Here is a 1,153,433-nt window from a genome sequence, read left to right on the forward strand (position 1 = left end):
GTCGATGTGCAGATAAACAAATAGATTTCCTGTGCTAAAGGTTGGGTACAGTTGGCGAGGTTTGTGTTGGCTTGGGTCAGGAACTTCATGCACTAGAGGTTGGGTGCGGTCGGTGAGGTTTGTGTTGGCTCGGGTCGTGTTGGTTCGGGTAAGGGATTTCCAGCTCTCAAAGGCAATGAAATTCAAAACAAGTTCGGTGTTTGGATGTGTTCAGTTTTTAGGATTTACAGATAAAGGATACTCAACCTGTATCTGTACAATTAGACATGACTTCACTGGGATACACCAGTTTACAAATACCTGCAATTTAGCAGCAAAAAATTACATTATATTGTCAAGGGATACGAATGCCCTTTCTGCTTAGAAACAGTGAAACACCAGACAGTTTTCCATTATGGAGAAACCATAATCCTGTTCAGACCTCCCAGATGTATCCGACTTCCCTATTATTGACAGCTGCTGTTCCTGCTGCACCCCTTGTTACCCCACCATAAGCCCCACACCATCATTTGAGGATATTTGGTGACTTTGCCAATTATTTTAAAGACTTGTATAACCCTAGACTTGTGAACAATTTATGAAGAGGTTAGGCAGGGACACCAAGCAGCACATCAGGCCTTGGTCTTTATTCTGGAACTATTGGCATATTTCCACCAGATGAATGGCAGATTTCCAATCTCATTATATTCTCTGGGTTAACATGATTAACAATATGAGAATTCTGCCAAGTTTCTCAACAATTACATTCAAATCCTATTCTTCAATAAACAAAAGCAATAATTATCTCACTTTAAAGGTGTTATGTAAAGGTTTCTTACCAGCGTGTCTCCATTGATCACAAGCCCATATTCCCCATCAACATGTTCTTCAGGTAGGATAACCTGTTTCTTTGGCTGCTTGATGTTGATTACTTCATCTTCTGTTTCATCCTGCTCTTTCATTGTTGCTGAGGCTTTTCTATGTGAACAAGAGGTTTAATTACATACCAAATACATGACTTAAGGAAAATTATATAAACTTGCACTTTGTACAGAAGGATAAGTAGTACTCTGTAGTAGCAAGTTTCATATTCTCACCACTTGGGTAAAGATGCTTCCCCTGAATTCCCTATTGGATTTAGGAACATGGCAGCAAGAGTAGGTCATTCCACTACTTAACATTCAATCCCTCCACCACCGGCTCACAGTGACACCAGTATGTATCATTTAAAGATGCATGGCAGCAGCTTGTCAAAGTTCCTTCAACAACACCTACAAAACCTCTAGATTTGATTTATTATTATTGTCACATGTATTAGTATACAGTGAAAAGTATTGTTTCTTGCATGCTATACAGACAGTGCATACCATTCAGAGAAGGAAAGAAAAGGGTGCAGAATGTAGTGTGACAGACATAGCTAGGGTGTAGAGAAAGATCAACATAATATACGGTAGGTCCATTCAAAAGTCTAATGGCGGCAAGCTGTTCTTGAGTTGGTTGGGACGTGACCTCAGACTTTTGTATCTTCTTCCTGACGGAAGAAGGTGGATGAGAGTATGTCCGGTGTGTGTGGGATCCTTGATTATGCTGGCTGCTTTTCCGAAGCAGCAAGAAGTGTAGACAGAGTCGATGGATGGGACGCTGGTTTACATGATGGGCAGGGCTTCATACACGACCCTTTGTAGTTTTTTGTGGCCTTGGACAGAGCAGGAGCCAAACTAAGCTGTGATACATCCAGAAAGGATTCTTTCTAGGGTGCATCTGTAAAAGTTGGTGAGAGTTGTAGCGGACATGGTGAATTTCCTTAGCCTCCTGAGAAAGTGCAGGCGTTAGTGGGCTTTCTTTACTATAGCATTGGCGTGGAGAGACCAGGACAAATTGTTGAAACTTGAAGCTCTCAAACAATTTCCACTCTCGACCATTTCTAGGAGGGCAAGACCGATATATGCACAACAACACCACCATTTGCAAGTTCCCTTTCAAATCAAACTGGAACACTACTGCCTGAAAGTTCGCTTTCAAGTGACACATCATTCTGACTTGGAACTATGGATAGAATTCTTAATAGGCAGTTCTGGCAGCGCCTTCTCCTCTGGCCAGAATAGCATAACTCCCATCTGATTCCGTGCATGGAGTCTCATTAATTAAGCATTTATCCACATCGCCTAGCGGGCCAGGAGCTGATTTGACTACCCACCGTCAGCTGGCTGATTCCAAAGTCTAGGCAGCATATTTAAACAGCAGTGCTACACACTCGTATCAGTCTCTCCAGCCCATTTGTGTTTACGGCACCATGCAGGATGTCAACAACCCAAGAAGTTTGCACCTTGTTTCAACCACCATGCCTGAAGGGCTTGATTTGAGTCCAGGTGCAGGGGCATGTCCTCTAACCCATGGATGGCTCCAACAAGCACAGCAGCCTCACCTCTTCTGTCTGGGAGGCTGTGGTTCAGGAGGTTAGCGTGGCTGGATATGCGCCAGAAGTACATGCAATGCAGGAAGTGGATGAGTGATCTCATCTGATCCGCCGGGGTAAGTCCTCTCTCAGCTTTCTCCACTATCAAGCTCTCAATATGGCATCATAACAGCTATTCTCATCACGTATCTCACATCAATTAAGGGGGACACATATCAACACTCATACTGTCATGGACAATTTCACATCACCACCATCCTATCTGTCATGCTGCTCACACTCCATCCTTTGCTCTGTCTGGGGACGGCTCACCACACACAGGGGACATGCATTTCACCGAATCTCTGTTCCATCTCTCTGAACACATGCCTTTCTTTCATCTTCATTCAGAGCAAATTGGCACAGAACAAACATGAGCAAGCCCAGACCAGGAATCATTGTCTTCACGAGGAGGCTGCAGCCAACCTTGCTGGGGTGGAAAGGGATCTCACTATGGCTGATACGGAGATTGGCCTTCCCCAACAACCTAGTACGGATCTCAGCTCCATCACTTCATCAAATCCTGAGAATCACAGTGAGTCAAATGTATTCTGAAATAGCTTAAGCTCATCTACTGAAACTGTCATTTATTTCTTGCAGGCACCAGCAGATTGGGGCTATCCATTCCTCTGAGAAGCATTCCATGTTCCCAGGGCACATCTGATTATGAGGGGCTCACAAAGAACTGTCATAGTGCTTACCCATGATTTCTACAAGCGCAGAGACTCAACCTTGGTACGGTATAGCTCTATATTAGACTTGAAGTGATTTTCTGGAGAACACTTCACATCAGTCAGTGGCAAGGGCAGCCCAGGTCTCCGGCACACAGAGAACTGCTGGAGAACAGCCATCTGCTCAGTCCCAGTCAGATGGTGAGTTTCTGGAAGCAGCTGCCAGCTCACGAGTGGAGATACAACATTAGACAGTGGAACAACCATGGTTGCTGATGTTCTGGACACTGAAAAATCCAGGCACCTGTGAGAGTCTGAGGATGTGAGAGTCATGGAAAGTCCCAGGGTAATGTACACACATGTACAGGATGTACTTGCAGGGACCACATTCTAGTTGCACACTGATGGAATGGTAGCCCTTGTGGTATATAAACATTAAGGGCAGCTGCCAAAGAGGCTGTATAGCCACGTGGGTGCCATCTATTGAACCGTGCACTCTTACATAGAAACATAGAAAACCTACAGCACAAAACAGGCCCTTCGGCCCCACAAGTTGTGCCGAACATATCCCTACCTTTTAGGCCTACCTATAACCCTCCATCCTATTAAGTCCCATGTACTCATCCAGGAGTCTCTTAAAAGACCCGATTGAGTTCGCCTCCACCACCACTGACGGCAGCCGATTCCACTCGCCCACCACCCTCTGTGTGAAAATCTTCCCCCTAACATTTCCCCTGTACCTACCCCCCAGCACCTTAAACCTGTGTCCTCTCGTAGCAGCCATTTCCACCGTGGGAAAAAGCCTTTGAGAGTCCACCCAATCTATGCCTCTCAACATCTTCTATGCCTCTATCAGGTCTCCTCTCATCCTATATCTCTCCAAGGAGAAAAGACCGAGCTCCCTCAGCCTATCCTCATAAGACATGCCACTCAATCCAGGCAACATCCTTGTAAATCTCCTCTGCACCCTTTCAATCTTTTCCTGTAATGAGGCGACCAGAACTGAGCACAGTACTCCAAGTGGGGTCTGACGAGGGTCTTATATAGCTGCATCATTATCCCCCGTCTCCTAAACTCAATCCCGCGATTGATAAAGGCCTGCACACCATACGCCTTCTTAACCACCTCCTCCACCTGCGGGGCCTATTTTAGAGTCCTATGGACCCGGACCCCAAGGTCCTTCTGATCCTCTACCGTACTAAGAGTCTTTCCCTTTATATTGTACTCCTTCATCCCATTTGACCTGCCAAAATGGACCACTACCCATTTATCTGGGTTGAAGTCCATCTGCCACTTCTCCACCCAGTCTTGCATCCTATCTATGTCCCTCTGGAACTTCTGACATCCCTCCAGACTATCCACAACCCCACCAACCTTCGTGTTGTCGGCAAACTTACCAACCCATCCCTCCACTTCCTCATCCAGGTCATTTATGAAAATGACAAACAGCAAGGGTCCCAGAACAGATCCCTGGGGCACACCACTGGTGACCAACCTCCATTTAGAAAAAGACCCATCTATACCCACTCTCTGCCTCCTTTGGGCAAGCCAGTTCTGGATCCACAGGGCAGCAGCCCCTTGGATCCCATGCCCTCTCACTTTTTCTAGAAGCCTTGCATGGGGGACCTTACCGAACGCCTTGCTAAAATCCATATAAACCACATCTACCGCTTTCCCTTCGTCAATGTGTTTAGTCACATTTTCGAAGAACTCCACCAGACTCGTAAGGCACGATCTGCCTTTGACAAAGCCGTGCTGCGTATTCTTGAGCATACTAAACCTCTCTAAATGCTCATAAATCTTGTCCCTCAGGATCTTCTCCATCAGCTTACCAACCACTGAGGTTAGACTCACTGGTCGGTAATTTCCTGGGCTATCCCTATTCCCCTTCTTGAAAATAGGAACCACATCCGCAATCCTCCAGCACCTCTCCTGTCTCTATCAACGACGCAAAGATCATCGCCAGAGGCTCTGCAATCTCTTCCCTCGCCTCCCACAGCAACCTGGGGTACATCCCATCCGGACCTGGCGACTTATCTATCTTGATGCCATTCAAACATTCCAGCACAACCTCCACATACTCAATCTTTTCAGTCCACCGCAAGCCCGCAGTACATCCACCCAGGTCCTTCTCCTCTGTGAAAACCAAGGCAAAATACTCATTAAGCACCTCTGCCATTTCTACTGGTTCCGTACAGATTTTCCCGCCTTCACCTTTTACAGGGCCTATTCCTTCACGTCTCATCCTTTTACTCTTCACATATTTATAGAACGCCTTAGGGTTTCCTTAATCCTATCTGCCAAGGCCTTCTCGTGACCCCTTCTGGCTCTCCTAATTTCCTTCTTTAGTCGCTATCTTGGGAAGCCTAAGATAGTTGCAAAGTTGGTGAATCTTTGAGCTTGGCTATCCTCATCCAGAACAATCCAGACAAAATTATGAGCCTTCCTGTAAAGAGCATCGATCATCTCCTTTATGCAGCAATATATTGCCAACTGAGAAATGCTGCATAGGTCCCCTGTTGATCCCTTGAAAGACCCAGATGCAAAGAAGTTGCGTTCTGCTGTCACCATCTAGGTCACTGCCATGGGAGGCCTTCAACCCGACAGGGGTCCGTTCTTCATGAAGAATATGGCAAATGGGATTTACAAGATCTCTGGACCCGACATTGCCTCTCACTCAACTGTGAGTAAAAGACTCTTCAACAATAAACCCATTGCTTCCACTCACTGGATGTCTCTTCCTCAGCCTCCTGTTCATGTTCAGTCTCCCCTTGGTACTGCCTCCGGTTGGAGTTGCGCATGATAACATCTCGCTCTCCTTCCTTTCCTCCATTGAATGAGGATTTGGAGAAACAAAGCCTGGAGCTCTGGATCAATATTAAAAAAAATCAAAGACAACAGTGGTTAAAGGATGTGGAAACTGGAAGCTGTAATTGAGGGACCTATGTGAGATGTGTGACTACATAGCTTTGAGTGTCTTGATTGCATTGATATGACCTTACCACTGAGACTCTAGCACACAGATAGTGATGACCAACATTTGTTTCCAGACCTGTGACATCTGGAGGAGTGATAAGTTGTGAATGGGATGATTAAACCAAAGTATCCCTGCACTGCATTCTTTGATTTGGCAAAACCTGACCTTTCAGTTGTTTATGATGATTGGAATTTGATTAGTCACTGATGAATTGCATTAATTGATAACCCATGACTTCCCTTCACCGATGGGATGGCAGAATTGATGCCCTCTTCACTACTGATCACTCTCCAAGGCTGCATTCCTACCTACCACTATTTTGATGCTGAAACTTTGAGGTGAGGCTGTTGTGTTCTGCCTATTCCTTTAACAGCGCAGAATAAGATTATTGGCTTGCTGTTGGTTCCTGAGCAAATAGGTTTTTGTCCTACGTAATTGACCTGAATCCTGTCCACTGTGCTGGCATCAACAAGTGAATCTGTGTCCCAAGAAGTAGCTTCATAGCCCAGCTTAATGATCCTCCCACACTTCCTCACACCCCTCCCAGAAAGAACCAATTTTAATTTTGGTTTTCATGACGCCATTGTTCTGGGACTTCAAGATGATGGGGCTTCACCTTTACTACAGCACGGAATTCGACCCTTCCTCCCTCACTGTCCAAATGCCTCTGATTTACCAGGAGCCTCACAATGTGCAGGTACAAATGCCACCAGTTATTTTCCAGCCTCCCCTGCTAATACTGGATCCTGTCATTGTTTTGATGGACATTCCCACCCTCTCCTCCCATCACCTGCTCATGGCCCACGTGGACCTCGATCCACCCCATCTGGGAAGTGTGTGCACTGTGACGCAAATAGGTGACACCCTTCCTCTCCCGCCACGTATTATGTCTTCCCTATCTATAGGCTGCAGGTGCCCCCCTGTGTCCATCACCATTGCCTCTGCAGCCCAATACAGAGCCTACCAAGCCCAGAGAGATTGGTTGGAAGACAGCCCTGCACATCAAGCTGTATATTTTTCCTATGGAGCACACAACCTTGCCCCTCCCTGCAGTTGGAATACACCATATTTCCAATGATTGCTGCTGCTGCATGCCCTCTGCACTTCTGCACCGTCTCCTATCTCTGACTTCTGACAGTGAGGTCCACATAGACCATGGGTTGCCTATTATTTGTGACTCCTTTCCATTTCACAGGAAGAATGATTGCACCCTGTGAGTCCTGTCTGCTAGTCCCTGAATTAAAATGGGAACCGTGACATAGTTCCCATTTGACAAAGTCCCTCATGGCAGGTTGGTTAAGAAGGTTAAGGCTCATGGGATACAAGGAGAAGTGGCTAGATGGGTGGAGAACTGGCTTGGCCATAGGAGAAAGAGGGTAGTGGTTGAAGGGTCTTTTTCCGGCTGGAGGTCTGTGACCAGTGGCGTTCCGCAGGGCTCTGTACTGGGACCTCTGCTACTTGTGATATATATAAATGATTTGGAAGAAGGTGTAACTGGTGTAATCAGCAAGTTTGCGGATGACACGAAGATGGCTGGAATTGCGGATAGCGAAGAGCATTGTCGGGCAATACAGCAGGATATAGACAGGCTGGAAAATTGGGCGGAGAGGTGGCAGATGGAGTTTAATCCGGATAAATGCGAAGTGATGCATTTTGGAAGAAATAATGTAGGGAGGAGTTATACAATAAATGGCAGAGTCATCAGGAGTATAGAAACACAGAGGGACGTGGGTGTGCAAGTCCACAAATCCTTGAAGGTGGCAACACAGGTGGAGAAGGTGGTGAAGAAGGCATATGGTATGCTTGCCTTTATAGGACGGGGTATAGAGTATAAAAGCTGGAGTCTGATGATGCAGCTGTATAGAACGCTGGTTAGGCCACATTTGGGGTACTGCGTCCAGTTCTGGTCGCCGCACTACCAGAAGGATGTGGAGGCATTGGAGAGAGTGCAGAGAAGGTTTACCAGGATGTTGCCTGATATGGAGGCTCTTAGCTATGAGGAGAGATTGGGTAGACTGGGGTTGTTCTCCTTGGAAAGACGGAGAATGAGGGGAGATCTGATAGAGGTATACAAGATTATGAAGGGTATAGATAGGGTGAACAGTGGGAAGCTTTTTCCCAGGTCGGAGGTGACGATCACGAGGGGTCACGGGCTCAAGCTGAGAGGGGCGAAGTATAACTCAGACATCAGAGGGACGTTTTTTACACAGAGGGTGGTGGGGGCCTGGAATGCGCTGCCAAGTAGGGTGGTGGAGGCAGGCACGCTGACATCGTTTAAGACTTACCTGGATAGTCACATGAGCAGCCTGGGAATGGAGGGATACAAACAATTGGTCTAGTTGGACAAAGGAGCGGCACAGGCTTGGAGGGCCGAAGGGCCTGTTTCCTGTGCTGTACTGTTCTTTGTTCTTCTTTGTTCCAAAGCGAACGGAGGACAACAGTGACATCCCCAATCACTACAGCTCAGACTTCTGAGATTTGGTGTGGACCATCTCTAATTCGTCACACTAACAAACCTCCACCCTATATTCTGGATCGGTGTATCCCTTTCCAGTAAACGATGTAGCGTCCCTTTGACCTCCTTGTTTGTCACCATTTCATGCAGCTTTGTCAGGGTCCAGCTTCCTAGCCCTTTGTCTTCCCTCCGCCTTCCATCATTCGTCATTCTGATCCGTCTCATTGTCCCTCTACCTGCCATTGTGCTCCCTCACCCTTCCCCACTGTCCTTGCATTTCTCTCGTTCCACATTGCCCCCTTTAGTTTGCCCTCTCCCCGGCCCTTGCACAGCCCGCCTTCTACATTGCCTCTCTTGTCTTTGTCAGCAACTATCTCCCAACCTTGGTCAAACATCGGTTCGTTAGAGTGGAGGCTGCATGAGTCCGGCAGCACATTGCTATCCAGACAGATGACAATGTGTGGTGCCTTGGTCAGAAGACCCCTGTACTCCAACCCCAGGTGCAGTACTGATCTAAGTCGGTGAAATGGGAGTGTCCATGAATCCAGCGTCACAATGCTGACCATCAGGACCAGCTCAGCATGCAGCTGGAGGGCACGAACTGGTCTACCCAGCAGAGTGGCGTTAAGGGAAGCATGAGGGGTAAACCCTACAGCAGCTAGACTGTGTATGTTGCACTCACCTCAAATTCTTAAGTGAACTGGGGTCGACTTTGTGCACATCACTCTTTTTCAAACAGGTTTGAGGTTGCTATGTCTCACTGGTGTGACGCAAGATTGGAGTCCTGATGAGATTTCGATGAGCAACTGTTTTAATGAGCATTCATGAGATGCAAATGAATGCAAATCACCTTCACATCATCAGGCAGCGGTAAAACAGACCTGCCATTAACCTACCACTGGGAGAATTTCTAACTGGTTTTACACTGGAGGGTTTCGAACTTTTCGGCTCCCGCTGGATTCTCCACTCCCACCAGCCACAAAACCTGGGATAATTAAAACCATAGAGCAGTTGCAGTGCAGAAATAGACAATTATGACCATCATGTCTATGCCAGCCAAGAAAGAAAAGAAAAAAAAGAAACTAGCATTCATTTTAATCCCACTTTCCAGCACCTGGTCCGTAGCCTTGCAGGCTGCAGCACTTCAGATGCAGATCCAGGTACCTTTTGTTGAGCATTTCAGCCTCAACCACCAACTGGGCAGTGAATTCCAGATGCCCATCACCTTCTGGGTGAAAATGCTTTTTCTCATGTCTCCTATAACTTTCCACCAATAACCTTAAATCCACTCAGCTCAAGGAAACAAGTCTTTGCTGTCTCCCCTATCTAGGCCCCTCAATAATTTTGCATACCTCAATTAGGTCACCTCTTAGCATCCTCTGTTCTAAGAAAAAGAGCGCCAGCCTATCCAATCTTTCCTCATACCTGCAACTGTCAAGCCCTGGCAACTTTCTTGTAAATCTCCTCTGCACTCTCTGCAGAGCAATTGTGTCCTTCCTGAAATTCTGCCCTATATCACTATTCCTTTATTGTCAGAGTCAAAACCCGGAATTACTTTCCTAACATCACTGTTGGCAATCAATATTGGACAACACGGGATAGTAGTGCAAAGTAATCCACTTTACATGATTATTCTAAACAACAGCAATTTAGCAACATATCATTTTCTCAAAATCTAATGCATACCCTCTTGCAACTATAGAGTTTTACTCTTTCTATCATCCCACCGTTGTTTTGACAGAAGTAGAGGCAGGTTAATCAGAACTTTGTTCTGGCAGTCAGGATGCAGTTGTCCATTGTCCTCAGGGTTTTGAAGGCATTAGGAGTTCTGAAAACGACTATCCCACCTGCATCTTCACAGAGCAGACTTGGCCATCCAGAAATAGGGTAGACTTGGCCATCAAGAGAGAAGGCAAACTTTGCCTTTGAGAGAGGGGCATCTTGTTGGGCACCAGCTGAGGAGAAGGCAACGGGTGAGAAGCAGGAGCATCTTGAGTTCCCATTTTGATGTCCCTTTCCTCCATTCATCCCCCATTCAGCACACTGCATTCCTTCTACTCAGTTTGCCACAGATCAGTGAGGCACTGTCAGGCCAAGGTTAAAATGTCTGCCATCCTGTTGAGCTGCAAGACTATTGCCATCCATAGTCTGCACAGACATGTTCCTTTAAGAACTCATTTGTTTCCTGCAATTGATGTTCCATGGAGTTGGGCAATCTATCCATGGAAAAAGATATTCTCAAAATGCTCTCAACATCAACTCACTCGTGCTTAAGCAGGATTCCTTCATTTTCTCTGTAATTGTAAACTGTGCGTGGGAGACCGGCAGCAGGCTGTAGATTTTCTGCTACTCGTTAATGATTATCCTTGTTCAACAATATCTCCCGGGCTGCAGCATCTATTTGATTTGATTTATTATTGTCACATGTATTAGTATAGAGTGAAAAGTATTGTTTCTTGCGCACTATACAGACAAACTGAGCAGAATTTGGAACAGATTGAGCCTTTGATTTTCAACAGCTGTTGTTAACACTATTGTCTGTTATTGCTTATTTGCCAAATTTTGGCAAATAATATTTTGGCTTACATGCCAAAAATTGATGACAGGAAGGCGATTGATGGCAGGTGAGGACCTAGAAACTATCATTATCACGAAAGAGGTAGTGTTGGGCAAACTAATGGGGCTAAATTTAGACAAGTCTCCTGGCCCTGATGGAATGCATCCCAGAGATGGCAGAGGAAATAGCAAATGCATTAGTGGTAATTTACCAAAATTCGCTGGACTCTGGGTGGTTCCCGCAGATTGGAAAACAGCAAATGTGACGCCACTGTTTAAAAGAGGAGGTAGACAAAAGGCGGGTAACTATAGGCCGGTTAGTTTAACTTCTGTAGTAGGGAAAATGCTTGAATCTATCATCAAGGAAGAAATAGCGAGGCATCTGGATATAAATTGTCCCATTGGTAAGACGCAACATGAGTTCATGAAGGGCAGGTCATGTTTGACTAATTTGGTGGAATTCTTTGAGAACATTACATGCGCAGCGAACAATGGGGAACCGATGGATGTGGTGTATCTGGATTTCCAGAAGGCATTTGACAAGGTGCCACACCAAAGACTGCTGCATAAGATAAAGTTGCACGGTATTATAGGTAATGTATTAGCATGGATAGAGGATTGGTTAACTAACAGAGACCAAAGAGTGGGGGGGTAAATGGGTGTTTTTCTGCTTGGCGATCAGTGACTAGTGACGTGCGTCAGGGATCAGTGTGGGGACCGCAATTGTTTACAATTTACATGGATGATTTGGAGTTGGGGACCAAGCGTAGTGTGTCAAAATTTGTAGATGACACTAAGATGAGTGGCAGAGCAAAGTTTGCAGAGGACGCTGAAAGTCTGCAAAGGGATATAGATAGTCTAAATGAGTGGGAGTGGGTCTGGCAGTTGGTAAATGTGAGGTCATCCATTTTGGTAATAATAACAGCAAAATGGACTATTATTTAAATGGTAAAAAATTGCAGCATGCTGCTGTGCAAAGGGACCTGGGTGTCCTTGTGCAAGAATCACAAGGAGTTGATTTGCAGGTGCAGCAGGTAATTAAGAAGGGAGATGGAATTTTGTCCTTCATTGCTAGAGGGATGGAGTTTAAAAACAGCGAGATTATGTTGCAGCTGTATGAGGTGCTGGTGAGGCCACACCAGTTTTGGTCTCCTTACTTGAGAAAGGATATACTGGCACTGGAGGGGGTGCACAGGAGATTCACTAGGTTGATTCCGGAGTTGAGAGGGTTGGCTTATGAGGAGAGACTGAGTAGACTGGGGCTACACTCATTGGAATTCAGAAGAATGAGGGGAGATCTTATAGAAATATAAGATAATGAAGGGAAGAGATAAGATAGAAGCAGGGAAGTTGTTCCACTAGCGGGTGAAACTAGGGGGCATGGCCTCAAAATAAGGGGGAGCAGATTTAGGACTGAGTTGAGGAGGAACTTCTTCACACAAAGGGTTGTGAATTTGTGGAATTCCCTGCTCAGTGAAGCAGTTGAGACTACCTCATTGAATGTTTTTAAGGCAAGGATAGATAAATTTTTGAACAGTAAAGGAATTAAGGGTTATGGTCTACGGGCAGGTAAATGGAGCTGAGTCCACGAAAAGAGCAGCCATGATCTTATTGAATGGCGGAGCAGGCTTGAGGGGCCAGATGGCCTACTCCTGCTCCTAGTTCTTAAGTTCTTATTTGTTTACTGTGATTCACTAAGTGAGATTCCCAACTCTCTAACTGGATTCATCGAAGTATGTATTTTTGTACCGGTGCAAGGTTGGCCTGGGGTGATGCACCCTCAGAAGGAATCAGGTCCTCTTAATAATTATCATCCAGAAAATTAATGGACTGCTGTTGTACATATGAAGATCATGGAAAAGAGAAGGGATGGATATGAATTAGTACTGGCAATATCATCATGTTTTTACTTTAGATTTAGATGATCATGTTTCACATGTTAATAAAATGAAGTCAACATGACTGTGTCTTTAATGAGATATGGATCAGATACTTTATTCTGTCACTAGGCAGCTGTGAAGTTCCAATCTCTCCATGTCCAATAGTCAATAATGCAGATATACCACTGCTCTGCATGACCTCTCCCATTGAAAGTGTCAGCTGCATTACGTGTTGTCCGCTTTGGGTTCTCTCCCTTGTGTTCTGTGTTTGCTTCTCCTGTAACGGGAAAGTCACAAACCTATGAATGTCTAGAAGGTATGCATTTACCTGATGGATGTAGTGCACGCAGTATATGTGATGATCAGGCACACTGTCTTGAAATTGTGTAAGGACTGGGCTGAGTGACAATGACAGATAGATAAATGGAGAGGTGAGGAAATGCGTATAAAGTGAATGACATGTGCTCTTTCAACATTAAGTGGATGTGAGGAATGATGAGATGGAGTACATTCAGTATTGTTGTGCCGGATCAATAAACTCTGTTGGGAGTTAATGAGCCTCTGAGCACAACTACTTCTTCTGACATGCCTCTAGCTGTAAGTCAGATTGCTCCTTCCATCTGCTTCTCTCCTCCTCCCAGTGTGGGATTTCTGAAAGGAAGCTCCTCCACAATCAACCTCAACACCGGTGCCCCACAAGGCTGTGTTCTCAGCCCCCGACTATACTCCTTATATACCTATGACTGTGCAGCCAAATTCCCCTCCAACTCGATTTTCAAGTTTGCTGATGACACTGCCATAGTGAGTCGGATCTCAAACAATGACAAGATAGAGTACAGGAATGAGATAGAGAATCTGGTGAACTGGTGAGACAACAATAATCTCTCCCTCAATGTCAACAAAATGAAGGAGATTGTCATCAACTTCAGGAAGCGTAGTGGAGAACATGCCCCTGTCTACATCAAGGGGGACGAAGTGGAAATGGTCGAGAGTTTCAAGTTTCTAAGTGTCTGGATCACCAACAACCCTCTGGTTCCCCGAATGCCGAAACTATTGTTAAGAAAGCCCACCAATGCCTTTACTTTCTCAGAAGACTAAGGAAATTTGGCACGTCAGCTACGACTCTCACCAACTTTTACAGATGCACCAGAGAAAGCATTCTTTCTGGTTGTATCACAGCTTGGTATGGCTCTTGCTCTGCCCAAGACCACAAGAAACTACAAAAGGTCATGAACGTAGCCCAATCCATCACGCAAACTTGCCTCCCATTCATTGACAGTTGTTGGACAGCCATATTAGAGAGTTGAATGGAGAGAAATTTGTTGAGTGTACTCAGGAGGAATTTCTCATTCAGTATGTGGTTGGCCCGACCAGAGAGGGGGCAAAACTTGACCTCCTCTTGGGAAATAAGGAAGGGCAGGTGACAGAAGTGTTAGTGAGAGATCACTTTGGGACCAGTGATCATAATTCTATTAGTTTTAAGATAGCTATGGAGAATGATAGGTCTGGCCCAAAAGTTAAAATTCTAAATTGGGGCAAGGCCAATTTTGATGGTATCAGGCAGGAACTTTCAAAAGTTAATTGGGAGAGTCTGTGGGAAGGCAAAGGGATATCTGGTAAGTGGGAGGCTTTCAAAAGTATGTTAACCAGGGTTCAGGGTAAGCACATTCCTCTCAGAATGAAGGGCAAGGCTGGTAGAAGTAGGGAAGCCTGGATGACTCGGGAGATTGAGGCCCTGGTCAAGAAGAAGAAAGAGGCACATGACATGCATAGGCAGCTGGGATCAAGTGAATCCCTTGAAGAGTATAGGGGGTGTAGGAGTAAAGTTAAGAGATAAATCAGGAGGGCAAAAAGGGGACACGAAATTGTTTTGGCAGATAAGGCAAAGTAGAATCCAAAGAGCTTCTACAAATACATAAAGGCCAAAAGAGTAACTAGGGAGAGAGTGGGGCTTCTTAAGGATCAACAAGGTCATCTATGTGCGGATCCACAAGAGATGGGTGAGATCCTAAATGAATATTTCTCATCAGTATTTACTGTTGAGAAAAGCATGGATGTTAGGGAACTTGGGGAAATAAATAGTGATGTCTTGAGGAGTGTACATATTACAGAGAAGGAGATGCTGGAAGTCTTAAAGCGCATCAAGATAGATAAATCCCCGGGACCTGATGAAGTGTATCCCAGGACATTGTGGGAGGCTAGGGAGGAAATTGCGGGTCCTCTGGCAGAGATATTTGAATCATCAATAGTCACAGGTGAGGTGCCTGAAGATTGGAGGATGGCAAATGTTTTGCCTTTGTTTAAAAAGGGCTGCAGGGAAAAGCCTGGGAACTACAGGCCAGTGAGCCTCACATCTTGTGGTGGGTAAGTTGTTGGAAAGTATTCTGAGGGACAGGATCTACAAGGACTGATTAGGGACAGTCAGCATGGATTTGAGAGTGGAAAAGCATGTCTCACAAATTTGATTGAGTTTTTTGAAGGGGTAACCAAGAAGGTAGATGAGGGCAGTGCTGTTGATGGTATCTACATGGACTTTAGCAAGGCTCTCCATCAAAATGGACGCTTTCTTTCACTTCTATGCTGTTATCACATCCACCACATAAGATCATCAGACATAGGAGCAGAATTAGGCCACTCGTCCCATCGAGTCTGCTCCATCATTCAATCGTGACCGATATTTTTCTCATCCCCATTCTCCTACCTTTTCCCCATAACCCCTGATCCGCTTACTAAGCGAGAACCTATCTATTTCTGTCTTAAAGACACTCAATGACCTGGCCTCCACAGCCCTCTGCGGCAAAGAGTTCCACAGATTCACCACTCTCTGGCTGAAGGAATTCCTCCTCATCTCTGTTTTAAAGGATCGTCCCTTTAGCCTGAGGTTGTGCCCTCTGGTTCTAGTTTTTCCTGCTGGTAGAAACATCCTCTCCACGTCCACTCTATCCAGGCCTCGTGGTATCCTGTAAGTTTCAATAAGATCCCCCCCTCATCCTTCTAAACTCCAATAAGTACAGACCCAGAGTCCTCCACCGTTTCTCATATGACAAGCTCTTCATTCCAGGGATCATTCTTATGAACCTCCACTGGACCCATTCCAAGACCAGCATATCCTTCCTTGGATATGAGGCCCAAAACTGCTCACAATACTCCAAATGGAGTCTGACCAGAGCTTTATAAAGCCTCAGAAGTACATCTCTGCTCTTGTATTCTAGCCCTCTCAGCATGAATGCCAACATTGCATTTGCCTTCCTAACTGCCGACTGAACTTGCACGTTAACCTTAAGAGAATCTTGAACAATGACTCCCAAGTCCCTTTGTTTCTGATTTCCTAAGCATTTTCTCATTTAGAAAATAGTCTATGCCATATTCCTCCTTCCAAAGTGCATAACCTCACATTTTCCACATTGTATTCCATCTGCCACTTCTTTGCCCACTCTCCTAATCTGTCCTAGTCCCTCTGCAGCCCCCTCACTTCCTCAATACTACCTGTCCCTCTACATATCTTTGTATCATCTGCAAACTTAGCAACAGTGCCTTCAGTTCCTTCCGCCAAATCATTAATGTATATTGTGAAAAGTTGTTGTCCCAGCACTGACCCCTGAGGCACACCACTAACCACCGGCTGCCATCCTGAGAAAGACCCCCTTATCCCCACTCTCTGCCTTCTGCCAGTCAGCCAATCCTCTATCCATGCCAGGATCTTACCCTTAACACCATGGGCACTTAACTTATTTAACAGTCTCCTGTGCGGCACCCTGTCAAAGGCCTTCTGGAAATCTAAATAAATCAGGTCCACTGGTTCTCCTTTATCTAACTTCCTTGTTACCTCCTCAAGGAACTCCAACAGGTTTGTCAGACATGAGCTCCTCTTGACAAAGCCGTGCTGATTCAGTCCTACTTTATCATGCACTTCCAAGTACTCTGCAATCTCATCTTTAATAATGGATTCACATGTCAATATGTCAGTTGCTAAAGCCCTAATTCATGCCATTGTCAACTCCAGACTTGACTATCCTCTGATCCTGGCTGATCTCGTACCTGCCTATATGTTATCTTGTACCAAGTCCTATTCATCCATCACCACTGCTTTTGATTACCCTGTGCCTCAATGCCTCCAATTTCATATTCTTACCCTTGTGTTTAACTAAAGCCTTCATGGCCATTGTTTTTATTATTCTGTTAACTTCCTTCAGCCCTACAACAACCTCTTAACCTCCCCGTTCCTATATCTCTGGCTGTGTACATTCCTCCCCTCACTTCATTCCACCTCTTGCAGCTATGCTCCAGACTCTGGAATTTTCTCCCTAAACCTCTCGACTTCCTTTAAGTCCTGCCTTAAAACCCATCATCAACCAAGACTTTTGTCACATCCTTCCTAGTGTACAATGCCCAGAATATAATATCTTCTGAAATTATATCTTGTCTTCAAATTTTAATTTAATTATAAGGAGGAACTGATATTTTTAACACATTAAAATCAATTTGCAAGTTTGTATGTTTGGCCTCGTTTCCTAGACAAATAATGTATTTCATCCTGTCCATTTTTTGCCAATTTCAACCTTCTATTGTGGGTAAAAAGTAGTCAAATTTAGTTTCTCTACCTTAGTTCTACACGTACTTCTTCAGAATTGTTGCCTTCAATGATGAATATTTTTCTCATATCTTCATGCAGCATATTACAAGCATAGCCAATATTTACAGCTGTCTCTGTAAGAAAAAATATTATTTCCATTTCATAGTTTATTTGCTTTTACACAACAATAGTCCAGATTATCAGTGCTTTTATATGCATAGTAAAAAATAGGGGCTGAAATGTTCCGACCATTCTTACCTTGGGTCCACTGGTAAAATGTCATCCAGTTCTCACCACCCACTAGTGTAGGATCATGTTCTGCTTTTGGACCCAGCAGCAGGACTTTTTAACCTTGTGACAAAACTTAGCCTCTTTTTAAATTCATAAGTTCACAAGGTATAGGAGCAGAATTAGGACATTCGGCCCATCAAGTCCGCTCCACCATTTGATCATGGCTGATATGCTCATCATCCCCATTTTCCTGCCTTCTCCCCGTAACCTTTCAACCCATTACCAATTAAAAATCTGTCTAACTTCTCCTTAAATTTACTCACTGTCCCAGCATCCACTGCACTTTGGGGTAGCGAATTCCACAGATTCATAACCCGTTGGGAGAAGTAGTTTCTCCTCAACTCTGCTTTAAATTTGCTACCCCTTATCCTAAGACTATGGCCTCTCCAGCGGAAGCATCCGTTCCACATCTACTTTATCCATACCTTTTATCATCTTGAATACCTCAATTTGATCTCCTCTCATTCTTCTAAATTCCAGGCCTAAACTGTTCAATCTCTCTTCATATGACAAACCCCTCATCTCTGGAATCAATCTAATGAACTTCCTCTGAACTGCTTCCAATGCCATTACTTCTTTTCTCAAATACGGGGACCAAAACTGTGCACAACACTTCAGGTAAATCAAGTTGGGCAGATAGAAAGAGTGTCAGTGGATAACTGTTTAGTGACTGTGATCATCATTCCGTATGGATTTAGAGTGGTTATGAAAAAAATAAAGATAGACCAACAGTAAAAGTTTCTAAATTGAGGAAAGGCCAATTTTACTAAACTGAGATGTGATTTGGCAAAAGTGGACTCGAAACTGCAACATGGAGATAGATTGGTGTGACAGTAGTGGAAGATGTTTTCAGCGAACTTTCAGACACAGTCTTATGGCAGAGGCAAAGAGTGATTCATGCCAGTAGGGGGAGTGGACAGAGTTTATTCACAGCAAAAAGCCAGCTGCCTACACTAGAGGGAGCTATCACACAATCGCAGATCTCTGTTCTGTGCAACAGAGTAAGAGTTTTAACGACAACAAGAGTTAAAACTCTTACTGTGTTTACCCCAGTCCAACGCCGGCATCTCCACATCATGACTGTGCAACAGAACACAGAGAGATCTGTTTGTACCATCCCTCCATGCGATTGCTGGCCTCCCTGCACCCCCCCCACCCCTTTGGATATCACCCCGATACTACCAGCCTGATCGATCCCACCCCCCCCCCCCCCCCCCCACCCACCACTCCCAGCCCGGTAGATTCCCCCCCGGCCAATCGCCAAGCTAGCCGATCCCGAATTGCAGAGCGCACATCTCCCCCTGTGCCCATCATGGCCCCGTCCCTTGACAGTGCCCGGTGCCAGGTGGCTAGTGCCAGGGTGTCTGGTGGGCACTGCCAGTCTGGCACTGTCAGGTTCCCAGTTGGTAGTGCCAGGCTGGAAGGGGCACTGCCTGACCTGCCACTGACCACCAAGGGGGCCTCAATGGCCTCTGGTCCTACTAGCGAGGCCACCACGTCAGGTCTCTGTTGATGGGAGCCATACATGAGGACCTTCACCGGTGAGGCTGCTAAGACATGTAAGGTGAATGATTCATATTTAAATTAACTTATAAACATTAAAATTAGCCTCACCCCCTTCCTGGGCGTGAAGCTGATCATGCCAGCAATCCAGTGCCAGTAAGATTGTGAGAGGCGAGAAACTTGGCACAAAAGTGTTTTTTCAACCTCTCTTATGATCTTACTGGCTCGTCACGCTGATCGGCCAGCATGATGAGCTGGTAAGATCGCCTCCTTGGTGTCTATTTTCACAAAAAGGAAGGATAAGACAAATGCTGAAGTTAAGGAAGAGGTGTAAATCCATAACCATCAGGAGCATAGACACATAGAGAGATCTGGGAGTACTGGTCCACAGATCCTTAAAAGTAGCAGCATAGGTGGAGAAGATGGTGAAGAAAGCATATGGCATGCTTGCCTTCATTGGCCAGGGCATTGAGTATAAAAGTTGGCCAATTATGTTACAGTTATATAAAATGTTGGTTAGGCCACATTTGGAATACTGTGTTCAATACTGGTCACCACACCACCAGAAGAATGTGGAGGCTTTGGAGGGAGTACAGAAAAGGTTTACTAGGAAGCTGTCTGGTATGGAGGGTATTAGCTATGAAGAGAGATTGAATAAACTCGGATTGTTCTCCTTGGAAAGATGGAGGCTGAGGGGCGACCTGATAGAAATTTATAAAATTATGAGAGGCATAGATAAGATGAACAGTTGGAAGCTTTCTCCCAGGGCAGAAATAACAATTACAAGGGGGCACAAGTTCAAGGTAAGGGGAGAAAGGTTCAGTAGATTTGTGCAGGGAAAGTTTTTTTTTTACACAGAGGGTGTTGGGGGCCTGGAATGCACTGACAAGTGAGGTGGTTGAGGCAGACACATTAGTGACATTTAAGACTTATTTGAATAGACACATGAACAAACGGGGAATAGAAGGATACAGATGGTAGGTCTAGATAGGACAACGTGATCGGCGCAGGCTTGGTGGGCCGAAGGGCTTGTTCCTATGCTGTACTGTTCTTTGTTTGTTCATAAGACGTAGGAACAGGTGTAGGCCCAGCAAATCTGCTCTCCCATTCAATGAGATCAAGATTGATCTGATGTGATAAACCTCAACTCCATTTTCCTTCCTTATCCCCATAACACTTGATTTACTTACTGATCATAAATCTGTTAATCACAGCCTTGAACATAATTAATTAATGACCCAGCCTTTATATCATAGAATCCTTACAGTGCAGAAGGAGACCATTCAGCCCATTGAGTCTGGGGCACAGACTCTCTGACAGAGGCCAAAACTCTACACCTCGCCCGCTGCGGAATCAGAGTGGGCAAGGGTCCAACAACAGAAATCTCTGTTGACCTCGGGCGGGAATTTCTGGTCTCGCCCGAGTGAGGCCATAAAATCCCACCCAGAGCATCTTACCAGGCCCACCCGCCTGCTCGAGCACTGTAACCCCACGCATTTACCCCACTAATCCCCCTAACCTACACACTAAAGGACAATTTATAATGGCCAATCCACTTAACCTCCCCCAGAAGGACATTGGCAGCACCTGTCAGTTGGAATTTAGTCACCTTTACAATCTAAAAGTATGCAAATGTAAAGCAAGCCGGTCAGCCTGGTTTTATAGAGATCAAGGTGCCATTTTTTAAAGGGTGCCCCAATCTCAGCGTTCAAAGACAAGCCCCTCCTCCGCAAAATGGATATGGAGAGCCCCTGTTGACAAGGGGAACACCCCTACCCACAGCACAGTAGGGCATCCCTTCCTCCACCATTAAAATGGACCAACTGCACCCCCCTCCCCACCTCACAGGAACAACTCCTCCCCCAACTCACGCAACCCCGCCCCCCCCCCGATCCTGCCAGAGGCCTCACCACCCCCTCCACCCGACAAGAGAGATGCTCGGATATGGGGTCCCCTCAGTTCACGCCCCCCTTAGGCCCCCAACCCGCCTCAGACCTCCCTCCTGGCCCCTCCTCCACGTCCCATCCCTTGGTAGTGCCAACTTTGCACTGTCCTATGCCACCTTGGCACTGACATCCTTATTTGGTGCCTTGGACTCCAAAGGGGACCAAGAAGATAAGTGCTGTGTCCATGTGTCCCTCTGCCGCTGTCAGGCTGCAGAACGAGGCCCCCAAGGGACATAGGGGTTGGGTGGTCTTGGGTTGGGAGGCAGGGACTCACCCCTGAGATGGGGGTCTTGTGGCTGGACTGCTCCTTCTTGTCCCTGGAAAACTGGACATCACTCTTGGCATGGCAGCTTTCTGTTCAAAATCTTTATTCTTGTCTGTGTATTGTGAAATCTTTGAAGTGGTGTGGTCAGTTTAATATCCATGAACCCTGGACACCTGGAGGCCTTCAAAATCACAGCATCACTCCATTCTACAGAATTGATTGCACTTGCTATCTCTCAGAAGCTCCAAGTGTGAGCAGACCTCTTCAAAACAGGAAATGTCAGTTTCACGAGGCCGGGTTGGGGGGGGGGGGTGTGTTCCCTTTTTCGCCTCAATGAGCAGCATGTGCGGTCTGGCCACTTTGAGCTGCTCTGACTGACAGCTCCAGAGCAGATCAAACAGTTAATTGTTGATACAATCCAGTAAGCCTCAGGAACCTCCTATTTCCTGTGGCAGTGACACTCTGGTGTGAATGCAGGATGTCACTACCACTATCACACAGCCAGGGTGTCACTGTCAGTATGTCACTGCCAGGCTATCGCTGCTAGGGTGTAGCTAGGGTGTCATTGCCAGCGTGTCACTGCCACAGTCAATGTCCAACTGTGTGACATTGCTTCCCTTTGTCCCATTTCTCTCAATCCAATCATGGACAAAGAATTAATTGCAACAGCTTTGATTCTTACTCCAGCACTGTTACCTCTAGTGTTCCCAAAAGATCTATCCGTGATCCCCTCCTATTTCTCATCGACATGTGCCTCTTGGTGATATTATCCAAGAACATGAGGTCAGGTTCCACATGTATGCTGATGACATATATCGTACCATCTCTTGAGCTCTCCACTGCCTTTTATTTTACAAATTTATTGTCTAATATGTAGTACTGGATGAGAATTTTTTTGATGTTTTATTCATCAATGGGATGTGAGCATCACTGCCAAGGCCAACATTTATTGCTCATCCCTAATTTCCCTTAACTTGCTAAGTCAATTCAGAATCAATCACAACGCTGTGGGTTTGGAGTCACATGTAGGCAAGATCAAGGAAGGATAGCAGGCTTCCTTTTCTAAAGAACAATAAAAATGAAACATGGATTTTCACAACGATCGAGTCGTTATGTGGCCACTAATAAAGATTTATTAGCTGAATTTAAATCCTTCACCTGCTGGAATGGGATTTAAATTCATATGTCCAGATCATTAGTGCAGGCCTCTCAATTGCTAGTCCAGAAACATAGGCGTTATGCTACTGTTGCCTCCAATCAAACATTTAGAATACAGAGCTTTTTGTGCAGAATTTTAACTTCCTCGATTCAGATGCAAGTGGGGGACAGGAATGGTTAAGTGGTCAGTGTTATATATGAAAGTGTTTTATGTGTCAAGATTTGCCTGGGATAAATAATCACATTTCAACTATCACCAATGCTGGGTAATTTTTTTCAGTATCATTTAAAGGGCCATATCAGGTTAAATTGACATTATTCTCTCTTTACATAAGTGTTCATTCATTTGGTGGACTGAGGACAGAGCTAACATTTCGAGCCTGGATGACTCTTTGTCAGAGCTCTCTTCACAGATGCTGTCAGACCTGCTGAGATTTTCCAGCATTTTCTGTTTTCATTTCAGGTTCCAGCATCCGCAGAAATTAGCTTTTATCTTAGTGTTCATTCATTTGTTTTGGATAAGTATCTTCAGAGCAAACTACAAAAGGACAAGTTGTCTGTCAGAACTTTTGTCCTACATTTATTGCTCATCCCTAATTTCCCTTAACTTGCTAAGTCAATTCAGAATCAGAATTCAGAATCATCGGGACCGGATGGGATGTACCCCAGGTTACTGTGGGAGGCGAGGGAACAGATTGCTGAGCCTCTGGCAATGATCTTTGTGTCATCAATGGAGACAGGAGAGGTTCCGGAGGATTGGAGGATTGCGGATGTGGTTTCGTTATTCAAGAAAGGGAGAAGAGATAGCCCGGGAAATTATAGACCAGTGAGTCTAACCTCAGTGGTTGGTAAGTTGATGGAGAAGATCGTGACAGGCAGGATTTATGAACATCTGGAGAGGAACAGTATGATCAGAAATATCCAGCACAGCTTTGTCCAAGGCAGATCATGCCTTACGAGCCTAATTGAATTTTTTGAAGATGTAACTAGACACATAAACGAGGGAAGAGCGGTAGATGTAGTTTATATGGATTTCAGTAAGGCATTTAATAAGGTGCCTCATGCAAGGCTCATTGAGAAAGTGAAGGGGCATGGGATACAAGGGGACATTGCTTTGTGGATTCAGAACTGGCTTGCCCACAGAAAGCAAAGAGTGGTTGCAGATGGGTCTTTTTCAGCATGGAGGTCGGTCACCAGTGGAGTGGCCCAGGGATCTGTTATAGAATCATAGAAACCCTACAGTGCAGAAGGAGGCCATTCGGCCCATCGAGTCTGCACCGACCACAATCCCACCCAGGCCCTACCCCCACATATTTACCTGCTAATCCCTCTAACCTACGCATCTCAGGACTCTAAGGGGAAATTTTTAACCTGGCCAATCAACCTAACCCGCACATCTTTGGACTGTTCTGGGACCCTTGCTCTTTGTGATTTTTATAAATGACCTGGATGAGAAAGTGGAAGGACGGGTTGGCAAGTTTGCTGATGACACAAAGGTTGGTGGGGTTGTGGATAGTGTAGGATGTCAGCAGTTGCAACGAGACATAGATAAGATGCAAGACTGAGCGGAGAAGTGGCAGATGGATTTCAACCCAGATAAGTGTGTGGTGGTTCATTTTGGCAAGTCAAATAGGATGAAAGAATATAATATTAAGGGTAAGACGCTTGGCAGTGTGGAAGATCAGAAGGATCTTGGGGTCTGGGTTCATAGGACGCTCAAAGCAGCGTCGCAGGTGGAGGCTGTGGTTAAGAAGGCGTATGGAATACTGGCCTTCATCAATAGAGGAATTGAGTTTAGAAATCGGGAGATAACGCTGCAGCTGTGTCGGACCCTGGTCAGACCCCACCTGGAGTACTGTGCCCAGTTCTGGTCGCCTCATTACAGAAAGGATGTGGAAGCCATAGAAAGGGTGCAAAGGAGATTTACAAGGATGTTGCCTGGATTACGTGACATGCCTTATGAGAATAGGTTGAGAGAGCTAGGTCTTTTCTCCTTGGAGAGGCGAAGGATGAGAGGTGACCAGATAGAGGTGTATAAGATGTTGAGGGGTATTGATAGAGTGGATTCTCAGAGGCTTTTACCCAGGGCTGAAATGGTTGCCACAAGAGGTCACAGGTTTCGGGTGCTGGAGAGTAGGTACAGAGGAGATGTTAGGGGTAAGTTTTTCACTCAGAGGGTGGTGGGTGCTTGGAATCGGCTGCCGGTAGTGGTAGTGGAGGCGGATTCGATAGGGTCTTTTAAGAGACTTTTGGATAAGTTCATGGAAGTTGGTAAGATAGAGGGTTATAGGTAAGCCAAGTAGGTCGGGACATGTTCGGCGCAACCTGTGGGCAGAAGGGCCTGTTTGTGCTGTAGCTTTTCTATGTTCTATTTACTACTTTTTATTTGGACCTATTTGTTAGAACAATCAATGTCAAGAACATTGGCCACATAATCAAAGATAAATCATTATGTGAGAATATTTAATAAAATCCTGATGATAAACTTTACTAGCAAAACTGCAAAAAGAAGAATACACAATATCGTAATCGAAAAAAATGTGAAAATCACCAGAAATCAAAATGCTTTTCAAATATACTCCTGGCCATTTATTTCTATCAGTAACAAATCAATCATTTGTTTACCTTGTTTGTCACCTGTAAGGACCCATATCTTGATCTTTGCTTTTGAGAGTGTTTGAATTGTCTGTGGGACACCATCTTGGAGTTTATCTTCGACTGCTGTAGCTCCTAACAACTACAAAAAGGAAAGCTATGATACAAAAATATATAATAACCTTTCCTAAATCCTTCTCATGTAACTCTAATCGTTTCTTTTATCTTTCATTTTTGTTACACAAAGATTTATTTTTGTTACACCAAGGTATTAATGGAATGCACCAAAGTGGGGAGAAGCTGTGATCGAACTGAATCGTGGATACTCAAGAAAGCAGTTTGTCTCAGAAATAATTTTCCTTGGAAACTTCTGAAACATAACAAAGGCACAAAAATTACTCATATGAAGATAAAACTAAAAGCAAATAGAAGAGAAAATAACTATGGGAATTGCAAGCAACATAAATTCAAAACACTACTGGAAGAAGGTGCACCTGTATTTGAACAAAAAAAGGTTAACATTTATCAGAATTCTCTGTATCAATAATATAAATTGATCACTTCTCTTTTCAGATGCTGGTGGAAATATTTAATCTTGACAATGCTATGATTCTTGACCAAACCCCCAAACCTTTGGTATGATCTGGATAGGGGCCAATCACGTTTGGTTAAAGTAAACAAGGTTTGAGATTCAAGATACTTGCCAAGAGAATAAAGCAACAAGAATCCAGTTTTGGAACAACAAAATTAAACTTTACCAACAAAATTTTAAAGTTTATTTATTAGTGTCACAAGTAGGCTTGTATTAACACTGCAATGAAATCACTGTGAAAATCCCCTAGTCGCTACTCTCTGGCGCCTGTTCGGGTACACTGAAGGAGAATTTAGCATGGTACATCTAGTACGAATGGCCTCCTTCTGCACTGTCGGGATTCTATTTATCTTGGAGAGTAGTGAGTCCTTGTCAAGGATCAGGAGAGATCCCAAAAGAAGTCCCAGATGGATGGTCAGGATTTTGTATTGTCATTCTTTACTCATTTGAACTGAGCCCATCCTCTGCCTGAAGAATCACTAAAACGCTGAATTGATGGGGGGTAGTATAAAATGAGGCCCTTCTTTTAGTTATACTATAATAAGTAGACTAGGTTAAGGTAATTCTAAAGTGCCTTAAATATATAGTAAGAATTCACAATGTGCCTGGAACAATATATGCAAAGGTATTATAAATTGCAAAGGTATTATAAACTGTATATCCACAAATTAACCAAGTATTATAAGCTTAAACTGTATTTTCAACCCTGTATTGTGGTCCTTGGCCAATTTTTTTCCGAATGCAGCATGATGGGAAACACAATGGTAGACAGACCAAATTCTTTTAATACAATGGAACACAAAAAGGCAGCTTCTCTTATCTGTTTTTGGATACACGAAAACAAGTTGAATCATAGGCCTGCTATTTAAGGGAGTAAATTCGTTCACGGGTAGTGAACGAAGAACAAAGAACAGTACAGCACAGGAAACAGGCCCTTCGGCCCTCCAAGCCTGTGCCGCTCCTTGGTCCAACTAGACCAATCGTTTGTATCCCTCCATTCCCAGGCTGCTCATGTGGCTATCCAGGTAAGTCTTAAACGATATCAGTGTGTCTGCCTCCACCACCCTACTTGGCAGCGCATTCCAGGCCCCCACCACCCTCTGTGTAAAAAACATCCCTCTAATATCTGAGTTATACTTCGCCCCTCTCACCTTGAGCCCGTGACCCCTCGTGATCGTCACTTCTGATCTGGGAAAAAGCTTCCCACCGTTCACCCTATCTATCCCCTTCATAATCTTGTACACCTCTATTTGATCTCCCCTCATTCTCCGTCTTTCCAGGGAGAACAACCCCAGTTAACCAATCTCTCCTCATAGCTAAGAGCCTCCATACCAGGCAACATCCTGGCAAACCTTCTCTGCACTCTCTCCAATGCCTCCACGTCCTTCTGGTAGTGCGGCGACCAGAACTGGACGCAGTACTCCAAATGTGGCCTAACCAGCGTTCTATACAGCTGCATCATCAGACTCCAGCTTTTATACTCTATACCCCGTCCTATAAAGGCAAGCATACCATATGCCTTCTTCACCACCTTCTCCACCTGTGTTGCCACCTTCAAGGATTTGTGGACTTGCACACCTAGGTCCCTCTGCGTTTCTATACTCTTGATGGCTCTGCCATTTATTGTATAACTCCTCCCTACATTATTTCTTCCAAAATGCATCACTTCGCATTTATCCGGATTAAATTCCATCTGCCACCTCTCCGCCCAATTTTCCAGCCTATCTATATCCTGCTGTATTGCCCGACAATGCTCATCGCTATCCGCAAGTCCAGCCATCTTCGTGTCATCCGCAAACTTACTGATAACACCAGTTACACCTTCTTCCAAATCATTTATATATATCACAAATAGCAGAGGTCCCAGTACAGAGCCCTGCGGAACACCACTGGTCACAGACCTCCAGCCGGAAAAAGAGCCTTCGACCGCTACCCTCTGTCTCCTATGGCCAAGCCAGTTCTCCATTCATCTAGCCACTTCTCTTTGTATCCCATGAGCCTTAACCTTCTTAACCAACCTGCCATGTGGGACTTTGTCAAATGCCTTACTGAAATCCATATAGACGACATCCAAGGTCCTTCCTTCGTCAACCGTTTTTGTCACTTCCTCAAAAAGGAGGAAATCCATAAAGAAGACATCCACGGCCATTCCTTCGTCAACCGTTTTTGTCACTTCCTCAAAAAGTGAGGCTGGAGCATCGCTCAAGCTGATAAAAGAGGCCCAGGTCCCAGTGAAAGAGTGACTCCTTTCACCAATTAAAAATCACAGATGTTAATAATGGCCTTGGTTACTGGTAATGACGTGGGTTAGGTTTCCTAGGTAAAGGGGGAAGGAACCTACATGGGCAAAAGCTAATAAGCTCCTATTCCTGTTGACAGGTGGAATGTTATTGGCTAAGGTAATAATATTGAATATTGTGATTGGGCCCTCGAGTCTGATTGACGAGACTAGGCGGGATATTGAAATGTTAAACATAATATAATAATTTTACCTGGAAATATTAGGTCAGAGAGCACAGTCAACCCTCAATGACTGTGTCTCTCTCCTGATGCATGCATTAGTAAATAAATTCCTTTTCATTCTTTAAATATATGCTGTCTTTCGCAGTCTATGTTTTGGTTGAGTGAGGTTCAACACATACAGGGCACCCCAAGGGGAACACCCTTCAGAAAATTCCTCTTACACGCATGCACAACCCACATCCAGACCACACATGCATGAAACACCCAAGGCCTGCTGGGACATGAACATGCCAGTCTCCACTCTCAACGAGATAAAACTGGATTTCTTAAAACAGATCTAAGTTTCTTGCACTAAGCTTTGACTAAAAAGAGCGGCAAAAGTAATCTGGCTGGTGAGGTCGTCAGACATTTCTCTGGCTTTTTGTCCATTGAAATTGCCGAATGCCATCACCATTGTTAGGATCCCTTTGGGAGAAATATAAACTAAAATAACCAAATTTCCCATACAAATAAAAAAAAGCCAAGAAGATTCCACTTTTTACAACTTCTGCTTTTACACAAATCAAAAGCAACACAAATTAAAGTGAATTAACATGCAAATGATATTTCAGATACAAAGGTAATTTTCACTTTAAAAGTCACTCCCACAGACATGTGGCTCTATGTAGCTGCATCGTTCATGATATGCTGTTCTTTACTCAACAGAAGTTCAGATACAATTATCATCAACAACATAAGAACATAAGAAATAGGAGCAGGAGTAGGCCATCTAGCCCCTCGAGCCTGCCCCGCCATTCAATAAGATCATGGCTGATCTGACGTGGATCAGTACCACTTACCCACCTGATCCCCATAACCCTTAATTCCCTTACCGATCAGGAATCCATCCATCCGCGCTTTAAACATATTCAGCGAGGTAGCCTCCACCAACTCAGTGGGCAGAGAATTCCAGAGATTCACCACCCTCTGGGAGAAGAAGTTCCTCCTCAACTCTGTCTTAAACCGACCCCCCTTTATTTTGAGGCTGTGTCCTCTAGTTTTAACTTCCTTACTAAGTGGAAAGAATCTCTCCGCCTCCACCCTATCCAGCCCCCGCATTATCTTATAAGTCTCCATAAGATCCCCCCTCATCCTTCTAAACTCCAACGAGTACAAACCCAATCTCCTCAGCCTCTCCTCATAATCCAAACCCCTCATCTCCGGTATCAACCTGGTGAACCTTCTCTGCACTCCCTCCAATGCCAATATATCCTTCCTCATATAAGGGGACCAATACTGCACACAGTATTCCAGCTGCGGCCTCACCAATGCCCTGTACAGGTGCATCAAGACATCCCTGCTTTTATATTCTATCCCCTTCGCAATATAGGCCAACATCCCATTTGCCTTCTTGATCACCTGTTGTACCTGCAGACTGGGCTTTTGCGTCTCATGCACAAGGACCCCCAGGTCCCTTTGCACGGTAGCATGTTTTAATTTGTTTCCATTGAGATAGTAATCCCATTTGTTATTATTTCCTCCAAAGTGTATAACCTCGCATTTCTCAACGTTATACTCCATTTGCCATATCCTCGCCCACTCACTCAGCCTGTCCAAATCTCTCTGCAGATCTTCTCCGTAACAACGTTATTAACAACGCACACCTCCATAGATCCTCTCTCCCTCAAGTCTCAACACTCCTGATGTTGTAACTTTCCAGAGTTTCTTTTCAACTGACTAACCAAAAGCACCACAGTTCCTGGCTTGGCCACTTCCAGGAAAACACTCTGTTAGCATCTCTGAGCTATTGACACAGTTTTCCAGGCTTTAAATCTTTTAAACCAGCTCCCATATTGCCTCCCAAGAGCACCAATCTCCTTTCCTGGACATTCTCAAGTATGATTGGCAATGTTTGCCTACACTCGATGGAACCATGATTTTAAAAAAAACATGCTGAAGCAAAGTTCTCAAAACAAAAATCCAAACTAACAGGTTTATTTTGCAAGGAACAAGTTGAAATCTGGGCTGCTCATGTTTATGAAGAAAAGGCCCATATCTTCACTCTGTGAGCTGATTTTAATTTTATTTCTATCACAATATTTGTGGTGATGTGCGACCAACATAGCAGCAAGTGTGGATTCACTGGAAACTTCAGTTGCACACAGGCCATAGAGTCATTTTTCACTGGAACGAAAAAGTGGAACTCAGCAGCTTCCTGAGTGACTGAGCAACCCTTTTCAGAACCACACCGCTCATCTTGCTAGTATGAGGAAGGGGCTAGAAAAGGTGCCCTACACATTGTCTGTTTCAGCAAGCTGACCAGAGGCCACAGGGATCCTATCAATGTGGTTGTAAACCAATCTCAAACAGAAAGTAAAGGTGACACCAGTCAACATTTGCACATGGAACATGCTGACTTTCACGGACAATGCTAAAGCTGACAGACCTGAGAAAAGAAAGACTCCTGTTGGTAGAGAGCTGGCTAGATACAATATCCAAATCGCTGCCCTCAGAAAGACACACTTACCTGAGGAGAATCAGCTTAAAGAAATCGGGGCTGGTTACACATTCTTTTGGAATGGCCATGGGAAAGAAAAATGACACAAAGCTGGCGAGGCTGTCGTGAATTATTTTGTCAATAAGTTGATTTGCTTTCCAAAGAGTGTTAATGGTTGTCTAATTGTGCTTAATCAGCAACACACAAGCTACTCTCATCAGTGTGTACATCCTTATCAAAACCAACCCTGATGAAGTCAAAGCTAAATTCTATGATAACATAAGAATTGCAGCAGATTACCAAGTATGGGAAGGGGTCATTGAAAAAAAAGGATGGTAACAGCTATGGTCTCCTTATAGAATCTCTACAGTGCAGAAGAAGGCCATTCAGTCCATTGAGTCTGCACTAATAACAAATCCCACCCAGGTTCTATCCCCGTAACCTTATCTATTTGCCTCGCTAATCCCCCTGACACTAAAAGGCAATTTAAGCAAGGCCAATCAACCTAACCCACACATCTTTGGAGTGTGTGGGGAAACCGGAACACCCGGACGCATGGGGAGAATGTGCAAACTCCACACAGACAGTGACCTGAGGCCAGAATTGAACCCGGATCCCTGGTGCTGTGAGGCAGCAATGCTAACCACTGGCCACCGTGCCATCCTCTTACTGAATATGTGTGCTGAGCATGATCTTTTAATTAGCAATTCAATTTTCCACCTCCTTAATCGTATCAAGACATAATGGATGCACCCCCATTCTATGTATTACCACCTAATCAACTATGTCATCACCAAGCAGAGGGAGAGGTAGGACGTGCTTGCAACGAAAGCAATGTGTGGTGCTGAGTGCTGAACTTACCACCATCTTACTGGTTCAAAGCTAAACATCAAAATCTATCTCTCTTAGCTCCTCTTACGGCATGAAAATCCAGAAGCTTTTCAATGTCTCATGACTCAAACAAGCAATCATGAAGGAAACTGGTTCAGAGAAATAGTCACCAGTCTGGCAACAGATCAACAGTGCTCACTGAAAAAGCCCAAATCCTAGAAAGATGGGTAGATAATTCTTAACCACATCCCCAATCAGCCTTCATCCATCAATGAAGAGAAAATCAACAGGCAGCCACAGGTCGCCATCAACTGCTCTCGTGTTGACCTCCCATGTCGTTCGTTAGAAGCAATGAACACAAATAACTCCTCCCAGCTGAGGTCTACATGGTTGGAAGTCAATTTGATTTGATTTGATTTATTTGATTTGATTTATTATTGTCACATGTATTAACATACAGTGAAAAGTATTGTTTCTTGCGCGCTATACAGACAAAACATACCATTCATAGAGAAGGAAACGAGTGAGTGCAGAATGTAGTGTTACAGTCATAGCTAGGGTCAATGCCTGGTCAAGAAGCTCATTGAACTCTTTCAGTCTATGTGGAAGCAAGGAATCATTGCGTAAGAATGTAAAGTTGCCTCCATTGCCCATGTGCATAAGCAGAAAGAAACTTGTCGATCCAACGATAATAATGGAGAAGTCTCACACTCTATTGCCGGCAAAATCTTCACTGGAATCCTTCTGAACCTTTACTGCAACATCTCAACCAGGATGTGCTGACATTGTCAGTGCATTTTCAGAAATGTTCAAGGAATCACTGATAACATGTTTGCAGTTAGAAAACGCCAGGGGAGATGCTAGGAACAGAACATGGACCTCTATATCACGTTAAATGACCTAAACGCCACCGACACAGTCAGCTGTGAGGGTCTTCGGAAGGTATTTGTAGCAATTCAGCCAAAACCAGTTTCCTATAACCAGAAGCCCTCCATTGTAAACCAAAAGGAAGAGCCATACCTTTTAAAAGATTATTTGTTAGTCAAAAATAAGGCTTACATTAACACTGCAATGAAGTTACCATGAAATTCTCCTAGTCGCCACACAGCGGCCCCTGTTCGGATCAATGCACGTCTAACCAGCACGTCTTTCAGAATGTGGGAGGAAACCGGAGCACCTGGAGGAAACCCATGCAGACACGGGGAGAATGTGCAAACTCCACACAGACAGTGACCCAAGCCGGGAATCGAACCTGGGTCCCTGGCACTGTGAGGCAGCAGTGTTAACCACCGTGCCACTGCGCCGCCCCGGCTTACAGTTAGCAGGTCTGTACCCTGGGACCTACAACAACTGTCCAAGTTGAAGCAACAGGTTTTTAAGCCTCCGCTGCTCATGGCTCATTGCGTGAGTATCTGCTCGCTGAATAAGGAAGTTTATATTCTAAGATGCCTAAAGGGAGATCTATCAACGATCCCCTGTGTCTTTCGTGACCATCATAACATCCCTCTCCTCTTAGGCCTATTTCTCCCCTAGTACCCCCACAGTGAGAAGGTCCTTTCCTCGACTTAGGAGTTGGTCTAAAGTCAGTCGATGGCAGGTCTGGGTCAGGCAGTGTAAACCGAATGGGGGAACTTGGTTTCCAGAGGGAGGGTCGCAGGGTCACCGATGCGGGTTGCTCCTCAGATTTAGTTTCAGTCTGGTGCCCACTTCTTTAGTTTCCATCTCCGTGTCCATACCATCACTATCCAGAGGGACTAACATAGAGTCAGCTTCAAGCTGAGGGCTAACACTGAAAGCAGCCAGCTTCATGGCTTGGAGTGAGGCCTTTTTGGACATGGACGTCTTAACTCTGTCATGGTCTAAGTTTTTCTTTAAGGTTTTTCCTTGGACTTTGATCTTGTAAGATACTGTTATGGAGAAAACAGAACTCCTGTTTTCTCCATAACAGTTCCAGGGACCTATTTGGGACCATCTCAGAAGTTTCTTACATGAATCAAATCATCCGTTTCAAATGATTTTTCTGTCCTTACAGAATCGAGATTTATTTTCTGGCTTCCTTGTTGGGATTCCACTCTCCCCACCAGGTTTGGGAAGAGTAGTCTGGCGGATTTTCACAGTAACTTCATTGCGGTGTTAATATAAGCCTACTTGTGACACTAATAAATAAACACGTAGTAGTCTTAACCAAGTATGAAGCTGCTGTTCCATTAGCAGTTCTGCTGAGGCAACTATTGTTGTTGTGTGCGGCTTGGTCCTATCGTCAAACAAAAATTGTGCTAATTTGGTCTCCAAGGATGCTGCCAGTTGCCTTTTCATGCCATTTTTGAAGGTTTGCACCACCCGTTCCATCAGTCTATTTGACAATGGGTGATAAGGTACTGTTCAGATGTGTCGCACACCATTAGAGAACATGAAGTTCTGGAAGCCACCACTAGTAACTGCTGTGCCTTTGTCAGAAAATAGAATGTCTGGTATTCTGTGTGTACAAAAGCTCAGTTTTAATTTCTCGATCGTAGCCTGAATTTGTGAAATTCATGCAGTGCACCTCCAACCATTTGGAATGTACATCTACCATGATTAAAAAGATGGAACCCATAATGGGCCCTGAAAGTCCACATGGCCTGCCAAGCCACTCCCAAGGGCATAGGGAGCGACTTTTTGATTTTCTTGGTACAAATCACACCGTTTCACCAAGTCCGTAACATCTGAGTTTAGGCCAGACCACCAGACATAGCTCCTGGCCAGCAATTTTATTTTTGATACTCCAGGGAGGCCATTGTAATGACTTCAATGAGGTCCTTAAGGTTGGCCTCTTGGAGTATGAACTCCCTGATTGAGGCCATAATTGCCTGTCCAATCAAGGACCCTCACTTGTACATAAATATGGGAGTGCCAATTCTACTGGCACTCCAGATTCTGACTTTGTACCTGAAAGTGGAATTGAGTTTGTAAATAAAGGGAATCTGGTGAAGGGACACCAGCCTCTGAGTTATTTTAGCCGTTATGTATTTCATTATTATTGGATGTGGTCCTGGGGGCAGAACAACTACTTGGGAACCTCAACACTGAGCTTGTCTTACTTCACTAGGTAGGTTTCCATTTCTTCAGTGGGTCTTCCTTAGAATCCACCATGTAGGATTGTATGCCTTATTTTAGACAATATTGGATCATTTTGTGTCCAGGCTTTAATCTGCCTTGTGGGCACTGGTAAAGTCTCCCAAAATTTAAGGGTTATCACAACCTCTTCTAATGCTGGTAAATGAGCCAAGCTTCTGGGCAATGGAAGTGACTCAGTGCGTTGGCATTGGTTATCCAGGTTCCAAGTGCGGAGTTCTAAAAGATATTCATAGGCTACCAATTCCAAGGCCCAGTGCTGTATCTAGGCGGAGGAGACATGGGGGATTGCCTTGTCCTCTTTGAAAAGGCACTATTAAGGGATTATGATTGTTAACTGTTATGAAACGTCTGCCATAGATGTATTGATAGAACTTTTTCACACCAAATACAACTGCCAAGCCTTCTTACTCAGTGAGAATACCTTTGCTCCGCATCTGAAAGGGACCTGGGTGCATATGCGGTGAGCTTTTCCATCCCGTCTTTCCATCAGTCTTACAGCATCGTCCCAACTCCATATGTGGAAGTGTTGCATGTCAGCACAATTTCTTTTTTGAGATCAAAATGGGCCAATAAGTTAGATGACAGTATCTACTATTTGACAATGGTGAAAGCCTCTGCCCGAGGAGTTTCCCAGGACCATCTCCGGTATTTTTGTATAAGCTGTGCAAGGGGACCGGCATGGAAGCCAAATTCAGGATAGATTTTCCACAATAATTTACTAACCCCAGGAAGGATTTTAACCCCTTGGTGTTCCTTCAGGTTGGTGTTTCCTTGCTGGCTGCTATCTTTTCCTCTACTGGATGTAATGCTTTTCCATCTACCCAGTAGCCTAAATAGGTTACCATGGTCACTTGGAAGATGCATTTCTTCCTCTACAAATGCATTCCCGCTCTTGAAAATCTCTGCAAGACCTCTTCTATGTTTGCCAGGTGTTCCTGTTCCAATGCCCAGTGACCAGGACTTCATCTAAGTACACTGCTACTTTAGGTAGCCCTTGAAGGATGTTGTCCATGACTCGTTAGAAAATGGCACATGCTGACAAGATCCCAAAGGGCAAGTGAGTATACTCATAAAGTCCCCTGTGCGTGTTGATCATCATATATTTCTGGGAGGATTCGTCAAATTCAGGCTGAAGCTAGATGTGGTTCATGTCCGAATTGGAGAATGTCAGGTTAACTATTAGCTTAGCGTACAGGACTTTGATTCGGGGCAAAGGGTACTTATCGAGTTTGGAAATCCGATTGGCTGTAAACTTGTAGGCCTCACAAAGAAGAAATAATTTATCCAGCTTAAGAACAGGGACTATGGGCGCAGCCCATTCTGCAAATTGCACGGGTGTTATTATATCTAAACTTTCAAGGCGCCCGAGTTTGGTTTTCACCTTCTTCAGCAGGGAGTATGGAACTGGTCTTGCTCTGAAATGCCTAAGTGTAGCATTGGGGGTTGATATAGATCTTGACCTTAGCCCCTTTTATTTTTCTTAGGCCTCCAGGATATCTACTAATAACTTTGTACAGTCCTCTCACGCCTAGCCTGAAGATCTCCAACCAGTTCAATCGGATCTGCTGGAGCCAATCTCTCCCCATAAAGCTTGGTCCTTGTCCTCATACAACAATGAGTAAGGCATGAGTTGATTGCTGCCTGTTAGTCAATGGGGCCGTTGTGATGCATTTTATTTGTAAAGTATAGCTGGCTAGTCTGGCCAAACTTAGGAGTTAGATGTCAGATTGGAGGCACTTGTGTGTCTGTTCTCCAATAATGGAGACCACAGCCTGTGTCCACCTCCATTTTCAAGGATGGCCATTCATCAGTAACTCTACCATTATACGGGCAACGTTTGTTGTAATGATGCAATTCAATTGTAATGTCCCTGTTTCTGGAAGAGGGGATACTTGCATGGTACCGTCAGATACTGGTTTTCGCTCTTTACCAGACAGAACACACGTTCCTAAAACTTTGCCTTGGCTGTGCCATTTGACAGTGCTTACAATAAGCCATTGTCTGGCATCCACACCTTTCCGAAGCATGTCCTCTAACACTTGGGGTCGTCACTGCCTTTCCTTGACTGGTAGTGATATTAGAAGTCCAATATTGTGAGGGGCCCTTTAAAACTTGATTCACATAAGCACTCTCCGATGAGGACTGATTACACAAACCGCCTCCCCTAGCTGGAAGACATTGCTGTCTGACGTCCCATGTAGTTCCTGAACCCGTTTTTCTGCAATGTCCAGTGATAAGGTTATTTCTATGGCTTTTTTAAAAATCCAAATTGGGCTCTGCCAACACTTTGTTTTGGGTAGTTAGGTCATTTACGCAACATACCAATCTATCTTGCAATATTTCATTTAGAGGCATTCCAAATTTGCAATGATCAACTAATTTTCATAACCTAGCCAAGAATTTGGGAGACAAACTCCCCAGAGGTTATTCTGGCCATGATCAAGCAATATCTCTACATTATAACAAAGAGCTTTGGATCATAGTGGTTTTTCACCAGACTGAAAAAGTTTCAAATCAGGGGCATTCGGACAACAATAATCTCTTCCTCAATGTCAACAAAACAAAAGAGATAGTCATTGACTTCAGGAAGCACTGTGGAGAACATGCCCTTATCTACATCAATGGGGATGAAGTAGAAGTGGTTGAGAGCTTCATGTTTTTAGGTGTCGAGATCACGAACAACCTGTCCTGGTCCCCCCATGCCAACACTATAGTTAAGAAAGCCCACCAATGCCTCTACTTTCTCAGAAGACAAAGGAAATTTGGCATGTCCGCTACGACTCTCACCAACTTTTACAGATGCACCATAGAAAGCATTCTTTCTGGTTGTATCACAGCTTGGTATGGCTCTTGCTCTGCCCAAGACAGCAAGAAACTACAAAAGGTTGTGAATGAAGCCCAGTCCATCACTCAAACCAGCTTCCCTTCCATTGATACTGTCTACACTTCCTGCTGCCTGGGAAAAGCAACCAGCATAATCAAGGACCCCACACACCCTAAACATATTCTCTTCCATCTTCTTCGGTCAGGAAAAAGATACAAAAGTCTCAGATCACGTACCAACCGACTCAAAAGCTTCTTCTTGCCTGCTGCCATTATTTTTTTTTATTCATTCGTGGGACATAGGTGTCGCTTGCTGGCCAACATTTATTGCCCATCCCTAGTTGCCTGGGGGCAGTTGAGAGTCAACCACATTGCTGTGGCTCTGGAGTCACAAGTAGGCCAGACCAGGTAAGGATGGCAGATTTCTTTCCCTAAAGGACATTAGTGAACCAGATGGGTTTTTCTGACAATCGACAATGGTTTCATAATCATCAGTAGATTCTTAATTTCAGATTTTTTTATCTGAATTCAAGTTCCACCAGCTGCCATGGCATAGACAGTTACCCAAGCCGGGAATTGAACCTGGGTCCCTGGCACTATGAGGCAGCAGTGCTAACCACTGTGACACTGTGCCACTCTGTCTAATATTACATTCTCCACACTTTACCTTCCTTCTCTATGTACGGTATGCTTTGTCTGTATAGTGCGCAAGAAACAATACCTTTTGCTGTATAGTAATATACGTGACAGTAATAAAACATATCAAATCAAATTAATTAACCGCATTTGACAATGCAACTAATAACTTTGTCCTGAATTATAGGGTAGAATTCTCCCATCTGAGGCTAAGACCCATTGCAGAGGTGGGAATATGGAATATTTCCCTCGTGGAGGTCAGCGGGAAGTCACGCCATATCATCCAGCCCCAACCTCATTAATTATGCACCCAGGAGTTTTACACCATATTCCATGGTGGGGCAGGCCTGATGGCACGTTATCCACCATCGTATCCAGGCACCATATTGATAAGGTGCCCAACATGACTGATCCATTATTGAATAAAGAAGATGGAGCTCCTGAAAATGAAAATGAATCTCTGGCAGCATCCTCAGAATGGAAGATTGACGCCCAGAAAAGAAGATGGATCTCCAGGAACATTCTGAGGTTGGAAGATAGGCCTTATCAATGACACTGAATATTCAAGATCCACCTGCAGATGCTTCCCCCACCCACTAATGTGACATTTCAGGGATTTGCTGGTAGTCTACATTCCGAACTGCAGAGGCAGCCCCAGGCATTGTTCGGATGAGTCCCTCCATCTGCACCTCACGTTGTTCCAGACATGTTTTGCACCATCATGTTTGCACCAGTATGCTGATGTTATAGAGAATTGGACATGGGGGAAATGTTCCAGTTAAGCCTTCATCTGCATCCCATGAGCAGGATGCAAGTAGTTTTCATGCCGGTCATCAATAGGTTTCCGACCTGCCATGGCGGTCACCAGCGAACGATCCTGCGGGAAATTCATACCATTGTAACTGGTGTGAATACCTCCCTCGCCATTGAACCCGTCAGCAGGGCATAGTCTTCTAGTATAAATAAGATCATCTTGGATGGGAATTTTGATTTTTCTTGCCTAATTAGCCTTTGAATTTTGATCTTATTTTGAACCTTCTTAGAAGACAAATGGCACCTTGGGAATAAGGAATTGCTGGATGTGATCCATAATGCATAAAATCAGTATGCAACAGGCAAGATGGACCAGCTGGCTTGACATTTTCCTATGGCAAAGCTGGAGCAATCCCATGATCTCAATTACAAACACAACGTAGTAAATAATATGGATGATTTTATCTCAACACAATGCTAAACCAATTCATGAATCTATTCTTTATTAACAGTGTTTTTGTTGTGCATGCACAGAAGAAAATTTCCCACCAGAAAGATAAATTGATAGACTGAACATTAAAATTGCTAATGTTTGTTCAATAACACACAAACAACTAATCAGATAACATTAGCTGAACTTTATCTGAGCTCTAAATAATGATTGTAATTGCTCTTTGTATTAAGCATAATTAAAATAAATATGAAACAAGTTATAACAGCATGGTTTCCATCTTATTATTTTTCCTTATTCCTCAAAGTAAATTTCATTAAAGTTATCAAAACTACCAACCCTAAAATGATGTAGTTTTCAATGATAAAGTTATAACTTTCCAGTTGTAAAATAATATTCCATAGATTTTTATGCAATAACTTTAAAGACAAATGCAGTTTTAATTCTCTGGTAAACACAGTGATACAGGTGATATTAATAAGTAACTTACCTTTAAGTCCATTTCAATTTCTTCATATAATTCAGACAGTTGTTCATCCCGATTTTCTAATGCAGTACTTGCTTCCTGGTACCGTTTTTGCCAGTTTTCAAAGTAAACTTCATTTAATTCTTTATATGCCAGGGCTAATGTGCGTAAACCATCACCTGCAAACTCCTGAAAGTAAAATTAGGCTATATCTCAGAATGACTGATTATTTCACACAGAAAAACGTTCAAAAATAATTCAAGATTACTTGTTTTAAATTATTTCATTTTGGGGCGATGGGCACTGCTGGGACTGAATCCAATGCCCAACAACAATTGCTGGGGGGTTATTAATAGAGTGAAGAGTTCCCAGCAGCCTGGTTTGTCAGAGGATGAAAGAGTAATAGCAGCAGGTGGCAAAGCCAGCACGCACATAGGAGAAGCCCATATTCTGGTTGTTGCCCAGCTGAAGGTTGAGAGAGTGGAAGGTTCCTGTTGCTGCATCTCTCTGGGTGGTCTTTAGATGTATTGATGGCACGTGGGTACAAATGATGACGCCCTGAACCTGGACAATCCAATGATGGTGGAGAACCTATATCCTCTATGCTGGTAAGGACACATTTGTTGTCAACTGTTTGTATTGTCCAGTCCTGGCGAATTATGCATCCATAAAATGAGATGCAGTGGTGTGCTATCATTTGCAAGATGCCAGAGGTCTGCAGCTGATCCATGGAAGGAGTCAGAAGTAAAGAAGTGTAAAGCTATAGTGATTTTGACGGCTACTGGAAAAGCATGGCCAATGGTGCAAAGTGTTGGGCATCATTTTCCCATCCCGCTGCACTTCTCGGGTAGCGCAGCGGGCCAGGAAATGAAAGCAGGGGGTCTGTAGTGGGAGTCACGACCGGTGTCCAGCCGATCATGACTTTCCCAGGCCCTTTTTTAACAACATAAATCAGTCTCGAGCCGGAAATCATCATGAGGCTGATTACAATATGGAAATTCTCATTTCCATATCTTCCATGTGGGTGGCATGGTGGCATAGTGGTTAGCACGACTGCCTCACAGCACCAGGGACCCGGGTTCAATTCTTTGATTGGGTCACTGTCTGTGCGGAGCCTACATGTTCTCCCTGTGTCTGCATGGATTTCCTCTGGGTCCTCCGGTTTCCTCCCACAAGTCTAAAAGACATGCTGGTTAGATACTTTGGCCATTCTAAATTCTACCTCAGTGTACCTGAACAAGCGTCGGAGTGTGGCGACGAGGGTATTTTCACAGTAACTTCATTGCAGTGTTAATAGAAGCCTACTTGGGGCAAAGGGGTGCCCCTTGGGCGGGCCACTTGATACTGCCAGCCTGGCACCCTGGCAGTGCCAACCTGGCACCATAGTACTGCCCACTGGGTGTGTGGCCTTAGGTGGTGGGGCCTACCTGGGGGTGGGGCTGATCAATGCTGGGGGGAGGGACCTACTTGACACTCTGCATTAGGGTTCGGTGGGGTTGGGAGGGAGGGCAATCGGGGTTGGCCATGAGGGGGTGTGGGAGGGACAGGCTAGCCATGGGAGGGTGGTGATCGAGGCTGCCCGGTATGGGGAGGGTAGGGATTCCGCTGGTGCTGGCCTCTCATGCGGGATTAGCTTTCCCACCCTCCCCTTTATCAGCATGAATCCTCCAGCGGACTCTGTGAAGCAGAATGCGGAAATCCATCCCACTAAGTACTCCCAAAAAACAACCGGGCGAGAAAATCTCCCATTTTCCTGCCTGTTGACCACTTAGATTTTTGGGGGGAAAATCGCCCTCATTATGTTTTATAACATAGAACAGTATCGCACAGTACAGGCCCATCAGCCCTCGATGTTGTGCCAAGCTTTGTCCGAAACCAAGATCAAGCTATCCCACTCCGTATCATTCTGGTGTGCTCCATGTGCCTATCCAATAACCGCTTGAAAGTTCCTAAAGTGTCCGACTCCACTATCACTGCAGGCAGTCCATTCCACACCCCAACCGCTCTCTGAGTAAAGAACCTACCTCGGACATCCCTCCTATATCTCCCACCATGAACCTTATAACTATGCCCCCTAGTACCAGCTACATCCACCCGAGGAAATAGTCTCTGAACGTCCACTCTATCTATCCCCCTCATCATCTTATAAACCTCTATTAAGTCACCTCTCATCCTCCTCCGCTCTAAAAAGAAAAGCCCTAGCTCCCTCAACCTTTCCTCAACCTTTTTGGCAACGAGGTCACAGACATATGTAATCAAATGCCTGGAGTGTTGCAATGCAGTGGCACTGGTTCTCAGTCATCTGCAGGTTGCTCTGACTTCACCAGTTTATCCTATGCTGAGGATATGGCTCCCATGTCTTTCCTGTCCTTCCTTGTTCTCCTCTTCCCCAGATACCAGAGGCTCTGATCTTCCTGTGGAGGATGTTGCTCCTTATTGCCATTGGGCCCAAAATATGAGAGTCATGCATCACTGTTAGCTGCTGCCTTTCTTATGACAGTGAGGCCATCCAATTGTCATTGGGAGCTTTACACCCTTTTCTTCTGCTCCCATGGTGCCAAGAGAATGACGACCCCCTAAATCGCTCGATCATTTAATTGCAACGTTCCATGCGCAACACCAAGAGCACCTATGTGTCTATGATGGGGCTCCCTCTGTTGCATAAATCCTTTTATGGAGCTGAGGCAGTTCTGTGGGTTCCCCACTTTGTAACCACCTTTCTTCACCTTGTCTGCCCCAGGCAGTGCATGCAATTCATCTCCACTGTGAAAATCACAATATTTTTTGTTAATAAGCTCACAATGAACTCAACAACCTTAATTGGCCTTGATTAAGGATCGGGTGTGATCACGCAGCACTTTCCCCAGCCAGTACTTTAAACTCTGGTTGCCTACATTCCAGCCTCTGAGAAGAAGCTCAGCTGTTTCTTAAGGATTTGAATTTCATAGCAGCATTATAATGGCTCTTTCTTGAATTTAAGCTTGTGTAGTGGCATGTCCAAAGGAGTTAGACTGTGTTGAAACTCTGGAGGACATGGACTATTATCATCTGTTTTGTCTATAAGAATCAATGCTGATATATTCTTTTAATTCATCTGACAGCTTTGTAAAAATATTTCCATTGAAATGAAATGATTCCATATTTTTAGCATGAATAATAGCATTTGTGTAATAAGTTACATCAAATAATTGTCCACACCATTTTGTCACACTTAACCAATTCCATCTCATTCACCCCTCCTGTGCGATCCCTTCTTCTCACAAAAAAACCGTCCCAAGCCACTCTATTCTTCCCCATGCTATTCCTCTCATGCCATCCCCATCTCATTCCTTTCATCCTTCCATGCCATCCACAACCTGCTTTTGCCATTCCCATCCCTTCCATCTCCCACAGATAAAATCCCTACAGAGTAACTTTGCTTTTGGATTCCCCGTACCTTCTGATCTCCATTAAATCCCAACCGTACCATCATTGCCACCTACCACCCACCGCCGCACATGTGTCAAGCTCACCATTCCTCCACGTGCCTCGCATGAGCCAGTCACCACTCATCAAATAAAACCACTAACAGGCATATCCCTTAAACTGGCCAATCAAACTAATCTATCCAGATAAAAACTGCATTGTTACTATTGATTTTAACAATATCTATATATTTACTTACATCAAGGTGTGAAGTAGTTATATCTCTTAAATGCTGAGATGAAGAATTAAGTCTCTCAAACACAATGGTGTCAGCACCCTTGCAGTACAAATACAGTTTCTTGTCAGGATGTCGTACTATGCAACAAAATAAACCAAAGATGTAAGCAAATGAATATTGCTTATTGGTCACAATCACTCTGAGGGTAAAAATCATTTATATTAATTTTAGGAACAGTAAGCTTACCTATTACAGACATTCTTTTCCTCACATTATCAAAGTCCAGAATGGAAAGCAATTCATAAGTTTTAGTTTCACCCATTTCAACTACAGTTATTGTCTCAGGAGTACGGGACCTGAATACAAAGCCAAAGTTCCTTGCTGCAGTGACAAGTGCACCTTCATCTGGAGACTGAGCCTGATACACTAGGAGACCTTTACAAAAAAAAAGAGTGCTGTAAAGCGAGATACCTCTGAGAAAATTAGAGTTATTTTCAATACCAATGAGTTAAAATTGATTATTCATGGCTCAAGTAATTGAGCAAAGACCATTGTCAATATAATTTACTTTTAACAAAGTTACAGCTGATTTTATACGTAATTAAACATGAGTGTTTCATTAAAATATTAATCTATGATTGCATCAACCCTGTGCACCTTCCTGCTGTTCTGTTATGCCAGATATCAAACAACAGCCAGGGGCTTGTCATCACAAGATAAGTTAAAACATCAGAATCCAATGCTGGTCGCAGGTCCGTGCAGGAGGGCAGGGCAGCTGGACCATGTCAGCAATCTACCTGGAAGTGGTTAATTAAGAGGCCACTGCCAGGCTCGCCATCCAATTAAGGTAAACTGCCTGCCTCCACAAGGTGCTGTCCAATCAGAAGGCTGTCTGCAGTTCCATAGTGTATCTAAAAACCAAGAACCCACCTTCTTGCCCCAGGAATCCCCCATTGTCCATGCAGTTGACAGCTTCAGCAGGCAGCGAGAAGCACTGGCGCCATCGATTGGCTTTTTCATCATGAATGTGGCATGTGGAGGTGGGGGAAGGCGGAAGGTGGTCCCTCCTGATGTCTTTTGCCACCATTTCTATGCCCCTCTCGACTGATAGCCCATTTCCCAATGGGCATGCAAAGTCGTGGCCAACAAATCTGATTTTCTTTTGCTCAAAAAGTTACATTTCTTTAAAATAAACTTGCATTTATATGATACTGTTAATCACAAGGCATATTAAGGTTATAATGATCAAGAGTGGGAGTGTTCACTACTGATTATACATTCACTGTCATGAGATGTGTTGACTGCCCTTCTCCCATCTCGCTGCGCTAATTTTGTAGCACAGCGGGCCGGGAGAATCGTGCATCGGCCGATTTGTGGGACCCCTGCAAGCGTTCGCACCGCGCTTGTGAATCCCAGGCCCAGATTTCCAGTGGTATCTGCGCGGCACCAGAAATCGGCTGGGAGACAGTGCTCGCATTTAAATAATATTTTACATACTATTTAACTGCTATTTGCGGGGCCAGGACTGAATTCTCTGGACCCACTGGCATCTCCCACCCCGTAAGAGTTTTAACAACACCAGGTTAAAGATCTCCACCCCACCAGAGTGTTTCACTCTCGTGAAGTTTACACCAGCTTTCCACTTTCAGGGGACTAACAGCCCGACCCCACTGGAGTGTGGGGCAATCGGGGCCCTCAGGGGGTTGGGGGGGGTGCCCCCTGGGTATGGGCACCCTGGCAGTGCCAGCCTGTGCTCCCTGGCACTGTCCAAGGGGCAATGTGCCCATGCTAAGGGGGCCTGGGCCTAAGGGGCGGGACCTGCTGGGGGTGGAGCCTACAGGGTGATCAGTGGAGATGGGGGTCCCGCTGCCACTCTGCATTGGGATCGGTGGGGGCTGGCGGGAGGCCAGCGATTGGGATGGGCTGGTCAGCTGGGCAGAGGGTCTGCCGGGGGTGGGGGTGTGGGAGGGATCGTCATTGCTGGGGCCAGGGAGGGGAATGGGGGGGAGGCGGGTGGCTCCCGAATTGTCGGAGGCCTCGATCGGGCCATGTGGAGGGGTTGGGGGGCAGCACTGTGGGGGTCCCAGGCTGGCCAGTGATTGAGCTGGCCAGGAAACCAGAGGCTAACAGTGAGCATGCGCAGAGGTCCACTAGTTTCAGTCTCTCCAGCGTGAATAGGCCCCGCCCCCTGAAATGTAATGAAATACACACTGGTGGCCTCTGCATTGCGCAGAATGTGGGAGATTCTAGTGCAAAATCCCACTGAAAAAACCAACGTGAATTACTCCAGTTTTCCAGTGAATTCGACACTTAGAATTTTTTTGGGAGAATCGCCCCCCCTTGTATACTGAAGCAGACCATGCACTAAGATCTGAAGAAGCCATTCTGGCTTGGGTGGGTAATTGCAAGTGACATTCACATCACACGAGTGCCAGGCAAAACTGATCTTCAGGAAGAGATAATCTAACCATCTTCACCTGACGGAATTGCCATTGCTGAGTTCCTCTACAATCAACAAGCTGGTATTGACTATTGACCAAAAACTTAGACCAGTGTTCTGTTATTATAATTTGCATTGAAAGCTTTCACATTATAAAATTTTATTGTAATAATACCATTGACTAAATACTATTTTCTTTTTGTCGCAACTTATACTTCATACTACAGAAAGAGATTCCTCATTTAATTTTTAGCACAGCAAAAATTTTCCCACTACAGTTATACGTTAAATTATTACTTAAGTGGACACTTCATCTTCCAGGAGCCAGGCTAAAATTCTCAGTTCCTATTGGCTTTCTTCCTTTTCACTTTCCCAGCTGAGTAACTTCCAACCCCAGATCTGGCTTTCACTGCAAGCGTTGCACTACAGACTCCTCTCCTCTAACACCAAGCTAAATGAATCTTGCAGCCTCCTTTAAATCCTCAGAAACCTGGTCCCTTCAATCTGAGCACAAGCTCCCTCTCATGTTCCGCATGGTAACAACAGTCAGCATTTTGTCTGCTTCAGGTGCAGAACTGGCTGCTGCAATGTCTGCTCTCTGCTCTCAGGTGACTGTTGTTTGTCTGTAATATTCATGGGTTTGTCGGCAAGGCTCTAACCTAATCTCAAGAAAGCCTTCCTTTGTCCTCTTCCCCATGGTACTGTGAAACACATTATTCACAGATCTCGATAAAAATGCTAATTAATCTCAACTCTTTTTCATTTTAGGAGTAAATGGATAATTGTTTACAACCTGATATCCATTATACTTTTCTGGGATGTTGGCAGACTCAGGGACAGGAATTTAATGCCTCGCCTGCTGCGGGAATCGAAGCGGGCGACGGGCGGAGCATGGGAAGATCCGTTGACCTCGGGCAGGATTTTACGGTTTCAGGATGCGCGAGGCCATAAAATCCCACCCGTGGTCTACTCATGGTATTCTCAGCCGCCGCTACCATTGTCTCTATGTATAAATATCTTGTGCCTTCTTCACAGTAAAAAAAATTCAAGCCTTCATTTGATCACTAATAATCAAACCACCCAGTTTTAATATTGGACAGACTACAGAACAGGTCACATCATCCAGGTTTACCAGACTGATGCCTGGGATGGCAGGACTGACGTATGAGGATAAATTGAGTCAGTTAAGATTGTATGTGCTGGAGTTCAGAAGAATGACGGACATTTCTAATGACCTATAAAATTCTAACAGGACTAGACAGGGTAGATGCAAGGAGGATGTTCCCATTGGTGGGGGTGTTCCACCAGGGTTCCCAGTCTGAGGATACAGGGTAAACCATTTAGGACAGAGATGAGGAGAAATTTCATCACTCAGAAAGTGGTCAGCCTGTGGAATCCGCTACCACAGAAATTAGTTGAGGCCAAAACGTTGCATGTTTTCAAGAAACAGTCAGATATAGCATTTAAGGCCAAGGGGATCAAAGGATATGGGCGGGGGGCGGGAGCATGGGAGTGGATCAGGCTATTCAGTTGGATGATCAACTGTGCCTAAACCATCTCCTGTGCCACTGCTCTCACCCGCCCCCCACCCTCCTGGAAACAGGATAGGTTGCCACTTGTCCTCACTTTTCACCCACCAGACCTGCATTCAAAGGATCATCCTCTGCCCATTCTGTCAACTTCAAGCATGATGTCACCACCAAATACCTCTTCCCCTCAATCCACTTGTCAGTATTCTGCAGGGACTGTTCCCTCTGGGACACTGTGGTCCACTCCTCCATCAAACCCAACACCTCACCCACTGCCCAACTTCCCATGCAATCGTAGAAGGTCCAAAACCTGTTCCTTTACCTCCTTCATGTTTACCCTCTCAGGTTTCAAAAACTCATTTCAGGTGAAGCAGCGCTTCATTTCATCTCCTTTAATCAGGTCTATTGCATTCGCTGCATCCAATGTTGTCTACTCTACCTCGGAGACACCAAACGCAGACTGGGTGACTGCTTTGCAGTGGCACAAGAAATAGTAGATCTATTGGTGATCATTTTCCAAACTTCTTTGGACTCTAGACTGGTTTTGTCATAAGTACTGCCTTTTAAATGTACATTTAATTATTCTAAGCTTAATAATAGGGGAAAGTCGTGCTTGACAAACATGTTGGATTTTTATGAAGATGTGACTAGGGTGGTTGATGGAGGAGAACCGGTGGATGCGGTGTTTTTGGATTTCCAAAAGGCGTTTGATAAGGTGCCCCATAAAAAGCTGCTGAAGAAGATTAGGGCACACGGAGTTGGGGGTAGTGTGTTAAAGTGGATTGGGGACTGGCTATCCGACAGGAAGCAAAGAGACGGAATAAATGGGTGTTTTTCCGGTTGGAGGAAGGTAACTAGTGGCGTGCCGCAGGGATCGGTACTCGGGCCGCAACTATTTACCATTTATATAGATGATCTGGAGGAGGGGACGGAGTGTAGGGTAACGAAGTTTGCAGACGACACAAAGATAAGTGGAAAAGTGAATCGTGTGGAGGACGGAGAAGATCTGCAGAGAGATTTGGACAGGCTGAGTGAGTGGGCGAGGATATGGCAAATGGAGTATAACGTTGAGAAATGCGAGGTTATACACTTTGGAGGAAATAATAACAAATGGGATTACTATCTCAATGGAAACAAATTAAAACATGCTACCGTGCAAAGGGACCTGGGGGTCCTTGTGCATGAGACGCAAAAGCCCAGTCTGCAGGTACAACAGGTGATCAAGAAGGCAAATGGGATGTTGGCCTATATTGCGAAGGGGATAGAATATAAAAGCAGGGATGTCTTGATGCACCTGTACAGGGCATTGGTGAGGCCGCAGCTGGAATACTGTGTGCAGTATTGGTCCCCTTATATGAGGAAGGATATATTGGCATTGGAGGGAGTGCAGAGAAGGTTCACCAGGTTGATACCGGAGATGAGGGGTTTGGATTATGAGGAGAGGCTGAGGAGATTGGGTTTGTACTCGTTGGAGTTTAGAAGGATGAGGGGGGATCTTATGGAGACTTATAAGATAATGCGGGGGCTGGATAGGGTGGAGGCGGAGAGATTCTTTCCACTTAGAAAGGAAGTTAAAACTAGAGGACACAGCCTCAAAATAAAGGGGGGTCGGTTTAAGACAGAGTTGAGGAGGAACTTCTTCTCCCAGAGGGTGGTGAATCTCTGGAATTCTCTGCCCACTGAGGTGGTGGAGGCTACCTCGCTGAATATGTTTAAAGCGCGGATGGATGGATTCCTGATCGGTAAGGGAATTAAGGGTTATGGGGATCAGGCGGGTAAGTGGTACTGATCCACGTCAGATCAGCCATGATCTTATTGAATGGCGGGGCAGGCTCGAGGGGCTAGATGGCCTACTCCTGCTCCTATTTCTTATGTTCTTAAATCTCTTAAATTCATTGCTTATCAACTCAATTGAATTGAGGAGTAAATTGTAAGGGCAAACACACCTGTCCTTCAGGACTGTTGGTACGACAGGACTTGTTTATGCTTGTTTATCACACTATAGAGATATAATGGGCACAACCTCTGATAGACAGGAGTAGGGGCTTGGAGCCTTCTGACGACTTTCAGTACTATTTTGTTACAGGAAATTAATTTATTGGTGACGTACATAGACAGAATTTTATGGTCCCGCCAAAGTCAGCGATCTTGTTAACAGCTTGCTGCATTTTATGGCTTCACCCTGCTATGAAGGGGTCCTACAATTATGCCCAATGAGTCTAAAATTTAAAGGGACAGTGCACAATTGAAGTGCAGAGGGATCATCCTTTCAAGTGGCATCACAGATCTGAGTCCAGTAAGAAGTCTCACAACACCAGGTTAAAGTCCAACAGGTTTATTTGATATCATGAGCTTTCGGAGCGCCGCTCCTTCATCAGGTGAGCTCCTTCATCAGGACTCACCTGATGAAGGAGCAACACTCCGAACGCTCGTGATACCAAATAAACCTGTTGGACTTTAAATTGGTGTTGTGAGACTTCTTACTGTGCCCATCCAGTCCAACGCCGGCATCTCCACATCAGATCTGAAGCCCTAAGGGGAGGGCATTTAGGAGGCTGGTTGCAAGGAAGGTGAAAGGTAATTTAGCATGGGAATCATCCTCCTTGTCTTTCTTTATTCTCAAGCGCTGGAAGGGATGTGCTCGTTGGACTGTGGCATCTCAACCTCAATGGAAACCAGCGATGCCACCAATTGATCTTGTATGATGATAGAGGAATTTTCTTCCTGGACTTTGGAACATCCTTTTCTGCTGAAGCAACAGAAAATCAGAAGCTGGAGACTTAAGCTGGAGAGCACTCTTAAAAGCCTGCAAGCTAATTTCCAACTCTAATACAGGACTGGCTGCCCTTTAAATATGGCATAAGCTCCTGAATGACCATCAGATGATGTGGGTTTCCTGTCCTCAAAACTGTCCCCACCACATGATCCAGCGACAAGCATGTGTTAACCGTATTTATGCCATGGAATTGCGTTCAGTTCACCACCACAGGTCTGTGTCAGATCCTGACAACTTCCAAAACCTGTTGGCTAATGGTAAGACTAAATGCAGCCCTATACAACTGCTTTTCTGTATTTAATCGTTTATAGCTTAAACATACCTCAGCATGGTTTTTTTCTCACTTGTGTATGAAAAGTGAAACTAGTGTAATTCCAGTATTGACAACAGAATGGCAAATATTTAATCTTACAAAAAAGTAAAAATTCAACTTCATTATTCATTCTCATTAGCGAACCTCCTCTTACTCAAGATTGACAACCTTTCTTACCTTTCTGCTTTTCCTCAGGCATCACTGTATGGCAAAGTGAAAGGAGACGAAAAAACTCATGGACTTTAGGGTCACCAATTTTAACAGCTTCCAAGAGACTGTGGTCATAGAACACAAATTTTGGGTCGGCCATAGAGTTAAGTGAAAAGTCCACTTTTTCTGTTCTCTGTAGAAGTGAAAAATAAAAATATTTTAACATTTCCAAAATACTTGTTTGTTTAATAATTGTGGATTAAGTGAAAAAAACTACGGGCAGAATTCTCCTACTTTGTGACTAAGTGCGGTGCAGGCAGCTCCAGCAGCGCCTGTTCCACCAACCAGAATAGAGGGATCCCGTGCCAAATTTTGTGCTTGGAAGCTTATAAATTATGCATAAGCAAGTTCCCTTCCGACTCTCCTGACTCACTGGCACCCTCGGCTGACAGATTTGAAGCGCCATATTTAAACAGCATACTCATATCACTCTCTCCAGCTCACCTGTCTTTGTCACACTGTGCAGGATGTCAGCAACACAGAGGGAAAAGGTAAGCAGCATCAAGAAATCTGTTCCTTAATTCAATAGCCCATTCCCGAGCCCATTGTCTGTGACGTATTCGTGTCCCCTTGGACCTCAACGCACTGCACCTGGAGCTTTTGTTAGGCCACGTCTCCTTCTCCCCAGACTCAAGTCACATCTATCCTCAGTCAAACTTTGGACCTTTTTTACAGTGGCAGCATGAGTCCTTGTGGCACCAGAGGCAAGGAGACCCCTGTACACACCAACCCCAAATGCAGTACTTATCCAACTCAATGAGACAGAAGGGTTCATGGGTCCAGCAGCAAGGTGCCATCCATGAAGACCAGCTTGGCATGGAGATATAGGAAGGAACCGTTCTGCCCTGGCAGAGTGGTGAATAGCGCATCAGGAACAGTGCAGCATTATGGCAGACAGCTGTTGCACTCACCCCTGCGTCTCTGCAAAGTATTTGATTTATTACATGTATTGGTATACAGTGAAAAGTATTGTTTCTTGCGCTCTATACAAAGTATGCCTTTCATAGATAAGGAAAGAAGAGAGTGCAGACGAGGGACCGCCTTCTGCATGCCACTCATTAGCAATTGGATTAGCGCCGATGTAACGTCCCACTGGCATGACACAAGATTGAAAGGCCTGACAGGATGCTAGCGGGCAGCTGTTTTAATGAGCATTCAAGAGACACAATTGAAAGCAAATGCTGTTTGCCAGCAGGAAAAGCGACTTGCCATTAACCCATCACTGGGAGAATTACAATGCAATATTATGCTGGTGGGTTTCCAACTTTTTGGCTTCTGCCAGATTCTCCACCACCAAACTTGCCACGATCTCGTTGGGAGAATTCCGCCCATCTAACATGTAAACCCTAAGGTTGCAAACAGGACAATGAGCTTTCTCATTTCCGCGAGGTAACCAATACTATATGGAGATAAAGTATACGAACAAAATAGTTGCAGTTTGGTTCCCCTTTAATGGAACAATACGCACTGATGATTTTAACTGCAATATGTACAAGGCCTTATATGCAATTAAATAAAATTGCAAGAACTTGATTTGTTTCATGAAAAATATTTATCCAAATAAATGAAACAATAGCAAATTTACCATAATAACAAACAAATGTATTAATATATCAACACAGTCCAATGAAAGATTATATATATATTACTTAAGTATTTTGATGTAATTTAAAACCAAGCTCACAGCGCAGAAAACTCCTTAGATTGGGTGGAATACTAGTTTTACACCCTGTCAACTGACTTCAATGGAAAATAAAATCAAGTAAGATATATTACCAGCATTCAATCAGATCTAATCAGTTTCCCGATGGGTAGGTCAAAGAGGTGTAAGGGCAAAGAGTGGTGAGTAGGAGGCATGGGTTGCCATGCATTGCCATGCAGGCTATACGGAGCCATAGGAATTAATAGCGGAGAGTGAGGGGCTAATATGTAACAAAATAACTGGGTCAAAGTCCCATAGTAGGAAGGTACTAAACAGCATATCTCAGCACTCGGCAAAACCTGCAGCTGCCTCCAACCTGTGTCTAGGGGACAGCAGGCCTGACTCAATCCCATACCTCCCTTTCCAGAGCAAAAATCGAGGCTGATGGGGCATTTTTTCCTGAGGGGGTCGTAATGAGCCAGGTAATTTTCCAACCTGTGTCATCCACCTGCGATGTGCAAACCTGGCCCATTATGCCTGCTTGAAAACAACAGAAGTTGGTGCAAGTCACCGGGCCAGGTTTCTAAGGTGTATGGTGCTGATATTAGAACAATAAGGGATGCTTTCGGCTAGCTATCTGTCATTTCAATGTTGTTGATCTTTTTCCCTTCTGGGGTTTGGGTTATTATATCTCACCTCATTGGAAACTGCTGGGTCCCAACTGAACAAAAGGAGCAGGAACGTACAGCATTCCCAACTCTGCCCCGTCCCTAAACATTTGGTCTGACCCATTATCATTTCTCTTGTATGGGAATCAGAGTTTCTAAGAGACTGGCCAGCACAAGTCAGTCTCTATTGATTTCTCTCTGGGTTCTGCCAATTTCACACAGTTCAAGTTGAATACCAGCAGAATTACCAAATAATCTTAGCAAAACTAATATTGTACCTATTGGAATAGATTATATTTTTAAATTTTCATTCAATCACACAACAATTACGGACAAGGCCACTTATACCATTTGGATACATCCATCATAAATAGTCCTAATATCACCCCATTATAGCACATAATTGTTTCTTAAATTATTACAGGGATTTTCCCTCCACCTCTTTATCTGGAACTCACCTGCAAGTGTTGATCACTCTTTACGCAAAGAAAGATTTTCTGCTATTAATCCTAACCTTTATAATTTACTGATTTGAACCTATATTTGTTTGCGTTAACTCATATCGTAAAATTTTAAGTAATGGGCTGTGTAGGTGAAGTTCTGGGTGGGAATCCAGAAGACTAGGTCTCTCTGAATGCTATGGGATTTTAACTCACAGCAGGGAGTGTACAAAATTTCCTTTGCTAGAATCCCTGCTTGGAATCAGCCTGATTGAAAAGCTACACTTCCAGTTGGGCTGGGTACGCGCTTAGACAGGTTACAGCAGTAGGTAGGAAACCTGCAATTTGATTTGATTTGACTTATTGTCACAGGTACTGAGATACAGTGAAAAGTATTGTTTCTTGTGCGCTATACAGGCAAAACACACAGTTCATGAAGTCATAGAGTCTTTGAGGTTTACAACATGGAAATATGCCCTTCGGCTCAACTTGTCCATGTTGCCCCATTTTTTAAAATCATTAAGCTAGTCCCAATTGCCCACGTTTGGCCCATATCACTCGATACCCATCTTATCCATGTAACTATCTAAATGCTTTTTAAAAGATAAAATTGTACCCGCCTCTACTACTACCTCTGGCAGCCTGCTCCAGATATTCACCACCTTCTTTGTGAAAAAATTACCCCTCCGGACACTTTTGTATCTCTTCCCTCTCACCTTAAACCTATGCCCTCTAGTTTTAGACTCCCCTACCTTTGGGAAAAGATATTGACTATCTTTAGCTGATCTATGCCCCTCATTATTTTATAGACTTCTATAAGATCAGCCTGTTACGCTCCAAAGAAAAAAGTCCCAGTCTATCCAGCCTCTCCTTATAACTCAAACCATCAAATACCGGTAGCTTCCTAGTAAATCTTTTCTGCACTCTTTCTAGTTTACTAATATCCTTTTTATAATAGGGTGACCAGAACGGTACACAGTATTCCAAGTGTGGCCTTACCAATGTCTTGCACAGCTTCAACAAGACGTCCCAACTCCTGTATTCAATGTTCTGACCAATGAAACCAAGTATGCAGAATGCCTTCTTCACCACTCTGTCCACCTGTGACTCCACTTTCATGGAGCTATGAACCTGTATCCCTCGATCTCTTTGTTCTATAACTCTCCCCAACATCCTACCATTAACTGAGTAAGTCCTACCCTGGTTCGATCTACCAAAATGCATCAGCTCGCACTTAACTAAATTAAACTCCATCTGCCATTCGTCAGCCCACTGACCCAATTGATCAAGATCCCGTTGCAATCCTAGATAACCTTCCTCACTGTCCACTATGCCACCAATCATTGAGAATAGAATCATAGAATCCCTACAGTGCAGAAAGAGGCCATTTGGTCCATAAAGCCTGTACCGACAACAATCCCACCCAGGCTTTATCCCCTTAACCTCACATATTTACCCTGCTAGCCCCCCCTAACACTAAGGGGGAATTTACCATGGCCAGTCAACCTAACCTGCACATCTTTGGACTGTGGGAGGTAACCGGAGCATCTGGAGGAAACCCACACAGACACAGGGATAACGTGCAAACTCCACAGTCACCCGAGGCCGGAATTGAACCCGGGTCCCTGGCACTGTAAGGCTGCAGTGCTAACCACTGTGTCACCGTGCCGACCCTAAGTACATAGGGAAAAAAGGATTATGATAGGATGCAGAATGTAGTATTACAGTTACAGATAGTGTGAAGAGAAAGAGTAGCTTAACATATGATAGGACCATCCAAAAGTCTGATGGCAGCAGGGAAGAAGCTGTTCTTGAGTCTGTTGATATGTGTTTTCACACTTGTGTTTTGTTTCCCCAACAGAAGAAGGTGGAAGAGAGTATGTACAGGGTGCCTAGGGTCTTTGATTATGCAGGCTGCTCTCCTGAGGCAGTGGGAGGTGTGGACGGAGTCAATGGATAGGAGGCTGATTTGCTGAGCTATGTTCACAACCCTTTGTAGTTTCTTACGGTCTTGATCAGAGCAGGAGCCATGCCAAGCTGTGATACAATCGGATAGGATGCTTTCTGTGGCGCATCTGTAAAAAGTGATGAGAGTCATCGTGGACAAGCTGAATTTCCTTAGCCTTCTGAGAGAGTTGAGATGTTCATGAACTTAGAATCACAGAATCCCTACAGTGCAGAAGGAGGCCATTCAGCCCATCGAGTCTGCACCGACCACAATCCCACCCAGGCCCTGTATAGTTGCAGCAAGACCTAGCTCCTGAGCCACCCTAATGCTTACTTAACTATAGTGTCAGCTTGGAGGATCCAGGACAGAATGTTTATGATCTGAACACCTAGAAACCTGAAACTCTTGACCATCTCCACTTCATCACCGTTGACGTAGACAGGGACTTGTCCTCCACTACATTTCCTGAAGTCGATGAAGTGTTGTTCCCTATCCTTACTGATTGCAGTCTATGGGTTAGGAAGTCAAGGATCCACTCTCAGAGGGAGAAGCAGAGCCCTAGGGCATGGAGTTTGGAGATAAGTTTTGTTGGAATTATGGTGTTGAAAGCTGAGCTGTAGTCAATAAACAGCAGTCTGACATAAGTGTCCTTGTTATCCAGGTGTTCCACGGTTGAGTGTAGGGCCAGGGAGATGGCATCCGCTGTGGGCCTGTTGAGATGACAGGCAAACTGTAGTGGGGTCAGGCAATCTGGAAGACTGGAGTTGATGAATGCCATGATAAAACCTTTCGAAGCACTATCTTCTACTGAGAATTTGGTGGTGGTGACGAACCCTGGGAACAAAGTTCAATTCCTGATTTTGTGAGGGACAGGGGGCACAGAGAAGATGCTAACATGATTCCAGGAAGTCTTGGTATGGGAGGATCCAAGGGAAGAAAGAAAGATTGCCATTTCGGGGGTGGGGGGAGGGGATCAGGCAAGCACACATGAACCTCCATTAACCACCGACAGGTGGTTAATTGCCTCCTTCTGCACTGTAGGGATTCTGTGATTCTAAGTTCATGAACATCTCAACTCTCTCAGAAGGCTAAGGAAATTCAGCTTGTCCACGATGACTCTCATCACTTTTTACAGATGCGCCACAGAAAGCATCCTATCCGATTGTATCACAGCTTGGCATGGCTCCTGCTCTGATCAAGACCGTAAGAAACTACAAAGGGTTGTGAACATAGCTCAGCAAATCAGCCTCCTATCCATTGACTCCGTCCACACCTCCCACTGCCTCAGGAGAGCAGCCTGCATAATCAAAGACCCTAGGCACCCTGTACATAGGTTAATTGGCCAGGTTAAAAAAATTGCCCCTTGGAGTCCTGGGATGCGTAGGTTAGAGGGATTAGTGGGTAAAATATGTGGAGGTAGGGCCTGGGTGGGATTGTGGTCGGTGCAGACTCGATGGGCCGAATGGTCTCCTTCTGCATTGTAGGGTTTCTATGATTTCTATAATAGCACAGTGGTTAGCACTGCTGCCCACAGCACCAGGGACCTGGGTTCGATTCCCGGCTTGGGTCACTGTCTGTGTGGAGTTTGCACATTCTCCCTGTGTCTGTGTGGGTTTCCTCCGGGTGCTCCGGTTTGCGGGTTAGGTGGATTGACCATGCTAAATTGCCCCTTAGTGTCAGGGGGACTAGCTAGGGTAAGTGCATGGGTTATGGGGATAGGGCCTGGGTGGGCTTGTGGTCGGTGCAGACACGATGGGCTGAATGGCCTCCTTCTGCACTGTAGGATTCTATAATTTAGAAGCAATTCTCTCGCCAAATTGTCCTCACCTTCCTTGGCCTGCCAAGATGTGGGTGGCCAGGGTTAAACCTAATAAGTAGGTTAAATATGAGATTGCCAACCTCATTAAAATAAATTGTTAATCCAACTCCTGGGAGTGGATTGTCTGTCCTTCCCCGTATCCTGCTTCTGTTAAGCCAAGAAGTGAAAGGTTGTGAGGCAGGTTGAGATCAGGTTTGAGATTTTGTAAAATTTTAACATCTCAATTGACTCCAACACACCCATTTCGGAGTTACATGTAGGCCAGACCAGGTAAGGATGACAGATTTCCCGAAAGAAAGGTTGGTGAACCAAATGGATTTTTACAATAATCAACAATTTTAGACAGTTAAATCCAGATTTTTTTATATTGCATTCAAATTTCATCATTTGCTATGTTGGGATTCGAAGCTGGGTCCCCAGAGCATTACCCTGGGTCTCTAGATTAGTAGTCTAGTGACAATAGCACTATGTTACCACCTCCCCTGTAGTACTTCAACCATTGTGAAAGAATTCAACTAATGAATACTCTACATTTCCCTTATAATATAATACTTTTTTTATTCATACGTGGGACATGTGTATCATTGGCTGGCCAGCATTTGTTGCCCATCCCTAGTTGCCTCTGACCTGAGTGGCTTGCTAGGCTATTTCAGAGGGCAGTTGAGAGTCAACCACATTGCTGTGGCAATGGAGTCACATGTAGGCCAGACCGGATAAGGACGGCAGATTTTCTTTCCCTAAAGGGCATTAGTGAACCAGATGGGTTTTTCTGACAATCGACAATGGTTTCATAGTCATCAGTAGATTCTTAATTCAGATATTTTTTATTGAATTTGAATTCTACCACCTGCCGCAGCAGGATTCGAACGCGGGTCCTCAGAACATTAGCTGAATTTCTGGATTAACAGTCTAGCAATAATACCACTAGGCCATCGTGGATGTGCCTTCAGTTGCCTAAGCCCCAAGCTCTGCAATTTTCTCCCTACATCTCTCTCCTCTCTTGCGTCCTTCTTAAAACCCTCCTTTTTGATCACGTGCTTGGTTATCCGACCTAATATCTCCTTATGTAGCTAGGTATCATACTTTGTTTTAAAGTGCTTCTGTGAAGCACCTTGGGGCATTTCATTGTATTAAATGTGCTAAATAAATATAAAATACATGCTGTTGTTATCTGCAGCCCTTCTCAAGTCCAGTTTGGTTGAACAACAAACGTAGCGTTAATCAAATCTCATGAATGATAAAAATATATATTTTTTAAGTGTATGCAGGTGCAGCAGGCAGTAAAGAAGGCAAATGGTATATTGGCCTTTAGAGCAAGAGGATTTGAATACAGGAGCTAGGATGTCTTGCTGCAACTATACAGGTGAGGCCACACTGGAATATTGTGTGGAGTTTTGGTCTCCTTATCCGAGGAAGGATGTTCTTGCCACAGGAGTGCAGCAAAGGTTTACCGCACTAATTCCTGGGATGGCAGGACTGACATTGAGGAGAGATTAAGTCGGTTAAATTTGCTGGAGTTCAGGAGAATGAGGGGGGATCTCATAGAAAATTTTAAAATTCTAATAGGACTAGATAGGGAGGATGTAGGATGAATGTTCCCAAAGGTGGGGAAGTCCAGACCAGGCATCACAGTCTAAGGATAAGGGGGTAAACCTTTTAGGACTGAGATGAGAAATTTCTTCACCCATAGAGTGGTGGGCCTGTGGAATTCGCTACCACAGAAAAGAGTTGTGACCAAATCACTGCATGCTTTCAAGAAGGGAATGGATATAACTCTTGAGATAAAAGAGTGGGATCAGGCTATTGAGCTGATCAGCCATGATCAGCCATGAATGGCAGAGCAGGCTCGAAGGACAGAATGGCCTACTCCTGTTCCTATTTTCCATGTTTCTAATTAAGTGTGTTCGCTTTTCTCCAGATCTCTTTTTGCCCATCTGAACAGCCTTTTAACTTTTTTCTTCATTTTCTTGTATTCGTCCTACTAAAACGCCTTTCCCTTCAAGATTTGTGCAGGCCGTTTCGCATCTCACTTAATTTGTTAACCTGAAGAATTCTGTTCACCACATTTTTTTTAGCATAACTTCACTGTGCATATTATTAGCCCAAATGATTTGAATATAATTTAACAGATGTTAAAAGTTTTCTGCTTCCAATTGTTCCAATTTTTCCCAAGTATACGGACAAAAGTCTTCAGCTCTTCTGACACACTCCTGACCTAACTCTTAACAGGAAATAAAATAAAAGCAAAATAATGCAGATGTTGGAAATCTGAAATAAAAACAGACATTTTCCGTTTTATTATCTTGACAGATGCTTAGTGGACAGGCCTGAAAATAAGCTGTGCCTAGAAATGTTGGAAATACCTAAATGAAATTGTGAAGGGCTTTTTGGAATCATGATGTAAACGTGAAAAGGAGTCAGCAAAAAAATCCTGCTTTTTAACTTTCTACCTATGATGTTGCTATTACAGAGACTTGGTTAAGGGAAGGACAGGATTGGCAGCTTAACGTTCCAGGATACAGATGGTTCAGGCGGGCAGAGGGGTTTGTAAAATGGGTGGGGGAGTTGCACTACTGGTTAAGGAGAAGAGCTGTTCTGCGGGAGGACACCTCGGAGGGTTCATACAGCGAGGCAATATGGGTAGAGCTCAGGAATAGGAAGGGTGTAGTCACAATGTTGGGGATTTACTATAGGCTGCCCAACAGCCAGCGGGAGATAGAGGAACAGATATGTAGGCAGATTTTGGCAAAGTGTAAAAGTAGCAGGGTTGTTGTGGTGGGAGATTTTAACTTTCCCTATATTGACTGGGACTCATTTAGTGCTAGGGGTGTGGATGGAGCAGAGTTCGTAAGGAGCATCGAGGAGGGCCTCTTGAAACAGTATGAAGATAGTCCAACTAGGGAAGGGGACGTACTGGAGCTGGTATTGGGGAATGAGCCCAGCCCGGTGGTCAACGTTTCAGTAGGGGAGCAGTTCGGGAACAGTGATCACAACTCAGTAAACTTTAAGGTACTGGGGAAAAAGATAAGTGTAGTCCTCAAGTGAAGGTGCTAAATTGGAGGAAGGCTAATTACAACAATATTAGGCAAGAACTGAAGAATGTAGACTGGAGGCAAATGTTTGAGGGCAAATCCACGTCTGGTATGTGGGAGGCTTTCAAGTGTAAGTTGACAGGGATTCAGGACTGGCACATTCCTGTAAGGGTGAAGGATAAGTAAGGCAAGTTTTGGGAACCTTGGATAACAAGAGATATTGTGAGCCTAGTTAAAGAGGAAAAAGCAGCATTTGTCAAAGCTAAGAGGCTGAGGACATACGAAGCAAGTGTGGAATACAAGGTAAGTAGAAAGAAACTTAAGCAAGGAGTAAGGAGAGCTAAAAGGGGTCACGAAAAATCCAGCAGGATTAAGGAAAATTCCAAGGCCTTTTATACATATGTAAAGGGCAAGAGGGTAACCAGGGAGAGGGTTGGCCCACTCAAGGACAGTGGAGGGAATCTATGCGTGGAGCCAGAGGAAATGGGCGAGGTATTAAATGAGTACTTTGCGCCAGTATTCACCAAAGAGAAGGACTTGGTGGATGATGAGTCTGGGAAAGGGTGTGTAGATAGTTTGAGTCATATTGAGATCAAAAAGGAGGAGGTAATGGGGGTCTTGAGAAACATTAAGGTAGACAAGTTCCCAAGGCCTGATGGGATTATACCCCAGAATACTGAAAGAAGCAAGGGAGGAAATTGCTGGGGCCTTGAGAGAAATCTTTGTATCCTCACTGGCTACAGGGGAGGTCCCAGAGGATTGGAGAATAGCCAATGTTGTTCCTTTGTTTAAGAAGGGTAGCAAGAATAATCCAGGTAATTACTGGCCGGTGAGCCTGACATGAGTGATAAGAAAATTATTGGAGAGGATTTTTCGAGACAGGATTTGCTCCCACTTGAAAATAACTGGACGTATTAGCAACGTAATTTTATGAAGGGGAGGTCGTGCCTCACTAACTTGAATGAGTTTTTGAGGGAGTAACGAAGATGATTGATGAGGGTAGGGCAGTGGATGTTGTCTACATGGACTTCAGTAAGGCCTTTGACAAGGTCCCTCATGGAGACTGGTGCAAAAGGTGAAGTCGCATGGGATCAGAGGTGAGCTGGCAAGTGGATACAGAACTGGATCGGTCTTAGAAGACAGAGGGTAGCAGTGGAAGGATGCGTTTCTGAATGGAGGGCAGTGACAAGTGGCGTTCCTCAGGGATCAGTGTTGGGACCTTTGCTGTTTGTAACATATATAAATGATTTGGAGGAAAATGTAACTGGTTTGATTTGTAAGTTTGCAGACAACACAAAGATTGGTGGATTTGCGGATAGCGATGAGGACCATCAGAGGATACAGAAGAATATAGATCAGTTGGAGGCTTGGGCGGAGAGATGGCAGGCGGAGTTTAATCCAGACAAATGTGAGGTAATGCACTTTGGAAGGTCTAATACAGAGAGGAAATATACAGTAAATGGCAGAGGCCTTAAGAGTATTGATATGCAGAGGGATCTGGGTGTACAGTACACAAGTGACTGAAAGTGTCAACGCAGGTGGAGAAGGTAGTCAAGAAGGCATACGCCATGCTTGCCTTCATCGGCCAAGGAACTGAGATTAAAAATTGGCAAGTCATGTTGCAGCTTTATAGTACCTTAGTTAGGCCGCACTTGGAATATAGTGTTCAATTCTGGTCGCCACACTACCAGAAAGATGTGGAGGCATTGGAGAGGGTACAGAAAAGATTTACCAGGATGTTGCCTGGTATGGAGGGCATTAGCTATGAGGAGAGGTTGGAGAAACTTGGCTTGAACTCACTAGAACGACGGAGATTGAGGGACGACTTGATAGAAATCTACAAGATTATGAAGGGCATGGACAGAGTGGATAGTCAGAAGCTTTTTCCTATGGTGGAAGAGTCAATTACTAGGGGGCATAGGTTTAAGGTATGAGAGGCAAGGTTTAAAGGTGATGTACGAGGCAAGTTTCTTTTCATAAAGGGTGGTGAGTGCCTGGAACATGCTGCCAGGGGAGGTAGTGGAAGCAGATATGATAGTGACTTTTAAGGGACGTCTTGACAAATACATGAATAGGATGGGAATTGAGGGATATGGTCCCTGGAAGGGTAGGGGATTTTAGTTCAGTCGGGCAGCATGGTCAGTGCAGGCTTGGAGGGCCGAAGGGCCTGTTCCTGTGCTGTAATTTTCTTTGTTCTTTGTTCTAAAAGGTGGAAACTATTGCTTCTAAATAAAAATACCAGACAATAAGGCATCTAGTTCAAATCAGGTACTGGGCAGGAAAAAGCCACCTGCTATAAAACCAAACCAATGCCCATCCCACCTTATATAGACTTAGAAGATTGAATCCCCAGGACAGCAAATAAACTTTCCAGATTTAACATCTTTGAGTGTGCAACAGAATTTACTATGGACAATGCTAGACAGTGGGCATCCCACCATACACTGGCAGAATACAATGGGCCTAAAATATTGCAACACTGGATCATCTCAGCCAGAACGTTCAGGGAAAGTTTCAAAAAGAGTTAGTTTGAAGCAATGGTAACAGGGACAACCATCTCACAAATAGAAAAGCTAAATACTGTAGCTGCTGGAAATCTGAAGCAAAAACGGAAAATGCTGGAAATACTCAGTAGGTCAGGCAACATTTGTGGAGACAAAACAGGATATCAAAATGTTCTGATGAAAGGTCACAAGAACTGAACTCCATTTTTATCTCTCCGCAAATGCTGCCTCATATGCAGAGTATTTCTAGCATTTTCTGTTCTTATTTCAACTATCTCACAAATTTCACCCTGGCGGATGAAAAAAATAGAACTTGAAACTCTACTCCGAGTCTTAATGGATAGGTTCAATAAGTAGGATTTAAAAAACATCTAGAAATGCTGAAAATAAAACTCCAGGCATGATTATAGTTTCATTTGTATATCTTCTGATCCTGTAACTAAGTATCAAACCAATACCTTGAAAATTTTGTTGTTGTCACTGCAATTGAATTAATAGCATTGTATGATGGTGCTTCGGTCATATCCTGTAAAACTCTAATTGCCCAGCATGTTCTTTGGAATGTTTGTAGAGGATTGATTATAGCATAAATTACATGGTTTCATACATACTTTTACTCTATGTTATGTGGTACATAATAAATCTAAGATAAAGAAGAAAAATTCTTACTGCTGTAATATCTGTCCTTTGCCCTGAAAAATCGTGCACGTGCCCTGTGAACACAAAAAAGCAAGAAATGTTTACAGGTCAGTAAAGAGAAAAATATTCTAAATGTAATATTGCTTTCAACACAAAATAATTTCAACATTTCCATTCAATCTGATTGATTAATTGAACGTACATATATATCTCACAATATATAAACTTTTCATTTTGAATCATATCACCAAACTCGACAGTCGTGATTAAAAGACAATGGAGATTAGTGTTGGTAATGATTTGCATCTGACAATGAGGAATCATCCAGATGCATCATATACATACTATACAACTTAATGCCACTTCCAATTCTGCTTACCAAAAAACTGGATTTAATAATAACTTATTGCTATTTTCTTCCTTAATTGTCTTTCTCACTTACAATTCTTCAGGTGATGCATCCATCAAAGAATTGCAGGTCAGGGTTTTCTGTTCCAGGCCTAAGTTCTGTGAATGAGACGGGAAGCGAGAGTATTTCCCTCCAAAGAGCCCACTGAGAAATTGTGCCAAATCATGCAATGCTAGACTCATCAATTATGCAGCCGGGAGTTTACTAATGTTCTAAAGGTGGGTAGGCAGGATGTTGCATGCCCTACTGTCATACCTGGGTGCCATATTTAAAAGGAACCTGGACAGCTACTCTTACCAAATCTGAACAGCGGTCCAGGAAATGGCCCGGAAACACTGAGCTGAATTGGCATCCAGATTTACTGACATTTCCTTGGAGATACTGCTAAATGCAGCAGAGGAGAGACATCCTGTACCCCAGGGATGGAAAGAAGAGGCTCAACAATTCACCAACCCTGCATCGGAGGTAGTTACCAGGGTGGTGAGTGTGAAAATCATACACCAGTAGACAGTTCTGCAATGCATGAAAAGGATGAATGACTTCATTTGCACTGGCAAAGTAGGAAAACCCTTTGCTGCTCCAATCTACCTCAAAGTTGGATCTGGATGATGCACCTCAGTGTTCAGGGTACCATCAGCGCTATCCATGCATAAAGGGCTTCTCAACATGAAGTGCTGAGTCATCATAGTCATACTGCAGATCACACAAAACTTGGAAATATTGTAAATTGTGAACAGGACAGGGTAGAACATCAAAGGAACATAGACAAGTTGGTGGAGTGGGCAGATAGGTGGCAGATGAAATTCAATGCGGAGAATGTGAGGTGATGCATTTTGGTAGGAAGAACATGAAGAGACAATGGGATGAATTTTCCAATCCCACCTGGAGATCATAATGGTCCATTAAATTGTCCATCCTACCCACGACAATACCCACAGTGGGTGTGATAGGAAAATGTACCCCAATATAAAATAAGGGGTGAAGTTCTTAAAAGGGATCAGGAGCAGAGGGACCTGGGTGTATATGTACCGAGATCATTGAAGGTGGCAGGACAGGTGGAGAGAGCAGTTAATAAAATATGGAATTCTGGGCTTTATTAATAGAGTCAGAGAGTACAAAAGCAAGGGGTTTTTGCTGAACTTATCATTATTACTGATACTAATCATGAGTTAGACCTCAGCTGGAATATTGTATACAGCTCTGGGCGCCATACTATGGTGAAGATGTGAACATATTGGAGAGAGTGCAGGAGAGGTTTACATAGAAACATAGAAAATAGAAGCAGGAGTAAGCCATTTGGTCCTTCAAACCTGCTCCACCATTCATTTTGATCATGGCTAATCATCAAATTTAATATCCTGATCCCACCTTCCCCCCCCTCCCCCCCGCCCATATCCTTTTAGCCCCAATAGCTATATCTAATGTCTTCATGAAATCAGATATTTTGGCCTCAACTACTTCCTGTGGCAGTGAATTCCACAGATTCACCACTCTCTGGGTGACGAAATTTCTCCTCTCCTCAGTCTGAAAAGATTTACCCCTTATTCTCAAACGATAACTTCTGGACTCCCCCATCATAAGAACATAAGAACATAAGAAATAGGAGCAGGAGTAGGCCATCTAGCCCCTCGAGCCTGCCCCGCCATTCAATAAGATCATGGCTGATCTGACGTGGATCAGTACCACTTACCCGCCTGATCCCCATAACCCTTAATTCCCTTACCGATCAGGAATCCATCCATCCGCGCTTTAAACATATTCAGCGAGGTAGCCTCCACCACCTCAGTGGGCAGAGAATTCCAGAGATTCACCACCCTCTGGGAGAAGAAGTTCCTCCTCAACTCTGTCTTAAACCGACCCCCCTTTATTTTGAGGCTGTGTCCTCTAGTTTTAACTTCCTTACTAAGTGGAAAGAATCTCTCCGCCTCCACCCTATCCAGCCCCCGCATTATCTTATAAGTCTCCATAAGATCCCCCCTCATCCTTCTAAACTCCAACGAGTACAAACCCAATCTCCTCAGCCTCTCCTCATAATCCAAACCCCTCATCTCCGGTATCAACCTGGGAACATAATCCAAACCCCTCAACCTCCGGTATCATCGGGAACATTCTTTCTGAATCCACTCTGTCTAATCCTGTGAGAATTTTATAAGCTTCTATGAGATCCCCTTGCACTCTTCTAACCTCCAATGAATACAATCCTAACCGACTTAGTCTCTTCTCACAAGACAAACCTGCCATCCCAGGAATCAGCCTGGTAAACCTTTGCTGCAATCCCTCTATAGCTAAGACATTCCTTCCTCAGATAAGGACACCAAAACTGCACACAGCTCCAGGTGCGGCCTTATCAACATCCTGTACAATTGCAGCTAAACATCCCTATTTCTATAATCAAATCCTCTCGCTATGAAGGCCAACATACCGTTTGCCTTCTTTACAGCCTGCTGTACCTGCACGCTTACTTTCAGTGACAAATGCATGAGGGCACCAAGGTCTCAGAGTACCCACCTCTCTCAATTTACACCCATTCAAATAATAATCTGCCTTCCTATTATTACTGCCAAAGTGGATAACCTCACATTCATCCACATTATACTGCATCTGCCATGCATATGCAGACTCACTCAGCCTGTCAAATCAAGCTGAAGCATCTCTGCGTCCTCCTCACAGCCCACACTCCCACCCAATTTTGTATTTTCTGCAAATTTAGAGATAATACATTTAGTTCCTTCTTCCAAATCATTAATATATAATGTGAACAAAAATGGTTCCAAGGTGAGGAACTTCAGCTATGAGGATAGATTGGAGGGGTTGGGTCTGTGCTCCTTGGAAAGAAGAAGGTTAAAAAGAGATATGATAGAGATGTCCAAAATCATGAGTGGGCTAGACAGAGTGGATAGGGAGAAACTGTTCCCGCTCGTAAAATGATCAAGAACATGAGGGCAAAGATTTAAGTGATATGCGAAAGAAGCACATGTGATGTGAGAAAACACAACGAGTGGATCGTGTCTGGAATGCATTGTCTGGAAGTGTGGTGAGGCATGTTTAATCAAGGCATTCAAGAAAGCTGTAGGTGATTACTTGAATCAGAACAATGTGCATGGGTACAGAGAAAAGGCAGGGAAATGGCACTAAGTCATGATGCTCATTTGGAGAGCCAGTAGAAACACGATTGGCCTAATGGCCTGCTTCTGTGTCGTAACAATCCTGTGATTCTGTGATCTAGTCTGTAGGTAGAGGCGACTGCAGGTCACTGACTCTGCCATACAGAGAGCTCATATTGTGAATTGGGAGAGGGGGATCTGGGATACAGGGCACCAGCAAGCGCAATAGATGCTAGGCCTCCTCATGCCTATTTGTGCGACATGCATAAGTTCACCGTACTGGAGGGCACTGCCATAGAACCCAAATGGTCTAGGTGCAGTGGAGCTTTCAAATGGTAGACATTAGCCTGAGGATTGCTGCTGTCAACTGGCTGCATGTTTGTCACCTGTATTCCAAATGCTCTGGAGGTATTTTTTCTCCTTGTGCAGAACAAATTGCCGCACAACAAGCACAAGAGAGAGGACAGGAAGGGGTATGGCTGTGCTCAGGTACCTGACGCATGTGAAGAGAATACTGCCAAGTTGACAGCAGCGAATCAGGAGTGGGCGTGTGGAGATGGTGAGGTTGGCGTTTGGCCTCCATCCACTGATAAACAAAGCTTAATGTCTGTACTTAGAAACCAACAGTTCATGCAGTGTCACATTGGAGGCAGCGCATGTAATCACTCACTCTTTCCTCTTGTTCCAGCAAGAAGAGGGTAAAGCCAGACTCCAAGACTGAGTACACCATATCTGACAACCCACAGATGAGTGAAAAAGATGAGGGTGAATAAGATATTTCAATTGTAGAACCATCACAGCTGTCACCTGGACCCTTCACCAGCCCAGAGGCACACACTTCCATGGGTTCCAAGATAGTTCAGGCAGGTTTTCACATTCTGGTGGTCACTGCACGGACACTTTCCTGGGGAGGAGGCCCTGCAAAGTACCAGTCAGATGACGAGCCTCTGAGATTGGTCCTACATAGGATGCTTGGCGTGCAGCAGGAGACGTGGGAGATCAAGCAGAAATGGTGGGCATCTTTGACAGAGTTGCACATGAGGTGAGGGCGTCTCTCCTCCTGCTCGGTGAAGTGGTGGCAATATGTGTGTGCCTGGAGATCTCCAAAAGGAAGATGGCGAATGCCATGGAGGTCCTTGTCCATCAGAATGACCAGTTTCTGCTGGAGATGCATGTTGACCTGCACTCTTATCATAGTATCCATGGGTGAGGTTTCACAGTGGGTCTGCAAGGGGATGACAGGGGAACTTGACCTCCATTCAAGTGCCCCTTCCCCTCAAGGGCCCTAGGGCACACAAAGGGAAGAGGAAATGCAGGCAAACATCCCCACGACTTCCATTCAGGCCACTCAGAAGGTGTGGTGTCCTTCGGAATACCCTCAGTCTGTGATCCCATCAGCCTCTGAGTGTAGAAGGTGCAACTGCACGAGAGCTGTAGACCCAAAGTAACCCAGGGCCCTTCAGACGAAGAGGCCACCTGCCAAATTCATCATGGGCAACAGGCACAGTGGCCAGTGGGCTCCCTGAACCCCTGATGCAGAAGTCTGGTGAGAACCTAGACGTGGAGGCAGGGTATTAAAAATGTAAGAATTCTATTTTCACATGTGGTTACACAGGTGCACTTTAATTGTTCAATGCAGTTTTGTCAATAGACTGCATTTTCACTTTAATCAGGGCTGATTTGATTTCATTGTGATTCTTACCCGTTAAGACTGTGTGAGCGTACCATCTTCAGGAGGAAACAGCAGGCTGGACCTATCTCCGCTGGAATCATGTATGTGCCGGGAAATAAAGGTATTTATCAGGGCCCTTGCAAGCCATGTGCAAGAAACCTCCTGCACACACTGAGGCTTTGCCTTTCACAAGCCCATCTATTCCAATGCGCGAGCATTAAGTGCGACATACTTTTGTTCCCCTTGGGTTGCCCAGTTGAAATGACCTACATTCTGCCCATCCCTGAAGAGCTAACTCCAATGCAGCATCTCAAGATCTTTATCACAAGGCTCTGGATAGTTGTGAGTGATGTGAAGATGCCGGTGTTGGACTGGGGTAAACACAGTAAGAAGTCTTCTTACTGTAGTTGTGAGTGGCCATAGTTTGTGTAACATTTGAAGGGCAGTCCAATACCTTGACTCCTCCTCTCATCACCCATACCATCCCTTCCATAACCATTGAACCCCCAGGTGTAACATTTGACTACCCCACAGTTACCCTTAAACCTGCCCCTATCACCCTCCATCCCATGTAGGTGAATGTCTATGTGCCCTACCTTGCTGAGGAGCCTACCGCTGTGACAGTGGATATGTCCCCCTCATTCTGCCGACAACCAGAATCCACTTTTACTTTATCCCCTGCAACAACCCTCAACGTCCCTTTGCCCACCACTGCTGAATCCTCACCCTCCCACCCTACCAGCCTCCCACTATCCCTTTTAACTCTGACCATCTCTTCCTCTTCCTCCATGTGGGCAGGACGGTGGCACAGTGGTTAGCACTGCTGCCTCACAGTGTCAGGGACCTGGGTTCAATTCCCAACTTGGGTCACTGTCTGTGTGAGTCTGCACATTCACCCTGTGTCTGCATGGTTTCCTCCAGGTGCTCCGGTTTCCTCCCAATTGCAATTGCTTTTCTAACTGCTCTCAATATGTCCTGTCACCCTGAAGATCTGATAGGAGATAAAGAGGATGAAATGGTTGGCACACATTCAGTGCAAATGTCCCATCTGCCGTTGAGTGCTGCACAATGACCTGTGCGCGAACAGATTCGAGACAGAGACATCTATTACAGAAGTATGTGCTAGGACAGTCTCACTGTACATTAACTCCCACATCCTATAGCTCAGACATAGATTTGGAACAGCATTGCAGCATGTCCCAAATGATCGTTCTTATTCACATTAGAATTTTATTAAAAGAGAACTCAAAACCATTCATTTTGTGTAAAAACGGAGTATATGACATACTGGAGCTGAACATAGCTCCCTGATTTACAGCCAATGTCCAAGACACCACCATCACCATTCCTAGGTATGTCCTATCCCACTGTAGAATAGATCCAGCAGAGGCAGTACAGCACAGTCAGAAAGGAGTCTAGATCCCATGAAGTCTCACAGTATCAGGTTAAATATGTGCAAGGAAGCCTCCTACTGGTTACGACCTGTGACACCCCCCCCCCCTCAGCTAATAAATCAGTACTCCTCAATGTTGAGCAATACTTAAAAGAGGCACTGAGGGTAGACAAGAGCACAGAATCTAGGTGGAGTTGTTCAACATCTATCACCAATAATGGTTTAGTTGCACCAGTACAGACTGTAGTCTGCTCGACTGTGTCTGTGGCAGGTGATGAGGGAAAAAGAAGGAAAAGTCTACTAGGCTTTTCTGTCACAGACGCATCTCTCCATGATAGAGTACGTATAATGGCCACTGTCCAGTCCTTGTGAAGATGAAGTCCTGTCTTCACACTGAGCATGCCCTGCATCGTGCTATGTGGCACTACCACTATGTCAAATGGGATAGATTCAGAACAAAACTAGCAATGTAACATCAGGCATTTAAAAGATTCTGTGAGCCTCAGCAGCAACAGAATTGCATTCAACTATAATCTATAACCTCATGGCCCACCCAGTTCTCTTAATCTACCATTACCATCAAACCAAGGGATTAACCCTAGTTCAATGAAGAGTGCAGGAGGGCATGCCAGGAGCAGCACAGGCATACCTAAAAATGAAGTGTCAACTTGGTGAAGTTGCAAAACAGCTGAATGCCAAACAGCTGAAGCAGCATGTGATAGACAGATATGCAATCCCACAACCGACAAATCAGATTAAAGCACTGCAGTTCTGCCAATTCCAGTTATGAATATTGGTGGACAATTAAACAATTAACAGGAGGAAGAGACTTCAGAAATATCCTCAATCCCAATAATGGACCAGCCCAGCACTTAAGTGCAAAAGAGAAGGCTGATGTATTTGCAATTATTTTCAGCCAGAAGTGCCACATGGATGAACCATCTCAACCTCCTCCTGAAATTGATTCTACGCAATATCAAGAAATTACGGAAAGTACTGGGTACTGCAAAGGCTATGGATCCCGACAGCATGCCAGCAATAGAACTGAAGATTTGAGCACCAGACTTCGCAACACCCATTGACAGGTTGTTCCAGTGCTACAACACTGGCATCTTAAGTGCAAAACTCATGAAATACTTGGACAAATAGTGCAACTGACTAATATTAACCATTTATTCAATTTCTCCAGGGGTTCTAAAGATCTTCCAGTGAAATTAGAGTCATAGATTCATAGAGTTTTACAGCACAGAAAAAGGCCTGTCAGCCTATCATGTCTGTGCTGGCCATCAAACACGTATTATAGAATGCACAGAATGCCTATAGTGCAGAAGGAGGCCAGTTGGCCCATCGAGTCTGCACTGACCACAATCCCACCCAGGCACTTATTCCCATAACTCCACGTATTTACCCTTCCAATCCCCCTGACACTCGGGTCAATTTAGCATGGCCTATCAACCTAACCCGCACATCTTTGGACTGTGGGAGGAAACCGGAGCACCCGGAGGAAACCCACGCAGACACGGGGAGAATGTGCAAACTCCACACAGACAGCGACCCAAGCCAGAAATCGAACCCAGATCCCTGGCGCTGTGAGGCAGGCAGTGCTAACCACTGTGCCACCGTGCTGTAACTTAATTTAAACTAACGTTCCAGCATTTGGTCCATAGCCTGATGTGTTATGACAATTCAAATGCTCAGCTAAAAGTGTTGTGAGGCTTCCCACGTCTACCAGCCTTCCAGGCAGTGAGTTCCAGGTTCCTACTGCCATCTGGGTGAAAACGATTTTCCTCAAATACCCGCTAACTCTCCAGTCCCTGTCCTTAAATCTATGATGTGGAGAGCCCCCTGATTAGTGACCCCTCCACTAAGGGGAAAAGTTTCTTCCTATCCATCCTCTATGTCCCCCATAATTTTGTACACCCCGGTGAGGTCCCCCCTTAGCTTTCTCTGCTCTGAGGAAAACAACCCAGACTGACCAGCTTCTCTTCATAGCTGAAACACTCCAACATGCTGATGAATCTCCTCTGCATCCTTTCTAGTGCAATGACATCCTTCCAATTGTGGTGACCAGAGTTCCACACAGTACTCTTTTATGGCCGAACAAGGGTTTTATACAGCACCATTATAGCCTCCCTGCTCTTATATTCTATGCCTCGACGAATAAAGACAAGTATCCCATTGACCTCTTAATCGTCTGTCCTGCTGCCTTCAGGCATCTTTGGACATGGACCCCAAGGTCCCTCTGGTCTTCTGTACTTCCATGCATATGAACAACATACCCACAAGTTCCCCTTCAAGTCACAGAACATTGTCTTGGAAATATATCACTGATCCTTCACTGTCGCTGGATCAAAATCCTGGAACTCTCTCCCTAACATCACTGTGGGTTTACCAACACAATATCAATTGCAGTGATTCAAGAAGATGCCTCAAGGCCAACTTCTCATGGACAATTAGGGAAGACAGTAAATGCTGCCCTAGCCACAGCATTCACATCCCATGTACAAATAAAAAAAGATTTCTGGAAAATGCTGCATAAATTATTTTCCATTATGCTTTCCAGAAGCATCTAGACAAAATGCATTTTGCAGTTCCTTACCATACATTTTGCCATTAATTGTGCATTTGTTGAATATCATGATGTTCTGCGTCAGAGTTCCTGTTTTATCAGAGAAAATGTACTGGATTTGTCCAAGCTCCTCAGTTAATGTAGTAGTACGTGCTGATGCAGGAGTGTTCTTTTTTGGGTAATACATTTTGGTATCCCAATCAATATAGAAGCTACTGCCCAAGCGTATTACTTCAATACTAGTGAAAAAGAGGGAAAAATCAGTCAATTATTTTCTTTAAAACAATATAACTCCAAAAATAATCCATTAGGAATAAGATTAAAATATTTTCTTAAATTTACTTTTTGATAATATGTATTGCATTACAATAAGCCATATTCTTAACATATACTGAAATTGCTCATGTTTTCATCAGTTCTGGAGGAAGCATTGCACTGTTGGAGGTGCCATCCTTCAAATGAGACATTAAATCAAGATGCTCAGGTGGGCGTAAAAGATGCCATTACACTGGGAGAGATTCTCCCAAAAAAATTCTAAGTGTCAAATTCGCGGGAAAACTGGAGTAATTCACGCTGTTTTTTTCTGTGGGAGTTCACACTAGAAACTCCCACACTCTGCACAGCAGAGGCCACCAGGAGAATCCCATTAGATTTCAGGGGGCGGGGCCTATTCATACCGGAGAGCTGAAATCAGCGGGCCTCTGTGCATGCGCAGTGGCCCCGAAGCCTCTGGTTTGCTGGCCAGCTCGATCGCTGGCCAGCATGGGCCTTCGCAGAGCTGCCCCCCAAACTCCCACGGCTTGATCGTGGCTCCCCTGACCATTCCCAGGCCCAGCCATCCCCGTCAGTCCAGAGCGCCCTGATCTCCAGACCTACCCCCCTGCAGTGACGATTCCACCGCTGCAGGCAAACACCCCTAAAGACCACCGTGGCTGACCGTCCCGCACCCCTCGCTCCCAGGCCACCCTGCTCGCTGGCCTCCCTGGAGCCCCGACTGGATCCCAATGCAGAGCGGCAGCAGGACCCTCCACCACCACCAATTGCCCCTACGCCCCACCCTCAACAGGCCCTGCCCCTAGGCCCACCCCAATAGGCCCCACCCCCTTGGCACTGCCCCATGCCGGGTGGGCAGTGCCAAGGTGCCCCCTGGGCATGGGAACTTTGCCCCTAGGACAGTGCCAGGGGGCACAGGTTGCCACTGCCAGGGGGCATCACCCACCCAACTTCCCGACCCCTGGGGGGCCCTGATTGCCCCCTTTCAAGCCAGCAGGGTCATTCCGCTGGGTTCCCCGAAAGTGGGGAGCTAGTGTAATCCCCGCTGGAGTGAAACATTCTGGCGGGGTGGGAGATGCTAGAGGGCCCAGAGAATTCGGTCCCAGGCCCACTAATAGCATTTAAATAGTATTTAAAATTCTGCCGCTGCCCAGACCGATCGCGCCCTCCCCCTTGATCCGATCGCATTGCAGATTGGCAGCAGGGCCCGTCCCATAAGCCCCACTCACTGGCACTATCCAACGGGCAGTGTCAAGGTGCCCAGTGAAAATTGCCAGGTGCCAGTCTGGCAGTGCCAATGTGCCAGGATTTCACTGCCAGGATGACACTGGCCAGAGACACCACCTCTTGCCCTCAGCCTCCCCTGGGGCCTCAATGGCCTCCAGTTCCACCAGCAAGGTGAACACAACTGTTCCCCGTTCATGGAGAGCAAGCATTTTCCTCGCTGGAGAGAACCTCTCCCGATGAGGCGTTAAAGGCAAGTGAGCCCAAACAATTCAATGCCAGGCTCACAAAACACATGTAAATAAGTACTTAAATAAATCTGAATAAATTATTTAGCCTCTCGCCCATTTCTGGCGAGAAGCTGACCTTGTCTGAAATCTGGCTCTTGTAAAATCGCGAGAGCAGAGAAATTGGGCATGACCTTGATTTCCCAGCTCTCGCGCGATTTTACCAGCTCAGTCCGCGCGTCGATGGGCGGGGTGAGCCGGTTAAATCCTGGCCTTTCAGTCTGATATGTCTCTTCTTTAGAACCTCGGACCATTGAACCCTTACATTATTTCGTATGCTACCTTACTTAGTGTCATCAGCAAACTTGAATGTACTGCTTTCTACTATTTCATCTAAGTCATTGTTTTAAAGTTTATTTATTTGTTAGCATCACACGTGGACTTACATTAACACTGCAATGAAGTTATTGTGAAAATCCCCAAATCTCCACACTCCGGCACCTGTTCAGGTACACTGAAGGAGAATTTAACATGGCCAATGCACCTAACCAACACGTCTTTCAGACTGTGAGAGGAAACCGGAGCACCCGAAGAAAACCGGAGCAGACATGGGGAGAACATTCAGACTCCACACAGACAGTGACCCAAGCCAGGAATCAAACCTGGTGCTGTGAGGCAGCAGTGCTAACCACTGTGCCACCATGTCACCCTCTGATAAATTGATTGATAAATGAAGTGAAACGCTGAGGCCCTAGTACAGATCCCTGGAGGGCATCACTAGTCACAATAGGCTGTATGTTGATTATTCTTCCTTTCTGTCTCTTGCCTTTGCATGTATATTAAAAGGAAAAGTTTGAGTAAATAAGTATGAGTCCCCATAGAGGTAGGAGAAAGGAAATAAAGAAGTGAAAGAATTTCAGGGTGCAACTGGTCAAGTGCCTCAAGATTCAGTGCTTGGGCCTCAGCTATTTATAATCTACATTTAGATTGAGGAGATTGAGTGGCTATACCTTGTAAGAGAGTAGACTGCAAAGAATGCAAAGAAACTGCATAATGATCTAGATTGTTTGGGAGAGAGGGTGGCAGAGGGTGCATAATTTGGGCAAGTATGAAATTATTAGAAAGAATGGAAAAGCAAAACAGTTCTTGTCAGAGCCTAGTAAATGTTGCTTTTCAGAAAGCAAGAAAGATTTACATTTATGTAGAACTTTTCATGACCACCGGATGTCTCAAAGCATCTTACAACCAATCAGTCTAGATCATTATGCAGCCTTACAACCAGTACATTAGCCTGGGAATGGAGGGATACAAACGATTGGTCTTGTTGGACCAAGGAGCGGCACAGGCTTGGAGAGCCGAAGGGCCTGTTTCCTGTGCTGTACTGTTCTTTGTTCTTTATTACTTTTTGAAATATTGTCATTTTTGAAATTTGGGAAATCTGTTAACTAATTTGCGCTCAGCAAACTCCCACAAACAATAATGTGATAACGACTGGATAATTGATTTATTTTTTGCCTCTGACAAAGAGTCATCCAGACTCAAAACATTGGCTCTATCCACTCTCTCTCCACAGATGCTGTCAGACCTGCAGAGATTTTCCAGCATTTTCTATTTCTGTTTCAGATTCCAGCATCCGCAGTATTTTGCTTTTAATTTACTTTTATGATTTTCATTGAGAGATAAATATTAACCAGTACACTGGGAGCAACTGCTCTGTTCTTCATAGAATCATAGAATCCGTACAGTGCAGAAGGAGGCCGTTGGGCCCATGGAACCTGCACCATTAATAATCCCACCCAAACCCTATCCCTATAACCCCCATATTTCATAGAAATCATAGAAATCGTACAGTGCAGAAGGTGGTCATTCGGCCCATCGAATGACTCTTTGACAGTGAATCTTACCCAGGCCCTCTCCCCTTCCTGTCCCCATAACCCCATAAATTAACTATGGGTAATCCCCCAACCTACACATCTAGGGACAATAAGGAGCAACTTAGCATGGTCAATCAACCTAAACCGGAGGAAACCGGAGCATCCGGGGAAACCCACATAGACATCATCAGAGGCCGGAATTGAACCCGGTCCCCGGTGCTGTGAAGCAACAATGCTCACCACTGCGCCATCGTGCCGCCCATATTCAAAATAGTAGGGGTGATTCTCCCATCCCGCTGCGCTAATAATTTAGCGCAGTGATCTGGGAGAATCGCGCATCGGCTGATTCGCAGGATTCCCGCGAGCATTCGCGCCACGCTTGCGTCTCCCAGGCCCAGATTCCCAGCGGCATCTGAAAATGCCTATTTTTAGTCAAACTTAGTTTAATGAATTTAATGAATTCCCATCAGGGGATTTATGCCACTGGGAGGGGTGGAATCTAAACCTGCCCGAGAGGCGGGCACTGGACTGTCAAGGGGACTATTGAGCATTCGCTGTATACAGGGAGATTGGTTGGCTTCCACCTCCCCAACATTGCCAGCCCCGACTGGCCCCCTCCTACCATGGCCGGCCTCAGCCTCCAAGCACCGGCTGTGCCACCAGCCCCCACCCCCATGCAGACTTCCCCCCATACATTCCCTCCTACCTCCCCCTACCTCTAGGTCTGGCTCCGCCTCTGCCTAGGCCCCCTCAGCCCTTGCCCTTTTGGCAGTCTTTTATAAAGTAATTAAAGTATTTCTGTAATAGTAACACATATAAAGAACAAAGAAAATTACAGCATAGGAACAGGCCCTTCGGCCTCCCCAGCCTGCACCGACCCATGCTGTTCAAGAAGGAGAGTAGGGACAACCCTGGTAATTATAGAATGGTGAGCCTTACTTCTGTTGTGGGCAAAGTATTGGAAAGGATTATAAAAGATAGGATTTATAATCACCTAGAAAGGAATAATTTGATTAGGGATAGTCAGCACGGTTTTGTGAAGGGTAGGTCGTGCCTCACAAACCTTATTGAGTTCTTTGAGAAGGTGACCAAAGAGATGGATGAGGGTAAAGCGGTTGATGTGGTGTATATGGATTTCAGCAAAGCATTTGATAAGGTTCCCCATGGTAAGCTTTTGCAGAAAATACGGACACATGGGATTGAGGGTGATTTAGTGGTTTGGATCAGGAATTGGCTAGCTGTAAGAAAACAGAGGGTGGTGGTTGATGGGAAATATTCATCCTGGAGTTCAGTTACTAGTGGTGTACCGCAAGGATCTGTTTTGGGGCCACTGCTGTTTGTCATTTTTATTAATGACCTGGATGAGGGCGTAGAAGGATGGGTTAGTAAATTTGCGGATGACACTAAAGTCGGTGGAGTTGTAGACAGTGCGGAGGGAAGTGGCAGGTTACAGAGGGACATAGATAAGCTGCAGAGCTGGGCTGAGAGGTGGCAAATGGAGTTTAATGCGGAAAACTGTGAGGTGATTCACTTTGGAAGGAGTAACAGGAATACAGAGTACTGGGCTAATGGTAAGATACTTGGTAGTGTGGATGAACAGAGGGATCTGGGTGTCTATGTGCATAGATCCCTGAAAATTGGCACCCAGGTTGATAGGGTTGTTAAGAAGGCGTACAGTGTGTTAGCTTTTATTGGTAGAGGGATTGAGTTTCGGAGCCAGGAGGTCATGTTGCAACTGTACAAAACTCTGGTGCGGCTGCATTTGGAGTATTACGTACAGTTCTGGTCGCCGTATTATAGGAAAGATGTGGAAGCGTTGGAAAGGGTGCAGAGGAGATTTACCAGGATGTTGCCTGGTATGGTGGGAAAATCGTATGAGGAAAGGCTGAGGGGCTTGAGGTTGTTTTCGTTAGAGAGAAGAAGGTTAAGAGGTGACTTAATAGAGGCATACAAGATGATCAGAGGATTAGATAGGGTGGATAGTGAGAGCCTTTTTCCTCGGACGGTGATGGCTAGCACGAGGGGGCATAGCTTTAAATTGAGGGATGATAGATATAGGACAGATGTCAGAGGTAGGTTCTTTACTCAGTGAGTAGTAAGGGCGTGGAATGCCCTGCCTGCAGCAGTAGTGGACTCGTCAACATTAAGAGCATTCAAATGGTTATTGGATAAACATATGGATGATATTGGAATAGTGTAGATTAGAGGGGCTTTAGATTGGTTCCACTGGTCGGCACAACATCGAGGGCCGAAGGGCCTGTACTGCGCTGTAATGTTCTATGTTCTATGTCTGACCGAACTAAAACCCCCTCCCCTTCCGGGGACCATATCCCTCCATTCCCAACCTATTCATGTATTTGTCAAGACGCCCCTTAAAAGTCACTATCATATCTGCTTCCACTACCTCCCCCGGCAGCGAGTTCCAGGCACTCACCACCTTCTGTGTAAAAAAAAACCTGCCTCATACATCTCTTTTAAATCTTGCCCCTCGCACCTTAAACCTATGTCCCCTACTAATTGACTCTTCCACCTTGGGAAAAAGCTTCTGACTATCCACTCTGTCCATGCCTCTCATAATCTTGTAGACTTCTATCAGGTTGCCCCCTCAACTTCCATCGTTCCAATGAGAACAAACCAAATTTCTCCAATCTCTCCTCATAGCTAATTCCCTCCATGCCAGGCAACATCCTGGTAAATCGTTTTTGTACCCTCTCCAAAGCCTCCACATCTTTCTGGGAGTGTGATGCCCAGAAATGAACACTATTCCAAGTGCGGCCTAACTAAGGTTCTATAAAGCTGCAACATGACTTGCCAATTTTTAAACTCAATGCCGATGAAGGCAAGCATGCCGTATGCATTCTTGATTACCTTCTCTATCTGCATTGCCAATTTCAGTGACCTGTGTACCTGTACACCCAAATCCCTCTGTCTATCAATACTCTTAAGGGTTCTGCCATTTACTGTATATTTCCTATCTGTATTAGACCTTCCAGAATGCATTACCTGAGATTTGTCCGGATTAAACTCCATCCGCCATCTCTCCACCCAAGTCTCCAACCGATCTATATCCTGCTGCAACTCTGATGGTCTTCATCACTATCCGCAAATCCACCAACCTTTGTGTCGTCCGCAAACTTACTAATCAAACCAGTTACATTTTCCTCTAAATCATTTATATATATTACAAGCAGCAAAGGTCCCAACACTGATCCCTGAGGAACGCCATTTGTCACAGCCCTCCATTCAGAAACGCACCCTTCCACTGCTACCCTCTGTCTTCTATGACTGAGCCAGTTCTATATCCACCTTGCCAGCTCACCTCTGATCCCATGCGACTTCACCTTTTGCACCAGATTATCATGAGAGACCTTGTTAAAGGCCTTACTGAAAGTCCATGTAGACAACATCCACTGCCCTACCCTCATCAATCATCTTCGTCACTTCCTCGAAAAACTCGATCAAGTTAGTGAGGCACGACCTCCCCTTCACAAAACCATGTTGCCGCTCACTAATACGTCCACTTATTTCCAAGTGGGAATAAATCCTGTCTCGAAGAATCCTCTCTAATAATTTCCCTGCCACTGATGTAAGGCTCACTGGCCTGTAATTACCTGGATTATTCTTGCTACCCTTCTTAAACAAAGGAACAACATTGGCTATTCTCCAATCCTCTGGGACCTCCTTTGTAGACAGTGAGGATACAAATATTTCTCACAAGGCCCCAGCAATTTCCTCCCTTGCCCCTCTCAGTATTCTGGGGTATATCCCATCAGGCCCTGGGGACTTGTCTTACCTTGATGTTTCTCAAGAACCCCAGTACCTCCTCTTTTTTGATCTCAACATGACTCAAACTATCCACACACCCTTTCCCAGACTCATCATCCACCAAGTCCTTCCCTTTGGTGAATATTGACACTAAATACTCATTTAATACATCACCCATTTCCTCTGGCTCCACGCATAGATTCCCTCCACTGTCCTTGAGTGGGCCAACCCTCTCCCTGGTTACCCTCTTACTCTTTATATATGTATAAAAAGCCTTGGGATTTTCCTTAATCCTGCTGGTCAATTACTTTTCGTGACCCTTTTAAGCCCTCCTTACTCCTTGCTTAAGTTTCTTTCTACTTACCTTGTATTCCACACTTGCTTTGTGTGTCCCCAGCCTCCTAGCTTTGACAAAGGCTTCCTTTTTCTCTTTGACTAGGCTCCCAAAATCTCTTGTTATCCAAGGTTCCCAAAACTTGCCATACTTATCCTTTATCCTTACAGGAATGTGCCAGTCCTGAATCCCTATCAACTTACACTTGAAAGCCTCCCACGTGCCAGATGTTGATTTGCTCTCAAACATCTGCTCCCAATCTACATTCTTCTTGCCTAATATTGCTGTAATTAGCCTTCCCCCAATTTAGCACCTTCACTTGAGGACTACACTTATCTTTATCCATCAGTACCTTAAAGCTTACTGAATTGTGGTCACTGTTCCGAACTGGTCCCCTATTGAAACATCGACCACCTGGCTGGGTTCATTCCCCAATACCAGGTCCAGTATGGCCCCTTCCCTAGTTGGACTATCTGCATACTATTTCAAGAAGCCCTCCTGGATGCCCCTTACAAACTCTGCCCCATCCACGCCCCTAGCACTAAATGAGTCCCAGTCAATATAGGGGAAGTTAAAATCTCCCACCACAACAACCCTGTTACTTTTACACCTTGCCAAAATCTGCCTACATATCTGTTCCTCCATCTCCTGCTATCTAAAACATTGGTCCCTGAGGGCAAAACTCTGCTTTAGGAGAGTGAGAGAGAGGTGCCAAAAGGAAGTGAGAGCAACTTACATAAAAATGTGAGAAAATAAAAGTAGATCCTTCTATGCTGTTTCAGTTCAGTGATTTAAAGTAATTTACAGAAGAAGTGAGAGCTGTACAGAAAAAAGACAATTATAAAAAGAGAAAACAGACAAAGTATGAAGCTAAATGGATGCATTGTCATCTTCTCAACATTCTACAGAGTGACAGTCACACAGAAAACAGAAAGAAAATGAGGTGGAAATAGTGAATTACAAAAATAAGGGGATAAAGAATGTATTAGATAAAGATGATGAAAGAGACAAAGAGAATGAAAAGAATTGGACAATGGGAGACAAGCAACCAGGAAGATATTTATAAAGATACAAAATAAATGACTGTTTCTAAGCAAATAATGCTGCTATCATCGGTGAATGATGCATCCACACAAAGAATGTTTTAAATAACATTGGAGTGAAGGTTAAAAAAACTTACCTCACATAAAGGGAAATTGGGACAACAGTATTCAGAATAATCACATATGACCAGAACATAAGAAATCCAGAGAAAGAAGAATTTGGTGGGTCATGGATCCAAGGCAAGTAGACTTGAAAGTAATACCCTTTATAAGATTCCCAGATACTATTTCCAACAGCAAGTACTGTACACATCATGACGAGGAAGCCAAAAATCTGCAATCACAGCACAAAATTTCAATGTTATTTTAAGGTTGGCAGTAAATAATACCCACCTGATTCATTATGTTGACTTAAGGGTGGATTTTCTAATCTCCCACAGTTACATAAGTGGGGAGTAAAGGCAGCCCTTGGACTTACTACACAATTGGTTCCTGAAAACTGTACTGTAAGCTGAAATTTAGTAAGTTGGAACTGGTTTTCTCATAGGAATAATGTTATACCTGGGGTATAGTTTCCAAACCAAGGCACAAAACCCTATTTCGAGTATAATTGCCTTACAGTCGTGTATTCCCCATACAGTAATGCATTTCCTTACACTTTCAAAGACACTTCTCTTCTATATCTGAGAAGCAATTTCCCCTGCCTGAGGTTGTGAAAAGGGGAAGATAACAGTTGGTAAAGACACTGACATCGTGTCATAAAGTCAAAACTGGGGTTGTAAACTTGAAACAGGGTGTTAATTTATAAACGTCACAAGTGCTGTTTGTCATAACTTGAAAGTCGCAAAGTCAAGGACTGCCTGTAATGGAAACCCTTGAGAAATAGCTGCTTATCTTAATCTTCCACCAAAGTTCGGGTGGAGGCCCAGAGAAACCCCATGAAAATTATAGCCATTGAACTTTCCCAAATAAGTTGTGACTACTTAAAGCATATACACAGAGCAAAAGAACATTCAGATGTATCGGAAACTTAATTTAAAACAGACGGTGTGCATTCTCCTGTCCCTTGGCCTATGTATTCTTTTCGGCCATGTTGGTTTAGGAGATTTGCTTTTCCTCTGTGCATCCTGACACTGGCAACCATTGCAATATCGTGTGGGGTGGGGCTCTACAGGAACTGCTGTCACTCTGGGCTTAACCTGACCTTGTCTAGGTGCGGTTCCATAGGCGGACTTGGGCTCCCTCGTATCCGAATCCTTCCAAAGGGCCGCTATGTAGTGACCTGCCCCATAGTGGTAGTCTCCTAACCCAGTCTCCATGGTGTTGGCCTCTATCTCCATCAGGGTATCTTGGAGCTCATGTGCTCCGCTTGCCGCTTTTCTAATGACAAGACCAGCTGTAATACCTGTTTACAGTCCAGCTGGGCCTCCGCCAACAAGCATTTCTGTATAGTCATATCGTTAATTCCGCACACCAATCAGTCTCGGAGCATCTGTTCCCCTGAATTCGCAAGCCTCTGCCAGACGTCTTAGCCTTGTCAGGAAACTGGTGATTGACTCCCCCACTTCTCTAAATGTGGAGTAAAAACGGTACCTCCGCAGGATCAAGGGTGGCTTAGGGTCATAATATTCTTGAACTAAGTTTGACAACCCTTGGAAGGACTTTGTGTCCGGTGCCTCCGGGAAAGTTAAACTGCGCATAATCGAAAAGGCTGCTGAAGGACTTTAACCTGGTGTTGTTAAACTTCTTACTGGATCCACACAAAGTCAGGAGGATAACCCTTTGCTTCTCATCTGAGGTTATGTCATTTGCCCTGAAGAAATACTTCATCCTTTTCACATACTCGGCCCAGTCCTCCACTGCGGGTTCAAAAGAGTCCAACTTCCCAAACAGCGGCATGTTTTCTCAACAATGGCTTTCCCTCAATATATGCAGTGATTCAGCAAATTCCTTCAGATCACTCCTTTTTTCTCGTCACCACTGTAATAACTCCACGGAGGTGAAAGTCCTGTCACCAAGTTAGTTTATTTACACCATACATCTGTACACAGCCAGCTCTCCAGTTGCTCCCTGCTGAATGCAGACTGGTAAGCTGCCACACTTGTTTTAAATAGGCAGCATGAGACATCCTGATTTAACCATGAATTAGGGTTCTTCATGTAGTTCATACTCCAGCAAGCCAACCTCATTAGCCTGGCTGAAGTCATCACACTCACCAATTTGATTCATTTATTTTGAAGAGGTGACAAAGATAATTGATGAGGGAAGGGCTGTTGATGTAGTTTATATGGACTTTAGTAAGATGTTTGACAAGGTCCCACATGGCAGACTGGTTCAAAAACTAAAATCACATGGGATTCAGGGTAGATGGACACAGAACTGGCTTGGTTTATAGAAGAGAGAGAGAGTAGCAGTGGAAGGGTGTTGATCAGAATGGAGATCTGTAGCTAGTGGTGTTCCACAGGGATCGGTGTTGGGACCTCTGTTGTTTGTAGTATATATAGATGATCTGGAGGAAAATGTGGGGGGTCTGATTCGTAGGTTTGCAGATGACATGAAGATTGGTGGAGTTGCTGATAGTGCCGGGGATTGTCAGAGGATACAACAGGATATAGATAGATTGAAGACTTGGGCACAGAAATGGCGGATCGAGTTTAATCTGGGCAAATGTGAGGTGTTGCATTTTGGAGAATCAAATCTAGATGTAAATTATATTGTCCATGGCAGAACCCTTTGGAATATTAACATATCTGGGCGTGCAGGTCCACACTTCCCTAAAAGTGGCCACACAGGTGGCCAAAGTGATGAAGAAAGCATATGGCATGCTTGCGTTCATCAGCTGGGGTAATGAGTACAAGAGTTGGGAAATCATGGTGCAGCAAAATTAGGCCTTGGTTAGGCCGCATTTGGAGTATTGCGTGCTGTTCGAATCACCACACTACCAGAAGGGCATGAAGCTTTGGAGAGAGTGCAAAGAAGGTTCATCAGGATGTTGCCTGGTCTTGAGGGTGTTGGCTATCAGGAGAGGGTGAATAAACTAGGATTGTTTCCACTGGAAAGACGGAGTCTGAGGGGAGATCTGATAGAGTTCTACAAAATTATGAGAGGCATAGACAGGGTGGATAGTCAGAGGCTTTTTCCAAGAGTGGAAGTATCAATTATAAGGGGGCACAGGTTCAAGGTGAGAGGGAGAAAGTTTAAGGGAGATGTGCGCGGACGTTTTTCACACAGAGGGCAGTGAGTGCCTGGAACATGCTGCCAGAGATGATGGAAGCAGGCACATTAGCAACATTTAAGAGGCATCTGGATGGGTACATGAATAGGGACGGAATAGAGTAAGGGACGAAATAGGGAAACGGATCGAGTAGGGGCAGAAGATTTTTTAAAAATTTAATTAGGGCATCATGATTCGCACAGGCTTAGAGGGCTGAAGGGCCTATTCCTGTGCTGTACATTTCTTGTGTTGTAGACTGGCATCATTATCTATGTCAGTGGTTCTCAAACGTTTTTCACTGGGCCGCACTTTCGGAATAAAAATTTGCTCGCGCCACACAGAATTTTTTATTGATAAGAAATACATTCAAAAACAAAAAAAAAACAACTCCTAGCAGTGCTTGATTCATGACATCGAACACAACTACTTTATAATATGATCATGGGACATCCAGAAAGTATAAAACAATGCAACTACATAAAAACATGATTCATTCCCAAAATATACTTATAGGCGAGTCTCTTACATATGTAACCTTAAGTATATAAACTCAATGAGAGGTGTGAGCTTGTTTTTGTCGGGTAATCTCATTTATATTAGGTCTAATTTGAGACAAACAAACTCTCATCTCCTCATCAACACAAAGAAGCCTTTCTCTTCTCTGGTCTTTGATATTTGTCAGAGCTGAACATCCCTGTTCACAACAATATGTCGTGGAGAACTGTAGAAGAATAGCTAATGCTCTTGAAGAGATGCGTGGATACTGTTTCTGGTTGTATATCCAAAAAGAGTCCAGTGGCATACTCCCGTGTTTCATTTTCAAGGTGCGATCACTCGAAATGCAGGCCATTTCCTCCTCCTCATCCAATGTCAGACCTGAACAGCTGGAATTCACAAAGGGGTCTCTAACACAGTCGAATTTTTCTGCAGACAACGATGGGAAGTAATGATCAATCTTTTCTGTTGCAAGATGTTCCTGTATGAGGCCGTACAATTCATTGCTCGTTTTAAAACTTTTAACCAGTGGGAACATTTCGAGGTTATGTTGCATCGCTCTTCCGAGCTAGAGCTGAAGCTTTTTTTTGAATGCAGTTAGTTTGTCTGTAGTTGTGAGGATATTGTCATTGCGGCCTTGCATACTGGCATTGAGCACATTCAACCGGGAAAAGATATCGGCCAAATATGCCAGCTTTGCACACCAGTCATTGTCATCCAGTTGGTGGTACAATGGGTTCCCTTCTTGTTCCAAAAATTCTCTTAATTCGTTCTTCAGTTCCAACACCCGATTTAAAACTTTTCCGCGGAACATCCAGCGAACCTCCGAGTGCAGAATTAGGTATTGATGTTTTGATTCCATGTCTTTGCAGAGTTGAGCAAATAATCGTGCCTAGAGTGGATTTGCTTTGATAAAGTTCACGATGCGCACAGTCTGATCTAGAACCAACTTCAAATCAGCTACAAGGGTCTTGGTGATTAATGCCTCTCTGCGTAAAAAACAGTGTGTTGATATTACATCTGGATTTTTCTGTTTGATGAGTGCCGCCTAGCCTCTCACATTCCCTATCATACATGGTGCTCCATCCGTACAAATTTCAATACAAGAATCCCATGAAATCTCAACGTTTTCCAAATACTCAGACAAGGTTTGGAAAATATCTTGTCCTCTGGTATGTTTTTCAAGTTCCTTGCAAAATAGAAACTGTGTGATTATTTTGTCGTTGTGAATGAATCTGATATAGGCAAGCAACTATGCTTTTCCACTAATGTCGGTCGATATTCATCAACTTGAATGGCAAATTTAGAATTCCTCATACTTTCGGAAACACGCTTCTCAATATTAGCTGACATATCAACTATTCTTCTGCGAATTGTATTATCAGACAAAGGAATTTCCTTAACTTCTCGCTCAGCATCATCGCCAAACAAAGTTTTCACAATCAAGCTGCAGGCAGGCTGAATCAATTTTTCAGCTATTGTATGTGGTTTTGGCTGTTGAGCAATCAATTCAGCCACTTGGTAAGATACAATCTGCATCTTATCTGAGACTGTCATTCGTTTTTCGAAATATGATCATTGGCATTTCTGCTGTTCCAAAAGCCTTTCAAAATATTGAACATCCTTGTTTGCCAGATTTCCATGTTTTGACAACAGATGTCTTTTCATCTTGCTTGGGACCATATTGGAATTGGAAAGCTTCTCACCACAGATCAAACACATAGGCCGAGGTACGTTTTCATCTCCAGTCCATGTGAAACTGAGACTCAGATTGCTATCTATATATTGTTGACAAGCTTTCTTTTTTGGAGGTTTGCTTGGGGCTGCTACTGGTGTAGAATTAAACAACTCTTCTTCAGCACTCTGTTCGAACGGCGATTCTGGATCACAATGTGGACTCGATCGTCCTCAGCATCACTTGATGCTTTTGCTCTCACTTTGGTAAAATATCTATCCATGTTTAAATGTTTCTTTGATTGTCCTTGAATCTTCCCGCCACACTTGCCGTCCTCACTCGCGGCACCAGTGTGGCGCGCCGCACCCTTTGGGAACCACTGATCTATGTAATTGTGAATGAAGCTTGCCATCAAAACTCACATATCATCACATCACTTTGAATATATTGGCACGACAAATTTGAATTTGAATTTCAGGTTAAACTGCTTGAGAAAAAATACAGCAAGTAAAACTAGCAACGCAAAATTTCCCTTTTTGCCAGTATAGTCAAATAAAACATTGAGGCCAGAACTTTCTGGCCATTCATGCCAGCGTGATCTTCCAGTCAAAAAACAAAGAACAAAGAAAATTAAAGCAAGGGAACAGGCCCTTCGGCCCTCCAAGTCTGCTCTGACCATGCTGCCCGTCTGAATTAAAGCCCCCTACCCTTCCGATGACCATATCCCTCCATTCCCATCCTATTCATGTATTTGTCCAGGTGCGTCTTAAAAGTCACTATCGTATGTGCTTCCACTACCTCCCCGGCAGCGAGTTCCAGGCATCCACCACCCTGTGTAAAAACCTGCCTTGTACATCTCTTTTAAACTTTGCCCCTTGCATCATAAACCTATGCCCCCTAGTAATTGACTCTCCCACCCTGGGAAAAAGCTTTTGACTATCCAGTCTGTCCATGCCTCTCATAATCCCATAGACTTCTATCAGATCAACCTCCGTCGTTCCAGTGAGAACAAACCAAGTTTCTCCAATCTCCCCTCATAGCTAATGTCCTCCATACCGAGCAACATCCTGGTAAATCCTTTCTGTACCCTCTCCAAAGCCTCCACATCCTTCTGGTAGTGTGGCGATCAGAATTGAACACTATATTCCAAGTGCGGCTGAACTAAGCTGCAACATGACTTGCCAATTTTTGAACTCAATGCCCCAGCCAATGAAGGCAAGCATGCTGTATGCCTTCTTGACTGCCTTCTCCACCTGTGTTGCCACTTTCAGTGACCTGTGTACCTGTTTGCACAGATTCCTCAGCCGATCAATACTCTTAAGGGTTCTGCCATTTACTATATATTTCCCATCTGTATTGGACTTTCCAAAATGCATTACCTCACATTTGTCCAGATTAAAGTCCATCTGCCATCTCTCTGCCCAAGTCTCCAGCCGATCCATATCCTGCTACATCCTCCGATGGTCCTCATCGCTATCCGCAAATACACCAACCATTTGTCGTCCACAAACTTACTAATCAAACCAGTTACATTTTCCTCCAAATCATTTATATATATATGACAAACAGCAAAGTTCCCAGCACTGATCTCTGAGGAACGCCACTAGTCACAGCCCTCCATTCAGAAATGCACCCTTCCATTGCTATCCTGTCTTCTATGACCGAGCCAGTTCTGTATCCATCTTGTCAGCTCACCTCTATCCCGTGCGACTTCACATTCTCTACTAGTCTGCCATGAGGAACCTTGTCAAAGGCCTTACTGAAGTCCATGTAGACAGCATCCACTGCCCTACCCTCATCAATCATCTTTGTCACTTCCTCAAAAACTCGGTCAAGTTAGTGAGACACAACCTCCCCTTCACAAAACCATGTGCACAGGCTTGGAGGGCCGAACGGCCTATTCCTGTGCTATACTTTCTTTGTTCTTTGTCAAGCTTTATAAGACCCTCGTCAGACCCCACTTGGAGTACTGTGCTCAGTTCTGGTCGCCTCATTACAGGAGGGATGTGGAAATGATTGAAAGGGTGCAGAGAAGATTTACAAGGATGTTGCCTGGATTGAGTGGCATGCCTTATGAGGATAGGTTGAGGGAGCTCGGTCTTTTCTCCTTGGAGAGACGTAGGATGAGAGGAGACCTAATAGAGATATATAAGATGTTGAGAGGCATAGATCGGGTGGACTCTCAGAGGCTTTTTCCCAGGGTGGAAATGGCTGCTACGAGAGGACACAGGTTTAAGGTGCTGGGGTGTAGGTACAAGGGAAATGTTAGGGGGAAGTTTTTCACACAGAGGGTGGTGGGCGAGTGCAATCAGCTGCTGTCAGTGGTGGTGGAGGCAAACTAAATAGGGTCTTTTAAGAGACTCCTGGATGAGTACATGAGACTTAATAGGATGGAGGGTTATAGGTAGGCCTAAAAGGTAGGGATATGTTCAGCACAACTTGTGGGACCGAAGGGCCTGTTTTGTGCTGTAGTTTTCTATGTTTCTAGATAAGCCTATATATAAGCCTAGGTAGGTAGGGACATGGCCGGCGCAACTTGTGGGCCGAAGGGCCTGTTTGTGCTGTATTTTTTCTATGTTCTATCTTCTATGTAACTCAACCCAGTCCTGCCAACAATGCAACCCGTTGCGGGTTTCACAATGTGAGAGGCGCATTCAATGGAAAACCCTATTGACAAACAGCGTGAACAGATGATCCCATCGCCAGCTAATGGAGGGCCACCTCCGCCACTGAGAACACATGGCAGGTTGTATGGAAAATCCTGCCCTATGTGTTTCAAGTATGCTTGGCAAAATTCCAACACCATTTTAATCCCCATTTTAAAGTCACGATGGCGATTTTGAGTATTCATCTAGTTGGTTTCATTCAACTGTTTGAAAATTCATAACACAATGCATCAATGTTTATACAACATTGGTTGACCCTGAAGGAAATAGATTCATTATTGCCACTTACCCATAAAACGAGAACATTCATCAATCGATCTATATTAGTCCGCTTCAAAGTTGACAATCCACTATTCTGCATTAGCTTTGTGTCTTGTCCTTGAAATAAAAATTGACTAAGTTATATGTAAGAAATACAATGAAACATTTTCAGAATGTTTCTATAATACCATTGTTTAAAAAAGTATACAGGATGATGAGCTTTATAAATATAGGCATAGAGTATGAAATAAAAAGATATGGTGGACCTTAAATCATTTGTTAGGTCTCAGCTGTGAGCTGTGTGTACAATTCAGGGCACCACACTTTCGCAGGGATGTGAAAGATTTGAAGAGAATGGAGTAAGGAGATTGATTATAATCTTACCAGCCACAGTAATGACAGTCTTCCGCTAAGTGGAGAGGCAGCACCTTCCAAACCCACAGTCACCATTATTTACATTCTAGAAGGGCAAGAGCAGCAACACCTGGAAACACCACTACCAGGAAGTTCCCCTCCTAATCACTCATCAACTTGACTTGGAAATATATTGCCTTCCTTCATTATCGCTGGGCCAAAATTCTGAAACTTTCCCGAAGAGCACTGTGAGTATACCTACACCACGCGGTTCAAGAAAGCAGCTCACCATCACCTTTTTAAGGGCAATTAAGGATGGACAATAAATGCTGGCCTATCGAGCAACATCCGCAATATGCAAATGAATAAAAAAAAGCAGGGATTATTTTTCATAGAGCAAAGAAGATTCAATTAAGTGCGAAATTATAAGGGATTTAGATAAGAGTAACTTGGAAGAACTTAAGTTGACTCATAGAGTCATAGGGTCATAGAGGTTTACAGCATGGAAACAGGCCCTTCGGCCCAATTTGTCCATGCCGCCCTATTTTTTTGAAACCCCTAAACTAATCCCAATTGCCCGCATTTGGCTCATATCCCTCTATACCCATCGTACCCATGTAACTATCTAAATGCTTTATAAAAAATAAAATTGTATCTGCCTCTACTACTACCTCTGGCAGCTTGTTCCAGACACTCACCACCCTCTGTGTGAAAAAATTGCCCCTCTGGACACTTTTGTATCTCTCCCCTCTCACCTTAAACCTATGCCCTCTAGTTTTAGACTCCCCTACCTTTGGGAAAAGATATTGACTATCTACCTTGTCTATGCCCCTCATTATTTTATAGACCTCTATAAGGTCACCCCTCAGCCTCCTGCACTCCAGAGAAAAAAGTCCCAGTCTATTCAGCCTCTCAGAACCACAGAAAATTACAGCTCAGAAACAGGCCCTTCGGCCCTTCTTGTCTGTGCCGAACCATTTTATGCCTAGTCCCACTGACCTGCACTTGGACCATATCCCTCCACACCCCTCTCATCCATGAACCCGTCCAAGTTTTTCTTAAATGTTAAAAGTGACCCCGCATTTACCACTTTATCCGGCAGCTCATTCCACACTCCCACCACTCTCTGCGTGAAGAAGCCCCCCCTAATATTCCCTTTAAACTTTTCTCCTTTCACCCTTAACCCATGCCCTCTGGTTTTTTTCTCCCCTAGCCTCAGCGGAAAAAGGCTGCTCGCATTCACTCTATCTATACCCATCAAAATCTTATACACCTCTATCAAATCTCCCCTCAATCTTCTACGCTCCAGGGAATAAAGTCCCAACCTATTCAATCTCTCTCTGTAACTCAGCTTCTCAAGTCCTGGCAACATCCTTGTGAACCTTCTCTGCACTCTTTCAACCTTATTTACATCCTTCCTGTAACTAGGTGACCAAAACTGTACACAATACTCCAAATTCGGCCTCACCAATGCCTTATACAACCTTACCATAACACTCCAACTTTTATACTCGATACTCCGATTTATAAAGGCCAATGTACCAAAGGCACTCTTTACGACCCTATCCACCTGTGACGTCACTTTTAGGGAACTCTGTACCTGTATTCCCAGATCCCTCTGTTCAACTGCACTCTTCAGAGTCCTACCATTCACCCTGTACGTTCTTCTTTGGTTTGTCCTTCCAAAGTGCAATATCTCACACTTGTCTGCATTAAATTCCATTTGCCATTTTTCAGCCCATTTTTCTAGTTGGTCCAAATCCCTCTGCAAGCTTTGAAAACCTTCCTCACTGTCCACTACACCTCCAATCTTTGTATCATCAGCAAACTTGCTGATCCAATTTACCACATTATCATCCAGATCATTGATATAGATGACAAACAACAATGGACCCAACACCGATCCCTGCGGCACACCACTAGTCACAGGCCTCCACTCAGAGAAGCAATCCTCCACAACCACTCTCTGGCTTCTTCCATTGAGCCAGTGTCTTATCCAATTTACTACCTCCCCATGTATACCCAGCGACTGAACCTTCCTAACTAACCTCCCATGAGGGACCTTGTCAAAGGCCTTGCTGAAATCCAGGTAGACAACATCCACCGCCTTCCCTTCATCCACTTTCCTGGTAACCTCCTCGAAAAACTCTAATAGATTGGTCAAACATGACCTACCACGCACAAAGCCATGTTGACTCTCCCTAATAAGTCCCTGTCTATCCAAATATTTGTAGATCCTATCCCTTATCACACCTTCCAATAACTTGCCCACCACCGACGTCAAACTTACTGGCCGATAATTTCCCGGATTTCTTTTGGAACCTTTTTTAAACAACGGAACAACATGAGCCACCCTCCAATCATCCGGCACCTCCCCCGTGAATACTGACATTTTAAATATGTCTGCCAGGGACCCTGCAAGTTCAACACTAGCTTCCCTCAAGGTCCGTGGGAATACCCTGTCCGGTCCTGGGGATTTATCCACTCTGATTTGCTCCTTATAACTCAATCCATCAAGTCCCGGTAGCATCCGAGTAAATCTTTTCTGCACTCTTTCTAGTTTAATAATATCCTTTCTATAATAGGGTGACCAGAATTGCACACAGTATTCCAAGTGTGGCTGTAGCAATGTCTTGTACAACTTCAGCAAGACGTCCCAACTCCTGTATTCAATGCTCTGACCGATGAAACCAAACATGCCGAATGCCTTCTTCACAACTCTGTCCACCTGTGACTCCACTTTCAAGGAGCTATGAACATGTACCCCTCGATCTCTTTGTTCTGTAACTCTCCCCAACGCCCTACCATTAACTGAGTAAGTCCTGACCTGGTTCAATCTACCAAAATGCATCACCTTACAGGTGTCTAAATTAAACTCCATCTGTCATTCGTCAGCCCACTGGCCCAATTGATCAAATTCCCGTTGCAATTGGAGATAACTTTCTTCACTGTCCACTATGCCACCAATCTTGGTGTCATCTGCAAACTTACTAACCATGCCCCCTATATTCTCATCTAAATCATTAATATAAATGACAAATAACAGTGGACCCAGCACTGATCCTTTAGGCACACCGCTGGTCACAGGCCTCCAGTTTGAAAAACAACTCTCTACAACCACCCTCTCGCTTCTGTCAAGAAGCCAATTTTGTATCCATATCGACCTCACCCTGGATCCCTTGAGATTTAACTTTATGCAACAACCTACCATGCGGTACCTTGTCAAAGGCTTTGCTAAAGTCCTTGCTAAAGGCAACTTCACTGCACTGCCCTCATCTACCTTCTTGGTTACCCCTTCAAAAAACTCAATTAAATTTGTGAGACATGATTTTCCACTCACAAAGCCATGCTGACTGTCCCTAATCAGTCCTTGCATCTCTAAAAGCTGTAGATCTTATCTCTCAAAATACTATCCAACAAATTACCCACCACAGATGTGAGGCTCACTGGCCTGTAGTTCCCAGGCTTTTCCCTGCAGCCCTTTTTAAACAAAGGCACAACATTTGCCACTCTCCAATCTTCAGGCACCTCACCCGTGACTATCGATGATTCAAATATCTCCGCTACGGGACCCGCAATTTCCTCCCTATCCTCCCACAACGTCCTGGGATATACTTCATCAGGTCCCAGGGATTTATCTATCTTGAAGAGTTTTAACACTTCAGCATCTCCTCCTCTGTAATATGTACACTCCTCAAGCCATCACTATTTATTTCCCCAAGTTCCAGAACATCCATGCTTTTCTCAACAGTAAATACTGATGAGAAATATTCATTTAGGATCTCACCCATCTCTTGTGGATCCGCACATAGATGTCCTTGTTGATCCTTAAGAGGCCCTACTCTTTCCCTTGTTACTCTTTTGCCCTTTATGTATTTGTAGAAGCTCTTTGGATTCTCCTTTGCCTTATCTGCCAAAACAATTTTGTGTCCCCTTTTTGCCCTCCTGATTTATCTCTTAACTCTACTCCTACACCCCCTATACTCTTCAAGAGATTCACTTGATCCCAGCTGCCTATGCATGTCATGTGCCTCTTTCTTCTTCTTGACCAGGGCCTCAATATCCTGAGTCATCCAGGGTTCCCGACTTCTGCCAGCCTTGCCCTTCACTCTAAGAGGAACGTGTTTACCCTGAACTCTGGTTAACACATTTTTGAAGGCATGCCACTTACCAGACATCCCTTTGCCTTCCCACAGACTCCCCCAATTAACTTTTGAAAGTTCCTGCCTGATACCATAAAAATTGGCCTTGCCCCAATTTCGACTTTTTTAGGAAAATGTCAAAATTTAGTCATTGTAATCCACACTACAACTGAAGCTGTCCTCTTGCTTATCACCTACCTGCAAAGATAACAAGTCCAAAACACCATTCTGTATTCCTCAAAGTGCAGCCACGTAGTATTATTTTTTCATTGTCTAAAGAATATTTATTTTCCTTGTAGGTAAGTGTTCCTCTAAATTTGTCCAATCTGTTATTGGGTGCTTCACATTTAACCTCACCTGGGATATGAAAAGAATGAACGTACCATTAAATATTTTCTGAATCATTTCATTGGTAGGCTTAATATATAATATTGGGCGACAGAGACTAAGAATTGGTAAGGAGGAAACACAATTTTAGGATCCTGGGGAGATTGAGATGTAACGCATACCAAAAAAGATGATGAATCACGTTCTTTTTGTCCTCAACCTTAGTGGTTGCACCTATTTCTTCGACTTAAATGCTGAACATACCTGGCTGAAGAACAATCAGATTTGAAAAAAAATTCACAAATTTTCAGATTGATGTCTGTAATTAACAAGCTTTATTAATGTGAATGAACAAATGTTGCATCCTGATCTTATTTTTCAGAGGAAAATAAATTTAAATAAATGAAATTTAAGGAACGAGAAATGAAAATAGCAATGAAATTGTTTCAACAGCAAGGCCTGGATTTTCCACACTCAGGGCAGCTTTGCGGAGTCAGGAAATCTCCTGATTCACCACACCCCTCTCAGGAAAAATTCCTGTGAAAGATAGGATCTTGATTCCAGGGAAGTGTGCGGGCTGCGGTTGGACCATCAACTGAGAATGCAGAAACTGAGGTGGTTACGGGGGCAATCAAGTACCAAGGCAGGCTCAGTAAAAAGCCCATTTCAGTTTTCAGGGACTTTGTCCCAGTTGTTTTGTTAAATCTTTGGCCTTCCAGCACATACCCCCAAATAGTAATAGAGATGTGGAGGAAGAAATTGCAAAGTAGATTATGGATAGGTGTGAAGGTCACAGGGTAGTTGTCATGGGTGACTTTAACTTTCCAAATATTGATTGGAACCTTTATAGGTCAAATAGTTTGGATGGGGCAGTTTTTGTACAGTGTGTGCAGGAGGGTTTCCTGACACAATATGTGGATAGGCCGACAAGAGGTGGGGCTACATTGGATTTGGTACTGGGTAATGAGCCGGGCCAAGTGTTAGGTTTGTTTGTGGGAGAGCACTTTGGAGATAGTGACCACAATTTGGTGTCTTTCAATATTGCAATGGAGAGGGATAGGGCCATACTGCAGGGCAAGGTTTATAATTGGGGGAGGGGTAATTATGATGCGATTAGGCAGGAATTAGGAAGCATAAGATGGGAACAGAAACTGTCAGGGAAAGGGACAATTGAAAAGTGGAGCTTGTCCAAGGAACAAATACTACGTGTCCTTGATAGGTATATCCCTGCCAGGCAGGAAGGAAATGGCCGAGTGAGGGAACCATGGTTCACAAAAGAGGTTGAATGTCTTGTCAAGAGGAAAAGGGAAGCGTATGTAAGGATGAGAAAACAAGGTTCAGTTGGGTCGCTTGAGGGTTACAAGGTAGCAAGGAATGGACTAAAAAAAGGGCTTAGGAGAGCTCGGAGGGGACATGAGAAGTCCTTGGCGAGTCAGATCAAGGAAAACCCCAAGGCTTTTTACTCTTATGTGAGAAATAAAAGAATGACCAGGGTGAGGTTAGGGCCGGTCAAGGACAGTAGTGGGAACTTGTACATGGAGTCAGAAGAGATAGGAGAGGTGATGAATGAATACTTTTCTTCAGTGTTCACCAAGGAGAGGGGCATGTTTTTGAGGATGAGAGTGTGATACAGGCTGACAGGCTGGAGGAGGTAGATGTTCTGAGGGAAGATGTATTAGCAATTTTGAAAAACCTGAGGGTCGATAAGTCCCCTGGGCCAGATGGGATATATCCTAGGATACTTTGGGTGGCAAGGGGTCAGATTGCAGAGCCTTTGGCTTTGATCTTTGGGTCCTCACTGTCCATGGGAATAGTGCCAGAGGACTGGAGAGTGGCAAATGTTGTTCCTCTGTTCAAGAAAAGAAATAGGAATTACCCTGGTAATTATAGGCCAGTTAGTCTTACTTCGGTGGTCGGTAAGTTAATGGAAAAGGTCCTGAGGGATAGGATTTATGACCATTTGGAAAGATGCAACTTAATCAAGGATAGCCAACACGGATTCGTGAAGGATAAGTCTTGTCTCACTAATTTGGTTGAATTCTTTGAGGAGGTAACTAAGTGTGCAGATGAAGATAGAGCAGTTGATGTCGTACACATGGATTTTAGTAAGGCGTTTGATAAGGTTCCCCATGGTCGGCTCATGAAGAAAGTGAGGAGGTGTGGGATAGAGGGAAATTTGGCCGATTGGATAAGTAACTGGCTATCTCATAGAAGACAGAGGGTGGTGGTGGATGGAAAATTTTCAGACTGGAGACCAGTTACCAGTGGTGTGCCACAGGGATCAGGGCTGGGTCCTCTGCTATTTGTGATTTTTATCAATGACTTGGAGGAGGGGGCTGAAGGGTGGGTCAGTAAATTTGCTGATGACACCACGATTGGTGGAGTAGTGGATGAGGAAGAGGGCTGTTGTAGGCTGCAAAGAGACATTGATAGGATGCAGGGCTGGGCCGAAAAATGGCAGATGGAGTTTAACCCTGATAAGTGCGAGGTGATTCATTTTGGTAGGACAAATTTGAATGCGGATTACAGGGTCAATGGCAGGGTTCTGAGGAATGTGGAGGAACAAAGAGATCTTGGGGTTGATATCCACAAATCTCTGAAGGTTGCCACTCAAGTGGAAGTGGATAGAGCCGTGAAGAAGGCCTATAGTGTGTTAGTGTTTATTAACAGGGGGTTTGAGTTTAAGAGCCGTGGGGTTATGCTGCAACTGTATAGGACCTTGGGGAGACCACATTTGGAATATTATGTGCAGTTCTGGTCACCTCACTATAAGAAGGATGTGGAAGCATTGGAAAGAGTGCAAGGGAGATTTACCAGGATGCTGCCTGGTTTGGAGGGTAGGTCTTATGAGGAAAGGTTGAGGGAGCTAGGGCTGTTCTCTCTGGAGCGGAGGAGGCTGAGGGGAGACTTAATAGAGGTTTATAAGATGATGAGGGGGATAGATAGAGTGGACGTTCAGAGACTATTTCCTCGGGTGGATGTAGCTATTACTAGGGGGCATAACTATAAGGTTCATGGTGGGAGGTATAGGAAGGATGTCCGAGGTAGGTTCTTTACACAGAGAGTGGTTGGGGTGTGGAATGGACTGCCTGCTGTGATAGTGCAGTCGGACACTTTAGGAACTTTCAAGTGGTTATTGGATAGGCACATGGAGCACACCAGAATGATAGGGAGTGGGATAGCTTGATCTTGGTTTCAGACAATGCTCGGCACAACATCGAGGGCTGAAGGGCCTGTACTGTTCTATGTTCTATACCCATCCCCATTGCCCATTGATGCACCTTATCCACTTCTATGGTTCTCTATAGCCCATATGCCAATAGTGCCAACTCAGGTCCCCCAACCCCCTGATGGCCTCTTCAATCCCCATGCCAATTTCTTATCAACCTTGGTCTTTTACCCATCTCATGGCCCCATGCCAACTTAGTGCCAGCTTTGAGGAGCAATTGACCTTCAAAGGACTACTCAATACTGTTAGCAACTTGACGGCTCCCCCCAACCCCCAGCAGACACCCCCAGCTCGCCCCGATTTCTGGCCTCCCTCTTGCCCTGACCGATTCTATGCAGAGTGGCAACGGGACGCCCCCAACCTCACTGATTGCCCTCTACGCCCCACCTCCACCAGTCCAACAAGAACAGGCCCAATTACTTCCCACTAATCATCATTGGCTTAGCCGTTACTGAGTCTCCAACCATTAACATCTAGCTGGTCATCACTAATCAGAAGTTTAACTGGACAAGTCAGGAGTTAATGAGTTGAACATAGAAAAGGTACTTTATGTCATGAACTTTCAAATTCTCTCCACATTAGGAGTGTGATAGATGTGTACACCTGCGACAATAATCAGCATCCTAAACAAAGCACCACACTTGTATCACACTAGAATCAATATCCATCCCTCCACCACCTGAGAACTGTGGTTCATCTACGCACTACCTACATTTAAAATTCACCAAGCTTATACCTTCTGGACCTAAAGCATTTACCTCAGAGACGGACTTGCTAGTATTCCTCAGAACTTCACAACAGTGAGCTGTGCTTCTACTTAAAGCTACTATTTTCCCCCTGATTTGTTTTGTCCAAGTTAACTTTTTATAATGATCAAACAATCCAGGGTTTTTTACTGAGCGACAGTAAGAGAAATGGATGCTGAATCAAAGATTAAGTAGTGACCAAAAGCTAGGTGTCTGATTGGTATGTTGGACACAGGTGTAGTATAAGGGGGTTCATCAGAGCAAGGGTTCATGTGGGACTGGAGAACAATATTGCTCATGGGACAGACTCACATGAGAGGTCTCTACACGTGTAGTAGAGACTGGAAAGATCCAGCATGGAGATAGAACCTATGTAAGACAGTACTTTGGATATGTACAAAGATCTGGGTTACCAATAAATGGTTTATATTTAAACCAATAAATGGTTTATATTTAATCTTACAAGCCTCCAGACCTCTCCACGAGACACCAAGCAATCTTACAACATGGCAGCAATAAATGATGGACCCCGATGTCCCAAAGAAGATAGAGAGGGAACCCAGATTCTTAAAGCATGAAAAACTAAAGAAAATGAACCCTGACCTGAGAGATGTGTGCATAAGTTGAAGACAAAGTTGGAGAGCACCAAAAAAGAAGTTGGAAGACACAATGGAGATTGCTGTAGTAAAATGCTCCATTGCAGACGTGGAGGCTGAAGGTCTCCACCAGGGTACATAGAGGTCCATTGCCAGACCTGATAGAACACAAAGTCAGGGACCTAGCTATATCAAAAAAATGGGAAAAAGGCCAAAAGGCAGTCAAATAATTCACTGTGCAGATGAAAAGTCAGACCAGCTCGAGCAGAGTCAAAGGTTCAAAAAAGAATAATCTACTGTACAAATAAAAGGAAGAACCTGAGAGAAAGCAGAGTCAAGACACCTAGTCAAATCGTAAGGATGAGCAAAATCGGCATCCATCCTGATCAGCGCATCCAAGAAAATTGCAACAAGTAGGTCCACAGACTGCAGTATAACACTTAACAGTTGAGCTAGACTGAGGGGAAGAAAAAAGTTTTCAAAAATAACAAGCAGAGTTTTTTTTAAAATCTCCTCCCATTTGATTCCTAAGCTTGGAAGGGCAGATAACTGGCCCAAACTTATTGGAGTTTCCTGAGGATGTAACTAGTAGAATAGATAAGGGAGAACCAGTGAATTTATGTGTTTGGATTTTCAGGAAGCTTTTGTTAAAAGTCCCCCATAAGAGGTTAGTGCGCAAAGTTAAAGCACATAGGATTGGGGGCAATATATGGGAATGGATTGAGAATTGGTTAGCAAATAGGAAACAGAGAATAGGAATAAATGGGTCTTTTTTGGAGTAGAAGGTGGTGACTAGTGGAGAACCACAGGGATCAGTGCTTGGGCACCAGCTATTCACAATATATATTAATTACATGGATGAGGGAATCAAATATAATACTTACAAGTTTGCTTGTGATATAAAACGAGGTGGAATTGTGAGTAGTGAGGGAGAAGTAAAAATGTTTCAGGGCAGTTAAGACAATTTGAGTGAGTGGCCAAAAACATGAAGTTATCCACTTTGGGAGGAAACAGGATGGTAGACGATTATTTAAATGGTGATAGATCATGAAATGGTGTACAAAACGATTTAGGTATCCTTGTACACCAGTCATTGAAAGTAAGCATGCAGGTACAGGAAGCATTGAAGAGGCAAATGTTATGTTGGGCTTCATTGCAAGACAATTTGAGTACAGGTGCAAGGATGTCTTACTGCAGCTGTATGCTGGGCCTTGATGAAACCACACCTGAAATATTGTATGCAGTTATGGTCTCCTTAACTAAGAAAAAATATACTTGCCTTAGAGGGAGTGCAGCAAAGATTCACCAGACTGTTGTATAATTATTGTATAAAGTGAGATTAGGTAGACGAGGACTACATTCACTAGAGTTTAAAAGAATGAGAGGGGATCTCATTGAAATGTATAAAATTCTGACAGGGCTAGACAGGCTGGATACAGGGATGATGTTCCCCTGAATGGAAGGTCTAGAATAAGGGGTCATGGTCTTAGGCTACAGGAGAAATTTCTTCACTCAGAGGGTGGTGATTCCATGTAAGTCTGTGGAGGCCTAGGCTGAAATTCTCCCAAAAAATTTCTAAGTGTTGAATTTGTGGGAAAACTGGAGTAATTCTCGCTGCTTTTTTCAGTAGGTGTTCAGAATAGAATCTCCCACACTCTGCAATGCAAATGCCACCAGCGTGAAAATCATTAAATTTCAGAGGGCGGGACCTATTCCTGCCGGGAGACTGAAACCAGCGGGCCTCTGCTCATGCGCAGTGGTCCCGAACTGTCAGCCTCCGGATTACTGGCCAGCCCGGGACTCCCGCAGTGCTGCCCCCACAAACCCCCACGGCCCGATCGTGGCCCCCCCGACCATTTCCAGGCCCAGCCCCGGCCCACCCCTCATCCCGATGCCCCCGATCCCCAGCACCCCCCCCACAGTTTCCCACCCGCACTCACCCCCCCTCCCAGACAGTACCTACCCCTCAGCAAGCAGACCCCTCCCTTGGAGGCAGACCCCCTCCGGCTGACCTACCCCCAACCCCCAGCAGACACCCCCAGCTCGCCCCGATTGCTGGCCTCCCTCTTGCCCTGACCGATTCTATGCAGAGTGGCAGCGGGATGCCCCCATCCCCACTGATTGCCCTCTACACCCCGCCTCCACCAGGCCCCATGCCCGGTGGGCAGTGTCAAGGTGCCCTTGAGCATAAGCACCTTGTCCCTTGGGCAATGCCAGGGGGCACAGGCTGGCACTGTCAGGTTACCACCCCTCCACTGCCCGATTCCCTGGAGGGCTCAATTGCCCGCTTTACTCCAGCGGGGTCATCCCGATAGTTCCCTGAAAGTGGGGACCTACTGTAAATCCCACTGGAGTGAAACGCTCTGGTGGGGTGTGTGAGTCTAGCGGACCCGGAGAATTCAATCCCGGGCCCGCTAATTATATTTAAATTATATTAAAAATAATTGAATAACTTGCCCGGCTAGCAGAGAATTAGCCTTTCTGCACTCCTCAACAGAAGAATGTGACCCTTTTAAGGTTTTAGTTATACCACTGATTTGATTGTAAGAATTTCTATCTCTAAAACTGTTGTGGTCAGTAAAACCAATTGTTTGAAATGATTAAAGCCTTTGTTGACTTTAGCTCGAGATTACTTTAAAATGTACAGAGGCAGTTAAAAAAAACTCTACACCCTTCGATTTAAAGACTGCATTCTGACTAATTTTCTCAGCAATTTGGACACCATGAAGTATCCTTGGTAACTTCTTCAATGTTCAGGTTAATAATTGTTACTGCAACATTCACATGAAGTCAACAATTGCGTTATGTTTCTTTGTTTGTTCCACTATTTTAACAAAATACTTTATAATGAAAATTAGCATACCATCAAATTCTGCCAGATCCTGGGTGTTCTCTCCCATGTCAGAAGTTACTGTTAACGCCTGCTTAACTTTTAGATTGGTTTCCCTATAACAATCATATTAATATTCATGAAAATCATAAAATAGCCTTCCAGAAATTATGACAGAATGGTCATACTTTGCAATTCAGCCCTCCGAGCAGAGATTTGCACAACAGGGATACACATTAGAGGTTCACATAAGGAAACAGTCCACAAGAGTTTGCATTTATTTACCTCAGGGTATTATAGTGAACAATACAGGAAGACAACAAAAGCCCCAGAGTCACAGGAAGTATATTGGGGAAACCCCCAAGAGTTTCAGAGCCAGTAAATCTGGCAATTTTAATAACTTACTGAAAGGTTTAACCATATTTTGGAGCACTTGATTAGTGTTTACATTAAGACAGTGGTTCCCAAACGTTTTTCACTGGGCCGCACTTTCGGAATAAAAATTTGCTCGCGCCACACAGAATTTTTTATTGATAAGAAATACATTCAAAAACAAAAAAAAACAACTCCTAGCAGTGCTTGATTCATAACATCGAACACAACTACTTTATAATATGATCATGGGACATCCAGAAAGTATAAAACAAAGCAGCTACATAAAAACATGATTCATTCCCAAAATATACTTATAGGCGAGTCTCTTACATATGTAACCTTAAGTAAGTGTATAAACTCAATGAGAGGTGTGAGCTTGTTTTTGTCAGGTAATCTCATTTATATTAGGTCTAATTTGAGACAAACAAACTCTCATCTCCTCATCAACACAAAGAAGCCTTTCTCTTCTCTGGTCTTTGATATTTGTCAGAGCTGAAAATCCCTGTTCACAACAATATGTCGTGGAGAACTGTAGAAGAATAGCTAATGCTCTTGAAGAGATGCGTGGATACTGTTTCTGGTTGTATATCCAAAAAGAGTCCAGTGGCATACTCCCGTGTTTCATTTTCAAGGTGCGATCACTCGAAATGCAGGCCATTTCCTCCTCCTCATCCAATGTCAGACCTGAACAGCTGGAATTCGCAAAGGGGTCTCTAACCCAGTCGAATTTTTCTGCAGACAACGATGGGAAGTAATGATCAATCTTTTCTACCAGTGTTGCAAGATGTTCCTGTATGAGGCCGTACAATTCATTGCTCGTTTTAAAACTTTTAACCAGTGGGAACATTTCGAGGTTATGTTGCATCGCTCTTCCGAGCTAGAGCTGAAGCTTTTTTTTGAATGCAGTTAGTTTGTCTGTAGTTGTGAGGATATTGTCATTGCGGCCTTGCATACTGGCATTGAGCACATTCAACCGGGAAAAGATATCGGCCAAATATGCCAGCTTTGCACACCAGTCATTGTCATCCAGTTGGTGGTACAATGGGTTCCCTTCTTGTTCCAAAAATTCTCTTAATTCGTTCTTCAGTTCCAACACCCGATTTAAAACTTTTCCGCGGAACATCCAGCGAACCTCCGAGTGCAGAATTAGGTATTGATGTTTTGATTCCATGTCTTTGCAGAGTTGAGCAAATAATCGTGCCTAGAGTGGATTTGCTTTGATAAAGTTCACGATGCGCACAGTCTGATCTAGAACCAACTTCAAATCAGCTACAAGGATCTTGGTGATTAATGCCTCTCTGCGTAAAAAACAGTGTGTTGATATTACATCTGGATTTTTCTGTTTGATGAGTGCCGCCTAGCCACTCACATTCCCTATCATACATGGTGCTCCATCCGTACAAATTCCAATACAAGAATCCCATGAAATCTCAACGTTTTCCAAATACTCAGACAAGGTTTGGAAAATATCTTGTCCTCTGGTATGTTTTTCAAGTTCCTTGCAAAATAGAAACTGTGTGATTATTTTGTCGTTGTGAATGAATCTGATATAGGCAAGCAACTATGCTTTTCCACTAATGTCGGTCGATATTCATCAACTTGAATGGCAAATTTAGAATTCCTCATACTTTCGGAAACACGCTTCTCAATATTAGCTGACATATCAACTATTCTTCTGCGAATTGTATTATCAGACAAAGGAATTTCCTTAACTTCTCGCTCAGCATCATCACCAAACAAAGTTTTCACAATCAAGCTGCAGGCAGGCTGAATCAATTTTTCAGCTATTGTATGTGGTTTTGGCTGTTGAGCAATCAATGCAGATACAATCTGCATCTTACTGAGACTGTCATTCGTTTTTCGAAATATGATCATTGGCATTTCTGCTGTTCCAAAAGCCTTTCAAAATATTGAACATCCTTGTTTGCCAGATTTCCACGTTTTGACAACAGATGTATTTTCATCTTGCTTGGGACCATATTGGAATTAGAAAGCTTCTCACCACAGATCAAACACATAGGCCGAGGTACGTTTTCATCTCCAGTCCATGTGAACCTGAGACTCAGATAGCTATCCATATATTGTCGACAAACTTTCTTTTTTGGAGGTTTGCTTGGGGCTGCTACTGGTGTAGAATTAAATGACTCTTCTTCAACACTCTGCTCGAACGACGATTCTGGATCACAATGTGGACTCGAATCGTCCTCAGCATCACTTGATGCTCTTGCTCTCACTTTGGAAAAATATCTATCCATGTTTAAATGTTTCTTTGATTGTCCTTGAATCTTCCCGTCACACTTGCCATCCTCACTCGCGGCACCAGTGTGGCGCGCCGCACCATTTGGGAACCACTGCATTAAGACGTTGTCTTTAACCTATGTGAATATTTCTAAATTGTATGTTCTTTGCAGGTGACAACATTCCAAAATTAACACTTGCAAGACCATCAATTAGTGTCTGTAAGATGTCAAATGAAAGCATGTACATATGCAAAATGTGCTTCATCAAAATTCGATCACATTTTGTTTGTGAATTAGAAAGCCTGCATATAATAATAATAAGTGCAGAGGAGGGAGGCTACTTATCCATCCAGTTCAGCCTTGCACAAAAACCAAGGCAGACTTTTACTAGTCCCTTGGAGATGGGCTGGAAGGCAGTGGTAAAATGGCAGTGAAAGGTATCATTAGGAAAGCCTTTGGGTACCCAATATGGTGTGCTTGAATGCACCACTTATCAGTGGTGCCACAGAGGCTGCAGAATTGCTTGCTCTCTGATTGGACAAGCAACTCAGAGAGGCAGGCCACCATCCTTAATAAGATAGTGGCCCTGGCAGAGATCTCTTGATTGGTCACCAATTGTAAAATTGCCACTGCTTTCCTGCAGTTCATCTGTGCAAGCTTGGGAACTGTTCATAAGGGGAGGCAGTGCCCTAGTGGTATTGTCTGTCACTTGACTAGTAATCGGGAGACTCAGGGTTTAGGGACCCGAGTTTGAATCCCACCACAGCAGAGTGTGAAATCTGAATCAAAATGTCTAATGATGACCATCAAACCATTGTTGTTGTTGCCAAAAACTCATCTGGTTCACTAATGCTCTTCAGGGAAAAAAATCTGCCATCTTTACCTGGTCGGGCCTACATGTGGCTGACTCTTACTGTCACCCTCAATTAGGGATGGGAAATAAATGCTGGCCCAGCCAGTAACACTCATGTCCCATCAAATACTTTAAAGGAAAATTCTAAGGCGGCTTGACAGGGTAGACACTGAGAGTGTTGCAAATGTTTCCCCTTGTGGGAGAGTCGAGGACCAGAGGGCATAATTTTAGAGTAAGGGGTTACCCATTTAAAACAGAGATGAGGAGGAATTTCTTCTCTCAGAGGGTAGAGAATCTGTGGAATTCTTTACTGCAGATGGCTGTGGAGGTTGGGTCATTAGATACGCTCAAGGCTGAGATAGATTTTTAATCTGCAAAGGAATTAAGGGTTATGGGGATAAGGCAGGAAAGTGGAGTTGAGGATTATAATTTCAGATAAGTCATGATCTCATTGAATAGTGGAACAGACTCGATGGGTTGAATGGCCTGCTTCTGCTCCTAGGTCTTATGATGACCTCTGCTGTCAGACAGCAACAAGGCACGTTGGTCGGCAGGTGAGGGCAAGGTGGTGAAAGGTTTGCAGTAGTCCATACAGGAAACCCTTCTACCACCTTTCTAAAGGACACGGAGGATATGTCCACAAGGCAACTCAGATTGTGGGGTACTAGCAACTGAGGGAAGGTTCGGGGCTTGGGACCTTGGCAGTTTCAACTGGGAATGTTGACATCTCATAACATTCTAGTTAATTTCCAAGTTGTTGCACATTAGATTTATTTAAACTGGTTTGAATATTAATGAGGCAGATAGGAGAGGAACAGGGAATGGGGCAGATAAATAAAGAGAGAAGAGGAAAGGAAGGAAGTGATGGCAGAAAAGAAAGAGAGGTACTGGAGAATTAGAAGAGCAATCAGTAGATGGGTCGGGGAGCAGAATGGTGAAGACAATGGAAAGGCCAAGGAAAGAGAGGAGTGGGGAAAAGACAGTGAGTGGAGAGAAAGGGAGATTGGAGGTGTTAAAAGAGGTGGGAAAAATAGCCAATTGCTTTGACATTCTGCACCTTTGGTCTGCCATTTACACGTTCTGATCTCTTAATGGATGTTACTAGTATCATTCTCAGCCTTTATCACCATTTACATTCTCTTTGTCTTTTTGTCTATGACATCTTGGTCAATTAGACAACAACGTCCCCCCACCCCCCTTCAGCTCTGATGAAAGGTCAGCCAGACTCGAAATATTGGCTCTATTCTCTCTCCACAGATGTTGTCAGACCCGTTGAGATGTTCCAGCATTTTCTGTTTTTGTTTCAGATTCTAGCATCCATAGTATTTTGCTTTTATGACTTCATTTAAGTTTTGCTTTTCGCTTTTTGACTTCTTGTTCACTTTAAACACTTCTTCTGCCCCACCATTGCCTGCTATATCAACTATCTAAGCTCTGAAAATCCCCCTGTTCCCACATAAACCTCTCCACCACTCTTGTCTCTTTTAAGATGCCGCTTAAAACCTCAGGGTAGGGTTTCTGGCACACAATGAAGATTATAAAGCAGAGTTCAAAGAGTGGAACAATCTGAGGAGTTTAGAAGAGCAGAAAGTGCTAGAAGATTGCAGCAAAGGTCAGATCGTGATTTAATGAGGAAAAGCCTACTCTCCACGGCTGCTTTGTTGGGGCTGGAGTAGATGTCATGGGCAGGTGAGGAGGCTACACTTATGCAAATGGTGTCACCACCTGTGGAACAATCATTTATAACAAGGATAGGTGGGACGGCACGGTGGCACAGTGTTTAGCACTGCTGCCTCACAGCACCAGGGATCCAGGTACGATTCCTGGCTTGCGTAACTCTCTGTGGAGTTTGCATGTTCTCCAGGTGTCTGCATGGGTTTCCTCCGGGTGTTCCAGTTTCCTCCCACATTCGAAAGACATGCTGGTTAAGTGCATTGGCCATACTAAATTCTCCCTCAGTGCACCTGAACAGGCGCCGGAGTGTGGCGACTAGAGGAATTTCACAGTAACTTCATTGCAGTGTTAATGTAAGCCTACTTGTGACACTAATAAATAAACTTTAAACTTGAGTTGTGGAGGAATTACTTCATCAAAGGGTTGTGAATCTTTGTGATTCTTCTACTCCAGAGGGTTGTGGATGCGAATCATTTAACAGATTTAAGGCTGGGCTAGATAGATTTTTCATCTCTCAGTGAATTAATGGATATGGAGAGCAGGCCGGAAAATGGGGTTGAAGCTCAAGATCAGCCATGATATTATTGAATGGCAGATCAGGCCTTGATGGGCCATGTGGTCTACTCCTTCTCCTATTTATTCTGTTCCCATGTTCTTTTCAGCTATATGCAGGGCGTCAAATGAAACATAGGGACTGGAAGTAACCACTTAGTCCCTCAAACTGTATCCTGCATTTTATGAGATCATGGTTGATCTGTACTTGAATTGCAATTGCCTGCCCTTATTCCATAGCTCTTGATACATTTACCTAGAAAAAATGTATTGATCTTGGTCTTGCACATTTCAGTTGATCGAGCACAAACAGCCATTTGAGGAGAAAGTTCCAGATTTTTACAAGCCTCAGTTTGAAAAACTGATTCCTAATAAATAATCTAGTTTTAATTTTATGATACCCTTTTGGTTCTGGATTCTTCATTCACAGGAAATATTTTCTCTATATTTACCGTAATAATTTTGCCAAAGCCAGTCTTCCATCACCATCACCCTTTATTCACAAAATGGCTTACAGCACACCAATCCAAGATGAGGACCTACAGAATATTGGCCAGGTTGAGGTAGCTCCTGCTGCTTATTTCCCCTGTTCACTCAATTGGGGAGTCCATATTCCCCTAAGCCCATGGGAAGACCTATTGATGATCCCCAATATCCTTCATGGCCCATATAACCTCTGCCCTCCCAGATCACTTGAATATTTAAACACTCTTCAGAGTGTTCACATCTGTGGTGGGTAAATTGTTGGAAGGTATTTTGAGAGACAGGATCTACAGGCATCTAGAGATGCAAGGACTGATTAGGGACAGTCAGCATGGCTTTGTGAGTGGAAAATCATTTCTCACAAATTTAATTGAGTTTTTTGAAGGGGTAACCAAGAAGGTAGATGAGAGTAGTGCAGTTGATGTTGTCTTTAGCAAGGATTTTAGCAAGGCCTTTGACAAGGTACTGCATGGTTGCACAAAGTTAAATCTCACGGGATCCAGGGTGAGGTATCTAAATGGATACAAAATTGGCTTCTTGACAGAAGTGAGAGGGTGGTTGTAGAGAGTTGTTTTTCAAACTGGAGGCCTGTAACCAGTGGTGTGCCTAAGGGATCAGTGCTGGGTCCACTGTTATTTGTCATTTATATTAATGATTTAGATGAGAATATAGGGGGCATGGTTAGTAAGTTTGCAGATGACACCAAGATTGGTGGCATAGTGGACAGTGAAGAAAGTTATCTCCAATTATAACGGGATTTTGATCAATTGGGCCAGTGGGCTGACGAATGACAGATGGAGTTTACTTTAGACAAATGCGAGGTGATGCATTTTGGTAGATTGAACCAGGGCAGGACTTATTCAGTTAATGGTAGGGCGTTGGGGAGAGTTACAGAACAAAGAGATCTAGAGGAACAGGTTCATAGCTCCTTGAAAGTGGAGTCACAGGTGGACAGAATGGCGAAGAAGGCATTCGGCATGCTTGGTTTCATCGGTCAGAACATTGAATACAGGAGTTGGGACGTCTTGTTGAAGTTGTACAAGACATTGGTAAGGCCACACTTGAAATAATGTGTGCAATTCTGGTCACCCTATTATAGAAAGGACATTATTAAACTAGAAAGAGTGCAGAAAAGATTTACTAGGATGCTACCGGGACTTGATGGATTGAGTTATAAGGAGGGGCTGAATAGACTGGGACTTTGTTCTCTGGAGCGTATAAGGGGTGACCTTATAGAGGTCTATAAAATAATGAGGGGCATAGACAAGGTAGATAGTCAATATCTTTTCCCAAAGGTAGGGGAGTTTAAAACTAGAGGGCATAGGTTTAAGGTGAGAGGGGAGAGATACAAAAGTATCCAGAAGGGCAATTTTTTCACACAGAGGGTGGTGAGTGTCTGGAACAAGCTGCCAGAGGTAGTAGTAGAGGCGGGTACAATTTTATCTTTTAAAAAGTATTTAGATAGTTACATGGGTATGATGGGTATGGAGGGACATGGGCCAAATGCAGGCAATTGGGATTAGCTTAGGGGTTTTTTAAAAAAAGGGCGGCATGGACAAGTTGGGCCAAAGGGCCTGTTTCCATGCTGTAAACGTCTATGACTCTATGGCTCTATGAGAGTAGAAAATGCTTATAACTTTGAAATTCACTTACCCATCAAGCTCGGCTGTCTCTATGTAAACCAAGCCATATGGTTCACTGCTAGATAACAGCAGTAGGTCTGCCTAAGTAGAAATACAAGGGAAGAAGCACCTATTATAATACATATAATTAATTTGACATAGGTGTTTTGTACATCATAATAATGTTTATAATAAAAATACAATATCAAATTTACTCCTTTCATAGAACAAATACAATCAATCTCATCCTGAACTTGAACCTTGATCTTAATTTTTTAGGTGGATTGGTTCCGAATCATTCCAAAACCAAACTTCATCAGCTCCTAACTGACAATCTCAACCAGTTTGGCTAGAATAAAAACAGAGAATGCTGGAAATGCTAAGGTCAAGCAGCACCTTGAAGAGAACAAAGCAAAAAGTTCAGGTTAATGGCCTTTTGTAGAACTGGAAATCACGAGAGATGTAAAAGGTTTCAAGCAAGTAAACAGTAAGGTTGTGGAGAGAATAAAATGTAAGGTCTGTAATAGGATGGAAGATAGGAGAGATTGTATGACAAAAAGATGAATTCATAAAGCAAAAGGAAATGGGAATGCATTTGCTTTGAATCAATATTATTCTTTGTCATTAAGTTCTCCTGTCTTCCATCCTATCACCGACCTTCCCTTTTGTTCTTTTCCCTCTCTCCATTTTCTCTGCCTTTTCACTTGATTAATACTTCAGTCATCCTTAACTTTCCCAGTTCTGACTAAAAATCATTGACCTGAAATACTGGGCATAATTTTCTCAACCAGGTGGAGGTGGGTTCCAAAGCATTCAGGGTGAGGAAGTCACAAAAATGAGTGTCAGATTGGGATGTCAATGTGATGCCTCCCTCTTCTGGCTTTCCACTAGTGAATTGAATTGCAAGTTTAATGGGGAAACCTTGTGGGTCTGGCAGGAAAGCAACTGATGTAAATTAAAAGGCTTTTCATTGCCTGTTTAAGTGTTAAAGTTTATTTATTTGTGTCATAAATAGGCTTACATTAACACCACAATGAAGTTACTGTAAAAACCAACAACATCCAGGTTCAGAGGTGTGTCGACACCACCAGTTGGAGAAGAGAATGGTAATTCATCAAAGAATGAAACAGTCTTGATATGAGCAGTATAAAGAATGAAACTGGCAAGACTGTGGTCAATCACAGTTAAAGGCTTGCACTGTTGGGGATAGTTCTTTCAGCTTAAAATCACTGTTTTTAGTGGGGACAGCAGCATTGTGCAACTTATATCGAAGTGCCTTAGTATTACTGAGGATAATCTCACCTTATTGCTCATCAGACCTCCCTGTAACATGGTGTTTACATATTCTGCAATTTGTTGGTCTGAGGTGGAGCTGCAGCTCAGTCCAGGACACCAGCCAGTGACAAGGGCAGAAACTTTGGATTGGTGTAAATTTTTGATTGATTACACTCCTGTGGAATGCCTTGGAATATTCCAATACCTTAAAGGCACTAAATAAATGCAAGCTGCTGTCCTGTAAGGTTCGTGGCAATCTTGCACTCTTTCTTCTCACTGAAGTCTCACCCTCACATTCTGTCTGACAAAATACAGCTGCTTTCAGACAATCCAGTTTGTGTTTGGTCTTCCAAAGCCCAACAATACTAGAACTCACACCTCTGAACTAGGGGTTTGGTTCACCCTCTCAGGAGAACACACAAGATTCAATAACACTAAAAAAGGAAGGAAAGGGAATTCTCCCGGAGGCCTTGCCAAAATTGAGCCAACCAACACCCAAAACAGGAATGAAGGAAGAACGTACATGGTTATAGGAGGAGGGGAGAAATTATATGAAGTAAATTGCTCGTTCAGACAGCAGGCGCAGATCCGACAGGCATGATGGCCTCTTACAGTGCTGTAACAAATGTATGGTTCTATGAAGTAATTTATTTGTTGTTTCTGCGTAAATTGGCTGCCATGTTTCCTATATCAGAGCTGTGACTACACTTCAAAAAGTATCTTATTGGCAGAATATATTTTGGGATGTCCTGAGGATGTGAAAGAGCTATTTAAATAATTGTTTCTTCTTTTCCAGAGATTGATCATCAGCCTTCCAGCTCCTTAGCTCATGCAATAAGAGAATCTCAGTGCATCGTCGGAAGTTCAGAGGCCAGGCTTTAAGATATTGCATCAGGGTGATTTCAGTTCGGCATTAAGAGAAGTCAATTTTGTCAAATCCAGAATGTAAAACGTAAAGAGTTTTTTTTTGCATAGATGTTGATATTTCTAGCCATATATGTTAGTACTAATGGAGGGTATTCAGAAGGTAGGTGAAAGGAGTGGGTCAAATAGAAGATGTGACTGTGTAGGGCCTGGTGAATTGAATCTCTCCTCACTAATTAGTTGTCCTTTATTGTTTATGATGTGGAGATGCCGGCGTTGGACTGGGGTAAACACAGTAAGAAGTTTAACAACACCAGGTTAAAGTCCAACAGGTTTATTTGGTAGCAAAAGCCACACAAGCTTTCGGAGCTCCAAGCCCCTTCTTCAGGTGAGTGGGAATTCTGTTCACAAACAGAGCATATAAAGACACAAACTCAATTTACATGAATAATGGTTGGAATGCGAATACTTACAACTAATCAAGTCTTTAAGAAACAAAACAATGTGAGTGGAGAGAGCATCAAGACAGGCTAAAAAGATGTGTATTGTCTCCAGACAAGACAGCCAGTGAAACTCTGTGGGGGTTACAAATAGTGTGACATGAACCCAATATCCCGGTTGAGGCCGTCCTCGTGTGTGCGGAACTTGGCTATCAGTTTCTGCTCAGCGACTCAGCGCCATCGTGTGTCGCGAAGGCCGCCTTGGAGAACGCTTACCCGAATATCAGAGGCCGAATGCCCGTGACCGCTGAAGTGCTCCCCAACAGGAAGAGAACAGTCTTGCCTGGTGATTGTCGAGCGGTGTTCATTCATCCGTTGTCGCAGCGTCTGCATAGTTTCCCCAATGTACCATGCCTCGGGACATCCTTTCTTGCAGCGTATCAGGTAGACAACGTTGGCCGAGTTGCAAGAGTATGTACCGTGTACCTGGTTGATGGTGTTCTCACGTGAGATGATGGCATCGATGATCCGGCACGTCTTGCAGAGGTTGCTGTGGCAGGGTTGTGTGGTGTCATGGTCACTGTTCTCCTGAAGGCTGGGTAGTTTGCTGCGGACAATGTCTTTATATGCTCTGTTTGTGAACAGAATTCCCACTCACCTGAAGAAGGGGCTTGCAGCTCCGAAAGCTTGTGTGGCTTTTGCTACCAAATAAACCTGTTGGACTTTAACCTGGTGTTGTTAAACTTCTTACTTTATTGTTTATAGCAGTGGTTCCCAAAGGGTGCAGCGCGCCACACTGGTGCGGCAAGAGAGGATGGCAAGTGTGGCGGGAAGATTCAAGGAAAATCAAAGAAACATTTAAACATGGATTAGATATTTTTCCAAAGTGATTGTTTTATACTTGCTGGATGTCCCATGATCATATTATAAAGTAGTTGTGTTCTATGTTATGAATCAAGCACTGCTAGGAGTTGTTTTTTTTGTTTTTGAATGTATTTCTTATCAATAAAAAATTCGATGTGGCGCAAGCAGATTTTTATTCCGAAAGTGCGGCCCAGTGAAAAAAGTTTGGGAACCACTGGTTTATAGTATCTTTCGGCACTGCTCATCTTTGGTCTTCCCCAAAATCTTCATATTCCTCATTCTCTTGCTCCTCCACTACTTCAGGTTAGAAATAGAAATACTACCGTGCAGAAGGAGACCATTGAGCCCATCAAGCATGTACCGACAACGATCTCACCAGGCCCTACTCTTATAACCCCACATATTTCCCCTGCTAATCCCCCTGGCACTAAGGGTCAATTTATCATGGCCAATGCATCTAACCCGCACACCTTTGGAGTGTGGGAGGAAACCGCAGCACCCGGAGGAAACCCACGCAGACACAGCAAAAATGTGCAGACGATAGTGGCCCAAGCTGGGAATCGAACCCAGGTCTCTGGCGCTGCGAGGCAACAGTGCTAATCACTGTGCCACCATGCCACCCTAAATGTTGTGATGACTGAAAGGTTTGGCCTCTCTTTATTGCATAATTCTGTAGCAACTGGTAGATATTACAAATCTGGGGCCCGTTCTCCATCCTGACACGCACATTTTTGGCGTGTCGGGTTAGGAGATGCACATGTCGGCCATTTCACGGGATTAGCGCATGCGTTCCCGACGCATGCACGTCTTCCACAGCCGGAGAGCAGACGCAGTCAAGATCACGCTGGAAACCGGCGGGAAGACAAGGTAAGTGATTTAAATCTATTTTTAATCTATTTTAAATGTCATTATCGGGCCCGGAACGGAATTCTCCGGGCCCGATAGCATCTCCCACCCCACCAGGAGTATTTCACTCTGGCAGGGTTTGGAGTAATTCCCTGCTTGTGGGGAACTAGCGGGAGAACCCGCTGGAGTGAAGGGGGGGCAAGCGGAACCTCAAGAGAGTCAGGTGGCGGGTGAGGGTATTGTCCCCTGGGCATGGACACCCTGGCAATGCCAGCCTGTGTGCCTTGGCACTGCCCAAGGGGCAAAGTGCCCCTGCCCAGAGGGCACCTTGGCACTGCCTACCAAGCATCAGGCAGTGCCAAGAGGGCGGGGCTTAATTGGCAGGGACAAGAGGGCGGGCCTATTCTGGGCAGGGCTTAGGGTGTGATCGGTGGGGGTGGGGGTACCGCTGCCACTCTGCAGATCGGTCAGGGCTGGAGAGAGGCCAGCGATTGGGGTGAGCTAGCGGGGGGGGGGGGATCTGCTGGGGGTAGCGGGGATCTGCCTCCCGTGGGGGGGATTGGCCCGGGAATGCTTGAATGTTGTGCGGGCCACAATCGGGCCGTGGGGGTGTCGCGAGGGACAGCAGTGGGGGTTCCGGGCTGGGCAGCAAACCGCAATCTGACAGTTCGGAGCCACTGCGCATGCACATGGGATGGGAGAATCGGGCCCCAGATTTGTAATATCTACTGCTTGCTACAGAATTATGCAATAAAGAGAGACTAAATCCTTCAGTCGAGTTTTTCGAGAAAGATGATTGATGAGGGTAGGGCAGTAGATGTTGTCTACATGGACTTCAGTAAGGCCTTTGACAAGGTCCCTCATGGCAGACTGGTGCAGAAGGTGAAGTCACATGGGATCAGAGGTGAGCTAGCAGGGTGGATACAAAACTGGCTCAGTCATAGAAGACAGAGGATAGCAGTGGAAGGGTGTGTTTCTGAATGGAGGGCTGTGACAAGTGGCGTTCCTCAGGGATCAGTGCTGGGACCTTTGCTGTTTGTAATATATATAAATGATTTGGAGGAAAATGTAACTGGATTGATTAATGAGTTTGCGGACGACACAGAGGTTGGTAGATTTGCGGATAGCGATGAGGACCATCAGAGGATACAGCAGGATATAGATCAGTTGGAGACTTGGGCAGAGTGATGGCAGATGGAGTTTAATCCGGACAAATGTGAGGTAATGCATTTTGGAAGATCTAATACAGATAGGAAATATACAGTAAACGGCAGAACCCTTAAGAGTATTGATAGGCAAAGGGATCTGGGTGTACAGGTACACAGGTCACTGAAAGTGGCAATGCAGGTGGAGAAGGTAGTCAAGAAGGCATACGGCATGCTTGTCTTCATCGGCCGAGGCACTGAGTTTAAAAATTGGTAAGTCATGTTGCAGCTTTATAGAACCTTAGTTCGGCCGCACTTGGAATATAGTGTTCAATTCTGGTCGCCACACTACCAGAAGGATGTGGGGGTTTTGGAGAGGGCACAGAAAAGATTTACCAGGATGTTGCCTGGTATGGAGGGCATTAGCTATGAGGAGAGGTTGGAGAAACTTGGTTTGTTCTCACTGGAGCGACGGAGGTTGAGGGGAGACCTGATAGAAGTCTACAAGATTATGAGAGGCATGGACAGAGTGGATAGTCAGAAGCTTTTTCCCAGGGTGGAAGAGTCAATTACTAGGGGGCATATGTTTAAGGTGCGAGGGGCAAGGTTTAAAGGAGATGTACGAGGCAGATTTTTTACACAGAGAGTAGTGGGTGCCTGGAACTCGTTGCCGGGGGAGGTAGTGGAAGCGGATATGGTAGTGACTTTTAAGGGGCGTCTTGACAAGTACATGAATAAGATGGGAATAGATGGATATGATCCCCGGAAGGGTAGGGGGTTTTAGTTAAGTAGGGCAGCTTGGTCGGTGCAGGCTTGGAGGGCTGAAGGGCCTGTTCCTGTGCTGTAATTTTCTTTGTTCTTTGTTGTCACAACATTTAGGGCAGTATGGTGGCACAGCACTCTGGCATGAATAGGCCCTGCCACCCCGAGCTTTTAATGAGATTCACGATTGTGACCTCTGCAGTGCAGAGTGTGGGAGATTCGAGTCTGAAGTTGCACTGAAAAAAACAGCGTGATTTACACCAGTTTTCCCGCAAGTTCGACACTTGGAACTTTTTTGGAAGAATCAGGCCCCTGGAGACCAGTTCAGTACTCCTGTGTATCAGTACAGGCACCAAAAGCTTTACTGTAGGGTGTTCACGGTTGGCTCTCTGAGAGGTCTGTTTTCATGGTTGGCTCTCTGAGACGTCTATCTTCTCTGTGACTCTCATTGACCCTTTACGGATATGGTCATCTGCTGAAAGCACTTCTCCAACTCCTTCTTTTAGTAGTTTGTCCTGCTCTGCTTGGTCTGTTTCCATTCTACCAGTCATGCTGGTAAGTGAGGTGGATAATGATATTATATCATACTGTTCACTGATGACTGCATAATGTTCAGCACCATTCGTAACTCCTCAGATATTGAAGCGGTCCATGTCCAACGGCAGCAAGGCTTGGACAAAATCCAAGCTTGGGCTGACCAGTGGCAAGTAATATTCACGCCACACAGGTGCCAGGCAATGTCCATCACCAACAAGAGAGGGTCTAACTATCGACCCTTGACATTCAATGGCATTATCATCACTGAATCCTCACTCATCACATGCTGGGGATTACCACTGATCAGAAGTGGAACTGGATTAGCCATATAAATATTGTGGCTACAAGAGCAGGTCAGAGGCTGGGATTTCTGTGGAGAATAACTAACCTCCTGATTCTTCAAAGTCTGTCCATCATTTACAAAGCACAGGTCAGAAATGTGATGGAATAATCTACACTTGTCTAGATGAGTGTAGCTCCAACAACACTCATGAAGCATGACACCATCCAGTGCCACACAAAAGACTTGTGAGCAACTACCCCAAAACTGAGCTAGGAAAATCCCTCTAGGAAGTTCCCAGATAAGAGTTTACCCAACAATTGCCCAAAAGTGCTAAATTTCTCTGGATAATGGGACACTGGGCTGGTAACCATTCGACAGAAGCAATTTAAATTGCTTTGGATGGTTCTGCCATTTTTACCCTTGTAGTTATTCTGAACGAGTTAGAAGGGAAAAAAATGACTTCTAACTCCAGAATAACTATCTAAACACTGAGACCCAGCCTCACAAGGGACACCCACACACACACGACCCCCCTTTAGGGACCCATCACAGCACCATATCCTCCGACACCTGACCTCCGCCCCCACCTTCCAGGAGCAACCCCCGCCCCCCTTTGCTCCGGCCCCCCTGCACCACTCGGGCCACCATCCCCTTACGCTCTGCGCCCCTATCCCTCCCCTTTGCTCTGCTTTTGCCATACTCCTTCAGCTCTGATCCCCTCTTCACTCTGGTCCACCCTGCCTGCTCTTCCCTCCCAATCTCCTTTGAAACTCACCTGCTCCCTTTAAAATGTCCTTCTAAACATCCCCTTTACTGCAGCTACTGCCGTAAAAAGGGGGAATGACTTAACTCTCTGCATCCCAGTTACTCCATGCCGATGCTACTGGGGATGCACTTCTTTGCTCCTGTCTCACCCAGCCTGAGTGAGGAAGGTTGGGTGAGACAAGCCTAAGTTCATTCAGAATGGCAATCGACAGAGATCGCCACTCTGAGGAAGTTATGGGCCCATCATAATTAAACTATATTCTAAAGCACTGAGACTGCTTTAGAGGCAAGATTTTGCCTCTCTAACCTCCACACCATTTTGGTGAGGTGGCAACCCAAGTGGACAGTATTTGATAAAGTTCCATGTGAAAGACAACTAGTTAAGCTCAAAGCTCCAGGAATTCAAAATAAAATATAGGAATGCATAACAAATGGGGCTAAAGGGCTAAAAAAATATACTGGTTAGAGATGTCAGCTTTATTCCCCTCCAAGTGGCAGGATAGTGGAATAATGAAGAATCACCATCCTATGTAAATTTACTGCTAACCCACTGCTATTTCCTTACAGAGTTCCCATGAGTTTGGGATGGCACTGAATTTCCTTCCTTTCCTGTAGGCAGGCAGGAAGGAGGGAGGCAGGCAGGAAAGAGGGAAGGAAGCAGGAAAGGAGGGAGGGAGAGAGGGAAGGATGGATGAAGGAAAGAAGTTTTAATTTCTACTTACAGTCACAAAATGGTTATTCTCCATCTTAATTATATCTCCCACTTGAACATGCATCCATTTTTCTCTTCGCAACCTACAAGAAAATAAAATGAGTAGTGCTCGATAACATCAAAGCAAAAATCATTCACGTGGATTTCCAATGACATTGCTTATGCTAGTTTAGGATATGACCATAATGTGTGATACACAGTCGGAAAAAGTGGCAAAAGTTCACATCCAATGATCTTAACTTAGTTTATCTCCTCTGATAAGGCTCATGGACAAAAAAAATCTCCCACTCTTCTTATAACTAACTGTCCCTTTATTTTTGCTATTTTTTGTGCTACTCTGTTTTCTATGGCTTTTCTCTCTTCATAACTTTATCACTGCAGTTTCTGGATCATTCTCTCTGACTTTTTCTCATTGAGCGGGTTTTACAGGGTGGCATGGCCCCAACTGCCTGGCTAAAAGGTCAGTGACAAGCCCATCCACCATAGTGATGGCTGCCCCTCAGCAACTTAATGTTGGAAGCAGTGTTAATTGCTTTAAGATGAGTCTTCTGACCCTATCTTGGGAAGAAGTCCCACTTTGGAGAGCTGCTAGCCAATCAGATGGTTGATAGGCTACAACAGTAATTGTTTGAAGGGAATAAAACTAAATGATGTTTGTAGAAGGACAGTCCACTCTATTAAAGTCTTGTTCTAACTCTAATGCTGTCCCTAATTATCCTTTTATCATTATATCCAACGTGTGGTTGCACTACCTTTGGCATCCTGAGCTAACTCAATTTTTAATATAGAATGGGTATATATGTATATATATATACATATATATGTATATATACTGGGAAGCAGAAAATAAAGTTGACTGAGTACAAGATATTCTCTGGTACAGGCTAAGAAACTGAGGCAAAATGCTACTACAGCTAGTGGAAAGTTTACTGTGGCAGTTTTCTTTATAAATATGAATATATTAACTTGTACTGAGAAATAAATGGCATCAGAGCATGACAAAAAATATGACAACAGGCAGTAAAATTCTTCAGACAAGACATATAGCAGAATATTATGTAATAATTATAAATAGGGATATAATTAATTTGTGGAAGTCAAACAAGTAGCAAAAGTGTGTGACTTACTTCCCATTGATGAGAATCATAACCTCTCGATTGTTCACTTGATTGTCACTCTTATAGCGATGCTGGAAAATTAACCAAATAATAAAAATCAGTGTTAAGTTCAGAGAGAATGCTGTCTAAATAGAGCAACACATAGTAGTTTGTATTTACATCATGCCAAAACAATGCTTTCTGACTCAGCATGCCTCAATGAAAATAATGCATTTTAATATCTCAATACTGATACATGGGCCACTCAAGTGAATTCAATCAACATAACACCAACAAACTGATTTAGAGAGGCAGGCATATGTTTTAACAGGTAAGATTCAAGAGAAAGTAAATAGGACGAATAGCTGTTATGAGTACACAAATGAGATCAGGTTCCATTGTGAACTATTTTGCATTTGCAATTTTAAAATTTCAATAACAGGCAGAACTTTGAGTTTCAGGAAGGAATAAAATAGAGGCATTGTACACCTGTTATCTTCACTGAAGTTAATGGAAAACAGAATGAGGCAGGAAGTATAATGAATAGCTGAACTGCTCCCTCTTTAATACTCTGCTGAAGCTGAAAGTTCTGTCCACTGGTTCTTAATCAGAAGTGTGAAGTACTTTCCAAGAGGCATGAGGTTGGACTTTCTTACTGTTAAGGACCCCGCTGATATTAACTGTGAGGGTATCCCAAAACCCAGAAGGTAACTTGGACAAAGTATTCTCGGGGTACATATTTTCAATTTAATATACTGTGAGAAAAGATATGCAAACAAGGGAGGAATAGTCCAGTCATTTTGTGGTCGATTAATAAAGAATATTTATTAACTTAAAAGAAAAACGCATGACAAGAAGGACTATAAAACACTACAACAGTACACGTATCTACACTGATGGCTATACGTCATGAAGTTATTCCTTCGTTCCCAACTACCTCCATGTCCTGAACGCTGAAACACCCCCTTTCCCAAACAACATCCAATATTATATAACTCTATGAGCTAAATCCAGCAGATAGTTACCATGCCCAGGTTATTTGTCCACATTTGGAGAAAACCATCTTCCATTTCAGCAAAGGTGTAATGTTTTCTGTTTGAGTTTTGGATTTTAACTAGCCACTCTTTTAGTGATAACCTGTTTTCAGGGGAGACTGTTTTCTGCAGCTGGGTGTGGCTGTGATCGTAGCTGCTGCTACTGTGTGCCCCTATTGTGCCAAGGATATATCATTCTTTTCCTTTGATGTTACTCACACTGTGGACCTGGCTTTTACCATAAAAATGCCAATTTTCTTATCTCTCCACTCTGAAGTTTATTCTTCTACCCCCATTGTTCTCCCCTAATCATGTGGATAAACACTTGCCTTTCACACTGGTATGCTAATTCACATATCAAAATCCTTTCAGACAGCTGCCCTTATCAATTCCTTTTTATTTTATCCAATTTCATTTGTAATCTTAATTTTCCCTAATTCCATTACCATTAGAATTTATATATGTCCCCTTAAACACAAAGGTTAGGAACACTAATGATGACCCAAATTTTCGCCTTGATGGAGAACACGGCATTTCCCATTTTCATAAGGGTGGGACAAATTTTATGAATGCATGTTTTAGAGGCAGCTGGCCATTTAAATCATCACTTGCCTCCACTCTAGTCTGATTTTGGTAGCCTAGGAGTGTGGATCCAGGTATGCAAAGTTGACCTGGTAAGAGCAGATTTGAACTTGGTGAATTTCTTTGAATTGCCAAGGGACCCTTTTGGAGAGGTAGGGTTGCTCTGTGGAATTTGCCTTAAAATTTTGTTCACAGCCCCAGAAGTGGTGCAAAACAAATTCAAAATTTAGGAAGGTGGAGCTTCTTGTCTCACATGGCAATTATTGTTGCCCCTAGTGACTCATGCGCCCAGGTGCCAGGACGAACTTTGTGCTGGTGAAGAGTGCATAACCATCTGTGTGAAGGAATATAGAAGATTGATATGGCATCCTCACACACAGAAGCCGTAAAAGCCAGTCACCATGAGCAGAAGGAAAGCAAAACATTAGGAGGGAGAAGTTGCAGCCCACAAAACAGGAAGGAGGAGGAGAGGCAGGACCTGTGGAAGGGTGTTCAAACACAGGACATCCTACCTCAACATGATAGAGAACAGTTTTGAAAGCGACTGAGGTTAAGCCGTGAGATGGTGACAGACACGTGTCGCATGGTCCAGCAACAACTCGAACCTGAGTCTATCAATCCCGATGCTCTGCCAGTGGCTGTGAAGGTAACTGTCACTCTCAACTTCAATGCTTCAGGATCTTTCCAGACATCATCAGGAGACCACTCTGGTCAATCCCAATCAACAGCACACAGCTGCATTAAGGCTGGAACTGTTTGCTCATGTAATGGATCACATTAATTTTCATTTCAATTTGTCATTTCAGATGCAGAGAGTCATGACCTTAGCCCAAAAAGCAGACTTCGCTCAGGTGCAGGGTATTATTAATTGCAGCCATGTTGCCATAAAAACTGTAACCCAATATCTGCACACCTTTGTGAACCGGAAGTCTTTCCACTCAATGTGCAGGTGATTTGTAACTATCACAAGGTCTTCCTTCATGTGTGCACTAATCTCCCTAATAGTTGCCATAACAGTTTGCAATTCCCTCAGCTGTTTCAGCCACCAATGCATATCCGTGTTCAGCTTTCAGAGAAATTTGATAATGATCCTCTTTAGGAGTCCACAAATGGGCACAACATGAGCCATACTGCAAGCCCAATCTGTGAGCCCGGGATTGTATCAAACAGCACGGCCATTCAGCTGTTCGCAACAAGCAATGTACTGACCATACCCAATCAGCCCATGCTTATAAAACTCAAAACAATGGGTGGGATTTTACAGCCCCACTCGGGGAGACCGGAAATTTCTGCCCGCGGTCAACGTAGATTTCTGTTGTCAGACTCTCATCTGCTCCGATTCCGTGGCGGGCGAGGTGGTAGAGTTCCGGCCATAGTGTCCAACATTCGATGTGATTGTGTGATGGGACAAAACTTGCTAAACAATCCTATTTGTGCTCAGAATTACACTGTAAACCAAATCAAGATTATCAGTCGAACTCACAATGTAGCTCACAAATGCTTGATAGAAGGATACCGTCCTCTGCAGGCAAAAGGAACACGTCCACACATTGTGCCTTTTTCAACTAAACAAAAGTTTAGGGAACAGCCACTCGAACAGCCACTCCTTGGTTTGCTCCCCAGGGCAATGCCTTGACTAATCAGAGTTGACCTGACAGGTTTGAATTTGAATAAAGCTGGGCAGTTAACTGTTCCATGCAGCACTTCCCATGGCAACAACTCCACCAATCAGAGTCCACTTTCCATCCATAGAAACATAGAAACTAGAAGCAGGAATATGCCTTCGAGCCTGATCCCCCTCTCCCCCCATATCCTTTAGCCCCAAGAGCTATATCTAATTTCTTCTTGAAATCAGATCACATTTTTGGCCTCAACCACAGTCTGTGATAGTGAATTCCACATGTTCACCACCCTCTGGGTGAAGAAATTTCTCCTCACCTCAGTTCTAAAAGGTTTACCCCTTATCCTCAAACCATAACCCCTAGTTCTGGGCTCCCCCATCATTGGGAACATTCTATCTGAATCTATCCTGTCTAACTCTGTTAGAATTTTATAAGTTTCTATGAGATCTCTCTCACTCTTCTAAACTCCAGTGAATATAATCCTAACCGACTTAGTCTCTCATATGAAAACCTGCCATCCCAGGAATCAGTCTGGTAAACCTTCGCTGTACTCCATCTATAGCAAGGACATCATTCCTCAGATAAGGACACCAAAACTGCGCACGAAACTCCAGGTGTGGCCTCACCACACTCTGTACAACGGCAGCAAAACGTTCCTAACCCTATACTCAAATCCTTTCGCTATGAAGGCCAACATACCATTTGCCTTCTTTACTGCCTGCTGTACCTGTGCGCTTTCAGCAACTGATACACAAGGACACCAAGGTCTCGCTGACTATCCACCTCTCTCAATTTACACACCTTCAATTAATAATCTGCCTTCTTATTATTGCTACCAAAGTAGATAACCTCACATTTATCCACATTATGCTGCATCTGCCATGCAAATGCCCACACACTCCGCCTGTCCAAATCACACTGAAGCATCTCTGCATTCTCCTAACAGCTCACACTCCCACCCAACTTAGTATCATGTGCAACTTTGGAGATAATTCAGTTCCCTCTTCCAAATCATTAATATATAATGGTGAACAGTTGGGGTCCTAGCACAGATCCCTGTGGAACCCCACTCGTCACTGACTGCAAATCAGAAAAAGACACATTTATGCCAACTCTTTGCTTCCTAACTGCTAACCAGCTTTCTATCCATCTCAAGACATTACCTGCAATCTCGTGTGTTTTAATTTTACATAGTAGTCTGTTATGTGAAACCTGGTCGAAATCCTTCTGAGAGTTTAAATTAACCACATCCACTAGTTCTCCTGTCAGCTCTACAAATTACATCCTCAAAAAATTTTAATAGATTCGTCAAGCATGATTTCCCTTTTGTAAATCTATGCTAACATTGTCTGATTATACTACTGCCTTCCAAATGCTGTTATGAAATCCTTGATAATAGACTCTAGCAACTTCCCCAGTACCAACATTAGGCTCACTGGTCTATAGTTCCCTGTTTTCTCTCTATCTCCCTTTTTGAATAGCGGGCTTACATTAGCTACCCTCCAATCTGTAGGAACTATTCCAGAGTCCAAAGAATTTTGGAAAATAACCACTAATGGATCTACTATTTCCAGGGCCACTTCCTTAAATACCACTCAGTGCTATAAAGTCATAGGGCAGAATTTCCCCATCCCACCCGCCACAGGAACTGTAGCAGGCGGGGGCAGACCATGCAAAGGTTCATTGACCTCCAGCTGGAATTTCCAGCCTTGGAGCGAGCGCGGCCAGAAAATCCCACCCAGAGAATCAGAGTCACACAGCACAGAAAAGACCCTTCAGCCCATCAAGTCTGCACTGACAATAACTACCATTAAAGTCGCACTAATCCCATTTTATAGCAATTGTCCCATATCCCTGAATGCCATGACATTCCACGCGCTCATCCTATTACTTTTCAATGGTTGTAAGGTTTCCAGCCTCCCCTACCTTCCCCGGCAGTGCATTCTAGATTCTCATCAGTCTCTGAGTGATTTTTCAATTCCCCTCTAAATCTCCTGCCCATCACCCTAAAACTATGTCCCCCATGATTGACCCCTCAACCAAGTGAAACAGCTGCTTCTTATTCAATCTGTCCATGCCCCTCATAATGTTATACACCTCAATCATAACCCCCTCAGCCTTCTCTGCTCTAAAAAGAACAATCCAAGCCTATCCAGTCTTCACTTATAGCTCAAATGCTCCATCCCAGGCAATATCCTGGTGAATCTCCTCCATACCCACTCTAGTGCAGTCACATCTCCCTATAGTGAGGTGTTTAGAACTGCACACAGTACTCCAGCTGTGGCCTAACCAATGTTCTGTACAGCTTCAACATAACCTCCTTGCTCTTATACTCTATGCCACGACTGATAAAAGCAAGTGTCCCATATGCCTTCTTAATTACCCCATTCACCCACTCTGTCGCCTTCAGAGTTCTGTGAATAAGTATCCCTAGATGCATCTATTCCTCAGAGCTTCCTAGTGTCCTGCCATTCATTTCATACTTCCTTGTCTTGTTACTTCTTCCAAAGTGCATCATCGCGCACTTGTCAGGGTTAAATACCATCTGCCACTGCTCTGCCCATCTGACCGACCCATCTATATCTTCCTGTAACCTACGACTGTCTTCTTCATTATTAACCACCCTACCAATCTTAGTCTCACATTCTCAGCTACATCATTTATGCATATAACAAACAATAAGGGACCCAGCACTGATCCTTGGGTATGCCACTGGACACCAGCCTCATGTCAGTCAAACAGCCTTCTATCACCACAATTTGTGTTCTATTACTAAGCCAGTTTTGGATACATCTCGCCAATTTTCCCTGAATTCCATGTGCTTCAACTTTCTCAATTAGTCTTCCAGGTGGGACCTTGTCAAAGGCTTTGTTAAAATCCATGTAAACTACATCAACTGCACTTCCCTCATCCACACGCTCGATCACTTTTTCAAAAAATTCAATCAAATTTGTCAGGCATGATCTCCCTCTGACAAAGTCATGCTGACTATCCCTAATCAACCTATGCCTTTCCAAGTGGGATTAATTTTCTCCTTCAGAATTTTCTCCAATAGTTTTCCTACTGCCGATGTGAGACTCACCAATCTGTAATTCCCTGGTTCATCTCCACCACCCTTCTTCTCATGCAGTATAAATTGCTCTCCCATTAATATTGGAAATTTCTTGCAAACTATGCTGATGACTACAAGATGAAAAACTTTGATAGTATGGTTTTTTTTGGTAATGCTTGGTGTTAATTATATGATTTATGAACCTAAATAAAAATATTTGATGAATTTTAGACATAAGCTTGCGATTATCAACCATTTGTCTCAAATTCTTCCCTTCTCTATTTTATGAGAAACTTTAAAATAAATGGTTTGATGCCTGAGCAATTCATTGGTAATGACATAATTGCGGAATTCATTTTCTTACAATATAGTGGGAATGAATTTCCACAAAGATGTGTCATCCATCCTAAGTATATAGAGGCACTATAGAAAATGCAACATAGATTTACAAGGATAATACTGGAACTGGAATTATATCTACCTGAAAAGACTGAAGAAGCTGGGGCTGTTGTTTGTAGAAAAGTGAAGGTGGAGGAATGACATAATTTAAAAATATGAGAGTGTTTGATACAGTAGACGCAGTGAAGGGCAGTGATTCTCCCATCCCGCTGCACTACAAAATTAGTAAGAAGTTTAACAACACCAGGTTAAAGTCCAGCAGGTTTATTTGGTAGCAAAAGCCACAAGCTTTCGGAGCCTTAAGCTCCTTCTTCAGGTGAGTGGGAATTCTGTTCACAAACAGGGCATATAAAGACACAAACTCAATTTACAGAATAATGGTTGGAATGCGAATACTTACAGCTAATCAAGTCTTAAAGATACAAACAATGTGAGTGGAGAGAGCATTAAGACAGGTTAAAGAGATGTGTATTGTCTCCAGACAGGTCAGCCAGTGAAACTCTGCAAGTCCAGGCAAGCTGTGGGGATTACAGATAGTGTGACATGAACCCAATATCCCGGTTGAGGCCGTCCTCATGTGTGCGGAACTTGGCTATCAGTTTCTGCTCAGCGACTCTGCGCCGTCGTGTGTCGTGAAGGCCGCCTTGGAGAACACTTACCCGAATATTATTATTACACTTGCCTCAACCGGGATATTGGGTTCATGTCACACTCTATGTAATTCCCACAGCTTGCCTGGACTTGCAGAGTTTCACTGGCTGTCCTGTCTGGAGACAATACACATCTCTTTAACCTGAATTAATGCTCTCTCCACTCACATTGTTTGTACCTTTAAGACTTGATTAGCTGTAAGTATTCGCATTCCAACATTATTCTGTAAATTGAGTTTGTGTCTTTATATGCCCTGTCTGTGAACAGAATTCCCACTCACCTGAAGAAGGAGCTTAAGGCTCCGAAAGCTTGTGGCTTTTGCTACCAAATAAACCTGTTGGACTTTAACCTGGTGTTGTTAAACTTCTTACTGTGCTTACCCCAGTCCAACCCCGGCATCTCCATATCCTAAAAAATAAGCACAGCGAGCCGGGAGAATTCCGCAAAAGTCGATTTGCGGGGTTTAATGAGAGCGTTCGCACCCCACTTGCGTCAGTGCTGGATTTCAGGCGGCATCTGCTCCATGGCGGAAATCGGCAAGGAGATGCAGATCATTTAAATGGTCATTTTAATATTATTTGAATATCATTAGCAGGCCCCAGACTGAAGTGCCCGGGCCCACGAGTGCCTCCGGGCCCACTAGTGTCTCCCATCCTGCCAGAGTGTTTCACTCCAGCGGGGATTACACTAGCTCCCCACTTTCGGGGAACTAGCGGCCCGACCCCACTGGAGTGAACGAGGGAGGCAATCGGGGCCTCCTGGGGACTGGTGGGAGGGTTGGGCAGTGGGGACGGGGGGGGGGGGGGGGGGCATCTGGGCATTGGCACCCTGGCAGTGCTAGCTTGGGCCCCCTGGCACTGCCCCTTGGGCAGTGCCCCCTGGGCTTTGGCACAGGATCGGGCATGGTGCAGGATCGAGGCTGGGCCCAGGAATGGTCATGGGGGCCAGCAATCGGGCGAGGATGGCCAGCAATCGGGAGGCCAGCAATGGGGGGCCACTGCGCATGAGCTGATCTGTCAGTGCATGCGCAGTGGTCCAATCCGCCTCTCCAGTGTGGATAGGTCCTGCCCCCTGAAATTTAATGATATTCATGCTGGTGGCCTCTGCAGTGCACAGAGTGTGGGAGATTCTTCTCTGAACTTCCACTGAAAAAAGTGTGAACTATTCCAGTTTTCACAAGAATTTGACATTTAGACTTTTTTTGGGAGAATTCCACCCAAGATGGTTCCTCTTGTGGGGCATTATCCATTAAAGATAATCACTAATAGATCTGATAAGGAATTCGTGAGGAATATATTTATCCAGAGGGTAGTTAAAATACCATATTTGCTAACAAATGGATACCATACAGTTGAGATAAATAGTTGATGAAAGCAAATTACTGCGGATGCTGCAATCTGAAACTAAAAGAGAAAACGCTGGAAAATCTCAGCAGGCCTTTGACAAAGGATCATCTGGACTCAAAACGTCAGCTCTTTTCTCTCCTTACAGCTACCAGACCTGCTGAGATTTTCCAACGTTTTCTCTTTTGGTTTGAGATAAATAGTTTATATATATGTATGTATGTAAGCTATTTATCTCAACTATGTGGTATCCATTTGTGCATATACTTGGAAGCTAAATTTTAAAAAACTATGTGTGGGAGAAAGGAATACAAGAATATGCTGACACTATTAGATAGAATAGGTTTGTGTAGATATGTTGGGCCAAATATCCCTCTTCTGATTTGTAAATTCAAAATAATTCTGTGTACATTCAGCTGAAAAGCCATGAAAATCTCTGAAAACCATGTTTACTTATTATTGAAGATCATCAAATAAATAGCCAGCTAAAATTACGCTCCATGCTGAATCTTGGGACTATTTTCATACAGCAAATAAAGACATGGAATTGTTAAATAAAACTTACAAAATCATCAATGGCATCCTTCACTGCTGTAATGATCAATACCAACATTAATGGTACAACAGTGGTGTACCAGGACAGGGACGAAATTTGTGGAATAAGCTGAAAGAAGAGATGCATTTATTACGTCCAAAGTAAATAACAAAAATATCTTGTAAATAAATATTATAAGATGCATTTCTATTATTGCAGTGAAAGCATCAAGATGTATTAGATTGTAATATTTCATAAATAAATATAAATGGTTTGAAATATACATTATAGCTTTATATTAAACATATATTTTAGGTTCATGATTGTTTTAAATATAACATTTGATTGTATTAAATTTAATTTGGAAACTGGTAATGCACACAATGATACCCTCATGACAATTTACTGCAACATTTCATTCACATTTTAGTGACTCAATCTGCTGCAACTCTTATTTGAATCTGCTCATCTTTCCATACTTCCTGTAAACAATGGGTAGAATTTTACACCCACTCTGGAGGCAGATTAGTAAATGGACATAATATTGAACGCCATGTCATAGGCCCTGTACCCAGCACCTATCCACCTTTCACCATCCCTTCAGCAATTTCACCCATGGCAAGGGAGGCATCAGGAGGCCTGACTGCCTGTGGGCCAGTTTAGCCTGTGGACTAATTAATGGCCACTTCAAGAGCTCCTCATGCCACAGCTGGTATTTTAGTCTTGGTGCACCAAGTTCAAAGCCCGGCAGCCTTCACTGCTTGAGTTGGTTGTGAGCATTCAGGGTTATCTCATTTACAGGCCTCCTGAGCTCATTGAAACCTCCAGCTGGAACCTCCAAGCATGTTTCCCCTCCCACTCAGCCCTGTACCAAGCCGGCAACCCCACCCCCCTCATCCCAGCCAGAAAGTCGGTCCCTGACAAGTCCCCTCCACCATTCCCCACTTAGCTCAGTGTGTAGCTGCAGCAATCACTGTTGCTGGGGACTGGTTATAGTCCCAGCAGTGACCACTGTTTCTGGTGGCATAGCTAAAATCAGAGAGTTGCCAGCCATTTGATTGGCTAGCAGCTCTTGGAGGTGGGATGCCCTCTCTCAATGAGGCCTAGCTCAAGTCAATTAATGGTCCAAGGTGCCCCATCCGCAGTGAAAAAGCTAGTTGAATGTTTCTATATTGAAGATTATCATTTCATGACACCAGTAAATGTCCATCTATGTGCATGCGTTTTTACCAAAATAAAATTTTAGAACCTAAATTTACTTCACAGGAAAACAACCCCATTATTATAAAAATAATAAAAACATATTTGTTGAAATTAATTATTTTTAAATAAAATTTAAAATTTATAAATTTTAAACTGCCATAAGACAACATTAGGAAGCCTTTTGAGCTCATTCACCAAGAAAGAATACAGAATCTCCTTGAGCTACTCCTGCTCCATCACAACAACCTTAACATAAAGAGGATTTCTGAAACAATTCCAATAAAATTACAGCAAAAGAGTAGGAGTTTGGAGGAAATTCCCAAATAGGCAGCCTCAACAAAGAATCCAAATAATTTGAAAAGATATTAGCCTGATTAATGGTACACACAGGCAGGCAGCAGGCCTTCTTCAGTAATTTACAAGCAAGTCAATTAAGGACCAGCAGGCTGGAGAGCTGACCAATTAAGGGCAGTGGGCAGTTCATAATGCAAACAGCTTACATTTAAGCAACATTTTTTAAAGACACATGTACACCATCAGGCAGAATGCAGACATAGACAAAAAGGAGGGGATATACAGCAACAGAGGCAATGATGGAATGATGGACAAAGAAGGGTCACTTCAAGATTCAGCAACCGCCCCAGAGGCATTCCTGAAGCCAGTAAGAATAAGGAGGTGTTCTGTTTCAGAGACATCAGGAGGAGGCCAGCAAGCCTGACCAAGAAGGCATAGCTGGAAGTGGGAGTCATTGTAAGCAGACAAGAGGTTCTTGCAAGAAGCTGGATTTTTAAAATTATTTTTTATTCTTTCATAGAATGTGGGCTTCGTTGGCTGGTGCAACATTTAATTGTCCATTGCTAATTGTTCTAGAAAACAGGTATACATGGAGAGGTAGTAAATTGGATTAGACATTGGCTCAATGGAAGGAGCCAGAGAGTGGTAATGGAGGATTGCTTCTCTGAGTGGAGGCCTGTGACTAGTGGTGTGCCACAGGGATCAGTGCTGGGTCCATTGTTGTTTGTCATCTATATCAATGATCTGGATGATAATGTGGTAAATTGGATCAGCAAATTTGCTGATGATACAAAGATTGGAAGTGTAGTGGACAGTGAGGAAGGTTTTCAAAGCTTGCAGAGGGATTTGGACCAGCTAGAAAAATAGGCTGAAAAATGGCAGATGGAGTTTAATGCAGACAAGTGTGAGGTTTGGAAGGACAAACCAAGGTAGAACATACAAGGTAAATGGTAGGACACTGAAGAGTGCAGTAGAACAGAGGGATCTGGGAATACAGATACATAATTCCCTAAAAGTGGCGTCACAGGTAGATAGGGTTGTAAAGAGTGCTTTTGGTACATTGGCCTTTATAAATCAAAGTATTGAGTATACGAGTTGGAATGTTATGGTGAGGTTGTATAAGACATTGGTGAGGCCGAATTTAGAGTATTGTGTAAAGTTTTGGTCACCTAATTACAGGAAGGATATTAATAAGGTTGAAAGAGTGCAGAGAAGGTTTACAAGGATGTTGCCGGGACTTGAGAAACTGAGTTACAGAGAAAGGTTGAATAGGTTAGGACTTTATTCCCTGGAGCATAGAAGAATGAGGGGAGATTCGAAAGAGGTGTATAAAATTATGATGGGTATAGATAGAGTGAATGCAAGCAGGCTTTTTCCACTGAGGCTAGGGGAGAAAAAAACTAGAGGACATGGGTTAAGGGTGAAGGGGGAAAAGTTTAAAGGGAATATTAGGGGGGGGCTTCTTCACACAGAGTGGTGGGAGTGTGGAATGAGCTGCCAGATGAAGTGGTGAATGTGGGCTCACTTTTAACATTTAAGAAAAACTTGGACAGGTACATGGATGAGAGGGGTGTGGAGGGATATGGTCCAGGTGCAGGTCAGTGGGATTAGGCAGAAAAATGGTTCGGAACAGCCAAGAAGGGCCAAAAGGCCTGTTTCTGTGCTGTAATGTTCTATGGTTCTATGGTTCTAAAAGATGATGATGAGCCACCCTCTGAAACTGCTACAGACCATCTGGTGCAGTACACCAACAGTACTGTTAAGAAGGGAGTTCCAAGATTTTGATCCAGCAATAGTGAAGGATTGGGATATATAGTTCCAGGTCAAGATAGTGTGCGCCTTGGAGGGTAATTTGTAGATGGTGGTGTGCCCATGCACCTGCTGCCCTTGTCCAAAGTAAAAAGTCTCACAACACCAGATTAAAGTCCAACAGGTTTATTTGGTAGCACAAGCCACTAGCTTTCAGAGCGCTGCCCCTTCATCAGGTGAGCTGTTCATCAGGTATGCTGTTCACCTGATGAAGGGGCAGCGCTCCGAAAGCTAGTGGCTTGTGCTACCAAATAAACCTGTTGGACTTTAACCTGGTGTTGTGAGACTTCTTACTGTGTTTACCCCAGTCCAACACCGGCATCTCCACATCTTGTCCAAAGTGACAGAGGTCGGGAGTACTCTCAAAGGAGCCTCAGTGCGCTTGTGCAGCGCATCTTGCATAGGGTACACACTGCTATCACTGTGCTTCAATGATGAAGGGAGTGAATATTGAAGGTAGTGGATGGGAATTGATCAAGAGGGATGCTTTGTCCTGTGTGCTATTCAGTTTCTTGAATGTTGAAGCTGCATACATCCAGGTAACTGGAGAGTTTTCCACCACATCCTAACTTATGACTAGTGGGAAGACTTTGGGGAGGGTTGTTGTGATGGACAATTTTAACTTCCCCAACATTGACTGGGATTCCTTGGATGGGGCAGAGTTTGTTCAGTGTGTCCAACAGTGCTTCTCGAGGCAATATGTAGATAGTCCAAAGGGGCTGTCTTAGACCTGGTTCTGGGAAACAAGCCTGGACAGGTGATTGATGTCTCAGTGGGGGACTATTTTGGGAACAGTCATCACAATTCTATAAGTTTCAAGATGCTTGTAGAAAAGGATACAAGTAATCCCAGAATGAAAGTACGAAACTGGGGGAAGGCTAACTACGAAAGTATTGGGCAGGAGCTAGGGGATGTAGACTAGGCGACAGCTGTTTGAGGGTAAATCCACATCCGATATGTGGGAATCTTTTAAAAGTCAGTTTTTGACAATTCAAGACAAGCATGTCCCTGTAAAAAAAATTGCGGAAAAGATGGCAAGATTTGGGAACCCTGGATGACAACAGAAATTGTGAGCTTAGTGAAAAAGAAGGAGGCATACATAAATTTCAGGAAATTGAAAACAGTTAAGCTCTTGAGGAATACAAAGATAGTTGATGTCATATACATGGATTTTAGTAAGGCATTTGATAAGGTTCCCCATGGTCGACTCATGAAGAAAGTAAGGACGTGTGGGATAGAGGGAAATTTGGCCGATTGGATAAGTAACTGGGTGTCTCATAGAATGGTTTGAGAGCAGATTTCCACTCCATCTGACGAAGGAGCAGCGCTCCGAAAGCTAATGGTATTTGCTACCAAATAAACCTGTTGGACTTTAACCTGGTGTTGTTAAAACTCTTACTATCTCATAGAAGACAGAGGGTGGTGGTGGATGGAAAATTTTCAGACTGGAGACCAGTTACCAGCCGGGTACCACAGGGATCAGTGCTGGGTCCTCTGCTATTTGTGATTTTTATCAATGACTTGGAGGCAGGGGGTGAAGGGTGGGTCAATAAATTTGCTGATGACACCAAGATTGGTGGAGTAGTGGATGAGGTGGAGGGCTGTTGTAGGCTGCAAAGAGACATAGATCGGATGCAGAGCTGGGCCGAAAAATGGCAGATGGAGTTTAACCCTATAAGTGCGAGGTGATTCATTTGGGTAGGACAAATTTGAATGCGGATTACAGGGTCAACGGCAGGGTTCTGAGGAATGTGGAGAAACAGAGAGATCTTGGGGTTCATATTCACAGATCTCTGAAGGTTGCCACTCAAGTGGATAGAGCCATGAAGAAGGCCTATAGTGTGTTAGCGTTTATTAACAAGGGGTTTGAGTTTAAGAACCGTGGGGTTATGCTGCAACTGTACAGGACCTTGGTGAGACCACATTTGGAATATTGTGTGCAGTTCTGGTCACTTCACTATAAAAAGGATGTGGAAGCATTGGAGAGAGTGCAGAGGAGATTTACCAGGATGCTGCCTGGTTTGGTGGGTAGGTCTTATGAGGAAAGGTTGAGGGAGCTAGGGCTTTTCTCCTTAGAGCGGAGGAGGATGAGAGGTGACTTAATAGAGGGTTATAAGATGATGAGGGGGATAGATAGAGTGGACGTTCAGAGACTATTTCCTCGGGTGGATGTAACTGTTATTAGGGGGCATAACTATAAGGTTCATGGTGGGAGATATAGGAGGGATGTCCGAGGTAGATTCTTTACTCAGAGAGTGGTTGGGGTGTGGAATGGGCTGCCTGCTGTGATAGTGGAGTCGGACACTTTAGGAACTTTCAAGCGGTTATTGGATAGGCACATGGAGCACACCAGAATGATAGGGAGTGGGATAGCTTGATCTTGGTTTCGGATAAAGCTCGGCACAACATCGAGGGCCGAAGGGCCTGTACTGTGCTGTACTGTTCTATGTGCTATAGCAGGAAAGAGCTTAAACAGGGACTTAGGAGGGCAAAAAGGGGCCATGAAATGTCCTTGGTAGGCAGGATTAAGGAGAATTCCAAGGCTTTTTATGTACATATAAGGAGGAAGAGGATAACCAAGGAAAGGGTAGGTCCACTCAAGGAAAGTGGAGGGAATTAATGTGTGGAGCTAGATGAAATGGGTGAAGTCCTTAACGAGTACTTTGCATCAATATTCACAAAGGCGAAGGATGTGGTGGATGGTGAGTGTAGAAAGGAGAATGCTGATATTCTAGGACATGTTGAGATAAAAAGGGAGGAGGAATCGGAGGTTTTGTAAAACATTAAGGTGGACAAGTGCCAAGGCCAGATAGGGTCTATCCCAGAATGCTGAGTGAAGCGAGGGAAGAAATAGCTGAAGCCTTGGCCAAACTCTCTGTATCCTTTTTAGCCATGGGCGAGGTATGAGGATTGGGGAGTAGCTAACATTGTTCCTCTATTTAAGAAGGGCAGAAGAGACAATCCAGGAAATTACAGGTCTGTGAGCCTTACATCAGTGGTGGGGAAATTATTGGAGAAGATTCTTAGGGTCAGGATGTACTCACATCTGGAAGAGAATAGGCTTATTAGTGATAGGCAGCATGGTTATCTGAAGGGGAGGTCATGTCTCACAAACTTGATTGAGTTCTTTGAGGAAGTGACAAGAAAAATTGACCAGGGCAGGGCAGTAGATGTTGTATACATGGACTTCAGTCAAGCCTTTGATAGGGCTCCTCATGATCGGTTGATACAGAAGGTGAAGTTATATGGATCCAAGGTGGGCTGGTAAGATGGATACAACAAAACTGGCTTGAGCATAGAATGCAAACAGTAGCAGTGGAAAGGTACTTTTCTAACTGGAGGTCTGTGACAAGCGGTGCTCCACAAGGATCAGTACTGGGTCTCTTGTTTATAATATATATAAATGATTTGGAGGAAAATGTATGTGGTCTGATTAGTAAATGTGCAGATGATGCAAAAATTGGGGAGTAGCAGATAGTGAGGAGAATTGTCAGATGATACAGCAGGATATAAGTTGGCTGGGGACCTGGGCCGAAAGACGGCAGATGGAATTTAACCCTGACAAATATGAGGTGATGTGATTTGGAAGGTCTACTGCAGAAGGAAAGTATACAGTAACATAGCATACAGAGGGATCTATGCATGCAGATCCACAGTTCCCTGAAGGTGGCAACTCAGGTGGACAAGGTGGCCAAGAAGGCGTATGGCATGCTGGCTTTCATCGGTCGGGGTGTTGAGTATAGGAATTGGAAAATCATGTTGCAGCTGGATAAGACTTTGGCTCGGCCACATTTGGAGTATTGTGTACAATTCTGGTCGCCACTCTACCGGAAGGATGTTGATGCATTGGAATGGGTGGAGAAGAGATTTACCAGGATGTTGCCTGGTTTGGAGGATATGGACAATGAAGAAAGGTTGAACAAACTTGTTTTCATTGCAGCGTCGGAGAGTGACAGAGGTTAACAAGATTATGACAGGCTTGGATAGAATGGATCGTCATAGTCTTTTTCCCTGGGTTGAAGGATCAATTACTCGGGGGCATAGGTTGAAAGTGAGGGGGGAAAGTTTGAAAGAGATGTAAGGGTAAGTTTTCCACACAGAGGGTGGTGAATACCTGGAACAACGCATTGCCAGAGGAGGTGGCGGAAGCAGATTCTATAACAACGTTCAAGAGGCATCTGGATAGATACATGAATAGGCAGGGAAAAGAGGGATATGGACCACATAGAGGCAAGAGAATATTAGGTTAGAGAAACATCTGTCTCGGCACAGACTTGGTGGGCCGAAGGACCTGTTCTTGTGCTGTACCATTCTTTGTTCTTTGAGACAGAAAGTGAGCTATTTGTCATAAAATCCTCTTGCCTGATCATGTATCCTCAGTATTTACAGGCTGGTCTAACGCAGTTTCTAGTTAATGGTAACTCCAAGATTTTGATAGTGGGAGTTTAGCAATGGTAATGCCATTGACTGTCAAAGGGAGATAGTTAGATTTTCTCTTGATGGAGATGGTCATTGCTTGTGTGTGGATGGCTGTTATTTTTAAAATATTTTTGAGGAATATTGTTTTTTTCTGTAAAGAAGGGGGTGTGTGTGTGCATGGGTCCTAAGGCAAAGTTAATAAAGGCAACTTGTCTGGAACAGTTGAGAAATAAAAGGGCTAAAGGTGCTACATTTGTAAAAGAAGGCCATGGTGAAGTGGATTTATAAATAATTGTTTAGGTTTAGAAATTTACATCAGGAGATAGATAGGGCTTAACTTTTCAGTTTTAGAATTTCAAAGGATAGTAAGAAATCTTTACAACTTACAACGGTTTCACAAGTAAATAATGGAGGGTTATCAAATTTTATTTGACCTGAACAGGGAGCCAATAGGAAGACATGAAGGAATTTTATATTTTTGGAAAAGCTAAGTTCAAAGGGATGCTGAATCATAGAATCCCTACATCACAGAAGGATGCCATTCAGTCAATCGAGTCCGCATTGACAGCAATCCCACCCAGCCCCATCTCCATTAGCCTACATATTTAACCTGCTAATCTCCCTGATCCTTAGGGGCAATTTAGCATGGCCAATTAACCTAACCCACACATCTCTGGAATGTGGGAGGAAACCGGAGCACCAGGAAGAAACCCATTCAGACATGGGGAGAACTTGCAAGCTCCACACTGTCACCCGAGGCCGGAATTGAACCCAGGTCCCTGGCGTTGTGAGACTGCAATACGAACCACTGTGCTACCATGCCACCCTGAAGACAACGTAATCAAAACAGAAAAGACAAATTTAAGGAGTGATGTTGAGTTGAGTTGTGTTAGCTGTGTGGGGAAGATATCCTGGGATCAGCTGTGTGCTGGTAAAACGTGTGAAATCTGAACAGCCATCTAGAAACCAGAAAGTCTTTGTTTCAGAAAGTAGTCTTATTTCTGACTTTTTTTGAATCTCCACATCAGAGTGGAAAAGTTTGAGAACTTGAGGCATATCTTTACTAAAGGGACAGATGTTTTGCCTTATTAATATTACTGGATTTTTAGGGTTAAAAATTTTGTAAGAGTGTTCCAAGCTGTTTACTCATTCTGACCAAATGGATATTTTGGGGGTGTTTTGTAAGACTGCTTTTAACTGGGTAACTTTGACTTGTGCGCTTAAGTTTTCTTTTCTTCTTGTTAATAAATCTTTTAATTTTTAAAATCCTGAAAATGTCACTGGAAGTCTATGCTCTGGGATTAGTAGGCTTCTCCTCATTTTCAGAATATAAAAAATAGATTATAGTCAGTAAGACAAGTTTCCCTCTGAGATTTGACTGACTGAACAAATGACATCCGCTGTGGTCATAACACCTGGCACTTGTGTGGTGTGAGTGTCACCTGTCACTTATCAGAGGCAGCGCAGGAAGTGATTTCATGACCTGTTGCAGTCTTGGAAAGATGAGTGGTTTTGAGTTGCAAACTGGAAATCCTGCATGAATTTGAAGCTATCCATCAACTGCAACGATAGGTGGTTGATCCATGCATAGGGCAACAGCAAGCAAACAGGTGGCTGGCCCATGCATAGTGCAACACCAGGTGCTAACATCCACATTAAGGTGTCCCATGCACTCAAACCCGATGGTCAGTGATGGGTGAATATTGCATTGAGATAACTGAAGAGCCACATCACCATACCATCCCAGCACTTGGTACTGCACATTTACCGTACTTGAAAGTGAACAGGATAGAGAGTGACAGGGGAAGTGTGCTCATAATGCTCCTGATCAAGGGGAGACACTAGGCCTTGGTTGAAGGAAATGTTGTTTCACTGAAATCATGTCTCTCCAGCAGATAAGAGGCAAGGACTACTGCTACAAAGGAAAGATCAGAAAACGCACAGCATCACAAGACCACTTTATTCCAGCACATCCTCCACCAGCACAGATATATTCCGGAAAGTAAGTTTTGTTGTATATATCAGTGGATGCTGAACGCAGTATTGTGGCTGACTTGGAGAGCCAGATGGACCCACAAGGCAGAAGGACCATCTCTGTGCTGACCAACGCGGATCGAGCTGAGGATCATACAGCTTATCTTGCTCATGGAAGGATGGTGGAGTGAGAGCAGCGATCGAGGTAGGTTGGGGGTGTGCTCGGCAGAGGGGGGCCTGCCTCCCAGGGGGGTCTGATCCGGAGGTGGGGGGAGGTCTGCCAGGGTGGTTAGCGGGGGGGTCTGCGAAGGATGGTCGAGGAGGATGGTGACTTCAAAAGGGCAGAGACGGGTTCGGAGGTTCAAGCAGGCAGCGTGCCCACCTGGCTGGGCCATCAAGCAGGCAGCGTGCCCACCTGGCTGGGCCATCAAGCAAGAAGCGTGCCCACATGGCTGGGGCATCAAGCAAGAAGCGTGCCCATATGGCTGGGCCATCAAGCGGGCAGCGCACCCACCTGCCTGGGCCATCAAGCAGGCAGCGTGCCCACCTGGCTGGGCCATCAAGCGCGCAGTGCACCCACCTGGCTGGGCCATCAAGCAGGCAGTGCGCCCACCTGGCTGGGCCATGAAGCGGGCAGCACGCCCACCTGGCTGGGCCATCAAGCAGGCAGCGTGCCCACCTGGCTGGGCCATCAAGCAGGCAGCGTGCCCACCTGGCTGGGCCATCAAGCAGGCAGGACACCCACCTGGCTGGGCCATCAAGCAGGCAGTGCGCCCACCTGGCTGGGCCATGAAGCGGGCAGCGTGCCCACCTGGCTGGGCCATCAAGCAGGCAGTGCGCCCACCTGGCTGGGCCATCAAGCAGGCAGCGTGCCCAACTGGCTGGGCCATCAAGCAGGCAGCGTGCCCACCTGGCTGGGCCATCAAGCAGGCAGCGTGCCCACCTGGCTGGGCCATCAAGCAGGCAGCGTGCCCAACTGGCTGGGCCATCAAGCAGGCAGCGCGCCCACCTGGCTGGGCCATCAAGCAGGCAGCGTGCCCACCTGGCTGGGCCATCAAGCGGGCAGTGCACCCACCTGGCTGGGCCATCAAGCAGGCAGCGCGCCCACCTGGCTAGGCCATCAAGCAGGCAGCGTGCCCACCTGGCTGGGCCATCAGGCAGGCAGTGTGCCCACCTGGCTGGGCCATCAAGCAGGCAGTGCGCCCACCTGGCTGGGCCATGAAGCGGGCAGCACGCCCACCTGGCTGGGCCATCAAGCAGGCAGCGTGCCAACCTGGCTGGGCCATCAAGCAGGCAGCGTGCCCACCTGGCTGGGCCATGAAGCAGGCAGCGTGCCAACCTGGCTGGGCCATCAAGCAGGCAGCGCGCCCACCTGGCTGGGCCATCAAGCAGGCAGCGTTCCCACCTGGCTGGGCCATCAAGCAGGCAGCGTGCCCACCTGGCTGGGCCATCAAGCAGGCAGCGTGCCCACCTGGCTGGGCCATCAAGCAGGCAGCGTGCCCACCTGGCTGGGCCATCAAGCAGGCAGCGTGCCCACCTGGCTGGGCCATCAAGCAGGCAGCGCACCCACCTGGCTGGGCCATGAAGAGGGCAGTGCGCCCACCTGGCTGGGCCATCAAGCAGGCAGCGCGCCCACCTGGCTGGGCCATCAAGCAGGCAGCGCGCCCACCTGGCTGGGCCATCAAGCAGGCAGCGCGCCCTCCTGGCTGGGCCATCAAGCAGGCAGCGTGCCCACCTGGATGGGCCATCAAGCAGGCAGCGTGCCCACCTGGCTGGGCCATCAAGCAGGCAGCGTGCCCACCTGGCTGGGCCATCAAGCAGGCAGCGTGCCCACCTGGCTGGGCCATCAAGCAGGCAGCGTGCCCACCTGGCTGGGCCATCAAGCAGGCAGCGTGCCCACCTGGCTGGGCCATCAAGCAGGCAGCGTGCCCACCTGGCTGGGCCATCAAGCAGGCAGCGTGCCCACCTGGCTGGGCCATTAAGCAGGCCGTGCGCCCACCTGGCTGGGCCATCAAGCAGGCAGTGCGCCCACCTGGCTGGGCCATCAAGCAGGCAGCGCGCCCACCTGGCTGGGCCATCAAGCAGGCAGCGCGCCCACCTGGCTGGGCCATCAAGCAGGCAGCGCGCCCTCCTGGCTGGGCCATCAAGCAGGCAGCGTGCCCACCTGGATGGGCCATCAAGCAGGCAGCGTGCCCACCTGGCTGGGCCATCAAGCAGGCAGCGTGCCCACCTGGCTGGGCCATCAAGCAGGCAGCGTGCCCACCTGGCTGGGCCATCAAGCAGGCAGCGTGCCCACCTGGCTGGGCCATCAAGCAGGCAGCGTGCCCACCTGGCTGGGCCATCAAGCAGGCAGCGTGCCCACCTGGCTGGGCCATTAAGCAGGCCGTGCGCCCACCTGGCTGGGCCATCAAGCAGGCAGTGCGCCCACCTGGCTGGGCCATCAAGCAGGCAGCGTGCCCACCTGGCTGGGCCATCAAGCAGGCAGCGCGCCCACCTGGCTGGGCCATCAAGCAGGCAGCACGCCCACCTGGCTGGGCCATCAAGCAGGCAGCGCGCCCACCTGGCTGGGCCATGAAGCGGGCAGCGCGCCCACCTGGCTGGGCCATCAAGCGGGCAGTGCACCCACCTGGCTGGGCCATCAAGCAGGCAGCGCGCCCACCTGGCTGGGCCATCAAGCAGGCAGCGTGCCCACCTGGCTGGGCCATCAAGCAGGCAGCGTGCCCACCTGGCTGGGCCATCAAGCAGGCAGCGTGCCCACCTGGCTGGGCCATCAAGCAGGCAGCGCGCCCACCTGGCTGGGCCATGAAGCGGGCAGCGTGCCCATCTGGCTGGGCCATCAAGCAGGCAGCGTGCCCACCTGGCTGGGCCATCAAGCTAGCAGCGCGCCCACCTGGCTGGGCCATCAAGCAGGCAGCGTGCCCACCTGGCTGGACCATCAAGCGGTCAGTGCGCCCACCTGGCTGGGCCATCAAGCGGGCAGAGCGCCCACCTGGCTGGGCCATCAAGCAGGCAGCGTGCCCACCTGGCTGGGCCATCAAGCAGGCAGCGCGCCCACCTGGCTGGGCCATCAAGCAGGCAGCGCGCCCACCTGGCTGGGCCATCAAGCAGGCAGCGTGCCCACCTGACTGGGCCATCAAGCAGGCATCGCGCCCACCTGGCTGGGCCATCAAGCAGGCAGCGTGCCCACCTGGCTGGGCCATCAAGCAGGCAGCGCGCCCACCTGGCTGGGCCATCAAGCGGGCGGTGCGCCCACCTGGCTGGGCCATGAAGCGGGCAGCGTGCCCACCTGGCTGGGCCATCAAGCAGGCAGCGCGCCCACCTGGCTGGGCCATCAAGCAGGCAGCGCGCCCACCTGGCTGGGCCATCAAGCAGGCAGCGCGCCCACCTGGCTGGGCCATCAAGCAGGCAGCGCGCCCACCTGGCTGGGCCATCAAGCAGGCAGCGCGCCCACCTGGCTGGGCCATCAAGCAGGCAGCGTGCCCACCTGGCTGGGCCATCAAGCAGCCAGCGCGCCCACCTGGCTGGGCCATCAAGCAGGCAGCGCGCCCACCTGGCTGGGCCATCAAGCAGGCAGCGCGCCCACCTGGCTGGGCCATCAAGCAGGCAGCGCGCCCACCTGGCTGGGCCATCAAGCAGGCAGCGCGCCCACCTGGCTGGGCCATCAAGCAGGCAGCGTGCCCACCTGGCTGGGCCATCAAGCAGGCAGCGCGCCCACCTGGCTGGGCCATCAAGCAGGCAGCGTGCCCACCTGGCTGGGCCATCAAGCAGGCAGCGTGCCCACCTGGCTGGGCCATCAAGCAGGCAGAGTGCCCACCTGGCTGGGCCATCAAGCAGGCAGCGTGCCCACCTGGCTGGGCCATCAAGCAGGCAGCGTGCCCACCTGGCTGGGCCATCAAGCAGGCAGCGTGCCCACCTGGCTGGGCCATTAAGCAGGCAGTGCGCCCACCTGGCTGGGCCATCAAGCAGGCAGCGTGCCCACCTGGCTGGGCCATCAAGCAGGCAGCGTGCCCACCTGGCTGGGCCATTAAGCAGGCAGTGCGCCCACCTGGCTGGGCCATCAAGCAGGCAGTGCGCCCACCTGGCTGGGCCATCAAGCAGGCAGCGTGCCCACCTGGCTGGGCCATCAAGCAGGCAGCGCGCCCACCTGGCTGGGCCATCAAGCAAGCAGCGCGCCCACCTGGCTGGGCCATCAAGCAGGCAGCGCGCCCACCTGGCTGGGCCATGAAGCGGGCAGCGCGCCCACCTGGCTGGGCCATCAAGCGGGCAGTGCACCCACCTGGCTGGGCCATCAAGCAGGCAGCGCGCCCACCTGGCTGGGCCATGAAGCGGGCAGCGTGCCCACCTGGCTGGGCCATCAAGCAGGCAGCGTGCCCACCTGGCTGGGCCATCAAGCAGGCAGCGCGCCCACCTGGCTGGGCCATCAAGCAGGCAGCGTGCCCACCTGGATTGGAGGGTGGCTCATGTTGTTCCGTTGTTTAAAAAAGGTTCCAAAAGAAATCCGGGAAATTATAGGCCAGTAAGTTTGACGTCGGTGGTGGGCAAGTTATTGGAAGGTGTGATAAGGGATAGGATCTACAAATATTTGGATAGACAGGGACTTATTAGGGAGAGTCAACATGGCTTTGTGCGTGGAACGTCATGTTTGACCAATCTATTAGAGTTTTTCGAGGAGGTTAACAGGAAAGTGGATGAAGGGAAGGCAGTAGATGTTGTCTACTTGGATTTCAGCAAGGCCTTTGACAAGGTCCCTCATGGGAGGTTAGTTAGGAAGGTTCAGTCGCTAGGTATATATGGGGAGGTAGTAAATTGGATTAGACACTGGCTCAATGGAAGAAGCCAGAGAGTGGTTGTGGAGGATTGCTTCTCTGAGTGGAGGCCTGTGACTAGTGGTGTGCTTCAGGGATCGGTGTTGGGTCCATTGTTGTTTGTCATCTATATCAATGATCTGGATGATAATGTGGTAAATTGGATCTGCAAGTTTGCTGATGATACAAAGATTGGAGGTGTAGTGGACAGTGAGGAAGGTTTTCAAAGCTTGCAGAGGGATTTGGACCAGCTCGAAAAATGGGCTGAAAAATGGCAAATGGAATTTAACATAGACAAGTGTGAGATATTGCACTTTGGAAGGACAAACCAAAGTAGAACGTACAGGGTAAATGGTAGGACTCTGAAGAGTGCAGTTGAACAGGGGGATCTGGGGATACAGGTACAGAATTCCCTAAAAGTGACGTCACAGGTGGATAGGGTCGTAAAGAGTGCCTTTGGTATATTGGCCTTTATAAATCGGAGTATCGAGTATAAAAGTTGGAGTGTTATGGTAAGGTTATATAAGGCATTTTCCACTGAGGCTCGGGAAGAAAAAAAACAGAGGGCATGGGTTAAGGGTGAAAGGAGAAAAGTTTAAAGGGAATATTAGGGGGGGCTTTTTCATGCAGAGAGTGGTGGGAGTGTGGAATGAGCTGCCGGATAAAGTGGTAAATGCGGGGTCACTTTTAACATTTAAGAAAAACTTGGACGGGTTCATGGATGAGAGGGGTGTGGAGGGATATGGTCCAAGTGCAGGTCAGTGGGACTAGGCAAAAAATGGTTCGGCACAGACAAGAAGGGCCAAAAGGCCTGTTTCTGAGCTGTAATTTTCTATGGTTCTATGTAGAAAAGGTGTCACAATCTGGTGAACACTGCACAGATGCACAAGAGGTAATGGAGGCAATGAGAGCTACGGCCACGTGCTCCAGGAGGAGTGAGGAGAGGCCCAATGATGCTGAGCTTTATGTAGACGGTGAGCCTCTGGTGTCTCAACAGTAAAATTGTAGATATTTCAGCAGTTGCATTAAAGGTATGAATGTCCGTTGGAATTTCCAAAGGCAATACAGCAGCGTACACAAATGATGGAGGAATTGATCCATGCTGTAAGTGGCAATATTTCTATCACATGTGAACAGAAGTTGCCCTCAATTGCGAATGCTTAGCATGTCAGAGAGACACATCAAGATCTGAATGGATGAAAAAGATGTGCACAGACTTCACAGCATGGCCTCTCCATAAGGTCTATGAAGCAATGTGTCAGCAAGATGCGCCAGCCATACATCTCCACATGGTGAGGAACTGAACTACTCTAGGTAACCAAAGAACTACATGCAGGGCCTGAAAGGGCAGATTAAAGACAATGGAGGCTCCTCACAAGGTGCATTGATTTGCTGAAGGCAGATCCTCAATCCCTTTGACAGTGACACCAATTCTGCATGTGGTCTTATTGACTGAGGCATTCCTGCACAAATACAGGTCACCTCAAATGTGCTCAGCCCCAGGAGGGTTCAGGCAGCAAGAAACCAAGCCATTTAATACAGCAGGCAAGAAAGGTAGCAGATTGCTCAGTATCAACTACAGGTGCAGGTGAAACACCTGTAAAAGTTACTGTAAGCCAGCACGTAAGTGCACTTGGGGTTTCACTTAGAGATAATGATGTCTAATGAAACAAATGGACAGGCAGATGGGATTTAATACAAAAAAGTGTGAGGAGATTCATTTTGGCATTTGTGAGCCTGATCATAGAATCATAGAAACCCTACAGTGCAGAAGGAGGCCATTCGGCCCATCGAGTCTGCACCGACCACAATCCCACCCAGCCCCTACCCCCACATATTTACCCGCTAATCCCTCTAACCTATGCATCCCAGGACTCTAAGGGGCAATTTATAACCTGGCCAATCAACCTAACCAGCTCATCTTTGGACTGTGGGAGGAAACCGGAGCACCCGGAGGAAACCCACGCAGACACGAGGAGAATGTGCAAACTCCACACAGACAGTGACCCGAGCCGGGAATCGAATGCTAACCACTGTGCTACCGTGCCGCCGATATCGGTTTAGATTGGATAGAGTGCTCAAGGTATGCACTACCAAACTGGTGTACTGAAAAGATATACGACTATTTCCTTGCCTACATTCTCTGGAGTTTAGAAGGAGAGTTCATAGAACCATAGAATCCCTTCCATGCAGAAGGAGGCCATTTGGCCCATCGAGTCTGTACCGACCACAATCCCACCTATTCCCGTAGCCCCACATACTTACCCTGCTAATCCTCTGACACTAGGGTCAATTTAACATGGCCAATCCAGCTAACCCACACATGGGAGGAAACCGGAGCACCCGGAGGAAACACACGCAGACATGGGGAGAATGTGCAAACTCCACACAGACAGTGACCCGAGACCGGAATTGAACCCGGGTCCCTGGCGCTGTGAGGCTGCAGTGTTAACCACCGTGCCACTGTGCCATGAGTTGAGTTCATTGAACCAAAATATTCTGAAGGGGCTTGACAGGGTAGACATCAAGAGTCTGTTTGCACCAGCTGGGGAATATTAAAAATGGGGGCAAAGTTTCAGGATAAGAGGATGATCATTTTAGACTGAGATGAAAAGAAATTTCCTCATTCAAAGATTTGTGATCCGTTGAGATTCTCTATCCCAGAGGGTTGTGGATGTTCCACTGTTGACTATACTTAAGGCTGGGATAGACAGATTTTGATCCTTCAGGGAATCCAGGGATATGGGGAGGAGATGTGAAAGTAGAGTTGAAGCCCAAGATCAGCCATGGTCATATTGAATATGGAACAAGCATCATGGCTCATATGGTTTACCGCTCTTATCTCTTGTGGTCTTTTGTTCGCACAGGACATGAGTTCTGAGGAAAGGCTAGAAATGCAATGTTCTTAACTGTTGAAAGGGAATTACTTAGAGAGTAATTGATTGCATGACAATACAATTTCTACTTATACAGGGTTTAATGTAGAAAATGTCCAAAGGTGATTCACAAAAGTGTCAGCAAGCAAAAATCAATGCCAAGCCAAAGGAGTCATCCGGGTGACTAAAAGCTGGGTCAAAGTGATGGGTTTTAAGGTAACATAAACACATATTAAGATAAACACTTACCTGCAACATAAGTAAAAATAAAAAATAAGCATTGGCAATTCGCTGGAACTGTTCAAACAAGTTGATTGGCAAGAACGTGAAAACATTATATTTGGAGGTTTTAATTTGATTGTTCTGAAATGAAAAACAAAATTTGGTAACTATCTAAAATTAAATAACACAGTCACAGAATAAATAATTGCACTATGCTCACATCAAATTCAACGTTCTGGTGATTACTGCAAAAGATGTGATTTGGAGAGGATGAATAATCTAATTCAAATAATTTTAAAATAAAATATGCTTAATTTAGTAACAATAGAAATGTGAAAAGAGCATTTTCTATCCCAAACATTCATATGCATAATAATAAATCAAGTAGAAAAGAGCATCCTCAAACCAACCCATGGAAACCACTTTTTTATTAAATTATTGACAGAAATCTTGTAAAATGTTTTGCCTGTCCCTCTTCTACTGATCAGTAGAAGTTTTTTTGTCTATTTCAATGTTTGTAAAAATAAAATTCGACTTTATGGCTTTTGTGTAAAAAAAAGTCAGCAAGTTCTGGCCTGTGAGCTGCGCCCTGATGCTTCCTGTGTTGACCAAATAAGGATAGTTGTTTAAGCAAAGCTAGACACGGTGCAGCCACGCCTATATATGGGTTAAGGCACTGTGACCGACATGCCATTTAAACTAAACATTATAGGGTTTTCTGTGATTAACTCCACTGGCCTGGTCAGACAGTCTGATGGTTTCAATGTGACTGAGTTCCAGAAAACTTTCCAGAAGGTTGGGACAGTTTGGGGATAAAAGAGATATTTCAGTCTTTTCGCTTCAGTGATAACTATGAATAATGATAAGTCAGGACCTTGGAGGAAGGTACTAAATTGGGGGAGGGCAAATTATGACAGAATTAGGCAGGAGGGAGGGAGAGTTAATTGGGAGCAGCTGATATCAGGCAAGTCCACATTTGATATGCTATTTGATAGTTATTTAAAGACCTTCTAATCAGAGTTCAGGACCGGCATAGAATCAGGTTTACAGCATGGAAACAGGCCCCTCGGCCCAACTTGTCCATGCCGCCCTTTTGTTTACCCCCTAAGCGAGTCCCAATTGCCCGCATTTGGCCCATATTCCTCTGTACCCATCTTATCCATGTAACTATCTAAATACTTTTTAAAAGATAAAATTGTACCTGCCTCTACTACTACCTCTGGCAGCTTGTTCCAGACACTCACCATCCTCTGCGTGAACAAATTGCCCCTCTGGACACTTTTGTATCTCTCCCCTCTCACCTTAAACCTATGTCCTCTAGTTTTAGAATCCCCTACCTTTGGGAAAAGATATTGGATCAGGAATTGGCTAGCGGATAGGAAACAGAGGGTGGTGGTTGATAGTAAATATTCATCATGGAGTGCGGTTACAAGTGGTGTACCTCAGGGATCTGTTTTGGGGCCACTGCTGTTTGTAATATTTATTAATGATCTGGATGAGGGTATAGTTGGGTGGATTAGCAAATTTGCTGATGACACCAAAGTCGGTGGTGTGGTAGACAGTGAGGAAGGGTGTCGTAGTTTGCAGGAAGACTTAGACAGGTTGCAAAGTTGGGCCGAGAGGTGGCGGATGGAGTTTAATGCGGAGAAGTGTGAGGTAATTCACTTTGGTAGGAATAACAGATGTGTTGAGTATAGGGCTAACGGGAGGACTTTGAATAGTGTGGAGGAGCAGAGGGATCTAGGTGTATGTGTGCATAGATCCCTGAAAGTTGGGAATCAAGTAGATAAGGTTGTTAAGAAGGCATATGGTGTCTTGGCGTTTATTGGTAGGGGGATTGAATTTAGGAGTCGTAGCGTTATGTTGCAACTGTACACAACTCTGGTGCGGCCGCACTTGGAGTACTGTGTGCAGTTCTGGTCCCCACATTACAGGAAGGATGTGGAGGCTTTGGAGAGGGTGCAGAGGAGGTTTACCAGGATGTTGCCTGGTATGGAGGGGAGATCCTATGAGGAGAGGCTGAGGGATTTGGGATTGTTTTCGCTGGAAAGGCGGCGGCTAAGAGGGGATCTTATTGAAACATATAAGATGATTAGAGGTTTAGATAGGGTGGATAGTGATAGCCTTTTTCCTCTGATGGAGAAATCCAGCACGAGGGGGCATGGCTTTAAATTGAGGGGGGGTAGTTATAGAACCGATGTCAGGGGTAGGTTCTTTACCCAGAGGGTGGTGAGGGATTGGAATGCCCTGCCAGCATCAGTAGTAAATGTGCCTAGTTTGGGGGCGTTTAAGAGATCCGTAGATAGGTTCATGGACGAAAAGAAATTGGTTTAGGTTGGAGGGTCACAGTTTTTTTTTTTAACTGGTCGGTGCAACATCGTGGGCCGAAGGGCCTGTTCTGCGCTGTAATGTTCTATGTTCTATGTTCTATCTAGTTGATCTGTGCCCCTCATTATTTTATAGACCTCTATAAGATCATCCCTCAGCCTTTTGTGTCCAGAGGAAAAGAGTCCCAGTCTGTCCAGCCTCTCCTTATACTTCAAACCATCAAGTTCCGGTAGCATCCTAGCAAATCTCTTCTGCTCTCTTTCTAGTTTAATAATATCCTTTCTATAAAAGGGTGACCAGAACTATACACAGTATTCCAAGTGTGGCCTTACCAATGTCTTGTACAATTTCAACAAGACGTCCCAACTCGTATATTCAATGTTCTGACCAATGAAACCAAGCATGCTGAATGCCTTCTTCACCACTCTGTCCACCTGTGACTCCACTTTCAAGAAGTTATGAACCTGTACTCCTAGATCTCTTTGTTCTGTAACTCTCCCCAACGCCCTACCATTAACTGAGTAAGTCCTGCCCTGGTTCAATCTACCAAAATGCATCACCTCACATTTGCCTAAATTAAACTCCATCTGCCATTCGTCAGCTCACTGGCCCAATTGATCAAGATCCCATTGCAATCTGAGATAACCTTCTTCACTGTCCACTGAGCCACCAATCTTGGTGTTATCTGCAAACTTACAAACCATGCCTCCTATATTCTCATCCAAATCATTAATATAAATGACAAATAACAGTGGATCCAGCACAGATCCCTGAGGCACACCACTGGTCACAGATCTCCAGTTTGAAAAACAACCCTCTACAACCACCCTCTGGCTTCTATCATCAAGCCAATTTTGTATCCATTTAGCTACTTCACCTTGGATCCCGTGAGATTTAATCTTATGCAACAACCTACCTTGCGGTACCTTGTCAAAGGCCTTGCTAAAGTCCTTGCTAAAGACAACATCAACTGCACTGCCCTCATCTACCTTCTCGGTTACCCCTTCAAAAAACTCAATCAAATTTGTGAGACATGATTTTCCACTCACAAAGCCATGCTGACTGTCCCTAATCATGATGTGGAGATGCCGGCGTTGGACTGGGGTAAACACAGTAAGACGTTTAACAACACCAGGTTAAAGTCCAACAGGTTTATTTGGTAGCAAAAGCCACACAAGCTTTCGGAGCTCCAAGCCCCTTCTTCAGGTGAGTGGGAATTCTGTTCACAAACAGAGCATATAAAGACACAAACTCAATTTACATGAATAATGGTTGGAATGCGAATACTTACAACTAATCAAGTCTTTAAGAAACAAAACAATATGAGTGGAGAGAACATCAAGACAGGCTAAAAAGATGTGTATTGTCTCCAGACAAGACAGCCAGTGAAACTCTGCAGGTCCAGGCAACTGTGGGGGTTACAAATAGTGTGACATGAACCCAATATCCCGGTTGAGGCCATCCTCGTGTGTGCGGAACTTGGCTATCAGTTTCTGCTCAGCGACTCTGCGCCGTCGTGTGTCGCGAAGGCCGCCTTGGAGAACGCTTACCCGAATATCAGAGGCCGAATGCCTGTGACCACTGAAGTGCTCCCCAACAGGAAGAGAACAGTCTTGCCTGGCGATTGTCGAGCAGTGTTCATTCATCCGTTGTCGCAGCGTCTGCATAGTTTCCCCAATGTACCATGCCTCGGGACATCCTTTCTTGCAGCGTATCAGGTAGACAACGTTGGCCGAGTTGCAAGAGTATGTACCGTGTACCTGGTGGATGGTGTTCTCACGTGAGATGATGGCATCTGTGTCGATGATCCGGCATGTCTTGCAGAGGTTGCTGTGGTGTCATGGTCACTGTTCTCCTGAAGGCTGGGTAGTTTGCTGCGGACAATGGTCTGTTTGAGGTTGTGCGGTTGTTTGAAGGCAAGAAGTGGGGGTGTGGCGAGATGTTCGTCTTCATCAATGACATGTTGAAGGCTCCGGAGGAGATACCGTAGCTTCTCCGCTCCGGGGAAGTACTGGACGACGAAGGGTACTCTGTCCACTGTGTCCCATGCTTGTCTTCTGGGGAGGTCGGTGCGGTCTTTCGCTGTGGCGCGTTGGAACTGTTGATCAATGAGTCGAGCGCTATATCCTGTTCTTATGAGGGCATCTTTCAGCGTCTGGAGGTGTCTGTTGTGATCCTCCTCATCCGAGCAATCCTGTGTATACAGAGGGCTTGTCCGTCGGGGATGACTTCTTTAACGTGTTTAGGATGGAAGCTGGAGAGGTGGAGCATCATGAGGTTATCCGTGAGCTTGCGGTACAGTGAGGTGCTGAGGTGACCGTCCTTAATGGAGATGCGTGTGTCCAAGAATGCAACCAATTCCGGAGAGTAGTCTATGGTGAGTCTGATGGAACTTGTTGGTGTCATCATACAGTTGTTTCAGTGATTGTTCACCATGAGTCCAAAGGAAGAAAATGTCATCGATGTATCTAGTGTATAGCATCGGTTGAAGGTCCCGTGCGGTGAAGAAGTCTTGTTCGAACCTGTGCATGAAGATGTTGGCATATTGAGGTGCGAATTTGGTCCCCATGGTTGTTCCGTGTGTCTGGATGAAGAACTGGTTGTTGAAGGTGAAGATATTGTGGTCCAGGATGAAGCGGATGAGATGTAAAATTGCATCTGGAAACTGGCAGTTGTTGGCGCTGAGCACTGAGGCCGTTGCAGCAATGCCATCGTCATGGGGGATGCTGGTGTAGAGTGCCGAGACATCCATTGTGACGAGGAGCGCTCCTGGTTCAACTGCTCCATGTGTGCCGAGTTTCTGTAGGAAGTCCGTCGTGTCGCGACAAAAGCTGGGGGTTCTTTGTACAATGGGTTTCAGGATGCCCTCGACATAGCCAGAGAGGTTCTCGCACAGGGTCCCATTGCCCAATACGATGGGACGGCCGGATGTGTTTGCCTTGTGTATCTTCGGGAGGCAGTAGAGATCTCCAACGCGGGGAGTACGTGGGATGAGAGCACGGAGGGTGTTCTGAAGGTCCGAATCAAAGGTCTTGATCAGAGTGTTGAGTTGACGGGTGTGTTCTTTGGTCGGATCTGCAGGTAACTGTCTGTAGTGTTCCTCGTTGTTTAGTTGTCGGTACACTTCTTTGCAGTAATCCGTTCTGTTCAGTATGACGATGGCCCCTCCTTTGTCTGCTGGTTTGATGACAATGTTGCGGTTGGTCTTGAGAGCGTGGATGGCGTTGCGTTGTGCTTGGGTGATGTTCGGGGCTGTCTTGTGAGTGCGTTCCCCCTCTCTTCCCAACATCCAATCGATCAAGGAGAAATTGGCTGACTCTGATCAAGGGACCACACCCCCACCAACCTCCACGGTGACAAGCAATCAGCAAAGATTCACCTGACATACACGACACATGGGCCGCGATTCTCCCACCGCGACCCGCAATTTTTCTGGCACGTTGGGGTGGGAGATGCGCATCGCCGGCCTTGTTCCAGGATTTGCGCATGCGCTGGGAATGCATGCGCATCTCCCAGAGCCGGAAAATAGTTGCCGGTCAGACCACACTGGAAACCGGCAGGAAAGCAGGTAAGTAATTTGAATCTGTTTTTATTATATTTTAAATGTGATTATCGGGAACTTACCGGTCCCGATTGAATCTCCCACCCTGCCAGGAGTACTTCATTCTGGCAGGGTTTAGAGTAGCTCCCCATATTCGGGGAACTAGTGGGAGATCCCGCCGGAATGAAGGGGGGGCAATCGGGGCCCCCCAGGGGATCAGGCAGTGGGGAAGTGGTGCCCCTTGGGTATGAGCACCCTGGCAGTGCCAGCCTGTGCCCCCTGGCACTGCACAAGGGGCAAAGTGCCCATGCCCAGGGGGTATCTTGGCACTGCCCATCGGGCATTGGGCAGTGCCAAGAACATACTAACATAAGAACTCGGAGCAGTAGGCCATTTGGCCCCTCAAGCCTGCTCTGCCATTCAATAAGATCATGGCTGATCATTTTGTGGACTCAGCTCCATTGACCCGTCCGCTCACCATAACCCTTAATTCCTTTACTGTTCAAAAATTTATCTTTCCTTGCCTTAAAAACATTCAATGAGGTAGCCTCAACTGCTTCACTGGGCAGGGAATTCCACAGATTCACAAGCCTTTGTGTGAAGAAGTTCCTCCTCAACTCAGTCCTAAATCTGCTTCCCCTTATTTTGAGGCTATGCCCCCTAGTTCTAGTTTCACCCGCCAGTGGGAACAACTTCCCTGCTTCTACCTTATCTATTCCCTTCATTATCTTATATATATCTATAAGATCTCCCCTCATTCTTCTGAATTCCAATTAGTATAGCCCCAGTCTACTCAGTGTCTCCTCATAAGCCAATCCTCTCAACTCCTACTGAATCTCCTCTGCACCCCCTCCAGTGTGGGGACTATTGTGGATGGGGCCTAGGTGGAATTGGTGGGGGTGGGGGGAGTACGGCTGCCACTCTGCAAACAGGATCAGTCTGGGTTGGAGGGAGGGCAGCGATTGGGCAGGCTGGTGGGCGGGGTGGGGGGTCTGCCGGGGTGAGAGGGTTGGGGGGATTGCAACTGCTGGGGGGGGGGGGGGGGGGGGCTGGACATCTGGGTGCTCCAGGGTGGGTGGGGGGGGGGGGGGGGGAGAGGGAGGTCAGGGCTGGCCCGGGAATTGCGTGGGGCCCTTGATTGGGCCGGGGGGGGGGGGGGGGGGGGGTTGTGTGTGGGTGGGGGGGCAGCACTGCGGGGGTCCAGGGCTGGCCAGCGATTGAGCTGACCAACAAGTGGGGTGTCTGACAGATCGGAGCCACTGCGCATGCGCAGAGTTCTAGAACTGTCAGGCTCCGGTGTGAATAGGCTCCACCCCCCTGTGTTTTTAATGAAATTCCCGATTGGAACCTCTTCGGTGCATAATGGGAAGATTCAGGTGAGAATCTGAACTGACAAAACAGTCGGGATCTCGAACAGTTTTCCCGCTAATTCAGCGCTTTTGGGAGAATCACGGCCATGGTTTCAGATCCACTTGCAGCTGGGTTAATCTCGGCAGCAACAGTCATTAATTTACCACTTAAAGGTCTAAATTGGCTGTGATGTGGGAAGATTGACCATCAGCCATCCCATCCAGAACTTAAATCTGGTGGAAGCGGAAAGGCAGAAATATTTCAGAAAACTGGAGAAAAGTGCTGTCTATTCAGTACTGGATGCTGGGTAAGCTGTCTAATAATTAGCAACAGAAGTTGCGAGAGCTAGGCGGTATCAGCATACCTGACGGCAGCAGTGGTTAACACTGCAGCCTCACAGTGCCAGAGACCCGGGTTTAATTCCAGCCTCAGGCAACTGTCTATGTGGAGTTTGCATGTTCTCCCTGTGTGTCTGCTTTGGTGCTCCAGTTTCCGCCCACACTCCAAAGATGTGTGCGTTAAGTGGATTGGCCATGGTAAATTGTCCCTTAGTGTCAGGGGGATTAGCAGAGTAAATATTTGGGGTTACAGAGATAGGGCCAGGGTGGGATTGGTGTTGGTGCAGGTTCGATGGGATGAATGGTCTCCTTCTGCACTGTAGAAATTCTGTGATTCTATGTGAAAACTAGCACTGTGCTTTTGGATGATGTGCCCAAGGGCAGCACATAAATGAAAAATAGAAGAACAAGGGTGGATCCCTAGGGAATACCAGAAGTAACTCTGCAGAAATCAGAAGAAAAGCCATTGCAATTTGTGATTAGATAGTTAAGAATGAAACTAGATGAGGGCAGTCCCAGCTGCTAGCCAACAGTAGAAAGGTTTTGGAGGAGGTTGGTGTGGTCAACTGTGTCAAAGATTGCAGCCGGATTGAGAAGGACAAGAGGGTTAGTTTATTTTTATCAATCATATAGATTCACAAATTACATAAGGTTAACATGCAGGTACAGCAAACAGGAAAACAAAGGCTTTCTTAAAAATGGACAAAGGCACGTTTCTGCAATTATATAGAGTCATGGTGAGATTACTCCTGCAATATGAACTGTACATAATTTTGGCCTTACCGTCCAAGGAAGGATATAACAGCCCTAGAATGAGAGCAACTAGATTCCTGGGATGAAATACCATGAGGAAAGATGGAGTTGACTACGCCCATATTCACTGGAGTTTAGAAGAATGAGAAGTGACCTTATAGAAATATATAAAATTATTAAGGGACTGACAGGGCAGATGCTGGGAGTATGTTTCCTCAGGCTGTAGTGTTTAGAACTATGGTCTCAGAATAAGGAGTCAGCTGTTTAAGACTGAGATGAGGATAAATTTCTTTGTTCAAAGAATTGTGTACTTTTGGAATTCGACACCCCAACATTCTGTGGATACTCAGTTGTTGAGTATATTCAAGTCAAAAGTCTATAGAATATTGGTTATTAAGGGAATTAAGAGATATGGGCATAGTATGGGAAACTGTGGAAGATCTATCATAATCGTACTATATGGCAGAACAGGATCAAGTGACCAAATGGCAAACTTAAGAACTTCAAAAAACCTCAAAGGGCCATGCAGGCTTGAAGATCAATCTCCAAGTATGTGGAGCAACTGACAGATAAGCCTAAATTTGTTGCTGCGGGGACTCTTTTTTGCAGTTACCAGTGCAACGTGGGACAACTTCACAATATTTGAGTGAAAAACATGATTCACAGACTATTCTGCACAAGACAATTAATTGAATTTTATCACTCATATATTATCTGATCATCTTCGCTTATGGAAATGTGAATTATATGATATGGATGTTCAAGATGTATGCTTCACTGAAAACCCCCAACTAAGCTTTGCTCAGGAACATCCATAATGCAGTTACACACTGTACTAACTTTGGCTCTAGCAGAATTATCCTTCACTCTAAGGGTAAGTTATCAACAATACAATGACAGGTCAGATATTTAATCTTACAAATTATATGACTGCATATTATTTTCCTGCCAGTACACACTAGGGATTATACCTTGGATCTTCAATGCCATTTTATTCAGTATATTTTCCCATTAAACCATCAAAAATGCTTTGTCAACATTTAAACATTATGTCTACTCACCACATAATTGAATTTTAGATTGAATTCTCTGTCATTTGCCTTTAAATATCTCTCTTGCTCTGTGGAACAAAAACAAATAATTGTTACACAAACATATGTACTTGAAGATAATTAATTTCCAAGATTATGGGAAAAAAGTTGGGATGTTGAACTAAATTGAAGTTCTTTGGACATGATGAACTGAATAACGTAATTGAGGTGGAAGTAGGAAGGTGACGGGATTTCCACCTGTTACCCTCCTATCCGATTAAATGCCCCTCACCACCAAACTTCCGATGGAGGATAGCATTAAATTCCACCCTATGTGCACCCAAGTATGTGTACCCAAGTACTGATCCTTGCAGTACCCGAGTAGTCAAAACCTGCCATACTGTGAATGAATCTTTTCTCCTTACACATTGTCTTCGGTCTGTTAACCAATTCTCAGTCCATACCAGAACATTACCGTGATGTGGAGATGCCGGCGTTGGACTGGGGTGGGCACAGAACATTACCCACAATTCCATGTGCTCTAATTTTGCTTACTAATCTCCTGTGGGGACCTTATCAAAAGCTTTCTGAAAATCCAAATACACCACATCCACTGGTTCCCCCTTTCCTTTTTTCAAATTAATTCATGGGAATTGGGTCTTGCTGGCTTGGTGAGCCCATCCTCAATTGCCGTTGAGAGGGTAAGTCTGCTAGTTACATCCTCAAAAAACTAACTGGTTTGTCAAATATGATTTCCCTGTTATAAACCCATGTTGACTCTGCCCAATCCTTCCATTATTTCCTAAGTGTCCAGTTGTCAGATTCTTTATAATAGTTTCTCCCATTTTTCCTACTCCTGATGTCAGGTCAATAGTTCCTTGTTTTCTCCTCCCTTCTTTCTTAAGTAGTAGGGTTACAGTTGCTAAATTACAATCTGCAGGAACTGTTTCAGAATCTATAGAATTTTGGAAGATGACCACCATCACATCCACTATCTCTACAGCCAGCTCTTTCAACACTCTAGGACAGAGGTCAGACCGAGGATTATAAACTTTCAGTCCCATTCATTTCTCTTTATTACTAATGCTTTCTTTCAGTTCCTCATTCTTGCTAGCCCTTTGGTTCCCTGGTATTCCTGGGAATTGGTTAAAGGCTCATTTACAGGGGTTGTGAAGATTTTAATGGGAACTCACGGATTGCATGTGATGTCTATGACAAATCAGGTGAAGGGAGGTAGACACAGAATAGATATGTCAGTGCCACCACAGGAAATAAGCTTGGGCTCATAAAAGGGTGAACAGTGCAAATTAGGATTCTCCTAACAAATGGTCACAGATATCTATGCCCTCATCACCAAAGACCTTGCAAATGGACTCAACACTGACTGCAACAACTTTAGAGCATGACCTCTGCTCCCATCTTGTCTCATGCTTTTTTGCTGGTTCAGTTTTCCTTGTTTCTTTCTTTATTTCTTCACCTTCTATTTGACGGTTCTAATCACACCTCATCTGGACAAAACTTTCATCTTTTTATTTTACTCACTTCCACAAAACCTTTTATCATTTAGTCTTTCCTGCACTCCTTCCAATAACAAATCATTCTTTTTATTCTTCCTTTCCCCCTCCCCATTTCATTTGCTCAAAACATTTAAATTTCTATATTTCCTCAGTTCTGATGAAGTGCCTGACTTGCTGACTATTTTCTGTTTTTATTGTCCTGAATAGTATTGAGTTTCTTGAATGTTGTTGTAGCTTCATTCAACCAGACAAATGTAGAATATTCTATCACACTCCTGACTTGTACCTTGTAGATGGTGGACAGGCTTTAGGGAGTTAGGAGGTGAGGTCTCAATATAGAATTCTGATGCCTCTGACCTGCTCTGGGAGGCACAGTATTTTGGTGGCTGGTCCAATTCAGTTTCTGGTCAATGGTAACCCCAGGATGTTGATAATGGGAGATTCAGTGATTGTAATGCCATTGAAGGGTTAAATTCTCCTGCTGGAGACAAGACATTGCTTGGTGCTTGTGTTCTGTGAATATCACTTGCCACTTTTCAAGCACAAGCGTTGTCCAGGTCTTGTGGCATAAGGGCATGGAATCAGTATCTGAAGAGTTGCAAAAGGTACTGAACATTGTGCAATCACCAATGAACATCTCCACTTCTGACCTTATGTTGGAGGGAATTCCATTGATGAAGCACCTGAAGATGAACCTAGTGCCATCTACAAGATGCACTGCAGGAACTCAGCAAGCATTCCTTAAACAGCACCTACCAAACACACAACCACTAATATCTAGAAGGACAAGAGCAGCAGATACTTGGGAACACCATCACCTTAAGAAAGCAATTAGAAGAGGAAAAATAGAGACATGAAAAAGGACTAGCGAATAGATTAGGGAGAATCCTAAGATATTCGATAAATACATTAAGGAGAAGAGGTTAACCAGGGAAAGAGCAGAGCCCATTAGAGACCAAGAGGGCGATCTGTGTATGAAGCCGCAGGACATTCTAAGGGTGTTAAATAAATACTTCTCATCAGTCTTCACTCAGGATAAGGAGAATGCGGGTACAGAATTCAGGAAAAGGGACTGTGAGGCACTTGCACTGTTTGACATAGGAAATGAGGAGGTATTGGAGGCTTTGACGGGCTTAAAAATAGACAAATCTCCAGGCCTGAAAAAATTGCATTCCAGGCTGCTGTGAGAGGCGAGGCAGGAATTACAGGGGCTTTGAGACAAATTTTTAATTCCTTTCTGGCCACGGGAAAATGCCAGAGGACTGGAGGACAGGAAATGTGGTTCGATTGTTCAAGAGGCTAGTAGGTAAAAACCAGGAAATTACAGACCAGTGACTCTCACTTCAGTGGTAGGGAAACTATTGGAGAAAATTCCTAAGGAGAGAATTAACCTCCACTTGGAAAGGCATGGATTAATTAGGGACATGATGAGGAGATGTCGGCGTTGGACTGGGGTAAACACAGTAACAGTTTTAACAACACCAGGTTAAAGTCCAACAGGTTTATTTGGTAGCAAATGCCATTAGCTTTCGGAGCGCTGCTCCTTCGTCAGATGGAGTGGAAATTTGCTCTCAAAAGTTTGAGAGCAAATTTCCACTCCATCTGACGAAGGAGCAGTGCTCCGAAAGCTAATGGTATTTGCTACCAAATAAACCTGTTAGACTTTAACCTGGTGTTGTTAAAACTATTACTTAATTAGGGACAGCCAGCATAGCTTAGTCAGACAGAGGTCATGCCTAACAAACTTGATCAAGTGTGTGGATGAGGGAAGTGCAGTTGATGTAGTTTATATGGATTTTAGCAAAACATTTGACAAGGTCCCACATGGGAGGCTGATAAGCATATTTAATTCTGGGAAACTTGGCAAGATGAATCAGAAACTAGCTTAGTAATAGGACACAAAAAGTGGTTGTGGAAGGCTGTTTGAGTGACTGGAGGCCAGTGTCTAATGTAATACCACAAGATTCAGTGCTGGAATCCTTATTGTTTGTTATATACATAAATGATATAAATGACAATGTGGGAGAATGATAAGTAAGTTTGTAGATGACAGCAAGAGTGGTAGGGTGGTTAATAGTGAAGAAAAAGGTCATAGGTTACAGGAAGATATAGATGGGTTGGTCAGATGGGCAGAGCAGTGGCGGATGGTATTTAACCCTGATAAGTGTGAGGTGGTGCACTTTGGAACAAGACAAGGAAATATTTAATGAACAGCAGGACACTAGGAAGCTTAGAGGAACAGATGGATCTTGGGGTACTTATTTACAGATCCCAGAATGCAGCAGAGCAGGTAACTAGGATAGCTAAGAAGACATATAGGACAATTATTTTAATCAGTCGTGGCATATTGTATAAGAGAAAGGAGGTAATGTTGGAGCTACACCGAACACTGGTTAGGCCACAGCTAGATTACTGTGTGCACCGCACTCTCGGAAGAATGTTTTAGTTAAGTCGGGCAGCATGGTCGGTGCAGGCTTGGAGGGCCGAAGGGCCTGTTCCTGTGCTGTAATTTTCTTTGTTCTTTGATGTGATTACACTAGACAAGGTACAGAGGAGATTCACCAGGATGTTGCCTGGGTGGAGCATTTTAACTATAAGGAGAGACTGGATAGGCTTGGATAGTTTTCTTTAGAGTAGGGAAGGCTGAGGGGGGACATGATTGAGGTGTTTAACATTATGAGGGGTATAGACAGGGTAAATAGGAAGCAGCAGTTCCTCTTGATTGAGGGGTCAATCACGAGGGGGCATAGCTTTAGCGTAAGGGGGAGAAGGTTCAGAGGGGATTGAGAAAAAAATCACTCAGTGGAAATCTGGAATGCACTGCCTGGGAAAGTAGTGGAGGCCAGAAACCTTACAACTTTTAAGAAGTATTTAGATGAACATTCAAGGATATTCAAGGATAACATTCAAGGACATGGGACAAAGAACAAAGAACAATCCAGCACAGGAACAGGCCCTTCGGCCCTCCAAGCCCGTGCTGCTCCCTGGTCCAACTAGACCATTCTTTTGTATCCCTCCATTCCCACTCCGTTCATATGGCTATCTAGATAAGTCTTAAACATTCCCAGTGTGTCTGCCTCCACCTTGCCTGGCAGCGCATTCCAGGCCCCCACCACCCTCTATGTGAAATATGTCCTTCTGATATCTGTGTTAAACCTCCCCCGCTTCACCTTGAACCTATGACCCCTCGTGAACGTCACCACCGACCTGGGGAAAAGCTTCCCACCATTCACCCTATCTATGCCTTTCATAATTTTCTACACCTCTATTAAGTCTCCCCTCATCCTCCGTCTTTCCAGGGAGAACAACCCCAGTTTACCCAATCTCTCCTCATAACTAAGCCCCTTCATACCAGGCAACATCCTGGTAAACCTCCTCTGTACTCTCTCCAAAGCCTCCACGTCCTTCTGGTAGTGTGGCGACCAGAACCGGACGCAGTATTCCAAATGCGGCCGAACCAACGTTCTATACATCTGCAACATCAGATCCCAACTTTTATACTCTATGCCCCGTCCTATAAAGGCAAGCATGCCATATGCCTTCTTCACCACCTTCTCCACCTGTGACGTCACCTTCAAGGATCTGTGGACTTGCACACCCAGGTCCCTCTGCGTATCTACACCCTTTATGGTTCTGCCATTTATCGTATAGCTCCTCCCTACATTATTTCTACCAAAATGCATCACTTCGCATTTATCAGGATTGAACTCCATCTGCCATTTCTTTGCCCAACTTTCCAGCCTATCTACATCCTTCTGTAGCTTCTGACAATGCTCCTCACTATCTGCAAGTCCTGCCAATTTTGTGTCGTCCGCAAACTTACTGATCACCCCAGTTACACCTTCTTCCAGATCATTTATATAAATCACAAACAGCAGAGGTCCCAATACAGAGCCCTGCGGAACATCACTAGTCACAGGCCTCCAGCCGGAAAAAGACCCTTCCACTACCACCCTCTGTCTTCTGTGACCAAGCCAGTTCTCCACCCATCTAGCCACCTCCCCCTTTATCCCATGAGATCCAACCTGGAAGTGTGCTGTAAAATGGGATTACCACTTTAGTGGTAGTTATTGTCAGTGCAGATTCGATGGACCGAAGAGCCTTTTCTCCGCTATATGACTCTATGACTAACAGATTAATAGACAGACAGAGAGACAAGCATGCTAGTGCATTGAGGTCTGAAATCAAGATAGATAGAAAAGCTATTGCAAGTATCTTACCTGTATGTTTGGACCGCATACAATCTATACCAAATAGTGGCATTTCAAATGTTTGCTTTTAGTTCCCGATACATCAATGAAATTCCTGTTTAAAAAAAAGTAATTAATACATCTGCAAATATATCTCATAAAATTAAATATGTCTTCTTATGCCTTCCACGACCACCCCCACCAACCCTTGCCCCACCCCAGCCAACCCTCATTCATTTTGTATTTTTCTATCTAGTTTGTGTACACCCTCATTCATTTTGTATTTTTCTATCTAGTTTGTGTACACTAGTTTGTGTAATCAAAGGTTAGATTTTCACTGGACTGTATTTAAATAATTTTCTGGAATAAGCATTAGGATAACGTACTTTTGTGGTACAACTGCTTCTTTCCTTCTTGGGAACAGCCTAGTTTTTATTTTGCTAAATTTGATAACTTAATGAAATGGGATCAAACCAGCATCTGACTTTTCCAAATTTAGCACACTGGCATGCTATGCCAGCACAAAAAAATGTGAATTTGTGAATGGCATATCAAACAATGAAAGTTCAACTGTGTGATGATACTGTGCCTTTAAGAAATATATTTTACTCATATTTCTCAGCAGACAGACCCTGGTACAGGCAGTCCCCGGGTTACGAATGAGTTCTGTTTTTAAGTCTGTCTGTAAGTCGAATTTGTATGTAAGTTGGAACAGTTACGTACGGTTCACATCTAGCGTCAATTAGTCAAATGTTTGTCTTAGTATATAGTATATATTTTACCGAAAACATCTTAAATATAATAATACAATAATAATAATAAATGGAAATGACACAAAACTTTGATTATTTTTATATTTATATATGTGTGTGTGTAGGCATAAAAAACATTAAAGTAATTTCTTAAAGTAAACATCAAGGGAGGCTTGAACAGAACTTTTCTTTTTCTCATTATAAATGGCCTTGTAGCAGCTGAGGCCATCGGTAACTATCCGGCAAACTTTGGTGAACCTCTCTGCATTAAGATCTTGCTCCTCTAACTTTGCCATCCCTGCTTCAATGAGACGAAAGGCTTCAGCTAATGCCTTCGTCAAAAACTTCTTGGATTCTGGGGTTTCTAGGTCCCGGCCTTCTTCCTCAAATGCTATCATCTGCTGCTCCAGCTCCATAAGGTCCTCATTGGTCAGTTCTTCGGCATGGGATTCAAGCAAGTCTAAGACATTGTCTTCATTGATGTCTAACTGCAGTTGATTATTACCAATATCAACCACAGCTTGCCTGGCTTCGGCGATGTCCTCAGCTGTAAACCCCTTAAAACCATGTGCGAATTGGGGGCACAATTTGTTCCACACTCCTTTCATGTTGGTTGTCTTCACTTCCTCCCAAGAATCTGCAATGTTTTTGATGCCATCGTAGATGTTGTAATTCCTTCAAAACTCCTTTAAGGTCATTGCATCATCTTGGGTAGCCCTGACTGCTTGTGAGAAGGTCAGGCGTAAATAGTAAGCCTTGAAGGAGGCTATGACCCCCTGATCCATTGGCTGTGGTGTTGGGTGGTAAAAAGACGACCTTTACATTGAGGTGAAGGTCATCTAAAGTGCTTGGATGTCCGGGGGCGTTGTCAAGCACAAGGAGAATTTTGAAAGGAATCTTCTTGGCCAAGCAATAACATTCAGCAGCAGGAACAAAATAGTTCAGGAACCAATCTTCGAAGAGAGCTTTTGTTACCCAAGCCTTTGTGTTTGACTTCCAAATAACGGGAAGAGATGCCTTGATGATTCGGCTAAGAGCCCTCGGATTTAGGGAGCGATACACAAGCATAGGCTTAAGCTTGCAATCCCCGGATGCATTACCACCAAGCAATAACGTTAGCCTATCCTTGGATGCCTTATGCCCTGGAGCAGTTTTTTCCTCTTTTGAAATGTATGTCCTTTCAGGCATTTTTTTCCAAAATAAGCCAGTCTCGTCTAATATTAAATATTTGCTCAGGCACATAACCTCCCTCCTCAATAATTTTTTCCAGCATTTCAGAAAACCCTCTCGCAGCACTTACATCGGCACTCGCTGCTTCATCTTGCGCTTTAACATTGTGTAAATTTACTCTCCTTCTGAAATGCTTGAACCAACCCCTACTCGCAACAAATTCTTCATCACAATCATCTTCACTTGCTGCACGTGCAGCTTTTAAATCACTGAAAAGGCTTCGAGCCTTTTCTTGCACTAAGCCAAGGCTAATAGGAATATTACGCTGATTTTGATCCTCTAACCAAATTTCAATAGCCTTTCCATTTCGATAATTAAACCACTGCGTTGCTTAGTGATAATTGTCACTTTCATCGGGACAGAGCCTTTTACATGCTCCATTACTCCCCCCTTGTCCTTTATAATTGTCCCGATTGTTGACCGACTGTAGCCTAACGCTTTTCCAATGTTTATTGGCGTTTCACCTCTCTCCAATCGCTTTATTATTTCCACTTTCGTTTCAATCGTGATCGTTTTCCTTTTCTTCGATGCATCACCATCACTTGCATCAGATTTATGCTTTGGAACCATGATTACGAGGGTAAACACACGAAAACTTTAAGTCAAAACACAACGCACACAACAGTGTTTACGCGATCCGACTTAAAATGGCGACGATGGCGTGGCGTTGTTCTCCCTCGGGCCGACGAACCGCTGAAAACGCGCAGTGTTTTGAGCGTCGCGCAATGTAGTCCGCCCGTTCGTTAGTACGAACCATTGTATGTAACTCGATTTTTTTAAATAATAGGCTTTACAGAGGTCGGTACGTAAGTACGGGCGTTCGTAAGTCGGGCGTTCGTAACCCGGGGACTGCCTGTATTATATTGTATTATACTGTTGCCATTTGTCTGACTGGTGTCCTCTAATTGTTACTGAAGCAAGATAATGGGTCTCTTATTTATTTTTAATCTGGCCTAATGCAGTGTCCTGGGGTTTTATGGTCCTTTTGGAATTGTTGGGTAGAGCATGATTGACAGTTCAGGTTTCTACAGCAAAGTCCAATACTTTAGTTTCGGTTTAGATGCTGTTTGGATGTGAGACAGAAAGCCGTGGCTCTGGCTTTCCCCTCTCTCAGGAGTTGAAAATTCTGCTTTTTTAGTTGCTAGCTAGAAGCTAGAGGAGGCCTGCATGTCTCTCTCCCTCTGTCTCTCTCCAGAGGCGTGCTGAAAGTTCCAGGACTGGGGAGCCACAGAGTTTCAATCCAACCTTCAAAGGACTATTTCACAGCAGGTGTTAAAAAGCTGCAAAATGCAGCATCATGTGAGCACACTTTTTTTTTGCCAAGTCTAGAAAGAGGCGAATGTTTGTGGGGTGTTGTTTGACTTGGAACATCATAGTTAACTGTTAAGGTTTATACTATATCGTGGTTGATTTTTATAAATCGTAAAAGTTATGCTATTTTTTCTTATTATATTCTAACTGTGTTCTTAAATAAACTTTGTTTGATAAATGCTTCCTAGTGGGTCACTTGAATCAAAACTGGAGTGAAACACCTTATGCTCACCTATGCTAAATTCAAAGGTAAAGACTTAGGGTCTATGCTATCTTTATAAAACACGGTGGAGTTTCTGGCCTGGTCACGACAACTGGATCAGCCATTTGAATGCTGTGGCTAGGATAGCAGGTCATAAACTGGGATTTCTGCGGTAAGTAATTCACCTCCTGACTTCCCAAAACCTGTCCACTGTATACAAAGTACAAATTAGGAGTGTGATGGAATACTCTCCACTTGCCTGGCTAAGGCACTTAAGAAGTTTGATACAATCCAGGGTCAAGTAGCCCACTTAATTGGTGCCCATCCACCACCTTAAACATTCATTCCATCCACATGATGCATATCATGGCAACTGGCATATCATAGTAACAGTGTGTGCCATCTAAAAGATGTAACAACATCAAATACGTTGAAGGACCTTCCAAACCAGTCATCTCTACCAACTGGAACAGCAAGGTCAGCGTGGGGAGACCAACCCCAGTACCCTCCCATCCAAACCATATACCATCCTGAAATGTATTTCTATTCCTTCACTATCACTAGGCCAAGATCCTGGAACATGGTCCCAAAAAGTATTACGGGTGTACCAATACTAAATAGACAGTAATGGGTCAAGTAGGTTGCTCATTACCACCATCTCAAGGTAATTGGCAATTGGTAATAAATTCTGGCCTTGTTAGTGACATCCAAAGATCACAGACAAGAATTCCTGAAATAAAAACAGAAAATGCTGGAAAAACCCAGACCAAAAGCAGGTCTGGCAGCATCTGTGGAGAGAGAAACAGAGTTGAATCCATATGTCTCTTCATTCAGAGGTTAGAGAGGGAGAAAATTTATGGATTTTATACTGTGTAAGAGGGACTAGCACAGATGGGGCCAGGGGCCAGGCCATTGTGCGGCCATGCTAGTTTTAATGGTATTGATGTAGACTAAAGAAGATGCCAATAATGGCTTAAAGAAAGTGTAACAGCAGAACAAAAGTCAGTGCTCTGTAAAAGTTGTTGAACTCAATGTCAAGTCCAGAAGCCTGTAAAGTACCTAATCAGAAGATGAGATGCTATTCCTCCAGATTGATTTGGGCTTCACTGGAACATTGCAGCTGGCCAAGGATGGACATGTGGGCATGACAACAAGATGTTGAGTTGAAATGGCAAGCAACAGGGAGGTCAGGGCATGTTTGTGAACTAAGTAAATGAAAGTGTTCCACAAAACACTAAACCAGTCTGCGTTTAGTCTCCCCAGTGTAGAGGAGACCGCATTGGGAGCAGACCAAGTTGAAGGAAGTGCAAGTGAAACATTGCTTCACCCAAAAGTACTCATCTGATGAAGGGGCAGTGCTCTGAAAGCCCGTGCTACCAAATAACCTGTTGGACTTTAACCTGGTGTTGTGAGACTTCTTACTGCACCTAAAAAAAGAGTTTGGAGCCATGGACAATGAGGATGAGGAGGTAGAGGGGTAGGTGTTGCAATTTCTACAATTTTATGGGAAGGTGCCATTGGAAGAGGATGAGGAGTTGGGGGTGATGGAAGAGTGGACCAGCATGTCATGGAGGGAGTGGTCCATGCACAATGCTGAAAGAGGGGTGGGGGAAGTTGTGTTTGGTGATGACATCAGGCTGGAGTTAGCAGAAGTGGTGGAGGATGATCCTTTGAATGCAGAGCCTGGTTAGGTGAAGAAAAGTCATACAAACTTGAAACATTTGGCATGATTCTCCAGCCTAATGCACTCATGTGCAAATCACGCAAGGGCTGGAGAATCGTGGGGGAGGGGCCAGTGCGCGGTTAGCACTGGCAAGAACTCCTATGGGATTCTCCCAACCCCCATGCCCCCCAACTTAATCTGGCTCATGCGCAGCAAGGACATGATGATTAATGACAACCCAGGGGCAGTAACCACTAGCTGGAAGAGTTATCTAATCCAGTCCAGTCTGGGGCAGCCACCTTCTGAGAGAGATCAAACTGTGAGATCACGGAAAACAGATAACTGATTGGTTCGTGAATATTTTGCTTGTTTATTTTCAGAACTCATGTAATTTATCATTAATTGTAAGTTTCTTTATTTGCTGTAATAAGATTTACTAGCACATGTAAGGGGAATATTTGGAATATCAGTTTTATTAATTATAAATTAATTAAGATTAAATTAATTAATACAATTGAGGAACAGTGGAGGACTTTCAATGCGATTTTTCACAGTGCTCAGCAAAAGTATATACCAGTGAAAAGGAAGGACTGTGTGAAAAGGAATAATGAGCCATAGGTATCTAAGGAAATAAAGGAGGGTATCAAATTGAAAGAAAATGCATACAAAGTGGCAAAGATTAGTGGGAAACCACAGGATTGGGAAATCTTTAAAGATCAACAGAAAGCCCCGAAAAAAGCTATCAAGAAAAGTGAGGTAGATTATGGCCGAATTCTCCCCACAAAATTCTAATTGTTGAATTTGCATGAAAAACTGGAATAATTCACGTTTTTTTCAGTGGGAGTTCAGACTACAATCTCCCACACTCTGTGCACTGCAGAGGCCACCGTGGTGCATGAATATCATTATAGATTAGTGGGCCGGACCTATTCCCAACCAGGAGGCTGAACCAAGTGGGCCTTTGCACCTGCGCAGTGGCCCCCGCACTGTCAGCCTCCCTCCTGATTGCTGGCCAGCTTGATCGCTGCCAGCCCCGCAACCCCCCACAATGCTGCCTCTCCAACCCCCCACCAAGACCCGATCGCAGGCCCCCCAATCATTCTCGGGCCAGCCCCAAACCCCCGTCCCAGACCACCCCGATCTTCACGTCCCCATCTCCACCCGATCCCCGCCCCAGCAGACAGACCCACCCGTCCCCTGACTAACCCTTCCCCCCCACCCAGATTGCTGGCCTCCCTCCTTAGTTGACCGATCCCAATGGCAGAGTGGCAGTGGGACTCCCCACCCCACCGACTGCCCCCTCGACCCCTCCCCCATCATGCCCACCCACTTGACGCCGCCCTATGACCGATGGGCAGTGCCAATGGGCACAGACTGACACTGCCAGGGTGCCGATGCCCAGGGGGCACCACCCCCTTCTGTCACACCATCCCTGGGTGGCCCCGATAGCCCCCCCTTCACTCCAGCGGGGTCAGGCCACTAGCTCCCCGAAAGTGGGGAGCAACTGTAAACCCCGCTGAGTGAAACACTCTGGCAGGATAGGAGAATTCAGTCCCGGGTCCACTAATAGCATTTAAATATTTAAAATATCATTTAAATGCTAGCGCCACCTCCCCACCAATTACTGGCACGGATCAGGCCATGCCAGAAATCTGGCACTGGGAGATGCTAGCAGGGCATGAACTCTCACGCGAATCCTGTGCATCGCCCCTTGTGTGATTCTCCCGGCCCAGTACGCTACAAAATTAGCGTAGCGGGATGGGAGAATTGCGGCCAGCAATATAATAACAGAATATAATAACAGATAGCAAAGTTGCTACAAATATATAAAATGAAAAAGAGTGGCTCAGATAAACATTGGTCCTTCAGAGTATGAGAAGGGGGAGTTAATAATGAGGTAACTGTGCACAGTTTTGGTCCCCTTACTTGAGAAAAGATATACTGGCACTGAAGGGGGTGCAGAGGAGATTCAATAGGTTGATTCCAGACTTGAGAGGGTTGGCTTAAGAGGAGAGACTGAGTAGACTGGGACTATACTCATTGGAATTTAGAAGAATGAGGGGGATCTTATAGAAACATATAAAATTATGAAGGGAGTAGATAAGATAGAAGCAGGGTTGTTTCCACTGGCGGGTGAAACTAGAACTAGGGGGCATAGACTCAAAATAAGGGGGAGCAGATTTAGGATTGAGTTGAGGAGGAACTTCTTCACCCAAAGGGTTGTGAATCTGTGGAATTCCCTGCCCAGTGAGGCTGAGGCTACCTCGTTAAATGTTTTTAAGGTAAAGTTAGATAGATTTTGAACAGTAAAGGAATTAAGGGTCATGGTGAGCGGGCGGGTAAGTGGAGCTTATTGAATGGCTGAGCAGGCTCAAAGGGCCAGATAGCCTACTCCTGCTCCTAGTTCTTATGTTCTTATAAAAATGGCAGGGAAAGTGATGTGACATCACTGCAGAATATGGAAAATATAAATCCCGGTCAAACACATCTGCAATAAGTGTTGTGGCTTTAGGTGCTTTGGCTCACTAAGCTGGGGGCTGAGCTGTAGACATCGTGATGGTTCAGAGAAGGAAAGTTATTTGGGCACTTCATACAAAAAGGCAGTCACACTCCTTGGCATTGGGTCTTCTGACTTAATCAGTGGTCAAGGACAAGAGGATGAGAGTGTGAGTGAGGCAAGCATGGAGGCCCAGAAGGTAGAACTGGAAGAGCCTAAGCCTTTGCAATTATCCAATAGCTTTGAGATTTTTGCAGTCTGCATGGAGGAAAGTGGTGGCTGCAGGTAGATGAGCAAACTGACTATGCCATTTAAGTGGGGGAGTTAATAGGAATGTAGCTTGGGACAGGATAGTCAGGGGTGGATAGACACAGTTCTCTTTAGCAGAGACAGGCATCCAGATTGCTGGGTTGCCTTCCTGGTTCCAGGGTTCTGGCCATCTGCTCTGGGCTGGAAAGGAATTTGCAGCAGGAGGATCCAGTGATTGGTGTCCAGGTTGATACTAATGACATGGGTAGAACTAGGAAAAAGTTCTGCTGAGGGGTTATAAGAAGCTAGGGGCTAGATTGAAAAGCATAATCTCAAAGTGAATAATCTCTGATTGCTTCCTGAACTTCAACTAAATTGACCTGAGGTAAATCAAATTAGAGTTGAGTGCATGTCTCGAAGAATGGTATAGTAGAAATGTGTTTCATGCGGCACTGGCGCAAATCCTGGTAAAAGCAGAAGCTGTACCATTGGAATGGTACCATGCTGGGACATGTGTTTTGGTGAATTCTATATGGGAAGTAGAGAAGGCTGTAAACAAAATAGTAGGGCAAGGGATTAAGTTTGAGAAGATGTGATAAATTAAGTAGAGAAGACAAAGCAAAAGAGCAAATAGAAATAAGGGAAATGATGATCAGAGCATTGCAGGAGAGGATGGTATGCATAAACTTAAGAGTGCACGAGCAGATAAGGCTAGAAATTACAAAAAAAAGTAAAGAGACAGAACTAAAGGCTCTGTATCTGAAGGCACATAGCATTTATAACAAAACAACTGAATTGACAGCACAAATAGAAATAAATATGTATTAAAGAGACATAGCTGCAGGATGACAAAGACTTGGACCTGAATATTCAAGTGTGCATTACATTTAGGAAGCAACAAACTAGGAAAAGATGGATTTTGATTTGATTTAGTTTGATTTATTATTGTCACATGTATTAGTATACAGTGAAAAGTATTGTTTCTTGCATGCTTTACAAAGCATACGGTTCATAGAGAAGGAAACGAGAGAGTGCAGAATGTAGTATTATAGTCATAGCTTTTTGATTTGATTTGATTTATTATTGTCACATGTATTCTGCTGCAGAGGGGAGGGTAAAAAGTGTGCCAGTGCAATAGATATAGGGGAGTCAATTGTAAGGGAATAGACAGACATTTCTGTGGCTGCAAATGAGACTCCATCACGGTATGTTGCCTCCTTGGTGCTAGGGTCAAGGATGTCTCGGAGTGGGCACAGGACATTCTGGAGAGGGAGAGGGAACAGCCAATGGTCGTGGTACACATCGGTACAAACGACATAAGTAAAAAAAGGATGAGGTCCTAAAAGCAGAATACAGGGAGCTAGAAAGAAAGTTAAGAAATTGGACCTCAAAGGTAGCGATCTCAGGATTACTACCACTGCCACATGCTATTTAAAGTAGAAATGACAGGATATATCGGATAAATACGTGGCTGAAGAGATGGTGTCAGGGGAGGGTTTCAGATTCCTGGGGCATTGGGGCCGGTTCTGGGGGAGGTGGGACCTATACAAATTGGACGGGTTACACCTGGGCAGGACTGGGACTGATGTCCTAGGGGGATTGTTTACTATAGCAGTTGGGGAGGGTTTAAACTAATATGATGTGGAGATACCGGCGTTGGACTGGGGTAAGCACAGTAAGAAGTCTCACAACACCAGGTTAAAGTCCAACAGGTTTATTTGGCAGCAGAAGCTTTCGGAGTCTCGCTCCTTCATCAGGTGAGTCAGGTGAGACTTCTTACTGTGCTTACCCCAGTCCAACACCGGCATCTCCACATCATGGCTTCCATCGACACTGCAAACTGCCGGCTCCAAGTGGAGAGGATCTCCAAGAAGATCACGCATATTGACACAGACATCACTCACCTGATGAAGGAGCAAGACTCCGAAAGTTGTGCTGCCAAATAAACCAGTTGGACTTTAATCTGGTGTTGTGAGACTTCTTATTAAACTAATATGCCAGGGGAGTGGGAACCTATGTAAGGAATCAGAGAAGGAGGGAGCAAGGACAAAAACAAAAGGTAGAAAAGGGAATAAGAAAAGTGATAGGCAGAGAAACCAAGGTCAAAGTTCAAACAGGGCTATAGAGAAAAATATTGGGAGCAAGACAAACAATGTTAAAAAAACAAGCTGAAAGGCTCTGTGCCTTAATGCACGGAGCATTTGGAATAAAGTGGATGGACTAATCGCGCAGATAGATGCAAACAGGTACGATATAATTGGGATTATGGAGACATGGCTGCTGGGTGACCAGGGGTCATATATACATATATGGAGGACATACTGAATGTCCCAGGGTATTCAATATTTAGGAAGGACAGGCATAAAGGAAAAGGTGGTGGAGTGGCACTGCTGGTTAAAAAGGAAATTAACACAATAGTGAGAAAGGATATTAGTCTGACAAAGTGGGGTCTGTATGGGTCGAGTTGATAAATACCAAGGGGCAAAATACTTTAGTGGGTGTCATATATAGACTCCCAAACTGCAGTGGTGACGTTGGGAATGACACTAAACACAAAATTAAAGATGCATGTGAAAGGGAATATCAATGATCAAGGGTGATTTAATCTGCACATAGATTAGGCAAATCAAATTAGCCACAATGCCGTAGAGGAGGAATTCCTGGAGTGTGTACGGGATAGTTTTCTTGACCAATATGTGAGGGAATCAACTAGCGAGCAGGCCATCTTAGACAGGGTACTGTGTAATGAGAAGGGTGTCATTGTCAATCTAGCTGTATGAGACTCCTTGGGGATGAGCGACCATATCATGATAGAATTTTTTATCAAGTTGGAGAATGAAGTAGTTGATTCGGAGACTAGGGTGCTGAATCTTAATAAAGGAAACTATGAGGATATGAGGCCTGAATTGGTCTTGAGATTGGGGAGAGTTACTTAAAGGGATGACAGTGGATAGACAATGGTAAACATTCAAGGAACGCTTGGGGGAACTACAGCAATTGTTTATTCCTGTCTGGCACAAAAGCAAAATGGGTAAGAGGGCCAATCCATGGTTCACAAAAGAAATTAGAGAGAGTATCCGATCTAAGGAAGAAGCATACAGATTGGCCAAGAAAAATAATAGGTCTGAGGATTGGGAGCAGTTTAGAATTCAGCAAAGAAGGACCAAGGGATTGATTAAGAAGGGGAAAATACACTACAAAAGTAAAGACTGACACTAAAAGTTTCTATTGATATGTGAAGAGAAAGAAGTTGGTGAAGACAAATGTAGGTCCCCTACAGACAGAAACAGAGGAATGTATAATAGGGGACAAAGAAATGGCCAAGCAACTGAATACATACTTCAGTTCTGTCTTCACAAAAGAAGACACAAATCAAATGCCAGAAATGTTGGAGAGTGCAAGGTTTAGTAAGAAGGAAGAACTGAGGGAGATCAATATTAGTAGGGAAATGATGCTGGGAAAAATAGTGGGATTGAAGGTGGATAAATCCCCAGGACCTGATAATCTTCATCCCAGAGTACTTAAGGAAGTGGCTCTAGAAATAGTGGATGCATTGGTGTTCTACTTCTAAGATTCTATAGACTCTGGAACAGTCTCTGCAGATTGGAGGGTAACTAATGTCACTCCAATATTCAAAAAGGGAGGTAGAGAGAAAAAAGGGGATTATAGACCTTAATATCGGTAGTGGGGAAAATTCTCGAATCCATTATCAAGGACTTTACAGTGGAGCATTTAGAAGGCAGTGGCAGGATCAGACAGAGTCAGCATGGATTTATGAAGGGGAAATCATGCTTGACAAATCTGTTGGAATTCCTTGAAGATGTAACTACTAGAGTTGACAAGAGGGAACCAGTCGATGTAGTATATTTGGACTTTCAGAAAGCGTTTGACAAAGTCCCGCAAAAGAGATTATTGTGTAAGATTAAAGCGCATGGGATGGGGTGAAGTGTATTGAAATGGATAGAGAACTGGTTGGCAGAGAAGAAACAGAGTAGGAATTAATGGGTCCTTTTCAAATTGGCAGGCAGTAACTAGTGGGGTGCCACAGGGATCGGTGCTGGGACCCCAGCTATTCACAATATATATTAATGATTTAAATGAGGGAACAAAATATAACATCTCAAAGTTTGCAGATGCTACCAAGTTGGGTGGGAGGGTGAACTGTGACGAGGATGCACAGATTCTTCAGAATGATCTGGACAGGTTGGGTGAGTGGGCAAATCAATGGCAGACGCTGTATAATTTGGATAAATGTGAGGTTATTCATTTTGGAAGCAAAAATAAGAAGGCAGATTACTACCTGAATGGCTGTAAATTGGGAGAAGAGAATGTGCAGCGGAACCTGGGTGTCCTTGTGCACTGGTCACTGAAGGTAAGCATGCTGGTGCAGAAGGCGGTAAAGAAGGCAAATGGTATGTTGGCCTTCGTTGCGAGAGGTTTCGAGTACAGGAGCAGGGATGTGTTGCAATTATACAGGGCCTTGGTGAGGCCACACCGAGAGTATTATGTGCAATTCTGGTCTCCTTTTCTGAGGAAGGATGTTCTTGCTCTCGAGAGAGTGCAGCGAAGGTTTACAAGGCTGATTCCGGGGATGGCGTGACTGATGAATGAGGAGAGATTGACTAGGTAATGATTGTTTTCACTGGAGTTCAGGGGAATGAGTGGGAAATCTCAGAGACTTATAAAATTCTAACAGGACTAGACAGGGTAGATGCAGGGAGGCAATTCCCAATGGTGGGGGAGTCCAGAACCAGGGGTCACAATCTGAGGATTCAGGGTAGACCATTTAGGAAGGAGGTGAGGAGACATTTCTTCACCCAAACATAGAAACATAAATGATAGGAGCAAGAGGAGGCCATTTGGCCATTCGTACTTGCTCTGCCATTTATTACGATCATGGCTGATCATTCAAATCCTACTTTTTCCCCATAACGTTTGATCCCGTTCGCCCCAAGTGCTAATTCCAGCTGCCTCTTGAATAAATTCAGTGTTTTGGCATCAGCTACTTGCTGTGGTAATGAATTCTCAGGCTCTCCAGAACTCAAACGGGGAATTAGAATGGCAAAAAGAGGTCACGAGATGTTCCTGGCAGGCAGGATTAAGGAGAATCCTAAGGCATTCTATTCATACGTTAGGAACAAAAGAGTTGTCGGGGAGAAAATCGGACCTCTCAGGGACAAAGGAGGGGAATTATGCTTAGAACCCAAGGGAATAGGGGAGATCCTAAATGAATACTTCGCATGAGGGACGTGTTAACCGGGAGTGTCTCGGAGGGAGGTGTTGACCCGTTAGAGAAAATCTGCATTACAAGAGAGGAAGTGTTAGGTTTTTTAGAGAACATTAAAACTGACAAAAGCCCCAGGGCCTGATGGCATCTATCCTAGACTGCTCAGAGAGACGAGAGATGAAATTGCTGGGCCTCTGACGGAAATCTTTGTTGCTTCTTTGGACACAGGTGAGGTCCCTGAGGATTGGAGGATAGCGAATGTGGTCCTGTTGTTTAAGAAGGGTAGCAGGGATAACCCGGGTATTTATAGGCCGGTGACCTTGACGTCCGTGGTAGGGAAGTTGTTGGAGAGGATTCTTAGAGACAGGATGTATGTGCATTTAGAACGGAACAATCTCATTAGCGACAGACAGCATGGTTTTGTAAGAGGGAGGTTGTGCCTTACAAATTTGGTGGAGTTTTTTGAGGAAGTGACAAAAACGGTTGACGAAGGAAAGGCCGTGGATGTCATCTATATGGATTTCAGTAAGGCATTTGACAAAGTCCCACATGGCAGGTTGGTTAAGAAGGTTAAGGCTCATGGGATACAAGGAGAAGTGGCTAGATGGGTGGAGAACTGGCTTGGCCATAGAGACAGAGGGTAGTGTCGAAGGGTCTGGAGGTCTGTGACCAGTCGTGTTCCGCAGGGCTCTGTACTGGGACCTCTGCTATTTGTGATATATATAAATGATTTGGAAGAAGGTGTAACTGGTACTATCAGCAAGTTTGCGGATGACACGAAGATGGCTGGACTTGCGGATAGCGATGAGCATTGTCGGGCAATACAGCAGGATATAGATAGGCTGGAAAATTGGGCGGAGAGGTGGCAGATGGAATTTAATCCGGATAAATGCGAAGTGATGCATTTTGGAAGAAATAATGTAGGGAGGAGTTATACAATAAATGGCAGAGCCATCAAGAGTATAGAAACACATAGGGACCTAGGTGTGCAAGTCCACAAATCCTTGGAGGTGGCAACACAGGTGGAGAAGGTGGTGAAGAAGGCATATGGTATGCTTGCCTTTATGGGATGGGGTATAGAGTATAAAAGCTGGAGTCTGATGATGCAGCTGTATAGAACGCTGGTTAGGCCACATTCGAAGTACTGCATCCAGTTCTGGTCGCCGCACTACCAGAAGGACGTGGAGGCGTTAGAGAGAGTGCAGAGAAGGTTTACCAGGATGTTGCCTGGTATGGAGGGTCTTAGCTATGAGGAGAGATTGGGTAAACTGGGGTTGTTCTCCCTGGAAAGGCGGAGATTGAGGGGAGATCTAATAGAGGTGTACAAGATTATGAAGGGGATAGATAGGGTGAACGGTGGGAAGCTTTTTCACAGATCAGAAGTGACGATCACGAGGGGTCACGGGCTCAAGGTGAGAGGGGCAAAGTATAACTCAGATATTAGAGGGATGTTTTTTACACAGAGGGTGGTGGGGGCCTGGAATGCGCTGCCAAGTAGGCTGGTGGAGGCAGACACGCTGACATTGTTTAAGACTTACCTGGATAGTCACATGAGCAGCCTGGGAATGGAGGATACAAACGATTGGTCTAGTTGGACCAAGAAGCAGCACAGGCTTGGAGGGCCGAAGGGCCTGTTTCCTGTGCTGTACTGTTCTTAGTGCTTTGTTCTTTGGGTGAAGAAATGTCTCCTCACCTTCATCCTAAATGGTCTACCCTGAATCCAACATGCCATTTGCCTTCTTTATCGCCTGCTGCACCTGCATGCTTACCTTCAGTGACTGGTGCACAAGGACACCCAGGTCCCACTGCACGCTCCCCTCTCCCAATTTACAGCCATTCAGGTAGTGATCTGCCTTCTTGTTTTTACTTCCAAAGTGAACAACCTCACACTTATCTAAATTATACTGCACCTGCCATTGATTAGCCCACTCACCCAATCTGTCCAGATCATTCTGAAGGATCTCTGCGTCCTTGTCACAGTTCACCCTCCCACCCAACTTGGTATCATCTGCAAACTTTGAGATGTTACATTGTGGTCCCTCCTCCAAATCATTAATATATATTGTGAATAACTGGGGTCCCAGCATCGATCCCTGTGGCACCCCACTAATTAACGCCTGCCAATTTGAAAAGCACCCATTAATTCCTACTCTTTGTTTCCTCTCTGCCAACCAGTTTTCTATCCATCTCAATACACTTCCCCCAATCCCATGCGCTTTAATCTTTCACGATAATCTCTTGTGCAGGACTTTGTCGAAAGTCCAAATATACATTGACTGGTTCCCCCTTGTCAACTCGACAAGTTACATCTTCAAGGAATTCCAACAGATTTGTCAAGCATGATTTTCCTTTCATAAATCCATGCTGACTCTGTCTGATCCTACCGCTGATTGTTAAATGCTCTGCTATAAAGTCCTTAGAGTCCAAAGAGTGGTGAGCTTGTGGAATTCATGACCACAGGAAGAGTTTGATGCCAAAACATTGAATGTAATGAAGAGGCGGCCGGATATAGCTCTTGGGGTGAATGGGATCAAAGGTTATGGGGAAAAGGCAGGATTAGGCCATTGAGTTGGATGATCAGCCATGAACGTAATGATTGGCAGAGCAGGTTCGGAGGGCCAAATGGCCTCCTCCTGCTCCTATCTCTATGTTTCCATGTCTTAGTATACTGTGAAAAATATTGTTTCTTGCACTATACAGGCAAAACATACCGTTCATAGAGAAGGAAACGAGCAAGTGCAGAATATAGAACATAGAACATAGAAAGCCACAGCACAAACAGGCCCTTCGGCCCACAAGTTGCGCCGATCACATCCCCACCTCTAGGCCTATCTATAGCCCTCAATCCCATTAAATCCCATGTACTCATCCAGAAGTCTCTTAAAAGACTGTAGTGTTACAGTCATAGCTAGGGTGTAGAAAAGATCAACTTAATGCAGAATAATGAGAGAGGCAAGGGAGGAAATTGCTGGGGCCTTGAGAGAAATCTCTATATCCTCACTGGCTACAGGGGAGGTCACAGTAAGACGTTTAACAACACCAGGTTAAAGTCCAACAGGTTTATTTGGTAGCAAAAGCCACAAGCTTTCGGAGCTTAAGCTCCTTCTTCAAGTGAGTGGGAATTCTGTTCACAAACAGGGCATATAAAGACACAAACTCAATTTACAGAATAATGGTTGGAATGCGAATACTTACAGCTAATCAAGTCTTAAAGGTACAATTTGAGTGGAGAGAGCATTAAGACAGGTTAAAGAGATGTGTATTGTCTCCAGACAGGACAGCCAGTGAGACTCTGCAAGTCCAGGCAAGCTGTGGGGATTACATAGAGTGTGACATGAACCCAATATCCCGGTTGAGGCCGTCCTCATGTGTGCGGAACTTGGCTATCAGTTTCTGCTCAGTGACTCTGCGCCGTCGTGTGTCGTGAAGGCCACCTTGGAGAACGCTTACCCGAATATCAGAGGCCGAATGCCCGTGACCGCTGAAGTGCTCCCCAACAGGAAGAGAACAGTCTTGCCTGGTGATTATCGAGCGGTGTTCATTCATGCGTTGTCGTAGTCACACTATCTGGCAGATGGAGGTTAATCCGGACAAATGTGAGGTAATGCATTTTGGAAGGTCTAATACAGATAGGAAATATACATTAAATGGCAGAACCCTGAAGAGTATTGATAGGCAAAGGGATCTGGGTGTATAGGTACACAGGTCACTGAAAGTGGCAATGCAGGTGGAGAAGGTAGTCAAGAAGGCATATGGCGTGCTTCCCTTCATTAGCCGGGGTATTGAGTTTAAAAATTGGCAAGTCATGTTGCAGCTTTATAGAACCTTAGTTCGGCCGCACTTGGAATATAGTGTTCAATTCTGGTCGCCACACTACCAGAGGATGTGGAGGCTTTGGAGAGGGTACAGAAAAGATTTACTAGGATGTTGCCTGGTATGGAGGGCATTAGCTATGAGGAGAGGTTGGAGAAACTTGGTTTGTTCTCACTGGAGCGATGGAGGTTGAGAGGCAACCTGATAGAAGTCTTCAAGATTATGAGAGGCATGGACAGAGTGGATAGTCAGAAGCTTTTTCCCAGGGTGGAAGAGTCAATTACCAGGGGGCATAGGTTTAAGGTGCGAGGGGCAAGATTTAAAGGAGATGTACGAGGCAGATTTTTAACCCAGAGAGTCGTGGGTGCCTGGAACCCGTTGCTGGGGGAGGTAGTGGAAGCGGATACGGTAGTGATTTTTAAGGGGCGTCTTGACAAGTACATGAACAGGATGGGAATAGAGGGATATGGTCCACGGAAGGGTAGGGGTTTTAGTTAAGTCGGGCAGCATGGTCGGTGCAGGCTTGGAGGGCCGAACGGCCTGTTCCTGTGCTGTAATTTTCTTTGTTCTTTGTTCAAGGTAGGTCCATTCAAAAGTCTGATGGCAGCAGGGAAGAAGCTGTTCTTGAGTCGATTGGTATGTGACCTCAGACTTTTGTATCTTTTTCCCGATGGAAGAAGGTGAAAGAGAGAATGTCCGGGGTGCGTGGAGTCCTTAATTATGCTAGCTGCTTTGCCGAGGCAGCGGAAAGTGTAGACAGAGTCAATGGATGGGAGGATGGTTTGCGTGATGAATTGGGCTAGATTCACAACCTTTTGTAGTTTCTTGTGGTCTTAGGCAGAGCAGGAGCCATACCAAGCTGTGATACAATCAGAAAGAATGCTTTCTATGGTGCATCTGTAAAAGTTGGTGACCGTCGTAGCTGACATGCCAAATTTCCTTAGTCTTCTGAGAAAGTAGAGGCGTTGGCGGGCTTTCTTAACCATAGTGTCCGCATGGAGGGACCAGGTCAGTTTGTTGGTGATCTGGACACCTAGAAACTTGAAGCTCTTGACTTCGTCTCTGTTGATGTAGACAGGGGCATGTCCTCCACTGCACTTCCTGAAGTTGATGACTGTCTCCTTTGTTTTGTTGACATTGAGGGAGAGATTATTGTCGTCACACCAGTACACCAGATTCTCTGGGGGTGATCCTCCCATCCCGCCGCGCTAATTTTTTAGCATAGCGAACCATGAGTATCGCGTGTCGGCCGATTCGCGCATGTGTTCCCGCCACTCGTGCATCTCCCAGCACTGGATATCTGGCGCCATCTGAGCACCAGGTAAATACTTTGCATCTGTTTTTAATCTTATTTTAATGTGATTAGCGAGTCCGGGACTGAATTTTCCGAGCCTGCTAGCATCACCCACCCTGTCAGGAGTATTTCACTTCAGCAGGGTTCAGACTAGCTCCCTACTTTCGGGGAACTAGCAGGACGACCCCACTGGAGTGAAGGGGGGGCTATCGGTGCCCCCTAAAGGGCTGGTCGGTGGTGCCCCCCGGGCATGGGCATCCTGGAACTGCCAGCCTGTGCCCCTTGGCACTGCCCAAGGCACAAAGTGCCCATGCCCAGGATGCCCAAAGTGCCCACTCCCACTTTGCCATTGCGATCAATGTGGGCTGGAGGGTGGTCAGCAATCGGGGTGGGCTGGGGGTGGAGGGGCCTGCCTCCCGGGAGGAGGGGAGGCGGTTCTGTTGCTGGAGATGGATCTCCTTGGAGAGCTTTGTCAAATTGAAGACATACAGCTATGAGCCCATTGACGATAATGGAACATCTCCTCCCTCTTGTAGGATGCTATTGTGGCTGGGTGCTGGAGACTCTTAAAGAGGCAGCACTTTCTGATGTCTGATGACAGATTCCCTTCTCCAGTTAGCACCTCATGTCAGCAATGACACATCTTCCTGAGACTTTGTCATCCTTCACAACATCAGGATAATGTGAGCCTGATGTGTAACTATCCACTTGCATGTTGAAATGCATGGTTAAAATGAGAGGAATAGCAGAAAGCATTTGACAAAGTCCAGCATAAGAGATTATCATGCAAGATTAAAGTGCATGGGATTGGGGAAAGTGTATTGAGATGGATAGAAAACTAGTTGGCAGACAGGGAACAAAGAGTAGGAATTAATGGGTCCTTTTCAAATTGGCAGGCAGCAACTAGTGGGGTGCCACAGGAATCGGTGCTGGGACCCCAGCTATTCACAATTTATATTAATGATTTGGATGAGGGAATAAAATATAACATTTCAAAGTTTGCAGATGATACCAAATTGGGTGGGAGGGTGAACTGGGATCAGAATGATCTGGACAGGTTGGGTGAGTGGGCAAATCAATGGCAGATGCTATATAATTTGGATAAATGTGAGGTTATTCACTTTGGAAGCTAAAACAAGAAGGCAGATTACTACCTGAATGGTTGTAAATTGGGAGAGGGGAGTGTGCAGTGGGATCTGGGTGTCTTTGTGCACGAGTCGGTGATGCAGCTGCAGCAGGCGGTAAAGAAGGCAAATGGCATGTTGGCCTTCATTGCGAGACGTTTCGAGTTACAGGAGCAGAGATGTGTTGCAATCGTTCAAGCCTTGGTGAGGCCACACCTAGAATATTGTGTGCAGTTTTGGTCTCCTTTTCTGAGGATGTTCTTGCTCTCGAGGGAGTGCAGCGAAGGTTTACCAGGTTGATTCCGGGGATGGCGGGACTGATGTATGAGGAGAGATTGACTAGATTAGAATTGTTTTTGCTGGAGTTCAGGCGAATGAGGGGGATATCATAGAGACTTATAAAATTCTAACAGGACTAGACAGGGTAGATGCAGGGATGATGTTCCCAATGGTGGGGGAGTCCAGAACCAGGGGTCACAGTTTTAGGATTTGGAGTGTACCATTTAGCATGGAGATGAGAAGACATTTCTTCACCCAAAGACTGGTGAGCCTGTGGAATTCATTACCACAGGAAATAGCTGATGCCAAAACATTAAATGTATTCAAGAGGCGGCTGGATATAGCACTTGGGGCGAATGGGACCAAAGGTTATGGGGAGAAAGCAGGATTAGGCAATTGAGTTGGACGATCAGCCATGAATGGCGGAGCAGGCTTGAAGGGCCAAATGGCCTCCTCCTGCTCCTATCTTCTATGTTTCTATGTTTCCCGTGCATGAATATTTAACGCGGTGTGAAACAGACACTGTGTGCAAAAACTCGCCATTGCAGCCAATGAGTAAAACACCGGTTTTCACCTCTGCTGCCACATAGTCACTGAAGGGAAAATCCTGCCCTTGGACAGCAGGACCTACATTAAAATATTTGGCAAAATGAGGAAAATATTTTTTTTTTAAAAAAACCTTTCAGAAGGACTCAAAATTTAGAAACTGAGGCTGGAAAAAAGTTGTAATTCTTTAGTTTTAAAGTAGCTTGTTTCCCTTGGTTTGTGGTCCCAATCTCAGATCTTGTTTCTTAAAGAGGTACCTGAAAATACGGTGAAGTTCAATCCACCAGCCTATCCTCAATTTCTCAGGATGCCACACATAAACGTATATTACTTTAAAAAGAAATATTTTAAAACCATAAGGAGCATGAGTCAGTTGCTTCCATATCTCCTAAAGCAAATCTCTGCATTTACATTTTGATTCCCATCACTAAGCAAGCAAAATTCTATTTTTTTGATTCATCTATCTCCAATAATTAATCCTAAACAACCACTTCCACCGATGACATAGAATCATAAAATCTGAGGAGCTTCAACATGGAAGCAGTTGTAACGTCCTTTGTGATTACACCATTCGACTGATTATCAAATTAGTGAATGTCCTTATACAATAATTAGGTGAGTTTACTTCAATTATGGTATGGGTAAAATAAAACAGTGTGGCACATATATACACATTGCAACATGAACGTTCAGTTCCTAAACCTGCTTTAATTATAAAGGATTAATTGTGGTCTCAATACCAATTAACCATCATGATGTATTTTCTGTATAATCATCTCAGGCTTTTATGGTGGTTACAAGAACATAAGAAATAGGAGCAGTAGATCATTTGGCACCTCAAGTCTGCTCCATCATTCAATACGATGATGGCTGATCCTCTACTTCAACTTAACTTTCCTGCCCACTCTCCATATCCCTTGATTCGCAGAGAGATCAAAAATTTATCGAAGCATCCACAACACTGTGGAGTAAACAGTTCCAAAGATTCACAGCCCTGAGTTAAGAAATTTCTCATCTCAGTCCAAAATGATCAATGCCTTCTGACAAACTGTATTATATTTTACCATTAATTAACAATTGCTCTGAATTGTGGTTACTTTATCAAAGGAAAATAGGTAAACATAATTCTCACCTTAACAGTTCCTGCTTTTAATTTCTGCTTTTCTTCAGTGCTTAGTCACACAAGAGAAATTGCACTTAGTAACTTCAAACCATAGCACCACAAGCTGTTTCTTCCGTTACCGTCAACAAATGTCAGCGACAGTACAGAACCACCCAGTAATTAAATCCATCAAACATCGGTTTAGTTCTTATGTTCTCAAAACTGAAACAGAAAATTCAAATGAGCCTTGAAAGTGACAGAAAAACTTTAGATATTAAGTTAAAAAAGTACTGGGCTGCTACAATGAGTTGACTTGAACCCTTGACTGATAGGTACACAGGGCAATTTTAGTGACGAGGTGGGTGGCTCAACCTGGTACAGTGCAGCACTGAGCAAACAAAGGTAATTGATCGTTGGACCTGTTTGTATATTACATCATGTGTACATAACACCTGAAAAGGCACTGACTCAAATAACTGCTATAGTAAATAGGGCACTTCAGTAGTCCTTCATGTGGGATAGAATACAATATCACCCTTAAAAATTATAGTACAACTCTCTCTAATGAATTACGAAGTTCCTTGGCAATTTTAAAAATATTATGCAAGCCAAGCCATTTTACAAACATCTGTAAAATGTCAAAAGTAAATCTGTAATTGATAAAAGTATGTCTGACATATGGAAAGCTATCATTGGGATATTCAGAAAAATACTTGTCACTGTTAAATAGTTCAGTAAGACCAGAATATGGACAAGCCTGGTAACATAAGGACTGCAAAAATTGTTCCATCTGTTCATAGGACCTGTTACTATTCCTTTTTGTTTACTGAGAATATTTTATCTCTAATGTCAATTACAAGACAGCAAATTGATCCTTCACTCAGTTTACATATAGCGCAACACCAGTAACCACAAAGTGCTAGTTGCATTGATCAGTAATGTGAATGCAGTGATAGCTTTGACAATAGGGTATCAAAGGTTATTAAAGAAAATAAAAGTTCATGGAGTAGGGGTAACATATTGGCATCGATTGAAGGTTGCCTAGCTAACAGGAAACAAGAGAGTTAGCATAAATGGATTATTTTCTGGTTGGCAGGATATGACAAGTGGTCTGCCACATGGATCAGAGCTGGGACCTCAGCTTTACAATTTATATAAATTATTTGGATGAAGGGACTGAACGTATGGTGGCTAAATTTGCTGATGACACAAGGATAGGTCGGAAAGTAAATTGTGAAGGAGGCTACAAAAGCACGTAGATAGGTTGAGTGAGTGGGTAAACAATCTGGGCTACAATGTGGGCAAATGTGAAATTATCCATTTTGGCAGAAAGAATAAAAAGTAAGCTTATTATCTAAATAGTGAGGCGGCACGGTAGCACAGTGGTTAGCACTGCTGCTTCACAGCTCCAGGGTCCCGGGTTCAATTCCCGGCTCGGGTCACTGTCTGTGTGGAGTTTGCACATTCTCCTCGTGTCTGCGTGGGTTTCCTCCGGGTGCTCCGGTTTCCTCCCACAGTCCAAAGATGTGTGGGTTAGGTTGATTGGCCAGGTTAAAAATTGCCCCTTAGAGTCCTGAGATGTGTAGGTTAGAGGGATTAGCGGGTAAATATGTGGGGATAGGGCCTGGGTGGGATTGTGGTCGGTGCAGACTCGATGGGCCGAATGGCCTACTTCTGCACTGTAGGGTTTCTATGATTTCTATGAGTGAGAGATTGTAGAGCTCTGAGGTACAAAGGGATCTGGGTGTCCTAGTGCATGAATTACAAAAGGCTAATTAATATACAGATACAGCAAGTAATTAGGAAAACTAAAAGAATGTTACCATTTATTGTGAGGGGAATTTATTAGAAAAGTAGGGAGGTTATGCTTCAGTCGTACAGGACATTGGTGAGACCCTATCTGGACTACTGTGTACAGTATTGGTCTCCTTATTTAAGATGTAAATGTGTTAGTTCCATTCAGAGGTTTACTAGACTAATTCCAGGAATGGGTGGGTTGTCTGATAAGGAAAGGTTGAAGAAGTTAGGTTTGTATCCACTAGAGTTTAAAGAGTAAGAGGTAACTTGATCAAATCCTGAGGGGCATTGACAGGGTGGATGTGGAGAGGATGTTCCTCTTGTCGGAGAATCTAAAACTTGGGGTGACTGTTTAAAAATAAGTGCTCGGGGTCAGTTAAGACAGAGATGAGGAGAAGTGTTTCTCTCAGAGGGTTGTGAGTCTCTGGAACTCTCTTCCTCAAAAGAGAGTGGAAACAGAGTCTTTGAATATTTTTTAAGGCAGGGCAAGATGGATTTTTGATTAACAATGGGGGTGAAAGAAGGAATGTGAGGTTGAAGTTGCAATCAGATAGGCCATGATTTTATTGAATGATGGAGCAGATTCAAGAGGCCGAGTGGCCTCCTCCTGCTCCTAATTTGTATTTTTGCATGTTCATATGACAAGGGTCCTTTCTATTGACACAGTCTTTTGTAAACTTGACTTTATTAATTTGTTTAGTTGTAACATATGTAAAACGTATTTAAGCACTAACAAGTAACCTTTACTCTGTAACTACTTGCATTTATCCAGCACCTTTAAAAACAAAAACAGCCTAAGGGTAATGTGCAAAATCCTTTCCCAACTTAATAGAAAAGCAAGGTGAGAATGACTGTCTTTAATATAAAGGCAGTATTTGACCAGGTGTGGCATCATAAAGCCCTAGGAAAGCTGAAGTCAATGGGGATAGGGGAAAACTCCACTGATTAGAATTGTACCTAGTACAAAGGAAGGTATTTTTGGCCAAAGCAAATTACTGCGGATGTTGGAATTTGAAACAAAAGCGACATCTGTGGAGGGAGAACAGAGCTAATGTTTCAAGTGTGGAAGGCTCTTCATCTGAGATATTTGTGGCTGATAGAGATCAATCATCTCAGTCCCAGAACATCGCTGCAGGTATTCTTCAGGATAATGTCCTAAGTCCAACCATCTTCTGCAACTTCAATAACAATAGGTCAGAAATGGGGATTCTCACTATTGCACAATGTTCAGCATCCCATGCATGACACCTTAGAAACTGAAGCAGTCCACGTCCATGCGCAGCAAGACCTGGGCAACATTGAGTCTTATGCTGATAAGTGAAAAGTAATTTTTGTGCCACACAAGTGACAAGCAATGGCCACCTCCAGCTCAAGATAATCCGGCCATCACCCTCTGGCATTCAATGGCATTACCATCTCTGAATCTCCCACTATCAAAACCCCAAGGGTTACCATTGACTAGAAACTGAACTGGGCCAGCCATATAAATAATACTGTGTTGGAGCAGAGAAGACTGAGGGACGACCTGAGCAAGGTGTACAAGATTATGAGAGACATGGACAGAGTGGATAGCAAGCAGTTGTTCCCCTTAGTTGAAGGGTCAGTCACAAGGGAACATAACTTCAAGGTGGGGGGGGGGGGGGGGGGGGGGTGCAGGAGGTTTATGAGGGATGTGAGGGAAAACCGTTTTACCCAGAGGATGGAAACAATCCAAAATGTGCTACCTGGAAGGGTGTTGGAGGCGAGATGCCTCACATCAAGTGGATGAGCACTTGGCATGTCATAACATTCAAGTCGATGGGCCAACTGCTGGTAAATGGAATTAGGTAGGTATGTCAGGTGTTTCTCACATGCCAGTACAGACTCTATGGGCCAAAGGGTCTCTTCTGCACTGTGTCATTCTGTGAATATAGCTGCAAGAACACATCTGATGTTGCGAATTCTGCAGTCAGTATCTCACCTCCTGACTCTTCAAAGCCTGTTGTCCATTTATAAGGCACAAGTCAGGAGTGTGATAGAATACTCTCCACTTATCTCGATGAGTACAGATCCAATAACACTAGAAGCCCAACCCCATCGAGGACAAAGCAGCCCGCTTGATTGGTACCCCATCCAACACAATAAACATTCACTCCGTCTATCACCAGTGCACCTACAAGGTGCTCTACAGCAACTTCCAAACGTGCAACCGAGAAGGACAAAGGCAGAAGATACATGGGAACACCACCACCTGCAAATTCTCTTCCAAGCCAAGCAGCATTCTGATTTGGATCTATATCACCAATCCTTCACTGTCGTTGGGTCAAAATTCTGGAACTCCCTCCCTAATAGCATTAAAGATGTACTAACATTACATGGTAAGCAGCGGCTCAAGAAGACCATCACCTGCTCATGGTCAATTAGGGATGCGCTAAAAATGCTGACTAGGCAGCAACATTCACCTCCTGTGAAAGAATAAAAAAAACTAGTTTACAGACTACAGTTGTAGGTACAACCATTTCTCATCTTCTATGATTCTATGATTCTACTTATCTCCACAGTTCCCAATGCTCTGTCCATAGCCCTTTGTGTTCCTGTTTACAGGTTATCATTTGACAACAGAAACTTGGGGTCATCTTCTACATGCATACTCACAACATCCAACTTTACCTTTTCGCCATCTTGCTTAACCTCGCTACTGCTTCAGTGTTGTCAGATTGTTTCTCCAACAGTCAGTCCTGGATGAGCCACAGCTTCCTTTGGTTAAACATTGGAAGGATCAAGGGCATTGTCTTGACCAAAATCTCCATGGCCTCACCACAGATTCTATCTGCCTCCCAGTCATTGTCCCCTGCTAGCCAGACTGTTCACAATCTCAGCATCATATCCGACCAGAAGCTGAACTTTCAACTCCATATATCCTCAATTAAAACATTTCTCCTATTCCTCTTCTGAGAACCCTTAGTACCCCATAAAACTAAATAATGGGTGCTAAACTGCCCAAACAAATATTTAGTCCAAAATACGCTTTGGTCCAGGCCAGTTCAGATTCCTGGTTCTTTACTGTGGTGTTTTTGCAAAAACGATTTCTCTTTATTATAATTATGATTTATATAAACAAGAACACATTTCTCTCCTTATTAGACATGCCTTGGAATAAAACACAATTTTCTTGGAACTACATAAAACAAAGACTTAAGCACATGCAAGAGCCTTACTAATGGAATTTAATAGAAAAAAGTGTTTTAATTTTTTCTTTAATGAGATGTTGTATCTTCATCTCTCCGGGGTTTATTTAAAGCATCTAAAATTTGTTTTCCTTAATACTGTTCTAGTGAACCTCTAATCCAGCTGGTAACAAACAAAACATTAAGCCATAGAATCTGTTGGTCTCCCCGTGGGATCATTAAACAATTCAGAGGTTATATTGTACCTGATGGAAAAAAACACGCAGAACTCCACTATGCAAAAAGGACAACATTTCAATGTTGTTTCATGTGAACAAGTATTTCTGATAATATATAACTTGGACATTTAATCATCTGAAGAGCAATACATCTCATTCTTGCTCATCGATTCCACTCATCCTCCTTTGGCCTTAACAGGTCCTCAATTTGATGCAGTTGTACATTTTAAATTCATCCTTGGTTACCAATTTGTATTACAAACTTAAGGAAATGTCACTGGAAAAAGTACTGAATAATAGCTGCACAATTATCACAGCTATATTCACACCATAATTTTTTTTAAATATAGTTTATATAACAGCAGTCTGTTCACTGTTGCTAAAATCTTCTTGTTATGAGAAAGAAATTCAACTCCACGTACAAGTAAGGATTCTGTCATTGCATATAGAAATGAAGGAAATGGTCTTGCATAATAATCATTTTTTTCACTGTTATCTTTAATTAGCTTTCATTAAACCTTTTTTGAATAATATTACTGGTTCCATCCAGTACATCAGCCTGATAATTACAAAAGATGACTGCAAGGAGTAATCAAATTAAGCAAATTACTTGGATGCTGGAATCTGAAACAAAAACAGAGGATGCTGGAAGAACTCAACAGTTCCGGCAGCATCAATTAGGAGAGAAAGCAGTTAACATTTCGAGCCCTTTGAGAAGAGTCAAAGGACAAGGAATAATCCGTTGTTTCAATATACATTTTCAGTTTTTAGAGATCTTTGGCTTCCCAATTCACAAAATCCTTCAGTGTTTTTTAAATAATTACATAAAATAATAAGAACTGTAAAAGTGGAAACTCAAGCCCACTTCAGGGCTTACAATAATCAGATAAAATGGAAAATGACTTTCAAAATACATGGTAAAGAAACAAACCTGCTCCTTCCATCAGGTATGCACAATTCAATTCCCCACAGGAAGAGCTCAGTAAATGTGTTCCTGATAATAGACCAGGCAAAAGGAATCAAGATCATGCACTTAACCTCACATTTCCACCCGAAGTGTTTGCTGACGCTTCAAGACTTCTTCCACCCAGGAATTATACATTTCAGAGTGTGGAAGTACATATTAGCCAATTATCAGTGTTTAGTATTGTTTCCAGGTTTTTTTTGTCAATGTGTGGCAGGAGAAAGACTAAACTCTAGATTCAATATTAATTCGGGCAACACCCTTTCTCACTTTGTTGATTTAGTTTATTTATGAAATTTAACTGGTATTATTTGTGCATCAAAATACGGTGCAGGTTTGCACTCACAACAGCACCTTTGGCCAAGAGCCATTTCAGCCTGGCCATACTTGTCAGAAGATTTTAGAAAATAGCTGAGACCTATTTATATAATCATGCCTGTTTAAACGCTGTTTATCTTACACCCTGTGAAAACAAAGAAAGACTTTTCCCTTCGCGTTGTGTTTTTGGTTTGGGATATCAGTCCAGGCTTCGCACAGACATGGCGATGGGCAATCTTTGACAGTCAGAAGATTTGCTGAAATGTTGCACCTCACCCATCTTTCCGCTGTCCTGGGTCGGTAACGTGCAAAAGAAAAACACATTTCCAACCACTCACTTCCACCCCCCCCTAAGGAATTTAATGAAACTCACTAAGTTTACTCCCGAGCCCACCCATCTAGAGCAGCGAGTCTATCTCTGTCTCTCTCACCGGCTGCTGGGTCCGTCATTGTCGACATGAATCTTCATTGCCCGCGCCCCCTCCTCAAACCGACTCCGGCCCGGGAGCCAACATTTGAAAATCCCGCCTCGCGCCGCCTGCCCCTCGCGCCCCCTCCCCGCGTTCCATATGGAACCCAGGGGGAACCCACGCGGTGCCAGGCTGGCGCGCGCCAGGCGGCCGCCTGCACCCAGCGGCACCGACAGCTCCCCCACACCTTAAACTGCAAATTCGCTTTTTTTGCAAACGGTTTGCACTCATTTTGAGTGCAGGTTTGCGACATTGGAAAACACGCCCGCATTAAACTTGTCAGGTGCGTGTGTATTCCCTTCGATCCTGGGCAGCAGGGCTTTGCAAATGGGCAACAGGCGTGAGTCGCACTTATACTGCAGTTGTTGTTGAAAAGTGTAATAACATTTTGCCTTCGAAAATCAGTCCCTGATCTAATCATGAGTTCAAAGCGATTGTTGCAACAGAACTGGGAATGGCACTTTATGCGAATATTTTCAATCCGTGCCTTATCAAATATGAGGAACTTAATCCTTGCCACCAGCGTGTATTGCTCGCAATGGTAGTGAATGACTCATGTGACATATATCTGAACCTGTCCTCATGGTTTATTCAGTAAGGAGTCTAACAACACCAGGTTAAAGTCCAACAGGTTTATTTGGTATTTCATGGTTTATTACCAGATATCCTAACAGCGCTGAAAACCAACCAGGTGAAATACTAACCGCAAAGAAGCTGAAGCTATTGCATGTTATATAGCCGAACTAATCAATACAACCAGTGTTTAGGAGGCGGGCTACATTCAATGGAGTAGTTTTCAGTCGGCAAGGAAGTGTGTTGAATAATTGGCTGCGAGATATTTGCAACATCTAAAGCCAATGGTTCCTTCATAACATAGTGTTAAGGAAATAAATAAGACAGCACATATTGTTATGGACATGAGGGGGTCAGTTCAAACAGCACTGATTTCCTCTTACCAAAAGAGAAAACGCTGGAAAATCTCAGCAGGTCTGGCAGCATCTGTAAGGAGAGAAAAGAGCTACATTTCGAGTCTAGATGACCCTTTGTCAAAGCTAAAAGGCATAGCAAGTGGGAGATATTTATACTGCAGGGTGAGGGGATGAAAGATGAATCATAGCCACAGAAACCAGGGGAAAAGACTGCTAATGGCAGTCCATAGAGAGAATAAAGGGTGTGAATGGCCAAACAGCAGAGAAGCTGTAAACTGTAATAGATGAAGATGTTGGGGGAGGGGGGAAAGATGAGACAGGTAAAATGTTGAAAAGGGGAAGTAGGGGGGAGAAAAGGTAAGGGGGGGGGATAAAGTAGGGAGAAAGAGTGGGGGGGTAGAAAAATGAAGAAAGACAATCAAGAAATAAAAGGTAGAGAACAGTAAAAAAATAAAATAAAATAAAATGAAAATAAAGGAGGCCAAGGTGGGGTAGAGCAAATCATCTGAAGTTGTTGAATTCGATGTTGAGACCGGAAGGCTGTAAAGTGCCTAGCCAGAAGATGAGATGCTGTTCCTCCAGTTTGCATTGAGCTTCACTGGAACATTGCAGCAAGCTAAGGACAGACATGTGGACATGGGAGCAGGATCGTGTGTTAAAATGGCAAGCAACCAGAAGGTCAGGGTCCTGATTGCGCACAGACCGAAGGTGCACAGCAAAGCAATCACCCAGTCTACGCTTGGTCTCTCCGACATAGAAGAGACCACATTGGGAGCAGCGAATGCAAGACACCAAACTGATTTCCTCTTGTTATCTGTCTGTAAACAGGTGTTTTGCAATAGTTTGTTTTAAAGAATAAGTGGTGGCATATTTTTTTCCAACCCTTCGATTTTTGTGTAATCCAATTTTACTAACAGTCCATAGTAAACTCCAGTTATGATTAACTCAAAAGGTTAGTTTATTGCACACATTCAAAATACACAAAAGGAGTGCCTGCAACTTCCCACTCCACATTCACACAGTGAAGGGAGGGTTGGAGAAAAGGACCATAGGAAAACTGAATATTAGTTCACATGAGTTCCAGAGTCAGAGTCCAATGAGGAATTCTTGTGCTTTTTGAGTTCGACTAGCTGGAGGTTTACCAGATTGATACCTGGAATGAGCAGGTTGTTTTATGAAGAAAGGTTAGTCTCACACGCCTTATTCCATCATTGCCATGTATTTTCCAAATGGTCAAGTCTTCGCTGGGGATGGCCTCCAGGTGTCTCTTCTTATCCCCCTCTTCGTACCCTTTTGGAAGGGTCTCTGACTTCCAGCCAGCGAGGTTACCGGCAGGGCCACAGCACCCAACTGGATTGTCGATTCCATATATGTAAGACACCAGGAGCAGCCTAGGTGTCCATCCTCAGGTGCACAAAGTAACCCTTTCCATATATGGTAACCGAGGTGCCGTTGAATCTGGCAGATACTGGCAAATACACAAAACAATGGTCCGTAACATCTGGCCCGAATCCCGATTTACGGGGATTGTGCGCCGCACATGCACGTCGCAACAATAAAAAAGTCCCGACACATGGACATGTGCGCTGAAAGTGGGCCAAGTTTAAACTCCAATTCTGCTTTTTAAAGCTGCTTGTAGTGAAACATTGTGCTGAAGTCGCTCCCTAACTTCCTTTACTTGCCCTGATGTTGGTGAGTATTAACAACACCTTTTTTATTTGCACTTTTTTTTCATTGCAGCGAGTAGGGGCAGCAGACATTCTTTGGGTGGGTTAAATTTCTTGTAAATGTGTTTAAAAGATGTTTAAAATATATGTAATACACAGAAAGTGAAGGAAAGATTTGTTAAAATATTTTTACAACTTTGTCATGACATTAATTGCAGTAAAAAGTATGCTCATATGTAACAAAGTGGATTTCCAGTGTCCATAAGTTTCAGCTCAAGTCCATTTGGATTTTGCTATGTATTTCAAGCAGTGTTGTTTATCCCAATTTTAAGAGTCTCTCTGATGCAATGTTGATCCTTAGAAACCTCTTAAGACATAGGGTGAAATGAGTTCTACATTTACAGTAGGGAGTATACAACTTGGCTATTTCAAATGCTTTTACAAAGTTAAGATGGCAGATGCAAGTCTCCTCTAAGCTGATATGAACTATCTCTCTGATAGTTATTGCAGAATCCAGTGCAATTTGAAAATCTGGAGCCAGGTTCCACCACCGCTGGTACATCACACTTTTAGCTTGGCTTCTTAAAATCACTGAATTCTTTTGAGGCTGTGATGTAGGTGCAGAGATAATGACAGAAGAATCCGGCTACCTTTAAAATGTACAGTTTTATGTCCAAACATTATTTTTGTTAACAAATATTTTCCATTAAACTTTACAAAATTCTACGAATGCTTTATTGAAACATTAAAACAAAATATTTAAATATGAAATTATACAAATACTTTATTGAAACATCAAAACAGAATGGATAAATTAGATAATTATAAATGAAGTGAAGAGGCCAAATTATACTCATGATAAATACATGTTAGTTTAGATTTTCCGCGGCCCAAAATATGAACATTCCTTTGCTCAACCTCATACAATAAGGTATCCAAATTATGGTATGAGAAGTTCTGACTTCTCTTCTTCCAAATTACATTTTCAGTTTCCATATTCTAAATTAAAACATGCGGACACTTATAAGCATGCCACACATGAAGTTATATGATATAATGCAGATTTAAATAGTAGTTTCATAGATGTAAAACATAACAAAACCTATGTTCATTTTACATATGAAATAATAATTATATTCAATCATAAAAATAAAATTAAAAATTACATTTTAAATGAGTCAACAATAGGATTAATTGCTTAAAAGAAATAGCAAAAAAAACTAAAAACAATTCAACATACCTTTATAATAGCAGAGAATCCTTTTGATCTCCGCCTTCACTTTGAAACTGCTGTTTCAAAGCTAGACCACAATGGGCATTCGCAGCCTGGCCCCGTCAGAAGGGGAAGTGGTTAGAGTCCTCCTGCATTGTGCTGGGGCCTGCGGAGATTGTAACACTGAAGGTCGAAGGCTGCTGCTCCTTTCGGGAATTGGATCGCAATTTTTGAACGCAGGTAAGTGGGCAAAAAAATCAACTCTTTTTGGCATCCTATGGCTTTCTTCCGCTGTTCGTGAGAAGTAATTTGGTCAGGGTCAAGCACCTCTGGTCCCAGCTTCCAGAACAAGTCCAGGCTTGCCCTTGCTCGCCTCCAACCTGTGTCTGTGTTTAAACTTGGCCTGTCCAAATTCCCATCAGGCTTCGCTGCTTCAACTGTCGGATGCTGTTTAATTGTGGTTGTCCAATTCTGTATCTGGCCTTGCTGTTCAGGGCACTGGCCACTTGGCCACAGTCTTAACAAAGTGGATGTGGAAAGGATGTTTCCGCTTGTGGGTAAATCCAGAACGAGGGGGTACTGTTTTAAAATTAGGGGTCACCCTTATGGTGCAGAGATGAGTGTTTTTTCTCACAGAGGGTTGTGCAACTTTGGAATTCTGCCTCAGAAAGCGGTGGAGGTGGGGGTCATTGAATATTTTTAAGGCGGGGGAGATAGATTCTTGTTAGGCAATTAAAATAGGGTTGTCAGGGGTCGATGGGAATGTGGAATTTGAAATACAAACAGATCAGCCATGATCTTACAAAATGGAGCAAGCTCAAGGGATCAAATGGCCTACTCCTGCTCCTATTTCATATATTTGTATGTTTAAAAATAAATAGCAGCAATAAGGATAAAGTTTTAAAATATACACAGTGTTGTGTTTTTTCAGTGTCGGAGGAACCCAACAAGATTATGAAACATAATGATTACCGGCATGGTAAAATGAGGGAAAAAGACCAAAGTAACAATTGAATTTTTGTTTCAGTTCCGAAAAGCCCTGCAAAAGCATTAGTATCTCTCGACGCCATAAGATAGAGATGAAGAGAATTTTTTTCAGAGGGTCATGAGTCTTTGGAAATCACATTCTCAAAGGGCAGTAGAAGCAGGGTCTTCATATATCTTAAAGGCAGAACCACATAGATTCTTGATTAACAAGGGGGTGAAAGGTATTGGGGTGGGCAGGTATGTGGAATGAAGGTTACAATCAGATCAGCTATGCCAGAGTAGGCTTGAGGTGCTGAATGGCCTACTCCTGCTACTAAGTTGTATGTTTGCATGGAAACAATCATTGTGAAAAAATACAATAGAATTTTACACACTAGCGCCTTTAGTTTCATACAACAGTATCAGTGCCTCTCGAAATTCCTGAAACAGACCGTGTTTTCAAAAAAATGTGATAATCCTACAGTAGTTATATGAGTACAATTTATCTCCAAGAATAAAAATAGAAATATATTTTTCATAACATTCATATTTATATTTCAAAACAAATATTTTCCACAGTACTAAGTCCAACACAGATTTAATTATTGCCTGTCATACCACTAGATGGTGCTGATTAAGGTTTTAAATCTTAAGTGACGACACTCGTGTAAACCATTAACTAAATAGTCATATTAATATTTAACCTACAAATTTCTCAGAATATTCCTGAAGATGTAATTTTCCCCAAGCTTTTTTCGCAGTAACTGAATGTCCAAAATAAAGACTTAAACAAAACAAAAAATAAATCTTTTTCACAATAACAATATTCATTTCACAAATTATATTTATTCATTGATCATTTAATGTCTTCAGGTTTTAATGCCCTGAGGTTTTCGGAATCTCCAGAATCCTGGCTCAGGTACTTTCTGTTTTGAGTGTAATCGTGAAATTGTGCTGGCTTGAAGCTTAAATTTAAGCTGAGAGTTATTTGCATAATCACAAGTATCAAATTTTTTTTTGTACCTTTTGGTACTTTATTCCTAATTAAAAAAGCCAATTAAGTACAATCAGAGTCCTGACACAAGGGACAAACCAGATCCAAGCTGACAAGGTAAGGCTACACATCCCATCTTGGGCTTGATCAAAACAAGATCCAAGCTGACAGGATGAGGCATTACACCCCTTCCCGGTGACCGAACGCTTCATCTTAGCCAAAAGACTTTGGAAAAAATTGCATCAGGTAAAGCCTCAGTTTATCCTCATTGGCTATTGCCGTGGTTCCCCGTGGACGGCAAGAAGAGTTCATCAATCAGAATAGAGAGTCTGAGTCTTGATCTTCCAGGCAGCAAGGCTTTATTTTCTAATACATTTCAATAAAGCCGGGATTTCCAGATGAATCCAAAAAACCAGTGCTCTGACAGTCATTTTTATACACATTTAGCTTCATATTTCATCATTCTTATCTTACAGTCAAGGCTTTTTTTGCAGACCCCAAGGCCACTTTTCGTTAGCCACCATGGTTTACTAGACCTCCGTTATCTGCCTTCTTTCTGATTGGTCACTAATGAATGTGCTATATCATCATTGTGGTTACATCTTGCCTTCTTATCTGAAGTTTATTGTCTAATCAGCCAAGGTTGTTGTTTGTTCAACCATTGTGGGGCATCCTGCTAAGTCTTTTTTTTCGTTTGTCTGACTTTCTTAAGTTTATTTAGGAAATTACTTTCAGCTTCTGTGTGTTTGCTTGACTTCTTTTAGCCTTTATGTTCATTTATGTGAGTATCCATGTGTACTGACCTGGTAAGGTATTGTGCACTTAAAAGGGTACAAGTGTATGCTTAATAAGATATGTGATGATATATGAGAGCTTCTTAAGTAGTGATTATCTCTTCTATGTTAATTATTATCTCCTACTTGTCCTAATAATTATTCCTTCCAATATATGTTGTCTTAATGATTATTCCTTACACTATCCTGATCGCATACTCTACCCAGGGAAAATCATGATCGCAGGCGTCAGCACAACCCAAGTGCAATGGGCCAGCCACGTCCTGTGCTTGATCATGGTTTCACCCCTGCCAGGTAAGTATGGTCAAATCTTTCATGAACTAGTGCAATTGGGAAACATAATAAAATATAATTCTTTACATTTCTGTCTATTTTTGGCCAGGGCTCTTATTCTGTTAGCCAACTGTATATTGTGTATTCCGAGCATGTGCATAGTTCCCAATTTAATCAACTGAACCACTGGTTATTTTCCTTCACTTTCCAGCAATTCCTGCACTGTTATTTTTCAAAGTTATTCATTCATGGACGAATTTCAAACCCAAATTCATGTGACATGTATATGATTTCTTTTAACTGAGAAGCTGTAATTTTGAGAGGGGTAAAGAAATAAACTACAAACTTTGAGACTTTTAAGCTTCAGCAAGCATATTAAGATGAGGCAAATCTAACAGCTTTCCTAATTCTAATTGGAATTCATTTTTTCAAAAAAAGTTGCACTTGAAAGCAATCTGAAAGCCAGCACATTGCTGACACCAACATTTCTGACACAAATGTTAATTGCCACTTATCAGTCTTAGCCTGAATGTTGTCCAGATCTTGCGGCATAGTCATGGACCATCAACAGCTGAGTAGTTACGTTTGCTACTGAACAATCATCAGCAAAGCTTAAAGTTTATTTATTAGTATCACAAGTAGGCTTACATTAACACTGTAACGAAGTTACTGTGAAGTTCCCCGAGTCACCACACTCCGGTGCCTGTTCAGGTCAATGCACTTAACCAGCGCGTCTTTCAGACTGTGGAAGGAAATCGGAGCACCCGGAGGAAACCCACGCAGACACAGGGAGAACCTGTCTCCACTCAGACAGTGACCCAAGCCAGGAATTGAAGCCGGGTCTCTGGCGCTGTGAGGCAGCAGTGCTAACCACTGTACCACTGTGAGCCATTCAAACATCCATACTTCTGATCTCATGACAGAGGACAGGTCATTGGTAAAGCAGCTGAAGGTGATTGTGCTTAGGACACTACACTAAAGAACGCCTGCAGTGATATCCTGGGACTGAGATGATTGGTGTCCTACGATCTCAGACATCCTTCTTTCTATCAAAGATATGACATCAACCAGTAGAGAGTTTTCCCCTGATTCTCATCGACTTCAGTTTTGCTCGGGTTTCTTGATGCCACACCCTGTCAAATGCTACCTTGATGTCAAGGGCACTCTCTCATCTCACCTTGAGTTCAACTCTTCTGTCCTTGTTTGGACCAAAGCAGTAATAAGGTTAGGAGCTAAGCACAAACTGGTGGAACACAAACTGAGCATCAGTGAGTAGGTTATTGCTACAGAAGTACTTCTTCATACATTGTTGACAACGCCTTCCATAACCAAATATTGGATGTACACATGTTTTCTGGCAACTATCCTACCTCCTACAATTTCAGTAGTGTGAGAATTGATCTGACCCAGGTAAATTAGGATCAGAGATTGGTAGGCAAAACTGTACAAAACAATGAGCTGCCTTCAAAGAGTAGATCGTTTGGATAGAGGCTAGGTACATTCCCACAAGGAAGCAAGGTAGAACAACAAAAGCCAATGTTTCCTGGATGACAAGAGAGTTAAAGACATTAAGATGGAGCAGAGAAAAGTTGCATATGGCAGATGTGAGGCTAACAATACACTTAAGAACCAGGCTAAATATAGAAAGTTCAGAGAGGGAGTGAAAAAGAAAATAAGGGAGCCAAAGAGAGAGTACAGGAAGAGACGGTAACCAACATTAAAGGGAACTCAAATGGCATATGTAGGCATATAAATAGTAAAAGTGGAACTGACTAGGATCCAAAAAAGGACCTACACATGGAGGCAATGGACTTGGCTGAGGTACTATATGAGTACTTTGCATCTGGTGAAAGAAAAGGTAGTTGAGACAGAGGAGATAATAGGTTGTACTCAAAGCTGCTAAGTCACCAGGACCAGATGAGATGCATCCAAAGATAATGAGGGAAGTAAAGGTAGAAATTGCAAAGTCATTAGCCATCAGTTTCCAATCTTCCTTTGATACAGGAATGGTGCCAGAGATCTGGAGAATTGCAAATGTTAACACCCTTGTTCAAAAAGAAGTGTAAGGATACATCCAGCAACTTCAGGCCCACCAGTTTAACCTTAGTGGTGGAAAAGGTTTTAGAAACATTAATCGGGCCAAAATTAAGTTATTTGGACAAGTTTGGATGAATTAAGGAAATCCAGCATAGATTTGGTAAAGGCAAATTTTGATTAACTAACTTGATTGAATATTTTATTGAGGCAACATAGAAGATCATCTGAGTAATAGAGTTGATGTGGTGTACATGGACTTCCAAAAGGCATTAGATAAAGTGCCATGTAATAGGCTTGTCAGCAAAGTTGAAGCTCATGAGCTGAAAAGGCAACATGGATACAAAGTTGGCTGAGTGACAGAAAACAGAGTAGTGATGAATGATTTTTTTTGGATTGTAGGAAGGTATAAGTGGGTCGGTACTAGGAATACTGCTTTTCTTCATATATATTGACCTAGACTTTGTGGACGGAATATTCCCGTCCCATCCGCCACGGGAATTGTAGCGGGCGGGACACGGACCATGCAAAGGTCCGTTGACCTCGGGTGGGATTTTCCCACCTTGACGCGAGGGTGGCCGGAAAACCCTGCCTGATATGTAAGAGTACAAATTCAAGGAAGTTGCGATGAACCTTTATGAAATATTGGTTCAGCCCAAACCAGAATATTTTGTCCAATTCTGGGCATCACACTTCAGGGAGAATGTGAAGGCATTAGAAAGAGTGCAGAAAAGATCTATAAGGATGGGTCCAGGGATGAGGGACTTCAGTTACACGGATTATTTGGAGAAGCTGTGGTTGCTCTCCTTAGAAAAGGGAAGGTTGAGAGATTTTATAGAGATACTCATGATCAAGAGGGGGTCAAGACAGAGTAGATAAGCAGAAACTGTTTGTTCCCATTGTTGGAAGGGTCAAGAACCAAAGGATATCTATTTAAGGTGGGAGGAAAAAAATACATGAAGATTTTTTTAAAAAATACAGTTATATATTTATCCACCGCCTGAGAGGCTTTCAGAAAGGAATTGGATAAGCATTGGAAGGCAAACAAATGTGGTATGTAGGAAGGTCGGGGGACAGGGATGAGCTGAATTGCTCTTGCAAGGAAGCTGGCATGCACAAAACGTGCTGAATGGCCTCCTCTGCGCTGTAACCATTTTACGATTCTAAACTCCCTGATGAACTTCAGCAACTGGTCTGATATGATTTGCTCCTTCTACATTAATAATGGCCCTCTTATCAAACCTTCTTATCAAGTCCTTCTAGATAATCCCTTAAAATATAGGGAGGTCGTGGCATAGTGGTTGTCTCTGGACTAGTAATCCAGAGATCCAGAGTAATGCTCTGAGGACCCAGGCTTGAGTCCCACCACTGCAGACAGTGAAATTTTAATTTAATAAAATCTGCCATTTAAAGTCTAATGATGACCATGAAACTATTGTTGATTGTTGTAAAAACCCATCTCGTTCATTTAATGTCCTTTAGGGAAGGAAACCTGCCATCCTTATCTGGTCTGGCCTACATGTGACTCCAATCCACAGCAGTGTGGTTGACTCTTAACAGACCCCCTAAAGGTCAATTAGGGATGGGCAATAAATGCTGGCTCAGCCAGCAATGCTGACATCCTATGAAAAGTTTCAAATACCTCCCCAAAAATTAAAGTGCATAGGTTTATAATTTGCAAGTTGATGCCTTGTTCTTCTTTTAAAGATGGGATCACTAATTGAACTTTAATATCCCGAACATGAAGCATGTTGTCCTTCTGATTTTTCCTTGTTGATGTTATATATAATTCTAGACTGGAATCTAATTCAGAAGAAATTTCTTCACGAGAGAAAATAATGTAGAACTCACAACCAAAGTGAGTGGTTGAATGGGATAGGACTGATGCATTTAAAGGAAAACGAGACAGGTAAATGAGGGAGAAGGGAATAGATGCGATTTAGATGAGATTTAGATGAGAAAGGATGGAAGGAAGCTTGAATAGAGCATAAACTCCAGCAGGGATTGATTGGGCCAACTGATCTGTTTCTGTGCATATATCTGATGTAATACTATTACGTAACTTTCCATTTCTTCTTAATGTTACCTCATTGGCAGGGTAAGGCAGGTAGTTGGTATTTCCCAACTTGTTACCTCACATACTGGAACCAGACTGCAACAGGTCAAGGCAACAGCTCACCACCACCTGCTCAAGGGCAGTTGGGGGTGGGTGATAAATGTTGGCTTAGCCCGTGATGCCCACATGAATGAGTAAAATAAAAAAGACAAGAACACATTGCAGCACCAGAATTCTACAGTAGTATTTGCAAGAGAAGCTCTGACTGAAGCTCTGACTATGAAGGCTCAATTGCAGATTGCCTGAGAGGTGCCACATGTTCCATCATGGAATTGTCCACATCAATGATCAGATCTTGGATGGTGTAGCAGGAGATACTGAAACCCCTGCTTATTAAGGGGCTTTTAAAACAAAGTAGACTAGTCGAAAATAGGGGTCATAATGTGCCTTATATATACCAAGGGTATCACAATGTGCCTCCTACATATATTATATGAAGGTATTGTCTTAACTACATAGTATAATCAACAATAATGGATTTTGAACAAGTATTGTAAGTTTGAATTCTAGTTTTAAAGGTGTTTGTAAGCTTTGGTCAAAAGCACCTGCCCAACAGCATAGTGGGAAAAAACAGAACCAGACAGGCCACATTCAAATGGAACAATGAAGTATACAACTTAATCAGAGAGAGGCTTTGGAAGACCTTGCAGCTGTGTAGTACTAGATAATGGGATGAATAGAAGGATTTAATTGCTAATTAAAATGAACAGGAGCATTTTGCTCCTCATTTGGCCTAATAAGGTATAGGCAGTTAGACAGGATGATTCCCTTAGTTCCCACAGTATGCAGGTGGTGGGAGCGAATCTTGAACCTGTCAGACATGCATAAGCAGGTTAAGCAATGGAGGAAAGATTTTTGGGTTCAATTAGCCAATGAATTCCTAATTATTCCAGGAGGTAGAATGCTGTTGGCCAAAGTAGAGTTTGTATGACAGATTGGACAAGGAATACGAATCTTTGAAAATAGTATATCAGATGTGTTCATGTGATGTAATTTTAGAGAGAAGTTGGAATCCATCTGGCATCTCTCTCCCAATGTGTCTTGGTCAAATAAAGAACGTCTTTTGCTGCATACGGTCTCTCACAAGTTTTGTTTTAGCTGAATTCAGCTCATACAGGACCACCAAAGGGAAGCCCTCAGAAAATTCCCCTAACAGATGGTGTTTACCACACCGATGAAAAGACATATGAAATGTTAACTCTTGCCAAACAAAATGCCAAGCAGCATTTTCTGTTTTTATTTCAAATTTCCAGCATCTGCAGTATTTTGTGTTGTTTTGTGTATAATTGCTTGTAAAATTCCCTAGGATGTTCTAGTATATAAAAAGCACTATATATGATATTGTAGCATCTGTTTTTTTTAAAAATGCGGATAAAGTAGTTTATTTATTAGTCACAAGTAGTCTTACATTCACACTGCAATGAAGTTACTGTGAAAATCCCCCAGTTGCCACACTCTGGGTACACTGAAGGAGAATTTAGCATGGCCAATGCACCTAACCAGCACATCTTTGAACTGTGGGAGGAAACCAGAGCATCCGGAGGAAACCCACGCAGACACGGGGAGAATGTGCAAACTCCACACAGACAGTGACCCAAGCCAGGAATCGAACCCGGGTCCCGGGCGCTGTGAGGCAGCAGAGCTAACCACTGTGCCACCGAGCTGCCCCTTGAATTCAGATTTGTGTTCAGTCAAATTTTGGTTGGGAAGAAGAGAATGAATAAAAGAAAATGATCTACAAACAGCAACAAAATGGATCTCTTTTACCTCAACCTAACTTCCAACCCCATAATACCGTCCATCACAAAGACAGCTGATTTCCAACTCTAACATCACTATCCAGCCTACCCTTGTCTCAATCCATCTGCCATTGAAATCTTCATCAATTCTTCATCACTGTCAGATTATTCCAATGTTTTTCTGGATTGCCTTCCCCATCCCCCAACCTCTGTAAAACTCTGTTCCCCAAACTTGGTCTGGTTAACCTATCAATTCTATCCTTGCTGAGTTACATGCAGGAAGGATGTTCCCAATGGTGGGGGTGTCCAGAACCAGGGGTCATAGTCTAAGGATACAGGGCACACCTTTTAGGACTGAGATAAGGAGAAATTTCTTCACCCAGAGAGTGAAGAAACCTGTGAAATTTGCTACCACAGAAAGTATTGAGGCCAAAATATTGTATGTTTTCAAAGAGGTGTTATAGCTTTTGGGGCAAAGTAGATCAAAGGATATGGAGGGTGGGCGGAGGCAGGATCAGTCTATTGAGTTGATCAGTCATGATCATAATGAATGGTAGAGCAGTCGTGAAGGACTGAATGGCCTACTCCTGTTCCTATTTTCTATGTTTACATTGGCTCCTCATTCATCAATATTCTAATTTTAAATTCTCATTATTTTGTTTAAATTCCTTTGTGGCTTTATACCTTCCAATATCTGTAATCTCCTCCAACTTCCCCAAATCTTCATTCCTTGTCTTCTGTACTTCTTCCATCCCATAGCAGCAGTGCCTTCAGTCATCTTACCCCCATGCAATGTTATTCCCTCCTTAAATCCTGTTTTCCCCCTTACGATAATCCTCTGACTAAGCTTTTGGTCACTTCTACTATGTCTGTATTTGTCTCAGTCTTCATTTTTGTTCAACTACACTTCTGAAAAACTGTTCCAGGTGCTTCATAGTTAAATAAGTTATAGAACAATTTTTTATTGTTGAATAATTATTCAATTTTTTGGAGTATTATATGCCAGACTAATTAGGTTATTTTTTGAACTGAGTCACGGTAACGCCCACTTGCATCAGAAAATAGGGCTGCAGCTTAACATTTAATCCAAAAGATCACATTTACAATAATGCCGCACTGTTATCCAGCCTGCATTATGTACTGAAATCCACGGAGGAGTTTGAGGCCATGGGGCAATTTTCCCAAAAACATTCTAAGTGCCGAATTCACGTGAAAACTGGAGTAACTCCCGCTGGTTTTTTCAGCAGGATTTTCAGAATGAATCTCCCACACTCTGAGCACTGCAGAGTGCTCTAGCAGGATTCCCTCTGAAAATCAGGGGCGGGACTTATTCCCATCAGAGAGGCGGCAGCATAGCGCTGAGCGGGCCACTGCACATGTGCTAATCTGTCAGCACCAAAATCGGCACATGCACAGTGGCCCTGCACTGCCAGCCTCCCGATCGCTGGCCAGCCTTGCAACCCCGCATCGCTGCCTCTCCGACACCCCCCCCCCCCCCCCCACCCCTCCAATTGCTGGCCTCCTGGACCTCTCCAGGCAAGCCCCAAGTCCCCTCCCACATGTGACCAGCCCTGATCTCCCCAACACCCCCCCCACCCGGATGGCCAGTCCTGGTCAACCCCTTCCCTCCCTCTGCCTTCGATCGTCTGGCAGAGTGGCAGCAGGACTGTTCCCCCTTCCCACTGATCGCACCCCAACAGGCCCTTCCCCCTCTGGCCCTGCCCCGTTGACACTGCCCAATGCCAAATGGTTTCCCCTTGGGCATTGCCAGTCTGCCCCCTGGGCACCCCCTGCTTACCCCATACCTCCTGGGAGGAGGGGGGGCCTCCATGGCCTCATTCCCCGTTAGTGGGGAGCAGGAGTAAACCCCACAGGAGTGAATCAGTCCTGGCGGGGGAGTGGGGGAGACTCTAGCAGGCCCAGAAACTTTAGTCCCAGGCCCGCTAATGAAATTGGAATTGAAGTATTTAAATCAATCCTGCGCCACGAAGCTGATGACTCCAAAAATCTTGGAGCCGGAGATGCGTGGAGGCCATGGCACCCAGTGGGGACCCGCTAAATGGCCTCCGCTGATGTCTCCTTTGTTAGAGCAATGCAGCAGACTGGGAGAATCATCCCCCCATAACTTTCTAACTTAGAGGTGTGTACTCCTTACTCAGTCAAGTCGACATAACTCTTTACAGACAAGAGAGAAAAAAACCCTTCAAATCATTATGTTGGGCCAGATGCAAACCCAGGCACCACTGAGGGTGGCACGGTGGCCTAGTGGTTAACACTGCTGCCTCACAGTGCCAGGGAGCAGGTTTGGATTCCGGTTTTGGGTGACTATCTATCTGTGTGGAGTTTGCACGTTCTCTCCATGTCTGCGTGGGTTTCCTCTGGGTGCTCAAGTTTCCTCCCACAGTCTAAAGATGTGTAGGTTAGATGGATTGGTTATGCTAAATGCACGAGGTTATGGGGATAGGGCTGAGGAAAGGGGCTGTAATTTCTGTAATTCCTTTGATGTGCTGGGAAGGTACATCATTTATCAGCAAATGGAGTTATACATGTTTCTTCATAAAGGAACGTCATTGCAACAATGCCACAGTCCCGTAAAGGTTTTATTAGGGCACATGAGAGAACAAACTATTGATACACTTTTCTCAATCCATTCAGGGAAGCTCCACCCTCATCTGAAGTAATTCTTCTTCAGCCCAAGAGCAGTCAGAGGCAAATTGCACCCTTAGCACCATCTTACTAATGGTCTAAAGAATTATTTCAGGAAAACCTACAAGTTCTTCTAGATTTAAAAGACAGAATGAAGTGACTCCTGGGTAACACTGCAAGGATCCCCTGTGGCAACTTGAAAAGATGCAATTTCAAAAAAGTTCAGGGTAGATGTCACTTTCATAATGACAGGCAAAACTATTCTTTGCAAAGATTGCACAGATGTGTGATGGCAGATTTCATAATCACATCTTTCATACACAGAACTCCTCCAAGTGTTGCCTGAAGGACTTGTACTGCCCATAAGATACTGTGGAGGGTGTTTTGCCATGCGGCCTTATTTTCTCAACATCCATCTCATCCTGCATAAAGATGGCATGGAACACTATGTCCAAACTTCTCCAAAGTTGTTCTGGGTATGTTGGGCAGAATGGAGGGAAAGGTCTGGTGTGGGTAAAAATCTAGAGGCAGTCTGTAGAACTGTGGAGGAAGTGGTCAAATGCATGTCTCAGACAAAATAGGAAAAATAGCATGAAAAAACAGAAATCTTAAAAGCTTCCGAACAAATTTCTGCTGTACAGGTGATCAGGGATGTTGCAGTATCTATTTTATATTGGTCTAACCTTTGCAGAGTGCAGGAGTGACATAAAACCACAACATTCCCAAGGATAGTGCTCTTATATGCGAGTGAGTCTAACAAGCCTTGGACAGAATTATCTAAAGATACCAATTGCATTGACCAACTCACATTTAGTATTGTGATGGCATTAAAGCCAAAGACATTGAGGAAGTTCAGGGGAAAAGGGTCTGTTTGTGACCGTCTGAATCAGGGATAATTGAAGGAAACACCTTAATCACCAAAATTAGCTGAAATCATGACTTGTTTGTATTTTCATCTCCACAAAGATCAAGCTAAACTTGATTGACCAGATGTATGTAATCTTACAGTTTATATATGACTGTCTCATGTCAGTTCAATTATTTGAGCATGTTACTTATTCAGCATTTATACTCATGTTTCATTTAGTTCAAAAACCGTAGAATGAATTTTACCAACAAATGGATCTCCTTCCTTGCAGTCAATTCATTCTGGCAGTTAACATCTGCTTAGCTATATGTTCTCTTGTCAACTTTTGTCTGAGAACATTTCTCTGAAGCACCTTGGGATGGATATATTTTAAAAACTAATTACTTTGATAATGTGTTTCACCAACTTGTTCAAGGCTGCAATTTTTTCAATGTTTTCTGATATTCAAAATAAGGTTCACCACCATTTTCCCAAAGGCAATTAGAAATGGGCAAAAATGCTGGCCATGCCAGTGATGCCCAAATCCTATGACCAGGTATTCTTTTGTTAAGATTTCATGTTTTACTATGACATCATGAAATTTACTCACTGAATAACCTTTTGGTCTCAAAGTACTGCTAGATAATCTAACAGTAACAACAGTTCTGTGCTTTGCCAGGGAACTTTATTGTATTAGTTGTGGTAACTTTTTTTGTAGAAATGGCACATTACATGACTATGTAAAAATGGCATAAATGGTTTCCAAAGTGGCAGTGCATAGGTTGCAGAGCCGAGACATTAGAAGTTAGAATTTCTGTAGGGGCCCTCTCAATTGCCCACTGTAACTTTGGCGAAATACCCTCACAAGCCCTTGAGAAACAGTGCAAAGACTAGAGAGAATCTTACTTAACAATGGCAGAGTGTTGTTTCAGCCGAGAAAACCGGCAAGTTTCTCTTCAGAGAAACAGATTGGTTTTCTCTCCAGATCTTACGACACTCTGCCAAAAAAAGGGCCGTGTTTCATGCCATCATGCAGGGGGGTGGGGCCTCAACACACAGGCAAAACCCAGTTGCACTGAGATTATGACACCATCTTTAAAGGGTGCCCTGATCAGAACATGAATATATCTCCCTCCCCTCCCCAGAGGTCTCAGGGGCTTTCCTCTCCACCCCCGATTGGAGTCGGCACTTCTCTGCACCCCCCCCCGCCCCCCCCGATTATCGGCCCCTTAGCTCCCCCACCCCTGATCATTGGCCCCTTACTCCCTGATCATTGGCCCCTCACAGCCATCCCCCCCCCCCTCCCCCCGCCAACTGGAGCTGGAGCTGGCACCCACTCCCTCCCCATACCCTCCCCTCCCCCCATCCCCAACCACCATCAGCAGCACCCTCAACTCCTCCCGGCTAGCACCAAATACAAATTAACCCCTCCCCATAAGGCTCCCACTGAGGCCTGCCCCTTGGCACAGGTTGGCACTACCAGATTGGAATGGGCATGGTGCCAACCTGGCAATGCCAATCTGTGCTATGTGACAGTGCTGGAGGCATTGCCAGGCCACTGCCTGACCATTTCCCTCTTCCCCAGGGGCTTTACTTACCTTTACACCCTCAGGGAGACCCCCACCCCCCACCGCAGTGTCATGTCTGGGTGAACCTATTGTAAACTGCCAACGTGACGCATAGAAGTCAGAGGGTCAATATCTGGCAAGGGGGCATGTAGGTGGTGGACATCACTGGCGAGAGGTGAGGAAGATCAGAGATTGAAATCTCATCGGCAAGATACGCAACTTCTGGATCTTGAGCCCCTGCCAGCATTCGCATGGATGGCGAGCATGGGCTCAAGATTGCCCCACTATTTAGTTTTTCCAGGGTTTGTGTGGATTCTTTGCCAAAATTACATGATTGGGTGAACTCTGAGGAATTCCAACACCTGGAGATAAATATTAATTTTCCCAACAATATTAAATACATGAATGTGAATTACAAAGGAAATTATTTTGTACACGCGTTGCTGAAAATGTCATTAGAAATGCAAGCACAGCATTTCATGCAATCCTGAATGAAGCTCCACAAATATCACCAGTGCACAAAGTTATTTGTAATCATTTTCAAAATATTCAGTATCTAAGGACCATATTTTCAGTTGGCTAGGAAATTACAGAAATCAAAATGGTAACAAATTCAAGATAACTTTCACATTTTATCATAAATCTATTCAGAAAGAAATAGTGGAATAAACATTTGGTCAACCTTTCTTCCATATCCCTATCCACTTATTGCGGGATTAATTTACTTGAAATTCCTAAAAACTATTGCATATTGTAACAAAGTGACACTTGCTTTAAAAAAATCAGAATTTCATACTTACACTACACTGATTAGTTTCACAAAGCGTCAACGCAACTATTGGAAGTTTCAAGCTTGACGGTGTGGCTAAAAGACCGTAAGCACAAACTATTCACGTACAGGAACCTTGCTGTACGTGGCAATGCATTTTCATGGAAACAGCTCGAGTGTTTTAGTATCGATATTCCTATAAATAAAATGCGTGATTTTAACTACAACAGTGTAAAGACGTCCTTTGGCAATCCTATGGGAGGGAGACGAAAAACTGAGGCACTAGGATGGAGTGTAGGATGTTTTTTGACCATTTCTCAGTAGTACATCTCACTCTGAAGGATGGTATCACAGTGCTCAATTAAAGTGAAAAAATATTCTGGGACTCACAGCCTCAAGTCCAGTTCATAAAATTATTTACATAAATGTAAGCGTCCTATTTTTTTTAAAGCAATAACCTTTTATTCTAAACATGATTTAATTTTCTGCTTACTGTAAATAAATAAAATTCACATAAAGATCTATACTTTGATTGGTATACAACACATGCTTATTAACAAAGACAAAATAGTGCACAGAGTTCCATTTACAAAAGAGAATTTGTTGAACACTTGCACATATTGGCACGAGGTATAAATTAGAAACCAAAAAAATGCAGTGACCAATGCCACTGAAATAAGAAACAACACTCAAATAATCCAAGATTCAACTGCCCTCTTCAGCGGACCGTGATTCAGATTTCAGTTTGACAAATTCTTTTGCTACTTCGTCATTGGTTCTTTGTGACAGTATACGGAGAACAGTTAGTCCTGTCTCGTCCATATGAATTCTGCGACCCAGTGGACACCAGCAAGCACAGCTGCCTTTATCTGCAATGTCTCGAAGCTGCATTAAAGAAATCCCAAGAATACGATCTTCTCTGGCAAAGCAGTAATCCTTCACACAGACTTGAAGTTCGTAAGAGTCTGGACCATCCTCATTACCCAATATACTGTAAAAGGAGGAAGGAAAAAATAACCTTATTTCACATTGAGAACAATTTTCTAATTTGACATCTCAAGGGCAATTAAGCAATAAATTTTGCCCGAGCCAGCAACACCCACATCCCATGAAAGAGTATATTTTAAAAATTATCACAACATTGTCATCAAATAGTTTTGATGCTCTACAACAATCAATGGAATTGAATTTAATATGCAACCTGAAATTTTTCAGTTTCCACAACTATACAAAACAATGGCAGGTACCCAGTTTGGCACTGTCAGTGTGTCTGGGGCAGTGCCGAGGGGGTAGGGCCTGAGTGGGGCTGGGGTCTGAGCAGGGGATGGGCTATGAACTGGGGGATGGTTCGTGAAGGGGGGCCGTGATGGTGTGGTCATGAAGGGGGGGTCATGAAGGGGTGGGGCATGAAGAGGAGTATGTCGGTAGTCATGAAGAGGGGCACGCACTGAACATGAAGGGGGACCCATTGGGCAGGCCCCAATGCCCAGATGCTGGTGATCTATGTCAGGGAGGGAATGGGGAAACATACTACCGATGAGGGGGTTTGGGGGGGGGTCCTCCAGTGCACTGTGATATCGAGGTACCCTTCCAGAATGGCACCTGATCGCTTTGCAGCCAGGCTCATTGGCATGTTTAAGCCCCACCCTTACCAGAACCAGCAAGCAACTTTCCCAAAAAATGGCTAAGTGTGGAATGGTTGTGGTCTGGTCCATACTGAACAGACTGTTGCTGATCGCTCCGGTTTTCTCACCGTAATCACATTTAGTGCCAAGTGAGCAAGAAAACAGGAGAATTTCAGATTCGTTTTTTGGGGAAGTTTGAAAATGCAATCTTATAGTACTTAGTGCGAAAAAAGTGCCAGGATGCAATTCCCGCCAGCAGGGGCAGGAGGCACTATCCTGTCCTGCCCCCGACCACCCAGGGACTTCAATGGCCTCCAATCCCCCCAGCAAGGCCTTAACATCTGGTCCCTGTTGGTGGGGACCATATGTGATTCTGACCAGGGAGAACCTTGACCGGCGAGGTGGTTAAGGTAAGTGAGGCCGGAAAATAGCATCTGGGACTCATGTCATTAATACTTAAATGAGTGGGCGTGAAGCTAATTTTGCCGGCAAAACAGGGCCGGTACAATCAGGGGAGGTGAAAAACAGGGCGCATTTCTGATTTTTCACCTCCCTGCTCGATCTTACCACCTTGCCTCGCCAAACGTTGAGCAGGATGAGGTTGTAAGATCGCGGACTGAGTCTATTATTGGAAAATTGCGGCCAATATTCTGGCATGGATATAGGGTTGGCTAACCAACAGGAAGCAGTGAGTAATGATAAGAGGATCTTTCTCAGCTTGGAGGTCAGGAACCAGTGCCACAGGGCTCAGTGTTGGGACCGCAGCATTTCACAATATACATGAATGATTTGGAGAAAGGGACAGAGCATTCTGTGGCCGCATTTGCAGATTATACAAAGGTGTGAGGAAAGACGGGCTGTAAGGAGGATATAAATAGTTTACAGAAAAATATTGACAGGCTATGTGAGTGGGCAGAAATTGGCAAATGGAATTCAATGTGGGGAAAAATGAAATTATTCATTTTGGCAGAAAGAATGAGAAGGCAGATTATTATTTAATTGGAGAGAGACTGCAAAAAGCTGTCGAACAAAGGGACTTGGGGGTTCTTGTTCATGAAACCCAGAAAGCTAGCATACAGGTGCAGAATAATAGGGAAGGCAAATGGAATGCTGGCTTTATTTCAAGGGGGCTGGAGTATAACAATAAAGAGGTATTGCTGCAACAATGCAAGGTACTAATGAGGCCACATTTAGGATACTGTGTACAGTTTTGGTCCCTTATTTCAGGAAAAGTATATCATTGGAGGCAGTACAGAAGAAGTTTACGAGGATGATCCGGGTATGCAGAGACTGCCATATAAGGAAAGATTAAACGGGTTAGGTCTATACTCCTTGGAGTTCAGAAGAATGAGAAGTGATATGATTAAAACATATAAGATTCATAGGCGTTTAAACAGGATAAATGTTGGGAGGATGTTTCTGCTCAGGGAGAGTGAGAGACTGGAAGGAATAGTCGCAAAATAAGGGGAGGCTCATTTAAGACGGATTTGAGGAAGAATTTCCTCTCTCAAAGAGTGGTGAATCTTTGGAATTCTTTACCCCGGGAAACTGGATGCCGAGTCCTTGAACTGTTCCAAGGCTGAGATTGATAGGATTTTAATAAGTAGGAGAATTAAGCATTATGGAGAGAAGTCAGGAAAAGTGGATTGATGAGTGTTAGTTTTTTCAGCCATGATCTTATTAAATGACGGAGCAGACTCAAACTGTTGAAGGCCTACTCGTGTTCCTATTTCTTTTGGTCTTGTTAGACTGTGGCAGATTTCAGGGTAGGCAGGAGGTTATAGTCAGATTAGCCATGATCTTACTGAATGGTGGACCAGGCTTGAAGGGCTGAGTGGCCTACTCCTGCTCCTAGCTCGTATGTTTGAATTCTCATCTTCCAATGTAGAAAGTGAGCTGAACTATTCTCTGTTACTCATGCGTTCCCAAGCTTGGCATGTAACTTGGCAGCGGCAGAGTTGAATTGTCACTGGACCAGTATCACAGAGACCAGGGTAATGAGAGCCCATAGAATCCCTACAATGGAGAAGGAGGCCATTCAGCCCATCGGGTCTGCACCAAGTCTCTGAAAGAGCATCCCATCGAAGCCTCCTCTCCACCCAACCCGCAACCACGTGCATTTACCATAGCTAATCCATTTAATTACACATCCCACCACAGCAGATGGTGAAATAGAATCTGGAATTAAAAGTCTAATGATGATGATGAAACCATTGTCGATTGTCTTAAAAATCTATCTGGTCACTAATGTCCTTTAGGGAAGGAAATCTGTCATCCTTACCTGGTCTGGCCTACATGTGGCTGCAGATCCACAGCAATGTGGTTGACTTTTAAAATGCCTCCTCAAGGGCAAATAGGGATGAGCAATAACCAAATGCTGGCCCAGTCAGCATGAAGTTCCATGAAATAATTTTTAAATATGTTGGGGGGGCGACTCTCACATAAATTATTTAAATACCAATTTAAATATATTTTAAGTACAACTAGTGAGCCCAGGACTGAAGTTTCCCGGCCCATTAGCCTCTCCCCCCCCCCCCCCCCCCCCAGAGTGTTTCACTCCAGTGGGGTTTACTGGTGCTCCCCACTTTCGGTGAGCTAGCGGCCCGACTCTGCTGGAGTGAAGGGGGGGGGGGGCAATTGGGGCCTCCCAGAGAGTCGGACAATGGGTGGAGGGAGGAATGGTGCCCCCTGGTCATTGGCAACTTGGCAGTGCCAGCCTGTGCCCCCTGACACTGCCCAAGGGGCGAAGTGCCAATGCCCAGGGGGCACCTTGGCACCATCAAGTATGGGGCAGTGCCAAGGGGGCAAGGCCTAATAGGGAATGAATGGTGGGGGTGAGGGGGTTCTGCTGCCACTCTGCAGAGAAGATCGATGGGGGGTCGGGACTATGGGGGCGGGGGTGAGGATGATGAGGCTGGCCCGAGCATGCTTGGGGGGGGCAAGCGATCGGGCCATGGGTGAGGGGGCGGGGGGGGGGGGGGGGGGGTCACGGGGCTGGCCAGCGATCGGGAGGCCAGCAGACAGGGCCACTGCGCATGTGCCAATCTCGGCGCTGACGGATTGGTGCATGTGCAGTGGCCCGCTCAGCACTGTACTGCCAGCCTCTCCATCGGGAATAGGACCCAACCCTTGAACTCTGGAGTGAATCACGCTAGTGCACTCTGCAGTGTACAGTGTGGGAGATTCATTTTGAAACTCCCGCTGAGAAAAACCAGCGTGATTTACTCCAGTTTTGACATGGATTTAACACTTAGGGTAGGATTTTACAGCCACTTTAAGCCTGTTCTGCAGCGGGAAAATGCCATAAAATTGGGCGTAAAGCGATTAGCGCGAATGGTGCCAGTTTTTGCGAACGTCGGGATTTTACGGAAGCCGGATTTCCGGCGCAGTCAGCCTCTCGCTGGGAATGGGCGAGAGGTTGGTTAATTTATTTAAATTGATTTGAATGTTCATTCAATGTGTTTAGCGAGCCTGGCGCTCAATCGTCTGGGCTTGCTTGCCTTTATGGCACCTGGGCAATGTCCACCAGGCAGTGCCAGGGGTGGGCAGGGCCAATGGGGGCAGTGCCAGGGGCTGGGGCCAGTGGGTGGGTGGGGCCTGCTGCCAGTCTGCACGCGATCAGTGGGAGAGGGCGAGGGGTCTACAATCGGTGGGGGAGTGCCGAGGCTGCGATCTTTGGGGGAAGGTCTGGGCGGCGGGATTGGTTGCGATCTGTCTGGGTGGTGGTGGGGGGGGGTTGTCATTATCAGTCTGGGTGGCGGGAGGTTGGCGGGGGCTGCATTCCGGGCCGGGGGCCCCACAGGATGGGGGGGGTGTGCAGCTGCTCTCAGCTGCCTGACAGCTTTCTCTCTTTGTCTGTCAGACCACTGCGACTGTTAATGCGCATGTGCAGCATCAGAGGTCTGCACAAGGGCACTACCGCCCTCTACAGGCTGCGTTAAGCCCCACCCACAGCCTCTCTGGCCAGAAACTGACCCGTCCAAAATTTTGTAGACAGATTGCATAAGATTGAGCCTGAAAACTCCCCCCCCAAAAAAATTGATCTCGAACTCTCCCAGTTTCACACCCATCTGACACTTAGAAAAAAATCTCGTAAAATTTTGTTCGGAGAATTCCGCCCGTTGTCTTTTGCCTTTAAAATGATTCAATCCTCTTCTGACTAAACATTTTCAAAAAATTGTTATTTCACATGGATTTTGTTTCTCCCTTTTTATGTCGGATTCTGTACAAGTTCTGATCATGCTAAAAAAATATTGCAACTAAAACCAACATTTACTCACAAGTGAAATGTCTCGTTGTATTTTGGAGCCCAGTTGTTGCTCTTTGATTTTGTGGTGAACTTTCTTTTCTTGTCACTAAGGTGTGGTCCAATCATAGTGACCTCAACAAATGGCCGAAACATACCACTTGTCTGCCATTTTAGATCATTGGCTGCTACCACTGTAAAACATAAATCATTTCAAACTGAATTAACTGTTTCAACAAACCTCAGACCAAATCCCAGAAAATACATTGAACCCTTTATAAAACCAAAGTATACATCTACTTAATGAAATTTGAATCTGTCCATCCAAAAGCACCAAAAAGAGAACACGTGAAATAAACCATTCTCAGCAGAAAAACTGACTACGATTACCAGCAATTGAAATATTCCAATGTTTACCTTAACTACATCATGCAAAACCACAACATTTTCAGACCTGAACTTTACGTTTGGGTGCGCCCAAGGTCTACACGAGCAGGGGAGGATGTGAAACCTGCTCCCGCCTGAGACTAAGTTGTTAATGCAATATTACATTAGATGGTCAATCAAGGCCAACTGAGCATGTTGGGTCTCTGTGTGGGTTTAGGTGGGAACACACTGGGTCCAATACAGATCTGGTGAGCAGTTTAAAAGGAGAAGGGGCAGCTTCCTGAATGCTGCCTGGTTTTTGGGGAAGGCCGAGGGCATAGTGTGGCTGAAGACTGCTCTCCAGGAATGTCATCAGCACCAGGAGGTCATGGAACATGGGAGGGCCAGTCGGGTGGGCTAAGTGGCCCCATTTCACAAATAAGTGCCTGTATGTGTTGGTGCAGGAGGTCAGTGCGAAGTTCAACGTCCTTCCCACCCAGGGACGGGAAGAGAAAGCTGCTCCACCTGAATAAGGCCTGGAGCGAAGTGGCTGCCGAGGTCAGTGGGCACGATATTCCAGCCCTACCAAGGCTGGAACATCAGCACAACTGGCTTAAGTGCATTGGAAGGGGGGTGTGCCACAGTGAGATGGCCCACAAAATGTCTCCATGTGAGGGGAGGGACATCTGTAATGATCCTCAAGGAAAATAGAACCCTAATGAGCTGTTCTATTGTCTCCTGTTAGGAGAAGACAAGTCACAATAATGTGGTGCCGCTGAACTAGTGGGTGAGTCCCCATTCTGTTGGTCCTGACTAGGAGTGAGAATGATGCCCTGGAGCTTGCTCCCACGATCCTGATCAGACAGGGGTCTGGGATGAAGGTAGGTGTGTAGGTACCAGATGGGTGTGCTGTGGGCATAATGGAGTTCATGGGCCCCTTTTATCAAAAAGTGAGCTGCCCCAGCCAGAGTGCCCATTGAAGCTCCAATGCAGATGTCACCATGCAGCATCTCTGCATTGTCTCAGCAGGTCACCTAGCATCTATGGTGACAATGATGATTGAATTCACTAATGTTGTGTCTTGTTTCACAAATGAGCCAGCCTCACCAGTCACAGGAGATCCCAAGAACCTCCCACAGGCACCCACCCAGGAGGACATTGCTCCTGCACCTGTGCCATGCTGTCTTTTGGTACCAGACACCAATGCAGAAACTCACACATGGGTGGGCATTAGGCTGCCACCATCATAGGTAGTGCACAGTGGTGAGGGCACATCACATTCGCGTGAGGTGGTGGCGGAGACAGAGAGGTCCCAGGGCGCCAACAGTAGGAGCACAGCTGGAGGCCAGGATAATGCTGAGTCGGAGGCGGATCATGAGCCTCTGGAGACATCCATCAGGCAACAGATGCTATATGTCCATCAGGTTGCATAGGGAGATCTATGAGGGTCTGCGTACCACGGTGTACGTCAAGTCCATGTAGAACACTAGTGATCCCGAGTACCCAGCACACAGCCTCCTCCATTGAGAGAGTGGTGATTCTAGGGGAGATGCTGCTTCAGGGATGCTGCTTTTAGGGGTTCCAGGGGTCACGCTTGGACCTGCAAGCCAGCACACAGGCTGTGACCTCTAGGGGTCACTGTCAATGTGAGAGATGGATGTGACACCTAACCTCTGTCACAGGTGCCAATCCATCGATGGTCAGCAGAGAAATACAAATGCACCTCATGCTGGTGGATGAGCTGCCGGTCTTCTTTGTGGGCTCCTCTCTGGGCACTTCTCCATCCCTCTGCTCATTGCTGCTGCATCTGACGATGCCAAAACATCTGAAACATCTTCTCAGTCGGAGTCAACTCAAGCACTGGTGGCCAAAGGATGCCCAACACAATCAGGGCCACCACAACTGAAAAGTCAGCAGGCTACCTGCAATGCCACTGCCAGTGAGGGCGGTGGGGTACCAGGGCGCAGGACTCGCAAGCGTAAGTTGAAGGCACCTTAAGCACAACAGGGGCGTGTTCATTACATTTTTGGATAAGTTTGGAATAATTGTATGCTGTTCTTACGTTAATATGAAGTTACATAAACATATTCAGCAATTCAATAGGCTGGGTTGGCTACATGCTTTGTACATTGACCAGATGTTGCACAGCTTGTAAGGTGAGGGCTTTCAGTGGTGCTGGATTACTGGGTTGGATTCTGAAGGAAAATTTTATTACGAGTGAGACATTACCATTGGATTTAGTCAGTCTGCATGGCTTGTAAGTCTAGCTGAAGGTTTGCTGTATCAATGCATCCTTTGCATCCCTGCCCCCCTTGAATGTTCCTATCATTTGCCTCAAAGTCCTCACCCTGGCCTGTGGTCCTGCTTCACTCTCCTCAGTGTCCACTGTGTTACCCCGCTGTCAGTGCTATATTGTGTAGGATGCAGCATGTGACAACTATGAGGGAGACACGCCCTAGTGGATATTGCAATGACCTATGGAACGGTCAAGGCATCAGAAGTGCATCTTGAGCAGCACGATGGTGCTCTCCACCACCACTCTTGTGGATGCACGATTCCTGTTGTATCTCTCCTCTGCCTCAGTTCTTGGGTGTCAGAGTAAGTTTACTTGGTGGTCTCTCCACACAACGGTGGGCTCTCCCAACGAGAGCAAAATGCCCTAGAGGCAGGAAGACGGCTTTATTTGACCATTTAGCAGTCTTCATTGAATTCTGGGTGGGTAGGCCATCTGCCACTTTTGTTGTCACTGACAAAAGGCACCTAATGCCAACCAGCACCATTTTTCCAGCCTTCCCACCCCCCAACCCAACCCCACACAGTTGGTAAAATAGAGCCCAACCTTTCAAGCAGAACTCAAGTACTGATTATTTGAAAAATATTGGGGCTGACTGAATTATTGGGAGAACCAATTAGTTTTGGTGCAGGATCTGCAGAAGGCGGAGAGAAACAACCCATTTACCTATGTTTATTTAAAAACATGTGGTCACTTTACCAAATACCTCCTGCTGATTTAGTTCTCATGATTAATGCGTACTTTGCATCACCGCCTTGCTTCACACTTGTGCTTCAGTCAATGTTTTACATTAGAGTATTATAAATGCTGCATTCATTATGTTCTAAATTGTCCTTTTAGGATTCATACTACTTAACATTTACCTGCTTCTTTAAGGGAATGCTTTTGGTGGAAAAGACAAGACAAGAATGGAAACATAAAAAAATGAAAATGACAAATGGATAATCACAATAGTCACAGGTCAGGTGCCTGAAGATTGGAGGGTGGCAAATGTTGTGCCTTAGTTTAAGAAGGGCTGCACGGAAAAGCCTGGGAACTACAGGCCGGTGAGCCTCACATCTGTCGTGGGTAAGTTGTTAGAAGATATTTTGAGAGATAGGATCTACAGGCATTTAGAGACACAAGGACTGATTAGGGACAGTCAGCATGGCTTTGTGAGTGGAAAATCATGTCTCAGAAATTTGATTTAATTTTTTGAAGAGGTAACCAAGAAGGTAGATGAGGGCAGTGCAGTTGATGTTGTCTACATGGACTTTAGCAAGGCCTTTGACAAGGTACCACATGGTAGGTTGTTGCATAAGGTTAAATCTCACAGGATCCAGAGTGAGGTAGCCAAATGGATACAAAACTGGCTTGATGACAGAAACCAGAGAGTGGTTGTAGAGGGTTGTTTTTCAAACTGGAGATCTGGGACCAGCGATGTGCCTCAGGGATCAGTGGTGGGTCCACTGTTATTTGTCATTTATATTAATGACTTGGATGAGAATTTAGTAGGCATGGTTAGTAAGTTTGCCAATTAAACCTAGATTGGTGGCATAGTCGACAGTGAAGAAGGTTATCTAGGATTGCAATGGGATCTTGATCAATTGGGCCAGTGGGCTGACGAATGGCAGATGGAGTTTAATTTAGATAGATGTGGGATGATGCATTTTGGTAGATCGAACCAGGCAGGATTTACTCAGTTAATGGTAAGGCATTGGGGAGAGTTATAGAACAAAGAGATCTAGGGTTACAGGTTCATAGGTCCTTGAAAGTGGAGTCACAGGTGGACAAAATGATGAAGAAGGCATTCTGCATGCTTGGTTTCATTAGTCAGAACATTGAATACAGGAGTTGGGACGTCTTGTTGAAGTTGTACAAGACATTGGTAAGGCCACACTAGGAATACTGTGTATAATTCTGGTCACCCTATTATAGAAAGGATATTATTAAACTAGAAAGGATGCAGAAAAGACTTACTAGGATGCTACTGGGACTTGATGGTTTGAGTTATAAGGAGAGGCTGGATAGACTGGGACTTTTTTCTCTGGAGCGTAGGAGGCTGAGGGGTGATCTTATAGAGGTCTATAAAATAATGAGGGGCATAGACAAGGTAGATAGTCAATATCTTTTCCCAAAGGTAGGGGAGTCTAAAACTAGAGGGCATAGGTTTAAGGTGAGAGGGAAGAGATACAAAAGGGTCCAGAGGGGCAATTTTTTCACACAGAGGGTGGTGTGTGTCTGGAACAAGCTGCCAGAGGTAGTAGTAGAGGCGGGTACAATTTTGTCTTTTAAAAAGTGTTTAGTTACATGGGTAAGATGGGTATAGAGGGATAAGGGCCAAATGTGGGCAATTGGGACTTGCTTAATGGTTAAAAAAAGGGGCGGCATGGACAAGTTGGGCCAAAGGGCCTGTTTCCATGCTGTAAACCTCTATGACTCTATGGATAAGGAAAAACTTAATTTCTGTAAAATGTTGAGCCTCGACCAGGATCTCATATAAAAACAGGAAGTGTTGAAAGAACTCAGCAGGTGTGGCAGCATTTGTGGAGAGGGAAACAGAGTTAATGTTTCAAGTTAAATATCACTTCTTCTGAACAAGTCATATTCGACTCAAAATATTAACTCTTTTTTGAAGGGTTTTTAAGTGACACTAATGGTATAAAATGGCAAGTTCACATCAGTTCAATGATGTCACGTGACTGCAGTCTGGGCACAATAACGTCTGGACCTCTGTGTACAACTTTGCATGCACAAGACTCCAGAAGCTGCTGTCAGTTTAAGAAGAGGAACGATGACGAACGTTGACAGTTTCTCTACCAGTATACATGATATATTTTTGCCCTTAAAAGAGCAGTTTAATTTATGAATAATGTCACTGGAGATCAGTTAGTTTCCTTTATCATAGAATCCCTACAGTGCAGAAGGAGGCCATTCAGTCCATCGAGTCTGCACCAACCACAATCCCACCAAGGCTCTAATTCCGTAACCCCACATAGTTCCCTGAATTGAAAAGTTAAAACCAAGAAAATAAATGGAATTAGACTTTTTAGAAAGAAAAAAATGAACAGTTACAGAATTAACTTTGACAGTAAAATATGAATTTAAATAGCAAAACTGCACAAAAGATCAATGAACGATACCAAAAGAAGTAATTTTGAAAGGCAATTAATAATTTACCATCTTTTAATGTGACTGGAGGGAATGTGAGGCAGCTTCTTTGAAGTTTGACAGCCAGCAAAATAGCAACCTCAAGCCATGTAGGTCAATGAGGTTCTCCAGATTGCTGCATTGGAGTTTGAATTTGTTAGGTACTTTGGAAGATCCAATGCCTTTCTATTGAATATCTGTTGATGATATAATTCTTACCTTTCACTGTTACTTTATGTTCTCCTGTTCCTGGATGGGTGAAAAGATCTATTTGTATGGAGACTTCACCCACTGGGTCATCCACACCAGAGCCTGATTAACAATTAAAACGGAAAGGTAAGCCATAGAAATTACAGGTTCATTCTTTAACTACAACATGTAAGTGCAGTCATATCATTGCCACGTTCATATCAGATTACCGTGTAAACATACTTGAAAAGGCTGTGCCATTAAAATAAAGGATTTTCATGCTTGAAAACATTCTGATGTGATGTCATCCATGCAAAACATTTCCACATATTCATGCATACATACCGGTCAAAACTAAGAATTAAAGATTACTCCAAGGATAGGAGGTAAGAAACCACTGGCAGAGGAAACTATTGCTTTAGTTGGGTTCATGTAACGTTCAACAATATATAGCTAGTATCTATTGATTTGTGTATTCACTTTTAGATCCAGTAGATTCCATCTACTGCTTCAAAGACTTTTGCATGGAGTTGTGTTTTAAGGCATGAAAAGGTAATTAAATATGAAGACTTGGGAATAAGTAAAGAGTCGAATACAAAGATACTCTGCTAACTGAAGATCTAATTCACAAATGCAGACTATCCTGCACATATAGGTGTTGACTCCAGGCAGCATAACATTTACATAGTTTTCATTACTGTAGTAATGTAGAAATAACTATTTTTCTCCCATTTAGGAAATACTATACTTCATTTTTGGTAGAAACAGATCCAAACCCATTTACTTTAGAGTTTCAGGTTACATTATTAAAGTTAATGCCATTTTTAAGATAGAACTCATAACATGCTCATCTTATGAGACAGCCATTATTCACTGTATCCTGGTTGCAGTCAGCTCTGTCTCGGCATAATCCTCCCGTCACTGCTGGAAATGACATGGAGTTGCTTTTGCCAATCAGTGGCTTTTCCATTATGACACCTGGAAACTAGTTTAGCCAAAAGTTTCAGTTCTTCACAAGTCAAATCATGTAGTGGGCTATTTGAATGCTAGAACAACCTTTATCAGAAACTAAAGGTCATAGTGCATAATTTAACTACATAGAATCCAAAACATTTCAATGAAGTAGCTAATCTAGCCAAATCAAACTTTTTCAAGCCACATAAATGCTAAATATTGAAGGTTACAATGAGGATGTCAATTGTAAATTTTGCAGTTGCCACAATTGCTTTCTGAATTAGTAGAATGACAAAACATAAGGAAAGAAAATTTGGACAGGGAAAATTTACATCAGATTAACAATTACAATAGATTTGCAAATTAAATTATTCAATTTTCTATTTATAGCATTATGTTCAGCAACATCAATTTATGTATTTTTATTTTCCCTCTCTCCATTCTTTGTTCTTTCCTCATTATGCCTTTCCCTAATGAGAGCGAATAAATAATTTCATCTAGGTTAATCTTTAGCCAGTTATTGGGACTGTACAGAAGTGTCTTGTGAAGGGAATTTCTGTGGCAGTTTGTTTTCTTTCAGTGACTCATTTCTCAAATTTGCTCTCCCTCCTTTCAGGAACATGTAGTTACAATTCAGGCACTCCTTCAGTGTCAGAACCTAGACTTATTCAGTGAACAACAGTCCTGCCCTCCAGAAGATAGTCTCTCCATTTATGTTAATAAATATAAACACAAGTGGTGGATTGTTTGTAATACTGGACCTGATGAGGCTGAAATCTAAGTTTGTGCAGCAAACGTCAAGTCAAACAAGACTTTGCTTGTGTAAAGTCAATTCATTCATAATAAACGCTTCAGAAACTGCTGACAAGGCTCAAGGGGAAATTAATGATTGTAATATAAATATCTTAAAAACATTTAGATGGGGAGTTTTTCAAATATTCATATTAGATTTTTTTAACCTCTTTCATGGCAGTGCGCTGTGCTAAGAATCATTGCACAGTGACTTTGTTTACATCGCCTTTCTCCACATATTAGTCTGCTGTTTGAAGGAGAGAACATCACATTCCGTCCTTGCCTTGAAGCCACACTTAGATATTTCTTTTGAGGTTGTTACTAGGATGAGGACATATGTCTAATTTTTTCCCTGTCATTTCAGGGTTGCGGAGACCAACTGCACATTCCTAACTCCCACCTTCAGGATACCTAGCTTAGACTGGCTAATTGGGCAGAGAAGCAATGAAACTTTCTTGGACTGTGGTACTCAATATCATATTTTGAAGTGCATTTAAAAAGAATTCAGTACAATTTAGGAACTAGAAGCAAAATAGGATAAATCTGTAGATTGTTGATGGTCTCCACTGCAAATCAAGGACGAGAAATGATCAATCTCCTGCTGTCATTATACAATAAGTGAGATACGGTTTCAAATTTCAATGCTCAGTAGCATGTTTACTGACATAATGTTGAGTAGAGAAACAATAAATGAGGCTAGTGAGACAATTTGTTTAATAAAGACTTGTATATAGCCCTTTCTCTGAAACACTACACTTCAGTTCTTTGTTCTAGTGCAGTCCGATTTTGTGTAGTTCGATTTAGCCAGTAAACCTGGGTTTTAAGTTGGAGTGATTGTAAGAAGCCAATGCGTTGCATGCAGTTAATTCATAAAAGCCATGCAAGTAGCATATTAAATGAGAATTATATCAATGACATTGTAAAGAGAATGCAAGTAGGCAATGTTCAATCAAAAATGCAGGCACTTAAGTCTGGTCTCTGACCAGGACATGATGCAATATTTAATAACACTCAGTTGGTCAACAGATGAGAAGATTTTAGGTTTAATGAGGTCAGTTACTATTTGAATAGATTTTCATATTTCCCTTTAATTCCCTTACATCTGTTTGCCTCTCTACCTCACTTTCTTCCTTTAAGATACTGCTTTAAACATAACCTCTTTGACTAAGCCTTTGGTCATCTCCTTATGTGGCTCTGTGTCAGAATTTGTTTTATTCTCTGAAATGCTTTGAGATATTTCATTATGCTAAATATGTTGTTGCTAAAAAGATCTTAATTAAAACATGTTAATATGAAATTGTTAACTGCACAAAAGCAAAACTACAGAAGATCTGATAGTTGCCTAATATAACAAAGCAATAAGGCAACTTCGAATCATTTTCTGGTAATTTCTGATATAGAGCCGCAATAATTATTCTGAATTGTAGAGAAATTAAGCAGATAAATGATTTAAATTTAAAGAACCAGTCCAGTTATCTGTTTACTGAATGAGCTTACAATTTACAACGTGTTAAGCATTGCTTGTGGAATATTCTTTAATCTGTTGTGAAACTTTTCATAGCCACCTGAACCACAAAAACATGCAGCTAGGTTTAATGTCTTAATGGAAGGATACATGGTGCTATAACTTCAACATCAATATTACTGAGGTTCATGGCCAAGTGAACCAATGAAAAGAACCAAAGTATCTTTAGGGAAAACACAGAAGGGGTACAGCAGTACAGCTGTGCTATCTCATCACCAGTTGTTTTTACAGAGACTCAACCTTTGGAACAATAAATCATGTGGCTTGCATGTCAATATACCATAAACCTGCTGGGTATGCTGTAACTGAAAAATATTATACTCAACTGGACTCAGTGGGTTTTCTATTTATAGCATACAGCATAAACAACTTAAAGTTATACTGTAAAGAAAAGGTTGGAGAAATTACTCAGGGTGGAAGTGATGTATAACATATTTCAGGATATCATAAAATACATAATGTTATGATAAACCAGAATAGAAAATTACAAAGATTGATTATTTAACTATTGCTTTTTCTTGAACCTAAAAATCACTTTTCTATAATTAAGCAAGCACTGCTGCCAAAAAGACCTTCAGGCACACAATACAGCCGAGATGAAAACAGGACATGACCTCTGTGATGAAAAGGTTGCGTGGTCCGATCCTCAAGTATTCTAAAATGTGTTTATTAGAAATTTAATGCTAATTTTAATGTTTGTGTTTATGTAAGTTTTATGAAAGCTCAAACATATTTTTGTCATTCTACTGTTAGTACTCTGCTACAGCTCCAAATGTTTAAAGTGTATTCTATTTGAATTGTTCTATGAAAAATGTACCTTGTGAACTTTGGGCGATACTATAAAATCCATATTGATTACAGAGCTGTAAAACAGTTTGGCAGCATTCTGCTTACATGGGCAGATGATCTGGAGCAAGAAGTAGTTTTTGACTTCAAAGTTCGACGCGTTTTGCCAATCTATAGTTTCTCCTGATAAACTAAACTTCATGTATCGAGTAATCTTTTTACAACAGCACTTTGGCTAGTTTATAACTTTACAATTTGAGTTTGTTTTCACAAAAGAGATTTGTTAATGTAAAATGTCCCAAAATGTCTCACTGTTTGTTAAAAACAGTAAAGCAAAGACAAATCAAATTTGTACTTTACTTGTTGCTTTGAATTTTTTTTTTAACTACTTACATTACTCAATGTTCAATTTTTTGTATTGAATACATTAATATGCATATTCAGTACAAGTAATTGTTTTATTAGATTTTTCTTCATAATCTATAGAACTTTTGCAAGTTATAATAGACATGCTCACTCCAATACGATTTCTACCGTACAATCATTAGAATCATGAGCAAGGACTGACTCTACAGCAAGGAAGCACAGGCCTCTGAAGCATTCCAGTAATAATGGGAACGGTTTGTTTTATTAAGTCTCTATTTGGCTAATGTTGTCACAGCTGGGCAACATTAGTTGCAGACATACCCTTGTCAGGAAGAGCGTCCTCATTAGCGGTAACCCTAATACCCTTTCCACCATGCACTGATTCATGTTATCAAAGCCAGCAAGCAGGATAAAAGGGAGAAAAAAATGGAGTGAGATTATAGGTTACACCATCAAGTCTTGTAGCAGTGGAAGATGAGAAAACCATGGAAATGAGGCAAAACCCATACTTGTTGTCCTCGCCTACATGCACATTACTGCCCAGAGGAAACAGCCTGAAGGTTTGTAGAAGAGAACACTCAATGTTAAGTGCAACGACCAATAGAACAACTTTAGTTTAAAAAAGTAAAGTGTCACAAGTAGGCTTATATTAACACTGCAATGAAGTTACTATGAAAATCCCCTCGTCGCCACACTCTGGCACCTGTTCGGGTACATTGAGGGAGAATTTAGCATGGCCAATGCACCTAAGCAGCATGTCTTTCGGAGTGTGGGTGGAAACCGGAGGAAACCCACGCAGACACGGGGAGAATGTGCAGACTCCGCACGGACAGTGACCCAAGCTGGGAATTGAACCCGGGTCCCTGGTGCTATGAGACAGCAGTCCTAACCACTGTGTCACCGTGCTGCTATCATCATCACTCCTCTTTTCTTCATTATTTGCCGCATTCTCAGTGACATTCAGTCTTTCCAAAAGAGAAAATGCTGGAAAATCTCAGCAGGTCTGGCAGCATCTGTAAGGAGAGAAAAGAGCTGCCGTTTTGAGTCTAGATGACCATGGAATCTAGACCATGACCAAAGCTGTGCTTTGACAAAGGGCCATCTGGATTCGAAATGTCAGCTCCTTTCTTTCCTTACAGATGCTGCCAGACCTGCTGAGATTTTCCAGCATTTTCCCTTTTGGTTTCAGATTCCAGCATCCACAGTAATTTGCTTTTATCCAGCATTTTTTACATTCAGTCTTTTGGTAACAATGATAACTTATTTAAAAGGATTTAAAGAAAAGACCACTCCCGACAGTAATGTTTACCACAAATGGAGAGCAATAGGTCATAACCAGAAATCTCACCTCAGGTATACTGCAGATCATTTGTAGCTTCAAAATTAAAATATACAAAACATTTCTGTCTTTATAAGAGACCCTTGAAAAATCTTGAGTTATCTATCCAAACCATTCAAAGCAAATAGTTTATCTCATATTTTAAATGTAAAGAGTATTGAAAGATTCTTTTGGCATAAATGAATGAATGAAAACAAATCACAATAAACAAACATCCCAGCACCACAAGCTGTTTAGAATTAACTTGGCGTTATACCTCTCAGCTTAGTCAAGCTTGTGGGCTTTTCTGTTTGTCGTCAGAGTAATTAAAATACTCCTGAAAAGAGCATCAGTTTTCAAAAGTAATTAAGCCCTCCAGAAATCATTGCAAAATTGACAGCCAAAAATATGTGATCTCTCCAATTTATTCCCATGGGAAGATGACAGAAAGGCCATAAATTAGCCCAGGAACTGGTCCCACCAGTGTTTCCTGGGAGTTAACATCTGATTTTTAAGGAGCAAAACACCAGTCAAAGGTGATGTACTGAAGGGAAATTTTTGGCTATGGAAAAGCAACAGACTGGGACACTGAGTGAGACCACACTAACTGAGCTGTCTAATGGTAGAAGTGGGACACAGGATTTTTGAATATTCCCACAACTTGTTTCTTCATATTCCCTCTTAGAAAGTGGGCCAAAGGGGGATTCATCTTGGGGAGATGGGTCCTTCCCCACTGCAACCCCCCCTAATGATTCATGGCCTCTAGTCACATCTTCAGACATCTCCCCTAGTGCTGTGGGAACCCATCCAGGAAAATGTAAATTACATAATCTCCCACTGACCCCCAAACTTTTCGGGGGGGGGGGGGGAGTCAATGTGTTAGGTCATGGATGACCATATCATGCCACATACAGCTGACTACTGGGCAATGGATTTGCATTCCCCATGATACAACATATATCTTCAAGTATACTTTTTATGTGCTCAAAATATAAGAAACATAGTGCATCTTATTTATAATTCAGGACTATTGTAAGATAGGATATACATTCTGCAGGTCAGTTCTTTATGGTACATTTCATTCTCACAGGATAGTCAAGTGATTTCTGATCATGGAGCCATCTATAGGTCACCATATGGATGAATAGAATTTGGCAAAAAAAAAATCCTTTGCAACTCACTAAATGAGATACTGATCCCTGCATAATCAGCACCCACGATTCCTGAGAATAGTTGATTAAGCAATAAAAAGGCTCAACAATACAAGAAAAATCTAAATCTAAAATCTAAATCTTTTAAATACTGAGAATAAATCAATAAGAGCAACATGCCTGTTTGGCTCTGTGTATCTCAGTAAATACATATTATTAAGTGCATATTGTTGACGCTATGCACATCTGGCTGTTTTGGACAGTTAAATGTTCGCTAATGGACCAATCATGAAGCAACATTCACCACCAGGTCTTCTGGGTACAATGGATCTTGGCGTTCCTTCGGAGTCTGATTTTTATGGGCAGATAATCTGTTTTCCCCAAACTAAGACAGCAGAGTTGAAGGGGATATGGCTGAGGAACAGTTCTTTGGCTATGGGAAAGTTGTGGACTGGGACACTTGAGAGACACCAGATTCACTATAGCAGAAGTGGGGAACAAGCCTGGGTCTTTGAAGTTCTGTTCTTAGAAAATGGGCCAAAGGGAACTTCTGTTTCTTTGTGGCTAGATGGAACGGATGTGTCAGCCCACCCCAACCTTCTCCAAGGTTTTCAATGCCTCCCTTCCTCACTGCCTCCCACCCCCCCATCTTCTGTAAGACTATAGACAATAAGTTGTTACATGTTCAAATATAAACAGCTACATGTACAACATAAAAATGACTCTTTCCATTATTTTTTAACTTATATGCCTAAATACTTAATTCTTCATAATTTACATATTCAAGCTACTTACTTCCAGTTGTGCTTTCTTTTGGAAAGACAGGCATAGAGGCTGCTAATTTTTCTTTAATTGCATGAGCCAGTTCTGCCCTAGAGCTCAGTTGACAGAAATTCTATTGGGTCATTGCTATCATCTTCCTCTTAATGTAGCACTCTTCCTTGTAGGCCGCCTGATAACCAACTCCTTCCCAACAGATTCAGGTCATGGTCACAAAACTAATTTTCAAAGCCACCTTTGATATTTGATTTAATTATGACAAAACGGAATTGCTGATCATAATCTTCTGAATGGGTTAGTACAATTTTCTTTTAGGAGCCCATATTTGACAGAAAAATAAAACAGAAATAAAATGCAACCAAAAGAGAAAATTCTGGAAAATCTCAGCAGGTCTGGCAGCATCTGTAAGGAGAGAAAAAAGCTAACGTTTCGAGTCCAGATGACCCTTTGTCAAAGCCAAATACTGTTCTCAATTTTCAGTAGTTCCGTAACACAATCGTCCAGTTTTCCAGGAAGTCAATATCATTTCTAGCTGAAGAAAACTAACTGCTAAGTATACAAAAATGTATATGTCTAAGAACCTTTGAACTGAGGAGGAACCTTGAATAAGAAAATATCTGGTTTGCTCACTGCTCTAATCAGGAGTGCAGATCAAACTAACTATTTCAGAGCTTGGTGCAGAAGAAGACTCCTTTAAAAAACTTACCCTGAGCAGTTTGAGATTGGACGAATGTTTTGATGAGGGTATCTGTGGTCTGAGTGTAGAGCGAGAGTGCATATCGCAAGGACTGAAGGTCTGGACTCTTCTCCAGGAAAGTTTTTTTCAGACCATTTCCACCAGCATGGAAGTATTGCTGTAATGTCAAAGTTTAAACATAAATACTCTGAACTCATGAATTACTAATATATGTACCATCCTGCTATAAGACAACTTTCTAATAACAGTAAAGCAGAAGTTATCACCAAAGTTTAGTCTGTAAAAATGTATCTTGCTTAAATAAACACAAAATAGAATGGTGCTAATGACATCTAAAAAATATTTATATCGGGGAATAGTTATGCATTTACATTGTTTGCTATTTGTCAACCATCTCGCTTGACAAAATGACAATGGGGGGATTCACTGACCCGTTCTCTGCTGGCGGAAATCCTGACAAATTCCACTGAATAGGGCATCAGGGCTAAAACAGGATTCCCAATAGACATGAAACATGTTGCCATTTATCAGGCCTGATCTGATCAGGCTCAAACTATTGATTATGCAGAACTGCCAATTCAAATGTAATTAGTAGGCTTGAAGCCCAATTCAAACTCTCCTGCTATTCACTCACCTCCCCATCAGGATCCATACCAGGCAGGCTTTGGTACTGGTCATGAGTATTGTGGACTTGGTGCAGTGGACCCTGAGGGGGGGTCAAGGAGGTAAATGCAGTGCCTATGTGCCCCTCTGCTGCTGCCAGGCTGTAGAGGGAGGGTTCTCCAATGCTGCTGGGGATTGGGTGGGCTTGGGCTGGAGACAAGTTGTTGACCTCGGCACTCTCCCCCAGGATGGGGTCTTGTGGCTTGACTGCCCCTTCTAGCCCTGGGAAACATGAACATCACTTTTGGCATGGTGATTTCAGACATCTCTCTGTCAAAGTCTTCATTCTGGTCATGGATTGTGAAAACTTTGAAGTGGGCTGGCCATTTTAATCTTCTTGCCCCATGGACACCTTGCAGGCTTCCAAATCACAGCAGCATTCCATTATGTGACAAAAATGGCTGATGAAGGAAGGGCCGTGGATGTCGTCTATATGGATTTCAGTAAGGCATTTGACAAAGTCCCACATGGCAGGTTGGTTAAGAAGGTTAAGGCTCATGGGATGCAAGGAGAAGTGGCTAGATGGGTGGAGAACTGGCTTGGCCATAGAGACAGAGGGTAGTGTCGAAGGGTCTGGAGGTCTGTGACCAGTCGTGTTCCGCAGGGCTCTGTACTGGGACCTCTGCTATTTGTGATATATATAAATGATTTGGAAGAAGGTGTAACTGGTGTAATCAGCAAGTTTGCGGATGACACGAAGATGGCTGGACTTGCGGATAGCGAAGAGCATTGTCGGGCAATGCAGCAGGATATAGATAGGCTGGAAAATTGGGCGGAGAGGTGGCAGATGGAGTTTAATCCGGATAAATGCGAAGTGATGCATTTTGGAAGAAATAATGTAGGGAGGAGTTATACAATAAATGGCAGAGTCATCAGGAGTATAGAAACACAGAGGGACCTAGGTGTGCAAGTCCACAAATCCTTGAAGGTGGCAACACAGGTGGAGAAGGTGGTGAAGAAGGCATATGGTATGCTTGCCTTTATAGGACGGGGTATAGAGTATAAAAGCTGGAGTCTGATAATGCAGCTGTATAGAACGCTGGTAAGGCCACATTTGGAGTACTGCGTCCAGTTCTGGTCGCCGCACTACCAGAAGGACGTGGAGGCATTGGAGAGAGTGCAGAGAAGGTTTACCAGGATGTTGCCTGGTATGGAGGGTCTTAGCTATGAGGAGAGATTGGGTAGACTGGGGTTGTTCTCCTTGGAAAGACGGAGAATGAGGGGGGATCTAATAGAGGTATACAAGATTATGAAGGGTATAGATAGGGTGAACAGTGGGAAGCTTTTTCCCAGGTCGGAGGTGACGATCACGAGGGGTCACGGGCTCAAGCTGAGAGGGGCGAAGTATAACTCAGACATCAGAGGGACGTTTTTTACACAGAGGGTGGTGGGGGCCTGGAATGTGCTGCCAAGTAGGGTGGTGGAGGCAGGCACGCTGACATCGTTTAAGACTTACCTGGATAGTCACATGAGCAGCCTGGGAATGGAGGGATACAAACGATTGGTCTAGTTGGACCAAGGAGCGGCACAGGCTTGGAGGGCCGAAGGGCCTGTTTCCTGTGCTGTACTGTTCTTTGTTCTTTGTTATGCAGAAGAGATTCCCCTCTCTCTCTCTCTCTCTGAAGCTGAAGGTGGGAGAAAGCCCCTTTCAAGTCCTCTGTCTGACAGAAGAATTGACTTTTACTGGGGTGCGGGGGGAGGGTGGGTGAATTCCCTTCTCCACAACAGCTCATTCAGCCCATTTTTTAACACTGCATTTATTCCTAGTCTCTGAGCCTTCCTAGAAAGCTCAAATCCTTGGAAATCCTTTGCTTTCCTTTGAAAACATTTGCTTTTATTCAATTTCATAATGCAGCCTAACAAGCCTTTGATTGACAGCTTAATGGTTTTTGCACAGCATGCAGTGTTTATCTTTCCCTTCATGGTTGAATGTATCTGAATTACGCCCCATTGTTCCTAACCGTAATGTTTATGCAAAAAAGGAACTAACAGCACTTGGCTGCTTTGGAGTTGCCTGCAGTTGCCAACCAAGACAATTGGCAATGCATTTCACATTTACCAGACAAAAATGATTCACTACCGAACACACCATCCCTGAGCCACGTGTCATGGCAGCCCAAAATGAATTATTCTGAATTCAAATTATTCAGATTTCAATATCTTAATTAAACAATTTTCATTTTACATAGCTTCAGTATCATTGAAACAAAACCATAGAACCCATTCCCGATGAGGGTCACACCTAAGCACTAACCTATCCATTTTTCTTTGAGATGTTGATTAAATTATGTGCATTTCAGACGTTTTTTGTATTAAAAGTTCAAAATAAATGACATTAGAAATTACAGTGGCATTAATAGCAGACAAGTGCTTTGTCTCAGTTATTTTACAGAACTATTAATGCATGTAAAAGAAAGAACTTCAGCTAAAACACTTGTCAAAAGGCTATCATTCAAATGCATTAAATAGCCGTTTACTATTATTGTCAACTGTACTTTCCAACCTATATTGTATTTTTCTTCCCTGTCAATGAAAGTTTATTTTATTGAACTAGAAATAAAAATGATTAGACACAGCAATCGTTAAAAAATTATTTTGCTCTTGGGTAGACCTAATCACTGTATCAGTTAGAGAAATGCCATCTATTGACAATAAAGTAAATAAATTGAAAATAGCATTTAAAATTGCACAAAGTAACTGGGCTCCACAACTCTTCCACAAGACAAAAACCTGTATCATACACCATAGTAGTAAAATGTAAATTAGTAAGTTCAAATATAGTGAATACATTCATCCAAGGGAGCAACCATCCAATCTCATAAAAGCAGCCTGAGCCAGATTTGAAAGAAATGAAGCTTTATGTAAATCAGCAGCTGGGCAAGTCTCAAAGATGCATTTAGCAGCTTACTTGATCTATATTTGGAACAAACACTTGACAAACGTATCATTAACTGTGACACTCATCAATTACATTTTAAAATTTGTTTGTAACCAATACTGAAATAAACTAACATCTGACTGATTATTTTGACAAGCTCCACTCCCAACTTGCAACCAACCAGATGATGGTATCTACCAGAGCTGATTGTATCTGATCCTTTAATCAATCGGTTTGCTTCTGACAAATACTAATTGTATCTTTAAATTGATCTGATCGTTTAATATTCTCAATCTTTGTGAAAATTATGATTTTTCTTGTGAAATGGTAACAAGCTGTGTTGAAATACAAACAGCTTTAAAAAACAGGTGGTTGACACTTGGGTACAGCCCAAAGAATATCAACAGATATACAAATAAATATTGCAGGAAAAGCATGACTAGGTATGTTCAAAACATGAGAAATCCCGAGTAAATGTTCGTCTGAAGGATTGGTTGCTTACAGAATATTGGGATTATTCAGAATTTTTCTGATCTCAGTTACATAGATTAATTTTAGAAATTAAGCTGAACTTCTCTTACCTTAATTGTGTCCAATGCCAAATCCATAATGGCACATTGTTTTGGTGTAAGGCTTTTGGCTTCTTCCCGAACCATGTGATCCTGGAAAATTGAATCTTGCACAGTCAGACATTTCATAAAGATGAGAATAATGCTTACGAATTGCAAGAAGGGGCGAGTTTTTCTGCCTATTCGGACAAAGGGCCCAAAACATCAAAATTAGCTTGTTTTTTTGTCTGCGGGTAAATAATTTACTAAGAGTCTTCCTCAAATTTTTCTGTTGGAAACTTCCCAACAGCTTGAGAGCTGACCACCCAAACACTTGCCATGCAGCAAGAGCACATTTGTCATCAATTGTGCTCAAAAAACAAAATTAAAATTTATTGCTTCAAGAAAGGAAAATAATCTACAACTGATGAAATCTATTATAGAGATGCGTTAGGGAATTTACATGGCTACTCATTTTTGTTTACGAACAGCCAATGTTATTAGAAATGTAATAATTATAAAAGTTTGAATGCAATTGGATCTCTGCTTATGGGCATTTTAGTTTGTTTCCTTCTCATGGTCCTGTGAAACAGAATGTTTATTCCAGTTCCATTCCAGAGAGCATGTGAGTGTGTATTAATTATGCTTTTCAAATTTACAATAATAATTACAGAACACCGAAAATGCACCCAAGTGCACATTTTTGCTTCACTGGAGGATTTTATCTGAATTCAAGTTTACTTATAACTATTGGTATGAAAACAGAAAACAAGAATTTTTACGTTTTGATTTCTCATCTTTCTGTTGTTACAATTGCTTCAAGGCAATATTGTATAACGCACACTGGAAAAACACTTCTTTGGAAACAGATTGCAAATAATGTTCTTGCAGTTCATAAGACGGGCAAAGATAATTTATTTATTTTAATTGCTCATAGAAAATAAATATTTTTAAAAATTAAAAACACACCAAGCTTTCTTTCTTTTGAATACAAAGCATGCATTTTTCTACACAGCACACAGGTTTACTGCTCGTGCAACAAAAAACACTGATACCTTCAGCTTGGATAGCTGCCCCAGTTCTTTAGCAGCAGTGAAAATCAACTGCGTACCCTGTGATTGCATGCATTGAAAGGAAGAAAAACAATTAAATGTTGAAAATTTTACAAAATCTTGTAAAGCTATTTAACAAAATAAATGGACTGCAAGTACTATAAAGATACACACACACATTTTATTGTCTGGATTTTGTAGTCAGCAACAGAGCAACATGCCATTAAAATCCTGCCACACCTCATTAACAAGGCATAGCTTTCTCAGAGTTTTTTTAAAAGAGTGATGTTACAGCATAAACAGGGAAGTACATGTCAGTTCACTGATTTCTAAAGATTGCCATCTACAGAGACTTCACAATACAATACACAAAACAGCTCCCAATCTGCAACTTCTGTGTTTAACTGTGCATCTGCAAATGCCAGAAGATGCTTCCCGTTTCACATACACAATGGTCTCAGCACTAACAGTTTCACTGTCATAACCACCACAAAATCCAGGCCTAACTATTACATAAAGTACAGATTTTTAAAATCAGAAAGTATCTAATTATACAAATGAAATTATGACAGGAGTGAAGTCATTATCTTTCAAATGAAGCAATCTCCAGTGCCTCTTAGAATATCTTACTTATGAATTAATCTGCCACATAACGCTTGAGGTAACAATTCATCCATCAGTGGCCCAGTATGTTCCCAGAGTTTAAAGAAACTGCTGTGAGTGAATCAAAGATTTGTATGATTCATATGCATTTATATAATTAAATGTCTTGTGTCTCATTATAGTTTCACACCTCTCAAAGGCATCAGATCCCCACAGAGCTTAAAAAAAAGGGTGGTTGAGAAAACCGCTACCTGTTCATTCCTGATAAACTTACAGATCCCATTAACTGAATGGAAATCATTTAATAGGTTAGTTTGAAAAGTACCAGTCAATAACCACACTCGCCATAAAATATTGCAAAGGAGAAGGGGGCTTGTGGTATTTTTGTGGGATGGATGTTGAAAGCCCAATTTAGACTGTCACATAAAATCAAAGTTACCATCAATGATTGCAGGTATTTATGGGGGGAAATCTCTGAAAAGGTCCCAAGAATGGTAATGATTATCTGTTGATGTTTAAACTCTCTTTGCACAGCAAGAGGTAAGCAACTCTCAGCAGAGTGTACATCCCTACCATGACCAACCATGAAGAAGTCAAAGACAAATTCTATGACGTCCTCCACTCATTGATTGCTACTGTGCCAAAGTCAGACATAGAAATCATTCTTGGTGACATCGACACAGAAGTTGCTGCAGATCACCAGGCACGGGAAAGGGTCATCAGAAAAACAGGGTTGGCACTTTGTCATAGTAATGGTTTCTTCTTGCTGAAGATGTGTGCTGAGCATGAGCTCTTAATTACTAACGGTTTTTCATCTCCTGAAAAGCATCAAGACATTTTGGATGAACCCCTGTTCTATGCATTGCCATCTAATCGACTACATAATCACCAGACAGAGGGACAGGTAGGATGTGTCTGTAACAAAAGACTGCAGGACTGACCAATGTCTTATCATTTCAGAGCCAAACATCAAGATCTATTTCTCGAGCCGTCCTCTCGCCATGAAGGTCCAGAAGCATTTCCATGTCTCAAAGATCAAACAAGCAATCAGAAGGAACCTCTCTCAGAGAAACTAGAAAGCTGCCTGTGCACAGTGAAAATGGACTCTCACTGCATCGAAGATGACTGGGCAACCTTCAGGAGTAGAGTGTACTCCATCGCTCCAAAGTCCCTCTCGTAAGCATCTAGATTGTTTTGATCAAAATAATGAGGTAATGCTGAAACTACTAGAGGAGAAACATCTCCTCTACAGGATTTGCCTCAATGACAATCATCACTATCCAAGCATGGTGCCTCCCAAAATATCTGCAGGACTGTCCAAATCACATTAGGAGAGATGCAAAACACTTTGCTGAAATCAAAAAGCAGATGAGCTTCAGACATGTGCACACAAAGGTTGGAACAGATTCTACAATGCTCTAAAATCTGTCTACAGGTCCCAGTCTACACGATCATCATAATATTGACCGGTCAATACCGCTCACAGAAAAAGCCCAGTTGGCATCAACTTCTCTCTTGATGACCCTACACTGTGAGAAATAACGAATGCTATTACTCTTATCTAGTAGCAAAGTTATAGGAGTAGGCAGTGGCATTGTCACTGGTCTAGTGATCCAGAGACTCAGGATACCGCTCTGGAGACCCAGGGTTGAATCCCATCTCGGCAGATAGTGAAATTTGAATTCAATTAAAATCCGGAATTACAAGTCTAATAATGACTATGAAACCATTGTTGATTGGTGTAAAAACCCATTTAGTTCACTAATGTCCTTTCGGGAAGGAAACTTGCCATCCTTATCTGTTTTGACCTACATGTGATTCCAGCACTACAGCAATGTTAGTGACTCCTACTTCCACTCAGTTCAAGGGCAATTAGGGATGGGCAACAAATGTTGGCCTATGTAGGGGGTTGGATCAGTAAGTTTGTCGATGTAACAAAGATTGATCGGGTGGTTAACAGTGAGGTTACAGGAAGATATAGATGAGATAGTCAAATGGGCGGATAAGTGGCAGATAGAATTTAACCCTGAAAAGTGAGAGATGATACACTTTGGAAGGAGTAATTTGACAAGGAAGTATACTATGAAAGGCCTGACACTAGAAAGTTCCAAAGAACAAAGGGACCTTGGTGTGTTTTTGCCATAGATCTCTGAAAGCGGAAAGGCAGGTTAATAGGGTGGTGAAAAAAGCATATGGTCCATTCGCCTTTATCAATTGGGGTATAGATTACAAAAGCAGAGAGGTCATGATGGAGTTGTATAGAACTTTGGTGAGGCCACAGCTGGAGTACTGTGTGCAGTTCTGGGCGCCACATTATAGGAACATGTACATGTCCTGATTGACAGTAAGTCTTCTGACCCACTCCCTGTTGATGGAATTAGACATGATTTTGTGCTTGCGCCAACCTTCTTCAGCATGCTTTTCTCCACCATGCTCTCCAATGTTTTCCTTGATGGTGATCTTGGAACTAAAATCAGATTTTGCATGGACAAAGAGTTGTTCAATCTGAGACTGCTCCAAGCAAAAACCGAGTTTTCCAAGGAAATATTTTGTAATTTTCTGTTTGCTGATGACTGTGCAGCAGCTGCCTATTCTGAACTGAACATGCAACATAGCAACAATTTGTTCTCCAATGCGTGCGACAACTCTGCCTTACAATCAGCACAAAGAAAACTGAAGTGATGTACCAGCCTGCTCCAGGAAAGCCCAAGGTTTCAGCCCATGGTGAGAACCTGTCAGCAATGGATAAGTTTACTCATCTCAGCAGCACATTCTCTAAAGCTGTCTGTATTGATAAGGCACATGCAAGAATTGCCAAAGCACTGAGGTCAAGCTGGCAAAGCCCAAGTTGGCATGCCAAGCATCCACATCATGTTGAGTCAGTTACAACTGAGTTGAGCTGGTTATGTAGCCGGAATGCCTGACATTTGCTAACAATGGACAGCATAAGTTTGGGGTGCAATCTCATGGTGATCAAAGGAAACATCACGAGACTTCACCTCAATAGGAATAGATTTGCTTCAGTAAACTTGCAACAATTTTATAATCAATCACCAGAGGGAGACATACACCAAGTATAGCAACTCATTTTAGTTTCAGTTATTACATTTGTTTCCCTTTTTTAACAAGTCACATGTAAATTCATAATTTTCTACATTTTAAACATCAACAATAGCAGCTGAGCAACACATAATCCAATTTTGATATTTTAGACACACTGGGCCCGAAATTTACCAGGTGCCAGGAACCGATCAGTGGCATGAGCCTGTGGCTGGGAAATCTAGAAATACTCGGAAGATGAGGGTCCTGCGGAATTTAATAGCAAGATCTCATTAACACTTCTGATGGGGTGTGTGGTGAACCATCGTTGGTTCACCACTGGGGTTGTTATTGTGTTACTGTTGGGCTAGGGTGTTGTTGTTATGGGGGTTGTTCTATGTTGTTGGGATAGGGTGTTTACCTGTCCTAAGTGTTATCATGGCACACTCCAGTGGGGTCCCGCCTCCGGTGGCAGGGTATAAGACCCCCTGCTCCGGCAGGACCCCTTCAGTCTGAACGGGTGAATTTGTGTTAGTAGTTTCATTGTTAATGTATTAAAGCCTTCAGTACTAAAGCCTTGTTTCCGGGTGCTCATTGAGGTGCATCAGGGTGTTAGAGATCTCCGGGATGGAGGAATATCAGGGAAGGGGTGAAGAGACTGGAAGGTGGGGGGAATGAGCAAGGCCTTGGGAGAGACTGTATGGTAAACGGAAGAAAGATTGCAGTGGATGGTTTGCTTGAGGAGCCAGGGATGCAATTCTGCTGTTCCCAGCATCTAAGCTGTGCTGGTAAAAATGCTGGATCCACCAGCTCCAGCTGGGTTTCCCTTCAGCCACTGAATTCAAATAGCTCACAGATTCTGAGGAACGGAGGAGTATCAATAAAATATTATAATGGTCAGCATACCTCTGCATAGTGGGTTACTTCAATGTCCCCAAACCTACTGTAACTAACCTGGTAGCAGATGTGTTTGCAGCGGGTTGCAGTTGGGTTTCATGTTTTAACAACTTATCCCACCTCTGCAATGCTCTCCCAACCATTTTGGGGGAGTGGAAAATAAAATTCCCCCATTATATTCACACAATCTGATTAAAGATACTATGAATATTAACTTTACTCTACCACAACATTGCTCTGAAAGATAAATCCATTCAGCTTCATTGGGATAGAAGGAAAATGACAGTTCATTTGTAAGAACACAAGAATGAAGAGCAAGGGTAGGCCATGTGGCCTATTGAGCTTACTCCGCTTTTCAATAAGATCATGACTGATCTCATTGAGGTGTAAACTCCACTATCCTGTCTGCTCTCTGCAACCCTTGGCTCCCTTATAAATCCAGAATCTGCCTACCTCGGGCTTGAATACATTCAATGCCCCATCCTCCAGCACTCGGTGGGGGAGGGAATTTCAAACAGTAACAAGCCTCCGAGAGAAGAAATTTTGACTGATCTCTGTCTTGAATGGGAGACCTCTTATTTTAAAACTGTTCGAGATTCATTCACAAATGGAAATATTCCCTCAATATCTACCCTATCAAGTCCCCTCCGAACCCTATACTTTCCTACTTTTATACTTGCAATAAAGGGGAGCATTCAATTTGAGATCCTAATTACCTGCTGAATCTGCATGTTAACTTTTTGGGATTCATGTACAAGGACACTCTGCATGCAACATTTCACAATCTCTCACCATTTAGGTAATACTCTGCTTTTCTATTCTTCCCGTTAAAAATAATGAGATTTTTTGCATTTCTTTCATGGGACACAGGCATTGCTGGCTAGGTGAGCATTTATTGCCCTTCAGGTGGTGGTGGTGGTGAGCTGTCTTCTTCTGCAGCTACACCCATAGTGCTGTTTAGGTAGATGTTCAGGGATTTTGAACCAGTGACTGTGAAGGAACAATGATATATTTCCAAGTTAGGTCTCCTCTTGAATCTTTTAAAGTTGATGTCCCCATGCCCTTTGTCAACCTGACCCCCACCCCTTCTTCAGATCACATGAAGCCTGACTTTTCAGGAAGCCTCCATGACACCATCTAAAAAACCCCCTCCCCCATAGGAACAGGAGTAGGCCTTTCAGCCCATCGCACTTGCTCCGCCATTTAATATGATCATGGCCGATTAAATACTTCAATGCCTTTTAAACCCACTATCCCCATGACCCTTTAGGTTATGGTTAATCAGAAATCTATTAATCTCTGCTTTAAACACATTCAATGACTGAGCTTCCAAAGTTTTAAAAGTTTAGTTTTAAAAGTTTAAGTTTTCACAGTAATTTCAATGAATATGTTTAATTTAAAGTTTTTTTACTTTAAACTTTAAACTAAACATATTCAATGACTGAGCTTCCACAACCCTCTGGGGTGGAGAATTCCAAAGATTCACAACCCTCCGTCTAAAGAAACTTCTCCTCATCTTGGTCCTAAGTGGCATCCCCTTTATTTTGAAATGATGTCCCCTGGTTCTCGACTCCCCAACCAAAGGAAAATCTGCATCTACCTTGTCGATACTTCGAAGTATTTCATAGGTTTCAATGAGATCACCTCTCATTCCTCAGAATTCGAGAGAATACAGGCCCAGTTGCCCAATCCTTCTTAATAAGAAAGTTCCACCATCCCTGGAACAAGTTTGGTGAACCTTCGTTTCACTCCCTTTGTAGAAATAATACCCTTTCTATGGTAAGGGGACCAAAACTTTAATACAATTCTCTAGGTGTGTCTAACCAAGCTCCTGCACAATGGAAGAAAGACCTCCCCATTCCTGTACTCAAATCCACTTGTGATAAAAGCTAACATTCCATTAGCCTTCCTAATAAACAGCTTGTTGCACCTGCAGTTAGTCTTCAGTGACTTGTGGACAAGGATACCCAGGTCTCTTTGTACATTTGCATTTTCTGATTTCTTACCATTCAGGAAATATTCTGCACATCTGCTCCTTCTACTAAAAAGCAGATTACCTCACATTTTTTCACATTATATTCCATCTGCCATGTTCTTGCCCACTCACTAAGTCTGTCCAAATCCTCCTGTCGCTTATAGGAAGCATGCTTTTTATGATGCATCTTTAAAGTTGGAGAGAGTTGTAGCGGACATGCCAAATTTCCTTAGCCTCCTGAGAAAGTAGAGGTGTTGATGGGCTTTCTTAACTATATCATTGGCATGAAGGGACAGGTTGTTGGTCATCTCGACACCTAGAAACTTGAAGCTCTTGACCATTTCCACTTTGTCCCCATTGATGTAGACAGGGGCATGTCCTCCATTATGCTTCCTGAATTTGATGACGATCTCCTTTCTTTTGTTGACATTGAGAGAGAGATTATTGTCGTCAAACCAGTATACCAGATTCTCTGTCTGTTGCAACATGAGAATTATAATATATTCTAGCATTTTCTTGACTACTGATGTAAGGTTAACAGGTCTGTAGTTACCTCTTTCCTCTCTCCCTCCCTGCTTAAATAGTGGGGCGACATTTGCCACCTTTCAACCTTCAGGAACCATTCCAGAACCTCTAGAATTTTGGAAGATGATCACCAGTGCATTCCACTATCTCGATAGCAACCTCTTTCAACATTCTGGGATGCATAATGTCAGGTCCGGGGATTTATCATCTTTCAGTCCCATAAATTTCTCCAATACAACCCTGTTACTTATAGTGATTTCCTTCAACTTCACATTCTCCCTAGTCCCTGGGATCTCTACATCTGGGAGATTTCCTGTGTCTTCATAGTGAAAATTGCATTGCATCACTGCCACTGACACAGTTTAAGGTCAGGACCTGGAAATGTTCCAAGCACCAGGTTCCTGGCCCTGGAATGAAAGTTCTCCCTTTGGAGTCAGTGGATGCACATTTCAACGCAGAAATCCAGAAGTGGCTGTCAGTGATTCTATGTTTCTCCATAAGGTGCACTATTGAAGTAACCACAATCAGCAAACAGTAAAGAAAAATTGACAAAGGCTTTCCCCTTTACTTTATTAGTCTTGTAAAAATGATGCACCCTTGAAAAAGGTACCCCTCTCCCCCCGACCCAAAATTCCCACATGGTGTTTCAATGTGAACTCACAGAGCACAATCTTACCGGCCATTCATGCCACACTCCCACTGCAGCGAAGTCAGAGAATTTGGCGCTCAGCCAAATCTCCGTTCACTGCAGCGGGATGGGAAAACCCCGCCGGTGTGAATGGTCATAACATTCCAGCCACAAAGTTTACTCCCATTACAGAAGTGATGATTATGTTTGAGTGCCATGTAGAATATGAAGAAAAAATAACATCAAGGAGTACTCTGGTATAAAAATTGTTGGACACTATTGACGTAATTAAATTCTCATGTTGCAACATACAGAATTGCTCAAAAATATACATATGTGCTGTCTAACAAAGGCAAATGCACATGACATGGGTTAGTTACAAAATTCTCTGACTTAGTAACGAAACCTTATTTAGCTTTTTTAAATTCATCCATGGAATGTGGTATCACTGACCAGGCCAGCATTTATTGTCCATCCTTAATTGCCCTTGAGAGGGTAGTGATGATGAGCTGCCTTCTTGAACTGCTGCAGTCTGTGTAGTGAAGGTACACCCACAGTACTGATAGGGAGGGAGGGAGTTCCAGGATTTTGACCTGGCAACAGTGAAGGAACCACCAATTATTTCCAAATTAGGATGGTGGGTGACTTGGAGGCGGTGGTGTTCCCATGCATCTTTTGCCTTTGTCCTTGTAGGTGGTAGCAGCCGTGGGTTTGGAAGGTGCTGGTAAAGGAGCCTTGCTAAGTTCCTGCAGTACGTCTTGTAGATAGTGCACACTGCTGCTACTGTTCATCAGTAATGGAGTGAATGTTTGTGGATGAGTTGCCAATCAAGCAAGCTGCTTTGTCCTGGATAGTGTCAAACATGTTGAATGTTGATCGAGCTACACTCATCCAGGCAAGTGGAGAGTATTCCATCATATTCCTGGTTTGTGCCTTATAGATAGTGGACAGCCTTTAGGGAGTCAAGATGTGAGTTACTTGTCGTAGGATTCCTAGTCTTTGACCTGCTCTGGTAGCCATAGTATTTATATGGCTGGTTGAGTTCAGTTTGTGGTCAATGGTAACTCCTAGGATGTTGATAGTGGGGGATTCAGTGATGGTAATGCCACTGAATGTCAATGGGCGATGGTTAGATTCTCTCTTGTTGGAGATGGTCATTTCCTGGCACTTGTGTGGCACGAATGTTATTTGCCACATGTCAGCCCAAGCCTGGATCTTGCTGCATTTGGACACGGGCAATTGCAGGAGTCATGAATGGTGCTGAACATTGAACAGTTATCAGCAAATGTTACTTCTGACCTTATGATGGAAGGAAGGTCATTGACGAAGCAGCTGAAGAATTATAACATTTATTTTTTGCCCTTCACTCCTACATTAATCACAATTGTTTCTTTATATTTAGAAGCAACATTACTGATATTCAACTGCCACCTCTTTTCTAATGTGTTTTTGAAAGTTAGCCTAGTTTTTACAATTTTATGGCAGAATTTTAACATTTATTGTTACATGAAGTTTTTCTTTGAAACTCCCTTTTAGTACTTTAAAATTGAGCAGTTCAGGCATTTGGAAGGAAATTGAGTGCAAAGCTCAGCACAGTCCAGTGCTGCTGTAACATTTTAAAAATTAATCTAAAATGAAAGAAAAGATGTCGTGGGGACTGAACACTATCTAAGTAGAAAAGCATATCTCTTCAAAAGTATGTCTTCTGAAGTAGAGCAGCTACAACTATAGAGAAAGATCATGCCTATGATTATTTTTATGTACATTTCATCACTTATAAGTTGAATATGAATATTCATAAGATCAATGTATGGAATGGTATCAAAGTACAAGTTTTCAAATTTAGTAAAAACATAAGATATTTGAATCCTACTACAAGCTTCTTCCTTTTGTCTCATATCTCTGAGTCCTGTACCACTGTACTATCTATGACCAAGTATGGACAGGCAACCTAAGTTTCTCAGGCTGCTAGGTCATCAAAATGGCCTCAGATTTCCCCTTGTCGTTATGTCTTGGGTGGGATCAATAATGCACTAGGATAATCCTGAGCCCAAATTGTACCACACTGTAATGCATCACGTTGGACTCCAAGCATGCAAAGCCACGATGCTTGGTCTTGGAGAAGTATTCCATACAACTTACAAAAAGGAATAACCTTCACTGAAAGTAACTTATACCTATGTGATAAGAAATAGCACTCTAATCATTTATTTGCAGATCAGCAGCTAATTAACAACAGTTGTTAAATTGCAGCCTGAAACTTATCTTACCGCAGTAAATTGATATGTCAAACATACTCAGAGGGGCAGCACTAACATAGAATAAACAACATGGGTTGCACTGGCTTGCATTGTTAATATTATATCACAGCATCATATCAAGCATGCATGATAAACGTGTCAAAAAAAGCACCAATAATGCAAAGGCATTTTCATTTTTAAGAAGTCCTATTTGGCACAAGATTTCAGCTTCGATTGTGAGAGAGGTAAAGGAATGGACACTAAATTGATCTTGCACTAAAGATTACTGCAGACAAACTATTTCACTCAATGTTGCTTCATTCTTCTTGAATAAATTGCATGGCTGCTTGGCAGCTATAGTAAACAGCTGGCCACAGTGTCATAAACGGAAATTAATCTTTCTGCACAAACAAGTCTAATAACATGATTAGAGACTGTTGGAGATTGAGGAGATGAAGGTGAAATTGTGAAAGCATTTCATTGTTGTCAGCTTTTGGTTTTGTGCATTTATAGTACACAGATTGGAAATTCTTTCATAGATTTAAATGTATGCAGGTGATTAAACAATAAAATGCACAGCATTAAGACTTTTCATAACAGTTAACAAAATCACTGGCTATACTATTGGAGACCATGATGTGGAGATGCCGGTGTTGGACCGGGGTAAACACAGAAAGATGTCTCACAACACCAGGTTAAAATCCAACAGGTTTATTTGGTAGCAAAAGCCACTAGCTTTCGGAGCGCTGCTCCTTCGTCAGGTAAGTGGGGGTTCTGTTCACAAACAGGGCATATAAAGACACAAACTCAATTTACAAAATAATGGTTGGAATGCGAGTCTTTACAGGTAATCAAAGGTACAGACAATGTGAGTGGAGAGAGGGTTCGGCACAGGTTAAAGAGATGGTGTATTGTCTCCAGCCAGGACAGTTAGTGAGATTTTGCAAGCCCAGGCAAGTCGTGGGGGTTACAGATAGTGTAACATGAACCCAAGATCCCGGTTGAGGCCGTCCTCATGTGTGCGGAACTTGGCTATCAGTCTCTGCTCAGCGACTCTGAGTTGTCGTGTGTCATGAAAGCCGCCTTGTTCTCACGCGAGAACACCATCCATCAGGTACACGGTACATACTCTTGCAACTTGGCCAACGTTGTCTATCTGATACGCTGTAGGAAAGGATGTCCCGCGGCATGGTACATTGGGGAGACCATGCAGACGCTACGACAACGGACGAATGAACAATCACCAGGCAAGAGTGTTCTCTTCCTGTGGGGTCACGAGCATTTGGCCTCTGATCTTCGGGTAAGCGTTCTCCAAGGCGGCCTTCATGACACACGACAACGCAGAGTCGCTGAGCAGAGACTGATAGCCAAGTTCCGCACACATGAGGACGGCCTCAACCGGGATCTTGGGTTCATGTCACACTATCTGTAACCCCCACGACTTGCCTGGGCTTGCAAAATCTCACTAACTGTCCTGGCTGGAGACAATACACTTCTCTTTAACCTGTGCTTAACCCTCTCTCCACTCACAATGTCTGTACCTTTAAGACTTGATTACCTGTAAAGACTCGCATTCCAACCATTATTTTGTAAATTTAGTTTGTGTCTTTATATGCCCTCATCATAGAAATCATAGAAACCCTACAGTGCAGAAGGAGGCCATTCGGCCCATCGAGTCTGCACCGACCACAATCCCACCCAGGCCCTACCCCCACATATTTACCCGCTAACCCCTCTAACCTACGCATCTCAGGACTCTAAGGGGCAATTTTTAACCTGGCCAATCAACCTAACCCGCACATCTTTGGACTGTGGGAGGAAACCGGAGCACCCGGAGGAAACCCACGCAAACACGAGGAGAATATGCAAACTCCACACAGACAGTGACCCGAGCCGGGAATCGAACCCGGGACCCTGGAGCTGTGAAGCAGCAGTGCTAACCACTGTGCTACCGTGCCGCCCTGTTTGTGATCAGAACTCCCACTTGCCTGACGAAGGAGCAGCGCTCCGAAAGCTAGTGGCTTTTGCTACCAAATAAACCTGTTGGACTTTACCCTGGTGTTGTGAGATTTCTTACTGTGTACTATTAGCGAACATAGATTCACAGTATACACATCTACTGTACAATTCTGTCTTAATTGTACATCAATAGATGGCCTGAACTGCCAGGGAATGGCAAGCAGAGTCAGATTGCACTCTGCTCCCTGTTACTTACTGGAAACCATGATGTGGAGATACCGGCGTTGGACTGGGGTAAGCACAGTAAGAAGTCTCACAACACCAGGTTAAAGTGCAACAGGTTTATTTGGTAGCACAAACCACAAGCTTTCGGAGCGCTGCTCCTTCATCAGGTGAGTGAGGAGTTGTGTTCACAAACAGGACATATATGGACACAAACTCAATTTACAAGATAATGGTTGGAATGCGAGTCTTTACAGGTAATCAAGTCTTAAAGGTACTGACAATGTGAGTGGAGAGAGGGTTAAGCACAGGTTAAAGAGATGTGAATTATCTCCAGCCAGGACAGTTAGTGAGATTTTGCAAGCCCAGGCAAGTCGTGGGGGTTACAGATAGTGTGACATGAACCCAAGATCCCGGTTGAGGCCGTCCTCATGTGTGCAGAACTTGGCTATCAGTTTCTGTTCAGCGATCCTGCATTGTCGTGTGTCGTGAAGGCCACCTTGGAGAACACTTACCTGAAGATCAGAGGCTGATTGCCTGTGACTGCTGAAGTGTTCTCCAACAGGAAGAGAACACTCCTGCCTGGTGATTGCCGAGCGGTGTCCATTCATCCATTGTCGTAGCGTCTGCATGGTCTCCCCAATGTACCATGCCTTGGGACATCCTTTCCTGCAGCGTATCAGGTATACAACGTTGGCCGAGTTGCAAGAGTATGTACCATGTACCTGGTGGATGGTGTTCTCACGTGAGATGATGGCATCCGTGTCGATGATCTCAGCCAACGTTGCCTACCTGATACGCTGCAGGAAAGGATGTCCCGAGGCATGGTACATTGGGTAGACCATGCAGATGCTACGACAACAGATGAATGAACACCGCTCACCAGGCAGGAGTGTTCTCTTCCTGTTGGGGAACACTTCAGCAGTCACGGGCATTCAGCCTCTGATCTTTGGGTAAGCGTTCTACAAGGCAGCCTTCACGACACACGACAATGCAGAATCGCTGAGCAGAAACTGTTAGCCAAGTTCCACACACGTGAGGACGGCCTCAACCGAGATCTTGGGTTCATGTCACACTATCTGTAACCCCCACAACTTGCCTGGGCTTGCAAAATCTCATTAATTGTCCTGGCTGGAGACAATACACATCTCTTTAACCTGTGCTTAACCCTCTCTCCACTCACATTGTCTGTACCTTTAAGACTTGATTACCTGTAAAGACTTGCATTCCAACCATTATCTTGTAAATTGAGTTTGTGTCTATATGTGCCCTGCTTGTGAACACAACTCCCACTCACCTGATGATGGGGCAGTGCTCCGAAAGCTTGTGGCTTGTGCTACCAAATAAACCTGTTGGACTTTAATCTGGTGTTGTGAGACTTCTTACTGTACTTGGAAAACCAGCCACTCCTTTCCGACTTGACCTTCTGAGGCAGGCCGGGTAAGAACTGTGTAGAACTGCGTGTTCCTGTGGTCTTCAGTCGAGGGCTGGAGAGACGGAGATAAGGAAGCATGCCCACTTTTTTATGGCACTAGCTGCCATAAAGCAGGTGTTTTAAAGGATCTAGCTACTTTCAGAAGCCGAGGGAAAGTAGGACTGGGGGGAGAGGGTGAGTGAGTGGTCAGGTGGTCAGTGGAGATGGGGGTCGGTTGGGTGTTTAGGGGGATGATCAATGAGGGGGTGGGGGGGTAGGTGAATGGGAGTCCTGTTGAGGTCGAGGTAGGGGGATAGTAAGAAAGTTACCCAGGAATTTAGAAGTGGCTATAATTCTTCTAACTTTTCCTTGCTAACTATTATTCCAAGACAGTTGGAACTATCTGAAGTTTGCAATTTAAATCATACTTTCTGGGCAATTGCCATGCAATACTTACTTGGGGACATCTGGGCCGGGGCAGTATTGGTTCCCCAATGATTCTTTGTGTACCTCGCACATACGATGCCTCATAACACAGAAGTTACAGGCCATAGTTTAGAACGTTTACAAATAAACACTTACTCTGAAATAATGTTTTTGTTTTTTTGAAGACTTTTGAATATTATTAGAAAACTGTCAGATGGGGAAAAAAGGTGAAGTAATTACAAAACGGAAGCCACCCTCATTGGATCCTGCAAACACTCGCTTGGTTCTGTTATTGAGATCAACAAACTCCTTTCCTCCAGATCAGGTTAAGCCAGGAGGTGTGCTACCTTGGCATTCTGCTCAACCTTCAGCTCAGCTTCCTCCTCCTCTATGACGTATTAGTACGACTGCTTCTTTCATTTTTGAAATATTCTCCATTCTGACCTTGCCTGCTCCTCAAGTGCCTAAACAGTAATCCATGGGCAAGATTTTCCTGGAAATTGGCAAAGGCCGAAAGGAAGCGGAAAAAGCAGCATTGAGGCCACCAACGGCAATGGCAGCTTTCTCTGTCATGTAATGCAGCACTCTGAAAAACAACTTGAAATCACGGGTTTCACAACAATCGCTGGCAGGGCGGGCTCTGATTCACATGCCCCGCCAGCAACTTAAGGCATTTGAGGATCAGAGCGCCACTTTTAAAGTCTGCCTCAGAGCTGAGCGAACAAACCAGTTCAGCCTGCAACTTCCCCTGGCACCCTTCCGGCACTTCCTGGGAAACCCCTAGTACTACCCAGGCACTTCCTCCTAGCCCTGCCTCGGTAGTGCCCGGGCAGTGCCTGGGGATGCACTGGCAGCAGTGCCAGGGTACTACCTGGGGAGTGCCAAGGGCAGTACCAGGGTACTACCTGGGCAGTGCCTGGACATGATCCAATCCCAACCCCTCCCCCCATCTCTGAGTGCTGCACTCACCTGAGCTCCCGTGAGGTCTGCTCACCAGGTGCATGCCTTGGGAGACCAGTCGTGATTTACACCGTTCTGACATCAAGACCATAGACCATAAGACATAGAATGGATCAATCCACCATGGATGGATTTTCTGATGGGGGAGTAGGTGGTGGTGGTGGGGGTTTGGGGGGGGTGGGATGGTTCCGATGTCTGGGCCTGATAATGATATGGTAGTTTATTATATGATGTTCCTGATGTTGAACATCTGGGAAGCATCACTGACGGGAGGGAACAATCGCGTCATGCATTTATGCCAAGGTAAAATGTGACTTTGCAGTTCGAGCGATATTTTCTTCTCCCGTCGCCGAACCCACTTGACGTGTACAGGAGCAGAAAGTCCTGCCTTTTGTCTTTGTACCAGAGGATTAATTTATCATTATTCTTATTTGTGGGATGTGGATGTGGCCAATATTTACTGCTGATTCCTAGTTTGCATTGTTTTCATACTTTATTTAGTTTCACTTTTATGAAAACAAAGTGAAGAACTTAGCAAAAGTACAGAAAATTCCATAATTACTGGCAAGGTCAATCTGGGGCCTTCAACATCTTATTTAAAAAGTTAAAGCAAATCAAGAAACTGGCATCAAAATCAAAGATACAACGCTCACAAATATTCTGAAGCAGTCTTGAATAACTGCTTTGTAATCCTGTGGTTAAGTAGAGGAATCGAGACAATAAAATCTAATGTCAGATTTTCATAAAAAGTCATTTGTGAAGAAGTCAAAGCTAACCATAAAGGATATTTCAGAAGTTGAAAAGTGAGAGAGGGTACATATATCTATTCAGTTATTCTCTGAAAGCTATAAAGTTAACCTAAAACTTATTAAACAATACCACTTTTCAGAACTCTCAACTCTTCCTCTAAAATAGAAGTAGCAATGAAAACTGAATTTGATGCATTTTCAAAACTTTTTTCAGTGATACACTGGAGAGTGCATTTCAAGAATGGGTCACTTCTTCAACAACAAAGTTGCACTGGTCATTGAAACAGTGTTCAATTTTCCTTGGAGCTGAAATTGGAGACCAGACCAATAACCCATGATACTTAACTCTTGCTGGGAAATCTAATTTTTACATCAATCACACAATCAAGACACAACAAGGCAAATTAAGCAGTGATTAAATATTTTTGAATCAAAACTCCAGACTCCACCACAGATAGCAACACATTTGGCTGCAGGAAGCTAATGAAAACAGCTTTTTATGAAAACAGCTTTTTATGAAAACAGCTTTATTTATTGAAGTCGGGCAATATTTTAAAAATTATTCTTTTCACAATTCCTTTCCCAAGTCAAGACATTTAAAAATCTCCGTAACTGTTACTGCTTTGCATCACTGAATGTGGTAAACCACTGTTAGCTGTTATCTGTTGTGGTTAACCACTGTTAGTTAGTATCTGTTATTATCTGTATATGTGGCACATCCCTGCCGGCTCCGCCCAAGACTCCTCCCCCTGGTCCGGGTATAAAGGCGATGGCTCCTCCCCCTAGCCTTTAGTACGGACCAGATCTCTGACAGGGATGGCTTCAAGTTCTTGTTAATAAAAGCCTATTTGTTCTTGCATACGAACTAGTCTTTGCTTGATTGATGGTGCATCAATTCTATTAACAAGATTTTAAAATGGAGCAGATGTTAAAACCCGACAGGTTGAATCTGGATCCTCAAACTGTAGGAGCGTCAAACACGTTTGATCATTGGCTGAAATGCTTCGAAGACTACATCGACGCCTCCGCTGTTGTCCGTTCGGATGCCGACAAACTACGAGTGCTCCATGGCCGGGTAAGCGACGTAGTATATTCTACGATTCGGGACGCAGAAGGTTACAAGGACGCCATCAAACTTTTAAAGGGCCGGTATAACAAACGGCCTAATGAAGTCTACGCGAGACATCTCCTAGCTACGCGCGCAGACAGCAACCAGGAGAATCGGTTGACCAATTCTTGCACACGTTGCGACTGCTTGGCCGGAACTGCAACTGCAAGACTGTGACTGCCATCCAATACACAGAGGACTTAATCAGGGATGCCTTTGTCACGGGCATCGGGACGACCTATATCCGACAACGGCTACTGGAACGGGGTGCGCTGGACTTAAAGAAAACTGTAGAACAGGCCGAATCCTTAGAGGTGACCTCCCAATATCTCGAGGCCTACTCACCTGACCACGTGGACACATCGTGGACACAGCAGCCGTCGCTACCCCTGTACTCGGGAGGGCCACAGACCTACGCTGCGCCACATCTCACCGGTGATCTGACCGCTGCAGCAGCCTCTGGAGGCCTGAAGTGCTACTTCTGCGGCCTGGGTAAGCACCCCCAACAACGCTGCCCAGTGAGGGAGTCGTTCTGCTCCGCGTGTGGGATGAAAGGACACTATGCCAAAGTCTGCCGTAAGTCCATCTCCAAATCCACGAGCACCGCGTGTGACCCGCGGGGGCCGCCATCTTGGACGACCCCGGCCGCGTGTGACCCGCGGGGGCCGTCATCTTGGACGACCCCAGCCGCGTGCGACCCACAGAGGCCGCCATCTTGGATGACTCCAGCTGTGTGCGACCCGCGGGGGCCGCCATCTTGGACGACTTCGGCCGCGAGCGACCAGCAGGGGCCGCCATCTCCTACCTCATCAGCCCCCATGACTATCTGCAAGATCCAACGGTGGCGTTGGTTACCCTGGACCAGTCCAAGCCTCACCGACTCGCCAAGTCCATGATGGACATCGAGGTAAACGGGCACAGGGAGCATTGTTTGTTTGACAGTGCGAGTACGGAGAGCTTCATTCACCCTGGTACGGTGAGTCGATACGCCCTTTCCGTGCGGCCCGTCAAGCAAACGATCTCCATGGCATCGCAGTCCCGCTCTGTAAATGTCCTCGGGTACTGCGTGGTGACCCTGAAGGTGCGGGGTACAGTATACAAGAACTTCAGGCTCCTCGTGCTGCCACATCTCTGCGCTGCTGTACTCCTGGGGCTAGATTTCATGACCCATCTGAAGAGTGTCACTATACTGTATAATGGGCCTTTTCCCCCGCTCTCCGTCTGCAATCAGCGGCATCTAAATTGCCCACCGCGCACCACCTGCAGTCTCTCGACCCTTAAAATCACCCCTCCCTCCTTGTTTGCGAATCTCACTCCTGACTGCAAGCCCATCGCCACCAAGAGCAGGCGGTATAGTGCTGGAGACAGGGCCTTTATCAGGTCCGAAGTCCAGCGGCTCCTCAAGGGAGGGATCATCGAGGCCAGTACCAGCCCCTGGAGAGCACAAGTGGTAGTCGTTAAGACTGGGGAGAAACACAGAATGGTCATTGACTACAGTCAGACCATTAATCGATACACGCAGCTGGACGCGTATCCTCTTCCCCGCATATCTGACATGGTCAATCAGATTGCACAATATCGGGTGTTCTCCACCATTGACTTGAAGTCGGCAGACCACCAGCTCCCTATCCGCCTGGAGGACCGCCAATATACGGCTTTCGAGGCGGATGGTCGCCTTTACCACTTCCTTAGGGTCCCTTTTGGCGTCACCAACAGGGTCTCGGTTTTCCAGTGTGAAATGGACCGAATGGTAGACCAGAACGGGCTGCGGGCCACCTTCCCATACCTGGATAACGTCACCATCTGCGGCCATGATCAGCAGGACCACGATGCCAAACTCCACAGATTCCTGCACACGGCTAGCCTCCTTAACCTGACCTACAATAAGGAGAAGTGCGTATTCCGTACACACCGCCTCGCCATTCTCGGGTACATAGTGGAGAATGGAGTCATCGGCCCCGATCCCGACCATATGCGTCCCCTCCTGGAACTTCCCCTCCCCACTAGCCTCAAAGCACTGAGAAGATGCCTGGGTTTCTTCTCATACTATGCACAGTGGGTCCCCAACTATGTGGATAAAGCCCGTCCGCTCATCAAATCCACCTCTTTTCCCCTGATGCCAGAGGCCCATCTGGCCTTCGACCGCATCAAAGCTGACATCGCGAAGGCCATGATGCACGCTATAGACGAATCCATCCCATTCCAAGTGGAGAGCGATGCGTCCGACTTCGCCCTAGCCGCCACCCTTAACCAGGTGGGCAGACCCGTGGCATTCTTTTCACGAACCCTCCAAGGCCCCGAAATTCGACACTCCTCTGTTGAAAAGGAGGCCCAAGCCATAGTGGAAGCTGTACGGCACTGGCGCCACTAATTAGCTGGTAAACGGTTACCCTACTCACGGACCAACGATCCGTTGCCTTCATGTTCAACAATACGCAGCGGGGCAAGATCAAGAACAATAAGATATTGCGGTGGAGAATCGAACTCTCCACCTACAATTACGATATCTTGTATTGGCCCGGGAAGCTCAATGAGCCACCTGACGCCCTGTCCCGTGGAACATGTGCCAGTGCGCAGGTGGACCGGTTACAGGCTCTCCACAACGACCTCTGCCACCCGGGGGTCACCAGGTTTTTTCACTTCATTAAAGCCCATAACCTGCCCTACTCCGTTGAGGATGTCAGGTCTGTAACTCGGGATTGCCAGGTCTGCGCGGAATGCAAGCCGCACTTCTACCGACCAGACAGGGCACACCTCATAAAAGCCACCCGCCCCTTTGAACGCCTAAGCGTTGACTTCAAAGGCCCCCTCCCCTCATCTGATCGCAACATATATTTCCTCAATGTCATTGACAAGTATTCACGTTTCCCCTTCGCTATTCCCTGCTCACATATGTCCTTGGCCACGGTCATCAGGGCCCTGCGCAGCCTCTTCACCCTGTTTGGTTTCCCTAGCTATATCCATAGCGACCGGGGATCCTTCTTCATGAGTGATGAACTGCGACGGTACCTGCTCTCCAAAGGAATAGCCTAGAGTAGGACTACTAGCTACAACCCCCGGGGAAACAGACAGGTTGAGAGAGAGAACGCAACAGTCTGGAAGGCCGTTTTACTAGCGCTATGGTCTCAAGGCCTTCCAGTCACCTGCTGGCAAGAGGTCCTACCGGAGGCACTACACTCCATTAGGTCCCTCCTGTGCACGGCAACCAATGCCACCCCCCACGAACGGATGTTCGTGTTCCCCAGGAAGTCTTCCTTGGGGACTTCACTACCGTCGTGGCTGATTCGGAAGCATGTCAGGACCTGTAAGTCTGACCCCCTGGTCGAAAGGGTTCAACTCCTTCACGCCAACCCCCAGTACGCCTATGTGGCGTACTCCGATGGGCGGGAGGACACAGTATCTATCCGAGCACCTGCAGGTGACTCAGGGACCACTATGGCCCCCAACCCCTCACCTCCAATCCCCAACTTTGTCCCTACCACATCAGAACCACTATCCACTCCTCTCACCCCTGTATACAGCTCGCCTGAGCCCCAAGAGTCGCCACCACGCACTCGACGATCGGAAGAGACTACTGATGACAACAACGTCCTGGCGCTTGAAACAACACCGCGGCCTGAACCTACATTGGAACCGGCACTATGGCGGTCGCAGCAGCAGAGCAAGCCTCCAGATAGACTGAACCTGTAAATATTGTTCATTCTGCCTCACCCCTGACGGACTCTTTTTTTAAAAACAGAGGGTGAATGTGGTAAACCACTATTAGCTGTTATCTGTTGTGGTTAACCACTGTTAGTTAGTATCTGTTATTATCTGTATATGTGGCACATCCCTGCCGGCTCCGCCCAAGACTCCTCCCCCTGGTCCGGGTATAAAGGCGATGGCTCCTCCCCCTAGCCTTTAGTACGGACCAGATCTCCGACAGGGATGGCTCCAAGTTCTTGTTAATAAAAGCCTATTTGTTCTTGCATACAAACTAGTCTTTGCTTGATTGATGGTGCATCACTGAATCTTTCTAAGAATGTTATCATGAAACAGTGGTAAGTGGTTTATTTATGGTGTTTAATTTTAGAATAAGTTATTTGGTTTTCAGATATTCACCTGTTCAACTTAATTTTTCCCATTAAAAAAATGCTTCAGCTCCTGTCCAACAATCTCTTTTTGTGGGCATGATGAACCAATAATCTCAGTTGAAATGCACGTATCACTAAAGACACATACAAAAGTACGTAAATTTCCTTAACCTTTTCTTTCTTTTAATGATATTGGGACAGGGATGGAAATATTAGGCATTCTGGTAGAAACAAAAAAGTTTCTATTCTCCTGGGTACAATTTACATATTTGATTTTCATTCTCAAATCTTCACTTTTCCATTTCATTGCTTCTCCTGGTCAAGATATCCATCAACACTAGAATGAAAGCTAATCTTAAGTAATCTGACCTTCATTGCATATTTAATTTCTTCCTATATTCCTAATCATGCTTCCACTTACTGAGATTTACTTGTAATAGCAATGTTTTAATTGGAAATTAACATTTATTCTAGTTGAACAACACCACACAAAGGGCCCGATTTTACCATTGCGTCGCGCCCGTTTCTGGGCGTGAAAACATGGTAAAGTCGGGTGTGAAGCCATTAACGTGATCCACGCCCGTGTCCACACAGATGACCACTTTACTGAGACCCGGGAATGGCTGCGATCCGATTCGTGCCCGAAACGGGCGCAACGGCAATTTAAATGCATTTGCATGAATTTAAATTGAATTAATGAACTGCCCGCCCAACTTTATCAGCATTTCCCCCTTTACCACCACGTTTGCCAATCCGGAATTGCGCCAAAATGGACATGCTGAGTAAAAGTCTGTTTCGGCGCTGAAGAGGTGAGTTCAGAGCTTCCAACGGCTCTCTGACTCAGATCGGTGGTAGTGGTGGGGGCGGTGGGTCAGATCATTCTCTGGTGAGGGGAAGGGGGTGAAATGAGGCCAGGTCATTCTCGGGGGGAGGTGGAGGAGTGAGGCCAGATCGTTCTCTGTGGGGGGAGGAAGGGGAGTGAGGCGGGGGGGATGAGTGAGGCCAGATCATTCTCTGGTTTGGAGGGGGTGTGGAGGGAAGCGGGTAAGATGTATCTCTGGTGGGGGGTGGGGGGGAACAAGACGGTGGGGTCTGCTGCCACTCTGTGGGCGATCGGTGGGGGGGAAGGGGGCAGGGGGTCACGATCGGTCTGGAAAAAGGGGACAGTTATGTTGTGGGGGTGGGGTGATGTCTGTGGGGCCACTTTCTGCAGCCCGGGAGCGATCTGACAGGGGCGCGCTTTTTCAATTTTTTTTCTAACTGCGCATGCACAGTTCAGAGCTCTGATCGTTTTGGGCGCGCTAAGCCCCGCCCACAGCGCGATTCAGATCGGCAACTTTTTTTTCAGGCTAAGTGCTAACGGGGGTGCCTGAAAGCAGATTTCCCAGTCGGATCTGAATAGAGCCCAGATTCAGCACTTAGAATGAAAATGGTAAAATCAGGCCCAATGTATCGAGCACATTCAAGTGCAAAATTAAAGCTGACAGTCTGTACCATTTTTTTACCTTTCTGGTTTACCAAGGGGAACATGTCTTTGCTGATAGTCCCTCAGATTTATTTAAGTATGCAAGTATTGTGACAGCTGCGACCTCCTGCAGCCCCCAAGCACTCACCCCATTCCCTGCTTCTACAATCGCCCCACACTCCTAAAAATCAAGTCCCGCTGCCTAAAAATCACTAACACTGCTCTTTTAAGTTTACTTGCAGCTCAAGAGATTCACCAACCTCCGAAGGAAGACCCCAACCTGGCAGTGACCCTAATCTAATTAATAGCCTAGACATAGCTACACTGTCGAGTTTCTGCTCCCTGGACCTAGAATATCTGACGCTAAAATGCTGCCCCTGCTACCTCCCGGAGGAGTTCACTTCTGTTATCCTGTCAGCAGTTTACATCCCACCGCACGCGGACGTGAAGACTGGGACGTGGTGAAATATACACCACCACAAATAGCCTTGAGACGAAACATCCCGAGGTCTTGTTCATCGTGGCCAGGAACTTCAATCAGGCCAAGCTCAAAAGCGCTCTACCCAGATACCACCAACACATCTCCTGTTCCACCAGAGGCCCAAACACCCAAGATCATTGCTACACAAATATCAAAAGTGCCTACTGCACTATCGTCCACCCACACTTTGGTAAATCAGACGACAAGGCTGTGCTCCTGCTCCCGGCTTACAAGCAAAAACTGAAATCTGTCAAAGAAAGTCGTGCAATGTTGGTCTGAGGAATCAGACAATCTCCTACGGGACTGCTTAGAGTCAGTAGACTGGTCAGTATTTAAAAACTTTGCGACCAGCCTGAATGAGTACGCCACTACAGTAACTGACTTCATTAGTAAGTGTGCTGAAGACTGTGTGCCAAAGAAGCAAATCTGTGTGTTTCCCAACCAGAAACTATGGATGAACAGGGATATCCACTGTCGAGGTCTGAAGCATTCAAGTCAGGCGACCCTGACCAATACCAGAAAGCCAGATATGATCTGCGGAGATCCATCAAAGATGCTAAAAGACAGTACTAGACCAAGCTAGAATCCCAGGCTAGCCACACGGATTCCAGTTGACTATGGCAAGGTCTGCAAGGCATAACGGGCTACAAGATGAAGGCAGGTAAAATCGCCAGCTCCAATGCACCCCTCCCCGATGAGCTCAACACATTCAATGCCCGTTTTGAGCAAGAGGTCAGCGAGATCACACCCTCCATCCCGGAAGCCTCGGATGAACCTGTATCCGAGGTCACCATTGCCGACGTCAGAGCAGCCTTCCCAAAAGTCAACCCATGGAAAGCAACTGGCCCAGATGGAGTATCCAGACGAGCACTCAGATCCTGCGCGGACTAACTGGTGGGGGTATTTGGAGACATCTTCAACCTCTCTTTACACCAATTCGTAGACATCTTCAACCTCTTTTTACACCAATCTTTACACCAACCTGCCTCAAGAAGACGACTATCATCCCAGTACCAAAGAAAAGCCAGGCAGCATGCTTTAATGACTAACGTCCGGTGGCTCTGACATCCATCATTATGAAGTGCTTCAAAAGGTTAGTCATGGCACAAATCAATTCCTGCCTCTCAGACTGCCTGAATCCACTACAGTTCATCTACCATCACAACAGGTCCACAGCAGACGCCATCTCCCTGGCCCTTCACTCAACTCTGGAACACCTAGATAACAAAGGCACCTATGTCAGACTGCAGCTCAGCCTTTAATACCATTATTTCTACGAGACTCATTTCCAAACTTCATGGCCTGGGGCTCAGCTCCTCCGTCTGCAACTGGATCCTAGACTTCCTAACCCACAGACCACAGTCAGTAAGAATAGGCCACAACACTTCCTCCACGATCATCCTCAACATCGGTGCTCCGCAAGGCTGTGTCCTCAGCCCCTTATACACCTCTGACTGTATGGCCAAATTTTCCTCCAACTCAATTTTCAAGTTTGCTGATGACACCACCATAGTGGGTCGGATTTCAAACAATGACAAGACACAGTACAGGAAAGAGACAGAACAAAGGATCTGATGAACTGGTGCGACGACAATAATCTCTCCCTCAATATCAACAAAACGAAGGAGATAGTCATCGACTTCAGGAAGCATAGTGGAGGGCATGCCCCTGTCTATATCAATGGGGACAAAGTAGAAATGGTCGAGAGTTTCAAGTTTTTAGGTGTCCAGATCACCAACAACGTGTCCTGGTCCCTGCATGCTGACACTATAGTTAAGAAAGCCCACCAATGCCTCTACTTTCTCAGAAGACTAAGGAAATTTGGCATGTCTGCTACAACTCTCACCAACCTTTACAGTTACACCATAGAAAGCATTCTTTCTGGTTGTATCACAGGAATGGCTCCTGCTCTGTCCAAGGCCGCAATAAACTACAACAGGCCGTGAACAAAGCCCAGTGCATCGCTCAAACCAGCTTCCCATCCATTGCCTCTGTCTATACTTCCCGCTGCTTCGAAAAGTAGGCAGCATAATCAAGGACCCCACGCACCACGGACATACTCTCTTCCACCTTCTTCTATCGGGAAAAAGATACAAAAGTCTGAGGACACGTACCGACCGACTCAAAAACAGCTTCTTCCCTGCTGCCATCAGACTTTTGAATGGACCTTCCTTGCATTAAATTGATCTTTCTCTACACCCTGGCTATGACTGTGACACTACATTCTGCACTCTCTCCTTTCCACACGTACGATATGTTTTCTCTGTATAGCATGCAAGAAATAATACTTTTTACTGTATACTAATGCATAATAAATTGAATCAAATCAAATCAAAAAACTGCATTGATAATTGAGAAGAATAGCTATAAGTATCATGCTAAACATCCAAGCAGCAATCTCTTTTTTGGATATAATTAAGCATAGAAAATACTAAAGTCAAAATAGACAGTCCACAACTTTACATACAGTCTGTAAACCAATGAAATCCCTCAGCTTTTACAAACAAGACACCTCCATTTTCTACAAATGGCGTACCATCTAGTGTCACTGCAGTGGCAGACAAGGGACTTTATGAATAAACAAATCACAAGGTAGAACATTTAAACTAGCACAAACATTACAACTCCATAAGAGCAATAAGTGATGAAACCAGCTGCATTTCAAAGTGATACTATGCACTGTTACAGGAACAGGAAGAGAATGCTAACAAACACACCTAGGGACGGACACAAAAGCAAGATCATACTTACAATCATCTGTAAAAACCGGCATGTAGAACAATTAAAGAAACAGTCATCAGTCAATGTAAGGCAATGTCATTGACAATAATCACGACAGCAAGCTGTATTTTTCCTACTGGCACGTGGCTTGGGAGGTGCAGAGATCCATAAAATCATGGGGAGCTTGGACCCTGACATCATCTGCCATCAGAGCATTTTACTGATGCAGAACCAGATGCAGACATTCTGCTTGCCTCCTTGTTTGTGCAGTCTTATTAAAAGCTCTTTTACATTGGAGTGAGACCCACTGTGTGGGTCAATTGCCATGTAAGTGGAGGCTGCCTCCCAGAGGAAGCCAGGGGGAGTAATCACGGCCCCAACAATCTTCTTGAAGGGGTTTGCACTCCAACATTTGGCCCTATGAATTTTTTTTTAAAGTTTCTTTGCCCACTTGCTGCAGATCCAAGGTCTCTCATGTTCGAAGGCAGCAAATACCTCTTCTGGAGGCTTCAGAGCTGCCAGCCCTATGATTGGGCCAGTGGCATCGAACACCCCCCCCCGTAGTCATGAATTAGATGGTGGCCCATAAGTGACCAATTAGAAGGCTGCCTGTGTTTGGCACAGGGTCCCCAGTCACCTTAGTAAATTCAGCTCAGCCTTTTTAATCAGGAAACAAGATACTTTTGTAGACTGTATAAAACAAAAACAGCCTATATATACCACCTGTAATGCAATAAAACTTTCCAAGGCACATCACACGAACATTATAAAACAATATAAACAAAATAAGCCACAAAAGGAGATATTAGATCAGATGACCAAAGGCTTGGTTAAAGAGGTAGGTTTTAAGGAATGTCTTAGGGGAGGGAAGCCAGGTAAAAAGATAAAGAGGGAGTAAATTCCAGAGTTTAGGACAAAGAAACTGAAGGCTCGGCCACCAATGAATGGTAGAGTGATTAAAATCAAGGATAATTAAAGGGCCAGGACTTGGTGAACGCAGATATCTTGGAGGATTATGGGGCTGGAGGATATTACAAAGAAAGGGAAGGGTCAGGCCGTGGAGGGATTTGAAAACTAGGATGAAAATTTTAAAATGAGAAATATGAAATGATTTGTTTTGGTAAGAAGAACATGCAGAAGCAATATAACATAAAGGATACAACTCTGAAGGGGGTGCAGGTCCAGAGGGACATTGATGTAAACGTGCATGTCATTGAAGATGGCAGGACGGGTTGAGAGAGCAGTTAATAAAACATACAGTATTCTCTGCTTTATTAATAGGGGCATAGCATATAAGACCAAGGATGTTATGTACAAGACACTAGTTTGGCCTCAGCCAGAGTACTGTGAGCAGTTCTGAAGCACCGCACTTTAGGAAAGATATGAAGACATTGGAAAGAGCGCAGAAAAGAATCATGAGAATTGTTACAGGCATGAGGAACACCAGTTATGAAGATAGATTGGAGAAGGTATGATCGTTTTCCTCAGAGGAGAGAAGGGTGGTTGGAGAAGGGGTAGTACTTTGCAAGGATGGTGGGGTTAAGGGTTGATTTTGTGAGGATGATGATAGATCTAAAGGATAGAGGGGCAAAATCTTAAGAGAGAGAACTGTTAACAAGTTAGGCTAACATGGGAACCAGGAGGGGAAGTTGAGTAGTCAGCAGATTAGTGGAAATAGGGTCAAGGGGGCAGAGGATAGGTCTCATGGGCAAGATGACCTAAGAGATGTCTTGAAAAACGATAGGAGAGAAACTAGAGAAAGATGAGAGTTTTGCCTGGTGGACAAGTGGAAGGGAGGACCATGACAGAGGCAGCTAATCAGATTGTCTCAATCTTAGTGACAAAATAGTCCAAGAGCTCCTCATCACCCTTGTTGTCGGAGTGAGAACAGTGAAGAGGGGTTTAAGAAGATGGTTTGCAGTAGAAAAAAGAAGCCTCAGTTCTCTTTGCATTGCAGAATGATCTTGGAATAGTGAGCAGTTTTGGGGATGCTTAATGTGGTCCAGCTCAATGCAAGCAAGGTGGTGGATGGCTAAACCAGCTGTCCATCATATCCTTTCAAGTCTGCGTCCCTAGGGCTTAAGGGGGCTGAGATGACTGCCACACCGGGGGAATGGTCAGAGCGAGACAGAGTAACAATTTTATTAGGGACTGGTGCAAATGGGATATTACATAGGCAGTCAGTACAATACAAAGCATGAAAAGAGTGTATATTCGAGAAATGTTCTGGCTTGTATTCCACCAAATATCTACTTCTGCAAGGGAGAATCTTTGGTTTGATTTTACAGGCTACCCAGATCTATAATTAAAAACTAAGCCATATGTAATGTCTTGAGCACTGCTCAAGCACTGTTCTCTATTTAGAAAAGAGAAGCAGTTGCTGTATAACACGGTGATGAATATTGTGTTGTCAACCTTTAGGAATTTCAGTGTAGTATTAATAAACAAATTCATTAAAAATAGATTGAGTTAACACATATAAACAGTACAACGTCTAGCACAGCATTATTTAAACTGCTCAACACATACGTTATCTATTTTCTGGTACAAGAAGCCCCAGATGCTGTTGCACAATTGCCCCAGGGACCAAAATACAGCATGAACCACACTGGCTACACTCCATAACATTCTGCACACAATGAATATAAGTCTGGAAATCATACTAATCAAATATTAGATTTGAGAATGTGGAACTCACTACCAGAGTGATTGAGGCAAACAGCATAGATACATCTAAGGGAGGCTATACAAGCATATGAGGAAGATGGGAATAAAAGGTTATACTGATAGCATTAGATGAGGGGTGATGGGAGGAAACTTGAATGAAGCACAAACACCAGTATGGATTGGTTGGGCTAATTGATCAGTTTCTCTGCTGTATATTGTATGTAATACTATTTAATCTTAAATGTGTAAGAGATTTCAAATTGAACCTATTATAATGCTTGCAAAAAAAATCACCAATACTTTAGCTACTCACCGACTGATCAGTTAGAGGAGGCAGCACAATAGTCCTTTCTATTGTGTTCACTACAATTTTCCATAGTTCCTTGAGGACTCGTTTCAGCACTGTCTTTTCACAGACTTTTGCAAACAATGTTAGACTGCAAAAAGGAGGAATTATATTTAATAAAGCAGAATAACCTAATTTCAGTTGGTTATCTCTTGCAGATTGAAATGTTGTTCAATACAGATAGCTTTGCAGAAAGATTGGGTGACCTTGGGTACAGTTGGATAACTATAACAATTCTAGCGGGAGGTGGCGTAGAGATAATGTCACTGGGCTAGCAATCTAGAGTCCCAGGTTAATGTTCTGGGGACAAATATTCAAATCCCAAATCCCAGAATGAATTCAATAATTTAAATTCAGTAATGGTGATCATGAAACGATTGCTGTGAAAACCCATCTGGTTCATTAATGCCGCTCTGGGAAGGAAACCTGGTAGGCACGGTAGCACAGTGGTTAGCACTGCTGCTTCACAGCTCCAGGGTCCAGGGTTCGATTCCCGGCTCGGGTCACTGTCTGTGTGGAGTTTGCACACTCTCCTCGTGTCTGCGTGGGTTTCCTCCGGGTGCTCCGGTTTCCTCCCACAGTCCAAAGATGTGCGGGTTAGGTTGATTGGCCAGGTTAAAAATTGCCCCTTAGTGTCCTGAGATGCGTAGGTTAGAGGGATTAGCAGGCAAAATATGTGGGGGTAGGGCCTGGGTGGGATTGTGGTTGGTGCAGACTCGATGGGCCGAATGGCCTCCTTCTGCACTGTAGGGTTTCTATGATTTCTATTCTATGATCCTTACCTCATTTGGTTAACTCCAGACCCACAGCAATGTGATTGACTCTTGACTGCCCTCTGAAATGGGTCTGACTAGCCACCTGGTTCAAAGGCTATTAGGGATGGGCAACAAATGTTGCTTTGCCAGCAATACCCACATCCCTTAAGCGATTTAAAAAAAAATTCTACTCTAGATCAGATTATGGCAAGTGTGTGTTTGTGGTACAGTATAATTCTTCCTGGTGTCTTTCCATCTCAAGGATGAAACAAATGCCAATAATACTGTAACTATTGAAAAACATCAAATGGATAACTACCCATCTGAAAATAAGACTGAGGTTTATAAGGATATACATAGATGCAAGTGAACAAATATACAAGATACTGTCGTTTTGGTCCTTTTTAGACTATGGGAACAATACCTTTGGAAAGCATAAATTGAACAGTAATGGGTATTACATTATTTTTGTTAAATTACCTTCAGAAATCAGGAGCATCTTAAATATGTTGGGGAGTCTCCACACAATACAAAACTGTTTGTTGGAACCAGCAAAATTAATCATAGAATCATAGAATACCTACAGTGCAGAAGGCGGCCAGTTAGCCCATCGAGCTTGCACCAACCACAATCCCACCCAGGCCTATCCCCGTAACTCCACATATTTACCCTGCTAATTCTCCCGACATTAATGGGCAATTGAGCATGGCCAATCATTCTAACCTGCACATCTTTGGACTGTGGGAGGAAACTGGAGCTCCTAGAGGAAACCCACGCAGACATGGGGAGAATGTGCAAACTCCACACAGACAATCACCCGAGGCCGGAATTGAACCCGGGTCCATGGCGCTGTGAGGCAGCAATGATAACCACTGTGACACCGTGCCACACTGGATGGAATGGACTTATTTTGTAGTTATGTTTTAAGACAGAAATGCATTGCATCTAGTGGTACAACCACAGGAAACATAAACTTAATAAGAATAACCGTGTTTAAATAACAGAGGGAAGAATTGCCAGAGTTGGTGGAGGGGATTTACTGTTACATCAGGTTCATTTTCTACTAGTAGTATAATGAGGGAATAGCATTTGTAGAAAATAATTGCTACAACTAACACTTCCTAAACCAAAAGCCAGGAATTTATAATGTGCACTTTCAATTATATATTTAGTTGTTACTCTGAATTGCTTCATACTTTCCATTACATCTCACTTACTATTCTTTCTCATAACTCACTTGCCATCCAAGAAGTCCATTAATGGTCCAAGCACATTATCTGCATCCTGAGCCACACTATTGCGAGCAGTAGCTGGCACATTCCCAGTCCCTTTGACCTGGCTTAGAATGTCTCCCATTTGTTTAACACACTCATCAAGACGAGGCTGGAAACTACAACGTAGCATAGGTTAAAATCAATACAATCTCACAACAATAAAGTCCACATGTAAAACAAGCAAATATTTTTAAAGGAAGGCATTTCAGATTACAAGTTGCTTTAATTAAAGCTATTGTTCACTGGACATTAGCTTCAAGACTATCACAACAACTACAAACTTCATATTTTTTTATTTATGTATAAATGTTGCAGAAAAGATGGGCATTGAAATTAATCTACAACTGTAAAATGAAATAGAATCCCTACAGTGCAGAAGGAGGCAGTTGACCCATCGAGAACACCTGCCCCACCCCCGATCCTGGACTCTGGGACTTGGATCTGGGAACTGTCTGTACCGGGACCAGTGAACTGCTTGACTGGCAGCTCTCTGATGCCCCAGCCAATTAATGCTCCTTGGAGTGTTAAATGGCTGTGGGGCTGCTATCAAATGTATGAGAGAAGGGCCAGGAAATCCTGCCATTCAATCCTGCCCAATGCATACATCAGGAAAACTGTCAATTCAGTTGGAAGGGCCCAATGCAGGAATCCTCTGTCTTCACCAACTACCATTGCTCACTTTTGGCATGTGGTCTCTTGTTGATCCTAGGCCTCTAGTGGGTGCATTACTGGGAGCTGCCACTAATTCCGGTGGCGCTGCCAGCATTGAGGAACTGCCAGGTTCTGAATAGCTAGCAACTCCCATCTCTTCAATCCCAGGCAAGTCCCAATGATGGTCAATTAAATACTTTTGGAGCACTTCATTCCATTGGGGGCACCCCATCTTTTCCTTATTGGAGGACAAGACTCCCATTGGGCCCATTAAATCCCACCCTCCATTTCTCCGTCAAATACAAGTTCTCATTCCCCGAGTCCTTTGACATCCTGTTCTGTTCCTCGTTGTTTAACCCACTTCTCACCTTCAGCTATCTCATCCATGAAATCACTGACCTGTTCTCCTGACCCTTTTGTATTCTATCTCCAGACTACCCAATAGCACTCTTTTCTCATGCTTGCTAACATCATTAAGATGTCTCTCTGCTACAAAAATGTTCCCATCTCCTTCACAACTTCCATTGTTCGTCCCTTCTTCAAGAATCCATACTAGCCACTCCATGATATCTTCAACCTTTCTTATCTACTCAAAATCCTGGATTGCTTCGCAATTGCACTCCCACCACTTCTCAATAGAGATCCTTGAATTTGTGCTTCCATCCTGCCCATGGTACAGAGAGCAGATTAGTCAACATTACAAATGGCATCCTATGTGATTGAAACTGTGGTTTTCAGTCTCTTCTCAGCCCCAGTTGATAAGTCTATCTTGATTTCACTCATAACTGTCACAACACAAACACCATATTGTTTTCAATGGCTTGTCTTGTACTGCATGTATGGTTATCTGCAATGTGCTCTGGGAATTCATTCTTGGCCTTCTTCCTCTTCATCCAGATTGTCCCATATTTACCCGCCACGGTAATCGGAGCAGGTGAGGGGCGGACCCTGGAAAGGCCTGTTGACCTCAGGTGGGATTTTACGGTTTTGGGACAAGCGAGGCCATAAAGTCCCACCCTGGAGTTTAATCTTGTCCAAAGGCTATTGTTACAGTCCCCAAATGCCTGGCCAATATTAATACCTGGATGATCAAAGATTTACTCTAGCTCAATGCCAGCCGATTGTATTTTCATTCATTTCCATTAGAATCCATCTGCTTCCCTTTATTTCATCAATATCCTTGCCTACTTCTTGAGCCTGAGCCCGGCTTTCTCCTCATATCCATTCTGCTTTCACCCACCTCCCCAACTTCTTCCCTCAACTCATTCTTCTGCTCCTTTTTTCCTCACCTTCCAACTGATGAAAAGCTACTTCAGTTCAAGGCTGGATGGCCCTGAAGTTCTCCTACCTGGTCTTTCTGCTTCAGAACCACAAGTTTCAGCTCATTCAAGACAACACAACATGACCCCTCTTGACAAAACCTCACACTGAGCTTCTTCCCACCTTCTCCAACCAATTTGGCCCTCCTTGCCCAGCTGAATTTTGCCCATCTTAATGATTTCTTTCTGCTTCTTCTGTTTGAAGAACCCCATCCCCATCCCTCCAAATCATCGGGAGCTCAGTTTTTATGATTTTGCAGCTAAATTTCTTCAGTTCATTTCCATAACTGATTATCATGAAGAACTTTATATTATGAAACAGATAAAGGCAAAAGGTTTTAATTACTTACCTAACACCAAACACATCACTGAGATCATCTAGAACATTGTTTAGTTTCACCTGTAGATCTTTTAAACTCTCACTTGCCTCAGAATCCAGCTGTGATGAAAGATACATCTTGTCTCAGTTTCAATAGTTACAATGAAATATTCCTAAATATATAAATGGGCAGCACGGTGGCACAGTGGTTAGCACTACTGCCTCATAGCTCCAGGGACCCAGGTTTGATTCTCGGCTTGGGTCACTGTCTATGTGGAGTTTGCACATTCTCTCCATGTCTGCGTGGGTTTCCTCCGGGTGCTCCGGTTTCCTTCCACACTCCAAAGATGTGCTGGTTGGGTGGATTGGCCATGCTAAATTGCCACTTAGTGTCAGTGGGACTAGCTAGGGTTGTGGGGATAGAGCCTGGGTGGGATTGTGGTTGGTGCAGACTCGACAGCCTCCTTCTGCACTGTAGGATTCTATGATCTATGACACCATAGTGTTTCCACCTAAATGGAAACGTGTGCGTACGTGTGTGTGGGTGCGTGTGAGATATAGAGAGAAGGGGGGTTAATGAGAGGGTGAGAGTGGGATTGAGGGCAGGAGAGCGATGTTCTCCTTCCAGCTTGTGGATGTCTCCAACTTGCCTCACTGACTCTGGACACGTTATTGCATTAATTCCTTCTGTTCATCAGCTATTATGGTGTCTAAATTTCTACCTCTTGTCCTTGCTATCCAATGCTTTTCAAAGACCATGAGCATTCACTTCATGGCTCTCACCCAAACTCAACACTACCCCTTCCAACCTATCAGGTTCTTCCCTGCCACGTGCAATTCTTTCTTCTTTTTCCACATCCTACTGTCTACCTTTCACGACCTCTTTCCTTTGATGTTTCCTTTTCTTTTGTCTCTAGCTTCTCATTCATCTTCCAGAATGTTCAAAACAGAGATTGATAGATTTCTAGATATCAATGGCATTAAGGGATACAAGGGTAGTTCAGGAAGATGGTGTTGAGGTAGAAGATCAGCCACAATCCAGTTAAATGTTGGAGCAGGCTCAAGGGGTTGAATAGTTTACTCCTGCTCCTATGTTCCTTTCTTCCCATTCTCTAATACTCTGCAAACTGATCTCTTCTCTGAAATTGACCTCCTGTCACTTCATTCTCTCCTCAACTAATTCCTAACCACGCTACTAACTAGCTTTACTGGCTCTAATGCTTGCCAACAATGTTAATTCTCTTCTCTATTCAGGTTTCATTCCTCAGCTTTTCAAATCTGTCATCATCATCCCTGTTCAAAAACCCACCTTTGACCTATACTTCCTCTCCTGCGATCATTGATTCTCTGCCTCTCCTTCTTGCCTGAGGTCCTTGAAAATGTCATTTCTCAGCATACTTGCAATTCTCACAGCTGGAATTGCTTCATTGCCATTTAATCTCGTCATTACACACAACATATGTTTGCCTATTACCATCATCCGAAGTGGGCTAGCAATAAGATGATATGAAATAGGAACTGGAGGAGGACATTCAGTCCCTTGAGTCAGGCTGATATAACTGTGGCCATAATTCCACTTTCCTGCCTGCCCTCACAAAAGTCTGTGTAACTCAGCCTTGATTATATTCAATAACACAACCGCCACTGCTCTCTGGGGAAGAGAATTCCAAAGATTAATGACATGCAGGGGAGAAATTCATAGAATCATAGAAACCCTACAGTGCAGAAGGGTCAATTACTAGGGGGCATAGGTTTAAGGTGCAAGGGGCAAGGTTTAAAGGAGATGTGCGAGGCAAGTTTTTTACACAGAGGGCGGTGGGTGTCTGGAACTCGCTGCCGGGGGAGGTAGTGGAAGCAGATACGATAGTGAGTTTTAAGGGGTGCTTGGACAAATACATGAATAGGATGGGAATAGAGGGATATGATCCCCAGCAGGATAGGGGATTTTAGTTCAGTCGGGCAGCATGGTCGGTGCAGGCTTGGAGGGCCGAAGGGCCTGTTCCTGTGCTGTAATTTTCTTTGTTCTTTGAGGCCATTTGGCCCATCGAGCCTGCAGGTGCAAACAATCCCACCCAGGCCCTATCCCCATAACCCCATGCATTTACCCTGTTAATCCCCCTGACACTAAGGGGCAATTTATCATGGCCAACCCAGCTAACACGCATATCTTTGGACTGTGGGAGGAAACCGGAGCACCCGGAGGAAACCCATGCAGACACTGGGAGAATGTGCGAACTCCACACAGACAGTGACCTGAGGCTGTAATTGAACCCAGGTCCCTGGTGCTGTGCGGCAGCAGTGCTGACCACTGTGTCACCATGTCGCCCCTACCTATTTACCTCAACCTTAAATGTGAAACCCCTTATTTTTAAACTGTGCCGCTTAGTTCTAGATTCCGTTGCTAGATATCATAAGCCATAGGGTTGTAAGAATAATAGCTACAAGCTGGCTCAACGCTATTTCCTTCGGTCAATATAAGTCATTGAATGTGGAGGGCATGCTGAGAGCAGTTAATAAAGCATATGGTCGCCTATGTTTTATTAATAGAGGCATTGAGTACAAGAGTAAGGAGGTCATATTGAACTTCTATAAGAATAGATTGGAAAGGTTGGGTCTGTTTTCCTTGGAGAATGGCTGAAAGGAGACTTGATAGAGGTATTCAAGATGCGGAGGAGTATGGACAGGGTAAACAGTGAGAAACTGTTCCCTCTCAAGTAAATATCAAGAACTAACAGGGCATAAATTCAAAATAATGGGCAAAGGGAGTAGATGTGATTTGAAGAAAATATTTTCACCCAGAAGGTAGTTCGAGTCTGGAATGAACTTCCTGAAAGGGTGATGGAGATAGGCTTGATTGAGGTAGTCAAAAGGGAATTGTGTTGCTATCTGAAAAGAAATAATGTGCAAGGTTATGGGGAATGGGATTAGGTAGAATGCTCTTTCAGCGAGCCAGTGCATACTCCATGGCCGAATGGCCTCCTGCACTGTAAAGATTCTGGAATTCTGTAAACTAGGGATGGATGCAATATAGACTTGCCTGGATTACAATCACAAAACAAAAAGAAGTGGAATACTGTTAATAATAAGTGTCAACTGTAACCTTACAGTAGAATCTTTCCTGCACGTGACTGAAAATACAGTAAATAATCTTCTCTAGCATGGTCATCTTCAGGTGTGTACAAGAAAAAGCACAGAAAACAGTGAAAAATTCACTACATGACCAGTTTGAACATGATAATACTGATTACACTGGGAACATAATTCACATGCTACTTTGATATTATATATAGCAGTAATCAGCCAGTCTGAAAGCAACAGAGAAAGCCTTGTTTATTAATTCCACGGAGAGCAAGAACAGATGCAAGGATATTCACTGCCAAGGCAAACTGGCTAAACAGAGAAAACAAAACCTCTAGACAATATGTAACAGGACGCTGTTTTATACTAGCATTTAATTAACAGGGACATACTAGCATTTAATTAACAATTCAACCTTAATTTGATCAGAGGCGTATGGGCTTGTAATAGCTTGGTCAAATCATGTATATAAAAAAGGTTAATATAAATGCAGATTAAATACTTAACTTAATCCTATTTTCACCTATCTGCACTTTTGTGTGCAATAAAATGTTACATAAATGGTGGCTCTGGGCCAGATAAGACAGTTTTCAAATATGGAATTAAACCACAATTAAATGATCAAATAGATAGTTTTGTTTTGTGATTCATTTAAGGTATGTGGACTTTACTAACTCGGCTAGCATTTATTGTGCATCCTTCATTTCCCTTGAGAAGGTAGTGGTGAGCTGCCTTTTGAACTACTGCAATCCATGCTGTGTAGGTACACCCTCGGTGCTGTTACAGAAGAGTTCCAGGATTTTGACCCAGTGATGCTGAAGGGAGTGATATATTTCCAAGTCAGGATTGTGAGTGACTTGGAGGGTAAATTCCAGGTGGTGGTGTTCCCATGTATCCACTGCCCTTATCCTTCTAGATGGTAGTGGTCATGAGTTTGGAAGGTGGTGTCTAAGGAGCCTTGATGAGTTCCGACAATGCATTTTGTAGATGGTACACGCTACTGTTACTGTACATCATTGGTGCAGGAAGTGAGTGTTTGTGGATGGGGTACCAATCAAGCGGGCTGCTTTGTCCTGGATGGTGTCGAGCTTTTTAAGTTTTGTTGGAGCTGCACCCATCCAGGCAAGTGAAGAGTATTTAATCACACTCCTGACTCCTGCCGTGTAGGTTATGGACAGACTTTGGGGAGTCAGGGGATGAGTTAGTTAGAACCATAGAAAATTACAGCTCAGAAACAGGCCTTTTGGCCCTTCTTGTCCGTGCCGAACCATTTTTTGCCTAGTCCCACTGACCTACACTTGGACCATATCCCTCCACACCCCTCTCATCCATGAACCCGTCCAAGTTTTTCTTAAATGTTAAAAGTGACCCCGCATTTACCACTTTATCCGGCAGCTCATTCCACACTCCCACAACTCTCTGCGTGAGGAAGCCCCCCCTAATATTCCCTTTAAACTTTTCTCCTTTCACCCTTAACCCATGCCCTCTGGTTTTTTTCTCCCCTAGCCTCAGCGGAAAAAGCCTGCTTGCATTCACTCTATCTATACCCATCAAAATCTTATACACCTCTATCAAATCTCCCCTCAATCTTCTACGCTCCAGGGAATAAAGTCCCAACCTATTCAATCTCTCTCTGTAACTCAGCTTCTCAAGTCCTGGCAACATCCTTGTGAACCTTCTCTGCACTCTTTCAATCTTATTTACATCCTTCCTGTAACTAGGTGACTAAAACTGTACACAATACTCCAAATTCGGCCTCACCAATGCCTTATATAACCTTACCATAACACTCCAACTTTTATACTCGATACTCCGATTTATAAAGGCCAATGTACCAAAGGCACTCTTTACGACCCTATCCACCTGTGACGCCACTTTTAGGGAATTCTGTACCTGTATTCCCAGATCCCTCTGTTCAACTGCACTCTTCAGAGTCCTACCATTTACCCTGTACGTTCTACTTTGGTTTGTCCTTCCAATGTGCAATATCTCACACTTGTCTGCGTTAAATTCCATTTGCCATTTTTTTAGCCCATTTTTCTAGGTGGTCCAAATCCCTCTGTGTCCACTACACCTCCAATCTTTGTATCATCAGCAAACTTGCTGATCCAATTTACCACATTATCATCCAGATCATTGATATAGATGACAAACAACAGTGGACGCAACACCGATCCCTGCGGCACACAACTAGTCACAGGCCTCCACTCAGAGAAGCAATCCTCCACAACCACTCTCTGGCTTCTTCCATTGAGCCAGTGTCTTATCCAATTTACTACCTCCCCATGTATACCTAGCGACTGAACCTTCCTAACTAACCTCCCATGAGGGACCTTGTCAAAGGCCTTGCTGAAATCCAGGTAGACAACATCCACCGCCTTCCCTTCATCCACTTTCCTGGTAACCTCCTCGAAAAACTCTAATAGATTGGTCAAACATGACCTACCACGCACAAAGCCATGTTGACTCTCCCTAATAAGTCCCTGTCTATCCAAATATTTGTAGATCCTATCCCTTATCACACCTTCCAATAACTTGCCCACCACCGACGTCAAACTTACTGGCCGATAATTTCCCGGATTTCTTTTGGAACCTTTTTTAAACAACGGAACAACATGAGCCACCCTCCAATCATCCGGCACCTCCCCCATGAATACTGACATTTTAAATATGTCTGCCAGGGCCCCTGCAAGTTCAACACTAGCTTCCCTCAAGGTCCGTGGGAATACCCTGTCTGGTCCTGGGGATTTATCCACTCTGATTTGCCTCAAGACAGCGAGCACCTCCTCCCCTTTAATCTGTAAAGGTTCCATGACCTTCCTACCTGTTTGCCCTATTTCCGTAGACTCCATGTCCGTTTCCTCAGTAAATACGGATGCAAAAAAACCATTTAGTATCTCCCCCATCTCTTTTGGTTCCATACACAGTCTACCACTCTGGTCTTCAAGAGGATCAATTTTATCCCTCACTATCCTTTTGCTCCTAACATACCTATAGAAGCTCTTTGGATTTTCCTTCACTCTGTCTGCCAAAGCAACCTCATGTCTTCTTTTAGCCCTCCTGATTTCCCTCTTAAGTAGCTTCTTGCACTTTTTATACTCCTCGAGCATAGTTGCCATCGGGTTCCCAGTTTCTGACCTGCCACAGTATTTACATGGCTAGTCCAGTTCAGTTTCTGGTCAATAGTAACCCCCAGGATAATGGGAAATCCAGCGATGGTAATACCATTGAATATCATAGGGCAATGGTTAGATTCTCTCTTGTTGGAAGTGGTCATTGCCTGGCACTTGTATGGTGTGAATGTTACTTGCCACTTGTCAGCCCAAGTTTGGATGGATATTGTCCAGGTCTTTCTGCATTTGGATATGGACTGCTTCAGTATTTGAGGAGTCATGAATGGTGCTGAACATTGTGCAATCATCAGCAAACATCTCCATTTCTGATCTTAAAATGGGAAGAAGGTCATTGATGAAGCAGCTGAAGATGGTTGGGCCTAGGACTCTACCTGGAAGAACTCCTGCAGTGATGTTCTAGAGCTGAGGATTGACCTCCAACATCTACAACTACCTTCCTTTGTGACAGGTATGACCCCAATCTGTTGAGGATTTTCCCCCTGATTTCCATTGACTCCAGTTTTGCGAGGGCTCCTTGATGCCAGACTCAGTCAAACACAGTCTTGATGTCAATAGCAGTGACTCTCATCCCACCTTCGGTGTATATGGGTTGAATTTTCCAAGGTGCATCGCAACTCCGACAGCAGCCTAATTTCTGGATCAGAAATTTTACTGGAGACAGCCAATTAACTAGCCAACTTTGAGAACCTCATCCAATAAGGGACGACAAGGTTCAATGCTTGGAGGTCCATTCAGTGTGTAAGCCATGGAGACGCCTTCAATTGGAGTGTAGCTGCTGACATTGCAACAAGCGTTATAGTAGCTCAATATAACAATCTCCATAAACCCACCAAGGCTCCTTCCGCAGCACTTTCCAAACCTGTGACCTCTACCACCTAGGCAAGGGCAGCAGATACATAAGAACACCACACCTGGAAGCTCCACTCTCAGTCACACACCATTCTGATTTGGTAGCATATCACCACTCCTTCACTGTCACTGGGTCAAAGCCCAGAACTCCCTGTGGGTGTTCCCCCAAAATATGGAGAGCAGGGCTTTAAGAAGAGTCAAAGCCACTTTCTCAAGGGCAATAAGGGATAGGAATAAATGGTGGCCTAGCCAGTGACACTCATATCCCATGAATGTTAACTGAATAAAACCGGCTGCAATAGAATGCCCTCATGCTTGGGGAGACTTAATGTGACTTCATGCTCGCTACCTACATGAAAGGTTTCACATGTTTAGTGACTCGAACATTCAGCTGTGAAGCTGCACTCTCTCACTTTCTGGGTTCATAGAATCCCTACAGTGCAGAAGGAGGCCATTCGGCCTATCGAGTCTGCACTGACAACAATCCTACCCAGGTAGGCCCTATCTTTGTAACCCCATGTAATCCCCCCGACAGTATGGGGCAATCCCACCCAGACCTGCTCCCTGTAACCCCAAATATTTACCCTGCTAATTCCCCCTAATCTGCACATCTTGGGACATTAAAGGAAAATTTAGCATGGCCAATCCACCTAACCTGCACATCTTTGGACTGTGGGAGGAAACTGGAGTACCCGAAGGAAACCCACGCAGACACGGGGAGGATGTGCAAACTCCACACAGACAGTGACTCGAGGCCGGAATTGAACCCGGGTCCCTGGCACTATGAGGCAGCAGTGCTAACCACTGTGCTGCCCCACCGTTCTTGATGCAGCATGGAGCTTGGCCGTGTGGAAAATTAATTTCACAATAGGGATTAATTACCCCATTAACAGCCCTAATTGGCTATCTGTGAGCAAATGTTATTGCTCGGATCCTGCCTGCGTGAAAAATGCACAGAAGTAGCAACAAGTCACAGAGCTGGTCAAGGCAAATTGATTACTCTTTTCCCTTTCACCCCACTCTCCTAAGCAGCCTTCCTGGGTAGGGAAAAGTCAGCTCAATGAGTTCAGCACCAAGACCATTGGCAGCAACAAGTTCAACTGTTATGGCATGAAGAAAATATGCCAAGTTTCAGAATGGCTGGGAGTCTACCCAATTTGGCATCAATCTCCCGGCAGCTATTACAAACAATTTGGGAGATTCCATTGTGTAATTCATAGTCCCCGGCCACAGTCCATTCATGAGCAAGATCACTGTGTTTACAGCAGCTGTGTAGGTGCCATGTCATGACACAGAATGTAAAATGATGTGACCGTGCACACATAATGTGCTGCTACTGCCACTGCCTGTTTTCCCACCTGCACTGCCTTGTCTAAGCTTCGACTAATCACAGCCCAAATCAAGGGGCAAAGCATGTTGTCCTTCAGTGAGTTTTTAAATACACCACTGATTATGACATTACAGCTGAATCCAAACAACAAACAAATCTGACAAGGCATTTTGCACTTGAGTAGAAGATTTTACATAAATTGTATTCTGTGATTCAGTGTGGTTTTTATCCAGGTTCCAATGTTCAGAATAACAGATGGGTGAGAGCGTGGTACAGATCACTCTAGTGACAGGTGAGTCACTAAGTTAATGCTGAAATCTGACAGGCCTGTAAATCACCAATGGCAAAGGTGCAAATTACTTATTCTGACTTTCATTCATACATGGTAACCCTTTGAAGTACCCCTTGACCCCATCATGATGTGTGAGTAGACTGTTTGAGGGGCTAAATGGCCTCCTTCGGTGCTATAATTTCAATCACTGTATCAAGTCTGAGCCCAGGAAGTGGTTTAGAAATGTTGCTGCTGACTTCAGGACAATGTGTCCTTGACAACCAGCTCCCTGCTCATTGTGTGATTAATGATGTTCAGTGCCAGACAGTTTTTAATGTGTGAAGCGCAATTACAGATCAACTCTGACTGAGGTTTTCAGCTCAGAGTTATCACCTTAGTGTGGAACAGGCTCCAAACCAGAGTCCATGGTAGTGGCAACACTAGGGCCTGCTGACACGGACTGGAAGTCCGATTGCGTCTTTTGGTTGCAGGGTAATTTTTTCTATAGTTTTCAGTGTTATCATCTGTGGGTTATAGAAGTACTACTAATTACAGGTAAGATATTGGGATGTTGCAGCTATTACTTCCCAGATACATAGTGAGTTATACTAATAATAAAGAAAAATACCGCAGATGCTGGAAATCTGAAATAAAAACAAAGAGTGCTGGAAATGCTCAGCAGATCAGGCAGCATCTGTGGAGAAAAACATAGTTAAAGTTTCAGCTCAAGATGACTCTGTTTCTCACCAAAATTACTGCGAGACTTGCTGAGCATTTCCAGCATTTTATAGTATTATTGTTGCTATGAGGAAATCTGAATGTTACCAGATTTACTGTTCCTTGTGGATGCAACTTCTGTCCATTGCTAATAGTTTTTGGTGGAATCCCTTTGACCTTTGATTTTGTTTCTGTGAATCTCCCCCACCTTTGATTATCTCTCTTCCCTGACCCAAGTTTTTGTTCTTTGCCTAACCTCTCAGTGCTTGGATTGAAAACATTTGCAACGATACTCAGCTACAGAGGATTCAATCTGTATAAGGTTAATATAATAGCATTTGCGGAAATCACATGATTCAATGTCACATGATGGAAGATTATATGGGCAGGCAACATGTGATTGGATATTAGGTAATCAGCCATCATGTGGCCATGTGGTCAGGTGTCAAATGGTCAACCCTCTAAGAATGCCTCCAACCAGAGTTAGCAACCCTAGTCCAAGGTACTTCACAGAAGAAACTAGGTGCCAAGCCAAAGATGGAGAGAGTCGGAGGGATGACTAAACGCTTGGTCAAACAGGTGGGCTTCAAGAAGGATTGTAAAAAGGGAGAGGTGGAGGGAACGTACAAAAGGAATTCTGAAGTATAGGGTCTACACAGCTTAAGCTTTGGTCAACAATGGCAGAGCAAAGAAAGGGAGGGCACACAAGGCTATAGTCAGAGCACCGGTGAACTCTATGGAAGCGTATTTGAAAGAGGGGGTTACAGGGATAGGAAGGGCAAGATGTTGAATAGATTTTAATGATGGGAGAAAATGTTGAATTGGACTCATTCAAGGATCTGCAGTCAATGTAACTCAGTAAAGGCAGGAACGATGGGTGAGCAAGACTTGGTACATGATAGGTTACAGAACAAAGTTTTGGATGAGTGAATAATAGGGTATGGGAAGCCAGCCAGAAGAGCACTGGAATATTTGAGACTGGAGGAGACGAAAGGCGTGGGCGCCAGCAGTAGGTTGAGCTGAGACAGGGCAAAAGCATTCAATATTTGTGATGCGATCCCTTTGACTTAAAGTAATGCTGATTCAATCGGCTGAAACTTTTTAAGTTTATATTTAACTGGCCAATTAGAACTGTAGGTTAAACTTTTACTATAAGGCTAAATATTTGTTATATTGATCTAATAAATCTCCAGCATCACGAAAGGTATTGAAAGTTGCAGACTAATAGCCAAATGCAACATTACAATTCTAGATCATTGATGATAGATTGGGAATTAACAGGGACTGAAGCTGAATAATCTGCTGCTAGTCTCAGCCTAAATATAACAAATAAAGCTCCCCTGCACAGAACTAAAGCTTCAAATATACAAAGTGCACTTGAAATTTACTTGAACAAAAAATACTTGCCGCTTCAGCCACACAAATTAACTACAAAACCGGAGCAATCATAGATATACTTCATAAAATATGAGCAAACACTGTTGCTTATTGTGCATTTAACCTAAATATGAAGCCAACATGTTAAAGAATGAGCAGCTTGGCTGTGATGAAATGGTGTCAGAGCTGAACTTTGATTGCAATACAGTTATAGCCACCTTCTTAAATAAAGTTCAAAAAGAACTGAGGCAGCTGCTGTATAGCTTTTTAAATTTCTGATGCAGAAGAAAGTTTGATCTCACAGAATTTTAACTGCTGAATAAAGACTGATGAGCAGCAGATCATGCATGTACTGAAGTACAGAGGTGTGGTAATATGCGCACGGAGAGCTTTGTTTCCCAGTTCCAACTGTGGGTGAACACTGTGCGTAAGTGTGAACACATTTCTTACTCTTCACTTTGAAATGCTCCTACTCTGTTTTTCATTTGGGGTGGGGGACCTTATTTCAGTAGACAATGTCAGACTTGACAACAGAATCATATTGCAAACTTTCTATCCGAAGATTAGTGCAATTTCAGAAGACTTACAATACTGAAAATGCAACTGGTAGAGATATCACAATGAGTCAACTGGATAAGAATATCTTGAAAGTAGTTTGAGAAATATGTCACAATAAACTACCTGCACATGATACTGAAATATATTCAGGAGACAATGGCATAATGGTAATGTCACTGAACTAATAATCCAGAGGTCCATTCTAATGCTGTGGGGACGTGGGTTCAAATCCCACCATGGTAGATGGTGGAATTTAATTCAATAAACCTGAAAGTTGGTCTCAGTAACAGTGAACATAAACTCTCATCAATTGTTGTAAAATCCCACCTGGTTCATTAATGTTCTTTCGGGAAGGAAATCTGCCATCCTTACCTGCTCTGGCCTACCTGTGATTTGAAATCCACAGAAATGAGTTTGACTCTTATCTAACCTCGGAAATAGCATACCAAGCGCAATTAGGGATGGGCAACAAATGCTGGCCTTGCCAGCGGTGTATGTCCACATCCATGGAAAGAATACGCGAGCAATTGGGACTAACTTAATGGTAAAAACTGGGTGGCATGGAAAAGTTGGGCCGAAGGGTCTGCTTCCATGCTGTAAACCTTTATGATTCTATAAAAAGAATATTCACTGGTCACTTTTCCAACTCTCATACCAAGCTTATTTGTCTCTATTTGATAGACTGCTGTACTCACTTGTGTATTTTGAAGCCAGTGTCACAGCAGAGAAGGATGCACTTTTATTTGTGAGTACTCTGAAATTATGCACAATTGGATGGCAAAAAAATTCACTGCTCCGAGCAATGCTTTAGTACATCATTAAAATGTGTGGAGGGAATCTACAAGTTTGGTCTCTTACCTCTTTACCACCCATAGCTTCAAACATCTTTTCCAGCTGAACTCTCAGTTGTTGTACATTATTCATCAGAATGCAAGGCTGGTGGAGGAAATGTAAAATTGCTCAATTAAAATGACTCAGGTTCTTTTTTTTTCAGTCAAATCTGCATTCAGTTTTATGTAACAGCATATAAGACAGCTATATTCAGTTTCAGTTACAAGAAAAAAACTGCAGAGATCTTGAAGGCTTGTCAGGCTGAAGCGGCTGCATAGATAGGGAAGGGTGAGGCCATGGAGCGTTTTCAAAAACAGGGATGAGGAATTTAAAATTAAGGTGTTGTCAGAGTGGCAGCCAGTCATGGTGTAGCTATAGGTATGTAAAGAGAAAAACATTGACAAAAACAAATGTTGGCCCCTTGCAGTCAGAAACCAGAGAATTCATAATGGGGAATAAAGAAATGACCGAGAAATTAAATTCATACTTTGCTTCAGTCTTCACTAAGGAAGACATGAATAGTCTACCAGAAGTTCTGAGAGAAACAAGTTTTAGTGAGGAGCTGAAGGAAATCAGCATTAGTAGAGAAATGGTTTTGGGGAAATTGATGGGATTGAAGGTGGATAAATCTCCAGGTCCTGATAATCTTCATCCAAAGTCCTCAAGGAAGTGACCCTGGAAATAGTAGATCAATTGGTGATAATTTTCCAAAATTCTATGGACTCTGGACTGGTTCCTACAGATTGGAGGGTAGCTAATGTAAGCCCGCTATTCAAAAAGGGAGATAGAGAGAGAACAAGGAACTATAGACCAGTGAGCCTAGGTCAGTACTGGGGAAGTTGATGGAATCCATTATCAAGGATTTCATAATTCAGCATTTGGTTTGCAGTGATATAATCAGACAAAGTCAGCATGGGTTTACAAAAGGGAAATCATGCTTGATGAATCTATTGGAATTCATTGAGGAGGTAACTGGTAGAGTTGACCGAGGAGAACCAGTGGATGTGGTTTATTTAGACTTTCAGAAGGCTTTCGACAAGGTCTCGCATAACAGTCTATTATGTAAAGTTAAAGCACATGGGATTGCAGGTAATGTCTTGAGATGGATAGAAAGCTGATTAGCAGATAGGAAGCAGAGTTGACATTAATGTGTCTTTTTCTGATTGGCATTCAGTGACTAGTGGGGCTCCGCAGGAATCTGTGCTAGGACCCCAACTGTTCACATTATATGTTAATGATTTGGAAGAGGGAACTGAATGTATTCTCTCCAAATTTGCAGATGATACAAAGTTGGGTGGGAGGGTGAGCTGTGAGGAGAATGCAGAGATGCTTCAGCGTGATTTGGACAGGCTGAGTGTGTGGCATATGCATGGCAGATGCAGTTTAATGTGGATAAATGTGAGGTTATCCACTTTGATAGCAATAATAGGAAGACAGATTATTACTTGAACGGGTGTAAATTGAGAGAGGTGGGTACTCAGCGAGACTTTGGTGTTCTTGTGCATCAGTTGCTGCAAGTAAGCGTGCAGGTACAGCAGGCAGTAAAGAAGGCAAATGGTATGTTGGCCTTCATAGCAAGAGGATTTGGGTGTAGGGATAGGGATGTTTTGCTGCAATTGGTCATGCCACACCTGAAGTATTATGTACAGTTTGGTATCCTTATCTGAAGAAGGATGTCCTTGTTATAGAGGGAATACAGTGAAGGTTTACCAGGTTCATCCCTGGGATGGCAGGTCTATCACATAAGGAGAGACTAAGTCGGTTAGGATTACATTCACTGGGATTTAGAAGAGTGAGGGGAATCTCAAAGAAACTTATAAAATTCTAACAGGGTTAGACTGGGCAGATTCAGAAAGAATGTTCCCAATGGTGGGGGATTCCAGAACTAGGGGTCATAGTTTGAGGATAAGGGGTGCATCTTTTAGAACTGAGGTGAGGAGAAATTTCTTCACCCAGAGGGTGGTGAACATGTGGAATTCACTATGGCAGAATGCAGTTGAGGCCAAAACATTGTCTGTTTTCAAGAAGAAATTAGATATAGCTCTAGGAGCTAAAGGGATCAAGGGATATGGGGGAAGGGGGAGATCAGGATATTGAATTTGATGATTAGCCATGATCAAAATTAATGGCAGAGTAAGCTCGAAGGGCCAAATGGCCTACACCTGCTTCTGTTGTTGTTGTTTATTTATTTGTCACAAGTAAGGCTTATATTAACACTGCAATGAAGTTACTGTAAAATTCCCCTAATTGCCACATTTCGGCACCTGTTCGGGTCAATGCACCTAACCCAGCACGTCTTTCAGACTGTGGCAGGAAACCGGAGCACCCGAAGGAAACCCACAGACATGGGGAGAACGTGCAAACTCCACACAGACAGTGACCTAGCCGGGAATTCAGGTCTCTGGCACTGAGAGACAGCACTGCTAACCACTGTGCAACGTGTCGCCCCACAGTTTGTGTTTCAATGGTTAGGAGGCCCAGGGCTGATGGCTAAATGAAATTTGGAGTCAGTTAATATACGGGCATCAGAATTTAGGATGAGCACAGGCTTATATAAATGGGAGGCTGGCCAGGAAAACATTGGAGTCAAATTTACAGATGAAAAGGTATGGGTGAAGATTTCAACAGCAGTAAGCTAAAGGTAGATCAGAGTTGAGCGATGTTATAAAATCTTAGTGATTATGTCAATGTGTGGTTGGATATTCAACAAGAACTCTCTCAACACCAACATTTTGAAAGATCTTGCTCAGCGCAAAGACAGTTACTGGGGTGGGAATCATTGCACAGAAAACAGAGTTTGCATCGGACCAAAGACAATGGCCTAATCTTCCCAGGAAGTGACTGGGAAATTAAGTGATGAACGGACAATTTTAAGAAGATATTAGCAGATTAGGAAGAATTATTGCTGGATCAAATTCGTGCAGAGAAATATGATGTGATACAGTTCGGGAAGGATAAAGACTTGAACAACACATTAAATGGTGAATCAATACAGAATTCTATAAAAATAAGAGGTCATTTATAAAATTATAAACATGCAATCTTGGGTTTTATAATTAGGAGCTGTAAAAATATAGTTAAATCTAAAATGATATGTAGCAAGAGTTAGAATTAAGAAAAATATACTAACTAATGTCTCCTTAGAACAGTAGGACTTGAAGTTCTTCAAAAGAATATCTGCATACTGTAGCAGCACTTTGCTTATGGTCTGCCAAAGAGAAAGAAAACACACTATGAACTCAATTCCTTCTCACTGTTCATGCATAAGACACAACATATAAATGACTACTAGCAATAAACAGAGATGGTACAATTCTAAATAAGAGTTTATTATTTTTCACCTTACAAGGATAAAATTGCAAGATAAAGTTTATCAGAAAGAATTATCTAGCACTTGTCATGCGTATTCAGAAAATGTCATTGCGTTTCACGATTTATAGACACTAAGCATTATCAAATAGCATAATTTTGAAGTATATCCAGCATGAACTTGCAGCACATTCAGAGACATTAGGAAAACTAATCAATTATTCTTTTAAAAAGAAAATAAAGGCAAACAAGTAAGTCCAGATTTTAGCTCCCTGGCTGGAGTTGTGCAGTCAGAGCCATGAGGTGAACATGAAGCCATCCAGTCTTCCAGAGCAAGAGGCCAAGGGCATTCTAACTCCCAGGCCTCATCTGTAACGGCCTGCCAATATTCTACCAGAAACTGTCGGAAATGATGATGGTTTTCAAACAGTGGAGGACCTGAAGGGATGGTTCCTGGATTGCCAGGTGAGCGGTTGGAAGAGGGGTTCAATCATACTGGGGGAGGGAAATCCTCATGCATTCCTCATGGGGTGAGGGAGGACAAGAGGAGTATGCTTGCCTCGTGCCTTGTGAAGAAACGTTTTTGAAAAAAATCAATCTAGCTTTCGGGATCTTCTCTGGCTTTCGGGATCTTCTCTGGCTCTGTTCATTTTTCCCAAAAGCCACAATTGTTTCTCCACATAGACACACAGTCACAAAGCATCAGTGGGATCTTTGGCTTACTAGTAAGCACCCCATGATGATATCTTTAAGCTACATCAGTTCAACAGTATCAGCATGTCTAAACTGAAATTCTGCTGAATGCAAAAAAGCTTCTTTCATCCTCCAGGACACAGAAAGTGATGGGTTCTGGGCACTAAAAAATTCTCAGACAACTTTCCATAGTCGCTCTCCTTCACCATAATAACTACCGATAAGAACACTTTTCTCACTGTGCACTTTTTAGCTTCCCTCAATTCACATTTTGAAACATGTACTAATAATAACAAAACACACGAGGAGCCACCCCAAAGGTAACATTTTTAGTCCATTTTTTCAGTTGGAATGTTGAAAAAAATATTTTTACCTTTGCAAATCTCCTCATGTAATGAGCAACAATCAAGGGATCAGGACACTCGAGTTTCTTGATAATCTCAAAGCTCTGATTTAATTGCGTGAACACATCCACCACTGAGCAGGAGAATAAAGCGTGCTCAGATGTTTGCTGGAACTAATGCACAACATATAAATTCAGTTTAGAAATCAAAGCATTTACAGCATAGCTACAGAAATAAAGTTAAGTTTTCTAACCCCAAATTACACGGTTTTTGCTTGGATGCTTTAAGATTTTAAACTCGACAACCTTGCCGTCAAATCCTAAGCTTGACAAAAAGAGCCTCCCGAGATTGTTTTTTTTTAGGTTGCGAACAGCTTAAAGACTTCCACCAGACCCTGCCATTCCCCTGTTCCCAAGTGGGTAAAACTCCATGGTTAATATGAACATGCAAATTAGGAGCTGGAGTAAGCCATTCGGCCCCTTGAGCATGCTCTGTCCTTTAATCAGATCATGCCTCAAATCCACATTCCGCCAACTCCTGATAACATTTGAATCCCTTGTTGGTCAAGAATCTATCGACCCTGGCCTTAAAAATATTAATTAACCCTGCCTCCACCACTCTCTGGAGAAGGGAGTTCCAAAGATTCACAACGTTCAGATGGAGGTGGAAGGTCAGATGAGCTCAAGGTGGTATCCTGCTGATGAGTCTAAGTTCTGTGTCCCATCCCTATAATGCGCCAAACAAACAGTTGGGATGGAAAGGTAGAAGACATTTTCAAATTCAAAAAACTGAGACAAATATCAGAAAAGTGTACTTGAGGGTTCTTTGATGAGATTCCTCATCAAATACTTAACTCTCCATTTCCAAATATGAGGAATTAAAAAATACATAACTTCTGGATACATACCCCATCCTTTTTATCTCTCTCAAGGGCTCCATGCAGGAATTCCAAGGAAACTTCCTCATTCTCATCCAGCCACTGCATTGCAAATTGTTCAAACCACCTAAATTATGTAAGATTTGATATCGTCATCAAGATGCAAATAAACTTCTAATAAAGTCATAAGTCAGAGTTAGAATTTTTTTGAAGGCATGTATTACTAATTCAGATTTAATATACAGATATAAGGGATAATTTTCCAGCCTCGCCCTGCCTGGTGCAGATCGCGCCCGGAAAATAGCGAGCAGGCCTAAAAATTGGTTTTGCGCCTGACGCCAAATTGTTTCCAATCATCCTGGTCCTTTTCTAATGGTGCAAATTGGATCGCACCCAGAAAGGGCACGAGGTCGATTAGCATATTTAAAGTAGTATTTAAATATGCAAAGTCCGTTCGATGCCAGATTCTCCCAGCTTCCTGGATCTTCTGAATTTGGACGCAATGCAAGCCTGGCAAAAAATCATGATTGATTCCCACCAACGGAGACCAGGTGTGATGGCCATGCTGGGGGAGCCCGGAGGCCGTTGAAGCCCTGAGGTGGTTGGGGACATGGCTGGGTGATACCCATCTGGCATCCTGGCAGTGCCCACCTGGCACACTGGCAGTGTCAGTTGGGCAATGCCAAGGGGTGGACCTAAGTGGGGGGGGGGGGGGGGTTGGAGCCTGAATGGGAGCTCTGATGTTGGAGCCTGAACGAGTGTGAAATTGGGAAAAATTCACACTTTAAAAAAAAAATCTTAAAAATCGAATTTCAACTCTCTTAGTCAAAAAATTCTTGCCAAACTTGGATTCCACCAATAGGGGGAAAGGGTGGGGCCTAGCTCACCCAAAAGCCAGCTGACAGCAGCAGAGGTTGCAATTGCGCATGTGCAGATTTCTGTGCTCTGAGAGCACAAAATCCTGTCACTGACTCTCCAAACTATAGCCGGCCTTCTGGCTGATCACCCACCCCGCCGCTACCGTGGGGCCTCACGTCCGATCCCACCCTCCCCCAATTGCTGTTGCAGAATGGCAGCAGTCCCTCCTCCCCATTGATCGCTGTTGCAGAGTGCACAGCTGTCTCACTCCCTGCACCAACGAATGGTTCCGCCCATGGTCTGGCCCTGTCTCTGGTGCCCAGTGGCAGACTGGCAGAGCCAGGGAGCCAAGTGGGCAGTGCCAGGTTGCCAGGCATTTTAAATAACATTTAAATATTATAATCAGTCTCGCGCCCTTTTCGGGTGTGAGGCTGTTCTTACCAGATATCCAGTGCCGGTAAGATCATGAGTGGTGAAAAATCGGGTGCGAACCTGATTTCTTGACTCTCTTGCAATCTTACTGGCTCGCTTCGCCATTGGCCAGTGGCGCAATGGTAAGATCACCTCCTTAGTTTTTTTTTGCAAAATTGTGGCCACATATTTCTGTTATATATTATAAAGCCTTAAATTAATGTCAGTGGAGGTTGTTTCAACCCATCTCTTAGGTGATCACCTGTTAACGAGTATGATTGGCCACCTAAGAAACTTCGTGTTACTGGTCATGGGTTCTGTGGGTCCTTGCATGGCTGATGAACCCGATCGTAGAGGCGCATCTTTGACAGCACGCTTGGCAAGTTTTTCTGGGATTGGGTTCGGTCCTTGGATTCTAGATCATTCTCAGGCTCCTTTTCCAGGCCCCCTTTAGCTATCAAGTGTCCTTGGAGAATTGTGTGCCTTCAATCAGGAAGTTCAGTCGTACTGAAGATTTCTGCTCCAGCAATATGATGAAAGGTATTATTGACAGTGCTATCAATCAGCACTTACACAGCAATAACCTGCTCAGTGAAGCTCAGTTTGGGTTCCACCAGGGCCACTTGGCTCCTGACTTCATTACAATCTTAGCCCAAACATGGATGAAAGATCTGAACTCCAGAGGTGAAGTGAGGTGAGAGTGACTGCCCTTGACATCAAGGCAGCATTTGACTGAGCCTGTCATCAAGGAGTCCTAGCAAAATTGGAGTCAATGGGAATCAGGGTAAACCCTCTGCTGTTTGGAGTCATAATTGGCACAAAGGAAGATGGTTTTGATGGTTGGAGGTCAATCTCAGTCCAAGGATATTGCTGCACAAGTTCCTCAAGATAGTGTCCTAGGTCCAACCACTTCTAGCTACTTCACCAATGACCTTCCCTCAAACGTAAGGTCAGAAGTGAGGAAGTGCACAGATGACTGCGTAATGTTCAGCACCATTCGTGACTCCTCAGATCCTGAAGCAGTCCATGTCCAGGTGCAGGAAGATCTAGACCATATCCAGACTTGGGCTGAAAAGTGACAAGTAACATTCATACCATACAAGTGCCAGGAAATGACCATCTCTAATAAAAGAGAATCTAATCATTCAACCTTGACATTCAATGGCATTACCATTGCTGAATCTTCCACTATTAACATCCTGGGGATTAGCCATTGACCAGATGCAAAACTGGACTAGCCATATTAATACTGTGGCTACCAGAGCAGGTGAGAGATGAGGAATCCTGTGGTAAGTAATTCACCTCCTGACTCCCCAAAGCCTGTCCACTATTTACAAGGCACAGGAATGTGATGGAATACTCTCCACTTGCCTGGATGAATCCAGCTCCAACATCAATCAAGAAGCTCAACATCATCCAGGACAAAGCAGCTCACTTGATTGGCACCCCATCCACAAACATTTACTTTTCCACCATCGATGCACAGTGGCAGCAGTGTGTACCATCTACAAGATGCACTATAGGAACTCACCATCACCTGGACTCTTAAATGCCCTCTGAAATGGTCTAGCAGGCCACTCAGTTCAAGGGCAGTTAGGGAGTGGCAAAAATGCTGCCCAACAAATGTATTAAGAAAAGTAACTCACCGTCCTGACTTGGAATACATCGCCGTCCCTTCACTGTCAGCAGGAAAATACTCGATCTTCCTCCTAACAGCACTGTAAATTTACCTTCACCACATGGACTTCAGCAGTTAAAGAAGGCAACTCACCACCATCTTCTCAAAGGCAATTTATGATGGGCAATAAATGCTGGCCTTACCAATGCCACCCACATCTCATGAAATGATTTTTAAAAAACTACAGAGGGGCTTAATGGCTCCAAATACTGTTATTTATTTTTTGCAAATCCGAAAACACAGGCAGAATGAAGCCAAACAAAAGAATTTTACCTTTTATGAAAATCAATGAACATGAAAACTAATAACTAATAACCTTAAATAGTCAAGACATCAAATGTGCAATCAACAAAAGTTACTTATTCTCTAAATCGGACTTTTTAACTCACATTTCCTTCTACACCCATTTGACTTGCACCAACAAAACTCAAGTCAGATACTTATCACAAATTAGAAGATTAATCACTTGGTCTGAGTATTACTTCAAAGATATAAGGGTTCAGATTTCTTGGGCCTTTTACTGCAGGTATGATTTTCCCTCCAAAGTTCCCCTAACTATCCTACAGTTTTATGCTGCCAGTTCAACATAGACATCGCTAATGTCTTCAGAACTCTCCTGGTTCCAATTACTTAGCTATTACGTCCTTTAGTTAACACAATTTTTAATCTCTTTTTGCCAGCACTCAGAATGTCAATTGAATTATGCTGGAAGAAAATGTTCCCTGCTCAGCAGTCAGTTCGTTTTAAACTCAAAGAACCTGCTTGACTGACACACGCGCTGACACACACACACGCCCCCCACACACACATGCACACCCCCCCCACACACACACACGCGCACACCCCCCCCACACACACGCGCACACCCCCCCCACACACACACACACCCCCCTCACACACGCACACCCCCCTCACACACACACGCACACCCCCCCCCCCACACACACACGCATACCTCCCCCACCCTCCCCCCCAATATATTAACTTCTATGTTTCTTTTTCTATTGTAAATCTGCCAGGCAACTTGGTCCCTTGATCAGACACTGGAAGCAATGTGCTGTACCAGAAATTATCTCCCCAACATAACATATATGCATTTCTCCAAAAGCACTTGGCCATCACAATACTCACGCTGGATATTCAGGTACAGTCCCTTTGATAGCAGGAAGATCTTGGACATATTCATTATATAGCCATTTTACTTTAAAGTGCAAATTCATGTAGTCTGCACTTTTACAGAGCCTGTGCTTCTCATGTTCTGAAGAATGAGACCATAACAATGGAATTAATAATACATGAGTGACAAATATATTGTCCCTTAACATTATACAGCAACAAGATCAAGGTACAGTTTGTTTTTTCATTATAGCGAAACACATGGGGGTGATTCTCCCATGCTGTTTAGCAGTGCGGTGGGACATGAGACTCAAGCAGCGGCTGTGTAGCGGCATTCCCGCATTGGTGCCACAGTCTCCACAAGTGTCCGACCACCGGATTTCCGGCGCCATCAGCTCGGCACCAGAAATCGGCACAGAAGTGTATACTGTATTCAAATAAGGATTTAAGTCTCATTAGTGAGCCCGGCACTGAAGTCTCCGGGCCTGCTAGAGTCTTCCCCCACTGCCAGGAGTGTTTCACTCCAGCGGGGTCTACAGTAGCCCCCCACTTGTGGGGAGCTGGCGGCCAAACCCCGCTGGAGTGAAGGGCATGGAGGCCCCCCAGGAGGTTGGGAGTAAAGGGGGGTTCCCCTGGGCATTGCCAGCTTGGCAGTGTCAGCCTGGTCCCCTGGCACTTCCCAAGGGGCAAAGTGGCAATGCCAAAGGGCACCTTGGTAGAGCCCACCGGGCATCGAACAGTGCAAGGGATGGGGCCTAATGGGGCAGGATCTAATGAGGAGGTGGAGGGTTCCTCTGCCACTCTGCACTCGGGCTTGTGACAGAGGGAGGCCAGTGATTGGGACTAGCCATCGGGCTGGGGGTGAGGGGGAACAGTCAAGGCTCCGGGGGGGGTGGGGGGGGGGGGTGGGGGGGTGGCGGCGGAGGATCAAGGCTGGGGTGGGGGGGTAGGGCTGGCCAGCGATCGGGAGGCCGGCAGTACAGGGATAGTGCGCATGTGCCGATCGCCCCGCTATGACAGTTCAGCGCATGCAGTGGACCGCACAGCGTGATGCTGTCAGCTTCTCTGGTGGGAATAGCCCTGCCCACTGAGATTCATGCGAGTGCACTCTGCAGTGCACAGAGTGGGAGATTCATTTTGAAAATCCTGCTGAAAAAAACAGCAGGATTTACTCCAGATTTTACGCAAATTCGACACTTGGGAGAAGTGGGAGAATCCCACCCAATGCTATCTGTGCATCACATTGTTCAATGACAAGACCACGACAGAATGATGACACATCAGTATTGGGTTCATTTAAAACACTTGAAGGCAAATACCATATCTCCATTCATTGCATTTTATAAAGATCAATTAGCATAATAACATCAGCAACTTGTCGCGAGGGACCACAGCAGCAATTATGAAATGTTATACAGAAGAATAATTTTCCAGTGAAGAGTACTGGAAATGTTTTCTTTGTTTATTTTCATTAATTCTGAAAAAAATAGCATTTACTCTATCATGTGGAACATTCATGCAAAAATGGCCCAAACTATGTGCGTAATTCATTAAACCCAGGAAATTGACTTTTGTAGTAAACATGTCAAACACATTACAACAGCAGAACTTAAGTAATGAATTATATTTATCCAATTATACAGCCATACTTTCAACAGATGCCTTTAAAAACAGTTCTTCTCATTGGAGTTAGCTTTTTCTTTTATGGGATGTGGCCCGTCCTTAATTGCCCTTGAACTGTGTGGCTTCCTCGGGCCATTTCAGAGGGCATTTAAGAATCAACCACTTTGCTGTAGATCTGGATTCATATATAGGCCAAGCCAGGTGAGGACAGCAAATTTCTTTCCCGAAAGGACATTAGTGAACCAGATGGTTTTTATAACAATTGACACTGGTTTCTTGGTCATTTTTAAATTCCAATCATTTGCCATGTTGGGATTTGAACCTGAGTCTCCAGACCATTACCTTGGGTCTCAGGATTACTAGTCCAGTGACAATGCCACTGCATTACTGTTGTCTCGCGTCCTAAGATCATTGCACTGCTGTCATCATTAAGGGGCATTGGTGAACCAAGTGCTATTTTACAACAACGATAGTTTTGTGGTCACCATTACTCAGACTACTTTCTAGTCCAGATTTATTAATTGAATTTGAATTCCACCAGCCAAATGGTGGGATATGAATCTGTATCCCTGGAGAAATAGTCTGGGTCTCCAGATTACAAGTCCAATGATTTTATTACTAATTCACCACTTTCCCTCACTGTTTATTCTTAGCCCCCTCCTCTTGATGATGCCATCCAAAGGCAGATTCCATATGCAGCTGCAGCTTTCTCTTGACTTCCCCCTCCACACTGCTTGTCTAAAAACCAATCCAGTCTCTCCAGTTAAATATTAAAAAGACTAAACAAGCCATCTTCAGCTCTCGCCCCAAACTTTGCATTCTCACCACCAATTCCATCCTCTTTTACAGTTGTTCTATATGACTCAGAATGGAGCTTCTGACCCCAGCACCTCTCCATTATAAAGCATGTCAAAGTTATGCTGTCCATCGCTTTTCACCTCAGCCTAGCACCAGATCTGATTATTCCAGGGAAGGCAGCACATAGTGGCATTGTTGATGGACTAGTAATCCACAGACTCAACCTCTGGGGACCTGGGTTCAAATCCCACCATGAAATTTGAATCCAATAAAAGCTAGGATTAAAAGTCTAATGATGACCTTTACATTATTGTCGATTGTCATAAAAACCCATCAGGAAATCTGACATCCTTACCTGGTTTCCAAATCCACACAACTGTGGTTGACTTTTAACTGCCCTCTAAAATGATCCAAGAAGTTACTCAGTTCAAGGGCAATTAGGGTTAGGCAATAAATGCTGGCTCAGGCAGCAATGGCCACATCCAATGAACTAAAAAGAAATTCCACCAATCTCCTAGCTGACCTCCCATCTTCATCCACCATCCAAAACTTTTAACTTGTATAAAACCAGTGCTCATTGACTGACATTGTCCTGTGGCCTCGGGATGCTGCTCTACGTTAAAGGCACCACAAAACTGTGAAGTTTTGTTGAACAAAAAAATATTCTGCACACAGTGTTGCAATCAAGATTCCCCAGTGCATTTATTTGGCTCAATGAGCTGATTTGTGCAGCTTTCTGTGAGTTACTTTTATGAAAATGTATCTTTGGCAAACTGTATGCTGAATCAGAACATGCAATTTATTTTCTTAATTTAGCACCTCTGATGTTGAACACCTAACGTGGGGTTACCAACATCACACTATACACCCACACAGTCCCGCAGTGTTCCTCCATGCAAACTTTTCTTCCCTCATTCATCATCTCTCCAAAGTGTGATTCATATTGTAATATGATGTTGCACAGTCATTAGCAGCTGTGTGGCACTAAGCCCAACTGTCAAGTGTAAACCTTTATTCTATCATGCTATTTTTTCCTTTCTTGAAAGTACTGGCAGATTGGTACCTTAATATCAACCATGTGTGAGCTTAGATATTATTTCTCAAAAGATGGGTAGGAGAAGGTCAGATGAGATGTTAAAGACTTAATTTAAAAATATTGGAAACCTGCCCCCAACATAAGCACGCAAGTGTGGTGACCAAGTGTCCTAACTTCTCCAAGGCTTCCTAGCTAAAGCCTCATACCATAGGCTAACCCTCCCCACTTGGCAAGGCTGCCAACATGGCTGTCTGTCAGGTGGAAAATGGAACAAAACATTGACAATGGTTGACGTTAAGTTTGGTACATCATACCTGTAGATGTTTGAATAAAAACAAACAGGAGTGCACTCAGCCACAGGCACATTTTCATAAATGACCTGGATGAGGAAGTGGAGGGATGGGTTGGTAAGTTTGCTGACGACACCAAGGTAGGTGGTGTTGTGGATAGTTTGGAGGGATGTCAGAAGTTGCAGCGAGACATAGATAGAATGCAAGACTGGGCGGAGAAGTGGCAGATGGACTTCAACCCGGATAAGTGTGTAGTGATCCATTTTGGCAGATCCAATGGGATGAAGCAGCAGTATAATATGAAGGGTACCATTCTTAGCAGTGTAGAGGATCAGAAGGACCTTGGGGTCCGGGTCCATAGGACTCTTAAATCGGCCTCGCAGGTGGAGGATGCGGTCAAGAAGGCGTACGGCGTACTAGCCTTCATTAATCGAGGGATTGAGTTTAGGAGTCGGGAGATAATGCTGCAGCTTTATAGGACCCTGGTTAGACCCCACTTGGAGTACTGCGCGCAGTTCTGGTCACCTCATTACAGGAAAGATGTTGAAGCCATTGAAAGGGTGCAGAGGAGATTTACAAGGATGTTGCCTGGATTGGGGAGCATGCCTTATGAGGATAGGTTGAGGGAGCTTGGTCTCTTCTCCCTGGAGAGACGAAGGATGAGAGGTGACCTGATAGAGGTTTACAAGATGTTGAGAGGTCTGGATAGGGTAGACTCTCAGAGGCTATTTCCAAGGGCTGAAATGGTTGCTACGAGAGGACACAGGTTTAAGGTGTTGGGGGGTAGGTACAGAGGAGATGTCAGGGGTAAGTTTTTCACTCAGAGGGTGGTGGGTGAGTGGAATCGGCTGACGTCGGTGGTGGTGGAGGCAAACTCGTTGGGGTCTTTTAAGAGACTTCTGGATGAGTACATGGGATTTAATGGGATTGAGGGCTATAGATAGGCCTAGAGGTAGGGATATGATCAGCGCAACTTGTGGGCCGAAGGGCCTGTTTGTGCTGTGGCTTTCTATGTTCTATGTTCTATGTTCTATCACCCAAGGAAGCTACAGACTTAAAGCACCCTCTCCACAGATAGTTCAATGTTTGCAATTTGTCTGTCTCACTGGTTTTAGTAAGTTTAAAGTTTATTTATTAATGTCACAAGTAGGCTTACTGTAACAACACTGTAATGAAGTTATTGTGAAAATCCCAATGTGAAAAGTTGCCACACTCTGGCACTGTTCAGGTACGGCCTGTTTAGCACGGCCAATGCACCTAACCAGCACATCGTTTGGACTATGGAAGAAAGCGGAGCGGTTGGAGGAAACTCATGCAAACACCGGGAGAACATGGAGAGTCTACACAGACAGTGGCCCATGCCAGGAATCGAACCTGGGTCCCTGGTGCTGTGAGGCAGCAGTGCTAACTATTGTACACACATAATTTATGAATGTTTCCTGTTTTGTTTTAAAAAACAGCGAGGAACTAGCATGATTCTCTACATCCTCTAACAGATGAAATGCATTCTTCAATGCCTTTCATTTTCAACTTTAGAAAATAGTTGCTGGAGAATTGTTATTCTGGAGAGGTCGGGCTGAATATAGATAAGCTAAAATTAACAGTAGCAACAGGACACCAGATAATTAGCAGCTACAAGAACATTTGGGTATCCTGATTTCAGTTTTTTATTAGCTACATTTAATTTGATTTTTGTGCTATATGAGTTTGATTTCCTTTGTGATAAAGTCCAATGTAGATCTGATGTTAAAGCAGCATTTGATGCTGCTGAATTATTCCTCTGTAGAGATGCACTAAACCATTGTCTTCTATAATTAACTCTACACAAAACTTTTATTTGAGGTGGGAATTATCATGATAGCAACAATGGATTAATTAAAACATTGATCAGTGGAGGTACATTCCTTTTGTCACAATGCCAATTTAACAGTCTCGGTAGGAAATTGAAGCTGCAATCCCAGTTCTGTCTGATAATTATTTCCAAGAGTCCCCTGCGTTTCACTTCTCTAATGATTTATCTGCAACAACCAAAATAATTGGTCCTTTTTCTCTTTGTTACTTTCTTACTGACAAGGAAATATCCATAACTTGGAATATGCTCCCACTCAGTCAAAGATGACATGGAAAAAATGACTACATTAAGTTGGAAAAAACAATGATTAAAAAAAAAGACAACTGTTTTTGTAATGCTTGTTGACAGATTAGATCCACTAAAAGTTACATCTCTGAGTCTGGAAGTTATAAATTTCGCCTGGCCCAGAAAGCTGAACTTAACCATGGTCTGTTTAGTATAAGTTGCGGTTGAGGTCAGGGAGCAGAGTGTTGCTTTGGAAGTCCAGGTTTCCTAGCATGCTGAAGAGTTTAGCTTTTACAAGACCCCCACCTGGAAATCAGCCTGATTGACAGGCCTGACTTTCAGCCAGACAGGAAGCACTCTGAAACAGGCCACAGGAGCTGTTAAGTCTGATCCATGACCCTGAGGAACAGAGCTGGGTTTCTGCCAGCACCATTAAAATATTTAAATTGTTGACCTACCTACTGAGAGTGGCTTTGGTTGCCTGATGTTTAAATCCAATGTGGGCATTAGGTTAAGGTAGGGTTAGAGATTTTTTTTTAAACTCATCCCTGAACATAAGAAGCAGGAGTAGGAGAAGGCCATTTGGCCCTTCAAACTGGATCTGGCATTCAACACGATATGGTTGATCTTCCTCAATTCCACCTTTCTGGGCTGAAGCCGATTTGTTTAAGTGTCAGGAAAAGTTGCACTATCCCAATAGGTCACTTAGCACCCTAAAATCTTTTGGCCTCTGTCTTGAGATTGAGCATCTACAGCTCTCTGGGGTAGAGAATGCCAAAGGTTCCTTTTGAGTGAAGAACTTTCTTCTAATTTCATTCCTAAGATGGCCAAATTCTCAATGTCTTGCAAACTAAATAAACAAAGCTGATTTTCCCTGCTTCAAGTAATTGCGGTATAAGTGAACTATTGTCATGAAGCAAGAAGTCACAAATGGAGCATAAGTCCTGGTTCCTCCATGCCAATGCTATATTAAGAAAGCCCACCAATGCGTCTACTTTCTCAGGAGGCAAAGGAAATTTGACATGTCTGCTACAACTCTCACCAACTTTTACAGATACACCATCGAAAGCATTCTTTCTGGTTGTATCACAGCTTGGTATGGTTCCTGCTCTGTCCAAGACCGCAAGAAACTACAAAAGGTCGTGAATGAAGTCCATCACGCAAACCAGCCTCCTACCCACTGACTCTGTCTACAATTCTCACTGCCTCTGAAAATAAGTCAGCATAATCAAGGACCCCACACACCCCAGACATTGGGAAAAAGATACAAAAGTCTAAGGTCACGTACCAACCGACTCAAGAACAGCTTCTTTCCTGCTGCCATCAGACGTCTGAATGGACTTACCTTATATTAAGCTGATCTTTCTCTACACCTTAGCTATGACTGTAACACTACATTCTGCACTCTCTCCTTTCCTTCTCTATGAATGGTATGCTTTGTCTGTATAGCGCGCAAGAAACAATACTTTTCACTGTGTACTAATACATATGACAATGATAAATTAAATCAAATAAGTATTTTAACCACTTTTGTTTTGATCAGAAATTAGTTTCAAATATCACTAACAAAATTCTGTTAAGCCCAATCAAGAAACGTCATTAAATCTAATTACTGATAAAAGACACTACTATTTCTGAAAATGCAGTCGTGAATTATATTTTACATTAAATTATATAAAGCTGGAATTGAGAAAAAAATGTCAAAGAAATATAAAGAAAATAATTTATTCAGGGATGATAAAAATTAAACACTAGCACTTTTTTTAAACATTGAAATCACTTAATAAATTTTCTATTTGAAAATACTCTCAGATTGAAAACAGCTCTGACTAATAGGTTCTGAATACACTTAAAAATTCTCATGGACTAAATCATTACAAATTATGAATCAGACTTTGATGAGTTAACAAAATAGGACATAGTAAAATAACACTAAAAGCTTAAAATCCTTCCAACTATTGCAGCTTTATTTAAATACAGTGAAGCAGAAAAATGCATAATAAGAACACAAACTGGTTGCCTAGCAGCTGAGTAATTAGGCCTCAACTAGGCGACCCAAATTCAAATCCCAGTCTTGAATAGTGTTTACACTATTTATCTCCTGCAGGGGTAAATTTGCCAGTCTTGCCTCAATTGCCTGACAGACAAAGAATGAGCACAGAAAGAGATTATTTCCTACAATGCTCTAGCAGGTCAAAATAAGTTGTACTTTCTGGTGATTATTGCAGGTTGGGTTTTTTTTAATCCTAAACTAAGGATAGAATGAAGTAAGTAGAGGAATGAGAAGATGGAAACAGAAGAATTTATGAGATTTTAATCTTTACTTTTATGGAGCTACTATTGTGGCCACAATTTGTCAGTTGCATATTTTAAAAAAAAGAGAAAGTCACATACAGAAAATGTGGACATGATAATATAATTGCTAAGTTTTAGCAATTAGAAATAGTGCAACAGCGACATGACACACATTCCAATCTGCAAATTTTCCAGTCTGGTGATCTCAGAGGCTAACCAATACAGACCAAATAATTCTGGCCATTGCTCCTTCATAAAATTGGAAAAATAATAAAAATGGTTCCTTACTGCATTGCTCTTCAAATCTAAATAATAAAAATATTTAGCTGAATACATACCTTCCATGGCATATTTCATGTCCTGTGCAAATAGGTTCCACATTACTTCTGCACTTATCTTTCCCACATTAAGCTCCTGAGGAAATCTGAAATTAAGGAAATATAATTTGAGACAAATCGACTGTAGGAACAAAATTGGTCAGTTGCAGAAAACAGATAAGCGGTCAAAACACCTTGAGTGAATAATTGGATAAGGGCTGAAAACTGTTCCCGAGATCACGATGCACCATTAACCTACGCCAATTTAGTCAGACACAAGCAGTACACAAATTTCATGCGTGTGAAAGGCCAGCACCACTTTAAGCTAGCCTGCACTACTTCAACCTAGCAAGCACCTATTAAAGGGGAGGTGTATTCTGGCTGCAGCAGCAGGCGCTGTAACTGGTTACAGAAGACATCTGGAGGAGGAAGATGAGTGAAAAGTACGCTACAGGATGGAGTGTGTTCCAAGGTCCTCTGGTAGAACACTGGATGCCTTGGCGAAGGTGGTGGGCAGAAGGAGAAATTTCCTTTACCCATAGGGACCAGCAAGCCTTCCAGACACCAAAGACGGTGGGAGCAGATATCCATTATAGTCAATGCAAGTATTCTGGCCCAGAGGACCTGGATACAATGCAGGGAGAAGTTTAATGATCACATGAATGGTCAAAGTCAGTGAGTCTTCAAATGCCATTTCTTTACAGATAAACCATTGCTCTCACACTGCTCAATTCACCAGGCCCACTTCACTCACTCAGCAACATTCTCTATCAAGAATAACATATACTTCCCATTCATAGCTTCACTTCAGCCTCACACACTTAGCACTGCTGCAAGCCTCATATCCACATCTCTCAGCTTGCACACACTTCAGCCAGGGCAGGTACATCACCCAAAGGCAGCACACAACACTCATTCACACACTTCCCTCACTTTTGCAGGACAAGGTGTGAATAACCATTGGTAGCAGCAGCTAACCAGCCAGGCAGAGACACGGCTGCATGTTCTCATCGCCTGGAGGTGATGCTGGCCATTATTGGTTTAGCTCTGACTGAGGTAATGCCCAGCAGTAAGGCTGAAACCATTGAAGATGACGATACGTTCTCACATCCCACTTCCCCCTCATCCTAGAATCTCTACTGATTAACAAGCTACAGATAGTCAAAATATGCACCTGTTGCTTTCTTCACTTTCCCCATCCTTAAGTCTTTTGCTCTTCAAATTCCCAGGAAGTGTCAAAAGTAGATGGGGAGCATGAAATCTGATCCCTGTCCAGTTTAAGTGGAGCTCATCCCAACAGAACCAATACTGGTATCAGTGCCTCATGAATTAAAATCCCTTCTTTTCATGCCATGCTCTGAGCCACCTGCTTAATTCTCCAAGCTGCTTGACTCTACTTCAATTGGTGTGACTCACGTAGCAATCCAGGGATTATTACCCTCAAGGTTTTGTATTTTAACTTGGACCCTAAATCCTCAAACTCTCTCAGCAGAACATAATGTTTTTATGGGATGTGTGCATCACTGGCTGGGCCAATCCAGAGGACCTGGATACATTTATTGCCCATCCCTAATTGCCCATGAGTGTCTTGCTGGACCATTCCAGAGGGTCATTTAAGAATTAACCACATCAACCATATTTCTTGTTCTACCTATGTTGTTGGTTCCTACATGGACCACAACAACTGGATCCTTCCCCTTTCTCTCCAAGTTTGTCTCCAGACATGAGAACAACAAACTCGACCTTCAAAACCCCCGGTCGTTGCTGCAGAGAAGGTACTGGGCCAGGATTCCTGCAATATGTTACAGGCTTATCAGGAAATCTACTTAAAAACTAGTGCATTTACACTATTCACAGGACATACAAAGTGCGTCATCAAGAAGACACATCTCCCCTTAGGACTTCCCGTCTGCTCTCTACTGTATCTCGCCTGATGTCAGTGCCAATGGATTAGCATTTCCATTCTGTTAACCCGTTATAGTACAAGGGAGCAAGTAGGCTGACCAAAATCTTTCAAGTCAGAAACAAGGCGCAGAATTTTACAAGGCTGATTCCAAGTGTCCAGCCAACGTGAAAATGGGAGAGTTCCAGATCTGTTTTTTGGGGGGGTTTTCACTCCCAATCCTATGAATTTAGTTACTAAAACAATGCAGGCAGTGGACTTGGCTTAATTCACCAGCCAGCCAGTAGAGGGAGCTGCTGCACATGTGCAGACCTCTGATTCTGTACATGTCCAATAGCAACTGCAGGGGTCGGACAGACAGAGCTGTCAGGCCCCTGGTCAGGCCCCTGCTACTACAGGCAGCCTCAACCAGCCTCCCCTACTCCACCGCAATTGCGGGGGCCTGCAGCCAATTGTGAGCCCCACAATGCATGGGCATCTAGCTCCCGCCACCCCACCTTGCCACCCAGACTGATCGTGCCCCCCCTCCCTTGATCCAATCGCAACTGAAGAGTGGCAGTGGCCCCCCCTCCACCAGGCACCCCACCCCCTGTGGTAAACCACTGTTAGCTTATTTTTATGCAAGCCTATTTGTTCTTGCATACAAACTAGTCTTTGCCCGATTGACGGTGCATCACCCCCCACGATCTGATTTTGTTGTAGAGTGTGCAGCGCCCCTGCCCCCCACCGATTAGGCCTCCCCTTCATGCCCTGTCCCCAAAGGCTCCACCCCCCATAGGTCCTGCCACCATAGGCCCCACCCCTGGCACTGCCTGGTGGGCAATGCCAAGGTGCCAGGCTGGCAGTGCCAAACTGGCACTGCCCAAGGGGCACTCCTCCTTGCTCTTGGCCTCCCCAGGGGGCCTCAATGGCCTCCAATTCCACCAGCAAGACAAACAGGACTGTTCCCCGTTCGTGGGGAGCAGGTGTTTTCCTCGCCAGTGAGAATCTCTCCCAGTGAAGCCATAAAGGCAAGTGAGCCCAGATGATTGAGCGCTGGGCTCACTAAACACATGTAAATCCTCATTTAAACATATCTGAATAAATTACTCAGACTCTCGCCCATTTCCGGTGAGAGGCTGACCTCGCAGGAAATACAGCTCTCGTAAAATCGTGAGAGCCGAGAAATCGGGCGTGGTTTTACATAAAATTCCGCCCAAGGTCTTCACCAGATATAGCACAACTCCCTGTTGACCTCACCGCCTATAAACAGCAGTGGCACACAGAGCACTTCCACAAAATCAGATAAAGCCAGTAGAAATTAATCAGCCACTAACCTGGAAGTAGTTTACCATCTCTTCAGAACAACAGCAGGAAGGACACCTCACAAAGCACTATTTAATGTCCAGTTCTGAGTGTTTTAGCTAGCATAAGCTAAAATAATGATGATGTCAACTCAATGTTACCTACTGACTGGTATCACAATCTGCCTACTGCACATACTTCCCAGAACCCGTGCTAATGCTCTCACCAAAATGGCATCTAGCATGGGCCATGCCTAAACTTCAAATGGAGGCCAAAAAGTAAGCAGATCCTGCCATTCAATCTGGCAGAACCCGAGGAAAATTGTTCTTTTGGGTTTCCCGTGGATGTCGTCTATATGGATTTCAGTAAGGCATTTGACAAAGTCCCTCATGGCAGGTTGGTTAAGAAGGTTAAGGCTCATGGGATACAAGGAGAGGTGGCAAGCTGGGTAGAGAACTGGCTTGGCCATAGGAGACAGAGGGTAGCAGTCGAAGGGTCTTTTTGCGGCTGGAGGTCTGTGACCAGTGGTGTTCCGCAGGGCTCTGTACTGGGACCTCTACGATTTGTGATATATATAAATGATTTGGAAGAAGGTGTAACTGGTGTCATCAGCAAGTTTGCGGATGACACGAAGATGGCTGGACTTGCGGATAGTGATGAACATTGTCGGACAATAAAGCGGAATATAGATAGGCTGGAAAATTGGGTGGAGAAATTGCAGATGGAATTTAATCCAGATAAATGCGAAGTGATGCATTTTGGAAGAAATAATGTAGGGGGGAGTTATACAATAAATGGCAGAGCCATCAAGAGTATAGCAACACAGAGGGACCTAGGTGTGCAAGTCCACAAATCCTTGAAGGTGGCAGCACAGGTGGAGGTGGTGGTGAAGGAGGCATATGGTATGCTTGCCTTTATAGGACGGGGTATAGAGTATAAAAGCTGGAGTCTGATGTTGCAGCTGCATAGAACGCTGGTTAGGCCACATTTGGAGTACTGCGTCCAGTTCTGGTCGCTGCACTACCAGAAGGAAGTGGAGGCTTTAGAGAGAGCAGAGAAGGTTTACCAGAATGTTGCCTGGTATGGAGGGTCTTAGCTATGAGGAGAGATTGGGTAAACTGGGGTTGTTCTCCCTGGAAAGATGGAGAATGAGGGGAGACCTAATCGAGGTGTACAAAATTATGAAGGGTATAGATAGGGTGAACAGTGGGAAGCTTTTTCCCAGGTCGGAGGTGACGATCACGAGGGGTCACGGGCTCAAGATGAGAGGGGCGAGGTATAACTCAGATATCAGAGGGACTTTTTTACCCAGAGAGCGGTGGGGGCATGGAATGCACTGCCAAGTAGGGTGGTGGAGGCAGACACGCTGGCATCGTTTAAGACTTACCTCATAGCTAAGACCCTCCATACCAGGCAACATCCTGAGCAGGTAAGTCACATGAGCAGCCTGGGAATGGAGGGATACAAACGAATGGTCTAGTTGGACCAATGAGTGGCGCAGGCTTGGAGGGCCGAAGGGCCTGTTTCCTGTGCTGTACTGTTCTTTGTTCTCAAAACTGTCCCATGATTGCTCCAATTTCTGACCACGTCCCTTTCAATATGAGGGTCAACATTTCTACAGATTAGTTCAGAACTGAACTTTCTTAAAGCTTAGGTTTCTATGTTCTATTATTCTGGACGAGATGAAACAGCTTGTTATTTATTATTTATTCTTTTTTCAAATTCTTTTAACAACAATTATATCATATCTCAACTTTCTCTTTTCCAGTGAGAATATGCCCAAGTTCCATCATCTTTCCTCAGAATACAATCCCTAATTTCTGTCAATTATTTTGTTTGCTCACTTCTGTACTATTACACTAGCTGCCACATCCTTATTGAACTATTCGGACCAGACCTGTATACTTATTCGGCATTCGAAGTGTGGTTGCGCCAACGATTTACAATATGACTGAATTACCTCAGTATGTCAACTCAGTATTGACCTTTCCAAACATCCTAACATCGAATTTGCGCTACCCTCTGCCACAGTGCATTGTTAAAATTCCTTCAATTTAGATCCCCAGATCACTTTCATTTTTCATGCAATGCCCAAAATGTACTTGATCCATCAGCATCTCAGCTCAGGAGATTAAATTGTTTCATTCCACATGAATTATTATAGTGAGTCCTGCTTACTGATTAAGGACTGGCGTGTATGAATTCTTATCCTCTTCAATAATGGAGACTATCAGAGTGATGAGTTTTGGCCAGAAATCCAAATTCTTTATACTGGGTCCCTGCTCCTCAGGAGGCAGCTCTTGCTTTTTGTTCTGTGAAAAAATAAACACGTACAACATTCAAAACACTGAAAACCTGACAAAATGTATAGCTGAAACTTGTCAACTAATTAGTTGCACTTTAACACTGTTTTCCATAGCTCAATACTAAGGTTGGCAGCATAATAAGGAAAGAAGTTTTTCTTTAAATGCTACCAATTTTTGCCCTTCTTTCCATACTCGCTGAGGATATAGCTTCTTGGCCATTCTGCATATACAGACCTAAACAACACTGATTCTATTCCACTGTGGGTATGCCTACACCACATGGATTACAGTGATTCACCACCACCTTAGGTAAGTAGGGATTAATGACAAATGCTGGCCTAGCCGGCGATGCTCACATGCCGTGAAAGAATGAGAAAAAACATTACAACCAATTCTGTCATCACGTGGGCACTTCAATTGAGGATGGTTACCAGGAACACGAGCACTGGGTGATTTTCCATTCCCAAATGCTGGTGAGCCAAAACTAATTTCACCATTCTCACTAAGATGAGTGATTTGCACAGAGCAGGTATTGGACCTCGAAACTAAGTTCAGTTACTGCGATTATTTTCTTAAAAATACGGTCAAGAGAATTAACTACCACCAAATCAAAATTACACTATATGGCTATCTATTTTTTTTGGGGAGAACAGTTTGGTTTGATTATAGACAATAAAAAAATTGCAGAGCTATATTCTATATCTAGCTGTTTAAAGCAAAGTTTATACTCTGACCATTTTCTTGCTGACCATTTTCCTCTGAAGCACCTTGGAATGTTTAACAGATTAAAAACGCTGTAATACAAGTTGTTGTTCTTGCTCTTGTGGCTGAATTGAAGTGATGGCTGGGATTTTATCAGCGGGGGGGTAAGTCCCAACATTGGGAGCAAATAAGGGTCCCAAGTTTGCGTGTGGGCGAGTGTCGGTACCTGTGGCAGATATAGTAGTGGCAGCAGCCTCATAATTGGTTGCTGGTGAGCCCATGATCTATTGAGGACAGGCATCTGGCTCTCAGCTTGCTGCTCTGCACCCTCCCCTTTCCTTCTCCCCATGTACTCGATGAACGGTATGCTTTGTATAGCATGCAAGAAACAGTACTTTTCACTGTATCCCAATGCATAGAGACATAGAAGCTAGAAGCAGGAGTAGACCATTCGGCCCTTCAAGCCCCCTCCGCTAATCATTTTGATCATGGCTGATCATCGAATTCAATATCCTGATTCCCGGTTCCTCCCATATCCCTTGATTCCTTTAGCCCCAAGAGTTATATCTAATTTCTTCTTAAAATCAGACAATGTTTTGGCCTCAACTACATTCTGTGGTAGTGAACTCCATACATTCGCCACCCTCTGGGTGAAGAAATTTCTCACCTCAGTTCGAAAAGGTTTATCCCTTATCCTCAAACTATGACCCCTAGTTCAGGACTCCCCCACCTTTGGGAACATTCTTTCTGAATCTACCTTGTGTCACTCTGTTAGAATTTTGTAAGTTTCTTTGAGATCCCCTCTCACCCTTCTAAACCCCAATGGATGTAACCCTAACCGACATAGTATCTCCTCATATGACAGACCTGCTATCCCAGGCTTTAGTCTAGTAAACCTTCACTGTACTCCCTCTATAGCAAGGACATCCTTCCTCAGATAAGGACACCAAAACTGCACACAATACTCCAGGTATGGCCTCACCAATGCCCTATACAATTGTAGTAAAACATCCCTATTCAGGGCGGCATGGTGGCACAGTGGTTAGCACTGCTGCCTCACAGCTCCAGGGAGCCAGGTTCGATTCCCGGCTTGGTTCACTGTGTGGAGATTGCACATTCCCCCTGTATCTGCGTGGATTTCCTCCAGGTGCTCCGGTTTCCTCCCACACTCAAAGATATCTGGTTGAAGATAGTTGCAAATACTCTTGACAAAGTGTCATCTGGACTCGAAATGTCAGCTCTTTTCTCTCCTTACAGATGCTGCCAGACCTGCTGAGATTTTCCAGCGTTTTCTCTTTTGGTTTCAGATTCCAGCATCCGCAGTAATTTGCTTTTATCAAATGCTGCAAATAATCCTGTTCTTGTAAGTGTGCATTCAATATCTATTGAACATTGATGCATGAAGGTGAGCTTTTCTCAGGAAGGAGATGGGCAGCCAGCTAGTAATCATTTTGCTTTCTGCCCTAATCTCCAAGGTGGAGAGGGAGGTAACATAGCTGACACATTCTTTATTGATTTTAGCTGGGTCACTAGTACTTTTGCCATCTGTTTTGCAAGCTGACCGGAATGACTTTACTCCACTTATTTATGCATGCTGTATACATTTAGTTTCTCAATTTGCCTCTGAGGTCACAATGCCTTGGTGCAGTGAAGTGAGAATTGTAGCCTTAACACTAAATGCCTCGCAAATCTTTAAACTTAAAAAAAAATTTTGGAACCTTTTATAGGCTTGCAAAGTGATTATTAAATTTGTCACTTACTGGGTCAGTCTGATATTCTCGACTGTATAGTTCATGGCAGTTATTGAAAATATATTCATACGTAGAATTGAGGCAAGCTTTCACACAGTCCTTCACCACTTGACTGGCTCGAGGTGGGCTCTGCAATTCTTGCACCTAAATAAGGAAAAGATTATAGACATTTCACTTCTTTTATTGTGTTCGAATACTGTATCCTAGAAATGAATATTTGTACCAGGTTCAAATATAATTAGAGGTAAAAAAGAAATAAATACATTGATATTTAACATTTTTAATTAAATTCAGTTCAACCAAAAAGACAGTAGCAATGTTATAGTGAAATATAAATCAAATGACTGCAGGGATTACTTCATGTGGAGCTGGGCACAGTTGTAGCTGTCACATTACTGGACTATAAAGTCATACTTGCCAAAATACTCATATTGTGACATTAAAAACTGGCTTGGTACACCCTACAGTGAGGACCAATAAAGACTTATTTCTCAAATCTAAGAGTCCTTAGGTGGTTTGATGTGTTGTCAACTGGAAATTAGACAGGATGCTATCATGCAGCTCTCCACAGCACACAACAAAACTGCCAAAAGGCAGATAGAAACAGTGTTAGTTACATATCCTCACATATCCAAGCCCTGAAATTGCTTTGAATATTTAGCACAATTGTGCAAAATCCAGATCAGGATGAGAAACTTAAGGCAAGATCCAGATTAGGTGAGTACTACCCTTTTTTGCAGTCACAGTCCAGCTCTCAAGAGGAGAAGGTGCCGAAGGACTAGAGAGAGAGAGAGAGAGAGACAAAGGTGTAATTTGCTGACAAGAGCCACACCACCATAATTGTGGCTTGGATGGGATAGATGACGGGAACTGCAGTCAGACCAGGACTCAGTGAAGGGCAAGGTTTTGCCACTTGAGAGTCAAGATTCGATGAAAGCCATAATGTCAATGCAATTGTCTACAGTAAGCAGACAGGCAACAAGGGCTTGTTTTGTGAATAAATGGAATTCAGGAGAGAAATGTGGTCAGGGCAGTTTTATTGAGCTAAAAGCAGAGTCTAAAAGGGCATAGGATGGGTGAGTGGAATAGGAAGGTAAGTGAGTTCAGTACCCAGCGGGTGTGCTGGGTTGTAGGAGAGGGGCAAAGGACAGTTAGGATTGCTGTGCACAATGCAACAGCCAAAACTGCTTTGAAGCAGTCTTTGAATAATACCAATAGGTGCATTGTACCCGCAGCGTACCCGAACAGGCACCGGAATGTGGTGACTAGGGGATTTTCACAGTAATCTCATTGCAGTGTTAATGTAAGGACTAGGCAAAAAATGGTTCGGCACAAACAAGAAGGGCCAAAAGGCCTGTTTCTGAGCTGTAATTTTCTATGGTTCTATGGTTCTATGGTAAGCCTACCTGTGACTAATAAATAAACTTTAACTTTCAACTTTAACTAAGGGCACAGAGGACAGCTATGAGTTTACCACAGGGGAATTGAAGCCTGAGGCATCAGCAGGTGGAGTAGTGTTGAGTAAAATTGGGGATTGGAAGGAAGGCAATGTACCTTACATGAGAGAAATAGAAATTAACTTGGCCGAGTGACAGGAGAGAAAAGCCTCAGTCAAGTCAAGAGGAAAAAAAGGAGCAAGAAATAATGGACTTGGAACCAGAGCACAGAACATAACACGTACACAAATTAATATGGAGGAAATTCAAGATGCAGAGGATAGCACAGATAAGGACAGATTTTTCTTCATCAGCAATGGTGGACAGGGAAAAATGGTACGAAGGAGTACAAAGTTAAAGTCTGAGGTCCAGTGGTGGAATGAAATTTGACTTGCAGGCAAGAATCAGCTTGGAGTATTTCTGGACCAATGTCCAAGGTTTGGAGCCAAATGCCGAAGTGAGTTTGGGAACTCTTCAAAGTGTAGAGTATGCTGAGTGGAGGATGCGTGCTGCTGGACATTGTTTAGGGAAATCATAGGGCCAAGGAGTAGTGGAGAGTTAACATTGAATGAGAAGAGTTTGAACCAGGGATTCAGCAGAAGAATATAGTGGTCTCAGATTTTAGCAATGCACACTGGCAGATCAGGTATAACAGCAAAGGAGTGAGCTACAGGGAAAGTGAAACACAACAAAGAACAAAGAACAAAGAACAATACAGCACAGGAACAGGCCCTTCGGCCCTCCAAGCCCGCGCCGCTCCCCGGTCCAGGATTGAATCCTGAATCCAGGATCCCCGCCCAATTTTCCAGCCTATCTACATACCAATATCCTATCCACCGAGCTGTCCCTCACAGCTACGATGCTTTGTTCATTACAACCTATTAACTTACCCCCACCCCCCCATTCCAGACCATGTGATCTCCAGGGAGAGGCGAAAACCCAGAGTGAAAAATCCCAGGGCCAATATGGGGAAAAAAAAAATCTGGGAAATTCCTCTCCGACCCCCTGAGGCGATCGAAACGAGTCCAGGAGATCACAATGGCCCTGATCGGAAAATGCTTCCCAACCCTAGTCATTTCCACTTCCACGAACACCATATGAATTCCCTGCCCCCGAGACAGGTTCCCAACTATCCGCAGTCTCGCTCTGTACTGGCACCAGCAAGATGATCATAGAATGAAGCCTTGAAACGAGAAACAAGGAACAATTAGCCCGCGCCGCTCCCTGGTCCAAACTAGACCACTCTTTTGTATCCCTCCATTCCCACTCCGTTCATATAGCTGTCTAGATAAGTCTTAAACGTTCCCAGTGTGTCCGCCTCCACCACCTTGCCCGGCAACACATTCCAGGCCCCCACGACCCTCTGTGTGAAATATGTCCTTCTGATATCTGTGTTAAACCTCCCCCCCTTCACCTTGAACCTATGACCCCTCGTGAACGTCACCACCGACCCGGGGAAAAGCTTCCCACCGTTCACCCTATCTATGCCTTTCATAATTTTATACACCTCTATTAAGTCTCCCCTCATCCTCCGTCTTTCCAAGGAGAACAACCCCAGTTTCCCCAATCTCTCCTCATAACCAAGCCCCTCCATACCAGGCAACATCCTGGTAAACCTCCTCTGTACTCTCTCCAAAGCCTCCACGTCCTTCTGGTAGTGTGGCGACCAGAACTGGACGCAGTATTCCAAATGCGGCCGAACCAACGTTCTATACATCTGCAACATCAGACCCCAACTTTTATACAAGAACAGTGAACTTGAGGGAGTTGTAGAGGGCGAAAGGTAATTTCGTGGGATAGTTCCAAAAAAGAGAGTGGGTGCAAGGAACATATACAAGCAAGAGCTTGCAATATTGGGAGCAGCAGCAGAAGCTAGAACAGTTGACTCAACTCAATCCAGGAAAGAGAATTTTTAACGATAAGCAGAACCAGCAGCCACAGAAACAAACAAAAAATCCTTTATAAAAACACTTCGTAATTTTTAACCAGCAAAAATACATCTCATTGAACAGGAACATAATCTTTTTTAATTTAATTATACTTCATTTGAATACCTAAATGTTAGCTGTGAAGCATGTGAGAGATTCAAAACAGTTTATAAAGTGTGACACTGCATATTTGTGGAGGGGACACAGAAAAGAGAAGGAATTGGGAGGAGGAGCATAACTCATAGGGGTTGTGGAAGGAAAGTGGAGAAAACAGGGAGTGCTTAAAAGAGCAGGGAAGATAGAAGAGGTACAGAGAGAGGGGTAGAAAGAGAAGGGAGAGAGAGTGTGAGGGGAATGGAAAGGGGGGGGGGGAAGAGGGAAGAGAAAAGGAAGGAGAGAGAGAGAATTGAAAGAGGGGAAAGAGGAGGATGCTACAAGAATTGAAGTGGAGACAGAGGAAAGAGGAGACAGAAGAGAAAGGGAAATTTTCTAAGAAATTCATCACACACAAGAAATAAAATTACAAAACCACAGCAGAATGAAGTCCAAAAAGGGGAGAAAATATAAAAAATGAAAGTTATTAAAGAAAAGCACAGAACCATCAAGCAGACTTATTTTCTTCCCTTAAGAATTTGAAACTATTATTCATTGTTTAAATATTATAAAATGTGCACAATATAATGACTGTAGAAAGAGAATACCTTCATTCTGAAGAAGGTTATACTGGTCAGGAGATCAACTGTGGATTTTAGATCTTGCAATCGCTCAGGGCTACTTGCTGGGAAATTGTTCTGTTAAATAAAACAGGCGTTCAAATTCTCTGAATATTTTTTAATATTTCAAATTGAGACGAATAAAACATGAACTTGAAATTACACTTTTTAAAATGCATGTTAAATCTTTAGGTCATTTTCCACATGCTATTCAATTTTCAATACATAAACCATGACTCATTCTGGATTCCTTAACCCTTGAGGAAGATTTCATTTTCTGCTGAATAACTTACCTTATATCTTGAGACAGAACAAAACAAGATACCCCAATTTATTTCAGTAACAATGAGTGCACGTTGACTGAGGTGGAATATGAGGGAGGCAGTGGTGTAATGGCATTGTCGCTGGACTAGTATCCCAGAAACCCGGGGTAATGCTCTGGGGACCTGAGTTTGAATCCCACCACAGCAGAAGGGAAATCTGCTGTCCTCACCTGGTCTGACCTCCATGTAACTCCAGATCCTAACCAATTTGGTTGACTCTTAAATGTCCTGAGAGTTGGGCATTAAATGCTGGCCCAGCCTGTGATGCCTGCTTCCCATGAACGCATAAAAGAAAATGATAAAAAATCACTTTCTTATTGAAAATAATTACTCATTATGATGTGAAATCGAGCTCTGGTTTAATTGACATACAATTAGAGCTCTGATCCAAAACAATCCAAAGGAAATAAATCACATCATTCTACATGGTATTTCATTTTCTTATACATACTCTCCATTAACCAAAGAGTTAGGAACTACCATATGAAAATTATTTTTGCCTTAATACCACCTGACTGAAAATAAGTCATCCATATTCATATATTTTCACCATGATGATCCAAGTCTCCCAGTCTCCAGATAGTTGTACCCTGGAAGATGCACTGGGAAGTCCCAATGCAAGGACTCCGTAGGAATTGACCAGGAAGTTTCAACTTTTGTTGGGCTACCCCCTGTGATTGCCAATCCTTGCAAGATTTGACAATATTATAAAACAAAAAGTTAAGCTAATTCTAAGAGAGCTGGATTTTTTTTTCTCCTGTCCACCCCAAATTGGCTGGGATATCAATGGAACAGCAGGATGAGGCCCATTGCTGCTTCCTGGATTTTCTTCTCCCAGTGCTGGGACTACCACTGGCTATCTCTTCTCCAATCACAAGGTGTAAATTTCCCTGAGAAGGTGCATCCAAGTAACTTGGCCCATTTTCCTCTTGCTCATTCTTTTTTTACAGGCATTTCCCTAGATTGCTTGATAGAAGAGAGGGGAAGGTCCAGTACTGGAGTTCTGGCCCCAAAGGCACCTGATGGACACCTCTGGCTCAGAGAAAGCTTCCTCTCCCTTTATTTCAGTCACAAAGACTCATGTTCTTAGGCCTTTTCCACCTGGAAATCTCTTCCGTCCCTTTAAATAACTGACTGCTTCTTCAAATGCTGCAGTGACACAACAATACGCTTCTTCTTAGTGACTGGGATCCTGTCCTACATGACAAATAACACCTGACCTAAGAAAATCGATCAGAGCTGTGACAAGGGTAAAACATAAGGCAGGAGGCAATCAGAGGCATCTTTCTAACAAACTAAACTCTCTGAATGGAAGACCAAGCCTAAATGCCCTGACTAATCAGATTTGAATTGACAGCCCAACATTAGAAAATACATGGTTGTATCCTGGAATGGTATGAACTTCAATATGTATAACTGCCTTCTTCAATAATGTAAATTCATGAACAACTTTCAGTACATTTTTGCCCAGTATCAAATTTTCTCCCAAGGTATTCAATAATATCTACGCAGACCATGGGGAGAACATGCAAACTCCAGACAGTCACCCAAGACTGGAATCAAACCCAGGTTCCTGGTGCTGTGACACAACTGTGCGAACCACTGTACCACCCAGTATCAGCTCAACTGAAATGCTCTGATTTATAATGCCATAGGTAATGATGGTACATAGTTTCAAGCTGTGCCTCATATTTTCTGTTCCTCTGTCACAGTGGATTACCAAGAAAAGATGCAGGATTTACTGAGGAAATCACTACGCAGTATTTTACAATTTTATATTCATTAGGTAGGTAACACCATTTGCACTCACCCTATACATGGAGAGGTCAATGCGAAGAGAATTGTGTAGTTGGTCAAGCAGTTTCACAAACCTTTCTTTCTGATTTGTCAAAACAGATAGAACTTATTAGAATTGTTCTTGTACAAACATGAAAAATTCTCGCTATTAAAAGCCATTATCTACAATAGACAGAACATGTTGGAAGTGTTCTCAAGTTATTGCCTGGCAGCATATTTGGAAACCTAATTACTTTTTAACTACTTTACTCATCCTCTTTCCATTTTTTTGAAAATGCTTTTTACTATTTTCCTTTTCATTTGCCAAATTAGTATGTAAACATTTTCCATTTTGCATTGTTTTTCATCACTTTTGAACAAAAGTATAAATATGGCTCATGTTCTCATCCTTCTCAGCACCTAGTTATTGTTAAAGGTTTTAATAATACGAATTAGTGCACCTAACAGTTGCTAAATGGCAGTTAATGAATCAGTAGCCTAATGTAAAATACACTGTTTAATGCAATTTGCAACATAAGCAGTCTACAGAAGAAAAAACAAATAATTTTCTAAATATAACCTTAATATCAAGTTACATAACATTCACAAGCTGCTGACTTATTCTTAAGGTTATAGTAATGAAAACTTACAAAGTATATATGTTATTTAGAACACAGATAGCAAAGTGAAGCACAAGTGACACATAATGTGACGTCCCACACAGTGGCCGCGATTTAGCGGCAGTGCTGTCCACAGGCGCAAATCCAGCGAAGGTCGCTAAATTTAATAAGACGCCAAAAACACGATTTGTGCTGGCAAGAATCCCGGGCATCATTTTTCTCGCCCTGCCGATGACGCGATCAGGTTCAACCTGATTAGCATATTTTACGATAAATTTAAATATGATTAACAAGTTTAACACTGCTGCTTCCATCCTCATCGTGTGTTCTCACCTGGTGTGACGTCACGCAGGCATGAATCACTTCTGGTTTTCAGAAACAAAAACCAGCCGTGATGACCACGCAGAGAGGTATAGTGGTGCAGGACATGGCCAGGCAGTGCCAATCTGGCAGGGCCAGAGTTCAAGTGCCAGGGTGGCAGTGCCAAGAGCGGACCCTCTGGGAAGCCCTATAGAATCATACAGTGCTGAAGGAGGCCATTTGGCCCATCAAGTCTGCACCGACCACAATCCCACCCAGGCCCAATTCCCATAGTCCCATGCATTTACCCTAGCTAGTCCCCCTGACACTAAGGGGCAATTTAGGATGGCCAATCAACCTAACCCACACATCTTTAGACTGTGGGAGGAAACAGGAGCACCCAGAGGAAACCCACACAGACATGGGGAGAACGTGCAAACTCCACACAGACAGTCACCCAAGTCGGGCATTGAACCCGGGTCCCTGGTGCTGTGAGGCAGCAATGCTAACCACTGTGCCACCCATAGTTGAGCTGGGGCGTTGGGGGTGGGTGTTGGGACGGGAGCATGTGAAGGGGGGTGGCAGCAATGCCTACGATGAGGAGGGGTGCAGTACCAGTGATGAGGAAGGGGACCGGAGCCCTGTGATGAGGAGCGAAACTGGTACAAGGAATAAGGAAGGGGGTCAGAGCCTATGATGAGGAGAGAGACTGGATCCTCTGATGAACGAGGGGTTGCGCTGCCAGTGATGAGGGAAGGAGGCCGCTCCGAAGCCTGTCAGGAGGGAGGGGGGTGATCAGGTCACCCCAATGTTTGCATGATGGGGGGGTGCCCCAATCTTCATATTGTGGAATAAATGCCCCAAGGCTTGGGTGGCGGGGGGGAGGATCTATTTCCTGGCCTTGCCGGCTTCTGTAGGTTCAGCCCTCCAGCTGACTGACTGATTCTCGTTTTAAAATGTGTCGTGTCATAGTCTTGTTCAGTACGGTGAGAAAAGCCTGCAAGCTTCACGAGAGTTTTCACACCTGAGTCAACACTGCATTTTTGGGATGATCCCGCCCAATAACCTCTCCATCTCAACCAGACTGTTTCAGAAAAACTGTATATGGAAATCAGGAGAGGAACAAATAGCAAAGGCAAGTCATCTTGTTCTGTTCTCCCAGACCTGTAACTGGCTAGCTCTCGGAGCACCCTGGAACAAGATGCCTGCTTGATCACCCCTGATTCTAAACGATGTATAAATATGGGATAGAAACACAGACTGGGAGGAAAACAGCTGATGAAAATGTAAATAAAAATAAGTGACATAAACATCTAAGGGAACTGTGTGAAAAAACATACCCCAAAGTTTGAAGCAGCGAAGCGATCAGAGGCAGATACATTGGTAGAGGCAGTGGTGTGTGCATAGTATGCATTGATATTAGCTAACAAGGTACTCATTACTGCTGGCACTCCAGGGCACATGTATTTAGAAGACAAACAAGCAAAATGCCTGCAATGGCAGAAGCATACAGTTAGGCATTTAGTATTTAGTACTCACTTACAGTGGAAACAGAAAAGATTTTGAGTTTACTGTGAAATTTTTCAAATATCTCCAGCAAAGTCTGTATTTGTAACCCATGATGATAAAAAAAATCTAATCTTTAGTTTTAAGATAAAAACAAAATTATCATAAAAAACAATGTCAGTTGGTATCTGAAAATAGGTTAACATTTCAGGTAAAGACGATCAGCACGTCGGTTCTGATGGAAGATGTCTGTGTGACACATTAATGTTTCTTATCTCAGAAAATGTTTTTATTTTAGATTGCCAACATTTGTACTTGTGCTGGTTAGGTGCATTGGCCATGCTAAAAGTCTCCCTCAGTGTATCCGAACAGGCGCCGGAGTGTGGCGACTAGGGGATTTTCACAGTAACTTCATTGCAGTGTTAATGTAAGCCTACTTGTGACGGTGATAAATAAACTTTAAAACATCTCATAGTTCACTCTGAAGTTCATAGCCTTCTTTCGGCTATTTCAATTTGAAATGTCTGCTCTGTAAATCCTTTGCGTTGTGTTAGTCGATTTACAAATATTGGATAGTAACTCCACTCACAAAAAAACTTAAAAATTGCAGAAAGAAAAAAATCACACAATAACATTCAAGTAATTATATTATTCATATCTGTTAGGTCAAAAGCTAAAAGTAATTCTAACCTAGTTTACTTGGCAAAAACCAGGTGGACGGGAGGATAAAATAGTCTAGAAGACTAACCAGTCAAAATCTCATTTTAACTGCTGTTTTGAGAAGGCAGGAAGGACACCCACTGGAAAACGGTGGAGTCCTTCTTTAAATATGCAGACTGTCATGAGGTTTCATCTGCTACCTAGTGAAGCCACTGTGGTCTGCCACTGGGGAGAAGAGACAGGGCCACAAGAGCACCATGCAGGTAAGGCTTTCCAATCTACTTTCCTTCTGGGACAAGAAAGGCTTCACACAAGGAAAGTTTAGGCCTCTTGTTTTCAGGCTCTCCATCATCCAGTACTGGGATCCTTCCAAATACCCCTCCCTGTGACTTTGGTCCCTGGTGCCAACCTCTTGCCACATGGCATTCTATTTGCTGGCTAGCTGCCATTTCCTCCCAATTTGCGGTGGGCAACTAACTAGGTGCTGTATGTAGGGCTTTGGATTTCAGACTGCCTGGGCCATTCTGCCAAGGCCAAGAGTGTTTGCCACCTGTGTGCATTGATATTAGTCCCGAGTAAAGGTCAGGGCTAATCTCTGTTCTCAGGCTATCATTGAGATGCATGCCATAACATAACTGTTGAACTACTCAATCTCATTTAAGTCGAATTCCATTGTAATCTTATTCTATTTATCGCGCTGTTTGGTCATAAACATAAACACTCAGGTTTTCTTTCTTCTGTAAGTTATCAATAGTCTTCCTAAAAATTGTGTTTTAAAACTTACGTCATTGCTTGGTAAATGGATTCTATTCCATAACGCATTGCAAACTCATCTACTATTTCTTGTGCAGTTTCATCAAAATAAACCTTCCATGCATCGTCACCTTTTGCATCTGGTATCTTTACAACCCCACTACTCTGAAGGTCTGTCAGAGAGTGGAAGAGGTTCTGCAAAAGAGGAATGATGAGAAGCAGCATTCGAAAGCACAGCAAGTAATCCAGAGCATTGATCATTTTCCACTCATACCCTACTGTTGACTGTAAGAAGAGTGTTTAAAAAAACAGTTGCAGCATCCATGACACTTAGTGAAGTTCCATGATGCCATTCCCAAGTTGTTACAGTTGCAATATTTTGCCATAAATAATTGAAGTGGATCACCATAATATTCCCTTTCATGGGAAGAGGATAAAAAGGAAATGGCTCAGAGGTATGTGAAATATTTGTCTCAATCTTAGCAATTATGCCCTTGGACATGCCCTTGTCACTACCAGTCAGCTGCATGAGATAAAATTACAATAAACGTTTTCCTAGTAGCTTATTGATTTGAAGCATTGCCTGCCTCCATAGCCATTGCTGCCCTTCTGCTGCAGAAGGACTCATCCATTCCTTCATCAAATCAAGATTCATCTTCTCTAGTACCTTTCTATCGAGTATCACATAAAAACTTATCCAAAGTGCCAGAGATGAACCCCCACAAGCATTTTTTTCCACATTCTCATCATCCCCATCCTCTCCAAACTCTACTGGCCATCCATTGCCTGTGATTTCAAAGACCCAGCTTACTTATCTCTCCATGGTCTTGTCCCACTTTTACCTCCTCCTGCTTTACATTCCCGTACAGATCCTACACTCCTCTAAAATTGTACTTCTGTCTCCTTACTCCTTTGCTCCACTACCAGTGGCTATGCTTTATATCATTATGCTCCTGAGCTGTGGAATTCTTCATCTTGTTCCCTCCACCTTGCCACCTTTCTCACACAACCAAAGCAAAATAGTATGGATATCTAAAATAAAAACAGAAAATGATGAAAAAAATATTGAGCAGGTCAAGCAACATCTGTGGAGAGGGAAACCGAGTTAACATTTCAGGTTGATGACTTGGAAACAGAACAACTCTCTCAATGCTTTCAAAGGTGTTTTCATAAGTCACAGCAATCACCAATGTTCAGCACCATTCATGTCTCCTCAGATACTGAAGCAGTCCATGTCCAAACACACCAAACCTGGACAATATATATCCAGTCTTAGGTTGACACGTGGTAAGAAACATTCATGCCACACAAGTGTCAGGTAATGACCATCTCTAACAGGAGAGAATCTAACCATTGCCCCTTGATATTCAACTGCATTAGCAACGCTAAATCCCCCCACTATCAACATCCTGGGGTAACCATTGACCAGAAACTGAAGAGGATTAGCCATATAAGTAAGGGTTGTTAATGAAGCAAACCAGCCTCTCATCCATTGACTCTGTCTACACTTCCCGCTGCCTCGGAAAAGCAGTCAGCAGAATCAAAGACCCCACACATCCCATATATACTCCCTTCCATCTTCTTCCTTCGGGAAAAGATACAAAAGTCTGAGGTGACGTACCAGCCAACTCAAGAACAGCTTCATCCCTGCTGCCATCAGACTTTTGAATGGACCTACCTTATGTTAAGTTGATCTTTCTCTACACCCTAACCATGACTGTAACACTACATTCTGCACCCTCTCCTTTCCTTCTCTATGTACGGTATGCTTTGTCTGCGTAGCGCGCAAGAAACAATGCTTTTCACTGTATACTAATACATATGACAATAATAAATCAAATCAGATATAAATACTGTGGCTACAAGAGCAGGCCAAAGGCTAGGAATCCTGCAACAAGCAGCTAAGTGCTTTGCAGTTACTCTTTTGTGTAAACATTGGGGATACTTGCGATGCATTCAAGCATAAAGAGAAAGGTAAATAAACACAGCTGACTACCTGCTGAGTAAAAACCATTAAGTTGTTAATCAAAGGAGAGTTAAAAGGACTAGACTGAACTGAAATTGAATGGAAACAAAGTTTCCGGAGGGTTTGAAGGTATTTCAAAGGCTCTTCGCTTTCGATGAGGGCTCGGAGATGTGAAATAAATGCTGTGTTAAAACTGTAGGGCTGAGTAAACAGCCGTGGAGAAGTGACTTCTTTCAGACAGGGGACTTGAGAGGGATATTCCCACATCCTGGAGAAAGGGGAATCCTTTCTACTGAATGGATTGCTGTGATGATCTGGAAGCCTTCCAGCTGTCCAGGGGACATGGAGATTAAATTTACCAGGGGAACTAGTCAATGGGTTGGGGGGCGGCGGGGACGGGGGGTGTTCCATTTCGAAACATAGAAATGAGAAGCAGGAGTAGGCCATTCGGTCCTTCGAGCCTGTTCTGCCAGACATTTTGATCATGGCTGATCATCAAATTCAATATCCTGATCCCCCCTTCCCCACATATCCCTGGATCCCTTTAGCCCCTAGAGCTATATCAAATTTCTTCTTGAAATCAGATGTTTTGGCCTCAACTACATTCTGTGGTAGTGAATTCCACACATTCACCACCCTCTGGATGAAGAAATTTCTCCTCACCTCAGTTCTAAAAGGTTTACCCCTTATCCTCAAACTATGACCCCGAGGTCTGGACTCCTCCACTATTGGGAACATTCTTTTTGAATCTACGCGGTCTGTTTTTGGGGGAGAGGGGGGTCTGTTTGTGAACATGGAGATCGGGGCACCCTCTCAAAAGTCAGGCTAGCCGGCGTGATTCCCATGATGCATGAATTTGTATCTATCAAATGGGTGAACCGCACCTGACAGGCACTGCCTGCACTGTCGGGAACACTCTGGTTTTCCCACCGGCATGGGCACTTCGAGCCAATTTGGGTTAATCACAGCCAATGCTTCAGGGAATCGCTGAAAGATTTGAAAACTATGCTTCAGCAGTTTCCTTGATAAATCAAAAATCCTATTGATGAGAGTCACTATTGCTGAGCAATAATGGAATTAGCTGTAAAATCCCCCTTTCCCACACAACTAAGATCAGTTAACTGAACAAACAGGGGTATTATATCTGCAAATTTGTGATCTATGGGGCTCAATTACTCCCAAAATAAAGCGACAGAGCCAGTGGGACAACTGCTGATTTTACTTCTAATCCACTCTGAATTAAACATTTTTGGAAAATCACAGGCGGTCCAAAGGAGAGAGATCAATAGCAGGGCGTGCTGCCACGATATATACACACACATACACACAGAGGGACACCATTTGCAAAGTGAATTAAATGATATATCTTTGTGACGAAATTTCAAATATGAAAGCCTTTTTAAAAAAAATCCAATTCCCAGGTTCCCATATTACTTCATTCTTATTGTCTTCAACCAGCTCCACAGACTCACAACTCTTAAGACAAAGGCTTTCCTCTAATGTTTGTACTGGAAGTCTGAGAAATTTAAGTTCATCGTTTCCGTGAGGCAAAACTCAGATAAAAAATGGATATCATAAAAAGAACAATTGCAATATGGCCAAAATGATTAGCCCTATGTTTGGAAAATCACCCTCTTCATTATAACTTTAATTCTCAATCTTCTTGCTTTAGGTGCACCACATGACAGAGGCATTTTATCAAATTTTCAAGAAAGTTCAATGTTCTCTCTGAATTCATGTTGTTTGATGAATTGTGTGCTCATTCAAGTAAAGGATGCCAGTGGCTAGGAATGGGACATGTTTCCAATTTGGGCACCTATAGTGGCAGGAGCTAACAGTCCCACATTAGTGATCCAATGTACAATAAAGATTTCCTTCCCTGTACCTTAACACAAAACATGTGAGGTCTTGTATAAAATCTCTAATTTCTCACACTAACTATCTTTACATATTCTGTGTGAGAATGGCAAATTCGGAGCATATATGAGCTGTGAATTGACAGCCAGGGTGGCGAGGGGGAGAGAGAGAACACACGAGGAAGACAGACAGAGACACACAAACACTGTCTAGTCCATCAATCCTGTTTGGATGTGAATGCTGATGTCAGATGTGGAAGGAGAATGTTCCAATGCACTGTATGTTCATGTTTCAATTTAGAAAATTAGACATGACCTTAAAAATAACTTGCTGACCTGCCTCTGATCTCTCAGGTTATGCCATAATGACACTATATGCAGCATTGTGTAGTTTTCTTTAATTTAGTACTTTAAAAAGAAACCTAAATCCTGTGATATAAATAACATTAAACACAAATGATGTATCAAACTTCGAGAAGTCTACAAAAAAATTACTGACGTTTAAATCTTATAAAGGATATTATATCCAGTTCTCAGTGATATACATTCATAAGGTCACGCATGATTAATCGCTTTACAAAATTAGCATCTGGTAACAGTTCATTTCTATTATCATTCAATATCCCATACATCTTATGTACTGAACTTACTTCATGTAGGCAAGTATACTGGATATGATAGGGAGCGACTTTCTCTTCACCTTTGATTTCAACACTGATTTGCAGTCGAATAGCACCGGAGACTGCAGATTTATCTGTTCTCTTCTCTAGAAAAGAAAACAAATTAACTTAGGATATTTGTCCTCATAGACATTCATATCAATGAATAGATCACCACAATGCAAAGTTCAGCTGAAAAAGACAATCACCTTCAAGACCTCCCAACCATGAAATAAAACTAAAATATCAAAGACAATTAAACTTTGGCCATAGCTCAGACTAAACTAAAAGGCTTGCAGGACAATTGAATCTTGATTGATCAGAGGCTCTGATTACTTAATAGCAAATAGACTTTGTGATCTTAAAAGCGAACAGTTCAATATTTCTAGCAGAATGATATCATTGTGGATGGCTTAGCACATCCTGTCTTGATAATTGATGGACTGAAAATTGGGCAGGCTGCATTTCTCTTACCAAACGGTCCCCTCATCCGTCAGGGAAATTCAAAGACAATATCATAGAAATTTTGAAAAAGACATGCAACCCTCAACTATATGGGCGGAATTTTCTCAAAAATTTTGAAGTGTAAAACGGGCAAGAAAACGGGAGGTTTTCTCACCAGTTTTTTCAGTGAGTTAAGTCATGGTAATTTATGGCACTCTATGCAATACAGAGGCCATGATGTGAATCACGCAAGTAGTGGGGGGGGGGGCTCCTGAGCTCGAGAAGTGCCACTGCAGAGGTGCCTCAATCTCTCAGTATACTTTGTACACAGTACTGTACACAGGGTACTGGGAGATCCGTGGCCCACCAGACCCCCTCCCCCGACCCCAATCATCGCCCTGGCAGATTGCCTGCCCCACCACCCTGATCATTGCCCCAAACATCACCCACCACACCCCCGATCGTGACTTCGGCCAATCACCCTCCCCCCCAATCATGGCCCCAGCCAAAATTGCACTCCTCCGCCCCCCCATCATCTCCCGGCTAGTCAACTGCACCCCCCCTACCCACCTCCCCTATGAGGCTCCACCCCCTCCCTTGCCATGGCCCTGCACCCCCCTCAGGTGCTGTCCCATTAGGCCCCATCGCATTACACCCTGCCCCCTTAGGCCCCACCCTGTGCCCAGTGGGTAGTGCCAGGAAGCCAGATTGGCAGTGCCCCACCCCATGGGCACTGCCTGACTCTGTCCCTGACCACTCCAGGGGCTTCAATTAATGTCTCACAAAGTATATTTGAAATTGTGAGCAAGTACCATAACAGGGTTTGCAACCAAACAAAGGAATTCATGGAACATTTCAACACATTTAGAAGTGTTTTAATTTATCTTAACTATTGGACTACGGTAAGAAAGAACATCCTTGCATTTATATAGCCCCTTTCATGACTCCAGAACATCCACAACATGCTTCATAATCAATTAATTAATTTTGAATGGTGGTTATTGGTGCAATGTACAGAAGCAACAATACTCCCACTGAACCACAGGCTGCACCACACACAGCTTCAACATGCAAAAGATAGCCAGCTAAAGTATCCTCGCAATCCTGAATTTTCCAGGCAGGACTCATTTAAACTCTAACAAATAATAAGGGAATTTTTTGTTTCTTTTCAGGCGAAACACACAAAAATCTCAACAACGTTCTAAAAGCTTCTCTGTTGGGATGCACCCCAGTTAAATTGGGCTGGAACTTATCCTGGCAAATTAAATAACTAGGGCAGTAGAGAGTACTTTAAACTAATAAGAGGGGTGACAGCATTCAAGAAATAGTAAATTAAAAAGCAGCAGACATGTCAAGACTCTGGAAGTGAGCAGTATTTTGGGTAAACATGATCAGCGTGTGTCAGGAAGGGAAAGAGAGTATCATATGGAATCAGGCTTAGGTGACATCAGGGAAACCTAGAGAAAAGTCAAAGCTAAAGGTTTCATATCTGAATTTGCAGGCCAATGTTCCGACATCAAATATAGATGTATTTGCATAATAAGCAACACTCAGCCAGGTACTTCCTTGTACAGAGTATAAACCCAGAGTGCCAGTAACCCTGACACTTCACATTGGGCCTGATTTTACCAAATCTTCGCGCCTGTTTTCAGGCGCGAAATCGCGGTAAAGTTGGGCGTCGGGTCTTTAATGCGATCTGCACCCGAGGAGCAGATCGCGCCTTTACCGACACCCGATTCGGGCGCGGATCCGGCCCACGCCTGAATCGGGCAGCCCGACGATTTAAATGCATTTGCACGCATTTAAATCGACTTAATGAACCGTGCGCCCAACTCTACCCCCAAATCCCACTTTACTGTCTTCTGGCCCGATCCGCGTCCGCGCTGTTACCGACCTGCAAAATAAAAGTCTGAAGTCGCCGCTGCAGCCTCCGAAGAGCGGGGTCAGAGACTGCAACGGCTCTCTGACCCAGGTCATCCTCTGGTCGGGGGGGACGACGAGGAGAGAGGGTGTGACATCTCATCCCCTGGGGGGGAGGGGTGGGAGGCGAAGGGTTGTGACGTCTCATCCGCTGGGGGGTGGAGTGGGGGGGGGGGGGGGGGGGGGGGGGGGCGGTGTGTGACATCTCATCCTCTGGTCGGGGGGGGGGTGATCGGCTGCCAGTCTGCGGCCGATCCCTCCTGCCGGAGTGGACGTGCGGCCATGCCATCCCACAAAACCTTCAGGATGAAGCGATTCCTCGCTAAGAAGATGAAGCAGAACCGGCTGATTCTACAGTGGATCCGCATGAAAACCGGCTACAAGATCAGTACAAGTCCAAGAGGAGACACTGGAGAAGGACCAAGTAGGGCCTGTAAAGAGATACACCATCACTGGTACACTACCAGCCACAGCCACCTCTCCCGCTCTCTTGCCCCTGAAAGGAAGAGTAATCTGTGGCTGGTAGTGTCCCAGTGATGGTGTATCCCTTTACACTGTGGAATCGACCACTGTGGAATCAGCCGGTTCTGCTTCATCTTCTTAGGGAGGAATCGCTTCATCCTAAAGGTTTTGTGGGATGGCATGGCTGCACGTCCACTCTGGCAGGAGAGATCGGCCGCAGACTGGCAGCCGATCCCCCCCCGCCCCCCCCCCCGCGACCAGAGGATGAGACGTCGCACCCCCTCCCCTCCCACCCCCCCAGGGGATGATACGTCAACCCCCCCCCCCGGACCAGAGGATGAACGTCAGAGAGCCGCTCTCTCCACTTTCTGCTTTTTGTTTCGCGCCCAGGCGCACTCTGTCAGATGTTTTTTGAACTGCACATGCGCAGTTCAGAGCTCCAATCGGTTTGCCAGCGCTAAGCACCGGCCACGGCACGGATCGGGCCGGAGCCGGCAAAACGCGTATGGGCCGCTGCAAAGAGGATTCCAGGCGCGGATCTATTTGACGCCCAGATTCGGCACTTAGGCTCAAAATGATAAAATTCCCCCCATTATGTACACATGCAGGGATCCCTGATTGGAGAAGCCAATACTGCCTTAATCTGGGATCTTGTATTCTAAGAGATCCACATCATAGGCCTCGTTAAAGTGATTACACAACACATTTGAAACAAATTAGTTGAATTAATAGAAATTAACAGGTTTGATGTAATAGCTATTGGGGAGAGACAGTTGCAAAGTGACCAAGGTTGAAATAGGCAAAATGTAAAAGGGATTGTTAATTGTATATTAATGGGGTTTAATTGTATGCAGGTGGTGGGCATTAACTGGGGATCAATTTGTACCCCCATAAATAGAAACAGACAAACTGTGCCTTTCCATCTCCACAGGCATTGCCAGACCCACTATGAACTGGCAGCACTTTTTGTCTTAAAAAGTTGTTTGAAGGTTCTCATGCTGAGAACAGTAACATTGGGTAAGACGGTTTTACGGCTACAACAGATAAAATTTGCTTTGAGAAGAGCACTGTTACCTTAAAAGAATGCAAAAGAATTCCAAAAATTCACCACCCTGTAAAATCCCTCCTTATCCTAGTCCTAAATAGTCTGCCCCTTATTCCGAGACCGTGTGCCCTGGTTCTAGACCCTCCATGATGTGGAGATGCCGGCGTTGGACTGGGGTAAACATAGTAAGAAGTTTAACAACACCAGGTTAAAGTCCAACAGGTTTATTTGGTAGCAAAAGCCACACAAGCTTTCGGAGCTCCAAGCCCCTTCTTCAGGTGAGTGACCCTCCAGCCCCTAGACCCTCCAGCCAGAGAACATCCTTCCTGAATGCACCTTGCAAGGCCCTATAACAATTTTGTGCATTTGAATGAGACCACAGGTAGGATTTTACGGCTGCGCTCGAGCAAGACTGGAAATTCCTGCCCGAGCTCAACGGACATTTCCATTGTCCACCCTTCGCCTGCTGTGATTCCATGGCGGGCAGGGTGGTAGAATTCTGGCGCACATCCTGTTCTTCTGTATGCCAGAGAATAAAGGCCCACTTGATTTAGTGTTTCCTCAGGACAATCCCTCCATCTCATAAATTAATCCGGTGAATGTTCGTTGCACTCCCTTTATAGCAAGTTTTTCTTTCCTTACATAAGGAGACCAGAACAGTGCATGCAACGAGGCTCTATGTAATTACAGTAAGACATCTTTATTCCTATACTCAAATCCTCTTGGATTAAAGGCCAACATACCATGTGTCTTCTTAATTGCTACTGTATCTACATATTAGCTTTCAGTGACTCATGAACAAGGGCACTCAGTCCCACTGAAGTTCAGCACTTTCCAGTCTCTCTCCATTTAAGCAATACACTGGGGGCAATTCTGAGCCCGTGTTCGTGATCTGTGCAAATGCCTGTGAGGGCTCAAGATCTGGAAGTCGATCTTCCCCACCCCTCAGGCGGTGTCATCAGGTACATGACCTGCTTTGAATTGATTTGAATGTATGTAAATATTATTAACTCGCCCCCTTGCCAGATATTGACCGCCACCATATATTGACACTGCGCTGACATGAATCGGTCGTGGGGGTCTCCCTGGGGGCGCAAAGATAAGTATAAACCCCGGGGGAGAGGCACTTGGCCAGACAGTGGCCTGGCAATGCCCTCTGGCACTGTCAGGTTGGCACTGACAGGCAGGGTGCCAACCTAGCAGTACCAATCTGTGCCAAAGCGTGGGCCACAGTGGGAGCCTCATGGGGAAGAGGGGATTCATTTAAATGTGATGGTATCCAGGACCAGACGGAGGAGCTGAGGATGCTGGCAATGGCCACTGGGGGGGATGGGGGTTGAGTGGAGGTGGGTGCTGATTCAGACTAGAGATGGGGGGAGCGAGGGGACAGTGATCGGGGGGGGGGAAGAGGCCAACTCCGATTGGGGGTGCGGAGGAGAACCCCTGAGACCTCCATGGTGAGCTGGGGTGAGGTTTATACAGCTTATGATGGGCACCCTTTAAAGATGGCGCCCCTATCTCTGAGCATCAAGGTTTTGATGGCATGTTAAGGCCCTGCCCTCCTGTATGACGGCCTGAAACATGCCCCCTTGACTTTTTAGGCAGTGTGCAATAAGATTTGGAGAGAAAACCGACCTGTTTCTCTGGAGAGAAACATGCCAGTTTTCTCACTGGAAACAACGCTCTGCCATTTTTTGGTAAGATTTAACCCTCTGTATTTCTGTCTTTCAGATCAATGTGGATAACCTTACATTTGTCCACATTGAAATTCATCTGCCAAATTTTTGCTTACTTACTTAGCCTTTCCAAATTGCATTCTCAAAGAATTCTTTCGAAGAATTGATAGGCCTCAATGTGTCAGGCAGCAGACACTGCCCATCACCACTTTATCTCACTGAAACTTACAGAATACTGAAAGGCCTGGATAGAGTGGACGTGGGGAAGATGTTTCCATTACTAGGAGAGACTTGGGTCCAAGGGCACAGCCTCCACATCAAAATAAAGGGACGACCCTTTAAAACATAGATGAGGAGGAATTTCTCCAGCCAGAGGGTGGTGAATCTGTGGAATTCCAGGCTACAGAAGGCTGTGGAGGCCACGTCATTGAGTATATTTGAGACAGAGATAGATAGGTTCTTGATCGGGAAGGGGATCAAAGGTCGCAGGGAAAAGGCGGGAGAATGGGTTTGAGTAACTTATCAGCCATGATTGAATGGTGGAGCAGACTCGATGGACCGAATGATCTAATTCTGCTCCTATATCTTATGGTCTTATGGATCATCATTCCTCCAGATTCTTCATGTTCTTCCTACTAAAATGTATCACTTCATACTTTTGCATTAAATTTTATCTGAAATGTTTCTGCCTGCTCCACCAGTCTTAAAATCCATCACCATTCTCCTCAAAGTTCACAATACTTCTAAGTTCTGTGTCATCTGGAGATACAGTAATACTGATCCCTAGTGAACCCCACTACATACCTTCCTCGCGTCTGAAAAACAACTGTTCACCCTGACACTCTGTTTCCTGTTAGTTAGCCAACTTCATATCCTTGCTTTCACTGTCCCTTTTATTTCATGTGTTTTAATTTTGTTGACAAGCCTGTTATGTGGTACTTTATCAAACATTTTTGGGACGTACATGAATACCGTACTAACTGCAACATCCTTTTCAGCCCTTAGGAACATAGCTTGTCCCATATAATTGTGATATCTTGTGAGTCACAATTATGCGGAAGGATATATTGGCCTTGGAGGGAGTGCAGGGAAGGTTCACCAGGTTGATACCAGAGATGAGGGGTGTTGATTATGAGGAGAGACTGGGCAGATTGGGTTTGTACTCGTTGGAATTTAGAAGGCTGAGGGGGGATCTTATAGAGACCTATAAGATAATGAAGGGGCTGGATAGGGTAGAGGTGGAGAGATTCTTTCCACTTAGAAAGGAAGCTAGAAATGGAGGGCACAGCCTCAAAATAAAGGGGGGTCAGTTTAGGACAGAGTTGAGGAGGAACTTCTTCTCTCAGAGGGTGGTGAATCTCTGGAATTCTCCACCCACTGAAGTGGTGGAGGCTATCTCATTCAATATGTTTAAATCACGGATAGATGGATTCCTGATCAGTAAGGGAATTAGGGGTTATGGGGATCAGGCGGGTAAGTGGAACTGATTCACTTCAGATCAGCCATGATCTTATTGAATGGCGGGGCAGGCTCGAGGGGCTAGATGGCCTACTCCTGCTCCTATTTCTTATGTTCTTATGTTCTTATAGGCCAGAGTTCTCCCCCAAAAAAACTAAGTGCCCAACAGGCGGGAAAACAGGAGAATTTCGTGCCCATTTTTTGGTTGTACTTAGTGGAACGAATCTCTGTGCTTCACAGAGTGCCTCAGAGAGATTCACGCCGGAAAGTGGGGGCGGGGCCTCATCCCGCTGGAGAGGCCGGCAGCATAGTGCCGATCTGTCAGTGCGGAGATAGGCACATGCGCACTGGCCTCCCCCATCGTTGGTTTCCCAATCGCCACCTTCCAACTATGTTCCTGAGCCCCCCTCCCTGATTGCCAGCCTACACTCCACCCACCTCACCCCCTGCCCAGGCCAGCCCCAATTGCCTTATGCCCAGCCCTGATCCCCCCCTTACACCCCATGGCCAGCCCTGGCCCACCCCCACCCCCACCATGGCCAACCCCAATCTCCCCCCTCCCCCAATCGCCTCCTTCTTCCTTCCCTCACCGATCCCATTGCAGAGTATGCAGTGGGTCCCCCCACCACCGAATGCCCCCTCTCCCCCCATTAGTCCCACTACAAGACCCCGCTGACTGTTGTGCTCATGTTATGCAGCGGGCTGAGAGAATCCCGGTCGTAGGTTCCCCACTCCAGCTAAAATCCTTATGATCTCCTGAGAGCAGCTAAAAAACAGATAAAAACTCACACCGATTTGGTGAATAAACATCTGGGAAATGCTGCCAAACTCATAGTGAAAGAGAAGGTAGTTGAGACACTGGGTGGGCTAAAAATTAATGGCATTAGAAAATATGTGAAGTGTAAAAGGATGAGACGTGAAGGAATAGGGCCGATAAAAGGTGAAGGCGGGAAAGTCTGTACGGAACCAGTAGAAATGGCAGAGGTGTTTAATGAGTATTTTGCCTCGGTTTTCACAGAGGAGAAGGACCTGGGTGGATGTATTGCGGGCTTGCGGTGGACTGAAAAGATTGAGTATGTGGACTTTAAGAAAGAGGTTGTGCTGGAATCTTTGAATGGCAGCAAGATAGATAAGTCGCCGGGTCCGGATGGGATGTACCCCAGGTTACTGTGGGAGGCGAGGGAAGAGATTGCAGAGCCTCTGGCGATGATCTTTGCGTCATCGATGGAGACGGGAGAGGTGCTGGAGAATTGGAGGATTGCGGATGTGGTTCCTATTTTCAAGAAGGGGAATAGGGATAGCCCAGGAAATTACCGACCGGTGAGTCTAACCTCAGTGGTTGGTAAGCTGATGGATAAGATTCTGAGGGATAAGATTTATGAGCATTTAGAGAGGTTTAGTATGCTCAAGAATACTCAGCATGGCTTTGTCAAAGGCAGATCATGCCTTACGAGCCTGGTGGAGTTCTTCGAAAATGTGACTAAACACATTGACAAAGGGAAAGGGGTAGATGTGGTTTATATGGATTTTAGCAAGGCGTTCGATAAGGTCCCCCATGCAAGGTTTCTCGAAAAAGTGAGAGGGCATGGGATCCAAGGGGCTGCTGCCCTGTGGATCCAGAACTGGCTTGCCTAAAGGAGACAGAGAGTGGGTATAGATGGGTCTTTTTCTAAATGGAGGTCGGTCACCAGTGGTGTGCCCCAGGGATCTGTTCTGGGACCCTTGCTGTTTGTCATTTTCATAAATGACCTGGATGAGGAAGTGGAGGGATGGGTTGGTAAGTTTGCCGACGACACGAAGGTTGGTGGGGTTGTGGATAGTCTGGAGGGATGTCAGAAGTTACAGAGGAACATAGATAGGATGCAAGACTGGGCGGAGAAGTGGCAGATGGACTTCAACCCAGATAAATGCGTAGTGGTCCATTTTGGCAGGTCAAATGGGATGAAGGAGTACAATATAAAGGGAAAGACTCTTAGTACTGTGGAGGATCAGAAGGACCTTGGGGTCCGGGTCCATAGGACTCTAAAATCGGCCCCGCAGGTGGAGGAGGTGGTTAAGAAGGCGTATGGTGTGCTGGCCTTTATCAATCGAAGGATTGAGTTTAGGAGTCCGGGGATAATGATGCAGCTATATAAGACCCTCGTCAGACCCCACTTGGAGTACTGTGCTCAGTTCTGGTCGCCTCATTACAGGAAGGATGTGGAAAAGATTGAAAGGGTGCAGAGGAGATTTACAAGGATGTTGCCTGGATTGAGAGGCATGCCTTATGAGGATAGGCTGAGGGAGCTCGGTCTTTTCTCCTTGGAGAGACGTAGGATGAGAGGAGACCTAATAGAGGTATATAAGACGTTGAGAGGCATAGATCGGGTGGACTCTCAGAGGCTTTTTCCCAGGGTGGAAATGGCTGCTACGAGAGGACACAGGTTTAAGGTGCTGGGGGGTAGGTACAGGGGAAATGTTACGGGGAAGTTTTTCACACAGAGGGTGGTGGGCGAGTGGAATCGGCTGCCGTCAGTGGTGGTGGAGGCAAACTCAATAGAGTCTTTTAAGAGACTCCTGGATGAGTACATGGGACTTAATAGGATGGAGGGTTATAAGTAGGTCTAGAAGATAGGGAGATGTCGGCACAACTTGTGGGGCTGGAGGGCCTGTTTTGTGCTGTAGTTTTTCTATGTTTCTATAAGAAATGGAGGGAGTAGGCCATTCGACCTGTTGAACCTACTCCGCCAATCAATAAAGTCTTGGTTGATCTGACTGTGGCCTTGACTTCATTTCTCTGCCCGCATCCCCAAATTCCCTTGTGGATCAAAAACCTTTCCAATTCAGCCTTGAATATATTCAATGTCCCAGCCTCCAATATTCTCAGGGCTAGAGCATTCCAAAGATTAGTGACTCTCAGAGAATAAATTCCTCCTCGTTTCATTCTTAAATGGGAAACCCTTTATTCTGAAATGTGCCCCCTATTTTGAGATTTCCCGACAAGAGGATTATCCTCTCAGCTTCTACCTTGTCAAACCCTCACAAATTCATGCATTACATAATGAGGAGATATTACAAAGTCTGGCTGTACATAAACGTTAATGGACCAGATTTTCCAATCAGTGGCAATGCTGTGTGCATCACTGCTGACTACAAAGATCATTGCTTGCTTATCTTTTTGTTGACTTCCAGCTGGGGTTTCTGATCTAGCTGAAACAATGAAGCCTTGGTGCATTGATCTGGGAGGGGAGGGGCAAAGAGGAGCAGTATAGGTAATCATTTTATATGGCATCAGCTGCCATATTGAGGTGAGCTTTTAAAGGTCTCAAATCTTTCAGTGGATGAGTGGGTGAATCGGTGACTGAGCGAATGGGTAGTGGGATGGATGCGGTTATTGGGTTGGCCATTGGGTAGTCAAATAAGGGGATGGGTAACTGGGTCGGGGGATGGGTAATTGGGTTGAGGATGAGTTGGTCGTGGAGTCTGGGTTGCACAGCGTTGGGGTGGGGGAATGAGGTGCATCTGGGGTGAGATTGATGGTGGCTTCCAGGTCAGGGAGGGAGAGGTTGCGTTGAGTCCAGGGAGTGGATTTCTGGGTTGGTGGGGTGGGTAGTATGGTCAAGGGGGTGATTGGGCTGTTGGATTTATCACCGACTTGCATGAGAAATTAAAAAGTTCAACAATTCTAGGGTAAGTATCCCTGGAAGTAGCACATATCTAGCTCAAATCTCTGACATTGAGATCAGTGTAAGAGACATTTACAGAAAGTCCCAGGCAGCACCAATCAGCCCATGAGCTGTTTAAATTTCCTGGGCAATACAGTGCTGGTTTGCACATCAGAATTTCCTCAGGATCCTGACTCACACCAGCATCTTAAGTTCAGTGCATTGTGCTCCCAATACTGATAATCCTAGCTAAACAAGGCTGGATCAAAAACATCAAAGGATACTGAGGGATGTCAGGGTGGAATTTGTGAGGGTGCTGACCATAATATTCCAATCCTCCTTCGAAAGAAGTATGGCACCAGAAGGCCGTATAATTGCAAATGTTACAGCCTGGGTCAATAAACTGTGTAAGGATAAACCCAGCAACCACAGGTCAGTCAATATAAACGTGTTGGTGGGAAAGTTTTTAGAAATCACTTTGATAATTGTGATTTAATTTAGGAAAGCCAGTACGGATTTGTGAAGACCAAATAAGTTGATTACAACCTTTGATTAGGTAACAGAGCGGGTTGATGAGAGTAATGCTGTTGATATAGTCTGTATGGAATTCACAAAATTCGGGCGGCAAGGTGGCACAGTGGTTAGCGCTGCTGCCTCACAGTGCCATGGACCTGGGTTCGATTCCCAGCTTGGGTCACTGTCTGTGCGGAGTCTGCACGTTCTCCCCGTGTCTCTATGTGGATTTCCACCAGGTGTTCCGGTTTCCTCCCACAGTCCAAAAGACGTGCTGGTTAGGTGCATTGGCCATGCTAAATTCTCCCTCAGTGCAACCCAGACAGGCGCCGGAGTGTGGCGACTAGGGGATTTTCACAGTAACTTTGTTGCAATGTTAATGTAAGCCTTCTTTTGACACTGATAAACAACTTTAAACTTAAAAAGTGCCACACAACAGGCAAATCAGCCAAGTTGAGTCCATGGAATAAAAGGGACTGTGGTGGCATGTGGCTGAGTGACAGGAAACAGACTGGAGGAAGGTATGTAGTGGGATTTCCCCAAGGATCGATATTATGACAATTGCTTTTCTTGATCTTTATTCCGAACCCAGGGTGTGGCACATAACGTGTTTCCATTAACTCTCAGAAGCTCACTGCCAATTCACACTCAACTGAGCATCTTGAACAAGGACAAAACAGTACGCTCTGTGTTACACTCAACTGCCCCATGAATGCATTCTCTTCACTCACATTATTGCTTCACAGCATGGCAATATAAAATTTTAGTGACATATGCACTAGAATAACCACATCTCTTTCTCCACCTTTCACGTTTTTTCCCTGAAGGGTGTATGAATGCTCAGCATTCACCGTGCATTACAATGCACTAATTCAAATCATGCATCCTTTGTCAGTCACGAGCCCACTCTCTCAACACATTTGATACTTTATTTCTCCAACCGGACCACGGGCCGCCTGTGACAACCTGATCCCTGACCTCTGCCAATTCTCGAAGCAAACAGGTGCCAGTGGCCTAATGACTTTCACACTTACAATTCCCATATGAGGAGCATTAATTTTCAACTGAACACATCTCAGTTCAGCCACATGAGCTTAACCTCCGGTTCACCCATTCGTACAGCATTCTAATTGGTATTTCTTGATGCCGCACCAGCTTGTCACCTTGTTCACACTGTTTCAAATATCTTTGTGTGGCATCAAGCCACAGAGAGGTGGTGTTCAAGTTTCCATGCCAACTTCAAACATTTAGCATGGTGACAGCATGACTGAAATTGTTGGGAGTTGACATGTGAAAATTATCCCATTTCACATTCTTCTTTTACTCACCAAGATTATACCAGACGTCCATTTCACCACTTAGTGTCCGAACCTCAATGATAGTTTGTCCCAAGAAATCATCAGATTCTCGTTTTAGCCTCTGTTTAACACGTGATTTAATGTCATCATCCTCATCCCACACTCTTACTTTGATTCGATCAGAGGAATTGTGGCATTCACTGTGAAAGTAAAATAACATTTGTAACTGATGTGCAGTAATACCAAAACATTATTTTAAAAGTATGTGTTCATGGAATGTGGGTGTGGCTGGAAGGCCAGCATTTGTTGCTCATCCCTCATAGCCCTTGAACTGAGTAGCTTGTTAAGTCATTTCAAAGAGCAGTTAAGAGTCAACCACATTGCAGTGGTCTGGAGTCACATGTAGGCCAGACCAGGAAGAGCAGCAGATTTCATTCCCTGAAGGGCATTAGTGAACCAGATGGGTTATTACAACAAATGATGATGATAGTTTCATGGTTAGCATTACTGAGACTAGTTTTCAATTCCAGATTTATTTTTCTTATGAATTGAATTTAAATTATACCGATTGCCATGGTGGGATTTGAATCCCTGTCACCAAAGCATTAGTCCAATGACTCTATTACTTGGCCACTGTCTCCGCAATGTGGTGCAACAATCATCTTTCTGGCTCCTCAGTGAGTTTATTCATACAATCATAGAATCCTATAGTGCAGAAGGAGGCCATTCGGCCCATCAAGTCTGCACCGACCACAATCCCACTCAGCCCCTATCCCCATAACCTCATGCATTTACCCCAGCTAGACCCCTCACACTAAGGGGCAATTTAGCATGGCCAATCCACCTATTGTGCACATCTTTGGAATGTGGGAGGAAACTGGAGCACCTGGAGGAAACCCACACAGGCATGGGGAGAATGTGCAAACTCCCCAGAGACAGTGCCCCAAGCCAGGAATCGAATCTGGGTCCCTGGCGCTATGAGGCAGCAGTGCTAACCACTGTGCCACCCCAAGCTGTCTGTTTCTCCTCCCAGTCTTTTTGTGTCCTCCCTACAGCTCTCATCAGCTAAATTTTACCCACAGGCTCCAGCGAGAATTGAACTCGTGACTCCTGGTTTACAAGACCAGTGCTCTAACTCCTGAGCTATAGAGCCAATTTTCTTTTCAGCGAAAAGAAAAGACACACACCCAGCAGCATCCAGGTTCAATAACATGTCAGAGGTCATGCCAACCAAAGGATGACTACATTGTTGGGCAAAACTTCCTTAATAAGGGAGGAGAAATTAAACCTAATCATTAACCATCTACCCCTACTGTAAATGCATGTGAATGCCAGGAAAGGACAGAACTGGGCCTTTTTTGCAATGTCTTCCATGAACATTTGGGAGAAGCAGAGCAGGTGCCTTCAAGAGAATAGGCGACAGTGAAGAACTGGTGAGGAAAAAGTGATAACAACTTACAATATCCTCTATGTTTAACTGAGAATTTTCATAACTTTTGGGATGTAAAAAAAAAGTTCTGGTTGTGAGGCAATAAAACAAATTTATGTGGAAATTAACTAGTTACATTAAATTGATTTGACTAAAGATTATTGGATATATCCTTGAAGAGAAAACAATTCTGGGCAATGGGGTAAGAGTTGGAGAATGAAACTAAATGGATAACTCTTTCAAAGAGTTAGCAGAGGCACAATGGAATTACCTTCTGTACTCCATTATTTATTATTCATTCATGGGGTGTGGGTGTCGCTTGTCTAGGCCAGCATTTATTGCCCATCCCTAATTACCCTCAAGAAGGTGGGGGTGAGCTGTCTTCTTGAACCCACACTAGTTCCAGGATTTTGACTCAGTAACAGTAAAGACCCAGCAAAATATTTCCAAGTCAGGATGGTATGTGGCTTGGAGGGGAACTTCCAGATAGTGTCTTTCTAGATGGTAGCAGTTGTGGGTTTAGAAGGTACTGTCTAAGAAGCCTTGGTGAGTTCCTACTGCCACCCTGTGTCGGTGATGTTAGGGGTAAATATTTGTGGATGGGGTGCCAATCAAGCATGGGCTGTTTAGTCCTGGGTGGTGTCAAGCTTCTTGAGTGTTTTTGGAGCTGCACTCATTTTATGATTCAAATTAGTGCCATATTATGGATACATTGAGAAACTCGGAGGTGCAACTAGGAGGCACAATCACGCACGTAACCCAGCATTTACAAGAATGTTGTGGTTTTAGCGTTACAACTGACTGTCCCAAACTACAGACAATTAAGAAAAATTAAATCATCCGTCACCAGATTTGTGTAAAGTTTAGTTTATTTATTAGTGTCACATCAACACTGCAATGAAGTTACTGTGAAAATCCCCTAGTTGCCACACTCCAACACCTGTTCAGGTACACTGAGTGAGAATTTAGCATGGCCAATGCATCTAACCAGCACTTCTTTCGAACTGTGGGAGGAAACCGGAGCACCTGGAGGAAACCCACGCAGACACAGAGAGAAGGTGCAGACTCCGCACGGACAGTGGCCCAAGTTGGGAATCGAATCCTGGTCCCTGGCGCTGTGAGGCAACACTGCTAACCACTGTGCCGCCCTATCTATGTCTTGAACACATTGGAAGAGGCAGCTACATTAACTGTGACAATGTGAAGTGAAAAACAAAAACAGAAAAAAATAAATTAACAAACTAAAATACCTATAAGAATCGTATATGATATAAGGCAACCAGTCTAGCCAGAAAAAGCCACAGCGATTTCTACCCCCAATCCACCATGACCTCTTCCGAGTGCAATCAACATTTCTGGAACAGTTCACACTTTGCTTTTTCTAACACTCTAAAGTCCAGAATGGAAGGCATGTCAGTTGGGATTTTTAATTAAATGGGATGATAACACAGTGGATCTGATCTTTGTTTGTTTGAGCAAACGCTCCACTACAATAGTGTTGGAATTACACTGCTCCCCCAGGCTCACTACCAGACTCATGTCATCCAAATGATCTCTAATTTTGATCCGAAATCAGATTGGAAGCTATTAGTAAATCTAAAGGTAAATGTGCAAGATTTACATGTAGCACCTTTCCTAAAAAGAAAGAACAAAATTAAAATCAAAGTACATGATCACATATCAATGTGCTGCCATACAATGTGGCAATTATTACAAAGCAAATATGGGCTGAGTGAATCATGCAAATTAAATGCATTGTACCAGACTATTTTTAAGTGCAAGATTATCAAAACATGAACAGTCTTTTTTGTGTCAGGCTGCAAGCATCAAAAGAAATGGGAGCTGACAGATAATATAGTTGTGCCAAAACAGAGAACAGAAAGTGAAAGCCTAATGCGGATGATACAATTTCCAGAGTCAGAATTCAAAAATAGAAAATGTATATGTTATCACTGTGATTCATTAATGTATTCATTGTCCAGCTTCCAAAGCCTCAAGGGTTTGGTATAGCATGTACAACATGCTATACCAAACATGCTGGTAATTTAAACTGCGAGTAAGGAGACTAAACTAGGTTCAGGTGAGAATGATGAGACAAGACAAAGATTGAGCAGTTGACTGAACTACAGGACATGAGTAGGTTCTGAGATAAATCGGGATCAGGAAAATAACTGGAACAAGAAGGATGAACAAGCTCTGAAGAACAAATAAAACTGAATATTTATTATAGAGCACATCCTTGTAAAGTCAAGAAATGTTCTATATGCTCTGAAGATGGTTTCAAAACATAGAAGTAATGTTAATTTTTACAATGACATGGAGCTGACAATATTGGATTGGCTGGTCATATACACCAGTCTGATTTCCCTTTCCAATAGGAGTGTGTAATGGTTGGTGATTCAAATGTAATGGATACAGATCAGTGATGATCTAATTCAATGACTGAATGCGTACTCCTGTTTTATGTGCCTTAAGGTGAAGAGTTAAAATTATCCCTGCTATAATCTTTACAGACCCACTTGTAGCAAAGTTCCTAAAGCTAACGCTCATATCAAATGTGAGCACTGACTGCCAAAACCTCCCATGAAAACAGACAGCAGCCTACGTAATTAGTGTGTTCAGAAGAAATAAATGTAAACAAACTAAATTATGTCAAATGTTATTACTTATTACTGACATTTTACAAAGCCCAAAGCACAATCAACTTTTAAAAAATTTTTTACAAACTCAAGTTATAATAAACAATAAAATAAACAACTTCAAATTTAATTTTTATAATTCTGAAGCAGAAAACTTACAAATAAAACTTCTCCTCCCACACAGGATTCAGATTTCCATAGATAGTCTTTGTTCTCTTCTTGGTTTTGCCAACCTGAACAGTGACATATGGATCACTGGAGCCAGTTTTATCCTTTGCTTGAAGTCCCTGAGCACACACCACTGCAAAGAGTTGGAAATCAAGCTTTAGCATAGTCTAAATTTTTTAAATTTAAGAAATAAAGGCTTAAGAAATAAAGACTAGAATGCCTTTCAAGCTTACAGGTTCTCAATGATTTCCCTTTCATAATGTTTATATCAACTGACTATTGTGAGATGGAAGATGCAACCAAGACAGAGTCCATGTATTTCGCAACAACCCACTCGGACAACAGTAAACACACTGGGGGTGGGGGTGATTTTCAACCTGAGTTCGCTGTCAGAGGGATTGGTGATGTGAGCTGAAAATCCAGAGGGAATCAGAATACATGATTCTCTCTGGAGAGTTTACATTCTGCGATTTATCCTGTCCTCGCCGGTGATGTCGCAAGTTTCACACCCACAAAGGACGAGTACCACATTTTAATATATTTTAGTAAATTTTAATATAATTATCAGGCCCGACCCACCACATTTTCCCATCCTGCTGTATTTTCAAACCTTGTAGACGAGACTATATGTCTGTGAGGCTTACATCATGGGGATCCCTCTGGGGGCACAAAGGTGAATAAACCCCCCAGGGGACAGGGACATGGCTGGGCCTGTGCCAGGAGGCAGTGTTAGGGGCAGACCATAGTGGGAGCCTCATGGGTATGGAAGGGGTGGTCTCATGTTTGTGTAGGAGGGAGAGGGGGGAGAGGGAAAGGAACGTGCACGGAAGGCGTGAAGAAATCTCTCCATAGATACCGCCAGATAGGCTGAGTTTTTCCAGCACTGAGATATCCCAACATCTGCAGTATTTTGCTTTTATAACATTAATTCTCAAGAACAGTTAGGGATTGGCAATAAATTCTGGCCTAGCTAGTGACGCCTAAATACTAAGCATGACTTTTTTTAAAAAATTCACAGTAAATAATACTATCAGACGTGACCCTTTCCTCAGTTAAATTTTGTCTTTTTCCATTCATGCTTCGCACACTGACACAAATATACACATTATGCACAAACTTGTGGACAGTTCCCCAATGCCTTCATGCAGATAACTAATATCCACAAGTCTCCACATAGAATCACTGCCATTGATGACAATATGTTGCCTCCAGGAATACAACCAAAACTTTATTCCCCAAGCTCTGTGAAAAAGTTTAACAGGTCTCTATTATCATAAAAGTCTATTGTACAGTAGCTTGTTAACATCCTTTTGAGAAGCCATGGGTGTAATCTCAATCAAGCTGTAGTCATCCACCAACCTAGTAACCCGTTCAAAAACGTCAACTAGATTGATATAATGTAATCTTTTCCAGTAGCCATGTTAAAGCACTTGAATAACCCCCTCTCTGTTCAGGTGATCATGTAGAGCATCGCAAGTCAATCCTGCTGGCAACTTGCTTGGAATAGCTGTCAAGCAAATTAACCTTCCTCGAGTCCATGGGAACAATCCCTGACTCTAGCGACTCATTCAATATGTAAGCAATGGGCTCAGTGATCAGAGTTCCCCTTTTCTTAAACAACCTCTGGTTCTTTAGTAACCTTTTATTGTTTCCAAAATTATATCTGCAACCACTTAGACATTTACAACATTATTGTCAACTATACACTATGTTAATGGCAACCGAACACAATCTAACAGAGAGAACATTAATGGAAATTATCATGTAAAATGTCTACAAATAAAAGACTAGGAGAACTCCCTTGCTCGTCTTTGACCTTTGTAGGTCATTTGGAGAGGCAGAAGGCACTTCCATTTTACATCTCACCTGAAAGTTCAAACTGTAGTAATGTACTGAACTGTCAGCCTTGATTTAATGCTCAGCTCTGTAGCTGGGGTTGAACAAAGAAAACCAGAATCCAATCAGAATGACAGGAGTGCAATTAAACTACATTCAGCATTTGAAATAGTTCCGAAAGGATGTGGCATATTTCCTCATCGACGTTTGTGCATTAAATAATTGTTTTGTGCACTGAGGAAGCACATAGCTGCTAATCAGATGGGAAGTAATGAAGACTATCTGATTTTTTCATTCATTAGTTAATGAATGGACAATGTCACTTGGACAAAAGTGGATTAATGAAGGAAAACTGCCATTAACTTGTTAAAGGCAAGTTTAATTGAGCTTTTTGATGAGGTAACAGAGTGGATTAATTGGGTATAGCAGGATACATGGACTTCTACAAAGCATTTGATAAAGTGCCATGTAACAGGCTTGTCAAGGAAGATAAAGTTTGTGGAATAAAAGGACTGTGGCAGAATAGATATAAAGTTGGTTGAGTGTCAGGAACAGAGAGAAATTATGAACAGATGTTTTTCAGACTGGAGAAAGGTATGCAGTGGGCTTCCTCAGGGGCCCACTGCTGTTTTTGATCTATATTCATGACCGAGGCTTGGGTGGGCAAGCAGAACTCCAAAATTTGAACATGACACAAACCTGGAGGTATTATGAATTCTAAGGAGGATAGTGAAGAAGAAGAAGAAGAAGAAGAAGAAGAAGACAGCGATGATGTTGTACAAACAGGCTGGTAGATTAACTTCAATGCAGGAGCAAAGTGACCTGGGGTATGTGTGTGCAAGTTGTTGAAGATGGCAGGACAGGTTGAAAAAGTGAACCAGAATACAGGATCCCGGATTTTATACAATGCAAGGAACCTTTATAAAACACTGGTTCTGCCTCAACTGGAGTATTGTGTTCAATTCTGATTACCAGACTTTCAAGAGGATGTGAAGGCATTGCAGGAGTTGCTGAAAAAATATAAGAGAATGATTCCAGAAATGAGAGACTTCAGATACATTTTTTTCCCTTATTTTTTCATGGGATGTCTCCCTAATTATCCTCGAACTGAGCAGAATAGCAGATATCTTTCCCTAAAAGATATCTGTGAACGAGTTTTGTTTTTATGACAACTGATGATGGCTTCATGGTCACCATCAACAAGACTAGCTTTTAATTCCAGATTTTATGAATTTATTTAAATTCCACCAGCTACCATGATGGGATTTGAACCTGCGCTGCCAGAAGATTAGCCTGGGCCACCAGATTACTAATGCAGTGACGTTACCACTATGGCACCATGTACAGATTGCAGAAGCTGAAAAATTACTAAATTTCCTTTCCTGTGATGATTGTACAGCAAGAAAAGTTTGTTATTTTGTATATGCAAGGCTAAAAAAAACACATTAGGCTAATTTCCTTTTACAAATGTAAACTATTGAATCAGAAAGTCAATTCTAAAAATTTTCACTTGTGCAGAAAATATTTGCCTTCCTACCATGATTCTCGTTAAAGAGAAGATTAAGAGAGATTTGCTAATGGTGTTCAAAATTAGGAGAGGTCTGGGTAGAGAATATAGGGAGAAATTGTTCTCATTGGTGAAAGAGTCGAGTGGTTAGATTCTGGAATGCACTGCCTGAGAGTGTGATGGAAGCTGATACAAAAGTGGCTTTCAGCCAGGAATTAGATAATTATTTGAATAGAAAATAATTCCAAGACTACAGGTGAATAAGACTAGCCGGGTTGCTCATGCAGTGAGCCGGTATGGAAGTGATGGGCCAAATGGCCTCCTGTGCTCTAACTATTATGTACGATTCTAAGATGTGCGAAGCTGATTACTGGGGAAACTTTCCACCCAGTGAGCAGTACATCATTGCCAGGCATCAAGGCACTGAAGATTTAAACAAAATCTTCAGAATCTTCCAGAATTTCTAGCTTTTACTTGAAACCACTGGAAAAATGCATCACGGGCAAAATATTTGTTGTTTACACATCCTAGTCCATCAAATACAAGTCATTGATAACTTTTACACTGTACCAGTTATAGTAATCTTCGCAGACCATTTAGATGTGCCATCAAGTACACTTTGTTTGATGGTCTTCATCTGCTGCGCATGTGCAACTTTTATCACTCCAAAGACATCTCGGATCAGCTCAAAGATTTCTGGCTTGTTCCGTTCTCGGATCTTCATCCTATCTTTCATTGCCATGATAATATTTTGTGTTCTGTCTTCAGCACCATGTTTGGAGCTTTTCTCAGCTGCGCCTGTTTACAGGAAAAATTGCTGTATACTGTTACAATTAATATGCAAAAGTGGTTGTGAAAAAATAATATTAAATTTCCTTTCTTGTGATGATTGTACGGTTAGAAAAGTTTGTAATTTTGTGTATATCAAGCGGGGATAATTACATTAGGCTATTTTTTTTTACAGGTTGTAAACTATAGAATCAGAAAGTAACTCTATTCTAAACTTTTCACCTGGTGTAGCAATGATTTATCTTCCTGACATGATTTTCCATGTTGCTTTTGTTTTTTGGAACATTTCTACAAATGCTTTCAGCTTGTTGCCCAGTACGCACAAGGACAGAATGGACTAAGAATGGCAACATGCATCTATCCAGTACCTTTAATGGAGAAGTCTTGGGTTTGGAAGGTCAGCTCAGTGTAAAATAATTTGCAGAAGTTATGAACTGTCTGATTCAGCCTGTGACAGTGGACAGGGAGGAGGATGATATCAGTGCCAGGGCATGAAATTTGTGGTTGGTGATGGTGGTTTTTATCTACCCAATGGTCAAATGGAATAAGCTGCAGCTTATACACAAGACTGGGGCCGCTAATTTTTTTGCATGGCAGGCTAGGAGATTCTTGCATCAGCTGATTCGTGGGGTTCATGCGACCATTCGTGCCCCTTTTGCGTCTCCCAGCGCTGGATTTCTGGTGGCATTTGCTCCATGCCAGAAATCGGTGGGGAGGTGCAGGACCATTTACATGGTCATTCTAATATAACTTAAATATGATTATCGGGCCCGGGACTGAAGTCTCCGAGCCCGCTAGCATCTCTCACCTCGCCAGAATGGTTCACTCCAGTGGGGTTTACAGTAGCTCCCCATTTGCGAGGAACTAGCAGCCCAACTCTGCTGGAGTGAAGGGGAGGATAATCAGGGCCCCCCAGAGGGTCGGGCAGCGGGAGTAGTGTGCCCCCGGATACTGGCACCCAGGCAGTGCCAACCTGTGCTCCCAGCACCCCAAGGGGCAAAGTGCCAATGCCTCGGGGGCACCTTGGCTCTGCCCATCAGGCATGGGGCAGGGCTAAGGGGGACTGGACTTGATCGGGGCAGTGCCTAGGGGGCGGTGCCTAGGGGACGGTGCCTGGGGGTGGGGGGTCCTGCTGCCACTTGGCTTTGGAATTGGTGGGGGGAGCAGGGAGGCCAGCGATCGGGGCAGGTCTGCAGGGGCGGGAGGGCCAATGATCAGGCATGGGGGACGGGGGGGAGGGGGGAGAATGAGGCGAACAGCCTGAGTTGCGCAGGTTGCGGGCAATCGTGCTGACCAGCAATCGGGAGGCCATCAGTGCGGGGCCACTGCGCATGCGCCAATCTCGGCACTGACAGATCGGCACATGCACAGCGTGCTGATCTCAGCCTCTCCTGTGGGGATAGCCCCCCCCCCTGAAATTTAATGGTGGCCTCTGCAGTGCAGAGTGTGGGAGATTCTTCTCTGAACACCCACTGAAAATTCCAGCGTGAATTACTCCAGTTTTCACGCAAATTCGACACTTAGAATTTTTTGGGGAGAATTCCGCCCCGGAATCTAACAACATAGATGCAGCAAAAGGGCTTGAAAGGGGTGGTGGAAAAGTAGAACCTGGCAACATCTGTATGTCTGTAGATGCTGCCCTCAGATCTTTGGATGATGTCAACAAAGGACAGCTGGTAGATGAGAAGGGGAGAAGGCCCAGAATAGATAGCTGGGGAACCCTGGAGGGAATGGTATGACAGCGAGAAGATAAACCATTGATTGCAGCAGGTGGTTTGGTTACAATTAGATCGGTAAATTGCAGCACTGAGCAAGGGCAATCCCACCAAGCTGGGCAATGGAAGAGGAACAGAGTGTGGTCAACTATGTCCAAGTCCATAGGGAGTTGAGGATGAGGGGAATATTGCAACATTGTCACAGTCACAAAGGATTAATTCAGCAGAGCTCCAATTCTGGAGATTGCTAGACTGCAAATTAAAGTGGGTTAACATTTGAAATTAAAGAAAATGCATGGAAACATAGTACAAAACAAGTAAACACACGGGAAACAGACTTACGTTGTAAACAGTCAGCATTTAGTAGGTCTTGGCACTTTTCATGACATTTTACCCCACACTCAGTGCACCGCATTCCCTGACGAGCAATGCCCCATAGTAATCCTTCACATTCATAGCAGTATGTAGGCGTGGTGGCAGTCCAGACCTCAAAATTGTGCGGTGTGGTACAAGAGATAGGGTAGATTAAGGCTTGGAGGGTCTTTTTATAAACGTGATTTTTCTGCAGAGACAAATGCAAACATTAATTAAAATCTGCATGATTCTCCTGGCAACTTTTTCTGTTCTAAATTCCTATACTCATATTAGCAATGCCAACTGCCTACCTACACTTGTCAGGTTGTAATTGCACTCTTGTGAAGAAAGTGCTGCAGAGGTGTCACTGATAAGAGGGTGTTTATCCTCTGAGGAAAACCCTCTCTGGCTGAATGCCAGTAATAATATAAAAGTACATTTCTGTTGTATAAATCTGCAAAAAAAAAATCTTTTATACTTGAATTATTTTTGCATCTTTTCCCTTCCCCATTCGAGTTATTTTACCCCGTGACATTACAATTCACAGTTACCAGTTTGAATCAGGAATTTGTCATCTGGTGCATGTCAGGGACAAGATCACTTCTCGTCATTCTACGGGGCAATTGGCTTTCTGATCTGTTCCATCAGCACTTTAACAGCGAACAAAACAGCAAATAATGTTAAAAAAAAAGAATACCTAAGATCCACTAAAGAATTTTACTTTGCTAAAGCACAAATGTGCACAGCAGCGTAGAAACATTATCTTTGTGTCGCATTTGGTGTAGAAGGGGAGACAGCAGTTATGGATGGGAAACGTAAAAATATGTGTTTCTCAACATAAAAACATAAACAGGAGCAGGAGTAGGCCATTCAGCCCATCGAGCCTACTTGTCATTCAATAAGATCAAGGTTGATCAGAATGTGACCTTAACTCCACTTTGCTGCCTGCAACCCAGCATAATCTGTGTGGTGAACCATCGTTGGTTACCACTGTGGGGTTATTCTAATGTTGTTGTTGGGCTAGGGTGTTCACACTGTGGGGTTGTTATAATGTTGTTGTTGGGCTAGGGTGTTTACACTGTGGGATTAATATACCTGTGGTGGTTGCTATTGTGGCACATCCCAGTCGGGCCCCGCCTCCTGGGAGAGGTATAAGACCCTCTGCTCGGGCGGGACCCCTCCAGTCTGGAATGGTGTACTCGTGTTTAAATAGTTCCATTGTTAGACAATAAAAGCCTTCAATTACAGAAGCCTTGTGTCTCGTGCTCGATTGTCGTGCATCAATCTGTGACTCCCTTGTCAACCAAAATCTGTCTAATCAGTCTTGAATATATTCAATCACCCAGCCTCAACTGCTTGCTGATGATTTTCTATATTTCCTGCTCCTAACTCTTAAATGTTGAATTCTAGCATTTTTCCAGTGAGATATTAGACTAACTGATGTATAGCTTTCTGTCTGTCTCTCTCCTTTCTTGAATGGAAATGTTAAATTTGTGGTTTTCCAATCTGCTGGGACCTTTCAGAATCTGGGGAATTTTGAAAGATTGCAGTCAATGCATCCACTATGTCTGCAGCCACCTCTTTTAAGACCCTATTATGTAGGCCAGCAGGTCCAGCTTTTAGTCCTATTCGTTTTTCCATTATTTTTTCACTTATGATGGCAATTGTTAAAGTTCCTTCCTCTCTTTTGCCTCTTGATTTCCTACCATTCTTGGAATTTTTTGTCTTTCTTTGTGAAGATGGAGACAAAATGCTTGTTCAAAGCCACTGCAATGCCCTCATTTTTCATTATTAGTTACCCAGTCTCACCCTTCAAGGAAACAATGCTAATCTTAGCCACTTATTCCTTTTTATGTTTTTTATATGCATGTACTGTCTATTTTTATATTTCTTTCTAGTTTTCTCTCATATTCCAATTTCTCCCTATTTGTTTTACCAGTCATCCTTTGCTGGTTTTTAAAACTTTCCCAGTCTTCTGGCCTACCATTAATCTTCACGGGCCTGATTGCAACCTGCACCTGTGCCTCCCGAAATCACGTCATTCATGGCACTTCCTCCTGTGGCAGATGCACCAAGGAAATTTCCCAATTCAAACTACTCACCTTGAGATAAAATCCAGCCCATTAACTGTCTCTCTCCACAGATGCTGCCAGGCCTGTTGGGCAGTTCCAGCATTTTCTGTTTTTAATCAATAAAAAAAAACTAACACAGGGGGTCTTTTTCATAAGCACTCTTCTTACCAGCTCTTCATCTTTTAGGGAGGTGCGAGTAGCCATTGCAGAGGTAATGCCAGCTTTCCTTGACTGCACAAGTGACTGTAATAGGAAACCAGGTGTATTAGTATACATTTAGGATCAATGCAGCTCTTTAACATAGTAAAAAAAAACATGAAGCAGAATAGGATCACTAAATTAATTGGGGAGTTGCATAATATAAATCAATAACCACATACATGTAAGCTGAAAATTGAGAATTTAAGGGAAAAGAATCCACACGTGTTTGATCTTTACCATTAAAAGAATGAACCTTATATATGATTATTGTAAAGGATACTCTTAAATACACAAGTGACTGAGAAAATGTTTACATTATTAGGTTAGTGAAGAACAACAGCTCTTCCAGTGGTAAATTCCCTGTAGGCATTCGTTGTAAATCAAAGTGACAGATTTTGCTGTCTCAATGCAGGATAAACATACATTTGGTTGGGGGAAATAAAAGTAGGCAGGACCTGATTTCAGGGTTTCTGCCCACAGTCCCATCATGTAATATGTTTAAGGATCATGAGATAAGGATGCAGGTCGCGAGCCCACTTACAAATCCCAATGCCTTGCTGCTCTATTTTGGACATGGTGATTTCAGACACCCGGAATTTTCATGGAGTCTGTCCGCCTCCTGAAGGAGATGATGTTCATGCCAGTTCAGAAGTGTCATGAGAAGAAGCCTGTTCTGGAGTTGGGAATCTTTCGACAGGCAGGTGTTGGTAACTTCACATGATAGGGTTTTGTTTATAAAAGATAAATGACTATTAAATTTACCAGCATTGTGAAAGTTGAAAAGTCTTCAGATGCAATGGATTGATTTACCTTGTGGATAAATGGCTCTTTGGCATTAGATTTCATGGTTTCAATTGCACCCAGTGTTTTGATCTTTTAATTGAACATCAGGTTTAATCTTTGAAGCAGAACAATCAACGGTTACATTATTAATTGACAGGTTCGCCATCTTTTCAGCTTTTAAAGCTGTGGATGAGATGGCCATCCATTCCACTGCTTCAAAGGTTTTAATGAATTCAGCTCTGGCAGCTTTGTTGACTCAGTTCTGCCAAGGAATCATATCCTGAATGCTTGGATGAGTTCCAAACCCCACTAATGGAATCTGCTCAGCAGGGGTTATTGATGTAGCTGTCCAAGTGACTGTGAACTTGTTTTAAGTTGACAGTTTTATGAGCTCCTAAGAAGATCCTGTGTTTTTGAATGGCTGTTTGTTTATTTTGGCAGTCTTTTGACCATTTAATAGAATTAAGGTTATTTTCCATGAAGTCATAGAATCATAGAAACCCTACAGTGCAGAAAGAGGCCATTTGGCCCATTGAGTCTGCATCGACCACAATCCCACCCAGGCCCTACCCCCATATCCCTACACATTTACCCACTAATCCCTCTAACCTACGCATCTCAGGACACTAAGGGGCAACTTTAGCATGGCCAATCAATCTAACCCGCACATCTTTGGACCATGGGAGGAAACCGGAGCACCTGGAGGAAACCCACGCAGACACGGGGAGAATGTGCAAACTCCACACAGACAGTGACCCAAGCCGGGAATCGAACCCAGGTCCCTGAAGCTGTGAAGCAGCAGTGCTAACCACTGTGCTACCGTGCCGCCCCAAGTTTGTTTATTTACTTTGACTGTTTCATGAGCATCCCAAAGACATCTCAATATCATAGGGAGTTCTATCCATATTGAATGTTAGATGAATGGGCATGGGAGGATATGGAGGGGATATCAAGGGCATGAGGGATGAAGGGAATAAGAGAATGGAGGAGGGCAGTGAGGACGAGGATGTCTAACACTCAACTTCAGATCTGGGCCAATGTCCCAGAAAATGGTGGTGGGTCTTCCAGCTTCGGCATACACCACCTCTGTTACCATCTCGAGCCTGCTTCAGAAGATGGCAGCCCTAACTCTAGCTCATTTCCACCATCCTGCCATGAAAATAGCCCCATTGGCACTGTTGGGTAGGAGGTGGAATCACAACATTGGCAAATTTCTCAATTATTGATTCTTGCTGCAAAGGGGAAAGTACAATCCAAAGAATCTACATTCTGGTGATCCCAGTTGGCATGCAGATGGGTGCTACAATGTTCAGGACATGAAATTTTACCATAAAACAGCAGAGTGTTGGTTCCGGCACGAAAAACAAAGTGTTTCCTGCTGATGGCGCCGGCAGGTTTTGGGCCAAATCTTAGGCCTGAATGGTGATAATTTTTATGCCGACGAGTTCCACGCTGCTCCAGCGGCATGTTCCCTCTGACTGGCCCGCCCGCAACGATTTAACCGCTGTAAGCACTGGGGAACTCTACATAAATGGCTATTTAGCTCTTGTTCCACAACGACTGCGGGTGAGGTCAGGCAAGAAAGCAGCACCGCCCTTTTCACAGGGGGGCCCTTACAAGGGTGCTGGATGGAGTGGAGCAGAAGCAGGACACACTCTACCCCTGCTCCAGGAGGCAGCCTTCTAGCAGGGTCATCATCTCCACCTGGGATGTAATAGTCACCCTGGTCAGTGCAAGTGCACTCCATAAGAGGACGGGACAGTCATATGGGAAACAGATGAATGATCTTCTTTGCTCAGCCAGGGTAAGTGAACCAGCCCCAGTCTCCCACTGAACCTCCTTGCCCACCCCTCTCAGCCACCTTGGCTTTGCCAATACCAGGCTCCCCACTTACTCCCAATGTTCCTCCAATAGCTGCTGTGCTCCTCACACCCAAGCCACACTCCTGCCACACCTCGTCACCACCTTAAATGTCAACATTCCCACCTACACTCTTCCTCTCTGTGTCATTGCAGGACAAACTCAACCACAACCACAACAGGCATCAGTGGATATAGCCAGCTAGAGTCATGCCTAAACTACCAGCAAGCCTTCAACCTGGCCGGGAGGAGGAAGACCAGGCCTGCGCTGCTGGAGAAGTGTGGACAGCAGAGAAACGTGAGAATCCTCAACACATATGCTGTCATTCCTCAAGTCAGTAATTAATGCTCCCCCTGTAATGCATTGATGCCATGTCCCTTCTCTTGCAGGCTGACCAGCGGAACAGGCCAGACCATCCTCATGCCCCCTGGACCCACCAAACTCCAACAATTCAGAGGGGGAGTTCACCAACCCCACCGTTGAAGAGGCTTCACAGCTGTTACCTGCACCCAGCACCAGTGCAGATACTCACACCTCGGTGGGTTCAATAAGTAGGTAGGCATCTGGGTCACACACTGGTGAGCAACATATAGCTGAAGATCCACAACAGGCAGAGGCAGGGACGTCCCAGAGAACAGGCACATGGAGGAATGATGGAGCCCAGAACTCTGCTGAGCCTCTTGTCAATGATGTGTCTCTGGACCCGGTCGTCCCACAGCTGCTGGACTTGCAAAGGCAGAGTCGCAAGTGTCAGCAAGGGATGACAGAAGCCCTCCTTGAAGTGTAAGGCCAATTGGAGGAGTCCCATCGCCTTCTATCCAAGAATATGGTGCCGTATCTGCAGTGCAACGAGGTCAACACTGCGAGATTGGTGTCCAGAGTGGAGGCGTGCACTCCATGGCAAGAGATGTCCACACCATGATGTAGGGCTTTGACTGCTTGGTGCAAGTGCTGGCCCAAGAGGACGGTGGGGCTTCTTCACCTTACTCCAGCTGCTCCTCCATCCCATGGAAGAGCACAGGGGTCCCTGGGAACCAAAGGGAAGAGAATCGGCAGGAGTACATCCTGGGGCCCTCCAGCCTGGGGACACTGGGTGTTTCCAGTCCATCTGACACCCTCCTCCCTGTGAGCGACACGCCTCCAGCCCCTGATACTGAGGAGGGAAGCAGTCAAACATCCATGCTGCCCGAAAGCAGGCCTGGATCCTCCAGCTCCTGCCCCGAAGGATGTGCGCCAAGGTCACCTCAGGCAAAAGGGTGTAGAAGTCAGCAGGCCGCCTCAACCTCAAATCCTGGGGATACACTTAGCAGCAGAGTCAGGAACATTAAGAAACCACTGGCACTTAGAGGGCATGGGGGAAATACAGGCACTAGTGTAGCTACGTCACCATTTTGTTTTGAATGGCAGTAAATTTCACTTCATTCACCCACAGAGCCTCCACTTGCCTGTTCATGCCACCAAGCTTGGGGGAACCACAATGCTCACCCAGTGCCTCATCGCTGTGGAATTGAGAATGGCAGTTCCATGTCCCTCCCATCCTCTTACCAGTCCCCACTAAGGAAAGGTACTCCCTCAGCTGTAAATGGACAGGAGTACATCCTGGGGCCCTGGACTTTAACCTGATGTTGTTAAAACTCTTACTGTGTTCACCCCAGTCCAACGCCGGCATCTCCACATAATGGACAGGAGCCCAGGGAGGAGGAAACGGGAAGCACTACCTGCTTACCAGCCTTTACAACCCCTTTAAAACATGGGGCGCCCGGACATGAAAGGAAGGTAAGGCTTGCAAAAGACCCCTCCCGACCCCTCTCCTCTGAATGGCGATGCTGGGGACACAGCTCTGGCCTTGAGTTGTTCTTATCTATATCTCCTGAGTCCTCTCCACAGTGCCCCTTGAGCAGTGCACACTGCAGAGGATTTGGCTGCCTGAGCGCTCACCTCTGAAATTCTCCTTGGAGGTGAAGGTGCCTGGTTCACGCTTATGTGGACCTGTTGTAAATGGCGCTGGTGTGGCACCCGCGCCGGGGGGGGGGGGGGGGGGGGGGGGGGAGGAGGAGGAGGAGGAGGAAAGAGGTCCCCAAGAGAGTGTTCACTAATGACATGCTATTGCATTAAAATTAACTTTCTGTGGTCCCGCGGCGTTTTTCACGCCACTCCACCGGTGAGGGGCCGGTATGATTAGAACTCAGAAACTCACCAGCGCAAATTGCGCTCTCTGGATTTTAAGCACGTCCTGCCATTCCTGCAGACAGAGTGTGCGGGATCAAAATCGCCTCCTGCACCTCTTCAAAATACGGGAATAGGATTTTTTACTTCACCTGAAAGAGCAAAAGGAGCCCTCGTTCAATGTCTCATCTGAAAGACGAGATCTGCAACAGGAGTGGGATTTGAACATGCAACCTACTGTCTAGGCTAACACATTAAATATAGTCACTTGGAACTGAAGATACGCAGGAAACTTTACCCTACAAGAGTCCATAATTTAAGGTGAACACTGTCAGGAAAAAAGGAGTTTCGCAAAAAGTATTACCAAAAATATTAGGAAATTGGTACCAAAGTGTTCTGCCACTTTAACCTCATTAGGAATAAGGTCTATATTAGCATGGCTGTGTTCCATTTCAAGGTATTATTGGCACTATTTGGCTATAATTTGTAGAAATTATAAACCTCCAAGGCCTTGAATTTCCTGCTTAAGTACATCCTTGAAGTTATTCTTGAAAATGCACCAATTCCCATAGCCATTTTCCCAATCTCAAGATATATGTTAATTCTCTGCCAATTTAATTAGAATATGCTCAAATGCAGAATGTAAATATTGTGGTAAACCGGTGGAGCGCAAGGAAAGGGTCAAACTCGCACCATATTTTCCTTTCCTGAGTATAAAAATGAAAGCTTTAATTCAATCATTCACACCCATGTTTAAGAATCTACAATTAGGGAAGCTTTTCAATTTTCAAGGTGCTTTATACATTTGCCAGAAAAATAGATCAAGAGAAATAGAAAGTACAGTGCAGGTCTTAATGATTTTTTAAAAAAATGTTTAAAAAAGCAATACAACTAAAAAATGACAATTTTCTGCTGCACCTGAAAGTCTGGTTGTAACATTAAGAGGACCTTTGAGCTTGCACAATTGTAGGAAACTTAAAATTGAGGCTCTGAAACTTAAGGATGTGACCAGCTTTAGGGACAGAGATGCGTTTGGGTGGAAGGATGAATGGCTGTAAAAGATCGAGAAGATTTCAATGCATTGTAATTATTAACTTATTCATGTTCAGAACTTTGTGATCTTTTAAGCTACATAATTAGATTGTGCCCATGTAACATGATTCTGCGTGCAAATATGGAGGTAATTCATGGGTTGCTCTGGTAAACCTAAAACTGCTAATGAGGGATTGGATATTTCTATACTAGTAACTAGCTAAATGTGACACATACTGACACAATGATTTACAATAAAATTCTATCCTGTGAATCCTTTACAGAAATCAGCTTTGTATATATAAGGTTCATGTGTCTTACATATTTTAAAATATTCAATATGCAGGAGTGGAAGCTTTCATGGAAATGCTGTAAGGTATGATGAAAAAAGGAAATGGAAGGTTGAGGGTTAACAAGCATTAAGCTCCTGTTTTGTTCATTGGGGAGATTATAGTACCACTTACCATGGCCTGCACAAAAGGAATGTTTGCATACAAAAAAATTACAATATGTTATTGCAGAGTTCAACTCTTCTGATGCTAATAACAATCATGTCATATTATTAACACTTCACTTCTAGAATGGACGCATTTCAGAAACTACAGCCCCAATTTCAACCTAACCCACTCTGAGAAAATAGGGTTGGTTTGGGTTGGATGCCTGAGTTACAATCTACCCAATTTTACAACTGATTGACTAATGTTCCTAAATTTGGTGAATTTAAAAAAAAAATGTCTTATAAATCAATCCTTTCTTTTAAAAGAAAATCACCTTCACCAAGAAACTGAAAAAGCCAAATAATTGACATATATTCCACTGAAATCACAAGATGGAAAAACTATTTCTTCCTGCGACCAGCAACATTTCAATCGCTTAACTGGCAGGAATTTTTTTTAAAGTACAGAATCAACAGAACACAGTATTAATTATTAAATCAAAACAATTTGTTAAACATCTTCAGACTATTATTAAGCCTGCTTTAAAAATGCAGCTAAGCAACATCCAGCTCAGTGTAGCATTACTGAAATAAGTACAAGGACATCTATTAAATAGGCAACAAAGAAAGGGCAGTAACCCCACAGGTACTGAAGCAGGTGCCAATTATAAATTCTTATACCAGAGCTGGTTTGAAACAGAATGGCCTCAAGTAGCTGAAAGAATAGCAAATTATTCTGTTTTGGAAAAGAGAATAAAGTCACTACCACTAAAGTGAAATCATGAACAGAAACCAGTATGGTACGTCAGATGCTCCAGCACACTATTCAACGAGAGATTATTTCCAGTTCTGCAATCTCCCATCACGTACAAGGTATCCCTGAAGTTGCCTGCCCACAAATGCATGGACAAAATCCTAGCTGATGTCAAGCAAATTATTCCTGTTATCTCAGTATCCCCGATCTCATTTTTGGTCAACTTTTGGGTGTAAACCAACAAAGAAAAACAAAGCACAGAGCATCAGCAGTGGCAGTAATAAAAACCTAACATCCTGCAACATACAAACCATTAACTGAAAGGATTGAAAAGGTGACTTACCAGATCACTAACAAGAGGGATTGGTTTTTTCTTTCGTAGGTCTGGCATACTGTCAATACCGTACAGCCCACCTCCAGTTCTAGAAAAGACACCAACACAGATCTTTGATCTTGGAAAGTCAGATATAAACATGCGATCATGTAGTTTAGTGTTTATGTAACTGGGTTAGTGCTCAGGAGACATGAACTAATAATCTAGTGAACAGGAGTTCAAATTGCATCATATAGTTTGAGGATTAGATTGAATGAGTTACATGTAACTTACAACAGGGCATTCAGCCCAACAGATATGCAGGTATTTATGCCACACACAGGCTTCCTTACCTTACTTCATTTTACTCAATGGACACATCCTTCTATTTACCTATCCCTCATGTACAAGCCCAGCATCCCTGTAAATACATCTATGCTATTCTCCTCAACCACTCCATGTGGTAGCAAGTTTCACATTCTCACCATACTGAACTTATTGGAATTATGTAAACCTGGAAATTAGAAGTTTGTATCAATAAGAGCATGACTATGACACTACTGTTTGTCTTGAAAACTCAAATTATTTACTATTGTCTTTTAGGAAAGACAATAAAAACTTCAGAAACTCCAAAGATATGGAGGTTAGGTTGATTGGCCATGCTAAATTGTCTCTTAGTGACAGAGAGATTAGTAGGGCAAATACGTGGGACTCCAGGGACAGGGTGGAACTCTATGATTCTATGAAAGGAAGCCTGTTGTCATTAACTGGTCTGGCTTATCTGGTCCCATAATAATGTGGTTCACTTTTAACTGTCCTATACAATGGCTTTGCAAAGCCACTTGGGTGCATCAGGTACAAGAAGGGATGGGCAATAAATGCCAGTCATACCCACATTCTGCAGGTAAATAAAAATAAGAGACTTGCATTTCTTAGAGTAAGTACAAAATATTCCACAAAATAAGTTAGATTCTGATACTGAATTTTAGGATTAAAATAAATCGCTTATTTATATTTTCAGAGAAATGCACCATTTTCATATATTGAAGATGTACGCATAACCCCAACTGCGAGATTATAATAAATTGGACCAGAGAGTTATCTATAATCTATGAGGCTGATAATGTGCAGTTAGCAATAATGTGTTATCATCATCTGGTAAGAGCAGCTCTTAAACTGTCTTTACAGGGGAACAAAGCAGACAAGAGGCAGAAACCACTTTTTCAGAGCCACTGCTTTGAAGATAATGTCAAAGGTGGTTCTGCTGAAAAAGGTCATTCTGAAGGTGAGGATTGCCCTCAATGCAATGCCAGAGCAAACATGTATAGAGGTAACGCAGCATTTTTACATAGGCGGGAAAATTTCTAAATGACAAGGGAAAACAGATCTTGGCTGGGTGGGGCTGGAGTATCTCCTTCATTTTTCCCAGGTATCTGAAATGCTTTTTGGTGAACGTGATGGTGTGCCCAGGTCACACCTTTCCGATGGGATGGGGTACGTTTTACATTTCCTCGGGTTTTGCCCTTCAGTTACAATGTGGGGCCATCAACTGAGGTTGTACTGCAACTGAGGTTGGCCCCAAAGCTGCCTACCCTCCCGCCTCTGTGTTCCTGTAGATCAGTCTGACACTGGTTAGCAAAAGATAAAAAAATCATGATAACTACAAAGGCATTCATGTGCAGAATTCTGTTCCTGTGCTCACAAACTTATAGGTTACCTGACAGAACTATATATTTATGGGGTAGCATTGGAAACAGCTGCACATATGACCATGTGAAATAATGCTTTATGCATACATCCCCATGGTAGAAGTGGAGTGCACATTTATGATGCTGGCTTCTTTAGGGAAACAAAAATTCACTCAGTTAGACACTTATTTCCAAGGAGTTTGCAGCCTCCTTATTCTTCCTACCAAAATGTGGTACCTCACATTGATATCTATTGAGGTTAATTTGCTATTTATATGGGCCAAGTTTATTAATGTCTTCCTGTATCTTTGTACAGTCCCCCTCTGCATTAACCACATCTGCGAATGTGCTTTCATCTACATATCTTGAAATTTATTCCTTTGATTCCCAAGTCTAAATCATTGATGTAATTGGTGGAGAACAGTGGTCCCAGCAATGATCCTCATGGAATATCACTTCCCACCATTCACCAGTTTCAGCAGAAAACTTTAACCCCCACTCGCTGTTTTATGCTTAGGGATTATGCTTAATCATTCTGCTTTTTTTCACTCGACATGTTCTGATTTTAGTCATTAGCCTACGATGTAAGGTAAAGATAAAGAGCGGAATTTTCCCGTCCCGCCCCACCTTGGGAATCATAGCAGGTGGGACAGGACCTCAGGCAGGATTTTCCGGTCTTGGGGCAAGTACGGCTGGAAAATTCCACCCAGAGTCTCCTTAGTCCCAGATGACCATAGGCAGCTCTACCCTTTAAGGGGGAGAACTGACTGGTGATGATTTAATGTAAGGATCACCACACCTCAGGCCAGGGGCAAGGTTGAGAAGGTGACCTCAGCTGGGATGGGAATTGAACCCATGCTGCTGGTGTTGCTCTGTATCATGGACCAGCCATCCAGCCAACTGAGCTAATCGACTCCCCTACTATGTCACACCTTAATAAAGGCTTTTTGGAAACCCAAATGTATTACATCTACTACATTATCCTCGTCCATCCCTGTTATTTGTTCAAGAATTTAAGTATGGCCTTCCCTTTTGAAATCTGTACTCACTACTCTATTATATTTTCAGTTACTATATGCTTTTCTATAGCAACTTCAATTAAGAATTCCATGACCTTTCCTTCACTGATGTTTGCATTAAGCATTAGCTACCTGTGGCTGTTTTGTAGAGGTGGAAATGGAACTGAAGGAAAAGTTGAGATGTCCAAGCCAATGTGTTCCCCTACGGATTCAGGGTTCTCAGTGGGGTCAAGAGCCATAGATACAGAAGATAGCTCTGATGTAAGAAATATCCATCCAGTACTTCTACCCTTTAAATAACGTGGGAGAATGGAATGCAGTACCATGAAGATTATGTGACTGCTTCCTGCCTAATGGCCGCTGACGTAGTCAAAGTTCCTGTGGTCTGATGCCACATGAACACAAATGTAGTACAATCCTTTTACCTTCACGAGGGCCTTGGGGTTGATTATGAAAAGCACCAGAGCAGTGATGTATGTCACGTGCTCATGTGCAGTTGAGGGGACTTGTAATCTTTGTCTGGCTGGAGCTCTCGGAAAAGTCTTGAAGATGTTGTCCCATGCTAACATTGTAATTGTTATTTCCTTGACAAATGTGTGAACTACAGAGTGTCAGATGTTTCCAAGATGGCTTGCAAGGAGCTGACCGCATGAATATTCCATGCTATAGTAACCTACATTTCTATAAAACAAATATATCTGTTCTAGATGTTATATGAAACTCATTATGAAATAGAAGCAAATAAGAAAGCTTGCCTCTGACATATACAAGAACAATTTGCAAGGTGTAGCTATTCATGTAATGTCACTAATTTGTAAAAGGTTATTTCTAAATTTTAGAAACTTTACTGCATATTTTGATATCAAGCAAAATGTACTTATTAATTATTACACCTGGTTAATGGTTACTTACTGGAAACAACAGCTTACCCTGCTTTAAACCAAGGTGGCTTTGATGGATCTCCATCACTTCCGAGTTGAGCCTATGTTTTTTTTAAAGAGGAATAAACATTTAAGAAATACATATTAAATGGTTATAAAAGCTATTAAGACAAATATATTTAGTCAAACAATCAGCTCACATTGCTATTGTATCATCCTGTTTCCAAATGCACAAAAACACAAATACCTGTGTTGAAACACAGCAATAATAAGTCATAAAAGATAAGAGAATGATGGGGGAAAACATTGTAAACTTTCTTTATTACACAGGAAATTAAATGATCTGTTCGCTGAAAATTTAATCAAACACAAAACTTAAATAATATTCCAAATCTACATGATTACAATGACCGAAGGTAAATTGAAAAGAACAAATTGTATGTTCAACATGAGTTTAGATAAGTATTGTTGAGCCTGACTGCATTAACAGGTTATGGTGGTTCCCAGCTGCTCAGCAGTATTAAAGGTTTGCTTTATTAATTGCTTCATCGTGATAAAAAAGTGCAGCTGGGCACATGTAAATTTAAGTTTGCATGCACCCTCAGCAAGCAGTCACACTGGTGTCCCCATTCTCTATGTTGCTGGGTAGAGACAAAGTTTTTTTTTTGACTACATCCCATTCTTCCCTAGAAATTGTAAGCTGCTTCTTTGAAATTTGGAGCTCAATCCATTACATGACGCATAGATTAGGAACTTCTGCACTGTCTCTTATTTTCATAAAATCATAGAATGATTACAATACAGAAAGTTGCCATTAAGCCCATTGTGTTGGTGCCACTCCTCTCAGCTAGTCTCACTCCTCTGCCTTTGCCTCATCGCTGTGCAAATTTGTTCTCTTAAGATAATTATAATACCCTTCTGAAAGCCGCAATGTAAGGTAGCAAATCCAAATCCTAACCTCCCACTGCATAAAAAAGTTATTCTTTATGTCGCCGTTAGTTATTTTGCCATTCAAATTAAATCAGTGTCCTCTGGATCTCAATTCATAGAATCATAGAATCCTTGCAGTGCAGAAGAAGGACATTCAGTCCATCACGTTTGCACCGACCACAACCCCACCCAGCACCTATCCCGGTAGCCCCAAGTATTTACTCTGCTAGTCCCCCTGACACTAAGGGGCAACAATTTACCATGGCCAATCAACCTAACCCATACATCTTTGGATGACTTCTGCTAATTGGAATAGTTTCTCCCTATCTCGTCTGTCCAGATGCTTATGATTATGAACACCTCTATAAAATTTTGTCTTCACTTTTTCCTCTCAAAGAAGAACAGCCTGAGCTTCTCCAATCTATCCATGTAACTGAAGTTCCTCATAACCATTCAACATGCCAACACTATAGTTAAGAAAGCCCACCAAAGCCTCTACTTTCTCACAAGACTAAGGAAATTTGGCATGTCCACTACGACTCTCACCAACTTTTACAGATGCACCATAGAAAGTATTCTTTCCGGTTGTATCACAGCTTGGCTCCTGCTCTGCCCAAGACCACAAGAAACTACAAAGGGTCGTGAATGAAGCCCAGTCCATCACACAAACCAGTCTCCCATCCATTGACTCTGTCTACGCTTCCTGCTGGCTCGGAAAAACAGCCAGCATAATCAAGGACCCCATGCACCCTGGACATACTCTCTTCTACCTTCTTCCGTCGGGAAAAAGATACAAAAGTCTGAGGTCACGTACCAACCGACTCCAGAACAGCATCTTCCCTGTTGCCATCAGACTTTTGAATGGACCTACCTCACACTAAGTTGATCTTTCTCTACACCTTAGCTCTGACTGTAACACTACATTTTGCACTCTTTCCTTTCCTTCTCTATGAACCGTACGGTTTGTCTGTATAGTGCACAAGAAACAATACTTTTCACTGTATACTAATACATGTGGCAAGAATAAATCAAATAAATCAAATCAAATCATTCTTGTAAATCTTTTTGGCATCCACTCTAATTCTTTCACATCCTTCCTGAAGTGTGGGGCACAGAGCTGGATACAATTCTCCACTTGAGGCCAAACCAGTATTCACGAGGACTTCTTTGTTTTTGTGACTGTGTCTCAATTTTAAAGCCCAAGATTCCACATGCTTTCTTAATTACTTTTTCAATCTGTCCTTCCACCTTCACATTTGTTTGCACATACACCCCTAGGTTCCTCTGCTCCTGCACTCCCTCTAGTATAGAATTTCAGACTCATCTGTTTTGTAAGGTTGAGATGTCATTTGTGGGTCCAGATTTTGTGCATGTAAATTGTTGTTCCTATCCACTGTACAGCAATCAATTCCTTCAGTAATAACTGGCGCAGAAAGAACAACTTTTTCCAGCTTATAGAAAAAAGTAATTCGCACTACATACTGTGCGTGACAAACACATTGAGCTTCATCAGTAAAATTTGCTAACGGCTTTTATGGAAAACAGTTTTAATTTAGGGTGTTTATCGATATCACTCACTTACCTAAGCGTTTGTAGAAATGAACAAAACCTGCATTTTCTGTGAGTTCAATCAACATTAAATTAGAACAAAGAACAAAGAAAATTACAGCACAGGAACAGGCCCTTCGGCCCTCCAAGCCTGCACCAACCATGCTGCCCGACTGAACTAAAACCCTCTACCTTTCCGGGGTCCATATCCCTCCATTCCCATTCTATTCATGTTTCCCTAAAGAAGCCATTCTATTCATGTATTTGTCCAGACACCCCTTAAAAGTCACTATCGTATCTGCTTCCGCTACCTCCCCCAGCAGCGAGTTCCAGGCAGCCACCACCCTCTGTTTAAAAAACTTGTCTCATACATCTTCTTTAAACCTTGCCCCTCACACCTTAAACCTATGCCCCCTAGTAATTGACTCTTCCACTCTGGGAAAAAGCTTCTGACTATCCACTCTGTCCATGCCCCTCATAATCTTGTAGACTTCTATGAGGTCGCCCCCAACCTCCGTCGTTCCAGTGAGAACAAACCAAGTTTCTCCAACCTCTCCTCATAGCTAATGCCCTCTATACCAGGCAACATCCTGGTAAATCTTTTCTGTACCCTCTCCAAAGCCTCCACATCCTTCTGGAAGTGTGGCGACCAAAATTGAACACTATATTCCAAGTGCGGCCTAACTAAGGTTCAATAAAGCTGCAACATGACTTGCCAATTTTAAATCTCAATTCCTTGGCCGATGAAGGCATGCATGCTGTATGTCTTCTTGCCTAATTATGCAGTTTAAAATAAAAACTACACTTTTTCACATTTTAATGAAACAATGGTAATGAGTAATGTGGTGACAAAAACATGCAGTTGTAATCAGAACAAGATGATTATGTATGTTATTTTAGATACATTATACATAATATTCCAATAGGCATTCTATTGATAGTATGTATAATATATGGATCCTTAGTTGCCAAAATTCAGTAATTACAGATATTTTAACCTGGAGCTCTGCAGTACACCCTTCTGCAAAATAAAAACAAGGAAAATATTGTTAGTTTGCATAGACATAATCGTCAAAAAGTCACAAAGTTGTTGTGCAAGGAACGTTTTATCCTGCCTCTGGATATGCTTCTTTTGTATTTACTTCCACACAGCAAAAACAAAATGGTTTGAGGTTTCTGTTATCAATGCTGGCCTGAATTCAGCAACACTGATGTTTTTAATCTGGGATAACTCTAATTTCTCCTACTGTCAGTTGTAACATCCAGTTTTTTGCTCAGACCTCCCTCTTAAAATAATATCCACCATCTAAGGGCGAGAGAATAAAAACTCTGTCAACCTACTCTGTGACAGATGGTTGGAATTTTAGAGCATTTATGTATTTTAAAAGTTTTTGTTACAAATGAAATATTGATATTTATGCAATTGCTCAGTTAAATTAATTCAAGCTTTAATTTTCTAATTTTGATCAGTGGGAAATAACACCATTACTATGTGTACGCACATTTACATTTACCAGGTTGCTACTAGCCTATCACGTGGTACAGACAATGTCATTTACCCTGACCACAGCAAGATAACATTTGTTATATCAAATTAAATTATCTGTCTTCATTTTCCAAAGTTTTATAAAGCTAAAACTCAAATATTAGTTGGAAAAGCGGGGAAACACATTTGTGCTGACATTCTGCGTGCACTTGATGATATACACTTAATGTCCAATCTTATTAGCTATTAGACCAAGGGACCACTTAATCCATGATACAACAATAATGGAATTGTTGGCTAATCATAGTAATCATTCCAGTCTATGACAAAAACAAAGTTTGGGAACCATAAGTCCACAGTCACAAGTTGCCTCCAAGCATGTTATATTTGCGACATGTCATTTCTCAAATTACTCACATACTGTATCCTAAAATGTTATTTCCTGAAAGAAATCTATCCAATTTGCTTTTGAATGAATCAATGACACTTGTTTCCAATGTCTATAGAGTCTGGTACAAACATTTGCACTCCGTCACTGCAGATTAGTTTGAATTTATTTCCCTTCAAGCAAAGGTCATGTCCTCTGGTTCTGTTATGGATAAGGTGAAAGAGTTCATGATATAACCTAGTCCTTCTAAAATCCAAAAAATAGCAAAATCACCTTTATCTTTTTTTTCCACTAAAAACGTACCGAATTTGTGTAATTATTCACCATAATCCAAGCCCTCTCTACATTTAATCAAACAACACATTTGGCCCATCAATCAATTTTCAATTACTGATTTTTTTAATTAATTGAATTTATTAATTAATTAACTGAATTGAAATTTCATCAGCTGCAGTGGTGGGAGTTGAACCCATGTCCCCAGAGCATTAGCCTGGGCCTCTGGATTATTAGTCTAATGATATTATCACTAAACGACCATTTCCCCCTATGATGGGGTACTCCACACTTGCCAGAGTGAATACAGCTCCAATGACACTCAAAAAGCTCAACACATTCTCAGACAAAGCAGTCTGCTTGATCAGGACTCAATCTACCAATTTAAACATTCATTCCCTCCACCAACAGTGCACATGGCAGTAGCGTGTAGAACATACAAGATCCACAGCAACAACTGCCAAGACTTTTATAACAGCACTTTTCAAATCTGCAATCTGCTGCTGTTCAAGGGCAGCAGGTGAGTGAAAATACCATCCTTGCAAGTTCCTCTTACTTGTTATTAGTGTTTCCTCTACCATTGTTTTGTCAATGTCCTGGAACTCCCAACCTAACAGCAGTATGGGAACACCTGCATTGCACAGACTACGGCAGTTCAAGAAGGCTGCTCACCACCATCTTCTCAATGGCAATTAGGGTTGGGCAGAAATGCTGGTCTTGTCAGTAATGCCCATATCCCACGGACAAATAAACAAAAATTGATCAAAGAAGAAAAATAAAGATTTTTAAACTATTAAGAATATTTTTATATTTTAATATTTTGACAACAACTTCACTCTTGTTTTGACAAAAACTTTAACAGAGAGAAAAGGAAAATATTGGCCCAGATCTTCCATTCCCTGGAGGGTCATACCCAGTAGATTGACTGCAAGAAATGTGATGCTCCAGTCTAAGGTAAGAAAATAGGAGTGGTGTGGCAATCTGACAGTGACTTGCCACTCCATGGAAGATTTGGCCCATTGTTTGTGCCGGTTTAATTGGAAATTCAGAGCTAGCTTTGCATTTTACACTGCACGTAAACAGTGCATACCATAATTTACATTCCCTCTGTATTACACTCCTTGTGTAATACTCTAATTCATTCCTCAATTAGCCCTATTGCATCAAATAAATATTCAAATAAAACCCAAATCTGGAAAAGCAAAACATATGTGGTGCTCAAGTAGATAATGGTGTAATAATGTCACATACACTCCATTATATTTTAATGAAAGTTTACTGACAATACTGCAATGTCATAGGAGACCTATTCACCTTTTTGGGTAAGGAAAAGCACTATCCATACTAGTTATTATCATTGTAAAGTTGCTGAACTGAAATAGATTTTATACAAAACATGGAATAAATATTTAGCAATCAATGATGCCTGGAGAAAAGATGCCATAACTATCTGACATTTTTATCTGAGTCTTCAAGACATTTTAACGATCATTTGCAAATGGTTAATTTCGGTCTCTTTAAGATTCATCCATTCAGCAATAAATTCTTTCATCCTTATGTCTGAATCATTACAGTACAGTCCACCAACAAAAACTACCATTTTAACTCAGTAATGTTAAACTGATAGGCTGAGTTATGCTCAATGAACAAGTTTGCAATTATCTTACTTGCATGTCGAAACCACTTAATATTTTCTGAAGTCCATATGCTGCATCTATATAAAATAACTCCAACTAGTCAGTACCCTGATTACACCAGTTACAGTTTTGGTGCCCACCAAGGAATTTCAAACATGTATGGTTACATGCATGTGCAGTTTCTCTCTTTGCAGTGCACTGCTGGAAGTGACTGCAATCTATAAATAATTTTGTACCTTCAGCTAGGTTTAAGAATGCCTAGGATGTTGAGTGGTCACCCTACACACTTTTTTGAATCCAATTTAAAGCTGCATTGGTGTTAGAAAAATACAAAACTGCTTCCTTTGCGGAGTTTTACAATGTCTGTTTCCAAATAAGATCGTGGCTCTGGGAAACATTTTGCAGTAATTCTAAAGTTGTACAGTCAATACATAATTATACTTGTTAATTATGCAGGTGTAAATTTGTGCATTTTTGGTCATTGGTCTCAATTATATTGAAATCTCTCATTTGTAATCCCTTAATATTCAGTTGTAAACTTCCAACTTTCAGCTAAACAAAACTAATCAGTTTAAGGATTATAATGAACGCTAATTCATTGCTAATATGTACATTTTTAATATGTACCTGGTTCTTGTGCTTTTTGTTGACCAGCATAACCCTGGTTGGCATTATGTTCCATTGCTATTAACGCTCTTTGTTGTCTCTCCTCAAGCACATTTCTGAAATTATGCAGGCATTTATTCAAGTCTTCTTTATCCCTGCACATTGCCTGTTGCATACTGGTTCTGTGTTCAAAGCTATGTGACAGTAAAACTACCTTCTGTCCGTTGCCATTTATTTCTGGTCCTCCACAAAATGACAGTAGCATTTGATCTTCAGAAGAAAGTTTAGTTTTGCAAGTTAAGACATTCTGTGGCGAACATTTGAGTACTTCATGTTGGCTATAAGTAAAGCGACCATCAACTGAGGGTAACTTGTGATCTGCACTGGCTTCAAGTATCAATTGGTTAGACTCTTTTGCAGAGGCCATAAGTAGATCTTTACTGCCATTTCCATTTTCCCTTTCCAGATGTTTCTTTCTGTAAGATATTATGCTATTATTACTTTCTGCTAGATTCCGGTCAGGTGTGTTGAAATCCAGCAAATCCTCATGATTCTGTGAATTTGCATTGTCTAATCCTAAAAAGGCTTCCTTCAGGATAGATTTAAAATCCAGGATCATTCTCCTTAACTTTTTCAAGTTAAATCTTATGTCTGTTGAATTAATGTTTCCTTGGTTGTGGTCTCCAACTGTCCCCATGTTATTAAAACTTTGCTCTGAAAAATAGCTCCATTCCTCATAATCAACATTCTGGTCATTTTCAAATATCTCATTATTAACGTTGCTCAACAATCCATCTCCTCCGCCATATGACAATGGTACGATATCGCTCAAGCTTTTTTCTCCCATATATACTGTGTTCAATAAATTTATATCTGAATTACTTTGTGAAGTTTCAGTATAACCATTCACCTCACTATTGGACAGTTCACGGTTGGTAGATACAAGATATTTATCCAAGAAAGGTTCCATTGTTTGATTTTCAGGACTCATTATAAAATGATGTTCTTCCTTCTGATGTATATAATAGTCCTCCTCTGTGCAATTACAAGAGAAGCTTTTCTCCAAGAGAGCCAAATCTTCTGGAGACATTTCACGATATTCTATTAAGTTAACAAAGCATCCAGAAGTTTCTGATCCATCTATCCTAGATATGTAGTTGGTATCTAAAATCTGACTTGTCACACAAGCATCGGAAGACACTTCAACATTTGCGGCATGTGTCAATTCATATTCTTCAATTGGTTTGCCAGGGTAACTTTTTTCTCTATTGGCCAAGTTTCTTATATTTTTAATTTCTTTAGTCTTTCTAATTTTGAAAGATAATTCAACTTCTGAGTCATTTTCTATTCCATTAAATGTGTCTTCACAAACGCAGAAGGTTTCACTCATGTGCTCTTTCAAATCCTTCTCTTCTGATGGTTTCATTAAAGTCTGTGAATTGGGACAGTTTTTTGTAGAAGGTGCAGAAGTGGCAATTTCAATCCCCATGCTTTGCAAATGATGACATTTTGCACAGATAAGATCCCAGTATTCAGGACTAGCACAAGCTACCACAATAGGTCTTGGCTCTCCTCTCACATTTCTCATCAAGTCCAATCGAAAAGCCTCCTTGATATGCAGAAACTGTTTAATGCCATCAAAATAATAATTTTTCATCAAAATATTATTAATTATATCTTCTGGGTTTTCATTTGCTTCCTCAGGAATATTGTAGAAGTACAATAGCAAGTCATCTTGGATGTTTGCGTTTCTGTCTATTTCACACAAGCAACTTGAGGTCGGCAATCCGTTCCTCAACCATTCTATTTTCTCAAATATTACATCTAATCAACTGGACACTTCATCTACAGATCCTTTTAATGAAGTCAAATGTCTCCGTAAATCCACAATTTCTTCTTGTATTCGATTAATTCCCTGTAATTCCTTAAATATAAGTTCAACAATACTGTCTGGCTGGTGTGAAATGTATTCATTCTGTAAGGAACAGCTATAAGTAGCACCAGGTTCATCTTTGTTGTTCTGAAACATAATATAAGCTAACACATTGTCATTACTTAAGCTTTCAGCCAGATCTTTATTGTGAAGACTTTGAAAACCATTCACCCATGACAGATCTGTCAACTCTATATTCTGAAGATCAGTCCCATTTTGTTTGACTGCATCTTGGTCTTTCAGACAATCATTTCCATTCATTTTCTGTTCATTCTTGCACCAATCTATTTCAGCCAAGTCACTTTTTCTGGGAAGTAAATTGGAATCAGCTCTTTCACAGGTGGAATTCATTGCCTTTGGATTGTCCGACTCGATGCTACACACAAACATATCTGTTTCAATTTCAACAGGAGGAGGTTGGCAGTTGTTGGACAAATGAAAAAATAACATTTTTTCTGCGCTTGCCCCTCAGACCAACTAAGAAATGTACGGTTTTGTTTTCTTCTTACTTTCGGGTCTTAGCCATACACTTATATTTAACAGCAACCACAGCATACTATACTCTTCCCTCTTTTCTGTATATTTCTTATCCAGTAAGCACTGTACCTTACGTTTATAAGTAGAGCATGGAGGCCATTATTATGTAATGTGTCTTGTTACCAATTACAGTTAACAATAAACGTGGAGAGATTTTCAATGAATTGTATATATTTAGGGCACAAAATCCAATCACCCTAGTTTTTGGACACAGGGATCATGTGCCCTCACCAATTTTAGATAGGATGAGTAAAACATAAAATTTGTCTAACCACCTCAGTTCCGTGATGGTGATATGAAAAGTTGTGGCCCATGGCGGCCTCAGTGTCCATTTCTCTGCACTCTCCAGGGGGCCAAGTAACACTCTGTCAGCCTTTGCTAATTAAACGCACAGTCCCCATTAAAGACAAGTTGCAGTGATGCACTGCAGGTTGCTGAATTTGACCACTGACACCGAAGCCAGGTCACAGCAAGAGAAGGAGAGAGTTCCTTTAGTGACACTGCTCTGAATACACTACAGAGAGGTTAAAACCAGGAAGGACACAATCATTCCAGCAAGGAGCAAGAAGGCCTCCAACTGACTCTGAAAAGGGAGTGGGTGCACCAATAGGCATGAGATCGGCTGCCATCTAGTCTGTGCCCTCCAGGCAGCCATCATGTACATAGACCTCAGAACAGTCCAGCAAATTATGCCATAGCAGATTATGAGAATTGCTGAGGTGCTGCCCGTACAAGTGGCAATGACGCCGTGGCCCACAAACCTGCTGTTGTCTCACAGGATAACAATATTTGTGTTGCCACCACTACCACTGCGCCAATGCCCTTTCTGTTGCTTCTCAGTCAGCCAGATGCAGTCAAAGCCAGGCCCTTAAGGCCCAGAGTTACTCAAATGTGTCTTCCAGGATCATCTGTCGTCTCCATCAGTGAAAGACAGCAGCCTATCTTCAGCAATTCTACAGCATTGGGGTGGCGCTGTGTAGGAGCTCTGGGCTTGGTAAGGGCACCTGCAAAACAGGTACCAAGGAGTTGCACAAAGGTGATTTTTCTGATTATTGCTGTTGGTCTTTATTAAGTGAGTGAGACCAAGAAGGTCTTGCCATGGGAGTCTGAAACTAGATGTATTTTACCGGAATGGTAAGTTCATGTGGGGATGGGGAGTTTCTTCAACTGCAGTGAAGGCTCACTCCCCAGTCACTCTCATTCTGTCCAGTTGCAATTGGTGCACATGATATCCTTCCTTCCTTTTCTGCTTTCTCCTGATAAGCCCTGATAATCGTGAGGTTGGAGAGGATCCAGTGCTTATACTGCAGAAATATCCCGATGTGCTCAAACTCCGAGTAGAACAATGGCTTGCTCCATGGTGGCTTGTGTGGCTCTATGGCTCTCCTTAAAGACCTTCTGGTCTCACAGGGTGGGATGGAAGAAGAGGGCACATGAGTCATATGTGGGCAGGGTATATCATCTCAAAGCAGCTCACCTGTTGTCTGTCTTGGAGACCCGAAGACAGTGAGTGGTGCAGACTGTGGAAGGATTAAAGCATCGTGTGTGCTTCCAAGTCAGTGGGCATTCACCAAGATTATTTCTTGGTGAGGTCACAAATCAATAGCACCAGGGACCCGGGTTCGATTCCCAGCTTGGATCACAGTCGGTGCGGAGTCTGCACATTCTCCCGTGTGTGTGTGCTTTTCCTCTGGGCGCTCTGGTTTCCTCCCACGGTCAGAAAGACATGCTGGTTAGGTACATTGGCCATGCTAAATTCTCCCTCAATGTACCTGAACAGGTGCCGGAGTGTGGCGACTAGGAGATATTCACAGTAACTTCATCGCAGTGTTAATATAAGCCCAACTGTGACACTCATAAATAAACTTTTAAAAAATACTTTAAACAAGAGCACAATGACTGAGTATAGTCATGGTGGTTTTGGTATCACTCTCCGTATGTGCAGTCGATGGCACCTGTGCCATCAAGATTTACTGTTATCCTGGTGACCTCACATGCCCACTGATTCTGGTCCAACTCCCTCAGGGAAGGGATGATGAAGTCCTCTCTCCTACAGTAGATTGACTCCTTCGAGGATCCAGGTCTTCATGAAGGAGGTGACACAACTCTGTCACCAGCTCCTTCGTAAAGCATGCCCCCTGAGGCACTGCTCATGAGTTAGTCCTAAGGAGGGCTGGTGCTCCAGGAAGATGCTCTCAGGATTTCACCTTTTAAAGAGACCCCTCCTTCTCTTCGCTCTTTACAAAGATATCCTCTCTGCAACCTCTACTGATCCTGCTCAAACTACAGAGCAAGGCACTGCAGTTACTGCCACAAACCTATGCAAGGCTCTTGCCATTTTATCTCAGTCCTTCTCTGGTCAGCAGAAACTTCAAACTCCCCCAGCGACATGCCCCAATGCTTCCATCAACTTTGCCTGAGCACCAGTAAATTAAAAGCACCCAGTTGCAACATGTTAAGTGGCTCTTTCAATAGCTTCAGGACAAGGCCCATACTGCTTGTTAATGCTTGATGTTTCCGGAGTCAAAGAGGAACGTGTTCCCTGCACATTCATGAGTTAATTTTAGCATTCATGCATTGCATCAATTCGTTGGCGCCAGTGACATCAACATCGTCAGGTGCTCGCAGGGGAGCACATGTGGGGGACACTCCAGTTAGCTGACACTTTGGAGGAAGTTTACCAGGGGCACCTCCCATTATTCTATGATGGAGGTATGTTGGCACAGTACTGCCTGAACTGTTGCTACAGAACTGAATTTTGTGCCCTGAACATCCCAACGTTTTGCTTTTATTGCATTTGTTGGAGAGCAGTTGAAAATACAATGTACACTTCCACATAACACAGCACAACGGAAACAGCAAAATCATACGTGCAACAATTCATGAAGACAATAATACAAACGACGAGTATATTGTGTCTTGGATTATAAACGTGTACCTCCCCAACCTGCAAACTTCTTGAAATGTAAACATGTTAACTATTCCTGAAAGGAAAACCTTCCATTTGGGGAACAGTGTGCTTAGAGGTTTAATTTGAAATAGAGTAATACTCTTGCTGCCCTCCAATAGTGTAAAACGGACAAGTTGACCTCATCAAATGTTAGCTTGATCCCATATTTCAAATAACAACTGGGACCACAACAGTAGCGTTTGCATCTGTCACTGCAATGAAGCTGAACCAGCTATGCTGGGGTTGTGATGGTACAGCAGGTATCCAAACACCTTTAAAAGTGAAGGGATGAGGGGGCAATATTTTTTTAAAGGATTACCATTCTTCTGATTTGGAATATTTTCAATAAAAGGTACATCTTTATACAGTTAGATTATATTAAAAAAATAGATTATCATCCAAACGAAGGCAACTTGATTCCCACAAATTAATTCAATTCCCTCACAATACAGCATTAAATGTTAACTCAGTTTCTTTCAAATAATCTTATTCACAAATCATTTAAATCAGAAAAATACTTTTTTAATAACAGTGTACTTATAAGTAAATAGGTATAATACACAGAAAAAAATATTCTTGTTCCTTTTAAACATAATAAATAGATTCTGGTAAATGAGGATAATGGGTGTTAAAGTGCATTGAGCATTTATTATGATTGATTGTTGAAAAAATTAAAAATAAATTTACCTTCCAAGTCCTTATTTTTAATCAGCACAGTCTAAGTCTCCATTAATGACCTAGGTTCCCAACTTTCAAAGCTGGAATGATTTCTAATCCAACCATGTACTGATGAAATGCCAGCGGTGCAATCTAATACTGAATCCAGCCGTGTGCTGACTCGCAGCCAGCTCTCAGCCTTTCTCACAGCTTATTAAAAACAAATATTCTAAATGTTAATTTTGTCGACCATCTGTTCTTACGTAACACAACTAAATTTCTCACTTGAGTTTCATTTCAGTTGGAAGATCCTCTCGGGAGATTAAGTTCACAAAACATATATCACTTGCACACTACTTCGGAAAAGTGAAAAATCGATAAAGTCACATTCACAGAACTGCTACAGTGCAGAAAGAGACTATTCAGCCCATTGTGTTTGCGACTCCAAATGTGCAATTCACTTTGTGCCATACGCTTACCATCTCCCTGAAACCCTTAACATTCTTACTTTTCGGGTATATCTTCGAATGCTTCAGTGGAACCTGCCTTCATCGCACTCTCAGGCAATGTATTTTAGGCCTTAACCAAGAGGTTTCTTTTCTCATATCGCTTTTGCTTCTTCTGCCAATTATTTCAAATCTGTGCCCTCTCATTCGTGATCCTTTCACAACTGGGAACAGTTTCTCCCTATCTACTCTGTCCAGATCCCTCATGATGTCTAATACCTCTCTCAAATCTCTTCTCAGTCTTCTTTTCCACAAGGAAAACAGTCCTAACTTCTCCAATTTATCTTCATAACTGATGTTCCTCATCACAAGAGTGATTCTCATGAATCTTTTCCACGTCCAGAACTAGACATAATACTTCATCTGTGGTCAAACTAGTGTCTTAAACAATAACCCCCTTGCTCTTGTATTCTCTGCTCCTATTAAGAAAGTCTATGATACTGTATGCTTTATTAATCATACTTTCAACTTGTCTTGGCACCTTCAATGACTGCATACATACCCAGGTCTCTCTGCTTCTGCACCCCCTTTATTTCCCATTGTCTCTCCATGTTCTTCCTACCAAAATAAATCCCTTCACATTTCGCTACATTCCACCCATACCATCAACTTGACTATGCCCTACTGAAGGTTCACACTATCCCCTTCAAAATATTTCCAAGTTCGTATCATATGTATATTTAGCACTTAAATGTCAGGAGAAGCAAAGATCCCAACACTGACCACTGAGGAACTTCACTAAAAACATTATTTCAGCATGAAAAGCATCCAGTAACCACTAATCATTTTCCATCACTCAGCCTTTGTGTCTCTTGTTTGTTTTTTCACCAACCCCTCAATCTTCTATATTCAGCTTAGTTCTCGGTTGTATTTTCTACCTGATTTTTTTCTTCTCCATTCTAACTGCCATCTGTGGAGCTCTGGATTTGTTTGCCCTACCTTTTCCTTTCGAGAAAATATACCTTGACTGTCCCCATTCAAGGGAGCCAATTGTTGAACTCCTGTTTTTACTGCCAATTTTGGACTCTGGGTTATTTGGCCCAGTTCTGCCTTTAGTCATTGAAGTTGACTTTCACTCAATTAATTATTCCTATTCTGGATTTTTCATGGTTCTTTTGCATTGTCATTCCTAAACCTCCGGATCTTCTCTGACTAAGACTTGCTGCATTCAGCCCACCTCATTCCCAAGAACCAAAGTCCAGCAAGGTCACCTTTCACGCTGAAATGGAAACTTAATGCTATCGAAAGTTTTCCTGGACATGTTCTAGGAACTCTGTCTTTTACACTACTACTGTCCCAATCTATATTTGGGTAATTGAAATCTCCCATTAAAACCACTCTATAATTTTAGTACCTCGCTAATTGCCTCCCAAATTTGTTCCTTTACGTCTTTCCCACTTGTTGGTAGCTATAGACTACCCAAACAAATATGTAAATTGAATATTTTTGAAATTTGGGACAAGTAACTAAATTAGTTGCAGAATTCAAGATATTTTAATTTACATGCAAAAATGTGTGAACTGACTAAAGTGCAAATATATTTGACAGTATAAATCAAAGTCATTTGTGATTTGAAGCATTGATATGGAGTTTTCAGAAGATAATGTGAGGTACAAAAACTGGAAATGGTAAATATTTGCACCTTGATTATTCCTTACAAATTAGATAAAGATGACACAGTAAAGGTGCTCTGAAAAATTCACTTCATCTGCTGAATTGTTAAGTCAAGTAGCATATGCTAATGATATTCATACTATGGCCAACCCATCCCTCACTGTGGACTTCAGTAGATATATTTTTCCTGTGCAGCTAGGTATAGTACACAGCTGCAGATTGAAATTTTATGATTTGTGGGGTTAGATATCAAAAATTCACCTTTAGAAAAATGTTAATGTGAGCTCAGGAGTATGACATTGAAATAGAGGATCAGCCATGAATAAGCTGAATGGCAGAGCAAGCTCAATTGGTCAAATGACTTACTCCTGCTCCTAATTTCCATGTTTCCATCTGATTCCCCAAAGTAATCTCCTCCTTAAATTTAAGAAATTTGATTGGTCTGTAACAAATCCAGGCTGTCAGTCCCAAGCCTATGCATTTTCCAAAACTGATTGAATCCCGGCAGTGCAATGCTCCGTAATTTTATTTAGTTACTTCTTTGATGGTAACGATTCAATAAGCTACAATTATTGGTAAGTTTCTGGTGTATCTGCTGAGAAACAATAATGGGGAAGGAGAGAGGAAAATAGAGACAAAAATAAAGAGAGCAAGGAAAGTAGGAGATGGAGGGAGATGAAGAAAGTAAAGGGAAGAAAGAATGGAAGAAAGAAAGGGTGAAGGACAGCATGTGCAAGAGAAGAAGACAGCACACAAGCAAGTAGGTGGAGGAAGTGGGAGGAGATGGAAGAGAGCAAGAAAAGGAAGAGAAAAAGCCAAGCGGGAATACTGGGTTAGGAGGGAAAACAAAGAGGGTGGGAGGAGGAAGAGAGAATATAAAGACAGTGACGGGAAGAAAAAAAAGAGGATGAGAAAATAACAACAAATTATGCAGTAATGGAATAATTTGAAGCAGACCAAACAAAATCACATTGTTGTGAATTTATATCAGCAACCAACATGGTTCTACAAGCCATTAAATTTAGGTAGCTTTGAAACTAGTAATATCAGAACCCCTTACCCGGTTATAGAACAAAGAACAAAGAAAATTACAGCACAGGAACAGGCTCTTCAGCCCTCCAAGCCTGCACCGACCATGCTGCCCGACTGAACTAAAACCCCCTACCCTATCCCTCTATTCCCATCCTATTCATGTATTTGTCCAGACGCCCCTTAAAAGTCACTATCGTATCTGCTTCCACTACTTCCCCCGGCAGCGAGTTCCAGGCACCCACCATCCTATGGGTAAAAAACTTGCCTCGTACATCTCCTTTAAACCTTGCCCCTCACACCTTAAACCTATGCCCCCTAGTAATTGACTCTTCCACCCTGGGAAAAAGCTTCTGACTATCCACTCTGTCCATGCCCCTCATAATCGTGCAGACTTCTATCAGGTCGCCCCTCAACCTCCGTCGCTCCAGTGAGAACAAACCAAGTTTCTCCAACCTCTCCTCATAGCTAATGCCCTCCACACCAGGCAACATCCTGGTAAATCTTTTCGGTACCCTCTGCAAAGCCTCCACATCCTTCTGGTAGTGTGGCGACCAGAATTGAACACTATATTCCAAGTGCGGCCTAACTAAGGTTCTATAAAGCTGTAACATGACTTGCCAATTTTTAAACTCGGGGCCCGATTTTACCATTGTGTCGCGCCCGTTTTCGGGTGTGAAAACATGGTAAAGTCAGGTGAGAGACCATTATCGCGATCCGTGCCTGCATACGCGCAGATGGCCACTTTACCGAGACCCGGGAATGGCCACCATCCAATTCACGCACGAAACGGGCGCAACGGCGATTTAAATGCATTTGCATGTATTTAAATTGAATTAATGAACTGCCTGCTCAACTTTATCAGCATTTCCCCCTTTACCACCACGTTCGCCAATCCGGAATCGCGCCGAAACGGACATGCTGAGTAAAAGTCTGAATCGGGCGCTCCAGCTGCTGAAGAGGCGAGTTCAGAGCTTCCAACGGCTCTCTGACTCAGATCGATGGTGAAGGGGGAAGGAGAGAGGTCAGATCATTCTCTGGTGAGGGGGGTATGTGGAGCGAGGCCCGATCGTTGTCTGGTTGGGGGGGGAGGAGGGCAGATCGTTGTCTGGTTGGGGGGGGAGGAGGGCAGATCGCTGTCTGGTTGGGGGGGGGGTGGGGAGGGAGGAGAAGGCGGGTCAGATGTGCCTTGGGTGGGGGGGGGTGCGGGGGGAGTGAGGTCAGATCATTCTCTGGGGAGGGGGGTGGGAGTGAGACCAGATCATTCTCTTGGGTGGGGGGGGGGGGTGTGGAGGGAGTGAAGCCAAATCAATCTCTTGGGGGAGGAGGGAGTGGGAGGGAGTGAGGCCAGATCATTCTCTGGGGGGGGGGGGGGGGGGGCGTGAGGCCAGATCATTCTCTTGGGGGGGGGGGGTAAATTGTATCTCTTGTGGGGGGGGGGGCGGGAGGCCAGATGGATCTCTGGTCGGGGGTGACAGGGGGGCAGGGGATGGGGGAGTGTGGGGGGGGGCAGGGGGATCCGCTGCCACTCTGCGGGCGATCGGTGGAGGGGAAGGGGCAGGGGGTCACGATCTGTCTGTGTAGCGGAGGGGGGTGGATAAGGGGGACAGCGATGTCTGTGGGGGCCATCGCTCCCGCTTTTCGCACCTGGGCCACTTTCTCCGCTTTCTGCGGCCTGGGAGTGATCTGACACAGGCGCGCTTTTGCAAAGTTTTCTCTAACTGCGCATGCGCAGTTCAAAGCTCCGATCGTTTCGGGCGCGCTAAGCCCCGCCCACAGTGCGATTCAGACTCGCGATTTTCTTTTCAGGCTAAGTGCGTATGGGGGCGCCTGAAAGCAGATTTCCAAGTCGGATCTGAATTGCGCCCAGATTCAGTACTTAGAATGAAAATGGTAAAATCAGGCACTCAATGCCCCAGCCGATAAAGGCAAGCATGCTATATGCCTTCTTGACTACCTTCTCTACCTGCGTTGCCACTTTCTGTGTACCTGTACATCCAGATCCCTCTCCCTATCAATACTTTTAAGGGTTCTGCCGTTTACTATATATTTCCTATCTTTATTAGACCTTCCAAAATGTATTACCTCACATTTGTCCGGATTAAACTCCATCTGCCATCTCTCTGCCCAAGCCTCCACCCGATCTATACCCTGCTGTATCCTGATGGTCCTCATCACTATCCTCAAATCCACCAACCTTTGTGTCATCCGCAAACTTACTAATCAATCCAGTTACATTTTCTTCCAAATCATTTATATATATATTATGAACAGCAAAGGTCCCAGCACTGATCCCTGAGGAACGCCACTTGTTACAGCCCTCCATTCAGAAACGCATCCTTCCACTGCTACCCTCTGTCTTCTATGACTGAGCCAGTTCTGTATCCACCTTGCCAGCTCACCTCTGGTCCCTGGCGACTTCACCTTCTACACCAGTCGGCCATGAGGGACCTTGTCAAAGGCCTTACTGAAGTTATATTATATGATGGTTATATTATACACTGTAGTTGTGTAGGAAATGGACAAGTAACCTAATGTTGCAAATTCAAATGCAACGAAAAAAAAGCAAAGAAATAATTTCATAATTAAAAGATTAATTATTCTTGAACTAATTTGTGGGCTAAATTTTTTTTTAAAATCAATCCTCCACATTGTCAACAAATCAACTGATTCATGACATCAGTTTTTAAAGGGAGCTTGCCAGTTTCATTTGGTCTGGTCTAAACATGAATCGAATCCACATGATTTGTTGATTCTTAAGGCCCTCTGAGGTGAGGATATAATTCTAAGAAGGTACCAACCAATATTTTTTCAGGGCAACTGAAGTCAGGCAATTAACAAATGATGGCCTTGTCAGAATGTTAATTGTATATTAATGATGTTTAATTGCAGGCAGGTGATGGACATTAACTGGGTATTCACCTGAGCTCCCATAAATAAAGACAAACTTAAACTGAAGTTGTTGGGTTAGGAGGTGCTTATTTGTAACCTGTAACTGGATTAATAAATGCCTATAAAAAGTCTGTAAAGATTGCCTCCAGTTACTTCCTTCACCAACAGACTTTCTGGATTATAACACTGCATCCCTTAGTTCTGAGATCAATTGCTTCAGTTATGTAATGAGCCATGATAAATATCCATTTTCTATTTTTAAATTTTCTCCTCCTTTCTAAGCACCCCATGCCACAACAACGTCATATTTACATAGCACTTTTAATGTCATAGAAGATGCCAAGGTATTTTACACTGGTGTTAGAAAACAAAATTTGACACTGAACCAGGTAGTGATATTAGGGCAGTGATGAAAAACTGGGTTCAAGAAGTAGATTTCAAGAAGCAATTGAAGTGAAAAGAGAGAAGTAGAGAGGTTTTGGAGGGGAATATTAGAGTTTAGGGCCTAGGTTCAAGGCCGTACGCCAATGGCAAAACGATAAGCATCAGGGGTTCATTTAGCTCAGTTGGTTGGACAGCTGGTTTGTGATGCAGAGTGATGCCAACGGTATGGGCTCAATTCCCGTACTGGCTGAGGTTATACATGAGGGCCCACCTTTTCAACCTTGTCCCTTACCTGAGGTGTGGTGATCCTCAGATTAAATCACCACCAGTCAGCTCTCCCCCTCACTGACTGGAGGTACGGTGACCTTGGTGGGTTGTGGGGCTGGAGAATGTGATAAAGGTGGGGAGAGGTGAAACATGGAGGAATTTGAAAACAAGGTAAGTGATGAAACATTGCAACCAACTTCTGGAAGTTGCCTGGAGGTGGCCTTGTTGATTTATCATTCATTTTCTGTCCTTAGGAAACATTTTGCCTTTCTTGTCAGTTTCTACTGACAATCTTGGTTAGTTCATGCCTTGGGGAAATCACATTACCTGTTTTCTCAATATGAATCCTTATTGTGGAACAATGCCATTCACAACATCAATTCTTTTTAAAATTACCAATCACAGAAGATAAAGAAAATAGTAAACATTTGATCAGGCATGAACTGTTTGAAAGAAAAAGATGAGCAGATGGTGGGCAAATTAATTTCTTTCCCAGGGTTCTTTTGCTTCATTAAACATTATTTGTGCAGGGCACTCCCAGGGATTTCTGGAAATAATACTTTTTGTCCCTTCACTTTCTCCCCTGCTTTCCTGAAAGTGCTGACTGTTGGAGTACAGTTCACAGGCAGCAGTCAACTTCTGTTAATTCTTTCAACTGGCTGTTATTCACACCCAGGTCAAGAATGAGTTTCAGTTGGCTTTCAACTGTCAAGGTGTCATAACCTAACCAAATCCCATTTGCCTTGGTTGTTCGTACACTTTCACTTTCCAGCAAAGGACGTCAATATGTAGTCACAGGAAGCCTGGCCAGTTTTTCTTTCCCTAACTTAGGAGCACGGAGATATTCCAAAATATTTGCAAGTTGATATCTTCAAGTGTAAGCTGAGATTTGCATCGGTATGCTTCTCGTACCTATACTTCAAACTTACTAGACGCTATGTTTATTGACTGAGACATTAGGCAGCCCTAGGAATGCAGTTTTATAATCCACTGGACTGAAGTAGAGGACAGCACACACTATTCCCAAAGCTGAAGTGATTTATGGTATATTATTGGAAAACATTTCTTCAGTTATTTGCAGGAATCTAAAGAAAAAGCACTAGGTTTTCAAAATTTGAGACATCATGGGATAGAAATTTACTTCGTGCGATACCGCAAAACAGGCAGTATGGCATCTGCTGCTGCCTTACATGCCCCGCTCAATATTCAGCTCCACAGAAATTGTTGAGATATTGCCCTTATTGCACTGCTACTCAAAGCAAATTCTATCCCTTTGACTCCTTAATTTGAACACTTTGTATATTAAAAACTCCCAAAATTGTGAAATGTTCTTCTAGACTGCATTCAGATGAATTCAAATATTCATCTATTTTCCTCAAAATGATTTTCCCCGACCAATAAGATGGTGACAGGAGATTGTTCTCTATGATAGGATAAATAAAGCAGTATTTATCATTTCTGTAATGGTGATGAAAGTATATTAAGCACCTGATGAAGACATGGGGAGATTGTGCGAACTCCACAGTCACCCAAGGCTGGAATTGAACCAGGGTCCCTGATGCTGTGAGGCAGCAGTGTTAACCACTGTGCTGCCCTTAAGTGATATGCAATGTTTTAGTTATAACTCATTTGATCTGATTTTATGTTTTTCAGATGCTGCATCATTTCTTTTTTATACCTACATTTGGAAACTAGTTTGCTATATAATCATTCATATATTTTTTGAAAATGAATATATAAAATTAAATAAAAGCTTCATACTAGATTAGACAAAAGCTTCGATTGCTATTCATACTAAATACTTAATGTATTCATATTGCATTGCTTTGTCTAATATTTTATCATAAGAATGAACTAACTTATAATAATTGGTTTAATGCCCGCACTCAAGCCCAAAACAAAGGATGGTCATACAATACTAACATTGCCAACAGTAATGTTTAGAATAAAGTTATCAATTCATTACCAGCTTTGTATTACCATGATTGTTTGATGTAACTATTTTCTTAGTGGTTTGAATAATACCACCCTGAAAAATGTAACGTTTTTAAGGAACGATGTCAGGTAAATATTTTCTAATTTGCTAAAGTCTTTCTGCACTGTAATCAACTTCAGTCTAAAAATATATCCAAATGAAGTCATCTGAATAGTAAGTCATTCACAATGATGCCTAATTAACATAAAAATGAAAAGCATGCTGTTTATTTACATAAAAACATTTGTGTACTAAACAAAGACATACCTGTCACTTTCTTCTTTCCCCACAAGTATAAAGAATTACCTACATCTTAAATTTGTTCAGTCTCATCTCCCATATAAACTCTTGAAAAATCTCTGAATTGCTGTGAAGCTAATCCATCTGTTGGAGTTGCACTTGGATACAATCTTGATATCGACAATATCACTGTGAACTCTGTGAATACTGTCTAATTCCATACATCACTCAGCAGGATGCATTTTGGGCTATTTTCTTCCTCCCCATCGTGAAGCTTATACAACAGCTGGTTATTTTCTACCTCATTATTCACGGTCAACTTGATAGTGCCTGATCTTGGGATGGATGGTGTCAATTCATCTCTTAAGATCTGCCTCCTGCCCAAAGCATTACACGTTATCTGAAAGCACTGACTGTGCTGGGAAACTGCTAGCAGAAATTCAAAGGGCCAATACAATTAAGCTGTCAGGACTGACTTGCTTCAGGAAGAGGAGTGAGTATTCAGAAAATTGTACAACAGAGCTTTGAATAATAAACCATCATTTCTGTCATCCATCAAAGTCAATTTGATTATGCTGCTTAAAATGTAATTATAATGTACACAGAAATAGTTAAACATTATACCCATTACTTTCTTGTCACAATTACAGGGTGGCAGATTTCAATAGGCTGGAATTTTGGAACTAGTCTACAAAAACAGAACTGTAAATAAAACAGCCATTATAGGCCCGAAGCAAAGTTAAAAGATTATATCTGCCCTTTGTTCTCATTTTGTGACATAATATTAAATGAGTTCTTTTCTGCTTGCTCACATACCAAAAACAAAATCAGAACCTACTAGGTAATAAAACTCCACTTAATTAATGCATTATCAAGAGTAAAGAAAGGAAAAAAAACACAAGCGGCACGTAATTCCCTGGCAGCACTCTGCTCTTTTGGTGCACATTCCCTTCCTTTTGGTCCATCTTTGGTGATCGTACATTCAGCTGTCTAAAACTAATCCTTGGAAAGTTTTCCCCTAAAATCCACCAGTCTCCTCACCTCACTGAACAAGCCTTCGGTCACAGTCTCCTGATTTTTGCCTGGAGCTATTTTATCAGATCATACCTCTCTGAAGTGATTTAGGGTAATTTTCTACATTACAGGTGATATATAAGTGCAAATTGTAATTTGCATTTGCCTATTTCCAGAGTTAATTGAAACTCCAAGTAGTTTCAGTGGTGCTGGATGACTGAACTACACATAGTATCATAGAATCCCTACAGTGCAGAAGGAGACCATTCAGCCCATCGAGTCTGCACCGACACAATCCCACCCAGGCCCTATCCCCGTAACCCCAAGCATTTGCCCTAGCTAGTCCCCCTGACACTAAAGGGCAATTTACCATGGCCAATCCACCTAACCTGCACATCTTTGGACTGTAGGAGGAAACCGGAGCACCCGGAGGAAACACACGGAGACACGGGGAGAATGTGCAAACTCCACACAGACAGTGAACCAAGCCAGGAATCGAACCCTGGTCCCTGGTGCTGTGAGGCAGCAGTGCTAATCACTGTGCTACCGTGCCGATAATGTAAGTTATCTGAAGAAGAAAATGCCACAAAAGTCAATGCATTTTACTGAATCTGGATCATTGCAATCTGGGGAAGATAGTAGATGAGGCACACTTGTCTTGTGCTGCCATACTGCTAGTCTGTCACTGGTATAACAAAGTAACCCTGAAAATTGAATAAATGGCTCTTACTATTTTCAGCCTTGGAATTGGGTGTGTTTGGAGGGGAAGAAGTAAAATATAATAAAGGCATTTTTGGTATGTGATATTTTATAAACTATGCAAAAAAAACTGATTTCTCTGAGTATATACTGCTTTAAGATGCTATTAATAGCATTATGTCACGAGAAGGAGAAACAAGGAGAATAAGATTGCAGTCTTGCCACTCAGTTCATTTGAGCACAAATACACCATAATATTTGAGAGCATATACCACTAGTATACAGATGTCATGATATTGAGAAGTGAAAGCACTCCTTTTATCAACTACACCAACAACAAATCTAGCTTTTCCTTGCTACTCAATTAATTACTGTAGTCACAGAGCACCATGATCTGTCATTCTGCATTGTTTTAATGACCATGATATTCTTCAGTGATCAATTCCATTCAATTTTGATCTGCATCAAGTATCCAAATCTTCTCAGACACCATAGATGGAAAATGTGAAACTTGTACTGAAATGCCGGTTTTTCCTTAAATGTCTTGTCATACTGCATTATCTTCCACTCTGGTCTTTTACCTCTGTGTCATTGTGGATCATTGCCAATATGTGAGCTTTTAACTATCCCTACCATCACCTTTGAATTTAAAACTCACAAAATGAAAGCTGTATTTCAGAATAACTCATGTGACTGTACCTGCTTTGAAAAAAAAACTGGAAGTTTTTCAACTATAATGTTAGCTTGAATGCGCTGATTTCACTTTTAGAATTTAGTCATCAGTACTTTTGGTCAAGACATTATTTAAATAGTGCTTTCAAGACAAGATGGTTTTTCAAATCCCCTGCATAGTCATCTTTATTTTCACCTGAACAATTATCTCTCTTGATATTAATGACTATTTAATTAGTTATATGTATGGTCAAGGATGATCAATAATTTCCATAATAAGTATATTTCCAACTAATGATAAATTAATACTGAACTTTATTTTTAAACCTCTGCTCCCCCACATGAAGAATTTGTGCAGAGTTTTTGATAATTATGTGACTAGCTGACCCAACGATTGAGAGGAACATGTTGCTAAGCAAGGGGATTATATTATCTGAATGTTATCTTTGGCGGAGGGCTTGAACCTTGGCTGTGATTAAATCAATCCCCTACATTTTGCTATATCTATACACATAAATTCATGCAAACATCATCATCATTATTTATCTAACTCATTTATACTGCAATACAATCAAAAATCAAAACAAATTAGGGATAGTCACTGATATGGAGCAATAAATAATTCAAATTTGTAATTTATACATTTGGAAACAGGATCAATCAGAATGTAACTCCTAAACCGCAGCATTACCTCTTGGATTTGTATTCGGACTTTGTTGATGGCTCGAATCCAGCGTGCTCTCGCAGGAGAAAACGGAGGCGTACAAACTTCATCACTGTAACTGAAAAAAAAGGTTCCAAGTGAATAATTACATGAAAGAATAATAACCAATTTGTATTAACCAATTTGGTCTTGTCCAAAGATGTACAATTTAAAACAATCATAAGTATTAGAGGAAAAGTACTAGGAAAACTAATGAGATTAAAGGCTGACAGGTCCCCTGGGCCCGACAGCCTGCATCCCAGGATGTTAAAAGAAGTGGCTGTCGAGATAGTGGATGCATTGGTTGTAATCTTCCAATATTCCCCAGATTCTGGAAAAGCCCCAGCAGATTGCAAAGCCACAAATGTGACACCACTGATCAAGAAAGGAGATAGATAGAAAGCAGGAAACTATAGGCCAGTTCGACTAAGATCAGTCATGTAAGCTGAGATTTGCATCTGGTATGCTTCTCGTGCCTATACTTCAAACATACTAGGCTCAGTGCTTATTGACTGAGGTATCAGGCAGCCCTAGGAATGCAGTTTTATAATCCACTGGACTGAAGTAGAGGACAGCATACACTATTCCCAAAGCTGAAGTGAATCTAGTATTAAAGAGGTAGTAGCAGTATTTTTAGAAAATCAGACTACAATGAGGCAGGGCCAACATGCTCTTGTGAAAGAAAAATAGTCTTTGAAAAATTAGAGTTCTTAAGAATGTAACCAGAGGGTTTACGTATTATTTATTATTGTCACAAGTAGGTTTACATTAACACTGCAATGAAGTTACTGTCAAAATCCTCTAGTCGCCACACTCCGGCACCTGTTCGGATACACTGAGGGAGAATTTAGCTTGATAAATTTAGTATATTTGGGGATTTCCAAATGGCATTTGATAAGGTGCCATATAAAAGGTGATTGCTGAAGGTGGGAGCACATGGTTTTGGGGAAATTAGATTGGCAAATTAACAGGAAATTGAGTACAGGGATAAATGGGTAATTTTCAGGTTGGCAAACTATAACTAATGGAATGCCACAGTGATCAGTGCTGGTAGGAAAGTGAAAGTCAACTGATTGCTCTTTTGCATTTTTCTTAGTGCCTACCTTATGGTGTCTTTGCAAGGTTTAATGTTCCCCCAATGGCTGCAGCATGGCTAGTGTAAGGTAACTGACTTTCAGTTGGGGAAGACAATGGATGGCCCTGCAGGATGCCCTTAAACAGCTCTGGGCCTGGAAGGCCTGGCTTCAGATTATACCACGGGTAACAGCAGTCTGGGCTGGCTGGCTGACAGGCAGCAATAGGGGTACTGACAGAATGGTTGTGGGGGGTGGGAGAATGAATACTGTCACCCTGAAAAAGGACAGCTGGTTCATGCTCCACAGAGTCACTGCCTCATCCTGGGGCAGTATCTCAGAAATCCTAGTCATCTGTCTGAGGATAGATTGCTGAACTCCTCTGAGAGTTTACATAGATAAGCTGCAGAGCTGGGCTGAGAGGTGGCAAATGGAGTTTAATGCGGAAAACTGTGAGGTGATTCACTTTGGAAGGAGTAACAGGAATACAGAGTACTGGGCTAATGGTAAGATACTTGGTAGTGTGAATGAGCAGAGAGATCTCGGTGTCCATGTGCATAGATCCCTGAAAGTTGGCACCCAGGTTGATAGGGTTGTTAAGAAGGCGTACAGTGTATTAGCTTTTATTGGTAGAGGGATTGAGTTTCGGAGCCATGAGGTCATGTTGCAGCTGTACAAAACTCTGGTGCGGCCGCACTTGGAGTATTGCGTACAGTTCTGGACGCCGCATTATAGGAAGGATGTGGAAGCATTGGAAAGGGTGCAGAGGAGATTTACCAGGATGTTGCCTGGTATGGTGGGAAGGTCTTATGAGGAAAGACTGAGGGACTTGAGGCTGTTTTCGTTAGAGAGAAGAAGGTTAAGAGGTGACTTAATAGAGGCATATAAGATGATCAGAGGATAGATAGGGTGACAGTGAGACGCCTTTTTCCTCGGATGGTGATGGCGAGCATGAGGGGACATAGCTTTAAATTGAGGAGTGATAGATATAGGACAGATGTCAGAGGTAGGTTCTTTACTCTGAGTAGTAAGGGCGTGGAATGCCCTGCCTGCAACAGTAGTGGACTCGCCAACATTAAGGTAATTGGATAAACATATGGATGATATTGGAATAGTGTAGGTTAGGTGGGCTTTAGATTGGTTTCACAGGTCCACGCAACATTGAGGGCCGAAGGGCCTGTACTGCGCTGTAATGTTCTATGTTCTATGAGATCCTCCAAACATATTTGAACATGGTATTTTCACTGCAGCACTCAAATGTTGGGTGGCTTCTGTCTGTGCTGCAATGTGAGCTGAGACATTAGCCATGGACCACTACAAGATGGTTAGGTTGGTAGGTTTACTACCACTTCCACATTCAAAAGAATGTGCTCCCCGATCTTACAAAGTCCTATTTCAAATTGATGACAGACTCCTTCATGCTCCTTGCTAGTTATAGCAAACGTTTTGGCAGGCTTGCCTATGCAAAGTTTCTGTGTGCATGCTGCCAACCTTCTTCTATAGATTCAATTGAAGATCTCAGCTGAATTTCCTGCAACAGAACCCATGTTTGGCCATTCCCTGTGGAGAGCTGGCACATGCATCACTCTTTCCCCCATACTCTGATTGTAGATCACTTGTGCCTGGTGATTCAACGAACGGGATTTTCTGGTCCCGCTTGCCCCAAAACCGTAAAATCCCGCCCAAGATCAACGGACTTTTGCATGGTCTGCCTCTTGCCCGCTACAATTCTCGTGGCGGGTAGAGAAAATTCTCCCCAACATGTACAAATCCCACTCTCTCCTCTAAAGTTTGCGACTAGTCAGTATTTGAGCTGGAGTGGTTGCAAGTGTGAGACTGAATGAAGATTCATATTCCTTCATCGTTAATGCCCTGCACCTCTTGCACTTCAAGCTCCTACATGAGTACTTCACTGGAGAGCAGTTCTTACATATCTGAAAGGGGAAAGGTACAAGTGGGTTGCAGTGAGAGAAGGGGAGGAATGTAAGAGGTGCATGCTGACACCATTCACAGCTTATAAATCAGAAGAGATTTGGGATAAAGAAAATGTGAGATAGTGAATGAGGCAAGAGATTCCTTCATTTTTCATGGTTCAGTCTTGCCCCTGGCCATGATCTCACCAATGATTCACAGCACCATCTCCTTCACGTGGCTGTACTTTTACTTGTTAGTTAGGAGTTGATGTCTGCAGTAATGTACCATTTGTCCAGGCAGAGAGAGGGATGTGGGTTCACCAGTGTAGTGAAATGTATGTTGGGTGATGTGTCTGTCATCTTGAATAGCTGGCACTTTGTGCAAACCTGTGTGTGAGGCTTACAGCATTGCTATGTATGTGAACGTGAGGCGAGACTATGGATATTAGGTGCACGTCATGCTTGATAGAGAACATTGATAGGTGATTGAAAGTGGGGAGCTGTGGTAAATGGGGCAGTGCGAGGCTAGTGGATCATTCATAAGGATATGGTATTTGAAGATACACTCACTGACCCTTTACCATTCATGTAAGATCATAAAATCTCTCCCGCACTACATCTAGATCCTCGGGATAGACATCTCTTATTGAAAGCAATGACTGTCTGCTCCCATTGCCTTCTCATTGACTGGAGTGCGTCCTTGCCCCTGTGGAAACAGGATCTCTCTCTTCTAGCCCACCTCTTGCACTACATTCTCCAATGCTTCAGCAAGAAGCTTGGAGAATGATATCTTCCCTGTTATGCCACTTTCATGATTCCTCCTGCTCAAAGACTCTTCCACAAACAGTTGCATCACCTGCTGCAGCCAAAATGCATCTTCCCTTTTAAGTAGTGCAGGCCAGCTTTAAGTGGTTCTAGCTTTGCACAAACTTTGGCCCTCTGACGAGGCATGCAGCTATTCAGCAGCACATTCAGTGCTGGGCTGCATGCTATCATTTAGATTAGATGGCAGTAGGAAGGTTGTGTGATGCCTGCATCACTACAAGTGGGAGCGGGTTAATCATGTATCACAAGCCCGATCTTTCTCAGGTGGCCTTTTCCAATATTTCCCCTGCAAAGGCTACTTTAGAATAGTTAATTCAATGTCAGATCACATACAGAAAGCAAAACAGAGGGAAAGAAATATGAGATTATAAGAGATAAAAGCGGCAGAAAGGAAATGTTAGAAAACAATCGTTTACATCTTTTAATTTTTAAAAATCTCTCAATAATTAAAATATGAAGAAATTAAATCCCTAACTTGTAAAAATTATTTTTTTTTATGTGAAAGAGGTTTCTTAGCAGTAATTAAATCTTATTACATTGTTAAGAATCAACTCACACTTGAATGGACAAACCCTCACATGTTTGGTGCATTTAGTGGGTCTCCATCATGTCAGCACTCCCATTTCATACCTTCTCATTATTTGAATGCTAAATCTATCAGTGAGATACTGGTATTGTGAAGGTTGTGGAGGGGCAGGGCAGCTTGGATTGTCACCTCCTGATTTTCCCTTTTAATTGTGCATGTGTGGCTATTGGAAGTTGGTGCCTGATTTACTCTATAATAATAATGAATGCTCTTAGCCTCACAGTTAATGTTACCACAAGAGTTGGAACAACATTTTCACATTGGCTTAACAATGGATAATGAAATTCAACACAGATAATTGCACGGTTTTATATATTGGAATTTAAATAAAAATAAACAACCGATTAATTCAATGAATAGTGCTGAGCTAGCTGAGGGAGAAGCCTTGAATTTTTAAATTGTTGCAGCAGAGAAATAAATAAAGCAACCAGAATTCGGACCCACGTTGGCCAGTCAAGAAAGAAGTCGGACAAAATCATGATGAAGTTGTATCATACTCCAGTCTGGGCACATCTTGAATACTGGAGTAGAAATTTATCATTGTCAGAAGCACAAAATGGGCAAAATTGCAACAGCCACTTGTTACATGCCTCAATCGATATTCAGTTCCATAACGGATCTGGATCTCTAAGCAGTGTAGAGCAGACTGCCCATGGCCTCCTGTTTATTTGGTGCGACTAACCAGGACAACTTGTTAACCCCACTGTATGCAATTCTAGTCACCAAAACAGAAGGGAAACAAATGTTCAATCCGTGAAAGTGATGTAAAAGGGAGCCACAAATCTGATCACTAATGCCCGAGAACTTCTGAGAAAATGATTGTAAAACCTGGTCTCTTCAATTTTGAAAAGGAGAAGAATGAGAAGTTACTTCACACAGGTACCAAAGACAAAAAGTGGAACAGAAATGGGTTACACTAAGCAGCATTTTAAGTTGAACCAAGAATGGAGGACAAAGGCACACTTATAAATTGATAAAAGTTAAGTTTTGGACTAATGCGAGGAATCACTTTTTCATAAAGGGATTCATGTTTGGAATTATTTTTCTGATTTGTTGAGAGGAAAGCATCTCTGGAATCATTCAAGAGGGGATTAGATGCTGTGACAGTCAGGAAAGTTGAAATTGAAAGACTGAACAATCCTTCTCATTAGTAATTTACTTTGTGATCTTTGTTTGTGATACTGGTGTAAATGATACCTTGTCTTCAATAAAAGCCAAATCAAAGGCTGTTATAAAATTTAAAGCAGGAAATAGCTTTGACAAACTGGAGATGGATAAATGAGTAATCAGTGGGTACTGTTAGAGGTTTGAACTTTTTTATTTGAAATAGATTAAAGTCTATATTAAAATGCATAGAAGGGAATGTTACTTGAATGTATTAATTGTTGGCAGGTTACTAACACAAACAGTAAATCTTGTACTTGTTACTGAGTCGAAAGAAACATTTTCTAAACACGGTGGCACAGTAGTTAGCACTGCTGTCCCACAGTGCCAGGGGCCCAGATTTAATTCCAGCCTTAGGTGACTGTCTGTGTGGAGTTTGCACATTCTCCCCGTGTCTGCATGGGTTTCCTCCAGGTGCTCTGATTTCCTCCCACAGTCCAAAGATGTGCAGGTTAGGTTGATTGCCCATGCTAAATTGACCCTAGTGTCAGGGGGATCAGCAGGGTAAATGTGTGGGGTTACGGGAATAGGGCCTGGGTGGGATTGTGGTTGGTACAGACCTGATGGGCCAAATGGCTTCCTTCTGTACTACAGGGATTCTATGATTCTATGAAATGCAGTAATAGTCTTGATTACTTCTTTGATTCTATGAACGTAGAACAGAGATTGCAATCTTCAGCTAAAGCATCTGCCTCAACTGACAGGTTTTTAAAAGATGATACTGGTTTTTCAGGAAGGTTTCTAACTGTCACAATCCAACTCAACTGAAACAAAAGCACTTATGAAAGTAGATAATATAATATAATTGCAGTACTGACTTGTCATGTGGTTTTATAATCTCCTCGAGCTGAGGGGAGATACGGTTGAGGGGAATCTCAGGTGCAGTTTCATCAACTTCTCCAGAATCTTCATAATGCTGAACGTCCCTGCATTCACTCAAATGTTTCTGTTGCCCATCATCTTCATTGTACCATTCCTGTGTATCTTGTCTCAAACTCCCTGAGCTGTGATGAGAGTGACATGACTCTTGATCTCGCCTTTCATCCATCCCAGACCCATGGATGCTTTCATTATCATGGTCAAGTTCACTAAGTTGAGAACTGCCTTGGCTTAGGTTTCCTGATGAGCCACATCTGCTACTTCCTTCAGGGCTGTGGATCATGAATAGAAAGTTCAGCAAGTAACTCAGGGCAACTGCAGCAAGATTTGTATGTATATTGCATAACAGATACCACAGATGTAGAATTTACTATCAGTTTGACACCTTGTAAAATCTGTATTTAATTCCAAAGTATTTTTAAATTTACACTTTCACAAGAAATGATTTTTCTCCTCTAATTCTATGTATGAAAAGAACAGAATTTTGAATTGATTTCTATAATGTAAGCAAAATCAACCAACTGCTTTCCACCAGAAAATATATTTTTGTGCACATTGTTTCTGATTCAAGGTTTGTTGGCTAGATAGTAATCAACTAATTATTTTATTAATTATATTTACAGTTGATCAGTTTAATGATGTAAACTGTTATGCATACACATGATATTTAATGAGTCAGCTCGTAAGTATTAGAATTTCTTTAAAAAGTTCATTTTGTTGAGTAATTATAGTGGCATGTGCCAAGGAGCAGTGACAACACACAGTACCAGAAGCAGCAGGTGTTACTACACTGAGCACACGAAAGACAAGACTGCCGCATAGTCACCTTCACATAAAGCAAACTAAAGCTGAGAACTTCCACAAAACACCTAGAATAAAAAGATACTTCACATAAAATATGTTTTTTTCTCTACAAACTTTTCTGTGGTGTTAAATGATAATTAAGCAATGATCTGTAATTAAAAGTAAATGTTACTAAGGTGTTATAAAATGTTACTGTGGTATAAAATAAGTGATGGGCATTTTGCAAAGTGGTAATACTCAGGGCTCCAACATTCAAAAAGGTCATAGACACAGATGGACCATCAAGATACCCCTATTTTGCTCATCAAAATTTTAAGAATCAAGATGCAATCAAGCCATAAATTTAGATAATTTAGTGAAGCAGTATGTATTTGTCATCCTGGGGAATATTCAGCTGTGCAGTTTTAGGTTTTAGTGTTGAGCCACATATGTGAGTTCATTCAAAATAAACCATGTGTTCTTTATTTGTAGGAAGTTTAACAACACCAGGTTAAAGTCCAACAGGTTTATTTGGTAGCAAAAGCCACAACCTTTATTTGTGCCAATTATACTTATCAACAGGTGAAATTGCAATTCTCAGTTCCACTTGATGCACAGAAGTTATGTTAAAATTGATATGACAACTTAACTGCCCAAAAGTAACTAACAAAATACATTTTTGTTCTGAAATTCTAATGTTTCAGATATATTAGGAAGGGATCAATTATTAGTTTGAAGAAAGGGGAACTCATCCTAACAGACTTTTAACTTGCCTAATTTGTCAGTCTGGTGAAAAGAAAGATTTTCTATGCCTGTTATGCTACATCTGGCACAGTTAAATGTAAAATAAAAATAGTTTCTCTTTAGATTGCAAGTTCATATGAACACAAAGGTTGAAGTTTTGCTTAAAAATCTTGTATATCTATAAAAATCAAAAGATTAGATAACAAAAGAGTCACCATAAAATGTGAAATACAATGATGATTCCAAATTAGTCATATCAAATATGACAACAGCTGTAAGGCCACTGTCGGTTGACATACCTGTGTGTTACAATAGTAACACTACAGTACGGCGGGGAAGCCTGCTAGCACCATGTTAATATGTTCATTTGAGGTTCCCGACCTTCTTGGGCAGGAACCCCAGTACATCGCTGGCAGAACATAGAACATAGAACATAGAACATTACAGCGCAGAACAGGCCCTTCGGCCCACGATGTTGCACCGACCAGTTAAAAAAAAAAACTGTGACCCTCCAACCTAAACCAATTTCTTTTCGTCCATGAACCTATCTACGGATCTCTTAAACGCCCCCAAACTAGGCGCATTTACTACTGATGCTGGCAGGGCATTCCAATCCCTCACCACCCTCTGGGTAAAGAACCTACCCCTGACATCGGTTCTATAACTACCCCCCCTCAATTTAAAGCCATGCCCCCTCGTGCTGGATTTCTCCATCAGAGGAAAAAGGCTATCACTATCCACCCTATCTAAACCTCTAATCATCTTATATGTTTCAATAAGATCCCCTCTTAGCCGCCGCCTTTCCAGCGAAAACAATCCCAAATCCCTCAGCCTCTCCTCATAGGATCTCCCCTCCATACCAGGCAACATCCTGGTAAACCTCCTCTGCACCCTCTCCAAAGCCTCCACATCCTTCCTGTAATGTGGGGACCAGAACTGCACACAGTACTCCAAGTGCGGCCGCACCAGAGTTGTGTACAGTTGCAACATAACGCTACGACTCCTAAATTCAATCCCCCTACCAATAAACGCCAAGACACCATATGCCTTCTTAACAACCTTATCTACTTGATTCCCAACTTTCAGGGATCTATGCACACATACACCTAGATCCCTCTGCTCCTCCACACTATTCAAAGTCCTCCCGTTAGCCCTATACTCAACACATCTGTTATTCCTACCAAAGTGAATTACCTCACACTTCTCCGCATTAAACTCCATCCGCCACCTCTCGGCCCAACTTTGCAACCTGTCTAAGTCTTCCTGCAAACTACGACACCCTTCCTCACTGTCTACCACACCACCGACTTTGGTGTCATCAGCAAATTTGCTAATCCACCCAACTATACCCTCATCCAGATCATTAATAAATATTACAAACAGCAGTGGCCCCAAAACAGATCCCTGAGGTACACCACTTGTAACCGCACTCCATGATGAATATTTACTATCAACCACCACCCTCTGTTTCCTATCCGCTAGCCAATTCCTGATCCAATTTCCTAGATCACCCCCAATCCCATACATCTGCATTTTCTGCAGAAGCCTACCATGGTGAACCTTATCAAACGCCTTACTAAAATCCATATATACCACGTCCACTGCCTTGCCCCCATCCACCTCCTTGGTCACTTTCTCAAAAAACTCAATAAGGTTAGTAAGGCACGACCTACCTGCCACAAAACCATGCTGACTATCACCTATCAATTCATTACTCTCCAAATAACTATAAATCCTATCCCTTATAATTTTTTCCAACATCTTGCCGACAACAGAAGTGAGACTCACCGGTCTATAATTCCCGGGGAAGTCTCTGTTCCCCTTCTTAAACAATGGGACAACATTCGCTAACCTCCAATCTTCTGGTACTATACCAGAGGCCAACGACGACCTGAAGATCAGAGCCAGAGGCTCTGCAATCACTTCTCTTGCCTCCCAGAGAATCCTTGGATAAATCCCATCCGGACCAGGGGATTTATCTATTTTCAGACCCTCCAGAATATCCTGCACATCCTCCTTATCAACTGTAATACTGTCTATTCTACTCCCTTGCAACCCAGTGTCCTCCTCAGCTATATTCATGTCCCCTTGCGTGAACACCGAAGAGAAATATTGGTTCAATGCTTCACCAATCTCCTCCGGTTCCACACATAACTTCCCTCTGCCATCTATAACTGGCCCTAAACTTGCCCTAACCAACCTTCTGTTCTTGACATACCTATAGAACGCCTTAGGATTCTCTTTAACCCTATCCGCCAAAGTTTTCTCATGTCCCCTTTTAGCCCTTCTAAGCTCGCTCTTCAACTCCCTCTTAGCCAATCTAAAGCTTTCTAGTGCACTACCCGAGTGCTCACGTCTCATCCGAACATAAGCCTCCTTTTTCTTTTTAACCAACAAAGAAACTTTTTTGGTGCACCACGGTTCCCTAGCCCTACCAATTCCTCCTTGCCTGACAGGGACATACCTATCACAGACTCGCAGTAGCTGCTCCTTGAAAAAACTCCACATGTCGGACGTTCCCAGTCCCTGTAATCTCCTAGTCCAACCTATGTTTCCTAATTCTCTCCTAATAGCCTCATAATTACCCTTCCCCCAGCTAAAACCACTGGCCCGAGGTTCATGCCTATCCCTTTCCATCACTAAGGTGAACGTAACCGAATTGTGGTCACTATCACCAAAATGCACACCAACTTCCAAGTCTAGCACCTGGTCTGGCTCATTTCCCAGCACCAGATCCAATATAGCCTCACCTCTAGTTGGCCTGTCTACATACTGAGTCAAAAAACCTTCCTGCACGCTTTGAACAAAAACTGACCCCTCTAACGAGCTAGAGCTATAACAATTCCAGTCAATATTAGTCAAGTTAAAATCCCCCATAACAATTGCCCTATTACTTTCACTCCTAAGCAGGATTGACTCCGCAATCCTTTCCTCAACCTCTCTAGAACTTTTAGGAGGTCTATAAAAGACTCCAGGGAAGGTCAGTAAACAAACCCATGTCGCCATTTGCACTTGTGTCGAACATTGGCACAAAATCACCCACAACATGTCACACAAAATACCACGTTACAGGGATCAATTTTTTGATATGTTTGTTAGTGTTTTCTTTTATTAATGTTTGTGAATGGGTGTTTACGAGTTAAAATAAAAAGACCGTGCCACAAGGCAAATAGGGAATAGGTAGTAAAGCTGAGTTTTCAAGGGCAGGTTTCCACAGGTCATTCCTCAACAATTGAAGAATCTTCTATGTCTCAATACTGCAATCTGCTGTGGCTAATGTCACCTCTAAGAAATCCTATAGCCTCATAAGGTGGCTTCCAAGTTAGCCAAAAGATTGTCAAGGTATATAAAGACAGAAAGAAACATCAAGATTTATTTCATGTTTGTCATTTGTGTTCATAAGTTCTGTATCAAGTTGGACCAAAAATGTCATTGTAGTGAGAAGATACCCATGATCTTCTGAACAAACAAAGAGCAAATGATGCTTTGTATGGGAAAGTTTAACTTCATGGATTCCAACTGACATCCTATGAAGTCTACAGGGGTACTTGTAGACCCCTGGAAATTGCTAGACAGCAACATTTTTGCCTGAGGAGAGGGTTGGGGACAGAGTTCTGCCATAATATCATCCCATTTGTTATTTGTGCACTCACAATTTCTTTATCAATAATAAATGGCACAACTGCTGAAGGTGCAAAGTTGAATTGATGTGTTTGAATTATAAAACTTTAAAAAGTAAGTGCTTGGCATAGAGCAAGTTGTTAAATACATAAAATTATGCTGTGTGTATCCTTGGAATAAAATGAAAATCCACAAAAGCATCGAACACATATAAAAACAGTATTTGCATAGGAAGAAAGCAAAGATTCTGATAATCAAATCTGAACAGCTTGTACATTACTAACCAGCCAACTCTGATTGATGTACACCAAAGTAACAATTGTACTGAAGCAATACACATCAACATGCTGCTGTCTGAAGTTAGGAAAATGCTTCCAAGTCGTACCCTTGTGGGTCACTTGATTACGAAGTAAATGCACAGAGATTTTTTCTGCATCATCACAGTCCAATACGGTCAAACTTCAAATTGTGGGAACAGTTACTTGAATTTATTTAGCTGAAAATGGTGGTAATTTCATAAATCCATTTTCTTCATGGATATACATCAGTGTCCATTCCTTCAATTTATGCAACTTGCGTGCACTTGCAAGGAAAATACCCATAAACGTACAGTTGCCCTCCTCTAGTGGAAAAGCATATTAATAAAACCCAAAAAGGGATCCTTCATGAACACACAAAGCAAAAGAGGTACATGAATACTATGAAATCCTTCAAAATTTATTTAAGGTCTACACAAAGATGGAAACTGGAGCACATTTATCTATGAATGGAAAGTATTTCCCGCATCTTGGTTTGAGTCTGAATCCAACATCAGACAAAATTATAAAACAATGAAAGGTAACAAAGTTGATTACTCAGTTGGTCTGATCATGCAGCGAGGTGATTGCTTGTAAGAAAGTATATTGCCGTACAATATTATCAGCAACATGGGAGCAAAATGCTCATGAAAAATTGCTTTGCATTACGCTGAATGAAGATTGCTATGATGATAGTACATCAGATAATCGGAAAAGTGAGTAGCTGAAAAATTACAGAAAGTGACCAAGTGTACGAACGTCATTGAAACACTTGTAATTATGGAAGGAAGGAGTTTGTTCAGGATCCTAAGAACAAAGTAAAGCCATTCAACTGCACAAGAGGTATTGTGGAGCATCCCATGGAGCAATAAGGTATCATAGGAGCGTTCAAGAAACCAGGATCAACAGTTCAGATCTCCTGTGTTGCTAAGAAGGAACAATAACTTGTGTAAAGGACATGAAACCAGACTCATGGATCTTTGCTCAGACAGCACACTTGTTCAAAAGCTTGAACCATTAAGTCAGTTTCTCATCAAAGATGCTGCCTTCGTGCTGAGTTTTTCCAGCTGTTTTTATTCTTATTACAGATTTTCAGCATCCAGAGTATTTTGATTTTGTGTACATCTTCCTGATGTGTGGCTATGACAGTTTTCTCATCAGTAGATTGAAAGGGTTGTTGGTGTAGAAGAGTAATACATTTCTGTACATTTAATCATGATGCTATCAGTTGTCTATCACATTGTGATTTTAATCCTTTCCAGTTCTTGCATCTTAATTTCCTCTGATAATGTTAGCCAAGATAAAAAGCAATCTCTGACAATGGGCAGAAATTCTACTATTTTGAGACTAAGTGTGGTGGCAGGCAACCCCAGTGGCACCTTTTCCACTGGCCAGGGTGGCAACATCCAGCACCAGAATCTGTGCTTGGAACCTATTAATTATGCACAGGTGAGTCTTGCCCATTGTCACCACTCCAGCACACACGTATTACTCTCCCCAACCCATCTGTCTTTACCAGATCATGCAGGATGTCAACAACCCAGAGGAAAAAAGCATGCAGCCTCAAAAATAAGTCTGTTCCTCAATTCAATGACTCTCCCACCAAATCCATCACTTGCAAGTCTCCCATGTTCCACCTAGACCTCTATCCACTGCATCTGGAGACTTTGTGCACCACCTTGTTTGTGAGCTTTTCATGCAGCATGTGGGGATGCAACTCCCTCCCCTCTGCCTTCCATTGTTCATCTTCTTCATCCACCTCCTTGGCCCTCTGCCTGCCCTCACCCTTCCCCCCAACTTCTTGCACCTCCTTCCATTTTTCCACCTTTGCCTTCGTCAGAACACCACATCACTTTCCTCCTTTCCCCACCTCACTTCGCACTCCACCCCTGGTCAAATTCCTGACCTTTGTTAAGTTGATTGCATGAGTCCCACAGCACAGTCCTGTCCAGATAGACATCTCTGTGTGGCACCAGGGATAAGGAAGCCCTGTACTCTCCAACCCCAGGTGCAGTATTGATCTGAGACAGTGACACAGGAGGGTCCAGCAACACGATGCTGTCCATAAAGATCAGGTCAGCATGGAGATGGGGGGCAGGAACTGGTCTGCCCTGGCAGAGTGGTGAACAGTGCATCAGGAGCAGTGCAATACTATGGCTGAAAAGTTGTTACACTGACCTCAAAGTCTCATGAGAACTGAGGACCACCTTGTGCACACCACCCTTTAGCAATTGGGTTTTGGACCAATATAATTTTATACTGGTGTGATGCAGAATTGGAAGGCCTGATGGGATGCGGGTAGGTTGCTGTTTAAATGAGAATTCATGAGATGCAGGTGAATGCAAATGACATTCACACCACCAGCCAACGGGAAGACCAACCCGCCATTGGGAGAATTGCAACATAATTTTATGTCGGCAGGTTTCTGAGATTTTGGCTCCCGCTGGATTTTCCACTCCTACTCACTGTGGGCAAGATGGAATAATTCTGCCCAATACTTCAAAAAACCTCTTGAATTATTCCTCAAATATAACTGAACAAGTCATCACAGATGCAAAATATATAATTATTGGACAGAGCAGATCATGGTAACAAACTGTCTAACCTTTAACCACGCTTGCTTACAACCACAATATTTTAAAATAGGCAGCATGGTGGCACAGTGGTTAGCACTGCTGCCTCACAGCTCCAGGACCTGGGTTCGATTCCTGGCTTGGGTCACTGTCTGTGTGGAATTCGCACATTCTCCCCGTGTCTGCGTGGGTTTCCTCTGGGTGCTCTGGTTTCCTCCCACAGTCCAAAGATGTGCGGTTTAGGTGCATTGGCCATGCTAAATTGCGCCTTAATGTCCCAGAATGCGTTGTTTAGAAGGATTAGCGGGGTAAATGTGTGGGGTACAAGGATCCGCCCTGGGTGGGATTGTTGTCGGTGCAGACTCAATGGACTAAATGGCCTCCTTCTGCACTGTAGGGAATTCTATGATTCTATGAAAAGTGATGTCTTTCACAAATAGAAGACAAACTTGCCAGCATATTCTTCACCATCTCCATCAGATGATTGACAGCAAAACTGCTCATCTTTCCCCAAAGTGATGTTCTTTGTAAGAAAATGGCAAGTCAACAAGCATAATGATAAAATGGTCAAAGACAAAGAATGTCACACAAACATCTGAATTAGGAGCAGGAGTAAGTCCATTCAACCCTTCGAGCCTACTCTGCTATTCAATAGGATCATGGCCGATCTGATTATGGTCTCAACTCCACATTTAATCTACCCCCAATAGCTCTTGTTAGTCAAGAATCTATCAACCTATGCCTTAAAAATATTCAATGACCCTGCCTCTACCATTCTCTGGGGAAGAGAGCTCTGAAGATTCATGATCTTCCCATCTCCGTCTTCAGTATCTAACAATTTAGGTTTCACAAATGCAGAAAAGGACCAATGCTTAATAGTTGCCAATATACAATGTGTTAAATACTGCAAGAAAATGTAGTGGACATGATCAGCATATCACTCTAAAGAAGTGACAATGGACTGGTCAACCCTGGTCAACTAGAATCTTATGACTTCCAATTCACATGTTGTATTTTTGATTGTGATTTATAAGGTAAAAGAACATCAATTTTGTTTGTTATCAATCTGTTGCAATTAATTAATGGCATTTTTTCTGAAAAACAGATTGTGCATTAATAAAAAAATGGTAAACTTAAATGGTCAGTGATGGGAAGTGTGTTGCTATAACTTATATGAAAGGCAAGATGTGGCATCTTGATTCTCTTGGTTAAGCTGACAAACCATTATAAATGGTCACCTGAAAATTGTGGGACATGATTTTAGGTCCTAGCCTAAAAGACCTGGAGCCCTGACTATAACATAAATTAGGCATTTAAATGTAAAAGGGAGAGATTTTTAAAAACTGCACTACTTCCAGTCATGTACTTCACTATTACATGACTAAAGCATTATAATTGGTTCACCTTTTGGTGCCATTTATCATGCTTAAACTTAAACTGGCCTTTTCACATTCAAAAGGTCCAAACTGTGTAAAGTTTGCTCCTGTGATCCAATCACTACTTCTGGCGATGAGCAGGCCGCAGTGGAAACAGCAGATTCATTCTCAGGTACCTTCTCCCACTTAATATCTGGCCGTTGCAGTGACTCTTCAGAAGGTGTTACATCTGGACTATCTTGCAAAATGTCTGGGTTTTCTGCTGTAAGAAATAACTGTTCTTTCCCAGTATTGGTAAGACTTTCATCTTCAGCAATGTTACCTTTAGCTTCTGGTGTTTGCTCTGACTGTCCCATTCTCAGCTCATTTGTTAACATGCTACTCTGGCTTTTGTCAACTACACTGTGACCTAATAAATCAGATTTTGAAATGTCGTGGATATACATTTTATCTCTTTCTAACGGCTGCTTTGTGATAACAGAATTAAATTGTCTAGCCGTGCCCTCTTTTTGACCCCAGGCATTGCCCAGTTTTCCAAAAACAGAACTTTGTTTATTTTCCTCCCCTCTCACCATTTGATCAGCATCCCCTTCAAATAAGGTTTTGGAAAACTTCTTGAAACTGGAAAACAACCCAGTATCCCTGGATGAGCTCATTTTAGGAGATGGCTGCTGTGAAAACAAAGAACTAAAGGGCTTCCCACCTTCTCCAGAAGACAGAAAGTTAAATTTAAGAGCTCGGACGTTAGGAATTTCAAAACTCGACTTGGGTAGTTCATAATCAGTCTTTTGTGAAGCTGGTGAACCATCAGCAAGTGACCCTTCATTAGTACTGACATTGGTCTGTAAAACTGCTGCATCTTTATCTTGAAGCTCAATACTAGTGATTCCATCATCTGGTTCTGTAATGTTATTTTCCAAAGGTGGAAGGTCTATATTTATTGCAACCTCAGTATAGGGGATATCATTTGTAGAAACTGCAGTTGCCAGCTCTTCCTTTTTAAGTTCATCAGAAGATTGCATATTTTCATCTGTTTCCAGAATTTCTTGGGGTTTTGGCTCTAATGTGCTGTCAGATTCTATTTCACATACAGCTTCAGTTTCCTCGTTGTCTATCACTCTGTCATTTGTGTCTTCGTGGACAAATTGGTTGCTTTCAGTGTAGCATTTATATTCCTGTTCCAATGAAGGAGGACCAATGGTATTACAATGAACAATATCCATATTACATTCAGAAACATCAACAGGCATTTTTTCAGAATCTTTCACAGCTTGCAAGTATTTTCCTTCTTTAACTTCACCAATTTCTTCTTGAAACAAAGTGGTTTCTAAACTTACAGCTGGTTTTATTTCTTCAGGAGGTAATTGAAAGATATTGAGCAGATCAGCTTTGGCAGATGGAGTCTGGCTACCTTGTGGCAAATTTGAAAATGAGCTTCTCTGCTGAGTGCTTGATACTGAGCTTGAGTTTGTAAACACTGACTGGAGTGATGAAATTGAACTATTTGAACTTTTAGTAGATTCACTAGTGGAAAACAGCTTCAATTTTGTCATAAAACCAGAAAACATTTCTACTGATGAGTCTATCAAAGACTTTTCACATTCAGGCAGCTTCACATTTTCACAAGAATTTGCAAGACCAGAAGCTGTATGGGTTGTTAGAGTCTCTTGTTCTTTATTTATCAGCTTTTTAAAATCATTTGCTGAAGAACTTTGCAATTCCCAATTCATCTCTTTTTCTGCACCAATCTTGCCTAAATAATTTTTCATCTCAGGACACATGTCCTCAGAAGCATTTGTATGTGATTTTTCATCCACATAAGATGAACTGTTAATAAGATCAGTTTGTAGTTCACCTTCATCTGCAGCATTAACACATACAACATTCTCATCCCCAACTGAATTATCAATGTTGATATAATCTGGTTGAGGACTCTCAAGAAAACTAGGGTCGGATATGGTAGGACAATCATCCGTCCCAATGATATGACCATCATAATCTTTAATATGGCATGTTACATCAAATGCATCCTGACTTTCATTTTGATCTGAACAAAGCAAGTCCTCAGTAGTAGCATCGTTGACATCACAAATGTCATTGTCTGTTACAACTTTATTGTTTTCATCATTGTTTTCCAAGGGTGATAAATTATTATAATTTTCATTTCCAGTAGTATTGTTTTGCTGCAGAACTGATGCTATTATGTCCAACTGCCTTATTTCTGTGGCATCTCCTACATGTCTTGCTGTTGCTTTTTTATTCTGGTTTATATTTTTTTCAAAATGTCCCTCAAAACTTGGTTTAGTAGGCTCTGGTTTTGTCTTTTTCTCATCACTAAATGTCACGTCAAAAAAACTAAAGACAGAGCTACTTTTGTTTGGTTTTTTCTCAACTAAGGGATTTGATGAGAAGAAAGTTGGTAATTTGAAGAATCCTTCTGAATTGCCTGCTTGTTTGGCACCAGATGAAAGTGGATCACTATTAGGGACTCGGGTAGGATTTGATGTTTCATCTGCTGCACTGAAGAAAGAAAATATGCCCTTATTTGTTCTTTGCTGTTTGGAGCTTGAAACGTTAGGAAGTTTCCAATCATCTCCTCCAAAGGGTAAATTAAAGAGTCCTGCTTTGGGTTTTTGTTCTGCTTTTCCTTCATTTACTGGCGAAGCAACTACATGGCGATTAGTTTGATCCTTATCTGTTTTTTGCAGCCGTGTTATGATTTGTGAACTGGATTTTCCCGAACCAAGTTGGTTATTCAAAGTGGTAACAGATTTATTTGTGACATTTGGAAGTTCTTTAATATCAGAAAACTCTGCTTTCGGAATATTCTGTTTGGATTGCAATACAGCAAGAGAGGCATGTTCAGTATGTGGTGCAGAGGATTCAGTGATCAATGATCTATCATTAACTGGACTGGTTTCATTACCCACCATCTGAGAAGGTGGAGCATTTTTATTTTCTGTCCCACTGAGAGCATTTTTCATGTATGCAGGTCTGCTACCATCACCATGCAATGGCCTCACTTTCGTTGTACCTGATTCAAAATCAGTATTCCATTCCATTAGTGTTTGCTGTTTTTTCAAGCCTTTTGGCCTTGGGCGCGTTGCCTCACATTTTGAGGATTCCAAAGGAATGTTTTCCTGTTGCCTTTTCTGCATTTTATTTTGCACGCTGCTCTGATCTAAAACTGAGGTTTTATTTTCATTTTTAGTTATGTTCAACGCATCTGATTGCTGAACTGGACCTGCATCCCTTTTAAAAAAGCCTCCAACTGAGCCTAAAAGAGATGAGATGCCAGAAGGCTGCCTTCCTGCAGCACTAGGGGTGGTCATCACTTGATCTTTCTCCTGCTTGAATGTCTTGTCCCCTGTTCCTTTTGGCAAATTGAAGCCTGAAGAGGCAGGTTCTTCCTTTGATCTGACTGTTCTAAAAAAATCAAAGACATTTCGAGTTCCCTCATCACTTTTGACCTGAGATTGATTTTCTGGAAGATGAAAAAGTTTTAAAGGGTTTTTAAAGAATGAATCCTGTGCAGTCATGGTGGAAGCCTCAGGAGCAACTTGGTGTGACTGAGATTGTATCTCAGTTGGTACAACTTTAACTTGAGGTGTTGCGGTAGTTGAAATCTCATCCATCTTGGAGATTCTCTCCGATACTGGTTGCAAGCATGTCTTGGTTGTGCCTCGACAGAAGTCACTTCGCTCATCAAATGGCAACAGATCATATTTGGACACCGACTTGGGCAAATCTTGATTGTAATTCTCATCAACAAAAGTTGGCTGTTCTCCATCGACACTTGTGTGCATTTTCCAGTTAGTGGAAATAGATTTTAAGCTTCTAAGCCCAGATGCAAATATATTATTTGCTGAATGATCCTGTTGAACAACTGAAGGTTGTACATCTCCAGTATGTTGGTGCACTTTGTTCCCATCATTGAGTTGAGGAGTTCCATCCCTATCCATTTCAAATGCCTTCTTTGCTAGAGTGTCAGATGTTGCATTAGCTGAAGCAGAATTAGAGTTAGCAGAATTTTCAGTGTTTTGTTTTGCAACTAAACCACCCAATGCAGAGAAAAAATGTGTGAGCTTCTTAACAGGATATTTGTGTTCTTCTTCATTTAGTTCCTTGTTAGTCTTTTGCTCAGAATATGAAGTATCTGATAATTGAACAGAAGAATGAAATTGACTTAATCGTCTTGTTGAGGTAGGCTGTGACGAGGACTTAGACTGTGATTTTTTGAAAGCTTGATCACTTGTTAATGTTGCATCAATTATAGGTTTCTTCTGCGTCAAATGTCCACTTTGGACTATTCTAAGATCAAAAGCAGTAGCCTGAAGTTCTTCATGCAGATGAACTAGTTGCTGTTCAGACATGAAATCCATCTTACGTTTTTCCAACCTGCATGTTTTCTGCTTTGATGAAAAGTCCAATGGTTCTTCTCTGTCCCATTCTATTGACTCCTTAAACACTAGTGAAAAAGGACCCAGATGTTTACTTAGTACCTGTTTACTTTCCTCATAAACCAGAGAAAGATCAAGTGGTCCATCATCAATTTCTGATTCAATTTGTTGTCCTTCGTGGTACCAGAATAAATCCAAATCACTTGAAATTGGCACCTTAAAACCACATACAGAAACCATGTCATTACTGAGTCCTACTTCATAATCACCATTTGACTGTTGATAATGTTCCAATTCTTCTTGCTCTTCATCTGTGTCTGGCATCCACACATATACATATTGGCCACTGCCATCAGTAAGTAAGGAATATATGTATTGATTATCACTATAAATGTAGTAACCATATTCAGCATCATCTGAAGGCCACCATACTCCCTGTTCAAGTAAAGTTACCCAGTCTTGGTATTCTTGATCATTACTAATGCAAAATGAATTTTCGTTCGTACTCAATTCTTGCTGTTCTGTGAACAGCCAAGTAATTGCACTGCCAGTAGAGCTTAAATCCATAGGCACTTCCATAAACAAATTCCTTTCATCAGTTTCATCAAGTTCTAATGAATTCCAGTATCTCTCCAAATTTCTGATCACACATTCCTCACCTCTTTGGAAAAAATTAGGATATGAAAAGGGCACATTGGGAGCACCTGATGTTATGCTAAGATCTAAGTGATCAAGTTGCAAATTACTTTGAGTCTTATCTGTAAGTAAATACCTGCAATCTTCATTACTGGCATCTTGCTCATTTACCGATAAATTTATCACATCATAATATTCACCAGTCCCATTATTCCACTCTCCATACTGAATCGGGAAAGCATTTTGATTTGTCGTAAAATCATCTATCTGGTATATATTGGCATCTTCATGCGAATAATTTTCAGTGGAGTCATTTGTTCTCAATTTCCATTCAAGATTAAAACTGTTTAAATCGTTCTGACTTTTAAATGAATGTGGCAATTCGACTGGTTTTCCACCATTTATTGATGATAAATCATACACCAGACTTTCTTCATATGAATCATTCCAGGGAACCTCGTATTCTAGTAATCCAGCTGCATCTTGCTTCAACTCCTGTGAGTCTTGGGTAACATCTTTGTAGTGTTTTGTGAAAGATTCCATCTGATTAGTGTTCAGTATTTCAGGAAAACTATGTTCATTCAGGCATTGTTGCACTTGGTTCTCAATTTTATCATTAGTACTCTCTGATGTATGGACATTTTGTTTGAAAGGCCAAAATGATTTTGTCTGTTTATCACAATTCTCCTTAGGTTTTGATTTTGTGTCCTCATCCTTGTTCTCCTTTGGTTTAGAAGAAAATTGTTCAAACAAACTGAAAGGTGATTTTTCATCAGTCTTTTTTTCTGCCATATTAACAACATTTGTGAAGAAGTAATTTCCCTGACCACCTTCACCCTGGTCCTCAGCTCTTGTTTTACCAGGGCCAGCTATATTCATAAATTTTAAAAAACCTAAAGGACTCTCGTGTTTTGAATTTGTGGCTTCTTGCTTCTTTGGTGACAAATTAAACAAGCCTGAGAAAAACCCTGACTGGTTAGTGTTGTCTTCCTCTTTTTCAGATGCATGGTTTATTTTTACAGCTTCATTTTTATCTTTAACCAAACTGTCAGTTATATCTGATGGATTTAATGACATATTCAAAGAAGTGTCTTCATTACATTTTCTTTGTTCTTCTCTTCTCACTGTTTTATCTGAATAATCTTTGTCACCGACTTCCTGTTCTACCGTGGATGAGATCTCATTAGAAGTACATTTTAAAAAATCTGAAAAAGATCCACGCTCACTGTGAGTTAGTTTATCTGTTTCAGGTATGTTTTGCTCCGTTGGTGTCACATGTTCACATTCCAGAGTAGATTTAGCTCCTGCATCTGAAAATGTGTCTCGTTTATTTCGATTTATTCGTTCCAATGTTGTTTCCAAAATTTTGTCTGTACCCCCTATATCATTCAATTCCAACTTTGATGTAGACGTGTTTTCGCTTGAGGAAAATTTAAACAAGCCTGAAAAAAATCCCTCTTGGCTGCTGTTCTGTTTTTCTTTTTCATTACCACCAGTCCCTTGTTTTGAATTCGGTGAAAATTTTAAAATATCTAAAAACGTACTTTGTTTACTCCCTTTGTCTTCAATAGATGTTCTAATTTTATCTGACTCGGGCTTACTATTTATTTCTTGTTTTGATATTGATGTTTTCTCAGTCATTGGAAATTTAACAGAAAACAATCTTCCCTCAGATTTTGCTTCTTTTTGATTTTCAGAAGAGATGTTGTCAGAAGAAAAGAAGGGAAGTTTTAACTTTCCAACAAGAGAGAAAGTCTGATCACCTTTCATTCTCTCCTTGTCAGCTCGCACATCCTCAGCAGATCTGTAAAAGGAAAATCTGGATGTGATCCCAGAGGGGATTTCTGCTTCGTTGTCCGATGAGGAAGAGAACACTTGACTTATTGACTTCTTAAGAGGGTTAAAAAATCCCAAGTTAATCCCAGAGTTGTTCGTTGTGTCAGACTTGGAATGCGAATATTCCATTTTCCGAGAACCTTTTGCTTCTTTCTCCATTTCATTATTTTGAACATTATGTGGTCCCAGAGTTTCAGGAATATGTACGTCCTTATTTTCCTGAATTAAGGGGATTGATGCTTGCACAGTTTCTGTCACATTATCCAACTCAAATACATGACCTGTACATTTATCCGAAGCAATCTGCTTCTGCTGTTCATTGACATTAGTTAAATAGCTATTCTGCTGATGGAAATCATCGACGTCATTTTGCGAGCTATTCTTAATTTCATCAAAGTGGAGACATTTTTCAAATATTTGTGAAGCATCTTTTTCTTCACCGTTGGTATTTATATTTTTATTAGAAACATCATTCATGTTCTCCACTTCAAAAGTTTGATTTTTTTTATTCTGCCCCAAGTCCTTCTGAGAATCGTTTGTCAAATCTTTCTCTGCAAAAAACTTTAAGGGATTCAGTTTTTCCAGCAATGAGTCAATGACAGTGTTCTGCGATAGTGGTGATGATTCTGTTGTCATAGAAATATTTTCATCCTGCGGCTTGCACTGTATAAATGATTGTACTGGCTTGTCCTCTGCTGTATTAAGTGCACTAGGGGAAACAGATTCTTCATCATCAGCAGAGTGAAAGGGAAATTTGGATGGCAAAGTTCTTTCTGGTTCATCTTTCACAGGGCCATGTGCTGTTGAAACACTATTTATAGGCTTGTGCGAAAATGAATTTGGGAGACCAGTTTCTTCATTATTCTTTTTGTCTGTGCTTCTTGAAGTATCAGAAACATTTCTTTTCGTAGATGATGGCTGCTTTTTACCCACTCCTACTTTCTCACCTATGGAGCTGAACAGAGATTGTATGGTATTCTTCACTCCAGTGAGATCCGGAATGGAATCTAGTTTTTGATTGTTATTCTCAGTACTATATTTTACAGCAGACTGCATCAGTCTTTTCTTTTCTTCTTGTCCTTCTGTATGACAACATCCAGCTATATCTTCATTAATAACTACATTAAGGTTCTTTCTCTCCCCTTGAGACTTTCTGACAGTTTTGTTCTGTGTTTTTGGAAGTGACCCAAATTTACTAATTTCCTCTTCTTTCTCAGCTAAGTACTCAGACACAGATGCTACCAGGCATTGGAGTTCATCCATTGCATCAACAAAATCTTCACTTATTTCCTCACTTTGAGATGAATGCAACTCTCTTCTCATTTGGCTGAATCTGTCATTGACTTTGTTGTCATGACTGTGTTTTAGTTGGTATTTGTTCTGGAAGGCATGTGGATCGGCTGTATCATGTTCCCTGTAGTTGACAGAATTGTCGCAATGTTCATGCCATGACTGTGCAAATAACAAAGCCTCTTGCTCATCATCAGACTCCAGTGAGCAGTAAAGTTCATCAGAATCACTACTGTCATATACACCACAAATGTAAGGTAACATCCGTTTCTTCAACATTTGTTCATCATACATTTCTTCCAAGTATTCCTCTACATCCATTACATCTTCAGGGTCATTACTGAATGACTCATTCTCTGTCCACATGTTGCTTTTTACCATAGATTTCCATTTATACTGTTGGTCTGCTGCTGCCATGTCATGGCTATAGAGCAAAGGGTCGCTGTGATTCAATTTCAGCTTTTTAGACTTTTTGTTAGAAAGATCACTACTTATTCCTCCCTCGGTGGTATATTTATCTAAACTATTTGAATAGTTTTGCCTTCTCAGATCATCATCTCCCAAACTATTGCGTCTGCATTTCTTTTTTCTCCTCCTATCTATCGTACTATATTCATTTGGATAACTAGCGTACGGAAGCTTTGATTCTCCATTCGGAAGCTGCTTTTGCCTAAATATTGTTTGCTGTGCCCTATCTGTATATTCTCTGTGTGTGTGGTTTGTTCTCACTGGAAGGTTCTCCTTTGGGGTTTCTTCTTGCCAGATTTTCTGTCTTTCTATCAAAAATGTGTCACTGAGTTGTTGGCTTGACTTCTCATATTTACTTTCCCAATCTTCTTCACCAACGTCAGAATCCACTGCTATGAGCCTGACTTTTCCTCTAACTGGTGAGGAGCTCCAACTTGTTATGGAATAAGGCATGTATAAGTGGATAACAGAAAGTTTTGGAAATAAGTTGTAGGGGATAGGGTAAATAAAAAAGAGAATTATATTCAAAATAGCTCAAATCAACGGATACTGAGAAAAATAAGATAAACCATAACATAAACTGTGTTTAAAACTAAACAAAAAGATTATGTTTGTTCATATTCATAAATGCAGTTGTACTAGCTTTATTTATCACAAATTTGAATTAATTTTATCCCTAACATTGGCATGACACATATGGAAACATTAAAACATGCAAACAGTTGTGCCAACGCCTTCTTCACAGCACCACAGCACACCATCACATGGCAACATCAAGGCTGTAAAGGAGAACAGAACCCACCTATCCGACAGATCTAGAGACTGCCTACTTTCGAGGGAGTACTGGCGGCTGGTTAGCTGACTAGACTCAGATGCAGACTCTAGATCACTACGACCATTTGCAGCAGAATCTATGCTATCATATCGTCTGGTGGGGAAAATGAATGACAGAGTGGGAAACAGGAGGATACATAATTATTTACTGTACACTGCACTGCATTTCAGTCCCCACATTGATTAATGTTTATGTGAACTGTATTCAAATTAAACAAAGCTCCGTTGAAATTGCTACTGAAATGCATTTTTCAAATGCTGCTTCAAGTTCACATAAATCTAGGAGCATGTCACACCTTGGTAATTTCATCTTTCTAAACTTTGCATTTCATTGCTTACAATAAAAATACTTACAAAAAATTTGTATCCTGTAAATGAACAATATTAACAACACATATTTATTTAAAAAGATGCAAAAACATTACAATTGCAAGGAACACCAGAAATTAACTTACTTTCAAATTGTATCAAATGATCCCCTGGTACGTTTATAAATACTTGTTTTTTCTCTTACAGACAATTTGATTTTTATGCATTATATCCACATTCTTCAGCAACAATATTCAAGGATAACTGAAATGTTACATTAGCCAGTCTAAAATAGAATTTCACATCAATATACATGGGTTTACTCGACATATGTCACACACTAGTTGAAAACAAACATATATATATATATAAATACACTTAGACATGATTTATATTAGAAGATTTCTGCAACAAAGCTCGACATTATTTTCCCTTTAAATATGTACGATTATCCAGAAAAAAGCTTTAAAGATGATTTTTTCTACAAATTCAAGTGTTTCCCATATTAGTTTTGTTTTTTAAAAAAATTAAAACTTTCTCAATTATTTTCATCTTCAGCTGCTCCCAAGAGAAGTTGATAGATATCCTGACAAGTGTTAGGGTATTAAAACATAAAAGAAGAAAAACATACGAGTAAGAGGCTTTTTCAAAAGTGATATAATTGGACCAAAAAATAACACTTTTCTAAAGTCACAGCAAAAGATTAACTTGTCCCATTGAAATTCAAATCCAAGGACCCCTCAAACATTCAATGATTCAATGCAGCATCTAGAAATTGGAAGTATTGTAAACTATGAAGAGGATAGGCAGAAGTTCAAAAGGACACAGTCAAGTTGGTGCAGTGGGCAGATAGATGGCAGATGAAGTCCAATGCGAAGAAGAGTGAGGAAGAACATGGAGCGACAATATAACATTAGAGGTAAAATTCTTAAAGGGGTTCAGGAGCAGATGGACCTGGGTGCACATGCGCATAGGTCATTGATGGTGGCAGGACAGCATCTTAATTGATAAAGCATACACTATTCTACAATTTTTAATAGAGGCATAGGGTACAAGAGCAAGGAGATTATGCTGAACTTCATAAGACACTAGTTAGATCCCAGCTGGAATACTGTGTACAGTTCTGGGCGCCACACCCAGATGTGTGGAATATAGGAAGGATGTGAAGGCATTGGAGAGAGGGCACAAGAGGTTTACAAGAATGGTTCCAGGGATGGGAAACGTCAGTTATGAGGAGAGGTTGGGGCTATTCTCCTTGGAACGAAGAAGACTAAAAGGAGATTTGATAGAGGTGTTCAAAATCATGAAGGGGCTGGACAGAGATAAAGAAACACAGTTCTTGATCGTAAAAGGACCAAGAACAAGAGGACATAGATTTAATGTGATTTGCAAAAGAAGCATGCGATGTGAGAAAAAACGTTTCACACGAGAGGTTCATGTCTGGAATGCACTGCTTAGAGGTGTGGTAGAAGCAGGGATATGGGGGAAAGGCAAGGGAATGGCACTAAGTCATGTTGCTTGTTTGGAGAGCCAGTGCAGACACAATGGGCCAAATGGCCTCTATGTGCTGAAACAATTCCATGCTTCTGTGAAACAGTTCAATCTCTGGCATTCCATAGCAGGTCAATTGATTTTATCCTGGGCAATAGGAATGACAGAATTGCTGCCCTGGATACCGCTGGCATAGCAATGGGGAAGAATGATCCTTTTCTTTGTTGTTTATCTGATGATTTTTGGGGGTGATATATTAGCATGGATAGAGGATTGGCTAATAGGAAAAATGTGCCATTTTCAGGATGGCAAACTGTTAACTAGTGGATTCCCACAAGGCTCAGTGTTGGGCCTCAACTATTTGCAATCTATATTAATGACTTGGATGAAGGGACAGACCATCTTGTAGCCATGTTTGCAGACAATACGAAGATAGTCAATAGTCAAGTGATTAAAACTGAGGATGTTCAGGAGGTCAAACTTGTAGGAGCACACTTATTCTGGAAAGTTGTAAGGCTGGAGAAGAAAACATTGATAGGGAGGGGTGAGGTGCTGGAGGGATTTGAAAACAATGATGAGAAGTTCAAAATTAAGGCAAGGTTTAAACAATGTAGGTTATAAGCACAGGAGAGCTGCAAGTTAAGACATGGGCAGCAGAATTTTGGATTTCCTGAAGTTTACAGAGCATTGAACGTGAGAAGCTAACTAGTAAATTGGAATAATCAAGTCTGGAGGTAACAAAGGGTGTTTAGCCGCAGCAGAAATGCTCAGGTAGGGGCAGAATGTGGCAATCTATTGAGGTGGAAATAGGGAGCTTTAGGGTTGGAGTTAAATGGGGTCAGAAACTCAGCTTGAAGTTGGATTGAACATCGAGTTTGCAAATGGTGTGGTTCAATCTGATACAGTGGTATGATGGAGTTTGTGGCATCATTAAGGAGTTTGTGTTGAGGGCCAAAGACAGCAGCTGTATCCTTCCTAATGCTTAGTTAGAGAAAATTGCACCTCCCTCAAGATTGACTAGCAGGCATTGCCATTTAATTTTATTAAAGGAATGTAAATTTGTTGCAACCCTTGCTAGCCATTGCTTACCTACCAGCACAATTTTTAATGTAGTTTCCCAATGTACCACAGCCAACTTGCCCCTCATAACTTTGTAGTGTCCTTTGTTTAGATTAAATACCTTAGTTTCTGATTGAACTAAATCACTTTCAAACTTCATGTAAAATTCCATCATATTATGGTCATTCTGGCCTGAAGGTTCCCTTACAATGGGATTATTAATTGGCCCTTTCTCAGTGCACAACACGAAATCTAAAATAGCCTGTTCTTGAGTTGATTCCTCAATTTAATGTTCTAGAAAACCATTGTATATACAATACCCTTATTACATGCACCTCCAATTTACTGATTTATACCTCGCCAGACACTACCACTACCATTCGGTGGCCGACAAACAACTCTTACCAAAGGCCCCTTTTACTACCCAAATTAATTCTACATCCTGATCTTCCAATCTAAGGTCCTCTCTCTCTAATGTTCTAATCCTATCCTTGCTGAACTTGCTGAGGGCAAGGAAATCGGAGGTGGAGATGAGAAACTAGCAGCTGCAGCAGAGGTGTAGAAAATAGGAATGTATGGTTAAGTGAAAAGGAATTCCCCATTTGAAAGTTCAATGGTACGGGCCTTGAAGAAACCATTGCAGTTTAAATACAATGAACAGTTCATTAAAAAAAATACAACCATATAACATGTCTGGTTGCTAGCTGTATAGTGAACTCATTTCAAAACTGATCATAAATATAACAGACAGAAATGCTACCTTTTCAAAAATGGTCTGCATACCTCATTCCCTTTTTCTCACGACAATCTAGCTCATAGTTTTGGATTGAATCAGCATACGAGTCCCGTGAACTTCCTTGGAGCTGCAGCCGTGATTGAACTGGGAACTGATGGACCGATGCATTGGGCTGAGAAGTGGTATGATACGGAGGTGGAATGCTGTTACTGGTCTCACTACGATAATCGCTGTCCCTATCATCAACAGCACTATCAGGATCTTCAAATGCTGAAACGATAAACAAAAGAAAACAATTACACCTGTTGTCTATAGTATGTTCAGTAAGATTAGAGTGCAGTTTTCAGGTTTTTCTTTGAAAACCGTTTTTGTTTCCTCCACAAGGTAAGTAGAACCAAACAGGCAACATGACAAATATTCTTAGACCAAAGCACTACCTTCAGCCCAGTGGATTTTTAAATAAAAATTAAACTAAATATTTTAAAATCTCTTTTAAAATAAATATTTTGTACTCTGCACATCAAGAGAAAGGTGAAGCATTTCAATTTTCCCTTACACTTAGCTGTTTAATTGCATAGAAAGCAGGCACACTGCTTTAAATTTCAAACTTTTGCTCTTTCTTACACTATGATGTGCAGATATCAAAGCAAAACTTTAGCTTTGAGGGGGTTCATGCATGCTCTATTTGATAAATATTCATGCATACAGTGATCATTTTTGTTTTCATTCTTATAATGTAATACAAATATTTTGTGACAGAAGGAAAACAAATATATGATGATTGCACATCACAGGCATGACAGACAAAGAAAACCAAATTATGCAGACAAAGACTACATGAGGAAAAAAATAACATTAATGTAATCATACAATGAGGGACCTTTGAATCCCCTATATGCATGAATACTCCAAGTCTCTCCAGTTGGAACATGCTAATATAGGAGCCAAGGTACTTGTGAGTAATAAATCATTACATACTTTGCTGCTCTCCCCATCCGAAATAACTCCAATTGCCTGGTGGATGCAAATGTTGGCAAAGAAGGGGAAAAAGAAGACTTCAGCAAAACAAGGGGTATAACTGATCTTTGATCTAGATAGAAATCTCAATATCTTTACTCCTTGCTTATATAATAACTCAAATAGCATAATAATTAGGAAATAAAGTTTTTGTTGGTTCATAACAGCTTGGAAATTATTGTAAGTAATGTTAGAGTTTAATGAATTTGTATCAAAACCTCTTCTGCACTATTTTAACAGAAATGCTACCAATTTACTTTAAATGGGCTAATAAGTCTGTTAAAATGATGGCAAGAACCATTCATTCACTAACAATCAGTCGCAATAATTTCTAGGCTTATGTCCTTGTACAAATGTATATTGACTATATTCTTAAAAATATGATATTATTGCACATTAAACTTCTTTCCAGAGCAAAACTATTATAAAAAGACCTAAAATAATAATTTCTCCTAAATTTACTATTTTATTTCATTGTTCAATGTGCCATATGATTCCTAAGATAATGTTTTGCTGCATCTCTATTCTGCTCTGTGTGGTGATAGAAAATGCATTTCTGTATGAGATTTTTCCAAATTTTAAGTAATACATGTTTCCTCAGATTGCAAGGCATCCCCACAAAAAAGAATTAAACATTTACTCCTAGCCATCCTTATGGGCCCCTTCTGCTTGGTCTAAGATGTCAACAGCAGAATTCTAGGAACAGATTGTACACCGTATTCATCGCACAGGGGCTTAAAGATAGGGAAGAAGCAAAATAAAATCTCTAATTTTTAAACATAAAATGTTACTCCGTATGAACCTTTTGAGTGTTCTGAAATGCCATTTATAATCAGACATTTGTTTCCATTGAGAAATTAAACTGGACCAAGTGTATAAACACTGTCGTTACAAGGGCAGGTCAGAACCTGGGAATTCTGTGGTGAGTAACTCACTTCATAAACTCCCCAAAACCTGTTCACCATCTGCAAGGCACAAGTCAGGAGTGTAATGGAATATCCTCCACTTGCCTGGATGAATGCAGCTCCAACAACACTAAAGGGGCTCAACACCAGACAGAACAAAACATTCTCCGCAATTGGCACCTCATTCACTACCTTAAATATTCACTTTATTCCCCCAGTGATGCATCATGGTTTCAGTGTGTGCCATTTATAAGATGCACTGCATTAACTTGTCAATACTTCAAGATTCCAAGATGGCACTGGAGTGTGGCAACTTCTTGCAAACTGTGCCCAGCAAACTCTCTAATTTTATCTTTTACTCTCGTTCTATGCTTTTAAAACTCTATTCTAACTCTTTTAAATTAGAGTCAGAGTCATAGAGGTTGACAGCAAGGAAACAGGCCCCTCGACACAACTTGTCCATGCCGCCCTTTTTTTTAAACCCCTAAGCTAGTCCCAATTGCCCGCATTTGGTCCATATCCCTCCATCTCTATCTTACTAATGTAACTGTCTAAAAGCATTTTAAAAGACAAAATTGTACCCGCCTCTACTACTACCTCTGGCAGCTTGTTCCAGACATTCACCATCCTCTGTGTGAAAAAATTGCCCCTCCGGACTCTTTTGTATCTCTCCCCTCTCATCTTGTAAACTCTGTTACAATGCTTTACCTTACATTAAATTGATCTTTCTTTACACCCTAGCAATGACTGTAACACTACATTCGGCACCCTCTCCTTTCCTTCTCTATGTATGGTATGCTTTGTCTGTATAGCGCACAAGAAACAATACTTTTCATTGTATACTAATACATGTGACAATAATAAATCAAATCAAGTCAAATCCTGGGGAGATGATGGCCCAGAGGCATTATCATGAGACAATTAATCCAGCAACTGAGCTAATGTTCTGGGGATCTGGGTTTGAATCCCGCCACGGCAGATGGTGGAATTTGAATTCAATTTTTAAAAAATCTGGAATTAAGAATGTACTGACCATGAAAACATTATCGGTTGTCGGAAAACCCCATCTGGTTCACTAATGTCCTGCGGGAAGGAAATCTGCCATCCTTACCTTGTCTGGTGTATATGTGCCTCCAGAGCTGCAGCAATGTGGTTGACTCTCAACTGCCCTCGGGCCCATGTCCAAAAAATGAATGAATAAAAATCACCTTCAAAACCTAGGATCTCTACCATCTAGAAGGGGCAGTAAGTGTATAGGAACACCACTACCTGCAAGTTTCCCTGCAAGTCGCAAACCATCCCGACCTGAAAATATACTGCTATTCTTGCATAATCACTGGATCAAAATTCAGGAACTTCCTACTTAATAGCACCGTGTATCTACACTGTACATACTGCAATGGTCTAAGAAGGTAGTTCATCACCACCTTCTCAAAGGTAACTTGGGGCAATAAATGCTGGCCTTACCAGTGATGCCCACATCCCCCAAATGGATTTGAAAAGCACAACACAGAAGGAAGCCATTTAACCCACTGAGTCAAAAGAATTAGAAAGGTGTGAGCCACTTGGTCCCACAAGTCTGCTCCTCCAGTCAATAAGATCATGGTTGATCTGATTGTAATCTCAACCACACATTCTTGCCTTTTCACCTCCTTGTTAATCACAAATCTATCTAGTTTTGCCTTAAAAATATTAAAAGATTCTGCTTCCACTGCCTTTTGTGGGAGAGAGTTCCAAAGACTCACCACCCTCAGAGAAAAAAATTCTCCTCATCTCCATCCTCAATAAATGACCCCTTATTTTTAAACTGTGACCACTAGTTCTAGATTCTCCAACAAGTGGAAACATCTGTTCCACCTCCATCCTGTCAATACCCCTCAGGATCTTGAATGTTTCAATCAAGTCACCTCTTACTCTTCTAAACTCTAGTGGAGACATAACTAACCTCTCCAAGTCTTTCCTCATAAGACAACTTGCTCCTTCCTGGTATTAGTCTAGTGTCATGTGAGTGTACCTTTAAGAAAGTTTTTTTTAAATCATGCAGCTTCAGTGATGTCATGGGGTGTGGAGCTAAGCTGTGGCAGTCAGGTGATAGGGTTTTTTTCCTTTGGGCTTTCAGTTTCGTTTTTGGGGAGTGTTTTTGTAGCAGTTTAGCAGCAAGCTAAGAAGCAGTCTCTCTCTCTCTCCCTATTCTTCTCTTTGTTTGGTTCTAAAACTATTCTCAATTAGCTGAAGGAGAGGCTTATTGCCATCCTGCCTTAAAGAAGCTGTGTTTTGGGAAACAGATTTGACTACAACCTCTTCTGAGTTTGTTCACAAGGGATTTTCAGTATTCGGCCCAGGAGGCTGGATTCCTGTAACAAGTGGGCATTAACCTATGCTGTATTGTGCTTATTTGGAGGGTTTTGTGTATTGGATGTTGGCTTTGGTTGGAACACATTAGAGATATTCCTTAAGAGTTATACATTGTTGTGTTTCTTGTTTGTAATTGTTCAAAGTTCTTTCTAATTGTCTTACGATACATGTCAACAATATTCTTAATTAAACTTTGTTTCTGATAAAAGCTCCTCGTGGGTCAGTTGAATCACACCTGAAGTGAAACCTTCCATGCTCACCATAGCCAAATTCAACGTAAAACATTACAGGTCAGGCGAGCTTCACAGAACACCTTGAAGTATCTGACCTGACTTGTAACACTAATAACCTTTCTTTGTTTCCAACAACATAGTTTCTATACTGGCTCATTCAGAGAGCAATCCAATTAGTCCAAATACCCTGTTTTTTTTCCGAATATCTCGCAAACTTTAGTCTTCATTATTTATCCAATATCTTTCTGAAGATTACAATTGACTCCACCATCCTATTTGGCAGTGCATTCCAAATCCTAATCACTTGTACACAATTTTATTTCCTTATGTTGCCTTTGGTTATTTTGACAATCACTTTGAATCTGTCCCCTGTAGGGTGGCACGGTGGCACAGTGGTTAGCACTGCTGCCTCACAGCGCCAAGGACCCGGGTTTGATTCCCGGCTTGGGTCACTGTCTGTGTGGAGTTTGCATGTTCTCCCTGTGTCTACGTGGGTTTCCTCCGGGTGCTCTGGTTTCTTCCCACAGTTTGAAAGACGTGTTGGATAGGCGCATTGACCTGAACAGGAGTGTACCTGAACAGGTGCCGGAGTGTGGCGACTAAGGGGAATTTCACAGTAACATCATTGCAGTGTTAATGTAAGCCTTACTTGTAACTAATAATAAATAAACTTTAAACTTTTAAAACTGTTTATGAAACCATCAGCCATTGGAAACAATTTTACTTTAACTATCAAAACACATATGATTTTAAACACCTCTATCAAATCTCCTCTTAACCTTCTCTGCTCTGAGAGGAATAACCTCAGCTTCTCTCGCCCTTCAACGTATTTGTAATACTCATCCCTACTACAATTCCAATATAGCTTTCATTCACCATCTCCAAAGCCTTAATGCCCTTGCTAAAGTGTGGCGTCCAGAATTGGGCAGAATACTTTAGCTAGTACTCATGCTTTATGTAGGATTAGTAAAGTGTCCAGGCTTTTGTACACTTCGCCTCCATTTATAAAGCCTAGTGTCCCATATGTTTTATTAACTTGGCCTGCCAAGACAATGATTTGTGCATAAACCCCCAGTATCTCTCTGTTCCTGCATTCCCTTTAAAAATGTACTAAGCTTGCATTGTCTCCCATCATTCTTGCTACCAAAATGTTTAAATGCAATTATGCTGAATTAAATACTTGATGATGAGAAAGCAGAACTAAGTGAAAACATGATTGCAAAATATAAAAATTGAAGAAGAAACAATAACGTCTGTAATGGAGAAAGTGGTTAGAGGCCAAAACTGAGACAAGTTTCTAAATAAAAGCAAAATACTGAGGATGCTGGAAACTTGAAATAAAAACAAAAAGTGCTGGAAGTACTCAGCTGGTCTGGCAGCATCTGTGGAGAGAGAAACAAGAGTTGACATTTTAAGTTGAATATGAGTGTTCTTAAGAAATGAAGGTGGAAATGTGATGGGCTTTATGCTGTTGTAAGCAGGGAAGGGGAAGCATAACAAAAGGGACGGCCTGGAAAAGGATAGCGGGAGGGAGCAATTAAATGACAGATGTCATGAAACAAAAGGCAAAGGGAGTGGTAATGGTTATAATAAAGAAAGAAAGCATTTGTGCAGAGTAATTGTGAATGGCATAATAATGAATAAATCTGTCACAAAACAAAAAATATTAAAAACAAGATTAGGACCAGAACATGGCAGAAAAAAACAGAAACACAATGAGGGACAGGCTTCTGATTTGAAATCATTGATTCAATATTGAGTTTAAAAGGCCTAAGCGAAAGATGAAGCAGCAAAGAGAACTAATGTTTGACAAACCTACTGGATTTCTTGAGGGTATAACTTATAGAATATATAGAGGTGAACCAGTGGATGTGGTGTGTATTTGTATTTTCAGGAAGCTTTTAATCAAGTCCCACGTAAGAGATTGGTGTGCAAAATTAAACACATGGGATTGGGGTAATATATTGGCATGGATTGAGAATTCGTTAGCACACACGAAACAGAAGTAGGAATCACTGGGTCTTTTTCAAAGTGGCAAGTGGGGACTTGCAGGGATTAGTGCTTGAGCCCCTGATTTCACAATATACATCAATGCTTGGGATAAGGGAACCAAAAGTAATATTTCCAACTTTTCTGATGACATGAAATTTGCTGGGAAGGTAAGTGGTGGGGAGGATGTTGAGGGGCTTCCAGGTGATTTAGACAAGTTGAGTGAGTGGGACTATACATGGCAGGTGCAGTATAATGTAGATAAATGTGAAGTTATCCAGTTTGGACAGAGAAACAGAATGCAGAGCATTATTTAAATGGGAAATGTTGACATATAAAGGGTGTCCTGGTACATCAGTCACTGAAAGCAAGCGTGCAGATACAGGACACAGTTAAGTAGAAAATGGTATGTTGGCATTCATTACTAAAGGACTTGAGTGCAGGAGCAAGGGTGTCGTACTGCAGCTATTCAGGGCCTTAGTGTGACCACATCCAGAGTTTTGTGGGCAGTTTTGGTCTCCTTCTCGAAGGAAGGATACACTCGTTATTGAGGGAGTGCAGCAAAGGTTCACCAGATTGATTCGTGGGATGGCAGGACTGTCGTATTAGGTGAGAATGAGTCAACTGGGCCTATATTCATTGGAATTTAAAAGAATGAGAGAGGATCGCTTTTAAACTTATGAACTTCTGACAGTGCTGGACAGATTGGACGCAGGGATGTTATTTCCTCTGGTCCAGAACAAGGGGTCACAGTCTCAGGATATGGACTGAGATGAGTACTTTCATTACTCAGAGGGTGGTGAACCTGTGGAATTCTTACCATAGAGGGTTGTAAAGGCCAAGTCACTGAATATATTTAAGAAGAAAATAGATAAGATTTCTAGACTCTGAAGTTGTCAAGGGGTATGGGGAGAGTGCGGGAATATGCTGTTTCGATGGAGGATCAGCCATGATCATACTAATTAGCAGAGCAGGCTCGAAGGCTCCTATTTTCTGGATGGGATCTGGAGCCCACTCACACCATCTGAGGGAATGCCAGTGAGGGCACAAGATCCAGCAAAACCCAGAATTCACAAATCCTACCGCCGAGATCATGATATCTAATTTTCAAATCTGGTTCACACCCACAACTGGCATGAACCTGATTTTAACTCATTTAAGAAGAAAGAGCAAAGAAAATTACAGCACAGGAAGAGGCCCTTCGGTCCTCCAAGCCTGCACCGACCATGCTGCCCGACTTAACTAAAACCTCCTAACTTTCCGGGGACCATATCCCTCTATTCCCATCTTATTCATGTATTTGTCAAAACGCCCCTTAGAAGTCACTATCGTATTTGCTTCCACTACCTCCCCCGGCAGCGAGTTCTAGACATCCACCACCCTCTGTGTAAAAAACTTGCCTCATACATCTCCTTTAAACATTGCCTCTCGCACCTTAAACCTGTGCCCCTTAGTAATTGACTCTTTCACCCTGGGAAAAAACTTCTGACTATCCACTCTGTCCATGCCCCTCATAATCTTGTAAACTTCTATCAGGTCCCCCCTCAACTTCGTTCCAGTGAGAACAAACCAAGTTTCTCCAACCCCTCCTCATAGCTAATGCCCTCCATACCAGGCAACATCCTGGTAAATCTTTTCTGTACCCTCTCCAAAGCCTCCACATCCTTCTGGTAGTGTGGCGACCAGAATTGAACACTATACTCCGAGTGCAGCTTAACTAAGGTTCTATAAAGCTGCAACATGACTTACCAATTTTTAAACTCAATGCCCCGGCCGATGAAGGCAAGCATGCTGTATGCCTTCCTGACTATCTTCTCCAACTGTGTTGCTACTTTCAGTGACCTGTGTACCTGTACACCCAGATCCCTCTGCCTATCAATATTCTTAAGGGTTCTGCCATTTACTGTATATTTCCCATCTGTATTAGACCTTCCAAAATGCATTACCTCACATTTGTCCGGATTAAACTCCATCTGCCATCTCTCCGCCAAGTCTCCAACTGATCTATATATATCCTGCAGTATCCTCTGATCGCAATCCCCAAGTCCTCATCGATACCTCATCGCTATCCGCAATTCCACCAACCTTTGTGTCGTCCGCAAACTTACTAATCAAACCAGTTACATTTTCCTCCAAATCATTTATATATATTACCAACAGCAAAGGTCCCTGCACTGATCCCTGAGGAGCGCTGCTAATCACAGCCCTCCATTCAGAAACGCACCCTTCCTCTGTTACCCTCTGTCTTCTATGACTGAGCCAGTTCTGTGTCCATCTTGCCAGCTCACCTCTGATCCTGTGCGACTTCACCTTCTGTACCAGTCTGCCATGAGGGACCTTGTCAAAGGCCTTACTGAAGTCCATGTAGGCAACATCCACTGCCCTACCTTCATCAATCATCTTCATCACTTTCTCGAAAAACTCGATCAAGTTCGTGAGACACGACTTGCCCTTCACAAAACCATGTTGCCTCTCACTAATACGTCCACTTATTTCCAAGTGGGAGTAAATCCTGTCTCGAAGAATCCTCTCCAATAATTTCCCTACCACTACGTAAGGCCTGTAATTACTTGGATTATCCTTGCTACCCTTCTTTAACAAAGGAACAACACTGGCTATTCTCCAATCCTCTGGGACCTCCCATGTAGTGGAGATGCCGGCGTTGGACTGGGGTAAGCACAGTAAGAAGTCTCACAACACCAGGTTAAAGACCTGGTGTTGTGAGACTTCTTACTGTACCTCCCATGTAGCCAGTGAGGGTACAAAGATTTCTCTCAAGGCCCCAGCAATTTCCTCCCTTGCCTCTCTCAGTATTCTGGGGTATATATCCCATCAGGCCCTGGGGATTTAAATGAATCATAGAATCATAGAACGCTACAGTGCAGAAAGAGGCCATTCGGCCCATTGAGTCTGCACCGACCACAATCCCACCCAGGCCCTATCCCCATATCCCTACATATTTTATCCACTAATCCCTCTAACCTACGCATCTCAGGAAACTAAGGGGCAATTTTATCAGGGCCAATCAACCTAACCTGCACATCTTTGGACTGTGGGAGGAAACTGGAGCACCCGGAGGAAACCCACACAGACACGAGGAGAATGTGCAAACTCCACACAGACAGTGACACGAGCCGGGAATCGAACCCAGGTCCCTGGAGCTGTGAAGCAGCGGTGCTAACCACTGTGCTACCGTGCCGCCCCCTAACAAATGCATCAACATATTGTTAAAGACCCGAGGCGCACATTCAAACTTCGCTGGCGTGATATTATGTTGCATGGTTTATAACAGGATCATCCAGATATGAATCCGTCATGGGCATCCCCTGGCCGGGGGGGGGGGGGGGGGAGGTGAGTATAGCCACCAGGGGAGAGGGACCCTGGCAGTACCCTGGCACTGCCCCCGGCACAGTTTGGTATTGTCAGCTTGGCACCATGCCAATTTGGAAGTGCTAACCTGTACCGGGGGGAGGGCCATAGGCGACTCCAGTAGAAGCTCATGGAGGGAAGGGTGCACCGACATTGACTGTTGGTGGGGGAGGGGAGATTCCAGTTCGGATCATGGGGGAGGGGGATTGGTGAATATCGGTTCAGATTGAAGGAAGGGGAGAGATGCGAGTGGAGGCTGAGACTTCTATGGTGGGGGTTACTGTTGGATCGGGGCGCCCTCTAAACAAGGCAGTCGATCTCAGTGCAGCCGGGCTTTGCTGCCGTGTTTAGGCCTCAACCCTCTACAAGAAACACACCCACTTGCTTTTTCTTGATGGAGTGTCGTAAGATCTGGAGAGAAAACTGGCCTGTTTCTAAACTGGGGGGAAACTGAGGGGGAATAATATCCACACTCATAATTGTGAAGGAGAATATTAACCATTCCATATTAGTAACTGGGGCCAGTGAAAGGATTAAAAACAAAAGGCCTGCACACAGTTATTAGTAGAGAGATGCATACCAGAATAACAAGCTGCTGTCCTTTCAGGTAAGAGAGGAAGATAAGGAGTCTTAGTCTGGGAAAAGGCCATTAAAGGAAATGTTGGGATCATAGAAATCATAGAAACCCCACAGTACAGAAAGAGGCCATTCGGCCCATCGAGTCTGCACCAACCACAATCCCACCCAGGCCCTACCCCCATATCCCTACATATTTTACCCACTAATCTCTCTAACCTACACATCTCAGGACACTAAGGGGCAATTTTAGCATGGCCAATCAACCTAACCTAATGATTTGTGTTCTAACATTCAGACACAGTTGGGATGTCTCAAGATTGTTGGAGCAATGCCCTATCGAAGCAATTAAAATCTCACGTTGATCGGATATTATAATTAAGCCAGCGTAAGGTGATTGTAATTGATTTTAATACCTGTACTTTATGAGTGATGTAACCTTAATCAATAATTGAGAGTGGATAGAGGTAACTCCTATACTTTGATTGGTATATGCTAATTACTTGTAATCAAATTTGAAACTATAATTGCTTGTGTATTTCTGAATTCTGCACTCTGGCTGGTCTTAAAGATAGGATCAGTATCCTGTAGCTGCAGTTATCAATAAATCATCTTAAACCACTCCATGACTTTGTCTGGCGAGTTGAGGGAATGATGGTTTTAACTACAACAACAAGCAAAGCATTGTACGAGCCCTGCAACAGGAACATGCCATTTTTCTCAGCGGAACTGACACTTTGCCAAATTCTAATAAAATCACCATCAATATTTGTTTCTGTATTCCTCAAGTTTCACTGACAAGGCCAAGAATAGATGTGTGTGAGAGAGAGCAAGGTGGTGAACTGAAATGACAAGCAATCAGAAGCTTAGGGTCTTGCTTAAGAAATTAGCAGAGGTATTCTGCAAAGCAGTCACCTAATTTATGTTTGGTCTTTCTATTTTAGACTAGACTGTAATTAATACCAATGCACTAAATTGATGGAAGTACAACAAAATCATTGCTTCACCTGGAAAGAATGTTTGGGGCCTTGGTTGGTGAGGGGAAAGGAGATACAAGACCAGGTGTTACACATCCTGTGATTCCATGGAAAAGTGCTGTGAGAAGGGGACAAGGTGTTGGGAGCAATTGAAGTGTGCACCAGAGTGTTTTGGAGGGAATGGTCCCTTCGGAATGCTAACAGGGGAGGAGAGGGAAAACGTGTTTGGTGGCAGAAATGTGGTGGATATTAAGGACAAGGAGAGCCCTATCAAAGTTCTGGGGGGCAGAGGAAGAGGTGAGAGCAGAAGTGGTGGAAATGGTTGGACACAGTTAGGGGCCCTGTAAATCCCACTGCAGGAGTGGGGGATCCTCACTTGTGGGAAAAGGAAGACATGTTCTGAAGATGCTACCTTTTACAATAGTGACTCTGATATGAGACAAGGATTCTCTGTCGGGTAATTTAAGCTTTCTCTTGAGATCATACTCATGAATATGATTCCGAAAGAGCCTATGTCTGCTCAAAGCCTTGAAAATATCTGGGCTTTTAATTGAGTTTAAAAGTTCTACATGAACAAAGATATCAAATTCACCATTGTAAATCATTCACAGGATATGCTGCATGCCCATTTCTCAGTCACCATATAAATGTGTACGGTGCCAAAATGGTAGGAAGGATTTGTGCACACACATGACATCAGAAGTGTGTGGACTGCCATATTGAGTACCAAAAAATAAGAGGTAATCTTTATACATGCCTAACTTAGGCCTTGTCCCTTTGCTAATGCAAATAAGGGCCTTTTTTTAACAACAAACCAAAAAATGCTGGAAAATCAGCAGGTCTGACAGCATCTGTGGCAAGGAAAAAAAAGATGGAAAGCCAGATTTAAAATAAATAAATTAGATGGAAATGGGGGTGAAGGTGGAGGAGACAGTTCATCGTCTGAAGTTGTTGAACTCAATGTTTAGTCTGGAAGTCTGCATTGTACCTAATCGGATGATCAGGTCCTGTTCCTCCAATTTGCATTGGGCTTCACTGGAACATTGCAACAGACCAAGGATGGACATGTGGAAAGGAGAGCAAGACAGTATGCTAAAATGGCAAGCAACACGAAGGTCTGGGTCATGCTTGTGGACAGACCAAAGACGTTCTGCAAAGCGTCCACCCAGTCTACATTTGGTGTCTCAGATGCAGTGTAGACTGCATTAAGAGCAGCTTTTTATGCTTGCCACTGTCTCCATGCTCCCAACCCCACCAAAGCCATCTGTTACCTGTCTCAGGTTGTCAATACACTGCTAACCTTTGCTCTGCCATTTATACATTCTGATCTCTTAATGTGCCGTTCTCTATCTAGCCCAAACAGCTACCCCAGCCCCCTCCTCCTCAGCACAACACTATAAATCTCATCCTATTTTCTATTTGATAGAGAGTGATAGATTCTTCAGCTCTGACAAAGGGTCATCCAGAATCAAAACGCTAGCTCAGATCTCTCTCCACAGATGCTGTCAGATCTGCTGAGAATTTCCAGAATTTTCTATTTCAGATTCCAGCATTCACAATAATTTGCTTACATATATATCATATATGTAGATATATATTTATCTTGAGGTTACCTTTTCCAAGACTGGTTTGGAAAGAGTTTGCCAGAGTCAGAGTCATCAAGCGGACTTCGGAAAACCAATTCTAGGACTCATTTGCAGCAAAGAAGATAAGTAACTTAATTGAACATGGAACAGGGAGAAGTTGGTGTGCCCCCACCCAGGCCTCTTCTCTTGACCTCCAATCACAGAAAGCTGGGCTCTGGTTCCAAACCCCACCTGGACTCCCTCTCCCAACACCCCCATCTCCCTCCTCTCTAGCCCCAGCCTCAAAGCTTACACCGTGGTCCCTAATTTTCTAATTCCCCCCACATCTCCTTCGCTTCATAACTCAACTCCCAACTCCCATGCTCCCAGCATACCCCCTGATCTAGAGATTTCCAGCATTATCTACCCATAACCCAGTCATCAGAACCATGATCCCACTTACCCGAGGACCGCTCCTTGTGCACAATGACTCAATTTTTTTTCAGAGTCATCTTGGACTGTTACAATGAGGTTCAGGGCCCAATATCTTGTGAGCCTCAAGATGGCCTTTTTTGAATTTCTGGTCTTTAATTCTGAGCTCTCAGAGATACTTTTTACACAACCTCAATTTAGATGGCCAGCATCAGTTGTTCTTTAAATGCAACTTTTAACCAAAGCAACATTTCCCAATTTAAATATCTGCAAATATATGAAAGGAAGGTGAGAAAAGACCTTTTCATCCATATATTCTCATCCAAGACTTCTGACAGTGCAAAGTGCTTCCCAATCTGCTGTAATGCTGGATGGGTCACCTATAGTGACACCACTATTCCCAGCAAGAACAGAGATTTATTGGCAATAATTTATATGTAGCTATCTGTCTGCCACTTACTGCATTTTGTTAGAGAAATAATCAATTTGTAATATAATACTATATGCCATACATCACATTTTACTGGGGAAATCATGTGCTTTTATTGAGCCAGGTTGCTGAGTTTTACTGTCACAAATCGCAAACAGACTGCAAATAGACTGTGTTTGCTTTGTTGTTAGCTGAGTAAATATGTTAACTCCTGCTGCAAGTGCTGCCCCGGACCTCCAACTTATTGGTTGACACTGTGAAGGCATTCGAACACAGAGCAATTTAAATAAAGAAAAAGAAAATCATGTAGTCAACTTTTGAAAACCCCTCAGGGAAAGTTTTGTCCGTCTTTCTGAAGATATTCAACCAAGTCCCTGAGATTTACCAATGAAGGATTATAATGCACACCTATATTAGTCATAGGCTGAAATTCTCCAGCCATTCATGCCAACAGTATTCTCTGGCCCTGCCGGAGGCACAGCGGAGGCACAGCCCCTCTATGGGTTTCCTGGTGGTGTGGGGGGGGGGGCTTCATTGGGAATTCTGACCTCACTATCTGTTTTTACATTGTTTGTAAAAAAAATCGTTTGTAATTTACTCTCTTAAAATTGCATTATCTGGGCCATAAGACAAGAAAAGAGGTATTTGAAATTACAAGAGCAGACGAACTCTAAACGTTTCATCCAGAAAAGAAAATGTCAGTATTTTGGCCATTTGATAAGAGCTGAAAAGCCCCAGAGATCTCTTCTAGAGCGCAAAGTGGGGACAGCAGAAAGAGGGCTCGACCTAGATGTAGATGGATGTTGGGTGCCACAGAGAGGTTGCAGATGAGTGGATGCGAGGATGGCACAAGACGGACAAATATGACATACCCGTAAGTCATATAATTTGTTTCCTGATTTGTTCCACAATGTATTGTTCTAAGAAACTGACCAGAATATATTCTGTGAACTCCTCCTCAAGGCTACCTTTGCCAGTTTGATTTGTCCAATCAGTACCGGAATTTAAATCACCCACAATTATTGCAGCATTTTTCTTACAAGCCCCATTGTTTCTTAATTTATGCTCTATCCTACAGTGTAGCTGCTGTTAGGGAACTATAAACTACTCCCACCAATGACTTCTTCCTCTCGTTAAACTTTATATCCACCCAATGTGATTCTAAATCTTGATCTTCCAAGTCAAGATCGTTTCTCACTGATCTCACCCTTTATTAACAGAGCGATGCCACTATCTTTTCCTTACTTCCTATCCTTTCAAAATATTAAAATATCCTTAAATATTCAGTCCTTTGCCGTGCTCACCTTTCAACCATATCTCTGCAAAACCAACACATCATACCCATTTATTTCTATTTGTGCTATCAAATCATCAATCTTGTAACGAATACTGTGTGTATTTGGATAAAGAGACTTTAATTCTGTATTTTTATCACTTTTCCATATTCTGACCCTATTTGTTGGTGCAGTCTTATGTTTTTAAGCTCTGTCTTCTTGGCTGGTTATCGTAACCCCTAACGCTTTATCTTTTCTCTCTAACTTTCTAAATTTCCCCTCACATGAACTCTTCTAACCCCCGATATTTATTTTCACATTTCTAAATAATTACTAGTCGAATTCTGAAAGATCATTTGAACTCCCTTCTCTAACGTCAAGAGTCCAGAGATTGATTTCTTACTCTAGAGAATTAGTTGAAGAGGAGCACTGGTGTGTTCTGACCCAGCTATGAATAAACTTTGGCTGCAATGTTACCACTCTTCACGCTGGCGGGATTTTCCCATCCTGCTGCAGTGAATGGAGATTTGGCTGGCCGCCAAATTTTCCGGCCTCGCTGCAGCGGGAGTGTGGCGTGAATGGCTGGTAAGACTATACCCACAATGTTTAATATTTCCTAATAAGAATATAAAACTAGGAGCAGGAGTAGGCAATTCAGTCCCATGAGTCTGCTCCACCATTCAATACGATCATGGCTGATCTTGTCTCAGCCTCAACTCCACTTTTCTGCCCCTTCAGCCCATTACTAATTAAAAATCTGTCTATTTCCTCCTTAAATTTACTCAATGTCCTGGCAGCCACCACGGTCTTGGATAGTGAATCCCACAGATTCAGTGCCCTTTGAGAGAAGTAGTTTCTCCTCATCTCAGTTTTAAATCTGCTACCCCTAATCCTAAAACTATGACCTCTTCTTCTAGATTTCCCCACAAGAGGAAACATCCCCTCCACATCTACTTATTGTACAAACGAGAGCAAGTTAAGCTGTTCAAGTTGGCAATCTTCCCAAACGTTGAGTTGGATGGAATACTATAAGCATTATAAATGCCACCAACATACAAGGTTATGGACCAAGTGGTGGAAAATGGGATTAGGATAGATAAATGTATGATGGCTAGCACAGACATGATGGGCTGAAGGGTCGCTTTCTGAGCTGTAAAACTCTCTGCCTCCACTCAGTGTTTTGCTCGGTGGGAGGAGGCAGCGTTTGCTGGTGGCAGGATCCTCCCGAAACTTAGAAATATCACGAGAAAGCCAAAGTCGCATTTCCAGTCAATGTAAAAGCAGGAAGTGATTGTCTCCCCTCAACCATCAGTGGCGAGCAGCATTACCTGCCTGCCGTTCAACATCGAGAACCCCATTGTAGTATATTTACATATGATTATTGGATTCATATTTCGGAATTATACACCAACGTCAAAAAACATGTCAACAGCAGCGTGATGTCAGAACATGCGATACACAACTGATCTCATAAGGCATGCACCTAGCACCCCATTACTCCAAGGGGATCTCGGAGGTGATCGCAGTACTGAGGGGGATGCCTTACCGTGCCTTTGGCTGAAGATTGTTTCCTGCTGTGCTGGCCATGCGCTGTGGCAGCCTTTAAAAAATGGCATTCTGATAAGTGAAACACTGAGTTGATGGTGGGGTGGGTGAGTCAGAGGCCACCTGCCAGCAATACATCCTGGAACCCTTGCCTGCCTACTTTTTCTTTTTCTTCTAAATACCGCACAATGCAGTACAAAATGCCATCATTGTTATCAGCGGCCTCAACGCCACGTTTCACGCCAACTTCAGAGTTGGTCAATATTGGAGAAAATCTCACCCTAAAAGCATCCACGTTATACAAAAGGAAGAGAGTAGCTAAAGGATAGGACTGTGGAATTAATAATGGGAAACAAGGAAATGGTAGAGATTTTGAACAAGTTTTTTCTCTCTGTCTTCACAGTAGATAATACCAACAACATTCCAAGAATCAAGGCAAAAGGAAGGAAGGAACGTAAAACAATCACTATCACTCGAGAAAAAGTACTAGGAAAACGAATGGGGATAAAACTGTGGTGGGCAACCTGCAGCCAGGGGCCACATCCAAACCATCTGGGTTCTGAATGCGGCCCATGAGACATTTTGTTGACTGTTGTCCACACAGAGGGCTACACATGCTGCTGATTTCCATCTGTGCAGTCTTTTTCCTACTGATGTGACTGAAATGATACACACAAAGCAGGGGCAAGTGAAGTGAGGTGCATGCCAATTGCACAAAACAATGACTGTGACAGCTATGGACGTCCTCTGCGTCCAAAGTGTAAATACTTCTTTTGTTTTTACCATTTGAAGTTGATGATAGTTCTCTTCACATATAAATGATGAAGCATTTTTTAATAATCCAGTATGAAATATTCTACATGTATTAAATGTATTTAATCTTATTTATGGAGTCAGGGTTAGTGAATAAGTCCAATTTCAATTTTGCGGCCCACTGAGATGAAGGAGGGCCACTCATACTGCCAAATCACTAGTCTAGGTTGCCCATCACTGGACTAAAGGTTGGCTAGTACCCTGGACCTGATGGTCTACGTCCTAAGGTCTTAAAAGTGGCTGCAGAGAGAGTGGATGCATTGATTGTAGTCTTCCAACATTCTCTAGGTTCTGAAGGGTCTCATCGGATTTCAAAACCACAGATGTAAACCTCTTACTCAAGAAAAGAATAGAAAGCAGGAAAAAATGTTAGCCGAACACCTGTCATTTGGAAAATGCTAGAATCTACTAGTAAGAAAATACTTGCAGCATATTTATAAGAATATAAGAAGTAGGAACAAGATAGTCATTTAGCTTCTATTTCTTATGAAACATGAGAATGAAGTATCCTTACAAAAAGTGCAAAATAAAAAGTAGAGAGTTTAAATTAGAGAGTTTTCCAGAAGCAGTGCATGGTTGTTCATGTACAGCTTATGGGGACATTGAAATGGTACTGAACTAGCTCTTCAGCCTAATTTATTTCAGAGTAAATACGTATTTTCTCTTCAGCCATGCTGCATCTGTGACGTACCTGGTTCCAATTCCTCTATCCATACCATTCTCAAGGTGTTAAATGCACAAGAACCACCTCAGTTAAAAGTGAATATTTTGTCCCATTCCAGTCTTTCCATTAAAAAGATACAATTGAAATTTGGAATAGCAACATAAAAATGTGTCAAACTGCACTTCACCAACCATCCAGACACTTCTGATAACTCACATCATCCTATCGCTTAATCAGCAACGCAGATTCTGTCAGGAGTTATGCTTAAGCAAAATTTATAGGTTCTTTACATTAAGGGTGCATGCTGTTCGTAAATAATTGAATTTAAATCTCAATTTCCCAAGTGAAGCAGTCAGAAGGATAATTATAATGCCTACTCTACCTATTGCTTTTTTCACATACAATGCTAAGTGAAAATGGGGCATTTTGTCCTTGCCACATTTTTGATCCACCTGCTCTTTACATTTTTTTTGGGCATTCAAAATAGGATTCCTTAGAGAACTAACCCAGTCATCTTTCATTAGTTCAGTCCTAGAGGCAAACCAACTGGGATGTTACTAGCTAGACTTTATAAGAACATAAGAACTAGGAGCAGGAGTAGGCCATCTGGCCCCTCGAGCCTGCTCTGCCATTCAATAAGATTATGGCTGATCTTTTTGTGGACTCAGCTCCACTTATCCGCCCGCTCACCATAACCCTTAATTCCTTTACTGTTCAAAAGTTTATCTATCCTTAAAAACATTCAATGAGGTAGCCTCAACTGCTTCACTGGGCAGGGAATTGCATAGATTCACAACCCTTTGTGTGAACAAGTTTCTCCTCAACTCAGTCCTAAATCTGCTTCCTCTTATTTTGAGGCTATGCCCCCTAGTTCTAGCTTCACCTGCCAGTGGAAACAACTTCTCTGCTTCTACCTTATCTATTCCCTTCATAATCTTATATGTTTCGATAAGATCTCCCCTCATTCTTCTGAATTCCAATGAGTATAGCCCCAGTCTACTCAGTCTCTCCTCATAAGCCAACTCTCTCAACTCCGGAATCAACCTAGTGAATCTCCTCTGCACCCCCTCTAGTGCCAGTATACCCTTTCTCAAGTAAGGAGACCAAAACTGTACACAGTACTCCAGGTGTGGCCTCACCAGCACCTTATACAGCTGCAGCATAATCTCAGTGTTTTTAAACTCCATCCCTCTAGCAATGAAGGACAAAATTCCATTTGCCTTCTTAATTACCTGCTGCACCTGCAAACCAACTCCTTGAGATTCCTGCACAAGGATACCCAGGTCCCTCTGCACAGCAGCATGCTGCAATTTTTAACCATTTAATAATAGCCCATTTTGCTGTTATTCCTACCAAAATGGCTGACCTCACATTTACCAACATTGTACTCCATCTGCCAGACCCTCGCCCACCCACTTAGACTATCCAAATCCCTTTGCAGACTTTCAGTGTCCTCTGCACACTTTGCTCTTCCACCCATCTTGGTGTCATCTGCGAATTTTGACACACTACACTTGGTCCCCAACTCCAAATCATCAATGTAAATTGTAAACAATTGCGGTCCCAACACTGATCCCTGAGGCACACCACTAATCACTGATCGCCAACCAGTAAAACACCCATTTACCCCCACTTTTTGCTTTCTGTTAGTTAACCAATCCTTTATCCATGCTAATACATTACCCGTAACATGTGCACCATTATCTTATGTAACAGTCTTTGGTGCGGCACCTTGTCAAATGCCTTCTGGAAATCCAGATACACCACATCCACAGGTTCCCCATTGTCCACTGCACATGTAATGTTCTCAAAGAATTCCACCAAATTAGTCAAACATGACCTGCCCTTCATGAACCCATACTGTGTCTTATCAATGGGACAATTTATATCCTGATGTCTCGCTATTTCTTCCTTGATGATAGATTCAAGCATTTTCCCTACTACAGAAGTTAAGCTAACCGGCCTATAGTTACCTGCCTTTTGTCTACCTCCTTTTTAAACAATGGCGTCACATTTGCTGTTTTCCAATCTGCGGGAACCACCCCAGAGTCCAGCGAATTTTGGTAAATTACCACTAGTGCATTTGCTATTTCTCCCGCCATCTCTTTTAGTACCCTGGGATGCATTCCATCAGGACCAGGAGACTTGTCTACCTTTAGCCCCATTAACTTGCCCAACACTACCTCTTTCATGATAATGATAGTTTCTAGGTTCTCACTTGCCATAGTCTTCCTGTCATCAATTTTTGGCATGTTATTTGTGTCATCCACTGTGAAGACTGACACAAAATACCTCTTCAATGCCTCAGCCATTTTCTCATTTCCAGTTATTACATCCCCCTTCTCGTCCTCTAAAGGACCAATGTTTACTTTCGCCACTCTTTTTCGTTTTACATATTTGTAGAAACTTTTGCTATCTGTTTTTATATTCTGAGCTAGTTTACTCTCATAATCCATCTTACCTTTCTTTATAACTTTTTTCGTGGCTTTCTGCTGACCTTTAAAGATTTCCCAATCCTCTAGGTTCCCACTACTCTTTGCCACTTTGTATGCATTTTCTTTCAACTTGATACCCTTCTTTATTTCCTTAGATATCCATGGCGGATTATCTCTTTTTCTACAGTCCTTCCTTATCACTGGTATATACTTTTGCTGAGCACTGTGAAAGATCGCTTTGAAGGTCCTCCACTGTTCCTCAATTGTCCCACCATAAAGTTTTTGCTCCCAGTCTACCTTAACCAACTCCTCCCTCATCCCTTTATAGTCTCCTTTGTTTATGTTTGATTAACTGAAAACAATTTGTGTTGAAATCTCCAAAATATAGTTTGTGATAGGTACTGACTTGGATTTTCAATGCCCAATCAGGACTGGTGTGTTTGGTGGTGTGATTATAAAATCTCATGAGAAGACCCTTATGTGTTTCCCGGCGGCGTATATCCAGGATTAGAGTGTGGAGAGGGCAGGGTAATGCCAAGGGGTGCCTTGGAGGGTAAGGACCCCAGTGCTTAGATTCTGGCTTCTAAAGCAATTCTAAAGCCCATTCAGCAACACAAATTCCTGATAATACCACTGACTGTTCCTCACTGGACCAGGGCATATAGAAGGCCCGACCTGCAGATGAGCAAGAACCAGTGTCACCAAAGACTGTGATTGTCAAGGGAATTGGTTACTCACATACTGAAAGTGGCCACTGTGCTCAATTTCTACAGCAGTGGGCTCCAAGGCTCCACTGGTAACATGTGCGGGATCTCTCAAGCCTGCACCCACCAATGTTTCCAGGAGATCACAGATGCCATCTTCACCAAGGCACACAACTTTGTCAATTTCGACTGAGATCAGGTGAGCCAGAAAGAAGAGCGTGGCGATCTGCTGACATTTGTGGTTTCCCACTGGTGTAGGATGTCATTGATTGCACTCACCAGTCTCTAAGATCTCCATAGCAACACACAGTTCAGTATGTGAACTCAACGTTCAGCTGGTATGCAACCATAACAAATGGATCATGCAGATCTTGCACAATACCCAGGGAGCATGCCTGACATCTTTCAGCTCCACAGAGGGCTGCATGGCTGGCTCTTTGGGAACAAGGGCTACCCACAGTGGACATGCCTGATGGCCCCCATGGTGTGGCCTGAGAATCCAGCTGAGAGAAGGTGCAACGAGACTTATGCCGCAGCGTGGAATTTGGTGGAGTGCACGATTAGGATCCTGAAAATTAAGTTCACGGCAAACTTTAAGTTTATGTAAAAGGAACTGACAGACATTCAGGATGGAATTATACTTCTACTTTCCCATTGGCAAGAAATGTTTTGCATATATGGCTACAAACAAACGGGTGGGTTTCAACATTAAACCTCAAGTGGGTTTTAGGAAGGCAATGGGCAAGATGAGGGCAAAATGCACCCAGAAGGGCTTGGAGTGTAAACTGGGCAGTGAATGGTCAAACTGGTTCAGGTGAAAGGAGGTTGCATTGTGAAAGCCCATGGACAAGGAGTTGAATCATATAGGGCAGGATTTTCTGGATCTTTTCACTGGCAGGATTTTTCAGTCCCACTGAGGCAGATTCCTGCCGCCCTGGAAGATCATGTAGTTGGCCAGCTGCCTCTGCCGTGGGAATTCTAGCCAAAGAGTGGGTTTTTGGAGAATCTTATGGGAGGAGTGGAGAGGTCAGAAATTTAACTGCAGAGCCCAGAAAGCAGCCCTGCTGCTCCTGGTCTCACAAAGACAAGTTTACACTTACTTTGAAGAGTCTATGCCAGCGCAGAATTGCTGCAATCCTGTATTAGTCTGGTGGGAAAACCAGAGGTTTCCCCGCTGAAGCCCCAATTAAAATGTCATCAGCATCCATCTGACATAATAGGACAGCAAAGTGCATCATTCACAAGATCCCTTCCTGCTTTAGGGAGATATTACTTCTGACTGCAAAACCCTGATACTTGAAATGTGAAATGGCGGAAAAATAGCCTGCTCAATTTTAACGACACACCAACTTGGCGTCTGCCTTTCCACATATAATTCAGCCGCCTGAATCTTTAGCACATTAAAAGTAACAGGTAAGAGCTACACCTTTTGCTTGTGTCTCTCGTGCAACATATATCTAGCCAAGTGCAAAGCCACATTTCTAAAGTGCTCAGTTGATCCATTGCGCTTTATGAATTTATTTTCCAACTGAATGATTTGTTTAACATCTCAAATTAGAAGACTGTAGCTCCTACGAAATTTCAGGAATAATAATATCCGGTAGACAATAAGATTAAAGTTAGGGCAACTACAATTCATGTTTTACATTTGCTCAGAATACAAAAAGAAACAATAATTAATAATAAAAACAACAACAATTATTCATTAAACTCAGTACATAACAAAATTGACTTTTACAGTACCTTCAATGTAATAAACGACCCCAAAGTCTTGCTGCAACTGTACAATGTACTGGTGAGACCACATCTGGAGTACTGTGAGCAGTTTCAGTCCCTTTAGTTAAGGAAAGATATTGGCTGGAATTCTCCGGCAGCACACCCCTGCCCGCGGGTTTCCAAGCGACATGGGGTGGCTTCATGGGAAATCCCATTGACAGCAGCGGGACTGGAGAATCCCACTGTCACTGAATGGCATGGTGCCTCCTGCCACCAAGAAGCACCCAGCTGGGAGGCCGGAGGATCCCACCCATTATTTCATTGGAGGCAGTTCAGAGAAGGTTCACTAGGATGCTCCCCAATATGGAGGGAATGTCTAATGGGGAAAGATTGAACAGGTTGGGATTCTACTCATTGGAATTTAGAAGAATGAGAAGTGATTTCAGTGAAACAATTAATTCTTAAGGGGCTTGACAGGGTAAATGTTGAGAGGATATTTCCTCATGGGACAATCTAGCACCAGAGAGCAAAGGCTCAGAATAAAGGGGTGCCAATTTAAGACTGTGATTTCTTCTTTCAGAGGGCTGAGAGTCTTTGGAATCCCTTGCTACAGAAAGCCTTGGGGCAGAGTCCTTGTGTATATTTAAGGCTGAGATAGGTAGATTTTTGATCAATAAGGGAATCAAGGGTTACAGGAAAGGGCAGGATCAGCCATGATTTGATTAGTGGCGGGCGGAGCAGGTTCAAGGGGCAGAACGGTCTATTCCTGTTTCTATTCCTTAGGGTCTTATGGTGTGAATAGTCAACCATGAAAAATCTAAGAATTAGGAATGGGAGTAAGCCATTCAGCCCTTTGAGCTAACTTCCCCATTCAGTATGAATTGTGCTGATGAACTAATTCAACTCTACCTTCCTGCACTATTCCAATATCCCTTAATTCCCATTGTGCCCAAAAACTATCAATCTCTGTCTTGAACATACTCAATGACTGAGCATAAAGCTTCTAAAGATTCACAAGCTTTGAGAGGCCAATTTCTCCTCATCTCAATTCTAAATTGCTGACCCCTTAATCTGAGATTGCGACTTTTTGTTCCAGATTCGCCAATGAAGGCAAGCATTTTCCCTGGCAAGCCCTTTAAGAATTTTAAGTTTCAATTATATCACTCCTTGATAGCAGTCCTATCTTTCATTGTTAAAGGAGCCGCATAAATGCCGGTAATTGTTGTTTTTGTGGTGTTTTAGGGGAACTAGATAATTTCAATAAATTCTATTTTTACAGACAAATGCTCCATATGATGTTTCATTATTTGGCATTTTACCTATATGGTATTAATTTTCTGGAAAACTGAAGTAAACTGCCTTTCTAAAATTGAATTATGAGTAAAGTACATATTTGCCAGCTTTGAGAACTATCCACATTTTGCGAGTGTGCATGCTTAAATGACAAAAGCAGTACTGTGCATATGTCCCCTCTTTCAACCTGCAAAGGAAACATTTTTGAGCAGAGATCTGTCTATTGGAACGCCAGGTTTATTTTAAATAGTAAATATCTCAAAGGTGCATTCTGTACAATTATTTAAGTATCTTCTGTTGTGGGGGAATTATCCAACTATGATTCTCAAATAAAAGGCTGCAGGGTGAATATTAGAAATAAACAAAAATATGCATTTTAGATATGAGAAAGAAAAATACAACAAACAAACCTTCCTAAGCAAAGCACTGAACAGTGATTAAAGCTGCAGTAAACTTGATGATAATCATTTTTAAAAAACTTACAACACTGTGAGGGTGCAATGGGCATAGGCTTCTTCTGAACTTCTTCACTGATTGAGTACTGGATAAGATACAGGAAAGTAAAGAGTTAATCAGACACAATCACATATTACATTTCAAAAAAAGCACCACTGGAGGAACAGTGGCAATACTGGTATTAGTTATACCAGCAGTATTTTTAAAAGTCTCAATATATTTACAGTGTATGGGGCAAAACTTTATTATGTAAAAAATCAAAAGATTCATATGGAGCTATTCAACCTGAGGAAAACATGCTACGAGTAAATCCTGGTCATACAGGTATGAAGTTAAGCAGGTAGATTTTGGCTTTGAAGAATATAATGCAGCTGAATTTAGAGTTGGCAGTTTTACATCTCTCCTGATTTTAAGGTCCACTGATTTGAAGTTATAATCTGTCCCAAGGTGTTCATTAAAACAAATAAAGCTGCTCTACTTTATTGGCAGCATCAAGGGGAGTGGGGGCGTAGTGGTATTGTCACTGGACTAATAATCCAGAGATTCTGGATAATGCTCTGGGGAAATTTCTGTTTTTAACAACAAAAGATGTGCAGGTTAGGTTGATTGGCCAGGTTAAAAATTGCCCCTGAGAATCCTGAGATGCGTAGGTTAGAGGGATTAGTGGGTAAATATGTGGGGGTAGGGCCTGGGCGGGATTGTGGTCGGTGCAGACTCGATGGGCCGAATGGCCTCCTTCTGCACTGTAGGGTTTCTATGATTTATATGATTTCTATGAATTTACGGCCTGTTGTAATGAGATTCCACAGTTTTAGCTGAGTCCTTTGACCAGAGATGCTGAGTAGCATTGCAGGAAACCCAATCTCTACATTTAAAAGATACTTATGCTCTTAAGTACCAACCTAACTTTCTGTGCCAAGTTTAATTTGTGGTTATGTTCAAATGCAGTAATTTCTTCAAAACTTACTGGGAGGATGCCATTCTAATGAGGCCAACGTTGTACCCACAGAAATAGTCAAGCAACTTATAGCAATTTGCAATTCAGGGGACATGTTTTTCTCATAGAAATCATAGAAACCCTACAGTACAGAAAGAGGCCATTCGGCCCATCGAGTCTGCACTGACCACAATCCCACCCAGGCCCTACCCCCATATCCCGACATATTTTACCCACTAATCCCTTTAACCTACACATCTCAGGACACTAAGGGGCAATTTTAGCATAGCCAATCAACCTAACCCGCACATCTTTGGACTGTGGGAGGAAACCGGAGCACCCGGAGGAAACCCACGCAGACACGAGGAGAATGTGCAAACTCCACACAGACAGTGACCCAAGCCGGGAATCAAACCTAGGTCCCTGGAGCTGTGAAGCAGCAGTGCTAACCACTGTGCTACCGTGCCGCCCAAACATCTCATCACAACATGCTGGACAATTTGCACATTAGGAACAGTCTGTATATTTAAAACAACTGTCAATTTGGCTGTAAATTCTACAGCCAAATTTAAACATTTAAATAATATTCAAAACTTTCTATGCCTTTTAGCTTTGACAAAGGGTCATCTGGACTCGAAACGTCAGCTCTTTTCTCTCTTTACAGATGTTGCCAGACCTGCTGAGATTTTCCAGCATTTTCTCTTTTTGTTTTAAATATTCAAATGGCTGCCTGTTTGAACCAGCGACGTTTGCTGCCAATACTGGGCATGCACAGTCGATTCTGTTACTTTCTTAGGTCACAGTAAGCAAGAGTTGGCAGTGGTCAGGGCCAAAAATGGCACAGCTCAAATAATCATAGCTATGCTTGCTCCCTTTGAGTGCCCTATAATAATAAAAATAATTTGTGTCCACCTGATAGTGAATTAACTGGGGTTTACTTAAATTTGCCTATGTTAAACTTAACCACTGTTACACAACAAAGGTCAAATAAACTGAGGGAAACATTTAGATGTACACACTACTTTTATTTAAACTTAAGCACATTTCAGCAATTTAAATTGGACAATACTTGCTACTACCCTTTCTTTTCTACACACAAACTTTTAAATACCGCACGTCCCTGAAGGCACTGATACTAAAGTTTAAAGTTAAAGTTTAATTATTAGTGTCACAAGTAAATTTACATTAACACTGCAATGAAGTTACTGTGAAAAATCCCCTAGTCGCCATACTCCGGCACCTGTTCGGGTACACTGAGGGAGAATTTAGCATGGCCAATGCGCCTAACCAGCACGTCTTTCAGACTGTGGGAGGAAACCGGAGCACCAAGAGGAAACCCATGCAGACACGGGGAGAACATGCAGACCGCATACAGACAGTGATCCAAGACGGGAATCAAAGCCGAGTCTTGGTACTGTGATGCAGCAGTGCTAACCACTGTGCCATCGTGCTGCCCCATATGATATATCATAAACTCTGTACATTCTCAGTAAACATTTCACCTGATGAATTTATGAGTGGAGAATTTTAAGTAGTTCCAAATTTGACAAAGGTCAGATTGCATGAACTGTCAATGGGTTGTAACAGCAGCTTGTCAAAGCAGGTTTCTCAAATTGATATATTGTAAATTGTATCGTAGGAGTAAATATAAAGAATTGTTTGAATTCTTCAGTAGAAGAGGCAGCGCTTTCACTGATTGCGAACTTATGTATATAGGCAGCTTGTGATCAGTAACGGTGCTGCCTCAGTTTAATAACTCAAGATTGTCTTTTATATTTACTCCTGCAACTCACACAACTGTCGCAAATTACATAGTGTAAAACTTGAGAACAATTCATTCAGGTCATTTGCGACACGCAAACACAATAGCCTGTAACGTCCTGGCCCCCCAGCATCCGATTTGTGGGGCACCCTGAAGATACGCTGGGGAATTCCTCTGAAACATTTCCAGGTAAGGATTTCTGCGGCAATTGTCCAGAAGGGCTAACATTCCTGGACATTTGCCCTGAGCTGGGAACAATCCAACAAAGCAATTTAAACTGCGAACCAGATGGTTCTGCCAGTGTTGCTCTGAAATAGTTACTCTGACAGAATTAGAAGGAATAAAAGCACTCTTAACTTCAGCGTAACTGTTTTAAAGACCCAGACTGAGCACCACATGGGACACACCCCACGCTCCCGAACCCCTGTGGACTCTCCCACACCCTGCTGACTAAACACCTCAACGCCCCCCCCAAGCTATTCCCCACCCCCCTCAACTTGACCCCTCCAATCCAAACCCCAGCCCCAAACATGACAACCCCCATGCCACTCACCCCGACCCACATTCACCAACTCAAACTGACCTCCATATTCACACAAGCTCCCTGACCGGACTCTCACACCCTGACCTGACCCCACCTCACTGGCACAACATCCCACCCCTCGATGTGCAACCCCCAGATATCTGACCTCCTACCCTGCCCCGAATTTTCGAACCCCAACCCTCCAAAAGTCCAACCCCATCCCTGACACCCCCTGAAGTCCAAACGCCTCTTCAGTGTTTAACCTCACCTGAAGTCCAACACCCCCATCTGAAGTCCAACACAACCCCCAATGTCCGAAACTCCACCCCAATATCCAAAACTCCACCCCGATGTCCGACATTCAACCCTCACACCCCCCCAACATGTTCGAACCATGTCCAAACCCTCACCATCCCACCCACTTACCTTAGACACCTTACCTTCTTCCTGGCCTGTTATTTTTATTGGGACCAATAAACTCATCTACTTTATCGCTGCTAACACCGTAAAATAAGGAATGGGGCCCCCTTCACTCCAGCCTGAGTCAGGGAGGTCAGGCGAAACAGACGCTTAAGAATTTTACCACACATAAGTCCGTATGGAATGGCAGTCTGATGCTGATTGCCATTCCGAAGAAGTAATGGCCCAATGAGCAACTGCAGTTTGAGATTTAGTTGTTCAATTTCGTATTTAATAAGAATTAAGCATAAAGCTCAGATAGGATTATCAGTGAAAAACAAATTGTATCATGTGTATAGCACAGTTATGGGAGACAGGATATTGGCATAAATTCAAAGCTAATGTCAATCTTTTGTAATTAAATTAATCGGTTTGAATTTCAAGCTTTTACTTGTCAATTGCTAGTCATATGCAGTCTGCAACTTCCGACACTTTGAATAAAATCAGATGAACAATTTCTCGAATGCCAATTTTCTGGGAAAACTGTTCGAGATTAGATTAGTGACAATTATCTTGCTATCCAATGGTAAACAACATTGAAGCAACAATATGATTATGGCTGCACACAAACGATATAATAACCGGATACATATATTGCCGAGCTGCAACGTTAAATTACTTTGTTTTCCATGTGATTCACGCATGCGCAGAGGTGTCTGGGCACCTGGGTGCAGTGGATTGACATCACTCACTGTCTGTGCGTTCACAGGGCAGTGCACATTTTAAAGCCAGATTCAGCGACCAATTTACATTGGCTGGAGCGACAGTGGTTTGAATCAGAAAATGAGTCCTCGATTTGGGCACAAGGTTGAAAAGTCCAAATCGTTTGTGAATGAGAAAGAGTCTTCAGTTTCTCCATTCTCTTCCCACCCCATGAATGTTGGTTGGAAACACATTTCTCTTTTTAAAAGATAGAAAATCAGGATAATAGTTGAAAACTAATCTTTCTCCACACCAGTTATCCTATTTCATACATTTGAAGGTGAATTTATTTTTCACTGACATTTACTGTAGCTCGTCCCTGCTCTTGAGAAGGTGGTAGTGAGCCGCCTTCTTGAAACACTGCAGACCATGTGGTATGGGAATACCCACAGCGTTATTGGGAAGCAAGTTCCAGGATTTTGAACCAGTGATAGCAAAGGAACAGTGACATATTTCCAAGTCAGGATGGTTTGCGGCTTGGATGGGAACTTGCAGGTGGTGTTGTTCCCATGTATCAGCTGCACTTGTTCTTCTAGCTCGTACAGGTTGCAGGTCTGGAAGATGCTCTCAAAGGAGCATTGCCAAGTTGCTGCATTGCATCTTGTAGATGATACACACTTAGAACAGAATCCCTACAGTGCAGAAAGAGGCCACTCAGCCCTTCAAGCCTGCACTGGCAACAATCCCACCCAGGCCCTATCCCTGTAACCTCACATATTTACCCTGCTAATCCCACTGACACACAGGCAAGTTGGCAGGGTCAATCAACTTATCCTGCACATCTTTGGACTGTGGGAGGAAACCAGAGCACCCGGAGGAAAGCCACGCAGACACGAGGAGAATGTGCAAATTCCACACAGTGATCCGAGGCTGGAATTGAATCTGGGTTCCTGGAGGTGGGAGGCGGCAGTGCTAACTACTGTGCCACCGTGCCACCCCACTTCTGCCACAGTGCGTGATGGTGAAGGGAGTTAATGTTGATGATGGTGGAAGGGGGTGTCAATCAAAGGGTTGCTTTGTCCTGTATGATGTCAAGCTTTTTGAGCGCTGATGGAGCTGCACTTGTCCAGGCAAGTGGAAAGTATTCCATTACACTCTTGGCGTGTGCCTTGTAGATGTTTGACGAGCTTTGGAGAGCCAGTGGGTGAGTTATTCATCACTGGCCTCCTCTTGTAGTCAGCAGTACTTATATGGCTGGTTCAGTTCAGTTTCTGGTCATTGATAACCCCCAGGTTTATGATAGTGGGGGATTCAGCAATGGAAATGCCAGTGAATGTTAAGGGGCAATGGCTGGATTCTTTCTTCTTGGAGATGGTTATTGCCTGGCATGTGCGTGACGCGAATGTTATTTGCCACTTGTCAGCCCAAGCCTAAACATTGCCAATCTATTTTGCTGCATTTGGACATGGACTGCTTCAGTTTCTGAGGAGTTGCAAGTGGTGCTGATATTTGTGCAATCATCAGCAGATATCCCCACGTCTGACCTTCTGATGGAAGGAAGGTCATTGATGAAACAACTGAAGATGGTTTGGCCTAGGACACTGCCCTGAGGAACTCCTGCAGCAATGTCCTTGGACTGAGATCACTGACCTCCAACTACCACAACTTTAGTGCTGGGTATGATTCCAACCAGTAGAGAGCTTTCTCCCTGATTCCCATTGACTCCAGTTTTGCTAGGGTTACTTTATGTTACATTTGGTCAAATGCTGTCTCGATGTCAAAGGCAGTCACTCTCAATACAACTCTGGAGATAAGCTTTTTTGTCCATGTTTGGTTCCAGGCCGTAATGAGATCAGAAGCTCAGTGGTTCTGGAAGAACCCAAATTGAGCATCAGTGGGCAGGTTATTGCTGAGTAAGTGCCATTTGATAGCATTGTCAATACTCCTACCATCACTTTGTTGATGATTGGGAATAGACTGAGTTGTCCAGGTCAGATTTGGTCTGCTTTTTTTGAATAGGACATATTGGGAAATTTTCCATCTTGCTGGGAAGATACTAGTGATGTAGGTGTACTGGAACATCATAACTAGGGGTGAGGCTAGATCTGGAGTACTAGTCTTCAATACCAATCCCCGGAATGTTGTTAGGGCCCATGGCCTTTGTAGTATCCCATGCCTTCAGCCATTTCTTGACATCATATGGATTGAATTGAATTGGCTGAAAACAGGAACCTGTGATGTTGGACCTCAAGAGGAGCTGTGCTTGGCTCCTCCATTATTGAGGATGGGGATATTTGTGGAACCTTCTCCTCCCATTAGTTGTTTAATTGTTGACCACCATTCCCAACTGGATGTGGCACGACAGCAAAGTGAATCATCATTCCCAGCTTTCATGGTAATTGTGAAAATGTAGCCATAAATAAAATGAAATTGCTTGGCCTAATAAGGCTATGTCATTCATAATTGGACTCAGTTTACATTACTAATATACAGATGCATTTTAGTTTTCATTTTTGATATGGAGAATCATATGTAGGGTTTTGGGCTATCCTTTCTCAAGGGCTCTTCAAAAATTCACTCTCACTGATAAATAAATGACTGTTTCAACAATTTATTCATATTGCAGTCATTCATTTGACAAGTGTACATATGCTGAGCTTGAGTTCAGCTACATTTTATCTATTGAAACAGTATAGCTTATTGCTCTATTTTCATTACCCACCTCATCATGGTCCCTTAGCGCATTCAACTGCTCTAGTTTCTCAGTCCAATATCTTGCCTCTTCTTCTGGGATATCTGTAAATGAGACATTGGTGCTGAAATTAAGTTTTCAGAAAAATAACCAAGCTCTTATTCTGTCAATCTGATGTTTATGGCAAGACAAAACACAGCAAACAATAAAAGCATACATTATGTAATGCACTTAAAGTGGTAGATCTAAATATTTCTACCTAATTTATTTTACAGTCGCCACCTCCACCTCAAATAATCAACTTCCCTGTACTAGATAATGTGCCCTGTTGCACGTCTTGTGAAGGAAACAGCCAAGGTGACTAGTTTTCTGATTTATCTAAATATGAGCCTCTGTTTTGCTCCTCCCCACACAAACTCAAGGAGAGAAAATTATAGGCATGATCTTACAGATCCATTCCCAATTCTTTTAAATAAAAATGTTTTCCATCATCAACTTTTTAGGCTCCTCCTGCCGACACTAGTCTTTCTGTTTTCAGCCAACAGTTTGTTTGCAGGCTTCTCCCAATATTGTGCATGACTGGTGCACAGCTAAAATTCCTTTATCCCTTGGTCAAACTGCTAGACAGTGCTCCATGGAGCAGGCTGCACCATGTTAGGTGGAAGAGCACTGTAGGAATGATTGTAGGAATTTCAAGTTTGCTGACGACACCACCGTAGTGGGTCGGATCTCAAACAATGACGAGACAGAGTACAGGAATGAGATAGAGAATCTGGTGAACTGGCGCGACAAAAACAATCTCTCCCTTAATGTCAACAAAACGAGGAAGATTGTCATCGACTTCAGGAAGCATAAAAGAGAACATGCCCGTCTACATCAATGGGGACAAAGTAAAAAGGGTCGAGAGTTTCAAGTTTTTAGGTGTCCAGATCACCAACAACCTGTTCTGGTCCCCCCATGCTGACACTATAGTTAAGAAAGCCCACCAACGCCTCTACTTTCTCAGAAGACTAAGGAAATTTGGCATGTCAGCTACGACTCTCACCAACTTTTACAGATGCACCATTGAAAGCATTCTTTCTGGTTGTATCATAGCTTGGTATGGCTCTTGCTCTGCCCAAAACCGCAAGGAACTACAAAAGTTTGTGAATGTAGCCCAATCCATCACGCAAACCAGCCTCCCATCCACTGACTCTGTCTACACTTCCCGCTGCCTCGGCAAAACAGCCAGCATAATTAAGTACCCCACGCACCCCGGACATTCTCTCTTCCACCTTCTTCTTTCGGGAAAAACATACAAAAGTCTGAGGTCACGTACCAACCGACTCAAGAACAGCTTCTTCCCCACTGCTGTCAGGCTTTTGAATGGACTTACCTTGCATTAAGTTGATCTCTCTCTACACCCTAGCTATGACTGTAACACTACATTCTGCACTCTCTCATTTCTTTCTCTATGAACGGTATGTTTTGTCTGTATAGCGCGCAAGAAGCAATACTTTTCACTGTATGTTAATACATGTGACAATAATAAATCAAATCAAATCAGAATGACGCCTGTCCAAACACCAGTCAACCACAAAGTGACACCTACAGCCAAAGTCGAGAAATTCATGACAAAGATGATCATGCCTAATCATCTCAAAAGAATGGTGTCATGTGAATGCAGAGTCAAGAGGAGAGGAAGGAATGTCTCTAAATTAGCATGCTCAAATTACAAAAACAGCCCAAAGTACTCCTTGGGAATGATTGCTCACACTGCAGTTTCTCATCGTAAAGATAGTTTTTTTGGGGGTGGCGGTTGGAGAAATGCAAATGCAGCCAAAGTGTCAAAGAAAACATTAAGTTCTACAATGGCTTAGGGTATGCCAGCGAGTTCTCGGCTACATTACACTTCCAGTGGATGACACGAGTCTGCAGCAAAATGAATTAATGTTGTCATTAAAGTTGGAGATAAACATATTCACAGGGCAAATGCATTACCCAAGGCTTTTACTTCAAGCTGTGTTTGAAGAATGGTGAGATCGAGGTTTCACACAGGTATGATCATACTGAAGAACCAATTGAAATTCTGCAAACACTACACAAGTGACGTTCATACTGAAATGTTGTTTTCTACAAAAATAGCTAATTTTAATTTATCATCTTCAGTTTCACTCTGCAAGAGCATACTCTGTCTCAGAAGAAGGCACAATACAAAAGGAAAACCACACCACTTAAGATCACACAATGTAGGGCTTATCTCACAGTGCACGTCCAATATCTTCTTTGCTGGTTTCTGTAAGTGAAGAGGGTTTCTGAATAAATCACTTTACAAGGTAGAAAGCTAAAGGCAATTTTTTAATGGCTTCCATCCAATGGAACAGGAATAAACACCCATCATACAAACAGAAAATATAAAAACTTACATCCTTGGATTTGGTTTAAAAAGAAGTTTGAATAAGGAAATATTTGTAGAACTTCTGGCTTCTTCTTACAAAGATGTATGCTATCAGTTAAGGGAAAAGCAACATGTTACAACAGTACAAATTATCAATAAAAGACAATGGGCTGGATTTTACACTCCCCCACTGACAGATGGCGATGCCATAAAATCCAGCAGGTGGACTCCCACCACTTACTTGCCCACCCCTGGCATGTTTATGGATCTTATTTCATCCCTGTTATCTTACAGTAGAGAAAGGCCCTCATCTTGTCAGAGGTCCAGCAACTTCAGCTGCCCACCCCCCCGCCCCCAAAAACCTGAGGACAGAAATCCCACCTCCTATTAATGTTAGTAAAATGCCAGCAGGGTAAACGTCCTTTCCCTGCTGTGCTGTTGAGAGCATAGCTGATGGTAAAAGCTGAGTCATTCGAATCCCAGGAGGGAAACTTGAAACAACTACCCTCAACTGTGTTTGCAATTTGTACTTTCTCAGGAGGCTAAGGATATTCGGCATTCCCGCTAAGACTCTCACCAATTTTTACAGGTGCACCAAAGAAAGCACCCTTTCCAGATGTATCCCAGCTTGGTATGGCTCCTGTTCTGACCAAGATCGCAAGAAACTACGAAGGGTTGTGAACATAGCCCTGGTCCATCACGCAAACCAGCCTCCTATCCATTGACTCCATCTACACTTGCAGCTGCCTCAGAAAAGCAGCCAGCATAATCAAGGACCCAATGCACCCTGGTCATATTCTCTTCCACCTTCTTCCTTCGGGAAAAAGATACAAAAGTTTGAGATCACGTATCAAGAACAGCTTCTTCCCTGCTGCTGTCAGACTTTTGAATGAACCTACCTTGCATTAAGTTGATCTTTCTCTACACCCTAGCTATGACTGTAACACTACATTCTGCATCCTCTCCTTTCCTTCTCCCCTAAGTACTCGGAACAGTACGTTTTATCTGCATAGTGCGCAAGAAACAATACTTTTTCAATGCATCCCAATACATGTGACAATAATAAATCGAATCAAGAAATGAGGAGAGGTTTGAAATCCAGAAAATTATGTCCCTGACTCTTTGTGAAGATGTTAATAAAATAAATGTTTATCAAGAAATAGAGGAAAAAACAATAAAGTTAAACTAGGAGTACATTTAGCGAAGCTAATGGCTTTACACAATATCATTAAGAACATAGAACAGTACAGCACAGAACAGGCCCTTCGGCCCACGATGTTGTGCTGAGCTTTATATGAAACCAAGATCAAGCTATCCCACTCCCTATCATCCTGGTGTGCTCCATGTGCCTATCCAATAACCGCTTAAATGTTCCTAAAGTGTCTGACTCCACTATCACTGCAGGCAGTCCATTCCACACCCCAACCACTCTCTGCGTAAAGAACCTACCTCTGATATCCTTCCTATATCTCCCACCACGAACCCTATAGTTATGCCCCCTTGTAATAGCTCCATCCACCCGAGGAAATAGTCTTTGAACGTTCACTCTATCTATCCCCTTCATCATTTTATAAACCTCTATTAAGTCTCCCCTCAGCCTCCTCCGCTCCAGAGAGAACAGCCCTAGCTCCCTCAACCTTTCCTCATAAGACCTACCCTCCAAACCAGGCAGCATCCTGGTAAATCTCCTCTGCACTCTTTCCAGCGCTTCCACATCCTTCTTATAGTGAGGTGACCATAACTGCACACAATATTCCAAATGTGGTCTCACCAAGGTCCTGTACAGTTGCAGCATAACCCCACGGCTCTTAAACTCCAACCCCCTGTTAATAAAAGCTAACACACTATAGGCCTTCTTCACAGCTCTATCCACTTGAGTGGCAACCTTTAGAGATCTGTGGATATGGACCCCAAGATCTCTCTGTTCCTCCACAGTCTTCAGAACCCTACCTTTGACCCTGTAATCCACATTTAAATTAGTCCTACCAAAATGAATTACCTCACATTTATCAGGGTTAAACTCCATTTGCCATTTTTCAGCCCAGCTTTGCATCCTATCTATGTCTCTTTGCAGCCTACAACAGCCCTCCACCTCATCCACTACTCCACCAATCTTGGTGTCATCAGCAAATTTACTGATCCACCCTTCAGCCCCCTCCTCTATGTCATTAATAAAAATCACAAAGAGCAGAGGACCAAGCACTGATCCCTGTGGCACTCCGCTAGCAACCTGCCTCCAATCCGAAAATTTTCCATCCACCGCCACCCTCTGTCTTCGATCAGACAGCCAGTTACCTATCCAATCGGCCAACTTTCCCTCTATCCCACACCTCCTCACTTTCATCATAAGCCGACCATGGGGGACCTTATCAAACGCCTTACTAAAATCCATGTATATGACATCAACTGCCCTACCTTCATCAACACACTTAGTTACCTCCTCAAAAAATTCTATCAAATTTGTGAGGCACGACTTGCCCTTCACGAATCCGTGCTGACTATCCCGGATTAATCCGTATCTTTCTAAATGGTCGTAAATCCCATCCCTAAGGACCTTTTCCATCAATTTACCAACCACCGAAGTAAGACTAACCGGTCTATAATTACCAGGGTCATTTCTATTCCCTTTCTTAAACAGAGGAACAACATTCGCCACTCTCCAGTCCTCTGGCACCATCCCCGTGGACAGCGAGGACCCAAAGATCAAAGCCAAAGGCTCTGCAATCTCATCCCTTGCCTCCCAAAGAATCTTAGGATATATTTCATCAGGCCCAGGGGACTTATCGACCTTCAGTTTATTCAAAACTGCCAGGACATCCTCCCTCCGAACATCTATTTCCTCCAGCCTATTAGCCTGTAACACCTTCTCTTCCTCAAAAACATGGCCCCTCTCCTTGGTGAACACTGAAGAAAAGTATTCATTCATCACCTCGCCTATCTCTACTGACTCCATACACAAGTTCCCACTACTGTCCTTGACCGGCCCTAACCTCACCCCGGTCATTCTTTTATTCCTCACATAAGAGTAAAAAGCCTTGGGGTTTTCCTTGATCCGACCCGCCAAGGACTTCTCATGTCCCCTCCTAGCTCTCCTAAGCCCCTTTTTTAGCTCATTCCTTGCTAACTTGTAACCCTCAACCGAGCCATCTGAACCTTGTTTCCTCATCCCTACATAAGCTTCCCTCTTCCTTTTCACAAGACATTCCACCTCTTTCGTGAACCATGGTTCCCTCACTCGGCAATTTCCTCCCTACCTGACAGGGACATACCTATCAAGGACACCCAGTATTTGTTCCTTGAAAAAGTTCCACTTTTCATTAGTTCCTTTCTCTGACAGTTTCTATTCCCAACTTATGCCCCCTAATTCTTGCCTAATCGCATCATAATTACCTCTCCCCCAATTGTAAACCTTGCCCTGCCGTACGGCCCTATCCCTCTCCATTGCAATAACAAAAGACACCGAATTGTGGTCACTATCTCCAAAGTGCTCTCCCACAACCAAATCTAACACTTGGCCCGGTTCATTTCCCAGTACCAAATCCAATGTGGCCTCACCTCTTGTCGGCCTGTCCACATATTGTGTCAGGAAACCCTCCTGCACACACTGCACAAAAACTGCCCCATCCGAACTATTTGACCTACAAAGGTTCCAATCAATATTTGGAAAGTTAAAGTCCCCCATGACAACTACCCTGTGACCCCCACACATATCCATAATCTGCTTAGCAATTTCTTCCTCCACATCTCTATTACTATTTGGGGGCCTATAGTAAACTCCTAACAACAGCTCCTAATTACTTTAAACAGTTCCAAACAATCTTAATTAAATACAATTAGGCCATGCAAAGTCACAGTGTTGGCTGCTTTAAGAAAAGCACTGGAAAGTCTGACATGGTAAAACAGGATAAGCCAGTGGGCTTTGTTAAAGTGGTAATGGAAAGCCTAGTTGAAGCGAAAGAGGTGCAAAAGAATGTACAGCCTGGTCAGGAGCTGATTGATATGGAGGTGCCAGATCTCTTTAAAGAATTTACTTGTGTGGATAAAGTTTACTCATGTGTACCAGGAGGAATCGATAAAGAAGTTAAAATTTTAAGAGATACAGGAGCAAGTCAATCTTTGATGGTAAGAGATGAAGAGTTATACAGTTTGGAAGGAGTATTGCCAGAAAAGGTGGTAATATGTGCAATTCAGGGTGCGAAGGGTAATGTGCCATTATATAAGGTGAGGTTGGAGAGTCCAGTGGAGACTGGTGAAGTGATAGTAGGAGTAATAGAGAAATGGTCTTGTACAGGAATACCGTTTATCTTGGATAACGATATAGCTGGATCAAAGGTGGGAGTGATGCCTACTGTGGTTGAAAGGCCAATGGAGAATCAAACAACTGAGTTGTTGAAGGACGTATATCCTGGGATTTTTCCTGATTGCGTAGTAACTAGGTCACAAGGGGCGGCACAGTGGCATAAGGGACGGTATGGTGGCACAGTGGTTACTACTGCTGTCTCACAGCTCCAGGGACCTGGGTTCGATTCCCGGCTTGGATCACTGTCTGTGTGGAGTTTGCACATTCTCCCCGTGTCTGCGTGGGTTTCCTCCCACAGTCCAAAGATCTGCGGGTTAGGTTGATTAGCCATGCTAAATTGCCCATAGTATCCCAGGATGTGTAGGTTAGAGAGATTAGCGAGGTAAATGTGTGGGGTTGTGGGGATAGGGCCTGGGGTGGGATTGTTGTCAGTGAAGACTCGATGGGCTGAATGGCCTCTTTCTGCACTGTAGGGTTTCTATGAAAGTGACAGGTTAAGACAAGAGGAGAAATCAAAGAGTGAAGATAAGAAAGTTGAAGTTCAGAAACGATTTTTGATCAGATGGTTGGATAGAACAAGAACAGGTGGAGGATGAGGTGGATATTTTTAGTTTGGGAAGGGTGGCAGAGTTACAACAGAAAGATATAAAAATAAAACAGTTGTATCAGAAAGCATACACTGAAGAGTGTATATCAGAATGTATATCAGAATGATAAAAATGATGTCTGAATAGTGAAATGGAGACCTTTACTTATTCAGGTGAATGAAAAGTGGGATAGAAAGGAGGTATTGCGAGTAGCACATGAGGTACCAGTAAGAGATCATAAAGAAAACTCAAGCTAATATACAAAAACATTTTTATTGGCCTGGACTGCATAAAGGCGTAGTTAAATTTTCCCAGTAATGTCACACATGTCAAGTAATAGGGAAACCTCAAGTGGCGATAAAACCAGCACCCTTAATACTCATTCCAGCATTTGAGGAACCTTTTACAAGGGTCTTAATTGATTGTGTAGGACCCCTTCCTTAAACAAAAAGTGGCAATCAATATCTTTTGACTATAATGGATGTGTCTACTTGGTTTCCAGAGGCCATTCCATTACTCAATATTACAGTTAAAAGGATGGTAGAGGAGTTACTTCAATTTTCTACTAGATATGGACTACCCACAGAAATACAATCCAATCAAGGGTCAAATTTTACATCAATGTTATTCAAGGAGGTTATAGGTAGCTTAGGAATAAAACAGTTTAAATCAACTGCATACCATCCAGAATTGCAGGGAGTGTTAGAGCAGTGGCATCCTAGCCCACTCCTCCACTATACCCAACACCTCTCCCGTCACTCATGGCACCTTCCCATGCAATCGCAGAAGGTGTAACACCTGTCTGTCCCTTTACCTCTTCTATGCTTCCCATCCAAGATCCAAAATATTCATTCCAGGTTAAACAGTGTTTCACCTGCACCTCTTTCAATTTGGTCTATTGCATTCACTGCTCTCAATGTGGTCTCCTCTTTATCGGAGAGAATAAGCGTAGACTGGGTGATCGCTTTGCTGAGCACTTTCAGTCTGTGCGCAATCAGGACCCTGACCTTCCGGTTGCTTGCCATTTTAACACACAATCCTGCTCCCATGCCCACATGTCTGTCCTTGGCTTGCTGCAATGTTCCAGTGAAGCTCAACGCAAACTGGAGGAACAGCATCTCATCTTCCGACTAGGCACTTTACAGCCTTCCAGTCTCAACATGGAATTCAACAACTTCAGATGATTAGCTCTACCCCACCTCGGCCCCCTTTGTTTTCATTTTATTTACCTTTTATTGTTTTTCTTCATTTTTCTTCCCCACCCCCCCCCCCACGCTTTGCCCCTACTTTATCCCCCTTCCCTTACCTTTTCTCCCCCCGCTTCCCCTTTTCTACAATTTACCTCTGTCCCATCTTTTTCCAGCCCCCCTCCCCCAACATTTTTATCTGTCACAGCTTACAGCTTCTCTGCCGTTTGGCCATTCATACCCTTTATTCGCTCTGTGGAGACAGCCATTAGCAGTCTTTTCCCCTGGTTTCTGTGGCTATGACTCATCTTTCATTCTCTCCCCCTGCAGTATAAATATCTCCCACTTTCTATGCCTTTTAGCTTTGACAAAGGGTCACCTGGACTCGAAACGTCAACTCTTTTCTCTCCTCACAGATGCTGCCAGACGTGCTAAGATTTTCCAGCATTTTCTCTTTTGGTTTCAGCATCTCAAGACTGGACATCATTGTGGTTGAGTACAATTCAGCAGCAGCAATCTCATGGCCTGGCATATCCCCCACTCTACCATTACCAGCAAGCCAAGGATTAACCCTGGTTCAATGAAGAATGCAGGAGGTTATGCCAGGAGGTACACCAGGCATACCTAAAAATGAGGTGTAAACCTGGTGAAGCTACAACATAAGACTACTTGCGTGCCAAACAGCATTAGCGACAAGTAATAGGCAGAGTTAATAATAGACAAGTAACAAGATTAGCAGGCATCTAAAGGAATAATGAGATGAGATTTGCCCTGTAATAAGATTAAGAGGTATCTGGAGACATTGAGGTGTGAATTGTCATATCAGAAAAACTGTTTACCAGAGATCAGTGGGCTACACAAATAATAACTTTGAAAGGCAAGGAATTTGAGAGATGTACGCAGCCGAATACACAGGGTGGAATATTAAAGAGACTGAACATTATAACTGCTAGCACAGTCACTGGGGAAGGAGACCAGTTTTCAATCCAACAGTCAGACAGCAGATATTGTCCCCTACAAAACATCAATTTTGTGCCATCACTGAACCAGGAAAAGATGTTTTCCCAGACTTGGTCATCTAAGCTATATTGTGTGGTAACTATTAGCTGGATTGTAAAAGCTGGAAGTAAATGTGATCATTGTGGGTTTCTGGGTATTGAACCCCTCAGCAACACCTGGACCCATGCCCTTGCCAGTTGAAATTCTGCTCAATATGTCTTCCATCTGAACAGCCGGGGAGTTTTCATGAAATCAGATCAACATTGGAAATGCTAAGCATTTTGGAACAAGATCAATCAGATGTAATTAGATCCAAGTCAGCAAGGAGAAGGAACCATTAATATTTCATCAGCAACAGACAAGTGGGACCTGTCCAGATGGAATGCTTACTGTACTCATCCAACTTAAAACTAATTACATTAACAGTATTCTAATAGTGAACATTAAAAATTCAACACCACAAATTGAAAATACATCCAGTACACATGTTCTGACACTTGTTCCTCAGGATCTTAAAGCAAGTGACATTCCACCTCTTAAAAACTCACTCTCACCATTGTCATCAGGTGCTTCTGAAACAACCTCAATTCAAGGAAAAGTCATTTTGTTTCTTCATTCATTATTTTGCAGCAGTGAGACAATAGGCAACATCGTCAAGCTCCATTTCCCTTGTTCATCGTGTAGTTATAAATAACATTTGATTTTTTTAAACACGTGCTATCTTTTCTGGCAGAGTATCTAAACAAAATGGATTTTACTACAACCGTTGGATTAAGCGGTCCACTGCATTAGCTGGTGGGAGAAGACTTTGCACCCACCGTGCACAGTGGCACAGTGGTTAGCACTGCTGCCTCACAGTGCCAGGGACCCGGGTTCAATTCCTGGCTTGGTCGCTCCCTGTGTGGAGTGTGCACATTCTCCCCTTGTCTGAGTGGGTGCTCTGGCTTCCTCCCACAGTCCAAAGACATGCTGGTTAGGTGCACTGGCCATGCTAAATTCTCCCTTGGTGAGAATAGGCACCGGAGTGTGGGGACGAGGGGAATTTCACAGTAACTTCATTGCAGTGTGAATGTAAGCCTATGTGTGACTAATAAATAAACTTTAAAAAAAGATGAAGCACCCACCTAAGTTACCACTAGAAAGACTGGTGTAATCTTATAGAACAAATCTAAGTTGCAGAAAACTGAACAATTTTTATTGATCGTTGATAAAATAGACAAAGTTGGCAAGAAACATTCTATGAAATCTGAAAATTTAAAAAAAAAGTTATTTCTGAGATCAAGATGTTGGAGTTAAGCAGAAGCTTGTAATTCTTTTGTGCAACTTTAGACAGTGCAAATAGACACCCAAATTAATACCCTAAACAGAACCTTTAATTCTGCTACAGTCAGGAATTGTTGGAGAAAAATGCTGTTATTAGAAGAATTTTCACATATTTTGTTCTACAGAAAGAAAGAGTTAACTTGAGCACCAATCCCAAAGATGTTCTCCATCCCTGCTGCACTGCTCCCGTACTAAAACATTATAAAGTTCTTAACAAGAACAATACCAGGAAACCATATCTGACACCAAGCCACAGGAGGTAGTCGGACAGATGACCAAATGTTTGGCTAAACAGTCAGTTTTTAAAAACTATCTTAAAAGGTGGGGACAAAGATAGAGAGGTCCAAAGTTTGTAGAAAACAGATAACGGTGATTGATAAGAGGGCAGACACATGGCAGGTGAAATTTAATGGAGAGAAGTGTGAAGTTATTCATTTTGGGAGGAAGAATGGAAAGAAACAACATAAACCATATGGTACGATGTTGAAAGGGTTGCAGGAACAGAGAGAACTGGGGGCGTACAAACACACGTCTTTGAAGGTGGCAAGACACGTTCAGAAGACTGTTAAAAAGGCATATGGGATTTCTTGGCTTTATAAATAAATGCACAGAGATAAAAGCAAAAGTTAGAACTTTAAATATCACATGTTAGGGAATGAGTTTGAGTTTAGTGGCCAAGTTTGGCATAATCTGAGAAGAAAGTCAAAGCCTTGGAGAAATTTTAGAGGAGATTTATGAGGATGGTAACAGAGGTGATGGACACTGGAGACTGGAGAAATTGGGATTGGTTTCCTTAGAGCAGAGAATGTAAAAGGGAAATTGGATAGAGATACTGCTTAGTGGCAGAATTGGGTCAGCAACCAGAGTGTAAAGATTGTCCAGGAAAGGGGAGGGGGGGGGGGGGGGGGAGTGTCTTCAGGAGTGGGGTTACTGGTGTCAACGGTGGGTCCTGGGAGATGAACCCATGGTACTGGTGATAGGAGGCACCAGTCTGAGGGGGAAGTGGGATGTGGGAAGGTGGCAGGACCAGCGTGCGAGTTTGATAGGTCAAGGTATCATGGGGAGGTTGTCATGGAGGGGTACTAGGCTACGATAACAGTAGGGTTGTCAGTGTGGGAAGGCTTGTTGGACAACAATGGAGTCCAGGATAACATGGTCATTTGGGTGGGTGGAGTTCAAGTTCAGCACTAGAGCACTACTACCTTGAGGAACTCCTGCAGTGACGTCCTGGAACTGAGATGATTTACTTCCAATCACCACAGGTATGACAAAAATCAGTGGAGGATTTCCAACTAACTCACCAGTATTCCTAGGTTCCTTGAAGCCACGCTTAGTCAAATGCTGCCTTGATGTCAAGGGCAGTCACTCTCACTTCACCTCTGGAATTCAGCTGTTTTGTCCCTGTTTGGACTGAAGCTGTAACGAGACCAGAAGCTGAGTGGACCTGGAAGGAGCTAAATTTAGCATCAGTGAGCAGGTTTTTGCCATCCTTCAATTAAGTGCCACTGTTGATGACCCCTTCCATCACTTTACTGAGGATCAAGAGTGGACTGATGGGGCAACACCTGGGCAATTTTTCACATTGTTGGGTAGATGCCAGTGTTGTAGCTGTACTGGAACAGCTTGGCGAGGGGTGTGGCAAGTTATGGAGCACAAGTCTTCAGGACTATTCCTGGAGTATTGCCAGCCTTTGCAGTATCCAGTGCCTTCAGCTCTTTCTTGATATCACGTAAATCTAATTGGTTGAAGACTGATATCTGTGATGCTGAGGAGCTCCGGAGGAGGCCGAGGTGGTTCATCCACTCAGCACTTTTAGCTGAGGATTGTTACAAATTCTTTAGCCCTATCTTTTACACCAATGTGCTGGGCCATCCCTGGGCTTCTTGGTGATGCATAATTAATGAGTTGAACAGCAGAATATCGCGCATGTTCAGCCATCCCAACACCCAGCGGGATGAGTTCTTGGCACGTCATATCATTTAAGGCTATGGGCCAAGTGCTGGCAAGTGGGATTAGGTGGCAGGTCAGGGCATTTCACGCGTCGGTGCAGACTCGATGGGCCGAAGGACCGCTTCTGCATTGTGGTATACTGTGATTCTGAGTCAATCCGACTTTCTCGTCTGCGACTGGTACTAGATTCCAGAATGGAAGATTCTGTCCGATATTTTGAAAAGTCAAAGACACCTCTGATCAACATAGTGCGGCTGAAATTAGATTTGCAGAAAGTTGGTGCTGCAGCTTGGACACGTGCCCCAAGCTGGAGGTCCAAGGATTGCTTTAAATTGGGCCTTCCGTCTCATCCCCATCATGAGCTATAGACATTAAATGAATTCAGAAAATCAGCTGGCTTGGGTGATGACACAGCCTGCAACAACATACTGCGCAGGTTGCCAGAGGCATCAAAACAAAGAAGAGCACCGCCCATTGCTAGGTTCCCTAGGTTTGCCTGTTAGCTAAGTAAAACATACTTTAGAAACCAGCAGCGCATATATTTAATTGGCACAAAAGTAAAGCAGTGTATTCCTGAAGATGGGAATCATATTAAAATATTGGAGGGGCTGTGAGGATAGAATATGCTAACTGGCATTGTGCAGATTACAATATTGAGAGTTTAAGCCACACTAAAGAGAAACACATATAGAGTGACGTTAGACAAGCTTTTTATCACAGCAAGGGGTGAGTCACAAAGCCAGTGTAAAGAATACATTTCCTTTACAATACAAAATTAGGAGAGATTAGACATCAAAGACATACACAATGGGAACAGCAGCTGTGCCAACAGGAAAAACACAGGGAGGTAGTGACATCAGAATGTTTCTTAGAATTGCCCTGTGCAATGAGTCAGTTAGAGAAGGAGGGAAGGGAGGTGGTTTCTGCGATTCTGAATACTGGTATGTATCAGTTGGACTGAATGGTCTGTTTTATGCTGTAAATTCTATGCAATGAAACCTGCAAGAATATTATATTCAGAATCTCATGAGAAAGAAGAACTCTTCAATCTCTTTCTCTGAGGCAAGAGTAAACGGCAGAAAGGTCATTAATGCTCCACCATTGGTGGCCTTGCCTTTAATTGCCTAGGTCCCAAGTTCTGGATTCCCTCCCTTCACATCTCCGCCCCTCTACTTCGCTTTCTTCCTTTAAAACACTTTTTTTAAACCTACCTATTTGACCAAGCTTTTGGTTTATTGAGCTAATGGACTAGATTTTGTGTATCCAGGAAACCAGGGTAGCAGGAAAACCTCCCCCAATTAAGTGGAAATACGGATGTGCCTGACACGGGATAGCTGGACGCCGCTTACAGGTTGTGAATTAATTAGGCAATTGTCTCTGAATCCACTTCTAGTTAGTGGCATCCGGGGGGAAGGATCCCTCCCTATCAGACACTCTGTATCTGGTCGAGGAAGTCAGCACCAGGCAGATGCCACCAGCAGCCACCACTCCAGCTGGTGCTGCCAACAGAAATACATTGCCGACCTTTGATTGGCCAGCAGCTCTCAGAAGGTGTGACTTCCACCACTAGATTGTGGAGTACAGTGGCCAATTAAGAGTACTTGAGTCTGTTGGGTCACTCCCATAGAACGCTGCTTCTCTGACCAGAGGGCAAGGCCACCACTGGCCCAAGAAAATCATGACCAATAACTCCCTCTGTGGCTCAGTGTCATACTTTGTCTTGTGATATTCCTGTAAAGCACGTTGGAATGTTTAATTACGTTAAAGGTGCTGTTGTTGCTGTATATAGGTGTACATGAGTAGTACTAGTATTTGCAAGTCTTATGCTGTACATATAGTATTTATTAATTTTAATGTAATAAATTTAAATTTATTAAATTAATTACTTCATAGGTTTAATTTAATAAAGAGCACAATGAACCCATGGAATTATGGAGACTGGGTGTCCTTTATTTGCAGAAATCCTTATTTTCAAAATGGACATTGCGCAGTAAACTGGATAAGCCACATATTCCATGATTGACTGTATTTCTTGCTGTGATCCTTCTTTTCTTCAGATTCACCTGAGATTGTAACTAACTTTGGAGCACTGACAGCAGGATTTGATGCAGTTCTATTTACTGTATATTGGTGTTCCCAATTCATTGCCATCTCAAGTCCTTTTCCGTTGAACATACTTATGAGCATACCAATTATGAGCATGAGTATGCCATTCAGCCCCTTGAGCCTGCTTTGCCATTTAATAATTGAGGGAGAGATGTAATGATTTGGGGTTTGGCTGCATTGGTAGCCTGCACAGAGTGAGGCTGCTGTAAGGTCAAAGTGCCTGTGAGATTCCAGCCAAATTGGTAAGACATGGGGAGGGGGCTGCCATACTGACGCAGTGAAATGGAATTCTCCAATTGCACCTTTACTTTTATTACTCTCCAGCTGCCTAAACTTATTCATTTGTGGTCTTGAGTACTCAGTCCATGGTAATGCCCAATGTTCACAGTCTGAATGGAGCTTATCTTCTGTGTGGCTGCTTTCACGTTCTGTAGTTAATCCCATTTTAAATTAGAAACGCCTGATAATCGCCGACAGGAAAAGTGTAGATTCCACCTCCTGATTTTGGATGACATGCTGCTCGACAAACTAAGGCTTGAAGGATACCCAGTTAGGATGGCAGACTCTGGTGGGAGGTGTTGCTGCAGATTTGACACATGACCATATAATGCAAGATCTTGGACATCTGATCACATAACTATTTTAAATATTACTATATTCACCTTATAAAGACTGGATTTCCTATATTTGAGCATTTTACTTTTGGTTTTGCATCAGCAGCTGTTGAGTAAGAAATGCCAAGAAGTAGGAGGCCACTTGTGAGCAGCTGAAGTGAGAAAAAATGAGAATTGGCACTACAAGAGGAAGACTTCAGACCTTTCTGCTGGCACTTTCTGTGCTAATCCCCAGATGCTTTTATATTTCTCCTTTCCAGATGGTTATCCCTGGTGTTTAATAAATGTGATTTGTATTTTTTGAGTCAGAATCAAGCTGAAATGTAAACTGAACTGAAAAAGAGAAGCAGAACAAACAAATAGAGAAAGGAAACTAACCCTCCCAGTTTCTAAGGAAACACAAACAAACTGATGTTTGGAACCCAAAATTTCTGAACCGGTTTAAAATATATTTGACAAGGATCAGTCCCAAGCTGCGCATTAGCACTTGATGGGTCCACTGGTATCGTACAGGCAAACTAAAGACGGAAGAAGAGAGAGACCAAACTGAGCAGATTCTTCAAATGTGTGCCATTTGTGGTGCAGAGTATGCCCATGGAACTCGGGTTGGTTGCGTACGACTATTCGCTGGGGATAAGACTAACTCCTCAAAGAATTAGAGATGAAATTCACTGCGAGGAAGACTTGATTATACAATAGATAGTATTTATGTTTGTCTTGTTGACTCCTGTAAAGTATAAACTCTTCTGTTCAAACCATGAAATCTTGTGACTTTATTCGTTTAGCAAAGAACTAGAACTTACAATTTTGTTTACATTTAAAAAAAGCTACTGGTCTTTGCTGTGATGGTACCACACTTCTCTTTCGTATTAATTACTGGCGTCTACCTCAGTAGTCATATACAGTCTAATGACCCTCATTTTAAGGAAGATTTTCCTGTCCTACTTCTTCCATTTCACTGGCTGCTCCTTTGAGCACTTTTCTCATTCCAGGCGGTTGATGATCCTCTCAGTTCTGCAAACAATGCTCTTTTAGGGGTATTTGTACTGGTATCAGATGTTTGTCAGTATTTCCCTACTCCTCAAACTTAATGGTAAAGGATATATGATAATACAATACCCTAAAATACCTCAATAAAAGCAATAGGAATATGTGGCAATGTCCAATATAAACACAATTAAGGCAATTCTCCTGGGAGAAGATATCCAAAGCCATCTTGGAAACTTTGGAGAAAAGGATCCAGAGGAGGCTGCGTGTGCAACTCTTGAAATTATATCATGACCCACTTACTTCTCTGCTAGAGCTCATTATAAATACTTGAGCTAACTCCTGGGAAATAAAACAAGTCAATCATCTCAGCAATGAGCAGCCTCATTTTAAAGCAGATTTGTAAGAGATTAACTCATCCATATTGACCATTCTAGGATCAGTCACTTGTGAAGATCATGTGACTTCCACTGGATGAAGATAATGGGCACGATTTTCCCAGTCCGCTGTCTGCTCAAGTAGCACAGCGAGCTGGGAAATGTCAGTGGATGGCCTGCAATGGGATTCGCAACCAGCCAGACTTTCCCAGGCCATTTTTTAAGACATAATAAGCCACTTGCTGGGAAACAGCACGAAGCTGATTACAATGTGGAAATTGACATTTCCATCTCATTATTGAGCCCAGGATGGTATCGTCTGGGCTTGCTAACGTTTCTGACCCCACCGGGGAGGTTTCCACCAATTGGGATTAAAGTTGGTCCCCATCAACGGGAACCAGGCATGATGGCCTCACTGGTCGGGGCAGAGGCCACTAAGGCACCCCCAGGCGGTTGGGAGCAGGGAGTTCCCCTTGGGCAGTGCCAGCCTGGCATTACCAGCTTGGCACTCTGGTACTGCCATCCTCACTGGGCACCCTGGCACTGCAGAGGGTGGGGGGGGGCAGGGTTGGCCATCAGAGGGGAGATTGTCAGGGCCGGCGATCGGGAGGCTGGCAATGGGGGAGGGAGGGGGGGGGGAGCGGGGGGCAGTGCACATGTGCCAATCTCTCCACTGGGAGACTGGCGCATGCGCAGTGGCCCGCTCAGCATTCTGGTGCCAGCTTCTCAGGCGGGATTAGGCCCCGCCACTCTTACCAGCGTTTTTCCCCCAGTGGACTCTATGATGCACAGTACGCTGGAAATTCAAACTAAGTGTATCCAAAAAACAGGCGGGAAAATTTCCTGTTTTCCTGCCCGTTGGGCACTCAGTTTGTTTTTGGAAAAATCATCCCCATGAAGCCGCTTCAAATATTTATACCCTTTGAGAGAAGACACTCTGTCCTCTCAGTGGTCTTAGCAATATGTGGAAGTGAATCTCAAGGGAAATGAATAGTGGTGACACATATATCTAAATTAAATGTTTGCAAAAGACAAAGACTTCTTTGAAAAGATACAAGGACTGTGTCCAGAAATTGACAATAAAGAATTAACGCACTGGAACTTCAATTGTGTTCTGTAAGTAGGTCCACTGGATCAACAGTTAGTCAAACTCCTTCCTTCTACTGTTCATAACATTATGCTTCAAGTATGCATGGGAGTTTCAAAGGTGGAGTATACTGAACAAGCTTTATTCACATAAAGCACAGTGATCAATCCAGCTACACAGGAAGTAGCTATTTGGTTCTTTGCCTCTCAATACCTCCAAATAACTAGAAAACCATGCTTCTTTAGTGCCTGAGTTTGCCTACATCAAAGGCACATGTCACAAATTAGATCACTGATGTATCTGCTTCCGAATCCTTTGAAAATAGCTTATTTACATAAACAGTCTTGCTTGTTTACTTCAAAGATATTTCCCTCAAATAAGACTTCCTGATCTCTCTCTTCTTTGAAGGAATAGTTTCATTAACAGCAAATCTGCCAAAGCACTGTTTCTAAAGTGACGCTAATTAACAGCTCTACCTATGTTTATGACACTGAGGTTATAGTTCAATTATTCATCGTGTGTATCATCATTTTTAAGTTATTAGGCACAATGTTGTAGGACCCATGTTAAGGACAAAGGGTTAAAATGGCCAGTCAGGAAGCAGAGATTATGACAGAAACAAACCTTTCTCTGACACCTTTTTAAACCTAAGAAGGATAAAAAGTGAGAAGGTGAAAGTAAGTGGCTAAGGAAGAGAAGGGGCAGTTGGGAATGGTCAGGAAATTTCACCTCACTTCAGAAAATTAAGTGCTGAGGGTGGAAGTGATAACTGAAGGCTTAAATGTTTTCACTGTAACAAGATGGGACAAATTCGGGCAGATTGCGGGAAACTAAGTTGGAGACCAATTACAGTGGTAAGAAAACCAGCACCAGAAAGGGAAACAGTTGTTAAATTTTAAAAAATTATTCTTTAGTGTCACAAGTCTGCTTACATTAACACTGCAATGAAGTTACTGTGAAAATCCCCTAGTCACCACACTCCAGCACCTGTTCGGGTACACTGAGGGAGAATTTAGCATGGCCAATGCACCTAACCAGCACGTCTTTTGGACTGTGGGAGGAAACCGGATCCCCCAGAGGAAACCCATGCAGACACAGGGAGAACATGAAGACTCCGCACAGACAGTGACCCAAGCCGGGAAACGAACGCGGGTCCTTGGCGCTGTGAGGCAACAGTGCTAATCACTGTGCCACCGTACTGCCCTAAACTGTAGCAGTGGTGAAGATAAAATGTGTTCCTCCAGAACCTATGAGAAAGGGGGATATGGCTCAGGATAGATCAGAGAATTCTTTGAGTACTGGTAAAGGAAGTCAGGCTATTAGAGGTATAAGGTATTTTGTTTCAAGGGGAGAAGTGTTCACTTACTCCTCCAACAAAATGAGTAAACAAATCAAAATTTTGAGACATACAGGGGCAGATCAATCGTTAATGGCGGTTGAATTGTGTTCCAGGTAGTATTATGAAGGAAAAAGTATTAATAAGGGGCATGAATGGAAATTACAAAGTGTCAAGAAAAAGGACTGAAATTACAAAATGATCTATCGAGGTCAATGACCAGAGAAAACGCAGCTGAATTTCGCAGCAGTACCGTTCACAATAAAACACAATTGTCCAGCACACTAGAATTTGAAGGCATTAACTTCAAATACATGATTGCTTTGAGTGCCCTAAATCTCTCTGCAGCTACAAATCCCTTTCAGGATAAAGCCAATCTATGATTGATCCTTAGTTGCTCGACCCCATTATGGGACACGTCACCAGAAACATTTAGCTTCATCTCATTTTTGTAGCCAGGTGCTGAATATTACACATTTCCTGTCACCTTTTGTAACCTTTGATCAGTTAACAAGTGCTTATTTTGATTTCAGGAGTGACTATTGAAACATAGGCCAGAATTTCATGCTCCCCATTGTTGGGCTTAATTTAGTTGGGGGATTTTATCATGAATGATACTGCTGTGAAATCCGGCTCAGTTTTCTCTGCACTACTAGTGTAATGTTCCCTTTAAAATAGCATGCGCAACACTCACTCACATTGCTGACGTAAGCCGTACAGATGCCATTTGATGAGGCATTAGTTTGTGTGCACAGAATGCTGTCCAGACCTTACAAGTGAACTGTTTCCATTTGAAATACTAATGGAGTTATATCAAGTCCATAGCACAAAACAAAGCAAGGAGTTGCTGTATAACAGATGAGACCTTCTGTCATTAAATTTCTTTCAGTGTGGCATCAACATTTGACTGTGAAGACATTATGGAGGATTGCTAGACTGTGAAAGGTAGAAGATGCACTGCAGCAACTTGCCAACCCTCCTTTAACAGCACTTTACACATCCCCGACCTCTACCAATCCACCCAGTGCTTCTCAAATCATTTTCCAACACAACCTCATTTTAACACATAAATGTCAATGCCAACGAAAACAAAACAGCATAAAGCAGCATCACGGCCTACATTTTCTGTGTCAGTGGGCGGAATTTTATGATTCTTAATCAAATTATTGTCTCGACGGGGTAAAGCGGAGGATAACCTGCCAGCTGCTTTGCTGGCATTTCATAGAATCACAGAATCCCTACAGTGCAGAAGGAGGCCATTTGGCCCTTCAACTCTGCGCCAACCACAGTCCCATCCAGGTCCTATTCTCGTAACCCCACATATTTACCCTGCTAATCCCCCTGACACTAGGGTAAATTTAGCATGACCAATCAACCTAATCTGCACATCTTTGGACTGTGGGAGGAAACTGGAGCACCCGGAGGAAACCCACGCAGACATGGGGAGAATGTGCAAACTCCATACAGACAATGAACCCGGGTCTCTGGCATTGTGAGGTAACAGTGCCTACCTCTGTGCCACCCACATTTCCTGCCACATTTTCAAGCACTTTGAAAAAACCATGGAAGGGGTGGGTTGACAGATTGGAAAAAATAAAAAAACGTTTGCCCCCCTGATGCACTATCAATTGAGCCGAGACTAGTTGAGAGCAAGACAAACAGGCTTTTATTGGCAAGAACTTGGAGCCATCCCTGTCGGTGATCGGGTCTGAACCGAGAGCAAGGGGGGTGGAGCCACCGCCTTTATACCCGGACCAGGGGAGGAGACTTGGGCGGAACCGACAGCGATGTGCCACATATACAGGTACTGAGAAATACTAACTACAGTGGTTAACCACCACAGATAACAGATAACAGTGGTTTACCACCCCCCCCCCCCCCGCGCCCCCACCCCCCACACACACACACACAGAAATGGAACTCTCCCCCTTGCATAGATACGGGACTCCTCCCCTCAGGGAACAACCCCTCCCCCCGCCCCCAGTGTAGTCAGAACAGAGCTTCCATGAAACAAATAAAATGAGAAAAAAAATAAAATGTGAAAGGAAGTCAGAGATTTGTTATATTTTTTCTTAGAATGTATGGTTACAGTTGTTTAAAGTAAGTCTGAGTGGCGATAAGGGTCAGCACCTGGGGAAATTCCTACCAGGAGGCTAAAGAACGACCCACACCCCCACCACCCCACAAAACCTCTGATGGTCAGCTTCCAAGTCTCATGCACCTCGGTCCAAGGTATCATCCCACCACGTTTGGCTGAGATTGGCCCAGGAACCTTGGAGGAATGCAGAAACTAACAAATTAATAGACTTTTTGATTATATATAAAGAGACATATCATTTTAAATTATTTTCAAGTCAATCTTTTTAATGTTCTCCGAGTACAGCAGGACCTCACGACACCAGATGCCAGTCTACTGATACACCCACCTACAGGCTGCACAGATATGAGAATGTGAAGTGGTGCTGAGAACAGACTTCATAGCTCTGTGAAACTGAAATGGCTAAACATGTTCCTATTAATAGCATCATAATAATTACCAAGAAAAAAAAAACAGAATATATGCCCGCAGGACTGAGTGTCACTAGCATCAAAATAGTTTCCATAATTTTGGAATTTTAGTAGGCAAGAGCTCGGAGCAGTATCATCCAAGGGTAACCAAGAAGGTAGATGAGGGCAGTGCAGTTGATGTTGTCTACATGGACTTTAGCAAGGCCTTTGACAAGCAACCGCATGGTAGGTCATTGCATAAAGTTAAATCTCACGGGATCCAGGGTGAGGTATCTAAATGGATATAAAATTGGCTTCTTGACAGAAGCCAGAGGTTGTAGAGGTGGTTGTAGAGAGTTATTTTTTAAATTGGAGGTATGTGACCAGCAGTGTGCCTCAGGGATCAGTGCTGGGCCCACTGTATTTGTCATTTATATTAATGATTTGGATGAGAATTTAGTAGGCATGGTTAGTAAGTTTGCAGATGACACCAAGATTGGTGGCATGGTGGACAGTGAGGAAGGTTATCTCCAATTGCAGCGGGATCTTGATCAATTGGGCCAGTGGGCTGACGAATGGCAGATGGAGTTTAATTTAGACAAATGCGAGGTAATGCATTTTGGTAGATTGAACCAGGGCAGGACTTACTCAGTTAATGGTAGGGCATTGGGGAGAGTTACAGAACAAAGAGATCTAGGGGTACATGTTCATAGCTCCTTGAAAGTGGAGTCACAGGTGGACAGAGTGGTGAAAAAGGCATTCGGCATGCTTGGTTTCCTCGGCCAGAACATTGAATACAGGAGTTGGGACGTCTTGTTGAAGTTGTACAAGACATTGGTAAGGCCACACTTGGAATATTGTGTGCAATTCTGGTCACCCTATTATAGAAAGGATATTATTAAACTAGAAAGAGTGCAGAAAAGATTTACTAGGATGCTAGGGACTTGATGGATTGAGTTATAAGGAGAGGCTGAATAGAGTGGGACTTTTTTCTCTGGAGCGTAGGAGGCTGAGGGGTGACCTTATAGAGGTCTATAAAATAATGAGGGGCATAGACAAGGTAGATAGTCAATATCTTTTCCCAAAGGTAGGGGAGTCTAAAACTAGAGGGCATAAGTTTAAGATGAGAGGGGAGAGATACAAAAGTGTCCAGAGGGGCAATTTTTTCACAGAGGGTGGTGAGTGTCTGGAACAAGCTGCCAGAGGTAGTAGTAGAGGCGGGTACAATTTTATCTTTTAAAAAGCATTTAGATAGTTACATGGGTACGATGGGTATAGAGGGATATGGGCCAAAGGCGGGCAATTGGGATTAGCTTAGGGGTTTTAAAAAAAAAAAGGGCAGCATTAACAAGTTGGGCCGAAGGGCCTGTTTCCATGCTGTAAACCTCTATGACTCTATCCTACTTTTCAACTTGTGAGCTACCAAATTTACACTCTGCTGTTGAAGACAGTGTTCATTTCTTCATGTTGCTGAATGGTCATGTATTCCTTTTGCATTCGATCCTGCAGGACAACTGTTCTTTCAACTGTTTATTTCTCTCATTAAGTGGGTTTCCTCCTGGTGCTCCAGTTTCCTCCCACAGTCCAAAAGACGTGCTGATTAGGTGCATTGGCCATGCTGAATTCTCCCTCAGTGTACCCGAACAGGCACCTGAGTGTGGCGACCAGGGGATTTTCACAGTAACTTCATTGCAGTGTTAATGTCAGTCTACTTGTGATACTAATAAATAAGCTTTAAACTTTTAAACTACTTGTTGTTCTCTCTTTCTGGAGACTTTTGTTGCCATTCCTCAGAGCTCTTTTCTGGCCCTCGATGGAGTTGCTCTCTCTGCGATCTCTTGTTGCCTATGGACCTTTATTGAGAACTGCCCTTTCTCTCAGGTCTCTTCCAATTTTCTGTCCATAACCATGTTTTACTTGTAGTTGCTGTTTGAAATTGTTCTACCTCTTTAAGACTGAGATCTTTTTCATATAGGCTGTAGTTTCTAGCATGCAGTTGGCTTCCTTCTGTTTTTGTGAGGTATTGTTGCTCGGTGGATCTTTGAAAAATTAAACTTTTCAGGTGTATTTTGCAACAAATACATCAATTAAGGTATAGTGTGTTCTAGCTTCTATATTGTATTGTAGTGGGCTGGAAGCTTAAATCTGCTCTCCGTATTTAAAATAAGAATGTAGATGTTTCCTTTCAGTTTCGAGTACTTTTAAAACTAAAATATTAACATTTTTGTCTTGCTTACGATGAAGGAGAATATTTTAAGTGCCTTTTCTGTTACATACTCAGAACAGCAGTAATTCTTTTTTTTACATGAAATACTTACTTTTTCCAAGTGAGAACAAATTCCCTTTCCCATAAACTCTGCAAGCTTCTGTTTTTAAGCCTCTTTTCTGCAGGGTTTCCTCTTCTCCACCAGCCATTTTTTTTTTAAATGGGCTTTTTATTGTAGCTATCTTTCAACTTCTGTAATCTAATGTGCCTGTGGGACCACCACCTGTTCTACAATGTAAGTACAGCTTCCTTTTTATGAGTGTGACACTCACTTTCCTGTGATTTTCTGTGGTGAAGCTTCTTCAACATTTTCTTCAAGTTTTTTTCTTAGTGCAAGTCTGTCTAGTCTGCCTTCAGTTTTACATACCTTGGGGTGTTGATTTTAGTTCATTATTTCAAATGCCTTCTTTTAGATCACAGCTGATTACTGTTTTATGGTACTAACACTGCTGTGATATGCTTTATCAGGTCCCACTGGTGCCATCCATGTCATAGTGTGGTGTATGGCAATGTCTCGATAATGGGGGCTTGAAATTTGTATATTTAATCATTAACGCTTTAATGTTAGGCTAACAATCCACAATTGCAAGGTACGATCATGTATTGAGTTGTTCCATGCAGGTAGGCTGCTTGCAGAGTTTTGTTCTAGACTATTTTCTCAGAGTCCCTTACCATGTGACTGTGTATCATACCACTGGTGGTAATATTCTCCAGTCCCATGTTAATCCTTGCTCTGCTGAGCATCTTTACATCACAATGCATGCAGGTGTATAACATAACAGGATGCATCCAAGATACTGAGGGAAATAAGAATAAATATTGTGGTGCCTCTGGCCACAATCTTTGAATATTCTTTAGCTATGGGCTTGGTGCCAGAGGACAGATGATTATAAAAGCAAATTACTGTGGATGCTGGAATCTGAAACAAAAAAAAACGCTGGAAAATCTCAGCAGGCCTGACAGCATATGTAGAGAGAGAACAGCGCTAACAGAGTCTGGATAAATAACCCTTCTGAAGGGTTAGCTCTATTCTCTCTCCACAGACGGATGATTATAAACTGCTCTATCCCTGCTCAAAAAAGGGAACAGGGATAAATCCATCAATCAGCCTAATGCACTGGTGATGGAAAACGTTTAGAGAGAATAGTCTGGGATAAGATTAACTGGCACTTGAAAATTATGGGCTAATACTGAAGGCCAGCATAGCTTTGTTAAAGGCAAATCATGTTTGTCAAAGTTGACCATACCATCCTTGTCCAATGTTGAGGGGAATCTGCAGTAGCCTGGTTCCACTTTTGTCTATCTAATTGCAATCACTTACACTGGTTATGATTCTGTGGAAACCGGTGGAAATCATGCAGATCCCACTTTGATTCGAGCAACTCACCTTCAGTTAGATTAAATGCAATAAACATGGATGACTGTTAATAATAGTGGGACTTTAAATAATAACCGCACAAAAACAAGTTGATTAATTAAGATCTAATTAATACAGTTATTGTAATTTATCATCATAGTTATGGTCAGATCAAAATCTAGTGCTGTGTAAATAAAAACTCTGTAATTACTTCAAAGAGGCTTATGTAGCTAACACAATTATACATTTTTAAAATAATTAAATAAGTCTTGATTCAAAATGTTGCAATTTTGCCATGCAAACACCAGTTGGCCAAAGATGGTTGGCTGGTAAACTACACAAACAACATGATTAAAAATCAAATTTCATATTATACACCTGGATGTGGGGGGGGGCGGTAAGAATTGTAGGCAAGAAAAACAAACGGGGACAGGGCCTGAGTGGGATTGTTGTCAGTGCTGGCTCGATGGGCCGAATGGCCTCCTTCTGCACTGCAGGGATTCTATGATTCCAAAAAGATGCTATTCAACTGTTTGCAACAGATTATATTTCTCAACTTATAGAAAGTCTACATTTATTAAGACAAAACTCAAGAATGAACTATTTAACATTAGCCTATTAGAGTAGCACTGGGACGTATGGCTTCACATTTCATCAAAGCAATCCCTGTTTAAGCAACAAACAACACAGACAATTTCAGTGCTCTCACTTTTTATGGGGGTTCCTGTATGTGTAAGAGTTATGGACAGAACATTGACGTACCAAGTATCTCCCATGAGTAATGTTTGCTGTGGCAAACAGCACAACAATGAATTGTAGTTTTATCATGCCAATTTGTAACGAAGACTTGGGTGAGGAGGGAAGCGAGTGGAGGTAAAGAATGGAGAGAATAAACTCAAGATCATGAATTGAAGAAACAGAATAAAATAGATGAGGCAAACAGACCAAAAAGATAATTCACAAGAAAAACGTGTGGCAATCGAGAAAAAATAAATGCGCAGAAAGGCAAAAGGACATATGAAAATCAGAATGTTAGGAAAGAGAGGAAAGACAAGAAGACCAAAAACCAAATAATATGATTATGGAAGCATTGCCAAAAATCAGATAACAGAAGGAATAATGCTTTGGCCCAAAGCTATGTGAGTACAGCATTTACAACAGCATTACTATGACCCAGATTTTCACCACAATGGCAAGCCTCTTGAAAACGGCAGAAGTGGCATAAAATCTTATGTACCTCCCCTGAACACTACACTTCCATTTTTGTGGCGATAGGAATGGGAACGGGGCACATGTGGCACATACACATTTTAGGGCCAATTCATGAGCTGCTGGCCATTTAAATCATAGCTGCCTCAACTGAAGTGAGATTTTGGTAGACCAGGTGTATGAAATCCACAGTGTGCAGGTAGATCAGGTTGGAGCAGGTCTGAACTTTGTGGATTTGTTTGGATAGTCAGGGTATCCTTTGGATCTGGTCCCGGCCACCTTCAGGGAGGTACAGTACTTTTGGTGGAGGTCAGGTGCTCTTTGGAATTGTTAAAAGTAGACATAAAGGTGCTTAAAAAGTGCATAAACCCATTATGGTCAAGCTCATTGGAAATGTCAACAGATCTGTCAAAATCATCATGCTATGAATCTCTACAGTGCAGGAGGTGGCTATTTGGTCCAGTGAGCCTGCACCGACAACAATCCCACCCAGGCCCTATCCCCGTAACCCCACATATTTACCCTGCTAATCTCTCTGACACTAAGGGGCAAGTTAGCATAGCCACTCAACCTAACCCGCACATATTTGGACTGTGGGTGGAAACCAAAGCACCCGAAGAAAACTCACGCAGACAAGGGGAAAATGTGCAAACTCCACACAGTCAGTCACCCAAGGCCGGAATCGAACCCGGGTCCCTCGTGCTGTGAGGCAGCAGTGCTAACTACTGTGGCACTGTGCTGCCCAAAATCAATCATCAAAACTGTCAGAAGCACCTGTTAAAGAGACATGTCAAAACTGTTATAAGTAGCTGTCAAGGGAGCTTCCAAATTGTTAAATAATTTTAAAGCCATGCCCTTTAAATCTTTGAAAATATGACTGCAGTGTTAACAGAACAATTGCTTGCTATTTTACTCTGTCTCTTGATATAAGCCTGAGGGTTTCCATTCCTGGATTAGTACTGCATGACTGATTTCACAACCAACCTGGTGCCTGCTATTTCAGTTTGATTGACAGCTACAACTGGTTATAGATTTTTTGATATTTAACTGAATTCTAATATTTGTGGTTATAAAAGATTGTGCACTTGAATGAAATGTTTCTTGTTGTATTTTGTTGAAGGAATGTAAATACAGTTAATGGGTTTTTATAAATGAATGTTTTTTTCAATACAGTGAAGTCTGCAGTAGACACTAAGCAGTTTATTTTATCGCATCTCTGCATGGATCCTGAGGTCTGCCCATGGTGGATACAGGTGAGTTGGCACGTAGGCAAAGGATGGTGTGTGAGAGGCATGATTTGGCATGAGACGGCATTAAGGTGGCATGGGGCTATAAAGGATATGGAGATGGATGCAGGGGTATAGGCTTGTATGGTGGGTATGAGGGGTTATGGAAGTTGGCGGAAAGCATTATGTGCCATGGATGGGGCTTGAGGTGCGAGAGCTCAGAGTTGACGGGATGTTTTATGTTTTAATCTTTATTTTTAAATTTTGGATACAGTGCCAGGCCACCCACAGAGCAGTCCTCTGTAAAATAAATAAAATGGCGCCCACCATTCCCCTCAGCTAATCCTGGATCATGCCCAGGCACCAATTTTTAAAGGTAAAGTTTACAATGCCTGGATTTCTCCCTTCACTGCACACCTGGCCAGCAGCGAAAATTGGGCCAATAAGTACTGCAACACTAGTCGGACACTTATGAGACTCAATTGATTTATCAATGGTTAAAATTTAGTTTGTCCTTTCACAATGGAACAGAATTGAAATTTTATATTTTTTATTTATCCATGGGACGTGGATGTTGCTGGCTAGGTCAGCATTTATTGCCCATCCCTAATTACCCTTGGGAACGTGATGGCGAGCTGCCTTCTTGAACCGCTACAATCCGTGTGATGTAGGTACACACACTGTGCTGTCAGAGAGAGAGTTCCAAGATTTTGACCCAGTGACAGGAAAGAACGGCAATATATTCCTAAAGCAGAATGGAGAATGGCTTGGAGGGTAACTTCCAGGTGGTGGTGTTCCCATGCATCTGCTGCCCTTGTCCTTCTAGATGGTCATGGTTTTGAAAGGTGCTGTCAAAAGAGTGTTGGTGAGGTTCCTGCAGTGCATCTTGTATATGGTACACTGCTGTCACTGCATAGGTGGTGGAAGGAAAAATGTTATTGAGTAGGTGTCAATCAAGCGGGCTGCTTTGTTCTGGATGATGTCAAACTTCTTGAGTGTTGTTGGAGCTGAACCCATCCAGGCAAGTGGCGAGCATTCCATCACACTTGCAGATTGTGGACAGGCTTTGGAGGGTAAGGAGGTGAGTTACTCACTGTAGGTTTCCTAGCCTCTGGTCTGCTCTTGGAACCATAGTATTTATATGGATAGTTCAGTTAAATTTCTGGTCAATGGTAAGCCCTGAGATGTTGATCAACAATGAGTAAAGAATAGGGGTTCAAAATACTACAGGATTTCAGAACATCACTGTACAACATTAATATGTTGGCCATATAATTAATATTATTCTGCATTGGGTGGGTATAATCGACTTTGCCAAAAGCACATGGTTATCATGATTACAGATATAAACTATTGTTATCAAGCTCTATTGTGTTTTACTGTCCTCAGTCATAACCATCCACTGCGACTCCATGATGATTGTGAGGAGAAAACAATCTCCAACATTTTTACTTTATTACTAACCTTTGGACTCCTCTCTCCTACATCTTCCAACCTCATTTCTAACGTGTTCCCGGAGCTTACTGACTTCTTTGCCGCTGATTCAGACCATTTATTCAGCCGGCTCTGCTTCTTGGCTCAGTTCGTCTTGTCCACCAAGCCAAATTTCCCCCCAGCTCTTTCCTGGTCAAGCTCTGAGTCTGCGCCAATATCTCCTTTCTCTCCCATCTTCCCTCACATCTTCAGCACATCATGTCTCCAAGACCCACCTCTTGCTCACTTGACCTCAGTCATACTAAACTCCGAGCACCCAACTTTCATTCCTAGTTCCTAAACTAACTGACATTGAAAATGATTCCCTGCTCTCCAGAACAGTCCACCTCCCTTTCAAAAACCTATTTCATCAAAAAACTGACGCTTACACACTCTGCCCTTTCAAACGACCACTCGAGTTCCCATCTCACTTGCCTCTCTGAGTTGCCAACTCTCAAATTAGTGCTCATTTCCCCAGCAATTTCATGTTTAAATCTCTTCAATCAGTTTTCCATCATTGGTAAAGCACCAGTCACCCTAACCAAAGTCACTGATGACAACATATATAACTCTGACCATAATGCATTAATCCCACCCCACCCCGCCCTGACTCTGACCTCTTTGCACCCTTTGAAATAGCTGATATTCCTCCAATGCTCAATTCAGTAGAACTACCCTTGCTTGGTTTCACTATTACCTAACCAAGTGTACTCAAATCATCTATCTTGTACCATTACCCCAATCTTCCAAGCATCTGTCCTTGACTCGATCCTCTTCCTCATTCACAGGCATTCTCCCACATGCATACTGACAATATCCAGTTCTACCTTTCTCTAAACATAATCTCCTCTATTTTCAGCTTGTTTTTTTGCCATCTTTATTTTAAGATTAACCACAATTTTTTTCCACTGTAAGTGCTAAGGCCACAAATCTTCAGCCCAACTTTTGCTGTCGTCTTTCCAACCCTTCAACCCCCTCCCTCCCATTGGCTCTGGCTGGGGCAGACTCTCTGCTACATCAGCAACAGGATTCCCCCCACCCCCACATACACACAACCTGGCTCAACCTGATGCGGCCAGACACCCCACCCAGCCCAGCTCAAGGCAGCCAGATTTTCACACCTGACCCGAGATCCCCCTGCCATCTGACCCAACTCGACCTGATGCAGCATGATCCCCTCCAAACAACCTGACACCTGATCCGTGTGGAATGGACAACACCCTGTCCCCCTCCCCCCAGATGACGCGCATTCCTTCGCAGATCTGCAACGCTCCCACACTCCCTCCTGAAGTCTGACCCCACCCCCTGCTGTCCCCAGTGTCCAACACTCCCAACCTCTGATCCCCCCACTACCCCAAGTCCGATCCAATTCCCTTTGACATTTACCTTCTCTTTGGTTTATCAGTTTCAATGGGACCTTTAAACTTACCTGCTTTGCAGCAGTAAAATGAGAGGCTCTGTCCTCCTTCATTCCGACGCTGACTCCTATGTGTCTAATAGGATGCAACTTCCTCGAAGTGGCAATCAGCATCAGACTGCCTGCCACTCTTTATCTACTTACCTGTGCCGAATTTATTCTGTGCTTCCCACTCGACCTTCCTGACTCAGGCTGGGTGAAATCCAGGCAGCACAGATTTCACTAGAACCCAACGTTGAAGTCTATCAGGATCGGACTGAAGGAAGTGAGAGGGTGGGGGGCTGGGGTTGGGGTTGGGGGGTGGTGGTAAGCGGTGTGGTCATTGATCATCCATCCTTATGGGTTCTGGAGTATTTTGACACTCCCATTATTTACCTAAGAGTTCACTGGTTTTATAACTGTTCTGAAAAGCTCTAAGTAAATCTGTGTAAAAAGCAGGGTAAGTGTAGTGCAAACTGCCCAAGTCTCCATGGTTTTGACATCTAATTCCATTGTTCTTGGAATCATGGAGCAGTCCAAGCAGGGCAAAACTGGCAATCGGAACTTTAAACTTCACACATAAGTACCACAGATATGCACACATCGGGACTTCTTTGGAATCCCGAGTGCATCAACGTAGTAAGTTGAGTCAGTGACCTCTCCCCATACTGGAAAATCTGGACCACTGTTCACAACAAAGCAGCAGTGCTAAATTGCTTCCTTTCTTTTGTAAGCTTTACATCCATTCATTTCATAAATAGATTCAGGGATCATAATCTGTCTTCTGTTCATCATAAGATTTGCAACAAAAGACTAAAATCATCACCATACAGTTAGATGGTTTAGCTAGCTATTGACATAAGACAGAGTGTGACAGTGTTCTGTGTGAGCCAACACTGAAAACACTCAGTATCTACAGGGAGATGCTTTCCAGCAATTTCAGTTTTTAATTACAGATTTTCAATATCTGTAGCATTTTGCTTTACTCTGCGGTGCAAAGCTCAAGCCTCTGCATAGACTAAGTCAAAATAGAAAATATTGGAAATGCAAAGCAGATCAGTCAACCTCTAAAAGAGAATTAAAGCTCGTGTTACAAAGGGAACCCTTATTTGAACTGGCAGAGACTAAAGGATAACACAGTAGTGGTAGAAAGAAAACAACAGAAGAAAGGTAAGAGTAAAAATGTATAAATTACTCAAAGAGGTAACCAATGGATTTATTGTATAAACAAATTTTAATGCGCTGAAAATTTTGCTGTATAAAAATATAATTCCAACAACTTCTATTTGTAATTTCAGATTCAAGAAATTTTTCAAGATCACTATGGTGTGAAGTTGATTCAGTTTCCAACTATGCTCTCAACAATTTGTTCCACTCCATCTAAATGTGGTTCATAGGTACTTACCAAAAGGCAATTCAAACCGGGTGTCTAACAGGATTCTGTGTGGTGTTGGACTTTTGGTTCCACATATCTCATCTTCCTTCATCAAAACTTCTGCATCTAATGTTGACCAATCCCCAGGCCCTTCCTGTTAAAACATTAATCACAAAAAGTTAAAAGAAAACATGAAGGTAGGGGGGCACGATTGGGAAATTTGCAAACGACACAAAGATTGACCGAGTAGTGGATAACGTAGATGATAGCTATGATCTCCAAAACAATATAGATGGGTTGCCTGAGTGGGCAGTAAAGTGGCAGATGAATTTTAACACAGAGAAATGTGAGGCCATGCATTTAGAGAGGTCAAACAGTTATAGGGAATACACAATAAACGGTAATATACTAAGTGGGTAGATGAAGTGAGAGATTTTGGTGTACAAGTACACAGGTCCTTAAAGGCAGCAGTTCAAGTAGACAAGGTTGTGAAGAAGGCACATGGAATGCTCTCCTTCATTGGCAGAGGTACAGAATACAAAAGTAAGGATATAATGTTGGAATTGTATAAAACACTGATGAGGCCACAACTGGAGTCTTGTGTGCAGTTCTGGTCACCACATTACAGGAAGGACATAAATGCTCTGGAGGCAGTGCAGAGGAGGTTTGCAAGAATGTTGCCAGGGCTAGAAAAGTGTAGCAATGCGGAGAGATTGGATAGGTTGGGGTTATTTTCCTTGGAACAAAGAAGGCTGAGGGGTGACTTGATTGAGATGTACAAAATTATGAGGGGAAGGGATAAAGCGGGCAGGATAAAATTGTTTCCCTTGGCGGAGAATTCTACAACCAGGGACATAGATTTAAGATAAGAGGCAGAAGGTGCAGAGGGGACATGAGGAATAACTTTTTTAAGCAGAGGGTAGTGGGAGTCTGGATTCGCTGCCTTCACCATGAAATACTGAAGAGACCCTAAACTCTTTGTGGTGAAGAAGGCATATGGCATGCTTGCCTTTATAGGACAGGGCATAGAGTATAAAAGTTGGGGTCTGATGTTGCAGATGTACAGAACGTTGGTTCGGCCGCATTTGGAATACTGCGTCCAGTTCTGGTCGCCACACTACCAGAAGGACGTGGAGGCTTTGGAGAGAGTACAGAGGAGGTTTACCAGGATGTTGCCTGGTATGGAGGGGCTTGGTTATGAGGAGAGATTGGGGAAACTGCGGTTGTTCTCCTTGGAAAGACGGAGGATGAGGGGAGACTTAATAGAGGTGTATAAGATTATGAAAGGCATAGATAGGGTGAACGGTGGGAAGCTTTTCCCCGGGTCGGTGGTGACGTTCACGAGGGGTCATAGGTTCAAGGTGAAGGGGGGGAGGTTTAACACAGATATCAGAAGGACATATTTCACACAGAGGGTCGTGGGGGCCTGGAATGTGTTGCCGGGCAAGGTGGTGGAGGCGGACACACTGGGAACGTTTAAGACTTATCTAGACAGCTATATGAACGGAGTGGGAATGGAGGGATACAAAAGAGTGGTCTAGTTTGGACCAGGGAGCGGCGCGGGCTAATTGTTCCTTGTTTCTCGTGGAAGTGGAAATGACTAGGGTTGGGAAGCATTTTCCGATCAGGGCCATTGTGATCTCCTGGACTCGTTTCGATCGCCTCAGGGGGTCGGAGAGGAATTTCCCAGATTTTTTTTTCCCCATATTGGCCCTGGGGTTTTTCACTCTGGGTTTTCGCCTCTCCCTGGAGATCACATGGTCTGGAATGGGGGGGTGGGGGTGAGTTAATAGGGTGTAATGAACAAAGCATCGTAGCTGTGGGGGACAGCTCGGTGGATAGGATATTGGTATGTAGATAGGCTGGAAAATTGGGCGGGGATCCTGGATTCAGGATTCAATCCTGGACCGGGGAGCGGCGCGGGCTTGGAGGACCGAAGGGCCTGTTCCTGTGCTGTATTGTTCTTTGTTCTTTGTTCTTTTAAAAAGTATCTGGATCTGCACCTTAAGTGCTGTAAACTACAAGCCAAGGACTGCATGTTGGAAAGTGGGATTAGAAAGAGCATCTGGGTGTCCTCGGGCTGCCATGGACAAGATGGGCTGAATGGTGTCCTTCTGTGCTGTAACCTTTCTATGGTTCTGAGAACCTAAGAAGCTAGAGAATTATGAAATAGGCTAATACACAGTGAAGTTGTATAATATTTAAATACAGCTTGTGGAATCAGACACCCAGCATTCAACCTTTGCAGAGGCATAGCTGATCTGCATCCCGCTATACACCTTGTATGATTTACCTATCAATTAATTCAAAGGACTGTCAGGTGGTCTGTTTAATGAGTGACCAATCCTTCACAGCCAAAGTGCAATGTTACATCCCATGCAGAATTATTTACAACACATTGAGTGGCTAAAATCACATCATTATTTTCTAATATATAACCTCTAATTTCTGATCTACAAAATCTTATTAAATTATTTTTACCAAGCACTTTTTTGAGAATTGTGGAGAATTGTGGAGGCACTGCAAGACATGATACGGTTACATGTTTTGATTCCAAGCACTAATGGCATCCAAGTCAAGTAAAACACAAACATAGAAAATAAGAGGAGTAGGCCATTCAGCCCTTCAAGCCTGCTCCGCCATTCAGTATGATCATGGCTGATCATCCAACTCAATAGCAAGATCCTGCCTTCCCCTCATATCCTTTGATCCTTTTCGTCCCAAGAGCTATATCCAGCTCCTTCTTCAAATCATACAATGTTTTGTCCTCAAATTCTTTCTGTGGTAGCAAATTCCACAGGCTCACCATTCTCCGGGTAATGAAATTTCTCCTCATCTCAGCCCTAAAAGGTTTACCCCATATCCTTAGACTATGATCCCTGGTTCTGGACTCTTCTACTATCGAGAACATCCTTCCTGCATCTACCCTGTCTAGCCCAGTTAGAATTTTATAGACTTCTATGAGATCTCCCTCATTCTTCTGAACTCTAATTAATATAATCCTAACTGACTCCATCTCTCCTCGTATGCCAGTCCCGCCATCCCAGGTATCAGTCTGGTAAACCTTCATTGCACTCCCTGCATTGCAAGAACATCCTTCCTCAGATAAGGAGACCATAACTGCACACAATATTCCAGGTGTGGTCTCACCAAGGCCCTGTATCATTGCAGCAAGACATCCCTGCTCCTGTACTCAAATCCTCTCACTATGAAGGCCAACATTCCATTTGCCTTCCTTACCACCTGCTGCATCTGCAGGCTTACCTTCAGTGACTGGTGTATAGCGACATCCGGGTCTCGTTTCACATTGGCTATAGCCATTCAGGTAATAATAATCTAGTTTAGCTACCAAAATGGATAACCTCATATTTATCCACATTATACTGCATTTGCCATGTATTTTCCCACTCACTAGCTTGTCCAAATCAAACAGAAGCACCTCTACCTCCCCCTCACAGCTCACCCTCCCACTCAGATTTGTGACAACAGCAGAAAGAATCTGACTCTCGTCTCCCGAAATAATGAGCCTTATTCTCAGCCTCAGAAGGCTGTTCCCCTCCTGCATCCACGTGAAACATTTCAATGTTCCACTTGATCCTTCCAAGCCCATGGTAATGCAACTGTGAATTTTGTGTTGTGAACAGCATGCATTAAGAGGTTGTGGGCGCCCCAAATTTTATTAGGCACTTTTAAAAGGAGATATGCTTCCTGTCAGTCTGTATTGGATTCAAACTCAGGTCCTGGTGGTGAAATGGCTCTAATGTCCGTACTCTATCTATTCCTGATCCTCTACTTGTACCTTTCTTTTTAAAAAAAGTAATCTAACCTAAAACCATGCATTTTTCATTGATTAATCAATAAAGGCAATCAAGTGAACTCTTACTTAAAAGATTTGAATGGTATTTCCAACAGACAGACATTGCAAAACAAATCAAAACAGAAACTAAAAAGGTATTTATCACTATTAAAAGGATTATGTGACTGTCATCATTGATTTTAAACTGCAATTAATACAGCTCGAGCACTGCCATTATCGATTATCTCCTTTAGAAATAAGAAGCATTGATCGCTGGACTGCACAGAAATACATCAAATATGCTACAAGGGAATAAAACAACTAAAAAAAAAGCAACTAACATGATATTGATCTAAATGCACACTTTTGGATTCTGTCACGTATTAAATGCTTTTTCTGAAAAGATCAGCGTAGATTGCGGTGATTTATCTTGCAGGGGAAAAGCATCCAAAAGAAAGCCTTACAGCTTTGCAGCAGTTGATAGAATATGACAGCAACCATTTAGGCAGCGCACTCAATTCTGAAAAAAAGACTTGCAGTTATTATCACTCCTGCCACAATGACCAGGTGTCACAAAATGCCTGATGGCCAATTAAATCAGAAGTGTTCTCATTGTGGTAATACCTTTATTTAACATTGTAGATAAATAAAATTAAGATAAAAAAAATTATGTTCTGTGGTCCTGAAAACAAGGTGTCTCATATAAAGTGCATCAATGTTAATCTCCCTCATTTAACCTGTGAAAAATACAAAATATGTCAATTGCTGCTCCAAAGATGAGATGCAAAATGGATGGATTCCATAGCAGTCATTCCAAAAATATCTAGCAAATGCTGGCTGAACACCTTAAAATGTGGCTGCTGAGAGAGTAGATGTGATAGCAGGTATTATTTTTCGAAAACTCTCTAGATTCTGGAAAGGTGCCATCTGATTGGAAAATAGCAAATGTAACTCCTCTATTTCAGCAAGGAGGGAGAGAGAAAGCAGAAAGCTACAGGCCAGCTAGCTTAACATCTGTCACGGGGAAATGCTGGAATCTATTATTAAGGATGCTACAACAGGGCACTTAGAAAATCTTAATGCGATCAGGCAGAGTCAACATGGTTTTGTGAAAGGGAAATTGTGTTTGTCTAATTTATTAGAGTTCTTTGAGGAAGTAACAAGCAACATGGATAAAGGGGGGCTTGTAGATGTGGTGTACTTGGATTTCCAAAAGGCATTTGAAAAGGTGCCGCATCTAAATTTACTACACAAATTAAGAGCTCATGGTGTATGTGAGCGGTAATATATTAGCATGGACAGAGGATTGGTTAGTTTACTGGAAGTAGAGAGTAGAGCATTTCAAGCTGGCAAAATGTAACTAGTGGAGTGCCTCAGAGATCACTGCTGGGGCCATGACTATTTATGATCTATATCAATGACTTGGATAAAGGGACCGAAGGTATGGTTCCTAAATTTGCTGATGACACAAAAGTTGGTTGGAGAGTAAGTTGTGAATTGGACATAAATAATGTGCAAAAGGATATAGATAGGCTAAAGGAGAGAGCAAAACATTGTCCGACGGAGCATAATGTGTGAAAATTAGAATATGTCCACTTTGGCAGCAGTAATAGAAAACAAGCATATTTCTTCAATGAAAAGCAATTGTAGTAGGGTGCGCTACAGAGGGACCTGGGTGCCCGGGTACAAGATTCACAAAAAGTTAGTATGCAACAAATGAGTAGGAAGGCAAAGAATGTTTTTATTAGAAGAATGGAAAAAGTAGGAGTTTTGCTGCAGTTCTGCAATTAGTGAGACTGCATCTGGAGCAGTGTGTACAGTTTTTAGTCTCCTTAATTAAGAAAGGATATAATTGTACCAGAAGCAGTGCAGAGAAGATTCACTCTGATGGCCGGGTGATCTAACGAGGAAAAGACAGGCTGGACCTTATTAATTGAAGTTTAGAAAATTGAGAGTTGATCTTATTGAAACGTATACGATCCTGAGGGGACTTGACAGGATGGATGCTAAAAGCGTTTTCGCCTTATGGGGAAGACTAGAATAATGGGACACCGTTTAAAAATAAAGGAGTCTCCCATATAAGACAGAGTGTTTCCCAGCGGTGAGCAGTGCATTCAACGGGAAATCCAATTGACAATAGCGGACCAGAAGATCTCACTGCCATTCATGATGGCCTGCCTCCGCCACCACCAACATGCGGCAGGTTACGTGGAAAATCCCACCCATTGTGGCGCTTGTATAAAAATACTTCTGTGGTAATTTTAGTGTCCCAAATGAAAAATCTATGCTTGTTTTGAAATTGACATCATGGTTTGTGGATGGGTTACAATTAGTTTCAACCACTTCTCGGAGCTAAGAGGAAAAAGCACATATTTCTTGCATTTGGATGCAGACAGAATCTTTAATGGTCCTGATAGCTGAATAGCCTTGAGATACTCACTGTCAGGTTAACAATTCTTTCAACAGACTTCCTCTTCATCGCCTACACGGCTAATCTATCAGCTGATGTGCAACTCTTGGTCCAGATGATCATCGCCCTTCCCCTGCATGAGCTACATAAAGGAGTGCTGAAGGTAGTAATGTGCCCAGTTCCATCATCAGTCAACAATTATATGGAGATCGTATTGGTCAACGTGGTGTGATCTAAACTATGGGTGAGATTATCTGCCCCCCCCCCCCCAGGATCTTCCGGTTCAGCCCATGTCTACAGGGGCTTTGTGTACACTGCACACATGGCAGAGGGCCGCCATTGGTGGGACCAGGGCTTCCTGTTGGCAGAAAGGGCCAGCAAAGTTTAGCCTAAGACCCAATATAAAGTCAAATTATTGAAATATAACACAAGTCTTTGAAAATGACCCATCTTTGATCCCTGGTAATTGTATGAGAATGGTCTAAACAGGCTTGTAAGCTGATTTTACTGTGAGATCACCCAATAATGAGCAGCCACTTAGCGTTAAATGCCATAATTAAGCAGATACCACTGTGTATGACTTCAAATCTGACCTAATAGGGCGATAAGTCTCTGAACAGATGCCCTGCAAATAATAAATGAATGCTAATTTTCAGTCTGGAGAAACTAGACAATGCTAAGATAACATTTTAACATTAAGTTAAATAAATATTCATTCGATTAGCAATTTTCTTTTACCAGTTTTAAAAAAGACAGTATGTAATTCAATATGTACCTTTTTCAGTTAGATCTAATCTTTAAGCAGCAATTTGTCAGAAAGATGAAGTTTAGTTACACTGAATGATGTACTTTGGCAGCACTGGGAAATAGTTCTGGGCCAGCCATGTGGTGTGGATGTTGGTGTTTGACAGCTGAATGGGACAGCTGGTGCACTTGAGCCGTTTGGGCCACTTTTTGGTGTGGTAGAACTGCAGGGAAAACCAGAGGTCTGGCAGAACTCATGAAATTCAATTTATTGCAGCAGGCTTGACTTGTAATTTTCTAAGAGAACACTACAAACCTTGGTTTTGTTTGCTGCAACGAGTTAAAAAACTTATTCTGTGGGCAGAATTTTACAGTCCCCTGCCAACAGGTTTGCAGATGGGGGTGGCCACTATAATTCCCCCAGAGACCTTGTTGCCAACTTCTAATCCACCCGTACCTGTCCACAATTTGATGGAGGTGGGAACAGTTGAGGGCAAGGCCTCCCAGGAACCTGGCTAACCTCACCCCAATTAAGACCCTTAAGTGGTCAGTTATTGACCACCTATTGACCTCCTGCTTAGCCTTAATTTTGAGGCTGGCAGCAGCATTTCAGGGGCAGGTGCAAACCTGTCACGCCACCCTCCTTATACAGTCATAGAGGTTTACAGCATGGAAACAGACCCTTCAGGCCAACTTGTCCATACCACCCAGTTTTTACCATTAAGCTAGTCCCAGTGCCTGTATCGAGTGGGAAGGATGGATGCCTCCTGGGCCTCACCTCCCCATCCCTTGTCAGATTATTTTGAAACTTCCCCCTCCCCTCTAGTTCTTGATTCCAAGGCAAAACATCCTCTTGACATCTACCATATGAAGCCTCCTTAGTATCTTATATGTTTCAATATGATCACCTTTCATTCTTCTAAACTCTAATGACTATCGGCTAATCTGCTCAACCTTTCCATGAGGACAGCATTTTCAACTCAGAAGTCAGCCTAGTGAACCTTCTCTGAACTGCTTCCAATGTAATTATATCTCTCCTGAAGTGAGGAGGCCAAAACTGCACACAATACTCCAGGTGTGGTTTCACCAACGCCCTGTTTTAGCAAGACTTCCCTACTTTCATGCTCCTTGCAATAAAGGCCAACATTCCATTTGTCTTCCCAATTACTTTCTGTACCTGCATGCTCGCCTTTTGTGATTCATGTACAGATCCCCCTGTACCACAATATTCTTTAGTTTCTCTCATTTTAAAAATAATCCGCTTCTCTATTCTTCTTGTCAAAGTGAGCGACCTTTGTATCATCCTCACTGTCCTACCTATTCATGTATTGTCATCAAATTTGGCTACGATACAGCGAGTACCTTTATACAAATCATTGACATAGTATAGATCGTAAATGGTTGAGGACCCAGCAGTGGTCTATGTGGAATTTAACTCATTACAGTCTGTCAAGCTGAAATTGACCCATTTATCCTGATTCTCTCTGTTTCTCGTTAGTTAGCCAATCCTCTACCCATGCTAAAATATCACCCCAGTACCATGACCTCTTATCTTGTGTAGTGACCTTTTATGTGATACCTAAAGGACTGGAGCTGGGAGGATAAAAGAGCGCAAGTAACAACGATATTGAGAGTGAAGCCAGGAGGATAAAGGAGCACAAGAAAGTGTGACACTGAGAGCGGAGCCGGGATGGTCAAAGGGCGCAAGGAAGATCAAGACTGAGAGTGGAGAGCCAGCTTGGCATTTGGCACTTCTGAGGTGACACCAAGATTCAAAAGTGAAGTAACACGGGGCAAGTGGGAGGGGATTGGGTGAGTACGGCCAGGTAAGTATTTACTATTTTCATCAATTATAATTTGCAAGGTCTTTTTTTTTGAGGTTTACACCTTGTAAGGTACTTCTTTCGCAACAAGGACCAGGGAAGAAGGGCCCTAGAGTAATTGATATCACTGGATTTTAAGTATCTTCCGAAAGGTTTAATTTAAAAGTGTAAGTCATGGTAGGAGAGCAATGGCTTAGTGGTATCATGGCTAGACAATTAATCCAGAAACCTCAGCTAATGTTCTAGGGACCCGGGTTTGAATCCCGCCACGGCAGATGGCAGATGAATTCAATTTTTAAAAACTGTAATTAAGAATCTACTGATGACCATGAAACCAGTGTCGATTGTTGGAAAATCCCAAATGGTTCACTAATGTCCTTGAGGGAAGGAAATCTGCCGCCCTTACCTGGTCTGGTCTACATGTGACTCCAGAGCCACAGCAATGTGGTTGTCTCTCAACTGCCCTCTGAAATGGCCGAGCAAGCCACTCAGCTGTATCAATCACTACAAAGTCTCAACAAAGAAATGAAACCGGACGAACCACCTGGCATTGACCAAAGAACCGGAAAAGACAACGGCAAAATGAACAGCCCTGTCGACCCAGAAAAGTCCTCCTTACTGACATCTGGGGCTAGTGCCAAAATTGGGAGAGCTGTCTCACAGACTAGTCAAGCAACAGCTTGACACAGTCATTCTCACAGAATCATGCCTTACAGATAACACCCCAGACACCACCATTACCATCCCTGGATATGTCCTGTCCCACCAACAGGACAGACCCAGCAGAGGTGATGACACAGTGGTATACAGTCGTTAGGGAGTTGCGCTGGGGGTCTGCAGATACATGGGAACACCACCACCTGCAAATTCCCTTCCAAGCCACTCATCGTCCTGACTTGGAAATGTATTGCTGTTTCTTCTCAGTCGCTGGGTCAAAATCCTGGAATTCCCTCCCTAATTGGCATTGCTGTGGGTCAATCCACAGTACATGGACTACAGCGATTCAAGAAGGGGACTCACCACCACCTTCTCAAGGGCAACCAGGGATAGGCAATAAATGCTGGCCAGCCAGCAATGCCCATGTCCCACAAATGAATAAAATAGCCAGAAACAGGGGAACAAGGAAAAGGCTGATGAACTAAATACATAATTTGGTTCTGTCTTCACAAAGGAGGACACAAATAACATACCAGAAATGTTGGTGAACACAGGGTTTAGTGAGAGGGAGGAATTGAAGGAAATTGGTATTAGTAGAGAAATGGAGAAATTGATGGGATTGAAAGCCTATAAATCCCCAGGGCCTGATAATCTACATCCTAGAGTACTGAAGGAAGGGACCCGAGAAATAGTGGATGTATTGGTGGTTATCATCTAAGACTCTATAGACTCTGGAACTATTCCTACAGATTGGAGGGTAGCTAATATAACCACTCTATTTAAAAAGGGAGGTAGAGACAAAACAGGGAATTACAAACCAGTAAGCCTGAAGTCAGTAATGGGGAAAATGCTAGACTCCATTATCAAAGATTTAATGATGTGGAGTTGCCGGCGTTGGACTGGGGTAGGCGCAGAAAGTAGTCTCACAACACCAGGTTAAAGTCCAAAGCTTTATTTGGTAACACGAGCTTTCAGAGCGTTGCTCCTTCATCAGGTGAGTCCTCTCGCGTGATGAAGGGGCAACGCTCCAAAAGCTCATGCTACCAAATAAACCTGTTGGACTTTAACCTGGTGTTGTGAGACTACTTACAAAGATTTAATAGCAGAGCTATTCTGATGAGTTTATAAAATTACGAGGGGCATAGATAAGGTGAACAATTGGAAGCTTTCTCCCAGGCAGAAATGATAATCACAAGGGGGCACAAATTCAAGGTAAGGGGGGAAAGGTTCAGTAGACATGTGCAGGGAAAGTTTGTTTTTTTACACAGAAGGTGGTGGGGTCCTAGAATACACTGTCAAGTGAAGTGGTTGAGGCAGCTACGTTAGCGAGATTTAAGACTTAGGCACATGAACAGACGAGGTACAGAGTGATACATGCGTTTAGAAGAATGAGGGGGCATCTCATAGAAACCTATAAAATTCTAACAGGACTAGATAGGTAGATGCAGGAAGGATGTTCCCAATGGCAGGAGAATCCAGAATCATAAAATCATAGAAACCCTACAGTGCAGAAAGAGGCCATTTGGCCCATCGGGTCTGCACCGACCACAATCCCACCCAGGCCCTACTCCTATATCCCTACATATTTACCCGCTAATCCCTCTAACCTACGCATCTCAGGACTCTAAGGGGCAATTTTTAGCATGGCCAATCAACCTAACCCGCACATCTTTGGACTGTGGGAGGAAACCGGAGCACCCGGAGGAAACCCACGCAGACACGAGGAGAATGTGCAAACTCCACACAGACAGTGACCCAAGCCGGGAATCGAACCCAGGTCCCTGGAGCTGTAAAGCAGCAGTGCTAACCACTGTGCTACCGTGCCACCCAGAACTAAGAGTTACAGTCTAAGAATACAGGATAAACCATTTAGGACTGAGCTGATGATCAGCCATGATCATAATAAATGGCAGAGCAGACTCAAAGGGCCAAATGGCCTGCTCCTGCTCCCATTTTCTATGTTTCTATGTTATCAAATTCCTTTTGGAAATAAAAACACACATCTAATGGTTCCGCTTTATCCAACCTGCTTATTACAACCTCAACAAATTTTAATAAATTTGTCAAAAACAATTTCCCTTTCACAAAACCAGGTTAACTGATTGGAAAATGTCCTGAAACTACTTGCTGGATAGCGATGAGGACCGTCAAAGAATACAGCAGGATATAGATCGGTTGGAGACTTGGGCGGAGAGATGGCAGATGGAGCTTAATCTGGACAAATGTGAGGTAATCCATTTTAGAAGGTCTAATGCAGATGGGAAATATACAGTAAATGGCAGAACCCTTAAGAGTATTGATAGGCAGAGGGATTTGGGTGTACAGGTACACAGCTCACTGAAAGTGGCAATGCTGGTGGAGAAAGTAGTCAAGAAGGCATATGGCATGCTTGCCTTTATCAGCCAGGGCATTGAGTTTAAAAATTGGCAAGTCATGTTGCAGCTTTATAGAATGGTTAGGCCGCACTTGGAATATAGCGTTCAATTCTGGTCGCCACACTACCAGAAGGATGTGGAGGTTTTGGAGAGGGTACAGAAAAGATTTACCAGGATGTTGCCTGGTAGGGAGGGCATTAGCTGTGAGGAGAGGTTGGAGAAACTGGAATGATGGAGGTGGAGGGGCGACCTGATAGAAGTCTACAAGATTATGAGGGGCATGGACAGAGTGGATAGTCAGAAGCTTTTTCCCAGGGTGGAAGAGTCAATTACTAGGAGCATACAGTCATAGAGGTTTACAGCATGGAAACAGGCCCTTCGGCCCAACTTGTCCATGCTGCCCTTTTTTTTTAAACACCCCGAAACTAATCCCAATTGCCTGCATTTGGCCCATATCCCTCTATACCCATCGTACCCATGTAACTATCTAAATGCTTTTTAAATGATAAAATTGTAGCTGCTTCTACTACTACCTCTGGCAGCTTGCTCCAGACACTCACCACCCTCTGTGTGAAAAAATTGCCCCTCTGGACACTTTTGTATCTCTCCCCTCTCATCTTAAACTTATGCCCTCTAGTTTTAGACTCCCTTACCTTTGGGAAAAGATATTGACTATCTACCTTGTCTATGCCCCTCATTATTTTATAGACCTCTATAAGGTCACCCCTCAGCCTCCTACGCTCCAGAGAAAAAAGTCCCAGTCTATTCAGCCTCTCCTTAAAACTCAATCCGTCAAGTCCCTGTAGCATCCTAGTAAATCTTTTCTGCACTCTTTCTAGTTTAATAATATCCTTTCTATAATAGGGTGACCAGAATTACACACAGTATTCCAAGTGTGGCCTTACCAATGTCTTGTACAACTTCAACAAGACGTCCCAATTCCTGTATTCAATGTTCTGACCGATGAAACCAAGCATGCCGAATGCCTTTTTCACCACTCTGTCCATCTGTGACTCCACTTTCAAGGAGCTATGAACATGTACCCCATGATCTCTTTGTTCTGTAACTCTCCCCAACGCCCTACCATTAACTGAGTAAGTCCTGCCCTGGTTCAAGCTACCAAAATGCATTACCTCGCATTTGTCTAAATTAAACTCCATCTGCCATTCGTCAGCCCACTGGCCCAGTTGATCAAGATCCCGCTGCAATTGGAGATAACTTTCCTCAATGTCCACCATGCCACCAATCTTGGTGTCATCTGCAAACTTACCAACCATAGGCTTAAGGTGCGAGGGGCAAGGTTTAAAGGAGATGTACGAGGCACATTTGTTTACACAGAGGATGGTGGGTGCCTGGAACTCGCTGCCGGGGGAGGTAGAGAAAGCAGATACGATAGTGACTTTTAAGGGGTATCGGGACAGATACATGAATAGGATGGGAATAGAGAGATGTGCTCCCCAGAAGGGTAGGGGGTTTCATTTCACACGGGCAGCATGGTCAGTGCAGGCTTGGAGGGCCGAAGGGCCTGTTCCTGTGCTGTAATTTTCTTTGTTCTTACTCCTTCTTTCATAATAGATTCCGAAATTTTCTGGTTGGCAGGATGTAATGAGTGGTGTACCACAGGAGTCAGTGCTGGGGCCTCAGCTTTTTTACAATTCATATAAATGAGTTGTTGAAGGGACAGAAGGTATGGTTGCTAAATTTGTCAATGACACAAAGATAGGTAAGAAAGTAAGTTGTGAAGTGGACATAAGGAGGCCGCAAAGGTTATTGAGAGGTTAATTGATGTTGGTAAAGATTGGGCAAATGGAGAATGTGGGAAAATATGAAACTGTTAATTTCGCTGGGAAGAATATTGTCCATATGGTGAGAGATTGCAGAGCTCTGAGGTGCAGAAGGATTTTAATGAATTGCAAAGATTAGTATGCAGGTACAGCAAGTAATTAGGAAACCCAACGGAACGTTATCATTCATTACAAGGGGAACAGAATACAAAAGTTGAGAAGTTATGCTTCAGTTATACAGGGCATTTGTGAGACCTGGGTACAGTGTTGGTCTCCTTATTTAAGGAAGGTGATAAATTCATTGGAAGCAGTTCAGAGTTGGTTTACTAGACTAAAATCAGGAATGTGCTGATCAGTAAAGGTTAGACAGGCTAAACTTGGATCCGTTAGAGTTTAGAAGAGTAAGAGGTAACTTGATTGAAACACAAGATCTTGACGGGTCTCGACAAGGTTGATGTGGAAAAGATGTTTCTTCTTGTGGGAGAATCTAGAACTAAGAGTCACTATTTGAGAAAAAGGGGTCACCCATTTAAGACAGAGATGAAGAGAACTTCTTTTAATATTTAATGTTTATTTTATTCGTGTCACAAGTGGGCTTACATTAACACTGCAATGAAGTTACTGTGAAAATCCCCCAGTTGCCACACTCCAGCACCTGTTCGGGTACACTGAGGGAGAATTTAGCATGGCCAATGCTTATCAGAGGGTAGTGAGCCTTTGAAACTCTCTTCCTCAAAAGAGGGTGGAAGCAGAGACTTTTTTTAAGGCAGAGTTAGATAGACTTTTGATGAGCAAGAGGACAAAAGGTTATAAGGATAGTTGAGAATGTGCAGTTGAGGTCACATTAGCCATGATGTTACTAAACGGTGATCAGGCTCGAGGGGCCAAGTGGCCTCCTCATGCTCCTAATTTGTATGTATTTAGCATCCCTTCCAGATAAAACTTAATTTTGTTTGAAGAAAAAGAGAAACCTGAGAAGACTTTTTTTCAGAAAGCTTTACGCTATTTTGATATAATAGTACACATCAGTATTCCCATTTAATATTACAATTTCCAGCAGAATGCCTCCACACATTGTGACATGCCAGTGCTGTCACTTAACACTGGCGTTCCCATTAGAGAACTAACTTGTAGCATGACTAGTATTAATTAAAGGTGTCACAGCAAGCATTGACATTTTAACATTGGCATTCCCATTAAAATGTTCATGCAGTGTGGTTGAATAGAGCTTGCATCCTATGCGAGATTTTCAGGAAGTTTATAGGCCTGCACTGACCATGCTGCCCGTGTGAACTAAAACCCCCTACCCTTCTGAGGACTATATCCCCCTATTCCCATCCTATTCATGTATTTGTCCAGATACCCCTTAAAAGTCACTATTGTATTTGCTTCCTCTACCTCCCCCGGCAGCGAGTTCCAGGCACCCACCACCCTCTGTGTAAAACAATGTGCCTCATACATCTCCTTTAAACCTTGCCCCTCGCATCTTAAACCTATGCCCCTAGCAATTGACTCTTCCACCCTGGGAAAAAGCTTCTGACTATCCACTCTGTCCATGTCCCTCATAATCTCTTAAGTCCAGGTATTTTCTTAGTTGAAACATGATTATCATTAAATAATTAACAAAGCTGCTTCTAACTCATTGTTGCTTAGTTCTTCTGAACTGTAAAAAGTATTGATTCCATGAAAAATGCATATAATTGATATGGGTGTTACTTTACGTACAGCTAAACTATATAGAAAATACAGTCACAACAACTTGCATTTATATAGCACCTTTAACATAATTAAATATCTTCAAAGGGCTTTATAAAACAAAATATGACACCAAACCACGTAACATATTGGAGTGGATCAGAAAGTGTTTGTTTCAAAGATTGTTTTAAATCTTGAAAGAGAAAGCTGGATGGGAGGGTGGACACAGTAAGAAGTCTCACAACACCAGGTTAAAGTCCAACAGGTTTATTTGGTAGCAAATACCATAAGCTTTCGGAGCACTGCTCCTTTGTCAGATGGAGTGGAAATGTGCTCTCTAATAGTGCACAGAGACACAAAATCAAGTTACAGAATACTGATTAGAATGCAAATCCCTACAGCCAGCCAGGTCTTAAAGATACAGACAATGTGGGTGGAGGGAGCATTAAACACAGGTTAAAGAGATGTGTATTGTCTCCAGACAGAACAGCTAGTGAGATTCTGCAAGCCCAGGAGGCAAGCTGTGGGGGTTACTGATAATGTGACATAAATCCAACATCCCGGTTTAGGCCGTCCTCATGTGTGCGGAACTTGGCTATCTTGGAACTTGGAGGGTGGAAGCAGAGTCTTTTTTAAGGCAGAGTTAGACAGATTTTAGATGAGCAAGAGGACAAAAGGTTATAAGGATAGTTGAGAATGTGCAGTTGAGGTCACAATCACATTAGCCATGATGTTACTAAACGGTGATCAGGCTCGAGAGGCCAAGTAACACACAAGCAGCTGAACGCTCCGCTACCAATGGTGAGAGATTAAAATCAGGAATGCTCAAGGGGTAGAATTAGAAGGACACAGATATCGCGGAGATATGTGGGGCCAGAAGAGATTACAAGTAAATGGAGGGGTGAGGCCACTGAGAAATTTGAAAGCATGATTGAGAATGTTAAAAAAAGACATTAGAACCATAGAACAATACAGCACAGAAACAGGCCTGTTGGCCCTTCTTGGCTGCCATTGTTTAATTGGCAGCCAAAGCTGTTTAGTGAGCACCAGCATGATGGGTAAATGACATCTGGTGAATGTAAGGGCATGGACAGCAGAGTTTGGACAACCTCAAATTCATGGAAGGTAGAATGTGGGAGGTCACCTAGGAGTATGTTGGAATAATCAAATTGACAGATAGCAGAGGTTTCACGAGCAGATTAGCCGAGGAAAAAACACATTCGGTCACTGTTACGGAAGTGGCATATTCCTGTAAGGATGAAGGATAAGTATGGCAAGTTTTGGAAATCTTGGATAACGAGAGATATTGTGAGCCGAGTCAAAGAGAAAAAGGAAGCATTTGTCAAAGTTGGAGGCTGGGAACGCACAAAGCAATGTGGAATACAAGGAAAGGAAAAAGAAACTTAAGCAAGGAGTAAGAAGGGCTAAAAGGGGTCATGAAAAAGCAGTGGCCAGCAGGATTAAGGAAAATCCCAAGGCTTTTTATACATATATAAAGAGAAAGAGGGTAGCCAGGGAGAGGATTGGCCCACTCAAGGACAAGGGAGGGAATCTATGCGTGGAGCCAGAGGAAATGGGCGAGGTATTAAATGAGTACTTTGCGTCAGTATTCACCAAAGAGAAGGACTTGGTGGATGATGAGTCTGGGAAAGGATGTGTAGATAGTTTGAGTCATGTTGAGATCAAAAAGAAGGAGCTATTGGGGTTCTTGAGAAACATTCAGGTAGATAAGTCCCCAGGGCCTGATGGGATATACCCCAGAATACTGAGAGGGGCAAGGGAGGAAATTGCTGGGGCGTTGAGAGAAATCTTTGTATCCTCACTGGCTACAGGGGAGGTCATGATGTGGAGATGCCGGCGTTGGACTGGGGTAAACACAGTAAGAAGTTTAACAACACCAGGTTAAAGTCCAACAGGTTTATTTGGTAGCAAAAGCCACACAAGCTTTCGGAGCTCCAGGCCCCTTCTTCAGGTGAGTGGGAATTCTGTTCACAAACAGAGCATATAAAGACACAAACTCAATTTACATGAATAATGGTTGGAATGCGAATACTTACAACTAATCAAGTCTTTAAGAAACAAAACAACGTGAGTGGAGAGAGCATCAAGACAGGCTAAAAAGATGTGTATTGCCTCCAATACACATCTTTTTAGCCTGTCTTGATGCTCTCTCCACTCACGTTGTTTTGTTTCTTAAAGACTTGATTAGTTGTAAGTATTCGCATTCCAACCATTATTCATGTAAATTGAGTTTGTGTCTTTATATGCTCTGTTTGTGAACAGAATTCCCACTCACCTGAAGAAGGGGCTTGGAGCTCCGAAAGCTTGTGTGGCTTTTGCTACCAAATAAACCTGTTGGACTTTAACCTGGTGTTGTTAAACTTCTTACAGGGGAGGTCCCAGAGGATTGGAGAATAGCCAATGTTGTTCCTTTGTTTAAGAAGGGTAGCAAGAATAATCCAGGTAATTACAGGCCGGTGAGCCTTACATCAGTGGTAGGGAAATTATTGGAGAGGATTCTTCGAGACAGGCTTTATTCCCACTTGGAAATAAGTGGACGTATTAGTGAGCGGCAACATGGTTTTGTGAAGGGGAGGTCGTGTCTCACGAACTTGATCGAGTTTTTCGAGGAAGTGACAAAGATGATTGATGAGGGTAGGGCAGTGGATGTTGTCTACATGGACTTCAGTAAAGTCTTTGACAAGGTCCCTCATGGCAGACTAGTGCAGAAGGTGAAGTTGCATGGGATCAGAGGTGAGTTGGCAAGATGGATACAAAACTGGCTCGGTCAAAGAAGACAGAGGGTAACAGTGGAAGGGTGCGTTTCTGAATGGAGGGCTGTGACAAGTGTTGAGTCTGTGTCTTTATAAGTTCTGTTTGTGAACAGAATTCCCACTCACCTGAAGAAGGGGCTTAGAGCCTCGAAAGCTTGTGTGGCTTTTGCTACCAAATAAACCTGTTGGACTTTAACCTGGTGTTGTTAAACTTCTTACAAGTGGTGTTCCTCAGGGATCAGTGCTGGGACCTTTGCTGTTTGTAATATATATAAATGATTTGGAAGAAAATGTAACTGGATTGGTTAGTAAGTTTGCGGACGACACAAAGGTTAGTGGATTTGCAGATAGCGATGAGGACCATCAGAGGATACAGCAGGATATAAATCAGTTGGAGACTTGGGCGGAGAGATGGCAGATGGAGTTTAATCCGGACAAATGTGAGGTAATGCATTTTGGAAGGTCTAATGCAGATAGGAAATATACAGTAAATGGCAGAACCCTCAAGAGTATTGATAGGCAAAGGGATTTGGGTGTACAGTACACAGGTCACTGAAAGTGGTAATGCAGGTGGAGAAGATAGTCAAGAAGGCATATGGCATGCTTGCCTTCACCGGCCGGGGTATTGAGTTTAAAAATTGGCAAGTCATGTTGCAGCTTTATAGAACCTTGGAATATAGTGTTCAATTCTGGTCGCCACACCACCAGAAGGATGTGGAGGCTTTGAAGAGGATACAGAAAAGATTTACCAGGATGTTGCCTGGCATGGAGGGCATTAGCTATGAGGAGAGGTTGGAGAAACTTGGTTTGTTCTCACTGGAGCGACGGAGGTTGAGGGGAGACCTGATAGAATCTACAAGATTATGAGAGGCATGGACTGAGTGGATAGTCAGAAGCTTTTTCCCAGGGTGGAAGAGTAAATTACTAGGGGGCATAGGTTTAAGGTGCAAGGGGCAAGGTTTAAAGGAGATGTACGAGGCAGATTTTTTACACAGAGAGTCGTGGGTGCCTGGAACTCGTTGTCGGGGGAGGTAGTGGAAGCGGATACGGTAGTGACTTTTAAGGGGTGTCTTGACAAGTACATGAATAGGATGGGAATAGAGGGATATGGTCCCTGGAAGGGTAGGGGGCTTTAGTTAAGTCAGGCAGCATGGTCGGTGCAGGCTTGGAGGGCCGAAGGGCCTGTTCCTGTGCTGTAATTTTCTTTGTTCTTTGGAAAGGGCACTCTGAGTGATGGCACAGATGTGTGGTTGGAAGCTCTTTTCAGAGTCAAATATGGCACCATGATTGCAACAGTATAATTCAGCCTCAGATAATTGTCAGGGAAAGGCATAAAGTTTGCAACTTTGGGGTGGATATTGTGACAGGGACCAGACCAGCCGATTGCTCCCACCACCTGAAAGGACTGTCTGATCCAGCCATGATCCTGCTTGCTATCCAGTGCCGGTAAGATCGCGAGAGGCGAGAAATCGGCACAAATCCAATTTTTCAGCTGTCTTGCGATCATACCGGCTCGCCCTGCCCAACGGTCGGTGGGGCAAGAAGGTAAGATCCCCCCCCCCCCCCGCCAGATTTTTGTTAAGGGACGTTTAATAAGACACAGTATGAAGCAGGAAGAAATCAAGATCAGCAAAGAACCCTGCCTAAGATCCTTTTAGAGGCAGAGAATTTGGGCTAACATTTACCTAGTTTTGAATGACCAAACCAGGTTTTTGCTGCAGGGGTTCGACTTTACTACGACTGGAGTGAAGGTAAAGAAATCTGCTACTACAAGCAGTAATCCACTGTGAATCCACTTTCATAAACCTCCAACCTCTAATCCAGTGGTTCCCAAACTTTTTTCACTGGGCCGCACTTCCGGAATAAAAATTTGCTCGCGCCACACCGAATTTTTTATTGATAAGAAATACATTCAAAAACAAAAAAAAACAACTCCTAGCAGTGCTTGATTTATAACATAGAACACAACTACTTTATAATATGATCATGGGACATCCAGAAAGTATAAAACAATGCTTGTTTAAACCATGTTTAAATGTTTCTTTGATTGTCCTTGAATCTTCCTGCCACACTTGCCGTCCTCTCTCGCCGCACCAGTGTGGCGGGTCGCACCCTTTGGGAACCACTGCTCTAAGTGGGCCCAGAAAGAATCACAGGTCTGTGATTATCCAAAAGGATATCGATGGGTTGGCTTGGGTGGGCGGTAAAGTGACAGATGGATTTCAACACAGAGTGAGGTCATGCATTTAGGGAAGTCAAACAGTTAGAGGGAGTACACAATAAATGGGAATATACTAAGGGGGTGGATGAAGTGAGAAATCTTGATGTACAAGTACACAGGTCCCTAAACAAGACTGTAAAGAAGGTATATGGAATGCTCCCCTTCACTGGCAGAGGTATAGAATATAAAAGTAAGGACAACATGCTGGCATTGTATAAAACACTGGTGAGGCCACAACTGGAGTATTGTGTGCAGTTCTGGTCACCACACTACAGGAAGGATGTAATTTTTCTACAAAGAGTTCAGAGGAGGTTTACAAGAATGTTGTCAGGGCTGGAAAAGATTATTTTCCTGCAGCAAAAACCTGGTTTGGTCATTCAAAACAAAGAAAGCTAAGGAGTGACTTGATTGAGGTGTATAAAATTATGAGGGGAAGAGACAGCGTGGACAGGATAAAATTGTTCCCCTTGGCAGAGAATTCTAGAACTGGGGACATAGATTCAAGGTAAGTAGCAGAAGATGTAGGGGAACATGAAGAAGCATTTTTTTATGCAGAGGGTCGGGGGTGTCTGGAATTTTCTGCCCCAATTGACGGTGGAGGCAGAGACCCCAAACTATTTTTAAAAGTACCAGGATGTGCACTTTAAGTGTTGTAAGCTGCAGGGCTATGGGCCGGGTCAGAAAGATGGGATCAGAAAGGGCACCTGGGTGTCCTCAGATTGGCTTGGGCTGAATGGCCTCTTTCTGTGTTGTACCTTTTCTATGATTCTATGGCCTTTACTGTTTCAAATGCACTTCATATCTTGAGAGAACTAAGTGTGGCCGTGATTTTTTTACACTTTTAAAACTTAAGTACATGTTATCTCTTTTGTTATCACCATAATTTCTTCAGTGTATTTGTGGGTCTGTATAGGCGTGTGAGTGGGTGCAGTTGTGAATACATTTCAGCTGTTGAGCAATAAACATTTATCTTTTTTAACCTTACAAAAAAAAACCATTGTTGTCTGTTCTTAACATTGACAGCACTCAAAAGGGGTTAAAACACTTCTACCTTTGAAACATACCTGCCTTTACTCAGCTGAGAGGTGGAAAAAGGAGGAATCATCCTATCATCTCTCCTCTGTCCATAGCAACAGCCACATCACAAGCATGATAATCTGGGTGAAGCAAGTGTTTGAAGATATAACCAGGTGGGGAGTTTTCAGTTAGGCGGAGGTAGCATCACCTCTCAGCCTGGTTCACAATAAGCTTATAGATTGCAAAGATCTTGTTCACAAGTGATCAAATATTCTAGGGAGATGCAAAACAATGGCATTGATCCACTGGCAGAGCCCAGAGTCACTAATGGTTGGACAGGGAGGAGATTGGGACGATTAGTCCCCAGATCTCAGGGCAGTGTGGTCCTGTTTTCTCAACTCTCAATGGCCAACATTCCAGAGGTGGATGAAGAAACTGCTTCAAAGACACTCCAAAGCTTTCCTTGCAGTGCGGTACCATTGACTGTGCATTTACTCACTGTAACATCCATCTCAGAACTTTGACAACAATTCGTCAATGCTTAATGTTGACTCCTCCCTATCCACATGAACTACACATTAAGACTTTTGCTAACTTGTTGTCAAACATTCGCTGTCGAAGTTTGTAGAAGGCTGAACTGTTACAGCTGATCTAGTGTTGGATCTTCTCATCAATGGTGGCCTTTTGAGAAAGGTGCCTGCCGAGGTTGGGGAAGGACTCAACGTATACCAGAGTCTCTCCTTCAACATACATGGGAGTATGTTGGCTGATCGGGTGTGAATTGATATGAGATCTGTTTTGACAAGATTCAAGGGCAGGCTGAGTACAACTCAAGTGTAATTTGCAAATCTGGTGCAGAATGTGCAATGACACTGTTGTCATTTGCAAACTGTAGATTCTGGTAGCAAAGGGAAATAAATCAGAGATAATAATGACTGGGAAGAGATGGCTACCAATCATTTAGAATGGCAAAAGCTGGTTCATCAAGCTGCATCACATCTTGAATCCCTGCACCTTAACGCTGAGGCAGAGGGGTAGCAGAGAAGGAAAGAAAAGGAAGGAAATCCTGCACAAACCCATGGAACATTTTATTCCATATGCCCGAAGATATGCAGGTTGAGAATTGACCTGTTCAGTCACATGAAGACTGAGGGGAGAAACTCACAACCCTGACTAGACATCGTGCTCAAATCAAGTGACAACTGACGTTGACAAAATATAGACTTTTAAATGGAATTAAAATCACCAGCAAGTACATTTTACCAAAGCTTATTTATTTTCACAATAAAAAACGATGGGATACCTTTGTATAGGATTGTCATTACTCTGAGCTGTCATTTTGACTGTTTCCAGCAGAGGGTGTATTGGTCTGATTCCTTAACTTCTGAAATAATCAGCTGACCCACTAATTCTGCCTCACGATCCACTTGTATCCTAATCAGACAGGGCTAAATCACAGTGGCGACACACAAAGGTCCGATTTACTTCAAATGATTTGCATTTCTGGCACAACACATCAGGTATAAAATAACTTTTTGCTCAGATGCTTGGTAGCCATTTCTCCCCTTTTTCCTGCCAAAATGTAACAAACTCCTCTTTTTATAAAGTTAAGCAAATATCGTGCAGCTGTTTCAGGGAACCACCAGTGTCAAGCGTACTGATGCCACATTTAATTGGAGCAGCATACCTCTTTATAATTAGTCTGACTCATGCATCGTTTAAACTTCACACAATGTTTTTAAAATGCTGAAACCATGCCAAAGAAAATCCTAGTGCATTTAATACCTATTTAACACCAAGTTATCCATGCCATGTTTATGTTGCAATGATAGTAAATATGACATTAAAATAGCACAATAGACTACCAGCACCTTTGTAACCCTTCTGAAAGATTTTCATTGTTAACTTTGATAGAAAAATCAGATTTCAATTACTGATTCATATGCTTAAAATATCACTATCGAAAGCAAACAGCAGAAATATTTCCACACATCTCTTCCCACAACAGGGACTTGATAATAATAAAACTGAGCACCACCAGAAGAATCAGGGACCCAATTCATTTTCTGGCCCATTGCCACAGTTCCACGGGAGCTCTGTAAGAGGGAGCAGCTCAAAACTGAGCATCCCTGAGAATTTGGTGATGGTAATCCCATTGAATGTCAAGGGGAGATAGTTAGACTCTGACCTTGGAGGTGGTTTTTGTGTGGTGCGAAAGTAGCCTGCCACTTCTCAGCGCAATCTAAATAGTGTCAAGGTCTTCCTGCTTCAGAATTGCAAATGGAATTAAATACAGTGCAATCATCAGCGAAAATCTCAATTTCTGCCCTTGTGTTGGAGACAATCACCAATATCCTGGGGGTTACCACTGACCACAAGCCACATGTATACTGTGGCTACAACAGCAGGTTGCAGACTGGACATTCTGTGCTGGGTAACTCACCCATTGATTCCCCAGAAACATTCCACCATCTTCAAGGCATAAATCAGGACTGTAATAGAATATTCTCTACTTGCCAGAATGAACAAAGCTTCAACAAGACTCAAAAATATTGACATCATCCAGGACAAAGCAACCCTCTAGATTTTATGCCTTCCAGCACCTTAATCATTCTCTATTTCTATCACCAGCACACCGTGACAGCATGTAGGCCATATGCAAGATACATTGCAGTGACATCCCAATGCTCCTTCACTAGTATTTTCCATATTCTCAACCTCTACCACCTAGAAGAAAAAGGGCAGAAGACTCATGGGAACTCCACTACCCTACAAGTCACACATCAACCTGACTTGGAAGTATATACCCATTCCTTCTTCATCAGTAGTTGGAAATCCTTGAACTCCCCTCCAAGGATGGACTTGAGAGTACCTTCACCACATCGAGTGCTATAGTTCAAGGGAGCAAGTCATTGCTACCTCCTCAAGAGAAACTAGGCATGGGCGATAAGTGCTGCCCTTACTGGTGACATCCACACCACATGAATGAATAAATTAAAGAAATTACTGTAGGAGCCTATTGGAGGGATGATTTATAAAATTAAAATAAAAGGATCAGGATTCTAAAGTTGTGCATGAACAGATATTTTTAAAATTCCAGCCTTCAATCTGCCTCACGAAAAGGTCAACTGGATAAAATCAGCCAGGTTTTCGTGGGTCTAAAATGACTGCACTGCTTCCCTTAACAGTTGGGGATCCAACCTGATGAATAATCCACTCTCAAGGATGCCAAACTCCTGAATACTTTCTCTCTCGCTATGTTTACCCCATCCAATATTTCACAAATTCCCCTTGATTTTACTTGCAAATATTATTTCTCTCCTTTCCTAATTTCCTCTTAAATTCACCACTGCACTTCACTGCACTCCTTGTTTCAGATTAAGCTCAGTGCTGCAGAAAGTCAGGAGAAATGCCTGAAGGATATTTGACATCCATGGGATTTGAAAGTCCCACTCTTTTTCTTTGTGGGAACACACTTATTCTGAGCCCTTTTTCCTGATTTAAAAGTTCCCCAATGCTCTGATGTAACAGGCATAATGGGTGAACTGGACACAAAAATCACACCATGATTTACTAAAAGTTGGTATGCAGATAACAAGTGATTAGGAAGGCAAATAGAATGTTGGCATTTATTGTAAGGATAATCAAGTATAAAATTGGGAAGCATTACTGCAGCTGGAGTACTGCGTATAGCTTTGGCATCCTTACTTAAGAAAGGATATAATTGCATTAGAAACAGTTCAGTGAAGTTTAGAACAATGAGAGGTGATCTTTTGAAACATATAAGATTTTGAGGACACTTGATAGGATGGATACTAAGAGTATGTTTCCCTTGTGGGGGGGCGTAGAACTAGGGGACACAGTTTAAAAAATATGGGTCTCCCATTTAAGACTGAGATATGGAGAATTTATTTTCTGAGGGCCATTAGTCTGTGGAATTCTCTTCCCCTAAAAGCAGTGGAAACTGGGTCACTGAATATATTCAAGGCTGAATTAGATAGATTTTTGATCAACAAAGGAGTCAAGGGCTATGAGAGGGCACAGAGGAAATTGGTTCCGAGGCCATATTAAGCTGAACAAATACTTTCGATCTGTTTTACCATAAGACCATAAGACATAGGAGCGGAAGTAAGGCCATTCGGCCCATCGAGTCCACTCCACCATTCAATCATGGTTGATTTCAACTCCATTTACCCGCTCTCTCCCCATAGCCCTTAATTCCTCGAGAAATCAAGAATTTATCAATTTCTGTCTTGAAGACGCTCAACGTCTCGGCCTCCACAGCCCTCTGTGGCAATGAATTCCACAGACCTACCACTCTCTGGCTGAAGAAATTTCTCCTCATCTCTGTTCTAAAGTGACTCCCTTTTATTCTGTGCCCCCGCGTCCTAGTCTCCCCTGCTAATGGAAACAACTTCCCTACGTCCATCCTATCTAAGCCGTTCATTATCTTGTACGTTTCTATTAGATCTCCCCTCAACCTCCTAAACTCCAATGAATACAATCCCACGATCCTCAGACGTTCATCGTATGTCAGGCCTACCATTCCTGGGATCATCCGTGTGAATCTCCGCTGGACCCGCTCCAGTGCCAGTATGTCCTTCCTGAGGTGTGGGGCCCAAAATTGCTCACAGTACTCCAAATGGGGCCTAACCAGTGCTTTATAAAGCCTCAGAAGTACATCCCTGCTTTTGTATTCCAAGCCTCTTGAGATAAATGACAACATTACATTTGCTTTCTTAATTACGGACTCAACCTGCAAGTTTACCTTTAGAGAATCCTGGACTAGGACTCCCAAGTCCCTTTGCACTTTAGCATTATGAATTTTGTCATCGTTTAGAAAATAGTCCATGCCTCTATTCTTTTTTCCAAAGTGCAAGACCTCGCACTTGCCCACTTTGAATTTCATCAGCCACTTCTTGGACCACTCTCCTAAACTGTCTAAATCTTTCTGCAGCCTCCCCACCTCCTCAATACTACCTGCCCCTCCACCTATCTTTGTATCATCGGCAAACATGGCCAGAATGCCCCCAGTCCCGTCATCTAGATCGTTAATATATAAAGAGAACAGCTGTGGCCCCAACACTGAACCCTGCGGGACACCACTTGTCACCGGTTGCCATTCTGAGAAAGAACCTTTTATCCCAACTCTCTGCCTTCTGTCTGACAGCCAAATCATCAATCCATGTTAGTACCTTGCCTCGAATACCATGGGCCCTTATTTTACTCAGCAGTCTCCCGTGAGGCACCTTGTCAAAGGCCTTTTGGAAATCAAGATAGTTTTCACCAAGAAGGACACAAATAATCTTCTAGAAATATTAGGGGACAGAGGATCTAGCATGAAGGAGGAACTGAAGGAAATCCTTATTAGTCAGGAAATTGTGTTGGGGAAATTCATGGGATTAAAACCCGATAAATCCCCAGGGCCTGATGCTCTGCATCACAGAGTTCTCAAAGAAGTGGCCCTAGAAATAGTGAACGTCTTGGTGATCATTTTCCAACATTCTATAACTTCTGGAAGAGTTCCAGTGGATTGGAGTTAGCTAATGTAACCCCACTTTTTACAAAAGGAGAGAAAATGGGGAATTATAGATTGATTAGACTGACATCAGTGGTGGGGGAAATGCTGGAGTCAATTATTAAGGATGTAATAACTGAGCATTTAGAAAGCAGTGACAGGATCGGTCCAAGTCAGCATGGATTCACTAAAGGGAAATTGTGCTTGACAAATCTTCTCGAATTCTTTGAGGATGTGACCAGTAGAGTGGACAAGGGTGAACCAGTGGATGTTGTGTATCTTGACTTTCAAAAGTCTTTTGACAAGGTCCCACACAAGGTCCCAATTGGGCCAAAGGGCCTGTTTCCATGCTGTAAACCCCAATGACACAAGAGATTAGTGAGCAAAATTAAAGCTCATAGTATTGGTAAGATATTGACATGGATAGAGAACTGGTTGGTAGACAGGAAGCAAAGAGTGGGAATAAACAGGTCCTTTTCAAAGTGACAGGCAGTGACTAGTGGGATGCTACAGGGTTCAGTGTTGTTCACAATATACATTAATGATTTGGACAAAGGAATTGAATGCAATATCTCCAAATTTGCAGACGACACTAAGTTGGGTGGCAGTGTGTGCTGTGAGGATGCTAAGAAGCTGCAGGGTAACTTGGACAGGCTGACTGAGGAAGAAAATACTCGGCAAATGCGATATAATGTGGATAAATGTGAGGTTATCCACTTTGGTGGCAAAAACAGGAAGGAAGATTATTATCTGAATAGTGGCAGTTTAGGAAAAAGGGAAGTGCAACATGACCTGGGTGTCATGGTGGAACAGTCACTGAAGGTTGGCATGCAGGTACAACAGGCAGTAAGGAAAGCTAACAGCATGCTGGCCTTCATTGCAAGAAGATTTAAGTTTAAGAGTAGGGATGTCTTGATCCAATTATACAGGGCCTTGGTGAGTATTGTGTGCAGTTTTGGTCTCTGAGTCTGAGGAAGGACATTCTTGCTACTGAGGGAGTCCAGTGAAGGTTCACCAGACTGATTCCCAGAATGGCATAACTGATATATGAAGAAAGACTGGATGACTGGGCTTGTACTCATTGGAATTTAGAAAAATGAGAGGGGAATCTCATAGAAACATATAAAATCCTGATAGGACTGGATAGGCTAAATGCGGGAAGAATGTTCCTGATGTTGGGGAAGTCCAGAACTAGGGGGTACAGTCTAAGAATAAGGGATAAGCCATTCAGGACTGAGATGAGGAAGAACTTCTTCACTCAGTTGTGAACCTGTGGAATTCTTTACCATAGAAAGCTGTTGGGGTCAGTTCATTAGATATGTTCAAGAGGGAACTGGACATGGCCCTTGCACTAAAGGGATCAAGAGGTATGGAGAGAAAGCAGGAATGGGATTACTGAAAGTGCATGATCAGCCATGATCATATTGAATAGTGGTGCAAGCTTGAAGGGCCGAATGGCCTACTCCTGTACCTATTTTCTATATTTCGATGCAAGATCAACCATGATCAAATAGCGGGGTAGGTTTGAGGGGTTTGAATGGTCTACTCATGCCATCAATTTTTGTGTTCTTCCATTGTGTCCTTGACCTGGTCAGTTTGGATACAGGAAGCAAGGTTTTCAGTGAGTTCCTGTCCGCAGAAGGTACAAGGTGGGCAGTCAGCCAGGACAGCATTGAAATAGTTGAGTCTAGAGGGAACAAAGACTACGGTTTCAGCAAGAAACCGTTCGATTCCCGGCTTGGGTCACTGTCTGTGTGGAGTTTGCACATTCTCCCCGTGTCTGCGTGGGTTTCCTCCGGGTGCTCCGGTTTCCTCCCACAGTCCAAAAATGTGCGGGTTAGGTTGATTGGCCATGCTAAAAAAAAAATTGCCCCTTAGTGTCCTGAGATGCGTAGGTTAGAGGGATTAGTGGGTAGGATATAGGGGTAGGGCCTGGGTGGCATTGTGGCACTGCGGATAGTTGGGAACCTGTCTCGGGGGCAGGGAATTCATATGGTGTTCGTGGAAGTGGAAATGACTAGGGTTGGGAAGCATTTTCCGATCAGGGCCATTGTGATCTCCTGGACTCATTTCGATCGCCTCAGGGGGTCGGAGAGGAATTTCCCAGATTTTTTTTCCCCATATTGGCCCTGGGGTTTTTCACTCTGGGTTTTCGCCTCTCCCTGGAGATCACATGGTCTGGAATGGGGGGGTGGGGGTGAGTTAATAGGTTGTAATGAACAAAGCATCGTAGCTGTGAGGGACAGCTCGGTGGATAGGATATTGGTATGTAGATAGGCTGGAAAATTGGGCGGGGATCCTGGATTCAGGATTCAATCCTGGACCGGGGAGCGGCGCGGGCTTGGAGGGCCGAAGGGCCTGTTCCTGTGCTGTATTGTTCTTTGTTCTTGGTCGGTGTGGACTCGATGGGCCGAATGGCCTCTTTCTGTACTGTAGGGTTTCTATGATTTCTTCTATGAAGAGATGAGCTGAGACATGACATAGATGGGTAATGCTACTGAGGTGAAAGTAGATAGTTTTGGTGATAAAGAGGATTTGGGATTCAAAATTCAGTTTAGGATCAAATAGGGCACCAAGTCTCTGAACAGTTTGTTTTAGTCTCAGATAAAGGTGAAGTGGTATAATGGAATTGGTGGCTGGAGACCAAAGATAATGGCAGCAATTGTTAATGTTGAAAATGCAGTGATAATTGAGTGCATGCTCTAGTTGTGATTATGAGCAACTGATACTAATTGGAGAAAGGTTAAGGCACATACGTAAACACCAGTTTCCACCTGTGTGGGAGAACTACATGGAAGGGAAAAGTAATCTGTACTTATGTTATGCTGAGCTTTGTGAACAAACTTGGGTTGAAGGCAGATTTGTTGCAGCTTCTTCCTTATCCAGACAGTTGTTCACTGGATTAACAACAATTTTTCGAAAAATATTACCAAGGGCAGTACATAAATGAAAATAGGAGGTGAACTTAGATACTTGGAATACTCTAGAGGTAACAGTGTGGTCACTGTGGGAATCAAGTTAATTGTAAGTAAAAGTTTAGAACAAGAATGAAGAAAAACACAGTTGACAATTTGCCATCAAGATAATAGCAAGGCTGAAATTAAAAAAAAGTGTTGGATAAACTCAGCAGGTTTGGTAGCATTTGTGGAGAGAGAAACAGAGTTAATGTTTTGAGTTCATGTGGTCCTTTTATAGTAAGGCTATATTTGTGCATAAATTCTACAGAAACTTCAGGTGAGTACAGGTGCGAGGTTAAATACATCTGCTAAGGTGTGCTGCTCTGTTATCAGCTTTGCAAATACAGCATCTCATGATCTAGCTCACCAACAAAATGCATTAAACAGTGTAAAGTTGCTTTATTTTTACTGAAGATACGAACTAAACATCCACAGATGCCCGGTCTGCACACTGAAATGCAATAATCTTTCATTTTTTGCAACATGCCCTCCAAAATATAAAAACATAAACGTACATGCAATGTGCTCGAAATAGGTTTCCGAGCCTTTGCTGTTGTCCTCAGTTGTTCCTGAACACAAGTCCTTCATTAAAAACTTCATATGAGAAATTAATCTCATGAAACCCTCCATAAGCACTCAACTCATATTGTACCACAGCAATATAAGAATCTGAAGATTATAGGACACTAGCCTGGTAATATGACGAACTTTAATTTGACATCCCAAGACATCTAATAACTATTTCATACACGGCACTTATTAATGAACCTGCCTCTCTCGGATTGGACTCCTCAGCCACTAGCAAAAGTGCACCATGTGAAATTACCCCATCATACCAGAAATAATGGGTAACCTCGGGGCTAATAAGAATGAAGAAATTAAGATAATTATTAGCAGAGAAACACAAGGGATGAAAATCTGACAAATTCCCAGGACATGGTGGCCTACGTTCTAAGGGTTTCAAAGAGATAGCTACAGTGATAGAGAAGGCGCTGGCTATGATTTTCCAAAATTCCTTAGATTCTGGAATGCCCCCAGCAAATTGGAAATTAGCAAATGTAACACTGCTATTGAAGAAAGGAGGGAGAGAGAAAACAGGGAAGTACAGGCTAGAATCATAGAACCCCCAACAGTGCAGAAGAAGACCATTCAGACCAACGAGCCTGCACCAACAACAATCCCACCAGGCCATATCCTGTAATCCTGTATTTACCCTGCTAATCCCCCTAACACAAGGGACAATTTACCATAGCCAATCAACCTAACCCGCACATCTTTGGAACGTGGGACAAAACTGGAGCACCCAGAGGAAACCCATGCAGACATGGGGACAACGTGCAAACTCCACACAGACCGTCACCCAAGTTCGGAATTGAACCTTGGTTCCTGGCGCTGTGAGGCAGCAGTGCCAACCACTGCGCCATCGTGCTGTCCCAAGACTAGTAAGTCTGACAACATCATTGGGAAAGTGCTGAAATTTATTATTAAAGAAGTCTGAACAATTCACTGAGGGCAACACGGTGGCGCAGTGGTTAGCATTGCTGCCTCACAGTGCCAGGGACCAGGGTTCAATTCTGGCCTCGGGTCACTGTCTGTGTGGAGTTTACATGTTCTCCCAGTGTCTGTGTGGGTTTCCTCTGGGTGCTCCGGTTTCCTCCCACAGCCCAAAGATGTGCGGGTCAGGTTGATTGGCTATGCTAAATTGACCCGAGTGTCAGGGGTTTACGGGCATAGAGCCTGGGAGGGATAGTGGTTGGTGCTGACTCGATGGGCCAAATGACCTCCTTCTGCACTTCAGGGATTCTATTCTATGAAAAGCATAGTAAACATAGAACATGGTTTTACAAAAGGGAATTCCCGTTTGACAAAATTATTAGAGTTTTTTAAGCATGTAACTAATAGCGTGGTTAAAGGGGAACTAAGGGGCAGCATGGTAGCAGAGTGGTTAGTACTACTGCCTCACAGCGCCAGGGACCAAGGTTCAATCCCAGCCTTGGGTGACTATCTGTGTGGAGTCTGCATGTTCTCGCCTTGTCTGCGTAGGTTTCTTCCGGGTGTTCCAGTTTCTTTCCACAGTCCAAAGATGTGTAGTTTGGGCAGATTAGCCATGGTAAATGCGTGGGGTTATAGGGATAGGGTGGAGGGGAGTTCCTGGGTGGAGTGCTCTTTTGGAGAGTTGGTGCAGACTCAGTGGGCTGTATGGCCTCTTTCTGCACTGTTGGAATTCTATGGATTCTCTGATTCGATGGTACTTGAATTTCCAAAAAGAAATTCGATAAGGTGCCACACAAGAGGTTAATACACAAGATAATGGCCCCTGGAGTCGGGGTTATATCATGGATAGAGGATTGGGTAACAGACTGGAAGCAGAGGAGAGACAAGTGGGGAATTTTCAAATGAGCAGGCTGTGAGGAGTAATGTCACAAGAATCTGTGCTAGAGCTTCAGTTGTTTGTAATCTATATTAATGATTTAGACAAAGAGGCAGAGACTAATGTAACTAAGTTTGCTGATGATACAACGCCACTATGAATGCAAGCTGTGAGTGGACACAAGAAGCTGAAAAAGATATAGGAGCTGATTCTCCCAGTCCACTGCGCTCCGGGAGACTCAAGCAGAGGCAGTTTAGTGGGATCCCCGCCAGGTGCCACGGCCTCCGCAAGTTTCTGGCCACCGGATTTCCAGCATTGTCAGCTCTGCTCCAGAAATCGGTATAGATTATAAATTATGCTTATGGCAATTTCCATGTAATTAGTGAGCCCGGGACTGAAGCCTCCTGGCCCTCCAGAATCTTCCCCCCACTCCACGAGTGTTTCATTCCAGCGGGGTTCATACTAGTGCACTCTGCAGCGCACAGAGTGTGGGAGATTCATTTTGAAAATCCCACTGAAAGAACCAATGGGATTTAGTCCAGTTTTTACGCAAATTCGACACTTGGATTTTCTTTGGGTGAATCCCACCCATAGACAGGTTTAATGGCCACACGTTGCAGATGGAGTATAGTCTGGGGAAGGATGAGGTTATTCACATTGGTTTTGAGAATAGGAAAGCAGAATATTTTTTTAAATGTTTGAAACTTGTAAAAGATTAGCATGCTGGTAGGACAGCAAGCAATTAGGAAAGCAAATGGCATGTTGGCCTTCGTTGCAAGGGGTTTGGATTACAAGAATAAAGAAATCTTGCTACAATTGTACAGGACTTGAATAGGTACATGGATGGGAAAGGTGGCTCGGTGGCTAGCGCTGCTACCTCACAACGCCAGAGACACGGGTTCAATTCCAGCCTTGGATGATTGTGTGGAGTTTGTACATGCTCCCCATGTCTGCATGGGTTTACTCTGGGTGCTCCGGTTTCCTCCCACATTCAAAAGATGTGCGGGTTAGATTGATTGGCTATGCTAAATTGCCCCTTAGTATTAGGGAGAGCAGCAGGGTAAACACGTGGGATTACAGGGATAGGGCCTGGGTGGGATTGTTGGTGAAGGCTCGATGGGCTGAATGGTCTCTTCCTGCACTGTAGGGATTGTATGATTAGAAGGATTTGGGCCAAACGTGGGCAATTGGGACTAGCTGGGGAGGGCACTATAGTCAGCAATGACTGGTTGGGTCTAAGGGCCTGTTTCCATGCTGTATTGCTCTATGACTCCTATCTAGTTGCAAATGCTTCGTGCATTCAGATAAAGAACAATTAGCTCTGATTTTGTATGGTTATTTACAACTCTGAATTGCTCAATGTTGCATATTTTTGTTTACGTTTCCTGTCACTCTATAATAGTCAAGCTTCCCCTCATTATCCTGTACCACCTCTCCCGCATATACCCCTGTTTTATTTTAAAACCTTCCGTTCATCCTAGTAAAGGCTCTTTAATGAGTCCTTAGTGTAATATAATATTGATATGAGTCTGTCCCTACCTGTAATTTTCTGTTGGCACTCAGACTGATCACTAACCTGCACTTCTACCTTTAACTTTGACTTCCTAATTTTACAAGCAACTGAACCCTCACCTGTGATGATGTTAGAATGTAACCGGTGACAACTTTGTATTGGATGTAATGTGACCAATGGGAAGAAGATGTAAGGGTCAGCTGACCCAGTAAAACATGGAACCAATTACAGAGTGATGTAATAGTCAGTTGACCAACTGATTCACTATAAATAAAGAGGAGTGGCCCAGGGTGAGGTCCCAAGTTGGAGTAATGATGTTTCTTTATTAAACCCTTTCTTTGATTTATAAGTTGGAGTAAGTTTTGTTGTATTTCTATTAGCTGCATTTTGAAGAGTTCCTTCTGAAGAAACAGATGAGAGGCTGAGATAATTGGGCCTATACTCTCTGGAGTTCAGAAGAGCGAAAAGTGATCTCATTGAAGCATTCAAGATTATGAAGGAGCTTGATAGGGTCGATAGTAAGATGTTGTTTCCATTGGCTGGGGAATCTAACAAGACGGCACAATTTCAGGATAAGGGATCGATCATTTAAGACAGAAACAAGGAGAAATTTATTCACTCAAAGGGTTGTGAATATTGGAATTCTCTACCCCGGAGGGATGAGGATATGCCACAATGAATATCATTAGGATCCTTGGCCATGGTTGTTAGTGGCATCCAGCTAGGGACCAATAAGACTTTGTTTAAAGCAAACAAAGCTTTAGATTCAAGATACTTAATGAAGAAAGCCACAAGATTCCAAGGAATTTGAACAAAAGTAAACTTTACGATACAAGGTCAAAAAGATAAAACAATTTACAATATTTATCTTATACTCTAACATTCAGGGTAAGTATGAGAATTAACAGGCCTACTGTGGTTGAACACAGCACACTACACAGTAAAGACAGATGTGACCAAAATGAATTTTATGGATTTCTCAACAACCCACCCAGAAGTTAGTCACACTGTGAGTCAACTAATTTTACTGAAACTCCATCTTTCTCACGAGGGTTTCCAATCTTCAACATCAAAGATCTCGTCTGGAATTCTCTCCAAAGGTCGCTACAACTCAAAATGCTTCAATGATGGCCAACCTCACTGTTTTAATTTAGCCTTCTGCGATTTTGTTCCCTTGGATCTCCAATTACACTGAAACAACAGCTCACAAACACAATTTCAGCTGTTTGGTTGCACCCAGCAGAACACCACTGCTAAAAGGGGAACCTTTGCCCCTGTGACCTTCTTTACTTAAAGTCTGCTCCCCACAGCCCTTTATCAAACTTGGAGCCTGTTTCTCTGCTAGTCTATTCTGTTTATGTCTTTGTCCCTTACCTGGGACACTTGCTGATTGACTCAAGCTGACTGCTCACCAAATGACTCAAACTGACTGTTTACCAACCCTTGAACTAATCTGGTAACCTATCAAAACACTCCAAAACGGTCCCGCCCTGGTTACTAGGCAGGAACAAAAAAAAACAAACATTGGAACATCCTATACCTTAAATGTTACAAACTCCACAAACTGCTAAAATAGCACTCAGGAGCATTAAAAAAACAAGTTTCATAACAATATATTTAAAGCTGAGATTGACAGATCTGGGGGAGTGGGGGTGTGATTCTCCCATCGCGAAGCGCTAATTTTTTGGCAGGTCAGGCCAGGAGATTCATGCGTGCGCCAATTCGCGCATGCATCCCCGACGTGCGCGCATCTCCCAACGACAAAAATCCAGCCCGGTCGGGAACACCAGGTAAGTTACTTTAATCTTATTTTAATGTGATTTAAATGTAATTATCGGGCCTGGGACTGAATTCTCTGGGCCCGATAGCATCTCCTACCCCGTCAGCACAATTTAACTCTGGCGGGGTTTAGAGTAGCTCCCTACTATCGGGGAACTAGTGGGAGACCCCGCTGGGCTGAAGGGGGGCAATCGGGGCCGCCCAGGGGGTCTGGCGACAGCCTGTGCCCCCGGCACTGCCCAAGGGGGAAGTGCCCATGCTCAGGGCAATGCCATCGGTGGGGATGGGAGTCCCGCTGCCACTCTGCAGACAGGATCGTTCAGAGTGATCGGGGTGGACTGCGGGGTGGGGGTCTGCCTCACGGGGGAGGGAAGATCTGTCTCCGGGGGGGGGGGGGGGGGGGGGGCAGGGGGGATCATCACTGCTGGGGGGGTGCTGGAGATCAGGGTGCTCTGGGATGGGAGGGGGATCAGGACTGGCCCAGGAATGGTTGTGCGCTGCTTTCTTGGGGAGGGGTGCGGGGAGGGGGGGGGGGGGGTGCGGCTGAAGGGCCAGCAGTGCAGGGGTTCCCAGGCTGGCCAGCAAACCAGAGGCTGACAGATCGGGGCTACTGTGCATGCGCACAGTCCCGGAACTGTCAGACTCTGGCATGAATGGGCCCCACCCTCAAGCTTTTAATGATATTCACGATTGTGACCTCTGCATTGCACAGAATGTGGGAGATTTGAGTCTGAACTCCCACTGAAAAAACAATTGTGAATTACACCAGTTTTCCCGCGAATTCAGCACTGAGAACTTTTTTGGGAAAATCGCCCCCTGGTCTCAAAAGTGCACTTGAAGCTTAAAATCAGCCATGATCACAATAAATGGCAGAACAGGCTCAATGGGCAATTTGGTCTTCTGCTCCGACTTCTTATGTTCCTGATGTTTTTGCTGTCTGTCCATCGTCTTAGATAGATGGAAGGATGCAGACAACATAAAGGAGGATTAAAATAAAAGGTATTCCTTGCATTTAATCAAAGCTTATCCACTTTGAATTGTTTCCTGTAATGGTAGTATAAAGACAAAAGGGAATTCCACAAGTCTAAATGACTTTAATCAGCACTAAACCTCATTAGATTTGACTTAATTAAATTCATATCCGAGGCAGTTTGCTATACTCCTTCCTGGATAACAACAGAAATTGCAATTGTTATGTGATTTGGGGCATTCTGAAGGTGTAAAAGATAATAAAGTAAATAAACTTACATAAGAACATAAGAAATAGGAGCAGGAGTAGGCCATCTAGCCCCTCGAGCCTGCCCCGCCATTCAATAAGACCATGGCTGATCTGAAGTGGATCAGTTCCACTTACCCGCCTGATCCCTATAACCCCTAATTCCCTTACCGATCAGGAATCCATCTATCCGTGATTTAAACATATTCAACGAGGTAGCCTCCACCACTTCAGTGGGCACAGAATTCCAGAGATTCACCACCCTCTGAGAGAAGAAGTTCCTCCTCAACTCTGTCCTAAACTGACCCCCCTTTATTTTGAGGCTGTGCCCTCTAGTTCTAGCTTCCTTTCTAAGTGGAAAGAATCTCTCCACCTCTACCCTATCCAGCCCCTTCATTATCTTATAGGTCTCTATAAGATCCCCCCTCAGCCTTCTAAATTCCAACGAGTACAAACCCAATCTGCTCAGTCTCTCCTCATAATCAACACCCCTCATCTCTGGTATCAACCTGGTGAACCTTCTCTGCACTCCCTCCAAGGCCAATATATCCTTTCGCAAATAAGGGGGCCAATACTGCACACAGTATTCCAGCTGCCGCCTCACCAATGCCCTGTACAGATGCAGCAAGACATCTCTGCTTTTATATTCTATCCCCCTTGCGATATAGGCCAACATCCCATTTGCCTTCTTGATCACCTGTTGCACCTGCAGACTGGGTTTTTGCATACGTTACAAAGATCAGTTTTCCTTTATCACTCAGAAATGAATCCTTCTGCTCACAATGCACTTAAGAGGACAAGATAATTATTGTAGAATAATCTCATTCCTATTTACAATTTTATAGAAAATAAAAAAGATTTGGATCAAACTTAAGATATAAGCATACTTATTAGAATATTTTTTAAATCTATGGCTTTTTAAAATGATGGAATGCAGAGATTTGATATGCCACAAATATAAAGTTAGTTTTTCAAGGCCAGAGAGATTGTTCTTCAGTAATTATGACATTGTGTAATGTTAAAAACATAGTTATCCCTCATTCAGTAAGGTATAATATTTTCAAGGGTTTTTCACTGGGAGAATGCCAACGTAAAAAATGGAAGTTCATGACAATTCAGTGACTTCAAATTGACTTTCATCCATGACTTCAATAGCGCATGTGGCGGAATGGGGAATCATTGAAAGTAGCTTCTGGATTTTCATATTTCACTGCATTTGTATGACTCCAGAGGTTTTGAGGATAAAGCAACAGTAAGGATAGGCAACATCACCTCCTGCACAATGATCCTCAACACCAGTGCTCCACAAGGCTGTGTCCTCAGCCCCTTACTATACTCATTATACACCTATGACTGTGGCCAAATTCCCCTCCAACTCAATTTTCAAGTTTGCTGATGACACCACTGTAGTGGGTCAGATCTCAAACAATGATGAGGCACAGTACAGGAAAGAGATAGAGAATCTAATGAATTGGTGCAACGACAATAATCTCTCCCTCAATGTCAGTAAAACAAAGGAGATAGTCATCGACTTCAGAAACCATAGTGGAGGACATGCCCCTGTCTACATCCATGGAGTTGAAGTGGAAATGGTCGAGAGCTTCATGTTTCTAGGTGTCCAGATCACCAACAAGCTGTCCTGGTTCCTCCATGCCGACGCTATAGTTAAGAAAGCCCATCAACGTCTCTACTTTCTCAGGAGGCGAAGGAAATTCAGCAAGTCCACTACGACTTTCACCAACTTTTACAGATGCGCCATAGAACACATTCTTTCCGGTTGTATCACAGCTTGGTATGGCTCCTGCTCTGACCGAGGCTGCAAGAAACTACAAAAGGTCGTGACTGAATCCCAGTCCATCACACAAACCAGCCTCCCATCCACTGACGCCATCCACATTTCCTGCTGCCTCGGAAAGGCAGCCAGCATAATCAAGGACCCCATGCACCCCGGACATATTCTCTTCAACCTTCTTCCATTGGGAAAAAGATACAAAAGTCTGAGGTCATGAACCAACTGACTCAAGAACAACTTCTTCCCTGCTGCCATCAGACTTTTGAATGGACCTACCTTCTATTAAGTTGATCTTTCTCTACACCCTAGCTATGACTGTAACACTACATTCTGCACCCTCTCCTTTCCTTCTCTATGAACGGTATGCTTTGCCTGTATAGCACGCAAGAAAAAATACTTTTCACAGTATACCAATTCACGTGATAATAATAAATCAAATCAAATTAAGTTTCACTGATCAACGGAACTGAATACTGATAATTTTGCAATCATTACAGCTTCAAAATCCGGGCCATTATGTTATGATCTCAAACCAGACCCCCAAATCTTTATGTCAATCTGGTTAGGATCCAGAAAATCTTGTTGCAAAGTAGTCAAAGTTTGAAATCCCAGATACTTACAAAGAGAATAAGGCCACAAGATTCTATGGTTTCAAACAGACTTTTAAAAACTTTTCAACAGTCACCAAAGCAAGCAGCTGATATTATCTGTTGAGCCGGTTTCTTCGACCTTGCCCATACATGAGGATGCTCTTTTGGAGAGTCGGTGCAGACTTAATGGGCTGAATGATCTCCTTCTGCACTGTAGGGATTCTACGGTTCTAAAGAGGGTATTTTATGTCCTTTTAGAGATCATACAACTTAAATGGTGCTGGGGATGCAAAACTGCAGTTCTGGGAGGAGAGATGAGCTGCTGAAACTGTTTCCAACGAGGTTAAGAAAAGATTCTTATAATTATTAAAGGTGAATAAGGAAAGACAATTTCCTCCAGTTGGCATGTCGATTACCAAGGCACACCAATTTAAAATGTCACTCAAAGAATGAGAAGGATGAAGTGAAATTTCTTTACCTGGTGGATTTTCTGTTGCATGGAAAGGGGTCAATGCAGGGATGGTTACAACAATTAAAACTAAAATTGGATAATTGTTTGTAATGGAGAAAAGAACCGAGGTAATGGGAAGACAGTGCAGCATTCGTCAAGTGAATTTAAAGATAAATTAACTTTTAGCTTCAAAATCATACATTTTGATTCTGGACCCACTTGAATAATTCAAATTCCAAATGAAGTCAGCTCTCGTCAGACTAACTGCTGGGGAAGAATCTGATGAGACTGAGCCCCCCCCCAGGGTTGGCACCCCCGCTGTGACCCCCGTCGGCACCTCAGAGGAAAGCTCTGTGAAAAGCGCGGATCAGATGACACAGGCATCACCTGCACCATCCACCAGCACAGATACAGTCACCTCAGTGGGACATGTTTGCGGTGAGGCTTTTGGAAAATTTCTGGTGCGCACCACACGGTCCTAGATGCACATCAGGTGGAGGTGGGAACATCCAAGGGCTCGGGCAGGTGGAGGTCTGCCGGAGCCAAGGAAACTGCTGGCCCCCAGCCAGTTGCCGAGCTGTTGGGGTCAATTCTCACAAAACTGTTGAAGATGCAGAGGCAGAGCCGGGGATTGCAGGAGTGGGTGTCAGCAGCACTCCTGCAACTCTGAGGCTGCCTGGAGGAGTCCCACAGACTTCAGGTGGAAGAGATAGTGCCAGTATTGAGTGGCACCCAGGCCAACACTGGAAGGGTGGTGGCCGCAATGGAAAGCGTGAGGCAGGAAATGGTAGCCATGGATGGCCAAGGGTCCAAGGCATGGCTGAGTCTCAAAGGACCGTGGTTGATGGCCTCGGGAGCATGTCCAAGACACAGAGGGCCATGGTTGTGGGCTTCGAGAGCATGGCCCAGTCACAGCGGGCTATCACTGAGGGGCTCCAGAGCTTGGGCTAGACTCGGTGATTGCTGATAGCTCACACTCCATGGTGCAGACGCAATTGGACCTCCAGGACATGCAGCACCAAGTGGCATCGAGGCCTCTGGAGCTCACTCCAGCTGCCCTTCTGTCCCATGGTGTGCCCCAGGCGCATGGTGTGTCCCAGGCGCTCACGGGCACCCCAAGTGCGGAGGAAACACTGAAGCCCATGCAGGGGCCTACCACCCAGGAGACTCAACTTTTCCTACTCAGGAGTGTCTGCCTGATTCCCCCTCCTCCTCCACCAGGACGTCGCCCCACTGCTGCTGTACAGCACTGCTGCTGCAGACTGTCTCAGCAGAAAGACAGTGCGGCACCTTGTGGGGCAGGTGGACACCTGTTCTCTTTGGCAGTGAAGGCCATGGAGGCCCTCAACTTCTATGCCACCGGATCCTTCCAGGCCCCTGGCAGCATCTCCCAGTCTTCTGCACACAAGTGCATCCGTGAGGTGACTTTTTGTCACCATTTACTGAAAGGAACAATTTACACAAACTGTTGTTAGCAGAGTTTTCTTTTGTTACATAAGAACATTAAATAAAATGATGAGTAAGGATTATTCAACAAATCATGCACCACCCACCGTGATCATCAGTAAGGCTAATAACTCTCTAAGGCAATTAAACAAACACCAGAAAATTCAGCTTACTATGACTCTATGACTCATAAGTTAACACACCTATTAGTTCTCAGGCCTTGCACTCTATACCTCCAACTGTACATTTTGATATCTTTGCTGTGTTTTTCATCATGGCTGCACATTCCGCTTGTGATTTTAGGGTGCTCTTCACTAAATTCCCCAGATCCCTCTCCTGTGTTACATTGCATGTAAAACATAGAAACATGTTATGTTCCCCGACTGTTCTGTGCCGGCATTTATGCTCTACCTCAGCCTCCTCCCATCCTTCTGCATCTAACAATAACAGCACATCCTTCTACTCCTTTCCCAAATATTGCTGAAAAGAGAGACATATTGCCAAAGCTTTTTAGCAAATGCTTGAGCAATAAAAATGCTGGCCTATCCAGTGACACCCACGTCCCTTGAAAGAATAAAAAATAAATTACTACCTGAGACACAAGCAAAATGGCACAGGGTAAATAAGGTCAGTGGGTTGAATGCTTGGCTCATGATTGATGTGTTAAAGATGGGTTTCGACTTATGGGTCACCAATATCGGGAAAATAGGAGCTGGATTGTTGGGGCGACCTTCATCTGAACTGTGCTGGGACCAGTATCATGGTGACTCATACAACTAGGGCTGTAGAAGAGGGGGGAGGATTCACTTGTGTGAGAATTGTAATGTTGAAGAGGAAGGACATGGTGCCGGATTTTCAGACTCGGGATGTCTCGGGAGACCTTTAAAAATGGCAGGTGGTGCAGAAGTCCTGCCCTATTTCCAGCCAATAACATTTCTGCCGGTAGTAGAAAAGGGGTGGGTAGTGAGTTGCACAAGTGTGAAACACCAACTTGTGGGGCCATTTGAAAGTAGTACTGAGTTCAAACACACCACATTTTTGCTGTTCCAAGGGCCTTTATACATAGAAACATAGAAGATAGGAGCAGGAGGAAGCCATTTGGCCCTTTGAGCCTGCTCCGCCATTCATTACGATCATGGCTGATCATCCAACTCAATAGCCTAATCCTGCTTTCTCCCCATAACCTTTGATCCCATTCGTCCCAAGTGCTATATCCAGCCGCCTCTTGAATACATTCAATGTTTTGGCATCAACTACTTCCTGTGGTAATGAATTCTACAGGCTCACCACTCTTTGGGTGAAGAAATGTCTCCTCACCTCCATCCTAAATGGCCTACCCTGAATCCTCAGGCTGTGACCCCTGGTTCTGGACTCCCCCACCATCGGGACTATCCTCCCTGCATCTACCCTGTCTAGTCCTGTTAGAATTTTATAATTCTCTATGAGATTCCCCCCTCATTCGTCTGAACTCCAGCTAAAACAATTCTAATCTAGTCAATCTCTCCTCATACATCAGTCTCCTCATACCCGGAATCAGCCTGGTAAACCTTCGCTGCATTCCCTCGAGAGCAAGAAAGCCGTGCGAGAGTCATGGAGGTTACATTATCCCTCTTGAAGGATCAAGAAGATCTGTTGAGTGCAATGATCTGACATTATTTAAATTCACAACCTTTCAAAAATGAAAAAAAACTAGGCTGCAGTTGTCTATTTGAGTAAAAAAAACACTCGCTACTCAAGTGCATTGACTGACTGACTGACAGGCCATCTGACAAATCAGCCATGATCTTATTGAATGGCGGAGCAGGCTCGAGGGGCCAGATGGCCTACTCCTGCTCCTAGTTCTTACATTCTTATGGTGCATCTTAGAAAAAATATTAGGATCTGTTCCTGCAGGTCAAAAAACCTCATTGCCAACATTTTCCAAGGACTTGTTACAGCTGGGCCCATTATAAATATTTGGCTTTCAAAATATCCAAACCCACTTATCTCAGCAGGGTGACCGAGTTCACAGTTTGAGTGGAGATAAGAAATAAGGAAGGAAGTCACTGGTGAGAGTAGTTTATAGGTACCCTGAGGGCAGTTACACTGGAGAACTGTGTAGGACAGTGGTTCCCAAAAGGTGCGGCGCACCACATTGGTGCGGCAAGAGAGGACGGCAAGTGTGGCGGGAAGATTCAAGGACAATCAAAGAAACATTTAAACATGGATTAGATATTTTTCCAAAGTGATTGTTTTATACTTTCTGGATGTCCCATGATCATATTATAAAGTAGTTGTGTTCTATGTTATGAATCAAACACTGCTAGGAGTTTTTTTTTGTTTTTAAATGTATTTCTTATCAATAAATAATTCGGTGTGGTGCGAAAGTGCGGCCCAGTGAAAAAAGTTTGGGAACCACTGGTGTAGGACAATCAATAAATATTGGGGTCTTGTACAAAAGAATTGCAATAAGTCTGGGAAATTTGAATCCTCATATAGTTTGGACAAATTAAATTGGCAAAGGTAGCCTGAAAGATAAGTTCATAGAGTGTATGCAGAATAGTTTCTTAGACCAACATATTCTGGAAACAACCAATGAACAGGCTATTTGAGACACAGTAATATTTAATGACAGGATTAACTCATGACCCCACTGTAAAGGGTCCTTGAGGTAAGAGTGATCATAACATGATAGAATTCCACATCTGAGAAACGTAGTTCTGAAATTAGAGTCTTTAACTTAAAAAAGGAAATTACAAGAGTATGAAGATAGAGTTGGTTCAAGTGGAATGGAAAAGCAGGTTAAAAGGTAAGATGCAGTGGCAGACATAAAGGAGATATTTCATAACTCTTAACAAAGCTATATTCCATTGAGAAAAAATGACTCTATGAGAAGGATTCACCATTAGTGCTAACTAAGGAAGTTAAGGATGGTATCAAATTGAAAGAGAAGATGTGCAATTCTGCAAAGATAAGTAGAGCTGAAGATTGGGAAGATTTTAGAAACTAACTGAAGACCATAAGACGTAGGAGCAGAAGTGGGCCATTTGGCCCACCGAGTCTGCTCCGCCATTTAACAAGATCATGGCTGATCTAATTTGATAATCCTCAACTCCACATTCCTGTCTTATCCCCCTTACTGATTAAAATTTGTCTATCTCAGCCTTGAACATACTTAATGACCCAGCCTCTACAGCCCTTTGTGGAAAGAATTCCACAGATTCACTATCCTCTGAGAAGAAATTCCTCCCCATCTCAGTCTTAAATGGGCAACCCAGTGCTTCGAAATGTTAGTCACGGCGCAAATCAATTCCAGCCTCCCAGATTGCCTAGATCCACTACAGTTCACCTATCACCATAACAGGTCCATCCATGGCAGATGCCATCTCCCTGGCCCTACACTCAACCCTGGAACACCTGGACAACAAAGACAGCTATGTCAGACTCCTATTGATTGACCACAGCTCAGCCTTCAGCACCATTGTTCCTACAAAACTCAAGTCTAAACTCCGTGGCTTGGGGTTCGGCTCCTCCCTCTGCGACTGGAGCCTGAATATCCTAACCCACAGACTGCAATCTGTAAGGATAGGCATCAACATCTCCTCCACGATCATCCTCAATACCGGTGCCCCATGCGGCTGTATCCTCAACCCCTTATTATACTCTTTATACATCTATGACTGTGTGGCCAAATTCCCCTCCAATTTGGTGCTGATGACACCACCGTAGTGGATCGGATCTCAAACAATGATCACACGGAGTACAGGAAAGAGATAGAGAATCTGGTGAACTGGTATAACAACAATAATCTCTCCCTCAATGTCAACAAAATGAAGGAGATTGTCATTGACTTCAGGAAGTATAGTAGACGACATGCCTCTGTCTACATTAACAGGGACGAAGTGGAAATGGTCGAGAGCTTCAAGTTCCTTGGTGTCCAAGTCACCAGCAACCTGTCTTGGTTCCTCCACGCCAACGCTATGGATAAGAAAGCCCACCAACGCCTCTACTATCTCAGGAGGCTAGGAAAATTTGGCATATCTGCTACGACCCTCACCAACTTTTACAGATGCACCATAGAAAGCATTCTTTCTGGTATGGCTCCTGCTCTGCCCAAGACCACAAAAAAGTACAAAGGGTCGTAAACGAACCCAGTCCATCACACAAACTCTTGTCTACTATTCCCTTTGCCTCAGAAAAGCAGCCAGCATAAACAAGGACCCCACACACATCGGACATACTCTCTTCAACCTTCTTCCGTCAGGAAAAAGATACAAAAGTCTGAGGTCACGTACCAGCTGACTCAAGAACAGCTTCTTCCTTGCTGCTATCAGACTTTTGAATGGACCTATCTTGTATTAAGTTGATTTTTCTCTGCACCCTAGTTATGACTGTAACACTACATTCTGCATCCTCTCTTTTCCTTCCCATGTACAGTTTGCTTTGTCTGTATAGCACACAAGAAACAATTTTTTCACTGTATACTAATACATGCGACAATAATAAATAGTGTGGAGTTTGCATGTTCTACCTGTGTCGGCGTGGGTTTCCTCCGAGTGCTCCGGTTTCCTCCCACACTCCAAAGATATGTAGGTTAGGTTGATTGGCCACGTTACAATTGCCCCTTAGTGTCGGGGGACTAACTGGTTAATGCGTGGAGTTACAGGAATAGGGCCTGGGTGGGATTGTTGTCAGTGCAGGCTCGATGGGCTGAATGGCCTCCTTCTGCACTGTAGCGATTCTAAATCAAATCATTACTCTGATATTATGCCTCTGGTCTTAGACTCTCCCGCAAGAGGATACAATCTCTCGGTGTTTATGCTGTCAAGCCCCTGTGAATCCTAGATATCTCAATAATGTTGCCTCTCATTCTTAGAAACCCCAATGAGTATAAGCCCAACCTACTCAACCTCTGCTCCATATCTGGGATCAACCTTGTGAACCTTCTCTGGACTGCCTCCAATGCCAGTATATCTTTCCTTAGATAATGGGACCAAGACTGTTCACAATATTCCAGGACATCCTCATCATATGATAGATTTGCTTATGTCAAGTTGAATAACGCAGCGTGGTTTTTGATGATTTGATTGAGAAGAAAACAAGCCTTAACACTTTCCACGCAGCAGAAGGACAGGTGTGGAAGTGAATCGACAATCAAGCACTCATCGTGTGCAAGTGATTCTGCCACATTGTAGGAATCCTGTACACAACACCCTAATTCTGTGACTTCACATCTTGCACTAGCCAGCAGGCACCAGGTCCCAGTGAGATCGTTCGAAGATGGGAGCACTTAATTAGCATAAGTCTACCTGCTGCGAAGTTTGTATAGGAACAGGTATTAAATAGGTGCCTCTCGAGGGTCTAGTTTTAAGGAGAACTCCACAGAGAGGGGATTCCAATACTGTTGCTTACTATTCTTACAGAAAGGTGGTGGGAGATTTAAACACTGCAGATTGGCTAAGGAAGCCAAATGTTACTGGATTGTTCATCCAGTAACATCCAACTTTCAGCAGCTCTGAACAGCTAAAAGGCGCCTACAAAAAGGTTTTTTCACTGATTAATGTTAGCTTTGAGGTCTACAGTTCTTTTCATACCAGAATCACTACTTTGTGCATAGAACTGAAAGCAAGCCAGAAAACCAGAAACAAGAGCTCAACTACACCACCATTTCAGCCAAGCTACAACCTCAGACCAAGGCTGTGGCCATTTAAGGTACTGTAACTTAGGGAGCTATATGGTCTGAATAGTTGTTCTTGTTTCAGATAAATTCCTAATAATCCTCCAAAAGGCCATAGGATGACCAGAAAGTGTCCAACTTTCAATTGGGAAGCAGCAGACATCCTATCTGAGTTTATTTTGTTTCGACAACATGTAGAGCTGTGTTTTCTGGGACCAGACAAACAAGACCTAAAAATTGAAATTGTTAAAAGGTGATGAAGGCCTCCACAAACTAAACACTTCAGGTCTATCAGATAATGACCTTACAAAGCTAGATAAAATATGGTCAACACACAAAGATCAATTACAAGTGAGGCTCAAACTCAGAATACACTATCTGGAATCCATGGGCGCGATCCTACCTGCCGTTCATGCCACTCTCCTGCTGCAGCGAGATCGGAGAACTTGGCGGTCAGCCAAATCTCCGTTCACTGCAACGGGATGGGAAAACCTGTTGGCACAAACGGTGATAAGATTCCGGCCCATATCTTTTAGGCAACAACCAACAGAGACCATTGATCAATTCAGAAACTTTTTTCAAAATGGAAGAATGGATTGACAATATGGCACCTTTCTGTGTTTGTTCAAACCTTGTCAGAGTTCACGATGAAGAGTCATTAAAATGCTAAGACTCCAGGGATGTCCATTGCATCTTATAGGTGAGAAAAACTGTTTTACCTCTGTGGAAACATGAGACAGGAAGGGGCTTCAATGGACACAATATAATTAACTTTTCTGCTTGGTGAGACGATGATTCATCAAAATTAACATTGCAGCCATTTTGTTTTGGTTGTAATAAAGACAGGCTGTGAAAGCCATGTGTGCACAACCCCATGAAGAATTCTGAGAGACATCATCAATGGCTTCTCTCTGGCACCGACAGTCACAGAGGAAGATTATCCAGGAATTCACTGCTGTTTTGCTGAGAAGAATCTAGGCAATCCTCCAGTGTTTTAACCACAGAATTAGTGAGGAACAAGAAACTTTCTCTTTCTCTCCAAAAATCTGCTTGACCTACTGGGTCCACATGAAAGAGACAAACAGTGAGTAGTCGACTGCAGAAGCCAACACAACTGCTAAACCGAACCTCAATTTTCAATCTCTTCACTTTGGAAAGAAGGAATTCAAGCAACAGGCCCGCAACGTGCAAGTTAGGTGGATTAGCCATGGTAAATGCATGGAGTTACAGGGATAGTGGGTTATGGGGATAGTGTGGAGGTGGTTGGACCTGGGCAAGATGCTCCTTCACAGAATTGGTGCAGACTCAATGGGCAGAAAGGCCTCCTTCTGCACTGTAAGGATTCTACGGCTTCTATTGCAATGATATCCCATAGCGACTAATTTGAAAACTTATTAAATATCTTTCTTTCTTTATCTGCTTTTTAATCTTTATATCTGCATTTTAGGGATGAACTTTTATCACTTTCACTTAAGTAACTCACAGTAGTAGTTTCATCATAAACTAACCTTTATCTTGTTCAAGAATAAAGCCTAACTGCTTGGTTATTTTTAAATTGAATCACTCGCAAATTAAAAGGAGACTACATACACACATACAAATTATTACCTCATGGGCCATTTTAAGGAAACACATTCTATGTGGCAGTGACACACAGGTTGATGCAGAACAGTGTCTCAGAAGTTAATCCACAATAAAATATATTCTGAGGGATTTTCTAAGAGTATCAAGGATTGGTTTGGAGGTGAAGAAATTGGAGAAACAGCAGGGAAAGACATTGTGCCATTTTCCCAATGGGTTCCTACCATCTTACACTTTTCCCAGAGGTAGCTTCTGTGCAGTGATGACGACCCGCCCAGCAGGAAGCCAATTAAGCTTATCGAAAAGGCAATAGCAACAAATTTCAAGGGCAATGCAATTTTGATAGCATTGCACAGGCCCCAAGCAGTTTCAGAACGTCAGCTGCTCAGTGAAGGCAGCTGCACATTGGGAGGGCTGTCAGTTCTCTCAGCTTCTCCTTGCAGCCATTTTGCCTTGGCTCCTTTGAGGCTTTCACCTCCGCAGCACACTGATACTCCAGTTGCTGCGAAAGCTGCTGATTGGCCCATCTGTCAAGAAGCAGTGATCTCTTTTTATTGCTGGATGTTAGAAATAAAGTATAGATTTAGGCAAGTTTAACTTAGTGTCTTTGTGTCGGAAAGGGTAAGACTCTAGTTAGACTCAGGTTAAACAAAGGTGTTTGCATGTATGGAGGTTTTTGGTTTCAGTTCAAGCTGTGGCTGTAATTCTCAGAAGTCATACATCCCACTCTTGCTAACAGTGAGAACAGAGAATTTGGCGCTCAACCAAATCTGTTCACAGCAGCAGGACCGGAAAATCCCAGCCTGTCAGGAGAGAGTTTATGATGAGGAAAGTAAACATGAGCTTGGAGAAAGAATGAGCTGCTGCTAAGCAACCAGAGGCTACCTTTAAGAAAATACTTTGTGTGTTTGACTGACTTTAAAAGGCAGGTGGAGCTAGGAAGCTAGAGAGTGAACAGCTCCCAGCTCTGCTAGAAGCAGGGAGGCCATACTGTGGAGTTAAAAGCAAAATACTGCGGATGCTGGAATCTGAAACAAAAACAGAAAATGCTGGAAAATCTCAGCAAGTCTGACAGCATCTGGGGAGAGAAAGAATAGAACCAACGTTTCGAGTCTCGATGACCCTTCGTCAGAGCTCTGACACTGCTCTGTCATCCAGACTCGAAACGTTGGCTCCATTCTCTCTCCACAGAAGCTGTCAGACCTGCTGAAATTTTCCAGCATTTTTCTGGGTTTGATCCATACCGTGGAGTAATGGTCAAGAAGTCCAGAGAAGCTCAAGGACAGTTAGTTCTTGAAATTAGAGAATGAAGAGAAGTTTTCAAGAAGATTGAAGTAAAAAGGAACAAAGAGAAACTGCAATTGGCACTGGGCACTACTTGTTGAAGTTAAAGTCAGACCTGGGAAGGGCACAGCTGATGTGGTTAGACAGAGAAAAGCCACATATCTGAAGGAATCATAAAGTTTAAGTTTATTTATTATTGTCACAAGTAGGCTTACATTAACACTGCAATGAAGTTACTTTGAAAATCCCCAAGTCGCCACACTCCGACACCTGTTTGGGTACACTGAGGGAGAATTTAGCATGGCCAATGCACCTAACCAGTACATCTTTCGGAATGTGGGGGGAAACCGGAGCACCCACAGGAAATCCACGCAGACATGGGGAAAACATGCAGACTTCACACAGACAGTGACCCAAGCCGGGAATCGAACCTGGATCCCTGACGTTGTGAGGCAGTAATGCTAGCCATTATGCCACCGAGCTGGTTTGGTGTCCTTATTTCCAGTCTTTAAAACAGTAGTGTGCTGTTGGGGACTGAGTACCTGAGAGTTTATGTGGAAATTTACATCCATGTGACAATTCAAGGCAAAGGTATATGGAAAGGAGAGTTGGGAAACCTGGAGGCAGATCCCTATAAAAACAGTTGAGAGAAAGCCTTGTTTGAAAGGAGAGGTGGAAACCCTGGAAGTAGATACTTCATGCAAACAGCTGAGGGAAAGCATTGATTGAAAGAAGATTTTGCATCTTTTGAGAGTAGAGTCTAGAAACACTTGTGTGACAATCATCTGGGAGGCATTTGAAGATAAATCCACATAAGATCGATCAACTGGTATCTATTTACATTAATGAAATTTACATTAATGAAAATAAGTGGGAGTGTAGAGGTATCATATTATAGGCAAGCTTTTCATGTTTAATAAATGTTTTGTCTTGCTGTTAAAAGCTCATTGGCAGTCCTGTCTCGCTGTTCTGCCATGTTTTTGAAAGAAAAAAGTAAAAAGTTACGATCTTTTGAGTCAGGATTCCATCCTGGGATCTTCCGTCCAGTAATAACTGGGGTCATAACACTTCTTCCTTCCCAATCCATCTGGTGACACTAATTGAACAGCAAAGTTGGAAGTGGCCTGATAATTGGTCATCTTTTGGAAAATTGACCTGGAAATCATCCTGTTCTGAGGCTGGATTACAGGACCATAAATTAAACCAATGGTTGAAAATATATGCCTGGAAAATACAGTCCTTTATCTGTGATAGATGTCTCTTATAGAAGCAGGAAGCTACGTGATGTTTTAGCTTGCCTGTGTATTGCAATATTTTGCTTCAGTAAATTTACCATTTTGTGAAACTATTCTAAATCTGTAGTGGGTATATGGTGAACCTTTGAAATGGTTTTCTATGGTCTGTATTATCCGTACCTTGGGTTATTCATGAGCGATGCGTAGTAGTTTTGTGATAAATATTTAAATATTTCAGCTGGGTCAGAAGTATAAGTGAAGGCTAAAACCAGCTTGAAAGGCAATAAATTCAGTGAACAATTGTTTGAACTTGCAGTTCAAATGGTGCCGGAGTGCGAAGAGAAACTGCTGCAAGTGACACCCGGATATGCTTACATAGTTAAGAATGAAACTACATAAGGACAATCTCACCCAGCTGGATGACAGCAGAGGGATGTTGGAGGAGGATGGTGTGGTTATCCATGTCAAAGACTACATATAGATCAAGAAAGACAAGGAAGGAAAGTTTACATTTGTCACAGTCACATAGGATTCCATTTATTATGCAATTCTACTTCGATCAAGTGTTGCCATGGACAAAGATACAGTAAGAAACAATTGCAGATGATACAAATATAAAATAAACAATGAGGAAGTATAATTACAACCAAATTCAGAAGCAATACACTGCAGATACATTAAAACAATTAGTAAGGGAGCAAGTAAAAAAGAAGAAATGTGTGTTAAATGAAACATATCCTGGTCTTGGGCTGCATGTCATAAAGCTAAGAAACAATAATACTGTTCTTAACCACTGGATTTAGGGCACGAATGTTACATTTAATACAAGTGATATAAGTTACCAAAAAAGCCATTAAAGCCATTCAATAGTTTGGAAGACCAAAGGAACTGTTTGCAAAGAGATTTTTTTCCAATATATTTCTGCAAAATGCCAGCTAAAAAGGTATTTTGAATTATGTTCAAGCTACTTTACCTCATCAGATTGCCGAATGCACTTCAGTGGTATCCATACATTGCCCACCATTGTATCCCAGATTAGCCCTTTGTTCCAGACCTCAACGATCAAACCAAGTTCCAATCGGCTGATCTCACTGTGGAAAACAAAATGAATGCATTGTTAAATCACAAACTCAATCATCTCATGGTCTTTGCAAAGACAAACAAACTACTGCCAGAACACAGCTATACCTTTCAGTGTGTAAGAAACACTTAAATCCACATGAGACATTTATGAGTCCACCAAGAGACTCAAACAAGCTGACAGCTGAAGACTAGCCCTGAATCTATATCTCAAGGCACATAAAAACTAACAATGCACTGAAAGATGGACAAGCTCACAACTTAAGCTACAGGTCACGCCCAATGTTTTTCATTTGCATTGTAATCAAAAAATCCTGAAGTATATAGCAACAGTTTGCAAGAATGGCACATATTATAATTTCAGAAGGAGAATACGAGTACCCAAGGTGAGATTTATTTATTTTCACATTGAGGATACCCTCCATCGTGTGTTGTGTGGCACTACCGCCGTGCTGAATGGGATAGATTTCAAACAGATCTCACAATTCATGACTGGGCATCCATGACACGATCTGGGCCATCAGCAGCAGCAGAATTGTACTCAACGCAATGTGTAACCTCATGGACTAGCATATCCTCCACTCTACCATTACCACCAAGCCAGGGGATCAACAACGGTTCAATGAAGAGTGCAGGAGGGCATGCCAGGGCACTGATATGCACTGGGCATATCTAAAAATGAGGTGTCAAGCTGGTGAAACTACAACACAGGAATACGTACGTGCCAAAGAACATAAGCAGAAGCAGGACACAGAGCTTTGGTTCCACAACCAACAGATCAGATCTAAACTTTGCAATCTGCCACATCGAGTCATGAATGGTGAAGGACAATTAAATGACTCACTGAAGAAGGCAGCTCTACAATGATGGGGGAAGCCCAGCACAGCAGTGCAAATGCTGAAATGCCAAGTGAATGAGACACCTCAGGCTCCTCTGGAGATCCCGAGCATCACAGAAGTCAGTCTTCAGCCAATTCAATTTACTACAATTGAAATGGTTAAAGGCACTGGACCCTGACAACATTCCAGCAACACTGCTGTGAGTCTTAGTCATAGAGGCGTACAGCGCAGAAAAGGCACTTCGGCCTATCGAGTCTGCACCAACAATAACTACCACTAAAGGCGTGCAAATCCCATTTTCCTGCACTTGTCCCATGTCCTTGAATGTTATGATATTTCAAGTTATCATCCAAATATTTTTTAACGGTTGTAAGGTTTTAGGTCCTCTACTACCTTCCCAGGAAGTGCATGCCAGATTCCCACCACCCTCTGAGTGAATTTTGTTTTTCTCAAATCTCTTGTGAATCTCCCACCTCTTATCCTAAAACTATGCCCTCTCTTGATTGAACCCTCAACCAAGGGTAAGAGTTGCTCCCTACTCACCCTGTTTATACCCCTCATACTCTTATACACCACAATCATGTCCCCCTCAGCATTCTCTGCTCTAAAGAAAACAATCCAAGCCTATCTAGTCTCTCCTTATAGCTCAAATGCTCCATCCCAGGCAACATTCTGTTGAACCTCTTCTGTACCCCCTCTAGTACCCCAGATGCTGCCAGTTGAGGTTTACCAGCATTTTCTGTTTTTATTTCAGATTTCCAGCATCCGTAGTATTTTATGTTTATTATTATCTGGATCTTCATTTGGTGGATAGAGCATATTTGTGTGAGCTCGAAGAAAAAAACTGGGTTGTTTACCATTGTGGAGGAGGTCATTGGTACTCTGTAGGGAAGTAACCAGGAATTGTCATACTTAATCATCTATAACAAGTTATATCATAGTGCTATAGTCAGTATTCAATTGAGACATTTTGACAGCTTAGCCCTGTTGTGCGCATAAATATTTTAGACAGAGCATCTCAATGACTACTAGCTATTCTAAATCCCCAAAACCAGTTGTCATCGTAACACCCCAGGTTGCTGTACATCTGAGGAGCTCTGTCTGAGTAGCACTGTGGTGCGTGTGAATATTTTAGACCCAGTGTTTAACCACTAGCTGTGCAAAGTTTCCCAGAGCATATGATCCTTCAGCATAAAATCTCAGTGGTATTCTGATGAGTTCTAATCTTTTGAAAAATATAATTGTTCATCAAAAGAAAAGGTATGTCTTTTGACTATTAAATATTTATCAATTTAGTACAGCCGGATTGACAAAACTGAGATTGCCTTTTAAAACCCTATAGCCCACAAACTCCGAGAAAGATTGGTTTGGAGATATTGAAGGGTTTGTTGATTTAAGGACAGGTAAGGCCATGGAGGGATTTAAACGTGGCACCGTGGCCCAGTAGCTAGCACTGCTGCCTCTCAGCGTCAGGGACCTGGATTCGATTCTAGCCTTGGGTGACTCTGTGTGAAATTTGCATGCTCTCCCTGGTGGGTTTCCTCCCGGTGCTCCGATTTCACCCCACAATCCAAAGATGTGTAGGTTAGGTGGATTCGCCATGGTAAATGCGTGGAGTTACAGGGATAGGGCAGAGGGGAGGGGCTGGTGAGATGCTCTTTCGGAGAGTCGGTGCAGACTCGATGGTCTCTTTCTGCACTGTAGGGATTCTATGATTCTGTACGGATTCTACAAGGATGGAAATTTTAGACACTGAGGGATTAGGAACCAGTGTATCTCAGTAAGGTTCAGTATGATGAGTTAATTTGGGTTAAGTGGAATTTGGGTTAAATAGGATGCAAGCACCAAAGCTTCACAAGATTGAAGCTGATAGAGAACTGAAGATGGGAGGCCAGTCAAAATAAATAATTGAGGTGATTATGACATGGTTAAGAGGTTCAGCAGCAGATAGGCTGAGGTAGGAGTGGAGACAGGCAACATTAAGATTGTACAAGTACATGATCTTTATCATGAAGAATGTAATAATTCTTGTCCACCAATTAAGGGAAAAGCAATAACACATTTATTTACAGGTAAGGGCTATACAGAGGCTTGCAGTCAGCTGTAGTCACCTCCTGAGATTGTTCTGGAACAGAAAACTGAGCTTACCAGGGTGATCTCCTATCCGACTTCCCATTTGGTTTCCCTGGGTCAGGTGACCCTTACTCTGCATATTGATCCTTAAAGAGACAATCACCACATCCCTGCCTCCTAAGTCCTTTTATGCAAATATCAATATTCAAGTTACACAGTACAAGATAATTAAACACTTAGTGCATGAACTTAGTCAATTATAAATTAAGTCTTTCGGGGGTTTCCAAATCCTTGTGGAGCAGTGTTACTCCTTTGTGTGGAGTCCTTCCACATGATTGTTGACAACCGAAACCACAATGACAGGTGCCTCTTCAGGCACAGGCAGTTCAATTTTATCTGTTTACATGGAGATGTCGGTGGTACTTGCCCCAGCATAACCAGGTACTTCAGTGCCAGTACTGATGGCAGTCCTGGCTGCTGGGGCAACTGTCACTCTCTCAAATGGTCTACATTTTTCTGGACAATCCTTCCTTCGACATCCACTTGATAACACAGGGACCGGTTTTGTATACAATGACTCCAGGAACCCAACTCAACCCACTTCCAAAATTCCTCACATACACAGTCTCATCCACTGAAAAAGACCGAATTGACTGACATGAATCATAGTTTGTCTTATGGCTGCTTTGGCTAGGCTCTACCCTCTCTGGAAAATTTGGAAATACGACGCTTAGTCTTGTTATGAAACGATGTTGCATGTGCCATGGTCCCATAGCCCAGAAGGAATTGTGAGATTCTGGTCTCCATGGTCCCTCCTGACTGCTTCTGTAGGAGAGACTCAAAGGTTTGGACTGCTTGTTCAACTAGTCTGTTGGATGCTGGGTGATAAGGCACAGTCCTAATGTGCTTGATACCATTGAAGGCAGTGAAGTGCTGAAATTCAGTACTCATGAAGACTGTTCCATTATCAAACACTAAGATCAGGTATTCCATGGTTGGAAAAACATTGGAGTAATTTCTAAACTGTTGGGTGCAATGTCAGAGACTTCACCTCAAACACTTCTGTCCACTTTCAATGTGCATCGACAAGGCACAAGTGAATGAACCAACAGAATCAATACGGACTCGTACCCATGACAGCCAGGCCACACCCAAGGGTGTAGTGGGGCTGCAGCAGCCAACCTTTGTTGTAATTGGCATTGTTCACTGTGATTGACTAGGCACTCAATGTCAGCATCAATGCCAGGCCACCAGACATAACTCCTGATGAGTATCTTCATCTTAGATATACCTGGATGGGCACTGTGTAATTCAGCTAGGAATTCGCACCCTAACTGGTGAAGTGTGACATTTTACATGCTTTGTAACTCCTATGCACCCTTTTCAGTGCTCTCCATTGTCAGTACTATCTCCAACACTCACTTAAAATGTATATCTGCCTCTGCTAGTAACTTGCGTGGAATAGCCTCATTATTCATCCCGCAGACAAATCTGTCCCACAGCATATCATTCAAAGTGGCTCCAAAGTCGCAGTGCAGCCGAGATTTGCTTTGACTTGGTGATATAAATCGCAATAGGTTCCCCTGGGCCTCTCCCTCTTGAATTAACCTTAAATCTTTGAGATGGAATTGAATTTACCAATTTAACGGTATCACCGATTGACTTGGGGGTCGAGTGCACTTGGGGTTGTGAAACTGCAAATCAAATTGTTACGCCTTGGGTGCACATGCACTCAGGGGTGAATTGCCTTTCTCTTCCTCTGCTCCTCTAGTCCATTGGTCTGAAAGTAATAGCCCAAATGCTCTATGTATTGTGTTCAGCCCTCCATGGAGGCGTCAAAAATATCTATCCATCCAAATAGGGGCATTTTTGTAATTACTCTTCTTTGTTTCAACTTCACTGGAAACTGTATACTCACAATTCGAAGCTTGCTTTAACCCTGGTCATCAATGTAATAATTCTTGTACACCAGTTAAAGGAAAAACAACAACACATTTATTTACAGGTAAAGGCTATAGGGAGGCTTGCAAGCCTTGTGGTTGCAGTCAGTTGCTGAGATTGTTCTGGAACAATCTGGAACCCGAGCTCACCAAGATGATCCACCACCTTGCTCCCCAATTGATCCATGTGGCTCTTACTCTGCAGATTGTGGTGATTGTCTCTTTAAGGATCAAAGTGTCTGATTCTTCTCATGAAGAGGAAATGCGAACAGAAGCTTAGCTCAGTCACGCAGGATGCAAAGATTGCAAGCTGTCAGGCTCAGATACTGCAGTTGTCAGGGAGGGGAATGGAGTCAATAGTTTGTATTAGGGATTGAAAACAATGGCTTTGGTCTTTACAATGTTTATCTGGATAATGTTTTGACTTATCTGCAATTGGATGTCAGTCTGGAAGTGAAAAGAGAATCCATTGCTAGAGATGTTCTAACGTCATGAGACAGGCAAGAGTAGGATCAAGCAAGGGTAGTTCCACTAAGCAAAGTAACAGAGGAGAGGCATTCGAGATGGATGGCGTGGTCAACTGAATCAAAAGGTATAGAAAGGGTACAATACAATAAAAACCAAGGTCTTGGTACAGAATATTATTTACAACTTTGCTTTGGGCTATTTCTGTGGTGTCGGAAGAGTGGAATCCTGATTGGTGTGATTTGAACAGGATGCTGCAGGAGATAAGCATATGGTTGTAAGAAGCAACATTTTCAAGAACATTGCAAGTAAAGGACAGTGCTGAAGATGACGTCATAGCTAGCAAGGATGAAGGGATTGAGCAGAAGCTTTTTGGAGGTTGCAAGGATGGCAATAGTGAAGAGAAACTGCATGAGGACAGTAACAATTAATATCTCAGTTACATGGAGATCAGAAAGAGAAGGTGGGAGGTAATGCAAACAATGTCTTAGTCACAGCCAATGTAGTTCACGACATAAAAGACAGGAGAAAGTGAAGAAGAGATAAAGAAGAACTTAGCAGAGATGGAGTTAATAGCAAAAATAGAAGGGGAGGAGAAAATAAATTGGCGTAGTGAGCAAAAGGAAGGGAGATGCAACAGAGGCAGCTGAACAAATAAGATTTATTTTGTGACAAATAAGTCTGTGATTTCTTTGTACCTGTTAGTGGTGGGAATAGAGATATCAGGAGAAAGAGATTGAAAGAAGTGATTGCAGTAGAGAACAAGAGGATGCAATTATTTTGATCTCCAGGATCTAGAATTGTACAGCACAGAGGAGGAAAATCATGTCATCATGTCTGCGATAGCTTTTTGAAAGAGCTGTCCAATTTAGTCCCATATCCCAGCCTTCTCCCACTGGTTACTGACTCAGTTTCCAGAGGAAACAATTCCTCCTGACCAAAACCCTGCACAGATTTAGCAGAAGATTTCGGAGTTTTAGAGGGGATTTAAAGTAGTGTCTTTTCACCCAGAGGGTGGTGGGATCCTGAACCCACTGGCTGAAAGGGTGGTGGAGGCAGAAATTCTGAAAATTTCTACGACGCCATAATTCTATGAGACTGGTTGAGCCTCTGTTCAAGGAAAAAGAGAATAGCCCACAGATCATTCTGGTGGGAATGAGTTGCAGTTGAAATGTCCACGGTGAAACGGAGATTGTATGTGCATGGAATTGGAAATGGTTAAAGTGCACTCTAGTAGTAGTCCTTCATTAACATTAGCCTGAATCCATTGGCTGAACAGGTTGATCATGACCCCTTTTCAGAACAGCAATTTAATATTTGTAATCCTCCAATCCTCTGATAGCACTCCCACATTCAAAGAAGTTCGAGGTGGCAACACCCTGGTCCACTCTTCAATCTCTGTTCATCTTCCTGGACCAGGCAACTTGTTAACTTTAAATGATACCAATCTATTTAGTACCTCATTTTTTAAAAATCTTATCCAACATCTCTGCTTCTTGTTCCTTCTCCCATTATGTTCCTCACAATCTAATCTCTCTTTGCCCTTATATCATTTTCAATTTCCACCTGCATCTCTGTATTGTCCTTTGTTCTCTACTGTATTCTCTACTTGGCATTTGTTATAAAGCTCCTTTCTGTTTTATTTCAACCTCTATTCCATTTGTTCCCCAGGGAGCTCTAACTCAGAATGTCCAGTCTTTCCTCCTTACGGGAATATGGTTTGCTTGTACCCAAGCTATCTCTGCCATGAAGACCTGTCAGTGCTCACTGCTACTTTTGTTGATGAATCATTCTTTACATCTCTGCTACATCCCACCTCTAAGCATCGAGGTTGTCCCTCTTCCTGCTGGGTATTTTCACTTTTAATTTTCCTTTGTCCAATACAATAAAACAGGGCACATGGATGAAAAGGGTTTGTTCACAAGTGAATGAATGTTCTGGAAGGAATGGGAGTATGAGGGAATGGATGAATGCATGCTGATAGTCAATCCATTGGCAGAGCGGTGGGGGACTGAATGGAACAAGAAGTTAGTTGATGAGGTTGGTCACTAAGACGTTATGAAAATTCAGGGAGAGCACAGGATACACAGTTGGGGTTGTTATTTTAATCCCAATTTCCTATTTTTATTTCTGTCATAATGGTAATCACCACTGAGTCCAAGAGAGGCACTGAGGATAGCTATGGGCTGCCTCAAAAGGGATTCAAGACTGAGATGGTGGCAGAAGAAAAATAAGACTGAAAGGTAGTGATGTGTTGTGGGCTAGGGAAGATCAGGGATCAAAATAACCAAGAGGGGAGAGATGAAAAGTGGACATCTAGGTGGGGCATTAGGAGGAGAGCAAAGTACAGTGCTCAAGAAGGGGGCAAGAAAGAGGGAAAGAATTAGCAGGCTTGGGTCCAGAGAAGTAGGTAAAATCCATACGTAAAATGAGCAAAAAGGGAATTCTGAATTATTTTCTTTACTTACAGAAACAATTGGGCCTCTATGCTATGAATGACATGTTGACAATTAGTTTTTAAGATGCTCACGATTTTGAAGTGCTTGCTTTCAATTTAAAAAGTTAACATGGAATTAATTATAGCATCTGGGCAGGCTAAGCTTTTATTCAGTATTGTAGTAAGCGTAATAAGATAAAATCCTTCTTCGGACTTTCTAACTCTTGCAAACCAATCAATCATTTCATAGTATGTCAGAAACTGACAGAACAATTTGTAAATAGGTTTTCCTATCTTGGCATAATAGATTTAGTACACAAACATAATTAGGTCTGAAAATATCAGTAGCAGATTTTTCAGTATCAAACTGTCAATCAGTATATATCCATGTATAATTTATTCTTGTGGGAATGATTTGTGTTGGTTGCTGTTGCAGAAGTGATCATCAGGATAGAAAATACCTAAAGGACATTGTGCCTACTGAATCAGAATAAGATGATCAAAAACTATGCCAACTCAAGTGATGGGATACATCTGTACTGTTCTTTTAACATCTCAAAATATTATTTATTTACTGTACATTAGATGACACAATAATCCGCATAAGTCCACAATAAAACTAAACATTAACAAATACCAAAATAAATCATGTTCAGTTAATTACTTGTTTAACAAAGAGTGCAAATAAAAATGATTTAAAGAAACCACAATTATTCAATTAAGGAAGAAAACTCTTAAGGATCAGGGTATATTTTTAAATTATATTTACATGTTAGTCTAAAAGTGTATAATACACTAAACCATCATGCATGCAATCCATGTCCAAGTAACACTGTACTGCACGCATTCATCCATTCCCTCATTCTTCCATTCCTTCTGGAACGTTCGCTCACTTGTAATAGTGAATTTATTTCATATTTATATAATGATATTAATATAACATTAATCAATTATAATAAAACAATAAATTCATGTCGGAACATTGGAACAGGAGTTGACCATTCAGCCCCTCAAGTTTGTTCTGCCTTTCAATGAAATCAGGCTACTCTGTATCTTAACTCAATCAACCTACTTTGGCTTCACATGTTTGGCTCACAAAAATCTAACATCATCAGACTTAAAATGATTATCTTGGATAGATCTTCAGCATTTTGTGGGAGCTAGTTCCACCCCCTTTGCATAAAGACCTGTTTCTTACCTTCTCTGCCTCATGACCTGGATCTAATTTTAAGTTAAGTTCACGTGTCCTACGGAACGATAAATCCCATCAACTCCTTTCAAAATCTTAAACTCCTCAATTGAATCACCCTTTAACCTGCTTTATTCCAGGGAATACAAGCCTAGTCCATGCCTCCTCATAATCTAACTAGTAAAGCTCTGGTAACATACTGATGACTCTGCACTGCACTCATTCCAAGATCAGTATACCTTTGAGATGCAGTGCCCAGAATAACACACAATACCCCCGATATTGTACATCTACAGTAAAACCTCCTCCCCTTGTAGCCCTATAGTTATCAAGACTAACATTCAATTAGTTAGTTGACCCCCACTGATCCGTATACATGTGGACCCCTAAATCTCTTTGGACCTCCATTGTTCCTAGCCTTACGCCATTGAAATAATACTCAAATTTATAGTTTTTTTGTCTAAAATTTACCTCTAGACTCAACTATTCCAATACATTCCTGACTAATCTCCCATATTCTACTTTCTATATACTTGAAGTCATCAAAACCTCTGCTGACCGTGTCTTAACTCGCATCAAGTTCTATTATGCAATCGCCTCATTCCTATGGACCTACATTAGGCTCAGGGTCAAGCAACATCTTTATTTAAAAATTCTCATTCTTGTTTTCAGTTCCTTCCAAGGCCTCGTTCCTCCCTATCTCTATAATCTTCTCCAACCCTCATGACCCTCTGAAATATCTGTATGTTTCTCATTTTGGCTTTTGTGCAGTACCAATTTTAATTGTTCCTTTTCTTTTCTGACACTATTCTTATATTTGCAATTTACCAATTGAAAGCATATTTCCTGAATTGCGTTCCTCAGGGATCAATGCTTTGCTGTTTGTCATATATATAAATGATTTGGAGGAAAATATAACTGGTTTGATTAGTAAGTTTGCGGATGACACTAAGGTTGGTGGATTTGCAGATAGCGATGAGGACCATTGGAGGATACAGCAGGATATAGATCGGTTGGAGACTTGGGCGGAGAGATGGTAGGTGGAGTTTAATCCGGACAAATGTGAGGTAATCCATTTTGGAAGGTCTAATACAGATAGGAAATATACAGTAAATGCAGAACCCTTAAGAGTATTGATAGGCAGAGGGATCTGGGTGTACAGGTCACTGTAAATGAAAACGCAGATGGAGAAGGTAGTCAAGAAGGCATACAGCATGCTTGCCTTCATCGGCTGGGGGCATTGAGTTTAAGAATTGGCAAGTCATGTTGCAGCTTTATAGAACCTTAGTTAGGCCGCACTTGGAATATTGTGTTCAACTCTGGTCGCTACACTACCAGAAGGATATGGAGACTTTGGAGAGAGTACACAAAAGATTTAGTAGGATGTTGCCTGGGTATGGCGGGCATTAGCTATGAGGAGAAGTTGGAGAAACTTGATTTGTTCTCACTGGAACGACGGAGGTTGAGCAGCGACCTGATAGAAGTCTACAAGATTATGAGACATGGACAGAGTGGATAGTCAAAAGCTTTTTCCCAGGGTAGAAGAGTCAATTACTAGGGGGCATAGGTTTAAGGTGCGAGGGGCAAGGTTTAAAGAAGATGTACGAGGCAAGTCTTTTTACACAAGAGGGTGGTGGGTGTCTGGAACTCGCGGCTGGGGGAGATAGTGGAAGCAGATACGATAGTGATCTTTAAGGGGCATCTGGACAAATACATGAATAGGATGGGAATAGAGGGATAGGGTCCCTGGAAGGGTAAGGGGTTTTAGTTCAGACGGGCAGCATGGTTGGTGCAGGCTTGGAGGGCTGAAGGGCCTGTTCCTGTGCTGTAATTTTCTTTGTTCTTTGAGAGTATCTCAGAAAGCTATAACTAAAGCACTTACAATTTCCTCACAAACTACCCTTAAAAGCCTGAGTGCAAACCATCACGTCCTTGGACCCGTTAGTCCTCAGTGTCATTATTTTTTCTGTATTTTGTTTTCTTGTTTACACTAAATTTAGTGAGTTCCAGTCCTTGAATAACTATTCATTTCTCTGGAACGTGAGAACCGGCACAAAGAAATTCAACGAGGCTGATATTTCCATTTTTTTATTTGCAATATTACCTCCATTACCAAAGGTCACATTACCGTTGGATACACTTTTTTCCCCAATGTAACTGTAAAAATCTTTACATTAACCTTGATATCCCTCATAGGTTTCCTTTTATGTTCTTTTTGTAGCTTATATTATCTTTTAGTGTTTTATTGTTCTTTACATCTCTCCCAGTTCCCCGGATATACCCGATTCTTCTTACTTTAATATGCTCTTTCCCTCAGTATTATATTATCTCTCTTGTCAACTTCTCTTGTCAACCATCGCTGTTAAATTTGAAAGCTGCACCTCTAAACTCATAGCAGCAATAAAATGGCTATCAGGCCTGTAGACAACTCCCACTATTAATCCCGGTCTTAAACCAGATTTCTTTTGCTTCTAATCTTGGAGTCTTTGTTAATTGCTTTCCCTTATATATGCAGATTATTTTACCAATGTAGTAGCAGTGTCTTTAATCAATTAGATTGCCCTCCCTCCTTTTCCACTTTCTCTATCTTTTCTGAAGACCTTATTATCTGGAATATTTAACTCCCAATCATGACCAGTTTGCTGCCATGCCTCTGTCATGGAAACCATCTCATTCCATCTAGCTGTCTTTTGAGCCTTAATCTATTTCTTATACTCTGCGCATTAGTAAATAACACTCCTGTTTGGGCCCAAGACCGTAAATTGTCATTCTGCTCTGCTGCTATCTTTTTCAATACCACATCTCTAAATTGTCAATCTTGCTGTAATTACTTTAGCTATTACAGCATTCCCTTTACCTGGGGTATATATGTCACTGCTTGTAAGCTGAACTTTGCTTTTTGACCTGGCTATAGATACTGTTGCCAGCAGGGCAAAAGTACAGTCCTCCATAATCTCTGTACTTTTAGTGACCTACAACCTGCCATTATCTTTCTTTCTCTCAATTGATTCCATACACCTCCTGGGATGTTCATTCCCACAATAATACTCGATCGATGCATTCTCCAGTGCTCAACCCTCAAATAGATTCTGGACACGTGCCACACCCGTCTCCTGTTGATACATGCAGAATGCATCTCATCTACCTCAGCTGTATTCCAGCAAGGAACCTCTCACTTTCACTCTGGACTCCTCCCTATTGTTTCTGATCTATTACTGATTTACTATCCTAGTTTAATTTATCCTAATATTTGCTACATAACCAGGCCTATGTGACTTTGGTTTTTTCCACCTCATATGAAGGCTGGCTTTGCATCAGACCCAAGTCTATCACTTTTATTTATACCTTTTCCTCCCCATTAATTTTTATCTCTTGCCTCTTCATCGTTCCTCTCACCTGTTGCTATAACTCCTTTCATTACTTGATTTGATTTTTGATTTGATTTATTATTGTTATATGTATTGGTATACAGTGAAAAATATTGTTTCTTGCACACTGTGCAGACAAAACATACTATTCATAGAGTACATAGGGGAGACAGAAAGGAGTGTGCAGAACATCGTGTTAGTTATAGCTAGGGTGTAGAGAAAGATCAACTTAATATAAGGTAGGTCCATCCAAAAGTCTGATGGTAGCAGGGAAGAAGCTGTTCTTGAGTCGATTGGTACGTGTCCTCAGATTTGTGTATCTTTTTCCCAAAGGAAGAAGGTGGAAGAGAGTATGTCCAGGATGCGTGGGATCCTGATTATGCTGACTGCTTTTCCAAGGCAGCAGAAAGTATAGACGGACTCGATGGATGGAGGCTGGTTTGTGTGATGGATTGGGCTACATTCACAACCCTTTGTAGCTTCTTGCGGTTTTGTTCAGAGCAGGAGCCATACCAAGCTGTGATTCATCCAGAAAGGATGTTTTCTATGGTGCATCTATAAAAATAGGAGAGAGTCGTAGTGGACATGCCTAATTTCCTTAGTTTCCTGAGAAAGTAGAGGCGTTAGTGGGCTTTCTTAACTATAGCATCGGTGTGGAGGGACCAGGACAGGTTGTTCGTGATCTGGACATCTAGAAACATGAAGCTCTTGACCATTTCCACTTCATCCCCATTGATGTAGACTTCCCTCACCATCAACATCCTTGACAGAAACTTAACAGGACCAGCCGTATAAATACTGTGACTGCATGAGCAGATCAGAAGCTCGGAATTTTGCAGTGAGTAACTCACTCCCCAAGTCACAAAGGCCTGTCCACCAACTGCAACGTACAAGTCAGGAGCATGATGGAATACTCTCCACTTGCTTGGATGAGCGCAGTTTCAGGAGCACTCAAGAAGCTCAACTCCATCCAGGACATAGCAGCTTGATTGATGGGCACTTCCTCCACCAGAAGCTCACAGTAGCAGGAGTGCATACTGTCAATAAGATGCATTCTACTACTCTCTGTGTCTGAAAACGTCTCCCAATCCACTTACAACCACAATTCCAAGATTTCACTGGAGAATTTGGCCTTCGCCCCAAATTTACCATGACAATTCTGCAGCTACCAATCATCTCATCTCCATCTTCAAACATACAAATTAGGAGGAGTAGGCCAGTTGGCCCCTCGAGCCTGCTCCACTATTCAATAAGATCACAGCTGATCTGATTGTGGCATCGACTCCACATTCCCACCTACCCCCGATAACCTTTGAGCCACTGACCCCTGATTACATTGTCTCTATTAAAACCCTTACTCCCTCTCACCCTGAGCATTCCCCCATTACAACTCTCTTCTCCCCTCCCATAATTTCAAGAAATGCTGACTTGAGCGGATATGGTGGACAACTGGTTTATCTGTTCATCACCATATATGGCTAGACTACAAAAATATTAACAGGTCTTGCTCGTCTGCCAAAAAGTGCTCAATACTCCAGGACAATCTTGGAATTAAATATAACTAATGGGTTCTCTTCTCTCCTGCAGACCTTCTGCTTAAAGTTCTCTTCCACCTCCTCCACTATCACCTCCAATGCTGTGCGAGGAGCTCATGGCTGCCTTTATCACTAAGCCTGAGATCTCTGATCAATTGCTTCTGCCACTTCCTTTTTGCTAGCCCACTTGGCCAAGCTTGTTTGAAAGATTCCCCCTTCCTTAAACCTAAAATAGCATCCTTCCCTAGTTTTCAGCTGTCCATGAGATCCAGTTGCCTCAACCCTATCACCACTAAATTGTTGACTACAGAATGTCCCTTCCTGATTCACGTTAACTGATAGGTGGCCATCTCTCCCGGACATCCACTTTTGACTATCTCATATGGGGTTTCGACTGCTACTACATCAACAAAACAGCTCTGATAAAAGTTTTTTTTAATTGTTCATGAGACGTGAGCCTTGCAGGTCAGTATTCATTGCCTGTTTGCAATTGCTCCTGAGAAAATGGTGGAGATCATGTTGTCGAATTGATGCAGTCATTGTGATGTAGGTAACCTGCAGTGCTGCTTGTGAGGGAGTTCCAGGATTTTGACCCAGCGACAGTGAAGGAACAGTGCTATATTTCCAAATAAAAATGGTTTGTGAGGAAATTTGCAGCTTGTGGAATTCCTATACCTCTGCTGCCCTTGTCCTTCTAGGTGGTAGAGATCACAAGTTTGGGCAGTGCCTTGTTGCAGTGCAACTTGCAGACAGTACACACTGCTACCATAATGCATGAATGATAGTGAGAGAGAATGTTTAAGGTGGATGGGATTCTTTGCATGTTTTGCCCTGGACAATGACACATTTCTTGAATCACAAATTATATCCTATGTGACCATGGCAGAGATAAATGATCCCTTCTCAATATTTTCAATCCATCTGCAGCCTTTGATATGGTTGATCATACCATACTCCTGCAATGCCTATCTATTGTTGTCCAATTGGCTGAGTTAGCACTCTCCTGTTTCTGTTCTTATTTTATCTATCTGCAACCAGTGTACCACCTGCAATTGATCCTTTTCCTGCTCCTACACCAATTCCTCTGGTATTCCTGAAGGATCTATCATGCCTCAATGTTTTTAATCTACATACTTTTTTTGTCTGTTTTTACTTTCCCTCTTAGTCCAGTCTTTATTTCCCTCCCTTTATTTCACTTGCCATTCACAAATAATACTGAATTCACTATTCTACTTTACATTTTCTGGTTCAGGTTCTGTTGTTTCAGCCTCAATCCTTCAAGTCTCATGGAAATCAAATGGGAAAGGGCAACTTTACCACCAGTTACATTAAACTCTGATCTCTCATGTAGAATATACCATACAAATCATTATCCGATCCAACATCTTGGAAAACAGTTTCCTTCCGATTTGAAATTACTTTTGTCCTATGTGATCCTAATATCCCCAGCCAATCCCAAAATAAACCATTGGTGCCTGAAAGGATAATTGGAATGGATTGTGAAATATAGAGGTGGCTATCGTTTGAGGAATGATGAAGAGCCGAATGCTCAATAATTATATTGCTACGGTGAAACATTCTTCCATATCACCTACCAGTTCCCACCTATATTATGTATACAGAAATTAAGGGATGATCATTCATTTGCAACTTAATTCCCAGAGGTTTAAGGGTTAATTATAAGGAATTTGAAACATGTCTGTCTACTTTAGAAAAGAGTTGCACATAGATGTTCGGTCGAATGGCCTCCTTCTGTGCTGTAACCATTCTATGATCCTGTGATATAATCCCAACCTTGACGATAGCCAAATGTTTTGCTTTACAAAATAACCAAAATTAATTGAGAACAAGATAATGTCTGACAGGTTGAGGATATTACTGTATACCTGCTTAACTTCAAATCTTTTAGAATCGATAATGTTGTCATGAAGCATATGCAAACCCTTCCAGAGGAGCTTAAGTAGAGTGGGTGCACTATGAAATTGTATTCCATACAATGTAGATATTGGGCTTTTCTCATTCAATGCTTTATATTCTCAAATAAAATGGTATGTACATCCTATTGTAACTTTGAGAGGTTCCCTGGGGAATTTACTTAAATGTAACATGCAATTAACTTTAGAAATTCCTTCATTCAAATTTGAACCACAACTGCATCATTGCCAGTAGCTTGATTAGTCACACAAGCCAAAATGGTCCTTTCTGCCACAATTACCAGCAGACGCGTAGTGGGGTCATGCAGTATCAACAGACTGCTGATAGAACCATAGAAACGTTACAGCTCAGAAAGAAGCCATTCAACCCCTGGGGCAGCACCTGAAGAAGGGGCTTAAGACTCTGAAAGCTTGTGTGGCTTTTGCTACCAAATAAACCTGTTGGGACTTTAACCTGGTGTTGTTAAACTTCTTGCAGCACAGTGGCACAGTGATTAGCACTGCTGCCTCACAGCGTCAGGAACCCCAGGTTCAATTCCCAGCTTAGGTCAATGTCTGTGTGGCGTCTGCATCTTCTCCCCATGGTTGCGTGGGATTCCTCTGGTTGCTTCGGTTTCCACTCCATAGTCCGAAAGAAGTGCTGGTTAGGTGTATTGGCCATGCTAAAATCTCCCTCAGTGTACCCGAACAGGTGCCAGAGTGTCGCAACTAGGGGATTTTCACAGTAACTTCATTGCTGTGTTAATGTCAGCCTACTTGTGATGCTAAGGCCGCGATTTTACCGGCTCATCAATTTTACCTGCCCACCAGGCAGTGCCAGGGGTGGGGACTTGAAGGGGCGGGACGGCCCGATCGGGAGGGAAGGGGGGACAATGCCACTCTGCATTGCGATCAGTCGGGGAGGGAGGGGGGGCCCGCTACCACTCTGCAGGAGATCGTGGGGGAGGGGCCCAGGGGCACGATTGGTCTGGGCGGAGGGGGGAGGGAGCAATATTTCTGGGCGGTGTGAGGCTCACGATCGGCTGTGGGCTCCCGTGATAGCTTGGGGGAATGCTGGGTCAAGGCCGGCTGCAACAGCAGAGGCCTAACAGATCTTTCATCTCTCTTCCCGTCAGACGTCTGCTGTTCGTCAATTGTGCATATGCAGCCACAGAGGTCTGAGCATGTGTAATAGTTCTCTCTGCTGCTAGAGAAAGCTGGCTGGTGATTTAAGGCTTGCCCTCTGCCTCCAGTGGCTGCAAATAGTCAAGCCCATTTATTCAATGCACTAAATGCATAAGATTGGGAGTAAAGACTCACCCAAAAAACATATCTGAAACTCTCCCATGGTCACGCTAGCAGTACATTTAGAATTTTTCTCATAAAATTGCCCCCAATAAATAAATGTAAACATCATGGCTAACCATCACCCCTTCATATTCAACGGCATTACCGTCACTGAAACCCCCCACTATCAACATCCTGGAGGTTACCATTGACCAGAAACTGAGCTGGTCCAGCCATATAAATACCGTGACTACAAGAGCATGTCAGAGGCTGTAAATTCTGAGGCAAGAAACTCAACCAACTCCCGAAAGGCTGTCCACCCTCTACAAGGCACAAATTAACAGTTGCCTGATTGTGGCTCCAACAATATTCAAGAAACTTGACATTATCCAGGACAACATAGCCTGCTTAACAGGCATTCGATTTACCACCTTAAATATTAATTTCCTTCACCACCGATGCGCAGTGGCAGCAGTGTGCACCAAATACAAGAAGCATTGCAGCAACTGCCAAAGCTCCTTCCAAACCTGTGATCTCTACAATCCACAAAGGCAAGGATTGCAGACAGACAGGAAAACCATCACCTACAAGTTCCCACCAAAGCCACTCTGACTTGGAACAATATTGCCATTTCTTCATTGTCATAAGGTCAAATCCAAAAAGCACTGTGGATTCCTAAACCAGATGAATTGCAACAGTTCCAGATGGTGGCTCATCACCATCTTCTCTAGGACAATTATGGATGGGGAAGAAATGCTGGCCTTGCCAGCGACACTCACATCCCATGAAAGAATAGGAAGTTACAAACCTGTCACTTCATGTTTCATCTATTCATAAGAACATAAGAACATAAGAAATAGGAGCAGGAGTAGGCCATCTAGCCCCTCGAGCCTGCCCCGCCATTCAATAAGATCATGGCTGATCTGACGTGGATCAGTACCACTTACCCGCCTGATCCCCATAACCCTTAATTCCCTTACCGATCAGGAATCCATCCATCCGCGCTTTAAACATATTCAGCGAGGTAGCCTCCACCACCTCAGTGGGCAGAGAATTCCAGAGATTCACCACCCTCTGGGAGAAGAAGTTCCTCCTCAACGCTGTCTTAAACCGACCCCCCTTTATTTTGAGGCTGTGTCCTCTAGTTTTAACTTCCTTACTAAGTGGAAAGAATCTCTCCGCCTCCACCCTATCCAGCCCCCGCATTATCTTATAAGTCTCCATAAGATCCCCCCTCATCCTTCTAAACTCCAACGAGTACAAACCCAATCTCCTCAGCCTCTCCTCATAATCCAAACCCCTCATCTCCGGTATCAACCTGGTGAACCTTCTCTGCACTCCCTCCAATGCCAATATATCCTTCCTCATATAAGGGGACCAATACTGCACACAGTATTCCAGCTGCGGCCTCACCAATGCCCTGTACAGGTGCATCAAGACATCCCTGCTTTTATATTCTATCCCCCTCGCAATATAGGCCAACATCCCATTTGCCTTCTTGATCACCTGTTGTACCTGCAGACTGGGCTTTTGCGTCTCATGCACAAGGACCCCCAGGTCCCTTTGCACGGTAGCATGTTTTAATTTGTTTCCATTGAGATAGTAATCCCATTTGTTATTATTTCCTCGAAAGTGTATAACCTCGCATTTCTCAACGTTATACTCCATTTGCCATATCCTCGCCCACTCACTCAGCCTGTCCAAATCTCTCTGCAGATCTTCTCCGTCCTCCACACGATTCACTTTTCCACTTATCTTTGTGTCGTCTGCAAACTTCGTTACCCTACACTCCGTCCCCTCCTCCAGATCATCTATATAAATGGTAAACAGTTGCGGCCCGAGTACCGATCCCTGCGGCACGCCACTAGTTACCTTCCTCCAACCGGAAAAACACCCATTTATTCCGACTCTTTGCTTCCTGTCGGATTCCCCCCTTTATCAGCAAAGTTGGACAGCAAGTCAAAAGTTCCTTCATTCTATTAATACTGAGATGATAATGAACGAGTTCAATCTGCTGTTTTGGTCTCTGAATGCACCCACCTTTATCTGAGCAGGTGCTCCTAACATCTTGTGGAAGCATTGCCAGATAACCTGAAGAGATCTGAAAATGGGCAGGGATCCGGCACAAGGTGACCGCACATTATTTTCCACAACAGTCCTGCTGTTAAAACAGTGGAAATTCTGCCATAGAAATTGCAAAGGAAGGACAATTGCAAATATGAAGCACACATGTAGAACAATCTGAATTGGAACAATTCAATGATGTTCTTACAAAGGTTAGGAACATCCATAGTGAAAAGTCCAAATTAGGTGCAGTAAAGCCTCCATACTGATTGAAATATATTGAAATTAAACTTAGCCTTTTAGATCTGACTTGGAAACTGTTAGACTACAGGCATATTTGGAGTGATACTAAGTCTGATAGTCAAAAGAGGTATGATTTACTTCCTATTTCGCCACTGGCTTTTTACAAAGTAAAGCACATCCACAACAGTGTTGTCCAATATGTTAGCCACATGTGGCTAATTAGGAATCCAGAGATAGCTAATTGCACTCTGATTAGTAAATAAAAATGATAAATAGACCCTGTCACTGAGCACGTGATCACAATACAGGTGCTCACATGTGCATGGCATATACTTTTTTAAAATTTTGCTCATTTATTGATAAAATGCAGAGTAGTGCTAGTGTTTTGCAATCATTGTGAATATTTTACTTCCTTGGTAACCAAATAGTTGGAGATGTTTGCTAAGTAAACACACACGTGAAGTGCATTTACCTGCAGCGTGAGGGCATTTTCTTCCATAAAGATTCACCATCATGACAAAGTCGCACAAATAACAAGTCAGCAATTTCGACTAAATACTGATCTGCAGTGATACAGTATATTTTGCAATTATAAAATATAAAAATGCATTCGACAGCATGAAATAGCAACTGGATAAGTCAAATGTACAATATTTATTTACTCTCAGATTAATGATCGAAATATTTGAAGGTTCAGAATACAGCAAATTGGAGACAAGCAATGGAGCTCTGAGCAATCACACCTTAATTAGATATTGCGTAATAAAAATGTTACAAAAGAAATCTGGACAAATCCAATGGCAGGAGTCAAAAGTAGGTCCCCTCAATAATATTAGTTACAAATAAAATTTATGAAAGGAATTTGCTTTTACCTATTTAAACTGCCAAACATAGAATAATGATTTTATACAACTATATGATCAAATAAAAACTAATATCTAAGGATCAATTATTGATTACTAGTATCTAAGGATCAATTTTTAGAAATCACGTTCCACTCAAAATAGAACTGTAGTGAAGTGAATTAATTAAATTCAAATAACAAGTTGTGCTACAATTCTGAAGACAGTAGGTCTAACTCTCAGAGGACTGCATTAGCATTTGCTCACCAAGTATAAAAATAGAACAAGATTGTGATTATTTGAACGAGTTTGAACTGAACAAAAATCATTCTGCAATTATTTTCAAACGTTTTCAAAGGATGAAGATATTTATGTATTTTTTCAACATCTTACAAGAAATATAATTTTTGATATACTGTGAAAGTCTTTATTAGCCTGGAATTAAATAAACACAGCAGAGATATTATGCTGCAAGAGACTGCTGTGGTACAATGGCAATTAAGAGTAACATATTTGGATATGATGAACGCATGCGGTCTTAAATCAGGCAGTTCTTCCTACCTTTTAACCCATGAACAGCAAACAAGTCAATTTTTTTTTTATTTGTGGGACATGGGCATCGCTGGCTGGCCAGCATTTATTGCCCATGATTCTATGACAAAATTTGCAGAAGTAGTGAGGGGTGAGTAAGGGATGGGAGGAGGGAGGGGATGAGCAGCAGGGAGGAAAGGCTGGAGAGAGGAGAGGATGGAGGGGAGGGGAAAAAAATGTTTGTTTGTTTGCAAACTCCTGTGAGGGAGGGGGTGGGGTCCTTCATTCAAAGGTACAATTTACCACCTGATGGCAGTACCCAACATTAGGAAGGGGGTGCTGGGTCACTGTGAATCATCCCCCTGTTTTTGCTGCCAAGCCTGCTCCCTCCCCTCCACAACTATCCTTCCCCGATTGGAAGCCCCAGATGGGTGACCACTGAGCAAAAGAATTAAGCTCTTTGCCTCAGAGGAAATTTACAGGTACCAAGTAACCCAGCATTCCTAATTTTAAAAAAAACTGCCACAGCACTGCTGTGATGAATTCTCCAGTCAAGTTCTGCAAACAGCAATTCCCTGCCCCCTCTGTTCACAGAGCTATTCCAGCACATGCTGGTGTGTGAAGACATCCTCCTGGATTCAATGAAAGTCAGCCACAATTGCAGTTAAACAGCTATGCATCTCACTGACCCACTCACTGATCAAAAGAATCTGCCGCCAGATTGGACTCAGAATCCTCTGAGGATCTCTGACTCGGATGAAACTGGGGTTAATCGCGTTGCACTACATACTCAGCCATTTTGTGCTCAGTAGAGCGTGCAGTATTTTGATTTTCTGAATGTATTTTTATTTTTACCAAAACTACTTTTGCAACATCATTGTCAGAACAGAAAACAGGCTTTTGACGTATAGCTGTCATTTTGTTTCTTCCACTACAGATAAAGATTTTTTTACTCACAGGAATAGTATGCCTTATGTTTCTATAAGATCTCCCCTCGTTCTTCGGAATTCCAATGAGTATAGCCCCAGCCTACTCAGTCTCTCCTCATAAGCCAACCCTCTCAACTTCGCAATCAACCGAGTGAATCTCCTCTGCACACCCTCCAGTGCCAGTATATTCTTTCTCAAAGAAAGGAGAACCAGCATCTTATACAGCTGCAATATAACACCGCTGTTTTTAAACTCCATCTCTTTAGCAATGAAGGACAAAATTCCATTTGCCTTCTTAATTATCTGCTGCACCTGCAAACCAACTCCTTGAGATTCATGCACAATGACATCAGGTCCCTCTGCACAGCAGCATGCTGCAATTTTTTACCATTTAAATAATAGTCCATTTTGCTGTTATACCAAAATGGATGACCTCACATTTACCAACATTGTACTCCATCTGCCAGACCCTAGCCCACTCACTTAGACTATCTATATCCCTTCGGCGTCCTCTGCACACTTTGCGCTGTCACTCATTTTAGTGTCATTGGCAATTTTTAACACACTACACTTGGTTCCCAATTCCAAATCATCTATGTAAATCATAAGCAATTGCGGTCCCAACACTGAACCCTGAGGCACACCACTAGTCACTGATTGCCAACCAGAAAAACACCGATTTACCCCCACTCTTTGCTTTCTGTTAGTTAACCAATCCTCTATCCATGCTAATACATTACCCGTAACACCGTGCAGCTTTATCTTATGCAGCGGCCTTTGGTGCGGCACCTTGTCAAATGCCTTCTGGAAATCCAGATACACCACATCCACAGGTTCCCCATTGTCCACTGCGCATGTAATGTTCTCAAAGAATTCCACCAAATTAGTCAAACATGACCTGCCCTTCATGAACCCATGCTGCGTCTTCCCAATGGGACAATTTATATCCAAATGTCTCGCTATTTCTTCCTTGATGATAGATTCAAGCATTTTCCCTACTACATTAACATATAAGATTATGAAGGGAATAGATAAGATAGAAGCAGGGAAATTGTTTCCACTGGTAGGTGAAACTCGAACTAGGGGGCATGGCCTCAAAATAAGGGGGAGCAGATTTAGGACTGAGTTGAGGAGGAACTTCTTCACACAAAGGGTTGTGAATCTGTGGAATTCCCTGCCCAGTGAAGCAGTTGAGGCTACCTCACTGAATGTTTTTAAGGTAAGGATAGGTACATTTTTAAACAGTAAAGGAATTAAGGGTCGTGGTGAGCGGGCGGGTAAGTGGAGCTGAGTCCATGAAAAGATCAGCCATGATCTTATTAAATGGCGGAGCAGGCTCGAAGGGCCAGATGGCCTACTCTTGCTCCTAGTTCTTATGTTCTTATTTAAGTGCCTTCGATCCTATACCATGAATAACAGTAGAAACAGTGGGGGCGATTCTCCCAGCCAGGAGACATAAGCAGAGGCCATCTTGCGGGCTTCCCACTAGGCGCCATGCCCTATGTGTGTCTCCAGCCGCCGGAATTCTGGCGTTGTCAGCTCTGCACCATAAATCAGCGTGGACGCATTAATGGGGAGGTGGCAGCCCGACGCAGCTGGAGTGAAGAGGGGCGGAGGTCGGGGTAAGTGGGGGTGTCCCCTGGGCATTGGCAGCCTGGCAGTGGCAGCCTGGCCCCTTGGCACTGCCCAAAGAGCAAAGTGGCAATGCCCAGGGGGCACCTTGGGACTGGCCACTGGGCATCGGTCAGTGGCATGGGGTCAGGGCCAGAGGTAGGCACGGTCTACGGGTGGGAGATCAGTGGGGGTGGGGGGGTCCCGCTGCCACTCTGCATAGGAATCGCGAGCAGAGGCAGAGAAGGGCTGATTGGGGCTGGCCATGGGGGCGGGGGGCGGTGGGGTGGCTAGCCCGGAGACATCCGGGAGGCCAGCGATCAGGGGGTGGGGGTGTCAATGGGGCAATGTTGCGGGGTCACGGGGCTGGTCAGCGATCAAGCTGGCCAGCAATCGAGAGGTCGGCAGTGCGGGCCTACTGCGCATACACCGATCTCAGCGCTGACAGATCGGCGCATGCACAGTGGCCCGCTCAGCGCCATGCTGTCGCTTCTCCAGCAGGAATAGGCCCCACTCACAGATTTTCATCGTGATTCACACTGGGGCACTCTGTAATGCACAGAGTGTGGGAGATTCATTTTGAAAGTCCTGCTGAAAGAAGCAGAGGATTTTACTCCAGTTTTTACACAAATTCAGCACTTTGAATTTATTTGGGAGAATTCCACCCCGTAAATCTATGTTGATACCAGTGTAACATTTAACTACACTAAACAATATTCTCAATTCAATGGCACAGTTCAAATAAAGGGCGCTTGTACATAACTGTCATTTAACATACTTAAGTCAGTTGTTATGTAAATTAGATGAAGAAAGGTTATTAAATGATCAAAATATTTACTCTCAAAGAAAAATCTTTCTGAACTATACATTGATTTGCAATAGAAAAATATGCCTCAGATCACTAAATTAATTCGTCAGTGGTGGATGTCACTGAATTCCATTCTCTACATTGCTGGAGCTGCCTTATTTGGAATAACACATTGGCCTGGGATTTTGTGGTCGACAGCAAAGTGCTGATGCTTGCCACAAAGAAAGAAGAAAGCTGCCACAATGGTCTTTCCAGCTCTGTGCCATGGATTTTAACTTTTCCAACATTAATTTCATTCCAGTCCAGGGGAAGTGATGCCATCGTGGTAAAATCATTAGATGAGGAATCTGGAGGTCAAGATTAATGCTCAGGGCACAAAGGCTCAAATCCCACCATGTTAGTCAGTGCAATTTGAATTGAATAAATAAATCCGGAATTTTAAAAAGTCACGGTAAGTTGTTGTATTCTTTCACAGGGTGTGGGCGTCACCAGCAAGGCGATGGCGACCATAGTGATAATGGTGGCCATGAAACCATTGTCAAATGTCATAAAAACCCATCTAGTTCACTGATGTCCTTCAGAGGATGAAATCTGCCATCCTTACCCAGTCTGGTCGATGTTATTCCAAACCCACAGCAATGTGGTTGCTCCATACTCCTTGCACTCTGCAAAGGCCTAGCAAACTACTGCAGAGTCCAAAGTCAAAAGGGAATGAAACCCAGATGGATCACCTGGCATTATCACAGGTGCCAGATATTAAAATGGCACACTGGGGGCTTGAGCCAAAATTGACAGAGCTGACCCACAGACTAGTCAAGCAACAGCCTAACATAGTCATACTCACTGCATACCATTTTTAATTACAATGTCCCAGACACCACCATCACCACCTCTGGTTGTGTCCCAACTCATCCTCAGGACAGACACGTCAGTGGTATACAGTCGGGAGGGAGTTGCCCCGGGAGACTTCAACATTGATCCCAGGCCCCATGAACTCTAATGGCATCAAGTTAAAAATGGACAAGGAAACCTACTGCTGATTACCACTGACCACTCCCCCTGTCCACCCAACTGTTGCCACCAACCCACCATTGCCCGCCCCCTCCCCTCACTCCTCCAGCAGATGAATCTGTATTGCTCCATGTTGAACGCGATTTGGAGGAAGCACTGAGGATGGTTTGAGCACAGAATGTACTCTGGGTGGGGTACTTCAATGTCCAAGATACAAGGAGGAAGTGGTATTGAGCAAATTGTTGTGCCTGCAGACTGTCAAATTGTCAGTCTGAATCGACTTCACCCTATGATCTTAAAATAAGTGGCTAATGGGATAGTTGATGGATTGGTTTTAGTTTTCCAAATTTCCCTAAATTCGGGGAAGTTTCTATTAGATTGGAAGAAAGCAAACGTAACTCTTTTACTCAAAAAGGGAGGGAGACAGAAAGCAGGCCAGTTAGCCTAACATCTGTCATAGGAAAAATGTTAGAAGCCATTATTAAAGATGTTATAGCAGGGCATTTGGAAAAAATTAAGGCAATCAGACAGAGTCAACATGGTTTTGTGAATGGGAAATCATGTTTAAACAATTAATTGGACTTCTTTGAAGGAGTTGCATGTGGTGTGGAAAAAGGGGAACAGCGACTTGATGAAGGACCTGAGGAGTACTGAAAGGGTAGGTGTGGGGAGGTTGTTTCCTTTTGACTTGAACCTAAAACTAGGGATGGCACGGTAGCACAGTGGTTAGCACTGCTGCTTCACAGCTCCAGGGACCCGGCTTGGGTCACTGTCTGTGTGGAGTTTGCACATCCTCCTCATGTCTGCGTGGGTTTCCTCCCACAGTCCAAAGATGTGCAGGTTAGGTTGATTGGCCATGCTAAAATTGCCCTAGTGTCCTGGGTGCGTAGGTTAGAGGGATTAGTGGGTAAATATGTAGGGATATGGGGGTAGGGCCTGGGTGGGATTGTGGTCGGTGCAGACTCGATGGGCCGAATGGCCTCTTTCTGTGCTGTAAGGTTTCTATGTTTCAATGTTTAAAAATAAAAGGTTGCTTATTTAAAACGGAGATGAGAAGAAGTTGTTTCTCTGAGGGTTGTGAATCTCTCGAGCTCTTACCCTCAAAAGCCAGTGGAAGCAGTCTTTGAATATTTTTAGGGCAGAGCTAGATAAATTGTTGATTAACACAAGGGTGAAAGGTTCTCGGGGTAGGCAGTTTTGTGAGATTGAGATGAAATCAGTTCAGCCAATTTCTAACTGAATGGTGGAGCCAGGTGGCCTACTCCTGCCCCTAATTCGTATGTTCATATGTATGGTATAAATACTCCTAAACAAGCTGGTCAAATCCCAAAGGATGTAGTTGTTAAACTAGGTCTGTGGCAGGTAGCGGGGGTACCAACTAGAAGGAAAAAACGATTTGACCTTGTCCCCACAAGTCTACCAGTCGCAGATGCATTTGTCCATGAAATTATTGGTAGGAGTGACACACCGCTGCACAGTCCTTTTGAAGTTGAAGACACCCACTGTCTAATATGTTACATGGCACTACCACAAGCTAAATGGGATAGATTTCAACAGATCCAGCAACTCAAAGCATCCACGAGGTACCTTAAGCCATCAGCAGCAGAAGTATATTCAACCACAATCTGTGTAATCTCATGGCCTGGCATAACCTCCACACCACCATGACCATTACTGCCGGGGTGAATGGGGGAGGGAGGTCAACCCTGATTCAATGAAGGCTGCAGGAGGGCATGTCAGAAGCAGAACCAAACAGAGCTAAAACTGAGATGTCAACCTGTTAATGATATAAGCAGCGATGATATAAACAGACCGAGGTAATTCCCCAAACAATGGATCAGATCAAAATTCTGTAGCCCTGCCAGATCTAGTCGTGAGTGATGATGAACAATCAAACAACTAACAGGACATTCCTGAATGACCCTGCCACCTACATGTCCTCTGGGTCTGAGGATTAGCACTAGGCAACTCCCTGTAGTGCCTCTCTTGGTCACTGCAGTGATGAGCATGGAGGAACTGGAGAGTTGCCAGCCAATCTGATTGGCAAGCAGCTCTCCAAGGTGGGACTTCCTCTTGAGTGAGCAAGAAGGTCCCGCCTTACATCAATCAACGCTCGTTAAAGCGTAATATAACATCAGAACTCCTGAAGTACTGGTGGCCTAGTGGTATTATCACTGGACTAGTAATACAAAGAACAGTACAGCACAGGAAACAGGCCCTTCGGCCCTCCAAGCCTGTGCCGCTCCTTGGTCCAACTAGACCAATCGTTTGTATCCCTCCATTCCCAGGCTGCTCATGTGACTATCCAGGTAAGTCTTAAACGATGTCAGCGTGTCTGCCTCCACCACCCTACTTGGCAGCGCATTCCAGGCCCCCACCACCTTCTGTGTAAAAAACATCCCTCTAATATCTGAGTTATACTTCGCCCCTCTCACCTTGAGCCCGTGACCCCTCGTGATCGTCACCTCTGACCTGGGAAAAAGCTTTCCACCGTTCACCCTATCTATACCCTTCATAATTTTGTACACCTCTATTAGGTCTCCCCTCATTCTCCGTCTTTCCAGGGAGAAAGAGCCCAGTTTACCCAATCTCTCCTCATAGCTAAGACCCTCCATACCAGGCAACATCCTGGTAAACCTTCTCTGCACTCTCTCTAAAGCATCCACGTCCTTCTGGTAGTGCGGTGACCAGAACTGGATGCAGTACTCCAAATGTGGCCTAACCAGTGTTCTATACAGCTGCATCATCAGACTCCAGCTTTTATACTCTATACCCCGTCCTATAAAGGCAAGCATACCATATGCCTTCTTCACCACCTTCTCCATCTGTGTTGCCACCTTCAAGGATTTGTGGACTTGCACACCTAGGTCCCTCTGTGTTTCTATACTCCTGATGACTCTGCCATTTATTGTATAACTCCTCCCTACATTATTTCTTCCAAAATGCATCACTTCGCATTTATCCGGATTAAACTCCATCTGCCACCTCTCCGCACAATTTTCCAGCCTATCTATATCCTGCTGCATTGCCCGACAATGATCTTCGCTATCCGCAAGTCCAGCCATCTTCGTGTCATCCGCAAACTTGCTGATTACACCAGTTACACCTTCTTCCAAATCATTTATATATATCACAAATAGCAGAGTGTATGATAATCAGTCCATTGTGCCCGTCTCAGTTCTTTGAAAGAGCTACCTAGTTCTGGTCACCGCACTACCAGAAGGACGTGGATGCTTTAGAGAGAGTGCAGAGAAGGTTTACCAGGATGTTGCCTATCTATATCCTGCTAAATCCCGAGACACGGGGCAAAAATCTGGGGACCCAGGTTCAAATCTCACCATGGCACATGTCAGAAATTTGGGGCTGGCAGGGATGTCATCCTAAAAATTCAGGCTGAGGTGTCAACCTGGAAGCTACAACACAAGACTCCTTAATACCACACTTGGACAAATATTACCCATTGGTTTCAGGATCACCTTTGCTGATATTCACTTTTTTAAAAATTGCAGATTTATTTAATCGATTGAATTTAAACTCCCCAGCTGCCACAGTGAGATTTGAACTCATGCCTTGAGATTATTAGTTTTACCTCCAGGTCACTAGTCCAGTAAAGCAGCTTTCACCACAAACTGCTCGCTCTCGCTTCACATTTTCCAGATGTCAGCATCACAAGGATTGCTATATCACATATATAAGCTTGAGAAATGAAAATGTAAGTGCAATGCTATAACTTAATATTAACTCTTCAGGCATTATCGTAAACACTTGAAATAGCTTTTCAAGACAATTTAACATGATGACACCATCCTTCATTAGGATTAGATAGCGAGACATTTAAATAGTCTATGGACAACAGAGACTATGAGCTCTGCATGATGACAATGATAAAGAAATGCAATTCTAAGCACTCTGCAGTAGTACCAATCTTCCTGCTGGCCTTCATTAACTGGACCATCTGCACTGATATTTCAGAACACCTACACTAGCAACTGATTTTAACTAATTTATGCAAAAGCGCATTTAAACAGGCTGCTCGCAGTTTCATGGAGTTTCTCTGAATAAACACAGGAAGCTCAAGCTGTTAGATAAGAACGTTAGTCTGTAAATCTTCACTGAATCTGACTCCTGCCTTTCTCTTCATGAATTACTATCAATAATCAGCATGATAGGTAATAGGTACGGATAGACAGATGCTTCATAACAGATCACATTTCCAAAGATATCCACAATCATTTTAACATGTGAAAGGTGTAATTTCACCTTTATATATATATATAGAATACACAAATTTTACCACAGTAAAGGGCCATTCAGCCCAACATATGCGTCCCTTTTGCAAAGATCACTCCCAGCATATCCCAAAAATTCCCTCTTATTCCAGAAAGATATTCACTTATTCAATCAATTCGTCCAGTCTGTTTTAAATATTCCTGGAAATGTATTTTGAGCTCATTATGCTTTGGATAGAAATCGTGTTTCCTTTTATTTTAACTTCCTAATTTATAATTTTAATTATGAGAGACATTCATTTTAATGAACAGTTTGACAGTATAAGTCTGACCAATGCCCTTTAAAATATGGAAAGCTTGAACTGACTCACCTTAATATTGAATATATGAAGTTGGCATGAAATAAAATGCAATTTAGAAAAAGTTTTAAAATTACTTATTATGTCACTCCTTCGTATACTGTAATTTATTTGCTGTAAAATTTAGAATGATGCATTCAACTGTTGTCTACTACTAGAGCACAATCAAATACCTAGATGATTGAAGTATGGAAACACAGAAATAAACGGCACAGAAGGAAGCCATTTGGCCCATTGCATCTGTACCAGCTGAAAAAAAAACTGTTTTTGTATTCAGTCGATATTACCTCCCAGAATACCTTCCCCAAAAAGAAGTCTTTACAGCTTAATACAGTAAATCATTATCCTTGTATTTTAGAATTAAATTACATTTGATTCAGCTTTCGATTTAAACAGCTCTATGTTCAAACAATGTTGATGTATTCGAAGATGTGTGGTACATTTCGATTTTGTCTGTCTGTGCTCAGATGGAACTGTCAGAATGAAGGATTTGGCAGACAAACTGGCATGAATTTTAGGGCAACTATCCATATACCGTCTTAACTGCCTTGCCGCCCCCCCCCCCACCCCCCCCCCCCCCACCCCCCTCAAAAAAATGCATGTTGGGTCTGTAGCACGTTACATTATCTAAAGCAAAAAATGACTATTTGTGAGAACCATTTTCTTATTCTACAATTATTCAGCCATTTCATAAAGAGATCTTGTGACGTGTAATCCCAAAGCTGTACCTTTTCTGTAATTTTCTTTGCAGAGTTACATGATTTTAAGAATTAAAATTTACACTACTTGAAGTAATCTGCTTACTGGATTAAACCTAGTTTCATTTTACATTGAACACACACTTTCAAAAACTGGATTTGGAACAGAAGTAGGCCATTCAATCCCTCAAGCCTATTCTATGGTTCATTTTGATCATAGTTGAACTGTACCTCAACCTCATTTATCTATCTTTGCTCCATACTCTTTGATATCCTTATGTAATAAAAATGTCAGTCCCTGTCTTGCAACTATCAATTGACCGTTTTTTTGGAGAACCAATTCCAGATTTCCACTATTTACAGAATCACACAGTGCAGAAGATGTCCCTTCGGTCTGTCGAGTCTGCACCGACATGTGAGGAACACCTGACCGACCTACCTAATCCCACTTACCAGCACTTGGCCCATAGCCTTGAATATTATGAGGTGCCATGTACACATCCATGTGAGTCAACTCGCATCTACCACCCTCCCAAGCAGCACATTCCAGACCATCATCACCCTCTGGGTAAAAAGCTTTCCTCACATCCCCCCCCAAACCTCCTGTCCTTCACCTTGAACTGTGTCCCCTTGTGACTGATCTTTCAACGAAGGGGAACAGCTGCTCCTTATCCACTCTGTCTATGCCTCTCACAATCTTGTACACCTCGTTCAGGTCACCCCTTCAGTCTTCGAAGCTCCACCACAAACAACCCAAGCCTCTACTCTATTAAATCCTTTCATCATTTTAAACATTTCAGTTCGATCAAATACCTACCTTCAAAACTTGAGGACATGCAAACCACATTTTTGCAGCCTGTCAATTAAATCTTTTAAGCCCTTGTATCGTTATGGTCAATCTGCACTGTAACTAATCCAAGGCAAATACATCCTACTTGAGTTACAGTACCGAAAACCAAACACATTGCTGCAGGGAGAGTCCGACCGTGGCTTGGCACAATTGAAGCATAATGTTTTCTCTTCTTAATTCCAGACTTCTTGAGATAAAGCCAACAACCCCTTAGTTAATTTAATTAGTTAGTGTAATTGGAGTGCCTGGATGCCTAAATATCTAAATGTCTCAATGTCTGTGTGGAGTTTGCACATTCTCCCCGTGTTTGCGTGGGTTTCCTCTGGGTGCTCCGGTTTCCTCCCACAGTCCAAAGAAGATGTGCGGGTTAGGTTGATTGGACATGCTAAATTAACTCTTAGTATCCCGGGATGTGATAGGTGAGAGGGATTAGCAAGGTAGCTAAGCATGGATAGGACCTGAGTGGGATTGGTGTCAGTGCAGACTTGATGGACTGTGCTGTACACACACTAGTCCCTGTCTGGGACTGCTATATGGTAAGCCTAGTCTTAAGCCTGCCTTATAAAAAGGCTCAGGTTCCAGCTAGATGGGCCTCTGCCTGTCACCAGGGGAGCTCATGCTCAACAAGCCCCCAGGGAGATCAATCAGTGAGTTCCCCATGGGCTTGGTGGGTGTTATCACAGACTTAAAGGTGGAAAGTGAAATAGAGAAAGACAGAGTAGCTTAGAGAGGGAACTCCACAGGTTAGAGCTTTGGTAGCTGAAGATGTGGCCAGCAATGCTGGCTCACACAATATCGGGGAAACTCAAGAGGCCAGAAGTAGAGGAATATAGGCATCTCAGTGGGGTTGTGGGGCTGGAGGAGATTACCGAGACTAGGGGAAGGGCAATGCGATGTGGGGATTTGAAAATGATTAGAAATTTTAAAATTTAGCTTTCGCTTAACAGGAATCAATCTAGGTCAGGGAGTAGAAAGCTGATGAGAAATAGAACTTGGTGCTAGTTGGAACCTGGTCAGAGAGTTTCAGATGAGCTTATGTTTATGAGGGGCAAAAGATAAGAGGCCAGCGAAACCTGCTTGAAATAGTCAAGTCTCAAGGTAACAAAGGCACGGATGAGCATTTCAGCAACAGATAAGCTGTGGCAGGTGTGACGTTGGGCATTAGCATGAATATTAAAATAGGCAGTCTTAGTGGTGGCACAAATATGTGGTGCAACCTCTTTTTGGTGTCAAGTATCACGCCCAAGTTTACAAGCAGTCTGGTTCTGCCTCAGAGTAATGCAGTCTGTGGCTAGGGAACAGAACTTGTGACAGGGACATAAGACAATGGGGGGGGGGGGGGGGGGGGGGGGGGGGATTTTCTGCTCCCGTTTTCAGTGGGTGGGAATGGAAGAGGGGGAAGAGAATTGAGGGGGGTCCTAAAACAGCTTATAAGCCAGCGGGATTGCCCAAATGATTGTCCGCAACCCCTGCCAGTGACGTTATGGTGTTCTTGCCATGTAATGACAGGCACCCCATTTGAATACATTTTAACATAATTAGCTGTAATATCCCCCCATGGATAGGGTCGTAAAGAGTGCCTTTGGTACATTGGCCTTTATAAATCGGAGTATCGAGTATAAAACTTGGAGTGTTATGGTAAGGTTGTATAAGGCATTGGTGAGGCCGAATTTGGAGTATTGTGTACAGTTTTGGTCACCTAGTTACAGGAAGGACTAGTTACAGTCTCGGTAATCTCCTCCAGCCCCACGATTGAAAGAGTGCAGAGAAGGTTCACAAGGATGTTGCCGGGACTTGAGTTAGAGAGAGAGATTGAATAGGTTGGGACTTTATTCCCTGCAGCGTAGAAGATTGAGGGGAGATTTGATAGAGGTGTATAAGATTTTGATGGGTATAGATAGAGTGAATGCAAGCAGGCTTTTTCCGCTGAGGCTAGGGGAGAAAAAAACCAGAGGGCATGGGTTAAGGGTGAAAGGAGAAAAGTTTAAAGGGAATATTAGGGGGGGCTTCTTCACGCAGAGAGTGGTGGGAGTGTGGAATGAGCTGCCGGATAAAGTGGTAAATGCGGGGTCACTTTTAACATTTAAGAAAAACTTGGACGGGTTCATGGATGAGAGGGGTGTGGAGGGATATGGTCCAAGTGCAGGTCAGTGGGACTAGGCATAAAATGGTTCGGCACAGACAAGAAGGGCCAAAAGGCCTGTTTCTGAGCTGTAATTTTCTATGGTTCTATGGTTCTCTAGGCAGGAAAGTTCTCCCGCCACCCGGTGCCAAGAACTGATTTATGGAGACAACTAGAGGTAATGGTACGGAAGCAAGAAGAAAAGCCTATGCCAGTAATTCCCTGGCAATGATTAGGTAGATAAGAATGGAAATAGCTTAGTGTCGTCTCACCTAGCTGGATAATGCTGAACAAGCATAGAAGAGGATGGTATATTCAACTATGGTGTAGGTAGATTGCGAGGACAGAGAGTGATAGTTTACCACTATTCACAGTGACAAAAGATGTCATTTGTGACTTTTATAAGAGCAGTTTGGTGATGTGGGCATGGGCAGAAATCTGACTTTAGGAATTTAAAAAAGGACTTCTGGGGAAAACGGGTACTGATTTGGGAGGCAAAAACGAAGAAGAAAACAGTTCCACAAATATAGTTCAGTACTATTCCAAAAATAACAACAGGAGTAGGCAATTTATCCCCTTGAGCCTGTTCTGCTATTCACTGAAATCATAGTTGATCTTTCCGTTGATTCTTCCATGGGATGTGAGCATTGATGGGCCCGCCAGCATTTGCTGCTCATCCCTAACAGCCTTGAGAAGGTGGTGATGAGCCAACTTCATCAGCCCTCCATTTTCCCATCTCCCTTAATACCCTTGGTTAGAGAATCTATCAATCTCAGATTTAAAATGAACATCAAAAGCATCAACTGTTATTTGCCATTTGAAGAGAGTTCCAAAAACCCCTTAACCAATGTGCACAGAAGGATTTCCAAATTTCACTTCTGAAAGGTGACTCTAATTTATCGATGAAATCACCTAGATTTATCCAACCAGCCCGAATAGTTTTCCATTATCTGCTCCATTTGTATAATGAAAACAATCCACCTTCCCCTTCAACTTTAAAAGTCTAAGTAACAATCCTGGTTGTTGCAAAGTCAGCTTGTATGTTAACCTTTGGAATCCAGGTATCATCTGGTAAAGCTACACTGCACTCCATCAAGGCCAACATATGCGACCTATTATCAAGCTAAATTTTAATGAATAAAATTCCAAATTATGTTTATTATGCTTCTTTGGAAAATGTGTTTACATAATTGTGGCCAGAATTTTATACTACCCCAATGTAGCTGCCCAACTGGCTGACATATATCTGTCTCCTACCCACCCTGGGGGTATTTTACCCACATGAGGGGAGGTGTTAGATGGCCCATTCAGCTGTGGGTCAATTGACAGCCACTTAAGAGCCTCCTCCCACCATTGCTGGAAATTCACCCAGGGAGGGGAAGGCCAATGCCAAGTATCCAAACCGCCCAGTAAAACCTGTGAGCGTTGTGGCTTGGCTGGAGGAGGTGCCATCAGATCAGGAACAGTGTCCATTGAGGGTTAAACCCCTCTCCTCCTAGCTATCTCACCCTATCTGCACTTCACCTCCACTGTTAATTCCAAATCCTGCGCCCCTATTAGCCTGGCCATGGCAAAATCCTGGACTTAACTGTAAATCTGAACTCGATGTTGCTTGTCTTCAGGCACTGCCTGCAGTCCCAGAAGTAGTCACCTCTTCCAGTGTTGCTACTGAGACAATGCAGCTGCACATCATTTGATGAGCTGGCATTACAATATTACTGGTTCACCAAGTTTCAGAATTAAATCTTGGCAGCTTTTAATCTGTTGGAACACAAGAGCCAATCTTCCTGGGAATCTCCATTTCCTGTCTCAGTAAGAGCAAAATATGTTTAAAATAAAGGTTGCTTTCAGATGCTTGTAGGTAGATTCGTGGGAAGACAATGTTTATCAATATTATGTTTTAAACTAAAAACGCTTTCTAAGAAATTAAATTTTGAACACATGCCTTTTACATAAATGTAAAGATGCACTTCCACAGACTTGATTAGTAAACACAAAAGTTATTTATTAATAAGGGTTGTACAGCAGCTTCATGGCTGTAGCGAGTTCCAAAAATGTCTCTCTGTTGAGGAGCCTTTCCCACCAAGGGGTGATTCCACATTCCTGATTGGTCATCCATGCCATGTGACCCTTACTCTGATGTGTTGCACTTAAAGGGACAATCACCACCATAAAAATTAAGATAAATCGGTCTCTTAGAGCCCAAGACATATAACCAAGTGCAGTGTACCCCTCCCAGGAGCAACCCCTCCCCCCCCCGCCCCCCATAAGCTCATTAGAGAAACTGAAGTTGTTAGTTCAATCAATACACCTCTGGGCAGTTTGAAGTTGCAAAAGCTAACTGGAGTAACATCATGCTGAAAGCAAATGTCCTCCCCATGAATTCTATATACCATGAATTCAACTGAAAAAGACACATCTTTATGGTTTCATAGGATGTGGCCATTGCTGGCGAGGCCAGCATTTGTTACCCATCCCTAACTTCCCTTTAAGTAATTGGCTTCTTGGGCCATTTCAGAAGGTAGTTAATAGTCAACCACACTACAGTGGATCTGGAGTCACAGGCAGGCCAGACCAGACCAGATAAAGATGGCAGATTTTCTTCCGGAAAGGACATTAGTGATGCGTTTTTATAACAATCGAAGATAGTTTCATGGTCACAATTATTGAGACTAGTTTTAAGTTCCAGATTTATGAATTTAATTTCTACCAGCTGCCACGGTCAGATTTGAAACTGCGTCCCCAGGTCATTAACCTGGGCTTCTGGATTACTACTCCGGCAGCATGATATAATTTGCTTCAAGAAATTTGAGGCTAGGCCATATAACCTTCTTTCCTTGCTAAAGAAGGTTATATGGCCTTCCCATCTATGAGTCATTTGCTTCATAAGATACCAGAGATAATCCTAATTTTTTTTTTCTTACGAAACTGGTTTTGATGGTTTTTAATAGATTCTTCTCTCTCTAGTAGTTTCTCAAAGCGAGAAGGCACTTGTCACAGAGTACAGCCTCTGGCAAGAACCGGCACATGGTGTCCTTTAGTGGGGGGAGGCACTGTTATGCTGCCACCTACCACACAGTTCTAGCTCATCAGAGACACTCTTCCACTTCCCACCTGCCATAGGCATATTAGAAGGATTTGCAGGTTGGCAAATGGTTTAATGAATCATTTGACAAATTTATTTAAGTCCTCTGAGGAAGCAACAAGCAAGGAGGATAAGCGGAAAACTGTGGATGTGCTGTTTTTGGATTTCCAAAAGGCATTCGACAAGGTGCCACATCAAAGGTTACTACACAAATTAAGAGCTCATGTTGTAGGGGTAACACATTAGTTTAAAGAGGATTGGTGAGCGAACAGGAAACAGGAAGAAAAGATCAATGGTCTTTTTCAGTTTGGCAAGCTGTAAGTAGTGAAATGCCACAGGGAGCAATGATGGGGCCTCAACTATACACAATCTATATCAATTACTTAGATGATGGGACCAAAAGTATGGTAGCTAAATTTGCTGATGACACAAAGATAAGTAGGGAAAGCAAGCTGTCAAGAGGACCTAAGGAATCTAGAAAGGAATAAAGATAGGTTATGTGTCACATGCCTTTTGTCTGCCAATTGCTTGCTGCACCTGCATGTTAACTTTCTGCGTTCCTTCAAGTCCCTATTTTGTATTCTTATGACCAAAATGAATAACTTTCCACTTTCCTATACTATACTTCATCTGTCATCTCGTTACGAACTCATTTAACCTATTTATATCTCTTTGTAGCTTCGCTGTGTCTCCAAGATTATTATAGTGGAAATGTTACCCAAAATGTCATATGTTTACCAATGTAAAGTAGCTAGATATATTATATTATTGTCTTCCTGCTTCCACTGGACCTAATACAAGATACTTTAAAGTCAGGGAGTTCTAGTGGGTCCTGATCAATATTCCTCCCTCAGCCAACACCTACAATTTAACTGGCCCTGAACCTCATTATTGTTTAATGGATATTGCTGGGTGTAAAGCTGGTCATTGCATTTCACAACAAAAATTATATTTCAAAAATAGTCAATGGATTGTAAAGCACTTTGTGAATCACAGTTCGGAGAAGGACTCAAAATGTTAACGCTCTTTCTCTCTCCACAGATGCTGCCTGACTTGCTAACTTCTTCCAGTACTTTCTGCTTATATTATTAAGAATTGGAGCATGTGACAGGAACTATATAAATGCAAATTCATCCCTTTTGGTAAAATTAACTCCAGAATTTGACAGTTTGTTTTCTTCCCATTCACTTTTTTCAGAAGGTATTCTTGAACCTATCTGAAAGAGGTTCAAATGTGGAATAAAGTGTAGGTTTTGCCTCCATCCCATGCAAAATCTGCCTTATCATGATAAATAATAAAACTGAATACTCGCAATGCTGAACACCGAACAGGACTGTTGAACATTGGCCACCTTGGGGTACCAGCTGTGGTCAATTATGCATCATGGTGAAACATTAATGACATGCAAATACGAATACAAGAGCGAGGAACAGGAATACAAAGAACAAAGAACAGTGCAGCACACAAACAGACCCTTTGGCCCTTCAAGCCTGCGCTAATCACTTTTATCTATCTAAACCAACCACTTATATCCCTCTCTTCCCCATTTGTTCATATGCCTATCAAGATAACGTAACTGCCTCAACCACCTCAGCAATTGGCAATTCAGCCCTTTCAGTCTGCTCCATCATTCAATACAATCATGGCTGATCTCATCTCGGCCTCAACTCCACTTTACTGCCCACTCTCCAGAACCCTTCAACCCATTACCAATTAAAAATCTGTCTATCTCCTCCTTAAATTTACTCTATGTCCTAGCGTCCACCACACTCTGGGATCCTGAATTCCACACATTTACGACCCTTTGAGAGAAGTAGTTTCTCCTCATCCCTGTTTTAAATCTGCTACTCCTTATCCTAAAACTATGACCTCTCATTCTAGATTGCCCCACAAGAGGAAACATCCTCTCGACTTCTACCCTATTAATCCCCTTTATCATCTTATATACCTCAATTAGATCTCCCCTCATTCTTTTAAATTTGAGAGAGCATAGGCCTAAACTGATGTGCTGGCCTTGGAGAGAATCCAGAGGAGGTTCACAAGAATGATCCTGGGAATGAAAGGCTTGATGTATAAGGATCGTTTGAGGACTCTGTCTGTACCCGATGTAACCCTGAAAAGTTTAGAAGGATGAGGGGGGGATCCTATTGAAAATTACAGAATACTGAAAGGCCTGGATAGAGTGGATGTGGAGAAGATGTTTCCATTAGTAGGAGAGACTAGGATCCGAATGCACAGCCTCGGAATAAAGGGACGACCCTTTAGAACTGAGATGAGGAGGAATTTCTTCAGCCAGAGGGTGGTGAATCTGTGGAATTCATTGCCACAGAAGGCCGGGGAGACCAACTCATCGAGAGATAGATAGGTTCTTGATTGGTAAGGGGATCAAAGGTTAAGGGGAAAAGGAGGAGAATGGGGTTGAGAAACATATCAGCCATGATTGGTGCAGACTCAATGGACTGAATGGCCAAATTCTGATCCTATATCTTATGGTGTTATGGTCTAAACTGCTCAATCATTCTTTATAAGACCAAACTACATAAGACAAAAGGGGAAAGATGAAGAAAGGAAGAGCAATAGTGATAGGAAATTCATTAGTCAGGGGAGCAGACAGGCGCTTCTGCGGCCGAAGACGTGATTCCAGGATGATGTGTTGCCTCCCTGGTGCCAGGGTTAGGAATGTCACTGAATGGCTGCAGGGTATCCTGAAAGAGGAAGGCAATGGGTTAGAGGGTGTGGTACCTGTTGGTAGCAATGATATAGGTAAACTGAAGAGTGAGGTTTTGCATCAAGAATTCAGGGAGCCAGGCAGATTAAAAAGCCTTAGTCATTATAATCTCTGGATTATTCCTGGTGCCATGTGAGGATAGAAAGAGGAAAATAGGGCAGGTGAATGCATGATTCAAGAGTTGGTGCAGGAGGGAGGGTTTTTGGGGAAGATGGGACATGTACAAAAGGGATGGTCTGCGCCTGAACCATATTGGGGCTTTGCAGGTAGTTTGCTAGTTCTGTTGGAAGGAGTTTAAACTAGTTTGGCGGGGGAGGGGACGCAGAGCATTATATTACAAAATAGAGACACATCACGCTATAGTAAAGGAAGCAAGTCAGAGTGAGTTCAGCTATGTTGAGTGTCAAGAGAGTAAGGCAAGGCTAGATGGTCTCTACTTTAATTCTAGGAATGTAATAATTAAGACTGATAAGTTAAGGGTGTGGATTGACACATGGAAATGTGATATTGTTGCCATCACAGAGTCATGGTTGAGGGAAGGGCAGGACTGGCAACTTAACATTCCGGAGTATAGGATCTTTAGGCAAGACAGATGTAGGTGTAAAAAGGGAGGTGGTGTTACACTAGGGGTAGAATGAATAACTTTGCAGATGACACAAAGATTGGATGGGTGATTAACAGTGAGGCAGAGTGTCTTGGGCTACAAGAAGATATAGACAGAATGGTCAAATCGGCAGCTAAGAGGCAGATGGAATTTAACCCTGAAAAGTGTGAGGTGATACACTTTGGAAGGAGTAATTTGATAAGTATTAAATGAATGGTAGGACACTAGGAAGTTCTGTGGAACAAAGGGACCTTAGTTTAGAACATAGAACATTACATTGCACTACAGGCCCTTCGGCCCTCGATGTTGCGCCGACCAGTGGAACCAATCTAAAGCCCCTCTAATCTACACTATTCCAATATCATCCATATGTTTATCCAATAACCATTTGAATGCTCTTAATGTTGACGAGTCCACTACTCCTGCAGGCAGGGCATTCCACGTCCTTACTACTCTCTGAGTGAACAAAGAACAAAGAACAGTACAGCACAGGAAACAGGCCCTTCGGCCCTCCAAGCCTGTGCCGCTCCTTGGTCCAACTAGACCAATCGTTTGTATCCCTCCATTCCCAGGCTGCTCATGTGACTATCCAGGTAAGTCTTAAACGATGTCAGCGTGCCTGCCTCCACCACCCTGCTTGGCAGCGCATTCCAGGCCCTCACAACTCTCTGTGTAAAAAACATCCCTCTAATATCTGAGTTATACTTCGCCCCTCTCACCTTGAGCCCGTGACCCCTCGTGAACGTCACTTCTGATCTGGGAAAAAGCTTCCCACCGTTCACCCTCTCTATCCCCTTCATAATCTTGTACACCTCTATTAGGTCTCCCCTCATTCTCCGTCTTTCCAGGGAGAACAACCCCAGTTTACCCAATCTCTCCTCATAGCTAAGACCCTCCATACCAGGCAACATCCTGGTAAACCTTCTCTGCACTCTCTCCAATGCCTCCACATCCTTCTGGTAGTGCAGCGACCAGAACTGGATGCAGTACTCCAAATGTGGCCTAACCAGTGTTCTATACAGCTGCATCATCAGACTCCAGCTTTTATACTCTATACCCCGTCCTATAAAGGCAAGCATACCATATGCCTTCTTCACCACCTTCTCCATCTGTGTTGCCACCTTCAAGGATTTGTGGACTTGCACACCTAGGTCCCTCACTGTTTCTATACTCCTGATGACTCTGCCATTTATTGTATAACTCCTCCCTACATTATTTCTTCCAAAATGCATCACTTCGCATTTATCCGGATTAAACTCCATCTGCCACCTCTCCGCCCAATTTTCCAGCCTATCTATATCCTGCTGTATTGCCCGACAATGCTCTTCGCTATCCGCAAGTCCAGCCACCTTCGTGTCATCCGCAAACTTGCTGATTACACCAGTTACACCTTCTTCCAAATCATTTATATATATCACAAATAGCAGAGGTCCCAGTACAGAGCCCTGCGGAACACCACTGGTCACAGACCTCCAGCCGGAAAAAGACCCTTCGACCACTACCCTCTGTCTCTTATGGCCAAGCCAGTTCTCCACCCATCTAGCCACTTCTCCTTGTATCCCATGAGCCTTAACCTTCTTAACCAACCTGCCATGTGGGACTTTGTCAAATGCCTTACTGAAATCCATATAGACGACATCCACGGCCCTTCCTAATCCATATAGACGACATCCACGGCCCTTCCTAGGGCCTACCTCTAACATCTGTCCTATATCTCTTACCCCTCAATTTAAAGCTATCTCCCCTCGTGCTAGCCATCACCATCCGAGGAAAAAGGCTCTCACTATCCACCCTATCTAATCCTCTGATCATCTTGTATGCCTCTATTAAGTCACCTCTTAACCTTCTTCTTTCTAACGAAAACAACCTCAAGCCCCTCAGCCTTTCCTCATACGATTTTCCCACCATACCAGGCAACATCCTGGTAAATCTCCTCTGCACCCTTTCCAACACTTCCACATCTTTCCTATAATACGGCGACCAGAACTGTACACAATATTCCAAGTGCGGCCGCACCAGAGTTTTGTACAGTTGCAGCATGACCTCCTGGCTCCGAAACTCAATCCCTCTACCAATAAAAGCTAACACACCATATGCCTTCTCAACAACCCTATCAACCTGGGTGCCAACTTTCAGGGATCTATGCACATGGACACCCAGATCCCTCTGTTCATCCACACTACCAAGTATCTTACCATTAGCCCAGTACTCTGTATTCCTGTTACTCCTTCCAAAGTGAATCACCTCACACTTTTCTGCATTAAACTCCATTTGCCACCTCTCAGCCCAGCTCTGCAGCTTATCCATGTCCCTCTGTAACCTGCCACCTCTCTCCGCACTGTCTACAACTCCACCGATTTTAGTGTCATCCGCAAATTTACTAATCCATCCTTCCACATCCTCATCCAGGTCATTAATAAAAATGACAAACAGCAGTGGCCCCAAAACAGATCTTTGCGGTACACCACTAGTAACTGAACTCCAGGATGAATATTTCCCATCAACCACGACCCTCTGTTTTCTTACAGCTAGCCAATTCCTGATCCAAACCACTAAATCACCCTCAATCCCATGTGTCCGTATTTTCTGCAAAAGCTTACCATGGGGAACCTTATCAAACGCTTTGCTGAAATCCATATACACCACATCAACCGCTTTACCCTCATCCACCTCTTTGGTCACCTTCTCAAAGAACTCAATAAGGTTTGTGAGACACGACCTACCCTTCACAAAACCGTGCTGACTATCCCTAATCAAATTATTCCTTTCTAGGTGATTATAAATCCTATCTCTTATAATCCTTTCCAATACTTTGCCCACAACAGAAGTAAGGCTCACCGGTCTATAATTACCAGGGTTGTCCCTACTCCCCTTCTTGAACAAGGGGACAACATTTGCTATCCTCCAGTCTTCTGGCACTGTTCCTGTAGACAATGACAACACAAAGATCAAAGCCAAAGGCTCTGCAATCTGCTCTCTAGCCTCCCAGAGAATCCTAGGATAAATCCCATCTGGCCCAGGGGACTTATCTTTTTTTACCCTTTCCAGAATTGCTAACACCTCCTCCTTATGAACATCAATCCCATCCAGTCCAACAGCCTACATCTCAGTACTCCCCTCGACAACACTGTCCCTCTCCAGTGTGAATACCGACGAAAAATATTCATTTAGTGCCTCTCCTATCTCTTCAGACTCCACGCACAACTTCCCACTCCTGTCCTTGACTGGCCCTAATCTTACCCGAGTCATTCTTTTACTCCTGACATACCTATAGAAAGCTTTAGGGTTTTCCTTGATCCTACCTGCCAAAGACTTCTCATGTCCCCTCCTGCCTCTTCTTAACTCTTTCTTTCGGTCCTTCCTGGCTAACTTGTAACTCTCAAGTGCCCTAACTGAGCCTTCACGTCTCATCTTAACATAAGTCTCCTTCTTCCTCTTCACAAGAGATTCAACCTCCTTAGTAAACCACGGTTCCCTCACACGTCTGCTTCCTCCCTGCCTGACAGGTACATATTTATCAAGGACGCGTAGTAGCTGTTCCTTGAACAAGTTCCACATTACAATTGTGCCCATCCTCTGCAGTTTCCTTCCCCAACCTATGCCAGCTAAATCTCGCCTCATCGCATCATAATTTCCTTTCCCCCAGCTATAACTCTTGCCCTTTGGTATATACCTATCCTTTTCCATTGCTCAGGTAAATGTAATCGAATTGTGGTCACTGTCACCAAAGTGCTCACTTACCTCCAAATCTAACACCTGGCCTGGTTCATTACCCAGTACCAAATCCAATGTGGCCTCGCCTCTTGTTGGTCTATCTACATACTGCGTCAGGAAGCCTTCCTGCACACATTGGACAAAAACCGACCCCTCTAAAGTACTTGAACTATAGCTTTTCCAGTCAATATTTGTAAAGTTAAAGTCCCCCAGTACAACTATCCTGTTACTTTCGCTCCTGTCCAGAGACATCTTTGCAATCTTTTCCTCTACATCTCTGGAACTTTGGTGTGTTTGTCTACAGATCTCCGAAAGCAGAAGGGCATGTGAGTAGGATGGTGAAAAAGGCTTATGGGACACTTGCCTTTATCAATCAAGGCATAGATTACAAAAGCAGGGAAATCATATTGGAGTTGGACAGAACTTCAGTGAAGCCACAGCCAGAGTACTGTGTGCAGTTCAGGTTGTCACATTTTAAGATGGATTTGATTGCACTGGAGGGGGTGCAGAGATTTACCAGGATGCTGCCTGGGATGGAACATTTAAGTTATGAAGAGCAGTTGCATAGGCTTGGGCTGTTTTCGTTGGAGCAGAGAAGACTGAGGGGTGACTTGATCAGGGTATACAAGATTATGAGAGACATGAACAGAATGGATAAAGAGCAGCTGTTCCCCTTAGTTGAAGGGTCAGTCACGAGGGAACATAGGTTCAAGTTGATGGGCAGGAAGTTCAGGGGAGATGTGAGGAAAAACCTTTTTTACCCAGAGGGTGGTGACGGTCTGGAATGTGCTGCCTGGGAGGATGGTAGAGGCGAGTTGCCTCACATCCTTTAAAAATTATCTGGATAAGCACTTGGCATATCATAACATTCAGGGCTAATAAGAACATAAGAACTAGGAGCAGGAGTAGGCCATCTGGCCCTTCGAGCCTGCTCCGCCATTCAATAAGATCATGGCTGATCTTTTTGTCGACTCAGCTCCACTTACCCGCCCGCTCACCATAACCCTTAATTCCTTTACTGTTCAAAAATTTATCTATCCTTGCCTTAAAAACATTCAATGAGGTAGCCTCAACTGCTTCACTGGGCAGGGAATTCCACAGGTTCACAACCCTTTGTGTGAAGAGGTTCCTCCTCAACTCAATCCTAAATCTGCTTCCCCTTATTTTGAGGCTATGCCCCCTAGTTCTAGTTTCACTCGCCAGTGGGAACAACTTCCCTGCTTCTATCTTATCTATTCCCTTCATAATTTTATATGTTTCTATAAGATCTCCCCTCATTCTTCTGAATTCCAATGAGTATAGCCCCAGTCTACTCAGTCTCTCCTCATAAGCCAACCCTCTCAACTCCGGAATCAACCCAGTGAATCTCCTCTGCACCCCCTCCAGTGCCCAGTATATCCTTTCTCAAGTAAGGAGACCAAAACTGTACACACTCCAGGTGTGGCCTCACCAGCAACTTATACAGCTGCAACATAATCTCACTGTTTTTAAACTCCATCCCTCTAGCAATGAAGGACAAAATTCCATTTGCCTTCTTAATTACCTGCTGCACCTACAAACCAACTCCTTGAGATTCCTGCACAAGGATACCCAGGTCCGTCTGCACAGCAACATGCTGCAATTTTTTACGATTACGTAATAGTCCATTTGGCTGTTATTCCTACCAAAATGGATGACCTCACATTTACCAACATTGTACTCCATCTGCCAGACCCTCGCCCACTCATTTAGATTATCTATATCCCTTTGCAGACTTTCAGCGTCCTCTGCACACTTTGCTCTTCCACCCATCTTGGTGTCATCTGCGAATATTGACACACTACACTTGGTCCCCAACTCCAAATCATCTATGTAAATCGTAAACAATTGCGGTCCCAGCACTGATCCCTGAGGCACACCACTAGTCACTGATCGCCAACCAGAAAAACACCCATTTACCCCCACTCTTTGCTTTCTGTTAGTTAACCAATCCTCTATCCATGCTACCCGTAACACTGTGCACCTTTATCTTATGTAACAGTCTTTGGTGCGGCACCTTGTCAAATGCCTTCTGGAAATCCAGATACACCACATCCACAGGTTCCCCATTGTCCACTGCACATGTAATGTTCTCAAAGAATTCCACCAAATTAGTCAAACATGACCTGCCCTTCATGAACCCATGCTGCGTCTTACCAATGGGACAATTTATATCCAGGTGTCTCGCTATTTCTTCCTTGATGATAGATTCAAGCATTTTCCCTGCTACAGAAGTTAAGCTAACCGGCCTATAGTTACCTGCCTTTTGTCTACCTCCTTTTTTAAACAATGGCGTCACATTTGCTGTTTTCCAATCTGCGGGAACCACCCCAGAGTCCAGCGAATTTTGATAAATTACCACTGGTGCATTTGTCATTTCTCCTGCCATCTCTTTTAGTACCCTGGGATGCATTCCATCAGGACCAGGAGACTTGTCTACAGACTTGCCCCATTAACTTGCCCAACACTACCTCTTTCATGATAATGATAGTTTCTAGGTTCTCACCTGCCATAGCCTTCCTGTCATCAATTTTTGGCATGTTATTTGTGTCTTCCACTATGAAGACCAACACAAAATACCTGTTCAATGCCTCAGCCATTTTCTCATTTTCAGTTATTACATCCCCCTTCTCGTCCTCTAAAGGACCAATGTTTACTTTCGCCACTCCTTTTCATTTTATATATTTGTGGAAACTTTAGCTATTATTTTTATATTCTGAGCTAGTTTACTCTCATAATCCATCTTACCTTTCTTTATAGCTTTTTTCGTGGCTTTCTGCTGACCTTTAAAGATTTCCCAATCCTCTAGGTTCCCACTAATCTTTGCCACTTTGTATGCATTTTCTTTCAATTTGATACCCTCCTTTATTTCCTCAGATATCCATACCTGATTATCTCTTTTTCTACAGTCCTTCCTTATCACTGGTATATACTTTTGCTGAGCACTGTGAAAGATCGCTTTGAAAGTCCTCCACTGTTCCTCAATTGTCCCACAATAAGGTTTTTGCTCCCAGTCTACCTTAGCCAACTCCTCCCTCATCCCTTTATAGTCTCCTTTGTTTAAGCACAAGACACTGGTATTGGATTTTACCTTCTCACACTCCATCTGTCTTTTAAATTCAACCATACTGTGATCGCTTCTTCCAAGAGGATCCCTAACTGCAAGATCATTAATTATTCCCGTCTCATTACACAGGACCAGATCTAGGATAGCTTGCTCCCTTGTCGGTTATATTACATACTATTCAAGGAAGCTATCGCGGACACATTCTATGAACTCCTCCTCAAGGCTGCCTTGACCGACCTAGTTTGACCAATTGATATGTAGATTAAAATCCCCCATGATAATTGCTGTACCATTTTTACATGCATCAGTTATTTCTTGGTTTAATTCTCGCCCCACCATGATGTCATTATTTGGTGGCCCATAGACTACGCCTATCAGTGACTTTTTCTCCTTACTATTTCTAATTTCCACCCAAATGGATTCACCCTCTTTTTTCATAGAATCTATATCATCCCTCATTACCGCCCTGATATCATCCTTAAATATCAGAGCTACATCATCTCCCTTACCTTCCTGTCGGTCTCTCCGAACAGTTTGATATCCTTGGATATTCAACTCCCAGTCATGACCATCCTGCAACCATTAAGAGCATTCAAATGGTTATTGGATAAACATATGGATGATATTAGAATAGTGTAGATTAGAGGGGCTTTAGATTGGTTTCACTGGTCGGCACAACATCGAGGGCCAAAGGGCCTGTACTGCGCTGTAATGTTCTATGTTATGTGTCTCTGTAATGGCCACCAAATCATATTCATTCTCAATGGTTTGTGCTGTCAACTCATTTACCTTGTTTCGAATGCTATGAGCATTCAGATAAAGTGTCCTTATGCTAGTTATTGTACCTTCTTTTTGAATTCTAACACTTCAATTAATAACACCTCCTGAGTTCTCCTTCCTTTTAACTTTTTTCCTGATTTTTGATGTAGTTGGAACCTTCTCCCCACATTTTGTCCTTGCTCCCTCCTTCTTGGACTCCTTACATAGGTTCCCATCCCCCTAGCATATTAGTTTCAATTCTCCCCAACCGCTCTAGCAAACATTCCCCCTAGGACATCAGTCCCAGTCCTGCCCAGGTGTAACCCGTCCATTTTGTACTGGTCTTACCTCCCCCAGAACAGGTCCCAATGCCCCAGGAATCTGAAACCCTCCCCCTGACACCATCTCTTCAGCCACGTATTTATCCGATATATCCTCTCATTTCTACTCTGACTAGCACGTGGCACTGGTAGTAATCCTGAGATCACTACCTTTGAGGTCCGATTTCTTAACTTTCTTCCTAGCTCCCTGTATTCTGCTTTTAGGACCTCATCCCTTTTTTTACCTATGTCGCTTGTACCAATGTGTACTACGACCACTGGCTGTTCACCCTCTCCCTTCAGAATGTCCTGCAGCCGCAGCTATGGGCCAAGTGCTGACAGCTGGGATTAGGTGGGAGTTCAGGTGTTTTTAATGTGTCGGTGTGGATAAGCAACAAATAATGGGTTGTCAGTGACCCACACGACTCATGAAAAGACAAAAAAAAGGAAAATTGTCACAAAAAAAGTGAAATTTCACAAAGTATATTATTTGCGTTAAAAAACAAATAAAATTAACTTGATATCTGAAGGGCTTCTTCTGCACTGTATGATTCTATGATTCTATTAATTAAGGAATCAAATACTGTAATAAGGAGAGAAGATATCTTAGAAGGGTCTTCAAATGAGGATTTGTGGGCAGAACTTAGGAATGTAAAGGGGGCAGCCACATTACTGGCAGTGTATTATGGCCTCCAAAGACTCTGCGGGAAATAGAGGAGCAGATATGTAGGCAATTCACTGAGCAGGGATCCTAACACTGATTCCTGGGAAATTCCAATATAAACTTTCTTTCAGTCCAAAAAGTCCCTTTGCTTCCTGTCACTCAGTCAATTTCATACCTGTGCCGCTATTGTTCCTTTTATTCCAACTTTGTTTTATTCCAGCTCCAACTTTGCTCACAGGTCTATTCTGCGGCGCTTAATCAAATGTCTTTTGGAAGTCCATGTACACCACATCAACAACATGACTCTCATCAACCCTCTCTGTCACTACATCAAAAATATATATGAAAGTTACTTATGTACAGTTTTCCCTTATCAACTCCACGCTGATTTCCCTTAATTAATGAACATTTGACCATTTTAAAAATTGTTCCTGAAAGCTTCCCCACCAGCCAAAGTTAAATTAACATTCTCTGGATTATCAGTCTGAATTCCTGGATTACTAATTAACCTTTAAATAGGTAATCCCAAAACATAGAAAAAATTTGAGTTATGAAGTTTATAACTTAAAAATATAGGAACAAAAATTCAGAGGCTCAGGGAATAGGTATAAAGCAGTGCAATTAGGGTAGCCAAAATTTGGAGGAGTGAGACCCTTTTCTGCTCAGTCTCCATCCTCTTGCTTTTTGCAATGCTAAATTCCATTGGGTGGCTAGACAACTGTTTTCCTGCAGCCATCCCCTCTGCTTCATGCAGACATCCAAAGTGGCAGGACTGTCAGGATGACCCACTCACCTACGATTCTGCTAATGATGAACATGAAAGAGTGTACTTGCCTGCCAGAATCAGAGCATGGCAGAAATTGTGCCCACGGTTGCTTCAAATGCAAAGCGCTCGATTATCTTCATGAAACTGGAAGCTGAGAATTTTTAAACCTCTAAATTTTCTTGCCATCTTCAGGTGGAATAGCTCGCTTTCTTGCAACGACTGCTGAGTTCCTGCTCTTTGCTGAAGTGCATGTGCCAGAAACTGCCCCATTGCGTTGCTCTCACATGCATATGACTCCTTCCCGGAGATTTAGAACAGTATCAGTAGAATTTATCGCAACAGCAATAGGCCATTCAGTCTCTAAATTCTGTTCTTTGGCTAATCTGCACCTTAACTCCATCTTTCTGCCTTGGCTTTATAACCTTGCTGAACAAAAGTATTTTTGACAGTGAGTGTTCCAAATTTTCACTATCCTTTTTGTGAACTTTCTCCAACATTTCCAGTGACAAAATGAGGTCCCAGGAATGTCTAGCCTACAATGTTATGGAATATACCAATCTGGCCTGGTAAGATTTGAATTTGTTAATCAATAATGAAAACCCTTACAGTTCTCAAATCTAAATGTTCTATTTTTAACATTGCTCTTGTTTTTTTAATTCATTCGGAGAACCTTATTTGCTCTCATGCAGATCAAGTATGCTTGTCAGATTTGGCACTGAGATTAGCTGTAGAGATTCTCAAGAGAAAAAAATTGATTAATATCCAGAATTACCTTTTAATATATGAACAAATTTAATGCATAAATACAAATCAGAACTGTCAGCAATCTTTATCTGATGGAGTGCCAAAGCTTTCTTAAATAAAGGGGGGGGGGGGGGCAGTATTTTCAGCCCACCATGAAAGGTCAGGAATCCGATTATCATGCATTTAAATATCACTAGCAGACCGCCCCACTGTATTATCCCCCCACGCAGGGAATAGTACCCTCCCCCCCCCCCCCCACCCCACCCCCATAACCCCTTTGCCGGCATGACAACAGGTCTTCGGCACTGGGGACCTGACAAACCTGCAAGTACTTCAACATTGTTGGAAAGGTCTAAAAATTGCGAATAGCTCCATACTTTCTATAGGACAAAACAGCCTACTTGATTGACCCCCTTTACATTCACTCCCTCCATTACAACACGTGACGGCAACAATGTGCACCATCTGCAGGATTCATGACAGCCTCCTTCAACAGCAAATTCCAAACATGCGACCTCCACTACCTAGAAGGCCAAGGGCAAATGATGCATGGGAACACTGCCATGGGCAAGTTATCTTGCCTGTGTGGAGTTGCACATTCTCCTCGTGTCTGCGTGGGTTTCCTCTGAGTGCTCCGGTTTCCTCCCACAGTCCAAAGATGTGCGGGTTAGGTTGATTGGCCATGCTAAAATTGCCCTTAGTGTCCTGAGATGCGTAGGTTAGAGGGATTAGTGGGTAAAATATGTAGGGGCATGGGAATAGGGCCTGGGTGGGATTGTGGTCGGTGCAGACTCGATGGGCCGAATGGCCTCTTTCTGTGCTGTAGGGTTTCTATGATTCTATGATCTCTAAGCCACTCAGTATCCTGCTTTGGAAATATATTGCTGTTCCTTCACTGTCACTAGGTCAAAGTCCTGGAATTCCTTCCCTAACAGCACTGTGGGTGTATCTACTGCAACGGTTCAAGGAGACAGTTCACCACTGTAACGATTTTAATCAGGCAATTGAGGTTTGCCTGCTTGAATATGAACTCCTAATTAACCAAATTGACGGTGCGATCAGAGAGTCCCATGCTCTGCACTTAAACAGGAGTGTCTGGTATGGAGGGTCTTAGCTATGAGGAGAGATTGGGTAAACTGGGGTTGTTCTCCTTGGAAAGACGGAGAATGAGGGGAGATCTAATAGAGGTATACAAGATTATGAAGGGTATAGATAGGGTGAACAGTGGGAAGTTTTTTCCCAGGTCGGAGGTGACGATCACGAGGGGTCACGGGCTCAAGCTGAGAGGGGCGAAGTATAACTCAGACATCAGAGGGACGTTTTTTACACAGAGGGTGGTGGGGGCCTGGAATGCGCTGCCAAGTAGGGTGGTGGAGGCAGGCACGCTGACATCGTTTAAGACTTACCTGGATAGTCACATGAGCAGCCTGGGAATGGAGGGATACAAACGATTGGTCTAGTTGGACCAAGGAGCGGCACAGGCTTGGAGGGCCGAAGGGCCTGTTTCCTGTGCTGTACTGTTCTTTGTTCTTTGTCAGTTTCTCTGCACTCCGGATAGAGACTGCATACTGAGAACACTCTGTATAGTGTTGTTGGATCTTGTAAATAAAGGAACTTTGGTGGACTCCGAGGACTTATTACAACCACCACCTTCTCAAGGGCACCTAGGAATGGGCAATAAAAAATTCAGTAATGGTAATGCTACTGAACATCAAGGGTGATGGTTTGTTCCTCTCCTGTTGGAGATGGTCATTGCCTGGCATGAATGTTACTTGCCACTTGTCAGCCCAGGCCTGGATATTGTCCAGGTGTTGCTGCATTTGAACACGGACTGCTTCAGTATCTAAGGAGTAGCGAAGGGTGCTGAACATTGTGCAATCATCGGCAAACATCCCCGTTTCTGACCTTCTGATTGGTGGAAGGTCAATCATAAAGCATTTGAAGATGGTTGGGTTTAGGACACTAACCCGAGGAATTCTTGCAGTGATGTCCTGAAGCGGGGATGATTGACCTCAAATCATTGCAACCATCTTCCTTTGTACCAGGTATGCCTCCAACTAGTGGAGGGTTTCCTCTGATTCCCATTGACACTAGTTTTGATAGATAATGCCAGATTTGGTCAAATGCTGCCTTGATGTCAAGGGCAGTCACTCTCATCTCATCTCTGGAGTTCAGCTCTTTTGTCCATGTTTGAACCGGCACTGGAAGAGATCAGGAGCTGAGTGACCATACAGAACCTGAACTGAGCATCGTGAGCAGGTTATTGCTGAGTAGGTGTTGCTTGATAGCACTGATGATGACCCCTTTCATCACTTTACTGATGATCAAGAGTAGACTGCTGGGGCGGTAATTGGCCAACTTGGATTTGTCCTGTTTCACGTGTACAGGACATACCTGGGCAATTATCCACATTGCCGGATAAATGCCATGTTATAACTGTACTGGAACAGCTTGTCTAAGAGCTTGGGAGGTTCTGGAGAACACGTCTTCAGTAGTATTGCTGAAATCTTGTTCGGGCCCATAGCCCTTGCAGCATCCAGTGCCTTCAGTTCTTGATATCACATGGAATGATTCGAATTGGCTGAAGACTGACATCTGTGATCTGGGGACCTCCAAAGGAGGCTGAATTGGATCATCCATTCGGCATTTCTGGCTAATGATTGTTGTGAATGCTTCAGCCTCATCTTATAGAACATAGAACATAGAAAAGCTACAACACAAACAGGCCCTTCGGCCCACAAGTTGCGCCGAACATGTCCCTACCTACTAGGCTTATAACCCTCTATCTTACTAACTTCCATGAACTTATCCAAAAGTCTCTTAAAAGACCCTATCGAATCCGCCTCCACCATCACTACCGGCAGCCGATTCCACGCACCCACCACCCTCTGAGTGAAAAACTTGCCCCTAACATCTCCTCTGTACCTACCCCCCAGTACCCTAAACCTGTGACCTCTTGTGGCAACCATTTCAGCCCTGGGTAAAAGCCTCTGAGAATCCACTCTATCAATACCCCTCAACATCTTATACACCTCTATCAGGTCACCTCTCATTCTTCGCCTCTCCAAGGAGAAAAGACCTAGCTCTCTCAACCTATCCTCATAAGGCATGCCACCTAATCCAGGCAACATCCTTGTGAATCTCCTCTGCACCCTTTCTACGGCTTCCACATCCTTTCTGTAATGAGGCGACCAGAACTGGGCACAGTACTCCAGGTGGGGTCTGACCAGGGTCCTATACAGCTGCAGCATTATCTCCCGATTTCTAAACTCAATTCCTCTATTGATGAAGGCCAGTATTCCATACGCCTTTTTAACCACAGCCTCCACCTGCGACGCTGCTTTGAGCGTCCTATTAACCCGGACCCCAAGATCCTTCTGATCTTCCACACTGCCAAGCGTCTTACCCTTAATATTATATTCTTTCATCCTATTCAACCTGCCAAAATGAACCACCACACACTTATCTGGGTTGAAGTCCATCTGCCACTTCTCCGCCCTGTCTTGCATCTTATCTATGTCTCGTTGCAACTGCTGACATCCCTCTACACTATCCACAACCCCACCAACCTTTGTGTCATCAGCAAACTTGCCAACCCATCCTTCCACTTCCTCATCCAGGTCATTTATAAAAATCACAAAGAGCAAGGGTCCCAGAACAGATCCCTGGGGCACTCCACTGGTGACCGACCTCCTTATGTACTGCTGTACTGGGCTTCTCCTCCAGTGAGTTGTTTAATTGCCCACCACCATTCACGGCTGAATGTTGCAAGACCGGAGATCTTAGATCTGGTCTGTTGGTTGTGGGATCGCTTAGCTCTGTCTATCTCTTGCTGTTTGGCATGCAAGTAGTCCTGAGTTATAGCTTCACCAGGTTGACACCTGATTTTTAGGTATGTCTGGTGTTGTTCATGTCAGGCCCTCCTGCACTCTTCATTGAACCAGGGTTGATCCCCTGGCTTGGTGGTAATGATAGGGTGGAGGATATGCCGGGCCTTCAGAACATAAGAACATAAGAAATAGGAGCAGGAGTAGGCCATCTAGCCCCTCGAGCCTGCCCCGCCATTCAACAAGATCATAAGGTCACAGATTGTAGTTGGTACAATTCTGCTGCTGCTGATGGCCCACAGTGTTTCATGGATGCTCAGTCCTGAGTTGCTAGAGCCGTTCAAAGTTGGTGCCACACAACACGATGAAGGGCATTCTCAATGTGAAGACGGATCTTTGTCTCCACAAGGACTGTGCGGTCACTTCTACCGACACTGTCATGGACAGATGCATCTGCGGCAGGCAAGTTGGTGAGGATGAGGTCAAGTATCCTTTTTCCTCTTGGTTACCTCACCACCTGCCGCAGTCCCATTCTAGCAGCTATATCCTTTAGGACCTGGCCAGCTCGGTCTGTGGTGGTACTACCGAGCCACTCTTGGTGATACCCAGAGTACATTCTGTGCCCTCGCCACCCTCAGTGCTTCCTCCTAGTGGTGTTCAACATGAAGGATTGATTCATCAGCTGACGGGGAACAGTACGTGGTTTCAGCAGGAGGTTTCCTTGCCCATTTTTGCTATGGAGTCCACAGATAGTTTTGAGGACTCCTAGGGCAACTCCCTCCCGACTGTATACCACTGTGCTGCCCATCACCTCTACTGGGACTGTCCTGATGGTTTCAGGGACAATATCTGGAAGGTATCATTCCGTAAGTATGACTATGTCAAGCTGTTGCTTGACTAGTCTGTGAGACAGCACTCCCAATTTTGGCACAATCCTCCAGATGTTAGAAAACTTTGCAGGGTTAACAGGGCTGGATTTGCCATTGTCATTTTCACTGCCTAAATTGGTGCGGGTAGTCCATCTGGTTTAATTTCTTTTTATTTTCATTGTAGCTGTTGGATCCAACTGAGTAGCTTGCTAGGCTATTTCAGAGGGCATTTAAGAGACAACTACATTGCTTTGGGTCTGAAGTCACATGTAGGCCAGACCAGGTAAGGATGGCAGAATTCTTTCCCTGGCAACTGCAGTGATGGGATTCAAAGCCAGGTCCCCAAAGTATTATCCTAGGTGTCTGGATTACAGGACCAACCAGTGAGAACACCACTGTGCCACCGCCTCCCCTGTGAGTGACAAGCAGCTCCCCACTAAGGGAGGACAGGAAATGTAGCGATGCAATCATTTTAAGTGGAAGAGGATGGGGTGAGAGAATACAAATTTTTCCTCTGATGGAGAAATCCAGCACGAGGGGGCATGGCTTTAAATTGAGGGGGGGTAGTTATAGAACCGATGTCAGGGGTAGGTTCTTTACCCAGAGGGTGGTGAGGGATTGGAATGCCCTGCCAGCATCAGTAGTAAATGCGCCTAGTTTGGGGGCGTTTAAGAGATCCGTAGATAGGTTCATGGACGAAAAGAAATTGGTTTAGGTTGGAGGGTCACAGTTTTTTTTTTTAACTGGTCGGTGCAACATCGTGGGCCGAAGGGCCTGTTCTGCGCTGTAATGTTCTATGTTCTATGTTCTATAAATATACAATTTACAAGGATTCAGCATAAGGACCCATTCAGATAATCCAGAAATCTCAAAATGCCAAATAAATGAAAATAATATTTCCAGAACTGTTTCTAGTAAGGGATATATAATATTAATACTGCTTTGTGTGGGAGAACCAGCTCCCACTCCCTATATTGAGACCCATTCAAAAACTGCATTTATAGGCACCAGACAGGAAATCAATGGTCAGTTTATATTTCTGTCTCGTTACTGCCCCTTTGTCCTGAATGACTGGATGACAGAATCTCAAAACTGTCTTTCTGGCATATGATAAAACTACCAAAAACACAAGTTTTATCAAAAAAAGAGAACTTGAAAGGTGGATTATGGATTTAGAAGAGTGATCAAATTTAAATGTAGGGTTTAAAACACTCAATTTCCCATGAGTGTTGGATGGCTAAAGTTGTCTGATATTAATATTCCTGGCACGGTGGGACAGCAGTGCTAACCATGTTTAGCTAAATTGACTGAGTTTTTTGAAGAGGTAACAGAGGTTCGATGAGGACAATGAGGATGATGCGATGTATGTGAGCTTCGCAAAATCATTTGATAAAGCACCACACAATCGGCTTGCGAGCAAAGTTGAAGCTCATGGAATAAAAGGGAAAGTGGCAGCTTGGTTACAAAGTTAGCTTTGTCACCTTAGTGACAGGGAAGAGAGCAGTGGTGAACAGCTGTTTTTCAGTTGATTGCCTTAATAGAGGATAGGGCTAATACTTGCAAATATCTGGATTAATTCGGGTAACCAACACAGATTCACAAAAGACCAGACGTATCTGACAACAGAGTTCTTTGAGGAAACTGAGTATATTTATGAAGTAAACACGGTAGATTTATTTTATTTCAAGATCACTAGTTTATAAATGTAAACAGGAAAAAGAAAGGTTATTCTAAAATTATGCAAGTCATGGCTTAGGTCACAATTAAATATTGTCGTAGAAATTCAGTTCAGCCCATTTTCAGACCTACAGGCCAGAATTTGCCATTTGTTTTCCCAGTGTGATGGCAGGTGGTCCTGCTGGCGCCATTCCTGTTGGCTGGAATAGTGTGAAATTGCACCCAAATGCAGCCTCCTTAATAGGCATGAAGGAGCATCTCTCTAATCACCTAGAGGGTCAGGAGCTGATTCGTCCGCCTGCCGTCAACTAACTGGTTCGAAGGTCCAGGAACCATACGTAAATGCCAGTCCAGCACACTGCAATCACTCTCTCCAGCCCAGAAGTGTTCATGACACAGTGCAGGATGTTCAGAACTCAGAGGCAAAAGCAACCTCAAGACGTTTGTACCCCGACTCAACCACCTTGCCCTTGAGGCCTTGATTCCAGGAGTCTGGGCACAGAGACATGTTCTCTACCCAAGGGAAGGCTCTAAAAACACCAACCTCACCTCTCCAGCCTGGATTGCCCAGGTGGCTGTCTGCAATGTTCAGTGGGAGAGGGTTTCCTGCATGGTCTCAGTTTGCTGGGCCCTTCACACATCCATTAGCAGGGGACGCATATTTTCTCATGGACACTTTCACATCACCACCACGCTCCATTCTCTCATTCTCTTTGCATAGCCAGATTGTGAAGGGCCCAGCAAACTGAGATCATGCAGGAAACCCTCTCCCACTGAATATTGCAGACAGCCACCTGGGCAATCCAGGCATCTGAATCACATCTTCAGAAGTCCTATGGTCTGCTCTACGTGGGAGTATGTGGAACTGTGAGCAGTGTTGTATATCCCCTTGGCACGGGTCTGAGGGCAATGCACTGGAGTAATCAGCTACTGTTTAAGCGAGTAGCCCTTGTCCCCAACAACCATCCTTGTGGATGTTCTGCGTTCAGTCATTGTTGGGCATTTCCACTCTCTCATCACCTACAAGGCCCCCAAGCCTCACATGGACCTCTACCCAACTCATCTGGAGTCCACATTCATCCTCTTCTAGTAAACAATGTAACCACTTTAACTGCCTTGTTTGTGAACATTTCATGCAGCCTTGTTGGGATCCGTTTTTCCTCCCCTTGGTCTTTCCTCTGTCTCCTGTTGTTCATCATCCTCATCCACCTCCTTGCACCTCTGCCTACCATCATGCACCCTCACCCACCACTCTTGCACAGCTCTCTTTCCATATTTTCCCCTCATCTTTGCCAGCCCCTCCCCCTCTTCACTTCATGTCCCAACCTGGTCAAACTTTGGTCTGTGGGAGCAGAGGGTCCATGATTAGCATGGAGCAGGAGGGCAGAAAATGGGCTGTACCAGCAGAGTGGCATTCAGCACAACAGGAGCAGAACAGCGCAATGGCAGTAGGCTATATATGTTGCACTCGCTTTAAAATTTCGAGCAAGCTGAGATCCACCTCATGCACATCCCTCTTTTTCAAACAGTTTGACGATGATTTGATTGCCCACAAGAATGGGAAGGCCTGACGAGATTTTGGCAAGTAGCTGATTTGATGAGTATTAATGAGATCCAAATAAATGCAAATTGTGTTCATGCCACCAGGCAGCAGGAGAACAGACTAGCGTATTCCAAGACAATTAGGAATACTCGTCACTAAACACATACTGTTCAGAAACAAAGAACCCCCCTTGTTCCAAAATATATCTCTGATCCCTGAATTCCTTAAAACTTTCCTTTTCCCAAACAACATCCAAATTAAAGAGATCTATAAATCAAATCCAGCTTATAGTTACCATACAATACAAGGCTGAGGATCAAATCTGGAAAACGTCCTTTCATGGTGCTTGAAGGTTTCTGCATTGCCTTGGCTCTGAGACCTGGATGTGAGCCTAGCTTCCTAGCTGAGTTATGGAATGGCCTCTCTTCTCTCAGCTGCTAGATAGAATCTCTGTCTCCTTTTCACAGGGTGTTGGTAATGATACCATTTTTCTTCATTCTGTGTAGTTGGCTGTCCGCATGTCTCAAATTCCTGGACTCTAGAAATGAGCATGTTTATGCCTCCACTGATCTCTCGGTTATCCAGGTAAGCTATTCCCTATTAATAGGACAATTCACACAATTCACACACGTTCTGTCAAGATGCCTACCTACTAATCTCATTACTGGAAAAATCACATTTTTTGAATGCTGGCTACTGCTGTTACTAGGCAGATTTCTACCTGTTATTGGGCAGATCGCATTCTATCAAACCTTGTTAAATTCTTGTTACTACTGTTATTGGGCACATCCATGATATTACACATAAGCTAAGTAAGCTAGGGCCTCTCATTATGAGGGCAACCAAGCATAAAAAAACTACATTTCAAATTATCGGTTGAAAAATAAAGGAGACGGGGCAAAAGAAACTCTCCAAAATGGACATCTTGATTCTGTATGACTAAAAGTATACTTTTTCTGGCTACACAATTATTTGTTATATGGTGTTTATAAATTTGTGCAAAAATAACCATAATTCATATCCTTGCTGCCGCACCTTCCCCTGACCTCAGGCAGTCACATGACCCTTTAGATGCTTCAATCACAAAATAAAATAATTTTATTTTAATATGTCTTCCTTTAAAAAATATTCTGGAAACTTAGTAAAATGTAAAAAACACACGTGTTGCAGCCGTAAATCCGTGATACAGTTGTCTTCAGAAATTTTGTGAAGTGGCATCTGTTATACCTGGTCCAAGTTGCACAAGGATCTCCCTTCTCTCCTTAACACCAGGTAAATAGATATAATTGAAATTTATGGGGTTTTTTTGCTTCTACTTTACTTGTAACCGTAAAGGATTGAGTTCAAAGAATTTGTTTAAAGTTTTATTATAAAGAGGTCTGTTAAAAATGAAAATAACTTTTGAAAGTAGATGTCATAAGAGAAAAAAGCAGCAGTTGAAGGGCGGATGAAATAATTACCGAAAGCTGACAGTTATTCAACTGTAAAAAAGGAGGAACCTCACACTCAAGGGAATCAGTCAAGCCCACACGGATCCACCTCTTCTACCAAGATAGACGATGCAGATGTGAATATGACTATGACACCTGAGAATGTTACAGAGCCTGAAATCCCAGCTGAAGGAAACAGATACACCAAGTCCAATGATGTTAGTCTCTGGGGTGTCTTAATTGAGGAGGATATTTTATTCTGGATACAGAAAGGCCCCTCAGAGTGTCAACACTAAAACAGCCCATTTTAGAAATCAAAGTGATCATTCAAAAACCAAATTAACTTTTGCTCAAAGGGTCTATTTCATTGAACAAAAATTAATGGTAGAAAATACAATTGAGAGTGGCTCATACACTCTCTCAGTAAACTGGTTCTGTTTACTGTTTATCTGTTAAACATCATCAACAGCACTGGCTAGTGATGGGTTTAATGACTGGCAGAACCCCATTGGAATTCAAAATCATGAGTACCCCGAGGATCACAGAAAAGCTTCGCTTACATATTTGATGAGGCAACATGGGACTAACATTGGATTCACATCTGCAAAACAGATAAAAAAGGAGCAAGAGCACTACAAACATGTACCTGAAAATGTTATTGTAGTTCTGTGCACATTAGCAGAACATGGACTTGCTTTTAGGGGAGGCAGTGGAAAGTATGGTCAACCATGTAAGAGGCAACTGCTTGGCTTGATACAATTCATTGCTAAGTTTGACCCATTTCTTGCCAGCCATATAAAACATTATGGAGGCGAATGAAACACTTTCTCCAACAATCAAGTTTTGAGTGAAATTCTTTATTCCTACGATGGACGCATAATGGAACCAACTTCAAGAACAGAGCAATCATACAAAAATACTGCAAACAACTTTTCATTTTTGATTAATTTAGGTGCCTTGAAAAAACAGCTGTGTGAAGGCGTAAAGCTTTTGATGAAAAATTATCCTGACAATGTTGATGTTTACCTTGTTGGAGAAATACAGCACTTCCAACCTTGCAGCAAGGAATATTATTCAAATAAAGGAACTTTATGTCACCAGGACTTATATCAAACTATCATCCAAGATAAAACCCAGTCTTGTGGTAGCAAACAGCTCAGGAGAATTATAATTTCCGTGGCTGAAGACAAGAATGTTGCAAGAAAAGCTGTCTGCACTAAGTATTATGTGCACAGAAAATTATAAACTTGAAAGCTTATCATTGGAGAACATCAGCGACTTTGCTGCCCAACTATCACAAAAAAAGGTCTTAGTTTTATGCAGGTTGTATTGCTGCTTCCATTTAATAAATGCTGATCTGTGTAGTTGCTCATGTTGCTGCAGATTAAATGTCTTCATACATGCTAATTAAGAAATCTGTACTTCCTAATGCAAATAGGCTTATTGCAAAACATATGTTTTAGTTAGATTATTAGTTTTTCATTGCACTATTACCTATGTATATGTCTAAGTTTGAAGCTTTAATATTTTTATTTTCATTGCTCTTTCTGTTAGAATAAAAGTGTATTTGGTAATGCTGTGGAAGCACTTAAGCATGACATAGCTTAGTGCCTTAGCATGTTAAAATCCAACCCTGCAGTTAGCCCAACAAAGCGTAAACGTGTTTGAAGATCAGGCTACCATGGCACAGGTCACAGTCTGAGTTAATTGAGAAAGGTGGGGTTTGGAGGAGGTGTGGGGAGTGAGTGCCAGCTAGCTTCCTGGTAACCATGTGGCCAAGCGATGTTGCTTGGTGGCCCGCATTAAATGGTGGCCAAAGCAGCAAACCTCTATTTTTTTTAAATGTGAGATTGGAGAGATTATTCCCACCTATCCTGGCTCCAGATTCAAAAGAGTATATTTCACTAACATTGCTGGTTATAGCCAAACACATGGTCCCTTTAAGGATGTGCAAAGACTTCAGGCCAAATCAATCATGCAGTGTGGGATGACTCTCAATTACATCAATTCAAATAGATTTAATTCCAAAACATGCTCTAAATACCATCAAACACAGTTTCCTTTGCCACAGCACCCTGTACAGAAATCAATCACTGCAGATAACAATGTCCTATTCTTATCAAAGCCATGTTATCAAAGCAAACAAAATCAAAATAATGTAGATATTGGAAACCTGAAGTAAAAAAAGAAAATGCTGGAAGTACTCAACTGGTCAGGGTACATCTGTGTAGAGAGGGACAGAGTTAACCATTCAGATAGATGATCTTTCAGAGTTCAAGGTCATCAACCTGAAACATTGGGGAGATTGTCCCATCCCGCTGTGCGGGATCCGCACTGGGCGTCCCGGCCCGCTAGCATCTCCCAGCACCGGATTTCCGGCGGCGTCACATCCGTGCCGGAAATCGGCGGGGAGGCGCATAAATTATAGTAACACGAATTACCATATATTTTAAATGTGATTAATGGGCCTGGGCATCTAGCATCTCCCCTGCCATCAGAGTGGTTCACTCCAGCGGGGATCACAACAGCTCCCCTCTTTTGGGGAGCTGGCAGTCCAACCCTGCTGGAGTGAAGGGTGGGCAATCAGGGCCCCCCCAGTGGGGGGGGTAGTGCCTCCTGGGCACTGTCCATCGAGGTAGGGCCTATGGGGAGTCCCGTTGCCAGTCTGCGTAGGAATTGGTGGGGGAGGGAGGGAGGCCAGCGATCAGGTCTGGCCATTGGGGCTGTGGGAGGGGGGGGGCGGCGGAGACTGGGCTGGACATGGCCGGGGTGCCAGCTATCGGGCTGTGGAGCGATCAAGCTGTGCATGCGTCAATCCCGGCACTGACAGATCAGCGCATGCGCAGCGGCCCACTCAGCACTATGCTGCCAGCCTCTCCAGCAGGAATAAGTCCTGCCCCCTGATTTTCAGCATGATTTACACTAGTGCATTCAGCAGTGCAGAGTGTGGGAGATTCATTTTGAAACTCCCGCTGAAAACAAACAGTGTGATTTACTCCAGTTTTCATGCAAATTTGACACTTAGAATATTTTTGGGAGAATTTCGGCCATTATGTTTATCAGATAGAAAGTTGGATATATGAAGTTCAATATATGGTGCAGTTTCATAATTGAATTAAATCAGTTTACAGTGAGAATAAATAAGGTACTCTTGATCCTTTATTACGTAGCTGACACTTGTGCAAATATCATCATGCAACTGACATTAAAGGATATGGGGCCTTGATGCTCCTACTCCCAGTTAATTTAGCTTTCATTCTTTTACAGTGAGGACTTGAGACAACCTTTTTATTTAAATTATATTTCCTGGAATAAATTTGATCACCAAAGTTAACAGAAATAGGAGTTCTGTGATGCAATGCACCAGTGTTTTCCACGACCAAAATGATCCCCTCAGTTCTTCTTCTTTATTCAACCTTTAGTGATATTCAGAATGGTGGTAACTAGAATCTGGATACAGGTGAAGGTCCAGATTTTTGTTCCAGGTCAGGTGTGAGAATCAGGAGATTCCCTGCCTCTGTAAACCCAATCTATAAAAATGTCCAAGAGGAGGGATTCAAAACAGGCATGCTGAAAAGACCAGAATTAGGTGAATAGATGAAGCTGGAGGAAATTACAAAGGTAGGGAGGGATGAGGTGTGGAGAGATTTGAATTTTAAAATCAATATGATGCTTGACCAAGAGTCAACATAGATCAGTGAGCACAGGCTTGAGAAGTGAAAGTGGCTTGGTTCAAATAAGGACATGGGCAGCCGGGGTTTAGATAATGTTTTCAGAGACCTGAATGTGGAAGGCCAGCCAGAAGTGGATTGGAATAGTAATGTCGAGAGGTAGCATAGACATGGATGAATGTTTCAGCAGAAAACAATGGCTTCAGTCTTCCTGAGATTTAATTGAAGGAAATTTCTGCTCATCCAGTTCTGGATATCCACTAAGCAGTCTAATAATTTAGCAAGTGGAGGATTCAAGAAAGATGGCAGTTAGAGAAAGCAGGGTGTCATTGCATACTTGTGAAATCTGATGCTGTGTTTTCAGATGATGTCACCAAGGGAAAGGATGTAGATGAAAAATAGGAGGGGGCCAAGGATAGATCCTTGTGTTTTCACTACAGGTAAAGGAGTGGTTGCAGGAAAAGAAGCCATGATAGTCTGACTATGATCAGATAGATAAGAATGCAACCAGCAGAGTGCCAGCTGGTTGACAGTGGAGAGGTGTTGGAGGAGGTTGGTGTGGTTGATTGCGTCAAGGGTTGAAGGGTTAGAGTCACTGAGTCAGAGTTTTAAGCACAGAAAGAGGCCCTTGAGCCATCGTGTTTGTACCGCCCATCAAGCATCTATCTATTCTAGAGGATAAAGAGGGTTATTTTGTTGTTGTCACAGTCACATAGGATATCATTTGTGGTTTTCTAAGAGCCATTTTGGTAACATGGCAGGAGCAGAAGTCTGATTGCAGGGATTCAAACATGGAGTTCTGGAAAAGATGGGCACAAATTTAGAAGGCAATGTATTCAAGGACTTTAGAGAAGAAAGGGCAGTTGGAGATGGATAGTTGTTTGCAAGGATTTTTTTTGAGGAGCAGAACCATAATAACAGATTTAAATGAGAGAAACTTGTTTAAAATATCAGTTGACAGGCCGACCAGGAGAGGAAGTTGGGTGGTCAGCAGTTTCCTGGGAAGACATATGTAATAACAAGTGTTTGTCATGGTGAACAGCGACAGTAAACAAGGCCTATGTCCAATGACGTGGTTAACTGCTAAATGAGATGTGCACGACCCTCTTTCTGCTTAATGTAATAGAGAATATATGATTTAAACTTGCAGAAATTTTAAACTCATTCACATTTTCAAGTAAAGTGCAATTTTCAATCTGGCTGAAAAAATGCAGATAATTTAAGAATATCTGAAAAATCCTCTACCACCCCAACCCTCGCATAACATCATTGGATACATACAGCTAGAAATGAATTCATTATGTCTTTATTTTATATGCCAATTATTTCCTGTGTCGTGATTGCCCCCTTTTCACTTCCTTACAACAATCTATTTGTTAAATACACTTCTGATCCAGCTTCCATCCTTCAATGACAAGGTGATCATTTTGATACTCCAGAATGCAGAAATAGAATTTTTCCCCTCCCTTCATTAATTTAATTCCTGCACCAATAGCATGTGCATGTAAATATCTAAACTGTCGTGCCTTCACACAGAAGCCTCTATGCTGAGTTTCATCTCACTCAAAATGGATTTCTAAGTGACAAAACACATCCCATTGCCTCCGTTTATCATTAGATTTCTCAGAAGCCCCTCTTGTAGCTGTGTGAAATTTTCTCCACACTGCTGAGTTATATTTACAACTGATTTGCATTCCGAAGGATCAGATCAATGATTAAACCAGCATTCTAGTAAAGGGAAAGGAGTTGAGCTCATCTTTCATCTATTTCTACAATTGAGAGGGGCGCATAGTCTCATTATCATTGGAAGCTATCAATAGCAATACAGAAAACAGCATGGTTTTGGAAAATGAGTCGCATCAATAAGAAAGAAAATCCTACTAATGAATAAAAATGACTGTAAAGGCTGTAATTAAATCAAAATATTAGAGATAATAGGTCACAAATTTCACTGTTCCCTTTTAAGGATACTGCTAAACAATAAATGAAAGGCCTTGCGCATCAATACTGCCATATGTGTTGCTTATCACAGAATTCTGACAATAAACGTTCCTTCCAAACCATAATGGAATTTCATTAAACTTCCTTTGTGCATTTACAATGTGGGGTACATGTAATATAATTAAGAGTGAAAATCTTGTGTGTTATTTTAGCTTGCAAAATATTCTAAGCCGTCGAACTTGCCATTAGCAGTCTCTGAATCTTTCAACTGCAGGATTTTAGGTCAGATGTATTAATGTTTAAATTAATTAAAGGAACCTTATTTTTGTAAAACAAAAATTTAAATTCTCTAAATTAATGAATGAACAATTTGGAATAACGACTAGATTTCCCATGCCATCGACTATGGCAAGCCAGATCACTGGAAGGTAGGTTGTCCAAAGACGTGCGAGTTAGGTTGATTGGCCATGCTAAATTGCCCCTTAGTGTCCCAGGATGCATAGGTTAGAGGGATTAGCGGGATAAATATGTAGGGTTACGGGGATAAGGCCTGAGTGGGATTGTTGTTGGTGCAGAGTCGATGGGCCGAATGGCCTCCTTCTGCACAGTGGGGATTCTATGAAGTGATAGACAGCGCAAAACAAGGATAAATTACCAAAACATCTGTCGATTGATAGCTGTTTCACACCACTATCCAAATAGAGTATGGGATACTTTACAATCACGTGAGGAAGCTGACGAGCCTTGAGAGAACGCAAATATCCAGTGAAAACATTTAGAAAGAAATTCATAAGAGATTCTCTCCAGAAATTGTGAAGTAAATATTTTTTGCTTGGTGGTTCCTGGGAAAAAAATCTTTTTTTTAAACTACTTGCAAATAGTTAGATACATTTTGCTTCTCTCATGAACCGTACTTACCTAAATAAATCACTGCATGGGATATGCAGAATCATTTGTTTAGAACGTGGCTAGTTAACCGTGAAAGACAAGAAATAAACAAAAGGGTTTTTGTTTTCATTCTACCTTTGCTTCTGTGATAACTGGAGGAGACTCAAATTTGGCTCATTAAACTATATAACTATTTATTATATAACGTCTGACAGAAACATTGCACAGGACTGCTCCTTTCTCTTCTGGCTTGGTCACAGAATATGTTGATTATGAGGAGAGACTGAGCAGATTGGGTTTGTACTCATTGGAATTTAGAAGGCTGAGGGGGGATCTTATAGAGACCTATAAGATAATGAAGGGGCTGGATAGGGTAGAGGTGGAGAGATTCTTTCCACTTAGAAAGGAAACTAGAACTAGAGGGCACAGCCTCAAAATAAAGAGTTGAGGAGGAACTTCTTCTCTCAGAGGGTGGTGAATTTCTGGAATTCTCTGCCCACTGAAGTGGTGGAGGCTACCTCGTTGAATATGTTTAAATCACGGATAGATGGATTCCTGATCAGTAAGGGAATTAGGGGTTATGGGGATCAGGCGGGTAAGTGGAACTGATCCACTTCAGATCAGCCATGATCTTATTGAATGGCGGGGCAGGCTCGAGGGGCTAGATGGCCTACTCCTGCTCCTATTTCTTATGTTCTTATGTTCTTATGATGTTGCAGTTGTATAGAACGTTGGTTCGGCCGCATTTGGAATACTGTGCCCAGTTCTGGTCGCCACACCACCAGAAGGACATGGAGGCTTTAGAGAAAGTGCAGAGGAGGTTTACCAGGATGTCGCCTGGTATGGAAGGGCTTAGTTATGAGGAGAGATTGGGTAAACTGGGGTTGTTCTCACTGGAAAGACGGAGGATGAGGGGTGACCTAACAGAGGTGTATAAAATTATGAAAAGCATAGATAGGGTGAACGGTGGGAAGCTTTTTCCCAGGTCGGTGGTGACGTTCACGAGGGGTCATAGGTTCAAGGTGAGGCGGGGGGGAGGTTTAACACGGATATCAGAAGGACGTATTTTACACAGAGGATGGTGGGGGCCTGGAATGCGCTGCCGGGCAAGGTGGTGGAGGCGGACACACTGGGAACATTTAAGACTTATCTAGATAGCCACATGAACGGAGTGGGAATGGAGGGATACAAAAGAATGGTCTAGTTTGGACCAGGGAGCGGTGCAGGCTTGGAGGGCCGAAGGGCCTGTTCCTGTGCTGTATTGTTCTTTGTTCTTCCTTTCCATAGTGCACTGGTAAATGGTGCAGGCTGATGAGACATCAAATGGTAATTGAGTGTACTGATATAACCCTTTGTGGGTGTTAATGGTGACCAACATTTGGGACTCTTCGTCCAGCTCAAACTGTTGGTACGCATGACCGAAATCTAGCTTCGTGAATTTAAAGCCTCCTGCTAATTTTGCCTACAGGTCCTCTATCCTCAGAATGGGGTATTGGTCTATCTGGGCTCCTCAGTCCAGTTAGCTTGTAGTCTCCACAATTCTTCCAGTGCAATCTGGCTTCAAAATAGGGACTATGGTTTTATAACACCCAAATCTTCCAATCTTTTCAACTCCACTTCATGGTGAAGTGCATAAGGCACTGGGCAGGTTTGAAATAATTTAGGTCTAGCCTCAGGGTTCAAGTACATTTTGGTGTTCGTCCCTTTCATTCTGCCCAGTTCCTTCTGGAAAAAATCTGAGTATCTGCTCAGGAGCTCTTGAAAACCTCTATCCCAGACATTCAATATCTCCAGTCAGTCCAATTTTATATGTTTCACCCAGTCTCGACCCATAAGACAAGGCTTGTGATCTTCAATCACCAAAACTGGCAACTGTGCTGCCTGGATACTGGGACTGCATCTGTCTCCATTGTCTTCAGCATCTCTCCAGGATAGGTTGATAAGATGGGCTTGGAACAACTCTCAACCTCAAGGGTTGCAGCCCTTTCTGGAGGGATCTGGATGCCTGTTCACTATAACCGTGGCCATAGCTCCAATGTCGACTTCCATCTTCGGGGATCTGCCGTTGACCATCAGGACAATCTCCATAGGTGGTACCCTGTTGAGTTGGACCTGATTTAACATACAGGTTTTGGATCCCTTATTGGGTTCCTCAGCCAGTTGGTTTAATGGTGTTGCTGTAACTGTTGTTTTTTTTGTGCATTCTGTCCTGCCTGCTTTGCTCTGCACCAAGCCTGCAAATGACCCTTTTTCTTGCAGCTAAAACATGTAAGATTTTTGCACTGGCACGTCTCCTGGGAGTGCTCTCCCCTACACCAAAACATGCTTCCATCCCTGGTGCTGTACTACCCCGCTCTGCTATGCCCTCACTCAGGCTGTTTCTTGCAGCAACCATTTCCTACCACAAAAGGTTCACCTTGTAATTCACTCACCTTGCTCAGTGCACTCAGTCACCTGGGCCATTTCTAAGGCTTTTTCAGAACAGATTTTAGTTTCAGTTTCAGTCAGCAGCTTTTTTAGTACTGTGAGGCTTTTGATCCCGCACATCAAACGGTCTTTCACCATCTCCCCCAAAGCTTTGCCGAATTCACAGAGCTCTGCTAAATGTCACAGCCTAGCCACGAACCTGGAGACCATCTCCCCAGTTCCTCACGGCAGAATGAAACTTATCCCTCAGCTTAATGACAGAAAGTTGGGGGTTAAAATGGTCTTTGACCAGTCTCACTATTTGATTGAAAGACTTTGGGGCAAATTTTCCCGTTCCGCCCGCCATGGGAATCGTAGCGGGCGAGGGGTGGACCATGGAAAGGTTGACCTCGGGCAGGATTTTCCGGTTTCGGAGCGAGGTCACCAAGAAAATCCTTCCCAAGCTTCATGTGATGTTAGGCTCCTTACCAACTGTAAGTTTGTGGGCCACAGACCATTAGTAGTATCACCTTCTGTTTTTCCTCCACAGTGATTTTGTCAGCCATGGAGAAATACAGCAACCTTTCAATATATTGCCCTCAGCTCTCAAGGTCTGGGTCAAATGATTCTAAGGGCGTCCGTACCTCCTTCTTCTTGGCTTTGACAATCACTTTCCTCCTCCTGTAATTGCGTGCTGTGATCTCCTGATGACTGATGTACTTTTATCTTGTCACCAGTTTGATAACTAGAGGCGACTCGAATATGGCCCCAACACCAATACTGTTTACTAATCTATGGCACCTACTTGCACTATAGGATCTGACAGAAACATCACACGAATCTGCTCTCTTCTCCCTGACTCCACCTGAACTCCTCCCAGTCACCAGGACACGGGCCCTCGCTCCCGATTGGCCCAGCTTCCTGCAGTTCTATTCCATAGGGTCCAGACTGATGATGTGGCCCACAAAGGATCGCTCCCTTAAAGGGGGCATGTTCCCACAGCTTCCTTACCAAATATCTCTACACAGTCCTTCCAAATTTTTAGCAAAAAATATGAAATGCAGCACTTTTATTCAGAACCATTTTTCAAATATGAGTAATATAGTCCTTCCAAAATCTGCTACCTTTTGGTATGAACCATCATTTTTTTTCAGTTTAGAGATAAATAGAAGGAGATGAGCACTTAGAATGCAACACAATATATTCATCTGAAGTTTGACATGTTAAAAGTTTTGTCACAAATTGGAACCTTTAAAGTTAATTTTCCAGAAAAGAATTTTAGGGGGTAAAAAAACAGGAAATGCTGGAAAAACTCAGGTGGTCTGACAGAATCCATGGAGAGAGAAGCAGAGTTAACAGGCGAATTCTCCCAAGCCCTCGCCAGCATGATGGATGGCTAGCATGGTGGGAGAATATGGCAGGATAGCCAGGAATTGGTTTCACACCAGCGTGAATTTACAGTGGGATCTTCTGCAGGTGCTATGGCGGGTTGGAAAATCAGACCAGTGGATGGCATGAACCAATCTACCTACGCCAGATTCATAGGAAAACACGCTAGCATGAAACACTTCATACAACATAGCATGCAGATCTCAGGATTTATTAGAACAATGCTTGGGGCTGCCTCCAGAGTTCAAGATGGAGAACACCTGCAACCCTGGAGCCTGGAACACTACAGCAGTGTGTTGGGGTAGCATCTATAAATGGACCTTGCAGATCAGATGTCCTGGAGGGGGTTCATCTTTGAGCCTCAGAGTATTCCTGGAGATCTCCCTTCATTCTCAGAAGGTCCATCTTCCCATCTGAGTGCTCGTGGAGATTTATCTTCGTTTTCAGAAGGTCCACCTTCTTTCTTCAATAGTGGGCCAGTGATGTTAGGTAGCTTTTCAATATGGCACCTGGACACAACAGTGAAGTACGCACTATCCAGGCCTTCCTGGAGTAAAACAACCAGGTGCAAAAGATTTGGCATGTTTTCCCACCTGCTGCCACAGCTTCACGTTCTCGCTCCTGTCCCTACCATAGTACCTAGTCTCAAACTGGGAGAATTCCACTCAATATTTCAACTCTTTTTAATTCAGAGTTCAAGCAACCATAGTATTTTGCTCGGATTGTAGAAGGTCCTGCTTTACTTCATTCTTGATATTTCACACAATATCAATTGGTAGAAGAGATGTTGTACCCATCATTGTTTAGGGCTAAAACGTAGTGCTGATAGATTTCTTCTTGAGGAGGTCTTGTGGCACAGTGCGCAGTGTCCCTGCCTCTAAGCCAAAGCTCTGGGTTTGAGTCACACCCCACAGGCTGGTACATTAATAACTCACCAAATAAGTTGATCATCAACCTGCAACCCTTTCCAACCCATGAGGGATCCCAGGTTAGCCATGTGAAAGAAAGAAAGTTGGTGCCTCGCCCCTCACTATCCAAAAAGCTCCAGACTATAGCATGCATGTAAAAGTGCATGTTGCTCCAGCTACTCAGCATTCTCGAGTGATCTGTAACATACCACAACTAGATTTCTTCTCGGTGATGATTGGTGAAGGGAGTTAATTATTGAGGTTCCCCCGAAGCATAGGAGCTTTGAACCAAGGCTCTAAGCAATAAGTTGACAAAGTTGGACACAAATTGTCAACCAGACAAACTCTATTATTATCCAAGATTTTTCAATGGAAAGAAAAAACGGAAGGACACTGAGAGCTGAAACTTTGGCCAATTACTTATAGAGATACATCAGTCTGTCTTCTAGCACATTGGCTGAACTCTGTGGGTAAAATTTTTAAAATACATACTTTGGCTCTGAACACCAGATCAATGCAGCTATTAACTTTTTTCTAAATTAAATATCACCTCCACCACTTCAGTATTCACTTGAGTGAAGCATGATTGCAGCTAAGTCATTGGATCCCTCCTTGCCACAGGGTTAGGTAGCAGCTACAGTGCTGAGCTGCTTTGAGGACACACTGGGTTTCAGTAACAGGAACAGGAGGAGGTCCATACCAAATCTGATGCCAGAGCTGCAGGTTTGTGAGGATTGATTCATCATTTCAAGAAGTTCCAAAATGCAACTATAAACGGCTAGACTATAGGGACTGATTGAAATAATTGTCAGAGACTGTGTACCATCTGATTCATCCAAGGCTTATTCATATCGTTGCTGAATGTTGTTTTGATGGAATACCATGTACTATGAAACTAATGTTGGAACTTAAGAACTGCGACTGTTCAAATTGTCAAAAAATCAGCTGAATGTTTAAAATCCCTTTTAGTAGGATTCACAGTGAATTGAAATATGCGCTGTGCCTCAGAGGTGAGCTATGGCCTTTAAATGTTCCGCTGAGCTCTCAATCTATAACAGGGAAGAATGCAACAAAAGACTAGGCATTCTCCTTGATGCTGAGCTATTGTATTTTGTATGGAATCATGGAGGAAAGGGAAGGTTGCTTGACGATAATTGTTTTAATGATTGTAACTTTTGCTTCTCTGAAAAGGAAATTGCATTAACACAAAATATGAATAAAGCAAACCAAATAGACGGGGACAACGTCCCTCTGAGGCCATTCTGAATCCATTACAGTTCAGGAATCTGCAGTATTTGTTTACTCCTTTCAGGATAAGACATGCTGCATAGAGGGAGGAAAGCACACATGCTCCATGAATGGAACAGAATCAGAGAATAAAGCACTAAAGGAGGCAGAATGCAAGCAAAACATTCTGCACTGGGGAGTATGGAGGCCGAGTCATTGACCCAGTGGTGGGTCTGTGGAATTCATTGCCACAGAGGGCTGTGGAGGCCGAGACGTTGAGCGTCTTCAAGACAGAAATTGATAAATTCTTGATTTCTCGAGGAATTAAGGGCTATGGGGAGAGAGCGGGTAAATGGAGTTGAAATCAACCATGATTGAATGGTGGAGTGGACTCGATGGGCCGAATGGCCTTACTTCCGCTCCTATGTCTTATGGTCTTATGGTCTTATAATGTACTCAGGACCGAGTAAGGCAGATTTTTGATCGACACGGGAGTCCAGGGTTGTGGGGAGGAAATGGCCGACTCGTCCGCTCATTTCTTATATTCTTCTGTTCAAATCCAGCTGTGCTATCTCTTTGAAAGGGTAGCCTTGCTGCATCCACACCTGGATTCCTGCAAGTTTCTCACCCTCAGAAACTTGTCCAGCTGCCTTTTAAAATTATTTATGGAATAAGCTTTCCGTCATTTTTGTTTTCAGGAAGTGTGTTCCAAATCCCAACAAAATTCTGAGCAAACAATTTCTTCTCATCTCTTCACCAGATCTTTTGCCAATGATTCTAATTCTATAAACCTTAATTATTGCCTTTCATCCACTCTCTAGTGGGAATAGCTTCTCTGTATTCAATCAAAACCTCTGTTCTTTTCCCTTTGCTTCTTTCAACATCCTGATTGGATTTACATTTGTCACATGTATTAGCATACAGTGAAAAGTATTGTTTCTTGCGTGCTATACAGACAGAGCATACATTCATAGAGAAGGAAACGAGAGAGTGCAGAATGTAATGTCACAGTCATAGCTAGGGCGCAGAGAAAGATCAACTTAATGCAAGGTAAGTCCATTCAAAAGTCTGACAGGAACAGGGAAGAAGCTGTTCTTGAGTTGGTTGGTACGTGACCTCAGACTTTTATATCTTTTTCCCGAAGGAAGAAGGTGGAAGAGAGAATGTCCGGGGTGTGTGGGGTCCTTAATTATGCTGGCTGCTTTGCCGAGGCAGCGGGAAGTGTAGACAGAGTCAATGGATGGGAGGCTGGTGTGGGTGATGGATTGGGCTACATTCTCGATCTTTTGTAGTTTCTTGTGGTCTTGGGCAGAGCAGGATCCATACCAAGCTGTGATACAGCCAGAAAGAATGCTTTTAATGGTGCATCTGTAAAAGTTGGTGAGAGTCATAGCTGACATGCCAAATTTCCTTTGTCTTCTGAGAAAGTAGAAGCATTGGTGGGCTTTCTTAACTATAGTGTCAGCATGGGGGGACCAGGACAGGTTGTTGGTGATCTGGACACCTAAAAACCTGAAGCTCTTAACCTTTTCTACTTCGTCCCCATTGATGTCGACAGGGGCATGTTCTCCTTTACACTTCCTGAAGTCAATGACAATCTCCTTCATTTTGTTGACATTGAGGGAAAGATTATTGTTGCCGCATCAGTTCACCAGATTCTCTATCTCATTCCTGTACTCTGTCTCATCATTGTTTGAGATCCGACCCACTACGGTGGTGTCATCAGCAAACTTGAAAATCAACTTGTAGGGGAATTTGGCCACATAGTTATAGGTGTATAAGGAGTATAGTAGGGGGCTGAGAATACAGCCTTGTGGAGCACTGGTGTTGAGGATGATCGTGGAGAAGGTGTTGTTGCCGATCTTTACTGATTATGGTCTGTAAGTTAGGAAGTTCCGGACCCAGGTGCAGAGGCAGGAGCCGAGGCCCAGGCCACAGAGTTTGGAGATGAATTTCGCAGGAATAATGGTGTTGAATGCTGAGCTGTCGTCATAAATAGGAGTCTGACATAGGTGTCTTTGTTATCTAGGTGTTCCAAGATTGAGTGCAGGGCCAGGGAAATGGCGTCTGTTATGGACCTGTAGGAAAACTGTAGTGGATCCAGGTAGTCTGGGAGACTGGAATTGATTCATGCCATGACTAGCCTTTTGAAGCACTTCATAATGATGGATGTCAGAGCCACCAGCCGATAGTCATTAAGGTACGCTGCTTGGCTTTTCTCAGGTACCGGGATGATGGTCGTCTTCTTGAAACAGATGGGGACCTCAGATTGTTGTAAAGAGAGGCTGAAGATGTTTGCGAATATCTCCGCCAGCTGATCCGCACAGGATCTGAGTGCTCGTCTGGGTACCTCATTCGGGCCAGTCACTTTCCGTGAGTTGAACTTCAAGAAAGCTGCTCTGACATCTGCAATGGTGACCCCAGATACAGGTTCATCCAGGGCTTCCAGGGTGGAGGGCATGCTCTTGCCGACCTCTTGCTCAAAACGGGCGTAGAATGCATTGAGCTCATCAGGAAGGGGTGCGTTGGAACCGACAATTTTACATGCCTTCATCTTGTAGCCTGTTATGTCTTGCAGACCTTGCCATAGTCGGCGGGGGTCCATGTGACTAGCCTGGGACTCTAGTTTGGTCTGATACTGTCTTGTGGCATCTTTGATGGATCTCCAAAGATCATATCTGGATTTCTTGTATAGGTCAGGGTTGCCTAACTTGAATGCCTCAGACTTGGACTTCAGCAAGCAGTGGATATCCCTGTTCATCCATGGTTTCCAGTTGGGGAACACGCGGATTTGCTTCTTTGGCACACAGTCTGCTACACACTTATTAATGAAGTCAGTTACTGTAGTGGCATACTCATTCAGGCTGGTCGCAGAGTTTTTAAATACTGACCAGTCCACTGACTCCAAGCAGCCTCGTAGACAATGATCCGATTTCTCGGACCACCATTGCACGATTTTCTTTGATGGATTCTCCCGCTTCAGTTTTTGCTTGTAAGCCGGGAGCAGGAGCACAGCCTTGTGGTCTGATTTGCCAAAGTGTGGGCGGGCGATAGAGCAGTAGGCATGTTTGATATTTGTGTAGCAGCGGTCTAGGATGTTTGGGCCTCTGGTGGAACAGGAGACGTGTTGGTGGTAACTTGTTAGTTATCAAGTAACTTGGTAGTTACCATCCTAGAATGCATTCCATCTGGGCCAGGTAACTCACCAACATTCAGTAATGCAAATCTTTTCGTTTGTCTTCTTTACTGTTGAACTATTCATAATGTCCCTAGAATCTAAGTAAAATGTGATAATGCAGTAGACTGTAAATCAAAGGAGGGAGTGATTAAACTGCACTGCGTCCAGTTCTGGTTACAAAGGAACGAGAGGGAGAAATTTGCGTTCTGGAGCTGGTGCAGAAAAGAGACATGTGGTTGATCCCAGTGTCAGAGGAATGAGTTATGAGGAAACATTTGGCATCTACAGCCTGGACATACAAGAAAGACCTTATGGAGGAATAAATTATTTCTATGATGGATGAATTAAGAATGGCCGTCCTCAACTGCAATTATTTTATGATCTTTAATAATAAAGATCTGTAAAAAAATACTATGATTTTGGGAAAGTCTAGTTTCAGCACACCAGGGACCCAGGTTCAATTCCAGCTCGAGTGACTGACTGTGCAGAGTTTTCATGTCCTCCCCATGTCTGTAGGATTCCTCTGGGGGCTCCGGTTTCCTCCCACAGCCCAAAGATGTGTAAATTAGGGGGATTAGCCATGGTAAATGCGCATTGTTACGGGGATAGAGTGTGAGAGGGGAGGAATTGGGTGGGATGCTGTTTCGGAGAGCCGATGGCCTCTTTCTGCACTGTAGGGATTCTACGGTTCTATGGTTCCATTAATTAAAAATTGACTCAACACAGCAATACAGCAAATATAAAAATGTCATTTTAGTTTTCTTTTGAAACCCATAAATTTCAATTTGTAAATTTAAGACATTGCTCCTTACAGCAAATAAAAATTAATTACCTTCCAAAATGTAGCCAATTCCTACTATATTATGAAAACAGCACCATTAAGAATCAGCATTTGTTGATCCTTTTCAATGCTCTCATTCACTAAACTTCAAAGAGACCCTGTAATGCCAATAGTGGCACTATTGAAAAACGTCAGCAAAGCATGGTTAGGATAAAAAGGCTTACAGAACTGAGCCTAAAAACCATTGCTCAGTGATTGCAAGCTCAATTTCACTCATTAGAAATGGAACATTAGTATGCTTAATTCCTCTATGGATCTATAGCAGCAAAGTAAAATAAATCATCTTCAAACACACAAAAATTAGGAGTAAAAGTAGGCCATTCAGCCCCTCAAGTCTGCAGCACCATTCGATAGGCTATGTCTGATCTGATTGTGGCCTCAACTCCACTTTCCTCTCTGCCTCCCATAACCCTTGACTCCCTCGTCATCTCAGAGTCTATCTAACTCAAACTTGAATATATTCAATGATTCAATGACTGCTCTCTGGGAAAGATAGTCTACAGACTAAAATTTTAGTCTACAGACTAAAAATCCTCAGAGAAACAAAATTCTCCTCGTCTCAGTCTTAAATGGGAGAATCTGATTTTTAAACTGTGCCTTCCTCCCAATTCAAGCCTCCCCCTCAAGTGGAAACATTCTCTCAGTATCCACACTGTCAAGTACCTCAGGATCTTACAGCCGGAATTTTACAGGCACGTCCGTCCCGAAATCAGAGAATTCCACAGAACGGAATTCTCCGTTGGCCTCGGGCGAGATTTTACAAGCCTCGCCCGAGCAAGGTCATAAAATACCGGCATATATGTTCTTATTTCAATGGACTTAAATCTATCAGCCCATCTGACAAGTCAATTATTTACAATGTGCAGGTGATTCCAAGTAAACTAAAATTGCTTGAATGATCTGTTTAACTGTCAAACACCCAAAATCTTTTTTAATACATATTATTGTGGGCATTTTCCAATTTAAATCACTGCCTTATAAACAATTTATCTCCTTTTTTTTAACCATGGATTAATTAGCAGCAGTGTAAATCTAATTTTAAAGTATCCAAGCAACTCGTCATTATCACCCTAACACATAGCACCATAGTATCAGGATTTTGATGGCATGGCCATTATTTTTCACAGACCAAGTTCCCACTCTCAGCTGTGTCATCTGAGCATGAGAAAGAAAAATTACATGAAGAACATTGTAATGCACTTCCCAAAGCCAGAGAATTTATCCAGCAAGTTTAATTAAACATCTAACTTAAGTGCTAGGAAAGAAGTAAAGTACGATGAGACATCAATCAGCATGGTAAAATCTCTATTTTTACATTTTTACCTGAAACAATCAAATAAGGTAAAATAATTAAAAATAAATGTATTCAATGATAGGTAAAGCAACAATCCTGCTTTGCCAGTGGGAGGGCTCAGCAGTACGTAACTTTTTACATTCCCAACCTATTTCCAAAGCCATACAATGACACTGTGACAGATGTAATAGCCTCACTACCACATCTGTCACTCCATGAAGCAGGACCCACGCTGGACCAATTATTGGACGAAAAGCTGTGAGGAATAGAATTCTTTTTCAATAAAAGGCACACTTAGAAAACTTTACCATTAGACTGGAACACTGCAATTAATTTTAATAGTAAAATGTTAATTGTTCCTGTCAGAATTCAGAACATGATCCTCAGTTCATAAAACCAAGCACCAGATTAGTGGGCAAAGTAATCTTCTAAATCTACCATCTGGCAAGCAATTATGAGGATCTAAATTTGTCAGTGACATAGATTTCAAGGCAATTTTTGCACATAATTAAATCTTCTTGAAGAATCCGAGAAACAACTTGTCACATTGGCTTTCATAAGTTTTTTACGTTATGCTTTTATTTATCCAGGTAAATTGTAGAGGATGCTGTATACAAGAAGTCCCTTTTTTTGTACCCTTGTCTGAAAACACCTGTCTGTTAAATCATTACTTACAACATGAAGTCTTGCTCCCAACAAGGCTGATCCCCTCGCACTGCTATTGTGGTGCTTTTTACATTCTGTACTTTCAGCGTCACATAAGTGTTAAATTTATCTGTCAAAGAAAAAAAAGGCCTTTTAATCCGAGTGGGAGTCAGATACAAATTCCATCAGTTCCCTTTTTAACTTAAGCAACCACCAGTGGCTTTTGCAGAGGTGAACAACAACTTGCATTCACGTAGCATCTATAATACAGTAAAAAACATCACAAAGCACTTGACAGGAGCATTAACAAACAGAATGTTGACATTGAACCACATAGTTTTTTTTAAATTACAGGTTTCAAGGAGTGACAAAGGAGAGAGATAGGAATAAAGAGAGAGATATGGATGGAATTCCAGAATTTAGGGCCGACGCAGTTGAAGGCATAGCCACCAATACTGTTACAATTAAAGTCAGGAATGCCAAAGAGTCAGAAATGGAGGAGTGCAGGGATCTCAGAAGATGGTCAAACTGCATAAGCTTAGAGACAGAGAGAGGATGCCAATTCTCCCTCTGAGATGCGCAAGTACACATCCAAGCAACAATTTCTAACATGGTAACATGGTTACACAGGTTTAAAGTTTATTTGAAGTTTAAAGTTTATTTATTAGTCACAAGTAAGGCTAACATTAACGCTGCAATGAAGTTACTGTGAAATTCAGAGTGGCGGGTGCCTGGAACTCACTGCCGGGAGAGGTAGTGGAAGTAGACATGATAGTGACTTTTAAGGCGCGTCTTGACAAATACATGAATAGGATGGGAATAGAGAGCATTGTCCCTGGAAGGTTAGGGGTTTTAGTTCAGATGGGCAGCTTGGTCGGTGCAGGCTTGGCGGGCCGAAGGGCCTGTTCCTGCGCTGTAATTTTCTTTGGTCTTTGTAATAAACAGGCCTCTGACAGCGGCGAGCTCGAGCAATGAATTGGGACTGAGCATCAAACCCCATCCACAATAGTGGTTGGAAAGAGAGTAAGAAAAAGGGATTGAAGGAATATGTGCTCAAGTGGAGGGACAGCTGGGTGTGCCGTAAGTCAACAGCACACGATGAGAAGGGCAGGAGCCGAGGACTTAGACCAGGTCTCACAGCCCCTGTGAACTTCGGAACTCTGAATTCATTGGGAAGGGTTGTGGGAGGGAGGGAGAAGAGACTTGGGAAAATTCTCTGTAAGCTGGCAATCTGAGGGAAAAGGCTCAGCCAGATGAAACTGATGAATCCAGCTTCTGCATCTGGTTATCAGCCCTGGATTAATAATGAGCCTTGGGAGTGCTTCCTATTCAGTAACTTTCAATGAACCCAGGCTCCAGCTGGAGCCGAGTGGCCTAGAGAGGCTTACAGTACCTAAAGATCACAATGCCAGTGGGTACAGCCCTTCATGACCAGATAAACGCAGAATCTGGAGTGAAGTTGATGACTGGATTTAGTCTCACAAAGCACATAATTTTTTCTGACAGGTAGTTTTATGATGCAGATTAGGTCATTGATTATATTTGGAGTATAGCCAATGAAGCCAATATAGCCTCCAGCATTTACTGAGTCACTTATACCAACCTGGAAACCACAGGTTAATTGAAACTGTCCATTGATGGATGAGAGAATAGAATTTGTTTCACTGTTTGACTTCTAAGGTTTTCTAAGATCCAGGACCAGACTTTCAAGCTGTTTGCATTATCCTGACTGATTTTGCACTTCATCTGCTTTGCTAAAAGTGTAAGTTCTTGTGTTGGGAAAGAGGAGCTAACTGTGGGATGTGAGAGGAGAGGTAGAATGGAATGGATATGAATATGAAGAGTAGAATGGGATATGTGAGGAGAGTGAGAATGCTACCAGTGAGTTTAAATGGGACTTTTGAAACTAGAGCTGGAATGGGGCGAATGCTCGGATAGGAGTATAGGGACAGTGGGAGAAGAGTGATGTTGGCTCGAAACAGCATGCATGCACAACCATGCAGAAATCTGTAATAGACCATGCAATAAAATAAAATGGATCGCTCACAACTTTATGAAAGGCTGTTGACCTTTAAAGCATAATTTACCCATGGATAACAAAATAGAGCCGAGAGGAATTTCTAGCCAGGATAAAAAAAAGGGGGAGTATTGGGCAGGGCCATGGAGGTATATCAACAAAAAGATGAGATTTTGAATATAGAGGCATAGACTATAAGTCAGCAAGCACAGGGATAACGGCAGAAATAGACTCTTGGCGAAATCTTCTGCTCTGAAGTCTAAGTTTGATGGTGCAAGCGGAATTGTGGGAGATTCGTGCTGGGCTGCAGGATGGCTGAACACGGCAGTCTTGTAATGTTCAGCTCATTACTTAGGCATTGATTCAGAGCAGCATTTGTCCTCCTTTGCATTACCTCATGGATTTGAAGGTCAGGGTGTCATATTTAAAGGGCATCCACACAGTGCCCCCCCCACCCCCCACCGACAACTCCACCAGCCCCCCACCCCCCCCCCCCCCTGCCCCCCGTCCCCCTTAACCTGCCTCCAAAGTACTTCCAGTCTTTAAACAGTTTGTTCTACTGACACCCGATATGAGTAAAGGTGTGAGCTATCCCCAGGAAAGTGAAAGCAGCATTCACTGACCTCAAAAACATGGAAGAGGTGAAGTTCACACCAATCTTATAAAATTGTAAAACTGAACATTCTTAACTTGTATTTGGTGGAGGAACTTAATTCCAGCAAGGTGGTCTTTGAATGAGCATGCATCACATGCTAACGCAAGTAAATGGGTTTCTTGAAAATTCACCTTCTGCTGATGGAACTTTGTGTGAGTTGAGATATGAGCAGCAGAGTTTTTGGATGAGCTGAAGATTACAGAGGGTGGAAGGTCGGAGTGAGCACTGAAACAGCCAACTTTGGAGATAAAGACATGGGTGAGGTTTAAAGTTTAACGTTTTTAAAGTTTATTTATTGGTGTCACAAGTAGGCTTACATTAACACTGCAATGAAGTTACTGTGAAAATCCTCTGGTCATCACACTCCGGCACCTGTTCAGGTACACTGAGGGAGAATTTAACATGGCCAATGCAACTCACCAGCACATCTTTCGGACTGTGGAAGAAACCGGAGCACCTGGAGGAAACCCACGCAGACACGACAAGAATGTGCAGACTCCACACAGACAGACAGTGACCCAAGCTGGGAATCGAACCCGGGTCCCCGGCGCTGGGAGGCAGCAGTGCTAACCACTATGCCACCATGCTGCCTACACAGACAAGGGAGGCCACTTGTGCCAAAAACTTGCAGAGGATATCCAAGTTAGCAGCAAACATTTTTTATGTATTAAAAAAGAGAGTAATAAAGGGGAATTTGGGCTAATTAAAAACAAACGTAGGCATTATAATGGACAATAAGTAAATAACAGACTTGTTGAATGAATACTTTGGGCCCGACTTTACCATTTTGATTCTAAATGCTGAATCTGGGAATGTTTCAGACCCGACTTTTAGACCCGTTCTCAGGTGCCCCCATATGCACTCTGTCTGAAACAAAAAGCAGCGATTCTGAATCGCCCTGCAGAAGCCTGTGCGCGGGGCTTAACCCACCCGAAACACTGCAGCTCCAATCAAAGCCTTCAACTGCGCATGCGCAGTAAAAAAAAAGAAAAGTGCTCCCCTGCCACATCGCTCCCAGCCAGATAATGCCTCCCCCCTGGTCCCCACAGACTTTGCCCACCCCCACAACATTACTGTCCCCCTTATCCCCCCACCCGCCCCCCGCTACCCAGACCGATCGCAGCCCCTGCCCCCCAACGATCGCACGCAGAGTGGCAGCGAAATCCCCCCCACCAGAGAGCCATCTGACCTGCCTCCATCCTCCCCACTGACCAGAGGGCCATCTGAATCCCTCCCTCCCCCCACCAGAGAGCCATCTGACCCGACTCCCTCCCCCCACCAGAGCCATCTGACCCACCTCCCTCCCCCCACCAGAGAGCCATCTGACCCACCTCCCTCCTCCCCACCAGAGAGCCATCTGACCCGACTCCCTCCCCCCACCAGAGCCATCTGACCCGACTCCCTCCTCCCCACCAGAGAGCCATCTGACCCGACTCCCTCCCCCCACCAGAGCCATCTGACCCACCTCCCTCCCCCCACCAGAGAGCCATCTGACCCACCTCCCTCCTCCCCACCAGAGAGCCATCTGACTCGACTCCCTCCCCCCACCAGAGCCATCTGACCCACCTCCCCCCACCAGAGAGCCATCTGACCCACCTCCCTCCCCCCACCAGAGAGCCATCTGACCCACCTCCCTCCTCCCCACCAGAGAGCCATCTGACCCGACTCCCTCCCCCCACCAGAGCCATCTGACCCGACTCCCTCCCCCCACCAGAGAGCCATCTGACCCACCTCCCTCCTCCCCACCAGAGAGCCATCTGACCCGCCTCCCTCCCCCCACCAGAGAGCCATCTGACCCACCTCCCTCCTCCCCACCAGAGAGCCATCTGACCCGCCTCCCTCCCCCCCACCACTGATCTGAGTCAAAAAGCCACCGGAAGCTCTGAACTTATCTCCTCAGAAGCTGGGGCGCCCGAATTGGACCTTTGCAGATCATCTCTCTTTTGCGCTGAATCTGGACGGGCAAACGTGGTGATAAAGGGGGAAATGCCGGTTAGTTTGGGCGTCCAGTCCATTAAGTCAATTTAAATGCATGCAAATGTATTTAAATTGCCGTCGCGCCCTTTTCAGACGTGTTCACGGTCATTTTAGGTGCTTGGTAAAGGAGGAACGGGCGCGGAGGTGGTCACGGATCGCGCTACTCACCTCATGCACAACTTTACCCAGTTTTCACACCCGAAAACGGGCGCAACTTGATGGTAAAATCAGACCCTTTGTATCCATTTACAAAAGATCAACAGTTCAGAGGAAATGGAATACAATGTGGAAAAATGTTAGGTTATACACTTTGGAAGGAGGACTGGAGGCAAAGACTATTTTCTAAATGGGGAAATGCTTAGAAATCAGAAGCACAAAGGAACTTGGAAGTCATTGTTCAAGATTCTCTTAAGGTTAATGTGCAGGTTCAGTCGGCAGTTAGCAAGGCAAATGCAATGTTCGCATTCATGTCGAGAGGGCTAGAATACAAGAGCAGGGATGTACTTCTGAGGCTGTAAAAGGCTCTGGCCAGACCCCATTTGGAGTATTGTGAGCAATTTTGGGCCCCGTATCTAAGGAAGGATGTGCTGGCGTTGGAAAGGGTCCAGAGGAGGTTCACAAGAATGATCCCTGGAATGAAGAGCTTGTCGTATGAGGAACGGTTGAGGACTCTGGGTCTGTACTCGTTGCAGTTTAGAAGGATGAGGGGGGATCTCATTGAAACTTACAGGATACTGCAAGGCCTGGATAGAGTGGATGTGGAGAGGATGTTTCCACAAGTAGGAAAAACTAGAACCAGAAGGCACAACCTCAGGCTGAAGGGACGATCCTTTAAAACAGAGATGAGGAGGAATTTCTTTAGCCCGAGATTGGTGAAACTATGGAACTGTGCCGCAGAAGGCTTTGGAGGCCAGGTCATTGAGTGTTTTTAAGACAGAGATAGACAGGTTCTTGATTAATAACGGGATCAGGGGTTATGGGGAAAAGGCAGGAGAATGGGGATGAGAAAATTTATCAGCCATGATTGAATGGTGGAACAGACTCAATGGGCCGAGTGGCCTAATTCTGCTTCTATGCCTTATGGTCTTATTATGTTCTACAGAGGAGCTAAAAATTTGTTAAATAGATCAACTTCATGGACTCAATATAAATAAATAAATAATGATGGAGAAAATAATGGGAATTAAAAGAAATAACTGTACAGGACCTGATGGCTTCCATTCCAGAGTATTAAAACAAAAGATGAGGAAACTATAGATGCATTAATCTTAATTTTCTGGAATGCCTTGGGGTCCAGAATTGTGTGTTTTGGTTGGAAAACTGCAAAAGTAGCTCCATTAAAGGAAATGGAAAAACCAGGCGACTACTGTTGTGTCAGTATAGCATCATTTGTGGGGAGGTTACTGGAATCAGAGAAAGCGTGACTCAGCATTTGGACAAATGTACCGGGCGGCACGGTGGCACAGTGGTTAGCACTGCTGCTTCACAGTGTCAGGGACATGGGTTCGATTCCCAGCTTGGATCACTGTCTGTGCGGAGTCTTCACCTTATCCCCTTGTCTGCGTGGGTTTCCTCCGGGTGCTCCAGTTTCCTTCCACAGTCCAAAGACATGCTGGTCAGGTGAATTGGCCATGTGGCGACGAGGGGATTTTCACAGTAACTTCATTGCAGTGTTAATGGAAGCCTATTTGTGACACTAATAAATAAACTTTAAATACAAGCTGATCACGGAGAGTCAGTGTCAAATTTTTCAGGAGGTCCCTGGCATGGTGAATGGGGGAATATCTGTGAATTCTGTCCGCATGGACCTCTAAAAGCCATTTATTAAGATTCCACATAAGAGATGACTTGCAAAAACAGAAGTACACAGATTGGGAACAACAATGTGACATTGGTTGGTAATTCATTGGCCGGTTGTAGACACAGGGTAGGAATAAAGGGAACATGGTCTAATTATGCATATAAATAACTTGGATTAAGGAATAAACAGTTGTATATCCAAGTTTGCAGATCACACTGGGTTAAGAAGCATACTAAATTGGGTAGATAGGAGCAGGAGGTTACGAGAAATATAAGCAGACTGAGTGGGCATAACAACATGGTGGCACAGTGGTTGGTACTGCTGCCTCACGACGCCAGGGACCCGGGTTCAATTCCGGTCTTGGGTGACTGTGTGGAGTTTGCACGATCTCCACGTGTCTGCATGGGTTTCCTCCAAGTGCTCCAGTTTCCTCTCAGTCCAAAGATATGCAGGTTAGGTTGATTGGCCATGGTAAATTGCCCCTTAGTGTCCAAAGATGTGTCGGTTAGATGGTAAATGTGAGGTGTTACGGGGGGGGGGGGGGGGGGGGGGGGGGCTGATGGGCTGAATGCCCTCCTTCCGAACTGTAGGAATTCTATGACATGATTATGGTAATTCAAAATCACCTAAGATGACAAATCAGAATAATTTTGTCATGGTGGCTTTTGTTCAAAAAAATTTCTAAGGATAAGCCCAGCAATTACGTACCAGTCAGTTTAATTTCAGTCGTGGGGAAGTTTTTAGAAACAACTATTCAAGGTAGAATTAATGGTCACATGGAAAAAGGTTGGTTGATTAGGAACAGATGTGGAGATGCCTGTGTTGGACTGGGGTAAACACAGTAAGAGTTTTAACCTGGTGTTGTTAAAACTCTTACTGTGATTAGGAACAGCCAGCATGAATTTCTAAAGAGAAAATCATGCTTAACTAAGCCAGATTTTTTGAAAAGATAGCAGAGAGGGTTGATGAGGGCAATGATGTTAATGTGGTATACAAGGACTTTCAAAACATGTACACAACAAACTTGTGAGAAAGGTTTTGGCTCATGGAGTAAAGGGACAGTAGCAATGTAGATACAAAATGGCTGAGTAATAGGAAACAGTTATGATCAATGGATATTTTTCATATGTTTCAAGGCCGGAAAATGGTACTAAACTATAATACTCTTTTGGAGAGCTGGTGCAACCCACCATGAGGCAAATGGTCTCCTTCTGCATTGTAATAATTCTGTGATTCAGTGATATGAGCATCACTGGCTAGACCAGCATTTGCAGCCCTTCTCTTAGGGTGATGGCACAAAGGATTTGTGCATCCACGTGGGCAGAACATGGGAAGTTATTGCACAGGTACAAAAAAAAACACTCAACAGTTCATGAAATGTTGAACTTGGGGTTTGGAATACAAAAGTTAAGGCCTGATGTTCAGTTGTACAGAACCTTGGTCATTCATCTGGAGTATTGTGTTTCATCAGGAAAAATTGGCTTTGGATGGATTCACCAGATCAATACCAGGCCTCAAAGGATTGAATTATGAGGACTTGCTGCATAAACTTGGCTTGTATCCCCTTGAGTTTAGGAGATTGTGGACTGATGTAAGTGAAATTTTAAAATGATAAAAGGATTCATCAGAGTTGACAGGGAGCAGGAGCTATTCCCTTTTTTGTGGGGAGTGGGGAGAGAGATCCAGATCAATGGAGCACGATCTTCAGTCTGAATCAGGGTCTTTGAGGAGTGAAATGAGGAAGCACATTTTTACACAATGAGTCATGGAAATCTGCAACTCTCTCCCAAAAGGCTGTGGATGCTGGGTCAATTGTAATTTTCAAGATTGAAATCGACAGATTTTTATTAGCTGAGGGATCAAGGGATATGAATCGAAGGTTGGCAAAATTGAGTTAGTTGTACAAATCAGTCATAGCCTGGGTGACTGGTGAAAATGCACCAGATATGCCAAAGAAATATACTTCACAAATATGCTACACTACTTGCTTTCTTTCCAGGATGAGGCCTGAAGAAGGCTACATAAAAAATTACAGCAGACCGAGGCAATTTGCATATATGGCATCACCAAAGTTATGATGTGGAGATGCCGGCGTTGGACTGGGGTAAACACAGTAAGGAGTCTAACAACACCAGGTTAAAGTCTAACAGGTTTATTTGGTAGCAAACGCCACTAGCTTTCGGAGCGCTGCTCCTTCGTCAGGTGAGTGGGAGATCTGCTCATACACAGCAAACAGCCCTGTTTGCTGTGTATGAGCAGATCTCCCACTCACCTGACGAAGGGGCAGCGCTCCGAAAGCTAGTGGCGTTTGCTACCAAATAAACCTGTTGGACTTTAACCTGGTGCTGTTAGACTCCTTACTGTGATCACCAAAGTTGCCAAAGCCCAACAACTACAGCCTCACAACACAGTCCGACTTAGTGGCCAAGGCCTGCAATAGTATGGCAGACAAATGTTGACAACACAGACTTCCTATTATAAAATGGGCTAAAGAAGTTATTCAAAAATCAAAACAGAAATAGGAAGTGTGGACAGGAAGTGTACTCCAAGATTGTGCATGTAAAAATAAGTACTGAAGGCATGAATGGTCCAAACATGGCAGAGGTACCAACGGAGGAAATGAGGGGACTTAGAGCGAAGTGAATAGTGGCAGGGAATGTAAAGTGATCAATGCAAGCTACAGCAATACAGATGTAACCAAAATATAATGAGATGAAAAGAAAGGCATCATTTTGCAGATACAAGTAGTTGCATTTGTCATATACAAGAAATAAATTCACATCGCTTTTCTCTCCAGCACATCAGGCATTATTAAATTTAACTGTAAGGGGGCTTAAAGTGGAAGGACAGGAAACGCACCAAAATGCTTGATTTGTTTTCCCATCAATTTGTTGGCTTCAGCATTAGTTTTATATATTTTAATCAATGGAAGATGAGAGAGGCAGATAAGAAGAGAGGCTCACTGATAATAAGGTTATTTTTTAATTGAAATGGAGATGAAACAATCAAAATGCATTAACTTTCCCTATCCAGGACATTAAGAAATATTCCTACATCCTGTAGATGCAAGACTTTTAAATTATATTGATCCTGTGCAGTATATCATGCCTATTAATACTCAAGCTTGACCACAAGCTAAGAACTGCTGGAGCAGACACGAACAGGATGTTATGTTAAATCCGGAAAAATTAAGCTGCACAACCAGGTAATCCAACTTCATATTCAATTTAATTTCAATTCAAATGCTAGACCACATACTAAAAATAACGTGGTAGCCAAGTACATATATTATGCAGAAATACATACATTATGTGGTTTTCCTTACCTGCACATCTGTATAAAATTACAGAAGTAACCACAGGGAACTGTAGAGTCTTCAATTTGTACTGAATTTTAGTATAATATATCATGCATGGATTTCTCATCATTGGAAATAAACTAAGACCAGTTTCAGCATCCTTTGGAGTACACTTCAGGTGCTGGATTTTCAATCTGGTTTCACTGGATCTCTTGCAGGCACCCAACTCCATGCTGCATCAGCATCAATGATGCAAGGAGATTTTTATATGCATAGCTCCTGATAGGGCTGGAGGTGAGTTTGGTGCCCAGTTAGTGGAGTTGGGCACTGCCTGAGGACAAGGACTAGCTCTTCTAGAACTAGAAATTTCAATGGCAGATGGCAGCATGGATGGATTTGCTGTTGCCTGGACAAATGGAGCACACAGGAAAGCAAAGGACCAGTAATTTTATGGTCCAAACAAGTGCCTAGTAGTTCACTCATCAGGTACTTAAATTACAACTTTATGCTACCACATGAGCCCCTCAATTTTTTCCCCCAAGAATTTAAGTCATGAGCTACAATAAATAATGGCTTCCCCACTGTGCTCCTGACAGCGGTGCACTAACATGCTTCAGGCCGTTCACTCTTTCTGTTCTTACCTTTGAAAACTTGATTCCATCCTTCTCCGGCCTCTAAACTCTTCATCAGGCTTAACAGCAACTTAATTGGGTTGCCAGCTTCCCCTCTTTGAAAATTGCAGCGTGGCAAGGAAGTGTCAGGAAACTGACAAGCCATCCATGAGTGTAATTTTCAAAGCACACTTGCAATCAACCTCCCCCCATGGACAACTGAAAGTCCAGCCCTCGGTTTCCTCAATTTGTATTCCTTTATTAAATCTTAAACTGAAGACACAATTATGAGTTACTATTAGAATGCAACTGGGTAGATCTTGCTATGGGATATTGTAAATCGGTTGGTAGCAAGTTGGCAACCCATTTTACATCTCCCCCAACTTTTATTTCCATTGGAGCAATCACCCAATCACATGAAATAAAAATGTATCCCACTTTGTTTGAGAATTAAGGTTTGTTTCAGCTCCAAAGCTTGTTTTTTTTAAAGCTTAAAAAATTAATATATTTCACAATTTAGGCCAGGGTTTCAAGATCTTGTGGAGTTGGGCGCCCAGCATTCAGCTATACACACAAAGGCATTCTGCAAGTCACAAATATACAACTATAATACAGAACAGCAAATGCAAGAGTTAAGTGAAGCTGCTATTTTTGTTGCTCATTGAGGGGACATTTTACACAATGAGCTTAGTGCTCAGCAAAGTTGTTTTGGTTTCACACCAGTTCTAATCTTGTGTAGTGCCAAGTTGGAAGTCAGGGCTCAAACTGATTACAGATTCTGGCTGCAATTACATCATAACGGCCGCATGAGTAAAAAATTAAACCAATTCAGATTGAATGTGCAGCTGTAGTTTGGGTACAATCAAGTTGTGCTAAATTTAATCTACAATTAAAATTGTATATTTCTTTAATTACCTGTCTGCAGAAATTTACCTTTGCAAAATCATTGCTACGCACCGAACATTTCTCCCCAAACTATTAATTTTGTGCAATTATTTATACATAAAAATACTACTTACCACTCCAAAACTGAGTTATGGGACAGTTTTGTTCAAATGAAACTAAAATTTAAATAAAAAATAAGAGCACACCGCTCAATGCAAGGCTAACATTAAATTTTGTCACCTGACAACCTACTGCCACTGCCGCATCCCTGAGTACAATTTGCTAACCCCAAGGCGCAGAAAGCCTAATACACATGAAACCTGCAGCTTAAGAAATGAGGATGCAAAATTAAATTGTAAGAAACATGACTGCACAATTAGAAATTGAATCACCAGTCTTTTGCAAACTGCGTTAACAAGACTTCAGGACAAGGTTTCGACAGCCGGACTTACTAGAACTCAAGTTAATGAAAATTTAGTTGTTTCAACATTTGTGCAGCTTGATAAATGGCAACAAGGAATTACATTTCTTCACTTCAGTTTCCCAACAAGCAGAAAAAAACATTCATGCATTCAGTTTCAGATACATTAATCAGACATGCTATAAACCTCTATGACTCCATGACTCTAATAGAGGGTGAAGTTAGCTGCAATACCATACACAGCAGGAAATAGAAATGAAGATACTGTTTTTAATCCAGGTGAAGCTATTGCGGCAATAAATTCAGGATACAGTTTCAAACATATTTATCAGAAGGGGATGATCTATTTTTCAGGATCACTGAATTCCACAAAATGTATGTATGGCTCATATATTGCCCAAAATATTGGCCAAGTGACATCCTTCCAATTATACTTCCTGCCAGCAAGAAAATAATTACATGGAGCCTATGGCACAGAAACAGACTAATTAGTCCATGTTGGTATTTATGTTCTATATGATTCCCCTCACAACTTCTTCATCTAACCCAGCGCTTCCCAAACAATTTTCCAATGTGACCCTATTTTAACACTCGAAAATTAAGGTGACCCCAGATATGAGGCTATAGATCAAGTACTGGAAAATTGGATTGGAATAGATAGATGTCTGATGGTTGGCACATTCACGATGGAAGGGCCCTTTGTGTGCTGTAAAACTCTGTGACCAACAAAAACAAGCAATAAAGTTGCATAGTAACATTTAATATATAATTAACACTTCTGTTTTATAGCTCAACACATACATCATACAAAAGGGGACATAAGCTTGGCCTAAGAGGGAGGTTTAAAAGAGTGTCTGAAAGTGAAGAAGAGAGGCAGAGAAGTTTAGGGAGGAAATTCTAGAGCTTAGGGCCTTGATAAAATGAAGGCACAGCCAATGGAGGGGATATTAAAACCAGGAGCATGCAATAGGCCAGAACTGGAGAAGCACAGATCTTGGAGCGTTATAGGACTAAAGGAGTTCATGGACATAACATATTTCACTTGGTGTGGGTTACTATATATGGACAACTGAGTTTTAACTAAGCTCAAGCTAATACAATCCTGCACATAGTATTGAAAGTAGCAAACTGACTTTCAATTTCAGTCTCTTAATACAGAGACTGAACATTTTATAATTTTATGAGGTTTGAAAATGCCAAATAGCAGAAAATATTGTCAGTATCTTTTTTACACAGAGGCTTTGCTTGCTCTCATGGCCAGTTCACACTCCCTACATATCCTGACCACAAAATGGATCAGCTAAAGTAAACTGATGGATTCAAAAATCACTGCAAATGTGAACAGTTTTCTTCAGATGTTTTTGTGGAATGGTCAACAATAATAAGTAAAAACAAGGAAATAAATACTTAGCACTGCCCACTGACGATGCGAGTGGCAAAGACAGCTACCCTATGTTTTTGCATGCTCAAAACTGAATGAAACCTATGAACAATTATACTCAGTTGGTTTGAATAGCAGAAATAACCAATGCTGATTTCAAACATCCTTGTATCACAGGCCTGGGCAACCTGGTTGTGTGCTGATGGCAAGCGTACTGTAGAGTACATCTTTGGGGATATTCATTAGAAGCAGTTGAGAGAAGGTTAATACCAGGTGGATTCTCTTATGAGGAAAGGTTGGAGAGGCTAGGTTTATATCTACTAGAATTTAGAACAGTAAGAAGAGACTTGATCGAAGCCTTTAACATCCTGAGGGGCATTGACAGGTGGACCCGAGAGGAAGTTTCCTCTTGTCAGGGAATCTAGAACTAGGGTCACTGTTTAAAAATAAGGGGTCACTCATTTAAGACAGAGACGAGAACCTTTTCTCTCTGAGGGTTGTGAGTCTCTAGAACTCTCTTTCTCAAAAGGCAGTGGAAGCAGACTCTTTGAATATTTTAAGGCAGAGCAAGAGAGAATCTTGATTAACAAGGGGGTGAAAGCTTATTGAGAGTTGGCAGAGATATGGGGGTGAAGTTACAATCAGATCAGCCATAATCTTATTGAATGGTGGAGCAGGCTTGAGGGGCTGAGTGGCCTACTCCTTATAATTCGCATGTTCGTATATTGCTGTCATCATATAGCCCAGCCACCGGGGACAGCTCTGGTTGAAGAGGTCAAACATGTGGGGACCCTTACACCTATTGTATTTCCATGCTCGGCCCTCCGTGTTTCCAGGAGGTACCCCATATCTGTTTAACGGTGGAGGTGGAAGCCTATTCAGCTGCTTTTCTTGGTTTGCATACGTTGTCCATGCCTCGCTACTGTAAAGGAGGGTGTTGAGAACACAAGCCTGGTACACATGGAACTTTGTACCTTTGGTTTTCTCAGAATATGTCATGGTCAAATCCAGTATTTTTCTTATAACCTTGTGCTCCAATGAGTAATCAATAATAGCTTTATTTGGCACAGGTAAAACTTGCATAATATTTACTTAGTAGAGCATGTACGATCTTAGAAATCTTAGAAGAATCTTAGAAACCCTACAGCACAGAAAGAGGCCATTCGGCCCTCCGAGTCTGCACCGACCACAATCCCACCCAGGCCCTACCCCCATACCCCTACATATTTAACCACTAATCCCCCTAACCTATGCATCCAGGAACTAAGGGCAATTTTAGAGGATGATGTAGAGGACCTCATGACACAGAAATTGTAATCCAGTGTAAATAAAGACCAATAGCAGCAAGGGCATTAATAAATGAATAACCTTGAACAACTATTCCTTTAAATAAACCTTAAGCCAGCGATACTAGTTTTTAAAGTGTGATCTTATAATGAAGACAACAGTTAAAACCCATTATTAAATTGTTTTTTTAACAGGCAAACCAAGATCATGTAACAACTGACCTGAAACGTTAACTGTGTTTCTCTCTCCACAGATGCTGCCAAACCTGCAGAGTATTTTCAGAATTTTCTGTTTATATAGAGGAGTAGGCTATTCAACCCTTAGAGCCTGCTCCACCATTTGATAAGACCATGGTTGGGGGCCTTGGGAGGTCAGGATGTACGGTGCGGGGTTCGGTCTGGATGTTTACCTTATTCTTAAGTTAGAGATGCTTTTTCTCTTTACAGCTCTTTCAGAGTAATTATGAATGCAAAACTGGGAGAACCATCCTAAGTTACCGCTTTTAAATTGCTTTGTTGGATGGCAGATTTCCTTCCCTAACCAGAATTAGTGAACCAGATGGGTTTTTACGCCAATCGCTGATGGCTTCAGGGATACCATTACTGAGACTAACTTCCAGGTTTATTTGTTCCAGAACCCATGCCCCCAGAGCATTAACATGGGTTTTTGGATTACTGGTCCAGTGATATTACCACTATGCCACTGTCTAACCCATTGCAGACGACACAAAGATAAGTGGAAAAGTGAATCGTGTGGAGGACGGAGAAGGTCTGCAGAGAGATTTGGACAGGCTGAGTGAGTGGGCGAGGATGTGGCAAATGGAGTATAACGTTGAGAAATGCGAGGTTATACACTTTGGAGGAAATAATAACAAATGGGATTACTATCTCAATGGAAACAAATTAAAACATGCTACCGTGCAAAGGGACCTGGGGGTCCTTGTGCATGAGACGCAAAAGCCCAATCTGCAGGTACAACAGGTGATCAAGAAGGCAAATGGGATGTTGGCCTATATTGCGAGGGGGATAGAATATAAAAGCAGGGATGTCTTGATGCACCTGTACAGGGCATTGGTGAGGCCGCAGCTGGAATACTGTGTGCAGTATTGGTCCCCTTATATGAGGAAGGATATATTGGCATTGGAGGGAGTGCAGAGAAGGTTCACCAGGTTGATACCGGAGATGAGGGGTTTGGATTATGAGGAGAGACTGAGGAGATTGGGTTTGTACTCGTTGGAGTTTAGAAGGATGAGGGGGGATCTTATGGAGACTTATAAGATAATGCGGGGGCTGGATAGGGTGGAGGCGGAGAGATTCTTTCCACTTAGTAAGGAAGTTAAAACTAGAGGACACAGCCTCAAAATAAAGGGGGGTCGGTTTAAGACAGAGTTGAGGAGGAACTTCTTCTCCCAGAGGGCGGTGAATCTCTGGAATTCTCTGCCCACTGAGGTGGTGGAGGCTACCTCGCTGAATATGTTTAAAGCGCGGATGGATGGATTCCTGATCGCTAAGGGAATTAAGGGTTATGGGGATCAGGCGGGTAAGTGGTACTGATCCACGTCAGATCAGCCATGATCTTATTGAATGGCGGGGCAGGCTCGAGGGGCTAGATGGCCTACTCCTGCTCCTATTTCTTATGTTCTTATGTTCTTATCTATCCCATATCTTTGTCATTTAGTTCCAGATCTCTTCAGTATTTGATAAGATTCCACATTTATGATCTTTAAAAGATAAAAAGCACACAAGATATTTCCAAACCAGCTAGCTGGAAAGGTGGTATCTTTTAACATCCTGCAAACCTGAACCCTCAATTCCATCTGTCCTTCCACACCATCAAGCCTACCTCTACTTGGAATATGTTGACTGTTGTTTTCTTTTCACTATAAACTATCACGTCCCACTTGCTTTTCTCTTTCCTAAACTCCCAATTGTATTTCCAGGAGTTTGCTTTTTATTATTTCTAAATCACCCCAGACAAAGTTAAGAGTTCATACTTAACCATGTTTAGGGTGTTACGTATGAAAAAATCAAATGACCTTCACTCCTTCTCAAGGTTTCCATGGAAATTTTAATTTACATTAATTTTCCATCAATAGATGTCTGCAAGGTTTGGGAGACTGACAAAGAGGAATATTTGGTACTCTGTGAATAGATAGGCTTGCTCTCAATCATGAAGTTCTGAAAGTGGTGTGTATGCAAGCACTGAGCCTCACCAAACTAATAGGGATGAGACTGGGAACATGCAAGAATCGAAGGCTCAGGTTTCTCAATGCGGACTTCTTACAATGGAAACATTATCACACGTCTAAGTTAGATGATATTTTCCTGGTTTTTATGTATTTTTTTCTCTTTCTTGCACTATATGCCTTGATCTAGTAATAAGTATTTAGCCAATTGGAGAATACAACGGAAATTATTTTTTAAAAACATCTGAAAGGCGTGCAGGTTAGGTGCATTAGCCATGCTAAATTCTCCCTCAGTGTACCCAAACAGGCACCAGAGTGTGGCGACAAGAGGATTTTCACAATAACTTTATCGCAGTGTTAATGTGAGCCTACTTGTGACACTAATGAATAAACTTTAAACTTTATTATTCTACTTCTGCAATGTTTTATTTGTTGATTTAGCTCGTTGTATATGTTGGATTCATTATCTTCATACATCCCTACCGGATGGCTGTTTTTCCTGATTTTATTCTCATGTTCCTCATCTCTTACTGCTATTTTATGAATACAAATTTGACCTAATCAATTGCAAGAAACTTGCATAGACACATAAGGGATAATTTTAACAATGATGTAAACAGAGCGTTATCTGATTGGTCACCAGTTGTACATTTCTCCTGATTCCAATGAAAACCAGGATATGCATAATGGGTGGCTAATCAAATATCATCCATTTACACTATCACAAAAAGTTATTATCCACGAGTAGCAGTGAAGCATGATGTGACAAAATATATAGTAGTCGCATTATAAATAAGTCAGTTAAAGCAAATATACACTTGTGCGGTTATCCCATTTCCCATATCCCATCCCTAACTTGCTCCCCCTCTCCACTTCAAACATCAAATTGATTCTTGAAAATTACTTATACTGCTTTCATCAAGAAAAGGGAATGACATTTTTAATGTATAATGTGATTATTAAAATCAGAAATTGTGGGACTAAAGTGAAATTTGCTAATTGTACCTGTGCCTATGCGCCATCTCTTCAACTGAAGCCATTCACTCTCATGTTCTTTCAGATGTTTGAACAGATACGTGGCACCTTTTTCTGAACTGCATATATGCAACTCTCTTGCCACCAATTAGATATCTTGAAATAATTCAAGAGACAAGTAGATGCACCGATGGCAGGGTATTAGACAGTTAAAGAACGATAAGGTAGTGGGACAAATGGCTTTTACATCTGTACTTAACTTGCTATCATGTTTATTTTCTGTCCAGTTCATGCAATTTTCCCTTATATTCAGTATGAGCATTTTTATATCAACCTTTTGCATATTTTGCTCAGTTATTACATTCATCAACATGTAATTGACATGCTCCTACTCCAAAATTGACCCGAGTAAGCTGGAGATGGTCTTCTTTCTTGCTCTCTGACTCTGAGAAGATGAAACCCACATTGGTATTCCAGCTTATTATTGCCAAGAAAATGTCAAAAATCTCAATATGTCAGGTTCTAATCTCTCCCAAATCACCCAAAGAAAGCACTCAATAGTTAGAAGGGCAAGTCATTTTTGGCACTCTTCAGTGACTCCCAGCTGATAGTCAGAAAATAAACTTGACTGATTCCTAACATGCCATGAGCAACATTCATTAATTATAAAGAAAGCACTCAATATTCACCACAACACAACAAACTCAAACCTATGTTTAATTATGATCTATATAGCTGGCCTGCTCAGTCAGTACAGCATGAATATTTAATGGTTGCTTCTTTAGGGATATGTGTGTCAAAAGAATCATATTTTTTCTTGTTTTATGGCTTGTCATACAAAGGTTATATTATCGAGTGCTCACATGACCATTACGAACGAAATAGAGCAACTCAGCTCATTACAGAGCTGTAATAGAATACACCCTTACTTTTCCTAAGATTAATAAGATTTCCATCATTGAATAGAGAATGGCTACAGGAAGTTCACTGTCATTAACTGAACCGTCAGTACTTTAAACCATCTTTCAAGTTCTTGGAAATGCAGGAAAAGCTTTCACCTACTAGAATAGTGGGTACCAATGAGTAGTGAAGGAAAATCAATCATTGAGATTAACTGTGTTTCCTGGCCACAGTTTCCAATCACTGGGGCGAAGGACAGTAAATCTGTCGCAGGTTCAGTTAATTTTGAATTTGATACTTAATTTTATTCCATCATGCTGATTTTTTTTCAAACCAGTTATTGCTTGCATTTTTTCAACTTAATCTGCATTCAACTTAATCTGCATTCCCCGAATCAAACACAGAAAATATGCTTCAGGTAACATGTTTCAATTCAGTTACCAGACATGATAATGAGTTCCCCTTGGTTGAACGATCAATGACCAGAGGACTTAAGGTAAGGGGCAGGAGGTTTAGAGGGGCTGTGAGGAAAAACATTTTCATCCAGAGGGTGGTGGGAGTGTGGAACTTACAGCCTGAAAGGGTGGTGGAGGCAGAGACCCTCATAACATTTAAGAAGTATTTAGATGTGTACTCGCGCTGCCAAGACATTTAAGGCTAAGGGCCAAGTGCTGGAAAAAAGTGGCTGTTTTTGACTGATGTAGACATGATGGGCAAAAAGGCCCTTTTTGTGCTGTAGACCTCTATTCCTGGCACATCATCATAAATTTCCTTCATGTCATCTCTCGCCCGATGACATCCTTCCTGTAGTGTGGTGACCAGAACTGCACACAGTACTTTAGCAATAGTAGATAAAGCTCTTGGGTGAAGGGGATCAAAAGGTATGGGGGGGGCGGGGGGAAGGTGGGATCAGGTTATTGAGTTGAATGATCAACTATGATCATAATGAATGGCGGAGCAGGCTCAAAGGGCCAAATGGCCTACTCCTGCTCCTATTTTCTATGTTTATAAACAACAGCAGGTGAGTTCTCATGATGTCCTGATTAACATTGATCCTTCTACCAACACCATTAAAACAGATTATCTACATAGCTAGCTTGTTTTGTTTCTGAATGTTGCCATGCACAAATTGGCCACTACATTTTTAGACGTCACAACCAAGGCAACAGACTTGACAGTCTATTTTTATAGGCTGTCAAGTGTTTTGGTGTGTCCTAAGGTTGCAATATTGTTATAGAAATGCAAGTTCTTCTTTCAGTTTCAACTGTTCCAGTAGAATGGTCCAATCAAATAGTCACTCATTATAAATCATAAAAAATATTCAATTAATTCCATTTCTAGTGATATTTTCCTTTAATCAAGCTGTACATGAACCAGTATGTCCTGTAGCATCAGAGAAACTTCCAGCACACGAGGTCCAACCATACTCTGCTGGCTCTTTGAAAGAGGACTCATGCTCAATTCCAAACCCTTGGTTTTTGTCCATAACCACAAGGTTCCTCATCCTCAAGTATCCATCCAAGTCACTTTTAAAATTATTTCAGGAATCATCTTCCAGCACCTTTTCAAATAAAGCCTTCCAGATTCCAACAACACTGCAATTCAAAGAATGACTCTCCATCTCCCCTCTCGACCTTTCGTCAATGTTTTAATGACCCATTTTGTCAGATGGAAAATTTTTCCCTACATATTCTATCAAAATCTCTCATCTTTAGAACCTTTATTATGTCATCTCTTAAACTTCTCTATTCCAAGGAGAACAATCCGAACTTGTCAAACTACTCGTTCTGAAGTCCTGGTAACATCCTCGTCATCCTCCTCTGCAGCTCTTCCAAGGACTTTTACACTTCAATTAAATGTGTGGTACCAAAACTGTCCACAATATGACAACTGAGACCTAATCAGTGATGTATAAAGTTCTAACACAACATTGGGTTCCACATGTACACTGACAGCACCCAACGCTATCCCACTACCATCTCTCTTAAAAATGCTTACTTGTCTGATATCCAGCATTGGATGAGCAGGAAATTCCTCCCGTTTATTGTTGCCAGGGACAAAAGCTCTGTCTTCAGCCCCAACACAAACACTGCTCCCTAGTCATTGGCTATATCACTCTCACTGGGAAATGTCTGAGGCAGAACCAGATTGTGTGCAATGTTGGTGACATATTTTACCTCAAGGTGAGCTTCCAACCACATAGCAGCACGTTCACCATTTTCAGATCATCACCAGACTCCTGATCTGATCTGATATTCATCCATGCCTATGTTACCTCTAGACTTGACTATTCCAATATATTCCTGGCTACCCTCCTATCTCCCCATCCTCCATAAACTTAAACTAATCTAAAATTCTACTTCACATGTCCCAATTTGCACCAAGGGCGGCATGGTGGCATAATGGTTAGCACTGCTGCCTCACAGCGCCAGGGACAGGGGTTCAATTCCTGGCTTGGGTCACTGTCTGTGCGGAATACGCACGTTTTCCTCATGTCTGTGTGGGTTTTCTCCAAATGCTCCAGTTTCCTCCCACAGTCCAAAAGACGTGCTGGTTAGGTGCAATGGCCAATTCTCTCTCAGTGTACCCAAACAGGCGCCAGAGTGTGGCAACTAGGGGATTTTCAGTAACTTTATTGCTGTTAATGTAAGCCAACTTGTGACACTAATAAATAAACTTTAAAACTTTAACTTTTAAGACATTCTCTTCTCCAAGGAGAACAGCCCCAGCTTCTCCAATCTATCTATATAACTTCACATTCTTCCTAAGTTGTGGTTCCCAGAACTGGACACAGTACATTAGTTGAAGTTGATCCAGACTTTTATACAGGTCTATCAAACTTCCTTGCCTTTGTATTATATGACCTCTTGTGCATTTACAATGATTCCTTACCAGCAGTATTCAGATGATGCGTGCATGACATCACCGGAAGTGGGGTCATTGGCCGTTTGTGTGGGTAACTGCAGAGTAGGTTTGCAGCCTGTACTGAACACAGCTCCTTAATAAAACTGCTTAGTTTGTTGAACGTCCGTGGTCTCCCAGCTTCAATCCTGTGAACAGCATATGACCCCATTTGTAAAGTCCAGCCCTGCCATCTTCAACGGTGTATACACATATACACCCAGGTCCCTCTGCTCCTTTTATTCCACGGACTGTAACCTTGCTCAAGCCTATTCTGTGGCATTTTATCAAATATCTTTTGGAAGTCTGTGTACACCATATCAGCCATATTAACCCTATTTACCCTTTTGTTATCTCATCAAAAAACCCAAGCAAGTTAAACATGATTTGCCTTTAACAACAGACCTGTGTTGGCATTCCTTAATTAAGCCATTTTTCTTTTTCTAAGTAGTGATTAAGTTTGTCCTGAACTGTTGTTTACTAAAAGCTTTCCTGCTACCATGGTGAAACTGAATGATTTGCAGTTGCTGGGCTTGACCTTTAACCTTTTTTGGAACAAGGGTGTAACAGTTGCTATTCTGTAGTCTTTAGCTTCACTCCTGTAACTAAGAAGAAATGGAAGATTATGGCCAGTGCCTCCACAATTCCCATCCTTACTTCTCTCATTATCTTTGGCTGCATCTCATCTGGTTCTGGTGATTTGGCAGCTTTATGTATAGCCAGTTTATTTAAAACCTCTTTTCATCAACTTTTGGCCCATTTATGATATATAAGGATATTAAAAATGGGAGTAGGAATAGGCCATATGGCTCTAAGTCTGCTTTGCCATTCAATAAGAATCAAGGCTGATCTACCTTCATGCAATTAGAATTAAGGTTGATCTACCTTAACTCCACCTTCCCACACTATCCCAACTTCCTTGATTCTGTTCGTGCCCAAGTATTTGTTAATTTCCATCTTGAATTAACTAAATGGCTGAGCATCCACAGCCACCTTGGTCTGGAAAATTTCAAAGATTCATCACCTTCTAAATGAAGAAATTTCACAGAAACTTTACAGTGCAGGAAGCTATTCGGCCCATCATTCTACCTAGTTCCACTCCTCTGCCTTACCCCCATAACTTTGCACATTATTTTCAGATAGCAATCCCATTCCCTTTTGAATACCTCGATCGAGCCTGCCTCCACCACCTTCTTAACCAAACTCACCCACCACCTGGTGGGAATTGTTTTCCTCACATTACTTTTACTTTTGCCAATTATTTTGAAGCAGTGCCCTCTAGTTCTTGATGCTCTCTTGAGTGGGAATAGCTTCTCACTATTTACCTTGTCCATACCCCTCAGGAGTTTGAATACCTCTATCAGCCTTCTTTTCTTTAAGGAAAACAGTCCAACCTCTCCGATCCATCCTCTTAGATACAGTTCTTTATCCCTGGAATCATTCCTGTGAATTTTCTGTGTACCCTCTCCAATGCCTTCATATCCTTCCTCAAGTATCCAAAACTGAATGCAGCACTCCAGATGAGGCCTAACTAAATTTCTCCTCATTTGAATCCGCAACGACTGCCCCATTTTCCTGCAGCAATGATCCGTAGTTCTAGACTCTTAAGGCTTTTGCTTTGATTTATTGTCACATGTATTAGTATACAGTGAAAGTATTGTTTCTTGCGCGCTATACAGACAAAGCATACTGTGCATACAGAAGGAAAGGAGAGGGTGCAGAATGTCGTGTTATAGTCATAGCTAGGGTGTAGAGAAAGATCAACTTAATACGAGGTAGGTCCATTCAAAAGTCAGATGGCAGCAGGGAAGAAGCTGTTCTTGAGTCAGTTGGTACGCGTCAGACTTTTGTATCTTTTTCCCGATGGAAGAAGGTGGAAGAGAGTATGTCTAGGGTACGTGGGGTCCTCGATTATGCTGGTTGCTTTTCCGAGGCAGCGGGAAGGGTAGACAGAGTCAATGGATGGGAGGCTAGTTTGTGTGATGGACTGGGCTTCGTTCACGACCCTTTGTAGTTTTTTGTGGTTTTGGACAGAGCAGGAGTCCTACCAAGCTGTGATACAAGCAGAAAGAATGCTTTCTATGGTGCATCTGTAAAAGTTGGTGTGAGTTGTTAGGGACATGCCAAATTTCCTTAATCTTCTGAGAAAGTAGAGGTGTTGATGGGTTTTCTTAACTATAGCGGCGTGAAGGAACCAGGACAGGTTGCTGGTGATCTGAACACCTAGAAACGTGAAGCTCTCGACCATTTCTAATTCGTGCCCGTTGATGTAGACAGGGACATGTCCTCCACTATGCTTCCTGATGTCAATGACCAGCTCCTTCATTTTAATGACATTGATCATAGTTCACCAGATTCTCTATCTCTTATGGCTTATGTGCAAATAATCACTTGGGCGAAATACCAGTGGAATGACAGGTTTGCTGAATAAATTTTCAGTAGGAAATGTCTTTCAAAATGGAAATGCTTCATGCTGCCATATGGTGCCAATAGGATGTGTTTGTTTGTCTGTTCGGGTGAGAGGATGTTGATGGCTTTCCAAACATCCCCCTCTATATCTCCAGTTTTATGAATAAATTCTATTTTTGTGCCGTGCACTATCAAGTTGCTGAATATTATAATATAAAATTATGAATGGTTGACTGAAGTACATTTTCCAAAAATCCCACTGCAAAAAAACATTCAAATGGTATTAAAAGTATAGTCAACTCATCATTCCAACTCATCATCCATTGTCAACTCATCTCCACATCATGAAAAGTATAGTCATACTCCAAATTAAGATTAAAATGAACCCATTGATGTTTCCATCCTCATTTGCTCGACTTCCAAGAGAAGGATAAAAATCTACAGAATCATTACATAAGAACATAAGAACTAGAAGCAGGAGTGGGCCATTTGACCCCTCAGGTTTACTCCACCATTCAATAATATTCCTACGAACTTCATCTCGAAACTCAGTGGCCTGGGCCTTGCCTCCTCTCTCTGTGACTGGATCCTGAACTTCCTAACCCACAGACCGCAATCAGTGAGGATAGGCAACAACACGTTCTCCACAATCATCCTCAACACCAGTGCCCCACAAGGCTTTGTCCTCAGCTCCCTACTCTACTCCTTATACACCTATGACTGTGTGGCCAAATTCCCCAGCAACTCGATTTTCAAGTTTGCTGACGACACCACTGTAGTGGGTCAGATCTCAAACAATGACGAGACTGAGTACAGGAACGAGATAGAGAATTTGGTGAACTGATGCGGCAACAATAATCTCTCCCTCAATGTCAACAAAACGAAGGAGATTGTCATCAACTTCAGGAAGCATAGTGGAGAACGTGCCCCTATCTATATCAATGTGGACGAAGTAGAAACGGTCGAGAGCTTCAAGTTTTTAGGTGGCCAGATCACCAACACCTGTCCTGGTCCCCCCATGCCAACACTATAGTTAAGAAAGCCCACCAATGCCTCTAATTTCTCAGAAGACGAAGGAAATTTGGCACGTCAGCTACGACTCTCAGCAACGTTTACAGATGCACCATAGAAAGCATTCTTTCTGGTTGTATCACAACTTGGAATGGCTCCTGCAAAAAACTACAAAAGGTCGTGGATGTAGCCCAATCCATCACGCAAACCAGCCTCCCATCCATTGACTCTGTCTTCACTCCCCGCTGCCTTGGAAAAGCAACCAGCATAATCGAGGACTCCACGCACCCCGACATACTTTCTTCCACCTTTTTCCGTCAGGAAGAAGATACAAAAGTCTGAGGTCACGTCCCAACCGACTCAAGAACAGCTTCTTCCCTGCTGCCATCAGACTTTTGAATGGACTTATCTCACACTAAGTTGATCTTTCTCCACACCCTAGTTATGACTGTAAGACTACATTCTGTACTCTCTCCTTTCCTTCTCTATGAACAGTATGCTTTGTCTGCAAGAAACAATACTTTTCACTGTATAATAATACATGTGACAAGAATAAATCAAATTAAATCAAGATCATGGCTGATCTTTTCGTGGACTCGACTCCACTTACCCGCCGCTCACCATAACCCTTAATTCCTTTACTGTTCAAAAATCTATCTTTGCCTTAAAAACATTCAACGAGGTAGCCTCAACTGCTATTAGTAGTTAACTTTGAAACTTATGCTATGGGATGCTAATAATATTAATCCTTAAATATTAATCTGTTGCCTGTTTTGCATTAAATATAATTGATTTAATGAGCTGCAACTTCCAATGAGTTGGATTGCCATTCTGCCTGAAAGTTCTTACCATAAAGTCTGGGCAATCCTTTCTTGAATGTCAGGTTAGGCCTTGGGGTAGGGATGGAGAGGACGATGGGGGAAGAAATGGTGTTGGGTGGGGCCTTGGGGGCTGGAATCGGGTTAGGCCTTGGAGGTGGAGGGATGAGATAGTGGGGGAGGGGTTCAGATCAGGCTGGACCTTGGAGGATGGGGTGTGTGTCAGGTCAGATCACGACTTGGGAGTTAGGTGTGGTATGGGGTGGTGAGAGCTGGGCTTGGCAGTGTTTTGAGGGGTGGGGGTGAAGGAGTGAGAGTCAGGTCTGGCAGCAGGGTAAAGGAGGTGAGAGTTGGGCCAGTCAGCAGGAAGGGGAAGCGTCCCCATGGCGGTCGGGGAAATCCGTGGCTCGGGGAGTTTGCGTTGGGGGGTGAAGGGAGTCAGAGGGGTTGGGGGTGGGGGCATCTTTGGGTTGGTTATTTGTGAGGGGTTGGGGAGATCCTGAGAGTTCTGGGGTATTGGGGGGAGTCCTGTGGGTAGTTGGTGTGGATCTGTGCAATTATTATCCAAACTTTAGAAGTGGAACACAGTCAAGATGTATTCTCACAAAGAAGGAGCTCCATGGATGAAAATGGAGGTAGAAATTCAGATGAAGAAGAAAAAGTATGCTTGTGACAGATGTCAGATCGGCAATATAACCGAGTTCAAACTGAATTTTGAAGAGTTAGTGGGAAATTAAGGAAGCAAACAAGAGAGAGAGAGTATGAGAAGGTACTGGCGCTAACATCAAAAGAGAATCCAGAGTTCTTTCAACATATAATAGTAAATGGAAGAGAGGGGCTGATTAGGAATCAAAAAGGGAATTTCCACATGGAGACATGCGGCATGGCTGAGGTAGTAAATTAAGACTTTGCATCTGTCTTTATTATGGAAGAAGATGTTGCATAGGTCATAAGAACATGAGAAATAGGAGCAGGAGTAGGCCATCTAGCCCCTCGAGCCTGCCCCGCCATTCAATAAGGTCATGATGAAAGAGGACATCGTTCAGACACATAAAAGTATTTAAAATTGATGAGGAGGTGGTATTGGATAGGCTGTCTGTACTTAATGTTGATAAGGCACCAGGATCAGACGAGATGCATCCAAGTATACTAAGGGAATGGAGTTGAAATTGCAGAGACACTGGCTGTAATCTTCCAATCTTGTTTGGAGTCGTGCCAGACAACTGGAGAAATGCAAATGTTTTTTAAAAAGTGTAAGGATAAGCCCAGCAACTACAGATCAGTCAGTTCAACCTTAGGTGGTGGGGAAACTTCTAGAAATGATAATTTGGGACAAAACTATTAGTCAATTGTACAATTGTGGGTTAATTAAGAAAAGCCAGCATGGATCTGTTACGGGAAAAATCACTGAATTGCTTGAGTTTTTTGATGAGGTAACATTTGATGAGGGCAATTCTGTTGACTTGGTGTAAGATGACTTTCAAAAGGCATTTGATGAAGTGCTGCTTCGAAGTTGTGCCCTCAGGAAGAGCAAGGGTCTTAACACCATTCCTGAGGAACTCCACTATAAACCTTACTCCAGTCCAAAAAAACATGAACCACGATTCCTTGTTTCCTCTTACTCAGCCAATTTCGTATCCATGTTGCTACTATCCCTTTTATTCGATGAGTTCTAACTTTGTTCCTAGGTCTGTTAGAACTCATCGAATAAAAGGGATAGTAGCAACATGGATACGAAATTGGCTGAGTAAGAGGAAACAGGGAATCGTGGTTAATGTTTTTTGGACTGGAGTAAGGTTTATAGTGGAGTTCCTCAGGAATGGTGTCAAGACCCTTGCTCTTCCTGAGGGCACAACTTCGAAATTTAGAGATGATACAAAATTTGGAAGTAGTGTGAACTATGAGGAGGATATTAAAGGATGTAGATTGTTGACATGGACAAGTGGCAGATGAAATTTAATGCAGAGAACTGTGAATCATAGAAATAGAATCACAGAATCCCTACATAGCAGAAGGAGGCCATTCGGCACATCGAGTTGACAACAATCCCATCCAGGCCCTATCCCTGCAACCCCACATATTTACTCTGTTAATCCCCCGACACTAAGGGACAATTTAGTATGGCCAATCAGCCTCACTGCATATCTTTAGAATGTGGGGGGAAACCGGAGCACCCGGAGGAAATCCACGCAGACATGAGGAAGACGTGCAAACGCCACACAGTTACCCAAAGTCGGTATTGAACCCGGGTCCATGACACTGTGAGACAGCTGTGCTAACCATTGTACCTGTTTTGTCAGAAGAACACTAGAGAAACAATACGAAATAAAGGGCACAATTCTAAAGTGGGTGCAGGAACAGAGGACCTGGGTGGAGTAGTGCATAAACCACTTTATGGCAGGACAGATTGAGAGCATGGTTAATGAAGCATACGGCCTCCTAAGCTTCAAAGGAGATGTAGGGTACAAAAGCAAAGAAGTTATGTGAAATGTGTATAAAACATTGGGTTTAACCTCAACTGGAATACCCTGACCAGTTCCAGGTACCATACTTTAGGGAGGATGTGGAGCCATTACAGAGGATGCACAAAGGATTTACAAGAGAGGTTCCTAGGCTGAGTGATTTCAGTTACATGGGTAAATAGGAGAACTTGGGACTGTTCTCCTTGGAGAAAAGAAGTTTCCAAGGAGATGTGAGAGAGGTATTCAAAATGATAAAGGGTCTTGACAGAGCAGATAGAGAGAAACAGTTCCCATGGATGGAAGGATCATGAACCAGAGGACACAGCTTTACGATTACTGGTAAAAGAGGTAATGATTCAAGACAAAAATTATTTTTACGGAGTGAATGATTAGAATTGGAGTACACTGCCTGGGAGAATGATGGAGACAGGTTCCATTGAGGCATTCAAGAGGAAATTTGATTTCACAGTATAGTTCTTAACAGCTAGCTATCTCTGTTGTTCCAATTTAAAAGCAATACCCCATAGACATACATCCTTCTTCAGAATTAGGTAGCACTTAAACAAGTATGCTCACGTGATACAAGATTTCCAGCTTTTAACACCTATAGAAATTCAAATAGCAGTTTTCAGAGAAGGATATATCCAAATCCAAAGAGCAGTTTTCAGAGAAGTAAACCTAGTCTCCAGAAGCTTCCAGTCTTCAGACTTCAGAGACAGTAAAGGATACCTCCCTCTCTCTGCAGCTTCCAAAACAGCAACACCAGCTCCAGAGAGGGGAAAAAAGACATTGCTCTCCCCCTCAACGCTCAATAGCTTCTAAGAATAGCAATGAGGTTGGAATTCTCTGTGAAAGCCTTGCTGTCCCCAGTCACATGACCTGACCTGGCAATCATCCCAATCAAGTTCTACTCTGCAATCCCAGGGGAACACTAAAACAACAGAACACTGCGTTTGTTCAGATTAAAAAATCTCGGCCTTTTGGTTAAGATCAAGTGTGCTTGGTTGAAGTCATCAGGTTACATTTGAGCTTCATTTGAAGCAATTTTTAAAAGCAGCATCTCGGCCTTTTGGCTGAGATGCAAATGAGATCAAGCCTTGGAGGAGGAGCTATGCCTACTCCAATCAGCTTGGATCATGTAGATCAAGCCCAAGACAGGAGGTGAGAGCCCTGTCTTGTCAGCTTGGATCGGGAATGTCTCAACTTGTTGAGACTCTGAAATTGACTTGATTTGATTGAATTGGAATAAAAACCAAAAAATAAATAAACATGGTATCAATTATACCGTTTCAGTAACAATAGGGGACACAGGCTGCAGACAAAATGACTCCGACAAAATACCAGGGACTGCTCGAAACATCCTGCAGAAAAACAAGATTAAAATACATTTCTTAAAAGCACAGTATCATCACAGCTGACTCAGTAACATGTATGGATCTGTTTCCAAATGAAGAGTTCATGTGCTGAGCTGAAGAGGATCAGCAAGAGAATTTCGTGAGAAAAAGTGAAAAACAGTTTTTCAACATTTATTCTGGGAGTGGATGGGTGAACATAGACAAAAGGAAGATTTCCTCCCTTTTGAAATGAAGCTACGCTGCACATGATTCTCTCCACTGGATTTTGATTACTGCAAAGAGTTTTTATTCTGATTTCTGTAGCAAGTAAAGTTTATTGGCTTTGAGGACTGAATATGTTGGGCAGGGAGTCTGTCAATTAAAACAACATTTTTCCATATTGATTCTCCCACAGTAGATTGTCTGACTTGCTAGTTGTACATGGAGGATTGTTTGAAATTGTGCTTTGCCTTAGAAGTGAGTAATTTACCTTTTGGCAATAATCCCAGCCACGGTTGTGAAATTATAATTTTGTCATACCATTTTATGCCAATACTAAATTGGACAGATGTACAAACTGCATCAATCTATATTTTCCATAAAATGGATGTTCTGCAATTACTGTGCATCTGTTGATGTGAATTAATTTACATACATTCTGGATGATTTAATCAACTGAGTACCCAGACTTTGTCCCTTACATCTTCAAATTAGTAAAATGTATTTATATTCTGTGAAAGATAGACCTTTTTATTCAGATTTACACACATTGTTTGGTAGTCAATTAACGTTTTTTATTTCTTCGGACCACATAATCCTGAGCGTGTGTTTTAAATTTCATGCATAAAAATACTGCATACTGCAAGGTTTTTATTCACTACCCTTAGAATTTAATCTGCAAAATCTTGCGAATGATGATCAGTCCATTGTGCCCGTCTCAGTTCTTTGAAAGAGCTACCTAGTTCGCCTTCTTCCCATGTTCTTTCTCCGTAGTCCTACAGAACCTACCTTCTTAAATTAACATCCAGTTCACTTCAAAGTTTGTGGATGGCACAAAATTCGGAAATGTAGTAATCAGTGAGGAGGCCTACTGTAACAGATTTCAAGTCACAGATGATATTAAATGTAGAGAAGTGTGAAATGATGCATTTTGGAAGGATTAATGAGGAGAGGCGCCTTTGCTTCCTTCAACAACATAGGGTATATCCCATCCGGACCAGGTTACTTGACCACTTTGAAGACTTCCAATTTGCCTTTGTAACCTCTCAGGTTTTGACAATTCAACTTCTCAAGAAAATTAAATTTTTTTACTTGTGAAGCATAGCAAATTTGGTGCACGATCAACATTTTCATTTGTCTGTGAAAGAAGCTTTGAAAGAGTACACCATATGCACCCAACTGGTTCCTCCTTACCACAGAAGAGTACAATGTCTCTAATACATTTGTTGCTCTGGATGCTGGCCATTTCTATCGGTAGAATAAGAAGGATGAATGTGATGTGTCTGAGCACTATTCCAGTGTGACAGCAAAGAGATATTGGAGACCACATGAAGAGAAAAACACTAAGCAAAATTACAAAAATTAATAAAAGAGATGGTGAACAGCACTAAACAGCAGCAGATGTAATCTGTGCTGTCAGGTAAGAGAAACATTAAATATACAAAGGAAAGTGATAAAAGGCTGGAATTTTCCAGCTGTTCACGCCCGCCACTGCTGCCAACAAGGACGAAGAGTTTGGCACTCAGCCAAATCTCCGTTCACTGCAGTGGGACTAGAGAATCCCGCCAGTGTGAACAGCCGGAGAATCCCGCCAGTGTGAACAGCCAGAGAATCCCGCCAGTGTGAACAGCCAGAGAATCCCGCCAGTGTGAACAGCCAGAGAATCCCGCCAGTGTGAACAGCCGGAGAATCCCACCCCTGGTCTCTCATGGATGTCTTTAAAGAGAATGGGGTAGTTAGATCTGCTCTGGACTTGAGCCGCACTACCAGAAGGACGTGGAGGCGTTAGAGAGAGTGCAGAGAAGGTTTACCAGGATGTTGCCTGGTATGGAGGGTCTTAGCTATGAGGAGAGATTGGGTAAACTGGGGTTGTTCTCCCTGGAAAGACGGAGAATGAGGGGAGATCTAATAGAGGTGTACAAGATTATGAAGGGGATAGATAGGGTGAACAGTGGGAAGCTTTTTCCCAGGTCGGAGGTGACGATCACGAGGGGTCACGGGCTCAAGGTGAGAGGGGCGAAGTATAACTCAGATATCAGAGGGATGTTTTTTACACAGAGGGTGGTGGGGGCCTGGAATGCGCTGCCAAGTAGGGTGGTGGAGGCAGGCACGCTGACATCGTTTAAGACTTACCTGGATAGTCACATGAGCAGCCTGGGAATGGAGGGATACAAACGATTGGTCTAGTTGGACCAAGGAGCGGCACAGGCTTGGAGGGCCGAAGGGCCTGTTTCCTGTGCTGTACTGTACTTTGTTCTTTGTGTCCTGTCAACTCTGATTGTCCATGCAAAGACACAGCCTGGTAGCATGAATAAGTACATCTGTTGAGCCTTGGAGAATGCAATCGATTACGTTTAAAATTGTAGAGCAAATCTGATATTTTGGAGCATTCATTCCATGTTTACGTGAGAGAAATTTGCCAATTACATGATCACCCTGTCAGCTAACATCATAACTCCGCGTAAATCCACAGGTCCACTATATATCTGTATGAGTCAAATTACATCTTTATGGTGCATCCAGGCAGTGGTTAGCACAGCTGCCTCACAGCGCCAGGAACCCAGGTTCGATTCCCGGCTTGGGTCATGGTCAGTGTGGAGTTTGCACATTCTTCCCGTGTCTGCATGGGTTTCCTCCGGATGCTCTGGTTTCCTCCCACACTCCAAAGACGTGCTGGTTAGGTGCACTGGCCATGCTAAATTCACCCTCCATGTACTCGAACAGGCGCCGGAGTGTGGCAACTTGGGGATTTGCACAGTAACTTCATTGCAGTGTTAATGTAAACTACTTGTGACTAATAAATAAACTTTAACTTTTTAACTTTAACTTAGCATCTTCCCTCCCATCCTTTCTTTCACAGAAACACAGGGAGAAACATAGGAACAAGGCAGCATAAGAAACAGGAGCAGGAGTAGGTCATTCAGCCCCTCGAGCCTGCACTCCAATCAACTAGATCATCTTCATTCAGCTAATGACCATCTGCCTCAACGTGATTTTGCAACACTCTTCCCACATTCCTTGATGTTTTTAATATCTAGTAATGTATTGATCTATTGAACATACCCAATCACTGAATAGGAACATAGGAAATAAATGGGAACAGGAACTGGAATAGGCCATTGTTTCGAGGGCGAGATGAGACGATTAAGTTTTAAACTTTCTCCTTTAGTTTAAGATAAAACAGAATATCCTGGAATTGGAGGTGGTGATCACACTCAACTCTGCGTGGAGACAGATCCATATGATTTGGTTGTCATGGAAACAGAGGCCCATGTCAAAACCCAGAGAAACAGAGGGGGCGATTCTCCCATTGCGACCCGCAATTTTGCTGGCGGGTCTGGTTGGGAGAATCGCGTGTCGGCCATTGGGAACGCATGCGCGTCTCCCAGAGCCAGGGAACAGTCACAGTCAGGACCGTGCTGGAAACCGGCAGGAAGAAAGTAAGTAATTTAAATTTGTTTTTAATATATTTTAAATGTAGTTTAAATGTGATTATTGGGTCCAACATGGAATTTGCCAGGCCAGATAGCATCTCCCACCCCGCCAGGAGTACTTCATTCCGGCGGGGTTTGGAGTAGCTCCCCACGTTCGGGGAACTAGCGGGAGACCCTGCCAGAGTGAGGGGTTGGCAATTGGGACCCCAGGGGTTCGGGCGGCTGGAGGGGGTGGTGCCCCCTGGGCATGGGCACCCTGGCAGTGCCAGCCTGTGCCCTCTGAAACTGCCCAGGGGGCACTTTGGCACTGCCCATCGGGCATTGGGCAGTGCCAAAGGGGCGGGGCCTAGGGGCGATTGGTGGGGGTGGAGGATCCCACCGCCACTCTGCATTGCGATCGGTCTGGGCTGGAGGGAGGCTAGTGATTGGGGCGGGCTGGGAAGGGTGGTGGTCTGCCTCCCGGGGGAGGTATCTGCCGGGGTGAGGGGGGGTGGGCTGGACATCGGGACATTCCAGGGCCGGGGGGGGAGGGGTCAGGGCTAGCCCAGGAATTGTTTTGGGGTCGGCGATCGGGTACTGGTGGGCTGGAGAGGCAGCACTGTGGGGGTCCCGGGCTGGCCAGTGATCGAGCAGGCCAGCAAACGGGGAGACTGACAGATTGGGACCACTGCGCATGCGCAGAGTTCCAGAACTGTCAGACTCTGGCGCGAATAGCCCCCGCCCCTCTGGGTTTTTAATGAGATTCACGATTGTAACCTCTGCATTGCACAGAGTGGGGAGGTTCAGGTCTGAAGCTGCACTGAAAAAACAGTCGTGATCCAGACCAGTTTTCCCACCAATTCAGCACTTTTGGGAGAATTGCCCCCAGAATTTACAGTTTTGACACATTGGTCTTGCTGGATACAGATTTATCGCTGGACAGGGATCCGAAGAGTAAGAAAAGACTGTTTTTGTGTTAACCACCATACAGAATGCTGGTGAGAATGGATTCCCTGTTTGAAGAGATGCGACTTGCAGGAATTTGAAGACCAAGGAGTTGCCAGAGGGTGCCTTGCTGTTGGAAGTTAGTCAATGATTCTTAGATGATTGAGTGAAAAACCTTAAAAAGGAAGACGAACACTGATATGGCAGGGAGAACGGATCCTGTTGAATAGCTAGAAGTTGTTTGGGACGACAAGGAAATCTATCTGTTGAGAATATGGTGTAGCATATTAACATGGCGTGTGGTTTTCGGTTGTGTTAATTAATGGGGAAAGTACAGTTTTTGTAGTTTAGTTGATATGAAGTAGGTAGAGACCAGTAATTTTTTGGAAATCAAAAACCCAGGTTTTTTTAAAAAAGATTGTAGCTGAAAAGTCACGGTTTAAAATAAATCAATTTTACTACACAAAAATCAAGAACGTGAACACTAATAGCTATATTACTCTACTTAAAATAGTCAGTTAAATTAAAAATATTAAAAGTAATATTCATATTCTAAATTATTTATTTACACTCTAAACCAGACTTCTTGACTCAAATTTTCTTTCACACTCATTTGCTTTACACCCCCAAGTCAGATATTTGTCAGAAATTGGAAGATTAATCACTATTTCAAAGATTTGTATAAAGGTTGAGACTTCTTAGGCTTTCTGCTTAATTTTGGGAAGGTTGCCCCTTCAAATCTCCTCCAACCTTCCCATGGTTGTAGACTCCAGTTCAACAGAGGCGTTAGCAGAATCTTAAGCATAGCTACCTTGGCTCAGGGCTCTCCTGGTTCTAAAGATCTTTAACTCAGGAGTCTTGCATCAAGGAACTCTTGTTCCTTTGTCAGCTTAGTTAACCCAGAAATTAGTTGTGTCCTTCAGTTACCCTTTACCCTTGTAGCTAGCACACAGAATTTCAACTGAATTCTGCTTGAAAGAGATGTTTACTGCATCTAGCTTGTTCTAAACTGAACTGCTTGAAAACAGAACCACGCACAGAAATATACTCCCCCATGTTATTAACTTCATGTTTACCCATCTGTTACTTTTCTTTATCTTCCAAGCAGCTTGGTAACATGGTCAGCCGCTGGAAGCAAGTTTTTCTTTTACAAGAAATCATCTTCCAGAGAAACTTAGTTCTTAAAAGTACCATCACCCCAGCATAAAACGGGGTTTTCCCCAGAAGCACATGAGCCATCACATTGTGTGTTAGTTGTCCACTATGTAATGTTTAGTCAGTATTGCTTTTAGTTTGTTTGTTGCAGTAAAAGTTTCAAAACCTGAAATCTTGTGCAATTCTTTCAGCTGATTGCAGGAATTGGATTTCTATCGCAAAAGTATGAATGTGCAAGGTTACCATCCCTCCAACCTTGCAAGGGAATGGTACTAGGTAGAATGCTCAAGGATATTTTGAATTTTGGTTGATTATTTAGAATTTAGAGAATACTGAGGGGACAGAAAAACAGTTTGCTAAGGGGAATAATATGGATTATAATATATGTCCATTTCCTTAATCAGCAGATTGAAAACTACTGATATCATGCCTAAGTGAATCCCAGGTTTGTGCCTCTGTTGTGATGATTATTTGCAAGTCTAATTGTGTATGCTGACATGTCTTTCCCATTGGAATTGAGGAATTGTTACGTCTTAGTTTGAGAATAGTTTAAAAAGTATTACTAGAATCTAATAATGGATATTTGAATATAAAATATTTTAATAGTGGGAGTAGATATTCTATTACAAGCATTGCTGAAACAAGCGGGTGAGCAATTAAATATTGAAAATCAATATCCTTTGCAAGAAATAAAACTAATTTGAACAGATTTGGAACAGCTAGTCCAAACATTTGTGGAGATTTGTTGCACTTTCTGTGGCGAATGGGAAGTTTTCAGGATAGTAATTGGAAGATTGTTCAAAGTTTGAAAATTGGTCATCAAGACTATTTTAAACATGCCCCTCAAATTTTGTTTCTGAAATAGTAAATCTTGCCACAGCTTTGGAGGGGGGAAGTTTCTGCATCTGATGTAAAACAACTCCTTTGAAGGGAACTATAAAGCATCCAAATGGATGACAAAGGAAATTAAAGTTAAAATAAAACCAGGAGGAGGAGGCTGGTGACAAATGTCAGGAACAAGATTCAGTTCATAACAAAGAAAATTATAGGAAGGAAAGGAGCAAATTGAAAAAAAGTTAAAAAGTTCAAACAAAAGGACTTGGGGCAAAAGGGCAATAAGGCAACATTAAATTCAACCATAAATCATTTTAGAAACATGTAAAGTGTAAGTGATGATGCAAAGGAAAAGTGTAGGCCTCCAAGGGACCCAAAGGGAAATCTTTGCGTAGAGGCAGAGGACATGGCATAGAGTATTAAATGACTATTTTGCATCTGTCTTCACAAAAAGTGATGTGAACATCACACTAAAGGAGCAGAAGGAAATTATGTCAGTATAGTAACAGTGAAATGTAATATTTTTTAAAAATGTGTTACTGTCAGTTGATATATCACCTGATGTGGACGGAATGCAGACTAGGCTACTGAAAAAAACAAAGGCAAAGATAGCAGAGGCCATCGGTCACAATTTTTCCATTTGATACAGGAGTAGCGGATACCATAGGGTTGCTCATGTTATACTATCATTCACAGAAAAGAAGATGAATAAACCGGGAAACCACAGGCCAGTCAGCCCTACATCAGTGGTGGGAAAGTTATTAGCAACATTTATAAGGGACAAAATAAACTTTTATTTTGAAAGGCATGATGTGTTGTAGGTAAATCTTGTCTAACTAATTCGATTGAATTCTTTGAGGTAACAGAGAAGGATAATCAACATGATGCAGTAGATATTAAGAAGACAAATAAGATCAGGAGTTCGCCATACGGTCCATCGAGCTGCTCAATAAGATTGTCTGCCTCAACTCCAGTTTCTTGTCCTATCTCAATATCCCTTGATTCCTTGAATATCCAAAAATCTATCAATCTTGATCTTGAATATACCCTAACTACTGAACACCTCACAGCCTCTGGAATGGAGAATTCCAAAGATTTCCAACTCCGATTGAATAGAGTTCTTCTCTTGTTGGTCCTAAATGGCCAATCTCTTATCCTGAGACTATGACTGACTCAGAGCTCTAGACTCTTTAGCCAAGGATAACAGTCTTTCAGGATCTACCTTATCGATAGTATATATCAACTTTTGGAAAGCATATAACAAAGTGCCACACAGGAAACTCCTAAGAAGATGGAAACCCATAGAGAAATTGATGGTATAAATACAAAATTGGCTCATTAACAGGAAGCAGAACGTCAGTGGCGGATGGATATTTTACAGACAAGCTGGGGATGGGGGCACAGGATGGGTGTAGTTTATGGTGGTATTCTCCAAGAGCCATCTTTGAGTCTTGTATTCTTCGATGTTTAAAAATGACTTAGACTTGGGCATAGGGAGCAGCATTATAAAATTGGCAGATGGAGGGTTCAGTGAAAAGAATTGTGAAGTGATATACTTTAGAGAGGACTGATATGGAAAGGCAATATACTATAAATGGCATGATTTTGAAAAGTATGTATGAGCAGATGTCTATATACAGAAATCATAAACGTGGCAGGGCAAATTGATAGGTTGTTTAAAGAAGCATATGGATTACTCGGGCTCATAGAGATGTAGAGTGTATAAGAGAAGAGAAAAAGAACATGTTGCAGTAGCAATAACTTGCTTTTATATGGGCATCTTTAGCATGGTAAAAGATGGAGCAACACTTAGAGGAATTATATCAATTAAAGTTTGCCACATGAGGAAATACAAGAGAAGATGACCAAAATCTTGGTTAAAGAGGTAGGGTTTAAGAAGCATCTTGGAGGTGGCAAGAGGGGAGAGGTTTAGGGAAGGAATTCCAGAGCTTGGGTCCTCACCAGCTGAGGATACAGACACCTATAATGGAGCAAGTAACATTGTGGATGTGCAAGAGGCCAGAATTCATGGAACTCGGATACCTCAAAGGTTGAAGGGTTAGAAGAGATTACCAAGAGGAATGAGACCATGGACAGATTTGAAAACAAGGATGGAAATTTTAAACTCGTGGCATTGATCAATGAAGAGGTTATGTAAGTCAGCAAGCACAGAGGTGAATGGGACTTGGCGCGAATTGGGACATGTGAAGTAAAATTTTAGATAGGTTTAAGTTTATGGAGGGTGGGAAGGTAGGAGGGTACCAGGAAAGTTTTTAAAGTTTAAAAATTGAAAGTTTTGAAGTTAAAGTTTTAAAGATTTTAAATGAGCTGGGATTTGATAGAGTTGTTCAAAATGATGAAGGGCTGGACCAGGTAGATAGGGAGAAACTGTTCCCATCTGTGGAAGGACAGAGAACCAGAGGACATGGATTTGAAATAATTGGCAAATGAAGCAATGGCGACATGAGGGAAATCTTTTTTTTAAACCCAGCAAGTTGTTAGGATCTGGAATACACTGTGGGAGTTTGTGGAGGAGGCAGGTTCAATCATGATTTTCAAAAGGGAATTATCTGAAAAGCAGGGGAGGGAACATGGGGAGTTGCTCTCGCCAGCAGGGACACAATGGGCCGATGGTTAGAGTACAGAAACAGCTTATTCTATTATTCCATTCGTGACCAAAAACTGAAGGATATTACCATCCAATTGTGTCACCGCCTATTTTCATGCATATGTAACTGCACAGAAATATTATCCAGCTCACAATCTATGATAAAAATAGACAGTTTCAACTTCTGCAATGGCTACATTTGATTTTTAAATATATTTTCATTTTGATGCAGAAAAATAGTCTGATGACAGAATTTTTTTAAAAGTCTAATGCTTGGAGATCATTAGTCATCAATCCACAATGCTGTTCTGAAATGGATAAATTGGTTGTAGATGTGACATTCTTCAGGGCAGTAAAAAGTGTCAGCTAATAAGTACAATTTTTCCACATCATTCGTTCACTACAGAACACTTTCTTTCACAGAAAGGGGTGGAAGCACAAATGACTCAGTCCCGCTAAGTAGCAGGTTACAGAACGCAAATGGCCTTGGAACAAGTTGGCTGCTCAACCTCATAACTGGAAACAGTGAAGGAAAAAAAAACTGCTTTTAAAAAAAGTCATAAAATTAAAATACTATTCTTTGAAATATTCTTTTGGGAATTTCAAAAGTCAAACTCAACATGCAAAATCCGCCACAAATAGCATTTTCAATGCTAGCTGCATCCAATATGTTTTCCCATTATATATTACATGTAATGCATGAAAGCACAAAACTCACATTAGCAGGTTTCTCCAGAGAAATGCTTTTGTAATACTTCAATTACTTAGTTAAATATGAATAATTGATAGCACATCTTCACACTTCCTGCATTTCTCCCCAGCGACACATGCATTTTAAGACTTTTGCAGTTTAGAGTTGCTGGCCAAGTTCCTGTAACAAATGTTCATGTTTGCCAATAACACAATTATCACTGAAGTACATTATGTACAGTAACTTCCTTTGTTATAAGTGCTTGGAAAACCTGGATCATTCTTATAAAGTATTTAGAAAGGCCTTAATGGACCAGGTTTTGCATTCACTGGCAAAGGAACAGACCTCTGTTGACTATAATGACCGCTGCTCCAAGAATTTTTGCAGGTTTTCAAGCATGGACGTGTTGGGGGTGATCTTACCAAAAAAACTCTAAATCCCAAACAAGGTTGAAAGTGGGAGAAATTTGCACCATTTTTTTGGGTGACTTAAAAATCCAACCTTATCTGACTTTATCAAAAAGATCTTGACAAACTTGAAATTCAACAGCATGAGTAGTGGGTGGGGCCTAAATCCCCTGAATGCCAGCTGATAGCAGCAGAGGGCATAATTGTTGAAGTGCAGATTTCTGTGTTGGGAGCACAGAAACCTGTCAGTGCCTCTACTGCCATCAACTAGCCTTCGTGGTCGAAACCCGTGCCACCTTGGGGCTCCACAGCTGATCACCCCCACCCCCGATTGCTCCCCCACTCAGACTGATTGCCCTCCTCCCTAGTGCCCCCCTGACCAATCGCTACTGCAGAATGGCAATGGTTCCCTCCCTCCCCCCCCACCACCAACTGATTGCTACTGCAGAGTGGCAGTGGTCCCCCACCCCACTGACCGATCACTACTGCAGAGTGGCAGTGGTTCCCCCCACCACCAACTGATTGCTGCTGCAGAGTGGCAGTGGTCCCCCACCCCACTGACCGATCACTACTGCAGAGTGGCAGTGGTTCCCCCCACCACCAACTGATTGCTGCTGCAGAGTGGCAGTGGTCCCCCGCTCCCCCCCCCCCTGACCAATCACTACTGAAGAGAGGCAGCGGATCCCTCCGCCCCACCGAAAAACCCACCCCCAGTCTGGCCCCACCCTCTCAGGCCCCATCCCTTGGCACTGCTCGGTGCCAGAGGATATCACTGGCGCAGATGGCGAAATTTAAATTTCAGTTCATATATTTAAAATAAATCAGGAATTAAAAGCCAGACTCAGTAATGGTGACCATAACAACTATCATTGACTGTCGTTAAAAACCCACCTGGTTTACTAATGTCCTTTAGGGAAGGAAATCTGCCATCCTTACCCAATCTGGTTATTTTGAAATACAGTAAGAAGTCTCACAACACCAGGTTAAAGTCCAACAGGTTTATTTGGTAGCAAATACCATAAGCTTTCGGAGCACAGCTCCTTCGTCAGATGGAGTGGATATCTGTTCTCCAACAGTGCACAGACACAGAAATCAAGTTACAGAATACTAATTAGAATGCAAATCTCTACAGCCAGCCAGGTCTTAAAGGTACAGACAATGTAGGTGGAGGGAGCATTCAACACAGGTTAAAGAAATGTGTATTGTCTCCAGACAGAACAGCTAGTGAGATTCTGCAAGAGCAGGGCCACTCCATCTGACGAAGGAGCTGTGCTCCGAAAGCTTATGGTATTTGCTACCAAATAAACCTGTTGGACTTTAACCTGGTGTTGTGAGACTTCTTACTGTGCTTACCCCAGTCCAACGCCGGCATCTCCATATTTTGAAATAAACAGGGCTTGATGTGGTAAAAGAAATCATTTCCACTTGAATGCACCAGCCCATAGTTGTTCTGTTGTGTTAACAGACACCGAGTTGACAGGTGCCTCAACTTCATGTCTTTAGTTCATTTCAATGCAGAACCGATCGGCAAGGTACTATTATACCATGGAGTAACAGGGTCTGCTGGTCAGCCCACCAGTTGTTTTGCGGTGCAAATTACAGGCCATTATGTGCACTATAAACAACTCAAAACTATCAGTTACCCAATTAAGTATAAAAGTTCAAAAAGAGTCACAATGCAATTTGTCACCGGATTCCTACTGTATTAGCAACATTTCAATATTGCTAGATTTTTATTTCAATTTGGAGGAGGGATACGATGTTTCCTCACATATGGTCATGGGACTGAAAAGCACAGTAACCAAGTCAATTTCATGAACTGAGTAATGACAGTTACAAAGTATCATCATCAGAAGCTCATAATACACTGATCTGAATGACCAGATAATCCATAAGGCACAGAGATCTAAAAAGAGAAGAAATTGCTTCTCACCCCAGTTCCCAAATAGTGAAAATACAACATCTCCAGCAAATGATTAGAGACTTTAAGGTAGGAATTATTATCAGGACACCTGAAGAACTTTCTGCTTCTGAAAGTAGTGTCAAGGGATCATTAATGTGTATTCTTAACTGGTTGGGTGACCAGACATTCTGGTTTTGACAGGACAAACACGATTTTTCACTAAATATCCCTGTGTGCCAACATGTGACATATCCAATATCCCATACTTGAGCTACATTCTCTAGTTTAAATTCCAGCTTCCAATTGAAAATACCTATTGCTGGAATGCATTGTGGAAATTAAAATAAACAAGGCTTTTAAATGGAGATTAGTACCATTGTACTTTGAACAGTAAAGTTAGAGGATTCTGACTGGGATCTTGTGACAGAGGAAGCCTTTGTTCAATTTTGTTCGGAAAATGAGCCAGAATGTCACTGAAACAAAAGTCTGTGGTTCATGACTGCTGTCTTCAATAACTGGGCATCTTTAAAGTTGCCAGCTCTGGCTGGACATAGTCTGGGAGATGTCATCACATAACCGCTTTTCACATAACTGTCCTTTCCCAGACTCCTGCCACTGGCCGCTCACCATGTCAATCACCTCAGAACCATGCCCTCCCAAGGCTTTTCAATGTCCCGGATATTCCGTGGAGCAGCAATCACCGCTCGATTTCTGCCCACTCATACTTAGCCCACCTTCGGGCCTAAATTATCCTCACCCAAGCCAGACGTGTGATAAGGTGTCAAATACTACTGTGGACAAGTAGTCACATAGTCCACTTTGGACTCCTATAACCCCCTACTTTAGGAGAATGTGTCTGTTACTGGACCTACTGCATAAAGAAAGGAACTAACTTGAAGCTTTTGCTCCTTTTTGTGCAGATCTGATGCAGCCCAGCACCAGAGAAAATGGGGAGTGACTTCTAGGAGAAGTTGCAAGTGGTGGTGTTCCCATGTCTCAGCTGTCTTTGTCCTTTTAGATGGTAAATGTTGTGGGGTTTAAAAGGTACTATTGAAGTAGCCTTGATGAATTGCTACAGTGCATCTTGTAGATGGTACATACTGCTGCCACTGTGCATCAGTGATAGAGGAAGTGAATGTTGAAGGTAGTGGATGGGGTATCAGTCAAGTATGCTGCTTTGTCCGAAGTGGTGTTGAGCTTCTTGGGTGTTGTTAGAGCTGTACTCATTCAAGTAAATGGAGAGTATTCCTTCATACTCCTGACTTGTGCTTTGTAGATGGTGGACAGGCTTTGGGGCATCAGGAAATGAGTTATTCACTGCAGAATTCCCAGTCTCTGACCTGCTCTTGTGGCCACAGGCTGTTCCAATTCAGTTTCTGGTCAACTGTAACCTCCAGGATGTTGATACCGGTTGATTCAGAAATGGTAATGTGATTGAATGTCAAGGGGAGATGGTGGGATTCTATCTTGTTGGAGATGGTCATTGCCCGGCATTTGTGTGGCAAAAAAGTTACTTGCCACTTAGCCCAACCCTGAATGTTGTCCAGGTATTGTTGCAATATGGGCATGGACCACTTCAGTATCTGGGAGTCATGAATAGTCATGAACAGTGTGCAACCATCAGTGAATATCCTGATTTCAGAATTTATGATGGAGGGAAGGTCATTGATAAAGCATCTGAAAATGGCTGGGCCTAGAACAGGGACTTGAGGAACTCTGAATGTGGCAAGAGGCGACTGCAGTGCTGCTAAGTGTTCCAAGAACTTATGGTAACAGAGAATATCAGGTACCTTCCTCATCTTCATTTTGATCCCATAATTACAGGTTTAAATGCCTATTTTAAGACACAAACTGAAGTTGTGCAGGCAGGAAATAAAAAGGTTGCAGTTATTTCTAAATTACTATAAAATATTTGAGACAGAGAATTTCTACCCATTTCTGTCTTGCACAATCTTTTATTTAAAACTTGTAGGCATGTCTTTACATTTCTTTCAGTACATATGTGCAAGTTAAACTGACCCAGAAACATAATGATCTCACTGCGAGCCTCATAAATCATTATTCCGCTGAAGGAAAATCTAATTAGGGCGGTTTTGAAATTGTATGGAAAAATAAATGAATTAGAATCAAGGGAATTTTGCCTATTGCAACAGAAAATTGATCAAGCCAAGTTTGTGGTTAAACACCATTCACTGTTTCATCTTTAGGTGGCAACTTCACAATTTCTGCACCACATTCTAAGGTACTGGTTATGTAGATGTTTTCCCCGCGCCAGCCAGTTTAATGCTACTCAAATTAAACCTTTTAAGCTTCATGGGTGTTTCTTTGTTGGCATATTCTTTCAGTGTGGTTTCAGGAAATAGATTATCAACTATTGTTCACAGGAATCCATGTCTCACCAGTATTCTCTTCAAACCATCAAACTCCTCAATAACATTAATTGGACATTTTGCCTCACCATTCAAATTGGACCATATTTGTACCACAAATTGCAATATCAAAATGATAATGTTACAGAAGCATTATTGTCACATTTGGGACCTCATGAATGTCATGCCCAACTGTAGATCACTTCAATCAATGGAAGAAAGGATAGAAAAATAAAGAAAGAAAATGACAGAAACGAATAAGACATATTCAAATCAAATTAGTTACACAAAGAAAAATAAAGAGGAAAGAATAGAGTATATTAAAGAAAAAAAACAAAGGGGAGGTAAGTAAAAAATTAAAAACAAGCAGCAGCAGCCCATTGTAACCCATTTGTTTGGGACAGCTTTGTATTGGTTCTTGGGAAGCTAATCAGTGAAAACAGGTTGGATGCGTAAAATGTACAAACACTCTTGATCTATCAAAGATAGAACCAGTGGCTCTGTCCATCAGGATTAGGAAAGGTGAAACTATTTTCTTAGAAGTGTATGTAATGCTAGATGAGAAAAGACCCAAGTCCACCTGGTCCACCTTCTAACATCTTGGCAATAGGGTAATTTTAAAACATGTATTCATTGGGATAAGACTGTCACAGGAAAAGCAGAATTCATTGCCCATCCCCAATTGCCCTGGAAAAGATGGTGGCAAGCCAGCTTCTTGAACCGCTGCAATCCACATGGTATAGGTTCACCCAGTATGCTATCCAGTAGGGCAGGGGTGTCCAGACTTTAGTAGCATGAGATCTACTTTTTCAACAGTCATCCTAATGTGACTTCCCACCCTCCCCCACAGGGGTCTTTCAAATAGGTTGCACGATATAGGCCTTATGCGATTGAACAGACCTTGACGAGGTGCTGCAGTAAAATTTGTCGATGATACAGACTACTGTCATGGTGTGTCTGTGATGGACACGGTAAATGCTTATCGCTGTGGATAAGGTGCCAATCAAGCAGCTGCTTTGTCATGGATAGAATTGAGCTTCTTGAGTTTGGAATTGCAGTCTTCTTGCCAAGTGGAGATATTCAATCACACTCCTGACCTATGTCTTGTGAAGATAGAAGGCTTTGGGGAATCAGGAGAGGAGTCACTCACCATAGAGTCCCCAGCTTCTGACCTTTCTTGCAGCGATAGAACTTATGTGACTGATCCAGTTAAGTTTTTGCTCAATGGTGTGCCCCAAGATGTTGATGGGGGAAGATTTACTTTTGGCCAATGTAATGGGGAGGTGGTTGAACTCTCTCTAGCTGGAGATGGTAATGACACAAAGATGGTGACACAAATGTTACTTGCCACTGATAAGTCGAAGCCTGAATGTTTTCCAGGTTAATTTTGTGTACTTATTTTCTATTCATTCGTGGGATATGGACGTCGCTGGTTGGCCAGCATTTATTGCCATCCCGAGTTGCCCTTGAAACTGAATGGCTTGCTAGGCCATTTCAGAGGGTGGTTGAGAGTCAACCACATTACTGTAGCTCTGGAGTCACATGTAGGCAGACCAGGTAAGGACGCAAGATTTGCTTCCCTAAAGGCCATTAATGAACCAATGGGTTTTTCCGTTCCGACAATTGACAATGGTTTCATGGTTATCAGTAGATTCTTAATTTCAGATATATTTATCAATGCCTAGTAATAACGTCAGTGAGGATCATAACAACCTTCATGATCCAAACCTAGATTTATTTATTTTTTAATCCTTCCTGGCACCTGTAATTAAGGGTTGCTCAGGCAACAACCCATGATTATATGTGGTCTGCAAATCCTGACAACCGGTTCGACAAGTGACACCCAACATTACTTACTGCTACTTCTCTTACCTTCACTGATTTGTCCCTCATAAGCCTGGAGGTTTGGAAAGGTCTATCCTCAGACAGCTGCTTCGCTGGTTAATAAACCCGAAATCAGAGCATCACAATATCTTAGTCTGCAAACATCTTGAATTCAAGATACTAGCAGGAACATGACTTGAATTTCATATGTGGCCCACAAGATTCCATGGTATGCATCAAAGCAATTAAGAGGACAAGATCGAACAGTCCTGATCTTTGTCTTTAGCGTTATTGCTGCCCTAAGGTTAAGTAAGTTAAGTGTGAAAATATTGAATGGAGCCTTACTAATGTTTTATGACATCAACATCTTTTTCTTGGAGTTATGGATCTGCATATATTATTCGCCTTTACAACTATTTCTCATAACTGGCATGACAACGTTCCTCAACTGTTCAAAAACAATCTTTCCTTGCTGCATTCGTTTTGATTTACATTGTCTTCATTCAGTTGTTATATTTTTCACACTAACTGCCATTTCACTCTACAGTTCCTAGTATTAAATGTTATTTGAAAATTAACTTTGAATTTGCCAAGTTCATGTTGATGTCAGAACTTTTTTTCGCATTCCTCTGAACATCCTTCTTTCTCACCGAAGCTGGTATCATCCTGAATGCAGGTGCCCCATTAATCAATGATGCCCAATTAAAATATATATAGTGAATACCACTCTTGTTTTCTATTCAACTAGTTAACCAATTTATAACAGAACTGCTGTCCTCTATGTCAAAAAAATTGTTACACTGAATATGGATGTCAAATAAAATGAATGTAGCGATGAAACATAGCAACTGATCCATACTGCACAATGGTAGAGATGTGTGGGTTGCACAATGAAAATTATATATCCCTAATGATTGCTAACAATGAAAAGTACAAGCATCCACCGACATCAAATGTTAGAACACCAGACAACGTGGAAAAATGAATGTCAGTCACTGGTATTTATATTCAGAAATGTAAATACGAGAGTGGTAAGCAGTAATTTATTCCTTATGCTTTCTACAGTTTCTTGCACTTGACACCTTTCTAGGTTATGCCAAGGTTTAGAAATAGATTTTCTGCGAAGAAAAATGGGAATATAGCTGGTAATTTTGCCTGCACAATTTGCTTTCTTCCAATTATTTTTACAGATTCTTCCAATTAAAGTCTTTGTAGTATCACATACTCAATTTTTTTTCAAATTCTGCTTTCCAGCTCTATTAGATTCAGCATTTGCTCTTCTGAAATCTTTTTTGTATATTTAATTCTGGCCTTGGTTTTAATATATGTCAAATCTAACAAAATTGTTAGAAGCCTAGTTTACATCAATAATGTGTATTAATATAAACTTTAATGAAAAGATTTTCCGAGACATTTCATTGAACAAAAAAAAATGGAATATGATTCTGGTTTGGTCAGATCTGTTGGTGCACTAAATACCTTTCATAATTTAGATCTCTTGGTCTACTTAGTGCAATCAAAGCTCATGTTTAAGCCTCATAAGCAGCATGGTCACAGCAGTTAGATTTGAATTTCAATCCATCTTGGATGCAGTTGCAAATCATGCCAGGATAAAGAGTGCAAAAAAAAAAGGAAAATGTATTTTCTTACTCAAGAAGATAGGCGTGCAGAACAGTGAACCAAGAAAACATTTTTTATACATCTTTATTCCAGTACAGAATGTGCAGAACAGTTGGAGCTGCCAACTTTCCGATGAGATATTGAATCAAGATCCATTATTCCTTGCCGAGAACAAAAAGATCTCAAAGCATTATTCAATAAGAAGTAGGCATGTTCTTCAGGTAAATATTTATCCCTCAACCAACAACACTAGAACAGATTATCTGATAATTTATTGCTATGAAACATTTTTATGTCAACATTTACTGTTACACTTCCAAATACATTTGGAAGTACTTCATATGGATGTCAGACATTTGGGATATCCTACGGTCATGAAAGGCACAATATTTTACTTCTATGTAAACATCACTGGTAGGCCAGAATTTATTATCCGTGCCTAATTGATCTTGAGCAGGAGGTGGTGATCTGCATTCTTAAACTACTGCAATCAAAATAGTGCTTTTAAGGAAGGAGTTCCAAGATTCTGACCCAGCGATAGTTAAGGGACGGCAATTAGTTCCAAGGCAAGATGGTGTGTGGCTTGCAGGGGAACTTGCAAATGGCAGTTTTCCCATGTGCCTGCTGCCCTTGTTCTTTTGGATGATGGAAGTCACAGGTTTGGAAGGCGCTGATGAATGAGTCACAGCAAGTTGCTGCAATGCATCTTGTGCATGTGCTGCCATTGTGCATTGGTGATGGAGGGAGTGAACGTCTGAGGTGGTGGATGGGGTGCCAATCAAGCAGACTGCTATATTCTGGAAAATATTTTCAGTGCTGATGGAGCTACACTGATGGACAGTATTTCTTCACACTCCTGATTTGTGCCTTGTAGATGTTATATGGGGCGTCAGAAGCTGAGTTACTCACTAAACAATTTCCAACCTCTGACCCGCTCTTGTAGCCAGAGGATTTATCTGGCTGGTCCAGTTAATTTTCTGGTCAAAGGTAATTCCCAGGATGTTGGTGGTGAGGTATTCAGTAATGGTAATGCTATTGAATGTCAAGGAGAGATGGTTAAGATTATTGTTGGAGATGGTCATTGTTTGGTACTTGTGTGGCGTGAATTTTACTACAAGCTTTTTCTGTACATCCTAACAATTTTATTCATCTCCTATGTCTCCAGGTCATATTTTACAAGTTCTCCTTTTTCTCACGCTGCTTGTATCAGAGGATAAAACCATCCACTTAAACAGTTTCAAAATCTGTTGCCTGCCTATGCACTGTCTGAACAATTGGACTCAGCAATTCATTTTCATTATACCCTGTTACATATGAATGTAAGAGTAGAAGTAGGCCATTTGGCCTCTCCAGCCTGCTCTGCCATTCAATAAGATCATGGCTGATCTGATTGTGGCCTCAACTCCACTTTCCTGCATATCTCCAATACCCTTTGACTTCCTTGTTAGTCAAGAATCTATCTACCTCGGCTTTAAAAATATTCAATGACTCTACCTATACCCTAACTCTCCGGGGCAGAGTGTTCCACAGACTCATGACCACCCCCCCTAGAAAAAATTGTCCTTGTTTCCGTCTTAAATGGGAGAACTCATCTTTAAACCATGTTCCATAGTTCTAGTCTCTCCCACAGGTGGAAACCATTCAGCATCCACCTTATCAAGTCCCCTCTGGATCTTGGGTCTCAATAAGACTCATTACTCAATTGGATAGAATCTCTACAGTGCAGAAGGAGGCCACTCAGTCATTTGAGAAGGAGGCCATTTGAGCCTGCTCCAATAACAATGGTCTGGAGTTGAATGGCTCTGACAGAGCCCAAATGGAACATAAGTGAACAGGTTATTAGTGTGTAAATACTACTAGATAGCACTGTCAATGCCATCTTTTATCATTTTAATGATGATCAAGGGTACACTGATGGGGCAGTAATTAGCCTGATAGAATATGGCCTTTTTTTGGACAGGACGTACCTGGGCAATGTTCCAAATTGTGAGGTAGATGCCACTGTTGTAGCTGCTTGGCTAGTGTGACTAGTTTTGGAGGTTAAGTCTTCAATATTACTGTCAGGATGTTCTCAGGGCCTTAGCCTTCATTATATCCAGCCATTTCTTGGTATCACAGAGTGAATCAAATTGGCTGAAGACTGGAATATACAATGTTGGGGACCTTAGGAGGAGGCTGAAATGGATCATCCACTCCTAGCCAATGATTATTCTAAATGTTTTAGCCTCATCTTTTGCACTGGCATGCTGGGCTCCCACATCATTGAGGTTCAGGATGATCGGGGTGTCGCCTCCTTTATTAGTTGCTAAACTATTCACTACCACTCATGTGGGGCAGCACAGTGGTTAGCAGGGACCTGGGTTCAATTCCAGCCTTAGTGACTGTGTGGAGTTTGTACATTCTCCCAATGTCTGCGTGAGTTTACTCCGGTTTTCTCCCACAATCCAAAGATGTGCAGCTTAGGTAGATTGCCCATGGTAAAAATTGCCCCTTAGTGTACCAAGATGTGTAGGTTAGATGGATAAACCATGGAAAATGTGTAGGGTTACGAGGATAGGGCAGGCGAGAGGGCCTGGGTAAGCTACTCTGTCAGAGAGACGGTGCAAACTCAATGGGCCAAATGGGCTCTTCTGGACTGTTCAGATTCTATGTCTGGATGTAGCAGGACAGTAATGCTTTGATCAGATCTGTTGGTCATGGGATTGCTCAACATGTCTAATAAGGTATGTCTATAACATTTTGCTTTAAATTGGCATCTAGATGTGCCTGGTGCTGCTCCTTACACATGCTCTTAATTAAACCAGGGTTAGCTTTCAGGCTCAACGGTATTCAAATGAGAGGAGGGGGAATATGCCAGGCCATGAGTTTACAGGTGTGATGGAATACAATTCTGCAGCTAATGATGGCCCACAATAACAGAGGGGTTTTTTAATGAAAATCTGATGATCATTGTTACTGAAATTAGCTTTTCATTCTAGATTTATTTATTAAGTACATTTAAATTCCTCTAACCTGCAGTGGTGGGATCTGAACTCATGCCTCTGGAGCATTAATCCAGGCCTCTGGATTACTCGTCTAGTAACCTTACCATTGCATGATCATCCAATCCTTCCTATCCACTCGATCTGGGTCCTTTCTAATTTTGTACACCTCAATTATATTTTCCCTCATCCTTATCTGTTCTTAAAAAAAACTTCATTAATATAGTACTTTTCATGACAGAAAGAGTTTAAAGCCAATTAAGTACTTTTGAAGTGTAGTTATTGTTGTAATATAGAAAACACAGCAGCCAAATTGCTGTCCTTGTGATATCGATTGTGGGATAATTATTGGCAGAAGATCAGGAATAACTTCCCAGCTCTTCATCAAAATAATGCCATGGGATCTTTGAATCCATCGAGCAGGTACCTGGTTTAATGTTTCATTCAAAAGACAGCACCTCTAATAGTACTCCCTCAGTATTGCACTGAAATGTCAACCTTGATTTTTGTGGTCAAGCCCTGGAATGATTTGAACCTGGAACTTTCTCATTCAGAGGTGGCAACCAATTGAACCACAGCTGATATCTCAAATGGTGTTCCCCTATTTAAAATGTTAACAAAAGACATTGTCACTCGAATCAAAGCATTTTTCTGACACATAGCAAAACTAACATGAAAATTGCTTTCTGATTACTAATTCTTTTCCAAGTAGGTCTTTCTGAGATAGCTAGGGAATTATCATATACTTCGTAATTTCATTTATTGCAATTTTCTTCCATAATCTGCAACAGCTGACAAAATATAACTCTGTTTAGGACATCAGGGGTTAAAATATTAATCTTTGAAATCTAGCAATATCATTGTATCTTAGGCATGTATTACGATGTAATCCGAAATACGCCTTCTAATCAACTAAACACGCCTATTCATGTGGCAAGTAACGCCAGGGCAGGGAGAGGCGCAGCGAAATGTAAAAATGCAGAGAACATTGGGAATTCAATAGCCTGAGGGGTAAAAAGATGGTTCAGCATCGCTGATCTGAGGTACAATGGGGTGTTAACTCCCTGTTGTACCTGATATTTTAGAACCGGTACAAACCACTTTGCCAGCGATGGGGAGCCTCCAGAAATCGTGGTCCACAATGAAACCAACCAAAGATAAGGAAAGAGCTAGGTCCTGCGATCAGAGTTTCAAGAATAAGGAAGAGTAGAATCGCAAAAGATGGTAATATCTTGATTACTCCCAAGTTCACGTGTCAGTAAGTAAAAGCGCACCAAGAATAAACAGGTTAACATGTAGCTGGAGAAATAATGCAGAAAGGCAACCTCATGTTCCACGGGCAGAGATCCTGGGGGTGATTCTCCCAAATGTGCTGAATTGGCAGGAAAACTGTTCTAAATCCCAACTGTTCTGACAGCTCAGCTTCTCACTGAATCTCTGCACTCTGTGCACTGAAGAGGTCCCAGTCATGAATATCATTAAAAACCCAGCGGGGCTGGTCCTATTCGCGCCGGAGTTTGACAGTTCTGGAGATCTGCACATGCGCAGTGGTCAACCTCCCGTTTGCTGGCCAGCCCGGGACCCCCACAGTGCTGCCCCTCCACCCCCCCCAAACGCAACACCCACAGCAATTCCTGGGCCGTGACCCCTCCCGCAGGCCCAGAGCGCCCTGATGCCCAGGCCCCACCCCCCAGCAGTGGCGATTCCCCCCCCCCCGACGACCCCTCCCCGGGGTCTGACCGCCCCCACACCCAGAGGCTGCCCCTCCCCCCACCCCCAGCCCAATCGTTGCCTTCCCTCAATCCCAGACTGATCCCAATGCAGAGTGGCAGCGGGACCCCCCACCCCCAACAATCGCACCTAGGCCCCACCCACAGTAGGCCCCACCCTCTTGGCACTGCCCAATGCCCGCTGGGCAGAGCCAAGGTGCACCCTGGGCATGGGCACTTTGTCCCTTGGGCAGTGCCAGGGGGCACAGGCTGGCACTGCCAGGGTGCCCATGCAGAGGGGCACCACCCCCCCTGCTGCCTGACCACCTGGGAGACCCCGATTGCCCCCTCCTTCATTCCGGTGGGGTCTCCTGCTAGTTCCCCGAATGTGGGGGGCTAGTCTGAACCCTGCTGGAATGAACTACTCCCGACGGGGTGGGAGATTGGGTCCCGATAGTTAACAAATGTACATATCTGAAATACATGCAGAAAAGATTTAAATGACTTACCTGCCTTCCCGCCGGTTTGAAACTTGTACATCTGATGTGCTAAGTGTAATTTTACAAGATGTAAATTTTAAATTTAAATTTAGACTGTTCGCTGGCTCTGGGGGATGCGCATGCATTCCCGGCGCATGTGCAAATCCCTGTTCAATGCCGCAGACGCGCGTCTCCCACCATGATGCACCAGAAAACTTGCGGGTCACAATGGGAGAATCGCGGCCTCTATTTCTGGGTCAGTGAGACCTGTACAAGGCAGATGGGTTGAATTTTAATAGGGCTGGGACCTTTGCCCATTCAGGAGGTTAACTGGTGCTGTTGAAGTGGGTTTAAAGAAATTTGGCAGCGGTGGAGGGTGGTACCAGATGAAGCATTATCAAATAATCATACAGCCCCAAAGAAATGTATTTAACCCATCATGTTTCTGCTTTAGTCGAGCTCTGCAATTAATCCCATTCTCCTGTTCTTTCCCCATAACCATAGAAGTTTTATTCTCAAGTATCTATACAATTTTCTTTTGAATGTTACTGGTAAATCTACTTCCACCGCTTTTTCAGGCAGTGCATTCCAGATCACAACTGTTCGCTGGCTCTGGGGGATGCGCATGCATTCCCGGCGCAGTCCAAAGATGTGCGGGTTAGGTTGATTGGCCAGGTTAAAAATTGCCCCTTAGATTCCTGGGATGCGTAGGTTAGAGGGATTAGCGGGTAAATATGTGGGGGTAGAGCCTGGGTGGGATTGTGGTCGGTGCAGACTCGATGGGCCGAATGGCCTCCTTCTGCACTGTAGGGTTTCTATGATTAGCTCTATGATTAACTTGCTGCGTGAAAAAAAATCCCTTCTTCAACCCATCACCTGAAACCTATGCTCTCAGACAACTGAGCATTCTGCCACAGGAAACAATTTCTCCTTATTTACTGTGCCAAAAATGGTTCATGATTTTGAACATGTCAAAGGAGATAATTTTTGTATAGATCAAATAGGATTCTTGTATGTGATGTCCACCTGCTGTATTATTCAAATGCCTTAAAGCCAACATTTATGCCAAATGTACTAAATGAAATCACATCATTCAAGTTACAAATGATTTTTTTAAAAACCAATTTAGCTTTTTAAAGCAGTTACTTTAGAATATTTAGCAAAGAGTTCAAACTTTCATTTGTTGAGAAATAAACTATTGCCGAAAAAGTTCAAGTTGATAAGTGTCAGTGTTCATTGTTGCATGCACCAGGGCACAATTCTGTAATCCACAAGGCAACAGTTTACACATAAAACCAAAATTAAAATTTCGCTAGGTTTTTATTATAACCAGTAAGAATCAATTTTAAGAATAACTTCAGAACACTGGGCAGGAGTTTCCAGCCCTTCCCACCAGTGGTCCCACCAAAGGTGACCCCTCCAGGTTTGCTGGCAGTGGAACAGGCAAGCCACGCAAATCAGTCTAAACATCAGCTGGACAGGAAGATCCCATCAACGGCCAATGCCGAGCCACGTCCATTACCAGAAAACCTGCTGTGATGAGGTGGAAAATTCCACCCATTGTGTTCTTTCATACAGAAAATCACTTTTGTCCTTTAGAACCACACTTGATTCAGGCAACGTGGTCAGGGTAATGAATTTACCTTGGAATCATTAAAGCACTGAAGGGGGCCATTCAGCAAATGATGACTAATTCAGCTCTCTAATGGAGTATTATGACTTTTCTCTATACCCCTACACATTGTTTCTATTCAAGTAAACATCTAATGCCCTTCTGAATGTCTTGATTGAGCCTGCCTCCACCACACATGTACAGGCAGGGAATTCCAGACACAAACCACTCATAGAATCGTAGCGTTTTACAGCACAAAGAGGCCCTTCGGTTCTTTGTGTCTGCACCGGCCATCAAGCACCTATCTATTCTAATCCCATTTCTAGCACTTGGTCCGTAGCCTTGTATGCTATGCCATTTAAAGTGACCATCTAAATGTTTCTTAAAAGTTGTGAGGGTTCCCACCTCTATCACCCAGATTACCACCACCCTCTGGATAAAAACGTTTTCCCTCAAATATCCTCTAAATCTCTTGCTCCTTACATTAAATCTATGCCCCCTGGTTAGTCTCACATCACATTTGCTTCTTTTGCAACTCACTTTCAATCTGTGCCCTCTCATTCTTGATCTTGTTACGAGTGGGAACAGTTTTTCCCTCTCTACCCTGGTCAGCCCCCTTGTGATTTTGAGCATCTTGGTCAAATCTCTTTTTAGCCTTCTTCTCTCCAAGGAGAACAATCCCAACCTCTCCAAACTATCATAACTGAAGTTTCTCATCACTGTAACCATTCTTGTAAACCTTTTCTACTCTCTCCAATGCACTCCTATCCTTCCTATAGTTTGGTACCTAGAACTGTACACAATACTCCAACTGAAGATCAACCTAGTGTCTTGTAAAAATTCAGCATAATTGCCACGCTCTTGTATTCTTTGCTTCTATTAAAGCCTGGGATGCAATCCGCTTTATTAACTGCTGGTTCCACCTGCCCTGTCACCATCAATGAACTATGTACAAATACATCCAGGTCCATTTGCTCCTCCATCTCCTAATATTACCCCTTCTTTTATTTTGTCTGTCCATGTTCTTCCTACCAAAACGCATTACCCCACATTTCTCTGCATTGAATTTCATCAGCCATCTATCTGCCCACTCCACCACTTAGGTGACATAGACATCACATAAATCAGAATGTGCAACTTAAAGAGGCAAGGTGTACTATGTCTTTTCTACTCATATGTGATGCTACGCTACACCTGCAATAAGATTCCAAACAAGAACAGCTTAATCCGATCAAATCAAAGCAAGTAGATCAAATTGGCATGCGGTCCTGGAAGATAATTGCTTTAACATTTTTTAAACTGGTGAAGTTAAATTTAATTTGGTTCAATAAAATAAGACCAATCGAGCTAGATTGTTCAATCCTGAAATTGTTTTTTCCCTTTTCTGAACCAGAAGTCTACCTATCCTGAAATAGAACAAATATAGATATTCTAGAAATTCATAAGTGTATAAGATATTAATAGTAATTTTGGTACTTCCTTTTTTTTTAATGCTTTCAAGCACTTTGAGACAGCCGGAGGTCATGAGATGCGTTATGTTAACGGAAGTCTTTCTTTCAGTTCCCAGCAGTTTTTGGCTTTTGTATCAGGGCTATTTTCAGAATTAAAATATATTAAAATACTGATGGTAGCATTATTTCCATAAAATGGAATTCATACCATGAAGATTACAGAAGTTTTATTAAAATGCCAAGGTAGGGAACTTGAAATAAGAACATCTTACAAAAAAAACAAAGGCTGGAATGCAAGTTGCTGGCACTGCATCAAGACTAGTTATTGCGTTGACTTCAATGTGTGAGATTCTGGATCCAGCTGTCTCTACTTCAAACCATTCTTAAAAATCCACAAGGGAGACCATGTGTTCAGGTCTGCATAATTATCTTAAAAAGAAATAAACTGTTCTAATCAATATTCAGAGTCAGGAAAAGAACTTTAAAGTCTGCAAAAAGTCACTCAATTTTAGATAAAAAGCCAAAATCTCAATTGAATCTCCTGGTAAAAATTTTTGATCTGTTTTCAAGCCTACTGTGCAATTAGGAGCCTCACTTCACTGCTGCCACTTTCATTCCACATCCTCCAAACGTTGTTGGAACTTGACCAGTCTTGACTGAGTCTGGGAAACTATGTACTGAACACATCCAGAAAAATATTGCAATCAACAAAATACTGCAGATGCTAAAACTATGGAAATAAAAACAGTAAAAGTTGAATATCTTCAACTATCAGGTAGCATCTGTGGAAAACAGCAGCAGCTGTTGCTGTTATTCCATGAACGCTACTACACCATGAGCAGTTCCAGCTTTTCTCATTTATATTTTTATAAAACGACTGAGTGCCAATTTCCACCATCATTATTGGTAACAATCTAGTCAAAGACTGGAGAGCTTCAAAACGTATGGTCTGCATTGATTAGCAGCTGCAGCTAACAATCCAGTAAATATTATTGTCAAAGAAAAAAGAAGACTTACAATTAGGCAGTGCCTTTCACAACCACCAGACTTCACAAAGTGCTTTATAGCCAATGAAGTACTTCTAAAGTGTAGTCATGTTGCAATGTAGGGAAATATGCAGCTGATTTGCACAGAGCGAACTCCCACATACCGAAATGCAATAACGACCAAGTAATCTGGTTTGGGTAATGTTGGTTGAAGGATAAATATTGGCCAAGCCACAAGGGATCAATCCCCTGCTCTTCTTCAAAGTTGTGCCACAAAGTGTTTACATCCACCGAAGCAACCAGATAGAGACTAAGTTTAAGGTTTCATCCAAAAGAAAGCATTGCTGATATTGCAGCATTCCCTCAGTACTGCAACCATCCCAGCAATTTGGAAATTAGCAAACGTGATACCTCTGTTCAAGAAAGAAGGGGGATAGAAAACAAGGGAACCACAGGACAGTTCGCTTGACATCAGTCATTGGGAAAGTACAGGTAAAGTACCTCAAATCAAGCAAACTCAGGGACAGAGGATTTCAGATATTGCCGGATTTCTGGTTGGGTAGTTTGAGCAGTTCAGATCAAGCCAGATAAGGTGAGATCAAGGGTCACTTGGGATAGAGCAGCAAGGTCAGTAACTAATCTGGAGCCACACTGCCCCAAAATAGGGTCGAGCCAAATTGTCCAGTTTTTAAAAATTTTTAATTTAATTATTCTTTTTTAAATTTTAGTCAATTAGAACTGTTGCATGCAACATCCTAAAGTGTCTGTTTTTGGACAGCAGAGTTGAGATACTATATCTGTAATGGAATCTATTATTAAGGAAGTCATAACAATGCATTTAGAAAATCATATTATGATTAGACAAAGTCAAGATGGTTTTCTGATTTTCGGATTTCCAAAGGACATGTGATAAGGTGCTACGCAAAAGGTTAATAGGCAAATAAAGGCTCGTGAAGTTTGAGGTACGATATTATCAGGGATAGATGGGTTAATGGACAGGAAGCCGAGAGTACACCTAAAAGGGCATTTTCAAGTTGGCAGGCTGTAACTAGTGGGTACCATAACGATCAGTGCTGGCATCTCAGCTATTTACGATCTTGCATAATGACTTAGACAAAGACACCAAGAGTAATGTATCTAACTTTGGTAAGGATAAAAAGCTGTGTGGAAATTTAAGCTCTAAGGTGGACACAGAAAGGTTGCAAAGAGATATGGACAGGTTACTTGAGTGGACAGCAAGGTTGCAGGTGGAATATATTGTGGGTAAATGTGAGGTTATTCACTTTGGTGGGAAGAATAGAAAAACAGAATATTTTTTAAAAGGCATGAAACTTGTAAATGTTGATTTTCAGAGGAACTTGGGAGTTTTTGTATTAAAAAATGCAGAAAGTTAACACACAGGTACAGCAAACAATGAGGAAGGCAAACGCCTTTATTATAAGGGGTTTGGAATACTAGAATAAAGTAGTCTTGCTGCAAATGTCAACATCCTGGGATTACCATTGACCAAAACCTAAACTAGGTGAGCGATATGAATACTGTGGCTACAAGAGCAGGACAAAGGCTGGAATTCTGTGGAGAGTAACTGTGGAGAGACTCTCCAAAGCCTGTCCACCATCGACAAGGCATTGCGTGATGGAATACTCTCCACCTGACTCAATGAGTGTGTGCATCTTCAATAACACACCAGAAGCTTGACACTATCCAGGACAAAGCAGCCTGCTTGATTGGCATCCCATCCACAAACATTCACTCCTTCCACCATCGATGTATAATGGCAGAAGTGTGTACAATCTATGAGATGCGCTCAAGCAACTCACCAAGGCTCTTTCAACAGTACCTTCCAAACCCATGACCTCCACCACCTAGAAGGACGGGCAGCAGACAAATGGGAACAACACCACCTGCAAATTCCCCTCAAAGCCACACATCATCTTGACTTGGAACTATTTCACCATTCCCTATTCACTGCTGCTGAGTCAAAATCCTGGATCTTCCTTCCTTATAGCACTGAAAGTGAATCTACCACATGGCCTGCAGCAGTTTAAGAAGGTGGTTCATCACCGCCTTCTCAAGGGTGATTAGGAATGGGCAATAAACGCTGGCCTAGTCAATGGCGCCCTCATCACATGAACAAAAAATAAATTGTACAGGGCTTTGGAGAGACCATGCCCAGAGAACAGCGTGCAGTTTCGCCTGGTTTTCTGAGGAAAACATATATGTGCTTTGGAGAAAGTACAGCAAAGCTTCAGTAAATTGGTCCCTGGGATGAGATGATTGTCCTATGATGAAAAGTTGAGAAAATCAGGCATATATGCTAGTTTAGAAGAGTTAGAGGTGATCTCAATGAAACATACAGGAGTTTGAAGGGGCTTAACAGGGTAGACAGATAAGAACATAAGAACATAAGAAATAGGAGCAGGAGTAGGCCATCTAGCCCCTCGAGCCTGCCCCGCCATTCAATAAGATCATGGCTGATCTGAAGTGGATCAGTTCCACTTACCCACCTGATCCCTATAACTCCTAATTCCCTTACCGATCAGGAATCCATCTATCCATGATTCAAACATATTCAACGAGGTAGCCTCCACCACTTCAGAGGGCACAGAATTCCAGAGATTCACCACCCTCTGAGAGAAGAAGTTTCTCCTCAACTCTGTCCTAAACTGACCCCCCTTTATTTTGAGGCTGTGCCCTCTAGTTCTAGCTTCCTTTCTAAGTGGAAAGAATCTCTCCACCTCTACCCTATCCAGCCCCTTCATTATCTTATAGGTCTCTATAAGATCCCCCCTCAGCCTTCTAAATTCCAACGAGTACACACCCAATCTGCTCAGTCTCTCCTCATAATCAACACCCCTCATCTCTGGTATCAACCTGGTGAACCTTCTCTGCACTCCCTCCAAGGCCAATATATCCTTCCACAAATAAGGGGACCAATACTGCACACAGTATTCCAGCTGTGGCCTCACCAATGCCCTGTACAGATGCAGCAAGACATCTCTGCTTTTATATTCTATCCCCCTTGCGATATAGGCCAACATCCCATTTGCCTTCTTGATCACCTGTTGCACCTGCAGACTGGGTTTTTGCGTCTCATGCACAAGGACCCCCAGGTCCCTTTGCAGAGTAGCATGTTGTAATTTTTTTCCATTTAGATAATAATTCAATTTGCTAATATAGATAATTTCAATTGGCTAGGGGCAGTGTCTCAGGAAATGCGGCTGATCATTTAGAACTGGGATGAGGAGGGATTACTTCTAGGTGCTCCATTGGTGACAATATTTACAACCTTCTGAACTGAGCATTCAGTTCAATAATTGCAGACCATGAACTCTCCTTAATCTTAACCTGCTTTTTCAATTCAATGTGTTTACCCAAACATGTCCATCCCCTCCCCCACAGGGCCATCGGTCACTTGTTCCTCAGTTTTGCTTTAACAGAGCACTGACCCTTGTCTGCTTTTAACACATTCTGCTATCTTATCTTTACGCCACTATCAACACCTTCTTTAACACTACCATGAACATTTCCTTTGTCTTGTGCCCATGACCTCTTTGTCAAATCTCCCCTGAACTTCCACGTCTCCCTAATCCTGTTTGTGCCATCACCTCTCTTCAACAGTCTAAAACTCATCATATTTCTGCCTCTCTTTAACTCTGAAGAGTCATACGGACTCAAAACATTAACTCTGTTTTTCTCTCCACAGATGCTGCCAAACCTGCTGAGTTTTCCAGCATTTTCTGTTTTTGTTTCAAACTCAACTGAGTGTTGGGTAAATCAGAGGGCTGTAATTAGAATATCAACACAAGCACATTATATAATGTGGCAGCGGCACAGTGGTTAGCACGGCTGCCTTACATTGCCAGGGAACTGGGTTCGATTCCAGCCTTGGGTGACTGTCTGTGTGGAGTTTGCATGTTCTCCCCGTGTCTGCGTGGGTTTCCTCCGGATGTTGCAGTTTCCTCCCACAGTCCAAAGAAGTGCAGGTTTGGTGGATTGGACATGCTAAATTGTTCCTTACTGTCCCAGGATTTGTAATTTAGGGGATTAGCAGGATAAATGCATGGGGTTACTGGGTAGGGGCGGGATTGGGTCTGCATAAGATGCTCTTTTGGAGAGTCAATGCAGACTCAATGAGCTGAATGGCCTTCTTCTGTACTGTAGGGATTCTATGTCTTAATTATAATAAACATGCAAGGCATCTGCCAGCCATTTACTACCCATTCAAGATTTCTGTGGCTGAAGTTAGAATTACAATAAGATAGAGTTAATTTTACTTTCTATAAGGAAGTACTGAAGGAAGTAATTCTTCCAGTTAGACATAACAACATACAAAAGACAATTTAATGATGGCATTTGCTCCACCAGTTTAAAAAAAATTTGATATGAAAATTATTAATGCTGGAGTCAGTCCTCAAAGAGGCTTTTTTTTCCAAGAATTCAATCTCACATGTCAATTTCTCCAAACCTGACTGAAAATTATTCATAGTAGGCTGCCTTAGACTATTATTCAGCAGTCATTCACTTGTACATGAGTACAACAAGAGCCATTTGCTGATGTCTATTTGGATCACCTTGAAATAGGACAGCATGGATATCTATATGACAAGCTGTCCTGGAATTTCCATCAGTCCATTCCCAAATGAATAGTATCAGGTAGCTTTTGTCACCAATGGTTGATACAGTAGTTTTGTTTACATTTTCTTTACTTTTCCTGATACTTTTAGGAATGATCAAATTAATTTAATTATCCAGCTAATTATAAAAAATGCCACAATCAAAGGTTACCGATCAGCCTTGATCAGTCATGATAATTAGTAGTTGAATGAAAGAACGTTCATACTAATTTTAAAATTTAATTATAGGATGTGGACATCACTGGTTGGGCCAGCATTTGTTGCCCGTCCCTAATTAGGAGTCAACCACATTGCTGTGGCTCTGGAGTCACATGTATACCAGGTCAGATTAGTTAAGGATGGCAGATTTCCCTCCCTAAAGGTCTTGAGTGAACCATATGAGTTTTTACAATATTCAACAATAGTTTCATGGTCATCGTTAGACTTCTAATTCCATAAGTTTTTTTTTAATTGAATTCAAATTTCACTATTTACCATGGTGTGATTTGAACCTGGATCCAGAGCCTGGGTCCCTGGATTACTAGTCCAGTGACAATACCACCACACCACTGCCTCTCCCAACTGAATTTTAATTTCCGTTTATAGCATGGAGAAAATCATCTGGGGATACTTCCTTTTAAGAAGATGCCCCTTTTACAGGTTGTGTACCTTCTTCCCCACTCAATATATAAATACAATATCTAGGATAAGAGCTGAAAGTGAATCTTTGACCTAAAATTGATCAAAAGATGCAGAAGAAATCATTTTGAATGAAGATTAAACTTCAACTAAAGAACATGACAAAAAGGCTGGCAAATTACTCTTCATTTGTTTCTCCAAGGACGTATTTAGGCCAGCTTGGAACTTTAACATGTCTAAGTATAATGGACTATATCAAGATAGCAGCATTGGTTAAATGCTTGTGCTTGGCTTTGCATCCATTTTCTTTGAGATTCATAAATAAAATTTAAAATAAAACAGGGAAAGCAACGATTACCTCATGTAAACATTCTCAGTTGTCAATCATAGCAATCAGAGGGCAGCAATTGGATTGCAATAATATATATTTACAGGTTCAGAGGATAGCTAAAGGCAAGATTGCTGAACCATGTACTCACTCTGTACAGTAAGAGACAAATAAGGAGAAAGTTGGTAACAGACACTCTTCTATATCTTATAATGTGTTCAAGGTTTTGGCGATGAAATCAAAACGTATGATTACCTGGTCTACAACGATGAATGCAGGACATGCTGATCGAATTCCCTTCCGGGAATACAGAGAGAAGTTTTAAAATTGGTTTTGCCAAGCAGAATCAGAGAAAGAGGGCAGGGGAAAAAGGAACATGACAGTCATCTAAGACGTTGCTGGAAAAGAGCAGGCAAGATCTCTTTCTCTCTTCAAGAAGCTAAAAAGGTCTTCAAACGAGTGCAAATTTGAATAAAGTCAACACCAGAATTCTACACGAAACCACTTATCTTCGAACGGCCAGAGGGTTCAACTATCTATGCCTCAATGACAAGCAAAAGACTTAACTTTAATTAAAGTATAACCTCCTTACATCGGAGATCTGTGTGTCATTGCGCCATTCTTATTTTTTCTCAGGTTTAGTAACTAATGAATTTGCTCTTTCTTTGACTCAAGAAAACCTGGTTTGATTGGCTCCTTATTAATAAAGAGATACATTTGCACTTGAAAAAGCAATTACAGCAAAAATATTTTTTTTATAAACCATTGTTGCAATCAAATGAGGGGGCTGAATTGATTAGGAGCTAACTTACTCCTCACCTGGCTGTAATGTAACTATGATAACAAAAAAATCCATTCTACTTAAGTCTCAATACTTCTGTTTAATTTTACAAACTTATTATTTCTACTCGAGAGGAGAAAGACAGAAAGCCGAAAACTACAAGTCAGTCAACCTTTCATCTAGGGAAAGTTCTTGAATCCATCATTAAAGAGCAAATAGCAGGAGATTTATAAAAGATCATGGAGAGAATTAGAATATATCAGGCAGAATCAATATGAATTTGTAAAAGGAAAATCACGTTTGACTAATTTATTTTGAGTTCTTTGAGATAGTAACAAGCAAGCTGGACAAAGGGTAACCTGTAGATATGGTGAATTTGGATTTCTAAAAGACATTCAGAAGCTGCTACATCTGAGGTTACTTCGCAAAGTAAGAGCTCATGGTGTAGGGGGTAATAACATATTAGCATGGATAGAAGATTGGTTCCCGATCAGGAAGCAGGGGAGGGATAAATGAATCATTTTTGGGTTGGCAAGCTGTAACTATTGGAGGGCCATAGGGTACATTACTGGGGCTGTAACTACTTTTAATTTTTGTCAATGGCTTGGATGAGAGGACTACATATATGGTACCTAAATTTGCTGATGACTCAAAAGATAGATAGGAAAGTAAGTTGTCAAGGAAAGTAAGTTGTCATGGGGAAATAAAGAGTACACAAAGGGATATAGATAGGTTAAGTAAGTGGGCAAAAATTTAGTGGATGAAGTATAATGTGGAAAAATTTCAACTTGTCCACTTTGGCAGAAAGAATGCAAAAGGAGTATAATATTTAACTGGAGAAAGACTGCAGAACCCTACGGTACAGAGAGATCTAGGTGTCCTGGTACATGAATGACAAAAAAGTTAGTTTACAGATACAGCGAGTGAATAGGAAGGTAAAGGGGATGTTGCCCTTTATTGTAAGGGAAATTGAATATAAAAATAGGCAAACGTTGCTACAGCTGTACACTGCCTTGGTGAGACCGCATCTGGACTACTGTGTACAGTTCGGTCTCCTTATTTAAGAAGGGATATCAATGCATTAGAAGCTGTGGAGAGAAGGTTCACTCGATCGATTTCTGGAGTTGTCTTATGAGGAAAGGTTGGCCAGGCCTTTACTGTCTGGATTTCAGAAGAATGAGAGGTGATCTTATTGAAACACAAGTTCCTGAAGGGATTTGACAGGGTGGATGCTAAAAGGATGTTTCCCCTTGTAAAAAGACTGGAACTAGATCTCCCATTTAAGACAGATATGAGAAGTATTTTTTTCACTCATGGGGTTGTTAATCTATGGAATTATCTTCCTTAAGTAGAACGGATTTTTTTATTATCATAGTTACATTACAACCAGGTGAGGAGTAAGTTAGCTCCTAATCAATTCAGCCCCCTCATTTGGTTGCAACAATGGTTTAAAAAATATATATATTTGCTGTAATTGCCTTTTCAAATGCAAATGCATTGGAGCAGGGTCACTGAATATTTTTAAGGCCAAGAAAGATTGATTCACTTATATATTATAGGAACACAAGTTTAAGTTGAGGGGGGAAAGTTTAAGGGAGATGTGCGGGGGAAGTTTTTCACACAGAGAGTGGTGGGTGCTTGGAGTGCACTGCCAGAGAAAGTTGTGGAAGCAGGCACATTAGCAACATTTAAGAGGCATCTGGGTGAGTACATGAATAGGGAGGGAATAGAGAGATACAGACCAAGTAAGGGAAGAAGGTTTTTTTTTAGTTTAGTTAGGGCTTCATGATCAGCACAGGGTTGGGGGGCCAAAGGGCCTGTTCCTGTGCTGTACTTTTCTTTGTTCTTTACAAGGGTAGGCGGTAAAGCAGAGGCCACAATCAGATCAGCCATGAACTTATCAAATAGTGGAACAGATTCAATGGGCCAAATGGCCTACTCTTGCTCCTAATACATATGTCTGTATGATGGGGTTCTCCTATGAGTAAAGTTTGAGCAGGTTGGACCTATACCCATTGAAGTTGAGAAGAAAGAGAGGTGGGGCGTGATCTTAAACAGCCATTCACGCCCCATTGCCACTGCAAGTGAGGACGGAGAATTTGGCACTCAGCAAATCTCCGTTGACTGCAGAGGGACCAGATGATCCTGCTGGTGTGAACAACTAGAAAATCTTTGCCCTAGATACTACTGAAACTAGTAAAATCCTCACTGAACTTAATAAGGTGGATCCTGAGAAGATGTTTCCCTTCATGGGGGAGTCTAGAATGAGGGGACACTGTTTAAAAATTAGGGGTCATCCATAAGACTGAGAGGAGCTGATTTTTTTTTCTCAGAGGGTAATTAGTCTGTGGAATTCTCTTCCCCAGTGAGCAGCAGAGTCTGGGTCATTGAACATATTCAAGGCTGAGATTTTTGATCGACAGCTGAGGCAAGGGTTATGGAGGCACAGAGGTAAGTGGAGGTGAGGCCACAATCAGATCAGCAATGATCTTATCAAATAGCAGAGCAGGCATGAGGGGCCGAATGGCCTACTCCTGTTCCTAATTCTTGTATTCTTGTGTACACCAAACACAACATGCATGGCATTCTATTATTAATCCAATACATGAGTCTTACCTGGAGGTCCGCTGAGACTGGCTTTCTTAACTACAAGAGAAAGGTAGGGAGAAGAAAGAAAAGAAGAAAAACATTAACTCCAAGGAACAATTATTTCATTGTATTAGTAATATACATGTGAACAAACAAACAAAGCAGATTGTGCAATTAATCACCACCTCTTGAAATTGATCCATTTAGCTTCTCCCAAGAAAATCCGAACAACTGCATAGTCAGCACATGATTGTGTGGAAATAACTAGCTAAACTGTAATTGCAACTCTAACTAGCTGAACCTGTGGAATTCATGACCACCGGAAGTAGCTAATGCCAAAACATTGAATGTATTTAAGAGGCGGCTGGATATAGCACTTGGGGTGAATGGGATCAAAGGTTATGGGGAAAAAGCAGGATTAGGCAATTGAGTTGGACAATCAACCATGATTGTAATGAATGGCGGAGCAGACACGAAAGGCCAAATGGATTCCTCCTGCTCCTATCTTCTACGTTTCTATGTTTCTAATCTGTTGGCAGCATTAAAGCCACAATATTGTTGCAGAAACTCAGCTGATCATAATGGTCCGAAAGCTACACACTTTACTCCTTTTAATTCAAATGTCACTTGATTCAAGTTGCCTGATAATTCCATCAACCACTATAATTCCCACTTTTTATCTACACTGCTAATTTCAAATGATTGGATAATCAAAAAGATTTTTCAGCACAAAAAAAAGCTTCAAAATTATCAGGAACTAATTGCAGTACCCGAGAACTGAACAGGTCTTCTTAGCTATCTGACATTCATTGACAATCCATTTTTTCAATTTCTCCCACAAGATTATAGGCTAGCAGTTTAATGAGTAGACGAGCAGGGGTTAATATGTGAAAAGTTCATTATAAAGCTCAATTGCTAAAAAAAAAACTTTTTTTAAAAAAAGAACAATGCAAGGTCAATTTGTATTGAGCTTTTAGACATCTTCAATTAGTGTCTGAGCATCTAAACTATCAGTCATCTACAAAAAACATGCACACATGACAAAATGATAAGCATGTCTGCATTCAAGTGCAATGTTCCACAAAACCTGTTATCCTGTTTGAACTCAGACTAAAGGCTTACGAGCTTTACATCCAAAACATTCCAGGTTAAAAATAGCAAAAAATAATTATTACCATTTTTTTAAGGTTCACCATTCCTAAAAACATGCCTTTGCCATTTTCTTAGTGTTTAAAATTATATACAGCACAAATTCTGTTGAAATTGTTCACTTGCATGCAAGACCATGTTAAAAATAAACACTTCTTGCTCCTTTGATGAAATAATGTTTGCCAAAAGCTCACAGGGTATGCTTCTACTAGATTATTGGAACTGCACATATCCAGTGCAGCCAATGGAGAGCTCATAGAATATACAGTCTGAAATCTATTAAAAGAAACAATTCCTGTACAAATTGTTTTCACTGTTCTTTTTAACAATTAACTTTTCCCATTTGACCCTACTGGCATAGCATTAGCTGGACTTTCTTTGCAAGTATGTGATTAAGTACTTTGTGCACTATACCAAGATTTACTGCATGACTGATTCATTTTTATGTCTTTCCACCTTCAGTTTTTCAACTCCCCAGGGTTAAAATTATGTTGAACTGCTCACTGCAGGACCGTATATATATTCCTCATAAAGTTGGCCTGCTTCATATGCATTGTGCCAAATTACCTTTTATTTGGCCATTACTCGATGTGTTCCACCCTGCCACTATCACTATTATATATGCCTTAGGCAAACTATCTGCTGTTAGAACCATTTTCCATCAATGCTTGTTTGACAATTACTTAAATTATTTTGTAGACCCTAAGTTTGTTCTGTACAAATCTCTGGTGATTTTCAACTAATAATAAAATATGGTAGAGAAGTAAAATTCAACAAATAGGACTTGTTGAGATAACCTTCTATGGTGTATTATTCTACCGCAAGTACTATTTTGAGACCAGGTCCTTGTCTGCTGCCAGGTAAAAAGTAACTATATTTACTGGTATTCAGTTAAATTGACATGTTTAATAATGGTTGTGACAACTCAAAATTAACAATTTAAAGTTTGCAGTTCAGTTATATTACAGTACCGTGAAGCTAAAGCTGTGCAGGGGTAACTCCATCAGCTGATCTATATCACATTTTTGCTGCCTACATTTGGTGTTCAATATAAATAGCATTGTTCGTACAGGTCATCTTAGTCTGTCATACTAACACAGCAAAATGACAGCAGTAGCACCAACATTTAAATTGACTGCAGTGGTATGGTGAAGGAATTGAGGGGCGAGGTAGGCAAGACATGTCCACTTATATATGAACCATAAGATACACGCATGCAGACATCTAACCAATACGTTGCTTTTTAACAATAAGATGTCAGATGTAGTCTATTTCCTCCTCCACTTTCTTCATAGAGGTTGTGGACAATTTGCCACATGCCATTTGGTTATCAACAAATTTCAAAAGCTCCTTCAATTCCAAAATCCAGATTTCTTACGCATATGGTAAATAACAATATCATAATACAGACATGTAGAAAAACCACCTACCATATCTTTTCAATTGAGAATGTTCCTCCTACTCCTTCCATTTGCTTTCTTTCCAACAACCATCTTTCTCTCTCTGCCCAGCTACATTCCCCTTCTCAATATTGTTACGATCTGATTTGGGACAATTAACTTTTTGTTTGAAGTGGATGATATGTGAAACCCAGTTACCCACTAGGAGGATAAAGCCACAAGATTCCCCAAAAGTATCAGTTTTGCGTGAGAGAACAAGAATTATGCCACAGTCATCAACAAAAGCTATTAATTTATTTTTTCACTGATGGCACGAGAGCAGCTTTCACAAACTTTGAAGGTATAGAAATTCAATTATGCGGAAAGGGGGTCACAGAGATGGTAGATCTTGCACTCCACATGCATGTTAGTGCTGTATTTGTGTTGCCTGCTTATTATATTGTATCCAGTGCTATGCATGCTATTCATTGAACACCTTTGTTTGGGTGTGTGGGTATCAGGTATCGCTCCTGATACTTACAGATAGCCAGCATTTTTTTTTACAAACTAAATGCATTCTGGCTGCTGGTAAAAGGGAAAATTTGTAAGGACAAAAATGGCTGCAAGACATGAAGATCAAGCACCAAGTTTCACTGATGCGGTCTTGAAGACCTGGATGCAACCAATTTAAGGTTCAGATGTTCTTCCCCCCTTCAGGGAATAAAAAGCCCTCCAGGCAACAACGCCGTAACCAATAAGAAGAGCTCACTGAGGGAATTAATACCAGAAACTTAAGGATATGGCTGCAGTGGCCAAAATGTTCAATGACTTCAATCCCTTCAAATGAAACAGACTGAATGCCATGAGCAGTGACAGCATCATGACACTGTAATTGCAAGAGTTATTATGGAGGGTTCCATTCCACCTTATCTTCTTTATCCCTCATGGATTCTATCTCATCCTACATACTCTCTGAACAACTAGCAGGCGCTTTCAACAGCCATTTCCAACTTGCTCTGTCTCTCTCTCTCTATTTCCCCATTAAACTAAAATTTAATACTTATTACCTCTTTCATTTCAAGTGGTGCATATGTGGATATGGCTGTGCCGCATGAGGAAGAAAAGGTCAGTTTTTGTAATGATGCAGCGTTACTCAATATCACCCATACAAGCACCAGATCAGATATGGGCACAACCTAAATCAGCAAACCTGGATATGTGGCTTTCTATCCCATCATTTAAGTAGTTAATAAATACAATAAATATTTGAGGCCTCAGTGTAGATTGTTACAGGTCACCAAGAGTCACATTCTGTCAATTAAAGTACCTGCTCATTAACCCTCCTCTCCGAGCCAATTTCCTAACTAGGTGAATAATTTGACTTTAATTCATGAGGCTCAGTTTTGGTTAATCGTCTCTTCTGAAGGTCTTTATCAAATGCCTTGTGGAAGTCGATTTAAGTGGTATTCCGGGACATTCTCTTGACCAGTATGCAAGTCACTTCTTCAAACAATTCAGTCAGGTTCATCAGGCACAAATCCATGTTGGCCGTAGAATTTCCAAGATGTTCTAGCACACTATCTTCAATTGTAGACAATAGTAATTTCCTGACAAAATTGATTTAAGTGAATAGGTACATAATGCCCTGGCTTCCCCCTTTCATTTTTCTTAAAATCTCGATTTGATTTGGATTTGATTTTCTCAAACAATGATGAGACAGAGTACAGGAATGAGATAGAGAATCTGGTGAACTGGTGCGGCAACAATAATCTCTCCCTCAATGTCAACAAAATGAAGGAGATTGTCATCGACTTCAGGAAGCATAAAGGAGAACATGCCCCCGTCTACATGAACAGGGACGAAGTAGAAAGAGTCGAGAGCTTCAAGTTTTTAGGTGTTCAGATCACCAACAACTTGTCCTCGTCCCCCCATGCCAACACTATAGTTAAGAAAGCCAACCAATGCCTCTACTTTCTCAGAAGACTAAGGAAATTTGGCATGTCAGCTACGACTCTCACCAACCTTTACAGATGCACCATAGAAAGCATTCTTTCTGGTTGTATCACAGCTTGGTATGGCTCCTGCTCTGCCCAAAATCACAAGGAACTACAAAAGGTTGTGAATGTAGCCCAATCCATTACGCAAACCAGCCTCCTATTCATTGACTCTGTCTCCACTTCCCGCTGCCTCGGCAAAGCAGCCAGCATAATTAAGGACCCCACGCACCCCAGACATTCTCTCTTCCACCTTCTTCCTTCGGGAAAAAGCTACGAAAGTCTGAGGTCACGTACCAACCAACTCAAGAACAGCTTCTTCCCTGCTGCTGTCAGACTTTTGAATGGACTTACCTTGCATTAAGTTGATCTTTCTCAAAACCCTAGCTATGACTGTAACACTGCATTCTGCACTCTCTCATTTCCTTCTCTATGAACGGTATGTTTTGTCTGTATAGCGCGCAAGAAACAATATTTTTCACTGTACGTTAATACATGTGACAATAATAAATCTCATCAAATCAAATTAAGAGGATAGGCTGGGGAACCTCAAACTGTAACTATTGGGAAATTAGTGGGCGAAGCATGAGAATAGGTTAACAAGCATATGGGTGACCAGGCAGAAGGGTTTAGGGAGGGAATTCCAGAGTTTAGGATTTTGGCAGCTGAACTGGAATGTGAAAAGGAGAATTAGGTAAGATGATAATTTTATCTAACTTATAACTATTTGACATTGCCTTTAAATGACATTGGCAGAGGGTTCATCTTTTTGCTTAACGTGTGTTCAGTTGGGTGAGTTTAAGCAAGGGTGTCAGTGATACCACTGAGAGGAAAAATGACAGTGTTGCTGCACAGTGACTGACGTCATGATCTGCCTCCTGTGTATATTTCACCCTCTCACACAAACTAATTACTACCTGCACCAAAGAAGGCATCTACTGTGCTTCACTACATATGCTTACTCCTCCTAAAAAGGGCATTATTATCCCCAATTTCTTGCCCAAGACATGCAAGACAAGCCAGTTGGAAAATGAATTTGAGGTTTCGTATGTTACTTTTATTCATCCTTCTCTACAACCTAAATAGCAAGCTGAATGTTTGTTAGCCACAATTAACAATACATTAAATATCATAGGCGTTAAGTGTATATCAGATGAGAAAGGACGAGAATTTTCTGCCAAGCCAGCACTTTCCTCCAGTAGAATAGACTGTGCAGACTCATAACAGAATTATTTAGGTAATGTCCCAGAAAGTATCTCATCAGGAAAACAAAGGTAGTTTTAAGGGATTTATATTGGTAATTATTAGAAATAAGGTATAGTTTTTAGTGGGTTTAATTTAGCGTTTCTGTGTAAGGAAAGATAAACCTAGTTAGATTCATGCTGGATAAAGGTGTTCGTATGGTGATTTTGGTTTCAATTCAAGCTGTGTTTCTATTGTGCTTAGAGAAGTTACAGCATGAAGAGTAAATAAAAGCTGTGGCACAAGTAGAAGTCAAAAGTAGAGTCCCCACTGAACATCTGTTTAGTAACCAGGGGCCACTTTCCAGAGAGGAGAGATTTCCTTTGTTCTTAGTTTACACTGGAAACCAGGGCAGTTCGAGATAAGACACCGGGGAGTGAACATCTTCCAACCCTGCTGGAAGAAAGGCTGGACAGGACAAAGGGGCTGTAAAGGGGCAGACTTCCTAATGAACCAGATACAGTCCAGATAACCATGGAACTGGAACAGAAAGAATGTCCTATGAAGACTGATGTTAAAGGAACAGAGGCCAAGAAGTTGAACAAGGTACTGGTCAGGGCAATTCAAGGGAAAAGCTGATAAAGTGCTCTAGGTTAAAGAAACAGATGAAATAACCAGATTTAAAGTGGGAAAGATGACTTCAGAGGTAAATCGAAAGTTTGGTGCTATCTTAATGCAGTTTGGGAATTGATAGTTAAAGCAATTGTGAAACGTTTGTCTAACAAACAAAAGAAAAGAATCCTGAAGGGAGAGATGTAAAACTTGGCGCTGGGTTCCTTGTTAAAAGCGGAGAAGAAGTCTTGTTTGACAGTATAATTGCAAAACCTGGAATGGATTCATTATGCAAATTGCTGATAGAAAGCTTTGTTTTGAAAGAAGATTTTAAATTGTGTCTTTTTTGGGAGTAGAGTTTGGAAACTTTCATGTGGCAATCCTCTAGACAGATTGTGAGAAGAAAGTTGAGTGGCATCAGCCATTTGGTTTCAGAGTGGGGTGTTATCATTAAAATCTGCATATATTTGTGAAGCTAAAGAGGGAGTAAAGGAGTATCATGATCAAACTTTTCATGTTTTATAAACATGTTTTTCCTTGTTGTGAAAACTAATTAGCAGTCCTGTGGTTTTGTTCCTCCATGTTTCCTGAAAAAAATACCAACTTTTGAGCTAGGGTTCCATTCTGGGATCTTCCTATCCAGTTATACCAACTAGGATCGTAACAATCTAAAATCCAAGGAAATAAACTCCCACTAAAATTTAGGATTGGGGAGGATTTTTTTTAAATCTATGAAGCAATATTTAAATAAATTTATTTTTACAACAGTGACATTTCAATTAGCTATTTCATTGCATTCAGATTTACAAGACTGAAGAATATTGCAACCACCTAAACTCTAGTGGTTACAATTCCCTTTAAATAATAATTAAAGTGTACTTTGTTTCAACATTAAAGGATCCCTTGCCACTGGAATTAGAATAACAAACATCAGACACTTACTGCACATAAATTTATCCCTGATCTTCAAGCCTGCTCCTTTGCTTGAAGGAGGAAGGGGAATTATCAAACTATCAATTCCACAACCAGCGTGTTTCCAGGATTGTTAGAATGACAGACAGTTAGTGAACCTTCCGTAATTTGCCCTGGGCAATGCCACAGATGGACTGAAACAAATAGGTGCAATCAACTAAATTCACCCTCACTGTCCTGACAGTAGAACAGGAATTCTCCGACTGCTATGCAAACAGAATTGTAGTTGGGAGATTGCAATGTCTGATTTGCCCAACATTATTGTATAGTTCAATCAAATAGATTACTAAACAACAATCTGTATGAACATGACAGTGTAACTTAGAATCAATACAAATGGAGGCCATTCAGGTCTGTGCTGGCCCTCTGGAAGAACAATTCACCCAGTGCCACTCCCCTGCCTTTTCCCCATAAACCTACAAAACGTAAATTAGCATCCCGAGCAATTCTCTGCTATAACATGGAATTAGCTACATATTTATCTTAAGAAAAAAGTGCAACCTCTAATTAATATACAATAAAGCAATCAAAATGCCCAAGAAAAACAAAAGGATAATAAATCAGTGAAAATGGAGTGTGGGAAGGAAAAGTACCTGCTAACCAAACCATCACAATTTACAAATAGATGCCGATCTATGAAGACTCGCTGACGTGATTACAAGCCCCAAGGAACAGTAAATTACTATGTGCAACTTTGATCTCTGACTGTCAAGCAGCACAATTGTAAATAGCCTAATCCAGGGCCCACAGGAAGATGGCTGTAGTTGTTTGAGGCCAGTCCTCTTAGCCCCAGGGCATCACTGCAGGAGTTTCTCAGGCCAAGTCCTAGCCAAAATCATCTTTAACTGCTCCAGTGAAGTTCCCTCCATCACTAAATTGAAAGCCAAGAATCTTCAGTAAAATTCAAGACTCCACAGATACTGAAGCAGCCTGTGTCCATATGCAGCAAGACCTAGACATTATTCAAGCTCAGGATGATAATTGGCAAGTAAAATTCACAGAAGTATCAGGCAATGACCATCTCTAACAAGAGAATCTGACCATCGCCCCTTATGTTTTGCTAACTATTCTCTCAATATGCCCTGCTGCCATCAAGTATCTATTCACATAATCCCCCAGGTCATTCTATCCCTGCACATTCTTAGGACTGTGGCATTGAGTAAATATTTCCTTTCTCGATCCCTTCTGCCAAAATGCATCACCTCACTTTTCTGTATTAAATTACATCTGACACTTGTCTGACTATTCTGCTCACCTGTGTCCTGTTGATTGGTATCATCATCACCATTTGTCACAAGTATCAATGGCAAATTTTCAAAATATACTCTACATTCCTGTATTTTTTGTTATGTTAAAATTGGGGTATTTGGCAAACAGCAAGCAGTATTATAAACAAATGCAAGAGGGCTGAGATTGAAAGGCAGAGGGGTCAGTGGAATGGATGGGTGTATATGTTGAATTGTTCAGGTTTCCGAAGATTCTTTGGAAAATTTCAGTGAGAATCTCATCAACAACTTGTATTTATATTGAACTTTCAACGTAGTATTGTAGTGAAACTCCTGAGCTGAAGGTGGATATTTCGTTCTTCCAGCCTGCTCCACCACTCAACCAAAATCTTGGCTGATCTTCTAGCTCAAGTTCATTTTCCCGCACTACTTGTATATCCCTCAACATCCAAAAATCTATTGACTTCTGTCTTGAATATGCTCCATGACTGAGCATACGCAGACTTCCTGGTTGGAGAATTCCCACTGTGTGCATAACAGATTCTAAGATCCATTCTTTGTTTCAACAGACAAGTTTGTCAAACATTGAAAAAGCCTTTGTACAGATTCAATTATGACATTAATTAATATAAACATATAGAAAATCTAAGCAGTAGGCCATTCAGCCCTTCAGGCCTGTGCCACCATTCATTTTGATCATGACTGATCATCAAATTCAATATCCTGATCCGGCTTTCCCCCAATATCCCTTGATCCCTTTAGCCCTAAGAGCTATATCTAATTCCTTCTTGAAATCAGACAATGTTTTGGCTTCAACTACTTTCTGTGATAGTGAATTCCACAGATTCACCACTTTCTGGGTGAAGAAATTTCTCCTCACTTAAGTCCTAAAAGGTCCCTTATCCTCAAGCTATGACCCCTAGTTATGTTTATAATTCATCCTTTAATACCCAATCTGAAAGTGTGGTCGTGATTTGATTTGTCAAATGACTTTATTTTACAGTAAACATACAGAGCAACAGATATGAGATTCAGTTAATTAAAATATTGGTAAACATCTATTAGCCTAATGATAGAAAATAATAAATATTTGATAAAACTTCACTTCAGTAAGTTGTCTCAATTAAAGGACAAAAGTTCCTTCAATTTTGTCCTCCAGTCCAGGTCAGAACAACTTTTCCCTGTAGCTTCCTGTCTTATCTCAGTCTTTTGTAGCCTGACTGCCTATGAAGCTTTAGCCCGCACTCTCCATCTGCGAAATTGCCAGTGGGGGCTCAAGATCCAGTGAAACCCAGAAATCTCAAATCTTGCCTGCAAGATTGCGATCTCTGATTTTTGCTGCCCCTCACCTGCGATTAATCAGGTTCACACCCGTAATGGGCAAGAACCTGAATTCAATACATGCCCATATACAGGCGCTGGAGTGTGGCAACTAGGGGATTTTCACAGTAACTTCATTGCCGTGTTAATGTAAGCCTACTTGTGACACTAATAAATAAACTTAAGTCAAATTCGAATTAAACACCCCTCACCAGAATTAGACCCCTCACCAGATTTTCATAGCTCACCAATGTGATGTCACATCGGTGAGGTTTCAAACAGGTTCACCCAGATGTGAACCTGTCAAGGGGAATCCATCCAGGGGCGCAAAGTGGGAGAGGGACATAACCATACAGTGCCCTGGCAATGTTCGTTGGCACTGCTCTCTGGCATGGGTTGGCACTGCTAGGTTAGCAGCAGACCTGACAGTGCCAACCTATGCCAGGGGGCACTGCCAAGGGCAGGCGCTAGGAGGAGTCTCACGTGCGGGGACTCATCTATTTGTAGTTAGGGGTAAGCAGACACAGAGTGATGGGGATGCTGATGATAATTGGAGGGGGGGGGTCAATGCTGAGGATGATTGGGGGCAGGGATGTAAGGCCATAGATTCCTCTGTAGTGGAGAGGGGGAGAGAGGGCAATTGTTTCAATGCTTAGACTCGGTCCCCAGCTCTGGAGGCCCCACCTACCAGCATCTTGGCACAAACCACATCCACTCTTTTTCTGGCCGTTGAAGCGACAAGATCTGGAGAGAAAACTGGCCAGTGGAACTGGAGAGTTCCAGGCCTGTTTTCTCACCAGAACTGACGCTCTGCCACATTTTCGTAAGATTTCGCCCAATGTCTTTTCAAAACACCAGCCCAACTTTCTGGTGACTTTGTCTCTCTTAATTCCAATACAATGGACAAGAAGAGATCTTCCAAATATGCAGGTGAACTAACTCATCATTTAAACATGGGGAATAAACAATTTCTGTTTGACATTTTAACCATCCTCCATCCAGGTAGCCATTTAAAATATAAATATATAAAACCCCAGCATTAGAACAATCTTTTCTCCTCAAATCCTCTCTGTCATCAGGAAATATGATATCCAGCAATTTTAATACAACCTGATGGAACACAAAGAAAAAGCAACTAGCAGAAGGCTTGTGGCCCCAGTTGAGGAATCTCTTGTACATTGCTGATATGCAATAATTGAGAAAAAGAAACCCTTACACAAAACAAATGAAAGCTAGAATATTCCCAAATACTTTAACACAAAACAGTACTCACCAACAAATACAGAATGTAAGAACATAACAAAAAGGAATAGTGGACCATATGACCCCCGGGCTTATTTTCCTTTCAATAAGACGGTGGTTGCTCTTCTACCTCAACTCCACTTTACTGACTACTCGACACACCCCTAGATTCCCTGAGAAATCAAAAATTGAGCAATCTCACTCTTGAATATATTTAATGATGGAGCACCCTCTACATGATGAAATTTCTCCTCATCTCAGTCTGAAGTGATTGAACCCTCATCCTGAAACTGTGCCCCCATGTTCTCGAATCCCCTGCCAGGGGAAACAACTGCTCGGTATCTACCCTAGATTCCCTTCGGAATCTTGTACATTTCATTGTGATCACTTCTCATTCTCCTAAACTCCAGAGTATCAGCCCAATTTACTCAGTCTCTCATCATGGGACAACCCTCTCCTCTCAGGGGCCAATCTACTAAACCTTTGCTGTACTGCCTTCAAAGCAAATATATCCTTCCTTTGAAATGGAGATTAAAACTGTGCATAGTACTCACCAATGTCCCATACAATTGTAGCAGGGATTTGCAATTCAGTTCTTTAATCTTATACAGCAATCAACTTGCAATGAAGGCCAACATGTCATTTGTCTTCCTAATTGCTTGCTGTACCTGTATGTTAACTTTGTGTTCCTTGTACGAGCACATCCAAGCCTCACTGAACGTGAACATTTACAAGTTGCATGCCTTTCAAAAAATATTCTGCTTTTTTGTTCTCACAACTCACACTTCCTTACATTATGCTCCATTGGCCACCTTGCTGCCCACTCACTTGATGTGTCTATATTACTTTGTAGCCTCATTGTATCTTCCTCATCACTGACATTGTCATCTATCTATGTAGCAAATGTGGGTACATTATTCTTGGTCACTTCATCAAACTCATTAATATAGGTTGTTAGACTGATCCTTGCAGCATTCCAATGGGTGTTGTCTACCAAATTGAAAATGTTGGTTTATCCCTACTCTCGCCAACCTGTTTACCAATCATCTATCCAAGCTAATATATGTCTCCCAACTCCATGAGCCCTTATCTTGCACCCCATCCTTTCGTGTGGCACCTTATTGAATGCCCTTTGGAAATCCAAGTATACAACTTCTACAGGTTCCTATTAACCTTACCAGTAACACCTTCAAAATTCAAAAAAATGTATCAAACCACGTTGACTTGTTCTAATCAAACAATAATTTTCGAAGTACCTTTAAAGACTTCCTTCATAATAGGTTCTAACATTTTTCTGAGGAACACATGTGGAGGTTAAGGAACACTGCTTGCCCCTAACCCATCAACAGTCACTGTCCATACCCTCCAATTCCCCCAGCCATATGCTCTCCATAATCACAGCCCCCCCCAATTCCCCCAGTCACATACTCCCCAAAATCACAGCTCCTTGAAAAATTGAGAGGCTGCAGCAGTGCAATTTGCAAGGGCTTTGTGCACATCCTTCAGCTGGAAGAGTGCTGAGTGCACTAGGACACAGCAGCACCACCAAACCTGAGATCAGTGCAGAGACCCGGGTCCGTGCTGCAAGTCAGACATTGGAGGCTCTGCTGAGCAACAGCCCCCCGTCCCCCCCACACACTGGCAGAGCCGCCACCGACTAGAGAAAGAAAATGGACGCAACGAAAGGACACCCGTGAACAGCAGAGAGCCATCGGACGCTACGCACTTACCTCCTCACAAACCCTCAATGATAGAGTGCCCGAATCGGACTTTTATGGAGCATCTGTTTCGTGCAGATTCTGGCAAACACGGTGGTAAAGGGGGAAGTGCTGGTAAAGTTGAGCGTGCAGCCCATTAAGTCAATTTCAATGCATGCAAATGCATTTAAATGGCCGTCGCGGCCATTTCAGGCACAGTCCCGATTGCGTCCATTTTCAGGCCTTGGTAAAGGGGGAACTGGCACAGAGGCGGGCGCGGATCACGCTACTCGCCTCACGCCCAACTTTACCAAGTTTTCACACCCGAAAACGGGCGCAACTTGATGGTAAAATCGGGCCCCTAGTGTTTTGTTTTACGGATACATTGACTGGCACCACATTCTTGAGTCCGAAACGCTGGAACAATGGTCCCTTATTTTATTTATTATACCAAACTTAAATTCATGAGTGATAATAGCGGAACACATCGTACAGAAATAGCTAACTTTAAAATGTTGATGAAATCTGCCAAATTTCACTGCAATATGCATAACTGAATATCATGTAGATTTCTAAATGTACAAAAATAGAGAAGAAAAAAAATCAAATACTTTCCCACTTCAAAATACCAGCAGAAGAAAATATATTTTGTGGATTTATTCTGTCAGCTAATTTCCAGAAAATCTAAAGTTACAGAAAGAAACAGTGAAAATCCAAATAACTTAGGTGATAGAGGTCTATAGAGCTTTACAGCACAGAAAGAGGCCCTTCAACCCATTATGTCTGTGCCAGCAATCAAGCACCTAGCTATTCGAATCCCATTTTCCAGTGCTTGGCCGATAGCCCTGTATGCTATAGAATTTCAAGTGCTCATCTAAATGTTTTTTAAATGTTGTGAGGGTTCCCACCTTTTCCATTCTTTCAGGAAGTGAGTTCCAGATTTGCACCACACTCTGGATGAAAAAGTTATTCCTCAAATCTCCTGGCCCTGACCTTAAACTTATGCCCCCAAGTTATTAACTTTTCTACGAAGAGGAAACATTATTCCCTCTACTCTATCTATGTCCCTCATAAGTTTGGCTGCCTCAGTCAGGTCCCCTTTTCTCTACTCCAAGGAAAACAATCCCAGCCTCTCTTCGTAGTTGAAACGCTCCAGCCCATTCAACATCTTGGTGAATCTCCTTTGCACCCTTGCTAGTGTAGTCACATCCTTTCTATAGGGGCCCGATTTTACCATCAAGTTGCGCCCGGTGACCAGAACTGCATACAGTAATCGAACTATGAACCAACATTCATTTTATACAACTCCATTATAACCTCCCCGCTCTTATATTCTCTGCCTTGTAACAAAGGCAAGTATCCCATATACCTTCTTAACCATCTTATCTACCTATCTTGCTGCCTTCAAGGATCTTTGGACATGCACCCCAAGGTTCCTCTGGTCCTCTGCATTTCCAAGCATCCTACCAGTCATTGTGTATTCCCTTGCTGTGTTAGTCCTCCCAAATGTGTCACCTCACACTTTTCAGGGTCTATAAAATAATGAGGAAGCATAGATAAGGTAGATAGTCAACATCTTTTACCACAGGTAGGGGAGTACAAAACTAGAGGATATAGGTTTAAGGTGAGAGGGGAGAGATACAAAAGGATCTAGGGGGGCAGTTTTTTCACACAGAGGGTGGTGAGTGTCTGGAATGGGTACAACTTTGTCTTTTAAAAAGCATTTAGACAGTTACATGGAAAGATGGGTATAGAGGGATATGGGCCAAATGCAGGTAATTGGACAACCGAGTGGTAATAATTGGGCGGCGTGGACAAGTTGGGCTGGAGGGCCTGTTTCCACACTGTAAACCTCTATGACTCTAGAGATCATCATCCAATCTCAGGCTTTCCTTGTCACTATTTCCCACATCACCAATTTTCATGTCATCTGCGAACTTACAGATCATACCCCCCCCACATTTACATCTAGATCATTAATGCATATTACAAACAGCATGTACCACTGATCCTATGGTACACCACTGAACACAGGCTTCCAGTCACAAAAACAACCTTCAACCATCACCATGTGCCAGCTGCTACGAAGCCAATTTTGGATCCAGTTTGCCAAATTGACCTGGATCCCATGGGCTCTTAACTTCTTGGTCAGTCTCCCATGCAAAACCTTGTCAAAAGCCTTAATGAAGCCCAAGCATAAGACATCAACTGCACTGCGCTTATCTATACACCCAGTCACCTCCTCAAAAAGTTCAATCAAATTTGTTAGACATGATCTTCCCCTGATAAAGCTATGCTGACCATCCTTAATTAATCTCCAAGTGGAGATTACTTCCGTCCCTCAGAATTTTTTCCAATAACTTCTCTATCACTGATGTTCGACTCACTGGCCTATAATTAGCCCATTTTTTCCTTACATTCCTTCTTGAACAGTGGTACCATATTAGCTGTCCTCCAGTCTTCTGGCACCTCTCCTGAGGCTGGAAAAGATTTGGAAATTAGTGTCAAAGCCACTGCAATCTCCTCCCTTGCTTCCCACAGCAGCCAAGGATACATATCATCTGGACATGAGGAATTTATCCACTTTTAAGCCCGTTAAAACCGCTAACTCCTCCTCCCCCTCTCAAAATTGTTAAAGGTTCTGATAGAGTGGTGTTATGACTGGGATGGGAAGAGTGTATAGTTGATCGAGCCCCACTATTCCACAAGTCACAACATAAGTATCAATGTTTAACTCACTCAAAAAAATGGCCAATTATTTACCTTCGCTGCTGTTGGACCTAAAATAAAAGAGACTTCAACCAGGGCTCTTTCAACAAACTCAAAATGATTGACTCATTTTTTAAAAATTTCCTTCATTAAAGCAAGTTGCAAGAACTTGTTAACACACAACTGTATTCTGGAAATATAACTCTATCCCTTCTAAAAATACCCCAGCACATGCACATACATACACATGCAAACAAACAAAGGACAAATATAGACTTTCTGCAGAGATGGGCTTTGCAGGATAGGCTTTATAAATTAAAGGATGAAGTTTGTAGGGTTTCAATGCTGTTGATCTGGAGCTTCCTCGTGAAGTCGGGTCCTGCTGAATCTGATAGATGTTTGGAGGTACTCACCAACAGAGCTTCAGCATGGAGAAAATATACAGCCAGATCACTTCTTCTCGTCTCAGCTTTTCAGATTTACAAGTGCAGACAAGTTAGACTCAGATGAGGATTCTCTGGCACCAGGTTGATAACCACATACAGAATTGCAGGCAAAGCAGAATGAGAGTGTGAAGGCAGCCTTCCTTCTCAGCCTATTCCTCAAAACACAGATTTCAAAAACCACAGATCCAAGATTTAAACTTTGTCTTTGCCATGTGATTTCCAGTAAATCACAAGCCTTGGCCAGTTTTTCCCTGACTGCCTCGGTGTTGCACAGTGTGAAGTAAATTAATTTCACAAAGCTCATCCAAAACACGGGCGTAAAACCCACGATTTTCCCAACAGTGAATACAGAGAGAACACTTTCCCTTGAGAAGAGCATAACTGGAGTCCATCAATAGAGGATACTCATCAGGAATTCAAATAGGGAATTCAGAAGAAACTTCTTCACCCAAAGCGTGGTAAGAATGTGGAACGCTCTACAACGTGGAGTGCTGAAAGGAATAGAACAGATGTATTTAAGGGGAAGCTGGACAAACATTTGAGGGAGAAAGGAATAGATGGTTACGATAATGGATTTATTTAAGGAAAGATGGGAGAAGGCTCGAGTGGACCATGAACACTTGCATGAACTGACTGGGCCGAAGGGCCTGCTTTTGTGTCATATATCTTATGTAATCTATTCCAGCCTGTTATGCAGTTGCACTGTTAAATATTATGGAAAGACTAATGGCATGATAATGTGAATTCTATTCTCAAAAGCAAACCGATTCTAAAATAAAACATTGCATTCACTTCAATTCTACTGAATACAGCTTTAGAAATTCCGATTTCTAACTAGCAAAAGGTTAGTAACCTTGGGAGTTTATTCATGTTTCTATTCATTAAGTCATGGTCAGCAAAGAAAGCAGACAATCAAGCAATTTCAAATATTGTCCCTCTCACAGCTTTTTCTGCTGTAGCATCAGAGTTTGCACCGCCTACACAAGCGAGGATTTGTATATTATTTATAAAAACAAGCCATTAATATTATTGTGTGGTATGGATTAGCCATGACATATATGAACATACATCTTAGGAGCAGGAGTACGACATTTGGCCCTTCAAGCCTGCTCTGCATTCAACACGATCATGGCTAATCTGATTGTAACCTCAACTCCACATTCCCACCTACCCCCAATAACATTTCACTCCCCTTATTTACCAACAACGTATCTTCCTCTGCCTTAAAAATATTCCAAGAGTCTGCTTCCACTGCCTTTTGAGGAAGGGAGTTCCAAAGACTCAAGATGCTCAGAAAAAAAATTCTCATCTGTCTTAAATGGCCAACCGCTTAGTTTTAAACACTCAACCCCTGCCAACATCCCCCCCCCCACCCCACCCCCGGCCTCCACCGTGCTAGATTCTACCACAAGAGGAAACACCTCGCCACACTGACGCTGTCAAGACCTTATATGTTGCAATCAAGGCACCTCTAACTCTTCTAAACTCCGTCGTATTCAACCTTTCATCAGAAGACAACCTACCCACTACAGGCATTAGTCCAGTGGACCCTCTCATGTTGTGACCCCAGTTCATGTTATAACTGGATTGGAAGATCCCAGAATGGAACCTTGGCTTAAAAGACCATAACCTTTACTTTTTTTTTAAGAAAGTGTGGAGTAACAAAATCACAGAAATACTAATTAGTTTTAACAACAAGAAAAGAATAATAAGCGTGAAAAAATGATGATACAATATTCCTTTACTCCCCCCATAGTGTCACAAATATACACAGATTTTAAAGTTGCAAAGCATGGGCTACAATGGTCTCAGTAACACAAGATCCCGTTAAACACACAGACTGGCTGTGTCAAAACACACATTCCACTCTGAACCCAAGTTAGTGTCTATGGATTTCTGCTCAGAATCCCCACGAGAGTTTCCAAACTCCTCTCCCAGAACACATGCTTTAAAATCTTCTTTCACAACACTGCTTTCCAACAACAGTTTGCATTCTGAAATCCAGTCCATGTTTTCCAAATGACTCTTTTAGCACTGACCTCTGTGGCACATCTTGCCAATCAGAAAAATTTATGCTCACGATGTTTCATGTTAACTAGCCAATCTTCATTTTGTGCCAATATGTTACCCACTACACATAAGCTTTAATTTTTCACAATAACCTTTTATGTGGCATGCTATCAAATGCCATCTGGAAATCTAAGTACAGTGCATCTACCGGTTCCCCTTTATATACAGCATATATTCCATCTTCAAAGAATTCCAATAAATTGGTTGAACAGGACTTCCTTTTCACAAAACCATATTGACTCTGTCGATTACGCTGAATTTTTCCAAGTGCCCTGCCATATGTCCTGAATAGCTTCTAACATTTTCCCAATGAGAGATGTTAAACTAACTGGTCTGTAGTTTCCTTCTTTCTGGCTCCCTCCCTTTTTTAAATAAAGGAGTTACATTTGCAATTTTCCCATCTAATGAAACCTTCCCCAAAATATCTCTAGAAACTCATACTATTTCTCTTTATTTTTCGAGCTACCTTTCCCTGGTACTCTAACTTTCCTTCCTGATGAATCTTTTGTTCATTCTGTGCTGATTTTATATCATTCTGGAAAGACTGGTGGTAAATTCTGAGCTGCCCAAATCCCAAAGGGAAACGTGAAACAACTGCAAAAAAGTTTTTTCCAACTTGTATTTTTATGAGGGATGGTTTTAAAATCAGGAAATAATGTCCACGACTACTTGTGACAATTTTATAGTAAGTTTCTTTTTAAGAAAAATACACAATTACACTTAAACACAAGAATGGCTACACCCAATAAACAATATTTTCAGACAGTTTCAAAAGATCTTAAACTACCTGTAAAGCTAACCTTCCCCTTTTCTGTTCAGCAATTATTCTTTTAGATTTGAAAATCTATGGAGTTCCAGAAACGTTTACCACACAATGTCCCTTTTTCCTTTGGTTGTGCTCTGAAGCTGACAGCAACTGGTTCTCCAGGTTGGACCTTGTTCACACTGTCTTCAGGGAGGTCTGACCAGCTATCCCGGTGTCTTCGGGAGATCACTTAGGCGTCACTATTTCCTGAAACACATTCCTTTCTTTTGCTTTCTCTATTGTTTTCAACCAGTCTCATCTTCCCAGAACTGATTGCATTTATTTCTTTACTTTAGCTGTTAGGCTTCAAAAAAATAAACTTACCTACTGTTACTTTACTTGCTTACATCTTTTTATAACCTGTTTCGCTCCCCCTTTGAACTAAAACAATCCACGTTAAAACCAAAAGTGCCCTTCAATATTCGTGTCCCAATCTCTGTCATCCTGCAGCCATGTCTCTCTAATGGCTGTCAAATCATACTTATTTATTTTATTTGCACACATAAAACTTGTAATAAATCAAAAGAAAACTGTCCCTTTCAGCTTCACAAATACACAAAATGTAAAAGATATTTGAAGATGCAAGTCATTTTGGAAATCAGAGAACAGTTTGAAACCATGAAAGCAAAATTGCCCTTACTGATTGTATCATCTGCAACCCTCTTGTAGACTCTGCCATGCAAATCAATCCATGTAAACTTATTCTGAAAGATTTAAATAGAAGCAAAATACAGACTTCAACATCTTCATTTTCTTCATATTTTTAATGCTATATTATGTCCATCAATTGAATCATTAGATAAATTTAATCATATTGCTAAGTACTCTCACTGACTGTGTTAACAGATAACTTTCAATACCAAACGTAAGAAATTTGAATATTGTTGAAAAATACATTTTTGTCAAACTTTTTAATTTTGCACTCATCAGGCATTTGCAAGAATACAATGCAACGGAAATCAACAAGTAAACTAAAAGTAAAGTTTATTTATTAGTCACAAGTAAGGCTTACATTAACACAGTTATGAAGTTACTATGAAATTCCCCTAATCACCACACTCCGGCACCTGTTCGGGTCAATGCACCTAACCAGCACGTCTTTCAGACAGTGGGAGGAAACCGGAGCACCCGGAGGAAACCTACGCAGACACGGGGAGAACATGCAAACTCCACACAGACAGTGACCCAAGCTAGGAATCGAATCCAGGTCCCTGGAGCTGTGAGGCATCAGTGCTAACCACTGTGCCGCCCATGTATACTGTATGAGAATAGAGTGCTACTTGGTTGGTAAGTGGACTATGATTGGTAGAGGAATTGCCATGGATGATGCACCAGTTGATGGTGACTGACAGTTAACTGCCGAGCATTGTTTCAAATTTAAATCAAGCAGCTTGACTGATTGTTCAAGGCATTGCTTTGACCTAATCAATCCGTGCTCTCTTCTTATATTGTACAAATTTCTTGACTTCCCTGACATTGAATTTTTGTGAATGTACTGCTGAGTGCAAGACAAAAAAGATTTAAAAAGTATATTTTTTCAGGAGTACTCAAATTCTGTACTACCAAACGAATATAAGCAATTTGCATCAATCAATATCATGAAACAATTCCCCACAGTTTAAATACCTACATATCATGACATTTCAAATATAATTTTCAACATGTGAATGCCATGATTGTCAGGAAAGCTGCATATTGCCCATTACGAGTTCAGGTTTGCTGTAAATATGCTCTCATTAAATAATGTCAACCATTCCAAACCTGCTTTGCATGTCTTAGAACTCCAGCATCCTTCTCTTTCTCACCTATATGCTGCCCTCAATAACATAATTTGCAAATACAATGTCAGGTTCCCTCATGTATACTGACCCTACCAAGACCTATCTCAATTCCTCCACTGTCCCCGTATCATCAGATTGCTCATCTAACATGCAGCTCTGCAAGAGCTGAAATTTCTTCTAATTAAACATCAGAAAGACTGAAGCATCACCTTTATTCCTATCCACTGATTCCCTCTCTCCTCCATTGCCATTATTCTGAAAGACATGCTGGTTAGGTGCATTGACCCGAACAGGCACCAGACTGGGGTGACTGGGGGAATTTCACAGTAACGTCATTGCATTGTTAATTTAAGCCTTACTTGTGACTGATAAATAAACTTTACTTCACTTTACCCTATCTCTGATTGTGTGACATTAGTGTACCTTTAAGAAATGTATTTTTAAAAATCATGTTCTCTGCAATTTGCATCAATATCATGAAACAATGCCCCACAATTTAAATACCTACATATCATTACATTACAAATCTAATTCTCAATTCTCTGCAGTTAAACAGCTTTGTTTTTTTATTGTTGCCATGCTGTCTGCTAGGAGTCCTTTTATTGCTGCTTCAATCGCTTAAATGGGGTTTTGTTTATTTTTTAAATGTGACGCCACTGTTTAAAAAAGGAGATAGACAAAAGGCGGGTAACTATAGGCCGGTTAGCTTAACTTCTGTAGTAGGGAAAATGCTTGAATTTATCATCAAGGAAGAAATAGCGAGACATCTGGATATAAATTGTCCCATTGGAAAGATGCAGCTTGGTTCATGGAGGAAAGGTCATGTTTGACTAATTTGGTGGAATTCTTTGAGAACATTCTGTGTGCAGTGGACAATGGAGAACCTATGGATGTGGTGTATCTGGATTTCCAGAAGGCATTTGACAAGGTGCCGCACCAAAGACTGCTACATAAGATAAAGGTGCACGGTGTTACGGGTAATCTATTAGCATGGATAGAGGATTGGTTAACTAACAGAAAGCAAACAGCGGGGGTAAATGGGTGTTTCTCTGGTTGGCGATCAGTGACTAGTGGTGTGCCTCAGGGGTCAGTGTTGGGAGCGCAATTGTTTACAATTTGCATAGATGATTTGGAGTTGGGGACCAAGTGTAGTGTGTCAAAATTCACAGATGACACTAAGATGGGTGGCAGAGCAAAGTGTGCAGAGGACACTGAAAGTCTGCAAAGGGGGATACAGACAGTAAGTGAGTGGGCAAGTGTCTGGCAGATGGAGTGCAGGGTTGGTAAATGTGAGGTCATCCATTTTGGTAGGAATAACAGCAAAATGGGCTATTATTTAAATGGTAAAAAATTGCAGCACACTACTGTGCAGAGGGACCTGGGTGCCCTTGAGCATGAGTCACAAAAAGTTGGTGTGCAGATGCAGCAGGTGATTAAGAAGGCAAATGGAATTTTATCCTTCATTGCTAGAGCGATGAAGTTTAAAAACAGTGAGGTTATGTTGCAGCTGTATAAGGTGCTGGTGTGGCCACATCTAAAGTACTATGTACAGTTTTGGTCTCCTCACTTGAGAAAGGATATACTGGCACTGGGGGAGGGGTACAGAGGAGATTCACTAGGTTGATTCCCGAGTTGATTTATGAGGAGAGACTGAGTAGACTGCGGCTATACTCATTGGAATTCAGAAGAATGAGGGGAGATCTTATAGAAACATATCAGATTATGAAGGGAATAGATAAGATAGAAGCAGGGAAGTTGTTTCCATTGGCTGGTGAAACTAGAACTAGGGGGCATGGCCTCAAAATAAGGGGGAGCAGATTTCGGACTGAGTTGAGGAGGAACTTCTTCACATAAAGGGTTGTGAATCTGTGGAATTCCCTGCCCAGTGAAGCTGTTGAGGCTACCTCATTGAATGTTTTTAAAGCAAGGATAGATACATTTTTTGAACAGTAAAGGAATTAAGGGTGATGGTGAGTGGGTGGGTAAGTGGAGCTGAGTCCACGAAAAGATCAGCCATGATCTTACTGAATGGCGGAGCAGGCTCGAGGGGTCAGATGGCCTACTCCTGCTCCTAGTTCTTATGTTCTTATGCTCCTGCAAGCGCCATGGGACATTTTTACATTGAGCTTTAATGTATTAATGAAAGTTGTTATTATAGTTTAGTGGTGGGATGTCAGACCATCTCACCGAAATTCCTTCGTGCTCTGGATTGGTTATTCACACTCCTTTAATTTCTCCAAGTACTTCAACTTGTGCTTTATTCTACTACAGGCAGAATGTACGCAAGTATGGTGAGAGACACTTAATGCAAATAAGAATAACTTTTGTTTGTGTACTGCCACAAATACAAAGAAAACATTTATGCTCACCCATTTCAGTGGACAATTTAATTACGGTGGAAGCACAAAATCTCTCTGATTGGAGCAGAGGATCTCCCCCTGTTCTTTTGATACCTTTCCAGATATTAAAATGCATTTGTCTCCGAGCTCCAGATTGAGCATTTGCCCACACCACAGTGCTAGGTATTTTTCTAAGTATGACCAAGCATTACTCATGAATTTCCTATTGAAACCCTTCTCATCCCACGCGTAATTACCATTCATCCGTCTACAGAAATACAACTACATTACGCAGCTGTCCTGAAAAGCATACAAGCTTTTGTCCAGAAAACCATTTTTAATTGCTTTTCTCCAAGTCTTTTCAATGGAAAATACCAAACCCCATGGCAACCTGCATAAATATATTTACTTTTCAGGGAGATAAATAAAATCTGTCATACCAGGAAATTCACGAAATCGGAAATGAAATGCACTGACATATGTTTACAACAATTTGTCTCCTCAGTTGCTCAGATGCCAGGTTTCTGATCATGAAACTAGCAGATTTAAGCCTAGAATGTTGCTTTTTTTGTCCCAGAATAACATTAACTAGTTACTTCAGATCAATCTTGTAGAACTCCTAACTCAGAAATGTGGTTAGGAAACTTCTCAGTGCGTATCACCAAGGCTGGCTGCTTGGCAAGGATTATCACATCCAACGGGAAAACACAAATAAAAATATAGTCATTAAACTGTACACAAGAAATTTCTATGGGATACTGCTCAACTATTCATCATGATGAGAAGGAGTACAGGAAGGAATCAGAGAATCTGGTGAGCTGGCGCAACCTCAATGTTAGTAAATCAAAGGAGATAGTCGTCAACTTGAGGAAGCATAGTGGAGGACATGGCCATGTGTACATCAACGGGGACAAAGTAGAAATGGTAGATAGCTTCAAGTTTCTGGGTGTCCAGATCACCAACTGGTCCAACATGTCCTGGTCCCTCCACTCCGACACTATAGTGAAGAAAGCCCACCAACCCCTCTACTTTCTCAGGAGGCTAAGAAAATTTGGCATGTCTGCTACAATTCTCACCAACCTTTACAGATGCACCATTGAAAGCATCCTTTCTGGCTGTATCACAGCTTGGTATGGCTCCTGCTCTGTCCAAGATCGCAAAATAGCTACAAATGGTTGTGAACGTGGCCCAGTCCATCACGCAAACCAGCCTCCCGTCCATTGACTCTGACTACACTTCCCGCTACCTCGGAAAAGCAGTCAGCATAATCAAGGACCCCACACACCCCAGACATCATCCCTTCCACCTTCCTCTGTCGGGAAAAAGATACAGAAGTCTGAGTATTAACCGACTCAAGAACAGCTTCTTCCCTGCTGCCATCAGACATTTGAATGAACCGATCTTATGTTAAGTTTATCTTTCTCTACATCCTAGCTATGACTGTAACACTACATTCTCCACTCTCTCCTTTCCTTCTCTATGAACGGTATGCTTTGTCTGCATAGTGCAGAAGAAACAATACTTTTCACCGTATGCTAATACATGAGACAATAATAAATCAAATCAAATTTGGATGTTAGCCCATTTTCTTTCTATTTGTGAGGCGTACAAAGAACTTAAGTTCAAACAGTCCTATTCTACTTGGATAGATTCTTGTTTGGCAAGGTTATCAAGGGAAATGGAGTGGAGGTATGATCAGCCATAATTGAACTCAATGGCACAACAGGTTGGAATGGCCTCCTCATTAGATAGGTTAAGGTCCAGAAAATTTGTGTGTGTAAAAAAATGTTTGGAGAGGAAAGGATTTCTGTCATACCAGACTTGTTTTGATTTGATTTATTATTGTTACATGTATTAAAATGCAGTGGAAAGTATTATTTCTTGCGTGCTACAGACAAAACATACTGTTCATAGAGAAGGAAATGAGAGAGTGCAGAATGTAAGTGTTACAGTCATAGCTAGGGTGTAGAGAAAGATCAACTTAATGCAAGGTAAGTCCATTCAGAAGTCTGACAGCAGCAGGGAAGAAGCTGTTCTTGAGTCGGTTGGTAAGTGACCTCAGACATTTGTATCTTTTTCCTGAAGGAAGAAGGTGAAAGAGAGAACGTCCGGGGTTTTTTGAGGAAGTGACGAAGATGATTGATGAGGGTAGGGCAGTGGATGTTGTCTACATGGGCTTCAGTAAGACCTTTGACAAGGTCCCTCATGGCAGACTGGTGCAGAAGGTGAAGTCGCATGGGATCAGAGGTGAGCTGGCAAGGTGGATACAAAACTGGCTCGGTCAAAGAAGACAGAGGGTAGCAGTGGAAGGGTGCGTTTCTGAATGGAGGGCTGTGACAAGTGCGTTCCTCAGGGATCAGTGCTGGGACCTATATATATAAATGATTTGGAGGAAAATGTAACTGGATTGATTAGTAAGTTTGCAGACGACACAAAGATTGGTGGATTTGCGGATAGTGATGAGGACCATCAGAGGATACAGCAGGATATAGGTCGGTTGGAGACTTGGGCGGAGAGATGGCAGATGGAGTTTAATCCGGACAAATGTGAGGTAATGCATTTTGGAAGGTCTAATACAGATAGGAAATATACAGTAAATGGCAAAACCCTTAAAGTTTTGATAGGCAAAGGGATCTGGGTGTACAGGTACACAGGTCACTGAAAGTGGCAATGCTGGTGGAGAAGGTAGTCAAGAAGGCATATGGCATGCTTGCCTTCATTGGCCGGGGCATTGAGTTTAAAAATTGGCAAGTCATGTTGTAGCTTTATAGAACCTTAGTTCGGCCACACTTGGAATATAGTGTTCAATTCTGGTCACCACACTACCAGAAGGATGTGGAGCTTTTGGAGAGGGTACAGAAAAGATTTACCAGGATGTTGCCTGGTATGGAGGGTATTAGCTATGAGGAGAGGTTGGAGAAACTTGGTTTGTTCTCACTGGAACGAGGTTGTGGGGCGACCTGATAGAAGTCTACAAGATTATGAGAGGCATGGACAGAGTGAATAGTCAGAAGCTTTTTCCCAGGGTGAAAGAGTCAATTACTAGGGGGCACATGTTTAAGGTGCGAGGGGCAAGGTTTAAAGGAGATATACGAGGCAGATTTTTTTACAGAGAGTAGTGGGTGTCTGGAACTCGTTGCCGGGGGAGGTAGTGGAAGCGGATACGGCAGTGACTTTTAAGGGGTGTCTTGACCAATACATGAATAGGATGGGAATAGAGGCATATGGCCTCTGGAAGGGTAGGGGGTTTTAGTTAAGTCGGGCAGCATGGTCGGTGCAGGCTTGTAGGACCGAAAGGCCTGTTCCTGCGCTGTAATTTTCTTTGTCCTTTGCATGCAAACCAATAGTTCTCCAATACTTGGTTGTATATACTTACAGTGGGGATTGGATACTACAATAAATTGAAGGTGACTCATTGTGGTTCAAAGTATAAAAGGGTTTATTACCAAAGATAAATAGTTGTTTAGAAACAAGGGTCTGACAGAACTATATATGCGACTATTCTTCACTCCTCCCTGGGTCCAAATGAAGATCTTCCCCAACCCCTGGCACTCAACCCTTGCACCCGATTGACTCGGCTTCCTGCCTTGACACTGCATAGGTCTGACCCAATAACATGACCCTCAGGGATCGCTCCCTTAAAGGGGCCACGCTGTCAAAGATACCATAGAAACCTGTTTCGCACAAAGCAAAGAATGTACCTGATGGCAATGAATTTTGTTGTTTCAACAAATGTTTCTATGTCCTAAGTAACTGCAACTTGGGGGTGGTGGTGGGGGGGTGGGGGGGGGGGGGGGGGGGGGGGTTAAAAACTGCAGCCAGCTGCTTGATTTCAAGTTCAGCATAGTATTAATCATTTTAGCAAGTCTAAGAGGCCAGAAGTTCACTTGACATAATACAAGGCGACAAAAATAACATCCATGTAATTTTTTTATTACTTCCTTGAAGAAACTCACAATCCATCTATCTGTGGTGGCCTTAATTAGAAACTAGCCAAGAACTTAACAATATGATGTGCACTAGCTATCCTATTAGTCTAGTGAATAAAAACGGATTGCATCGGAAATCAATTATTCATACAAACTAAAAGGTCTCAGGCTGGATGTCTAGCTCTTACTGAATGAACTGATCTCACCCTGGGCAGCTACTGAGGTACAACTTAGCATCTATGAGGAGGAGGTACTGAAGGTAGGCAGGCTTCTTGCCCCTGATTGTCAAATCATTTTTGACATGTGTTGAATCATAGAATCCCCACAGTGCAGAAGGAGGCCATTTGGCCCATCGAGTCTGCACCGATCACAATCCCACCCAGGCCCTATCCCCACAACCCCATGCATCTACTCTAGCTAGTCCCCCTGACACGAAGGAGCAATTTAGCATGGCCAATCCATCCAACCCGTACATCTTTGGACTGTCGGAGGAAACCGGAGCACCCAGAGGAAACCCATGCAGACACGGGGAGAATGTGCAAACTCCACACTGACAGTGACCCAAGCCGGGAACCGAACCCGGGTCCCTGGCGCTGAGGCAGCAGTGCTAACCACTGTGCCACCGTGCCGTGTACATGTGGGTGTTAAGTGCAACAGAATCAGGCATCAGCTGCAATTCCCTCTGTGGTTAAAACTGCCTGCGTGACACAACAATGGCGAGCGATCAGCACCGAGTTTGAAGTTAGAGCAAATAAGATTTTCAAAGCTCAGGAAACAGACAGGTTTACCATCTGTTTGATTTGGCACAATATGAATCTGATCTGAAGAATATAAATGGCAGGGAATGGTTTACAGTGCTCTGATCTGACTCAGGGGGCATGAAAAAAAGACTCCAAGGAAGCTGCCTGTGGACAACAAAACAATTTTTAAAAAACAATGTATAAAACAGCTTTCCCACTCTATCAGATACAATTAAGTAAGTTTCATCAAATATCTCCTGCACCAGGGCCAATACCATTCCTGAGTCCTCAGATTCAAATGCCAGAAAATAATTGACGAGTCAAATCATTTATCTTTCCCTCTCATGAAATCCCAAAATGTACACAGAATTTTTGAAAAATGAGGATATTTTAGGGTCATTAGTAGATTAGCAAACTGTACAACAAATCCCCTTTCACTTTCACCTTCAAAATGAAGTGTCATATAAAAGGCTCAGTTGCAGCACTTCTGCCTGCCTCAGAAGAATATGGGTTCAGGTCCCAATCCAGGAAGCAGAAAAGATAGGGAAAGACCCCAATGCAGTGCTGCACTGTCAGAGGTGCCACCTTTGGGAATGAGCCATTAATCTTAAAGTGCTGTCTGCTCTTTCGAGTGCACCTACAAGACTCCAAAGCACCAAGAACAAGGTGTTCTTCCTGTATTCTGGTCACTATTTATCCCTCAACCATCACAAAAAGCAGATTATCTGCTCATTATCACATTGCTGCTTCTGGGAGCTTGTTGCGTGTTTTCTACATCACTTCATTGGTGCTTGGTTGGCTGTAGCACACTTTGGGACATTTTAAGGTTGTGAGAAACATTTTTTTTTAAACAACTACTATTAATCCTACTCCAGCACAATTTATTCTATTTTCTACAACCGCCACATTACTGTATTTTCTTACGTTTAGATCGATTTGTGTGCTTGGACCCATGAACAAATAGATTGGAAACTGCATAAATTCATTTCATATACAGGTTGCCTTAGAGTCAGCAATCAGCTAACACTTACGTCTCATTAATCTGACTGCTTTTGGACCCACGTCCCAGGGGATTATTCACTGTGCGCATCATCCACACAATGTATGAAGGATAACTAATTTCATGCACATCTATTATAAATAGCTTCGATGGAAATTTCACCATTAAACTTGGAACAATTAGCCATTGTCACAATCCACAGTCATGTCCTGTTGGAGCATGATTAACATTAGTTGTAAAAAAAAAAGACATGCTTCTCACAACTTCTGGCTGTCACATGCTTTGGGACATCCTATCAAGTACCAAGTGTTGTAATGTAGAAAACACGGCAACAAGCTCCACAATTTCCAGGAGCAGAGAGAGCAGCAGAGAACGTGGGGAAGCAAAGGAGGACAGAACGCAGAGCAGCAAAGATATGTGAAAGACACAGAGCTGTGGGACAGAGAAAATATAGTGTCAGCTTCCCAGCACTGCAAAGCCAGCAAAGAACTAAGCAGCTCACACAGGCCCACATCTTTTGAGCAACAATTCAATTCTCTTTGTAATCTCTCCAACGACTCATGCAGCCCGTTGCTATTCCCCGACCCTCCAATGCACCTCGAGGCCATTCACTTTTTCTGCCTGCTGATCTTTGTATTTTTCTAATCAACCACCCAATCCTTGAAGCCATCCATCATAATTCCACTACTCTTCAACTTTTGTGCCTTGCACTAACTCACACATCACTCCAGCAATCCATTTCTGTCAATCCACACATTTATTTCACTAGCAGCCTCCAAAATCTTTGACCATCAAACTTGTCAAATCATCCCTGTCCATAAATTTTGTTACCTGCTAGGTTCTCAACATCTAAGTTGAAAGAAATAACATATTCCCATTCAGGACCACGCAATGACCATTCCAATCCAACACCTGCGAAGTATTTCTCTACACAAACATAACCTATCTCTTCACCTGCGGTCTCGGTTGCGAACATCATGGGTACATTACTCATTTTTAGAAAAGTACAAACATGTCATGGGAGATCAAGCAGCAGTCAGAAATATAAAACATTGGCCTAGATCTTCAAAATCAGCAGCAATGCTGGGCACACTGCAGCTGCTTGCGAAGTTAATTTTCCATGTTGGAACTGCCCATTTCTTCTGGGATCTTCCAATCTGGGCTGAAGCAGAAATGGGCTGTGTAGGTACTCCAAGGTAAGTCCACTGACCATAGAAGAGTCTGGGTAAGAAGAAAATATGCTTCTAATTAAATGACAGTAGCTACTGTACTCATCGAAGTATTTAAAAGGTCCAAATCTTTTAATGAACGAGTATAGGTGGGTGAGGTGGGGAAGTGGGTGTGTGAGTTAATGGCTAGTGGATTTGGAGGTAGTTGGGTGAGGGGTGGGTAGTCACAGAGGTAACCAAGCAGTTGCGGTGGTTAGGTCGGGTCAGGAGGTAACTGGGGAGGGCGATTTTGGGGTTCAGTTGTGATGTTCACTTGAGTTACACAGCTGTCAGAACACACATTAAACTGCCCAACATTTCCTGGGTAAGTATCCAGATAAGTCACACATATGTAGCCCAAGTCTCCACCCTGAGCTCAAAGTCAGGGACATTCACAGGGGGCTCCAGGGAACAGGGAATGAAACAATTGGAACATTAAACTTCTTAGGCAATTTCCACATTCATCTGTGCATCAGGACTTCTGCAGGGTCCTGATGTGCATCTCACAACCTACACATCATCTCAGGCAATCCAGAGACTGAAGATTTGGCCACTGGCATTTCAGAACGATGAATGCTTTGGACTTATTCTCAGTTTAACCAATCACCTGGTACTCAAAGAAATATGATCACAATATTCATACAATCTATTTAAACTAATTTGTCATATAAATTAATTATTGACACCAGATGCAAAACAGTACCAACTGTGGTAGGCTGATTACACAGATTTTAAAAATATACCAAGTTATCCATTTAAATCTAAGCTACAAAAGCGAGAGAGAGAAATGAGAGACATGAAAATAGAAAAACAAAATAAACAATTAAGTCCTGAAATGTATTCCATGTTCACAGAATTGTTACAGTGCAGAAGGAGACTACTTGGCCCATCGTGTCTGCTCCAGCTCTCCAAATGAGCTTCATGACTTACTGCCATTCCCCTGCCTTTTCCCCACACCGCTGAACATTATTTTTATTCAAATAATCACCAAATACACTCGTGGATGCCTCCTAGCACCACCAAATTCCCTTTTAGATCCCTAATCGGCTCATCCTTTTACTATTTACATGCATTTAAAGAGGGCAGTGGCACAGTGGTTAGCACTGCTGCCTCACAGCACCTGGGACCCGAGTTCGATTTCTGGCTTGGGTCACTGTCTGTGTGGAGTCTGCACGTTCTCCCCGTGTCTGCGTGGGTTTCCTCCGGGTGCTCCAGTTTCCTCCCACAGCCCAAAGATGTGCAGGTTAGATGAATTGACCATGCTAAATTCTCCCTCAGTGTAGACATGGATGTGGCGACTAGGGGATTTTCACAATAACTTTGTTGCAGTGTTAATGTAAGACTACTTGTGACGAATAGATAAACTTTAAAAACTTTACTTCGGGATTCCCCTTTATATTGGCTACCAGTCTTTTCTCATAATCATTCTTTGCTTCTCTAATGTACTTTTCCATCTCCCCCCTCTAAACCTTCTGTATTTCTCTTGGTTCTCAATTGTATTTTCTACCTGACACCTGAGTCCCTCATAACGTTATAAAGCACAATACAAAGGCATTAAACACTGTTTGCCATGGCAGCTGAACAACTCAGTGAATTTGAAGTTTATTTTAATAATTACGAAAAACCAGACCATTTTCCTCAATTAAACCATTTACTAAACGGAGAGGACTGGATACTTACAAGAACATATGTCAAAACCTGCACAGGTATCAATGTATTGAATGCACATTGCAGCTCTAAACTAATTAAAACATTTACTTTCTAAAAAGCGTTCGACAACAGGGTATTTATATTAATTCAAACAAAACACTTCATTGAAAATGCAGGGCACTTTTGTTTTAAGTTATAATTCACCCATTATTGTAAGATAACTTCATATCGATCATGCAACGTTGGTCTTTTGTTGCAGGTGATTCAATCACCTTTTACAATAAAACGAATCTTCAAAGTGTTTACTTTTAGTCACTGAGCAGCGAAAAGAACATGAAAACACGTGATCCAGTGATCCTGGATTATTTTCAGAGATACATTAGCTCATTAAATCAAAGTAACGACATTCACAATCACAGAAATTACAGCACAGGAGGCTGCCATGCAGCCCATTATCCTGGTGCCAGAACTAATAGTTAGCTGAAGCTATCTACTCTAATTCAATTTCCTGCCTGCTGCATTTATATTCTTCCTTTTCAGACCCTTATTAAATATCAGAGGCTGAGTAAATTGGGCCTATAATCTCTGGAGTTTATAAAAATGAGAGGTCACATCAATGAAATGTACAAGATTATGAAACGCTTTGACAGTGTAGACACAGGTTGTTTCCCCAGGCTGGAGAATCTAGGGGTACAGACTCAAGATAAGGGTTCGCTCATTTAGGGATAAGATGAGGAGAAATTTTGGAATTCTCTACCCCGGGCGATTGTGGTTGTACCCTTTTTGAGTACATTAAAGGCTGAGATAAACAGATTATTGATCTCTCATGGGATCAAGAGATATGGGAGCAGTGGGGGAGTGGAGTTGAAGCCCAAGATCAACCATGATCGTATTTAATGGCCGAGTAGACTTGAGGGGTCATATGGCCTACTCCGGCTTCTACTTCTAATGTTCTTCTGGTATCATATTTGTTGCATCAATTGCCATTTGTGTAAGGTATTCCATTTGCCAATAAGCCTCTGAAAGATAATATTCTTGCAATTTTGTTCCACTGGTGATAATCCTGAGTATATACCCTCCAGTTACTAATTCAGTAACTATTGGAAATAGTTTTTCACTCCTTAGCACTGCAATGCATTAGACAAAATTATAAACCTGCATTAACTTCCTCCTTTAACTTTCACTACTCCAGGTGAAAAAAATGGTCATTTTGCTTCCTTTTGTAGCAGTGGAATGCAGAAGGAGAAAAAGCCCAATAAACCTGCTTTGAAAAGCTTCAATATTTCAAATTTTGCTTTAGCTTGGAAATTCTGGAGAACATTTGAAATCAGATCAAATTGTTTTCAAAGATTTATAGTGACCATAACATGGTAGAATTTAACATTCAGTTTGAGAGTGAGAAATTTAGGTCAGAAACACCTGTGCTAAACTTAAATAGGGGTGATTTAAAATTTGGGCAGAGTTGGCTGGAGTGGATTGTGAAAGGTGTTTATCAGAAAGATGAGTGATCAGCAATGGCAGATGTTTATGAAAATAGTTCATGACTCACAGCCAAGACATCTCCCAGTGAGGAAGAATGATGCTGGGAAGGGGCTAAATCAACAATGGTTAACCAAGGAAGTTAAGAATAGTATTAAACTGAAAGAAAAAACATACAATGTGGCAAAGATTAGTGATAAATCAGAGTCATGGAGTCATAGAGGTTTACAGCATGGAAACAGACCCTTCGACCCAACTTGTCCACGCCGCCCAGTTTTCACCATTAAGCTAGTCCCAATTGCCTGCGTTTAACCCATATCCCTCTATATCCATCTTACCCATGTAACTGTCTAAATGCTTTTTAAAAGACAAAATTGTGCCCGCCTCTCTTACTACCTCTGGCAGCTTGTTCCAGACACTCACCACCCTGTGTGAAAAAATTGCACCTCTGGACCCTTTTCTATTTCTCCCCTCTCACCTTAAACCTATGCCCTCTAGTCTTAGGCTCCCCTACCTCTGGAAAAAGATGTTGACCATCTAATTTATCTATGCCCCTCATTATTTTATTGACCTCTATAAGATCACCCCTAAGCCTTCTACGCTCCAGGGAAAAAGGTCCCCATCTATCTAGCCTCTCCTTTCAACTCAAACCATCAAATCCCAAGAGCATCCTAGTAAATCTTTTCTGCACTCTTTCTAGTTTAATAATATCCTTTCTATAATAGGGTACCCAGAACTGTACACAGTATTCCAAGTGTGGCCTTACCAATGTCTTCTACAACTTCAACAACTCCTGCATTCAATGTCCTGACCAATGAAACCAAGCATGAATACTTTCTTCACCACCCTGTACATCTGTGACTCCACTTTCAAGGAGTTATGAATCTGTACCCCGAGATCTCTTTGTTCCGTAACTCTCCCCGATGCCCTACCATTAACAGAGGATTGGGAAAGATTTTTAAAAAGATGCTCAAAAGAACAGGGAAAAGATAAACTATGAGCATAATTAACTCATCAGCAAATGTAAAAAGGGACAGTAAGAGCTAATTTAAATATATAAAAAGAGAGAGGCCAAAGTGAACATTGGCTCCTTAGAGAATGAGACTAGGGAAATAATAATGGGGAACCAGGAAATGGCAGAGGAATTAAATAAATATTTTGTGTCAGTATTCTGAACAGAAGACATTAATAACTTTCCAAAAATACTAAATAATGAAGGCGCAAAAATGGGGAGGAAATAAATACAGTAACTATCACTGGCAAAAAAGTGCTGGGGATATGAATGGAGTTGAAGGCTGATAAGTTCCCTGGACCTGATGGGTTGCATCCTAGGACATTAAAGGAAGTAGGTACAGAGGTAGTGGATGCGCTGGTAGTAATTTTCCAAGAATCCGGAAATTCCGGACAAGTCCCAGACGATGGAAATCCATCAATTATTCGAAAAGGGAGACAAAAACTCGTAACTATAGCCCAGCTTAACCTAAGAATCTGATACGTCTCAAAAAGGTCACGTGACAGGCGGGGATACTAACCTCTACACTAACAAGGAAGTTGCTATTCCTCTGAACTCCAATGAGTACAGTCCCAACCTACTTAACCTCTCCTCATAAGAAAATCCCTCTATACCCAAGATCAATCTTGTGAACCTTCCCTGGACTACCTTCAATGCGTGTACATCTTTCCTTAGATAAGGGGAGCAGAACTGTTCACAATATTCCAGGTGTGGCCTAATTACTGCCTTCTTTGGCTTCAGCAAGACTTTGTTACTTTTATACTCCATAGAGTCGTAGCGTTATGTTGCAACTGTACACAACTCTGGTGCGGCCGCACTTGGAGTACTGTGTGCAGTTCTGGTCCCCACATTACAGGAAGGATGTGGAGGCTTTGGAGAGGGTGCAGAGGAGGTTTACCAGGATGTTGCCTGGTATGGAGGGGAGATCCTACGAGGAGAGGCTGAGGGATTTGGGATTGTTTTCGCTGGAAAGGCGGCGGCTAAGAGGGGATCTTATTGAAACATATAAGATGATTAGAGGTTTAGATAGGGTGGATAGTGATAGCCTTTTTCCTCTGATGGAGAAATCCAGCACGAGGGGGCATGGCTTTAAATTGAGGGGGGGTAGTTATAGAACCGATGTCAGGGGTAGGTTCTTTACCCAGAGGGTGGTGAGGGATTGGAATGCCCTGCCAGCATCAGTAGTAAATGCGCCTAGTTTGGGGGCGTTTAAGAGATCCGTAGATAGGTTCATGGACGAAAAGAAATTGGTTTAGGTTGGAGGGTCACAGTTTTTTTTTTAACTGGTCGGTGCAACATCGTGGGCCGAAGGGCCTGTTCTGCGCTGTAATGTTCTATGTTCTATGTTCTATTCCATTTGAAATGAAGGCCAACATTCCATTTGCTTCCCCATTACCTCAAGAACTTGCATGCTATCTGAAAGGGTGCACCTACGGTGCAGAAGGAGGCCATTCAGCCCATTGAGTCTGCACCGACCGACCACAATCCCACCCAGGCCCTATTCCTGTAACCCCACTTGTTCACCTTGCTAATCCCCCTGACACTAGGATCAATTTAGCATGGCCAATCAACCTAACTCACACATCTTTGGACTGTGGGAGGAAACCGGAGCACCTGGAGGAAACCCACGCAGACATGGGGAGAATGTGCAAACTCCACACAGTGACCAGAGGCGGGAATTGAACCCAGGTCCCTGGCACAATGAGGCTGCAGTGCAAACCACTGTGCCAACCGAAAAGCAAATCAAGGTTGGCCTCAAACCCATGACCCTGAGATTAAGAGTCTCATGCTCTACTGACTTAGCTAGCTGACCTCCTAAAACAGACACTGCTGCCGTGCTGTCATGGAACTTGGCACCTCCTGTTGGGGAATTGAACCCCAGTCTCCCACGTGACAGGCGGGGATACTAACCTCTACACTAACAAGGAAGTTGCTATTCCTCTGAACTCCAATGAGTACAGTCCCAACCTACTTAACCGCTCCTCATAAGAAAATCCCTCCATTCACAAGACCAATCTTGTGAACTTTCTCTGGACTACCTTCAATGCGTGTACATCTTTCCTTAGATAAGGGGAGCAAAACTGTTCACAATATTCCAGGTGTGGTCTAATTACTGCCTTGTATAACTTTAGCAAGACTTTGTTATTCTCATACTCCATTCTATTTGAAATGAAGGCCAACATTCCATTTGCTTCCCCTATTACCTCAAGAACTTGCATGTTATCTGAAAGGGTTAATAGTCACACAAGTTTAAAAATCACACAGGCTGAAAACCAAGGATCTTCTTATAAGAGCCTTCACAGACAGACACCAAAGTCATTAATCTAGCAAAGCACATAAATTAGACATCTGTAACTGGAAAATGCGAGTACGAGCTGTAGTATGAAGTTTTCTCGCTGATTGGATGTTATAATGAAGCAAGCGTAAAGTGATTGTGATTGGTTTATGCTAATTACTTGTAATCAATTTTGAAAATATTGATTGCCTTTGTATCTTGGAATATGCCACTCTGGCCAGCTGCAGGGATGTGAACTGGCTAGCTACAGGGATGTGAACTGTAGCTTCCCAGTGACATTGCTATAGCTTGTATTAAAACACCGGTTTAAGAAAACTATGTTACTTGTCCAGTTACTCCAAGGGTAAATCAATTAAAAGGCTAACATCAAAGCCCGCAACACTATCTTTTTGCAATTTATGCATGAGGACCTCCAAATCCCTCTTGAGCTGCAGCTTTCTGCCGTCTTTCTCCATTTAAATAATACTCAGTCCCTTTATTCTTCCTACCAAAGTGTATGACTTCACATTTTCTTACATTATATTCCACCTGCCAAGTTTTTTGCCCATTCAGTTAACCTGTCTATATTCCTCTGTAGACTTTTGTGTCATTCTCACCAATTGCCTTGCCACCTATCTTTGTGTCATCCGCAAACTTGGCAATAGTACATTCACTTCCCTCGTCCAAGTCATTCATATATATTGTAAATAATTGTGGCCCCAGCACTGATCCCTGTAGCACTCCAGGTTGCCATCCTGAGAATGCTCCCCTTATCCAATTCTCTGTCTTCTATTAGTTAATCAATCCTCAATCCTTGCTAATATACTACCCCTCAATATCATAGGCTCTTGTCTCATTTAACAACCTTACCAAATGCTTTTTGGAAACCCATGTATAATAATCACCCTGGGCTTGACAGGGTAGATGCTGAGAAGTTGTTTCCCCGTGTGGGAAAGTCTCGGACCAGAGTGAACGGTCTTCTATTTAAGACAAAGAGGAGGAGAAGGAACTTCTTCTCTCAGAGGGTCATGAATCTGTGGAATTCTTTACCGCAGAGGGCAGTAGAGGCTGGGTCATTAAGCAAGTTCAAGGCCAGGAAAGACTGATTTTTAAAGAGTAAGGGAATCAAGGGTTTTGGGGATAAGGAAGGAAAGCGGAGTTGAGAATTATCAGATCAGATCAGTCATGACCTCATTGAATGGCGGAGCAGACTCGATGGGCCTATTGACTATTTCTGCTCCTATATCCTATGGTCTCCCAATTTGCTTTTCTCCACATTTCAGTAGAGTATCATGCTAATTACTTGTATTTGCAAGTATCATGGTACTTCATTACAGAACCAAATCTGTCCTCATATCTCCAAGGAAAGTAGAAAGAAACTTAAGCAAGGAGTAAGAAGAGCTAAAAGGGGTCATGAAAAAGCATTGGCCAGCAGGATTAAGGAAAATCCCAAGGCTTTTTACACATATATAAAGAGCAAGAGGGTAGCCAGGGAGAGGGTTGGCCCACTCAAGGACAAGGGAGGAAATCTATGTGTGGAGCCAGAGGAAATGGGCGAGATATTAAATGAGTACTTTGCGTCAGTATTCACCAAAGAGAAGGACTTGGTGGATGATGAGTCTGAACATAGAACATTACAGCACAGTACTGGCCCTTCGGCCCTCGATGTTGCGCTGACCAGTGAAACCAATCTAAAGCCCATCTAACCTACATTATTCCAAAATCATCAATATTTTTATCCAATGACCATTTAAATGCCCTTAATGTTGGCGAGTCCACTACTGTTGCAGGCAGGGCATTCCACGCCCTTACTACTCTCTGAGTGAAGAACCTACCTCTGACATCTGTCCTATATCTATCACCCCTCAATTAAAAGCTATGTCCCCTTGTGCTAGCTATCACCATCCGAGGAAAAAGGCTCTCACTGTCCACCCTATCTAATCCTCTGATCATCTTGTATGCCGCTATTAAGTCACCTCTTAACCTTCTTCTCTCAAACGAAAACAACCTCAAGTCCCTCAGCCTTTCCTCATAAGACCTTCCCACCATACCAGGCAACATCCTAGTAAGTCTCCTCTGCACCCTTTCCAATGCTTCCACATCCTTCCTATAATGCGGTGACCAGAACTGTACACAAAACAACAGGTGCGGCCGCACCAGAGTTTTGTACAGCTGCAACATGACCTCCTGGCTCCGAAACTCAATCCCTCTACCAATAAAAGCTAACACTCCATACGCCTTCTTAACAACCCTATCAACCTGGGTGCCAACTTTCAGGGATCTATGCACATGGACACCGAGATCTCTCTGTTCATCCACACTACCAAGTATCTTACCATTAGCCCCGTACTCTGTAATCCTGTCACTCCTTCCAAAGGGAATCACCTCACACTTTTCCGCATTGAACTCCATTTGCCACTTCTCAGCACTGCTGGGAAAGGATGTGTAGATAGTTTGACTCATGTTGAGATCAAAAAGGAGGAGGTATTGGGGTTCTTGAGAAACATCAAGGTAGACAAGTCTCCAGGGCCTGATGGGATATACCCCAGAATACTGAGAGAGGCAAGAGAGGAAATTGCTGGGACCTTGAGAGAAATCTTTGTATCCTCACTGGCTACAGGGGAGATCGCGCTCCGAAAGCTAGTGGCGTTTGCTACCAAATAAACCTGTTGGACTTTAACCTGGTGTTGTGAGACTTCTTACAGGGGAGATCCCAGAGGATTGGAGAATAGCCAATGTTGTTCCTTTGTTTAAGAAGGGTAGCAAAAATAATCCAGGTAATTACAGGCCAGTGAGCCTTACATCAGTGGTAGGGAAATTATTGGAGAGGATTCTTCGAGACAGGATTTATTCCCACTTGGAACTAAGTGGACTTATTAGTGAGACGCAACATGGTTTTGTGAAGGGGAGGTCGTGTCTCACGAACTTGATCGAGTTTTTCGAGGAAGTGACGAAGATGATTGATGAGGGTAGGGCAGTGGATGTTGTCAACATGGACTTCAGTAAGGCCTTTGACAAGGTCCCTCATGGCAGACTGGTGCAGAAGGTGAAGTCGCATGGGATCAGAGATGAGCTGGCAAGGTGGATACAAAACTGGCTCGGTCAAAGAAGACAGAGGGTAGCAGTGGAAGGGTGCATTTCTGAATGGAGGGCTGTGACAAGTGGCGTTCCTCAGGGATCAGTGCTGGGACCTTTGCTGTTTGTAATATATATATATAAATGATTTGGAGGAAAATGTAACTGGATTGATTAGTAAGTTTGCGGACGACACAAAGGTTGGTGGATTTGCGGATAGCGATGAGGACCATCAGAGGATACAGCAGGATATAGATCAGTTGGAGACATGGGCGGAGAGATGGCAGATGGAGTTTAATCCGGACAAATGTGAGGTAATGCATTTTGGAAGGTCTAATACAGATAGGAAATATACAGTAAATGGCAGAACCCTTAAGAGTATTGATAGGCAAAGGGATCTGGGTGTACAGGTACACAGGTCACTGAAAGTGGCTAAGCAGGTGGAGAAGGTAGTCAGGAAGGCATACGGCATGCTTGCGTTCATCGGCCGGGGTATTGAGTTTAAAAATTGGCAAGGCATGCTGCCGCTTTACAGAACCTTACTTAGGCCGCACTTGGAATATAGTGTTCAATTCTGGTCACCACACTACCAGAAGGATGTGGAGGCTTTGGAGAGGGTACAGAAAAGATTTACCAGGATGTTGCCTGGTATGGAGGGTATTAGCTATGAGGAGAGGTTGGAGAAACTTGGTTTGTTCTCACTGGAACGACAGAGGTTGTGGGGCGACCTGATAGAAGTCTACAAGATTATGAGAGGCATGGACAGAGTGAATAGTCAGAAGCTTTTTCCCAGGGTGGAAGAGTCAATTACTAGGGGGCATAGGTTTAAGGTGCAAGGGGCAAGTTTTAAAAGAGATGTACGAGGCACATTTTTTACACAGAGTGGTGGGTGCCTGGAACCCGTTGCCGGGGGAGGTAGTGGAAGCGGATACGGTAGTGACTTTTAAGGGGCGTCTTGGCAAATACATGAATGAGATGGGAATAGAGGGATATGGTCCCCGGAAGCTTGGGGGTTTTAGTTAAGTCGGGCAGCATGGTCGGTCAGGCTTGGAGGGCTGAAAGGCCTGTTCTTGTGCTGTAATTTTCTTTGTTCTTTGTACTCTCCAGCAAACATCACTCAACGGAAATCAGGAGTGAAGATCATGGCTTTCTCTTTTCACAGACATTTATGGGATGAGGGCATTGCTAGCAAAGCCAGCATTTATTGCCCATGCCCTCCAGAAAGTAGTGAACTGCTTTCTTTAACGACAGTAACCTTGATGAGGAAGGTTCTCTTATGATGCGGTTACAGAGGAAGCGCCAAGATTTTGACCCAGTGGCAATGAAGGAACAGTAATATATTTCCAAGTCAGGGTGATGTGCAACTTGGAGGGGAACTTGCAGATTTTGTGGTGTTCCCATCTGCCCACAACCCTTGTACGTCCAGATGGTAGAAATTATCACATGTACACATTTCAGCCAGGAGGGTGCAAGTGAAAGGAATTAATATTTAAGTTGGCAGAAGGAGAGCCAATCAAGCAGGCTGCTTTGTGCTTGATAGCATCAAGCTTTTTTGTACATCATCATTGAAGCTGATCGCTTACTGGCAAACAGGGAATATTTTTTCACATTCCTGGCGTGTCTCATGAATGGTGGAAAGGGTTTGGGGAGGCAGGTGGTGAGTTATTCAGTACAGCATTGCGAAGCTCTGATCGGATTCTGTAGCCACAGGTTTCTGGTCAACTGTGATTAACCAAGAAGTTGACGTCCCTCTCCCTAACTCAAACATTGGTGAGGCTAACTTTAATTAGTCTGACTGTGGTCCTAAGCACAGCCGTCTCAGCAATAAAGTGTTGCATCTGCATGACTCAGAGATATATTAGTCAGTTCCTTTACACTCATTTCTTTGAGGAGCTACCTGGTTTGAAGCTTTGAGGTACCAACTGTTTTTTTAATTAAGTATATTACAAAAGCTATCAATAAGTGATCACTACCCCATCTCAAGTTACCTCCTGACTGAATAAGACAACAACTTTCAGAAATCAAACCTTGTCAATTAAATCGAGCACCAGACAAATAAATAACCTTAGATGAGGCACAGAAGTTGGAACTTAGATCAAATCAGCTTGAGGGAGTGGCTCATGTGTAGAAGATACCCTTCAAAGTGATCTAAAAGTATGTTATACACTTGGGTCTGAAAAACCTTTGGTATGGCGACAAGAATGCAAGGATATTCAATAAAGATTAAGAACAAGTAAAGATTTGGAATTTGTTCTTGATTGATGCCCACAATCCTTATTCTGAAGGGAATTAGGGTTTTGATTCCCATCCAGGATACGCCTGCTCTGACCTGGACATGATTTTATGCTGGGACAGACAGGGCCTCAGGCTGGAAGCCCGCCCTTGCCCCAATAAAGGTCTTGTCCCACCCGGCCTCAATTTTAAGGCTGGCAGGCACCAGATAGATCGGGGGTGGGGAGTAACCTGATACTACAGTCAATCTTGGATGGTCGGTGGAGGGGTGAGAGGGTCATCTCCATCAAAAGCCCCCTTCTAACTTGGGGCAGAGTGACCTCCAGACCATTTGCCTGACCGAAAACCCCAATCGCACCCTCGCAACCCACCAAGCAACTGCCATCCTGAAGATTCAGGTCAAGAGAAAAGGAGCAGTAGAAAGCCATTCAGCTCCTCAAGCTTACTTCACCATTCAATTTGATCGTGGCTGATTTTCTAACTCAGCTGCACTATTGATCTGAAAATCTAAGCCCATGGGCAGAGCATATGTTCATGAGAGTTCAGAATGACACACTGGGGAAATGTTAATTTTGAGCAATAATTGAGAAAGAATCATATTGGATCATCGGCATATTATACAGTCTCTTGAAAAAAAAGGCTGAGGTGTGAGCTAACAGAGGTCTTTAAAATTATGAAAAGTTTCGATTGGGTGGGTATTAACATAAGGGAGGAATTCTCCAGCTGTTCACGCTGGTGGGATTCTCTGGTCCCACTGGCAGTGCACCCCCGGGGTTTCACGGTGGCTTCAATGGGAAATTCCATTGACAGCGGCGGGACCAGAGAATCCTGCTGCCAGCAAACAGTGCGCCACCTCCCGCCACCAAGAAACTGTATAATATGCTGATGATCCAATATGATTCTTTCTAAATTATTGCTCAAAATTAACATTGTTTAAATAGCATTAAAGCATTTTTGTTTACTTAGGTTCCCCTTGGGGTTTCAGAGTAGGGTTTTGATTAGGTTGACAGAATCATGTGATTAATAGGAGGAGCTAAGATTGCAGGAAAGACTGTGTTAATTTCATCTTTTAAAATCATGATGTGGAGATCAACATCAGTTGCTGCTTAAAAGAGGTGGCTTTTTCTCTCTCTGAAAAGGTCTCTCTCTCTCTCCTGAAATGTTCAAAAAGCTTTAGAACTGTTAACAAGTACAAGCATGTAAGCTGGTGATTTTTTACTAATTGGTTTTGAAGAGGAGTTTGAAGTCTGTAAGAGGAATATTGCTTGAATTGGAACTAATTGAGATAGGTTAGCAGTTAGGAATTGTATCTGGTCATGTTTAAATGGTATTCAAATGTTAAACTGATTCACTTGTTATAGTTAAACTGTATTGTTCAATAAAGTTTGTTTTGATAAAATTTTCCTACTGTGTCACATTAATGCCAAAATAGCAAATAGTTGGGGTCTAGTCTCATTTCATAACATACCTTAGGGTTGCTGATCTTGTACCCTAACAGTCCTTTCTTAGATAAGGAGGCCAAAACTGCACATTGTACTCCAGGTGTAATCTTACGAAGGACCTATACAGCAACAGTAAGACATCCTTGCTCCTGTACTCACGTACTCCTGCAACGAAGGCAAACATGCCATTTGCCTTCCTAACCGCTTGCTGTACCTGTATCCTTTTGAGATATTAAGGGGTTAATACCTCATGCAACTACAAACTTTTGCAAAAACCGGCTGAATCAGCAGCTCAGAGTGCAAAGGGCATAAACAGATAACTAGAGCTTGCAGGGCGTAGCTAATAGCACCTTCTTCCATGATAAGCTGATTTGACATATTCAGCTTGCCACACTTTAACCCCACCTACCTCCTTCTACATAGTTTCTGTGTTACTTCTGCTATAATCACTGGAATATGAACTGTGGTTTTTCTTGGAACATGAAATGCTGGATTTTTGGCAACTATCAAGGTCATGACAGGATAGCGTGTAACTACACTCACAGATGCAACCTGTTCTTGTCTTACTAGTTAAGGTGCGGTTGACAATATGGTATCGAAATATTCTTTTCTGTTGTTTTCCGATTATGTAACCCTGTCTTTGAATTGTATATAAGGGGGCTGTCCCATCTCTTTGGGCGCCTTTCGCCAACCAACCTCCAGCACTGACTGAGGGTTGAATAACAAAGGTCAGCCATTTACATGTAAAGGAATAAAGGGTTGTGTTAACCTAGACACTGTTGGTGTTTTGCTTTTGTATCAAGGACGGGAGAGTCTCGCAAAAACGAATTTAACACTTTCGGTAACTGGTGTACTGTGTCAACATTTCCCATTAATGTCACAATTATAGTACCATTTAAATAATACTTTGCCATTCTGTTTCCCCATCTGAACTTCACATTTATCCACATTATACTGTATCTGCAATGTGTTTGCCCACTCACTCAACTGTCTAACCACCTTGAAGCAAAAAAGACCTACTCTTTTTTCCCAACTCTGTACCCTGTAACCAATTCTCAGTCCATGCAAATTACCCTCAATCCCTGCACTTTAAATTGCACACTAACCTCTTATGTGGTATTTTAATCAAATGCTTTCTTAAAATCCAAATACACCACCTTCATTGGTTCACCTTCATCTATTATACCAGTTATGTCCTCAAAAAACTCCAGTAGGTTTGTCAAACATGATTTCCCTTCCATAAACCCTTGTTGATTTTGTCTAACCCTGCTGATATTTTCTAAGTGTCCTGCTACCACATCCTTATAACAGACTCTAGCATTTTCCATACGACTGATGCGAGGCTAACAATATATTCTGTAATTCCCCGTTTTCTCCCTCCCTCCTTTTTTGAATAGTGGAGTTACATTTGCCACCCTCCAATCTGCCAGGACTGTTCCAGAATCAGCAGAATTTTGAAGGTGACAAGAATTCACCCACTATTTCTGCGGCCACCTCTTTCAGTATCCTGGGATGTAGATTGTCAGACCCTGGGGGTTTATCGGTTTTCAGTTCTATTAATTTCTCCAGCACGATGGCACAGTGGTTAGCACAGCTGTGTCACAGCACCAAAGACCCAGGTTTGATTTCAGCCTTGGGTGACTGGCTGTGTGGAGTAGCACATTCTCCCAGTGTCCGTATGGGTTTTCTCTGGGTGTTCCGGTTTCCTCCCACATTCAAAGATGTGCAGGTTGGATGGATTAGCCATGCTGAGTGTCCCCAGGCGTGTACATTCGGGGGGTTAGCAGGCTAAAAATGCTGGGTTACGGGGATAGGGTGGGATGCTCTCAGAGAGTCAGTGCTGACACAATGGGCCAAATGGCCTCCTTCTGCACTGTAGGGATTCTCTGATTTACTATTTCCTCAGACAAATTTCATTCAATTCCTCCTTCTCACTAGACCCTTGATTCCCGAGCATTTCTGGGAAGTTATTTGTGTTTTCCTTCATGACGACAGAAGTAGCTGATTTGTCTTCAATAATCTTTTTCTGCTTATATATTTGTAGAAGCTTTTACAGTCAATTTTTATGTTCCTTGAAATTTGACTCTCTTGCTCTATTTTCTCCCCTCTTAATCAATCTCTTCGTCCTCCTTCGCTGAATTTTGAACTGCTCCCAATCCTCAGGCTTGCTATTATTTCTATCAACTTTATATGACTCCTCTTTGGATCAAATATGATCCCTATTTTGTTTTGTAAGGCATGGTTGGACTGCTTTTTGTGCAAGAAGGAATGTATAGCTAATGCAATGCGTAAATTAGTTCCTTAGTTAGCCAACTGCCTATCTACCATCAAGCCTTTTAATGAAGTTCCCTAATCCATTTTAGACAAGTCACATCTCATACCTTCGTAGCTTCTTTTGTTTAGATTCTTAACCCTGGTTTCAAATCAGACTTCTTGTCTTTTCACTCTAATGAAGAATTCCATCATGTTGTGGTCAAAGGACCCCCACAACAAGTTTATTAATTTAGAACATAGAACATAGAACAGTACAGCACAGAACAGGCCCTTCAGCCCACGATGTTGAGCCGAGCTTTGTCTGAAACCAAGATCAAGCTATTTCCTCCCTATCACCCCGAAGTACTCCATGTGCCTATCCAATAGCTTCTTAAATGTTCCTAAAGTTTCTGACTCCACTATCACTGCAGGCAGTCCATTCCACACCCCAACCACTCTCTGAGTAAAGAACCTACCTCGGACATCCTTCCTATATCTCCCACCATGAACCCTATAGTTATGCCCCCTAGTTACCGCTCCATTCACCCGAGGAAATAGTCTTTGAACGTTCACTCTATCTATCCCCCTCATCATTTTATAAACCTCTATCAAGTCTCCTCTCAACCTCCTCTGCTCCAAAGAGAAATGCCCAAGTTCCCTCAACCTTTCCTCATAAGACCTACCCTCCAAACCAGGCAGCATCCTGGTAAATCTCCTTTGCACTCTTTCCAGTGTCTCCACATCCTTCTTGTAGTGAGGTGGCCAGAACTGCGGTCTCACCAAGGTCCTGTACAGTTGCAGCATAACCCCACGGCTCTTAAACTCAAACCCCCTGTTAATGAACGCCAACACACTATAGGCCTTCTTCACAGCTCTATCCACTTGAGTGGCAACCTTCAGAGATCTATGGATATGAACCCCAAGATCTCTCTGTTCCTCCACATTCTTCAGAACCCTACCTTTGACCCTGTAATCCACATTTAAATTTGTCCTACCAAAATGAATCACCTCGCATTTGTCAGGGTTAAACTCCATTTGCCATTTTTCAGCCCAGCTCTGCATCCTATCTATATCTCTTTGCAGCCTACAACAGCCCTCCACCTCATCCACTACTCCACCAATCTTGGTGTCATCAGCAAATTTACTGATCCATCCTTCAGCCCCCTCCTCCAAGTCATTTATAAAAATTACAAATAGCAGAGGACCAAGCACTGATCCCTGTGGCACTCCGCTGGTAACCGGTTTCCAGTCCGAAAATTTTCCATCCACCACCACCCTCTGCCTTCTGTTAGATAGCCAGTTACCTATCCAATCGGCCAAACTTCCCTCTATCCCACACATCCTTACTTTCTTCATAAGCCGACCGTGGGGGACTTTATCAAACGCCTTACTAAAATCCATGTATTTACCCCTTCTCATTGCATAACATCAAAACTAGAATGGCATGTTCCCTAGCTGTTTCCTTGGCATACTGGCCTAAAAGAAATCTCGTGTACACTCCAGGAACTCATCTGACATGGTGTTGTTGGTAATTTGGTTTGCCCAATCTATCTGTGATTATTGTAGCACTCTTGTTACACACATCTCTAATTTCTCTTTTAATGCTGTTCCTGACCTTACCACTATTGTTTGGAGACCAATAAACAACTCCCACTAATGTTTACTGTCCCTTGTTGCTTCCTAGCTCCCAGACTGATTGGACATCCAGAATCTTTGACCTTAGACCCACCATGCCATCTCACCCAGTATTCACCATGGGCAGGCCTCAGGACCCATGTTAAGATAAAATAAAATAAATTTCCAAGCATCTATCACAAACTTTATTTTTAAAAATTATAAAATCCATTTACTAGATATACATTATTTCAACAACACTATCCCTGATAACACCAATATTTCATTCATTTGCATAATCCTTTAAAAACAAGCACTAGAATTCATAAACCCATGTAAATAAGTCCTAACTACTTGGAGCTGTCAAAGTGGCAGGCACTCCACTGTGATAACTGCTATGAAATCATTCATGCAGCACTAATCTAGAAATGGTGGTCCTAAGGCTGTCAACAGACAGAGTAAAATAGCAAGCAATTTTTTGCTGACAGTTTTTCAAGGAGTTAAAATACAGAGGTTTTAAATGACAGTTGTTTTTGACAGTTCCCATGAGCTTGAGTGTTACACTGAGTTTCTGCACCTTTTTATTTCCATTCACGCTTACTTCTGGCCATTCTAAAGGGCACATTCTAAGGTACTCCCCCAAATGGCAGCTGACCTCCCCCAAAGCTGTCCTGCAATCACACATCCAAAGGAGTACCTTACCTCCCCAAAAGCATGCCTTGGCTATCCAAACAAATCCACTGCTTCTACCAGGTTCAATCTGTGCATATCAAGCTTCAGACACCTCTCACACCAAAATCTCAGTAAGTGGAGTCAACTGCTGATTTCTATGGCAGCTGCCTCTGGGAAACACGCATGTGCAAATTCTGACTGTAGCATATTCCAGACTCTGCAAATATGGTGGGTTCCATGTTTGGGGACAGGACTTCCAGAATCGGACCACTTCCTCCAAGATGGAGAGACTTTGTCGTGGAAAACTTCCAGACCATATGGACTGAAAGGGAAAATTAAATCATGTTGGTATGGCAGTGCAGTGATTATGTATGAGTAAACTAAAGCCTGGACTAATAACCTAGATAAATGGGAGTTGAAAAAGCAGTGTGAGAGTTTGAACTGAGCTTTTCAAAAATTTGGAAATAAAAAGCTGATATTATTAAAATAAAGCATGAAATTATTGGGTTGTCATAATAATAAAGTTGTTGCCCTAATTAGGGAAGGAATTCTGCCTCCCTACCTATACACCCTGACTATAAAAAGACTTGCACTTATATGCTGCATTTCATTACCTCAGAATGCCCCAAAGCACTTTACAACCAATGATGTACTTCTGAAGAGTAGTCACTATTGTAATATAGGAAATGCGGCAGCCAATTTCCACATATCAAGTGCCCACAATTGTAATTGTAATGACCAGATAATCTTTTTCAGTGATCTTGATTTAGGGATAAATATCTGCCAGGATTCCTGCAGAAGTCCCCTATTCTTTTTCCAAATAATGCCATATGATCTCTTTCTTCCAACTGAGCTAGCAGACAGGATTCCACTTCAATGTCTCATCCAAAAGACAGGACTGCACTGGAATGTCACTTAGACTTTTTTTCTAAAAATCCTGTTCTTACTGTTTGTGGCACCTCCCTTTTCTCAATTTTGCCTCCTCACGTGAATTCCAACCTTTCATCAAGTGCACAATTCTCACAAGTCCTTTCCAATAATTTAGATGAAGGGAAGTACAGTTTGAATTCACTGAACTGCCAGTTATTTTGCTGTACAACAATCACACAGAGTTCTGACTTGGCAGCTTCTTCAGTAATTATCTTCCTGACATCTGCTGCTGCCCCAGGGAGCTGAAGAGTTCAACAAGCTTATGTTTTGATAAAGCAATTGTATTTGATGCCATTATGATTAATATAATGCAAATAATTTTCATCATGAAACTGCTGGAAGTAATCACTGTGTACTTGCATTGTTCATCACAGATTGTACAGAGAACTGATCATTTTCACTGATAAGGGACCTTAAAACCTGTATCAAAGTTTTTGGATTTAGTATCTGTTCTCAAAAGAACCAAACAAACAACAGTTCTGATCATTTTTATCATCAGTAACGAGTCAGTTTTGCTAAAGGAGGAATAATGATTATTTAAAAGAATGGATGAATAGCCAACTGAAAATGTAATCCTAATCTGAAAGGCAGATGAAAAATCATTAGTTAATACAACAGCTGTCTCCTTCAAAACGTCAGATTCGTTATTACTGAAAAAAATGTAAGGAAATCGCGTGGAGTCAAAAATAAATTCTAAATCCAAATTCAGATTTGTTCTCGGATAAACTACATTGCATCAATGAAGATAGGTTGGTGCTTGAATAACAGAAATTAATTACAAAATCATCTTGCATTTAAGATGGAAAATATTGAGGAAAAGTGTTGAGCAATTTATAAACACAAAGTCCATTGAAGTTGCACGCTGCTTTTGTTCTGGTGATGAAAATGACAGGCATCTTCTGAATTACTTTTCTCAAAGATCTTTTCCTAAGGCGTCACTGTCGTTCTGATTTACAAAAATACTAACTAGTACTGTGCATCGTGTCATTGGAGAACTGTTCTTCCACCAAGCAGCTTTGAAAGCAGCTCACCCTCCCACACAAATTTGCAGATCATACAAAGTTGGGTGGGAGGATGAGCTGTGAGGAGGATGCAGAGATGCTTCAGCGTGATTTGGACAGGCTGACTGCGTGGGCATATTCATGGCAGATGCATTATAATGTGGATAAATGTGAGGTTATCCACTTTGGTAGCAATAATAGGAAGACAGATTATTACTTGAATGGGTGAAAATTGAGAGAGGTGGATACTCAACAAGACCTTGAAGTGCTTGTGCATCAATCTCTGAAATTAAGCGCGCAGGTACAGCAGGCAGTAAAGAAGGCAAATGGTATATTGGCCTTCATAGCAAGAGGATTTGAGTATAGGGATAGGGATGTTTTACTGCAATTGTATAGGGCGTTGGTGAGGCCACACCTGGAGTACTGTGTGCAGTTTTGGTGTCCTTATCTGAGGAAGGATGTCCTTGCCATAGAGGGAGTACAGCAAAGGTTTACCAGGCTGATTCCTGGGATGGCAGGTCTGTTATATGAGGACAGACTAAGTTGGTTAGGATTATATTCACCGGAGTTTATAAGAATGAGAAAGGGTCTCACAGGAACTTATAAAATTCTAACAGGGTTGGACAGGGTAAATTCAGCAAGAATGTTCCCAATGGTGGGGTAGTCCAGAACTAGAGGTCATAGTTTGAGGATAAGGGGCAAATCTTTTAGAACTGAGGTGAGGAGAAATTTCTTCACCCAGAGGGTGGTGAATGTGTGGAATTCACTACCACAGAATGTAGCCGAGGCCAAAACATTGTCTGATTTCAAGAAGAAATTAGATATGACTCTAGGGGCTAAAGGGAAAAGAGATCAAGGGATATGGGAGGAACAGGGGGCGGGGGAATCAGGATATTGAATTCGATCATCAACCATGATCAAATTGAATGATGAAGCAGGCTCAAAGGGCCTCTAGTTTTTATGTTTCTATGAAAGGCAAGGTCCTGATCTCAAAATCAGACGATTCACCAGGATGATGCCAAGAATGAGAAATGACATTTATGAGGGAGGCACGAGAACTATTTTCACTGAAGCAAGGAAGGAAAACAACAAATTTAGTCAGAGATTGTTTAAATTATGTAAGGAAATAAAAAACCTAATGGATACAAGGTGAAATTTGGTACAATGTAGAATACTTGGTCATTGGAAATAGCTTTTAAAGAGAAGAACAGATCAGCATTTGAAACAGAAGGATAAAATGGAGGTTTAAAGAACACAACAGATGATTGGCTTTGGATTGCTCCACTATAAATCAACACAGACACAACAGAACAAATTGTGTGCTGTAAAACTATTTAGTTCTTTGTCACAACTACTGTGAATAATTTCCAATATGATCCCCGTCACAGTAGAATAGAAATAGAGAATAGGAGCAACTACTCAGGCTGGGCACGATCTCACTGGAGAAGAGAAGTGCTGTGAAGCACTTTGGGAAGTCTGAAGTTGTGAAACGCATTTTATAAATGCAAGCTTTTTTAGTATTTAAGATAAAGCCCATTCGAAACACCACGTTAGTTGCCCTTTAAAAGATCAGCGATCTTCAAACCCTCATGTGGAATATAATGATGCACTATTATTGATGATTTTAAAAATGTAGAGTTTAAGCAGCATCATCAAAAAAGGAAGTGTGACAGAGGAATAGGCTCTTGGCAAGGCACTGAGACCAGATGAGATGCAACCAAGGAAGGGATACGAACAGATCTGGGCCAAATAAATTGGAGTCAAAAGTTGGCAGGAGTAACAGCAGCTAAACAATGGGCGACCTTCAAAGAATAGATTGTTGGACCACAGTCAAGGTACATTCCCTGAAAGGGAAAGGTAGTGCAAACAAATCCAGAGCTCCTTGGATGAAATAAAAAGAATTGAAGACAAAGAAGAAATTAAGATTTTTAAAAAGTGCGTTATAACAAATATTAGGTAGAAAATACAATTGAGAATCATGTCAAATGTAGAAGTTTGAGGGAGCTGTAAAAGCAAATAAAAGAAGCAAAGAGGGAATATGAAAAGAGACTGACAGCCAATAGAAAGTGAATCCTAAAGTTTTCGATAGGCATATAAACGGTAAAAGAGTGGTCAAAGGAGGAGTAGGCCCAATTAAGAACCAAAAAAGGGCATTTATGCATTGAGTCAGAGGGCACAGCCAAGATATTAAATTAATGCTTTGCACCTGTCATTATTAAGGAAAATGTCAAGTAGGCCAAAGTGAGAGAGGAGGCATTTCAGACAGCAGAGGGGAGTAAAATTGATAAGGTGGAGGGAGAACTAGCAATTAGCATCTTCCTTACCGTCTGCCACACCTCCAAGTTTGGAATCATCAGCCAATGTTGACATTTTACTTTGTATTTTGTTTACCACCAGCCTTTTCTGTGGTGCTTTGTCAAAGATTTTCTTAAAATCCATGCAGACAACATCCTTTCATCGACCTTTCTATACTCCATCTAAACATCCAACTATATCAGTCAAGTATTTTACAATTCTGTACTGACTTTCCTTAACTGACTCAAACCTGTCCAAATGACTGCAGATTTTCTCCCCCCGATTGTTTCTAAAATCTTACCTATCATTGATTTAAACCGACTTGCCTGTAGTTAATAGGCCCTATATCCAGGGAAGATTGGAAAATCTTGGAAGCCTTTCTGCCAACTCCATGACCATGCCTCAGCAACCTCGGATGTGAGCCATGCAGAAATGTCATGATGACTCTCGGGTCAGAGGCTAATTGATTGAGAAATAGAACATGCAGTGATAAAATGATTGAAGGAGACTTTTTTCCATGGGTAGAAATAGAAGGAAATGGGAAGGGAAATATGGGTGGACTGAGAGAATTAAAGAATTGATTAGAGATTACCTCAGTGATAGTTATTATGAGAGGAAGAAGGCCAAGTAAAGGAAGTTGGCCTTGAATGTGTAGAGTTATTATATTAGGAAAGATGTATAGATTTTCCACTATAGCATCAGTAGCTTCCACCTTTATCTCAGCCTATCCGCTGCTGAAAACTTCTCACATGCCTTTTGTCACTTGCAAACAACTTATTCCAGTGATCTCCTGACTGGCCTACACCATCTATAAACTCAGCTCATTTAAAACTAATGTTTCTATTCTATTCCACATGAAGACCCATTGTCCTCATCCTCCCCAACATCCTTGAGCTTAAAAAGCGTCATTGATAAGAGCTTGAGTTCTGTTGATGGGTCAGTTCGATCCAAAATGTTAACACTTTCTCCCCACAGATGCTGCCAGTCCTGCTGAGTTTATCCAGCATTTTCTGTTTTTATTTTATCCTCGAGTTAATGACCTCTGAATTCCTCAAATTCTCAATCATGCTTAAATTCCTGCCCATCTCTAAACCCCACTTGCAGACTTGGACCACTGCCACACCTCCGCCACCTGCCCCCACAACCCCCACCCACTCCTCTGACTTCATATACATCCTCTACTTCCTTTCCCTTACAATTAGTAGCCATATCTTCCCTGTTCTCTGGAACTCACACACAAACCAAAATTTGCACCCAAATGTAATCATCGTCACACTCCACAGATCTGGCACACAGAAATTCCACAGGAAGGATTCCCAATCATGCCCACAGAATTTTCATGATTACTTTGAAAAGAAAGTCCAAAAATCAGTACATTGTGCAGATTAGAATCTGGGTGCCCAAAACAGACAATTTAAAAATCAAATGCAAGAGGTCGCACGGTGCAGCACGGTGGCACACTGGTTAGCATTGCTGCCTCACAGCTCCAGCGACCTGGGCTCGCTTCCCGGCTTGGGTCAGTGTCTGTGTGAAGTTTGCACGTTCTCCCTGTGTCTGTGTGGGTTTCCTCCAGGTGCTCTGGTTTCTTCCCACAGTCCAAAGATGTGTGGGTTAGGTTGATTGGCCATGCCAAATTGCCCCTAGTGTCAGGGGGATTAGCAGGGTAAAAATGTGGGGTTACAGGAATAGGGCCTGGGTGGGATTGTGTTCGGTGCAGATTTGATGGGCCAAATGGCCTCCTTCTGTGCTGTAGGGATTCTATGGATTCTAAGGTAGTGGTGCTGGTGGGGGTGAGGGGGGGGGGGGGTTGCAGTTAGAAAAACACAAATGCAAGAATAAAGGATTATAAACATTCCATGGCAGTCTTTTTTTGTGTATGCACAAAACAAGAAAATGCTAAATAGAGGAAACATCAGTGTTTTCCAAGAAGTTTAAAGCAACAACTGTGCAACTATTCTGTGTACAAGTTTATACATTGAAGTGTCATCTTAAATTAACTTTCAAACTTCGTAATTAAACCTCTTACATTCTGCTTGAAAGTTCTTTAGTTGAGAGTTTCCACTGAAGTGGATTATCTATTATTGTAAATGCTCAAAAGGTTTGTTTTCTCCGCAGTTCCACTGCATCTATCTATACTGTGAAATTAATATGATCCCGTGCTCCACTCATGCACACTTTTAGAAAAGAAAAAGACTTTCAGATATGAAGTGTTTTTCACTAATGCACAACAGCCAATCATGTACTTTTGAAGTGTAGCCACTGTTGTAGTGCAGGAAATACAGCAACAATTTTGCACATAGCAAACTCTCAAACAGCAATTTGAGAATGACCAGGTAATCTGACTTTGCGATCTTTAACAGATAAATATTGGCCAGGACACAGGGCAAAATCCTCTGTTCCTTTTTGAAATAGCATCATAGGATCATTCAGACCCACCAGAGTAGGCAGATGGAGCCTGGTTTTAATCTCTCATCTGAAAGACGTCATCTCCAACAGTGCAGTACACCCTCAGTATTGTACTGCAATGTCAGCTGTGATTTTTGTGCTCAAGTCCTGGAGTGGGATTTGAATTCAGATCCTGTGACTAAGGCAAGATTGCGAAGAATTAAGCCAAGCTGAAATGAGAGAAAGGAACCTGGTGAAGGCAATTTCTCATGAAATTGGCTCAGACTCCAAATTTCAGTGCAAAAATGAGAGTAATGATGTGATCATTTGGATCATGCCACATTCACTGACCAAGAAAGTAAATGAGTAGAATGTCTGTCTACCTGTGATGAAATAACTCAACACTGACTGAATCAGCGCTAGTATTTGTAACATACACTAAGTTTCAATGCATTAGTAGCTCATCAATTCCTGCATGATACTGAAGATGGCATAAAATGTCACTTGAACAGCACAGGGATGGAAAGAGTGATAAAACAAAAACATGATATCTGTGTACAACAGTACTTTTATATTAATTCGTAAGTATGAAAGAAATGAAGTTCATTTAGACCTGCGCACTCAGTCAAATTATTTCATGTAAACACTTGTGAATAGAATTAATACATTATAGTGCAGGAAGAAAGGAGTGGAAAAAAAATCTACAACCAATTTATTTATTACTCCAGGAGGTATTTATGCTCTGCTTGGAAGGAAAGAAGAAATATGCTCAAGGCTGAGACGGACCGATTTTTAATCAGTAAGGGAATCAAGGGTTATGGGGATAAGGCAGCAAAGTGGAGTTGAGCAGTATCATATCAGACCAGTCACAATATCATTCAATGGTGGAGCAGCCATGAAGGGCAGAATGGTCTAGTTCTGCTCCTACACCTTATGGTCTAAGGTTAAAATAAAAAAACACAAAAATCAAGCATCTAGCTTCACAAACACTATAAAGTTGCTAGATTTATTAGGATGGTCATAGGATTTTTTTTTAAATTCAAGGTACGACATATCACACTGGTATAAGGATACAGAATTAATTCCCAAATCAACATCATTTACCAACTCCAATCGATGTTCCCTCTATTTCTTCATCGTGCATAACCTGCTTGGTTTCATACGCGGTACATTGCCAATTGCTGCATGACCACAGAGTTCGGACTGAACACTGACTCCAATTATGTCATACACACAGTCTTCTTGCCCTAGAAGGGTGTGCATTGGAGAAAGAGTGAAGGTTGTTGAAATACTATTGGGTGCCTCACTGCAGCTGGTGAAACGAAATCAGGGACTTGTAGTCCAAAATATGCATTTCAGGTAAACTTATAATGACTTGATGCAAAGTGAAAAGGAAAGGGAAAAAATATAACGGGGGCGATTCTCCCACCCCGCTGCATACAAAAGCAACTCAGTGGGCCGGGAGACTCTCGCGGAGGCCGTTTTGCAGGCTCTCCGCTGGTGAAAAAGGCACAGAGCTGCATGATGTATGCAAGTCCTCATTTTAACCTAATTTAAATGCAGTTGGCGGGCCCGGGACTGAAATCTCCTATTGGGCAGTGTCAAGAGGACGGGGCCTAATAGGGGCGGGGCAATCTTTGGGGATGGGAGGTCCTGCTGCCACTCTGCTCTTTGGGCTGAGTGACAGAGGGAGGGAGGCCTGAGGACGAGGCTGCGGGAGATGGGAGGAGGCGGGGTGGGAGTCGAGGCTGGTCCGCGCATGTTTCGGGGGGGGCCAGCGATCGGGTTGTGAAGGTTGGGGGGGGAAGAGGGGGGTCACACGGCCGGCGATGCTGAAGTCACAGGGTTGACCAGCAATCGGGAGACAGATAGACAGACATGGGCCACTGCGCATGCGCCAATCTCAGCACTGACAGATCAGCGCATGTACAGTGGCCTGATAGACACTATGCTGCCGGCCTCTCCAGTGGGAATAGGTCCCACCCACAGCTTTTTGGACTGATTCATGCCAGTGCACTCAGCAGTGCACAGAGTGTGGGAGATTCATTCTGAAACTCCCACTGAAAAAATTAGCATGATTTTCTCCAGTTTTTGCGTGAATTCAACACTTAGAATTTTTGGGGGAGAATCGCCCCCAACTTCTCCTTAAAATTTGAAATTTTGAAACACTGGAATATGGTTGTAATCATTTTGTGAAAGTGCTCTAACAACAGTAGTTCAATATATTCTGTCGACATAAAGGTAAAACAAGCAAAATAAACTGTAAAATCACACTTAACAGAGCAAATTAAAACCTACTGGATTCTCATGGGAACAAGGCATTCAGAAGACTCCTTGAGCTTTGTTCACACACACACTTCAGAAAATCAGATGAGTCTCAAGAGTACTGCTTTGTAATATCTCTTTGATATTCGTTATCTATTATTTAAATATTTATATTCTGTTCACATTATTATCCTAAATTAGTCAATGTTGCTGAGAAATTAACTCAGCAAGGGGAGCCCTATATATGTTCATGTATACATGTTTTAATTTACACAATAAAGATGTCTCCACTGACAAGTGTTATAGCAGCTTTAGTATCTTGGGCCAAGGAAAAATCAAAAAAAGACAAGTTGGCAAACTAGAATTCCCACCACTATTCACTATCCGATGATTCCTGCTGGAAAGTGTGCATGTGTGGTGTACGTTAGACTCCACTGTGATCTCGCAATTCCATCCTCTCCTCCCCATGAAAGGGAATTCACTGTAGCATGAAAATCCAAGGGCAAACTCGTGGGACTTACAGAACTCTGCCCGAACAAAACTCACCACTTTCGAGGGAAAAAGGGCAGAAAGATTGCCCATGAAAGAAAGGGTATGGATGTGTGAGAGAGTGTGCCAAGAGAGCAGGAGAGAGAGTCACACATACATACTGATGCACTATCAATCGAGCCGAGACTAGTTGAGAGCAAGACAAACAGGCTTTTATTGGCAAGAACTTGGAACCATCCCTGTCGGTGATCAGGTCTGAACTGAGAGCAAGGGGGAGGAGCCACCGCCTTTATACCCGGACCAGGGGGAGGAGACTTGGGCAGAACCGACAGGGATGTGCCACATATACAGGTGATGAGAAATACTAACTACAGTGGTTAACCACTACAGTGGAGAGAGGGGAAAAGAGGAAAGAAAGTAAGAAGCACCTGTGGAAAGAACGCCCAAGCACCTGTCAAATCTCATCTTGCCATTCTACAGGAACATATTTAATTATTAGGCATGGGAACGAGAGCCCACACTTAGGATCTTACTGCCTGGGGCATGTGTGTGAATCAGTGCACAATAAGATAAAACAGCTTTGTTCTGCCTATGGGATTGTAAGCTGTATATTGTGAAGAGAGCTTAAGGCAAGGGTATTTCGGCAAATAAGGTGGGTGATGGAATGAGTGAAAGTCACTCAGCCATGTCTGTGATTATCTGGAATATGTTAGCTTGGTCACTTGAGTTTACAGTCAATGGAACTGAATTTAAGAGGCCAATGTAACCCTGGTAACAAGCTGATTTAAAGAGATTGAGCAGGACAGAGTACATTTTGCCAGGTCCACATTTGTCATTCTGTTGTCACTTGTGTGCATCTTTGCTTCTGTACAATTTATTGGTAACATGCATGGCATGTAATGATCAACGGTAAAAATTATTTACAAGTGCAAGTGAATCACTATGACAGTTACTCATGGGAACTGTAATTATGGTATCTCCATAAAGATCTGATTGTTACAATTGTGGGTGTGATTTATTGTTTTAACGGTAACAAGCTGAATTCCGATAAGTAAGCAGTCCAATAGGCATCTACAAAAACGTGTTTAAGAGCAATGTTGGCAATGCTTTTACTTAAAATTTAGATTCAACCATTTATCTAAATTACACATCCATATTAGGTCGAGAGACACAATGCTGTGATCGAATGTTTGTGAAGGAAATAAGTTAGAAACAAACTATTTGGTTTGTCAGCGAAGTGGAACAAAGATTAGAATTTGAAAAAAGTACCTCTCCCCCTTTGAAGGAGCAAAAACACAAATTAAATGCACCTGAAATCACATCAGATACACAATAAATTTGCAATCATTTGAATTTAGATTATAATACTGAGTATAGATTCTAGCATTCTATAATCTTAAAGGTGGAAAACAGACCGTTTGCCTGTACAACATGCAGAAGGTAATGATTCTTATTTCATCAAATAATTGCTTTTTCAATCATTGACAGCTAAATGTAACGTCAGTGAACAAAATGGCTGCCATGTGTTTATTTAACAGCACTAAGTATACTTCAAATCATTCATTGTTAAGTTTACTGTGATAGCAAAATGCTACACAAAAGCAAAGCTATTACTTTACATGGTATGGAAGATTATAAACAGTAAAAGAGTAGGCTTTTTAAGCAGTAATACAGCGTTGCAATAGCTGTTTTCCATGCCTTTTAAAAGGAACTTTCACAACAGCATTGTACATTTATACAGCACCTTTAAATGCAAGAAAACATTCAAAGCATTTCACAGAGATGTAATCAAATAACTGGATGCGGAGTCAAAAAAAGAGTGATTAGGAGGGCGGTTGTGATCAAAAGTTGTCAAAAATGCGTTTTATAAGAAGAAATGACATATTGAGGAGTTCAAGAAAAGACATTACTGCAAATGATGGGATGGAGAAATGCACAAGCTGACAAGGACAGAAAAGTAGCGAGTTTTGGTGATATTGTCATACCAAGAGAGATTTGAGATAGAAAAGAGTGCAACGATTACACCATTTAAACACAGATGAGAACATTAAATTTTAGGTATTGGGAGACAATGTAGACTAAACAGTCAGGAATAATGGATGTATGAGATTTGATGTAGGTTAGAATACAGACAGCGAAGTTTTGAATGAATTAAATTTTATAGGACTGGGAGGATAGAAGGCCTGCGTTCTTTCAGCGGCTGAAGTAGCAAACTGGTGCAGAATGTGAAGTCGCATGGGGTCAGAGGTGAGCTGGCAAAGTGGATACAAAACTGGCTCGGTCAAAGAAGACAGAGGGTAGCAGTGGAAGGGTGCGTTTCTGAATGGAGGGCTGTGACAAGTGGCGTTCCTCAGGGATCAGTGCTGGGACCTTATACATATATATATATACATAGATATAAATAAATGATTTGGAGGAAAATATAACTGGTTTGATTAGTAAGTTTGCGGACGACACAAAGGTTGGTGGATCTGCGGATAGCAATAAGGACCATCAAAGGATACAGCAGGATATAGATCGGTTGGTGACTTGGGCGGAGAGATGGCAGATGGAGTTTAATCCAGACAAATGTGAGGTGATGCATTTTGGAAGGTCTCATACAGATAGGAAATATACAGTAAATGGCAGAACCCTTAAGATTATTGAAAGGCGGAGGGATCTGGGTGTACAGGTACACAGGTCACTGAAAGTGGCAATTCAGGTGGAGAAGGTAGTCAAGAAGGCATACAGCATGCTTCCCTTCATTGGCCGGGGCACTGAGTTTAAAAATTGGCAAATCATGTTGCAGCTTTATAGAACCTTAGTTGGGCTGCACTTGGAATATAGTGTTCAATTCTGGTCACCACACTACCAGAAAGATGTGGAGGCTTTGGAGAAGGTACAGAAAAGATTTACCAGGATGTTGCCTGGTATGGAGGGCATTAGCTATGAGGAGAGGTTGGAGAAACTTAGTTTGTTTTCACTGGAACAACGGAGGTTGAGGGACGACCTGATAGAAGTCTACAAGATTATGAGGAGTATGGACAGAGTGGATAGTCAGAAGCTTTTTCCCCCAGAGTGGAAGAATCCATTACTAGGGGGCACATGTTTAAGGTGAGCTGTACAAGGTTTAAAGGAGCTGTACGAGGCAAGTTTTTTTACACAGTGGGTGGTGGGTGCCTGGAACTCGTTGCCGGGGGAGGTAGTGGAAGCAGATACGATAGTGACTTTTAAGGGGCGTTTTGACAAATACATGAATAGGATGGGAATAGAGGGATACGGTCCCCGGAAGGGTGGGGGATTTTAGTTCAATCAGGCAGCATGGTCGGTGCAGGCTTGGAGGACAGAAGGGCCTGTTCTTGTGCTGTAATTTTCTTTGTTCTTTGTTCAAAGAAACCAGATGATGTTACAAATGTGAGAATAGGTAACCTTTATAACAGAAATAATACAAAACTTAATTTAGGATTGAACAGAATGCTAAGGTTGCGAACAAATTAACAATGAGCAGAGAACAGATGGAGTCAATGGTAATGGTAGTGTTTGTGGAAGAATTCTTTGCTCTCCCGATAATTAAATGGAATAAATTATCATTCATCCAAACAAGATCTGATGATACAAACAATCTAACAAATTAATGGCAGTGGAGAGCATGAGCTGGGTGCCATCAACATAATGGCCCAATAACTGCAAATGATATCACGAAGGACCACACTGCAGACGAGGAAGTGGAAGCTGCCACACAAAAATACTTGTATGAAACTTGTGGTAACAATGCAGGGACAGGAAGAGAAGTCTTTGCCAGTAATGTTCTGGCTACAATCGATCATTAAGATTGGAACTAACAACAGTTTCTGCAGTTCTGGTCACCCTATTAAAGAAAGGATATTATTAAACTAGAAAGAGTGCAGAAAAGATTTACTAGGATGCGACCGGGACTTGATGGTTTGAGTTATGTGGGGAGATTGGATAGACTTTTTTCCCTGGAGCGTAGGAGGCTTCAGGGTGATCTTGTCGAGGTCTATAAAATAATGAGGGGCATAAATAAGATAGTCAACATCTTTTCCCAAACATAGGTGAGTCTAAAACTAGAGGGCATGGGTTTAAGGTGAGAGGGGAGAGATACAAAAGTATCCAGAGGGCCAATTGTTTTCACACAGTGGGTGGTGAGCATCACCACCCACTGTGGTGCCAGTAGTAGTAGCAGAGGCAGGTACAATTTTGTCTTTTACAAAGCATTTAGACAGTTACATGGGAAAGATGGATATGAGGGATATGGGCCAAATGCGCCAATCAATCATCACAGGATAACCCTTTCATCCCAAGGACTAATCTAATAAATCTTTGCTGCATCGCCTCCAATGAAAGCATATGGTGTCACAGGGGTTTACAGCATGGAAACAAGCCCTTTGGCCCAACTTGTCCATGCTGCCCAGTTTTTATCACTAAGCTAGTCCCAATTGCCCGCATTTGGCCTATATGTTGGCTATCTATGCCCTTCATTATTTTATAGATCTCTATAAGATCACCCCTAAGCCTCCTCCATTCCAGGGAAAAAAGTCCCAGACTATCCAGCCTCTCCTTATAACTCAAACCATCAAGTCCCAGTAGCATCCTAGTAAATCTTTTCTGCACTCTTTCTAGTTTAATAATATCCTTTCTATAATAGGGTGACCAGAACTGTACACCACAGTATTCCAAGTGTAGCCTTACCAATGTCTTGTACAACTTTAACAAGTCATCCCAACTCCTGTTTTCAATGTTCTTCTTAAGAACATGGAGATCAAAACTGTGCACAGTACTCCAGGTGTGGTCTCACCAAAGTTCTGTACAATTGTAGCAAGGGTTCCTTCTTGCACTCATTCTTGTACTTCTACCCTCTTGCACAAGGCCAACATCCTATTTGACTTGCTAATTGTTTGCTGTACAGACATGCTAACTTTGTGTTCCTTGTAGCGCACCCAAGTCTCTCTGAACATCAACAAGTTTCACAAAATATTCTATTTTCTGTTCTTACTACCAAAGCGAATTACACTCCATCTGCAACATTGTTACCCATTCACTTAACTTATATCCCTTTGCAGCCTCCATGTCCTCCACACTGATGATATTCCCACTGTTTGCTGATGACAGAAAAATTAGACACATTATTCTCTGTCTCTTCGTCAAAGTCATTAATATAGAATGTAAATAGTGGAGGCCCCAACACTGATGCTTGTGGCATGCTACAAGTTATAACTTGCTAATATGAAAATGCCCCGTTCCTCCCAATTTTCTGTTTCCTGTCCATTAACCCATCCACCATTCATGCCAACGTATTACCCCCAACTCGATGAACCCTTATCTTACCTGTTAACCTTCTGTGTGGTACCTTATCAAATGACCTTTGGAAATCTAAGTATAAAGTTCACCTTATTTACCCAATGGTTAATTCCTCAAAATTCTCTAAACTTGTCAAACACTATTTCACTTTTGCAAAACCATGTGGACTCTGATCACACTATGATTTTCTAGGTGCATTGTTAAGAGTTCCTTAATAATTGATTCCAGCATTTTCACATATGCTAGGCTAACTAGCATGTGGTTCCTCATTTTCTCTCTCCTGCCTTTCTTGAGGCACACAAGATCATGAAGCAATAACAGAAGTCTGAAAAGCAACAACTCAAGAGCAGTAATGTCAGTGCTACTGAAAGGATGATGATAACAATAAAGCTGCTGAATGGAAGCACAATCCAGAAGAGTTTGGGAACCAGCAGCACTGGAAAGTCTATTCAATATGGAGCCAAACTCCAGGCCTCTACACGGTTCTCCATCACATAATGATTTATGCTTAGCTTCTTGCCACACAAAAAAGTGACAGATTTCTTCTCATTATACTGCTAGTCTCAGTACACCATCTACCAAGATGTTAGAAAATGATGTGATTGTCCTCTCAATGTCTAGACACATTTGATGCTTTACTCACCTGTGTCAAAAATTCCCACTTGAAGTACAAATAAGCTTTTCTCCCCATTTCAGTACAACTGATTTAAAGACAAGGACAGCACTGCCAGCTTCATCAACTTATAAAAATGGATTCACAGCACAAACAATAATAAGAGGTATTTATTTTAAATTGTTTTAAGTGCTTAATTATTCTCCTCTGTGTACCTGCATCACAACATGAAAAATTTGCAGCACAGAAGGATGACATCTAGCTCATTGGGCCCGATTTTACTATCAAGTTGCGCCCGTTTTCGGGCGTAAAAACTTTGTAAAGTCGGTGTTGGACTGGGGTAAGCACAGTAAGAAGTCTCACAATACCACTGGCTTGTGCTATCAAATAAACCTGTTGGACTTTAACCTGGTGTTGTGAGACTTCTTACAGCATCTGTGAGGACAGAAAACAGAATTAACATTTCAGGTTTGTTTGACCCTTCATCAGAACGAAAGAGAGGAAATTTAGTTGGACGTTATGTTGTAGCTGGGAGAGAATGAAACAAGACGACAAGAGACAGATTACCTGGTTGGGGGATGGGGGATGGTGAGCGTTTGCATTGAGACAGTAAGCATTTGGGATATAAAACAAAGGGTTTAAGATGGAGGAGAAAAGTCAGAGTCTAAAATTGTTGAACTCAGTATCGAGTCCTGAGGGCTATAACGTGCCTAATAGGAAGATGAGATGCCACTCCTGCAGCTTGCGTTGGGCTAAGTTATATTTGTGTTGGGGTTGTTAGGAATTAGATCTAGCTTGAAGTTTAAGCTTAAGTTTGAGTTATATTTCTGTATGCGTGTGCAAGGAGCAGACTTGGATCTCCTGGCCTCTAGCAAGCCCACTTTGTACCAAGGAAATAGCCAAGTGTTCTGTTGATATGGCTGAATATCTGGAGAGAGAACATGCGCACAATACTCCAAATGCGGCCTAACCAAAGTTTTGGAGAAGATACTGAGGGATAGGATATATGCATATTTGGAAGAAAAAGGACTAGTTAGTGACAGGCAGTGTGGTTTTGTATGGAGAAGATTATGTCTCACCAACTTGATTGAGTTTTTTGAAGGGGTGATAAAGATAATTGATGACAGAAGGGTTGTGTATGTAGTTTTTATAGACTTTAGTAAGGCGTTTGACAAGGTCCCACATGGCAGACCGGTACAAAAACCAAAATCACATGGGATTCAGGGTGGGCTGGCTAGATGGATATAGAATTGGCTTGGTTACAGAAGACAGAGTAAAGGTGGAAGGGTGTTTTTCAAATGGAGATCTGTAGCTCGTGGTGTTCTGCAGGACCCCATTAGCTGGGGTCCTGCAGAACCCCACTAGCTACAGATCTGGGACCTCTGGTGTTTGTAGTATATATAAATGAACTGGAGGAAAATGTGGGTGGTCTGATTAGTAAATTTGTGAATGACACGAAGATTGGCGGAGTTGCTGACAGTCCCGGGGATTGTCAGAGGATACAACAGGATATAGATAAATTGGAGACTTGGGCACAGAAACGGCAGATAGAATTTAATCCAGACAAAGACAAGGTGATGCATCTTGGAGGATCAAATTTAGCTGTGAGTTATATTGTAAATGGCAGAACCCTTAGGAACATTAACATACAGAGGGATCTGGGTGTGCAGGTCCACAGTTCCCTAAAAGTGGCAACACAAAATGGCCAAGGAGATTAAGAAAGCATATGGCATGCTTGCCTTCATCAGCTGGGGCACTGAGTACAAGAGTTGGGAAATCATGTTGCAGCTATTCTTGGTTAGGTCGATTTGGAGTATTGCATGCAATTCTGGTCACCACACTACGAGAAGGACGTGGAAATTTTGGAGACAGTGCAAAGAAGGTTCACCAGGATGTTGCCTGGTCTCGAGGGTGTTGGCTATGAGGAGAGGTTGAATAAACTAGGATTGTTTTCACTGGAAAGACGGAGGTTGAGGGGAGACCTGATAGAGGTCTACAAAAATATGAGAGACATAGGCAGGGTGATTGTCAGAGACTTTTTCCAAGGGTGGAAGTCTCAATTAACTGGGGGCACAGGTTCAAGGTGAGAGGGGGAAAGATTTTCCATGCAGAGGGTGGTGAGTGGCTGGAAAGTGCTGCCAGAGGAGGTTGTGGAAGCAGGCACATTAGCAACATTTAAGAGGCATCTGGATGAGTACATGAATAAGGAAGGAATAAGGAAGGAATAGAGGGACAAGGACCAAGTAAGGGCAGAAGAATTTTTTTTAGTTTAGTTAAGGCATCATTATCGGCACAGGCTTGGAGGGCTGTTCCTGATGAAGGATGCTCGTGCTCTGAAAGCTCGTGCTACCAAATAAACCTGTTGGACTTTAATCTGGTGTTGTGAGACTACCTACTGTGCCTACCCCAGTCCACCGCCAGCAACTCCACATCATAAGTAGAAAATGCTCAGGAGAAAGATGGAAAAAAGTGAGACTGGTTGGCTCACTGTGTAACAAGCATCTGGGAGGGAATTGGGTCAAATGGCCTCTTTCTGTAGCGATTCTATGACCTAGTGCTGAGTCCAACTAAATCTCACTGGAAATGCACTTCCAGTCACAAAACCATAATCTGCAGCATTCACTCCTTCTCAGATACTGAAGCAGTCTGTGTCCACATGCAAAGACCTGGAAAATATTCAGGTTTGGGTTGCTAAGTGACAAGTAACATTCCTGCCACACATGTGCCAGGTAATGGCTATCTCTCTAGATTCAATGGCATTACCATTGCTGAATCCTCCCCTTTCAACATCCTTCACTGACCTTCCTGGTTACCTCCTCAAAAGATTCAATGTTAGTCAGACACAATCTTACTTTAACAAATCATTGCTGACTATCCTTGATTAATAGTGCCTAAATAACAATTTATATTGTCCCTCACAATATTTTCGAATCATTCACCCAACTTAAGGTTAGACTGACCCAGCTTGTAACTTAGTCTATTTCTTCCTCCCCTATTAAACAACAGCACAATTTTCGCAGTCCTGAAATCCACAAGCACTACACCAGAGGTAGTTTGAAAATAGCAAATCTCTGATATTTCCTTTACTTCTATTAGAAGCTGGGATAAATTTCATCCAGGCATAGCAATTTATCAATTTTCAAAGATGCTAAATCACAGAATATTTCCTGGTTAATAGTGCCAGAATTTATTGTATTTAAATACAACAAGTCAATCTCTCTTCCATTATATGCTAAGTCCTCGCTTTAAATTGTCTTCTTTAAAGCAATTTCAATTTAACATTTAGTTTCTAAATGGGGTCGGTATTCACATTTGGCATTGTGGATTCGTATTAACATAGTTTTGCACTGTGTGACATGTGGTTGCGTGTCCCAATCTGCACCGTTTTGGAGCACCCACTTTGCCGGCTAACCCTCTGGGTCATCATCTCTCCAGTTTGCGGCTTACCTCCATGACCCTGAAACTCAAGGCTGCTCTCACTCCGTAGGTTGATTCCTACCTCCTGTGGCTTATCTATAAACAACAGTTGCTGGAGGATTTCATAACTGGGCATTATCAAGGATTTCATAACTGGGCATTTGGGAGGTAATGGTATAATCCGATAAAGTCGGCGTGGATTTACAAAAGGGAAATCATACTTGAATCTAAACAAAGAACAAAGAACAAAGAACAGTACAGCACAGGAACAAGCCCTCCAGCCCACCAAGCCTGCGCCGATCACGTTGTCCTATCTAGACCAACCACCTGTATCCCTCTATTCCCTGCCTGTTCATGTGTCTATCCAGATAAGTCTTAAATGTCACTAATGTGTCTGCCTTAACCACCTCACGTGGTAGTGCATTCCAGGCTCTCATCACCCTCTGTGTAAAAAGTTTGCCCGCACATCTCGACTGAAGCTTTCCCCCTTACCTTGAACTTGTGCCCCCTTGTAGCTGTCATTTCTGCCCTGGGAAAAAGTTTCCAACTGTTCACCTGATCAATGCCCCTCATAAATTTATAAAGTTCGATAAGGTCGCCCCCTCAACCTCCATCTTTCCAGGGAGAACAATCCCAGTTTATTCAAACTCTCCTCATAGCTAATACCTCCGTGCCAGGCAACATCCTGGTAAACCTTTTCTGTACTCCCTCCAAAGCCTCCACGTCCTTCTGGTGGTGTGGTGACCAGAATTGGACACAGTATTCCAATTATGGCCGAACCAACATTTTATGTAACTGTAACATAACTTGCCAACTTTTATACTCGATGCCCCAGCCGATGAAGGAGCATGTCATATGCTTTCCTCTACTGGAATTCTTTGAGGATGTAACTAGTAGAGTTGACAAAGGAGAACCAGTGAATGTGGTTTATTTAGACTTTCAACAAGGTCTCACATAACAGACTGCATTGTAAAGTTAAAGCACATGGATTGCAGGTAATGTCTTGAGATGGATAGAAAGCTGGTTAGCAGTTAGGAAGTATAGAATTGGCATAAATGGGCCTTTTTCAGTCAGTGACAAGTGGGATTCTGCAGGGATCTGTGTTAGGGCCCCAACTGTTCACATTATATATTAATGATTTTGAAGAGGGAATTGAATGTATTATCTTCAAATTTGCAGTTGGCACAAAGGTGGGTGGGAGGATGAGCTGTGAGGAGGATGCAAAGATGCTTCAGCATAATTTGGACAGGATGAGTGTGTGGGCATATGCATGGCAGATGCAGCATAATGTGGATAAATGTGAGGTTATCCACTTCGGTAGCACTAATAGGAAGACAGATTATTACTTGAATGGGTGAAGATTGAGAGAGGTGGATACTCAATGAGACCTTGGAGTCCTTATGCATCAGTCACTGAAAGTAAAAGCGCAGATAGTAAAGAAGGCAAATGGTATGTTGGTCTTCATAGTGCGAGGATTTGAGTATAAGGATAGGGATGTTTTGCTGCAATTGTATTGGGCATTGGTGAGGCCACACCTGGAGTATTGTGTGCAGTTTTGGTGTCCTTATCGGAGGAAGGATGTCCTTGCCATAGAGGGAGTACAGCAAAGGTTTACCAGGCTGATTCCTGGGATGGCAGGTCTGTCATATGAGGACAGACTAAGTTGGTTAGGATTATATTCACCGGAGTTTATAAGAATGAGAGACAATCTCACAGGAACTTATAAAATTCTAAGAAGGTTAGACAGATTCAGAAAGAATGTTCCCAATGGTGGGGGAGTACAGAACTAGGGGTCATAGTTTGAATATAAGGGGTAAACCTTTTAGTACTGAGATGAGGAGAAATTTCTTCACCCAATGGGTGGTAAATGTGTAGAATTCATTACCATAGGATGTAGTTGAGGCCAAAATGTTGTCTGATTTCAAGAAATTAGATATAGCTCTTGGGGCTAAAGGGATGAAGGGATATGGGGTGGAAGGGGGGATCAGGATATTTAATTCAATGATCAGCCATGATCAAAGTGAATGGCGGAGCAGGCTCGAAGGGCCGAATGGCCTACTCCTGTTTCTAGTTTCTATGTTAACTGGTATTGCACAATGAGAAAGGATTAATTAATGACTTCATAGTGTCTAGGTAGCAGCAATCATGATATGATTGAATTTAACATTCAGTTTTGGGGAAGAGAAGGGTGTCCAAGACTATATTTTAAACATAAAATAGAGCTAGGTAAAGTGAACTGGCAAATTAGGTTAATGGGTAAGTTAATAGAGATGCAATGGCAGACATTTAAAGGGATATTTCAGAATACACGTTAAAGATACATTCCAACAAGAAAGAAAACTTCCAAGGGGAAGACACACCATCCAAGGGTAACTAAAAAAAATTAAAGATGGTATCAAACTTAAAGTAAAAGCATATAATTGTACAAAAGATGGTTGGCTGGTCAGAAGATTGGACAGAATATAAGAAACAACAATAATGATCAAAAGATTGATTAGGGAGGAAAATGAGAATGCCAGAGGAAACAGAGAGATTGGCCATTTGGTAAAGTGGAAGGCTTTGACATGGAGGGAAGTGAAATGTCACAAGAGAGTTCAGACCTAGCATGCACAACAGAACAGATCCTCGTTTTATTGCTGCCAACTTATGCTGAAGGCTGTGAGGGAGACGAGGAAGGTTCTCAGGATGGCAGGAGGAGGCCACCTTGCTGTGCAGCAGGGGTATCTTCCTCTGTCTCCAGTTTCTCCTCCTCTTACCTCTTGCACCTCATCATTGAGCTGTCTTCTTTCAGGGTATCACCATCCTTAAGGTCCACACCTTGGTGTGGGGATTACCAGGTCACAAGGTCCTCTCCAATTCTGGAGAGTGCAACAGACTACCACAATACTGGAAGCCCTTACACCATCTGACCAGTCCCATCACAAGAATTACATCTTCAGAAGCCCGATGACCTGCTCAAATGTTTTCCTGCAGAGCAGGCAACAAATTTAAAGTTTAGTTTTTTTTTAAAGTTTATTTATTAGTGTCACATGTCAGCTTGCATTAACACTGTAATGAGGGGTTACTGTGAAAATCCCCGAGTCACCACACTCCGATGCCTGTTCAGGTACACTGAGGGAGAATTTAGCATGGCCAATCCACCTAACTTGCACATCTTTCGGACTGTGGGAGGAAACTGGAACACCCAGAGAAAACCCAGCTGACACAGGAAGTACGTGCAGACTCTGTACTGACAGTGATCCAAGCCGGGAATTAAATCCAGATCCCTGGCGCTGTGAGGCAGCAGTGTTTTCCACTGTGCCACCGTGCCACCCATTATACAACATTAGTTGCATCAATTGTGTCTCTGTCGGGGCTTCCATTGCAAGATCAGTAGACATCTCTTCAAGGAATTTCCCTTGATCCCTCAGTTCATCCATGAACTTTGAGGATTAGAGTTTAGATCGGAGACAGCCTGGACTGAGAGGATAAAGGAATTATGGGAGCTGCCAGGAGAACAAGCGCCGCATGATGGAAGCTCTTATGTTTACAGGCTAGTTGGATCTTGACAGAATGGAAGCCCTTCCTGCTGATGAATCTCACTGGTTGATCAGAGTGCCATGGTGGTCACATGAATGCAACTGAAGATTGTCTATACCTGGCAAAACCCAATGCCATCTGACCCTGCAAGAGACACTTAAAATAATATGCTATCCAGCTGTAGGAAAGAGGACATCAATGACTAGTGAGACAGTGTCAAGCAGCCATTTTTCAGTTACAATTAAGGTTCACAGCTGTCCCATGGAAGAAACCAGAGGCAAAGATCTTCAAAGCTACGTGACTTTGTCGGCTACGGGCAGGGCACAGCGACCAGCGCTGCAAGGCTTTCGGCAATGACAGGATAGATTTCTGTGACCATCTGCCTGGAGAGTTGTAGTCTCTTTGGCACTGGGTTTTGGTCATCTCCATGCAGCTCAGTCTTTGTCAGTCTGTGCTAAAACCTTGGCCTCGATTGCCTTCCCGCCCTCCTGATGCCTAGCATTCTGCCCTTCCTCCAGAAAATGTTGTCCCTCATTGCCACTGGACTCAAAATCTGACCGTAGTGTCCCCATTGCCAGTTGAAACCTTCTTTTTGGACAGGTGGCTGCCCTATTGTGATTGACAGCCTTGCACCCTGCTCTCCTGCCCCTGCAATGTCAGAAGGTGTTGGCACATTCAAGGCCTTATCAATGAGTGCCCACTCCCTGCTACCTCTGCAGCGTGATAGGCATCCTTTTATTAAGTGCTCAGCCTCTCTTTGCCCCACTGATCCTCTTATGGGGCAAGAACGATACGCCAGTTCAGCCTATTGTATACCCACCTTCCCTCATCCGTTCAAAAACTCTCGGCATCTGAAACCTGTGGTGCCCCCTTTTAAACATCCCACCTTCGCATTTCAATAAACTCAAAACAAACTTTTTAACAAGTTTAATTGGCCTCAATAGGAAAGAAAGTGGAACTCCTGTCCCACCTTCGCCTCACCCTGTGAACATTGGTAGCACCAGAATCAGCAGCTTGAAATTGACACACTGCGCAGCGCCAGTATTTCAGGGGAACCACCATCTCAGTTCTCTCCTTTGGCTGTCCCAAAAATTCAGCCCATAGTGCAGGAATGCAGGGATTCTATAAGAATGAAAGGATACCATGATAATAGAATTACAAAGGCATTTTAATCAGCTATGATCCACCTTCACAGCATGCAACCAGCCCATTTCTATAAATCAAAGAGTTTCAGCTAACTTCAAACAGAATATGTCATTAACATTTTCTAGAAGGTTTGAACAGATGGGTTCCAATCTATACAATCAAGGTTATATTTCTATTCTATAATTATATTCCAATGTATATTTTAAGAAAATAGCGGCTGACAGTGAAGAAAGTTATCTCCAATTGCAACGGGATCTTGATCAATTGGGCCAGTGGGCTGACGAATGACAGATGGAGTTTAATTTGGACAAATGTGAGGTGATGCATTTTGGTAGATTGAACCAGGACAGGACTTACTCAGTTAATGGTAGGGCGTTGGGGAGAGTTACAGAACAAAGAGATCTAGGGGTACATGTTCATAGCTCCTTGAAAGTGGAGTCACAGGTGGATAGAGTGGTGAAGAAGGCATTCGGCATACTTGGTTTCATCGGTCAGAACATTGAATACAAGAGTTGGGGCGTCTTGTTGAAGTTGTACAAGACATTGGTAAGGCCACACTTGGAATACTGTGTGCAATTCTGGTCACCCTATTATAGCAAGGATATTATTAAACTAGAAAGAGTGCAGAAAAGATTTACTAGGATGCTACCGGGACTTGCTGGATTGAGTTATAAGGAGAGGCTGAATAGACTGGGACTTTTCTCTCTGGAGCGTAGGAGGCCGGGGGGTGACCTTAGAGGTCTATAAAATAATGAGGGGCATAGACAAGGTAGATAGTCAATATCTTTTCCCAAAGGTAGGGGAGTCTAAAACTAGAGGGCATAGGTTTAAGGTGAGAGGGGAGAGATACAAAAGGTGTCCAGGGGGGCATTTTTTTCACACAGAAGATGGAGAGTGTCTGGAACAAGCTGCCAGAGGTAGTAGTAGAGGCAGGTTCAATTTTATCTTTTAAAAAGCATTTTGATAGTTACATGGGTACGATGGGTATAGAGGGATATGGGCCAAATGCAGGCAATTGGGATTAGCTTAGGGGTTTTTTTTAAAAAGGGGCAGCATGGACAAGTTGGGCCGAAGGGCCTGTTTCCATGCTGTAAACCTCTATGACTCTATGAATTTCAGAAGGTTTTACTCGCAGACTTACAATTTTCAGCCTTGACAACATCTAGTCTCACAACGTGTAGTGACAATATATTTCCCTCCTATAATCTTGCATTTCATTGCTTTCATGGATGGGGTTATAGGGATAGGGCCTGGGTGGGATTGTTGTCAGTTCAGGCTCGATGGGCCGAATGGCCTCCTTCTGCACTTTAGGGATTCTATGATTCTATGAAATGGCATCTGTGGTAGAATGCTCAGCCTGTCATTGTTTTCTACAGTTAGTCACTTGTGTGCAAGAGCAAAGATCTACTGACACTTTAATCTTTTTGTTATCCCTGTAGGGAAGTATTGTATTAATAATACAAATGAAGGGTAGGCAGAGAGGTTGAACACAGCTTTAATGGATATTTATTGCTTCAGCTTGCATATGCTTACTGACTGGGCAAGAGAACTGGATCAAGTGATATTGCATCATTTCTGGTGATGACATAGCTTTGCATAAATGTATATTTAAATTATTACTTTTAACACACAAGTACACAATCACGACATTCCCTTTCCCATAAATAACAATGTTATATCATTGCATTAATATGTATTTGAATAAGCAACCCATTTACAAAACAATTTGACAGCTTTAATACTATCTACATAAAATATTCTATAGTAACAAAACATTTGAAACCCTTCTCTTTCAGGGGTTGGCTGTGTTCCAAAACATACTGATCATCAGTCCCGACCAGACATTGTGACATTTGGATGTGTTCTCAAATTATTCTACCTCTCCTGGAAGTGGTTTGGGGAGGGATTTCTTCAGTTGTCGGTGTGTTGCTTGTTATCTCTTCATCAGCAGAAAGTGCATGGGTAGTGTCAGTTTACTGGGTTTTTCACCTTGAGCATGGCTTGCAGGGAATGGCCCGAGATGAAATTGATTCCTTCGCAATACCTTACCATTTGGTGCTGCCACCTCATACGAACAAAGTTCTTGCACACTTTGGACATCTCTGCTGGGATCCACGACTGTTCTTTCAGATGTAGGACCATGTCCCTATGGAAATTCCCAATCATGTCAAACCAGTCCAGGCACAACCTCTGGGTGCGCAAAGCTCAAGCACTGAGGTTAAAGAGGCCGAGAGCAAGGGGCAGGAAGCGAAGCTTCAAGTTACAAGGTTACAAGTTGGTAAGATGGCAAGAGGGAAGGTCGGCAAGAAGAAAAGTCAGCAGCGACCAGGAGGATCAGCGAGAGAAGAGCCCGCTCCAAAATGGCACTGATTGGGTCACGCGCCGTATATTAGACCCAGCACAAAATGACATTAAAACAAAACTCCCAATGCCAAACGTGAATATGGACCTATTAACTAACCGACATTAAAAGTAAACAACTTAAAATGGGGGCTTACTGTATATTTAACATATTAGTAAATACACTATCACAACAGGAAATTTTTCTCTCCTTGTCTCTCCCTGCCTGACCCTCTGTCCCACCAAATGCAACATACTTAATTAAGGCCTGGAACTGATCTTACCATCATTCAGGAAAATGGAATAAGCAAACTAACATATCACTTCAAGCCACAATTTTTGACTTCAGAACAACAGGCTAAAGTTTTAAAATTAACTAGGTTACTCAGTTGCATTCTAGAAATCAAATTGCGGAAGATACCAAAATGAGCTTTATGCTTAACAAGCACGGCCAAACTACCAGGCAAAGTTTCTAATTACCTAAAAGGCATTTGTCACAAATGTATTTTCCAGCTCTGAAAGGTAAGTTAGCAGTAACCAAGTTCAGCTGAAAATTTGCAAAATTTTGACACACTATTTCATTTATTTCCTAATTACTAATCAACTGGATACCAATGAATTGGAAGCAAGATCATGCCAGAAACTATATTGGTCCCTTTCACTGCTTATTTGCGTCACAAACTCAGTTTCACAATTAGCCTCTAGCTAGTTTCAATTTAACAGACACCACTGATAGCAAATGACATGCAACAGCCTGAAGATCCATGGTACCACTTATCACTGATTACAGCATCACAGCATCTGTGGGAATCTTTTCTGCGGTACTTCTACTACTTTTCTGGAAGAAAAAGGAAGCCTCGAGAGATTTACTCAAAAGCCGTCTGGTCAATAATTACTGAGGTTGGATTACAGCTCCAACACTATCTATTGTAACCAGCATCCTTTTAAAATCTTCTCTCTTCTGAACACTACATTGAGTTCAGCTTTCAATAATGCCAAAGGAAAATAAATATCTCAGATTGGCTGATACGTCTTCCAAAAATCCTTAACTAAAAGATACATGAATGAATCACACTTGGTAAAAGGAGTTCACAAAACAGATATCATTGTGAATTGGTCATGGAGTTCATCACATACTGGTGTGCTGCCCCCACTAGAACTGCCACCAACCCACCCCCCCGTTCCCCCCCCCATTAACTTTCAATCTTCTGAAAAGCAGAAAGCACCATGTAAAGAGATGATTAAAAGATGCTTAAAAAGCAACAGTACACACTATTTGTTTGTTTATGAAAAGGCTGGCATCTGCAAATACCTTTCATTCACACTTCAAAGCGAATAGTTCAAAAGATCTTGCAACTCATTTGAATCCAACACTGACTGAAAAAATATATTGATATTGCATAATGCCATTTTGAGACCATGGTAACCTTTCAAAATGTTGAATCAAATAAATGCTCAGCTTTCATAAAGAATACAGCCTGCAAACAGACAATTGCTTTAGAATTATCTCTTCAAATGAAGAATCTAACAGTGTACATTATATACACACACCAGATATTTTAAAAACCAAACCATTGCAATTTTAGGGCCAAAATAATGTGACAGTTATCAAAGGGATAACCTTTCAGTGCTATTAGCAAGTTTGTTAAAGTCATACTTCCCTACATTTGGCAAGTTCTAGACACAAAAATCTTGAAAATTGTTGAGATTTGGCATTTTGTCAACCAAAAAAAAATCACTTGTTACTGTTGTACAACTTGTTTATTAGGAGAAACAGGAGCAAGATACACATGTATTCAATTCTCAACGAGGAATTGCTGTCAACACCCAGGCTATGAATCTGGAAATCTGCAGCCAGGTTGGTAATTTGTTTTTGGTTCAAGTGGAAGAATAAAGCACATTTATTCTTGAAAACAGCAACATAAAAACCTCCCATCTTTGAACAGGCTGAGTGAGCAATCTCAATTAGGAGGAGGACTATCTCACTTTCTTACTGACTCCTTTCCTGTTAACTATCAGTCTTCATTTTGGCTTCTCCTTTAACTTTTCAACTTGTTGCAATTTTATTTGTCATTTATCTTCAAGATTTCTTTCGCTGTCACTACAGTCCAATGCACAGATCTGCTAATGAATGTTGTCACTCATTGAAGAGCATGAAATGTGTCCCTAAAAGGGAAACATTCAAACAGAATTAGTGATTTAGTGGAAAACACATTTGTTAGCAATGGAGTTCAAATGTTGTTTCCTTACTTTAAGCTCTATACAAGCTGCAGATGAGTATATATTTTGTGATAAACAAAACCTATTCATGACTTTTAGATCGAAGTTGAGAGTTCAAAGGCCAAGAAGTTGTGCTGAACACATTGCTGAAGTGTGCGTCAAATTGTAAGCACCACACTTTAGGAAAGCTTTGGGGAGGGTACAGACAAGGTTTACTAACATAGTTATAGGGACGAGCGATTACAGTTGCATGAATTGACTGGAGAAGCTGGGGTTGTTCACCTTAGAGCTGAGATAGCTAAAAGGAAACCAAGAAAAGATTTAGTGAAGGAGCTTAAAATCACAAATATTTTGCTAAAAAAAAAACTGCTGCCAATGACTGAGGGGAGGGATGATAACCAAAGGACACAGACTGAAGGTGGTTGACAAAGATTGGAGGCAAGAGGAAAAATTCCTTTTACATCAGTGAGTGGTTAGGATTTGGAATGCATCACTTAACGGGATGGTGAATATAAATTCAATAATAGCCTTCAAAATGAGAATTGGATAAATATTTGAGGGAGAATATGATCGCAGAGATATGGAGAGAGAAATGGGGGAGTCAAACTAACTGGATTCCTCTTCAAAAGAGCCAGTGAAGATTAAATGAGCATAATTCTCTCCTTTCTGTATTGTATTATTCCATGTTTCTAAATAAAGGAGGACAAATGAGGCAACTCGGAAACTGGAATGAGTTGGGCAAAGTTTCCATGTAGATAGAAAAACTGCAGTTAAAGCTTAATGCACAGAAATATAAGGTATTCTATAGATTAGAGGGTAAAATGCAGCTACTCCATAAATATAAGGATGAGACTGAAACCCAGGAGTCTTATTGGAGTCAATGCTTAATTTGCCCAACCATTGGAGACTAGCAATCAAAAAAGTCAACAGAATACTCAACTCAGGTGAACACGAGAACCCAAGTCAGAGGAATTCATGATTAAGTTCCATATTTTTTTGTTCAGATCACACTGCTAAACACTGGATCACAGAATCACACAATACCACAATGCACCAAAGCACGAAAGGTCCTGATCTGCCCACATAATCCCACTTGCCAGCACTTGGCCCATAGCCTTGAATGTTATGGCGTGCCAAGTACGCATCCAGGTACTTTTTAAAAGATGTGAGGCATTCCACCTCCACCATCCTCCCAAGCAGTGCATTCCAGACCGTCACCACCCTATGGGTAAAAACGTTTTTAACTTGTGTCCCCTCAATGGAGAAACTTAAATCTAGAAAGGAAGTGTCTGCAGGGTACGGAGGATCGTTCGTAGTACAGAAAAGTAAAATCATGATGTTCATTAACATTAAATAGGTAAATAAATCACAGATCCAAACCAGTAAAAAGTAAAAGGAAGGATTAGTATCAGGAATTCCTTCTTGACACAAAATGATTCGCAGATACAGGAAAGGCAGAATTCCTGCCATCATTTAAGAGACAGTTAAATGCTGCACAAGGGAAACAATAATGGAAGGTGGACCAAATGGCCTTCCTTATTTATAATTATATTGTGACCCTGTGAATTCATAAAAGAATTACACTACTCAAGTGCACTTCTTTCACCACTCTCTTCTCATCCCATCATCTTGGAGCTCTAATTCTGTAGCTATGTCAATAATGTATGAAATGGAAAAAAGAATGTGTTTATTGCAAACCACAATGAATTCAGAATGGGATTATCCTGGGCAAATACTGCCCTCTGGCATTATTGTGTCTAATTGGGACTGGTGGGACTATCAAATTTGGGGAAAGATGCTTTGAGTTTAGTAACATAATTTTGGCAATTATCAGCTAGGAATGAAAAATTTCTTCCTGTGCATTTAGTACACATCTCTTTTCTGAGGTCAAGGATCTTCTAGTGGCTGTGGTGACTGAACTTTACGATTTATTGGATTTCACCAAAGGGATATAGTTATGCTGTAGTTATAATTATTTAAGTATCCCATGCTTTATGATAAACATTACACATATTGATCTGCATATCACATTCAAACAATTTCTTTTCATTTATGAAGGATAATCTTGTCACTTGAGAGTAAGTAGTATATGGAGCTGAGGAGGTGCTACAGTAGAACCTACAAACTACAATACCATATAATTTGGAAAGAAAAGGAACTGGGGACTGTTGTGTCCGCAGGAATGAAACTAGGAGGCACAGAGACTGACAAATTAAAGAAGGTTTATTAACGTGTTCAGTCCAGGTTGCTTCTTTACTCTGCACATTTACCTGTACCACCAATCGGTGACTCCATTTCCAGTGATATCATGCATATATTACTATAGTGTTCAGTGCAGCTTCGCCAAAATTAATATAGATATGTAACATTTCCTCTCTCTTTAAATCGAACGTCCCCAACAAATTTAAACAACTGTAACATGAACAATAATTCAATAAGTCAGACAGTATGGAGGTTGTCGTTCTCTGAATGGCTGCTGGAGAACCTAAGGTGTCTGCTTCTTAGCATTAGTTCTAACATCTGGCGTTTCCGACTTTATACGAATGTCGCCCATTAGTTATTTGACCGGTGTCAACGTTGTAACTAGAGGTTGACACTGTGCCCATTTTCCTCAGCCAGGTCTGTCGGTGTCAGGGTTTCAGGAAGGCTCAGGTCAGAACCTTGTACACTTGAATTCCGATTCACTGTAGGTTCTACCTCCAACGGATCAATTCTCCCCGCCAACAGCTGGTCCACATTCCTCTTCCAGATGACATCATCCCGGGTCTGGACAGTATGTGACTGGTTCAGTCTCTGTAATGATTATGGCAGGAATCCATTTCTCTCCTATAGAATAGTTCCTAGCCAGAACCTCTTGTCCTTGGTAGACACATGATGTTTAGCTTTGTTTATCCATCATTTGATCTGACTTTGTTCTTTCTTTTAGACGATTCCTTGCATCTTTGGAAGCTTGAATAAGTCAAATGCTGAACGTAATTGTCACTTCATCATCAGTAATGCTGGAGCAATTTTTGTCATTGAATGAGCAGTTTTCCTGTCCACGAGTAGGAATTGATTCAGATGTTTGGTCAACAAACCTTGTTTCCTGGTTGCCTTTAATGTGTGCTTCATTTTTTGCACAAAACATTCTTCTAGTCTGTTTGGAGCAGGATGGTACGGGACAGACCTAATACATTTTTGTGAAAGGGAATGGTAAACACTTTAAAATTCTTGAAACAAACTGTGGTCTGTTATTACTCAGTAATTGCTCAGGAAATCCAACTCTACTAAAGATTTCTCTGAACCTCTTAATAATCTTTTCTTTAAATATTTTTATTGAAGATTTTCCATTTTACCAAATAACCAAAAATCTGGTATCTTCAAAGAATAATAGGGGACACAGGCGACACATGTCTCAGTCTCATATATCAAACACCCTTGTCAAGATAAAAGACAGCATCACAAAATCAGGATTATAATCACAAGGGGAGTAGTTCAGGATTAATGGTGAACTGCAGGACAATATAGCCATCCACTGAACTTGAAAAGGCCAAAGCCTTGACAACGTCGAGCAACATCAAGGATCCAACCACAATTTCACCGAGGTCTCTATACCTCCATTGTGCCATCGCTCAGAAGCCCCAGCAGAGAGGATTAGACCATGGCAGGTGGTGAGATCCCATAGCGTCCAACCACCTCCAGCCCTTCTTAATGAATACTGAGGTCAAAACAACCTAAGATCATTGACCGGGGTTTATAACCAATCCCAGATCTCGAAGACTGGATACAGTACGTCTCTTCAAACTCAAAACACCCTTGAATCAAGATTATGAAAGCATGGCAGCCAGTTGTCAAATTCAGCTACGAATTTATCCTCAGCTCCCTTCAGAAGATTGAGCGCTCAGTCACTCCTTCTCCAGCCCCATTTCCCCGAACTAACCAGGATTTCCGACTTACCATGTAAGAGGATTTCCAAAGACTGATGGTGAGCCTCTACAGGAAACTGCCCTCTCACTGACAGGATTTGTTCTTCCACTTCATCAATTTCCTTTCAGATATCTTACAGTTCATCAATGTGAGTACCAAAGATTTGAGCCAGGGAGCTGAGACCATCATCCACAACTTTCCTCAAAATGGCAGCCATCATCCCAAAGCCTCTAACATTGCCAGAGCATGAGCCTGTTCATCAGCTAAACCGCCACTGCAAAGAAGGCCCCACACCAACTGTCTCCTACCGCCTTGATCAAACAAGGATTTGTTTTGACTTTGTTCAGCTCCCCATCACCCAAATTTAACCAGGAACTTCCAGGAACATAGCATGGAGTATACATTCCAAGATTAGATAAGTATGGGTTGTGCATCAGTACAAATACAAGGATTACAAGATAAGCAGCACCAGAGTTCGCAAAATTGCAGCCGTTCCTGTGCTTACATCACATAACCTCCTCCCACCATCTTCTCTGATGAAGTTGACTTCACTATGGTGACTTCTGGCAACTTGGAATGAGCATCAACTGTGACTAGAAACATGTGTCCTTCAAAAGGTCCGACAACGTCACAGTCACAAGTCGTGGTACACATTGGTACCAACGACATAGGTAAGAGAAGGGACGGGGATTTAAAACAGGAATTTCGGGAGCTGGGCTGGAAGCTGAGAGCCAAGACAAAACATGTGGTCATCTCTGGTACGTTACCGGTGCCACGTGATAGCGAGTTGAGGAACAGGGAGAGAGTGCAGTTAAACATGTGGTTGCAGGGATGGTGTAGGAGGGAGGGTTTTAGATACGTGGATAATTGGAACACATTCTGGGGAAGGTGGGACCTGTACAAACAGAACAGGGGGGTGCACCTGACCCAGAGGGGCACCAATATCCTGGGAGGGAAATTTGATACGGCTCTTCAGGGGGGTTTAAACTAATTTGTCAGGGGAGTGGGAAAAGGAGTTGTAGTCCAGAAGTCAATGTTGCGGGTGGTGAGGTATTGGGGAAGGTATCAAGGTCAAGGGTGGGTACCGGTAGACAGGAAGGTGGGTTGAAGTGTGTCTACTTCAATGCAAGGAGCATCCGGAACAAGGTAGATGAACTTGGGGCGTGGATTGGTACTTGGGACTACGATGTTGTGGCCATTACGGAGACATGGGTAGAACAAGGACAGGAATGGTTGTTGGACGTTCCGGGGTATAGATATTTCAGTAGGTGTAGGGAAGCTGGTAAAAGAGGTGGAGGAGTAGCATTGTTAATCAAGGATAGTTTATCTTAGAATCTTAGAATCCCTACAGCACAGAAAGAGGCCATTCGGCCCATCGAGTCTGCACTGACCACAATCCCACCCAGGCCCCACCCCCATATATTTACCCACTAATCCCTCTAACCTATGCATCCCAGGACACTAAGGGCAATTTTAGCATGGCCAATCAACCTAACCCGCACATCTTTGGACTGTGGGAGGAAACCGGAGCACCCGGAGGAAACCCACGCAGACACGAGGAGAATGTGCAAACTCCACACAGACAGTGACCCAAGCCGGGAATCGAACCCAGGTCCCTGGAGCTGTGAAGCAGCAGTGCTAACCACAGTGCTACCGTGCCGCCCACGGTTTAACGGCTGCGGAAAGGCACTTCGAGGGGGATCTGCACACTGAGGTAATGTGGGCTGAAGTTAGAAATAGGAAAGGAGCGGTCACGTCGTTAGGACTTTACTATAGGCCCCCAAATAGTAATAGAGATGTGGAGGAAGAAATTGCTAAGCAGATTATGGATGTGTGTGGGGGTCACAGGGTAGTTGTCATGGGGGACTTTAACTTTCCAAATATTGATTGGAACCTTTGTAGGTCAAATAGTTCGGATGGGACAGTTTTTGTGCAGTGTGCGCAGGAGGGTTTCCTGACACAATATGTGGACAGGCCGACAAGAGGTGAGGCCACATTGGATTTGGTACTGGGAAATGAACCGGGCCAAGTGTCAGATTTGGTTGTGGGAGAGCACTTTGGAGATAGTGACCACAATTTGGTGTCTTTTGTTATTGCATTGGAGAGGGATAGGGCCGTACGGCAGGGCAAGGTTTACAATTGGGGGGGGAGGTAATTATGATGCGATTAGGCAAGAATTAGGGGGCATAAAATGGGAACAGAAACTGTGAGGGAAAGGCACTAATGAAAAGTGGAACTTTTTCAAGGAACAAATACTGGGTGCCCTTGATAGGTATGTCCCTGTCAGGCAGGGAGGAAATGGCCGAGTGAGGGAACTATGGTTCACCAAAGAGGTGGAATGTCTTGTGAAAAGGAAGAGGAAAGCTTATGTAGGGATGAGGAAACAAGGTTCAGATGGCTCGATTGAGGGTTACAAGTTAGCAAGGAATGAGCTGAAAAAGGGGCTTAGGAGAGCTAGAAGGGGACATGAGAAGTCCTTGGCGGGTCGGATCAAGGAAAACCCCAAGGCTTTTTACTCTTATGTGAGGAATAAAAGAATGACCAGGGTGAGGTTAGGGCCGGTCAAGGACAGTAGTGGGAACTTGTGTATGGAGTCATAGAACATAGAACAGTACAGCACAGAACAGGCCCTTCGGCCCACTATGTTGTGCCGAGCTTTGTCTGAAACCCAGATCAAGCTATTTCCTCCCTATCATCCCGAAGTACTCCATGTGCCTATCCAATAGCTTCTTAAATGTTCCTAAAGTTTCTGACTCCACTATCCCTGCAGGCAGTCCATTCCACACCCCAACCACTCTCTGAGTAAAAAACCTACCTCGGACATCCTTCCTATATCTCCCACCATGAACCCTATAGTTATGCCCCCTAGTTACCGCTCCATTCACCTGAGGAAATAGTCTTTGAACATTCACTCTATCTATCCCCTTCATCATTTTATAAACCTCTATTAAGTCTCCCCTCTGCCTCCTCCGCTCCAGAGAGAACAGCCCTAGCTCCCTCAATCTTTCCTCATAAGACCTACCCTCCAAACCAGGCTGCATCCTGGTAAATCTCCTCTGCACTCTTTCCAGCGCTTCCACATCCTTCTTATAGTGAGGCGACCAGAACTGCACACAATATTCCAAATGTGGTCTCACCAAGGTCCTGTACAGTTGCAGCATAACCCCACGGCTCTTAAACTCCAACCCCCTGTTAATAAAAGCTAACACACTATAGGCCTTCTTCACAGCTCTATCCACTTGAGTGGCAACCTTTAGAGATCTATGGATATAAACCCCAAGATCTCTCTGTTCCTCCACATTCTTCAGAACCCTACCTTTGACCCTGTAATCCACATTTAAATTAGTCCTACCAAAATGAATCACCTCGCATTTGTCAGGGTTAAACTCCATTTGCCATTTTTCAGCCCAGCTCTGCATCCTATCTATATCTCTTTGCAGCCTACAACAGCCCTCCACCTCATCCACTACTCCACCAATCTTGGTGTCATCAGCAAATTTACTGATCCACTCTTCGGGTGGACAAGGGCCAGATGGCCTACTCCTGCTCGAAGGGCCAGATGGCCTACTCCTGCTCCTATTTCTTATGTTCTTATGTTCTTACAAGGGGGCATAACTATAGGGTTCATGGTGGGAGATATAGGAAGGATATCAGAGGTAGGTTCTTTACGCAGAGAGTGGTTGGGGTGTGGAATAGACTGCCTGCAGTGATAGTGGAGTCAGACACTTTAGGAGCATTTAAGCGGTTATTGGATAGGCACATGGAGCACACCAGGATGATAGGGAGTGGGATAGTTTGATCTTGGTTTCAGATAAAGCTCGGCACAACATCGTGGGCCGAAGAACCTGTTCTGTGCTGTACTGTTCTATGTTCTATGTTCAAAGTTGACATGCACCAGTTGCCAAGCCCCTTCTAACCATTCCCAAGGATGCAATGTTAACAGTGGTAGATTTCACACCTTCGCGCATGAAGAACACATTCCAGACTTCTCTATTTGTGTGTGCAATCCAGGCCACCAGAAATAGTTCCTTGTTACCTCTTTCACTATTCCACGCTTGCCCTCATGACTCTCAGCCCACAGTTCTCCAGTTTTTGAAGAGTGGCATCCAGATTCTTATTCATCTTTACCAGTAACCAAGATGTCATCCAAATCACACTGGACTCCACTTAGCCAACTCAGGATTTGATCCATTGTTCCCTGGAACAATGCCAGAGCTGATGTGGTACAAATGGTCATCTTTGATACCAAAACAAATCTTTGAGTCACAATCGTCAGGAGCTATTGAGACTTCTGGTCTACATTAATTTGTAGTTATGCCTGGCTTAGATTGATCTTGCTGAAATGAGGGTGTTGTTCCACACACAATACTGGATTTAAGAGTGATTTTGAAGGTCCAAAAAGCCATACAAATCCATCCTTTTTAATGACTGCTACAATTGTTGTAGCCCATTCACTAATGTTGACAGTTCCAAGACTCCCACCTTCATCAATCGTTCACCAACGTCAACTTTCAGCCTGATGATAGCATAGCATATCGACCTTGCCTTCGCTTGGCTCCCATCTTAAATCTTCAATTTAACTGTGATGTCTTTCATACTTCTCAATTCTCCATCAAACATGTTGTTGTGACTCTTGAGAATTTTTCTAAGACTTGACTCTGCATTAGTCATTGGGTTGACTTTGGCCCAATTTAGTCAAATCTATTCCAACTATGTTTAACCCATCAATGCTGGATAACTGCCCTTTACTACACGCAAAGACAAGTCTGCCATCTGTTCGTTCAGTTGTACAGCTATGTCAATGCGGCCCTTCAATGGAACCACTTCACCAGAGAATGTCTTCAGCACGATTTTTGAAAGTTTGAAAGGAATATGTCTGTGCTTTTCTTTGTAATGTGGAGATGCCGGCGTTAGACTGGGGTGAACACAGTAAGAAGTCTCACAGAGACTTGTGAGACTTCTTACTCTTTTCTTTGTAGACAGTCTCTGGCACCAACGAGAATGCTGCACCGGTGTCAGCTTCCACCTTTACTGGCTGCCCATCCAGCAGTGGGGTGACCCAGTGTCTATTTGTTGAAACAGGAATGGCTAGCACATTCAGTAACCATTCATCCTCAATGGAGCCAGTGAGCTATTGAATAATACAAAAATGGCCAAGCAAAATATGTTTAACTTCAGGACAAGAGACTTTAAGTTCCAGGCTGAGTATGTGGACTACACTGTTTACTAGCAACAAATGGCTTTGGTTTTATGATGGGTAATAAAGTCAGCAGGATACTGGACGATGGTTGTTTTCAAGGGAGAAGTAACAACACATCCATCAAAATAAAATCATTCTAAAATCGATCAAATGGATACAAACCAAATAAAATCAGACTTCTGGCTCCAATTGTAAGTGTTAAACAGGCTTAGGGCACAGCTCTGAGGTCAGGCAGCTTCAATTTGAATGATATGCCAATGGTCAGTGTGTACTTGCAGAACTGCATGTGTTTGAGTCAGTCTCAGGAATAAATATTGGAGCTTTTGAAAAACAAAATCTGAGGGGGAAGAGAGAAAGCATGGAACAGAAGAAAGGAACCTCAAGCAGTAAGCTTGATCCCTCTCCATGCCTGGCCAGGATGAGTGGATAAAGACATACCTACAGGTCCATTAGTTATGTATAAATAGTTAAAATCTATGTCAGTATGTCTGTTATAGAATATTTATAGGGGAATAGAAGCATTGATTTGTGATACAATGTAAGAGGGTCAGTCTTGTAGCAGTCAAAGATAACGTCTTTGTGTCTATCCATTAACTGGAGCAAAGGTCTCTGTTAACACTCAGACTGCAAGTCACTTCATTTTTCCTGATCCTTTTGCACAGCATTAACACCTTTTGTTTGTTCTGCTTACATGCTGCTTGATTTGTTCTTGTTTCTTATTATTTCTGCTCGTAGCTTACTTTTTCTTCCAGCACGTTTGATGTGGCCTCTTTTTCCACAGCTTCTGCATATAATATCCTGGGACCAGGATTCCACAGCAGATTGTCCTGGCTTCGCCCATCTATGGCATGTTTGAGTTTCAAAACTCTTAAGTGCCAACTCAACCATCATTTTGTGCACTTGAGTACTCTTATTCAGTTGCTGAGCTTCTTTTGCTGCCAGTTTCATTGACACAGCAATTTCCATGGCCATTTTCAGAGTGAGGTTACTCTCGGTTAGCATCTGTTTTTGTATTGCCTCATTTGTCAGACCACAGACCCATCTATCCCAAATTGTATCATTTAATACATCACCAAACTCACAGTAGTCTGCAAGTGTTTTTAATACAGCCAAATTGGGCAGTCCTGATTACATTTCCTGCCAAATCTCCTGCCATTTTTTTCCTAATGGGAGGACTTCTGTGTGCACAGGTTGCAACGTGTTTTCAGCAGCTACCTTGCTTTTCCCTTTTAAAACAAGGCACAAGTCAAGCTTTGGCCTGTGTTTTTTTTTAAAAACACCTCCAGCTTTATATTTGCTTCTGCAACCATTCTTCAATCACCTTGCCAGACAATCGTTCAAGTCCACCGAGCCCATTCTGTCTGGCACACATGGATAGCTTGTCTTCAAAGTCCTTTCTCTGGACTTTACTGACAATATTTTCCTCCTCCCCGGTTGCTAGCAAGTGCTGTTTGTCGTCCTCTTTGTCAGTTTCTGCATTGTATCCACAGGATTGATGCTAGGAGGTACGGAGACTGACAGACTGAAAAGAGCTTTGTTAACAAGATGTGCTCAATACAGGCTGCGTCTTTCCTCTGCACAGTCACCCTCACTAGTGATTGGTGACGTCATGCATATATTGTGATACAGTGCTGAGTGCAATTTCTCCAATATCAATATAAGTACATAACAAGGACCAAGATCTGGAACACCATTTATACTGTTGTTACAAATGTAGGTTGGCCAGAATCATCACCAAACATTACTATGAAAAATTTAAATTGACTTATTACACACCCTGTCCAGCTGATTTTATCTCAAGTTGCAATAAGTGATTTACATCAAACCTGATACAAAACAAATTTAAGCTCTTCAATTGTTAACCAAAACTAAGCACGCGTCAGACCTGCAATTTAGTGCCTTGAACTTTGCAAACTGAATCGAAACAACCCTCCAAACAAAACAAGCAGTATTTAGTTTTGGTCATCGTGACCTCAGTTCACTGATTTATAAAGAGCTGAGCTATAAATGGCTCACAGTGAAACTTCAGCAAAGCCATTGTGAGCAAGAATAATTAAAGCTATAAAGGACTGGGTGCAGCATTGTAATGCAATTTACACCATTCAAACAAAACCCCTTAATACAGGAATAAGAAACTGGATAACCAAAGAAATAAACAACCTCTCTAATTTGGAAACAATGGCATTTAAGGACTATTTAAGTCACTTACTTGTCCCATTAATGAACCAGCTTCTCCCAGAGCAGTTGCTCAGGATTGAGAATGACTTGCTTCCCCTCCAGTTCAGTGCATTTTATGAAGTCTGATGCACAATCCACATGGGGCAGAGTTATTTGGGGAGCTGTGCACTCCTGCTGTCTGGACTTGGCCTCTTTGGGCTCCCAAAGTCTCTCATGGTGCTCAGTGCCTTTCAAAATGGTTCTTCTCCAGTTTGGAAGTCACCGGCCACGAGTAGGTAGGGATGTTGGATTGCTACAGGGATTCTTTCAAAATATCCCGAATGCATTTCCTCCACTCTAAAGCATATCTTCTTTGCCCTCAAGGGAATCTCTTGTTCTGATGAAGTTCAGAGTCAGGAGCCTGGTATCAGGCATGCAAACAAAAGCAAAACAGCCCATGAAGATAGTTTGTGATGATTAGCAGCTCAATCAGGAGAATGTACAGGAGTAGAGGGAGCATTGTTCGAAATCCAGAGTCACAGCTTCATAGTTAAAAGATGGGTCCAATTTTTGCAGAGCTTAGATCAGGGGTCTCCAAACTTTTCAGTACGAGGGCCACATCGTATATTTTACACATTTTCGGGGGCCAAAGAAAAAAAATTAGTTTTATAAATGAATGAATAAAATTTAAATGAATGAATAAGTTTTATTTGGATCATCTTTGTAATCAGCTTACGATTCAGAACAAAAGAGAAATGTGACAATTACAAAGAAACAATGCCGTGCTTACACTGAGAAATGATATATAATGAGTAAAAATGTCAAACGTTAGCAAATGCTCTGACAAAATAATCAATTACTTAACTGCAGGTGAGAAAAGCAGGCTATTCATTTTTTAATTAATTTTATTTACTGAAATTTTACAAATGTTTACTTGAAATGAGAATTTGCCCAATTTTGTGGCGCACAATAAGAAAAATAAACACACCCCAAGAAAGAACTTCAGTAAAACAAAGCAAAGAAATTCAAAATAAACTTGAACCATTAATAAAGGTTGAACAAAAATTAATTCAGTCTGCACCTTTCTACACAATACTGGCAACTGGAGTTTTCAATCATAACCAATAAATCATGAAGTTTTGCACAAGATTAATGGGAATGATGGAACTGAGGTTTCAAGCTTGAGGAGCCAATTATTAGAATGGACTTCAAATGTTCATCAGATAAATTTGCTCGATATTTGGACTTGGCATACTTCATTTTTGAAAATGTTTGTTCACACAGGTACATTGTACCAAAAACTGATACAAATCCACAAGCAAATCGCTTCAAATTTGGAAACTGCTCAGGCTGCAAAGATTTATAAAATTGGATCAGATTTCCTTCTTTATACTTGTCTTTCAGCATGTCATCCGATTGGAGATCAATAATTTCAATTTGAAATTGACTTGGCAGTGTTTTAACATTGCAGCCAAATGGATTTTGAAACAGCTTTATTTCATCTGTGTTTCCGTCAAGATCAGAAAATCGTTCCTGAAATTGTTTTTGCAAGTCCTTAATGATTTCTGTTGCAAATGAAGGAGGAAATTCTGCTTCACTTTCTTCATGAAATTTTTCACAACATGAAAAATGAACCAAGTTATGAACTTTCAGCTGTCCTTGAAATGGCATCAGTTTTGCCCCGAATGCGCGAATAGATCACAAATCAAATTTGTTTCACCTTGCAACTTCAGATTCAATTGATTCATATGGCCTGTCACGTCTGCAAAAAATGCCAATTTCCAAAGCCAGGCAGTGTTTGATAAAAGTGGTTCGGGTTGATTCTTCTCTGTGAGAAAGGAATCAATTTCCTCTCTGAGCTGAAAGAACTGTGATAGAACCTTTCCACAACTAAGCCATCGAACTGCTGTATAATAAGGCAAGTCACCGAACTCAGAATCAGTTTCTTTCAGAAAATCATGAAACTGGCAATGATTAAGCCCGTGAGATCGAAAGAAATTCACTGCTGAAACAACAGGTTTCAGAACGCAAGACATATCCACATATTTTCCGCACAATGCTTGTTGATGAATAATGCAATGGGCTTTGAGAATCCACCAACCTCACAAGCTTGTGATTTGTCCAACCAAACCTTTCTTCACCCCAGACATGTTCTTTCCTCCATCAATTGTCACGCATTGCAGTTTATTCCACTCCAGTTATATTCTAACACAGTTTTTTGCAATTCTTTGAAGATGTCTTCTCCAGTTACTGTGCTGTGCATGCTATGCACTGATGCTAATTCTTGTGTCACATTAAATTCACTGTCGACGCCACGGATGAATACCAGGAGTTGTGATGTGTCACACACATCAGTCGATTCATCAAGTGCGAGAGAATACAACTGAAAATTTCTTGCTTTGTCTGCAATTTGATTAAATATATTGCTTACTCTATCCTCAATTCTACGAGCAACAGTATTTGGCGCAAGACTGATGATTTTGAACAGATTTGCTTTTTCTGGGCATAACTCTTCCACTGCTTCCATTATACACTCTTTGATGAGATCTCCATTGGTGAATGGCTTTCCTCTTTTAGCCAATACATAAGCTAGTTTGTAACTGGCCCTGGTTAAAGCTTCATTGTCAGTTATCTTCTGCGTAAAAAAAGCTTGTTGGGAAAACAACCTGCGTTGCATTGATTCAAATTTTTCCGAACGCTGTGTTCCTGTGAATTGTGAATAACTTGGTTCATGTTTGGTCTCATAGTGCCGACGTACATTGTACTCCTTCAAAACTGCAACAGTTTCGTTGCATATGACACACAAGGCTTTATCACCTGCTTGTACAAAGAAGTACTTTACACCCCATTCTTCATTAAACAGGCGGCACTCACTGTCCACTTTTCTTTTCTTTTTTGAATTGGTCTGAATTGCCGCCATCATTGTCATTGTTCTCGCTCATTTCAGACAGATAGAGCTTACGGATTGGATAAAGCAGCTGTCACTCAGTCAATGCAGAGCGACAATTGGATAACAGATGTCTCAATTGCTGATTCGTTTAATGAACTGTCAGTCACAGGACGGCAGCTCTGATTGGACAATAGGCCGGTAAAGAGGGCGGGGATTCCCATGGGTCCATCAGACGCCGCGCGGAGCTGCAGCAAATGTCCAGCCTGTGGCTTCCGTCCCCACGTCCGGATCCTGAGTCAGCGGCGGGGTTCCGGACGCGGGAGTGTTTTTGGCAGCGGGAATCCCGTCCCGCCCCACTGGCTGTGGGCCAGATGTTAGCCCGCGGGTCGTAGTTTGGAGACCCTTGGCTTAGATTAATGTGGGATTGACTGTGCAAGAGTCTGCTCTTTGAGAAAATTCATTAAACTCAAGATAATTTCTTTAGCAATATGAAGTGACACATTCAATGTCAAAAATGCAGAAAATTGAAGGCGAGGCAAGAGGACAAAGCTAGGTAAAAAGACAGCTTGTCATTTTACTTACAAAAGTTTGAAGTATTCAATAGTGCACAAACTGCACATTCATCCTCATCCACCAACAGTCTATCTGATGGCTTAGACTTGCCGATTTCTGGAGATACCACATCACCGGAAAAAGTTGACTAAGAAAGGCACTCTGACATGACAATGGAACTTCAAGATATTGATGATTCTTCTGTTGAAGCGAGGGAAGAAACCTACACTGAAGACATTGCCTTATGGCCAAAATCTGTTCCATTGGGTATGATCGAACATGTTGTATTAAATAAACCAGAATACTTGGTAATATGGAAATTTTGAGAAAAGAATTTGAGCTTGGAGAAGGTTAGAAGTCTTCATAAATCCCAGTTTCTGAGGGTGAAGAGAAATGGGGTGACGAAAATTAGGAATTGGTTGATTTTGTTTTCCCCCGGAAACCTCTAAGACAGTCTACTGCTGTGTTTGCAACTTATTTCCTGACCCTAGAAAAGGGAAACAAGCATTCGCCAACGGGTACTCCAACTGGAGAAATGCTGGAAGAGATCTTGCTGATCATGAAACTTCCTAAACTCATATTAAATCTATGTGTGCGTTCGTTCAAAGATGCAAATTATCTGGAATAATTGATGCTGCATTACCAGCAGTTTGGTTTGAAAAGGAGTGTTCTTATTGAAGGAAAGTGCTGATACATGCTGTTGTCACAATCAAACTGCTGCCTATTCTGGGACTACCCTAAGGGGACATGATGAGTCAATGATTTATTATTGTCACATGCATTGGGATACAGTGAAAAGTATTGTTTCTTGCGCGCTATACAAAGCATACCATTGAGAGAGAAAGAAAGGAGAGGGTGCAGAATGTAATGTTACAGTCATAGCTAGAGTGTAGAGAAAGATCAACTTAATGTGAGGTGGGTCCATTCAAAAGTCTGATGGCAGCAGGAAAGAAGCTGTTCTTGAGTCAGTTGGTACGTGATCTCAGACTTTTTGTATCTTTTTCCAGGAGAAGAAGGTGGAAGACAGTAAGTCCAGGGTGTGTGGGGTCCTTGATTATGCTGGCTGCTTTTCCAAGGCAGCGGGAAGTGGAGGCGGAGTCAGTGGATGGGAGGGTGATTTGCGTGATGGGCAATGTCAACTTGTCGGGATTTTTTTTAGCCTTCTTTGATTATCTCAGTGAATTTGATGAGCTTCTTAAAGAGTATTTGACAAGTTATCAATATTGTGGTTTAGGGAAGATCAACATTTTAACGCTCCAAACCTACAATAACTTCATCACTATAATAGGAAAGTGGCTTCGAAACCAACTCACTAATGAAATAAAAGATGCCAAATACCATTCCATAATAGTCGATTCTACACCAGATGTGTCAGGTGGACCAATTAACATTCATTTTAAGATATGTGACCAGTGATGATAAAGTTGTAGAGTGATTTCTTGCTTTGTCTCGCTACAACTTCACCGTTCTTGTTCCGAACCCTGCTCATATTATATGTGAGAATGTCCCAACTTGAAACACTGGTTCTTAGTTGTGTATATTTGTTTGGATAAACGTGAGGAGCCGTGTACAGTTCAGTGATAAAAGCATCTAGTCTTCATGCAAACAAGAGTATTTATAAAATGGAAAAGAAGAAAAATACACGACATAATTATGTGGATTATAGTTTTTTTAAGTGCCAGTGTATGCTTATAAACAAATAGGGGATGAATTGCCTAAAAAAATTCTGAGTGTCGAATCTGCGGAAAAACTGGAGTAAATCACGCTGACTTTTCAGCGGGAGTTTCAAAATGAATCTTGCACACTCTGTGCACTGCTGAACGCACTGGCGTGAATCAGTTTAAGAAGCTGCGGATGGGGCCTATGCCCATTGGAGAGGCCTGCAGCATATTGCTGAGCAGGCCACTGCGCATGCGCCAATCTGTCAGTGCCAAGAACGGCACATGCACAATGTCCCTGTCTGCCAGCCTCCCAATTGCTGGCCAGCCTTGCGACCCTCGCATCACTGGCTATGCAACCCCCATGGCCTGATTGCTGTCCCCCCCCCCCCCGAAACATGCCAGGGCCAGCTTCAATCCCCCCACCCCCACCAGCAGCCCCAATGCCCCCTCCCTCATAGCCCCAGCCACCTCAGCAGGCTGACCCCCCCCCCCCTTCAATGGCCAGCCCAAATCACTGGCCTCCCTCCCTCTCTCACTGATCCCCGTGCAGAGTGGAAGCGGGATCCTCCCCAACCCCCACCTCCATTAGGCCCCACCCCATTGGCACTACCCTATGCCCAATAGGCAGTGCCAAGATGCCCCCTGGGCAGACGCTTTGCCCCTCAGGCAGTGCCAGGGGGCCCAGGATGGCAAAGCCCAGGGTCCCCCCCAGTGCCCGACCTTCAGGGGGGCCTCGATTGCCCCCCTTCACTCCAGCAGGGTCAGGCTGCCAGCTCCCCGCAAGTTGGGAGCTATACTAAATCCCGCTGGAGTGAAATACTCCTGGCACTGGCAGACACGCGGAGGCTGTGGCGCCCAGTGGGGACCTGCAAAACAGCCTCGGCTCGAGTCTCCCGACCTGCTGCGTTTCAAAAGCAGCGCAGCGGGACAGGAGAATCGCCCCTACACAGTTTCTCTGAGTTTACCTCCCATTCCCAAACTATATCCATGTTCCCTGAGCTCACTGAGACACCCCTTTTCCCAAACAACATCCACTTTGGTAACTCGAAGTCAAATCCAGCTCTTACAGCAATACAGCTTTGATGATCTGGTATGGGAAACTGTCTCTCGTTGGTTCAGCGAAGGTACGAACTTGCGTTTTTAAGAAGAATTTCTGCAATATATCTTGGCTCTGAATTGTGGATGAAAAATTGGCATCTACCCTCTCTGGCTGTTAGGTGGAACTAGCCTCCTGGGCTGTAGATGTAAAACTCGCCTTCTTCCCTCTTAAGGATGCTGGCAATTATATCCTTTCACCTCTGATATTTCATTCTGTGGATTTGGCTGTCTGCATCACTCAAACTCCTTGACCTTAGAAATTAGCATCTGTATACCTCCACTGATCTCTTAGTCATCTGGGTAAGCTGTTTCTACTGATAGGGCAATTTACACCTGATCTTGTCTAGATGCATGCCAATTGTATTATCGGGCAAATTGCGTCTCATTATGCTTTTGGAATGCTGGCTACTGCTGTCGCAAAGCAGATGTCTACCTTTTGCTGGGCAAATTGCTTTCGAGCATGCCTTTTTAAATTCTTTTTTCTGCTCTTGCTAGGTATATTCTTGATACTGGAGACTACGGTTTGGAAATCATTGTAAATTTAGATTTGGACATCAAAAATTTTCACAGGCAGAGCTTTGATAATGCCACAAATATAGCAGGACCATATTTGGGTCTACAAGCAAGACTGAACTGAATGCAAGTTCTTGTGCATTATTTATTCTGTGGTCCAGACACTCCTTGAATTTAATTTGCAGTGTTGCAGCTGAATGCTGTGAGGAAACCTTTTTCAGAAAGTGCATGCCTTTTTTTCAGGATTACATGCATCGGTGGAACATGTTGCAATCATGCTTGGAGCAGGCAAATGGAAAACATTTGATGGTCAAAAACTTTTGTGACACCAGGTGGTCCGCTCGTGCAGATGTTGTTTTGGCTTTGAAAATTAACTTTGCTGATATAAAAGAAACATTCGACATAGTGGCATCGAATTCAGGAAAACCATACAAGAAAGCTGAAGTAAAATTCTTAGCAAAGAGATTTGAAAAGTAGGTATTGCTGTTTTTACTCTTTTGTGGAACCGTTGAACTCAAGAATTAATGCTGTCAGCAACTTGCGAAATGTTGATACAACTTTATTGAATGCTGCACAATTGTTGATTTATTTTGTGAGCTTTTTGGTTATATGAGAATGTTAAAAGCCACTGCAGTAAAAAATTTAAGTCAATTTTACTGGGAGGACGTAGAACACAAATAGCTTTGAAAATGAAGCGAAACAATTCATTCGAGTTCACCAGCTGCTTTGAACGTGATGATTTGCAGACAACCTTTCCAAATGTGGAAACTATTCTGAAAATACTTTCAACAAAACCTTTCAGAAATGCTTCCAGTAAATGTCCTTTTTCTGTATTGAAAAGAGGTAAAAATTATTTACGAAGTATGATGAGTCAGAAGCATTTGACAAGTTCAGTAATATTGACAATTGAAAGCATGTCTTTACAAGACTTTACCTACAATGCTGTATTGATGCTTTTGTAAAGAAAAGAAAAGCTGTCTAAATTGCCATGCTGACAAAGGATGAAGCAAGAAAAATTTAAACATCTGTCGGTCTTCCATATTCACTTGCTTAAATTCTGTTTTTAAAATGGGCCATTGCTAGTCTGATATAATGGCCACAGCTCACATACTAATTCTCATCACTATTGCTCTCAAGATTGGCCTTCAGAAAGTCTCTTCTCGGGGAAAGAATGGAATCATGCGGACGGAGTCACTGATATTGGACTTGAACTCACTGGGCACTCCACTCATGTGAATTTATAGTAATAATTTATTTGATTTTGAGAGAGAAAATAAGGAAGTTAACTTGTGAAACTGAATGAGACTCTGAAAGAAACTAAATGGCAGCATATGCATCTTGTTGATTGGAGGATTTGCTCCTGCACCGGACGGGGTCATTCTGTTCGGCACTGCCTTGTGCTGCAGTGATGTCATCAGCTACTTTTTCCACCTCCTTGCTCATCAGCAAGTTAAGACACACATCACAATACTGACCATCTTTATCGTCGTTCTGACAAGAGGTAAGCATAGATTTCAATCAGCAAATATTCAGACAGGTGTGCTTTTACAAATTAAAAGCAGTGATCAATTTGTGCATTTTTTGTGGCTTATGTCTTTGTGGTCTGTGGACGAGCGTGGGTGGGGTGGAAATGAAGAGGAGCATGGGACCCCACTATAATAACTCCAGGAGTTGGCTGTAAAGGAACAGTACTGTTATTGCACAAAATAAAGTCAAACAAAAACCACAAGCTTGTGGTGAACACAACTGGTCCCAACCGGGGCAAAGGAATAATGGACCCACTCAGGGTCCTGCTTTATACAGAGTTCGGTATATGAGCTCCGCCTTCTTGGTTAATTACCAATTCCCAGGGAGCTCGTTTTCAACAAGTCCTACAGGGAGGGCAATTAGTGATTCCCCATGCAAGTCATGAGGGTCATCACACCCACAAATTGTAAATCTGCCTCTGGAACAAAGGTTTATGATATGTCTTCTTTAATTTTGTCTGCATTCAGACATTTGTCACGATCTTTCACTTCCTATATGATAACATGCAAGCCATGTTCACCACAGACCCTAATCTCAGTGAAGGCAGGAGTGACACAAAACTGTGCCATCGCATCAACACTCTTAATTTTTCTTGATGAAATTCTGCACTTCAGCGATCCATACAAGCATGCAAGGAAGCACCACTCAGTGTTTTCACACTTGCCAACAGCCTTTATGCTTCATGCTAGTTGTCTCAGCCAGCGAATTGCTCAAAAATCAACATCCTACATCTACTGATTTCACAGAGGTACCTTATCTTTCCTGTCATTTTGTTATGAACAGAAAATAATTATTTACACAATGACGTTGGTTTCCACTTGTTTACAGGTTATTCTTCAAGTATGTTGATTCTGGTCTAAAGCTTTTTGCAATATTTTACGGTCACAATAATACTATCTCACAAATATATTTGATCAACTAATGTAAGATTGCTTAGTAGCATAGGAATTGCCATTTCCCTCAGAAGTCAGTCGCAGTTATACCAAGTTATTTGTTAATATTATAAAACGTAATATTGTAAAACATTCCTCTTCAGGTTAAATTATAATATTCCACTTTATTCCTAAATATCACAAAAATTGTGCATCTTATAACAGTTATGAATTACTGGCGGCATGGTAGCACAGTGGTTAGCACTGCTGCTTCACAGCTCCAGGGTCCTGGGTTCGATTCCCGGCTTGATCACTGTCTGTGTGGAGTTTGCACATTCTCCTCGTGTCTGCGTGGGTTTTCTCCGGGTACGCCGGTTTCCTCCCACAGTCCAAAAATGTGCGGGTTCGGTTGATTGGCCATGCTAAAAATTGCCCCTTAGAGTCCCGAGATGCGTATGTTAGAGGGATTAACGGGTAAATGTGTAGGGATATGGGGGTAGGGCCTGGGTGGGATTGTGGTCGGTGCAGACTCGATGGGCTGAATGGCCTCCTTCTGCATTGTCGGGTTTCTATGATTACAAGACAGTCATGTTTTAAACTGTCTTTTATTTTTAGGTAAAACAGGTTGCCCTGGAAAAAGGGGAATGGCGTGAATCATACTAAAATCGGTCTGAAGACACACCCATGTGATTTGAGTGCCATGAGGACAGAGGCCCAGGTTGAAATTCATAGAAACTCGAGTACTAGTTTTCACACCTGTGATTTAAAAAAAGAGTAACTGATCATGTTGAACACAAACTCACAGTCTCAGTCAAAGACACCACAAGAGGAAAGCCAAAAAACAGTGGCTGCTGTACCACAAAGGGGAAGAGACTATTCTGAGTTAATCACCAACAGAGTGCTAGGTAGGGAGCACAGGTTCCCGGTTGAAAAGTTGGGACTTAAGAAGATTTAAAAGACCTGGAGGTTGCCAAAAGGTGCCTTGCTGCTGGAAGTCAATTTGATTATACTCTGAAGGGCTGAGTGAAGGGACTTTTAAAAAGGACATTCATTGTAAGACTCTTGCGAGGCAAGGAGAAGAGAGCCTGTTGAATGAACGGCAGGAATCTGGGACTTTCCCAGATGGTTACATATTTCCATAGTGGCATAAAGTATAAACGTACCATGGGATATCAATTGTGCTAATTAGTTAATGGGGAAAATATCTTTTCTGTAGCTTAGTGTACTTGTCGTTACCCACAACCATATGCTATGCAATGCTTTGTGCTTGATTTTAGTTTGTATTAAAGTAAAAGTCTTAAAGCGTGAAAACTTGTGTGATTCTTTGCGGTCACTGGGAAATTCATGGGTGGTATTTTCCTAGAAAGTGACAGAACAGTGGGAAAATGGGAGTCCTCCACGTTAGTCTTTTTGGCGAACTCTATGCTATAGTCTTCTGACACTCTGTCAATTTTATTGACAGGTGAGAGCTTTGTCCTTGTATTGGGTGGGGGGGGGAGGGGGGTGAATACGATCTAAGGAGATCCATCAAAGATGCCAAAAGCCAGTACCAGACCAAGCTAGAGTCCCAAGCTAGCCACACGGACCCCCACCGACTATGGCAAGGTCTACAAGGCATAACAGGCTACAAGATGAAGGCATGGAAAATCACCAGTCCATAGCACCCCTCCCTGATGAGCTCAATGCATTCTATGCCCGTTTTGAGCAAGAGGACAGCGAGAGCATGCCCTCCACCTGGAAGCCTCGGATGAACCTGTATCTGAGGTCACCATTGCAGATGTCAGAGCAGCCTTCTCGAAGGTCAGCCCATTGAAAGTGACTGGCACGGATGAGGTATCCGGACGAGCACTCAGATCCTGCACGGGTCAGCTAGTGGGGGCATTCGCAGACATCTTTTACCTCTCGACACCAATCTGAGGTCCCTATCTGCTTCAAGAAGATGACCATCATCCCAGTGCCAAAGAAAAGCCAAGCAGCGTGCCTTAATGACTATCGACCAGTGGCTCTGACATCCATCATTATGAAGTGCTTCGAAAGGTTAGTAATGGCCGAATCAATCCTAGACTGTCTGGGTCGACTACAGTTTGCCTACCGCTGCAATAGGTCCACAGCAGACGCCATCTTCCTGGCCCTGTACTCAACCCCGGAACACCTAGATAACAAAGACACCCATGTCAGACTCCTATTTATTGACTACATCTCAGCCTTTAACACCATTATTCCTATGAAACTCATCTCCAAACTCCATGGCCTGGGCCTCGGCTCCTCCCTCTGCAACTGAATCCTGAACTTCTTAACTCACAGGCCACAATCAGTAAGGATAGGCAACAACATCTCCTCCATGATCATCCTCAACACCGGTACCCCACAAGGCTGTGTTCTCAGCACCCGACTATACTCCTTGTACACCTATGACTGTGTGGCCACATTCCCCTCCAACTCTATTTTCAAGTTTGCTGACGACACCACGTAGTGAGTCGGATCTCAAACAATGACGAGACAGAGTACAGGAATGAGATAGAGAATCTGGTGAACTGGTGCGACAACAATAATCTCTCCCTCAATGTCAACAAAATGAAGAAGACAGTCATCGACTTCAGGAAGCATAGTGCAGAACATGCCCCTGCCTACATCAATGGGGATGAAGTAGAAATGGTCGAAGGCTTCAAGTTGTTAGGTGTCCAGATCACCAACAACCTGTCCTGGTCCCCCCCATGCCAACACTATAGTTAAGAAAGCCAACCAATGCCTCTACTTTCTCAGAAGACTAAGGAAATTTGGATGTCAGCTACAATTCTCACCAACTTTTACAGATGCACCATAGAAAGCATTCTTTCTGGTTGTATCACAGCTTGGTATGATCCTGCTCTGCCCAAGACCGCAATCCATTACCCAAACCAGCCTCCCATCCATTGACTCTGTCTACACTTCCCGCTGCCTCAGCAAAGCAGCCAGCATAATTAAGGACCCCACACATCCCGGACATACTCTCTTCCACCTACTTCCGTTGGGAAAAAGATCCAAAAGTCTGAGGTCACGTACCAACTGACTCAAGAACAGCTTCTTCCCTGCTGCTGTCAGACTTTTGAATGGACTTACCTTGCATTAAGTTGATCTTTCTCTACACCCTAGCTATGACAGTAACACTACATTCTGCACTCTCTCGTTTCCATCTCTATGAATGATATCTTTTGTCTGTATCGTGCGCACGAAACAATACTTTTCACTGTATACTAATACATGTGACAAAAATAAAATCAAGAATTTGGCGCTCGGCCAAAACTCCATGCTCGTTGGTAGCAGGGCGGGTACGAACAAGATCGGAGAACACCTTCCAGAAAAGCTTGCAAAAGGTAGCCACATAAAACACTTAACTGAATAGACAATTAAACACCAGTTCCATTACTTTTCAATTCAGATGATTTCTGCATTAAAATCCATCTATATTCCTCACAATAGCTATTACAAAACATCTTTTCAATAGCATGCTTAAAACCAGAACATTGTGTGGCGACAACTACACAGCACTGTGTAGTTTGAACTACACAGCATTGTGTCGCACCATAAAGAGTGACAGCATAAAAATTAACAGAGATAGCACACTAGGATCTATCAACACTTTAAATACATAGAAAGGAGTTATCTACCACAGATTTCTCACAGTTGTAACTTTATAACCTCAATCTGTCCACATAGGCTGGATGATCCAATTTTTTGTCCTGAATGCTATCATTATACTGAATAACAAAGCATTTCAAATCATTTCCATTTTAAGACTATTTTGTCTTGTCCTCAGTTCATTAAAATTACTCATCCAAATGGCCATTCTTTGTGTTCCTGTCTTGGCAAGAATTATCAGCAGGTTTTTCAACCAACAAGCAGTGAGAACAGACAAGCCCAACTCCTGTCCTAATTTGGCATTGAAAAACCAAGCTATCCAGCAGAAGTCACTAGAGTCTGATAAACATCATTTTTGAGCTTCATGGCATTTCATTTCCTAGCCCAGACACAAAGGCAAGGTTTAATAGATCTGCTGTACTCCTGGTTTAGATTAGGCTGACTTTTTAAAATTACATGTCAATGTAATCTCATCGAAAATGCTGACCCAACTCCCAAATCGCTTTATAATTTTAAAAAGGAATAGTTTAAATGCAACAAACTTGCCACTTCTAAAACTATAGGGATTTTAATGACAACTTTTCACAAAGTTGATTTAATTTGATGCAGAGTTAGCGACTCAAGTAAGATGGACAAGAGATATCAAACATCACCATAGCCCTCACCAGCATTACTCTAAGATCAGCTGGTGTGAAGGATGCTGAATCACAATGATGAGGTGTGCAACCTGTCACTTTTCTCTCTGTTCCAACAGCTAAGCACTTCAACAGCCACCTGGGGCAGTATCTGACAGCCTGGACAAGATCGAAAACTTGCAGCTAGAGGAAACCCAACTGTGAATATCAGCCACAGCTGTGATTCCAATCTGGTCCATGTTGAATTATGCAGTATTAAAAAGATGAAACAATTGCTAAACTTCCATGCTTGTGAGTTGAAGGAGATTGAATCCTTTAAGTAAACCTTCCTGAAATATGAAAACAGACTTGAAAAGCTGTTAGAAATTTGCTACCATGTATGCCTTCTGGAATCAACTGTAAAATATAGTTTTGTTACTCTGTACAATATAGTTAGTCCATCAAGAGTCATCATTTCCATTTTAAAACTAAACACACAGCAGGGCAAGCTGAAAATGTTATGACAAAATTATATCACTGACTCCAAAGTTTTTAGCTAAATTAATTGATCTACATTGCATATTATTCTGAAAAAGTATTGAAAACAATTCATTTACTGATAAAGGATACACCAGAATACTGCAATTATCTGCATTCCTCGGTAAAATCTAACCTAACATTGGTACATCAGTGGATATATCATATACTCAACATATTTACCTGATCTGCATTTAAGTACACCAGCTCTACTTGCTGAATTTATAGGCGCTTTCCATTATGGATTAAATTTTGAAGCACTGAGTGTTTTATTATTCTATGATTTTACATATTCTCCCGATTGAGTGACACAGAAAATGACTTTATCACAGCTAACACCCCGTAGTAGCAGGACAAGCACGGGAGCTCAGGGCACTAATCACAGTTCAAACACTGGCACTTAATCCACTACATCATCAGTCAAGCGATAGGGGTGTCCACATCATTGCACTATCTAATCTACCATTGCCATCAGCCTGTATCCAAAACATTTACAGGCAATACAAGCAATGCCACAAGAAAATTAACACTGAAGCCCTCAAAGATCCCATCAAGGCGCCCCTTTTCATTCAGCAGCTCACTCCAATCTCTCAACCTTCAGCCACCAGGAGATAGGAGGTGTCCATCGTGCCTGCTCAACTCTAATGTCCAGCACAACAAGCATCTGTGAAGAGGTCCTTGGTCTCTCTACCAGGAAACATAATGACTGGTTTAATGAAAACAACCACGCAATACAGAAACTAATCAAGCGCAAGGCTTTTACAAACTGTAAACTTCACCACAACTCAAGATCAGCAGGTTGGTGCTGATCCTTGCATTTTTTCTTGAATTCATAGAATCATAGAAACCCTACAGTGCAGAAAGAGGCCATCTGGCCCATCGAGTCTGCACCAACCGCAATCCCACCCAGGCCCTACCCCCATATCCCTACACATTTTACCTGCTAATCCCTCTAACCTACGCATCTCAGGACACTAAGGGGCAAATTTAGCATGGCCAATCAACCTAACCCGCACATCTTTGGACTGTGGGAGGAAACCGGAGCACCCAGAGGAAACCCACGCAGACATGAGGTGAATGTGCAAACTCCACACAGACAGTGACCCAAGGCGGGAATCGAACCCAGATCCCTGGAGCTGTGAAGCAGCAGTGCTAACCACTGTGCTACCGTGCCACCCTAATTCATTATACTGTTGAGATCATATCTGTCATCCGGCTACAAGGTGGATGAAAGCAGTGATACAATATAAAACCTGTGACAAGAACAAATGGTGGGTAGAAGAGAGCATCGGAGATCCAACAACTCACAGATATCAACGAAATGCATGGTTTCTTCAGCACTGTCAAGATGATCTAAGGTCCAAGCACTCAAGGGCCCACCCTGCTGGAAGCCATGTATTGAGAGGAGCTCAGAGGCAATGAGCGCTCGCTGAAGAGAACATTTTGAAGAACTTCTCAACCAAGACTATCTTTGACTTGAATGGCCTCAACTCCATTTCACAATACCCAAACCAGCTAAGTCTTGACACCACCTGATTCCAGAGTGAAACTGCAAAAGCCATTCTACAGTTGAAAGACACCAAGGCCTCCAGCGAAGATAGAATCCCTGCCAAAATTCTGAAATAGGGCAGACATACATCCCTGGCACTGCTGCGCAGCTCATTCAGAAAGAAGAGTGCATGCCAGGGAGGCTGTGATTGTGACTATATTAAAGGAGGAAGACAAATCAGGCTGCAGTAACCAAAGGGAAGTCTCCCTACCTGTCTGCAACAAGGAATATCATTGCAAGGATGTTCCTCAATTGCCTCCTCCCAATGGCCAAAGAGCTCCTTCCAGAGGTGCAGTGCAGTTTGCCCCCATTGAGAAGCACCACAGATATGATCTCAACTGCATAGTAAATTCAAGAAAAATGCAAGGATCAGCACCAACCTGCTGCATGCAGCCTTTTTCAACCTCACAAAAGCCTTTGACTGTGTCAGCTCAAATGCTTACGCAGTATCTGTCTCAAATTTGGTTATCCTCAGAAATTTTATCATCCTCCACAACGGCATGCAAGCTGTGATCGTCACCAACAGAACACCATACACCCTGGTCAGAATTCTCCAGTCTCGCACACCCCACTACGGCTGCCAGCATGAATGGAGAATTTGGCACTCAGCCAAATCTCCATTTACTGCGGAGGGACCAGAAAATCCTAGCTGCGGGCGAGGTTGGAGAATTTCAATCCGTGGTCGGAATTTTACCACCCTCCCACCATGGGAATCAGAGCGAGCGAGAGATGGGCCATAGCAAGTCCATTGACCTCAGGCAGGATTTTACAGTTTTGGGACAAATGAGACTGTAAAACCCCGCCTTCCATCTCAATGAAGACTGGGGTCAAACAAAACTGCGTCACTGCACCATCCCCCTTTTCCATCTTCCTTGCTGCAGTACTGCATATCACCTCCACCAAGTTACCCACAGGAGTGGAGATAATTTACAGACAGAAAGCTAACTGTTCAACCTACACTGCCTTCAATCCAAAACCAATCCAACAGGTTGTGTAGGTGTCACGCAGCAACTGAACTGCAGGTCACTGCCAACTCAACCTCCCAAGCATATGAGAAAATGGGCCTTTCAGTAAATACATTGAAAACTAAAGTCCCCTTCCAACCAGCTCCTACCTCTCCCCAGATCCTGAAAAATATGAACCATTTTACACATCTTGTGAGCCTCCACTCAATGAAGGCAAATGTGGACGATGAAATCCATGATCAATTAAAGTACACCATTTCAACCTACAGTCAACTGAGAAGAATATTTGAGGAACAGGATCTCAGACCTGAAACTAAAGTCATAGTATACTGGACAGCAGTGATCCCCACACTGCTGTATGTGCCAAAAACTTGGGCAACCTACAAAAGGCACTGAAGAAGTAATCAGCAGTGTGCCTTTACAAAATCCTCCAAATCCAGTGTCAAGAAAGGTGGTTCAACAGCAGCATCTTCCACAAGCCAACATGCCCGATATTGAGACGCTAATCACTCAAAACCCACTCTGCTGGGCAAGACACATCACTCATTTGCCTGACACCAGATGTCCAATCTTTTCAACTCCGAACTTCATCACAACAGGAGGCTTCCAGGAAAGCAGCAGATAGCTCAGGAACATGCTTAAAACATCCCTGAAGAAATCAAACTTGAGACTGGCCAGATGGAGGAGGTTATTCAGGAGAGTTCATCAAGAGCACGCAATGGGGAGATCAAAGGGTCATCAAGAGTGCAAAGTTTTTTTTAAAATTGGTGTCACAAGTAAGGGTTCCATGAACACTGCAATTAAGTTACTGTGAAATTCCCGTGTTGTCGAGAGCGCACAAACTTCCGAACACCTCATCTGACCAACCCTTTGAGCACCATCTGCCCTGCTGCATGTGGTACAATCTGCAGATCACACATTGGACCGACCAACCATCTTTTAACCCATCAAACCAGAGTGGACACAAGTCATCCAGATCCAGTGTGGTTGTCGAAGGGACTGTAAAGACACACTAATTAAAGATCAAGATAAAATCTGGATAATTGCACGTGCAGAGCACTGCAAGAGCTCACTCCAAGTGACAGTTCCATAGATAGGAACATAGATAAATAGATATTTCCATAAGCCTTGTTAAACTTCAAAAAAAAAGAATTAAATTTGTTTAACTATAAATGCAAAGGAAGACCAACCACATCTTCTAGGTCATTCAGCATCTGATGAAAATATTGAACTAATAGCAGTTCAGCTGTGACCAAAAGAGAAAAGCTGACAAAGGGTCATCTGGACTCGAAACGTCAGTTCTTTTCTCTCCTTACAGATGCTGCCAGACCCGCTGAGATTTTCCAGCATTTTTTATCTTTTGGTTTCAGATTCCAGCATCCGCAGTAATTTGCTTTTATCGTAGTTCAGCTGTAGCTATACTGATGTTGCACTGCTACAATACTAAAACCTCTTGGCAAAAACACAACTTGGGTGTTATAGTTGTACGAGTTCTTAGACCCCAAGGATAGCTCATGCGAGAACTGGTAAATTCAGAGCGGTCAACAATGCTACGCGTCAGTTGGGTACCTGAGCAGAAAATCGCATCTTTTGATCATTGGAGTTTAGTAAGTTCTGGAGGTATTGAACATCTTACGGAATGATAATATTTCATATTATAAATTTATGTTGGTTCAGACACCCTAATTCTTGCATTTTCGGAATCAACTGCTTTATCGAAATTAAAATTTCTCATTAAGACAAAAAGGCAAATTCCGACTGAACCCGAATTCTTGGCAATGCGATATGCTCACTGGCAGTTGGAAGGCACAGCCCAAGATGGTAATCAGCTGGACATATTTTCCTCCTACAATTTAGGCGCCTAATTTGTCTTGCAATTGTCTAAACAGTTCAGATATGCAAAATCAAAGTCTTCATGATTGCAAATTGCTATAAAATCCGATTAAAGGGGGACAATATTGGGATGTTTGCAGATTGAAAGTAAATGGAATGGTATTTCAATTATAGTAATGAAATAAGGATGAGGCAAAATCTATCATTTAATACGTTAGGGAACGATGGCTTCCTCCTGCTTTGGATGCACAGTGTTCCATATTCGTGCTACCGTTTTAGATAACCGGTATTAATCATATTGAATTTCGTAGAATGTGGCAAAATTAAGTTGAGTGCGATTACACCAATCATTCGCGTCTTAAAAGATAAAGACGATATTGAGTTTCGTCTTTCAAAGTTATCTTCACCCGTCCAATATTTATAAATGCCAAATGCAAAGTGAACAAGCGCTATGACAGCAAACTGAAACCTTTCCGCAATGCCAAGCTCGCAGCTCACGGCGTGCATTCTATAACATTTTAATTGCTGTAAAAGTTTTCCACGTATACCAAAAGCAATGTAAACAGAGTAACGTATTGATTATAAATCTGTTCAAAGGTTGCGTTTAAGCGAGGCTCCCGTCGCGCACCAAATGTTCCTGTGTGCATCCGCAAACTGGAGGAACCTCTTGAGTTTGTCCTGTATCATGTTGATGGTTTATCCCGTGGCGTTTATCCGGTGCAATGGTCGCCCTCCAAGAGGAGGTTTCAGATCAATTACCATAGAAACGGACTTGATCATAAACCCATCCTGTTTCAGTGGCAAGTGATAACATCGTATCTCAGATGAGACCCAAAGACTATTATTTAAATCCTGAAGTGATTTTAACAGTTTAAGGATTTCGACTCTGGGAGGCGAAACATGCCAAACACACGATGCACTAAAAGAAAAGTTTCACTGAGCAGCACAGCTTGGAACATTTACAACCAGCACTTTGGTGTGAATAATTTTCAATACGGTACGAGCAGCCGAAACGGGATGGAGGGTGAGATTGAGGGATAGACAAATAAACGTTGAAACTGCAACAAGCCATTTACAGAAAACAGTTTAGTGCCGCAGAAACAGCTACAGGTCATGCCAAGGCTGTTTGATCAATTACATTTTATTTACAAAAATAAAGTGATGGTTGCGATGGAGCTTCTTGAAAGCAGCAACAAGTCCGCTATCAAGACTTTTTCCCCCTTAGTCTGATGACTGATGCCGCGTATCCGGAGCTGGCAAGCCGATGATGACTTGAAGGCAGGGTTGGGTACCACCAGTGTGTGCCCCAGGCCCTGTCCACCCCCACCCACCCTGCCCAACACACCCACCCCCCTCAGCAACACACTCACCTCTCACACAAAGTAGAGACATAGTGCAATCAAAGTCCGCCCAACGCCGAGCCGCGAAATACCAAGCAGGATCTTAGTGGCGGAGGGGAAGAGCTGGCTCTCCGCCCGGCGTCGCCACTGACATCTCGAAGCAACTGTGAGTGTGTCGGCACGGCCACTGACAGCCCATCGCCATGTTGATTAGTCTCCCTTATTCCAGAGGCGGAAGTACCATGTCTGGGAGGAGGGGGGGTGGGGGGGAGAGAGGGGGGGGGCGGGGGAATGGGCTGTTCCAACCAATGGCGCAGCGCCCCATCCCAGCAGTGAGCCAATGGGAGAGGAGAGGAGCCGCGCGCGGGGGGCGGGGCCGGGCGGGGAGGGGGCGGGGCCTGCCCACCCGCTCAGCGCGCGCCTGATGGTGCTGTCAGGTGAGTGACGTCAATGGAACTCGGACCCGCTCCCGTTGCCAACCCTCCCGGGCTCCAGGTAAAGGCTTCGCTCCGCTTCATTTCCGGACAGCAATGATCCTTCCCAGGCTGGGCGCTCTCAAATTCACCACACACAGGCTGCAGCAACACCAGATGCACAATGCAACTCAGTCTGAGTTGGCTTCGCCTTTGATACGGAGGATTAATTGTACACTGAGCCCTCGAGGGATTTGAAATCTACACAACTTGTAGCTGCCGGTGCACAAATATAATTTGTCACTTTTTTAAAAGGAGTCAGTGCATTGCCAATTGGACTCGGTTCGAATTCCTGTAAATGTTTTGCGAAACCAAAATAAATTAATCCAAATTAAACCGGATGGATAGTTAGGTGTAAACATACACCATTCAATAGGGTTATTTACTAAAAGGTTTTTTTTCACTAGTCGTATCACTAGATCGCGCGTAACTACAAGCTCCCACACATTACAAAGGGTCGTGAACGAAGCCCAGTCCATCACTCAAACCAGCCTCCCACCCATTGACTCTGTCTGCACTTGCCGCTGCCTCAGAAAAGCAGCCAACATAATTAAGGACCCCATGCACCCCGAACATTCTCTCTTCCACCTTTGTCCGGTGGGAAAAAGATACAAAAGTCTGAGGTCACGTACTAACCAACTCAAGAACAGCTTCTTCCCTGCTGCTATCAGACTTTTGAGTGGACCTACCTCGCATTAAGTTGATCTTTCTCTACACCCTAGCTATGACTGTAACACTACATTCTGCACGCTCTCGTTTTCTTCCCTATGTGCGGTATGTTTTGTCTGTATAGCCGGCAAGAAACAATACTTTTCACTGTATGCTAATACATGTAACAATAAATCAAATCAAATTACAAAGTTTATTTTAGACAAAGGGGTTAAAAATAATTCAAGAACATTTGAGTTACAGATATGGTTTCCTGTGGATACCCTTCCTGCATCTCACAAACACAAATCTCACTAAAATATTAAGTGCATAATACAATAAGGGTACGGATGCAAATAGTTCTTCTTCCTTCATAAATACAATATTGATGTTACAGTTATATATTGCAGCATTGCCACAAAGCATTTGCTTAGGTACCAACTTTCTTGGTGGAATATAAATAAATATCATCGTTCCCATTCAGTTATATTTAAAATTCAGTACTTTAAAAACAATTTTATGTGAATATTTACAATTCCTCCACATTTCGGCTGACGGAATTAATTTGGAGATTAGGCGTTCTGATTGAACATTCATTAGCTGTAGACATGCGATGAAAGGCCGTTGACCTGAAGTGCCCGCTCTGATCCTCTCTGCACAGATGCTGCCTGACTTGCTGAGTATTTCCAGCATTGCTTTTATCCCACATTTGCCGTATTTTGCTGTTGCAGCCACAGACACTACATTGAATTAGAAAAGCGACTCACCCCACCCACCTCACCCCCCAGCCATGAAGAAACATCGCGCGAGTGATATCATAAATTGGCACATGTTTGTTAATACCTTTCTCGACATATATCCATGAATATGTTGAACTACGGTGACAATGTGCGTGCATAATGAATGCACGTCCCGATATGTTTTTTACTATCTGTTTTTGACCGATTGTAGATGGAAGTCTATACCAAACGGTGACATCCTGGTGCTCCTTAATCCTGCAGGTGAAGTTCGGTGTCCAATAGTATTGAAGATTCCTCATATTTCAGCTGTTTTTATAAATTTCAGGATATTCCCTGCTAAATAGCTAAAATTATAAGTCAAACTAATAGGGCCTAATTGGCAGGTGTTAAGTAAGCATTCATAGCTGGTCATTTTATGATTGGACAGAAAGACTGTAACTATTGCCCATAAACGTATGAATGAATGTTCATCTGTCTTTTTGTAATTCCAGAAGTTAAAGGAGAACGAGAACTGGTATATTTACGACCTGGCGGCACGCAGCGTGAATCATTTAAATGAACCTTCTTCAGTCTGTTTAATGTGGGTTGTACGCTGGGCATCTGTAATTATATCGTCAAGACAATCAATCTTTTCTATAAGCTGTTTATATGCATGTGCGCTTTTTATTGCTCATTTTACACTCTCTGCCTCCACATATGGTTGGCGTCATTTGAAGAAACAAGAATGTAATAAAACTCCTCATGCTATTATAGTAAAATGCATCTCAACCAGCAAGACCGATAAAAGTATTCTTTCTCATTCTTCTGCATTTATTTGGAATTAATTTCTTGTATCGTGGAATCTACGGTCGTTCTTAAAATATGAAAAGTAACATTTTTGATGTAACCTCAGAAATATGTTAATATAATTGTATTTTTTTTAAAAGTCTAAATCGATTCGAACTTCAGACAGCTACGTGTTAATCACATTTTACTCGCTATCAATAACAGAGGCTGTGTAGCACAATTTAGCATCAATGTGGATCGGAACTAAAATGTGCATTTGCCAAGAGACTTAAAAAGTCTGCTGTGTTACGTTCGTACCAAAAGACTAATTGCGGCTGTAGTTATTTAAACCCCACTGACAACAAATTTCAGACACGAGCTGAAAGCTGACCCGATTACTATAGTTTATTTACACCACACACGAGTTTGTGTGCACATTTGACGGAAAATAGTGCCACCTTGCTGCGCGCAGGAGTTACCTTTTGTTCATCTCAAAACCCCAAAACTTGTTTTTCAAAATTGTCTCCTCCCCAGGGCCTCTCCGCCACCTAATAGGCACAAGTTGGGGAGTGTGATGGGATATGCCATGCTTTTTGCGAACACCGCCCACAAATGCAACGTCCCACGTTGTGGGCTGTACTGGAACTGCTGGGCACAGGGTCTTAGGCTTTACAGCTGGAATGTTGTCAGAATCCATACTTTGCTACTTGTGTTCATCGTGATTAGCTGTTTTTAATATTAGGTGGAATGAACAGAAATGTTTGGACGCTGTCATCCACAATGGTGATTTGATTTGATTTATTATTGTCACATGTATTAAAATACAATGAAAAGTATTGTTTCTTGCTCGCCAAACAGACAAAGCATCCCGTTCATAGAGAAGGAAAGGAGGGAGCTCAGCTAGGGTGTAGAGAAAGATCAACTTAATGCAAGGTAGGTCCATTCAAAAGGCTGATGGCAGCAGGGAAGAAGCTGCTCTTGAGTGGTCGGTACATGTCCTCAGATTTTTGTATCTTTTTCCCGAAGGAAGAAGGTTTAAGAGAGTATGCCCAGGGTGTGTGGGGTTCTTAATTATGCTGGCTGCTTTGCCGAGGCAGTGGGAAGAGTAGACAGAGTCAATGGATGGGAGGCTGGTTTGCATGATGGATTGGGCTACATTCACGACCCTTTGTAGTTTTTTGCGTTCTTAGAGAGAGCAGAATCATATCAAGCTGTGATACAACCAGAAAGAATGCTTTCCATGGTGCATCTGTAAATGTTGGTGAGAGTCGTAGTGGACATGCCAAATTTTCTTAGCCTCCTGAGAAAGTAGAGGCATTGGTGGGCTTGTTTAATTGTCGCATAGGTTTGGAGGGACCAGGACAGGTTATTAGTGATCTGGATACCTCGAAACTTGAAGCTCTCGACCATTTCCACTTTGTCCCCATTCATGTAGACAGGGGGATGTCTTCCACTGTTTCCTGAAGTCGATAACTATCTCTTTCATTTTGTTGACATTGAGGGGGGGATTATTGTCGCTGCACCAGTTCACCAGATTCTCTATGTATTCCTGTACTCTGTCTCATCATTGTTTGAGATCTGACTCACTATGGTGGGTCAGATCTCAAACAATGAAAATTGAGTTGGAGGGGAATTTGGCCACACAGTCATGGGTGTTATAAGGAGTACAGTAAGGGGCTGAAGACAGCCTTGTGGCGCACTGGTGTTGAGAATGATCGTGGAGGAGGTGTTGTTGCCTATCCTTACTGATTGCGGTCTATGGGTTAAGAAGTCTAGGATCCAGTCGCAGAGGCAGGGGCCGAGCCCCAGGCCATGGAGTTTGGAGATGAGTTTTGGCGGAATAATGGTGTTGAAGGCCGAGCTGTAGTTGATAAATAGGAGTCTGATGTGAATCTTTGTAATCTAGGTGTTCCAGGGTTGAGTGCAGGGCCAGGGAGATGACGCCTGCTATGGACCTTTTGCAGCGGTAGGTGAACTTTCATGGATCCAGGCATTCTGAGAAACCGGAATTGATTTGTGCCATGACTAACCCTTTTGAAGCACTTCAAAATGATGGATCTCAGAGCCACCGGACAATACTCATTAAGGCACGCTGCCTGGCTTTTCTTTGGTACCGGGATGATGGTCAGCTTCTTGAAGCAGATAGGGACCCCAGATTTGTGTAAAGAGAGGTTAAAGAGGGGCGGCACGGTGGCACAGCGGTTAGCACTGCTGCCTCACATCACCAGGACCCGGGTTCAATTCTGGCCTTGGTCACTGTCTGTGTGGAGTTTGCACATTCTCCCCATGTCTGGTAGGTTTCCTCCCAGAATCCAAAGATGTGCGGGTTAGATGGATTGGCCGCGCTAAATTGACCCTAGTGGCAGGGGGATTAGCAGGGTAAATGTGTGGGGTTACGAGAATAGGGCCTGGGTGGGATTGTGGTCGGTGCAGGCTTGATGGACTGAATGGCCTCCTTCTGTACTGTAGGGATTCTGTGATTCTGTGTCTGCGAATACCCCCACCAATTGGTCCGCGCAGGATCTGAGTGTTCATCTGGGTACCCCATCCGGGCGAGTCGCTTTCCATGAGTTGACTTTCGAGAAGGCTGCTCTGACGTCTGCGATAGTGACCTCAGACACAGGTTTGTCCGAGGCTTCCGGGATGGAGGGCCTGCTCTTGCTGACCTCTTGCTCAAATGGGCATAGAATGCATTGAGTTCTTTAGGGAGGGGTGCGTTGGAGCCGGCGATTAGACATGTCTTCCATCTTGGAGCCTGATATGTCTTGCAGACTTTGCCATTGTTGGTGGGAGCCTGTATAGCTAGCCTGGGACTTTAGCTTGGGCCGGTACTGTCTTTTGGCATCTTTGATGGATCTCTGTAGATCATATCAGACTTTCTTGTATCGCAGTAAGAAGTTTAACAACACCAGGTTAAAGTGCAACAGGTTTATTTGATAGCAAAAGCCACAAGCTTTCAGAGCCTTAAGCTCCCTCTTCAGGTGACTCACGTGAAGAAGGAGCTGAAGGCTCCGAAAGCTTGTGGCTTTTGCTACCAAATAAACCTGTTGGACTTTAACCTGGTGTTGTTAAACTTCTTACTGTGTTTACCCCAGTCCAACGCCGGCATCTCCACATCATTTCTTGTATCAGTCAGGGTCGTTTGACTTGAGTGCCTCAGACCTGGACTTCAGCAAGCAGTGGATATCCCTGTTCATCCATGGTTTCCGGTTGGGTAACACACGGATTTTATTCTTTGGCATACAGTCTTCTACACACTATTGATGTCAGTTCTGTAGTGCCACAGTCATTCAGGTTGATTGCTGAGTTTTTAAATATTGACCAGTCCACTGACTCGAAGCCTCAAACAAGAGAAAAGCCTCAAACAAGCCTGAAACTCAAGAGTATCAAACAAGGGAACATAGTTGCAAGATAAAGGGTCAGTCATTTAAAACTGAAGTGTGCAGAAATTTCTTCTCGCAGAGGGTGGTGAATCTCTTGAATTTTCTGCCCCAAAGGGTGGTGGAGAATGGATCATTAAAAGTATTCAAAGTGGAGGTGAATAAGTATTTGATAGATTGAGGAATAGAGGGCAATGGGGAACTGGCACAGAAAAGGAGCTGAGGCCAGCATAGATCAGCCAGCATATTGAATGGGGGCCAGGCTTGAAGGGCCTGGTGGCCTATTCCTGCTTCTATTTCTGATGTTGTGTTCTTGTGTATACAGGACTGGAACCTATCTGGGAAAGCAGGAGAGTTTGAGGTTGTGCAGATCAGGAAAATAGCTGCTTCTGTTTATTCCAAATGAAAACCCCGGTTAGGCCATAGCTAGAGAATAGAGGCGGCACGGTGGCACAGTGGTTAGCACTGCTGCCTCACAGCACCAGGGACCCGGGTTCAATTCCCAGCTTGGGTCACTGTCCATGCAGAGTTTGCATGTTCTCCCTATGTCTGCGTGGGTTTCCTCTGGGTGCTATGGTTTCCTCCCACAGTCCAAAGATATGCTGGTTAGGTGCATTGGCCGTGCTAAATTCTCCCTCAGTGTCCCCAAACAGGTGTCAGGTGTGGTGATGCGGGGACTTTCACAGTAACTTCATTGCAGTGTTAATTTAAGCCTCCTGGTGATACTAATGAATAAACTTTTTAAAGAATTGCATCCACTTCTGGTCGTTGCACTTTTAGAAAGAAGTGAGGTCCTTGAGAGGATTTATCAAATGATTCCAGGGATGGGGGTTATTAGTTACAAAGTTTGGTTGGAGAAACTGGGGTTGTTCTCCTTGGAGAAAGTGAGATTGAAGGAAAATTTGATAGATTTGTACAAGATTATAATCGAAAAGTACAATATTGTGTATGCTGGAAATCTGAAGTAAAAACACAAAATGCTGGAAATATTCAACAGATAAGGCAGCAGCTGTTGAGAGAGAAAAGATCTCTGTTGAGAGTTCATGGGCGGGATTTTACAGCCTTGCTCGTCTTGAAACTGTAAAATCCCGCCTGAGGTCAACGGACCTTCCCATTGTCTGCCCCTCGCCCACTCCGATTCCTGTGTCAGGCAGGGCAATAAAACTCCGGTGCATGTTTCAGGTCAATGACCTTTCATCAGATCTGAGAACAGTTAGCGATGCAATAGGATTTGAGCAAGGGGGTGGGTGGGAGAAGGTCAAATGGAGTTCTGTGACAGGGTGGAAGACAGGAGAAATTTCAGGACAGAAAGGTTGGCCTTACAGGGCCAAAGGGGTTGGTGATGGCCCAAGAAAAGAAACAACAAAATAAAAGATAAAAATAAAATACTGCAGATGCTGGAACCTGAGACAAAATCAGAAAATGCTGGAAAATCTCAGCTGGTCTGTGGATTTTCCCCTCCACTTTGACCCCATTTTTTTGTTTTTTGGTTTGCTTGGATTGTACCAATACAACCGTGCCACCCCCCACCCCCCAACCCCACTCACCCCATATGGCCATCTCTTCCTTGTTTTCAGTTTTGCTTTCACTGAGCACTGACATTTGTACTCCTATTAGCACATTCTGCTATCTTACCTTTATGCCATTATTAGCACTTCTTCAGACCATAACTAACATACAGAGGGATCTGGGCGTGCAGATCCACAGCTCCCTAAAAGTGGCAATATAGGTGGCCAAGGTGATTAAGAAAGCATATGGCATACTTGACTTCATTGACTTGGGCGTTGAGTATAAGAGTTGGGAAATCATGTTGCAGCTATATAAAACCTTGGTTAAGCCGCATTTGGAGTACTGCTTGCAGTTCTGGTCGCCACACTACCAGAAGGATGTGGAAGTTTTGGAGAGAGTGCAAAGAAGGTTCACCAGGATGTTGCCTGGGTCTCGAGGGTGTTGGCTATGAGGAGAGGTTGAATAAACTAGGATTGTTTTCACTGGAAAGAAGGAGGCTGAGGGGAGACCTGATAGAGGTCTATAAAATTATGAGAGGCATAGACAGAGTGGATAGTGAAAGGCTTTTTCCCAGGGTGGAAGTGTCAATTACAATGGGGCACAGGTTCAAGGTGAGAGGGGGAAAGTTTAAGGGAGATATGTGAGGGACATTTTTCACGCAGAAGAGTGGTGGATTCTTGGAACACGCTGTGTTGCCAGAGGAGGTGGTGGAAGCGGACACATTAGCAACATTTAAGAGGCATCTGGATGTGCACATGAATAGGGAAGGAATAGAGGGGTACAGACCGAGTAAGGGCAGAAGGTCTTTTTTTAGTTTAGCTAGGGCATCATGATCAACATGGGCTTGGAAAGCCAAACCTGTTCCAGTGTTGTACTTTTCTTTGTTCTTTGTTGTTTGTTTGTAATGTCACCATTAAAGCTCCCTTTGTCTTATGTCCATGAAATCTTTGTCAATCTCTCCTTGGCTCTGACCTATCCCTATTTTGCCCCAGCTCCCCCCAACACCCCATACATTTCTATCCCGCTTCAGTTCTGTGAACAGTCATGTGGATGTGAAATTTCTCTCTCCATTGATGTTGCCAGACCTACTGAGTTTGTCCAGTATTTTCTGTTTTTTTATTATAGCTGGAGGAAGCATGTTATTTGATTCAATCAACCAATCGTTGGAATGTTCTTGATGTATCTGGCACTGTATCGGCCTGAAATTCATGTGAAGTATGGGGAGTCTACAGTTTGCTATTACCTTCCCCATGGGAATGCCCTGGACGTCAAAATTTGTCAGTCTTGCATTTGTCCTGATGAGTGCAAGCCAAAAAGTTTCAGCAAATTCCCTTTCTTTTCAGCAATATTCAAGTTCTGTACTGCCAGGCAACTGTTTGAATTCTTGGATCAGTACTAGTGTATAAAATACTGAATTGTGCTAATGTCTCGCATGGATAGGCAACTAGTTTTAACTGACGCTCAGTTCCCGAGAAGGATGGCTCCTGCCTTAAAACAATTCCTGGAATTAGGACGCCAGGAAGTTTCTGACTGCTGGAGGGGAAAAATTGACGATGCAGAGTTCAGAAAGATGAGCAACAATGTAAATGTCATGCTCAAGAATCCTGCAGCTGAAGGTCTTTTCAGCAATGAACTTTGTGAAAAGAATCATGCTGTGATTGATGAAGTGCTGCATAAAATTTCAGTTTATCAAGCTGACTGCAGGTTTACCACCATCCTGGCATGGACAGTTCATGCAAAGAATTCACATCAAATGGTAGGAGGGTATAGTCCCTGTCAATTCATCTATGGATGAAATCCAAAATTACCTTCTGTTCTGTGTGATAGTCCTCCTACGCTAGAAGGTCCAGCAATTAGTTCAGTTTGGACTCTGTAAGTGCATATGGTTTTAGTTTAGACAGGCATCATGATCAGCACAGGCTTGGTGGGCCGAAGGGCCTGTTCCTGTGCTGTACTGTTCTTTGTTTTTTCTGCATATTTGAATGTTTTACATGCAGAGTGATAGGCTTTCTTTAAGTTTGAAAAATCAGAGAAAATTTTAAAAAAACACTGGGGTATCATGCCAGACCATCTGAGACAGACTTTAACTCATGAAATTTAGGATACTATAAAAGAGAGGGTCATAGGGAATGGAAATGACCTTGTTAGGTAATCAAGTCTGATGGTAAGATGGCATTCATCAAATATGGCAATCAAACTCACAAATAAGTGTAATAAGAATTAATTACAATATCTCAGACTTTGATAGAAGTAAACAAGGCACCTTATACCTCAAATGATTATGTCATTTTTGATAAGGTCCTGAGGACCAGTAAATCAAGGGTTGTGCTAATTTGAGTGTCCATTACACATTTGACAGTGCTATCACATCCACAGGCCAATTGCTCAGAGCAGTTACATAGAACATAGAACATAGAACAGTACAGCACAGAACAGGCCCTTCGGCCCACGATGTTGTGCCAAGCTTTATCTGAAACCAAGATCAAGCTATCCCACTCCCTATCATCCTGGTGTGCTCCATGTGCCTATCCAATAACCTCTTAAATGTTCCTAAAGTGTCTGACTCCACTATCACTGCAGGCAGTCCATTCCACACCCCAACCACTCTCTGCGTAAAGAACCACCTCTGATATCCTTCCTATACCTCCCACCATGAACCCTATAGTTATGCCCCCTTGTAATAGCTCCATCCACCCGAGGAAATATTCTTTGAACGTTCACTCTATCTATCCCCTTCATCATTTTATAAACCTCTATTAAGTCTCCCCTCAGCCTCCTCCGCTCCAGAGAGAACAGCCCTAGCTCCCTCAACCTTTCCTCATAAGACCTACCCTCCAAACCAGGCAGCATCCTGGTAAATCTCCTCTGCACTCTTTCCAGCACTTCCACATCCTTCTTATAGTGAGGCGACCAGAACTGCACACAATATTCCAAATGTGGTCTCACCAAGGTCCTGTACAGTTGCAGCATAACCCCACGGCTCTTAAACTCCAACCCCCTGTTAATAAAAGCTAACACACTATAGGCCTTCTTCACAGCTCTATCCACTTGAGTGGCAACCTTTAGAGATCTGTGGATATGGACCCCAAGATCTCTCTGTTCCTCCACAGTCTTCAGAACCTTACCTTTGACCCTGTAATCCACATTTAAATTAGTCCTACCAAAATGAATCACCTCACATTTATCAGGGTTAAACTCCATTTGCCATTTTTCAGCCCAGCTTTGCATCCTATCTATGTCTCTTTGCAGCCTACAACAGCCCTCCACCTCATCCACTACTCCACCAATCTTGGTGTCATCAGCAAATTTACTAATCCACCCTTCAGCCCCCTCCTCTAAGTCATTAATAAAAATCACAAAGAGCAGAGGACCAAGCACTGATCCCTGTGGCACTCCGCTAGCAACCTGCCTCCAGTCCGAAAATTTTCCATCCACCACCACCCTCTGTCTTCGATCAGATAGCCAGTTACCTATCCAATCTGCCAACTTTCCCTCTATCCCACACCTCCTTACTTTCATCATAAGCCGACCATGGGGGACCTTATCAAACGCCTTACTAAAATCCATGTATATGACATCAACTGCCCTACCTTCATCAACATACTTACACTTTAAAAAAATATTTCAAGAGGTGTGGGCATTGCTGGCTAGGCCCTAATTGCCTTTGAGATGGTGGTGGTGAGTCGCCTTCTTGAACCGCTGCTGTGCATCAGATGCAATGCTGTTAGGGAGGGAGTTCTAGGATTTTAATCCAGGAACAGTGATATAGTTCCAAGTCAGGATACAGTGTGACTTGGAGGTGAACTTGCAGATAGTGGTGTTTCCACACATCTGTTGCCCTTGTCCTTCTTGGTGTTAGATACTGCGAATTTAGAAGGTGCTGTCAAAGGAACGATGGTGATTTGCTGCAGCACATTTTGCAGATGGTACACGCTGCTGCTATTATGTGCTGGTGGTGGATGGAGTGAATGTTTAAGTTGGTGCATGGATTGCTAACCAAGCGACTGTTTAGTCCTGGATGGTGTCGAGCTTCTTGAGTATTGTTGGAGCTGCATTTAACCAGGCAAATGGAGAATATTCCATCACATTCCTGAACAAAATATATTCCAGGGTGATCAAATAAATGGAATGATGCAAGAATTGTGGGACGTGCAGGAAAATCTGCTGGGTGAATATTCAGGATGCTGGCTAAGAGATGAGGTCCATGGACTAGTTGAATGGGGTGAAAGGTGGACTCGTCAACGTTGAGAGCGTTCAAGTGGTTATTGGATAAACATATGGATGATATTGGAATAGTGTAGATTAGAGGGCTTTAGATTGGTACCACTGGTCGGCGCAACATCGAGGGCCGAAGGGCCTGTACTGCGCTGTAATGTTCTATGTTCTATGTTCTATGAAAGAGAGGACAGTAAGAAAGCAGAGTGCAGGAACTAATTGTAAATCCAGATGTAACTCTTGATTTTGAAAATGATCACAAACTGGAGAAAAGGTTTCCGATAGTTCAGGTGAACGATCTCACAGTCAAGATAGAAAATAGGGTGAAAGCAGTATTCCCACCACGCTAACATTTCCCTGTTCTCCAGAACAGAAACTCAGTGATCCAGATATTATAGTGGATTCACAATGATTCAGTGATACAGATATTAAAGTGGATTTACATGGAACTGAAAAAATTATCTTAAAAGTTGTTTTAGTTCTTTTGGCCATATATTCTTGGGAGTGTGGATCAATTGGCATTAAAGCCATTCTCCAGGATGACATTTTTCAGAGTGTTTTTGAAACCATCAAAAGATGCAGCAGATACAGTAGGAAACCAATGGAAACTAAACACATGTGTGTGTGGCCTGAATGATGTTTCCTAGATGTGGTATTTTTCAATGTAATCTGTTTTGCTGAAAGTCAGTTGTGTTCAAGTCAAAGCGAATCCTGCAAAGTTTCAATGGTGCCATAAAGGAAAACTGTCAGGCACCCTCATGATTTGGTACTGTGGAATTTAATAAATGTCAAGACTAACATAGAATTTAAAATTCAAAGTCGGGCTTGTGGGTCTTTTCATTGAATAGAATCCCTGCAGTGCAGAAGGAAGCCATTCGGCCCACTGAGCCTGCAACAATCCCACCCAGGCCCTATCCCCATAATCGCAGGTATTCACCCTGCTAATTCCCCTGACACGAAGGGCACTATTTTACCATTTTGGTAAAGATCGCGGGCCCCTCCCCCCTCCTTCCCCCTCACTGATCACAGGCAGAGTGGCAGTGAACCCCCCTTCCCCCTCACTGATCACAGGCAGAGTGGCAGTGAACCCCCCTTCCCCCTCACTGATCACAGGCAGAGTGTTAGCGGACCTCCCCCCTCACTGACCACAAGCAAAGTGAAAGTGACCCTCCCCCCTTTCCCCCCACTGATCTCAAGCAGAGAGCCGTCGGATCCACCTTCCTCTACTCACCTCCCCCTCCCCCCTCCAGATCTCAAGCAGAGATGCAATCGGATGCTCGGCACTTTCCTCCTCACTCGCTGGAGCGCCCGAATCAGACTTTTGTGGAGCATGTCTGTTTCGCGCCGATTCTGCATGGGCGAATGTGGTGGTAAAGGGGGAAGTGCCGGTAAGGTTGGGCATACAGTCCACCAAGTCAATTTAAATGCGTGTAAATATATTTAAATAGCCGTCGCGCCCGTTTCGAGCGCGGTCCCGATCGCGGTCATTTTCAGGTCTTGGTAAAGAGAGAACAGGCACAGAGGTGGGCGTGGATCGCGCTACTCACCTCATGCCCGACTTTACCAAGTTTTCACGCCCGAAAACGGACGCAATTTGATGGTAAAATCGGGCCCTAAGGGTCAATTTACTATGGCCAATGAACCTAACCCGCACACCTTTGGACTGTGGGAGGTAACTGGAGCACCCAGAGGAAACCCATGCAGACCCGGGGAGAACTTGCAAACTCCACAAGGACAGTCACCTGAGGCCGGAATCAAACCAAGGTCCCTGGCACTGTGAGGCAGCAGTGCTAACCACTGTACCACCGTGCTGCCCAAAATATGTTAGTTCAAATTTAAAGCAAAGTAGGTCCAGAATAACTTTAAATCTACTATCCAATTTAAATTCTCACTCGCCTTCTGTGAATCATACTAGGCCATGACAGAAAGAAGATGATCTAAAGAAGAAACAGAGAAACTGTGCTGCTTGATTGACTGCTGACTGTGCACTCAGATTAAACCAGGTGCTAGTTTTAACCTGTTGCAGTACGATGAAACACGTTAAAGTAGAGAATGCTTTCAAGGTGATTTAAAAATTAAGAATGTGATCCAAAAAACATGTACCTAGCCAATTTTACCACTGCTTAACATGCCAAGATTTCTAATAGCTATTCTATTGCAGTTGGTTTCATAATAATTCTGAGGGGTGAAAATGGGAAATGTTGTCCTTTAGCTTGGGAAGCTATGAAAATAATAAAGGGTTATAGAATAGAATAGAATCCCTACAGTGCAGAAGGAGGCCATTCGGCCCATCGAGTCTGCACCGACCACGATCCCACCCCGGCCCTACCCCCACATATTTTACCCGCTAATCCCTCTAAACTACGCATCTCAGGACTCTAAGGGGCAATTTTTAACCTGGCCAATCAACCTAACCCGCACATCTTTGGACTGTGGGAGGAAACCGGAGCACCCGGAGGAAACCCACGCAGACACGAGGAGAATGTGCAAACTCCACACAGACAGTGACCCGAGCCAGGAATCGAACCCGGGACCCTGGAGCTGTGAAGCAGCAGTGCTAACCACTGTGCTACCGTGCTCAAGTACTTTGTCCACTGGAACACTCAGTTCTGTAGAGACTGTAGAAATGGGATTTTATTGTTCAAATATTTTAAGTGAGATCCTGTAAAATGGGTGTCCATTGAATATTATGCGAATAATCGTTCCTTATAAGATAACATACACTCTGTCGGCAACAGTCCTCATCAACGGAAATAAGGCAGAAACCTTCGAGGTCAAGACTGAAGTCCTGCAGTGGCTCCCACCCTTTTTTCCATCTGCATCACCAACATTCTTCATCTTGTCAAGAACAGGCTTGGACTGGACATCATCTGTAGGACGGATGGAAAACTTTTCAATCTCAACCAGGTGAAGTCCAAGAAGAAAGCGACACTGACATCACTCGTGGAACTTCAGTATGTGGATAACATCGCCATCTCCGGTCTCTCAGAAGAGAATCTCCAAACCATACTTGACACCTTCGAGGAAGCATACTGAAGAATTGATCTCAACCTCAATCTCAAGAAGACTCAGGTTCTTTGCCAAGCCAAGGTCTCTCCTTCCATCAAAATCAATGGAGAAACTCTCCCAAATGTGAAACATTTTCCCTTACCTGGGGAGCCACCTCTAATTAAGACTGACATCAATGCGGAGATCCAACATCATATCCAATCCGTGAGCACTGGCTTTGGACGCCTAAGGAAGAGAGTTTTCAATGACCATGATATTTGTGCTGACACCAAGATCCTCATGTACAAGGTAGTCATCCTCCCAATTCTTCCATAGGGCTCAGAAACTTGGACTATGTACAGACGCCACCTCAATTCTCTGGAGAAATACCATCAACACAGTCTGAGACAGATTCTCTGCATCAGTTGGGAGGACAGACATGACGACATCAGCGTCCTTGGAGGAGCCAAGAGCACCAACATTGAGGCCATGATCATCCGTGAGCGGTACGGTGGCACAGTAGTTAGCACTGCTGCCACAGCGCCAGGGATCCGGGTTCGATTCCCTCCTTGGGTGACTGTCTGTGAGGAGTTTGCACGTTTTCCCTGTGTCTGCGTGGGTTTCGTCCAGGTGCTCCGGTTTCCTCCCACAGTCCAAAGATGTGCAGGTTAGGTGGATTGGCCGTGCTAAATTGCCGCTTAGTGTTCAAAGATGTGCAGGTTAGGTGGATTGGCCATGCTAAATTGCCTTTTAGTATCCAAAGATGTGTAGGTTAGTTGGATTGGTGGGGTAAATGCGTAGGGTTAGGGGTGGGCCCAGGTAAGATGCTCTGTTGGCGAGTTGGTGCAGACTCGATGGGCCAAATGGCCTCCTTCTGCACTGCAGGGATTCTGTGATCCAAAACCAACTCCACTGGTCTGGCCATATGCTTACAATGTCAGAGCCCTGACTACCAAAGCAAATCTTCTTCATCCAGCTCAAGGAAGGTTCCCAAACAAGAGGAGGACAAACAAAGTATTTCAAAGACACCTTGAAGGTTTACCTCAAGAAATGCAAAATAGATGTCAACGTCCTTGTTCAGAAAAGACCTACTTGGAGGAACCTCCTGATTGAAGGGACACAACTCTTCGAAGACACCTGATGGCAAGATGGGGCCTGGAAAAGTAGCCTGAGAAAGGAATCCCAACCACTCAGCGTCCAAGGAATAAACCCACCTCCCAGAAACACTTGCCAAGTGTGCAGTCGAAGATACAGCTCTAGGATCAGGCTCATCAGCCACACAAGGACCCACAGAGCCCACAACCAGTAACAAAGAGTTTCTTCGATGGACAATCATACTCATTAGTGAGCGATTGCCAAAGAAGAAAGGAGGACACTCTCTGAGAAGAGTGAGCGAGAAAATGTTATAGATTGATCTTACTGGCCTGAAACAAAAGCTAGAGAGAAAGGAAATCTCTAACATTGAATGGCCAGATGCACGTCATCAACTCACAGATTGTTTTACAAAAAGAAAGGCAGATATAAATAATGTTTTGGGGTTTAGAGCAGGGGGATCTTGCAATGTTAATGCCTTGTGGAGAATATAGAGGCCTATGATTTAAATTGCTTTGAAATTGTGGTTGTACATATCAGCGTTCAATCTTAGTTGAAGAAAGACGAGGGAATCTGTTAATCCTATGTTAATTGCATTTAATTGTGTGGAGGTAGTGGGCATTCACTGGAAATTCACTTGTGGCCTACATGGTAGGAGCAGACCGAAACTGTGGCTGTTGGGTTAGAAGGTGCATGCTTATATTGTGCATCTATAGAAATAAATGCTTGGAAAAGTATGTAAAGCTTGACTCAAGTTTTATCCTTCCCCATCTGGCTTTCTGGAATATAACATCCACTCCTTCACCACTACTTTGTGCGCAGGAATTGAATGTTTCCAGGCACTCAGGCAAACAATCCCATTATCTCATTTACTTGACATTCAACTTCCATTTCCTTGTGTTCTTGAAGCTTAAATTTTTGGATGAAGCTGGTTGAGCCTTGCAGCATTTTACAAATTTCCTTCTCTGTACTGTCTGTGAAATGTGTCATTCAGATGCAGAAACTGCTGTAGTGCATTATGCTACCCTGATGTTGGTATGTGCTTACTACGTCAGTGGAACTATATAAACCTGGAATTACAATCAGCAAAAGTACATTTCCTGATTGAATTTTTAGAAACCATCTGGCACACATTTGGAAATACTGAAATCTTGGTCAGCATTGGCAATTGCTTCCATGCTTTACAATTGGCTATTCTGAATGCACTACAGACCTTCCTGTCTTATGCTAGAATTGTATAGTGGGTGACAAATTATATGTCATCACCAATATGCCATTTTAGAGATTTGCAATTCAGTTTTGCACATAAGAAAAATAAATAAAATTCAATGTTTCATTCATCAGTGGACAACAAACATTTGGGGAAAAACACACAATTTATCACATTTGAAAACATGATGGATATTTGGTTTTTAACAGACATAAGATAGCAATAAAAGTTATACTGCATAACTTATAACTAAGGCAGTAACCACTAACTGTCAACCAGTGACACCTGAAGTATGTCAGAAAGTTTTTACTTGTGTATTTGGTGTACTAATGCCAAAAATACCAAATAAATAATCACATTCCCTTTCTATCAATGTCTCAATTGTAAGCAATGGTGGTTTGGTCATAATGCTTCTGTAGGTGATTGGCAAAACAGCTAATGAAACATACCAACGCCATGCATGCTCTCATCCAGTTTTAGAGTTAACAATAGATGGTAACCCTATACTTAATCCCCCTACATAATGAAATAACAAAACCACTCTGGTGTCAAGCTGCCATAATGTAGAAAAGAAAAGTACAGTAATAATCTTGTTCAAAATGTAGAAGATTTGTTAATATTTGACATTTGAAATTCCAAATGGTTTGGAATGAGTAATGCAGCCACAGTAGTGTAAACAAGTCAATCCAATGCTACTGACCGGGAAATAATGCAATTAATCTTGAGAAAAAGAGCAGAGTAAATGTCACAAACACAGTTCCTTATGGGGGGTGGTGAGGGGGTGGGTATTGTGAAACATGAAGAACACATAACTGCTGTCAAATCATCTTACAGTAGTCAGTGCTAAAAATACTTTTCATATGTCACACTTTTCCATATATCATACAATGCATATTCTCCAGAACCCTATACGTTCCACCACACTTAAATTCAAAGCTACTACTGTGATGTCTATACTTATCTGATAAAAAGTAACATATGATCCTGTTTTAAGATACAGAATGGAATAATTTTGATGGCAACCATTGTGACTGTATAGTGGGTCGAGGAAAAACCCCTCCAGAGACAAACAGGAGAAGAACATCCAGCAGAGGCAGCAGAGAGACTTCACCAAGGAACATTCTGGGAGAAGTCACCACAATCACGCTCACTGTATAGTGGGTAGATGAAGAACTGGTGTCAAGGAGCGGGAAGGGAATGGGTGACCACCAGGCAGGGCAAAAGAGTTAGGCAGGTAGTGCAAGAATCTCCTGTGGCTATTCCCTCGCAAAACAGATATACCGCTTTGGATACAGTTGAGGGGAATGGCCTTTCAGGGGAAAACAACAACAGCCAAATCTGTTGCACAATGGTTGGTTCTGCTGCAGAGCGCCAGAATATAAAATGTGGGAATGCAATAGTTATAGGGGATTCAATTGTAAGGGGAATAGATAGGTGTTTCTATGGCCGCAAACGAGACTCAAGGATGGTATGTTGTCTCCTTGGTGTTAAGGTCAAGGATGTCTCGGAGCGGCTGCAGGACATTCTTAAGTGGGAGGGTGAACATCCAGTGGGTGTAGTACACGTTGGTACAAATTACATAGTTAAAAAAAGGGATGAGGTCCGAAAAGCAAAATACAGCGATCTAAGAAGCAAGCTGAAAAGTAGAACCTCAAAGGTAGTGATCTCAGGATTGCTACCTGTGCCACGTGCCAGTCAGAACAGAACTAGCAGGATACATAGGATGAATACATAGCTGAAAGGTAGGTTTGAGGGAAAGAGTTTCAGATTCCAAGGGCATTGGGACTGGTTCTGGGGGAGGTGAGACCTGTACAAACTGGACGGGTTACACCTGGGCAAGATCAGGACTGATGTCCTTGAGGGGGTACTTGCTAAAATGTTTGGGGAGGGTTTAAACTAATATGCCAGGGGGATGAGAATCTTTGCAAGGATTCAGAGCAGGAAATTTAAAAACAAGAGGAAAAGATAGTAAGGCGAATAAGGAAAGTGATAGGCAGAGAAATCAAGGGCCAGAGTCAGATAAGGACCGAGTAAAAAATAGTAGGAAAGGGAAAAGGAATGTTATAAGTGCCCACCTTAAGGTTTTGGACCTGAATGCTCGGAGCATTCAAAACCAAATGGATGAATTAGTTACACAGATAGATGTAAAGGAGTATGATATAGCTGGCATTACAGAGACATGGCTTCAGGGTGAGCAAGAATGGGAACTAAACGTTGAGTGTATTCAGTGTTTAGGAAGGACAGATGGAAAGGAAAAGGTGGTGGAGTTGCACTGTTGATTAAAGATGATATTGATACGATATTGAGGAAAGATATTAGCATAGATGATATGGAATCTGTATGGGTCGAGTTAAGAAACAACAAGGGGCAAAAAACATTGGTGGGGGTGACATACAGACCACCAGATTGTAATGATAATGTTGGGAAAAGCCTTAGACAGGAAGTCAGAGATGCATGTGTTAAAGGAACATCTGTGATCATGGGTGACTATAATCTGCATATAGATTGGGAGAGTCAAATTAGTCTCAGTACAATAGAGGAGGAATTTCTGGAATGCATATGGGATGGTTTTCTGGAGCAATACGTTGAAGAACCAACAAGGGAGCAGGCCATCTTGGGCTGGGTGTTGTGCAGTGAGAAAGGATTAGTTGGCAATCTAGTTGTGAGACAACCCTTGGGGATGCGTGACCATAATATGGTAGAATTCTTTGTCAGGATGGATAATGATGTAGTTGGTTCTGAGACCAGAGCCCTGAATCTCAATAAAGGTATTGATGGTATGAGGCATGAATTGGCCATGATGGACTGGGAAACGTTACTGAAAGACAGTGGACAGGCAATGGCAGGCATTTAAAGAACGAAAAGGTGAACTCCAGAAGTTGTTTATTCCTGTTTGGCGTAAGACTTGTAAGGGAATTGTGGCCAAACCATGGCTTACAAGAGAAATTAGAGATAGTATTAGATTCAAGGAGAAGCAAGATAAAGCAACAGGCCTAAGAATTGGGAGCAGTTTAAAATTCAGCAAAGGAGGACCAAGGGATTGATTAAGGAGGGAAAAATAAAGTATGAAAGTAAGCTAGTGGGGAACATAAAAACTGACTGTAAAAGTTTCTATAGATATGTAAAAAGAAAAAGATTGACAAAAACAAATGGACCCTTCTGGTCCAAAACGGGAGAATTCATAACAGGGAATAAACAAATGGCTGAGGAATTAAATTTGTACTTTGCTTCAGTCTTCACAGAGGAAGACATGAATAATGTGCCAGAAGTGCTGAGATAAACATGTTTTTGTGAGGAGCTGAAGGAAATCAGCATTAGTAGTGAAATTGGTTTGGGGAAAATGATGGGATTGAAGGTGGATAAATCTCCAGGTCCTGATCATCTTCATCCCAGAATACTTAAGGAAGTGGCCCTGGAAATAATAGATCCATTGGTGGTTATTTTCCAAAATTCTTTGGACTCTGGAATAGTTCCTACAGATTGGAGGGTAGCTAATGTAAGCCCGCTATTCAAAAAGGGAGGTAGAGAGAAAACAGGGAACTATGGACCAGTGCGCCTAATGTCGGTACTGGGGAAGTTGTTGGAGTCTATTATCAAGGATTTCATTACTCAGCATTACTCGGCATTTGGAAGGCAGTGGTATGGTCAGACAAAGTCAGCATGGATTTACAAAAGCAAAATCATGTTTGACAAATTTTTTGAGGATGTAACTAGTGAGTGACTAATGGGGTTCCGCAGAGTTCTGTGCTAGGGCTCCAACTGTTCACATTATATATTAATGATTTGGAAGAGGCAACTGAATATATTGTCTCCAAATTTGCAAATGATACAAAGTTGGGCGGGAGGATGAGCTGTGAGGAGGATGCAGAGATGCTTCAGTGGGATTTTGACAGGCTGAGTGTGTGGACATCTGCATGGCAGATGCAGTATAATGTGGATAAATGTGAGGTTATCCACTTTGGTAGCAATAATAGGAAGACAGATAATTATTTGAATGGGCGTAAGTTGAGAGAGGTGGATACTCAACGAGTCCTTGGAGTCCTTCTGCATCAGTCGCTGAAAGTAAGCATGCAGGTACAGCAGGCAGTAAAGAAGGCAAATGGTATGTTGGCCTTCATAGTGAGTGTAATTGAGTACAGAGATGGGGATATTTTGTTGCAATTGTATGGGGAGTTTGTGAGGCCACAACTGGAATATTGTGTGCAGCTTTGATGTCCTTATCTGAAGAAAGATGTCCTTGTTATGGCGGGAGTACACCGAAGGTTTACCAGGCTGATTCCTGGGATGACAGGTCTGTCATATGAGTAGAGACTAAGTTGGTTAGGATTAGATTCACTGGAGTCTAGAAGAGTGAGAGGGGATCTCATAGAAACTTATATAATTCTAACAGGGTGAGATAGGGTAGGTCCAGAAAAAATGTTCCCAATGGTGGGGGAGTCCAGAACTACGGGTAAAGGTTTAAAGATAAGGGGTAAACCTTTTAGAACTGAGTTGCAGAAGTATTTCTTCACCCAGAGGATGGTGAATGTGTGGAATTCACTCCACAGAATGTAATTGAGGCCAAAACATTGTCTGATTTCAAGAAACTAGATATAGCTCTTGGGGCTAAAGGGACCAAGGGATATGGAGGTGAAGGGAGGGATCAGGATATTGAATTCAATGATCAGCCATGATCAAAATGATTGGCGAAGCGGGCTTGAAGGGCCGGATGGCCTACTCCTGCTTCTGATTTCTATGTTTCTATGTAAAGTTATAAAGGGTTTATTACCCACTATGTTTATATTTATATGAACAATGGCCTGACAGAACTGTACTACACATCTACTCTCTTCCCCTCTTGGGTCCAATTGAGGTCCCTCCCTGACCCAGGATGCATGCCCTTGTTCCCGATAGGTTTGACTTCCCACATTGCCGCTCCATAGGTCCGACCTGATCATGTGGCCCCTCAGTGACTTTCCCCATAAAAGGCCATGCAACAACACTTCCCCCTCCCCCATAACCCCTGAATTCGCCAATGAATGAAACGAAAGGAACATCGTTGAACATAGGCATGTAAGGTACAAGACATTATAACACTCCAGGAGATTCTCATCACGAGTTTGGTCGAGTCTTCCTGACCCTGGAGTAACGTCTCAATTCAGTATCATGATCTTAGAATCATAGAATCATAGATTCCTACAGTGCAGAAGGAGGCCGTTCGGCCCATCGGGTCTGCACTGACCACAATCCTACCCATATTTTTTTTACACGATGACCTTGTACTTCTACAACATAGGAGACTGGTCCCCTTGTTTCCACAATTTTCCCAGCCACCCATATTGGTCCTGCTGCAAAGTTCCTCCCATAACTAAATCATCAACTTGGAAAACAATGTCTTTTTTTTCAAGTCATGATTTCCTTTCTGGGAGACTTGTCCAGCCTCCACCCACCCCGCCATATCTGGGAAAATCATAAGACCATAAGACAGAGGGAGTCTGCTCCACCATTCAATCATGGCTGATATCTTTCTCATCTCCATTCTCCTGCCTTTTCTCCATAACTCCTGACCCCCATATGAATCAAGAACCTATCTATCTCTGTCTTAAAGACACTCAGTGCTATGCAACCATGTCCTTAATTGGTGCCCCATTAGTAATTCAGCTGGCATGAGCCCCAGGCTGCATTTGTTCCTTAAAGCAGCCATTTCCCATCACAAACACTTCACCCCTTGTTGGGCACGCCTTGTAACACGTTTACACCCTGCTCACCTGGGCCATCTCCACAGCTTTTTCTGAAGAGATTTTGGTTGCAGCCAGTAAGTTCTTCTGTATTATGAGGCTGTTTATTCCACAGACTAAACTGTCTCTTAACATCTCCCCTAAAGCTGGGGTGAATTTGCAGTGCTCTGCTCACCCTCTCAATCTGGTCACAAAACCTGAGATGGTCTTCCCTGATTCCCAGACTGCTGAATAGAATTTATACCTCAACATAATAGAACATAGAACAGTACAGCACAGAACAGGCCCTTCGGCCCACGATGTTGTGCCGAGCTTTATCTGAAACCAAGATCAAGCTATCCCACTCCCTATCATCCTGGTGTGCTCCATGTGCCTATCCAATAACCGCTTAAATGTTCCTAAAGTGTCTGACTCCACTATCACTGCAGGCAGTCCATTCCACACCCCAACCACTCTCTGCGTAAAGAACCTACCTCTGATATCCTTCCTGTATCTCCCACCACGAACCCTATAGTTATGCCCCCTTGTAATAGCTCCATCCACCCAAGGAAATAGTCTTTGAAATAATGATTGAGGGTTAGGGTTAAATTGTTTTTTTTGACCAGTTAGGCTCTCTGGTCAAAAGACTTGGGCCGGAATGTTATGGCCATTCATGCCAGCGGGATTTTCCCATCCTGCTGCAGTGAATGGAGATTTGGCTGGGCACCAAATTCTCTGACTTTGTTGTAGTGGGACCGGTAAAATTGCGCCCTTTGTGTCTGGAGCATCAGGTGATGTTAGACTCCTCACTAGGCTCTAAGTTTGTGGGCCACAGGCTGAGCATCAGCTTTTGTTTTTCCTCTGCTGTGATCTCATTAACTACAAAGAAATAATGCAGCCTTTTGATAGACTGTCCCCAGTTTTCCACCTCTGGGTCAAACAGCTCATTCGTTCCAATTAAAGGATTTTTATGCATATGTACATTGATTCTTTATTGTTTCATTACTCACTCTCCTCCCCCTCCAGCTGCACGCTGCAATCCCCCAATGACTAACAAAAGCTTTTCCTCATCGCCAATGTAATAACTTCAAAGGCACCTTGTTGTGGCTTCAAGTTATAAAGGGTTAATTACCATTTATATATACAAACAAAAGTCTGACAGAACTGTAGTACACACCTATTCTCTTCTCGTTGGCTTCAACTGAAGTTTCTCCCGACCCAGGACGCACGCTCTTGGCTCGATTTCCCAAGCTGCCTCTCACGTGGCCATTACGGATTGCCCTCTTAAACGGGCCATGCTACTACACAGGATGTTTCCAATATTTCAGAGTGCCTTATCTTAAATCGGTTGTTGACAGAGATTCAGAATCAACACTGAATTCCTGCTGACACAAGGAATAGGAAACTACGAGGGCAAAGGCAGAAGCCTGAAGAACAGATGGCTTGAAACACAGAATAGAACCATAATATAAAAGCAGGAGAAGGCTATTTAGCCCCTCAAGCCTGTTTCGCCATTTAGTGAGATTGTGACTGATTTGTGACCAAATTCCTTTTGCCCATCTTTGTCCCATATCCCTTAATACATTTGATTAACAAAACATATTACTCTCAGATTTAAAATTAACAATTCACCTAGAGTAGATGCCAGTTGCAGAAGCGAGTTCCGAGCTTTTATCACCCTTTTTGTGTGAAAGCGTTTAATTTTACACCAAAAAGTTTGGGCTCTAATTTTTAGGCTATGCCCCCTACAAAGGGTTGTGAACGAAGCCCAATCCATCACTCAAACCAGTCTCCCATCCATTGACACTGTCTACACTTCCCGCTGCCTTGGAAAAACAGCGAGCATAATCAAGGACCCCACGCAACCTGGACATTCTCTCTTCCACCTTCTGTCAGGAAAAAGATACAAAAGTCTGAGAACATGTACCAACCGACTCAAGAACAGCTTCTTCCCTTCCTGCCATCAGACTTTTGAATGGACATACCTTGCATTAAGTTGATCTTTCTCTACACCCTAGCTATGACAGTAACACTACATTCTCTACTCTCTCGTTTCCTTCTCTATGAACGGTATGCTTTGTCTGTATAGTGCACAGGAAACAATACTTTTCACTGTATACCAATACATGTGACAATAATAAATCAAGTCAAATCAAATCAAATCAAACCTAGTCCCAGATCCCCCCCCTCATGTATTATTTCCCTCAAGATATAATGGTCAATGTTCCATTCGCCTTTTAAAAATTATTTTCTGTTAAGTGTTCAAGGCATTTTAATGATCTATACACCCAGATCCCCAAGTCTCTTTGAAGTTTCATTGTTTCTAATCTCATACCTGTAAGAAAAAAATGTTAAAATTTAAGGGGAAGAAAAAAATAAGAAAAATAAGAAAAGGGCGGCACGGTAGCACAGTGGTTAGCACTGCTGCTTCACAGCTCCAGGGACCTGGGTTCGATTCCCGGCTTGGGTCACTGTCTGTGTGGAGTTTGCACATTCTCCTTGTGTCTGTGTGGGTTTCCTCCGGGTGCTCCGGTTTCCTCCCACAGTCCAAAGATGTGCGGGTTAGGTTGATTGGCCATGCTAAAAATTGCCCGTTAGAGTCCTGAGATGCATAGTTTAGAGGGATTAGTGGGTAAATATGTAGGGATATGGGGGTAGGGCCTCGGTGGGATTGTGATCGCTGCAGACTCGATGGGCCGAATGGCCTCTTTCTGTACTGTAGGGTTTCTATGATTCTATGAACAAGTATATGACTAATACGTTCATCCATGAAAACATCTCCTGAGTGCAAAACAAATACTCTTGCAGGTGGCACCAACTGAAATTCTATGTGAATGATTGCTTATGAAAAATTGTAAACTTATGTTAAAATCTAAAATCTTGCAATTTTGGACAGCACACAATTTTGCTGTTTCTCTTGATTGCACAGATAGCCATTGGTGATGTATAGGAGATTCATGTTCTTAATCATAAAATGTGGGAAACAGTTATTCATTTATTATTTGGTAGCACCCTCTATTGGGCACTTAAAATTCTGCTACAGTGGATGTTTTGTATTTCTCTGGCACTATGGATTTAAAGATTATTGAGCTAAAGTGCTGTTTATAAAATTCTGTTGGATTATAAGTACACTGACACTGTCTGATTATCTATACAGAAATCAGAACCAATTTTTCTTTCAGAGTAATGGATGAGGTTGCTTCTTCTTTCAATTTCATGTTTTCACTGTGTGTCATTCACAAATGAACAGTAGTGAGTGACCTGATCCACTAGTCTTTCTTTGGTACCAGTTACAAGCAGGTGCATAATGCCACATTTGATGGGTCTCTCAACAGCTTTATCCCCCTACAGATGGGAAAGTGTCTGGCATCTATTTAATGTAACCCGAGATGAGAATAAAACTTCAACCTAAGGGATATTTTAGGAGCTGCTATCCCCAGTATCATCCTTGTTAAAATGGTTGCAGTTACAGGGTTCCCATGCCTTATTTGTCACTATTTAAATGGAGTGGATTTGATTTGATTTGATTTGATCTGATTTATTATTGCCACATGTATTACCATACAGTGAAAAGTATTGTTTCTTGTGCGCAATACAGGCAAAACACACCATTCATAGAGAAGGAAACGAGAGAGTGCAGAATGTAGTGTTACAGTCATAGCTAGGGTGTAGAGAAAGGTCAACGTAGTGCAAGGTAAGTCCATTCAAAAGTCTGAACTCCTGTGAGGAAATTCTTGATCCTTGTCATATGAGCACTTTCACCTTGAGTGTGGCTGAAAAAAAGACATGCTGCCAATGTTTATCGTCTTGCACTCAACATGATAGTTGCAAGAATGCCAAGTATGAAAGGGAGCGACAATTTATGCTGCATGAGAATAGGGTGCTGATTAGTTGGAAAGTTGACATATCAAGACTTTGATATGGAGAATGCAGAGGGAACTATTGTGCCCCACGCTTTCACTTAGTTCAAAAAAGGCACAATGCCTGGACATGTTCTTTTTGCCTGCAGAGGACAGGTCCCTACATAGGAATATATCTAGCAAACGGAAGTTGTAAGCATGGCTGATAATCTTAAATTGGTTGTTCGTGTAATTCTTAGCACCATCACGATTGTTCAGCAAGTGCTGTCCAATCGCAACATCACACCTAATGTTAGACATTATGTTCTGAGTTTTTGCAAGTACAGGTTCTTTGAGTATGGTGCAGACAGCAAAGGGATCATGTTGTTTGATACAATCCGCCAATCCGTTGGGAAAAAGACAAACTCTGAGGTCACGTACAAACCTACTCAAGAACAGCTTCTTCCCTGCTGTCATCAGACTTTTGAATGGACTTACCATATGTTAAGCTAATCTTTCTCTACATCCTAGCTGTGACTGTAACAGTATATTCTGCACCCTCTCCTTTCCTTCTCCCCTATGTACTCTGGGAATGGTATATTTTGTCTGTATAGCGCGCAAGAAACAATACTTTTCACTGTATCCCAATGCATGTGACAATAATAAATTAAATCAGTCAATAGGACATATGGCCTACATGCCTGGCAGCACAATGGGACTGAAATTCATCTACCATGTTATTCATTTGTGTGAGAGACAGAATGTCTCTCTAGTTTTATGGAAGCACCTTTTTAATGGAAAATAACACTTGTGTTGCAACTGTGTTGCAGCAACGTGAAATGGCTAGTATCATTTGCTGCTCAAATTTCTGAGGTACATAACAGCAGTGGTTGGCATTGCTGCCTCACAGCGCCAGGGACCCAGGTTTGATTCCTGCCTTGGGTGACTGTGTGGAGTTTGCATGTTCTCCCCATGTCTGCATGAGTTTCCTCCAGCTGCTCCGGTTTCTTCCCACAGTCCAAAGATGTGCAGGGCAGTATGGTAGCGGAGTGGTTTCCTCCCACATTCTGAAACATGTGCTGGTTAGGTGCATTGACCCAAACAGGTGCCAGACTGTGGTGACTAGGGGAATTTCATTGCAGTGTTAACGTAAGCCTTACTTGTGACTAATAAATAAACTTTTAAAAAGTTAGGTGGATTGGCCATGCTAAGTTGACCTTTAGGGCCCTATTTTACCATTTTGATTCTAAGTGCTGGGCGGACTTGAAACTGGGAGTATTTTAGATCCGACTTATAGACCCGTTCTCAGGTGCCCACATACGCACTCTGCCTGAAAAAGTATCAGCGATTCCAAACTGTGCTGCAGAAGCCTATGGGTGGGGCTTAACACGCCCAAAATCCTGCAGCTCCAATTGGTGCCTCCAACTGCGTGTGTGTAGAAAAAAAAAGATAGAATGCTGCTCCCCTGCCACATCCCTCCCGAGCTGGATAATGCCTCCCCCCACAGACATTGCCCCATCCCCACAACATTACTGGCCCCCTTAGCCCCCCAACCCCTGCCACCCAGACTGATTGCGGGCCCCTCCCCTGCATTTCCCCTCACTCATCTCAGGCAGAGTGGCAATGGACACTGCCTTTCCCCTCACTGATCCGAGGCAGAGTGGCAGCAGACTCCCCTTTCCCCCCCACTGATCTCAGGCAGAGTGGCAACGGACCCCTCTTCCCCCTCACCGAACTCAAGCAGAGAGCCGTCGGACTCACCTTCCCCCAACCACCCTCCAAGCAGAGAGTTTTCGGATGCTCGGCACTTACCTCCTCACTAATTGGAGCACCCGAATCGGACTTTTGTGGAGCATGTCTGTTTCACGTCGATTCTGGATGGGCGAACACAGTGGTAAAGGGGGAAGTGCCGGTAAGGTTGGGCATGCAGTCCATTAAGTCAATTTAAATGCCTGCAAATGCATTTAAATGGCTGTCGCGCCCGTTTTGGGCGTGGTCCCGATCATGGCCATTTTCAGGCCTTGGTAAAGGGGGAACCGGCACAGAGGCGGTCGTGGATCGCGCTACTCGCCTCATGCCCAACTTTACCAAGTTTTCATGCCAGAAAACGGGCCCAACTTAATGGTAAAATCAGGCCCTTAGTGTCCAAAGATGTGTCGATTTGGTTGATTAGCCATAGTAAATGCGTGGGGTTACGGGGATAGTGCAGGGAGCTGGGCCTAGTTAAGATGCTCTTTCAGAGAGTCAGTGCAGACTTGATGGGTCAATTGGCCTCCTTCTGCACTGGAGGGATTCTATGTCCTGGAGTAATCTGAGATAGACTAACACTTTTCAGATCCAAAAGTGACAGCCTTAGGCCCATTCATGAGTATGCACAATACACAAAGAACAAAGAACAGTACAGTACAGGAAACAGGCCCTTTGGCCCTCCAACCCTGTGCCGCTCATTGGTCCAACTAGATCATTCATTTGTATCCCTCTATTCCCAGGCTGCTCATGTGACTATCCAGGTAAGTCTTAAACGATGTCAGCGTGTCTACCTCCACCACCCTACTTGGCAGCGCATTCCAGGCCCTCACCACTCTCTGTGTAAAAAACGTCCCTCTGATATCTGAGTTATACCTCACCCCTCTCACCTTGAGCCCGTGACCCCTCGTGATCGTCACCTCCGACCTGGGAAAAAGCTTCCCACTGTTCACCCTATCTACCATAGCTAGCAATGATCTGCCCAGTGTAACTATTAACCTTCAGGATGGGTTTGATACATCTTATTTTGGCATCAAGCTTGGTCAGCAAATGTCTTGGGCTTTATTTATGAGATTGCTAATAAGGCCAGTCTTATAGTGCATGGGGCTGTCAGAATCCCAACGTATATATCGATCAGCGAACGTAGACAGTAGGAGAAAACCCATTAGCAGATTTCTCAACTAGCACTTGGAGAAAAGGGAGCACATTAGACTCCTCCATATAAAAGATTAATCTGAGCACAGCATTGAGCATATTAAGGTATGTAAGGAACTTCTTACATGCACCTGCAGATTTGAATATAGCAAATGTATCATCTACGTGTCAGGAATATGAAAGGGTAGGAGATTAGGGATCGTTGCATTGAAATGTGTTTCTCATAGAAACCAACAAAAATATTAGCGAGAGCTGGGTTTAGAAAGGATCCTATTCCAATTTAGTACAGCCACTAACATTATTCTCCTGTGCTCCCAAAGGAGAAAAGTTGTCCAGATTACCAGAGAGTGGCCCAAACCAGTAGCAGCATTCCGCTCATCACTATCCTGACCACAACAGAAGAGAAGGTTTTAGAGCTGGCAGGTTACCAAGCTGGTCATCCATTGTGGACAGTGTTCCAGTCGGACTGTTTTGGATTCAATGTGACTTTTCTCAAAGAGCTCATTTGTCTTTGGTCACACATCAACATCAGGATGTGCTAACATAGAGGCTGACTCTCCTCTTGCACTTGTTCTGTGGTGACTCCTCTACTAGAATAATTGTGCAGCATACAACATACTATACTTATTTTGGCATTTTCAGGGTAATACAGCAAGGCATCCCAAGGCCTCTGTACATACTTTTTGTTTCAGCATGCCTATGTATATCACTATTTGTATTCTCATGTGCCTTTTCTCCTTTATGCAGATGTAAAACCTGCTCCTGACCAAGATTGCTTTGTTGGTGTGATATTATGCTGGGTGGCCAATTAAGGCCCATCCAGTGTGAACCGCATCTGCCAGTTGGGCATTGCATGGGGTGTGGGAACGCATTGGGTTCCAGGTCCAATGGGGACCCGGCAAGGCGGTTTAAAAATGAAAGAGACAGCTCTCTGAAGGCTGCCAGTTGTGCGGGAGGTTGAGGGAGCCACCTGGAAGGATTCCAATAACTGTCCAGTTCTGCAGTCATGGCTTCAATCCCTGGTGCTCATGGAAGGTGGGAGGGCAAGTCTGATGGGCTCTCTGCTCCCCATTTCTCCGATGAGTGCCCAGGAGTCCTGGTGGAGGGGTCAGTGCTAGGCTCAGTGACAGCAAGAGAAGGCTGCCACACCTGACCAAAAAGGCCTGGGCAGACGTTGCCGCCCAGGTTAGTGGGCATGACACAGTGCACCACAGATGGCTTCAGTGTCGCAAAAGGTTCAATGATCTTCTGTGGTCAGCAAGGGTAAGTGCAGAGAAGGCATGGACCTGTGCAGGGAAGAATAGTCGGATGCATGTTCCTCTGAATGCTCAGGAGTCTGAAAGTGTATGCCTACTGGTGCTGAAGCCTGCTCTACCAATGCTGGAATGTCAGCACAATTGACCTCAGTGCATTGGAGAGTGAGATGTGCCAAAGTGAAATGGTCCACTTAATGCCCAGGTAGGGGAGCTGGAATGGATCTTCAGGGAGACAGAGCATGAGTGAATTTTCTATTGTTCTTTGTCAGGAGAAGACAAATCATACTGCTGCAGAGCAGCGCAGAACTGGTGGGGGAGTGCCAAATCTACTAGTCCTCGCAAAGCATGAAATTGATGCATTTGAGCTGGAGTACTACTGGCCAGCTCACTCCTCTGATCGTGGTGAGGTGGGGGTCTCAGATTTAGGTAAGAGTGCAGGTCACAGATGCGAGTGCTACAGGTCCTGGAAACATTATGGGCTTCTGTCATCAGAAAGTGAGCTGTGGCAGCCAGAGTGCCCACTGAAGCTCCAGTGCAGAAGGCACCATGAAGCAGATCTCCATTGTCTCCTCAGCTGCCTGAACAATAGAAAATTCACTCATGCTCTGTCTCCCTGAAGATCCATTCCAGCTCCCCTACCTGGGCATTAAGTGGACCATTTCACTTTGGCACATCTCACTCTCCAATGCACTGAGGTCAATTGTGCTGACATTCCAGCATTGGTAGAGCAGGCTTCAGCACCAGTAGGCATACACTTTCAGACTCCTGAGCATTCAGAGGAACATGCATCCGACTATTCTTCCCTGCACAGGTCCATGCCTTCTCTGCACTTACCCTTGCTGACCACAGATGTGTAACATAGTGATGATGATGAATGAATTTACTAATCATTTTTCTTCCATCGACAGAAGCAGCCAGTGGCCCAAAGTCACCAGGAAGCTTCCAGGAAGACATTGCTGTTGCGGCACCCTCTCTCGGAACCAGGCACCAGTGTACATGCTGGTGGACATTAGGTCATCGGCTCTGCAAATAGTGCAAAGTGGTGAGGGCACATCAGACTTAAGTGAGGGGATAGCAGTGGCAGATAGGTCCCAGGGCGCAAACAGTGGGAGCATTGCTGGAGACCAGGAGCATGCGGAGGCAAATGATGAGCCTCTGGAGATGTCCATCCAGCAGCAGATGCTTTAAGCTACTGTTCTATTCTAATTGTAGCCTTTTGTTCCATCCTTGGATGAGGAAATGCAAAAAATGCAATGGATGCCCATCTGTTTTATTCCCCATGCAACAAGCATAAAATCGCAATATAAAATTACTGTCGATTGAACTTTTAATGGCCTTAATTGACTCTTTAATTATTGGTGGGCATGCATCCAATTTGCATAAGTGCCTGCCGACCTCAAAATCGTGCATGTGCGCAATGACGTCAGGGCTGCTCGGCCCAGGCATGTAAAATTCTGGTCAATGAGTCTATTTTGAGGATACCTTTCGTTCACCTCGACAAGATAGTTTTGATGGTTACCTGGAACTTGGATATTGATGGGACAGAAAGGCTTACTATCTGTAAAAATGCTGATGGCTGCATATTTGTGGTCCACACTGCAAGTGACATTCAGACCACCCTCAACCTCTTTATCTCCATATACAGAAGGTTGGTCTTTCACTCAACATCATAATCTTCCACCAGCCCTCCCCTGAACATGCACCTATACCTCCAACCATTGCAATTGATGGAGAAACTTTTTAAATCATTGAACACTTCTGGGGCATTGGCTGTAAGGTATGATTCTGTGAATAAGACTAAGTCAGGCTATCGCTTGACTACATTGTGGGACAGCTGTCCCGATTTTGACAAAAGTCCTCATATGTTATGTTTATATGACATTGCCCCTCAGGAGCTGAACTTCTTTAATAATTGAACAAGTTTTATGTCTATCACATTGCTCAATGACCTCAATGGCAAATCAGCCAATCTTACTATAAATGACTATCCTCCTCCTTCAGATACACCAGATTCCTTTGATTCCTGAAGCCTTCAGATAATTTTGAAGAATAATTCATTGCACCAAGAAATGTTTGTCATAATCACTATCAACGTACAGCAACAGGGCAACATCATTTTGGTGACTTGGTGATCTCAAATGATAGCCTTTCTCAGTGCCCGACTGAGCTAATAGCATCTGAAAGCCTCTCTCATTACCTTGAGATATAACATGCCCTTAATTATTATATCCATGATGTGGAGATGCTGGCGTTGGACTGGGATGGGCACAGTTAGAAATCTCACAACACCAGGTTAAATTATTTGGAATCACGAGCTTTTGGAGCGCTGCTCCTTCTCACCTGATGAAGGAGCAGTGCTCCGAAACTTGTGATTCCAAATAAAACTATTGGACTTTAACCTGGTGTTGGGAGACTTCTTAATTATTGCAGATTTGGGAGAATATCTTGCCCACATGTCTCATTCCAGGAACTTAACACAAATGTAAATTGACATTCTATTGCAATACTTTACAGAGGGAATGCTGCATCATCAGAGGTGCCTTCTGTTTGCCCTCTCAGGTGGATGTGTAAAATCTCTTGACACTACTTTGAAAAGCAAGGAAGTTTTCCCCAGTGACCTGGGCAATAATTATCCCTCAACTCATCACTAAAACAGTCAATATCTCAACACTTTATGTGGGATTTTGCTGTGCACAGACTGACTGCCACATTTCCTACATTATAGCAGCAATATCATTAAAAACAACTTCATTGGCTGTGAAGTACTTTGGGGTGCCCTGAGGTTGAAAAGTGCTATATAAATGCAAGAATTTGTTCTTTCGTTGTTCTCCAAGCAGGAAATAACACATACTGTCAATGAAACTTTCCAGAGGGATCCCATGCTCTAATATGTGTGTCGGCTGTTAAAACATCATTATGTTAGACCTCCAGAGAATTCAAAATAAATGCAAGAAGGTACTGAAAAAGCATAATTAATATTGTGAGCTGCACAGGTATAATGAATGATCTGTGGATTTAAAAAATGTAAAGGGTGATAAAGAAAATGATAGATGTGGTTTAAATTCTTTCACAGCTAAAGCTACTTCAAAAAATAACGAAGTTTTATTTGAACCATGTTACTACCAGGCTGTTTCTATTATTAAACACTATATTGACTGCTTTTTGTAGTTAACATCTTGCACTGAACATGAATTCTCCAGTGGCCTGTCAGAATGTAGTTCTAATTGGCTATCCACTTGTTGGGGCATGTGACTTGTCCCTGGAGTGTACTATTGACAGTTACCATTTCTAGCCCGATATTTATCTGGCTCTTCTTGAAGGAGTTAATTAACAGCAGCAATCGCTTCTGCGAGGATTGTTAAGAATGTTTTTGCTTCAGTATACAGACAGACTGCATTTCTGTGCATGTATTAATCATGAGTTCGAACACAAGGTCAAAGATATTTGCAGGTTTATTAAAGATTGGGTGTTACATATACTCATGGCCAACACCGAGGTTACGTGGAAAAATAACCCATTTCAGCCAGCTGAGCTCAATTTATAGCTGCCAGATGCCTCCTTTCTTCCTCTCCCAATCTATGATTATGATATTATCCCATAAAGACAGTCGCTGCATTACTTGAAAAGCTCATGAATTCCATAATCCTTTATCCACTTTTGGTTCTAGTTTCAATCAAGATGCCTCTCAGCTGCTAAATATGATATGACCCCAAAGCAATACATAAAACATTGATGTTTGACTTAGCAAGAGATAAAATGAGAACCAAGTCTATAATTGGGGTGATACAGTAAATATAATATGGAATCGAGTATAAGAATAAAAACAAACATGCAAAATGGATTTTGTAACCAATTTTCAATCTTCATTTTTAACTGGAGACTGTTCCACATACTTGCTATGGTGTGAAAAATCTTTTGTATTATTACTTAATACTTCTTCATTTTAAAATCATTTTTATTTCTGTCAAATCACAATCCGAGTTCAGAAATTAGTTTGTACTTACATCATCTATGTTTTGCAGCATTTTAAAGATTTAGATTATCTTCCTCACAATAGCCCTTCCAATCCATTATAAGTTGCCTTTCCGAAGTTAGAATCAGAAACAATGGAATCATTACTGGTCACTTTTCTTTCTGGCCTCACTAATTGATTCATCCTATTGAATTGAGGGTGCTGATGTTGCACACCATGGTGCGGGGGTGTGGGGGGAGAGGGGGGCGGTTGTTCTGGTTGCTTTACATTGTATTGTGTAATATTTACAACAAAGAAACATGCCCTTTGGCCCAGCGGGTGATGTTTATCCATCAGCTCCCTCTCACCCTTCTTTACTGAACCCGATCAACATGTCCTTCTATTTCCTCCTCCCCCATGGATCTTTCTAGCTTCCCTGTAAATGTTTTTCACTTCAACTGCTTCTGGTGGTGAGTTCCACATTCTTTACCAGTCAAGGTAAAGAAGTTTCTTTTTGTGGTAAACCTGTCATTTTTTTCTGTGGTTGTTTGGTAGTACAAAACTTGACTATTGCTGAAAAAAGACATTTTGTCGAAATCTTTTGTCTAGCACACATCAGGATAATTGTAGGAATGCCAATGACAAGGGAAACAACAACTTTATCCTGTATGACAAGACAGTGCTGATTAGTGAGAATGTCATTGGACTCATAATCCAGAGGTAAAAACAGAAAATGCTAGATAAACTCAGCAGGTCTGGCAGCATTTGTGGAGAGAGAAACTCAGTTAACATTTCAAGCCCATTGATCCTTGTAGAATTTTCTGCTTTTATTTCAGATTTCCAGCATCCGCAGTATTCTGTGTTTATTATCATAACCTAGAGGCCTGGACTCACGCTCTCGGAATATGGGTTCAAATCCCAGCATAGCAGCTAATGGAATTCGAAATCAATTAATAAATCTAGAATAGAAAGGCGAGTCTCAGTGATGCTGACCGTGAAACTATCATTGATAGTTGCTAAAAACCATTAGGTTCCGCCTGGCCTACCTCTGACTCCACACCCACAGCAACGTGAGTAACTCTTCACTATCCTCTCAAATGGCGTAGCACGCCACAAAAGGTAATAAAAAATATCTTTCAGTGAACGACTGAATTTTCCATTTCCATCTTCAGAAAATGAACACTCATTCATTGTATATGTATGTGTTTCCTCTCCCAGTATTTACTGCCTGACATTTGTGGGGTCACTCTTTCAACAGCAATTTTTTTTTTTCTTTATTCTTTTGTAGGGTGTGGACATCGCTGGCAAGGCCAACATTTGCTGCTAATCCTGAATTGCCACTGAACTGATTGGCTTGCTATGCCATTTCAGAGGGCAGTTAAGAATCAACCATATTGTTGTAGGCCTGGAGTCACATGTAGATCTATGGCAGAATTCCTTCCCTATAGGGAATACTTATTTCAGAAATAATGAATGAACCAGATGAATTTTTATGATAATCAGTAATAGTTTCATTGTCATCACCACTGAGACTAACTTTCAATTCCAGATTTATAAATTGGTTTTTAATTCCATTAATTGTCATGTTGGGATTTGAGCCAGTATTCCCAAATCATTTGCCTGGGTCTGTTGATTATTAGTCCTGTGACATTGCCACTATGCCACCATCTCCCCCTATTCTTTAAAGTTGGTCATGGCTGTTGCTTAAAATTTAGATGACAATCGAATGGCCTTGCTTTTTAAATGGTGTAAAGGATTAGAGATGGAATCTCCTGGAAACAATGGGATCTTGACTGGAGAGCTGGCGATGTCCCCTAGCTGCCTGTTTTTGAGAATGCACAGCATATCTTGTGCTTCTTAGGAACATAACAGGCCAGTGGCGGACATTTCCTCAAGATCAAGGACTTCGATGGCGGCAGTCCTGAGAGCTGCTGGCCAATCAGAGAATGACACTCAACAGCACCACTGGGGAGGCAATGGCTGCTATTGGTTTTACACCCACCAGAGGCTTCACGTCGAGGAGGAACCCAGGCACAGCTGAGCAATAATAAAAACAAAACACTGCAGATGCTGAAGATCTGAAATAAAAACCGAAAGTGCTGGAGAAACCCAGCAGGACTGGCAGCATCTTTGGAGAAAGTAACAGAGTTAATGTTCTGAGTCCAATATAAGACTTCTTCAGAACTAAGCTAGTTGATGGTGGGAATGGTTGGGGGTTGCAGGGGAGGTCGGTCAGCAGGAAGGGCAGGGCTTCCTGATGTCATGTCCCATGATCAAGCACCAAGTGCCTTTGAACGAGGGACCTTCCATGGGATCCCACAAACAAACACACCAGAGATTGCTTGCTGTGTTCTCTATGGCGAGCCCCCTGCCTGGCACTGAGTTAATACCAGCTGTGACAGCATTTATTGCCCACTTAAGGTCCTCAGTTGGTGGCAGGACAGGAAAGCTGCTCATGGGCCTTCCCACCACAGGGGTGGCACAGTAGCACAGTGGTTAGCACTGCTGCTTCACAGCGCCAGGGACCCGGATTCGATTCCTGCCTTGGGTCACTGTCTGTGTAGAGTTTGCACGTTCTCCCTGTGTCAGCATGGGTTTCCTCTGGGTGCTCTGGTTTCCTCCCACATTCTGAAAGACGTGCTGGTAGGTGCATTGACCCGAACAAGCGCCAGACTGTGGTGAAGAGGGGAATTTCACAGTAACTTCATTGCAGTGTTAATGTAAGCCTTACTTGTGACTAATAAATAAATAAACTTAATCAGTGTGAAGACGGCTAGGTGGTGGGGTCCTCACCTGCCAGTCTCCTGTCTGATTGAGTGCCCCCCACCACCAAATTCACCCCGCGGTAGGGGACAAGATTGCGTGCTAGGATCTGATACACTTCATTATGGTTTCCCAAATATTAAAGTTGAGAGAGATGACTAAAAAACTGTGATGATACTTGTATAAGCCCTTCTACATTTAACCCAGCGAGTGAAAAGGTAGAACTAGAGAAGAAATGTTCAAACAAATTACAACTAGCAAATCCTCGGTGATGTGCGTGCCTTACTCTATTTCTAATTAAGGTGATTTTTTTAACGCTGCTAGATTTGCTTGTTTGAATTTGAATGGCCCAGGGGTCTATTCTCAGTGCAACACATCATTACTGAATTTAAGATTTAAGATTAATTTGACAGTGAGGGAACAGCATTAAGAACAAGTCCGACAGCTAAATAAATTGACAAAAGATATGGAAAATGGAAGCGGGGGAAGGGATCGAGACGAGGTGACTGGGAGCGAGGAAGTTAGCTCGCAAACAGAGAAGGGTTATAGACAGTGCAAGAGGGAGGATGGATGGGGGATAGAGAAGGGGAGAGCTCAGACCAAAGGATTGAGATGTGTTTACTTTAATGCCAGGAGTATAGTGAATAAAGGGGATGAGCTCAGAGCGTGGATCGATGCCTGGATGCGTGATGTGGTGGCCATTACGGAGACTTGGATGTCTCAGGGACAGGGCTGGATACTCCAGGTGCCGGGATTCAGATGTTTCAGGAAGGACAGGGAGGGAGGCAAGAGAGGGGGTGGAGTGGCACTGCTGATCAGGGATAGTGTCACAGCTGTAGAGAAGATGTATGCTGTGGAGGGATTGTCTACAGAGTCTCTGTGGGTGGAAGTTCGGAGTGGGAAGGGGCCGATCACTTTGCTGGGAGTTTTCTATAGGCCACCCAATAGTAGCAGGGAAGTGGAGGAGCAGATAGGGAAACAGATCCTGGAGAGTTGCAATAATAGCAGAGTTGTTGTGATGGGAGACTTTAATTTCCCAAACATAGATTGGAATATAGGGTAAGGGGATTGGATGGGGAGGAGTTCGTTAGGTGTGTTCAGGAGGGTTTCCTGACACAACATGTGGACAAGCCTACAAGAGGAGAGGCTGTACTTGATCTGATACTGACCAATGAACCTGGACAGGTGTCAGATCTCTCAGTGGGAGAGCATCTTGGGGATAGCGATCATAACTCTATCTCCTTTATGTTTGCATTGGAAAAAGAGAGGATCAGGCAAGCTAGGAAAGCGTTTATATGGAGTAAGGGGAAATATGAAGACATAAGGCAGCAAATTAGAGGAGTAAATTGGAAGGAGGTATTCTCGGGGAAATGTACTGAAGAGAGGTGGCAGTTTTTCAAGGAATGTCTGTCTAGAGTTCTACAGGACAACGTTCCGAGCAGACAGGGAGAAGTTGGTAGGTTAAAGGAACCGTGGTGCACGAAAGCTGTGCGGGACCAAGTCGAGAAGAAAAGGAAAGCGTACAAAAGGTTCAGAGAGCTTGGCAAAGATAGGGATCTAGATGAGTATGCGGCTTGTAGGAAGGGACTAAAGAAGGAAATTAGGAGAGCCAGAAGGGGTCACGAGAAGGCCTTGGCAGGTAGGGTTAAGGAAAACCCTAAGGTGTTTTATAAATATGTGAAGAGTAAAAGGATGAGACGTGACGGAATAGGGCCTATAAAAGGTGAAGGCGGGAAAATCTGTACAGAACCAGTAGAAATGGCAGAGGTGCTTAATGAGTATTTTGCCTCGGTTTTCACAGAGGAGAAGGATCTGGGTGGATGTACTGCGGGCTTGCGGTGGACTGAAAAGATTGAGTATGTGGACTTTAACAAAGAAGTTGTGCTGGAATCTTTGAATGGCATCAAGATAGATAAGTCGCCAGGTCCGGATGGGATGTACCCCAGGTTACTATGGGAGGCGAGGGAAGAGATAGCAGAGCCTTTGGCGACGATCTTTGCGTCATCAATGGAGATGGGAGAGGTGCCGGAGGATTGGAGGATTGCGGATGTGGTTCCTATTTTCAAGAAGGGGAATAGGGATAGCCCAGGAAATTACCGACCGGTGAGTCTAACCTCAGTGGTTCGTAAGCTGATGGAGAAGATCCTGAGGGACAAGATTTATGAGCATTTAGAGAGGTTTAGTATGTTCAAGAATACTCAGCATGGCTTTGTCAAAGGCAGATCGTGCCTTACGAGCCTGGTGGAGTTCTTCGAAAATGTGACTAAACACATTGACAAAGGGAAGGCGGTAGATGTGGTTTATATGGATTTTAGCAAGGCGTTCGATAAGGTCCCCCATGCAAGGCTTCTAGAAAATGTGAGAGGGCATGGGATCCAAGGGGCTGCTGCCCTGTGGATCCAGAACTGGCTTGCCCAAAGGAGGCAGAGAGTGGGTATAGATGGGTCTTTTTCTAAATGGAGGTCGGTCACCAGTGGTGTGCCCCAGGGATCTGTTCTGGGACCCTTGCTGTTTGTCATTTTCATAAATGACCTGGATGAGGAAGTGGAGCGATGGGCTGGTAAGTTTGCCGACGACACGAAGGTTGGTGGGGTTGTGGATAGTCTGGAGGGATGTCAGAAGTTACAGAGGGACATAGATAGGATGCAAGACTGGGCGGAGAAGTGGCAGTTGGACTTCAACCCAGATAAATGCGTAGTGGTCCATTTTGGTAGGTCAAATGGGATGAAGGAGTACAATATAAAGGGAAAGACTCTTAGTACTGTTGAGGATCAGAAGGACCGGGGTCCGGGTCCATAGGACTCTAAAATCGGACCCGCAGGTGGAGGAGGTGGTTAAGAAGGCGTATGGTGTGCAGGCCTTTATCAATCGCGGGATTGAGTTTAGGAGACGGGGGATAATGATGCAGCTATATAAGACCCTCGTCAGACCCCACTTGGAGTACTGTGCTCAGTTCTGGTCGCCTCATTACAGGAAGGATGTGAAAAGATTGAAAGGGTGCAGAGGAGATTTACAAGGATGTTGCCTGGATTGAGTGGCATGCCTTATGAGGATAGGCTGAGGGAGCTCGGTCTTTTCTCCTTGGAGAGACGTAGGATGAGAGGAGACCTAATAGAGGTATATAAGATGTTGAGAGGCATAGATCGGGTGGACTCTCAGAGGCTTTTTCCCAGGGTGGAAATGGCTGCTACGAGAGAACACAGGTTTAAGATGCTGGGGGGTAGGTACAGGGGAAATGTTGGGGGGAAGTTTTTCTCACAGAGGGTGGTGGGCGAGTGGAATCGGCTGCCGTCAGTGGTGGTGGAGGCAAACTCAATAGGGTCTTTTAAGAGACTCCTGGATGAGTACATGGCACTTAATAGGATGGAGGGTTATAGGTAGGCCTAAAAGGTAGGGATATTTTCGGCACAACTTGTGGGGCCGAAGGGCCTGTTTTGTGCTGTAGTTTTTCTATGTTTCTATGAAAATGTATCTTCAGAACAATCCTCAATTCCTGTCTGTGAGCCATGTGTGACTCTTGTAGCAAATTGTTACCAGAAACAAGGTACCTACTCAGTTAAAGTTTTAGGCCCTATTACAAAAGTTTTATTAGAAGACGGAGGGTGGATTGCATCTCCAATATTATTCTTCTCTTCCTCATTATTTAATGCCAATGAAACTTAAATTGCTATTTCCATTATTTAGCATGGATAGGTAAGAGTGTTAGACTCTGGAAGGTAAGCATTGTTATAGCAGTGGGTGAATATCATAAGTGTTTTCACCTGTTAGCTGAAAACTGTTCTTCTGTGCTATTTCACAGGTTCAGCTATCAATGGTCAGTGACATAATTTGTTCCTATTTGCTTCTGCAGCATCCTTTGGCTTCCTCAGACCAAGCCCAGTTTAGGTCATTTTCCCCACTGTAGAAATGACAACTGGGGTGCACTGAGAAATTTTGTGAATCAATTGCAGACTATATCATAATGAAGGAGGGATGCTCCTGTGGTATTGCGGGCCCGCAAACCAGAATGTGCAAGGTTCATTAAGGCCTTCAAAATATGTGAATGAAATTATGACAAATTGCAGTTTCAGCACCTAAACAATGTTGCAGTCTCCATTATAAACAAGGCATTGGAAGGTAGGCTTTGAATTCAATCTTGTTAAACTGGATTTTGACCCCTTCCAAACCCTGCTGAGATAATGTTCCCATCTCTACCTCTTCATTTCTCATGTAAACATGCAAATTAGGAACAGGAATAGACCAATCAGCCCCTCAGGCCTGCTCTGCCATTCAGTAAGATCATGGCTGATCTGATGTAACTTTAACCCCAAATTCCTCCCTACCCTCGATAACCTTTCACCTTCTTGTATGTCAATAATCTATCTAGCTTTCATCCCCCACAACTACCGAGACACTCCTCTAACCTCATCCCGACTGAGGAAGTTTTCTAATCCTCATCCCTACCACTGAGTTAAGTTACCCATCCTCTATCCAATGTCTTCCCTGTCCTTTCTCTCCACTTAAAATAATTTGAAAAGGATCATTGCTGAAAAGAGAGACGTGTTGCCGAAGCTTTTTGCCATGCACTCATCAGGATAAATGCAAGACTACCAAATTTCAAATAATCACAACAAATATTCAAGTTGTGAGCCACAAAGCAACTGTTTTTAAAAAAAATATTTTTATTTGAGTTTTTCCATTTTTTATAAATTTAAAAAAACACACTTAAAACTGGTACAGTACAGCACAATCATTTCACCATGTACATATATAAAATATACAAAAAAAGAAACCATCACAGTTGGTTCATGTAACCCGGTGCTTCTACATAAAAGAAAAGCAAAGAAAATGAATAACAGGATGAGGAGAAAAAAGACAAATGCTGTAAAGAAATGGAAAAGTGGCACTCACCCTCGACAGTGCTGAATGCTCTCCAGAAAACCTTGTAGGAGTAAATCTGACATTACAGAACCTGTATATTTAAGATAGGGAGCGCCACACCTTTGGAATGAATCCAATTTAGATCCAAATATGCAAGTTAGAAATCCCTTGGGATATACTCTATAATAATTTTGTGCCACTTCTGTACAGAAGGTGACTTATTAATCCAAGAGCATAAAATTTTTTCTGTGCTGCAGTTGTTAGAATATTATCCAACCTGTTCTCATTAACATCAATTATCCATTTATCTGGAAACCCCAGGATCAAAAATATAGGATCCATCTCCAGGATCATATCAAATATTTTTTCCAGCTCTTTGAGTGTGCCTAACCAATAGCTTTTAATTTTGACACAGGACTAGACACAGTGAGTATGGTCCCCCTTTTAGCAATTTACATTCATGGCACAGTGTGGATATGTTGGGGTTCATCATGTGTCTTAAGCTTGGTGCGATATGCAGAGTGTGTAGAATATTTAGATATTTACAGACCGAGATTTTATTTGCATTCTCCCAGGAAACAGCCCAGATCTCTTCATCAATATTCATCACAAGATCCTTTTCCCAAGTCCACAGAACGTGGACATTCATATTGGATCTAGAGCATAATGTGTCATAAAACTTATTAATTAATCACTTTGGTTCTGTAGACAGTGTAATAATCTTACTGAAGCCAGTCTTCCATCAACAATCACCATTTATTTACAGTGTGTTCAAAGTACTGCTCAGCAGCTACAGAGTGCAGGTCAGCCCCAAGTCATTTGACTGACTGAGTAGAGCCAGGTGGTTTTAAACTGCCCTCTATCCCTCCGCTGCTTCTTCCCTATTGAGCTACTCTCCACTTGCCTAATAGGGGAGCTCATATCCTATGAGGCCCATAGGGAGATCTATAGATGATCCCCTGTGGCCATCATAACAGACAGTAAGATTTCTTCCATTGGGGAAACACTGGCATTAAGATGTAGACATGTTTCATTAAGAATAAAGTTACTAAGTTGGAAGTATCTAAAAAAAGATTGTCTTGGGATTGGTAACACATTTGCTCAAAAGATAACAAAGAGGCCTCTCTAAACAGGTCCCCAATCTTGTGAGTTCCTCCAAATGTCAAAATCATGGTCGAGACCTCGAGGAAATCTGGATTACTCTGGATGGAAGCAGAAGTCAACATAGATCTTCCCTCCAAATCATGGACCATAGTCCACGCTTTCAGAATATTAGTGATTATTGGATTCTCACATTTGTCTGGTATAGCCTTAAAATCTCAAAGAAACAGCAGAGTTTGTAAAATGTATTCAGACCAGCTTCAATATCGAGTCAAATGGAAGTGGAGTCCCCTCTTATCCATTTTCACACAAGAACAAAGAAAATTACAGCACAGGAACAGGCCCGTCAGCCCTCCAAGCCTGCATTGACCATACTGCCCAACTGAACTAAAATCCCTTACCCTTCCGGGGACCTTATCCCTCTATTCCCATCCTATTAGTGTTTTTGTCAAGACGCCCCTCAAAAGTCACTATCGTATCTGCTTCCACTAACTCTCCAGCAGTTCCAGCCACCCATCACCCTCTGTGTAAAAAACTTGCCTCGTACATCTTCTTTAAACCTTGCCCCTCGCACGTTAAACCTGTGCCCCCTAGTAATTGACTCTTCCACCCTGGGAAAAAGCTTCTGACTATCCACTCTGTCCATGCCCCTCATAATCTTGTAGACTTCTATCAGGTCGCCCCTCAACCTCCGTCGTTCCAGTGAGAACAAAGCAAGTTTCTCCAACCTCTTCTCATAGCCAATGCCCTCCATACCAGGCAATATCCTGGTAAATCTTTTCTGTACCCTCTCCAAAGCCTCCACATCCTTCTGGTAGTGTGTCAACCAGAATTGAACACTATATTCCAAGTGCGGCCTCACTAAGGTTTTATAAAGCTGCAACATGACTTGCCAATTTTTAAACTCAGTGCCCCGGCCGATGAAGGCAAGCATGCCGTATGCCTTCTTGACTACCTTCTCCGCCTGCGTTGCCACTTTTAGTGATCTGTGTACCTGTATACCCAGATCCCTCCACCTTTCAATATTCTTAAGGGTTCTGCCATTTACTGTATATTTCCTATCTGTATTAGACCTTCCAAAATGCATCACCTCACATTTGTCCGGATTAAACTCCATCTGCCATCTCTCCGCCCAAGTCTCCAACCGATCTATATCCTGGTGTATCCTCTGATTGTCCTCATCACTATCCGCAAATCCACCAACCTTTATGTCATCCGCAAACTTACTAATCAAACCAGTTACATTTACCTCCAAATCATTTATATATATTACAAACAGCAAAGGTCCCAGCACTGATCCCTGAGGAATGCCACTTGTCACAATCCTCCATTCAGAAACACACCCTTCCACTGCTACCCTCTGTCTTCAATGACCGAGCCAGTTTTGTATCCACCTTGCTAGCTCACCTCTGATCCCATGCGACTTCACCTTCTGCACCAGTCTGCCATGAGGGACCTTGTCAAAGGCCTTACTGAAGTCTATGTAGACAACATCCACTGCCCTACCCTCATCAATCATCTTCGTCACTTCCTCGAAAAACTCGATCAAGTTAGTGAGACACGACCTCCCCTTCACAAAACCATGTTGCCTCTCGCTAAATCTAAATCTAAAATGAGAGACTAACTGATTCAATTTTTATTTTCAGCATACCAATGCCCTCTTTTGAATTTGGAAGTTGTAATTTGGCCAATTTTAAGTGAGGTCTCTTTTGGTTCCATGTAAAGGAGCTAAACCCCCCATTAATTTCCTTTAGGACCTTAGCAGAAAGTAAAATTGGTAGCATCTGTAGAGGGTACAGCAACCTAGGTAATACATTCATCTTAATCAGTGCTATCTCGCCCAGTCATGATATAGTGAGAGAGGACCAGTGATGTAGATCCCACTTTATAGATGCAAGGAGGTAAAGTTTGCCTTATACAACTGATGAAATGAGGGGGTAATAGAAATACCCAAAGAGATAAACTCAGAAGGGGACCATCTGAAGGGGAAGGGAGCAAGGGAAGGAGGCCTCCCCCTAAGTCTTCCCAATGGCATGGCCTCTGACTTGGCAAAATTTATTTTGTAACCTGAGAAGGAATCAAACTGACTGACAATGTCAATTATAGTAAGAGTTTTAACAACACCAGGTTAAAGTCCAACAGGTTTATTTGGTAGCAAATGCCATTAGCTTTCAGAGCGCTGCTCCTTCATCAGATGGAGTGGATATCTGCTCTCAAACAGGTCATACAGAGACACAAAATCAAGTTACAGAATACTGATTAGAATGCGAATCTCTACAGCCAACCAGGTCTTAAAGATACAGACAATGTGAGTGGAGGGAGCATTAAGCGCAGGTTAAAGAGATGTGTATTGTCTCCAGACAGGACAGCCAGTGAGATTCTGCAAGTCCAGGAGGCAAGCTGTGGGGGTTACTGATAGTGTGACATAAACCCAAGATCCCGGTTTAGGCCGTCTTCATGTGTGCGGAACTTGGCTATCAGTTTCTGCTCAGCGACTCTGCGCTGTCGTGTGTCGTGAAGGCCGCCTTGGAGAACGCTTACCCGAAGATCAGAGACTGAATGCCCGTGACCACTGAAGTGCTCCCCCACAGGAAGAGAACAGTCTTGCCTGGTGATTGTCGAGCGGTGTTCATTCATCCATTGTCGTAGCGTCTGCATGGTTTCTCCAATGTACTATGCAGCGTATCAGGTAGACAACGTTGGCCGAGTTGCAAGAGTAGGTACCGTGTGCCTACTCTTGCAACGTGAGATGATGACATCTGTGTCGATGATCCGGCATGTCTTGCAGAGGTTGCTGTGGCAGGGTTGTGTGGTGTCGTGGTCACTGTTCTCCTGAAGGCTGGGTAGTTTGCTGCGGACAATGGTCTGTTTGAGGTTGTGCGGTTGTTTGAAGGCAAGAAGTGGGGGTGTGGGGATGGCCTTGGCGAGATGTTCGTCTTCATCAATGACATGTTGAAGGCTCCGGAGGAGATGCCATAGCTTCTCCGCTCCGGGGAAGTACTGGACGACGAAGGGTACTCTGTCCACCGTGTCCCGTGTTTATCTTCTGAGGAGGTCGGTGCGGTTTTTCACTGTGGCGCGTCGGAACTGTCGATCGATGAGTCAAGCGCCATATCCTGTTCTTATGAGGGCATCTTTCAGCGTCTGGAGGTGTCTGTTGCGATCCTCCTCATCCGAGCAGATCCTGTGTATACGGAGGGCTTGTCCGTAGGGGATGGCTTCTTTAACGTGTTTAGGGTGGAAGCTGGAGAAGTGGAGCATCGTGAGGTTATCCGTGGCCTTGAACAGGATATGGCGCTAAACCGGGATCTTGGGTTTATGTCACACTATCAGTAACCCCCACAGCTCGCCTCCTGGACTTGCAGAATCTCACTGGCTGTCCTGTCTGGAGACAGTACACATCTCTTTAACCTGTGCTTAATGCTCCCTCCACTCACATTGTCTGTATCTTTAAGACCTGGTTGGCTGTAGAGATTCGCATTCTAATCAGTATTCTGTAACTTGATTTTGTGTCTCTGTATGCCCTGTTTGAGAGCAGATATTCACTGTATCTGATGAAGGAGCAGCGCTCCGAAAGCTAATGGCATTTGCTACCAAATAAACCTGTTGGACTTTAACCTGGTGTTAAAACTCTTACTGTGTTTACCCCAGTCCATCTCCACATAATGTCAATTATGGCAGGAACAGAGACTTCCAGCTTAGACAAAAATGTTCTGCTCCTTTCAGCACATTGATTCAACAAAGAGTCCAGTGGTGTTCAGATTGCATTGATTTCTTTCAGAACTAAATGGCTAGGATTCTCACCATACTCTCTTCCTGTTTCAGCCAATTTTACTTCCACCTGGCATTTATGCTCCAGCATTTTACACTTTGTTGGCCATATATGAAATGACTAGTCCTTTTGCAAAAGTCTTACAAGTCACAAAGTGATAAGGTTTATGCAGAAAAATATGTTTTCTTTAGTTGGGAAAGCCCTAACAAGGGGACACATAAAGTTATGCCATTCAGGAATGAAATCAAAAAATTGTTTTGCTCAGTCATTGAGCATGTTCAAGATGGATCCTACTTCATAGAATCCTACAGTGCAGAAAGAGGCCATTCGGCCCATCAAGTCTGCACCAACCACAATCCCACCCAGGCCCTACCCCCATATCCTTTACCCGCTAATCCCTCTAACCCACACATCTCAGGACACTAAGGGGCAATTTTTAGCATGGCCAATCAACCTAACCTGCACATCTTTGGACTGTGGGAGGAAACCACACCAACACAAGGAGAATGTGCAAACTCCACACAGACAGTGACCCGAGCCGGGGATCGAACCCAGGGCCTTGGAGCTGTGAAGCAGCAGTGCTAACCACTGTGCTACCGTGCCGCTTATTCAAAATATCAAGGGATTTGGGGTAAATCGGGAAATGGCATTAAGGTAGAAGATCAGCCATGATCTGGCTGAATAGCAGAGCAGGCTCAATGGGCAGAATGGCCTATTCCTGCACCGATTTCCTAAGTTCCGATAAGAGGTCTCTATGGCTGGAAGTGAGTAGTTGTGGTGTGACCAGGAAGACATGGGTGCAATGCAGCAAGTGCTTCAGTGACATCATAAAACCTGGAAAGATGACTACTGAGAGGCCCTCAGTGAGAGTACTCCAACAATGTCCACAGCAGCATATACACAAGCTCAGCAGATAGCACACTCATAGTACCCCCTTATATTTTCAGAGTGAGTACCCAGTTGCTTCACTGAAAAGTCAACCACTCTCACATGTCGGGTGAAAATAACAAGTGGGTCATCACTAAGGAACACAACTGCTCATGTCAATGACATACAGTGAAAGTTGAATGAGAGCAGCCTACTTATGCATAATTCTCCCCTCACTCTGCAGGAGAAGTGGGCAATGGCCGGGAGATGGTGCATACAGGAAGCGGCATGGCAGATCTGCACCACCTCACAGGCATGGAGAAGCTGTGCTGGACATCATGTAGATGCCATTGTGGCAGGCCATTGGCAATGGCAAGGCTGGAAGCCGAGTGAGTAGAGTCATTTGATAGCTGCTTCTCCAGATGAAGTGCATGGACGTGACTCATCACCAATGCATGGTGTGACCTGTTAACTGCTGTCACCTCTGGCGTTGGTTGTGCTGATGCACCTGCTGACTTATCTATTTCTTTCTCAACATTTTCTTCTTGTTTCTCCTCAGGGCCTATCGTTTGAGTCATGCAAAGGGAGCCGACTCAAATGTTGCTGGCCTCCTTGGCAGGTGGAGACCTCACAGATCCTGCACCGTCACATCGTACTTCTGCATCAACTATCAGCATAGATACACAATCTAGGTTAGAGTAGGGAGCTGTGGCCAAACCTCTTCAGAGGATGGAGGACAAAGAAAGCCAAAACTTGCAGGGCTGAGATACTCAGGTACCATAGTCAAGGAGGGACTTTTGGGACCATCAGAGGCAGATGAGTTTCTGAATGTTGAAGATCTCTGAGGCATTGCAGAACGATTAGCAGATAATGGAAGAGTCCATTGCAGAACGATTAGCAGATAATGGAAGAGTCCATCTAGCACTTGTGCTCTGTCATGGCTCAGGAATTTGAGCACATGAGTTCCTGCATTGAGAGAATGGCCACTCTCTTGGAGAACCATATGCAGCGTGGCTGCAGGAGCAACGCACTGACACACACAGAAAGAGTTGCGCCCTCTGTCACATGGAATGCTTTGTGCCGCTAGTGGTATGGAGAAGCAAGGAATGGATACAGCTTCATCCCAGCTGGTGGCCTCATCCATCTATCAATGACACCTTGAAATATTTGAGGCAGTTACAGAGGATGATGAGGGAGCCATCCCTCAGGGGACACAGGCATCATCTCTCACTTCCCAGGCCCCTACACTTGAAGACCCACCCCTGCAGAAAGGTCCTGAAACAGAGGCTGTCCCTACAATTATGCAGGCACAGCAACTTGTGGAGGATCCCCACAAGCACCTTCAAGATGAGCACAGAGGCTACAGGCATCCCAGCCAGATGTAGGAGGAGCAGGCTTCACATCTCTAATTGTCATTGAGAAGATGCTGGTGAGCCACTTTCTTGAATTGCTGCAGTCCATCTGGTGCAGGTACATCCAGAGTGCTATTAGAAAGGGCAACACATTCTGGCCTTCATATTGATCATTGATCAGTGGTTCATGCAGGCCTGGCCTCCCATAGATCTGGCAAATTTTGTTAGAACAAGTGCCAGGAAAATCACTTTTTTCACCTAAACTTACTGTCTCTCACTAGTCCCATTGGCTAATAAAAAGCACTCCACCAATGGCAGCATGATTTTCATAGATCTGAAACACGATGGCGTAATGGTATTGTCATTGGACTGGTAATCCAGAGACTTAGGGTAATGCTCTGGGGTTTGAATTCAATTAATTCTGAAATTACGAGTCTAATGATGACCATAGAAAAATTGTCGCCTGTGGAATACACAATGAACAGTAAGAATCTAGGAAGCACAAAGGACCAGAGGGACCTTGGGGTGAATGTCCATAGATCCCTGAAGGGAGCAGGACAGGTAGATAATGTGGTGAAGAAGACATATTGGATACTTGCCTTTATTCGCTGAAGCATAGAATTTCAGAATAGGGAGGTTATGATGGAGCTGTATAAAACGCTGGTTCGGTCACAGCTGGATTATTGTGTGCAGTTCTGGTTGCCACACTCTAAGAAGGATGTAGCTGCACTAGAAAGAGTGCAGAGGAGGTTCACCAGATGTTGCCCTGGTTGGAACGTTTCAGCTATGAAGAGAGGCTGGTTAAGTTGGGGATGTTTTCCTTACAGCAGAGAAGGCTGAGGGGGGACCTTATTGAGGTGTACAAAGTTATGAGAGACATAGATAGGGTAGATGGGGAGAAGGCAGAGGAGTGGTATGAGTTGAATTGCTCGTTTGGAGAACTGGTGCAGACACGATGGACCAAATTGAGTCCTTTTTCACTGTAGTAATTCTGTGATTCTGTGAGGTTCGTAGAAGGCTCAAAGATGTAGACTAATTGAATTGATGAGCTAAGAATGAAAAAGCGCATTTTAAATAGATAATTTTAAGATAGTGTACCGTGGAACAGAGAATATGCATGCACTGTAAATAGTGTCCAATTAGCAAAGACAGAAAAGTGGAAGAATTTGGCTGTAATTATGAACTATACATTGAAAGATTCAGGGAAGCCATTATAAACAGAGCTGTGAAATATGAAGATCAAAAGTACTTGATTAGAAATTGAATCAAGTTATGGCTCATTGCTGAGGCTACATTTAGAATAAATTTAATCAGTCCATCTTTGTCATACAGAAATAGGGACCGTAACTGAGGAAAGATTTATGACTTGACATGGTCCATATCTGCCATATGTTGAGAAGCACAAATAACGCAAAATATTTATCTTGGACCCTCCAATTTGCACAAATTTTGCAGTTGAATATCCTGCATTTGGGGACATTGCAGGCGTCAGCACACCCAGAGTGCACTGGGATAACCTCATCCTGGGAAAACAACCTCCTGATCTTTGACTCTCCCCTGCCAGGTAATTTGCACAGCTATGAAGCTGTACGGTAACACAACAGTTCCTACTCAAGTTGTGTACAATTCAGCCCCTTTAAGTTACCCTGATTTTATAGGGCATTGCAATGATGGGTTCTTGAATGGATAGATTGACCACTTCTGTGAAACATCAAACACTGCAATCAAATCAGTCCATACACACCTTGACCATGGCCATACACACTCGGGATGCCAACCTATCTTTATCTGGATTGGCATGGTGGCACAGTGGTTAACACTGCTGCCTCACAGTGCCAGGGACCCGGGTTCGATTCTTGACTTGGGTCATTGTCTGTGTGGAGTTTGCACATTCTCCCTGTGTCTGTGTGGGTTTTCTTCGGGTGCTCCGGTTTCCTCCCACAGTCCAAAGATGTGCAGGCTAGGTTGATTGGCCGCGCTAAAATTGCCCCTTAGTGTCCTGAGATGCGTAGATTCGAGGGATTAGCGGGTAAAATATGTAGGGATATGGGGGTAGGGCCTGGGTGGGATTGTGGTCGGTGCAGACTCGATGGGCCAAATGGCCTCTTTCTACACTGTAGGTTTTCTATGATTCTATGGTAGCAGTAAAGTGTGGCTGGCCCATGTGAAGGATGCTTCTGCTGAAGCCAGAGGGACTACAGATGAGCAGAAGGGAAGGGAAGAGTACATGCACAAAGATTTGAACATGGAAACATGAGAAAATTTTATATTGTGAAGTTTCCATTCTTTAGCAGAATCACATACTGTAAATTTTACTGTTTTGCACCACTTCCCTGTTTTACCCAGTCTCGGTCACTGGGTGACAATTTGCCTCTGAGCATGCTTCATGATGGTGCCACAGTGGTTAGAACTGCTGCTTTACAGCACCAGGGACCTGAGTTTGATTCCCAACTTGGATCATTGTCTGTGCGGAATCTGTATGTTCTCCCGTGTCTGCGTGGGTTTCCTCCAAGTGCTCCAGTTTCCTCCCACAGTCCAAAAGACATGCTGGTTAGGTGGATTGGGCCATGCTAAATTCTCCCTCAGTGTATCCGAACAGGTGCCCGAGTGTGGCGGCTAAGGCATTTTCACAGTAACTTCATTGCAATGTAAGCCTACTTGTGACTAATAAACGAACTTTAACTTTAATGATGAGGACCATTCGAGGGATATGTAAGAGGTGATTGTTTTTTATCTGACTTCTTCATGTCATTGACATTGATGGCAGCAGGGAAGTTTCAAAAAACAAATACTTCTGACATCAGTTCACTGTGCAACCTAAGTGAACCTTGTGTTAATAAGGGCATTCCAGACAGCAATGTAAGTAGGTGGTGCTTCATTTCCTTCATCACATTCCTCCTCATTGGCTTTCTCCTCCTCCTTAGAATTGTCCACTGAAGATCTGCACCCTGCATCTTGTATTTCCTGCAGGCCCAAGACATGCTGCTGGCTGCCACATGCAGAAGATCTGGCTAGCTTCATGAAGTGTATCTTCAGCATGCCAATGGCTTGTTTGATTAGGTATCTGGTGGTCATATAGCATTCACTGTTATGCTCTTGAGCTTCATTGGTTAAATTTGAAGTGTTTTCCAGCAACCATCCTTGAAATTTGTTCACAAGTCCAAAGAGGTCAGGCTCCTTGGACTGCCACAAAATAAAGCATCATGGCAGCTCCCTTGGATTTCGCACACCAGCTGCACATTGATAGAGTGCAAGCCTTTGCAGTTCATAAATGTTCCCGACTGTTCCCTGAATGTGTGATCCTGTGGAAAACCAGCTAGAGATAGAAACCTGAGTGCCCATGCTCATTCTGTCTGGCATCATTGCAGGCAAAGTTCACACAATTGCCAACCTCAGCAGGCAACCCATCAGTCACCTGTTTTATATGATTGTAGGCCGCCCCAACTCGGAGATCCTGGTTATGTCTTTGGCAGTGTCCTGAAAGGATCTGGAAGCAAAAAGATTGAAAGCAGTGGTCACTTTGACAGACACCAGCAGGGAGAAGGTCTTCTTCAAAGAGACTGTAGATGTTTGCCACCACTTGTCATGACAACCCCAAATCCTTCTGAAGCACCTCTGTTCTGACACATAAAGGAAACTGGGCATCTGCCTTTACACCCTGTGTTGCAGGTTGTACCTCCTGTGAGCTGCGCTGCTCTCCTGCACCTCTCTCTGATATAAAAATAAAGAAATCTGGTCATCATGACCTGTAAAGTCTACTCGATGTTTAGGGGGATGTTTGCAATGTCAAATATCTAATCATACCCAAAAGTGGAACAATGTGATCTTAATTAGATATTCATGTCCTTCATATTTATCGTCACACGCACCTCTGCAATCTTTTCAAAGGCTTGAAAATGCTTGATAAGACAAGGCCAGATACACATTATTTAGCTGCTTTATTTCACAGCAAATGAAGGTACAGAGCAATGGTCATAGGAACATAGGAATTAGGAGCAGAAGTAGGCAAATTCAGCCCTTCGAGCCTGCTCCGCTGTTCAATTTGATCATGGCTGATCTCTCCCTGGTCTCAAATCCACTTCCCCACCTGTTCCCCAAATCTCTTTATCCTTTTTTTTCTTAGAAATATATCTATCTCCCTCTTGAAACCATTCAACAATTCAGACTCCACCACGCTATGGGGCAGCTAGTTCCACAAATTTACCACCCTCTGCGAAAAGTAGTTCCTCCTCATCCCAGTTTTAAATCTACCACTTCTCAAACTATACCTGCGACCTCTTGTTCTAGATTGTCCCATAAGAGGAAACACTTGGTCTACATTTACTTCATCAATCCCTTTTAAAATGTTACATACTTCGATCAGATCCCCTCTCATCCTTCTAAACTCCAGCGAGTAAAAGCCCAAACTGTTTAATCTCTCCTCATACGTCAACCTGTTCATCCCCAGAATCAATCTAATGAACATCCTGATCAAGTTATGGTCAAACTTAGTTAATTCAAAGCACAACTTTTCTTAATTACATAATAACATGCTGCATTTCCCATTAGTGGATTGGCTCAATAGACAAACAATATGGACTAAATATTCCATTTGTCCTGTTTTCGGGTACAGGGGTGGGGAAGCATGTGCAACTCACATCTGTGCTGCCTCTTCACTAAGTGATTGTTTTGTTGGCCCAAGCAGGCTCCATGCTGCTGGCTGGCTAAGGTTTCAGCAGGAGGCCCAGCAGCATATGCTGATGGCATGCAGTGCAACTAACCTGTTCCTCATAAAGCCAGCTTGCTTCCCTTAAAGGTGAGCTGCGCTCATTAGAAGGAAGCTACTGCTGAATAACTGTACAGACAACGTCTGCAATAGAAACTGCGCAAATGAACACCAGGGAAGGAACAGGACTCTTAGGTTCACAGATACAATCCTTTGTGTTGGAGGTGGGCGGAAGAGAGGTCATGTTTCCAAGGACCACCCTCCAAAGGTAATGGGAGCAAGTGGTCAGCGAGGTCAATGCCCAGAGCCTGGCCCCGAGGACTTGACAGCAGTACTGCAAGAGGTTCAACGACCTCACATAGGTGGCAGGGCCAGTGAATGCTTCTTCACATGACACCCTCTATTCATCACACCACCAACCTTCCATGCTGCTTACCACACTGTCCTGCTCACCCTTTAGCAGTATCAAACAGCCAGGACACAGGCCTAACATTCAGATACTGCACCTCACTCTCACACTTTACAATGGTGCCTGCCTCACAGTTTGCTCCTAGTCCTACCCCACACCTCCTGCTACTCACCTGTGGTGGACACATCACCAAGATAGAGTGCACCACAATCACTGGCATTCTCTCTTGCAACGCAGGGTGATCCATAATGTCAGGAGAAAAGCAGAACTGGGAGGAGTTAAGGATACCTGTTTGTCCTGAGTTGTATGGAATAGTTGCTTCTTCACAACATTGGACTGACCACAGCAGTGCCCATGGCATCTGTCATCACTGAGAACATTTAAGATGATGGTATGACCTTGCCTTTAGCCCCTTTGCAACTCCTACCTCACCCTCATCCCGCTATATGGCATGATGTGCAAGCTGCATGGTATGATCATGGACTTCTTGCTTTCCACAGCAACCCCGCCCCTCCTCCCCCACCAACCCTCATCTCAGCTTTCCTTTTCTGATGACGCATTGTCACTTCATCTGACACTCGCAACCACCAGCTAAGATACTGGCACTGTGCATAGCTAAGTGGCTAATATAGAATTGGGATGTGAACGTGGTGAGTCATTGGACATGTTGACTACAACCAGGACAGAGAAATGGATTGTTTCTGTGACAGCTCATTAGATGATGAAGTTGCAAACAAGTTTAGCTGCAGGAGACTCAGAGGTAGGCATCGATTGGGTGGCATACAGGAACACACTGAGAATATGTGCACTGAGATACTTGGCGCATTGGCAGGTCTGTCGGGCACCCTTGTCACTCTTAAGGATCTCAAGTGTGGTATATGGCATCACACAGATAAGGGAGTTGATTCCTTTCAGCTTGGAAGTGGTGGTCAACTCCATGATAATACCAGAGTCTGTTGTCTGAAGTCTCATTTCTATTGCAGCATGGGAAGAAGCCATCCAACATCTGGGTGCTGCTGTTAAGTCATACTGAGGTCATGAAGTCCATGTTTGCTGCCATGCAGGGTCATTTCAATGCTGAAAGAAACAGCAGTCCAGCAACCTACCCTCCAACTGTAGGACTGTTGAGACATGTCCAATGGGGAGTGGTGCTAACTTTCCTTTACCGTACCTTCACACCCACACTGATTTTCCCTTAGAGGAATATGGATGAAGTGGTGGAAGGATTCACGAGTTGATTATCAGCCCTTGAACTGCGTTATAAAAGCTCCTTCTGTGGCCAACAAATCCTGGCATTGGATTTGAACTCGGAGATTCTGGTCCAGAGATCAGGGACGCTACCACTGTACCACAAGACCTCCTAGTGGAGTGATAGTGACACTGCGGTACGCAAACTTCCTCTCATCTCTGCGGATGGCAGCATCTGAGCTCTCACTGCTGCCTTGCTCTTGTTTATTTTACAATCACCATAAAGACCAATAACTTTAAGAAGAGATTAGAACTTCCAATTATTAGTTGAAATAATAATGGTGGGGAAATGACAGGGAGAGGAGATGATGGTGTAGTGATATCGTCACAAGCATAATGCTCTGGGGATCTGGGTTCAAATCCCATACGGCAGATCTGAATTCAATATAAATCTGGAATTAAAAGTCTAATGATGACCATTGTTGATTGTTCTTAAAACCCATCTGGTTCACTAATGCCCTTTATAGAATCCCTACAGTGCAGAAGGAGGTCATTTGGCTCATTGAGCCTGCACCACTAACAATCCCACCCAGACCTATCCCTGTAACCCCAGGTATTTACCCTGCAAATCCCCCTGACACTAAGGGGCAATTTAAAATGGCCAATTAACCTAACCTGCACATCTTTGGAGTGTAGGAGGAAACCGGAGCACCCAGAGGAAACCCATGTGAACACTGGAGAACATGCAAACTCCACACAGAAAATCAGCCGAGGCTGGAATTCAACCCTTGGTTCTGCACGTTCTGTCATTGAGCAGGTTAGTTTTGTTCTTGGGATTTTAAGGAAATATTTTGCATTCTGGACTTGGAAGTCATTTAACTACATATTTGTTCCTGTTCATGAAAACCTTTTCTAATTTTCCATTGCTTTTCAGATTCCAATGTACTATCAATTATCTACAGCAACCTTGCTACAGAAAGGTTTAGGTTTGATATGAAGCATCTTAATCAAATAGCTTTCATGCAGATAACATTGCACAAAGGTCAAGGCATAACAACTAACAGTTAATCGCCCTTAAAGTGGAAAATGTATTTTTTATTCCAGAGATTACAGGTAGGTGTAGAGACAAATAACCAAATCAGCTGTGTTGCCTTTCTGCTTTATATAACCTTGGACAGGACTGGAATCAAGTTTAAACAAAGACGAAGGTAATTCTGTCAATTCATTGCCAAATCTTTGCATTTCTAACATTTTAGGCCCACAAATAAGTAGACCTCTTGACATTGTGTTCCCTTTGAGTCATTGAGGAACCAGAGTCATAGAGGTTTACAGCATGGAAACTGGCCCTTTAGCCCAACTTGTCCATGCCGCCCTTTTTTTTTAAACCCCGAAGCTAGTCCCAATTGCCCGCATTTGGCCCATATCCCTCTCTACCCATCTTACCCATGTAACTGTCTAAATGCTTTTTAAAAGACAAAATTGTACCCGCCTCTACTACTACCTCTGGCAGCTTGTTCCAGACACTCACCATCCTCTGTGTGAAAAAATTGCCCCTCTGGACCCTTTTGTATCTCTCCCCTCTCACCTTAAACCTATGCCCTCTAGTTTTAGACTCCCCTACCTTTGGGAAAAGATGTTGACTATCGAGCTGATCTATGCACCTCATTATTTTATAGACCTCTATAAGATCACCCCTCAGCCTTCTACGCTCCAGAGAAAAAAGTCCCAGTCTATCCAGCCTCTCCTTATAACTCAAACCCATCAAGTCTGGGTAGCATCCTAGTAAATCCCGTCTGCACTCTTTCTAGTTTAATCATATCCTTTCTATAATCGGGTGACCAGAACTGTACACATTATTCCAAGTGTGGCCTTGGAATGGGCAGTTTTGATGATTGAACATGTATGAAGTTGGAAACTCATTGTTATGATATGGCAGATGGTAGATGACTGCCAAAATCCCAAAGGGAAACTTGAACAAGCTATCATAACTATTTGAAATTTGTATATAATGAGAATGTATATAAAGTCCGGAGAAGTAAATTTCAGACCACTTGTGAAGATTTTATAAATTAAATTTAAAAATTAATTCAAAATAAAAAGAAAAAAGAAAATAACACTTAAAGGCACAAGAACACCTTTACACAGTTAATAGTACATCCACCAACATTTCCTAGACGATTTTGAGTAAACTCAGGGCTAAACACCCTTTTGAAAAAAACAGTCCTCCTAGATTTTTTATTCCATTAAAATTTCCAATAGGCACTGCTGCTATGGGGGAAACTTAGACAGGCTTTTCCTCATCTCTCATATGATAGAAATGGTTCGATCAATCAGACGCAGCATGGATTCATGAGGGGAAAGTCGTGCTTGACGAACATGTTGGATTTTTATGAAGATGTGACGAGGGCGGTTGATGGAGGAGAACCGGTGGATGCGGTGTTTTTGGATTTCCAAAAGGCGTTTGATAAGGTGCCCCATAAAAGGCTGCTGAAGAAGATTAGGGCACACGGAGTTGGGGGTAGTGTGTTAAAGTGGATTGGGGACTGGCTATCCGACAGGAAGCAAAGAGTCGGAATAAATGGGTGTTTTTCCGGTTGGAGGAAGGTAACTAGTGGCGTGCCGCAGGGATCGGTACTCGGGCCGCAACTGTTTACCATTTATATAGATGATCTGGAGAGGGGACGGAGTGTAGGGTAACGAAGTTTGCAGACGACACAAAGATAAGTGGAAAAGTGAATCGTGTGGAGGACGGAGAAGATCTGCAGAGAGATTTGGACAGGCTGAGTGAGTGGGCGAGGATATGGCAAATGGAGTATAACGTTGAGAAATGCGAGGTTATACACTTTGGAGGAAATAATAACAAATGGGATTACTATCTCAATAGAAACAAATTAAAACATGCTACCGTGCAAAGGGACCTGGGGGTCCTTGTGCATGAGACGCAAAAGCCCAGTCTGCAGGTACAACAGGTGATCAAGAAGGCAAATGGGATGTTGGCCTATATTGCGAGGGGGATAGAATATAAAAGCAGGGATGTCTTGATGCACCTGTACAGGGCATTGGTGAGGCCGCAGCTGGAATACTGTGTGCAGTATTGGTCCCCTTATATGAGGAAGGATATATTGGCATTGGAGGGAGTGCAGAGAAGGTTCACCAGGTTGATACCGGAGATGAGGGGTTTGGATTATGAGGAGAGGCTGAGGAGATTGGGTTTGTACTCGTTGGAGTTTAGAAGGATGAGGGGGGATCTTATGGAGACTTATAAGATAATGCGGGGGCTGGATAGGGTGGAGGCGGAGAGATTCTTTCCACTTAGTAAGGAAGTTAAAACTAGAGGACACAGCCTCAAAATAAAGGGGGGTCGGTTTAAGACAGAGTTGAGGAGGAACTTCTTCTCCCAGAGGGTGGTGAATCTCTGGAATTCTCTGCCCACTGAGGTGGTGGAGGCTACCTCGCTGAATATGTTTAAAGCGCGGATGGACGGATTCCTGAGCGGTAAGGGAATTAAGGGTTATGGGGATCAGGCGGGTAAGTGGTACTGATCCACGTCAGATCAGCCATGATCTTATTGAATGGCGGGGCAGGCTCGAGGGGCTAGATGGCCTACTCCTGCTCCTATTTCTTATGTTCTTATGTTCTTATGATAGTGAGAAGCCACAGCTTGTCTCAAAAGCCTTGCAGACAAAAACACATTTCTCTGAGGGTGGCAACAACTAGTTTTCATAACTCTGTCGCCAGCACACGCTGTCTTGTCAAGATCTCATAGCCACATCACTAACAGTCTTCAATTTCTCTTTAAATACGTTTGTTTCCTTTGATCTTTCACTCTATTGTTTCTACAGTCCTTTAGAAGTTCCTCTTCCCAGAATTTACCGATCTTTTGAGTTACTTTATGACTATTTTATAAAAGTAAACCTATTACTTTGCCTCACACAATACGATCTCCTATTTTTATACGTTCCTTCTGAATACAACAGTTAATTGTAAATCACTTTCCTTATCTACCCAACATAAATTTCTATTCATGCCACACCCCGGCACTCCATTTTAGCTCTGTTCATTTCCCCTTCTGCCACTTGCTTTCACACATACCCCTTATCGATGTTTTGACCCTTGCAGTCTAACTCTCTTCAGTTTAATTAAACTAATCACAGCCATACTCACAGACACAAGCCTTAGTTTATTTATTTACTTTTATTAGTTTCACAAGTAGGCTTGTATTAACACTGCAATGAAGTTGTGAAAATCCCATAGTCACCATACTCGGTGCCTGTATGGGTACGCTGAGGGAGAATTTAGCATGGCCAATGCACCTATTCCGCTCGTCTTTTGGGCTGTGGAAGGAAACCGGAACACCTGGAGGAAATCCATGCAGAGATCGGGAGAACGTGCAGACGCCACACAGACAGTGACCCAAGCCAGGAATCAAACCCTGGTCCCTGGTGCTGTGTGGCAACAATGCTAACCACTGTGCCACCGTGCCGCCTGTTTCATAGTATGTTGCAGTGATGCTGAAAAAATATTGAGAAATATTTTTCCTCAACTCATCTTGGGATCAAATGTGAGATGAAGGTTGCAAACCTTCATTAAGTATGGAAAATGTTTAGAATAAGTGATTCTTAATAATGCTAAATAATACAACAGTTTTTTTTTAGTTGAGGAAGATGGGTGCAAATTAATATGAACTTTAGTTTTAGATTTCTTGGCTCTTGCTATATTTAACACAAGATAAACAAATATGACTCACCCAAGGTTGTGAACAGACTGATTCAACCTCAGACTGTTGCCAGGGAGAGGGACGCAGGTGGAAGTTGGAGAATGGAGTTCGGACCAGGGACCAGAAACAACAGCTTCAATTGTCCCAAGATTTAATTAGATGAGATTACTGCTGATCCAGTACTGGATATCAAATAAGCAGTTTGATAATTTAGCAGTGGTGGAGAAGTCAAAAGCGGTGACGTGAGGTAGAGCTGGGTGTCGTCAATGTACATGTAAAACCTAATGCTATGCCTTTAGATGATGTCGCTGAGAGGTAACATCTAAATAGGATTTAGGAAGGGGCTGAGGATTGGTCATTGGGAAACAACAGATGAAATCATGCAGGAGAATGAAGACAAGCCATTGCAAGTGATTTTCTTCCTGTGGTTAGATAGATAAGAATGGAGCCAGGTAGAGTAGTGCTGCTCAGCTGGATAACAGCAGAGAGGTGTTGGAGGAGGCTGGTGTGGTCAACCATGTCAAAGGTTGTAGACAGCTCAAGAAGGACATGGAAGAAAAGTCTGCCTTTGTCATAGTCACATTGGATATAATTTGTTACATTTGTGACAGAAGAGAGGAAGGGATACGCAACACCATTGGAAAGAACTACAGAGGTTTAAAGCTGCTTATGGTCTTAAATGGGTGAGTCATATTTGTTCAGCCTGTGTTAAATATAGCAAAAGGCAAGAAATCTACAACTAAAGTTCAGATTAATTTGCATCCATCTTCCTCAACTAAAAGAAACGCTGTATTATTTAGCATTATTAAGAATCACTTATTCTAAACATTTTCCACACTTAATGGAACATTCCTTTCAGAATTTGCTTTTCTTAAGTTTTCTTCTAATCATTTTTCACCTACACAAATACAAAGAAATGTAGTGTAACAGTTTGAACAGATTCTAAATTATAAATGAAAATTAATGACATTTGTCACATTTAAATTCTTATATTTACCAAGTATACAAATGCTTGGATTTATTATTTTCCAGCTACTTCTGAAATATTCAGAATGTTGAAATTTGACCTTGTTTTGAACAAGATTTTACTCAGCACCACTTCCAAAATGGACTCTTCTCTGTGTTGCTTTGAATCATTTTGAAGTCCTTTGTTCACATTCAATTTCATGCCCCATGAACATTTGGAACCCTTTTGATTTCCAGCCCCAGTCTATTTCAAAGGAGGGATTAGTTCAGACATCCAACAGCTAGTGTATTACCTTGTTAAAGCTTTTTGACTGACTAGTCCAGGCTATTTCAAAGGAATCTCAGCAGGTTTGATTCGAAACGTTGGCTCTATTTTCTCTCCGCAGATGCTGTCAGATCTGCTGACCTCTGATGAAGGGTCATCCTGACTCGAAACATTGACTCTATTCTCTCTCCACAGATGCTGCCAGCCCTGAGATTTTCCAGTATTTTCTGTTTTTGTTTCAGATTCCAGCATCCGTTGTATTTTCCTTCTATTTCAAAGGAGGGGTTAGTTTTGTCAATACAATCACTTCACATTCTATTAACTTTTATGAGCCTATTTGAAAGGACAGTTTAGCTCTGTTTGTTAGCACAGCACTTTCATGTTCCATTAATTCTGAAGTGCTTCCTCTTTTGAGCAGGTGAACAGTCTGATCACAGTTCATTCATTCCAGGTTGGCACTGCCACTGCCAAGGAGTGGGCCTGAAGGGGTGGGGCCTTTCGCGACCCCAGAGCAAAGTGTCAGTTATCTGGGGAGGGATGATTCTGGTGATGGGGAGCTTGGACCAAGCTGATGCCTGTGTGGTGTTTGGGGGGGGTGGCGTGATCAAGGAATCTGGTGGTGGGAGAGAGGTTTCCCCTCTGTGCTGAAGGGTTGGGGTGCCCCTTGTCTGTGGGGGCTCACGATGTTCTTGGAAGAGTGAGGCCTATCACTTTACTCTGAGATTAGAGCGCCCTTTAGAAAAGGCACTCTATTCTCTGAGGAACCTGACAAATCAGCCTGTTTAAGCCGTGTACCTATCAATGCTGGGCAAATCACATTCCCCCCTCCAAAAAATGAATAAATGTGGGTGGATTGTGATCAGAATTTCGCCCACCTACCTGACGCTTTTCTTGGGTGGATTTTTTGGGTGAATTGCATTCTATGTCTCATTGCATGACACTAGGTCTAAAATGGGTTGTTCCCTAGTTGGTTCCACAACATAAACATATATATATGTATGCATGGGCATCACTGGCTGGCCAGCATTTATTGCCTAAACCTAGTTGCCCTTGAGAAGGTGGTGGTGAGCCGTTTTCTTGAATCATTGCAGCCCACGGACTGTGGGTTGACCCACAATGCCGTTAGGGTGGGACTTCCAGGATTTTGACCCAGCAACTGTGAAGCAACGGCGATATTTTTCCAAATCAAGATGGTGAGTAGCTTGGAGGGTGGTGGTGGTGGTGTTCCCATGTATCTGCTGCCCTTGTCCTTCTAGCTGGAATTGGTCGTGGGTTTGAAAGGTGCTGTCTAAGGATCTTTGGTGAATTGCTGCAGTGCATCTTGTAGATAGTACGCACTGCTGCTACTGAGCGTCGGTGGTGGAGGGAGTGAATGTTCGTAGATGTGGTGCCAATCAAGCGGGCTGCTTTGTCCTGGATGGTGCCAAGCTTCTTGAGTGTTATCTTGAATACATTCCATGAACTTTGACACCATACTATTACCATTACTCCACACTATTGCTATTATGTGGCTTAGTTGATCATATTCTTTGGAGGAGATGGTGGCGTAGCAGTAATGTCACTAGACTTTTAAAAAATCATTTACGGGACATGGGTGTCGCTAGATAGGCCAGCATTTATTGCCCATCCCTGGTTGCCCCTGAGAAGGTGGTGGTGAGCTGCGCCTTTGAACTGCTGCAGTCCCTGAGTGTGGGTACTGTGATGCTACTGTGCCTTTAAGAAATGTATTTTAATTATGTTCTATGCACAAGGTTTTTCAAGCAGACCTGGCCTTCTGTTTTGGCACTGTGCCGTCTGTACCGATAATGTTTATGGTTGCTGAAGCAGTATAATGAGCATCTTGTTTATTTTTAATGTGGTCTAATGCAAAGTCCTAGAGTTTTATGACCCTTTTTGAATTGTTGGGGGAAGAATGGTTGACAGGTCAGGTGGTTCCTTGGGACAGTTTTGTTTCACAGGGTAAATCCAAGGGTTAGTTTCATGTTTGTTTGAAGCTTTTTGACTGCAAGTTGATTGCAGTGTTTTTGTGTCTCTCTCTCCCTGGTGCTGGAAATTCTGCTGCCAGTGGCTGGCTGGCAAGCTAGAAGACGGAGGCAAGTTGGTGTCTCTGGGCAAAGTTTTCTGGCTGCACTCATGCCAAGACCAAAACCTCCTGCCCGACTTCAACTGACCTTTGTATGGTCCACCCACGCCCACTACGATTCCCTTGACAGGGGGGACAGAGAACTTCTGTCCTCTGTCTTTCGAAGTGTGCTGAATGTTCCAGATCCGGAAGGCCCCAGTGTTTTCAATTCAACATCCAAAGGAGTAATCCAGGGGTTGGAAAGCTGCAAGATTCAGCATCATGTCAGCATACTTGCTTTCTGTGCTAGGCCTAAGCTTATATAGGGATATTTGGCTGGAACAGTATATTTAGCTGTTAAGGTTTATAAAACATAATGGTTGTTTTTTTCTTGTTTGTAATTGGTATAACTACATGTACGTTTTGTAGCTTCTTGCTCTCACATTATCACAGGCTTACAAAAAAGGGCTATCAGGAAGTTGGAATTATATCAGTGTTAAAAATTATTGGCCAGTTTTTGCATGCTTTACAGATGGATTTGCATTCTCTGTCTCAACTTTTAACTCCCCACCCAGCAATAAAACAGAGAAGAGTGATACAATTGGGCAACTCCAGCAATAATTGAGTCCATGTGCTTCAATATTGAAATTCCTTAGGTTGTTTTTTCAGCAGCAAAACCTAACTCTGTGACATCTGTGACTCACTTGGTGTAGCACTCTCGCCTGAGTCAGGTGGTTGTGGAATAAAGTCCCACTTCAGTGCGGTATTGTCGGATTGCAGCACTGTTGTAGGTGGCATCACTTGGTGTAGCACTCTCGCCTGAGTCAGGTGGTTGTGGAATAAAGTCCCACTTCAGTGCGGTATTGTCGGATTGCAGCACTGTTGTAGGTGGCATCTCTCAGATGAGAAGTTAAAGTGAGGGTCTGTTTGATCTCTGGAATGGAAACAGTCACACAGCATTATTTTGAAGAAGAGCAGCTTTAAAGTTAAATTTTAGCTGGGGTGTTATCCCAAATACAAAAGCAAAATACAGTGGACCTGGAAATCCAAAACAACAGAAGATGAATCATAGAATTGTTAACAGTGCAGAAGGAAGCCATTGTGTCTGCCCCAGCTTGCTGAATGAGCAAAGTTATTCAAATTCTCCTGCGTTCTCCCTATAACCCTGAACAGTCTTCACCTTCAAAAAACAGTCTAAGTTCCTTTTGAATGCCTTGATTGAACCTGCCTCCACCACATTCTTAAACAGTGCATTCCAGACCTTAACCACTCGCTGTATGAAAATGTTTTTTTCTCAAATCGCTTTTGCTTCTTTTATTATTTTAAATCCACGCCATCTCTTTCTTGATCCTTTCAGGATCCTACTCAGTCCAGACCCCTCACGATTTTGAATGCCTCTATCAAATCTTCTGTCAGCCTTCTCTTCTCAAAGGAAAACAGTCCTCAGACAGACAGCAGCAATTCAAGAAGGCAGCTCACCGCCATCTTCTCAAGGACAATTAGGGATGGGAAATAAATGCTGGTCTAGCCACCCACATCCCACACCCACATCCCATGAATACATTTTAAAAAAGCTTTAATCTTTCTTCATGCCTGTTTTTTGTGAACCTTTTCTGCACTCTCTCCGATGTCTTTACATCCTCCCTAAAGTGTGGTGCCTAGAAATAGATGCAATACTCCAGCTGAGGCCAAACCATTGTCCTTTAAAAGTTCAACATAACCTCCTAGCTGTTATACCTTATGCCAATATTAACAAATCATAGGACACTGTGTGCTTTATTAACCACGCTCTCAACTTGTCCTGCTACCTTCAATGACATATGCACATATATACCTAGGTCCCTCTTCTCCTGCAACTCCTTTAGCATTATACTCCCTATTTTATACCAGCTCTTCATGTTCTTCCAACAAAATGAATCAATTACATTTCTCCACATTGAACTTTATCTGCCACCTGTTCACCCACTCCACCAACTTGTCCATGTCTCCTTGAAGTTGTACACTATCCTCCTCACAGTCCACAATGCTGTCAAATTCCATGTCATCCGCGAATTTTGAAATTGTGCCCTAGGTTTTGGTGCAAACACTCAGCTGGTTTGACAGAATCTGTGAAGAGAGAAACAGCTAAAATTTCCAGTCAGAGACCATTCATCAGTAATGGGAGTTATCCCCAATGCCCTGACTTTATCCTACAATCAACATCTCTAAAAAAGATTATCTTGTCATCATCACATTGCTGTGGGCGCATTGGCTTCCAGGTTGTCCACATTACAAATCAATTGGGCTTCAAAAGTACTTTGATAAAAGCACATTTCTGCAGACGTTGGAATCTGAAACACAAACAGAAAATGCTGGAACATCTCAGCAAGTCCGACAGCATCTGTGGAGAGAGAATAGAGTCAGCGTTTTGAGTCTAGATGACGCGCTGATGAAGAGTCATCCAGACTCGAAACTTTAGCTCTGTTCTCTCTCCACAGATGCTGTCGAACCTGCTAAGATTTTCCAGCATTTCCTGTTTTGGTTCAAAAGTACTTGATTGGCTGTAAAGTACTTTGGGATGCCCAGCGAATGTGACAGGTGCTATGTAATTGCAAATCCTACAAAACAGCATCTGCTCATTCACTTCACTGCTAACAGGCACGGTGGCACACTGTACCCGAATAGGCACAGGGAATGTGGTGACTAGGGGATTTTCATAGTAACTTCATTGCAGTGTTAATGTCAGCCTACTTGCAACAATAAACTTTACAATAACTTTCAAATCACCCGCTCTCCCCACAGGGTGAAAAGGTGTGAAGCAATGTGCGGCAGTTGCTGCGCTCTCCCATTGGGGCGGTGAAGTGCTTCAGACTGTCGCCCTCTTCCACCCAGTTGACTGGCGGCTCACCTCCCCCTCCCCCTCACGTGCTCCGCCGCCGCGCCCCGCCCCGCCCCGAGACGGAGCACGTGCACCGGGTCCTGGCCGGTCTGTGACGTCGGGTGATTGACAGACAACCCCCCCTGAAAGGACGCGCGCGTGCGCGCCCGACGTCCCAACTCCTCCGCGTGGAGATGCAAATGAGGGAGTGGGGACGGTCCAATCGCCTTGCAGCTCGGGAGGGGGCGTGGTGGGGCGGGGCGGCGCGCGAGCCCAGCACGGTCGCCTGACAACAGGCCGGAAGGAATGCATGTGTACGGAAGCCAGTGTGGGTCAAGCGGGGCCGCTCAGGAGCTCTGGGGGTTTGTTTGTACCGCGGTGGAGGAGCAGAGTGTCTGGCTGTCTGAGAGGTAGGGGCGGCTCGGCTGGGCTGGGCTGGGCGGTGGGTGCTGAGGTTAGCTTGGTGCCGGCTGTTGGGAGGAGGGGGGGGGAGAGGCAGGGGTAGAGAGGGGCGGGCGTTCCTCACTGTCTTGTTTTCCCAGCTGCTTGAACCCGGCTGCTGGTGGTTAGTTTCAGGAAGGAGTTAAACTCCCGACTTGCCGCAACAGATCAGCTGTGAGCAGTGAGTGAGTGAGTGCTGCTGCTGCTCGGTGGAGGTATGAGCCGTGTGTCTGGCAGGGAGGGGGTTTGTCTGTCAGCTCGCCGCCTGAAGGTATTCAATGGGCGAGACGGGCATCGCCTTTCCCAGTTGTCGGGGGGGTTGGGGGTTTGGGGGGGGTTGGGCTGGGGGGGAATGTTGTATCCTGGTTTTTTTTGTGTTTTAAAAAAAACTTGCAGGTTTCCATCGAGTTTTAAATCCCGGCCATTAATCCTCTTTCTTTTGCTGCAATTGCTGGGGAGGGGGTGGTTTTGAGGTGATGGTCCGGGTGGGTGGTAGGGGAAGGGGGTTCCAGGAATGAACAGAGACATTTATCACCAGCCCCCCCACTGACGGGGCAAATGTCCCTGCCCAGAGGCCGGTGGTGTTGGGGACGTGAAGGGTTGGCTGGGATCAGTGACGGTTTTAATCTGTCAACTTATTTGTCAGTCAGTCGATGCATTAATAATAAGGGAGGAAAAAAAGAGTGACTCCGGAGAACTTGTCAGATGATTTTTTTTTTTGATCAGACAATTGCGAATACGTGTGTCCTTGTGGATGCATTTGGTGGATTGGGTTTTTTTTGTTGTGTGTGTGATTTATCTGGAAAGAGACCGGATCCCCGTGGTGACCATAGGAACGTCCTTTTTATAAAGGGTTTATTAAAAGTATTGGCATCTGCAGGTTAACCCACTGAGTCCTGGATTCCAGTTTACTGGGCCTACTCTTCCCAGCACCAAATCGCTGTAATGATATAACATTAAACTGCAACTGAAGTGCAGAAATATTGTCAAATGCAAAATACTGAGGATGCTGGAAATCTGAGAGATGAAAATGTGAGAATAACTCAGCAGGTCTGAGTATCTGTGGAAAGAGAGACAAAGTTAATGTTTCAGTTCTGTGATCAGAAAATTTTCAGTTATGTCATTTGCACCATTGAGGAACATCCCTGAAGTTAATTTTTTCATCCATTGGTTATGGGGGGGTATATAATGTTACCTCCTGAATTATTTTCTAAGTCTTCTAACTTTATGATATTTGCTGGACAGATATTTTTGTTTTTGGAAGTCCCCTGATAACCATAGCAATCAAGTTTGTCTACATGTATTATCCAAACCCTGACTGTCCAGCACAATTGGGAGACTATTTAATGTGATTTTGCAAAAATAGTTTTTAAGACCATCTGAAAGCTCATAGTAGATAGTAAATTCATGTTACAGAAGACAATATTGCACAAAAATACTGAAAGTAAGGATTGTATGGTGCATAAGGTGTTAGTTTTCATGGTTCCTGTTGATTATTATAATTCTGGAATGATCTGCAAAAGAATCTTCTAATATTCTTCAGCCAATACCATATGAGGAAACTGAAATGTTTTTAGTTTAGAACACTGGTCAAAAGTAGTTCTAAATTGGTTTATTAAAACATTTCAGTTGGTTAATGAAGCTGGAAGAGAATACATTCCAGACAATGTGGAACAAGCCTTTAGTTGAGTTGTAGTATTTTCCTTTAAGTTAAAAGGTGTGAGGCACTGGCAAATGAAGACCAGGTATCCGTATCTGAATTCTGGGTTGACACACAGACTGGATCAGATTCTGGTAGATCCCCTCATCATATTGGTGCAGGAGCCCACAAAAGTTTTCTGCGTTTATAACTAATGATTTATCTTATTGGTTGGTATAATCATGGTTGTCTCCATAGAAGGTCATAGACATTGCATCCTATCAGATTGGTTAATCAAGTTGCAAATCCTTCCAATACGTCATTGAATTCTCCAAAGGTGAAGAGGGTGAAAGAACAACAATTTAAAAAATGGATTTGATTGATTACAGATGTGGGTGTATGCGTGGATAATCTGTATTAGTGTTGTGATAGAGAATGGCCAAAAGGTCATAAATGCAGGGGTAATCTATAGAATGTAAATGAACTATTGCTGAAGTTGGTATTGATTGTCTGCTGCTTTAAGTACTTGAATTAATTTCAATAGAAAATCTAAGTTGTCTATATTAAAAGCAGTCATTTTAAAATTAATTATCCTAAATTTAAATGATAAAATAATACAATTCCTTAAGAAAATCTCTCCCTTCTCCCAAACAAGAATAAAAAATAACAGAGGAGTACTTTTTTGTCCTTCCAATGTTTTTGTCCTCCCACCCACCCCAGCAGTTTACTTTGGGGCATGTGGGAAGTGCAATTGCCCTTCCTCTTTCCACAGCAGCAGTCGGTAGTTCTAAGGTAAAAATGATATACTTTAAAGATAAAATATTATTGCAATAGAAATTGGAGAAGAAGCAAGGACCCCTTTTATTGTGTGCCCTATTACGAGGACTGCTTTTTAGGTTTCTAGATTTTACTTATCTCCTGCACCATAGAAAATAGAAGCAGGAGGCGGCCATTTGGCCCTTCAAGCCTGCTCCACCATTTATTCTGATTATGGCTGATCATCAAATTCAAGGACTGATTGAAATTGGGATATGGTTTCACTCGAGCACTTTGTTCATTCTTCATGCAAGTACTGGCTGTTGCTATCAGAAGGAGGCTGAACCTGAGGTCTCTGTGCCATTGTGCTACATAGGCTGGATGCATTTAACATGCATTTGTTTGAAACCAATGTGATGTTTTGATAGAACCCTTCTGAGCCACAATATTCAGCATTTCTATAATCTCTAACGCAATATAATCTAGTGTTTGTGTACTAATTGTCATTTTTTTTTTCATTTTTCCATTAAAAGTTACTGTATATTTATAATGGAAAATGGCTACGTAAACTCTCAATTGTAATGGCATAAGTTAGCCATTGGGATCCTCCAGTTCACTCTGTTTCTGGAACATGAATGCCATTCACCATTTTTCCCTTCAATAATTCAAATTTCTAACTCCAAAGTAAGGGTTGAATCGACATTAAAAATATGAAATATAGATATCTAAAAACACATTTAAATATACCCACAATGCTTTCCTTCATCAAAGTTACTGCTTCAAGGCCATTGTCACTTGCATCAACTCTAGGCCCAGGCTTTTGCAAGTGCTGTGGCTTTAACTCCCAACTAAACTGGACTCTGGAGTGTGCAGTCTGAGTGAGTTTACTTGATTTCCCATGATGTATCAGTACTGTTCAATCATCACTATTGATTGAATAATTTTCTAGCGCTCCAAAGCATTTCTGCCCAGCATCTTTTCTGTCCAATAATTTAGAAACACAAGGCCATATTTCTCAAGTAAAACGTACATCTTTTTTTAAAGTTACATAGGGAGATAAGGGTCACTGCCCTTGACATCAAGGCAACATTTGACTGAGTGGAACATCCAAGGGCCCTAGCAAAACTGGAGTTCAGGGGAAGAACTCTCCACTGGTTCGAGACATACCTTGCACAATGGAAGAAGGTTGAAGTTCCATCATCTCAGCTCCAGGACATCACAGCAGGAGTTCCTCAGGATAGTTGCCTAGGCCCAAACAACTTCGGCTGCTTCCTCAATAACTTTCATTTCATCGTAAGGTCAGAAGTGGGGCTGTTGGCTGCTGATTGCACGATGTTCAACATCATTCGCAGCTCCTCAGATACTGAAACAGTCCATGTCCAAATGCAACCAGAGCTGAACAATATTCAGGCTTGGGGTGGCAAGTAACATTGGAGTCACACGAGTGCCAGTTAATGACCATCTCCATCAAGAGAGAATCTAACCATCTCCCCTTGACATTCAATGGCATTACCATTGCTGAATCCCCCACTGTCACTGGGGCTTACCATTGAGCAGAAACAACTGGACTAGCCATGTGAATACTGTGGCTGCAACAGTAGATCAGAGGCTCAGAATCTTGTGGCGAGTAACTCGCCTCCTGACTCCCCAAAAGCTGCCTATCTACAAGGCATAAGTCAGGACAGTGATGGAAAACTCTCCACTTGCCTGGATGAGTACAGCTCCAACAACACTCAAGCTTGAGGACAAAGCATTCCACTTGATTGCTACCTTTTTTACAAACATTTAATCCTTCCACCACAACCAAACAGAAGATTTGTCGAAAGGGGAAGGAAAGAAGTCCAATTCCTACCGGGGGTGGAGAGGGGAGCCCCTGACACCTCTGTAGCATGCTGGTGGGTTGGGAGACATGGGAAGGTTTATTCCTGCTATGATCAGAGTGCCCTTTAAAGATGGCAGCCAGGCTTTGCCCTACATGATGTCATGAAACACACTCCCTTGATTTTTTTTTTAGGCAGATTGTTGTAAGCTCTGGTGAGAAATCTGACCTGTTTCTCTGGAGTGAAACATGCCTGTTTTCTTGCCGGAAAAGACACTGCCATTTTTTGGTAAGATTCCCCCCAGTGATTGAGGATGCGCTTCATAGAATCATAGAATCCTACAGTGCGGAAGGAGGCCATTCGGACCATCGAGTCTGTGCCAATCAGAATCCCACCCAGGCCCTATCCCCATAACCCCATGCATTTACCCTGGTTAGTCCCCCTGACAGTGTCAATTTAGCATGGCCAATCCACCTAACCTGCACATCTTTGGACTGTGGGGGGGAAACCGGAGCACCCGGAGGAAACCCACGCAGACACGGGGAGAACGTGCAAACTCCACACAGACAGTGATCCAAGCCAGGAATCGAGCCTAAGTCCCTGGTGCTGCGAGGCAGCAGTGCTAACCACTGTTAACCACTTGTTCTAGCTTTTGTTTTGCATTTCACAAACGTTAAAAATGGAATTAAATTGTTTGGGAGAGGGGAAGTTCATTCGTCTTCCTGTAATGTTACTTTGGCTATGAACAATTTCAATTATAAGCCAACTTGTAATCTCCACTTGTGTTTGCTAATAGAAAGTGCATGGAACTCCTAGACTCCTTTATCTTTAGGATAGAATCCTATTAGCTGCCATTGCCGTGCCCCTCCATTTCACTCAATAAATTTCCTTTAACGCTCCCTGCTGTCCTAGCCCTGAATATTTTTCCTCCAGTTTTTCTCCTTTCTCCCCTCATGCTTTCTCTGAGCTCATCTTATCCATGACACACATCTTGTATTCCCTTAATCTTATTCCTACGAAATTGATGATCAGCCAACTCTCCCTCTGAACCCCATGTTAGCTGATATTGTAAATGGTGTTTTCTCTTCAGAAGTTGAACCCTTGACCCTCCTGTCCCTGAACTGCCGTCCCATTTCCAACCTCCCTTTCCTCATTAAGATCCTTGGGAGTGTCCTCACTTATCAAATCCATTCCTGTCTCTCCCACGACTCTGTCTAAATGCCTCCAGTAAGTTTTGTGCCCCTGCGGTACTGAAATGGCTCTTATCAGAGTCACAGGAGACATGCTGTGTTTCCTCCCACAGTCCAAAGATGTGCGGGTTAGGTTGATTGACCATGCTAAAATTGTCCCTTAGTGTTCTGAGATGCGTAGGTTAGAGGGATTAGTGGGTAAATATGTAGGGAGATGGGGGTAGGGTCTGGGTGGGATTGTGGTCGGTGCAGACTCGATGGGCCAGGTGGCTTCTTTCTGCACTGTAGGGTTTCTATGATTTCTATGCTATGTGACTGCAGCAAAGGTACCCCCCCCCAACCTGTCTGTAGCCTTTGACACAAGATCACATCCTCCTCCAACATTTATCCTGTCCAGCTGGGTGGTACTGTAGTCACCTGGTTTCATTTTCATCTATCTAATTGTAGCCAGATAATTGCTAGTAATAGCTTTTGTTCCTGAAGCATTAACTCTGGTGTCCCGCAATGATCTATCCTTGCTCCCTGCCCTATTCTTTCTCATCTGTGTTGCCCCTCATTGACATAATTTGAAGGCACAATGTTAGTTTTCACCTGTACACTGACGACACCAAGCTCTGCCTCATACAGTTCTCTTGACTTCTCCACTGTTGCTAAATTATCAGACTGATTACTTGATCCAGAACTGAAGGAGCCGAAGATTCTTCCAATAAACTATTGGGTAGACAAGTCATTGTTTTCAGTCCCTGCTCAAAACTCTTAACTGATAAATCCACCCCGCTCCCTGGAAAGTCTGTAACTAAGCTGGTCTATGTGATCCTGAGATGGGATTTTGATGTCACATTTGTGGCATAACAAAAACCGCCCATTTTCACCTTCCAAGCATTGCTCGACTTGTCCCTGTCTGCTGCTACTGAAGTCCTCATTCATGTCTTGTTACCTCTAGACTTGACTATTCCAATGCATGAAATAAAAGCAAAATGCTGCTCATGCTGGAGATCTGAAATAAGTACAAAATTCCAGAAAAAGTCAGCCAGCAACTTGGAGAGAAAAATAGTTACCATTTTAAGTCCAATATGATTGTTTTTTGGAGTTTCGATTGCGTTTTTCCAGCATATTCTTGGCTGTTCTCTCTCATCCTATCCTCCATAAACTTGAGGTCTTTTGAAACTCTGCTGTCCTTGTTTTAACTCTCAAAGTCCCAATCCTCTATCACCCCTGTGCTCACTGGCTCCTGGGTAAGCATCATCTTGATTTCAAAATCCTCATCTTTATTTTCAAATCTTTCCATGGCTCATCTCTTTCTCAAAATCTCCTCCAGCCCCATAATCCTCTGAGATATCTGCAGTCCTCTAATTCTGGCTGCTTCTGCACCCCCAATTTGGCTTTCCCCATCATTGGCTGATGTGCCTTCAGTTGCCTTGGCCCTAGTTCTTGCATATCTTCCCTGCACCTCCACATCTCTACCTCACTTTCCTCCTTTAAACTGCCCTCTTTGACCACTTTATATGGGTCGGTGTCGAATTTGTTTTGTGATGGTCCTGTAAAGTGTCTTGGGATGTTGATTATGTTCAAGGCGCCGTGTTAATATAACATGTTGGCCATCATTTACACCATTCAGACAGGTTTTAACTTGAAATGTGGGAGCAGAAAAGCAGCTTTATTTTACTAATTTTTATTCAAATTGAAGTTTGAAATCAAATTAAGGTGTTTTGAGAGTAAAGAACGGAAGGAGATTGAAGTGGAGGGAGAGGAGTGGTTACAGATTGAAGGTGGGGGACGTCTTGACAACTATCCCAGTGGGAGAGAGTAACTGGAGGGCTGTGAGCGATTACAGAACAATCAAAAGGCAAGGATAATAACTAATTCCGAGGGGGAGAATTATGGCACCTCTTAACCCTTCGGCTGGTGATAGAAAATAAAAGGCTAAGTGTTGAAAGTGGGCCAGAGGCAAGTAAAAAGTAAAGTTTATTTATTAGTCAGAAGTAAGGCTTATATTAACACTGCAATGAAGTTACTGTGAAATTCTCCTAGTCGCCACAGTCCGACACTTGTTCGGGTCAATGCACCTAATCAGCCTGTCTTTCAGAATGTGGGAGGAAACCGGAGCACCCGGAGGAAACCCACGCAGACACGAGAACATGCAAATTCCACACAGACAGTGACCCAAGCCGGGAATCAAACCCGGGTCCCTGGCGTTGAGAGGCAGCAGTGCTCACCACAGTGCTACCATGCTGCAGGTTGAGGGAAGGTTTGAGGGAAGCATGTGCAGCAGGAAAGGAGGTTCCTGAGGTCCATATTTATTTTCCTGAAATTTCCACCAGAGATGCCGTTTACGACAGCTTGTTGCTTCTTTCCCCACATATTATACCATTCCACCCTTCTTTTCCCACCTAGAAGAAATCAGAGAAGTGGACAATAAAGAAAAGCAAAAACACAGAAGGGAAAGAAAGGCGGAAATGGCAACATGAAGGCAGCAGAGATGGTCGGTATGGGAGAATAGATATGTTACTGGGCAAGTCATCCAGAGACATGAATTAAGATCCCATGGGGGAATTTATAATCAATTAACTAAAAATAAATCTGGAATCATAAAATAGTATCAGTAATAGTGGCCATGAAGCCAGTGGCTTTGGAAAGAGGAATGGAGGCATAGACTATTTTCTAAATGGGGAAATGCTTAGGAATTTAGAAGCACAAAGGGACTTGGTCCTTGTTCAAGATTCTCAAGGTTAATATGCAGGTTCAGTCGGCAGTTAGGAAGGCAAATGCAATGTTAGCGTTCATGTTGAGAGGGCTAAAATACAAGAGCAGGGATGTACTTCTGAGGCTGTATAACGCTCTGGTCAGACCCCATTTGGAGTATTATGAGCAGTTTTGGGCCCCGTATCTAAGGAAGGATGTGCTGGCCTTGGAAAGGGTCCAGAGGAGGTTCACAAGAGTGATCCCTGGAATGAAGAGCTTGTTGTATGAGGAACAGTTGAGGACTCTGGGTCTGTACTCGTTGGAGTTTAGAAGGGTGAGGGGGGATCTTACTGAAACTTGCAGGATACTGCGAGGTCTGGATAGAGTGGATGTGGAGATGATGTTTCCACTAGTCGGAAAAACTAGAACCAGAGGGCACAACCTCAGGCTAACGGGATGATCCTTTAAAACAGAGATGAGGAGGAATTTGTTTAGCCAGATAGTGGTGAACCTGTGGAATGCTTTGTCGCAGAAGGTTGTGGAGGCCACGTCATTGAGCATCTTTAAGACAGAGAGAGATAGGTTCTTGATTCATAAGGGGATCAGGGGTTATGGGGAAAAGGCAGAAGAATGGAGCTGAGAAAAAAATCAGCCATGATTGAATGGCGGAGCAGACTTGATGGGCCAAGTGGCCTAATTCTGCGACGTCTTATGGTCTTATAGGCATATTGTAAAAATCCATCAAGTTCACTATCATCTTTTAAGGAAGGCAATTTGCCATCCGTATCAGGTCTGGCCTATAATGTGGTTCACTTTTCGGCAACGGCCACATTTCATGATTGGATTTTTAAAAAATCGCTGACTCACTCTGCAAAGCCATGACAGATCAACTAGGAATGTATGGAAAATCTTGTCTTCACATCCTGTTTTTTTTGCTTTTTTAAAAAAATAAATTTGCATGCCAAATGTATTTTGTGGAATAGTAAAGTGGTTAAGCTACTGAGTTCAAATTCAGTGAGGGGGGGAATTTGCTGTCCTTGCATGGTCTGGCCTACAAGTGATTCTAGTCCCACACCAGCATAATTGACTCTTAACTCTCATCTGAAGTGGCCTAAAAATCCACTCAGTTGCATCAAACCATTCAAGACAAACTAGAATCAAAACTGCGGCCTAGTTATTGAATGAGGACACAATAAAGGAACACAGCGCAGTCAACCTTGCTGATGTCTGGAGAGTTGTGAAAGTTAGGAGAGCTCTGTGACAGACTAGTCAAACAAGATTCTGACATAGTCATGTACATAGAATCAGGTTCACAAGCCAATGACCCAGCCTCCTCCATCCACATCTCTCTGCATCACTTATCCCAGATGCAAGACTGACTCACCAGAATGGAGAGGATCATGACTTTTTGGAATCCTCAACGTTGACTTTGGAGCCCATGAAGTCTCATGGCTTCAAGCCAAAAATTGGCAACATACGGCTAATGAATCTGTGCTCTTCCACATTGAACATCACTTCATGAAGGTAGCAAGGACACAGGATTGAGTGGAGAGCCAGCAGTATTCAGGGAAAAGGTAAAGAAAAGATGGAGTAATCAAGTGCCCTGACACCTAGTCTTTCAGTATTCAGCGTGTTATCAGGAACCTGATAGGCAAAGAGGTGGCAGTAATAGGACAGATTCTGGGACCATTGCAAGGAATAGACTCTCGGAGAAACTGAGTCAATCTACCTGGCCCTTCCTGGACGTTTGCATTTTTCTTCTGGGATACAAGTCTGATTCCTTGCTGCCATCAGTTTGAAGTACAAAATAGGCTTCAATATTACATTTGCTGACTACCTTAGTTACAGCTATATTAGCTGTTGAATTATTTGAATGTAGGTAATACTGGCTAGATTCTGAAACAAAGTATGAAGCACTGGTGATGCACTTGGGTTAGTTTGTTTAACTGAGAACTTCTCCAATTTCATTTTTTAAGCAATCACAAATGATCTTTCAATGATAAGTAAGAGAAAAACATAATTTCCCAATTACATGATTAAATCTGTTTTTCTCTAATTATGGTCTTGCTCGCTCTGCTCCTCTTTGTGACTTAAATTCTTTCTCATTTAAGCATTTGGTAATGATTGGCATGTGAAATTTTATCTGGGTTTAGTGCTCCCCACTGCAAATGTAGAAATGCAGTCACAGAATGAAAAGATAAAACGTGCTGGGAAAACCGAGGGAAATCCTGCTGATGAATGCTGGCAAAACTCTGCAAACCACATATTTTTAGATTGCAGAGATGTGGCTCATAACTCCCATCAACTGTTCTGGGGGAGAATTTTAATTAAAACTCAGGAATATGAGACAGCAGAATACATTTAAATTGAATGAAATCAGCCAATATAGCTGAAGTAAATAATGCAGGGGGTCTGTATCCCAACTTTTCTACCTTCTGTTGAGCCACTGCCAATCCTGGAGACAACAGGGAGAGGGACCATGGCTCTAGAGTCACTAACAGGAGCTCCAATAATGTCTTTATTTTGAAGAGTGTGTGTGTGTACAGTAGTGGACATCTTTCCCTCTTCTCTCGCTCCGGAACCTTGCCTTTGTTTCAGGTTTCACTTTGTGGCTGTCTCCAATGTTATAATTTGGGTCAGAAACTCAAGTGTTTTATGAAGTCTGCCTGGATCATTTTTTTGCACTTTGAATTTGGCTAGGGTGAGCATGGGACACTTCACTTCAGGTATGATTCAACTGACCCACTAGGGAACTTTTATCAAACAAAATTTATTTAAGAATATAGTTAACATTTATAGAAAGAAAATTAGCAATAACTTTTACCAATTACAAACAAAAGAACAATCATGATATTGTATAACCCTTAACAAGTATAGACAATGCTCCAATCAAACAAAACTCTTGCCACAGGTTTAGCACTGAAAATACGAATGCTCACGTGATGCTGGAACTTAGTCCTTTGGGTGGAGAATTGAAATTCTGACTTCCCAGTCTTGTAACTTCTGGCAGCCCTCTTGATATACAAACATACCAGCTTGAAGTCAGAACAGCTTCTCAAAACACCAGGGAGAAAGAGAAACAGCCAACAGCAGATTTTTGTTTCACTCCAGGAAGACAAAAAGCCTTGTTTCCAACGAACCTGCAGCATTTCCAAGAAGAGAGAGAAATACTGCTTTTCAGTCTGATGTCCACCTCCTTCTGAACTAAAAATTAATCCTTAGATTTTTCTGGGGAGGAACCACCTGACTTTGACTTGTCAATCAATCTTACCTCTTTCTCAATGCAGGGTCATAAAAGGGCCCAGAGTTAAAAATAAACAAAACCCCATTTAAGCTATTGAAGGGCTTCTCGCAGACAGTTTGGCAACAATAAAGAAAACCAAAGCTGTTTAAGTGCAGAGAACATGATTTAAAAATACATTTCTTAAAAGTTCACACCAGGGAACAACTTTTAGAACCCTGATTTGGAGGGTTGGTGCTAAAAAAAAATGTTGAGTTGGATTGCAAAGGTGAAAGTCTCCCCTATGTACTCAATGTACAGTATGTTTTGTCTGTATAGTCCACAAGAAACAATACTTTTCACTATACCAGTATGTGTCAAGAAATCAAATAGTTTTCCCGTTAATAATGTTCCCATTAAAATTGTCAGCATTTTAAATAACATAGAATTTCCCGCTTACTGCAGGTGGCACACTTGTGAGAAACCTCATCCTCCTGATATTGAACCTGAGGATCCTGTTACCAAATTTCTAAGCAAATTTGGTAGATGTGGGGGGCAAAGTTTTCTTTAAAAAAAACTGGTCACTGTTTTTGAAAGTATCCCGAGCAAGAAATGGATCTATTGTCCGAGCCCTCACTTCCGCTCAGAGCACCTGATTCCCTCCTACCATTGTTGCTTATTGCCAATCTGTTTTTGTCAGGAATACTCTGCAAGTCTCACCACTGCTCCCACATCCTGAGGTTGGTGAAATGCACTATCTGAAACCCACTAAAGCTAGCACTTTCCTTCCAGTGTTCTGAGGCATCAGGACCCCTTAAATAAATGCAAAATACGGTAGGTGCTGGATCTACCTTGACACCCCAGAATGCCGTTCCACTCTCTCCCTCCCCTTCTCCATCATGATGCCCACCTCTCAGACACTGGTATCCCCATAAGTATGCTCCTAAATACACTGTCTTTCTCATTGCTTCCACATAGAGCATTGACTCTTGATTGTATCAGATCCCAATGTTCCCATCCACAGTGACCCATCTCCTAAACTCCCAACTCCACCTTCCTGCATAATTCCCCTTCTCCTCCACCTTCATGCTTAGTATATGCAGTTTCTATAGGCTATTTGGATCAAAGACGACCTTCCCTGTCATCCTTTTCTGCATCCTAGACTTTAAAATTAACAGCATAGTTAAATCATTAATGGTAATCCATGTAATTAATTTACATGGAAAAAGGAACAAAATTATCATGCTTTTGAGCAGTCCTACACTCTAATAGATGACATTGTGGTTTATTCAAAGTCATAGCAAGTGGCCCTGACAATACATCATAGCAGAAAACAATACATCTCTCAGCAATGTTACTGTTGATCTGTAAGCACTCTAGATAGGAGAAACATGGGAAAAAAGATGAAGGGATTAACCAGCTCACTGATCTTTTTTTTTCTCTGCCCACCACCATTTCCCAGTTCTCCACTTCAGCTGAGGATATCCTTTACACTAAAGAGAAAGACAAAGCTACCATGAGCTGTCATATAGTTCTTGGGACGATGCACCAAATATTCTTCTAAACAAGGTATTACAAAATTTCGCACTTCAATTCATATATAGTTGGGGTGGGTTTAGGGGTTCAAAGGAGCTTTGATTCCACTGGAGTTCCTCCACTGATAACTCAGAAATGTTTCTTCCCTGTGGCTGTACTTTTACTATCAGGAGTACAACGCTCTCGACACAACATCACCATGATAAGACGGTTTGAAAAGATCAGTCGAGTTGCATGTTAGAAGTGCTGTGGATGCAGTGGAACACTTGAGTGTTTGTGACCTATCTTAACATTTCTTAATCTACAAGTTCCCAGCACTTGCTCAATAGAGCTTGCTGATTTCAGCATTTGATTTGTAATATGTGCTCATGGGGCAACTCTTCACGTGAAATCTCCAGGAAAAAGACTGTAAAGTGTGGTGTCAAAATCAGATGTTGGAAATGACGTCCATTACTGACCTGGAAAGCGCTCACCACAAGTTCTGCGATTTTTAAGTGAAGAGTTTCATAACAAGCAATGACGTGCTCATTTATTTTGTATTTTAATTTAGGCTAGAAATGAATTAGTGAGACTAAATACTTCTTGTTCTGCTGTACTTCTCGTATTTCAACATATTAATGGCAATCTTATTTCTGATAACTGTATTTCATAATTTCCAGGTGGCTTTGTGTGATGACTTCAGTCAGGCTAATGAGATTGACCTGCAAGAGTATGAACTCCCTGATGAGTCCTCATTGATGGTCCAATCAGGGAGCCTCATGCTCCCTATTTAAAGCAGGTGTCAGTCTCTCTGCCTGCTGAAGCAGGAAGCAACAGAGCTCTGTTGTATAGTATTCTTTTGTAAATAAAGAAACCTTGGTGACGGGACCTTCGCCTCCGTTGAGTTATTTCAGTGGCAATAAGGAAAAAGAAGTGACCTGAAGGAACTTGCTTCACCACATATATTGAGGGTAAGCCATTCTTGGACAAACATGCCGCTGTTCAGGAAGTTGGATTCTTTTGACTCCGCAGTGGAGGACTGGGCCCAATATGTGGAAAGGATGAAGTATTTCTTCGGGGCAAACAACATAGCCTGAGATGAGAAGCAAACGGTTATCCGGCTGACTGCTTGTGGACCAGCAGCTTTTGCTATTATGCGCAGTTTAACTTTCCTGATGGCATCAGACACACGCATCCTTCCAGGAGTTGTCGGACTTAGTACAAGAATATTACGTCCCTAAGCCACCTCTGATCCTGCGAAGATACCGATTTTGCTCCACGTTCTGAGAGGCGAGGAGTCATTCACCAGTTTCCTGACTAGGCTAAGATGTTTGGTAGAAGCTTGCGAATTTGGGGTGACATTAAATGAGATGCTCCGAGACTGGTGTGCGGAATTAACAGTATGACTATACAGAAACGCCGATTGGCGGAGGCCCAGCTGGACTGTAAACAGGCATTGCAGCTGGCTTTGTCATTAGAAAAAGCAGCAAGCAGAGCACATGAACTATAGGGTATCCTGATGGAGGTTGAAGCCAACACCAGTGCAACTGGGTTAGGGGACTATCACTATGGGGCAGGCCACTACATAGCAGTCCCTCGGAAGGATTCGGATATGAGGGAGCCCAGGTCCACCTACAAAATCGCCCCGAGACAAGGCTGGATTAAGTCCAGAGAAATAGCAATCCCTGCGGAGCCCCGCCCGACAGGATACTGCAACAGTTGCCAGTGTCAGGAGGCGCAAAAGAAAAGCAAAGTTCCAAAACCAACATTTCTGAAAAGAGCACGGAGGCTGAGGGACAGGAGAAGGCACGGCCTGGAAGCCCCACCTACCTCTGAGGAACAGCTACTTTGCATAGTGATGACAAAATCAGAACCCATCAAATTGTCAGGGAGACTAAACGGACATCCAATTTTAATGGAGGTCGACACAGGTGCAGCCGTATCGGTCATGGGGGAAACGGTGTTTAACAAGATACGCACTGGACTGCAACCCGTAGCCCTGACCGAAACTTTGGCAAGGCTGAGGACCTATACGGGGGAGCCACTGAAAGTGATGGATACAACCCAGTTGCTTACGGGAAACAACTGGTTAGACTCCCATTAATGGTAGTGGCAGGTTCATGACTAAGCCTATTCGGGCGAAATTGGCTGAAAGAGATCCAGCTAGATTGGGCAAATATTTTTCAGCTGGAAAATAGTCACCTGAGTGAGGCCCTGAGCAAATCCTGGAGGTTTCTCGGGAAGATCTTGGAACAATCAAAGTGACATTACATGTCAATCTGGAGGCAGCCCCAAAGTTTTGCAAAGTCCAGCTGGTACCATTTGCGTTAAGGGAGAAGGTCGACACGGAAATTAAAAGATTGCAGCACGAAGGAATAATTAAACCAGTCCAGTTTTCGGAATGGGCGGCATCCATGGTTCCCATCTTAAAACCAGACGACTTGGTGCATCTTTGTGGCGATTTCAAACAGATAAATCATTGCACTCAGCTCGATAAATACCCAGTCCCCCGGATCGAGGATCTTTACACAAAGCTGGCTGGAGGACTCCTATTCACAAAACTGGACATGAGCCCCACATCTGCAACTACGGCTGGATGAAGATTCGCAAAAACTTCCCACAACAAACGCACAAAGGCCTTTTCCAGTATAAAAGATTACCTTTTGGGGTATTGTCAGCTTGTGCCATATTCCACAGAGCGATGGAGAGCATCCTACAGGGATTACCACCGGTTGCCATTAACCTGGACGATGTCCTCATTATGGGAAAAACAAGGGCAGGACATCTGCAGAACCTGGAGGAAGTCCTGGAGAAGATTTGCAGCAGCGGGGGTGCAAAATCAGAAACACAAAGGGACTTGGGAGCCATTGTTCAAGATTCTCTTGAGGTTAACTTGCAGGTTCAGTCGGCAGTTAGGAAGGGAAATGCAATATTGGCATTCGTGTCGAGTGGTCTAGAATACAAGAGCAGGGATGTACTTCTGATGCTGTATAATGCTCTGGTCAGACCCCATTTGGAGTATTGTGAGCAGTTTTGGGCCCCGTATCTAAGGAAAGATGTGCTGGCCTTGGAAAGGGTCCAGAGGAGGTTCACAAGAATGATCCCTGGAATGAAGAGCTTGTCGTATGAGGAACGGTTGAGGACTCTGGGTCTGTACTCGTTGGAGTTTAGAAGGATGAGAGGGGATCTTACTGAAACTTACAGGATACTGCGAGGCCTGGATAGAGTGGACGTGGAGATGATGTTTCCACTAGTAGGAAAAACTAGAACCAGAGGGCACAACCTCAGGCTAAAGGGGCGATCCTTTAAAACAGATGAGGAGGAATTACTTTAGCCAGAGAGTGGTGAATCTGTGTAACTCTTTGCCGCAGAAGGTTGTGGAGGCCAGGTCATTGAGCGTCTTTAAGACAGCTTCTTGATTAATAAGGGGGTCAGGGGTTATGGGGATGAGAGAAAATTAGCCATGATTGAATGGCAGAGCAGACTCGATGGGCCAAGTGGCATAATTATGCTCCTATGTCTTATGTTCTTATGGTTTGAAATGAGAGAAATGTCTTTTTAGCACCGCAAGTAATCTACCTCGGGTACAAAGTAGATCAGTCAGGCCTACATCCTCTGGAGGATCGGGTATGAGCAATAAAAGACACCCCGGCTCCCACCACCTTCCAAGTGTTACGGTCATTTTTAGGACTGGTGACATACTACAGAAAATTCATACAGAACAGGGCCTCCATTCTGGATCCCCTCCACCACTTGCGAAAAAAGGGGCAAGCCTGGGAATGGTTGGCTACCAAGTCGGCCTTCAAGAAAATTAAACAGCAACTCTCACCCGAAAATGTTTCGGCACATTATGACCCCAAGAAGGAATTGGTGCTCACCTGTGACGTGTCCCCATATGGGGTTGGCATAGTCCTAGCACGCAGATGGCAAAACTAATGGGAACGGCTAATAGCGTATGCAGAATGAAGATATGCCCAAATTGAAAATGGTCTGGCTATCATCTTCGCAGTTAAGAAAATTCCACCAGTACTTATATGGGCGGAAATTCACGATCATAAATCACAAACCCTTGCTGGGCCTACTTGAGGACAAAGCAGTGCCGCCAATAGCTTCAGCCCAGATCCAGCACGGGGCATTATTACTGGCAGCATATCATTATCGGTTGGAGCACCAGCCGGGATCTCGAGTGGCAAACACCAAAGGTGGAGTTTTTTTGAGGAAGTGACAAAAACGGCTGATGAAGGAAGGGCCGTGGATGTCGTCTATATGGATTTCAGTAAGGCATTTGACAAAGTCCCACATGGCAGGTTGGTTAAGAAGGTTAAGGCTCATGGGATACAAGGAGAAGTGGCTAGATGGGTGGAGAACTGGCTTGGCCATAGGAGACAGAGGGTAGTGGTCGAAGGGTCTTTTTCCGGCTGGAGGTCTGTGACCAGTGGTGTTCCGCAGGGCTCTGTACTGGGACCTCTGCTATTTGTGATATATATAAATGATTTGGAAGAAGGTGTAACTGGTGTAATCAGCAAGTTTGCGGATGACACGAAGATGGCTGGACTTGCGGATAGCGAAGAGCATTGTCGGGCAATACAGCAGGATATAGATAGGCTGGAAAATTGGGCGGAGAGGTGGCAGATGGAGTTTAATCCAGATAAATGCAAAGTGATGCATTTTGGAAGAAATAATGTAGGGAGGAGTTGTACAATAAATGGCAGAGTCACAGGAGTATAGAAACACAGAGGGACCTAGGTGTGCAAGTCCACAAATCCTTGAAGGTGGCAACACAGGTGGAGAAGGTGATGAAGAAGGCATATGGTATGCTTGCCTTTATAGGACGGGGTATAGAGTATAAAAGCTGGAGACTGATGATGCAGCTGTATAGAACGCTGGTTTGGCCACATTTGGAGTACTGCGTCCAGTTCTGGTCGCTGCACTACCAGAAGGACGTGGAGGCATTGGAGAGAGTGCAGAGAAGGTTTACCAGGATGTTGCCTGGTATGGAGGGTCTTAGCTATGAGGAGAGATTGGGTAGACTGGGGTTGTTCTCCCTGGAAAGACGGAGAATGAGGGGAGATCTAATAGAGGTGTACAAGATTATGAAGGGTATAGATAGGGTGAACGGTGGGAAGCTATTTCCCAGATCAGAAGTGACGTCCACGAGGGGTCACGAGCTCAAGGTGAGAGGGGCGCAGTATAACTCAGACATCAGAGGGACGTTTTTTACACAGAGGGTGGTGGGGGCCTGGAATGCGCTGCCAAGTAGGGTGGTGGAGGCAGGCACACTGACATCGTTTAAGGCTTACCTGGATAGTCACATGAGCAGCCTGGGAATGGAGGGATACAAACGATTGGTCTAGTTGGACCAAGGAGCGGCACAGGCTTGGAGGGCCGAAGGGCCTGTTTCCTGTGCTGTACTGTTCTTTGTTCTTTGTTCAATGCTCTAAGCTGGTTACCATTACCGGACACCACATCATTGGTACCTAGAGTAGAGGAGACCATGATGACACTAAACATCTTGGATACCCTCCAGGTGGACACACAATATATGCCAGTGGACGCAAAAAGACCCTGTATTAGCAAAGGTAAAGCATCTGGTGCCAACAGGGGAGTTGGAAAGACCGGTCCAACCACAGTTGCACCCATATTGGAGCAGAAGAGAGCAGATCCCCTGGAAGACGGGATACTGCTATGCGGAGCACGGGTCATAGTCCCAAGACGGGGCTGTTGGGCCATACTGGCCGAACGACATCATGGGCACTCTGGAATGATGCTGTCCAGGAGCTATGTCTGGTGCCCAGGTCTGGAAGCGGACATAGCGGAATTGGTGGGACAGTGCCAGGAGCATCAACAAGGGCAGAAGGCGCCACTGGCAGCCCCACTGCACCCGTGGGAATGGCCAGGTAGACCATGGTCTCCATATTGATTTTTGCAGACCCCTTTATGGGGTCCATGTTTTTGTAATAATAGATGCCCCTTCCAAATGGTTGGATGTCTACAAACAGAACTCGGCAAACACAATGGTAACCATTGTGAAACTGCGCACCTTGTTTGCAACGCACGGGATCCCGGAGGTATTAGTTTCCAACAATGGATCAGTTTTCACCAGGCTGGAGTTCACAAAATTCATGAAATCGAATGGGATTCGGCACATCAAGACGGCACCATGCCACCCAGTGTCAAATGGGCTAGCAGAGAGAGCAGTCTAGATCTTAAAGGCCGGGCGTTATCAGAGACTAAACTCTCGCTGCTATTCGACTATTGGACAACTCCACACGCCACCACGAGAATCGCTCCAGCAGAATTATTGATGGACAGATGACGCCGCACCAGACGAAGCCTGTTCTTTTCAAACCTAGGAGGGAAGGTGGAAAGACAACCAGAAGCCCAATATGGGGGCCATGACAACACTCGCCAAGACATGCACTTTGATGCCGGTGAGAGAGTCTCTAGGTAAGAAATTACATGAATGGACCCGCATGGATAACGGGAACAGTCGAGTCCAGGACGGGACCAGTATCTTACCGAGTACGTGTGGGCGAGGCAGTTGTAAGGAAACAGGTCCGTGACTCAAACTCTCCACTCGTTCCTGAGCCAAGTCTGCCCTGCAGTCCTAGGCATGAGCAGAGTCCCCCTCGACGGGCCAGTACTGTCTCGCCAGCACGTCTGGTGGGGACCTCAGAGTCCGAGATGAACACGAGACGAAGCTGCAGCGATTTTTCCCCTACCGCCAGAAGTGGAAGAGGAACCAACCCTCCGGCATTCGCTGCGGAAGAGACAGGCGCCCAACTGTTACACCTGCTGACATCAGAGGCCGAGTTGGAGGATCCAGACCCGGCGCTCAAGCGGAGGAAAACACCCCTGAGGAAAGCAAACCAGGAGGATTTTGTGGGTGGGGAGGTAGGGTAGTAAAGAGAGAGAGGAGTGTGATGACTTCAGGTTAATAAGGTTGGCCTGCTAGAGTATGAACTCAGAGTCCTAATTGGTCCAATTAGAGAGCCTCCTACTCCCTATTTTAAGTAGGTGTCAGTCTCTCTGCCTGCTGAAGCAGGAAGTAACCGCGAGAGCTCTGTTGTATAGTACATAAATAAAGAAGCTTCAAAGTTATTTCACTTTGAATGCATAATTCTAACTAGTGAGTTCTGCTATAGGCAGTGCTCACTTGAACCATAGAAGTTTCCAGTGCAGAAACAGGTCAATTAGTTAATCATATGTTTGCTTAAAAGGACTAACAGCATCAGAAAGGTCATCAACTTGAAATGCTAACCGTTTCTCTCGCCAGAATAATAAGAGGCGTGCTGAAGGCTTCTAGGAGTTTCTGCTTTTATTTCAGACTTTCAGCATCCATAGCAATTTGCTTTTGTATCAAGTTCTTTGACCAACCAAAATAAGTAGGTGAAGGAACATCTGTCTCACTGTTGAAGGATGAAGGAAGACATATCAGCAGTGCCATTTTGGAAAGTAGCATCGTCGGAACTGGGAGAATGGGATGGAGTCCTTGTAAGATGTGGGTGTGAAGAGCTGTAGTTGAGGTAGCTGTGGGCGTCGGTGGGCTTGTAATGGATACTAATGTACAGTCTACTGACGGAAATGGAGGCAAGGAGATCAAGGAAGAGAAGTGTCGGAGATGGACCATGTGATGGTGAGAAAGGGGTGGAAATTGGAAGCAAAATTTAGAGATTTTTCCAGGCCCAATGAGAGCATGAAGTGGCACTGAAATTGTTGGTAAGAGTTGTGGGAGGAGACTGAAACAAGGAATGTTCCACATACTGTCTCGCTGTGTCTCTTGCTCACTGATGTTCTCTCCTTCCCTCTGTATGTTGACCACTTTAAATTGATGATCCCTTGTCATTGACTCATTTAATGCCTCACAGTGCCAGGGACCCAGAATCAATTTTGGCCTTGTGGAGTTCTCCCCATGTCTGCGTGGGTTTCCTCCAGGTACTCCAGTTTCCTCCCAGAGTCCAAAAGATGTGTAGGTTAGGTTAATTGGCCATGCTAAATTGTCCCTTAGTGCCCCAAGATGTGTAGGTTAGGGGGATTAGCGGGGTAAATATGTGGTGTTACAAGGATAGAGGCTGGGTAAGATGCTGTATGAGAGAGTCGGTGGAGACTTAATGGGCTGAATGGCCTCCTGCTGCACTGTAGGATTTTATGATTCTAACCCCTCACTTCAAACCTAATTTCCTAACTATTATTTATCATTCTTGATGATATCCTCATATATCTATATTCATTTCCTATGACTTTGATAGTTCTTGTACGAAATGTTGTCATTGGAACAGGAGTGGGTCACTTTGCCTCGTTCTAGATTCTCCAATCCATCAAAATAGTTATTTTCTCAATTCCCCTTAATACCTTAATCTTCAATAAAATCACTCCTTAATCTTTTAAATTCCAGGAAATACAATCCTACCTTGTGTAATATCGCCTCATAAATTAACCTTTGGAGAGAGTGCATAGATTTACTAGAATGATGCCTGGACTCCAAGTCCATTATCTCCTTTGAGGTATTAAATCCAGAACACAATACTCCTGTTGTGGTCTAACCTGTGCTTTTTATGGCTGAAGCATGAAGTCTAATACTTTGTATTCTGGTTCTTGAGAGAAAAGGGCCAGCATCCCATTAACCTTTGTTATTGTCTTTCCACCTGTCCATGACACATGTACACGAACACTTTTGGACCTCCACTACTTCTAGCTTTTCACCATTTAGGAAGCGCCCTTTTTTTTTCCATCTGTTTTGGGTCCAAAATGGATGACCTCCTATTTGCCTATATTGAAATTGATTTTCCACCATATTGTCCATTCATTAAATCTATTAATATTTCTTTGTGATGTTATACTTCTATCTACACTGCTTATAATGCCAACTACCTTTGTTTCATTGTCAAACTTGGATATGAGACTCTTCCCTGTACTTTGAAGTTGTTAATAAACAGTGAATAGGCCCTCACATAGATTACTGTGGGCTCCACAAGTCACAATTAAAGTACCTGCCCAATGTAACTACATGGGCCTGATGAAATATATCCTAGGATTCTTTGGGAGGCAAGGGATGAGATTGCAGAGCCTTTGGCTTTGATCTTTGGATCCTTACTGTCCACGGGGAATGTGCCAGAGGACTGGAGAGTGGCGAATGTTGTTCCTCTGTTTAAGAAAGGGAATAGAAATGACCCTGGTAATTATAGACCGGTTAGTCTTACTTCGGTGGTTGGTAAATTGATGGAAAAGGTCCTTGGGGATGGGATTTACGACCATTTAGAAAGATGCGGATTAATCCGGGATAGTCAGCACGGATTCGTGAAGGGCAAGTCGTGCCTCACAAATTTGATAGAATTTTTTGAGGAGGTAACTAAGTGTGTTGATGAAGGTAGGGCAGTTGATGTCATATACATGGATTTTAGTAAGGCGTTTGATAAGGTCCCCCATGGTCGGCTTATGATGAAAGTAAGGAGGTGTGGAATAGAGGGAAAGTTGGCTGATTGGATAGGTAACTGGCTATCTGATCGAAATGTGGAGATGCCGGTGTTGGACTGGGTAAGCACAGTAAGAAGTCTCACAACACCAGGTTAAAGTCCAACAGGTTTACTAAGTGTGTTGTTAATAAACCTGTTGGACTTTAACCTGGTGTTGTGAGACTTCTTACTATCTGATCGAAGACAGAGGGTGGTGGTGGATGGAAAATTTTCGGACTGGAGGCAGGTTGCTAGCGGAGTGCCACAGGGATCGGTGCTTGGTCCTCTGCTCTTTGTGATTTTTATTAATGACTTAGAGGAGGGGGCTGAAGGGTGGATCAGTAAATTTGCTGATGACACCAAGATTGGTGGAGTAGTGGATGAGGTGGAGGGCTGTTGTAGGCTGCAAAGAGACATAGATAGGATGCAAAGCTGGGCTGAAAAATGGCAAATGGAGTTTAACCCTGATAAATGTGAGGTGATTCATTTTGGTAGGACTAATTTAAATGTGGATTACAGGGTCAAAGGTAGGGTTCTGAAGACTGTGGAGGAACAGAGAGATCTTGGGGTCCATATCCACAGATCTCTAAAGGTTGCCACTCAAGTGGATAGAGCTGTGAAGAAGGCCTATAGTGTGTTAGCTTTTATTAACAGGGGGTTGGAGTTTAAGAGCTGTGGGGTTATGCTGCGACTGTACAGGACCTTGGTGAGACCACATTTGGAATATTGTGTGCAGTTCTGGTCACCTCACTATAAGAAGAATGTGGAAGCGCTGGAAAGAGTGCAGAGGAGATTTACCGGGATGCTGCCTGGTTTGGAGGGTAGGTCTTATGAGGAAAGGTTGCGGGAGCTGGGGCTGTTCTCTCTGGAGCGGAGGAGGCTGAGGGGAGACTTAATAGAGGTTTATAAAATGATGAAGGGGATAGATCGAGTGAACGTTCAAAGACTATTTCCTCGGGTGGATGGAGCTATTACAAGGGGGCATAACTATAGGGTTCGTGGTGGGAGATACAGGAAGGATATCAGAGGTAGGTTCTTTACGCAGAGAGTGGTTGGGGTGTGGAATGGACTGCCTGCAGTGATAGTGGAGTCAGACACTTTAGGAACATTTAAGCGGTTATTGGATAGGCACATGGAGCACACCAGGATGATGGGAGTGGGATAGCTTGATCTTGGTTTCAGATAAAGCTCGGCACAACATCGTGGGCCGAAGGGCCTGTTCTGTGCTGTACTGTTCTATGTTCTATTCTATCATGCCGTTTAGCCAATCTCCAAAGCAGGTCAATCATTGGCCTTCAATTCCATGAGTTTCAACTTCAACTAATAGTTTCTTAGAAGGGACTAACTAAATTAAACACCTTCTGAAAGTCCAGATAAAGAACATAGACATTCCAGTACAACATAATGCACGACAGTAATGAAGCCAAACCTTTGCTTTAGACAAATGTATCATTACTCCTATACCCTTTATGTTCCTGTTTCTAAAAGACCCAATATTCGCATGGCCTTTTAAAATTTTATTTGATTTATTATTGTCACGTGTTAGTATACAGTGAAAAGTGTTTCTTGCGCACTATACAGACAAAGCATACTCTTCATAAAGAAGGAAACGAGAGAGTGCAGAATGTAGTATTACAGTCATGGCTAGGGTGCAGAGAAAGATCAACTTAATGCGAGGTAAGTCCATCCAAAAGTCTGATGGCAGCAGGGAAGAAGCTGTTCTTGAGTCGGTTGGTAGGTGGCCTCAGACTTTTGTATCTTTTTTCCGATGGAAGAATGTGGAAGAGAGAATGTCCGGGGTGTATGAGGTCCTTGATTATGCTGGCAGCTTGGCTGCTTTTCTGAGGCAGCAGCCAGAAATCGGCATGGAGCCGAATAATTTATTTAAATTCTAATTTAAATATCATTAGCAGGCCCGGGAACCCCCCGGCCAGGATAGTTCCTCACTTGCGGAGAACTGGCATCAGCCTGCAGGGGAGGTCAGGGTTGCCAGTGGCGGGGGCGGGGGGGGGGGGGGGGGGAGGGGTGGAGATGAGGAGATCGGGGCGGGGGGTTTGAGGCTGGTGGGACATGTTTGGGGAGGCCAGCGATTGGGCCGTAGGAGACTTGGAGGGCCAGCAATGGGGGGGGTCCAGGGGCTGGCCTGCAATTGAGCTGGCTAGCGATAGAGAGGCCGGCAGTGCAGGGCCACTGCACATGCGGTGATCTCGGCGTTGACAGATTGGTGCATGCGCGATGGTCCACTCAATGCTATACTGCTGGCCTCTTCAACAGGAATAGCACCCCCCCCCCTCCCCCCCTCTGATTTTTCAGGTGATTCACGCTAGTGCACTCTGCAGCGCACCGTGTAGGAAATTCATTTTGAAAATCCCATTGAGAGAACCTGGATTTACTCAAGATTTACGGGAATTAGACACTTGGCATTTTTTGGGGAGAATCACCCCTGCTATAGAACATTACAGCGCAGTATGAATAACGAGACAGAGTTCTAGGAGGTCAGCAAGTTGTGCCATGATTAATGACTTTGCTTATGATTCTATTGCTGACCGAATTCCTGAATAAGCTCTGGTCACGCAAACTGATAATGATTATGTATAAATACTGAACTGATTCTTTGTGTAATTGCGGACTTGAGGAGGAATTTCTTTGAGGTTACTGAGGACAGTCTCCATGGTTTAGATCAACGGTCTCCAAACTACGGCCCACGGGCCGCATCCAGATCGGAGTTTGGAGACCGCTGGTTTAGATAATCACTTCTGAAGGCATAATTGAACAACAGACTGCAGTATTTGGTTTCTGTGTATATCTCCAGTTAACTAAAGTTATACAAGATATATTTGACTCGGTGTTTGGTGATGAACAAGCCAAATTTGAATTGACTTAGTTTTTAAAAGAATTGAGAAGAGACATTTATTAATAGCAGAAAAATGTTGGCTGTCATAACTTCAATATGTCAGCTTGCAGAGTCTATTATTATTCGGATTAATATGCATGGTGCCTTGTGGCTAGTTAAGAGCATGAATGTATCTTTTGTTTATGGAACTGATTGAATAACTCAGGACTTTGAGTATTGTCTGGTGAAAAAGGTGGTTATAAAAAAAATTGTTCTGTTTCATGTATTCTTTTGGGAGGATAGTTTTCCCTTTTGTTATATATCAATTTGCATGCTCGTTTTCAATATAGCTTTCACAGTGAAATGTAAAATATTAATACTGTTCTGCATAGCAGATACTAATATAAACTCATGGACAGGAAAAGAGCAAGTGCTCTATTGAGTGTGACCCAGGTATCCTGACCCCATGCATTATCAGTCTTGTAACTTGGGCTGAACAACTGTTCTCTTTTCAAATAAACTCCAGGCCAATTCAGGGGGGAACGAATTCAGAGAAATCCTTCTCTGATACACAACATCCTCTCTTGAAGGTGATCAAAACAAGTTCCAGGAAACCACAGTGACCGTCAGCATTTCACCCAACATCCCATGTAGCTTTTGTAAGCTGGGCTACCAACCTCGATCATGAATTAATTCAGCTCTGTTCTAAATGCTTTCAGCAAATCCACATTCGCATGAGCTGGCAGTTTGTTCCAACAACTCATGATCCGCAGCGAAAAGGAAAATCTCCTGACGTCTAACCTAGTTCTACCCTTACATAATTTGTCATTTTGTTCTCCCTAGCCCATCTAACTCAAATCCTAAACCTGTCTGGCCTATAAATGATTCCAGTAATACCTTCTGAATTGGCCGAGCATGATGTATCCAAGAAAACAGTTCACCACCCCCTTTCCAAGGACAGTTAGGGATGGGGAATAAATGCTGGCCCCACCAGTGACATCCATGTCCCAAAAATGAATGTTGCAACTCCACTTTATGCTCATCTCATTGATCCTTTATTGAATCCCTTCCATTTGGTTTCTGCCCTGCCCATGGCATCTACGCTACCCTAGTTAGTGCAACCAGCAACATCCTGTCACTCTGACCCTGGCACTTAATTCATTCTTGAAATGGTGTTTTACAATGCAAACCACTCCATTCTCCTCCGTGGTGCTGCCTTAGTTTGACTTCACTCTTATCCGTCAGTTTATGTGCAATGTCTTCTCTTTTCAACTAATTACGTCCTTGGGCTCCATCATTATTTGTTGACTACATGTATCCGCATGGTGACTTTGTCAATCGGCCTGAAGTTAGCTTCTTGGTGTCTGCTGAAGTCAAGGACCTCTAAGTCTGTACAGAATATAGTTACTGACTGCTGGACGGAGGGCCAGTATAACAACTGGCCCTGCTTCCCATTTTTGGAATTCGGATATCCAGTTTTCAAATCGTGCATCATACGGCAGACGGTGCCCTGAGTAGGATGGGGAAATCAACTATCTGGATTTGTTCCATTACCTCGAATTGAAGTGGTGCCATAATGAAACAGATGCCTGCACCACACATGGGCATCGGAAGTCGTCATTTCTGGGATGCAGTTGATGAGCAGAGCTAGCATCCCTTGTGCTTCTTTCATATTTGTGTCAAGATCTACACTGGAACAGGAGTAGGCCTTTCAGCCCCTTGAGCCAATTCTGCCATTCAGATCGTGGGCAATCTATAACTTTACCTACTTGCATGACCTGTGTCTAAGAGAAATTTACAGGAGGTTGACGGTGTGGTCGAAACTGTAGGCAGGATGAGGAGGGATAGTTTAACTTTATCATGGTTATGTCGGTCGTCACTTGTGACATTGATAAGAACAGTTTCAGTCCCGTGGTGGCGTGGAAACCTTGGCCTACAATCTTGTCCTACAGTGGTGCTAAACCCACCAGTCTGTTACCTTTTGAAAACAATTTAATAACACGAATAAAATTTGTGGAATGACAGGATTAAATTTGACTGAATTCTTTCAATTCCAATCGCCAATGCATAAATTTAAATAGACACAATCCTGTTAAATGTTGTCTAAATATATTTTCTATCATAAATACGCTGGAGGAAAATTGAGGATAAGAATCTCTACAGTGAAGGAGGCCGCCACTCGGCCCATCGTGCCTGCACCAACAATAATCCCATCCAGGCCCAATCGCTGTAACCTCACAGATTTACCCTTCTAATACCCCTGTCGCCTAAGGGGTAATTTATCACAGCCAATCAACCTAAACAGCACATCTTTGGACTGTGGGCAACCAGAGGAAACCCATGCAGATACGGGGAGAACGTGCAAACTCCACACAGTCACCCGAGGCCAGAATTGAACCTGGGTCTCTGACGCTGTGGGTAGTTTCATAAATAACTTGCCTCAACAAAGTTTCTGTGGTTCCTCTATCCGTTGCAGGCGATGCTGTGGTCAGGTTGCTGCAGCGAAATCATTAGTTTGTGTTGAATGAAACAAACAGCTGTGAACAAGTCCCAGTATTTATTGCAGTGGCAGGAATACCTTTCTAAATTTAAAGATAGAGTACAAGTAACACCGTTTTCAGAGCAAATGTTAACTTTCCAGATGTTAATGTCTTCAATTTCCTGATACTACAGTGTGTAACAGTGGGTCAGATAATGTAATGTTATCGCTTCTGTGGGCACTTGAACATGCCTCATGGGTTAATGTCTGAAAGTACATAGTGTACTGTGAATTTCCCTCGCACGTTGCTGCATTCATGGGAAGATGCATTTGGTGGAAATTGACAGACTCTTGAAACCAATTTAATTGCACAGGGTATGAAGTGACATTTTAATATTCTACACTCTAGATTCTTGTTTTGCACACAACTTGAATACTGATGAAAATCACTGAGGAAATAAATGAGAGTTGATTTCACAGTAATTTGAAAAGAAAATATTGCACTAACCAATACCAGATTTAAGATACACATAGGACCAGTGAAGATATTTCTGATATGTGCTGAGATTAAATTATTTTAGCTGCTGTTGTTTTAAACAAAATTGGCTGGGGGATAGTCACCAGCAAATAGAAGTCAGAAAGAGGAGTAAGGTGCAGAAAGAAATTAGTTCGACGGTACTAGAGAAGGAAGTATTACCACATTCGATAAGAGCTGACTAAGATCATCTACAAGGAGCACAAAGACAGGTTTACAGTGCACGTGTGTAAACCTGCAAAGTATGGTGAATAAGATTGAACTACAGACACAGCCTTGTGATGTAATGGTAATAACAGACACATGGTTTAAAATTGGTGCAGACAGAGCGCTTAATATTGAAGGATATAAAACAGAGCTTCCCAAACTATTTATCAACGTGAACCCATTTTTTAATGGAACCTGGATGCCAACGAAAACAAATCATCAGAAAAAAAAGGTAACATTAGGTATATAATGATGAAAGTTTACTAATTATAGATGAGCATATAATAGCATATGAAAATCCCAGGCCCGAGGTGTCCGAGCTACTGTCAGCTGCTAAATCCGCATCTGCCTCCACCTAGTTACAAGGACTCGCGGTTATGGCACAGCAACCCAATCAGAACCACCTCAGTCAAGTATGCGACACTGCAGTTCATCTTATAGTTTCTTCCCACTGCTGGGACGGAAGATTACCATGATTTTATTTTTCATTACCCCATTTGATGTTTCTTTGACTCCAATTTGGGTCACGACCCACAATCTGGAAACCGCTGATGTAAAGGATTCAGAAAAGATGGTGAAGGAGAAAAGAGAGGTGGAGTGGCAATACTGATTAGGGAAGACATGGTGTTGGAAAGGGAGGATGTTCTTGAGAGGACCACATTTGGTTGAAGTTGAGAAGTATAAAGGGTATCAGCACATTCTTGGAGGTAGAGATGGAGGAGCAAATCTATAGCAAAATCATTGAGATGTGCAAAGAAAAATAGAATGTTGATATTGGGGGACCTTGAGTGGTAGACATGGGGGCAGAAGTAGGTTATTCGGCCAATTGGGCTTAAAAATCTTAAATATAAATATGGGGTGGGACCAATTAGTAACAGAGGGTGATATGAGCTTAAAAGGTTCAGGGCAAGACTAGAATACATAATAAGTACTTTGTATTGTTTTGAGGAAGAGCATACTGACAAAATAGAAGTGACGATAAAGGTAATTGATGGGAAGGATGTGCTGGAGAGGATGGATATGCTAAGAGTGGAGAAGTTGCCAGATCTGGATGGCTTGCATACCAGGCTACTAAAAGAAGTGGGGTGGGGGTACCAGAATGACTTGCCTTAATCTATCAATCTTTCTCAGATGTAAGAGAGATGCCAGAGGATTGGAGAGTGGGAAATGTGATGCATTTGTTCAATGAGGTGTAAGAATATTCCTAGTAACTATAGGCCATTCAGTTTAGCATTAGTGGTGAGTAAGGTTTTAGAAAAAATAATCATAGAAAAGATTGGTACTTGGAGAGGTTTGAACTAATTAAGGAGTGCCAGCATGGACTTCTAAAAGGCAGGTTGTGCTTGACTAATCTGATTGAAAAGCAAGAACGTTGTACTGAATTTGTGTATTTTAATTCATTTTTGAGATGTGGGCTTCACTGGGTAAGCCAGCATTTATTGTCTATCCCTAATTGCCCTCTAAGGTATTGGTGAGCTGCCGCCTTGAACCGCTGCAGTCCATGTGGTGTAGGTACATCCACAGTGTTGTTAAGGAGGGAGTTCCAGGATTTTGACCCAGTGATGAAGGAACGGCAATATATTTCCAAGTAGGATGCTGAGTGACTTGGTGGGAAACATAGAACATAGAACATTACAGCGCAGAACAGGCCCTTCGGCCCACGATGTTGCACCGACCAGTTAAAAAAAAACTGTGACCCTCCAACCTAAACCAATTTCTTTTCGTCCATGAACCTATCTACGGATCTCTTAAACGCCCCCAAACTAGGCGCATTTACTACTGATGCTGGCAGGGCATTCCAATCCCTCACCACCCTCTGGGTAAAGAACCTACCCCTGACATCGGTTCTATAACTACCCCCCCTCAATTTAAAGCCATGCCCCCTCGTGCTGGATTTCTCCATCAGAGGAAAAAGGCTATCACTATCCACCCTATCTAAACCTCTAATCATCTTATATGTTTCAATAAGATCCCCTCTTAGCCGCCGCCTTTCCAGCGAAAACAATCCCAAATCCCTCAGCCTCTCCTCATAGGATCTCCCCTCCATACCAGGCAACATCCTGGTAAACCTCCTCTGCACCCTCTCCAAAGCCTCCACATCCTTCCTGTAATGTGGGGACCAGAACTGCACACGATACTCCAAGTGCGGCCGCACCAGAGTTGTGTACAGTTGCAACATAACGCTACGACTCCTAAATTCAATCCCCCTACCAATAAACGCCAAGACACCATATGCCTTCTTAACAACCTTATCTACTTGATTCCCAACTTTCAGGGATCTATGCACACATACACCTAGATCCCTCTGCTCCTCCACACTATTCAAAGTCCTCCCGTTAGCCCTATACTCAACACATCTGTTATTCCTACCAAAGTGAATTACCTCACACTTCTCCGCATTAAACTCCATCCGCCACCTCTCGGCCCAACTTTGCAACCTGTCTAAGTCTTCCTGCAAACTACGACACCCTTCCTCACTGTCTACCACACCACCGACTTTGGTGTCATCAGCAAATTTGCTAATCCACCCAACTATACCCTCATCCAGATCATTAATAAATATTACAAACAGCAGTGGCCCCAAAACAGATCCCTGAGGTACACCACTTGTAACCGCACTCCATGATGAATATTTACTATCAACCACCACCCTCTGTTTCCTATCCGCTAGCCAATTCCTGATCCAATTTCCTAGATCACCCCCAATCCCATACATCTGCATTTTCTGCAGAAGCCTACCATGGTGAACCTTATCAAACGCCTTACTAAAATCCATATATACCACGTCCACTGCCTTGCCCCCATCCACCTCCTTGGTCACTTTCTCAAAAAACTCAATAAGGTTAGTAAGGCACGACCTACCTGCCACAAAACCATGCTGACTATCACCTATCAATTCATTACTCTCCAAATAACTATAAATCCTATCCCTTATAATTTTTTCCAACATCTTGCCGACAACAGAAGTGAGACTCACCGGTCTATAATTCCCGGGGAAGTCTCTGTTCCCCTTCTTAAACAATGGGACAACATTCGCTAACCTCCAATCTTCTGGTACTATACCAGAGGCCAACGACGACCTGAAGATCAGAGCCAGAGGCTCCCGGTGGTGGTGTTTGCATATGTCTGATGTCCTTATCCTTCCAGGTGGTGGAGGTCGTGGATTTGGAAGGTGCTGTCTAAGGAGCCTTGGTGAGTTCCTGCAGTGCATCTTGTAGATGGTACACACTGCTGCCACTGAGCATTGGTAGTGGAGGGAGTGAATATTTGTAGAAGGGGTATCAATCAAGTGGGTTGTTTCATGCAAAGCTGTGGTTTGGCCACAAATGGAGTATTGCGCTCAGTTCTGGTCAGTGCTCTTTAGGAAGGATGCAAGGGTCCTTGATAGGGTGCAAAGGAAATCTATCAGAATGGTTCATGGGATGAAGGATAGTTAGAAGATTTATAAGCTGGGTTTGTTCTCCTTGGAGCAAAGGAGATTTGATTTGAGGTGTACAAGATTATGACAGGTTTGGATAAGGTGGTCAAAGAAAAGCTGTTCCCATTAGCTGATGGTACAAAGACTAGAGTACACAAATTTAGTTTTGGACAAGTGGTGTGGAGAGTGAGGAATTTGTTAACGCAGCAAGTGATAATGACTTGAAACTCTGCCTATGAGGGAGGTGGAAGTGGAGGTAATTAATTTCAAAAGGAAATAAACTTGTAGGGCTAGGTGGATAGAGAGGGGTATGGGACTGATTAGATTCCATGACAAAGAACCTACATGAACTCCACAGACCAAATGGCCACCTCCTGTGCTGGAATGATTTTATGACTATCTTCCACTACCCTTGTGATTGCCACTCTAAATCGCTGTCTTTCAATCTCCATTGTCTCTTTCTGGATTTGCTTGAATGTGCAGCTGATTACGAGTATAGTATCTTGAGAATATGGTCCTCCTAAGTCAGTCCTGAGTTCCCTGATTGACTGTGGAATTAGTCAACAATACCAACCATTTAGAATGATTTTGATTCAGCTTATGATACGTTTTCCCTATGGCCTCAAAGTTATTCATTCATTTGTGTTTCTTTTTAAGGAATATTTCAGTGCAGACAGACTGAATTTTAAATGATTGCAATCTCATTCCAAAATGACTATTTAATGTCTGTACATTAAATCATTGGCAGTTTTTATTGCAATGGGTTCTTGGAGCATCCTTTACTGATATTTAACAGCTCTAGCATGTGTTTTAAATTCAGTACAAAATAACATGTGGAAAACAACCAGCCACATCTTTTGGCAGAAAAATCAATACAGTGAGCTTTTTCATTTCAATCAACAGAACTTAAAACTGGACCAACTGGCTTTTTAAAACCATATTTATTGCTGCATAGAATTACGAAGAATATGCAGCACAGAAATTTGACCCAAAGAGTCCATTTTGGCATTTATGCTTCACTCTAACCACCTCCCATTCTTTCTTTCTCAACTAACTCTATCAGCATAACCCTCATATGCTTATCTAACTTTCCCTTAAATGTTTTCTGTTTGCTTCAACCACTCCCAGTGGTGGTGAGTTCCACATTCTCATCACTGTGTAAAGAAATTTCTCCTGCATTTCCCACTTGATTTCTTAGTGACTATCTTTTATTGATGGCTTCTAGTTTTGCACTTCCAGGCAAGTGGAAATGCACTCTTTGTATCGACTATATTCGAATATATTACTCGGTCTAAGCCACGACGTTTCTCCTGCAAGCCTGAGTCATGTGATTCTTGCATCATGTGGGTGGTACTGTTTCTCCGGTCTCTCTCAACCCTTTCAGCTCCAAACACCCAAATAGTACACCTCCCCCCAATATATTTTACATTTATATTTGCATACTCCATCTTCCCAACAAGTCTCTGACTTTCTAGGTTTAATCAGTCTGGATGCTTCACGACTCTCCCTGATCATATCCTTGAGAAGATCGGTAGTACTTTGCTTTGACTTGTTTGGTCTTTTTGGTAAATGTTGCAGTATCTAGTGCCTTGTCAACTTGATTCTGGTTCTTTCAAATGTATAAGTTCTCTTGTCTGGATCTAGACTCGATCCACTTCATCCTCTCTTTACTGTTGTACCTCTCTCAAGCTATTGTTTCTATTTCATGATCAGATTTTGTGGGTTTATCCCTTTACATTTACTGTGTTCCCTATCCTTTTTTTTGTTGAATTGACTTTTGCCGGTTTCGTCTTCCATTCTTTACCTCTGGGGTGATGACTCATTGTAGCCTTTGGTTCAGAATGTTTTGCAGAATCCTGGATTCCTGCCTTGGGAGGCAATTCTGGAAGCTGTGAGGAAGCCACATGATCAACATTCTGTTTTTCTTAAATTCCAGTGACCCCAGAAGGTTACTGTTCTCCAATGAGGACAATCACCTGGTTCAGTTCTGAAGTTGTTTGACTGCTTGCACCCTGGACTAACACCTTTTGGTGGATGGATAGGTGTGGATGCACTTACCAAGGGGTCACCAATGTCGGATAAATGTGGTGTTGTATCAACATGTTCCATTGCTTGAATTTTGTTTGCCACCTCTCTGCTGATGCACTGAGTGACAAAAGGTCACGGTCACACTCAGGTATTCGTTGGTTCTGTATCCCCTCGGGAAAAGAAGTTTATTTTCCATCTCTTGGACACTGTCTTTGAAAAAGGCTGGAGTATCACACTAAGTGAAGAACATTGAAAAATCAGCACTGAAGTCCAAGTCGAGGTCATCAGAGCAGTTGGACAGTTTGAAGGACCCAAATTTGGCATAATTGATGACTCTCCATGTCTTCTGCTATTTTGATGAGGTTGGGAACAAGGCAGGTGTTTCAGCTCAGAAAAGAAAATTCCTAATTGTGAATAAGGTATCATGTTTCCAGTTCTGTTTGCTCATGTAGTGGAGCACTACTTGTAACATGCCTGGGACTGATAGATCACTTCTGCACCATATAATGGTGTATCAGTTGTCCTCCGTTTGCTAGCCGCGGTTCTTTATTATTCAGGACTGTTACGCTTGGTCTTGTATCTGAATTGAAATTGCTGAACAAATGCCTGCGTTACAGAAAGTCTATCTTGGATCTTTGATCTCGCCTAGAAAGCATTGTAGTTCCTCTATTTAATTGACTTTGAATGTAAAGGTTTTCCCGTGATCCTCGGTCAAGAGGTCTTTCCAAAGGGTCCCAACCTTTTACAATGAAAGCCTTCAGCAGTGCTTGCAGGACACTATTCATACCTGTGGGGTTTTTTTGGCACCACAGTGTCAGCATGGTTTGTCAGCATGTTGAGCTTTTGTTTCGTAATTTATTTTTTGCTCCTGAGTGTCTAATAAGCTGTGCCATCATTGGGGGTTTTCAGGACCATGGTTTGTCTTCCTTTCTTAGTATGGCTCTCTTTTTCTGATGGACCTCTGATTGTATGACTATCTGTATCGCCTGCTCCATAGTTGTATCTTTTTTGGATTGTAGTAGCTCAAAGCATGTCATCAGTTACTCGGACTATGATGCGGTCTCGTATCAGCTCCAATTTAAAATCACCATATTCAAACCCGACAACCGGATGATACAGATTGTTCATAAAGGCACTTTAGTAGTTCACCAGGTTTTGGGACCCTTTGTTAAACTTAGCTCTTTCATTCTTGTTGGTCTGTAGCTTAAGATAATTATCAAAAGCTTTTAGGACCTATCCGAATTTGTCTGATTCATTAATGTCTTGTCTTGCTTTGGCAATCATCAGCAATTGCTTCAATAGAATACAGTAATGTATTGACTTGAATACTCAGCAGCTGATTTATTATTTAATCCGGATGCAATTCTGAATCTTAAAAATCTCTTTCTTCATTGTGTCCAATTCTGTTTCTGATCGAGCCCTTCCATGTGCTCAAATTGGTCTGGCAAGGTGAATTTAGAATCCACAGCTTTTTTAAGATCATAGAATGTTTTCATGGATTTTTTAACTTTTGTTGCAGAGATGGAGTTGATCAAGCTTTTACTGATACCCACTACTGACCCTCTTTGGTAGTCATTCCTAAACTTCGCGGCCAGTTCACTGCTTTCCTCCTGTTGGGGAATCATGTTGAGCAGCCGATTTTCTTTTTCTCTTTTAAATTGCTGCCATGTGTAATGGTGTCAACCTCTCCCGCACTCATTAAAATGGAATTTCTCCCAGTGCTGTCTACTTACTGCATCATGAATTGGAAGCTTTTAAGCCATTTTCAAGGTTTGCTTACTCTTCCTTGATCGTTGCCAGGTTCTTTAACTCTGCTGTCGACTTTTCATGGACCACCATGGTGTATGTAGCCCTTAGTAAGCAGAACAGTTGATTTCTTCTCTGCCCCTCAGCTTCCACAACTTCTGTGGAGCTCTCTCCGCGATTTTCAATTGCCTTGCTGATGTTTTCAGGTCAGATGTGCAAACTTGAACAAAAAATGATTTTTTGGGGGTCTTTCACTGCTGCTAGAATGTTGTATGTTGGTCTAAGCCATGAGCTTTCTCTTTCTTGACTCCTAGTCATCTGACTCTTGCATCATGTGGGCAGCACCGTTTCTCCAGTCCCACAAGTTAACCTTTTCATCCCTAAATGTCCAAATACTGCAACCAGAAGAGTACATGCTACTGTAAGTGTACTGCAAGTGTGGTCTCACCTAAGTTTGAACAAGCTCAAATAACTTCTCCACATTGCAACTCTATCCCTCCAGAAATAAATCCTGGAGCTTAGTTTGCTTTCTTTCTGGCCTTATTGACCTGTGTCATCACTTTGGTATATTTATACTCTGATTCCTTAGCTCTGCTCCACCATTTAGATTCTTATTTTCTAAATAATACACAGCCTACTTTTTATCCTACGCAAATATAGTAGCTCACACTTGTGCTGAAATTAATTTGCCAATTACCAGCCAGTATATGTCCCTTCTGCAAGTTTCTTTGTGTCATTTTGTAATTTCTTGCAGTCCTCCTCCATATTGACTACCTTCTCCAGTGGTTAGCACTGCTACCTCACAGCGCCGGGGACCCGGGTTCAATTTCAGCCTTGGGTGACTGTCAAAGACCTTCTCCTTGAGTCTGCAGGGTTTCTCCCGGGTGCTCCGATTTCTCCCCTTGGTTCAAAGATGTGCAGTTTACGTGGATCAGCCATGTCAAATTGCCCTTTAGTGTCCCAAGATGTGGAGGTTAGGGGATTAGTGGGTTAAGTGTGTGGGTTAGGGGATGGGCATGGGTAAGATGCTCTGTCAGAGAGTCAGTGCAGACCTGATGGCCTGAATGGCTCCTGTACTGTAGGGATTCTATGATTTTCTCCCTACCACAACCCCCAGCCGCAAAATTTGATATCCTCTGATTTTTGATTCCAAAGTTTATATCATGAATATAAGTTGTGAACACCAACACTGATCCTTGTGGAATTTCGCTCTCCAACATTCCGATCTACCCTTTACTGTCACTCTCTGCTTTCTGTCTTGTGGCCAGCTAGCTATCCATTCTGCAATTTGTCCCCTTATTCCTCATGCTCTAACCTTGTTTATTAGTCTATTCTATAATGATCAAAAACCTAGTGTAAATCTCGATAAATTGCATCTACCATGTTGCCTTGTAATGCCCTTGTTACCTCTGCAAAGAATTCAATGCAGTTGTTCAAGCAAGCTTTTGTCGTTTGAAACCCATGCTGACTCTTATTTTTTCGGCAAGGTATTGAAAGTGATCATAAGGGGATTTCATTGAATTGTAAGTTATATGAAACTTTTATAAAGCAAAATTTTTCAGCATAATATTAGAGGAAAGCTTGTTTTTCTCCATAAACAAAGCTGCAGGAACATGTGGTGTTGAAGGGTGCTTGTGATGATTTCACCTGAGTCTGTTGCTAACTATGGTGGAGAAAGCTCAAATCCTCCTGTTCCCCAACACCATTCGTGTTAGTTGTCCGTGTGTATCTGAGGTTTTGCAGCCAGTTCAAAACTCTATTTTAAACAAAGGTAAAGTTGTTGTCCTGAAGCGATTGTGACAAACTTCACAATATGCCCAAAATGTTTACTAATCGACATTTGAGTTTAGATCTACCACCTAAAAGACTAAAACAGTTCTATAATGTCAATTTGAAACCTCTTTTTGGCGCTATTTTTGATATCACTTAGCATATCATCAGGCTTTGCAATGCTGTTACCAAATTACAAAAGATAAGTTCTGGCAACAAAACAATTCTGAAGAAGAGTGACATGGAAATGTCAAGTGTATTTAAATGGGACTGCAACAAAAATTCATTATATAGACCGCTAGTTGCAGAATTAAAACAACTGAACAGTAGTTCTGGGCTGTTCCAACTGTGTTGCTTAATAACTTTGGCAAGTTATATCATATATCAAGTTTATCACATAAATGCAACGTTAACATGGTTTTATGATAGATGGGGGAATTGTGTTTGACAATCTGTCAGCGCTGTTTGAGGATGTAACTAACAGAGTTAAAGGAATCAGAGGATGTAGTATTCCTGGAATATCAAAATGTTTTTGATAAGATGCCACACAACAGGGTAATGCAGAAGATAAGAACTCATGGTCTTGGGAGTATTACATTAGCAGAGATGGAGCATTGGCTAAAAGACAGGAAGCAGAGAGCAAGGATAGACTGGGCATTTTCAGGTTGACAGGCTGTGCCTAACTGTGCCCTAAGGATCAGTGCTAGGGCCTCAGCTATTTACAATCTATATTAATTACAATCTATATTAATGACCTAGATGAGATCATGTAGCCAAGTTTGCTGCTGATGCAAAGCTAGGCAGAAAAGTACACAGGACACAGGGTTTACAAACTGATGTAGATAGGTTAAATTAGTGGGTAAGTGGCAGATGGAATATAACGTGGGGAAATATTTAGTTTGATAGAAACCTTTTTTTTAAATGTCCAAGTTACTAGATGTCGGTATTCAAAGGCATTTGGCTGTTTTTATACATGAAACAAAGTTAATGTGCAAGTACTGCAAGCTGTTGGGAAGGCAGATGGTACATTGGCCTTGATCGCAAGTGGTTTGGAGCACAAGAGGTCAGGAAATCAGAAAATCAATAGTACAGTAAGTCCCCATTTAATATTGCCCCAATTTACATTGATTTGTTTTAACATTTGTCGTTAATGGGACCCGTATTCTCATGAGCACGGAGTTTCACATTTCTAAATCGTTTTGCACTAATCTGACCTGATCCGCACTATATCGCGGCTTCTCCAGCTCCCTAACCCACCCGCTCATTGTTGACCCTCTGCTGCAAGTCAAAGCTGCTTTTCCTGCCGTTTGCTGTTCATCTCCAGAGCCTTCAATCACAGTGGCATAATGGTTAGCACTGCTGCCTCACAGCGTCAGGGTTCAGTCCCAGCCTTGGGTGGGATGGTCTATGTGGAGTTTGCACATTTTCCCCGTGTCTCTGTGGGTTTCCTCCAGTTTCTTCCCACAGTCCAAAGATACGCAGGTTAGGTGGATTGGCCATGGTAAATTACCTCTTAGTGTCCATAACTGAGAGAGTTATGTGGATTAGCCATGCTAAGTGCATGGAATTACAAGAAAGAGTGCAGTGGTGGTTGGGTGCTGGGTGAGATGCTCTTTCAGAGTTGGTGCAGATTCGATGGGCTGGATGGCCTCTTTCTGCACTGTCGGGGATCTGTGGGTCACAGCGAGGGCCCAAGGAAGGAAAGTGGTGAACAGGAGAAACAGGAAGCTCGAGGTTCAGCGAAAGGAGGGTTAGAGAACAAGAGAGGCTGCAAACTGGAGAGTCCAAATGTGGAAGGGGCCGTAGCTACAAGGAGGTTCGGAGAATAAAATTTGTGATGTGGAAGATTCAGGAAGCAGAGTTGGCGGTGAGCAGGATTAGCCGCAAGTAGAAAGTTGCCATATTTCTTTTAGATTTTTAGAATTTATCTTGTATTAAAAGTTATTTCATTTACCAATTTCAACTTGCAGGTTATAATGTTTTACAGTTTTTGATGGGAAATGTCCTACAGAACCAACTACAGCTTTTGCATTGGTTTTAATGGGAAAATCTGATGCATTTAAGGTCATTTCACTTGAAATTGCACTTTACAGGAACGCAACTACAGCTTTAATTGAGGACTGACTGCAAAGAGTTTTGTTGAGGCTACAGATGAAGTACTCGGGCTTTGTACCTGAGGAAGGATATACAGCAGAGTCAAAAGGTTTCACGAGATAGATCAACCTTTTCCCAGGAATCAGTGTGGAAAGGTTGAGTGGAATGGGGCTCCACTGTCTGGAGTTTAGAAGAATGAGGGGGCTTGACAGGGAAGATATTAGAGGCTGTTTCACCTGACTCTGCAGTTTAGAACTGGATCTTTAGAACTGACACACTCACCAGATAATCTTTTATCGAATAGAAGGAGGCCATTTGGCCCATCGATTCTGCATCGACCACGATCCCACCCAGGCCTTATTCCCGCACCCCCACTCATTTTACCCTGCTAATCCCCCTGACACTAGGGTCAATTTAAAGTGGCCAATCAACCTAATTCGCACATCTTTGGACTGTGGGAGGAAACCGGAGCACCCAGAGGGAAACCCACACAGACATGGGGCGAATGTGCGAACTCCACACAGGCAGTGACCCAAGGCCAGAATTGAACCTGGGACCCTGGCGCTGTGAGGCAGCAGTGCTAACATGCTTTTAGGATTGCTTTGAGGAATTTCTTCACTCGGAGGGTTGTGAATCTTTGGCAATCTCTACTGCAGAGGTCTAGGGATGTTCAGTGGTTGAATACATCAAGACTGAGATTGATAGATTCAGGGAATAGGGAATTGGGCATGGAAGTGGAGTTGAGGTTGTAGATCAGTATTGATCTTATTGCATGGTAGACCGAACCTGAGGGGTCATATGGCCTACTTCTATTTCTTAATCTTACACCAAATGCAACTAAACTAAAGGAATTGAGAATGAAACCAGTTAGATAGTTTTGGTTATATAAAACACCATGGGGATCCTGTGCTTTGTCACTTGCATTGTAGAAGTGAATGGATCTAATTCTGTAAGTGTTGCAATGATGTCATGAAACAAAATTGAGTGTTTAAAAGGTATTGTAATCCATAATAATAAAGCTGGAGAAATTTAGACATCAAGTCACTGCAATTGCAATGTCCTTCAAACACACTCCCAACTGGCCCAGTGACTAAAGAAAGAGTAGGAAGTGGGTTTGTATCTGCAGGTCCTGAATAGCCAATCTTTACCAATCACCAGGCCTCTCCCAACAAGGAGGAGGATCTGGGTGACCAGGTTATGCTTAAACACCTTTTCATGTTGGCCTGAAATAGTGAGAAACACTTGGCATGTCTCCAGCCAATACTTATGACTATGGAAGCGCATGAAAAGAAAACTACAAAGTTCATTGCTTGTTTGAATACTTTTTTTGTGGTTGTTTTCCAGCTCACTAATTCTTTTGCTTCCAAATCCCTCCCTTTTCAAATATCTGCTCCCCATTCCTGGTTGAGGTGAGTAGACGGGTGACTGACCTATCCACCACCTCTGTAATTCCCAAGTTGTGCTGAAATGTTGGTGGTTGCAATGATTTGTGATGGTGCCTCTTCCAGAAGAGATTGGCAATTGCACCATCAGGAAGGAATTGCCCAGCTTTCAACAGCACACTAGTATATTGCACCAGACGTGGGTTCCCATATTACTTTGTTGCTTCAATTTTAATGAAGAGAGTGTAATAACGTGGACTATTGACATCTACAGTCACAGCTGGTTTGTGTTGGGAAATAGAATGGTCGCTGCATCGATTATTTTTCTCTTCTCTCCCAGTAACACTTTGCTAACACCATAACTAACAGGTGAAGAGAATTTTGTAATTTGTATCTTGGTAGCCAAGATTTTTCTCTCTAGTCTGGAAAGTATTTATAGTTTTTGTTCTGTGTATTCTTTCTGCAACCTCCCTACTAACTGTGCGCCTGCCTGCCAATGAATTTTGTCTCTCTTTCATTTTCTCTCTCTCGGACTTTTTTTCTATTTCTTACTTTCCCTGGTTATCCCTTCTTCCTCTTTCCTCCTCAATCAGGTTGCAACAGCCCAAATTCTGCCCCATACCTTACACATTATGTGCATCAGTGTATTAGCTTCAGAACTCTTATCTTAACCCTTTATCTTCAGATCTCTCCCTGGCCTGCTTTATATTTCAGCTACCACCTTCAACTTCAATTGCCCTCCTGGCTTTGCCCTCTTGGATTTTCCCCCAGCACTTCCCCACCCTGCCAATTGATAGTGCAGTCTTTGATTTAGCCTTGTATGGTATTCAATCCCTAAACCTCTCCACCTATTCTCTTTGAACCTTTTTCAAAATCTTATCAAAACCCATGTATTTGGCCATATGGTCGATTAATTGCCTGTGTGCATTGTGCAGAATTGTGGAACTTTATTTTTATGTTGATGGGGACTGGTTAGCTCAGCCAGCTAGATGGTTTATCCTGTGACTCAGAATAATATCGCCAGTGCACGTCTGATTCTCATTCTGGCTGAAGTAGACTTGGGGCCTGCCCCTCATTCTGCTCCGTAATAGTACTTGGCAAGCAATGGCAAACCACCAATGAAAAATATCAGCCAAGAAAGCTGCTCAGGATGAAGCATCAGCAGACAGTGAGCCAAGGACCTGCAGGGAGACAGCCCACAAACATCCTCCTCCTCAATGATGGGGAATCCCAGCATATCCATGCCAAACCATTTGCAACCACCTTCGGCCAGAACTCTGAGTGGATGATCCATCTTGGCCCCCTCCCGAGGCCCATGCTTCCACTGGTGCCAAAAGTTAATTTGAATTACTCAACATGATATCAAGAAATGGTTGAATGCAATGGATAGGGCAACGGCTAAAGGCCCTGACCACATTCCAGCTATAATATTGGGGACATGTGCTCCAGAACTACCTGTGCTCCTAACCAAGCTGTTCTAGTGCAGCTACAACACTAGCATATACCCAGCAATGTGGAAAATTGCCCAGCTATGTCCTGTGTGCAAAAAGCAGGGCACATCCAATTCCTGCCCCCCTCCCCATTATACTATGAATTCTTCGCAAAGAGATTGAAGATGTCATTGACAGTGCTGTCAAACAGCACTTGCTGCAACCTGCTCACTGAGATTCATTTTGAGTTCTGCCACGGCAACTTGCTGCAGATTTCATTTAAACCTCGGTCTAGACATGGACAATGTAACTGAATTCCAGGGATTAATTGCGAGTGACATCAAGCCAACATTTGACCATGGCGTCAAAGAGCCCGAGCAAAGCTGAAGTAATTGGGAATCAGCAGGAAACCTCACCATTGGTTGGAGTCATGCCCAGCAAGAAAGATGGTAGTGGTCGTTGGAGACCAATCATCTCAGCCCAGTGCATTGCTGTAAGAGTTCAAGGTAGCACACCAAGTCCAACCATCTTCAACTGCTGTGTCACTGACCATCATGAAGTTAGAAGTAAGGGAGTGTTTGCTGCTTGTTTACTGCCTTTTGCAACACAGATATTGGTCATAGAGTCAGAGGTTTACAGCATGGAAACAGGCCCTTCAGCCCAACTTGTTCATGCCACCCTTTTTTTTTTAAACCCCTAAACCAATCCCAAATGCCTGCATTTGGCCCATATCCCTCTATACCCATCTTACCCATGTAACTGTCTAAATGCTTTTTAAAAGACAAAATTGTACCCCCCTCTACTACTATCTCTTGCAGCTTGTTCCAGACATTCACCACCCTCTGTGAAACAATTGCCCCTCTGGACTCTTTTGTATCTCTCCCCTCTCACCGTAAACCTATGCCCTCTAGTTTTAGACTCCCCTACCTTTGGGAAAAGATATTGACTTATCTACCTTGTCTATGCCCCTCATTATTTTATAGACCTCTATAAGATCACCCCTTGGCCTCCTATGCTTCAGAGAAAAAAGTCCCAGCCTATCCAGCCTCTCCTTTTATAATTCAAACCATCAAGTCCCGGTAGCATCCTAGTAAATCTCTTGCACACTTTTTTTCTAGTTTAATAATATCCTTTCTATAATGGGGTGACCAGAACTGTACAGAGTATTCCAAGTGTGGTCTTACTAATGTCTTGTACAACTTCAAGGTGTCCCAACTCCTGTATTCAATGTTCTGACCGAAGAAACCAAACATGCCGAATGCCGCTTTCGCCACTCTGTCCACCTGTGGCTCCACTTTCAAGGAGCTATGAACATGTACCCCTAGATCTCTTTGTTTTGTAACACTCCCCAGTGCCCTACCATTAACTGAGTAAGCCCTGCCCTGGTTCAATCTACCAAAATGCATCACCTCACATTTATTTAAATTAAACTCCATCTGCCATTTGTCAGCCCACTGGCCCAATTGATTAAGATCCCATTGCAATCGGCGGTAACTTTCTTCACTGTCCACTATGCCACCAATCTTGGTGTCATCTGCAAACTTAACTAACCATGCCCCCTATATTCTCATCCAAATCATTAATATAAATGACAAAAAACAGTGGACCCAGCACACTGCTGGTCACAGGCCTCCAGTTTGAAAAACAACCCTCTACAACCACCCTCTGGCTTTTGTCAAGAAGCCAATTTTGTATCCATTTAAATACCTCACCCTGGATCCCATGAGATTTAACCTTCTACAACAACCTACCATGTGGTACCTTGTCAAAGGCCTTGCTAAAGTCCATGTAGACAACATCAACTGCACTGCCCTCCTCTACCTCCTTGGTTACCCCTTCAAAAAATTCAATCAAATTTGTGAGACATGATTTTCCACCCTCAAAGCCATGCTGACTGTCCCTAATCAGCCCTTGCGTCTCTAAATGCCTGTAGATCCTGTCTCTCAAAATACCTTCCAACAATATACCCACCACAGATGTGAGGCTCACTGGCCTGTAGTTCCCAGGCTTTTCCGTGCAGTCCTTTTTAAACAAAGGCTCAACATTTGCCATTCTCCAATATTCAGGTACCTCACCGGTAACTATCGATGATTCAAATATCTGTGCTCGGGGACCCGCAATTTCTTCCCCAGTTTCCCACAATGTCCTTGGATACACCTCATCAGGTCCCGGGGATTTATCTACCTTGATGCGCTTTAAGACTTCCAGCACCACCACCTCTGTAATCTGTACACTCCTCAAGACATCACTATTTATTTCCCAAATTCCCTAGCATCCATGCTTTACTCAACAGTAAATACTGATGAGAAATATTCATTTAGGATCTCGCCCATCCCTTGTGAATCCGCACATAGATGACCTTGTTGAGCCTTAAAAGGTGATCCATGCTTGCACGCATGCAAGATCTGGATGGTATTCAGGCTCAGCCTGATAACTGGCAAGTAATAGTTGTGCCACAAGTGTTGGGCAATGACCATCTACTTACTACAAGAAGCATCCTAAAGTTCTGATGACCCTGAGAGCAAAGAGGGGATATGGGAAAGCTCTGGCTGTTAGAATTAGGGAAAGTCCTAAGATCTTGGGGTCCGAGTTCATAGGACTCTCAAAGCAGCTGTGCAGGTTGAGGCTGTGGTTAAGAAGGCGTATGGTGTACTGTGCTCCATCAATCAAGCAATTGAGTTTAGGAGTAGTGAGATAATGATGCAGTGATATAGGACCCTGGTCAGACCACACTTGGAGTACTGTGCTCAGTTCTGGTTGCCTTATTACAGGAAGGATGTGGAAGCCATAGAAAGGGTGGTGAGGAGATTTACAAGGATGTTGCCTGGGTTGGGGAGCATGCCTTATGAGGATAGGTTGAGTGAGCTCGGCCTTTTCTCCTTGGAGAGACGAAGGATGAGGGGTGACCTGATAGAGGTGTATAAGATGTTGAGAGGTATTGATCAAGTGGATAGTCAGAGGCTTTTTCCCAGGGCTGAAATGGTTGCCACAAGAGGACACAGGTTTAAGGTGTTGGGGTGTAGGTACAGAGGAGATCTCGGTAAGTTTTTCACTCCAAGGGTGGTGGGTGTGTGGAATGGGCTGCCAGCAACAGTGGTGGAGGCGGATTCGATGGGGTCTTTTAAGAGACTTTTAGATAAGTACATAGAACTTGGTAAGATAGAAGGTTATAGGTAAGCCTAGTAATCGCTAAGGTAGGGACATGTTCGGCACAACTTTGTGGGCTGAAGGGCCTGTATTGTGCTGTAGTTTTTCTATGTTTCTATATTCTATAAGTATATCAACGGGAAGAGGATAACCTGGGAAAGAGTAGGGAGAGTCAGCATGGTTTTGTCAGAGGGAGATCATGCCTAACAAATTTGATTGAATTTTTTGAGCATATAACCAAGTATGTGGATGAGGGTAGTACAGTTGGTGTAGTTTACATGGATTTCAGCAAAGCCTTTGACAAGTCCCACATGGGAGACTTATTAAGCAGGCTAATGCACATGGGATACACGGTGATCTGATGAGGTGGATTCATAATTGACTTAGCGATGGTGACAGGTGGCTGCTTTAGTGACTGGAGGCCAGTGGCCAGAAGGGTCTCTTCTGCACTGTAGGATTCTGTGGCCCAACGACATGCACTGAATCCCTATTATCAAGATCCTGAAAATTACATTTGACCAGAAATTTAGCTGGACCCCAATGATATAAATACTGCAGCTACAAGAGCAGATCAGACTGGCAATTCTGTGATCAGTAACTGACCATCAGCCTCCCCAAAACTTGTCCGCCATCTACAAGGCACAAATCAGGGAGTGTTATGGACTACTCTCCATTTGCCTGGATGAGGGCAGCTCTAACACCATCCAAGCCAAAGCAACATGCTTGATTAGCACCTCATTTATCCCCTTAAAGATTCACCCCTCCTGCTAATGATGCACAGTGGCAGTAGTGTCTACCTTCTGTAAGATGCACTGCAGCAACTGGCTAAGAAGACTTCTATTCCAAACCCATGAATCTACCACCTAGAAGAGCAAGGGTAGCTGATGCATGGGAACACCAAGCCACACACCATCCTGACCTGGAATTATATAGCTGTTCCTTCACTGTTGCTTGGGCAAATTCCTGAAACTCACTTCCTAAGAGCATTCTGGGTGCACCTTCACCATAGACTGCAGTGGTTCAAGCAGGGAGTTCACTGCCACCTACTGAAGGGCATTTAGGGATGGTATATTGTCTCCCTGATGACATGGTGAAGGATGTTACTGTGTAGCTATAGAACATTCTAATAAAAGGAGGATGAGCAGCCAAAGGCAGTATCCCTGTTGCTACCTGTGAGGAATGAGGTCCTGTAGACAGACTTTAGGCAGCTCGGAAATAAATTAATATGCAGGATCTCATGGTGCTATGTGCTAGTGAGTACAGAGATGGGGAGATTGTGCAGATGAATGTGTATTTGTGTGATTGATCCAGTTAAATGTTTTGTCCCAGAATGTTGATGGTGGCAGAGTCAGCATTAGTAATGCTGTTGAATGTCAAGGGGTATTGGTTAGATTCTCTCTTGTTAGAGATCATTGCCTGCCACTTATGTGGCATCAATATAAACTTGTCACTTGTCAACCCATGTTATCCAGGTCTTGCTGTAGGTGGGCACAGAAGTTTCAGTATCTGAGTTGCAAAAGGTACTGAACATTGTGCAGTCATTTGCAAATGTCCCCTCTTCTGACCTTGTATTAGAGAGAAAGTCATTGAAGTAGCTAAAGATGTGTGAGCCTTGGACACTGTGCTGAGAAACTTCTTAAGCAATGTCCTGGAGCTGAGATGGTAGGCCTCCAGCAACCATGAATCATCTTCCTTTGTGCTAGGTATGACTCCAACCAATGGAGAGCTTTCCCTTTTGCTGGGGCTCCTTGATGCCACATTTGGTCAAATGTTGCTTTGATGTCGAGGACAATTATTCTCATCTCATCTCTGTAATTCAGCTGATTTGTCCATTTTTGCACCAAGGTTGTATTTGAATTTTATTGAATTCTTGATTGACCCTGGTGGATACCAAATGATAAGAGGTTGTTACTAAGTAAGTAAAGGTAAAGGATCACCACGATCTTTTAAATGGCTGAACAGAATCTCATAAGACATAGTCATATGGTCTACTCCTATGTTATAGGTCAAAATCCTGGAACTCCCTCCCTAAGAGCACTTTGGGAATACCTTCACATAGACTGCATCATTTGAAGATGATGACTCGCTACCACCTTCGAGGGCAATTTGGAATGGGCAACAAATGCTGGCTTTAACAGCGACACCCATGTTCCATGAATGAATGAATAAATGAAGAGAAATAAATGTTGCCACAAGCATTGTCATGCCATGAATGTTTGAGTGATAACTTTGGTTTAAAATATTTGACTGTCTGTTTACCAGTCTATATTTTAAGTGGCCACTGGCAGTCTTTTCAAAATACATATTTTGCATTCTTTGTGCTGATCAAAGCACTTCCTGGAAATATTTGCAATAATCTCTGATTTTTAATGCTCCACATTTTTTTTTTGCTTTCAAAACAGAGGGTTGACATCTATCTCAAAATTTCCATGTACCATGAGGATCACGTTGAAGTGTAATTTTCTGTGTGAAAACTGAAGGTTTTGATACAAATTTGTGTGATAATGCATTATTACACTTGGTTCCACAATTGATTACTTTTTAATTGACTGTTTCACTGAATAAAATTGAACATTTCTGAATCTGTGAATTTTAATGTTCATGTTACGTTGCAATTTCACATTTCAATTTTGTTTAAAAATTTACGAGCATTTAAGGGTTTAAAAAAAAAAGAGAAATGGCTGATTTTAAAAATGCTACCTAATTTCGCAGGGCTTCTGTTATAGCTCTGTCCTTTCAGTTTCTAATTTGTTCTTGGGTCTACTGTGGGTAATAAGTATAAAAAGCACACTGAAGGTTACATTTAAATGTATTGTCTCCTTTATAACCTGAATAATGTTAGAGCTTTCTGTTCTGTTAGTGACCTACCATGACACTGCAAGGCAACAAAGAGGAGTTTTTCTGTGCAAATTGCCAATCGTAGCAGGCAGGATTCCCCCAATCAGCTGTGTGCTCTGCTGAAAAGCCAGAGTTGACGGATGAGCCTGTTCAGTCAGCTGGTAGGAATGAAGTGAAAGCTTCCAGCAGGAACAAGGCAGTGTATATGGCTAGAAAAGGGTGAGAATCACAAAGGGCCACGAATAACTGATAATGCTACTCAAGATCTGCCTGAGTCTGCCACAAACTGTATTTAAGTCAGGCTACGGAGCTTTATGGTGCCCTCCTGTTTGGCACTATGCAGTCGTGTTAGCAGTGTAATAGAATATTCTATAGGAAAGTTAACTGGGTAAGTACTGTTGAATTGTGGTATATTCATGAGAGGCAAACCAGTGAGTAATTCGTCATGTGCTTGGAGTTGTTTGGAAGCATTTTAATAACGTTGGCAGTTTGTTACTGATAATTCAAAGAGCTGCTGTATTTATAATCTATTTCCATGCAATATATTTACAAATGTTTAATTATTAAACTTGGGAATGGTGTTTTTTGTTGGCTGCTCCAAGGTTGGGAGCTATTTTAATCCTTTTGTCAGATCTGAAATGGTCCTAATTAGTTAATGTGGATAAATGATATTTAAAAGCTGGTAGGTGTTCATACATGTCCATGTCACCTAAGGGCTGTCTCAGATTGAATGTGTGAAATACTAAAATGATCATTCAGCAAAGTACCACCAACAGAACCAAATACAGTAATAGGCCTTTCCAGTAGAGTCCAGTGATATTGGATAAATCAGCCCATGTAAACTGTGCATGTGTGCTTGTGTTAACTGTTTTTCACACCCTCCCTTTGATTGTTTCTGTCAGTCTCTAGGGTCAATGATACTTAGTTTTTGTTTCTTTTTGATGCTGCAGGAAATGCATTGTAATTACACAATTGTTCATTAGCCTTGAAAGGAAATTCTTTTGAGGATGTTTGTTCGCAGTGGTAGTACATATGTTTTGCTCCTGTAACAACTATGATTTACAATGCCAGACTTTGTGAAATGGATACTGTGAACACACATTTCAGAAAGGAAGACACACATTTGTGTTTTCTTTTAATAAAACCACTGGCCTTTTTTTGAATTCAACTTTTCAACAAATAAATTAGCAAAAGTGTGTTTCCTCAGACTTTTAATTGGTTTACAAGACTGTGACATTATACCTGTATTAAAAATTGATGCCTGTGCAATCTTTGTGGACATCCTAAACAGAGTGTGAAACACATGGCTTGTTCACTTCCTCTGAATCTCTAATTTTGTATTTATCTTGAAACTCAGCCTTTCCACTTCACATGTTCATATTCTGCATTACTGCAAGTGCTGAAAAACTTGATGAAGAAACTAAAACATTCGGAAAGATCATGAAGTAAATCTAACACATTTTGAAAAGTCCTTGTATGATGTGGGGCTTAAAAGTTCTTTTTAGGAAAATCATTTCTCCCCCTCCCACCCCTTCCTTGAAAACATTGTCTTTTTGTTTTCTTCCCTTACCCAGTGATGTGCTGGGTTGCCGTTCCATGGATGGTGGTAGCCCACTGGTATTTTGTCTGAGCAGATCATATTTTATTTGTGAGTCTTTTATTGATGGCCCGAATGGCTCGTCACTTCTTTATCAGATGTTCACATATGCACTTGCCACTAGAAAGCATTAGATTATAATCAACAGTAGGAAGTCTGGTAGTTTTCCTTTTGTCACCTCTTCCTCTTTTGAATCATGAGAGACTGAACTAGTTGCTGTGCCTGCCAGAGCTAAAAGCAAAATAGTGTGGATGCAGTGCCAGAGCTCACTTTTAGCTGAAATCTGCTAAATTAGCGCAGAGGATTTAACTTGGACCCTTCCTGATGATTGTTCATGCCCACAAATACTGTATTTATCTACTTAGCCATTGATATTTCCAAAACTTTTACTTTGCTAAAATCCTTGTCCACCTCTTTTTCCAACCCCCCCACCCCCCATTCCCTTTCCCTGATCGTGATTTCATATTGAGGAATGATGATTTTAGGACAGTTTCAATTTTCTTCTATTGCAGACCTTTGGGGCATAATTAAGTGCTAGTGGAAGGATGACATGATGGGAAGCGGTAATTTAAAATAGTCAGAATTGTTAGCTGACAACCAGAGTATTGAAGCTTTTTCTCGGGTGTCCATTGTGTGTGCCTGCATCCCTTTCATCTGTTCCATGTCAGATTGATGGATGGAATACTATAACAACTCGTGTATACGTTGCCTAGAATGTAGAATGGTACTTCACGTACATAGGAAAAAGTGAACAATGAGCCCAAGGAGTTCTTCAGAGTGGTCAGATGTGGGTTTAAAAAGGGACGATGAAGAACGAAAGGCATGGTAGCACAGTGGTTAGCACTGCTGCTTCACAGCTCCAGGGACCTGGGTTCGATTCCCGACTTGGGTCACTGTGTGTGTGGAGTTTGCACGTTCTCCTCGTGTCTGCGTGGGTTTCCTCCGGGTGCTCCGGTTTCCTCCCACAGTCCAAAGATGTGCGGGTTAGGTTGATTGGCCATGCTAAAAAATTATCCTTCATGTCCTGGGATGCGTAGGTTAGAGGGATTAGTGGGTAAATATCTAGGGATATGGGGGTAGGGCCTGGGTGGGATTGTGGTCGGTGCAGACTCGATGGGCCGAATGGCCTCTTTCTGTGCTGGAGGGTTTCTAAGCTTACGGTGGGAATTTCAAAGCGTGAAACACAAGGTCACCATTGGTGGGGCTGCTCCATCTTTGGCATAGGGAGCTGATTCAACAGACATTCTGTGGAAAGTTCTCCTGCTTATGGCCATTCTTTGAGTCCTATCGAGCGCTCTTGTCCCACATGATGCTAGGATTCAGCTGAATGCAGGGTTATGTTTGCTGCAGCGAGGGGAATGGGAGTAGATAGAGCATTGTGTTAAAGAGGAGTGCTGTAGTTCAGGTTATTTAAATTGCTATTCTTTTAGTCCTTTTAAATGTTAAATGTTCTTAAACAAAAAGTTCTTCCATGAGATGGCCAATGAAGTTGATTGCTGCAGTGCAATGCGGGTGGACAATAAATGCTCACATCCCATGAATATTTTTTTGAAAAGCCATCAAGTCTATGCTGTTCGAAAAATTTATTTTTCCTGTGATTCGAAAATTATTCTTGTAACTGGTTGGCCCTTTTTTTTTCTACCCCCTCTCAAAATAACTCTTAAAATTGTATTTGTGGTTGTCATTACCTTTTTTTCTTAACTCAGCACAACTTTCAAATCTGTCCAAAGAACGCAAGACCCATTTCAGCAATGCCTTAATTGTCAGATTTTTGTCAGCTGCTGGTATGTTTCCAAAGCGTACAACAGCCAGACTAGTGATTTGCTACAAAATGTCAGGAGGTACACGCCCTTTTGAAGAGCTGCTTCTAGTTACTGGAACTTAACCAAAATTAGGTGTACAAAAGCTGGAGCAATTCCATCTCGAGCAATTTTTTTTATTGTTGAAGTATTAGTTTCTGTAAAGTTGTACACTGTTTAGGTGCCTTTCATGTATAGATTCTCCTGGAACAGTTAGCAAATACGATTCTGGTCTGAATTCTATTGTATTTCAGTCTGGAATTGACGATTGTGCTCTCTGGGCATGAGGGCTGTTCACTGACAGATTGCAGGACATTGAGGTTCTTTTCTCAGTGACTACTTTCAAATGATGGGACTGATTTCAGAAACTGAAAAATCTCTGTGGACATTTGTTTAAAGAATTTACAGTCGATTATATAGAAATCGGGTGCAAGTAAATGTATGTTTTGCTAAAATTTTAAGTTACAGTTCAAGCATGCAAGACACTGCAACCAATAAATTTGAAATTAATAATAGAAACATAGGAAAACTACAGCACAAACAGGCCCTTCGGCCCACAAGTTGCGCCGAACACATCCCTATCTTCTAGACCTGCCTATAACCCTCCATCCTATTACGCTCCATGTACTCATCCAGGAGTCTCTTAAAAGACCCTATTGAGTTTGCCTCCACCACCACTGACGGCTGCCGATTCCACTCGCCCACCACCCTCTGTGTGAAAAACTTACCCCTAACATCTCCCCTGTACCTACCCCCCAGCGCCCTAAGCCTGTGTCCTCTCGTAGCAGACATTTCCACCCTGGAAAAAAGCCTCTGAGAGTCCACCCGATCTATGCCTCTCAACATCTTATATACCTCTATTAGGCCTCCTCTCATCCTACGTCTCTCCAAGGAGAAAAGACCGAGCTCCCTCAGCCTATCCTCATAAGGCATGCCACTCAATCCAGGCAACATCCTTGTAAATCTCCTCTGCACCCTTTCAATCTTTTCCACATCCTTCCTGTAATGAGGTGACCAGAACTGAGCACAGTACTCCAAGTGGGGTCTGACGAGGGTCTTGTATAGCTGCATCATTATCCCCGGACTCCTAAACTCAATCCCTCGATTGATAAAGGCCAGTGCATTGATAGTGCACTTCGATTGTGGTGATTGCATTTTAGTTACTGTTATGCTTCAGGTCAGAAACTCAAATGTTTTATGGAGCCTGCCTAAATCATAAGTTTTGCATCTTGAATTTGGTTAGAATAAGCATGAGATGTTTCAACTTGGGTGTGATTCAAAAGACCCACGAGAGAACTTTTATCAAACAAAGTTTATTTAAGAATATGTTTAACATGTATCGTAAGAAAATTAGCAAGAACTTTTGTCAATTACAAACAAGAAACAAACCTGATAATGTACACTTAATAAGCTGTCCCAATTAAAACTAATATCCAATGAACAAAACCCTTGAAACAGATTTATCACTGCACAGGCTAAAGCTCACATGATACTGGGATCGAGTTCCCTGGGTTGAATGCTGATTTCAAATGATCTCGAAAACTCAAAGCAGTTTGCAGTGGTATCTGCTCCTCAAAACACAGATTCTTTACTGCAGGTTGGCAATAAGCTGTGCTTTCAGCTAACCCATAAAATTTTCAAAATAAAAGCAGAGAAAGAGACTTCTTTTCCAGCTTGCTTCTAAGACTGCCTTTAACACTGCAGCCAAAACAAAACTAAAATATGACCTCTTATCACCTGACCCCACAGTTTTTCTCTCCTCCCACAATGACATCACTTAAAGCTGACAGAGCTGCAGAGATCATGATTAAAAAAGACATTTCTTAAAGGCACATTAATGTTACAATATCAATGACTGCCAATTGTGATTTTTAAATGCTGAGAACTGTAAAGCAAGGTGTGTTGAATTTAATTGTTTGGGACTTCATGGTGCTGATAAATGATGTGATCGGTGGTAATGAATGCTGATTATGAATTTAATGTATTAGTATGGAATATAATTATACCTGATTTTATGTTTATGAAGCACTATGAAGTTCTGTAGCACTGAACCCAAGAGACATTCAGCATCTTGTTAGCAAATAACATTTTCTATTTTGTCCAATGACAATAGTGTGTAAGCAATAGAGGTTGAAGATAAATTAATAATTCCATTTGCCACAACTGCAACAGTGCACTCTGAAGGAACAGGATATCACTTACAGTAACTTCCAGATTTCTGCATTTGACCGCACATGCGGATGCCAGAAGTTACTGTCACTTTTACACATTGGGAACAAATACTGAAATTTTGCCATCGTTATAATTGTACATCCTGGGCCAATTTGTGATTTTTGTTATCTTCCCAGCATTAAGCCATGTCAATGCGTGCTTTTTTGTGACTCCCTTGTAATTTGGATTGTCTTTTAGGGCAAGTTCCTAAGATCCGTGTCAAGGGTGGAGAAAATGTTACAATGCAAAGTATTTTACTTTAGTTAATTTTTCCCTGTGCTAAATGTAGTCTTTCTGTTTGCTGCTGGAATCAGTGGGTTGAGGTAAACTGTTATTTTTTTCTAAAGCTGCGGTCTCCAAACATCATTCAGTCCCATTCTCAATAGACTCCAGCCATTATTAACTCTTGTGTCTCGAGGTACACTTCCTTACTGAAACATTCTATTCCTGCATATAGTGAGACTTGGATGATGACATACAAGCCAATGCTTAATTTGGGATCCGGCAGGGCCACTCCGCTCCGGACTTCATTACAGCCTTCCTCCAAACACAGACAAAAAAGCTGAAGTCCAGAGGTTAGCCAAGAGTAACTGCCCTAGACGTCAAGTCAGTGTTTTGACCATGTGTGACGTCAAGGAGCCCGAGCAAAATTGAAGCAGGGGAAACCTCTCCCTTGGTTGGAGCCATACCTAACACAAAGAGGCTGTGGTTGTTGGAGGCTAATCATCACAGCCCCTCCATCATTGGCGCACAGTGGCAGCAGTGAGTACCATCTACAAGATGCACTGCAGCAGCTCGACAAGGGATTGCCCAACAGTACTTTCAAAAAAAGAGCATGACAAACTTCTGCTCTGCAGAATTCCTCTTTAGGGGAAACACTACAGACAACTGGCCCATGGAGGCAAACATTGAAATTCGGTTCAGCATGCTTCAGGAACTACCTGTGCCAGACTCTCATATCCACTAGTTCCCCCTTGACAATAATGCTAGTTACATCTTCAATAAACTCCAGCAGGCTTGTCAAAATATGATTTTTTTTTTTTTCCCTTTTATTTGACTTTACCCAACCTTCCATTATTTTCTAAGTGTTCAGCTATCCCGTATTTTCGAATAGAAAATAATAGATTGTAGCATTTTCCCTCCACTGATGTCAGGCTAACAGGTCTGTAGTTCCCCCTACTTTCTTAAATATGGGCGTTACGTTTGCAATCTTCCAATCTGCAGGAATCTTCCAATCTGCTGCAGAATCTATAGAATTTTGGAACAGGTTCACAAATTCATCCAATGTCTCTTTACCACCTCTTTTGACACTCTGGGTTGTAGATCATCAGGTCCAGGGGATTTTCTGAACTTTTAGTCTCATTAATTACTCCAGTGCTAATGTTTACTGTGTTACTTTCTTTCAGTTCCTCATTCTCAAGTATATCTGGGAAGTTTTTTGTATCTTCCTCCAAGATGACAGATACAAAGTATCTGCTCAGTTTTTTTCTGTTACATTATTCCCATGTATAAATTCTCCTGTCTCTGCCTGCAATGGGCCCACATTTGTCTTTACTAATCTTTTTCTTATTACATACCCATAGAAGCTTTTACAGTCCGATTTTAAGTTACTCACTAGATTGCTGTCACATTCTATTCTCCTTTATTTCAGTTTCTTGGTCCTCTTTTGCTGAATTATCAATTGTTCCCAATTTTCAAACTTACTAACTTTTTGGCAACTTGATAAACTTCTTCCTTCAATAAAAGACAATCTATCTTGTGAGCCATAAGTGATTCATTTTTCCTGTTGGACTTTTGTGCCTCAAAGGAATGCAAATTTATTGTAAACCATGGATGATTATTTAAATACTCGCCATTACCTGTCAATTTTCATGGCTATTAATGTAGATTCCCAATCTACCATAGCCAACCCGCCCTTCATATCTTTGTAGTTTCCTTTGTTTAGATGTAAGACCCTAATTTCAGGTTCAAATAGTTTCAAACTTGATGTAAAATTCTGCCCCTAAGAGCTACTTTGTGGGCAGCATGGTGGTACTGTGGTTTTCACTACTGCCTCAGCACGAGGGACCTGGTTTTGATCCCAGCGTGGAGTGACTGTGTGCAGTAGGCACTTTCTATGTGTTTGGGTTTCCTCTGGGTGCTCCAGTTTCCTCCCACAGTCCAAAGATGAGCAGGTTAGGTGAATTAGCTGTGCTAATTAGTGGATTAGCCATGGTAGATGTGCAGTGTTAGGATGGATGGGATGCTCATTCAGAGTCAGTGCACACTCAATGAGCTGAATGGCCTCTTTCTGCACTGTAGAGATTCCATTGTTCTATGGTCCTGGACGGTGTTGGGGTTCTTGACTCTTGTTAGAGCCACACTTATCCAAGCAAGTAGAGAGTACTCCATCACACTCAATTTCTGCCTTGTAGAAGGTGGATAGACTTTGGGCAGTCAGATGAGATACTGGCGACAGAATTCCCAGTCTCTGACCTCCTTGTAGCCACAGTATTTATGCGGCTAATCCAGTTCAGTTTCTAGTCAATGGTAAACCCCAAGATGTTATTAGAATCTATTGACTCCCTACAGTACAGAAGGAGGCCACTCAGCCCATTGAGCCTGCACCGACAACCACCCCACCCAGGCCCTATTCCTGTAACCCCATGTATTTACTTTGCTAATCCCACTGACACGAAGGGACAATTTAGCATGGCCAATCCACCTAACCTGCACATCTTTGGACTGTGGGAGGAAATCGGAGCACCCGAAGGAAACCCATGCAGACACAGGGAGAACGTGTAAACTCCACACGGACAGTTATCCGAAGCTGGAATTGAACCCGGATCCCTGGTGCAATGAAGCAGCAGTGCCAACCACTGTGCCATCGTGCTGCCGACAAGTAAGGGGACTTAGCAATGGCAATACCATTGAATGTGCAAGGGAGATGGTTAAATTCTCTCTTGTGGAAGATGGTAATTGTCCACACTTCTGTGGCTTGAATGTTAATTAAGTCGAAACCTGCACCTTCCTGGGGCCAGTCTTTTAACCAGGATGTGAGAGGCGAAGATTGCAATCTGATGCTATTTCCTTGGCGGTTTGTTGTGGTTATAATATTTTCTGAATTCCACGCATCACCCCAGTTGACTTGTGGGGCAATGAATGGATCAGGGAGAGCTCGGAATGAGCTAAGCAACAGTTGCAGCAGTCTGAATAGTGTAGGAGATCTGAGCTTGAAGAAATTGCCACAAAATTGGATTTTCTTGTGCTTCCAATCCACTGTACAATTTGTGTGCTGTTGTGAGTATAGGGCTGTTAGACAGCTGCCAGAAGGTCTAATTATAACCTCCCCTAAATCGGTTAGCCAAAACCATGAAGTTTGAGAGATACCATGTAACAAAATTGCAAGAAACCTTGGGTTCCATTTGTATGAGATACAAAAAATCTTCTCTGGTTTTGCTCTTCCCTCGGTAATGTACATTTATGCTTTGTAGCAATAGTATTAAGTTATGCTTATTTTGATCCTACAAAGACAAGTTGTAGTTTAACCATAATTTTATTAAATCTGTGTTTTTAGTGTGCTAAGATTGCTGATATCCGCAGTACTTAATGAAAAATTATTTCCTTTGTCAACAGGTTCTGATGGTACAATAAAGACCATTTTCCTTAAAAATCTGTCTTTGAGAACATGGTTGCACAAAGTTGAACGTTGCACAGATTGAGAGTTGCCAAACTTATGGTAGTAGGAAAATGACGAACAAATGATGTCCATGCAAAGGTTAGTTCTGTAGAGCTGTTTCTGTGAACTCTTAAACGGTGGTGTTTGTGATAGCATGACTGATATTCTGTGGTCCTTTTTGTTTGTTTGCTGTTCTGAAGATTAGCATGTAGTCAGTTGTTCACCATTCCAATTTTTTTCCGCAGTGTAGGATCTTCTGACCAGTGTAGTTTTACTATCTTGCGGAAATCATCTTTGGTGTTCTCTTTTTTTTTTTCACCTTTTTCTCTTCTTTTCTCTCCTCTATCTAAATTTTGTCGCCATGCTAATTCATTGTCTCACTTGATTATTGAGTGATTCTTTGGTGCTATTTAGTCAAATCACTGTAATAATGGGTGATTACTTTAATAAACATAATTAAATCAAAAACCGAAGATGCTGGAAAATCTCAGCAGGTCTGACAGCATCTGTGGAGAGAGAATATATCCAATAAATCCAATGTTTCGAGTCAGAATGACCCCACGGCTAGACCTCCTGAGATTTTCCAGCATTTTCTGTTTTCGTTTCAGATTCCAGCATCCACAGTATTTTGCTTTATGCACAATGATGGTATTTGTCATGGGATATTTATTATTGAAATAGCAAAATCTGAAACAAAAATAGACAATGCTGTAACAACTCTTATCTGGCAGCATCTGTAGGGAGAGAAAACAGAATTAACATTTTCGAGTCTGTTTGACTCCTCATCAAAACTAAGGAGGGGGAAAATGTGTTGGATGTTATTCTGTAACTGGGAGAGATTGCAACAAGATGCAGCAACCTGAAGAACAAAATAAAGATGGGGGGGGGGGCGATGCGGTTTGCATTAAGACAATAGATGTATGGGATATTTGGGTTATGATGGAGGAGAAGATGATGGCTGTCACAGTCTAAAGTTGTTGAACTCAGTGGAGCCCTAAAGGCTGTATGTAACACGCCAAATAGGAAGGTGAAGTGCTGCTGCTCCAGCTTGCGTTGGGTTTCACTGGAGCATTGCAACAGGCCAAGGACAGATGTAGACATGAGAACTCACAGCACCGAGGACCTGGGTTTGATTACCAGCTTGGGTCAGTGTGTGGATTTTGCACGTTCTCCCCGGGTCTGCATGGGTTTGCTCTCGGTGCTCTGGTTTCCTCCCACAGTCCAAAAAACATGCTGGTTAGGTGGATTGGCCATGCTAAATTCTCCCTCAGTGTGCCCAAACAGGCTGGAGTGTGGCGACTCGGGGATTTTCACAGTAACTTCATTTCAGTGTTAATGTAAACCTATTTGTGACACAAATAAACTTTATATTTTAAGATGTTGAGTTGAAATTGCATGCAACAGGAAGGTTGGGGTCATGTTTGCAGACTGAATGACATGAAGCCTAACCTCTGGCTTTGTTAGGCTTCCTAATTTTCTGAAGTTATTTCTACTGTTCGTTTACATTCTTTCAAACATGTTGAGGGAGCACGGTTTACATTTTAGTTTGCAAACCTATAACATCGTTTCTACTCTATTTAGAGGCAAGCAAGCAGAAGTGAAATTAGATCTAAATAGTGCATGTATGATTTTTGTAATTATTTGTACCAATTGGATTTGCAATGCCATCCTTTCAGGTCTTGGTTCAGTCCTGTAGTTGGAATGACCAAATTGGATCTGACGCTCCAAGCAGCTTGGCTGAAAAGCATTAAATCTTGTTATCAATAGACTTCCTGAAGACTCAGGAAAGATCTAACTAGCAGGTGGGTGCTCAAATATGTATATTAATGTCACCTGAGCATCTATTGCAGATGGATGTGTTCAGCTTCAAAAATATCAAATGTTTTCTGAAAAGTTAATTTGTATTGTACATTGTTAGTCAAAATGTTTTCATTCAAAACATGGTTATAGACATTAAATAGTTTTCACTGTTGCCTGCAGCGTCACTAGAAAAACAACAATTTCATTCAAAGGTTAGCATAGGAGTCTTATGATCATTTCTGACTTCTGATGTCACAGTGAGACTAACTTGCTGAGGGACTGACTGCATTAGCAAATAATGGATGAGCAGGCTGCACTTCTGTCCTTCAATCAGGCTGCCTATGGCTAAGTTACAATATGACCAAACACCTTAAAAAGAGAAGAGGGTTTTCGCCAACTGACTCCATTATATCCTTGGCCAAGCACTGCATTATAAAAATTTCTGTTATTCCTGTTGCACAAAATATGAAGCTGCCATAATGACTGGTTCTGCAGCAAGAGACCTTTGAAAAGGTAAACATTACATCTTTCTTCAAAAAGTATTTTCAACTGTCATATGCTCTCGAGGTTCAAATTACAGGTTAAACTGATGTAGGTTGCTTTAATGGTTCACTGTCATTCAAACTCCTCTTGTTGTTGAACTGTGGTGCATTTCACTATCACATATTCTTAGTTAAATTGTGCACCAAGTTATGTTTCAATTTTTTTAAACAGTTTGTAATGAAAGCTGTTCACATTGTGGCTTCTAATACAGTGCAGTTAAGTCCTGGGTTTGCAAAATGATCTCACCTGGAGAGGGAGGGGTATGGTTTGCCTCAATATCCCCAAAGTCAGGAGTGAAAAAAATTAAGTTTGGTAGATCTGGTAACTTTTTTTTTTAAAAAAAACAAATTTCCTTGAAAGGAAACCTGCCTGCCTTAAACGTTACTCTTTCACACTAAGCAAATAATTTGTAATGTTGTTGGGGACAATAGGTTGTGACTAAGTGTGCTGCCTTGCTAGCGTTACCCATATTTCATCCAAAATTCATTTATAAAATTGCCTGGGGCTCCTGGATAGCTCTTGGTATGCCGTTTTGACCTTAAAGATGCACTTATAGAGCTTGTGTGCGAATGATATTTGGCTTTGCTATGATTTCCCCCACCACGTTCTCCCCAATAGTCAAATAATTAACTTGCTATTGCTTGCTAACTAGGGTTACTTGTGGGCTGACAGCAATCCCTTTCAGAGAACAAAGCAGAAAACATTATGACAAGAAAATCTTTAAATGGGAAGAGGAGCTCATTGAACTACTGTTAAAGATTCTGAAAGTAGATTTCAATAATGAGGAATGAGCAGAATGTTTTTTTTTAATGGAACTTCCCATTGTTACTCTTTGTCTACTTTATCGATCTAACAGCCTCCGCCTTGAAGCTTCCAATTATCCTAATATCCACATCATTTTGGGAGATAGAGTTGCAGATTTCAATGTGGAAAAAGTGGTTCGAAACACTTGATCAGGTCAACCCTAATTTTCTGCACTCAGAAACACAAACCAAGTTTACGTGATCTAAATTATGAGCTCCAACATCACTCCGATGAATGTGCATTGCACCTCCTCTGGGGCTAATGTAACTTTCGTTGGGTGTCATGACCAAAACTGAATGCTGTGCTCCTGGTGGGGTAAAACCGAGGCTCTATAAAACTGAAGAATAACTTCCTCCTCTTTGTTTTCCCATTTCATTGAGATTAAGATCAAGATTCCATTTGCTTTCCAAGTTTTCTTGATTTATTTTTCTGCTTGTCTACTGGATTTGTTTATTTGGATTTACATTTCTTAATTTCTAAACAATCCCTAATTTCTTACCATTCAGAAAATACTCAGCTTCATCTTCCTCGAGTCCAAAGTAGATGGCCTCACACTTGCCTGATCCATTTGTGTGTTTTAGAATGTCAGATTGTGAAATAATTCAATGGAATTCAATCTTTTTAATGTATTTAACCAAATACTTTGCCATGAATGATCTCCCATCTCCACACAAGTTATTTCCTGTATGATTTCATAACTTAATTATGATGTCACTGGCTAGCTAAACATGAGCTTGACTGTAGTAGCCCAATCCAATTTTAATACTGAAAGAAGTACACCCTGGTAAGAGTGGCACTGCTGCCTCACAACACGCAGGACCCAGGTTCAATTCCAGCCTTGAGTGACTACTGTGTGGAGTTTGCACATTCTCCCCGTGTCTGCGTGGGTTTCCTCCGGGTGCTTCGGTTTCCTCCCACAGTCCAAAGATGTGCGGGTTAGGTTGATTGGCCATACTAAATTGCCCCTTACTGTCAGGGGGACTAGAAGGGGTAAATATGTGGGGTTACGGGAATGGGACCTGGGTGGGATTGTTGTTGATGCAGGCTCGATGGGCCGAATGGCCTCCTTCTGCACTGTAGTTTCTATGATCCCCTTGACCAAACAGGTCATCTTGGAGTTTAATGATGGGGGGAGGCTATACTGTAATTAAAAGAGCGATGTGCCATAAGTTTATTCTGTACGGGATTTTTTTTCCACCTTTGAGTTAAAGCAACATGGGAACAGAATCCATTTGGCCAGTGAATTAATTCTGCCATTTTGTTTGTCATATGCAGCATTTTCTGTTGGCCCCAAAATCTTTACATTTACAATTTTTATTCCACGCCTTATCTTTGAACCTTGGTAGAGCATTTATTTTATTTCTGCTACCCTTTGCCCAGGTTTGATTCCCAGCTTGGGTCACTGCCTGGGTGGAGTCTGCACGTTCTCCCCCTATCAGCATGAGTTTCCTCCGGTTGCTCCGGTTTTCTCCCACAATCCAAAGAGACATGCTGGTTGGATGCCTTGGCCATGCTAAATTTTCCCTGAGTGTATCCGAACAGGCGCCAGAGTGTGGCAACTGGTGGATTTTCACAGTAACTTCATTGCAGTGTTAATGTAAGCCTGCCTGTGACACCAATAAATAAATTTTCACTTTTACGTAAGACCTTTTTTCCTGGGTTAGAATTTCAAGATTTTGATTCAAGTTCATTTACGAGAGGCAAGTTATTTCCTGTGTACCCTATCAATTCCATTATCTTAAAAACCATCAACCTCTTCAACACCAGTAAATAGCAGTCAGTGTCCATATGCAGCAAGACCTGGACCAAATTCAGGTTTGGGCTGATAAGTGGCAAGTTACATTCACACCAGGCAAAGACCATCTCCATCAAGAGAGCATCTAACTTTACCCCTTGATATTCAATTGCATTACCGTTGCTGAATCCCTCACTATCAACATCGTGAGGGTTACCATTGAACTGGGCTAGCCTTATAAATACTGTGTCTACAACGACAAGTCAAAGGCTGGGAATTCTGTGGTGAGAAACATAGGAACGGGAGTAGGCCATTCACTCCGTCGAGCCTGCTTCATCATTTAATACAGTCATGGCTGATTGCACACTTCAGTGTCTTTTACACCCACTATCCCCATAACCCTTTACCATTATTGTTAATCAGAAATCTATCAACCTCTGCTTTAAACATTTCCAAAAATTCACAGCACACTAATTAAATTTTCCCTCATCTCAATCCTCACTTGCATCCCCCTTATTTTGAAATTGTGCCCCATGATTCTAGACTCCCCAACCAAGGGAAACTTCTGCATCTGCCCTGCCTGTTCCTTCTAAGTATTTTGTAGGTTTTAATGGGGTCACCTCTCATTCTTCGAAACTCTAATACAAGCCCAGTTTGCCCAATCTCTCTGCGTAAGAGATCTTACTGCCATCCCCAAAAACAAGCCCAGTCAACCTTCATTGCACTCCCTCCATAGCAATAATATCCTTTTGAGATAAGGGGACCAAAACTACACCGTACTCCAGGTGCAGTCTAACCAAGCTCCTATACAACTGAAGCAAGACTCTCACGACTCCTGTGCTCACATTCTCTTGTGATAAGGTTAACATTCCATCAGCCTGCCTAATAGCTTGCTGCACCTACATATCAGCCTTCAGTAACTTATGGACAAGGATGCCCTCGAGGTATCCCACTAGCCACAGCCTGCCAATGCAAGAATGACCCAGTTATTCCTACTGTTTTGTGCCAGTTAGCCCAATCTTCAATCAACAACTGTATGTTGCTTCTTAACCCATGTGCTTTTATTTTACATTAATTTCCTATGGGGGACTTTATCAAAAGCTTTCTCAAAGTCCAAATATACTACATACATTGACTCTCCTTTATCAATTTTGTTAGTGACATCTTCAAAAAACTCCAAGAGAAACCTCCTGACTCCCTCCACCAGAAAGCACAAGTCAGGGGCGTGATAGAGCACTCGCCACTTGCCTGGATGAGTGCAACTGCAACAACATTCAAGAAGCCTGACACAGTCCAGGGCAAAGCAGCCCCATCCAGCACCTCCAACATCCACATCCTCCACCACCTAGAAGGACAAGGGCAGCAAATGTATGAAACACCATCACCTTCAAATTCCCCTCTAAGCCACACATCCTGACTTAGAAATATTTCGCTGGGTCAAGATCCTGTAACTCCCCTTGCTAACTGCACAATGGGTGTTCCTACAACACATGGACTGCAGCAGTCCAAAAAAGCAGCTCATCTCCACTGTCCTGAGGGAAGTTAGGGATGAACAATAAATGCTGGTCAAGCCAGTGACACCTGCAATCCTGTGAATGAATAAATTAAAGCAAACTATCCATTTAACATTTTCTGTGCAAATCCTAGCATGAGGCCAATAAATTTTTATTGTACCTTGGTTTGAAAATACTTTCTATAATGGAGCACCCAGAAATGCATGGGGTATTCTAGTCATGGCTTTGCCATTGAAACTTTTAGATAACACAGGACCTGGAAATGTAAATAACAAGGAGGATCACAACAGAATTTAGAAGGTGAAAGGAATTCGTGGTTACAGAAGTGTGTTGGGGATCGAAAACAGTGACTTCATTTTTGTATGTTCTCACTGGAAAGAGGGAGGATGAGGGGAGGCTTAATAGAGGTGTATAAAATTATGAAAGGCATAGATAGGGTAAACGGTGGGAAGCTTTTTCCCAGGTCGGTGGTGACATTCACGAGGGGTCATAGGTTCAAGGTGAGGGGGGGGGGTTTAACACAGATATCAGAAGGATGTATTTTACACAGAGGGTGGTGGGGGCCTGGAATGCGCTGCCAGGCAGGGTGATGGAGGTAGACACACTGGGAACGTTTAAGACTTGTCTGGATAGCCACATGAACGGAGTGGGAATGGAGGGATACAAAAGAATGGTCTAGTTTGGACCAGGGAGCAGCGTGGGTTTGGAGGGCCGAAGGGCCTGTTCCTGTGCTGTATTCTTTAATCAGATTAATTGAGCGTAACCTGATCTTCAAATCTCGGTGCTGCTTGTCCCTGGTTAACCTTGTCTTTCTAAATGTTCCCTAATTTCATCCCATGTATTATCAGAAAGGCAGGGGCTAATTGGAGATAGTCAAATAACAGGTCACAGTTCATTAATTGACAAACTTAATTCAATTAATTCATGAACTAAGACCACCTAACCTGCAATAATTACTTTCCTAGTATGTGTGCATAATTACCTATATTTCTAACTTGTGGTAATATCCTTGCTTTCTCCTGTAACTTCTAAAAATTTGGCATCACTGATTTTTCTGTTTTTACATTCTATTGCAGAAACTTTGTCATAGTCTGTTCCCATCTGCCCCTCTAATATCTGATGTAAAATGTATGCCATATCCTTACTCAAGTGCAAAATTATCCTCTTTATGTTTGTGTTTCTATACCTTTTACTTGTTCCATGCTCTTGATTTTTTTTAAATATTGGCTGTCAGGCTGTGATGAGACAAAAAGTTTACAAATGGATATTGACAGGCTAGGGGAATGGGACAGAATCTGGCAGATGGAGTTTAATGTGGTTAAATGCAAGGTTATCCATTTTAATTGGAAAAATAAAAGGGCAAATTCTTTAAATTTGAAACAGATTCAAAAGGCGTCTGCAAAGGGATCTGGGTGCCCTTGTACATGAGTCTCAGTGGGTATGCAGGTGCGGAATGCTATAAGGAAGGCAAATGGAATCTTGGCATTTATTGCAAAGGGTCTAGAGTAGAAAAGTAGGGAAGTGTTGTTACAATTGTATAAGGCATTAATGAGACTACACTTGGAGCATTGTGCTCAGTTTTGGTCACCTCCTTTGAGGAAGGATGTGGAGGTTCATAAGAGGTTCACGTGATTGATTCCAGGTTTGAAGGGGCTGTCGCATGAGCGGTTGAATAGCTTGGACTTGCACTCACTGGAGTACAGAAGAATGAGGGGGGATTTGATTGAGGTATATAAAAGACTTAACAGGATTGATAAAGTAAATGTTAACTAAATGTTCCCTCTTCTAGAACAGTTTGGGACAAGAAGTCATAGCTGTAAAGTAAGAGGGGGGAGATTCAAGACAGAGATAAAAACAGCTACTTCTCGCAGAGGGTTGTGAGTCTAGGGAACTCACTGCCCCAGAGTGGATGCAGAATCAGTCAATGGATTCAAGAAAGAGTTAAACATTTGATCAAAAGCAGGATACAGGGCTATGGAGAAAAGGTAGGGAAGTGGAATTAGAATGAGATGGAGATCAGCCATGATCATAGACTGGCGGAGTGAGCTTGAAGGGCTGAATTGCCTACTTTCGCTCCTGATTCCTATGTTCCTAATTATCTTTCTTTTTGCTTCCCTTTATTAGTTTTGTTTTGTCATGAGCCTTTTTTTAAAAAAAAGTTTTGTTTCAATCCCTCTACTTATCCTAGTCTTCAATATACTTTCAAATATTGCACTGTTTTTGCTTAACTTTGCATCCATTTCAGATAAATCTGAGATGAAGGCACTAAACATGTTGTTAGCATTTCATACCCTATTGATATTGTAAAATCACTTGCAGTAGAAGCAATTCCACAATATGGTGCAGCTACTTCTATTCTGAAATCATTCTGTTGTGGCCTATGTGACAGAATACCACCAACTATATCACTGGGACAATTGAGCAGTGGCTAATGAGTTTTTGACAACTGCATGTGGAATCTGTATGGGTGGAGCTGCGGAACACCAAAGGACAAAAACGTTCATGGGGGTTCTGTACAGGCCACCAAACAGTAGTAGTGAGATTGGGGATGGTATCATGCATGCAGTTCGGGTACAGCAGTTATCATGGGTGACTTCAATCTGCATATTGATTGGGCTCACCAAACTGGTAGCAGTGCGATGGAGGAGGGTTTCTTGGAATGTATAAGGGATGATTTTCTTGATCAATGTGTTGAGGAACCAACTAGAGAGCAGGGCATCCTGGACTGGGTATTGTGTAATGAGAGGGGATTAATTAACAACCTTGTGGTGCAAGATCCTTTGGGGAAGAGTGACAATAATATGGTAGAATTCTTCATTAAGATGGAGAGTGACACAGTTAAAGCTGAGATCGGGTCCTGAACTTGAAGAAAGCTAATGATGGTATGAGACGTGCGTTGGCTCGGATAAGCTGGCAAAGGATACTTAAGGGGTTGACAGTGGATAGGCAATGGCAGACATTTAAAGAACACATGGATGAACTTCAACAACTGTACGTCCCTGTCTGGCATAAGAGTAAAATAGGGAAGATAGTTCATCCATAGCTAATAAAGGAAATCGGGGGTAGTGGAGGCATATAAATTGGCCTGAAAAAGCAGCAAACCTGAGGGAGCAATGTAAAATCCAGCAGAGGAGGACAAAGGGTTTAATTCGGAAAGGGAAATTGAATATGTGAGTAGGCTTGCAGAAAACACAAACTGACTGCAAAAGCTTCTATAGATATGTGAAGAGAAAAAGACTGAAGACAAATGTAGGTCCCTTACAGTTAGAATCAGGTGAATTCATAATGGGCATCAAGGAAATGGCAGACCAGCTGAACAAATACTTTGGATCTGTCTTCACTAAGGAGGACACAAATAACCTTCCAGAAATACTAGGGGATAAAGGGTCTAGCATGGAGGAATGAAGGAAATTGCATTGGGGAAGTTGCTGGGATTAAAACCTGATAAATCCCCAAGGCCTGATGCTCTGCATCCCAGAGTACTCAAGGAAGTGGCCCTAGAAGTAGTGGATGCATTGATGATTTTTCCAGCATTCTATAGAATCTGGAAGAGTTCCAGTGGATTGGAGGGTAACTTATGTAACCCCCACCTCGAAAAAAGGAGGAAGAGAAAACGGGGAATTATAGACTGGTTAGCCTGGCATTGGTGGTGGGAAAATGTTGGAATCAATTATTAAGGCTGTAATAACTGAGCATTTGGGAAGTGGTGACAGGATCAGTCCAAGTCAGCATGGATTCTCAAATCTTCTGGAGTTTTTTGAGGACATGACCAGTAGAGTGGACAAGGGTGAACCAGTGGATGTTGTGTATTTGGACTTGTGATAGGACTTTGACCAGGTCCCACACGAGATTAGGGGAAAAAAAACTAAAGCTCATGGTATTGAGGGTAAGGTATTGATGTGGATAGAGAACTGTTTGGCAAACAGGAAGCAGAGAGTGGGAATAAATGGGTCCTTTTCAGTGGCAGACAGTGATCCGTGGAGTACCACAGGGTTCAGTGCTGGGACCCCAGCTATTCACAATATACATTAATGATTTGGATGAAGGAATTGAATGCAATATTTCCAAATTTGCAGACGATACTAAGCTGGGTGGTAGTTTGTGCTGTGAAGAGGATGCTAAGAAGCTGCAGGGTGACTTGGGCTGGCTGAGTGGGCAAATGCAATATAATGTAGATAAATGTGTGGTTTTCCACTTTGGTGGCAAAAACAAGGAAGAAAGATCTGAATGGTGGCAGTTTAGGAAAAGGGGAAGTACAACGTGACCTGGGTGTCATGGTAGAATAGTCGCTGAAGGTTGGCATGCAGGTACAGCAGGCAGTGAGGAAAGATGATGGCTTGCTGGCCTTCATAGCAAGAAGATTTGAGTATAGGAATAAGGAAGGATGTTTTGCTGCAGTTATACGGGGCCTTGGTGAGGCCACACCTTGAGTATTGTGTGTAGTTTTGGATTTTGGTCTCCTAGCCTGAGGAAAGGCATTCTTGCTATTGAGCGAGTCCAGCGAAGATTCACCAGACTGATTCCTGGAATGGCAGGACTGTAATATGAAGAGAGATTGGATTGACTGGGCTTGTACTCACTGGAATTTAAAAGAATGAGAGGGGATCTCATAGAAACGTATAAAATCCTGATGGGACAGGATAGATGCAGAAAGAATATTCCTGGGGTTGGGGAAGTGCAGAACTAGGGGTAAGCCATCCAGGACTGAGATGAGGAAGAACTTGTTCACTCAGTTGTGAACCTGTGGAATTCTCTACCACAGCTGTTGAGGCCAGTTCGTTAGATATGTTCAAGAGGGAGCTGAACATGGCCCTAGTGACTAAAGGGATCAAGGGGTATGGAGGTGAAGCAGGAGTGGAATACTGAAAGTGCATGATCAACCATGATCATATTGAATGGTGGTGTAGGCTTGAAGGGCTGAATGGCCTACTCCACCTATTTTCTGTGTTTCTATGTTTGTAAAATACTGTGATAACTTTCACCCTATCTACAGCCCATCACAGATGCTGGTGGAAGGTTCTGGAAGCAGGCAATTTGAAAGATGCATTCCTGGCTAGAGTTTACAGACTGGTGCCTCATAGCTAGAACAAAATAGCAGCCTCCAACAGCCATTTACATTTGGAACCAGAGGCAATATTTGGCTCAAAGCAGTGGAGGCTTCAATGTTTGCTCACCTTATGTTGCAATGGTGTTGTGGATGTAGTACGGTGTATGAGAAATGGAAGTATTAGATGGGGATTAATCCTCTAATGTTGGATTCAAAGCATCTTCAAGCAGCAGACGACATATTGTCCTTCTGGTCTATGAACTCCTAGGTCTTCAGATTAATGTTAATGCTGGGTGCCAACAGTGGGAAAAGTATTCCATTGTTCAGGACTGATGTTTGTTATGCCTTTAGTATAAAACTTTGCATTCTTGTATGTTTTTTTTATGTTGTCACTTGCACAGTCGAAGACATCATCTTTTGATAAACAAAGCCAATATTTATCCCTCAACCAACCTCACAAAAACATCTGGTCATTATCACTAGACTGTTCCACATGCATGAGGACAGCTTCAACCGGGATCTTTGGGTTCATGACACACAACGTGTAACCCCCACCATTTGGCCTGGGCTTGCAAAATCCTACTAACTGTCCTGGCTTGAGACAATTCACACCTCTTTAACCTGTCATTATCCCTCTCTCCACTCGCATTGTCTGTACCTGTAAATTTTTGATTATCTGTAAAGACTCTCATTCCAACCATTATCTTGCGATTGAATCTGTGTCTATATATGCCCTGTTTGTGAACCCAACTCTCCACTCACCTGATGGAGCAGTGCTCCCAAAGCTTGTACTACCAAATAAATCTGTTGGACTTTAACCTGGTATTGTGAGACTTCTTACTGTGCCCACCCGAGTCCATCGCCGGCATCTCCACATTATGACTAGGTTGGTGTAGGAGTTTGTTGTGTTCCAATTAGTTGTCTTGTTTCCTGCATTACAATAGTGATTATGCCTAGTGTTTCACTGGCTATGAAGTGCCTAGACTATCTAGTGATTGCAAAAAGTGCTACATGAATACATGTCTTCCTTTCATTTTTAGAAATGAACCTGAATGCTTTGATTGCTTTTATTATAGCCTTATTTACCTGTGTCACTATTTTCTGTTTTTTGTGTATCTGTATTCATAGATCCCTTTACACTTACTATCCAAAAAAAATCCTCACTTTTTGTTCAAAAATACACCATCTCTCATCTTACTATATTGAAATTAATTTGCCAATTGTGTACCCATTCACCAACATCATCCCCTCCCCTGCACATCTCCACAGGGCTAGAGATTGGCACTGGATGTAAAGATTCCATGGCATTATTTTGAAGAGTGGGAGAGTTCTTGCCAGTGTTTTGGCCAATAGTTATCCCTCAACCAACATCGTTAAGCCAGATTTGTTGTAGCTTGCTGACCTGCGTATTTGTGCATTTTCTGTTTTCAATCTAAAAGCACTTCACAGCTAATTTCACATTTGTATGACCTTCTACACAATTCTGTAGTTGAATTAATTACATTGAAATAAATGTCTGCATAAAGTAGGTATCCTATCCATACTGCTAAGTTTGTATTCCAGTAAATGCAATAAATTCAGAGAAAACTTAATCACAAATTTTCCTATTTAATTATAGGTGTTTCAAAAAATTAATCCCCACCAGTTTAATACCTGTATTAATGACCTTTCATCCATTACCTTTAACACCAGGTTTTAATGTTCTGGAAAATAAAGAACTTGTTGGTTAACATGGTCTTCATATACATGTTTGAACAGGAAAATCAGAAAAAGAAACTGGTCCATCCTAACATGGTGCAATCTATGAACATCAACACCATTGCTGCCCCCACCAAAACAAAGCATTGAGTTTCCTATGGAATAGAATCATACAACGATTATCCCACAGAAGGCCACCTGGCCCATCTAACTCGTGCTAGCTCATTTTGCATTGAAAGAACAACTTAACAAATCCCATTCCCTCACGCTTTCACTGTAGTCCAGCATTTTATACCTTTTTAGGGAATGCATTGAAGATTGTAATCACATGCTGCCTAAAATAGTTTTTCCTCACAGACTCTGGTTCTTTTGGTGATCACCTTAAATCTGCATGCTATAATTCTCGACCCTTCTGTGTCCAATAAGAAGAGTATTTCTCTCCCCAGATGCTGCCAGACCTGCTGAGTTTTTTCAACATTTTCTGTTTTTATTTTAGATTTCCAGCATCTGCAGTATTTCACTTTTAATTTGGGAATGGTATCTCTATAGCTACTCCGTCTAGACTCCTCATGATGATCCCTCCAATGTTATAGCCTGTATTTATCCCTCAATTTCTGGGATGTGGATGTTGCTGGTTTGGCCCATCCCTGATTGTCCTTGATAGGGTGAACGTGAGCTGCCTTTTTGAACTGCTGCAGCCCCCGTGGTGTAGGTACTTCATTTCTATTTGAGAGGTTGCTGTGAGCAAATTAATTTCCCCATTTCCTACATTGTAAAAGTGACCACATTTCAGAAGTACTCAATTGGCTGTAAACTGTTTCAGGCTGCCTTGCGATTATAAAAGGCATTAAATACTACAGAAATTGTGTTTTGACAGTCTGAGGTTTTCTGAGGTTGTAATGAGCAGAGTAGATAAAGGGAACCAATAGATATAATGTATTTGGCTTTTCAAAAAGTATTTGATAAGGTGTCTCACGATGTTATTGCAGACAATTGGACCCTTGGCATTGTGGGTAATAGCATAGATTGAAGATTGCTTAACAGAAAAGGAGAGTAGTAATGCAGGTCACTTTTGGGTTGGCAAGGGATATCAAGTTAGGTACTGCAAAGATCAGAACTTGGGTCTCGCCTATATACAAGCTTTATTGAGGACAAGGCATCGGAACAAAGTGTAATGTATCCAGTTTTAATGACAGTACAAAGTAAGATGTGAGGAGGATGCAAAATGACTGCAAAGATAAGTGAATGGGCAAAGAAATGGCAGATGGAATTTAATGTGGCAAAGTGTGAAGTTATCCACTTGATAGGAAAAATAAAAAGTGGAATACTTTTTATTGGAGAGAGGTTTGTTACACTCTTTGTGGAGACCGATAACCTTTAAAAGGAAAGATTCAAACTCTCAATTATGAGCTTAAAGAATGAAATGTCAAGATTTTACATTTTAAAACTTTTAAATAACTATCAGTTAAACACTAGATTGGCATCTTGTACTACAGAGAAATAAATGGTTCCCTAAAACTTATCCCGTATTGCATATACTCACTATTACAACACTTATAGGAAACAGTTCAAGTTACTCCCAGCTCCAATGGCTTGCTTCCTTTTGATTTTCTCAGCTGGGTAAATGCTAATTCCAGAACTACCTGTCACTGAGAGGGTCACGCTATAAATTTCTTCCTCTCGCTCCAAGCTTGCAAATATTCCAGCCTCCTTTAACTCCTCAAACTGTCTTCAATCTGAGTGCAATCTCCCACCTGTGTTCTGCATGGTCAATGATGGAGTCGATGTTTTCTCTGCTTTGCATGCACGGCTGGCATGGTCTGGCTCTTGCTGTCCACCTCTGTTGGTCACAAACTGCACAAGGCAAAACAGCAAATACTGTCTGAGGGAAGCCTGTGACCCCAACCTCAAAATGGCTTCTTCTGCCCTCTTCCCCATGGTACATGTTATATTACACGTGCATTACTAAGATAGCAAGCTAATTTGTTATTATTGATCCCAACTTCCTTTCACCTTGGAAAGGAATAGTTCATGGTACACTTTACAACTTAATGTCTATAATATCTTTCTGAGACTCTGGTTCTACTCATTGTAGACTTCAAAACTGCTGTCATTGTCCCCATGTGTGAACCTTGCACCTCCTGCTCAATAAAACAGAATCCTTCTCTGATTTCCAACAATTAAATCACCAGGTTTATTGATCAGCAGACTCCAGTGTAGGTCACATGATCTCTTTCATCTACTCTACATTTAAAGATACAATCCCAAACTATAATAATGAACCAAATCATACAGTTCTTCAAAAAAATCTTTCAAGAAGGCTATGAACTATTGGTTGTCGGAAGAATCTGAGTGCCTTGTACACAAATCATAAGCAAGTGCAGTAAGCAATTAGGAAAGCTTTTATTACAAAGGAAATGGAAAAAGCCATACTACAATTGTATAGGGCCTTGATGAATCCACAGCTGGAGTACCGTGTATCGTTCTGGTCTCCTGACCTCAAAGGATCTACTTGCCTTGGAGGGTGTGCAATAAAGGTCACAACTGATTGCCAGGATGAGGGTTTTGGCCTGAGGGGAGACTGAGTGGATTTGAGTATAGTAATATAGAGATTATATGACTGGACTAGTAATCCAAACATTTGACGAATGATCCAGAGGAATGAGGTGAACCTGACTGACCCTGGGCAGAAGGCTACTAAAATGTCAGGGAGCTGCATTAGGGTATTTTGCAGTACAGTCACATTGTTGGGGAAGTGGTAGGAACTGCAACTGACTGGAGGCAGGCAGCAAATTTAAATGAAATCCCCACTGAGTGCCATTTTCCCTACACTTGACCTACACTGGCTTGAGAGACTATTAGCGGCATGGAGGCATCCTCCCAGTGACTTCCTGAGGTCATTGGGAGGGGTCCCATCTAAGGCTCCATGGTCCAAGGAGAGGGCTGCCATAACAGGCCATCTGTGGCACCAATGCCACATTGGAGAGATTTCCCCTTTGGTCACCTGACCCTGTCTGCTTGACCTGTCACCCCTGCGATGGAGGCTAACATTTCCCTTGCTACCTCAGCAAAGACCTGCCCAACTTCCTTAAGAACATAAGAAATAGGAGCAGGAGTCGGCCATCTAGCCCCTCGAGCCTGCCCCACCATTCAATAAGATCATGGCTGATCTGAAGTGAATCAGTTCCACTTACCCGCCTGCTCCCCACAACCCTTAATTCCCCTACCAATCAGAAATCCATCTATCTGTGATTTAAACATATTCAACGAGGTAGCCTCCACCACTTCAGTGGGCAGAGAATTCCAGAGATTCACCACCCTCTGAGAGAAGAAGTTCCTCCTCAACTCTGTCCTAAACTGACCCCCCTTTATTTTGAGGCTGTGCCCTCTAGTTCTGCTTTCCTTTCTAAGTGGAAAGAATCTCTCCATTTCTACCCTATCCAGCCCCTTCATTATCTTATATGCCTCTATAAGATCACCCTCAGCCTTCTAAACTCCAACGAGTACAAACCCAATCTGCTCAATCTCTCCTCATAATCTAGACCCCTCATCTCCAGTATCAACCTGGTGAACCTTCTCTGCACTCCCTCCAAGGCCAATATATCCTTTCGCAAGTAAGGGGACCAAAACTGCACACAGTATTCCAGCTGCGGCCTCACCAATGCCTTGTACAGATGCAGCAAGACTTCTCTGCTTTTATATTCTATCCCCCTCGCGATATAGGCCAACATCCCATTTGCCACCTTGATCACCTGTTGTACTTGCAGACTGAGTTTTTGTGACTCATGTACAAGGACCCCCAGGCCCCTTTGCACAGTAGCATGTTGTAAATTTTTTCCATTTAAATAATCAATTTGCTATTATTTCTTCCAAAGTGAATAACCTCGCATTTGCCAACGTTATACTCCATCTGCCAGATCCTCGCCCACTCACTCAGCCTATTCAAATCTCTCTGCAGACCTTCCGCTTCCTCCACGCAATTCACTTTCCCACTTATCTTCGTGTCGTCAGTAAACTTTGTTACTCTACACTCAGTCCCCTCCTCCAGATCATCGATGTAAATAGTAAACAGTTGAGGCCCCAGTACCGATCCCTGCGGCATGCCACTAGTCATCTGCCAACCAGAAAAGCACCCATTTATTCCAACTCTCTGCTTCCTGTTGGATAGCCAATCCCCAATCCACGCTAATACCCTACCCCCAACTCCGTGTGCCCCAATCTTCTGCAGCAACCTTTTGTGAGGCACCTTATCTAATGCCTTTTGGAAATCCAAAAACACCACATCTACCGGTTCCCCTTCGTCAACCGCACTAGTCACATCTTCATAAACATCCAGTAAATTCGTCAAACATGACTTTGTTTTGCTGCCCCACCTGCCTGCTGACTCCTGATTGCCTCATCCTTCTAGTATTGCGGAGGAAATTTCACTACTCATCTGAAAAGCTCCCCAGTGCTAGGGCTTCCCCCTAGGAAGATCCCTTGCATGATTTCAGATTTCACCATGGCCACTGGGACATTTAAATTCAATTAACTAAATAAATCTGGGGACCATGGTAGACATGAAGCTCCCAAATTGTCATAAAACTCTCTAGCTTGCTAATCTTCATTTAGGAAAGGAAACCTCCTATCCTTGCCTGATCTGGCTTATATATGACTCCAGATCCGCAGTAATATGGTTGACTCTTAACTGCCCTCTGAAATGGCTTAGCAAACCACAAGATTGCATTCAGGAAGGTGACTCGCCACTTTTCCAAGGGAGTGAGGAATGGGGATATATGTTGGCCTTTCCAATGACATTCGCATCCTGTGAACTAATAAAGAAGAAACCGACTTGGCTATATTCTCTAGAAATTAGAAGAATGAGAAGTGACCTCACTGAAACAGATAAAACTCTTAAGAGACTTGATAGGGTAGATGTTGGGATGCTATTTCGCCAGCTTCAGAGTGTAGAACTAGGGATCCCAATCACAGAGCATGGAGTTGGCAATTAGGTACTAAGATGATGGTTGAAGGTTGTATCTCAGACTGGAGGCCTGTGACGAGTGGTGTGCCTCAGGGGTTGATTTGGGACCCTTGTTATTTGTTATTGAGGTGAATGTACAAGACATGGTTAGTAAGTTTGCGGATGATACTAAATTAGGAAGTATCGTTGATAGTGGAGAAGGTTATCAAAAATTACAGGGGTCTTGACCAGTTAGGGAAGTGGGCAGAGGATTGACAAATGGATTTCAATGCAGATGAGTGTGAGGTGTTGCATTTTGGAAATTCAAACCAGGGTAGAACTTATACACTGAATTGAACTACATACAATGGGGAGTGTTGAGGAACAGAGGGACCGAGGAGTACAATTACGTAGTTTGTTGAAAGTGGCTTCACAGGTAGACAGGATAGTGAAGAAGGCATTTAGCACACTGGCCTTCAGTCAGGGCATTGAGTATAGGATAAAGGCAAAATACTGCGAATACTGGAATCTGAAGCAAAAACAGAAAATGCTGGAAAATCTCAGCAGGTCTGACAACATCTGTGGAGAGAGAATAGAACCAACATTTTGAGTCTGGGGACTTTGTGAGGCTACGGCTTTATTCCTTGAAATGTAGGAGAATGAGGGTTGATCTTACTGAGGGGAAATTGAAAACTGGAGGGCATAGGTTTAAGGTGAGAGGGGAAAGATTTAAAAGGAACTTGAGGGGCAACTTCTTCACTCAGAAGGTGGTCCAAATGTGGAATGAGCTGCCCGAGAAAGTGGTAGAGGCAGGTAAAATAGCAACATTTAAAAAGCATTTGGATAACTACGTGGATGGGAAAAGATTAGAGGAATATGACCCAAATGCAGACAATTGGGACTAGCTAGGAGGGCACCATGGTCGGCATGGACTGGTTGGATTGAAAGATGATGATCTCTAGCAGAATCCAATTGCTCCTTCAATGATTCTTAGGTTCTTGCCTCCAATGTTCAATTCAATTCAAGAGTCCTGTCCAAGTCCCAGTTGGATTGTTGTGAAGGAGGATGTATTGATAGCTGTCCTAAATTTGTCTGAAATCAGAGCCACTTGTTCTATTTTCATGATTTAGATTAATTGTTAAATCCAAATTTACCACCTCCCAACTATTCACTGTCTCACATCTTTCATCTCTCAGACATCTCATTTCAAGTCTGAAAGCCTCTCCTGCCTACAATAGTTGGCTATGCCATAGGCTATGCATTGCCAACTAATTGGCTATGCTCCAAAAAGTTGATTGCCTCACTTTAGAACCGGGCTAGTTCATTCGTGGAGCTTGTTACATCCTTCAGTTAGATTGTGTCTGATCTATACCACAGCTCCATTGACCTGCCTTTGTTCCATATCTTCTGATACTTTTACCTGACACAAATCTTGTAGGGAGTGCAAGTCTGGAACTTACTATCTTTCTGTATGAAAAGTTGCTTCCAAATTACCTTGGTCTAATCTAAAAAAATCATGGCACCAAAGGAAGTTATTTGACCCATTATTCTATGCTGACTGGAAAAAGAGCACTTTTTGCTCTTAATTCAATCTGGGCATTGCTGGCTAGGTCAACATTTGTTGCCAGTCCTTAATTGCACTTCGGAAGGTGGCGGTGAGCTGCTTTCTTGAACCACTGCAAACCATGTGGAACATCCAAAATGACTTTTGAGGTAGTTGGATACAACTGAGCGGACCAGCTAGGGCATTCAAGAGTCAGCCACACTGCTGTGGATCTGGAAACGGATGTCGACCAGATCAAGTAAGGATGGCAAATTTCCTTCCCTAAAGGGACATTACTGAACCTGATGGGTTTTCACAACAATCAGCAATGATTTCATGGTCATCATTCCACAATCTGCCATGGTGAAATTCAAATTGTCATTGGACTAGTAATCCAGGTCCCCAGAGCATTACGCTGAGTCTCTGGATTACTGATACGACAATATCACTAAGCCATCACCTCTCCTCAATAGCCTTGTAGGTTATGACTCCCTCGGAGCATATCCAAGTTTCTTTTTAAATAGTTTGAGTATTTCTGTTTTTATCTCCCTATTCCCAGGATTTAAAAAAAAACTCCCATCTAGTTTTTCGACCATTAAAAAAACAGAAAATGCTGGAAAAACCCAGCAGGTTTGGCAGCATCTGTGAAGAGAGAAACAGAGTTAACATTTCGAGTCTGGATTACTCTTTAGAGCTAAAGAGAGGAAGAAATGTGATAGATTGTATACTGTATAAGGAGTTACTATACAGAAGCTATTGAACTTAATGTTGAGTCCCAAGTGCTCCAGTGTGCCTAATCAGAAGATGAAGTGCTGCTCCTCTGGTTTCTGTTGGGCTTCACTGGAGCAGGCCAAGGACGGACATGTGGGCACGAGAGCAAGATGCTGAGTTGTTAGATGAGAGGCCAGTACACCAGACAACAGAAGCACCACCTTGTCGGCGGGTTTGATAACAAGGTCAGGGTTGGAGAAGGGGAGATGTTGGAGTGGGTGATGGGGCCGAAGAAATTGAAATGACTGATGTTGCGCTGACAGTTCTCCATGAAAAATTGTTTTTGTCCCAATGCAACACCTCCCCCACTGGTCCATCCGTCACTAATTCTTGAGTTTTGCTTTTACTGAGCACTGACCTTTTGACCTTTGTTCTATTAATATATTCTGCCAGCATACCTATATGTCACTATCAGCATCTTTCACACAGCCATTCACACTTCCTCCGAACTGTGCACATCTTTATTGCAATCTCTCCGAGCTCCCACCTCTCTCTGACCACGACTCTGCTCCACCCCCTCCTGCACAGTATATAATCCATCAGTATTTTCTGTTCATTTTTCAGATTTCCAGCATCTGCAGTATTTTGTTAATTCTTTTACCAATTCCTTTAAATTGATGCCTTGACTATTGATCTCTGCGTGAAGGGAAATGGGTCCTTCCTATTTGCTCTATCAGATCCCTCATAATTTTACACACCTGAGTTAAATCTCCTCTGACTCCTTTGTTCTAAAGAAAGCAACCCTGGTCTATCAAACCTTTCCTCATAGCTGAACTTTACCCATGCTGGCAATATACTCATAAATCTGCTGTGTAACTTCTCTAGTGCAATCACATCCATCCTTTTAAGGCAAATGATCAGAATGGTATGCATTACTTTCTTTAGCTCGTGTTTTATACAGTTCCAACAAAACCCCACTGCTCTTGCATTCTATGCCTTGGTTAATAAAGAAAAGTATCACATTTACCATCTTAACCACCTATCTGCCTCTCCTATTACCTTCAGGGATCTGTTAATTGGTTGGTAAGTATAGACCTTTCCAGCCTTGACAAAGAGGAGACAATTGGTGAGTTGTTATAGTATACCATACTGTGGTAAGCACTTTATTTGACATTTAAGATATGTCAGTGCAGCTTGGCCATGTGAGAAGTCGTGCAGGCGCAATGTGCCCTCTGACTGTACCTGCAGGAAGTGTCATCAGCTGCAGAAACTTGAGCTCTGGTTTGCAGAATTTGAACTACAGCTGGAGTCACTGGTGCGTATGCAAGGCTGAGGATTATGTGGAAAGCACATTTGGAGAGATGGTCACACTGCAGCAAAGAAGTATGCAGGCAGAGAGGGAATGGATGACAGCCAGAGTAGCCAAGAGAAACAGGCAGGTAGTGCGGCTATTCCACTCTTGAACTGCTTTTCCATTTTGGACATTGCTGAGCAAGATCGTTCTTCAGGGGACTGTTGTAAGAGCTAATTTTGTGACACCATGGGTGCCTCAGCCTCCCAGGTGGGGAGGAGGAAGAGTGGAAGTGCTACAGTGGTTGGGGATTCCATGGTTGAGACAGCAGACTGGCATTTCTGCGGCCGTAGATGTGACTCCAGGATGGTAGGTTGTCTCATTGGTGCGAGGATCAAGGATGTCACGGAGCAGCTGCAGGACTTCCTTTTTTGGAGATAAGTGAACAGCCAGAAGTTGTGGTTCTCAATGGGACCAACGACATGGGTAGAAAAGGGATTAGTCCTGAAAGCAGATTTTAGGGAGTTGGGATGGAAATTAAAAAGCAGGATCTCAAGTACAGTAGTCTCAGGATTACTCCCAGTGCCATACACTAGTGAGCAGCAGAACAGGAAGATTGAGTAGTTCAACATGACGCTTGTGAATTGGAGGGAGAGCTTTAGATTTCTGAGGTATTGGGAATGGTTCTGGGGCAGGTAGTACCTGTACAAGATGGATTGGTAACATTTAAACCAGACTGGGACTAATGTCATTGCAAGGAGGTTTGCTAGTGCTGTTAGAGAAGGTTTAAACTAGATTGGCAGGGAATTGGGAGGAAATTGAGTGGAGAGGAGAAAAGCTGGCAGTGGGGAGGAGAGAAGTATTAACTCAAGGATATATCAGAATGGTATCAAGGTAAATAGAATATTTAAGAGTTTGATAGAATTAGAGTAGGTAATAGTAAACCATTAGATGAGGTGGCAACGTGGTTAGCACCACTGCCTCTGAGCCAGGGAACCGGGTTCAATTCTGGCCTTGGATCACTGCCTGTGTGGAGTTTGCACCTTCTCCCTGTGTCTGCGTGGGTTTCCTCCGGGTGCTCCGGTTTCCTCCCACAGTCCAAAGATGTGCAGGTTAGGTTGATTTGCCATGCTAAATTGCCCCTTCATGTCAGGGGGATTAGCAGAGTAAATACATGGAGTTACGGGGATAGGGCCTGGGTGGGATTGTTGTCGTTGCAGGCTCAATGGGCCAAATGGCCGCCTCCTGCACTGCAGGGATTCTATGAAAGGGATTCTAGGTCAAAGTAAAGGCAAAGTCCAAAAGCTGATAATCTTCCTGATTAGTTTGCATAGTGTTTAGCACCATCTTACTCTGATTGTAATTATCTCTCTGCCTTAAATTATCAGTTCTTAGGCCATCCCTTCACTTGTTATACAGCCTGTCGACACTTTACACATACTGATAAGACTTAACTGCTTACATTTGTCTATTAGCACACGTGATAACTCATAAAGACTTGTTATTCAGCTGGACTACACTGCACTACACAGTCTGTACTTATCTTTTGACACTCTTGATTACCTGTTAGTGTTGGACTATTGTCACGCAGCCTATATATTCTGTGCCTGTGCATCTCGCTCCACTTCACCTGATGAAGGAGCAGTGCTCCAAAAGCTTGTGCTTTCAACTAAACCTGTGTGACCTCTCATCTTATCCACCCCAGTCCAACACTGGCATGTCCACATCCGTTTTTCCTAGGCATGCTGAAGGACTGGAGAATCGTGAACAAAATCAATCATCACTTAGTCAAGCGCAGGATAATTTAAGGGAGAGCAGCATGTGTTCATGGAAAATCACACTTAACTAACTTATCATGGAATCCCTACAGTGCAGAAGGAGGCCATTTGGCCCGTCAAGTCTGCACTGACCACAATCCCACCCAGGCTCTATTTCCATAACCCCTCATATTTTCCCTGCTAATCCCCTGACACTAGGTCAATTTTACATGGCCAATCAACCTAACCCGCACATCTTCGGACGATGGGAGGAAACCGGAGCACTTGGAGGAAACCCACACAGATACGGGGGGAACGTGTGAACTCCACCCAGACAGTAACCCGAGGCCGGAATTGAACCAGGGTCTCTGGCACTGAGGCAGCAGTGCTAACCATTGTGCCACCGTGCTGCCCATAATGGGATAGGATTTTTTTTATATCCACTGGGGTCTGAGGTGGTCACAGTAAGAAGTCTCACAACACCAGGTTAAAGTCCAACAGGTTTATTTGGTAGCAAAAGCCACTACCTTTCGGAGCGCTGCTCCTTCGTCAGGTAAGTGGGAGTTCTGTTCACAAACAGGGCATATAAAGACACAAACTCAATTTACAACATAATGGTTGGAATGCAAGTCTTTACAGGTAATCAAGTGGTACCAGAGAATGTTGTTAAGGGCAACGCTGTTATTATGTATATGGATTTTTAAAAGGCATTTGACACAGTGCCACACAACAGACTTGAGAGCAAAATCCTAGCTCATGGAATAAAAGTTGGCACTTGGATAAGAAGTTAGCTGAGTGACAGGAAACAAATAAGTGATAAATGGTTGTTTTTCAGTTTGGATGAAGATTTGTCGTGGAGTTTTCCATGTCAGTGTTGGGACCCTTGCTGTTCCTGATGTATATTAATGACATGTGGAGTTCAGGCATAATTTAAAAATTTGCAGATGATATGAAGATTGGAAACATTGTCAACTATGATGATAGTCTTGAACTTCAAAAGGGCATAGACAGATTGGTGGATTGGGCAGACAAGTGGCAGATGAAATTAAATGTAGGTAAGTGAAAGGTTTGTCAGGGAGAATATGGAGAGACAGTATAAAATAAAGGGCAAAATGCTTAAGGAGATGCAGAAATAGGAGGACTCCAGTGTATATGTACATAAGTAATTGAAGATGGCAGGGAATGTTGAGAGAGCAGTTAATAAAACATATAGTATAAATGAGGGCATTTAGTACAAAAGTTAGGAGGTCATGTTGAACTTGTGTAAGACACTGGTTAGGTCTCATCTGGAATACTGCATCCAGTCCTAGGTTCCATACTTAAGGAAGGATGTGAAGGCATTGTAGAGAGTACAGGCGAGATTCACAGGAATGATTCCAAGGATAAAGAACTGTAGCTATGAGGATACAGTGGAGAGGTTGAGACAAGGTCCTGAGCGGTAGGAACAAGGTAAATAGTGAGCAACCATTCACACTCTAGAGCATCAACAACTCAAGGGCACAGATTCAAAATAATTGGCAAAAGGAGTAAAAGTGTTCTGAGAAGTTATCCCCCCCCCCCCCCCCCCCCCCCAGGCAGTGGTTGGAGCCTGGATGAACTTGCTTCCTGAGAGACTGGTTCAGTAAGGCTATTCAAAAAGTAATGTAATTGCTTTCTGAAAAAGAATGCCCAAGGTTACAGGGATAAGGCAGGGGAGTAGGACTCGGCAGAATGCTCTTTCAGAGAGCCAGTGTAGAGTCAATGGGCTGAATGGCCTCCTGCACTGTTTAGGTTCTGTGAACATACACTCGAAGATCTCTCTGCTCCTCTTCCTTCCTAAATATTCTGTAATTTGTGTGTTCCCTTGCCTTGTTTTCCCTCCCCAAATATATAACCTCAAGCTTCTCCAATTGGTTCTCTTGGTTGAATTCCAATTGCTACTTTTCTGCCCACCTGACCAGTCCATTGATATATTTCTGCAATCTACAGCTTTCATTTTCATTATCAACCACATGGCCAATTTCTGTATCATGCCTTCCTGTATTATGCTGTCTTATTCTAAATGATTTCTCCTTTATATTGAATCCCTATATCATATTAAATACACCAGTGAACTCACTGGTCAACTTTCTAATTCAAGTGAATACAAACCAAGTTTATGTAACCTGTTCTGATAATACTGTTTTAGCCCTAGTATTGTTCTGGTGAATCCGTGCTGTGTCCCCTTCAGAGACCAATTTCTGAGGTTTGATGCTCAAACTGAACTCTCTGCTTCCTATCTTGGCATCTGACCAAGGCTCTGTGAAACAAAAGCATCATTTTTTCACATTGGAATTCCAACCCCCTTGTGATCAGGTCAAACATTTCACTGGCTTTTTGATTTGTGTATGTGGACACTTTGTGTATTTGATCATCCACAAAGTCTAGTTTGTTGCCATTAAGGAAATATTCCAATTTGCCTTTCTCACTCCAAAATGGATGCTGTCAAACAGTTTTGTTAGCCCCTAGATTTGATGCATATTGCCCATGACAGTTGTCTTTGCCTCTCTTAAATCACTTCAATGAGTGCACTCCAGGTACCAAAGTAAAGCTTTACAAATTTAAAATGTGGCTGAAAAAGTACTTGGAGGACAAAATGCAGCAATTATGTTTGAAAACCAAGTGAGCAAGGTTTTTTAAATTTACATTAATGTTTTTTGTAATTTTCATTGTTCAAATATGCCAAGTATGATTGACCAAGTATGACCTACAAAATGCATCCAAGCACCACTATGATATAACAGCAAGAGGAGGTGCAAGAAATTCAATCCGAGTGAGGCCTTTAATTGCCTCACTTGTTTTGGTTGGCTGGACTTCAACCAATAATATATGGTTGTATATTCATTATGAAGACTGCAGCTCTTTTCAATTTTATTTGAACCTCTATTTAAGGGCTGGAATTCTTCAATTCCATCCGTCCCAACACCAATACCAGCAAGAACGGAAAATTTGGTGCTCAGCCAAAGCACCATCTCAGATGTGGGCGAGGTCGGAGAATTCCAGCCAAGGTGTAATAGTACAGAAAAGTTAAACTATGCATGAGTTTACATTGATGTCTTATTTAGACACAGCAAATATGTTTGAAAACATAATTTATTAATTTTGTGTTTTGCACAACAATTGGAAATGAATTTTCCTGTGCTCTGAATTTTTCCATTATCAGTCATTCCAAGGACAAGTGTTGCATGTTTTATAAGCATATCATCGAGGCACTGATATCACCACTGCTGTACTAGGGGAGTGCTACATTTTTGGATGCTGTCCTTTGGATAAGTCAATCAACAGAAATGTTATTTGTCTCTTTGATGGATGTGAAGTTCGTGTTGTACAATTCGAACTAGTGCTTCAAGTTCTCTTGCTATCATCGCTTAACCCACTAAGATAAATTTAATTTGTTGTTAGTGTGATAGTGTGATAGTGAGGCTGCATCATTTCCCTTGTACATTTAAAGTCATAGTAATTCATAGACTGGGAGATTCTTTGAGATTCATCTGAATAATGTGATCAGCATTCTATTATTGCAAATATTCAATTTTCTCTGTACCCCAGAATTCTCGGAATCTTGTAGGTGGCACAGTGGTTAGCACTGCTGCTTCACAGCACTGGGGACCTGGTTCGATTCCTGGCTGGGGTCACTGTTTGTGCGGAGTCTGCACATTCTCCCCGTGTCAGCATGGGTTTCCTCCGGGTGCTCCGGTTTCCTCCCAGAGTCTGAAAGACATGCCGGTTAGGTGTACTGGCCATGCTAAATTCTCCCTCCGTGTACCCAAACAGGTGCCAGAGTGTGGCGACTAGGGGATTTTGACAGTAACTTCATTGCAATGTTAATGTAAGTCTACTTGTGGCACTAATAAATAAACCAAACTGGTATAACTTTTCCATTCAGGATACAAATTGTCTTTGTGGCTTCTAAGGGCCACTTACCATCTGTTTCTATATTATGAGCAGTTCTGTGCTGTGTAAAAGTGCTAGTTAGAAACTAAGCTAAGACTACTAAATCATATTTTATTCAAAGACTTTGTAGATGCCAGTGTGAGGAGACTGTCCTCTCATCAGTCTTGGCTGTTTTGAAGATGCTCCAGAGGTGACAAATATCATGTTTTATTTCACCACACCCACTTAAGCCTGAAGGGAATGTAAACATTTGAAATGTCACTCTTGCCTCCTATTCTAAAGTTAAATGGTGATTTTCAGCTGCCATGGTTGAACTTGATTATTCCTGCTAACTGAGGCTGAAGTCCAGCATGTGTTCTGGTGGGGATGGGGATTTCACTATCAGCACACTTTACTTTAAATTTGGTATCAGTTTTCACTACTGATGCAATTATTTGGTCTAGATTTAAAAATATTGCTTAGAAGTCAGAAAGTTTAGTTGTGTTGATCCTTCCTTTAAAAATACTGTTACAGTGATCTTATTTCAAATATTCCCATGTGCTGTATTATGTTTTCTTGTGCTGTGTCTTTACTCCCCCCTGTTACTACAGATATGCTTGGTCATTCTGAAATTCTAATTCCATAAATCTACAGGGAATTATATACCACTCCATGCCCGTGTTTATGCACTAGTTAAGCCTCCTCCCATCTAACCTCATCGAAATCTATCCTTGTAACCCCTCTATTTCCTTCTCCCTCATATGGTAGCTGAGCTTTCCCTTAGCTGTGTCTATACTATTTGCTTCAACCACTCCCTATGGTATTGACTTCCACATTCTCAGTCACTGGGTAAAGAAGTTTCTTCTGAATTCCCTGTTGGATTTCTTAGTGACTCCCTGATACTGACTCTAGATATGCTCCTCCATATGAGAGGGAATATTCTCTCTCCACTCTTATCGGAATCTTTCATAATTGTAAGTATCTATATTAGATACTTATATTTTCAAAAGAAAAGAGATCCATCATTTCAATTATTTCATGATACGGATACATAAGTATTACAGGTATCATCTTTATGCATCTTCTCTGTATTCTCTTCAGTGCCTCTCTATTCATCCTATAATATGGCAACCAAAACTGCACACCGTTCTATGTGGACTAGTGTGATTTAACCAAGGTTTTATACAGATTCAGCATAACTTCTCTATTTTCTATTTCTCCAGAAATAAAGCTGTTTGCTTTTTGGCCCATCTTTTGTGATGCTCATTCACCAGTTTAGGGAAAACACAACTAGTTTATTTACAGGTTAAAACTATGCAAAGGCCTTGTGGCTGCAATCAGCTCCCAAGTTGACTGTGGGTACAGAAGCCCGTGCTTACCAGGGTGATTCCCTCAACCCTGCTCTCTGATTGGTTCCCTGGGTCGTGTGACCCTTTTCAGATTGATCTTTAAAGGGACAATTGCCACACCCACCTAGACTTGCACCTTCCAAGTAATAATTGACCTCCCTATTCTTCCGACCAAAAATGTACCACCTCGCATTCACGTGTTGAACTGCATTTGCCAACTATTTTTCCATTTGTAAGTTTAGTAACATCTTCTTGTAATTTCTTTGCAGTTTTCCTTGATATTGACTGCCACCCCCCAAATTTGGTGTTGTCTGCAAATTTAGAAATTGTATTAATTTCAAAGTTCAAATCATATATTGTGAACCGCCATAGTCCCAACTCTAATCCTTGTGGAACATCGCTTCCCACCTGTTGCCAAAGAGTAATTACTCTTTGCACCCACTCTGCTCTCTGTCTTGAAGCCAGCTAGCAATCCATTTTGCCACTTGTCCTCTGACTCTACATTCTCTGAATCTATTCATTTTTCTATTATGGGGCACCTTAGCAAAGGTTTTTGAAAATCCAGATAAATTACGTCTACTGCATTGCCATTGTCTGCTCTCTGTTCCCTCCTCAAAAAAAAAAGAATAATGTTGGGCAAATAGTATTTTCCCTTTGCTAACTATTCATTATTATACTTCTCCTTTCTAGATGTTCTATTCCCTCCTTTTATTTGCCATTCCATTTTTTTTTCTGCAACCATGTGAGGTGATTGGTCCATAATTCCTTGACTTTTCTCCTAATCTCTTCAGATTCACTCTTATGATGCACTCCCCTACTTTCTATATACTTAATGCATGCTTCTTTCCTAATCCTCAATTCTTCCATCACATCTTTATTCACCGTGGAGTCTCACTAATGTTTAGTTTGTTCTTTTTAGTGGAATTTATTTTCCTTGTACTCTATTGAACACCATTTAAATATTTCCCATTGTTGTTCTACATTGCCAATATGGTTGCCCATTTTGTTTTCTATTCTCATCCCCTCAAAATCAACTTCTCCAATCTGTTAACCTAGTTTACACCATACTCGCATCCTTCTCCATAATCAGTTTAATGTCTATTATATTGTGGTCGTTATTGCCTCGACATTCCTGTACTTTATTTCCCTTATCTGCTCTGGTTCATTCCCCATTACTAAATCCAATAATGATTTTTCCATGTTAGTTTTTTAAATATTGGGTTAGAAATGAGTATCCCACAGTGTTACAACTCCATTCCTTTGTCCAATTAATAACGGGTGTTTGAAATTGATGACTACATATTTCTTCTTTTGTCACAAACCGCGTAGATGTTATCTGCGAGGGTGTCTCGATCGAAACAGCGGTTCGTGGTGGTGTACAGTTTTGTTTTTGGAATGGTGTAAGGATTCACTTGAAATCCCTAGGTAGAATAACCAGACCAGTTGCTGTGTAATGATTACTAAAGACTATTTATTAAATTAAAAAGACAAATATACATAAAGTGGGCTTTAATACTCTTAGACAATTAAATATATAAATATTGTGGCTAATAAATTATAAAACTTCAAACCAGCGGGACTTCTGTCGATGAAAGCATCACCATCTGCCAATTTCAGGGGGCCAAGTTTGGTGCTGGTAGCACTACTTTCTTGATCCCGTCGAACACAACAGAGATATTCATTATCACAGGCAGTTTGGAATTATTTTATGTAGAAATTACCCTTTGCTCCAACATATTTATCTGTGGTTCCTGAACTCGAGACTTTTCCATTCCCAAACGACATCCAAATTAAACATACTCAAGTCAAATCCAGCTTGTTACCCTACAACACAAGGCGGGTGACTAAGTCTGGGAAGTGTCTTTTCCTGGTCCAGCGAAGGTATTCGAGCAACCTTTGCGAAGGTTCCTGCACTGTCTTGGTTCTTAAGGCTTCTTCAATGTTGACCTAGCCTACCTGGCTCTTGGATGATACGAAGCTTCCTTGCTGTTAGATGTTAAATTGGCCTGCCTGCTTCTGCAGGTGCTGAATTTATACCCTGGTTCCTCTCCCCTCTGTGTATCTGGACTGTCTGTATCTCTCACATTCCATGTCTCTTGAAACTAGCAGCTGTATATCTCCACTGGTCTAGGTAAACTGTTCCCTGATAATACGGCTATGTACACCTGATTCAGTTTGGATGCCTGCTATTCTCATTACTGGGAAAAGTGGCATCTTGTCATCCCCTTTGAATGCTGTCTACTGTTGTCACTATGCAGGTTTGTACCTGTTGCAAGGCAGATCACATCCTAATCATCCTTTGTTAAATTCTTTTTCCCGCTGTTACTTGGCAGATCCATGACACTTTCATTTACCTTCCACTGTTAGGTTAACTGTAGACTACCTCTTTTGTGTAATTGATCCTTCATTCTCTTTTATCTCTATTTTTATGGATTATATGCTGATTGCTGCGTTCCTTTTGTTCTGTTGTTATTACGTTATCCCTAATAAACACAGCTACTCCATCTCTTTTTTTCCCCCTCCATCTTTTCTGAATGTTATAGCCTGCAATGTTTAATTCCCAGTTCTGATTTTTCTGCAGTAATGTCTCAGTAACCTTCCACATTAAACTGTAACTACAATAACACTGCAATAAAAATTAATTTATTTCTCCAGTGCTGCAGGGTCCTAGGACTAAAGTGAACAAAAACGTTGTGCTTATTTAAGCAAATTACATGCTCCAGTGATGGTGGAAGTTACTCTGCAACCAGTTCGTATCTCCGGTTGTCAAGATGGAAGATTTGCCAGAATAGCTGTCGCAAACACTAAAACCATTTGGAATCTCTTGTACCAAGAAAGGTGTGTGACGCAGCTTATCCCCGGACGAGAAGGTCATCAGAATAATGGAATGGTAAGTTTAACCAGCTTACTGTACAAATAGTGCACACAGTAATACAGTATATGGTCAAACATGATTCTACTGATCAAAATATACAGTAAAAATGACACAGTCTCGTGTGTAATCAGCTGGGTGATTGGCAGTGTTCCCTAACCCTAAATTTTAAAACATTTGCACTGACAACAGGCTTTGTCTTCTGTACAAATTAATTTGAGTTGAAGAGCTGTGTGACAGTCTATAGTGATATCTGCTCATGGTGTTGATTTTATGCCCATGAAAGAATAAGCAGTACTAAAATCGCCAATTTTGTGGGTCATATATGACATACCTTCCTTGTTCTTCTGAACCTGTCTGCAGCCTTTGACGACTGTACCATTCTCTTCCAGCACTTCTCCACTGTTGTCCAGCTGGGTGCGACTTCTCTCAGCTGGTCACATCTTTATTTAATCTTCATTATTGTTATTCTTTTCTGTCTAATTTTCAAAGCTAGAGAATTACTTGCAGTTGCTTCTCTTTCTGTCCCTGCATCGTTACTTTTGTTGTCCCTGAGGAACCTATCCTTAGCCCCTTCCTATTTCTCATTCAGAAGCTGTCCCTCAGTAACATCATCCAAAGACATAGGAACATAGGAATTAGGAGCAGAAGTAGGCAAATTCAGTCCTTTGAGCCTGCGCCATTCAATCAATTCATGTCTCATGTCTCCGTGGTCTCGAATCCACCTCCCAACCTGTTCCCCATATCCCCTTATCCCTTTTTTATTTGAAATATATCTATCTGCTTGAAACTATTCAACAATTCCGATTCCACCGTACTATCGGGCAGCAAGTTCCACAAATTTACCACCCCCTCGCGAGTAGTTCCTCCTCATCTCAGTTTTACATCAACCGCCTCTCAACCGAGAGCTGTGACCTCTTGTTCTAGATTGCCCCATAAGAGGAAACATTTGGTCTCCATTTACTTCATCAATCCCTTTTTAAAAATTTTACATACTTGGATCAGATCCCCCCTCATCCTTCTAAACACCAAGTATAAGCCCAAACTGTTTAATCTCTCCTCATATGTCAACCCTTTCATCCACGGAATCAAGCTGGTGAACCTCCTCTGAACTGCCTCCAATGTCACTACGTCCTTCCTCAAATAAGGAGACCAAAATTGGACACACTACACCAGATATTGTCTCACAAACATCCTATACAATTGCAACAATAATTCTCCACTTTTATACACAGCCCCTTTGCAATAATTGCCAACATCCCTTTTGCCTTTTTTATTACATGCTGCACCTGCATATCAACTTTCGGCATTCATGAACATGGACACCCAGATCTCTCTACCTTAGTTTTCACATGTATGTTGATGGCACCCAGCTCTCCCTGTCTCAGCTCATTGGTTGCTGAATCCCTCACTTGTGCCTTTTTTTTACTAGACTTAACTGTTCCAGAATACTTTTATCTTAACTCTCTGAAAGTCTCGTTTCCCTATCACCCCTTTGACCCCTGGCCTGCATTGTCTCTCAGTCGAGCAATGTCTTGATTTTAAAGTTTTCATATTGATTTCAAATCCCTCAATGGTTTTACCTCTCCCCATCTCTGTAATCTCCTCCAATCCCACAGCCCTTCAAGATACCTGTGCTCCTTTAATTCTGGCCTTTTGTGCGTCCCCAATTTAAATTGCTTCACTGTGCCTTCAGATGCCTAGGGCACCAAGCTCTAGAATAGTCTCCCCCTGCCTCTAACTTTCCTCCTGAGACATTTCTTCAAACCTATTGCTTTGACCAAATTTTTGGTCATCTGACCAAATATTGCCTCGTTATTCAGTGTCATATTTTGTTTCCTAATGTTCCTGTAAAGCACCTTGGGACATTTTGTTACATTTGAGGCGCTATACAAATGTAAGTAGCTAACTGGTGACATTTTGCGGCATTGATTGGCCCATGAGCTCTGGGGCATTGTATTTTTTTTGGGGGGTGGGGGATGCATTTTTTGGGTACAACCCAAAATGCACTGTGGAACTCACACTGCCAGGCGTTCCCTGGAGAGGATTGCATGGCATTGCTCAGGAAGTTCAGACTTCGGATGGCTAATTGCTTTGCACTGGGAATCACCCAATAATGTGGTGTAAATCACAAATTGATTGTTTCCGGCTGTCCTAAAGTTATAGCTATGCAGAAAAATTTAGAATAATGAGACACACTCTTGCTTCTGCGCAACAATATAACTGAGCCATGGGGCTTCCTGACAACCCAGGGGTACACCTTCATGCCCCTGACTATCACCCTGGTTGCCCATGAGACCCCCCATAGGACCCGTGACTACACCCCCACCTCTTCACTGCCCTTTCCATCCACTATCTGCACTCCTCCACCAACAACGCTCCCAAAACCCTACCTGCCACTTACCACCCATCTCCCCCCAGACCACCCTCGCTCATTCCGTCCTCCCACTACCTTATCAACAGACCTTCTTCCTGGCCGCTCAGTAGCTGGACCTTTAAACTTATTTTATGGCAGCTAGTGCCACAAAAATGGGGCTTGACCACCTTCCCTTCGACACTGAAGCTCTGAACAGAAGGTCTTGGCAACCTGCTGTACTGCACAGATCTCCCTGCCTGAGTCAGAAGGTTGGACAAGAAGAGAGTGGATTTCCAGTTAAGTAACTACGTGTGAAATGGCAATCTGACTCCATTGCCAATCTTCCCAGATGGAGGGGATCAAAATGAGGTGACTGAGAGTGAGGAAGGTAGCTCGCAAACAGAGAAGGGTTATAGGCAGTGCAAGAGGGCGGATGGACAGGGAATAGAGAAGGGGAGAGCTCAGAACAAAGGATTGAGATGTGTTTACTTTAATGCCAGGAGTATAGTGAATAAAGGGGATGAGCTCAGAGCATGGATCGATGCCTGGAAGTATGATGTGGTGGCCATTACGGAAACTTGGATGTCTCAGGGACAGGACTGGATACTCCAGGTGCCGGGATTCAGATGTTTCAGGAAGGACAGGGAGGGAGGCAAGAGAGGGGGTGGAGTGGCACTGCTGATCAGGGATAGTGTCACAGCTGTAGAGAAGGTGTATGCTGTGGAGGGATTGTCCACCGAGTCTCTGTGGGTGGAAGTTCGGAGTGGGAAGGGACCGGTCACTTTGCTGGGAGTTTTCTATAGGCTGCCCAATACTAACAGGGAGGTGGAGGAGCAGATAGGGAAACAGATCCTGGAGAGATGCAGTAATAGCAGAGTTGTTGTGATGGGAGACTTTAATTTCCCAAACATAGATTGGAATATCCCGAGGGTAAGGGGATTGGATGGGGAAGAGTTCGTTAGGTGTGTTCAGGAGGGTTTCCTGACATAGCATGTGGACAAGCCTACAAGAGGAGAGGCTGTACTTGATCTGATACTGACCAATGAACCTGGACAGGTGTCAGATCTCTCAGTGGGAGAGCATCTTGGGGATAGCGATCTATCTCCTTTAGGCTTGCATTGTAAAAAGAGAGGATCAGGCAAGCTAGGAAAGTGTTTATATCGAGTAAGGGGAAAAATGAAGACATTAGACAGCAAATTAGAGGAGTAAATTGGAAGGAGGTATTCTTGGGGAAATGTACTGAAGAGAGGTGGCAGTTTTTCAAGGAATGTCTGTCTAGGGTTCTACAGGACAATGTTCCGAGCAGACAGGGAGGTGTTGGTCGGTTAAAGGAACCGTGGTGCACGAAAGCTGTGCGGGACCTAGTCGAGAAGAAAAGGAAAGCGTACAAAAGGTTCAGAGAGCTTGGCAAAGATAGGGATTTAGAAGAGTATACGGCTTGTAGGAAGGGACTAAAGAAGGAAATTAGGAGAGCCAGAAGGGGTCACGAGAAGGCCCTGGCAGGTAGGAATAAGGAGAACCCTAAGGCGTTCTATAAATATGTGAAGAGTAAAAGGATGAGACGTGATGGAATAGGGCCTATAAAAAGTGAAGGTGGGAAAGTCTGTACGGAACCAGTAGAAATGGCAGAGGTGCTCAATGAGTATTTTGCCTCGGTTTTCACAGAGGAGAAGGACCTGGGTGGATGTACTGCGGGTGTGCGGTGGACTGAAAGGATTGAGTATGTGGACTTTAACAAAGAGGTTGTGCTGGAATCTTTGAATGGCATCAAGATAGATAAGTTGCCAGGTCCGGATGGGATGTACCCCAGGTTACTGTGGGAGGCGAGGGAAGAGATTGCAGAGCTTCTGGCGATGATCTTTGCGTCGTCGATGGAGACGGGAGAGGTGCCGGAGGATTGCGGATGTGGTTCCTATTTTCAAGAAGGGGAATAAGGATAGCCCAGGTAATTACCGACCGGTGAGTCTAACCTCAGTGGTTGGTAAACTGATGGAGAAGATCCTGAGGGACAGTATATATGAGCATTTAGAGAGGTTTAGTATGCTCAAGAATACTCAGCATGGCTTTGTCAAGGGCAGATCGTGCCTTACGAGCCTGGTGGAGTTCTTCGAAAATGTGACTAAACACATTGACGAAGGGAAGGCGGTAGATGTGGTTTATATGGATTTTAGCAAGGCGTTCGATAAGGTCCCCCATGCAAGGCTTCTAGAAAAAGTGAGAGGGCATGGGATCCAAGGGGCTGCTGCCCGGTGGATCCAGAACTGGCTTGCCCAAAGGAGGCAGAGAGTGGGTATAGATGGGCCTTTTTCTAAATGGAGGTCGGTCACCAGTGGTGTGCCCCAGGGATCTGTTCTGGGACCCTTGCTGTTTGTCATTTTCATAAATGACCTGGATGAGGAAGCGGAGGGATGGGTTGGTAAGTTTGCCGACGACACGAAGGTTGGTGGGGTTGTGGATAGTCTGGAGGGATGTCAGAAGTTACAGAGGGACATAGATCGGATGCAAGACTGGGCGGACAAGTGGCAGATGGACTTCAACCCAGATAAATGCGTTGTGGTCCATTTTGGTAGGTCAAATGGGATGAAGGAGTACAATATAAAGTGAAAGACTCTTAGTACTGTTGAGGATCAGAAGGACTTTGGGGTCCGGGTCCATAGGACTCTAAAATTGGCCCCGCAGGTGGAGGAGGTGGTTAAGAAGGCGTATGGTGTGCTGACCTTTATCAATCGAGGGATTGAGTTTAGGAGTCCGGGGATAATGATGCAGCTATATAAGACCCTCGTCGGACCCCCCTTGGAGTACTGTGCTCAGTTCTGGTCGCCTCACTATAGGAAGGATGTGGAAAAGGTTGAAAGGGTGCAGAGGAGATTTACAAGGATGTTGCCTGGATTGAGTGGCATGCTTTATGAGGATAGGCTGAGGGAGCTCGGTCTTTTCTCCTTGGAGAGACAAAGGATGAGAGGAGACCTAATAGAGATGTACAAGATGTTGAGAGGCATAGATCGGGTGGACTCTCAGAGGCTTTTTCGCAGGGTGGAAATGTCTGCTACGAGAGGACACAGGTTTAGGGTGCTGGGGGGTAGGTACAGGGGAGATGTTAGGGGGAAGTTTTTCACACAGAGGGTGGTGGGCGAGTGGAATCGGCAGCCGTCAGTGGTGGTGGAGGCGAACTCAATAGGGTCTTTTAAGAGGCTCCTGGATGAGTACATGGAGCGTAATAGGATGGAGGGTTTTTGGTAGTTCTAGAAGGTAGGAATGTGTTCGGCACAACTTGTGGGCCGAAGGGCCTGTTTGTGCTGTAGTTTTTCTATGTTTCTATGTTGCAGCCTATTATTTTCACTGATTACCAATTCCAATTCATCACTGAAGAATAGATTAGATATTATCACAACAACGTAGAGGAGAAATGGCCCCACCATTGCGTATCACCACTGAAACTCTTGTTGTACGTTTGACTTGAGACTTTATTTTTCCAATGCCAACTTGCTACGCTCTACAAATGCCAAACAATGCAAAATTTTGCACCTGTTGCCTCACCTTACTGACCTCCACGACCCAGTATTGCACTGAAGTTTTAATCCTCCTTTACAAGTTTTTACCCCTGCGTTGGTGAGCAGACAGAGTGTTTGGGAATCATGATGTTTAGTTGAGCCTTGACCATCTGGGGGGACATGCTTGATGGTCATTTCCTGCCTGTCATTTGTATGTTTTTATGTTCCTTTACAATCTATTCTGACTCAAATATCTGTCCATATCTTTTGATTCTTCAACTTTGGCCTGCTGTCAATTTTCTCTGTCCTCTTTTCTCCCCTTTAATACTTAATACTTTGGTTGCTTCAATTTTTCTCTGAGACACTAACTTTCTAAATTCTGTCCAACCATTAAGCATGGTCTAAACCTTTTATTGACAATCTTTTCAATCATTTCTCCCAAAGCTGCTTTGGGCATTTTTTTTCCCTTGATGTAAAGTGCATTGGGACATTTACTGGATTGAATGTTCTTTATAAGTACAATCTATCGCAATAAATCTTTTTCGATTTCTTTTATTTGGGGGGGGGGGGGGGGGTGGTTATAGGAAATGGTACTGCATTGTATCGTACTCAGCATAATTTGTTTTAAATGTTTCAAGGGCTTCAGCCCATTGGCATCAGACCTGGGGGCTGCAGTTAATATATAAGGGTGAGAAATTTAACTTTGTTTCACAGTTGTCATTTCTTTTACCTTTTTGTTCTCTGAAATTACACAGGCATCCTTAAAAGGCACTTAATCATAATCTTTGCGATGGAGCTCCAGAAATAGAAGTTATCAATTAGTCTGCTGAAAACAAATTCCAGTTCCAATTTAAATGTAAATTTGACAGTGCTGATTAATTGGACACTGTGTCAACTTGTACAGAACTTACCTTTTTATTGCAAACCCCTTTGCAATATGCTAGCACTGTTTCCATGCAGAGAATTTAAAATCAGGCCAACCTCTTTCTCTGAGTTGGTGAGAGGCCAAAATAGACTAAACTTGTTTTCAACTTCACTTGCTCTCAAATTTCAAGTTGCTGGATCTTTTTGTCTACAAAATGCTGATGTTCTGTCAAGTTTTTTTTCTGCCTCGTTTCGGTATTTGGGAGGCATTTTTTTCTCTCTTGATGTTTGATTAATCCATTCATCAAAGCCTTCCTTCCCAAGTTTACTTTTTGAATTGCTTCCTATTTTTATAAATGACAAATGAACATAGCACTAGGAGCGGAAGTAGGCCATTCAGGCCCTCGAGCCTGCTGTGCCATTCAATAAAGATCATGGCTGATCTGTTTGTATGTTAGGTTCCACATTCCCATCTACCCCCAATAACTTTTTATTCCCTTGCCAAAAATGAATTAATCCAACACTGCCGTAAAAATATTCAGCAACCCTCCACCTCCACCACCTTCTGAGTCAGAGTACCAAATTTGCACAACCCTCAGAGGTAAAGAATTTCCTCAGCTCTATCTTAAAAGGGTGACGCCTAATTTAAAAATTGTGGCCCCTAGTTATGAACTCGCCCAGAAAAGGAAATAACCTTTCCACATGCATCTTGTCAAGGTTCAGGATCTTGCATATATTAATCAAGTCACACCTTACTCTTGTAAATTCTAGTGGAAACAAGCCCAGTCTGTCTTTTCTCATAAGACAACCCCCACATTCTCGGTATCAATCTGGTAAACCTTCTCCTAACTACCTCAAACGCATTTATGTCCTTTCTGAAATAAGGAGACCAAAGCTGCACACGGTATTGAGATGTGGTCTCATCAATATCCTGCGAAACTGAGGCATAAAATCCTTAATTTTATGTTCAGTTTCTCTCGTAATAAAGAATAGCATTTCATTAGCCCTCTTATAGCGTGCTGTGTATCTACCTCCTCACCTTTTGTCACTCCTGCATTAGAACACCTAAACCCCTTTGCACCTTGGAATTCTGCAGTTCTCCCTTGAAGTAATGGTTTTTTTTTTTAACTCTTCCTGCCAAAGTGAACAACTTCACATTTTCCCACATTGTACTCGATCGGCCAGGTTTTGGCACTCATTCACCTCTATCTGTCTGCAACCTCTATGTCTTCACGACATACTTTTCTTCTTATCTTTGTCCTCATCTAAGTCATTGCTATTAATTGTAAAAAGTCAAGGCCCCAGCACAGACCCCTGCAGGATTCCACTCGTCACATCCTACTAATAAGAAAAATGCCCATTTATGCTTACTCCATTTTCTGTCAGCCAACCAATCTTTCATCCATGCTAATATGTTACCCCCTACACCATGAGGTTTTAATTTCCTCAGTAACCTTTGATGTGGCACCCTTCTGGGAATTCAAGTACAGTATGTCTATAGGCCCCCCTTTATCCACAGCACATATGACTCCTTCAAAGATTCCAATAAATTGGTTAAACATAATTTCCCTTTCACCAAACCAATGGCTCTTTCCAGTTACCGAGCTTTTCTTAATGCCCAGCTATAATCTCTCTAATAAATTCTAACATTTTTCGTATGACAGACATCAAGCTATCTGGCCTAGAATCATAGAATCCCTACAGTACAGAAGCAAGCCATTTGGCCCATCGAGCCTGCACCGAATACCATCCCATGTATTTATCCTGCTAGTCCCTCTGACACTAAGGGGCAATTTAGGCTGGCCAATCCACCTAACCTGCACATCTTTGGAGTGTGGGAGGAAACCAGAGCACTCGGAGGAAACCCATACAAACATGGGGTGAACGTGCAAATTCCACAATCACCTGAAGCCAGAATTGAACTCGGGTCCCTGGTGCTGTGAGGCAGCAATCCTAACCACTGTGGCACTGTGCCTATAACTTCCTGTTTTCTGCCTCCCTCATTTCTTGAATATTATATTTGATACTGCTCTAATGGAACCCTTCCCGAATCCACCAGATTTTGGAAAATTAACCCCAATACCTCATTTGCCATCCCTGTTAAGACCCTTGGATGAAGTCAGGAAACAAAACACTAACCATTTAACCCATAATAATGAAATATATAATTTAGTAGTTTGCTTTTCAACAGCTGGATTTTCTTGGGCCTTGGGTGATCAGAGTGACTGGAGGATAGCAAATGTTGGCCCCTTGTTCAAGAAGGGGAGTAGGGACAACCCTGGTAATTATAGACCGGTGAGCCTTACTTCTGTTGTGGGCAAAGTTTTGGAAAGGATTATAAGAGATAGGATTTATAATCATCTAGAAAGGAATAATTTGATTAGGGATAGTCAGCACGGTTCTGTGAAGGGTAGGTCGTGCCTCACAAACCTTATTGAGTTCTTTTGAGAAGGTGACCAAAGAGGTGGATGAGGGTAAAGCGGTTGATGTGGTGTATATGGATTTCAGTAAAGCGTTTGATAAGGTTCCCCATGGTAAGCTATTGCAGAAAATACGGACACATGGGATTGAGGGTGATTTAGTGGTTTGGATCAGGAATTGGCTAGCTGTAAGAAGACGGGGTGGTGGTTGATGGGAAATATTCATCCTGGAGTTCAGTTACTCATGGTGTACCGCAAGGATCTGTTTTGGGGCCACTGTTGTTTGTCATTTTTATAAATGACCCGGATGAGGGCGTGGAAGGATGGATTAGTAAATTTGCGGATGACACTAAAGTCGGTGGAGTTGTAGACAGTGCGGAGGGAAGTGGCAGGTTACAGAGGGACATAGATAAGCTGCAGAGCTGGGCTGAGAGGTGGCAAATGGAGTTTAATGCGGAAAAGTGTGAGGTGATTCACTTTGGAAGGAGTAACAGGAATACAGAGTATTGGGCTAATGGTAAGATACTTGGTAGTGTGGATGAACAGAGGGATCTGGGTGTCCATGTGCATAGATCCCTGAAAGTTGGCACCCAGGTTGATAGGATTGTTAAGAAGGCATACGGTGTGTTAACTTTTATTGGTAGAGGGGTTGAGTTTTGGAGCCATGAGGTCATGCTGCAACTGTACAAAACTCTGGTGCGGCTGCATTTGGAGTATTGCGTACAGTTCTGGTCACCGCATTATAGGAATGATGTGGAAGTGTTGGAAAGGGTGCAGAGGAGATTTACCAGGATGTTGCCTGGTATGGTGGGAAGGTCTTATGAGGAAAGGCTGAGGGGCTTGAGGTTGTTTTCGTTAGAGAGAAGAAGGTTAAGAGGTGACTTAATAGAGGCATACAAGATGATCAGAGGATTAGATAGGGTGGATAGTGCGAGCCTTTTTCCTCAGATGGTGATGGCTAACACGAGGGGACATGGCTTTAAATTGAGGGGAGAGAGATATAGGACAGATGTCAGAGGTAGGTTCTTTACTCAGAGAGTAGTAAGGGCGTGGAATGCCCTGCCTGCAGCAGTAGTGGACTCGTCAACATTAAGAGCATTATAAATGGTTGTTGGATAAACATATGGATGATATTGGAATAGTGTAGATTAGAGGGGCTTTAGATTGGTTTTATGGGTCGGCACAACATCGAGGGCCAAAGGGCCTGTACTGCGCTGTAATGTTCTATGGTCAAACCCCACTGGTCTTTTCAATTCTTTTGAGTTTCCAGTAAATGACTGTCAGAAGGACGTTATGGCACTTTTGCTAATTACAGCATTACTCATTGACTGGTGTTCAAAATCTGTCTATGATGCTCTTCCTAAATTCTGATTGCATGATGTGGGGCGTTTTTGACATTCTATTGCTATTTTGGGCCTCTTGCCTCACTAATTCCTCTGTTAATCTGTCAGCAAATTCCTGTGCTCCATCCAGAGTTCTCTCACTCCTTCACTTTTCCTTTGTAGATTTTGAATTATTTTTGTTTTTATTGTCTCATTAATTGCTTTATAAACTAACTAAATATCTACAAATGAGAGAACCTCCAGTGGGATCAGAGTTATAGAAAAAATGAATATTGATTGTTACAGTTCAGCACGACAAAATATCTTTGGAGACTCGTGACTCTTTATTAAAGGTCTCTGTCTTGAATACTAATTGCCTTTTTTTATTTTCCCCCTTCTATTTTTTTTGCTGAGAGAACAAGCAAATGGACCACTCCTGGTTCTATGCTAACTTTGTGATGTATTGTAACTGACTGAGTTTCTCTTCCCCTTTTCTGTAGGCAGGACCTCGTCATTGCCACAAGACTGAGATGAGGAACTCTGATTATTGACGTATTTGTTGTTTCTTTTGATCTTATTAGAAATTGACTAGCAGTTACCTGGGATGATGCTGACAAATTGACCAGCAATGTTACAGAATTTCACTGATTTATGGGTGGAGCAATAACTTAATCTCTAATTGAAAGGTATTTAAACTCAAAACGGGCAGAGCCCTGTTTCACCTCTTAGTAACATTGATGAGGAAAAATTTGATGGTGTATGCAACAGCTTAGATTTTATCCAAAAAAAGCATCATGTTCCCTTACATTCACATTATTCTTTCTAACATTTGTAAATGTTTTATGAAATCTCTAGTTGAGGAACAGGTTTGCATGTTTTGTACATGTAAATCCCCTTCTATTTGGAGACTGCCATGAATTGATAATACCTTAAGAAGTTTAACAACACCAGGTTAAAGTCCAACAGGTTGGACTTTAACCTGGTGGTGTTAAACTTCTTACTGTATTTACCCCAGTCCAACGCCGGCATCTCCACATCTTGATAATACCTGACAGCTGGACAGTTAGTTCAGTTTGCTGAGGAAAAAATTGTCTCGCCTCAGATTATTTTGTGACATTTATTACTATTTTTTTCTAACATGATGTGGGGGAGAAATGAGAGATTTATGGGAATCCCCAGAAACGGAATTGTATCTGGCACCAAGATGGTAATTAGCAAATATCTCTGTGGTGTGAGTCTGCACATTACAGCATATTAGATCTATTTATGGAATGTCGTCATCAACTAGGGACAGATGTAACAGGTTTAAATTATGCTCTGAAAAGTAATGCTCTTTTTTTGTCATTCAAATTCCATTCTGAAAACTATTATTTTTGTACAACACTTCTAGAATTAAAATCATAATTTTGATTCTTAGAAGTATAATTTTGTAATTGATTCGTGGACATTATGATGATAAAGTTGAAAACCGGAGCTCTTGTGCAAGCTATACATGGAGTAATAGTGTTGCAAAATTGTAGCATAATCCAGGCTATCAGAACCTGTTTTCTAAATCACTTTAGATTTATTGTTGCACTTCCTCAATTTCTGTGTGTGTTGTGTGTGTGTGTGTGTGAGTGTGTGTGTGTGTGTGTGTGTGTATATAAATATATATATGTATGTATATAAATATATATATGTATGTACATACATTACTCACATTGTATATATTTTTTAGTCTTCCTGTCACCCCAAATTAGTTTCATTTTTCATTCCTTGTTCATGCTAGAAAACTCCGTGGGTTTTTGCAGCCCTCCTGTTGATAACGGAAATGCCCGGTTCAGTAATATTTGGCTATGGAATGCATTATAAAATATAAGCTGCTTCAAATCTGACACACAGTTGGAGTTAACAGTGAAAACAATTTTATCATCCTATGTGATTTTCCTCCTTCCTCGATTCCCAGGCTGTTGAAATGAAGATAGATTCACCTCATCGTCTCCTCTAACTTTTACTTCCAAAATTCTTTTTCCCCCACAACCTAAGGGCATTAGGAGCCAAACTTGCCTTCACTTAGCCACTATCTATGAATTGGGTTTACCATGTTTTGTCCCTTGGCCTTTTCCAGACTTTAGGGGTGAGTTTACACCCTTGGGCTGGGGAGGCAGTGGACAGCCTGTTAAATCCAGCTGGCAACCAGCTTGCTGACTGCCCTGCCTGCCCCAGTCCCAACCGCAATTGTACCAGCAATAATTTGGGAGGGGGGGGGGTCAGGCAACCCACCCACTTCAGGGTCTTATCCCACACCTCCGGGTTTTAACCCATCATAGGAGAGTCCCAGGCCACGCGACCGTCTGGCAGGTTTCTGTGTTGGCTGGTGGCGGGCAGGGATGGGCCACTCCATATGGGTACTCTGAGGTCCAAGAGAGGATCCTACTGAAGTTTAACCTCCTGCTCTACCTTCCTCAGGGTGCCCTCCTGCCATGGTCTTTCAAGCCCCAGCCCCTCGCTGTGGCCTGCCAACTTGACACCAGGTGAGACCCTCAAACATGTACTCAAATCCTGATGCAAGACCATACATTGTGTCCCGAAGTGCGGGTGAACTGGTGTTCCCCATGTCGGGCCACCCCCACTAGGATGAAAGTGGGGAATTTGGCACCCTGTATAGTTCAGCTCTTGGTGTCCTATATGCTGCGATATCTCACTGTCCTTTTTTTAAAAAAAACAGCAGTTGGAACCTTAGCTTTTTCCCTTATCCAGGGACTTTGAAGCCTTCTGTTAGAATAGCTTCTGTCGTGCTCCCAGCCCAGACTGAGAATGGAATTTGCAAATTCCTATGATGGGTTGGATGTCTGCCACACTTTAAAGTGTTTATCTTTCTTGTCTTTATGTAGTGGAAATTCTATTATTGAATTTGGTGATGCAGTCTTTGCCAGCTTTTGACATGAACATGTTCTTCAGTAACATTCATGAATTTTTGCCTGTTTCTTTCAATATGGCAAGGAATATTCTTCATGTTTCAGCCAGTTGCTGAGGCCCTCAAGGATTTGTGACAGTCACTCATTTTTCAAAAAAAGCTACTGAAATGGATCAAGATTTGCATAGAAACCACTTATAAGCCTGCTTTTTAAAATGGGCAAACGTTTGAGATCATGGGAATAATTTTCACTTAGTGAAAAACGGGTAGTTGTTTTGACCCTATTATACGCCTGTCACTATCGTCTGCCTGCTTCCAAGTGCCTTATTATTTGCATTTATTTTCTCTCAGAACATGACATCATCCCTCCCACCCTGGATAAAATCAAGATCCATTGCATTTGAAATATACGAGTAACCAACTTTTTTTAAATGTTTGTTGGTCTAAACCTGATCCGAGGAGAGCATCTGAAAGCGTGGAAAGCTTACCAAATCAATTTATGCCCATTTGCTCTTCCATTAGTCATAGCATTTTGGAAGTATTGTTCTTCAGTAGTTAGTGAAGTCAGGAGACCCCAAATCCGGCTTTAAGTGCCCGATAGTCAACTATAGATGTCCTTCTAACTCTACATATTTCAGCAGAGTTGCAGAATAATTTTTCCTCAGGTCATGCTTAATTGCATCTGAGCCAAGATTTGATTCATAAGACCAAACACGGAGGGAGGTGCAGTGAATTATGAACAGAAAAGGAGAGATTATATATTGGAGGGGGCATCAAATGAAGCTTTGAGTTGATCTTAGGAATAAAAAAGGGGCACATTGTTAGGCGTTTATTATAGACCCCCAGATAGCTAGAGGGATATTGAGGAGCATAAATATGTGCTCAGTTTGTGGAGGTGTGTAAAAACAATAACAATAGGGTTATTAGGTGATTTCACTTTTCCCAACATTAACTGGGATACACATAGTATAAAGGGCTTGGACGGAGCAGATTTCTTGAAATGTGTACAGGAGAACCTTTTAAATCAATACATGGGGGGTCCAACAAGGGAGGGAGCTGTGTTGGACCTCATTCTGGGGAATGAAACCGGACAGGTGGTTCAGGTGATGATGGGGGAGCATTTTAGTGATAGCGATCACAACATAGTACAATTTAAGCTTGTTATGGGCAAGGAAATAGACAAGCTTGGATTGGGGGAGAGCGGATTTTAGTTAAATAAGACAGGATCTGGCCAAGGTAGACTAGGAACAGCTACTAATGGGAAAATCTACAGAAGAGCATTAGGGAGTATTCAAAAAGGAAATGGGGAGATTACAAGTCCAGCTTATTCCCTCTAGAGGGATGGGTAAGAATAACAAGCCCAGAGTACCATGGATGACCAGAGATATTCAGGATACAATGAGAAGGAAAAGAAACACTTTTAAAAGTACAAGGGGAACAAATCAGTGGAGGCATTAGTGAGGTATAGAAAGTGCAGGGTGGAGGTTAAGAAAGCAATTAGGAATGCAAAGGGGATACGAGGAAGCCCTGGCTGGTAAAAGTAGAGAAAATCCTAAGATATCTCGATGGGAAGAGAATAACCAGGGAAAGAGTAGGGACCAAGGGGGGAATCTGTGGGTGGAGCCGGAGGACATTGGTAGACTGTTGAATGAATACTTCACATCCGTCTTCACCCAAGAGAATGAGGAAGGTGGTATGGAATTCAGGCAGCAAGTTAAGGGTTCTTGAGCAAATTGACACAGGAAAGGAGAGGGTATTGAAGGTGTTTGCAGCCTTAAAAGTGGATACATCTCCTGTCATGCCTGACAAATTTGATTGAATTTTTGAGGAGGTGACCAGGTGTATAGATGAGGGCAGTGCAGTTGATGCAATTGATATGGATTTCAGCTAAATCTTTAAGGTCCCACATGGGAGACTGTAAAGAAGGTAAATTCACATGGGATACAGGGTAATTTGATGAAGTGGATTCAAAATTGGCTCAGTTGTAGGAGACAGAGGGTGATGACAGAAAGCTGCTTTCGTGACTGGAAGCCAGTGTCTAGTGTCACAGAACCCCAGGGATCTGTGTTGAGTCCCCCTATTCGTCATTTATATAAATGGCATTGATGACTATGTGGGGGGTAGAATTAGTAAGTTTGCGAATGACACAAAGATTGGGCAGGTGGTTAACAGTGAGGCGAAGTGTCTTGGGCTACAAGAAGAGATAGACGGAATGGTCAAACGGGCAGATAAGTGGCAGATGGAATTTAACCCTGAAAAATGTGAAGTGATACAATTTGGAAGGAGTAATTTGGCAAAGTATTCAATGAATGGTAGGACACCAGGAAGTTCTCTGGAACAAAATAACTTTGGCGTATTTATCCATAGATCTCTGAAAGCAGAAGGCTGTGTTAGTGAGGTGGTGAAAAAGGCATATGGGACACTCACTTTCATCAATTGAGGCACAGATGATAAAAGCAGGGAAGTCATGTTGGAGTTGTATAGAACTTTGAGGCCACAGCTGGAGTACTGTGTGCAGTGCTGATCGTCACATTATTGGAAGGGATGTGATTGCACTGGAGGGGGTGCAGAGGAGATTCACCAGGATGCTGTCTGGAATGGAACGTTGAAGCTATGAAGAGAGGTTGCATAGGCTTGGGTTCTTTTCATTGGAGCAGAGAAGACTGAGGGGGCGACCTGATCAAGGTGTACAAGATTATGAGAGACATGGACAGCGTGGATAAGGAGCAGCTATTCCCCTTAGTTGAAGGGTCAGTCATGAGGGGACATAGGTTCAAGGTGAGCGCCAGGAGGTTTAGGGGGGATGTGAGGAAAAACTTTTTTTACCCAGAGGGTGGTGACGGTCTGGATGCGCTGCCTGGGAGGGTGGTGGAGACAGGTTGCTTCATATCCTTTAAAAAGTATCTGGATGAGCACTTGGCACATCATAACATTCAGGGCAATGGGCCAAGTGCTGGCAGATGGGATAATCATAGAATCCCTACTGTGCAGAAGGAGGCCATTTGGCCCATCGAACCTGCACCGACAACAATCCCACTCGGGCCCTATCCACATAACTCCATGTATTTACCCTAGCTAATCCCCCTGACACTAAGGGGTAATTTATGATGGCCAATCAACCTAACCCCCACATCTTTGGAGTGTGGGAGGAAACTGGGGCCCCTGGAGGAAACCCATGCAGACACGGGGGGGGGGGAATGTGCAAACTCCACAGAGACAGTGACCCGAGGCTGGAATTGAATGTGGGTCCCTGGCACTGAGGCAGCAGTGCTAACCACCGTGCCACCATGTTGCCCCAATTAGGTGGGACTTCAGTTGTTTCTAATGTTTCGTGCGGACTGCAGAAGGATATGGTTTGATTGAGCAAGTGAATGAAATTATGGAAGAGGTGATTTAATTTAACAAAATATTGATAAGAATGGCAGATGGGAATATAATCAAACTAGGAAAACACATGGGGTTGGAAGAGTGATCCAAAAAATATAGTGCCCAAAACTGAAAGCAGTTCATTTAATATCCACAAGACTGATCTCCATGTTTATTGGGAAGATTGGAGAAACCTGGACTTCTGAGCATTGTAAGGTGGAACTCTCTGCCACACTGAGTGATTGAACCACGTAGTATTGACACATTTAAGGCTAGGCTTGCACACGAGGTTGATGACAATAGACAGATATGGGTGCAGAGAGATAATTGAAGTGGGAGGGGACTTTTTGGAGTACAGGCCACTTGGGTCAAATAAGCCTGTTTTTATTTTGTAATTGCTTTGTAATTCGGTGATTAATCGGTGATCTTGTAGAAATTTAAGATAGTTAAATGGAAATCGAGAAAATTACTTTGAACTCGATTGTGAAAATTGGGCAAGGGAAATGAAGTCAAATATTTACAGGCCAAGACTGAACTGATAGCTATAAATTCTTCATGCATGGGATGGACCAGAATAGAGAGTGGAGGAAAAGCCCTAGAATTATTTAAACCATTGGCCAGCACAATAGGGTTTTGGAGGGACAATTATGGGGTCTTTCTGGAGATCCTAAAATGGACATTCAGCAAATATTTTGCATTCCTCACATCGCTGTTCTCTCCACAGTCCTGATGACAGGTCATCGACCCGAAACATTAACTGTTTCTCCACATGGTCCCTGACCTGCTGAGCATTGTAAGAAGTCTCTCAACACTAGGTTAAAGTCCAACAGGTTTATTTGGCAGCACAAGCTTTCGGAGCACTGCCCCTTCATCAGGTGAGTGGGAGTTGTGTTCACAAACAGGGCATATATAGACACAAACTCAATTTACAAGTTAATGGTGCACCATTAATTTGTAAATAATGGTCCACCATTAACTTGTAAATTGAGTTTGTGTCTATATATGCCCTGTTTGTGAACACAATTCCCACTCGCCTGATGAAGGGACAGTGCTCTGAAAGCTTGTGCTGCCAAATAAACCTGTTGGACTTTAACCTGGTGTTGAGAGACTTCTTACTGTGCTTATCCCAGTCCAATACCGGCATCTCCATATCACTGCTGAGCATTTCCAGCATTTTCTGTGTTATTCAAAATAAACTGGGATCAGTTCTGTTGTTCCATCAGCTTTGCTATAATATATCAATGATTGTGTGGGATAAACTTGGATGGACAAATCTATCCAAGGTGTCAGATTGGGAGGGGTCATAAATGGGGAGCAAGTGAACACTGTGCATGGGGGCATTGACAGGTTAAATAACATTTTGAATATTTTGAGGATATGCTAAATGATGAAGTTGAGGGAGCACTACACACTGGAAGTAAAAAATAAAATATCTACAGGAGGTTGATCTGAGATTTTAGTAGATCACACCACATAACTATAAATGGTTGAGATTAATAAAAAAGCTAACTGTTTTTAACTTGAATCATGCTCTTATGTGGAAACAGGTCCCAAAGGCACTTAACAGAAATGTAAACATTAGATGCTGAACAAAAGAAGCAGGTATGGTGTTGGCAGGAGCAACCATGGGCTCGGGTGCAAATGCTGGAAGAGGATATTTAGCTTGTACAAATACTGATCTGACCATGGCTGTTGTGTATGTTTCTGGGCACCATACCACATTGGGAATACTCTGCCCTTGGAGGATGCTCAAAGATGCTGGAGAGCAACGGGAACCTTGATTTCTGCTTATCCAAAGCTCCCCTGCAAAATCCTGTGCTACTTATTCATCACCTCCTGTCATTCATCTTAAAATTTTTAACTCTTGTGTTCAAATTCTCTATGACCTCACCGCTCCCCATTTCTGCTACCCCTCCAACCCTACCGTGTCTCCAAACTTCTGTTCCTCTAACTCAAACCCCCCCATATAAGGCGTTAATTGTGAAGATCAATAGTTCTATTTCTACTCTTCAAAATTTGGGGAAATGTACAGTGCTGGGAAAAAATATTTAAAAGTTGAAAACCAGAGGGACAGTGAGATGGAACTTGTACTACCATTTTAAAAATAACACACCAGGATGATCCAAGTAGATAACATTAATTACTCCCTAAGGTGCAGTTTGTTGATATGATGGGTTATTTTGCAGCAGTATTTAAAATGAATGTGATCAAATCCAAACCTTAGAGTATTGATTAAATATGGTATTGGTATAAGCACTTGAACAAAGGATAGTGAGCCATGCACAGATATCCAAGTGTAATTCAAGTGAGCTGTGTAGTAATGTACTGAAAGACATGAGTAATAGCTGATGAATGTTACTTTTTATTGATTTGATTTTACATTTATCACAAATGAACAGTGGAAACGTCAGATGGTCTGTCCACTTTTTGATTTGTAAATGGCTGTGGTGCAGCATGGAAGATTGGAACCAGTTCATTGTTTGGATGGGGGTTACTTAGTCTGAGTCAAGGCAGCCTGCAGTATTTTAGGCATGATTGTTGAATAGCGGAGTGGGTTGTCTAGTCAATACAATTTGGGAGTGTAAACCTTTCAATACAAGTCCTTCCCATTCTAGATCATCCAATTAGCCAGTGCCTCAACTGGTAGGGTGGTTAATCTTGTTCTTGTGCTTTTACTGTTCTAACCTGTGCCTATAATCTCTCTTGGCATGTGTATATTGGATGTGTCCTGCAGCCAGCCAAGAACTTCACATTCCTCCATCTCTGGCAGCTTGTCAAGCTCTCCAACTTCTTCCACCCTCTTATTTGGCATCTATGCCTTCTGCTGGCTGGACCCTAAGCTCTAGCGATTCCTTTCTAAACCTCCACATCTGTCTTCCTTTTAGACCCTCCCTAACCAAAAGTTTAACCAAGTGGGGGTTTTATCAGTCTCCTTATATTGCTCAGTTAATTTTTGTCTGATTCTGCTCCTGTGAAGCATCTTGGGACATTTTATATGAGAGGTGCAATGTTTTTTTTTGTTGCGTATACACCACAGTGATAAAAGTGGACCCAGCAGTGGTCCTTTGTGTGATGTCTCTTCATGGTGAGTGTGAATTCACTACAATCAATTGGAAACTCTCCATATTGTCAAAAATTTGATTGAGGTTTTCAAGTGTGTTAAGTTTTGTGGATATCAAAAAATTGAGGGACCATTGGAAAAAAGTAATAGAGATAAGAATGCAGAAGCTTTTTTTTTTGAATGAAGAATTTGGCAAAATACATTCTTTAAAAAATGGACTGGAAGTCTTGTAGTTTGGTAATCACTTAAATTTGAAGGACATCATATTTGTTGACTATCGGACTGACAAAGCTCAAACAATTGAAACAGTGGCTTTTGCTGGGAAAATGCACTTCATTAAAAACTGGGACTTTATATTTTTATGAATGCAATAATATTTTAATGTATTGAGTTAATTATAAGTAAATAGCTTCTGATTCAAAGCAATTATCTCTGATTAAGTGTAATTTTCTTTTTTTTTAAGATGTTGTGCCACAGTAGTGTCCAGAAAAGCATCTTTGGTTTAACTTCATGAAGGAGTCTCATCATCTTGGCAAAACACAGATACATTTTCTGCCCTTGGATTTCTGCATTTCTGTGGTGTAAAACACAGCAGTCCATGAGGCACATGCATCTGGAGACCTCTCAGAAAGAGCAATCTAAAGACGTGCCTCGGCAGGCTACAGGCCACGCGGATGGCAGCTTCCAAGGTACACCGACGAACGACTATCGTTTGGACTCTAATGATGTCATCTCTGAAAGAGGAGTTTTGGCAGGATACAGTCAAAGTGAGGTTAGATTTCAAAAAGTGTATCAACTTTCAATATTTTCTCACCTATCGAACTCTTCAAATAGCTTGGATCAGAGGAATTGCAAACAGGGTATTAAAAGAGGTCCAACTGAACATCATCCAGACCTTGAACTCAATCAGAAAAGAATCCACGTGCACTGCAAACATTCTGCTACATTGACTGAAAGTCTAAACGCATCTTATTGTGGAACCGATAATGGCAATCTTTCTGAAAAGGCTGTAGAAAAGACAGGTGACTGTACAGATCAACGGGATAATAGTTTCCATGATGGAGACCCAGTTATACATGGTTCTGCACAACACTTTTCTCACAGTGGTTTGCACGTTATTGAACATAAAGGCTCCCATGACAGTATCTTGATAGAAGATGGTGAGACAGGTTCACCTGGAAGTAAATTGGTACCAACAACACCATCCTCGGAGAAAGATATTCAACCTATTGTCAGCACTGGACTACTTTCTTCTGAGAAAACACCCTTCTCCTGTGGACAATCAAGTACAATCTCTGCCAGATGTGCAGTAAAACGAAAGCTGCTATCACCAACAAATACATCCGGGAAAGAGACATGTTCAGGGGATGATGGCCCTTCTGTTGCAAAGAAATGTCGGATTCAACTAGTTAATTCCATCCCAATTTCTTGCAGAAGTACTGATGCCAAAGCGGCACCTTTCTGGAATCACCTACTTCCATCCTCAAGAGATACAGCCAAGGTTAGTAATATCGTCAATATCTTATTATTTGCCAAGTTATTATATTTTCTAACTGAGCCTCACTTCTCAAATTGATTAATGCAAAGAAAATGTTTAGGAAACTAACTTCTGTAGAAAGTTTCTTCCTTCTCTGTTGATTCTTTTTTCAACGTCTTGTATTTCGTTAGAGGTACTTATTTTGACAGTATATCATTTCACCATGAGAAAACTTGGGTTGGGATTTCCCAGCCCGTCACGCGGGATTTTCTGGTCACGCTGGAGTCAACCACGATTTGAACAGTGCACCACATCTGCTGAGGGGCAGTGTGCCATAGATAGGCCAGAAAGTCCCGGTGCTGATATTTGAGGTCTCAACACTCTAGCTGTTCATGACAAAGATGCCTCTGGATTATGGAATAGAATCAATCATAGAATCCCTACAGTGCAGAAGCAGGCCATTCAGCCCATCAAACCTACACCGACAACAATCCCACCCAGGCCCTATCCTCACGTATTTACCCTGCTAGTCCCCCTGATACTAAGTGGCAATTTAGCATGGCCAATCAACCTAAACCGCACATCTTTGGAGTCCCCAGTGTTAATCCAAGATATGAACTCCTTGGTTGTTGTCTGAGTTATTTATGTCACCAAAACATAGCTGAGCTCTAGTGTAGAGTGGAAGTCCATGTAATGGTACGAAAGTTATATTGTCCCTTGGCAGTAAACTTGAGTTGCCATGACTTCAGACATCCATATTATTGGAAGACCTGAATGAGCTCGAGGTATGTTGATGAATATGTCCCAAATCAAATAATACCTTCATAATTACGTGGCTGCAGCAAAGGCAAATGGGAATATTTGTTTCTGCCTTGTTAAAGAAGTATAGACTTGGCATACCTGGATCACTGTTCAAGCTTCTCCTATTGCAGTGCTGGGGATATTGCATCCTGTGGTAAAATAAGTAAAGCTGGGGAAGGATATAGAATCTGAATAGCTTCATCAACCAACTTCCCAGAATCATTTGAAATTCAAAAGAATTGATGGAAGATTGTTTATTTATTTATTAGCGTCACAATTAGGCTTACATTAACACTGCAATGAAGTTACTATGAAAATCCCCTAGTCGCCACACTCTGGCGCCTGTTTGGGTACACTGAGGAAGAATTTAGCATGGACAATGTGCCTAATTAGCACATCTTTCATATTGTGGGAGGAAACCGGAGCACCCAGAGGAAACCCCACAGACACAGAGGAAGTACAACCTCCGCACAGATAGTGATCCAAGCCAGGAATCAAACCCGGGTCCCTGGTGCTGAGGCAGCAGTGCTAACCACTGTGCCATCATGCCGCCGATTGTTCGGGTCTTCTGTATAAAAGGCAGTTAAGACATGCATGCAAGCAGATTTTTTGTTTCTTCCATACCCCACCTAAGATGGCTAATGTTTTGGCAAAAATACCAATGATTCATGACAATATTTAGACTGGGACTTTTTTCTCCGGAGCGTAGAAGGCTGAGGGGTGATCTTATAGAGGTCTACAAAATAGAGGGACACCGATCAGCTAGATAGTCAATATCTTTTCCCAAAGGTAGGGGAGTCTAAAACTAGAGGGCATAGGTTTAAGGTGAGAGGGGAGAGATTCAAAAGTGTCCAGAAGGACAATTTTTTCACACACAAGGTGGTGAGTGTCTGGAACAAGCTGCCAATGGTAGTAGTAGAGGTGGGTACAATTTTGTCTTTTAAAAAGCATTTAGACAGTTACATGGGTAAGATGGGTATAGAGGGATATGGGCCAAATGCAGGCCATTGGGATTAGTTTAGGGGTTTAAAAAAAAGGGCAGCATGGGCAAGTTGGGCCAAAGGGCCTGTTTCCATGCTGTAAACCTCTATGACTCTATGACAATGTTGTGACATCATCAATCTGCCAGGGCCTTTTATATATTGTGAAATACTGCATTGTTATTTTTAAAATAGTTTCCTCATGTGTCATTATTGAATTCGACCCACATTCGGTTAATGAGGGCAAGTCTCAGACCAGAATAATTGGAAGCCAGGGTTCAAAGATTTGATTCTAAGGATGGGATTGATGAAATTGGTATTGTTCTCCTCTGAGCAAAAAATGTTAAGATGATTCCCAAAATTCAATATCCTAATAATCCTAGTATTCAAAGTGAGGTGGACTTGTTGAGGGTTATTTCCTCTGGTAAGTGGGTCATTAATCAGAAGTCATAGATTTGAAATAATTGTCAAAAGAACTAGAGGGGAAATGAATATTTCTTTTCATGGAGGGTTGTTAAGATCTGGATTGCACTATCTGAAAGGATTATGCAACCCGATTGCATGAGAACTGTCAAAAGAAAATTGGAGGGGATTTATTTATTATTGGAGAGGGTTATGGGGGGGAAGCTGGACTTTGAGCCTAAATTAAACAGTTTTTTTCATGCATAGGCATGATGTATCAAATGGCCTCGTTCTATGCTGTAAGCTTCTGTGGTTGATCATGGCATCTGTCGTTTCCTGTGGTCCACTTCTGAGGGAATATATTTGCATTGTTCTTTTCCCAAATTTGCTCATACAGCTAGCACAACTCCAGCAATAGGACCAGCTCTTGACATGGTCATCTTTGGCACAACCCCAAGTTCATTACTTGGTTGCATCCTTTTCCTGACTTGCAAGTTGTTCCTCAACAATATTATTCATGGGCATGATGTGATTTTCCATATGACGGTAACACCCAGCTCTACTGTATCCGCGTTTCCCTTTGCTTAATAAATGTCTCTCTGCTGTCCTATTGCCTGCCCAACGTTCTAGATGAGCCAGAACTTTGTACAATTGAATTGAGAAGATTAAAGCTATTCATTGTATTCCCCCTTTGCCAAAAACTCAATAACCTTGCCGCAGAGTCAAGTTCCCTTATCGTTGTTCATTTTAGCCATACAAGACAGCCCTTGACACTGTGCTTTGCTCAAGTCAGAGTGGAGGTTCCAGTTGCCAACTCCAGCCTCCACCAAAACTGTTTACTTCCACCTTTCTAAACCACCCATCTCCATTCCTTATATCACTACCAATGTAGTTGAAACCCTAATCAATGCTTCTTTGCTACTTCCAGAAATGATTTCTTCGTCTTCACTGATCTCAGAAGCTCTTTCCTGCCAATGAACTCTTCACATGCAAAATCCCATCATTAACATCCTGTTTCATAAATATTGCTTGCTCTTTTCTCCAGTCCTTGCCAATCTGCATTGGCACCTATTCCAATCCATCAATTTACAATCCTTGTCACATAGAATCATAGCACTGTGGAGGCTATTGATGTCCATACTGGCCAACATGGAGCCATCCAGCTTAATCCCACTTTCTGACTCTTGGTCTGTACATACCAGTACTTTTAAAAAGTTCTGAGTGTTCCTAGCTCTATCAGCCTTTTCAGGCAATGGGTTCCAGATCCCCACCATTCTCCACTTGAATCTCCTTAACCTCATGCCTCTTATCCTAAGTCTGTGCCCTCTGGTTATGGGGCCCCTCAACCAAGAAGGATAAAATCTTCCTTTCCACTCGATACCCTCATATTTCAGGTCTCCCCTCAACCTCATCTGAAAGAAAACAATCCTAGCCTATCCAATCCTTCATCATAACAAGACTTCTTTAGTCCAGCTAACACCTTCATAAATCTCCTTTGTATCCACCCCTAGTGCAATCACATTTTCCTATAGTATGGTAGCCAGAACTGCACCAGTTCTCCAACACTCCAGTTGTGGTCTAACTAGTGTTTTATGCAGTTCCAGCATAACCTCCCAGCTCATGTATTCTATACCTCAACTAATAAAGGTAAATATCCCATATCCCTTCTTAATCACCTTTATCAACCATCAGGGATCTGTGGACATACAGTCCAAGGTCCCTCTGTTTCTCTACACTTCACGGTGTCCTACCATTTACTGTGTATTCCTGTGTATAGCTAGCTTCACACTTGTCTGGATTAAACACTATTTGCTACTGTTCCACCTGCCTGAAAAATCCATTGATATCTCCCTGCACGCTGCAGCTTTCTCTTTAAGAATCAACCACATAGCCAATTTTTGTGTCATCTGCGAACTTAAGCCAAAACCATTGACACATACCACAAAAAGCAAATGATCTCGTACTGAGTCCTGCAGAATCCTTTTGGAAACAGCCTCAAAAATATCCATCGTCGACCATTACCCTTTACTTGTCTCTGGGCCAAATTTGGATCCCATTTGCCACTTTGCCTTTGATCCCATGGGCTTGTAACCAGTCTGCCACATGAGATACTATTAAAATCCTTGATAAAATCCATATTGAGCTGTTACATCAAATGCACTACCTTCTTCAACTCTCCTTGTTACCTTTCAACAATTCAGACACAACCTTCCTCAACAAACGCATATTGACTCTTAATTAATGTATCTTTCTAAATGAAGCTTTATCCTGTCCCTCAGACTTTTTTCTAATAATCTTCCCACCACTGAGTTTAGGCTAACTGGCCTGTAATTACTCAATCTATCCCTTCTCCATTTTTTGAACAATTGTACAATGTTAGCCGTCCTCTGGCACAATGCCTGCAGCCAGAGAGGATTGGAAGATGATGGCCAAAAACTCCACTCTGTCTTCTCTTGCTTTCCTCAAAAGCCTAGGATACATTTCACCCAAGCCTGAGGATTTATCCACTTTCAAAGATGTTAATGCCTTAAAACTTACTATGTTACTTTCATCTAACATTTCATACTCCTCCGCCCTAATTGCAATGTCTAAATCATCCCTTTGACTCACTTTGCCATAATCTCGTTCATCTTTTCACCCTCTACCCCCTCCCAAGACCCTGGTATTTCAACTCTGCGTGCATTTCCAATCCCAGGCTGCAAAATGTGGCAGAACTCCCACTTGTTTTGGCTGTACCCATGGATGGATGCTTTGTAACCACAGAGCCTCTTTTCCTGCCTTACAACATCTTTCCAAAACCTTTCGATTTAACCATGCCTTAAACCCTTGACTTGCATTCTATGTCAGGTCTTGCTCTGAAGTTGGAATGTTTCACACATTACACAGGAGGAAAAGTCCGTTCAATTTTTTCAGATCCCAAAAAAAATCCATAAGACTGGCACCAATCAATGCTGGAGTTCCATTTTAAGAGTTGCTGAAAAATGGCAAATGGAGTTTAACCCTGATAAATGTGAGGTGATTCATTTTGGTAGGACTAATTTAAATGTGGATTACAGGGTCAAAGGTAGGGTTCTGAAGACTGTGGAGGAACAGAGAGATCTTGGGGTCCATATCCACAGATCTCTAAAGGTTGCCACTCAAATGGATAGAGCTGTGAAGAAGGCCTATAGTGTGTTAGCTTTTATTAACAGGGGGTTGGAGTTTAAGAGCCGTGGGGTTATGCTGCAACTGTACAGGACCTTGGTGAGACCACATTTGGAATATTGTGTGCAGTTCTGGTCACCTCACTATAAAAAGGATGTGGAAGCGCTGGAAAGAGTGCAGAGGAGATTTACCAGGATGCTGCCTGGTTTGGAGGGTAGGTCTTATGAGGAAAGGTTGAGGGAGCTGGGGCTGTTCTCTCTGGAGTGGAGGAGGCTGAGGGGAGACTTAATAGAGGTTTATAAAATGATGAAGGGGATAGATAGAGTGAACGTTCAAAGACTATTTCCTCGGGTGGATGGAGCTATTACAAGGGGGCATGACTATAGGGTTCATGGTAGGAGATACAGGACGGATATCAGAGGTAGGTTCTTTATGCAGAGAGTGGTTGGGGTGTGGAATGGACTGCCTGCAGTGATAGTGGAGTCAGACACTTTAGGAACATTTAAGCGGTTATTGGATAGGCACATGGAGCACACCAGGATGATAGGGAGTGGGATAGCTTGATCTTGGTTTCAGATAAAGCTCGGCACAACATCGTGGGCCGAAGGGCCTGTTCTGTGCTGTACTGTTCTATGTTCTATAAGATCTACAAGACCAGTCTGGAAAATTTTTACTGGTATCCTTCATTTCCAAGTTTTGCTGGTTTTACTTTGGGTGTTTGTCAATGATGCAAAAATAACAAGTGATCAAATTGTCATAAACTGTAACCGCTTGCTTCGTCCTTCTCCCGATATTTATTCTGTCTTTGTGTAAAACCTGGTGTAAACACACAAATAATGAAGGGAGGGGTAGGAAAGCATTAATCTCAAACTGCCAAATCCCCAATTTATTGTTCTGTATTTGCATAATAAAAGCAGCTATCCAAACTATAAGGATTTAAAGTTGATTAACAAGAAGTTTTTAGTACATTCATGCACCTGTCTTTCAGTACCTGGAAGTATCGTACTTATCAAAAAAAATTGTGAATTCTAAAGTAAAACGTGACAATTTACGCTGTAATTGAAAAATTATCCAAATATCTCAATCTCACCAAATAAGTATTGTATCCATTTTTCAGGAATCCGTACTGTCAGGAAAATTATAAAATAAAAACTCAAGTTTATTAAATAATATAAAGTAGTGTTTCGCTTACTGTTTTACCGATAGACTCCTGCAGACACATTTCAGACCATATAATATGATGTGCAACCCTACATGAATGCTCACGGTTATCCCATGCATGCTGCTGAAAGAACTGGCTGAATGATACTTAACCAGAAATGCCTACTGAAGCAAATCTTCTGTGTTAGCTCATGATTGTGTGACCAGAGTGGATTCTTTAATACATTGTTGGACATCTGGAGCATTTGTAGAGTAATTATTTAGTATTTCCATGATATTCATATACATATTTAAAGGCAGTGCATGTTATTAATTAGGATTCCCTTTTCTGGAATAAAAACCAGAGCACGTCACTCCAGAAGTAATAGCAGTTTTTATCAGTGTAGAATTGTTAATGAAACATTGATCGCATTATTTCAAGTTCATTGCTGAACAGTAATTCATTTAGATCTAACAAACAGTTGTGAATTGGATGTGAGGGAATATTCAGTTCAGGGAATATGAGTAAGCAAAATAGAATCCCGGAAGGGAAGTACTCAGTGGCAATTTGATAATATCTGCTGCATTGCTGACCAGGGACAAAAGATATCCCAACTTCAAAGTGTCCCACAGTGCTGTGACTTATCATATGCATTCCCTTTATCACTAGAATTCTTCTGATTGCATCAGTGCTGGCAGAAGGTTAAAGAATGGATTACGTCTGAAATCGTAAGTAGACTGCATGTTATCTTTATGTGGGTATCTGCTAATCGTGGTTACACCGGAAACAACTTAGTTTTTTTTATTCATTCATGGGACATGGGTGTTGCTGGCTGGCCAGCATTTATTTCACCACTCACCTGAAGAAGGGGCTTAGAGCTTCGAAAGCTTGTGTGGCTTTTGCTACCAAATAAACCTGTTGGACTTTAACCTGGTGTTGTTAAACTTCTTACTGTGTTCACCCCAGTCCAACGCCGGCATCTCCACATCAGCATTTATTGCCCAGTCCTAGTTGCCTGAGGGCAGTTGAGAGAGAACCACATTGCTGTGGTCCTGGAGTCAAATATAGGCCAGACTGGGTAAGGATGGCAGATTTTCTTCCCTAAACGACATTCGTGAACCAAATGGGTTTTTCTGACAATCAGCAATGGCTTCATGGTCATCAGTAGAACCCCAAGGTTCCTTCTCTCTCAAGTGGATGCTAATAGCTTCCATGGCACTATTCAAAGAAAAGAAAGGCTGTACTTTCGTCAAAGCTAGTATTTATCCTTCAAACACCTAAAGTATTGTTGTTCGTGGGAGTTTTCTGTGTGCAAATTGGCTGCTGCATTTCCTACATTACAAGAGCAACTGCATTTCAGAAGTGCTGTTTTTTTTTGGCTGGAAAATCCTGAGGTAATGAAAGGTGCGACACAAGTCCCAAGTCTTTATTTTATCTCTAACATATCAAGTATGGAATGTCAGATAATCAGCAGCTGTTCCTATTCTTCAAAACTTGAGCAATTGCTATGTGATGACATATTTTTCTCGAGTGACTGACTCTCTTCACTGCTGCTCACCCCACCTAAAAAATACAAGATTATTTCTCTCGTAACTCCATGGCCTTCACCGTGTTCATATAATTGAATGAGCATTTGCCCCCACCCTTTCCTCTGGCATAATAGTATGAAGTTCCAGTATGTTGCAGCTGAAATATTTTATCTGTCAAAATCCAGGCTTTGAAATATGTCAACTTCAAGAATTTATTTCCCACAACTCGAACCCTTTAGGCCTACCATCAGAAAAATATCCTCACATGATGCAATTTCCGTCAATGTTTCTCTTTAAAAAGAAAGAAGCTTGAAAAGCTTATTCAGTGAAGGATTGCAAAATTCCCCCTGTGCTTTGTATCTTGAGGACAAAGATGGTACAGGATGTCATTGTTATCTTCCTTTGCCCACAAATAGTTCTGCTAAATGTAGCTTGAGAAAAAAATCACTAAGTGTCTGATCCAACGCATCAATTATTTTTTTCCAGCAATTCAAGTGATCTTCATTTAATGTTGGCATCAGGTGAATAATTAATTGAAATCAAACAATGAGCAAATTAATCTTTCTTGATTTAGTTTCCTGTCACTTAACTGATCATTTGTCGAACAGGTTTTCGATAAATTCCATGGAACACAGAGTCCTGAAATAGTTTGTTCATTCCCAGCACTTCAGTGCTGTTGAACTCTCCACTAGTGGTCCTCACTTCTTCCAAATAATCTGTGGCTATTTAAAACCCAAACTTGTCATTGTCTAATCTTTAATGTTGGTCTTTCTCAACACCTATCCTCCTCTTACAGTTTCCCATAATATAAGTTTGGGCTTTTTATTTGACTTTCTTCAGATAGTTTTTCCCCTTAATTTTTCTTCTTTACTACCATTGCTGCTTCTGTTGAAGATGGTAACCTAGGTGCTGAGTTAAGATTTCACAGTACTTCACTGACGTTGGCAGTCTTGATCTGTGAGGTTAGATCTTGTTATGCAGCCTATTTTAACTGAGCGATGTCACAGGTGACTCAGATTCTTACCTTGGCTGAAGATACCCCTGCACTCCCACCCCTACATGTGATGGAAGCATACATGTAACACACACTAGCAAATGTCAGCTTATTTTTCTTTCTTTACTGTATCAAGGTTTATTATCCTGCCCAATAGTATTTGAGGTCAGATGCTATTTAATTTAAAATCCAGCCTTTATAACTCAAAAGCATGTGCTATTGGTTAGCACTGAAATATTTCCCATTGTGGCGTATCCATATGCATGTTGATTTTTTTTTTCCTTCTTGCATTAGGTCAGTACTGTGTAATGTTGTGATGTCTTCCAAAACTATCAACGCTGATAAGTATCCTCTTAGTTCCATGAACATGCAAACAAGGAGCATGCGTAGACCATTCAGCCACTTGGGTCTGCTCTGTCATTTAGTAAGACCATGCATCTGAATTTTTGTTATAATCCTCCCATGAGACATTGGACCTGATTTTAACTCTGCAAATAGTGGGTTCTGAACAAGTTAAAATCTCATCCATTGTCTCCAGTAACCAGCCTCCCATCCATTGACTCTGTCTACACTTCTTGTTGCCTCCACAAAGCAGCCAGCATAACTAAGGCCCCCACACACCCCAAACATTCTCTCTCTCACCTTCTTCCTTCGAGAAAAAGATACAAAAGTCTGAGGTCATGTACCAACCGACTCAAGAACAGCTTCTTCCCTGCTGCTGTCAGACTTTTGAATAGACTTCCCTTGCATTAAGTTGATCTTTCTCTACACCCTAGCTATGACTGTAACACTACATTCTGCACTCTCTTGTTTCCTTCTCTGTGAAAAGTATTTTTGTCTGTATAGTGCGCAAGAAACAATACTTTTCACTATGTTAATACATGTGACAATAATAAATCAAAATCAGTACCTGAAAATTCATTTGCACTAAACTCACTACACTCTATGCAAGTCACTTCAGAAAACTGTGTCAGGTTTGCCAAACATGCCTTGCTTTTAATAAATTAGTCTTGGTTGTCTATGATTATCTAAAGCACCTCTTGACGTTTGTGATCTCAAAATTATGGATTCTTAAGCCACATCACAAGATTAGCTGATCTAAACACTCTTGCTTCATCTTTCTCTCCCCACTTGACAGTTAACATTGGCTATGCTACAGTTCCCCAGCACAATTTGCATATCTAAAGAAGATTTAAAAACTTGTGAACAGACTCTGCTATCTCCACCTTTTGATGTATGCCATCAAGGCAATGTGACTTATCCTTTTAGCATTCTGCTTTCTTTTAAGCCAATTCCTTTTGCACAGTTAACTCTAGCAACTGTTCCACAGCCTCCTATAATACATCTATATTTTCATTTCATAGTACCTTTTACATTCCCATGCTTCATTTTTCTTTATATTTGCTTCATTTTTTATTGTCTTATTTTCCCCTTCCCCATAAGGGTAGTTATTTTTCAAGTGAAAGTATTGATCCTGGCCATGTGAAAATGGATCCTGTCTGGTCTTTACTACCCCAAAACTAATCTCAATAGATTTAGGTTTCTGGCGTTATTGCTTCAGACATACACAAACATCCTTTAACTTGCATCCTGCACTAGTTAGTGCAAAAATAGCAGTATGTAATCCTGTGATTACTACTATTAAGTACCTACTCTATACTTTGCCTCTAGTTTCTGAAGTTTTCTTAGCAGGTTGTCAGTTCTATTCCATTAGTTCAACATAAACTATGACTTCTGGCTGTTATACTTACCTATCCAAAATCTTTGCCATCTACTCAGTGAAGTCCCTTAGCTTGGCAGTTGCAAGCAACATGTCATTTGGGACCCTTTGTTGCTGCTACAAAAGCACTTGTCTAGATTACCGTGTAGAGAATTCCTTAATACTGCCATGCTTCTGCTCTTTATGGCAACAATTTCACAAACTTTACAATGCAGAAGGAGGCCATTTGGCCCATCAAGTGCACTGGTTCTCTGACAGAGCATTCCACCTAGTCCCTCTCCCCTGCCTTATCCCTGTAACCTTGCCCATTCTGTTCAGATGGTTAAACCTGCCTCTACCACCCCCTCAGAACATTAATTCCAGACTCCAACCACCCTCTGGATGAAAAAAGTTTGCCTCACATCACTTTTACTCTTTTGCTGATTATCTTGAATGTGCGCCCCCTAATTCTTGAATTTGTTCCGTGGTGTTGCTCGTGGTTGCCTTCCTTTGAGCTGCTGTTGGGACTCAGCCTGTTCATCAATTCAACACTCTTGAGGTCATCCATTTCCCTTCCCCTCCTCATTAACTTGCTCTCTAATCACCCCCTGGAGAAAGTTTTTTAATTAATTTGGCAAGTGTTGGATGCAGCAGCAAAGAAGAGACAACGGTCATCGAAAGCTAGCACAGCCAAACAACACAAAGGATTGTGTGATGAGCAGAAATTGAATGGAGCCTGTACCTCCACCTCAATGAAAATTCCATCCTTGCAGGCACTTTCTTCAAAGGCAGGCCAAGCGGGAATATTCCCAACTCCAGCTCCCCACCTTGATGATGATAAATATAGCAGAAGCTTTGTTTAGTGTTAAGAAATAGAAAAGGAGTTACATTGCTACATCTTGAGTAAAGACTCCCAAATAATGAGAAGGTGATCAAGGAGCAGATCACGAGGCAAATTTCAGCAAAAAGTATTGGAACAGTAGAAGTAGTAGAGCAGTAATGAGTAGGAGATTTCAATTATCCTAATTTATAAACGAGGGTGGGGATGGGGGCAAAAAGCAATGAAGGACAAGCAGTGTGAAAAGTTCCTAAAATGTATACAGGGGAAATTTATAAATTAGTATGTTTCTAGCCCAACAAGGACGGAAGCAGTTCTGGATCTAATTCTGGGGTGTGATGTAAGCAAAGGGAAAGAGAATATGAGAAAAGCTTTGGCAAGTAACAAAAGGGTGAAAACCCAACATTTTTTTATAAACATGTAGAAAGTATTGATGGTGCTGTTTTGGGACAAAATAGGAAATGATCGTCATTGTATGCAGTGTAGATGTAAGCACAGCATTACAAAGAGAAATTAATAGTTTAAGTCGGAGGTTCCCTGAAGGCCCCACAAGTGTGTTGCAAAATAAGATTAAAAATTATTAAACATTAATGTAAATGAACTAAATCTGTTCTTCGTTTTCAGTTCTGTGGTTGGCATCTCCAAGTCGTGATGAACCTCGGGCCTCCCACGCATGCACCGGCTGGGAGTGGGCCACACCAGCGCGGTTCAGATGTTTTACATTGGCGCTTAATCAATGTAAAAGAAAAATCACAACTGCACGTGCGTGGTCTTTTCTCAGCCGGCGCATGCATGGTGCAGATCGACAACATAAAACATTCTGAACCGCGCGTGTGCAGCCCTTTCCTGGCTGACCCATGCACAGGAGATCCCAGGTTCTTTGGGAATTGGAGATGCTGACCATGGAGTTGAAGACGGAAGCCCCGTATAAAGCCTGCGTAAAAACACAAAGGGCGCAGGAAACAGGGAGAGGTTGAAAACGAGCGAAGACGGGGAGAAGTAGGGAAAAAAAGTCCCTAGTAAGGGAACAAGACCGAAGTAAGAAATAGGAACCAATAAAGTTAAGAAAAGGAGAAGCAGGCTCCAGTATTGTGTTTGACATGAAAATGATAAAGCTTTCATTGCAAACTTCTTAAGCTAATGAAAATTGTATTAAATGGTAGTTTGGCATATTTAGAGATAAAGGCATGCAAGAGGGCAGTTCAGTTGGAGAAAATAGGAGGTGTGCCATGACATCCTAAAGGTTGGGAACCACTGGTTTAAGTGGATTACTGCTAGTTTCAATTATTTTTTTGTTTACTCCTCTCCTACACCCCCCATCGGCATTGCTCCAAATTTAGGATCTTGCCTTAAATATCTGGCAGGGATAGAAGTATTGGATCCTTCTGCATGCAACAATGAACATGTTGGTACTTAACATGTGCCTGCACAATATCAAATTATGGAACAGCATAAACCAGTGATATAGCAGTTGTATCACCTAGTGATCTGAACTGTGTTTGCTTTTCAGACATTCCAACAACCCCCACCCTCTGCCTCTGAAATCTTTTCAAAGGCGAGCCAAACACCTGATGAGACAAGGCCAGATATCAGTCATTAAGCTTCTTTATTTCACTGATAGGGAATAGACGGTGTAATGGTGACCGGCAGATTGGCTTACATCAATCAGTACAACTTGACTTTGCCTAATAGAAAGTAATAAATCAAGCTTTACCACATAAATGGATCATCCTGCTTGGTTTAAATAAAATCACAGAAGTGCCCTTCCTGAATTCTGCACCACCTGAACATAGCTAAAACTTGACCTTTTGGTTTTCTATTTCAAAAACTGTCTCTCCGTATTCATTAACCACTGCCAGAATGGAAGCCAGCTGACTAGTCGATCCCTGCAGAGTACATGGGACCAGTGACTCCTATGGGGAAGCAATAAAAATAAATTACTTTTCCATTTCTATTAGTTTAGCAGGAATTTGTTCAGACATTAAATGCAGAAACCTTTCAAAATGAAACTTGCTTATTTGACTAAATAGTAAAGAATATCTTCACGTGTATATTTTACTCTTCAGGAGACACCTACGGAGTGCGTTTGCAGGAGAATCCAGCAAATTTTCATTGAGAAGCAGCACAAGTCCTTCTATTAGCCGCTCTTTGCTTGGAAATTTTGAGGTAATACATAATACTGCCAACTCTGGCGGATGTGTTCTGGGAGGTTCCATCAAGTGACTTCCCCGCCAATCCAAAACTGGTTATGAAATGTGATTTATTCTGTTTTTTTAACTCCTTCCACATTGGTAATCACCAACCAAGGTCATAGCTGGAAATATGGTTTATCCATCCGCTGGAAAATGAGCACCATTCCTAGTTCTGGTTTGCTGCCACTCCATTCATTTAGTACAACGAGAGCTTTACACCTGAGCTCATGTCCATGAAAAGCCCAGATGACGGAATGGCATGAAATACCCCTCCTGTGAAACACTCTGCAGTGAATGAACCCTCTGTGCACACTGGCAATCCAGCCTGCCAGGGAGTGGTGCATGTACAGAACTGCAAGTGAGCTATGCAATGGCCAAATAGTTGGTGTGCGATAACGAAAAACCTCGGTTCACTTGTATTAAACCCTTGCCATAACTGGAACAACAAGTTCAACTAATTAGGCAGGGTGGAACAAAGCAAATCCCCAGCCCTGTAACAGCAGAAACTGGGTACGAAGCATAAGATGCACTCTGCACATTCATTAACTGAATGTAAAATAGATTAGTGTAATGATTTTTTTCTGAAGAAGTACTGAAATCAAATGGATATTGTACAAATTACTAGATTCAAAATAGGAACAGTTGGGCGGTCCAACTGCTATTCTTTATACTATGTGGAATTCAACTGTGACGATTATCTTCTGGTTTTTTACTACTTCAGATGGACTCCAGTAGTTGGTTAGCAATTATGATATGAAATGAATGTCCAATTCTTCAAATTTTTCTGCACCGTGTAAAAATTGATATCAATGAACAAATGTCGATTGTTCAGATTTTCCAGTTTAATTTGCCTTTTTTTTTAGAAAGGTGTTTTGATTTGGATCATGTATAGGAAATCGAATTGGATGAAAAGTGGATGTAATTTGCTGTTATCTGATGAGAAATTCTCCTTTCTTTTCACTCCTTTCTTGGGCCATGGAAACACATGGCAATGGGACAGGCAAGGTCTGCTGGGAAGCAGAGGTGGGAGTAGCCAGCTCCTTTGGGTTTTCAAGTTTGCGAAGTGTTAGAATACCAATGACAACCTCCCAACAGGAGCTGGGTAAAATGGGACTCAAAACTTCATTCTACCTTTGCTAAAATAGTGCAAATTGCTCCAATGCCTTATGCTATGTTGCAAGAGTAAGTAGAGATGTGCAAATTTTGATGGAATGTAACTGATTTATTCTTTATAATATAGGAATCATAACACTACCTTTTTGTGTTGATGTCTTTTATTTCATTTCAGGAATCCCTGTTAAAAGGCAGATTTGCACCGTCAGGAAGAATCGAAGGTTTTACAGCTGAACTTGGAGCAAGTGGATCATATTGCCCACAGCATGTAACACTACCTGTGGATGTGTCTTACTATAACATTTCTGAACACAGTGCCCCATCACCATTCCTGGTAAGAGAATGCCTTGTGGGTATTATGTCAGACTACAGTTCGTTGTCCACTTTTCCTCAGTTGATAGACACACTCGCCTTGGAATCAGAAGGTTGTGTACATTCAAGTTCCACCAGAGAATTGAGTGTCAAAATCTAGGCTGACACTCCAGTACAGCACTGCGGGAGCACTGCCCTGTCAGAAGTACTATCTATCTTCTGAGATGTGAAACCAAGACCCCTGTCTGTAGATGCAAAATATTCCTTGTTATTATTTCAAAGAAGCTCGAAGGAGCTGTCCTTGGTATCCTGTCAACATTTATTCCTCAATCAACATCACTAAACCAGATTATCTGATCATGATTTCAGTTGCTGTGTAGGGAACCTTGTTGTAACCACATTGGCTTTAATGATTAGATTGAATAGTAACTGCACTTCAAAAGTACTTCATTGTTAAGCACTTTGGGACTATCTGAAACACGCTATATAAAATGCAAATCTATCTTTCTTTCTGCTACCTGTTTATAACTTGTGGACAAGTACTGGTGTTATCCTATAATAAACCTTTTAATTCTTTTAAATATAATTATATTAATTATATCTCCATACCCAGATGTGAATTTCTTTGTAAAATAACTGTTTCCATAGCTGTGTAGCATCTTCACATCACATGATATCACTGACAGTATTCATCCAAAAAATGTTGTCTCTTTTTTTACAATTGCTATTTCTATAAAATTTGGACTTTTCAGTTAATTTTGCAGTTAATGTGCAATTGTCCACTCAACGTTATTGTATTAGTTGTTAATAAATCAGACCTTTGTTATGCAAAGGACACTGCAGCATAGAAATTCAATGGTGCCATGCCAGTTTTTCAAGTACTTGAGCTTATAATATAGCGGGCAGAAACATATGCTGCTTATGAGTTGATAATATTTAGCCCTCATAGGCAATCAAAATGTTTTGGGCCTGACCATGAACCAAGCTTTGGGTCCATATGTTGATAAGGGACCTAATGCTTGTTAAGGACCCCTCTGCAATATTGAATTGTCCTGAGGCAGCCAACGCTAGTTGCATTCAGGAAATCCAAGTCTACATATGACTTAATCTGTCTTTAGAGACTGCTGCAGACTGCCACCATAAAAGGTAATTTTTTTTTTTAAGTAGTTAAGTCAGGAGGAGCTCAAATCTTTGCCCCAGTTTCTTTCTTTGACACAGCCCAGATAACCTCTCCCTAGCTGGTTCTGCCAACATGTTATTTTGCAGTGTGCCATGGATTTTGTTTATAGGCATCCAAAAAGTTGTTTTAAAATGTAAAATATTTTCTTTTGAACCTGTTAACTCTGGACATGAAATAATCTAGAATGCAATTGATCAATGCATAGATTCCTGCCTATACAATTAGGCCATTATACCTTACAGAACAGGAGTAGGCCATGCGGCCCGTTGAGCCAGCTCCGCCATTCAGTAGGATCATCCACTTTTCTGTCCTTTCCCTAATAACCCCTTGATTCCCTTACTGATCAAAAATCTATTCATTTCTGCCTTAAATATACATGAGGATTCTGCCCCCACAGCTCTCTGTGGCAAGGAATTCCAAAGACTTTCAACCCTCTAAGAGAAGAAGTTCCTCCTTATCTTAGTCTTAAATTGGTGCCCCTTTATTATGAGACTATGGCCCCCTCACCCGGGCCCCTCCCATGAGGAAACACATCCTCTCAGCATTTACCATTTCAAGCCCCTTGGGAATCCTATATGTTTCAATGAGGTCACCCCTCATTCTTCTAAATTTCAATGAGTAGGGCCCCAACCTGTTTAACCTTTCCTCATAAGACAATCTCTCTATGCCGGGGATCATCTTAGTAAACATTCTCTGAACTGCATCCAATGAAATGATATCTTCCCATAAATATGGGGACCAGAACTGTTCACAGTACTCCCAGATGTGGTTTCACCAATACTGTGTGCATTTGCAACAAGACTTCCCTCCTCTTATACTCCAAACCCCTTGAAATAAGGGCCAACATTCCATTAACTTTCCTGATTACTTGTGTGCTCGCTTTCTGTGATTTGTGCACAAGTATTCTCCAGTCCCTTTGTGTTGCAGTTTTCAACATTTTTTTCTCTATTTAAATAATACTCTGTTCTTTTGTTCTCCCTTCCAAAATAAACAACTTCACATTTTCCACATTATACTACATTTGCCAACTTTTTGCCCACTTAATTAATCTATCAATGTCTCTTTGTAAACTCTTTGTATCCCTCTCGCAACTTGCCTTTCCAACTACTTTTGTGTCGGCTGCAAATTTGGCTACATTACATTCGCTTCCTTCATTTGAGTCGTTAATACATATTGTAAACAGTTGTGATCCCAGCACTGATCCCCATGGAACCCCACTGGTTACAGGTTACCAACCTGAAAAGTAACCCCTTATCCCCACTCATTGTTTCCTGTCCATTAGCCAATTCTCTATTCATGCCAATATACTGCCTCCAACACCATGGGCTCTTATCTTGTGACTTAACCTTTTGTGAGGCACCTTAACGAATGCCTTCTGGAAGTCCAAATCCAACATCTACTGGTTCCCCTCTATCCACGTTGGTTGAGACTTCCTCGAAAAACTCTAATAATTTTGTCAGACATGAGTTCCCTTTCACGAAGCCGTGCTGACTCTGCTTGATTAGATTATGGTTTTCCAAATGTGCTGCTATTACTTCCTTAATAATTGATTCCAACATTTTCCTGACAATGGATGCAAGGCTAATTGGCCTAAAGTTAGCCACTTTTTGCCTCTCTCCCTTTTGAAATCTGAGTCTCACATTGGCAGTTTTCCAATCCTTTGGTACTTCTCCAGGATCCAAGGATGTTTGGAAAAGTACAACCAGTGCATCCACTATCTCTGTAGCTACTACTTTTAGGATCCTAGGATGCAAGCCATCAGGGCCAGGGGACTTGACTGCCTTTAGCCCCATTTTCTTCTTTAATACTATTTCTCTAATGATGGTGATGCTACTTAATTCCTCACACATATTCTTTAGTATTAATGGCATGTTTGAAGTATTTTCCATCAAGAAGACTTATGCAAAATATCTGTTTCACTCCTGTGCCATTTCCTTGAATTATCCTGAAATGTCTGCCTCTGCTTACTTACTGTCTTTCCTACTAATCTATTTGCCCAGTTAATTAGGCTCTAATTAAGGGTCTACACTGTTGCACTGTGAACACTTTACATAAGCCAGACTATTGAGTAAGCGACAGATGTTAAATTTGAGGAGTCCCAAAGAGAGGAACCTCTACTTTAGGGAACTGAACTGTTTCAACTTTATTACTTTATTTACTGTAATATTTTTCTTTCCATTTAGGGTGTGATAAATCTGGAATCTTTGGGCAAGAAGGGTTACAATGTCCCCAAAGCAGGAACCATTCAAGTGGTGAGTTTGGCAATCCTATAACTTTTTTTTTAAGAGCAATGACAATAGACATGCATGCAAGCCATTCTTCAATTTCTAATCTAAAGCACCGTGTTTCTCCAGTCGCGCACCATTGGAAAACACTCTGAAAAAGCTGCCAGAGCATTTTTGAGGTATTCAAAATGGTTCCCACCTCTGCTGACTCAGGAACAGAAAAACAATCCAGATTATTTTCTGGTGCAATTGCTTTTGAATAAATACTGATGAGAACTGGGCATTGAATGATGGGTTAGTCTTTAGATTCCATTGCTGATGAGTTTGCCAACAGATGCAACAGTTTAGTTCTTCTTGTTCTAGGTTATTACTTTTGTCATAACAATAACATATCAAAGGTCTGGGAAAATGTTCTATGAGAGTGCTGGTGGGCAATATTATGGCAAACTGTATTGTTCGGCAAATACTGAAAGGAATACACAGGACAGATACAGGCAAGATGTGTCCCCGGGTTGGGGAGTCTAGAACAAGGCAAGACCATTTTAAAAAAGGGGGAAGCCACTTGGGATTGAGATGGGGAGAGATTTTTACTCGAGGGCTGAGAATCTTTGGAATTCTCTACCTCAGAGTGCTGTAGAAGCTCAGTCACTCAGAACTTTTAACGCAGAGATTGATTTCTAAAAATCAACGACATAAAGGGATATGGGGATGGTGTGGGGTGAAAAGGCATTGAAGTGGATGATCAGCTATGATTTTATTGAATGGTGAAGCACGCTCAAAAGGCTGAATGGCCTGTTCCTATGGGCAAATTGCTGACCAAATATGCTCAATGTATTTGTAATGTTGGGGAATTGTATTGCCGACACATTGACTAGAAAAAGGTCTGAATAGAGATTACAATGTCAACAATACCCTGACAACCTCAAAGAGCGCGCACAGAATTTTTGCAACTGTGTTTGGCAAATGCACCCCTTCCATTACCACTGTGAGTGCCCTTTTTCATGGAGCTATGTTGCTACAATTCCTGTTGAAAATAAGACCTAATTAAGATGATATCATTCCCATAAGTCTGGCAAAATTGTCTGGACTGAAATCTCCACAACTAGGAAAAAGGAATTATTGGCTGAATAGGTTCAACTGGGACAAAACTAAACAGACTTGATAGCATCCAGGACAGCAGTTCACTTAAGTAGAGTTCTAGCCATCCACTCTACCACCAATCAGCTTACACTGACGAGAGTGTACAATATTTACAGGATGCACTGCAGCAACTCACCAAGGTTATTTTTATAGTACCTCTCTTCCCCTGTGATCTCTCTGACTGAAAAGGAAAGGGGAGCAATGTCATGGGAGCACCTTCACCTTCAAGTTTCCCTCCAAGTCTCTGTCAGTTTTCTGTACTGGTGAGTAGTGTGATTTCAATAGCAAAACTCCCAACAGTACCCTGCATACTCTTAGAGAAAGATTTGGGGAGGAATCCCTCCGTCTTGACTCTTGATGATCTGCACCTCCGTTTTCTGCATTTGGTTAGGAGAGAGAACATTCCATAATAGAGAAGCCAATTCTTGTTGTTTGGATGTCTTGGTAACTTTCCTTGGACATTCACCGCATGACCACCGACTGAAACGGAGAGAATGCCAGTTCATCACCTCAGCATGTGCTGTGGTGAAGCTGAATTTAAGAAACAGTGCAATGTCCTCAGCAATAATGATCTTTAATCACATTGATTTTTTTTCTTTCGATTAAGTATTGTAAATAATTCAAGATTCTGTTATTTAGCAAACTAACATTTTATGCTTTTTTTAAAAAAAACTACAATTGAATTGGACGTGATTCCCTAGTCCCCCGCGGAGTGTTTCTTGCTGTCTCCTGCCATTGGCTGGCAGCAGGATCTTCTGGTTCTGCTGCTGTCAGTGGAATTTTTCATCGAATCCAATCCACACTACAAGGAAATCCATGGTGGGGGGGGGTGCCATCGGTGGGACCAGAAGATCCCACCAGTGTGAGCAACCGGAAGATCTCATCTCATGATGTATCAAAATAAACATTAGTTAAATAAGATTAATAATAAGAGAATGGCAGTAAAGAGTGATAAATCCCCAGGGCTAAATGGTTTCCATCCCAGGGTTTTAAAGGGAGTAGGTGAGAACATTGCAGATGCCCTAACTGTAATCTTCCAAAGTTCTCTCGATCTTGTGGACTGGAAAAATGCATACGTCATTCCACCATTTTAAGAAAAATGAGAGGGGGGAAGCCAGGGCATTATGCACCTGTTCACTTAAATCATCTGTTGTCGGGAAATTGCTACTGTCTACAATTGAGGATAATGTGCTAGAAAACCTTGGAAATTTTACGGCCAACATGGATTTGTGCCTGATGAATCTGTCTGAATTCTTTGAAGAAGTGATTTGCATACTGGTCAAGGGAATGTCTCGGAATACCACTTAAATCGACTTCCACAAGGCATTTGATAAAGACCTTCAGAAGAGACTATTAACCAAAAGGGAGTCTCATGAATTCAAGGCAAATTATTCAACTAGTTGGGAAATTGGCTCGGAGAGGAGGGTCAATGGGCAGGTACTTTAATTGACAGGATGTGACTCTTGGTGACCTGTAACAATTGACACTGAGGCCTCAAATATTCATTGTATTTATTAACTACGTAAATGATGGGAAAGAAAGCCACATATCCAGGTTTGCTGATGACAGTGATAGTTGGCATTCTAAGAATTGTAGATGGAAGCATCAGATCAAATACTGAGGCAAATAGATTCAATGGAGGCAAATGGGAGATCATCAACTTTGATCAATAAAAGGATAGGACACATCCTTTCTAACTGGTGGAAAGCTCGAAATGGTGGAGACCCAAAGAGACTTGGGGCAGGACATTTTTAGATGGCAAGTTTTCTCACCTTGATCCCCAAAGAGTTGGGAATGCATCCCCCTCGATTCTGAGGAGAATTGATTGGCTGGAGACAGACTATCCACCTCTCACTCAGGCAGAAGTCCTGCCTTAGAGCTGTCTGATTGGCCAGCAGCCCTGTAGTCCCAGCAGCACCATTGGCAGCAGTGGCCAGGACTGGGACTACAAACAGTCCCCAGGTTCTAAGTCGTGGAGTCCAGGACCAGGTAAGTGTAGGGTTCGCTGACAGAGGGGGGCGGGGGGGTGTGAGGTTTTTGATGGGAAGACACGGGGGTTGGGGAGCATCTGTGGGCAGCAGATCTTGAGGGGTGGGGCACCTTTTCTGGAAAGGGGTCCTTGAGGGATGCACCTCCCATCCCTCACCCCCTCTCCTGCCTTGACACATAGACAGAGGAAAGGCTTGGGAAGTCTGGAAATGGAATTCCCAGCCTCTGGCCTGTTCTTGTAATCACAGTATTTGCATGATTGGTCCAGTTAAGTTCCTGGTCAGTTGATTCCGCCCCACCTCCAGTACACTCTGTGCCCTTGCTTCCCTCAGAGCTGCTTCCAAGCTGTGTTCAACATGCAGGACTGATGATTTCATCAGCTGATGGTTTTCAGTCAGAGGTTTCCTTGTTCATGTTTGACCCAATACAATGAGACTCCATGGGATCAATATTGAGGACTCCCAGGGCCAACATTCCCTCTATAGTGTTTGATTTCAAGTGTGTGGATAATTTACTCAAGTGTGCTACACTTTTGAATGTCTTTGCGCAGCCAGGCGCACACTGTAATTTGAAGGAGTCACCTTGTGCGTTACCTGCGAGGGGACTTGTGGGTAGCTGTGCTATGTAAAGGGATCATCCTTCTCTATTGTAGCACCATCTCTGATGGGTCTGTCTGAGGGGGTATATCCAGCGAGGGTGATGGAGGAGTCTGAGTTATGGGCTGAAAGATATGATTCTGTTGCTTGACTAATTTGTGGGACAGCTTCCTGATTTTGATACAAAACCCCAGCCATACTTTAATTGCATCTTTTATTTACAAAATCTCTCATTATTTGATAGTACTTAAATTTACATTTTTCCATCAGTTAAAAAATTCCTATTGGATTAAAAGTTGGATGTACTGATGGAATAGTTCTGCATTCTTGAATTCTCACTTCTCCTGAATATTTTATTGTTCCTTGTTCTGTACGTATGTTCTTACTTAACACATCCTTGCTCATATGGTAAACTGTAGGAAGGGAAATTCCATCTTGTTCTTTGGTGAAGGCAACGAGTGCATTGTAGAATATCAGTCTATTTCTTGTAATTTTAAGTACTTAAACTACTATTCTGTGTAAATAACACATTTTCCAAGAATTGTGCTGTCTCATTCTGTGCTTATTGGTACTGACTGCAGTGTTTCTTTTGCCTACCCTTTTCTGTTGTGCAATTTTCCCTGTGGTTTTTGATACTGGAACAAATATTTCCTTCACGCCAATAGGTTAACTCTTCAATCCAAACACATCCGGATTAACAGCCATTAATTTTGGTGAAATCGCGGGGTTATTTTGTTTCAATGGGGGGGGGGGTTTCAAAATAAAATAAAATAGCTAAAATCAAGCTATAATAATGGATCAGATGTGTGTTTTTAATTTAAGTGTACACTAACAATTTTTTTGGTCAGGGAGATGATCAGTTTAACAAAATTGGGACATCTAAGTAAATGATTTTGAAACCTGCTGGAAAGTTCACAGAAATCATTATATAAGGGAACAAATCTGCCAAAAGACTCTACTAATCTTCCACATGTTTTTCACTTCGCTTAAACTGTGGCTGATGATGAACTTGATAGTTGGGTTTGGGTGTTGAAGCCTTCATATGAGATCTGGATGAATCCCAATTTGGTCTCTGTGGTAATCTTTGTCATTGACAAGCATATGACTCTCTATTGCGTGATCTTAGTCAATAAACATAGTGACTAGCTCTTTAGCTCTGAAGAAGAGTAATACAGACTCGAAACGTTAGCATTTTCTGTTTTTATTGCAGATTTTCAGCATCTGCCGTATTTTGCTTTTGCTGAATATTAGTGGATAGTTGGGGCCTAGCACAGACCATGTGGGCCATCTATAGTCACTCTGTCCTTTACTGTATATTAAAATCACTTCCCCACAGCAGCTCTTAGAGTAAGCAGCCCTATTATTTCATGATTTCTCTTTCCCTTTTCTTAATGGAGCTATATTTGCAATTTTTCTTTCTAAAGGAGTGACTTCTGAATTGGGAGTGCTTTGGAAGATTATGGCTCAAGAATCTGTAATTTCTTTTAGTAACTTCCTCTAAAACCTGTGGGAAAAATATTAAATCCTGGGGATTTTTCAATACCATATTTTTTGTAATACTGTTTTCTTACTTTAATAAATCTGTTAAGGTTAATCACCCTGGAATGTCAAGTCTGTTATCCTTTTCCTCTATTTTGAAGACTGGCACAATCTGGGGAAACATCTTCAAGCTGTGGGGTAGCACAGTGGTTACCACTGCTGCCTCATAGCGCCAGGGACCCGGTTTCGATTCCTGGCTTGGGTCACTGTCTGTATGGAGTCTACACGTTCTCCCCATGTCTGTGTGGGTTTCCTCTGGGTGCTCCGGTTTCCTCCCACAGTCCAAAGGATGTGCTGGTTAGGTGCATTGGCCATGCTAGATTCTCCCTCAGTGTACCCGAACAGGTGTCCAAGTGTGGCGACTGGGGGATTTTCACAGTAACTTCATTCCAGTGTTAATGTAAGCCTACTTGTGACACTAATAAATAAACTTTTTTAACATACAACATCTGTTTAACAAGATGTCTATAGTTTTAAGTTTACAACTTTAGGCATCCTGTTAAACAGATGTTGCATGTTAAAAATAACAATGGCCCAGATCTTCCGAGCAGTGGCAATAATCATTGGATTGTTGCTGTGATCAGAATTTCTCCCAACTTGACCCTGCTAGGCACATCTACCGGAACTTTCTGAGCCCGGCTTTCGTGAAAATGCACAGAGTCCATCATGGAACTCTGCTGAATTGGCATATGCCCCATTTTTATGACTCTAGCTGCCACATGATAAGTTTGAATGTTCCAGTCTGAATGTTAGTGAATGAATGTTGGTGGATGGGTAAATGGGTATGCTGGGTGAGGGGGCAGAGCCAGAGTGAGGAGGTAGTTGGGTTTGGGGGGGGGGTTTAGTCAGGGGGATAATGGTTGCGCTAGGGGAATCATTGGGGATTCAGCTGTGGAATTATCAAGATGATAAACTAGATTTTGATCTGTCTAACATTTCCTGGGTAACTATTTAGGTTAAGTACTGTGAACCTATCTAAAGTCTTGGAGACATTTGCAGAGGGCCTGGAGAGCAGGAGAATTGCCCGTCGTAAGTTGGTCCACATGTCAGGACTTCCTCAGGGTCCTGATGTGTATCTTCAGTCATATGTCCAGTCTCTGGATCTTCTGGAGACTGGAAGATTTGGTCCAGTACTTTGGGAGGTGTCAATGTCCTCAGTGGATTCAGCTAGAATTTCCTACTTGAATCATTTTTCTAATACATTTATTCATTTCCTTGTTGACCTATTTTTGTTTGGGGGAAAACAGGATTTGTGAAAGGGAAATCCTGTTTGACAAACCTACTGAAGTTTTTTGAGGATAATACAAGTAAAATAGATAAGGGAGAACCAGTGGATGTGGTGTATTTGGATTTTCGGAAAGCTTTTAATAAAGTCCTATGTAAGAGGTTAGTGTGCAAAAGTAAAGCGCGTGAGATTGGGGGTAACATGTTGGCATGGATTGAGAATTGAATAGCAGACAGGAAACCGAGAATGGGAATTTTTTTTTCCAGAGTGACGGGCAGTGACTAGTGGGCTCCCACTGCGATCAGTGCTTGGGCACTAGCTAATCACAATTTATATAAATGATTTGGATGAGGGAACAAAATTAATATTTCCAAGTTTGCTGATGACACAAAACTCGGTGGGAATATGAGTGGTGAGGAGGAGGTTAAGAGACTTCGAGGTGATTTAGACAAGTTGAATAAGTGAGCAAATTCATGGCAGATGCAGTATAATGTGGATGAATGTGAATGGCAGAATATTATTTAAATGGTAAAAGATTGGGAAATGTTGATGTCCTTGTACACCAGTCACTGAAAGCAAGCATGCAGGTGTAGCCAGCAGTTAAGGCAGCAAATGAAATGTTGGCCTTTACTGCAAGAGGACAGGTACAGGAGCAAGAATGTCTTACTGCAGTTGTAGAGGGCCTTGGTGAGACCACACATGGGGCAATGTGTGCAGTTTTGATTTTCTTATCCAAAACGTAATACACTTGCCATAGAGGGAGTTCAGCAAAAGTTCATCAAACTGATTCCCTGGATGGCAGACTTGTCATATAAGGAGAGATTGGATCGACTGGGCTTGTATTCACTGGAATTTAGAAAAAGGAGAGGAACCTCATTGAAACATTTAAAATTCTGACGGGGCTGGACAAACTGGATGCAGAGTTGATTTTTTTTCCTCTGGCTGGCGGAGGGTGGTGGTGTCTGGAATACAGGATCACAGTCTCAGGATACAGGGTAGGCTATTTAGGATTGAGGTGAGGGGAAAAAGCTCTCCAATGAGGGTGGAACACTGTCAGATTCTCTAGCACAAAAGGCTGTGGAAGCCAATTCACTGAATACATTTAAGAAGGAAATAGATAACTTTCTAGACTACAAAGGTGTCAAGGGGTATGGGGAGAGCTCAGGAGATAGAAGGTCAGCATGATATTGAATGGCGGTGCAGGCTCATAGGGCCAAATGGCTCTATGCTACTCTTGCTCTCTTTGTTTCTATGTTGTTTTGGCAATAGTGCAGAAAATTACCAATAGTTTTTGTCCTGTTTGATTGCATTATCAATTCAATAGGAATATTAAAATTTCCCATGACTGTTCTTGGTTCCATATTTACTTCATATTTCTAATGAAGCGGATCAGTAATGGTGCCTATTCCCAACATTCACTGTGGCACAAGTGACACTAAGCTGCATAGAGATGTTAAAATACATGACCAAAAGCTTGATCTTAAAGAGGAGAAATTTGGGGAGAATTCCAGAGTTTGGGGCTGAGGCAACTGAGCCTTGGAGACTATTGGTGGAGCGATTAAAATCAGGAAAGCATGAGAAGCACAGAGATCTCTGAAGGTGGCAGGGCTCAAAGAGGATTATAGAAATAGGAAGAGGCAAGGCCATGAAGAGTATTGAAAACGCAGATGAGAATTTTAGTATTACCAGACTGGGAGCCAGTGGAGATGAGTTGAGTTAGGGCATGGGCAGCAGGAATGGAATCAGGTGAGGTAGTTCTGCCCAGCTGGATGCAGGAAAAGCATTGGAAGAGGATGATGTGGTCAGTCTTTTCAAAGGCTGCATACAGATGGAGGAAAGATGCTTTATATGGTCACAGTTGCATCAGATGTCATTTCTGATTTTGAAAAGGATCATTTAAATTGGAGTTGCATCACAGATCAGCCATGATTTCACATACTGATTTGTGGAGGTTCGAGGGGCTCCAAAGTCCTTGAATCTCCTGTCCGCAAGTTTCCGTGCTGTAGCAGGAGCAGAAACCTGATTGCAAGGTAGGCATGGACTTGGGAGGCAACATACATTCAAGGACTTTGGAGAGGAAAGAGAGGTTGGTAGCATCTGTGGGGAGAAAATAGAGCCAACATTTCAAGTCTAGATGATCCTTCGTCAGAGCTCAACCCAGCAGGTTGAGACCTGAGATTTTCCAGTTTTCTGTTTTTGTTTCAGATTCCAGCATCTGCAGTATTTTGTTTTTATAAAGGAGAGATTGGTGACGGGACAGTATTTTGCAAGAACGCAAGGGTCCAGAGTTGTATTTTTTTTGAGGAGTTGATGAGGATGGAAGATTTGAAAGGAAGTGGCGGCGGCAGTATGAGGCAACTCCATGCACCAGTTTAAGTTTATTATTAGTGTCATAAGTAGGTTTACATTAACACTCTAATGGAGTTACTGTGAAAATCCCCTAGTTGCCACACTCCGGCGCCTGTTCGGATACACTGAGGGAGAATCTAGCATGGCCAATGCACCTAACCAGCACGTCTTTTGGACTGTGGGAGGAAACCGGAGCACCCGGAGGAAATCCACGCAGACATAGGGACCACACAGACAGTGACCCAAGCTGGGAATTGAACTCTGGTCCCTGGCGCTGTGGAGCAGCAGTGCTAATCACTGTGCCCCCCACAGTTTATGCTGTGCATTAATAATGCTTATTATTTAGGTTCAATTATATTTCAATTGACAGCTTATTATTTTTTTTGTGTACACCAGTCATAAATTACCATATGATTCTGAAATGCTAAGTGCTGCTTTTCTTCCCACGTTCCCTCCCACCCTCTGAGGTAAAAGTTTGAGATAGCTGGGCATACTTTTACTGAGATGTTAATGAGATCATCATTTGTAAACATCAATCTGACTGAATTAAAGGCTACACTTCTTTACTTTTGTTGATTTTAAATTGATACCCTGACAATTGCTGTCTATTTGCAGACCTTATTCAACCCAAACAAAACTGTGGTCAAGATGTTTTTAGTGACCTATGACTTCAGCGACATGCCACCAAACCACATTACACTTTTGCGACACAGAATATTTCTGGTGCCAGTGGAAGAAAATGAAGGGACACATGAAAATATGGAAAATTCAGAAGTGAAGAAGAAAGTACTATGTTATTTGATTCATTTGAGGTATGTAAATTCTGAGAATGTGCACGAGTAAGAAGCATTCTTTGTTCTTCATAGAATCATAGGGTGGACTATAGTGGTGGCGGCATGAGTTTCCCCCACTGGTCATAGCCACACAACACCTTTCCATGGAGGCCCGATGAGGTAATTAGGCCTTTGTGGATGATGTCAGGCCTCTCACTGAATTAAGGACCCAACAGAGTGGAAACCCTCTCCCAGAGCTGCAGTACCTGATCCAAGGCAGAGCCCTAGGGTGTGGTGGCCATTGGCCATTGCTGTTATTTCATTGGGACCTCCGCAGAGGAGCAGTGATGTATCCTCTGGAGACGGGTAACAGTGGGTGGGCTGGTTGCCGGGGAGAGGGCATTGGCTGGGTGGGGGAAGTATTTTGCAGCAAGGGCAGTGGGGTGGTTTGCTGGGAGTCTCTTGCCCCGCCCTGATGTCGGGAAGCTCGATCGGACAAGGAACGGCTTTGAACTAAGGACCCATCCACTAGAAGGCTTAATGCACCCTAATAGGGTTTGCTGAGTGGCCTCGCAAGGTTAGATGGCCCATGTCTATTGCTGGTTGAATACCAGCTGTGATAGGTTGAGGCCTTCAAGTGACCATGTGAGGTCCTCCATTGTCCCCTCGGTAAGTATGTCACTCACAAGCCTCCTCACCCCAGACTTATTTGGAAGGGGGAGGGAATGTGGCAGAATCTCCATCTCGCACCCTCAATCACACAGTCCCCCCACCTCAATTCACCTCTGAGGGGCATTAAATTTCTCCCAGAGACGGAGAACATTTGGTCTATCGTGCCCATCCCCGCTCAAAATGTAAATCAGTGCATTTACCATTGGTTCTATTGATGGGTCAGTTCATTGGGCTGTGGGTCTTGAGCATTTAAACATTTCGGTTTAACTTTTTTTTTAAAGTTTCAAAATAATTATTTTTATTAGTAGTATGTACACAAGAATATAATATTGTGAATGCTGGAATTCTGAAATAAAAACCAAATGTTGAAAGCATTCAGCAGGTCTATGGGAGACAGAAATGGAGTTAACTTTGTAGTTTGATTATCTCTCTCAGAACCCATATGCACAAACATGGTATGTATTTGTGTAAAATGCAAAATCATCCTCACATAACTTAGTAAATTAACTGAAGAATGAATAGATATTCAGCATTTCTCCAACAAACCATAGAATAATACAACATGAGCATCCATTCCCAGTCTTGTCATTAGAGGAGTTGCTAAGTGTTCCCAAAAATTGAGGACTCCCCAATGGTTAAATGTTAAATCTGAAGCAAGCTGCTCTATTTGCAGCAGGAGTGCACCAAACCTCCAAACAACTGTCTAATTCTCCAAGCAACATCTGCCTCGCATGTGGCAGAGTTTGCAGATCAAACATTGGACCATCAACCATTTCAGAATTCATCAAAACCAGAGTTGAAGCAAGTCTTCCTAGCTCCCAATAGATTGCCGAAGAAATGTATCCAATCAGGCAGATTATAAGGACCCTTGGTTCAAACATTTAACAGCGGAGAGTTAGCCAGCTTTGTCCGGGGAGGCAATGCAATTGGCTCCAGCATCCTGAGCTTGAAAAGAAGCAAAACATTGTTAAAGATTGAAGTTTATTTAATGGTGTCACAGGTAGGCTTACATTAACACTGCAGTGAAGTTACTGTGAAAATCCCCTAGTCCCCACACTCCGCCACCTGTTTAGGTCCACTGAGGGAAAATTTAGCATTGCCAATGCACCTAACCAGCGTGTCTTTTGGACTGTGGGAGGAAACTGGAGCACCCAGAGGAAACCCACTCGGACATGAGAACGTGCAGACGCCACACGGACAGGAACCCAAGCCGGCAATCGAAGCCAGGTCCCTGGCGCTGAGTGTCGGCAGTGCTAGCCACTGTGCTACTTGGATCAGGTGCTGGCAATCCTTTAATGCCTCTGGAATTATGCCCCAGTATGAGTACAGAAACGGAAGGGAAAATAGATTTGATCATCTGTGCGTGATGGGGATGAGTCAAATTCTGTTTGGCCGTAAAAAAATTCCTTCCCTTTGGTCTGAGGGAAATATCATCGATTGTTAATCTGACAGGATTTGAGTTGATATGTAGGGTATTTGGGAATTTTCCACTGGAAACTGGCATAATTTTAAATTGATAAGTTTTATTATCCAAATATTCACCACATTCTACTTTTATATCTAATTGTGCAGGTTTCAAAGTTCAAAGTCTGCAAAAATCTACTTGCACAGTGATATCAGGCTGCTGTTTTCCCGAAAATCAAGTGAAGTGGATTCTGGGATACCTTATGAGTTAAAGTCATTTACAGAAATGCCAAGAAATCCAAAATATTCACCACGAGTTTAGCACATCAATTTCAAGATTATCTATATTGCAGTTCAATGATTATTTATCTAGCAACTGGCTCTAACTAGTGGAACAAAATCTCAGTTTCAGTTCAGTGTTAATGCGCATGCTTTGTAATAAACATTAAGGATTTGTTTAAAGTGCAGTTTCCAATTGTGGCATTCTGTAAATTTTGATTTTGAAAAGCACAGGAAACTTGCTTTAATGTAAACCTACAATATTTAATAGACACTTTTGCCCTCAGTTCATCAAAATTTAGCTCCTTGTCCTCCGTATCAACATCCCATTTTATTTTGAAACACTGATTTATTTACCTTAAATATCTTCCATTGCCTGTATTAATGATTATTGTAATTATGTGGTTCTTATCTGTAAAATGATCAGGGCCACAAAAACAAATATTTGCAGTGTTGGGAAGAAATAAATAGAAAATGGTGGTTTTAACTCTTTAACCTATAGATCGAATGCAGTATTTAATAAGGCACATCTTAAGAGGCACTTATCTGAGTAATGCTTCTTTTTTCATTTATACTTTTGGGAACTTTCACCCCTCCTCTCGAAAAACAGAATTATGTGTTTAATTGGTTTAAATGTCTTACCAAAAATTCAGTTTGATGCATAAACTGATTTTAACTTGTTCTAAATATTGCCTCCTTGTATAGAGAATTAATATTAACCAGACTATTGAATAGGGAGAAAGGGGAAGGTAAGAAAACATGGGGGAGTTGGCAGCAGTTTATGAACACTATTTTGGATTTTAAAGTGAATTCTTCCATTTTTAAATTATCTCTTTGCCTTAATTTCTTCACCTATGCCAAGCACCATTTTCTATTTTGAGAGGGTGGGTGTGAAACTTCTTCCCTAATTTTTGCTAACACATTCTTCCATTAGCAAATGCATAAGATGGAAGGGAAACACTCGATTAGTTTGATTTTTGCATTATTCCTTAACCAAGTGAGGAATATCTAGCCCCTGCACCTCCAACACACTCACACACCCAACACGTGACATTTCAAATGGTTGTGCTACTTGGTGCACAGAATGTGTATACAAATGCACTGTGGCACTTAGTGATGGTATATTTAATGATCTTCACGTTTGCCAAAGTGTTTTTGGAAGGGGGTGTTTTCTTAGACAATGGACATCCAGGTAGCCCTCTAGACTGGAATAAATTAAACTATACATTTTTGTATAGACCATCTATAGGTTAAAGTGTTAATTAAGATGTTTCCTAATGTTAGGATTTTTTCATTATGCACTGTGGTACTCTCTTTGGAAGGTACGCTTCAGAAATCTACATCTGTTTATGTTATCATCATCATTGTTGTCCAAACTCTTAAACCTACAAATCACATTGTTGAAACAGTTGTAGAAACATGAAGCTAAGTGAGGTAGATTTTTTTTGATGGAATAAACTGTTCCTGTAAAAATGTTGGTTTTGAATGTTCTTTAAAATTTGTGCAAAATAAAATATTTTGAGTCCATTCTTATGTACAGTACAGGAATTTACCCCGATCGCATAACCTTGAAAGCTGCTGATCCATATAGACCAAAAGGATAATCCAATTTCATCCCTGGCTAGTTGTAACTAATCTCACCTGGACTGCAGTAAAAATGCTACATTGCCATTAGATGCCCACAGGTGTAGAAATAAAAAACAGGCTTTAAAAAACAGGCTTCAACTGCTGGTAATTAGCTAGAAATGTATGTGGAAGGTGTTGAGTAAGAATAAGCTGGGGTTTGGCTGTGATTTCTCTCCCTCTCCAATAACCTGCCAACAGTTATCTTGGTCCACTAGGGAGAGGTACCCTCTGGCATCTCAAGCCTGTGGAAGCCTTATCCCATTAAGGAGTCAATGTTTTTAGAGGATGGGAGAAATATTGGCAAGGAAGTAAATGTCTATATTGAAGGTGCACAGAATGAGGTCTGAGTGCTTCACCCGACTGCAATGCATGAGATCCAACTGACCACCATCCGTTCTGAAATACTTTTTATACATTAAAAATTGGTACAATGAGGAAGGCCCTAAGATAATGCCAGGTCATCCCAGGGTCCATGGGAATGGAATATAGGCCCCAATTCTGTAAAAGAGAGAAAATAGAGCTAGATGGAGAGGGAAAGGTGAGGAACAGTAAAATGAAGGGTAAAAGTAAACAAAAATTAGAGGGAAGAGTTGAAGAGACAAATTTACTTTCTGCTTTGTTCTCTTGTAAGGGACTTGAGGGCAACGATAAGCATTTTTGCAATGTTTAGTGAAGCAGCTAGAGAGTTATAATTGTAAAAACTTAACCCGCAGGATTAAATTTTAAACAGTAAGTTTCAGGGGCTTCATCTGACCGAAAACTTCTCATTATAGAGATATTTCTTTATTCCGTTACTATAGCAGTCATGTTATCCTTCATTATAAATTATTCTCTATTTTTTTTTTCCCCCCTGCCTCAATTGAAATTTAATTCTCGTTTGGAGGCTGGCCTTTACATTATTATCTGGTGGAAAGTTCAGGCAGGCCTTTGTAAAGTTCAATCTTCAGCTGGGTGCCAGGAGGAAATGAGCAGAAGGAAGCATCTGGCCTTTGGCTTACTCTTCCCTGACAATCCATCTGTGAAGAAAAATGCCATATGAGAAATAACAGTGCCTGGTTTAATAAAGGTATCGCAAAATCATTCTTGCACAATACTGTACCTGCACTGCACATGTATTTGTGCCTTCAACTCTCAGTATGCCAAGTTATACATTCCGGCTCCTGAGAAAACTCCTCTACATGTGATCGTGACAAGTATTTTACAGTATGCCACAGAATGCTGAATTTTAAAGAAAAGTATTTTCACCATTTGTTTGAAATAATGTTATGGTGTGCAGATTTATATTTGTAATATAATTGTGTAGATTTTAAGTTTAATGTGTTAATAGGAGTGTCGCAATGTTAATAAAAAGTACATTCAACCCAAAGCACTGGGTTATCTACAGAAAGGTGTCCTCTAAAATTGTTTACATATTGTACTTTATGAAAGATAATTGCTTTGCCTCAATCTTGTGGCTGTTAAATGAGTATAATTTGCAATGAATACAGCCTTGCAGGTGTATCACAGTATTCCAAACACTTCAAGCAAGACCAGGTAGGAGGTTCATCTTTGAGGACATTCAAGTGAAAGCTAGAGAACCATGGTAGTCATCTGGAGCTGAAAGTACATTACAGACAGAACCACAAGGAAAAAAAAACTTGCATTTATGTTGCACCTTATCAAGTCCTCAGGATATTCTGAACCATCTCCCCATCAATCAATTCATTTGCAGTTGTGTAGGTCCCATGAGCAACAAGTTTATCTGTTTTTGGTGGTATTGGTTGGGGGAGGGATATTGAACAGGATGCCAGGGAAATTTCTTGCTCCTCTTCAAATGCTTCATTAACAAGCAAATTATAACACCTCTTGACTATGTAACCATCACTCAGTACTAAACGTACGTGCAAGTCTAGATTAGGTGTTTAAGGGTAAATCCACATTCTTCTGACTCTGGTAAGAATGGTATTATTGAGTCAAACTGACACCAGGCTAACAAACACACAACTAACAACATATCCATCAGAACTTAAAAAAATAAAAACATTTTGAAATTCCAAGTACAAAGTAACTATTAGTGACCTTGGCTGCTGATAAAGGTGATCAGGGAAAGCATGTGATGTTGCTCAGACCGATGCCCAAAAAAGGAAGCTGCTCTTCACCAGGGTCATGCCTAATACTGGAGACAGCAAATTTCAGCAGTTAATCTTGATGCCCCTCCATCCTTTCTATGCTTGCCTATGGTTAATCTAACGGTATAACTTTTCCAGAATTGAATCTTGAAATCAGATGAGAAACACTCATTTCTTGAACAATTGAAATTGTATGATAACTTTATAATTTCAAAGTTCCTCACCACTGCATCTAAGTTTATTGCGCTTAAAAATTTCATATGCAAATACTGTATTGTCTGTTCAACAAACTGCGCATTTATATAGCACCTTTAACATAGTAACATACCAAGACACTTTACAAGAGCATTTATTAAGCAAAGTTTGACACCAAGCTTCATAAATATTAGGACAGATTACCATAAATTTGATCAAAGAGGTGAGTTTATAGTGTCTTAAAAAGCAGAATGTGTGAACAAAGAACAATACAGCACAGGAACAGGCCCTTCGGCCCTCCAAGCCCGCGCCGCTCCCTGGTCCAAACTAGACCATTCTTTTGTATCCCTCCATTCCCACTCCGTTCGTGTGGTTGAAGATTTTAAAGTATTCAATAATAAACTGTGCTCTCAAATGTTCAGACAGCGCATTGAGCAAATTGAGTTTAGTTTATTTATTAGTGTCACAAGTAGGCTGACATTAACTTTGCAATGAAGTTACTGTGAAAATCCCCCAGTCTCCACACTCCAGCACCTGTTGGGGTACAGTGAGGGAGAATTTAGCAAGGCCAATGCACCTAACCAGCACATCTTTTGGACTGTGGGAGGAAACCAAAGCACCCGGAGGAAAGACACGCAGGTTGAATGTGCAGACTCCACACAGACAATGACCCAAGCTGGAAATTGAACCTGGGTCCCTGGCGCTGTGAGGCAACAGTGCTAACTACTGTGTCATCGTACTGCCCCTGAGCACCATGTGGCGTGATACTGTCATACGGAGAATCTAAGGTTTTATGACCAATTGCTATAAATGCCTGCTGGTGTATGATAACTATGATAGTAGATGTCAAGTGTCATGATCAAACTCGACTTTGAGGTCCTGTAAGCATTTATTGTTGAAGATGTAAAATGACTATTTGTAAGGGTTCTATGAAGAATGTTGACACCTGTGAAGCCTGTAGTCCAGCAAGCGTCAGTATCTAAAGTTGAAAAATATAGGATTTTCACCACCACCTCATTTTGTTTTCCTTTTCACTCATCATTCTAGTCCTGGCAGCCCAGATAGCCAAGAGATCAAGGAGGTGAACTTGGTGTCAGAACAATCCTAATACATAATAGATTACGCTTTTAAAATGTTCTAATAGTTCCTTAAGCAAAAGCACAATGTGGTGTGAAACTGAATGGCCACAGCACTGAAGGAAGCTCTTCTGCCTGTTGTCTCGGTGCTGGCTCTCTGAAGGAGAGTGCCACTTCCCCATCTTCTCCCCTTGGTCCGGCACATTCTTCCTTTTCAGATAATCAATTCCCTCTTGAATGTCTTGATCGAACCTACCTCCACAATACTTCCAAGCAGTGCATTCCAGATCCTAAACACTTGCTGCGTAAAAATGTTTCTCTTCAAGCTGCCATTGCTGCTTTTGCCAATTGTGGGGCAGCACAGTGGTTAGCACTGCTGCCTCACAGAGCCAGGGACCCAGGTTTGATTCCCGGCTTGGGTCATTGTCTGTGCGGAATCTGCACGTTGTCCCCGTGTCTGCGTGGTTTTCCTCCGGGTGGTCCAGTTTCCTCCCACAGTCCAAAAGATGTGCTGATTAGGTGCAATGGCCATGCTAAATTCTCCTTCAGTGTATCTGAACAGGCACTGGAGTGTGGTGACTAGGGGATTTTCACAGTAACTTAATTGCAGTGTTAATGTAAGCCTAATTGTGACTAATAAATTTATCTTAATTCTGTGCCCTCTGGTTATTGATCCCAATAATGGAAATGGTTTTTCCCTATCTAATCTGTCCAGATTCTCCATGATTTTGAATACCTCTGTCAAATCTCCTCTCAACTTGGAGCCATTCTTTCAAACTTTTCTGCACTCTTTCTAATACCTTCACATTCTTCCTAAACTGGTTCCCAGAACAGGACGCAGTCCTCCATTTGAGGATGGACCAATGTTTTAAGATATAAAATCCTGAGGAGTTTTGGAAGTGTTGATGTGGAAAGGATGTTTCCTCCTGTGGGAGAATCTATAAGGGTCATCCATTTAAGAAAGAGGTGAGGAGAATTGTTCTTCCTGAGGGTAATGAGTCTTTAGAACTGGTGGTGGAATATTTTTAAAAGAGGTAGATATGATTCTTGATTAACAAGGGGATGAAAGGTCATCGGGATAGGTGGGAGGTTAAACTCACATCAATCATGGTCTTGGTGAACGGTGGAGCAAGGCTCAAGGAGCCAGGTGGCCTACTGTTCCTAATTCATTACACAAGTTTAACAACTTCCATTCATAAGTATTCTATGCGCCAGTTGATAAAGCTCAGGATGCAGTATACTTTATTAACCACTTTCAACTCTCCTGCTACCTTCAATGAGATGCACACAGATCCATCTGCTCCTGCATGCTCTTTAATTGCTGTACCCTTTTATTGTACCAAAATGAATCACTTCATGCTACTCTGCATTAAATTTCATCTGCCACTTGTTCAGCCACGCTTCCAGTTTGTCTATATCCTTTTAAAGTTCTGCACTATCCTTTTCATGGTCATAATACTTCCAAGTTTCGTATCATCCCAAATTATGAAATTGTGTCCTGTACGCCAAGGTTATAGGTCATTAATATATTTCAGGAAGAGCAAAGATCCAAACATTCCCTGAGAAGCTCCACTATAAATCTTCTTCCAGGCTGAGAAACAACCATTAACCTCTATCCTCTGTTACTTGTAAGTAAACCAATTTTGTATCCATGTTGTTATTGTCCCTTTTATTCCATGACCTCTAACTTTTCTCAAAGACTGTGGCGTGGCATTTTATCAAAAAACCTTAGGAAGTCCACGTACTCCACATCAACAGCACATGATTGTTATTTCATCAAAAAACTTAAGGGCAAATTGTGTTCAATTCACTTACTTAAGATTGTGTTGACTATTAATTAACTCATATTTTTCCAAATAACTACTAATTTTGTCCTGAATTATTTGAAAGAAGGCGTAGCCATTCACCAGTCCTCTGGCACCACTCCTGAACCTAAAGAAGATTGAAAAATTATGGCTAGTGCCTTCCTAATTTTCACTTACACTTCCTTGGATGCATCTCCACCAGGACTGGTATTTTACAAACTTTTAAATGCAGACAACCTATCCAATACCACCTCCATATCAATTTTAATTCTGCCTCTTCCAGTAATCTGTGTACCTGGGTATTTCTCTCTGATGTTATCTCCTGGTTACCACACTCATGCCAAGTTAGTGTAAACCCTCTCCAATAGCATCCCAGCTCTGTATAGGTACAACCTGTCCAGTCTGTACAGCTCATTCCCCCCCACAGATGGTCCCAGTATGTCAGGAATCTAAAGCCTTCCCTCCTGCACCATCTTTCCAGCCACACATTCATCTGTTTTATCCTCCTATTTCTATACTCATATGAGTAATTTGGAGATTACTCCCATCCCTCTTTCTACCTATGTTTGATACAATGTGGACAATGAGTGCTGGCTGCTCACCCCTCAGGGTGATCTACAGCCCTTCAGTGACATCCTTGACCATGGCATCAGGGAGGTAACATACTATCCTGGATTCATGTCTAAGGGCATGAAAATAACTGTCTGTTCTCCTAACTATCGAATCTCCTATCACAATTGCTCCTCCAGTTTTCTCTGTGCTTCCTGTACAGCTGAGCTACCCGTGTGCCATGGACTTGGCTCTGGCTGCACTCGTCAGATAAATCATCACTTCTATCAGTATTCAAAACTGAATACTGGTTAGAGAGTGAGATTTTTTAAAATTACTGGTTCACAAGATATGGGCATTGCTGATTAGCCCATCATTTATTCCCCATTCCTAATTTCCCTTGAGAAGGTGGTGATGAGCTGCCGCCTTGACCTGCTGAAGTCCTTGTGGTGCAGGTCCACCCACAGTGCTGTTAGGAAGGGAACATCTAAGGGGATGATGTGAAAGGCACTACCTGCCTGTTTCTTCTTGACTGCCCACTGGTCACCCATTCCTTCTGTCACTGCACACTCTTAAGCTGCGGGGTAACCACATCTATAAATATACTTTCCACAAAACCTTCAACCTTGCAGATGCACCACAGTGAAACCAGCTGCTGCTCAACCTCTGGAACTCGAGCTGCTGTTGCTGATGGCAATTGTTGCACATGTGGTTATCCAGGACATGGGAAGTTAGTGACTTGAGTCAGTGACTTGGACTCCAGCCAAATTGTTTTGACTTGTGAGTTGAGGGGCGGCACGGTAGCACAGTGGTTAGCACTGCTGCTTCACAGCTCCAGGGTCCCGGGTTCAATTCCCGGCTCGGGTCACTGTCTGTGTGGAGTTTGCACATTCTCCTCGTGTCTGTGTGGGTTTCCTCCGGGTGCTCCGGTTTCCTCCCACAGTCCAAAGATGTGCGGGTTAGGTTGATTGGCCAGGTTAAAAATTGCCCCTTAGAGTCCTGAGATGTGTAGGTTAGAGGGATTAGCGGGTAAATATGTGGGGATAGGGCCTGGATGGGATTGTGGTCGGTGCAGACTCGATGGGCCGAACGGCCTCCTTCTGCACTGTAGGGTTTCTATGATTCTATGACTGGACTTGGACAAAATCGACTTGGCCATCATTCCTAAGTTTGAAAGAAATGTTTTTTTTAAATCCTGGCATGATGCAGTCAATCAATGTTTCAGCACTAACTGGGAAGTATGTAGCCCAGCACTGAATTTGTTCTCTTGTGTGATCTCACCCATTGCCACTGCTGATTGGATACTTTGGATTCTCGATTGCCAGATCCAGGACAGCGATTGACTGACCAGATTGTTAATCAGCGGTTGTCCATGTGCCAGATTCCCCATTCTGACCTTTCTCACTGACTTTGTGTGAGGCGAGGTCTGTTTGTTGGTGTCAGTGGAAACACCTGGAGGCAGAGGATCCAACTCCCAACGTCTGAATTAAGTAAAGGGACTGAGCTCAGTTTCCACCAGCACGTGCCACCCTCACTGAAGGCTGAATACAGAAGCTTTCCATGGTTGGCCTGTAGACTGGGTGGTCATGTGGATGCTGGGATAACATGGGTACGTAAGGGGCCATGTGTCTGTCATGTGGGAGATCCCCCCCACCCCCAAGTGCGGACAGATACACAGCATGTAAGAGCTGCTCAGAGTATTCACTAAACTATTGTTGTTCTAAGTCCTTGGTCACCAGACATTGGAATCCAGCACTTCTACATTGTATCAGGAGCAAATGCAATGACACAAGGACGTCATCGCATCAACCTGCTCATATTCGACAAAAAAATCGTGGACAACTGGGCAAAGTTTGAAGAAGAGCGGGGCATCTACTGCCGTGATGGTCTCTCAGACAAATCAAAGAAGGTACAGGCATAGACTTTAATAAATTTAGTGGGCCCCAAGGCTGTCGAGAAATTTGACTCTTGTGTTTTACAAATGGAGGAGGAGATATTGTTTAAAAGGTTTGAGAGCATTTGCTTGCCAGTAAAGAACATCATATCCGACAGACACACATTTAATGTTACCAATCAAAGGTTTGATGAATCGATTCAGTCCTACACAGCGACTCAAAGTTCTAGCCCAAAAATGTGCGTTCATCACCTTCATCCAGGAGCTAGTCATGGCTCGCATTGTGTGTAGGGTCCACAATGATCTTGCCTGCAAGCAGCTTCTTCATGAGAAAGATCTAACATTGCAATCAGCCGTCAGCATCCGAATGCTGAATGAGCAGTCAGAAAATAGCAGCAAAAAGTTAAGGTGGGAAACAGAAGTTTTCACAATATAGGGCACAACCTGCCCCAACTGCGGCAGCCATCACTAACAGAACAGAACTGCTTGGTAAATGTTGCAATGAATGTGGTAAATGGAACTTATGCGAAATGCTACAATTTCAAACCACGGCCAGCTTCCTTTGCCAGCCACATTGCAGCCAGTCACTCCTCCAGGATTTCCAGCACAAACAAGGTAAATAAACTGGAGCTCAATCAGATCAATCCAACCACTGAACCTCCAACAGCACTCTACTGTGAGAGTGTCAACTCCATTACGGTGAAGGGTGAGATCTTCACCACCTTGTGCATTGCCTGCAGCAATGCAAAACTGAAGTATAGATTGACACTGGAGCAAAGTGCTATGTACTGCCCAGGTAAATGCTGCAGGAATTTGACCCATATGCTGCAGCAGATCCTAACAGCCAGATGGACTTTGTGGTGTACAACGGATGAACCATCTCTACAGAAAGTGTGGCCACTCTCTATTGCACACAGGGCAGCTTCAAATTTCATACTGTCGCCCAGATTGTAAGGCCATTGTTGGATCTTTGGGACAGCATTACAATGGAACTAATCCACTTTGGTCCAGATGTACACACTCTGCAGCACCAGGCCCCAGAAATGATAGAATATAAAGATCTATTCAACCATGATGGCATTGGTAAACTACCTGTAATATACCATATGAGGCTAGATGATTTGGTACCACCAACAAGCTGTGCTCCAGGAAGCTATGAAGCAGAAGGTAGTTGATGAGCTGCATCGGATGGCAACACTGGGTGTCATAGCTCCCATTGACGAGGTCGCAGCATGAGTTTCAGCAGTGATGGCTGCAGTAAGGAAAGACAGCATCAACTCAACCCACTTTAAAAAAGGCACTCCTCAGACCTCAGCACCATCTGAATACGATTGAACAGGTTATAACTGATGAGCCCAATGCCAAAGTTTTCAGCTTTTTGGATGAGAAATGTGGGTTCTGGCAAATCGCAGAATTGAAGAATCCTCGAAACTCATTGCATTCATGTTTTCAGCAGGTAAATACCGTTTTCTCCGCATGTTCCTTGGAATCTCCATTGGTGGCAAGGTTTTCAAACTGTGCATGGAGCAACTCTTTGCAGGCCAATCCTGCAAGATCATTGTCAATGACATCGTGGTTTGGGGTCATACAATGCAAGAACTCAATGATTGTTTTTGTTTAGACCTTGGCAGAATTAAGACCATACAGTTGAATCTCAAACCCTGCTAAATGCAGAGTCAGGGTCAATCAGTTTCCCTACTTGGGTCACTCCTCACAGCCAAAGGTGTGAAACCAGATCCAGACAAGACAACGGCTATACGACAGATGTCCATTCCCGTGGACAACACACTTTGTAGCATTTCTTTGGTATGATAAATTATCTTTTCAAGTTCATTCCTTGTTGCAATGTTCCCACAGGAATTGCATATAGAATACTAAACTTTCTTTTGAGGCAGTGGCTGGCTGAGGTAAATTCTGTTTCATATTTCCAGAGTGTGGGTCTAGTGGGAGAGAGATCATGAAAGTGGTTTACACAGATGTAATGAGAATTGTCCTTGCTCAAGTAAAATTAATCATTTGTTTGCATTGTTAAATGATACTTCAGTTAATTATAGCTCTGAGGTTTGCTAGCTTTCATGCAATTTCTTACTGTAAATTCTCATTCTTTTAGATCTCCTTCCCTCCCTTAGTCTTGTCTTGTTCTAAGATCTTCAAACAATTGAACCCGAATCCTGGCATCACTTGTCACTCTTTCTTGATTTACTTTGTTTAGTTGACTCTCTTTAATCATGGTATAGACTGACTGCATCATGGGGCTTCACTCCCAGTTGCTCAATTTTAAATTTTTAAAAGACGGCACAGTGGTTAGCACTGCTGCCTCACAGCGCCAGGGACCCAGGTTCAATTCCAGCCTTGGGTGACTGTCTGTGTGGAGTTTATACATTTTCCCCGTGTCTGCGTGGGTTTGCTCTGGGTGCTCCGGTTTCCTCCCACACTCCAAAGATGTGCAGGTTAGGTTAATTGGCCATGCTAAATTTGCCCTTTAGTGTCAGGCTGGATGGGCCAATTAGCCTCCCTTTGCACTGTAGGGATTCTATGATTCAACCTAAGCTGCCTTTAAGAGCCCAAATCATTCGAGGCTACTATTTTGCTGTAAGACAAATTCTGAACTCTCTTTCTCTTTCTTTGGGATTTGCTGGTGATTTTGGCCAAAATGCCTAGCAAAGCTTGGCAGTTAGCATGTTTCACTTCTGGTTGATATAGTCCACGGTTCTCATCAATCACAGAATTCCAATTCGCAAAACAACACCTGGGAGAAAAATTAGCAAGACTTCCTGTTTGACCCCTCCCTGTGTTTGAGCAGGCAGAGCCAGTTGATATGGCAAGTCATGGATTGCAGCTGCTGGCTTGTAATGATCACATGCAGCCATCAAACAAAATAGTTGTTGCTGTTTTAATTTAATTACTTTGATCCTTTGTATGTGTCATGCCCCATATAAACAGACCAATTTGTATCATGGAGGCATCTGGAACCTGGCCTCAGACAATAGCTTCAGGCGAGAGTAATTCTCCAATTTGAATGTGTCTCAGGACATGTTGCAGAGGGTATTGTGTTTTCACATTTTAGAAGTTTGATCATTTTTTAAAAAATTTTCACGGGGTGCAGGTGTCCCTCTCTCAGCCAGTATTTGTCACCCATCCTGAACTGTCTTTGAAAAATTGGTTGTGAGCCGCCACCTTGAACCGCTGCAGTCCATCTGATGCAGGTACTCCCAAAGTCGGTGAGCTGCATCGGACGACAGCACCAGATGTCGTAGCTCCCAAAGATGAGGCCACAGAATGTTAGGAAGGAATTTCCAGGATTTCGATCCAGCGACAGTGAAGGAACAGATAAACAGTTCCAGATCAGGATGGTGTGTGATTTGGAGCAGAACATGATGGTGATGGTGTTTCTCCCATGCCTCTGCTACCCTTGTCCCTCTAGGTGATAGAGGTTGTGGGTTTAATAAGTGTGATGTCGAAGGAGCATTGGTGAGTTGCTACAGTTCATCATGTATATAGTAGATGTTGCAAGTATCAGGACGGCAGCCTTTATTATTGCGTGTCTGTGAGAGACTTTTATTGAACTGATCTCAAAATGCCTGCCTCCCGAGGTAGACACATGGCATGGTCACGTGACTACTGAAAACTTGAAGTCTCAGTCAGACAGGTTACATTTCAAAACCCAAATATTTCCCCTTTCATGTTGAACGAAAGATACAAACACCCCATTTTCCTGGCAAACAAAAGACACCATGTTTGGGTTTTGAAATGTAACCAGTCTGGCACCTCAGGCCTTATTGTAGTCATTTGTTCAAGCCATGAGGAGTCTGCCTCTGGGAGAGGACATCTTAAGATCTGTCAATAAAAACCTCTCACTAATGAAGATTATTGTCCTTACACTTGCAACATGGTATCAGGGAGTGGTAAAATAGATTATTGAAACCTGCAAAAGTATCACAGAATCACTACAGTGCTGAAGGAGGCTATTCGGCCCATCAAGTCTGCACTGACAACAATCCCACCTAGGCCCTATCCTCGTAACCCCACATATTTACGCCGCTAATCCCCTCTAACCTACACATCCCAGGACATGAAGGGGCAATTTAGCATGGCCAATGCACCTAACCCACACATCTTCGGACTGTGGGAAGAAACCGGAGCACCTGGAGGAAACCCACGCAGACACAGGGAGAACATGCAATTTCACACAGACAGTGACCTAAGGTGGGAATCGAATCCAGATTCCTGGAGTTGTGAGGCAGCAGTGCTAACAACTGTGCTACTGTGCCGTCCATGTAAGTAGTAGTAGAGGAGACTCTGAGAACCTAGGAATGCAGGTTCAAAATCTGCAAACAGCTGCTGAAAAGAACAAAGGAAAACAGAGAAAAGCTACAAGTGACAAAAGCACACACTGGCTTCAAGTGAAATTATTGGCTGTAGAGAAAAAGGAAACACAGACAAAAGTTGCAAGTAAATATTGACTGGGTAAAAAAAGCTGCAGTAAATTTTCCAATCCTATCTCCAGACCAGTTGAAAAATGATGCATGGCAAAACTGGCACTGTTTCAGCTCGTAAAGTTGAAATGGGATGTCAATTTATGAATGTCGTGCCGTTCATCGTAACTCAAACATCATAAAGTTGAAGACTGCCTGTACTTGCAACAGTACACATTGCTGCAACTGTGTCTTCGTGGTGAAGAGAATAAATGCCTCAGTTGGGGGTGGGTTGCTTTGTGCTCGAGGATGTTGAGCTTCTTGAGTGTTGTTGGAGCTGCACTTAGCCAGGAACTGGCTAAGTGGTCCATCAGACTCCTGACTGGTGCCTTGTAGATGGTGTGTAGACTTTGGGGAATCAGGAGGTGAGTTAGTCACCTTAGAATTCCCAGCCTCCGACCTGCTTCGTGTAGCTAAAGTATTTATACTGCTGATCCAATTCAGTTTCTTTAACCCCCCCCCAGGATGTTGATAGACGGAAATTCAGCAATGGTAGTGCCATTGAATGTCAAGGGGCGATGGTTAGCTTCTGTCATGTTGGTGACATTCATTGGCTGGTACTTGTGTGGCATGAATATTATTTGCCATTCATCAGCCCAACCCTGAATGTTGTCCAGGTCTTGCTTCGTATGAACACTGACTGCTTCAGTATCTGAGGAGTTGCAAATGATGTTGGACACTGCAATCATCAGCGAACGTCCACTCTTGTCATAGAGTCATAGAGAGTCATAGAGGTTTACAGCATGGAAACAGGCCCTTCGGCGCAACTTGTCCATGCTGTCCTTTTTTTTAAAACCTTAAGATACCCAATTGCCCGCATTTGACCCCATATTGGGGCGGCACGGTAGCACAGTGGTTAGCACTGCTGCTTCACAGCTCCAGGGTCCCGGGTTCGATTCCCGGCTCGGGAAACTGTCTGTGTGGAGTTTGCACATTCTCCTCGTGTCTGCGTGGGTTTCCTCCGGGTGCTCCGGTTTCCTCCCACAGTCCAAAGATGTGCGGGTTAGGTTGATTGGCCAGGTTAAAAATTGCCCCTTAGAGTCCTGGGATGCGTAGGTTAGAGGGATTAGCGGGTAAATTAGCGGGTACAAAAAGGGATTAGCGGGTAGGGCCTGGGTGGGATTGTGGTCGGTGCAGACTCGATGGGCCGAATGGCCTCCTTCTGCACTGTAGGGTTTCTATGATTCTATGATTCTATGATCCCTCTATACCCATCTTACCCATGTAACTATCTAAATGCTTTATAACTTTATTGTGACTTTATAAAAGAAGGAAGGTCAATAGTGAAGCAGATGAAGGTGGTTGGGTCTAGGAGACTACCCTGAGGAATCCTTACAGTGATGTCCTGGGACTGAGATAATTGGCCTCCAACAACTACAGCCATCTTCCTTCTTACCAGGTGTGACTCCAATCCATGGAGAGATTTCCCCCCAATTGCCATTGACTTCAATTTTGCCAGGACTCCCTGATGCCACACTTGGTCAAATGCTTTGATGTTAAGGGCAGTCACTCTCATCTCCCCTTTGTGGAAAATACTTTGAGATCAAGTTATGCTTAAAACAAAATGAAGTCATGCAGGTTTAAATTAAAAGAAAGGTCATAGGCTACAGAGTTTGTGCATAAAAGCAGGCATGGTAAATGCTGACTGTGAAAAAATCTACTCCCAATGAGAGGGAGTGGTTGCTTGGTTGACAGGTCTATTGGCAAATCTCTGTCTTGGAAGGTGCCAGAAACAATGTCCCCTGCTTTTTAAAGACAGAATTAACAGAAGAAAATGGAGCATGTGGGCAAGAAAATTTTAATCAAGGAACTTGTGAACAGAGCTTTGGCTGAGGATTTATATACTAAAAATAAAGTCTGTTTTTGCACTTGATAGTCTGGATGAAAGGCGATGATGCCAAAAGCAAGTAAAATTAGCCCATGATGGGAACAAGGTGCCAGTTTATTATTTTTTTTCCTGATTGTTACTTTGTATGTTATTTTATAAATAAATGGCAAGTGTGTGAAATAAAGTAACTAGTTATTGGTTTCTGGCCTCATTTCACCAAATGTTTCTCAGTCTACCTTCAAATAAATTAGTGAATGGTACATGAAGGCATTTGTAAAAGACATATAATCCTGCTTGGCTTTTGTTGCAACCCCAGGTCAGGCTATCAAATTTCTTGTTAGTGGAACATGCAGGCTTGAGCCTCGATATAAGATGCTCAGATCATTCATGGAAGTGAGCAGTAGCCCTGTACCCAAAAGAAATCTAACACAGACCCTAAACTTGTAACAATTCTACAGAGATAAGGGGGAAATAAATGAACAGTATATTGTCGTCAAACTCCTGGCAGTAAATTAGGTGCAAGCTTCTCCAGCTAACCATGAGAACTGATTCCAAATCCGTCATAATCTTTTCAGTAGTCGGAGGATTAAAGATGCAATATTCTCACATAAATCCAATATTTTCAATACTGCGAGGATTGAACAGATTTTGACCTTCTCACAAAAGCATCTATTTTAAGATGGTATATTTTAGACCAGTCAGTCAGCAGTACAGATTTCCAATGATAATCAATAGAGGCATGAAAAATATTACCCCTGTTTATCTGCCTCTTGATAAAAGTAGTTACATCTTCACTCAGGAAGTCACTTCAACTTTTGCTATCATTAAATTTAGCAACATGAAAGGTTTGAGCAAAACTTCATTGTTTTCTAGCATATTCTGCTTGAGGCAATTCCCATGAAAACAAGTTAACCAATGTTGTGACTTTAGGTCATTTACCATATCCTTCAATCATCTCCGCATAAGAACAAACGTGGCACCAACTAATGATGACCTTCCACTCCTTGAAGGAACAGAAAAGTCAGAAAAGCGATACCTCACAATGATAGCCAAAGTGGTAGTTCAATTTTGCAAGTCTACATAGTTTCTGTTTGTCTGTTATTAGTCATATAAAGCAGAAATTGCCTGTTAACTTGAGCTCATCCAAAACTCAGCTGTCTGTATCATAACTATTAGAACTAATTTACGCATGTACAATAAAGGGCAAAAGTTAGGAGCTGTCTCCTTGCTTAGGCTTATACATGCCTCGGCTCAATACCACACTGACCTTGGGTCATGTGCTTTCTTGCACCACTGTGTGGGTAGTACTATACTCAGCACCATATTAACCCTTTGTGTGTCCAACCATTATACTACAATATAATATTACTATAATATGAGAAGAGGTGTTGAATGAGTGGAATAGGATATGCTCATAGATTTGTAGATGTAAGAAAATAGGATGCTAGCAAGAAGAGCATTAGACTAATTAAATCCAGATGTGATGAAAGTACGTATCAAAGTTATAGTGACAGATGGGCTGAGGTAGGTATGCAGACAGATGTTATAGAATCGGAATTTGGCAGTCTTAGCAATATGGAATCAGAAAGTAGTCTTTAATCTCCTCTTGCCCTGTAACCGAGGCAGCACGGTGGCACAGTGGTTAGCTGCTTCACAGCACCAGAGACCCAGGTTCAATTCCGGCTCAGGTGACTGTGTGGAGTTTGCATATTCTCCCTGTGTCTGCGTGGGTTTCCTCCAGGTGCTCTGTTTCCTCCTACCGTCCAAAAATGTGTGGGTTAGGTTGATTGGCCATGCTAAATTGCCCCTTAGTGTCAGGGGTATTAGCAGGGTAAATACATTGGGTTACGGAAATAGGGCCTGGGTGGGATTGCTGTTGGTGCAGACTTGATGGGGCTGAATGGCTTCCTTCTGCACTGTCGGGATACTACAACCCTCACTGCCTCATTAATTTTCCTTCTTAAAACACTCTTTGATCCATCATTCACAACATCTCTTTAGAGATCCTGCTTTCTTCCTCAAATTTCTCCACCTCTGTGGCAAACACGTCCCTGTGGCCACCATCCAGTGACATTCCCCAGTGAAAACCTTAGACCATTACTAACAGGAGCTACCATGAATGATGGATCAAAGAGAGGTTTATAAAAAATTATAAAAGTTGCAAGTGCCGTTCATTGTAATTTTAACTTTGTTAATTTGAGGACAGCCTGTAATGTGAAAATTTTGGACAAGCATAAGGACCAGACCTAACTTCTGGGAAGATTATGTTGCTCACTCCTTAGAAATTCACATGTAAAATTTTGAGAAACCTGGATTCAGGTGGGCAATCATTCCTGAAATGTACCAAATTGTCAATCCTGATTTTTGGAGAGTTTCTTACGGACTTCATCAGGCCTGTCTTTGACCATTAAAATCACAACAACCATTAAATTTTCACCATGGGTTTAATTCTCAGTGCTCTACTTAGAGAGCTAGTATTGGCCGTGGCAACATGATCATCAACATTCAGGCTGCTTGGGGAATGTGTAGCAGCTGCAAATGCTCTTGATCCTCAGTTTCCCAAAAAATCTTAATCCAGGTCTGGCTGGCAGATTTATGAATTGTCAGGAACAGAGAGAAACAAGAACTTGTACTGAAAACATAATAAAACATTCCAAGGCCTTTCACAGGAGAGTTTAAAAACAAGATTGGATCCTGAGCCAAGACTCCTGCGGCAGTATTTTCCAAATCCTTGACTTCCACCACCTAGAAAGACAAGAGTATGGCAAAGATGGTTGAAGACTCTCATACATTTAGTGCGACAAAGTTTTTTTTTTAACTGGTCGGTGCAACATCGTGGGCCGAAGGGCCTGTTCTGCGCTGTGATGTTCTATGTTCTATGTTCTAAATGATGCACAAAAAACTTGAGTCAGATGACTGGAACATTTCGACCAGTTACAGACCTGAAGGAAATTGCAGATATGGGGGCAAGGCCATGGAGGGATTTATAGTTGAGAATGATTTTGAATCAAATTCAATGGAGGGAAGGGAGTGAACATTTATCAATGAAAACAGTTATGATGGGTAAATTGCGCTCACCACAGAGCAAGATACAGGCAACAGAGTAGTGAATAAACCTGAGTTCTTGGATATTTAACATTTTGCCAACATTGACAACTGTGAAACTCATTCATTTTAACTATTAATCTGCTTTTTTCTTTGGAAAGAACAACTTTTGCCAATCTTCTGACGTTGCTATGTATTCCCGCATAAATGGGTTGTGGTGCAGGAGTTGCTGCTTCCCTCAATTTTATCGGACAGTTGTAATTAAGTCACTGTGTTTTTACTTCAGGCTTTTAATTTGGACTGACTGTCCGTTCACGCAAGTGACAACTTCCCTCTTGTTGCCTGGAGAAGATACTTATGTTGGCATTGGGCGTCACCTAACCCCACCAATTATAAATACAGCCTAGCTGGAAATTTTCAAAATGCAAACCAGATGCTGGAAGCTTAGTGGTAAAAATGAAGTCTATTTTTTCCCGTTTCTGTGGAATTGTGCCATTTGTGGTTCCGGGACCATTTTAACACTGCATTAAAATTCACACAAGTAGTGGAGGAAACCTAGGCTATCAATAGATTCTTATCTGATAGATGAGCCAGAATAAGGCAAATGGCCCCGTTCTTCCAATTCAGCCTTGTAATAGCAGATTAAAAGATGTGTATTCTTTAAATCAGGATACTGCGTTGTGCACTTAATATTATATAACATGAACTGTGACTTTTTAAATTCTAAAGCTGTTCTCGTTGGTTTTCCTTTTAATTGTTCTATGGCTATGTGAGCTGCAATTGATTTATGAAATTTAAAACTCACATGTTTCGCTCCATAAAGCTGTCAACGTTGGGGAAATGTTAAGAGTGACATTTATGATGAGTGGGGGAGACAGTGATTGAAAAACCTATTATGCAGCTGTGTTTAATCGAGATGCACTTGAAAGAGGTCACATTTTTTAAACTGAAGTGAATGACATCTGATGTGCCCGTCTGCTTTTCTTGTCATCCTAATTGTATCATTAAAAGGAAGGCTGAAAGTGGCCAATCTGTCAGCCTCATTTCAGAATTTGATTAAAGAAAAGTAACATTATTGGTTTTATGCGGTGAACACCTTGAATTTAACCGAGAGCCAACATTGCCTTAAAACAAATCCCACCCAAACGACAACAGGGACAATAAGCAAAGCAAACACATCGAGATTATAGTTAGGCTCAAAAAAATCATATTATTTAAATGATATAACATTAAATACACAATACAGTATCTTAGTGAATTACATAAAGAAAGCACAGCTTTTAGGGCGAGAAATTGTTATCAAAAGTTTAATATGGATTAACAAGACGATTTTCCTCATTCAGCTCATCTGTCAGAGAAATCACCTCCCCCACCTGACATCCCCCCCACCCCACCCCCCACATCCCACCACCACCACTCTTCCCTATTTTAACATCCAATTGTTTAATAAATTATTTTAGATCACCTTCACTACACAACCAAAACGTTTGTTGCACACATTAATCATAATGTTACATACCTTGATTAGACTATATCTTGAATTTAAATGCCCTCACACCTCTTACTGCACTGCCTATTCAAACATCTCCAATACGTTTAACAAATAATAAATTAAGGTCTTGAACAAAAATGAAAAAAAATATTTTTAATGCCCCAAATATTTTTTTGTCAGTCAGATTGCAACAGTGTCTATGAGATTATTTTTTAATTCTCGAAGGCTCCAGGATAATCCCATCACTTTTTGTATGAAGGGTTTCTTGACATCAGACCAAAATTTGCCTTGTTTGAACTTGCAAGCCTTCTCCAATCATTCTTAAATTTGGATAAATGTTCTGCACTTACCTTTTCTATACTGTTTTACTACCTTACAAGAACACAACATAATAAATAGGAACAACAGTTGGCCAAATGGCCTCAGAAGTATGCTCTGACATTCAATGGGATTGTGGGTAAGAACAAAATAAGAACATAGGAAATAGTAACAGAGTAGGCCATTCGGCCCCTTCAGCCTGCTTTGTCATTCAACAAGATCATGGCTGATCTGATTGTGGCCTTATCTCAAGCATCTCCATTCTTCTAAATTCTATAGACTGACCACTCTCTGGGTGAAGAAATGTCTCTTCATCTCTGTCCTAAACTGTCTACCCTGTATCCTCAGGCTTTGACTTCTGGTTCTGGATACCCCAACCATCGGGAACATTTTATAGGTTTCTATGAGATTCCCCCCTCATTCTTCTGAACTCCAGCGAATACAATCCCAACTGACTCAATCTCTCCTCATACGTCAGTCCTGCCATCCCAGGAATCAGTCTGGCAAACCTTCTCTGAACTCCCCACAGAGCAAGCACATCCTTCCTCAGACAAGGAGACCAAAACTGCACACAATATTCCAAGTGTGGCCTTACCAAGACCTTGCATCAAGACATCCGCTGCTCCTGTACTCAAATCCTCTCGCTATGAAGGCCAACATACCATTTGCCCTTTTTACCGTCTGCTGCACTTGCATGCTTACCTTCAGTGACTGGTATACAAGGACACCCAGGTCTCGTTGCACATTCCCCTCTCCTAATTTATGGCTATTCAGACAGTACAAAGAACAAAGAACAAAGAACAGTACAGCACAGGAAACAGGCCCTTCGGCCCTCCAAGCCTGTGCCGCTCCTTGGTCCAACTAGACCAATCGTTTGTATCCCTCCATTCCCAGGCTGCTCATGTGACTATCCAGGTAAGTCTTAAACGATGTCAGCGTGCCTGCCTCCACCACCCTACTTGGCAGCGCATTCCAGGCCCCCACCACCCTCTGTGTAAAAAACGTCCCTCTGATGTCTGAGTTATACTTCGCCCCTCTCAGCTTGAGCCCGTGACCCCTCGTGATCGTCACCTCCGACCTGGGAAAAAGCTTCCCACTGTTCACCCTATCTATACCCTTCATAATCTTGTATACCTCTATTAGATCTCCCCTCATTCTCCGTCTTTCCAAGGAGAACAACCCCAGTCTACCCAATCTCTCCTCATAGCTAAGACCCTCCATACCAGGCAACATCCTGGTAAACCTTCTCTGCACTCTCTCCAATGCCTCCACGTCTTTCTGGTAGTGCGGCGACCAGAACTGGACGCAGTACTCCAAATGTGGCCTTACCAGCGTTCTATACAGCTGCATCATCAGACTCCAGCTTTTATACTCTATACCCCGTCCTATAAAGGCAAGCATACCATATGCCTTCTTCACCATTTTTGTTACCAAAGTGGATAACTTCACCTTATCCAAATTATACTGCATCTGCTTATCATTTGCCCACTCAGCTTGTCCAAATCACACTGCAGGATCTCTGCATCCTCCTCACAACTTACCCTCTCACCCAACATTGTGCCATCTGCAAATTTGGAGATATTACGATTAGTTTCCTCATCTAAATCATTAATATATATAGTAAATAGCTGGGGATACCATCACTGATCTCTGTGGTACCCCACTAGACACTGCCTACCATTTTGAAAAAGAGCCGTTTATTCCTGCTCTTTGTTTCCTGTCTGCCAATCAGTTTTCTATCCATCTCTACACACTACCCCCAATCCCATGTGCTTTAATTTTACCTGCTAATATCTTTTGTGGAACTTCGTTGAAAGCCTTCTGAAAGTCCAAATCAACCACATCCACTGGCTCCCCCTCATCTACTGGTTACATCTTCAAAGAATTCCAGTCAAGCATTATTTCCCTTTCATAAATCCATGCTGCTTCTGTCCAATCCTGCCACTGTTTTCCAAGTGTTTGCAATAAAATCTAAGATAATGGATTTGAGAATTTTCTCCACTATCAATGTCAAACTGAACAGTCTATAATTGCCTGTTTTCTCTCTACCTCCCTTTTTAAATAGTGGGGTTGCATTAACTACCCTCCAATCTGTAGGAAATGTTCCAGAGTCTATAGAATCTTGGAAGATAACCACTAATGCATCCACTGTTTCGCAGGACACTTCTTTAAGTACTCTGGAATGTAAATCATCAGGCCCGGGGGATTTATCAGCCTTCAATCCCATCAGTTTCCCCAACACCATTTCTCTACTAATACTGATCTCCTTCAGAATCTCCCTTTCACTAAACCCTGTGTTCTCCAAAATTTCTGGTATTGTATTTGGTCCTCCTGTGTGAAGACAGAACCAAAGTATGTATTCAGTACATGGATAAGCACTTGAATTGTTATAACATTCAAGGCTATGGGCCAAGTGCTGGAAAGTGGGAATAGTGTAGATTTTGTGTAGTTTTGTGGTGCAGACTTGAAGGACCTCTTCTATATTGTATGACTCTATGACATTAAAATCACCGCAACCCTCACAATAATAATCATGGGCCTCAGCATTTTCCAAACAGACATGGTAAGAAGTCCCTCACAACCTGGCCCCCTCACATAAATGGCAGTGCCTGTAAATGAGGAGCCAAAGTTGCCACCCTATGCATACTCAAACCATGCCTGAGAGTACCGTAATGGCTCAAGACTTCACACCCAGTATGCATGCTGATATAATTGTATGTACCATCATACATGCAGATAAGGCATATTGTACTGGTTGATCCCAAAACTCTGCAATAAAGGCTTTTTGAATGAAATTGCACACAATTTATTCTGGCCAACAGTTCAGTTTCTACAGTGGATGCCAAATGCCCCATTCCAAGCTTTCCTAAACGTTGGCTTCCCTCGCAAAGCTCATCCTCTGCCACCTGAAATGCAAATGCTGCCAAAGTAGTGGGACATCAAAATGTGCAATGTTTCCTGAAGCATACATGGCATGTCAACCTGCAATATTTATGCCTCGGCCAATGCATAACACTGCTATGCAGATGACTGCCTTGTACCCAACACTCATGTTTGAGATGCACCATATCTATTCGTGGACTCTTCTCATTGAGCTTCCTTTAAAGTCAAGCATGGATGGACAATGAAAGATGTAAAGAACCTCTCAGTGTTTGAGCTTTTGAACATTGGATTCTCATGTGATAGACCAGAGAAGGAAGAAGCCCTCCAATGCCTTACAAATCTGACCACACCCTTGTTCCTGATAACTTCAATGCATGCTGCCTTCATCATCACTGGTAAGAACGCCCTTCATAATGTTAACATTTTGTTTGTTCTTATGATTGTATGAACATATATTCAAAAAGTGTTCAGATGTTATATTACAATGTGAAAAGTGTAACCACGGTGAACCCATTAAAGCTCTATGCAGACAACACCCTGTGCTTGTGCACACTCTTACGAAGTGCCCTCCGTGTCCTTCAGAGGAGGTGGAGGCAGGCTGACCACTTTTTGGTCTATATGACAATGAGGACTGTGGTGGCTGGCCTTGTCATGCACCCGTTGAGGATTTCCTTCACATTGTGCCCTCTGCATCTTTGAATGAGCACCATGGTCACTGGTACCTATGGAGCAGATAAGGGCTCTGCCAGAGGAGCTGGGGAGGTGGAGGAAGATGAGAGTGCCGAGGAGCTCTTGGTACTTTCACCTGTCAAAATGCTAAAACACATTGGAGATACATTACTGGCAATCTCATATCCTCACCTGGGAAGAGGAATGTGAGGTGAGCCATCTCAGCAATGCTGTGATCCTGACTATATTCCAGAAATGAAACAAGTCCAAATCTGGTAACTGATAAGTTGTTTGTCTACCACAGGGAAGACTGGATCCTCCTCAATTGCCACCTCTCCTAGTGGTCGAAGATCTGCTTCCTGAGTCTCATGTCATTTTCACCCAGCAAGAGTTGCCACAGAAATTATCTTCACTGCACAGCAAATTTAAGAGAAATGCAATGAACAGTTTCTACCACTTTAAATGGTCTTTTCAACCTCGCAAAAGCCTTTGGTTCGGGCAACCACGAAGGCTAACGGAGGATCTTCCTTAAATTTGACTTCGCTATGACTGTAACACTATATTCTGCACCCTCTCTTTCCTTTTCCCCTATGTACTCTGTGAGCGGTATGTTTTCTCTGTATAGCGTACAAGAAACAATACTTTTCACTCTATCCCAATACATGTAACAATAACAAATCAAATCAAATCAAAGCCCTAAGAAATTTGTTACCATCCTTTCCTGACTCCCGGGGTGGATTTACACTAAAACACAATGTGCCGAGGCACGGGTCCCCGATCAATGGAGAGGCCCTACCACCGGCCACCCTTTGTACTGCCGGACCTGGTACTGGAACATTCAGAGTCAGCTCAGCTGGCATGCACATCAATATGACAGAAAATTAGCAGAACATCCAATCAGAGGCTGATTACTCCCTGCATTTTCTGCTGATAGGCTCTCTTTGAGGGGAGGGGGAGGGGGAGGGGGAGGGGGAGAGGAGGTGTGGCGTGGTGTGGCGTGGTGTGGCGTGGCGTGGCTGCTGGCTGTGGACACGATGTGAGGAAGCTGAGGACAGTGCTGGGAGCAGAGTGGACCTGCCACCCCCAGACCAGTGCAAGTGTGTGAGGCCACAATGAGCACACAATTTTGGCAAGCTGAGTGTGGTGTCAGCAGCAGAGTAGACCATACACCCCCCCACCACCCCAGGCCAACAGCAAGTTCACTTGAGGTGAAGGGCATCAAAGGATATGGGGGGAAGGTGGGATCAGTCTATTGGGTTGGATGATCAGCCATGATCCCAATGAATGGCGGAGCAGTGTCAAAGTGCCAAACGGCCTCCTCCTGCTCCTACTCCTATTTCCTATGTTTCTAAGTCATAAAGCCAAGACTTTGCAGGAAACCTTTGTAAAGGCAGTTTAAATATCTTTGCTGGACCAGGAAAAGACATTTCCCATCCTTCATCATCAACCCTGTATTATGTGATAACTATAAACTGGATTTGACTTATAGATTTATTTAATTTGGATGTTGTTTGGGAAAGGGAAGTCTCAGTGAGTTCAGGGATCATAGATATATTTTGGAACAAGGGTAATTTCCACATAAACTGTATGTTTAGCAGTTTATATAATTAAGTGTCTTAGAATATTGTCCTTTTTGCAGTGTATTTTTCTTTTCTTTTAAGTTAATAAATATTCCATAATATTTGTTATACAACAACTGGACTGGTTCCTCAATGGGGTTTTACGTGACTCCTCACAAAATCCAAAACAACAATGCACCACCACAAACTGGTGTTTCAAGTTGGGACACCCCCATAGGTAACATCACCGTGGTTCATGACACACAACCTTTTAGAAAGCTACTAAATGTCAATCTTTACCTTTGTTTATACATCTCAAATGTCTCGACAACATCATCAGCCTCCCAGTTCAACTGAGCTGGAGCTGTTCATGCATTTCTGTGGCAACTTTTTCTCTCTCTCTGCCACATACTGTTTCGGTTTGATTTTTCTCAATGTAATTCAGCATTTATTTATTATGCTTGTGTTCTACTCAGACATCTGCTGCCACTTTTATGTCCTATGGTTCCCAGAGCAGGGTGACCAACTCCCGTGGTGAAAATTAAGGGACACAGTGGCACGAGAGTCCATTGTAGCGGGGTTGGATGGGGGTTGGGGTTGCTGCCAGAGAAGGGGTTGAGATGGCAGACCTGTGAGAAAGGGGATTGTGGTGGTTGTGGCGGAGGGGAGGAGTGGGAGAATGGATGGTGGAGGAAATGCCAGAGCTGCAAGGGGGCTCAGAGAGGGAAAGAATTGGTAGTGCTCTATAAAGGTACGAATTAACAATGTCCTGCATGCATGCAACCTGGGACTCAGGATGGTACTGTCAGTTATGGGACAATCCTGTAAAATTAAGGGATGGTTAGTTGTCCTGCCCAATTTGAAATGATCATCACACTTTTCAACTCAAATGCTGCATAAGGGTCTGGCACATAAAGGGACTGAGTACAGTATTATCCACAGAGTGATGGAAAAGAACACATGACCTGCACCTAGCGATTAATGTAGTGGTGGACAGAACTGTGTGTAGAAGCAAGTGTGGAGACTGCTCCTAGCTAGAACCTTTACTGTATCCATGTTTATAGTAGTTGATAAATACTTACTGTTGAACTACCTAAGACTACAAATAATTTAATAAGTCTTACCAAATTACACCCAACACCTTACAACATGTTGGATTTTATCTATATATTTGTCAGATCTTACTATATGCTGCAGACCAATACGTTGTTGCCACCTGCCTGGAGTGTGGGATGAGTGATGTGGCATTCTAGTTCCTAATATTTTCAAAAGTTCCTAATGCCACATTTAAGAACAATATAACAAAAAGTGTTCAAAGACAATGACAATAACGCATATTTTAATGCTGCAAAAAAAAAATTCCTCCTGCTAAGCTGGCAATAGTGTGTAGAAAGTTAACATTTAACTCTTGGATACTCCAGAACAGTCCTGGAGAGTTGGCAAAGCAAATTCGTTTTAATGCGAAATTATATCAGCAGCAAGAACAAGTAGTGTTTAGAAATATTGACAATGGTTCAGAAATGGAGGAGTCACTCTCAGGTTAAGACTGAAATTTTGACAGAAATTCGTCTGCCGGAACCTTTAGTGCCTGCTCTATGTTTCCCATCGGAGTAAATAGTTTGCAGCCCGGAATGTGTTTTGCCGGAGTTCCGCACTTCCTGTCCGCCTGTTGCAGCTGCAGAGATGTTGCGTTCATTGATCCGGGGGCAGGCTTTACTCCAGGTAACCATGGCAACGCCGGCTGGGGTGACCCGCCTCGGGGGTCGTGGGGCCTCGTGGACAATCAGCGTCCAGGGATGGCGCGTGCGGTGGCAGTTTGTCAGTTAGCTCGAGCAGATTCACGTGTTGGTTCCTGTCCGCGCGCCTCGTGCCCAGGCCAGAGGGGTCACTGGGAGGGAATCAATAGAGACAGAGTCAGTTCATGGGGGAAGTACAGTCAATGGGGACATGATCAGTTCATGGGGCAAGTATAGTCAATAGAGACAGAGTCAGTTCATGGGGCAAGTACAGTCAATAGAGACAATGATCGGTTCATGGGGGAAGTACAGTCAATAGAGACATGATCAGTTCATGGGGGAGTTACAGTCAATAGAGACAGAGTCAGTTCATGGGGGAAATAGTGGAATAGTGCTCCGAAAGCTTATGGTATTTGCTACCAAATAAACCTGTTGGACTTTAACCTGGTGTTGTGAGACTTCTTACTGGAAATAGTGGAGACAGGGTCAGTTCATGGGGGAGGTACAGTCAATAGAAACAGAGTCAGTTCATGGGGGAGGTACAGTCAATAGATACAGGGTCAGTTCAGGGGGGAGGTACAGTCAATAGATACAGGGTCAGTTCTTGGGGGAAATACAGTCAGTGGAGACAGGGTCAGTTCATGGGGGAAGTAGTCAGTGGAGAAGTACAGTCAATGGAGACAGGGTCAGTTCATGGGGGAGATAGTCAGTGGAAAGGGTTTGAGGGTTAGTTCATGAGGGAGGTACAGTCAATAGAGAGGGTTTGAGTGTCAGTTCATGGGGGATGGGGTGGTTATGGTCAATGGAGAGGATTTGAGTATCAGTTCATGGGGAAGGTATAGTCAGTGGAAGGGGTTGAGTCAGTTCTTGGGGGAGGTGCAGACCACAGAGACAAGATATGAGGAGCAGTTCATGGGGGGTACAGTCAATGGAGAGGGTTTGAGTCAGTTCATGGGGGAGGTATAGTCAGTGAAAAGGGTTTGAGTGTCAGTTTTGATTTTATTTATTGTCACATGCACAGTGATAAGTATTGTTTCTTGCACGCTACACAGATAAAACATACCATTCATAGAGTACACAGGGGAATAGGAAAATGATAGGGTGCAGAATATAGTGTCACAGCTACAGGTAGGGTGAAGAGAAAGATCAGCTTAATATATGATTGGACGGTTTAAAATTCTGGGAAGAAGTTGTTCTTGAGTCGGTTGGTACGTATTTTCAGACTTTTGTACCTTTTTCCTGATGGAAGAAAGTGGACAAGAGTATATCTGGGGTATGTGGGGTCCTTGATTATGCTGGCTGTTTTTCTGAGGTAGCAGGAAGTGTAGATGGAGTCAGTGGATGGGAGGCTGGTTTGCATGATGGACTGAGCTACGTTCGTAACCCTTTGTAGCTTCTTGTGATCTTGGTTAGGGCAGGAGCCAAACCAAGCTATGATACAACTAGATTGAATACTTTCTATGGTGTATCTGTAAAAATTGGTGAGAGACGTAGTGGAAATGCTGAGTTTCCTTAGGCTCCTGAGAAAATATAGGTATTGGTGGACTTTCTTAACTATAGCGTCAGCATGGAGGGACCAGGGCAGGTTGTGGTGATCTGAACATCTAGGAACTTGAAGCTCTTGGGCATTGCCACTTCATCACCGTTGATGTAGACAGGGGCATGTCCTCCACTACATTTCCTGAAGTCGATGACTAGCTCCTTCATTTTACTGACATTGTTGGAGAGATTATTGTCGTCACACCATTTCACCCAGATTCTCCATCTCTTTCCTGTACTCTCTTCTTGTTGTTTGAGATCCGATCCACTACTGTGGTGTCATCAGCAGTTCATGGCGAAGGTACAGTCAGTAGGGAGGGTTTGAGTGTCAGTTCATGAGGGAGCTGCAATCAGTGGAGAGGGGTTGAGTGTTAGTTAATCGGGGAGGTCCAGTCAGTGGAGAGGGGTTGAGTGTCAGTACATCGGGGAGGTACAATCAATGGAGAGGGATTTAATATAAGAAAAGAAAATGCTGGGCATGATAGACTCAGGCATTCATTGTAGGGTGTGAATCATGGGCCTGGAATTAATGTTTTAAACTTAAATACAATTACAAATGTATGAAGACAAGGGCTGTCTGAAGTGGCTACAGTACAAGTAAGTTAAAAGGTAAAACAGTAGATAAGCAGTGGCAAACATTTGATAGGACGCTATTTCAAACTTTCAACATAGGGTATCTCTTGAGAAGAATGCATCAACCGTGCCAAAGATGGGATCAAATTAAAAGAAAAGGCATACAATACTGTGAAGATTAGTGGTAGGCCAGAAGATGGGGAAATTTTAAAAACCAGCAAAAGGATGACCAAACAACAAGAGGGCGAAATTAGAGTATGTGAGTAAACTAGCAAGAAATATAAAATAGAGCTTCTACAAATATATAAAAAGGAAGACAGTAGCTAAAATACCTAGAGGATGAGACTAGGGAATTAATAATGGGAAACAGGAATCAACAGAGACTTTGAACAAGTATTTTGTATCTGTCCTCCAGATAGAAGACAAATATCATCCCAAGAAAAATCAAGGGCAAAAGGGTGAGAGGAACTTAAAACACCAGATAAATTGTATTAGGTAAACTAATGGGACCAAGAGCTGACAAATTCCATGGACCTAATAGCCTGCATTCTTAAAAGAAGTGGCTGCATAGATAATGAATGCATTGATTGCAGCCTTCTTACAGTCCTCTTTTCCAAACACATTGTGCTTCAGTGTATTACCACAACCTCGATTATGGTTTATAGGCATTCACGGTGGGCATTTGAGACAATCATTGTCTTGGTTTCAGAATGACCCATTCAAGTTAGGAAGCACCTTTTGGGTAGTTTCGGGAGATGAATAATGACACTTCTTAGTCTAGGATCTGTCCTTTTGTCTATTTGAGACAGTGGGGAATCCACAAACCAAATCGAAAGACTCTCAGCAGCCATCTTTTGCGGCATTTTAATATCCTTTTTCTTTAAAAGAAAACTCAGTTCCAGAGCATTCTACACTGATTACAGTTTACATTTCAAAAGCTATGGGTAGGACAAGGCTTTAATGGACGTGACACAGGGTAATCTATTTTGGGAGGAAGAATAAGGAGAGAACAGCTACACCAAAAATTAATAGCAGAATAGAGAGATTTGGGCAGGGAAATATGCAAAGGCAAAATACTGTGGATGTTGGAAATCTAAAATGAAAACAAAATGCTGGAAATGTTCAGCAGGTCTGGTACTATCTGAAGAGAGGAAGAATTAGTTTTTTCTGGAATTGGAAAAGGTTAGGGATGTATAAGATTTAAACAATTCCAGAGATGAGGATAGGTCTGTAATAAGTTGGAAGGCAGGAGTGATTAAATGACAAAAGGGATGATGGTACAAGGCAAAGGGAACTGGTAATTAAGACAGTGAAGAAACAAGAGGTGGGTAAATGGGAATAGCAGAATTATCACTAAGGATTGATGTGTGCAAAATGGACCTTGTGAATATTGATTGTCTATCCTCAAATGGAGATAGAGAAGTTGACAAAGTGAATTGGTGATGGGACACATGAAGATGAGAGAAGAGTGGAAATTATAATCAAAGTTAATGAAATTTCCAGGTTGGATGAGAACAGGAAAATGGTATTGATGCAGTGATCAATGTGCCAGGAAAAAACTGGAAAAAAGAATTTTCCACAAATAACCACACAAAGGCAGGTATAGCTAGGACCTATAAGTTTTTCTATAGCAACATATTTGGAAGGTGTGAGTGGAATCAAAAGAGAAGTTTGTTTAATGTGAGAGCAAGTCAGCCAGGTGGAGCAGGGCAGTGGCGGATGAGAACTGGTTGGGCGTCTGTTTAAGAAGTGGAGAACCCTCAGGTTGTCTTATTGGAGAGAGTTGGGGATTCATCGACACAGATTTTTAACTGATAAAACTTCTGTATGCCCATCTCTTTTGCAGCAACCTGTTTGAATCCCTCCTAATTGTTTCTCTCCCCTTTCACAGAACCAAAATGGATTTAATCAAATTCATGAATGCTGGTTTCAGTGACTGACATCTAGTTCTACTTCTCTTGACCCCTTTCACTGCCTTTGTGCTGTCAGATGGCTTGTCTGACATCCAGTCATTGTTGAATTTTCACATTCTTTAGCTCAGTGTTGTCCAATACACTCACCATATGTGGTGAATCAGCCACAAACGTGTGCAAATTGATGCTGTTCATGTTTAAAGCCACGCAATACTGAGCTGTGTTAAAATTACAACAGTGGGCATGAGTATGGATGCCACTTGCTTGCAGCTATTTCTTGTTCGTCCCTAATTGAGCTGCAGGGAAGAATCAACCATGTTGCTATTTGACAGGAGTTACATATTAGTCACATTGCAGGCATGTTTATTAGAATATAATTCAGTTGTCGGGTTTCTAGTGACCTGGACGTAGAAGGGCTAAGAAAGCAAGAAGAATTATTATCTTGTCAATCCCTGTTCTCTCTGGTGACTCTAAGTCACAATGTATTTAGATCTGTGGAAAAATTCTTTGATGTGTCATGAAAGCAGGACTGTCCTTCCCAAAACACAGCACTCTGATTGTTCTTAATATTCTTGGGGAATCTGGTGACACATGATGCTAACGAAACAACTTGGTTTTGTGTACCTGGTAGTTGGTGTTTTTCACAAAACAGTTGAGGTATGTGAATGATAGACAGTGTTGCATGGCTGCCAATGCAGGTTGAAATGTACAGTTTTGGCAAGTTGGGACAGTGCAACAACATCCAAGTATGTTTAGCCTTGAACTTACTAGAGCTGTTGAAACTAATGATTGAAAGGAATAGGGTGCTATTTGTGTAAGAGGAGAGATTGCGGAAGATTGGCAAAGAGCTATTAAATGTCCAGATGCTGTGTTGAGAAATGGCAGATGACAGAACATAAGCAACCAACAATTTATATTTATAAAGCTTCTTCAGTGTAATAAAATGTTCCTAGGCACTGATTTAGATATAGAAAGAAATAATGACAAAGCAATGTGAATAAATTATTAGCAAAACTTGATTTTTCTTTTCTGTTCCTTGCTGGTTCAGTTATGACATTTTTAAAGCAGCTTGGAGCATTTGATTGCTTTCCCCTTTTATAGTTATTACTGTTTCATTTGTTCATATTTAGCCCACCAGATGTTTGATAACTTCATATATACGTTGTTGGAGTTAGTTACAATCTTTTGCCCCAAGACATGTGAATCTCGAGTTGCAGTTAGCTGTGACCTTCTATATTCAGACTACTTGCAAGACTTCTAATTATATAGATTCTAAATCATTTTTATTTATGAAAAGAGATTTGGTATCAATAATTCTTGGTGAACTGCAGTGCATAACATTTAACATGCAAGAGTGCACAATTATGTAATTGTCCATTTATTAAAAGACTGAAATTGTTTGTGCTCTTTTGGAGTTTATTTCCACATATTATTTGTGGTAACAACTCTGTAGCATGTATGCCCGGCTGCAAACAATGAGCAGTTTTATATTAAAAGCATAAAGTTTGCAAATAAGTCCATGAAAATTAATGCGGTCTGATGTTGAATTGTGAAACTGAAAACAGCATATTGTACATGCTTTGGTGAATGATGTAGCATTTTTAATATTTTGATGAATCGCTAACTTTTCAGGTTATGTAATTGTTGCAGTTTAAACTGAAGCCTTGTCTGCCCAAGGTGAATGTAAAATATCCCATGTCACTATGTTGAAGAAGAGTTGGGAACTATTCTTGTGTCCTGGCCAATATTGTTTACCACCTTCACTGAAAACCCAGATTATCTTGTCATTATCACATCCATGTTTGTTTGTGGGAGCGAGGGAGGAAATTGCGGGTCCCTTAGCCGAGATATTTGAATCGATTGTCACAGGTGAGGTGCCTGAAGATTGGAGAGTGGCAAATGTTGTGCCTTTGTTTAAAAAGGGCTGCAGGGAAAAGCCTGGGAACTATAGGCCAGTGAGCCTCACATCTGTGGTGGGTAAATTGTTGGAAGGTATTTTGAGAGACAGGATCTACAGGCATTTAGAGACCAAGTACTGATTAGGGGGACAGTCAGCATGGCTTTGTGAGTGGAAAATCATGTCTCACAAATTTGATTGAGTTTTTTGAAGGGGTAACCAAGAAGGTAGATGAGAGCAGTGCAGTTGATGTTGTCTACATGGACTTTAGCAAGGCCTTTGACAAGATACCGCATGGTAGGTTGTTGCATAAAGTTAAATCTCACGGGATCCAGGGTGAGATATCTAAATGCATACAAAATTGGCTTCTTGACAGAAGCCAGAGGGTGGTTGTCGAGGGTTGTTTTTCAAATTGGAGACCTGTGACCAGTGTGTCTCAGGGATCAGTGCTGGGTCCACTGTTATTTGTCATTAATATTAATGATTTGGATGACAATACAGGAGGCATGGTTAGTAAGTTTGCAGATGACACTAAGATTGGTGGCATAGTGGACAGTGAGGAAAGTTATCTCCAATTGCAACGGGATCTTGATCAATTAGGCCAGTGGGCTGACGAATGGCAGATGGAGTTTAATTTAGACAAATGCGAGGTGATGCATTTTGGTAGATTGAACCAGGACAGGACTTACTTAGTTAATGGTAGGACATTGGATAGAGTTACAGAACAAAGAGATCTAGGGGTACATGTTCATAGCTCCTTGAAAGTGGAGTCACAGGTGGACAGAGTGGTGAAGAAGGCATTCGGCATGCTTGGTTTCATCCGTCAGAATATTGAATACAGGAGTTGGAATGTCTTGTTGAAGTTGTACAAGACATTGGTACGGCCACACTTGGAATACTGTGTGCAATTCTGGTCACCCTATTATAGAAAGGATATTATTAAACTAGAAAATGCAGAAAAGATTTACTAGGATGCAACTGGGACTTGATAGATTGAGTTATAAGGAGAGGCTGGATAGACTGGGACTTTTTTCTCTGGAGCGTAAGAGGCTGAGGGGTGATCTTATAGAGGTCTATAAAATAATGAGGGGCACAGATCAGCTAAATAGTCAATATCTTTCCCAAAGGTAGGGGAGTCTAAAACTAGAGGGCATAGGTTTAAGGGGAGAGGGGAGAGATACAAAAGTGTGCAGAGGGGCAATTTTTTCACAGAGGGTGATGAGTGTCTGGAACAAGCTGCCAGAGGTAGTAGTAGAGGCGAGTACAATTTTGTCTTTTAATAAGCATTTAGATAGTTACATGGGTATGATGGGTATAGAGGGATATGGACCAAATGCGGGCAGTTGGGATTAGTTTAGGGGTTTTTAAAAAAAGGGCGGCATGGACAAGTTGGGCCGAAGGGCCTGTTTCCTTGCTGTAAACGGTAGCGGCATGTTATGGGCGGCACGGTAGCACAGTGGTTAGCACTGCTGCTTCACAGCTCCAGGGTCCTGGGTTCGATTCCCGGCTTGGGTCACTGTCTGTGTGGAGTTTGCACATTCTCCTCGTGTCTGCGTGGGTTTCCTCCGGGTGCTCCGGTTTCTTCCCACAGTCCAAAGATGTGCAGGTTAGGTTGATTGGCCATGCTAAAAGAAAAATTGCCCTTAGTGTCCTGGGATGTGTAGGTTAGAGGGATTAGTGGGTAAATATGTAGGGATATGGGGGTAGGGCCTGTGTGGGATTGTGGTCGGTGCAGACTCGATGGGCCGAATGGCCTCTTTCTGTACTGTAGGGTTTCTATGATAAACCTCTGTGACTCAGCTTGCTGTGTGTAAATTGGTTGCTGCATGTCCTACATTTCAGCTGTAACATCACTTGAGAAATACATAATTGGTTGTTAAATACTTTGGAGTGCTCTGGGTTGCAACAGGTGTTTTATTAATGCATGTTTTTTTTTCTTTGGTTGTATTTTACTGTAAAAATCTAATTTTTTTACTTTCCAGACGACAGGTGAAGTGATGAGTAGAAATGGATTTTAAAATGTTGCTTCATACTATGGAAAGTAAATGAAATGGGTTGTACTGTCAAAGGTGTAACTTATAACTCTAATGAGATGAGGAAGTTGTAACTTATTTGTAGTAAGGGAACACCTAGAGCACTGTTTCTTTTTGTACTCTGTGTAGAATTATTGGTAGGAGTACAGACGGCAGATAGAAGACGAGTTTCTGAACAGGGCTCAATCATGAGGACAGATGACCTATCCCAGTTCATAAGTTTTTGAATTTCCTTCCTAAATCCCTCCAGGTCTCCTCTCCCCCTCTCTGTGAAGCCCTTAATACCTACTTCTTAGGCCAAGCTTATCTGTTCAATAACTCCTTATGTGGCTCGGTATCAATTTTCTTTTGATAATGCTCCTGCAAAGTGCATTGGGAGGTTTTATTACTTTAAGAGCACTTTAAAAATATAAGTTGTTGATATGGTGTTTTTAAAAAAAGGAAAAAATTTGAAGGATAAATTATAGAACAGATTAATAGCAAGGATGGTAGGATAAAAAATTATGCCAGCTTTTTAAAAAGGACTGGATGAATTCCTGGTTATTAGTTCCAGCATCATAGCATAGAAGGCTAGGTTAGATAAACAAATGATTTTTCCTACCAAAAGTATTGTTAAAGTTTATTTATTAGTGTCACAAGTAGACTTACATTAACTCTGCAAAGAAGTTACTGTGAAAATCCCCTAGTCGCCACACTCCAGTGCCTGTTGGGGTACACTGAGGGAGAATTTAGCATGGCCAATGCGCCTAACAATCTTTTGGACTGAGAGAGGAAACCAGAACAGGCGCAGGAAGCCCACGCAGACACGGGAGGACATTTAGACTCCGCACAGACAGTGACCCAAGTAGGGAATTGAACCTGGGTCCCTGGCGCTGTGAGACAGCAGTGCTAACCACTGTGCCTCCGTGTCGCCCCTCTTCCAGTTTTTATCCTCTGCTATTGTTGTAGATCCAGTAAGAGTTTTAACAACACCAGGTTAAAGTCCAACAGGTTTATTTGGTAGCAAATGCCAAAATGTTGTAGATCTACAGGCAATGAGGACCCTCTGTGCCCATGCAGCCATCATTTGTGAGTAAGCTTGAGTGTTGGTCATTTAACTATCAGATCCATGTTAGCTCATTTCAACCAGGTGTTCTCCCAGCATTTATGTGCAACCCACAAATTCTGAATGAGTACATGGTTAAAATTCTTACAATGTCATCATCAGTATGAAGGATGAATTCCACAGCTCTGACAAACGAGCGTGTTACAGAATCACCGATTCTACTTAAACAGGCTTTGCGTAATGAAGATGATATCAAGTATCTTGCCACTCAAAATAAAATGGCCCACTAGCGTAAATAGAAATGTTTGATGTTAAAGTGACAACGTTAATGAAATCACCACATGATCGCTAAATACAGGTAACAGAAGGACCACCATGATGCTGCTCAAATTATATTAGAACTGTAGAATTGTTCTACTCAACAATCATATAGATTTATTTTGTGATCTTACTGCTTTCTTTATCTCTTTGAATCAATATATCATCTTCAACTGGAAAGTAGTTAAAGAATAGAAAGTGCGACCAATTGGAGTTGAAAATGTGAGTTGAAAAAGCTACATTAGCATCTACCTGGCACAGTGGAAAATTGCCCAGGTATGACCTGTGCACAAGAAACAGGACACATCCAGCCGGCCAATTACTGTCCCATCAGTCGACTCTCGATCATCAGTAAAGTGATGGAAGGGGCCAACAGCAGTGCTTTCAAGCAGCACTTGCTCAGTAGTAACCTACTCATGGATGCTCACTTTGTGTTCTGTCATGGTCATTCACCTCCTGACCTCATTGAAGCCTTGGTTTAAACATGGACAAAAGAGCTGAATTCCAGAGGTGGGGTGAGAGTGACTGCCATTGACATCAAGGCAGCATATGACCATGTATGGCATCATTGAGCCCTGGCAAAACAGGAGTCAGTGGAATTAGAGGGAAAACCCTCCACTGGTTGGAGTCATACCTGGCACGAAGGAAGATGGTTATGGTGGTTCGAGGTCAATCACCTTAGCTCCAGGACGTCACTGCAAGAATTCCTCAGGATAATGTTGTAGGACTGACCAGCTTTAGCTGCTTCATCAAGGACATTCCTGAAATATTCGTTTCATCTTTTGTTATCCTATCTGATTACACCACTTTCTCTTCCTGAATCCCATTACTTTATACTTTCATAAAAATTGAGGCAAAGTTCTCATGTCGTATCCTCTCCATTCCTTTCATGTATTTTTTAATTCATTTATGGGATGGGGGCATTGCTGGCTAGGCCAAAAATTATTGCCCATCCCTTCAGAAGGTGATGGTGAGTTGTCTTTTTGAATCGCTGCAGTCACTGAGGTTTAGGTACACCCATAGAACATAGAACATTACAGCGCAGTACAGGCCCTTCGGCCCTCGATGTTGCGCCGACCAGTGAAACCAATCTAAAGCCCATCTAACCTACACTATTCCAATATCATCCATATGTTTATCCAATGACCATTTAAATGCCCTTAATGTTGGCGAGTCCACTACTGCTGCAGGCAGGGCATTCCACACCCTTACTACTCTCTGAGTAAAGAACCTACCTCTGACATCTGTCCTATGTCTATCACCCCTCAATTTAAAGCTATGTCCCCTTGTGCTAGCTATCACCATTTGAGGAAAAAGGCTCGCACTATCCACCCTATCTAATCCTCTGATCATCTTGTATGCCTCTATTAAGTCACCTCTTAACCTTCTCTCTAACGAAAACAACCTCAAGTCCCTCAGCCTTTCCTCATAAGACCTTCCCACCATACCAGGCAACATCCTGGTAAATCTCCTCTGCACCCTTTCCAATGCTTCCACATCCTTCCTTTAATGCGGTGACCAGAATTGTACGCAATACTCCAAGTGCGGCCGCACCAGAGTTTTGACCAGCTGCAACATGATCTCCTGGCTCCGAAACTCAATCCCTCTACCAATAAAAGCTAACACTCCGTACACCTTCTTAACAACCCTATCAACCTGGGTGCCACCTTTCAGGGATCTATGCACATGGACACCGAGCTCTCTCTGTTCATCCACACAACCAAGTATCTTGCCATTCGCCCAGTACTCTGTAATCCTGTTACTCCTTCCAAAGTGAATCACCTCACACTTTTCCGCATTGAACTCCATTTGCCACCTCTCAGCCCAGCACTGCAGCTTATCTATGTCCCTCTGTAACCTGCAACAACCTTCCGCACTGTCCAGAACTCCACCGACTTTAGTGTCATCCGCAAATTTACTAACTCATCCTTCTACGCCCTCATCCAGGTCATTTATAAAAATGACAAACAGCAGTGGCCCCAAAACAGATCTTTGCAGTACACCACTAGTAACTGAACTCCAGGTTGAACATTTCCCATCAACCACCATCCTCTGTCGTCTTACAGCTAGCCAATTCCTGATCCAAACCGCTAAATCACCCTCAATCCTATGCCTCCGTATCTTCTGCAATAGCTTACCGTGGGGAACCTTATCAAACACTTTACTGAAATCCATATACACCACATCAACTGCTTTACCTTCATCCACCTCTTTGGTCACCTTCTCAAAGAACTCAATAAGGTTTGTGAGGCACGACCTACCCTTCACAAAACCGTGTTGACTATCCCGAATCAAATTATTCCTTTCTAGATGATTATAAATCCTATCTCTTATAATCCTTTCCAAAACTTTGCCCACAACAGAAGTAAGGCTCACTGGTCTATAATTACCAGGGTTGTCTCTACTTCCCTTCTTGAACAAGGGGACAACATTTGCTATCCTCCAGTCTTCTGGCACTTTTCCCGTAGATAATGATGACCTAAAGATCAAAGCCAAAGGCTCTGCAATCTCCTCCCTAGCCTCCCAGAGAATCTTGGGATAAATCCCATCCGGCCCAGGGGACTTATCTATTTTCACACTTTCCAGAATTGCTAACACCTCCTCCTTATTAACCTCAATCCCGTCTAGTCCAATAGCCTGTACCTCAGTATTCTCCTCGACAACATTGTCTTTTTCCTGCGTGAATACTGACGAAAAATATTCATTTAGCGCCTCTCCTATCTCTTCAGGCTCCACGCACAACTTCCCACTACTGTCCTTGACTGGCCCTAATCTTTCATTTTTTTATTCCTGACACCTATAGAAAGCTTTAGGGTTTTCCTTTTTCCTACCTGCCAAAGACTTCTCATGTCCCCTCCTGGCTCCTCTTAACTCTCTCTTTAGGACTTTCCTGGCTAACTTGTAACTCTCAAGTGCCCTAACTGAACCTTCACGTCTCATCTTCACATAAGTCTCCTTCTTCCTCTTCACAAGAGATTCAACTTCTTTAGTAAACCATGGTTCCCTCACTCGACCATTTCCTCCCTGCCTGACAGGTACATACTTATCAAGGGCACGCGGTAGCTGTTCCTTGAACAAGCTCCACATTTCAATTGTGTCCATCCCCTGCAGTTTCCTTCCCCAAACTATGCATCCTAAATCTCTCCTAATCGCATATAATTTCCTTTCCCCCAGCTATAACTCTTGCCCTTCGGTATATACCTATTCCTTTCCATCGCTAAAGTAAACGTAACCGAATTATGGTCACTATCACCAAAGTGCTCCCCTACCTCCAAATCTAACACCTGGTCTGGTTCATTACCCAGTACCAAATCCAATGTGGCCTCGCCTCTTGTTGGCCTATCTACACACTGTGTCAGGAAACCCTCCTGCACACATTGGACAAAAACTGACCCATCTAAAGTACTCGAACTATAGCTTTTCCAGTCAATATTTGCAAAGTTAAAGTCCCCCATAACAACTACCCTGTTACTTTCGCTCCTATCCTTTCGCTGCAATCCTTTCCTCTACATCTCTGGAACTTTTCGGAGGCCTATAGAAAACTCCCAACAGGGTGACCTCCTTTCCTGCTTCTAACCTCAGCCCATACTACCTCAGTAGACGGGTCTTCATCAAACGTCCTTTCTGCCACCGTAATACTGTCCTTGACTAACAATGCCACACCTCCATCTCTTTTACCACCTTCCCTGCTCTTACTGAAACATCTAAACCCCGGAACCTGCAACAACCATTCCTGTCCCAGCTCTATCCATGTCTCCGAGATGGCCACAACATCGAAGTCCCAGGTACCAACCCATGCTGCAAGTTCACCCACCTTATTCCGGATGCTCCTGGCATTGAAGTATACACACTTCAAACCACCTTCCTGCCTGCCAGTACACTCCTGCGACGCTGAAACCTTATCCATGACCTCACTACTTTCAACCTCCTGTACACTGGATCTACAATTCAGGTTCCCATCCCCCTGCTGAATTAGTTTAAACCCTCACGAAGAGCATTAGAAAATTTCCCCCCCAGGATATTGGTACCCCTCTGGTTCAGGTGTAGACCATTCTGTTTGTAGAGGTCCCACCTACCCCAGAAAGAGCCCCAATTGTCCAGGTATCTGAATCCCTCCCTCCTGCACCATCCCTGTAGCCACGTGTTCAATTGCTCTCTCTCCCTGTTCCTCTCCTCACTATCACGTGGCATGGGTAACAAACCAGAGATAACAACTCTCCACGGCACTCCCCTGTCTCTCAGCACTCCCCACAGTGCTGTTAGGGATTTTGACCCAGTGACAGTGATGGAACAGCAATATATTTCCAAGTCAGGATGGTGAGTGTCTTGGAGGGGAACCTTCAGATGATGCTGCTCTTGTCCTTCTAGATGGTTGTGGATTTGGAAGGTTCTGCCTAAGGAACCTGGTGAATTCCTGTAGTGCATCTTGTAGATGATACACACAGCTGCCATTGTTCATTGGTGCTGGAGGGAGTGAATGATTGTAGGAGGGGTAGCAATTAAGCAGGCTGCTTTATCCTGGATGGTGTCAAATTTCATTGAGTGCAGCTCCAACAGCACTCAATCAGACAAGTGGAGAGTATTCCATTGCACTCGTGACTTGCGCCTTGTAGAGGCTGGACAGACTCATCACAGGATTTTTAAATTATTTGTTCATGGGACATGGGCGTTGCTCGTTGGGCCAGCATTTACTGCCCATCCCTAATTGCCCTTGAGGGGGCTGTTAAGAATCAACCACATTGCTGTGAATCTCGAGTCACATGTAGGCCAGACCAGGCAAGGGTGACACAGTGATTAGCACTGCTGCCTTACAATGTCAGGTTCAATTTCGGCCTCTGATAACTTTTTGTGTGAAGTTTGCACTTTCTCCCCGTGTCTGCGTAGGTTTTCTCCCACAGACCAAAGATCTGTGAGCTAAGTTAATTGGCAATGCTAAACTGACCCTAGTGTCAGGGGTATGAATAGGGTAAATGTGTGGGGTTACGGTAATAGGCCTGGGTGGGATCGTGGTTAGTACAGACTTGATGGGCCGAATGGCCTCCTTCTGTACTGTAGAGAATCTATTATTTTATGATTTCCTTCCCTGAAGGACATTAGTGAGCCAATGGATTATTTTAAGACAATTGGCAATGATTTCATGGTCATCATTAGACTTTTAATTTCAGTTTTTAACTAAATTTAAATTTCACTATCTGCAGTGTCGGGATTCGAACTTGGGTCTCAGGATTACTAGCCCAGTGATAATACCGCTATGCCATCACCTCCCCAGTACCTTCTCCACTTCCTAGCCTTTAACCTGCCCTGCTAGCCACAGTATTTATATGGCTTGTCCAGTTCAGTTTCTGGTAAATGGTAACCCCAGGATGCTGATGTGATTTGATTTATTATTGTCACATGTATTAGTAGATAGTGAAAAGTATTGTTTCTTGTGCACTATACAGACAAAGCACACTATGCATAGAGAAGGAAAGGAGAACAGGAGCCATATCAAGCTGTGATGGCATTCTTTCTATGATGCATCGGTAAAAGTTGGAGAGAGTCGTAGCGGACATGGCAAATTTCCTGAGCCTCCTGAAAAGCATTGGTGGGCTTTCTTAACCATAGCGTTGGCGTGGAGGAACCAGGACAGGTTGTTGGTGATCTAAACACCTAGAAACTTGAAGCTCTTAACCATTTCCACTTCAGCCCAGTTGATGTAGACAGGGGCATGTCCTCCACTACGCTTCCTCAAGTCGATGACAGCCTCCTTTGTTTTACTGACATTGAGGGAACGATTATTGCCATTGCATCAGTTCACCAGATTCTCCCTTTCCTGTACTCGGTCTTCGGGCGAAGGTGTTAAATTGGGGGAAGACTAACTACAACAACATTAGGCAGAATCTGGAGGGTGTAAATTGGGGGAGGCTGTTTAAGGATAAATCACCACTCGACATGTGGGAGTCTTTCAAATGTCAGTTGATTGGAATTCAGGACCAGCATGTACCTGTGAGGATGAAGGATAAGTGTGGCAAGTATCGGGAACCCTAGATAACAAGGGATGTTATGAGCCTTGTCAAAAAGAAAAGGGAAGCATTTGTAAGGTCTGAAAAGCTTAGGACAGATGAAGCCCTTGAAGAATATAAAGAACATAGGAAGGAACTCAAGGAAGGAGTTAGGAAGGCTAAAAGGATCAAGAAAAGTCCTTGGCAAACAGGATTAAGGAAAATCCTATGGCATTTTATAAGTATGTAAAGAGCAAGAGGGTAGCCAGGGAAAGGGTTGGTCCACTCAAGGATAGTAGAGGGAATCTATGCATGGAACCAGAGGAAATGGCAAGATATTAAATGAATACTTTGCCTCAGTATTCACCAAGGAGAGGGACTTGAAGGATGAGGAGCCTAGGGTAGGGTGTGTAGATATTCTGGGTCATGTCGATATCAAAAAGGAGGAGGTATTGGGCATCTTAAAAAGCATTAAAGTAGATAAGTCCCCAGGGCCTGAATACTGAGGGAGGCAACGGTGGAAATTGCTGAGGCCTTGACAGAAAACTTTGTATCCTCATTGGCTACAGGTAAAGTTCCAGAGGACTGGAGGATAGCCAAAGTTGTTCCATTGTTTAAGAAGGATAGCAGGGATAATCCAAGAAATTATAGGCCGGTGAGTCTTACATCAGTGGTAGGGAAATTATTGAAAAAGATTCTTAGGAACAGTATTTACTCGCATTTGGAAACAAGTGGACTTATTAGTAATAGACAGCATGGTTTTGTGAAGGGGAGGTCGTGCCTCACTAACTTGGTCGAGTTTTTCGAGGAAGTGATGAAGACAGATGAGGGAAAGGCAGTGGATTTTGTATACATGGACTTCAGTAAAGCCTTTGTCAAGGTACCTCATGGTAGACTGGTACGAAAGGTGAAGTTACACCTCAGAGGAGAGCTGACAAGCTGGATACAGAACTGGCTTGGCCATAAAATGTCCTGGCTGGAGACAATACACATCTCTTTAACGTGTGCTTAACCCTCTCTCCACTCACATTGTCTGTACCTTTAAGACCTGATTACCTGTAAAGACTCACATTCCAACCGTTATCTTGTAAATTGAGTTTGTGTCTATATATGCCCTGTTTGTGAACACAACTCCCACTCACCTGATGAAGGGGCAGTGCTTTGAAAGCTTGTGGCTTGTGCTACCAAATAAACCTGTTGGACTTTAACCTGGTGTTGTGAGACTTCTTACTGTACTTGGCCATAAAGACAGAGGGTAGCAGTAGAGGGGTGCCTTTCTGAATGGAAGGCTGTGACTTGCGGTGTTCCACAGGGATCAGTTCTGGGACCTTTGTTGTTCGTAGTATGTATAAATGATTTGGAGAAAAATGTAGTTGGCCTGATTAGTATGTTTGCAGACGACACAAAAATTGCTGGAGTTGCAGATAGTGAAGAGAATTGTCCAAGGATACAGCAAGATATAGACCGGTTGGAGACTTGGGCAGAGAAATGGCAGACGGAGTTTAATCCGGACAAGTGTGAGATAATGCATTTTGGAAGGTCCAATGCATATAGGAATTATATAGTAAATGATAGAACCGTTAGAAGTATTGACAGACAGTGACATGTCCACTGATCACTGAAAGTGGCAATGCAGGTGGATAAGGTAGATAAGATAGATACGGCATGCTTGCCTTCATCGGTCAGGGCATTGAGTATAAACATTTGCAGGTCATGCTGCAGCTGTATAGAACCTTAGTTAGGCCTCATGTAGAATATCGTGTACAATTCTGGTCGTCACACTACCAGAAGGATGTGGATGGTTTGGAGAGGGTACAGAAGAGGTTTACCAGGATGTTGCCTGGTCTGGAGGGTATTAGTTATGAGGAGAGGTTAGATAAACTTGGTTTATTCTCACTGGAACAACGGAGGTTGAGGGGTGACCTGATAGAGGTTTACAAGATTGAGTGGCATGGACAGAGTGGATAGTCAGATGCTCTTTCCTAGGATAGAAAAGTCAAGTACTTGGGTACATAGGTTTAAAGCGTGTGGGGAAAAGTTTAGAGGAGATGTGCGAGGCAAGTTCTTTTTACACAGAGGGTGGTGAATGTCTGGAACGCACTGCCCGGGTAGGTGGTGGGAACAGGTATGATAATGGCATTGGTAACTAGAGAAATACATGAATAAGATGGGAATGGAAGGATACGGACTCTGTCACTGCATACAGTTTTAGTTTAGGCAGGCATCATGATCGGCGCAGGCTTGGAGGGCTGAAGGGCCTGTTGCTATGCTGTACTTTTCTTTGTTCTTTGTACTCCGTCTCACTGTTTGAGATCCGACCCACTACGTTGGTGTCATCAGCAAACTTGAAAATTGAGTTGGAGGGGAATTTGGCCACACAGTCACAGGTGTATAAGGAGTATAGGGCTGAGGACACAGCTTTGTGGATAATCGTGGAGGAAGTACTATTGCCTTACTGATTGCAGTCTGTGGGTTAGGAAGTCTAGGATCCAGTTGCAGAGGGAGGAGCCGAGTGAGGGATTCAACAACGGTAATGCCATTGAGTGTCATGGGGTGATGGTTAGATCCTGTCTTGTTGGAGATGGTCATTGACTGGCACTTGTGTGGTGTGATTATTACTTGCCAGTTGTCAACCCAAGCCTGGACATTGTCCATGTCTTGCTGTAATTGGACATGAACTGTTTCAGTATCTAAAGAATCACGAACGGTACTGATTTGTTTGCTCTGATTTGGCTGATTTCAGCCCAATTGCAAATTAGCTTAAAATCTAGGCCATAATAAAAAGAAATAAAGTCAGGCATACATTTTTATATATTGGCATTCATGATTTCAAAGTATTTTACCATAGAATTGTTAAGGTGCAGAAGGAGGCCATTCAGCCTACCAGCATCAGCTCTCCGAATGAGCATTATGGTACAGTGCCATTCTCGTGCATTTTTCCCATATTCCTGCACATTATTTCTATGTAAATAATGATCTAATGCCCTCTTGAATGCCTTGATTGAACCTGCCTCCACTTGCAGGCAGTGCATTCCAGACCTGAACCACTCGCTGTGTGAAAAAGTTTTTGCATTTTGCATTCACATCCCTTTTCTCCCATGAGGGGGCAGCACAGTGGTTAGCACTGCTACCTCTCAGCGCCAGGACCAGGGTTCGATTCCCAGCTTGGGTCACTGTCTGTGCGGAGTCTGCACGTTTTCCCCACATCTGCATGGGTTTCCTCCCACAGTCCAAAAGATGTGCTGGTTAGGTGCGTTGGCCGTGCTAAATTGTCCCTCAGTGTACCTGAAAAGGCACCGGAGTGTGGCGACTAGGGTATTTTCACAATCCTTTCATTGCAGTGTTAATGGAAGCCTACTTGTGACAGTAATAAATAAACTTTAAACCGAGCTGTGACTTTCCTCACTTGTCTGTTGTGTGGCAATGTATATCGAATGTCTTTTGAAAGTCCATGTACATCACGTCAGCCGCATTATCCTCATTAATCCTTTCTGTGACCACTTCAAAAAAACTCCAGCAAGAGGGTTAAACACTATTGTCCCTTTAGAAATCCATGAGGGTTCTTCCTAATCTACCCACTTTCTTCCATGTAGCTACTGATGCTATCCAGAATAATTGTTTCTCAAAGCTTCCCCACCACCAAAGTTCAACTGACTGGTATGTGATTGCTGGGCTTCTCCTTGCAATGTTTTTTGAACTACTTTGAAATATAGTGACTATTTTGTGGGGGAGATGGCAATTTGAGCACAGCTGGCAATAAACGGCAATGAAATAATGACCAGATAATTTATTTTTGTATGGTGATAGATAAATATTGACCATGACACCTGAAATAACTCCCTACCCTTCTTTGAAATAGTGCCTTGAGATCTTTAACATCCACTGAGAGAGCAGACTCTCTTTGGTTCAGCATCTCATCCAAAAAATATTCCATAATCTTTATATTTTTTAAAAATTGGTTTTATAAGCGACACAGAGTACAAAAGGAATGCAATAATACTGACTCTCTGCAAATCATTGGTGAGACAGTACAACAGAAAATGCTGGAAAATCTCAGACTGTCTGACAACATCTGTGGAGAGAGAAGAGAGTCAATGTTTTGAGTCTGGGTGACCCTATTCGAAACGTTGGCTCTATTCTCTCTCCACAGATGCTGTCAGACCAGCTGAGATGTTCCAGCATTTTCTGTTTTTGTTCTAGATTCCAGCATCTGCAGCATTTTGCCTTTATCTTTATACAATCCACCCTGTTTTGTAACTATCACATTTTTAGGTTAAATATTTTGGGGGTACAGCATTACTTGCCAGCTCAGTAAGTGCATCTCATTCTCGGGAGTGGGGGGGGGGGGGGGTGTCGGAGTGAATGCTAGCTCCGATCAGGGGTGGCGAGAGGAGCCCCTGAGCCCTCAATGGTCGTGTGGGGGGAGGTTTATTGCAGCCCTGATTGGGGCACCATTTAAAGATGGCGCTCCGATCTCCGCAGCGGGGTTTTGCCAACATGTTTAGGTCTCCACCCCCAGCCCCTCTCTTGCAGCTCCAATTGAGACAAAAACAGTCAACAACTGATGTCTCAATTGCGAGCAGTGTGGTAGAATCTGGAGAGAAAACCAACTAGTTTCTCGGGAAAGAAAGACGTCAGTTCTCTCGCCAGAAACAGTATTCTGCCATTTTTTGGTAAGATTTCGCCCATAGAAAGATTTATGGCACAGAATGAGACCATTCAGTCCATCATTTCTGTGCTGACTGAGAAAGAGCTACTCAATCTAATCCAATCTTCCAGTTGTTGGCCCTGTAGATTTGTACATTCTCAACGGCTACGTTTTTGTTTTTTTAAAAATTCACATAACTCTGTGGACAAACAGTCAAAGAAATAGATCCTCTCTTCGATACACACCTGACAAATTGATTCAATGTGATTTTCTTTACCTATAGCAGAGGAATAAACAGTAAACAAATTAATATGAATTATACATTATTCAAACCTTGTCAATCCATAAAATTTAAAAGATGCCACTTGCTGTCTCTAAACCCAGAATTATAAAACTATAGATTCATTTCTTACCATTTAGATAAAACTACTGCTTGAAATCTAGCTCAGCTTTTTGGGTGGCCGGCTGAACACACTTAAAGAACTTTGAGTCCTCCTGATAACTGAGATGTCTATCTGAGGACTGCAACTATTTGATGACCTTGTCCTCTTCAGAGCCCTCAGACACAGTGTCAATCACATCCACTGTCTGAGTGGTGCCTGATTAGTTGATCTGTGGCAACATGACATTGAATGAGGACTGCAGCTCCGATTGAGACAAAAGAAGTCAACAACTGATGTCTCAGTTGCAAACAACTATTCATCATGGGTATCAAATCTTTATTTTACCATCCCAAAAATATTTGTTATGTTATGGGTTTGATCAATTAAAAATTAATACCCCAAGCAAAGCATTGTGTGTGCCATATGAATGTGTACCTTTTTGGATACCTCTGCACAGTGTGTCTGGACTAAGCTAATGAGGGTTTTATTATTTAAAAATGTACTTCTGTGGTCTTGTGTTGATCGTGTACATGATGTTTTTAGCTGTACAGAGTATAAGATAACACCACCACAGACAAAAAAAATTACTTTTTTGTCACACTTTCATTTAAACAAAACTGCTAAGGTCACAAAGAGAGTGTAAATGAGATTCAATAAAATACTAGGCGTGGGGAGCCCTTAATTAGGAGGCGAGAATAGAGAAACTGGAAAAGAAATGCTTACGAGGAGATAAGATAAATGTGCTCAAAAGTTATCAGCCATTTTGATAAGATCAACAGAGGAAATATTTCCACTCATCAGAAGTTGATAATCAGATGGTATAACTTCAACATTACCAAAATAAAGGTGAGGAGAATTTTGTTTTTGCACAACAGGTTCTTTGGATGTAGAATGCAGAAACAGTGATGAAAGTGGAAATCGCAACAGCTTTTTAAAAGGAAAGTGGATAAATATTTGGAGTAAAGGTTAACGGGAAAAGACAGGCAAATGCAGTTTGCAGTTTAAAGTTTATTTATTATTAATGTCACAAGTAGGCTGACATTAACACTGCAGTGAAGTTACTGTGAAAATCCCCTAGTCGCCACACTCCAGCGCCTGTTCGGGTACACTGAGGGAGAATTTAGCATGGCCAATGCTCATAACCAGCACGTATTTTGGACTGTGGGAGGAAACCGGAGCACCCAAGGAAACACACGGGGAAAACGTGCAGACTCCATACAGACAGTGACCCAAACCATGAATCAAACCTGAGTCCCTGGCGCTGTGAGGCAGCAGTGCTAACCACTGTGCCATCGTGCCACCCCATAAGTGTAGATCTTCTTCAGAAAGCTGGCTAGGACATATTGGGCTGAATAGCCTCCTTATGTGGCTGTGAGTTTATAATAAATTACTATGGATGATATCAGCAGAAAAATGTTGGATATGCTTGTACGATATTCTTTGTCCGCCATTATAATGTAAATTTTGCCCCATTTACTTTTAATGGATTAATGACCGCACTAAAATAAGTACTACCATTTGGACAAACTAAATTTTCATCTGCTGTTACTGACAACAGGAATTTTGACGTTATTTTAGCTCAGTAAATTACGCTTTGCAAATTGAGAGAAGTTAAAACAGAACTGATAAATCGATTGCGAATCTTAGCACTTGGGTAAATTGTAATCCATTATTAGTACTAGTGAATCAGTTAAATATTTGAATTTATAACATATTCTTGGTCTAGATTTGTATAACAATATTTTAACCTTATGGCTTGGGGTAACCTGGCAATGACAATGCTGGTCCCTTGGTATATTCAACACAGCTGTTAGGGTGGAAGAAAGGAAAATTCATCTGTCAAAGATTTCTTTAGGCTGCTTCTTTGTGCCTCCTGGTGGGTCAGTAGAGTGGCAGCACTGAATTCAGTGTCTAGACATATTGTTGATGTGGATCAAGGAGGAGTGTCGTGGAAGGAAAAGCTTAAGTTGAGATAGGAGCTTTTTAGAAACAGTGAATTGCCACATCAGTCAAACAGACTTCCAGCTCATGAATTTTCATTAGTGGTTTTTCTTTTTGCTATTTTTTAATGTGTAGAATAAATGATTAAAAACAATTATTAGGAGGTCTTTCTTGAATGTTCAGTGCTTTAGGTAAAAATGATTGCTGAGTTCCCGATTTCAGTCATTTTTTTGAAGCAGCTACTAATTAGTAATACGTCCTTTACTATATAAGGAAGTGAAAATCAATGTAAACTGTGTCAATCCCAATATATGTAGATGAGGAAAGATGGGTGGAGGCTTGAGTGGAATATATTCATGGGGCGAACTGTTTGGGCTGAATGGTCTATTTCTATGCCTTATATTCTATGCAATAAGTAAACTAACAAGTGCCTAATTATTGGCCAGCATTAGCTGGGGCCATAATTTGTTTCTGTAGACTGAACTTTGGCAGTTCCCCTCCAGTCAAAGAAACTATATCTGACCCCAGAACTTTGTAATTGCTCAAAATGTGTTAATTGCAGTAAAAATTAGAGTGGAAGCAAATTATTTTATTATTTTGACTGAAGATTAGCAATGAATTATAGGTACAATAAGATCTTTGTCCTCTGGCATCCTCAGGGAATGGGTGGTGTGGGTTAGTCAAAAGTTCTGGTTAACAGGGATCTACGTTACACTGGGCATACGACAAGATGTGGAGATGCCGGCGATGGACTAGGGTAAGCACAGAAAGAAGTCTCACAACACCAGGTTAAAGTCCAACAGGTTTATTTGGCAGCACTAGCTTTCGGAGCCCCAAGCCCCTTCTTCAGGTGAGTGAGGACTCGTGTTTGTTCACAAACACGAGTTTGTTCACAAACACGAGTCCTCACTCACCTGAAGTCACAAACACGAGTCCTCACTCACCTGAAGAAGGGGCTTGGGGCTCCGAAAGTTAGAGCTGCCAAATAAACCTGTTGGACTTTAACCTGGTGTTGTGAGACTTCTTACTGTGCATACGACAAGATGCAGTATATTTTTGTTCAGGCACAATAATAATGATCCAGAAATGTACTAATTTCAATGTTTTCAATTTTCATTGTAGCTTCATTGCAGTGTTAATGTAAGCCTACTTGTGACATCAATAAAAAATAAAACTTAAGAATAGCTTTGCAGATTTGCAATCTATTTTATTACCATATACTTTTAAAGAATGCATTATCTAAATGCAAACTGGATCAATGTATCACCAATGAAGATGATCCACGCCTCTAGAACGAGATTAACATGGAGGTCCATGGTCACCAAAAACCATCTTAGGGTATAGTACCTGAAGGGAGAAAGATTATCTGAATACTGAAAGTGATTGGCTTTCTAAAAAAAATAGAGCTGTCAGAGATTCTGGATTGCTAAAAAAATTCTGGTTAAATAACAAAGTTTACTGAAATACTGACAAATATAACTTTTACAAGGTTCTAACTAGCTCTGTTGTCACATTGATAACACTGAACGTAATGATTTCATAAAAATGTTGCTTTAATAAAACTTTGCTTTTTACAAATTGTTAATTTGATGACACTGATGCCTTGGAAAATTGTACTTTGTGCAGAAGGGCAAAAATGTTTGCTCGTGAGAAGAAAAGTTGAAACAACTGCCGTTTGTGGAAAGTACATTTTTGTGTATTTCAGCTGAGAAACAGTTTGGGTTTGCTGTGGTAAGCTCTGGAGTCAGTACACTATTCTAATCAGGCTTACAGGGGATTATACTGCAGCAAGGTGGCCAAAGGCCACAGGGTCTGTCTACTTTGGCATGTTTCACGACTGAAAGGAGAGAGTTGAAGGGGAATCAAAGGTGAAGGGGAATATTCTAGCTTGTTTTGATATTTCTTTTGTTTTGGAAAGTTTTTTTTTAAGAGAGGGGATACTATTGTGTAACATGTCTTTGTAAATGCCTGTCAGCAATTGACCAGAAAAAGCAAACAATCTGCATTTGGCAGAATATGTTTTCTTGAACATGGTAATGGTTTGCCTGACTATTGTACAATGACCCCTGATGGAAAGGACATGTATCAGTTAACATCAAAGTTAGTTTGGATATCACAATGTTCACACTGTCAAAAAAAAAATTGCTACCTCACTATCTGGAATTGCAGCAGCAGAATTGCAGGCAAGGTAATGGAGGGATATTGATATGCAACATGGGGCTGGATTTTCCATTTCTCGACTGAAATTGAGAGGTCTGCTCACTCCCATCTCTGCTCGCACAGATGATCAATTAGTGGCCATCAAGTGGGAAGAAGGCCAATTAAAAGAGCGCAGTGGGCAGGGGCTCCGTGTCCAGCAGCTCCGTGCCCAGCAGCTCGATGCCCAATCGGGACTGTAGGCCGGGACATCATACGGCAGAGGGGTCATGCCATGAACAATAAGTCGTACTTGGTTGGAATTGTAAGAGTACCCTGCCCTCAGAGTCAGTCAATATTTTGTATTGAAGGCTTAAAAAATATTTTTTTAAATGACTTGAGAAAACATACAGACATGCTATCTTTCCCAGCTGATTCTGCTGGTATATTCAACCATGGTACCTGTGGCAGACCTTTTCTTCTGTTCTTGCTTCACCATGACATAGCTGTTGTAAAACATTCCCAAACCTCATTTTTATCTCTGCCCGCCGTATTTTTCAGGAATCAATGGAAAATTGGGTTGTTAACAAGCTTAATAGCTTATCAATTTGTTACTACAAAATGGCGTGTGAACTGCCAATTTCCATGCCCACTTGCCGTCTGTAACCTGACATGATGACATAGTATTGCTGACCCAATATCATCACTCCGAAACTTTTGTTAGCAGGTGGGGCAATGTGCCTGATTGGTAAATGTAAAATCTAGCCGAGTCTGTCACGGCTTAAGTGCATATATTTATGACAAAATTAAGGAGAAACCGATTATTTTTAGGAGGGAGTTGCTCATTTTGTATTTTAATTTTTACTTCAGCATTCTAGAAGAGGAATACCACGGGCCTGGTTAGTAACAACACAGCACCGATGGGCATCGAGCCTACCCATGAACACAGTTGTGCTGTTTGTTCCACAGCAGGAGGCATGGGTGGTAGAAAGAATGGGTCGTTTTCACAGAATACTAGATCCAGTAAGTGGTACCACATATTGATTGAAGCAGACGCTGTAAAGAGGGTGTTGCGTTACAATCACAAGCCTTACAAATAGTATTGATTCCTGACTTTTCATGTTGATTTTATTGTTTGTTTCTGATTTGTTTTTGGAAATTGTATTATTTGAAAGTATTTCAATGCAATATGTCTGCTAATGATGTGCCCTTGATCATGGCAACTGTTCCAAAACACTCATTCAGTGGTTTGTAACAGGTATGATACTTGGGAGCTGCCTGACCCTGGAAGGTACAGTATCACATTGAGCCGCAAAGCAGCTTTCCAAGTTTGCATGGCCCCAAGTTGGTTCTTAAGCTTTCTCACCATACTGGCCATTCTACACAATGTTAATGTTAAAAGATGCCCACCTTCTTCTTCACAATTCAGAAAGCCTGGAAGAGGCAAAGACCCTAAATAGTGTGAGGCAAAAACATTATGTATTAACCCTGTTAACTATTTACTATCTTTTTTCGGAAAGGGCTGGGAAATACTTTGAACAGAAAATACTTCGCCCAAGACTTCCTAAAACATAACAAGCCCTTTATAATCGTTACCATTTCTTGGAGATTTGCAGTTGATGATTAATTTGTTGAACTCTTCAAGTGCATATGTTTTTAAAAAATATAGTGATCTGTAGACCACTCTGGAAGAATATGATTGCTATTTATTTTAATTATTATCTATCTGGAAACATCTCTGATTAAATTCTGGAGCTCCAGCAGATGTCTAGCTTTTGGAATTGGTCATGCTTGCTAAATGTTTTGAAGTTCCAAAACATTTTTTAACAGTGCTTATCAATTTGATGAAAGTAAAGCATGAAATCGTTTTTAAAAATACTTTTCTAATCAATGAAATATATGAATTAAAATCAAATTCTTGGGAATATCAATAGGTTCTGTTAGAAAGTAGTTGTGGTTTCAGGAGAAATATCCGTGCTGTCTCACACAATCTTGCAGCACTTTATGAAACCCTTCCTGAAATTGCCATAAATCAATTAAATGATAAGCATTCTACAAATAAAAATTGTACTTTAAATTGCATGCTATGGTTCATTTACTTTTTGAAAATGCTATTATCTCTAATTTTATGCAACATTTGTATGAAACTTCTAAAGGGAGAACTACAGAACTGGTCTGCTGGTATTCACAGAATTTAAAATTATATCTAGATTGACGCATTGGGTAGAATCTTCACAACCCCATGAAAGCAGATTTGGCATTGGGACGTAGAGCAAAATTTGAAATTTGCATATCCCATAGCTTCCCTGACCTGTTCATGCCTCCAAGTGATCTTTCCGTATGTGCACTCAATGCAGAGGTGGTAGCTAGCTAATTAGCCCCATTAACTCTCCAATTGAGGACAAGTTGCTGACCGTCCCAGTTTCTGACTGGCCCCTGCTGAGCCGGGAGGGTCATCAGTCCTCCCTTAATGTGCAGCAAACATGTGAAGGTCATATCCTTGACCATACCTCTTCCTCTGAAAGGGATTCCCCTCCACACTGACGTGGATCTTTTTTTTCAAATATTAACCAGGCTTCAATGGATGTGCCCTCATGCTCCTTGGTTTCCCAAGTGTTGTCAATTGAGGTCCTGTGCTCAACCCTTTTCTAGCATGACAACAACATGGATGTTGATCAGCAAACATTTATGAACCCCAGCCCAAATGCACCAAGATCAAAATATAGCTCCTCAGCTATTGCTGTCATCAAGAGCAGCTGCCTGTTGACAAGAGCCTCTATGAATTTGTTTAGCTTCACTGAATCAGGATCCTTGTCTGAGCTTGAAAACACTGGTTGTGAAATTCATTACCTTGACCTTTCTTCACTCCCAAGCTTTTGAGTATTTATTTTCTCTTTTAGCTCTTTCTTAATAACAATGAAATGGCAGGTTTAAAGCATTTTCTAGGTATTTCAGAGATTCATGAAACAGGATATTTAAAAAACATATTCTGTAATTTCGGTGACGTGCATTGAACTCACTAATGAGTTATGGTTATTTTAGTGTTTGGAATATGAGTCATATCTTGTGATTCTACCATGTGTTCTGATTGTGGCTTAAGTCAGGAAAGTAGTATTGTAAGAATTATGTTAAAATGAATGCTTTAAATGTGGACTGGCTGCTAATTGCAGCCTTTTGTAACACCATTGAGCTCTTCTCTCTTAAGTCCTGTTTATTGTAGATTATGCGATGATACATATGGGTGAAAAAAACTGAACCTTCAAAACATTTTTGTTTCTTTCTCCTTTAACTTGACAACAGGAGGGGCACTCTATCTTTGCAGTGCCAGGGTGTGGTCTTTGATGCCAGTACTTAGTTAAATAAACCTCTAAGAACAACCTTGTAATGAATGGACCATTTCCCCAGCTTTCTCTTTCCTCTCCTTACTCATAGAAGGAATAGTTCTGCCTGTCCTGTTTGTGTGCTGCTATTATACTTTTTTCACACATGTCTCCTATTAATTTTTCTCATTAGCAAGTGATTACTTCATAAGCTGCTGGTTCTGTGAAGGGTTTATTCTTGGTTCAAATGTTCAGTAGCTTAAAATTTCCTAACGTTTGTAGCTACTTTAAGATATGACAATTTAAGAATCATATTTCTCCATTTGACAAATACTAGTTAAATTATTACAATATAAAGGCAAATCAATAGGTGATATAATAGCAAACTTAAAATTAATCTGATTACTTATTTCCTTATCATCTGTTATGTGGAATGCATGAGAATGAGTAATGTATATAACAGTTGCAGTTATATAAACACCTTTAACCTACCACATGTCCTAAGACATTTTACAGATGAATGGATGCTGAGCCATGGTGGAAAGTTTGGGAAAGATGAAGGAAAGCCAAGTCACAAAGATGAGTTTTGATAAGATTTTTAAAGTCAGACAGCGAGATGTAGAGAGGTGGAGAGATTTCAGAAAGGGCTTCCTGCAACTACTGCCAGTTGTAGAACAAAGGGAGGAGGGAGAGGAACTCAGATTTGAAAGCCCAAAAGGTGCAGGCAGGTAAGTGTGGTTGGAGGACTTTGCAGAGGTAGAGGTATGTGAGGTCATGAGGAATGTGAAGATAAGAATGTTAACTAGGAGTTGTTGGGGCTACTGTAGGTCAGTGAGGACGGGTGATGAGAGTGTAGGAGAAAATACAAGCAGATGTGTTTTAGACAAGTTGGATTTTAATGAGAATGGAAACAGGAAAACATAGCAAGTGGGATAATGGAGTAATTGAATATGTTGGAGATGGGCACTTATACGAAGGTGAAAGTAAAATGATATTTGAACATAAAAATTGCTTTATTAAAAAAGAACAAATTCCATTTAGTTTGCCCTCGACCATCCTGTTAAGTGCATGATATTATAATAATGAAGTTATTAATTAACCATGGCACCCCAGTTCTACTAATTAGTCTACAAGCTCAGATATGAGGCAAAGAAAAGCCTCTATGATGGTGATGCAGTGGTTAAGGGATACAGTCTGAGTAAGGGGTAGGCCATTTAGGACAGATAAGGAGGAATTTTTTCACTCGAGGGCAGTAGATCTTTGGAATTCACTACTCCAGAGGGCTGTGAAGACTCAGTCATTGAGTATGTTCAAGACAGAGATTGATAGATTTCTAGATATTGAAGACATCACGTGACATGGTGTGGGCAAAGGTATTGTGGTAGAAGATCTGCCCTGATCTAGTTGAATGGCAGAGCAGGCTCAAGGGCTGAATAGCCTATTCCTCTTCCCATTTCCTATGTTACTTTACCATGATCAGTTAGCTCATCCATCCTGCAGCCTCCACTTTGATCCCAACAAACTGAAAAATCTGTTGGACAATTATAATGGCTCTTTCGGCCCTCTGAGTCCCCTTACTTGCATCACTTGCAGTCACACTCTCTTGTCCCTGACCACTGTCCAAATCAGAAGACTCTATCCTAAGAGGTGTGACTGTTGCCTAGTACAAAGAATCCAGGTAACTTTCCCCCTCCCTGATGTGTTGCAGTGTCTGTAGTTCAGCCTCCAGCTCATAAACTCTGAGCTGAAGCTGTCCAAATTTCAAATTCTTCCTCCAGACATGTTTGCACTGGATCGATCTGGCATTGAGGAGCTTCCACATGCTGCAGCAGTGACAAATCATCTGCTCTGCCATCCTGAATGTGTTCCAATTGACTATTTAATTATTTTATTCAATTATATATTTTACTTTTGCTTTCATGTATTTTATTAACCTTACCACCAGTTGCTAGACTATTTTGAACTTTAGGAATAGACTAAATCAGAGTCCCCTGCCAGACACTCACCAAACACCTGGCTCCTTCTCCTAAAACAGAGTAAAACCACTTCCTGAAGGCAGTTAGAAAACAAAAAGCAAAAGAACACTTCTTTCCCTTCCTTCCCCTATTCGCTTAAATACCCAGCTCGCAGCACTCTATTCTAAGTCATACTTCTTGCAGTAAACCTTACCCAAAGTACCTCTTCCCCATGCACCAAATTCCCATTTTGAATCAATTTCCCCGATATACTCAGTCGCCCTTTCACTCAGGTAGATAGTTTGACAGCACAACTGTGCTGGAAAGGTGGATCTATTTGTCATCAACAGAAGTAATCCATGTCTGCAGGTGATATCGACAAGGAGCAGCATAGAAATAAGGAGGCTTTGGGTTCAACCTTGAGGGTTCTTCATTGCAGATGACTGAGTAGAGAGACAGAATACAAACAAAAGATAAGAACTGTTGCTCAAATTGTGTTAGGTTCATCCAAACAGGACAATCCTGTCAAGCTAAACAGCAGAGAACATCCAGCAAAGGACAATGGAATTGTTAAATGGAGTTTTTGAGACGAGAAAGAGAAGTCAAACCTCACCATCACTGATGGTGTCATTACTTCTGTCTAATACAAATTCTGATTTAATCTTCAAATTTGACTCATTGGCTATTACTGTGCATTGAGATTAAGATTTTTCTATCTTCCTTGGGGCTTTTCTGACATGATTGACAAATATATATTTGTCCCAAATTAATTATTGGTGTCTTCACACAGGGCCTGAATTTCTTGATTCCAATTGTAGATCGGATAAGATATGTGCAGAGTTTAAAGGAGATTGTTATTGATATTCCGGAACAGTCTGCTGTTTCATTAGGTAAGTACAGTAAAGTGTTAAAGTGATAAATTAATTTATCAATTTTGAATTTTCTCCACAAAGTAGTCATAATGTGCTTGTTATAAACTTTCTGCAATATATGGACCATGCAGTATTCATGTAGCGTGAAGTAATTGGAGCTGTGGCATGTTTTTTGTGTAAGTCATTGCCTGTCAATTTGCTTGTTCATCAAATAGGTGAATCCTTTTGGGTGAGGTTGTTGTGGTAACTGATTGTCTGCCTGAATGCTTTGCTTCCTTCCATGCTCAATTTGCAGAGAAACACTTATTGAGGTTTGCGCAGCAAGGGTGTATGTCACAACAACTGTACATCTAGACCACACCTTTAAGAAGGTTCCACATCAATGATGACAGGAGAACTTTTAAATTCTGCGTGTACTGAGAGGCCTGGGCTCAGCTCATCACACTTGCTTCTTTGGATATTGTTGCCAACCTTTAACCAGGGACAACAACAAATGCAACAACATGATATATGTATAGCATATATATAGTTAACATGTATAGCATGTTAACGTAAAACATCCTAAGGCACATCACATGACCATTGAGAAGCGAAATTTGACTTTAAGCCACATAAGGTGACATTAAGGAAAATGGCTGAAAGCTTGGTTAAAGAGATAGGTTTTAAGCAACATTTTGAAGGAAGAAGCTGAGGTGGAGAGATATAGCGAAGGAATTGCAGAGGCCTAAGCAGCTGAAGGCATGGTCATGAAGGTTGGAGCAAATAAAGTCAGGGTTATTCAAGAGGCCAGGATTAGAATGGTGCAGATAGCTTGGAGGGTTCTGGGGTTCGAGGAGATTCCAGAGCCAGGGAAGGATACAGTTATGGAGGGACTTGAAAACAAGGATGCAAATTTTAAAAACAACGTGTGGCTTAAATAAGAGCCAATGTAGGTCAGTAAGTGCGCGGATGATGGGTGAATAGAACTTGTTGAGATTAACAAATATGGGCAGCAGAGTTTTGAATGACCTCAAGTTTACAGAGGGTATAATGTGAGAGACCAATCCAGAGATAACATGGATGAGAGTTTTGGCAGCAGCTGGACTGGTGGTGAGGTACAGCGGGGTGTCGTCAATGTACTGTGAAAACCTGATGCTGTCTTCTCGGATGATGTCGCAAGGGTTAGCAGGTTGATGAGCAATAAGAGGGGCCAAGGATAGATGCTGTGGGATCATCAGGGTAACGAAGTTTGCAGACGACACAAAGATAAGTGGAAAAGTGAATCGTGTGGAGGACGGAGAAGATCTGCAGAGAGATTTGGACAGGCTGAGTGAGTGGGCGAGGATATGGCAAATGGAGTATAACGTTGAGAAATGCGAGGTTATACACTTTGGAGGAAATAATAACAAATGGGATTACTATCTCAATGGAAACAAATTAAAACATGCTACCGTGCAAAGGGACCTGGGGGTCCTTGTGCATGAGACGCAAAAGCCCAGTCTGCAGGTACAACAGGTGATCAAGAAGGCAAATGGGATGTTGGCCTATATTGCGAGGGGGATAGAATATAAAAGCAGGGATGTCTTGATGCACCTGTACAGGGCATTGGTGAGGCCGCAGCTGGAATACTGTGTGCAGTATTGGTCCCCTTATATGAGGAAGGATATATTGGCATTGGAGGGAGTGCAGAGAAGGTTCACCAGGTTGATACCGGAGATGAGGGGTTTGGATTATGAGGAGAGACTGAGGAGATTGGGTTTGTACTCGTTGGAGTTTAGAAGGATGAGGGGGGATCTTATGGAGACTTATAAGATAATGCGGGGGCTGGATAGGGTGGAGGCGGAGAGATTCTTTCCACTTAGTAAGGAAGTTAAAACTAGAGGACACAGCCTCAAAATAAAGGGGGGTCGGTTTAAGACAGAGTTGAGGAGGAACTTCTTCTCCCAGAGGGTGGTGAATCTCTGGAATTCTCTGCTCACTGAGGTGGTGGAGGCTACCTCGCTGAATATGTTTAAAGCGCGGATGGATGGATTCCTGATCGGTAAGGGAATTAAGGGTTATGGGGATCAGGCGGGTAAGTGGTACTGATCCACGTCAGATCAGCCATGATCTTATTGAATGGCGGGGCAGGCTCGAGGGGCTAGATGGCCTACTCCTGCTCCTATTTCTTATGTTCTTATGTAACAGTATAGGAGCAGGAAGATAATTCATTGCAGATGATACTCTGGTTACTCGCTTATCTCCAGTTAGGCGAGTAAATTCTTATCCAACTGGTTGACGGTGGAAAGCTCTTGAAAGAGGACAAAATGGCCAACCGTGTCAAAGGCTACAGACAGGTCAAGAGGATGAAAAAGGGTAGTTTACTTTTGTCACAGTCACATAGGATGTCAATAGTGACCTTGATGAAAGCCATTTCGGGTACTGTAGCAGGGGCGGAATTGAATGGAAAATTGGCAAAGACTTGATCATGCTTTGACAAAATCCAGTGGACCACAGAGCAGCATTGGGAAGCCACAGGAAGCCAGTCAACATGGAATCATAGAAACCTTCAGCCTAGCAGGAGGCTATTCAGCCCTCATGTTTCTGCTGGTTTTTTGAAAGAGCTATCCAGTTTGGTTCCACAACTCAGCTCCCCCCAAATCTTAGCAACCAATTGCATGAAAAGAATTCTTCTGATTTCCCTTCGGGTTCTTTGCCAAATTGAGTATTTAATTATTTTTAAACTATACCCTCTGGTTCTTGACCCACTAAGAGTTTTAACAACACCAGGTTAAAGTCCAACAAATGCCATTAGCTTTCGGAGCGCTGCTCCTTCGTCAGATGGAGTGGAAATCTGCTCTCAAACAGGGCACAGAGACACAAAATCAAGTTACAGAATACTGATTAGAATGCGAATCTCTACAGCCAACCAGGTCTTAAAGATACAGACAATGTGAGTGGAGGGAGCATTAAGCACAGGTTAAAGAAATGTGTATTGTCTCCAGACAGGACAGCCAGCAAGTCCAGGAGGCAAGCTGTGGGTGTTACTGATAGTGTGACATTCCGGTTTAGGCTGTCCTCATGTGTGCGGAACTTGGCTATCAGTTTCTGCTCAGCGACTCTGCGCTGTCGTGTGTCGTGAAGGCCGCCTTGGAGAACGCTTACCCGAAGATCAGAGGCTGAATGCCCGTGACCGCTGAAGTGGTCCCCCACAGGAAGAGAACAGTCTTGCCTGGTGATTGTCGAGCGGTGTTCATTCATCTGTTGTCGTAGCGTCTGCATGGTTTCCCCAATGTACCATGCCTTGGGACATCCTTTCCTGCAGCAGGTAGACAACGTTGGCCGAGTTGCAAGAGTAGGTACCTTGTACCTGGTAGATGGTGTTCTCACGTGAGATGATGGCATCCGTGTCGATGATCCGGCACGTCTTGCAGAGGTTGCTGTGGCAGGGTTGTGTGGTGTCGTGGTCACTGTTCTCCTGAAGGCCATTTGAGGTTGTGTGGTTATTTGAAGGCAAGAAGTGGGGGTGTGGGGATGGCCTTGGTGAGATGTTCGTCTTCATCAATGACATGTTGAAGGCTCCGGAGGAGATGCCATAGCTTCTCCGCTCCGGGGAAGTACTGGATGACGAAGGGTACTCTGTCCACCGTGCCCCGTGTTTGTCTTCTGTGGAGGCCGGTGCGGTTTTTCGCTGTGGCGCGTCGGAACTGTCGATCGATGAGTCGAGCGCTATATCCTGTTCTTATGAGGGCATCTTTCAGCGTCTGGAGGTGTCTGTTGCGATCCTCCTCATCCGAGCAGATCCTGTGTATACGGAGGGCTTGTCCGTACGGGATGGCTTCTTTAACGTGTTTAGGGTGGAAGCTGGAGAAGTGGAGCATCGTGAGGTTATCCATGGGCTTGCGGTACAGTGAGGTGAGTGAGGTGCTCATCGACACGGATGCCATCATCTCTCATGAGAACACCATCTACCAGGTACACGGTACCTACTCTTGCAACTCGGCCAACGTTGTCTACCTAATACGCTGTGGGAAAGGATGTCCCGAGGCATGGTACATTGGGGAAACCATGCAGACGCTACGACAACGGATGAATGAACACCGCTCGACAATCACCAGGCAAGACTGTTCTCTTCCTGTGGGGGACCACTTCAGCGGTCACGGGCATTCAGCCTCTGATCTTCGGGTAAGCGTTCTCCAAGGCGGCCTTCACGACACACGACAGCGCAGAGCCGCTGAGCAGAAACTGATAGCCAAGTTCCGCACACATGAGGACGGCCTAAACCGGGATGTTGGGTTTATGTCACACTATCAGTGACCCCCCACAGCTTGCCTCCTGGACTTGCTGGCTGTCCTGTCTGGAGACAATACACATCTCTTTAACCTGTGCTTAATGCTCCCTCCACTCACATTGTCTGTATCTTTAAGACCTGGTTGGCTGTAGAGATTCGCATTCTAATCAGTATTCTGTAACTTGATTTTGTGTCTCTTTGCTCTGTTTGAGAGCAGATTTCCACTCCATCTGACGAAGGAGCAGCGCTCCGAAAGCTAATGGCATTTGCTACCAAATAAACCTGTTGGACTTTAACCTGGTGTTGTTAAAACTCTTACTGTGTTTACCCCAGTCCAATGCCGGCATCTCCACATCTTGACCCACTTACCAGAGGCAACAGTTTATCTGTACTTCCTCCATCAGAATTTCCTTTTGACAACACCTATTAGTTTTTCCTTTTACTTTCCCTGCTCCTTGGAGATTCTCCATTAAACTGAAATCCCCCATTCCTGCGTTTTTGAGCTAAGCTTCCTTTGTACCCTCCTCAAGGCTTTGAAGTGTGATACCCAGAATTATACACAATGCTCCAGCTGAGCCCTAACCAGAGTATGACTTCCTTGTTTTTGATTTAGAAAGCAAAATATCCAATAAATTTCTTACCTGCCCTCTGTGTGCTCTGCCAACTTCAAAGATTTATGAATATGCACCCCGATCCCTCTGCTCTAACTTTCCATTCTAAATAGTTTCAGTTGGATTACACTGCTTCTCCATATTGTTCCTCCCGAAGTGCATCACTTATACTTATCTGCATGAAATTGCATCTGCCATGTGCCTGCTCGTTTCATTGGTCTGTCTGTGTGCTTCTGAACTCTGCTACTATTTACCGCGTTGCCAAGTTTTGCATCAGCCACAAACTTCAAAATTGTATTCTTTATATCCAAGTCCAGGACATGTATATAAAAAAAGCAATAGGCTTAATAGAGACCCTCTGGGGACCAGACCATTCCAGTCACATAAATCTCTATGCACCACTAGATTCACCAGACTTGTTTTGGGATGGCAGGACTGTCCTATGAGGAGAGATTAGGAGAACTGGACCTGTATTATCTAGAATTTCGAAGAATGAGAAGTGATCTCATTGAAACCTACAAAATACTTAAAGGGATGAACAAGGTAGATGCATTCATAATGTTTCACTTCGTTGGGTAGTCTAGAACCAAGTGGGGAAGCCACTTAGGAAAGAGATAAGGATAAATCTTTTTATGGAGGGGGTTGTGAATCTTTGAAATTCTCTCCTCCAAGGGGCTGTGGAAGCTCTTTGAGTGTGTTCAAAGCAGAGATTCACAAATTTCTAAATATCAATGACATGAAGAGATAGGGGGTAGTGTGGGAAAAAGGCACTGAAGTGGATGGTCAGCCAAGATCATATTGGATGATGGAGCAAGCCTGATGGGCTGAATAGCCTATTCCTGCTCCTATGTCCCTACAACCGTTCCGTAGACAACTACATACCCAAGTTACCACCATCTCTTTGATATCACATACTTTTTCTGAATCAGTCAATGATGTGTAACTTTGATAAATACCTTTTTAATGTGCATATATGCAACATCTACTGCACTAACTTTGTCAATCAATCTGTTACTTCATCAAAGAACTCAAGCAGGTCAATCAGATATGATGTATATAACATAATAAACTGGCTGTTTATTAACCTATGCTGCTCAAAGGGAGAATTGATTTTGTCCTTGACAATGGTCTCTCATAGCTTCCCCATCACTAACAGACTGATTGGCCTGTAGTTAACAGGTTTATCCCTCTTCTCCATTTTTCAAACGGGTGTGACATTGCTGTGGGGTAACATGATCACTATTTTGCATTTCAGAGTTTGAGGTAATGTAGTTTTAGCCAGAGAGTATTTGTTAATACTTTTATAGGAATGAAAATGAAGAAATAGAATAACTTTTAAAATAATACTTTAATTTTTCAAGATTTTGCTTTGTTTTATAAATTAACTCTCAATCCTTTAATCGTGTCTGTATTCAAAGTTTAATAGTTGTGAAATGCTCGATTGGTGTTGGGTGATACGTGAACTATTGTTTAATACTGTTAGTTTCAATTACCATGTATTGAATGAAATTCAATCAAACATTGATCAATATGTGTAAAATTCACAATTTTTCCATCATTGTTGCAGATAATGTGACTTTACAAATTGATGGTGTACTTTATTTACGAATAATGGACCCATACAAGGTAATACAAGTGATGTTTGTAATTTTTTGCCATTGCCTGCTTGAAATGAAATACAACCTAATTGAACTGATGTAGCCCTATGAAACTAATAGTTTTGGGATAAATTGAGCTGTTTTATAAATGTTGGCATTCCTGCAAATTTGTGTCATGAAAGAAACTTAGTTAGTTTTTATTACATTCAAATATAAAATAAATTAACAAGATAAGAACAAGGGACAGGCATAGGCCACATGGCCCCATGTGAGTGTCTTAAAGGAGAATGAGAGAAGCTTGGGGGCAATTTCAGAGCTTAACTCCTTGGCAGCTGACGAGCTGCTTTGTCCTGGATGGTGTCAAGCTTAAGAATGTTTTTGGACCTGCACTCATTCAGGCAAGTGAAGATTATTTCACCACACAGCACTTGTGCCTTGTGGACAGGTCATGGAGAGATAATTTACTCTCTGCAGCATTGCCAGCTTCTGACGTGCTGTTGTAGCCTCAGTATGTACTTGGCTGGTCCAGTTCAGAGTCTGTTCCATTGCAACCCCTGGGATGTTGATTGGGGAGGGGGTGGGGCGGGGGTGTTCCTGAATATTGTCTATGTCTTGCTGCATATGGACACAGATTGTTTCAGTATCTGATGGTGTTGATCATTGTACAATCATCAGTGAACATCCCCACTTCTTGATGAAGTAGCTGAAGATGGTTGAGCCTGAGGAACTCCTGCAGTGATGTCCTGGGCCTGAGATGTTTGGCTTCCAGTAGCCACAATCATCATCTTTTGTGTCAGGCATGACTCCCAACAGTGGAAAATGTTCCCTTGATTCCAGATTTGCTCAGGCTCCTTGTTGCAAATATTATAATTTTAAATATTTAAATATTGTAATATATTTAAGGAAGGAGGCGCACCTCTTAACTTGTAAAAGGGATGGCATGCATATAAGCAGCAGGTTGGTATCATGTTTCTTGATTTTCCATTTTTAACCCTCTCCCATCCATTGTGATGGTGGGATGGGGGTTTTGGAAGTGGGGAGGATAATATTGACCGTGATGCTTTTTAAATAGTTAGGTAATAATGGCTTGATAAAGCTAAAAAAAATGTTTGATTTTTCTTTTGCTCTTTCAGGCAAGTTATGGAGTTGAAGATCCTGAGTATGCAGTTACTCAGCTAGCTCAAACAACCATGAGATCTGAACTTGGGAAGCTCACATTGGACAGTGTTTTTAGGGTAAAGTAATTTCTGATTTAGGGTGGAATCTTGCAGCAGCAGGAAGCTTGTTCGGGGAGTTTAACTTGGCGTGAGGCCAAAAATATCACTTTCCTGACAGTGGGATAAACTTTAGGAATTATATTCTTGGGACTTCCAAAGATGGGTCAAGCATCTCCGGAACAATGTCAGGAAGCCCTTCTGCATGCATCAACAAGTCATGCATGCTCATTAATATGCCACCTCGTCAGAATTAAGCTCTGCCTCCAAATTAAGTTCCCCACCAGCGAGGAATTGGTATGTTCATTTTTACAACTGTATACGAGTGGCTTGTATTTGGTCAGGGCAACTTCTTCCATGATTAACATTGATTTACCACTGTATTGTCCTCTTTGGGGAACGTTTGTAAATGCCAGCTTATGCTTGAGACTAGGTGTTAGCAATGCAAGTTGCATAGAGGATGATGAAGGAAGGAGGAAAAGTTAGCGGGGAAGGGTGGAGCAGTGGCTGTGCAAAGGATAGTGCAGGCTGTCCGGGTGCCCTTTAAATATGGCACTCAGACCTTCAACTCCATGAGATAACAGTGGGGATGGCAGCTTCCTGCCTGCCCCTACTGCTAGAATCAGCAAGCTCCTCGTGGATGCATATTTAATGAGCTGAATAGTGCAAGATCGCATGTGGTTGGCTGTCCCATCCCCAGCGCCCACCACTGAACATACATTCCAGAACAAAAGATTCCAGCCTCAGTACCACCAATGCTTTTTTAATATTACAAAATCAAAATAATGCAGATGCTGAATATCTGAAACAGAATCATAGAATTCCTACAGTGCAGAAGGAGGTCATTTGGCCCATCAGCTCTGCACTGGCTTTCTGACAGATAATCTTACCCAGGCCCACCCCACCTACCCCCGTAACCCCGTGCATTTAGCCCGCTAATCCCCCTAACCTACACATCTTGGGACACTAAGGGACAATTTAACATGGTCAGTCCACCTAACCTGCACATCTTTTGGACTGTGGGAGGAAACCAGAGCACCTGGAGGAAACCCAATTAGACACGGAGAGAAAGTGCAAACTCCCCACAGATAGTCCCACAAAGCTGCAACTGATCCTGGGTCCCTGGCGCTATGAGGCAGCAGTGCTAGCCACTGTACCACCCTATAGAAGTAGAAATGCTGTAAAATCTCATGAACAGAGAAACAGTGAACTTTTTAGGTAGATGGTCTTTCATCAGAAAGTGAGATCTAATGGTTGATGTTAATGTTGTACATTTACTGTTTTAGATATTTCATTATTACTGTTAACCTATTTGCTTCTAATAAGGAGGGAGATGAGGAGAAACCTTTCCTCTGAAGGTTATTGGTCTATGATGTTTGATAGACAAGAGAGTCAGGGGTCATGGGACAGACAGGAAAGTGGAGTTGAGTCCAAAGATGTGCGGGTTAGGTGCATTTTGGCCATGCCAAATTGTCCCTTAGTGTCCGGGATGCGTACGTTAGAGGGATTCGTGGGGTTACGGGTATAGGGCGTAGGTGGGGTTGTTGTCGGTGCAGACTCGATGGGCTGAATGGCCTCCTTCTGCACTGTAGGGATTCTATGATGAGTCCATGACCAGGTCAGCCATGATCTTATCAAATGCAGAGCAGGTTCAAAGGGCCAAATAGCCTACTCCTGCTCCTTTCCAATGTTGCTCTGTCCTATGTTCCTGTGTATCCTGTTGGGATGGAACAGGCTTAATATACTAACTAGTTCTTCTTGTTCTTTTTGTATGTTCATAGATCTTAAGACTTTATTGGTGAACTCCTTAGAGGTTACAGTTTTTGATTTTTGTTATGCCTGTAGTAATTTAACAAAAGATGGCAGAGCCACATGGAGGAATTAGCATAAATCTCTATCAGCACATTTATGTGGATGCTGAAACTGTCTTATTTTATGTGTGAATGTATGAACATACAAAATAGGAGCAGAAGTAACCTATTCGGCCCCTCGAGCCTGCTTCACCATCCAATAAAATCATGGCTGATCTGATTGTGTTGAGTTCCACATTCCCCATCAGCCCCGATATCCTTTAATTCCCATACCCAACAAGAATCTATCTACCTTGGCCTTAAAAATATTCATTGACCCTGCCTCCACAGCCTTCTGAGGCAGAGTTCCAAAGCTGCACAACCCTCCGAGTGAAAAAGAATTCTGCTCATCTCTGTCCTATAAATGCCTCCTTGTTCTGGACTTGTCCACAAGAGGAAACATCCTTTCTGTGTCCACCTTATCAATACCATTCAGGATTATATATATTTCAATGAGGTCACCTCTCCCTCTTTTAAATTCTAGTGAAACAAGCCCAGCCTTTTCATCCTATCCTCATAAGACAACCAGATCATTCCAGATATCAATCTAGTAAATCACCTCTGAACTGCCTCGAATGCATTTATATCCTTCCTTAAATAAAGAGACCAAAACTACACACGGTATTTGAGATGCGGTCTCACCAAAGCCCTGTATAACTGAAGCATAGCATTCTTACTTTTGTGTTCAATTTCTCATAGTAAAGAATTGCATTCAATTAGCCTTCTTGATTACATGCTGCACCTACATAATAACATTTTGTGACTCATGCAGAAGAACACCTAAATCCATCTGCACCTCCACATTCTGCAGTCGTTCTCCATTTAAGTAATAAACTTTTTTATTCTTCCTGCCTTCCTTGTATCTGATTTTACTATTTTAATTTTAGCATTTCTTCTGGTAAACCCCAATTTCAGTTTGAATGGATCTTCCTTTTCCTAAAATGTTAGCAGTGCTCTCTTAGTTTAAAGAAAGTTCCCTGTTTCTGCTTGTGCAATTGAGCAATGCAGATTTCATAAATTGTAGTAGGGTGGTCTCCACAAACTTCCAAGGAAAAAAATCTAAAAATGTTTTCAAAGATTAAACACATCTCCACTAGCAATGCAGAAAAGTACAGGGCCAAAAAAGATCAATTCGCCCATTGATCCATAAGAAATAGGAGCAGGAGTAGCACATATGGCCCTTCAGGCTGGCTCCAACGTTCAGTAAGATTATGTCTGATCTTCTACATCAACTCTACCTGCCAAAACTTATCCCACATCTCTTGATTTCCTTTGTGTCCAAACATCTGTTGATCTTGGCCTTGAGTATACTTTATTGACGAAGCATCCACAGCTCATTGGGCAAAGAATTCCAAAGATTCATAACCTTCTGAACAAAGAAATGTTTCCTCATCTCAATCTGAAATCACGGACCCCTTTACCCTGGGACTGGAATTCCTAGTTCTAAACTCAATAGCCAGGGGAAACAAAGTCTATCATGTTATGTTCTCTGAGAATTTTATATGTTTCAATGAGATCACCTCTTATTCTTTGAAATGCCAGAGACCTGGTCCACTCAATTTCTCTGAGGTCAGCCCTTTCCTCCCAGGAATCAATCTATTGAGCCTTCGTTGCACCCCTTGTAAAGCAAGAATATAATTCCTTGGGTAAGGAGATACAGTGCTCCACATACAGCTTCATAAAAGTTCTATATAATTGTAGAACATTGTCATTTTGCTTATACTTTCTTGTTCTTAGCCTGAATTGCAAGGGAGTTGGACCATAATATACCATTTGCCCATCTAATTACTTGCTGTACCTGCGATCCAGTCCAAAACACCAATACACCTCTCAAGGACAATTATGATTGGACAAACAATGCTGATCTTGCCAGTGGCATTCCTCCTGTGAAGGAATTAAAACAAAACGCACCAAATATAATTCTAAACCTTCCATATTTTTTCTACACAATTTCATTCCACTGCCTCTCCATCAAGACAGGTCTAAATGTTTGTCACTGATTGCATAGTTGAATCTAATTTATCTGTGCTGCTTCGCTTTTCCAGCTCTGGTTCTCAAATTTCTGTTGCATTAATAGTCTTAAGATTATAGGTTAAGGAAATTGATCTAGATCTTGGCTGCTGATTTATTTTTTGTCTCATTTTGTACTTTGTTCTGCAAGAATCATTGTATCTCAATAAAGCCTGCAAAATTCTTGACTCTAAAGGGCTGCATTAACTATTGGGGATAATTTATTTAACTTGATCATATTTGACTTCCTGACATATAGACGCGAGTGATGTTGACTCATTTCCATGTTATATTTTGAAGACTTATAAAAACTCCCTTTTCTCTATCATTGCATGGCAGGAAAGAGAAGTACTGAATATGAATATGGTCACTCAGATAAATCAAGCCGCAGATACGTGGGGAATCCGCTGCCTAAGATATGAGATCAAGGATATCCATGTTCCACCTAAAGTGAAGGAAGCCATGCAAATGCAAGTACGTGTGAACTTTGAAGTTTTCTTGAAGGGAAAACTAATTGGCACACTTAACATTTTGTGTCTGGGAAGTGCTTATATTTATCAAAATTCTCACAAGAGGGTACAATCATAAGTCTCAGTTTAGAATATGGGCTGTTCATTTTATTTGTCACAAAAAGTATTAGACATTTGGCTTCTGTTACTTAAATGTTCAGAAACCAGATGTCTCTTTATTTATGAAAGTTTTATTTAAAAAAATGTTTTCTTCACTGTAAATTAAACATTATTTCCTATCTTTAAACTTCTCCCTGTGCCATCCATTATTTCACAACTGAGAAGGAAACTAGGTGTCCTGCCTCCATAATTCTTGATAATGCCCCCACCCGCAAGCCATCCATAAAGAGGCACATAAGAACTAGGGTGACAGTGAAGTTTCCTCTGTTCCTGATGAGGAAGCATCTACAATTGGTGTTTTCCTTCATGGTCCGGTCTCTAAACTACTTTTCATGATGATGATCACGAATGAGGTCTACATTTCTGAAACACTACATTTATGCATCACTAGGTGCCAATGTCGCATACATCAGATTGTACAGATTATAATATATATGCCATGTATGTATGCAGAACAATTCTAGCATAGATTTGTATAATTAATTAACTTCATAGCATATTGTAAGGGTTCTGACTAACCTGTCTGGCTTGGTAGCACAAAAAGAACATGGTCTGTTCAATGGGTTACTTTATTTCAGGTTGAAGCTGAAAGAAGAAAACGTGCCACTGTGCTGGAATCTGAAGGAGCTAGAGAGGCTGAAATCAATATAGCTGAAGGAAAGAAGCGATCTCGCATCCTGGCATCTGAGGCAACAAAAGCAGAAAATATTAACCAAGCTGCAGGTTGGATGTTCATTGCAGAAACTGCAGATTTTTCCCCTTTTGCTTAAATAGATCTCACTTCCGTTTTACAAATTATTTTATTTATTTTTCCATAGTAAATTGCAGACTTTGATTTAAGTATCTAAACACATCTGAGATAGTTCAAAAAATAATTGGATTACATTTTAGCATGATACCTAATGATGCTTATCTTAAACTCCAGTGTTTGTGGATCTTAATATCAGAGCTGCATGACAAACCTGTTGTGATTTCTCTGCCCCCTCCCTCCGTGGTTGACTGCGACACAGAAAAATTGAAGATTTTTTGATCTCAATTAGTATGATAGGTGTCCCATTAGGTTCAGTCACAGTGTATAATGATTTAAATGATATTTGTACCTCAAGTCTTGAACCAAGCTTAATTGGACAATGTTTCAAGTTTAATCTGGTTGAACAAAAAGGTTGAGAAAGGGGCCACGTCGCTTTTGGACAAACAGATAGTCATTTGATCAGTTTTATATATAGAGTGGACAGTTATTTTTAAATGCAGTCGACAGTTACTGAAAGTTAAGGATGGCTTTATTTACTGATTTAGGCACTAATTAAAGATCTGTTGCTATTCTGACAGCGTATTTGGGAGTTCTTAAATTGATAACCTAATTTAAGCAGCTCCCACAGTGGTTAGAAACTCTGTGATGATGAGCCCTGCACATTTCAGCAGAAGATGATGCTAAAATGTTTGCAAACATTTCAGCTGAGTGTGCCCATTAGATGCTACCTGCCACAATCCTCAGCATTGCAAATGTGAGTTTCCAGCCAACTTCTTTCTTTCTCTCACATACATAACATGAACAAATGCCAGTGTCCACCTAATTTGCTGCACTCTGCATTATATAGATGAATTTTTAAAAATAAGCAGCTGAGTGTATTGGACAAAATACAGGCTATGAACCCTGATAACAGCCTGGCTGCAATACTGAAGAGATGGTCATTCCCAAGCAAAACTGTTCCTAGTAAACCCATGACATTGACAATATGGAAAATTGCCCAGTAGTTAAATGATGAAATAAGTCATCTATAAAGATAACTAGTTCAATGAAGCAGAGTTATGATTATGTCAGAACAATTCCATTTTGATATCAGCCCAGCCTTGATCCGGATCTGGATGCAAGAGTGAGAGCATTTGTCCTTGAAATCAGAGCAGCATTTAACTAAGGATTGCAGCAAGGAGCTCGAGACAAAGTGAGGCCAGCAGGGTTTAGGTTGCGTAAGCTTGGATTGTTATCGTTGGAACAGGGAAGACTGAGGGGGTGACCTGATCGAGGTGTACAAGATTATGAGAGTCATGGATAGAGTGGATATGGAGCAGCTGTTCCCCTTAGTTGAAGGGTCAGTCACAAAGGGACATTGGCTCAAGGTGAGAGGCAGCAGGTTTAGAGGGATGTGAAGCTGAAATATGGTTAGATGTAGGCAATGTGACATAGGTGGAAATAACTGGCTTAGGTTATGGATAGGATGTGGATTTTGAAGCTCACCTCTGAGACAAAGGGACAACTTGTGTTGCTGGATTAAGTACCTTCAGTTCTTGAGTGATCCTTGCATATAGAAATTCCCCTATCTTTCCAAGCCCTGCATCCTTCCTGAATATCCTGTACCCCTGTATGTTACACTCACTTCCATCATTCTGGATTAATCATGTCTCGGTGCTCCTTATAAATTATTTTCATTCCATTCAGATGCTAGATTATTTCAATGCAAAAAGTGCTGGATTATTTCTGTGCAAACCAACACAATCACTTCATTCTCCCCATGAATTTGATATGATACTGCTCCCTGTGTCCTGTTTATCTTTATGAATCTGTAATTGAATATGCCCACGTTTAAGCAGAAAATTAATTTTTTTACATCTAAGGCCTTAACAGTTTTTTCCTCAAGTGATCATAAGAGACCTATTAAGAGCTTTTTTTTTCATTTTAAAGTTTGAGTAAATAGTTTCCAGACATCTTGTTCCTTCTGAATAAACTTGCCCTTAAAACAAATACCCACATAAGGTTATAATCAAACCTCAGTGATATATGTAAATTACTGAAGCTTCACTGCCAAAGTTTGCTTGTAATTTTAAATTATCTATTGAAATGATTACAAGGTAACGTGGTGTTTGTTGTATTTATAACCTCTTGTCTCAAACATGTTAAATTTACATATATCAAAGGACCAAAACTGATGCATACAGAGAGGCAATTTAATTAAATTTTTATCTTTGTTTCCAATTCCATTTGAAAGACTATATTGTTGTTTATCAAGTTCTATATTTAGCACCTTAATCAAAATAAACTATTCTTCAGATTCTTTAATCTCCCAGATTATACATTTATGACCCAGACTGTGGAATTCTGCTATTTTACTTGGTATCTGGTTCACTATCCACCAAAATCTGTCAAGTCAAACTTATTGGTAAAAAATATATTGATGCTAAAAATGGAGTTCAATTATTTGCTGCATATGTGTTGTTTTTGACTTTGATGATTTATGCTTGCCTTTTCATATTTCATTTCTGTGACTTCATAGGTGAAGCTAATGCAGTCGTAGCAAAAGCAAAGGCAAAAGCAGAAGCCATTCAAATGTTGTCTGAAGCTCTTAGTCAACAGGTATGATAGAGTGAATCTACAGAGCTGAATTATGTTAAAATCTGTTTTTTGATTTTAAATGGAATGAAGAAAGGAGGAAAAATTACACTTCATTTTTTTTCCTTTATGTGATTCACAGTGTGGAAGTCAAGCAGCCTCATTGAGTGTAGCCGAGCAGTATGTGTCTGCCTTTAGTAACCTGGCCAAACAGAGCAATACTATTCTTCTTCCTTCAAATACCGGTGATATCAGTAGCATGGTGACGCAGGTAAGATGGATAGCCCAACATTTTAGATTTAAGGTGATCTGCATTTTGGTAGTCTTGATATGTATTTGGAATCCAAAACAAACTAGTATCGGTGAAAATCTAAGTTTTGCTATTTTGTTCATAAAAGTACTTTTGTCTTGTGTATTTTTCTGCATTGGTACAGTTGTTGCTCTTCTATTAAAAACATAGATTTTCTTTTGGTGAGAGTGATAGAACTTTAAGTCAGTGTTTTGATTCAGAAAATTAATCAAATCATGCATTATTTAATTTTTTAATTTGAATCTTTCTCAGATTTTGGTAGCTGTTGCAGATTTTAATTTGATAACTTCCTGCTGAAAATAGTTTGCTATTGTGTCATTGAAATAGAGTTGGAGTGATTTTCAGCCTGCGTTCGCTGCCAGAGAGAATGCGGACGTGGACTGAAAATCCGAAGAGAATCGGGAAACGCGATTCTCTCTGAAGAGATTGTGTTCCATGATTTTTCCTGTCCCTCGCCAGTGAAGTCATGAGGAACATGCCCACAGGGCAAGAACCTCATTTAAATTTGTTTTAATACATTTGAATATAATTAACAGCCCCCACCCCCCTGCCCTCCGCCATCCGCCATATATTCCCCTCTAGCCATCACGTCAGCGAGGTTTACAAAAGGTTCCGCCAGGGCTATACTCACCTCTACGTCTCCAGACCTCGACAGGTTCATGTCTGAGTAGAGGTGAGTATAGCCCTGGGGAACCTGTTGTCGAGGTAATTGAGGAAGATTTGAAAGAGTGCTATGAGAGATAATCATGCAAAAAAGATACTTTGAATAAAACAAATGAGACTAACAATAGTCACAGGTGGTATGCATCCTAGCAAACTTGAGTACCTGAACATAGAAAATAGAAGCAGGAGTAGGCCATTTAGCCCTTCGAGTTGCTGTCATTCATTTTGATCATGAAAGTTGAAGAAATATCGATGCAAACAATCAAAATTTCCAAAACACTTTACAAATCAAAATTGTGTCAAAGGCCTAGAGGGTGTCAAATATTAAAATCAATTATTATGCATATTAGAAAACTCAATGGTTGAGAGTTGGTGGTGACACAAATAATTATCTAAAGATCTTTGAAAATATGGATTATACTGAAGGTGTCAAATTTTACAGTCATATTCTTAAAGGCTGGTGGAAGGCCCCTGGGTATTGATTATTAGTGAACTTTTAAAGCACAATTATAAAATTAATGAATACATAAAGTTGCATGTGTTAATCAGGACAATTGTCTTGGATATACAAAGCCTGAGGTTATACTTAACTAATTTGAGTTTTTTTTGAGGAAATATCAGTGCACAGTGGTATACGATGATAGATGTTGTATAAAGGGATTTTTATGTTTCATCAAATGCCACATGTAGATCAAAGCATCACTGGGTTCGGTTTACAAGTTCAAGCTCCTGGATGCACTCCCCATTATTTGGGGGTTTCATTTTCTGTACATTTTTTTTCTCCTTAACTGCAGTCTGCTGGCTGAGGTTTCTACAAGTGCCAGCAACCTTCCAAAGGTACACCTGTCACTCTTCATTCATGAGCCCAAAAACTATATCACAGCCAAACCCAAGATAGTCCAGCACACACACGTGCCCAGTGCGAGGGGGCCACTGAAAGTCAGGTTAACCCTCTCCCTCCTCATCACCTGGGATATTGAACCCCAGTTTGAATATCCATTGCTGCCATGGCTGATATTTGAAAACTTAACACACCAGGGACCAAACCTGGAAACATTTTCTGATCTTTGATTCAGAACCATACTGCACAGTATGTTCTGAGTAAATGAAAGTTTTTTCTTTTTAAAGTGAATGACTTGCCCACTAGATTCTGCACAGTCTTCCCTGCAGAAAGAATTCATAGGGAAATGGTCTGGTTATGTCTGCCAACAAGTTTATCCACTAATCTGATGTACATCAATTGAATAACTCTTTGCATTCAGTTTGGAAATTTACAAACTTCAACGCTGTTCTTTTCTTGATATTATCGGATACTTTTTCTGCAATAAACACATGTTTTTTGTTAGGCAGTATGTGAAGGAGGGTAAGATTAAAATGGGACATAATACACTGATATGTTGAACCGGCCCACATTCAAAATGATGACAGGGCTGGGAGTAGTGGGGGTGGTGTCAGGGGAGTGATATCCTTTGTTCGGCATGTCTTATCATTTTCTTTTCTTTTATTATTTGGTAGAATTCCAGTGTTCATGATAACAACAAGCCAAATTAATTATGTTGTGCCTTTCTAAAAATTAGTTACTAAATTTAATGCCAATGCGATTTTGTAGTTTACTAGTTGATTTACGTGCTACATGTTAAAATATGTTTTTTGTGCAGTTAATGCTTGGGCTGTTTCTATTGCTGTCTGTGTTGAATATTAAACTATCTGCAATTTGTATGCCGCAGGCCATGGGAATTTATGGTACCCTGACTAATAAACCAGCAGCAACAGAAGATAAACTAACAATGGATGCCTTCCATGCTGACAAATCACCCCAACTGGTTGGTGGAAATCAAACATTCCCTTCAGAGAGTGAAATTCTGAAGTCAAAAATGATCTGAAATTTCTGCTGGATGATGGGATGAAAATTGCAACTGCAGAATGTGTCAGATTCAAACCATTTTGAAATTTGAGATGAGAACGTGTCATGCTTACAGCAAAGCACTTTTATACTCTTGGAAGAACTGATTTTGTTGGGTGCCTGTAGCTTATTTTCCACCTGTACAACTGCATCATGGATATAGAAAAAGTCTTTCTGAACTGGTGGGATCAGTATGTTGCATTTCCTGAAGAAGAAAATAAATGTTTAATTATTTCTTTCCCTCCCACCAACAAAAGTTTCACTGTTTTAATTTTCCTTTTGACTGGATTGGCATTGGCATTCACCTTGCTTGCAAATGGTAAAACCTGACTGAGCAAGTGACCACAGTATGAAATGTTAACTTTAGCAGTATAATGGTAATGTTTTTGGAAAAAGTAGATCAGTAAAATGCAAAGGTTAAACAGAGACTGTTGCTTAGTAACCAATGTAAATATTGTGACCAAGTGAAATAATTGTGGTATAAGATAAAACAAGGAAATTGACATTTTGGAATCCATAATTGCACATCCTGTTTTTTTTAAAGAAGGAAATGAATCATCTTTTAGGAACAATTCAGATTGTCAAATAATATTTCATAAAATGGTTTGTGATTTATGCTGATTATTTGAGGTAATTTAAACCAGTCTTATCCTCCAAATGTTATCCTCCATTCCTGTGAGCTGCTTTTCTCCTGGGCAAGTTTGTTTTCAGTACATGCAACTGTATCTGAACTCTCTGTCATGAACCTGAGCTCACCTCATCTCAGGGAAACTTGCACATTTAATTGACAGATTTATCTGCCCGTAAAACTGTACAACCTAAATTTCTGAAATCTTCATTGCAGATGCAGTTTCCAGGTTTACAAAGACTAGATGAAATAATCCTATGCTTTTTACAGTGCTCATCTTTTATACCAGGCACGTTTGTGCAAACCAAATTTGTCCACTATACATGATAAACAGTATTTTAACAGTATAAGACATAGCGGTGCACAGTGCAAGAAACCAAGCAAGACTGTATGCAATGCAAGGGGATTTACACAGTAACTTCATTGCAATGTGAGCCTACTTGTGACTAATAAATAAACAATGATTCTGCATTAAAACTGTGAAGCAGTTATACAAGTTTCACCAAAAGGACTGTGGAATCCGAATTTGAATTGTTTCCCTCTGGTAGTTTTGATGACAGACTATATCAATCTAACGGTCTCCAAATCTGGTTCTATATGTGGGTGTATATTGCAATACAAGAACAGCAAACCAACCATTGGCCAGTGTGACCAAAATCTCTTCACTGCCCAGATCTTGTACCTGTTCTTAGTTTCTCTTCCAACCCTTTTGAACTCTCATTATATCCAGCATCGCTGCAAAGTCACTTTTTCCATGTGCTCACCAAGGTAACATGGAGTAGAGAAATTGTCCTCTGACAGTCCATCTGCAGCTATATTCATAAGCATTCATGACAAACTTTCATCAGTAGTTCATACCATCATTAAAAAAGCACTGCTATCTTGAAGTAATGCCAGATTGTTTGCAGATTGACTGGCATCTTTCAGCAGATTAATTATGTCCAAGGGATATTGGGTGGAACTCTCCATTTTGAGAGTAAATGTGTCAATGGGTGGTTCCGGTGGCACCTGTTCCTCCAACCAAAATAGCGGGATCCTATGCCAGAAAGCTTGTTAATTATGCACAAGCAAGTTCCCTTCCGACTCTCCTGGCAAGCTGATTTATCTGCCTGCCCTCAGCTGATGTCACACTCTCCAGTCCACCTGTCCTCACCAGACTATGCAGGATGTCAACAACCTAGAGCAAAAAGGCGAGCAGCTTCGAGAGGAAGTCTGTTCCTTGATTCAACCACTTTCCCCATGAACCCATCACCTACAAGGCACCCAAGCCCCAGTTGGACCTCTACCCACCAAGGAGAAAGTACAACGAGACCTGGGTGTCCTTGTATACCAGTCAGTGAAAGTAAATGTGCAGGTGCAGTAGGCGGTAAAGAAGGCAAATGGTATGTTGGCCTTCATAGTGAGACAATACAGTTAATGTCTTCCTGCAGTTATACAAGGCCTTGGTGAGACCACATCTGGAATATTGTGTGCAGTTTTGGTCTCCTTATGTGGGGGAAAATGCCCTTGCTATAGAGAGAGTACAGGAAATGTTTACCAGACTGATTCCTGGGATGGCAGGACTGACATATGAGGAGAGATTGAGTCAGGATTATATTTGCTGGAGTTTAGAAAAATGAGGAGGGATCTCATAGATACTTATAAAATTCTAAGGATGTTCCCGATGGCGGGGGAGGCCAGAACTAGGGGTCATAGTCTGAGGATACAAAGCAGATGTCTACCTTCCACTATTCATCTTATTGATGCACCTCTTGTCCCTCTGTGTTCCCTTTCACCCTCCCCCCTTGCACAGCCCTCCTTCCACATTGCCCCCTTGTCCTTACTAGGCCACACCACTCCTCACCCAGCCTCACCTCTCACTCCATCCCCAGTTGAACTTTGGACCTTTGTTGTGATGGCAGCATGAGTCCCACAGCACAATCCTGTCCTGTTTAGGACTGAGATGAGAAATTTCTTCATCTAAAAAGTAGTGCCTGTGGAATTCTCTACCACAGAAAGTAGCTGAGGCCAAAACATTGTATGTTTTCAAGAAGGAGTTAAATGTAGCTCTTGGCTTTAAAGGATAAGAGGGGGGAAAGCTGGAACAGCTTAATGAGTTGGATGATCAGCCATGAGTAGGCTCAAAGGGCAGAATGGTCTCCTGCTCCTATTTTCTGTATTTCTATCTGGAGTGTTTGTGCATCCCCTTCCAGTAAATGATGTTGACCCTCTTGTTTGTGATCTTTTGTGGCAGCCTTGTTGGAGTCCAGCTTTCCTTCCTCCTGTCTACCTTCCATTATTCATCTTATTGATGCACCTCTTGTCCCTCTGTGTTCCCTTCCACCCTCCCCCCTTGCACAGCCCTCCTTCCACATTGCCCCCTTGTCCTTACTAGGCCACACCACTCCTCACCCAGCCTCACCTCTCACTCCATCCCCAGTTGAACTTTGGACCTTTGTTGTGATGGCAGCATGAGTCCCACAGCACAGTCCTGTCCTGATGAACACTGCCGTGTGGCACCAAGGGCAAGAAGACCCCTGTAATCCCCAACCTCAGGCACAATACTGATCTGATTCGATGACAAGGAGAGTTCACTTGTCCAGCAGCATGGGGCTGTCCATCAAGACCATGGCATGGTGATGGAGGCAGGAACAGGTCTGGCAGTATGATGAACAGCATGTAGGAGCAGTGCAGCACTATGGCAGAAAGTTGTTGCACTTATCTCAAAGTCTCTGGGGAACTGAGGACCCCCTTGTGCACACACCCATTTGCAATCGGGTTTGATGCCGATGTGATTTCCTGCTGACGTGATGCAGGATTGAAAGGTCTGACGGGTTGCCAGCAGACAGCTGTTTTAATGAGCATTCATGAGGTGCAAATTAATTCAAATGGCATCTGCCATTGGGAGAATTGCAACATGATTTTATGCTGGCGTGTTTCGAACTTTTTGGCTCTCGCCAGATTTACCATGCTTGCCCGCCATGGGCTGGTTGGGAGAATTCCTCCCATTGTTTTCAGAAATCGAGATGGTGTTCACCTCTTCAAGAGTCTTCCTTTGCATTGCCTTGACAAAATATTGTTTCATACTGTAGTCATGGCTTGGCTCAAAGGCTGGATCACAGAGGAATACATAGGAGGAGGATACATATCTCAAGCCTGATCTGCCATTCAGTGAGATAATGTATGTTAACTCTTAACCACCTGCCTTGGTTCTATATCCTGCTATAGCTTTGTGTAGCAAACCTTTATTGATCTTCAATTTAACATTAACTAATGTCACATCTACTGCTTTTTATGGGAGAGTGTTTCACACAATTACCATTTTTGTTGCTCTGATGAAGGGTCATCCAGACTCAACTTTGGCTCCGTTCTCTCTCCACAGATGCTGTCAGACCTGCTGAGATTTTCCAGCATTTTCTGTTTTTGTACCATTTTTTATAGTTCACAAACATCACTCATTTGACCAAAACTAGTGGTCTCAAATTTTGTAGCAATAGAATTCACTTCATGTGCCACGTTAGTAATTCACTGCAGCTGCTTCCTCTAATCTCAAAAGCAAAATACTTATCTGAAATGAAACAAAAAATGCTGTAAAAACTCTGCAGGCCAGGTAGCATGTGCAGGAGAGAAGCAGTTAAGATTTCAGGTTGGTGACTTTCATCAGAACCAGAAAATGTTGGAGATGTAATTATTTTTAAGTACCGAGACAGGGAAAATGGGGGAAAGGGTTGGTGGAGAGGAAAGAACAAAAGGTAATTATATAGAAGGCTGAAGTGATGAAATAACAAAGGGTTAATTGATCAAAATTAACCTGCACCTATCTCCAATCCTAACATGCAAAATAGGAGCAGAAGTGGGCCATTCGGCCCCTTGAGCCTGCTCCATCATTCAATAAAATCATGGCTGATTTGTTTGTGTTTCAAATTCCATATTCCCATCTATCCCCAATGACCTTTGATTCTCTTGCGTAACAATCTACCTCTGCCTTAAAAACATTCAGTGACCCTGAATGTTGGAATGTACCTGTTCTGTGCATTCTGAAATGTCCTCTTAAATGTTTGCCACTGCATCTCTATTGACCTCTCCCTGAACCTATTTTTCTCAATTCACTTTAGCCAACTTAGCCTTCATGCCCTCATAATTACCTTTATTTAAAGTTAAATATATAGTCTCAGACCTCCTACTCTCTCCCTCAAACTGAATGTAAAATTTAATCACATAATGATCAGTTACCAAGGGGCGCCTTCGCTATGTGATTATTAATTACTCCCATCAGTGGTTCTAGAATATGCTGTTCAAAGAAACTATCCTGGAAACATTCAACAAACTCCTCATCTTGGGTACCTTGGGTGGAATAGTAGTTAGCACTGCTGCCTCACTGCGCCGAGGAACCTGGTTCAATTCCAGTCTTGTGTGGAGTTTGCACATTCTCCCCGTGTCTGCAAGGGTTTTCTTTGAGTGCTCCGATTTCCTCCCACAGTCCAAAAATGTGCAGGTTAGGTGAATTGCCCATGGTAAATTGCCCTTCAGTGGCCCAAGATGTGTAAATTAGATTAGCCATGGTAAACATGTGGGGTTTCGGGGATAGGGTGGGTGAGAGGGCCTGGGTAAGACACTCCGAGTCAGTATAGATTCAATGGGCTGAATAGCCTCCTCCTGCACTGTAGGGATTCCATGATCTGGCTTTTCCAGTTTTTATGTAAATTAAAATTGCCCGTGATTATAGCCAAACCTTTCTGACAAGCTCCAATTGTTTCTTCCTTTATGTTCCACCCTGCGATATGGTTATTAGTAGGAGGTTTGTTCTCAACTCGGCACGGTGGTTAGCCCTGTTGCCTCACAGCTCCAGGGACCTGGGTTCGATTCCCGGCTTGGGCCACTGTGTGGAGTTTGCACATTCTCCCCGTGTATGTGTGGGTTTCTTCCGGGTGCTCCGGTTTCCTCCCACAAAGCAAAGATGTGCGGGTTAGGTTGATTAGCCATGGTAAATTGCCCATAGTGTCCCTGGATGTCGAGGACAGAGGGAATAGTGGGTTGTGAGGATAGGACTTGTTGTCAATGCAGACCTGATGAGCCGAATGGCCTCCTTCTGCACTGTAGGATTTCTATGATGGTTTCTATGAACTCCTTCAAGTGACTTCTTGCCTTTACTATTTCTCCCTCTACCCAAACCATTTCCACATCCTGGTTTCCTAAACTTAGGTAATCATAGAAACCCTACAGTGCAGAAAGAGGCCATTTGACCCATCGCATCTGCACTGACCACAATCCCATCCAGGCCCCAGCCCCATATCCCTACATATTTATCCGCTAATCCCTCTAACCTACGCATCTCAGGACGGGGCAATTTTTAGCATGGCCAATCAACCTAACCCGCACATCTTTGGACTGTGGGAGGAAACCGGAGCACCTGGAGGAAACCCACGCAGACACGAGGAGAATGTGCAAACTCCACACAGACAGTGACCCAAGCCGGGAATCGAACCCAGGTCCCTGGAGCTGTGAAGCAGCAGTGCTAACCACTGTGCTACCGTGTCGCCCTACACGGTATCCTCTGTACTGTGCTAAAACCATCATTAACTAACAGAGACACCAATCCACCTTTTCCAGCTGCATGTCCTTCCCAAATGCCCTTCAATATTCAGGTTCCAATCCATATCCTCCTGCAGCCATGTCTCTGTAATGACTATCAAATCATACTTAGTTATTTTTATGTGTGCTCTCAGTTCATCTGTTTTATTTCAAATGATACATGCATTCAGATACAGAGCTTTTAGTTTTATCCTTTTATTTTTATAACCATGTCTCATCTGTTGATTTACTGCTAGATTTGTACTCTCTATCCTTTCCTGTCAGTGTTTTTCGTTTCCTGTAATACTTTTTTCATTGCCTTGTCTCTGCTCTTTGATTTACCGCATCTTCTCAAATTGGATTACTTGCCCCGCTATTTAGTTTAAAACCCTCTTTACTCCCCTATTTATGCGATTCACAAGAACACCGGTCCCAACAGTGATCCCACTTTCGCCAGTACTGGTGCCAATGCCCTACACATCGGAATTCATTTCTCTCATATCAGTCTTTGATCCACGCATTCATCTCTCTAATCTGATTTGTCCGATGCCAATTTACACCTAGTTCAGGTAATCCAACAAACCTTTGCGGTTCTGCTTCTTAATTTGGTGCCTAGGTCCTCATACTGACTAATCAGAACCTCTTTCTTTGTCCTGCCTATGGTGTTGGTACCTGTGTGGACCACGACAATTGGATCCTCCACCTCCCATTACAAGTTCCTCTTCAGCCCTGAGCCCTGGTACCAGGCAGGCAAACACAGTAACAGTTTTAACAACACCAGGTTAAAGTCCAACAGGTTTATTGTATTTGCTACCAAATAAACCTGTTGGACTTTAACCTGGTGTTGTTAAAAGAACAAAGAACAGTACAGCACAGGAAACGGGCCCTTCGGCCCTCCAAGCCTGTGCCGCTCCTTGGTCCAACTAGACCAATCGTTTGTATCCCTCCATTCCCAGGCTGCTCATGTGACTATCCAGGTAAGTCTTAAACGATGTCAGCGTGCCTGCCTCCACCACCCTACTTGGCAGCGCATTCCAGGCCCCCACCACCCTCTGTGTAAAAAACGTCCCTCTGATGTCTGAGTTATACTTCGCCCCTCTCAGCTTGAGCCCGTGACCCCTCGTGATCGTCACCTCTGACCTGGGAAAAAGCTTCCCACTGTTCACCCTATCTATACCCTTCATAATCTTGTATACCTCTACTAGATCTCCCCTCATTCTCCGTCTTTCCAAGGAGAACAACCCCAGTCTACCCAATCTCTCCTCATAGCTAAGACCCTCCATACCAGGCAACATCCTGGTAAACCTTCTCTGCACTCTCTCCAATGCCTCCACGTCCTTCTGGTAGTGCGGCGACCAGAACTGGACGCAGTACTCCAAATGTGGCCTAACCAGCGTTCTATACAGCTGCATCATCAGACTGTTACTGTGTTTACCCCAGTCCAACGCCGGCATCTCCACATCATGACCAGGCAGGCAACACAGCCATCTGGACTCCAGCTCTTTGTTGCAGAGAATGGTGTCAATTTCCCTCACTATTTTGTCCTCTACAACCACTGCATTCTTATGTGTTCCCAACCACTTGAATAGCTTGCTGTATCACAGTGCCAGAGTCAATCAGTTCATCCACCCTGCGACTCACCCAAACAAGCTGAAAGAACTTCAAACCTGTTGGACAATTGCAGAGGCTGACATTCCTGCACTACTGCCCTCTGGCTCCCCTTACCTGCTTCACCCTCCTGTCCCTGTCCACGTTCCAAATAAGAAAACCCTATCCTAAGGGGTGTGATTGCCTCATGGTACAAAGCATCCAGGCAGCTTACCACCCCCACTGCCCCCGCTCCCCCCCCCCCCCAAATGATAGTTGCAATACTAGCCCTCAGCTCAAAATCAGACAATGCATCCTATCTTGCCACTGCCTGCTGCCAGAGCTAAAGCAGGGCCTGTAGTTAAGTTCTAAATTATTAATGTTAATATTAAAGCCAATGTTCTGCAAGATGCCTTATAGAAACATGGGTCGCTGTTACTTAAACACGCATTGAGCCTCATTCAGATAGTTTTGAGGAGAGGTCAGAAAAGGAGTGAGTGGAAAATTGAAGTGGCAGATGGCCAGGAGCTTAGGGTCATATTTGTGCACTGTGTGCAACAAATATAGAATACTAAGTCAGAGTATTTATGTGCAAGTTGAAGTAGACTTCTGTCCCTTGTAGTTTTAAAGTATTTTATTTTTGAATATCAAAAATATTATTTTTGAAATAACTGATAACTAATGCCATAGAGTTATAGAGGTTTACAGCATGGAAAAGAGGCCCTTCAGCCCAACTTGTCCATGCTGCCCCTTTTTTAACCACTAAGCTAGCCCTGATTGCCCTTGTTTGGCCCATATCTCTCTATAGCCATCTTACCAATATAACTGTCTAAACGCTTTTTAAAAGACAAAATTGTACCCACCTCTACTACTATCTCTGGCAGCTTGTTCTAGATACTCACCATCCTCTGTGTGAAAAAAATGCCCCTCTGAACCCTTTTGTATCTCTCCCCTCTCACCTTAAACCTATGCCCTCTGGTTTTAGATTCCCCTACCTTTGGGACTATCTAGTTGATCCATGCCCATCATTATTTTATAGACCTCTATAAGATCACCCCTAAGCCTCCTACGCTCCAGAGAAAAAAGTCTCAGTCTATCCAGCCTCTCATTATAACTCAAACCATCAAGTCCCGGTAGCATTGTAGTAAATCTTTTCTGCATTCTTTCTAGTTTAATAATACCCTTTCTATAATAGCGTGACCAGAACTGTACACAGTGTTCCAAGTTTGGCCTTACCAATATCATGTACAACTTCAACAAGATGTCCCTACATCTGCATTCAATGGATTAAAAGCAAATTATTGCGGATGCTGGAATCTGAATCCAAAAGAGAAAACGCTGGAAAATCTCTGCAGGTCTGGCAGCATCTGTAAGGAGAGAAAAGAACTGACATTTTGAATCTAGACGACCCTTTGTCAAAGCTAAAAGGCATAGAAAGTGGGAGATATTTATACTGCAGGGTGAGGGAATGAAAGATGAGTCATAGCCACAGAAACCAGGGAAACCAGTTAATAGTTGTCTACAGAGAGAATAAAGGGTGTGAATGGCCAAACGGCAGAGAAGCTGAAATGAAGATGTCGGGGGGGCGGGGGCGGGGGCGGGGGGGGGGGCGAGAGGATGGTACAGAAGTAAGATTTAGAAAAGGAGAAGCAAAGGGGCGGGGGGGGGGGATGGAAGGTAAGGGAAGGGGCATAAAGTAGGGGAAAAGAGTGGGAAGAAAAATGAAGAAAGACAATAAAGAAATAAAAGGTAGAGAATAGTAAAAAATTAAGTAAAATAGAATGAAAACAACGGGGTCGAGGTGGGGTAGAGCAAATCATCTTAAGTTGTTGAATTTGATGTTGAGACCAGAAGGCTGTAAAGTGCCTAGCTGGAAGATGAGATGCTGTTCCTCCAGTTTGCGTTGAGCTTCACTGGAACATTGCAGCAAGCCAAGGACAGACATGTGGGCATGGGAGGAGGATCGTGTGTTAAAATGGCAAGCAACCAGAAGGTCAGGGTCCCGATTGCGCACAGACTGAAGGTGCTCAGCAAAGCGATCACCCAGTCGACGCTTGGTCTCTCCGATATAGAGGAGACCACATTGGGAGCAGCGAATGCAATACACCAAATTGAAAGAGGTGTAAGTGAAACACTGCTTAACTTGGAATAAATGTTTTGGACCTTGGATGGTGAGCATGGAAGAGGTAAAGGGACAGGTGTTACACCTTCTGTGATTACATGGGAAGGTACCATGAGTGACGGGAGAGGTGTTTGGTATAGTGGAGGAGTGGACTCGGTTATCTCGGAGGGAACTGTCTCTGTGGAATGCTAACAGAGGGAGTGAAGGGAAGATATGATTGGTGGTGGCATCATGCTGGAGTTGGCGAAAATGGTGGAGGATTATGCTTTGCATGCGGAGGCTGGTGGGGTAAAATGTGAGAACAAGGGGGACTCTATCCTTGTTCTGGGAGGGAGGGAAGGGGATGAGGGTTGTGGTGCAGGAGACGGACCGCATGCTGTTGAGGGCCCTGTCGACATCTGTAGATGGAATCCCTGGTTGAGGAAAAAGGAGCACATCTTAGAAGCCCAACTTTGGAAGGTGGCATCATCGGAACAAATGTGACGGAGGCGAAGGAGCTGAGAGTAAGGGATGGAGTCCTTACAGGATCTAGGGTGTGAAGAGCTGTAGTCCAGAGAGTTGTGGGAGTCAGTGGGCTTGTAATGGATATTAGTAGATAGTCTATTGCCGGAAATGGAGGCAGAAAGGTCAAGGAAGGGAAGGGAAGTGTCTGAGATGGACCAGGTGATGACGATGGAGGGTGGAAACTGGAAGTGAAGTTGATGAATTTTTCGAGGTCTGGATGAGAGCATGAAGTAGCACCAAAATACTCATCGATATACCGGTAAGGGAGTTGTGGGAAGGGACCTGGGTAGGCTTGGAACAAGGAATGTTCCACATACCCCATAAAAAGACAAGTGTAGCTCAGACCCATGTGGGTACCTATTGCTACTCCTTTGATTTGGAGAAAGTGGGATGAGTTAAAGGAGAAGTTGTTGAGAGATAGAACGAGTTCAGCCAGGCGGAGGAGAATGGTGTGGATGGGAATTGTTCAGGTTTTCAAGAAAGAAGCAAAGAGCTCTCAGGCCGTTGTGGTGTGGGATGGAGGTGTAGAGAGATTGCACATCCATGGTGAATAGGAGGTGGTTAGGGCCTGCAAACTGGAAGCTGTCAATATGACGCAGGGCATCAGAGGAATCCTGGATGTAGGTGGGGAGGAATGGACCAGGGGAGTGAGGATGGAGTCAAGGTAAGAGGAAATAAGTTCAGTGGGGCAGGAGCATGCTCTGACCAATGTTCTAACCAATGAAACCAAGCATGTCGAATGCCTTCTTCACCACTCTGTCCACCTGTGACTCCACTTTCAAGGAGCTATGAACCTGTACCCCTAGATCTCTTTGTTCTAAAACTCTCCCCAACGTCCTACCATTAACTGAATAAATCCTGCCCTGATTCGATCTGCCAAAATGCATCACCTCGCATTTATCTAAATTAAACTCCACCTGCCATTCGTCAGCACACTGGCCCAAATGATCAAGATCCCATTGCAACCCTAGATTACCTTCTTCACTGTCCACTATGCCACCAATCTTGGTATCATCTGCAAACTTACTAACCATGCCTCCTAAATTCTCATCCAAATCATTAATATAAATTACAAATAACAGTGGACCCAGCACTGATCCCTAAGACGCACCGATCCCTGAGGCACACTGCTGGTCACAGGCCTCCGGTTTGAAAGACTACCCTCTACAACCACCCTCTGTCTTCTGTCATCAAGCCAATTTTGTATCCATTTGGCTACCTCCCCCGAGATCCCGTGAGATTTAACCTTATGCAATAACCTACCATGCAGTAACTTGTCAAAGGCCTTGCTAAAGTCCATATAGACAACATCAGCTGCATGCCCTCATCTACCTTCTTGGTTACCCCTTCAAAAAACTCAATCAAATTTGTGAGACATGATTTTCCACTCACAAAGCCATGCTGACTGTCCCCCTAATCAGTACTTGCGTCTCTAAATGCCTGTAGTTCCTGTCTCTCAGAATACCTTACAACAACATACCCACTACTGCCATTTAACTTTTTTGTATATTGGCAGAAGTAGTTCACAATAATTTGAGTAAACACCTCCAAAGTGCTTCCTCTGATCCTTTTTACCCTTGAGACATCAGTTTGATAGCAATGATAAATGTATAATAATGCAAGTGTAAACTTGTGACCTCAGGTTTACATTTCAAAGTTACATAAAACTTTATTGATCTTTTGATCACATTCTCACAGGCTGCTTTGTAGGGTGAAATTAAATGTCATTAATGATTTACAAGCTGATTTTATTTCACAATGTATGCATTGACACGTTTGTACATGCAACCTGGAGTGAGACTTTGATCACATACCAGCTCTGAACCAGGTGGAGTGTGTGATCTTTATTCTACCGGGAGCTCTGGCTCTTAATTCTGGGTTGGCAGTCATCGGGTTGCTTGCATATGGCTGATGTTGGTGCAACACCAACCCCTGGCTCCAACCCTGGCCCTCTCCATTCAATTCATTGTGCAGTTCATTGCAATCAGTAAAATCCATGTGCTGTGGAAATTCTGGCTCTGCAGCATGCATGCTGTAATGTTCTAACTGTTTGGGGTTGTGGATTTTAAACAAAAAGAAAAGGTGTGGTTTGCACATGTAGATTCAAACTAACAACAAAGTTTATTGCAGGAGTGTTTGCCTGTACAAAGTGGAACCTAAAACTAGGACAGAAGCCTGTGAAACATCCAATGACCTCATGATCTAGTCATATGACTTACACTTAAAGCAATCATGCAAACACTTAAATACATAACAGCTCTCCCCCTTAACTTCTGTGGTCATGACAACAAATTATTATGATGTTATACATATGATCAATAATGCTCCAGACCCAGTACAATGCGTCATTAATCATGATGCAAAGTCAATAAGAAAGTCATAGAATCGCTACAGTGCAGAAAGAGGCCATCCAGTCCATTGAGTCAGCACAGACTCTCTGAAAGAGCATCTCCACCCAGGCACACCCCCTCCAATTTATTGCCGTAATCCTGTGCAACTACCATGGCTAATCCATCTAATCAACAACATCTATGGACACTATGATGTCCCACCTAACCTGCACATTTTTGGACTGTAACAGGAAACCAGAGCACCTGGAGAAAATCCATGCCGACAACAAACAGACAGTTTGAATGCTGTCTGAATGCTTTTTAATAGACAAAATTGTACCCGCCTCTACTACTGTCTCTGGCAGCTTGTTCCTGACATTCACCACCCTCTGTGTGAAAAAATTGCCCCTCTGGACCCTTTTGTATCTCTCCCCTCTCACCTTAAACCTATGCCCTCCAGTTTTAGACTCCCCTACCTCTGGGAAAAGATAAATAGCTGAGCCATGCCCCTCATTATTTTATAGACCTCTATAAGTTCGCCCCTAAGTCTCTTACGCTCCAGAGAAAAAAGTCCCAGTCTATCCAGCCTCTCCTTATAACTCAAACCATCAAGTCCCAGTAAATCTTTTCTGCACTCTTTCTAGTTTAATAATATCCTTTTGATGATAGGGTGACCAAAACTATACACAGTATTCCAATTGTGGCCTTACCAATGTCTTGTACAACTTCAACAAGACGTCCCAACTCCTGTATTCAATGTTCCAACCAAGCATGCCGAATGCCTTCTTCACCATTCTGTCCACTTGTGACTCCACTTTCAAGGAGCTATGAACCTGTACCCCTAGATCTCTTTGTCCTGTAATTCTCCCCAACGCCCCACCATTAACTGAGTACTTAAGGAAGTGGCCCTTAAAATAGTAGATTCATTGGTGGTCATTTTCCAAAGTTTTTTGGTCTTTGGAATGGTTCCTACAAATTGGAGGATAGCTAATGTAAGCCCACTATTCAAAAAAGGTGGAGAGAAAACAGAGGACTATAGACCAGTGAGCCTAATGTTGCTAGTAGGAAAGTCGCTAGAGTCCATTATCAAGGATTTCATAGCACAACATTTGGAAAGCAGTGGTATAATCAGACAAAGTCAGCATGGATTTAAGAAAGGAAAATCATGCTTGACAAATCTGCTGGAATTCTTTCAAGGATGTAACTTGTAGAGTTAACCAGGTAGAACCTGTAGGTGTGGTTTAGTTAGACTTTCAGAAGGCTTTCGACAAGGTCTTCCACAGCAGGTTATTATGTAAAATTAAAGTGCATGGGATTTCGGGTGGTGTCTTGAGATGGATAGAAAGCTGGATAGCAGACAAGAAGCAAACAGCTGGAATAAATGGGACTTTTTCCAGTTAGTGGGCAGTGACTAGCTAGGTACCACAGGGATAATGTTCACATTATCTATTAATGATTTGGATGAGAGAACTAAATGGATTATTTTCAAATTTGCAGATGAAACAAAGTTGGGTGGGAGGGTGAGCTGTGTGAAATGCAGAAATGCTTCAGTATGATTTGGACAGGCTGAGTAAGTGGACACATGCATGGCAGATCAATTTAATGTGGATAAATGTGAGGTTATTCAATTTGGTAGCAAAAATAGGAAGGCAGATTATTATTTGAATGGGTGTAAATTGAGGGAGGTGGATACTCAGCGAGACCTTGGTGTCCTCGTGCATCAGTCACTGAAAGTAAGTCCACAGGTACAGCAGGCAGTAAAGAAGGCAAATGGTATGTTGGCCTTCATAGTGAGAGGATTTGAGTATAGGAATAGGGATGTTTTACTGCAATTGTATAGGGCATGACTGAGGCCACACCTGGAGTATTATATGCAGTTTTGGTGACCTTATCTGAAGAAGGATGTTCTTGCTATAGAAAGAGTACAGCGAAGGTTTACCAGGCTGATTCCTGGGATGGCAGGTCTGTCATATGAGGAGAGACTAAATCAGTTAGGATTATATTCATTGGAATTTAGAAGAGAGTGAGGAGATCTCATAGCAACTTATAAAACTCTAACAGGGTTAGACAGGGTAGATTCAGAAAGAATGGTCCCTATGGTAATGGAGTCCACAACTAGGGGTCATAGTTTGTGGATAAGTGTTAAACCTCTTAAAACTGAGGTGATGAGAAATGTCTTTACCCAGAGAGTGGTAAATCTGTGGAATTCATTACCACAGAAAGTAGTCGAGGTGAAAACATTGTGTGATTTCAAGAAAGAATTAGATATAGCTCTTTGGGCTAAAGGGATCAAGGGATATGGGGGGATGGCGGGATCAGCATATTGAATTTAATGATCAGCCATGATTAAAATGAATGGCAGAGCAGGCTTGAAAGGCCAAATGGCCTACTCTTGCTTCTATTTTCTACATATGTTTCTATGTATCATTTCTGATATGCCTCAGAACTTGAGAAGCTATCAAGGCAAATGATCTACTGGCAAAAAATAAAGAATATTAGCAAAACTAGTTGGTGCCATCTGCTCAATAGGTAAAGTTAAGTGTAATAATGCACCAGTATTAGCATGGCACTCTGATAATACTTTGTATTGTTGGACTGTGCAGATAAGATCAATGACCATCTTTGCAATTGACTAGCAGCTAATGAAGGTATGTTTTATGCATCTCAAAAATAGTAGTTAAGGATCAATGATCAGTCAATAATGTAAAATGTCGACCATATAAATAATGACGAAATCTTTGTACGCCAAAAATTATACTCAATGTTTCTTTTTCTAGCTGAATATAGTTAGATTCAACACTAGTCAGAGTACGCAAAGCAAAAGCTATTGGTTTTTCTTCTCCTGAAGGCATAATATGTGAAAATACGGCCATACTTCATAAGGTGAAGCATCACAAGCAAGCAGCAATGGTAGTTTCAGATTAAACTGAACCTATGCTTTGGATTTCTGCAAAACATCTTTGACATCCTTGCGTGCTTCTTCACATTCTGTTGACCAGTCCCATGACTGTTTCATACATAGTAAATTATGCAGTGGCTTCAGTAATGTAGCTAAGTTAGGAACAAATTTGCATAATAATTGACTAATCCTTGAAACGACCTCAATTGTGTCACATTCGTAAAATGTGGTGCTTCTAAAGTCGTGTCCTTTTTAGGTACTTTAGGCCTTTACCATCAATAACATGACCCAGGTACTGGACTGACGTCTGAAAAATGTCACACTTTTCTATCTTGATACGCAGACCATGTGCTTGAAGACATTCCAATGTTGCTTCTAAATTATTTAAGTGCTCTTATTCAATGGACCTTGTAATTAGAATACCATCCAGGTAACTTGTACACCAGACATGCCAATTAGAATCTAATCCATCGATCTTTGGAATTGGGGTGGTGCGGATGTTATTCCAAAAGGCAACATTTTGTAATGAAAAAGACCTTTATGAGTAACATAAATATGGTAAGCAATGTTTGAGATTCAGCGACTACATTAATCTGTAAATATGCTTGTGAAAGATCAATCTTGCTGAATTTCTACCCACCTGATAACCCAGCGAACAAATTTTCAATTAACGGAAGCAGATATTGATCAGCATACACTGGATTTTTGGTTGTTTTAAAACCACCACAAATATGGTCTGAACCATCTTGTTTCATGATAGGTATGAGTTTAGTTTACTTATTTATTAGTTCCAACTAGGCTTACATTCACACTGCAATGAACTTACTGTGAAAATCCCTTAGTTGCCACACTCCGGCGCCTGTTCGGATACACTGAGGGAGAATTTGGCATGGCCAATTCACCTAACCTGCACATCTTTGGACAGTAGGAGGAAACAGGAGCACCCGGAGGAAACCCATGCAGACACGGGGAGAATGTGCAAACTCCACACAGACAGTAATCCAAACCGGGAATTGAACCTGGGCCCCTGGCACTGTGAGGCAGCAGTGCTAATCACTGTGCCACCCCATGATGGGAGTAGCCCAGTCACTCATTGTAACCAGCTCTAACACACCAATGTTAACAAGTCATATTAATTCTTTTTTGACCTTGAGACAAATCGCATATGGTACTGCTCCTGCTTTGAGACTTTCTGGATGACTATTAGGCTTTATCTTGAGTTTCACCTGAACTCCCTTCATTGAGCCATTGTCTCTTCGAATAAACTCTTGAATTTATCCAGAAGGTGCTATAGGTTTGGTTGGACATCGACCAGTCTGTTGACGGTACTCCAGTTAAGTTTATCTTCTCCAACCATGATCTCCCAAATAGACCTGGAAAATTACCACGACCACATGGAGAGGCAACTCCACTTGCCCACTCAACTCTATGTTGACCACGATGTAACATTTTAATGGCATCATCTCTTCTTTATATATCCTTAAAATCACAACTGCTGGTTTTAAAAGAAGATGGTTCAACTTTTGTTGGTAAGTAGTCTCCAGAATTAAAGATACAGCAGTACAGTATAAATCCCCATCCTAATAGGTTGCCCACTTAACTTTGGAATTATCCAGAATCTATGTGATTCACTCTGTATGGATAATGCATTCAGTTGGAGCTCTTCATCCTATTTCTGGATATTCTTTTCTTCAATCATAATTCTTCCATGTTATAAATTATTTTTGTAAAATGCATCTTGTTCTTCTTGAAGGTACCCAGATTCTTCTGAAATGTTTTCTCAAGGGAAGATGGTGTAGCCCAATAAGCTTTTGCAATGTGACCCATTTGCCACAATTCTTGCATTGACTATCCTTGCTGCAGCATTCACTCACTGAAATTGCTCATTTTGGGAAATCCGTGACATGCTTGTTGCTGTTTTGACTTCTTATGGGCAATTCCCAACTTGTGTGGATGTTCATTCCTGCACCAAATTGTGAGATCACTTCAGCAGCCAGTTCCTTCGACTGCAATTTCTGCTGCTGTCTTTAAAGTCAAAGCATGTTCTGTCAGCAATCCTCTTTGGATAGCCTCATTTTGGAGACACAAACTAGACAATCTTGAGGAGTATCTTCCAATGACTCACCAAACTCACAATATTGTGCCAGCCATTTTAAGATTGTCACAAAATGAGCAATGCTTTTGTTTTCCATTTAATGTCTTTGGTTCTGTGATGATCAGTGGCTTTGGAGAGTAATGCTCTTCAAGGATCTTTGTCAAGTCATTGGAAATTTTGCTTCCTGGCTTTGCTGGATGAACCAAACTCCAGAACAAATTGAATATTTTACTTCCTATCGTCCTGAGAAAAGCTGGTATGAGCAACTCGTGAGCAATTTTATTGGTTTGGACTAAGTACTGGAACTGCTGTGCACAGGAATTCCATGATTAATTTTCTTTATTGAAAGGGTCCATGGATCCTAATGGACCTGTCATTTCTCGTGCAGGCACTAGTGACTTTCACAGTAACTTCATTACAGTGTTAATGTAAGCCTACTTGTGACACTAATAAATTTTAAAAATAGTGACTCAAGACTGCTCAGTATGTATTTGTTAACTGCCCCCAATACTCCCCTCTTTAACCTGGAGACCTTTGACATTATGTATTTTTGATGGATTCCTTCTTTTTAAATACGCCAGATACTGCCTGGAATCTCATTGTTCTCTGATTGGAAAAAAAACCTCTTAAAACCATATAGAGAGCTTCCACCTTTTAAAAAAATCTTACTTGACGTTCCTTCGCTGGCACCTTAATCTTTAATCCTGTTGTTGATTTTCCCCTGCCTTCTAATATTCAAAGTGTGAGGATCCACAATTTTTTTTTCTCTTGGCATCTTTTTGCGATGTTCTCAATGAAACAAAATCCCTCCTCATCACCAATTTTCATTTTTGTAATGTCCTAACTATGTTAGGGGTTGGGGGCTTTTAACAAAAAGAAAATATGTGGTTTGCACACGTAGATTCAAAATAACTACAATAAGGTTTATTATCGGAGCTTTTGCTTGTAGAGCAGAAACTGAAACTAAGACAAAAGCCTGTGAAACACCTCATGATCAAGTCATGTGACCTGCTCTTAAAATAATCATGCAACCACTTAAATATATAACACACCAGGTTGTGGTTGGGTTTACGATTTTTAACATCTCACCCAACTCCCATATTTTCAGAAGTTAGGTTTCACACCTTTGTTTTTCGGGCTGTCTGTTCATTTTGTCTTAATATTCAAAGTAGGTGTGTGCTAAACCACTGTTATCTGTTATCTGTGATGGTTAACCACTGTAGTTAGTATTTCTCAGTACCTGTATATGTGGCACATCCCTGTCGGTTCTGCCCAAGTCTCCTCCCCCTGGTCCGGGTATAAAGGCGGTGGCTCCTCCCCCTTGCTCTCAGTTCAGACCAGATCACCGACAGGGATGGCTCCAAGTTCTTGCCAATAAAAGCCTGTTTGTCTTGCTCTCAACTAGCCTCGGCTCGATTGATAGTGCATCAATTTTATTGGCAAGTTTTTTTTTGAAGAATGGAGCAGCTACTGAAACCCGAAAGGCTGAATCTGGACCCGCAAGCTGTCGGAGCCTCTAACACGTTTGACCACTGGCTGCAATGCTTCGAGGATTACTTCGGAGCCTCCACTGCCATCAGTACAGATGCTGACAAACTACGGGTGCTCCGCAGTCGGGTAAGCGACGTAGTATACGCTACAATCCGAGACACGGAAAATTATATGGCCGCCATCGAACTGTTAAAAGGCCTGTATAATAAACGGCCTAATGAAGTCTACGTGAGACACCTCCTCGCTATGCGCAGACGGCAGCCAGGTGAATCAGTCGACCAGTTCCTGAGCGCCTTGCGTCTGCTTGCCCGGGACTGTAACTGTAGGTCTGTGACTGCCACCCAATATACAGATGACTTAATCCGGGATGCCTTTGTCACGGGCATCGGGACTACTTGCATCCGGCAATGGCTGCTGGAACAGGGTGCGCTGGACTTAAGGAAAACAGTGCAACTGGCTGTGTCCCTAGAAGTAACCTCATCTGATCGCAACATATACTTCCTCAATGTCATTGACGAGTACTCACGTTTCCCCTTTGCAATTCCCTGCCCAGATATGTCCTCGGCCACAGTTATTAGGGCCCTGCATGGCCTCTTCGCTCTGTTTGGTTACCCCAGCTATATCCATAGCGACCGGGGATCCTCCTTTATGGGTGAAGAACTGCTACAGTACCTGCTCTCCAAAGGCATAGCCTCAAGTAGGACTACCAGTTACAACGGACAGGTGGAGAGAGAGAACGCCACTGTCTGGAAGACCGTTTTACTAGCGCTACGGTCTAAAGGCCTTCCAGTCACCCGCTGGCAAGAGGTCCTACCGGAGGCACTACACTCCATTAGGTCCCTCCTTTGCACAGCAACCAATGCCACCCCCCACGAACGGATGTTCGTGTTCCCCAGGAAGTCTTCCTCGGGGACTTCACTACCATCGTGGCTGGCATACCCGGGCCCTGTCCTGCTTCGGAAGCATGCCAGGACCTGTAAGTCTGACCCCCTGGTCGAGAGAGTCCAACTCCTCCACGCCAACCCCCAGTATGCCTATGTGCAGTACCCCGACGGGCAGGAGGACACAGTATCTATCCATGACCTAGCGCCCGCAGGTGACTTAGGGACCCCTGTAGCCCCCAACCCCTCACCCCCAACCCCCGACTTTGTCCCTACCATGTCAGAATCACTACTCACTCCTCTCGCCCCCGGGTACAGCTCGCCTGAGCCCCAGGAGTCGGCACCACACACCCGAGGGGCGGATGAAAACACGATGACAGCTACGTTCCGGCGCCCGCAACGACACCGCGACCTGAAACCACGTCGGAACCGGTACTACGGTGATCGCAGCGGAAGAGCGGGCCTCCGGATAGACTCAATCTGTAAATATTGTAAATATTGTTCACTCCCCCTCACCCCCGACGGACTCTTTTTTAAACAGGGGGTGAATGTAGTAAACCACTGTTATCTGTGGTGGTTAACCACTGTAGTTAGTATTTCTCATTACCTGTATATGTGGCACATCCCTGTCGGTTCCGCCCAAGTCTCCTCCCCCTGGTCCGGGTATAAAGGCGGTGGCTCCTCCCCCTTGCTCTCAGTTCAGACCAGATCACCGACAGGGATGGTTCCAAGTTCTTGCCAATAAAAGCCTGTTTGTCTTGCTCACAACTAGTCTCGGCTCGATTGATAGTGCATCAAGGTGTAAATGCAGACTCATGGATAAGTCATTTTAATGAAGCTAACTTAGAAATCCAACATTATTTTTCATAATTATAATAGTCAGGAACAATTTGCAGCCAGAAAGATTTCTCACCGTTCTGCTACTCACGAAAATAAATGGTCTGTAAATTGATGTTTACTGAAAGATTAAAGATCTTCAAAGATGGTCTTCTACAGACATTATAAAGTGGAAATTCCTTCAAAAACACTTTTGAAGTAAATATGTCAGAGCTGTCCTCATGGTAATTGTTTTAAATGAATGTCTCAGCAGCTAAGGTGATGTGAGCCGAATCTTAAAAAAATCAATCATCGTTAACCATTCACAGAGAAAAAAAGAGAACGCACTTTCCCGATGAGAATTCAAAACAGTGTTTTGTTTAAATCTGTCTTTGATATGCTGATATCTTTTATGTCCTGAAGGTTACCAGAAAGTACTTATCTAAACGCTGGTCCATATGGCAACCTTTATCTCAATTCCTGAGGAAATCATGATGAATGTCCCTTGTATAGTAAAACAGTTGTGTCTTCAAAGGATCTGTGAAGGGCACAAAGAATTTAGTATGGACAAGCTCGAAGTGAATGGTATGCTAAACAATTATTTCTGGCTGTCTACTCATTTTTGCTTGAGAGCTAAAACTACTCATTACACATCTGAATTAAAATATTTTATGCACTTCCTTAATTAGCTAAGTGTGAAATTTCTTCTGGGTTCAAAATATTCCCTCTAATTTCCATCTATCTTTTCTGCCATGCACCAATTCTTAACAGAGAGGATCAGCAACTAGTTCTGCTCTTGTGTCGGCAAAAGAAGTTGCGTAACAGTGGTTTGGAATGATTGGTTTCTGAACATATTTTTTAAAACAATTCTGTGCCATTGTAGAGTATTAAAAACAAATTTATATTCTCTGACATTAACATCCATTTACACTCACATGGATAAACAAATACACTTTCCTATCAGATGAACTGGATAGCAATCAAGAAAAGGAAAACTATTTCTCTCACTTTTGGGAGCACTGTGGCTACTTGTCACATTACCTACCTGCCTAACAGTGAACCCAGCATAGACAAGGTAATGAACCTGAGACCTTCTTGGTGCATGGATAAGTATCCCAACATTGGAAGAGCTAAATATTATGTTTACTCATCTAAGTGAATGTTCTATTCACCAAAAACCTATGATCCAAAATTTAGTGGAAGTCAAACCACAAAAGGAACAACATACTACCTTAAGCACATCTATTTAAATTAGAAAGGGGGGAGATAGGAACAATTGCAATGGGCATAAAGAATCAAATAAAACAGATAAATAAAAGATGAAAAGAGAAGCTTACTGCTGTTACTCAAAAAGGTGAGCTGCTGTTCTCCATAAATAACTGACAATGATTGAGAAATTTCCCACCATTAAATTTAATATCCTGGTGACTATATGCAGATGGCTGTTTATTGTTTTCAATGGACTCTGAGACAAAGCCGTATCCAACAATGACTTTGGCATCCCCGATTCAGGACTTCAGCAGCCCAACTTGTTTCCTGCAGATTTTCTCAAATGTTAACTCTTGTTGCTCTCTCCATAGATTCTGCCAGATCTGTTGAGTACTTCCAGCATTTTCTGTTTTTATTTCAGATTTCCACCATCTGCAGTATTTTGCTTTTTAAACCGAGAATGCGAAGGTTCTCTTCCAATCAGCTCCCACAGCACAGCAGCTCTCCCTATCAATTAAGACTAATGGCAAGATCCAACCCAGGGGATTCTGGCTACACTATTGTTGAATACATTTATGACTGGGATAGATAGACTTTTGGTCCCTCCAGGAATCAGGGAGCATGGGGAGTGGGTGTGAAAGTGAAGTTGAAGTATGTGATCAGCCATGATCATATTGAATGGTGCAGCAGGCTCAACAGGCCATTGTCCATGTGTGCTCCTATTTCTTCTTGTGTAAACAAAGTTATTGAGTTGAATATGACTCTGCTTGGAACTCAGTCGCAACAGGAGACTCACAGGAAGGCAGCACAAATGCTTTAGGGATTTCCTCAAAGCATTCCTGAAGAGACCAAACATCACTGCATCACTGCTGACTCTCTGGGTCCTATGCTTCTAAGGAACCAAACTGGAGAAGGTTCATTCAGGAAGGCACTGAACACATGGACAGACTTTATTAAAGAGGGCACACAAATTTCCAAACAATTCAGTGACCCAGCCCTTCAACCACTGGCATCATATGTGGCAGTCTGCAAATCAGGGATTGGATTTATCAACCAACAATCTGTGAAGCCAGCAAGTCGTCCTTGATGCCAAGGGACAGATTAAGAAGCAAGGTTACATTGATAATTCTGGAAAACTGCAGATGGCGCTATGGTGCTGGGTGGAGGAGTAGGTGAAAAGATTGGAAGTTGCCAGTCGCCGATGCGGCAGGTGGCGCTGCGGGGGGAGGGGCTGAGTCAGGAGGAAGCTGCCAGTCGCTGGTGCTGCAGGTGGCGTTGCGGGGGGAGGCTGAGTCAGGAGGAAGCTGCCTCCCGTCTCCACATCAGGAGGAAGCTGCCAGTCGCTGGTGCTGCAGGTGGCGCTGCGGGGGGAGATGAAGTCAGGAGGAAGCTGCCAGTCGCCGATGCGGCAGATGGCGCTGCGGGGAGAGGCTGAGTTAGGAGGAAGCTGCCAGTCGCTGGTGCTACAGGTGGCGCTGTGGGGGGAGGCTGACTCAGGAGGAAGCTGCCAGTCGCCGATGCGGGCAGGTGGCGCTGCGGGGGGAGGCTGAGTCGGGAGGAAGCTGCCAGTCGCCAGTGCGGCAGGTGGCGCTGCGGGGGGAGGCTGAGTCAGGAGGTAGCTGCCAGTCGCCGGTGCGGCAGGTGGCGCTGCGGGGGGAGGCTGAGTTAGGAGGATCGCTCAGTCGGTGTTGCGGGGTGAGGGAGCAGGGGGGGCGGTCACAGGTGGCCCTTGTCAGCGGTAGGTGATCTGGAGCTCAGCGGTACAGGCCGGACCTGGTGTGATTTAGCAGTGGAGACGGGAGCCCTCTCCCCCCGGGGGGATGTGATGTGATGTCGGGCTGTTTGGGGAGGCGGTCTGGCCGCCGCGCGCACTGACAGTTGAAATGCCGTTGGTTGCTGCGGGTTGAACGGTTGAGTTGCAGTTGCCGCCATGCCGAGGATAGTGACCGTCCTGACCCTCTGCTGGACCTGCCTGCTCTTCTACGCCGGCCTCGGCCTCTTCCTCAGCGGCTTCCTGCTGGTCCGAGTGGAGCTCCGCAGCCGCAGTTCGTGCCGGGAGGCGCCGATTCCCGCGGCCCGAGGCGGGCACCCGGAGACGGGTTTCAGCCGGGACCTGCACTCGTGCTGGATGTCCAGGCGCTTCTCCCGGGCGGTGCTGCTGGTGATAGACGCCCTGAGGTTTGACTTTGCCAAATACAACCCAGAAAACAGGAATCCCAAACCATACCAGAACAAACTGGAAGTGATCCATCACACCCTTCTTTCCAAGCCTGAACATGCCAGGCTTTTCCAATTCAGAGCTGACCCTCCTACAACCACCATGCAGAGGATTAAAGGCATGACTACTGGCACCTTACCCACCTTCATCGATGTGGGCAGCAACTTTGCATCTTCTGCAATTCAGGAAGATAACTTGATTCAGCAATTTGTGCAAAATGGTAAGTTTGTTAAAACGGGAGGCGAGGGTCGTGTTTTTAGACCATTGGTGAATTAAGTGCATTTAAGTGTATCTGATTAGTTTTATTTTGCACCATTTTCCTCCCAATTAAAGGAACCACAATCTGAAATTTGTTGGAAAACTGGCAAATAATGCTTTCCTCTTCCATTTCCAACTTAACCTTGTAATTAGAGGGTGCCTCTTTGAGGTCACATTGAGTTTTGATCTTGGGAGACTCAAAGAACAGTACAGCACAGGAAACAGGCCCTTCGGCCCTCCAAGCCTGTGCCGCTCCATGGTCCAACTAGACCAATCGTTTGTATCCCTCCATTACCAGGCTGCTCATGTGACTATCCAGGTAAGTCTTAAACGATGTCAGCGTGCCTGCCTCCACCACCCTACTTGGCAGCGCATTCCAGGCCCCCACCACCCTCTGTGTAAAAAACGTCCCTCTGATATCTGAGTTATACTTCACCCCTCTCACCTTGAGCCCGTGACCCCTCGTGATCGTCACCTCCGACCTGGGAAAAAGATTCCCACTGTTCACCCTATGTATCCCCTTCATAATCTTGTACGCCTCTATTAGATCTCCCCTCATTCTCCGTCTTTCCAGGGAGAACAACCCCAGTTTACCCAATCTCTCCTCATAGCTAAGACCCTCCATACCAGGCAACATCCTGGTAAACCTTCTCTGCACTCTCTCTAACGCCTCCACGTCCTTCTGGTAGTGCGGCGACCAGAACTGGACGCAGTACTCCAAATGTGGCCTAACCAGCGTTCTATACAGCTGCATCATCAGACTCCAGCTTTTATACTCTATACCCCGTCCTATAAAGGCAAGCATACCATATGCCTTCTTCACCACCTACTCCACCTGTGTTGCCACCTTCAAGGATTTGTGGACTTGCACACCTAGGTCCCTCTGTGTTTCTATACTCCTGATGACTCTGCCATTTATTGTATAACTCCTCCCTACATTATTTCTGCCAAAATGCATCACTTCGCATTTATCCGGATTAAACTCCATCTGCCACCTCGCCGCCCAATTTTCCAGCCTATCTATATCCTGCTGTATTGCCCGACAATGCTCTTCGCTATCCGCAAGTCCAGTCATCTTCGTGTCATCCGCAAACTTGCTGATTACACCAGTTACACCTTCTTCCAAATCATTTATATATATCACAAATAGCAGAGGTCCCAGTACAGAGCCCTGCGGAACACCACTGGTCACAGACCTCCAGCCGGAAAAAGACCCTTCGACCACTACCCTCTGTTTCCTATGGCCAAGCCAGTTCTCCTTGTATCCCATGAGCCTTAACCTTCTTAACCAACCTGCCATGTGGGACTTTGTCAAATGCCTTACTGAAATCCATATAGACGACATCCACGGCCCTTCCTTCATCAACCGTTTTTGTCACTTCCTCAAAAAACTCCTCCAACTCGAATCAAGTTAACCCGCAACAGTTCCAGAACTTGACATAGGAGCGTTTTAATCACATTTTAATTTGATGTTTTTAAGTTTCCTTAGTACTTTGATTTCTGTTCGGGCTGTTCCCCCTCCTTTTGGGGAGCTGCCCCTTTTTCCTTTGTCCTGACTTAATCTGAGTTTGTTTATTTGGTTTGACCTAAAAAGAGGGCAAGACAAGTCTATTGGAGACTTGTACCAGCTGAAGTCTGGAATTAGGTTAGAGCAACGGTAGAGTTGTTTCTTGAACTGGAATTTTTTTATACTTGGTTCCAGAAAATCCATTAAACCTTTGCTCCAATTTAAATGTGGATCTCAGATGGTAGTATGTGGTAGGAAGTTTACCAGTGTCGTGTACTACTAATAAGCTGCAGGGTCTGAACTGAATAAATCTAACAGTATCCCAGTATAGAGCATAACTCTGATCAACCTGTGCCTAAAATTTGTGAGCTGGATTTTCTTGTAATTAGTAAAAGTTGAGAAAATTCTGGGAAAAGGTAGCTTGGGTAATGAAGTCAATTTATTGGACCATTGATCCTGAGGGGTGATGTGCGTCTAAAAAAACAGAAAATAATGTTACTGTTAAGATTGTCATGGCATTTAAAATGTTTTAACACTGCATGAATAGTGTAAGTAATGTCTAAGGAAATATGCATTTTAGCATTTCACTATATGAAGCAAAGTGAACCTATTTTCTTGTGTATTTTACTCCCTTAGAGAAGAAAGTGGTTTTCATGGGAGACGATACTTGGGAAGGTCTATTTCCAAATAAGTTTTCCAAATCATTCCCCTTTCCTTCTTTTAATGTGAAAGATCTTCACACAGTGGATGATGGCATCCTTCAACACATTTACACAACAGGTAATTAATAATTACTTACTGAACTATGCAGCTGGAACTTAAGTATCCTAATAGCTAATAATTCATATTTTGTAAAATTAGCAATTAAAGGTGTAGGCTGACTCAGAGCAAGATCTTTGATAGAGTTTGCATTTAATTTCTATGTTTCACTCACTTAATTGTGCTTGCTGAAGAGAGAAGCATTGTTTGTGCCATCAGTTAGTTCATTGCTGGTTATAGGAAGGCCTGTCTACTGAGCTGTTCCTTAAAATCTATCAACTCAGACCAAGTTTTGAAAGCTATAGTTTCTGATACACCCATGTTGGGTCAAGATATCAACAAATCTCCATCTCTTGGATCACAAATGATAGAATTTAGTGGTGAAGGACAAGTAAGCAGTGGTAAAGGATCAGTGAATTAATGGAAGTAATAGTTGTTTTTCACTCGTGATCAAACATTTGACCCCTAATGGAAAAGGGATCCAAAGATGTGTGGGTTAGGTGGATTGGCCATGCTAAATTGCCCCTTAGTGTTAGAAGGACTAGTAGGGTAAACACGTGGGGTTACGGGGACAGGGCCTGGGTGGACCACTTTCTGCACTGTAGGATTCTAGGATTTTGAATGTCACTATTGTGCAAAATAGAATAAAGAAATCTAATTTTACCATGCTGTTACTGTATATTTTAATCGGATTTATAACATGAATTGTTTTTGATTTTGTTCATGGCAAATTCATATCTGATCACTGAGCAACATATTATATACCAACATCTGTACCACAAGGCTTGCCGTATTTAAATTAAAACAGCATGTTGAATTAAATCTTCATTAATACCCAATGGGAAAATTAATTTGAGTGTGTTACACAGGCTATTTCCAGACTATATTTCTTTTACATAAGAACACGATATAGAAGTAGACTATACAGCCTGTTGAGCCTGCACTGCCATTGAATATGATCATGGTTGATCTTGGGCTTCAGCTTCACTTTCCACCCTACCCCGCACACTCCTTGATTCCCTGAGAGAGCAAAACTCTGTCTATCCCAGCCTTAAATATAATCAACAATGGAGCATTCACTGAGATAAAGAATTCCAAAGATTAACAGTCCTCTCCATGAAGAGATGTCTCCTTATCTCATTCCTAAATGATTGACCCCTTATCCTAAGACTGTGCCCTGTGTTCTCGATTCTTCAGCCAAGGGACAACCTCTGCATTTACCCTATCAAGCGCTTCAGAATCTTGTATGTTTCATTCAACGAGCTCATCTAAACGCCACAGAATGTAATCATGGTCATTGGTAATTCAGGCATAAATTTTTCACCTATTTTTATAGATGGAAAGTTTTTTTTAAAAATGCCCTCAGGATGTTGGTAACTCTGGCAAGGCCACATTTATTGGCCATTCCTAGATCCCAAAGTGATGCCAAAAGTCAACCATGTTGTGTGATGCTTAATGAAGGGCATTAATGAATCAATTGGGTTTTGATGACAATCCAACAGTTTTCCTGGTTGTTTTATCTGGTGTCAGTTCACAAATCATGGAAATGAATTCATTCCATTTTTCAATTTGTCTATGGTGGGATTTGAAATCACCGCAGGTGGATTGCTTGCCCAATACCATGACACAAGAGTTACCACACCCAATCATGGAAATCATGCACTTGAGTTCCTTGCATGTAAAGTGTCACAAAACCACTCCCTGTAGTTTTTAATCTGGGAAATAGAAGATGTTTTTGGATTATCCAATGTCCTGTAATTCAATTGGAGTTTGTTTTAATTGTCCTCAAGTGCTGATTTCCATTAGTGGTCATTTTGACATTATTATGACTGCATTTTTCCAGAGTCAGAAGTGTTTATCTGTTTCTTGAAAGTAATGTGTATGCATGAAACTAATAGTTCATTCAACTTTGTCTTTATTCATTCAGATTATGATTAATTTGTTTTTTCCTCTGTTTTAACAATTAATGTAATGATTTCTACCCTAAGTACAAGTTTGTTCTCTATTTTTAGTGGCGGGGAATGAATGGGATGTACTCATTGCACACTTTCTAGGAGTTGACCACTGTGGACATAGATATGGGCCTCATCATGCAGCGATGGCAGAAAAACTCAGCCAAATGAACAAGATGTTGAGGTATATTTGGTGTTAAGTCTACAGCTACGAATGTTGCAAAGTCTTCTCTATTAAATAGACAACCACATGTAATAATGAACTAATACTACTGCTTGACCAGTATTGACTGGTTTCAGCTGGGCATTTATAATAGTACTATTATTGACCTCAGTATCTTGGGCTAGAGAGGGGAAGTATGGGGTACTGTAACGTAATGATGATGTTACTTGGCTAGTAGTTCAGAGACCTGGAGTAATGAGTTCATTACAAAGATTGCCGGAAAGCCGGCTGTTCACACTAGACCGTGTTATTGCACATGCGCAGATCTACCGAGCTCACTAATAGTAATTAAATCACTATTTAAATTGATTTAAATATTATAATTAGCCTGGCTGATCACGCCGGAAATCCGGTGCTGATAAAATCGCGAGAGGTGAGGGACTGGGCGCGAATGCGATTTTTTTCACCTCGTGTGATCTTGCCCGTCCTGCCCATCGACTGGCAAGATGAGCCGGCAAGATCGCCCCCAAAGTTACATGATTTATCTATGTGCATCAGAAAACTCAATTGTTTTAAGCTGATTAAAACCCTAAAGAAAGGAGAACTGATGCACCATATTTACCTGTGTAAAAAAACAATCTCATGTAATGGTCGACGCATGATGTTTGGCTTAAAAACTTTGTAATTTTTCATTTACCTCATGTAAAAGTCAATCTCAGTTTTCAGGGATCAAAGCCCATTGGTCGTCCTGCTTTCTGCCTCATTCCCCCCAGGAGTCCCTTCACAAGCTCACCGAAAATGTCTCTGTCCAGGAAAATCCTGGTGTCGATCTGCTTGTCTTCCAGAAGCTGTTTGAATTGATATTGCTCTGCTAATATTGCCATCACAGATAACCCAGATCGATGCTCCCTAAAGAGGCACAGCTGCAACCAAACAATCTAATCTCATCCTGCTGCACCCAGGGCTGGGAACTAAAATGTGCACCCTGTCCAACTGTGGCAGACTGGACCTTGCCAGGGATGGCCATCTGTGTCATAGAAACAGGCAAGGGCAGCTGGCTAATCATGGATTCATCTAGATTTACCAGCCAATCCACAGACAAGATGCTGTGCAGGCCCAAATCAGGTACACAACTTAACCGCTTGGAAAATATTCTTGTTGTAAAAGTCCACCCATACATTTTTGCCTCAGAAATTAAGTTTAAAAATTTGACTTTTACACTGGTATATGTGGTAAGTATTTTCTTTGTTTGTCTTTGTATGTGTACTCTATTGTTCTCTATCCAGGTGTAGAATTGTCACTTTGCTTATAAGTCTTTTCTGTATTTGATAGGTCAGTGATTGGGCAACTGCAGAATGATACCTTGCTGGTGGTCCTCGGGGATCATGGAATGACAAATACAGGAGATCATGGAGGTGACAGTGAAGGGGAAGTCAATGCAGCATTGTTTATTTATAGCACACATCCTCTATTTGAGATAAAACCCACTGAAGTAAGTATTGCTGTGAAGAATGTATTATTCATCATGCTATTATATTGCCAGAGATGTGGTTTGAATGCATGCTGACTAAGAGGAATGCAGGTAAATTGCATTATAGTTTCATAGATATTACACATACATGACTTCTGATAAACTCATACTTCATACGTAAAAGTATTATTGTCCCAACAAAGGAGTATCCCAGATGCTTCCATACACCTCACTCTATTCGCTATTTAATTCCTGATCCAATGGTAATTTAATACTACATTACATATAGAAGGTGAATACTGTGACGTTTTTCATAATGAGCTTGGTGGTGGGGGCCATTTTAATTGGGGTCACACAGTGGCGGGTGTGGACCCTGTCACTTTTCGGCCTTCACCTTGATTAAGTGCATGGCAGGACTCACTGCTAACTGAGGCCCTTAAGTGGGCAACTATTAATATCCACTTAAGGGTCTCATCTTGCGGCTCTTGGTATTTCTGCCAAAGGTGGGTGGGCGACTAACCATGTGGAAAGCAGGACAAGAAAACCTGTGCGGGTCACTCATCCCAAGACACTTAGTTCTTTATTGAGGAACCTGCCTTTAGGCCAGTGAGAGTCTCCTACCTTTGCTGCTCCACCACTCCAGCCTTCCCCTACCGTGGGTGGATGTCATACCAGCAGCAGCCACCCTAGTGTTGTTGCCGTTCATAGAACCTCCCTCTGATTGTCCAGCTACTCTGAGTGGGTGGGTCTTCCACTCCCAATTCCTTAATGCCGGGGCACACCCGCCACTGGCCTGCCAAGTGCTGAGTGCAGCAAGATAAGGGTAGTCCTTCCCAGAAAGAGATGATGCAAGGCTTTTGCCAATTCTCTAGCTGATAGCTGAGAATCCTGTCACTCCACAGCATTCCGCCCATAGTATGTCATAACGTTTCCTGTACTTTCAAACGGAAAGCAAAGCTTTCGGTTATAACTTTTCATTTTAGTTCTGTTTACAATTAGATGCTTGTATAATTCCTTTTTCTAATTTATTAAATTAAAAATTTTGCACATGGTTGCACTTCTATCAAAGCTCTTGTTTTATTGTCATTTTAAAAAAAGTATTCTTCTGATTTTTCCCCACTGAATTTTGGAAGTTTGATTCTAGTTTCAAAATTCATCTTTTGCATTTTTAAATTTTTGTACTCCGAGCTGTTTTTGGTACTCTTGGTTCAGCTTTGTCATCTTGTTTGTAAGGACATTGTGGTTAGTAAGAGGCACATCACTTAATGCATGAAATAAGTCTTTAACCATTCCCCCCCTCATTTTTACTCCTCATCCCAGAACCATCTAAGATTTATCATCCACATCTAGGGATTATTAGATGTTTAAACTATACCTTTATATAATTGTCTAACATTAATTGGTCCAAATTATATGAATAGTTATTCAAATCAATCATCTATCCAGGCTTTTAGTATGAACTTGTTAACTTTTTAGAACATAGAAAAACTACAGCACAAACAGGCCCTTCGACCCACAAGTTGCGCCGGTCATGTCCCTACCTAGGCCTATATATAGGCTTACCTATAACCCTCAATCCTATTAAGTCCCATGTACTCATCCAGAAGTCTCTCAAAAGATCCTATCGAGTTTGCCTCCACCACCATTGACGGCAGCCGATTCCACTCACCCACCACCCTCTGAGTGAAAAACTTACTCCTGACATCTCTGTACCTACTCCCCAGCACCTTAAACCTGTGTCCTCTCGTAGCAGCCATTTCAGCCCTGGGAAAAAGCCTCTGAGAATCCACCCGATCTATACCTCTCAACATCTTGTACACCTCTATCAGGTCACCTCTCATCATTTTCTTGCCAAATCAGAGGTTGGCCAACAAAATCCTGAACTGCTGCGTCTTTATTAATATTTGTGATCATGCAGATTAGCATTTTAATATTAAGCACTGCAAGTATGCACAATACTTGTGCAAATGCTACTAAATGATTTAGTAAGTTATATGGTATTTCTTGTTTCATATCTGAGTAACTTTTCTTCCATTCTCAACTAAACTTGCACACAAGTGATGCAGACCTCCCTCTTTAGCTAAATTTCTTAAACTTGAAATGTTATATATAACAATTCAGCATGAATTCCTGCTTCACACACTGTACATTACATTAATCTTGTGTAGAGTTATTCAAGCCACTACGAACTCGTGCAATCAATCAATATCTCAATTAATTTCCATCTTTTATACATTACACACAAGGTATGTTGCCATTTCAAAGAGCTAAACGATTGGATGATTAATTTTGTTGGAGAAATTTATCTTTGGGATCTTTATACTGCAAGTAAGAAGTAAACCAATTTAATTATTTGATAGAAATCACATCTGATCATTTTCTTTGGCCTTAAATAACAATTGAGATAAGGGTGCCATTTTTCTCAGACTGGTACACTTATCTTAGTTAAACAGCATATCCTTCCATTTAACCTTCACAAGCCAGTGTGCAGTAAGTATAACCAGATGAAAAATTGAGATCCTGTGTTCTGAAGCTTTCGTCACTGCTTTTTAGCTTTTTAACTCTTTTTACCTTTGCATAGAGATATCAGGATTTTTGCAAAGCAATATTTTAAGCCAATGATAATCACTGTCTAGCTGTTGCACTGTTGGGCAGAATCTCCTGCCTCTTATTTGGTGGCCTCAGCATCTGTTACTTTCCACACTCACCACCTCCATTCCTTGTTGCTCCACTGTCAAGAACCTCTTGCTGGTCCCACCTGGCCATTACCTTTCGTCCTCGCCCATTTCCCTCACTTCATGTTCTCCAGCATTAAAATCCAAATTTTCTTGAGAGACAGGATTAAAGGAGATAAAGGGAGAAAGATTGGCCAACGTGGTCCTTAGATGAACTCCACCGAATTGAAAGCCAGGCAGGCCAAAGACAACCCGGGGTAGAACTGTGGTTGCCAAGCTGAGTAAAATGTCACTGTTAAGGGGCGAAGCGCAAAATTTGGCGAAAGATGAAGAAAGGTGGCACAAGCTCATAGCAGCCTTATGTCCCTCAAAGGACATAACCATGGCAGTCATTACTTATTCATCTGTCTATATCAGTGGTTCCCAACCAATGTGCCATGAAGACCCCCAAGTGTGCTGCGAAAAAAAATTCAAATGATTCCAAATTCATGTAATTAAACTAAAACTAACTTTCATCTACAGCTCTGTGGTTGGCATCTGCAAGATCCGATGACTCTTGGGCCTCCTGTTCATGCGCAGGCTGGGAAAGAGCCGTACATGTGTGGTTTAGATATTTTATGTTGGTCAGGCCTGTCCGCATGACCAACGGGACTTGGAGCTGAAGACCCATGCATGTGCACAAAAAATGAAACCTCAAAAAGGGTGCAAAAACCCCGGGAGAAGCAAGAGAGACAGGGAAAGGTTTTAAAAAACCTGTGGGAGGACAGGGAGTAGTCAAAAATGAAGCTCCCAGTAAGGGAAGAAGGCAGAGAAAATAGGAGGTGTGCCTCAAGTTGTTTTTGTAGCAAAGAGGTGTGCCATGAGATATGAGGGTTGGGAACCACAGATCTATATGGCTGTATAACCATACATTCATGATGTGGAGATGCTGGCGTTAAACCTGTTGGACTTTAACCTGGTGTTGTTAAAACTCTTACTGTAACCATACATTCTCCATAGTACCACATAATTCTCTTGTCTTTGTTAAATAGTATATTTGACTTCCTGTGCAGAGAATTATAGATCTTACTTTTTTATGAAATGTTAGGAAACAATTTATCGTCAATGAATTCAACCAAACAGCAACATTTTTGTGAAAGGATTGATTAATGAATTGTAGAGATTGTTAAACATCTTGTATTGATTATTATTTTATTAAATAACTATTTTAAAATGAAGTGTTACATTGTTTCTTCAGTTTGTAGTTTCTGTTCTCTTTCTGTAGTGGAACAGTCTGATGTAATGAAAGAAAAGAGAGAATTTGTATACATCACCAATTAATAGCAAAGTAAACATTTGACTTTGAGAATTTAGACTGACAGGTGCTGTTCAGGGTGAGATACAATTCCAAGTGTAAGTAGAGTTTAATATAGTCTGAAAAGTTTCTAATAAGCACCTTTTTAAATAATTTTAAAATCAGAGGCACTATTTATATTCCTATATGTGTACACATTGATGGAGGTGTTCATATCGTTACTTCATTAATTTTCTTTATTTTCCATTCATGCACAAAATCTTTGTGCGATTAGGATCCGGACATTGTGTCTCAGATAGATCTTGTACCAACCTTGGCTCTCCTACTTGGGGTTCCTATTCCATACAGTAATATTGGCATGGTGATGGTGGACATGTTTATTTCGGAACCTAAGCTGGAAAATAATCAGTATCTTGAACAGGCAAAAGCACTTCACATCAATGTCATGCAGGTATGGTACTGCACAATTTATGGGGTGTCACTTTTTATCACATATTTTCTATCCTGTTTTTCTCCTGTTCCAAATTCTACCCAATTTAATTCTAGACTATGTTGTATAAATCTGGAATCGAATGCACAAGCAAGTGTGATTTTAGATGCTTCACTAAAAATGGGTGCAAAAATCATTCTGACAAAAATCATTCTGACCTTTCCATGGCAAGGAGGCAAATTTTAGGTAACATTTTCCTGTTAGTTTGGCTGATTTGACTAAATGTGGAAACTGTTTCAAATTTTAGAAAATTATTTCACGATGGTTCATGGCATGTTGTACTTTTTGCTGCCCATGGTGAATCTGTATTGCTTAAAAGCATAGAAATGTGCGGAGAGGAAGGAAGGTTAGAGAGGTATTTATCATAACTGCTTTTGTGCACTTTCAAGTGACTGCATGGATTGTGTTAATTGGGTTATGTCTCCTAGCTTGTCATGTTTGCCAGTGAAATACAAAACACGGAGACTCAGAAAAGGATAAATAGATCATGAACAGGCTGGTATAATAATAACTTGAGGAAATTAAGAAGCAGAGAGAGGCTATGAAAAAATATTTGCAAGTAAATCAAGAAAAACTAAAAGATGATTTATAAATACATAAGAGCAAGAGGATAATTAAGGAAAAAGGTAAACTGTGCAAAGATGGAAGACATGGGTATGGGCTTTTGAAGAATGTGTTGTTTGTCTTCTCAAATGGAAGAAACCATGTAGATTTTGTCATTGAGGAAAAGGAATAATTTAAATAATGGATTAGATACATGGGGTGAGAGAGAAAATATTAAATAGTTGAGCATCTTTGAAAGTAGATTAATAACCATGAAACCTGCCCCAGACTGCTAAGAGATGAAAGGAAGGAAATAGTGGAAGCTGTGCTCATCATTTTCCAATCCCCTCTGGCTACAGGTCTGCTGCTGGATGACTGATGGGCTGCTAATGTTGTATCATTGTTTAAAGAGGGAGGAAGGGATCAACCAAGCTATTACAGGCCAGTCAGCCTAACCTCAGTGGTGAGCAAATTATTGGAAAAGAAATTCTGAGGGACAGTACAAATTGTAATTTAGAAAGGCATAGATTGACTAAGGACAGTGGGCATAGATTTGTGCAGGAAGGTTTAACCTTTGAAGAAGCAACAAGGAGGGAAGGTAGCACATTTGTTGTAGTCTACAAGCCCACGTGTCAAAACTGGTTTGAGAAGTCAAAGCCCATGGAATCCAAAGAAATGTGCCAAATTGGATCCAAAATAGTTAAGTTGCAGGAAGCAAAGAATAATAGTAAACATAGAAACATAGAAGATAGGAGCAGGAGGAGGCCATTTGACCCTTCGAGCCAGCTCAGCCATTCATTGCTGATGATCCATTCATTACATGGCTGATCATCCAACTCAATAGCCCAATCCTGCTTTCTCCCCATAACCTTTGATCCCATTTGCCCCAAGTGCTATATCTAGCACTTTGAATACTTTCAATGTTTTGGCATCGACTACTTCCTGTGGGAATGAATTCCACAGGCTCACCACTCTTTGGGTGAAGAAATGTCTCTTATCTCCATTCTAAATGGTCTACCCTGTATCCTCAGACTGTGACGCCTGGTTCTGGACACACCCACCATAGGGAACATTCTTCCTGCACCTATCCTGTCTAGTCCTGATAGAATTTTATATGTCTCTATGGGATCCCCCACCCCCTTTCGTCTGAACTCCAGTGAAAACAATCCTAACCTAGTCAATCTCTCCTCATACATTAGTCCCGCCATCCCTGGAATCAGCCCGGTAAACCTTTGCTGCACTCCCTCAAGAGCAAGAACATCCTTTCTCAGAAAAGGAGACCAAAACTGCACACAATATTCTAGGTGTGGCCTCACCAAGGTCCTGTATAATTACAGCAACACATCCTTGCCCCTGTATTCGAAACCTTTTGCAATGAAGGCCAACATACCATTTGCCGCCTTTACCGCTTGTTGCACCTGCATGCTTACCTTCAGTGACTGGTGCACAAGGACACCCAGGTCCCCGCTGCACACTCCCCTCTCCCAATTTACAGCCATTCAGGTAGTAATCTGCCGCCTTGTTTTTGCTTCCAAAGTGTAGACAGGTAGTAATTTTTGTGTTTAGAAGGCTGTGTCTGTTTTCACAGAACTTAATACAATGTCCTTCATTTTTTGCAGTATATAATCAGAGAGGAATGAATTTGGAGCTAAAATTGTTTGTGTGGCTAATAGTATAGGAAAGCTGTTGACTGCGGGAAGATAATATTGGACTGGTCAGGTAGACAGAAAATGGCAAATGAAATTCAATTCAATAATTTGTGAGACAGTGCTTTTAGGGAAGGCATACAAGGCAAAGGAACACACAAATGTTAGGACACAGAAGTGTCGAGGAACAGAGGACTTGGAATACATATCTGACCCCTGAAGGTAGCAGGAAAGTGGGATGAGGTTGGAAACTATCTTTCAGCTGGCACAGATATGAATAGCTTCCATCTTGGGCTGTAAATTTCTTATATGATGTACCAATTGTGCATGGTGCTTGTGAAAGATATATCCATATTGCAAACTGATCGCCCCATTAGATGATTGGATCAAACAAACTTTTCAGATAAAGGGATGAAGCCTTCAATTTTTGGTCATTGATCAATTATGGTACTTAAAACATTTTCATTCTGAAAAAGAAAGCTTTTTCATTTTCCTTCCTATGTTGCTACATGCAAAACTTTGTATAATTTTGTAGTAATTCTTTTCTGTGCACATTGTATGCCACCCCTTCCATTGTGATCTATGTACAGTTCTATAGGACTCACAGGAAGATCTGGAACTCTTTGAGTTGAGGACTACTATTGTCTTTGGCCAGGATAAGGCAAGTCAAGGTCCACTTTTTCTAAGATGAAGCAGTCCTCCTTAGTGAAGTGTAATCCTTCAAAGTGGTATTTAAACTGACATAGTCCACCAGGCATCCTATATTGCAAGAAGTTGTGGGCTTGCATTTGTACCGTTTCCCCACCACTAATTTCCGCTTATGGCAATTGTTCCAGGGCTATTACAAAACTTTGTGATGCCGTACCCGATTAGGCATCATGTCCATATCTGGATTCCATCTTCCCCTGATATCCAAAAGCATCCTTTACAATACTATAAACTGGCAATCACGAATGATTATCATGACTACTTCTGTTTCTTTTTCTTCTCAATCCCCAGAAGTGGTGAGGACAATTGCAATATCCAATTGTCAAACCTATAGCTAACTGATTGGAAGGCCCATTACTTAGCCATTCAACAAGGAGTGCGGTAATGTCAGAATAATTTTCTCGGAATTAAATTGCTGTTTTTAAATTAAATAGTGGCCTATAGTTTAGCACCTTTTTAGACTAGTTTTTGGCAGCATTTTAGAAGCTGACTTATTCTAGGCATATAATTGTTGGTAAAATACTAGTAAAATGCAGGAGAGTTTTTTTTTTGAATAAACCAAAAAATGCTTCTGACTGACATTTGACACTGGTATATGTGCATATATATTATATATTTATAATGTGTGTGTATATCTCCATCTTGTAGATGAGATATTAATCCAAGCCCCCATCTCCCTGTTTGGGTGGGTGTAAAAGATCCCATGGCACTATTTCAAAGAAGAGTAGAGGAGTTATCCCTGGTGTCCTGGCCAATATTTATTCCTCAATCAGTATCACAAAAACAGATTTAGTTGTTATCACTTTGCTGTTTGTGGGAGTTTGCTGTGCATTTCCTACATTACAACTATGACTACACTTCAAAAGTACTTCAAGGCTATAGAGTGCTTGGAGACATTTGGTGATTGTGAAAAGCGTTTTGTGAATGGAAGTCTTTTTTTCACCATCTTATGTTGTTGTATAGGTGAATCGATTTTTGGAATCCTACTCTTATGCTGCCAGCGATCTACCTGTGACAAAGCTGAAATATCTGAAGGAATTGTTTTCCGCTGCAATGGCTGAATATAATGACCTGATTACAAACATGCAGATTTCTGGAAAAGTTGTTCCTGACCAAGATTTTCACTCAAGGTTTCAAAAGCTATTAACCTCGCAGCAACGCTACTTGAGAGAGACCAAGGAAATTTGTCGAGAATCATGGGCACGATTCAACCCCATACACATGCTTTGTGGTATTTTACTTCTGGCAGCAACCTGTATACAATGTTTTCTGGTATCTGAAACTGCAGCAACATTTGAATCTTTGTACACACAGCTTCTTTTGTATCCAGTTGTCTGGGGTCTGACTGCAGGATTAACAGTTTACATCTGGATGCTGACATCTGACGTTTTGGTGGAACCTCTGATAATATGTTTCTGGGTAGCTATTGGGTCTCATGTGAGCTTTCATTGGAACTTCTGGAGAGCGAGACTCGATAATGATCGTATTGTAAATAAATTGATCCAAAGCTCCAATGCTGGTATTCAGCAGAAGTGGAAAAGTTGGTTGAAGTTCCTTGTACCTTTGGGAATTCTCCTATTACGGTGCCTAGCTATGTTTTCCAATAGCTTTGTAGTAACTGAAGGGCAAGTGGTATCATTCCTTCTGAAATCTATTGTAACTGTTACCATCTTGAATCTAAAATGGAATGGAAAACTTACCAGTTATTATTTGAATGCACCATTTGTACCAGAGATGCAAAAAAATTCTGGTTCTATTTCATACAAACGGGAATCATTTTACTTAATTGGGTTACTGGTGGCCTTCCTGCTCTGCATTCTTTTGTCCAGCAACTTTTATAACTGTCGTGAAGAACTTGCAGACTGTGAGCCCTCCACTTTCCTGAAACCTTTGTCAAGGTTAAATAATAGTCAACAAAGGAACTTCCATTATATTCTGTCAGTATCATCACTTGCAGCCTTGGTCTACCTCATACGAAAATGGTTCCTTCATTATGGGAACCTCAACAGTTCACACTTTGTTGTGTTTTTTGTACGTTTGGGTTTCCCGTTTATTGTATTTTGTTTATGCTGCTATTGGGCTGTAAATGCTGCTCCAGAAGAAACCTCCATTAAACTTCAGGAACTGACAAAGAAGATAGCAGTCGTAGTCCCAGGAATTGTCTTTGTGCTGGTAATGACAGGCTTCCTTATTGTCCTGTGGAATCCGATCACTGTGTTTGTAAAAGACAGCAGACAGTCTGATGAAACTCGAGCCCCTTCCTACAAAGGCTCTCCTGAAATGGAAGATGACTCTCTCTATGTAGTCCCACTGATATACCGTAAGATGCAGCGATCAATGAACATACATTTTAATGACAACCAAATGAAGACTCGGACAGTGGCTGCTTATGGCTTGGGAACTGTGTATTCTGCTGCACTTCTTATTGTTCTTGCCCTTTTGACATTGTTACTTATTATGTTGCATAATGAGAGAATATCACTGGCTTTCCTGCTGCTATTCTTGGAGGGATTTTCTTTCCTTGAGATACACGGTACAGCAAGAAACCTTTCATTACGGTCCGATAACATTGGTACGTAGTTGGTTCAACTGATGTGTCATTAGAGACACTTGTTGAGAAAACGATAGTACTTTTTGATCGCATTTTCCAGGGTTTATAAAAACATTTTATTTTATTGATCTAATTTAACTTCACTGAAATATTGTTATATTTTATACTTGAGCAGAATCCTCAATATTTTATATCTCAGCTGAGTATGTGCTCAAGCATGCAAAATTTAGAACCAATCCAAAGAGGTTTCACAGCCAAATGCAAAGTAATCAAGGTGTCTTAATTCAGGAAAGATGTTCCACCCATGAAAGGGGGAAAAAAAGATTGAGACAAAAGCAGGGATAAGAGACTTCAATCATAGGGACAGACTAGACAAAGTTGAGTACATAGTTTCAGTAATCAATGGCACGGTGGCACGGTGGTTAGCACTGCTGCCTCACAGGGCCAGGGACCTGGGGTCAATTCCCGGCTTGGGCCACTGTCTGTGCAGAGTCTGTGCTTTTTCCCCGTGTCTGCGTGGTTTTCTCCGTGTGCTCTGGTTTCCTCCCACAGTCCGAAAGACGTGCTGGTTAGGTGGATTGGCCATGCTAAATTCTTCCTCCGTGTACCAGAACAGGCACCGGAGTGTGGCGACGAGGGGATTTTCACGGTAATTTCACTGCAAGCCTACTTGTGATGAATAAATAAACTTTACATTTAAATTAGCATTTAGAAAACATAAGTTTATAACCACCAAAATGAAGAAAAAAGTTAGGAGACTTTTAGGTCAATGCTTGTTAGTACATGGCATGCCCTAGCAGAAAACAGTATTTGAAGTAAGACCATAAGACATAGGAGCGGAAGTAAGGCCATTCGGCCCATCGAGTCCACTCCACCATTCAATCATGGTTGATTTCAACTCCATTTACCCGCTCTCTCCCCATAGCCCTTAATTCCTCGAGAAATCAAGAATTTATCAATTTCTGTCTTGAAGACGCTCAACGTCTCGGCCTCCACAGCCCTCTGTGGCAATGAATTCCACAGACCCACCACCCTCTGGCTGAAGAAATTTCTCCTCATCTCTGTTCTAAAGTGACTCCCTTTTATTCTAAGGCTGTGCCCCCGCGTCCTAGTCTCCCCTGTTAATGGAAACAACTTCCCTACGTCCATCCTATCTAAGCCGTTCATTATCTTGTAAGTTTCTATCAGATCTCCCCTCAACCTCCTAAACTCCAATGAATATAATCCCACGATCCTCAGACGTTCATCGTATGTCAGGCCTACCATTCCTGGGATCATCCGTGTGAATCTCCGCTGGACCCGCTCCAGTGCCAGTATGTCCTTCCTGAGGTGTGGGGCCCAAAATTGCTCACAGTACTCCAAATGGGGCCTAACCAGTGCTTTATAAAGCCTCAGAAGTACATCCCTGCTTTTGTATTCCAAGCCTCTTGAGATAAATGAATCATATCATTTTTAAAAAGCAAGACAATTAGTATTTGGGATAGAAAAAATGTAAATGATATGGAACTAAGTAGTTAGCTCTTACAAAGAGCAGATGCAAACATGAGTTGGTGCTTCACTTTCAGCGCTGAAGAGGATTCCTATGGACTTAAAAGGTTGACTCTGTTTCTCTCTCCACAGATACCAGATCTGCTGAGGTTTTCCAGCATTTTCTGTTTTTATTTCAGATTTTCAGCATCCACAGTATTTGCTTTTATTTTATTACAAACTTGGGGTGAAGGGCTACAAAAGCACCATATTACCGATACTGGAATTCTGAAATAAAACTGAAAATATTCTGGTCAGGCAGCATTATTGGAGAGATGAACACTTCATCTGAACTGGAAAAAGTTGGGGATGTGACAGGTTTTAAAAAGTACAAAAGCAGGATGAGATGGTGGAAGATCAAAATGGTGATGGGGTGGAAGGCAGACGAGTAAATAAGACAAAAGGGATCATAGTGCCAAGAGGATGAAGGTGGTAATGGGGCAAGTAAAAAAACAAAAGTTGCAACCAAAAGAGAAAATGCTGGAAAATCTCAGCAGGTCTGGCAGCATCTGTAAGGAGAGGAAAGAGCTGATGTTTTGAGTCCAGATGACCCTTTGTCAAAGCTGCAAAAGATGCATCTCGAGGTGTAAACAGGAAGTTCAGAATCATCTCCATAGCTGGCATCTGGAAAAACAATGAAGCAGAGATTATGATCTGAAATTGTTGGAATCATTGTTGAATTCAGAGAAGACTGTAAGGTGTTTAATTAAAAATGCTATTTCTCCAGCTTATATTGTGGAGGTGTAGGAGACCAAGGACAGAGAAATTGGGGTGGGAAGGAGAATTAACATGACAGGTAACTGGGAGCTCAGAGTCAAGCTTGTGGACTGAACAGAATTGTTCTGCAATTAGTTACCCAATCTGTGCTTGGTCTTCCAATATAGAGGAGACCATGTTGTGAGCAACAAATGCACTATACTAAATTGTAAGAAGTACAAGTAAATTGCTGCTTCACCTGGAACTGAGTATTTGGAACCCTGGACAGCAGGAGGGGAGGAATTAAAAAGACGAGGCATGGTATCTCATGTGCTTGCATGGGATGATAATGTGGAAAAGGAATGTGATGTGGTTGAAGAGTGGATGAAGTTGTCATGGACAGAACGGTCCCTTCGGAATGTAGAAAATGGAGAGGAAGATGTGTTTGATGGTAGCATCATGCCGAAGGTGATGAAAATGGCAGAGGATCTGTTGAATGTGAAGGCAAGGATGAGGGGAACCTTATTTTGGTTCTGAAAGGGAGGTGGGGGGCGGGGGGGAGGGATGAGAACAGAAGTTCTGGAATTGAATGACATGGCCTTGGGCCATGCTAACAGTGGAGGGAACTGCTCAGCTGACAGAAATGGAAGGAAGCATTGGCTAGTGGTATTGCCAGAACGACAGAGAAACTTGAGAATGGAATAGAGTCTTATAGGAATTGGAGTGAAGAAAATGTAGTCTAGTTAGCTGAGAGTGGGGTTTTAGTAGATATTGTTCGGTAGACTTTCCCCAGAAATGGATACAGAAATTGAGGAAGGGAAGAGGTGAAGATGGAACATAAGAAGGTGAGGAAAGGGTGAAATTGGAAGCAGAGTAAATTCAATTTTCAGTTTGGAGTGAGAGCTGGAAATAGCATCAATTAAAGTTGCCAGTGTACTGGCGAAAGCAGTGAAGGTTTGAACGTATGTACATGGGAACAAAGAATGTTCCACATTTCCAAGAAAAGATGTGCATTGCTATAACCCATATGGATTCCTGTGGGAAGACCTTTTGTTTGGAGGAAGTGTGTGAAGTCAAAGGTTAAGTTGTTCACAAGTTGAAGCACACGTTCTAGGGAGAGGAGGTTGATTGTCAATGGGGACTTGGGGGGGCCACTAATCAAGAAAAAAGCAGAAACTTCTCAAGCTATCCAGCTGGGAAATGAAAGTATAGAGGGACTGGATGTCCATGGTGAAATGGAGACAAACAGGGCCAGAGAATTGGAAAATGAGTGGTGGATGGCATCGTAAGAATCATGGATGTCTTTGGAAGAAACTGGGCAAGGGAGAAAAAATAGGAAGAAATTAGTTTCTTGGAGCAAGAACAAGGCTGAAATGCCAGGTTTATTGGGGCAATCCTGTTTATGGATCTTGGGAAAGAAATTGAAGCAGGCTCTGTGTGTTGAGGGATGATAAGGTTAGAGGCAATGAGAATAACTGAGGAGATGAGGTCAGTCACAGACTTGGAAATTATGGCTTAATGCTCACTGGTGGGGTCACAAATTACAGGAAGTTCAGAGGAGGTGTTGCAGAGAATTGACATTCGGTTACACAAGTTCGAGGTCAGTTTGTCAAACAACAAGAATGCCATGTGAAATTGAATCTGAGAAAATAATTCTGTAAGTTCAAAGGGAGATAGGTTAGAGTGAGTCAGGCGAGCAGAGAAAATGAAACAATCAATGTCACCCCAACAGTTCTCAGTGAAAAATTTAGAGGAGGTTGTGTCCAGGTGGCGTGAGAATTCTGAAGATGGGGAGGAAACAACGACTCACTTTGGGTGGGGTGGGGGAGAAGTGGGTGCAGAGGCAAAGATGACATGCCAAGTTCAATTAATTGAGGTGGGATTGTAAGGGGATGAATCTGAGGCTTTGCTACAGACTTGGTAGTTCAGAATTAGAAAGGAAAAGGCAAGAGGGGATCGTGAAAATTTGGGATGAATGACTGGCTGCTGTGATGTTCTGAAAATTTGGGATGAATGACTCGCTGCTGTGATGTTCTGAAAATTTGGGATGAATGACTCGCTGCTGTGATTTGATTCTTTGAGAATTTTGTTTTTCAATCTGTCCAATTGTGCCTCATCTTTTCCTGGAGATACTGACTGGAATTCCTTTCTATCCTTTACACTTCTGAAGAATGGAACATTTTTCTTTGTTTAAAAGGCATTAAATAAATAAAACTTGAGTACAGCTAGAGTACTGTTCTGCAAGCACTAGTCTCTCTCTTGTACCTCGAGTGGAATGCCACATATTTGTCACTCATAAATGATTGGAGACTCTGAGAAGTAGCACAATAATGCTTGAGCATGAGGCATGTAACAAGAAGGTCCAAATTTGAACCCATATCTCATCAATCTCTTAATATAGAACAAATTTGCCAATCTCTTAACATGTCATCTAGAGGAAGAAAGATTACATGCTGGAGATCCTCAGACTTTTGATGTCAAGCACACTATTGTGCGACTTTGGTCAGGGTTTACAGTCATTTCTACGCGAGTGTTCGGAACAGATAATCTATGTTACTTGTAAGTTTTGTTTAAAACGTTACAATCAAATTTTAGTCTTAAACTGTTCAAAAAACTACTTATTATAAATGTACCTCCTGGTTATGGTATGAAACTGGAAGTCAAAAGTCCGGATTCCTTCTATAAACTGTGTAATTGAATTTCTGGTTATTTGTGGAAAGCACCAGGAATAAAAATGACCATAAAAAGTGACCATGTAAAAATACAGCTGGTTCACTAATGGTTTTATGGAAGGAATCTGTTACCTTTAGTGACTCTTGCCTGGATATGACCCAATTCCACCATATCCTCAGGACAATAAATATTGCACTAACAGTGTCAAAGCTGTGGAGTACTTGTCAGTGCTGTGAAGCACTTTCTGACATCCTGAGATCATGAAAGATGCTATATAAATACACGCCTTTTACCACATACTGAGAACAAAATATCAGCTACTTAAGTTTCTTCCTTTAATTTATTTACCCGGAATTGTTTCTGTAATAGATCCTCAGAAGAGTTGACTGAAATGATGTTTCTTAGACAGATGTAATTTTATGGAAGTGGGTACATTGCATGCATAACTTGTTGCTGAATGTGATGAAAATTCGCTTGTGATGGTTTATGTAGTTCAAACTGATTCACATCATTTTTAAAAAATGTTGGCATTTAAAAATTTCAGTAGATGGCTGACAAATTGTTTTTCAAACTAGTCTTTAGTTAAAATTTGATTTTCACAGGTAACCCAATCATTGTTTGCCACTGACTGTTATTTTTTTCTTTAAAAAAGGTTATTTCTCTGTTCCTTGGTATGCAGTTACAGCCTGGGCCTTTGCGGCTACACAGTTTTTTTATGCCACTGGGCATCAACCTACATTCCCAGCTATCCAATGGAATGCAGCTTTTGTTGGGTTCATTGAAGGGCATAGCACCAATATACTGCCAGCACTATTGGTGGGAATGAACACCTTTGCTTCTCATATTCTGTTTGCAGGTAATTAGTTATTTATTTAATTGCTTCAAAACATTCACAATATTTACCAGCGACTTCCCTTAAATGAACCTGTGCAAAGAAATACTGTGGAGTGGAAAGAATAATTCGACCTGCTATTGTAGTCACAGATGACTTGACCTCTTGTGGATGCCTTTAAAAATCAATCTAATAATTTCCCAAAGTAATTCAAACAGTTCTGCTGTATTAACAATGGTCTCCATGCAACTTAGAATAATAACTAAATGTCATAAGAAAATCTGCTCATTTTTCAAGAAGTGATCAAACATGTAAATTTGAAAGCAATTGTAGCACTTTGTGAACTTCAGTGTTTTTAAAAAGTCCCTCTTCTGCCATTTCTTAAGATGTTGACTCCTTGCTATGATATTATTTCATCAGCTTTGCTACAGCATTGAATGCATTACACTAAAGAATAGTTGAGGCAGAGACCATAAAAGAAAAGCAGATAAATATTTGAAATAGAGGATGACACAAGGCTATGGGAAGAGAGCAGGACAGTGGAGCAGAATTAGGCCACTCGGCCCCTTGAGTCTGCTTTGCCATTCAATCATGACCGATTTTTCTCCTGCCTTATCCCCATAACCCCTGATCCCCTTATCAATCAAGAACCTATCTATTTCTGCCTTAAAGACACTCAATGACCACAGCCTTCTGCGGCAAAGAGTTCCACAGATTCACCACTCTCTGGCTGAAGAAATTCCTCCTCATTTCCGTTTTAAAGATTCATCCCTTCAGCCTGAGGTTGTGCCCTCGGGTTCTAGTTTTTCCTACTAGTGGAAGCATCCTCTCCGCGTCCATTCTATCCAGGCCTCGCAGTACCCTGTAAGTTTCAATAAGGTCCCCCCTCATCCTTCTAAACTCCAACGAGTACAGACCCAGAGTCCTCAACTGTTCCTGATATGACAAGCTCTTCATTCCAGGGATCATTCTTGTGAACCTCCTCTGGACCCTTTCCAAGCCCAGCACATCCTTCCTCAGATACGGGGCCCAAAACTGCTCACAATACTCCAAATGGGGTCTGACCAGAGCCTCATACGTACATTCCTGCTCTTGTATTCTAGCCCACTCGACATGAATGCTAACATTGCATTTGCCTTCCTAACTGCCAACGTTGACCTTAAGAGAATCTTGAACAAGGACTCCCAAGTCCCTTTGTGTTTCTGATTTCCTAAGCATTTTCCCATTTAGAAAATAGTCAATGCCTCCATTCCTCCTTCCAACGTGCATAACCTCACACGTTTCGACATTGTACTCCATCTGCCATTTCTTTGCCCACTCTCCTAACCTATCCAAATCCTTCTGCAGCTCCCCTGCTTCCTCAATACTACCTGTCCCTCTACATATTTTTGTATCACCTGCAAACTTGGCAACAATGCCTTTAGTTCCTTCCTCCAAATTGCTAATGTATATTGTGAAAAGTTGTGGTCCCAGCACTGACCCCTGAGGCACACCACTAATCACCGGCTGCTATCCTGAAAAAGACCCCTTTATCCCCACTCTGCTTTCTGCCAGTCAACCAATCCTCTATCCATGCCAGGATCTTACCCTTAACACCATGGGCGCTTAACTTATTTAACAGTCTCCTATACGGCACCTTGTCAAAGGCCTTCTGGAAATCTAAATAAATCAAATCCACTGGTTCTCCTATATCTAATTTCCTTGTTACCTCCTCAAAGCACTCTTAACAGATTTGTCAGACGTGACTGCGCCTTGACAAAGCCGTGTTGACTCAGTCCTACTTTATCATGCACTTCCAAGTACTCTGCGATCTCATCTTTAATAATGGACTCTAAAATATTGCCAATGACCGAAGTCAGGCTAACCGGCCTATAATTTCCTGTCTGCTGCTTCCTTCCCTTCTTAAACAGCGGTGTTACATTAGTTTCCAGTCCTCTGGTACCCTCCCCGCCTCCAGTGATTCCTGAAAGATCACCACCAATGCCTCCACAATTTTCTCAGCTATCTCTTTTAGAAGTTAGGAGTATAGCAGCATTTCTATTCCCTATTGGTGGATGGTGAGGACAATATCTGCTCCTCCGCTTTCCTCATTGACTTAGCTGAGATCAGCTAACATAGTACACATCAGAATACAAATTTGAGACCACCTTTATTTTTATACCTTATCTACTTACTGCTTTAATCAGCTAAAGCAACCAGAGCTTTGAACAGATAATTTTCCATTCTTTGAGTAATGGGGGCTCAGAGCTGGAGAGAAATGGAAAAATGTGACACTTGCCAACAATATAAAGGAACATTGAAAGTTTAATTCCTACTAAGTTCATGCCCTATAAATAATTATACTGCAGCTGTTTTGTACTTGAGGCTGCCTTTTGCTCATTGCCTCTTCAACCATCTACTTTATCTCCCCTTTGAGGTGTTTTTCTCTTTCTATATTATTTTCAATAATCTTGTGTTGGTGATCATAGACAGCTTTAAGTAAACTGCCTTGGCACAAAAGTGAGAGGCTTAGTTCTTCTTCTCCTTCTCCAAGGTATACTTACTTGCTGCAGAGAGGTAACCCATTATAAATGATTGACTAAAAAGTAATTAGAAATGTAGAAAATAGAAGCAAGAGTAGCTATTTGGCCCTTAGAGCCTGCTCTGCTATCCAACACTATCATGGACATCTCAACACCATACCCCTTTACATCTTTAGATTCTAGAAATCTACCTGTCTCTTCCCTTCTTAAATATATTCAGTGATTTGGCCTCCACAGCCTTCTGTGGCAGAGAATTCCATAGGTTCACTACTCTCTGAGTGAAGAAACGTCTCCCCACCTCGGTCCAAAATGGCCTACCCTGCATCGAGAGACTGTAACCACTTGTTCTAGGACCGCCCCACCCCACCCAGAGGAAGCAACACTCTGGCAACCAGCCTGTCCAGTCTTGTTGGAATTTATGTTTCAATTAAAACCCCTCTCATTCTTCTAAATTTCAGTGAATACTGTCCCAATTAACCTAATCGCACCTTATACGACAATCCTGCCATCCCAGGAATCAGTCTGGTCAGACTTCGCTGCACTGCCTCTATGGCAAGTATATCCTTCTTAGATAAAGAGACCAAAACTGCACACGATACTCCAAGTGTGGTCTCACCAAGACCTTGTACAGCTAAAATAAACCATTCTTGCTCCTATACGCACGTCTCTTACAGCAAAGGCCAACATACCATTTGCATTCCAAACTGCTTGCTGTACCTGCATGCTTGCTTTCGGTGACCGGTTTACAAGGACACCCAGGTATGTAAATATTTCCCAATCTATCGCCATTTAAATAATACCCTGCCATCTGAAGTGGATAACTTCACATTTATCTACATTATACTGCATCTGCCACATATTTTCCCACTCACTCCACTTCTCTAAATCACCTTGAAGCCTCTTAACATTCCCCTCACCACTCATCTGCCCATCAAGTTTTGTCATCAGCAAACATGAAAATAGTACTTTTGGTCTCATCCAAATCATTGATATAATTTGTGAATAGCTGGGGCCAAATTCTATTAGAATCTATAGCTGATACAGTAAATTGCCCAAGTGCTCTGAAATTTGAATGTGAGATCACAAATATAGTAAGAGGAATTATACTAAGTTGTATCCATTTGTAACTGGTTCATCTCCGTACATCATCTGAACTTAAACTGCTGCAACTCAAATCATGTTTGGTCAGGCTACCAAATAGTGTTAGTTATGGTTTTACCAATACATTATTCTCCCAGTGTGTTGTTTTCTGGAGTAAGAATAAATGTGTGACAGATAGTCAGGGGAAGAATAGGCCCTGATTTTGTTTGTTGTAATGGGACAGACACGGTCAGGCATGCCTAGCCCGTTTTTATTTTTAGAATTCTTACATGACATATTTCTAATTATGCAAACTGTCATAAAGTCTGAGAGAAAACTGGAACTTGAATCTGAGTGAACAGGGCAAGCAACAATATATCCCCTTAAAGAATCAGATTGAGGATTGTGAAATAAACAGTGCACAGACTGAGAAGGAAGTGCCAGAGGACTGGAGAGTGGCGAATGTTGTTCCTCTGTTTAAGAAAGGGAATAGAAATGACCCTGGTAATTATAGACCGGTTAGTCTCACTTCGGTGGTTGGTAAATTGATGGAAAAGGTCCTTAGGGATGGGATTTGCGACCATTTAGAAAGATGCGGATTAATCCGGGATAGTCAGCACGGATTCGTGAAGGGCAAGTCGTGCCTCACAAATTTGATTGAATTTTTTGAGGAGTTAACTAAGTGTGTTGATGAAGGTAGGGCAGTTGATGTCATATACATGGATTTTAGTAAGGCGTTTGATAAGGTCCCCCATGGTCAGCTTATGATGAAAGTAAGGAGGTGTGGGATAGAGGGAAAGTTGGCCGATTGGATAGGTAACTGGCTATCTGATCGAAGACAGAGGGTGGTGGTGGATGGAAAATTTTCGGACTGGAGGCAGGTTGCTAGTGGAGTGCCACAGGGATCAGTGCTTGGTCCTCTGCTCTTTGTGATTTTTATTAATGACTTAGAGGAGGGGGCTGAAGGGTGGATCAGTAAATTTGCTGATGACACCAAGATTGGTGGAGTAGTGGATGAGGTGGAGGGCTGTTGTAGGCTGCAAAGAGACATAGATAGGATGCAAAGCTGGGCTGAAAAATGGCAAATGGAGTTTAACCCTGATAAATGTGAGGTGATTCATTTTGGTAGGACTAATTTAAATATGGATTACAGGGTCAAAGGTAGGGTTCTGAAGACTGTGGAGGAACAGAGAGATCTTGGGGTCCATATCCACAGATCTCTAAAGGTTGCCACTCAAGTGGATAGAGCTGTGAAGAAGGCCTATAGTGTGTTAGCTTTTATTAACAGAGGGTTGGAGTTTAAGAGCCGTGGGGTTATGCTACAACTGTACAGGACCTTGGTGAGACCACATTTGGAATATTGTGTGCAGTTCTGGTCACCTCACTATAAGAAGGATGTGGAAGTGCTGGAAAGAGTGCAGAGGAGATTTACCAGGATGCTGCCTGGTTTGGAGGGTAGGTCTTATGAGGAAAGGTTGCGGGAGCTAGGGCTGTTCTCTCTGGAGCGGATGAGGGGAGACTTAATAGAGGTTTATAAAATGATGAAGGGGATAGATAGAGTGAACGTTCAAAGACTATTTCCTCGGGTGGATGGAGCTATTACAAGGGGGTCATAACTATAGGGTTCATGGTGGGAGATATAGGAAGGATATCAGAGGTGGTTCTTTACGCAGAGAGTGGTTGGGGTGTGGAATGGACTGCCTGCAGTGATAGTGGAGTCAGACACTTTAGGAACATTTAAGCGGTTATTGGATAGGCACATGGAGCACACCAGGATGATAGGGAGTGGGATAGCTTGATCTTGGTTTCAGATAAAGCTCGGCACAACATCGTGGGCCGAAGGGCCTGTTCTGTGCTGTACTGTTCTATGTTCTATGAAGTCCAAATCAATGTGGGTGAATTCCATCTCAAATCAGGTACAGAAAGAAACAGAAGAGGAAAGTAAGATTGGATAGAGTGAAAGGAAAAATGAAAACAAGAAGTTTTACTTTTTAAAATATTTCCCACAGTCAATCCAAAGGAATGAGATTGCATGATGTAATGATGCATTCTCAGTGCCAAGACCGGTTGATTGGCAGTAATTACTAATCATCATGTTAAAATGATCCTTACACTTGAAATGACAAGGCATTATTATGTGGAGAGTTTAGTTAGTACCAATCATCAAATGTGGCAACTTTATAGCATTCAATTCATGTCAACAGTGAGGCAGATTGCCACTTAAACTAATTTCTTTTTGCCTGAAGTCACTGTACCATTTGTGCATAAATAAAGGCGAGTGCCATGAGCTTCACCTTTACTTAGACATAAAATCTGGCCTAATAAAGTTGAGCATGAAGGAATTGGTAAATTTGTTACCCACTGTGTATTTGAGGCATACTGACTAGATTTGATTCTTGGCCTGTTGTGAGTGAATTAGTTGATTTTAATTACGGAATAGCCCATTCAGCCCACCAAGTTTACCCAACTGTTTCAAAGAGTGATTTGGTTAGTCCCACTCACCTGCTTATTCTCCATGTTTCTGCTTTTTTTTATCCTTCAAGTATTTATCTAATTCCTTTTTGAAGGCTACAATGGAAACGGTATTCACTACCCTAGAGGACAGTGCATTCCAAATCCTAACCATATTAGTTGCTTAAAAGACTTTTCTTCACGCCATCTCTGGTTCTTTTACCAATTAGGTTAAATCTGTGCCCTCTGGTTACCAACCCTCCAGCCTTTAGAAACAGTTTCTCTTTACTCATTCTTTCTAAACCCTTCAAGATTTAAAGCTGCATCACATCTCCTCTTAGCTTTCTTGCTTGAAGGAGAATAAACCCAATCTATCCATGTGAGTATAATCCTTCATCTCTGAAACCACTCTGGTAAATCTCTTCTGTACCCACTCCAAAGCTTTCATATCCTTCCTAAAATGTGGTGCCCTCAACTGAACACAATCCTTCAGCTGGGTCAAACTCTCAGTTTAGCATCACTTTCTGGCTTCTGTACTCTGTGCCTGAAAATGAATGAATGATGTTCCAGAGGGCTGTGGAACCATACCCCACTCTCGGTTACCATCTCTAGGAGTGATAAAAAGGAAGCAAAATTATAGAAAGCTACCTATGGTATACTGCATATCATGTAATTGTATTTGCTTATTACCAGCTTCTTGGGCAACTGAGTTACTAGGTGTGCATTTATGTGAGAGAAATGCCGGCTAAAAGCACATTAAGAGTATCAGGCTTGCAATAAATGCATTGAAACTTTTAACTGACTTTTCAGTTATATTCTTGAGGTAGTTGGATCCCCCCTGTTGCTGCTTTGGCCATTTGTACGTGAAATGAAAAACTCTCAAAACAAGAACATCAAAAAGGAATCTGGAGATGAGGATCCAATGATGGAAATGAGGTTACGAGAAAATCCTCAGATGTTTTCTGTCGCCATGCTGCAACTGGGAATGCGCTACTTATTTGTCTACGGTGTGCAGGTACTTTATGTTGTCAGTTCAATACAAAAGTAACTGAATTATTGTAATTTTGCAGTTGTGCTGTCAGTAAACAACGAATTAGCCACAGTGACACAACATTTGATGAACAACATAATGTATATCAGATTGCAGATATTTAAAATGTAACCATTGAGCTGAGCATTCTCTACTACGGGAGTATTCAGTCCTGCTTATAAGTGACATCTGACCACAGTAATTTGGATAATTGTTAACTTCCGTCTGAGATAAGCAAGCTACTAAGGAGTGTTCGAGAATGCAGCTCATCACTTTTTAATGTGGAAAAAATGCAGGTGTGGAGGAAAGAACAAGTCTGAAGCCAGTCTGTACTTTGAGAGATTTATTTCCAAACCTGCAGAGCAAAGACACAGACTCTCCTAATTCCCCCAAAGGTGTGAACATCTTTTTATACTCTTGAAATGGAGCCTTAATACTTCCCAATTGGGGACAGCTGCTCTTGATTACCAACTTAAAGGCATGTGTTCTGTTACAGCACAATTTCAACATTAACAGATTCCCTTTTGTTTTATAGGAAAATATAACAAATGCATTTTCTTTGCAGACCAAAAAAACTGGAGACAGAAATATGTCATGCATTTTCAGAACTCTCATCCTGAGTCCTCCCTCTTCTAATCCCCCCAATATTTTTTCACTACAAGCAATTTTTTTGGTGAAACAATCTGATGGCTTATTTCAAGCCATTGGAGCTTAGAGATTGCCTTTTTCTCCACTATTTCATAGAATCCCTACAGTACAGAAGGAGGCCATTCGGCCCATCGAGTCTGTACCAACCGCAATCCCACCCAGGCTCTATTCCCATAACCCCACACATTTACCCTGCTAATCCCCCTGACACTAAAGTCAGTTTATCATGGCCAACCAACCTAACCTGCACATCGTTGGACTGTGGGAGGAAACCGCCGCAGACACGGGGAGAAAGTGAAAGCTCCACACAGACAGTGACCCGAGGCCGGAATTGAACCTGGGCCTCTGGCACTGAGGCAGCAGTGCTAACTACTGTGTCACCGTGCCGCCCAAAACTTTAGACTTGCACAATCAATTCACAATCTTTTTTCACTGGAGCTCTTTGTGGATTGTATGTTATCCCAAAGGGCTTGATTGTCAATGTAACATTCTATTGGGACATTTTTTTTGTCATTTTCTCCATGTAATATTTCCCCTAATATTTTAGGTAAAATGAATGCCTCTACTAGTGAGAGAGTCTCTATAGCAGGGTGCTTTTTACTACTCACGTTATTTTCTTGGCTTCCCAAGCCAAGAGGTAACATTTCCCATTTTCACTGACAAATATTGTAAAACCCATGGCACTTGAAAAACCATCAAGAAGGCTTGCTTGAGACATAATCAATTTTATAGTCTTGGGATTGCCCAAAAAGAGAAATTTCAGGAAAAGGATACAAAAGTCTGAGGTTACATACCAACTGACTCAACAACAGCTTCTTCCCTGCTGCCATACCTTTTATTAAGTTGATCTTTCTCTACACCCTAGCTATGACTGTAACACTAATTCTGCACCCTCTCCTTTCCTTCTCTATGACGGTATGCTTTGTGTAGTGCGTAAGAAACAATACTTTTCACTGTGTACTAATACATGTGACAATAAAGCAAATCAATTTCAGTGCACATTTTTCCATCTTGAATTTTTTTAATGTTTTGTTCATCCATAAGATGTCCTGGGCCTTGGGATGTTTCACTATAGAACTCAGTTCATGAACATCAAAATTTGCAACGAGCCTTCTCTGTGTCCCCAGCCAATTTAATTGTCCATTCAGGCTTCACAGCTGCTCTATTTCATCTTTGGAAACCTCTGCATCTTTATGTGAGGATCTATCTCAACTGACTGCAATAGAGCTAACACTTTCTACACATGATTGCTGGTATAAAGTTAGCTCAAACCCATGTGGTTTTATTTTTGATCCAGTATATTTATGAGTCCCCTGACTCCCAACCTTAAAGTCTATTCTTATCCTGTCAATAACTTTGTTTTGAAACTCACATCCCACATGTAGTCTTCACCTAAAATATTTATTTCCAAGCTTGCAGAGTAACCAGCACCCAGTGTGAACACTTTTTTATGCTCTTGTAATGAAGCCCTAATATTTCCCTGGGTTGGAGACAGCAGTTTTTGAATACCAACTTAAAGCATGTGTTCTGTTGCAGCACAATTCCAATGTTAATGGGGATGGGAGCCTGTGTTTGAGTAACAACATGAGCAAATCTTGAGAACATTATAATGTGTGAAGTGAGTTTGCTGCCTCAAAATCAGTATCATATATCTATTTTTTTTAGTTATGTACTGTCCAATTGGAAGGCAAAAGTTTTTTTCCTGTCTCACTTTTTTATCAGACATGAATGTCATGTGGAAACTGGACAAGCAGCTGGCATTCGTACTAAAATATTAAAAATTGTGATGACTGCATTAGTGACTAGGAGATCTTGCTCTGTAAAAGATGTGTTTGAAGTTTTTTTCCTTCACGTGAACTTCTGGAGTGTAATGTGTGACTAAACCACTGGCCATTGCTGTTCACCAGAGTCCCTGCAAATTCAATAACTTGAATCTAGAGGTGAATAGTAGAGGTGAATGGTGTGAGTTTACAAAAGACGACCTTCTAAAATCTACCAAGGGGAAGAAATGTAAATATTTTTATGACCAATATTGCTGTGAAGATAAAGAGCTTTTAAGTACAGATTGGAAATTTTAAATACAAACTGTTGGGCAGAGCAGTTTTAATTAGAGATGTTTAAACTAACTGACCAAGTGATAAATGCAGATATTACTTGATCCAAATACTGTAAACATCCTTTAAAAGCAGGAAAATCAGGAAATGCTTGTTTAAAAGAAAGGCTGCTTTGCATTTGAAAAAATACATACTTACAATTCGAGATGTTACATGTTCTTTTGACATTTAATGAAAAATTGAATAAGCTGTTTTCTTTCTCTATACAGCTGCTTGCTTCTGTGTGTGCTGCTGCTGTACTGAGGAGACACTTGATGGTGTGGAAGATCTTCGCTCCAAAGTATGTTCTGCATCAATAGTAGTTAACTAATAGCATGAGGAAGCATAGGATTTGAATTACATGACTTAATAAGAATTGATTTTCTTTTAAGGAGCAATATTAATTCCACTAATCGTGTATGAGAAGTTACGGAAAAGGTGATAGATATATCATTGTTTTATCACTGAAAAAATCAAGAATTTAGATGATGTGATTTTTCACATGTAGACAATGAAATAGATTCCTATTACAATGAAGTTGTGCTAAATTTGCTGTCTGTTGTGTGTGAGTACATTATCTGAAAGCATTTTTACAAAAAATATGGAAATTTGTATATAAATCCAGCACCATTTTTTCATACATTTTAAGGACAGGCCTAAATAAATTAATACATTTTACACTTAACAAAGCGGTTCCATTTAGTTACTTCTATCAGTGTAGGTGTAAGATTGTCCTTTTTGAATCTCGTTACTTGCTTCACATGAAGGACAGTCAAACTAAAGAAAAACAGGATATTTTGTGCAACTTACTGCACTTCCCCTGTTGTGATTCTGATATAATTGTTTTCAGTGGTATAATTATATAAGCTACTAAGATTGTTTAATTATGTTTCTAGAAGGACAGTGCTTCGTGGGTGGCACAGTAGTTAGCACTGTTGCCTCACAGCACCAGGGATCCGGGTTCAATTCCGGTCTCGGGTCACTCTGTCAAGTTTGCACATTCTCCCCATGTATTCTTGGGTTTCCTCCAGGTGCTCCGGTTTCCTCCCACAGTCCAAAGATGCATGGGTTAGGTTGATTGGCCATGCTAGTATCAGGGAGATTAGCAGGGTAAATATGTTTGGTTATGGAAATAAGACCTGGGTGGATTGTGGTTGGTGCAGACTCGATGGGCCGAATGGCCTCCTGGACTGTAGGGATTGTATGGATTGTTAGAAATTAAAATTGTGTAGGTTTTAATGATGTATATTCTCACCTTTGTATCAGAATTGGTACGTAATTTGCTTAAATTGACTGTGTAAACTGTTTTTAGACAAAAAGTGAATTAGCATAGCCAGTGATGTACATTTTACTGTAACTGTTGGAGATTAGGTCAGCAGTGAACTGGTGGCTTCACCTTGAAATGTGATGTGAACGATTTACTGAAAGCACGAGAACCTGACAACATCATAAAATTATTTTAATATAGTTAAAATTCAGACCAAAGAAAAACTGTAGGGTAAAAGAAAATGTCAATTGGAAAGAGTGAGTGGAAACAGAAGAGGAGGGTGCAAAAGTTCACTGAGCATTTTCCCCCAAAGATTATTGTGTATGTGTAATATATTATGGAGAGGGAGTGGCATTGTGGTAATGTCACAGGACTAGGAATACAGAGACCCAGACTAATACTGAGAGACATGGGTTCAAATCCCACCATGGCAGCTGGTGGAATTTGAATTCAATGAATTAAATTTGGAATAGAAAATGAGTCACGGTAATGTTGTCATGAAACTATCATTGATGTTGTAGAAACCCATCTGGTTTACTAATGTCCTTTAAGGAAAATTTACCATTCTCACTTGGTCTGGCCTACATGTGTTTCCAGATCCACGGCAATATGGTTGACTTAACTGCCCTCTGAAATGGCTTAGTAAGCTACTCATTTCGGGGACAATTAGGGATGGGCAACAAATGTTGGCCTTGCCAATGATGTCCACGTCTCATCAAAAAATATTATAAATAACATTGCACTGGTAACTTTCCATTGCTTAACCAGCCAGGTTAACCCTATCATTTTGGGCAATAACTTATAAGGTTATCTGGATCCATATGGGAGGATTACTTGCCCGAAGTGACAGGTGTAATCCATCTTAAGCCATCTCTTTTGATTTCATCACCAATGTTGATACTTTCCTTAGATTGGTTAGTCACAAGTCTTGGCTTTGATACTCTCCAAGGTCAGAAAGGTGCCAGTTTATGCTCAGATTATTGATATCTGGTTAATTAATCAAAGGAGGTCAATGCCACGTGGCATACTGCAGTTCTGTGCTTCAGCAAGCTGCTTTTGGACTTGCATCAGTGAAAATTGTTCCCCTTGCATAAGACGTGTGTGCGCGCGTGTCTGTCTCCATCCCTAGCAACAGACTTACCTGTTTATTGTGTTACTTTTTCCCCCCCCCCCTTACCTTCCCAGATTTCTGTTTGAGGCTTTGGGCTTTGTTGTGACAAGTATCTACCTTCTCATCACTTTTTGCTTCATGATACGTGTGGATGTTGGTGTCAACAAATGGTTTAAGGAACTCCTTTTGAAGAAGTCGAGATAGTTATCAACACTATTGCAACAGAAATAGTAGAGACTACTGGAGATGGTGAAAATGGACAGATTGCCAACTAAACTGCATACCAAGAGAAAATTATCCTTAACCTTACTGTACTGTATCTCAGAAGATGCTGCTGTAAAAGAAGCACAATTTACCTTAATGCCTTGTGTAACTATCAAACAAATGCTGAAGTTTAATTGCGCACACTAGTGAAAAAGAGATTTAAACCACTGTGAATGAAAACTGGAACTTCTTCCCATTTCTTACAGTTGACAAATGATTACTTGCAAAATCTATTTGTACGAGATGACTGTGCATTTAACACTACACAGCTTCGTGTTAAGTTCTTAGAGCATCAGCAGAAATGGTACCAATACAAAAGCATGCAGTCTACTATTGTCTTGGGTCTTTGTTTTTTTATATGTAAAGTTGTTCATTGTAAAACAAGAGAAATTTTAAATTACAGTCAATTGTATTACTTCTGATTGTATATTTTGTAACTGTCATCATTTTATTTAGTTATTTAAGGATTGTTCCCATCTTTTGAAATGGAAGGATCTTACCTTACTGTTGGTGTGCGTTTTTCTAGAGTGCCAAATTCTTATTGCTGAGCAGATATAATTACAAAGGTGCAAAACTTTTAACATTAAATGCTAAATTTGAATGTGATTGTTAATGATGGCCCTGATTGTAAACCTGTTAGAGGAATTGCTCTGTTATCATGCAGTCACTTTGTATGACTAAAACCAAGTGCACAGAAGTATTTTGTAGAATCCTTGTAAGCCAAGTACAAATTTCATCAGTTTGAATAAATCACATTCTGTATAAATCACCTAGCAATAGATGCCTCTGTTTTTAAGTGTCAAAGAGGACCATAAAATCCAGGGCAAATAATTTTAAAATGTTTTTATTGAAAATTTTACATTTAACCCAAAAAACAACAAATCCCAAAAATCTGGTACAGTACAGAGTAATCACTATTCTACACAAACGTACTGAAAAGGCCAGCAAATATTCATACAAATGGTTCAAATTAGCAATCATTGCAACCATTGTAGTCGGCAACACCTCTCGAAAGGATACCAGAAAGAGTGAGGGAATCTCAGGATAAATTTGTGAGCAAATGGCCCCATCGTTCCCCCTCCTTTTTGGGGAGCTGCCCCTTTTACTTTGTCCTGACTTAATCCGAGTTTGTTTATTTGGTTTGACCTAAAAAGAGGGCAAACCCTCCTCAGGATAACAGCCACACAATATATGGGACCCCCTATGGGTTAATATGCAACCAACTGGGGCCTAACTCAACATCCCAGTACAAGCAATGACAGGATAACCCAGAAAAATGGGAACACCAGGATACTACCATTGGTACAAGATGTGGCGTGACAGTGTATAGTCTCATATACAGGAACCAGTTTGGTTGAAGTGGTCAAAGATGGCCAGGATGGTGCCCAGTTTGCTGTGGCAGTTTTGCTGGTGGGCGGGCCTACGCTTCGGTGGTGCCGTGGGCATCGAGATGATGGCTGCCACTGTGAGCGATGTTGTGGACGATGGTCTCGGCTCCCTGGCACATAGTCTGGTGCTCACATTGAGGAACTGCAAGACATCATAAAGAGTGTAGATGAAGTGGAAAAAGAATCCTGTCCATTAAGAGGGCAGTTTCAGTCCTTGGAATTCCTGCTGCATGGTATGAGGAACATCCTGGTTGATTCGGGAAGATGAGGCTGGAGAAGAAGTATCTGTGCGTCCAGGCTCCTGGGGGGAACTGGGAATGAATTCCCAGCTGGATTTGAGAACTGGCTGTTGTGCCTACACAACCTGAATTTGAAGGCTGGGCATTTTGAGTTCAATGGACGTAAACAGTCTTTGAGGCTTGGGGTCAGTCGAAGACTCCAACCACTGGTCTTATGTTGTCTTGTCTTTGGTGTTTGTTGGGAAGGGCTGGATGTGGCTGGACAAGATGGGTTATTGCCACCCGTGATGTGGAGATGCCACTCCATCTGACGAAGGAGCAGTGCTCCGAAAGCTTATTGTATTTGCTACCAAATAAACCTGTTGGACTTTAACCTGGTGTTGTGAGACTTCTTACCGTTATTGCCACCCACCAGGGCCGAGGTTCTCTTTGCTGGGGATTTGGGACAATGACATGGCAGAGGTGCAAGGACTTCACTGAAACTCTAGATGGATTCTGGATGTTGTTTGACCCTCCTATCATGGTTTTGGCCTTGTCAAGCTCAGTGGATGGTCATATTATCCTGCAGTTCATTATTAATTCTAAACTTTGGTCCCTTGTGATTATACTCCTGATTTCATGATGTTGTCTTTTATTCTGACAAAGGTGTATATATATGAGCACAGAAGCATTTGGTCCCTGTTATCCTGTTACACTGTGAAAATCAGAATTCGTTAATCCTGGACTGTACCCCTGCAATTATATACTTTCGTTGAGCCTGTACTGTGCTTTTTTATATTAATGGGGACAGTCCTGTAACTGAGCTCTGAGCTGAATTTCGCTGATTACCCTTTTTAGTCATATTCTGCAGTTCCTAGTTAATCCTTATTAATCATTGAATATATCCCCTGTAAATTCATCTCTTAATTAACTTTTGTGATTTATCACATTGATAAGAGCAATCCTGTGAGTGAGCATGGTAGTTATCCTGTTATCCTGATATCTTGGTGAATCCAGAGACATCCATTAATCCTTAGCAGAATGCATTCCGTAATGTACTTCTTGTTTCTGAGGAGTGTGTTGTATAGGTTGTATAGTACTAGAGCTGTGCAATTTTTATCTGTTCACCTTATAATCCTGCCATATATAATGTTGAATTTTTTCGCCTGATATCCTTTATTACAATTATGGTTAAAATGAGTAGTGCCATTGCAGGGAAGTGGGCAGGGAATTAAGAGTCTTCACAGTGGATGAGGAAACCCCTCTAGGACTTATGGGCTTGTGTATTTTCAGTTGCTTCGAGGTTACAGAATCTCTGATTAATTCTTATTATCGGACAGACAGACCTGAGAAAAGACACTTTTGTATCGTTGGTGCCTCCCAAGCTCGCTAGAGATGTGGGAAGTATTCTTCGGCACACATCCAAGTATGGCGCAAAAATCCTTGGTGGTTAAACTGCCATTTTACCTGTGCTAATGTCCTGCAATTTTTATGGTTAAATAAGCAATGGCGGTATCTACTTTAAATAAATGTCGCTGGGTAAGATGGAATTTAACAGTGCAGTGTGAGGTAATGCATTTTGGCAGAAGGAATATGGAGAGGCAATACAGATTTCATGACACACTTCTAAAAAAGGTGAAAGACCTCGGGGTTCATCTTTGAAGGTGGCAGGACATATTGAGCGAGTGGTTAGCAAAAAATGGAATCTTGAACTTCAAAGGTAGAGGCACTGAATACAAAGGCAGGCAAGTTACGCTGAATCTTGATTAACTTCTGCTCAGTCCACAGCTCAAATATTGCATCCAGTTTATTAGTATCACGAGTAGGCTTACATTAACACTGCAATGAAGTTACTGTGAAAATCCCCGAGTTGCCACACTCCAGCGCCTATTTGGGTACACAGAGAATTTAGCATAGCCAATGTACCTAACCAGCATGTCTTTCAGACTGTGGGAGGAAACCCATGCAGACACGGGGAGAATGTGCAAACTCCACACAGACCGTGTCCCAAGCTGGGATTTGAACCTGGGTCCCTGGCTCTGTGAGGCAGCAGTGCTAACCACTGCCATTGTGCCAACCCCAGTTTTGGTCACCACACTTTAGAAAGGATGTGAGGGTCCTCTAAAGGGTGAAGAGGAGATTTATCAGAAGGATTTGATGAAGGAGTTTAGTTACAAGGTTAGGTTAGGAAATGGGATTGTCTCTTTGGAGCCAGAGCTGCCCTGTGGGTATGGTGAATTTGGGTTATAGGGATACAGTGAATAAAATGGGGCTGATTAGATTGCTGTGCAGAGAGCCTGCAGGGACTCAATGGCCCGAATGATCCAGTCCATTGCTTCAATAAAAAAGGATACTACAAGTTCCCGAGGCAACATAGATGGTGGAGGCCCTCTGACTGCATTCTGTTGTCAAAAGGCTTCCAATTCGGAATTGTATTGATTTCTGTTGATTGAGAAGTCTGGGTTATTGGAGTAGTATTCGTTCTTGAGGATTGTACTTAATAGGATTACTGTGGAGGTGCGAGGTGTTAAGAGGAGGAAGGGAGTGAGAATAGAGGATGAATTCCGATTTCAGACCCAGAGAATATTTGGCCAATTGTGATTGCGACAGAATGCCAAAAGAAAAGTGAAGCTGACGTTAAAGGTATATTTGTTGGGGCAATACTTAATGCTATTTTTTTTAAATGAAAGAAAACTTAGTGCGATTTTTTTAAAAAAAGGAACGTAACTTTCTAGTTTCAGCGATGCCGTAAGACTTTAGACTTAGGCTAAAAGGGAAGTAATATAACCCTCAAAGTTGTATTGGTGGTTGAAGAAGGATGTAAACACAGTAGGTAAGCTATTGGCAGTAAGGAGAATGAGCAGAGCCTCTGTTTCCCGCGCTCTCCAACCCAAAGCTGCAACTCCGCCTGTTTGTTCTTGATTGGCGTGTCCGTAACCAATGAGTGAAGGAGCTATGTCAGCAATGTGGCTTCCCATTGGACAGAGTGGGGAGGCGGGACTTCCTGTTCACTGTAGCAGGGTTCCACCCGGTTGTTACTGTGGGTTCTGAGCTGCTGGCGGTGATGGGCAGCACCGCTGGAAGCAGCTGTTTGCAGATGTGGACTGAAGAAAACTGCAACTTAGTGGCCCAGCTGAAGGTAACAACGGGTTTTGGCGTTGCTCAGCCAGCAGGATTCGCGCGCTTCATTTGATTTTACTGAACTGACTCAGATGAAATTCGCACGTACTTTTGCAGCCTTTATCCTAAATTAAAATGCTGTCGTTTAAAAGCAAAACGAGTGAAACTTTCCAAGTCTGATGTTAATGTGACCCTTGGGGACGTGGAGATGAAGTTCACTTGGGTTTCTCTCATTTCGCAACAAGAATTGCTCACCAGTTCATCCATTTTTCGCTTCTCGGCCTTTTGGCTAAGATCAAGTGTAGTATCGACATGCTGTATTTGGTTGAAGTCATTAGGTTACATTTTAGCTTCATTTGAAGCAATTTTTAAAAGCGGCATCTCGGCCTTTTGGCTAAGATGCAAATGAGATCAAGCCTTGGAGGAGGTGCAATACCTACTCCAATCAGCTTGGATCATGTAGATCAAGGCCACGACAGGAGGTGAGAGCCCTGTCTTGTCAGCTTGGATCGGGAATGTCTCAACTTGTTGAGACTCTGAATTGGACTTGATTTGATTGAATTGGATTTTTTAAAAAAATTGTACCATTTTGTTGGTCAATGCCTAAGATTCGGGTTCACTTCCAGCCTCAGGACCTGACTAACAGACCATTCTCCTTGTAGTGAAACCCAACACAAACTCGAGGAACAGCACCTCATCTTTGGGTCAGGCATTTTGCAGCCTTCTGAATGTAACATTGAGTTCAACAACTTCAGACCATGAACTCTACCCTCCATTATGATATATATATATATATTCCCCCCCCTCCCCACAGGGTCAGTCTGTAACTTGTTCTTACATTTTGCTTTTAGAGAGTGCTGACCCTTGTTCTGCAATTAATGCATTTTGCTATCTGACCTATATGCCACTACCAGCTTTGACAAAGGGTCATCTGGACTCGAAACATCAGCTCTTTTCTCTCCTTACAGATGCTGCCAGACCTGCTGAGATTTTCCAGCATTTTCTCTTTTGGTATTATTTTATTTTTGCCACTATTAGTATCTGCCTTAGTCTTTAACACTGTCATTACCACTTCCTTTGCCATGAGTCCATGAAATCTTTGTCAAATCTCTGCCAAGCTCCCACCTATGCCTGACCTATTTTATTCCACCTGCTCCACCCCTTCTCTTTTCTACCTCTTCAGCGCTAAGCCATTCAGACTCAAAATGTTAATTCTATTTCTCCAGAAATGCCACAAGACCTGCTGACTTTTCCGTTTTCTGCTTTTATTTCAGACTTCCAGCATCTGAAGTATTTTGCTTTTAGACAATTCTCCCTCCCAATGTGAGTGTCTTTGCCCACTCCACTCCTTTCCCCTCATCGACTCCAACTTCCTACCCCCTTCCAATTTGTATGCAAAGAGACAAAAGCATTCAGTGACTTTAGGTGGAGTCTTGACTCTGGCTATAGGGCGTTGTGGGATGCAAGAGGGTAAAAGAGCAAGATGCACACCAAATTAATCTGTAAAAGATTCCATAACGGGGTTGGAAATAATTATTAGACCAGAGTATGGTGAGTTATTGATGCATTGTCCTCGCACAACCAAGCTCTTGCAATAAGGATTTTGTGGTTTAAAAAGTGAGTCTATCACCAGTCAATCGTTATTAAAGAGTAGATCAGTGCCAACTCCTGGCAACCACATTTAGTTGAGCATGGAAATCAGGAAGTTGCTGTCCAAGTGCCCCTGCTCCTCTAGAAGCTATTGGTAAGTTTCTGTGATTCAACATTCAATATATAGAAATATATATAAAATTGCAGTAATTCAATGATCAATACGTAATAAAATCACCAGAACATGAACAACAACTTGCATTTATATGTTAATGTTGTGAAATGCCCCCAGGAAATTCACAGGAACGTTCTCAAACAAAATTGGACACCAAGCCACATGAAATATTAGTACAGGTGAACAATAGTTTTGTCAAAGAGAGAAATCTTAAGGAGCATCGTAAAGGAGAAGGGATAGGTAGAAAGGTTTAGGGAGAGAATTCCGGAGAGCTGGAGGTACAGTCCCGAGAGATGAAGCAATTAAAATTGAGCATGTGCATAAATCAACTGTAATGAAATGATAGCTGGAAAAACCAGCCACTGTGGGAAATCAACAATGAATCTGACCAGTCTATGATGTAATACCTTTTATCAATACACCACCCTTAGCTGACAAATCGCAGCTTGGTAGTAAAGATACATTTTCTGGTAAAATTATCAGTATTGAGCAAATCTATGATTTTCCTTTGGTCTCAGCTTTTTGATAGTTGGCTGTCATCCGAGAAATAAATTGCAAAGCTGACATAACGAAGAATGACAAAAGCAGCAATTGGATAGATGCAACTTGCTAATGGAATATTGTGCCATTAGGTTGTTTAAGCAGCTGTGGAAATGTTTCCGTTAAGTGTTTTAATGGTTATGGCAAACGGTCACGAGAACCCTCATGATAATACATTCCATGTATCCTTTCCACCTTGAAACTTTTATCTTTACATTACTGCACAGGGTTTATTCTGTACAATGCCATCTTGTTTCTCCCCTGCCAGAATATTTCTACCCTTATTGTACATCGGAGAAGAGACATCTTGCGACAGAGCCATGTTTCTTTCAGAAAATTACTGGAAAAAATCCAAGGTATTTTCATTTATTGATATTACCATTCATTGGGGCTTGTTTAATTGTATTAATATCCATATTATACATATCTAACTATCTTGAACATTTATATTTATATCTTTCATGGATGTAGAAATATATAGAATTCACTACAGCAACAATTATATAACACCTTTAATGTATTCAATATCACAAAGTCCTCCCAAAAACATTATGAAGCAAAATTTGATATGGAGCCACATTAGGAGCTATTAGGTCAGATGACCAAAAGCTTGTCCAAAGGAGTTTTCAGAAGCATCTTAAATGAGGAAAGAGAGACAGACGCAGAGAGGCTTATGAAGGGAGTGTCAGGAAAAAAGGCCTTAACAGGTGAAGGCATGACCACCAGTGTGAATTAGGATGCACAAGAGGCCAGGGTTAGAGTAGTGCAATATTTCTGACTGGAGGAGATTACAGAGAGAGGGAAGGAGTGGGGCAAGGCCTTGGAGGGTTTTTAAACAAGGATGAGAATTTTAATATTGTGGTGATGCTTACCCAAGAGATCAATGAAGATGGTAGTAATGGGTGTACAGGAATTAATTGGAGTTGGGACACAGGCAGCAGAAGGTTAGGGAGAGTAGAACAAGGGAAGATAACGAGTGGTGCATTGAAACAGTCAAGTCTAACAGTAACAAAGGCATGGATGAAATTTTCAGCAACAGGTCAGCTGAAGCATGAGTGGAGTTGAGTGATGTTACGGAGTTGGAAATAGACCTGTTTATCCCTCCTGTTCCCATATCCCTTCATCCAGCTCTCTATTTAACCTTTAATGACCTTTAATGATGACTTTGTTTCTGCCTCAATCACTAAACCTGGACAACCTCTGAGTTTGACAACCTCCTGCCCTCTGTTCCACCTCTGTCCCATTTAATATCTAGGGTCCTTTATTCTTGATCCCCCTGACTACTGAAAACCGTGCTTTTATCTATATAATTTACATTAGCATTTCCCCATATCAACCAGAGTCCCAGGAATAAGTTATGTATTACAGCTTCTCTGAAACTTTAATGTCTTTGCGGTGATATGCAGCCCAATACTACAGACTGTTCTCTATCTGAGGTCTTATGGTTTTGTGTTGGTGGAAGTTTGTGCACTCTCTCCGACGTCTTGACTTTGCCTCTGTGTGCTCCCAACAGCGGAGCTTCCTGAATAAGCCTTCGCTTTGGTCAGTCACAAGCGACGGAGTCATTGGAGTTGACGGGAAAGCTTGATCTCTTCATGGATGCTTTTGAGGACATCCCTAAAACTATTCTCCTGGGAGGAGTCCTGAGTACAACGGTTGTTTTGGGAACCTGGTGTCAGACATACACCTGACATGCCCTGTCCAGCAGAGCTGGTGCCTCAATGTTGAATGTTAGCCTGGTAAAGGAAGCTTTATCAAATCCCACTTCCATTGCATTTTTCCCATCAAAGGACTTTATAAGGTTTTCACAATTGTTCCTTTTGAAACCCATGCTAGCTACTTCTAACTGTTTGTCTTCATGGTAATTTCATGGAATCATACGGTGCAGGAGAGGCCCTTCCGCCCATCAAGTCTGCACTGACATGCGAGAAACACCTGGCCTCTCACCTAATCCCAATTACCAGTACTTGGCCCATAGCCTTGAATGTAATGATGTGCCAAGTGCGCATCCAGGTATTTTTTAAAGGATATGAGGCAACCCGCCTCTACCACCCTCCCAGGCAGTGCATCCTAGACCGTCACCACCCTCTGGGTAAAAAAGTTTTTTCTCACATCCCCCCCTAAACCTCCTGCCCCTCACCTTGAACCTAGGTCCCCTCGTGACTCATCCTTAGTAATGCACTCTTGATGCTTTCTACCACAGATGGTAAACTAACTGTCTACTGGAGAATGTGCCTCTGATTGATTGATTTGTGTGTTTCTCGCCCTCTATTTGTTCAACTGACTGACCGCTTGACATCTTGTGTGTGGAGCTATTTGAAGTCAGATCTTTCTCCATGTGTGGAATCACTCATGTAGTAGAGTCCAGTGTTGCAGTATTTTAGTGAGATGCTTTGTTATGCTTCATTGCCAGTGCAATGGCTAAATGTTCTGGTGTCTAATGGCTCATCAGAAAGGTAACCTTTCCTTTCATTGATATACATATCAATCTTTGCGCAGGATTGCCCGCAACGATACCCAGCATTCCCTTGGAACTGACCGTTTTGTACAATACAGTTGTTTTAAGTCTTGGATTGTCTGACATCAATCAAAATGATAACTCCTTGGTGTATGAGGGACTTGTCCGAGGTAAGTTTTAAACTTTGTGTGGTGGATTGGTTGTAAGTTTGCTGTAGCCACTATGCTTGCCTTTATAGTTTCCATTCTACACCACCCCCAAAGGAGATGTTGTGACTTGATTGTTTCTTCAAGTTACCTTATCTTCAGATGTGAAAGGGGCATTGACTCAGTGAAAAAATTATTTTAGGCTTGTGTGCAAACCGATGCATTCTAATGCAAATGTTATAATTGCATCACAGGCATATGCAATTGTAATAAATGACTACTACTGCTTCTCCCTCAATTAAACCACTGAATATGTTTTTGATATAATAAGCCACTGAAATCTTAAACAATTCTTTATTACCATATGATATTCCACCTTCAAGAAATTACACCTGCATTCACCTGTGTTCATCTATGTACCTTTGAGAAGAAACTGAAGGAAAAAAAAACATCATTCACAACTTCCAGATGTGCCAAAGCACATTATAACCAATTTTGAAGTGTGACTATGTGTTGCATTTTTAGGGAAAGAGGGCAGCCAATTTGCACAAAGAGCAATGAAACAGATGCTCAGGAGGAGTGCCACAATGTTTTTATTTATCTTCACTCAGAATGGAGAGGTGATGCTTGATTTAGAATTTCATTCAAGAGACAGAATCTCTGACAATGCAGCATTCCCTCAGTACGGACCTAAAATGTCAGCCTAGGTGATGTGCTCAAACTTCTGGTGGGTGTCTTGAACTCTCAACCCCTGATGGCTTGAGTGCCAGAACTGGGTCAAGGCTAACACCAATTACTGGCCTTGAGCTAGTCCACCTAAGGTGCACAAGTATATGATGACTTAGTCTTCACATTTTTAAAAAACCCCTCCTGTGGAGCACATCCCACCAGCCGCCTCCAGTGATTTCAATGTTTCTTGTGGGGCTGCTTTGGAACTGGATGAATGTTGAATGCTTCTTTGCGGTGTTGTATAAAATTTGGCGAGGTTTCTTTAAAGTACATCCCTTGCTGCAAATCAAATTATTCCATTTTACAGTGTGCTACATAATATAAATGGACTTCTTTCTCTGTTTCCTGCTTGACCCAAGTGTTTTAATAATATAGGAATTGTAATAATGAAATCTTGCTCACTTGGTGTTTCATGATTTTTTGCATTTCTTTATTAATAGGATTGGAAGCTTATGGTAAACATTTTGATGGACTGGATATGGTGAAATTATGGAGAATGATATATCAGAGCATCCATGACCCAGTGTTTATTCAGGCAGTTGATCAACTTATCTACTTGCAATGTGTGCTATGGCTGGCTAGTAATCAGCTGGATAAGATTGATGCTGCACTTCGCATACTAAGAGACAAAGTAAGTGTGGAAAGCAGCTAGAGATTAATTGCTGATTGCTGTGGTTCAAGATTCTTTGCCCATTTTTTCATGGAAAGGATGTGTGCGTAGCCTGTGCTACACATTTTATTTTAGAAAAAAGCTTGCCTGAGGCAATTAGTTTCCCAAGCCAACCTCGTGTTGAGGTCAGCGAATGATTGTTGATTACAGTGTGAGATGTGAGGATGCTTTTCCGAGACCCAAACAATGTTTGGTTATTCAGAGAAAGACTGCATCTGCATGTTGAAAACCTTCTTTGATCTCTGGGGGGATCTTTGAGAGAATTATTTAAAACCCTGAACACAAAGAAAGAAGAACCTATGCCCTGGTTGGGATGGTTCATGTTGTTATGTTAAGATAACGCTACAGTGGTGCACTTTACAATCTCATGTGAAAAGCTGTTGTAGCTATTGTATTAAGTGTTTCTAATGATGGGCACTGTTCTTGGTCTGTTTATGCCTACTGTTGAATAAAACAGTTTACAGATCAAACTCAACATCATCTCGCCTACTGTTGAATTGGACAGTTTGAAGGAGAACATGTGCAGGACATGGAGATGCAGTCCTGAACACACGGGCTTTTTATTGTTTGGGATTTTGAATAGACTGTTTAAGGGAATAGCTGACTCCACTGAATATGAGTAATTCTAATCCGCCAATTCATTATCTACGTTTGGCTATTCTGAGAAACACTTCTTTGCTCTCTGTGTGGGCTTTGGAAGATGCTTTAATGCTAATACTGTGCCTCTCCAAAGTACATGAGGTCTTTTTCACTGCCCATAGTTCACAATGATGTGTGGCTGTGTTGTTTTTACTCCTTCACGGGATATGGGAGCCGCTGTCTAGGCCAGAGTTATTATTAACCATACTTATTTACCCTTGTGGAGGTGGTGGTGACCTGCCCCCTTGAACCACTGCAGTCCATGTTGTGTAGGGTCACCCACAATGCTGTGAAGGTGGGAGCTTTTTATAATGTTCCTCTTGGACATAAGGATCCCAAGCAGCCAGTTTATACTATTAGATAGAAGTGAATGATCCGTCAGCGATAACAGAAACGTGTTGTAAAAGCCGGGCAGATGTGATTCTTTTTATGTTTTATTTGGATTATTTTGGCAGTAATGACAGTAGTATAATTTCCACCATAGCACAAGTTGTTTTAAACCTTTAGAATTATTTTGTTGCTCCAGAATATCTTCTAGTAAAAGTCAATCTGTGTAGTTTGAGTGGATTTACTTTTGTTGTTTAGAAAACTAAATGAAAGGGAAACTGCTTTCAGACTCTTATGCTGGGGTTTTCTGGCTCTTCCCGCCGGTGGGATCCTCTGGTCCCGGTGACAGCAAATCCCGGTCGCGGATTTCCTGGCAGCGTGGGGCGGATTCAGTGGAAAATCCCATTGACGGCAGCGGATACCACCTCCGGCCATCTCCCATCACTGAGAGACACACCACGGGGGAATGTGGAAAATCCTCCCTCCTTTGTTTGTGAGAACATTGGAAAATAAAAATTAGATTTTAGTTCTGTGGAGAATTATGGTAAATGTGTGGTCATAGGCAGGTGGTCATAGAACCCTACAGTGCAGAAGGAGGTCATTCAGCCCATCGAGTCTGCACCGACCATAATCCCACCCAGGCCCTATCGCCATAACTCCATGCATTTGCCCTAGCTAGTCCGGCTGACACTACGGGGCAATTTAGCATGGCCAATCCACCTAACCCACACACCTTTGGACTGTGGGAGGAAACCCAGGCAGATACGGGGAGGATGTGCAAACTCCACACAGACAGTGACCCAAGCCGAGAATCAAACCCAGGTCCATGGCACCGTAAGGCAGCAGTGCTAGGCACTGTGCCAACGGTCCTCCAGTTAATTTTTAATCATGCTCAACGCAATAGATTTTTTCCCAAAAATATACTTTATTCATAAATTTAAGGTACAGTAGATAATGGTTCAAATTTAACATTAAATGAAAAGCAGATCAGTTTCTTTCCATACAGGACTTGGCATTCTACGTTGCCACACTATACTTAGAATTACAGGTTACATTTACAATGTACATTGACGTTTCGTGACAAACATTCTCTGGTGTTTACATCCGAAAGGTTTTACACAGATTCAAATCCCTCAGTGTACTTAAGTGCCATGATATTCAGAAAGTGGGCTCTCCCCATTGATTCTTTGCAGCAGCTGTCCCACACTTTAGCGAATCCCTCAACATGTGCTCAATCCAAAAGTCCATTTCTGAGGCAAGCACTATCGATGAACTGAAGCTCAAATATTCTGGCAAGGCGAGCCTTCGGGTGAACTGTAAGTGGTTTTATGGTTGAAGTGTGTATGGAAATGACACGAGCTGCAAATTTTGTACTCCTGGTTTTCTCAAGATAGCAGATAAAAATGCACTGATATAATGCAGGACTCGGGCTTAAAAGCTGTTAGTTTTTACTTGAAAACCAAAATGACACAGCAGCCAAATAGGTCCAAAAAAGAGTAACTACACCGACTACAGTAGAATGTGTGATTTTTCACCAGTTGTTTAAAATTATTTCAAAATGATGAAAAGTCATTAATTGGGTTACAGAATTACTCTATTAACCTGAAATGTTTGTCCTTGAGGGTTTTTGTTGACATAGGATAGATGCTTCGTGAAGTCCCTTTAGCTTCTGGCCAATTATACTGGTGATGTAGTGAGGGACTTGAAGATATTTGCCAGCACTGTGTTATATCACTCTTCTTCCTTTGATTCAGGCTGGTACAAGAGGACATGGATAGATATTCATGGTTAATCAAAGATGTCAATGAGAATGGATTTCAAAGCTCTGGTGTTCAGGCCAGGCCCTGGTTAGAAAGGATGTGCACAGCCTGTTCCATGAGGCTTCTGTTGCCTAATTTATGACAAGAACAGACAGTTAGGCTTGGTTAATGGAAAGCACTGAGTTGGTATATTATCTTGTAAACTGTAAATGTGAAAATCTTTGTTCCATGCAGCTGTTACATAATCATGCCTTAAATATTAAAGGTAATTGCAGGTATTGTCACAGAAAATAAATGTGTCAGTGATTTGAATATTGAAGAATGAGCGTTTCTGTGGTGATAACCTAAATAGGGTGTGCATTTCATATTATTCTCCACATATATGTACAGGTGGCTCTCCCAGAACCAGTCACAGGAGAAGGCAATTTTCAAATGTTGACAACATTGACAAGCTGCAGATTGCTAATAATCTAAATTGTGGATGTTTTGGTGTTTGGAGCATTTTGTAAATCCCAGGGAGGGTAAGGTTGGTGGAACATGCGTCTCACCGATTCACTGCAGCATGCTGGGGAAACCCACATTCTTAAATAACCGGTTTTTAAAAAATAATTTAGAGAACAATGCAATATAACTCAATGGAAAAACAAGATTGGAATTGATTTAATCATTAGAAGCTGGTAAAATAATGAAATGGTCTTTTTTATTCTACAGATTGAAAAAACAGTTTCTGGATCTATTGCTTTAATTTTCCTTATTCGTGTGAGGGTGACACTCAGTATTGTTTAGAAGGTTGCTCTATAATCAGTTAATGAGATGTATAATGTATTATAGTTGGTTAAAAAAATACTTGTCAGTGAAGCCTGCTGACTTTCATCTGTGGAATAGCTCTTCAATAATGTAAAAATAATAAAGCTATAATTGTTCACTTACTCTTTCCTTTTCTTTTTAAGGGTTCGTCAGACTCTGGTTTGAATACACAATCTGATGATTTGTTGCAATGCATTAAAGCTGGTGACCTTTTGAAAGATAGAAGTGGAAGTCATCTTACGTTGGTACAGAGTCTCCGCAGCCTGGGAGAGTTGATTTATACCTGTGCTATTTTTATTCGAGGTACCAGTCTAACCAATTATGGACATCATTGTGAACTTAACGGCTGATATGTGACCAGTGGTTTTTTTGTGTGTGTGAAGATCTTTGGCTTGAATCACATTGAGTCACACTGTTTATGACATTTTACATGCCATCCACATGCTGTTATACTGTGGTCTGCGGTTTGAAACTTAGCCATCAATTTTGAAAAAGTCTCCAGCAGCAAAGTTTGGATCCGTTACCCGACCATTCTGAATGTATTCTCTCTCATCCAAGATAAAATAATCTTTTTATGCTGTATTTAATTTTTCTGCCAAGATTCTTCCAGTAGCATTTTGTAATGCCTGTTGTGGACTTTCCCCTTTTTCCTATTTTCCCACTCCTGCTGAGTGACACCGCAGATAAGGTTTGGAATGTGTGAGCTTCTGTCTCACCACAGTGTGGTGCTGTACCACTATCCGCCACTGTAAAACAAAGAACTTTAACTTGTGTAGCACCTGTTGTGGCATTTCAAAGCACTTCACAGGGGAGGCTGTAGCGTGCTGGTATAGTCACTGGAGAGACAGGGCAAGATCTGGGGACCATGGCAGATGATGAAATTTGAACTTGAAAGAAGTCTAATGATACCATGACACAATTGTTGATTGTTGTGAAAAACCCATCTGCTTCACTAATGTCCTTTTAGGGAAGGAAATCTGCTGTCCTTACCTGGTCTGGCCTACGTGTGACTCTCAAATGGAGGGCAGTTAGTGAAGGGCAATAAATGCTAGCTAGTGATGCCCACATCTCATAAATGAACAAAAAAGGTCAGTGGCCCAGTCATTGGAGATTGGACATTTGACCCAAGATGTGTGTGGAAATCCTGACACACTGACTGCTCTCCTTCTGCACTGTAGGGATTCTATGATCTCAGAAACTTATAAGATTCTAACAGGACTAGACCGGGTAGATGCAGGAAGGATGTTCCCGATGGTGGTGGTGGAATAAAAAAGTGGAGTATTACATAAATGGAGAAAGACTGCAAAATTCCAAGGTGCAGAAGGATTGAGGTGTTCTCGTGCATGAGTTGCTAAAAGTCAGTATGATAGGACAGCAAGTAATTATGAAGGCTAATGCAATGCTATCCTTTATTGAGAGGAATTGAACAGGAAAGTAAGGATGTTATACTTAAGTTAGGGTTATAGAACATAGAACAGTACAGCACAGAACAGGCCCTTCGGCCCACGATGTTGTGCCGAGCTTTATCTGAAACCAAGATCAAGCTATCCCACTCCCTATCATCCTGGTGTGCTCCATGTGCCTATCCAATAACCGCTTAAATGTTTCTAAAGTGTCTGACTCCACTATCACTGCAGGCAGTCCATTCCACACCCCAACCACTCTCTGCGTAAAGAACCTACCTCTGATATCCTTCCTGTATCTCCCACCACGAACCCTATAGTTATGCCCCCTTGTAATAGCTCCATCCACCCGAGGAAATAGTCTTTGAACGTTCACTCTATCTATCCCCTTCATCATTTTATACACCTCTATTAAGTCTCCCCTCAGCCTCCTCCGCTCCAGAGAGAATAGCCCTAGCTCCCTCAACCTTTCCTCATATGACCTACCCTCCAAACCAGGCAGCATCCTGGTAAATCTCCTCTGCACTCCTTCCAGCGCTTCCACATCCTTCCTATAGTGAGGTGACCAGAACTGCACACAATATTCCAAATGTGGTCTCACCAAGGTCCTGTACAGTTGCAGCATAACCCCACGGCTCTTAAACTCCAACCCCCTGTTAATAAAAGCTAACACACTGCAGGCCTTCTTCACAGCTCTATCCACTTGAGTGGCAACCTTTAGAGATCTGTGGATATGGACCCCAAGATCTCTCTGTTCCTCCACAGTCTTCAGAACCCTACCTTTGACCCTGTAATCCACATTTAAATTAGTCCTACCAAAATGAATCACCTCACATTTATCAGGGTTAAACTCCATTTGCCATTTTTCAGCCCAGCTTTGCATCCTATCTATGTCTCTTTGCAGCCTACAACAGCCCTCCACCTCATCCACTACTCCACCAATCTTGGTGTCATCAGCAAATTTACTGATCCACCCTTCAGCCCCCTCCTCTAAGTCATTAATAAAAATCACAAAGAGCAGAGGACCAAGCACTGATCCCTGCGGCACACCGCTAGCAACCTGCCTCCAATCCGAAAATTTTCCATCGACCACCACCCTCTGTCTTCGGTCAGACAGCCAGTTACCTATCCAATCGGCCAACTTTCCCTCTATCCCACACCTCCTCACTTTCATCATAAGCCGACCATGGGGGACCTTATCAAACGCCTTACTAAAATCCATGTATATGACATCAACTGCCCTACCTTCATCAACACACTTAGTTACCTCCTCAAAAAATTCTATCAAATTTGTGAGGCACGACTTGCCCTTCACGAATCCGTGCTGACTATCTCGGATTAATCCGCATCTTTCTAAATGGTCGTAAATCCCATCCCTAAGGACCCTTTCCATCAATTTACCAACCACCGAAGTAAGACTAACCGGTCTATAATTACCAGGGTCATTTCTATTCCCTTTCTTAAACAGAGGAACAACATTCGCCATTCTCCAGTCCTCTGGCACCATCCCCGTGGACAGCGAGGACCCAAAGATCAACGCCAAAGGCTCTGCAATCTCATCCCTTGCCTCCCAAAGAATCCTAGGATACATTTCATCAGGCCCAAGGGACTTATCGACCTTCAGTTTATTCAAAACTGCCAAGACATCCTCCCTCCGAACATCTATTTCCTCCAGCCTATTAGCCTGTAACACCTTCTCTTCCTCAAAAACATGGCCCCTCTCCTTGGTGAACACTGAAGAAAAGTATTCATTCATCACCTCGCCTATCTCTACTGACTCCATACACAAGTTCCCACTACTGTCCTTGACCGGCCCTAACCTCACCCTGGTCATTCTTTTATTCCTCACATAAGAGTAAAAAGCCTTGGGGTTTTCCTTGATCCGACCCGCCAAGGACTTCTCATGTCCCCTCCTAGCTCTCCTAAGCCCCTTTTTCAGCTCGTTCCTTGCTAACTTGTAACCCTCAATCGAGCCATCTGAACCTTGTTTCCTCATCCCGACATAAGCTTCCCTCTTCCTTTTCACAAGACATTCCACCTCTTTTGTGAACCATGGTTCCCTCACTCGGCCATTTCCTCCCTGCCTGACAGGAACATACCTATCAAGGACATCCAGTATTTGTTCCTTGAAAAAATTCCACTTTTCATTAGTTCCTTTCTCTGACAGTTTCTGTTCCCAACTTATGCCCCCTAATTCTTGCCTAATCGCATCATAATTACCCCTCCCCCAATTGTAAACCTTGCCCTGCCGTACGGCCCTATCCCTCTCCATTGCAATAACAAAAGACACCGAATTGTGGTCACTATCTCCAAATTGCTCTCCCACAACCAAATCTAACACTTGGCCCGGTTCATTTCCCAGTACCAAATCCAATGTGGCCTCACCTCTAGTCGGCCCATCCACATATTGTGTCAGGAAACCCTCCCGCACACACTGCACAAAAACTGCCCCATCCAAACTATTTGACCTACAAAGGTTCCAATCAATATTTGGAAAGTTAAAGTCCCCCATGACAACTACCCTGTGACCCCCACACATATCCATAATCTGCTTAGCAATTTCTTCCTCCACATCTCTATTACTATTTGGGGGCCTATAGTAAACTCCTAGCAACGTGACCGCTCCTTTCCTATTTCTAACTTCAGCCCATATTACCTCAGTGTGCAGATCCCCCACGAAGTGCCTTTCCGCAGCCGTTAAACTATCCTTGATTAACAATGCCACTCCTCCACCTCTTTTACCAGCTTCCCTACACTTCGTGAAACATCTATACCCCGGAACGTCCAACAACCATTCCTGTCCTTGTTCTACCCACGTCTCCGTAATGGCCACAACATCGTAGTCCCAAGTACCAATCCACGCCCCAAGTTCATCTACCTTGTTCCGGATGCTCCTTGCATTGAAGTAGACACACTTCAACCCACCTTCCTGTCTACCAGTACCCACCCTTGACCCTGATACCTTCCCCAATACCTCACCACCCTCACTGACTTCTGGACTACAACTCCCTTTCCCACTCCCCTGACAAATTAGTTTAAACCCCCCTGAAGAGCCGTAACAAATTTCCCTCCGAGGATATTGGTGCCCCTCTGGTTCAGGTGCACCCCGTCCTGTTTGTACAGGTCCCACCTTCCCCAGAACGTGTTCCAATTATCCACGTATCTGAAACCCTCCCTCCTACACCATCCCTGCAACCACATATTTAACTGCACTCTCTCCCTGTTCCTCAACTCGCTATCACGTGGTACCGGCAACGTACCAGAGATGACCACATGTTTCGTCTTGGCTCTCAGCTTCCAGCCCAGCTCCAGAAATTCCTGCTTTAAATCCCCGTCCCTTCTCTTACCTATGTCATTGGTACCAATGTGCACCACGACTTGTGACTGTTTCCCCTCCCCCTTCAGAATCTGGAAAACACGGTCTGAGACATCACGGACCTTGGCATCCGGTAGGCAACATACCATCCGTGAGTCTCTTTTGCTGCCACAGAACCTCCTATCTATCCCTCTAACTAACGAGTCCCCAATAACTATCGCCCTCCCGCTCTCCCCCTTTCCCTCCCGAGCCACAGAGACGGACACAGTGCTGGAGATCCTCTCACTGCGGCTCCCCACTGGTATGTCATCCCCCTCAACCGTATCCAAAGCGGAATACTTGTTGCTAAGGGGAACGACCACCGGGGATCCCTGCACGGACTGCTTCCTCCCAGCCCCTCTCACCGTCACCCATCTGTTTTCAATCCTCGGAGTAACTGTATTCCTAAAGCTTGTGTCTATGGCCATCTCTGCGTCCCTGATGATCCTAAGTTCCTCCAACTCCAGCTCCAGTTCCCTAACACGGTTTTGGAGGAGCTGCAGATGGGTGCACTTCCCACAGGTGTAATCAGTAGGGACACTGTCGTCGTCCCTCACCTCAAACATAGTGCAAGAGGAACATTGCACTGCCTGCACACCCATCCCCTCGAGATACCTTGCCAGTACCAGGTAGAAAGTGCAAAAATGAATTCAAACTCACCCCTACTCGCCCTTTCAGCCTAAGCCCTGTGAGCCAAAGTCTTATAGCTCACACTCTGCTTCCCACACACTCCACTGCCCGCTCCCGACGCTGCCCGCTGTATACTGCAGCCTACCTTTTATACTTCACGCGCTTTAAAAACCCTTCCCAGACTCCTTTGCTGCCCACTTCTAGTTTTCACTTTAAACTTGAAAAACTGCTGTTAAAGTAAAGGCCAAAAAAATACACACACTAGCTGACTAATTAAATAAATAAACAATTCAATTATACAGGGCATTGAAATCATATTTTGTATACTGTGTGCACTTTTGGCCTCCTTATTCAAGGTAGGATGTAAATGCGTTGGAGGTGGTTCAGAGGTGGTTTACTAGATTGATACCTGGAATGAGTGGGTTATCTTATGAGGAAAGGTAAAACAGACGGCTTATTTCCACTGGAGTTTAGAAGAGTGATAGGTGACTTGATTGAAGTTTATAAGAGCCTGAATGGTCTTGAGAAGGTGGACATGGAAAGGATGTTTACTCTTGTGGGTGAGTCCAGAAGTAGCAGGCACTGTTTTAAAATTAGGGGTCACCCTTTTAGGACAGAGGTGAGAAGAATTTTTTTCTCACAGAGGATTGTGCGACTTTGGAACTCTCTGTCTCAGTAGATGGTGGAGGTGAATATTTTTAAGGTGGAGGTAGATAGATTCTTGTTAGGCAAGGGAATCAAAGGTTATCAGGGGTAGATGGGAATGCGGAATTAGAAGCAGGTTAACCATGACCTTATGAAAAGTGGATAAGCTTGAGAGGCTGAATGGCCTACTTTGTATGTTTGTTAGTATGTTGAGAGATGAGCCTTGGCAGGACATCCAGAAAACTCCCTTTCAATTCTACCAAGGTTTGTTTTGTGTCCACCCAAGCAGGCAGGATAGGGCCTTTGCTTAACATCTCATCAGAAAGACCACACTTTAGAGCATGTCACTGAAATGTGAGCCTCAATTATGTGCTCAAAACCTGGAACCTTGAAGGAACAGCCAGCTGAATTTAAGGTGATAAACTGATAGTTTGTTTGAAGTCCCACATGGCAGGTTGGTTAAGAAGGTTAAGGCTCATGGGATACAAGGAGAAGTGGCTAGATGGGTGGAGAACTGGCTTGGCCATAGGAGACAGAGGGTAGTGGTCGAAGGGTCTTTTTCCGGCTGGAGGTCTGTGACCAGTGGTGTTCCGCAGGGCTCTGTACTGGGACCTCTGCTATTTGTGATATATATAAATGATTTGGAAGAAGGTGCAACTGGTGTAATCAGCAAGTTTGCGGATGACACGAAGATGGCTGGACTTGCGGATAGCGAAGAGCATTGTCGGGCAATACAGCAGGATATAGATAGGCTGGAAAATTGGGCGGAGAGGTGGCAGATGGAGTTTAATCCGGATAAATGCGAAGTGATGCATTTTGGAAGAAATAACGTAGGGAGGAGTTATACAATAAATGGCAGAGTCATCAGGAGTATAGAAACACAGAGGGACCTAGGTGTGCAAGTCCACAAATCCTTGAAGGTGGCAACACAGGTGGAGTAGGTGGTGAAGAAGGCATATGGTATGCTTGCCTTTATAGGACGGGGTATAGAGTATAAAAGCTGGAGTCTGATGATGCAGCTGTATAGAACGCTGGTTAGGCCACATTTGGAGTACTGCGTCCAGTTCTGGTCGCCACACTACCAGAAGGACGTGGAGGCGTTAGAGAGAGTGCAGAGAAGGTTTACCAGGATGTTGCCTGGTATGGAGGGTCTTAGCTATGAGGAGAGATTGGGTAAACTGGGGTTGTTCTCCTTGGAAAGACGGAGAATGAGGGGAGATCTAATAGAGGTGTACAAGATTATGAAGGGTATAGATAGGGTGAACAGTGGGAAGCTTTTTCCCAGGTCGGAGGTGACAATCACGAGGGGTCACGGGCTCAAGCTGAGAGGGGCGAAGTATAACTCAGATATCAGAGGGACGTTTTTTACACAGAGGATGGTGGGGGCCTGGAATGCGCTGCCAAGTAGGGTGGTGGAGGCAGGCACGCTGACATCGTTTAAGACTTACCTGGATAGTCACATGAGCAGCCTGGGAATGGAGGGATACAAATGATTGGTCGAGTTGGACCAAGGAGTGGCACAGGCTTGGAGGGCCGAAGGGCCTGTTTCCTGTGCTGTACTGTTCTTTGTTCTTTGTTCTTTGTTGAATATAAGGATTTGGAAAGTTTTTCTTTTTGCACTTTGTGTTGCCAAGTGTTTTGCAATATCATACAATTACTTTATTAAAATGTGAGCAAAATTTGGTTAGATTTTATAATTTTGAAAACTTAGTTTATCGAGTGAGTTGGAAAATATTAACTTTGTCTGTATCTCATCACGTACGCCTTCCTTGAAGGGTTGACCAGTGTCGTCATTCCGAGTTAAGTTGCTATGACGCACGTTTCAGGACGCACTGATTAATTCATCAAGCATCATTTTATGATCACTTTAACATTAATTTTTGAAAATCTTGCCCATGAAACAAAAACTTACATTTCAGTGGCACCTTATCAAATCTCTCAAAAAGTCTCAAACTGCTCCACATACACAAAAGTGCAAGATACATATGTACATACAAATAAGGAGCAGGAGTAGGCCAGTTGGCTCCTCAGGCCTGCTCCACTATTCGATAAGATCATGACTGATCTGATTGTGGTCTCAACTTCACTTTCCTGCATATCCCCAATACCCTGAGAATCTACCTCTGCCTTAAAAATATTTCAGTGACCCTACCTTGAGGGTCTCTGGGGAAGAGAGTTCCACAGATTCGCAATCCCCTGAGAGAGAGAGAGAAATTCTCCATCTTTATTTTTAAACTGTGTCTTCTAGTTCTGGTTTGTCCCACAAGGTGAAACATTTTCTCAGCATCCATTCTTTCAAATCCCCTCAGGATCTTGTATGTTTCTATAAAATAACCTCTCACTCTTCTAAACCCCAATGGATACAGGTCCAATTTGTCCAACCTTTCCTCATAAGATAATCCACTCATCACAAGAATCAGTCAAGTGAATCTTTGATCTGCTTTTATGTTATGTAAAGAAGGAGAATAATTACATCCAACGAGGGGCTGCAGGCAAAGACAGCGGATATATAAGCAATATGTGTATAAAAGCTTACAATAGTTGCCTCAATGGTTTTGACCCCTTGTTCTATTACTTTAGCTTATTTTCTGTGTAAAAAGAAACACGACAAGGGAAATAGCAGGGTAAAAGCTTTTTAAATGTTCATCTGCAAATGGTCCTGAAGAAAGGTCTTGAGACCTGAAACATCGATTGAGCCCTGTTTTTCCAAAGACCGCTTTGGAAAAACAGGGCTGCAGCTTTTTCTGCTTTTGTTTTGTCTGTAGCATTTTGTTTGTTTTGAAAAAAACTGGTTACTTCACCCTTCATGTTATTCTGCTGCTTTATAACTCAGTGACAGAATCCATGTAAGAAATTTAAAGACTTGAGATGATTGGTTAGAATCATAAAATCCCTACAGTGCAAAAAGAGGCCATTTGGCCCATCGGGTCTGCACCAACCACAATCCCACCCAGGCCCTATCCCCATAACCCCATGCATTTACTCTGCTAATCTCCCCGACAATAAGGGTCAATTTAACATAGCCTATCCACCTAACATGCATATCTGGATTGTGGGAGAAAACTGGAGGAAACCCACGGAGATCCAGGAAGAACGTGCAAATTCCACACAGTCGCCTGAGGCCAGAATCGAATCTGAAGCCAGAATCGAACCCGCGTCCCTGCTGCTGTGAGGCAGCAGTGCTAACCACTGTGCCACCATGGTGAATATTTGTATACATGCTCTTCTAAATAGAGCTACAAGTGATCCTCCCTTGAAAAGGTTTGATATTTTTTCTTTTCCTTGTTTTAAGCTGTGTTTTAGTGATTAAACCAGTAAATTTAAGAACAAGCATATTTGCCACTTGATAATCTTGTGCCCTGATTTCACAACCTGCTTGCAGCACACTGTCAGGCAATTGGATGAGTAAACATTGTTTTTTCCTCTGTCCATAGGGTTTCGTAAAATGAAAGAAGGCTGTTATCCGGAAGCTATTGATATTTTGCAGCAGGCAGCTGAAGGACTTTGTTCTAAAAGAATTCTGGCAGAGATCTATACCCTGATTGGCTACAGCTCAGCCCAAATGGTACATAAGGTCAATAATTGCATTGTGAAAGGGAAGGAATTGTTTTAAGTAAGAGCAAAGGGAAATAGCTGAAGAATATTCAAAATTAAACTGAGAATGTATTTTGATAAAGGGCAATTGTTCAGATTATGTTTACGTACAGAACCATGATTAAATATCAGTTCCTGAAACTGGAGCTTGTCTCTCATGTACCATATACACACAGTTGACTCATTCAGATTACAGGAAGTAATTCCTGCATTGATGTCCTCGGCATCAATTTAAATCACCAAACCAATCAAATTTCGGACAGTGAAAGGATCTGGAGAAACCAATACTCAAGGTTCAAGTTCATCATTTATTGAAATGCTGGTAGCTAAAGCCTTTTAAAACAAATGTAACTGCCAATTTTATTGATTGGGGGCATATTCTTAGTCATAGTGAGTCCCTTGCGATTTTTAAATTGTAATGTGTATAGAGACATGATACTGTAGACCGCACCATTTGCATGATTCAAATTTGGACCCCGGTCTCGGTAACGTCTGCAGTAATGGCAGCACTGAAAACTGATGACGTTCAGCTCTCCCCCCCCCCCCCCCCCCCCCCCCACTCTCTCCCCCCACACCTTCAACTGTCACAGTTTACCCTCTGATTTCAGCTTCCCTGCTGACTGGCCATTCACACCTTCTATTCTCTCTACGGGCTGCCACCAGCAGCCTTTCCCCTTGTTTTTGTGGCTATGACTCATCTTTCATTCCCTCACCCTGCAGCATAAATATCTCCCACTTTCTATGCCGTTTAGCTTTGTCAAAGGGTCATCTGGACTCGAAATATCAGCTCTTTTCTCTCCTTACAGATGCTGCCAGACCTGCTGAGATTTTCCAGCATTTTCTCTTTGGAGATAGAAATTAGATTCAATTTACGCCGCATCTGTCTTTTCCAAGGATGAAAGCAACATTCATTTTTGTTTCAGTTTACTCAATAAATTGTGCTAAAAAGTGGCAACCCAGCCAAAGAGTTTGTAAATTAAAACTTTCCTGATATGGTACAGCTCCATTTTGTATTAGTAGGGAAAATGCTGGAATCCATTATTAAAGAGGAGATAGCAGGGCATCTGGATAGAAATGGTTCGATCAATCAGACGCAGCATGGATTCATGAGGGGAAAGTCGTGCTTGACGAACATGTTGGATTTTTATGAAGATGTGACTAGGGCGGTTGATGGAGGAGAACCGGTGGATGCGGTGTTTTTGGATTTCCAAAAGGCGTTTGATAAGGTGCCCCATAAAAGGCTGCTGAAGAAGATTAGGGCACACGGAGTTGGGGGTAATGTGTTAAAGTGGATTGGGGACTGGCTATCCGACAGGAAGCAAAGAGTCGGAATAAATGGGTGTTTTTCCGGTTGGAGGAAGGTAACTAGTGGCGTGCCGCAGGGATCGGTACTCGGGCCGCAACTATTTACCATTTATATAGATGATCTGGAGGAGGGGACGGAGTGTAGGGTAACGAAGTTTGCAGACGACACAAAGATAAGTGGAAAAGTGAATTGTGTGGAGGACGGAGAAGATCTGCAGAGAGATTTGGACAGGCTGAGTGAGTGGGCGAGGATATGGCAAATGGAGTATAATGTTGATAAATGCGAGGTTATACACTTTGGAGGAAATAATAACAAATGGGATTACTATCTCAATGGAAACAAATTAAAACATGCTACCGTGCAAAGGGACCTGGGGGTCCTTGTGCATGAGACGCAAAAGCCCAGTCTGCAGGTACAACAGGTGATCAAGAAGGCAAATGGGATGTTGGCCTATATTGCGAGGGGGATAGAATATAAAAGCAGGGATGTCTTGATGCACCTGTACAGGGCATTGGTGAGGCCGCAGCTGGAATACTGTGTGCAGTATTGGTCCCCTTATATGAGGAAGGATATATTGGCATTGGAGGGAGTGCAGAGAAGGTTCACCAGGTTGATACCGGAGATGAGGGGTTTGGATTATGAGGAGAGGCTGAGGAGATTGGGTTTGTACTCGTTGGAGTTTAGAAGGATGAGGGGGGATCTTATGGAGACTTATAAGATAATGCGGGGGCTGGATAGGGTGGAGGCGGAGAGATTCTTTCCACTTAGTAAGGAAGTTAAAACTAGAGGACACAGCCTCAAAATAAAGGGGGGTCGGTTTAAGACAGAGTTGAGGAGGAACTTCTTCTCCCAGAGGGTGGTGAATCTCTGGAATTCTCTGCCCACTGAGGTGGTGGAGGCTACCTCGCTGAATATGTTTAAAGCGCGGATGGATGGATTCCTGATCGGTAAGGGAATTAAGGGTTATGGGGATCAGGCGGGTAAGTGGTACTGATCCACGTCAGATCAGCCATGATCTTATTGAATGGCGGGGCAGGCTCGAGGGGCTAGATGGCCTACTCCTGCTCCTATTTCTTATGTTCTTATGTTCTTATGTATGTAAGAATGAGATTTTATAAACATTCCACTTGCATCAAAATCATGACTTTGAATTTGTCGGTTTTAGGACAGACCACAAACTGCCTTGCAATATTTCAGGTGGGCTCTTCAGGCAGACATCCATTGCCTTTCCGCACTGTATCATGCTGCCATGGTGTACCAAAAGTTAGACATGGTGGAAGCTGAGCTTGAGGCCCTGAATCATCTCTATGTGGTGAGTTCTAGTTTTATTTTTTGACACTCTGTTGATTTACGTACCTTTCAATTTTTCAACAATCTCATGTGGGGCAAAATCTGAAAGTCTGCACTCAATATTAATTTGTTCTTTTGAGACTTCAACCAATAGGAGACAATACAGTGATGTACTTACTGCAGGAACAATTTATTAAAGTAATACTTAACAAAACGAGGTAGTGACTTTATTGACTTATTGTGGTTCTTGATTTCCGATTCAGCCTGGGGCACTAGGTGACATGGTCTTCTCCCTTGCCCCACTCTTTCCATCAGTCCTGTGGTCCTCTGCTCCCAGCTGGAAAGCACTCTCTTTTTCAAATTTAATGTATGTGTTGGCCACTGAAAGCTGGTGTTTATTAACTTTCCAAGCCGCAACCCACATGCATGATCAGTGATGTTCCTAAACTTTGATCTAAGTGGTACATGACTAGTTTCTGATTGGTTTACAGAATCACAGAATTGTACAGTGTAGAAGGAAGCGATTTGGCCCATCGTATCTGCACTGACTTCCCAAACAAGCATCATGATTCAGTGCCATTCTCCTGCCTTTTCCCTCCACATTGTTTCTATCCCTGTAATTATCTAATACCCTCTTGAATGCCTCGATTGAACCTCCACCACACTTCCAGATAGTGCATTCCAGTCACAAACCACTCATTGTGTGAAAGACTTTTCTCTCATCTCATTTTCTTCTTTTGAAAATCACTTTAAATCTGTACCCTCTTGTTTGTGATCCTTTTATGAGCGGGAACAGTTTCTCCCTATCCACTCTGTCCAGCTTCCTCATGATTTTGAACATCTCTATCAAAATTTCCTCTTAGATTTCTCCTCTCTGAGAAGAACAGTCCCAAACTCTCCAATCTATTCTCATCACTGAAGTTTCTCATGACTGGAAACCACTTCTTCACTTTCTCCTCCCTATGGCGCGGTCCTTCACGTCCTTCCTGTGGTGTGGTCCACAAAACTGTGCACAATATTTCAGCACAATACCTTACTCATGTCTCACGTAATTTCAGCATAACCTCCTTGCTCTAGTACTCTATGCTCCTATTAATAAAACCCAGAATACTATATGCTTTATTAACTGCTCTCTCCACATTCCTGCCACCTTCAATTATCTCGGCACAGGTCCCTTTGCTTCTGCACACCTTTAAGAATTTTACTGTTTATTTTATATTTTTGTTCCATACTGTTCCCATCAAAATGCATCCCCTCACACTTCTCCACATTGAACTTCATCTGCCACCTATTTGTCCACTCCACCAACTTGTCTATGTCCTTTTGTATATGATCATCTGCTGAAAGTGATGTCACTTTCTGTTATCGTCTAACTGGTCTCCTAATGTGCCAATTATTTGTGGGATGGTCCATCTCATTATAGCTTTCACTGTTACTTCATTAAATTTCATGACTTTCTGCTGAGATAACAGGAGCCTTAAGGTAATTTTAGCATCCACTTGCTTGAGATAAAAGAGGGTATCCTGTCAGTAATACCAAATGAATGACCTCTGGACTCATTGTTTCAAGTATATAAATGTATATAAATATTGTACATCTTAAACTCTCATTAAGGAAGGTACTTACCAATATGTTGCTAGCACTTGGAACGGAGTTAATTAGAAATAGTAAAAGAGTACGTGTGGCACATAGCCTTGACTAATCCAGAGATCACAAAGACATTTCATACATCAAGATGTTACGCAAAGTGGATATAAAATAAATGCATTAAGGCAATCGATATGTTAAAGCTGAGGTAGCAAGATGCACTTATTCAATCAAATATATCATGCTGTATTTTCAGAGTCAAAAGGACTACATAGCTATAAATACCGATTACAAAAAATAATCTCAGGGCTGTTATGTAATTTAACAGAAAGTACATACCTTTTAAAGCATTGCGAATTAAAAATGACACTAATTTAGGAAGTGAGGCTGAATGTTTAACACTTCACAGCTGTTTTCTTAACACAATTGGGCTTTCTAACTCCCCTCTGAGTGATAGGTATCGAGTATCACTGATAAATTTTAATTGCCAAGGACTATGCTGGTCCCACACTCAGACTACATTGCCTCGACGGCTTTGCGGCATTTACTCTCTCTTTAACCCGTAAACATGGAACTTGCACTGGCGCGAGGCCATGCGATAGAGCTCACTTGTCAAATACAGACACAAAAAATCAGTCACATGGGATACTAATGTCCTCCATTGATTACAATTAAGTAGAATATAATTGACATAGTTAGATTGCTTCACCGTTATACATTATACACAACTAAAACTACTTGTTAAACATGGAATTCCCTCCATCACGTCAGTTTGATAAACTTGATTCACTTGTGGAAGATTCCATTTGGTTTTCTTTTACTTCTGTCAAACTTGATAGTCAGAAGCTTTTTCCCAGGGCGGAAGAGTCAATGACTAGGGGGCACAGGTTTAAGGTGCGAGGGGCAAGGTTTAAAGGAGATGTACGAGACAAGTTTTTTTACACAGAGGGTGGTGGGTGCCTGGAACTCGTTGCCGGGGGAGGTTGTGGAAGCGGAGACGATAGTGACTTTTCAGGGGCGTCTGGACAAATACATGAACAGGATGGGAATAGAGGGATATGGTCCCCAGAAGGGTAGGGGGCTTTAGTTCAGTCGGGCAGCATGGTCGGTGCAGGCTTGGAGGGCCGAAGGGCCTGTTCCTGTGCTGTAATTTTCTTTGTTCTTTGATAAGTATAAGCAACGTGCTCCCAATTTCTAGATTATGGAGATTAAGAGGTGAAGACCTTGAAGACTGCTGTAGGCAAAATAATGTTCAGATTTAGTGTTCAGGTTGCAAGTCCACATTTAGTATTGCTGAGAGAATGAACAAAGCGTTGCAGATTTTTTTTACACCATGAAGAGGTGTAAGTTAAAAGATCTGTAATTATGTAGATTTTGAAATATTGGCTTTATGCTGCTCTAATAACTTCTACCTTTATTACATCTTCATTTATAGTTTAGATCACTGGAAATGTTTCCTAATACACAAGTCCCATTTTATGTTTCTGGTCTTTGGATAGAAAAATATACTTTATCAGACTCAGAATTTCAGTTTGGTCTTGAGCCAATGCTCTTTACCACATTGGGAGGGAAGGATCACTTAAAGAAGTGGAATTCTGGATTGTGACTTGAATCCATGACCCTCTGACTCAGGGGTAAAATTGCTACCAATAACACAAACTCTCAATTCCTAAATGGTCCACATCCTGAGAAAGTGACGGCTGTTCCCATAAATAAGAGGGTTAGGGCATGGAGTGCCTGAACAGAAACAATAACCTAATGTAATAATCTAAGGTCTTTGACAAAGGGTCATCTGGACTCAAAATGTCAGCTCTTTTCTCTCCTTACAGATGCTGCCAGACCCTGCTGAGATTTTCCAGCATTTTCTCTTTTGGTTTCAGATTCCATCATCCGCAGTAATTTGCTTTTATTTAATAATCTATTAACTTTTTAAAAGGGAGGTGGATAAATATTTGAAAAAATGTCAAACAATAATATGGCAAAAGGGTAGGAAATAGGGACTTTCCAGTGAATCAGCACAAGTGCATTTGACTTGAATGGCCGCCTAATATGTTGTACAATACCAAATCTGTGAAATTTTATATCCTTAACTCTTAAAATTAGCCCTCATCTAATTCATTAAGAAAAGCTTAATGAATAATAAACACATGATAATGACATGAAACTACGATTAGGATATAAACATCGAGGTAGACTAGCTCTTTTATGCAATGCCCGTTTTCTAAGTCCAATTAATAATTCCCTCCCGTACTGTAACTTACACAGCACTAATTCAAACATAGTATAACGTTTACAGAGTTCTAATTTAAATAGCAGTGAACAAAAATCTTTTTTTACCCAGAGGGTGGTGATGGGCTGGAATGCGCTGCCTGGGAGGGTGGTCGAGGCAGAACGCCTCACATCCTTTAAAAAGTACCTGGATGAGCACTTGGCACATCATAACATTCAAGGCTATGAGCTAAGTGCTGGTAAATGGGATTAGGTGGGATGTAAGGTGTTTCTTGCGTGTCAGTGCAGACTCGACGGGCCTCTTCTGCTCTGTATGATTCTATGAAATGCTGAATGTGTTGAATTTTCTTTTCTAGGCTTTGGAAAGTTGGGATCAGTTTAAAGCTGACAATTATGTTGATTCTCAAGTTCCGATCCAGCCTGAACAGCTCGTACGGATTCCTGCGACATGTCATCTGTTGACCAGTGTAAACCAGGTGCATGTAAAGCACTCCCTTGCAAGAAGATTTCTCCAGATAAGGAGGTATTATTACAAAATTCCTGTTATATAGACAGAATCTGAAAAAGAGCAGATTGTAATGATTCAGAAAGGTAGACTGCACCACGATCTCGGGGCACCCAGGAATGGACAATTAATGCCAGTGGTGAGTGGGATATGAGATGCTGAATCTTTTTCTGTTAAGGGAAGGTTGATTGACCTGAAATATTCTTCAGAATTGCAACTCGAGATCAAAAATTAAATCTTCGTCAATTTTCAGCTCATTCTTGCCAGCTTGTCCTCTTTTCCTGCAGGCAGTGACTCCTTGCCTGGGTTACAATTTAATACAGTAAGAGTTTTAACAACACCAGGTTAAAGTCCAACAGGTTTATTTGGTAGCAAATGCCATTAGCTTTCGGAGTGCTGCTCCTTCGTCAGATGGAGTGGATATCTGCTTTCAAACAGGGCATACAGAGACACAAAATCAAGTTACAGAATACTGATTAGAATGCGAATCTCTACAGCCAACCAGGTCTTAAAGATACAGACAATGTGAGTGGAGGGAGCATTAAGCACAGGTTAAAGAGATGTGTATTGTCTCCAGACAGGACAGCCAGTGAGATTCTGCAAGTCCAGGAGGCAAGCTGTGGGGGTTACTGATAGTGTGGCATAAACCCAAGATCCCGGTTTAGGCTGTCCTCATGTGTGCGGAACTTGGCTATCAGTTTCTGCTCAGCGACTCTGTGCTGTCGTGTGTCGTGAAGGCCGCCTTGGAGAACGCTTACCCGAAGATCAGAGGCTGAATGCCCATGACCGCTGAAGTGCTCCTCCACAGGAAGAGAACAGTCTTGCCTGGTGATTGTCGAGCGGTGTTCATTCATACGTTGTCGTAGCGTCTGCATGGTTTCCCCAATGTACCATGCCTCGGGACATCCTTTCCTGCAGTGTATCAAGTAGACAACGTTGGCCGAGTTGCAAGAGTAGGTACCGTGTACCTGGTAGATGGTGTTCTCACGTGAGATGATGGCATCCGTGTCGATGATCCGGCAGAGGTTGCTGTGGCAGGGTTGTGTGGTGTCCTGTTTGAGAGCAGATTTCCACTCCATCTGACAAAGGAGCAGCGCTCCGAAAGCTAATGGCATTTGCTACCAAATAAACCTGTTGGACTTTAACCTGGTGTTGTTAAAACTCTTACTGTGTTTACCCCAGTCCAACGCCGGCATCTCCACATCATTACAATTTAATGGACAGCAGCTATCCTTTGATTCCTGCCCAAGTTGCAAGGATCCATGTGTGAGCCTGCATACATCAGCTGTTCGGATATAGAGAAAGGTGAAGTCACCAAAAGTGATCAGGAACTGGAGAGCTGACCGACTTTCCAACCTGTAACCCACGAGTACAGAGGTCAAATATATTCCTACTAATGCCCTGACTGAGACTTGTGACTTAGGTTAGTGATGTTCCCCATCTGAATCAGCATTTGGAATGTGCTCTTTGAACCATCCAGAGAATGTTTTATCACTGAAAAGCACAAATTTATTTTGATGGCTTTTAAATTCAGTTTCACTGTCTGCAGAGTTGAAGAGGCAGCGGAACATTATCTTGATCTACTGGCTTCGTTTCTTGAGGGATCCCAGCAGGAAGTGAGTTATTTAAAAATGTTTTACTGGTACATTGGATAGCTGCATGATTTTATTTTCTAGGTTATAGTGTTGCAAAGTTGAGTAGAGTAACTGTAGATGGAGGAGTAGAATGTTAGAATTTGGTGTTTATAAAATTATTTTTAAAATTGTAAAATGCGAAGTGGAGAAAACATTACATAGAATCATAGAATCATAGAAACCCTACAGTGCAGAAGGAGGCCATTCGGCCCATCGAGTCTACACCGACCACAATCCCACCCAGGCCCTGCCCCCACATATTTACCCGCTAATCCCTTTAACTACGCATCTCAGGGACAATTTTTAACCTGGCCAATCAACCTAACCCGCACATCTTTGGACTGTGGGAGGAAACCGGAGCACCCGGAGGAAACCCACGCAGACACGAGGAGAATGTGCAAACTCCACACAGACAGTGACCCGAGCCGGGAATCGAACCCAGGACCCTGGAGCTGTGAAGCAGCAGTGCTAACCACTGTGCTACCGTGCCGCCCCATAGTTCTGTTAAAAAGGTGGGGTTTTTTTCTGTGCTGAGAAAGTTTTTAAAAATGCAGGTACATATGGGGTCCCAGACTGAAATATTTGTATCGAAGGCCAAGCAACAGAGTTGCCTTGGTGATGGGCTTTTGAATTTTTTAAAATATTAAGCCAATCAATTTGAGACAGAACAGGCTTTTGAATTTAACCAATCAGTTTAAAACATACACTTGGATACCAGCAACTTATTGAATTTGAATTTGATGGTTTTGGCAACCTGTAACCAATCCTTTTGTAGGGGGTGTCGATATGTCATCACAGATATAAAAGCGGGCAGTGGGAAAATAAGCAGAGAGAGAGTATCTGCCAGAGTAACAGCCTTATCCATGTCTTAGAGAAAGCTCCATCTCAATAGCAAAGGTACCAAAGAAGAAAGCAGTTCCAGACAGAAGAATCAACAGAGAAAGCCCAGAATATTCCAGAAGACACAAAACTTGGTTGTAATTTAGAGAGTGACTGAAATTCTATTTTTTGTTAATAAATGGGAATTGTATTTATCTAAACAGCATTCCATTAGAATTGTGTTTTATTCGTATTAAAAGTTTAGTTAACTTGTTCATTGTTAGATAAAAAATTGTTACTTGTTGATTTTAGTGAGAGTATCAGGTAGTTATTTTGATTTAACCATAAAGTTGCTGAAGAGCAGATCGTACCACTTCACACTCACTTTTACAGATTATGAGGAGAGATACTCCTCTTTGAGTGGGTAGGTGTTAGTTCTCAGCAGGGGATCCACTTCTGCTTGAAAACAATAGTAAATAAAATTCCAGGGACAGGTGTTGCTCAAGGAGATTCTTTGCTAAATGTAGAACCCATGTTATATTAAGTGTGTATGATGACAAGCTCAGACCTCATTCTGAATGCACAAGTGGCAATTTCTGTCCTTATTAATCACTAAGTCATCCTTGGTATTGTATATTGAAAACCATGACAAAGTCTTAAGGTCAAGTATGGGTATTTAGGGGAGGGCGAGTAAGTGGACTAAGACCAGAGAAATACTGAGCGATGGTGAGCATTGAAAGAAATGGCAGAGTAGGATAAAAGGCTGCAGGAAGGTCTAGAGTATGGATGCAAGGACTAGGAGTAAGTAAGGGAGAGGTGGAACAAGATTACGGGCTGGAGGTAGAAGAGGACTCCAACTCAACCAAGGGAGAAGATGGAACAAAATTAGAAGTGGGGGAATGAGAGAACAGAGTTGAAGACCGTCAGGAATCGGATAAATCAGTGGATCATTGTGCAAGACCAGAGGAAGATAAAGACCGAGCAGGAGAGTATCTAAGTCCAGCAGAGAAGAACTAAAATGCACTGGGACTGACAGCAGTGGTGCAATCAGTGAAGTTGGTCAGGTAAGTATGACCAGAGGAGGGTGCGGGGAGTGATTGAAGGGAGAGAGAAAATTAATGATCAATTTGGAAGGTGAGGTGACAGGGTATCAAGAGGGCAGGGGTGAAAAAGAGGACGATGATGAGCAGAGTGAGAATGGCACAGGAGGGAATGGGGAGCATAACAACTGAAAATGAATGAATTTCAAAAATGCATTTGCTGCCTGTGAGCCCCGACTGAATGGCTGACAAACATTAGCATGTTTTGACTTGTCATGTTGATCATGGGAATGTGAATCGATTTGCTTATTTGGAGTCGAGGCAGTCATGTAGGCAGCTGAGAGATTGGTCAACAAACAAGACAGGGGTCAAATTGGTGCTGCCAATGGATTGGGGAGCTTCAAGGGGTGATAATGGACCAGAAATTGGGTTGGATGATGGGGGTGGTGGTAATGTGGGAGGTGGGGGAACATCATTGGCCCAGAACAGACTGATAGTTGATCAATGGAGCTTGGAAGGCAGTACTCTGCTTTGGAAGCCAAAGTTAGGGCCCAGTTCACTGCTAGGGGCTGAGCCAAGCTGGGGCAAAGGGCAGTAACGTTTTGGGAGAATAAGCAAGATGACAGCCGGATCATAAAGCAACTAATGGGGAATGCACAAAATTGAATCAACAGCTGAAGACCCTGAGATGCTACTAGAGTTGAGTGAGTGGAGGTGGGGGTGGGGGGGGGGGGGGGGGGGGGGGGGGCGTGGTTACAAGAAAAAGTCTGTGATTGATGGCTGTATAAGGGCAGGGACATGGATGCACACAGTAATAGCAGTGGAACAGGCAAGTCTGAACGTGTCCATTGGGATAAATAGTGATATCGTTCCAGGAAACCAGGAAAGGAGAAAAACATTTTTTTAAAATATCAGAAAGAATTGGTATTTAAAGGGAAAATTTAGTCTTTATGTACCTTTGTTGTCCTTACAAAGATGACTGTCATAGACTGGAAAACGCTATTCTGACTGAAACCCTCGTGCAGACACAAACTATTTTGGGAAATATTTTAGCAGAAATGTTACAATAACGAGAAAATCCTATTAAAATGTGAGGGAGCATACTTAACCAGCTGAAACATAGGGGTGGGCATGTTGAACTTTGAAATTTCCATAAAAGATGTTTACAGGTGTCAGTTGCACAGGAGAAATTTGAGAATATGCTCATTCTGTTTCCTTTCACTGTTTACCACTTTCTTCCATCTATCTTTTTATTCCATTTCGCTATTCTTTCTTGACTCTTTTTTAAAATCTTTCTCTACTCTGTATTTCTCGCTGTCTTTGTCTTTCCTTCCTGGTGGGAGGTGATGAGTGAGCTCTCTTTGTCGCGGACGGCCTTTGAACAAACACGGCTGTGTCTTAGGTTTAGGAATTCGTCCTCGTGTTCATTCTTTAAAATTATATTATGCTTTTTTGTAGGTATTTCTTGTCGCAGATCCCACCGTTCCTAGAATTCCAGAAATATATTTGGAAGCAGCAGTAGCTCTCCTGCAGTGTCAGAGATACAATGATGTCATCACTGTTTGCGAGGAAATTGCCAGCAAAATGTCAAGTTTGATTTCAGAAAAATTAACATTTGAAGTTAGAGTTAATGAATGGCTGTCCAATGATTGCTCAGAGAGGACTGAGATCAACACCGGTTGTCAGAGCTCTCTTTTGAATTGCTTCAGTGAGTCACAAACACTTGGGGCAAAGAAGAAAGAAACCCTCAATTATATTTTATGGGCAGCAACTGCATTTTTATATCAAGGGCAAGCTTTTGCTCTCTTGAAAAATAATAAGGAGTCAATTACTAATTTTAGTCGGTGAGTTGGTGTTACAAGTGCTATAAATCCTTTACAGGATTGTAAGTTATATAATGCCTAGTAGAAAGTGTTTGTAGCATATTACTGTTTACATTGCATAGCAGGCTTGGAAAATAGAAATACACTGAAGATTATTTTGGTCCAACTAGCCAGCCTCAGAGTTCAAAGACAATATGGAATTAATTCCTGATTTCCCTTAATTGATTTTTTTTTTCTTGCCAAGGGCCTGTCCACCTTGTCCTTAAAATTGCTCATTTTATCAACTTTAGAACGCCCAAACGTTCAGCACCCTCGGAGAGTTACAACTTGCAAACTGCTCACTCACCTTCCTTGTTTTGAGCTTCAACTCATGCCACCCATCTTTAGGGCATTCTTTACAGTTCTTGGGATTCAATTCAAGAAGATTCCCTCTTGATCTGCTTTTTGTTCGTGCAACCGTAACCCTAATGCAACTTATTGTTCAGGGGTTGATGCAAGGTATCAGAGGAGGATCGCTTTGTGTCTTTTACTAGTGCCGTGATCTCCTTGCTATTCAATATGGCAGTGAAACTATTACCCCTTCAACTTCCTTTTTTCTTCCTCTGTCCACTCCACTTTCTTCCCTTGATTTCACCCACACCTCTACCCCCCTTGGTTTCTCACCCCCAACCAGTTTCTCCTCGCTGTACCTCGCATCCCCTCCTTTTCCTGCTGGTTTCTTCCTCCTCCTCCTCCTCCCTCCCCTCCCCTCAGTTTTCTGCTCATGTGTTCAAAGCCTATGCTGTTGTGCCCTTTTAATGTTATCATCCCATCTTATCCTGATTCTGTCTTATGATCTATTCCAGTTTGATGGTTAGGCCATTTACTTATTTATGAACATTGTATAATTTTTTTGAAAACCTCTGGTATTTATCTTGGATAACTCTGCAGCTTTTTTCAATAGTTTTCATCATTTGTAGCAAGTAAATGTATCTTTTGCCCTGTTTAAGATTTTCTGTCTTCCTTTCACTGGCAATTCATTCTTGCTTTTAATGGTCGTGGTGTTTTCCACTGTGATTGCTCACCTCATTGAGGAGGTTAACCAGGTTTACAACAGCGTAAATTACACAATGTCTGCTGGAGAGTGTGGCTTTGACAGACCCAACGGCCTTTTATTCCTGTACTTTGGTTAAAAATGGGACTCAAAGTACATTCATACACAAACTTCATGAAACCTTTTTATATTTAATTATATCTGGTTTAATAGGGAGATTTGATGGAGGTATTTAAAATCAGGAATGGTTTTGATAACTGAGAAAAGAACCAGAGATGATGTGAGGAAAAATAATTTACACTGAGCTAGGATGATCTGGAATGCACTGATTTAA

The 1,153,433-nt window shown here is 42.7% G+C and overlaps 6 protein-coding genes, 2 non-coding genes and 1 pseudogene across 19 annotated transcripts in view; 5 read left to right on the forward strand and 4 right to left on the reverse strand.

Annotated features, from left to right (window-relative positions):
• Nucleotides 1-182,810, reverse strand: part of LOC144500941 (phospholipid-transporting ATPase ID-like) — a 222,035-nt gene extending 39,225 nt beyond the window's left edge. The window contains exons 1-21 of one of the 2 annotated variants that reach the window (XM_078224474.1): nucleotides 182,514-182,810; nucleotides 161,225-161,309; nucleotides 155,518-155,576; nucleotides 146,174-146,287; nucleotides 128,575-128,673; nucleotides 119,357-119,418; nucleotides 118,240-118,312; nucleotides 109,768-109,838; nucleotides 101,971-102,053; nucleotides 94,408-94,566; nucleotides 89,742-89,830; nucleotides 81,540-81,736; nucleotides 72,693-72,901; nucleotides 63,546-63,589; nucleotides 50,791-50,956; nucleotides 43,802-43,990; nucleotides 43,577-43,692; nucleotides 39,937-40,101; nucleotides 25,335-25,446; nucleotides 17,575-17,680; nucleotides 819-957 (exon numbers count right to left, since the gene is read on the reverse strand). In XM_078224474.1, the coding sequence (XP_078080600.1) occupies nucleotides 819-957; nucleotides 17,575-17,680; nucleotides 25,335-25,446; nucleotides 39,937-40,101; nucleotides 43,577-43,692; nucleotides 43,802-43,990; nucleotides 50,791-50,956; nucleotides 63,546-63,589; nucleotides 72,693-72,901; nucleotides 81,540-81,736; nucleotides 89,742-89,830; nucleotides 94,408-94,566; nucleotides 101,971-102,053; nucleotides 109,768-109,838; nucleotides 118,240-118,312; nucleotides 119,357-119,418; nucleotides 128,575-128,673; nucleotides 146,174-146,287; nucleotides 155,518-155,576; nucleotides 161,225-161,267 (2,295 nt within the window). In that variant the 5' untranslated portion in view covers nucleotides 161,268-161,309; nucleotides 182,514-182,810. The remainder of the gene's footprint in view (nucleotides 1-818; nucleotides 958-17,574; nucleotides 17,681-25,334; nucleotides 25,447-39,936; nucleotides 40,102-43,576; nucleotides 43,693-43,801; nucleotides 43,991-50,790; nucleotides 50,957-63,545; nucleotides 63,590-72,692; nucleotides 72,902-81,539; nucleotides 81,737-89,741; nucleotides 89,831-94,407; nucleotides 94,567-101,970; nucleotides 102,054-109,767; nucleotides 109,839-118,239; nucleotides 118,313-119,356; nucleotides 119,419-128,574; nucleotides 128,674-146,173; nucleotides 146,288-155,517; nucleotides 155,577-161,224; nucleotides 161,310-182,513) is intronic. The other variant, XM_078224515.1, reaches the window with a different exon arrangement.
• Nucleotides 182,811-207,712: 24,902 nt separating this feature from the next.
• Nucleotides 207,713-773,454, reverse strand: unc13bb (unc-13 homolog Bb (C. elegans)). 5 transcript variants are annotated; one of them, XM_078219466.1, is made up of 41 exons: nucleotides 773,254-773,454; nucleotides 666,997-667,026; nucleotides 601,513-601,612; nucleotides 523,830-523,947; nucleotides 472,202-472,325; nucleotides 440,183-440,256; nucleotides 433,165-433,222; nucleotides 408,437-408,659; nucleotides 404,763-404,888; nucleotides 385,877-386,209; nucleotides 379,486-379,576; nucleotides 354,606-354,658; nucleotides 351,000-351,078; nucleotides 343,593-343,667; nucleotides 341,341-341,560; nucleotides 339,065-339,292; nucleotides 335,143-335,284; nucleotides 330,946-331,115; nucleotides 318,447-318,562; nucleotides 314,006-314,169; nucleotides 312,396-312,546; nucleotides 310,170-310,238; nucleotides 308,025-308,114; nucleotides 303,969-304,103; nucleotides 301,379-301,512; nucleotides 296,035-296,120; nucleotides 287,593-287,719; nucleotides 283,545-283,641; nucleotides 282,667-282,810; nucleotides 281,422-281,499; nucleotides 278,319-278,396; nucleotides 266,178-266,266; nucleotides 263,821-263,973; nucleotides 261,796-261,919; nucleotides 233,334-233,390; nucleotides 232,312-232,392; nucleotides 228,199-228,346; nucleotides 224,565-224,621; nucleotides 219,851-219,943; nucleotides 213,878-214,037; nucleotides 207,714-208,963 (listed from the first exon to the last, which is right to left on the reverse strand). In XM_078219466.1, the coding sequence occupies exons 1-41, from the start codon at nucleotides 773,273-773,275 to the stop codon at nucleotides 208,678-208,680; spliced, it is 4,983 nt and encodes a 1,660-aa protein (XP_078075592.1). In that variant the 5' UTR covers nucleotides 773,276-773,454; the 3' UTR covers nucleotides 207,714-208,677. The 5 variants fall into 5 exon arrangements, with proteins under 5 accessions (XP_078075594.1, XP_078075596.1, XP_078075595.1 ...); XM_078219468.1 differs by lacking the exon at nucleotides 224,565-224,621 and having other exon boundaries at nucleotides 207,713-208,963; XM_078219470.1 differs by lacking the exons at nucleotides 224,565-224,621; nucleotides 404,763-404,888 and having other exon boundaries at nucleotides 207,713-208,963.
• Nucleotides 331,996-332,068, reverse strand: trnat-ugu (transfer RNA threonine (anticodon UGU)). The gene has a single exon. It is a non-coding gene; the product is annotated as a tRNA-Thr (tRNA).
• A 50,571-nt stretch (nucleotides 773,455-824,025) lies between the features above and the next one.
• LOC144501808 (U1 spliceosomal RNA) lies at nucleotides 824,026-824,174 on the reverse strand (annotated as a pseudogene).
• A 15,849-nt stretch (nucleotides 824,175-840,023) lies between these two features.
• atosb (atos homolog b) lies at nucleotides 840,024-983,932 on the forward strand. Of its 6 annotated transcripts, XM_078219474.1 has the most exons (12): nucleotides 840,407-840,483; nucleotides 852,982-853,088; nucleotides 897,616-897,757; nucleotides 928,939-929,173; nucleotides 940,190-940,294; nucleotides 949,395-950,432; nucleotides 957,546-957,604; nucleotides 964,003-964,102; nucleotides 965,417-965,575; nucleotides 968,917-968,985; nucleotides 978,412-978,608; nucleotides 980,814-983,932. In XM_078219474.1, exons 6-12 carry the CDS (start codon nucleotides 949,530-949,532, stop codon nucleotides 980,965-980,967), a joined length of 1,641 nt encoding a protein of 546 aa, XP_078075600.1. In that variant the 5' UTR covers nucleotides 840,407-840,483; nucleotides 852,982-853,088; nucleotides 897,616-897,757; nucleotides 928,939-929,173; nucleotides 940,190-940,294; nucleotides 949,395-949,529; the 3' UTR covers nucleotides 980,968-983,932. The 6 variants fall into 6 exon arrangements, with proteins under 6 accessions (XP_078075602.1, XP_078075598.1, XP_078075601.1 ...); XM_078219476.1 differs by lacking the exons at nucleotides 840,407-840,483; nucleotides 940,190-940,294 and adding an exon at nucleotides 840,024-840,181; XM_078219472.1 differs by lacking the exons at nucleotides 840,407-840,483; nucleotides 852,982-853,088 and adding an exon at nucleotides 840,024-840,181.
• Nucleotides 983,933-1,008,073: 24,141 nt separating this feature from the next.
• Nucleotides 1,008,074-1,058,230, forward strand: stoml2 (stomatin (EPB72)-like 2). The gene is made up of 10 exons (XM_078219479.1): nucleotides 1,008,074-1,008,168; nucleotides 1,033,460-1,033,612; nucleotides 1,038,655-1,038,754; nucleotides 1,045,164-1,045,222; nucleotides 1,046,328-1,046,429; nucleotides 1,050,608-1,050,742; nucleotides 1,051,476-1,051,620; nucleotides 1,054,167-1,054,246; nucleotides 1,054,365-1,054,493; nucleotides 1,056,923-1,058,230. The coding sequence occupies exons 1-10, from the start codon at nucleotides 1,008,130-1,008,132 to the stop codon at nucleotides 1,057,076-1,057,078; spliced, it is 1,098 nt and encodes a 365-aa protein (XP_078075605.1). The 5' UTR covers nucleotides 1,008,074-1,008,129; the 3' UTR covers nucleotides 1,057,079-1,058,230.
• Nucleotides 1,058,231-1,080,893: 22,663 nt separating this feature from the next.
• Nucleotides 1,080,894-1,116,204, forward strand: pigo (phosphatidylinositol glycan anchor biosynthesis, class O). 2 transcript variants are annotated; one of them, XR_013498694.1, is made up of 10 exons: nucleotides 1,080,894-1,081,648; nucleotides 1,083,830-1,083,973; nucleotides 1,085,965-1,086,088; nucleotides 1,087,400-1,087,559; nucleotides 1,091,782-1,091,958; nucleotides 1,095,858-1,097,466; nucleotides 1,102,994-1,103,197; nucleotides 1,110,037-1,110,241; nucleotides 1,113,228-1,113,298; nucleotides 1,115,450-1,116,204. XR_013498694.1 is itself a non-coding variant. In XM_078219480.1 (10 exons), the coding sequence occupies exons 1-10, from the start codon at nucleotides 1,081,141-1,081,143 to the stop codon at nucleotides 1,115,577-1,115,579; spliced, it is 3,315 nt and encodes a 1,104-aa protein (XP_078075606.1). In that variant the 5' UTR covers nucleotides 1,080,894-1,081,140; the 3' UTR covers nucleotides 1,115,580-1,116,204. The 2 variants fall into 2 exon arrangements, 1 of the variants encoding a protein (XP_078075606.1); XM_078219480.1 differs by having other exon boundaries at nucleotides 1,110,054-1,110,241.
• A 4,037-nt stretch (nucleotides 1,116,205-1,120,241) lies between these two features.
• Nucleotides 1,120,242-1,153,433, forward strand: part of fancg (FA complementation group G) — a 38,915-nt gene continuing 5,723 nt past the window's right edge. Inside the window, exons 1-10 of the mRNA XM_078241539.1 lie at nucleotides 1,120,242-1,120,384; nucleotides 1,122,939-1,123,026; nucleotides 1,125,170-1,125,298; nucleotides 1,126,444-1,126,634; nucleotides 1,130,350-1,130,509; nucleotides 1,139,674-1,139,804; nucleotides 1,142,305-1,142,451; nucleotides 1,146,602-1,146,768; nucleotides 1,148,300-1,148,366; nucleotides 1,151,702-1,152,087. Of these exons, the coding sequence (XP_078097665.1) occupies nucleotides 1,120,310-1,120,384; nucleotides 1,122,939-1,123,026; nucleotides 1,125,170-1,125,298; nucleotides 1,126,444-1,126,634; nucleotides 1,130,350-1,130,509; nucleotides 1,139,674-1,139,804; nucleotides 1,142,305-1,142,451; nucleotides 1,146,602-1,146,768; nucleotides 1,148,300-1,148,366; nucleotides 1,151,702-1,152,087 (1,541 nt within the window). The 5' untranslated portion in view covers nucleotides 1,120,242-1,120,309. The remainder of the gene's footprint in view (nucleotides 1,120,385-1,122,938; nucleotides 1,123,027-1,125,169; nucleotides 1,125,299-1,126,443; nucleotides 1,126,635-1,130,349; nucleotides 1,130,510-1,139,673; nucleotides 1,139,805-1,142,304; nucleotides 1,142,452-1,146,601; nucleotides 1,146,769-1,148,299; nucleotides 1,148,367-1,151,701; nucleotides 1,152,088-1,153,433) is intronic.
• On the forward strand, nucleotides 1,120,635-1,120,826 carry LOC144501950 (U2 spliceosomal RNA). Its single transcript, XR_013499227.1, has one exon. It is a non-coding gene; the product is annotated as a U2 spliceosomal RNA (small nuclear RNA).

The sequence above is a fragment of the Mustelus asterias genome, chromosome 1 (assembly GCF_964213995.1).
Source record: "Mustelus asterias chromosome 1, sMusAst1.hap1.1, whole genome shotgun sequence".
NCBI classification, from domain to species: domain Eukaryota; kingdom Metazoa; phylum Chordata; class Chondrichthyes; order Carcharhiniformes; family Triakidae; genus Mustelus; species Mustelus asterias.

Bases quoted from the DNA above. Each gene is read 5' to 3' on its own strand.
- unc13bb (XM_078219466.1), bottom strand. From the start codon at position 773,275: ATGTCTCTACTTTGTGTGAGAG. The intron at 472,326-523,829 runs GTAAAGTAGCTT...ATGTTTTAACAG, and splicing joins GCATTCGGCAATCTGATGAG to GAAGGGCCTGGGGATTGGTC. The intron at 379,577-385,876 runs GTCAGTACTGCA...CTTTTTTTTCAG, and splicing joins ATTATAAAACCACATGACAA to TTACAGTGATGAAGTTTGTA.
- atosb (XM_078219476.1), top strand. From the start codon at position 949,530: ATGAGGCACATGCATCTGGAGACCTCTCAGAAAGAGCAATCTAAAGAC. The intron at 950,433-957,545 runs GTTAGTAATATC...CTTTATCACTAG, and splicing joins CCTCAAGAGATACAGCCAAG to AATTCTTCTGATTGCATCAG. The intron at 965,576-968,916 runs GTAAGAGAATGC...CTTTCCATTTAG, and splicing joins GTGCCCCATCACCATTCCTG to GGTGTGATAAATCTGGAATC.
- stoml2 (XM_078219479.1), top strand. From the start codon at position 1,008,130: ATGTTGCGTTCATTGATCCGGGGGCAGGCTTTACTCCAG. The intron at 1,045,223-1,046,327 runs GTAATACAAGTG...TTGCTCTTTCAG, and splicing joins GAATAATGGACCCATACAAG to GCAAGTTATGGAGTTGAAGA. The intron at 1,054,247-1,054,364 runs GTATGATAGAGT...TGTGATTCACAG, and splicing joins CTGAAGCTCTTAGTCAACAG to TGTGGAAGTCAAGCAGCCTC.
- pigo (XM_078219480.1), top strand. From the start codon at position 1,081,141: ATGCCGAGGATAGTGACCGTCCTGACCCTCTGCTGGACCTGCCTGCTC. The intron at 1,081,649-1,083,829 runs GTAAGTTTGTTA...TTACTCCCTTAG, and splicing joins TCAGCAATTTGTGCAAAATG to AGAAGAAAGTGGTTTTCATG. The intron at 1,097,467-1,102,993 runs GTACGTAGTTGG...TCTTTAAAAAAG, and splicing joins ATTACGGTCCGATAACATTG to GTTATTTCTCTGTTCCTTGG.